At 49.8% G+C, this 1,016,622-nt stretch overlaps 323 protein-coding genes and 5 non-coding genes across 328 annotated transcripts; 157 read left to right on the top strand and 171 right to left on the bottom strand.

Annotated features, from left to right (window-relative positions):
- Nucleotides 1-864: 864 nt before the first annotated feature.
- On the top strand, nucleotides 865-1,524 carry BKA67DRAFT_536684 (uncharacterized protein; the record flags this gene model as incomplete). The annotated part of the gene is made up of 1 exon (XM_046100201.1): nucleotides 865-1,524. The coding sequence occupies one exon, from the start codon at nucleotides 865-867 to the stop codon at nucleotides 1,522-1,524; it is 660 nt and encodes a 219-aa protein (XP_045957257.1).
- Nucleotides 1,525-3,317: 1,793 nt separating this feature from the next.
- On the top strand, nucleotides 3,318-6,332 carry BKA67DRAFT_678098 (major facilitator superfamily domain-containing protein; the record flags this gene model as incomplete). The annotated part of the gene is made up of 9 exons (XM_046108845.1): nucleotides 3,318-3,518; nucleotides 3,773-4,036; nucleotides 4,068-4,094; nucleotides 4,219-4,385; nucleotides 4,507-4,772; nucleotides 4,829-5,042; nucleotides 5,355-5,617; nucleotides 5,719-5,985; nucleotides 6,042-6,332. 9 exons carry the CDS (start codon nucleotides 3,318-3,320, stop codon nucleotides 6,140-6,142), a joined length of 1,770 nt encoding a protein of 589 aa, XP_045957256.1. The 3' UTR covers nucleotides 6,143-6,332.
- A 506-nt stretch (nucleotides 6,333-6,838) lies between these two features.
- BKA67DRAFT_536682 (uncharacterized protein) lies at nucleotides 6,839-9,835 on the top strand (the record flags this gene model as incomplete). The annotated part of the gene is made up of 7 exons (XM_046100200.1): nucleotides 6,839-6,845; nucleotides 7,245-7,310; nucleotides 7,383-7,411; nucleotides 7,642-7,650; nucleotides 7,746-7,872; nucleotides 7,951-8,170; nucleotides 8,248-9,835. The coding sequence occupies 7 exons, from the start codon at nucleotides 6,839-6,841 to the stop codon at nucleotides 9,833-9,835; spliced, it is 2,046 nt and encodes a 681-aa protein (XP_045957255.1).
- Nucleotides 9,836-9,967: 132 nt separating this feature from the next.
- Nucleotides 9,968-11,110, bottom strand: BKA67DRAFT_659630 (uncharacterized protein; the record flags this gene model as incomplete). The annotated part of the gene is made up of 1 exon (XM_046107479.1): nucleotides 9,968-11,110. The coding sequence occupies one exon, from the start codon at nucleotides 11,108-11,110 to the stop codon at nucleotides 9,968-9,970; it is 1,143 nt and encodes a 380-aa protein (XP_045957254.1).
- A 1,652-nt stretch (nucleotides 11,111-12,762) lies between these two features.
- Nucleotides 12,763-14,179, bottom strand: BKA67DRAFT_659629 (putative serine dehydratase domain-containing protein; the record flags this gene model as incomplete). The annotated part of the gene is made up of 4 exons (XM_046107478.1): nucleotides 12,763-13,169; nucleotides 13,277-13,754; nucleotides 13,812-13,928; nucleotides 14,009-14,179. 4 exons carry the CDS (start codon nucleotides 14,177-14,179, stop codon nucleotides 12,763-12,765), a joined length of 1,173 nt encoding a protein of 390 aa, XP_045957253.1.
- A 1,236-nt stretch (nucleotides 14,180-15,415) lies between these two features.
- BKA67DRAFT_536679 (methyltransferase) lies at nucleotides 15,416-16,474 on the bottom strand (the record flags this gene model as incomplete). The annotated part of the gene is made up of 4 exons (XM_046100199.1): nucleotides 15,416-15,585; nucleotides 15,647-15,913; nucleotides 15,974-16,146; nucleotides 16,203-16,474. The coding sequence occupies 4 exons, from the start codon at nucleotides 16,472-16,474 to the stop codon at nucleotides 15,416-15,418; spliced, it is 882 nt and encodes a 293-aa protein (XP_045957252.1).
- Nucleotides 16,475-17,111: 637 nt separating this feature from the next.
- On the bottom strand, nucleotides 17,112-18,936 carry BKA67DRAFT_568193 (uncharacterized protein). Its single transcript, XM_046103015.1, has 3 exons — nucleotides 18,694-18,936; nucleotides 18,539-18,627; nucleotides 17,112-18,480 (listed from the first exon to the last, which is right to left on the bottom strand). The coding sequence occupies exons 1-3, from the start codon at nucleotides 18,772-18,774 to the stop codon at nucleotides 17,397-17,399; spliced, it is 1,254 nt and encodes a 417-aa protein (XP_045957251.1). The 5' UTR covers nucleotides 18,775-18,936; the 3' UTR covers nucleotides 17,112-17,396.
- A 5,482-nt stretch (nucleotides 18,937-24,418) lies between these two features.
- Nucleotides 24,419-24,517, bottom strand: BKA67DRAFT_t108. The gene has a single exon. It is a non-coding gene; the product is annotated as a tRNA-Tyr (tRNA).
- Nucleotides 24,518-25,661: 1,144 nt separating this feature from the next.
- BKA67DRAFT_519210 (Caleosin related protein-domain-containing protein) lies at nucleotides 25,662-26,626 on the top strand (the record flags this gene model as incomplete). Its single annotated transcript, XM_046098079.1, has 5 exons — nucleotides 25,662-25,767; nucleotides 25,825-25,913; nucleotides 25,964-25,996; nucleotides 26,079-26,442; nucleotides 26,496-26,626. The coding sequence occupies 5 exons, from the start codon at nucleotides 25,662-25,664 to the stop codon at nucleotides 26,624-26,626; spliced, it is 723 nt and encodes a 240-aa protein (XP_045957250.1).
- A 1,492-nt stretch (nucleotides 26,627-28,118) lies between these two features.
- Nucleotides 28,119-29,044, bottom strand: BKA67DRAFT_659624 (aminotransferase; the record flags this gene model as incomplete). Its single annotated transcript, XM_046107477.1, has 2 exons — nucleotides 28,119-28,227; nucleotides 28,311-29,044. 2 exons carry the CDS (start codon nucleotides 29,042-29,044, stop codon nucleotides 28,119-28,121), a joined length of 843 nt encoding a protein of 280 aa, XP_045957249.1.
- A 1,148-nt stretch (nucleotides 29,045-30,192) lies between these two features.
- On the top strand, nucleotides 30,193-32,304 carry BKA67DRAFT_519687 (uncharacterized protein; the record flags this gene model as incomplete). Its single annotated transcript, XM_046098120.1, has 4 exons — nucleotides 30,193-30,384; nucleotides 30,493-31,460; nucleotides 31,524-31,990; nucleotides 32,057-32,304. The coding sequence occupies 4 exons, from the start codon at nucleotides 30,193-30,195 to the stop codon at nucleotides 32,302-32,304; spliced, it is 1,875 nt and encodes a 624-aa protein (XP_045957248.1).
- A 662-nt stretch (nucleotides 32,305-32,966) lies between these two features.
- On the bottom strand, nucleotides 32,967-34,312 carry BKA67DRAFT_659622 (uncharacterized protein; the record flags this gene model as incomplete). The annotated part of the gene is made up of 2 exons (XM_046107476.1): nucleotides 32,967-33,791; nucleotides 33,884-34,312. The coding sequence occupies 2 exons, from the start codon at nucleotides 34,310-34,312 to the stop codon at nucleotides 32,967-32,969; spliced, it is 1,254 nt and encodes a 417-aa protein (XP_045957247.1).
- A 2,561-nt stretch (nucleotides 34,313-36,873) lies between these two features.
- BKA67DRAFT_659621 (uncharacterized protein) lies at nucleotides 36,874-37,770 on the bottom strand (the record flags this gene model as incomplete). The annotated part of the gene is made up of 3 exons (XM_046107475.1): nucleotides 36,874-37,016; nucleotides 37,228-37,449; nucleotides 37,629-37,770. 3 exons carry the CDS (start codon nucleotides 37,768-37,770, stop codon nucleotides 36,874-36,876), a joined length of 507 nt encoding a protein of 168 aa, XP_045957246.1.
- Nucleotides 37,771-43,285: 5,515 nt separating this feature from the next.
- BKA67DRAFT_659619 (anticodon-binding protein) lies at nucleotides 43,286-44,606 on the top strand (the record flags this gene model as incomplete). Its single annotated transcript, XM_046107474.1, has 7 exons — nucleotides 43,286-43,291; nucleotides 43,411-43,719; nucleotides 43,800-43,841; nucleotides 43,895-44,007; nucleotides 44,060-44,211; nucleotides 44,266-44,338; nucleotides 44,405-44,606. 7 exons carry the CDS (start codon nucleotides 43,286-43,288, stop codon nucleotides 44,604-44,606), a joined length of 897 nt encoding a protein of 298 aa, XP_045957245.1.
- Nucleotides 44,607-46,774: 2,168 nt separating this feature from the next.
- Nucleotides 46,775-48,472, top strand: BKA67DRAFT_306264 (t-SNARE). The gene is made up of 4 exons (XM_046096114.1): nucleotides 46,775-47,024; nucleotides 47,130-47,639; nucleotides 47,692-48,007; nucleotides 48,070-48,472. The coding sequence occupies exons 1-4, from the start codon at nucleotides 46,944-46,946 to the stop codon at nucleotides 48,114-48,116; spliced, it is 954 nt and encodes a 317-aa protein (XP_045957244.1). The 5' UTR covers nucleotides 46,775-46,943; the 3' UTR covers nucleotides 48,117-48,472.
- A 77-nt stretch (nucleotides 48,473-48,549) lies between these two features.
- On the bottom strand, nucleotides 48,550-49,060 carry BKA67DRAFT_568146 (uncharacterized protein). Its single transcript, XM_046103014.1, has one exon. The coding sequence runs from the start codon at nucleotides 48,981-48,983 to the stop codon at nucleotides 48,828-48,830; it is 156 nt and encodes a 51-aa protein (XP_045957243.1). The 5' UTR covers nucleotides 48,984-49,060; the 3' UTR covers nucleotides 48,550-48,827.
- Nucleotides 49,061-50,239: 1,179 nt separating this feature from the next.
- Nucleotides 50,240-54,359, bottom strand: BKA67DRAFT_606323 (Fusaric acid resistance protein-like-domain-containing protein). Its single transcript, XM_046105363.1, has 3 exons — nucleotides 53,844-54,359; nucleotides 51,820-53,737; nucleotides 50,240-51,769 (listed from the first exon to the last, which is right to left on the bottom strand). Exons 1-3 carry the CDS (start codon nucleotides 53,931-53,933, stop codon nucleotides 50,493-50,495), a joined length of 3,285 nt encoding a protein of 1,094 aa, XP_045957242.1. The 5' UTR covers nucleotides 53,934-54,359; the 3' UTR covers nucleotides 50,240-50,492.
- Nucleotides 54,360-54,844: 485 nt separating this feature from the next.
- BKA67DRAFT_659615 (uncharacterized protein) lies at nucleotides 54,845-55,375 on the top strand (the record flags this gene model as incomplete). Its single annotated transcript, XM_046107473.1, has 1 exon — nucleotides 54,845-55,375. One exon carries the CDS (start codon nucleotides 54,845-54,847, stop codon nucleotides 55,373-55,375), a length of 531 nt encoding a protein of 176 aa, XP_045957241.1.
- A 470-nt stretch (nucleotides 55,376-55,845) lies between these two features.
- BKA67DRAFT_536665 (uncharacterized protein) lies at nucleotides 55,846-56,952 on the top strand (the record flags this gene model as incomplete). The annotated part of the gene is made up of 1 exon (XM_046100198.1): nucleotides 55,846-56,952. The coding sequence occupies one exon, from the start codon at nucleotides 55,846-55,848 to the stop codon at nucleotides 56,950-56,952; it is 1,107 nt and encodes a 368-aa protein (XP_045957240.1).
- Nucleotides 56,953-57,729: 777 nt separating this feature from the next.
- Nucleotides 57,730-60,630, bottom strand: BKA67DRAFT_306159 (transketolase). The gene is made up of 6 exons (XM_046096113.1): nucleotides 60,448-60,630; nucleotides 60,182-60,228; nucleotides 60,009-60,104; nucleotides 59,854-59,938; nucleotides 58,131-59,789; nucleotides 57,730-58,074 (listed from the first exon to the last, which is right to left on the bottom strand). Exons 1-6 carry the CDS (start codon nucleotides 60,499-60,501, stop codon nucleotides 57,958-57,960), a joined length of 2,058 nt encoding a protein of 685 aa, XP_045957239.1. The 5' UTR covers nucleotides 60,502-60,630; the 3' UTR covers nucleotides 57,730-57,957.
- Nucleotides 60,631-64,281: 3,651 nt separating this feature from the next.
- On the bottom strand, nucleotides 64,282-65,739 carry BKA67DRAFT_519893 (putative dibenzothiophene desulfurization enzyme A; the record flags this gene model as incomplete). Its single annotated transcript, XM_046098138.1, has 1 exon — nucleotides 64,282-65,739. The coding sequence occupies one exon, from the start codon at nucleotides 65,737-65,739 to the stop codon at nucleotides 64,282-64,284; it is 1,458 nt and encodes a 485-aa protein (XP_045957238.1).
- A 2,678-nt stretch (nucleotides 65,740-68,417) lies between these two features.
- On the top strand, nucleotides 68,418-69,632 carry BKA67DRAFT_593083 (Alpha/Beta hydrolase protein; the record flags this gene model as incomplete). The annotated part of the gene is made up of 3 exons (XM_046104901.1): nucleotides 68,418-68,633; nucleotides 68,697-68,924; nucleotides 68,988-69,632. The coding sequence occupies 3 exons, from the start codon at nucleotides 68,418-68,420 to the stop codon at nucleotides 69,630-69,632; spliced, it is 1,089 nt and encodes a 362-aa protein (XP_045957237.1).
- An 832-nt stretch (nucleotides 69,633-70,464) lies between these two features.
- On the bottom strand, nucleotides 70,465-72,987 carry BKA67DRAFT_536660 (kinase-like domain-containing protein; the record flags this gene model as incomplete). The annotated part of the gene is made up of 4 exons (XM_046100197.1): nucleotides 70,465-70,724; nucleotides 70,777-70,922; nucleotides 70,972-71,563; nucleotides 71,763-72,987. 4 exons carry the CDS (start codon nucleotides 72,985-72,987, stop codon nucleotides 70,465-70,467), a joined length of 2,223 nt encoding a protein of 740 aa, XP_045957236.1.
- A 1,054-nt stretch (nucleotides 72,988-74,041) lies between these two features.
- On the bottom strand, nucleotides 74,042-74,902 carry BKA67DRAFT_659609 (uncharacterized protein; the record flags this gene model as incomplete). The annotated part of the gene is made up of 3 exons (XM_046107472.1): nucleotides 74,042-74,120; nucleotides 74,226-74,740; nucleotides 74,807-74,902. The coding sequence occupies 3 exons, from the start codon at nucleotides 74,900-74,902 to the stop codon at nucleotides 74,042-74,044; spliced, it is 690 nt and encodes a 229-aa protein (XP_045957235.1).
- A 535-nt stretch (nucleotides 74,903-75,437) lies between these two features.
- BKA67DRAFT_593081 (DNA polymerase alpha/epsilon subunit B-domain-containing protein) lies at nucleotides 75,438-77,807 on the top strand (the record flags this gene model as incomplete). The annotated part of the gene is made up of 1 exon (XM_046104900.1): nucleotides 75,438-77,807. The coding sequence occupies one exon, from the start codon at nucleotides 75,438-75,440 to the stop codon at nucleotides 77,805-77,807; it is 2,370 nt and encodes a 789-aa protein (XP_045957234.1).
- Nucleotides 77,808-79,149: 1,342 nt separating this feature from the next.
- On the top strand, nucleotides 79,150-81,469 carry BKA67DRAFT_536657 (glutamate-cysteine ligase; the record flags this gene model as incomplete). The annotated part of the gene is made up of 6 exons (XM_046100196.1): nucleotides 79,150-79,160; nucleotides 79,234-79,306; nucleotides 79,363-79,428; nucleotides 79,481-79,629; nucleotides 79,682-80,390; nucleotides 80,444-81,469. The coding sequence occupies 6 exons, from the start codon at nucleotides 79,150-79,152 to the stop codon at nucleotides 81,467-81,469; spliced, it is 2,034 nt and encodes a 677-aa protein (XP_045957233.1).
- Nucleotides 81,470-88,303: 6,834 nt separating this feature from the next.
- On the bottom strand, nucleotides 88,304-89,019 carry BKA67DRAFT_305934 (GATA zinc finger-domain-containing protein). Its single transcript, XM_046096110.1, has 2 exons — nucleotides 88,748-89,019; nucleotides 88,304-88,696 (listed from the first exon to the last, which is right to left on the bottom strand). Exons 1-2 carry the CDS (start codon nucleotides 88,937-88,939, stop codon nucleotides 88,523-88,525), a joined length of 366 nt encoding a protein of 121 aa, XP_045957232.1. The 5' UTR covers nucleotides 88,940-89,019; the 3' UTR covers nucleotides 88,304-88,522.
- BKA67DRAFT_305959 (uncharacterized protein) lies at nucleotides 89,020-90,349 on the bottom strand. The gene is made up of 2 exons (XM_046096111.1): nucleotides 89,984-90,349; nucleotides 89,020-89,914 (listed from the first exon to the last, which is right to left on the bottom strand). Exons 1-2 carry the CDS (start codon nucleotides 90,013-90,015, stop codon nucleotides 89,104-89,106), a joined length of 843 nt encoding a protein of 280 aa, XP_045957231.1. The 5' UTR covers nucleotides 90,016-90,349; the 3' UTR covers nucleotides 89,020-89,103.
- An 8,183-nt stretch (nucleotides 90,350-98,532) lies between these two features.
- Nucleotides 98,533-99,451, top strand: BKA67DRAFT_305822 (uncharacterized protein). Its single transcript, XM_046096109.1, has one exon. It carries the CDS (start codon nucleotides 98,595-98,597, stop codon nucleotides 99,243-99,245), a length of 651 nt encoding a protein of 216 aa, XP_045957230.1. The 5' UTR covers nucleotides 98,533-98,594; the 3' UTR covers nucleotides 99,246-99,451.
- Nucleotides 99,452-102,315: 2,864 nt separating this feature from the next.
- BKA67DRAFT_520098 (uncharacterized protein) lies at nucleotides 102,316-105,068 on the bottom strand (the record flags this gene model as incomplete). The annotated part of the gene is made up of 2 exons (XM_046098150.1): nucleotides 102,316-103,776; nucleotides 103,827-105,068. 2 exons carry the CDS (start codon nucleotides 105,066-105,068, stop codon nucleotides 102,316-102,318), a joined length of 2,703 nt encoding a protein of 900 aa, XP_045957229.1.
- Nucleotides 105,069-109,037: 3,969 nt separating this feature from the next.
- On the top strand, nucleotides 109,038-112,877 carry BKA67DRAFT_659603 (uncharacterized protein; the record flags this gene model as incomplete). The annotated part of the gene is made up of 6 exons (XM_046107471.1): nucleotides 109,038-110,492; nucleotides 110,548-110,729; nucleotides 110,869-110,945; nucleotides 110,992-111,582; nucleotides 111,642-112,046; nucleotides 112,138-112,877. The coding sequence occupies 6 exons, from the start codon at nucleotides 109,038-109,040 to the stop codon at nucleotides 112,875-112,877; spliced, it is 3,450 nt and encodes a 1,149-aa protein (XP_045957228.1).
- Nucleotides 112,878-113,268: 391 nt separating this feature from the next.
- On the bottom strand, nucleotides 113,269-115,483 carry BKA67DRAFT_568059 (glycolipid anchored surface protein). Its single transcript, XM_046103013.1, has 2 exons — nucleotides 114,898-115,483; nucleotides 113,269-114,812 (listed from the first exon to the last, which is right to left on the bottom strand). The coding sequence occupies exons 1-2, from the start codon at nucleotides 115,022-115,024 to the stop codon at nucleotides 113,743-113,745; spliced, it is 1,197 nt and encodes a 398-aa protein (XP_045957227.1). The 5' UTR covers nucleotides 115,025-115,483; the 3' UTR covers nucleotides 113,269-113,742.
- A 1,456-nt stretch (nucleotides 115,484-116,939) lies between these two features.
- BKA67DRAFT_568057 (RTA1 like protein-domain-containing protein) lies at nucleotides 116,940-118,582 on the bottom strand. Its single transcript, XM_046103012.1, has 2 exons — nucleotides 117,931-118,582; nucleotides 116,940-117,873 (listed from the first exon to the last, which is right to left on the bottom strand). Exons 1-2 carry the CDS (start codon nucleotides 118,326-118,328, stop codon nucleotides 117,423-117,425), a joined length of 849 nt encoding a protein of 282 aa, XP_045957226.1. The 5' UTR covers nucleotides 118,329-118,582; the 3' UTR covers nucleotides 116,940-117,422.
- Nucleotides 118,583-119,056: 474 nt separating this feature from the next.
- BKA67DRAFT_568053 (uncharacterized protein) lies at nucleotides 119,057-120,318 on the top strand. Its single transcript, XM_046103011.1, has 3 exons — nucleotides 119,057-119,232; nucleotides 119,306-119,339; nucleotides 119,533-120,318. The coding sequence occupies exons 1-3, from the start codon at nucleotides 119,183-119,185 to the stop codon at nucleotides 119,974-119,976; spliced, it is 528 nt and encodes a 175-aa protein (XP_045957225.1). The 5' UTR covers nucleotides 119,057-119,182; the 3' UTR covers nucleotides 119,977-120,318.
- BKA67DRAFT_305357 (uncharacterized protein) lies at nucleotides 119,965-120,928 on the bottom strand. Its single transcript, XM_046096105.1, has one exon. It carries the CDS (start codon nucleotides 120,677-120,679, stop codon nucleotides 120,110-120,112), a length of 570 nt encoding a protein of 189 aa, XP_045957224.1. The 5' UTR covers nucleotides 120,680-120,928; the 3' UTR covers nucleotides 119,965-120,109.
- BKA67DRAFT_305380 (uncharacterized protein) lies at nucleotides 120,929-122,319 on the bottom strand. The gene has a single exon (XM_046096108.1). It carries the CDS (start codon nucleotides 121,973-121,975, stop codon nucleotides 121,178-121,180), a length of 798 nt encoding a protein of 265 aa, XP_045957223.1. The 5' UTR covers nucleotides 121,976-122,319; the 3' UTR covers nucleotides 120,929-121,177.
- Nucleotides 122,275-124,398, bottom strand: BKA67DRAFT_305362 (fungal-specific transcription factor domain-containing protein). The gene is made up of 4 exons (XM_046096106.1): nucleotides 123,841-124,398; nucleotides 123,512-123,786; nucleotides 123,231-123,455; nucleotides 122,275-123,177 (listed from the first exon to the last, which is right to left on the bottom strand). Exons 1-4 carry the CDS (start codon nucleotides 124,208-124,210, stop codon nucleotides 122,575-122,577), a joined length of 1,473 nt encoding a protein of 490 aa, XP_045957222.1. The 5' UTR covers nucleotides 124,211-124,398; the 3' UTR covers nucleotides 122,275-122,574.
- A 1,718-nt stretch (nucleotides 124,399-126,116) lies between these two features.
- On the top strand, nucleotides 126,117-126,627 carry BKA67DRAFT_536648 (SCP2 sterol-binding domain-containing protein; the record flags this gene model as incomplete). The annotated part of the gene is made up of 3 exons (XM_046100195.1): nucleotides 126,117-126,132; nucleotides 126,198-126,398; nucleotides 126,464-126,627. 3 exons carry the CDS (start codon nucleotides 126,117-126,119, stop codon nucleotides 126,625-126,627), a joined length of 381 nt encoding a protein of 126 aa, XP_045957221.1.
- A 1,530-nt stretch (nucleotides 126,628-128,157) lies between these two features.
- On the top strand, nucleotides 128,158-132,315 carry BKA67DRAFT_659596 (uncharacterized protein; the record flags this gene model as incomplete). Its single annotated transcript, XM_046107470.1, has 1 exon — nucleotides 128,158-132,315. One exon carries the CDS (start codon nucleotides 128,158-128,160, stop codon nucleotides 132,313-132,315), a length of 4,158 nt encoding a protein of 1,385 aa, XP_045957220.1.
- A 1,039-nt stretch (nucleotides 132,316-133,354) lies between these two features.
- BKA67DRAFT_593074 (folylpolyglutamate synthase-like protein) lies at nucleotides 133,355-134,581 on the bottom strand (the record flags this gene model as incomplete). Its single annotated transcript, XM_046104899.1, has 1 exon — nucleotides 133,355-134,581. The coding sequence occupies one exon, from the start codon at nucleotides 134,579-134,581 to the stop codon at nucleotides 133,355-133,357; it is 1,227 nt and encodes a 408-aa protein (XP_045957219.1).
- Nucleotides 134,582-135,601: 1,020 nt separating this feature from the next.
- Nucleotides 135,602-137,097, top strand: BKA67DRAFT_536645 (uncharacterized protein; the record flags this gene model as incomplete). The annotated part of the gene is made up of 2 exons (XM_046100194.1): nucleotides 135,602-135,612; nucleotides 135,825-137,097. The coding sequence occupies 2 exons, from the start codon at nucleotides 135,602-135,604 to the stop codon at nucleotides 137,095-137,097; spliced, it is 1,284 nt and encodes a 427-aa protein (XP_045957218.1).
- A 2,063-nt stretch (nucleotides 137,098-139,160) lies between these two features.
- BKA67DRAFT_659593 (septation protein H) lies at nucleotides 139,161-143,907 on the top strand (the record flags this gene model as incomplete). The annotated part of the gene is made up of 8 exons (XM_046107469.1): nucleotides 139,161-140,018; nucleotides 140,085-140,448; nucleotides 140,539-141,065; nucleotides 141,116-141,601; nucleotides 141,661-141,804; nucleotides 141,865-142,354; nucleotides 142,407-142,863; nucleotides 142,917-143,907. The coding sequence occupies 8 exons, from the start codon at nucleotides 139,161-139,163 to the stop codon at nucleotides 143,905-143,907; spliced, it is 4,317 nt and encodes a 1,438-aa protein (XP_045957217.1).
- Nucleotides 143,908-145,869: 1,962 nt separating this feature from the next.
- Nucleotides 145,870-147,764, bottom strand: BKA67DRAFT_568032 (uncharacterized protein). The gene is made up of 2 exons (XM_046103010.1): nucleotides 146,873-147,764; nucleotides 145,870-146,801 (listed from the first exon to the last, which is right to left on the bottom strand). The coding sequence occupies exons 1-2, from the start codon at nucleotides 147,473-147,475 to the stop codon at nucleotides 146,220-146,222; spliced, it is 1,185 nt and encodes a 394-aa protein (XP_045957216.1). The 5' UTR covers nucleotides 147,476-147,764; the 3' UTR covers nucleotides 145,870-146,219.
- Nucleotides 147,765-147,958: 194 nt separating this feature from the next.
- Nucleotides 147,959-150,165, top strand: BKA67DRAFT_568030 (uncharacterized protein). Its single transcript, XM_046103009.1, has 4 exons — nucleotides 147,959-148,131; nucleotides 148,188-148,718; nucleotides 148,828-149,123; nucleotides 149,179-150,165. The coding sequence occupies exons 1-4, from the start codon at nucleotides 148,060-148,062 to the stop codon at nucleotides 149,726-149,728; spliced, it is 1,449 nt and encodes a 482-aa protein (XP_045957215.1). The 5' UTR covers nucleotides 147,959-148,059; the 3' UTR covers nucleotides 149,729-150,165.
- A 130-nt stretch (nucleotides 150,166-150,295) lies between these two features.
- Nucleotides 150,296-151,751, top strand: BKA67DRAFT_305170 (uncharacterized protein). Its single transcript, XM_046096104.1, has 2 exons — nucleotides 150,296-150,391; nucleotides 150,449-151,751. Exon 2 carries the CDS (start codon nucleotides 150,636-150,638, stop codon nucleotides 151,692-151,694), a length of 1,059 nt encoding a protein of 352 aa, XP_045957214.1. The 5' UTR covers nucleotides 150,296-150,391; nucleotides 150,449-150,635; the 3' UTR covers nucleotides 151,695-151,751.
- Nucleotides 151,752-152,699: 948 nt separating this feature from the next.
- On the bottom strand, nucleotides 152,700-155,027 carry BKA67DRAFT_536640 (uncharacterized protein; the record flags this gene model as incomplete). Its single annotated transcript, XM_046100193.1, has 1 exon — nucleotides 152,700-155,027. One exon carries the CDS (start codon nucleotides 155,025-155,027, stop codon nucleotides 152,700-152,702), a length of 2,328 nt encoding a protein of 775 aa, XP_045957213.1.
- A 1,064-nt stretch (nucleotides 155,028-156,091) lies between these two features.
- BKA67DRAFT_568024 (hydantoinase B/oxoprolinase) lies at nucleotides 156,092-160,882 on the top strand. Its single transcript, XM_046103008.1, has 4 exons — nucleotides 156,092-157,505; nucleotides 157,562-158,801; nucleotides 158,855-159,057; nucleotides 159,107-160,882. Exons 1-4 carry the CDS (start codon nucleotides 156,470-156,472, stop codon nucleotides 160,699-160,701), a joined length of 4,074 nt encoding a protein of 1,357 aa, XP_045957212.1. The 5' UTR covers nucleotides 156,092-156,469; the 3' UTR covers nucleotides 160,702-160,882.
- A 1,726-nt stretch (nucleotides 160,883-162,608) lies between these two features.
- BKA67DRAFT_519731 (uncharacterized protein) lies at nucleotides 162,609-164,376 on the top strand (the record flags this gene model as incomplete). Its single annotated transcript, XM_046098126.1, has 2 exons — nucleotides 162,609-162,735; nucleotides 162,794-164,376. The coding sequence occupies 2 exons, from the start codon at nucleotides 162,609-162,611 to the stop codon at nucleotides 164,374-164,376; spliced, it is 1,710 nt and encodes a 569-aa protein (XP_045957211.1).
- A 1,076-nt stretch (nucleotides 164,377-165,452) lies between these two features.
- BKA67DRAFT_305106 (uncharacterized protein) lies at nucleotides 165,453-166,883 on the bottom strand. Its single transcript, XM_046096103.1, has 3 exons — nucleotides 166,513-166,883; nucleotides 165,850-166,462; nucleotides 165,453-165,788 (listed from the first exon to the last, which is right to left on the bottom strand). Exons 1-3 carry the CDS (start codon nucleotides 166,633-166,635, stop codon nucleotides 165,565-165,567), a joined length of 960 nt encoding a protein of 319 aa, XP_045957210.1. The 5' UTR covers nucleotides 166,636-166,883; the 3' UTR covers nucleotides 165,453-165,564.
- A 3,279-nt stretch (nucleotides 166,884-170,162) lies between these two features.
- Nucleotides 170,163-171,244, bottom strand: BKA67DRAFT_305082 (uncharacterized protein; the record flags this gene model as incomplete). The annotated part of the gene is made up of 1 exon (XM_046096102.1): nucleotides 170,163-171,244. A coding segment is annotated over one exon (660 nt), but the record flags the coding sequence as incomplete, so codon positions are not given.
- Nucleotides 171,245-171,533: 289 nt separating this feature from the next.
- BKA67DRAFT_568016 (putative tRNA splicing protein) lies at nucleotides 171,534-174,041 on the bottom strand. The gene is made up of 2 exons (XM_046103007.1): nucleotides 172,532-174,041; nucleotides 171,534-172,346 (listed from the first exon to the last, which is right to left on the bottom strand). The coding sequence occupies exons 1-2, from the start codon at nucleotides 173,627-173,629 to the stop codon at nucleotides 171,924-171,926; spliced, it is 1,521 nt and encodes a 506-aa protein (XP_045957208.1). The 5' UTR covers nucleotides 173,630-174,041; the 3' UTR covers nucleotides 171,534-171,923.
- Nucleotides 174,042-175,046: 1,005 nt separating this feature from the next.
- BKA67DRAFT_659583 (BAR domain-containing protein) lies at nucleotides 175,047-176,510 on the top strand (the record flags this gene model as incomplete). The annotated part of the gene is made up of 3 exons (XM_046107468.1): nucleotides 175,047-175,082; nucleotides 175,160-176,435; nucleotides 176,488-176,510. The coding sequence occupies 3 exons, from the start codon at nucleotides 175,047-175,049 to the stop codon at nucleotides 176,508-176,510; spliced, it is 1,335 nt and encodes a 444-aa protein (XP_045957207.1).
- An 866-nt stretch (nucleotides 176,511-177,376) lies between these two features.
- Nucleotides 177,377-178,284, bottom strand: BKA67DRAFT_568009 (uncharacterized protein). The gene has a single exon (XM_046103006.1). The coding sequence runs from the start codon at nucleotides 178,208-178,210 to the stop codon at nucleotides 177,536-177,538; it is 675 nt and encodes a 224-aa protein (XP_045957206.1). The 5' UTR covers nucleotides 178,211-178,284; the 3' UTR covers nucleotides 177,377-177,535.
- A 2,166-nt stretch (nucleotides 178,285-180,450) lies between these two features.
- BKA67DRAFT_495431 (thioredoxin-like protein) lies at nucleotides 180,451-180,864 on the top strand (the record flags this gene model as incomplete). Its single annotated transcript, XM_046097024.1, has 2 exons — nucleotides 180,451-180,541; nucleotides 180,623-180,864. Coding segments are annotated over 2 exons (333 nt in total), but the record flags the coding sequence as incomplete, so codon positions are not given.
- Nucleotides 180,865-181,609: 745 nt separating this feature from the next.
- On the top strand, nucleotides 181,610-182,925 carry BKA67DRAFT_568001 (NADH-ubiquinone oxidoreductase 24 kDa subunit). Its single transcript, XM_046103005.1, has 3 exons — nucleotides 181,610-181,821; nucleotides 181,957-182,247; nucleotides 182,370-182,925. The coding sequence occupies exons 1-3, from the start codon at nucleotides 181,699-181,701 to the stop codon at nucleotides 182,730-182,732; spliced, it is 777 nt and encodes a 258-aa protein (XP_045957204.1). The 5' UTR covers nucleotides 181,610-181,698; the 3' UTR covers nucleotides 182,733-182,925.
- Nucleotides 182,926-183,788: 863 nt separating this feature from the next.
- Nucleotides 183,789-185,474, bottom strand: BKA67DRAFT_659580 (kelch domain-containing protein; the record flags this gene model as incomplete). Its single annotated transcript, XM_046107467.1, has 1 exon — nucleotides 183,789-185,474. One exon carries the CDS (start codon nucleotides 185,472-185,474, stop codon nucleotides 183,789-183,791), a length of 1,686 nt encoding a protein of 561 aa, XP_045957203.1.
- Nucleotides 185,475-186,382: 908 nt separating this feature from the next.
- On the bottom strand, nucleotides 186,383-188,577 carry BKA67DRAFT_659579 (uncharacterized protein; the record flags this gene model as incomplete). The annotated part of the gene is made up of 7 exons (XM_046107466.1): nucleotides 186,383-187,153; nucleotides 187,222-187,529; nucleotides 187,581-187,643; nucleotides 187,697-187,919; nucleotides 187,973-188,333; nucleotides 188,392-188,478; nucleotides 188,537-188,577. The coding sequence occupies 7 exons, from the start codon at nucleotides 188,575-188,577 to the stop codon at nucleotides 186,383-186,385; spliced, it is 1,854 nt and encodes a 617-aa protein (XP_045957202.1).
- A 2,455-nt stretch (nucleotides 188,578-191,032) lies between these two features.
- Nucleotides 191,033-192,738, bottom strand: BKA67DRAFT_659578 (uncharacterized protein; the record flags this gene model as incomplete). Its single annotated transcript, XM_046107465.1, has 3 exons — nucleotides 191,033-191,308; nucleotides 191,455-191,781; nucleotides 191,995-192,738. The coding sequence occupies 3 exons, from the start codon at nucleotides 192,736-192,738 to the stop codon at nucleotides 191,033-191,035; spliced, it is 1,347 nt and encodes a 448-aa protein (XP_045957201.1).
- Nucleotides 192,739-194,152: 1,414 nt separating this feature from the next.
- Nucleotides 194,153-196,167, bottom strand: BKA67DRAFT_304818 (uncharacterized protein). The gene has a single exon (XM_046096101.1). It carries the CDS (start codon nucleotides 195,827-195,829, stop codon nucleotides 194,186-194,188), a length of 1,644 nt encoding a protein of 547 aa, XP_045957200.1. The 5' UTR covers nucleotides 195,830-196,167; the 3' UTR covers nucleotides 194,153-194,185.
- Nucleotides 196,168-199,309: 3,142 nt separating this feature from the next.
- On the bottom strand, nucleotides 199,310-202,400 carry BKA67DRAFT_536626 (uncharacterized protein; the record flags this gene model as incomplete). Its single annotated transcript, XM_046100192.1, has 5 exons — nucleotides 199,310-199,462; nucleotides 199,906-200,582; nucleotides 200,614-201,398; nucleotides 201,449-201,718; nucleotides 201,775-202,400. The coding sequence occupies 5 exons, from the start codon at nucleotides 202,398-202,400 to the stop codon at nucleotides 199,310-199,312; spliced, it is 2,511 nt and encodes an 836-aa protein (XP_045957199.1).
- Nucleotides 202,401-208,865: 6,465 nt separating this feature from the next.
- BKA67DRAFT_659575 (cytochrome b5-like heme/steroid binding domain-containing protein) lies at nucleotides 208,866-209,703 on the bottom strand (the record flags this gene model as incomplete). The annotated part of the gene is made up of 4 exons (XM_046107464.1): nucleotides 208,866-209,047; nucleotides 209,252-209,309; nucleotides 209,429-209,463; nucleotides 209,613-209,703. The coding sequence occupies 4 exons, from the start codon at nucleotides 209,701-209,703 to the stop codon at nucleotides 208,866-208,868; spliced, it is 366 nt and encodes a 121-aa protein (XP_045957198.1).
- A 607-nt stretch (nucleotides 209,704-210,310) lies between these two features.
- Nucleotides 210,311-212,335, top strand: BKA67DRAFT_304347 (uncharacterized protein). The gene is made up of 4 exons (XM_046096099.1): nucleotides 210,311-210,771; nucleotides 210,833-211,512; nucleotides 211,569-211,676; nucleotides 211,741-212,335. The coding sequence occupies exons 1-4, from the start codon at nucleotides 210,422-210,424 to the stop codon at nucleotides 212,112-212,114; spliced, it is 1,512 nt and encodes a 503-aa protein (XP_045957197.1). The 5' UTR covers nucleotides 210,311-210,421; the 3' UTR covers nucleotides 212,115-212,335.
- Nucleotides 212,336-213,883: 1,548 nt separating this feature from the next.
- On the top strand, nucleotides 213,884-214,742 carry BKA67DRAFT_304502 (uncharacterized protein). The gene is made up of 2 exons (XM_046096100.1): nucleotides 213,884-213,897; nucleotides 214,010-214,742. Exon 2 carries the CDS (start codon nucleotides 214,181-214,183, stop codon nucleotides 214,601-214,603), a length of 423 nt encoding a protein of 140 aa, XP_045957196.1. The 5' UTR covers nucleotides 213,884-213,897; nucleotides 214,010-214,180; the 3' UTR covers nucleotides 214,604-214,742.
- A 3,469-nt stretch (nucleotides 214,743-218,211) lies between these two features.
- On the top strand, nucleotides 218,212-219,389 carry BKA67DRAFT_304320 (uncharacterized protein). The gene is made up of 4 exons (XM_046096098.1): nucleotides 218,212-218,319; nucleotides 218,380-218,612; nucleotides 218,666-218,812; nucleotides 218,878-219,389. Exons 2-4 carry the CDS (start codon nucleotides 218,505-218,507, stop codon nucleotides 219,184-219,186), a joined length of 564 nt encoding a protein of 187 aa, XP_045957195.1. The 5' UTR covers nucleotides 218,212-218,319; nucleotides 218,380-218,504; the 3' UTR covers nucleotides 219,187-219,389.
- Nucleotides 219,390-221,285: 1,896 nt separating this feature from the next.
- BKA67DRAFT_304288 (uncharacterized protein) lies at nucleotides 221,286-222,258 on the bottom strand. Its single transcript, XM_046096097.1, has one exon. It carries the CDS (start codon nucleotides 222,095-222,097, stop codon nucleotides 221,438-221,440), a length of 660 nt encoding a protein of 219 aa, XP_045957194.1. The 5' UTR covers nucleotides 222,098-222,258; the 3' UTR covers nucleotides 221,286-221,437.
- Nucleotides 222,259-224,607: 2,349 nt separating this feature from the next.
- Nucleotides 224,608-225,651, top strand: BKA67DRAFT_518708 (concanavalin A-like lectin/glucanase; the record flags this gene model as incomplete). The annotated part of the gene is made up of 3 exons (XM_046098032.1): nucleotides 224,608-224,688; nucleotides 224,755-225,020; nucleotides 225,069-225,651. Coding segments are annotated over 3 exons (930 nt in total), but the record flags the coding sequence as incomplete, so codon positions are not given.
- Nucleotides 225,652-229,125: 3,474 nt separating this feature from the next.
- On the top strand, nucleotides 229,126-230,824 carry BKA67DRAFT_659571 (uncharacterized protein; the record flags this gene model as incomplete). The annotated part of the gene is made up of 2 exons (XM_046107463.1): nucleotides 229,126-229,194; nucleotides 229,361-230,824. The coding sequence occupies 2 exons, from the start codon at nucleotides 229,126-229,128 to the stop codon at nucleotides 230,822-230,824; spliced, it is 1,533 nt and encodes a 510-aa protein (XP_045957192.1).
- A 4,387-nt stretch (nucleotides 230,825-235,211) lies between these two features.
- Nucleotides 235,212-237,182, bottom strand: BKA67DRAFT_536620 (uncharacterized protein; the record flags this gene model as incomplete). The annotated part of the gene is made up of 3 exons (XM_046100191.1): nucleotides 235,212-236,529; nucleotides 236,588-236,720; nucleotides 236,810-237,182. 3 exons carry the CDS (start codon nucleotides 237,180-237,182, stop codon nucleotides 235,212-235,214), a joined length of 1,824 nt encoding a protein of 607 aa, XP_045957191.1.
- Nucleotides 237,183-238,825: 1,643 nt separating this feature from the next.
- On the bottom strand, nucleotides 238,826-239,421 carry BKA67DRAFT_567889 (uncharacterized protein). The gene has a single exon (XM_046103004.1). The coding sequence runs from the start codon at nucleotides 239,213-239,215 to the stop codon at nucleotides 238,916-238,918; it is 300 nt and encodes a 99-aa protein (XP_045957190.1). The 5' UTR covers nucleotides 239,216-239,421; the 3' UTR covers nucleotides 238,826-238,915.
- An 11,531-nt stretch (nucleotides 239,422-250,952) lies between these two features.
- Nucleotides 250,953-251,953, top strand: BKA67DRAFT_659569 (uncharacterized protein; the record flags this gene model as incomplete). Its single annotated transcript, XM_046107462.1, has 2 exons — nucleotides 250,953-251,662; nucleotides 251,716-251,953. The coding sequence occupies 2 exons, from the start codon at nucleotides 250,953-250,955 to the stop codon at nucleotides 251,951-251,953; spliced, it is 948 nt and encodes a 315-aa protein (XP_045957189.1).
- A 1,623-nt stretch (nucleotides 251,954-253,576) lies between these two features.
- On the bottom strand, nucleotides 253,577-254,105 carry BKA67DRAFT_567872 (uncharacterized protein). The gene has a single exon (XM_046103003.1). The coding sequence runs from the start codon at nucleotides 254,087-254,089 to the stop codon at nucleotides 253,856-253,858; it is 234 nt and encodes a 77-aa protein (XP_045957188.1). The 5' UTR covers nucleotides 254,090-254,105; the 3' UTR covers nucleotides 253,577-253,855.
- Nucleotides 254,106-257,668: 3,563 nt separating this feature from the next.
- BKA67DRAFT_567869 (uncharacterized protein) lies at nucleotides 257,669-258,141 on the top strand. Its single transcript, XM_046103002.1, has one exon. The coding sequence runs from the start codon at nucleotides 257,706-257,708 to the stop codon at nucleotides 257,904-257,906; it is 201 nt and encodes a 66-aa protein (XP_045957187.1). The 5' UTR covers nucleotides 257,669-257,705; the 3' UTR covers nucleotides 257,907-258,141.
- A 676-nt stretch (nucleotides 258,142-258,817) lies between these two features.
- Nucleotides 258,818-259,291, top strand: BKA67DRAFT_659568 (uncharacterized protein; the record flags this gene model as incomplete). The annotated part of the gene is made up of 1 exon (XM_046107461.1): nucleotides 258,818-259,291. The coding sequence occupies one exon, from the start codon at nucleotides 258,818-258,820 to the stop codon at nucleotides 259,289-259,291; it is 474 nt and encodes a 157-aa protein (XP_045957186.1).
- A 784-nt stretch (nucleotides 259,292-260,075) lies between these two features.
- Nucleotides 260,076-260,294, top strand: BKA67DRAFT_519601 (uncharacterized protein; the record flags this gene model as incomplete). The annotated part of the gene is made up of 1 exon (XM_046098112.1): nucleotides 260,076-260,294. The coding sequence occupies one exon, from the start codon at nucleotides 260,076-260,078 to the stop codon at nucleotides 260,292-260,294; it is 219 nt and encodes a 72-aa protein (XP_045957185.1).
- Nucleotides 260,295-260,792: 498 nt separating this feature from the next.
- BKA67DRAFT_536617 (npp1 domain-containing protein) lies at nucleotides 260,793-261,621 on the bottom strand (the record flags this gene model as incomplete). The annotated part of the gene is made up of 3 exons (XM_046100190.1): nucleotides 260,793-261,165; nucleotides 261,232-261,342; nucleotides 261,401-261,621. 3 exons carry the CDS (start codon nucleotides 261,619-261,621, stop codon nucleotides 260,793-260,795), a joined length of 705 nt encoding a protein of 234 aa, XP_045957184.1.
- Nucleotides 261,622-262,746: 1,125 nt separating this feature from the next.
- Nucleotides 262,747-264,402, bottom strand: BKA67DRAFT_518564 (transmembrane amino acid transporter protein-domain-containing protein; the record flags this gene model as incomplete). Its single annotated transcript, XM_046098018.1, has 5 exons — nucleotides 262,747-262,840; nucleotides 262,902-263,441; nucleotides 263,599-264,040; nucleotides 264,093-264,143; nucleotides 264,195-264,402. The coding sequence occupies 5 exons, from the start codon at nucleotides 264,400-264,402 to the stop codon at nucleotides 262,747-262,749; spliced, it is 1,335 nt and encodes a 444-aa protein (XP_045957183.1).
- Nucleotides 264,403-267,903: 3,501 nt separating this feature from the next.
- BKA67DRAFT_303886 (amino acid/polyamine transporter I) lies at nucleotides 267,904-270,028 on the bottom strand. Its single transcript, XM_046096096.1, has 4 exons — nucleotides 269,481-270,028; nucleotides 268,916-269,427; nucleotides 268,698-268,859; nucleotides 267,904-268,644 (listed from the first exon to the last, which is right to left on the bottom strand). The coding sequence occupies exons 1-4, from the start codon at nucleotides 269,713-269,715 to the stop codon at nucleotides 268,045-268,047; spliced, it is 1,509 nt and encodes a 502-aa protein (XP_045957182.1). The 5' UTR covers nucleotides 269,716-270,028; the 3' UTR covers nucleotides 267,904-268,044.
- Nucleotides 270,029-272,721: 2,693 nt separating this feature from the next.
- BKA67DRAFT_659563 (uncharacterized protein) lies at nucleotides 272,722-273,207 on the bottom strand (the record flags this gene model as incomplete). Its single annotated transcript, XM_046107460.1, has 1 exon — nucleotides 272,722-273,207. The coding sequence occupies one exon, from the start codon at nucleotides 273,205-273,207 to the stop codon at nucleotides 272,722-272,724; it is 486 nt and encodes a 161-aa protein (XP_045957181.1).
- A 1,396-nt stretch (nucleotides 273,208-274,603) lies between these two features.
- Nucleotides 274,604-279,871, bottom strand: BKA67DRAFT_659562 (kinesin heavy chain; the record flags this gene model as incomplete). Its single annotated transcript, XM_046107459.1, has 1 exon — nucleotides 274,604-279,871. One exon carries the CDS (start codon nucleotides 279,869-279,871, stop codon nucleotides 274,604-274,606), a length of 5,268 nt encoding a protein of 1,755 aa, XP_045957180.1.
- Nucleotides 279,872-281,764: 1,893 nt separating this feature from the next.
- Nucleotides 281,765-282,286, top strand: BKA67DRAFT_536612 (uncharacterized protein; the record flags this gene model as incomplete). The annotated part of the gene is made up of 1 exon (XM_046100189.1): nucleotides 281,765-282,286. One exon carries the CDS (start codon nucleotides 281,765-281,767, stop codon nucleotides 282,284-282,286), a length of 522 nt encoding a protein of 173 aa, XP_045957179.1.
- Nucleotides 282,287-283,220: 934 nt separating this feature from the next.
- BKA67DRAFT_659561 (uncharacterized protein) lies at nucleotides 283,221-284,456 on the bottom strand (the record flags this gene model as incomplete). The annotated part of the gene is made up of 1 exon (XM_046107458.1): nucleotides 283,221-284,456. The coding sequence occupies one exon, from the start codon at nucleotides 284,454-284,456 to the stop codon at nucleotides 283,221-283,223; it is 1,236 nt and encodes a 411-aa protein (XP_045957178.1).
- A 2,032-nt stretch (nucleotides 284,457-286,488) lies between these two features.
- BKA67DRAFT_303748 (uncharacterized protein) lies at nucleotides 286,489-287,669 on the top strand. Its single transcript, XM_046096094.1, has 3 exons — nucleotides 286,489-286,827; nucleotides 287,038-287,402; nucleotides 287,467-287,669. The coding sequence occupies exons 1-3, from the start codon at nucleotides 286,779-286,781 to the stop codon at nucleotides 287,650-287,652; spliced, it is 600 nt and encodes a 199-aa protein (XP_045957177.1). The 5' UTR covers nucleotides 286,489-286,778; the 3' UTR covers nucleotides 287,653-287,669.
- A 370-nt stretch (nucleotides 287,670-288,039) lies between these two features.
- On the bottom strand, nucleotides 288,040-290,042 carry BKA67DRAFT_692188 (uncharacterized protein). The gene has a single exon (XM_046109206.1). The coding sequence runs from the start codon at nucleotides 289,553-289,555 to the stop codon at nucleotides 288,293-288,295; it is 1,263 nt and encodes a 420-aa protein (XP_045957176.1). The 5' UTR covers nucleotides 289,556-290,042; the 3' UTR covers nucleotides 288,040-288,292.
- Nucleotides 290,043-290,107: 65 nt separating this feature from the next.
- On the top strand, nucleotides 290,108-291,704 carry BKA67DRAFT_303700 (proteasome subunit alpha type 6). Its single transcript, XM_046096093.1, has 5 exons — nucleotides 290,108-290,524; nucleotides 290,618-290,680; nucleotides 290,800-290,894; nucleotides 290,970-291,182; nucleotides 291,251-291,704. Exons 1-5 carry the CDS (start codon nucleotides 290,518-290,520, stop codon nucleotides 291,635-291,637), a joined length of 765 nt encoding a protein of 254 aa, XP_045957175.1. The 5' UTR covers nucleotides 290,108-290,517; the 3' UTR covers nucleotides 291,638-291,704.
- A 1,899-nt stretch (nucleotides 291,705-293,603) lies between these two features.
- On the top strand, nucleotides 293,604-294,460 carry BKA67DRAFT_536606 (uncharacterized protein; the record flags this gene model as incomplete). The annotated part of the gene is made up of 4 exons (XM_046100188.1): nucleotides 293,604-293,613; nucleotides 293,761-293,998; nucleotides 294,062-294,227; nucleotides 294,323-294,460. 4 exons carry the CDS (start codon nucleotides 293,604-293,606, stop codon nucleotides 294,458-294,460), a joined length of 552 nt encoding a protein of 183 aa, XP_045957174.1.
- A 2,276-nt stretch (nucleotides 294,461-296,736) lies between these two features.
- On the top strand, nucleotides 296,737-298,007 carry BKA67DRAFT_303638 (uncharacterized protein). The gene is made up of 2 exons (XM_046096092.1): nucleotides 296,737-296,892; nucleotides 297,047-298,007. The coding sequence occupies exon 2, from the start codon at nucleotides 297,121-297,123 to the stop codon at nucleotides 297,895-297,897; it is 777 nt and encodes a 258-aa protein (XP_045957173.1). The 5' UTR covers nucleotides 296,737-296,892; nucleotides 297,047-297,120; the 3' UTR covers nucleotides 297,898-298,007.
- Nucleotides 298,008-300,638: 2,631 nt separating this feature from the next.
- BKA67DRAFT_659555 (Up-regulated during septation-domain-containing protein) lies at nucleotides 300,639-302,940 on the bottom strand (the record flags this gene model as incomplete). Its single annotated transcript, XM_046107457.1, has 3 exons — nucleotides 300,639-302,416; nucleotides 302,473-302,788; nucleotides 302,857-302,940. 3 exons carry the CDS (start codon nucleotides 302,938-302,940, stop codon nucleotides 300,639-300,641), a joined length of 2,178 nt encoding a protein of 725 aa, XP_045957172.1.
- Nucleotides 302,941-310,232: 7,292 nt separating this feature from the next.
- On the top strand, nucleotides 310,233-312,102 carry BKA67DRAFT_536603 (leukotriene A-4 hydrolase; the record flags this gene model as incomplete). Its single annotated transcript, XM_046100187.1, has 2 exons — nucleotides 310,233-311,666; nucleotides 311,719-312,102. 2 exons carry the CDS (start codon nucleotides 310,233-310,235, stop codon nucleotides 312,100-312,102), a joined length of 1,818 nt encoding a protein of 605 aa, XP_045957171.1.
- A 293-nt stretch (nucleotides 312,103-312,395) lies between these two features.
- BKA67DRAFT_637196 (uncharacterized protein) lies at nucleotides 312,396-313,867 on the top strand. The gene is made up of 3 exons (XM_046105687.1): nucleotides 312,396-313,263; nucleotides 313,323-313,670; nucleotides 313,746-313,867. Exons 1-3 carry the CDS (start codon nucleotides 312,667-312,669, stop codon nucleotides 313,821-313,823), a joined length of 1,023 nt encoding a protein of 340 aa, XP_045957170.1. The 5' UTR covers nucleotides 312,396-312,666; the 3' UTR covers nucleotides 313,824-313,867.
- A 309-nt stretch (nucleotides 313,868-314,176) lies between these two features.
- On the top strand, nucleotides 314,177-314,278 carry BKA67DRAFT_t111. The gene has a single exon. It is a non-coding gene; the product is annotated as a tRNA-Arg (tRNA).
- A 1,765-nt stretch (nucleotides 314,279-316,043) lies between these two features.
- On the bottom strand, nucleotides 316,044-317,054 carry BKA67DRAFT_593057 (uncharacterized protein; the record flags this gene model as incomplete). The annotated part of the gene is made up of 4 exons (XM_046104898.1): nucleotides 316,044-316,125; nucleotides 316,162-316,392; nucleotides 316,465-316,740; nucleotides 316,804-317,054. 4 exons carry the CDS (start codon nucleotides 317,052-317,054, stop codon nucleotides 316,044-316,046), a joined length of 840 nt encoding a protein of 279 aa, XP_045957169.1.
- Nucleotides 317,055-317,819: 765 nt separating this feature from the next.
- Nucleotides 317,820-319,169, bottom strand: BKA67DRAFT_519774 (glycoside hydrolase family 6 protein; the record flags this gene model as incomplete). Its single annotated transcript, XM_046098132.1, has 3 exons — nucleotides 317,820-318,565; nucleotides 318,649-318,821; nucleotides 318,895-319,169. 3 exons carry the CDS (start codon nucleotides 319,167-319,169, stop codon nucleotides 317,820-317,822), a joined length of 1,194 nt encoding a protein of 397 aa, XP_045957168.1.
- Nucleotides 319,170-320,461: 1,292 nt separating this feature from the next.
- On the bottom strand, nucleotides 320,462-322,186 carry BKA67DRAFT_567827 (OST3/OST6 family protein). The gene is made up of 3 exons (XM_046103001.1): nucleotides 321,372-322,186; nucleotides 320,915-321,270; nucleotides 320,462-320,852 (listed from the first exon to the last, which is right to left on the bottom strand). The coding sequence occupies exons 1-3, from the start codon at nucleotides 321,827-321,829 to the stop codon at nucleotides 320,668-320,670; spliced, it is 999 nt and encodes a 332-aa protein (XP_045957167.1). The 5' UTR covers nucleotides 321,830-322,186; the 3' UTR covers nucleotides 320,462-320,667.
- A 163-nt stretch (nucleotides 322,187-322,349) lies between these two features.
- BKA67DRAFT_567826 (uncharacterized protein) lies at nucleotides 322,350-324,904 on the top strand. Its single transcript, XM_046103000.1, has 3 exons — nucleotides 322,350-322,622; nucleotides 322,692-322,976; nucleotides 323,042-324,904. The coding sequence occupies exons 1-3, from the start codon at nucleotides 322,530-322,532 to the stop codon at nucleotides 324,707-324,709; spliced, it is 2,046 nt and encodes a 681-aa protein (XP_045957166.1). The 5' UTR covers nucleotides 322,350-322,529; the 3' UTR covers nucleotides 324,710-324,904.
- Nucleotides 324,905-325,023: 119 nt separating this feature from the next.
- Nucleotides 325,024-326,435, top strand: BKA67DRAFT_567822 (FtsJ-like methyltransferase-domain-containing protein). Its single transcript, XM_046102999.1, has 5 exons — nucleotides 325,024-325,370; nucleotides 325,434-325,832; nucleotides 325,895-326,023; nucleotides 326,086-326,247; nucleotides 326,304-326,435. Exons 1-5 carry the CDS (start codon nucleotides 325,128-325,130, stop codon nucleotides 326,373-326,375), a joined length of 1,005 nt encoding a protein of 334 aa, XP_045957165.1. The 5' UTR covers nucleotides 325,024-325,127; the 3' UTR covers nucleotides 326,376-326,435.
- Nucleotides 326,436-326,748: 313 nt separating this feature from the next.
- Nucleotides 326,749-329,170, top strand: BKA67DRAFT_646892 (major facilitator superfamily domain-containing protein; the record flags this gene model as incomplete). The annotated part of the gene is made up of 4 exons (XM_046105929.1): nucleotides 326,749-327,041; nucleotides 327,096-327,840; nucleotides 327,893-328,225; nucleotides 328,279-329,170. The coding sequence occupies 4 exons, from the start codon at nucleotides 326,749-326,751 to the stop codon at nucleotides 328,924-328,926; spliced, it is 2,019 nt and encodes a 672-aa protein (XP_045957164.1). The 3' UTR covers nucleotides 328,927-329,170.
- Nucleotides 329,171-329,989: 819 nt separating this feature from the next.
- BKA67DRAFT_659547 (acyl-CoA dehydrogenase/oxidase) lies at nucleotides 329,990-331,582 on the bottom strand (the record flags this gene model as incomplete). The annotated part of the gene is made up of 2 exons (XM_046107456.1): nucleotides 329,990-330,435; nucleotides 330,493-331,582. 2 exons carry the CDS (start codon nucleotides 331,580-331,582, stop codon nucleotides 329,990-329,992), a joined length of 1,536 nt encoding a protein of 511 aa, XP_045957163.1.
- Nucleotides 331,583-333,599: 2,017 nt separating this feature from the next.
- BKA67DRAFT_518501 (flavin-containing amine oxidoreductase) lies at nucleotides 333,600-335,243 on the top strand (the record flags this gene model as incomplete). Its single annotated transcript, XM_046098013.1, has 2 exons — nucleotides 333,600-334,182; nucleotides 334,342-335,243. 2 exons carry the CDS (start codon nucleotides 333,600-333,602, stop codon nucleotides 335,241-335,243), a joined length of 1,485 nt encoding a protein of 494 aa, XP_045957162.1.
- Nucleotides 335,244-336,553: 1,310 nt separating this feature from the next.
- Nucleotides 336,554-343,581, top strand: BKA67DRAFT_646889 (uncharacterized protein). The gene is made up of 3 exons (XM_046105928.1): nucleotides 336,554-337,137; nucleotides 337,214-343,204; nucleotides 343,269-343,581. Exons 1-3 carry the CDS (start codon nucleotides 336,964-336,966, stop codon nucleotides 343,284-343,286), a joined length of 6,183 nt encoding a protein of 2,060 aa, XP_045957161.1. The 5' UTR covers nucleotides 336,554-336,963; the 3' UTR covers nucleotides 343,287-343,581.
- BKA67DRAFT_567812 (uncharacterized protein) lies at nucleotides 343,582-343,874 on the bottom strand. Its single transcript, XM_046102998.1, has one exon. It carries the CDS (start codon nucleotides 343,821-343,823, stop codon nucleotides 343,605-343,607), a length of 219 nt encoding a protein of 72 aa, XP_045957160.1. The 5' UTR covers nucleotides 343,824-343,874; the 3' UTR covers nucleotides 343,582-343,604.
- On the top strand, nucleotides 343,875-345,390 carry BKA67DRAFT_692173 (3-oxoacyl-reductase). The gene is made up of 3 exons (XM_046109205.1): nucleotides 343,875-343,996; nucleotides 344,080-344,552; nucleotides 344,798-345,390. Exons 1-3 carry the CDS (start codon nucleotides 343,935-343,937, stop codon nucleotides 345,073-345,075), a joined length of 813 nt encoding a protein of 270 aa, XP_045957159.1. The 5' UTR covers nucleotides 343,875-343,934; the 3' UTR covers nucleotides 345,076-345,390.
- On the top strand, nucleotides 345,391-347,130 carry BKA67DRAFT_567807 (glycosyltransferase family 8 protein). The gene is made up of 2 exons (XM_046102997.1): nucleotides 345,391-345,799; nucleotides 345,867-347,130. The coding sequence occupies exons 1-2, from the start codon at nucleotides 345,763-345,765 to the stop codon at nucleotides 346,778-346,780; spliced, it is 951 nt and encodes a 316-aa protein (XP_045957158.1). The 5' UTR covers nucleotides 345,391-345,762; the 3' UTR covers nucleotides 346,781-347,130.
- Nucleotides 347,131-347,359: 229 nt separating this feature from the next.
- On the top strand, nucleotides 347,360-349,231 carry BKA67DRAFT_678021 (alpha-amylase; the record flags this gene model as incomplete). Its single annotated transcript, XM_046108844.1, has 6 exons — nucleotides 347,360-347,752; nucleotides 347,828-348,054; nucleotides 348,117-348,489; nucleotides 348,542-348,565; nucleotides 348,618-348,638; nucleotides 348,694-349,231. The coding sequence occupies 6 exons, from the start codon at nucleotides 347,360-347,362 to the stop codon at nucleotides 349,189-349,191; spliced, it is 1,536 nt and encodes a 511-aa protein (XP_045957157.1). The 3' UTR covers nucleotides 349,192-349,231.
- A 691-nt stretch (nucleotides 349,232-349,922) lies between these two features.
- On the top strand, nucleotides 349,923-351,041 carry BKA67DRAFT_659541 (carrier protein YMC2; the record flags this gene model as incomplete). Its single annotated transcript, XM_046107455.1, has 2 exons — nucleotides 349,923-350,028; nucleotides 350,152-351,041. 2 exons carry the CDS (start codon nucleotides 349,923-349,925, stop codon nucleotides 351,039-351,041), a joined length of 996 nt encoding a protein of 331 aa, XP_045957156.1.
- A 1,548-nt stretch (nucleotides 351,042-352,589) lies between these two features.
- BKA67DRAFT_536590 (multidrug resistance protein 1, 2, 3) lies at nucleotides 352,590-356,640 on the bottom strand (the record flags this gene model as incomplete). Its single annotated transcript, XM_046100186.1, has 6 exons — nucleotides 352,590-352,938; nucleotides 353,009-354,325; nucleotides 354,388-355,240; nucleotides 355,304-355,433; nucleotides 355,470-356,405; nucleotides 356,518-356,640. 6 exons carry the CDS (start codon nucleotides 356,638-356,640, stop codon nucleotides 352,590-352,592), a joined length of 3,708 nt encoding a protein of 1,235 aa, XP_045957155.1.
- Nucleotides 356,641-357,912: 1,272 nt separating this feature from the next.
- On the bottom strand, nucleotides 357,913-360,242 carry BKA67DRAFT_567777 (uncharacterized protein). Its single transcript, XM_046102996.1, has 2 exons — nucleotides 360,015-360,242; nucleotides 357,913-359,950 (listed from the first exon to the last, which is right to left on the bottom strand). The coding sequence occupies exons 1-2, from the start codon at nucleotides 360,091-360,093 to the stop codon at nucleotides 358,002-358,004; spliced, it is 2,028 nt and encodes a 675-aa protein (XP_045957154.1). The 5' UTR covers nucleotides 360,094-360,242; the 3' UTR covers nucleotides 357,913-358,001.
- Nucleotides 360,243-360,793: 551 nt separating this feature from the next.
- Nucleotides 360,794-361,734, bottom strand: BKA67DRAFT_536588 (uncharacterized protein; the record flags this gene model as incomplete). The annotated part of the gene is made up of 3 exons (XM_046100185.1): nucleotides 360,794-360,988; nucleotides 361,134-361,269; nucleotides 361,379-361,734. The coding sequence occupies 3 exons, from the start codon at nucleotides 361,732-361,734 to the stop codon at nucleotides 360,794-360,796; spliced, it is 687 nt and encodes a 228-aa protein (XP_045957153.1).
- A 1,083-nt stretch (nucleotides 361,735-362,817) lies between these two features.
- Nucleotides 362,818-363,597, top strand: BKA67DRAFT_659538 (uncharacterized protein; the record flags this gene model as incomplete). The annotated part of the gene is made up of 1 exon (XM_046107454.1): nucleotides 362,818-363,597. One exon carries the CDS (start codon nucleotides 362,818-362,820, stop codon nucleotides 363,595-363,597), a length of 780 nt encoding a protein of 259 aa, XP_045957152.1.
- Nucleotides 363,598-363,877: 280 nt separating this feature from the next.
- On the bottom strand, nucleotides 363,878-364,647 carry BKA67DRAFT_637187 (ribosomal L22e family protein; the record flags this gene model as incomplete). The annotated part of the gene is made up of 4 exons (XM_046105686.1): nucleotides 364,492-364,647; nucleotides 364,342-364,386; nucleotides 364,075-364,271; nucleotides 363,878-364,004 (listed from the first exon to the last, which is right to left on the bottom strand). The coding sequence occupies exons 1-4, from the start codon at nucleotides 364,507-364,509 to the stop codon at nucleotides 363,878-363,880; spliced, it is 387 nt and encodes a 128-aa protein (XP_045957151.1). The 5' UTR covers nucleotides 364,510-364,647.
- Nucleotides 364,648-366,484: 1,837 nt separating this feature from the next.
- Nucleotides 366,485-368,169, top strand: BKA67DRAFT_518613 (aldehyde dehydrogenase; the record flags this gene model as incomplete). Its single annotated transcript, XM_046098023.1, has 2 exons — nucleotides 366,485-367,676; nucleotides 367,730-368,169. The coding sequence occupies 2 exons, from the start codon at nucleotides 366,485-366,487 to the stop codon at nucleotides 368,167-368,169; spliced, it is 1,632 nt and encodes a 543-aa protein (XP_045957150.1).
- A 1,503-nt stretch (nucleotides 368,170-369,672) lies between these two features.
- Nucleotides 369,673-370,242, bottom strand: BKA67DRAFT_536584 (uncharacterized protein; the record flags this gene model as incomplete). Its single annotated transcript, XM_046100184.1, has 1 exon — nucleotides 369,673-370,242. The coding sequence occupies one exon, from the start codon at nucleotides 370,240-370,242 to the stop codon at nucleotides 369,673-369,675; it is 570 nt and encodes a 189-aa protein (XP_045957149.1).
- A 2,149-nt stretch (nucleotides 370,243-372,391) lies between these two features.
- Nucleotides 372,392-373,321, bottom strand: BKA67DRAFT_536583 (uncharacterized protein; the record flags this gene model as incomplete). Its single annotated transcript, XM_046100183.1, has 1 exon — nucleotides 372,392-373,321. One exon carries the CDS (start codon nucleotides 373,319-373,321, stop codon nucleotides 372,392-372,394), a length of 930 nt encoding a protein of 309 aa, XP_045957148.1.
- A 739-nt stretch (nucleotides 373,322-374,060) lies between these two features.
- Nucleotides 374,061-375,165, bottom strand: BKA67DRAFT_519356 (uncharacterized protein; the record flags this gene model as incomplete). The annotated part of the gene is made up of 2 exons (XM_046098093.1): nucleotides 374,061-374,910; nucleotides 374,960-375,165. The coding sequence occupies 2 exons, from the start codon at nucleotides 375,163-375,165 to the stop codon at nucleotides 374,061-374,063; spliced, it is 1,056 nt and encodes a 351-aa protein (XP_045957147.1).
- A 530-nt stretch (nucleotides 375,166-375,695) lies between these two features.
- Nucleotides 375,696-377,198, top strand: BKA67DRAFT_519124 (integral peroxisomal membrane peroxin-domain-containing protein; the record flags this gene model as incomplete). Its single annotated transcript, XM_046098069.1, has 1 exon — nucleotides 375,696-377,198. The coding sequence occupies one exon, from the start codon at nucleotides 375,696-375,698 to the stop codon at nucleotides 377,196-377,198; it is 1,503 nt and encodes a 500-aa protein (XP_045957146.1).
- Nucleotides 377,199-377,681: 483 nt separating this feature from the next.
- BKA67DRAFT_536580 (geranylgeranyl diphosphate synthase) lies at nucleotides 377,682-378,644 on the bottom strand (the record flags this gene model as incomplete). The annotated part of the gene is made up of 1 exon (XM_046100182.1): nucleotides 377,682-378,644. One exon carries the CDS (start codon nucleotides 378,642-378,644, stop codon nucleotides 377,682-377,684), a length of 963 nt encoding a protein of 320 aa, XP_045957145.1.
- A 325-nt stretch (nucleotides 378,645-378,969) lies between these two features.
- On the top strand, nucleotides 378,970-379,728 carry BKA67DRAFT_302897 (uncharacterized protein). The gene is made up of 2 exons (XM_046096091.1): nucleotides 378,970-379,671; nucleotides 379,727-379,728. Exon 1 carries the CDS (start codon nucleotides 379,294-379,296, stop codon nucleotides 379,612-379,614), a length of 321 nt encoding a protein of 106 aa, XP_045957144.1. The 5' UTR covers nucleotides 378,970-379,293; the 3' UTR covers nucleotides 379,615-379,671; nucleotides 379,727-379,728.
- On the bottom strand, nucleotides 379,714-381,814 carry BKA67DRAFT_567760 (kinase-like domain-containing protein). Its single transcript, XM_046102995.1, has 2 exons — nucleotides 380,942-381,814; nucleotides 379,714-380,870 (listed from the first exon to the last, which is right to left on the bottom strand). Exons 1-2 carry the CDS (start codon nucleotides 381,503-381,505, stop codon nucleotides 379,788-379,790), a joined length of 1,647 nt encoding a protein of 548 aa, XP_045957143.1. The 5' UTR covers nucleotides 381,506-381,814; the 3' UTR covers nucleotides 379,714-379,787.
- A 2,677-nt stretch (nucleotides 381,815-384,491) lies between these two features.
- On the top strand, nucleotides 384,492-385,992 carry BKA67DRAFT_646874 (uncharacterized protein; the record flags this gene model as incomplete). Its single annotated transcript, XM_046105927.1, has 3 exons — nucleotides 384,492-384,656; nucleotides 384,714-385,918; nucleotides 385,979-385,992. Coding segments are annotated over 3 exons (1,384 nt in total), but the record flags the coding sequence as incomplete, so codon positions are not given.
- Nucleotides 385,747-387,229, bottom strand: BKA67DRAFT_567757 (uncharacterized protein). Its single transcript, XM_046102994.1, has 3 exons — nucleotides 386,871-387,229; nucleotides 386,308-386,818; nucleotides 385,747-386,251 (listed from the first exon to the last, which is right to left on the bottom strand). Exons 1-3 carry the CDS (start codon nucleotides 387,157-387,159, stop codon nucleotides 386,203-386,205), a joined length of 849 nt encoding a protein of 282 aa, XP_045957141.1. The 5' UTR covers nucleotides 387,160-387,229; the 3' UTR covers nucleotides 385,747-386,202.
- A 928-nt stretch (nucleotides 387,230-388,157) lies between these two features.
- On the top strand, nucleotides 388,158-388,807 carry BKA67DRAFT_536575 (uncharacterized protein; the record flags this gene model as incomplete). Its single annotated transcript, XM_046100181.1, has 3 exons — nucleotides 388,158-388,166; nucleotides 388,218-388,599; nucleotides 388,674-388,807. The coding sequence occupies 3 exons, from the start codon at nucleotides 388,158-388,160 to the stop codon at nucleotides 388,805-388,807; spliced, it is 525 nt and encodes a 174-aa protein (XP_045957140.1).
- A 1,337-nt stretch (nucleotides 388,808-390,144) lies between these two features.
- Nucleotides 390,145-391,091, top strand: BKA67DRAFT_659527 (cell division protein Cdc14; the record flags this gene model as incomplete). Its single annotated transcript, XM_046107453.1, has 2 exons — nucleotides 390,145-390,558; nucleotides 390,627-391,091. 2 exons carry the CDS (start codon nucleotides 390,145-390,147, stop codon nucleotides 391,089-391,091), a joined length of 879 nt encoding a protein of 292 aa, XP_045957139.1.
- A 229-nt stretch (nucleotides 391,092-391,320) lies between these two features.
- Nucleotides 391,321-393,313, bottom strand: BKA67DRAFT_302679 (uncharacterized protein). The gene has a single exon (XM_046096089.1). The coding sequence runs from the start codon at nucleotides 392,886-392,888 to the stop codon at nucleotides 391,428-391,430; it is 1,461 nt and encodes a 486-aa protein (XP_045957138.1). The 5' UTR covers nucleotides 392,889-393,313; the 3' UTR covers nucleotides 391,321-391,427.
- Nucleotides 393,314-393,556: 243 nt separating this feature from the next.
- BKA67DRAFT_567741 (HD domain-containing protein) lies at nucleotides 393,557-394,834 on the bottom strand. The gene is made up of 2 exons (XM_046102993.1): nucleotides 394,606-394,834; nucleotides 393,557-394,413 (listed from the first exon to the last, which is right to left on the bottom strand). The coding sequence occupies exon 2, from the start codon at nucleotides 394,390-394,392 to the stop codon at nucleotides 393,739-393,741; it is 654 nt and encodes a 217-aa protein (XP_045957137.1). The 5' UTR covers nucleotides 394,393-394,413; nucleotides 394,606-394,834; the 3' UTR covers nucleotides 393,557-393,738.
- Nucleotides 394,835-396,739: 1,905 nt separating this feature from the next.
- On the top strand, nucleotides 396,740-397,615 carry BKA67DRAFT_536571 (uncharacterized protein; the record flags this gene model as incomplete). Its single annotated transcript, XM_046100180.1, has 1 exon — nucleotides 396,740-397,615. The coding sequence occupies one exon, from the start codon at nucleotides 396,740-396,742 to the stop codon at nucleotides 397,613-397,615; it is 876 nt and encodes a 291-aa protein (XP_045957136.1).
- Nucleotides 397,616-398,792: 1,177 nt separating this feature from the next.
- Nucleotides 398,793-399,887, top strand: BKA67DRAFT_536570 (amidohydrolase family protein; the record flags this gene model as incomplete). The annotated part of the gene is made up of 2 exons (XM_046100179.1): nucleotides 398,793-399,435; nucleotides 399,490-399,887. 2 exons carry the CDS (start codon nucleotides 398,793-398,795, stop codon nucleotides 399,885-399,887), a joined length of 1,041 nt encoding a protein of 346 aa, XP_045957135.1.
- A 360-nt stretch (nucleotides 399,888-400,247) lies between these two features.
- On the bottom strand, nucleotides 400,248-400,703 carry BKA67DRAFT_536569 (uncharacterized protein; the record flags this gene model as incomplete). Its single annotated transcript, XM_046100178.1, has 1 exon — nucleotides 400,248-400,703. One exon carries the CDS (start codon nucleotides 400,701-400,703, stop codon nucleotides 400,248-400,250), a length of 456 nt encoding a protein of 151 aa, XP_045957134.1.
- A 941-nt stretch (nucleotides 400,704-401,644) lies between these two features.
- Nucleotides 401,645-402,728, bottom strand: BKA67DRAFT_659521 (SUR7/PalI family-domain-containing protein; the record flags this gene model as incomplete). Its single annotated transcript, XM_046107452.1, has 3 exons — nucleotides 401,645-402,239; nucleotides 402,291-402,490; nucleotides 402,555-402,728. The coding sequence occupies 3 exons, from the start codon at nucleotides 402,726-402,728 to the stop codon at nucleotides 401,645-401,647; spliced, it is 969 nt and encodes a 322-aa protein (XP_045957133.1).
- A 1,629-nt stretch (nucleotides 402,729-404,357) lies between these two features.
- On the top strand, nucleotides 404,358-405,530 carry BKA67DRAFT_504040 (PLC-like phosphodiesterase; the record flags this gene model as incomplete). The annotated part of the gene is made up of 2 exons (XM_046097110.1): nucleotides 404,358-404,899; nucleotides 404,954-405,530. Coding segments are annotated over 2 exons (1,119 nt in total), but the record flags the coding sequence as incomplete, so codon positions are not given.
- A 1,081-nt stretch (nucleotides 405,531-406,611) lies between these two features.
- On the top strand, nucleotides 406,612-409,052 carry BKA67DRAFT_302537 (DWNN domain-containing protein). Its single transcript, XM_046096088.1, has 2 exons — nucleotides 406,612-407,101; nucleotides 407,159-409,052. The coding sequence occupies exons 1-2, from the start codon at nucleotides 406,930-406,932 to the stop codon at nucleotides 408,928-408,930; spliced, it is 1,944 nt and encodes a 647-aa protein (XP_045957131.1). The 5' UTR covers nucleotides 406,612-406,929; the 3' UTR covers nucleotides 408,931-409,052.
- A 406-nt stretch (nucleotides 409,053-409,458) lies between these two features.
- Nucleotides 409,459-410,976, bottom strand: BKA67DRAFT_567724 (ATPase GET3). The gene is made up of 2 exons (XM_046102992.1): nucleotides 410,402-410,976; nucleotides 409,459-410,321 (listed from the first exon to the last, which is right to left on the bottom strand). The coding sequence occupies exons 1-2, from the start codon at nucleotides 410,792-410,794 to the stop codon at nucleotides 409,689-409,691; spliced, it is 1,026 nt and encodes a 341-aa protein (XP_045957130.1). The 5' UTR covers nucleotides 410,795-410,976; the 3' UTR covers nucleotides 409,459-409,688.
- A 1,167-nt stretch (nucleotides 410,977-412,143) lies between these two features.
- On the top strand, nucleotides 412,144-415,424 carry BKA67DRAFT_678007 (CHAT domain-containing protein; the record flags this gene model as incomplete). Its single annotated transcript, XM_046108843.1, is given in 3 exon segments — nucleotides 412,144-412,787; nucleotides 412,807-413,033; nucleotides 413,303-415,424. 3 exon segments carry the CDS (start codon nucleotides 412,144-412,146, stop codon nucleotides 414,964-414,966), a joined length of 2,535 nt encoding a protein of 844 aa, XP_045957129.1. The 3' UTR covers nucleotides 414,967-415,424.
- Nucleotides 415,425-415,742: 318 nt separating this feature from the next.
- BKA67DRAFT_536563 (putative caspase) lies at nucleotides 415,743-417,668 on the bottom strand (the record flags this gene model as incomplete). The annotated part of the gene is made up of 1 exon (XM_046100177.1): nucleotides 415,743-417,668. One exon carries the CDS (start codon nucleotides 417,666-417,668, stop codon nucleotides 415,743-415,745), a length of 1,926 nt encoding a protein of 641 aa, XP_045957128.1.
- A 268-nt stretch (nucleotides 417,669-417,936) lies between these two features.
- BKA67DRAFT_567717 (uncharacterized protein) lies at nucleotides 417,937-418,550 on the bottom strand. Its single transcript, XM_046102991.1, has 3 exons — nucleotides 418,416-418,550; nucleotides 418,294-418,360; nucleotides 417,937-418,243 (listed from the first exon to the last, which is right to left on the bottom strand). Exons 1-3 carry the CDS (start codon nucleotides 418,427-418,429, stop codon nucleotides 418,136-418,138), a joined length of 189 nt encoding a protein of 62 aa, XP_045957127.1. The 5' UTR covers nucleotides 418,430-418,550; the 3' UTR covers nucleotides 417,937-418,135.
- Nucleotides 418,551-418,598: 48 nt separating this feature from the next.
- BKA67DRAFT_302481 (uncharacterized protein) lies at nucleotides 418,599-419,368 on the top strand. Its single transcript, XM_046096087.1, has 2 exons — nucleotides 418,599-418,824; nucleotides 418,870-419,368. Exons 1-2 carry the CDS (start codon nucleotides 418,749-418,751, stop codon nucleotides 419,154-419,156), a joined length of 363 nt encoding a protein of 120 aa, XP_045957126.1. The 5' UTR covers nucleotides 418,599-418,748; the 3' UTR covers nucleotides 419,157-419,368.
- Nucleotides 419,177-420,192, top strand: BKA67DRAFT_567712 (uncharacterized protein). Its single transcript, XM_046102990.1, has 2 exons — nucleotides 419,177-419,413; nucleotides 419,458-420,192. The coding sequence occupies exons 1-2, from the start codon at nucleotides 419,204-419,206 to the stop codon at nucleotides 419,743-419,745; spliced, it is 498 nt and encodes a 165-aa protein (XP_045957125.1). The 5' UTR covers nucleotides 419,177-419,203; the 3' UTR covers nucleotides 419,746-420,192.
- Nucleotides 420,193-420,496: 304 nt separating this feature from the next.
- BKA67DRAFT_677997 (GPI anchored dioxygenase-like protein) lies at nucleotides 420,497-421,974 on the bottom strand (the record flags this gene model as incomplete). The annotated part of the gene is made up of 2 exons (XM_046108842.1): nucleotides 420,886-421,974; nucleotides 420,497-420,828 (listed from the first exon to the last, which is right to left on the bottom strand). Exons 1-2 carry the CDS (start codon nucleotides 421,535-421,537, stop codon nucleotides 420,497-420,499), a joined length of 984 nt encoding a protein of 327 aa, XP_045957124.1. The 5' UTR covers nucleotides 421,538-421,974.
- A 1,633-nt stretch (nucleotides 421,975-423,607) lies between these two features.
- BKA67DRAFT_567705 (uncharacterized protein) lies at nucleotides 423,608-425,279 on the bottom strand. The gene is made up of 4 exons (XM_046102989.1): nucleotides 424,993-425,279; nucleotides 424,651-424,815; nucleotides 424,071-424,592; nucleotides 423,608-424,004 (listed from the first exon to the last, which is right to left on the bottom strand). Exons 1-3 carry the CDS (start codon nucleotides 425,209-425,211, stop codon nucleotides 424,074-424,076), a joined length of 903 nt encoding a protein of 300 aa, XP_045957123.1. The 5' UTR covers nucleotides 425,212-425,279; the 3' UTR covers nucleotides 423,608-424,004; nucleotides 424,071-424,073.
- Nucleotides 425,280-426,931: 1,652 nt separating this feature from the next.
- On the bottom strand, nucleotides 426,932-427,276 carry BKA67DRAFT_659513 (riboflavine-aldehyde-forming enzyme; the record flags this gene model as incomplete). The annotated part of the gene is made up of 1 exon (XM_046107451.1): nucleotides 426,932-427,276. One exon carries the CDS (start codon nucleotides 427,274-427,276, stop codon nucleotides 426,932-426,934), a length of 345 nt encoding a protein of 114 aa, XP_045957122.1.
- A 4,870-nt stretch (nucleotides 427,277-432,146) lies between these two features.
- Nucleotides 432,147-432,539, bottom strand: BKA67DRAFT_659512 (uncharacterized protein; the record flags this gene model as incomplete). Its single annotated transcript, XM_046107450.1, has 1 exon — nucleotides 432,147-432,539. The coding sequence occupies one exon, from the start codon at nucleotides 432,537-432,539 to the stop codon at nucleotides 432,147-432,149; it is 393 nt and encodes a 130-aa protein (XP_045957121.1).
- Nucleotides 432,540-434,064: 1,525 nt separating this feature from the next.
- On the top strand, nucleotides 434,065-435,128 carry BKA67DRAFT_519324 (quinone oxidoreductase; the record flags this gene model as incomplete). The annotated part of the gene is made up of 2 exons (XM_046098091.1): nucleotides 434,065-434,219; nucleotides 434,276-435,128. The coding sequence occupies 2 exons, from the start codon at nucleotides 434,065-434,067 to the stop codon at nucleotides 435,126-435,128; spliced, it is 1,008 nt and encodes a 335-aa protein (XP_045957120.1).
- Nucleotides 435,129-436,795: 1,667 nt separating this feature from the next.
- Nucleotides 436,796-437,688, top strand: BKA67DRAFT_659510 (Translin; the record flags this gene model as incomplete). Its single annotated transcript, XM_046107449.1, has 4 exons — nucleotides 436,796-436,976; nucleotides 437,030-437,129; nucleotides 437,181-437,326; nucleotides 437,381-437,688. The coding sequence occupies 4 exons, from the start codon at nucleotides 436,796-436,798 to the stop codon at nucleotides 437,686-437,688; spliced, it is 735 nt and encodes a 244-aa protein (XP_045957119.1).
- Nucleotides 437,689-438,150: 462 nt separating this feature from the next.
- Nucleotides 438,151-438,984, top strand: BKA67DRAFT_536555 (GPI biosynthesis protein family Pig-F; the record flags this gene model as incomplete). Its single annotated transcript, XM_046100176.1, has 2 exons — nucleotides 438,151-438,522; nucleotides 438,589-438,984. The coding sequence occupies 2 exons, from the start codon at nucleotides 438,151-438,153 to the stop codon at nucleotides 438,982-438,984; spliced, it is 768 nt and encodes a 255-aa protein (XP_045957118.1).
- Nucleotides 438,985-439,436: 452 nt separating this feature from the next.
- On the bottom strand, nucleotides 439,437-440,755 carry BKA67DRAFT_536554 (beta-lactamase family protein; the record flags this gene model as incomplete). The annotated part of the gene is made up of 3 exons (XM_046100175.1): nucleotides 439,437-439,574; nucleotides 439,636-440,612; nucleotides 440,671-440,755. The coding sequence occupies 3 exons, from the start codon at nucleotides 440,753-440,755 to the stop codon at nucleotides 439,437-439,439; spliced, it is 1,200 nt and encodes a 399-aa protein (XP_045957117.1).
- A 374-nt stretch (nucleotides 440,756-441,129) lies between these two features.
- BKA67DRAFT_659507 (uncharacterized protein) lies at nucleotides 441,130-441,787 on the bottom strand (the record flags this gene model as incomplete). Its single annotated transcript, XM_046107448.1, has 3 exons — nucleotides 441,130-441,289; nucleotides 441,352-441,499; nucleotides 441,580-441,787. 3 exons carry the CDS (start codon nucleotides 441,785-441,787, stop codon nucleotides 441,130-441,132), a joined length of 516 nt encoding a protein of 171 aa, XP_045957116.1.
- A 1,645-nt stretch (nucleotides 441,788-443,432) lies between these two features.
- On the bottom strand, nucleotides 443,433-447,048 carry BKA67DRAFT_518574 (phosphatidylserine decarboxylase-domain-containing protein; the record flags this gene model as incomplete). Its single annotated transcript, XM_046098020.1, has 6 exons — nucleotides 443,433-443,585; nucleotides 443,645-444,396; nucleotides 444,452-444,956; nucleotides 445,014-446,687; nucleotides 446,755-446,799; nucleotides 446,881-447,048. 6 exons carry the CDS (start codon nucleotides 447,046-447,048, stop codon nucleotides 443,433-443,435), a joined length of 3,297 nt encoding a protein of 1,098 aa, XP_045957115.1.
- Nucleotides 447,049-449,509: 2,461 nt separating this feature from the next.
- BKA67DRAFT_302170 (putative 2,3-diketo-5-methylthio-1-phosphopentane phosphatase) lies at nucleotides 449,510-450,918 on the bottom strand. The gene has a single exon (XM_046096086.1). It carries the CDS (start codon nucleotides 450,617-450,619, stop codon nucleotides 449,747-449,749), a length of 873 nt encoding a protein of 290 aa, XP_045957114.1. The 5' UTR covers nucleotides 450,620-450,918; the 3' UTR covers nucleotides 449,510-449,746.
- Nucleotides 450,919-453,912: 2,994 nt separating this feature from the next.
- On the bottom strand, nucleotides 453,913-454,858 carry BKA67DRAFT_519360 (coatomer epsilon subunit; the record flags this gene model as incomplete). Its single annotated transcript, XM_046098095.1, has 2 exons — nucleotides 453,913-454,263; nucleotides 454,322-454,858. The coding sequence occupies 2 exons, from the start codon at nucleotides 454,856-454,858 to the stop codon at nucleotides 453,913-453,915; spliced, it is 888 nt and encodes a 295-aa protein (XP_045957113.1).
- Nucleotides 454,859-455,535: 677 nt separating this feature from the next.
- On the bottom strand, nucleotides 455,536-456,885 carry BKA67DRAFT_692134 (uncharacterized protein; the record flags this gene model as incomplete). The annotated part of the gene is made up of 2 exons (XM_046109204.1): nucleotides 455,892-456,885; nucleotides 455,536-455,816 (listed from the first exon to the last, which is right to left on the bottom strand). The coding sequence occupies exons 1-2, from the start codon at nucleotides 456,556-456,558 to the stop codon at nucleotides 455,536-455,538; spliced, it is 948 nt and encodes a 315-aa protein (XP_045957112.1). The 5' UTR covers nucleotides 456,559-456,885.
- Nucleotides 456,886-458,099: 1,214 nt separating this feature from the next.
- On the top strand, nucleotides 458,100-459,059 carry BKA67DRAFT_646847 (uncharacterized protein; the record flags this gene model as incomplete). The annotated part of the gene is made up of 4 exons (XM_046105926.1): nucleotides 458,100-458,282; nucleotides 458,319-458,405; nucleotides 458,474-458,528; nucleotides 458,699-459,059. The coding sequence occupies 4 exons, from the start codon at nucleotides 458,100-458,102 to the stop codon at nucleotides 458,716-458,718; spliced, it is 345 nt and encodes a 114-aa protein (XP_045957111.1). The 3' UTR covers nucleotides 458,719-459,059.
- Nucleotides 459,060-460,076: 1,017 nt separating this feature from the next.
- On the top strand, nucleotides 460,077-461,874 carry BKA67DRAFT_593034 (MATE efflux family protein; the record flags this gene model as incomplete). Its single annotated transcript, XM_046104897.1, has 2 exons — nucleotides 460,077-461,559; nucleotides 461,843-461,874. 2 exons carry the CDS (start codon nucleotides 460,077-460,079, stop codon nucleotides 461,872-461,874), a joined length of 1,515 nt encoding a protein of 504 aa, XP_045957110.1.
- Nucleotides 461,875-461,987: 113 nt separating this feature from the next.
- BKA67DRAFT_536545 (epoxide hydrolase) lies at nucleotides 461,988-463,155 on the bottom strand (the record flags this gene model as incomplete). Its single annotated transcript, XM_046100174.1, has 2 exons — nucleotides 461,988-462,260; nucleotides 462,424-463,155. 2 exons carry the CDS (start codon nucleotides 463,153-463,155, stop codon nucleotides 461,988-461,990), a joined length of 1,005 nt encoding a protein of 334 aa, XP_045957109.1.
- Nucleotides 463,156-463,807: 652 nt separating this feature from the next.
- On the bottom strand, nucleotides 463,808-465,567 carry BKA67DRAFT_659499 (myo-inositol-1-phosphate synthase; the record flags this gene model as incomplete). The annotated part of the gene is made up of 2 exons (XM_046107447.1): nucleotides 463,808-464,942; nucleotides 465,065-465,567. 2 exons carry the CDS (start codon nucleotides 465,565-465,567, stop codon nucleotides 463,808-463,810), a joined length of 1,638 nt encoding a protein of 545 aa, XP_045957108.1.
- Nucleotides 465,551-466,276, bottom strand: BKA67DRAFT_302067 (uncharacterized protein). The gene is made up of 4 exons (XM_046096085.1): nucleotides 466,269-466,276; nucleotides 466,026-466,187; nucleotides 465,749-465,833; nucleotides 465,551-465,694 (listed from the first exon to the last, which is right to left on the bottom strand). Exons 2-4 carry the CDS (start codon nucleotides 466,106-466,108, stop codon nucleotides 465,599-465,601), a joined length of 264 nt encoding a protein of 87 aa, XP_045957107.1. The 5' UTR covers nucleotides 466,109-466,187; nucleotides 466,269-466,276; the 3' UTR covers nucleotides 465,551-465,598.
- A 3,169-nt stretch (nucleotides 466,277-469,445) lies between these two features.
- On the top strand, nucleotides 469,446-472,108 carry BKA67DRAFT_692130 (uncharacterized protein; the record flags this gene model as incomplete). Its single annotated transcript, XM_046109203.1, has 3 exons — nucleotides 469,446-469,536; nucleotides 469,592-469,708; nucleotides 469,763-472,108. The coding sequence occupies 3 exons, from the start codon at nucleotides 469,446-469,448 to the stop codon at nucleotides 471,610-471,612; spliced, it is 2,058 nt and encodes a 685-aa protein (XP_045957106.1). The 3' UTR covers nucleotides 471,613-472,108.
- A 232-nt stretch (nucleotides 472,109-472,340) lies between these two features.
- Nucleotides 472,341-472,782, top strand: BKA67DRAFT_567619 (uncharacterized protein). The gene is made up of 2 exons (XM_046102988.1): nucleotides 472,341-472,560; nucleotides 472,624-472,782. Exons 1-2 carry the CDS (start codon nucleotides 472,379-472,381, stop codon nucleotides 472,691-472,693), a joined length of 252 nt encoding a protein of 83 aa, XP_045957105.1. The 5' UTR covers nucleotides 472,341-472,378; the 3' UTR covers nucleotides 472,694-472,782.
- Nucleotides 472,783-474,542: 1,760 nt separating this feature from the next.
- Nucleotides 474,543-477,307, top strand: BKA67DRAFT_301949 (uncharacterized protein). Its single transcript, XM_046096084.1, has 2 exons — nucleotides 474,543-475,108; nucleotides 475,178-477,307. Exons 1-2 carry the CDS (start codon nucleotides 474,807-474,809, stop codon nucleotides 477,132-477,134), a joined length of 2,259 nt encoding a protein of 752 aa, XP_045957104.1. The 5' UTR covers nucleotides 474,543-474,806; the 3' UTR covers nucleotides 477,135-477,307.
- Nucleotides 477,308-478,700: 1,393 nt separating this feature from the next.
- BKA67DRAFT_301925 (uncharacterized protein) lies at nucleotides 478,701-480,256 on the top strand. The gene is made up of 5 exons (XM_046096083.1): nucleotides 478,701-478,827; nucleotides 478,885-479,193; nucleotides 479,274-479,354; nucleotides 479,460-480,041; nucleotides 480,102-480,256. The coding sequence occupies exons 2-4, from the start codon at nucleotides 479,060-479,062 to the stop codon at nucleotides 479,932-479,934; spliced, it is 690 nt and encodes a 229-aa protein (XP_045957103.1). The 5' UTR covers nucleotides 478,701-478,827; nucleotides 478,885-479,059; the 3' UTR covers nucleotides 479,935-480,041; nucleotides 480,102-480,256.
- A 797-nt stretch (nucleotides 480,257-481,053) lies between these two features.
- Nucleotides 481,054-481,911, top strand: BKA67DRAFT_659496 (uncharacterized protein; the record flags this gene model as incomplete). Its single annotated transcript, XM_046107446.1, has 1 exon — nucleotides 481,054-481,911. One exon carries the CDS (start codon nucleotides 481,054-481,056, stop codon nucleotides 481,909-481,911), a length of 858 nt encoding a protein of 285 aa, XP_045957102.1.
- A 1,133-nt stretch (nucleotides 481,912-483,044) lies between these two features.
- On the bottom strand, nucleotides 483,045-485,668 carry BKA67DRAFT_567610 (AFG1-like ATPase-domain-containing protein). Its single transcript, XM_046102987.1, has one exon. It carries the CDS (start codon nucleotides 485,228-485,230, stop codon nucleotides 483,170-483,172), a length of 2,061 nt encoding a protein of 686 aa, XP_045957101.1. The 5' UTR covers nucleotides 485,231-485,668; the 3' UTR covers nucleotides 483,045-483,169.
- A 718-nt stretch (nucleotides 485,669-486,386) lies between these two features.
- On the top strand, nucleotides 486,387-490,786 carry BKA67DRAFT_536539 (Nup133 N terminal like-domain-containing protein; the record flags this gene model as incomplete). Its single annotated transcript, XM_046100173.1, has 4 exons — nucleotides 486,387-486,728; nucleotides 486,804-486,873; nucleotides 486,959-490,351; nucleotides 490,449-490,786. The coding sequence occupies 4 exons, from the start codon at nucleotides 486,387-486,389 to the stop codon at nucleotides 490,784-490,786; spliced, it is 4,143 nt and encodes a 1,380-aa protein (XP_045957100.1).
- Nucleotides 490,787-492,233: 1,447 nt separating this feature from the next.
- On the bottom strand, nucleotides 492,234-492,940 carry BKA67DRAFT_567608 (uncharacterized protein). The gene has a single exon (XM_046102986.1). It carries the CDS (start codon nucleotides 492,640-492,642, stop codon nucleotides 492,310-492,312), a length of 333 nt encoding a protein of 110 aa, XP_045957099.1. The 5' UTR covers nucleotides 492,643-492,940; the 3' UTR covers nucleotides 492,234-492,309.
- A 1,281-nt stretch (nucleotides 492,941-494,221) lies between these two features.
- Nucleotides 494,222-499,806, top strand: BKA67DRAFT_692125 (putative ATP-binding cassette transporter). The gene is made up of 15 exons (XM_046109202.1): nucleotides 494,222-494,631; nucleotides 494,690-495,445; nucleotides 495,493-495,642; nucleotides 495,752-495,881; nucleotides 495,945-496,178; nucleotides 496,251-496,978; nucleotides 497,037-497,199; nucleotides 497,258-497,605; nucleotides 497,659-497,782; nucleotides 497,853-497,924; nucleotides 497,981-498,096; nucleotides 498,164-498,791; nucleotides 498,879-499,334; nucleotides 499,387-499,668; nucleotides 499,733-499,806. The coding sequence occupies exons 1-14, from the start codon at nucleotides 494,353-494,355 to the stop codon at nucleotides 499,619-499,621; spliced, it is 4,419 nt and encodes a 1,472-aa protein (XP_045957098.1). The 5' UTR covers nucleotides 494,222-494,352; the 3' UTR covers nucleotides 499,622-499,668; nucleotides 499,733-499,806.
- On the bottom strand, nucleotides 499,807-501,965 carry BKA67DRAFT_567602 (cytochrome P450). The gene is made up of 4 exons (XM_046102985.1): nucleotides 501,422-501,965; nucleotides 501,131-501,373; nucleotides 500,510-501,078; nucleotides 499,807-500,447 (listed from the first exon to the last, which is right to left on the bottom strand). Exons 1-4 carry the CDS (start codon nucleotides 501,770-501,772, stop codon nucleotides 499,970-499,972), a joined length of 1,641 nt encoding a protein of 546 aa, XP_045957097.1. The 5' UTR covers nucleotides 501,773-501,965; the 3' UTR covers nucleotides 499,807-499,969.
- Nucleotides 501,966-503,326: 1,361 nt separating this feature from the next.
- BKA67DRAFT_536536 (uncharacterized protein) lies at nucleotides 503,327-505,511 on the top strand (the record flags this gene model as incomplete). The annotated part of the gene is made up of 2 exons (XM_046100172.1): nucleotides 503,327-503,854; nucleotides 503,988-505,511. The coding sequence occupies 2 exons, from the start codon at nucleotides 503,327-503,329 to the stop codon at nucleotides 505,509-505,511; spliced, it is 2,052 nt and encodes a 683-aa protein (XP_045957096.1).
- A 430-nt stretch (nucleotides 505,512-505,941) lies between these two features.
- On the bottom strand, nucleotides 505,942-508,579 carry BKA67DRAFT_536535 (Afadin and alpha-actinin-binding-domain-containing protein; the record flags this gene model as incomplete). The annotated part of the gene is made up of 2 exons (XM_046100171.1): nucleotides 505,942-508,326; nucleotides 508,400-508,579. The coding sequence occupies 2 exons, from the start codon at nucleotides 508,577-508,579 to the stop codon at nucleotides 505,942-505,944; spliced, it is 2,565 nt and encodes an 854-aa protein (XP_045957095.1).
- A 1,844-nt stretch (nucleotides 508,580-510,423) lies between these two features.
- BKA67DRAFT_593027 (major facilitator superfamily domain-containing protein) lies at nucleotides 510,424-512,297 on the bottom strand (the record flags this gene model as incomplete). Its single annotated transcript, XM_046104896.1, has 3 exons — nucleotides 510,424-511,013; nucleotides 511,073-511,524; nucleotides 511,654-512,297. 3 exons carry the CDS (start codon nucleotides 512,295-512,297, stop codon nucleotides 510,424-510,426), a joined length of 1,686 nt encoding a protein of 561 aa, XP_045957094.1.
- A 1,613-nt stretch (nucleotides 512,298-513,910) lies between these two features.
- On the bottom strand, nucleotides 513,911-517,170 carry BKA67DRAFT_646834 (fungal-specific transcription factor domain-containing protein; the record flags this gene model as incomplete). Its single annotated transcript, XM_046105925.1, has 6 exons — nucleotides 513,911-514,166; nucleotides 514,219-514,570; nucleotides 514,622-516,291; nucleotides 516,356-516,726; nucleotides 516,981-517,065; nucleotides 517,135-517,170. 6 exons carry the CDS (start codon nucleotides 517,168-517,170, stop codon nucleotides 514,131-514,133), a joined length of 2,550 nt encoding a protein of 849 aa, XP_045957093.1. The 3' UTR covers nucleotides 513,911-514,130.
- A 519-nt stretch (nucleotides 517,171-517,689) lies between these two features.
- Nucleotides 517,690-518,793, top strand: BKA67DRAFT_593026 (uncharacterized protein; the record flags this gene model as incomplete). Its single annotated transcript, XM_046104895.1, has 1 exon — nucleotides 517,690-518,793. One exon carries the CDS (start codon nucleotides 517,690-517,692, stop codon nucleotides 518,791-518,793), a length of 1,104 nt encoding a protein of 367 aa, XP_045957092.1.
- Nucleotides 518,794-519,738: 945 nt separating this feature from the next.
- Nucleotides 519,739-521,844, bottom strand: BKA67DRAFT_593025 (nodulation protein L; the record flags this gene model as incomplete). Its single annotated transcript, XM_046104894.1, has 3 exons — nucleotides 519,739-519,804; nucleotides 519,864-521,077; nucleotides 521,127-521,844. The coding sequence occupies 3 exons, from the start codon at nucleotides 521,842-521,844 to the stop codon at nucleotides 519,739-519,741; spliced, it is 1,998 nt and encodes a 665-aa protein (XP_045957091.1).
- Nucleotides 521,845-525,243: 3,399 nt separating this feature from the next.
- On the bottom strand, nucleotides 525,244-525,909 carry BKA67DRAFT_301772 (uncharacterized protein). Its single transcript, XM_046096082.1, has one exon. The coding sequence runs from the start codon at nucleotides 525,793-525,795 to the stop codon at nucleotides 525,448-525,450; it is 348 nt and encodes a 115-aa protein (XP_045957090.1). The 5' UTR covers nucleotides 525,796-525,909; the 3' UTR covers nucleotides 525,244-525,447.
- A 2,109-nt stretch (nucleotides 525,910-528,018) lies between these two features.
- BKA67DRAFT_301765 (uncharacterized protein) lies at nucleotides 528,019-528,669 on the top strand. Its single transcript, XM_046096081.1, has 2 exons — nucleotides 528,019-528,214; nucleotides 528,303-528,669. The coding sequence occupies exons 1-2, from the start codon at nucleotides 528,133-528,135 to the stop codon at nucleotides 528,533-528,535; spliced, it is 315 nt and encodes a 104-aa protein (XP_045957089.1). The 5' UTR covers nucleotides 528,019-528,132; the 3' UTR covers nucleotides 528,536-528,669.
- A 500-nt stretch (nucleotides 528,670-529,169) lies between these two features.
- On the bottom strand, nucleotides 529,170-530,827 carry BKA67DRAFT_567585 (Clavaminate synthase-like protein). The gene is made up of 3 exons (XM_046102984.1): nucleotides 530,276-530,827; nucleotides 529,782-530,220; nucleotides 529,170-529,708 (listed from the first exon to the last, which is right to left on the bottom strand). The coding sequence occupies exons 1-3, from the start codon at nucleotides 530,642-530,644 to the stop codon at nucleotides 529,431-529,433; spliced, it is 1,086 nt and encodes a 361-aa protein (XP_045957088.1). The 5' UTR covers nucleotides 530,645-530,827; the 3' UTR covers nucleotides 529,170-529,430.
- Nucleotides 530,828-532,448: 1,621 nt separating this feature from the next.
- On the top strand, nucleotides 532,449-533,039 carry BKA67DRAFT_659482 (uncharacterized protein; the record flags this gene model as incomplete). Its single annotated transcript, XM_046107445.1, has 1 exon — nucleotides 532,449-533,039. The coding sequence occupies one exon, from the start codon at nucleotides 532,449-532,451 to the stop codon at nucleotides 533,037-533,039; it is 591 nt and encodes a 196-aa protein (XP_045957087.1).
- Nucleotides 533,040-534,017: 978 nt separating this feature from the next.
- On the top strand, nucleotides 534,018-535,143 carry BKA67DRAFT_519079 (aldo/keto reductase; the record flags this gene model as incomplete). Its single annotated transcript, XM_046098062.1, has 3 exons — nucleotides 534,018-534,158; nucleotides 534,228-534,294; nucleotides 534,347-535,143. The coding sequence occupies 3 exons, from the start codon at nucleotides 534,018-534,020 to the stop codon at nucleotides 535,141-535,143; spliced, it is 1,005 nt and encodes a 334-aa protein (XP_045957086.1).
- A 177-nt stretch (nucleotides 535,144-535,320) lies between these two features.
- On the bottom strand, nucleotides 535,321-535,896 carry BKA67DRAFT_659480 (uncharacterized protein; the record flags this gene model as incomplete). Its single annotated transcript, XM_046107444.1, has 3 exons — nucleotides 535,321-535,450; nucleotides 535,507-535,629; nucleotides 535,688-535,896. The coding sequence occupies 3 exons, from the start codon at nucleotides 535,894-535,896 to the stop codon at nucleotides 535,321-535,323; spliced, it is 462 nt and encodes a 153-aa protein (XP_045957085.1).
- Nucleotides 535,897-536,485: 589 nt separating this feature from the next.
- On the bottom strand, nucleotides 536,486-538,244 carry BKA67DRAFT_646830 (uncharacterized protein; the record flags this gene model as incomplete). The annotated part of the gene is made up of 6 exons (XM_046105924.1): nucleotides 536,486-536,733; nucleotides 537,019-537,179; nucleotides 537,218-537,450; nucleotides 537,501-537,587; nucleotides 537,644-537,940; nucleotides 538,095-538,244. 6 exons carry the CDS (start codon nucleotides 538,242-538,244, stop codon nucleotides 536,486-536,488), a joined length of 1,176 nt encoding a protein of 391 aa, XP_045957084.1.
- A 3,477-nt stretch (nucleotides 538,245-541,721) lies between these two features.
- Nucleotides 541,722-543,293, top strand: BKA67DRAFT_519295 (kinase-like domain-containing protein; the record flags this gene model as incomplete). Its single annotated transcript, XM_046098086.1, has 3 exons — nucleotides 541,722-541,850; nucleotides 541,981-542,250; nucleotides 542,307-543,293. The coding sequence occupies 3 exons, from the start codon at nucleotides 541,722-541,724 to the stop codon at nucleotides 543,291-543,293; spliced, it is 1,386 nt and encodes a 461-aa protein (XP_045957083.1).
- Nucleotides 543,294-545,339: 2,046 nt separating this feature from the next.
- On the bottom strand, nucleotides 545,340-546,221 carry BKA67DRAFT_593021 (transmembrane emp24 domain-containing protein; the record flags this gene model as incomplete). Its single annotated transcript, XM_046104893.1, has 3 exons — nucleotides 545,340-545,489; nucleotides 545,591-545,896; nucleotides 546,018-546,221. 3 exons carry the CDS (start codon nucleotides 546,219-546,221, stop codon nucleotides 545,340-545,342), a joined length of 660 nt encoding a protein of 219 aa, XP_045957082.1.
- An 811-nt stretch (nucleotides 546,222-547,032) lies between these two features.
- BKA67DRAFT_519665 (SWR1-complex protein 4) lies at nucleotides 547,033-548,943 on the top strand (the record flags this gene model as incomplete). Its single annotated transcript, XM_046098118.1, has 2 exons — nucleotides 547,033-548,670; nucleotides 548,803-548,943. The coding sequence occupies 2 exons, from the start codon at nucleotides 547,033-547,035 to the stop codon at nucleotides 548,941-548,943; spliced, it is 1,779 nt and encodes a 592-aa protein (XP_045957081.1).
- Nucleotides 548,944-549,469: 526 nt separating this feature from the next.
- BKA67DRAFT_536523 (uncharacterized protein) lies at nucleotides 549,470-551,242 on the bottom strand (the record flags this gene model as incomplete). Its single annotated transcript, XM_046100170.1, has 3 exons — nucleotides 549,470-549,642; nucleotides 549,701-549,888; nucleotides 550,461-551,242. The coding sequence occupies 3 exons, from the start codon at nucleotides 551,240-551,242 to the stop codon at nucleotides 549,470-549,472; spliced, it is 1,143 nt and encodes a 380-aa protein (XP_045957080.1).
- Nucleotides 551,243-551,982: 740 nt separating this feature from the next.
- BKA67DRAFT_567568 (putative UDP-galactose 4-epimerase) lies at nucleotides 551,983-553,169 on the bottom strand. The gene has a single exon (XM_046102983.1). It carries the CDS (start codon nucleotides 552,977-552,979, stop codon nucleotides 552,080-552,082), a length of 900 nt encoding a protein of 299 aa, XP_045957079.1. The 5' UTR covers nucleotides 552,980-553,169; the 3' UTR covers nucleotides 551,983-552,079.
- A 1,605-nt stretch (nucleotides 553,170-554,774) lies between these two features.
- Nucleotides 554,775-555,584, top strand: BKA67DRAFT_536521 (Metallo-dependent phosphatase-like protein; the record flags this gene model as incomplete). Its single annotated transcript, XM_046100169.1, has 1 exon — nucleotides 554,775-555,584. One exon carries the CDS (start codon nucleotides 554,775-554,777, stop codon nucleotides 555,582-555,584), a length of 810 nt encoding a protein of 269 aa, XP_045957078.1.
- Nucleotides 555,585-558,969: 3,385 nt separating this feature from the next.
- Nucleotides 558,970-560,179, bottom strand: BKA67DRAFT_536520 (beta-lactamase; the record flags this gene model as incomplete). Its single annotated transcript, XM_046100168.1, has 2 exons — nucleotides 558,970-559,000; nucleotides 559,032-560,179. The coding sequence occupies 2 exons, from the start codon at nucleotides 560,177-560,179 to the stop codon at nucleotides 558,970-558,972; spliced, it is 1,179 nt and encodes a 392-aa protein (XP_045957077.1).
- A 1,421-nt stretch (nucleotides 560,180-561,600) lies between these two features.
- BKA67DRAFT_301531 (S-adenosyl-L-methionine-dependent methyltransferase) lies at nucleotides 561,601-563,210 on the top strand. The gene has a single exon (XM_046096080.1). It carries the CDS (start codon nucleotides 562,046-562,048, stop codon nucleotides 563,069-563,071), a length of 1,026 nt encoding a protein of 341 aa, XP_045957076.1. The 5' UTR covers nucleotides 561,601-562,045; the 3' UTR covers nucleotides 563,072-563,210.
- A 2,234-nt stretch (nucleotides 563,211-565,444) lies between these two features.
- Nucleotides 565,445-566,167, top strand: BKA67DRAFT_519485 (tryptophan RNA-binding attenuator protein-like domain-containing protein; the record flags this gene model as incomplete). Its single annotated transcript, XM_046098102.1, has 1 exon — nucleotides 565,445-566,167. A coding segment is annotated over one exon (723 nt), but the record flags the coding sequence as incomplete, so codon positions are not given.
- Nucleotides 566,168-566,893: 726 nt separating this feature from the next.
- BKA67DRAFT_301524 (mediator of RNA polymerase II transcription subunit 1-domain-containing protein) lies at nucleotides 566,894-569,288 on the bottom strand. The gene is made up of 2 exons (XM_046096079.1): nucleotides 568,789-569,288; nucleotides 566,894-568,735 (listed from the first exon to the last, which is right to left on the bottom strand). Exons 1-2 carry the CDS (start codon nucleotides 569,179-569,181, stop codon nucleotides 567,068-567,070), a joined length of 2,061 nt encoding a protein of 686 aa, XP_045957074.1. The 5' UTR covers nucleotides 569,182-569,288; the 3' UTR covers nucleotides 566,894-567,067.
- A 1,763-nt stretch (nucleotides 569,289-571,051) lies between these two features.
- BKA67DRAFT_659469 (uncharacterized protein) lies at nucleotides 571,052-573,397 on the bottom strand (the record flags this gene model as incomplete). Its single annotated transcript, XM_046107443.1, has 1 exon — nucleotides 571,052-573,397. The coding sequence occupies one exon, from the start codon at nucleotides 573,395-573,397 to the stop codon at nucleotides 571,052-571,054; it is 2,346 nt and encodes a 781-aa protein (XP_045957073.1).
- Nucleotides 573,398-575,924: 2,527 nt separating this feature from the next.
- BKA67DRAFT_301441 (uncharacterized protein) lies at nucleotides 575,925-577,814 on the bottom strand. Its single transcript, XM_046096078.1, has one exon. It carries the CDS (start codon nucleotides 577,416-577,418, stop codon nucleotides 576,342-576,344), a length of 1,077 nt encoding a protein of 358 aa, XP_045957072.1. The 5' UTR covers nucleotides 577,419-577,814; the 3' UTR covers nucleotides 575,925-576,341.
- A 2,351-nt stretch (nucleotides 577,815-580,165) lies between these two features.
- On the top strand, nucleotides 580,166-581,330 carry BKA67DRAFT_301437 (uncharacterized protein). Its single transcript, XM_046096077.1, has one exon. It carries the CDS (start codon nucleotides 580,343-580,345, stop codon nucleotides 581,087-581,089), a length of 747 nt encoding a protein of 248 aa, XP_045957071.1. The 5' UTR covers nucleotides 580,166-580,342; the 3' UTR covers nucleotides 581,090-581,330.
- A 1,099-nt stretch (nucleotides 581,331-582,429) lies between these two features.
- BKA67DRAFT_646818 (MRC1-like domain-containing protein) lies at nucleotides 582,430-587,206 on the bottom strand. The gene is made up of 2 exons (XM_046105923.1): nucleotides 583,829-587,206; nucleotides 582,430-583,742 (listed from the first exon to the last, which is right to left on the bottom strand). The coding sequence occupies exons 1-2, from the start codon at nucleotides 586,966-586,968 to the stop codon at nucleotides 582,578-582,580; spliced, it is 4,305 nt and encodes a 1,434-aa protein (XP_045957070.1). The 5' UTR covers nucleotides 586,969-587,206; the 3' UTR covers nucleotides 582,430-582,577.
- A 695-nt stretch (nucleotides 587,207-587,901) lies between these two features.
- BKA67DRAFT_301414 (transcriptional regulator of RNA polII, SAGA, subunit-domain-containing protein) lies at nucleotides 587,902-589,767 on the bottom strand. The gene is made up of 4 exons (XM_046096076.1): nucleotides 589,438-589,767; nucleotides 589,067-589,356; nucleotides 588,888-588,999; nucleotides 587,902-588,836 (listed from the first exon to the last, which is right to left on the bottom strand). The coding sequence occupies exons 1-4, from the start codon at nucleotides 589,655-589,657 to the stop codon at nucleotides 588,118-588,120; spliced, it is 1,341 nt and encodes a 446-aa protein (XP_045957069.1). The 5' UTR covers nucleotides 589,658-589,767; the 3' UTR covers nucleotides 587,902-588,117.
- A 530-nt stretch (nucleotides 589,768-590,297) lies between these two features.
- On the top strand, nucleotides 590,298-593,741 carry BKA67DRAFT_567542 (Spc98 family-domain-containing protein). The gene is made up of 2 exons (XM_046102982.1): nucleotides 590,298-590,823; nucleotides 590,883-593,741. The coding sequence occupies exons 1-2, from the start codon at nucleotides 590,669-590,671 to the stop codon at nucleotides 593,572-593,574; spliced, it is 2,847 nt and encodes a 948-aa protein (XP_045957068.1). The 5' UTR covers nucleotides 590,298-590,668; the 3' UTR covers nucleotides 593,575-593,741.
- Nucleotides 593,742-594,723: 982 nt separating this feature from the next.
- On the bottom strand, nucleotides 594,724-598,398 carry BKA67DRAFT_536510 (uncharacterized protein; the record flags this gene model as incomplete). Its single annotated transcript, XM_046100167.1, has 2 exons — nucleotides 594,724-595,467; nucleotides 595,522-598,398. The coding sequence occupies 2 exons, from the start codon at nucleotides 598,396-598,398 to the stop codon at nucleotides 594,724-594,726; spliced, it is 3,621 nt and encodes a 1,206-aa protein (XP_045957067.1).
- A 5,901-nt stretch (nucleotides 598,399-604,299) lies between these two features.
- On the top strand, nucleotides 604,300-607,177 carry BKA67DRAFT_677958 (uncharacterized protein). The gene is made up of 4 exons (XM_046108841.1): nucleotides 604,300-604,572; nucleotides 604,809-606,077; nucleotides 606,124-606,200; nucleotides 606,256-607,177. Exons 1-4 carry the CDS (start codon nucleotides 604,348-604,350, stop codon nucleotides 607,154-607,156), a joined length of 2,472 nt encoding a protein of 823 aa, XP_045957066.1. The 5' UTR covers nucleotides 604,300-604,347; the 3' UTR covers nucleotides 607,157-607,177.
- A 2,000-nt stretch (nucleotides 607,178-609,177) lies between these two features.
- Nucleotides 609,178-610,235, top strand: BKA67DRAFT_536508 (uncharacterized protein; the record flags this gene model as incomplete). The annotated part of the gene is made up of 2 exons (XM_046100166.1): nucleotides 609,178-609,192; nucleotides 609,243-610,235. 2 exons carry the CDS (start codon nucleotides 609,178-609,180, stop codon nucleotides 610,233-610,235), a joined length of 1,008 nt encoding a protein of 335 aa, XP_045957065.1.
- A 1,509-nt stretch (nucleotides 610,236-611,744) lies between these two features.
- Nucleotides 611,745-612,278, top strand: BKA67DRAFT_536507 (uncharacterized protein; the record flags this gene model as incomplete). Its single annotated transcript, XM_046100165.1, has 1 exon — nucleotides 611,745-612,278. One exon carries the CDS (start codon nucleotides 611,745-611,747, stop codon nucleotides 612,276-612,278), a length of 534 nt encoding a protein of 177 aa, XP_045957064.1.
- A 150-nt stretch (nucleotides 612,279-612,428) lies between these two features.
- On the bottom strand, nucleotides 612,429-614,461 carry BKA67DRAFT_646811 (uncharacterized protein; the record flags this gene model as incomplete). Its single annotated transcript, XM_046105922.1, has 2 exons — nucleotides 614,262-614,461; nucleotides 612,429-614,120 (listed from the first exon to the last, which is right to left on the bottom strand). The coding sequence occupies exons 1-2, from the start codon at nucleotides 614,319-614,321 to the stop codon at nucleotides 612,429-612,431; spliced, it is 1,752 nt and encodes a 583-aa protein (XP_045957063.1). The 5' UTR covers nucleotides 614,322-614,461.
- Nucleotides 614,462-615,250: 789 nt separating this feature from the next.
- BKA67DRAFT_659458 (uncharacterized protein) lies at nucleotides 615,251-615,589 on the bottom strand (the record flags this gene model as incomplete). Its single annotated transcript, XM_046107442.1, has 2 exons — nucleotides 615,251-615,364; nucleotides 615,425-615,589. The coding sequence occupies 2 exons, from the start codon at nucleotides 615,587-615,589 to the stop codon at nucleotides 615,251-615,253; spliced, it is 279 nt and encodes a 92-aa protein (XP_045957062.1).
- A 918-nt stretch (nucleotides 615,590-616,507) lies between these two features.
- On the bottom strand, nucleotides 616,508-617,843 carry BKA67DRAFT_301292 (protein-tyrosine phosphatase-like protein). Its single transcript, XM_046096075.1, has one exon. It carries the CDS (start codon nucleotides 617,639-617,641, stop codon nucleotides 616,772-616,774), a length of 870 nt encoding a protein of 289 aa, XP_045957061.1. The 5' UTR covers nucleotides 617,642-617,843; the 3' UTR covers nucleotides 616,508-616,771.
- Nucleotides 617,844-618,719: 876 nt separating this feature from the next.
- Nucleotides 618,720-620,541, top strand: BKA67DRAFT_519578 (amidohydrolase; the record flags this gene model as incomplete). The annotated part of the gene is made up of 2 exons (XM_046098109.1): nucleotides 618,720-619,202; nucleotides 619,258-620,541. 2 exons carry the CDS (start codon nucleotides 618,720-618,722, stop codon nucleotides 620,539-620,541), a joined length of 1,767 nt encoding a protein of 588 aa, XP_045957060.1.
- Nucleotides 620,542-621,647: 1,106 nt separating this feature from the next.
- Nucleotides 621,648-625,339, bottom strand: BKA67DRAFT_593013 (SNF2 family N-terminal domain-containing protein; the record flags this gene model as incomplete). Its single annotated transcript, XM_046104892.1, has 4 exons — nucleotides 621,648-621,770; nucleotides 621,825-624,788; nucleotides 624,980-625,147; nucleotides 625,253-625,339. The coding sequence occupies 4 exons, from the start codon at nucleotides 625,337-625,339 to the stop codon at nucleotides 621,648-621,650; spliced, it is 3,342 nt and encodes a 1,113-aa protein (XP_045957059.1).
- A 2,510-nt stretch (nucleotides 625,340-627,849) lies between these two features.
- BKA67DRAFT_536501 (uncharacterized protein) lies at nucleotides 627,850-628,668 on the top strand (the record flags this gene model as incomplete). Its single annotated transcript, XM_046100164.1, has 1 exon — nucleotides 627,850-628,668. One exon carries the CDS (start codon nucleotides 627,850-627,852, stop codon nucleotides 628,666-628,668), a length of 819 nt encoding a protein of 272 aa, XP_045957058.1.
- Nucleotides 628,669-629,401: 733 nt separating this feature from the next.
- BKA67DRAFT_536500 (Threonyl/alanyl tRNA synthetase) lies at nucleotides 629,402-630,238 on the bottom strand (the record flags this gene model as incomplete). Its single annotated transcript, XM_046100163.1, has 1 exon — nucleotides 629,402-630,238. One exon carries the CDS (start codon nucleotides 630,236-630,238, stop codon nucleotides 629,402-629,404), a length of 837 nt encoding a protein of 278 aa, XP_045957057.1.
- Nucleotides 630,239-633,585: 3,347 nt separating this feature from the next.
- On the bottom strand, nucleotides 633,586-634,580 carry BKA67DRAFT_646804 (kinase-like domain-containing protein; the record flags this gene model as incomplete). The annotated part of the gene is made up of 1 exon (XM_046105921.1): nucleotides 633,586-634,580. The coding sequence occupies exon 1, from the start codon at nucleotides 634,411-634,413 to the stop codon at nucleotides 633,586-633,588; it is 828 nt and encodes a 275-aa protein (XP_045957056.1). The 5' UTR covers nucleotides 634,414-634,580.
- A 5,089-nt stretch (nucleotides 634,581-639,669) lies between these two features.
- BKA67DRAFT_518452 (kinase-like domain-containing protein) lies at nucleotides 639,670-640,683 on the bottom strand (the record flags this gene model as incomplete). Its single annotated transcript, XM_046098009.1, has 1 exon — nucleotides 639,670-640,683. A coding segment is annotated over one exon (1,014 nt), but the record flags the coding sequence as incomplete, so codon positions are not given.
- Nucleotides 640,684-641,182: 499 nt separating this feature from the next.
- BKA67DRAFT_659449 (uncharacterized protein) lies at nucleotides 641,183-641,995 on the top strand (the record flags this gene model as incomplete). Its single annotated transcript, XM_046107441.1, has 1 exon — nucleotides 641,183-641,995. The coding sequence occupies one exon, from the start codon at nucleotides 641,183-641,185 to the stop codon at nucleotides 641,993-641,995; it is 813 nt and encodes a 270-aa protein (XP_045957054.1).
- A 783-nt stretch (nucleotides 641,996-642,778) lies between these two features.
- On the top strand, nucleotides 642,779-643,307 carry BKA67DRAFT_536496 (uncharacterized protein; the record flags this gene model as incomplete). The annotated part of the gene is made up of 2 exons (XM_046100162.1): nucleotides 642,779-642,940; nucleotides 643,005-643,307. 2 exons carry the CDS (start codon nucleotides 642,779-642,781, stop codon nucleotides 643,305-643,307), a joined length of 465 nt encoding a protein of 154 aa, XP_045957053.1.
- A 99-nt stretch (nucleotides 643,308-643,406) lies between these two features.
- BKA67DRAFT_567510 (uncharacterized protein) lies at nucleotides 643,407-644,044 on the top strand. Its single transcript, XM_046102981.1, has one exon. It carries the CDS (start codon nucleotides 643,561-643,563, stop codon nucleotides 643,798-643,800), a length of 240 nt encoding a protein of 79 aa, XP_045957052.1. The 5' UTR covers nucleotides 643,407-643,560; the 3' UTR covers nucleotides 643,801-644,044.
- A 451-nt stretch (nucleotides 644,045-644,495) lies between these two features.
- Nucleotides 644,496-646,070, bottom strand: BKA67DRAFT_536495 (acyltransferase family-domain-containing protein; the record flags this gene model as incomplete). Its single annotated transcript, XM_046100161.1, has 1 exon — nucleotides 644,496-646,070. One exon carries the CDS (start codon nucleotides 646,068-646,070, stop codon nucleotides 644,496-644,498), a length of 1,575 nt encoding a protein of 524 aa, XP_045957051.1.
- Nucleotides 646,071-647,020: 950 nt separating this feature from the next.
- On the bottom strand, nucleotides 647,021-648,999 carry BKA67DRAFT_567508 (delta-aminolevulinic acid dehydratase). Its single transcript, XM_046102980.1, has 2 exons — nucleotides 648,385-648,999; nucleotides 647,021-648,319 (listed from the first exon to the last, which is right to left on the bottom strand). The coding sequence occupies exons 1-2, from the start codon at nucleotides 648,631-648,633 to the stop codon at nucleotides 647,411-647,413; spliced, it is 1,158 nt and encodes a 385-aa protein (XP_045957050.1). The 5' UTR covers nucleotides 648,634-648,999; the 3' UTR covers nucleotides 647,021-647,410.
- A 138-nt stretch (nucleotides 649,000-649,137) lies between these two features.
- On the bottom strand, nucleotides 649,138-649,987 carry BKA67DRAFT_692086 (uncharacterized protein; the record flags this gene model as incomplete). The annotated part of the gene is made up of 1 exon (XM_046109201.1): nucleotides 649,138-649,987. The coding sequence occupies one exon, from the start codon at nucleotides 649,985-649,987 to the stop codon at nucleotides 649,538-649,540; it is 450 nt and encodes a 149-aa protein (XP_045957049.1). The 3' UTR covers nucleotides 649,138-649,537.
- Nucleotides 649,988-650,185: 198 nt separating this feature from the next.
- BKA67DRAFT_567504 (uncharacterized protein) lies at nucleotides 650,186-650,704 on the bottom strand. The gene has a single exon (XM_046102979.1). It carries the CDS (start codon nucleotides 650,537-650,539, stop codon nucleotides 650,297-650,299), a length of 243 nt encoding a protein of 80 aa, XP_045957048.1. The 5' UTR covers nucleotides 650,540-650,704; the 3' UTR covers nucleotides 650,186-650,296.
- Nucleotides 650,705-652,501: 1,797 nt separating this feature from the next.
- On the bottom strand, nucleotides 652,502-653,738 carry BKA67DRAFT_659445 (eukaryotic translation initiation factor 3 subunit I; the record flags this gene model as incomplete). The annotated part of the gene is made up of 4 exons (XM_046107440.1): nucleotides 652,502-652,987; nucleotides 653,066-653,546; nucleotides 653,632-653,654; nucleotides 653,712-653,738. The coding sequence occupies 4 exons, from the start codon at nucleotides 653,736-653,738 to the stop codon at nucleotides 652,502-652,504; spliced, it is 1,017 nt and encodes a 338-aa protein (XP_045957047.1).
- Nucleotides 653,739-655,167: 1,429 nt separating this feature from the next.
- Nucleotides 655,168-658,313, top strand: BKA67DRAFT_519738 (formate-tetrahydrofolate ligase; the record flags this gene model as incomplete). Its single annotated transcript, XM_046098128.1, has 2 exons — nucleotides 655,168-655,312; nucleotides 655,639-658,313. The coding sequence occupies 2 exons, from the start codon at nucleotides 655,168-655,170 to the stop codon at nucleotides 658,311-658,313; spliced, it is 2,820 nt and encodes a 939-aa protein (XP_045957046.1).
- A 560-nt stretch (nucleotides 658,314-658,873) lies between these two features.
- On the top strand, nucleotides 658,874-660,835 carry BKA67DRAFT_624709 (cytochrome P450; the record flags this gene model as incomplete). Its single annotated transcript, XM_046105527.1, has 6 exons — nucleotides 658,874-659,099; nucleotides 659,153-659,238; nucleotides 659,294-659,539; nucleotides 659,597-660,212; nucleotides 660,267-660,409; nucleotides 660,479-660,835. The coding sequence occupies 6 exons, from the start codon at nucleotides 658,874-658,876 to the stop codon at nucleotides 660,659-660,661; spliced, it is 1,500 nt and encodes a 499-aa protein (XP_045957045.1). The 3' UTR covers nucleotides 660,662-660,835.
- BKA67DRAFT_567495 (uncharacterized protein) lies at nucleotides 660,821-662,072 on the top strand. Its single transcript, XM_046102978.1, has one exon. It carries the CDS (start codon nucleotides 661,118-661,120, stop codon nucleotides 661,952-661,954), a length of 837 nt encoding a protein of 278 aa, XP_045957044.1. The 5' UTR covers nucleotides 660,821-661,117; the 3' UTR covers nucleotides 661,955-662,072.
- Nucleotides 662,073-663,267: 1,195 nt separating this feature from the next.
- Nucleotides 663,268-665,280, bottom strand: BKA67DRAFT_301064 (uncharacterized protein). Its single transcript, XM_046096074.1, has 3 exons — nucleotides 664,385-665,280; nucleotides 663,978-664,323; nucleotides 663,268-663,910 (listed from the first exon to the last, which is right to left on the bottom strand). Exons 1-3 carry the CDS (start codon nucleotides 665,185-665,187, stop codon nucleotides 663,608-663,610), a joined length of 1,452 nt encoding a protein of 483 aa, XP_045957043.1. The 5' UTR covers nucleotides 665,188-665,280; the 3' UTR covers nucleotides 663,268-663,607.
- Nucleotides 665,281-668,309: 3,029 nt separating this feature from the next.
- BKA67DRAFT_659440 (uncharacterized protein) lies at nucleotides 668,310-670,289 on the top strand (the record flags this gene model as incomplete). Its single annotated transcript, XM_046107439.1, has 3 exons — nucleotides 668,310-668,681; nucleotides 668,740-669,414; nucleotides 669,675-670,289. The coding sequence occupies 3 exons, from the start codon at nucleotides 668,310-668,312 to the stop codon at nucleotides 670,287-670,289; spliced, it is 1,662 nt and encodes a 553-aa protein (XP_045957042.1).
- A 2,785-nt stretch (nucleotides 670,290-673,074) lies between these two features.
- BKA67DRAFT_518850 (uncharacterized protein) lies at nucleotides 673,075-674,630 on the top strand (the record flags this gene model as incomplete). The annotated part of the gene is made up of 3 exons (XM_046098044.1): nucleotides 673,075-673,419; nucleotides 673,563-674,237; nucleotides 674,289-674,630. The coding sequence occupies 3 exons, from the start codon at nucleotides 673,075-673,077 to the stop codon at nucleotides 674,628-674,630; spliced, it is 1,362 nt and encodes a 453-aa protein (XP_045957041.1).
- An 89-nt stretch (nucleotides 674,631-674,719) lies between these two features.
- Nucleotides 674,720-677,420, bottom strand: BKA67DRAFT_301004 (uncharacterized protein). Its single transcript, XM_046096073.1, has 3 exons — nucleotides 676,995-677,420; nucleotides 676,818-676,928; nucleotides 674,720-676,734 (listed from the first exon to the last, which is right to left on the bottom strand). Exons 1-3 carry the CDS (start codon nucleotides 677,124-677,126, stop codon nucleotides 674,809-674,811), a joined length of 2,169 nt encoding a protein of 722 aa, XP_045957040.1. The 5' UTR covers nucleotides 677,127-677,420; the 3' UTR covers nucleotides 674,720-674,808.
- A 2,781-nt stretch (nucleotides 677,421-680,201) lies between these two features.
- Nucleotides 680,202-682,409, bottom strand: BKA67DRAFT_300966 (tam domain protein). Its single transcript, XM_046096072.1, has 6 exons — nucleotides 682,061-682,409; nucleotides 681,984-682,009; nucleotides 681,845-681,924; nucleotides 681,512-681,779; nucleotides 680,910-681,381; nucleotides 680,202-680,854 (listed from the first exon to the last, which is right to left on the bottom strand). The coding sequence occupies exons 1-6, from the start codon at nucleotides 682,244-682,246 to the stop codon at nucleotides 680,687-680,689; spliced, it is 1,200 nt and encodes a 399-aa protein (XP_045957039.1). The 5' UTR covers nucleotides 682,247-682,409; the 3' UTR covers nucleotides 680,202-680,686.
- A 1,077-nt stretch (nucleotides 682,410-683,486) lies between these two features.
- Nucleotides 683,487-683,873, bottom strand: BKA67DRAFT_567481 (uncharacterized protein). The gene has a single exon (XM_046102977.1). The coding sequence runs from the start codon at nucleotides 683,813-683,815 to the stop codon at nucleotides 683,561-683,563; it is 255 nt and encodes an 84-aa protein (XP_045957038.1). The 5' UTR covers nucleotides 683,816-683,873; the 3' UTR covers nucleotides 683,487-683,560.
- A 2,078-nt stretch (nucleotides 683,874-685,951) lies between these two features.
- On the top strand, nucleotides 685,952-687,472 carry BKA67DRAFT_659436 (pyridoxal-dependent decarboxylase; the record flags this gene model as incomplete). The annotated part of the gene is made up of 1 exon (XM_046107438.1): nucleotides 685,952-687,472. The coding sequence occupies one exon, from the start codon at nucleotides 685,952-685,954 to the stop codon at nucleotides 687,470-687,472; it is 1,521 nt and encodes a 506-aa protein (XP_045957037.1).
- A 1,344-nt stretch (nucleotides 687,473-688,816) lies between these two features.
- On the bottom strand, nucleotides 688,817-691,684 carry BKA67DRAFT_567475 (BZZ1 protein). Its single transcript, XM_046102976.1, has 3 exons — nucleotides 691,404-691,684; nucleotides 689,517-691,290; nucleotides 688,817-689,446 (listed from the first exon to the last, which is right to left on the bottom strand). Exons 1-3 carry the CDS (start codon nucleotides 691,446-691,448, stop codon nucleotides 689,040-689,042), a joined length of 2,226 nt encoding a protein of 741 aa, XP_045957036.1. The 5' UTR covers nucleotides 691,449-691,684; the 3' UTR covers nucleotides 688,817-689,039.
- Nucleotides 691,685-693,258: 1,574 nt separating this feature from the next.
- BKA67DRAFT_567470 (P-loop containing nucleoside triphosphate hydrolase protein) lies at nucleotides 693,259-695,553 on the top strand. The gene is made up of 5 exons (XM_046102975.1): nucleotides 693,259-693,429; nucleotides 693,499-693,877; nucleotides 693,950-694,435; nucleotides 694,492-694,729; nucleotides 694,781-695,553. Exons 2-5 carry the CDS (start codon nucleotides 693,630-693,632, stop codon nucleotides 695,252-695,254), a joined length of 1,446 nt encoding a protein of 481 aa, XP_045957035.1. The 5' UTR covers nucleotides 693,259-693,429; nucleotides 693,499-693,629; the 3' UTR covers nucleotides 695,255-695,553.
- A 1,216-nt stretch (nucleotides 695,554-696,769) lies between these two features.
- On the top strand, nucleotides 696,770-699,463 carry BKA67DRAFT_300881 (uncharacterized protein). Its single transcript, XM_046096071.1, has 2 exons — nucleotides 696,770-697,192; nucleotides 697,250-699,463. Exons 1-2 carry the CDS (start codon nucleotides 696,886-696,888, stop codon nucleotides 699,391-699,393), a joined length of 2,451 nt encoding a protein of 816 aa, XP_045957034.1. The 5' UTR covers nucleotides 696,770-696,885; the 3' UTR covers nucleotides 699,394-699,463.
- Nucleotides 699,464-700,498: 1,035 nt separating this feature from the next.
- On the top strand, nucleotides 700,499-701,316 carry BKA67DRAFT_519973 (necrosis inducing protein; the record flags this gene model as incomplete). The annotated part of the gene is made up of 2 exons (XM_046098143.1): nucleotides 700,499-700,728; nucleotides 700,812-701,316. 2 exons carry the CDS (start codon nucleotides 700,499-700,501, stop codon nucleotides 701,314-701,316), a joined length of 735 nt encoding a protein of 244 aa, XP_045957033.1.
- Nucleotides 701,317-702,096: 780 nt separating this feature from the next.
- BKA67DRAFT_300843 (uncharacterized protein) lies at nucleotides 702,097-703,767 on the bottom strand. The gene is made up of 4 exons (XM_046096070.1): nucleotides 703,432-703,767; nucleotides 703,346-703,374; nucleotides 703,072-703,292; nucleotides 702,097-703,009 (listed from the first exon to the last, which is right to left on the bottom strand). The coding sequence occupies exons 1-4, from the start codon at nucleotides 703,629-703,631 to the stop codon at nucleotides 702,233-702,235; spliced, it is 1,227 nt and encodes a 408-aa protein (XP_045957032.1). The 5' UTR covers nucleotides 703,632-703,767; the 3' UTR covers nucleotides 702,097-702,232.
- Nucleotides 703,768-704,637: 870 nt separating this feature from the next.
- BKA67DRAFT_567460 (short chain dehydrogenase) lies at nucleotides 704,638-705,997 on the top strand. Its single transcript, XM_046102974.1, has one exon. It carries the CDS (start codon nucleotides 704,853-704,855, stop codon nucleotides 705,804-705,806), a length of 954 nt encoding a protein of 317 aa, XP_045957031.1. The 5' UTR covers nucleotides 704,638-704,852; the 3' UTR covers nucleotides 705,807-705,997.
- Nucleotides 705,998-706,610: 613 nt separating this feature from the next.
- On the bottom strand, nucleotides 706,611-708,763 carry BKA67DRAFT_536476 (uncharacterized protein; the record flags this gene model as incomplete). The annotated part of the gene is made up of 3 exons (XM_046100160.1): nucleotides 706,611-707,736; nucleotides 707,789-708,619; nucleotides 708,669-708,763. The coding sequence occupies 3 exons, from the start codon at nucleotides 708,761-708,763 to the stop codon at nucleotides 706,611-706,613; spliced, it is 2,052 nt and encodes a 683-aa protein (XP_045957030.1).
- Nucleotides 708,764-712,193: 3,430 nt separating this feature from the next.
- Nucleotides 712,194-715,124, top strand: BKA67DRAFT_567457 (uncharacterized protein). Its single transcript, XM_046102973.1, has one exon. The coding sequence runs from the start codon at nucleotides 712,497-712,499 to the stop codon at nucleotides 714,987-714,989; it is 2,493 nt and encodes an 830-aa protein (XP_045957029.1). The 5' UTR covers nucleotides 712,194-712,496; the 3' UTR covers nucleotides 714,990-715,124.
- A 155-nt stretch (nucleotides 715,125-715,279) lies between these two features.
- On the bottom strand, nucleotides 715,280-716,264 carry BKA67DRAFT_536474 (HAD-like domain-containing protein; the record flags this gene model as incomplete). The annotated part of the gene is made up of 2 exons (XM_046100159.1): nucleotides 715,280-716,083; nucleotides 716,211-716,264. 2 exons carry the CDS (start codon nucleotides 716,262-716,264, stop codon nucleotides 715,280-715,282), a joined length of 858 nt encoding a protein of 285 aa, XP_045957028.1.
- BKA67DRAFT_592992 (putative 5S rRNA binding ribosomal protein) lies at nucleotides 716,263-717,998 on the top strand (the record flags this gene model as incomplete). The annotated part of the gene is made up of 3 exons (XM_046104891.1): nucleotides 716,263-716,265; nucleotides 716,983-717,020; nucleotides 717,134-717,998. 3 exons carry the CDS (start codon nucleotides 716,263-716,265, stop codon nucleotides 717,996-717,998), a joined length of 906 nt encoding a protein of 301 aa, XP_045957027.1.
- A 3,158-nt stretch (nucleotides 717,999-721,156) lies between these two features.
- BKA67DRAFT_519062 (uncharacterized protein) lies at nucleotides 721,157-724,699 on the top strand (the record flags this gene model as incomplete). Its single annotated transcript, XM_046098061.1, has 2 exons — nucleotides 721,157-724,010; nucleotides 724,062-724,699. The coding sequence occupies 2 exons, from the start codon at nucleotides 721,157-721,159 to the stop codon at nucleotides 724,697-724,699; spliced, it is 3,492 nt and encodes a 1,163-aa protein (XP_045957026.1).
- A 2,607-nt stretch (nucleotides 724,700-727,306) lies between these two features.
- BKA67DRAFT_519039 (chIIIb, class III chitin synthase) lies at nucleotides 727,307-730,151 on the bottom strand (the record flags this gene model as incomplete). Its single annotated transcript, XM_046098059.1, has 3 exons — nucleotides 727,307-727,444; nucleotides 727,503-730,013; nucleotides 730,077-730,151. 3 exons carry the CDS (start codon nucleotides 730,149-730,151, stop codon nucleotides 727,307-727,309), a joined length of 2,724 nt encoding a protein of 907 aa, XP_045957025.1.
- Nucleotides 730,152-730,902: 751 nt separating this feature from the next.
- Nucleotides 730,903-732,032, bottom strand: BKA67DRAFT_677898 (uncharacterized protein; the record flags this gene model as incomplete). Its single annotated transcript, XM_046108840.1, has 3 exons — nucleotides 730,903-730,950; nucleotides 730,991-731,415; nucleotides 731,480-732,032. 3 exons carry the CDS (start codon nucleotides 732,030-732,032, stop codon nucleotides 730,903-730,905), a joined length of 1,026 nt encoding a protein of 341 aa, XP_045957024.1.
- Nucleotides 732,033-733,870: 1,838 nt separating this feature from the next.
- BKA67DRAFT_659422 (uncharacterized protein) lies at nucleotides 733,871-734,374 on the top strand (the record flags this gene model as incomplete). Its single annotated transcript, XM_046107437.1, has 1 exon — nucleotides 733,871-734,374. The coding sequence occupies one exon, from the start codon at nucleotides 733,871-733,873 to the stop codon at nucleotides 734,372-734,374; it is 504 nt and encodes a 167-aa protein (XP_045957023.1).
- Nucleotides 734,375-734,500: 126 nt separating this feature from the next.
- On the bottom strand, nucleotides 734,501-736,622 carry BKA67DRAFT_300585 (uncharacterized protein). The gene is made up of 4 exons (XM_046096069.1): nucleotides 736,591-736,622; nucleotides 736,330-736,510; nucleotides 736,252-736,254; nucleotides 734,501-736,190 (listed from the first exon to the last, which is right to left on the bottom strand). The coding sequence occupies exons 2-4, from the start codon at nucleotides 736,419-736,421 to the stop codon at nucleotides 734,627-734,629; spliced, it is 1,659 nt and encodes a 552-aa protein (XP_045957022.1). The 5' UTR covers nucleotides 736,422-736,510; nucleotides 736,591-736,622; the 3' UTR covers nucleotides 734,501-734,626.
- A 578-nt stretch (nucleotides 736,623-737,200) lies between these two features.
- BKA67DRAFT_592987 (uncharacterized protein) lies at nucleotides 737,201-738,202 on the top strand (the record flags this gene model as incomplete). The annotated part of the gene is made up of 1 exon (XM_046104890.1): nucleotides 737,201-738,202. The coding sequence occupies one exon, from the start codon at nucleotides 737,201-737,203 to the stop codon at nucleotides 738,200-738,202; it is 1,002 nt and encodes a 333-aa protein (XP_045957021.1).
- Nucleotides 738,203-738,516: 314 nt separating this feature from the next.
- BKA67DRAFT_518753 (RTA-like protein) lies at nucleotides 738,517-739,444 on the bottom strand (the record flags this gene model as incomplete). Its single annotated transcript, XM_046098036.1, has 2 exons — nucleotides 738,517-739,190; nucleotides 739,294-739,444. The coding sequence occupies 2 exons, from the start codon at nucleotides 739,442-739,444 to the stop codon at nucleotides 738,517-738,519; spliced, it is 825 nt and encodes a 274-aa protein (XP_045957020.1).
- An 858-nt stretch (nucleotides 739,445-740,302) lies between these two features.
- On the top strand, nucleotides 740,303-741,474 carry BKA67DRAFT_677890 (Chloroperoxidase; the record flags this gene model as incomplete). Its single annotated transcript, XM_046108839.1, has 5 exons — nucleotides 740,303-740,411; nucleotides 740,499-740,691; nucleotides 740,794-740,841; nucleotides 740,907-741,178; nucleotides 741,275-741,474. The coding sequence occupies 5 exons, from the start codon at nucleotides 740,303-740,305 to the stop codon at nucleotides 741,472-741,474; spliced, it is 822 nt and encodes a 273-aa protein (XP_045957019.1).
- A 3,416-nt stretch (nucleotides 741,475-744,890) lies between these two features.
- On the bottom strand, nucleotides 744,891-751,176 carry BKA67DRAFT_518577 (non-ribosomal peptide synthetase module; the record flags this gene model as incomplete). The annotated part of the gene is made up of 3 exons (XM_046098021.1): nucleotides 744,891-745,034; nucleotides 745,105-746,253; nucleotides 747,574-751,176. Coding segments are annotated over 3 exons (4,896 nt in total), but the record flags the coding sequence as incomplete, so codon positions are not given.
- A 581-nt stretch (nucleotides 751,177-751,757) lies between these two features.
- Nucleotides 751,758-753,718, top strand: BKA67DRAFT_592983 (putative amp dependent CoA ligase; the record flags this gene model as incomplete). The annotated part of the gene is made up of 5 exons (XM_046104889.1): nucleotides 751,758-751,793; nucleotides 751,842-752,178; nucleotides 752,244-752,535; nucleotides 752,584-753,305; nucleotides 753,375-753,718. The coding sequence occupies 5 exons, from the start codon at nucleotides 751,758-751,760 to the stop codon at nucleotides 753,716-753,718; spliced, it is 1,731 nt and encodes a 576-aa protein (XP_045957017.1).
- A 412-nt stretch (nucleotides 753,719-754,130) lies between these two features.
- Nucleotides 754,131-755,989, top strand: BKA67DRAFT_518964 (major facilitator superfamily domain-containing protein; the record flags this gene model as incomplete). The annotated part of the gene is made up of 5 exons (XM_046098054.1): nucleotides 754,131-754,429; nucleotides 754,501-754,600; nucleotides 754,692-755,479; nucleotides 755,532-755,676; nucleotides 755,738-755,989. The coding sequence occupies 5 exons, from the start codon at nucleotides 754,131-754,133 to the stop codon at nucleotides 755,987-755,989; spliced, it is 1,584 nt and encodes a 527-aa protein (XP_045957016.1).
- Nucleotides 755,990-757,262: 1,273 nt separating this feature from the next.
- Nucleotides 757,263-759,030, bottom strand: BKA67DRAFT_606054 (uncharacterized protein). Its single transcript, XM_046105362.1, has 2 exons — nucleotides 758,193-759,030; nucleotides 757,263-758,114 (listed from the first exon to the last, which is right to left on the bottom strand). The coding sequence occupies exons 1-2, from the start codon at nucleotides 758,652-758,654 to the stop codon at nucleotides 757,434-757,436; spliced, it is 1,143 nt and encodes a 380-aa protein (XP_045957015.1). The 5' UTR covers nucleotides 758,655-759,030; the 3' UTR covers nucleotides 757,263-757,433.
- Nucleotides 759,031-760,335: 1,305 nt separating this feature from the next.
- On the bottom strand, nucleotides 760,336-762,098 carry BKA67DRAFT_659414 (cytochrome P450; the record flags this gene model as incomplete). The annotated part of the gene is made up of 4 exons (XM_046107436.1): nucleotides 760,336-760,494; nucleotides 760,556-760,710; nucleotides 760,766-761,374; nucleotides 761,558-762,098. The coding sequence occupies 4 exons, from the start codon at nucleotides 762,096-762,098 to the stop codon at nucleotides 760,336-760,338; spliced, it is 1,464 nt and encodes a 487-aa protein (XP_045957014.1).
- A 656-nt stretch (nucleotides 762,099-762,754) lies between these two features.
- BKA67DRAFT_536458 (uncharacterized protein) lies at nucleotides 762,755-764,053 on the bottom strand (the record flags this gene model as incomplete). Its single annotated transcript, XM_046100158.1, has 1 exon — nucleotides 762,755-764,053. One exon carries the CDS (start codon nucleotides 764,051-764,053, stop codon nucleotides 762,755-762,757), a length of 1,299 nt encoding a protein of 432 aa, XP_045957013.1.
- Nucleotides 764,054-764,520: 467 nt separating this feature from the next.
- On the top strand, nucleotides 764,521-765,402 carry BKA67DRAFT_518946 (uncharacterized protein; the record flags this gene model as incomplete). The annotated part of the gene is made up of 1 exon (XM_046098052.1): nucleotides 764,521-765,402. One exon carries the CDS (start codon nucleotides 764,521-764,523, stop codon nucleotides 765,400-765,402), a length of 882 nt encoding a protein of 293 aa, XP_045957012.1.
- Nucleotides 765,403-766,154: 752 nt separating this feature from the next.
- On the top strand, nucleotides 766,155-767,118 carry BKA67DRAFT_497472 (Alpha/Beta hydrolase protein; the record flags this gene model as incomplete). Its single annotated transcript, XM_046097050.1, has 3 exons — nucleotides 766,155-766,425; nucleotides 766,489-766,761; nucleotides 766,844-767,118. Coding segments are annotated over 3 exons (819 nt in total), but the record flags the coding sequence as incomplete, so codon positions are not given.
- Nucleotides 767,119-768,587: 1,469 nt separating this feature from the next.
- Nucleotides 768,588-769,596, top strand: BKA67DRAFT_536456 (Alpha/Beta hydrolase protein; the record flags this gene model as incomplete). The annotated part of the gene is made up of 2 exons (XM_046100157.1): nucleotides 768,588-768,802; nucleotides 768,879-769,596. The coding sequence occupies 2 exons, from the start codon at nucleotides 768,588-768,590 to the stop codon at nucleotides 769,594-769,596; spliced, it is 933 nt and encodes a 310-aa protein (XP_045957010.1).
- Nucleotides 769,597-778,599: 9,003 nt separating this feature from the next.
- Nucleotides 778,600-780,942, top strand: BKA67DRAFT_520066 (glutaminase GtaA; the record flags this gene model as incomplete). Its single annotated transcript, XM_046098148.1, has 6 exons — nucleotides 778,600-778,796; nucleotides 778,855-779,153; nucleotides 779,203-779,366; nucleotides 779,419-779,525; nucleotides 779,578-779,749; nucleotides 779,803-780,942. The coding sequence occupies 6 exons, from the start codon at nucleotides 778,600-778,602 to the stop codon at nucleotides 780,940-780,942; spliced, it is 2,079 nt and encodes a 692-aa protein (XP_045957009.1).
- Nucleotides 780,943-782,316: 1,374 nt separating this feature from the next.
- Nucleotides 782,317-784,315, top strand: BKA67DRAFT_646772 (uncharacterized protein; the record flags this gene model as incomplete). The annotated part of the gene is made up of 2 exons (XM_046105920.1): nucleotides 782,317-782,922; nucleotides 782,971-784,315. Coding segments are annotated over 2 exons (1,483 nt in total), but the record flags the coding sequence as incomplete, so codon positions are not given.
- Nucleotides 784,316-784,552: 237 nt separating this feature from the next.
- On the top strand, nucleotides 784,553-786,614 carry BKA67DRAFT_659407 (ergosterol biosynthesis ERG4/ERG24 family-domain-containing protein; the record flags this gene model as incomplete). Its single annotated transcript, XM_046107435.1, has 3 exons — nucleotides 784,553-784,587; nucleotides 784,835-786,551; nucleotides 786,603-786,614. The coding sequence occupies 3 exons, from the start codon at nucleotides 784,553-784,555 to the stop codon at nucleotides 786,612-786,614; spliced, it is 1,764 nt and encodes a 587-aa protein (XP_045957007.1).
- A 738-nt stretch (nucleotides 786,615-787,352) lies between these two features.
- BKA67DRAFT_536451 (uncharacterized protein) lies at nucleotides 787,353-789,657 on the bottom strand (the record flags this gene model as incomplete). The annotated part of the gene is made up of 7 exons (XM_046100156.1): nucleotides 787,353-787,498; nucleotides 787,686-787,763; nucleotides 787,872-788,139; nucleotides 788,551-788,807; nucleotides 788,890-789,133; nucleotides 789,185-789,426; nucleotides 789,534-789,657. 7 exons carry the CDS (start codon nucleotides 789,655-789,657, stop codon nucleotides 787,353-787,355), a joined length of 1,359 nt encoding a protein of 452 aa, XP_045957006.1.
- A 523-nt stretch (nucleotides 789,658-790,180) lies between these two features.
- BKA67DRAFT_536450 (vacuolar ATP synthase 16 kDa proteolipid subunit) lies at nucleotides 790,181-791,033 on the bottom strand (the record flags this gene model as incomplete). The annotated part of the gene is made up of 4 exons (XM_046100155.1): nucleotides 790,181-790,506; nucleotides 790,573-790,702; nucleotides 790,828-790,840; nucleotides 791,002-791,033. 4 exons carry the CDS (start codon nucleotides 791,031-791,033, stop codon nucleotides 790,181-790,183), a joined length of 501 nt encoding a protein of 166 aa, XP_045957005.1.
- A 397-nt stretch (nucleotides 791,034-791,430) lies between these two features.
- Nucleotides 791,431-792,416, top strand: BKA67DRAFT_300100 (ribonucleoprotein-associated protein). The gene is made up of 6 exons (XM_046096068.1): nucleotides 791,431-791,587; nucleotides 791,655-791,772; nucleotides 791,844-791,881; nucleotides 791,945-791,986; nucleotides 792,051-792,206; nucleotides 792,263-792,416. The coding sequence occupies exons 2-6, from the start codon at nucleotides 791,719-791,721 to the stop codon at nucleotides 792,348-792,350; spliced, it is 378 nt and encodes a 125-aa protein (XP_045957004.1). The 5' UTR covers nucleotides 791,431-791,587; nucleotides 791,655-791,718; the 3' UTR covers nucleotides 792,351-792,416.
- A 639-nt stretch (nucleotides 792,417-793,055) lies between these two features.
- Nucleotides 793,056-796,510, top strand: BKA67DRAFT_300051 (phosphoinositide phosphatase). The gene is made up of 3 exons (XM_046096066.1): nucleotides 793,056-793,442; nucleotides 793,547-795,428; nucleotides 795,516-796,510. The coding sequence occupies exons 1-3, from the start codon at nucleotides 793,241-793,243 to the stop codon at nucleotides 796,438-796,440; spliced, it is 3,009 nt and encodes a 1,002-aa protein (XP_045957003.1). The 5' UTR covers nucleotides 793,056-793,240; the 3' UTR covers nucleotides 796,441-796,510.
- A 102-nt stretch (nucleotides 796,511-796,612) lies between these two features.
- BKA67DRAFT_508094 (uncharacterized protein) lies at nucleotides 796,613-797,896 on the bottom strand (the record flags this gene model as incomplete). Its single annotated transcript, XM_046097154.1, has 3 exons — nucleotides 796,613-796,741; nucleotides 796,826-797,386; nucleotides 797,561-797,896. Coding segments are annotated over 3 exons (1,026 nt in total), but the record flags the coding sequence as incomplete, so codon positions are not given.
- A 1,262-nt stretch (nucleotides 797,897-799,158) lies between these two features.
- On the top strand, nucleotides 799,159-800,892 carry BKA67DRAFT_536446 (heterokaryon incompatibility protein-domain-containing protein; the record flags this gene model as incomplete). The annotated part of the gene is made up of 3 exons (XM_046100154.1): nucleotides 799,159-800,452; nucleotides 800,638-800,655; nucleotides 800,738-800,892. 3 exons carry the CDS (start codon nucleotides 799,159-799,161, stop codon nucleotides 800,890-800,892), a joined length of 1,467 nt encoding a protein of 488 aa, XP_045957001.1.
- Nucleotides 800,893-801,797: 905 nt separating this feature from the next.
- BKA67DRAFT_659401 (ribosomal RNA-processing protein 7-domain-containing protein) lies at nucleotides 801,798-802,730 on the bottom strand (the record flags this gene model as incomplete). Its single annotated transcript, XM_046107434.1, has 1 exon — nucleotides 801,798-802,730. One exon carries the CDS (start codon nucleotides 802,728-802,730, stop codon nucleotides 801,798-801,800), a length of 933 nt encoding a protein of 310 aa, XP_045957000.1.
- Nucleotides 802,731-803,443: 713 nt separating this feature from the next.
- Nucleotides 803,444-804,904, top strand: BKA67DRAFT_506028 (major facilitator superfamily domain-containing protein; the record flags this gene model as incomplete). Its single annotated transcript, XM_046097127.1, has 1 exon — nucleotides 803,444-804,904. A coding segment is annotated over one exon (1,461 nt), but the record flags the coding sequence as incomplete, so codon positions are not given.
- A 524-nt stretch (nucleotides 804,905-805,428) lies between these two features.
- BKA67DRAFT_t112 lies at nucleotides 805,429-805,502 on the top strand. The gene has a single exon. It is a non-coding gene; the product is annotated as a tRNA-Val (tRNA).
- Nucleotides 805,503-806,774: 1,272 nt separating this feature from the next.
- Nucleotides 806,775-807,272, top strand: BKA67DRAFT_518699 (uncharacterized protein; the record flags this gene model as incomplete). Its single annotated transcript, XM_046098030.1, has 3 exons — nucleotides 806,775-806,897; nucleotides 806,947-806,994; nucleotides 807,051-807,272. The coding sequence occupies 3 exons, from the start codon at nucleotides 806,775-806,777 to the stop codon at nucleotides 807,270-807,272; spliced, it is 393 nt and encodes a 130-aa protein (XP_045956998.1).
- Nucleotides 807,273-808,260: 988 nt separating this feature from the next.
- On the bottom strand, nucleotides 808,261-808,836 carry BKA67DRAFT_536443 (uncharacterized protein; the record flags this gene model as incomplete). Its single annotated transcript, XM_046100153.1, has 2 exons — nucleotides 808,261-808,503; nucleotides 808,765-808,836. The coding sequence occupies 2 exons, from the start codon at nucleotides 808,834-808,836 to the stop codon at nucleotides 808,261-808,263; spliced, it is 315 nt and encodes a 104-aa protein (XP_045956997.1).
- A 709-nt stretch (nucleotides 808,837-809,545) lies between these two features.
- On the top strand, nucleotides 809,546-810,401 carry BKA67DRAFT_592968 (vacuolar-sorting protein SNF7; the record flags this gene model as incomplete). The annotated part of the gene is made up of 4 exons (XM_046104888.1): nucleotides 809,546-809,729; nucleotides 809,795-809,999; nucleotides 810,062-810,270; nucleotides 810,322-810,401. 4 exons carry the CDS (start codon nucleotides 809,546-809,548, stop codon nucleotides 810,399-810,401), a joined length of 678 nt encoding a protein of 225 aa, XP_045956996.1.
- Nucleotides 810,402-813,096: 2,695 nt separating this feature from the next.
- On the top strand, nucleotides 813,097-819,728 carry BKA67DRAFT_299777 (uncharacterized protein). The gene is made up of 7 exons (XM_046096064.1): nucleotides 813,097-813,611; nucleotides 813,669-818,319; nucleotides 818,397-818,456; nucleotides 818,516-818,560; nucleotides 818,701-819,450; nucleotides 819,510-819,579; nucleotides 819,656-819,728. Exons 1-6 carry the CDS (start codon nucleotides 813,476-813,478, stop codon nucleotides 819,577-819,579), a joined length of 5,712 nt encoding a protein of 1,903 aa, XP_045956995.1. The 5' UTR covers nucleotides 813,097-813,475; the 3' UTR covers nucleotides 819,656-819,728.
- BKA67DRAFT_299794 (uncharacterized protein) lies at nucleotides 819,466-822,704 on the top strand. The gene is made up of 3 exons (XM_046096065.1): nucleotides 819,466-819,575; nucleotides 819,656-822,378; nucleotides 822,474-822,704. The coding sequence occupies exons 1-3, from the start codon at nucleotides 819,529-819,531 to the stop codon at nucleotides 822,560-822,562; spliced, it is 2,859 nt and encodes a 952-aa protein (XP_045956994.1). The 5' UTR covers nucleotides 819,466-819,528; the 3' UTR covers nucleotides 822,563-822,704.
- Nucleotides 822,705-826,026: 3,322 nt separating this feature from the next.
- Nucleotides 826,027-827,179, top strand: BKA67DRAFT_659396 (autophagy protein Apg5-domain-containing protein; the record flags this gene model as incomplete). The annotated part of the gene is made up of 4 exons (XM_046107433.1): nucleotides 826,027-826,347; nucleotides 826,519-826,606; nucleotides 826,684-826,866; nucleotides 826,983-827,179. 4 exons carry the CDS (start codon nucleotides 826,027-826,029, stop codon nucleotides 827,177-827,179), a joined length of 789 nt encoding a protein of 262 aa, XP_045956993.1.
- Nucleotides 827,180-829,643: 2,464 nt separating this feature from the next.
- BKA67DRAFT_592967 (uncharacterized protein) lies at nucleotides 829,644-833,254 on the bottom strand (the record flags this gene model as incomplete). Its single annotated transcript, XM_046104887.1, has 6 exons — nucleotides 829,644-829,974; nucleotides 830,025-830,642; nucleotides 830,689-830,793; nucleotides 830,842-832,359; nucleotides 832,412-832,521; nucleotides 832,574-833,254. 6 exons carry the CDS (start codon nucleotides 833,252-833,254, stop codon nucleotides 829,644-829,646), a joined length of 3,363 nt encoding a protein of 1,120 aa, XP_045956992.1.
- Nucleotides 833,255-841,817: 8,563 nt separating this feature from the next.
- BKA67DRAFT_536437 (uncharacterized protein) lies at nucleotides 841,818-842,587 on the bottom strand (the record flags this gene model as incomplete). The annotated part of the gene is made up of 2 exons (XM_046100151.1): nucleotides 841,818-842,386; nucleotides 842,446-842,587. 2 exons carry the CDS (start codon nucleotides 842,585-842,587, stop codon nucleotides 841,818-841,820), a joined length of 711 nt encoding a protein of 236 aa, XP_045956991.1.
- A 191-nt stretch (nucleotides 842,588-842,778) lies between these two features.
- On the top strand, nucleotides 842,779-844,668 carry BKA67DRAFT_567319 (WD40-repeat-containing domain protein). Its single transcript, XM_046102972.1, has one exon. The coding sequence runs from the start codon at nucleotides 843,253-843,255 to the stop codon at nucleotides 844,474-844,476; it is 1,224 nt and encodes a 407-aa protein (XP_045956990.1). The 5' UTR covers nucleotides 842,779-843,252; the 3' UTR covers nucleotides 844,477-844,668.
- Nucleotides 844,669-846,731: 2,063 nt separating this feature from the next.
- BKA67DRAFT_299198 (uncharacterized protein) lies at nucleotides 846,732-847,214 on the bottom strand. Its single transcript, XM_046096062.1, has one exon. It carries the CDS (start codon nucleotides 847,104-847,106, stop codon nucleotides 846,852-846,854), a length of 255 nt encoding a protein of 84 aa, XP_045956989.1. The 5' UTR covers nucleotides 847,107-847,214; the 3' UTR covers nucleotides 846,732-846,851.
- Nucleotides 847,215-847,787: 573 nt separating this feature from the next.
- On the bottom strand, nucleotides 847,788-849,730 carry BKA67DRAFT_677858 (putative MFS transporter; the record flags this gene model as incomplete). The annotated part of the gene is made up of 3 exons (XM_046108838.1): nucleotides 847,788-848,883; nucleotides 848,955-849,411; nucleotides 849,474-849,730. 3 exons carry the CDS (start codon nucleotides 849,728-849,730, stop codon nucleotides 848,062-848,064), a joined length of 1,536 nt encoding a protein of 511 aa, XP_045956988.1. The 3' UTR covers nucleotides 847,788-848,061.
- An 80-nt stretch (nucleotides 849,731-849,810) lies between these two features.
- BKA67DRAFT_592964 (fungal-specific transcription factor domain protein) lies at nucleotides 849,811-853,168 on the top strand (the record flags this gene model as incomplete). The annotated part of the gene is made up of 5 exons (XM_046104886.1): nucleotides 849,811-849,840; nucleotides 850,750-850,849; nucleotides 851,219-851,515; nucleotides 851,691-852,953; nucleotides 853,020-853,168. The coding sequence occupies 5 exons, from the start codon at nucleotides 849,811-849,813 to the stop codon at nucleotides 853,166-853,168; spliced, it is 1,839 nt and encodes a 612-aa protein (XP_045956987.1).
- A 927-nt stretch (nucleotides 853,169-854,095) lies between these two features.
- On the bottom strand, nucleotides 854,096-856,188 carry BKA67DRAFT_519742 (amino acid permease; the record flags this gene model as incomplete). Its single annotated transcript, XM_046098129.1, has 7 exons — nucleotides 854,096-854,290; nucleotides 854,352-854,828; nucleotides 854,882-855,067; nucleotides 855,172-855,563; nucleotides 855,677-855,745; nucleotides 855,800-856,007; nucleotides 856,084-856,188. The coding sequence occupies 7 exons, from the start codon at nucleotides 856,186-856,188 to the stop codon at nucleotides 854,096-854,098; spliced, it is 1,632 nt and encodes a 543-aa protein (XP_045956986.1).
- A 1,270-nt stretch (nucleotides 856,189-857,458) lies between these two features.
- Nucleotides 857,459-859,311, bottom strand: BKA67DRAFT_567308 (major facilitator superfamily domain-containing protein). Its single transcript, XM_046102971.1, has 6 exons — nucleotides 859,213-859,311; nucleotides 859,078-859,161; nucleotides 858,890-858,994; nucleotides 858,447-858,839; nucleotides 858,256-858,393; nucleotides 857,459-858,101 (listed from the first exon to the last, which is right to left on the bottom strand). The coding sequence occupies exons 2-6, from the start codon at nucleotides 859,141-859,143 to the stop codon at nucleotides 857,616-857,618; spliced, it is 1,188 nt and encodes a 395-aa protein (XP_045956985.1). The 5' UTR covers nucleotides 859,144-859,161; nucleotides 859,213-859,311; the 3' UTR covers nucleotides 857,459-857,615.
- A 1,388-nt stretch (nucleotides 859,312-860,699) lies between these two features.
- On the bottom strand, nucleotides 860,700-862,776 carry BKA67DRAFT_677852 (multicopper oxidase; the record flags this gene model as incomplete). Its single annotated transcript, XM_046108837.1, has 8 exons — nucleotides 860,700-860,858; nucleotides 860,909-861,100; nucleotides 861,148-861,260; nucleotides 861,314-861,343; nucleotides 861,409-862,076; nucleotides 862,136-862,270; nucleotides 862,347-862,413; nucleotides 862,461-862,776. 8 exons carry the CDS (start codon nucleotides 862,774-862,776, stop codon nucleotides 860,700-860,702), a joined length of 1,680 nt encoding a protein of 559 aa, XP_045956984.1.
- A 5,167-nt stretch (nucleotides 862,777-867,943) lies between these two features.
- Nucleotides 867,944-868,953, bottom strand: BKA67DRAFT_659387 (cytidine deaminase-like protein; the record flags this gene model as incomplete). The annotated part of the gene is made up of 3 exons (XM_046107432.1): nucleotides 867,944-868,083; nucleotides 868,371-868,458; nucleotides 868,615-868,953. 3 exons carry the CDS (start codon nucleotides 868,951-868,953, stop codon nucleotides 867,944-867,946), a joined length of 567 nt encoding a protein of 188 aa, XP_045956983.1.
- Nucleotides 868,954-872,427: 3,474 nt separating this feature from the next.
- Nucleotides 872,428-874,186, bottom strand: BKA67DRAFT_536429 (prion-inhibition and propagation-domain-containing protein; the record flags this gene model as incomplete). The annotated part of the gene is made up of 7 exons (XM_046100150.1): nucleotides 872,428-872,438; nucleotides 872,604-872,648; nucleotides 872,825-872,846; nucleotides 872,892-872,915; nucleotides 872,951-872,965; nucleotides 873,064-873,124; nucleotides 873,345-874,186. The coding sequence occupies 7 exons, from the start codon at nucleotides 874,184-874,186 to the stop codon at nucleotides 872,428-872,430; spliced, it is 1,020 nt and encodes a 339-aa protein (XP_045956982.1).
- Nucleotides 874,187-875,037: 851 nt separating this feature from the next.
- Nucleotides 875,038-876,096, bottom strand: BKA67DRAFT_519829 (ankyrin repeat-containing domain protein; the record flags this gene model as incomplete). The annotated part of the gene is made up of 1 exon (XM_046098134.1): nucleotides 875,038-876,096. One exon carries the CDS (start codon nucleotides 876,094-876,096, stop codon nucleotides 875,038-875,040), a length of 1,059 nt encoding a protein of 352 aa, XP_045956981.1.
- BKA67DRAFT_567292 (uncharacterized protein) lies at nucleotides 875,819-878,589 on the bottom strand. The gene is made up of 2 exons (XM_046102970.1): nucleotides 878,568-878,589; nucleotides 875,819-878,502 (listed from the first exon to the last, which is right to left on the bottom strand). The coding sequence occupies exon 2, from the start codon at nucleotides 878,140-878,142 to the stop codon at nucleotides 876,169-876,171; it is 1,974 nt and encodes a 657-aa protein (XP_045956980.1). The 5' UTR covers nucleotides 878,143-878,502; nucleotides 878,568-878,589; the 3' UTR covers nucleotides 875,819-876,168.
- A 1,129-nt stretch (nucleotides 878,590-879,718) lies between these two features.
- On the bottom strand, nucleotides 879,719-880,057 carry BKA67DRAFT_567290 (uncharacterized protein). Its single transcript, XM_046102969.1, has one exon. It carries the CDS (start codon nucleotides 879,943-879,945, stop codon nucleotides 879,778-879,780), a length of 168 nt encoding a protein of 55 aa, XP_045956979.1. The 5' UTR covers nucleotides 879,946-880,057; the 3' UTR covers nucleotides 879,719-879,777.
- Nucleotides 880,006-880,094, top strand: BKA67DRAFT_t113. Its single transcript has one exon. It is a non-coding gene; the product is annotated as a tRNA-Arg (tRNA).
- A 373-nt stretch (nucleotides 880,095-880,467) lies between these two features.
- On the bottom strand, nucleotides 880,468-882,874 carry BKA67DRAFT_518518 (neutral/alkaline non-lysosomal ceramidase; the record flags this gene model as incomplete). The annotated part of the gene is made up of 3 exons (XM_046098014.1): nucleotides 880,468-880,707; nucleotides 880,771-881,110; nucleotides 881,184-882,874. The coding sequence occupies 3 exons, from the start codon at nucleotides 882,872-882,874 to the stop codon at nucleotides 880,468-880,470; spliced, it is 2,271 nt and encodes a 756-aa protein (XP_045956978.1).
- Nucleotides 882,875-883,708: 834 nt separating this feature from the next.
- On the top strand, nucleotides 883,709-884,385 carry BKA67DRAFT_536426 (Pre-mRNA-splicing factor SPF27; the record flags this gene model as incomplete). The annotated part of the gene is made up of 2 exons (XM_046100149.1): nucleotides 883,709-883,745; nucleotides 883,799-884,385. The coding sequence occupies 2 exons, from the start codon at nucleotides 883,709-883,711 to the stop codon at nucleotides 884,383-884,385; spliced, it is 624 nt and encodes a 207-aa protein (XP_045956977.1).
- A 956-nt stretch (nucleotides 884,386-885,341) lies between these two features.
- Nucleotides 885,342-887,562, bottom strand: BKA67DRAFT_298756 (camp-dependent protein kinase regulatory subunit). Its single transcript, XM_046096061.1, has 3 exons — nucleotides 887,425-887,562; nucleotides 886,581-887,211; nucleotides 885,342-886,529 (listed from the first exon to the last, which is right to left on the bottom strand). The coding sequence occupies exons 2-3, from the start codon at nucleotides 887,070-887,072 to the stop codon at nucleotides 885,834-885,836; spliced, it is 1,188 nt and encodes a 395-aa protein (XP_045956976.1). The 5' UTR covers nucleotides 887,073-887,211; nucleotides 887,425-887,562; the 3' UTR covers nucleotides 885,342-885,833.
- A 3,726-nt stretch (nucleotides 887,563-891,288) lies between these two features.
- BKA67DRAFT_t114 lies at nucleotides 891,289-891,360 on the top strand. Its single transcript has one exon. It is a non-coding gene; the product is annotated as a tRNA-Thr (tRNA).
- A 4,229-nt stretch (nucleotides 891,361-895,589) lies between these two features.
- Nucleotides 895,590-897,282, bottom strand: BKA67DRAFT_567281 (cytidylyltransferase). The gene is made up of 3 exons (XM_046102968.1): nucleotides 896,988-897,282; nucleotides 896,139-896,910; nucleotides 895,590-896,089 (listed from the first exon to the last, which is right to left on the bottom strand). Exons 1-3 carry the CDS (start codon nucleotides 897,200-897,202, stop codon nucleotides 895,733-895,735), a joined length of 1,344 nt encoding a protein of 447 aa, XP_045956975.1. The 5' UTR covers nucleotides 897,203-897,282; the 3' UTR covers nucleotides 895,590-895,732.
- Nucleotides 897,283-897,499: 217 nt separating this feature from the next.
- BKA67DRAFT_624586 (phytanoyl-CoA dioxygenase) lies at nucleotides 897,500-899,078 on the top strand. The gene has a single exon (XM_046105526.1). The coding sequence runs from the start codon at nucleotides 897,652-897,654 to the stop codon at nucleotides 898,666-898,668; it is 1,017 nt and encodes a 338-aa protein (XP_045956974.1). The 5' UTR covers nucleotides 897,500-897,651; the 3' UTR covers nucleotides 898,669-899,078.
- A 398-nt stretch (nucleotides 899,079-899,476) lies between these two features.
- BKA67DRAFT_298612 (uncharacterized protein) lies at nucleotides 899,477-901,381 on the bottom strand. The gene is made up of 3 exons (XM_046096060.1): nucleotides 901,088-901,381; nucleotides 900,871-901,034; nucleotides 899,477-900,812 (listed from the first exon to the last, which is right to left on the bottom strand). Exons 1-3 carry the CDS (start codon nucleotides 901,122-901,124, stop codon nucleotides 899,724-899,726), a joined length of 1,290 nt encoding a protein of 429 aa, XP_045956973.1. The 5' UTR covers nucleotides 901,125-901,381; the 3' UTR covers nucleotides 899,477-899,723.
- Nucleotides 901,382-901,679: 298 nt separating this feature from the next.
- Nucleotides 901,680-902,778, bottom strand: BKA67DRAFT_536421 (uncharacterized protein; the record flags this gene model as incomplete). The annotated part of the gene is made up of 4 exons (XM_046100148.1): nucleotides 901,680-901,781; nucleotides 901,813-901,846; nucleotides 902,270-902,611; nucleotides 902,735-902,778. The coding sequence occupies 4 exons, from the start codon at nucleotides 902,776-902,778 to the stop codon at nucleotides 901,680-901,682; spliced, it is 522 nt and encodes a 173-aa protein (XP_045956972.1).
- Nucleotides 902,779-904,306: 1,528 nt separating this feature from the next.
- BKA67DRAFT_298459 (GTPase-activating protein gyp1) lies at nucleotides 904,307-906,494 on the top strand. Its single transcript, XM_046096059.1, has 4 exons — nucleotides 904,307-904,633; nucleotides 904,699-905,156; nucleotides 905,209-906,074; nucleotides 906,126-906,494. Exons 1-4 carry the CDS (start codon nucleotides 904,614-904,616, stop codon nucleotides 906,381-906,383), a joined length of 1,602 nt encoding a protein of 533 aa, XP_045956971.1. The 5' UTR covers nucleotides 904,307-904,613; the 3' UTR covers nucleotides 906,384-906,494.
- Nucleotides 906,495-908,288: 1,794 nt separating this feature from the next.
- On the top strand, nucleotides 908,289-909,639 carry BKA67DRAFT_518856 (branched-chain-amino-acid aminotransferase; the record flags this gene model as incomplete). Its single annotated transcript, XM_046098045.1, has 2 exons — nucleotides 908,289-909,359; nucleotides 909,466-909,639. The coding sequence occupies 2 exons, from the start codon at nucleotides 908,289-908,291 to the stop codon at nucleotides 909,637-909,639; spliced, it is 1,245 nt and encodes a 414-aa protein (XP_045956970.1).
- Nucleotides 909,640-910,164: 525 nt separating this feature from the next.
- BKA67DRAFT_677790 (uncharacterized protein) lies at nucleotides 910,165-911,555 on the bottom strand (the record flags this gene model as incomplete). The annotated part of the gene is made up of 3 exons (XM_046108836.1): nucleotides 910,875-911,555; nucleotides 910,293-910,786; nucleotides 910,165-910,236 (listed from the first exon to the last, which is right to left on the bottom strand). The coding sequence occupies exons 1-3, from the start codon at nucleotides 911,194-911,196 to the stop codon at nucleotides 910,165-910,167; spliced, it is 888 nt and encodes a 295-aa protein (XP_045956969.1). The 5' UTR covers nucleotides 911,197-911,555.
- On the bottom strand, nucleotides 911,556-913,107 carry BKA67DRAFT_298428 (uncharacterized protein). The gene has a single exon (XM_046096058.1). It carries the CDS (start codon nucleotides 912,967-912,969, stop codon nucleotides 911,692-911,694), a length of 1,278 nt encoding a protein of 425 aa, XP_045956968.1. The 5' UTR covers nucleotides 912,970-913,107; the 3' UTR covers nucleotides 911,556-911,691.
- A 1,171-nt stretch (nucleotides 913,108-914,278) lies between these two features.
- On the top strand, nucleotides 914,279-915,483 carry BKA67DRAFT_659375 (uncharacterized protein; the record flags this gene model as incomplete). Its single annotated transcript, XM_046107431.1, has 2 exons — nucleotides 914,279-914,574; nucleotides 914,634-915,483. 2 exons carry the CDS (start codon nucleotides 914,279-914,281, stop codon nucleotides 915,481-915,483), a joined length of 1,146 nt encoding a protein of 381 aa, XP_045956967.1.
- A 112-nt stretch (nucleotides 915,484-915,595) lies between these two features.
- BKA67DRAFT_298413 (uncharacterized protein) lies at nucleotides 915,596-916,824 on the bottom strand. The gene is made up of 3 exons (XM_046096057.1): nucleotides 916,415-916,824; nucleotides 916,278-916,352; nucleotides 915,596-916,238 (listed from the first exon to the last, which is right to left on the bottom strand). Exons 1-3 carry the CDS (start codon nucleotides 916,538-916,540, stop codon nucleotides 915,708-915,710), a joined length of 732 nt encoding a protein of 243 aa, XP_045956966.1. The 5' UTR covers nucleotides 916,541-916,824; the 3' UTR covers nucleotides 915,596-915,707.
- Nucleotides 916,825-920,179: 3,355 nt separating this feature from the next.
- Nucleotides 920,180-920,836, bottom strand: BKA67DRAFT_659373 (U1 zinc finger-domain-containing protein; the record flags this gene model as incomplete). Its single annotated transcript, XM_046107430.1, has 2 exons — nucleotides 920,180-920,757; nucleotides 920,827-920,836. The coding sequence occupies 2 exons, from the start codon at nucleotides 920,834-920,836 to the stop codon at nucleotides 920,180-920,182; spliced, it is 588 nt and encodes a 195-aa protein (XP_045956965.1).
- A 633-nt stretch (nucleotides 920,837-921,469) lies between these two features.
- BKA67DRAFT_567253 (emp24/gp25L/p24 family/GOLD-domain-containing protein) lies at nucleotides 921,470-922,915 on the top strand. Its single transcript, XM_046102967.1, has 3 exons — nucleotides 921,470-921,888; nucleotides 921,995-922,118; nucleotides 922,220-922,915. Exons 1-3 carry the CDS (start codon nucleotides 921,685-921,687, stop codon nucleotides 922,534-922,536), a joined length of 645 nt encoding a protein of 214 aa, XP_045956964.1. The 5' UTR covers nucleotides 921,470-921,684; the 3' UTR covers nucleotides 922,537-922,915.
- Nucleotides 922,916-923,135: 220 nt separating this feature from the next.
- On the top strand, nucleotides 923,136-924,687 carry BKA67DRAFT_567251 (Flavinator of succinate dehydrogenase-domain-containing protein). The gene is made up of 2 exons (XM_046102966.1): nucleotides 923,136-923,551; nucleotides 923,641-924,687. Exons 1-2 carry the CDS (start codon nucleotides 923,314-923,316, stop codon nucleotides 924,192-924,194), a joined length of 792 nt encoding a protein of 263 aa, XP_045956963.1. The 5' UTR covers nucleotides 923,136-923,313; the 3' UTR covers nucleotides 924,195-924,687.
- BKA67DRAFT_567250 (Mis12-Mtw1 protein family-domain-containing protein) lies at nucleotides 924,685-927,161 on the bottom strand. Its single transcript, XM_046102965.1, has 4 exons — nucleotides 926,718-927,161; nucleotides 925,804-926,619; nucleotides 925,574-925,739; nucleotides 924,685-925,519 (listed from the first exon to the last, which is right to left on the bottom strand). The coding sequence occupies exons 1-4, from the start codon at nucleotides 926,803-926,805 to the stop codon at nucleotides 925,069-925,071; spliced, it is 1,521 nt and encodes a 506-aa protein (XP_045956962.1). The 5' UTR covers nucleotides 926,806-927,161; the 3' UTR covers nucleotides 924,685-925,068.
- Nucleotides 927,162-928,373: 1,212 nt separating this feature from the next.
- BKA67DRAFT_536410 (Aft1 HRA domain-containing protein) lies at nucleotides 928,374-930,210 on the bottom strand (the record flags this gene model as incomplete). The annotated part of the gene is made up of 3 exons (XM_046100147.1): nucleotides 928,374-928,689; nucleotides 928,744-929,911; nucleotides 930,168-930,210. The coding sequence occupies 3 exons, from the start codon at nucleotides 930,208-930,210 to the stop codon at nucleotides 928,374-928,376; spliced, it is 1,527 nt and encodes a 508-aa protein (XP_045956961.1).
- Nucleotides 930,211-932,999: 2,789 nt separating this feature from the next.
- Nucleotides 933,000-934,090, bottom strand: BKA67DRAFT_592948 (uncharacterized protein; the record flags this gene model as incomplete). The annotated part of the gene is made up of 2 exons (XM_046104885.1): nucleotides 933,000-933,926; nucleotides 933,983-934,090. 2 exons carry the CDS (start codon nucleotides 934,088-934,090, stop codon nucleotides 933,000-933,002), a joined length of 1,035 nt encoding a protein of 344 aa, XP_045956960.1.
- Nucleotides 934,091-935,095: 1,005 nt separating this feature from the next.
- Nucleotides 935,096-935,842, bottom strand: BKA67DRAFT_298218 (uncharacterized protein). The gene is made up of 2 exons (XM_046096055.1): nucleotides 935,684-935,842; nucleotides 935,096-935,309 (listed from the first exon to the last, which is right to left on the bottom strand). The coding sequence occupies exons 1-2, from the start codon at nucleotides 935,700-935,702 to the stop codon at nucleotides 935,140-935,142; spliced, it is 189 nt and encodes a 62-aa protein (XP_045956959.1). The 5' UTR covers nucleotides 935,703-935,842; the 3' UTR covers nucleotides 935,096-935,139.
- Nucleotides 935,843-937,387: 1,545 nt separating this feature from the next.
- BKA67DRAFT_659367 (uncharacterized protein) lies at nucleotides 937,388-940,849 on the bottom strand (the record flags this gene model as incomplete). Its single annotated transcript, XM_046107429.1, has 1 exon — nucleotides 937,388-940,849. The coding sequence occupies one exon, from the start codon at nucleotides 940,847-940,849 to the stop codon at nucleotides 937,388-937,390; it is 3,462 nt and encodes a 1,153-aa protein (XP_045956958.1).
- A 3,134-nt stretch (nucleotides 940,850-943,983) lies between these two features.
- On the top strand, nucleotides 943,984-945,806 carry BKA67DRAFT_567226 (agmatinase 1). Its single transcript, XM_046102964.1, has 7 exons — nucleotides 943,984-944,165; nucleotides 944,233-944,329; nucleotides 944,383-944,473; nucleotides 944,527-944,610; nucleotides 944,673-944,902; nucleotides 944,988-945,406; nucleotides 945,488-945,806. Exons 1-7 carry the CDS (start codon nucleotides 944,031-944,033, stop codon nucleotides 945,617-945,619), a joined length of 1,188 nt encoding a protein of 395 aa, XP_045956957.1. The 5' UTR covers nucleotides 943,984-944,030; the 3' UTR covers nucleotides 945,620-945,806.
- A 641-nt stretch (nucleotides 945,807-946,447) lies between these two features.
- On the bottom strand, nucleotides 946,448-949,707 carry BKA67DRAFT_298042 (uncharacterized protein). The gene is made up of 2 exons (XM_046096054.1): nucleotides 949,421-949,707; nucleotides 946,448-949,349 (listed from the first exon to the last, which is right to left on the bottom strand). The coding sequence occupies exons 1-2, from the start codon at nucleotides 949,623-949,625 to the stop codon at nucleotides 946,501-946,503; spliced, it is 3,054 nt and encodes a 1,017-aa protein (XP_045956956.1). The 5' UTR covers nucleotides 949,626-949,707; the 3' UTR covers nucleotides 946,448-946,500.
- Nucleotides 949,708-951,275, bottom strand: BKA67DRAFT_298041 (uncharacterized protein). The gene is made up of 3 exons (XM_046096053.1): nucleotides 951,241-951,275; nucleotides 950,431-951,042; nucleotides 949,708-950,271 (listed from the first exon to the last, which is right to left on the bottom strand). The coding sequence occupies exons 2-3, from the start codon at nucleotides 950,889-950,891 to the stop codon at nucleotides 949,791-949,793; spliced, it is 942 nt and encodes a 313-aa protein (XP_045956955.1). The 5' UTR covers nucleotides 950,892-951,042; nucleotides 951,241-951,275; the 3' UTR covers nucleotides 949,708-949,790.
- A 3,409-nt stretch (nucleotides 951,276-954,684) lies between these two features.
- On the top strand, nucleotides 954,685-958,256 carry BKA67DRAFT_297026 (uncharacterized protein). Its single transcript, XM_046096051.1, has 2 exons — nucleotides 954,685-955,246; nucleotides 955,389-958,256. Exons 1-2 carry the CDS (start codon nucleotides 955,021-955,023, stop codon nucleotides 958,097-958,099), a joined length of 2,937 nt encoding a protein of 978 aa, XP_045956954.1. The 5' UTR covers nucleotides 954,685-955,020; the 3' UTR covers nucleotides 958,100-958,256.
- Nucleotides 958,257-959,931: 1,675 nt separating this feature from the next.
- On the top strand, nucleotides 959,932-961,531 carry BKA67DRAFT_297003 (uncharacterized protein). Its single transcript, XM_046096050.1, has one exon. It carries the CDS (start codon nucleotides 960,100-960,102, stop codon nucleotides 961,225-961,227), a length of 1,128 nt encoding a protein of 375 aa, XP_045956953.1. The 5' UTR covers nucleotides 959,932-960,099; the 3' UTR covers nucleotides 961,228-961,531.
- A 1,577-nt stretch (nucleotides 961,532-963,108) lies between these two features.
- On the top strand, nucleotides 963,109-964,000 carry BKA67DRAFT_296953 (uncharacterized protein). The gene has a single exon (XM_046096049.1). It carries the CDS (start codon nucleotides 963,333-963,335, stop codon nucleotides 963,864-963,866), a length of 534 nt encoding a protein of 177 aa, XP_045956952.1. The 5' UTR covers nucleotides 963,109-963,332; the 3' UTR covers nucleotides 963,867-964,000.
- Nucleotides 964,001-965,299: 1,299 nt separating this feature from the next.
- Nucleotides 965,300-967,965, top strand: BKA67DRAFT_692013 (pheromone-processing carboxypeptidase KEX1). Its single transcript, XM_046109200.1, has 3 exons — nucleotides 965,300-965,660; nucleotides 965,739-966,099; nucleotides 966,165-967,965. The coding sequence occupies exons 1-3, from the start codon at nucleotides 965,503-965,505 to the stop codon at nucleotides 967,512-967,514; spliced, it is 1,869 nt and encodes a 622-aa protein (XP_045956951.1). The 5' UTR covers nucleotides 965,300-965,502; the 3' UTR covers nucleotides 967,515-967,965.
- Nucleotides 967,966-969,556: 1,591 nt separating this feature from the next.
- Nucleotides 969,557-971,035, top strand: BKA67DRAFT_519809 (uncharacterized protein; the record flags this gene model as incomplete). Its single annotated transcript, XM_046098133.1, has 1 exon — nucleotides 969,557-971,035. The coding sequence occupies one exon, from the start codon at nucleotides 969,557-969,559 to the stop codon at nucleotides 971,033-971,035; it is 1,479 nt and encodes a 492-aa protein (XP_045956950.1).
- A 203-nt stretch (nucleotides 971,036-971,238) lies between these two features.
- On the bottom strand, nucleotides 971,239-971,621 carry BKA67DRAFT_536400 (uncharacterized protein; the record flags this gene model as incomplete). Its single annotated transcript, XM_046100146.1, has 2 exons — nucleotides 971,239-971,289; nucleotides 971,319-971,621. The coding sequence occupies 2 exons, from the start codon at nucleotides 971,619-971,621 to the stop codon at nucleotides 971,239-971,241; spliced, it is 354 nt and encodes a 117-aa protein (XP_045956949.1).
- Nucleotides 971,622-972,435: 814 nt separating this feature from the next.
- Nucleotides 972,436-972,918, top strand: BKA67DRAFT_659359 (uncharacterized protein; the record flags this gene model as incomplete). Its single annotated transcript, XM_046107428.1, has 1 exon — nucleotides 972,436-972,918. The coding sequence occupies one exon, from the start codon at nucleotides 972,436-972,438 to the stop codon at nucleotides 972,916-972,918; it is 483 nt and encodes a 160-aa protein (XP_045956948.1).
- Nucleotides 972,919-973,343: 425 nt separating this feature from the next.
- Nucleotides 973,344-974,616, bottom strand: BKA67DRAFT_567187 (putative triacylglycerol lipase). The gene is made up of 2 exons (XM_046102963.1): nucleotides 974,221-974,616; nucleotides 973,344-974,161 (listed from the first exon to the last, which is right to left on the bottom strand). The coding sequence occupies exons 1-2, from the start codon at nucleotides 974,444-974,446 to the stop codon at nucleotides 973,413-973,415; spliced, it is 975 nt and encodes a 324-aa protein (XP_045956947.1). The 5' UTR covers nucleotides 974,447-974,616; the 3' UTR covers nucleotides 973,344-973,412.
- A 2,045-nt stretch (nucleotides 974,617-976,661) lies between these two features.
- BKA67DRAFT_659357 (RTA1 like protein-domain-containing protein) lies at nucleotides 976,662-977,818 on the top strand (the record flags this gene model as incomplete). Its single annotated transcript, XM_046107427.1, has 3 exons — nucleotides 976,662-977,123; nucleotides 977,176-977,350; nucleotides 977,406-977,818. The coding sequence occupies 3 exons, from the start codon at nucleotides 976,662-976,664 to the stop codon at nucleotides 977,816-977,818; spliced, it is 1,050 nt and encodes a 349-aa protein (XP_045956946.1).
- Nucleotides 977,819-978,454: 636 nt separating this feature from the next.
- On the bottom strand, nucleotides 978,455-979,060 carry BKA67DRAFT_536396 (uncharacterized protein; the record flags this gene model as incomplete). The annotated part of the gene is made up of 1 exon (XM_046100145.1): nucleotides 978,455-979,060. One exon carries the CDS (start codon nucleotides 979,058-979,060, stop codon nucleotides 978,455-978,457), a length of 606 nt encoding a protein of 201 aa, XP_045956945.1.
- Nucleotides 979,061-980,686: 1,626 nt separating this feature from the next.
- BKA67DRAFT_536395 (uncharacterized protein) lies at nucleotides 980,687-981,964 on the top strand (the record flags this gene model as incomplete). The annotated part of the gene is made up of 1 exon (XM_046100144.1): nucleotides 980,687-981,964. One exon carries the CDS (start codon nucleotides 980,687-980,689, stop codon nucleotides 981,962-981,964), a length of 1,278 nt encoding a protein of 425 aa, XP_045956944.1.
- Nucleotides 981,965-986,143: 4,179 nt separating this feature from the next.
- BKA67DRAFT_518612 (pentafunctional AROM polypeptide) lies at nucleotides 986,144-988,408 on the top strand (the record flags this gene model as incomplete). The annotated part of the gene is made up of 1 exon (XM_046098022.1): nucleotides 986,144-988,408. One exon carries the CDS (start codon nucleotides 986,144-986,146, stop codon nucleotides 988,406-988,408), a length of 2,265 nt encoding a protein of 754 aa, XP_045956943.1.
- Nucleotides 988,409-990,786: 2,378 nt separating this feature from the next.
- Nucleotides 990,787-991,635, bottom strand: BKA67DRAFT_296831 (uncharacterized protein). The gene is made up of 3 exons (XM_046096048.1): nucleotides 991,617-991,635; nucleotides 991,178-991,565; nucleotides 990,787-991,113 (listed from the first exon to the last, which is right to left on the bottom strand). The coding sequence occupies exons 2-3, from the start codon at nucleotides 991,435-991,437 to the stop codon at nucleotides 990,954-990,956; spliced, it is 420 nt and encodes a 139-aa protein (XP_045956942.1). The 5' UTR covers nucleotides 991,438-991,565; nucleotides 991,617-991,635; the 3' UTR covers nucleotides 990,787-990,953.
- BKA67DRAFT_536393 (uncharacterized protein) lies at nucleotides 991,539-993,521 on the bottom strand (the record flags this gene model as incomplete). Its single annotated transcript, XM_046100143.1, has 11 exons — nucleotides 991,539-991,565; nucleotides 991,602-991,787; nucleotides 991,825-991,964; nucleotides 992,011-992,107; nucleotides 992,149-992,262; nucleotides 992,487-992,567; nucleotides 992,625-992,719; nucleotides 992,781-992,839; nucleotides 992,984-993,074; nucleotides 993,193-993,267; nucleotides 993,413-993,521. 11 exons carry the CDS (start codon nucleotides 993,519-993,521, stop codon nucleotides 991,539-991,541), a joined length of 1,074 nt encoding a protein of 357 aa, XP_045956941.1.
- Nucleotides 993,522-993,606: 85 nt separating this feature from the next.
- Nucleotides 993,607-994,263, top strand: BKA67DRAFT_296824 (uncharacterized protein). The gene is made up of 2 exons (XM_046096047.1): nucleotides 993,607-993,909; nucleotides 994,031-994,263. The coding sequence occupies exons 1-2, from the start codon at nucleotides 993,766-993,768 to the stop codon at nucleotides 994,160-994,162; spliced, it is 276 nt and encodes a 91-aa protein (XP_045956940.1). The 5' UTR covers nucleotides 993,607-993,765; the 3' UTR covers nucleotides 994,163-994,263.
- Nucleotides 994,264-996,866: 2,603 nt separating this feature from the next.
- BKA67DRAFT_519576 (fungal-specific transcription factor domain-containing protein) lies at nucleotides 996,867-999,836 on the top strand (the record flags this gene model as incomplete). The annotated part of the gene is made up of 5 exons (XM_046098108.1): nucleotides 996,867-997,004; nucleotides 997,113-997,179; nucleotides 997,272-997,731; nucleotides 997,783-997,961; nucleotides 998,017-999,836. The coding sequence occupies 5 exons, from the start codon at nucleotides 996,867-996,869 to the stop codon at nucleotides 999,834-999,836; spliced, it is 2,664 nt and encodes an 887-aa protein (XP_045956939.1).
- Nucleotides 999,837-1,005,584: 5,748 nt separating this feature from the next.
- Nucleotides 1,005,585-1,007,548, bottom strand: BKA67DRAFT_592942 (ferric reductase like transmembrane component; the record flags this gene model as incomplete). Its single annotated transcript, XM_046104884.1, has 4 exons — nucleotides 1,005,585-1,006,117; nucleotides 1,006,165-1,007,042; nucleotides 1,007,097-1,007,249; nucleotides 1,007,301-1,007,548. 4 exons carry the CDS (start codon nucleotides 1,007,546-1,007,548, stop codon nucleotides 1,005,585-1,005,587), a joined length of 1,812 nt encoding a protein of 603 aa, XP_045956938.1.
- A 2,515-nt stretch (nucleotides 1,007,549-1,010,063) lies between these two features.
- On the bottom strand, nucleotides 1,010,064-1,011,610 carry BKA67DRAFT_567146 (dihydroorotate dehydrogenase-like protein). Its single transcript, XM_046102962.1, has one exon. The coding sequence runs from the start codon at nucleotides 1,011,324-1,011,326 to the stop codon at nucleotides 1,010,325-1,010,327; it is 1,002 nt and encodes a 333-aa protein (XP_045956937.1). The 5' UTR covers nucleotides 1,011,327-1,011,610; the 3' UTR covers nucleotides 1,010,064-1,010,324.
- On the top strand, nucleotides 1,011,590-1,014,005 carry BKA67DRAFT_567145 (uncharacterized protein). Its single transcript, XM_046102961.1, has one exon. The coding sequence runs from the start codon at nucleotides 1,011,995-1,011,997 to the stop codon at nucleotides 1,013,810-1,013,812; it is 1,818 nt and encodes a 605-aa protein (XP_045956936.1). The 5' UTR covers nucleotides 1,011,590-1,011,994; the 3' UTR covers nucleotides 1,013,813-1,014,005.
- Nucleotides 1,014,006-1,015,655: 1,650 nt separating this feature from the next.
- BKA67DRAFT_518728 (uncharacterized protein) lies at nucleotides 1,015,656-1,016,260 on the top strand (the record flags this gene model as incomplete). The annotated part of the gene is made up of 2 exons (XM_046098034.1): nucleotides 1,015,656-1,015,948; nucleotides 1,016,008-1,016,260. The coding sequence occupies 2 exons, from the start codon at nucleotides 1,015,656-1,015,658 to the stop codon at nucleotides 1,016,258-1,016,260; spliced, it is 546 nt and encodes a 181-aa protein (XP_045956935.1).
- Between the last annotated feature and the right edge of the window lie 362 nt (nucleotides 1,016,261-1,016,622).

Here is a 1,016,622-nt window from a genome sequence, read left to right as displayed (position 1 = left end):
CAGTCGGCGAGGTGTCATAGTGTGATATCAGTGACCATCGAAACCATAAAGTCTTCATACTGTTGAAATAGTCCTCAGTCACCTATCATATATATAGCAGTGGCTATCGCATATATGGATGTTTACTGATACTCAACTAAATAATCAATCAATCTACTCCTCATGATCTCGTCCTATTTTGAAACCTGGGACCCCTAGGTGGCTAGCGTAAGTCGTGAGGCGTTGTTGATGCAGGACAATAACATCAGTACGTCATATTGTACATCATGCCGCGCCAGGTCTTTCTGGTTGAGTAAAAGTGACTAGATTGACCTAGGACGCCTTTTCCCTGAGAAATTACTCAAAGACAGAAGCCAAGAGCTGCAAATGTGTTGTAATGTTCCCAAATCACCAGTCCCACAGTGCCCCTCGACGCCATGTTGACAGGAACGGTCTGCTTTCAAGTTGGATGTCTGGCTGCAACAACACTGGTATGCAGAGACATCACAATACAATGCATACATTTCATGCCTCGACTTATCTATGAAACTCCATGATCAGTCAAGTCGGTAGGTGATTCCGATACTGGACAAGATAAATGCCTATGAAAGTCTGCTTGATAGTCATTATGAAATTTGACCAAGTGCACTCACCAGAGCTCCAAAGTTCCACTCACTTACCGTTCTCAATATTCAGAGCTACTTTACCACATTGTGTGGCAGAAGAATCTAGCTTGGCGATTGTGTATCTTACTTTTCTCGACAGCCGCCGTCAAGTTCCAAGCGTGGCTCAGACAAGATGGTTCAACGACCGCGTCGTAGTAACAAGTTATACTACGTCTAGACGCTTTGCAAAGATATCATCGTGTCGCTATCAGGCATAAGCATGCGAGCATCTCCCACATGGAAATCTGATAACCTAATCTTCCCATTAACACTCAAGTCCCTCGCCCACTTCCAGTCACTCGGGAACCCCGCACACCAGTCCAAGATCTGCTTTTCAACATACATACCAGTTCTCTCCTCCTCGTGCTTGGCACCACAGCCAGTATGGGCCAAACCGCTCGACGTCCGTGGATATGGTTCTACTCCATCCCCGACTTATACGTCCAGAGGAACCGGTGTTAGTCCTTACCCTACTAACTTTACTAGTGGTGGCCATGGTAGTGGAGACTCTATCCCTACTCCTACTCCGCCCCATATATGCATATCTTCTTTCTTTCCCACATACTATACTGGCTCTGCTGGTAGTGAAAGTGGTGGCGGAAGCTCTGCGCCTATGGCTACATCGACAGCAGTCCTACCCACCGTCAATGGAGGGGCTGCGGGCAATTACGTTGCCTGCACACTTGGTGCGCTCTATTGTGCCGTCGGTAAGACGGCCGCTTGCTGTGTCATCCCGGTCGTACTTTACTCGTTCTTTATCTCTGAGGAGAGGGCTTATATTGCTTCCTGGCGAGCAAAGATGTTCTCTGCATCGGCCTTCAAGGTCTTCAGATCAATGATTCCATCAGCGAGCAGGCGAGTTATATATTCAACAGCCTAGTCGAGAGCGCTCAATAACTCCAGTCGTCTCGATGACCTTTTGGTAGGAATTACATAGATAAATAACTGATTGGTAGTGGGGGATTGGTACTTGATATATTCCATTTAGGCCTAGCAACATTCTAAATGACGATGATTATTGTTTCAATTATGGGCTTCCCAGTTTGACTGACCTGGTACCATGACCACAAAAAGGCGTTTATTCTCAGACCTTAGACGAAAGCTTATCAGCCACATGTATTACGGATACCAGCACCTTGACGTTCACTTTATAACAACTCTATTCGTTCGGTGCCTGTCGTGTTCCTTCTTTTATCTTCCTCAACAAGCCCAATTTACTGTTTTCCTGGAATCCCAAATTCCTACGGCGGCGACCAATCTCTAGGCTTGATCCATTCCAAGGTACCAGTAGATCACAACTAAAACGCCGAGATTGAGACGTTCGAGGTCATGACCATGACTGAAAACATTGCGACCAGCTTGAACAAGACTCACCAACACCATGATCGCCAATATTAAGCCATTTCCGCTATCATCTTTAACAACAATGCGTACGCCGGCCTGATAGTGCTTTAGAACTCTCGCGGAGATCTTTTCAAAGTAAGCGGTTCCAGTATTGCCTTTCATTACTCAGAATGACATCCTACAGCGAGAAAAGCGAGACCAGATTGATCAGTGGTCTACTCACGGTTCTTAAGTGTCCCGTTTCATAGCCTTGACGCCTAGCAGATCAACTAGTGCGCGATTCTCGACATCCGAAGCAATCGTCACTAGTTCTTCCTTTACGTCGCCGTGCACTGAGGAGGAATCTATCTCCGCTGCCTGAGTCTCCCAGATCAGCGCGACCTGTTCAACTCCTCGTCTGGCTGCGTTGGACTCCACAGCAGGCACCGTCAGGTTCCCGCGGTGCTTCGCGTTGCCTACCAAGAGTTTTGATATTCGGACCGAAACCATGTTCAGCATATCTCAAAAGAGTCTCTTCGGTCGTGTCTTATCATGTTCAACGCCGACACGACCGAATTGAAGGAACAAGTAAGCAGGGTTGCCTACTGCTGACACCGTACACTAGTGTTCTCTGATCCTTGTCCAGACTTTTCTAGTTATCAACAGCATCGAACCAAAGTACTCTATCGCCGCATGCGCAGTGTACCCCCAACCAGATTTCAACCTGGTCGTTGACCGTGATTTTCATGCAAGCACTTCATCTGACCTCCAGCGTTCACTACCAATCGGACGACTCTGACTTTATGGATCTAGTTAAATCCCAGCATCGATTCGGTATCCCCTTGTAATGCTTACACTGATTAGCTCATTCTTACACCCCTACCTGCCGCGAAGGATCTGGGCCATTCGATATGCAGGGTTCATGGATGGGAATCCTTCCTAGTCGTCCGATTGTCCCAGCTCAACGGTCTATTGTAACATTTTAATTCAGCCAAACAATTGGTAAACCTTACATGGACTACAGAATGTTGCTGCTTCCCTAGACCACCGTTAGTGACATTCGGTCACGCAGCACAGGTTGTGAATGCGATTCATGATACACATAGCTTACATGCGGATATAATGGATCTTGGGATGAATCAGCTTGTAGCTCAACTTGATTATATGCTTTCCATGTTCATTCCCCTCTTTCGGGCCTTGCAGTTCGGCCCGTGTTGCTTGGCCCAGGCTGATATAAATATTACATAGTATTCTCTTTGGTGGCATGCCGTTTCGAGCTGGACTTCGGACAGGAAACTTGCTGTGCTGCTACTATTTCCCCGTCATATTCTAGAGTTATCGACTGCAACAATGGCGGAACCACAGGTTGAAAGTGACCAGTCAATTAAAGAACCTTCGTCACCAGTAATACAAGAGGCAAAGGAACACTCTTCTGCCACCAGCCATGAACTTGAAACAAACTCTCCAGTCCACGCAAAGACGTTTTTGGCAATTCTTGCTGTTTGTCTGATATATTTCGCGCAGTTGACCAGTGTGGTTGGAGCCGGTGCTGTAAGTTATTCCACGTCGTATCTGTCCCATTAATCGCCGGATGGTTCCAAACCACCAGATTTCAGTCACTATGCAGTGCTACTCACCACCGGCTGCTCTTCCTCCAACCACTCAAGCTCACAAGTCGATAAGTAGCTTTGATTGGGGTCAAGACTTCCACCCTCTGTATTGGCAGTATATATCTTCCAATACAGTTTTGGTTATCATCAGGCAATTGAGAGGACACGATGTATCGTTTACTGAACTCTCTCAAGCAAGGTCAAACAATTATCGCTCATTTTAACTCTACCGCTATAGTATGGTTAACTGCACCCATCGCCATCGTCACCGTCGTCCTCGGTCCCATCGTCGCCCAGGCAGCCGATTATTGGGGACGAAAATGGTTCTTAATAGTTTGTGCGATGTTTGGCGCTATCGGTTCCGTGGTGATCGCGCGTGCAACCTCAATGAATATGGTAATAGCTGGCTTTACGCTTACGGGTGTGGCTTTTGGTGCCCAACCGTTGCTACATACTGTCGTACGTATAGAAAGAAACCTGAAATCTCAAGTCTCTTCTGCCATTCGAGAAGATCCTAGTATGTGACTTTCTCGGCCTGCAGACCTTTCGAGAAGTCAGGCTGGTGATTGGATCAAGCCAGAATCTCGCCGAATATTCCCTATTGCCTAAGACATTGACTAATTGTGATATTTATAACACAGACATCTGAAGTTCTGCCACGAAGATGGCGAAGCTGGGGACAGGCCATTGACATGGTTGCAACCTGTCTGGGGACAATATTTGGACTTCTCGTTGGTGGTGCGCTGAACCGAAACAATGATCCAACATCGGATGGATTTCGAACCTACTTCCTTATATGTATGGCGTGGTATGCGACTCTTAAAGGCCCTTCTCCATCCTTTCCAGCTATAGTCATTTCTCTGTTGCAGGAGAGGACTAATAATCCCCATTTGTCTGTCCAAATAGACTGACTGTTGATTGTCGCATAGGTATTTGATCGCCGCAATTCTGTGTTTCGTGGTATACAATCCCCCGCCTTTCGAAAACCAGCAATTTACCACCACCGAGAAATTAGCCAAGCTAGATTGGATCGGTTATCTTCTACTTGCGGCTGGCCTTGTTTTATTTTCTGTCGGACTGTCTTATTCGCAGAATCCTTACCAGTGGAACGATCCGCATGTCTCTGCAACCTTCGCCGTGGGCCTCGTACTATTTTTGTGCTTAATCGGCTACGAAACTTACATCAAGAAGGATGGTATGTCTCACTAGCATGAAGTTTTTTTGCTGGCGTACTAATTATTGGTTACGAAGGCATGTTCCACCACGGCCTTTTTACTGGAAACAGAAACTTCGCTATCAGCGTATTGACTGTCAGTTGCGAAGGTATTGCCTACTTCGCCGCCAACAACTACCTCATTTTCCAAATCGGCACGCTCTACGAATCAGACGCACTTATCGTTGCCACGCGGTACTGTATCATGCTAATTTCTGCCTCTTTGGGCGCACTTGCTGCTGGCTGGTATTGGTGAGCAATTTTCGGAATTATGTTCTACCTTTTTAGACGGGATCGCCCACCACAGCAAGACAGCTCTTGATTTCGGTGCGGCTGGCCAATTTTATTGAATTGATGCGACATTGGATGCCAAGCTCACCAGTGGGAGCCGTGATGACAACTCGAGTGGTCACTTTCCTGGATGGACCCAACGAATGCAGCAAATGTATGGAGTATATGTTGTCTAGCAAAGGCAACTGGGCTCCTTCTGGCTGTCTCGAAAAATAGATCCCCACTCCCAAGGCCCCATCTGGAAGCGACAATTGCTGACTTTGAATGCTTTAGTGCTGCTTACAAGCGTGTCCGTTGGATTGCTGTTGCCGCCTTTGTTATTTTCTTGATCTTTTTCATCTGTATGGCGACTTCCAACACGGGGTCGAGTAATGCCGTTTGGTTCTATCCAGTTTTGCTTGGAGTTGGCCTCGGGATGACCTTGACGACCCTGGTCACCGCCGCGCAGCTATCTACTCCACCAGAACTTATCGCCGAGGCAAGTGGTCTCATGCTTAGCGCTCGATCGCTTGGTGGCACCATTGCCATAGCTATCTGTAAGTAGGATATCTTAAAAACGGCAGCGGAGGCCGATTCTTCTCAAGAAGAGAAGCACTTCGCGCTCCCACCCTATCGTAGTCGACTAATCCCTTTCTAGACAATGCATTATTCAACAATGAAATCGCACACATGGGAGAGAACATTGCTAGCGCCGCTATCAGCGATGGGCTCTCCTCGGAATACGTTGAAGATTTTGTTACGGTACTGAGCGCACAGAGTAAAAATCAGACAGCTCTGCTAGCCATCCCCGGTGTGACTCCTCAGATCGTTGAAGCTGGCACACAAGCGCTTCTAGACACATACGTCCAAGCTTTTAGACATGTGTATATAGCCGCTGCATGTTTCGTCGCTGTAGCTGCAATACGTATGGTTTTACCCCCTACACGTCTTGTCGTCTTGGATATTAACGGCTCTATTTAGTTGCTTCGTTCCTGTTCGACCCACAGCAGGAGTTCAACATGCACATTGATGCACCTATCGAAAAAGTAGCCGAACCCAGCCCAGACCATGAGGTCGCGTGAGGGATGTTAAGTTTATGGGGGTAGCTACTCGTCCACCAAGTGTACAACTGACTTCTCCGGGCTGTCGTAAAGGATCTATAGAGACGAGAGGCTTAGAGCCGAGGCAGTGATATTGTGGAAACCAATATGCCGAAGTAGACTCGATACTAGCCTCTTAGAATTCTTTCGCAAGAGTTTGTTCTATAGCAGTCAAAACAAGGATTATTTTATGATTCCCGCGGAGTTTTTACGATACAGAATGCTTAGCATTGGCCAAAATATGAATATCATGCTCTCTGCATAGAAATTAACTGATTCATTTGATTATCTGTTTGAATTGCTTAACGTCGAGACGAAGGCTTCAGAGCCACCGACGCAACCTCCTTAGGGGTACAGGGCGTGTTATTACATATTTTGAAGGTTAGCTGATTGATAGGCAACCACAGGCTGCTTACATCAAGCAATTCTATGGCCCTTGGACCTAGCCTACTGGCAACCGTACACAAATCTTGTTCATAACGCTACTAAATTTGACCAAGAACAGGGCTATACAATTTGCTGAGTAAGATGTGTACTGTATAATCATAGATAGGCTTCCCCCGGTTCGCCTGGTTAACCAGTCTATAAATGCCCTCGCCGGCAGAATCGTACTGATGATGGACGAGGTATTGGCCGAGCAGTAATATTTGTTAGCCTGTACTGATCAGTCCATATATCATGGCTGGTTTGTGAAGAATAACATGGAGGTAAATTAAGCACGTTTTCGAGACCGTGATGATAAGCCTCCAGGTCCAACACCGCAGCGTTCAACTAGGACTCCCTAGACTATATCTCCCGTGGTCTCATCCTTACCATCAGCCGGTCCTCTGACCATTCTCCTTAACCTACGATCTGGCCCTTGTTTGCGAGGTATCAATGATATTTCTTATTCGCCAGGCCGAAACTCTGTCGCCAAAAACTACAATACGATTTGAAAATCAAACACGGTCTGTCATTGATGGGAAAAGAAAATTTGACATCTAGCTAGAATTTTTCTGGTTACTTTTACACATTTCCACGTCATTAACGTATTCGCAGTTGAACTATTACATTAGTTTCTTTGTTCGCCTATTTTAAAATTTAGTCCGCACTCAAGCACGAGGTGGCCATCCATTTAGTCCCACAGTATACCACTGGCTTTCCACCCATGGTAAGTACTAAGATCGAATGACTCAAAATTATATCGTGTCTCACGAGTAGAGCTCACTTTTAAAAATTGCAGCCGTCGTGGATGTGCCCGCTCGCCACCCTGTGAGTATCTCCAATTGTTCACATGTAAGCGTCGCGGAAACATTCCGTCCTCCTGCAGAAAGAGCCGCGGTTCAAGTTACACTGCCAGATTTATGCCGAATATAGGCACTTCTCCGCGGTCAAATGCTATCCTATCCCGTATTCATCCCACACGTTTTTCTTACTATCATCGCTTGCTATGCATTGTTGAACATATGTTGCAAGGATCTTTCTCTACTAATTAGTGACAGTGCGCTTCTGTGAGCCCTGATCGACTAAACCGTCAAGTGTTTGAACTTTCAACGTCGTTCGATTGGTTGGAGAGATAGGAACGTTGAGCTCGTTGTAACGTCAGAGATTGCAAGCAAACCGGACTACTCAAATTATGGAAGCAGCCAGCGCAACCAGCGGTTTCTTCCAAGAAGTCCCCACGTTGGGCAACCAGTTTCAGGAAGATCCGAGCATACAACGAATTTTAAAATGTACGTGAGCTCATTACCGGGCACCTAGGAATAGGGTAAGATTTCTATGTGATCTTCCAATCTGACTAAGATGGGCAGTATTTGTGCCACAGCATATTCTTAACGAGGAGGGCCCAAAGATCGAGCGATTATGCGATGAAGCATTGTCGCCACAGGTTCTGGAATGGGTATCGGATGCCGAGAGAAACCAACCGTATGTTAGCGGCACCGGAAAAAATGCCTTCGGCGAGCCAGTAAGCTCGAAACTGGTCATCACGGAAGGGTGGAGGAAACTCCAAGAACTTGGATTTGTCAATGGGTAAGACCACCTGGATCCATTTGCGTAGAGATCAAGACAATCGTGCGAAAATATGGTTCATAAATAATCCTTCCTAGATGCTCCGCCAAAGGATACGAGCAAGGTCTTGCGCAATACACTCGTGTGATTCAGTACATGCGCTCTCTTCTATGGGAAGGTTCCAGCGCCAACACATCCTGCCCGCAAGCGATGCAGGACGGCGCAAGCCGACTTCTCCAACGGCAACTAACAATCCGAAACCACAAGCTCCAGCCCATAGAGCGCAAGGTGTTCCAGAATGCTTTCGGCCATCTCACTTCTCGTGACCCAGCAAAGGCCTGGACTAGCGGGCAATGGATGACCGAACGTCCGGGTGGTAGCGACGTCTCGCGAACCGAGACCGTGGCCACGTATGCCCCTCTCGCCTCTTCTGGCAGGACGCCGCTTGCGAGTCCCAGCGAGGATATCCCGTTAGGACCGTGGAGTATCTCTGGTTTCAAATGGTTCTCCAGCGCCACGGACAGTAATATGACGATCCTGCTAGCGCAAACAGCCCCGGATAAGGGGCTCAGCGCTTTCTACGCGCCGATGCGGCGTTGGAATCCGGATCTGGTAGTGTCTGCCTCAGGAGACAGAGGTGGTATGGAGCTGAACGGGGTACGGATATCGAGGCTCAAGAACAAAATGGGGACCAAGTCCCTTCCCACTGCCGAATTGGAGCTGAGCGGCATGCGCGGCTGGCTGATTGGGGAAGAAGGAAAGGGGATCAGGGAAATATCGACCATCCTGACGATCACACGGCTCCGATCCGCCATAGGAGGGCTGGGATACCTCAGCCGCAGCCTTGCCATCGCGCGGGCGTTCGCCAAGGTTCGAGAGGTGGGAGCCGGGAAAGGCATCAGGGTCAGCCTGCGTGACAGCCCGCTGCACATGCGCACACTGTCCGACATGACGGTAAGCTACCATGGTCTGATGCTGTTGACATTCTACGGCACTTTTGTCATGGGTCTCGAAGAGCATACTCCCTCTTCTTCTTCCCCTCAGGCGTCATTATCTGTCATCACACCACCCCAGAGCCATATAACGCCCCTACTCCGCGTCTTGACCCCAGTCGTAAAAGCGTATGTGTGCAAGAACAGCATCCATCTCATCTACTCCTGCATGGAATCCCTCGGCGGCGTCGGGTACCTCGAGAACTCGGAAACCGAACACTTGAACATCGCGAGGCTCTTCCGTGACGCATGTGTGCTGAGTATCTGGGAGGGCACGACGGATGTACTGAGTACGGATTTCGTGCGGGCTCTGAAACATCCACGAGAAGGAAAGGAGAGTCTGGAGGCTCTCGACTGGCTGGTCAGAAGCGCTACGAAAGACAAAAATGATAGTATACTGGCAAGTTGGAAGCAGACAAAGTGGCAGATCGAAGCGACGAAGCAGGAAGACTTGATGAGCTCAGCACGAGATATTCTATGGAAAGTTGCCGAGATCTTAATTGCAGTGCTATACCTTATGGACACAGCGGTGGATGGAGATGGTCGCATGCAGGAAATGTGCAGGCTATTCCTTGCCGGCAAGAGTTTCCTTGACACGCCTGCCTTGAAGGCCACCAAAGACGAGTTGGTGTCGAACCAATCCATTGTTTTTGGTCATGCGGGGAGGTCTTCCGGTCGTAATGCCAAGCTCTGATATCATTGTCAGTCTGTGGGAACAAAATTTTGGGTTCGATTGGTCTAGTCATGTGTATTACTAGGTCTCATTACATTACAGGGAATATGTGTGGCAACCACTCTCCAGAGCCTCTCCGAAAGGTAATTAGCTTTACAAACACTGAACAATAAAAGCGCCGACACCATCCTCGAACTTCGACGAAGCTACTCCTGCTTGTTCGTATTGCAGCCCGAAATTCCTCACACTGCTAGCTAACCAGGCCACATTTCGAGTGTCATTTCCATACGCTCGGTTCCCACACTCAAATGTACCCAGTGTCTTGTTGTCTCCTGGGTAGATCTGTTGTAGGGCAGTATTGTTCCAGGTAGGTAGCTGGGTGTCATTTCCAAACTGGGCGAAAACCATTCCTGAGTCACTCAGCATTTCTTGTTCGGATCCAGTGAACTTGAAGCAAGGATAATCCTGAGGTAGGTTACCACAAACTGGAAACCGGAATTGCAATGCACACAATTGGTAACCTGAAGTTGTATAACTCCTTGGAATAGAGAAGCGGAAAATCGTACTGTTCGTGGCAGTGATGGACGCGTTGACGCCAGTGTCCCGCATTCCATCAGGGCTTTCAGTATCCGGAGACCCGATTCTGGTAGGCGTAAGCGACGGAGCGGACGGTGACACAGAGCAGGTTGATGATGGCTCTGAGGGTTCAACGTCTACACTCACAGTTTGGGGGTTCCTTCTGACGGCACGCCTTGCACATGCGTTCTGCTGTGACGTCGAGTTTGGGCTGCTGACTGTCGAGTCACTGACGGTGCACTCTCCGTTGGTTTCGGACAGCACTAAAGATACCTCCAGACAACCTGTGGTGTCCGGTTTTGATGTAGAGTAGATTTCGTACGTGCTACCATCAGCGGAACAAGCAAGGTATGTACCGGGACCGTCATCATAGACCAGCTTCAATGTCCCGTTGTTCGTGGTGGCCTCAACAGTGAAAGTTGTGTTGCCAATGACACCGCTCTGGTAACATTGGAATTGATACTTCGGGCCTCTCATAAAGCATTGGTTACCCAGAGCATCGTGAACTTTACCACCATCTAGAGTAAACCCGCCTTGCTGAAAAGAGCCGGCAAGATGCAATTTGCCTGTGTGGTCTTCTTCAACATCTTCACTTACTGTGCCAGCCGAATCTAAATGAAACGAGCAACCTTGTGAGGACTGGCGAGTTGCGTGCCGTAAGCTGACAGCGGATGATACCGCCTGCCCAGATAGCAAAAGAGTTGCCAGTGCTGTCTTCATGGTTAAGCGAGAAGTTCCTGGTTACGGGTGTGTTGTTCCAGCAGGAGAGGTGGGGTTTCCAGCACTTATACAAAGCTTTGTGTTATTGAAAGATGAAAGAGGGTGCGTGAAGGCCGTCCGAGATTTTACCTATGCAGGAAAATGAATAAAGGTACAGGTGAAAGAAGAGTCTCTTCAGGGAGGATAACGAGGTGATCGATACACTTTGTCGGCAGGTTTTACGGGTCAGGCTCTTGGTGTCTGCAATCAGACCGATGTTATGACGGTACGGGCTGGCAAGAAATGTTTTTAGCGAGTTGTTGATTGTCTTAGATGCAGGTACCCGTTGACGATCGGTCAAACGCCAAGTCGACGGACCAGATAGCAAAGAAAAATAACCGATGTGTGACGAGGTGATGAGCAAACTTTGAGCTAGGAAGCAAGGCGACCAGTGCGAACACAAATAGTGGAATAGTGGGCTGTATACTGGAAAGAGCTGTCGGCTATCACGGATGATGTGTGGTTGATTTACGTCTTGCCTGTATTTGTACATGATAACGAATTTGCCCGTGTGCTATCGACAAACAATTCTAAAGTATTTTGAGAAGGCGCAGTATTCTTGTTGATGGTGCTAGTCATCACTCCGCAGGTCCGGCCAACCTCCTGTGAGGGTATTAAGCCAGCAATGATGCAAGACAGTACAGCACAACAGTAGGGATCAACACCTACACACTGACTCAGAAGCCTCTGAAACGTGGGTCTAGATCTGCATTCTCCCTGGAAATAGATCAACTTGAAACATACCTTATAAGAAACTATAAGCCGTGCCAATCTCAGTCGTTGCTGCTTTTTCATCAGCCGCAAATTGACTGATAACCGTGTGACATCAGGCTGGACTGATTTGCTGGCCTATCAGTCTGGTAGCCAATCCCGACGTTACAAGATTACGTCATATGGCGGGCGGATCGGAGGAAGGAAATACAGTAAACGGTTTGCTGTACTTTCTGTACGAGGATCATGTCAAACGCGACGACACGCGGTACCGCTACCACAACAGGAGTGTGAGTCCTTACGAAGCATGCGTTGGGAAACTGCATACAAAACTCATTAGCAATTTCTTGGCCAGAGCAGCCCTAGCCAGAATTTATGCGCTCAGTACTTGGCTTATGGAGCGCTTGGATGTTGTTCTGGGAAGAAGCACCTCAAGAAAGTCGTCAAGATGCTGGCATGCCCGACCAGGCCAGTGTTCGGAGCCTGGCAAAGAGAGTTATGGGGGCTCGGTTCTAATAGGATAACCTAACCTGCTAACCTAGAGCCTAGGTTAGTGCATCAGCGCTGGGAAGCTGTTTTCTATGGAAACGACCGGCGCTTTCAAACTTGCTAAGCTAGTCGATGATTGCCACTCTTGTCATCCGCAGTTTGGTGGTTTTGTCTGCGCCATAACCTTTGCAACAATGCACAGCGATCTAATGCACCTTGTTACGGCTCTGCGGTGCAGGTCCGCAAAGCACCAACCCAGCTTAGGGCCAAATGCAACGAGGCACCTTGTCCTGCTCTAGTCACTCCATGAATTGAGGTTACTGGCTTGACCACAGCCAAACGAGCACTGCAACCCCTTTAACGTCTTTATTTTCTGAAAAGCCCAGGTGAGTACAAATGAGGTATCGCAACATTTACCACCCTTTCCAAGGAATCCATGTATCTGTTACGATATCATTTTCGTCGACCACAAAATACACGAAGAACGCCGCAGCCGTGATACAGACATGGTTGCAATATAGATAGACCCTGTCCCCAACCTTGAACTCTTTCGAGACTTCTGCGTCTTTTCCCCGGGGTGCGAGAATGCCATGCTCTTGGGAAAGTCTGACGATGCCCCAGTGAGGCCTCTCTACTAGGTGACCGAATCCAGGATAAGCAGGGCTGGTTTCGCGTGACAGGGCAATGGCGCCTGCGTTGATGAGTGCTTCATTGCGCTCGGGATACACGCTGCAGACATCGGCCGCGACGCGGACTGCCTGGTCGGTTTCTGATACAAGAGATGTGGAAACTTGCTGGAGGTCGTTACAGGGGAAATTCCCTAAAATGCACAAGCACCCCAATTAGCACCGCTGCATCACCGGCATTGCAGATGACATGCATCTTCACTACTGCCCTTATGATTCAGGATACGAGATGTTCACTCACCTGCATGCAGCTCCAGTTTAAGGTTGGCTGGTACTCTAGCTCTGAAGCTACTGACAACGTGTGCAGTGGGCGTCGCACCGACCGAGACAACAAGCTCGCGATTCCCCGGCAACAGCGCTGCCGCGGCCACAACGCTCGAGATCTCTACACCCAGAGTAGCCTCGGCTTCCTCGCGCGTGCGACCGCCATAGGAGTGCCCGGCATGACAGTAGAAGCCGAAGATGTCCACGGCGGCCGACTCGTTCGCGCGCTCCACCACGCGGCGGAGCGCGGGGCTGTCGGTAGCCACCCCAGCTCTGTGGGAACCCACGTCGAGCTTGATGAAGACGTCCCAGGGCCTTTCTTGGTCTCCGTTGAACACCTCCTCCAGAGCATCGATTTGCTGTTCGTTGTCGATCATGAGAATGATCCTCATCGATGCTCTGAACTCTGACAATCGTGGGAGAAGGCCTGGTAAGACAGGGAGGCCGTACGTGCACTGCTCTTTGCATTAATTGTGGTGACCGGGAGACAGCGTAGAGAATCGGCTCGATACCTCATCTAGTAGTCCCTCTTTCGCCAGAGGTAAGAGCCCGCGGATCTCCGCCAGGGTTGACGCAATGACGGACCTGTACTTGCCTGCTGCAAGCATCAGTCTCGTGACTTCAATTGTCTGTGATTGATCATCGTCAGTATGATGCCACAATATCTTTTAGCCATTTTCAAGAGCCCAATGCACCAGAGAAGCCTGACCTTGAGTGTCTTGACGTGTGGACGGAAGCCAATGCCCAATTCTTCGACGTCCTTCTGCAAGGCGGCAATGTTCCTCTTCACCACCGGTAGAGATACCACGAGTGAAGGGGATGGCAGTGCCGAGGCCGGCTTGCCGATGTAGGACTTGTGGTGCTCGAGCGAATAATCCATTTTGTATACAGCTACGTCCCTAAACGTGAAGTCCCCGGTGAACGCAGACGTAGGTTTGTTCGTCTTGCAACTACCTGAGCTATTCATCAAGTGAGCGATTATCAGTGATGGGGCATGCCATTAGTGGAGCGCCGGCAATCGCTTAGATAGCGTAAAGGTGCTATAACGTTATAGTCATCGCATATCTATAGGTCTTTTCGAGTCAGAACAGCGAAATTGTACGAGATCACAAGACCGACAAAGCGGAGGTAGCACTATATCACAGGAGCAGGGAGCCATTCTCCCTTGGCGCTTTCGCGACTTTGACAATTCATATTCCTATCCGATGGAACGGTCTGCCACAGATCATCTTGCGATCGGATTGAAATCCGACATTAGTCGCAAGATGCATACTTCAAGGAATGGACTGGACAAGAATGGCACCTGTACTAAAGGGTGCAATGCATTTTCGACCGCAGGCCAGTCGAAAACTGGCAGACAAGAGCTCGATTGATGATGAATATGTGGTATCGATATCCTTGCATCAACGCGCCACTGTTTCTGATTGGCCCTCAGTCGCAGCTGGATCCAAAATCGGCAAGAGCCGTAACGGTGTTGGCGGCGGCGGGTTTGTCTGCAGTTTTCCTTGCAGAGTCAGCGCAAGCACGGCCAACCAGCAACTATAGCGAATATTAAAAATGGATGAAACGAATGTCTTCAGATCACCATTCATGGCCTATCAGCACTGACCTAGTTTAAGCCGATGAACTCGAAGTTCGTTTGTTTGTGTTAAGCTCCGAAGCTAATACATGTCAGTGTAGTATCATGTACCAAAATGCCAAGGAGGTTTGTAGAATTCACTAAGACAATGCCAGGCAGGTGATATCATTTATTGCTCAGCACATTCAAGATCTGCATAAGTTGACGGAGCTTAAAGAATTACGGGAATGAAAATGAATCGTCGATGTGAATCAAACTATGAACCTGTGACAAGAAAAGGTCACGACTACGACCACTTGAAAAACACCACGACTAGCGACCACAATATGAAAGAGATATAAACATTCAAAGCAGCATAAATCAGAGAGGAACAAAATGCAAAATGTTCAGAAGCCTCTATATAGGCCCGGTTGCAGTTGTTGGGGGAAAGGGAGAGAGGGGTCGATACTGAGACGGTAAGCACGTCTGGGCGGTCGCTGTGGTGGGTGCCTCAGGTACCGACCCCAAGGGGGCAATGCGATTACTTCAGGATGTGGCTTACTTGGTATAAACGCCAAGCATATGTGGCACCACTTGATACCAAGGCTCATCCACAGGTTGACCAACATCAATCTTAGCCCAAGGTCCGACCTCCCTGAGCCATTGCTCTGTCGGCCGGCAGAGCTGGCAGCCACCAAGAAAGTTCGGCCAGAACAGATTCACAAATGCTTGATCGCAAGTCAGTCGCTACCTGAAACTTATATTATTAGCCATATGAATGGGACTTACCTTGATAGATACGAATACCCCAGTTACGATCGGCGCGGACGTGCTCGTAGACGTACCACCTACCGCCCTTCTTGAGGTACCCATAAATTTCCTTCAGATTATCCTGTGGTTGAGGAATGCCGCACAAGCACAAGATGGAGACGATGCAGTCGACGCTTTCCTTTTCGACTTTGCTACCCCACTTTGAGGGATCATTGAGGTCTTCAATGCCAACAGGCACGATCTCGTAGACATCTTCCAAACCTGCTTGCGCAATATGCTGACGGACTGATACGGACAAGATTAGAATGTCAGACTCGACACAGGCTCGAGCGGAATGGCACGTACGTTTGACGTGTTGGTCCCTATTGGGCTCAACACCATATACCCGAGTGACCTTCTTGCGAGCACTCTCCTGACCAGTTGCAGTTTTGTCAAGATGCTTGTTTGAGAAGATATCGACCCAAAATCCACTGCCAGCGCCTATCTCGATACAGACGCCTTCAATCCCGGGGCCGGTACTGTCATGATCATGTGAGTATTACAAACGAAAAGATGTCTTGTCGCATGAACTTACGGATATTGGACGATCTGTCCTCCTTTTGTTCTACCTTCTAGCAAAGGAATGACTCTTTTCTCTGCGCCGAGCTTGACATTTGGACCGGCCCAACCCCAGAAGTTGCCGAACCATGCATCTTGGAATTTGGAAGGGGAGAGTAGGACGTCAATTTGCCGGGTTTTGATGAGCGTGGTCACAGTCTGGGGGATCCAAGATCCGGACAGGCCCATGAAGATCCAGGGGTCGAGTAGACCAGAAAGGACTTCGTAGAGATGTGTCAGAAAAGACATGGTGGAGAGTACGAGCTAGCTTCAAGGACGAACACCGCGCAACCTGGTATTCTGATCCAGAAGATGTCAGTAAATTGCGCATGGTCTTCAACCGTTGTGGTGCAAAAGAGCCCCCACAAACTTGTGCCACGGAAGCAAGCGTATATATTTGAGAACAAGCGGGCAATGCAAGGAAACAGGTCACTGAGATCCATTCAACCATCTTCCCCCCCCCCCCGTTCTGAGAAAATGGAGACAGGCAAATAAGGCTGGGCATTTGATGTTGTGTGATATTGAGCTTGAGAAAGGCAATTGCATTTTTGGGTAGACGGCTTAGGACCATGCTCAGATGACGGCATCGCGTGATGAGAATACGTAGCGGACATTGAGTCAAGAATGAAATAGTATATACCACGCCGAAAGGAAGGAAGAATGCATGAATTGAAGAAAAAGACGGGGAAACCTGCCAAACTTACAATTCGTATCAGTCTTGTGCGAAACCGACAGGAGGACTTTCACTGCCATGCACACTAGATATCGAGGAAGAGGGGAAGAACGAAATACTGCACGTCGAGTGTGGGAGACATCTGCGTTTTATATGAAGAGGCGCAGATATCAGCTTGCCCTAGTGCCCGGGGGAATAAGTTGCTTGCAAAGAGCGTATGAGTTGGACTGAGGCTCGATCTGATTGGAGCCGACCTCTATTGACGTCCATTGCGACTAAGCTTAGTGCATGGACCCACATTATTCAGCTTATCAACATGCCCCTTCCGAAGTTCCGCCTCTCAAAATACATGTAGGCCATCGAAAGCTAGGTTGGGAGCGTATGGTGGTGCCATTCCCATGCCCGGCTGGTACCAACACACGCCTCCGTCCGTGACATGCTTGTACACTGGTTGATCATTCATCTTCTCCTTGGTATTCGTCTATAAAGATCAAAAGTCTATAATTCATCCTTCCCTCGTGTCGACTCTGATAGAGGGGTGTCTGGTCTGCCACTGTCTTTGTGTAAATCGACCCCAATCTTGCCCCTCCACTTCTGCCACAATGCCCAAAAGTCTTTCTCCATCCCGCCCTCTATTTGGTCTGGCAGAACAACCGTGTACTCAATGTGAAGCTTGCCGAACTCAGTTTTGTGGTAGACGGAATCGCCGTCCTCATGCCAGATTGGCATTCCCTCGTTGGCGACGGACTCGACATGTCCAGGCTGCACAACTTCACCTCGCTTTCGCCCGAGATGAACGACATGCCCATCTAGATGTGTGAGATTACGGGTCCAGTCACCCATCCAGGCTTCCCGTAGCGAAAGTACTTCCCTCCAGAAAAGATCATTGCCTTTCCGGCGGAAGAATGTTCCGTCGAGGTGGTCTGGGTTATCCGTATCGAAATCGGGCTCCTTCTCGACTAGTGTGACAATCAGGTCGCCGGCAACATAGTCGGGGCTGGCATCGGCTTCGTTTTCATAGACAAGTCTTGAGTCTCGTGCAGCACCACGATCGACTGTCAGGGGAACAGTCGTTGCCTTGCGCACGACTCGAGCACCACCACAGGCAGGGCACTTGTGCTTTATGGTCTTTCCACGACCGCCACAAGCGTCGCATTGTGTTTGTACTTGCTGGAACATGCCCGGGGCGAGCTGGTGCTTGATGATTCGCACACCATGGCCACCACAGTGGCCACAGGTGTCGACCACGCCATCTTCCGAACCGCTGCCGCCACACTCTTCGCAAATGTGTTGCTTCTCCCACTGGAACTCGGTCTCGCGACCATTGTAGAAGTCGCGCAGAGAAATGCCAACCTTGATCTCGATGTTGTGGCCACGTGGCTGTCCTCGCTGGTAATGGCCACCCCCGCCGAAGAATCTGCTGAACAAATCGAAAGGATCGTGGTGGCCGCCACCTCCCTGTTGCCTTTGCTTCAAGCCGTCGTGGCCGTACTTATCGTAAATCTGGCGGGACTCGGGATCACTCAGAGCTTCGTAGGCCTCGGAGACTTCAACGAATTTGGACTGGGCAGTGTCGTCGCCCCTGGAAGATTATTAGAGGCCAGGGGGAGGGACAGGAGGGTCTGGAGGAATACACATACGGATTCTTGTCGGGGTGGAACTTCTTGCTCAGCTGGCGATAAGCCGACTTGATCTGCTTATCGTTCGCATCCCTTTGCAGACCGAGAACCTGGAAGAGTGATATTAGACCGAGATGTGCAAGAGACGAACAGGGAGCGGCGGAGCAGTGTTATACCTTGTAATAGTCCTCGGCGCAAAGGGCAAGCTGGAGTATAGAAAGCAGCAGCAGCAGGCAAGCTGCGCCGTGGTGTAGCATGTTGGGATGGGAGGACGTGGCCAAATGAGCAAATAGATGATGCAAGTGTACAACTATGTGAACTGGAGAAATGAGTGACTGGGAAAAAGAAGAAAGCCGCCCAGGTGAAGTCGGGAGCCGGTTTAAGCCAGCGTGTAATTATTTGAGCTCATTAACTAAAGATACTTTCGCTATCCCTCCTGGCGGGACCCTTGAAAGTTGACACGCTGGAACGTGTTCACTTACCTTAGCGGCTTAGCCTCTCTACTCTGGACTACTGTTTGTACTACAGTACATACATAGTATGCATACCAGACACTAAAAGTCAGCATTGCGACCACGCCTACAGGGGGCAACTTTGGCTGATAAGATAAGGGAGAAGAAGCTTCTATTCAGTGTGTGTACAAGAACAGTACATCCAGGTTACAGTACGGATCCGTACATGGTTCAGAGTTGATCCAGTGCACACAAAGCATCAAGTGATTGCACAGCTCTTCCATTGGTTGCCAAAGTGCGCGGTGGCGGCAAGGCTGTGGATGTCGGAATAGCGCTCGCCGACGGGACTCAGTAAGTTAAGTTACAATGTATGTATCTTCCTTCTTCTGCCTTTGTCTGTTGTCTGGACAGGCACGTCGGATTGCCAACCTGGTATCACAAATCAAATAGATTGCATGATATACCATGCACACACAAGCCGCTATTCTCGCCATTTCCATACATCCATCAGAGAAATACGCCGACATTTGTGTCCAAAGGTTGATTTGGTTTTAGTCTAGTCTAGATAACGTGCACTTTTCGGCCCCACTCTCGTTCAGGCCGTCCCGTCCCTGAGATACATACTGTACATATCCATGTCCTACAGCAACGTAAGGTTGGTGGAGTCGGGACATTGTACAAGCTTACAAGCCCAACTCTAGGTAGACAATTCCGAGAGCCTTGTTCTTAGGCAGTGCAAGCTCCGGTCTCAACTTGTCCTTGTTACAACATAAAGCAGCTGGCCTGACAAGATGAGTGGTAAGCGCTATGCACTTGTCCCTATGGACGATGACGTCGAGGTTGGTCCCCAGAAAGTCGAAAAGAAGAGCAAGCACCGCCACCGCGAGCGTCGAGACCGAGACAGAGACAGAGACCACGAAAGAGATCGCGAATCCTCGCGAAGATCCAAGCCTGAGCGCAGTCCCTCGCCAAGAGACTCACACAGCCACAAACCCTCATCCAAGTCGTACCGCCGGCGTGACAGGCGCAACGACGATCCTGATGACCGCTGGGGCGACCAGGAGCCCTCGTCCGATGAAGGTCCTGAAGGTCCTGCTGACGACGAACCGGACTTCCAGGAATCAGCGTCCAAACGAGTCAAGCTGAGCCATGACGACAAAGAGGACGACGATGCAGACTTGTCAGATTCCGCCCGCGACAGAAAGGAGGCCGAGGAATTTGCGAAACGTCTCAAGGCCCGCGACGATGGAAAAACCAAGAAGATCGTCGAGGATCGCTCCAAGGGCGGCAAGGCCCACGACGAACGACGAAGGCTGGCCGACGACGAAACTGCCAGACGCGCTGCCATGCCCGATTTGCGAGAGAGGTCGAGGCAGGATTATCTGAAGAAGCGAGAGGCTGAGCGACTGGCATTGCTGCGTAAACAGGTCGCCGAAGAGACCGCCGAGCTGCGCAATGGTGTCCGGCTGAGCGACAAGGAGAAAGCAGAGTTTGCCAAGAACAGGGAAATCCTTCGACTTGCTGAGGAGCGTCTGCGCATCGATGATCACCAGGATGGTTATTACATGCCAGAGGACTACATCACCGAGAAAGGAAAGATCGACAGGAAAAAGAAAGAAGAAGCTCTATACAAGCGCTATGTTGACAGGGACGAATATGGCCAGGAGAAGTTTGTCACCGAGCACGAAGAATGGGAAAGGGAACAGGCTCAAAAGGCAAAGGCGCAAATCAACAGGGCCGAACGTGAGTATGAAGGTGACTACGAACTCGTCCTCGACGAGGAGCAGTACATCAGCTGGAACCTCGATTCGACCATGGCTGGCGAAGGCAAACAGTTGACCAAGGAACAACAATTCCTGTCGGCACAAATTGATGCGGCTGAAAAGAGGGCATTGTCTATTCAAGAGACCAGGAAGAGCCTTCCCATTTACGCGTATCGGGACGAATTCATGGCAGCTATGGAAACTCATCAGATTCTAGTCATCGTCGGTGAGACAGGAAGTGGAAAGACAACACAGCTTCCACAATACCTGCACGAGGCTGGTTTTACCAAGAATGGACAGAAGGTCGGCTGCACACAACCCCGACGAGTGGCTGCCATGAGTGTCGCTGCTCGTGTCGCCGATGAGATGGGTGTAAAAGTCGGTAACGAGGTTGGATACTCGATTCGTTTCGAAAACAACACAAGCGACAAAACCATCCTCCAGTACATGACAGATGGTATGTTGCTGAGAGAAATCATGACAGAACCTGATCTATCAGGATATTCGGCCTTGATGATTGATGAAGCCCACGAACGTACTGTGCATACCGACATACTTTTGGCTATCTTGAAAGATCTGTCGCGTGAGCGACCAGATCTTAAACTTTTGATCTCTTCGGCAACCATGAACGCCGAGAAGTTTGCCAAGTACTTCGACGACGCGCCGATCTTCAACATTCCGGGTCGTAGATATCCCGTGGATATCTATTATACACCTGCGCCAGAAGCCAACTATTTGGCTGCTGCCATCACGACGATATTCCAGATTCACTCAACACAAGGCAAAGGAGACATTCTTGTCTTTTTAACTGGGCAGGATGAGATCGATGCGGCCGAACAAGAACTTACAGAGACTGCTCGAAAATTGGGCAATCGTGTCAAAGAATTGATTGTCTGTCCCATTTATGCGAACCTGCCGTCCGACATGCAGGCCAAGATTTTCGAGCCCACACCTGCAGGAGCTCGAAAAGTAGTCCTGGCAACCAATATCGCAGAGACAAGTTTGACCATTGATGGCATCGTCTACGTCATCGACCCGGGTTACGTCAAGGAGAATGTATACAATCCTGCTTCGGGCATGTCTAATCTGGTTGTGGTCCCGTGTTCCCGTGCATCTGCCAACCAAAGAAGTGGCCGAGCAGGGCGTGTCGGACCTGGAAAATGTTTCCGTCTCTATACCAAATATGCTTATATGAGCGAGATGGACGAGTCTACCACACCGGAGATCCAAAGAACCAACCTCAACAGTATCGTTCTATTGTTGAAGTCGCTCGGCATCAACAACCTACTAGAATTTGAGTTCATGGATCCGCCACCAACAGAATCTCTCATTGGTGCTTTGAATCAGCTATTTGCTCTGCAAGCTCTGAATCACAAGGGAGAAATGACCAAGGTGGGCAGGCAAATGGCTGAATTCCCCACCGAACCTATGCTGGCCAAAGCTGTGCTTGCTGCCGATAAGTTTGGATGCGTGGATGAAGTGCTCTCTGTGGTATCCATGTTGAGCGAGGCGTCTGCCCTATTTTTCAGACCGAAAGACAAGAAGATCCATGCAGACAGTGCCCGCGACAGATTTACGGTCAAGGAAGGTGGCGACCACCTCACATTGCTTAACATCTGGAATCAATGGGTCGACAGTGACTTCTCGCCTGTTTGGGCAAGGGAAAACTTTTTGCAGCAGAGGTCTCTTACACGGGCGCGTGATGTACGAGACCAGCTTGCCAAGCTTTGCGAGCGTGTTGAGGTCAACCCGTCGACATGTGGCTCCAGTAATGTTGACCCGATCAAGAAAGCACTGACTGCTGGTTTCTTCCCCAATGCCGCACGCTTACAGCGAAGCGGCGATGCCTATCGAACAGTCAAGAACAACGCCACTGTGTTTATTCATCCCAGCTCCGTGCTGACCAAATCAGATCCACCAGAGAGGATGGTCATTTACTTTGAGTTGGTGCAGACGACGAAGGAATACATGCGGTCTTGCCTACCTATCAAACCACAGTGGTTGACGGAAGTTGCACCACATTTCCATAAAAAGGCGGACGTCGAAGATGACGATAAGAAGATGCCTAAACATCGCAGATAGAGATTACATCCTTCAAGTTATCCTAACTATTATCACTAGAAACCTCTTGCATGCAGTGGTGATTCCCTGAAATACGTGGAAAGAAAATTGAACAAGGGAAAAGAAAAAGCTGGGCGCTAGTGTCCCGCATCTCGAACTCGAACCTACAAAATGTGCAAAAAGAAGAATGGCTGAGGGAGGACGGCTCAGCCAGAAGGTAAGGATAATTCCTAGGTAAGCGGATAACCACTACACCACTGTGACCTGTGGCTTCGTGGACTGTTAGTTGAGATCATTTTATTCGCTCTTATATAACCGTTGGTCAGGATGTTTTGCAAATGGTGAAGGTTTTCACTCCGGCCGGTACAAACCAAATCATATCTGCTCAAACGCGCGCGCCGGTGCCGCATGCGATGGGTGGTGAGGCCTACTTCGGAGCCTGCGCCAGGAAGAAGTTCATGACTGATGAACCCTCTGTTTTGACAGGCTTTTGGCGGTCGCGAAAAACATGTGCCTACCACATCTCAACGGATCGTGGAAGCCAATAGGGCTTGCTTAGTTACTGGTCAATAACCATCCCGTGGCCAAAGCTCTGCGGCATTCCTCACCACCGTGAGAAGCTCACAAAAGAGCTACTCGGCATGATCGTCGAAATTTCAGGCGTAGCCAATGGCGCAGCTCTCACACTGCAGCTATAAAGCATAGTTAGTCCTGGGGACGAGGGCTATTTCAAGATATGGTCAAATCATCAACGGAACGCTAGAGATGGCTGGGTCTTGTCACAAGAGATGTGCCAGGCCCACGGCTGGGGGGGAAGGTTGCCCCTGCGATCGTGCTCATCACTTCTCCCTGTCATATCCTCAATGGGTCGAACGGACATGCTCAAATCATCCAGACCGCACAGATCACTCTTGTATTATTGGATAACGATGCGGTAGTTTAGTCAGACCACTTGATTGATACCTAGCTTAACGCGATTTGCGTGCAAATTTATATCGATAGCTCGACCTAACATCATACATTTGTTCGTAAATAGATGAAACCCACAACCATGGCAAGATCTGCGATCAACACCGCGGTATTTATCCACTGCATGAGGAGTTAGGTATGAGATGACAAGAGCGAAGTCGAACGCCAAATGGGCTGTATCACCCATGATAAATCAAAACTCGATCAATATTGTACACAGCGCATCATCCCCAACGGTTTCATTTATACTCGTGAATATGTTTGTATGTTGTCCTATGCTTGCAGGCCTTATGATAAGAACCATCGCTGTATTAGTACTTGAATGGTCGTCTTTCTTTGTAGCAGAGCGGCACTCCTGTCCTTATTAAAATGGGAAAACAACAACATAGCTCTTCTCTCAACGAACATACCCAGTGCAAGTAAGTAAACATGTCATCCACTACATCCCAGTTTACTTGGACAGTCCAATCGTTATTAACTCCGGATTGTTGATCCAAGAAAAAGGTAGGTAAGAAAGGTAGGAAGAGGGTTCGACAAACACCAATACGGCATATGCGAAGCGGGCTCCACCGCCTCGGAGGCGAAAAGGGGTGAAACCCAACATAACCAAACCCATGATACTGGGAACAAGATGACAAAAAAATCAAAAGGAAATGTCCCTCGAGCCGGATTTGAACCGGCGACCTGTGGATAATCTGAAATGATTCAGGAGTAACAATTACAGTCCATCGCTCTGCCAACTGAGCTATCAAGGGTGGCTGTTGAAAATGTGTGCTATATTTAGTACTAATTTAGTACGCAAAATATCACCGAGCAGGGCACGTTCTACAAGGGCTGACTGACAGCATGCCGAGGTTCAAGATGAAACTAGGGGTCTGGCTCTTTGTGAGAGGACCTCAAACCACTTCTAAGGCAACTTGTTCAGAAGATTCGCATTTGACCATAAGTACTCATTACATAGTATTTCTGGAAGAAGATGTTGCATTGCAATAGAATGAAGCTGACAGGTGGTGTGGTCATCTTGCGAGTGGAACGCAGTCTTGTTGTGGCAATGTGGGTACGACTCGAGAAGTTAGTTGCGATGCTAGTTCTGCCACACGGGCCAGTAACTTTTCCTAGCAAACTGTAGCAAACTGAATGCACATGGTACTTCCCAATTGAGATTTTTTGTGATAGAGCATTCAAACCTGTGTACCGGGTTAAGAACAAGATGACATCTCGTAGAACCGAAATCCCTGTATTGTTCCAATGACCCAAAAACATCGTATGGAAGACAGTATTCCAAATTGACGCACTGTCCGGCTGGTACCACCAACGCGGTAGTATCTATTTTCAATGAGGGTGTATAAGTTTCATGGTTTCACAGGTATTGCCCGACTTTGACACGCCGTTAGCCTGTAGCGAAATATTTTGGCGAGTTCAGTTCGGAGAAGTGAAAGGTCCAGCGAAAACCCTTGTGACGATCTTGCCTTAGCATATCTTAAAGTTGGTCGCTTTGCAGAACACCCGATTCGCCCAAGGGAATTAGTTGGGTCGCACCTTATTCTACATATGTACTCCAGAAAAGTGAGGAGGGCTTGAGTCTCAATTGGTCAAAGATACGATACTAAGTGCGATTACCGTGCATTTCGAAATCCAGGAACTTGTTATCGTAAACGGGTCTGGAGCATGTGAAAGCTTTCAGATGGTCCGAGTAGGATGTAAAGGTGACGTAAGGATGTATAGCTACCGGCCACTCAGCCTATTAAAGTGCGAGAATTGCCAACCGTGAGAATGCTGAAAAACATTATTTAAAGAACTCATCCTAAAGTATACATTGTTTTTAAGTCTTTGTTTATCACAATTCGGTAAATCGGTCGTACCATTCCCTCTGCTATGCCTGGGAAAGACGAAAAAGTCATGACTAACGGAGTTGGTCCCATTGTCACCTCCATCGAGAAGGTCCCAGTCACTGAACTGCGAAAGCCTTTTCTTCAACCCGATGATGAAAGACTACCACAAATAGGTACAGATGCATTGATCCCTTTGGATCCCATCTACCTAGTTTCTGACATGACTCTAGGAACCGCGCGTGCAAACATTGCCGCGACTTACGAGAAGCCGCAAGGAACTACGGAAGATGGATGGGCATCGCGCCATAAGGACCAGACTGTACGCCATTCCGTTTCAAGCAGTCGAATCAAGCGCTGACAGTAAGACAGGTTCTCCAGCAACATTGCGAGTTCTTCGACTCTGTAAGTGCTTTTGCCTAAACGCCGAAATGCGATTTATGCATTCGACCATCATACATGGACGTAATTAATGCTTTGAAAACAGGATAAGGATGGCGTAATTTGGCCTCAAGACACATTAGTTGGATTTCACAAGATTGGCTTCGGTTATATCTTGTCTTTAGTTGCTGTCATTATCATCCACGCCAACTTCTCTTACCCTACGGTTTCTGGGTGGCTACCCGACCCATTCTTCCGGGTGTTCTTGAAGAACATCCACAAGGATAAACACGGTAGCGATACAGGCACTTACGACGCAGAAGGTCGATTCATCCCTCAGAAGTTTGAGGACATCTTCTCCAAGTACGGCGAGGGCCGTGACTACGTAACTGGCTGGGATCTGGTTAATCTCCATAAGGGACAGCGGTGTATCGCAGATCCCGTTGGTTGGGGTGGCAACGTCTTTGAGTGTAAGTGCAACCCAAAAAACCGTTATTTTAGACGAGACCTAACATTGAATCAGGGCTCGCGACGTATTTGATGCTGTGGCCGGAGGACGGGAAAATATATAAAGAAGATATCAGAGCTATTTACGACGGCAGCATCTTTTACAAGATGGCTGACCGACGCTCGGGAAAGGCATCAAAGAGCTAATAGAGGATGCAAGTTCCATAATTGGACTATATCACAGCTACTACAATAACAATACCTACATCTGAAATCGATAGCCTATGCATTCAACCTTGGCTCGGAACTGATGACCGCGAACTGGCTGCTGTATCCTTGTGGTCTCTGGCTATTATCATAAAATATCAATCCTCGCAGATTTACGTTTGTTTTTACGCGTTGTGCCATCATTTCCGATATTAGTCAATGATATGGCTGTGGGTCGAGTTCCGATATAGTTGTGATAGCCCTGACGTAGATGACACCAGAATTTGCGGATAAGCCGTTCACATTGTAGCTTGTTGTGATTATGGTGATAGTTGGCTACCTCATACCCGGGTTGGATACGTTTCTTTATGTCACTTTGAAGGGGCATGATAAATTATTTAAAATAGGGTCGCGGCATATTTCCAGTTAGAGTCGGCCACGATATTATGGGATCCGAACCTCAAGTCTTACTCTCGTCCCGCATGCCAACATTCCTAACATGATCAGGGTATGCGGGCTCCGGAAATTTGCGCCACCCACAGGGCGGATGTTCCGGATGTCTTCCTATGAACCCCGGGCCGGGGCCCTTGTTCCGGTGGGCAGATGTTTTTTCGGTATTGTGATAATGGCACTCCTAGACAGACAGACCAGCCTACTCAATCATTGGATAAAGAGATATGTCGCTGTCGACGCATAACTGCAATTGCGAAAGCGACGCCAATGGAGACCCAAAGCCCCTATCCTTCTTTAGGAGGTAACTTTAAAGTTCATTGTGCTCAACACATTCGCCATATAAAGCTTGGTCGCGAATGATTCTTGTGTCGCCCGGCTAGAATTTCTTGTAGTTTTATGGATGGTATTTTTCCTCGTGTCAATAGGCCATTCTCTCACCTGTTTGGTAAACTATTTTCGCTTGGTTATGATGCACGCGCTTTCGGTGCTATCCTGCCTCTTCTTCACAGCCGCTAATAGTCTACGGCAATACTACGCAGCCAGAGCTGTGCAGGTCACCTACTGTGAGGAAGAAATGGTATCCTCATGTTGAGCGGGTAATGACAGTGTTTTAACCCATGACCAATATATAATTCGTATAATTAGGGGATCAGTGACCACTCCGGAAAGTCGCAGCTTTATCGAAGCTGTTCAGTCCAAGTCAGCGAAGGCAGGAGATGTGTACGTGTCAAGTTACAATATGCTGACTTCCAAGCGCTTCATGTCATGTCAACGGCAAACGCTCACTTCTGCGGTCCTTTCTATGCTTGATACCGACAATTCATTGCCTTGTTTGAGAATGACCTCAAGACAAATTGTGGGTATGCCGGCGGGCTGCCGCGCTGGAGATCACACTCGCATACCCTGCAATGGCGAAAACCGTGACGATGAGCGAACTCATGACATCCAAGGAGGACACGTGTGATGAACGTACGAATAGATAAGCACCATGCAAGTCCCGTTTCCCTGGTATAATTCCTGCTTGATGCCCGTATTACATCTAGCGTTTGATTCTTCCAAATACAAAACCTCGTACACCAGTGCTCAACCAAACTTGTTCGTCGTTCTGAAGACTATCAGCATGAACAGTCTCCTCAACGGCTATACCCCTATTTTTCGTGAGTATTTCTTATAGTGTGACACATTGGGCTTGCTCTTATCATAAATGCGAGAAGCCAAACAGAATATGTACCTTTCAAGTGCCCACCTCCTCGAGGTCCCGTCGTTTCCACCGCTTCCTCGACCCTCCCGAAACTCCTTGGAGACCGGCGGCGTAACCCATCTGCCGTTGCGCCAGAAATACGGCGTCGTAAAACTGCCTTCCATAATCGAGCCGTCGTTCGAATTGACTAGTAAGACCTCCTTGAGATCCGTCAAGCTGAGCTGATGCCGTCTCCTTGCATCGTCGTACATTTCCCGGCTGGTCGTCTTGTAGTGAGTAAACTCACTGGGCGATGTAGCATCGCTGTCTATCAGAATATCATACGTAAGCTCTCTAGGCGGGGTCGACTCCTGGGAGTTTCCCGTGTCAACACTATCGTTCGTATCTGATCCTAGTGCCGGGAGATGACTTGGAAACAGAGCTCCTAGATTCTTCTGTGGAATGGGACTGTATTGGAGGTCCAATTTGCCATCCTCGTACAACAAGATCTTGACGCGATGGGGTCTCAGGCCGGCTTCTTGAGTGACGCGACTGAGGAAATGCTCAAGTGCGTTGAGACCTTCAGGGCCCTCGATCTTGGCAATCGCGCGCTCCCAGCCGAAGTGCGTGGCTGCCCTCAGCATGCGGTCGCGGTGGTAGTCCAGCATGTACCATGGGGAGGCTGTTCTCCTGTTCCAGTCATTTATACTTAGGCTTTTTAGGCTTTGCGCCTCGAGAAGAACAGGATCATAGCGGATTGAGGTGAATAGCTCGAAGTTGACCATTGCGCAGTCCCAGACTTTTGAAGCTTTTTGGGAAATCGGGCTGTACGAGTTTTCAGAATGAACTTTTGACAAGCCCTGGAAACTATAAGTGGCGTATTTACTTGAGTGTTGAGTTGTTGCTTCGTGTTAAGGGTGCTTTGAACACTCTTCCTGATAGGGAAAGAGGTTCCTCAAATTCCGCGAGGGATGTGCGTTACGGTCTTTAATTAACTGTTGGGGCCCATTCACCAACGTGGACATTCAAGACAAATTGTAGATGTAGATATAACTATGCCAGACCGTGCCACATACTATCAGAATACAACCGCATGCATTCTTGTCTGGCAAGGCTTACAACGTGGGAAGCTCCACTACCTGCCGGCCTAGCGATTCAGTATATTTCAGCACGCATTGTGTGGTCGTGCTCCGGTACATGATGCAGTGAGTGGCCCGGATAAACGTGTCGGATACAAGCGCTACGACAAGCAGACTTTTCGTTCACAGAAACCGAGTCGTCTTGAGTGGCGTGGTTTTAGATGTGAGAAACTTACAAAGGATGTCTGAGTTGGTTTCCAGAAGTTGGAGGAAAGAGAGATGCGTCGATCAACTCAACGTTGGACTAGTTCTGTATTGTTTCATTTGTTGATCAGCCCGCCCTATTTGTTTTTATTTATTTATGTTTTTATGAGTGACGTCGGGTTTTACAGGGACGGAGCTGTCTAGCGTTTCCACTGAACTGCAACAGACAACGTCAGACAAGTCCACTCAGGCAAAGTCGACTCACACTGTCGAGGTCTGTGCTCCTATCCCAAGGCTTGGAAAGAAAAAGAAAGAGGAAAAAGTTGGAGCCCAATCCAAAGCGACGAAATGATTGGAAGTCGCGCTCACTAAGAATTTGATTTCAGAAGTTTTCGCGTGCTGGACAGATCCGTAGTCGTACGCTGTAGTTACTCCGTACTGTAGCTCTGCATCATCGAGCCACTCCCTCCGATTCGATATCCATTTGCATTTTGCATCTGCATATCCCGTCTCCATCCCCAAGCAGCACCTGCCTGTATTTCCTTATCGCCCATTGTATTCTAGCCATTCCCACCCGTAACCTTCCCAGGAGCCCCCTCCCCAATCGTCATTCTAATATCTTCCTCTTCCTCACCACAAACGAATTGATCATGTCTGGTGCTTCCGCCGCTCCGGCACCCTTTCCTCCGGGGCCTCCCCGGGTCACAGTCCCCGTAGAGTCTTCCACATGGGATCGCATCACCAACTGGGCCACTGAGAACAAGGCCCTCGTCTATACCATCGCAGGTGTCACACTAGTAGCTACCGGCGCCGGTGTTGTGTACTACCTGAACAGCGACTCTGTGCGTCCCCATCTCACTCTCCTTGCAGCTCACATGGTCTGCTCTGCACTGGGCCGCCTCAACTATCCTCTCAGTCTTTCGGCTAAAACTAACGACTACAATCCATAGAACACTGCCAAGCCCACACAACCCAAGATCAGCAAGAAGGAGAAGAGAAAAAGGAAAGAAGCCGAGCGCCAAGCCGAGGCGGAAAAGGCTGCAGAGCCAAAGGAAGAGAAGCCCAAGGCCGCCACAGTAGAGACCGCAGATGAGGTCCCCGAGATCACCGAAGAGCTGGTTGCTACCTTGACCGACGAGCAGAAGAAGGACTATGCATTGCAGCTGAAGAACTCCGGCAACAAGGCCTATGGCGGCAAGGACTACAACAAAGCCATCACCCTATACTCACAAGCCATTCTCTGCAAGCCGGATCCCATCTTCTACTCGAACCGTGCTGCTTGCTACAACGCGCTCAGCGTCTGGGACAAGGTCGTCGAGGACACCACTGCCGCCATCAACCTCGACCCTACCTACGTCAAGGCCCTGAACCGACGTGCCAATGCCTACGAGCAGCTCGAGCAGTACAGTGAGGCCCTGCTGGACTTCACGGCCAGCTGCATCATCGACGAGTTCAAGAACGAGTCCAGTGCCAACGCCGTCGAGCGCTTGCTGAAGAAGGTCGCCGAGGTCAAGGCCGACGACATCATCAAGTCCAAGAACCCCAACAAGCTGCCCAGCCCTACCTTTGTCGCCAACTACATTCAAAGCTTCCGTGCCAAGGACAGGCCAGCTGGTCTGGCAGATGACGTTGAGCTCGACTCCAACACCGGAAAGGGGCAACTACAGGCTGGTCTCCGTGCCATGGAGCGCAAGACCCACGAGGGCTACGAGGAGGCTGCCACGTCGTTCGAGAAGGCCCTGGAGCTCGGCGATCTCGGTGCATACGAAGCTCTGGCTTACAACATGCGCGGTACTTTCAGATGCCTCAAGGGCAACCAGGAGCAGGCATTGGCAGATATGGACAAGAGCATCGAGTTGGAGCCCTCCTTGACCCAGAGCTACGTCAAGCGAGCGAGCATGCACCTGGAGAGAGGTATGTTTTACATGTCCCCAAGCTGAGATACATGGACAGTGCTAATGATATCTGTGACAGGCGAGAGATCAGAGGCTGCTGATGATCTGGAGAAGGCCGTCCAGCAAAATGACCAGGACCCCGATATCTACTACCACCGCGCCCAGTTGCACTTCATCCACGGCGAGTTCCAGGAGGCTGCCAAGGACTACCAAAAGTCCATTGACCTCGACACCAACTTCATCTTCTCTCACATCCAACTCGGTGTCACACAGTACAAGATGGGCTCGATAGCGTCCTCCATGGCCACATTCAGAAGATGTGTCAAGAACTTTGACAAGGTGCCCGACGTCTACAACTACTATGGTGAGCTGCTCCTCGACCAGGGCAAGTTCGATGAGGCCATCGCCAAATTCGACACAGCTATGGATATGGAGAAGCAGACCAAGCCCATGGCCATGAACGTTCTGCCCCTTATCAACAAGGCCCTTGCTCTCTTCCAGCAGAAGCAAGAGTTCACCGAGGCCGAGAAGCTCTGCGAGAAGGCATTGATCAGTAAGTCGCTCAATCCCAGGCTGGAAATGGTCTAGATAGATATGTGCATACTGACCGCCGTTGTAGTCGACCCCGAGTGTGACATTGCTGTTGCCACGATGGCTCAACTCCTCTTGCAGCAAGGCAAGGTCGTCGATGCCCTGAAGTACTTTGAGCGTGCCGCGGAATTGGCCAGGACGCCCGGCGAGATCGTGAACGCTCTGTCCTACGCGGAAGCCACACGTACTCAGCTCCAGGTCCAGGAGAAGTATCCCCAGCTCGCTGCTAAGCTCTCTGGTATGGGAGGTGGCGCCGGCTTCCCAGGAGCTCGCTAAGGGGTTAGTGAGGACTTCGGCGTGCGTTTCTACATGTACACTCACTCCCAGCTCCGTTTATAACGTGTTTCGATATGAGAAAGGGCCCGGCGAGGTGTGGCCCTTTAGTGTAGAATGTGAGGCAAAAGGAACATTGTCTGTCCAGTGAGCTACAAGAAGCTATGGACAGGCCTCATCTTGTGTATTTGGTCGCTGGGTTTGCAGGATGGCTGATTTGCTGCGCATTCAAGGGTGGGTTGCACCGGAGTTGGCCTGACTGACTGCATCGCGACTGGGTTTTGCACAAATCAGGATCCCCAGTTGTATTTGTACATACATACATAATTACTCTATCCCTCTTCTTGACAAAACCATTTGGTTGGGTGTGAAGACACACGCGTGCTGTGTTGCTGATTGCAATTATATCGCCAGCATGTCCTTCTGATTGGCGACTGCGAATGTCAACATATAGGGCAACCGGGATAATGCAAATACACAAGTGACCTCTTGGGTCCATTTATATATAAGTTTGTGAAGATAAAATCAAAGCTAGATTGGCCGCTATCGAAAGCATGAAGTCAATGCCGTAACACGTGTCTAGGTATCCAGGGGGGAACAAAATCAAACAACTCAAAAAGCACACACAGACACACACACACACACATCCTGGAAGTGATCCCCCATCATAAGTTCTCCTCTTGGGATAGCCGCAATGGCTTAACAGCCTCTGGCGGCGGCGGCGGCGCCTGCCCATACCCCTTGGCGTCCATGCTCATGCGGCTCATCTGGCTGGCCATGCTCAGACCGGTGCCCTTGCGCTCCCTCGTGGCCTTTGCCCACCTCTCCTCGTGGCGCCCGGCCTTGCCGCTCTTGGTCGAGCCGGCCCTCTGTGATGCCGCCGCTGGTGCGGACGACGACGACGCCCCGCCGGCCTGGTCTTCGGGACCCTCGAGGCCCAGCACGTCCACGAGCTCGGGGATCTCGACGTGGTCGCGCGTGTTGCGCATGCGGTGGCACCAGGTGACCTTCTTCTCCTCGCCCCTCTTGTCGGCGGCGCGGTCGTCGAGGTCGCCCAGCGGGTCGCGGTCGGCGGCGCCCGCGGACAGCTCGTGCGGCGTCGCGATGGGGCTCTCGACGCTCAGGCTCGCCGGCTCGAACAGGAACTCCCCGCCCACCTGCTTCTGGTCCCCCATCTGCAGCACCAGCCCGCTCTTGACCTGCTTCAGCGCCTGCGCGATCCCCGAGAAGACCGTCTGCGCCATGCTCTTGTGCTGCATATAGGCGGGCCGGTCCCCCGCCGCCAGGGTCCGGATCATGCCCAGCTCCTTGTACAGGTGCTGCGTGTTGTCGGCGTACACGGGGTACGGGCACCCCGTCTGTTGCAGGTAGGCCTGGATGAGCTTGTGCGAGCCGCAGCCGATGACGGCGATGGAGGTCGAGACGGGGAGCTGGAGGAGGGACTCGGGAGGGATCGCCGCGGAGAGGTGGCGGAGGTATTCTTGGCAGTTCTACGAAGGACAGGCGTCTGGCTTTAGCATATATCGCTCCTCCTTGCGCCGCGGGGAGGGACGGGGAGGGACGGGGAGGCAGAAGCACTTACACCGCAGAAGAAGTGGCGGATGAATATGATCAGCACACGCCGGGCCACGTTGGGCCCCGTGTACAGACTCTTGAAGGTATGCGACTTGCCGCTCTCGTCTAGAACCGTGTACTTTTCGAGCTTGCGCAGTGTCTCCTGTGAAGGCAGGTTGTTGTTGGTCTGCACATCTCCTTGGAAGTCCAAGGGGTTCGTGTCGTCCTGGTTGGGGATCGCATCAGCCGGCGGGCCAGTCAAGCCCAGGCTTGTGCCGCTGCCAATGGTAGTATCGACGGGCGAAGCTGATATGGCAGCAGTGTCGAATGGCTCGTTCCTTGTCGTGGCATCTAGTTTGGTAGTATCTGCGCCTTCGTGGGCCTGTGCAGTCTCCGTGTATGCCTTTGGGGCTTCAGTAGGAGCCGCTGTTGCGGCGGGAGCATCCGAGGAGGCCATTGTGTCGATTGTATATTGTTGAGGGTGCTGTTTGCTATTGCTGCATTTGAACTTGAAAGCACACAAAGACAACTGCCATGTATCGAGGCTTGGAGCAGCAGTTTCCGTATGTCTTACGGGATGGTCGGTTCACTGGCGCACTCGAAACACGGAGCTGAGTGGTGGACAGACAAGGATCGCGGGTTAGGTGATGGCTATGGTTATACTGCTGCGTTTGGCTGTGGCAAGGAGAGATGAGTCTTGGGTCAGATCGGCAGGACAAAGGTGGATCTTGGGATTTGTAAGGACGGGTTTTCACAGAGCAGGAATACGAAGTCGAACAAGTTAGATCACAGCTGATAGGTGGTTTGCGACAACTTTTGAACTGAGATGCCCTCATGCTGAAGCTGGTGTCAGGATCTTGATCTTGGCAGACGCAAGCCAGCGGGTGCTAAATGGTGCGCAAGCTAGGGGTCCAGCAGGCTTATTATTTAGTGATAACGCCCCTCCAAGGTTAGTCTAACTAGTGGTTAACAGGGGTCAGAGGAGGGGAGTCAAGGGAGTATCACCCGCACTGCGACGGGCGCCTCATCCTAATACCCACATCAGACCATCGAGGCCAATGAGACCATAATCTCGCCAGTCCAATGCCCAGGCTTAGCCTTTTCGCAACCAAAATGATTGGTTTCCGACAGGAGAGACGCCAGTAGTGGACCGCTGAGCTTTGATTCATGTTTCCAGGTTTTGGGCAAAGCTTGATCGGCTTGTTAGCTTCGCAGCTCTGCAGCTTTGTGACCGTTTCAAGTGTGTATGAGGTCATCCGAATCTGACGGAGTGATAGGTAATTAACATACTGCAGCACGGCTTCAGAGCCTCAAGACACACGGCTTTGTTATCATCAAAACTTCGAATTGTCTGCCCGCAGACAGCCCTCTCTCATGTACGTGGTCCTCCAAATCATAGCTACACCCTGCTGTCCTGGATTAGTGAGTAGTAAACAACCTACAAGCAATGTCGGCAGCGGTTGCATCCGTTCTTAGCTCTGCTCATCACAGGTGATGCTATTTTTCAGGAATGACAAGCAACACTCCGCAATTCATACATGTGTGTAGCTCAACAGTCTCCAGCCACCGAGCCGCCAGCTTCCATAAGTTTTCTTTTCTTGTCAAAGGTACTCTTCTTGTCTGGAACAGGGCGAAAGGCCAATCGGAACGTAGCTCTTTCCCGGTCGTTAAATCTAGCCATACGGATTGTTGTCGCCTTTGCGAATAAGATCACACAAACGGCACCACGATGCTGTCATAGCGTAGTTGAAATGGTTGTCTGCTCGCGGTTTTGAAAGTCGACATATCTTCTCGTACATTATTGTGGCCGAATATGACGTTCTTGCAAAGACGTGCAGCTTCCCTGCGCCTCGAGCAAGGGCTTCCCTTAAAGAATGTGCACCAGGCTCGTTTCGATACATACCATTGGAGGTGACATAGCCGAGGGGGGTACTGGGCGATATCATCGAAGACACCGATGAAGACTTTGACCCGGACCACACGCTCGCGTGTAGTAAATACGACAAGACCAGAACTACAAGTGGGCCGGACAAATTAGAGAACCCTGTCGCGCTCAACCTTGACGCTTTACGGCACTGAAGAGCCTCCGCCATCTCTGCATCGTATGCGAAGGCTCTCGGATTCAAAAGTGCCATCACAAGGACTTAATCCTCGCAGCAAGAAAGGAATAGCGAACCGTCCATGTCCAGTAACGTTCTGATGACCATCCTCAGCGTTCGCTCAACGCCCAACCGGCCGAAGACGGCGACGACTCCGTAAAAACAGGAAGGGGGCGGGGGATGGCATGCATGATGGGTTTGGCATTTTGGTTTTGAAAGTGGTTGACAATCACCTGTAAGCGCCATGTAAGTCTCAGTCCATAGTCCCCTGGAAGAGGGAAATAGGTGGACTTGGCTTTTCCATCGATGGGTATCGAATTATGGCTGCTTTCCTTCGTTACACAGAAGCCTCTCCTTGTGTAGCCTATGGATGTGGGCTTTGCGGATGAATAGGGGCCACGCATACGCTGCGCTTTTCTTTGCCATTTCCATCGTTCTTGGCTCTTTTCTAGTATGTTTCTTGGTTAAGTGCGTCTCCCGTGGTGCGTGCTTAAATTGAATATGGGCAGATTGGGTATAAACATGTCCATCTTCTTCACTTTAGCTTGGTCATCTCAACATCACGTTTCGAACAGTCCCGTTTTACATGATATAATATAGCTCGAGAGGCTGCGTTCTGTGTCCTGCCGCCTCTTCGGCTTCGAACGATTACCATGCCTGCTTTTCAAGGTCTCCAGGGGATATGGTCGGGATGGAATTTTTTAATGACCACTAAAATGCTCGACATATCCGCTGTTCTCTTGCGATTCTTTCATCTTTACTTTATTTTGTTTTTTCTTCTGCAATAGTCGAGGCTCTGGAGTTTTGGGGACTTTTGAGTCCACGCGAAAACTAGTTCAATGAACGAGGAATAGTGAGTAATATCCCATAAATCTTTTTACTTACAAAATCACAATGAATCTATAACCGTATCGTCCCTTCAATTACCACCCGCCTCCGCGGCAGCACCGCAGCACTTCTTGTACTTCCGGCTGCTTCCGCACGGACAAGTGGCGTTCTTGGCAATACCGGCGCTCGCCTTGGGGATACCCGTCGGGTTCTGATCGACCTGACTTGGAACCACTACGGAGAACGAAGTCAGTGATGTCTTTCTCCCGAAAACTTCAGCTCGGCGGATGATGTCTCCAAGAGCATCGCGGGAGCTCTCCCCAATATCTCACCGACCCTTGGAGCAATACGTGTTCCAAGGGACATGGAACTCAGCAATTAAACGGTAAAAGGAAGAAGAAGAAAAAAAAAGAGAGAAGAAGACAATAAGCAAGAAAACACTAACACCCTGTGATCTCAGTCAACATGTCATTAATCTGCCTCTGACCGTCGGTATTGCACTTTTCCTTCTCGCAGACGGGCGTGACCAGGACGGCGACAAAGGGGTCCTCGGCCAAGTGCAGGTACGACATGGGGGTGGTGAGGACCTGTCTGGTGGGCGCGCGCTCACAGACGCCGCACTTGGCCTGCGAGGCCGCGATGCACTCGTCCGCGTGCTGCTGCATGACTACACGGCATTTCGGGGTCAGCAATGGCCAGTTCGAGGGTATGTGGGTTTCTCTCCGTATGTGCATGTGTAGGTGTTGGGGGTGATGTTGTGAAAACTATCGTAAAGAGCCCAATTGTCTCTGATGGGCGATCCGCGCTCCGGAAGCAGGCCGGAATATGGTCTCGAAATTTGCTTACCGGGCGCCAGAGCGCTTATGTAGAGTTGGCGATAATCTGGATCCGCGCCGGATGACGCGCCTATGAGGCGCGCCGGCAGGTCGTGGTGGAAGGTCAGGGTGCGCTCGCAATTGAAATCGAAGCGGACCTTGCGGGTTGCCATTTTTGGTTTGTTTTGGTGTGGATGAATATCACAACGAGATAGGTTGCAAAATAGGTGGTTGTAAGAGTTTTGCGAGAGTATAATTACGAGGCAGAGAAGGGTAAGGGTTGTAGGAGAACTGTTGAAAATGATGAATAAGAAACTCTGCAACTGGTGTGATAGGTTCTGCCAATGTGCTGCCAATGTGGTAAAAATGGGGTTAAATCTCGAGTGAGGTCAAATAAGGTTGCACTAGAGGTCCCGAACAGTGGGCTTTGGCGGTTTCGGTCCCCTCCCTGTCAGCTCATTACGGACCCTCAACTCCTCTCAAAGCTCATCCATGTGACATGAATACATGGCCACACATGCCTATCAGATTCGTAGCGTACTTTGTTTACTTGAAGAAAGGACCATACCCGATGGCAGCGGTTTTGGGCTTAGTGGCTGAGGCTATTCATGTTATTACACATTGAATAAAGAAGGCATATAGTGGCAAACGAGTGTGTATTAACGAGTGTGGTCAAACTATTATAAACAATCTGTCGACGATTTTGTCGAGAATTATCGCAAGTGGCTGCATTGCCAACGAAGCAAGAGCAAACGATGGGCCGTTCGCTTCTTGGCGGCAGTTGGAGGGCTCAATACACAGTGCAACATGCAGACGCTTCTGTAACAGTATCCTTGCCAGTGGCTGTGGCAGTATCAACCTGACGCCCGTTGAAGACGTCGGTAGTACTTCGCCGATAAGGCAGTGCCCCGTGAGTCCCAACCGTGCGATGGAAAGATGACGGGGTGGTCGTGTCTTCCGTGCTAGGTGGCCAAGGGCTGTCCGTTGAAGCAGTCGGGTGAAACGGCTGGCACAGATCTCCGTCGGTTCGAGGTCGAGGACCGCGGGTATGGATACCTCCAAGCTCTGCAACATACACTGCAAGAAGCCTCCTGATTCCTGATGGATTCCTGGTGATTTCAAGTCTGAGATGGTATGGCTGAACCATAAGGACTTCATCTTGGTGCTGCTGATGATTCCATAGAACGGGATGACACAAGTGAATAAACTTATGCCGACGACATGTGCAATCAGTCGTATCCACCACCAATCTGACTAGCAAAGGCAGTGCTGATGCTCTTCTCGTCATCGTCATACCGACGACCGCCAAACCCATTTGGATAGCCTGGTCTTCCCGAACTTTCCACGTACTGCTTCAAGCGATCGGACTGTGTGTAGGAGGCAGGCCTTGCAGAACGAAGAGCATCCTGGAGACCAGCGCCAAGACTGGCACCGCCCTGTCCGACACCTCTGCCACCAATGACAGATGCGCTGGCATCGGTATACTCCGAAGTAGCGACGCTCTCGCCAGCAATGCTCTCGGCGCCACGGCCACCTCGCTTGCCGCTTATGCGACCACCAGGCGCGGTGAAGCCAGGCAAGCCAGGCCACTGTTCTGGGTTGAACGATGAGAACATCTGAGGAAAGGCGCTGTTGCCAAGACCGGCACCTCCGAGTGCGGAGCTGTGAATGCTAGAAACATCATCGGGAATGTAAGACATCATAGAACCCGCATCAAAGTCCTGAACAGACATGGAGGAGCCTTGGGGCTGCCCATTACGGCTGTTGGGATATCCAGGACCAGAAGCATAAGACATCTGGTTGGGGCGTTGACGGAAGGTGTTCTTAGGCTTGCTGAACTGCAAGAGAGAGGTTTGAAGGTTTGTGAGCGGACCTTCGACCAAGCACTTTTGCTCCTTGAAGTGGACAAGAAGGTGGTGCCACAGATCATGTTTAGAGAGAACCTTGGGGTTGCCAATGATGACAAGGCCGTATTTGGCACGAGTGAGGGCCACATTCAGACGTCGGGGGTCAGAAAGGAAACCAATGCCCTGATTGTCATTGGAACGCACGCAGGACAGAACGATAAAGTCCTTCTCACGACCTTGGAAAGCATCAACAGACGCGACTTCGACCTCTTTGTAAGCATCCTTCTTGAAAGTACCCGTATTCTGCATTGTGCTGACGATGTAACTTCTCTGACCTTCGTACGGGGTGATGACACCAATGTCTGATGGTCGCACACCGGCCTTGAAGAAGCGGGTGACAGTCTTCTCGACATTTGTGGCTTCTGCTCGGTTGAGATAGGATGTTCCAGATGCTGAAATTTCTTCGTTGCCCAGGTTGGACCAGAACATCATTGGCATCTCTGCAACAGGCCAGGGGAAATCGACGTCCTTTCGGATTCTGCTAGGAGCAGAAACACCATTCTGAAGAGAGCCGTCGTAGAACATGTTGGAGGGGAATTGAGACAGACAGGGGTGCATTCGGTACTGGATGTTGAGGCGGATTGGTGTGAATCCCAGACGAACAAGACGTTCGAAGAGAGACTGATTGAGGCCGGCCTTGGCGGCCTTCTTGTTCATGATGACAGGACCCAGCTGCTTATGGTCACCAACGAGGACTACCTGCTTGCAGCCCAACACGAGAGGGATCATGCATTCTGGTTCGGCAGACTGAGTCGACTCATCGATCAGGACGTTACGGAACTTCATCTTTGCTAAGCGTGGATCTCCTGCTCCCACACAAGTGCAGCAGACAACATCAGCATTGCTTAGGATCTCTCGTTCAGCAGCTCGAGTAAGCTGCTTGTATTTCTTCTCGTCGTTGCTTGCTAATTCACCGGCATCTGCCTTGAGTTGAGACAGCTTTACCAGTTCCGGATTGCTGTCAAGCATTCGGACCTGCTCATGAAGAGAAAGAAAGCTCACAGACGACTCAACATCCTCGCGAGACTTGGCGGTCAGCCGCACAACTTTGAGCCCGGTCAAGTTAATGCGCTCGCAAAGCTGGTCTACAGCAACGTTTGACGGTGCGCACACGAGGACCTGGCTGCTGTTCATCTTGGCCAGATGGTAAATAATGGTGGCTGAAGTCACAGTCTTGCCGGTTCCAGGAGGCCCCTGAATCAAGCTCAAGGGGTTAGACAAGACGCTTTTGATAGCGCTGATCTGACTGCCGTTTAGCTCTGGGAGACCGGGGACGCTGAACTTCTTAGGTAGCTGGGTTCTCGACGGAGCGACGGCGACTTCGTGTCCAAGTAGCTTGTGGAATATGTAACCCGAAACACTCAGTTCGTCAAGGGCGAACTGCTTCATGGCAGCCTGCATGCGGTCGTATGAGGTAGCTTTCCACACGTAATCTGCTGAGAAGTTGTGGGTGCACTCTGTGGGGACCCCTTTGTCGTTACCGGTCTTACGCAGCTCCAGAGTGACCTCGTCGGACTGGTTGTTAGGGATCTTGATGACGTATCCTACGCCCTCCCACGGTGCGCGAAGCTCGCCCTTGTACTTGAGGCGCATCTCGTCACCTACGGCCAGCTTCACATCACCAGATTCCAGCTTAGGGAAGGTGAAGCTTGCAAGATGCTTGTAATTCAGACCCATATCCCAGCGGACGACCAGGCCGTCCTCGGACTGGGCCTCCTTGAGCTTCTTGTCGTAGTCGGACTCCATCTTGACAAGGGGCCCGAAGATGTTCTGATATTGATAAGGGTCTTCGTACTTGAGCAGGACCGGGGCTGGATCATCGTCAATGCTGGCGGCCTTCTCCAAATCAGCAATGGTGGCCGAGGCGTTATCCTTCCACATTTCCTCCAACTTGGCGATCATGGGCGGGGTCAGGTGTCGAGCTCGAAGCTGCTCATTATCGGTCGGCGGTGTCACGAGCCAAGATAGAAAGGCGCGATCCTCGATCAATGGCTGCCATCGTGAAATGTCCCAGCTCATGTCCTTGGAGGAGGTGGAGGCGGCACATGGCTGTCGGCAGAGGAGCACGACAACGGTGTCGGACTTGGCGGGGATGAAGCCGAGAAGGAAAACATTCTTGGTACCACAGTTGTAGCACTCGAGGATGGTGTCGCCTAGAGCGGACTCGGGATGAAGCTGGACCTCCTTGTGTCGAGCGCGAACGAGGTGGTTGACGATATGGGAAGAGCTGGCATTGCCACGAGCGCTACAAAACCACTTGTTACAAGCGAGACACTTGACGACGGAAGCGGGTGAGTGGATGCCGCAATATCTACAATGAGTTTTGTTAGTGGCGAATCCCGGCAAGTTTTCAGAGGGGCGGAGAGGGGAGAGCCATACGCGCAAGCATGAGCAGGTAACTTCTTCTCTTCCTCGGGTGTCGCCCTGTTGATGTTGAGATCTTTCAAGGCACCAACTGGGACGCTCGCCAAGCTCATGTCGTCGTCGTCGAAGGCGGCCTCGGTACCGTTGTCATCGTCGTCGCGGCGTCTCGTATTGCCCGGGCCTTTGCGCCCGGCGAACTTGTTGCCATAGAGCAAGCTCTCATCGTGGTCGAGGGCAGACAAATCGTCGCCGCCAGCGTTGATGGCGGCAGCCGAATCGGAGATCAAGTGGTTGCCGACATGGGTAAATGCGCCCTCCATAGCGGTGCCGGAGAGGGTGGAGGGTGTTGGTCGAGGCTGGGGGATCTGCTATGCTTTTGTTCTATGGCGGGCGTTTGATTAGCTATCTATCGTGAGATGTGTCTCGACTCGTTTCGTTTCGTTTCGTTTCGCTTCGCCTCGGCTGACCTCGCATGTCACACAAGGACAAAGGAAAGCGAGCAACACATAAGCAAGAACTAAGCTGGCAGGGTATTGGAGGAAGTGAGGACGAAGAGAAAAGGAAGTGGACGCAATGGATGCATACCTAGCAGGATCGGCAAACACCAAGAAGAGCAAATCAATGGTATGAGGCTGGTTGCCTCTGTGCGGCCTACAGTGTACAGTACGTATGTATGAGTGGCTCAAGGGATGTTGGTTGATAATGGTGGGGAAGCAAAAGACAGGTTGGGTCACATCGCTGACTGATTCAGATTCTCGAGTGTAGACTAGAAATTTAATTTAGTCAAGACCTAAATCACTCGCATACGACCAAAGATCTGTTGGCAGTGGTTGTTCGCAAGTCCAGCCGCCAGGAAGGATTGTCGGAAAGGTTGAAGTGGGATATATATTTTTTGGGGGGGGGGTGGGTTTGGTCAGAATACTTACACTTAGGTAAGGTTAACAAATTCAATGCGCTTTCCTCGCAGAGGATTTCTGAACGGCGGTGCTGCGTGCTGCGTGTTTCGTGCATCCATAGGCCAGTCAGGCAAAGCGCATACTGCTAGGAGTGGGCCCCAAGAACAGCGACAACTGCATGTTATTAGCCCTTGGAATTGGAAAGCGAGGGAGAGCCGCCTTGATAAGGATAAGGTAGGCCAGCCTCCCCGGCGTTTCCCTTCTCATGCCCCGACACAGATCTGTCTAACCTTATTGGACTAGACCTATGGATAACGCAGTGCCTTTTCTAATCCCTGCAACTTTTTTGCGCGGCTCAGAATAATTTCTGGTGGGGTCTTCGCTCAGATGGTCATACAGCTTTTACTTCTTCCCATATCTGCTTGCAACGACGACATCCTCAACAACTGCAACCACTGCCAAGCTTGGCATCGTCTCCCTCTCGGACTACACTGCGCTGTACACCTGATTCCGCCCACAGAATGATTGTACGTCTCTTGTCACTGTCCACCCGTAGCCCCCATTCGCATGGACAAGAATACCACTCCGTTATTTATCACCTGTGCCATGTCAACCACGATTACTTGCTAACGTGCCGTTTACACAGCGCAAACAAGCAAGACAGAGGCGCGACTACCTCTATAGACGAGCCCTCACCCTACGAGACGCTGAGATCAGCGAGAAGAGGTCGAAGCTGCGAGCCTCGCTCGCCTCCGGAAAGCCATTGGACGCCAGCATTGCGAACGACAAGACCCTGCGGAAGGACTATGCCTACGACGAGTCGCGCGAGGATAGGACTGTCACAGAATCCCTGGACTTGGATGACGAGTACTCCAATCTCTCTGGAATCCAAGATCCCCGCATCCTCGTTACAACGAGTAGAGATCCATCAGCCAGGCTCGGTGCTTTCGCCAAGGTAATAAATGCCACTTTCAGACATCCAGCGCGTCTGTGTCCTCGCTCAAATAAGGTGATGCTGACACCTGACCCCAACAGGAGATCCGGCTCTTGCTTCCAACTGCGGTCCGCTTAAACCGAGTATGTAACTACCCGGTCCTTCTCTCTCCTTTCTCGGCTGACCTTGAACAAAGGGCAACCTGATCCTGCCCGATCTTGTGAGATCCGTTCAGGCTGCTGGACTGACAGATACGATTCTGCTTCACGAACACAGAGGTGTCCCTACCGCCCTTACCCTCAGTCACATGTATGCTTCGCCCAGCCCGCCTTCGAATAACAAACCACTAACTCTAGATGAGGCCTCATGGACCGACCATCAGTTTTTCTCTTCATAATGTAGTCTTGAGACATGATATTCCCAATTCAATCCGAGGCACCGTCTCTGAGGCATACCCGCACTTGATCTTTGAAGGGTTCAAGTCGAATCTTGGGCAGAGAGTTGTCAAGATTTGTAAGTACAAGTCCACAGAAGCATGCAGACTTCACACGCTGACATGCACTCCAGTGAAGCATGTGTTCCCCCCTCGGGATCCTCTCACAAGCAAGAACAAGATCGGCTCAAGAATTGTGACCTTCGTGTACGTGAACCCTACAACAAGATTTTCCCCGTCTTGGGGGAAATGAGCTAACCAGGATGCTTCCAGCAACAACGATGATACGATAGAGGTCCGGCACCACGTTTTTGTTCGGACAGGGCATGACAGCGTTGAGTTGTCTGAGGTCGGACCACGAATGTCAATGAGGGTATTCGAGATCAGAAGCGGAACTCTCGAAAACAAGGACGGCGACGTTGAATGGCACTTGACTCAGTACACCAGGACTGGCCGTAAGAAGGAGTATCTTTGATCAGGACGTATCAAGGATCTCTACGGATGCCGCCCCACGATTTGCAACCACTTCATTTCACAGGAAGACGTGGTTGATTGAAGAACGATGGACTTCGTTGCGGATCCAAGCATACCTCCAAATCAAGGTATAACACCCATGGACTGTGGGCTCTAGATACGAGCTCAGGGACCGACCACCGAGAGTCCGCAGAGCCTCAGCAAGGACAAGTTCTGAAGGATCGGCGTACATGTCAACGCAGTACCGTGCTGATTGGCGCGAGTCATATCCTGGAGACTGCCTTTCAGAAAAGTGTCATCTAAAGGGCAATGATGGGCTTATACATTCAGCATGCTCATGGCCAATGTTCGATACGGCGCGATCAGCTTCATCCCTCCATGCTACCACGACTGGTCTAGGCGATCGCTTAACAGAGCAGAGCTTAGTTGCGAAAAACGAAACGCTGTATCAGCTGATGGAAATATCTAGACACGAGGCACAGTCAAGCATAATAATAGGACCAGGAAAGTTAAGACAGTTTTGATGGGAGATGAGATATATGAATCTAGTCCAAGGAACCGTTGTGTGGAAACTTGTTTCGGATCTGAAAGACAAATGTGTCCCGGCTGCAGTAATCTGGAAGAGTTCAAGTATTATGTGCCTAGGCTTACGAGCATAAGTCGACAATGAAAATAGAATTGTGTCTGAACGGCACTGCTGTACATATGATTTCTGGAGTGGCACTTGCGCTCTTCTATAACGAAGCGCGTATCTTCGCTCTCTCGACACCGACCTGTATCATACAACGACCGCCTAGTCAAGGCAACGACTATACATATGGTTCGGTTAGTTGCACAAAGTGGTCAGTACTCTGAAGAATAATGGAGCCTGGGACTACCAAGTTGGCGCCTGCCAAGTGGGCACCTGAGACCACATCCTACCGGGCACTAGCATCAAGCAAGTTGCCCTGATCGAACAAGAACGACCTCAGAAGGGTGTAAGTGTGTTTTGGATGAAGTGTATCTAAGTAATAGTTGGGAGAATTTGTACAGTCTCTGGTTGACCCCGACTGGTCTGCAGCTTCAAGCAGCACGTGTTAGTATGCGCGCACGTGGTCGAATTCGAACAAAATAGGATGACTTGGAATCGTCTAACCTTAGAGAAGTTATCTCAAGTATACTTAGTGGGGGATAACACATGTTTAGATAAGTCAAGTTACGTTTCGCCTGGTGACGTGCATTGAGTATATGACCTGATGGCCACATTACACGGACTCTTGTGCTTACAGCCTTCATGGCCGGACTATTGGTTGATCAAAGAAAAGTCCCGCGGCGAGTATGGCGAGTAATGCGAGTCCGATCAGTACACAGCCACAAAAAAACTGGCAGCGATCAGAGGCAAAAGACACCTGATCCGAGATCCCAGGCGGGCGATGCTTATTTTTGGCTCACAATTGCCGCTTGAAGTTCGGTTAGAGGCCCTGATCGGCATAGCTTGCAGGCTCTTTTTTTCTCTCTCTCTCTCAACATTCCACACCCGCAGTCTGGTCTAGTGCGGCGCGGAGCTTCTTCAGCAGCTTATTGAACTTGAATGTGTTTGCCTGGATTCGCTCACTGCCCACGTGCAGGCATCGTGCAGTAGAACTGAACCCAGCCCATCCGAAAACTAAGTAACCTTAGACTTTCTCCATACGTGCCAAGCACTAAAAAAGGACAGTCGCGGCTAAGCCATCTGCTGTACGCGGACTCGGGGAGAAGCGTTGTGCAAATAAGTAAACGACATGGCCTCGTACTCGAATTGGCGTGCAAGCTTTCATTCATTCCAATTAAGCTTAAAAACAATTTCCCAACCCTCAACTGCTCGTTCTTGCGCAGTTCCCTCGATCCATTCGATTCAATCGTGAGAAAGTGCTCTTGTCGCCTGCGGGGGATAAACAAGTTTCACGTAAAGAAAGCCCGGGTGCAAGGCCGCATTGCATTGCATCCCATCTCTTTAATAACGAGACGAGACGAGACGTCATTTCCCATCTGGCCCAGAGAATACCCTGATACCCCTACCAGGAGCCAGCGCCAGCACCAGGATCATCAAGCGGGCGCTCAGGGCAATCGAGCAGTCCGCCAAGGCAAAAGTCAGCAAGCGACTTCCTTCATCAGAAATCAGCTGCTTTCTCAATTGTGATCACCACATCTCCATTCTTTTCCTTCCTTTTCTGTAGCACGGCAGCATCACAAACACATCAGGCATCACGTCGCATCACGTTTGCGCATCGCCGTCTATTTACTTCCAGCCAGTGCACAGCAAATTGACAGCGTCTCAATTCCAACACAAGCCCGACGGCAGTAGAGGCATCAGACCAGCATGTCTTACGGCAATAAGTATCAAAACAACCCCTATGGGGCCGAGCAGGGTAATCCATACGGCACCCCGTACGGAGGTCAGGTAAGCAACACCACATGAACGACGAAGGCAGCCGCCGCGCTGTCCGGCCGCTCAAAATCAATTGCACGCGACATGAATGAGCTAATTATTTATCCTGCGCTCTAGGATGAACACGAGATGCAATCGTACCCCCAGCAGCAGCAGCAACAACCATCAAGCTCTCTCACACTCTCGCAACAAGATTTCTTGCAGCGGATCAGTCACCTGCGCGAACAAGTCAGCACCTTGGCCACGAATGTCAATGCCATCGCATCACTACACCAGCGCGCCCTCGCCGAGTCCGACGGTGGCTTGTCGGCTCAACAGCTCGAGCGGCTCGTCGCCGAGACCAACGCATTAAACCAGGGTATCCGCGACCAATTGAAGTTCCTCGCCACGGATGCGAGCCGCACTACCGATGGCAGCAAGGGCCTCAAGGACCAGCAGGTCAACACCATCAAGAACAACTTTGAGCGCGAGCTTCGCAACTACCAGACCGAGGAGGGCCAGTACCGCCAGCGCTACCGCGACCAGATCGCCCGTCAGTATCGTATTGTGAACCCTGACGCGAGTGAGGACGAGGTCCGCCAGGCCACCGAGGCTGACTGGGGCAATGAGGGTGTCTTCCAGACTGCCGTGCGTGCTTCCCTCATCCTTTCCGCCAACTCCGTGCTGACCTTGTTGATAGTTGCGCACCAACCGTACTGGACAAGCCACATCTGTCCTGGGCAACGTTCGTGCTCGTCACAACGAGTTGCAGCGCATCGAGCAGACCCTGATCGAGCTTGCCTCCATGTTCCAGGATCTGGCTGTTCTGGTTGAGCAGCAAGAGGTAGCCGTTCAAGCTGCCGAGCAGAATGCCGAGAACACCACCAAGTGGACCGAAGAGGGCAACCAGCATGTTGGTAAAGGCATCAAGTCTGCCCGCAACCGAAGAAAGCTCAAGTGGTGGTGCCTCCTCGTCTCCATTCTCATCATCATTATCATTGCCGCTGTGGCCGCAGGTATGTGTTTTGTTCCCCGACCCAGATTTCCTCCAGGACTAGGGCTAATGCTCTCACTCAAGGTGTTATTTGTGGAACGCAAGGCAAATGCACCAGCGGCAACAAATAGAAGTTTTGACTGTTGGTCTGATCGGATATTACGAAACTCTTCCATTTCAGCTGCCTCCTTGGTTCATCTAATATACCCGAAATCACGATGGATGAACCGCTGGGGGCTGGCGAGAGCAGTATCACAAAAAAAAGGAGGCAGCTTACAGCGACGCTGATCTCACATTATCAAATACTAGACTTCCATTTAATCTTCGGCATTTTTGTCCCTTCGGAGCAGGGGTAGGAACAGCCTATAATGCATTGTTCTTTTGTACGTATTAGTACCCATTTTTCTCGAGGCCCCAAGGGACCACGCCAGGCATGAGAGTTAGGATTGCGTAGGGAGGGAGGATTGCCTTGGATTTGTCGGAGCTTTGCCCACAGAGCTGTAGATTAGTAAAAAATTCAGCATTGTACGTTTTCTATCGGATGACCTTTCACGATGTACATGTATACCCTAGTTAATTCATCAGGTTCTCCCTAAACTATCTTACTGCTCATCTTTCACCGCACAGGAGCCTGCAGAAAGATGCCTTGCTTAACAAGAATCATGAAGACTAAGCTCTCTTTGCACCGTGTAGTCCAAGATTAAGTGGTTCTCCTTATTAAAACTGCCGACAGCATAACCTTCAGACGCATGTGCGATGCTGACCCACGCCCCGCCTCTCGCAACATCTCCCTCCTCACGGTAGCCCTGTCATGATTACAGTCCCCCTACCCTAGGCAGCCGTCACGCCGTCTCGACCTGGAACCCCCGAAACCCGACCACGAGCCTCTCACCCCCAGCGCGGCCCTCCGGATCCGGCCGCGCCGCGAAGGCGCCGACCCAGGCGCTCGCCCCGCCCTCGTGGTCGTCCAGGAACACCCACGGGACCTTCCTCAGCATCGTCGTGGCCGCCGCGCCGCCGCCCGCCTGGACGTGGTTGACGAGCAGCGCGTGCCCGGCCCGCACGAGCTCGACGGCCGCCCCCATCCCGGCTCCCGCGGAGGGCGGCCCCGCCGCGTGCAGGCTCCAGTCGCACCACCCGCCCCGGGGCTTCGTCACCACGCTGAGGTAGACGCGCCCGTCCTTGGCCTCCAGCCCGGCCTTGACCCAGGCTGTCTGCCCGCTGGCGGTCTCTGCCGAGGGCGGCAGCGAGGGGTCCGAGGCGGGGTCCGGGAGGATCAGCACCAGGCCTGCGTGGTCGTATTGGAGCGTGGGGGTGTAGTGAAGCTCGAGGCGGGCGCGCCGGAAGGAGGAGAGCGGGGTGGAGGTGGGGTGGTAATAGGCTGTAGGCGCCGTCAGGATGTAGCTGGGGCTGCGTGAGGGGGAGGCGTGGATGTCTGACCCGGAAGGGGCGGAGAGGGTGAATGTTGTGTCTGGGGTGTTGTTGGGATGCGCTGGTGGCTGGTCTTCTTGTGTTTGGTGGCTGCTATTAGTGTGTTGTTGGGGTTGTGTCGCCATATTTTTTTTTTTTTAAATTCTCTTGTAACTTATGTAGTCCCGGTGCTTGAAGAAATGAAAATGTGTGTCTCTGTCTTGGAACAGGCGTCTCTTGTACGTGTTTGCGTTGAGTTCTTCTTCTAGCGGGAAGGCTCCTACGTTATATACATCACTGCAATCTGTGTATGTTGCGCTGTTCGGCCGGTATACGATATTGCTAGCGACGCAGAACCGAGAGAGTATGTATAGTCTCGACTTGCACTAATCCGCAAGAAGTTACTTTTCCGACCGCAATCCCAGAATGCAAGGCAAGAGGGAGGATTTGACCAATCGCTGTGGATCAGCAGGTCAGGATTTGAACTGGCCGTTTAAGGGCGCAAATATAATCCCACATACGACATGCATTCTGGACCGAATACTAGCCATTGCAGCCATAGAGGGATGCTGAGTAGTTCGCCGAATTTCAGTATTGAATAATACTATGTAACTTGCCATGGCACCATGGTTCGGAACGTCGAGTGCGGGTAATAACTAGCGAAGACACGGCGGATGAACGTTTGCTCATAAAGCGTGCGGTGATTACAAACTCGACTCCAGCCACCATTATAAGTTCCATAGTTTTAGCCAGAGTTAAGTCATAAGTGACACATGTGATAGTCCCGCCGGGAAATAGGAGAAGCCCCGGCGACCGTTACAAGCACATCAAGACCTTGTGAGTTGGTGGATATCAATACAATTGACTAAACATGTTCGCTTTCCTAGGTATCATAATAAGCGGAATGAACTCCAAAATGAATCCCCCCCCTCCAATAAAAAAGAAGAAAAAGGGAAGAAAAACAAAGCAGGGAAGCATTGAACCCTCCTTTCGAATAACACATGTCCCGTGATGTCTATCCTGTGTGCGCCTGATACGTGTGAAGACATCGTTCCGATCGTCGTCTCGTTTCCTGGACCAACGTGGGTCGTGCAACCTTACTGCAGCAACATTGCGTCTTCATCCAACCTTCCAAATAGTGCTTCTACCTCATTCTCGACAGTTTTGAGCTCCTTTGCAACCTGGCCGGTAACCAGTGCATACGCGTACAACAGTGCATAGTCATGTTCCTCGATAATGATGCTACCAAGTTTAGGCACTCTGCTCATAGCTCCAACCATGCCACTCGTGTTGTCATCGACAACGCCGTTGCTGTTGTTTTTGCCATTCCCGTTGGGAGTGCTTCGACCTGAATCCAACCCACCATTGTGCTCCTTTCTGAATCGAAAGATCTTGCCGAGAAGCCTATCTCGTGTACCCAACACACTAGGTATTGCATCCGTCAGGGGATACTCGAGCATGATACTGCTAGCTAAAACTTGGAAAACGTGGCAGATGCGAGCACAAAGCTCTGCTCGTTCGCGGGCTGTGTGGTTGAGAAGTGCCCTTTCGCCCTCGCTCAATCGGCCATGCTTTTGCGTGACTAAACTCATGGCATGGAAAGCATCCAGCAAGCGCTGTGTTGACACCATGATGCGACCGTATGCCTGCGCCGGAAATGGACCTCGAAGCTCGTATTCGTTGGCGGCTGCGCTGACAAGAGTCCGTAGCTGATTAGCATAGCGCTGTATCGCTGCCTGCTCACCCATCCTCATGTAGCTGTCAGTGGCATCGCTACGAAGCAGGATGGCCAGAGGACCTCGCTTCCAGATCAAGCCCATCTGGAGATACAAGACACAGATACCTTCCTTAAACTTCTGCCGAGCGGAGACCGGCCAAATGACGCGGCATACGATGAGACCCCAGAGGATACCAAGGGACACTGCGATGACTCTATGATACACAATGGTTTGGATGACAGGATGTAAACCACCTTCGTCATCGTCATCGTCGTCGACCTTTTGGGACAAAGAATATGCATACAACGAGGAAACGTTGTAGGTCAATAGAATGAAACGACCGAAAGGTGCATTACCTCGATCGATCGTTATGTAGAAAGCCAGGAAAGACACGGCCCAGCCAAAGATAGCAAGAAGGATTGCACCTCCGTCTGATATCCACCAGGCAATGATGACGAAGGCAGCACCCATAAGTGTGCCGACGAATCGTGCGAGGCCCGTCGTATTAGAGGCACCAACTGTCATACTACAAACGATCATAAAGGACAAGAGACCCCACTCGCCGCGCCAGTGTTGGTATATAGGCCTTGTCTCGGGAATGAAAGCAAACATGGCGTACAGAGTAGCCCCGATGCCAACCTTGAGACCAAAACGAACTGGCATTAAAGTTAGTTGTGGCACGGAAATCTGGGTCTAACAAACATACTATCTTCTCTGGACAGAAATCGGAAAAATCGCAGAAGCTGCTGGGACGCCCATTTTCGTAAAGCGCTAGTAGCTTGGGGTTCAGCGTTCCAAGCAAAAGTGTCTCGTGGTTTCGACATATTGTCCGGAATTCCTTTCGGCATCTTTGATCTTCGCAATGGTTTGATGAGGATAGCCTGCTCGGGGTCGGCAGTGCGGCTCTTGAAGCCGTTGAAAAAGTACCCCCAAAATTTCAAAAAGTTCCAACTCCTCTTCTTTTCTTCCGTGGCATATTTCAATTCATCAAGTGCGTCCAGATACTTCTGCATCTCATCGCCCAAGCTGAGGAGACTGAACGAGAAGTGTCCGCAAGCGGCTGCCACTTCCTCATAATCGGCTTGGACGTTTTCCGGTCGTGATTTCTCAAGCTCGATTGTCTTATATAACTCCTCCAGAGCCTTGGCTCTCTGCGAGTTGTAGAGGGATATAGCGTCGGAGACACTGTGTTTAAAATTATCGTTGACAGTGATTGGCAACCCGGGAGCGTCGAACGGAGGATCCCTTAAGATTTCCGAAAGTGTATGGACAAGGGACTTCATTGATGGCCCTAAACGATGGATGAATATCTCGAATATGTCGGATGGAGATCGACAATGGCTTGGAGACTTCAAACCAGGGTTTATAGAGAAATAGTTCTCACTTGACGGCGTTGGCGCTTCGTCTACGTCGCTGCGTTCGTCGGGACTTTCATCAATAGCTGACAGTACGGCAAACCTGCCGGCGCTTCTGAGTAGATGGGGTGTCGGTTGTCCAGCAGTGGGAGTAAGGACGTTTGCAACGTCAGTACCCGGAGATACGGCTTGGCTGGCAAGCGAAACGCCAGCCTTCTCCTTTAGGAGCTCGAATTGGGTATTGGCCGCACTTCTGAGTCCGCCCAGAGATTGTGACAAGGTCTCCATGCACCGTACTACAGCCTTGTCCTGCTTGTAGATCTCCTCGTGGCCGAGCATGTAATATTCGTACTTTGACTCTTTCAGATTCTTGTTCATCGCCGTCAAATTCGTCGTGAAAGTGGCGGTTGTTTTTGCGAAGCCCTTGGAACTCAACTCTTCTTCAGCGCCACTCAGGAAGCTTTTCGTCACCATAGACAGCATCTCACCAAGGGTTGTCGATGCTGTTCTCATGGTGCCACGCAGAGCGGTACGTGCAGATACTGGCCATAGCAGTAGATTGACCGCGGTTGTCGTCGTCGTGGCTATGAGCAAGATTTTCAGGGATTGTATGATCTTCTGATTCGTGAAGACGCCAGTATGGACGGAGTTCTCCTTGGTTATGATGGTGATGATACCAATCGACGCTATGCTGGCACCAACACTCACGAGTGGATGGTTGAGTTTCTGCTTCACCCAACCAATGAAACCAAGTCCACCACCAATAAAGAGGATGAGAATGAGGGCGTATGAAAGCCTGACCAGGTCCCAAACCGAGCCGACCAAAACCGACGTCGCCATGGACAGGGTACCAATAAACATGGCGTAGCAAACTGCTACGATGGCAATGGCAGCTGCCTCGACTTGGGATCCCGCACTTCTGGATGGATGAAAGTACACAGCAATGGTGGCGACGATATGTTTGCCATCCATGGGACCCAACGACGCGGCAAAGGGCGCATAGAATGTCCACAAGCTGGCCAGCAGGTATGCGACGGAGCATTTGAGTGTGCCTCGCCCCTTGGGAGACTTCAACCATGTCCAGACGTTATGCATGACAACTTGTCCGTTGTGTAGGGCGGCCTGTACCTTCTCCTTGACCGTTTCCTGTTCGACGAGTGGGCGCATGTCGAAGTCGGGTTCGCTGCTGAAACTGCTCTGTCGCAGGGTGAACTGGCGTCGCGAGCGCTCGCCGGTGCCGGGAATGACCCAGGTGCCATTTCGTAGTTTCTGTCGGGGCAGCATTCTTGTCAGCTTGGAAGGGGAAAGGTGAGGGCACACATGGGTGATGCCATGGGCAAGCGATCCTCAGGGTGAGGTTCAAGAAATAACATACACTCCGTGCAGGCGGACGTCCCGAGCGTGGAAACCATGCTGGCGGGCCAGGCGAGGAGCTTGAGGCTCCGCCGTTGTTAGCGTTGGTCATGGTTTGTCTTGGCCGTAGGGTGTTCCCAGTATTGCGATCCTCTTGGCTGCTGGCACCGCTTGCTGCTTGTGTGTACTATCTATCCACTTGATTTACGGGTACAAGCTGTGGGTTTCGACATAATGGGGCCCGGGAGCAGAAGCAGAAGCAGAGGCAGAGGCAGAGGCAGACTGTTGGGCCGCTCTCAGACGAGAGAGTGTGTTCTAGGATAGATACTGTATGATGATTCTCGTAGGGAGAAGACAGCCAAAGGAGCGAGCTGCATCCCAGGGTCAGGTGGGAATCGGATGGAGGTAAGATGAAGACGGTTTCCCAATGCTGTGCTACGCTTGGATGTGGTGGGTAACAACTCGATAGACTCACTAACCTAACTTACAGCACTCTACTCTATTCTACTCCCCTGTGCTGTACATAACCCAGGCCATGTCCGCCAAGTAAAAGCAAATCGTGTGGCTGTTGCTTTCACAGCGGGGGGGCGAAAGCGTTACCACTCGTCATCCCGCAGCAAAATCTCACAGGAATTGGTCAAGCGCGCGCTGTTAGCGCTAGCGGGGATCCGCCAAGACCATAGACGGACGGATTACGGGTTAGGATTATGTAGGGATGATTACAAGCCAGCCTGAGCCAGCCTCCCCCAGTATGCAACAATCTCGTGAGATTCAATCCGATTAAGCCACCCACCCCAAGCTACTAACCTAACCTAGTTGTTACACTCTTTGAAAGCTGTCACTTAGTCACATCGCACACAGCATCCAACCTCCGTATCATTCCGACCAGATTGGTCTCATGCTGTGTAGATATTATAAGATCGCCTAGGCGCACATCCCGTAACTGTGAAGCCTGGTCGCCACGAGACACATCCTTCCGTTGTCTGGACCGTCTGTCGCTCCTTACCTTGCGGAACAGTCATCATGGCCAACCTTCCCTCCAAGCACCCAAACCTGACCCTCCATCTGGTCGACCGCAGTCTCACACCACTCATCACATCCTCCAGGTCACAACCACAGGCGCAATCATTGGCATCCATATCACAAAACGCAATAGGGGTCTATGAGACAGCGCAACGCCTTGGCTTAGGAAACCCGCAAAGGGTCATGGTTGAACATACGTCAAACGGCCCAGTTTTGATGCACTCGTTTTTGAACCCTGCTGCTGAACATTCTGCACCAGGCCACCAGAACTCCCACGTTGCACAGAGAAAGCTAGCACCCATTGGAAACTACGGTATCCGTGACCCGCCCTACACCGGGGCCGGGTCTGGAGTCCAAGTTCCAGGAGAGCCGGATGGAATGGACGAGGACGCAGCCAATGCGCCTCCTCTCCTGCTAAGTACTGTCATTGCGCCTGGTTCAGAATCGGTTCTGGACGCCAGACGGGCGACATCACGACTGGAGAGAGTAGGAAAGGAAGTCCAAGCCAGGTGGGCTGAACTACAGCAGTGAAGAGAGGAAAGATTACAGATGCGTCGTTGGCTCGTCGTTGACTAAGTATCCTGGATTGAAGTGCACCAAATCATCCAAACGTCAACTTCATTACGGCACCTTCTTCCTCTTTGTTCCAGATGCGTGAGTTGGAGCAAATTACCTAGGCGGAGATACCAGCTTCAAAGCTGTCGAATTCACTCAGGCAGTCCCTCATTAACTCCAGATGTCTCGAGAAAAGGAGCAGTGACTCTTGACATCCCGACCAAACATTGGCAGCAGTAAACTCTATTTGTGGGTGTCGCACAAGGCACCTCTTTTGCGAAACGGCAGGCAGCTGTCCTTAAATCTGAAGCTGGTCCTTTCTGGAAATTGTTCTTGCTTCATAGACATCACTTCAAAAAGCCCTGCGGAGAACCCCGCCAAATTTCGAATCCAGATCAGCAACACGTCAGAGTTTCTGTTGACGTGCAATCTTGGATTTACTCCAAATGAGCAACTCTAATGAGACGGCTCAGAACAGTTTCACACCGCTCACCTTCCACAGTACATTGGCCCACGCCTTCGGCAATGGGCTGAATTGGAACAGAATGGAACCACATGAACATGTCATGCCCCTTTCCTCAACAGCGGAATTCTCTATCTTTGGCGATGGTCAACATCTGCCTCAAAAGAGTACCGAGATCAGTACCCAACAGCTTTCTCGAAAGCCAGCCAAGAACAACAAGGCCAAAGTTGTGTTTCACAAGTTCGGCCAACTCGTCGCTGAAATCCGCCTCATGATCTGGCACCAAGCTATCGTCGCCGAGACTCCAGAGCGCCTCATCCCCATATATATGCGAGGCCCCACGGCTACAATCGTCCCGCACAAACATTTGGCCTCGCGGTTTCTTGCCGTAAACTGGGAGTCCCGTCATGAAGCTCAGGTCTTCTACCCCATGAGGTTTCCGCTTGCGCTTGCCGCAAATTCTTCGGTTGCTGAAGGCTCTGTGTATGGATCATATTGTGGCACGCTGTATCTCGCCCCACAATACGACATGTTCGTTCGCGGGCTGCGAGACACGGCCTTCGGCCTAATACCTACCAGGGCACTCCTAGACACGGCGGCCGTGGCTAGAATACGAAACCTCGCCGTGGTCCAGCTCAACCAGGACAAGGCGGATACCGAATCGGTCACGCTAAGGGATCGCTACGACAACGCACCCTCGTTTCGGGGCATCGTCGACCACGACCGAGCCGTGGGCCCCAAGTTCTGGAACCTCAGATACTTCCCCAACGTCCGGGAACACTACACCATCCACACTCCCTCCCAGACTAAACTCACCACAGTGATCATGCAACGGCCCGAGAGCGTGATGCCGTTCTACGAAGTCCGCCGCTGGTCCAAAATCACGGATCACCCCGACGTTCCCGGCAAGACCCTGTGGTTCATGAGCAAGGAGCGAACGGATGGGTTCCCACAAGGTGTGGGCAGCGACGCGCCCGAGGACTTCGATCTGTGGGATATCCTCGACCAAAGGCGGTTGCGATGGGGGAAGGTGCCTGCCGATAATTACCTCAAGGACGGCGTACATCTGGAGGATATTTGGCAGCGCTAAATATGCTCACCCCCTTCGATGGGGTGATTTAAAAGCGTTAGCCAAATTACTACGCTTATCCCTTGGGAAAGAGAGAAAGAAAGAAAGAAAGAAAGAAAGAAAGAAAGAAAGAAAGAAAGAAAGAAAGAAAGAAAGAAAGAAAGAAAGAAAGAAAGAAAGAAAGAAAGAAAGAAAGAAAGAAAGAAAGAAAGAAAGAAAGAAAGAAAGAAAGAAAGAAAGAAAGAAAGAAAGAAAGAAAGAAAGAAAGAAAGAAAGAAAGAAAAAAGGTGATAGAAAAGAAAGAGCACAATAGAAAAGAGAACAGAAAAAAAGGGAAGCTTTGGTCTTTTTCAAGGTAACAGGGCGGTGTATTATTTTTAAGGTTAACTGGGTTCTCACACGACTGAGCATCTCGTATGCAAATCCACACGTACAATCCTATGTTCTTTTTTTCAGCGGAATATCCAGGGACCTGCGGTACTGGGTAGGCGGACATTTTAAGGTTTGCAGACACGATTTATGAGTAACGAAAGCGCATGCCGAATGCTTGGATGTGGCAGTAACGATTGAGAATGAGTACAATACAGCACTCAATTAATAACACCTTTTCATCTTTCAAATTCCTCATGTTGTTTGATCGAGCAGCTATCGACTTACTCTTGTTCAACACTGCACCCAGTAATCAGCATCTCCACCTGAAGGGTGGACTTGTCCAATAATACAGGTGACGAATTCTGGCCAAGTTGGCAACACGCATTTTACAGCAACACATGTTTAAAAAGAAAAGAAAAAAATTAAAAAGAATTTAGTTAATAGAGTAACTTCACAGATCTTACAGACGGGTCATAATGTAGTTCTCGATGCCTTTTCGATATGGCTTAATTCATATCATATTGGTCTCTATGTGGGTAATATCCTCGTGTCGTTCGTACAACATTTTCGTCCCTGTCATCTATATACCGACTCCAATATCGGCGAGTTCCCGAATCATGATCATTACTTTATCTACAACACATCGCTAAGTGTCTAGATGAGCTGCTGGAAAGCTCTGTTGATAGGAGAGCGGACATTGGGGACGTCCTTCCAGAAGTCGATAGTCTGGACGGCGCGCTTGGAGATACCCGCAGGGGTGAACTCGAACTTCTGCAATAGTTGTTAGTAGCTTGATCAGCATGCAAATTTTTGTAATGGAAACTTGCCTCGTAAACATCCTTGTAGGCGCCGGAAGCACCGAAGCGGTTGAGACCGAACTGCTCATGAGTGTAACGTTCCCAGCCCATGGTGCTCATGACCTCAATGGACAGAGAGGGGATACCGTCGGGCAGAACGCTGAGTCTGTAGTCCTTGCTCTGGGCATCGAAGACCTCGAAGCAAGGAATGGAGACAATACGGGCCTTGATGTTGTGCTTCTCCTTGAGCTCCTTGGCGGCATCGACAGCAATGCAGACCTCGGAACCGGTGGAGACAAGGGTGATCTGAGCACCCTCAACCTCGCTCAGGACGTAACCACCCTTGATGGCACGCTCAATGGTGGAGCCCTCAAGCTGGGGCAGGTTCTGTCGGGAAAGAGCCATGATGCTGGGTGTGTGCTTGGAGGTCAGTGCCACGTAGTATGCAGCGCTTGTCTCGTTACCGTCAGCAGGGCGCCAGACCATGCAGTTGGGCAGAGCACGGAAGTGTGCAAGGGTCTCGATAGGCTGATGGGTAGGGCCATCCTCACCAAGACCGATGGAGTCGTGAGTGGCGACCCAGATGTTGCGGATCTGGGACAGAGCAGAGAGGCGGATGGCACCGGCAGCGTATGACACGAAGTTCAAGAAAGTACCACCGTAAGGGATGATGGTACCGTAGGCGGCAAGACCGTTCATGATAGCACCCATACCGTGCTCACGGACACCGTATCGGATATATCGGCCAGAGTAGTCGCCAAGGCCGGTAGAAGGAGGCTGGAAGTCAACAGCGGTCTTCCATCGGGTCAAGTTGGAACCAGTCAAATCGGCGGAACCACCAACCAACTCGGGAATGACATCTGCGAGCTTGCTGAGCACTGTCTCGGACAGCTTGCGAGAAGCAACGGCAGAGTCGGCAGGAGTGTAAGTAGGCAGAGCCTTCTCCCAGCCCTGGGGCAGCTCTCCAGTCTGGCGGCGGACAAGGTCGTCATGCTCGGACTTGTACTTCTTGGCGTACTCGGCAAAGAGCTTGTTCCACTCCTCCTCAGCGGCGGCGCCCTCGGAGGCAACCTTGTGGTAGGCGTCATAGACATCCTGGGGAACGGCGAAGCTCTCCTCAGGGTTGAAGCCGAACTTCTGCTTGAGCTGCCTGATGTCATCGGCCTTGAGAGGCGAACCGTGGACACCGTGGGTACCCTGCTGGGTAGAACCGAAGCCAATGGTGGTCTTCAGCTTGATGATGGAGGGCTTGCTCGTCTCCTCCTTAGCCTTCCTGATGGCATCCTCAATAGCGTCGAGGTTGTTGTCACCGTCGCCAACAACCAGGACTTGCCAGCCGTAGGCCTCGTATCGCTTTTGCACATCCTCAGTGAAGGAGACGTTGGTGTCACCGTCAATGGAAATGTGGTTGTCGTCGTAGATGGCGATCAGGTTACCGAGCTGCAAGTGGCCGGCCAGAGAGGAAGCCTCGCTGGCGACACCCTCCTGCAAGCAACCATCACCGAGGAAGCAGAATGTGTAGTTGTCAACGAGGTTGAAGTTCTCCTTGTTGAAGGTGGCACTGGTGTGAGCCTGAGCCATGGCAAGACCGACGGCATTGGAGATACCCTGTCCAAGAGGACCGGTTGTGACCTCGATACCAGGTGTGTCGTGAGCCTCGGGGTGACCGGGGGTGATGCTGTCAATTGACTAGGAAGAGGTCAGAAATTTATTTCTTCTTTGGGGATTTCCGAGGCTTGGGGGTTTCTCTTACACGGAAGGCCTTGATGTCGTCCATAGACAGGGCGTAGCCGAACAGGTGGAGAAGAGCATACTGAAGCATGCAACCGTGTCCGTTGCTGGATGAAGCGACGAATTAGCAACCAACAACCACCATGTATGAGTTGTGTGGACGAGTATCCAACTTACGAGAGAACGAAGCGATCACGGTTCAACCACTTGGGGTTCTTGGGGTTGAACTTCATGAACTTGCTAAAGAGAACGTGGGCGACCGGCGCCATACCCCTTGTGATTGTTAGCAATTGAATTTCCCCTCTTACCGGTGTAGCCGGTATGTCTGGTTTTGGTGTATGGGAACTTACATGGGCGCACCAGGGTGGCCGGAGTTGGATTTAGCTGTGGCATCGGCCTACGGTCATAAAAACAATCAGCACGTTTGATTCCTCACTTTGCTTCTTCTGCGACTCCCTCGAGCGCAAAGCAATGGATGGCCGGCAAGATACGGAAAGAAAACATGTCGCGGGCTTTTGTTGACGATGGAGGGGCAAGGCGGGGGCGGGGTGTTGGGATTTCGTCAGAGGAATGGAATGTGCAGAGGTAGTGAAGGCGAGAGAGCGAGAAAGCTTACAGCAAGAACACGGATCGTGTTGATGGCCAGCCAGTCCTTTTCAGTGTAACCCATGATTGCGATGTGTCTTGTGGTTTCAATCTGGGAGCAGAATTGGTTTCTAAGGGATTATGAGGTAATGGAGGGGGAAGAATGAAAATGAGAAAACGTTGAAGGATGGGTAAACTGTAGTTTTCTATCTGCAGCTGCAGCACCACAGCGACCCCGTGGAACCTTGACACAATACGTGTGACAACTTGTGAAGCGGCGGCTTTTGGGTGGCAGCCAGCAAGCAGCTTGGGTACTCACTAATGACCCTTGAAGTGGGGTGACAATGGAGTCAGGACCTTTCAAAGCTCTTCACGTCGGTGAATATATGTCATTGCTGCAAAGCCTCCCAAGTTCCAACGCACATCGCTGGGCGGCATCATGGTTGCCATGTCATGTACAAGAGGGGCAGCCTGAACAGCCCGCCTCGAGATCCATATTTGATGTCGAGCGATGTGTAAGCATAAAGTACAGTAACCTCCCTCAGTATCTTCTGCAGCCTCGTTTTCTCTCAATTGTCTGCACATTGAGACGTGTGAGTTATGGCCTCTTGTTGTTTCTGGAATCGGCTATTGGAGAAGCCATACAAGTACTTCATCCGCGCATATAGGCGGGCGGAAGGTTTCCCTTGGCCCCCCTGCTCAACTTGTTCCGGATACAAAGGTAGCCAATCCCAGACCTCTTGGCCCGGATGGAGGAGAGCATGTCTATATTTCTCCGGTACTCATTCAAATTTTCACATCACTTACCACAAACTTGTAGCTGAGGAAGTTATCGCATTGTCACTGTACTGTGAGAGCTACGATTTCATTAAAAGTTATGGTGGCAACACCTGCCGGCATGAACGGTGACGGCAAGTGCGGCTTTTTTCGCCGAAAGATATCCCACTCTTTCAGCTGTGGGCCCAGACTTTCGCGGAATTTGTAAATGACGATGGAATCAATGGGGCTTCTCGTTTCGCCCAATTTGCGCATCGCCCAGCACGTTGACTCGAAACGCCCCCTCTCATTGGCGAGGATACAACACTGACCTCTGGCGGAGTACTGTAGTCCGGTAGGTCGCACTAGCATCACCCGATTCCCACCTCCGTATCGGACCTTATAATCGTTGCGGATATCCGCTTGATTGGCTAGCCCTATACGCTTCTTAGTAAGAGATGAGGAGGTCACGACAGCTTTTCTTCATCAGCTCTGGAATTTCTCAACGGATCAGATGATGCAAAATTTGGGGGTCCTTGAGGTCCTGTCTTTTCCTCAATAATTTTACCGTGTCTTACGCGATCATTTCACCATGGCAACCTCTGTCGGAGTACTACACCCATAACTGTATTTTCCACGGAGCTTTTGACGCACCCGGAGATACCGATATCACTTTCTGATAGCCCATTGCGCGTAGTGATGAGTAAACCGAAAAAATGAGGCAAATAATCACATTTGTTGAAATGTTCTTACTTTTCACTGTCCAAATTTCCTGCTTCCAAAACTATGGGGAATATACCATGTGCAGTTTTCTGCTATGATCATAGTAGAATCAAAATGTTGAGTTTCAATATTACCACTGCATTTTCACCATTAAGTTTCTGACAACCATGGTTCAGGTTTGGTCATTTCGTGGTTCCCTTTCGCCGTGGACATAGGAGGAGTCTTGAGCAAGAGTCAATTGCGCCCATTTAATTGGCGGAAATATGTCTGCCTTCCACAATCATCAACCTCACTTTCCTGATATCCATTCACAGTGGAAGTATTCGGCTGATTCCTCCAAAAGCGTTCTACGAAACTATTTCCTTTCTACAGTAAACACCAAAAGAAGGACGAGTACAATATCTCGATATGGGAGTGAAGCATGAAAATGTATTACCCAGAAGATATTTGGGTAATTGCACTTGGTAGACCCCATGGGCATCTTGCTCATCTTCTTGGCGTTTTAAGATACCAGTCGGAAAATCAATTCAAGCAAGATGGACTCGTTTTCAAACTTGATCCAGAACTACTCCTTCGTCGCAACACTCAACCTCGCACATCTCAACCACGGCACGGGGCATCCAAAAATAATGGAAAGTGTTCCAGACCTATTGGCCTATTCGCCGACGGAGCGCCAACTGAAGCTGACCACGTTGCTTTACGACGATGAATGCAATTATCTCCCGGCTCTTTTGGGCCAAGGGATGGACACTCATGATGAAGTCCTCCAGATCATTATGCCGCTTGATCGGCCACTGGATGCCTTGGTCATCACCATGACGCCGATCGAGGAGCAATTTCAACACCCTGTGACAAGCTGGCTCGGTGTCCAATGCGTGCATTCCGGAAGAGTTTGGCAGTGACACATTCGCGATATGGAGGACGAGATGATCCCACATCTGCTTTGATAATCGTCAATCAAGGAAGTCACAATCAGTATTCTACCACCCGACCCTTCTTTCCAGGATTACCAGGTCGTCAACCTGTGGAAGAAAACTCGTGACGTTTCCTAGATTCTTCGCAGCCTTCGTGAGGTCGCAAACTTATCAATTTAGCTGAATGAAACCTTTCTAGAATACACTACGGTGCGAGATAGATTGTGGTCCTTGCCTTTCGCGATCGAACTTGCAGGAGCCAGTCTACGGCCTGACTACAATTTCTGCTCACTTCTTACCTTGGTTCTGGTCCTGCCTCTGCTCGAAACTCGAAAATTTAGAGCTTTGCGGGCGGACATACCGTACCCGTAACTACTTGAAAAACATAAGTAATTCTCGGTGTAATTGTGTCAGTGCTCAAGCATAACAAGAACTGGGCCAACATGCCCGTGATTTTAGAAGCACAGAAATTTAAAGGGTCATGAACCCCGAGGCCGAGCGGACCATATCTTTTGATTACGCGAAGGAACATTTCCCCGAGACGCTTGCCATTAACCACAGGCTAATAAAACCGGATGAGCTGCTTCGCATGCAGTCAAGATACGCCAAAGACAAATAGACAGAACAATATCCGCGCGGTCTTCCACCGTTCGGTGAGCTTTCGAGAACGCTTGAAATTAAATTTCTTGATAACGTGGACAGTATGTTCGAAGATTTTCTACTGCAAAGTTCCACTACATAATATCTGGATACCTCAAAAGATCCCAAATTCCATAAAGCACATTCCAAAAAAACAACTTCAATGGCAAGCTTAGGGTACTTCGCATGAGTTCGGCTAGAATCGATGGCACTTAGTAGCAACACGGAAGGTGCTCTCTATCGGCGTCTTGAGTGGTAATCTGGAGGGTTCCGATGAAGGAGAGAAAGAATCAGTCGAAGGTTCGAAGCGGATTGATAAAGATACCTTGAACTGCATTGTTCGTTAACATATCTTCTTCTGCTCGACACAGGACCCGTTCTCCACAGACCCTAGTATACAGACGATTCATAAAACGTCCAATCTTGAACTCCGACCCGGGTTCATGCTTTTCAACCGATCTATCGATGAGACAAGAGCCTTAATAGCCGCGGCAACGCTAGATCATACTTGATAGATTCGGTGTATCATTTTGTCTTGGTTTAATCTTCACAGCTTAGCATGTATTCCATTGGCATGAATTCCGCTTTGGAATGCGTTTTGTTGATATCATTCTTAGTAACTGTAATTTTCTGCAAGGCGTTTAGAGGAACTTCATCACGGACATTTGATCAGTCTATGGGATATATTAAGTTGCGTGATGGAGAGACGCAATAGATTATTGCCCCAAAAATTCAAATGTCGGGGGGGACAGGAATAGTGACAGAGTTCTGCTACTCACTATTCGTACCTGTATGGTCAGCATGCAAAATTTGTTGTCGGTGGGATTATTCTTTCACTGAACAAACTCTACCGCCTGCCCCTGCCCAGGTTCTGGATACACCTCGTACTTCCATCTGCTTCCTGGGTGGTCATCTCGGAGCTTTGATTGCCTTTCGCCATATAGCCTTTCTCTGAGGGTGCCCGACTCCGGCTGCTCTGGGTACCGACCCCTGCGCCGAAGTTCCGGTACAAGGAGATCGACAAGATCCTCAAAGCTGCCTGGTGAAACCACATAGCCTATGTTGAAACCATCCAGGTCCGCGATTTCCATCCATTCCTCCAATATGTCCGCGACTTTCTGCGGCGACCCCACAGGAACCGGGCCATTGCCTCCGATCGAGACCATGCGACCAATATTGCGCGGTGTCCACTTCGGAATATCAGCGCCCTGATATTTCAAGCTGTTGACTAACGAGTGCACGCGCCCATCTACGGTTGCATCCTCAGCTTTGATCTCGACGTCCGGGTCGTATTTGGAAAGATCGATTCCGGCGTTGCTAGAGAAGAATGCAAGTCCAGCTTCGGGGCTTGCGAACTCTAAGGCTCTTTCGTACTTCTTCTGGGCCTCAAGGTCTGTGGTTCCTATGATCGGCGTCACGACCGCAAAGACCTTGACGCTGGAAGGGTCGCGGCCAAGCTTAGCTGCCTCGGCACGGATTGCCGCCACGCGCGGTGCCAGTATATGTGGTGATGCGGCCGCCACGAAGACCGCCTCGGCGTGCTTTGCCGCGAAGGCGATGCCGGCTGGTGAGGTCCCAGCCTGGAAAAGAAATGGAGTTCTCTGAGGCGAAGGGTCGAGAATGTGAGGAGCGTCAACCTTGAAATTCTCTCCGTGATGATGAATGTAGCGTATCCGGTTCCAGTCGGAGTAGACTTCGTTCTCCCTGTCCTCCCTAAGTGCGTCATCTGCCCACGAGCCTTCCCAGATCTTGTACAGGACCTCGAGATACTCGTCTGCAACCGCATATCTCCTGTCATGTTCGACGTACGGCAAACCGACCGCGTCCGCGGCAGATTGCTTGAAGGACGTCACGATGTTCCACCCGAAACGGCCCCTCGTCAAGTGATCTAGAGTGCTGAAGCGCTTCGCAACAACGAACGGTGCTTCATAGCTCGTGCTGGTGGTTATGGCGAAGCCGAGGTTTTTGGTCACCGCAGCCATGGCCGTCACAGGGACTACAGGATCTCCCATGGGGTATTGGCACGCCGTCCTGACCGTCGGCTCCGAACTTCCCTTGTAGGTATCATGCTGCCCGTAAGTGTCCGCGAGGAACAACGCGGTGATCCCGCCTCTCTCCAGAATCTGTGCCAGATCCGTCCAGTAGGACAGATCTCTTCTCTTGGTTGAGGATTTATCCTCCGGTCTCCGCCACTGTCCGAAGCTTAGGTGACTTGTTGTAAACATGTCAAACGCATTGATGAAAATGCGCTTTACGCGCTTTGGCGTATCGAAGGTAGTGGAGTCACTCATAGTTGCGTCTCATTACAGTGAGTTGTGGTATCGGTGCACACACGTGTATGATACCGCATAGCCAAACAGCATGAGCATAGTAAAGCAATAGGCTCTGGGTAATCTGACAATCGTGTAAATTCTTTAATCTTTTTGGTGAGTTCAGAAGCAAGAATGGTGGGTATAGCGCCGGTATTGGAGATGAGAAACATTATTCGTGATATGGGGAAGTTGTGGCGTGCTCTAGGTGTTGCCTCATTGGCGTAGGTCGGTTGCAAATCAAGGTTGTATTAATACAGTGTTAAGAGTAAGTCGATTCAAATAGAAATCATACGAGAAATTCAGGCATGTATCTACTGTTCATGGATGATAGAATTATTGTCTTTGCTTGTGGTTACATTAATGAAACCTAAACCAATGTCCTTCGTGACTACAACAACTGCGTCCTCTGTCGAGGAGATTTCGCGAAATGCATGTGATCCGTATTTAATTCCCAACATTCTTTTCGTCTTCGACTTGATCATTCTTTTATACCCTCTGGTGCTTGATATGTCGGATTTGGCGCGGCTTTACGCAAAGCCACCAAAGTTGGAACACTAGCTACGAAAGCTGAGATGAATCCCTCAAGTGATCCGAACGTGACACGATTTGCTCGAGCCATTCCACCGCAAATTGTTAATCTACAAACGGCTATAATAATCAAGCCAAGGTCAATAGAAAACAAACCAATAAGTAAAACTTTCTTTCCGTCATGTCAACTCATGCGGCTATCAACTTTGGTATGACTGCTACACAACGAACGAGCGCTTGATTGGAAAAAGAAAGGCATCGGCAGGCAAGATGGGCATGAGATTAGTAACAATATGACCAGTTGAACTGTAGCATTCCAACAAGTTCTTGTTACCAAGGTGTGGAATTCCATCACAAACGGCAGCTAAGTCCTACCAGGATCGGGAACAACCTACCAGTACAAGGTGACTGGCTCGCACTCAACAAACAAGATAGTTGAATTACAAGGATGGTAGCGAACATTATGGCCTAGTATCATCTCATGAAAAGCTCTGGCCGTTGAAGTCCCGTTAAGCATACGCTTATACAACAAAAATCACAACGGCTTTTTGTATCCCATTTACTAATTATGGGTCAGCCTCGGAAAGCTCAGTGTCAACTCTGTTCTTACTAAGTATTGTAGACGCATTGGTTGACGAGAGTCAGCGCACTGCCAACCTCCCTTCGGTATATCCCGTTATGTGTGAAGGTATGGCTCCCACGATACGCAGCCGAGATGTTGTTGTTCTCCCATACAAACTCAACTTGTTGTGAATGCACTTCGACCTAGCATACGGCATATTGCGACCATTTTGATATAACTAGATCGTTTGAATAGATACAATAATGTCAATGGACTTACGTTTGAGAAAATTGTTGTCTCGAGATATGCATCTTGGGAAGTACCGATGAGACTTACTCGCTCAAGTTGAATGCCTGACCGTGGCGCCTTCGCATGACAAACCTGGAACCCATGCGGGCAATGGCTGAGAATCACAGGAACCCAACAAGGATTTATGCCTCCTTCGAATCACTAGTCATTACCATCTTGGGCTTTGGAGAACCGAGATGAATGTTGAATGAGTGTATCATCACCAAAGTCGAACCCAGGACAGATCGCTGAACATGGTTCTAGGGCGAGCTGGAAGGTTTGTGTTCGGTGCTATAAGCTTGAGATTGTAATAGGTCAGAATGTTATCTCGTAGCAATATTTTTTACTGAGGCAGAGATTGAGTAGACATAACTCCCTAAACATTGGGCCGTTCCTCACCAGACATCTGGGGTTGACCACTATGATTTGAAGTGTTCACCGACGCACACGATTGGGGCCAATCGGTTGATTCAAGTGAGGTTGTAATTGTAAATGAATTTTCTTTCTATCTGCGAAAATAAGGAGGAATTGAATTATACGATGTAATTATCCCCTTGCACTAAAATATCTCACTTCTAAACCCAAAAGACCGAGACTGCAAGGGCAGCCAATAACAGTTGTGCCCGACACTAAATATGATGTGATATCTCAAAACCATATACGGTCACAGGCAATACATATCTCTTTTGAGCTTCTCTCAACTAGAGCTGACGATCGCGGTTGAATCCCCGCGGGCTTTGAAATGAGTTATGTCCTCCCATTAGTTACGGAAGTGACTTGTCGTGTACCAACATCGGTTTTTATGGCACCATTTTTGCTATTTCTTGATTTGATAGCCGGATCTCGCCACTCTTTGATCTTGATCGTATTTAGGCATTCCCACCGAGGCGATATCAAACTGATTGTCGCACGGTTGTGAGATTAGGTGCCAGGAGGAGTTCAGATCGAGAACGAATGAGGCCGCGGTGATCGGCTCAAGGGACTCGATGTAACCCCAACGAGTCCCAGCGGCCTGCATGTCCTGTACGCCCTTGAAATCGATGTTGCTCGCAAGCAAAATCATCCTTGCTTAACGGATGGTCACATTGACGGCTGCTTTTTCTTTCTTTTCTTTCTCGTTCCATATTTCTTGCCATCCTCCTGGATCTGATAACATAGTATTCCTGACACAGGTGTGATGAGAAAATTGCCAACTCGATCTTCCATTGTCGGCCCGCTTCTGATATCTCGAGCCACAATGAATCGCAATCGCAATCACAACCATTTTGCGCGGGCAAGTATGACCGCATGGTACCTTGTTCTGGCATTCGTTACACTCGCTTCGGCCCAAGAAGCCCTGCATGCGCGCGAGTACTTCTTTGTGGGCGGCCAATATGTCAACACGCCTTCTGGTATACTGTTTCAAAACCAGATGTACGTAGAGAAATTGAGCCCACCCAAGATCACCCAGCGCTATCCGATCATCTTCCTACACGGTGGTGGCCAGGACGGCTCGGTATGTGACAGGTGCATTTTCTTGTTGTTGTTCGTTATGGAGCAGGGCTCATTCCGACCGTAGAACTTTCTGAATAAACCCGATGGAGGCAAAGGATGGGCCTCTTGGTTTCTGGAGAAAGGATACCAGGTCTACATTGCGGATGAGACCGCTCGCGGACGGTCTCCATGGAACCCCACCGGCAATTCCCCGATAGCGGTTTTCACGACCGAAAAGATCACGTCACGCTTCACAGCCGTGCAGTCCTCGACCCTTTGGCCACAGGCCAAGCTCCATAACCAATGGCCGGGCGTAGGTATTGCCCTCCACAGAATGTGTCCGCCAGTTTACTAACGTTTCGGGCACAACTCAAAGACTGGACTACCAGGCGACGCGGTTTTCGATGCATACTATGCTTCCGTCATCCAAGGTATCGCCGACGGGACTGAACAGGAGCGGGCGATGAAGGAAGCCGGCGTTGCGCTTCTCGACAAGATCGGCCCTTCCATCTTGATCACCCACTCGCAGGGAGGCTTGTACGGCTGGGCTATAGCCGACGCGCGACCGACCAAGATCAAGGCGCTGATCCAGGTCGAACCCAAGGGCCCACCATTCCAGGAAGTCATATTTTCCACCGAATTCACCCGGCCATGGGGGCTCACATCCGTTCCACTGACGTACAGTCCCGCGCCGGCGAATTCATCAGCGCCGCTGGCCACACGAGTTGTCGCGGCCCCGACGAGCAACTTGACAGACTGCATACTCCAGGCCGAGCCGGCAAGGAAGCTACCCAATTTGGCCAAGGTGCCCATCCTCATAGATACCGGCGAGGCCTCGTATCACGCCATGTACGATTACTGCTCCTTCCTCTTCTTGAAGCAGGCAGGGGTCGAGGCCGAGTTTCTCGAGCTGGGCAAGGCGGGTATACACGGAAACGCACACTTACAGTTCATGGAGAAGAACAGCGATGTTATTGCCGCGAAGCTGCACGAATGGATCTTGAAAACAACTTGTGCTTAAGATCTTTCTCTGGCCAAGTGGATATGTACCATGAAAGATAACCGATCTCGTACATACTGTGTTGTAGTGTTTGGGAGGATATGCATATGAAGAATATGGGAGGACTGTCCGCGACGACAGGCATCGCATTTGTGCCCAAAGTAAGAAGTATCTTACAGGTGCTTTTCAACGGGCAGTGTAGGTTGGTCAAAAACCGTTCAAGAATGAGCTGATTGCCTGTTCCAGCTACGCCCTTCCTCATGCTGAACATTCATAACACCTCGAGGCAGGAAACAAAAACGTACACAACGTGCATAGATATAATTCATCGAGACATCTGTACACCTAAAGAAGTGTACAAGAAGCTTCAACAATAGTGCATCATGGAGTGGACATGTCCTTGTAACCCATCACAAAGTCAAAGAAGAGGTTTCGTTCCGAGTAAAGCATTGTTCTGATCACTCGAATCATTCCTAACCAACAGATCAACTTCCCTCGGGGTATACGTTGTAAACTCCTCCAAAATCATGGATGTTCCTGAACTCCGTCCGCAATAATTTCGCACCGCCGTACCATGAGATTCCTGAAGCCTTTACAGCGGCTTGTTCCCGAATTTTCGATTGTATATGCAATTTTGATGACTGTACCGTGTTCCCAGACCGGCGAATGACCGGCGCGATGCAAATATGATGATGCAGAATGTGATGTTAGGCTTTTTGAAAAAGCAAAACGAGGCCACGATCGAGTACTCCCGCGGACCACATGAGCGTACATGTGAGGTTTAGTTGGTAAGCGTCTGCTGCATCGCCTTGGACGTTTGCGCGGGAGGGCCATCATTGCGGCAATGGAGTAACTAGTCCGCTTCCGCAAGCTGAATAATGAGTTTAGCTGCCATGTCGAGGAATGGGAACGGGCTCATGACGTCTTTCTCTTCAAGCATAGAACCGTCCTCCCGTTCGTAGCCGGTGCACTTGAAGTCGACAAGATAAACGCCATATTCCATTTCGTAGATCTGGATTTCCATGCGCATATTGACGAAGTCCTGCTTGCGGTTATCGAGCACAGAGAATGCATGAGTGATATCCTCGCCGTCTCCAGCATGCTTGCAAATATCTAGTGCCTGTCAGCTGTCAAGAAAGTGCAAGCGGTAAATTGAGCGTCGTACCTTCTTTAGTCCAGCGGCAAATAATATGCCAAGGATCTGCCGGGAGCTTGTAGTACTTCAGCGGATCAAATGTCGCAAGATCAATGTCCTCGGGCCTAACCCCATCGTATGGATTGCTGCCAGTCGACTTCTTCTTGTAGCCGCTCCTAGTCTGGTCAGCGTTGCCATCATTGACACACATTTGGCTGTACTCACTGCTCGTTTTCGGGCCCATTAAGCTCGTCGTATTCTTCATCCACGACCCAGCTAGCATTGAGCTTATGCAGAGCCTTGTAAATGCACAGCAATGCCTCCCAAGGTGCATTCCTCGAACGGATACCGAATTGCCAACGGACGGGCTTGTTCTTTTTCGAGGCAACTGGAGTCATAGGCGCCGGGCGAGTCTGGCTATCTACAAGTGAGCCCTTCGTATGTGGCTTGAGACGGCGGACTGCCTCTTGTTGCTCCGCGGGAGTCCTTGGCTGTAGAGGCACGTCTGGAACAGGTTCGGTATCGAGGACTTCCTCACTTCCGGCCAAATGTCGTTCCAGGTGCTCTTTGTGGAAAGCAGGTAAGCTGGTTGGCAGAATCCCGATCTTGCTGACGTAGCCCCGTGGTGAAGCACTGGTAACGGTCGATGCGTTCGACCTCGTAGAGTCAGCCAGCGGACTGGCGGCAGACTCGGGGTCCCCATCCTTGCCTGAGGCATTGTGTAGGGTTGCACTGATACTGGCCATGTGTTCTTCATGGTTGGTGGTCGGTGGTGATGTAGCAAAGTATGGATTGTCATTGCCCGTTCCATAAGCAGCTAAAGAGGCAATGTTAGCCTTTTCCACCAGCTTCAAGTTGTGCTATGGCCTGAAAGGGTACAAGCTAAGAAGTTGTAGTGCACAGCACAGTCCTCGTCGAATGGTTTGACACGTGTCGAGCATGGCTATACGAGCAGTCTAAGTTGTGGCAGGATCCGTTCAAGGCAATGGCGTATGGAGATGGGCTGGTGGACTTACGGTTCACTTGCATAAGCTTATTCTCACGCACAATCATGTAAGCATCTTTAATGGCCGAAGGCTCATCAGCTCCCAGAGCCTCCTCAACATCTTGCTTGCCATAACCCATAGTCTTGCTGATCTTGTCAGTGACCTCGTTGTGCAGCTTTTCTTGGACTTTCTGCGTCGCATGCGGAGCAATGTCACTGGGCTTGATGGCCTTGTTAGGATCAACTCCGGTATTGAGGAATTCCTCGAGCGGGGGGGCCAGGTATGAGGGCAGATCGTGTGCGAACCAAGGATCTTGCCGGATCTCCTCGATCGTGACTCTCTGCACGGGATTAACAACCAGCATCTTCCGGATCATGTTGGCTGCGCCGGATGGGCACCAGGAGGGTATGGTAAAGACACCGCGCTGGATCTTGGCGAACAAGCTGGGGATATGGTCATCGTCAAAGGGCAGTCGTCCTATGAGTAGCACGTAAAGAATGACACCACAGCTCCAGACGTCGACTTCTGGTCCAGCATAAAGCTTTCCGCTAATAACCTCGGGGGCGGCGTAGTTGGGACTTCCGCAGCTCGTCTTGAGGAAATTACCGTCTGTCATGATATTGCTCAAGCCAAAATCGGCAATCTTGACGTTGAGGTTCTCGTCCAACAGGAGATTCTCGGGTTTGAGGTCACGATGGACGACCTTGTGCCTGTGGCAGTACTCGACGGCACAGATCATCTGCTGGAAGAAGCGTCGGGCCTTTTCCTCCTGCATTCTGCCATGGGAGACAATGTAATCAAACAGTTCCCCGCCGGCGTACTCCAGGACCATGATAATCTCGGCACTGGTCTTGATGACGGTGAAGAGCTTGATGATGTGAGGGTGTCTGAGAAGCTGTAGATACTCGATCTCTCGCTCGACGCGGCCGACCATGTCGCGGCTAATGAGCTTCTTGCGGGATATGATCTTCAGGGCGACCTGCTGGCCGGTGCTTCTATGCACGGCGAGCTTGACCTTTCCGAAGGATCCCTCGCCCAGCGTCCGGATGATGTTGTACTGGCCGACCCGCTGCTCGGTCCTGCCCTTGTCGCGAGGATGTTGGGCAGCCGCGGCGGGGTAATTGCTCGAGCTCTGATTGCCATTGCTGGGGTCGGTGGTCGTGGACGTGACATTGATCTCGGGCACTCGACGGCGAATTTGGGACGGCGACAAGGAGATGGAGAGCTCCTCCTCGTCGAATGGTCTGGGCGCCATGTTCGAGGAGGACGATGTGGCCTCGAGGTCAACGGCGAAGCAACTGATGGACGGTGGGGGTGGGCAGTGTCTGCAGGTATCGCTGGACACACAGAGGCCTGAAGTTATCGCAGGTCGGTCGTCATTCCAAAAGCTCTATGGTCCGGAGTACAGAGTGCGGAGCGTGAATACTTGCTCCAAATCCAGATGGGAACCAAACGAGGGGCCGGGCTCTGTCTCTCTTCTGGCGCTGGTTGTCTTTTGACAGTGGACGTGCGGGCAAGAGGCCAGCTGACCGATCGCATTATGGACAGGTAATAAAGATTGCATAGAGCCCCTCGATTGGCTGCTAGCGCCTCAGCAGTTGTGACACCCCCTAAACATTGGGCGCCAACATACTAAGGTTCAAAGATTAGATTGAGCTCCAGCGGTGCGGTGCGGGTCGCCACGGTGCCACCAAACCTAACGTTGCTGTGCGTGTACAGTAGTTTGGTGGGGAAGCGAGGGGAGGGGCGGCGAGCTTGGATAGACAAAGTAGGCTCGGTGCAGGCTTCCGGGAATGTCTCGCCTCGGGTGGGCGCTGCTGCGTCTCGAAAAGTTGACAAGTCACAATATTGGGAGCTTGACGACATGTGTTCCTCAGGTTGGAATCCCAGTCTAGCTGTGAATGCAAATACCGGCCTGCGGGCGGGAAATGGTGGCCAAGATGTGACTGGTCGTATAAGGGACTTGTTGTTATGTTGATCTGGACTTTGGGGCACTCCTTACAGGCGGGCTAGCAGTCTATAGTGGTGGGTGGGATCCAATGTTGGCTCTCGGGCTCCCTGTACCCAAGCATTACTAATAGTTACTATTGTTCTGGCTAATACTATTGTTTTTTTTTGCGTGTCAGAATATCGAGCTTCAGCCACCAATCACACAAAACTCATCAAACATGGAGACGTCGTCCAGGCGTGGGTAGGCCGACCCAGGTTGCCGTAATGTTCAGCATTCTTGTACACATATATACAGTTTCAGAGGATCCACGGCAGTGCAGTGCTCCCAACGCGGTTATGGCTGCTGGGGTTGAATCATTTCAACGGGCTTTTGTTTTTTCTTCCTCTTCCTTGAGCCTCTCCACGAGCTTGGCTCGCATGAAGTCGCTTAGACCGAGACTATGAGAAGATGGGATATTAGTCAGCTGCCTTTCAGTGCTAGGGCGAGTAGCTAGACCTCAGCAGCCGCGGGCGGAGGAGCAACCGGGGAATGGCAGCACTTACATGCCCTCATTCGTCAGAAGGCGATACGTTCCACTAGGCTGAAACTCGCCAACAATGACACCATGGCCGTCGACCTCGACGCTGCCGAGTATATCTTCTGGCCAAGCTATCCGACCATAGTCCGGTGGGTTTCGAAGATCCGACAGATGGACGTGACCTCCAACTCCGGCACCACCTGCGCCCCCCTGGGCACTGGCACCGCCGGCTCCCCCGCCGCTGGCCTGCCCTCTTCTCCTTTTGGATTGCTGTGGGGCGGCAAAGAGACCGCCAGAGCCTAGAGTTGCGCCGCCGGGACCTGCGAAAGCTTGGGCTTGGCTCTGGAGGAGGGGGTCTTGCGCTGCGTGCTTGGATAGGACATCGTATAGTATGGACAGGAAGTTCTTGTTTTCGGAGAAGGATCGCGTCGTGGGAGGGTCTTCGGTAGAGGTGCCAATCGCTAGCTCGGTGGAAGGTGGACTCGTATCCAGGTACGTGAGGACATGGTTGTTGTGCAGACCCGTGCTGGGAAAGACTTTCTATGGCACGCAGACGACGGTGAGCGGCCGAGGGTGAATTGCACTGGGAAATGTCGCATTACTCACGATGTGCGGGTTGGACGAAAGAGTAGATACCAGACGACGTGAGGAAATGCTCTGAAAGGCCGGCGCAGCTCGTCGCCTTAATGTTGTCAGCAGCATGATGTGATGGAAGGGTGTCAATGGCGGCATTGAGGTTGCTGAAGCTCCCAATTTCACGAAGCGATCACTGCTGGAGCTCTGGCTTATCGGCCAAAAACTTGCAAGCTTGTATGCAAGTTCACCTTGCCGCTAAGTCGAGTTGGCAGTACACTAACCTAACCTAGGTTACAGCAGGCTAACTGCCCAAGAGCTCAGCCGTGCTGACGTCGTCGGTGGTCTTTAACTCGAGTTGCTGGGCTGCCAGGGTCGCCTCGGAGCAGCAGGGTCCAGGTCCCAGGCAGGTCCAGGCGCTGCCAGCCTGTTGGTGGGGTCCCAGCAGCCAATTTACGCGGTGCCCCCCTTGCCCCCTCGACCACCGCGTCGCAGGACGCGTCGACTAGAGTGTTTGTCTTGGAAACAAAGTATCCGTACACTTTTCGAAGCATTTCGCGACGGTTGCACGTGCAAGTGTTTGCCTGGGATGCCAGAACTACACAGCACTTGCCATTGTGTTTAGCCGAGTCAAAAGATGCATTCGCGGAAGCCCCAGGCGCCCATGTTCGATGCCAGGACCCCCAATCCCAAGGCTTCGGCTTTGGCTTCGGCTTCGAACCCGATCCCCTCCTCGTCGCCAGCGTTTGCGACACCTGCTGCAACGCTGAAGCCTTTTTCGGTTGCGCCCACAAAGGCCACCATACTGCCCATATTACTTCCGCCGCCGACCCTGAGGCCCTTGGCCTTTCGCACTTTCACCAAAAAACACAGCCTGACCCTCACCTCCTCCGCCTTGCAAGAGCTGGCCACCTTCATTGGGAGGCATTGCGGTTCAGCATGGCGCGAGGAAGGTCTGGCCGAAAAGGTCTTGGAAGAGGTCGCCAAGGCGTGGAAGAACCGCAACGGGGGGGTCATCGTCGACGGCGCCAGCAGCGAGCTCAAAGATATCCTGAAAACCCTCGAGGGCAACATGACTGGCGGCAGGATAGCTACCGGCCGACAGCTGAGCAGGCAGAACAGTCTGGCCATCGATATCCTGGACGAAAGTGACCTCTCCAACACACGACTCGGAATACGCCCGGCGACGTTGGCCCGGGATGACAGCAACAGAAGTTTTGGCATGACCGGCCTGGATATGCAGGAGGACCATGCAGGTGACGAGGACGGACTCGACGACCCCAAGGAGTGGTCCAAAGTAGTCAATGCCTACGAACAACCCAGGATGGTCTACAATGTCTCCAAGAAACACTTCGAAAGAGATTCTTCAAAGCCATCATTAATGCCTTCGGCCGCCCACAAGACCGCTCTCTTCAGAAACAGGTACAATGTCATACACCAGCGACTGCTCAGGAACGAGTCGTTCCAGACTTCGTCCGTAGCCTCGGCGAAAGCAGCGCCGCCTTCGTTGAACCGATCAGACTCCTCTGCGACCACGGCCCAACAAACCTACAAGATCACCCCCATCGCGAACCTCTTGGGTCGCCATGGAAGTCACCATATGCTGTTGGGCCTTTTGTCCATATCTCCTACGGGTACATTGACCATAAGTGACTTGACAGGTACCATTTCACTCGACGTCACAAAAGCGAAATCAATACCTGAAGATTCGGCTTGGTTTGCGCCAGGCATGATCGTTCTCGTGGATGGTATATACGAGGAAGAGGAAGAGTCCGTGGGCAAAGGCCTGGGGGCAAGCAATGGCATAGGCGGCATAATAGGGGGTCAGTTCCAGGGCTTCTTCATTGGACAGCCACCGTGCGAGAAGCGGAAAGCAACACTCGGAGTCAGTGGCCCGGACGGTGGCCCGGACCACACCGTAGGGGGTGGCTTCGGCTGGATTGACTTCTTGGGTGTGGGCAGCGAACGAGCTGTAGGGTCAAAGATGCGGAAAGTGGAGCAGCGCATTCTGCGACGTGCGTCAGGTGGTGGCCATGAGCCAAGTCGTGATCGAGTTGTCATTCTTGGCGAGCTGAATCTGGATCAGCCGCGGGCACTACAAGCCCTGCACAAAATTTTGACGATTTACGCTTCAGAACCCGAGGGACATTCCCCCATGACATTTGTCCTTACGGGCAATTTTACACAACATGCTGTCATGGCAGGCGGAGGCGCGAGTGGCGGCAGCGTAGAATACAAGGAATACTTCGACTCACTGGCATCTGTGCTATCGGACTTCCCGACGCTCTTGCAGACAGCCAGCTTTGTTTTCGTACCAGGGGACAACGACGGATGGGCGTCTTCGTTTTCCGCTGGGGCGGCAGTTCCACTGCCCCGAAAAGCCGTCCCAGACATGTTCACGTCACGCATCAGGCGGGCCTTCGCCACCGCAAACGCGGAGCCTGGTGTCAAGAAAGGTGGCGAGGCAATCTGGGCGTCGAACCCGGCCCGCCTCTCGGTATTTGGGCCTACCCACGAGATGGTGCTGTTCCGGGACGACATGTCTGCGCGTCTACGGCGGACAGCTGTGCGCCTCAGATCATCAAAGCCCAGCAGTGAAGACCAGGAGAACCAAGCATCCCCTAACGAGTCGGTCGAAGACGTCGATATGACCGGAGCTTTGCATGATCAGCAACCTGTGGCGGAGGCTATGGACGTTGACGCGATTGCTGCTAAGCCTACGACGCCAGAGATAGCATATGACGTCCAGGCGGCACGTAAATTGGTCAAGACGGTCCTGGACCAGGGATACCTCGCGCCGTTCAGACAGCAGATACGGCCGGTTCATTGGGACTATGCGTCGGCTCTACACTTGTACCCGCTGCCTACGGCGATGGTTCTGGTAGATGCGACTGCGCCACCGTTCTGCATCACCTATGAAGGCTGCCACGTCATGAACCCTGGCACCATACTGGTAGCCGGCCGGAGAGGGGTGGGACGATGGGTCGAATATGAACTGGGAGGCAAGGGCAGAGTTAGGGAATGTATGTTTTGATGGTCGTACATTCGGTAGATCAGATGTGTTACAGACATGAGCAATAAAATATTCTCACATTCAAATCACCATGACCACAACATGATTTTGTCAAAAGTAACCAGGCATCACGCACTTTGGGTAGTTGGCCAGTCCAATGGTGGGTACAATCACGATGCCTAATTACTCTGTACGACTGCCTACCAGGTAAACTTCATTATCAAGTATAATTCGGGATAACTCAAAGAGTCTCATGGCTTTCGAGCCTATTACGAGAGAAAGCCAACCGCATAACATAGAATAAAATAGACGGCTGTATCACAAGTAGACGCTTGAATTACACGGTTAACTGCGCGAGCTTTTGCATGCACAGCTTAGTCAGTATTCGAGATAGGATCTACACTAGAATCCATTCTCAGCTTTGCCATATACTAGTATGCACAGATCAACGGCTGTAGAGGCCGACTGCCGCCGCTGCCGCTGCCGCTACTCCCGCTAATGCCTATGTAAGCCGCGATGCGCCTAAACTCGGAGTCAAAAGTCGTGGAAAATTCGCGATAAAATGCTGATGATGTAATCGTATTTCTAAGCATCACATTCTAGTCTCCGGGCACCTCCATCGTCGGCCCCACATAGAGGGGATCGTGCAAGGGAGAGAAAGAAAACGAAGAAAAAAAAAGTCGTCTATGGGACAAGCGGTTGTGGACTGATCAACAAGAGGGGTTCCCTTTATTTTTTGACCCCCCCAAAGGCAAAGAGGTATAACATCCATCCCACGGAGTCTCGCCAATAACAAGCCCTCGATTATACGTTGGGCGCGACTATTCGGACCATTCGCAGAGCAGAACCATTACGTGCTCTGGCGCGGGGCTGACATCGCCATTCTAGGTCCCTGCCTCAGCCTGGTTTCTATTACTTGATTCGTGAGCCTCTGGGCATGAACTTTTAACCATTAGAGTTTTAAACCAAGTTGCGCAACGTGGGGGGATACCTTCATCCTCTTCGCAGCTGTGTTGGGGTAGTCCTCTGAGAGTGTTTTAATAAGAAAGCGGCAATCTGCTTGAGAGCATAGCCAGACTGCAGTCGAATTGAGTTTTCCTAGTAGCGGCAGCCCCGGATTTTCACTAAGCGCAGACGAGTTCCATCAGCTAGCGAATCTACGTCAGTCGTTGTCGCGGTCTCTTCGGTCTTGTCATTGTGTCTACTGATGCACTATTGTTGTTGTTGTTGTTGCTTTGTGAGACCACTCGGAGTCTACGGTTCAGTTGCAGATTCGCCTTCGCATTTCGGCTAAGCAAGATAAGCCTCTGCCAAGCTTGACATTCTCGGAATCTGTGATCAACGGCCACGGATAAGTGCAAATATGGGTTTGCTGTATGCTGTATTCTGCGGGCGCCGTACCGAGCCCTCAACGACGCGATGCGATTTGCTAATCTTGGCGGTATAGTGCGCTCGGAACGGCTTTGGATTGGCCAGATGCCAAACAGCATGCGCACAAGGTCAGGGAATGGGGCATTCAGGTATGCGGCCCAGCTTGTTAAACACAAAACATGACCAAAGATTGACACATCGAAAGCAACTGCTCGAAATCTGGAACAAGGCCAAAGGCAAGGAACGGGATGCTTTGCTGTGGGGTGACGAGGTACTGTTCGCAAGGTCACTGTCGTTGCATACACCCACTCACAGACGTGCAGGTCGAGTACTTGGTCGTCACATACGCAAAGGACGAGCCCAAAGTCCTGCTGTCGCTTCGTCAAGCCGATATCTTGAAGGCCTTGGCTGCCGATGAGGAACTCGTTGCCAACGGAGGAGGTGTTCCCGAGATTCAGGATTGCCAGAAGCAGTAAGAAACTGGCTTGAGGCCTCGTGATATCTTGGTGCTAAATACAAAGCAGGTCCAATCCACTTCCAGTGTTTCATCCTGAGTTTGGTAGATTCATGCTCGAGGCTACTCCTGGAAAACCCTGGGGAATAGGATTCAAGGAGCTTCTCGGTGTTGAGCCGGATATGAAGCTCCGGAGGAAGATCGCCAAGGATCACATGAAGTCGAACGAGTACCCGATCACGCTCACGACGTTTCCCCGGCTTGGTGTTCCCGGTGTCTTTACAGAACCTTACTATCCACCATCAGGGTCAAAACTGCGCTCGCAGTTTGTCCCGGATGAGATCGCTAACCCTCACATCCGTTTCCCGACACTGGCTGCCAATATTCGATGGAGGCGAGGTAGAAAGGTGCAAGTGAACGTGCCTGTCTTCCACGATCAAAATACGCCAAACCCCTGGAAGGACCCAACGGTCAACTATGATTTGCACAACTGGCCCGAAGATGATGATGTGCGGAATGGCGCCAGCCCGGATAACTTCATTCACATGGATGCAATGGCATTTGGAATGGGCAGCTGCTGCTTGCAAATAACTTTCCAGGCGAAAAACATCACGGAAGGCAGGAAGATGTATGATCAGCTGAGTCCACTGGGCCCGATCATGTTGGCTCTCACGGCAGCAACACCGATATACAAGGGCTTTTTGGCAGATACGGATGTTCGATGGAACCAAATCAGCAGGGCCGTAGATGACCGCACAGCAGAAGAGCTGGGAGAAAAGGTGGGTAGCTCTCAGGCGTCCCATATCTGACATGACCATACTAACTCAAGTAGCCGCTGAAAGAAAGCCGCTGGAGAATACCCAAGTCGCGATATGCATCAAACTCGACATATATATCCACAGACAGCAGACTCAGGCCGGAGTACATGGACCCCAACCTCATCATAGACGACGAAATCAAACAACAATTGCTTGATGGCGGCATGGACGACCGTCTTGCAACACACTTTGCTCACCTCTTCATCCGAGATCCCATTGTTATTTTCTCTGAGGACCTAAAGGAGCTAGACTTGACGAAAGCGGATCACTTTGAGAACATTCAATCTACTAACTGGCAACACATGCGGTTCAAGCCTCCCCCTGCCGGAAGTGATATTGGCTGGCGCGTCGAGTTCAGACCGATGGAAATTCAAATCACCGATTTCGAAAACGCAGCGTTCTCTGTGTTTATGGTTCTCATCACACGGGCTATCCTATCGTTCGATCTGAACTTTTACATCCCCATAAGCAAGGTGGATGAGGGCATGGAGACGGCACATGCCAGAAATGCCGTCCTGGAAAAGAAGTTTTACTTCCGCAAGAACCCGTTCCCTACCCGTCCGCCGCGGAGTGCCATGGCATCTGGCACCACCACGCCTATGATCAGCAGACCGCCGACACCCAGCGGCCCAGTAGAGGACGAGTATGCTCTCATGACCGTCGACGAGGTGATCAACGGCTCCAACTCGGAAGAGCACGACTTTCCGGGTCTGATCCCTATCGTCGAGAGCTACCTCGACTCCGTGAACGTGGATGTACAGACGCGCTGCGAGCTAGACACATACTTGAAGCTCATCCGTCTTAGGGCCAGTGGGGAGCTGTGGACGGCGGCGAAATGGATCAGGGAGTTTGTGGACAGGCACCCGGCCTACAAACATGACAGCGTTGTTGATGATGAGCTCAACAAAAGCCTGATCGGTGCCGTGATTGACATCACGGATCGAGAACAGATCGGCAAGGGCTGGAAGGGCCTAGATGTTCCTCACTTGGACAACTTGCTGGGAAATTTCAGGGGCGGATGCGGCGGTTCGAGTAAGTAGAGAGCATTTCAGCCTCGTCCGCGAGAAGGCAACCTCGGGAGACGGGATCCATACATGGTTCGAGACTTCGTCGACGGAAGGCTTCAACGGATCAGCCCTTGCCGGGAATATAGAGAGATAGTTTATAACTAGTCGCGTTTTGATGTTACCAAAAACCGTTACTTCGGCACGGCAGATTCACTAGCCTCGTTTCTATGTCCTGACGACCCAGAGGTACTTACCAGGTACTCGACGGCGCTAACACATTTGCCATGCGATTTGATTTTGTTAGTGAGCAGACCATTTTAGTCCCGATGTACTATGTATGGTGGCTTCTTGCTAGGTCCGTATTGGGAAACGCAGCGAAGAGAGCTGTCGCTGTTCCCCGTTTCGGTAAGAGTACGCACAACTCGCCAGAAAAGAAAGACATTACAGTGTGATGCCCAGATAGATCTGACGGAGCCTCGATCTGGCCCGTTTGTCTCTCAGATCTCAAGGCCTAGCTTTTGCGTGCCGCAGATACCGCGTTCCCACGCAACTGCAGTACATCAAAGACAAAGTTCCGCGCATGGGGATTCTAGTCTGCGAAAGGCGTGTGTTCCTGTTGGCTAGCGGCTGCCGTTAGATTGACATTGGCATAGACTGAGATGGCAGATCGGATCTGCGTGGGCGGTTCTAGACCTTTATTCTTTTATTATTATTATTCTTTTAAGATTTACAGCCGCATGTCTCTTTTCCATGTAGGGTACAGCTCATGCCCGGTCCAAGTACTACGTACGGCCAAGAGAGCAATGCAGCAGAGGCACCATGGTGTTAAGCTATGCAAGGTTTTCTAAGCCCATCGCATCGTGCTCCCCTGATGGTTTAGTTTCTCGACTGCATCAGCGCCCCCCATTGATTTGCATTCCGATGAGCTGTTGTTGGAGAATCTGGGGGGTTTCCAGGGTGCTGTCATGTCGAGATTGATAACACGACCACCTAATCTATCTGCACTCCAGAAGGGAGGGCGGGCGATTAGCGATTCTACAAGTAGTATAATAGAGTTTCAGTCGGTTTGATGGGCCGATTCACAAAGACCCTGCTTGTCGCCACAGATCATGCGACTGCACTACTCCATGCAGCCCAAAAGATCGTTTTGGCGTTTTGGCGTTTTGGCGTCTTTGAAGGGACAGGCAGCCCATGCACGCAGTTGGAACGCCCTGTACACTGTAGACATGGTACAGGGTGCTCAGGTGGCTCTGACGCGACACCAAACAATACTATGTGCATAAAGTATGAAAAGTGACTCGGGTAGTCCCAGAGCCGTCCGCTTTTGCCCTCAGAGATTCAAGTCTACGACCCCATGGATCATGATCCCGGATCTTGTGCGCCCTGATCTCCCGGCCCACTCGGACTGCATCTCGAAAGACTCAGATCTGTGCTCGGGTGTTGACCTCAGGTCAATTAAGGAAAAACTGGGCACTCTTGGCTCAGGGAATCGGCTGCGGTAATACGGCGGGCTAGAGGGCGAGCGCTAGGCTCGTACTATGTATGTACGCAGAGGAGTGTAGTGTATGATACTAGTAAGCAAATACACACCGAATATTCTGCGGGAGACGTTCGTTGTTGCGCAACGCTGCATCAGCTGCTTCTCCATTTCATAGCCGTCTGTAATGCTGCAACTTGAACGGCTTGGGAATAGAGGCTACATGATGAAAGAGAAAACACCTGCATCTGAAAAAAGGGTCCATTGGCTTCGTTCGCAAGCAAGAACCTTAACAGGACTAAATTACTTTTTCTCCATGGGTATAAGGTGTCTCCCGAGCCCCAATCACCAAGCCAGACACGTGAAGTCAAATGCCGTGGCGGACTCTTAGTGAGCAAACGTCTGCCGATTCGATGCAGGCAGAGGGAAGCCGGCGAGGCGCACTAGAAGGTTGAGCAGCCCACCATGAGCCAAAAGACCAAAGCCCCACGCGCGTGAGCCTAACAGCTTCTCGATGCTGTTCCCCTCTGCACAAACATCACACGTTATTGCGCGCTGGAGTACTATCCGCGCACTGTGAGATCTTGGACTATTCCTTCCAGCCGCGGATCATTGACGGCACATCGCTTAGGCATGTCTTAACAACCTGCTGGCGGGTTGGACCGGTCAAGGACGCTACAGGAATGAGCTCAGATCTGGTGATCGTGATACTCTCTAGCGGGGTGATAGCGCGACGGAGGTACATAAGATTCCCTGGCCCCAGCAACCTAGCAGGGTGGAGTTGGAAATCCAGATCTCGAGGTGATGGATTCCTCATCGCGATGCTGGGCGCGCGTGGGTGTATCCATCCGGACAGCTGCTCATCTGCCCGACGCAAGGGCGCTTTGGCTCAAGCTGAGCTTATCTGCTCTGGTACCAGTAACATTGGAGCTCGTGGTTGCGACCATGCTGAATCAGCTCTTTTCGCGTGCCGGCCGCGTGGCATAAAGAAGTAGAGATCTGCAGCGTCCAGACCATTTCCACAGACCCGACGATGAGGGAAGGGCTTAGCTGAAAATGACGTTGACAGTGTCTTAGGAAGACACGGTCGGCAAATTAGGATCGGTTAGAGGTGGCATGGCCTCTGGTTCCATGGACGATCTACGTGGAAACACTAAATAAAACTTAATGAGGTGATGAGACTTCTCTATGGCCAACGACTCCGTCAGAAATAGTCTTGATAGCGCAGCTCAGGATTCAGGGGAAGACTAATCCCTCGCGCTAGAAGATTCAGCAGCAATTCGATGTACTGTGTACAAGAACCGTAGTAACGTGGTTGGGAAACAGCCCAGAGTGGAGCTCTATTGCTTTTGTGAATGCGCCCCATATCGCGCGGAGTTTCTGGTGGTATGAATAAACGTGGTTCTTGGGGTTCTTAGCAAAAAAAAGAAATTTAGACATGGAAAGCTTGAACCCGAATACGGAAGAAGTATACTCGAGTTTCTTACCGACTTGAGTAAGTGGAGTTCCGGCTGATTAAGTGAGTCGATCAGCTAACCTGAACGGCTTGAACCCTATTCTGAAGCTAGCGATAAGGCAGGGGCACCCTTGTTACGAGATTTTTCTCCCCGAGATGTAAATTCCTGGAGGGCAGATGTGATCTTGATAGGTACGCAACCTTTTATAGCCTCGCCGGCAACTGATCCGGATCCCTGGGTCGGAGCGAAAGCGAAGCAAGGGCAAGCGTTGCGTGGTTTTCACGAACGTATGACGGAATGCGACGGCGCAGCTCAATCACAATTACAGATCGAAGATCACCCCATGGGACGGCCATCAGCCGAAGCGGAAGCTGTACATTCCGCTGAAGGGCCCTGATGATCTGCTCTGATACTTACGTCAGTGCTGCTGGCCCTTTCAATGCCGTCAATTAATGAAGTTACTTCATAGGCCTCTGGCTGGGACTGTACTGCGTTGGTGGCTAATTCAATAAACGAATTTTGGGGCTTGTATGCCGAGAGCTTTGTCGCTACTTCCACGTGGCTGCAGCTGAACTACACCAAGGATGTTTGGCCCACGAGAAACATTCAGGACCCAAGTTGCTCAGACGGCGCGCTTTTGAATCCATACTAACCAACCGCCATACCAAGCTGCCAAGTCTCTTGAGACGAAACGTTTTACATAAGTATTTCTTACGATCTGTGTGGTAGGTGATCTCAGACAGAGACTGTCAAACTCGAGAGGGGAAAGGAGGGGCGGGCGATGGCATCGATCTATGTTTCCCGCTTTTTTTTTTTGTTTGTTTTCCTTCGTGTGCCTATCTTGCATGCTGGGCAGTTCGAGACGAGGGCGCCTAAGACATAGCGGCACTCTTAACACGCCAAGCTATCTGAAAGTATCGGCGTCATCGGAACATCACAAAGTCACAATGTGTCAGGATTAAAAACTAATAAGGCTGGCCCTCACCATCTATCATGAACTGATCGCCACATGGGTATCACCAGCTACCCGGTAAGCCTTTATTGTGACCGGCAACGATGCCAGTTGGGGACATCCTCTGGTTATGTGTTTCAGTGATATTTCCTGCAACAGTAGTTTGACGTCTGACCATCTACGTAAAGGTTGGTAGAGGGGATCGATCTCGTAATGTCTTAGATACGTGTACGGAGTAAGGGGTCGCACACTTCCTTTGTTCCATAATTCTCAACGAAAGGGAACTTTTGAGGCCGAGACAATCAGAAACTGTGCATCCCGAAGAAAAATAAGACGAAGAAGAAATACAAACCGTTGCTCCTAGCTGAAGACGGGCAAGATCTCGGCCAAAAGTCCCCCTTCATCTCGGCGATGGAATCATAATAAAGTCATGTGGCGTAACGTCTTGCCTCGGGTTGACTTCGATCTGGTGGAATGAACCTTGCTTGCTTTGAGAAGCACTCAAAAAAGGTTCACTTCCACATCTGACAGCCACATTTTCGAGGGCGGCATAGAGATGCCTAAAGCAACTTTAAGTCTCCAGGCACTCACGAGAAAACGTGTCAGATGCGTGCCGGTATCGGTTTTTTTTTTCTCAACGGCCGGGCTGTACTTAGGTTGCAGTCCGTGTAAACTTTAAAGGCTAATAGTTGTTTAATATACTACGTCAATGCAAGTAGAATAAAAAGAAACCAAGGCCGATTTGCACTATACAACCCGAGTTCCGCACCAAAATAGTACAACATATGCAGAGGCAGCTTTGGGGAGGAGTCGTAGGAGCGCATCCCACCCAGTGGGAAGCTGCAGTCGGTGATTAAGTCAAATTCAGAACGGCGCCTATGCACTCGGTAGGTGACCCCTTACAGTTATGTTAATCGTGCCGCGCACTGCATATCAGCCTCTACACGATGAACGACTAGCCTACCGACATGTGGACAGAGGCAGCAATCTGCGAATGGGCGGCTATGCTCCAACTCTCAACCTGTGCGTCCAGGCCTCAGTGGCTCGCCTTCGTCCTCCGAGTTCACAGTTCACCCTCATCTCGTTGGGTAGATCTGTGGTGACACCGCCCTAACAGAGGAAAACGGGAGATCTAGAGAATCCGAGCTTGTAGATCCGCTTACTTGCATCTCAGCACGATGTAAGCTCGCGTGTCCCTCATGACTGACTAGTGTGATGAATTGGTTTCACGAGGAGATAAGGTCGCCCAAAAACAGAAAGAACGAAAAAAGAGACACGCTCATGTCTGACGAATCTCCCCGAATTGTTTCACTCCCCCACATCCCTTCTGCCGCGTTATGGTGTATTATATGCTCGGTTCCTCGCATCGCAAATCGAATGTTCTTTTCCGCAGACCGCAATGCAATCATCCGGTCATACATGACGCGAGCTGCCTCGTTGGTGCGCGACAAGATCGAGAACCGAGACGAGCCTATTTTTGAACAACATACCGTACCGTGGATGCGAGAGAGGATGAGCACCCAAGCTTTCCATCCACATACAGCTCTGCGTACGCTGGATTATGTTTTTATGCCTCACCAACCACTATGCTATACGTAGAACTGCCAGTCGGAAAGCTTTGACTCCTACGCATGCACCCGTAGTCTCGTGACATGTAACTGGTCTGGTGTAAACAGAACGTCTTCCACTGTTCACGAGTTCACTTAATTCCAATGCGTCCGGCGTGACGCAGGCTCAGCCCTGGCCGTTCTCTAAGAGAGGTCGACGGGATTTCATATTGAACAGCATATGGGCAGGACGTAGGACGTAATATTGTATGCACCAAGCCCAAAAACCGGCCGAGCAATATCGTCACAAGAGAAACAATCCATGTTATGCCATGCCGTGCAAGATGAGCTGCCTTAAGACATGGGGCGGAGCCACTTCATGCCACCTCGGAAAAAGAAATATTGTGGTAGCAGCGACCGCTTAAACATGTCGTTAATTATTTGTTTGCAGAGAGCGGGGACTTTTAGCACCGTCCCCCATCGGGGCCACCCTTCTCCCCTTCTCGGCGCCAGACCGGTTTCTCTAGCCGAACGGCGCAAAAGCAAAGTTTCGTCTAGGATTGCTTCTCAAGTTGAACAACAGGCCATCTTCTGCACTGTCATCTTGAGAGTTGACAGCTCACGTTGCACGACGAGGGGTCGGTTGTTTGGGGTGGCCAAGCCGTCCCACTACCCGCGACTAAGGCAAGTACTTGGTAAGACATGCTCACGATCTTGCAGAAGACGGCTCCTCATGTTACGTCCTCTTGAGGAAACTGGTTTAATGAATTGTGGCTTACTAAACTTACGACTGTTTGTGCTTGGTAAAGTTCCGTTCATGTGCACTGCCAACCAAAAGGGATCGTCATCGAGATGTATGAGAGATGACGTCCGGAATGGCAGTTGCTTGGCCATAAACCTAAGCAGGAGGTAGCGTACTAACAAAGACCTCCACACAGTGCCAGTAATTTGTTTGGATATTTTCATTGTCGATTGAATATGGAGCGTACTGACTTTTTTATTTTATTTTATTTTATCCAGAATGAATGTATTAGGGATCAGAAGCCTAGAAGCTTCGCAGCTAAACATAAAAAAGTTTCCAACAAAGTTGAATTTGCCCGGGCATATTCGACGGTGCTGTCGATTACCACGGGGAGGTTTTTTTTTTCTTTTTTCTTTCCTTTTCTGGACACAATCTCTCCTGTGTTCTCCTTCACTCGTGCATGTGTCCATAATAGTGAAGCCGAGAGGCAGAACCTCACCTTCTCTCATACTTCTCTATTTCCTCCCGCTTTTGTAAAATCCTTCGTGTCATGAGGTTTAGTCATCCCCGGATATCTCGATGCAATGAGGCGCACATGAACCTGTAATAAGGTGCAAAACGCCAGATGATGCCCTAGTCCTTCATGCCATTGTCCCAATATTTTCCCTGTAAAGAGAATAAAAATAAAAATAAAAAGGGTATATACAATCAAACTGCTGATCCGATAATGCAGCCAATATGCGTGCCGAAAATGGTGTAATTGTTTTCCAGCCGGGTATAATAATAACACGCTTCAACAACCAAGCCAATGCCGAAGCCGAAATATATAAATGACAGATTGTAAACCGTCGATAGTGTTCGATGTGGTGGTGGGTATGTGGATGAATGTGACGTACTCATCCAAGGCAGCACTATTCGACAGCTTTAGAGCGCATGGATCGTTGTTCCATTTGTCGTTTCCTCTCCAGCTTAGCGTAATGCAGACCACAAGCATTGCAAAGTGTTCTTGCACCATCAGGGCCGCGGCGCCATTCGGGAGTATCGATTCTGTTGCAGCTATGGCAACGTCCTGGCGGGGCAGCTCGCTACGTGTTATTAGCGTAATGAATACACCCAGAACTCAAATATGAACTTACGCCACGTCGTTTTTTTACTTCGCCGAGACCGTAATGTTGCTTCATGCCATCCCCGTACATGGAAACATCATCGTCCTCGTATGGCGCTCTGGCTTTGCCACCTTCGCGGGCTTTCTCGTGGGCAATGCTGCTGTTCACGATTTCCCTAATGTTGTCAAGAGTCTTCTTCAGGTAATCCGTGTTGTTTAGCATCTCAGCCACTTCTTTGTCTTGCGGTAATCGCTGAGGGATAGGCTGTCCCCCGTGTTGCTCTGAAGCAATATTGGCATAAGCCTCTGCAAAGTTGAAGATAGTCCTCGACATTCCCATGATCTAGTAGATGTGAGTACGATTCTGGTGACCAATGTGGCAAGTCATCATGTACTTACCCGTTGGAGGCAATCAGTATAACCCCAGGCCTCGAAATGACGGTTCAGAGCATTTGGGTCATATCGTCGTTGCATATTGTATTCCTCTTCGGGATGAACTGTAGGCCGTTGAGGGTCAAAGGGTGGTGGTACGGGAGGTCCCATATACCGCGGGGAGATTGGTGGCGCCTGCGAGAGAGGCAATTGTCCTGGCGGGAGCTGTCCGTTTGCAGTGTACGGGACCGGTGGGACATGAGAGCTGGAGAAACTACCGTTTCTTTGAGGATGATGTTCCGTAGGCCTTGCAGGTTCACGTGGCTCATGATACTGATGGTATCCTGGGCCTGCGACTCCACTATCGGGACGCTGAGCGAAGTGCGGCGGCGCAGGCCGAGGATCCGAGGCTGGTTCTGGGCGTGCTGCAGCCCCATTACCATATGAGGGCGGCGGCGGGGGCGGCGGTGGCAAGCTTGATGAGCCAGCCATGCTTGTCGGTGTTGTCGGTGTGTAGGTACTGGGCTTGGCACTGAACATCTCTGATATCGAAGGAAGGCTTTGTCTTTGCGATGGTTCAGAATCTTTCGAAGCCCTCCTCAAAGCATCTCCCTGACCGAGGATCCCGGACATTGGAGCTGGAGACGGATGCGTGTATGATTGAGAGAATGCCGAGTTGTGTGGGTGATAGGCAGAAGCCGGACTCATGAGTGCTGCGGCGGCCATGTTGGATTGCCGTTCTCTTGGGTATTGATCGGCAGGGTGCCGTGGGTGTTGGTTGAAAAGATCAGGTCTGGCGGCGGAGGTGCTGGTGGGAGTAAAACCACTATAAGAGGGAGAGGCAATAGTCAGCTTGTGTCCGGCCTACAGTATACGTGCTAGCTGAAAGACCGACCTTTGCCTAGTGCCAGATTCACCCGCGTCCATAGCGGGATGGACTACTGCCAGATGACGGTGCCAAATTCCCCAGCAGGTCACCTACAGACGATTCATGCGTCTGGCACGATAAACACTAATGGGTAGGGCGGTCGATCGGCTCTGGCGGAGATGAGCCGGCGCAGAACTCTGTCGCCTTTGCTGGCTGCACTGTGGACAGGTTCAGACAATTTGGCACAGCGCCTAGATTCTATAGCGGGACGGTTGGACAGAGCTATATATTGGTGCGATTCTCCTAGCCGCAAAATACGCTCGATACAACGGCGCGTGGCTGCGTTACGACTGTCGATGGAAGCGGTGGCGCTGTGTCGTCCAAGGTATCTACACCCTTGAGACCGCAAATGATTAGAGCAAGAAAGACAAAAGCATGTGGCGGACGGGAAGAAAGGGAAGCCGCCGTGTGTAATGTGTGTAGTGTAGGTGTGTGTGTGTGTGTCTGCGCGCTTCGGATCGAAATTTCTTCTTTTTTTTCTTTTTCTTTCCTTCTTCTGGATCCGTGCCCAATCTCAACCTTGGCCCCTTCAGAACAACCACGAGGATTGGCGGTGCTTCTTTTTATTGAGACATAGAGATCTCACCTTTTTCTTCGGAAGGTTGCCACCAAGTGGGTCAGGAGTGAATCCGCGAGAACGGACGATGGGATCTTGCTTTTAGTTAGAGGGGTCTAGCGTACAGCCGGCAATAAAACTAGCCTCTGTAACGTACGAGTTCCCAGGTTGCGATGTTGTGCAAATGGCCTCCAGCTCGGTACAAATGACAAGTCTTCAGCCTTAGTCCGCTCACCTATCATGTGCAGCTCGGTTCTAAGGTAGTATTGTTGATTAAGCGACCGTCAGGATTAAATACTGTGGTAGATCGAGGTCCGTGGCCGTGTCTGGACTCAGTCCGCGAGATGGGAAGGAAATCTTATCATGGACAGGGTAGGAATGCGAAGGGAGAAAGAGGAGGCGGTTCCTGGATGGCAAGAAGCACGCACGTAGCGGTGTTGGGTTTGAAAAAAAAAAAAATTTTAAAGTCAAAAAGACGAAAGGTAAGAAATGATCCTATGGTGGGTGTATGCAACTGTATGTACGGAGTATTGAGTGCCACCACGAGAAAATGAGCGAAGGTGAGTGGGCATAACGAGATCTCAACTGCATTTGATCCCATGCGATGACTGTCCCTGTTCGACCCATTATTGAGTGGGGAGAGACGGGCCTGGTAGATGGCCGGGGAACAAGGGTAGCCGCTGGAACGAGGTGTGGAAGGGGTGGTCGGGATCTCTTGTGGTCATGCATTTTACTATGTATCTTGACAAGATACAGTACGTATGGTATCGGGCAGGGCTGCTTGCTGCTTGCTGCTTGACAGGCTCAGGGGTGTAGATCGGGATCTCAACACACAGCTAACCTAGGGCTCTCCTCTCGGAGGCTGCAGCTTTAACGGCTGCAATGAGCGCCTCCCCAGTCATGTCCTGCCCAGACCTGAAAGACCTGGTTGCCGAAAGCAGCGATGGACGATCATTGAAAGCCCCAAAATGGAGTTTGTCAGTAACGAATTAAGAAATACTAGGCTGTGTGCTAGCGGCAAGATGGATGCATAACAATGACTTGTATCAATGATGTGCAACCTTCAACTGCGTAGAATTGGGCAGTCAAGGTGGACGAGCAAAATGCTTGCCCATTGGCATGCCTCAACACAGCGAGTTCCGGGCCACGTCGAAACGCTTACTTTAACACAATTGAGGTCCACATGATGCCCATGTGTCAGCTAGGAATATCTGAACGTCGTATGCGTACAAAGAAACAATGACCACGAGAGAGTGCTCCTGCTGGCGAGTGTGAGGCCAATCAAGGCGCCGGCAAACCCCCTCTGCGTATCATGAATCGCCGTGCCATAATAAGAAAATGAATAGATGGGTTCCAATGGTGCACAGAGGCTGGCAGGCTGGCCTGTTGTGACTGCCGACAAGTCCTTTTGAAGATCAGACCTTCTACTAGTTCTGCTCACGATACGATACGATCGAGGATTTTAATGATGTGGACACCCTGGCAGGGGCATTCTGATGAGGTTCAGTGGGAGAGATGCTCGGAATAAAAGTCAGGGTAGTAGACGGTACAGACGAAATGTTCCTTGACAGGCCTGTCGACGGCTCATCTGCCGTGTCAATAGTCGGTGGCATGAGTATTCCTTAGCACCTCTAATGTAGTGACCAAGCTGCAGATGAACATCATTGCTTCTCTGAGCCTGCATACAAACAGAAGCTGCAGGGATAACGTATCGTGTACTGTGTATTCAAGATCCGGCATGGAGACTCTGCCGGGATCATGGTCCCATCTTCTACTGACCGAAGGTTCACTGGGCCTCATCAGCCCACACTATACGTCAGTCTGCAAGTTGGTGGGGCAATTGGCAGGGTATAAAGCGACCAAAAGAATTAAAGCGGAGGTTCTTGGTCGCTGCAAGTAGAGGAGAAGTACTCCGTACCCAAGCAGAATATCAAGATCCTCCACAAGGAGCACCCCTTGTCATCTATGGATACAACTTAATCTCACGTGCAAAATGCTCAGGCACTAGAGCTTTTTGAGTTATTGATGATCGAGCAAGGTGCCCCCCGTAGTCCACACTCAAAAGATATGGTCCGCCCTCCGGCTTGTCAACGGTTGTTACCCGTCATATCTTGACACAGCTATGAGCCTCTGTTTCTATCAAAATTAATGATACCCACATCTAGGTACTTGTGACAAACTGGATCCCGGAAATCCTTCCAGAAGCACGCAAACTACTCCTCAGAGATTCCGCAGCAGCGGAAGAGACGGTACTTTAAGGATTGCTAACTGGATCAATATAACAACCAACCATTTCACCGTTAATACCAATGAAATCCCACGCATCCAACAACTTTGGAATGGGCTGCGTTCAAGCGACACCGCCCACCGCTTCGTTGGACGACAAATTCGGGTAGGCAGGCTTTTAAATACGCACAATGCTCCCTGTAGCGTAGCAAAAAAAAAAAAAAAAAAAAAAAAAAAAAGGGGAGGGGGGGTTGTGTCAGGAAAAGAAAGGATGTTGGCGAAGGTTTGTTGAGAACACGGAGCTCTCAAAGTTACCCAGAATCTCGACACCGCGCACAGTAACGAAGTTCCAAGGCATATCACGATTTGGTGAATTTTAGTCTCGATTTGGTCAGATCTGGCGCAACCGTGCCATGCCAACCCAAGGTTCTGTACCTTGATGACACGAGGCACTCTATTTTAAATAAAACAAGTGACCCTGAAGGACATGATAAATACGCGAGGTCGGCCATTGACCTGCAGTATCGCGACAAATGTCCAACGCCCACATGTACTGCATCTGGCCTAAGTGGGAAAAACTGTGATAGATTACCTGCAGCCGAACGCCTCCGGAGGACATCCTCAGACCTGACGCACCATCGCTAATTCTTGCCCTTAGAGATCGTGACCCGTACCGTCCCACAGCATCCAGGTACGTACATGCGGCACACATGTTCTTTCGATAACATATATTCAATACAGTTCGTCAATTATCCAAGAAAATCAAGCTCCAGACAATCAAGATGTACATTCTAGTACAGTATCGTAAGAAGCTACTGGCCCCCAGAGTGTTGCAGAAGTATCGCTTCTGACTCTGGCCGCATGGTGCAGTGCAGTATGGCAAAGTACATAGGCGCCGTGCCGTTTAGAACCGTGCCGTAGGCGCATGGGCGCGCGGAAAGTCTGCTACATACGTCACGTATCTTACACTGTCAGATTCATCTGACATTCCCACGCCCGCCCGATTGGAAACGGCTCGGACAAACCCTTTCGATACGCGATTCTGTTAGATCTTCCTGCCAGATCCTTAGATCCTTTTTAAGCCAGAAGCCCAAAAGACCCGCCGCCCTTCGTACATCGTACTTCGCGCGATATAGTTTAACGACACCGTGACTTCGATGCAAACATATATTTCGACCTTTCAACTCGTGATGGCAACTCGCGCTACAACAACAGGGGGTTTCCCCAGGTTTACATCCATTTTTCCCTCTTTTCCCTTCTTTTTCTTTTTCTTTCCCCTCTAGCCTTCCCTGTCTGTTATGATTGACAGACGCAATGCAAGCCAATCGGAGCTACGATACGTAAGAGAAGGCTCAGTGACTTGACCATGCTCACGGAGTGTATCTGCTGCTGCACATGTCACTTATTAGTGCGATCTCTGACATGTCTGTTTGTGACAGGTCATGCGCTAGAGCTTTTCCTTGTAGTAAAACCCGATGTTTATATACACGCCTTACTTTCTATCGAGAATTTAGATCTCGGGCTGTTGTCCACTCCTCATGATCATAACTACACTCGTACATTTTACTTTCCTGGCTTTGAAATGCCCGGGGAATGACATTGTACAAGGCCCATGGAATAATTGCAGGATAAACATATTGCTCAGTATAATATAAGAACGCATTTAATCGCAATGGAGGGGTCTCATGACGTATATGTAGAGAATCGCTGTAGCACTCTTGGGGCCCATCTGAGATTTGGCAGACTGGTATCCAATTGCATGCAATGTCTAGGACCAAGACAAGATTGACCGACTTGAGTTTGCAAGTTTAGCATTGCCTCTCGCGGTGCACCAAAGTATCGGGTTGACCAACACAAACAAATCGCTGGTATTGACAATATCCACCAAATATGCAGTTACATGAACCTCTACGACGGCATGTTTCTTGACGAGCTCCTTACCGAATTGGTCAAAGATTTCGTGCAGATATCTGATTTAGTATTTGGTATTCCACCTTTGCCCAAAGGCCTGAACCCGGACTGCTGTGCAAGTACGGGATGGCTGCACCCTACGGGATTTGAATGATTCAAGGATTAGGTTCCTAGGCTCACGCACCAGCCGTCTCGGATCCAATGCTCTGTACCAAGTAATGCAGTACATTTACGCACTTGGACGCCGTACGATGTAAGGGTAAGCAACTTTGCAATCTGGCGCAGGGTGCAGACGGGCGCAGCGGCCTAGTTGGTTGTTTCAAGGTCCTTACAGAGTGACCGCAGTGCAGTTCGTGAAGGAAGCATCCCGACCTCTATCTAGCCTGGTGGCAAGGAGACTCGCCGGACAAAACCCTCACTAGCTCGTCGAGAGGTACCGCGGAGCTGAGGAGCTATTGGATCGCGTATCGAGGCCGTTACCTTAGGTAGGCGCCCACACGATCTAGACAGGCTCCACTCAGCACGTTGTCATCTAACGGTTATCGTAAAAACAAGATCTCTGATCGATTGAAGCATCGAGGGCCAGGGATGGGTTATGTGTGACATGCATCTTAGCAGATAATTGGCCGATTGCAACAACCATCAAGCTGCATTCAACCTCTTTTCCGACATCGCCCTCAACGAATTACAACGCTACTGATACGGTAGGTAGTAGGTACTCAATCATACCGCATTCGCGCCACTAGCTGATTTATTCTATCGGCAGTAGCCCAAGGCTGTGCCTGTAGTGTGATGTGCCAATAACTCACGCCAGGTGTGGCCTGGGTGTTGAAGGATTTCCTTTACTACCTGCAAACTTAGTGCGAGGGTGTTGCTTTCGGATCACTGTACTTTTTCAGATCATTGTACGGAAACTCGTCACACAGCGATGGTCGTGCAGTAACGTGCAAGTCTTTGGGAAACGGAAATAACTCTATTAGCCTTAGCTTGAAGCTATCTCCAGTGTGGGCTATGAGCGCCTCACTTTCTCCTAAACGCCAAGGGTCCAAAATGACCTTTAGATGAAGCTTGTCGCTTCTAGGAGTTCGCTTGTCTTTTGACAGCACCAAAAGATCCACTGAGCCTGGGTTGGTTTTAAACAGTCCCGTTATCACGTGTTAAACGGGCGTCCCACCATACATTTAACGACACCACCAATAATCATCGTTCGAATGACAGTGTTTCGCATGCGAGATCCGCCTTGATCATGTCACCTAGCGGATAACTCCTGCGCTATTAAGTACCAGGATATCAGCGTTTGCTCGGAACGATCGACGCGGTGTGGTACGATGAACAGCTTGGCGATGATCTTTCCAACCCAAATCAGGACTGGTATCTCCTGGTCTCAAAGTATGGAGAGTTCGCTGGATTGCTCGAATACCCGTGACCCATGGATGTTTGGTAAGGTGACATCGCTCCCGATTTTCTGAGGAATCATTGGCAACCCAACACCCTACATAAGTTAGTTCATCGCTAACCTTGATTGACGATTCCTCATGCCAGATCACCTATCCGCCGGGATCTCCCACCCCAGAGCACCGATATTATGGACACCGGGGTGAGCAGCGGTCAGCTTACGAGTACATTGCCGATGCTGTCGCTCAGCAGCTCTTGACGTTGCGGAGCAATTAAATAGACCAAAAAGCATCTATCACGTTTCTCTCCAAGGTAGTGGATTCTATCTGATCACAAACTCCACCTCTAGAAGTGACCAATCATGACAGCAACTTCTAGGGCGAATTGTACAGGGCGCCGAGCAGTCTTTTACGAAGGTTGCAAGGATATAAATCCAGAAATGTGGTCCCCACTCCTCAGAGACGTGGATCGGTGCGAGTGAAGGAGATGAGTAGCATTAAGATCGTTTCCAGAGACTGCATGCCCCAGATAGTCGGACATATGACCGATTCCGGAAATTACTCCTCAAACTTAGCTATAACCGTAGCGATCTTGGCCCGCTATCCCGATATAATTGGACCACGTCCGAACGGGGTTGGGGCCAACAGGCAATCAGTCACATCCTAACCCTTCCACTGGGACAGACCACAAGTGGAGATGCTTGACAAAGGATGTAGCGGAATGTATCTCAACCATACTCACACATGTTCTTCTGACCAATGCGAAGTAACGGTAGCAGAGTAGATGCATTTCGTGCCTACTCTAGATAAATACGTTTTCACCGGGTTGAAACAATTACGAAGGGCCAGGGCACAATGTCTGGCGCCGCAACGAGTGATGACAGTTCGCCGATCTTACCGATGATGGGCGGAGGGAAATTTGATATTACAGGCTCCAGATAAATCCACAAGGCTTGACGGTTCTTTTCTGACTGCTCTACAAATTAGCTCTGCACTACCGGTGGACTTGAGATCAATGCATCAAATGAAGCGTTACATGATTTACTATGAAGTCAGTTGTCAAACTTGTATCCAGGTAGCAACCCACACAGAGTAACGTTTAGAATGAGGGTTTCCCCCTTTTTCCCTTCTCCCTTTAAGGGTTTACTCGTCTAGTCATGCCCTGCATGTTGCTTTGCTGACGGCTCAATCTGACAGCTCCCACCCTATCGTGTCTACATAAATATTGTAGCGCTGCAGAATTTGAGTTGATGCCTGCTTCATCAAAACATGCAGCAATCGCGGGGCCAAAAGCTGCACGTAGTCGATGCATTTGTATCGGTAGGTTTTCAGCGGCTTCGGCTTGAGGATATGGTCGGACAATTGCTCATGGTCATCATTATGGCTGCTGTGACAAACACAATCAGGACATCATAACGAAGAACCGAGTAAAAATTTCCATGTTGTAACAAGATGTAAGCATAGCATCATACTGAACGGCAAGCTCATTCCAACATGTCGCCTGATTGGAACGGCGTCTGGCTCCTGGCTGATGCTTTGATTCGATAATGAGCACCAGGAGAACGAGTAGGAGGTATAAGGAAGTTCTTAGAACAGGAAGGAGAAAAAACCCCCACCACAGACGGGGACCTCAATGCTACACCAGATGTGTTCGCTGCAAGAATTACCGGTACAACCACACACTACATCTTAAAGGCTTGGCTATCTTCTTTGGCGAAACGTCTAGCTTGTGGAAATCTCTCAGTGCTGCTTGCATAAGCATATTGAGATCATTCTCCGGAGAGGATTGCTTTTGCACTGGCATGAGAGACCATCTAGGTTGGTGAGATCGGGGCATTGACCTTGTCATTCAATTGAACATGCCGCTTCTAGGAAAAGGGCCAACCTGCGAGCAACGTAAATCTTGAGGGTGGCTTCGCGAACAGTGCGATCTGAACTTATGCAAGATCCCACACTTGGGTTGTTCGTTTCGGCGTCATCCGGTCTGTCAACAGAAACATACAAGGAAGTCCAACCCATGCTTGCACACATAGTTTGACGGACAATATCCTGCTAACATCTCCGTATCCTCAGACCAAATCAAGATCCAAAGCTCATGAATAATTCAAGCCACTGTATGAACCCTAGCTGCCGGGATAATGATCATCTAACCCCACTTAAAGTGGCCTGATTTGGGAGCTTCAGATCCGGCATGGATTGCTCGCCAGGATCCTTCTAGCCATGTAACTATGTATGGTATGAGAGCACATGGTCATTGACCTCTTATCGGCGATGTCATACAGGAGAAAGGCCTAGCAATGCCTTATGTTTTATCACCTCCTTAAAGCACGGTGACCGGGTACACTCGATCAATAATTCATTGTGCGCGACAAAAGAAACCCCTCTAAAAGGAAACAAAAATTAAAAAAAAATTTAAAAAAAAAAAAAAAAAAACTTCATGACATAGCTGTACACAGTCGGAAATTTCTGCCCTTGTCGTGTAATTTTGCTGATGGAACACAATCTCGATGTACACCCGCCCGGCAGACGATCTCGCCCCACATATCCGGACGTCTTCCCTTCCCATCCCACACCGTGCTTCCTGCAGCCGAACCCTCCCCTACGGATTTCGTACGACCATGAACAAAGCCTACTCGCATTCACGAACACCTTGATTAATTCATGTGGTGCGAGGGCAAGCCATCTGCTCTTACTTTCATATATTGACGCTCCACTCATTCCTTTTATTCATGTTCCTCGCTCATGTCAGCGGCTGCACTGCAACTCCGGGGAAGCCAAGTTGACAGGTCGTTTTACAGGGGTCAGCAGCGGTTCAGTCAATCCCACCCAGTCAGAGATGCTGCTCTCACCAACGTTCGTGGCTCTGAATTATTGGACTTCGCTACCACGCGAATTTGGTTTCGGTAGGACCCATAGCCATCAGGCTGGCATCCTTACCGACCAGGTCTGTTACCGCACATCAGGACCAGGACCCGTTATTGTCACCGTCGTGACAAGACATTGTCAACTGAGGACCGATGCGACGATGTACGACATTAAAGTCCAGAAGTACGTACTGTACACACAACCAAGGCAACTTGGGGTGTCGTTTCGGGACGATCTCTTGATGTCTGCCCACCGGCTGGAATTGGAGTGGTGCTAAAAACGTTGAAAGGAAGTAGCCAAACAGTGGTTCGATACCGTATCTAGCGTCTCCAAGATCATTCCTTCTCCTCAAATCGGAGGTTTTTCCTTCCACACATTGCAGGATCTCGAATACGAAAAGTAGTGGCTCTCTTCACGTCGGACAGATTGGTTAGCGAGCAACATGGCACTGAGATTGAATGCCGCTGTTGTGGACCAGGAATGCTCCATCACGAGGCTGGCACATATAACAGGTGATGTTTCCTACGTGTCACGTCAACGAAAGGGGCCCAAGGGCCTGCTACGTTTGCATCTGAGATGCGGTATTACTCTGATTGTGGCCCTTCAGTCTCTCATCCTTAGAAGCATGCACAGTCCGCCGAGACACTGGATTCGCCGATTGGCACTTATCAGTGTGTCGACGACGTTGCATGGCTAAATTTCTACTTCAGAGCCGCACTGGGCTACCGTCTGGAATAACCACGCATGAAGTGCCGTGGTCGTGCATAAAGTTAGGTTTTTTTTTCACGTTTAATTTCTTATCCCCCATCCACGTTGCCGTGCAGATCGCATATCATTAGCAGATTTCGTTGCAGGCGTTGGGGTTATTGTTTGCTTGTTGCTTGTATCGCACCAACTTTACCTGCCACGCAGCTTGTCTGGAGCTCAGACATTTCTCAGCCATAGCTGGGACGATCTCGATCTGCTGCAGTCTTCGGTTGCCGGCTATTGTGAGTACCGGATCTCAGTAAGTTCTGACAAAGATGATAGACGGTTTTCCCTGATCCTAGAATATATTGCGCGTCCAACGTCGAGGCGTGTTGGCCCAACTGTCAGATTGCTTATCCTCCGACAGCCAAGCTTCGAAGCCGTTGTTTTTATACCCCCCCTCACACACATAGAGACACAGAAGACACGGTTTTGTATGCTCCCCGCTGTATACTCCCTGCATCATGCTCGAACGAATATATTAGAGTTCTCGTCATTAGCTGTCATCAATCAACGTATCACATGATTGACTCAAGGTCTTCCGATTTATGGCTTATCTCCATCAACCGGTATGCAAATTTCCCGGTGAGACCCCCTGTCGGGCTACTCGACGCTCAGGTTGCCGACGCAAGGGATGGGTGACGAGTTCGAAGCGCGCAGCCAGCCGGGACAAACACGAGTTTAAACCTCGCCGAGTACACATAAAGAAGTCCGCAAATAACACACGCGCGTACAAATGTTTCTAGAAAAGCAATACACGCTGAGGCTAACCCGCATTTGAGGCGTCATGGGATAAGCCGCACCCGGTTGAATCATCTGTAACTTCAAGTAATAACAACAGTTGTACTACTATATTGCCACGCTTTTAGATCGTCAAGACTCTGCAGAAAATCAAAAGTGGTCGCGGCTTTTGGCTAGGCGGCTCTTGATCTAGATAATTGCTTTTTAGGCATGCCCTGGCAGTAGCACGCTCACCTTCCCGCCCTCAAGAATAGCACAGATAAAGCAAAAGACCCCGGCTAACTCTCTCGCGGCGCGGAAGTATAGTATCTAGGGGTCGGGAACGGCCTTATTATTCTAAAGAGAACCGCTCTCTTCGGGGAGTGCCAAACTAAAACACATGATCTACAGCAATTTGCTTGCTTTTTGCATTTTTATTTTCTCCCCTTCGCTTGCCTGCCTGTCAACTATGTACAAACTCGGGGGGCGGAGTATGGACGATTTAAATCGCCGAATGGTCCATGCCCTTACATGACATGATAGGAAGACTCGGCAGCTCGCATCCCCGACAGCCACGAATCAGTTTTGGGCGCCTCTCTGGCTCTTGACAAACCACTCGGAGAAGATGGCAGAATTACGTCGGCGTCCCTTCGAATCGCCGGTAACGCTGATGCCCAGCATCCTTCCGAAGGATCAATACACTGCAGTCGGTATCAGTCCGCCCGTCGTTCCGCTTCTCGCCAGCTGCGCTGGGTATGAAACTCGTTCTTCTTCTTTGTTTCCTTCGGAAAGGAACTATGACATATGCAGGCCGGCGATAGGGGATCACTCAAGACTCCGTGCGCACAATGCAAGTACCCATCTGTTCGGTTCATCCTCCATCCCGACGTCGAATTAGAGGCGGAGTTTCCGCCACAACATGAGAGATTTACTTTCTCCTTTGCAGGCGGCCATAGTTTGGGGGTCGCATGAGGTGCTGCTGGATTTATGAAAATTGACATGTCATCTGTTTGTCGCTTGGTGATGACATACATACATACTTGCGCCAAAGGCCCTTCTTCCCGGCCGACGCCCACACCCTCCTGCTTCTCTGATGCCCCTTGCATTCACTTTTATTTCTTCTTTCTTTCTGACAGCGGTCTTGTTACTGGTTTTGGAGTTGACCGCAGTCTTGGGAAACCAAAAAGTCCAACCCAACCCAACTCAACTCTGATGCACCGATGTACTATATAACTTTAGAGACCCAGCAATGGGTCATCTTCGTACATATACAAGAGCCATATGTGCAAAAACCCCCCATGCAAACTGCACATCAGCACCATCTCTTGCTTGTCTTCATCACGGCGCATGGCTACCGCCAAAATATGGCTTACGTTTCCGAGTCAGCCAGAAAGAAGAGGCTCGGGCCGCTCCACGGGAGTTAAAAACACAACACGGGTAGATGCGCGGTGCTGATCTGCCCATGTTTCGGCAAGGCACTGAAGTCATCGGAGCTGCCCAGCGAGTCCAAAGCATGGCAAATATGTGCTGTGTGAATTCGTGTTTTATCTGACCGCGGCCCTGAATATGACGAAACTGGTGTGTTGATAGTCCATTATAGTACCTAGACTAGCTACAAACACCGAACTGGTCGTATGATGATCGTGGACTAAAATTGTCATAGGCTGACCCAAAGAGGATCGAGACAAACCCCGGAGGGGCGAGCAGAGAACTACTAGATACCCACAATATGTATGCGAGCATTCACATTGATCCATCTATCTAGCCATATTGTGCGGATGTGTTCAGTTGATATCAGCTAGTTCTGTAGACGTAGACATTTTGAAGCCACTGATATTTCTTTTAAGTCTATTTTTGTAGCTTAGTGCATAGAAGCCTCATTACATGTTCTGATGACAATCTTCTTCAACCTCTGAGTTTTGCGCTATTATACCAGTCTGCTCTGGTGCTGTAATTACAACGTGACTCTCGGAGCCCGGGTTTCCACCTGTAAGTTCTTGTTTCTCAAATCCGTTGTATGGTCGAACTTTAGACATACCATGCGAGGCGAGTCCTTGTGAGCGACGTCGTGCATACAAGTCAGCACCAGCATTTCCAATCTCATCAATAGAGGCGGCCTCGTCCTCTTCTGGAACCATTTGTCCCATGAAGCATTCTCGTTCCACGTATGGGGTACCCAGGCTGCTAGTATGAGGATTTATGCCTGTGGGTGTGCGTACTATCTCTCGCGGTGGAGCTCTTTTCATATCGTTGTCATCTGCTGATGATATTTCGCTCATTTCGCTCCTCTTGCTGCGAAGGCTTCTTTTGCTGACCTTATGGACAAGATCCGTCATGATGATGCCACCACGGTGAATATCATCTAGGACTTCTTGACTTTTGTGCCCGAGCTCAATTCGGGCTAAGCTAAGTGCTTGACGGTTAAGGTGTGCATGTGCACCTTGATCTACTAGACGATTCTTCTTGCGTATTTCCATCCATCGGGTCAGCGAACCAAGCTCCAGGATGTTGACACGCCGATGTTTTTCAAGTGGATTGCCAACAATCAGTGGTCTCCAGCCAACCTCTTCCACGGGGATGCTGCGCAGGTCTTTTCGGCCAGCAGCCTTTGCAGCAGCTACCTCAGTAGCCTGGCGACCCAAACTGTGTCTTCGGTCCTCTATCCACTTATTCATTTCCATCGTTCTCGATCTGGGAATGATCTCAACCTTCTTGAATCGCGTAAGGACGCCAAGCAGTAGCAACGTGAGAAAGAGCAGAATGCCAGCGACAACTGCGGCAGTGATTCTGTGGCCAAGATTTCGTTGTGCCATGCCTCCTATTCCAGTCGCTCCCGCGGCAAAGATGAAGGCTAGACTGTGTATCACAGCGGAACCTGCTTGCACTCGCGGGAATGAAGAATAATTCGTCTTCTTCTTAGCTTTCTTAGCGCTTCTCGACTGCCCTGTCATGCCAGTTTGAAGGTCTGAGCAATCCCAAACTTCCATCAAAATACCATTGCATTCTGAGATGGCAAGGCATGATAGAAAGCCGATCATTGCAGCGAATAGACATGGGAAAATGAGATGAATAGGGGGACCCCACGAAAGGCCGGCATACATGACACCTGTGGCAGGCAGAGTGATTGTGAAAACGGCACGGCGTACAAAATGTGAGGTCCATGTCAACTTCCGATCGATAGAATAAGCGTTCGATAGTGCTGGTCTGTGTCTTGCTCGAGAAAATAGATTGGCTTTCTGAAATGGAACAGCGACCAGAGCTCCGATGGCAACTGATGATACAGAAGCACCAACAAGTGCGGCCCTTAGTCGATAGTCTCTGGATGTCAGTGATCCGAGAAGCTTGTATTTTGTTAGCAGGTGGGGAATAGTCAAGCTAGGCTGAAACCTACCACAATGATCAATGTGACCTGGGCGTAGATCCAAGCTAAGTATACAGCCATGACCGTGAAGCCAGGCTGACGAAGCATCTGGAGAGAAAGTATAACACCATGCCATGCTTCTTGCCACCACCATTTGGGCCCGTCTTGAATCCGATGCATCATGACTTCTCCCCTGGCGACTCGTCGAGAAACATGATCACCAGTTTGGACTTCTGCCACAGACCTTCTCCACGTGGAATGGCGTACCTCTGGAGTGAAGACACTCAGTAACAGAGTAGTACCAACCAAGATAATGCTGATGTAGAAGCCCCAAGCAGGCGTGAACCGATCAATGACGACAGCACCAATTAAAAATCCGACGCTGAGGGATCCAGTAAAGCACCAAGTCCACAGTCCAAGCCAAACTCCGAGTCCTCCACCGTGCCTTCGGACATCGTCCTCATCCATCAATTCTTGATGTGGATTACTGCTCATCAATGAAGCACCATATAGATCCGTCAAAGTTGAGTGAAAGTTCATGTTTGCGAAACCAAGAGAGACACCCATGAGACCGCGAGGTAGAAGTAAAGCACATTTCCAGGCATTTGACTTTGATGGTCGATGTGTCATCACTGTTATAGCTTGTGGAAAGAGCAAGGGCAAAGTAAGAATGAGGCCGAGGAGTATGTATTGTCGTCGGCCATGAAGTAATGGAAGGGGCCAACAGAAAAATGTTGGCAATGCCATCCCCAAATACATAGCCACATTTCCGAGGATGGCGATATGGTTAGCATCGGCGATATAATACTGCACAGCAGGGACAATCCCGGCATATATGCCAATAAGTATGCCGATAGTTGCAGTTCCAAAGCAGGCAACTAGTGCAACAAATCTTTTTCTCGCGGGTGACCAGTCACGGGCAATAGGACGCTGGCGATAGGACTTCGTTAAGCTGAATTTGGCATCATTTATGCTGACATGGGATCTCCCTCTCAGGGTGATGTTACGCAAGTTGTGAGGACGTTTCGCCCGTGGAGGCTCATGAGCAATGCCAGTCGCGGCGGCAAGTCTATTTTGGTGGTGACGGCTATGTGAGTTGATATTCTCTTCAATTGCCTGTCTTTGGGTCCGCTGGACTGGCGTTGAGAAGTCTACAACATCATCAGAACCACCATCGAAGCTATATGCATCGAGTGATTGACGGCGAACGGTATGAAAGCTCCCTATATCATCATTTGAGATCGTACACTGTAGTTTGGCATATCCGCGCATGTTTTTAGAACTTCTTCGAGGTGAGATTGGCGGAGTGTGAAACACGCGGATATATTCTCGAACCTCACGACTGTTAGGAACTCCCCTAGAATGAGGTTGAGTGATCCTGCAGGCTTCGTCCTCTTCGTATGCATGGTGGATGGACTCAATACGATCTCTTCTCAACTCCCTGTCGGGAGGCGGCATAGGTAGATAATCGTCAGCATCCCTGGATTTTTGCCTGGCTCTTGATTTGCGCTGCTTTGGTCCTGATGCTTCAGCTACTGGCATGACGTTGCCGCTGTGGATATCTGGCACTGACGGATCATGCCACTGACGAGGCTCAAAGGATACGGCTTCGTAACCATGACCTGGTTTTCTCGCGGTTTCCACGATATGAACTGGAACCTCATATTGCATTGCTAATTCTTCAGGGATGCTTTCATGAATACTTGGCGGCTGAGAGCTGTCGGTATAGAAAAGCTCTACTGTATGAGGATGAAGCTCGCCATCATCAAGATATCCATGCCCATGCTCAGCAACCTCATTGGCGATATCTAGGGCCTCACTCAAAAGCTGTTCCAGGTTTATCATAGCCTTTTCCATAGAGTCTGCATTAGCTTCGTTTTCATCTGAAAAAGTTGTGACTCGACTGGCGGTAGGGTTACTGAGGTGCCCTGAGTAGTCTTGATGTGACCTGCGGCGTGGATGCTGCCTCTCGGGGAATTTGGTTAGTTTCGAGGAGTCGGATTGCTTTGAATTTAGAAGATCACGAAGCCACTGTGCAGTGCTTTTGGAATCCAACGATCCAGACCGGTATCGATTGTCAGACTCTTTCCGTATCTGCGTGATCAAGGATTGGGCTAAGCTGCCAGAACCATGACTCCCCTCTTTTTTTGGTGTTTTTCGTACCCACGGGACAGGGTCTTTCTCCATTTTATCTGCGTCGTCGTGAACAATTGGCTGCCAAGATTTCGTATCCGCTGGACTTTTGTTGGAACTACCAGGCATGTGTGTAGTAGTGCCAGTCCCCTCACTACGAGGAAAAGTATCACTCCGCTCTGCGGCATGATCGCACTCCTCGATAGCTGGTTCCTCTCGCTTCTTCCCTACCACACCAGGAAGGAACCCCTAATACGATGCGACTTTAGTGTCACCCGCTGTGTCTTGTGAGTCGGTAGGGGAAGGCCCATGAACCGTGAGATGGGGCGTGAGGTGTAAGTTGCCACTAGGTGTCGTTGGCTGTGACCGTGCGGCCTCAAATGGGTGGACTTTATGTATCCATATATGGCCTTCATGGGAATCATTTGGGGAATAGCCAGAAGGATCTAATGAAGGAGCCACCTCCTTGGGCATCACTCGCACTTTCGACTGATAGTGAGGACGTCCGCCGCAACCATTTTCAAGTATGTACAACTCTGAAAAATTTGATGTTGGTGACGATAATGCATGGATGCCATCAAACACCGTCTCCTTGCCGTCACCCAGATCTGCTGAGCGGATCTTCGAGATACCAAGGTAGCCACGGAATGCGGCCCGGATGTTTGATGTCTTACTTTGTGTTTCTTGAGGGCCCAGATCTACGAGACGGAATTTCGAGGTGCCACTATGTTCACCCTTGTTTCTAGTTGTTGTATTCCCGGCGGTGCCGTGTTGGTGCTTGTTACTTTCGAGATTTGCTGGGCGAACTTTCGAAACGCCGCGGTAGTTATGTGGAACAGTCCAGTCTGCAGAGCGAACTTTGACAGTACCAACATTACTATCGGCTGCAGGCTGAGTGTCTGCATCGTTATACTGTGCCTCATTTGAGCCCAAATCCGCTACACGGATTTTCGAAACACCACGATAACCACGAGAAGTGGACCATTCTGCAGCGCGGACCTTGGGCCCCCAATGATGTCCATGATGACCGTTGACGTTGTTTAAAACATTGGGCTCCATTTGACTTAAGACGGGAGACAGGTATATCTGAAGAGCCGTCACTGATCGCGCCACCTTTGAGAAGAGCGTGTCTTTTGGCACCTGTTCGAGATTCTGCAGAACGATGAGATGGAGGACGCTTGCTCACAACTCTGAGCGAATGGTTTGAGTCACTTGTTCGAAGGCTGAGCCGATGAGTTGAAAAAATTGATGTCTCTTGGCCGGATTGTTGCGTTGTATGTGGGTTATTATGGCCCAGTCTTAGGCCGAATGCACGTGCAGAGGTAAAGGATACACCATAACATATCAATGCTCGAAAAGGACGGGTTGTAGGGAGTGCGAGATGCAAGGTTATCAAAGGTGAATTTGTTGATAATATTTGAGAGTGGAAGGTTTCCAAAACTGCAATGCCGCGTAAATCATCTGACCTTTTTGGTATTGACATGTGGTTCCTGCCAGTTCATGGCCTGCATTGACATCTTACAGAATGCAGTCGCAATCCGTGGTTCTGCAAGAGCCAGGAGGATTCTTGTCGACTCTCATTCCTCACGCCAGACCCTTTCTCAATAGGCTGAACACTTGAGAAGGAGCCTTCAGAACAAGTCAAGGCGAGTATGGGTGGTCCTCAAGGGATGCCGTCGGTATAAAACATCACCGACTTACCTAAGCCCCACCTTACGGCAGTCGAGAAGACCCACTGATCCCCGGTGGGGTTCTACCCATCGCAAGGAGGACTATAGCGCCTGCTGCATTGCTCATCTTCCATGCAATGCAGACAGGACAACGGAAAGACTGCCCGTTCGGTTCCCGGCCTGAATCGACAGAGTCATGGTGGTAAAGTCCTGTTGGAAATGCCATGGAAAGAAAAGTTTTCACATATTAGATTAGAAATGGGGTTGTCAGAGTGCCATGCGGATTGTCTGGGCACTAGCCGACATTACTAGTACTTGGCGAGAACGCTTCCTGACCCTGGAGTGGTATGGCAAGCTATGACGACATTGATAGGCAGTTTCGCTGCCCGTTCAGCAGGGTTGAACGTGGTCAACAGGACCAAGCATAGAAGTAGCTTCTCATCAAGGCTGGTGAGACATAGTTATTTCTTGCAGAAGACCTTCAATGTAAGTTGGTGGTTAGTTCTGACTGCAATGCGGATTCTTCGTAAAAGGTAGCCAGTCGGTTGTCGAGGGAAGGTTAGTCAGGGTTAATGTACCGCCTGTCAGCGGCTCCTATCATGTACCATCTGACTGCCTCTTCTATGCAACCAATAGCGCAGATGATCACCAGCCTTGAGCCTTGTGGAGGCGCAATCGCGGTGCATGGTTTGATTGAGATGTGTCATTTCGCCGCATCCAAGGCTCCGACGCCCAGCGAAAGTATCTCGATGCTTCTTCACCACCGCGGTCTCCTCTCCTGTAATTTAGTTCTGACGCAGGCGGCGGCACAACGGGCATGTTCGGAATTACCAACCACGTGAAAGTGGGATGAGTGGTGGCGGTGATAGTAATGAGGGCGAGGGTGCGGGAGCGGCAGAGTCTGCTCTGTTGATGCAGCTGAACGACAGGCAGGACCAAAGAAGGCCGTCGAACCACACACCATGGCCAATACGCCTAACGTTACATGATACCAGTCGATTCTTGAATGTGCAAAAGGATTCTATGCATCCCATCTGGCATTAACCTGGTCTGACCACGCATCCGCACATAGCGTCCAGGCTCCGCGAGACAGACATGCAGCATGGCACATCCCCTCCCAGCCAGTCGCATGCCCAACAGCCATCCTGATTGAAGCAGCCCAGCCCCGCTGAGCATTACTTGGCCCAGCCCGTGGCATGGCACATGCATGCCATGCCTCACCACCTTTGTTACCCCCCCAAACCAAGCGCCCCGCCCGCTCACTGTCCCACGCCATCATTACTGCCAGCCTTTCCCCGATAATATAACCTGTTGTTCCGGCGCAACTCCTTGCAGCCTGGTTTCATTGCCTGTCCTTTTGCTTCCTGCTGTTTCGTCGTGACCGCTCTGCACAGTCCAAGTTTTCTCTTTCCCCGCCGGGCGATCTGCGTTGCGCAACATGTCATACCACGAAAGGGTGTACCGAGATACCCGGTACAGGGACGATGACGAGGATGACGAACGGTACAAGAGCACCACCGTGCGCCGGTACAAAGTGGGCGACGGCGGATCAACCACTCGCGTCGACCGCGTCAAGCGATATGAGGATGACTTCGACGACCGAAGATCCACAGCTTCCTACCGAGACGACGACTTTCGCGCTTCTCGTTCACACCTCGGCCGCGCGTCCGGCGAGCTGGTCGAGGTTGACAAGCGTGTGACAGAGAGAACATACACACCCGAGCGGCCTCGATCTGCCTTCGAGCCCCCCGTGCAGCGTACCGTCATAGAAAAGAGAATAGTCAAGGAGCGCGATGCCGGCTCCGAGTTTCGCCCACGCGACCGTGACCGTGACCGCGAAGATAGATACACCGTCGTGGAGAAGGAAATCGACTACTCACGCGGCGATACCGACCGGCGCGAACGCGATGTCTACATCGAGAGGGAGCGCGAGCCAGAGCGCCGCGACAGGGTCGTTCGTGAAACGCGCGAGACCGTCGAGCGAGAAAGAGACTCTCCGTTGTCGCCCAGAGATCGAGACCGCGACTGGGATCGTCGCTCGCGAGCACCTTGGGATGATCTCGACGATGTCCGCGTCGAGAAACGGGTCGAACGCCGGACTGAGGAGCACGGTGATCATGTTGATGATGTCCGTGTGGAGAAGCGTGTTGAGCGCAGGTCCGACGACCATGTGGATGATGTGAAGATCGAGAAGCGCATCGAGAGATTCCACGAGGATGATCACCACCACCACCATCACGAACCCGAGATCGAGCGCTACAGGAAGGAGACGGAGTACTACTCTCCTGCTGACCCCCCGCCTCAACCTATTGTCATCAGACAAAAAGCACCGGAACCACAACAGATCATCGTGCAAGAGGCGCCCGCGCCACCTCCCGTAATCATTGACAGGCAAGCCGACCCCGGCTACATCGTCCTTAGGGAGAATAATCAGCAAATGGCGCGCCGCGATCCTCGAGAGGATGAATATTACTACCGCAGGGAGGAGCGCCGTGACGACGGCTATGCCATGGAACGTTATGATGATCGCCGGCGGCGCGACTATGATGATGACCAAGAAGATGTCTACGTCAAGAGAACTATCATCCGCCGTGATCGTAGTTCCAGCTCTGACCACCACAAAAAGAGGCATCTTGCCGAAGGTGCTCTTGCAGGAGCCGGTATTGCCGCTCTTGCAGGCGGCCGCAGAGGTCGAGATGGAGAGGTGGAAGGTAATCGAGGCAAGAAGGTTCTTGCCGGTGCTGCACTTGGTGCCTTAGGTACCGAGGTTATCAGAAGAGCTCGCAGTGCGTACGAAGATCGGCACGACAATCGATACGACGATGACTACTATGATGATCGCAGGAGAAGTCGCTCCAAGTCACGTTCTAGATTGACTACCGGCCTTGCTATTGTATGTACTTGTCCGCGATTTGTTCCCGAAAATACCACTAACATATTGATTCAAGGGTGCTGCTGCCCTGGCTGTTGCTGGAGGCCTGAAGTACATGCAAAACAACAAAATCGAGAAAGAAGAAGCCGCAAGGGGCCGGAGCAGAGGCCGTAGGTACTCAGACGACTATTCGCGCTCCCGTAGCCGTTCTGGTCGATCACGGAATGCAAGCATGGCCAAGGCGGCTGCCGCTACTGGGTAGGTTCTACAACACACCATCCCCAACTGGCATACACATAACCCCCGAACGACAAGAAACGGGGTACTTTGAATATACTACTTGAGCGAACGTGCACAGTAGTAGACGGCCGGACTGAAGCTGACAGTATCGTCTTAGTGCCATTGCCGGGCTGGTGCAGCATTACCGCAGCAAATCCAGAGGCGGCTCCCGAAGCAAGTCCAGGATCAGGACCGGTAGGTGCAAGATCGCTTTTAGTCAACAGTGTGCTGACAGATTTAGGCGCTGAAATTGCAGCGGCCAGTCTAACAGGTGCTGCCGCGAGCAAGCTATGGCAGAGCCATAAAAAGAAGCAGGCACGCGAGCACGATAGGGACATTGACGATGAGTACTATTCCGATAGAGATCGTCGGCACAGTGTCTCCCGTAGCCGCAGCCGCAGCAGGTCGATGGCTCGCAGCCTCAGCACACGAGATGGTGCTAATCCAGAACTAGGCCTCGTTGAATACGGCGCCACTCCTCTTCCACCTACGGCACGTGAGGCGGCGAGGGAGGACCGGCGCCACCGCCACCGTCACCGGTCGCCATCAGTTGAGTCAAACAGGGAGCCAACACAGAAGAGGAGTAAGAGCCGTCTGCGTGAGGCAGCGGCCGGAGTGCTAGGTGCTGGCGCGGCGGCAATAGGGATCAAGAAGTATAATGATGCGAAAAAGGAGAAAGAGAAGGAGAGGTCTCGAGAGCGGTCTCGAGAAAGGAGCCGAGACCGATCGCGTGACAGATCTAGAGACACCAGGTCACATGAAAGAAGAGAATCGCAGGATGAAAGGGCCAAACACAGACGGGATAGGAAATCAAGGGAACGGGAACGAAGACGTGAGTCCCGTTTATCGCTCACATCTCATCAAGATCAATAAATGCTAACTCGAGAGAAGGCTACGACGAGGAGTCGGCAGCCGGCGGTTATTATTCTGATGGCTACGACCACGAAGCGCCTCCATCACCACCCATGGCTTCTGGAGGAGCGTTCTATCCTGGAAACTACCCACCAGCCACTGGTCCTCCTGGTCCTCCTGGTCCTCCTGGCTTTACTCATCACACCAATGAATCTACCATGAACGTCAACGCCTACCCGCCACCCCCTGGTAGTCACTACAACCCGCAAGAGTACACTAACCTGCCCCCTCCACCTCCTGGGCCGCCACCAGGAGCTTCGGGCCGTCCTCATAACCCCTATCCTCCTACCGGGCCAGAGAATGTGAGTCGTCAGCCAGATCCCGGCGACAATGCAGCTTCCATTTCTAGAAATGACCCGGATTCAAGGGGGGTTAGTGCACAAGGTGCGGTGTGACCCCTGAATCTGCGATGTATTTTCTTTTTTCCTGTAGTTGTTTCGTAGCTGGGGTGCAGATTACTGACCAACCTTTGCAGATGGTTTAACAGGATCCATGCGTCAGCGTCCTCACTCCCGTGGATCTCCAGCCTCATCACGATCGAGCTCTGTCAGTAGTGCTCCGGATACTCCTGCACCATCCGCTGCCAAATCCGTGGCTTTCATTCCGTTATCCCCACAGTCAAGCCGCACTTTGCGAAGTCTCCACGAATCACATGTAAAGGGACAGTCTGACGACAATGCCCGCGAACCATCTCCATCGGGCACAGATGGCCAGGCCGTCCGCCCAAGGCGGCCCAATTTCACTAGACGGCGGTCCGATTCTGATCCATCTTCGAATCGTCCGATGGTCCAGCGGCGCAAACACCGCGGTGATCTATCTCCTGTGTCCGATGAGGATGTCGAAGTCCTCCCAGACCGGTTTGATCCCGCCGGCCGTCCTATCGACCCCAACAGCCCGCAGCGCCTGCACAGCAGACGAGGCGATTTCGAATACCGTTCGCGCGACGGGAATGGAATGCAAGTCCAAGGAGCTTGGGGCGTCCACGGCACGGATCCCGAGATGGTGAACCGGATGGCGCAGGGTTTTGGCGACTTACTGCAAGGCAGACACGGCTGGATGGGTATTCTGGGCAATGTCCTGACGAGTCTCCCTGGACCAAGCGGGGCAGGGCATGAAGGACGGGCCGCCATTGAGGCCGAGAGAGGTTACGACAGCGACGATGAAGATAAGCGGCGCAGGAGGCGGCATCGGCATAGAAGGGATGATGACTACTAACTGTCGCATTTTTTCTTTCTTTCTTTTTAATGAGTTGCGCACTTGGTCCGGGATAGGAGGCATAATGCGATGTGGAATACATTATACGAAGAGTCCTTTCAAGCGCGTTCGATATATCTGGGATGGGTTTACGATAACGAATAATGAATCTCTTTGGCATGACCATGTACAAGGCTTTTATGACAACAGGCAATTTCATAATGGGCGGGTGTTTATTCCTAAATTTTTTACACCACAAAATCATAAACAATTAGACTACAACAAGGTGGTTGTTAGCTTCTCAAATCTGGAAAAAAATATTTGTGTTGTTTATATCGAAACTCGGCAAGTTCGCGGACGATGACCAGTTGCGCAAAACAATCCAATGCAACAGTTTTTATAAAAGTCTCAATTTTTCAAGCTTGTCAATTGTTGTTTTTTGTAGTAAAATATATCTCATATAGTAACAAAATAAGTACATCCTCGGTGCTCCTCATTATGTATGCCACCATACCATCTGTTGTACGGCTGTCTTGCCTCAGAATGGTATGTCTTTACACATGTCACTTATACACAGATTGGAAAGAAAATCTAGTTCCCAGTAGTTTCTGGGCCATATTGACCCGCAAATGAATCATGCCTAAACGCCGTCTTTCGTGATTATTTGTTTACAAAAGCAGAGTGCCGGCAAGGGTGAAAGCACCGACGACGGCAGTGACGGCGAAGAAGCTCATATCCATGGGAGGTGCCGGGCGTCCACCCTCACTCTTGCCGGATGAGGTGGCAGAGACGGAACCAGAACCGGCGGATGCGGTACCAGTGGAAGTCTCACCAGCGTTCTGCGAGCCATCACCCTTCCAGCCAGGACCGGCGCCAGCGCCGCTCGTCATGTACTAGAAGAAATAACGTCAGTTTTGAACAAATCATCATCAGATTCGGTAAGAGTACTTACGTCCTTGGCCTTCTCCGGGATGGCTGGGAGAGAGTCATCCTCGACCTGCCAATCAGCACCAGCAGTGGGGCAGGTGACCGAGTGGGTGGTTGATACAGCGCCGCCGCTGCCAGTGGGAGCCGGGTACTTGGAAAGAGCAGACTTGAGGTTACCAAAGTCATCCCCCTCGGTAACGGTTGCGTCGGAGCCACTAACTTTGACAACTCCATAACCGTTGCCCTCACTGCTGTACTCGTAGACGAGACCACCAGAGTAGACAGCACTCATGTCGTCGCTCATCAAGGAGCCCAGCTCTTCGAAGGTTCGGGGCGGGTTTGCAATACAACCCCACTCGGACAGGAAGATGGGCAGACCGTAATCAGTGAAGTTCTTGACCTTCTGGTCCCAGCCGGATGTTTGAAAGCTTGAAGGAGAGCACCATGAGTAGTCGTTGAAGGCGAAGAAGTCACTTCGAGCATCGTCGGATCCGCAGTTGAAGTAGTCAGCAGTCTCTTGACGGTTGCTGGCGACATCAGCTGCTGAATAACCGACAGGAACCGCACGAAGCTTGCGGCCGGACATGTACTGCTTGATGTCTCGGGTGACAGCCTTGACGTAAGGAGCGGCCAGGGTCGAGTTTGCTTGCTCGTTGATAACCTCGTTTCCAGAGAAGAAAGCCAGAGTGTTGGTGTATCCAGCGAATTCCTCGACAGTGGCGAAGACACTCTGTAGATAGACGTCGTTGTAAGACGGAGAGGGAGCGTAACGGTTGATAGAGTATTTGGGGTTGTTGACATCCAACACGAGGTAGATGCCAGCATTGGCAAGCTCCTTCATACAGTCATCGTGGGTCTTGGAGTTGTCCACCATGTACACTCGAATTGTGTTCACACCAAGCTCCTTGAACTTGGCGATATCACGCTTGCAGATTGTCGTGTCGGCAAGGGGGTCAGAATCACCAGACGAGCCACCGGGTTGGTAGTCAATTCCGCGGAGGTAGAAGCGGTCACTGCCGGTCCAGAAAGCTGGACAGAAATATCAGCTACCGAGTTTCGGCGAGGGTCACCCGTGATTTAAACAGGCCGCTGTTGGCTGATCGACTCGACTTACCATTTCCGGAGGCCGTGACTGTGGGTAGTGTATCAGCTCGCTTTGGGAGCTCGTTCTCAGTGGGAGTGGGGCCAGCATTGGCGATGGTGGCCACCGCCAAGGTGGAAATGAGGGCGAAGGACTTCATGATGAAATTGGAAGAGCCTCCAATGATACAGGTTAAAATGTACGAAATTGGTCGGCGCGAGTATGTGGTCGGTCTAGCAGTGACGGATGTGGCAGAAAAATATCAACAACGAAAGACGTGGTAACTAGTATTAAAATAACAAAAGGTTATAAAAGGGCAACAAAGCGAGAGAGTTACCCGGCGAGAATCTTCAAAGCGAAGAAACGATTGTTGGCAAAGTCAATGATCAATGAAAGAAGAAAGGGAGGTAAAGAAGGGTTTCCAAGTTTCCTAAGTAGAACCATAAGGTTTTCAAGAAAAGCCAAGCGGCGGGAGCTTGACTGGAAACCGGCGTCAGATCAGTCATGACAACCTTCCAAGACATCTCACTCCATACCTTTACTCCGGACACCAGACTAAGGTGGTGCTAGGAGTTCATAACTTGGAATGGAGGAGGGGGGTGTGCATCCACAAATCAACTTTACTGGTAAGGTTATGTTTGGCGTTCAGCTAAGGGAACACGAGCGCGTCCAGACCACGAGATACGGATCCGTAGACATAGAGCCACCCTCCCCCCCTTTCGCTTCGTGCCTTGCATTGACATTCTAGAAAAGGCACAATTGGCGTGTCAGGGGGTGAGTAGTCGTTACCCATTAGACAGTGTGAGACGGCTTCTCGAACAGTGAAGATGTATGCATACGACGCAGCTCAACACAGTTTTAACAATCCCAATAATCTCCTAGATTCAATGCATTTTGTCATTGTTTCCGCTCGGCGGGCCCCCAAATGCGCTGTAGGGTGGGATTAGTCCTCGAGTTGGCACCAATATTTTCAGGAACCATTTCCTATTGGCGTGCGTCAATCAAGCCACAGAAGTGATGCTGCATATCCGAGATGCGCCGTCCAGGCCGTTCAGGGATGGTGTCGACAAATTTCCGCTGTAATCTTGAAAGTCATCATTTCTTCTGATTGAATCAGCGCCAATTGGTTCCATAACTGAGGGCACTGCCCCAAACGACTTGTTTCAATCATCGATACTGCGCTCCACCATCATTTGAGGTCTCTACACGTACATGTGTGCGGTGTCGAACAGATCTTACTGTATACCCAAAATCTAATGTGCTGCTGCTGCGCTTCTCCTGCGTAGCTCGTGTATGCTCGTATCGGCGTTTTGCCTCTGGCGTCTCTGGCTACTGTATGCGGCGGCACGTGTGCTAGTCTGCATTGCACTGCCTCTGCTATTTACCTGCCTACACATGTAGAACTCATGTCGGTCAATGCAAATTCCTGTGCCGATCTTCCATTGATTCGTGCCGACTTCGTCTCACAACAAGCCCATGGAGCACCAATGGTCCTTCCGGATCAGCTGTCTGCTACCGCGATGCCGTCATACTGGGGTCGGGAAGCCCCTGGACTTCCCCATCGCCAAGCCAACTCCAGAGGCAGGGCTGCTTCTACAGCATGGGTCGTGTGCGACATACGCAGTCATAGAGGCGCTCGGCATGCTTCAAATACTTTGCAAATTAACGGCAACGAGGGGGTGCTCTAGATTGTTTTAGACTGCATCAACATTTTCAACATAGTACAGCCATTCTCTTCTAACCTTGGTCACGACCGTAATATTTGGGTTTCGTCGGAACCAAATGCGTTGGCATATGAAAATTCAATACTAATAAATAAATAAAACCGGCATTTACCCCTGAGCACTAAAATTGTCCGCATTCTCCACTAAAAAGGCAAGAGTGGGCTACTGTCCCATTTTGCCCAGCTGCCCAGGTGGCCATGGAATGCTCCCGTCAGCTAGATCAGTCAACTACAGTAGGTTAGAGTCGATAGTAGTGCTAGATTTAAGTTTGTGCCTTATTGCAGCATGAAACAATCACCATGAGTTTTGTCCCTTTGGGTTTTTGTGACAGAACGTGTTTCTCTTGGATCGGTTGGCGCTCGGATGACGTTTGCGAATACTGGGTTGATCAACTTCTATTTGTTGCCCACACCATGAATAGCATGAACCCGTAAAGCTGGGATGATCAAGGTCATCCTCATTTCAGTCAGTGTACTGCTTGTCCTATCTCATTCCTCATTATAGCGATCTGCGGCTGCTCTAGCCATTGTTGCTTGTTCTGCTATCTTAGAACTGATATAGACCAGATCGTATGCTGGTCGCACTCTTCAAACGTCAATCTATGATGAACTCCTACAAGGTACCCTCTATATAGTATATACGAGTTCTATTAGGCACTAATGTGCAGAACCCGTGCCTCGGATTTCAAATAACCAATAACAAACGCTAAATCTAGTAAGAAAAATAATAGAGAAAAGCTTTGGGGCAAACCTTCAATGTAACTTAGCACCTCATCCCATATGCGCACCTAATTGCTCCCCTCGAGTCCATAATTTCCATTGCCGTAGCAGCCTACTAGGCCTGACGGCTTTCTAGTCGAAATCCTTCTTCTGTCATGGACTCGAGAGATTTTCTGTCAGGAGCTGCCGAGATGATTCTGCTTGGGTGCCAGATATTCAAGAGGATCATGGCAGAAAGCATCAACAACCCGTCAAAGATATACAGCACGGCCTCAAAGGTCTGTAAAGAGCCATCCCACCCCTGCCCATATTCAATGATTCGGAAGATGGATCGGATAAGAATGAGAACCGACACAGCATAAAGCACGTACAAGAACCGCTGCCACGGAGCATTGCTGGTGGCCGACGTAGACGTGGGGTTTTGGAGTATACGCCAATGGAAGAGGATCGAGACGAGGATGAATACCGAAAAGCCGATAAGCTGAACGGCCAAGCCGCCCATGATAATGTTCTGGCCGCGTTGAAGGCCGTCGGCGTCATTGGCCGATGCGAGCAGTCCTCCACCACTAGCACACAACGTCAGCGTTCACGCAGAAGACATCGGGACAGGTGAGGCAACATACCCTCCTTGCATCAGGAAGGAGATGACATCCAATGTGACAAATATCTTGGTGAGCCATCTTGCCGGAATGACCGAATACTTTTCTCCGTCCACTAGTCGAATTATACGACCAAGTATCATATACACCGAAGCTGCAAACAATGCAGGAGCGATCAGAATGAGCAGAGTCTGTATAATGTATGGCGTCAAGGTCCAGTCGGGCGTCTCGAGTGCGGACCCAATGCGCCCGCCATATCCTATCGTTTCACACAAACCGCCGATCACGAAGGGTATGAAGTACCATGTCCGATGCCGAGTTAGTTGATAGATGTGCGTTAAGGTCGATATCGCGAACAGACTCAGAAACAGAGCTGCCGCTGCCATGGAGGGATCATAGTGATAGTACTTGAACACGGCCATTGTTATTTGTGGAAGATAATCGGGTATGTACCAATTGAGTCCTTCAGTCGATGTCGGTCGTCCTCGGTCGGGTCGTCTTCTTCCAGGTTGGGTGGCTGCTCACTGGTTTCACTATAGAAGTCATTTTGTGTGCAGCAGAATGCAGATATATACCACGCCAGCAACAAGCAGTAACGAAATTGTTTGTCTGCGGTTCAGACGCCAAAGGCTGCTTGTGCTATACTTCCATCTCCACTTTTACGAAATATACGACAGCCACCCGAACGGTTGCCGAATTCAAGGTGTATCCGAGGCCCATTTTTCGGCCATTCTTGGACTAGTGTACGATTCGTGCCGGTATGGCTTGAGGCTTGGGCTTATTCGCATCCACAGTCCTACGACAAACACGGGGCAATCAGATATTTCCATGTCCGAGAACAATAGCGAGGTTCGGCCAAATCTTGACAGCACTAGGCAGCAGTTTAACGGTCAATAATCTGTTTGCCAGTCAACGCAATCGCTGTTCACGTCGGCCTTAGTGTGTCGCTTGAAGATCTAAGCCACGCGGGCGACGCAAGCTTCCTTCTCTCTGAAGATGAACCCGAGAATATACGAATCGTCGTTTTCCATTGTGAAGGGTCTTCTGCACGTTGGCTCCCGCTTGTGGTTGACATTTGCCTGTGGCCGTAACGTCCCTTAGTGGACTACCAGACCTCCTGAGGCTCACAGCTGCCACTGTGCCTAGCTCCAAGGCTGAATCAAACTTTGGTGGGTTTTCTCCAGGCGTGTCATTACAACTATATACACTTTTATTCCGAATGACCCGAGTGTCCGGCTTTGCCTAATATGGCGACCAGGTGGCATAACAACAGTATATGATGGGCGAAATGTCCCTGTCGAGACGATCCCATCCAAAAAGCCGCCAGTAAGTAATACCCCACATGATCAGGTTCAAGCACCACTGCATTTTGCAGCGGCTGATACTGTTATAATCACAGAGGGTGCAAGATTTGCAAGTCGCGGAAGGTTAAGGTAAGCCAATCAATTATTATGTGAATCTTTGTTTAACCGAAATTCCCACTGCACTTCATTGGCGTAGTACGTTGCAATATTTTCCGTTCTACTCTTGATGCTAGAAAATTGGCGGCCCAATTTCAGTACTATAGTCTGCTTTCGTCAAGCTACGGGCTGTTCTGAGGCTATATGATAACCTGGCATTACCCAGTGCGACGAAACAAGACCAGCATGTCGAAATTGTGTCAAGCATAATGTCGAATGCGACTTTCTCACAACTCACACGCCGAGACCAAGTCCATCCCTGTCCAATGGATTTGGCGGCTTGAACATGGCTGATCTGGAGTTGCTGCACAACTATTCGACCACAACATGTATTTCCTTTTCCGAATCCGATATCATGCGAGAGTATTATCGTATCAATGTGGTGCAGATGGCGTTTAGGAACGAGTATATCATGCGAACATTGCTTGCGATTTCTGCTCTGCATATTGCTCATCACAGGAAACAATCATTCGACTATTACGTTTCGTTGGCCATGGCACATCATCAAGCGGCATCACGGACGGCCATGGAGCTCATGACGAACATCACCTCGGAGAACGCGCCGATGCTGTTCTTGTTCTCAAACCTCACCATGTTTTTCGGTATGTAAGCATGACCCCTGCGCGTTTGCATCTATGATTTATCACCTAGAATTCTGGTATAAAAAAAAGAAAGAGAGAAAAAGGGACCAATCAACCAGTTGACTTACGATTCGGGGGGGGAATAGCCCTAGCAGCACCACGTCAAGAATCAGAGTTCCTCCTCGTCGGGGAGAGCGGGTTTCCCGACTGGATGTTCCTGCTCCGCGGTGTGAAGCTCTTCCACCCATACCTATCCGACACGAGCAAGACCACGGAGCTGGCGCCGATGCTCCAGGACGGCGGACGCCGCTGGCTCGCACAAGCCGGCGCCACGCTGGACGCCGACTCGCCCGCCAAGAAGCGCCTGGACGACGTGGCATCCAGCATCAAGACCCTGGCGGCGGGCGGCGACGGCGACGACCACGTGGTCGGGGTGTACCTCGACGCCATCGAAAAGCTCGAGCGCATCTTCGCCGTGTACGCCGCGCCGTCCGGGGTCGGGGAGTTGCGCGACATGCGCATGGCCTTTATATGGCTGTTCCAGGTGACGGACGGGCTGCTGCCGCTGCTTAGAGTGCCGACCCAGGAGGCCATGGTGCTGCTGGCCTTCTTCACCGTGCTACTCGACAAGTCGCCCAACCACTGGTGGCTCCAAGGATGGCCGGAGCACTTGATATCCAAGATCCACGCCATGCTGGACGAGGAGCATCGGCTCTGGATCAGGTGGCCCATGGAGGAGATGGGCTGGCTTCCGCCTTCGTGTTAGGGTTTCGGGGAGGCGAGCAACAAAAAACCATAAACTTGGCTGAAGCGGCTGGCTATGGCTATCGTGGCGTGTCATCAAAACCATGCTTGCTACAGTGCTTTGGCAATGACCGGCATCAGGGATGGCAGATTTTACTAGACGCCAGGGGAAAACTTTTCGAAGAGATATTCGCTAAATGGCCGGTGCGTCTTTAGGAGTCAGGAATATATCGGACGGTGGCCCTAATAATTCCAGCGAACCACTATCAATATCATGACTGCTGCAAGTCTGAAGATATACATGGACGGGCAGCCGGTGGGTGGGAAACTAGCATGGCAAATCCGAGACGAAACACAGAACACGTGTATTTGATCCAGCTATAGAGAGACGAGAATTATAATAATCCAGCACAATCCCCGTGGTCGTTGTAGTACAAGCATTGCCTATTGCCATGTGCGCGGGTATCTCGACCGTTCCGAACGCTTTTATTTCTCATGTACATTTTGGGCATCCATTTTCACGTTCATAATCTTACATTCCCTTTTGTCATTCGCTGCCTTGGTCCGGATTAACTCGCGCCCAATCCATTCCCAGCCTTCCGGGGCGATAGGTGGTGTATCGCCACCATCACACTGGTAATCCAAAACATCATCCAGCAGTGGATGAGTCACCGCCTGTTCAGCTGTCAAGCTCGCTCTGTATACCCAGGCCTCCAGTAAACGATAGATGCCCCACAGCGTTCCATCGACAGTACTTGGACGCTCGCTGGGCTGCACTCTCTGGCCCCTCTGTAAAACTTCGTGCTGGCTCGCAACATTGACCTGAGCCGAATCCTTCAATGATTGCGCATAAACATAATCGTCGAGCGCGCTGTACGACATCCACAACTCTGAGGCGAGCTGTGAGACGGGGGGCTGTGAAATAGCCTGAGGTCGCTGGCCCAGATCGGGTATCCAGCGGTCTTGACGAGCCAATAGGTCGGACGACGATTCCAGGAGAAAATCCATAGACCCGAGGCTTAAACGTTTACCTCGGCCCTTCTTCTTCTTCTTCTTCTTCTTCTTGGGAGATGGCTGCTTCGCCTTCCTTCTTGCTGCAGCTGGCTTGCGCGGCTTAATGGACGCCACATTACTTGCGGTATTGCCCTTTTTGACGCCGGCATTTGTTCTCGCCCGTGGTTTCAATACTTCTGGAACGTAAATAGGTTTAGGGGGCCCTGCAGAGCGTGAAGCGCGATGGGGTTGCTGCCTCGTAGGAGCTGCCGGCGAACGTTCTGGTATCATCGTGGTTTGAGATCGCACTATGCGCGCAGAGTGGTCTTAGAGAGTTTGAATGATTGGAGCAGAGTGGTGGATAGGTTTAAGTAGTAGACTGAAGGAGTGACGGAAATATACTCGGGATAGACATGTCAGTTCATAAGCCATAGAGATACCGGAAGTTTCTTGAATATAAAAACCAAGCAAGTCTGGCGCACTCCATGTGAGAAGTCTTGGGGAAATCGTCAAGATGTATTGTCTCGCATCATGAGGTACTCCGCAGACAAAGCAGTCGTTGAGAAATACCTTTGACCTTGACAAAGAAGCGCTGTGGCAGGTCGTAACAACGGCGTCTGTAGATAGACTCGATGCCTTGTCTCCTAACCGGCTCGCAAATGGTCGAGCCCGCGAGTATTGACTTAAGATAATACCCATTCACTATGACATGAGTCGATGGTAGTCTTCTGTCTAGGAGAACTGATAGATTAGACAAAGGCACACCAGTAAATCGATCTCACCCTTATGATCCCAATCCCGTGTAACTTTTTTTTGGACTGGGTTCCATACTGGCATCAATTGCGATATCTGTCATTTGAGTCTTCGCAGATGCATTTGACGGTTGCTTCTCAAATGAACCATGGAGCGGCGATATTGAGATCAAGCACATCCCACCACTTCGCACTTGGTGACCTGCCACTATCGGCTTGGAGATCTTGATGCTTCCAAAACGTCTCGATGATGTCGCGAAGCACTTTGATATTGCCAATACGACGTATAGTATCCATTTTATCCAGGGCTTGAAGTATCTCAATGCGTTGTTCGTCGACTTCGGCTTCGCAAGCGAGAACAAAGAGCGGCCAAGGGCTGGAACACGTTTCCAGAGTGTTCAGTACTTTGAACGCTTGGTCCAAGTACATCGTCCTGAGTTCGTGAACTTGAGCAGTGTTGCAAGTTCTTTGCAAGTACAGAAAAGTAGCGAGGCGGTATAGTTCTGCAGTGCTGCGAATCATCGTGCGCTGGTACTGAGTCAAATGATCGACATGAACAGGGTCTAGTCTTTGTTCCAGGTTTGCTAGCCGACTTTCGATGATGTGCCACTCCTCGTTACGGCGGGTCTTGTCTTCGGTTGTGGGCGATCCGGTGTCTCCGTTAAGCTCGCGCGCGCGGAGTCCATTGATGAAACTAATGATCTCCATGACTTCCACAGAGCAGCCAAGAGAACCCACAATCTAGACTGGTGAGTAAGCTCGTCAGTGTGGGCAGAAGTTCAGGTTCAACCTACAAGAGATGTATCGAACTGTAGATCGTCCTTCAGCTGTAGCGATGTAGGTCCTTCTGGGTAATACGACTGTGGATCGCCGAATTCACCTAGTACCTCGTGGTAGAGGAACCAGGTATAAAGGAAGGTGGACTCCGGATAGCCATTGCGAATGCTCATCAGCTTGTGTAATACAGCGTTAGCGCCTTTAAGGTGAAGCGCCCAATGTCCCTCGGATTCATCGAAGACCTAATGAGAACTATCAGTAAAGTGACGCGAATACAATCAGATGTCGGTGCCCTGACATTATACACACATAGCATCATCGATGTTGCAAGTTGTGTTTCAGTAATGGCAACCGAGTCGCCCGATAAGGACCACGATAGAGATTGTATTGCCTTGGCTTTGAATGGCAGTGCGGCTTCATGACCGAGAAGATGGAAAGCAGCTACCGAGATCATCGCATTTCGTAGTCCCTCGGAAGTCGGGTTATATGGCGATAATGCCAATGGGAGGATATACTCTCTGAAGCCATTGTTGACATCAATGGTCGAGACCATTCGCGAAAGTTGATGCTCATCTAAACACGACACGGTGAGCCGATTGCATTTATATCACATGAAAATTCACGTACAGTAGTATATGAGCTGCGGCTCTCTTTCATGAAGGTTTGGTATCAACGGGATGAGTCGTTGAGGTTGGGGAGAGCGATGATAGAGAATGGGGCGGTCACTAGATTCGGCATTGCTGGCTCGTGCGACATCGTCGTAATTGACGTTCAGAAATTGCCTCCCATAATGCTTTGAATTGCCAGCAGGTAGCTGTATAGCTTGGTCTGGTGTCTGGCTCTTGCGCCGACGGCCATCAGGTTGGTCGGGCCATGCCAGCCTAATTCCGTAACCAAGACATTCTCTGCCAGTCCGTAGGCAATTATTACATGCAGGCAAACCGCGATCGCACCCAATCTTACGTTCTTTTTGAACGTAGTCAGCGTTTACCCACATGCGGTCTGTTTGAAATCGCTGAACTCACGTTTGCACGTCCAGCAGCCCTGTGCGCGTCTTCCGGGCTCCATGTCTCGACTCTCTGCAATTGCCGAAGTCGCACGGCGCAGGAAGCTCTCCGATCGTCGCGCTTGCTTGCAGTTGATTCCCCGCAAATCTCACTTGGGTTAGTTTAGTGTTGCCTACGCCGCCGTCTGGCTTGCAGCATCATTCCTAACTTCACCGATTACAGTGTACAGTATTGAAATCCAAATGATTCTCCGAGAGATTTGGAGAGATGACAAAGCCCACCACTTCACGGCACGGCCCCTGTTGAAGATCAGCCGCAGGAGAATCGGTCAAATGAATTCCTGGGGGAATATGGAGGTCTCCTCGCACTAGACTAGGCGCAACGGGTTATTTGACAGCACCCTTGGGTGCATGGGATTGTATGCCGGCGACAGTTGTTCCTTTCCAATCGTCGGAGTTTGGCACACACCAATACCGAGCCAATTATGTCTCGGTTGGCTCCTGTAACAGTAGACACGTTTGCGCAAGATTGCCGTGATGCATATCAGTGAAGGGGTAATCGCGTAACTGCGACCAAATGACATTTCTTTTTGCACGGAACACATGAGAAAGAAAGCTCGTCCAGGTTAAAGTGGCTTGGCTAAATAAGTCTGCGGTCGCGATTTTCTACGCACATGGGCAATAATATCCTAGGTTATGTGGAGTGGGCGCCTGGAACATGCTTACATGTAGCACGACTATAGTTACAACGTCTGCTAGTTCCTGGTTTAATTGCTACGTCAAGCTTGGAAGAATGCCTGCGTCGTTGGGCGTTACAAACTTACAAAATTCCCGGTGCTGTCAACGGGATCCTTTGATTTCCGATGCTCTGATTTCTAATGCAGAGGGCATGGCGCATCATGGGTGGCTTGGACAACCCGGCATATGCTAGAGTTGTGCCCATCGAACTATTGAGTGATGATCTGCTGCCCGAACCGAACACGGCCATTCCGACGCAGATGGTTGGGGGAAAGGGTTTCGTAGACCAACAACACTTGTACGACGCGAGATTGGAAAAAAAGAGACTTGGATAGAAACTAAGAGAAACGCGACCCTACAGTGTTAACCAGTAAAGTAAACGATATTGGGTGCTATCAACATAATTGGCTGCAGGATTCTTGCTTGTGCTCGCAACAGACAGGGTATGTTGCAAAGAGAAGCAACAGGGCAAGCATGGGCCTTATCCATGTAAACATCGTGAGTCCGGTTACATTGTGAGTCTAGTTACATATGAGTCTGGCAGGTCTGGCTACATTACGGGCTCACTTGAATCTGGGGACGTGGGTGCCCGCCACCGCAGACGGTTCATGCAGTGGGTAGAGCAGAGCGGAAACCTGTTACGGCAGTTGAGCACAGTTAAACCCCGACTGCTGAGGGGCTGACAAGAATCAGATTATGAAATCTGCCACGCTCGTACTGTAGCTCAATATTTGTGGTTCTTTGCTTGGCAGATGTCTTCTGAGTATCCGTATACTCGGAACGAAGACGAAGCTGTGGCTTAACTTGCATTGTGCCACAATGCCGGCTCTTTAAGTAGTTGACGATCTTTCTCCACCTGTGGCGCGTTAACGTCTCTTTAGTGTGAACTCGGCCGACCACATGAATCAGACGGATCAGGGAGTCGCCGAGGTTCCAATTGACATGTGGTCGTCGATGCGTTTCGGTCGATGTCATGTTCCGAGCTCTAGTTTAAGAAGCACCCTGCCACCAACTGAATACTGATATCACCTACCAAAAACCGGGCGCATTCCATCTGTCGATTAGTCGTATCTACATACGCCACTTGAATTGATAACGTGTTGCCTCACATATAAACAGCCTACTCGAACAGCCCTTCCTTACCAGACAACTCGCCAAGATGAGCCTCAAGAACGGTACGGACTACGATATGATGGCCGCATTACTTTGACGTCGGATGCTGACTAGAAGCACTTTGCAGACAAGTTCCCGTCCTCTGCCGCCTTTGACGCGATCAACAGTGCCCTGAACTCGAGCGAGGCCGATAAGAAGGATGCGATCAAGCAAGGAAATGCCGTCTTCGCATTTACGTTGAAGAACAAGGCTGGTGAGACGGAGAGCTGGCACATTGATCTCAAGCAGAGTGGTTCGGTCGGGAAAGGCCTCGGAACGAAGCCCACAGGTAAGATATGGCTGTCAGCGGCACACGTGAGCTATACTTTTGAGGCTAACACGAGGGATACGCAGTCACGCTATCACTTTCAGACGAGGATTTCAGCAAGCTGGTAGCTGGTCAGGCAAACGCACAACGGTTGTACATTTCCGGAAAGCTGAAGGTCAAGGGTGACGTGATGAAGGCGACCAAGATGGAGCCTATTCTGAAGAAGGCTCAGACGAAGGCCAAGTTGTAAAGTAGTCTAATGCAGGGAATGGCGCGTACAACCAAGCATGATTGACCGGCCTCTTCGATCTGAATGAGAGACGCAGGACAATGACTGTCATGCATGCAGGTTACATTGCCCAAAGTCCTGGATATCCTTAGGCACAAGGTACTGCAATCTACATGGTATATCAGAATGTATTAATACCCACACAATGTTCAACTAGTCTAGAGGCCACATCGTATGGCGGTGCATTCTGGAAGTTTATGAGGGGTTTATAGTGGAAGCCTAAGTCTGAAATAGCCCGCCTGTGTGTTGCCTGGCTAGAGTGGTGAAGTCGTGGGAGGGTGCGTCTTTGCGCCAACAGAGACAATTACTCGTAGTTAGTTAGGTAGGAGACACTGGATTTCACTGATTAAACAGATCGGTTCAGGTCATATGTCTTGGATCACATGTCTATCTAGTATTGCGTATTTGAGACGACATTTGGGGAAGTCGCAGAGTGAGCCGAACTCAACTGAACTAAACCGAGTCTCTTCAGTTGCGCTGTGATATCAACAAAATGGGCCTGTGCAAACACGGCAATCAAAGCAACAGCTGCCAGAGGCTGCAGGTGATTTTGTCGAGATGAAAACTACCAGTGCGTGGTCATGTACGGAGTTAACTACTGCAAGTACATAATAATAAGCTTGTCAGACACGCCCAGATCCAAAACAAACCAAACACAGGTCCGTATCTCTGGCCGACGCGCCGGAACCTTGGGAACCTTCTAAAAGTGCAGCAACGAGATCCAATCAATCTTGTTGCATATTTTGTTTATTTATTTAAACTTAATTTTCGATATACGTATTATACATAAATATATGTATATATATTTTATGTTATTATTAAAATCTTTTGGCTACTGGCCTGTGCACACCCGTCTCAACATCACGGATCAGCGGTTGCCAGTGCACCAGCTCTGTAGCCATTAACTTACGCAGTAGGCAAGGAAGGTACAGAGCACACGTACACATGTGGCATAGCGCACCTAGTTAGCGTACCCAGTCGGCCTCCCTAGCCAACCTAGCCCAAGCTTCTAATTCTTTTGCTTTGCTTTGCTTTGCGGTCCACTCAAAATAACGACCACCCGGCCGCGATTTCTTCAACGCCTAAAAATCCAGCTTCGAGGGCACCCGATATCACATCAACAATAATCCCAACACGTGAATTACTCGCGTCAAGGCACGAATATCATCGAAAAACTTTGATACAAGGCCGTCTTTTTATTTCCCTTTCACGCGCTGTGTAGGCAATGATGCAATAGTCTCTCCCCCTGCTGCTCGGCCACTACCAAGACCCAAGACCAAAGACACAAGACCCAAGACCCAAGACCCTTCTTCTCATCGCCACCCTTGCCTCTCGAGGGAGCATGCTACAAGACCCCTCAATATCAACACGAGTCCATCTTGTCAAGCCAGACCATCGCAATACACTGCGACCACGTATACGGCTGTAGTCAGCGCGACCTCTGCGAGTCTCGCATTCCTCCCACTTCGAATCCTACTGCCTCAGACAAACATGTCCGCGAGCTTCAACCCGAAGCCGACGCCTCGTCGCACGAGCGCCGCTCCCGGCTCCCATAGCTCCATCACGCCCGCCGCCAACAGGTTCAGATCTTCTCTCGTGCCCATGCGCCGGGCGTCACCCCTTCGGAGCTCCCATGGTCCGAGTCGAGTCACAACAGCGCCGGCTCCATCCGCATCTGGAGCCACATCTGCTTCTGCATCTGGCGCACCAATTGTCAAGGATTTGTTCAGAACAGAAACCACACCCAGGCCTAGCCGCATCACACCCTTCGCTCCCCGACTGCCCGCCGAGGCTACCAAGACCCCGGCCTCTATCCGAAAACTTGCCCCCAAAGGCGCCCAGACTGGCATGGCCGGCACCGCGCCGCAAGAACTTTTCAAACAAAGGATACCAGATCCTGACGAGGGACTTACGGGCCTGGAAATCTCGAACGCAGTGCCCAGTCATCTCAAAAACAGGAAAGGCACTGTATATGCCGACCAATATCTCGCCCACAAATGCCCCCCCGAATTCGACGATGATCAGAGGAGGCAGTTCTTCTGCATTCTAGACCTGCGACGACTCAAATATGCCGCAAATGAGATCTTTGCCAAGAAGGACTGGAAGTTGAATATCATCAATTTTGCCAAGGAGTATGAGAAGAGTCGGGGTCTAATCATGCTGCGTTATGGGCTTTACGAGTTCAAGAATGTCAAGCCTTCAGAGGAGGTCATGAGAAAATGGCGGAAAGCCCACGGCTTACCCGAGCCCGAGCCCGAGTCCAGAAATGCTACCACAACCACCACGAACATTACTCCCAGTGCACCTTTTGGTAACACTGCCTCCAAGACCGACGAGAACGCTCAGCGTAAGGGCAATGCGCTCCAGACTTCCATCTTCAACCAAAACAAGAAACGTAGTGCTGATCATGAATCCACTGCCGAAATCCCCAGGTTTGCCCCCTCTCCTTTCAAGAAGCGCAAGGCAGTTGAGGCAGACGAAGACGACGAGAATGAGCGCAACAACCCAAAAAAGGCTACGCCATCAGCTGCGCGATCGAAACTGGAGGGCATCATCAACAATGTTCAGTCGGCCAGCTCGACTCCTGTAGGCTCGCCCGCTAAAAAGCCAACCTTCGGCGCGAGCGCAAGCACTACTACTGGCACAACTATGCCACCCCTCTTTGGCGTAACGAAACCGGATGATGGGCCAAAGTCCGTCTTCGCGACGAAATCAAACCCCTATGCGGCACCTTCCAACGGCGTCGTTGACTCGTTGAAGCTCAATTCAACTCATTTCCAACCGGGTCAAGCTCTCAACGGAGCCAAGGACTCCGTCTTAGGCAGCCACAAGTTTGGCTCAGGTCTAGCACCCAAGGCCGGTAACATTTTCGGCTATCTTTCAGAGAGCTCAGCGAACAACAGCGGCGCTGAGAATGGTGATGATACCGATTCAGAATCTGGTGAGTCACAGCCTGAGACGGGAAGTCAAGATGCTGCTCCCAGCGCGGTAGCTAGCACGGGTACTGCTACACCCCCTGTCGCAGGATCTGGAGGCTCTCTATTTGGGTTCAACAAGCCCGCCGCGCCCGCTTCCAACCCATTCGCGAGCGTCTTCAACAAGCCTGCCGAAACCATACCAGAGAAGCCTGTGGATGATACGAAAGGCGGTCTGTTTGGCCGCGTGTCATTTGGAGCTAATGGTCAGCCTCTCCGAGAGACGTCTGTCGAGGAGACACCTAGAGCCTCTTCACCTGTGAAAGAGGCAGCTGCTGAGACCGAGCAGACAGAGACTCCAGCTAAGGGCCCTGGAGATTTCACCTTTAACCCTGCATCAACACCCATTGTATTCGGCAAGAGTGACAGCTCAGTTCCTTCTCAACCCGCTGCCCCAGCTGCAGATGAAACTGCAAGCGAGCTCAAGAAGTCTGAGAATGGCCCTGCTAGCTCTTCGTCTTCTCTATTTGGAAACTCGTTGTTCAAGCCGGCTACCGGGGCAGACTCCCCCAAGCCTCTCTTCGGTATCAAGCCCGCCGAGCAGCCCTCGCAACCTCTTTTTGGTGTAAAGCCGCCGGAGCAATCCTCTCAGCCTCTCTTCGGCGCAAAGCCTGCTGATCAGCCAGCAACTACCACTCAACAAACGTCACAGCCGCTTTTTGGCAATTTCAGTAAACCGGCTGAACCAGAACAACCCGCTCCAACGCCATCGGCAGGAACATTGTTTGGCGCGAAATCCCCAGACAGCACTAGCCAGCAACCTTCAGGCTCCCTGTTTAGCAGCCTACAAAAGCCCGCAGAGAAGGAAACCACAGAGACTGCGACCGCTCCAACCACATCCTCCATTTTCAACACCCAGCCGGCCCCTTCTGCATCGTTCTCGTTTGGAGGTGCACCTACATCGAAGCCGCTGTTTGGTCAAGCTGATCATTCAATGGAAGCACAGGCACCAGATCAGGAACCGCCTAAGAGTTTATTTGGATCTCAAGGAGGCTTTGGAGCGCCATCCACAGTCAACGGAGACGTGACTGTCAAGAAAGAGCCAACGCAAAATGCCTTTGGCTCTCAGCCGCTCTTTGGCAAACCAAGCACAGAAACCAGTGCTTCAACACCTGCTCCTGCGCCCCTATTCGGTGGATTCCAATCATCTACTGAGCCTCCAAAACCAGCTTCCAACCTATTTGGCAATAACACGACCTCTTCATCGTCTAATCTCTTTGGAAATAATAGCTCATCGACCCCTGCGAACCTCTTCGGAGCCGCTCCTGCCAATCCGTTTGCTTCTGCAGGTAGCACGTCAAACAAGAGGAGCGCCGAGGACGACCTTCAACCGGCTAAGAAAGTCATGTTTGGCCGGCCCGACGAAAACGGTAACACTGCAAGCCAGCCAGCATCATCTTCTTTTACTTTTGGTGCCTCGCAGCCAGCTGCGCCCTCAAACGATCAACCTGAGAAGAAGACAATGTTCGGGAATGTCACTGGAGAAGCTGCAGGTAGTCCTGTCCCTGGCAGGAAAATTTTGACCCCCAAGAGGCTTCGAGGTGCTGGTGGCGCAGCGCGCCAGGCAAGTCCCTCGCCTGCACCCTCATTTGAGGGTTCTGGAATGTTTGGGTCACAAACACCGAAGCCTGATGTTGCTGCTTCTGCAAATTCTTTTGGCAATAGCAATGCTTCTTTCGCCTTCGGCCAGCAGAGCGATGCGCCTACAGGTGGTAACCACTCTTCCTTTACTTTCGGCCAGTCGAGCTCGCAACCCAATGGAGCTCCAGCCGGTGGCTCATCTTTCACGTTTGGTGGTAGCTCTGCAGCACCCGCTACTGGATCTTTTACATTCGGAGCAGGCGGTGATGTATCGTCTAACCCATTTGGCGGTGCAAGTGGCCCCCCTACCCAGTCTTTCGGGGCAGCCTCAGGAACTCCAACTCCTGCTGGATCTTTCAACTTCCAATTTGGCGGACAATCTTCATCTGCACCTGCGCCTGCTGACCAAGGCAAGCCTCTTTTCGGTGGCCAGCCAAATGCTAATGCATCTGCACCCACATTCAGTTTCACATCCGCGACCCCCCAGTCGACCCCTCAGCAGAGCTCAACGAATCTCTTCGCACCCCAGCCATCCGCCCCAAGTATTTTCAGTGGTCTACAGCCAGGTGGTAGTGCTCCCGGAGCCAACTCCCCGTTTCCTGCTGGGTCCAGCATGAACACTACGCCGGTTAGTGGAACACCCGAGCCACAGACACAGCAGGCAGATGGTGATGCTGAACCTCCCCAAGAGCAGATTTCATTGACCCAGGGTGGACCTGGAGAGGAAGACGAAGATGTTGTGTTCGACGTCAGAGCCAAAGCCATGAGATATGTCACGGTGGATCCTGGCGAAGACAGCCCGGCTTCCAAGTCGCCCTGGCAAACTAGGGGTATCGGACCTTTACGATTGCTCAAACACAAGACAACAGGCGCTGTTCGTATTCTGCTTCGTGCTGAACCGAGTGGAAATGTTGCGATGAACAAAGCCCTGCTGCCAAATGTCGCTTACAAGGCAGATAAGAAGACAGTTAAAGTCATGACCTCTAACGACGACGGATCTGGTCTTGAGACGTGGGTTTTACAGGTAAAGAAGCCAGAGAACGCCACGGAACTTGCTAGCGCTCTCGAGTCTTGGAAGGCTTCGAACAAGTAACTCGGGAAGGAAGTACGAAGGGGCCATTTTAACTTGGTCCTCGGGGCATCGGGCGATTAAACATAATACGGTATCTTTTGTGTGCTGTGATACGATGATGGACTACGATTAGGATCATGTCGAGATATACTAGACTTTGTTTTTGTCTGGCGTTTAGGAAGACTCGTGCTTTGAGGCTGCATATAGTAGTTGTAAGGAATATTGATGCGGCAAATGTGTCCTTCGTTGCCTCGAGGGATGTTATTCATGGAAGGCACCATTTTGTTTTCGGGTTGTGGCATCGAAAAAGGGCAGGCGAGCAAATTGTCTGGGAAGCATCGAAAAAGGGGTTTGCTTGAACTTGACTCGTTTTATTTCCGTCTCTCAAATGTATGTAGTAGTCACAGAGGCAAAAATCCCACGTGCACGATCAATCACTTGTTGGTTTGCTGGTTTGCTGCTTGAGCTCTACTAGACTGTTCGAATTGGATCAGAATGTGTTCGTCACTAAAGAAGCTTCTCAGCGCTGATGAGGATTACCGCGCAGAGTCGCATATGCTGAATGACGCGAATCAGGTTATCAGACTCAGCGACGAGCCAATAGACTTGAAGATTCCTGAAACCCTACCAGCTGCGTACCAATCCTGTTATCTTTCTGGACGAGTTGTGGAGTGTTGAATGTTAAATATGTCAATTTCTTCAAGAAGGGATACCGACAAATATTACGGCAGGATGACTGGACTGCTAAAGCTTGGTGGAAACAACGGCCGAACTTTGAACTTTGATGCTGGTCAGTATCGACTTCGAATTGTGATGAATGGTCCTGACGGCTTTCATCTGACAGGACGACGTCGTGGGCAAGGAGTCGTTTCGCAGCCGGTTCCAGTGAAGGAAAGGGACTGGGGACAATCTACCGAATCGTTGCTGGGAGCCGGTCTTCATGATATGATCTCGGGAAGTAAAAGGCAGTGCCGTTAGGATTTCTTGGTTCCATAGTGTCCCATGTGGCTAAATGATGATCTACCAAGCCATTGCCGGAAACAACTGGTGGTAATTTATTTCAGATGTCAGACTGCTTGCGCAATAACCTCAGAACATCAGAGACTAGGTATAAGCTGCCGGCAATCACAATTGGTCCTTTGTTCGAGACTTGAGATGCCCATTGCAGAGCGTCCCGCAAGTCTGGCCCAGAGTTATGCAGGTCTGAAGGGTTTTCGAATTGAACCATATTCAGGACATGTCCCGCTTCCATTGGCTTTACCCAGGGCATACCGTCGACAGGGCCAAACTCCACCGCAGCAGCACGATCTTGGGGCTGTATGAGTGTCTTGATAATTTCCGTCAGATCTTTGCCCTGTGATGCTGCAAGGACCCAAGTCACTGACTGTGCTGGCCCATCTTTTCTCCAGCGTTTCTGGACAAACTGAGCCAAAACCTCGGCCGATTGGGGGTTGTGCGCTCCGTCTAAGAGAACCTGCTCTTGACGACCTGTTATGGCCTCTATGCTCAGGTTTTGTAGCCGCCCTGGCCATGACACGTTTCTGATCGCTGGTGACAGAGATTCTGCGGTTCGCGTGAGGTGTGGAAAAGCCAGGCGAAAACCCTCGTCAGCGAGTGCGAGGTTCTGAACCTGGTGAGGCTCGAGGTCATTTTGTAACGACTGCGCAAGAGGGCTGGACTCTGGGGACACGATTTTGAGGTTGGCCCCGACCTCTTTGCTATGAGCTTCAAGCACCTCAAGAACGGAGGTAGGATTGCTTGCATCGGCAACACAAAGGACACCTTGTCGCATAATGCCGGCCTTCTGCAACGCTATCTCTGAGAGAGTGTTTCCCAGGAAGGACTGGTGATCGAGACCAATCTTGGAAATGATTGTGACACTTTTCTGCTTCAACATGTTGGTCGCATCAAGCCTCCCTCCCATGCCAACTTCAACGACACCCACCCGCACCTGTTCTGCCTCGAAGATCTCAAAAGCAGTGGCCGTAAGCAATTCGAACTCGCTTGCACCAACCTGCCACTCCTCGTTTCTTTTCTTGACCAAGTCTTCAAAGTGCCGAAACCTGGTTTCAGACACGGCCTGGTCGTTGATGGAAATGCAGTCCCATCGATCTATCAAATGAGGCGAGGTGAACTTGGCACAGGTGATGTTATTGGCCCGTAGCATGGCAGTCAGGTAGGCACAAATCGAGCCCTTTCCGTTTGTGCCAGCTACGTGGATAGCCTTCCATGTCTGGGGCGTCTTCTGCAACAATCTCTGGATTCTCGACAACCCCAGCTCAATCATTTCGCTGGATGAGAAGGCACCACAGCACAATGCTCGGCGGGATAGTTTGTTTCAATGTGGAGGAATCGCTATGCTTTGTGGCACTGCCGATGCGTAAACAACTTGAAGAAGTGAGTCATTACAACTAGGTGGCGCCCGGTTTGAATGTTGCGCTTTTGCAATGCCCAGCAGCGACAGTACGCAATCGGGATCCGTACAGTAGCAACGGCTGTCAGCGATTCAATGGTGCTACGGATCCGTAGTTATGCACAGTAGCTCTATATATGTAGCCGGGCTAATAAGTTATCGAACATGGAACATCGAACGGGCTGACGGTCCAGAGTGCAGGCATGTCAAGCTCGGGCCCGCAGAAGTGCCAGCCAATGAGCAAGAGGCGCTTGCCGGGATCGCATGATAGGATTCAGATGATGGCAACATGAAACTGGCAGCAAAATGGCGCCTGAGATGAAGTCCATCCTTAACTTGAGCTAACAGTTGACTTGAAACAGGGATCAGGCGTGGTTGCCATTGGCAGTCACGGCAACAGCTCACTCAAAAGAGCAATCGTCAGCCCCCTTGAGATTTTCAAAGTCCCCCTTTGAACTCCTCCACAACAACCAACTGTTAATACCCCACGAAGGTGAATTGAATTGGGTCCGTTTGCTTTCGCGACGACCATTTGTTGGTAGCTGACAACCGGCGCATTGCATTGCGCACATCAGCTTCTCTTCTCTTCATCTCATTTCTTCATTCGTTTTCCTCTCAACGGGTCTTTCCCTATTCCTGGCGGGTATTCTCGTCGGTCGCCTTCCGTCGGTCGCTTTCGCATGCCTGCCTGCGCGCAACTGTGGCCCAAAAGTCTTAAGTAGCCTTGCCCGGTGGTGGTCCCAGTTCCAGTCCAGTTCCAGCTCCGTCATTCCCCGTCACGCCCCGTCACGTCACGTCACGTCCCGTCACGTCGCGACTCAACCACCCACTACTTACTTGCACTACCTCGCCATCACTGCACGACGCGCACCGCCACCAGCCAACTCACCAAAGATGGGCCTCCCGTAAGTCGTCCTGACGCGCTCGACGCGCTTTACTGTCGCATCAAGTCGCGTCCTCTATTCTCTCTTCAGCTTTACGAACTCGCATTGCCACCTTTTCTTCTCATTTTCTTTTGCATTGTAGGCTTCACTATTCTCATCTGCTTTTGCATTAATTTGCATACGGCATGTATGTAAATCTCGTGCTCATTTCATACTGATCCTATCATATCTAGCCTCTTCCATGCCCCTGTCGAGTCTGACATCGCTTCCAAATCCGCCTCCAGGAACCCTGCAGATCCTGCCAACACGCGATCGCCTATTCGTCGCGCTGAGCGTAGGCGTCAGCTGCTTGAGACGAGAACACACCGCCTCCACCTGCTTCATGCCCTTCAGAGTGGTGGCAATGATGGCAACGAAGGCACCACCACCGAGCGCGAGCGAGAGCGCGAGCGCGTACAATCAGAGCCGCGCCCACGACAACCTGAAGTGATGCGGTCCAGCGACGGTGCTACTATTGACCATGCCAGACGATATGATCTTTGGAACAGTATTGATCATGACATGGGCGACGATGGATCCTTGTCACAATGGGAGGATTCCTTGGCGCGCTGGGAAGAGCGCGAGGCTAGACGAGCCGGCCATCCTCTTCAAACAACTGCCCTTCCTGGGCCAGAGGGCTTGATTGCCGGGGAGAGCTACATGCGAAGCGATTATCTTCGGCCAGATGGTACCATGGATCTGGATTCTCGCCTTTGGTCTGACCACAGAAGATCTGCCAGCCGCGAGGGAAGTGTGCCTCACCGCTCCCGTGATTTACCCTACATCCCTGGCCGGCTTCGGCCTCCTGTACTTCATCGCCAAAGCAGCTACGAGTCAGCTGCTGCGAGTCGTTCTTCCCGAGCTAGAAACCCCGACCCGGGCGAGTATCTCAACGAGTACCGCCGACGCCGCAATCTTCCCGATGCTGCTCCCAGGATGAGACCACGCCGGCTTGGCCGTTATGTCAGGTACATGGACGGACTTGGAGACCGAGAACGAAGCCCGGAGGACGACAGTGCATGGGATACTCTCCAGTCATCTATCACGCCTGATCCGCAGCCCCCGAGCGTGGGATCGTCCTTTGCTTCGACCACTGTCTCAGGTGCAGCCTCTCAAGTAACTGCTAGCTCAACCAACACGTCGGTTACCACTCCCATCGAGGAGGTTGAGCCTCCTTGTGATCCAGTCGATCCGGCGGATCTAAACGCGGAAAGTGATGATGACGAGGACAGGGAAGTGGAAGATATGCGAGTTCAGCCCTCAAGGCGCCCCACACCGCATGGTGGACGGCGGTCTTACGCCGATGTGACAGCTGATTTGCTACCGGCGGCAGAGGATGACGGGATGGATAGATTGGAATGGTTATCACAGATGCAGCACATTGTCTCAGGCTTGGCTTCTCGTCAGGACATCCCAGACCAGTGGTGGGCTTCAGTTGGACTCACACGTTCCATGACACAGGAATGATCCAGCTTACAGAAAACACGGCGTTTAGCCTTGGTTGATTTAGTCGGCGTTCGGTGGAGACAGGTTGTTTCCACCCGGTACAGGCGTTAGGAAAAGCGATGGCGTTGGAGTCAGCTACAAGGAATTAATGCGTGCAACCATCGCACGAGCTTGCTGTACAGTTAATAATCTGTATATTTGCGAGGTGAAACATCTCGGAGGGAAACATGTGAGACGGGAATGCAGCTTTAATGGAACTGCAGCCCTGAAACATCTGGAACCATACGAATCAAGAATTGGACGTCAGAGCTGTACGATTAATGTTATCCTTGTTGACTGCAACCGTTTTCCTACAGCATCTTGTGATCGGGCTCGGTTCATGGCTGCTCACAAAATCTGCCGACCCTGGAAGATCAGAACTCCGAGCCGGCTAACCTTGGTCTAGACTGAATGCCATATCACGGACACATAAGTCTTTTGCAAGTGGCGGAACGACCTACTGCCATCTATCTACTGGACGGACTTGGATGCAAACCTGAAATTGAACCAATTGCCGTCGCATATATGTCGCAAAATAATACTAGATTCGCCTGGGATAGTTCATACCGAGATTAAAACCAACCCTAGGAAGTAAGCAACAAAGTCTGCTTGCCTGTAAGCGAGCACGATGACATGTTAATCGCCCTGGATGCGGCATGCATGTCTAGACAGGTAAGTGTTGAGTCTGCGTAGCAGGCCGATTCACTGTTGCCTTTACAGGCGCTACCTTGTAAGTGGGAGTGACCTGTGGTCCCCAAGGGGTGTGCGCTGCTTGTTCCTGAGCCGCTGCTCTGGGTGCATACTTTAAGCTAGCCGCAGTTGTTCAGTGGTCTGGAAGGACAAGAGAGTGGATAAAGTTGTTCGGTGTCTCTGCGGCTACTGTAGAGGGTTGAGGCTGGCTTTCTGGCACCACCATAAGTTACCATGGCTTGCTCATTTGGCAGACAGCGCCGGCGCATAACGTGCCCAACCCAATTGGGTACCATCAATCCAATAGGATCCCGAACTACTGCATCTATGTACAGGTAATCTGTGGAAGCGCATTGAGATGCGGCCGCTGCAGTGCCCGTAGAATAGTACTGTGTATGTAAACGGTGAACATACCGGAACCCCGCGATTGAGATGCAGCTAAAAGGTGAAACAGGCTGGCAAGCGAGAGACATGGAAGCTGGAACACAAAGTCCTAACCTACTTGCTTGTGCTTGTGCTTGAAGCTTGTGCTTGCTCTTTGCTGTAGGGAGTTAACTTAGCGGCTCGTGTTCTACATGATCCATGACGGCACGCGGCTCGCTGCTTTTTCTCGAATGACGGATCCTTTCCCCCTGCTTTCATTCGTTCTTTTCGCTCACTTCGCACGGGAAAAGCTCATTATTTGGGGGTGGTTTTTGTTTGTTTGTTTGCGCCTAGGGGTTTTTGATTACTTATGATGTGGTTTTGAGGTCGAAAGAAGGGATATTGCCTGGAATCACGACCTAAAGAGAGCTACTACGCAGCAAATACGCCGCCCAACTCCCCACCTCAGCTGGTACTTGCACCGCATCGTCGACCGCTGCCGGGGCCTGCACCCAGCTAAGGCGATCAAGAGTGCCCAAGCAATACCGGCCGCCCCGAGCCCATTCCACGTCATTTCGGCCGTTCCCAGTTGTGGTTTTTTTTTGGGGGCATATTCGACAACTGCTACAACTCCAGGTGCCGACATTGGAAGGAAGAAGAGAGAGAGAGAGAGAGAGAGAGATAAAGGAAGCCAAAGAGGAAGAAGAGGAAGAAGAAGACGCAGACGAAGAAGAGAGACACTGCGACTGGGGAAATCCAATGATCGAGGACCAACTCCATTACCACCGAGCGCGCGTGCCTCCCCCACATTCGAGATCCGATCTCGTAACACAATTGGAGAAAACAACAAATCTAAATCCAAATCCAAATCCAAGAACAAATCTGGATCTGGATCTGACCCTGAACCCGTACCTGGATTTGGAAGATCCTGGAGCGGGGACCCAACGCAGACATCAAGGCTGAGATAGCCCACGGCTTCCTCCAAAGCGGCCATGGCGCCCACTTCGGGCCACTCCTCGAATGCGTCGACCTCGTCCAATAGCGAGCGCCAACACCACGGCGCCGCAAACGGCAAGCCTGCCGTCGTAGCAGCCCGACACGAGAGAACACCGGACACACCCAGGAGGAAGGGGAGCAGTGGCCGCGACAGGGCTGTCCAAGATGCTGGTTTGAAAGACTACCGTCTCGGCGAATGCTTGGGCAAAGGCGCTTTCGGTGCCGTCTACAAGGCAATCCATTGGGGCACTGGTGAGGCCGTTGCGGTGAAGCAGATCAAACTAGGGAACTTGCCCAAGAGCGAGCTGCGCATGATCGAGGCCGAAATCGACTTGCTCAAGAACCTGCATCACGACAACATTGTCAAGTATATAGGTTTCGTCAAGTCTATCGACTGCCTAAACATTATCCTGGAATACTGCGAGAATGGCTCCCTGCACTCTATATGCAAAGCGTATGGAAAGTTTCCAGAGAACCTCGTTGGAATTTACATGACCCAGGTGCTGCAAGGTCTACAGTACCTGCACGACCAGGGTGTGATACATCGTGACATCAAGGGAGCCAACATCCTGACCACCAAAGATGGCAAAGTCAAGCTCGCCGATTTTGGTGTGTCTACGAGTACCCTGAGTGGGCCGGATAAGGAGAACCAAGTCGTGGGAACCCCATACTGGATGGCCCCTGAAATTATTGAGCTTTCAGGTGCTACTCCCGCCTCAGATATTTGGAGTTTAGGGTGCACAGTCATTGAGCTGCTTCAAGGCAAACCGCCATATCACCATTTACAGGCAATGCCAGCCCTTTTTGCTATAGTCAACGATGATCACCCGCCACTACCAGAAGGCGTTTCTTCAGTAAGGTCGCCCCCTACTGCTTCGATTCCCAAGCTCTTATGGTAGTACATGACTAACATTAGACAGGCCGCTCGCGACTTTTTAATACAGTGTTTTCAGAAAGACCCAAATCTTAGGGTTTCTGCAAAGAAACTACTCAAACACAATTGGATAGTAGGATGCCGGAGGAGTGATGCTCCTGTTGCAAAAGCTCCTGGAAATTTCAGCCAGGCTGTGGAAGAAGTTAAGCAATGGAACAAGGCGTTGGACTCAGACTCACACCTCCGTGCCTCTACGGGGTCGAACCCCATAGAACCACAACATGGTCGCCAAGGATCCCGCTATGCTGCTCCTGACCAAACGACGAGGCTCACGACACCCGCGAAGGGACCTTTGTCTTTAGCAAAGCCGAAACCGACTGCCGAAGATTACAGGTCTCCCGAGCTTGATGGTAAGTTTCATGTCAAGCGCATAATGCGGACCCCTCCAAGCTACAATAGCATTCATCATCCGTGATTGGGAGTTTCTGACAAATGTGCAGATGACGATAACTGGGATGACGATTTTGTCACAGCCATCTCCCCCACCGCCTTACACCTTCCAAAATTAAAACCTCAAGATAACTTTGGTGGATTGTTATCAGCAGATCGAATTAAACAATTTGCTTTCAACTCATCAACGCGGTCCGTTTCGGGTAATTGGGACGACACCGCTGATGGTGAGCTTAAGACCATGAAGAATTTTCGAGATGAAGATCCCCAGGAAAAGACTATCCGACCCTGGAATATTTCTCCTCACAAAGAGCGACAGCTTTCAGTCCCTGATATACAGCCGAGGAGGAAGTCGTCCTCAACCTCCAAATCTTCGTCCTCACCCAAGAAACGTCCAGTCACTAGCCATCAAAGGCCGAGGTCGCAAAATAAGAACATGGGGACTAAATTTGAATTGCCGTCTCGGCCTGATGCTACTCTTTTTAGGGAACATACTGTAGAAGATTATTCGGATTTATTTGGGGATGACGATCACGACGTTGCCGTGTTCAACCAGAGATTAGGTCAAATGAAGAAGGTTTGTACTATTTCGATCCCCGCCAGCCATGTCTTACTCACGCAATATAGCCTGATGCCCCTCAACTATTCCACCCCTCTGACTTGACATCACTACCGCGGTCTATGCAGAGTCCACAAGCAGGAAGTCTCAGGAGGCAGGCGTCATCACGGCCGTCTGTGCTTCCAGACCGTCAACTTCAGAGAACGAACTCAACCATAGAGATACAACGCTTTGCGGAGGACGAGGGCGATGAGGATTTCTCGGACGTGTTCGGACCTACTGACGAGATTACGGAGAAGGACGAGAGCGACAAGGGATCTGAGGCGGGTGGTCTCATGGTGCTGTCAAAGCTTTCGAATAACTCGTGGCTCGGTGACGAGGAAGACGAGGACGATCCCTTTGCAGCCATGGATCCTGGCTGGGATGAAATGGATCTCGAGGCGAACATTGCTCGTGATCGACATGCGCGACTTGCGGAAAAGGTCGAAGAGGCAGTACGGTCAATCAAGATGATAGAAGGGGAGCACAGGCTGGCCGAGCTATCGGAAGATCTGGTACATTGTTGCCTGCTCGTCACACCCTGATCTCCTACATGCGCTAACCATTATTTCAGCTCGCACTGCTTTGGGAAAATCCAGAAGTAAAGGACCTGATCATTAGTGCACACGGCCTGCTTCCCATACTTGAGCTACTAGAGCCCTGCACGGTCAAGAGTCGGCAACATATGATACTGCAACTTTTGAAAGTGGTGAACACGGTAAGGACGAAATCTTACGGCAAAAGCTATCAACATACTCGGTGCTAATATCTGCAATAGATTATCCTGGATGATGTCGAGCTTCAGGAGAACCTTTGCTTCGTTGGCGGCATTCCCATCATAACCAAGTTTGCAGCGAGGCAATATTCCAACGAGATCCGGCTCGAAGCAGCAGCATTTGTGCGGCAAATGTACACAACTTCCACATTGACTCTACAAATGTTTGTCAGTGCCGGTGGTCTCAATGTGCTGGTAGAGTTCCTTGACGAGGACTATGATAACACAAGAGACCTTGTCCTTATTGGTGTCAACGGTATTTGGAATGTGTTCGAACTCCAGGGACCCACTCCCAAAAACGACTTCTGCCGGATCTTTGCCCGGAACAAAATTCTTGACCCCCTAGCACTCGTGTTGCACAGGGTTTTGGACGAGGATGATGAGGACGAGTTGAAGGAGCTCGTCGAAGGTCGCATAGTCAACATCTTCTATCTGTTCTCGCAAGCAGAGAATTATGTCAAGGAGATGGTAGCAGACCGACAAGTCCTGAAGAGTAAGTGCAGGTCCAGCCCCTTCGTGCCACAATGCGCTTACAACGACATTAGGCGTCCTGAAAGATCTTCGAAGAATGACACCTGCGCATCAAATCACCATGCTCAAGTTTATCAAGAACCTGTCGATGCTGTCATCGACTCTGGAGACTCTCCACTCCGCTGACGCTATCGATTTCCTGATTGATCTTCTCAGTCTTAGCCTCAAGAAGGGTCACCCCCATTTCCGCGAGATCTCCAATCAAGTCTTGAATACCATGTTCAACCTCTGTCGATTGAACAAGGATCGCCAGGAGTATGCAGCGGTCAACGGTATTATTCCTTTATTGATGAAAATTATGAAGACAGATAGGCCACCCAAAGAATTCGCGTTGCCGATTCTTTGCGATATGGCTCATTCGGGCAGCAAAGGCCGACGATTCCTTTGGCAAAACAAGGGATTGGACTTATATGTATCTCTTCTTGCAGACCAGTATTGGCAGGTTACTGCTCTGGATGCTATTTTCGTCTGGTACGTTCTGTCCCTTAGAGAAGTGCCGTTGCTCATTCGCTGATATGTCCCAGGTTGCAGGAAGAGACCGCCAAGGTGGAAGGCCACCTCATTAATGGTACTTTTACAGGGGCAATAGTTGCGTGTCTCAATACCCAGAAGATCAACGCTTTCGATCCTAATCTTCTCGAACCGCTCCTCAAATTACTTCGTCTTAGTCCCGATTTGTCGGCAAGATTAGCAAGACCTGAGATGTTTTTGGGTATAGCACAAAAGCTTGGCCACAAGAAAGCTGTCGTACGGCTCAATCTACTCCGTCTCGTGCGGAACATTCTGGATGCACGCGAAGCAGACTACTTTAACAGTCCTAGAGACAAACAACTTCGATATCTGCTTGAAGCGATCCAAACTCTTGCCGATAAGGATTCGGCAGTATTAGTTCGAAATCTGGCATCCGAACTTGTTAGGTTACATATCAATGGTGACCCTGACAGTATCGTACCACCCCCGCTTTCGGCAATGTCTGTGCCGTCTTCATCCTCTTCTGGCTCCGGCCGTACACGACCGAGCAGCAGACGTATATATACACCTCCCTCTCTACAACACTCTTCGATGTCAACACCCATGACACCAACATCTGCTCACCGAGCATCGCAAGCCGCGTATATTGAGATTGCCTCGTCGCCCAAACGGAGAACGGCGGTCCCATTGGATATCGGCCCTACACTCTATAGACCAGGAAGCCGCGATGGAAGCGGCCTTCCCATATCATCCTTGCCCCGTCGCGTAAGCACTGATCAAGGCATGGATATTTCTTCAGCAGGGATGAAGAGCAGACTTCCTCGAAATTCGCCAGTATTCCCACATTCGGCTGGGAGCGAAGCGTCCTCTGGCAGAAGTCACAGCCAACTGAGCAACAAGGAGAACCTTAGCGCATCGAGATATGGTCAACGTCCTTCGACTGCATACGCTGGTCAGGGAGGACATTCTCGTGAAGGGTCCGGCGGAAGTAAACCCAGACGGAGCCGTGCTCCTAGCGAGGGACAATCAAGAAGGTGGGCGTAAAGCGGGACTCACGAACTGGCGCATGTGGGTACGACGGGAATGTGATTATGAGTGAATGAACGAGTCAACGAGCTATGGATGGTATGCGGTCGCGGAACGGTGTTGGCTCGGTCTCATTCGCGTGTCCACGTTCGCGGACTTCGGGCTGGTGGTAGAGTCGCTTGAAAGAAAAATAGGGTTGCGTTAGTGGTGTTGTGGTTTTATGAAAGCGTGAGGGACCAGACGATCAAGCCATACACATACATTCATCAGAACCATGATGCATACCTGAACTTTTCTTGATGTCGTTGCTTTTTGAGTGCAAGCTCCCAATGAGCTGAAGAAATGGTACCCCTTTCCAACGGCATGCACTACCATTTCTTCTAGACTACTGACAAAGACGCGTTGTGCAGTTATGACCCCACAGCTACAGCAACATTAGAGATTCATGTTTCCTCAGTAGCGACGCATCTTGCCGCTGTAACCGCGACAAACATCGACCAATTCTCGGCAAGCTGTCCGCCATGTCTAGCTATACAATGTCAGATCACGGCCCAAGCAGTCCTTAAACTTACCTGTAGCCAAATTTGGGAGGTGTCACAAAGCACAAAGGAGCTGTGTATAAAGTGGTCCAACCACAATGAAACCATACCTAATATGTTAATGATAGATGCAATGCAGCTACTCGCCAGATAACGCCTGAGTGTTGGATAGTGTAAGCTCAATATCTCACGATGTGCTTTGCTGGAATCTAGGTATGGAAAGGGCACATCCGGTACTGCTTTGCCGAGAAAAAGAGAAAAGTGCACGACGGTTCCTAGCCGCCACCGATCCGGTGTGCTAACCTCTTTTTTGGCGGCACCATCTTACTGATGATCTCAAATATCTGTCATAGGCCTTGAGTGCGCTCGCTTCAATTTCAACCTTGTTGCGCACCTCAGACCCCCAAAAATACAGCTTCCGCATTGCCGTACCTGGGTCGAACATCGAGGAAGTACTCACTAATGAATACCAATCATGTCCCAAATAGCCCTGATAAGGTTTTTAGCAGCTCAAATTTGACCCTCAAACCACCATGTCTCAAATTCTCTTTGTAAAACTACAACTTTTGTTTTGGAGCATACTCTTACCAGCTGATCTACAAAAGGGCTTGTTATATCGATCAGAATATTTTATTCGTCGGTCTAGATCGTGTCAAAGACTTGTCGACAAGACAGTGCGGATGTCGTCTGTTTCACGATGGACCCTCTAGCCGAGAATGTGTGCACGCTTTGCTGAGGGCGAAGTAGCCATGCAGAACGTACATGAATAACTACTAAAAGTATCATCAGACTTTGGAATGTAGATGGGAGTCATGGGTGAAAATGTATCCTTTGATGTTATCGACCTTGCTGCTAAGTTGCTGTTAAGCGATGTGAAAGAGTAAGCCAGACATTTTTGTACCACTTGATGATATATCTGTAATGCCATTAGTCCAGATATAGAAATATATAAATCAACTTTATTAGCACGTATATATCGACAAGGTCGCCAGGTACACGAGTCAAAACAGGACCTTGCAAGGCAAAGTCGTGTATTTCGTTGACTGGAATGGTAACAAATCTGACTTCAAGGTCTATGGCTGCCCTCTGAGTGCCACTATGCGCGCCTGGAGCTGCCAAGGACTGCCACACGGTCTCGTAGATGGTACATCCCAGTTTCTCATTCTTCAGAATTGACTAGGAGCAGACGCAATGTTTCGGGGGCGAGGACCAGACCCTGTGTAGCAACCATAACGGTCAATGCCGCCTCATATGCCGAGCCTTGAACCACACCTCGCCAATGTGCTGGACCACTGCAAAGGAAGCAACCGGGCAGACCCAATGGTTATGCCTGGAAGTTACTCACAACTATTACATGACAATGAGCTTATACTCTCTGCACCTTAACATATGTATTTAGGTGCCAAGCGCACCTTGCAACTTCTCGGGCGCTGCTCAATGTGTCCGAACCAGTCTTCAGGGCCAAATACACGAACGTAGTCAGACTTTTGTCGAGTACGAAAGGCAGGAAACTTATGGGTTGGGGTTCTCAGGTGAAGGTCAACAGAGTTCATGTGAAGTCATTGGCGAGCTGGAGTATCTCCTGCAGAACTCGGTTTCAATTATAATTTGTCCATTTTGCAACGGGTTTAGACATCGAGGTGTCATATGGAGGTTGATTGACTACTTATCGATAAAAACCTGTCCCGTAAACTCTCGAATCATGCGAGAGGACCAATACATATAATTGCAGGGGACTATCTGTCCGACCTTCTGAACCTGACGTCGCTGTATCTTGTGGTAAACTCCCATTCAAAAATGGCCGCGCACAAGTTCAACTTCGGGAAACTTGGAGTCTACGCCTTGTAAAAGAGCAGATTTTGTGTGATTGAACACAAAATCATCGAAAGCCATAATGAGGCTTTTAACGATATCGCCGACTCTCATCCAGGGTGTTGTTCCTAGGAACTCCTGTAAGCCTTCGATTATTGTAATGTCTGTGATGTTCAAGGTGCTGACAATCAAGGGAAAATCGGTGAAGGATCCGTGAAGGGTCCCGTTTACCGATATTTCGATCATTGGGCCCTGCGTATTCTGATAGAATGTATCCCATGTGGGATCTTCTTTCCTATGGTTCGGTCGGCCAACATTGATGAAAGGTCGCGTCAATCCGGTCTCTTCCACGGGGTTGAAAAATCTCCCATCCAGGTTCGCGCCACCGTATATGCGTGGGTCCGACAGCATAGCGGCCGCTGCTGTTGCTCCACCAAGCGAGTGACCATACATGACGGTCCTTGCAAAGTCGATATCGCAACCGCTGCTCTGAACGGCTTTTCTCAATGATGGTAAGCTTTGGAGCTGGTCGATCACGAACGAGACATCTGCTGCGCGGACCTTGATGTTCTGTCAGTATTTCTGGACCCAAGATGGCTCAACTTGAGGCTCGTGCAGTGGAGCGCACATACCTGAACGAGCGCCTCGAGAGCTGCTATGTCGTCACTCGAAATGTTAGCAGCTTTAACAAGGCTGCCGTCGGGGAATTCTACAACAGAGGCATCGTATGGGTGATCGATGGATACCACAATATGCCCCTCGCTCGCCAAGGACTGAGCCATCGCATTGTATACAAGACGTGACTGCCCGAAGCCTGGAGAGAACAGTAGAAGTGGACGCAAGACTTTGGGAATTCCGCGTTGGCTTTTGCGACTTTTCGAGCATGTTTTATACTCTGTAACATTACAAAGCTGCATCGTCAGGGATGTAAAAGTCCCGTCTGGCAGCCCACCTGATGTGGCGAGAAGATCATAATCCTTGGCGACGGGGGTAGTCATGTAGGGTAGCGAGTGATTAACACATTGGTACTTGGTGGTGTCCACTGGTGTGAAGACTGATATCATAGCTCTACGCCTTTGAGGAGTATCAGCCGGGGCGTAAGGATCCATGCGTGCCACATCGGTTAGCGCAGTGGTGAAGAGAGCGACAGAGAATGGCCCAGTTGGGGTCGGAAGGGTGAGTGCTCTCACAATCGCGAGGTGCAAAAAAGTGAGGAATAAACGTATATGTGCCATGACAGCGGGAGCGATAGAAATTTCTCGAAATTTTCGTAGTATGCCTTGAGTGTGTCTTGACTACAGAGAAGCGGATCAAATACAACTTGGTAGAGTATGAGTTTCTGGATCATTTTGACGCTGGAGTCTGAGCTGTTTTATATCTGGACATTTTGTACAGATTTAGAACAGAAAAGCTATGAGTGGAGTCAATTCCGCTTATGATGAGTCTAGGGCGATGAGAAGCAAGATGTTTCCTATTGTAGGAGTGACTGCGCGAATACGACGACACGCGATCTAAGTAGTAGATGTTCAAAGGTGTTAATATGATTGCTAGGGCCCACTCGATGGCATTCTATCCGAGCTACTGAATTAGAGTTTATTAGCATCGTCTCCAACGGGTGAAGTGGAGCTGCCTCGCGAGATCGATGCCGTTTCGGGCATAGTGTTGTTAAAGCCCACACGGAGGATTAGTCCAGTCGCTTGAACCCGATCAGAGCCTCATTTTACCAAAGCTAAACAGCGGTTTCGACAAGTGTCGTCAACACTTGGAGAACGAGTGATGAATATTTCATCTTCCGCTCGACGAAGAGCCCTACCTCAACATGGCTCTTGGACCTTTTGATTCCAGGGCCAAGCGATCGCGGTGTTTGTGTTGTGCCGAGAGTCATTTGAAGGTACGTTTATCACGAGTGCCTATCATTTGTGTCGAGTATGACCTGACACCAGATAGTGTTCTAGGGAATTTCCTTGTAAGACTTGCGTACGTCGGAATCTGGTCTGCAAGTATCCGGGCGACTCATCCATACAGACCATCACATTGGATCTTGGACAGCACAAAACGTCTATGCACTATTCCAATTCTGTTACCAACAACGCTCAGGTAGCCTATAATCACCTACCACCTCTGACACAGTCTCCTTCTTCTGATTCAACCCACCGTTATATACATTACTTTGGTCTTTTTGTTCAAAAAAATACCTTCAACCCCCAATGTCTATCGTACGATGCCAGTATCAAAAGCTTGCTTGGGACACGGGGTGCCTGCCCTTTAGTCCAAGCTGTCTTGGCTATCGGCGCTCTAGAAGCTTCAAAAGTTGAAGTTAATCGGCCAAAAGAATTTTCGAACTATACTTCAGATGTCCAGTTCAGTCTGAACTCATACTCACGTGCTATTATCACACTCCGGGACTACATAGATTCTCTTGAAACCCCCTCGCGAATCCAGGTTTTATGGACAACATTGCTATTAGGATTGTTTGAAGTAGGTCGGTTCTCTTCTTTAAGATTCCCATGATTCTCGATTGTTGTTTGTCACATATTGTCCATGGTGCTAGCACTAAATTGTACGCTGCATTCTAACTATTGGCTAGCTAATGCACGACCCAACGGGCAATGGCTGGATCAAACATATGGTCTACGGTACATCGAGAGCTGTAGAAGCTGCAGGCCCCGAGTTTTTTCGTACCGAGCCTGGTAAAAGTTTCTTCTCCCAAGTGCGGATATTTGAAACTTGTAGGACGATTGTATTCAATGAGACCACGTTCCTCACCCGCTCTGATTGGGCGGCTTTGTCCTTTGGATCGAGGGAGGCAAACTTCGCTTCGCCGCAGCATCCACTTGAAAGTCTTCTGGACATCATCACGATGTGTGCCAAGCTGAGCGCAGGGTATGTAAACAACTCATGATTATTTCAACAACGAAGCTGATTAATGGCTGCACAGAGCCGGCAACCTTATCGATACTCTCGACCAGCTAGACCCAGTCACGGTCAACGAGACAGCGAACGATCTAGCCCTTGAAGGTCACCGTCTGCGTCGGAATCTCCTACTGTGGAACGTAACGAATTCACAAATGTTGAACAACAGTTCTGTCTCGAACAAGTTCGAAGATCGCTTCCCTGTGGACAGCATAGCTGTTCTTATAAATGCCTTCTTTTCAGCAGTCAGTATTTATCTCTCGGGAATATTCGATTACAACATATATATATGGAACGACTTGGGTATCCCAACTCCTACACTTACTGAAGAGGACATCCAAGCTCACGTTCGCATCATACTACATTCAACGAGGTGTGGCCTAGAGCGGACGAGTTTATCACATCTACTTCATCTGTTCCCTCTCAGGGTCGCTGGGGCACGATGCACCACCCCTTGGCAGCGTGAGGAAATTTTGGCGCTCTTGAGGAATGCCAAATCAAGTTTTTCAGCAACGGAGGCGTTTGAAACAGAACTGACAATGCTGTGGCGTATGAATCCACGATTGCCTGCCTAAGCCCCTCATATGACAGAGACATGATGAGCAACGTGGTTGATTGCTTGCACTATGCAATACTAGCCTTCTTATATCGTTACATCTTTTCTGGTCCCCTTTCAGCTTGACTGTATGAATGTGACTTCAACATGTAACACTGGCATTCTCTCATACTACTTCTTCCTGATACACGGATACACGCCATGGAAGATCCTATAATCGAGAATGGGGTGGCCGCCATACTCGATCGAGAATGTTGTGTCATTTTGCCATCGATAACAGATATGTGTGGGGCCTTTTGGTATATCCAACTGAGTACTTTCGAATAGGTTGGTTCATATTGTAGAACTGAACATGGGGGGTTTGGACTTGCTTTGAGATACGAAACTACGGAGGTTGGAAATAGTCTAAAGGTTAGACTGCGCTTCATGACTTAGGCTTTCAATTGAACAGAACTCCGAAAATACATGTTTAAACTGTTTGTAACAATGTATTAATAGCAATACCATTGCGCTGTCCTATCTACTGATGGACTTGCACTTGCAGTTGCTGCCTCGGCACCACAAGAACAAGCACGGTTTTTTGATCATGAAATCCGACGGCTGGGAATAAGACCATACCAAATTTATCATGCCGTAATCGGACTGCGCTATACGTCTTGCTGAGATGCTATAGAGCCTCCAGGTATTACCCGCGGACCCAGTTTAATGTAATTAATAATACCCCTCTAACCCCGCTAAGAGCCTCTATAAAACCTCGCAGTTGAGCTCCCTGGACGCCGAGGCGCTATGCCGTTCGTCGGCATAAACTCTATACCTGCACCATCTAGCCTAGATCCTGCTTCATCGTTGCTATACTCTGGTATCTCGCGAAACCATAGACGACCTCTTTACCCAGTCAGACCTGCAGTCCCGGCCGAGTACGAACAATGTCCACACCTAACCCTTTGGCCGCCGGCGGCCCCGCGCAGAATGTCTCAAAGACGACCCTCCCCATCGCCGGCCTGCACGTCGACATCTACGGATTGACCGAGCTCCCACCCAGTGCTCAGTCCATATCGTGTCTCTGGCTACATCACCCGCGCCTCCGTGCCAAGGAGGACATGTCGACGATTGCGTCCCTGGCCCTGAGCTCCTGGCACCGCCACCCCTCCTCTTCCTCCTCATCCTCCTCCTCCTCGCCGCGGGGACTCATCGCCGTCGCCTTCGACCAGCGTAACCACGGCACCCGCAAGATATCCGACGTCGCGAACCAGGCCTGGAGGCAGGGCAACAAGACGCACGCGCAGGACATGTTCGGGATCGTGAGCGGCGCGGTCGTGGACACCTCGCTGCTGCTGGACGGGCTGGAGGGCTACATCTTCGGGAACGGCGAGCACGGCGGCCCGGGGAGGAAAGTCGACCAGCACCTGGCGCTGGGCGTCAGCCTGGGCGGGCACAGCGTCTGGCAGGCCCTGTTCGCGGAGCCGAGGATCACGGCGGGCGTCGCGGTCATCGGCTGCCCCGACTACGTCGCGCTGATCCGCGACCGCGCGAGGCTGTCCAAGCTGGAGACCTTTTCCGCCGCCGACGGTGGCAGCTCGTTCCTGGGAAGCAGGGACTTTCCCGCTGCGCTGGTCGGGGCGGTCGGCAAGTACGATCCCAAGGGCCTGCTGTTTGGGACGGGAGACATCAGCTTCCCGACCTCGGAGGCGGAGCAGAAGAGACTGAAACCCGCCCTCGACAAGACAATCAGAGGCAAGAAGTTCCAGGTCCTATCGGGCGGCAAGGATAAGCTGGTGCCGTATGCCAAGTCGGAACCTTTCCTGGACTTCTTCAAGAGCGCCGTGGAGACATGGTACAAGGACGGCGGCGTCAGCGTGGAAGACATCGTCTACCCGGACGCTGGTCACGAGTTCAACGAGACAATGATGAACGACGCTGTGCGGTTCATCGTTGACGTGGTCTCAGATGCCCATAAGGGGCAGACCGCAACAGCTAAGATCTGAGATCTTGCGTCTTAGCATCCAGCCCAGCTGCCCAAGCCCGTTGCGGCGAGCAAGGGAAGACCGCGGCTGCGTAGGCTTGGAGTCCGAGAACAACCCCACGACGTCAAGCATTGTTACATAGGCCTGGCACGCTTTTGGCTCTCTTTCTCTCCGCTTACCCGCCAGACTCGCACCAGCCCGTTAGTGTGTTCCGTCCTATTAGTGACATTCTCGACGACGTCCCTAGGTTGCTGTTCTGTTGCTTCTGCGCGGAGAGGCTGGCGGATCCCAATAATCGATGGACCGCCTGGCATAATGCACATCCAATGATGCGAAAGACACGCGCGCTTAAATGCATGGTACACATTCTGGATCAGTTTCAACGACCGCACCCAACTGCCCCATTTATCCCATGACCCTGCGAGGCAGGGAAAATGTAGCATAGCACGACACTATAAGGCGAGTCTAGCCCTTGCGGTCTGACCCTGATTAGAAACAATAACCTCACAGGAGTTATGAACAGCAAGATTATGGCAACTTTGTACTTCTCTTATATTAGATTCAATCCTGATCAGGTCACTGCCTCTAGGTACGCGTTCGCCGGGACTATCTGAGCCAACAGTATTCTTTTCTTTAGACTAGACAAGACAAACCTTAGAGATAAAACCGGGCCACAATCCCCATCAATACAAAATTGTAACGTCAGGATACTCGATGCTGGTTGATCATGATGAATAAGCTCCACCTACCAAATAGTTTCGACCTGAGAACTCAACTGGAATGCGACCTGGAATGCGACCTGGAATGCGACCTGACGGATGAAGACACACGAGAAAAGTCAATGCAGGCCATATGCACACACAGCATTGTACATTACAATCACCACAAGCCGCATGCTTAAGTAGTATGGAATCAAATTATACATTTAATTTGTTCATTAGAAGTTATTTTTGGGAATCTTAGTAGCCTCACTACATATTAGTCAACTACCGAGCTATGTCAGGCGAGATCTTGATACCGTTCTCATTAACTACCTCTTATTCCCGGAACTTTTCTTGAATACACAGGTCCAGGATTCTTGGGTTCCTCAAACTCTTCGATGGGGTCGTCAATGAAGTCAGGAAGTGCTCGAATGTCGGGTCTCCTCTCGTAAATTTTCTTCGTTCGGAGTCCTTTAGCTTTTCGTTTGCGTGCTTTGGAGGGCAAGGGCGGAGGCGCCATTTCACTGGGAGTTGCTCCCAATATCGCCAGCTTCCCCATGAACATCTGCGGCGCTGAAAAGCGGAATGAATATTTAGGACTGCTGGTTGCTATAGAATCTCCTGCAGTCGCCATGTCGGATGCAACGCCTGGTACTGACATATTCTGAGCTTCCATGGACTGACTGTAGACTCTGGAGGCTGAGTTCGGAGACGTTTGAAAGCCGAAGCATGTGGACTTGTCTCTGTCTGGCTTCTCAAAAAAGGGCTGGCGACCCCCAGATTGCAAAATCGGGGATGATTCAGAGCCCTTCGTTGCTATAAGGCTAGCATTTGCATAGTCGCTTGTGGTCCGCTGATCACCGTCCGTCATGATTGTCGGATAAACCGGGTTGTGCGCCATTGCTGCACACTGAAAGCCGATATCGGTCATCGGGAGCTCATCTGAGCTTCCTGATGATTGTGACGGCTTTATGTCCTTGGCAGCATCATGAGCGGCTTCCTGGTAAGCCCGGCTATCGAAGTCATCATTGTGATCTCCAAAAATGAATTCCATCCACTGAGTATTGTCATCCCCTGCGGACACTGACGATTGTCTCTTGTCTAGATGACGGGGTTTGTCATGCTCGGCCTGTGGGTTTCGAAACCATGACGGAGTGTCATCAAGAGTCTTCGCATGTTTCAAATGGCGAGGGAAATTATCGCCCAGGTCTGTATACTGCTGTCTAATGAGATCCACATCTTGACCGGATGTTATGTCTAACATTCGAGCTTGTTGCATGGAATAGCTTCCCGAAACATTTCGAGACATTGAACGAGCCACATTGTGATTAGAACGGGCCATCTCCAGTGCTATAGCATGTTTCCCAGTTGCTGAACATGAAGAGCCAAGCGACGAAGCTTCGGGCTTCTCAATGGTACCAAGATCGACCTGGGAATGCCTTTCGCTGATGCCAGGACTTATGCTCGGCCTTGGTATTGAGCTTTCTAGTAAAGAGGACCCACGAGTTAGCGGTATGACGAGATTGTCCTCCGGCAATAATCTGTTCATCCAGCGCTCGTTGTCAGCGATTTCGGAAGGAAGTCCGCGCTTTGGCCTACCAACTTCAACATTTATGCTCTCGGAATCTGTTGACTTTGCCGACGGAGAGCGTTGCAGGATCGTTGAGATTCTGGTACGTCGTGGTATGGGCTCATATATATCGGAAGAAGCGTGAACGCTATGTTCCGGCTTATCTTGACCATATTGTCGGTGTCTGCTGTCAGCCACGTCCGCTCTTGGGTTCATCGTCTGAACATGAGTACGATCGTTGCTTGCCAGTAGCATAGAATCCCCATGTAGTCTCGAGTTGGAAGAGCCCGACTTTCCGTTCCGACGCTCCGAACCAGAGCTCAATTCGCCTGTGTGTGGTAGCACTGATAGCCTATGTGCTTTGAGCTTGGGCATCTCAGGATCCTGCAAGATTTGTGAACTTGTGGCATCAGTGATGCTCTGGCTACCGATTGTTATCTGTATGGGCGGTACCTTGGCTGCTCGCCTCAGAGGCCCCGCATGATTTTGATGAGATCTATGAAACGCACGAGTTCGCGGTTCGTTTGCTCCCAAGCGCGGGCTGAGGATGGCCCCGGATCTACGGGGTCCTGTATCGCTCCACAGTCGTCCACTGGAAGCTTGTGACTGACCCGGGAACACAAGCTCTATGGGCTGTTGCATCTCCAGACCAGCCCAATCCGGCTTCCTGAGTAGCTTGCGTCTCCTTTCTTGTGCAATCTCTTCGTCGACGATATCGGCGAACGTCGAGCGTTTTTGAGTGCCCGTAGGACCACCATCACGCTGCGTTGACAAAGGCTTGGGATTCTGGTTTCGTTCGACTCTCCCTAGTCCTCGGGGCATTGCGACTGAGCCATTCTGTGGTGAGTGGGCTTGTCTTGCCATTATGGAGTTTCCTGCTGGCGACAAGGTCTCTGCTGGGACGTGCTGGAAATATTGTTTGTGCTCTGAGTTGAGAAATGATATGGTCACAGGGCCTCGTGTTACATTCCCACCGAGGAGTTTGGTGCGAGCTTTCGCAAAATGTTGTTTCTGACGCTTGAGGACTTGATTGTTCGCCTTACCTCGAGAGTGACGTGCTAGATTGCCTTCGGTCCAATTCATCTTAGATTCTTGAACAGCCAGGTGATTAATGGAATACTTTCAACCGGACAAATACATCTGAAGAGATACAGCAGAACTTCTAGAGCTGGAAAAGAATTAGCTCATGTTGATTGATATTGACAGCCAACAAATTTGTCATGCATATTCGGAGTAGTTATCGCTGTTTGCATTGGGGTACTTGACGAGTTGCAGGAGGGTTTGGTACGGATATTTGGTGTTTTCAGGTTACAGGTGATTTTCTTCATGGACGAGTTCAAACTATTCCAGAATCTCGGACAGCTGGCACGCGTCAATGCGAAGTCCAGGAAGCTGCAACCTTCTCTTGTGTCGGCGTGCAAGACCTGGAAGCGCCGATGAGCCGTAGCGTAGCAGCCCTGCTGTGGTACAGGCTTTACGCATCACATACTTAAGTATATCTATCTGAATGGGGGGTTTCTTTTTCTTTTTTTCTTTTTGGTATATGCGATAGATCGCACTGAGTACCTCACGGGTTTTGTGGGGTCGCCCTTCGTATACTACTTGGCGTATCAGACGCAATCGGGAGATAACCTTATGATGTTGTCGAATCTGTGCCTGACTCAAGCCCAGCTCTTCGGGCTACGAGGAGTAACGTAGTGAGCACAGATTTACCATCTAGAAATGCTACGCTATTCTTTGAATATGACGACAATTGCGGCTAGACTGACGGCAGCTGTATGCTATATTTGAAAGTGGTATACAATGAGGGCCCAGAACCGGAACTGGAACACAGTGGAGAAGATTTCCGGCGTCTTCCTGCAGTGATTATCTGCAGTTACAGTACTGTATGCAGACCACCAACTTGCAGTGTGCTCGTAAGATACTGACAAATATAAATGGGAATAGTGGACAAATCGTTAGCTGCTCTCAGCGGAGTTCCACCGCCGTGAAGCTAATGTGGAGCCCCGTAGAGTCAAGCTTCCATGTGCTCCAGCGCGTTTGTGCGCGGTTGAAGGCGCCACGCTGCGGGGTTTGGTGGGGTTGAGCTTCCCCCAATTTGTGACGACATCGGAAGGGGCTTGTCGGCTTTGTAAGTCAGTCGGTGGTGTGCCTCCGTATAACTGAACTACGATTTATGATAATACATCGAAGGTTCAGTATATTATACTTGCTTGTGTCACTACCGTGGTTCCCGAGATTTACTCATTGGGTGTGCTATACCAACCTTTCTGGCCTGTTATTCGTCGACCCTCCCGTCTAACTGCGCCGATCTGCAGGGCACTTGCACAGCACGGCATCTAACCGTTTGTTGATAATCTGGGTGCCGTTCTTGGAGGCGCGATCTACGGAAGCTTACATGCGAAGAGCGTATATCTGTATCAGCAGGACTGCAGTTCTTGTCGGCTGTTCTACGTGACATATGACTGTTCGTATCAGCGAGACGCCGATTTTCACCCGAATAGACCACTAGAGCCACCGCGACAATGGCCTCGACAAATACCAAGGAACGTGGGATCCGCATTGCGATTGATCGGGGCGGTACATTCACCGACTGCGTTGGCACACTCAATGGCCAAGACATTGTCATCAAACTGCTCTCTGAGGATCCCGCAAATTACGACGATGCGCCTCTCGAGGGTATCCGTCGCATCATGAGCCATTTCCTTGACCGCGAGATACCCCGTGGCGAGCCCCTCGACACTTCCAAGATCGATAGCATACGCATGGGAACCACAGTCGCCACGAATGCCCTGCTAGAGCGGAAGGGTGAGAGGATAGCCCTCGTCGTTACTAAGGGCTTCAAGGACTGTCTCTCTATCGGCAACCAGAGCCGGCCGAAAATCTTCGATTTGGCCATACGAAAACCCGATGTGCTCTACGAACAAGTCGTGGAGGTCGACGAAAGAGTAACGCTAGAGGATTACGCGGAAGACCCCGAGAGGCGCCAGGCCAAGGCACATGTCAAAGTTGGTGAACAGGGGTCGGAAAAGGAGGATCTTGTCATCGGCTTGTCTGGAGAAGCGGTCCGAGTGCTGCGGCGACCCGAGGGCCATGGCATCAGGAAACAACTGCAAGAAATCCACGACAAGGGAATCAGAACCATAGCCGTATGTCTAATGCATGGGTACACCTTCCCTGACCATGAAGCGCTTGTCGGCAAGATAGCCAAGGAAGTTGGATTTACGCATATATCGCTGAGTCATGAGCTCATGCCTATGATCAAGCTCGTGTCGAGAGCAACCAGCGTCTGTGCGGATGCTTACTTGACCCCGGCCATCAAAAAGTACATATCTGGGTTCCAAAAGGGTTTCGAGGGCGGCTTGGGAACCCGGAGTGTTTTGGATCAACAAGGCAACAAGGGAGCACGTTGCGAGTTCATGCAAAGTGACGGCGGTCTAGTCGACGTTGAAAAATTCACAGGCTTGAAAGCCATCTTGTCCGGCCCAGCTGGTGGTGTCGTCGGTTATGCGATAACGAGTTACGACGAGAAGACCAAAACTCCAGTTATTGGTTTCGACAGTAAGTCTGCTGAACACCCCCAGAGATTCCCATATTGTTGCTCAAAGTGTCACTAGTGGGCGGCACATCAACCGACGTGTCTAGATATGGCGAAGGACGGTACGAGCATGTCTTTGAAACGACCACCGCTGGAGTGACGATACAATCTCCTCAACTAGATATCAACACTGTTGCAGCAGGTGGAGGTAGTAGGTTATTCTTCAAGAACGGTCTTTTTGTTGTTGGACCCGAGTCAGCTGGCGCGCACCCTGGTCCAGCTTGTTATCGAAAAGGAGGCCCGGCAACCGTCACAGATGCGAACCTGTTCTTGGGACGCCTTCTACCTGAATTTTTCCCAAAGATCTTCGGAAAGAACGAAGACGAAGGTCTGGACCCTGATGCAAGTAAGAAGGTCATTCAAGAACTTGCCGATCAGATCAACAACGAGACTGGAAAGAACATGAGTTTAGATGAAGTGGCATATGGCTTTTTGACTGTTGCTAATGAGTCCATGACGAGACCCATCAGGTCAATCACCGAGGCAAAGGGCCATGATTCTTCGAAACACAGGCTTGCGACGTTTGGTGGCGCAGGCGGCCAACATGCTGTTGCTATTGCAGAGGCACTGGGCGTTCAGCAAATCCTGGTCCATAGATACTCATCAGTCTTGTCCGCCTACGGTATGGCACTAGCTGATGTCGTCGACGAGCGCCAGGAACCCGATTCAAAGGTGTGGGAAAATCAAGGCGAAGCGGTAAACGAGCTCAAATCTAAGATGGCAAAACTCAAGGATAAGTCTCTGCAAGCCCTGAAAGACCAAGGGTTTAGTGACGAGGATATAGTGTTTGAAGAGTACCTGAATATGCGATATCGAGGTACCGAGTCTGCACTCATGATAGTCAAGCCGAGCAAAGGCGATGATATTGAAGAATGGGACTTCGGCAAGGCGTTTGTAAAACACCACCGTTACGAATTCGGTTTCACCCTGGACGAAAGAGATATCATTGTGGACGACGTTCGAGTCCGCGGTATCGGCAAAAGCTTCAGATACCAGGACAAAACCGTCGATGAGCAACTTAAGGAAGTCAAGCGACAGGATATTGGCGACAAGAATTCTTTCACTAAATCGCAAGTTTACTTCGACGGCGGGAGACTCGAGACTCCCATCTACAAGTTGAAGGATCTGGATGTGGGCGATGAGGTTCAGGGACCTGCAATGCTTGCAGACGGAACACAAACAATCGTCGTCACGCCCAAAGCAAAGGCAACTATCCTCAGGACGCACGTTGTCATCGACCTTGTCAAAGATGCTAAGGAGTAAGTCATTGTGGCAAACCGTCGAGACTGCTTGATTGCTAATGTATGTATAGTTTGCAAAAGGACGATGCTTCAAAACGGGACGTTGATCCTATTTTGCTTAGCATATTTGGACACAGATTTATGGCTATTGCCGAGCAAATGGGTCGAGCATTGCAGAAGACCAGTGTGAGCACGAACGTCAAGGAGCGCCTTGACTTTTCCTGCGCCATCTTCGATGCAAGTGGTGGCCTGGTTGCCAATGCGCCACATCTTCGTAAGTGCCACAATATCAATAAGAAATCAAATACTAATCTTGTCATCAGCTGTGCACCTGGGCTCGATGTCGACCTGTGTGCGCACTCAAGCTAAAATATGGGAAGGAAAACTGAAGAAGGGTGACGTAATCATCTCAAACCACCCATCATACGGTGGCACTCACTTGCCCGATATAACCTTACTTATGCCTGCATTCAACGAGAAGGGAGACAAGATTCTGTTTTACGCTGCATCAAGAGCCCATCATGCTGATATTGGTGGCATAACCGCCGGCAGCATGCCGCCTCATTCCAGAGAATTGTTCCAGGAAGGTGCAGCTATCAAGAGCGAGAAGATTGTCAGTGAGGGCAAGTTCAATGAAGAGCGAATCACAGAGCTTCTCTACAAGGAGCCTGCCAAATATCCAGGCTGCAGCGGTACGAGGTGCTTGGCTGACAACATCAACGATCTGCGAGCGCAGGTATCTGCCAACCAAAAGGGCATCTCGCTCATCGAAAGTCTCATTGACGAGTATGGTGAGGAGACCGTACAGTTCTACATGGTCAATATTCAAAACAACGCCGAGAACTGTGTCCGAGAGCTGTTGAAGAAAGTCTCCAAGAAGTTTGAAGGAAAGGACCTTTCAGCAGTAGATTTCATGGATGATGGGAGTCCTATTCGTCTACGTGTCACTATTGATGCTGAAAAGGGCGAAGCTGTGTTTGATTTCGAAGGTACAGGCCCCGAAGTCTACGCCAACATCAACGCGCCCGAAGCAGTTTCTTACAGTGCCATCATCTACTGTCTACGTTGTCTCATCTCCGAAGACATTCCCCTAAATCAGGGCTGTCTAAAGCCTATCACCGTCAAGATCCCACCAAAATCTCTGCTCTCACCTTCCACTGGTGCTGCAGTCGTTGGTGGAAATGTGCTCACAAGCCAGCGTGTTACAGATGTCATTTTCAAGGCTTTCGAGGCTTGTGCTGCTTCTCAAGGTGACTGTAACAACCTCACCTTTGGGTTCGGTGGAAATGTCACCGGCGAGAAGGAGGTCAGAGGATTTGGGTATTATGAAACAATTGCCGGTGGTTCAGGTGCTGGTCCTGATTGGGATGGTACCAGCGGTGTACACACTCACATGACCAATACGCGCATTACGGACTCGGAAGTGTTTGAGAGACGGTACCCAGTCATCCTACGAGAGTTCTCTCTCCGCAAAGGCTCGGGAGGTAAGGGCCAGCATGACGGAGGAGATGGTGTGATCCGTGACATCGAGTTCCGAATCCCTGTCCAAGTCTCTATCCTGAGTGAGCGGAGAGTTTACAGACCATATGGTCTCGCAGGCGGCGAAGACGCCGAGTGTGGTCTCAATATTTGGGTCAGACGTGTGGCCAAGAGTAACCCGGAGAAGGACCTGACAGCGCGTCATGGGCATGCCAATGTCGATGATGACGAAGTTGAGTATGAGGAGAGATACATCAACATGGGTGCGAAGAACTCTGCACCATTCAATGCAGGTGATAGGATCATCATCAATACACCTGGTGGTGGTGGCTGGGGTAAGGTCGGCGAGAAGAAGGCCCACAGACAACAAAAGGACCCTACCGAAGCGTGGAAACAGGGTAGTCATGGAAGCCGGGAATCTACTGCGCTACAAGTGTAACATGAGAGAATGAACATTCCTGTATCAATTGGGAAATCCTGGGTCTGTTAGATGAACATGGGTTCTTCAGAATACTTCAAACTACATACGGAATACATTCCACATTCCACCAAATAAGGTACTATTGTCGTTCTAGGATACTGTCCTCTGTCACTACTCATTACGACGCATGTGACGTTACATATTATTGATATCCGCAACCACAACGGGTGTATTATAGACATTGATATCTTTGCGAGCTACTTGGTAACGTTCGTGGAACCCTGCTTTTGGGTCTCAAGCGCTTTAACTGGCTGGTGAGATGTAGAGTTTGCCAACAGCGTAGCAGCGGCACTTTTGGCCCCCAACAGGGATATAGTCTAGCAAGACTTGTCGATGGTACCTTCGCCGGATGCTCGGAGATGGGTATGCACTATCACCCTGCGTTTTAGAATATCGTGCTAGGGCAGTTCATGGTTTTTAGTAAGCATGGCAACCAGGGCTTCACTACTGGACTAGATGAGGTAATTACAAAGTCCTATACAAAAGAAATAGCTCGCGTGCCAGGGGTTGGTCTGCCAATCATCGGCAACAACGATCCTAGGATAGGCGAAGCCGTTAAAGTGAACCGTATCTTTGGGATTCGGGGGTCTGCACCTGATGCGGAAGGTCACACAAAAGCGCCCGCGATGGTGAGGCTTAAATACTTCCTACACTAGACGAGACAGTCGAGCATGTACTTGTAACCCATACGAGTTCGACGCACATCACCTCGTGTCAACGATATACCGTTGTAACGGTCCCGGTGAGGCGGGTTCCAATGAGATCCTGGGGACCAGGTTTGAGCGCTATCTGAGGCTGCGGCGCAGGTACCAAGGTGTGTTGCAAATCCTTGTTCACCGAGATGACGTCCTCATATGTGGCGAACTGGCGACTGGACTACCGATTGTTTAGTCTACGGCCGTCGAAGATTCCTGAGGATCCATAGAAAAACGCCATCTGGGAAATACGGACCAGTTAGAGCTATAATGCTTTCCAGCAACTGATCATGCTTGGCAGTCGGTAATCTATTATACAATCTTCTATTGTATTCCTAACCTGTCGTGCTCCAAAATCACGAGTTTGTTTCTCAAGAATATACCCATTACAAGCGATGATAAGGCCAGTCCTCAGGAGCAAGATCGACCAACTTGACTTGATTATACAATACCTGCAACTTAGTGGGCGTCATATATTCCGCTATGTTTTGTCGGATTCGTGATCCAATGCAAAGAATGAAGTTCCGTTTTTATGCCAAAGATGCGATTTGTATGCAGGCCAATACATATACTGCCCTGAGGAAAGCTGAGCACGTATATCGTAGTCATATGACTTTTTCCACACCAAGTTGTCCACTCCGGTGGAGATCCGGGGATTCCTGCGGATATAGTGCATTGGATCGAACAGGATCCGCCGCTGTCCGCCGGAAATATTTTGTTTAAAACATTACATCCGTAGTGACTTCACCTTCCCTGTCTCTTCTTCAAGATGGCGACCGGGTCTGGACTTGAAAGATGAGAAACTGGGGAAGAGACGAGACGAGACGAGATAAAGAATTGGTGAAATCTCAAGTTTCGGTGTTTGGCAGTAGTATTTTGACAGCCCGAAACAGCTCAAGTTTAGCGAAGGTGGCCCCTAAAGACCGCCCCCGAGCTGTCCCAAAAGTGCGGGGAATGTAGTGGGGGCATCAAACGCGCTTCCGGAACCTGCCCGTAATACACTGGACATCGGTGTTCGCCGTTTGCTGCTCTTCAAATTGGCATCAAGACAACGAGTTCATTTCTAAGCACCTTCATATATACACGTCCTTCACTTTCGTCCAGGTACTTCAACTCAACTTCTCCAAGAACGGATCAACCGCTTAAAGATTGCTGATACCATCAAGAGTCATGCCGTTCACAAGCGAGGAGTGGGATGAGATATCTCAAACCATCCCTAATGTTGACGAACCATTTGTCCAGAAATATCTACAAGGCCGTGATGCTCTTATAGCTGAGGAAAGCAAGCAGCGCAGTGGTCCGTGAGACTCCTGGTCCAGCCATCTTATAAATACACTTCGCTCATATCACACTAGATGCTTCATTTCGCAAGAACCTCTCGCCCATTGCTAGGCAAGCGTGCGACATAGTTGACCGCATCCGCAATGAGGAGGCGAAAACAATCTGGACCCCTCAGCTGGAAAACGCCATTGCCCACGAGGAGGAGAACATCACGGTGCACCCTGGAATGATGTTCTCCTTGTCGAAGGAGCGCATGGAGACCACGAAGTTGTGGAAAATCATTCGCCAGATGCCGAAAGGTGCTCTCCTCCACGCACATCTCGATGCCATGGTTGACTTCAATTTCCTGCTGGACTTGCTGCTCAAGGAACCCGGTATTCACATTATGGCGGATCGGCCTCTGACGTCATCACAAGCTTTGGCAGACGCGGTGATTTTCTTTCGCTTCAAAAAGACGGCGCTGACTGAAGGCAATATCTGGGCCGAGGATTACAAGCCAAATACTTTGATCTTACTCACTCAAGCTGCAGACGCCTTCCCGGACGGTGGCAGAGCAGGCTTTCTTCAGTGGCTCTATAGCAGATGTGCGCTATCCCGCACTGATGCCGTTGCTCAGCACCATGGTGTCGATGAGATATGGCGAAAGTTTTACAGTTGTTTTCGGGTCGTCAACTCCATCATCCACTACGAGCCCATTTTCAGGGCCTTTCTGCGTAGACTAGTAGCACTTTTGAAAGCAGACGGTGTCAACTATGCAGAGATTCGCTTCTCGTGGCAGCTGGACTACTACCGCCTTAACAGCGAGACCCCAGAGCAGGACTACGTTGCAATGATGGACACGATCGACGAGGAAGTCAAGGCTTTCCAGGCAACGGAGGAGGGCAAGGGGTTCTGGGGCATTCGCATGATCTGGGCTACCATACGGTTCAACCCGATACGTCACATCATCCAGGACATGGACAACTGCATCACAACAAAAATCACTCACCCCCATCTGATCGCTGGTTATGACCTAGTCGGGCAAGAAGATGCGGGTCGTCCGCTCAAGGACGTGCTTCCCGAACTCTTCTGGTTCCGCAAGCAATGTGCTGAGGAAGGGGTGGATCTCCCGTTCTTCTTCCACGCAGGCGAGTGCCTAGGCTCGGGTAGCGAAACAGACCACAACCTGTACGACGCGATTCTGCTCGGAACGCGCCGGATCGGCCACGGATTCAGCCTGTACAAACACCCACTGCTGATTGATCTCGTCAAGGAGAAGAAGATCCTGATCGAGAGCTGCCCCATCAGCAACGAGGTGCTGCGTCTCTGCGGGTCCGTCATGAGTCACCCTCTGCCGGCACTTTTGGCGAGGGGAGTGCCCTGCTCGCTCTGCAACGACGACCCGGCAATGCTGGGCCAAGACACCGCCGGTAGCACGCATGACTTCTGGCAGGCACTACAGGGATGGGAAAACCTTGGACTGGCCGGGCTGGGTTCATTGGCTGAGAACAGTGTCCGCTGGGCTGCCTTCGAAGATCAGACCGCGGAAGCGTGGAACAAGGATGTCAAGGAGGCCACCGTCGGTAGTGGCCTCAAGTCCCAGAGGCTCAAAGAGTGGGCTGTCGAATGGGAGAAATTCTGCTTGTGGATTGTGACTGAGTTCGCCGAGGAAGAATAGGGGAAAGAGACTTGGAACGACCAGTGAGAAGTGTATAGTCGCCGGAGTCAGCCGGAGCAACAACCTCGCCACCTCATCGGGAATGGCGGAAAATAGGTTCGTTTTGACGACGCATGTAATGGTGAGATGGGAATGCTGTGAGGACTCCAGTTTTGGATATGAGGTTCGTCGTTATTGGGTGCATAAGGGTGGGGCGTTCGGCACAAGACTTTCAACACAAGGCGTTCTTAGAGGGCATCAAGGCACCAAAGTTCAACCTGGCAGGCAGAAAACTGGGCATGCGAATTGATTAAGCTGTTAACAGGCAGATGACCTGTGGAAGTCGCCGCATCTTCAACGCTAAATGTGGTCCTTTTCTAATTAACGGTTACATTTGAGATGGGTGTGCTGAGCCACAGTCGTACTTCAACAGGACGTGAGGCTCCGTGTTGGCAGCCTTTTCCTTTTTTTTCTTTTCAATTTCAGACCAATAGAAAACCCCCCAAAAAGAAAAAAAAAATCAAGCATTTCTCGAACCAGGGAAAGTTTCAGATTGCAGATGTGAAGGGTCTCGGGGCGCGGACTGTTGGAGCTTTCGCCGGTAAGCATGTGGCAAATTCCTGCCAATAGGGGGAGTATACGCTGTGGAATGGCTGGGGTCGCGTAGTATGTGGGTCTGATGATATGCAGTCTTGCTCGCGTGGGGAAGCTTCACTTCCAATCATCCCATGTAGAAAAACCTGTAGCGGAGAAGCCAGAGTCATTTCCTTTTCCTTGGATAAAAAACTGGAGCATTTAAATACGCTACGGTACAGCACGGGGGCCAGTGTTTTGCTCTGGGCGAGATAGATAAGTCGAAGTGAACATTGGAGTATATTGGAAATAGGTTGAAGATCATGAGTCCATCTAACATGAAAACGCGGGACACAGCCATCAGAGGTAAGCCGAGGCCAGCCAAGATGCTGTACGCTAGTTGCTGATTGCATGTGAGTGCTAGTCCTCTAAGTCTTTCCAGGCTTCTAAAGGAACACGAAAGAAAGGAAGGTATCCTCCAATTCCGCCTAGATGTGCTCCGAACCTTAATGGGGGAAAAAAAAATTTATTGTGTAGTGGTTGTCAGTTGTGTATCGGCCATCTGCGTCTTACAAGCTACGACAGGGGTGACCAGGTAACCGGAACTTGATAGTTTCGAAATGTGATTGAGAGAAGTCAAGATCCAACACGGGCCCAGTTGTTCTGTAGCCAGGTTCGAATGCCCATGGGTCTCAGGCTGACCAGGTCGTTCAAATTTGCATCACTGAACGAGTAACGACCATTGGCAGTCTGTATGAGCTGCTGCATCTTACGCCAACCATTTACATTTTGGCTCCCCTCGAAGTAATTGAGCCAGTCGTAGAGCTCTTGATAGGGCCTGGACACAACTTCGAGTTGAACTGGTTTCATTAGTACTTACTATAATAGAACAAACCCGAGATAGCAGGGCTTGATGCTTACCTCCTGTTACTTCTTGACATATCTCGACTAGACGCTCTGTAGTAAGGTGAGCTCCCCGCATCTTGAATTCGTTTGGCCAAGTGTCTATGCCAAGGTCGATAGCTGCAGCGACAAAGAGGGCGACATCGTATACTGATATCATGGTGACATGCACAGGCCGTCCTTGTGCGTTCGTTCGAGGTATTTCTGCGATACCTTCGGCGATGTTCAACATGTAGTCTCCCTGGTTCTGAATACCAAGACTGGCACCTATATTCAAAGCTGCAAGGCCTCCTGCCGCAAAACGTTCATAGAAGACACCGCAGGTGAATACGGTGAATCGCATGGGCCTTGATCTTGAAGCGGCGCAACGCCCTAAGAACTCGAGAGCCGTTGACGAGCCGTTGTCGATTGGGTCATCGATGGGACGTTGAGATAAAGGGCCTTCGAACTCTGCAGGTACGAAACGACTAACATGGGCTCTTCGTGCGGCGTCGATTAAATTGACCTGTTCCGGACCAGACACTGTAGAGACAACGAGTTCCACACCGCGAAGGGCGAAACGTAAGTTCTCCATGTTATTGTAATCGACAACGATGACTTGGCAACCGTATTCTTCGAGTTCAGTATGTGACTGAAATACATTAGAAAACTTGGAGAAAATAGTCGGAGATGAAAACTCACCCTTGTTGACAGAATGACAATAGCATGGGCACTCTCTGCCAGTCGCGCTGCTAGAATGTGGGCAAGCCCACCTCCTCCGGCGATAGCTATGCGCATCATGGTTGATTCTGATGCATGGGGCATGTTTGGGATAGTCGTTGGGATTCAGAGGCGACTTATATCCTTTCCTATACCGAAATCAAACTGGAAACTCGAAGTCGTTTCAGGCAAAGTTTCCCAAAGATTGTCACCGATAGACCATAGAGAGAAGTTACACTCGACCAATGTCTCAAAGTACCATGCTAAGCCAAGATGGCACACCTGTAACTAGCGGATCAAATTTAAGTAGACAGCTGGGATAGTAGGATTGCTCCGAAGTGCTGGGTTGAAGAGCGGCTGGATGTGGGATGTTGTACAAAGGGTGGTCAATAGCTTCACAATGTTCCGTGTCAGGGAGGTCTTGAACTTGCGTCAAACACATTACGTGCCGGTGAGAGAAAATGAGCACAGATGTAACAGTGAAGTCCCCCCGAGGTGTCGTGGATTGGCTTGATGTGCTGGGCTCGAAGAATACGTCAGTCGCATGGATACACAATAGTACTAAGTTGTTAACACCCTACCCTGGAATCCAGTCCGCACCAGTCGGTACCTTGAGTTATGACGGGTAAACAAATGAGCCATATCTTGGAGCAGGGGTTGTGGATTAACTTCCAGAGAAGCCAGACCATTGAGCGCTGACTGGCTGTCCAGTCTTCAAGACTGACATCCCGTGGCACATTGCCAGAGCAGATGGTAAATGCTGCCTGAGAGTCTCTGCATAGTCTCGAGGTTTGCAAGAAGGTTTGCGGCGCCATCCGAGCGTGAAGATGCCCGGCAACTCATCGCCCCACCAGCAATGCGAGGTAATGCAAGACCCTCTCTGCATGAGTAGGCCACACCAAAAATGCAGAGACTGACCTGATGGACGAAGTCTCAGGTACAGCCATACTCGTAGGTACGTCGTGTGGGGGACAGGAAGACACTGCGAACGCCAAGCCTTCTGTGGTTCATGAAAACCGTAGCTGGTAGTAACCCCAAGAGGAAGAGGACTACTGCAGAAAATCAGCATTCTAAATTGCAGCTAACACCCTCATGCCGGGGATATGGCACGTTTAGTCTGGGCGATCGGTGCTGCAGCCTTATGGCCCGGAGACCTGGCAGCATCAGAAGATATGAAGTGCGGTATGTAAGCCATCACTTGATCACTGTAAACCAATAGAAATTGCAGAAGATTGACTCGTTGTTCAAAATTATTCCCCAGCTTTAGAACAAATACTGATGAGCGACCAACAGTTGTATGTTACCTGCCTGTGAATCGCTATATCACTCGAAGCTCGCAGTGTTCGTACTAGTAGTTCTTCTGTGCCTGGGAGGCTTGCGCCCAACGCGGGACTGTTGCACTAGCATGAATGAGCGACCACACGGCACAAAAGCCAAACTCTAACCGTGGCTCAGGTAAGAAAATGTATCAGGCCACAGGGGTCGCCGACTATGATTGAGGGTGAACTGAAAGCGGGTCGCAATCCGCAAAGCAACCTCCAGGATGGTATGGGCGATCCCGAGCATTGATTGGTGCCTGCGTGATGCTTGTCATGCATGAGGGAAATAAGTTTCCCTGTAGCCTTCCAGCGCAGCGAACTGAAGCCTGGAATGGTTGCTTCCAGGCGTTCAGTTAATACTTCAGGTTTGGTGAGTTGGGGGCGGAGACAGAAGTAGATGATGTGAGGTTGTATGAACTTGATGCGGCGAGAACTCCACAAACAAGGCGGACCCCACCGTAGCCGTTCCCGGCGTCACCTGATGCATCGTACGGGGGCCAGTGAGAGTGCCGCAATTTGCCACATTATTTTTCGAAGCTTTCTTCCACCGTGAACAAGCCAGGCCTTTCCTACGGATCCATGCAGATACTCCTGACCAAAGACTTGAGTCACTCAGGCAAAGGTTTGCATATCTAGCTTACAAGAGCGGTTGGGAAAGCCGAAAGTGATCATTCATCGGCGGCGTACGAAATGCCATCACCAACGTCTGTCAGGCTTTTCTTGAAACGTCTCCGGTGCTCTTCTTCTCTAGGTTAGTCTATCAGTGGACAAATTTTGCCTTTGTCAGCTTGCCGGGATATGTACACCGAAGCGCCTTGCTTCCCAGTAGTTAAGTATGTTATCTACTCGCTGGCGGGCTTGCACAGACAAATCTCGGGGACCCTGGAAAATACCTTGGCTTGAATCATCGAGCAAAAGTTCGCAAAAGCAGGGTAACCTATTTGGGCCTTTCTGGGGGTAGAGTCGTTAAGAAACCTGCATTAGCGGAAGGATTCCATACAGATTAAGCCACTGTGAGCTATGATAGGCTATAACTCATAATCAGTACCAGAAATGAACAGATCTTGGCAAATCTTGACGACAACTCTGCCCTTTTCGGCCAAGAATCCTTGATGCTATCTTAGATGTCGCAACTTGGCCACGTTATCACCCTGTTCGAGTGTGTCTCTTCATTGGGTTAGGATTGATTGGGTCAGATATTTCCATTATGCAGCCAATAAGAAATTAGGACTCAATACTTTTCAAACTTACACAGCGATTGACATGTGAAATGTCATAAATCTTTCAATCAAGACACCTTGTCGGCTTGATGCATTCAGTCCTGTGGCTGAATATCTGTGACCAAGCGTATCGACATGGCGATCATGTTCCATATACATTGATGATCAAATTCCTAGGTATGGAAGTCTTCGGCGAATCGGTTTAGGCCGCCGAATCCTGCTCTCGGTGAGAGTCTGACTAACGCTTTAGTATTACTATTCTATTTGCTCGGCGCATATGGCCTTCGGGACCGAGACAGACCCTACTAGAAAACACTCAATACTGAATCTGGGGTCCTGTTATAGAACCGAAGGCATTAAGCTCTCAATGTGTCTATAATCTCACAATAGTGACGTGCACTGACCACTTGCTGTGCAAAGCATATCTCTATGGCAGCTCATACTCCTAAGCACTCTGATATCCAAAACTTGCTTGTGACACTACCCATGCAAACACCTATATCTTACCGTTTGTCCCCAGGAACTTGTCCTGAAACAAGTTGAGAGAACCAATTAGCAAGAATGACTATTACCAAAAGCCACAACAGCTCTGGATCGTGAGGGTGCATCTCATGGTCAACCAAAGAGTAGAGCACACTATCGGCATGTCCACCTACGATGTGGACTGATTCAGTGTATGCGGCTGAATACAAAGTATAATTTCTCGTCGCGTATATCCTCGTCTGATCGAGGGAGATATGATCATGTAAAACAATGCACCATTGGTCGTCGAAAGCAGCATAAACCAGGAGTGCACGTAGCGTTAGCTGAAAATAATCCAAAATTGATGCTTGAATACTCGACACGCCCGTAGATACAGATGTAGTACATTAGTTTAGTCATGTATGCTTGAGCGTTTGAGTTCCACGCCGGTCAAGTGACCTCAAATTGCTGCCAGCCCTATTAGAATTCCGTATTTATGACGATCGTGCCGAAACTGGTGTAGCTATCAGCGGGTTTGCCATCACGATCCTATGTCCCCATAGGCGCCGGTCGTTTGCGGATAGGGGCCTGACGAAAGCAGCCACACAACCACACAACCACACAAGGCTAACCTGCCGCTTTGCCTGGTGGGCCGCTTCGCATTGCAGAAGTCTGGGTCGTGTGCGCCACTAAAACATCAAGTTCTCAAGAGTTATGGATACGGCAATGGGTATTACGTAGCTGCGTTTCCGCCTGAAACAGAAAACAAACTAACTTCAAGCCACAACCTGGGGATCGTTATTCATGCTACTTGGTTCAGTGTGATGTTATTCACACCCGGGGTTACATCCGGGCCTCACATCATTCGATAGATACGGTATACCATTAAGACTTACACCGCGTTGACTCAAATCTTAATCTTCATACTCAATTAGTGATGCTGTTGCTGACCCCAAGACAGTAGGTCCAGCTTGATACCCCCAGGGAATGATTATCGCAAGGCTTGAATCCAAGGGACACTTTCCAGGTGATCGATATGTTCACAAGACCAGTTCAGACAGTCTCCACACTGGCGTCCGACTCTTCTCCGTCCGAGTGCTTTGACGAACCTTTTGCCGCATGCTTCGACGAACCGTTCCCATCCAACCTCTCCCTCACTGGTTTTAGAAAGCTCCTGCCTGTGTTATCCCAGACCCTAATGTGAGTTGGCTTCTGTAGACTCTGGAACGTTTGGATCCTCTTCTCCGTATCTTCAAGCTCGCGAAGCCTCTTCTCTTCCTTGACGTTTACGACCGTCTTCTCCACGTATTGGTGTAAGCCCTCCCCCGTTTGCCAGAAACTCGTGCTCACTTTCTCACTGTTGTCACTGAGGCGGCGGTGGCGATGTTTATGGGGGACTGCTTTGCTGGGAGAAATTTTTCGAAAATGGTGTGAATGCCGAAGGGGTGTTTTCGAATCTTGGGAGCTTGCCGCCTTGCCATCCGGCGGGTTCGTGGACAGTTGTGACGGGTAAGAGGACGAGTAGTTCACAGGGCCGCCGTAATACCAGCCTGAATCTCTCCATGGTGTATACCCAAGCATTACGTCGTGAATTTTGTGCTCAATACTACCACGTAATTCTTCATGATTTTGTTTGCGGTGTAAGCAAAAATAGGTTGAAGGTAGTGCTAATGACAACGGGTATAGACCAACCCCAATTGTTGCAATTTCCTTGTGGACTTGGGGACGCACCTCCTTAAAGTGAGCGTTTTGCTGAAGTGGCTAACGAGAGATGGAGTCAAGGGCGCGAGCTGCTTGCGATCGCGACTTCCTCGAGTGCACCACCGTAGTAGGGTGAACGGAAGGCGCAAACTTACTGCATCAAAGCACTGTCTGACGCAACATGGCATGATTAGACGGCATTAAACATGTTGACTACATGGTCTGCAACACTTTGCAGCGCTGTCAAGCTTAAGAGGTCAGTGGCCAACATGTCATCATTCACATGAAATACACACCATTGTCGGGGGTATCACTTTGGGTTGTATTGCTACTTGACAAGTCTGTCAAAATAACGGATTATACAGTGTTTGGTATTTATCATATACAGACTGTGCCATGCAAAACCATTCGCGTTCAGCATCATTACATTCAGCACATGTAAGGACAGAACTTTTGTAGTCGCAGTCATTGACCCGCCCTCGAGGGCTCGTTCCATGCACTCCGATTTCAGGCAACCTTGATAGCTCGCCACAAGGAGGGTGTTAATTCGTCTCCCATGGGCGGACGAATGGCGATGCGAGCACACAAATTCAGAAGCGACCGTAGCAGTCAGGCCAAAAGCCTAGACGTGATTCACAGTACGCCATACGTTACAATCCTGACGTTTAACCCGTTTCTCAACACCATACCCTTAGTGCTGGCTCCATTCGATGGTGTTCAGATCGATACCTTCCTGGACAAGCTCCCACAATGGGCTGAGCTCGCGCAAGAAAGTGACACGTTCTTGAACAGCCTTTAGGACGTAGTCGATCTCGGCTTCAGTGGTGAATCGCCCAATGCCGAATCGGATACTACTGTGAGCGCTCTCATCACTGTTGCCCAAGGCGCGGAGGACATAGCTTGGTTCTAACGATGCGGATGTACATGCACTGCCGGACGAAAGTGCAATATCCTTGAGAGCCATGAGAAGAGACTCGCCTTCAACGTATGCGAAAGATACATTGACGCATCCGGGGTAGAAGTGTTCCGGGTCACCATTCTGTGTAGCGTGCTCCAGGGATAATAGACCCTTTAACAGACGGTCAGAAAGATACTTGATCCTCTTTGTGTCGTACTATTTTGGAGTCAGCAAGCAGCCAGATATGTGGACGTGGCAGTAAAGCAATTCTTTATGGGAGAAATCAGACGCGTGTGCTGTGTCTCAACAAACGAGTTCCGGTCAAGGAATTCAGCAAGCCATGCATGTTTGAGCGGTTCATCAGGAAGGAAAGAAATAGAGAAAGGAAGCGCATGACATACCGGAAGCTCCTCCTTGGCAATGCGGCATGCCTCACCAAAACCAACAACCAACGGCGGTGCGAGAGTACCACTTCGGAGACCTCTTTCCTGTCCACCACCACTGATGATGGGGTCCAGTCTCACCCTCGGGCGTCTACGGACGTAGCAGGCACCGATGCCCTTGGGGCCATAAATCTTGTGAGAAGAGATGGACATGAGGTCGATGTTCATCTTGTTGACATCCATAGGGATCTTGCCTACTGCCTGGGCAGCATCTGTATGGAAGAAGATCTTCTTTGATCTACAGAGCTTGCCGATCTCCTCGAGAGGCTGGATCACACCAATCTCGTTGTTGACAGCCATTATGCTCACAATGGCAGTGTCAGGTCTGATCGCCTCCTGGAGCTGCTTCATATCGATGAGACCGTTGTTCTGGACCGGCAGGTAGGTAACATCGAATCCTTCGTCTTGCAGGTGGCGACAGCTATCCAAGACGCACTTGTGCTCTGTTTGACTTGTGATGATGTGCTTCTTCTTGCCTGATCGGCCGAAGAACCTGGCCACGCCCTTTATACTCATATTGTTACTTTCCGTAGCACCGCTTGTGAAGATGATCTCCTTCGGATCGGCACCAATGAGGTTTGCAACGTGCTCCCGAGCTTCCTCAACCGCCTTCTCACTTTCCCATCCATAAGCGTGAGTTCTCGAATGTGGGTTACCATAGACGCCCACAAAGAATGGTAACATGGCGTCGAGCACCCTCGGGTCGACGGGTGTTGTGGCTTGCATGTCGAGATATATGGGTCGGCCTTCATCCATGATGGTAGCCTCTTTCAGCACTTCGGCGACCGGGCTGCCGGTGGGATTTATGGCGGTGCCCATACCGGGCATGATCATCTGACCCTTCTCATCCATGAAGTCCTTCTTGTCCAGCTTGATAGCTGTTTCGATATTTACCTGAGCATTCCTCTGTTTGGTCTCGGTGACATAGCCTCTTGGCGAGGCCCGACATGTGGCAGTGACTCTGGGCAAAGCAGAGACGGCTCTTGCGGAAGAGAGGGATTGCCTCAATCCGAGGCGTGATGCCTGCCTAAGAGCAGAAGTTGCTACATTCGCCATGGTGGGTTGTGCGCAATTATTAAAATATGGTACAAGAAGAAAGGGGTATCTGGCGAAGGTGGAAGAAAAGTTGCGGCTGTTCTAGCAGGATGGCAATTTTATGAAGAAGGTTTGTTGGTTGGCTTTGTTAGATGAAGGCAAAGACAAATCATGACGGGCTGCAAAAAACGGGATCCGAGCTCCAAATTCCCGCCTGCAGCGAGCCCGCAGCTTAAGTTGGTCTAGTACAGACGATTAAGCCGTCCACTCCTCGGTGATAAGAGCGGCGAGCGGAGAGCGGGGAAAGTATAAGACCGACTGGAAGATAGCCCCCAAACACTAAGAACGCCTTGGGTTAATGCTCTCAGTAGCACACAGTATGTAGCACGCAGCGCACAGTGGCTTCAGGCTGTGCATATTCTGTTGCCGTTTCATTCCATTCCTGACTTCAGGTCCAATCCTCAGCTCATCAGCTCTCTCGACGGAGCGGAGTACAAATTGGACCCCCCTCGAATCAATAGTTGCTAGATATGACGTAAGCACCCCCTCTGACGTTGTTCCAGGTTCTGGAGTGAAAAGTATTGCGTCGCATCGCATCGCATCCGGATGCCGGCAGTCTCGGCATTTAGTAGACCAACGAAGCAATCGAGCTCAAGCTTGATGCTGGCGTCTGCTGTGGCTTCCGTGGAATTCCAGTGCACAACATGTGTCGTCTACCGTACCGTACTATTCATTGATGGGGTCATTTTGACTGGATTTGATTGATATTGGCTTCACGCGTTCCCGGCATTCGTAGATACAAACAAACTGCTGCAGCAACTTACGCCTGCGCCCCTTGAGAAACCTACCAGCACCCATCCATCCACCTCTTAATTCCTTTGTATCCTAATAAGCACGCTTCTGAAGGAGCAGATTGTAGTACAGAGACGACGTTCTGAATGCCACTGCCTAGCTGAGCCAAGCCTGTCTCTGGGTCAGATTTCAACTGCAAAGGCCTGTGCCGCCACAAGCCACGACGCGAGGTGGGCTTGTGATTTGAAGCCTGTGGAAGTAGAAGCAGCACTGCCACGAGAAGCTCGTCACCAGAAGGAAGCCGGCCTGTGTATGTACTCATGCTAAAGCTTGACCTTGACCTTTGACCCGCGCGCGCCCACACTCACGAATCGTACATCAGGCATCTCTCATTTGCACTACGGCATATTTTGGTTCAACCTTAATATCCTGATTCTGATTAACTGGGTCGTGGTGTTCGAATTCCTGTTCTCCATCATACCATCGATTCATTACTTTGATCTCACTAAAAGCCGGGCGGCGCTTCTCTCATACATACTGTCGCAACAGCAGCCAGTTCCGTCATTTCTTCGACGACATAAATAGTGCCCCCACCAGACATCATCGGGTTGCCTCCAAATCCCCCCACCAGCAACAGTACACAGAGATGAGCTTCAAGGGGTTCACCAAGAGCGTGACCCGGGTAAGTACAAAATTCACCACCTGCGCACGGCTCTGTATGTGCTGAGTTGCCGCTGACGCTATCCTCAACCACGACAGGCGCCGCAACAGTTTCGGGCCAAGTTCAATCTTGGTGAGACTACCAAGGATCCCATCTACATCGACGCCGAACGACGTTTCAAGGAGCTCGAGACAGAAACGAAGCGCTTGCACGATGAGTCCAAGAAGTACTTCGAGTCCATCAATGGCATGGTCAGCCACCAGATCGAGTTCAGCAAGGCCATGGCTGAGATCTATAAACCCATCTCCGGTCGCATGTCAGACCCCGACTCACTCGTAGTACACGGCAATCCCGAAGGCATTCAGGCATGTGAAGAGTACGAGAGCATCGTCAAGGAATTGGGCGAGGCATTAAAGCCCGAACTCGAGATGATCGACGCCAGAATTATCGCTCCTGCCAACGAGCTCTTGGACGTGATCAAGGCAATCAGGAAGACAGCTCTCAAACGCGACCATAAGCAGCTTGATTACGATAGGCATCGAGCGACTTTAAAAAAGCTACAGGACAAAAAAGAGAAGACGGCCAAGGACGAGAAGGCCATATGGAAAGCCGAGGGCGATGTGGAGAATGCGACACAAGAGTTCAACTACTTCAACGATTTGTTAAAGGATGAGCTACCCAAGCTTTTCAGACTCGAGCGCGAGTTCATCCAGCCCTTGTTCCAGTCTTTCTACTACATGCAGTTGAACATCTTCTACACCATGCATGAGAAGATGCAGGGCTGCGATATTGGATACTTTGATCTTACATTAGAGCTTGAAGAGGGTTTCAACATGAAGCGCGGCGATATCCTGGAGCAAGCTGAGAAGCTGTCCATTGTAAAGTTCAAAACCACTGGCCAAAGAAGACCGCCCAAATATGGCAAACCGGCAGCTCTTTTGGGTAACTCGACTCGACCTGCAGCCATAACTGCTGGGCCTTCTTCAGCACCAGCTTCGACAACACCACAAATCACGTACGGCGAAGATGCCGAGAACGATGGAGTTGCTGCTCATGCCCCTCCTCCTTATTCTGCCACGACAAAGCCTGGGTTTGCGTCGCCCGCATCTCCTGCTATGAAGAGTCCGCTCTCCGGGGGACTGGCGGCGGCGGCAGCAGCAAAGAAGAAGCCCCCGCCACCCAAGCCCAAGCCTAAGGCTCTCATGGGTGCGCCGGCGGGAGCTGAGATGGTGACAGCGCTCTATGATTACTCGGCACAAGCCGAAGGAGACCTAAGTTTTAGAGCTGGCGACGTCATCACGATCGTCAGCAGAACAAGTAATGACAACGAGTGGTGGACTGGAACAGCGCATGGGAAGACGGGTCAATTCCCAGGTATGTCTCCTCCTCAGAACCGTGTTCGAGTCATGTAATTAACAAGACACAGGAAACTATGTTCAGTTGGGTTAGAAGCCAACTTCTCCAAGCAAAGAACCGGCTCCTCCAAAGCCACGATGTTCCCAGCCTCGATCATACCCTGCCGTCTAATATCCGTTCGGTTAGTGGGCAAATAATGTTTTCAGGGATTGCATAAGCATGGGTTTGATTGCATGAAATTGTGGGACTTAGATTCGGGTGTACATAGGATAATTGAAGGGAGAAGACGACATCATGGCGTAGCCGTTGTAAGTCGTCAGGATTGACATCAAGGCCCTGACTGTATGATTGAAATTCCGTGAACTGACATGACCCAATGGCCACCATGTAGGTAAATAGAGCAAAGGTCTCTGTCTCTGACATGATTGATGGTGACGTGATTTCGACCATCTGCAATTGGCTCAATACGCTTTGAGTTACCCCATGGTATGTTGGTATTTCGATATCGAGCGTAAAAAGAGGGCGCCCCATCTGAGTTTCAAACTCCGCCCGCTCAACGCTGTCATCTTTAACCGCCAATTCAAACGTGGTACAGCTCTATTGCCATATTCAAAACTTTTACCCATGTGATCGGTGTAGTGTGCTGGGATTACTATCAGCACTCAAATTTCTCGAGATCGCCAATATTACTGGCAACTTCCTGGTGTTTCATGAGTTTCTGTTAATTTGATATATCGAAGCAAAAGATAGACTTTCTTTGTAGAGAAAAGAAAACCCCTATAAACATCAAACCGCCTGGAAAATACCTACAAATCATATACGTGTATATATATAATCATCTCGGATATGTCATTCTCAAACAAATGAAAGAAGGAAGCAAGGAAATAATGAAGAAGAGAATGGAACAAAAGAACATAAAAAGAGAATGGGACATGACCTGGGAGATCGAAACCCAGACCCTCTCACCTCTGCCATCATAGGTTTTCAAATCCCATGTACCGTTGAGCTGCACAGATTATGCACGTCTACAACACCCTGAGCCACCACAATGATTATACTTGTATTTGGCGTTCTATAGAAACGGTTGCGTATATTCAATGCCTCCATATTCGTAGCATTTACCACAACAGAACTATGGATTGTTTTGACTCTGGGGCTCTTCTCGAAAGGTCCCAAATCAATACGACAGACGTCAGACACAGGTTCCAGCGAGATTGTTCTTCCTTTGGCTGCCCAGCTTGGAAAGCCTCGTCATTGTCCAGCAGAGACTCTTGGCGCCATTCCTCTTTATGTAGACCTAGTGGGGAAGCCGGTACGGAGTATGTACTGAATACACCTTGCACGGTTTCTGTATACATTACTGCGGTAAGCCATCCAGTTTGGCCGGTTTTCGCAATACCCACTGCTTCGTCGTTGTGACATCCGGTGCCCCAGGCATAGATTCGTCCCGCACGGAGTACCATCCAATCTGCAATGAGAAGGCTTGTAAGTTCCAGTACAGGGTCTAGCGACTTTGTTTTTCTCCTTCCGACGACAGCCTTAGGCTTTTGTCCGAATCCACAGGAGAGATCGGGATGAAGGGCTGACGGGTCATCGGAAAAACATGACACCCGATCGCCCTTCAACACAAAATTCAGAAAACATTCCAGTGCAATATGTGTTCCTTCGGTAATGGCACTGCTTAAATACAGATAGAATATGATGACAAAAAGACTCTCCTCTGCCTTCGAGGCGGCGTGAGAGCGTTCGGAGCTGTCGCGTGACGATATGAAGCATCCAGCGTGCCGTAACATGTTCAATTTTTCATACCATGGCTGAAGAGTCTGTGTAGATTTTTTGAGTTTGGATCCCCCCACTGCGACTCCCAGGCAACTAAGTCACGGCGGGACGGCTATCCGAATGTCAGCACTTAATCGAGATCCACGGCCAGGTCCGGCAACCTCGACAACGGCCCAACAGTTTGTACCGGCGTCTTCAACAACACTGAGTGTGCAATAAAAAGCTCCTGCTCGTCACCATGTCTGGTATTGGTCTGCTAGAAGTTGATGTACATGACTTCCCGCATCGGCTATCCGATTTATATTAGAAGTGCCATGAGATTGTTGTCAGGTTTTTTTTTTTAATACACTTGACATCGTTTCTTTGTGCTCGATTGAAATGGGCGGTTGAGAAATCTGAAGCTGTTTTTTTCGGAGATCCTTAGATAGCCTTCTTTGAGCACATGGTGAGCGTCGTTCTAAGACACGTATATTTATATGGAGAATTGAAATTGCCATTGCTGAGGGTGTGTAAGTTGTTTGCTTTTCAACAACAAATGTACCTAACTCCCCAAGCACATTCTCTGTGAGGCCCAAGGCTCAGAGTCAGAAAAACAGCAGTTCCAAAATCATCGATCGTCAATTTTGTTCAAGCCTCATAATGACGAGGAATTGTCGGAGATGGCTATTGAGCATTTGGCGGTATCTGCAGCCAGAGCGATCAGCTTCAGAGACAAGAGACAGCACCGAGTTCGAGGAAAAGGAAAATCACGTCCACAATGTTAAGTTCTCCATTACTCTGTTAGTAGATATACTATCTTCAATCCGTACCGTCAGCCATGCATGCATACTGGACCCCCGAAGCTCAACTCCTCCAGCACAATAAAGAGGAATAGACTGGCATATCCGGAAAGTCTGTCCAGGAGGAGTGTGCCACGGAGGATTCCAGTGATACTGACTACTCCAATGTGATTCAAAGAAATATCCGCCTCACAAATGACCTGAGCACAGCTTTGAAGAATGACGAGGACTTTGCAAGACAGAACAATCTGTTTAGCGTGACGGAATTATGGCTGCGACTCAGCATGTACGAAAGCTGCCTTCAGCAGTACTAAAGGAGGGCCCATGGACCGTAATAAAAATACTACGCCTTATGAGACAAAAGCCGTGCTAACGTTACACACAGCTCTTAAAAAGCAGTGGGATGGATAGTTGATCACGTCCAAGTCGATGGAGAAGGCGGACCAAAGTTCGAAAAAAGCCTCACGTACACAGATGAGGATGGAAATATAATCACCGCCTTATTCGCTACCTTCAGCAACGCAGATGAAGTTCTCGGGTGTTCGTTGACTATAGAACGAACGATGTATTTTAATATTGAGCTTGATGTGATGGACTGGACAGTTGAGCCAGCTGCCAGACAGCTGATACTGGAACTCAACTGTGAAGGTTTCAACGCCAAGAGTATGCCTTGTTAACATAGTCTAGCGTGACGTTAAGATATTTCTGCACTGCGCGTTCGGGTCGTCTAGAACGTCTGCCGCTTGACAAGGGTGCCTGTACCTGAAGAACGGGGGCAATTGGTCAGCTCCCCACACTCAACGTTGTCGCAATGCAACAAGCGAGCTCCAACCTCACGAAATTGGCTCGAGCTTCGATCGGACATAGCAACGGTATCGGCTCGAGTGGGCAAAAACGAAGGAAGAACGTGGTCAGAGGGAGCCAAAGTTCGTACCACTCATCGGCAACTTCTTTATTTCATCCCACCCCTGTCTTTTGCGCGAGGTGCGCGAGGGAAGCTCCGGGAAGGGTCTCCCGTCATTGGCCAGTGCCTGTGACGGCTCCTGTTTACCTTGGACTTCAGTTCAACCTCAAGCTCGTTCATCTACCCTCCCATCTCCATCGTTTTCACCTCAACCCTGGGCCAAGTTGCTCAAAATTCATTGATTTGTGGGCGCAAACAGTCGGCGATCGTGACTGAACCTTGAAATCATCAAATTTTATTGAATCTGTACCCATTATCTCATATCATGGCTCCAGAGCTTCGTAAGCGCAAGGCTCCTGCGCCCGCGCCTGCGCCAGCTCCCAAGAAGACGTCAAAGGTCTCCAAGGCCGTCTCCAAGGTCAAGGAGACTGTCACGGGCAAGACCGCAAAGTCTGAAGAGTCTGTTGCCCCTGCTGCCCCTGCTGCCCCTGTCGTCCCCACGAAGACCGGTGCGCCGGCCGTTGGCGATGTCATCTCACTCGAAGGTTTCGGCGGTGAGATTGAGACCAACGATGGCAAGAAGACGACTCTGAAAGAGCTCGTTGATGAGAGCAAGTCGGGTGTCGTGCTCTTCACCTATCCCAAGGCTTCCACTCCTGGCTGTAAGCACATTCTTCTCGTAGTCGTGACATACAGGTTTCATATCCGGCGCTCATGACCATTGTCTGACTTTCTGCACCAAGGCACCACTCAGGTCTGCCTTTTCCGTGACAGCTATGAGCCGCTCACCGCCGGTGGTCTTGCCATCTACGGCTTGTCCAAGGATTCGCCCAAGGCCAACACGACTTTTAAGACCAAACAGAACCTGCCATATCCGCTGCTCTGCGATCCTAGCTCGACTTTGATTGGTGCTATTGGTCTGAAGAAGGCCCCCAACAACACAACACGCGGTGTGTTTGTTGTCGATAAGACGGGCAAGGTGTTGATCTCGGAGCCTGGCGGCCCTGCTGCTACGCACAGTGCCGTCAAAGCTCTTGTCGAGAGCCTTGCTGGTAGTGAGGCGGAGGAGGAGTCGGCCGCTGACAAGGCTGCCGAGGAGACCAAGAAGACTACTAATGGAGACACAATCACTGAAGAGGGGCCTGAGGAGGCAGTCAAGGAACCTGTGGATGGTTGAGGTAGATGCTTTTATCTTGTTCTAGTCAATGCCAATCTGTGTAATGCTGCAAAGCACTCAATCGCCATGTGCCGTATTCAATGTATGGTAGAAATATGTTAAGGGCCAATGAGCTGGTGATGTTAGCCTCAATGTGCCGTTGATGGCGACCTTGGCCCACCATGATGGCCTCATGGTGTTCAGCAAACCTCCAGTCTGCACTGTAGCGAGCCACAGCCACCTCGGCGCAGACTCTTTGCAACATGTACCCTGCTGCTTGACAGGGCCTACTTGAAAAATAATAATGCCAAATCCCCCCCTTCCCCCCCGAAAAAAAAAAAAAAAAAAAAAAAAAAAAGGAGGAAAAGAGGAAGGCCAGATAGACATACCATGATCACAAGAATAGACCATGCATAGGCCTCAGTTCTATCATGTCGTTTCTAATATCTGTGGTCTCGTTGGTGAGGCGCGACAAAAGCACGACCCACTTATCGGCTAGACCAATCACGACTGTCTTATTCACAATGCACGGGCCCTTTCTCGAATCTCAACCGTCACTTCGGACCATTGGATTGTATGAATACATGACGCCTACGTCTACGTGAAAGTCAAAGAGCTCAATAGCAACCTCGACACCAGCCATTGAGCCGCCCATACACCACAATGGCGTCCAAATTGACCCCTCTGCTGTTCAGGACGGCCGCCCGATGCGCCGCCCGAGCTCCGCGCCCCCAGATCCGCCCCTTCACAGCAGCCAGCGCAAGGAGAAGTGATGTCCTCAGTGTGGTAGGCTTTCCTTTCCAAACAACCCCAGCTCTAGGCCTTGAGAGGCCGTAACCGACTCGGGAGTGGGAGTCTGAGTCTGGCCCTGAGTCTGAGTCCGAGACAGAGACAATTGCTGATTCGCCTTGCCTCCTACAGCACCGCAACACAGCCGACAACAACCCGGACATCCCCTTCAAGTTCACCCCACAAAATGAGGCCATCATCGCCGAGATCCTCAAGCGATACCCACCGCAGTACAAGAAGGCTGCCGTCATGCCCGTCCTCGACCTGGGACAGCGCCAGGCCGGTTTCACTTCCATCAGCGTCATGAACGAGGTCGCCCGCATCCTCGAGATGCCCCCTTCCCGAGTCTACGAGGTCGCCTCTTTCTATACCATGTACAACAGGACGCCCGTCGGCAAGTTCCATGTTCAGGCTTGCACTACGGTGAGTTGGCCCTGCTATGCCATACCATGAGTCCGGGGCGCCTTGGGGGGGTGGCGGAACTATGGGGAGAATAGGTACACGACAGATTTTACCGCAGCAGCGGCTAATATGCAATTCAACAGACACCCTGCCAGCTCGGCGGCTGCGGAAGCGACGCAATCGTCAAGACGATCAAGGAGGAGCTCGGCATCAAGCAGGGCGAGACCACCCCCGACGGCCTCTTCACCTTCATCGAGGTCGAGTGTCTGGGTGCCTGTGTCAACGCACCCATGGTTCAGATCAACGACGACTACTACGAGGACCTTACTCCCGAGACCACCAAGCAGCTCCTGACTGCTCTCAAGCAGGCTGGCTCGGGCGACGCCAACGCCAAGGTGCCCGCACCAGGGCCCTTGAGCGGAAGACAGACGTGTGAGAACAGCGCTGGACCCACCAACTTGAAGGCTGAGCCGTGGGGTATCGAGACTACGCGGTCAGATCTATAAGAGCGCGCGATACGATAAGAAGTGCATGGCTCGGATAATGGCTCAATTCAGATTCGTGGTTTCCCAGTGCTCTCGACAAGCCAGAGGAACAAGCTGTGTTCCTACGGAGCCGCGATGGGATATGCTTTTTTCCAATAGACCCGAAGAATCCAGCGGGGAATCGGGGCCATCTTGTACATAAGAAAGAGTAAAACGTTGTATTCATTGATCCAGACCACCGCTCACGCAATAAGTCGCAGCTTCCTCGCTGCCAAGTCAAAAACTGTTTTTCTTGTTTTTCTTGTTTTTCAAATTTTCGATTTCCCAATCCTAAACCCCCTGCATGAATGTAGCCTCTGTCTGGCCCCAAGACGGCAGACCTCCGTTTCTGGTGATGTGCTATACCGCCAATGCAATATTCTGACAACAGGAGGTCATCGAGCCTATAAATGTTCCGTTTGGAAGACCTACTATATGAGACTTCCCAGGTTGAAATCATACATTTTCATCTCTTCGTCGTCGGCTGCCACGCCGGTCGTCCCTAAAATGTATTTCAAAATGCGGCCGTTGTAGGTCTCAACACCGTCTGGGATCAAAAGATGGCCGAAGGGAGATTGCCACCAGACCCGTTGCATCCGAGCACGAGAATCAGCCCGTGTAAAATCCAAAGTCAAATTTCGAGTCTCTTTATGCAGGTGTGATCCACTCGGAGCAATCGCCCGCTACCAGCTCCTGCCCATTCGTGCGAGGCAACATTTGTTGTACGAGCATGGCCCGGCGGCCATGTCCATCCCGATGATACGCGCCGTGCAAAGCATTCGTAACGATCACCACAGATATTCATGTGCTCTTTCTGCTTTTGAGTTGTCGTTGACATTTTGAAATCGAAATTGAAAATTTCATTTTTGACTATGCCAATACAATAAAATAAGACCCCGAAGAGTTTCAAAACTCCCCAAACCCCCAAACTCCCAATGCCTAGCATCAATAAGGCAGCATATCCATTCAAGTCGGCATGACTCTATATCAAAAGTTTTCGTCTTGCAAATAACCACGTCTTTTATTTTGATTTTAATTTTAATTCGTCCAGGCCTTGGCATCACCGAGTCTGAAGACCCAGCCATCGCCCAGTCTCTTGTTGTTCTCATCAATGCCGCCAAACAGCACGACACCGCCCTCCTCTAGATCGCCCATGGCGTCACTGGCGAACCAGCCTCTCGGCCCAGGACCTCGGGCGTCTGCGTCCACCTCGTCGTCGTACGGCTCCAGGGCGATTCTAGTCCATTTGCCCTCGCCCGTCTTGCGGCCGGTAGCCTGCAAGAAGGCATCCTTGAAGCTCGCGGCAGTCATGCCGATCGGTGGGACCTGGAAGACCCATACATCGCTCCAGAACTTTCCGGCTCCGTCGTGTCCTGCGCCGGAGGGCGACTGCTCGCCGAGGAGCAGGGCTAGGTACTCACGGCCGCCACCACCCATAACGAGGTGTAGACCGCTCACGGATCTGGCACCCGGCCACTCCTCGGTGACGAGGGATCCTGTCTCGCCTTGACCTTCTGCGGCCGGGGGTGTGAGTGTCACCCAGTCGCCTCGGGCAAAGAGTCCGATCTCCCCCTTGCTGACCTGGTCGTTGAACACCTCGATGCCCAGCTCCAGGACGTCCAGCTGGCCACCAATCTCGCCCTCGCCGTCGAACCCGCCGAATCTGTACAGCCGGCTCTTCGCGATGGCGAGCGCCGCTCCGCCTCTGGGCTTGCCCGGCGCGGCGGGCAGCTCCTTCCAGATCCGGCTCCTGACGTCGAAGGCCCAGATGTCATTAGTCCTGTCGCCGTCCTTGAGACATCCACCATGCACGATGAAGGTACCGAAACCCGCGTCTTCCTCGTCCTGCGCGTTCAGCGCCACGTTGCCGGCGATCGGCTTCTGCGGGATGCCGACCTCGGCGCTGTCGCCCTCGGCCCACTCCTTCCAGGACTCTTTGACCTTGCTGGAGCCCTTGAGGGCAAAGTCGCGCGGCTTGTCGGTCGCCACGGCCGCGAAGTAGGATCTGGCCGGGCAGATGGGGGAGTTCTCCGCCGGGTCGATGTAGGCCCAGGTGTGGGTCTTGGTCTCGAAGACCCACACGCGACCCTGTTCGTCGAGCGTCTCAGAGGCGGCGCTGCGGCCGCCAAAGAGGAAAATGCGGGTGCCAATCACGGCGGTTGCGTGGCCGACTCGGGCGGAAGGTACTTCGGCGTTGGAGAGGTCGGGGGACTTGCCCTTGTCTACCGCCGGGGCCGAATCGGAGGTGGTGGGCTGCGGGGATGCCAGAGGGATCTCGTCCAGAGGCTCCTTCAGCTCGGTCATGGGGGTTGCGAATTCCTCCTCCTCTGCGCCGACTGGGGCGGGCTCCGGCGCAGTCGGCTGCTGGGTCTTTGGAGTTGGCTTTGCCTTGACGTTGTAGTAATCAGCGGGGGCACCGCTCATCGGCAGCGTCACAACGTGCATGTCATTGTCGACGGGTTTCCGGGGTTCGACCTCGCCGCCAAAGATGTAGGCAGAGCCGCCAACGACATTGAGCGAGTGGGAGGAGCGAGGCAGCGGTGGGAGTGAGATGTGCTGCCAGGTACCTTTCATGGATGCATCGGACTTGAAGTGAGGCAGGTTTGGCATATGGGGCATCTTGGGGATCCAAGAAGAATCTCCCTTTGGCATGGTGGGTAGGTTCTTGGAGGCGTTCTCCATGAGGTCCGTCGTGCGGCGCTTGATCTTGGCGAAGGAATCCATCTTGTTTGGGTGTGGTGGGCAAGAAAACAAGCGAATGATGTCGTATGATGTTCTTGAACAGATGGCTCTTGGGCTGAACCACAAAAGTATGGTATATAGACGCAGGTCTTTTGTTTTGTTTCTGGATTTGACGCTTAACTACGGAGTAATGTGACGTAAGACGATGACGATCAGGGAGAGCCTCGACTGTATGACGACGGTCAAATGGTGCATATAAGTACTGCAGTTGGTGCGGGAGAGGTGCCAGGAATACGAAAAAGTTTGAGACAGATTAATTGGATGTCAAAAGCAAAACGAAGCTTGGAATGTTGTGAAACAGAAACTTGGTTCGTTCAGTTCAGCAACTTGTGTTAAAGCTCAAGCAGTGAAGCTCGTATCAACAACTCGTCAATCATGGCTGAGCTCACACTGGGGTCAATAGCGGGGTTCCAACGTGCTACGGGTCCCCTACTTAATCCCTTACAGTACAGTAACCTAACCTAGTACCTTACCTAACCTACGCTAACCTTAGGTAACTACCCTCCGAGCCTGATATGATATCCGCTCCATTGCCCGCCATAGCGTCCCCGCAGCGCCCGGAGCTGGCAAAGAGAAGCTACATATGTAACCTAGGTAATCATTCATAGTACTGTTCAAACGGTCGACTTAGTCTAGTCTAGGGCCTATTTTTAGTGTCTTGCCGTTGAGTCTGCTTGATGGCTGGTAATATTGCGTGCGGTTTGCGCAGCTCAACAATGTATATTACTTAAGCCTTGGAAACTATCAGGCTGTGCTAGCTAGGTGGCGTTTCTTCGTCAGACGCCCAGACAAACGGACATTCCGCCTTCAAAAGTTCAGTACCAGCCCCTCTGCTTCCGTGTCTTGGAGACTACATTTATCATGACAGCGCCCACTCCCGTCCCGTCCGCTCATAGCGCTCTCTTCTCGTCAGCCGAATCGGCCGGGCTTCTTTGCTGGATCGGCACCTCATGATCGTCGTTGTCGTTGTGGTAAAGCGGTTCAAGTTTGGCACCACGCTGGAAGAGAACCCATCGCTTGAACCACCACGGTAAAGCCTGGGTAACCTGGTAATGAGCGAACTTGTAGATGGGAACGGCAAAGATATAGTCTAGTTCCTCTAGAGTCCGTTGCTTCGTCTCCGGCACCAAGAAGAAGATCATGACGAAGGCTACCGCGTTGAAGCCCGCGTAACAGCCAAATGCTCCAGCAGTTCCGGCTTCTTCCAGTAGGAATGGGAATGTCATTCCTAGGATGGCAGCCCAGAACAGACAGGTTGCCACTGCGAAACTCATTCCGACCTCACGATGCGATAGAGGGAACACCTCAGCTGAGTATGTGAATGGTACTGGGCCTTCACCGGGCGAGTAAAATGCTCCGAACATGTAGACGAAAAGAGCAACAAGAGCAGTTCTTGCTGTGTTTGCGCTGTCGTCTGCCAGCGTCTTCGGCATGAGAGTACACAATCCGGCGGCGAGCAGCGTCCATGTCATTTGGGGGAATGTAAACAAAAGTAGCGATCTTCGCCCGAAGGTATCGATAGTCCAGAAGGCTGGGAACGCGAAGACGAAATTGACTAGACCGAAGCCGAGAGAAGCAATAAGTGCTCTGTAATCGTCGTATCCTGCGTCCTTGAAAATGGTGGTAGAGTAGAAGGCGATGATGTTGATACCGCACATCTGCTGGGCAATCATGACGGTGAAAGCAGCAATATTCGCCCGTCGCACGCGGGGATGGTGAACAGCTGTACAAAGCGCTTGGCGTAGTTGGTTCCTTTGGATAGTTCCATCTCAATGGACAATTGTGCGTGGATATAGTAGATGTCCCGCGCGACCTGGATTTTGTTGTTACGGAGGACCAATAGCGATTTCCAAGCCTGAGCATATCGTCCTTTTTTCATGAGCCATCTGGGCGACTCTGGACAGAAGTAGATGAGGCAAAGTAGAGGGACTGCTGGAATAAAGGGCGCTCCCAACATCAGACGCCAATTGTTGGGCGCATTGTAGACTGCAAGATTGATGGCAGTCCCTAGCAGGATACCGAACGCAGTCCACATTTCTAGGATTGTTAGTGGACGTAGATCGGTGACGGATCATGTAGGGGACTTACGCCAAGACATGACGAGAGCACCTCGGACAGCGGCGGGTGCATTTTCAGCAGCATAAACAGGAACTTCTCGTCGTCAGTGTTTCACTTAGAAAACGCTTTAGTTGGTGCAGACTCACCAGTCGATGCTTTGACGCCCATACCAATACCCATGAGCAGGCGGCAAGCAAGCTGTTGTTCCCAGTTGTGACAGAAGGCAGAACCGATGACGGGCCAGATGCAGAAGTGCGCTGAAAAGAAGATGACACCACGTCGGCCAAACCAGTTGTTAATAGGATCTGAGAGCCAACAACCACACAATGCGCTACCAATATAGGGTCCCGCGTTGACAAGTCCAAGGATCTGGTGTCAAAACATGTTAGCAACCTTCGCGCATGCTCGAATGAGTAGCCTACCAGTCGTGAGCGAGCATCCTCGCCATCGATGCCGTACTCTTTTGGGAAGAAGATGTTGGCACCGTTGGATCCGGTCTGGTCCCAACCCTGCACAGCGGCACCGATTGAACATGTGGCAATAGTCAGAAAGAGTCTCCAGGGCATGCGCCATCTGTGTGCAACTTCATCGTAGAGGGCTTTCTTCTCCGTTTCATCGAGTGCTTCGGGGCCATCGATATTCTCGTAGCCACTGGGATCCTGCGCGACAAGCGCACCCTTGCGCAACAATGGAATGTGCTCAACCAAGCCCTTTTCGTGGGCAAAAGCCTCGACATCGCGCATCAGCTGAGCACGAGAAACCCCCTTCAGGGGATTCTTGATTCTAGGGTTGACTGTGTTAGGGTCGCGTCAATCTGGAAATACGATTGTGAGTAACTCACTTGGCTTCCAGATTGGTATTAATGTCGACATGGTTGTCAGCGGAGACACCGTGCTCTAAATGATGACCAGATACACCTTTTGGGTCACTTTGCGAACATATATCAGTACATTCACTCAAGTTGATTTGGTAAGTCGTTTGCTTACTGCTCTGTGTCGCCAACATGGCTCACGTTACCGTCGGCCATTTTAACTCGATCGTTGGTTGAGAAAGTGATCAACTCCCTTTCGGGCTGGGACTTATCGAATCCAGTAGTGTACTATACGAGTAGATCAAGAGTATCCGTTGTGTATAACGGCAAGATTGGACGAAACGAGTTCAAACAAGAGCCTCGTATAAGTCGATGTTTGTGCGGTTGGATATATGCAAGATTGAAGGCCGTAAGCTCGAACAATGAAGCGGTAGGGGAGGCGCATCTTATAATCACGTTTCGATATGATGCGAAATTGCCTTACATCTCTGAGCGCATCATCTTCACCTTCATCCCTACCAGCTCCAATCAACTGTCAAGACGTGCATATGGATCCAGCTAGTTTTCCCATGGGGATAACTCCAGAATGACTCGACCCAGCCGAATCTCCGACCTCCACGCTGCTACCGCCTTGAAGCTAGTACCACAAGTGCGCCGATTCATCATGGACTGTTCCCAAGATTGAGGGCGTACACCACCCCTCTAGCAAAAAGCTTGGTCAGTTTGGACGGTTACTGCATGGCAAACGGTCGAAGCCCCCGTCGCCAAGTATGAAGCCTGTCTTGGCCGCTCTTGGTAAGTCGCGGCGTCGAGTGCTAACCCGTCATCTCCACCCGACGGCTCCTTGGCTTTGGACACACCAAGATGGCGATTCCCTTGTCATGACACAGGAAGGATTCAATAACAAATGGAAGGAATTCAATACACAGTAAACCGTGATTATCCCGTGTGTTTTAGCACTCCTTCTGACATGCGTGCCTTCGAAAAATAAAGTACCAAAACACCATACCAATCAGACCGGAGATGTGCAGTCCAGAGGTTGCGGCTCTGCGGCAACGTCGAAAGCTAAACTATCTACTGCGTACTTACGAGACACGGTACTTGATGGCTTCCCCGGACAATAGTGCGAGCAATGATGCGGAGAAGCAAACATGGGGTAGGATGTAGTCATCCAAGATGAGTGCTCTCAGTGATTCATTCGTCGGCCAAGAGGGTTTTTGTGTGGCGATCATCTGACGGCTACCATCTTGGCGGCCTAATCCTCATGTTTTAATGATAAGTTGAGCCGTCTGCCGAGAGGTCGAATTGCTGATAGCGTCTTGGGATGAGAACCCAAGCCTCTGGGCAACCCCACAAATAACGTCATTGCCTTGAAGACCATGTGAAAGACTCGCATGCTTCCAAAAGCTAGATCAGTTGGGATAGAGCGACGTATCTCATCAGCACAACGGTGCTGACGTTCGGACGACACTTCGACACCAAATAGGATCACATCGCGTTTGCTCAGCCTTGTCGCCACATTGCTGGGACTTAAGTGCACATCAGCAGATAGTTAATTCTGTTAACAACATCGCAGTATGATCTCTTTCAACATACCCCTAGAAGCCGCGACTGTACCCTTTGGTCCATCGAGGCTTAGTCACCAAAATTCAAGTGAATAGTTGAAGCTTAGCCTCAACAAAAAACAAGACTGACAATAGGCTGTATTTACTACGAGAGGTTTGTAAATTCTTGTAATAGCTTAGATAAGGCCTATCTTGACGAAACGCGCCTACTGTAGTACACCGCAACGGATGTCTTATGCAGCGTTTCATGCTCCACAACGCTTGCGACCTTGTTGGTTCTCGCAGTGGCATTGCGACAACCAAAGCTAAAAGACGTCTCTGCCTGTAACGCTGAGTTACTTCTCAACTAGCACAGTATGCAGACCATTACTTAGAAAATGTGGACAAGCACTAACATACAAAGATTAGTGTTCCTGGTCAACTCGGAATAGGTACAAAACAGGTTTAGCAAAAACAACTCAAGAACAACTGGGAAAGACATTGGTGTAGTAGAAATTCGAGAGCCAAGCCAGAAACGGGACTTAAAAACAGCTCGATGCAAGCCTGTGGGTCCAGGTTATTTGGTCTAGCACAGCGGTTCCTATACAAACTGGCGGTGGGTGGAAGTCTAAGAGCCGGACCGAAAAAGCGAACGAGGCTTAGGCACGGTTGTGTCGACTCGGCACCTACTCATCGGCGTATAGACCGTCGTTCTCCTAAACACTGGTCCATTGATACCCAGACCTGCTTTTCCATCAGGCAAGTGTAGACACCAAGCTTCATCATCGCGGAAGTATGAAGCGCCAACTGACATGACGCTCACCATCAGACCAATTTTCATGGTTCGTGTGTTTTTCTGAACAGTAGGCATTACTCAACTCAACCTCGTAGAACCAGAAGTTCTATCAGATGTTGGAACGTAGGACCATAAATTCATCCTCAGTAACTCAGCACTTCATAACAGAGTATCAGGCCCATCCTAAACTGCTTCTTGAAAAGACATCTCACCCATGGCTACGTAAAGAAGAAGAAAACGGTCAACACGCTGTTCAAAGAGTCAACAAGAAATCACCTTTTCAGTCCAACAGTATTTGCTGTACAATGTTCTTAGGTAAGAATTGAGAGTATTATTCCCGTCGCTTCCTTGTCTTCGGCCTTGGAAGCGGGCCCGCGAATAATGTGAAAGGCCGCGCCGGAGGAGGCGGAGGGAGATGATGAGGATGAGGATGAGGATGAGGAGGAGGAGGAGGGAGGGCCAGCGGTCCGCCACGTCCCCGTCCTCGCCCTCCAGGGTTAACCCCTGGATGTCCATGTGCTGCTATAGGCGGGAGTGGTGGCGGCGGTGGCGGCAGACTTGTGGAACCAATGGGCCACATATGCTGCCGAACCAGCATTCCTGGTACCTATTGGAGGAGTCAGTAAGCACCATTTTATACCTGGTTTTGAAACTCGCGTATGATAGAGCCGTCGTTTCAGAATATTCACAACCGAGTACAATCTTCGTCGACATTTGAGCGACTGTAATGTGGTATGAGATAGCTGGACTTACGGCAAGGTCTTCCCATAGCTCTGGGAGAATAATATGGTATCCCCAAACGGGAATTTTGTTCACGAACGGAGAGAATTCACCGTCGGCAAGCGAGGCGGACGAGGATGACGAGGATGACGACGACGATGGGGAAGGCGATGCGGTCGCATTACTGGTAAAAAGGTTTTCTATTGATGGAGTACTTGCAGAAGTAGCTCTATTTATTCTTTGGCGTGGGCTGGCAAAAATCGGGTTTGTGTCCGCTATGAGGTCGAAGTGGCCGGCAAGTACATGGGGTGCGATTATGTCCACATGAAGGCAACATGCGTCAATCAAGCGCTTGATACCCTACTATTCTGTTAGAGCTCCTCAAGGAAGGCAATACGAGACAAGTTGTCCTAGAATACTCTATGCGAATCAAGAAAAGCGTGCCACGCAAGATTTCTGGATCGGATTGCCGGAAGGCACTGTTGATATGCATGTTTCTCAACACACCAGAATTGGCAACAGCACAATTTCAGACACCTTATTCTAAGATATGAAAGAAAAAGGTAGCATTACCTCCCACGTCCTCGCCTTCTCCCATGGGAAGACGAATGCTCGCCCCACCGCATCGGTAAACTGAATGGGGAGCTTCGCTGGCGGGCGATCAGGGAAACTCTCCCAACCATAGTCACCAGAGCCTAGATCAGTGCGGACAGGCTTAGACGACGATGACGATCCAGCGTCCGCGTCGGCATCTCCCAGACCCGATTCGTTGAAAGCAAAATGGACTGCTTTCTGTTTCTGTTTACCCTTGCGAACGTCGCTGAAGTCGCTGGAATCGCCAGCATCATGATATTCTGGAGTACGCAGGGGTTTCTCGTCATCCACCACCGTTGCCATGGGATCGGGCCCGAGAAGAAGACTTTCCTTTCGTTCTTTGGTGCATGGCGAGGTCAAGGAGCCCGTGTCAGGTCCGCTGACAATCGTCTGATTCCTGGTCTCCAGGGTCGCGTCTAGATGGCCGCATTTGGACGAATGATCACTATCTTGGTCGAGCTGAAGGTGGCACACCCGATCATCGAAAGCTGTTTCAGCTGCATGACGATCTACCTCTAATCCAGGAGTTCTTGCTGCGCTGAAGGTTACTGTTTGGCCCTCCGTGGCAGAGGCAGTGGTAGACAAGCCTATGTTGAAGTGTGTGGCATTGTCAGGATTCGACGAACCAGGCACATCGTTGTTGGCACCATCGTCTGCCGGTCCCGTGGTGGGCGCACTCGAACCGCCGGGGGGGAAGTTTTCAACGCCAGCGGGATCAGCCATGAGCAATGATGTGGAGTGAAGGACAAACGATAGATTTGGCCGGCCGTCCGTTCCGTACCGTCAGTTAACCCCTCAGCTCTTAACATGTCTCGAATAGCGCGCTTCAGCTCTCTTCCCCAGCCGCTCGAGTGGTACCAGGTACTTGGCCCAAACCCAACCTTAGTACGCTTTGTCGTGCCCCGGGAATGCAGGAGGCTGAAGGGGGTATGAACTAGTTTAGGTTCTGAACGTCATCAAGACCAATTGGAGAGGCACAGCATGGTAGCCGCCGGCGCTTATTTTGATTCGGAGATACGCGAATGGAGATGAATGGTTGAGCCGTAGAGGCGGATTCAGATACAGTGACCTGGCAGGAAGCGGAAAAGTGGAATTAAGGCCGCGCATGGCGCATTTCATCGTATACACAAGAGATTAGGCGACGCGTTGCTCCTTGGGCTTGCGCCAGGCACTTCTGTGTCTCCTTCCTCAAATAGCGGGATATTAGGCCCAACAAGAAGGTTTATGATTCCCGATTGGCCGAGAGTAGCTATCTTTGAACTGGTAAGCGTTGGGGGCTGGAAAAGCAAGGCGCCATCCTCTCCTCAAATTGGTACGGCAGATGGAGGGCACCGCCAGAGTAGGAGTCATGGGTTGACACTATTGGAGATTGTAGCATGCATCACATGGATAATGGCGCAGCAAGCCTGTACTACAGGTGCAACCTGGTGTCAACGTGCTAGGGAAGACAGCGCAAGTATTGCAATGCTATAGTCAGTTTATTAAGGTTGGCAACTTAAGCAAAGGATTTTTGTTAGCGTCATATGTACGTCCTTCGGTCAGCACGGCCACTTGGGCCATGTTTGCTGCATGGTTGATCTGCACAGATGTCCAGTATTGCTTCTGGCGGATATGCATGCGCTCCGTTGCAGATCAATGTACAGATTCTCTACAACTTGGCAGGAAAGAATTAACCGCACATGAAATCACTGGTAAACCTTCAGTGGAACCGCCATCAATACATGCCCTCTGGTCGGTAGATTGCTGCCGTCAATTTATTGCTTCTCACAATCCTAAGTCAGTTGCCACATGCAGTGATGACAATAACTCCTCATTCCAGCAATCTCTGGGAAGTTCGTCGCAGGCGTTGAGATCGAAAACTCTTTGTAATGTATGTTCATTGCTCAACGTGACTATACAATTGGGGTATATAAATTTCGTGAAGTCATTAGAAGGAAAGCCAAAAGAATCCAAGCCTCTATACAATTTCATTCGTCCCATTCATGCATTCCCTGCCCGTATGTACCATTTATGTTCTAAAGTCGTGAATACATCATACATGCCATTAAGAATATCCATGAAGAGGAATCCTGCTCAAGCAAGACCATTTCCCCTTCCATATTGATAGATAAAGTGTGTGGTAAGGACCGACTTGTTAGAAAACAGTATAATCTCAACTTCGTTGACAGCGTCAGTAGTCAACCTCCTCGCCAGGCGCGTCTTCTTCGCTGTATTCATTCGGCAGAGACTTGGTACTCCTCTGCGGCTTGAGGGGGTTGTGGAGTTCGAGTTTACCCTGGGCATCTTGCTGGACAACCGCAACATCAGGGCGGAGGACCCAATTCATCAAGGTGGGATCATTCATGCCTCCAAACGTAATCATCGACTCCAAGCCACTCGAAGCCCTCTCAAGGTGCTTAGCTACATGCTCCATTCGCTCGTCCCATGAGTTTGAACCACTGGCTTGGAAGCTGCATCCCGTAGCTGGACATGTCATGTACTCGGGTAACTGGCAACGTAGCTTGTGGGCTTCCTCTTGACAAACTCTCACACGATCTTCCCACTCTGGGAACGTCTTTTTCGCTTTGAGTTGTTTCTTGACTGACGGTGGTATGTGCATCCTACGAAGGTGTTGAGTGTACAGGTCTTTGCGGTTGAAGATGGCACCATTAGGTAGGGCAGGGCAAGCGATCTCGGGCTGGGAAGGGTATGATAAACGATGCTTTGTTGTGCCTGTGGCTTTGGTCAAGGACGCCGACGTGTTTGAAAGTTTCGCACATCCATCTTGGTCGCAGAGCCAATAGTGTAACAGGAGGTGTTGCGAAGCAACATGGCGCTTCCATTCGTTCTTGCTAGCAAAGGTCGAATCGCAGCCGGCGAAGTGGAATACACAGATGAAAGGTCGTGTGTGCTGCTGTTTGATGTGCTTCTGTAGACCAATCTGGTCTTTGAAAACGGCGTCGCGACACTGGTCACAAGCCAAGCTGCCCTTTGTGATTGAATGGATCTTGTTTGTTGACTTTGGGGTTATGGCGGCAACATATTCGCGCTTGGCCTTCTTAGCTGGCGAGATACTGACTGAGGAGCCAGTTCTCTTACGCTGTTTTGGTGTGCGGCTTGTGTTTGAGGTTGTCCTTTGATGTGCTGCTCTTGGGCGCCAATCCTCATCTTTGATATCATCTGCTTGGTAATGCTTCTGGTCGTTGGAGCTGTCTTCGTCGTCGTCATCGTCGTCAAGTGGTGGATAGCTACCAGGCTCTGCATATATTTCCTGTTTGATGAATGATGTCTCGGCTAGACTTAGTGCCCTTGAGATTTGTATTGGCTCTTGTCGACTCCTTATACTCAAGTCACAAGTGCTGCCATTGCTAGACATGCTTAGTTCGCGGAAAGGGAACTCTGGCTTGTCCATGGCGTAAATAGGCGGTTCTTGATAACGATTGATATCTTCTGGCTTGATGCAGACATTGTTAAGACCTGCCGACTGAACAAGCTGACCTTGAGACGTGAAATTGTCGTACTGTATCGTATAAGGCGACATTACATTGTGATCTGGTGTTGACGGATTGTCGAAACTGCCATCACTTTCGCTGGGAGGGCTATAAGCGCTGTCGCACGTGGAAGACCTCTGATCGAACGGAGACAAGTGCCGTGACATGAATACTGGTGGCGGCGGAGCAGTCTGTATATTCCCATAATCATAACAGGAATAGTCTTCGTGGGCCATTTGGTATTGGTTGTAGTGCGCCAGGTCATGGAAAGCATTCGAGTCTCCTAAGTGTGGATCGATGTAGAATGTGTTGACACCAGGCCACACAGTTTGCTGGGAGGACATGACAAATGATCTCCTATGTAGAGGAAGTGCAACGTATATACTTGTGTGTAGGAGGAAATCAGAAAATATGTCATAAAAGTTGGCGTTCTCAGACCATGAGAATTTGGCGAGTCGTGTGTCCAGTAGAGGCGGGCACTAACACACAAACTACCATGCCAATTGACCCATGAACAGATGGGAACAATGATATAAGTATATGGAGAAAGATTGTGTAAGCTTTCTAACTTCAGAGGACTGCACAATAGTCTTCTAGCATGAGTTCGTAGGCAGCTGTGAGGCGAAGCAACTGGTCTGGAGCACTTGCTTGCAGACAATAGCCTCGAGAACGACGCGATACTTAACTAAAGTATTATCTTTGAGGCCAGGGTCATAATCATTCACCCCTCGGCCACCTTTGGAGAGATCCACCACAGCAGCAGAGCCTCAAGTATCTTCGTACTAAGTACCCTCGTACCACACCACTTTGGCAGGCTCAGACTTTTGGCCCCTGCCAGCAATCACGCTGGAAGGCGGATCGTCATTACCGCGACGGCTTGCTTTTTATCCCACGGCTTTCCCAGGCGCCTGGCGCGACAAGGCATGCAGACCCCTGGATCCTGGCTAGAAGAACTGGCACATCGGTTCGGGATTGGATGGTTGTGCTGTTTATGAAATATTGTGACTGTACCTGTACTGCTACACAGCTGTGGTGAGTTGCAACAGTGAGCATGGTGCGCGGCCCACCTCATAAATTCCTATTTCGTCACGCGCGGGCATGGTTCGGACAGGCTGGCTGATGGGGACAGTGGAACTGGGAAATTCAGTCCGGGCAATGATAACAAGCCTCTGCAAAGTCCTCCACTCGGTCGCATACAGCCAGCTTACACAGCAATAATATGGAAAAACCCGTAAAGCATTGGAGACGGGCGACGGGCGACGCAAATGCAGTGAAATTGTGGCTAACCTGGTACGGCAACGCGAAACTGCGAGGCAGATGCTGCGCACAGTTGTGTTCCGAGTCCTGACCCCAGGTTGACTCTCCCACCCAGTTTTGTCGTCACGGGCAATCAAGCTGCTGTTATTTTCTAAGTACCACTTCGCGTACATTCATTTTCTTTGGTGGTTTTGTTAAATCTGCCAACCACGTACGACGAGTCTAGACAGGCCGAAGATAGCATCACTCGTTACGACCATAAATTCGCCCGGTTGTAGAGGAGCAGTCGACGTCAACGGCCCTGTCGATTGAGTAACAGGAGTCGGGTTCAATTCAAACCAATGGCCACGCATCGCTTGGCAATCTGGAGATGGCGGGGGTCTTGGGATGTGCTCAGTTCCACCGCCGTGGAACCCGCACTTTGCGCATGGGCATGGGCTCCATGGAAGTAGCTGATAAATGTTTCATGGGAGTTGGGTACTTTGATGGTGACCATATAATAATATCGCTCGGGATTATAGAGACAGATCAATTAGATCTAGGGTTGCTTTGAATGTAGAGAAACAAACCTTGTCTATTGTCGCCGGATATGAGCACGAGCAGATCTCTGGCTCAACTAGACTGTGGGGACACTGAACAGGGGCATGCGAGGGACTTTTGTCTACTGTAAGGATCTTTACTCCGTATTTCACAGCAATTTGGGCCTTTGGAAAAGAGTCGAGAAAGTCTACAGGTCCGTGGAGAGAGTTCTTGACAGTGCGACTATGTCCTACCCATGCCACGAAGAGGAACCCCGGAAAACTTGATGGGGCTATCTATTTTATGGACGGCTTGTCCCTAAACAATTTCTCAACACAGGGTAGCTCACGGCGCCTCCGTTTCCGACCCCGAAGACTGGAGCAATAGTCGCGATGAATACCCGAAAAAGCTTTGGGGCCCTGGAGCACTACACTACACAGTAGAAATACAAGGTTGGACTCCTTCGGATTGTCGAACCGAAGGAGTGACTGATCGACAGGCTTCTTTCGCACAAAGATGATATATACCAATGAGGAGTTGTCAAGAAAATTCAGCTCCGAGCAGACCAGACCAACACTGTAGTCCCAATGTGTCAAAGGATGAGATGACACATTCTGAGATGTGTAACCAATAGACTTTGCTCTACCTTGCAAACACGCACAGCAGACCACACTAAGCCCTCCCAGGCGCTGTAGGGCAACTCGGATGGGGCAGTTTATCCATTTCGCTAACCCAGTGATCTCACACCCGCCAGTCTCTGTCTGTGCTCACCGAGCTAACTAGGCAATCAGTAGCCAAGACAAGGCAACCTCTGGGCCTCACTGGAGGTCTAGAGGCCTATATTCACCTCGAAGTTTCATAGGTCGTTAGAGCACCTCTCCATCTGACGACTTGAAATGATTGGAAAGCTGCCTTCGCTACTCTTGTGCCTCAGAACCTGATGCCTCAATGCGTTATGCCTCGGGCCTGAATATTGTTCACTGCAGATCAAATTTGTCACCGAGACTATGCTCTCTTCCGGCCTTTGGCCTAAGCGGTGGGGGGAAAGCAATAGAGCCCCAAATCAAACTGGGGATCCTTCCTTGTCCCCATATCTATTGTGAGAGATGCATCTTATGTCCCAGTATGGCAGCCAATTGGCCCCCAAAAAAGGCCTACCTCCCGACCCCAACTCGTCCTCGAAGAATGTCTGGAAACGGAAAATCAGAATTTAGCAGATCAGGGCGTATTTAGTTGATTTCCTGGAACTCCTTATTTCACTGAGAGCTATTCATCCTCGGCTTCAGTCTCATGTAAGTGTTCTAAACAAAGATATCCGAGTGAGTGAATCTCTAGCGAGTGCGTAGGGGTGTTAGTAGATCTGGCCCGGGCCCAACCTCAGCAGCCCCACCAAGCGATCCTGCTGAAAGCACGACAAATCCACATGCGCGGTATGTGCCGCGCTATAGCGAGTGCGCTGTGCGCTACCCTATCACACATGGTATTACTGCAATATATCCGGACCAAGTCTGGAAAGAAACAGGATTCTCGTTGACGCAGCATGGGATAACCCAGACTGATGCCCAATGCATCCAAGTCGCCAACATCAGGGTGTCTTGTTTCCTCTCTGAATTTCCCAGATGATTAACATGAACATTCCTCGACACCGCCCCCTTTTCGCACGTCGAAGCTGCGCCGCTTCCACCGCGGGTAGTCTCACTGCAGAACTTAAGACATGCAGGTTACAGCCGTATTCGCCATGCCTGACACCCTTTCTAGAAGGAGATGACGGTTTCCCGAAGGACAGCCGCCGGCGCTACACGCTCAGCCCCCAACAAAACACACATTTCCACGACCCAGAAACTGGAACCCAGGACTCAAGTGCCGGGGGGCCGTGGTCAGCTTTGGTTTCATCGGACCACGAGAATAACATGGATTCGTTGCAAGGGCTGCGTTCGTCCGTCATATGCGTCTAACCTATTGTCGCTCTATGAGTGTGATATGAACGATTCAGCACCGACTTTAATGATTCCACGTTCTTTCCCCACTTTGAAGTGCCTCGCTGTAATTCATTTATGGCACAGCAGATCGACCACTAAACTGACCATCATTGTCTCATCGGGAGGCTCTGACAGCACTTCCATGGCAACTCTCTGCGATCGCGATAAGAAAGAGCCAACGCTGACATAAGGCGGCTTGGGTAGCACTAGTCTAGCATGAATCTGCATAACGAGTCTCATAATTACCCGTACTTGCGCAAGGAGAACGTCAATTCACATGCCAAAGTCCAAATACAATATCAAGTAGATTGCTTACTGCATCACTAGTGGGATATCGTGAAATTTTTAAATTTTTTTTAAATTTTTTAAACAAGCACAAAGCATTGCCAGTGTATTAATCATCATGTCGTGTTACCTAGCCCAACAATGTTTCCGCCACACCATGATACTCGTTACTCCACACGGTATAACGATGAAGCCCCTGCACTGAAAATTCTACTACGTGCAATTGGAGCAAAGAGTATGTTGGCATTCAAAGCTGATGCACATTGGGTGCATTCCACTTCGAGTGTTACCTTCGCCGCATTGGCACTGGAAACGAGATGTCAGCTGGCTTATCCTGGGGAAACAAATTTCTATAGGTTGAAGTTTGAGTGTATGCTTACACATTTTATAGTTACCAGATGATTCGCGGATTTAGCTCTCTTGCTAGAACGACCATCCCCCAATCCATCGGCCTTGCGCTTGGTGCTGCCAACTCGGCCCAGCTCCTTCGGGTTTGTGTCAGCGGCAAGTGTCTTCCTGCTCACAAATTTTGGCGATGCTGAATTATCGTTTGTGGGTTCTGGTTCAGTTGCCGATGATGTCTCGGAATGTGACGTCGATTCGGGATCGACGCTCTTCCAATCATTCATATGCTTCTTTGACAGATCATTTCGCCCGGCAAGGTGGTCGTCGATATGGTTGTACCTTTCGGTCCAAGCATCGACACCCTTACTCTTGATTTTGATAACCCCTTCGCAGAAGCCACACCAGAAATTAGCTTCGCAATTCCGCCCAACACGGCATTCTTCTAGCTTTTTTTCCATTACATCTCCATTGAGTTGATGATTGGTCACCAAATGTAGTCTGAATGTCTCACGCCGATGACTGACCTTACCGCACATTTCTGTGGGGTTTTGAGCTCCTCTTACATCACATTTCCAGACCTCTAGAAGGAAGTGCTGGCTATTCTCATGTCGCTTCCAGTCATTTTTACTACCGAATCGCTTGGTGCATCCTTCATAGGTGCAGCCGTACGGCTTCTCGTGGCGTTTCAAGTGTTTTCTGACCTCTGTATTAGCTATTGCTCAATATCTAGATCAAACAGTTACCATACTTAAGCTCGCATCGTCGTGAGAACGATTTAGGACAGGATTGTAATGGACAATGAATTTGGCTATCCTGATGCTGGACGTTGGACTCTGGTTCCTTTTCTTCTGTAGACGGTATTTCTTCCTTCTTGTACCCGAACTCTTTCAGAACGCCTTTGCTCTGGAGCGCTTCAAGAATTTGTTTGAGTTTCTCGGGATCCTCGAGGTCTAGTACCAGAGAGGATAAATCCGCGGCGGTCGGTATTGAGACGTCTGGAGATTCCGAGGTGGCACTTTTCTCACTCCCATCGATGGAGAAGGGACTTGCAGCAGAGTCACTGCCACTTTCTGAGGGATCTGGAACTCCGATTTTCCGGTACTGAGTCTCTGCGCTTGTATCTGCATTCAGTCTTAAATTCGGAGATATTACCGCACGATGGCTCAGGTCTCCTGGGGTCACGAATTGGTGCTGTCCTTCTATCCGCTGTGGGATGGCAAAATCGTCGGAAGAAGGCGTCGCTGAAGCAGACTGAAGTTGTCTCTGGAGATTTGAGGCTTCTATTTTGTTCACAGAATCAGAGTCACCCTGGCCGGCAATTCCTTGATCTTGTCTCACTTGAGGACCGGGTGGATGTTGACTCAGGTTTGAAGCACCAGCCATAGACAATGTTGTTCCAACATTGGGCCGCTGTGGCCAATAAGAGCCGGAGAACTGATTCGGCACATCTGAACTCAACTGAAAGTTATATTCCTCCGATGGAAGTTGCATCCTTACTAGATCAGGTAACAACATATCCTGTGTAGGGCTGTAGCCGTTAGCTTATCTCGATCTTGATTGCGACGTGCCGAAACATACCGATGTATGAGCTTCTCCATCTCTTCTTCGGTAACTGAATGACGATGAACTCGTCTGATATGGGCGCGGAAGTTGTCAGCTCGGGGCCAGATCTTTTCCTTGTTCCTACAAGCACCGAGATCACATCGATAGAAAGTACCCGTGGCAAACTCGCCAGGGTGGCAGCTCCTCTTGTGGCGATCCAGATCGTTAGATGTACTGAATCCATCGGCCCGGGTGCAGCCTGGAAAATCACAGACATGGGGTCTGGTATGTCTTTGTTTATGCTTTCTAAATGAGGATTTCAGCGGCTGAGACTCTGTCGAAACAACCCGTTCACGACTTACTTGAGCTCCGAGTTTGTCTTCATAACCTTACGACAGGTTTCGCAAATCAATTCCTTTCCCTCCGAGTTTGTGAAACGTTGCATGGCAGATGCTGGTCTCTGACCCTGAGGCTGGACCCATTGGTTTGGATCCATGGTGAATGCGAAGTTGCCTACTATACTTGTATTTTCCTGAGTGTCCAGAGAATCGTCGTAACAGATGGAAGTAGTTGCGATGCTATGCTTGGGTCTATGGCTACCATAACCTGAATCTGAGGGCATGGGCCCAGGAGGGGCAGTGTCGCATTCAGAAGGAGAAATGCTCTCACGATAATGGCCCGAGAATACATATCCATTGCTTACTTGGGTTTGACCTATCTGGCTTCCGGGGGCGGCTATACCTTTTGGGTGCCAGGGACCATCATTCCTGGTGTACCATTGCTGTAGCGGGTCCGCGGACACTTGATGACCATAGGTGCTCAGAAGTGCCTGATCGGTCGTAAAGGGCCCAGATAGCAAGTTGGAGCCAGTGTCAATTCCAGCTAGATCCTGTGATCGTTGAAACAGGGACACGTCCATTCCTCTCGACGGCGTTTCTATGGTGCTCCCATCCATGTGCCTGGGCGATGTTTGTAGCTGGTTACTCATGGTGAACAGATGCACCTCTTGTTCTCAGCGAGACTTCTCTCGGTAATAATACTGAGATATCACACGGTCGAAGCCGATGAATGTATCGCCATGTAGCACGGCCTCGATTTCCGAAGGGTGCAGGTAGAAGTGCACTGTGGTACGGCAATCGCTGTCCTCGAAACACCAAAGTTCAAATCAAGCCAAACCGCGGGCGTATCTTCAAGGGGCTGTTGATCCTGTCATTAGCCTACCTGCTTCCTCAGGGCAGAGCTGATGATTCAACGGCGTTGAGACGCCAAGATGCGACGGTATCAGGCAACAGGGAGTCGGAGTGGGGCACTGATGGACTGAGAGGAGCATAGCATCTGGGAAGACTAACAATTGAGAACAGCGTGAAGCGTTTCGCAGAACCTTCTCCAAATGCTCCTAAGGGCTTGTCTAATTGGAGAAGCTATCTAGGAAAATTGGCAGTATGCATAGGTTGCTCGTTGTGGGTAGGTTTGCGACACAGTCAGATGGGAAAGCGAGGTGTCGCTGCGCCAAACAAGGTCAGAAGCGTCGAGGGTCTGTTCTGGATGTTTGCTGACAGTGCATGCGACTCGTAGGGAGGAGCCAGGGTCGCAACAACAAAATATCGTACCTGGATCAGAATAGCATGACGTACACTCAAGTCTGTCGTTATCGTTGTGAATTAGTCAAAGCCAGAAGCAGCAGAACTAGCGACGCCGCGATGAACGGGTGGAGGGCGATCAAGATAGTTGCAGTAGTCAAAATGAGGGCAGAACAGCACGACGTTGTAATAAGGCAACCATTGTCGGTACGATAAGAAGTGAGGCGGACACAGTTTTGCCCAGTCCAATTGTAGACATTTGATTCACTCATGTATGGTTAGGTAGGTCATGCATACCATTTTTTCTCTTTCGGTGACGGCTGTGGCATTGGTTGCCTCGTGGTGGCGCAGTGTGCCGAAGAGGCCAATTAAATGCATTAATAGGCCTCAACACGCTAAATTCGTGTACGTACTCGGCAGAGAAGCAACAGCACAAATTCAGAATGCCGGTATCAATCAATTCGGCATGGCGCGCGATCGTGCGATTTGGCATTCCGTTGAAACCAATATCACATGAGACAGATGCCATTGACATGTAAATAAAGATCGGTCGCAGAGCTGTGTCTGTTACTTCAGTGAATGAATATCCGGATTGTTTAGCTGTTTGATCATGTTTAGCAAGCCGCATCAAGGATTAGTCGATTGTTCCTCTCCCACCCCTTCACTATTGACCCGTCAGAATCCGGGACGGCATTGCTTATTTGGAGGTTCAGCTCCAGTCCTGCGATATTAGGTGACAACCAACGTCGCTGTTGCGTATACATAAAAAAGTTTATTACTGTCAGACCAGTTGAGTGCTCGGTTTTATGGCGCAACCTCGGAGACCTGGCATCTTGGGGCCGGCGGCACCATTGGCGGACACACATAGGTGTCACAAAGGACATTGCATGCCCATGGCTTCACGTGCCGGCGTGGATGGGGAGAGCTCAATATCGTGGCGGTAACGTAAGCTAAACTTCTACCATGTTAAGATCACTTTGGTGGCCAAATGGTTTCATGGTAATACAGAACGCAAGGGATCTGGGGCTCGGCGACACCAGTTGTCATATATTTATGAATAGATGAAAATGAGGTCATATTATCTCTATGATGAGAAATCCTCCTGTAAATCCATAGTCTTTAACATGCACCATTCGTCTGACTGGATAACCTTCAGAGGCGCATGCAAACCAAGACTCTAGACTATTGAACTTCAAAAGTGTGTCGCAAATATAGCCATTGGCTCGTGCAGTGACAGCTATGTCACTGGAGAGCCGCACGCATAGTCAAGGCAGGCCCAAAACAAGCTACGCCACTATCCATAGCAGCTGAGCTGAATGCCCGTTACTGTAACAACAACACCAGCAGCCTAGGTCAATACAGCCAAGTACGCGCCACTATGAAGGCATTTATACCAGATTAAGTCCTTGGTTATAAGTCTTATCAAGGTCTATCACACTAAGGCGAACATACCGCGGGATTCTGTGATGTCCGTGTATTCTCCTTACGCTTCTTTCAAGTTATATAATCAAACAAGGAGGGGGATAGTTTGACCGGGTTAGTTTATCGACATGGCAAGGATGTTTGAATACCCATTCCATACTTGTATCTAACTGGGCCACCGCCGATGGGGTCTCATTGAGTGGAAGTAGGTTAATTCCTAATGGGAATGACCTTTGACCACATGGATATTGGGCATCTATGTATAGTAGTTGCGTAGCCCTATCGAGCACAATACTCGCATTATCTTATTCCTAATCACAAAACGAACAGCACGTTTAGAAATTTGCTTCTACTAAAATAATAGAGCGAATGAACCGCTGAAACCATGTTATTACAGATGACACGCATGCTTCCACACAACATGCGAAGTCACGACACTGATCTCTGATCTAGATGGCCCAAATCGACTGAGTTGGATCATAAAGACGGTGATCTACCAGGACTATCCTGTTGTGCTGGCAGCGGCGCACTTAACACGTATATATCGAGGTTTAAAGGTTCCATTGTTGCCCAGTTGCCATGTGCTTGAACCGTTTCTTGGTCCACACAAACACATGACTGTATTGGTTGCCTGAAATAGAGTAACATGAACTGGGCTGCGATTTTGGCCGGTCTGGCTATTCTTAAGAAGGTTTCGGCGTTTGTATCAAATTGGGCTGGAATGAGCCCAGAGAGTATATTTGCTCTCAACCTAATTTCTGTTCACAGAGCTAGCGGATCGCTAGTAATAAAAGTCTTTCAAAGATATTAAGCAAACAGTCGTGTGCCGTAGTATGGTATATTCAAGTAACACACGGGTTGAGAAAAATACATAGCTATAACAATTCCCTACGCTCGATACATTTAAATCCACTTCGACAAGTCGAAGAATTATGTTAAGATACTTGCTCTTAGTGCAATTGTGGAAGACCTTCTCCATTTTTCTGCATCAAGCATTTATGCCTACCAGCTGCTGTAATGCCATTTCATAGAGTGGGCGACCTTGAAAAGTCTGTTAAGGACTCTATCTCGAACAAAAACTGTAACGAAGGTCCCTCTTTCAAAATGCGTCAGGCCCTGGCCCGATTCCCGCCGATGTTCAGCGTTTGTTGACCGGCTAAGAGCATTTACTTCTACCATCTGAGGTAAGACAACTTGGTTGCTGCAAACCCATTAGCTTCTCTAGACAGTTCTAGTTGTCACTTCGAGTTCTGCATCGTCAGGTATCACCGATCAAATCTACCCAACTGTAACGCCAACGCGTCAGGAACATGTGGGATGACGGGTAGCCCAGCATGGCACAAGAGCCCAAATGCAGGTTTCCCTTGAGCTATTCTACATCACTTAATGTCATCTTTCTGATAACGGTATCCCGCATAAACAACTAGAGACAGTATTATCTCATTTGCGTAAGGTTTGCCTATTAGTATGCAGTATCAGTGCCAAACCTGGCTCATCGTGAATCGCATCTTCGTGGAGCGCGTTGGGTAAAATTAGAATCTGAATTCATCACAAGCACTTAACACATAGCCGCGAATAAGTGGAACTAGCTAATCATATGTCAGATACCTGTATCATGCAGTTGTCCTTGCCAAGACGCCAGGAATTAATGTTTGCTTAGGTGGCACTTGTGCCTCTTGTCATCTTCCCCGGACCGTTCCGCGTCTATCCGCAGTCTGAATTTCTTTTTCGAACTGTTCTGATTCGTCAAGAGTACATTGAAGAACGTGTTTACCTGGTACTCGGAAAGTTGCTACTAAAGTCCGAGTCTGGGCAACCGACATTCTGGCAACCACCCGGCTCCAATGCAACCAATCTGTCACTTTTGGCATCTTTCACGATCTCTTCGCGATCTGCTATCGTGATATCTACGTTTCCTATTTAAGCTAAAAGTAGCTAGTTCTTAAATAGTCATGAACTTTAGAGGCAAATGCTACGCCAGACTCACGATAAGCGACGTTTAGGTGGTCTGTTAGGTCTTTAGATCTCCAGAGAAACTTCGGCATGGCCCACCTGTTCAAATTGAACACCTCAAAATCATATGTGTTGTGGTACATCATGAGCATGACTGGCAACAGGTGCCCGGAGTCACTAGGCCGGTCTTCTAGCCTCACACAGAATGCTATGGCGAGCCTGGTAAAGCTGGTGGGGGATCTTCAAAATTGCAGATGGAGGAAATGATAGGTCAAAAGAGACCAAGCCAAACAGTGCAGCATATCCAAGATAAGACTTCCTAGTTTTCTGTTTCAAGCATGCAGTTTTCCCACGACTGGGTGCATCCTTCCAGAATACATGAAATGAACCATTAGCTAGAAGCTGAGTTGGGCCATAGCTATGTGACTCGGACGTGATTTCGCTTAGTGCTTGTATTTTGGTAGTGGCATCGGCGTGATTCTCTACATGCACACAGTAACCTCCAAGCAAACAAAATCACCATAATGAAGATATAAAAGCGTGACGGCACTTTAGCGAATAACGATCTGCAACACTTTGTTTTTCTGACTTAATCCGCGCTTAACTATCACGCATCACCTCTGTCCAGGCAAGTTATCAACTCACTGGACTTGTTGATTTGCAACGATCTAATTATAACCCAGAACGCAGGACATAAGCATTCGGCGTAAATCAATACACACACAGAGCTCTCCACAGACGATAAAAATAGAGACGGCAATGTGTGATTGGGAGGAATTTCTTTTCGAGTGTCGCCACTCCACTGTCCGGCTCAAGTCTTACTGTCATTTCGCTCGCAACGATCCCAACCACGAATGCCTTGGCGTTAAGGTGCTACGGGAGTGTTGGAAGCAGGAAGGCCAGCTTTGCCAGTCCTGCCTTACGAGTGGCTACCGCTTTGATGTTAGGAGCGGCATCATTTGGCATCTGTCGAGAGGTGGAGCTTCGTAAGTGCCGGCGCAGACAACATTGCTCATTCCCATGGTGGTGGGGGGGATACCTGGTCATTCCTATGGAGCCAGGCGTTGCTCAACCAACCCATTGTTGCACTGCTTCTTCTTAGAGATGCGGGCATAGGTGCATAGGCAGTCTTGGTTATATCCATGGAGTCGTCGGTATTTTTGGTTCGTTCGCCCAGAAGCTAGAAAAGGTGCTTTGGCGTGTACCTGGTAAAGAAAAGTTCATCGAACGTGTTACACGGTCGTTGATTGGGGTGATACAAAAGCTTAATACTGTTCATCTATGTACATGTCATGGAAGAGTTGCACAACGTACGATATGTATGATACACTGTCAATGACGAATTGATACAAATCAACTCTGAGAATTGATCAGCTCATACATGTCGACGATATCGCCAAATCTCTTATGTGATGTAGTATGCGCAGTTTTCCGAACAAAGTGTACCTTGACTGGTTCCACGGTCTAATTTATCTTGAACTTTTTGGCTTTGTAACTTGTTGGTGTATATACCGGCGAGAATTCTGCCCATGACGTGATACAATGTAAGAACTTAATTTGTCGTCGTCGTACAGTAACGCTGCGGAGCCTCTTCTGCCAAATGGATTTGTCTACCAGTGGTGAAGCTTATGCGGCCATGGAAGCGGCGACGGTAGAACACTCGGGATTTTACTGGAGTAGCACAACTACTGCTGGAGAACCTGAGCCTAGCTTGTTCTAACAAGACTCAGCAGTTGATTTGGTGGCTTGATTACAACGTAGGTCCGAAACCTGTCACGGCTGCAGTGCTTGTTGTACGGTAGCAGAAACAGCAAGTGGATATATGCGAATGTGAGGGGACGGAGTTTGACCGCATTGTCATGTTGTTTTCACGGCGGATGCAGGTTCATACTGTCAGTCGGTGAGCTTGTTCATGCCAAGGCTTGTCTCAGATACAGATCTAGATCGGAACGACTGTCATGATCGACCCAGCGACCTTGCTGTAAGGTCCCTAACGCATGGTAGTAGATATTGCGAGTAGCCAGGGTAGATAAACGAATCAGATCCGATTCCACATTTATAAAAGGCTTGCGGCAGGTAAGCGGAGGCGGATTTCTTCCAAGGACTACATGGGCCATCGATTTATACCAAGGTGCAGAGAACTACTTCACCACCTGTATCAGCTGTTCATGTAAAACTGAGCGCAAGGGTATTCTTGACACAGTACGAATGTAGTCTCTAGGATCTGTGGACAGGATAAAAGCAGGCGGATGCCACCCACCCTAATAACTTTTGGTGTTACCGTGGTTTGACATGTAGGACACTTAGAAGAGAGACTGTTTCCTGAGGAACGGCTGAATTTTGAATTCCTGTCGAAAGTAGTTACCTGCAAGGTCCAAGTCTTCCATGAACCTATCCAGGGACAGACATGTGCTTGCCGCCGAGCCTCAGTCAGACCAATGTGCCCAAAGAGTAACTGGCGCATGCATTTTAATAAGGACGTGAAACGATGTGAGTGTTTACTCCCTGTTGGTGGCTCCCTCAACGACACCAACAACATTGTATCTCTTGGAGAAGAATGTGACCCAGTCATTGAGCGTTCCCTGTTCCTTATCGTCGAGGTCCTTCCATTCTGACGATACATCCTCGGCCTTGGTTGATGTCTTGCCCAAGGCCCGAGACGCATCCTTACCAGCAAAGACTGCATGATAGTTAGCGAACAGTCACATCACAGTAACTCAACAGGACTTTGTGACACAGCGGATTGTATCTGAGTGCTCGAAGAAGCTGACTGTTTACCAAGTTGAAGTCGCTGTGCTCATCCGTTTTGGGAGTGGGGGGGGGGGGGGGGGGGGGGATCTTCTATCAAGAGATCGGACGAAAGTCGTGAAACGAGGGTACTCACCGTTGTATGAACCTCCCGGTTGGTACGCTTTGTTGCCAGTGACATCGTAAACTTTGCCCTAGAACCCGCACTTAGCCACTGAACAATAGACGAGCGACTTGTGACTTGTGACTTGGCGTGGAACACAGTAAATGCGATATGCTGCACAGTCTCCCGAACTAATCGAGGCCCACGTACCTTGATAGCTACAAAGCACTTTTGACCCTCGCTGCCTGTGAAACGAGTCAATACGAAGTTCCTTTTCTCCGACCCCGGCGACTCTAGAGGCAAGCGTCGTTTGTCAAGAACCGGGAGACTCTCGAATTCACGGAGCCAACCAGATCAACATGCCGCACTTCATCAGTAGTGGCGGGCTACTCACCATCGGCCTTCGCAAGATCATCCAGAGAGATAGCATCATCCTTAGGCGGGTTCAACTGAACCGGGACCTTTGGTTCGAACTTTCCAGACATGGCGATGATTGGCGATGCTTTTCTTTTTCTTTTTCTATTTTCTTTTTAGGAGTCTGCTGCTAAGCGGGGTTGTTGTCTCGTGCCGGGCTGTGTATACTTGGTGTTGAGAAATCGAGTGAGTCCACTTGCGTCAAAATGATTGAAGCGTCCTTGGCGCTTAGAAAAAGGGAGGGGTGGTGATGTCGAGAGGCGAAGATTCCTTGATGGCTATAAATGCAGGCCCTGGGAGCATCCCTTTGCGATGAGGTGATTGATTTGGTGCATTCCAGTGGGGCCAATCACTACCGAGGCCGTTTAGCGGCTTTGTTCCGTGCCTGAGCTTGAGGCTTGGCGCAACGCAAAGCGAAGCTTGGGGGAGCTCACGATGAATGCATTCAATATGACATTCTCCAATGCTAAGAAGACTGGCCATGCGGGGCTCGGCGATGTGACGGTCACCATCTGATTGAAAAAGCCAGTCAGTCCCCTTTGTGACCGTCGTACCGTATGGGCCATTGTGTGGCAAGCTTGGCGTCCACACGCCGCCCGCTGTGGGTCGAATCGAGCTCCAAGCTCTCGGGAGCTACAATGCAAATTTACGGCGTACTGCAGTCGTCAGTTCAAGATCGATCAATCACTCACTCGGCATCGCTCTCGATCCTCTGACGCGCTCACCCCCCCCCCAAATCAAATGCTCATGTGCATCGTCTAGCTCAACATGCCTGTGTATGGCTCTTAGATGAACATGTCAGCGATACGTATGTGCGCCTTGCGTCCGCTCAATGGGATCCGGAGATCCCATCTTGGGCTGGCTCAAGCGCAGCTCCAGCGACCGTACGGCCATCTGAAAACGAGTGGCGGTAGATATACAGAGGCCCTCGTTATCGTGAGGCTCCAGCAAACGCGGAGTCAGTCGACTGGAGGCAAGAAGTTTTCAGACCAACCACCGCCGACGCCGTCTGGGTCACTGCTGCTTCGAGCTTTGCGGCAGAGCTTGAGTCTGCGTCCCTTGATAGGCGCCTTCCGTGGACAAAATCTGCAAAGACTATACCGTCAGAGCCCCGAAGAGCTCGTTATTGCCCTGGCACTGTACGTGAAAACCTCGCACCATGCCCAGGAACTCATCATCTAACGCTTTCGTGCTTCACAGTTTGGCTGGCATTTCGGTCATTGTTGTCTATGTAATATACACATATTACAACTATTTCCAGTCAGAACAATTCACAAAGTTCCCCCCCGATGTCGCCAAATCGATGCGACGTGCATTATACTACAGCAACTACAGTCCCGACCCGAAACTCGCCTTGAAGTACTACAAGCTGGCTCTGGAGCAGTGTGAGCAAAACGGCATCGACCCTTTCACAGATGGTGTCTTGGGTATCAAGATCCAGCTGGCTGCATGGCTGGAGAAGATCGGAAGCTATAAGAACTCGACTGACGTCTTGGAGGCCCTTCTCCGTGACTGCAAGAAATGGGTCGAAAAGATGGAGGAATCCGACCGTCAGGGGCTCATTGGCAAAGACGGCAACCTTGTTGGGGCTCCTGTCCAGGCAGCGAAAAAGGACACAAACTCCGATTCCCCAGAGGAAGAAGTGCAAGAAAACCTATGGGGCAAACGCACTCGGGTGCTTGGCAAGTCGGTAGGAATCAGTGTCAAGCTTGGAGAGCTGTACGCCGACGAGCATGTACTTCAAAGCGACACTGCCGGAGAGCGGCTCATCTGGGCCGTCGAGACTGTTCTGAAAGAACTGCAGCGCCGACAGGTACAAGGCGTGAAGGAAGGTGAGGGCGATTGGATGACCCCTGAACAAATCGGAGGCGCTTTAGAAGGTAAGATCATCCTAAATCGACCGTGTATCTGAAGGATATACTAATACCATACGCAGCTCTAGCCCATCACTACGAATCTAAGGACAAGCACTATTTGGCAGCTCCACTCTTCCTCCAAGCACTAACTATGTCTCCCCCCAAGAGCTGTCATACTGCGGTCCTGAGTAAGTCTTGAGACTGTCCATATTTAGCTTCCTCATCTGTGTATTGCTATACTAACCAAGTCAGTGAATAATTTGGCAATATCATTGGCACAACAACCGGTTGCTTCGGCTGATGCAATCGCGCCAGCTGCTAAGGGCCAACCTCGTGCCACAAGAGCGTCTCTTCTTGCCAGCGCCAAGTCATGGGCAACTCAAGCACACGCAACTGGATCAAAGGTGACCGGCGATGACCGGACCGAAGAATGTGATCAGGCCTGTGCTGTCGCTTTATGCAACCTGGGTGAGATCGCAGCCATGATGGGCGACATGGACGAAGCAAAGGCTAGATTCAAGCAGAGTCTTGGCTTGAGTAGACGCATCGGCTTTGAGGCCGGCGTCACCCAGGCTGAAGATGGACTGGCAGCTACATCGATCAGCCTTTCGTCAAAAGCTCCTTGATGCACCTAGCAAACGTGTCGATCAAGAACAACATGAGCCATCCGTGGCCAAGTTTCCGATGCTAAAATGCCTTGTGGCTTGAGCCTTATGTAAACTGCCCGCTTCATAGAAATAGTCAAGACCAGGTTCAGGGCCGTTCAGTCCTTATAGCCCTAGGAGTCGTGGCGCATCTACTTCTAAAAGCATAGAAGATCAACCTTTGCCAGGATTGTTCTCGTGCCAGAATTATTTCGTTTCGATTAGCATGTGAAGCGGTGGGCGTGGGAAATTGTGATAGAATTGATAGGGGTCTGTAAGATTATAAGACGCGATTATGGCCATACCACGAGATAGTTAGGAACAAGCTATGGCGGCGTTCGTCCCCAGATAGTTTCACACGGTCACGCACTCCTTGGCCGTGGTTGAATTGACATCCCTTCGAAGGACATGACTGCTTTTAGTCATGGCCGTCTTGAAGATACTCCACTCCCAGACTAGACGCATTACCAACAGACAGGGTAGGCATTCCTGCGCTGGGACGGCCTCGTCGTACGACAGGCGACTGGTCTCTCGTTCACGATTCACATTGCCCGTTAATTTGCCACCAGCCCTACGAGGCTCCTCGCTTCCATTTGGTGTGTGCTCAAGCCTCTCGACAGCTGGTAAGCGGGTGCTTTTGCCTCCCTATGGAGTCTTTAGGCAGGTATAGAACTGATCTTGAGAGCACCTGGGGCTAGCCGGGCCGCTCACGCACAAAGGGTCTCTGACTCCACCCTAGTCTAGAGGCACTTTTGAGGGGCAGGGGGGGGGGGGGGCTACTATCTTTGTGATGTTCGACACGGCGCTCTTGAATGAATCTACAAGACCCTACGAGGGTGTAGAGATGCGATCAAGGCTGCGAGTATCCAGCGAACGTTGAAATAGGCTGCACAGGTGGCCGGATAGTGCTGGGCATGATGGAGAGCTTTGTTCAGAGTTCTGGCGACTATGACTGATTGTTACCCAGTGGTACTGTGTACCATAGTACAGTCCAAACGCCGGTATCTTAGTAGCTCGCCTGTTCTCTGCCTGCCTCCGTCTCGGCTCGATGCGAGCTTCTGCATAGACGTCGCTGCCGTGACCAGTGGCTTGTCATCGTGTCATTATAGTCGAAGCCATGAAACGTTGCTGAAAGTGCCACCCGACAGCAGCATCGCCGCTTTGTTCCCGTGTTGCGGTGAGATGTCGAAACATGCTCTACTGACAGCTGAAGCGAAAGCCGAGGGGTGTCCACACGAGTTGCCGGCATTGCTGCATAGCGTGGAATGAGGAAATGATCATGCAGTTCGTCTGTTCAACCTTGGGTATACCAAAGATCCTCCACCAAATGATTGGGGCTCACCAATAGAAATTATGGCGGCGCGGAACGACGGAGATATGTCCACTGGCTGCCATTGTATTGGTCCGCCACATTCCAAATGCAACCGCCCGTGTGCAGGCCTCCAAGTGGTCCGTGTCGACTGGGACTGATCGAGATCCGGCCGCGTATTTTATTGGCCCTGCCAGCGCTCGCCGAATGGGTATCATATCTCTGGTTGCGGTGATGTTGGACCTATCTGCTTGCATTATCTAGTCACGCGTGTCTGCAGTTTGATAACAAAGGCAGAAACGCCAGTTCGTCGACCGCCACGAAGATGTCACTGACTGATAGCGATGGACAGAAGTGCTCTACATCAGTCCAGGCGCATGGCCGACTTTTGGAGTTCAACCGGACTCGCTCCACCAATGAGACACGAGACGCCGAGCACTGGCGGTCTCCTTTTAGGCAAGTCCGCTTACTATATGTCCGCCATGACTCTTTCTCACAAACGGCGATGGTACTTTGTGCAATTGTCTCATATTTATGACAGGTGCCCTACGAGGCTGACCATTCGTAGCTTCTCCGTCGGACTAAAGCGAACAGACACAGCCCACGACAGTGTGGTTTACGAGGACGCCTAGATGAAATGAATACGCCGGAGTACTTGAACTATGCTTGGCAGGGGTCCATAGCGGTCACGAATTATGTCCTGTGTGCCACACTGGGCATTATGCGCTCGACGAAATGAATGCTTCCATGTGCCAATGCTTTCACCGCCCACGTGGCAATGGCCATCGTAGCCTGTGGCTCGAATACCTTGTGCGTGGCGTTGTCAGAACTTTGCTCAAATTGGGTTGGTAATCACCCAAAGGTTGCAATGGAAGTATGTTATGGAGTTGAATTCATATCAGGCAAGAAGTTCAACATCCATTACAAAGCTAAATTAATACTTGGGAGACGGCGTTGCCCAAGTCCAATTCCTGCCACGGCTAGGCCTGGTAGGGTGACGCTTGTCGTGCCTTTCGGCGAAATGAAGGCACAAGGACCACGAGTTATGAGAGTCGAATCATCTGAGGAATTTCTTTTGTTAATAATATTAGATACTTGTTCAAAATTAGAAGTTCCCAAGTGGGGCCTGATCAAGAAGGATCCGTATAGAACACCCTTTTGATAAATTTGCGGCTGCTTGGTGTCCCAGCTGAATGGATCACTCCGCCACGTTCCTGGCCAGAAGTAGATATTCCCTAGGCCGTGATTATAGGAAAATGCGCCCAAAATGAAACTCCTGGTGGCCTACAGATACCAAGTAGATTTGGAGGTTCGTGTTCTCGCCATGCACCCCTGAATACTATTTCTAAAAGTAGCGGCCCCCGAGTGGCGATCTTGATCCTATGGCTCCATCCGCTCGTTTCTGAAATTCAAAAGAAGAGATGCTCAAGCTTGCGACGTTACGGCTGAGATATCTTATTGGCGGGTGGTTCCTGGGAACCATCGGCGACGTCCACGATCGCAATCCGAGGAGAGCCTCTCGAGCCAGATATAGCCGTGATCAGACCAAGGCTGGCTATGAATAAACATGGAACTATTTGCCGGTGAGAGCGGTGCCCCATGGAGTATCCTCACCCCTGCCTAAGTTCAACAACTCGTCAATTATGAAGTTCAGGTTGCATAAGCATGCGAGACATTGAAGTAGACAGGGGTGTTGTTATCCCCTGCTTAGTGTCGCTGTACGGTGCTTCAACGTGGGGCTGCTGAAAGCTTGTGTCTGCGGATCTAAGACGGTCGTGGAGCGCCTGGAAAGACAGCAAATTACCAGATCTCGTGACGAAAAACTGTACCGATAGCGGCCGGTATGTGGTGATTTCTACCTTGTGACGCTTGGTACTGCTAAGGAATTCTGCAGGGACCTGTCACCGCTGTTCCATTCCACGTGGGTATTAAATACGGCGGTGTTGAATCCCCAGAGCCTCATTGAGCCAGGTGTTTCTCGAAACTTGTCCACGAATCGATGGAACGATGGAGATATTAAATCCGGCCTTCGTGATTTCGAGGATCCCTTAAACACAGGATCTCATTCAGTCCTTGATGGCATTTCAAAAGTACATCTGAACAGACTCAAGGTGGTGCCAAACATCTGAGGTCGTCGCCTGAAACAGTTAGCCGCTGTAGCAATTTGGGAAGCTGTATTTAATCGTAATAAACCAAGAAACTCATCTCGACTACGGATGCTGCGAAATGGTCACAGCAGCTCTCCAGACTGGTGCTTCTTGGCAGTCAGCATCTCTCGCGCACGCCGTTGAAAACATCGACTTGGCTACGTGACACGAGATAGCTAGAGAATTTTTGGCAGGGTGCATTGTCAATGCAGCCCAGCCATGTCGTGGGGTTCAGCCGCAGGTCTCAGTCGGACGCTTTGTTCCTATTTGTGTCAATCGAAGCGGTGATTCCTAATAATTGTCACATGTTACGATTGGTGGAATTATCAGAATTACATATCGATGTTCAAAGTCTCAATGTGATGGTAAAGCTTTGCGAAGATAGTTGTATTGCTGAGCTGACACGTAACCTTAAGTGAGTGTTGAGTTTGGTTCAGACGAGTCGTAGTAGAAAGGCACTACTGTGGTATATGTAAAAGCAGTTTGACGTCACAAAAGAAAATAACATTTGTTTCGAGAGAGAGAGAGCTCGAGACCTTCGTGCATGTTTGCCTACACAGCCCTTGAACGTCGTGCTGAAGCCGCGTGGAGATGGCTACTTACAACCTTATTTTAGACTCTAGCTTATCGCTGTGGCGCTGCAACCACTGTCGTGACGACATTTAGCTACGTGATGTTGCTGGAAGACGGACTATACGAATGTGGCCCCGCTTCGATGGCTGCAATTTTTTTTAATTTTTTCTTTTTAAAAAGCCCAGGGCCTCAGGGCTGGCACACATGGACGTTGTTGAAAGTTGACGGACAAGGCGGGACATCAGTCCGTGACCCGACGATTTGGCTTGCTCCCCCGCATCCCTAGCGCGGGCCGTTGGAAGAGCTGGTACTCGCGGAAAACGAACCATCTAGAAGGCTTTTTTCCCACGATCGTTCAAGTATCTACTCTGTAGCACTTGCTACTATACGATACTTCGCATCTGTCCCGTATTTGAAGATGAAATCCAGTATTCATAAAAGACCGGTACAACTGTCTGCTGAAAAAGTCTGGACAGGTCTCCGTTGCAAAGCTGCTGACCCGAGAAGGGATTCTCGGTTCGTACCGATTGGTAGCCTCATTTACCCCGTAAGTGTCTTACAGACTGTGGTAGGTTAGATAAGGAGACAAAGTCCCCTAGCCACTGCGCAGACCAGCCAGGGAAACGCAAATGATGAAGTAGCTGCAATAAGTGTGCTAAAATCTCACACTCTATTAGCACCTTGTGCTTCACCTCTACATGCGCCTCCTGAAGACGTGTCTGAGTGTGTAAATCAACCATGGATTGTTACTCTGGTATATCTGACCGAGCTTCACTAACGTTTACACCACTAGTATAAAGGCAAGTTGTGCAGATGCTGAACTAGTGCTCAGCAATATGGAATCTAGTCTAGGTACTGGTTTGTGAGTGCAACACTCTGACATGTGGCACCCGTTCCATTTCTGGATACTCCGATCCGATTATGCAATCACCAGGGTCATTAAATAGTAATTTCGTCAGCATTTACAATTGAACATTTTTGCACACACCCGGTCAACATTCCAGACTGTTCTGTTATAGCTTCTCGTTTGATTCAAATACTATGTGCGTTGGTGGGTCTCGAGAGTCTGTTGGCGATCTCTGTTTTAAGATCGCTCGTCTCAAAGAACCCTACCAGCTTCGGAGTTTGCTGCTGAAAATAGCCAGGGATCCATTTACACTAATACAAAGACTGGAAAACATCCACCCAAAGACATTGGACGTATTGCTTTCAGGTGATTACCGGATTGCCAATCCTCTTGTTGCAGGAATGAGTATAGCTTAATAAGAGGAGATACTAATTGTGGCAACTGCGGCTTAGATTGCCATGAGAGTGCATCCTGAAGTTTGAAAATGGCTAATGGGCGTTATGTGTGGTAACACGACAGATCGCATGTATCTGCAAAATAATCAGATCTAGAAATATGCGGAAGCTTTTAACTCATAGCGGCTGTATTGTCGGTTTTATTGATCTGCCAACCAACTCTGTTGCTATACCGCCAGGTACACGTGAGGTGAATACCATACTCCGTATTACATCCGGGTCATCGGGCTGTTTCGGCTTTCGGAAACCACAGTCACTGTATGGTATTTCAATGACCGGGTCGTATAGGATACCATATCGAGCAAGCAATAAACCGGACGATCAAAACACAGGTGAAAACCGTCCCGGAGATCAAATGGACAGTCTCAGCATCAGCGCCAGCATCTCAGCAGCTGTGCTTCGCTACATGCCCGTGGTACAAGTACGAGGTAATGGCCAAATTGGTAGTGCCCGTAGTGAGCCGCACTGCCGCGCCTCGTTCATTGGCCCCCATTAGCATCCTTTGCCTAGCTTGAACCAATACCTGAGGTTTTCCTGCATGGAGATCCAACTTCTGTCCTGGGCCTGACGTCTCGGACGAGCAAATCCTAGCAGGACCCAGACCTGGCATTGGGATATCTGTAACGATGCAACGCTATTGAACGCTAAGATGATCAAGACCATAGTGGGGTTTTAGGTACCTCCAAATACTTTTAGACTGTATGCACGTTGCAAGTCGGCAGCATTGCTTGGCCAAGCTAGAGACGTGCTGTAGCAGGGGTCCTACCTTTGCCCATCATTGCAAAAAAACAGTAAGTGTCGTTGAATTCGGACTATCTTGGATGGTTTCGCATTGTGGACGATAGATATAACCTGGGTACTTCCGCTCCTACAGCTGACTTCATTTTCCGACTACTATCCACTAACAACCTCAAAGCATACCAGCATTGCCTCAAACCTTCGTCTCCCTCTCAATCATACATAAAGGAACATACCCAATCTTATCGACCGTCGCTTTTTGCTGCTACTACACAAGCCAGATTAGTTTGGTTACCCGCTGCAATGGATAACTATGACTACCCGTCGCCGGCCAATTCTTTTCCTTATATGTACCACGAGTCCGAATCACGATTAGAGTCATCCGCATCAGCAAGCCCGATGGACTCTACAGTAAGGCTCACACCTATTGTGGTTTATACCATCAAGCTAACTGTTGGTTTTAGTATATAACATATCCAGGCATAGATCCGAGCTTTGAGCATGGCGATGTCTCCGGAGAGTCAACCCCGTCAGAGACGTCGCAATCAAATCAAAAGCCCAAACGCAAGCGCGAGAACAGATATAAAAACGCACCACCGTCAGTTCTATCTGTAAGTATAAATCCCACGTAACCATGATTGTTATGTGATTTCACGGCTCTGACTCTCATTCACAGCGTCGGAGGGCTCAAAACCGCGCTTCTCAGAGGGCTTATAGAGAAAGGAAGGACCAACGCATTAAGGATCTCGAAGACCTCCTGCAAGAAGCCCACCAAAGGAACGATGTCTTGAGCCAAGCATACACATCACTACAATCCGAATACATGCAGTTGAAGACAGAACAGGATATGGCCACGGCAGCTCAGTATCACCAGTCGCTCGGCTTGGGCTTCGACCCCACCATGGTTACACCTTCAACTGTGCAGGTAGAGGGGGTCGATATGGACTTATACTTGTGTGATAATGGGACGGTCTACAACATGTGATGTTGTCTGGGATTTGGACAACCTGGGAGATTCTCTCGACTGCCATGATTTAGGATTTCACGGTGAAAATGACTGCATGGGAATCCGGCAATGGACACTAATACGGAGTTGGTACAATGTTTTCGGATGGCGCCAGGAGTTCATCGACTCGCAGCTAGCTCTGCCATTGGTATGGGGTTCAAAATTTGGACATTTGACAATGATATATTACATTCTTCCTTGCCCTCAAGTCATGTGCTTGTACATATGCTGAAGTGCAATTTTCTGCCATTATCTACACAACTCAGCCACAAATGGCACAGTAAATGCGTTCACTAATGAGTTCAATGTGTTTCACGTATGTGCTATCGTGCCATGAGCTGCTGGACTTTCGCACTCAACGATACCTCCTTATCGCTTTGTGAGGTCAGATTTCCCAGCATCGGCCGTGGACAAAGGGTCCTCCTTCTTCCGTTGGGTCATGCACCAACGGGACTGACAACAGTCTAGACTGGAACTTCAGCCCCAGAACCCAAGTATTTTGAATTTGGCTAGTACTAGTGGTTGATCATTGTACTGTGTAGGCTTAGATCGTTGTTGTTCGGAACGTTTCGATCTGACAAGCGTCGCCTATTAAACGTTCGCTAGGAGCCCATTAGCTCACGTAGCTTACTGCAAGTTCGAGCTCTTGTAGTAGCTGTCTCTGTATTGTACTTGGTACAGCTTCTCTGCCTCAACCTGATCTTTGTGCACGACTGTCAGATGTTACATCAGAGTGAGTAGTCTATCGAGCATTCGAAGTTAGCAACAGAGTAATCTTAATACCAATCCCATCTCTATGGATGCTTGAAGCCAGTGGGAACTGAAATAACCCCTCATCCACTCGAAATCGTTGAGTTTGAAAATACAGTTGTGGCTGCAGCGATGGCTGACGTCTCCCCGCAATCAGCGGCGCTTGTGGTAACTTACGCGGCTTGGCCTTTTCAGAGTATTCATTCCATCGGTGTCTGATTGATCGTCAGGGCAATGTCCGCAGGGACGTTCCTTGCAGTAAGCTGTCTAGAATCCTGCTTAGTGAACTCGGGGACTGAAAGGTGAGAATAGCTCCGGCGACCAGACATGCATTTCATCATATTCAGCTTCCATTGCTGTTACTTCGGATAGACATAAAAGTACATTGACTTCGGCAACGATTGTGTAATGACTGACATATCTGCATAGCTATGCTCGGGCGGAGAGAGGCATTTGTATTTGAGTGGTAACGACTGCATATCTCGTCATTTGATTAATAAACACATAGTAACAATCATTAGTGTCGCGCTGTGAGATGATGGTTGTAGTGAAAGGAGCATGGCTGAAGATACAGCTTAGCTTCGGTAGTAAACAGGAAATGGATAAACACCATGGTGTCGGAAAACAGGTAGTTGCACATAATGCGTATTACACGTGGTGTGTATTCCATCTAGTGGTGTTGGGTCGAAGCTATGCCTACCCTGCGTTAATACTTGTACAATGCCTACATTCGCGTGTATACTTTGCGTTCTATTAGTCGGGCAGTCCTTAGTAGTACCTTATCGCGGTGATGCTGGTCGATGATTGTTACTTTGGGGTTGGCATTAGTCAAACGGCATAGAAAGTTTTTGTTTATACAGTACACAGTTCAAAGCAACACACATGTGGTCCGCGAACTTGGTAACCTTATCGCAGAGGCCACGTAGATGTACTTCACGCTGTGCAGGTAGCTCTACAGCTGGAACCTTTCCAACTAGGGTTGTTCCAAGTCTCGACTAAATAGTGTCCTCGATTTGTACATAGAATGGCTGATCGAGCTGTGTTAGTCATGGCGTTATCGTAGGTGGTATTCTAAATTACCCAGAATTTCTCATTCTCCTCGAAGACTTTCGCGATAGATGTGACTCTAAGTTGGCAACAAATAGACAGGCAACAAAGCAAGGAACAATTCAATAGGGAATTTATTGTTCTTATCTTGTCTACCAAATGTGACGCTTCCGTAAAGGGTGATGAGCGATGGGTTCTTAGTCAGCTACCCCTTGTTCCGCGAACCACATCATATAAGGCAGACCTGCTCCCATTAGGCTGGGCACCTTGGCTCTCAGGATAGACCAAAAGATTCCTCCCGTTGTTGCGAAAAAATCGTTCAAAATAAAGCATCGGATTTGTGGTCGATCCCTGTTAGTTGGTACAAACTAAAACAATTACGACCACTCAGCTCCAGCATCAACATTCCGTTCATTAGACTGTAGAGCCCAATTCAAAGTCTATACCATCGACCTCCGAGTCGGCTCCTCCTCCACCTCCTCCTCCTCCTCCTGAGGAGATGGTCGGGGATGTGCCAACAGCAGCCTAGCCACATAACCACGAATAATACGGCCGAGAAATAATAGGGCTTCTCAAACCATGTTCCGCCTCCGTCTCGCAAATCAGCTTGGCAAGGGGAGTTTATTTTGACGCTCATAACCACAAATCTTATCTGCTTTAATATTGCTAAGAAGGCGAACAATACACCGAGATGTGGCTTTTTAACCATTTGCGATACAGCAGAACGAGCAAGTTCAGGAACCGGCGAACCGACTTTGAACAGAACAACGCCATTTAGGGTGCCCTGAAAAGATGGGACGGCCGCGACAATGCAAATATCAACGGCCAACAGGGCGTAAAAACCTTTAGGAGTACAACATCGCGCTCGAAATGCGCTAGCCACGGCCAGACGTAGCAGATCGAAGGGGTTTACTATGAGAAGAACAGCAACAGTTTCGAGAGCCCTGACCAGGTTTCTGTTGAGGGAGGCGGAATATTCCATATGATATCTCGAAGGAAGCCATCGTACAAGGACACTTATTGAAGTAGTCGCCAGTGGAAGAACCAGCACTGCAGGCATTACGAGGAACCAAATACCTGTGCTGTTTCGCATATAGTTCCAAGAGGTTTTCGCGGACTCGATGGTGTTATGCAGAGAATAGAAATAAACGTTCTCCGTCCTACTACGGTGATGGACGTCCTAGCGGCTTGGGGAATGAACCTTTCCCTTCTTGAGTGTTTCTGGGAGTATGGCTGCCAGACCGAGCCCCCCAAGGATAAAAAGCAGTCCTACCAACAGAGGTGTAATTTTCCCATTAATAGTGGCCATTATGCGTCCAGCAGCTAATGACGCAAATGCCTCTGCGAAGAGCACGCTGCATATCGCCATATAAAAGAACATCGTACTGGAAGATGAATCAAGACGGAATTTCAACAAATTCGAATGAGATTGCTTACCGCCATTTATCATTGGAGATATTCGTTATCATGATAAGCTCCATTGCTTCAGCGATGCTGAATCCGCCTCCTATCAAAAGCGCTATACTAGAGGTCGGCACAAGTTCTACGAGTGACCCACCAGCAACTATTCCAAAGCCTGCTGTTGTTTGCACCAGAAGGACGAAGAGACTGGGAAAGAAGACCTATTTCCTCCCTTTTTGGTCGGCGATGGCACCATAAAACAAAGCAGTGAGTATCGCTGTTCAGCAGTCAATAACCTCCACCATTCCTCTTGGAGCATTCAAATCTAGACTAGATACGACTTACTGGCCAATGTCGAGGAGACAGTAGTTAGCATCGTACTATGGCTTACAGCCCCTTGGATGCCCCAAGAGCTGCAGAGTTTAGCGTTGATTTCGGCTATGTAGCGGTATTTGGCAGCGCAGAGGGAATCCTGAATGGCTGTTTATTGCACGAATTACTGTAACCAAATCATTTAGTGGTCATTGATATACAATTTTCAATGTCGTCGTTATTACATTAACTCTGAATTAGAGCATTGATAGACTCAACAACCAAGCAAATAGTGTTAGGGGAAAGCTGGAGGCAAAATCCTAACAGCTGCAATTGGTGCTGATGTGAACGATGCCGAAAATTATGTGAGTTGGTCTAGTCTAGTCTAGAGGCATTCATGTTGAGCCGACGGCATGCTTCGGACTTGTTCGGTTGTGAGGGCCGATAGATAGAGAGCACGCCACAGTGGGAAAGCTCATTTCGCTTAACGCCTTGCAGTGAGCAAGTCGCCAACGAAATAAGCTTGTAAATGACAGTTTCTCAACTTGGCAGGTCCTTATTAGTAGCATTCTCCGAGTAGGAAGCAATCCTGGAATATCTCAAAATTAGGCAATATGGGTAAGGTGAATTGACGAAGTACTATCCCAGCAAATGATTTTCCCCGAATCTTCCCTTTTCTGTTTGCGAAGGTAGTCTGGATCTCTTGGGCCTTATTAGCTAGCCTCGAGAGCCTCAAAGAACCCCACACGACTGTGCTAAGTTAAGTACGGTCATAGATTCACCAAGTAACTTAACCTTAGTCTTTACCTCACCCGATTTATGATCTGAATACCATGGCCTGCGTTCGTGTTGTTAGGACGTACCCAAAACTGCCAAATGAGCGATGGCACCCTTGTAGAGACAAACCGATAGATGTGGCCTAAGCTAAAAGTTCCTGCAGGCCGTCAAGCCAAGGTAGTCTGTTCCAGCGGGTTTAGCGGGATCCAATGATGAGTTCAAAAGATGACACCCACAGACATAAACAGATGCTGCAAAGGGGGATCAAACGAGAGTGTTGGCCTCTTTTTTGGTGAATTATTCACTATCCAAGTGCCATTTCCAGCTGGTTTGAGATACCCTTTGTACACAATTCCTACAGGATCTCCCTTTCCTGCGCTTCTATTGACTTTGCATTCAATTTTCATATTTGTCCATGCAAATGTGATCATGTGTTTAAGCTTATTTATTCCGTATCCCTGAACAATCTGACCAATAAATTGGGTTCCTACTCGGCTTTACGGACAAGCAAGCCTAAAGAAGGGAACTTGGTGTGTGGAACTATACCAAACTCGACCACCCGCGCGTTGGTGGAATCCTTTTGAGGTATCAACACCAGGCTTCAGTGTAGAGACCCCTGTCTTGACTCACTTGGCACAGACTGTGCCTCTTCAAATGCAATGAGTTTATTACCCGAGTTCTGTAGACCATTTGGTGGACATCACCCCTAATATTTTGGCTGGTGGAGTACAGAGCCAATAGGAGCTTTCAACACCGCCATTCTAATGTCGGTCTTGATATCTGTGCCGTAGAGTCACATAGTCACAACTCCTTTAGCAAGTTGTGTACCTGCATGACCATGAGTTCCCAGGGTTTGCTTACGTTCGGGCTGTTAGAATAAGAGAAGTCAAACGCCGGTCATTATTTGTAAAATTCCTCTTTTCTGTCACACCACTCTCCTACTGTCAAGTCTCGTATTCGAGTCGGAGTTTCTGCTCGTCGTCGGACGTATTGTACGTCATTCCTTCATTTTACAGTCATTCATTATAATACACTATCGCCATAGCCATGGCCCCTTCGCTCTTTAAAACGGCTGGGTTTGCTGCCGCTGTGTGTGCGGCTACTGCAAGTGCAATGGCAAGTACACCGAAGTCATATGTTGTTACCGAAGTTTACAACTCAACCAATTTCTTCGACAAATTTGATTTCTTCACGGTAAGTCCTACTTCAATCTGCGGGTACATGGTATGCTTTCGACTGAATAACTCAATCGTCCCATAGAGCGTTCTGAGCGGCGATGTTCTCGATGCCGACCCGAGTTGGGGATATGTCCAGTATCAAAGTCGTGCCATCGCTGAAGAGCTTGGCTTGGTCTCTGCTGACAAGGACGGGGTGTATATCGGTGCCGAGTCTGATCTCACCTATAACCCTTTTGGATATGGACGCAAAAGTGTAAGATTGGAAGGTCGTAATACCTACTCCCACGGCCTCTTCATCGCCGACTTTAGTCATTTACCCAAGCCTACATGCGGTGCTTGGCCCTCTTTGTAAGCTTGGCACCTTTCCCATATCAAGCTGGTACTGATTTCATCAAGCTGGATGTTTGGTGACCCATGGCCCACGAAGGGAGAGATCGACATTGTGGAGAATTGGAACGATCTCGAGTTCAACCGAAACACGGCTCACGTAGACCACTCGTCTGTTGTTGGCGACTGTACCATAAAGTCTACTGACATGACTGCCTCACTGATCGAGGCCCAGAACTGCGATAACTACGACCCAGCACAGTACAGCAACCAAGGATGCTCCGCCGATGTCTACGGCCTCCCATTCGGCTCAAGTAGTGGAGGCGTTTACGCTCTGGAGTGGACAAGCGATTACCTCAAGATCTGGAGTTGGACTCATCTTTTAACCCCCAATGACATTACCTCGGGCACGCCTCAACCGTCTAATTGGGGGAAACCAAACTTCGTGATCCAGGACTGTAATATCGACAAGGCGTTTACTGATATGAAGTTCATCTTGAATATTGACTTTTGTGGTGTCGCCGGATTGGATGGCATATGGGACAGCTGCAAAGCCAAGACAGGTTACGATACATGCACAGGCTACGTTGCTGAGAACCCGAAGGACTTCGAGGAAGTGTACTTCCAAATTGAGGATATCAAAATCTACGAGCTGAAAGATCAGGCGACATCAACCAGCTTGAGCTCGACAACGACTATCTCGTCAAGTTCGACAACGGCTTCCACCACCAGCGTCGTTATCACGTCTTCATCCACCAGCAGTTCGAGCTCCTCGACTTCGTTCATTGCGAGTAGTACGTCTTCATCCACCAGCAGCTCGAGCACCACGTCTTCGTTCATTGCGAGTAGCACTCCGCCTTCCTCCAGTACCAGCAGTACCACGTCGAGCTCGTCGTCTGATAGCAACACAGCTAGCTCAACCAGCTCCGCCTTGACGTCAGGAGATGAGGCATCAAGTACTACTGCGTCTGGTGCTCCAGTCACTACCATCTCTACCACGATCGATACAACTGTATTGTACACTCCTAGTACTACTATCTCTGATACTTCGGTCACTACCACCTCCATCACTATCGATTCTACTGTATCTGACATCACAGGGACTTCTACGTCCCACACCTTGGCATCGAGCGCCTCAGATATCTCGTCTTCGTCGTCTTTTTCATACTCAGTTTCCGAGACTTCCAAGAGTGTAGTAAGCACAAGCGCAACCGATGCTATCACGGTTTCTTCTTCCAGCTCTGCTTCAGAAGCAATTAGCGTCGCAACTAGCAGTAGTTCTTCTACCACTGGTACCAAGTCGGCTTCAATCTCTGCGATCACCAGCTTGTCATCCTCAGCGGCCACATCGACCACCACAAGCTCCAGCAGCGCTCATGATGAGGGCTTGACAATATCATCCACATCTCCAACCTATAGTGTCACAGCCTCAACTGATTGCAGCACTTCGTCTTCGGTGAGCTCTTCTGTGTCGGAGAAGGAGTCCTCAACCACGAACGTAGGATCTGCTGGTACCACTGAATCAACTTCGCCAACAAGCTATTCTGCAGCCCAGACCGCCACCTCGTCTGCTAGCGGATCGACAGAGTATAGCACCTCAAGTGCATCTGTGTCTACGGGTTCGGGCAGTTCAGTCTCTGCGACTGACTCCAGGATTTATTCTGCATCTTCAACTGGTGTGCCAGAGTACACAACCTCTACAGTCGTGACGACTCGCGTACATACGGTAACTTCTTGTGCGCCCACAATCACAAACTGCCCCGCTGGTGCAGGCACTGAGTTGGTTGTCACCGAGATCGTCCCCTTATATACGACTGTCTGCCCAGTCACCGCCACGGAAACCGCTATCGGCGTACCAAGCAAGTCAACTAAAACCTCTACCGTGCCTGTATCATACAACGCTTCAAAGTCAAATATCGAGACAAGTGTTACCATCTCTCCAGTCGAGAGCCACTCTGAATTCAGTAGCACCAAGAGTTACAACAGTGGACTCAAGGCTTCAACACTTGATAGCACCACGACAACAACCACTACACAACACGTACCGATCACTGTAACGTCCAAGCCTTCTTCTGCCTCTGCGTCCTCTTCTTCCTTGTCATCATTGACCTCTCCACTTGCCCCATCCTCAAGCAAAACACCAAGCACATCAGAGGAGGTCAATCACTACACTGCCACAGCGACTATTGTCCCTGTGACACCGACAGGTCCCAAGTACAACGCTACCCTGTCAACTGCCCACACTGCTCCTCATGGTACCGCAACGGGCACGATCCCTCACAGTGGCGGATCTGGTGGCAGCGTGCCCGTCAGTGCTGGGGCTACCAAAGAGGGCGTTACTACAATTGCTCTATTCGTTGTACTTGGAGCTTTTGCACTTGTCTTCTAAATGTCTTGAACAGTTGCTTTCTGGCGCCATGTATTGCATTAATAATCCTTAATTACTTTCTGAATGAATAATGGTATTATGCTTGCGATATTTAACGCAAGACATATTTTGCAGTTCTTTAATTGCTTGGTATCCAAGCATGTATGTTCCTGTCCACCTCGTTTCTGGCTACATCTAACGTTAATGGGGAGTCTGGTAGAAAGGCTCCCCTAGTCAGCCAAGCCACCACCTCTCTCGAGGAACAAGGCAAGGCAAGGACTAGAGACGGGTATACACTCGACATTATTTCTTTCTCCGGGGACTGTAAAAACCTGGGATTCGTCTAGGAATATACGTAATATTGAGTACAAGTCAACAAGTCTGGCTCGCGTGACTGTTGATGGAAATTGTTTTTGAGTCTTCCACTTCTGAATGTCTCCCAAATCTATGTTGTTGGCACTGAATAGGCTAGCACGAATTATCCCAAGTTCATAATTAGCTTTATGATATCTCCCGGCCTAGTACCATATCAGAAACGCGGGTGCAATGCAGCCTCTGGCGGCCAATAAGTGTAAACTTGTATTTGTGTTACCAAGAAGGATGTAGAAGACGTTGTCGTTATTGTTGGGGAGTGGGGGTGGGGAATGGACAAAATTCCGGGGAAGGCCTGTTGGAATCGAAATGATAACTGAGTGGTGTTGAAAATGAGGTCGTGAACTAGAGCTACCTTTATGGAGAACAATATTCATGAAGTTGCCTCCGAATCATTCCACTTGTCATGAGTATAGTCATGTTTCGTAGCGACCGTCACAAATCAGCGTCCTCGTTTAGATAGCTGCAACTGCTTCAACTGCCAGATCTTGAGTGACAAATCCTGACGGATCACTTGCAAGCACACAACATTCTACGCACGCTTTAATTTATCAACCAAGGCTCTTGTAAACTGGAATTTGATTGAAATAGATTATAATACAACTTGATGCCATGCATGGTACAACAGTTCTTGTAGTCAAATTAAACCAAGGTCCTGCCAATCATCGTTAAGACGCTCATCGTTTGAAAAGCAAAGGCTTCACTTCACAAGCAACATCAGAACGACAAAAAAAATTGGCGGATAAAAAGCATTGTATCAATCAGTTCCAGAAACTACGTTCAGGGACGCAGACGGTTGTGACAGAAACCTTAATAGGTGATGACTTTCCACGTCACTGGACTAAGAGTCCTCTCCTACCTCAAACAGCCACCAGACATCAATTATCGAGACCAACCACGATTCGGACATGCAACCTTCTGCTACTAGGCGTTTCTTATCAAATTTTGATACATTGCTTCGTATAACTTACGCAAACGCTTTCCAAGCGAGATTCAGGCCCAAAACCCTAAATTCACATCACGCTCAAGATCGGTAAGAACGTTTTGGAAGCATCAATAATTGCCTAGGCAGGCACCGTCATCACGAGCATATTTTGCATGTACATTTCCAATTGCAGCTGATTAGACTCATAAGATCGGAACATTTGAGTCTCAAAAAAAGAAACTGCTCTCTTTCTTCTATCCCAACTGGCAGCAACCAGCTTCATACATCCCAATCACCACCATCCTAACACATCCCGACCACCCTCATCGGCTACAGAACTAACCGCTCAGTGGGCGAGTTGACCTCATTGTCATCGTAAACTATCCAGATGGTAATATAACCTCGTCGTCAGCTACCGAGTCGGCGAATGACCTTGTCCGTTCGTCTGACCTTCCAACAAAATGGCACCTCTTCTTGCCCTCAACGACCAGTCGCACAGGCACGCTGCCGTGACTGCAAGCAATGCACGTGTAGGCTTCTTTGCCAAGTTTCCACTTGAGGCAAGTATCGTCTTTTCCCCAATCAAGTCGATCCTGCTGAAACAAGCACAAGTTATGTGACATAACAAGTTACCGTCATTCAAGTGGTCCCGCATTATCCCTGCGGTGTCTCGTCAATTTACTGACTGGTGGTCAGATTCGCATTTCCATCTACGAGTATGCGCTCGTCGAAGAGCAGCCTCTGCTACCACAGCAAGTTGCAGCCAAATCGAACAAGTTCCTCTGCCGCCGCTCATTACACGGCCGAGCACTGCAGGACATGACGTTCAAGGGGAAAGAAGTGACCAGGCGCGTCTTCTGGATGTCTCAAATCACACGAACTTGCCGCCACTTCTATTTCGAGCTCGAGAACTACCCCGTCTTCTATCGTGTCAACACCTTCAACTTTTTTGAAGCTTCAATGATTCTGCGGTTCCTCTCTGCGATCACGCCTCAAAGACGGTCATTCATTCGCAGCATTACATTCAAACCGATGGACGTGCCTTGCTGGTTTCGTATATGGAACGGGGAACCGGCCAGCCACCCGGCAAAAGCCAAGTTACTTCGACACGTAGCAGTTTTGCTGCATCAATGCGGAGACCTTCGCGACATGCAAATCTTCATTTCGGCGAGGTACCCGTTCGATATTGGTTTGATGGACATTGTCAAGTGCTGCAATCACTACCTTGTCAGCCAGGATGATGCACTCATTTGGTCTTTGCCAACCATCAGACCAATGGCTGTGCCTGATAACGCTTTTGGTATCACCCTGATTGACCTCACCACCGCCGTCGATCTCACGAATGTGACTGCGAACGCACCACACTTCTCTAGCACAGAGCTCTTGAACGCAGCAATAAAGGCAGAAAAGGCGATTCTTGCACTTCGTGAGCGTCTGTCAAAAGACAAGGCTGGCGGCAACGGCGTCCAGATTACTTCACGTCAAGTTGATGAGGCTATACATGCTTCAGAGATTGATTTTCCTGGAGAGGAACGCATTCAACAGAATCGGTTCAACAGCACCAATGGCCCAGTCTCTAAGCGTACCCGACAGAAGTGTAATGGAGGATTGGTGAATGATTTGGGAGTCATTGAGAGGACCAAGAACAGGTACAATGCTGAAGGGCTGCTCACCTTGAACATTTTCGCTATCACAGGGCTCAGATGGAGTGGTTCAAACATTGAATGCGAAGTCCAAGGCTACAGCGCAACTACCGACCCTCAGAACATGAATAGCTCCTGGGAAGACATCGAGGCCGTGCTGACATTCGATGGCACGTTATATCTGGGATTCTATTACCAGAAACTCAGCACCATGATGTCCGGGGCAGATCCGGTCACTCGTCTTAAGAAAATCCAGTCGATTCCCACTCCCCAACATGTCTCGGAAGCAATAGACCACATTTTGCGCGGGATGTGGCAAGAGCAACGCCACATTTATCGAACCTGGGCTTTACGATGGGCACAGATCCGAAGCGGCTACGAAGATATGATCGCGGACTTAGAGAAACAGGTTAATCTCGCAACCGAACAAGCAGCTGAAGAGGCCAATCAGAAACGTAAGCCCAGCAAGGCGTTGGGTAAGAAGGCTGGAGGAAAGGCCACGAAACGACCAAATTGAGCTTTTATCGGCATTGCAAGCCTTTGCATTCTAGACTATAAACGGGTTCTTGCGACTGGTGGGCGATACAACTTGCAGTCACGTCATCGAAATGAGCACGCTATGCACAACTCTTGGTAAATTGTTTTTTTATGTATCACTGCGACAGGTTGGGCCTAGACCGGAAAAATAATATTGACTGGCATTGAACTCAGGGTTTATGGATTGTGATGTCCCTATGTATCCTATGGTAATACTGTTATCTTGTTACTCTACTTACTTCCTTCCTCTGAGGGCCTGTGCCTGATGCATAATGCATGATCAGCGACGGGATAGCGAGGTGTGTTTATGACAAAGCCGCTGATCGTTAATAGTCAACCATTAATTTGTTTATGGAAGATGTATTGCTTCATAGCTTTGAGTATTAGGGTCGCGTGGTCAAATTTGGCTAAGCATGATCCCGGTGAACCGTGGACAAAAGATCCGACCATGGTCATAGCTATTTGTTAGGCTACTTCACTCCAAATCGTACGAGATAGCCTCGAATTTCACTAGAGTTTATTTGCTATTACTAGTAGACAGCAGATAGCAAAATCTGGAATAAACTAGGTAGCCGTGTTCAGGTCAGGAGATAGCAGAGTCGTGCAGTTGTGTGACCGTTTGTATATACGGCTTACCCAAGGTATGGGAGACCAAAACGTAAAGTCAGGCAAGGGAGCAGTTGATTTTACGACTGAACAATAAATATGACTGGTCCAACGGCGAATCTTAAGCAATAGCCCAAGACGTGGACCTTGTTGTTGCTGTGACTTTGAGCTCGCATTGGGTCTCGGAGCCCATGGGCGTGTCCGGTATGGTAAGGTACTAATATTTATACATCGCTTCGTTGCGTGGCGCGGCCTTGAAAAAACCTACAAAACAAAAGCCATCGTGTCCACGACTATTTTAGGAAGGTCATATGCCGACATGATATCAGGAAAAGCAGAGCGTCGTTGGCTCAGCCCTACGCTGCGAAGTAGACCCGGCAACAGGGTACAAGTAAGACGATCAATGGCCCGCAAGACTGAAGCAGCCGAGCAGGATGTTGGTCACATTTGGCATGAGACAAAGGTTAATACGGTGTTTGACCCCCGAGGGAGTGGCACAAGTGGATGACGGATTGTACAAGTCAAGGTGATTTGGGTCTATAAAAGAACCCTAAATTCATCCCTTGGCTGATCTTTTATAGTTTTCCAGTCAAAATGATCATAACATCCGCGATCTCGTGGCAACTAGGCCGGCGTCCGTCAGGGATACCACGTAATATCAAGAAAGTATGAGGTTCGAGGGCCAGAGATACGCAGGCCGCGAATAACGGCGGCACAGGCCAGGGTTGTCGAAACACTCCTGTCATGCCTGTCGGCTATACTGATACTTTTGTCCTTGGTTCCCTTACCATCTTCAGAGTTCAGCGCACCGTAGCGTATAATGGAAAAATTGCCAGCAGCATATATAAGTTATGGCGGGATGGGCCCCAACACGCTTCCATAAGACACGGTATACTCCGTGAGCAAGTCGGCCAAAGTCTCTAGTCGTAAAGGTTGACCTGGCAGCCTGCGAACAGAAGTGAGAATACATAATCCTGTAATAGTATCGGTGGAGAAGATGCTTCAATACCACGTTAGCCAGTGGAAAGTTTGCCTATAGGTGATGATGGGTATGTGTTAATATACATATGCCACAATTATAGCAGTTGGGGGGAAGCGCGTACGACGCCGAGCCGCTCGGGTCTAGTAAAAGAGGCAGTAAGGCAGCTGCAAGGACCGCGAAGAGCGCGAAACAAGTCCTGTAGTGATGCGCCGAGGTTAGTCTCTGGATGCTAGCACTCAGGGTGCTTTCAATAACTAACAATAATCGCCCATCGCAAAGACTTAACAGGGCTTACGGGCGCCTGATGACAGATACTTCTGTAGCTGCTGCTTGCTACGCCTATCCTGGGCACCGTGCCTTCCGATGTGAGGTCTCGCCGAGGTACAAGCTTCGTCGACATCTTGAGCAAATCAGTAGATCCCGACAGATGGTCATCGCGTTGCGACAAGTGCAAAAGTGTATCAGCGGTCGGCTTATGCGATGCCTCGTCTAAATGAGATCTCGACGCGTCAATACAATTAATCTTCATCAGGAGACCTGACTTCTGACATGTCCATCAGTGAGGACAGTTGAGGGTACCAATTTCAGAGACAAATGATTGGTCCTCTGGATGTAGTTGACCCTTGGAAAAACAAGTTGTTGACGCCGATTGGAAACCAGAGCGAGCCAAACTCAGGATCCGGGGGTGCTTTGTGTCATTTTTAGCGCTGCCGGTACTCTCTCTGTACACACCTCTAGGCCCCCCCCCCCCCCCCCCCCAAAGTCAGACACTGCTACCTGTAACGGCCTCATCGCAACGGCTTTGACTTGTAACAGGTTCGACGAGAAACGCCAGTAATTTCAATGTTATTTGATAGCCCAGTGAGTACATCACCTTGGATTCTGATGACTAATGGGCTTATTGAAGACGTATTTACTATCTGAACAATACGTTAGGGCTGATTTCATGCTTTCCGAGCCATCATGTAATTACATTGTGAAATAGACATGCTTCAAAATCTTTGTTTCCTAAAAGTCTCTCTGAGTATCCCAGAAGATTCCGAGGTAGTAACCAGATGTAGTTGTCATAAAGAGAACATACCTCATGGTTGCGCACACGGGGCCAAGAACTTCCAACGACGTCTCAATATAACATGATTGCTGTTGCACAAGAACGTTCTTCTCATCCAGGCATAAGACTAGACGGGGGCCGGCTGGTAGTATCCATACGAGAATCGCACATGATCTGATGGAAATAAATACCACGTCGAGGTACGCCTCAGTGAAGGCTGTGTGCACCGGATCTAGAATTCTCCTTGCTGCAGCCAAACGACATAGTTCGCACCGTCTGATCTTGCGGCAGAGACGCCTACTTGCGGTCCGTGGGGCCTTGCATGAGTAAAATACACTCCTGTGACGTTTCCTTCTTGCTCCATGGAATCGACCCAAACTGCGTAGGTGATGAAGCGATACTTCGCTCTCCGTCCTCGAAGCGCACGCTAGATTCCTCGCAGCCGGCCTTAGTTCTCGAGGCACCACATTGATCGGGCCGCCGCATCTGGTGTGCGACGGTACCTAACACCGTATGAGGGACAACTTTAAAAGGGTCAAAAAGACCGGCCGTTTTGACGATGGCTGACTCGATCTTCTGGACCACGGGCCACTCAACGTGGGGCCGTAATAACACCCGGGCGATGCGTCGGTTCTTGTGCAGGACTCCGTTGGTGAAAGGGTGTGCGCTTACAACCCACGTCTAATAGCGTTCTGGATACGGTGGTGTACACTGAGAATCGGACTGGAATTCCTGTGTGACAGCAGCTTCAAAAATATTGGAGATGCTTTCAAGATGAGCGACGGGATAAGGGTTTCGAGACAACGAGCACGGATATTAGCCGTGGTTCACAAAGGATTTGTATGACCGGAACAAGTCCCATCGTATCCGTGAGATTGAGCGCGCCTAGAGTGTCCTAAAAACTAATCGTCATGGTTACAAAATCTGTTAAGAAGCTGCGGGTCAATATAAGCATTTCTCTATTGTGAAAGCGAACGCGACTTGCATGTTTTGAAGGAGTCCATCATTTATGTGTTAATCTCAGTATCTAGAATCGTGGTGTACCAAGCAAGAGCTTTTAGAATCTCCTTCGAATTCATGACCTGATTTCCCTCAAGACATATTTCCAACACGCCCACAGTGACACCGCACCTTTTGAATAGAAGAAAGTTGGTCGTCATCAAATCGTTAAACAAGGAAATTTGCTGTAGTCCTCGTGCGTCTCTAACATAAGGCCGTCTTAGACGAGGTGGACACAGTAAAAGCAGATTTGCCTCGTGTCATGAACATTACCCGCCTAGAGCTCATAATAGGCGGGGATCTCCGTTTGCTCGATTTCTCGTCGTGCTCGGCATGAAGTTGAGGTCGGAAGCAAGAATGGTCAAAGGTGTGAATCGGTTTTAGAGAACATTAGATATCCTCCATGCGTCGCATCAATTCGTGAAGCATGTACACAGCCTTGGGGGGCGTAACAAAAACAAACAAGAATCAAGTCGTCAGGATCGTCATCGCGTCTTTAGGTTTATGTCCCAGGCATGTTCGATGCTGAGTCCTTGCTCTCAAGTACAACAAGAACGGAAAGAAAAATTGAAGGAGTGAGAAGTCGTAGTCGTAACAGGCATTGTAATCTATGGCCGCGGGATTTCAATCCAAGTAGAATCGCCTTTCGGACAAGCCACGACGCCTGAGTTTATGCGTTTGATGATAAAAAAATATGCTGGTTCCGTGGACGCTCTGAAGGCAAAAAGATCATCGGTGCAGTCCGGAAGCAACCGAAGCCGGTCGATTCATAGGGTCAAAATTGGTCGTGGGCATAGAACCATCAATCGTCATTTTCCTGCGTTTGATGTCGAAACCTCCGCTACCAGGTCGAGACACCTCATCCTCGTCATCCCGTCCGCGCTTCATACCGCCAGAAGCGCCGTTCATGATAGGCGGGGCTACATAGCCATTCTGCATGGCGGACATGTCTTGTGAGCCATAAACTTCTCCACCAGAAGCAGGTGCACGGTTGTCGTTGCTCATCACACTGTAGAGGTTACTTGAAGACTGGACCCGAGCTGGAGAACTGTAACCTGTCTGCTGAGAGTAGTAACCTTGCGAAGGATCGGCGGTCCTGGGTGTTGCTCGGCCAGAACCTGTCTGATGTCCTTCAGATCCGGCAATATCCCCTGGTACATGGTTGGAGAGAGGAGCTAACGATGGAGCACTGTAGCCGTACGAGTTCCTGTTCGTATCGTATGCTCCACTATTGTGTGTGTAAGCTGGATCATGATCAGCTTCGTCCTCGCCAGCCTGCTCTTGAAGCTGCTCCCCAGACTGGGAAGAGTGCATCATGCCGTTCGGAGGCTTCACGTCTTGTTCACCAGTACCAGCAGGTCTTCCTGTTGGCGGAGCCATGTCCCCTCTCATGTAGCCTTGGCCGTATGAATCGCGGTCCGACGGACTGGTGTTGGAGGGGTTGTACGAGGTTTGTTGGCCAGCTGAGGCGTTGTACGCACCACGCGAGTTGTCGTAAGTTTGTTGTCCTTGTTGAGGATACTGTTGTTGCATACTCTGTAATGAAGCTCCAGGAGGGGTGGTTGCCGGCGTCGCAGGCATTGATCGCGCGTTACTCAAACCAGTGTCTATCGACATAGGATTAGCGCTTGGGGCTCCGCTCATTCCTTGCTGGGGCCACTGGTAATTGTCCGAAGGCATGCCACCCATTACACTCGAAGCACTAGTTGGTGGCGTGGGGAAAGTATGGGCGCGATCCAACGAAGGTCGGCCAGAGGAGTTGTGGGAAGGAACAGAGGGCTGTGGGCCTGGTAGCCCCATGTGATGGTGATGTTGTTGAATCGAGGGAAGAACGCCTGAAGGAGGTGCAGGGCCACCTGGACCATTGCGCATCTGGTTGTTGGCCATGTCTGCCTTACGACGCTCGGCTGCGGCCATTACCTGGTTGGTCCTCGTCTGATTGGTTGGGTGGTAAAGTAAAGCACCAATGTTGTGAACGAAGAGAGGATATAACATTTCTGTGATCTTCTCCTTATTGGCAAAATCTAGAGCGCGTTCGAACGGGATCCTGTTTCACCACATTAGACGCCAGGAATGCTAAACCAAGCGGCTGGGGGGAGACTAACCAAACGCCTTTTAAGTGCATCGGCCCAATCTTGACAACGTGGCGAACTTTTTCGCTCTTCAAAATACCATCACGTCGACCTCTGGTCATGCCAGCAACATTCAAGAGTTTTGTACCGTTGATCATGTGGTTGTCTGTACAGCAGTCAATACTTGAAGCTCTGGGGGTATGAAAAATAAAGATAAAAATAAAAAGGAAGAAAAAGGGAGAGTGGAAATCTTACCCTCACGACGAGCTACACAGATGCCCCTAGCTTCGACCTGAAAACACAAACTGCCTTCGTCTTCCCAAAGCGTTGCGGTCACCCGCGGCTTCATGCCGGGCGGCGCCACTTGGCCTGTCGTATCCATACCCTGGTAGTTGCTCTGCATGCCTGGCTGGTGAACACCGGGCGGGGGAAGAACATTCCCCATGGAATTTGACACGGGAGGAGCAGACTGCGGAGACGTCAACCCGTTCGAGTATCCACCGTACTGGGAGTAAGGGGCCTGGGCATACTGCGCGGGACCCGGCTGTAATAACGGCGGTTGTGGGTGGCTGTAGTGTGGTAGGTTGGATGTGACGGTTTGCGGAGTAGGTGCAGGACCTGTGGACATATTATGATAATACATCTCGTTGGGATGGTTCATAGCCGGATACTGGTCGTAAGTCCCAACAGAATGGGAAGGAGGTCCCGTGATAGCCGTCACAGGAAGATTGGGGGAAGGAGTTTTGGGACCGTTTGAGGAGGTGACCGAAGTGGCAGACGTAAAGGATGACTGAGATTCGCCGTTCGAACTCACGGAAGACCCAATGGAGCTGACCCGGGGAGAAGATGTACCCGAGGAATATGTCAAAGGCGGTTGGGGAAGTGGGAGGGATGGCAACCTCTCACTTGCATACGGCGGTCGCTGGGAAGCAGGAGTGCCGTAATATGGCGGTACGTCGCTTGGTCCCCGGGTCTGCGAGTAGGAAATTGGCGGGAGAAGTTGAGGATCCAGCTTGACGACCTTTGGGGGACTGCCGGAGAGGCGTGTCGTGGGTGAAAGCTCAGGACGGCGTCGTGCAACAGGCACGGCTCAGAGCTGAGATGGAGAAAAGCCCGGATCGAAGCTGGGCGAGATGCAACCGGCGAGATAGGCCAATTGGACTTTCGACGACCTGATGTGGGAGGACGAGGGCAAATTTGGCGGGTGACAGGTGTTGGCGAGTTTGGCAAATAACTCGACCGCTTGTGATACCACGAAGCCGGCTCCTGACCTACAGTGCTTTGCACGAGATGACCAAGCTAAGCAGAAGCACTCCAATGTCCCAGGGCAATGTTTGTATCGCTGGTGAACAGGCGTGCTAATGCCGCTGACTACACACAGCTGCTGCTCAGGGCTGGAGTTCTGGAAGTAAAGACAGGAGAGAATGTATTCGTCTCCTTCACCAATGGACAACTGAGTGTCTAGAGAAAGGACTTATAGGCCAAAAGTCAAGTCTCACTGCTACTTGATATAAGATTCCGTCGCGAAGCGTAAAGCGTATTCGATGTGATCTAAGGCGATGCGAGGAGATGCTGCTGGACGGGGTGGTTCGCGGCGTGCGAAGACATGTAAAAGTCGTAAGTCCAGAGGGTTGTCTTGGTCTCGTAAGTGTAGTGTGGGTGTTGGGAAGGAGGTCTCTAAGTCGTCCCTCGTTTGGTGAGTATGATACCCGCTTTTTTACTTCAAACTCTTCAACTCTAAAGCAGGAACGATCAGCTCAACTTGCGCAAACAGTTTCGTGGTGGCCAAGTAGAGAATTCCTCATATACGATGATCTATTATACAGTTTTGTAGAGTGGGAGAGCGCAAAGTATAGTGCTGCAGGAATTGGCAGAATTTGCGCACTGGGGAGGTGAAAGTGGAGGAGGGGGATTGGGACTGAGAGTTTGGACTTGGGACTAAGACTAGGAGGACTGGGACTGGGACTCGGGAAGCCAAAGGTCATAATCGTCAGAATGTTCACGTACCTGCTCCAACCTCTATGGACCTTCTCTGGGAGAAATTGAGGTGGTCGGACGGGCGTGCAGAGGAAAGAAGGAAGGGAAGAGAGAGAGAGGGAGAAAAAGAATATGGCGCGATGGTGAGGAGGCAGGGCAAGCTAGAATAGTAGTAGTATTCGAGCAGAAAATCGAATCAGTGAAGACTGGACTCAGAGCTTCTCATCGACCAGGCTTGAGGTCCATGTCCCAGAGCCAGGACGCGGACGGTTGAGAGATAGTGTCTGGACTCTGCGCCGATACTGGCTTCCGGGGGTGTGTCCCTTGTAAGTTGAGGTACTCCAGTACCCTCGCATCCTAGCCTGGGTGATCCTAGCAAGCACCCTAGCTCAGCCAAACCAAACAAGTCCAGTCTCCGGAGGTGTGTGCTGGGCTTGCTGGGTTGTTGTCGTTCAGCCGGGGTAGGGGTGGTTGGGTCACTAGCCTAGACAGAGCATGGGGGGTCCCCGTCGCCTCCAACAGTACACAGTAGGCATCGAACGCAACACGGGGGTGTACACCAGTTGTTCGGTCGTTGTTGCACTGGCGAGCGAGATTGAGAGAGAAATAGAGAGAGAGACAGCAACAGAGACAGAGGAACAATTGACCAGCTGGAGACACCCCCCATGCCTCTCTCTCTCTCATCAGTCTGAAGTTCGATTGCCCACTTCATCCTCCAAGTCTACAGTTTTGGTTCTCCTCTTACCACGGTATTTGAATGCTAGCTCGATATACTCGTTTGCCGTCGAAGGTATCCGTAGCCACTTGCAAAAAAAAGTGTCATGGTATCGGTTCCTCGGCGCTCGTGCACGCATATCGAGCAAGTCAAGGTGCGCGGATTCTTTTTGTCTTGCTCCACAAGTCCGGTAAAGCTTCCTCTCTACAACCAGCAATCTTTTTTTCTATTTTTTATTGTTATTCTTATTTACAACCTCTCCAAACTTTGAAATCCAACCATGGGTTTCGTCACGCACCCAATGAAAGGGAACGCTTGCATGTACCGCGCCTGCAAAGACAACGCCTGTTGTGGGCCGCTTAAATCGTGAGCAAACTAAGTAAATCCGTACTTGGGAAACCAAACCCGAGCTTTTCCACTTCTCACCATGGTTTGGGCCTTTTGTGCTAGACTAGTGGGTAGAACCCGGACGCACTGTCCATGGTGGGGAACTGGAGTACGGAAAAGTCTCTGGGACTTTAGGCAGTGCCAGTGCTTTTCGTCCAAGGACAGGTCTTACTATGAGCAAGTTAGCGAACGCTCACCAGCTTTGACGTTGGCTAAGAACACCGATAAGAACTTGGCCATGTTTGCTATGCCTATGCGAATTTTTCCAGAATCCAACTCGTTCCAGGTTCAGTTCATGGTTTTAACAGTTAGGCGATTTACATTTGAGCGAACCCACGGCCGTAAAGGCTCAATTCGCGCCCTACAGTAGTAGATTAGGTCACATCCCGCCCCCCGTAGAGTTGGAGCACTGAACACTTCACTGACACCCTAGTTCATGCTAGGCCTGGCCATGGGGTGGAAGTATCTGCCTGAGTTTGTGTCATTCAATGAATTTCCATGCACAGGGATTACTTTCTTTTATCAATTCCACAATTGATGAAAGTCATCCTTGAAAAGCTTCAGGTGGACGACTGGCTGTAAACAGTCTCATGTCGAACCTGTAAAACGGCCATGTAGCCTGTGAGACCAAGAAACTAAGAGTCCAGTCCAGTCCACATTGTGCACACATCGCAAACTGCTCATGGAGCATCAGGCGTCATATGGACAATGATTGCGCAATACACAGGGAGAGTTGATGTATACCAACTTCAACTCACGCCTCCGCAATTTCGCGGTTATGTTTATCATGACCTTCTTACAAACCAGATATGCATTCATAACTTGAGCTATATCTTTAAATAGAATCGTCGTCACTGGCAGTAAATGTCCTTGGGGGCAATGTGCTATCGCGTATCAGATTCCGGCCGTCAGGGTAGTATTCGAGGTTACAACGTGCTAGTAGACAGTGCTGAGTAGGAAAATGGAAGGAATGCGAGATGGATCTGATCCCAGAGATTCCGTCTGCTGCTGATCAATGATTGGAGGATTAAGGAGCGACCTTTTCAGAGGCCGTCTTTCTCACCGACCAACGGCCTCAAGGCTGGGCATGAGCATCGTGGCACAGTGAGTATCTTTTCAATATATCGCGTACTGGGGTATCTGAGACGCTGGTGGCTTGGGTGGCTTTTCTCGCATCGGTACGGAAAACCGCTAGCAGTACTTTCGCCATGGCCGAAGCGCGGTCCCGACTTCAACTAGCTTCAACCCCTCACTGCTTTGGCTCTCCTCAGTTCCTTCAGTTTTCGTTACGTCTTGCCTATCTTTGAGGTCTGCTAGGCCGTTGATCCACAACCGCCGACTGCGCGCCAATTGAACTTACGATGACTCGCAAACCCAAGAGCCCACCGTTGATAATGACCGACCGGAAATGGAGACAGTGACGATGTCCCGAGATAGCCTTGCATTGCATGTGTTCGAATGGTCTGTTTCAGGCATTGAGCATAGTGAATGACGGCTGTGCACCGCAAGGTATCCAGGTGAAGAGAGGAAACTACTACATGGTATAACTACCCTCTAGCCTATAGAATAAAATATTCGTTAGAAGATACACAACACGATCGATCATCCGAACAACATGTTCACAATCGCCAGTGCTGGAACTCCAGACCATCGATGATGATCCCCCCCACTATCTCATCGGTAGTCTGCAAAAACGCGGCTGGGCCGCCGGAGGGCCCAATTGAGTATTAATGTAGAAGTTACAGTAGATACATAGATGAAATCCCTCGGATTGGAGAAGGCATGTGCACAGTAACAAACGACTACGATGGGCGGTTTGTTTAAGCCACCCCACCTCTTGCTCTGATGTCCAGCCTGACTAGAAAGGTTAAAAGGTCCCTGTTGGCATAATAGTAATCAGCATCCTGGATATAGTGGATCTTATCTAGGGTGCAAAACCTTCAGGCTCGTCAGTCGTCGGACCAGCCAACAACCACGACCATTATCATCCTGGTCGTTACGGACCGAGGTCTGATACATCCCAGGCCTCCGAAGGGAGAGCAATTAACCAATATTCCACCATCCGGATCAACAATTCGACATTGCAAACTCCACGTGGATGATGCTCCCTCGTTCGTGATTGCCTCTTAAACTTTTACACACGGACCAATCATTCTGTCATGCTCTGCTCTTTGTGCAGGAGAAACGAGGACGAAACTACATTATTCTGAGCGGTGACAAGCACAAACGTGGTTTTGCCATATACGTCAACAATTTTGATGGAGCTTTGAGAACGCTCGCAAACAGTTTCAAACATAGGAGTAGGTGTGGGTCAATATTGTGATGTTTGTGGGAAACGGCACTCGCTACAGATGCACTGAGCTCTGTACGGTGTCTGCATGTGTCTATGACAGATTGTGACACCCTGTGAGTTTATAACATATTTCTGTTTGGTCCGCCGTATAGGCAGAGCTGCAGGTGCAACATTCTTGCATAACCATGCAGGTTCACACCCCGGGGACACGATTGGCCCTCGTTATCTTCATAATGGTTGTGAAATCAAAATATGTCAACTTACTAAATTCCAGGTAGCGAAGACGATCTGAGAAACAGCACTGGTCGTTTGGGTAGGTTGAGGAGTCGTTGACTTCACAAGGCCCATCACACCGGCTACAAGTGCTGTCGCCGATCAAGTCGTATTACTTTTAAAGTTGCGAATTCATTATCACGTACACACCTCATATCTTTAAGGATTAACAACCAAATGGGGTAAGGGGGCTCTGCTGTATATTGGCGTGCATGCTGCATGTGCGAACCGCTACGCAACGTCCCTCACTCCGATGGCGGGTAGAGAAGTCTTGCCGTGCTTCTTACCATGCTTGATTGTACAGCTTTGTCCCACGCGAAGAAGCAAGCCGGTTGCACCTGCTTCATGCAGTAGCACGCTCGATATATCTGATATGGGGGCCATAATGCTGCTCTAGGTGGACTTGGACAATGATGTCGCTCTATTGATGTCGAGTATCAGCTGAGAAAACAAATACATAGGCTGCGTGACGCGATCATCGAGTCCACTGGGGATTTCGTGTTCCGCGAGCGGGCAGATTGTTCTGGGCCAGAAGGACACTACCACTCCTGTGAGTCGTCACCGGAATCGTGTCCTGTTGGCTTAGTCCTCATATTGGGCTGCTCTAGCCTTGCATGATCCCGGAGAAAAGCTACTGCCCCGGACGAGCCGTTGAAGCCGGGCATCCTAACGCGTTGCTCGAATCCTCTTGACCACGATGACCACTGCAGCCATGAAATGAGACTATAGCACCCTCTGCAGACGGAATGCAGCGTAAGGGTGGGGCGCCCAGAACACTAGATGAAGCCGCAATGCATTCTTCTGCAGAACTTACGTATCCCAATGCAAGATGCCGCTGTGCGTAAAAGCATCTCCCTGCGTGTAAATTCAGACATAGATGCCAAGTCCAAATTTTTTTTGTATATGCCACAAGATCTACGTTTTTGAATTCGTTTGAGCAAGAGACAGCGCCTTTCCGAGTCCTTCAGGTTGTTTGGTTGGAAACGAACTATACACCAATTAAGTTCCCAGGCTATGCAAATATAGGTTATGGGCTAGCTGCTGTCTTGGCCGAGCGGCAGGTGGTCTCTCGTACAAATTATACTCTTCTTTGGTATATTGCGGCCATCGAATAAGGTTCTGGTCTGCCAGGACTTACATAGTACCCTTCCTAGAAAAGCGGAGCCTGCACGTCAATGGACATGCAAACCACAGTGCAGACAGCAGGTACCAACGGAAGAATCATCAGACCGCTTTGAGTTCTCAGCAGGACCCTTGGAATTGCAAACAACTATAAATTTGCTTTCTCAGCTGCCAATGAGCCTTTGTATCGATATTTCTTTTGAATGCGCCTTGACAACGTGGCAGAGTTACCAGTCCCGTGTCCCGCTCGTGGTCACCGCCTACTGGCTAGGAGAATCCACAGACTTCCCGTGGTCAAAACACGGGCTGCTCAGCCCATTCGCGTTTCAAATTGCACATGATTAGTATGGGTTACGCCGGGCGACCAATCAAGGGTGGAAGCCATAGTAGTGACGCAACCTTCATGTCTCTGATTCCAGCCGTCTTTTTTGTTTCTTTATCATTTTCGTGCCGTTGTCTCACTTGTTGGCCGATCTGAAGAGACCGGGAGTCTAAAGCCATGTTAGTGTCTAGATTGGGGAGAGGTGGGGTTTGAGGTGTTGAGAAACACTGCATATGTAAGTGCAAATGATACGGAAAAAAGTACGCCAGGGCATTTGTCGGCAGCATGGCACCGCAGATCGAGCTTCTGGGGCTTTCCGTGGTCTAGTAAGGTTGATCAGAAGATATGTGACAGACGAGCTCCAATCCTACGTCTCTGGTAATATGAATGGAATGCTCAGGGCCACTATACTAGAGCAATGCAACTAAGGTAATGCAGGTCTCCGAGAAACACCTACGCAATACGCACGGGAGCTTTTCATGCAGGTTCTTAGCCTCTCTTCAATCTCACAGGAGCCTTTTATGTGATCGTTACTTTGAGCGCGTGGCGTAAGGGTCTCCCGTGTGGGATGACCTGACAGGCCATAAGTGATAGAGAAGCATGGAGAGCCTCAATGTAATGCCATGTAATGCCATGTAATGCTATGCATGACGTTCCGCAGAAAGCTACAGTCTAATCCCCCGGTTGGTGTGATCTTAACTATGGAACCAGCTGCCAGGAGCCCAGGACTTGGCTCGTCGAGGTACAAGTTTATTTCTTCTTTTTCCTTTTTCTTCGGAACGTTGTGTATTGGAAGACTGTTACGGCTGGTCTTACGGTCAATATCAATAACATGCAACGACGTCATACCATTCCACAATAAGCTTCCCATACACGGATAATTAGCGTGCGACCCAAAACAAAACAAAAATTAGCTATCACCCATGGTCCTTCAATTGCTGACGGTTCGGAGTTCCAAGTTCCATGAAGGGTGGTAGCAAGACGTGACCATTGTCAGATCACCACTTTGAGCCCAGCGATTTACAATTGGGACGTGGGATGCCGCGAAATGGGTCAATGCAGACCCCAGTTCCTGAATCCTGGGGGTGATGAGGACGAACCTGGATCCGTTCGGCCAATTGCGCCGGCCATTGTTTTGCGACGACTACTGGGGGAAACGAGTTAACTATGGCAGATCCGATTGTTACTAGTGTCTTGACTTCTCGGATGTAAGGGTCTATCAGTACTTGAATAATCTCGTCATTATGCGCTGGTATCGTAAGTTTTGCTGATTCAGACTCAGCATACACACGACGGCACAATAGCCAAATCGAAGGCTCTTTCATCAGCAGCTCTATCAAGGCCGGATCCATGATAGCCAGATTGGAGTGCTGCCAATCTGGATTTATTACGAAAATAGCAGGGACCCCATGTTTATGGCTGAACACTTGCATGATCAAGCAGCGGCCTAACGCACGGCGGGCGGCGGTTATGCAATGTTAAGACATGGCCAATTACACGTGCAGATCCGTGCAGCACCACTTTTACCCCATGCACGCTGATCAGTGACAGCAGCGAGGGCAAGTCTTGGATTTCAAAGCTTCAGTATCCAGAACTTGACCTCGAAAACTGTCTGCCATTCTTCTCGCAGCCCATATTGTTAGATCGTGAGAATGGATGGCAGGCAGGAAGATGGAGATCAGACAATGCGCTTTTTATAGGAGAGAAGTGTCAACAACTTGTGGCTGCCCCTTGTGATCTCTCTAAATCTCAAGTTCAAAGGCTGTGCCGTCCTGTCACTTAGCTGCAAAGATGTTTCAGACGCTACCAAGTTTTCGTTTTCTAGAAATGCGCTTGCTGTAATTATACATATGCTCGTGGTAAGATACCGCAGGTCCCAGGAACGTGGAATACAAGTCACCTTTGCTTCTTTGCTTACTTTTAAACAATTCTTCAACATTCGAATTTTCAAGAGACGATCTGTCTCACAACTTCATGATCAAAAGGCTACGGTTGGCAATTTCGGTGCCGACTCACTCGCTACAATGTCCGCTTCAGGACTTTACAGCCCACCCCAGACGGTAAGTAACATCGAGAATCAATGGGCTAGGGTTTTCAAAAGAGGTTACCGTCTCATCCTCGTTGAGACGACACGAAATCGCGGGCACAATATTATCCTTCATCATCACCTCGCCGCTCGTAGGGTTCGCACGGTGCCGAACTACTCATGAGATCCCTAGGGGCGTGTCGGCCAATCAAAGCCGCCCACGTCGACAATGACCACCCGCTCTCTCCAAATGGTGAGGCACAGTGTTGACCACGCTGACTAGTTGGAGCGGGCCCGTGTAGGAGAGTTTTCCACCAGGACAGAGCTTGGAGGCATAAGCACCAGTAGGCCGACCGAACTTTTCACAAGATACATGACGATCGCCTCTTGTCGGGTACTTGACAGAACAGACTAATGAATGCCTGCACATGTTAATACTCACTTGACAGCCTCTACTCCAACTGCCGAGGTCTTCAAATGCTCGGTTATAATGACAAAGATTCAGTATGCCTATGTTCTTATCATGTTCGGCTCTTGATACAAGTAAACATCTGATGGCCACTACAGCACTATCATCAAAGCATTACCATGGTATTTCCACCACGTCCATTGGTCAAAAATACTGCAAGAGCGGTCCGTTTTCCGTCGTGATAAATTCCCAGTCGCACACACCCCTTACGAAGAATAGTTGAAAGTATTATCCAAAATAGGCAAAGGCTATCTAGGCCGCAAAGAGAGGGAGGCAACGGGGTGTGAAGCATCGCCTATTAAAACAGTTCGTCTGTCAGTTTGTGGCGTTCAACATATTCGCTCAGTCGAACGCCAAGACACACAACTGAGTTCTTTCCTATGGCGTGGACACCTGTGATCCAACCAATGTCACCAATAGGAAGACGGAACGTGGAGGATGCACGACATATCATCCTCGTTCAGGAGCGTTGAGGAATGACATACGGGACCCCCGAAATACTGTAGCTGCAAGTGCCATCAACAATGGCATTGATGCAGAAAATCGATGGGCCGTTGAATGCATTCTATACTTGAGTCTTTTTCAGGTCCACTTACCTGCAAGACAACTCTAGAAGATTACTCTTAAACAAGAAAGACCAGCAACCACATTCCATTGTTTGAAGCCACTATACATTATGGCTGGGGGCTTTCAGCTATGACCAGCTAACTAAGCGTGATCGATTTCCAAGCCGAAAAGTCTTCTATGTTTGTGAACGAACCTATTGCAACAACCTATTTCCTGGTTCATCCATCACAACTAAGCACACTGTACGACCATTTCAGTGCGATAGAAAGGGAGAATGGCCCAAGCTCCCACTTCATGGAGGTCTTCACCGCTACTCTTTGCCTTCCCTCATTCACACCCTGAGTTGATCTAGTCGATATCCACACTTGCCAAGTAACTCTACATAGCCGCGATCCCTGTAGAGGTCTCCATCGCGCTTGTCCGATGATCGCCGCTTGAAGCCCATTGACAGCGAGCGGGCTATACTTCGCTATCACTGTCTGCGCCGGCCATGAAGCCAGATAACTTTTTTTAGGCTTTCCCACCATCCGCCGTTGTCGTTCCTTCGGTACACGGCTCGCGTTAGCATCCATGGCATTTCAGAGGTTGAAGGCGGGAAAGGCACTGGAAAAAGAATCTAATCACAAACTCTGTTGCCATTTCTCGGAAGAAATCTAGCAGCGGGCTTGTTTCATGTTTTTCTATTGGTCTGTCTTTTCAGGAGGCTATGACGAGCCATTCTGTCACCTATGAAGCTTTTTCCAAACTTTGTTCCCCAGCCATGGAATAACCTTGAGGAAGAACTCTTGGTCCCGTCCGCAAATCGGCGCCATTGCACGATTGGCTTTGCGAGGAGGCTGAACTCGTACCGAGCTCATCCGGCTCGCCTATGCACGCTCCTGCCATTCTAGTTTCCTATAGTAATTCTCAATCTAAGCCGCGGCAAACCACCGTTGAACAATGCACTTGACTAACAATCAGCGAGCGCAAGAAGGTCTCGGCTTCAAAGGGAAGCCACTCCGGAGCACTCCAGATCCCGGGATTAAGCTTCACGTGAACTTTGTACCCACTTTCGATAATTCTCAAGTCCTGCTAAAGTACGATACGTAGTCGGTGCAAATATGAGGGTATCTTTGTACATTGCCCTTACCAACTATCCCATCACGTATCTATGAGCCTTCATCGTACGACTAGCAAGGATGGTACTCGGCTCGTGAGTGAATGTGTTCATTGTGATCCCGAGCAAGGATTCGAAGACGGGGTAAAAACCCCCCCAAGTGAGGCCAGCGCGGCTATGTATTGTGCATGAATGTGCATATTCAGGGCCCTCGCCTATGCAAGATTGGCGCAAGACATCTCAGCAAGTCCGTTGAAACGACGGACAGTAACTGTTACTATTCATATAGACCGCAGTAGTATGTCCTGGCACGGAGCGTCCATTTGAGGATCCCCTGGGGGTGTGCTCTTCATCGATGCGAGCTTAATTCATACATTACATTGGAGTTGCGTTGCGCATCCGCTAGGTGCAGTAGTTAGGGTTGTGTAGGGCGCAGTGGAAGCCAGAGCCGAACGACCGACCGACCGATACGACTTCCTTACCTTGCCTACCCGCACTTCACATCTCTAGTGCTGGTCTTCCAACCCCATCTCTTCGCGCTATCACTGTGCTAGGAAGGTAAGGAGGGGACGAGCTAGCCTTCCAGATAGATGCCGGCATAATAAGACCTATCGAAAGCTCGATCAAGCAAAAAGCCGCACCCCGGTCCACCCAGCCATGCAAGACGCAGCAGTGTGCATGGATCATGGAGGTGCAATGCTGGTCCTTCGCAACCCTGGTCATGATCCTGGTCTTGTCTACAGTAGAGTCCCAAGGCGGGAAATGGGGCGGTGGTCTTTACTGCTGATGCTAGACTAGCCCCAGAGAGAGAGAGAAAGAGGACCCAGTGCGACATCATCCCGCTGGCCAATTCGGCTCTATGGTTGCTGAAACGTATGTACTATGTATTATCGTGCGAAGGACCGCACAGCCACCCATTTGATCTAGGAACCCACGAGGATGTCGGCTAGTAGAACATCCCCAGCAGGCCCAGATTGAGGCAGGCAAGCGGGCAAGCAGCAGTATTACTCCGTAGGCATGGCTAAAAGCAAGCAGAAGCATGTATGATCCGCATATGTCGGTGGGCAATCTCTTCAAATGCCTGCTCTGTATAACCTCAACGACGGTATGCCGTGTAAGCCAGTTGTGATTCAAGGGCTAGCCTAGACTCCTTGATCGTCAAGCCAGTTCTAATCGCTAGGTGTATCAAATAACTGCTCGCAATACTCAATTGGAAGAACATCCGACACCATCGCAACTTCGGACAGCTTATCCCAGCCATCGAAAAGAAAAGAAAAAGCAATGCGGAAGAAGCCATTGACGTGACGAATCAGGAATTCTAATTTTGACATTCCGACCGAGTAGATCCACCCACAACGGTCAAGCTGAAAAATCATTAGCAGACAGGATGATATGCTTTCCAATTCGAGAATCGCGGCGCGATACAAAATCCCTTAGTACACTTCACCTGGTCTAAAAAGCACTTTCTTTCTGAATGACCCTGCTTATCCGTCAACCAGTATTGCACGGACGCCCCAAATCTCGATAATTGTTGACAAGGGGGCTGCGGTCGGGGCCGTCAATAGACCGTGAGTGGCACCGCAACTACAATCCCCTGGTTAGAAAATAAGGAACAACCCGCGCTGTCAATAAATGTACCAGTGGCGATTGTTCATGCCGGTAAAATGGCTTGCTTGAAGGATTGCAATAAGACGGATATGCAGGCCGTGGGAGCGCCCATCAAGTAAAAAGGCAGGGAGGGCCCCATGCTGGAAGCAAATGCTAGAGGAGATCAATACTTGACAGATGTGCGCTGAGATGTGCGTAGACAAGCCCAGTCGAGAAACGACTCTATCGTGCATGAACGCTTGGTCAAGCGCTGTTGTGCAGGAATAATAGACCCGTTATACATGGAGTCCACAGTAGTTTCCAGCCTCAATAATGTATGTGGTTCTTGTACTTAAATACCAGAAGACCAGAGAATCAATTCACTCCGTCACGAGCCCAGCGACAGCCACTGGCATAAATTTCAAATATGCTTGCCCGTTCCTGGTGTTATGTCTTTGTAAGACTGAAACCCGGGGACATCTGCTGTCAGCCAGGTAGACTGCTTGCCTACCTGCTGCACATTGCATCCCCCAGTGCCAGATAGATGCACGTCACCCCTCTTTTGCTCCCACTGATCGCTTAGGAAATATGGAGGGTATCCAGATGAGGCAGGCCACCTGGAATATTCCTGGCGGGAACAGCGGAAACGGACGTCGTCCCGGGGTGCGGGTATTGTGCATGAAGCAGCCATAGCGCCCACGCAGTCTCGATCCCATCGCTCGACGTTGATCTTGATCATATTTTGCGGGGGGCAGCACCATACAGCACCACATGAGTATGTGTGCCCTGACAGTTGTTGCAGCGCGAAGATCCGAGCAACGACAAGACTATTCAAAAACGAGAGGGCATGTCCAGGCCCCCAGTCTCATTTCGGCTTCCACACGAAACAGCCAGAAACAGATCAGCGAGGCTTCAGAGCCCAACTTCGATTTATTTCACGAGCCGCACTTACAGCGCAGGAAACAGTACTTTGCGGTGGTGCGAGAGTTCACAGACGCACCCGATTGGCTGCCAGAACTCTAGGTGCGTTTTCGTGCTGTTCTCGCGTACTGTCATCGAAGGCTGGTTGGATGTGTTGATTACCTGCCCCTCTTTCATCTTACAAGGGTGGACAAATCGTGCAAGGTTGATTGACAAACAGACGGTTCTGGCAAAGTCGCGGCTGGGATAGGTTTCGCAATATGTATTGCGACCTAGAGGCTCAAAAATGATGCAGCTCGACTCACAAGTTCGTGCCAACTGGAGCTTTAGAACTTTGTCCTACAGAACGCAGACTGCACGAATGCACATGAATGCAGAATTGCAGGTAGTGCAGATGTCACGTGGTTTCGTGCTCTAGTCGCGCTCTCCCGAATTGCTGGGACGAGTCATGACATCGTCAACGTGGTCTAGTAGATCAAACAAAAACTCAAGCAGTTGTAGGGCGCATGCCTCATGCATGCAAGCCTGTTGTATCTCGCATTGCAAAAATAGAGTCGTCCAATAACATAAGCAATTTGTTTACATCCATCTATGTACATCTGATATAAACCACTTAATCAGCTGTTTCAGTGCATGGGGCACAATGCCGCCGCCTCCAAAAGCAGACATACCAAAGGCTGCCACACCTAGATATGGATCGTCCTTTGACCCATGGAATTCATCATCCACTGGCCACCAGCGGGCTGAAAATCGCCTCGGTGGAAGCACAAGCTGGCGCGAATCTCGAAGCACAAAACTGCAGTCGCAATTCGAGGGCGGCGCGGTAGGTGGCAAACGTATGTCTGATGCCGTTGAGGCAGGGTCCAAACACTGGGACAACAAGGCACAGGCTATTATACCGCCAGATCTACGTACTAGGGCAACATTTTCGGTTATGGAAATGCTAGCTACGCCGGGAACCATGAAGCAGTCTTTTGGGAAATCAGCACCTGCTCCTGTTAAAGGTAATGTAGAGAGTATCACTGCAATGGAGAAAAGCATGGCCCGGCGCCAGGCTGAGGACGAGGCCCGAGAGGAGATACATGAACGGCCGAGGAAGCTCTTTGATGGTATCGTGATCTACATCAATGGAAGCACGTATCCTACAATCTCAGATCACAAATTGAAACATATTCTGGCGGAACATGGTGCGAGGATATCCATCCATCTGGGCAGGAGGCAGGTCACACATGTCATCCTGGGTCGTTCTTCTGGGGGAGGCGGTGGTGCCGGAGGAGGATTGGCTGGTGGTAAGCTCCAGAAGGAGATCCAGAAAGTCGGCGGTGCCGCAGTAAAGTTTGTGGGAGTTGAATGGTGAGCTTCACATAGCATATGAATTCAGCATTCTACCAGCTAATGATTGATAGGATCCTCGAAAGCATCAAAGCCAGGAAACGGTTACCTGAGGCGAGATTCAGCAATTTAAAGATCGCCCCAATGGGACAGCAAGGTGTCTTCAGTATGGCATCTAGAGTAACAACGCCAACATTGGCTGTAGACAATGAATCTTCAATCAACCAATCCCAGGTTGTGAGGTCCAACGCGCACGCGCCCACGCCCAGGGACGATGAGCCGCCTCCAAGTGGGCAGCGATCTTATATCTAGGCTTCACAACATGATGATATTTGCATTGGTGCTGGCGTTTCATGGCATTTGATACCAAGGGCAAGCAGTGATAGAGTTTTGAGCCACCAACGAGTATCGTACCGGCAGTTAGGGATAAGGAGGGCATACTTTCAGGCAGGTGTACATGCTTTATGGATTTAATTATAAAGCGAATCAGTCAAGTAAAGGGTAACCATAACCTGCTACGAGGTGAATTAAAAGAATTGTGTTAACGGAATCCAATGAGCGAATAATTCTAGAAGTATCTATATCATCGAGAGCTTCATGAGATATTGTGCTCAAAGCACAACGACTAAGTAAGCACGGGGTTGGCCGAGGCTTGGGAAATTAAATAAGGGAGGTTTGGTTTGGACACAACAAAGGAGCGGTTTACGCAAGATTTATTGTTTAAGTGTTTCCTGCTTTCCCCAGATGCTTCCGTCTCATTAAATGATAGTCAAATAACTCCTCAATTGGATAAAGTCGAGCGTCACACGCAAAATGGAGTTTCGAGTTGGGCGGTTGCACTATTTTACGCTTCCTGGGACACTATTCTCCCTATTTTTGGCCGTTGAGCTTGTCCAGAGCGTCATGTCGCTTTTCCTCTCCAGGATTTTCGCGGTTCTCTTGGCCAGCCTGCGCGGCTTCGTCTATCATCACGTGAAGCAAAGAAAGCCCCCCCTCCCAAATCCGCGTCTTTCTCCATATATCTCTCGACCTTGACTGGTATAGGGCCATTTAGTAAGCCAGAAGGATCGCCAGTCGCGATGATGACTGCCTTAGCTTGGAGGAATACAAGGTCGAAGCTTAATTAACAGTTTAATTAACAGCGGCTTGGACGAGTGGCCCCAAGAACATCAGAACTCAGGTACGGAAAGCCCTGTATTAATCATTCTACACGAGATGATTGGCTCTACTCATACCCGTATAGTTCTAATCAACCCCAATCAGAGACTTTAAGTTGTCTCCCTGCCCAAGAGTCCTACCCCGAGTTAGTCGACTAAACGTTGCAAAATACCGGCAAAAACCGTCTGATACAGTGGCCCAGATGCAATGACTTGGGATTGTGAGGGCCGTGCACATGACGAAGAGGATTTAGTCAAGCCCTTGACCGGTAGCCGAGTATGTATAACACGGTGTGATGGTTCGACCTAGAAACTCGCGGGAACAAAACAATCCACACCCCTATGAACAACTCACAGAAGATTTCTCACCGCATACAGAATTCAGGCTCATTGACCTAAGGCAGAGGATAATTCTGGCCGTTTGTCTGTCTGGGAGAAGAAGCAAGACTTAGTCCTATATGTATTTTGCCTTATGCTAAAATGGCTATTTACACCCAAACTTACCACTATTTGTCATACTAGTTTTGTGGTTAGACGCGCCATTCACGAGGCATCATTAGTGTATATCGCAGGAGGTGTAAGTGGCTCAATAAAAATTGGCTTCGAAGTCGTGATAGCTTGCAATGGTTCAAAATGTGGCTAAAACACCACACCTATAATCGAATACGGATTTCTGACGGTATATACGTACAAAATCCTCAACGGCTACAATTTGCAGTTTTCACAGACGCTGAGCGTGTTGTGTTGAACGGAGCCCGAAGGCTCACCTTGTGATCTGGTAATTCAATAACGTGACTTCTATATCCCCACTGGCTGCCTATAGTCATCCTTAAACTGATCGTCCACAGACCCCATTCCGGATATCAGACCATACGACCCATATCGGCAGCATATGGCTCATTTCCCTTATTTTTTTTATATTTTTTTTTTATTTCTTCGGATATTCCAGTACTTCTCGGCCTAGAATGACGACAGTTGTCACACTTTATTCCTTGCGCGCGATTAGGTTTCTTCGCACACGTGAAATATTCGATGTTACACGATATGTGCACGCTTCCTATATCGTCTTCGCGACAGTTCTCTCAATACGTGTTGGAGCTGTCTGCGCTACTACCGAGGCTCCTCTGGGCACTAGCACGGATGTGTAAAAGGCTACTGTGGTAACTGTTTTTCGAATGGACATACACCGTTCGAAATACACCTCTGTTCGAGAAGGCTTAGTTCTCACCAAACCCAGGAATAATTTGGTTGAATCACATGCAAGGACCTCTCGAAACATGCTAGAATGCATTTCAGATCCACCGTCAATGTTACGCGTCGGAGAAAGTAAATTATTGCGCGCTACAAGCAGTGTTTGAACTTTAAATGTCTTTGCTTTAGCGCCTCTCTAGAAACTACCAAACGCTGACTTACTTGCTTTGTGTTTCCAATGTCTCATTAAGTAAATATTTATCTTGTCTGAATCAAACGAAGCCATTTTCTGGAATTCTGAAGGGAGGTGATGTAAGCATAGCTGAGGTTGAGCGAAATACAAGTATTGTTTTGCAGACACCCTCCAGAGATACATTTCGACATGCTAAATTTGACTTCGGAACTAACTTAGACTCGGGCGAATCTGGCCGGCCGCGTAAAAGGTTGAGGCTAACCCGTCGCTTCACTAACAAAGTCGCAGTACGTAGTACCAAGTATGGGCTCGCCTATGGTGCATAGCGTACCTGCACCGCATGTGAACGGCTTTGCACAGTACATAGCATCGCTCGATGTGAGTTGAAGCGAGCATTAGTCCTCACAGAAGCTCAAGATGGACACTACTGTGTAGATCGCATCTACGCATCCTTTCCCCACAGATTCGGTTAAGTGCTATCCCATCTAATAGATCACATGTTTGTTGACCGCACAAGACTTCGTCGTTGTGATGCTGGGTAATTTAGAACAACATTGTTGGGGTGCTTGGACATATCAGGTTGTAACGCATGTACAAGCCTACCATTTTCATCCGCACTGGCTCAATTGGAACAACGTCAAACCACATTTATAGCTGGTAAGTGTCCTGCTTCTAACGCGCATTTTATTCACTAGGCATTTTAGTCGGTCAAAGATGGGTCGTTTGGTATTAGCAACCAGGAAATATACGACAGTATGCCCAATTGGCTGGTCAGGACATGTGGAGAATTGTGCGTCCAGAATGCTGCTGTAGTATATGCAATAAATTATCATCAAGGATGGATTATGTTAAGCATAATGCTGAGGATCATTGTGATGCTCTGTCGCCAATTACTAACATATAATAGAAGCAACTGTGACTACAGTCCCATTTACATTAATGGGAGTTTTCTTGTTAATATAATGACAAAGTGTACAATGTCAAGTTTGGACCAAACCAACACTCATCTCGATAAGCACGTTACGATGATACACAACTTGGGCGATCGTAAAGTACTATGGTCGAAGTGTTTTATTGCCAGGTGATGTGGTAGAATAGACAACATCATAGCCGCCATGATACATAAAAATAACCTCTCAAGTTGGTCAAATCGAAGCCTGGCACTATTGCCGTAGCACCAATGCCATAGCTAATGAACACAAGCTCCATTGCGCCCAACACCACGTAACCAAGATGCTGTTCGTTCAGCATATACCAAGACAGCATTCTCACAAAATGATACGGCCAACAATAGGTCGTTATAGCCAGTCGAACTTTCTATATTGCGAGCCCTTAACCTTAATTCCACAGAGATGCAGTCCAGGACAAGGAGAGCGAGTACTAATGGATAGTATCTGTCTCGTGCTGCCATGTTGATGGTAATAAGAGCAAATTCTCGGCGGCAGTGACAGGTAGACGGAATGAAGACCAGCTATCGATTAGTTATGGATAGCGGCAGCGAGACTGGAACGAGCCATCAATTAGAATGGGAAATTGGCATTAATTCGATCGCTCTGAAACCATGTTACCTATCGCTCAAATTCGCACAAGCTGTTGCCACATTGTTATCTAATTGAGATTGTTGTTGCCCAGGAAGCATCGTCCAAGTCCAATGTCTGAGTACTTTCATTTGCCTTTCATGAAAAGAACGCGAGTAGCCTCAAATGTAACAAATTTCCCAACGGTGGAGTACCGTGATGCAAAAGTCAAGGGCTCGCCTGGAATGAAGTACATGGCTAATATCTATTCAGTGTTTTCATGCTAAACACGGAGCCTGATAAATATTCTGTTCATATCATGCTGGCTTGGGAGCGAATTGCACGAATCCAACGATTTCTCTCCTATGGCTGGAATAAAGTTCGCAAACAGTTTGCTCACTGGTGGTCGTACACCAATATTGAACATACCGGTACCATCAGGGGCAAAGTGTTTGTATTGTGTGCTATACAATTTGGAATATATTAGATCGGTCTTTTGAAAATCCGGTGTAGATTCTCTTCTTTGTTCATCTATCAAAGTTGCCCTCCCGGCCCAAGGATTCCGGTCGGCAAGGGTATTTCGAGGATGGCGAAATTTACAACACGCCACCGTGACAAAACTCTAAGAACAAAATGCGCAACACTCTGCATTCTTTGATTTTTGTCATGCAAAATATGCAACACTTCACAGAATTCTCTAGACTTCATCATCAAGTCTCGTGGACAGTGTCGGGCATGCTCCAAGAGAATCGATTACGAGCCAACCAACTTACGTCTCAATCGATTCGAACACTACGTTGTGGTGATTATCCTAGTGATGTCTCCACGCAAATGACGAACTAATAGTAGCTAGGCGACATTCTACATCGAGGCCAAGGGATATCTATGCCGGTATGTCGTTCAACGTTGATGTGGGATCCCTAGCGATAGCATTAGGCGAAACAATAATTAATTTGCCAAGAACCCGGTCATACGATCGAATGCTCCTGGTAATCGAAACGACCGATTGAAGGATAAAACCCCAGAGGCACATTTCTGGACACAATGACTATCATAATAATCTGAAAATTCCAGACTGTCCTAACTCGCATGCATTATGGCGAGCCTATGTTGCATTGTCTACATTAAGACTGGAACTCAAGATGCCACCCGTCGACGATATTCAACATCTGCCCACAACGAAAGATGAAATTTCAATCTCCTAGCTAAGCGGCATGTTGGGCCACCAGCTACGATTTTTCCAAATAACATCGACCATATTGATCAAGCTGCGGGCAAGGTCTTTCCGGCTGTGCCATACGAGAAGGAGTCTGATAGCCCACGGCCAACATACATTTGTCCCAAAGGCTCGTTCAATTCAGCTATGATGGCCATGGAGAAGGGTACAGTGATATTCTTCTGACCATATACACCCGTGAAGTCAATTTCTGCTAGAATGTCATACGAAAGCTTACACTGACGAGGCTCCCAAAGGTCTGGAGCACTGACGTAAGTACTAACCCGGATCAAGGTATCCTGGTGATGGACGACCTCAACTCCAAGGGGTTCACTTTTGGGGAGCCGACAGAGCCGTGGCCCGTGCGACGAGTCATGGATGGAGTCGAGCAGCTTGCTGCACTACATGGCAGTAAGAGACCCTTGACCGTCCTAGACCTCCATCCTTCCACAGAATCAAGTTGCCACATTTTTAATTGGTCCAGCGTTGGTCTCATGTTCGACGAAAAAGAGAGCCGCTGTTGATGTTAGATATGTAGCTACATGGAACTTTTCCCTCGAGAAACCTCCTGCATTCATTCCCGCTTACGAAGAAGTCATGATTGACCGCGCAGTTATGTGTGACAGTGTAGTTCTCGGTTCGGAGCGGTCAAAAGTTTCAGTTGTCATACAAGATCAATACCGGACCGTTGTGGCAATGAAAAAAGCACTTTGCCACGAAGAACCCCAAGTTCCTCTACCTGGTCCATGGTGATCCGCATCCCAGCAACACCTTCATTGAGACGGGTGGAATGCCTGGTTTCGTCGATTGGCAAACCACCCATATTGGCTCGGCATTTCACGACCTTGTACACTTCGTTGTCGGCTCATTGTCTGCCACGGATCGACGAGATCAGGAGGTGGCTATCCTTGATCATTATCTCCACGAGCTGGCCAAGAATGGCGGCCTGTCGCTGTCCGGAGAAGACAACAGAAATCATTTTGGAATATAAGAAGTCGATGATGGCGGGTATGGGGCGGATCTTGACGCCTTATGCTATGCAACGCAAGGAACGTGTTGAGGCTATGGTTGAGCCCTATTGCGCAGCTTCGTTGGATCACAAGGTAATTGAGCTTGTCGAGTCGCTGCCTGATGTACAATCGGTCTGTCAAAACATTCAAATTTGAGTTGGTAGCGTACTGGAGTTGTAGTGTAATAGAAACAACTTAAGACAACTAGTGAGAAGATGTGTGGTAGTTGGCTACACCTATTTGAGCTCAAAAAGCATCGCTTGCGAGTGCCATATTGTGACTGCATTTTTCTTTTGAGCTGAAGTCGCACAACAACGGCACGATGGCTCGCGAATGCAACATCAACAAGAAAGGATTAGGTTCAAGGAACTGATTAAGTCAAGCACAAGGCGACTCTTCCTGTCCCAGCACCACAATATTACATTGGCCATTACATTGGTCTGAGTGGTAACGTTTAACAATTAGATTCACTCTCTTCTCTTTAATACACTGTGATTGCGGGCGCTTTGTTTGAATGCAGCGGTCTGTCCAATTTATAGGGGATATGAAACCAGCATATGCTGCGCCTCTGTCATCAGCCATGATCTTGTGCTACACCGGACAGTACACCCCGTGACCTCGCTTGTTGGTAACCAGACGCGCACAATTCTGCCAGCCTTGGATCATGGACACAAAGGAAAATGCATTTAAGAAGTTGCAAATGATCAGGCCTCCTAAGTAAATCAGCAGCGTGTGAAAATCATGCCTGTAAATCACTAACAAGATTTCATTACATAAGGCTTAGGCGCCAAACCATGTTTCCGCAAGACTTCATCCATTTTGCCAAATATCGTTTAGAAATATTTCAGAGCTTGTTCTATCTACCAAAGCAACTTAAGGAACAATCCACAAGATGTTTAATAACTCGAAGATCAAATTGACGGTATTCTCGGGCGACCAGACGTCAGCAACAACTCCATTCAGCATATGCTCTACAAGGCTTATGGCCTACCAATATGCAGACGATCACAACCCGGTAGACAAAACACAGGCGGAAGAGCTTAAGACAATTGTTAAGCCAGCCTGGAGCAAGAGTTCTGACGGTCTGTTCAATGTGCCAGGCTGCAAGACACGCGTAAGATTCGCGAATCGCATGCCAGATACACCCAGAGGTGAGGCAGTACCCACGGTCATGGTGGTCGTCGACTTCGGCGACAAATCATTTCCGATAGACTCGAGCACTGCCGAGGCAATAACAAAATCGTATCAGAAAACGCGAAATTTCTTGTCGACAAAGGGTCCGGCTGGCATCGCCTTGGAGTTTGTCGATGAGAGGTCGATCAACATCAAAGGTTATGAGGGTGCGGCATGCTGGATCGCTGAATAGACAGCAACAGCACATCAGTCTCAAATGCTGTGCATGGTGAGAGCTTTGCAGTTCTGGTGACCCGTGTGGCTAGTCTTCCTTTGACTTTTATTGGTATTCACCGCCATTTTCTGTCGTTCAGACTGGAGTAGGAGTGGTGGAAATGTCAGCTTCAGCCTCGAAGCCAGGAAAGTAGTGCTTAAAATACACAGATACAGTAATTTTCATGCGAAAGCAAAACAAATGTTTGTTCCAAGTTGCGCGCTATATGAAGAAAACTTTGATTTGGAGCTTTTGGGGGTCCACGGTTCAAGCTTTACACCATCAGCATATTGATGCAGATATTCGAACTTTTGCCTAAGTGCACTCGAAACAAGTAGCTTCGTTACGTTATGTTGAGTTATGGTAATAACTTACTATGTGAGGCACCTCCGAAGGATACCCTGCTCAGGCTCTTTAATATAAAAGGTCCAATCTGTATGGAACTCCTAGACCGTTTTCTAATTATTTCACATGAAGCATTTCCAGAAGAAAGTATGCTCCTTTATCCACCAAAGCGACAATGTCATTTTTTCTGCAACAACAATACAGCTGCATCTATACCATTCTCAACTTCTAACCGTTCTGCACTCAACGATCTATGCGAAAAGTACTTTCACAGAGATCCCACGGGCTCCGAATTCTTCCCCCACCTCCCCACAGCGTAGCACATTGACCAGACCACCTTATCTAATAGTGTCGTGGAAACCAACGAAAGGGCGCACCATATCGATCCGTTTTGGCCGCCACGGCCCACACTCATTGTATGGAACAAGGCACAGCTTTTGAAGAAAAAAAGATAGTAGAACATGTTAGAAACGCCGCTAACGTATATCTATACAACTTTGACCAAGTGCCCGACATCAATAGAGCGCAAGAGACGGATGACAACGAATGCTGCCCTGTTGTATCTTATTTTCGAAAACCATATGAAAGTATGATGGCAGTATGGGAAGTCACAATGCAATTAACTTATTGTAGATAAATAAGACTTAATTAATATTATTGTAACAGTCTAGAGAGCGGCTGAAAGCGGTAGAGGCTTGGTGAAAATCCCAAGAGCTCATTATACACGGTATCGGTATTGAATGCAGCATCAGCGAATGAACTATGAAAAGATTCCTGACCATGGATGTCGCTGTTGATGATGGCACGGCTTGGTGAGTGGGTAGTAGTGAACGACCAATGAAGTGTAGTGTGTCAGTGTAGCAAAAGAGCTCCGAGTTTTGTACAACTACCCTCAAAATCCGATTAATTTAGCTCGACCGAGATCTATTCTGTCGAAGAGATTGCGGTCAGCCATTGGTGAATTATCCTGAATCTGGTTCTCAAATTGTTCTTTCAACACTTTACGCAGGCGTGTGCCGCGATACCGTCTTCGTCACACGATCATTTATCTGGATTCGAACGATAGGGGAGGTATCAATTGTGAGTATCTTTTGTCTGCCTTCTCTTCCACCGCCTTTGTCCTCTCCGCTCAAAACTATATTGCTGCCTTGGCCAGGTTTGCAGTGAAAGTAGAATCCTTGAATGGCACAATAGCATCACCAAAGTCGGTATTCGTCAGGGCGGTTCTGGCTGCACTCGTCAGGTTGTCCCAGTAAATGAGTGGTTGCTCGCCACCCTTGGTGGATGTGGTGCCGAGCTGGTGGTTGACAGGCCACACGCTGTAGTACCTGATCTTGGGTCGGGTGCCATCGAGCGGAAAGTCTGATGTGATGACGTCGAAGTCGCCGTGGGCGGACGTTGCCAGTCCCTTAATAGTCTGCGAGGTAAGGTTGTCAATCCAGACAACAATACCTTCCCAATCATGACGGTGACCAAGACCATCGGACGGCGAGTCCTTCGGCATGTACCTTCAACCAAGTGTCAGTCTAACAGACAACAGTCTTAAATTATTTTGGGAAAACGGCTCAACACACCAAGAGTACATCAGCGCGTAGTAATTTCCATACTGCACGGCACGGGCGTAGACCTGCCCAGTACTGGAGCTGCAGCCTCCATTTGAGCTCCCCGAAGTGGCCAGGCCGCCGCTGGAAGAGTTACCGTTAGCATACACGTTGGCTAGAGAAACGTCGTGCGAGCTCTTACCCAGTATTGCCGGCAGAGTCAACGGCCGGAAACGGGACACAACCATTGACGATATATAGATACGGCTTGAACTTCAGTAGCGCAGCGCCCAGCGAACCACTCGGCACTGCTTGGGCGAAACCAACAACGGCATCATGATTAATTACAGCGCGGGACTCAAGCGGGGCAGCAATCACTCCCGCGAGAGTCGTCAAGAAGGTTACAATCTGGCTGACGCGCATGCTGAACAGACACAGTACTCGAGACTGGATGGAAATGCAGGTACAACGGTGCTCCGCCGATCTTGTCTGTGAAGGTGGGAGGGCGTTGCTATTTATGATGACCACCACCACCACCCTAGTCCCGACAAACAAGCCAGGAACCAGCCATGGTACCTTTCACCGCAAATGCTTCGGCGCCTAGGCCGTTGCAAAAGCCTCGAGTAGCTCTCTCCTTTCCGAATGTCGCGATGGTCGGCTGGACACCTAGCAGTAGCTCGAAGCTGTGAACAAGGGTCTTCTCCACATTGACAAGGGCCAGCATCTTGGAGGTAGTTGATTTATAGAGCCGAAAGCAGCAAAGCCGTGATTTGGCAGGTCGCAATCAGCCAATTCCCCCGAAGAACACTCCAGAATGCGCCACTTGAACTGCGGCAGATGACCACGTTGTCGGGATAGCAGACGAAAACCGGCCGTTTGTTCCAGAGTTTCGTGCGCTGTAAAGACATAACCAGCCAAGTATGGCGCTTCGTTTGGCATGCCAAGATTTTGATCACTAGAAATGCGGTATTAAGCGAGCATCCCATATGGGAACGTGGGTAGATGTTGGGTTGCCGATGGTTCCCTACTACTTTTCCAGAATAACGACTTGCTTAATGAAGCTACCCTTGCCATCAATGCAATACGCTTATGTGGGATTTCGGCATTCGCTCGAACTGCACTATGCATATTCTCAATTTAGCTCAATTGAGCATTGCATTGAGTGGTGGGAATTTTGTGGTTGTAACCAACTTGGGAGTTTGAGCCGCTTGCTAGTGCATTCTTATTCTTGACAGAATGGTGCCGTCCATGATCATCATGTAAGATCGACCAATGGGCGTCGAAAAGCTCGTCGCGTGTGCTAATCATGCCTGACAGATCAGATGCAATCTACAAGATCTCCTCGGCGACTGAACGGAACGGATGGTCTGGTCAAATTCGCAGGTGTCAAATTAATCTTCAGCTTTCAATGCGCACCACATGCATCTCGAAGCCTTGGCTAACGAGTAAGCTGGACTCTGGATGGTTGAGATCCTGCGGAACTTATCACCCTTGTATGTACCTTCCGCATGCGGATCAACATATGCCAACATTTATTTCGCAACGTTTTTAACCAACAGTGCCAGAGTTATCAGCACAACTAAAGGCAGAGCCGATCTCTCCAGAGGCATAAGCCGCCTTAATAGAGAGGACGACTGAGTATCTATTGATAGATTGTCAGCTATTTGATTTACACATGTGCTGTGAGGAATGCGTCAACTTACGTTCCGCCAATGCACACAAATAACCCAAGTAGGACCAGGAAACAGTGGAAGAAGTACTGAAACTTCTCCCACACGCCACCCCTCCTGTAATGCGAGTAGTCGTAAAGCCATAGGATACCTGGAACGCTGATAGCCATTGGAGCAAAGCAAATCGATCCGGTCAATGCAATCAAATAATTAAAGATTGCCACTGCCTCAGCGAGGATGAAGGCAATGACCCCTAGCGAGATGGAGCATCCAAGCCATGTGACCCAGTGGATGACAGTGTTGGATTGCAGATGCTTGGTATCTCTCAGGATGCGCACGAACAAGTACTTAGCTGCGACATGCTGGTATAAACATCCGCTTACAATCAATCCAACCAATGCAATACCATAAGCCACCTTCTTGAGGGTGCCGCCTGCGCTACCAAGCGATGGATTGGCTACCCACTGTCCACACCATCGATAGACGACAAGGGAGAAGGAAAGGTACATAATACCAACAAGCCCCATACAAATGTAAAGAGCTTTCTTGTAGTCCCTTGGGTTCCTCATTTCACTATAGTGTTAGGAGTCAGTGATTGCTTCTTTGGTATGATCGATGTATTCTTTGAGTATTCTGAAGCAGTCTGGAAGATCTTGGTTGTCTCTGGCAAATAGCATTTGCTTCAGAGATATGCTGGAAAAAGTAGAAGATAATTTCGGAAATTGCTTACGAGATGACAGGCAGGAATGCAGATGTACCGGCGGACGAAACGAATATTGTCGCAGTGGCCGTCATGCCCGCCACAAATGTCGGGTACGCAATGGCATAATACCCAAGCTCATAGTCGCCTGTCTGTGGTGCAGCGGCCGGTCTGTCATGAGTCGTGACTCCGATCACGACCACTAGAACCGCAATGAAGATGGAGAAGAACCCTACCCAGGTGAGCCAGCCAATATTGCGCAGTGTGCGAACCGAGGCTGCTGCGGTGATTATCACAAACGAGATAAACGACCACCAGACGGTGCAGGCTGCATGGTCTGAGAGAGTGTTGAAGGCAACCGAAAGCCCAACGATACCACTTCCGGTGCAAAGGATGTAAGCACATAAGTACAGAAAGCCAATGATTTCCTTCAATACTACACCTCCAACAGTATAACCCATATCGGCCAAAGCTAGTTGACGTTAGTAGAGCACTATTTCTTTTTGGCATGGTGACTGCCTTACAGTGGCACTCTGGGTGTCTCGTCTTGAAGTTGCCCTGTATTACTGCCGTATCTGTCACCACTGGTCAGCTATAATTCGAAGTATCATACCTTTTCTTCTCACATGTGTTCAGCAGTTGCCATCCCACCACTGAAAGTGCGCCACCAACTGCTCCCAGACTATACATGGCAGTCGGAATTGAAAGGACACCAGTTGCAAAGATGATTTTGAGGAAAATGATTGTCGCTCGCTGCCAGCTCACGTTGCGAAAATCAACACCGTCGGCCGTCTTCTGGAATACTTCGTGGCTTTCCATTTCGGCCTCCTTCATCGAAGCCGCATCTACGCCGTCGCTGCCGGGTGCAGCCGGCGAGATGCCGAGCTTCTCGTGCTTGGTCTCGTTGGTCGCAGCCATGATTGGAATTGTCTCGCTGTTAAAAACAGCTGGTCTCTGGTGTGACGGGAACACTACGTCAAGATAGTGCGAGAATCGGCAATCCTCGTGAATGCAGGAAACAGGAGGACCGAACGGTCTCTATATCAATTTACGGAGGAATGAGCTTAGATTGGGCTTCGGATGCTCGTAATTGCCATAGTATCAACCGCGAGGGCTGAGAGATTACCGTCTTGTCAGGCTGTCGGAGCTATGCGAAGGCAAGTCGCTTTAGATACAAGACATGAAGTTTCCGAGACTTTATCATGTCGAATGTTATCTCTATATCCTAGCGTAGATCTACTCAACTTCACCGACGTATCAAGAGATAGTGGAAATGGGGCCAATCAGAAATCACCACCGACCAGATCCGGGATTGGTATCGGCAGACAAGTAACTACTGTTGCACAATCACCGGAATTTGCATGGGCCCCTAAGTCATGCCAGGCTGTGGCCCACAAGCTATGGGCTTTGTGCTTTCGTTTTCTCATCGGGACTACAATAGGACGGGAACGGGTTTTGACGGATCCATATCTTGAAGTTTTCCTATGTAGAATAAAAATCGAGGGGGTGCACAAGGCAAGGCCTTCCTGTGAAGAACATATGGGTTTCATTTGAAGCAATATTTCTCTGAAGCCTGTCTCATATGACGTTGCTTTCGGCGAACACCAAGAGATACTGCTTCCCCATCCCACTCTACCGTAGAGTGGGGTTCCCGGCAGGAGCTGGTAGTGGTGGTGGTGGTCTTCTACGGTTACGTTCTGGGACGTAATTGCTTATCAGTGCAGCCAGTGATCGGCACGTCCGACAAATCGACCTGGCCCCTGCGATAAGGTCCATGGTTCAGTCAGCGGAGGGAATTGGTGGTGTGATCGTGAGGTTTCCTTTAACTTCATAAAGATGTCCGTCTTGGCCAATTTGTGATTTTGTAGGATCTTGACTGGTGACTATGAATCAACTTAATGTTTGAAGATGGCGGCGCAATGGGCATCGTTCAATCTCATGACACAAATCAAGACTTGTATCACCTTTTGTCCGCATAACATATCGACTCCCAGGCGGGCGACAGTTCTTGGTGTTCGAAAATCACAGTAGTGAGAGCTGGAAGAACTTGCCTTCCCCCCAGAATAGAAGTTGTCGAAGCGTAGATGTTAGGAGCTGACGCGGTATGTCTGGCCAGCCACGGAAATGATCAGAGCGAACCGCACTTGGCCAAAAACAGCCAAGCGGCCGAGCACGGATTGTTGCTAAATAAACCGATAGATGTTCAGATAATCTCCATTATTGTGCAGAACTCGCCCAGCTGTCTTCATCATATTTGTGATCCCCTTGTTATCGAAGTAGCTGCTCTTCACCAAAGGCAATGCGCAATCCATGAAGTCTCAAATTTGTTCCATTTCGGGGTGTCCAATTAATTTCCAAAGTCAGTAAAGTCGATGGCTGAAGGGTTTCGAGATGGTTCCCCTTCAGTTTCCATGTGACATGATCGAAAACTTGCAACATTCCATGTTTCTGTACAATCACGCAATTCTTCGGACTACATGGCAGATCACTATATCATGCATTTTGAGGCATACTTCATACTCGCTACGGTGTGGCAATGGCGGCTTGCCGTTGTTACCATTTGCCCCCGTCATGGTCTGGATGCTATATTGAGGAGCTTGGGACCATTTCGCCAGTTTTCCTATGCGCGCGTTGCATTCCATAGCCCACCCAGTAGCCGCTCATATCGCTCAACCAAGGAGAGCCTCGACAGAGCAATGATTCATTCAACGCCCGAGCTCCCGTAGGGCTACATGTAAGTTTTGAAGTAACCCTGGTCGAACCATGCGACGCATCCGCTGCAGGGATCTTTGTGCAAGCTATCCAAAATATCCATGTGGATATTATATTATGAGGCCAGGACTGTCCTATGTTGTGCCATTTGAGTAGTGCCAACCTTGAGAAATTATAATTAGGTGTCGATGAGACCCAAAAATTAGGCGACTGCATCCCTCTGCTTAGTTCGGTGATAGATATGCTCTACCTCTACCATCGTTTCCCGTTGTAACAGTTAGTCGAAGACTGGTCCTGAATACCTATCCTAGGATCTTGGTTCGGGTCCCAAGCAGAATTGTGGAGGGCTGATCAAGACACTGGATCTGCACGATTGACTTCATATCAATCATAGGATGGGGATCAGTGGACATGATCAGAGCACCAATATCAGGCAACATAAGTTGACCTTTCATATAGCAGTCTTTGTTGCCCCTAGCATTTATCATCTTGATTATCTCTATCCGTGAGCTGCCTACTTCGAGTTTGCACGAGCTCGAATCAAGAAACCTGTATTTGAATTTTCATTTGTTTCCTCAAGATTCTACGCATCATGGAAGGCAGATGCCCGGCATTTGGGTCGCAGGATCATCTGCGGACCGAGCGTCAAAAGCTTCCCCAAAACCATAACTCCCGAAAGCTTCGGGAAAAAGTTCGAGGCCCGCTTTCATGGACCTACCCAGAAAAGTCAGGGCCTGTATCTTGGATCTCGCGGTTTGTCCTGATGAGCCCTGCCCTGCCCATGCGACCTCTGCCGCCAGAAATGCTGTATGAGAATAGCATGGTCCATGTCGCCACTGGATACGGAGTTCAAAGTTTCATCTATGAGAAACGTCTCTCTGATCTGGAGGATGATGAACAAGTTCAGTCACACCCGGCCGAGGGCCAAGTGGTTCCATGCTTCCGGGATTGGGGATGGCCTACCATGGACAAAAGTCGCTCGTCTGCGTCCTTGGAGGACTGAGGAATTCGGACTGACTGCCGAGCTTCGAACCAGGGCATGAAGCGACGGTTCAATCGCCGCCAACTGATGATCACATTTGGGAAACTTTCGGGGTACAAACTCTGCGCCTGGAAAACATGGTTTTATGGACGGAACATACCCATGGGGCTCCTGGCGTGGAACATGCCTGTAATACCGAGATTGTCTCTAGATTCTGCACAAGGGGGAGGATATTCGACCATGTTTCCTCAGCAGGATTTAGTGGTGCTGCGTTCCGAGGATCCTTGTCCACGGTTTGTGCCTAATCTTGCAGGAGAATTCCGTGACCTGTACCCGTGGTTTGCGATCCAGTTTCCGGGGCATATCGCTATCGAATGGGTTGACGCGTGGTCAGATGAGAAAATATGGATTGGACCAGACGCGATGTATATTGAACGAACGCAGGCCATAATTGATTTGCATAATGCCTTGTCCAGACTAGGTCCGACAACAACGGTTTAGTTCATTGACTATAAAATTGTACGTACGAGCCATGTTCTCCCCGCAGATCGTCCGCCGAGATCGTTCCGGGCAGCGGGAGGGACCTTGGTCGAGGTGACTGGTGGCGACCCGGGGATAAGATCGTCCAAGGTGATTGGCTTTATTTGCAAGCTAATATGTGCTTTGCATTACCCTCCAGTAGTCCCAGTATTATCTCCGGAATGCAGGGGGCCACACATTGGCCTATTGGCATCCGGAGAAACCAAAAGACAGTGGCCAGTTTAGACCGAGTAAACAAAAGCCTACACTTCTACCGATGTGTCTCGTTGTGCGAGATATCTTCGAATTTGGTAGAAGCCCAGACCAATTGCCCAAACGACGATCAGGACCAAGGCCAATAGGGGTGCAAAAATGGCACCTCGAACGACCACAAATCCGCTGACGGCAGCGAAAACCAATGGCACTAACAAGAAGGGCTTGTAAGGGCGTTTCAGGTTAGGCTCGCGGAAACGCAGAATCACCGCGCCAAGCACGGTCAAAAAGAAAAACGAGTACTCTCCCAGTCCGTTGAAAGTCACCAAAGCACGAAAGTTGCCAAGCAGGATATAAAGCGCCGATAGCAGAGTCGACAAAAGGATGGCGTTTAGTGGTGCATCTGATTCCGATTTCTTGATGGTGGTAGATTCGTCACTTGAGTTATCTGACGGAGAATCTTGTCGAGGCTGGAAACCAACATGACCAACGAACGAGAAAAAGCGTGGCAGCCAGTCTTTATTTGCAGCGGCCACAGCCATTCGGCCGGCGACAAAAGAGTTGCCTAAAAGTGACCCTGCAACAACCAGGCAAATGAGTATGGCAGCAATCACACCAAGCACGGGTCCTAGAAGACGGGTCATGGCAGTCTGACAATACAATCAGTCATACTTTGTTGAAAAATTCGGAACGGATGGCTTACTACTGCCACGCTATCGGTGGTAGATACTACAGCCCAGGGTAGCAGAATATAGTAGCCTGCATTGGCAGCGAGGAAGCAAACAATAATAGCAGGGACCGCGGTGTTGATGGCTAAAGGTAACTGCCGGGCTGGTCTTGAAAGCTCGGCGGACACGTAAATTGCCTATAGAACATGTTAATAAGTTGTTAATTTGCGAAAATAGCAGAATGCATAATTACTTTATCCCAACCAGAATATGCCCATAGCGCACCGTATAATGCTGCTGAGTAGTGCCCCAATAACTCCCATTGGGACAGCACAGTCCAGTCAGTTTTGCTGCCGTCCGGATTGACTGTAGTTCGATATCCAAACCAGGATTTGTTGTACCAATCTCGACCACCAATGTCACGATCCGGCTTCGACACTTGGAGAGCCACTACGATAATTGCTGCAACGACGATGCCGACGATGCTTAGGAATTTGGTGAAGACGAAGAAACTGTTGAGCCGGGTGCTGGCTTTTGTGCTGATGGAGTTTGCAACATTCATGACAACCAAAATTAGGATAGAGAGCAATTTGTGCCCGACTGAATCAGCCTGATCAGTCACACCCACAGACGAGAATATGCTCTCGACGAAGACAATACTCAGAATGGCCAGTGTCGCAGGCATGACCGCGACTATCCACGTCCATGCAGCAAGGAAGCCAAATGCATCTCCAAAGATATATTGCAGGTAGGGTTGTACACCACCTATACGAAGTGTTAATACTTCTCACTTTGTCTATCGTCGTGATGATGCATACCTTCTCCCGGAATGGCGGTTCCCAACTCCGCCATAGTGCTAGCACCGGTCCATGCTAAAATACCACCGACTAACCAAATAACCAGTGCGATGCCCGGCGACGGAACATTTGTATCACTAGTTTTTAGAATAAGTAAAGTTTTTTTCAAGAAGGCTTGAGAGGTCTTTGCGAATTCTGCAAAATAAACAAAGACTGAGATTGCCTCTGATGAGAGCAGGCACTCCATACATGGCATGCTGAACTGGGTAGGACTTGGCTCCGAGATTGCTTACATGGAGCCAGGAGAGGTGAAAACGCCGCTCCCGATCACGATACTAATGACAATGGCAAATGCGTCCTTAGTGCCTAGATTGCGCGAAAAAGTGCCTTGCGCTTCAACATCTGGCGCAGGCGCTGCATCAACAATGCTTTGGACCTGAGTCGACTCATTGCTCAGCAGCGGCTGGCGCTCGCCGCTTTCGTTCTCGGACGGGGAAATCATGTTCTCTGCATCGGGTGGCTTGTGTTTGATGAGTTACCGAAGCGCGAAACACGCGTTCAGCACGGGCAGACGACGCTACGAAGGTGGAGAGAGCACACCATCGGCCCGGTTCTAAAAGCTGCGACGAGCTCCGCTCCTCACTTGAACATACACCAAAACAAGACGGACCAGGACGAAGTTGTCTATGGGTATACTATATATATTCCTATCAGTGGAAACATATCAAATTAGTGATACGTAAATGTGCGGTATACTAGTATCACACTAGCAAACGTGTGTGTCTGTTGAGATAAAAGGCTAAGTTCGATAAGGGGAATTGGTAGAAAGGTGCATCGTGGGAAACATCGAACCAGCGAATTTTTGAGATTGTGCGTCCCAAGAATGTTAAGGAGGCGGTTTCGTTCTAGGACCAGAGCATGCTCTTATTGGCAAAGTGTCGCGCAGCACTTGTTGATATCATTCCCCCAATCGATGTTTGACCCTGCGATTATCGTTGAGCCGATCCTGCGGATGGTCGAGGAATGCTGTCTGTAAGTGCTGCGGCAGTAACGTATGTTTCTGGGCCATTGTTACCATTGAATTGCCATATTAAATTGGGGGAATTTGGCGCTGAAATGGCTTTGTACATGTACCAAGTATGCTGAAGCTCTAAGCTAACCTAAGCCACCGCAATTCTCCCCGCGTTACTTCGTCTGTGGTCTCCAGCCGGAGGAGAGGGTTAATTTCCCTATGCTGCGTTGCGCTATTGCAGCTGCTTGATCCGCTGCGACTGGTATATATATGTCTGTGTGAGGGGCAATCTTAGCGCTTGCATCCAAGCCGTCTTGGTTGTATTGAGGTGCTACAAAATTCCTCAGGCGAGTCCATCGCGTCTTTCCCACGGCAGCTTGACTTTGACCGGTTTGCTTATCAGTTATGAAAGACTCAAAACCAAAACAAACTTATAAGTTGCCCGTGTATCTCCCGTCCTGCACTAATGGTCAGGTGGAAGGCCAGCACGATGCCCACAAACAACACAAACTCCCACCAGCACGGTGGCAAAGCACCCGGGCGATCCTGGTGACTACCAAGTTTCGAAGGACGCTGGCTTCAAGAGCACGATGAGAGATACCAGTCTTCGAAGCAATCTGGTTCCGGTCCACGTACTACAAAAAAGTAGTATGAGGTCTCTCTATCACCATTATCAGACTTAACATCTATCTCAGGCGTGCCAGGCCTAGGAGACACGTAAACACAATCCGTATCGAGATCTGCTAGGAAGCAGTGTTTTTGAGGATATGAGTGACTTGGTAACTTAGACAATATCACTCCTCATGCGATCAAGCACTATACAACAACCCCGCTTCCCACCTCAACCATCTGGCGCTGGGTTATCACACGCTACTAACACGGCCTCTAAATAGTGAATGCTGCTAAAAAAAAAAAAAAAAGCTTGTGCTTGCTTCATCATAACTCGATGTAGCCAGGTAACAGCTCTCGATCGTACAGTTCACCAAATGGTTGGCAAATAATCAACTCGAATAGTTTCCTGGATTTCTGTTATGAGAATTTGAACCGTACTTCATCAGCGCAGCTCAGAAGTCTCGCACACTGCAGCGATTGGGGGGATGGCCGCTCTATTCAGATTGGAAGAGTACGTTGGGAGGCCTCTTGATAGGAGTGAAACTGTCGAGATGCCAATATCCCCGTGGGGTGATGCTGGCAGTCGATCACATCACTCCTTCATCATAGTAACAAATGGTGCTTGCCGCAATAACAGCCGAGCCGAAGCATGAGCACTGATTGGTATCTTTTCGGGCAGAATAACAGAGCCGAGAACAAAGCCGAAGTGCTTCCTCGGAGAGATGCAACAACTGAGAGAGCAGAGCTCTGCGCGGCTCCGAGGACAGTGTAGGTCACCTACACCAAAGTTGCAGACGAATGGTGGCGGTTTGTTACTGCGTCGACGGCTCTCAAAATGGTCTTCATCAGGTCGAACTCGGATTGTCTTGTCAAAAGCCAACATAGTACATCTTCAAATATATGCACAACGGTTACGCAAGCGCTACAGGGGCTCAGGTGCAAAAGTTCGACTTCTTTTTAGGGTTAGTCGAGGCCATAAAGAAATTGGAACAAGAGAAGCTGTGTAAGATTTTTTCTGGAAAGGAGGCAGGCATTTTAATCACGCAGCCGACCGGCTCATGGACGTCGCTCTTGATTCCGGTATAGTAGCACCAACTGAGGACTACCAATCGCCGAATACCAGGGAATAAAACAGTACGCATGGGAGCGAAAGGGTCTGGACGCGGCACGACCGACTGGCGCATGCCTCTCTTGAGATGTTACAAAAGATTATCAGAGTAAGCAGAGGCATAACTGTCACTGTGGAGCAGGTCCCCAATTAGATACTGACAGTGGATTCGTCTGTACGAATCGTGTGAGCCCTGGGACACGGCCCTTGTGGTTTTTAGTCGATGGATGATACAAGTTGGACGTCTCTGCTTTGCGCCAGGAGGCAGAAATCTGGCGCACCACACCCACTGAACTAAGGATATCACGCGTAGTCACGCGCACTGTACTGTCAAAATCATCTCCCTCTATTAAAAAGCGACTAGGGGATTCCAAGGACTCATCACGCTTTATGCTATTCCTCCATTCGCGTGGAAACTCTTCGCACCATCGCATCGGAAACCAGCTCTCTAAAGTAACGACCGTTTAACCAGACACATCCTCTATGATCGATCTCATCCGCATGGACTCTTCCTGCTGCTAAACAACCGTCTAACAGCTGTCCCCAACCTCCATGAACAAGCCAACGCCTTGGATCTCCTGGAAAGCAACCCACTCGTTGCTCCCCTCCTGAGGCGCGAGCTTCAGCTGATAAGCCATCACGTCGCGGCAAGCAAAGCTGTTGATAAAGGTCTTGGTCGCCTGGGTCGGGGAGCTCTGGAGGTGCGCGGTGCCGACGACGCTGCCGGCGGCGGGGCCGTTGACGTCGACGAAGTCCACGAGGGGGTTGCCTGCGGTGCTGACGGGGTAGCCGGCGGGGAACTTGGCGACGAGCGTGCAGGGCCCGACACTGTTGGGCGGGATCAGGAAGGAGGCGAAGGGGCTACTAGCCGACGAGATATTGTAGTTGATGGGAAATCCGATGGAGGAGGGCGGCTGCGAGAGGCAGGGGCCGCGCTTGCTGCCGCGGGAGGCAGGGGAGGCAGAGGCCAGGCCGGCGGCGGCGAGGGCAGAGACGACAATGCTTGTGAAGTACATTTTTTGTGCTGATATTACTCTTCGCCCAGGTGAAATTAAGTCCTTTGAAGGTTTCTTCGAACTATTATAATGAAGAGGGTTTAGAGAAGAATTAAGATGATTAGATTACTGCTGTGTATTGTTGATGATGATGACGAACAAAATGCCACAAACTTCTGGGTGATACCATCTTATATACTATGATATCCTACTTCCCAACCTCACCAGATCTCTTTCGTCGTCATTCGGGGTATCGTTACCATGATGGCGTTGAGGCGATGTAAACGAAGTCCAGATACGAGCCCTTGGCACCAGACGCCGGCTTCCGAATGATGAAAAGGGCATCCCGACCACACCAAGAGAGTTTTCTTTCTAAGTCACTTTGGTATGATAGTGAGCCGGCAGTGCTGTCATGCTACCGCCATGCTACAGCCATGGTGTCTCAGCTGCACTTGATCTGGGGTGCTTACCGTACCCCAGAAGCTTGTTCTCCAATAGGACGTTGGTAGGGCCGGTCGCTACGTTGCATGGAGTATTACATAGTGAAGGCGACTTTGGGGTAAGCGAAGCTAAACCGGCGCCACATAGCTGACAGATCGAATTTGAGCTGATGAACCACTTCAGCCTCAACCCGTTGCTGAATTAGAGTGTGCTTAAATTAGAAACAGTTGAATAATGAGAATTTCGGCGCGATATCATGATATGGTCCGGTGCCATAGGCCGGCTTGTGGTGGCGCACGACGAAAGGCTACAACACCCGTAATAACGACTAATCAGCCAACAATATCGAAGAAACTCTGGTTGGCATTATTCATTGGTTGTCCTTTCAGTGTCCAATAATTTCAGGAGGCCTGCGCTGGCCACACCAAGGTCAAACCCCGTTGTAATATATTAGAAGAAAAGATTCATCGCACTGGCAGAGCACATACATGTCGGTCAAAATTTACCAATCGAATTTGTCAATTGTCTCCTCCATTACCATCCAAAAGACTTAGTTTGCCTTGACACACACATCTCTCTCCATGATCTTCCCTTTGACAGAAACCCGATGACCGAAGCTTCAAGCTAAGCTAAAGCGGAGAGAATCTATATGACTAGCTCAGATTGCCGACGGACTGTGCCACGGCTCCTTTCCTTTATCTTTTTGTCTATTGGTCGGCAAGCTCACCCACCTCGCCACCTTCGACTCGGGGGTATATTCTAGATGTCGACCCGAAGTTGCGTGCAAAAGGCCCGTTGTATGATACAAGTTGATTATAGCCAAAGAAAGAAAAAAAGAAAAACCAAACATTCGTTCGTCAAAGGACCCAATGCAGGCCTCCGACGCTATATGTAGCATTAAACGAAAAGGGCATATATCGTAACCTCGTTCCAAACCAATAATTAGAGTAATATAGCCCAGAAAGTACGAGGCTTATTAGTAACCATCGCCATTTGCGTAACCTCCAGGTTGCGGACTGACGGCACCACTACCGCTCACGCTGCCGGTACCGGAAAAGTAGCTTTGGTCGATGCGGAAGATCCAATCAAGCTTCTCGCGCTCGTTGCGAGCCGCAAATAACCACGTATTGTCAGTCCCATAGACTGCAAAGACGCCTGTTTGCAAGCGCTCACTTAGACCACCCAGACCGGGCCCAGCAGAGCTCCCGCCAGTACCTGTCCACATGGATGATACAATACGTCCCGATGAAGTCCTACGATGACCGGGTCGGAAGTCTCCACTCGATGTACCCTCTTCGTCGTCATGTGGGTCTTGCCCGCTGAAGAGCGCGAGTATTTCGGGCTGACTATCGACCCTTGAATTTCGCAGGCTAACAATAGCGACCTCATCCCCGTCTGTGGAGTTATGGATATGGAGATATGGTCTTCGTAGTTCTACAAAACGCTTGATCCATTTGCTGGAGTCGTTGTTTGGTATGAGAAGATAGCCGCCCTTCAGGACCTTCGGATTCTTCGGTACCTGTATTATCGTGGTGATGAGTGGCGGCGGGGCGCTGGCCTCTGGAGCCACGCCGTCGGCAGGCGGTGCCGTATTTTCAGGGCTCAAGATTTGAATCACCGGATCAGGATACCTGGTCCAGAGCTTGATACATTTCTTGAGAATAAGTGACTCGTGTTCGTTATATTCCGGTTGCGCAGGTGTCTCCTCGACAAGCTCCACATATGTATCGGATGTCGCAGGCTCAGCTCGATCAGCTTGCTCAGCTTGCTGAGCTGGAGACTCTTCTGGGGTTGGTGCTTCTTGAGCCTCTTGCGGAGCTTCATCGTCATCAGGTTTGGGCGATGTGGGACGTGAAGTTTGCGGAGTGTCGTTGAGAAGGGCGTGAATTGAGTCATCATCATTGTTGCCTTTGGATACCGGTGAAAACTCGTCCGATTCAGATTGATGCTCATCTTCTACAGGTGCATTCTTCGGCTCTGGAAGACCAATCTTCTTGAGGAAGAGCTGGGCGGCACCGATTTCAGCTATGCGCCTTCGTTTCTTCTGCGCGGCAAGAAAATCTCCGATCAGCGAGACGCCCCTTGGTGTCCAGTTGTTCAGATTCTCCTCGCCCTTGACATAACCATGCTGGGTATCCAACCTCCATATATCGCCGACTCGCTTGATAGGCGCTGGGCGCATAGTGAGAGTATATATGGTGCTCGCTGAATGAACTATGCGTACGTGCTGCCAAAGAGCAGAAAGCATGGAGGCTTGTCGAATAAAAGACCGGCCCAGAATTTGGCAAAAAACAGTGGTTGTGAACTTCATTGGTATGGCGAGCTTTTCTGAACTGATATCCCAAGATAAAGTCATTTGCACTTTGTACTTGTCCACTGTCGTCCGATCCAGCAGAAGTGAATTATGTAGACTTGAATCCCACTGGCCACTGATACTCACGCTGCGGGTACCATTTGCGTTCTGACGGAATGTTGGTTTAGAGCTGAGCCTTAGCGGAATGTCAGGAGCTGGTGCTCCCATATCAGGTGTCTTCCCGGCGTGGTCCACAAGCTGAATCTTTCCAACACGTACAGAAGTGATGTCGTCCCACGGCAAGGCATCCCCAGAGCTGTGTGTAAGGTTGATCGCTATTCGTCTCTGAAGACCTTGGTGGAGTTGGAAAGTGCCGCTGTCCAGCTCGCTTGTTTGTGTGACTTCAACCGGAACATAATCGCCATTCTCTGAAAGTTCTAGGAATTGTACCCGTGCCAAAAGATCATGCTTCTCTTCTGTGAGGAAATGGGATTCATTGATACGAGCATCTTTCCTCGACTTGTTTTCCGCACCGGGAACGAAGTCTCGCATCTCATCCCAGCTCAGAAGCTTGTCGAGATGCATCGTGGAAACCTTGGCAAAGATTGCAACACGCAGGTTGAGATCCTGCGACCCGAACAAGGGAACGCTCATACTATGAACGCTGTCAAAGCGAATTGGTCCCTCGTCAAAGTCCTTGATCATCTGAGTCGTGGTGACACTATCTTCCGACACTCCAGGGATAAAAAGCTGGGCATGAACCTCGGTCCCTTCCCGTTCCGCGAAACCGACCATATCATGCATGACCACATTGTACTTCAACGTGCTAGACGGTGCACGGGCACTTGAGGGTTCGAGAGAAAGCTTGAGAATGCCAATTGCATGAGAAGTGTGTGGCGACAACACGTCCAGATTGAAGTCTTGTACGCGGCTGTCGAAAACAGCTTTCAGTGGTATATCGACTTCACCAACGAGTGAGTATTCCGGCATGCAGGGCTCCACAAATGGATTATCAAGCTTGAAGTGCTGACTGTATTCTGGTTGATCCAGATATTGGTGCATCTGGCGCATCTGTCGAACTCGGTCGTGAAGCTTGTCAAGGCTCCAGAGGTGCACGACGGCATGTTTGTAGTCAACGACCCGAACACCGACACACGGTTTCTGGGCTTCTTCCAAGGCAATGTCGTCACCCTCGTTAGACACCCCGTTAAGCACCATGTCATAGGATGAACACAGACCATGCCCGGCATCAACAACAGTAAACTGGAAGACGACATTTTCGCCAAGCTCCTCACTCATGATTTGGGCCTCTTTCAGAGTTGCAGCATTCTGTAGTACCGTTTCGGCCATCTGTACATAATGACGGCTTCTCCAGAGCTTGACAGCCTTCTTTGCTCGTTTGACCTCCTCGTCGGACAACCTTGGCTTCGCTTTAGGCCTCTTGAGCGGATCAAGTTTTTCGATTTTGGCTTCAAATTCTTGTTTTTGGACCTCAAGCTGCTTTTGCATTTCAGCTTTCAGCTGAACCAAGGTTTCCTCCATCTTGACTTTCTCCGCCTTGATCTCCTCAACTTCAACGTTAGCTGCTTCGGCACTCTTAATCTGATCATGGTATTCTTCCTTTTGCTTTTCAAGCTGCGTCTGCATAACCTCACGTATCTCCCTGAGGCGTTCGTCTGTGTCGCCGGCTCTCGGAGTTGAAGGCATGGTGAGCGCTGTGTCGAGGGAGAAATTGTCAATCGTGCCTGTTGACATATATTTCTCTCGTATTGGATACGAAGTTACAGAGTCAATATCCTCATCGCCATCTTTGCCAGAGACACGTTCAGCTCTAGCACGCTGCACATCCTCGAATAAAGCATTGAGCTCCTCATCATTCAAATTGGCAAGATTTTGCTCTGTTTGGCCCAGAATAGCACCAGCAGCTTCTCGTCTAGCATTTGACCAGTCCGAATCACCGCCACGAAATGGAGAGGGAGAATCAGGTCGACTCTCACCAAAATCGGACACTTTACTAATCGACCGTTCATGGCCTGGCCTCAAAGGGGTGCCGGATGGGGTGCCGGATGGGGTGAGATCAAGTCCGAGCTGAGCCGCGGTGACAGACTGACGAAAGAAACTCTGTCGATTCTCCTCACGTTCTGCCTTGGCCTCTACAGGATTGTTAAAACGGAAGATGTGAAAATCTCCCAAGATGATACGATACCCAGATCGCAGACGAGTCGGTTCGCTTATACGTTGTCCGTTGACCATTACGCCAGCGCCCTCGCTTGGAATAATAGTCACGGTTCCCTCAGCAGCGTTTTCGAACGTACAGTGCTCGTGAAGAATGCGAGTTCCGTTGAGACGTATGTTGACCTGGTTGTCCGCGTTTGACTCCACGTTTCCGACTGTGGTGGTACCGGGCTTGAGGTTATAAACCAGGCATTCCGCGAGAAGTGGGTCATCAGACAAGTTGACCAAATGGGGCATTTTCTTAGGCATATGTAGCCCAACGAATCCTTTTTCGATGCTGACACCCAGTTCTTCCAACGCTGCTTCACGCTCCTTGTGGATTTCCTCGGTCTTGAGTAATTTTTCCTCCCATGTTTGATTGAGATCCGTCAGTAGCTTTTCGCTTTGGCTGAGTTGCTCGGCAATCTCGGCCTTTGAAACTTTCTTGACAGTGCCATCTGCTGATGTGATGCTGACTATTTGCTGTTCAAGAGGCGTTCCTTCAGCGTAGACTTCGTCGGGGTTTATACTCGAACCGCCGGCCGCACCGCCGCTACCGCCGCCGCCCAGTTTGCTCCGCAAGAGATCAAGTTCTTCCTTGAGTTCTCTAATCATGCGCGCATTGGCGTCTTCGTTGACGACAGCGTGGTTCTTGATGCGCTTGGCAGAGTCGGCATAACGTAGTGTACTGAGCGTCTCATCATAATTGATATCTGCTGGACTGATTGCTGCTATCATAGCAGTCATGCTGTTTCCTCCCAGCGAGTCTTTCAAAAGCCAAGTTAGGACACTGTCACGATACGGCACTTGACCACCCGGCCCCTTTTTCTTCTTCCCGGTCGAGAGGTCGGCAAGCGCGGCAATGACACGACCCAAGGTCGACAATGATCTGTTGATCTCAGCACCTTCCTTGAGACGGGCTCCCGTGGCTCCAGTGGAGGTTGCTCTTTCCGAACCAGCAAGATCTACCAGACTGATCTTGGCGGCTTTCTCCATTTCCATCTTGGTTTCCGTGTCGAACTTTTTCTGAGTGACCATCAGAGTAAAGACAGCATGACTTCGACTGGATGTTGCGTTCATGTTGGTGGCGGCGACGGTTCTTGCCTTGTTGCCCTCATCCATCAAGTGTTCGATTTCCTGAAAGCTGGTGACCACGAGTTTTGCTAGGTCCTCAACATAGGGACCTGTCGAGGGATGTTCTCGGACTTTAAGATTGCCTTTCGTCGCAGGGTTCAAGAGATCTTTTACTCGTTCGTTGTAGATTTCCAGATAGGAGACTTCGACCGTGCACTTGAGTGTCTTGTCTGCCTGCATCTGTTCGATCCGTTTGAACATGTCTTGGCAGATCATAGGAATGATACCGTGCTCTTTCCCGTATCCCATCATGGAATATGACTTCCCTGAACCCGTCTGGCCATATGCGAAAATGCAGTTGTTGTAGCCCTGAAAGGCATTGTCTAAAAGCGGCAGTCCCAGGTCTTGGTGGAGGTGATGCTGTTCGGCATAGTTGGGATCGTCTCTGCTGAATGACCAGTACGATCTGTCGAAGGCGAAGGCCTTCTGTCCCGAGTCCTTGGTCCCTTTCGCACCACCGAGCGAGGCTTCTGGTGGAGAGGTGAGGACAGTCTGGTTGCCCTTCATCTCCACGATACATTTTGCCCCCCTTTCCTTTTCTCTGCTGTTGAAGGGTCGACATCTCACCACCACCTTGATGTTTCCACCACCGGCTGGAGCCATGTTGCGAGTGGCGGGGAAGGGGGTCCGCCTTGCCTCCTATGCTACGGTAATCGTTGTTGGAAATAGCCGCAGCATGCGATCGATTCGATGGGGGTGGTGCAGACTTCGTGGGCTCGACGTGTCGGGTCGCGAACAATCGGGGGGGATGTCGCGATTCCGTCACAGTAATGGATTCGGGCCTGAAACTTGTATTGGGCACTTCATGAATACCGTCAGGGCTTCATTACCCCTTATCGCCGAGTGCTTTTCCAGCAGAAACAGTTACCAAGCTGGCAGTTTAGCACTCGAGTTTTGTTGCTACTTTTAGCGAGGCGACGATGCAGCAATCTTCGGGCTTCAAAACAGGGCCGGGGTGACCGCAAAAGGTTCTATGCAAGGTGCTAGGTTAGCACTTGCGCCAGCACAAAACCTTGTGTTGACGTTGCCGCCTCAGCCTTATATTCGACGTTGGAGCAGCCGGCCCTCGGAGTATTTGATTGACTGATTAATTGCTTGGGTTATTCTTATTTTTATTCTTATCTTCGGCGAGAATAGCCCCCTTGGAGTTGAAGTGGGAGTGGGAGACGGCGGTGTTTTTGCGGTGGTCGCTGCCTCTCCTGGGTCGTCGTCGCCGTCGTCGTCCTTGGTTACTGGTGATTATTTCGTGGTCAGCTGTCAACAAAAAATGACGAGCGGGTGGCTTTCTCCCGTCGGTAAATTGGCCCCCAGCAGCCCGCCGACGCGATCGCGACTTGGACCCCCAGTAGTTGATTGGTCGTTCGTCATAGGGAAATTGCAGCTTGGGTGGAATCTACGTCTTGACAGCAAGGGTCGTGCCTGTCCTCCAATCACTCAAGGGTCTTCAGAGGTCTCGCATGAACACGACAGGTCGGGCAGACCCATGCTACGTGACCGCCTTCACATGAATGCGACAAACTCTATATAAACAGTTCCAAAACATGGAGGCGCAGGTCTGTGTCTGTTGCTTTCATCTGATGGCGCCCATCCTGAAAGCTGGGTCAGTTCAACAGCCAAACCAACCTTATGTAGCTACTCTACTGTACATAATGTATCTGGGCCCCCCGCATGCTAAAAGGAAGAGCCCCCGCTCTCTCTGCACTTGTCTATTCTGGGCAGCATCTAAAGTATCCAAAGGCCCCCGTCTCCCCGTCCCATGTCCCACGTCCCACGTGAGTGAGTGAGTAACGGCCATGCCCAACGGGTGTGATTCACCAGGTCAGCTGACATGGACGTGACTTACTTCTCTATATTAAGCATACACGAACTTAATCGCAATATGAGCTTAGATATTCATACAACGTTAGCAGTACTATACTTGTTCCTGCCAATTCCCCAAACATCAAGACCATGACTGCTCTATTTAATCACAAACAAAACATGGACCCGAAGGACCAATATGCAGAAATACCAACATTATAGTCATCCTGTTGCATCAGCATATATTATTATGTACTTCATCACTTCCCCTTTGCCCGTGTTGTGCTTCAAGGCGAGGAAATTTGAGGAGGTAACGATTCTCCCGCAAAACATTTGCAGCGGCGATTTCACTGTTGCTAGTTAGTGGATCGTTCTTTGCGGTAATGTGACGGGGTACAAGTGAACACCAACTGAATACACCAAACAAAGAATCGAATTCCTCACAAATACAGCCAATTAGACCCCAGTCATCAGTGGTTTCCTCGATCGACACCTTTCAGACCTCTCCTTCATGCTTACATGGAGGCATATAACCCAATGGACGACATGTGAGATGTAGACGACGAACCCAGGCGCGGCTTCATCGAATGCGACCCGGATGGCCCGAGACTCGATGAATACTTCTCCGAAATACAAATGAGCGAAATGCAAATTGCATTGCAGAACTTGGCCAAGAAATATTTCAAGCCCCACACCATGACAGCTGGCTATGTCGAAATGGTTGTCGACCAAACGGGAAACGTCGACTACCCGGTGGCATGTCTCGGCCGCGAATCCGAGGTGCAACTCATCGCGGATATCTATACCGTTACCGTCGCCATACCTGACAAGATGAAAGATGCGAGACTGTGCAGGGCTTGCGGCGTCGCGGTCAGAATGGAGATCTTCGAGCCCCACCATGCAATCAATTTCATGATCGAGTTTTGCTGGACGGACGAGAGCGGCACTCGGCAGCTAAATTACTACGTTCCCAGTATCTTTCTAGACGACTGCGGAATTGGCACGAAAACAGGAAACGTGGACGAGTTGGATGTCTTACTAGGCCTGCCAGGCACAGACGAAGGAAAAAAAAAAAAAAAAAAAAAAAAAAAAACCTGGCTCAGCAGGCAATGGGCTGGGTACACCTCAAAGCCCAAGAAGCCCAGAAGGTGGAACCAATCAAGTTATGCAAAGAGAACTAGAGTCATCTCGAAAAGAGCATCGACGTGGTCTCCTTAACTAGTCGAATGCACTTCCTAACAGTTCAAAGAATGTGATGTCGTGTCTGAGCAATAGTATAGAACGTGATGAATATGTCCGTCAAATGTGAGGCCTTCCGTAAACAACCGCGTTTGACGGCATTTCATCATGCGGTAGAACATGATGCATAATTACTTCAATCTGTTGGAAACAAAGACATGTGTGTCCGATACTTCCAGAGCTCACGACTTCAGATTGCCAAGAGTTCGTGTTGATGGAAAGGAGGTGATAGGGCAATTTATCCTACACGAAGGCGCACTATATTTCGCTTGCCCATTTCCCTGTGGATAGTCGCTCCGGCTAAATACGTATGACCATGATTGATCTTTCACCATTGATTATAATTCTACACAACTTTCAAAAAGCCACACATTATATGTTTATTATTTTCTGCAAGTAATAGATTTTCGATCAATTACGGTGAGTTTCGAGATTTGTTAACTTATTGGACAATTCTCGTAAACCAATTTCTACCTCAACTTTTGTTGTGAATCAAGCAGGTATGCTCAGTTCATTTTGATACCAAAAATAAAAAGGATTTTGTGAGAAATTTAAGCGGATTTAAACAAAGTCACAACATAATGTTCAAGCAGTTTGATGTGTAAGATCGGTGATCCGTAAGGGGGAGTTTTCTGTTGTTGAAAATTCAATGACATGCTCGCTCATAACATGCAGCGACTTGATGCGCTATAAACCCAATGGTACCCACGTGGAGGATGCGGCCAACTGGCTCTGCTCGCTCCGAGTTCTATCTCCCTAAACGCCAGTAACGACAGACGCATTCAGTATCTCATGAGCGAAAGTCTAGATGCAATTCGGCATCTCCCTTGATGCCTGCGTAAAATCTGAACCAATAAAATGATTCCCAGAATAAGATTCCCCATCTGCATTTGCTCCGTGCTTATAATGTGCTTTAATCCTCCCAGCTTAGTAGTTGCCCAGCCTCCAGAACACCAGTGATGTCCCCATCTTCCATGACAGCCACGATGGAATGCTCGTCACATGACTCTTCGTCTGACGATCGCATGTCGTTGATCCACTCAGCGGCTTGCGATATTCTCGTATCTCCAGCAATCGTGATCCATTCTTCCCGACTTGCGCCCAACCCGGGCAGATCACTGAGCTTGTTAAGGAAGTCTGACGACTCCAGTCGCCTGATACGACCGGGCGATGCAACAAGGTCGCCGACGCGCACCCAGCCAGTGGATGAGTCGTATGCGGCCTTCAGTACATCGCCGCCCCGGACATCGAGGATACTGTGGCAGGGCAATGAGATGATCTCACATAATGGTGTCGCGATCTCTGCCATGCTCTGTGCCTTCTTGATTGTTGCTCCGATCGCACCGCCAGGGTGGTTACGCAGGAATGTCGCCGAAACGCTGGCATGAAGTTCCTTTGACGCGACGATAGCGACCGCATCACCCACCGCGATGGCCATTGTGGTGGAAGTGGTTGGTGCGGACACTCCGAAGGACGCTGTCTCCGATTCGTGGATTGGCGCCGACAATAGGATCATACCCGGTCTTTGCTTGATTAACTCGCATGTCTCGGGCCGCGTATGCGATGTGAGGACGATTGTTGGAAGAGACGGATCGATGTGCGGGAGGAGCAATAACAACTCTGGCGTCTTTCCTGAGAACGTGATGAAAAGGACTGTATCGTTTTTCCCGATTTCGCCTAGATCACCGTGCAGAGCTTCCGTAGGGTGCACAAATACCGCCCGAACACCAAGGCTGTTGAAGCTCGCTACTAACTTCCTGCTGATGTACCCCGATTTTCCAACACCAATCACGACGACTTTGCCTTTTTGGCCCCTATGCCTTGTGATGGCCTCAACTGCAGAGTTGAAGCCCGCGCCAATGATAGAATCTGTCTCGTACAATGTAGTGAGGTTCCTAAGTGATAACGCCTCAGTATTCAAGACATGAATAGCTCCCGAGATCCTGTCATTAGCCCGCTTGTTTTCTTCCTCGAAAGCCTTTGCAAGCGGGCCCTCATCTAGACAAAACTCCTCTATCGGAGTCGCGGGTCCGGTAGCGGTCGGTGTGAGAGGCGAAGGGGGAGATGGAGGAGGGATGAGTGGACGTTGCGCCGCCGGGCCGCATAGGTAGACAGCGCTCGTCTGTACTGGATGGTGATGGTCGACCATGATGCTCTGTTGTTTGGATGATGTTTAAGGTGAATCCGCCAGACCTTTACGCTTATCGCAAGCTCCCCTTTTAACTGCCTTTGATCGATTTGATTGAAATCCTTATTTGGTAACCCCGAGAACTTGAAGCACTTCAGACCTGTCGCAACATTTGATACCGAATCTCAATTCCCATAACTGATACCACAGCTACCGTGGGTCTTGCTTCCTGAACAATATCTGCAAGATTTTAATTGCAGTTTGTTTCAGTCTTGACAGAGTATACGTAGACAATGCGTCTAAAGTTCGGCAAATCCCGGCAGATTGGAGTTGCGCCAAGAAAAGAAAGACGTAAATAGCCCGCAGCCCAGATATGTATCCCAGGATGAAACAGATGTTAAGTGGAAGGGGAAGGAGAGGTGCGGACCCAGCGACGAGGATCAAGATAAATCTACAATTTACGAAGGACCTTTGCAAGAAATATCGATCGAGAGAGGAGATAGGCCGCGGCTCGGGCTCCGTTAAACACCGTCGCAACTGATTGCTGTTGCGGTAACTGCAGGATACAGTCGCGATCTGCGGAATACATCTGCCAACGTCAAGATTTCTAAGCACGGACCGGATGTGATCTTGGTCCAATCCGATGATTCATGACAAGCGACCATAGACCAGGCACCATCGTGGACGAAGGGCTTGGATAGTAGGGGTCGCCTAGGGGGTCTCAATACGGGCTTTGCCGTAACGTTTACTGAGCGCACTCTTGCGTGATCTGGACCTTGCCCAATGCGACTTGATATCGATCTTGAACTCCGACGATCATTGGTTTGATTGTATTCAAGAGGGGTACGTACCGCATTAGACTGGATGCGACGCGAGACTTACATACTGTGAGATGACCCGCATGGCCTTCGCAGGCTCCAACCTGGACGACTGCAAACGCCAGATTAGAGTGATCTAGGCGGTGAATTCAAGGACCGATTCGAGCATGCTTTTCTTTGGGGTTCTGGGGGCCCTGGCATATCTTTGGCTGCAAGCTTAATGCTGTAGCGTGGGGCTTGCTCGAGTCTCGATTTCCAATCAATGGTGTCGTGGCTGGCACGACCCAAATGTTTTCGATTTTGTGGATTGTCACCAAGTACTCGGTTCGGCCGGGGAAGGCGCTTACGGCTTGACTTGAGATCAGCGTCTGCCGTGAGCCGTATCGAGGGTTCATCTGGCTACCTAGAACGGTCTTATTTGACATTGATAGAATGGTTTCATCTGGTTTCAATGAAGCTGCCAGAACGCGTAAGTTCTCGGCACTTGGCACCATGATCGTCAGAGATACTGATCTGAGCGATCTGCAAGCTAGGACCAGGAATTTCGCTGATAAGGCCGGGGGCCTGCGCCATTATGTGCGTCTGCGCCTTTTAACTAGCTGAAATGTAAAACGTCTCCATTTGAGTGGAACTCATGTCTTGACTTTGTCCCAGCACATTTTAGCGATAACACAAATGGAACAGTCGTTGCCATGAAAAATGCTTCCAGAAGGTCATCATGAGTTCTATGAACTCAAAGCCGCGTGGTACAAGGCATAGACCGAGTCGTTGCATGAAACTGTGACATGTGCTGCAGACATTTTGTCAACCGTTGTATACGTAGAGTTCGGTACCTCACCTAGCGTCCATCAAAATCAACAAAGTTGACATGTGAAGCCTCTGAGGATTTGTATAGTTTTGTAGGCGGTGGGAACCAAAAGTTCGACAAATCCGCCAAGTGAAATTGGCCTTCGTTCAATGACGCTTGTACTTCGCTTCAGTAAAAGTGTAGTTGACTTCCACTTGGAATCATCATGTGTGTGGGTGAATAAAGCCAGTAGTCTGGGTTTTGATGCATCTCAATGCAAGCTTTTTTTTTCTTGGCGATATAATAAAGACAAACTAACAAACAGGAATGAGAGAAGCGCCTCTATATGAAGATAAGACAAGAAAGTTGCTAGGAAAAGTTAACCGCTGTTGGCGAGATGAAAGGTTAAAGTAGGTGTCCATGATCCATCAGTAACGCAGAGTAGAAGCTGTAGCTTGCAACCCTGTCACTGCTGCGCAACTTTGCATCTCACCAGCCACACGCTGACGATCGATTGGATCGGATCCGGGGTTGCACTCCTACGAAAACCGCATTTGCCCTGCAAACCGCCCTGTCGTCATGCGGAAAGACATTTAATCTTCACTCCACACCGCTCATACGATTGTGTAGCTGACATTGAAGTCGAACATCGAGCCAGCCTTCGTATATTGATATGAGTATATTGCCAACTCTGCGCCCCTCAAGGTCATTGTCGCAGGAATTGGAAACTAGCCCATCATGACGCGCATGGTAGTCTATGGCGTGGCGCTATCCGTCTTTATCGTTGGTACGTCATTGTCACTCTTCCAGCTTGGCTGAAAACAATGGTTTGCGAGCGCTCGAGTCTCGCCATTGGAGGTTCATCGCAATAAGATAAACGAGTTGTGATATTCTCTGAGGCCTAAGCTTCAAAACTTGTCCATAATCCGGAGAATATACCACGTCTTCGCGTGTCCAAATCAACTGCCAGTAACTAATTATGTCTGCCAATAAACAGCCACGCTATTGACGATTGTGTCCGTCCTCACGACTCACTGGCTCGACTACGAAATCCATAACAAAAACACCGACACGACGTTCAGACACACACTGGGTCTCCACCACAGTTGTTCGTCCTCGAGTGACCCGTCGTGTCGACCATTCCCCGACGACGATGATTGCCGGGAAGATAAGACCTTCTGCTCGTTGTGGCGCAGCTCTGGCTTCTTGCTGTCGTTCGCGACGGTAGTAGAGCTTGCAACGCTCGTCTCGTTCATCGTAGTCATGGCCGGCGGCAAGTTCAAGCGTGAGGATGGCTGGAAGCTGGTCGCCGGACTACTACTTGCCGACTCGGCTGTTGAGTTTACGGGCATGGGTATTGTGGTATGCTCCTCCCACCGGAGCCGCTGTAGTTCGTCCCCTGTTGCTAACATAGGTGACTCTCTAGGCGTACTTATTCAATCATGACTCGCAGTTTATCATGTCCGGCTGGAGTCTCGGCTGGTCGTGGGTCCTCTGCACAGTCAGCGCCAGTGCATCGTTCGTTGTTGCCGCTTCCCTGGCGATATCTGCTTGGGTGTTACCGTCGGAGGACGATTATGAGCCTTTGGGTGATGGCATCAACGATATATAAGCTTCGAGACGACGCTAGAATATCCCAGCAAATATCATTTGACGGGGCAGTCCTGATGGCGGCATTCTCTCCCAAGAGAACCTCCACCCGGTGGTACATTGATGAGTGGTATCTCCTTCTGTCTGAACAATCCAGATCTTTGTACGGGTCCAGCCCTGATGGCTACTAGCGGACGACCCTGGCAGTTATGATTTTGGGACATTCGTGACAGGGTTTGGTCATAGTAACATAGCCCCGAGGGCTGTTTAGCATGTTGATATCTTCGGAGCATTTGCTTTTTGTGATTCTATCAAATAAAACATGGGGTACGGCGTTTCCCGGTTCCGTAAAGGCACAAGTCCTACACAACTTCTTTCCTCATGAGCAGTTACAGCGAAGATTCATTCCTGATTTAAAAAAAAAAAAAAAAAAGATTTTAAAAAAAAACCCCCCCCTCCCGAAACCTGAAAATTAAAATTTACCGGATGCAATATCTGACGCTTCACACTGAAAATAGGAAGACTTCAAGCCGTCTGAGGATTGTATGCTCATTTGAAACTGTCTGCTGTTGTACATCAGGGAATTCGAACAATTATTGATATAGCTACTTGAGCATCCTTACTAAGTAGCTATCACGAAATCGACGTTTCCTGCTGAAGTACTATGATTCGTCTTGATCGCTGGAATCATCGTCTGATTCTGCCTCGGATGACGAAGATGAGCTACTACTTGACGATGTCTCTGCCTCGTTCCGTGTTTGATCAACCTCCATGACAACATCTGAGTCTGAGTCGTCCGATGAGTCGCTGCCACTGCTGCTCGTGTCCGAGTCCGAGTCCGAGTCCGAATCATTGTCTGATGAGCTGCTGGTGTCCTCCACCTCAGCTGTTCGCACCTTCTTCCTTCTTATCCTGCGTTGGGTGCCGTCGTTGAGTTTGGCTCTCTTGTCACCGTCCGGGGCACCTGACCCACTCTCTTTGGAGGCTTCTCCGGCTGTGTCTTCTGACTCTGCGTCAGTTACTGTTGCCGTGCTGGTGGACGTTTCAGAATCTTCGCTGCCTGAAAGTTCGTCAAGAACCATTTCCGCACGCATTCGCTTCACTACACGCCGTTGCATCTCCATGTCCGTTGTCCGCAGAACATAGTCCACCTCTTCGAAGCGCCTCTTTCCGGGCGACGTCCCCTCCTTGAGAAAGCCTGCGATGATCTCCTCATACTCCTTTTGCTTCCTCACGGCGGCTTGCTTGTTGGAGGACGAGAAGCCCTCGGCGCCTTGATCCATATCCTTGTTCTTGACCTCGACCGCGGTCTCACGCAACCGCTTCCGAACAAAACCCTTGAGGGGGCTGATGTATTTGAAGAAGATATCGATATCGACAGCTGGTATGGTCGTTTCGTCGGAGAAGACGTACTCGAGTAACCTTGTCTGGTGATTCTTGTTGAACTTCCAAGAGTCTCGCGCAGAATGCCACTGCCGCAAGTACTCTAGAGCGGACTGCAGGTTCGCGACGGCGTTCTCCTTCTTGGCCAAAGGTTTCACGGCGTTGTTGGGTTGTGTTCCCCTGGGAGTCTGCTGAGCTGGCTTGGCGGGCTTTTGCTTCTCCTTCTTCGGAGGCTTCTTCTCTTTAGCTGTAGGCGTAGTGAAGGTCCGGACTTCGGGTTCGGCAGCAAAGGAGACAGCCTTGGGGGTATTGGACTTGGAAGGGGTAGAGATGTTGTCCCTCCGCGGCTTCTTTGCAGAATGGTCTGGCTCGGAGGCGCCAAAAGACTTGCGTTTGCCAGCCGCGCTTATGCCGTTGGCGAGAGGGGATGGGGCAGCAAGTGCTCGCGAGGGAGCGCTCTCGGTTTGGCTATCGGGAGCAGCTTTGAGCTTGAGGCCCAATCGCTTCCAGGCTGGAACTCGGCCATCGGTGGAGGAGGACATGTTGAGAATCCAAGCAAGAAGGATGGAAGGGGGATGGTGATATTAGGATGCAAGCAAGAATGCAAGAGAGTGCAAGTTGCAGTGTCCACTCGCCTGTCTTCCAATGGAAGAGCGCGGACGATGGATTTGCTGGCTCCAATGATCCGCAGAGCACAGATTGATTGATTGACCGACCGACCTGATATGCTTTGAATTCGGGCCCGCGCCAAAGATGGGACTCGGTGCTGCTCAAACAGCCAACGTTTCTTCCTCGCGAGGAGCACTGTCTCCTATCATGCAATGGGACTCCGGGACAGGGAGCTACGATGTTAGAACAACAAACTCTCATGAGACTGAACACTCGCCAATAGATTCCACGGGGCTTGAAAATCTGCTAGTGATCTTATCGTGATAGCCGAGTCGTTCCTATGAACTTTTTTTGGTGGGGCTGACGGTTGAATCGATAATTGCATTGGAAGTGCCCAGGTGCCGTAGATCCCACTTCTAGCGGCATGGAGGAGGCTTAGTTATTCCGGTCTCCGACCTGATACCTTACTGTGTGTTCCCTTATGGCAGGGGCTGAGAAGCAACTGGAAGTGTGGCTGTAGTCTATGTAGCTAGCTGTAGCTCTAACTAGCTGTAGCTGGAGTGCCTGCCCCGTGCTTTCGCTTCTAGGCAAGCTCCCAGCAACGCGTCTCAGCGTCTCAGCGTCTCCGCGCAGCGCAGCACAGCACAACCAGCTCCCTGCAGCAGGTGAACTAATAAGTAGCGCAGGCTCAAGGCTGGCGAGCTCACATCATCGCCTTGCCTAATTCACGACAGCCTCTTGTCTGTCACAACCTCAATCCCACCTCACGACAAATAGCCAACGATCTCGCATCACGATCCCACGACCATCAGGACACTCGGTCACCGCGTTACTGTTTCGACCCCACATCTAACCATTCCATTTCCACCTCCACGCCCGCACAGCATCCGCCATCATGTCGGGTAGGTCAGAACGTCATGCTCCCTCTCCAGCCCCCATGGTAGTATAGCTTCAAGTCTCTCAACCACGATACTAACCTGTTGCCCCGACTCTAGGCAGTGCAGGATTCGACCGACACATCACCATCTTCTCCGAGCAGGGTAGACTGTATCAAGTTGGTACGTAAACCACTCCACCGGCCGACACCTCAGCAAAGCTTATCTCCTCGCCGTATTGGATGTCAACTGAGCCGGGTTTCCGGGTGAGAATGTAAGCTGACGGGGAATCGCCTCTACAGAATATGCTTTCAAAGCCATCACAGCCGCCAATATCATGGCAATAGGAGTCCGGGGCAAGGACTGCGCAGTGGTTTTGTCTCAGAAGAAGGTACCCGTAAGTACATCCGGGGGTGTTCTTGGCAACCCAAAGCAAGTATGAATAGCAACACAAGCTGATGGCGTCAATCAGGACAAGCTGATCGACCCCTCGTCTGTATCGCACATCTTCCAGATCTCGCCCTCCGTTGGGTGCGTCATGACCGGCTCTATCGCAGATGCTCGGGCCTTTTCACAACGTGCACAGGGCGAGGCTGCCGAGTTCAAGTACAAGTATGGCTACGAGATGCCGTGTGATGTCTTGGCCAAGAGACTGGCCAACATCAGCCAAGTCTACACCCAAAGAGTAAGTCGGCGTCGTTGGAGATTATATTTGGGCTCACGCTACTGGACTCTGCTTACTCCTAATGATAGGCCTACATGAGACCCTATGGCGTGGCAGCGACCCTGATATCACTGGACTCTGAGACCGGGCCTCAGCTCTTCAAGTGCGACCCGGCTGGATACTACGTTGGGTACAAGGGTACGGCTGCCGGCCCCAAGCAGCAAGAGGCACTCAACCATCTTGAGAAGAAGCTCAAGAACAAGAACCACGCAGACGGAACATGGGAAGATGTCGTCGAGTTGGCCATTACTACATTGAGCACGGTCCTCAGCATGGACTTCAAGAAGGGCGAGATCGAGATTGGAATTGTGGGAGGTCCTCGAGGAGACGGCAAGCCAGGTCCCAACCCAGGATTCAGGACACTCACGGAAGACGAGATTGACGAGAGATTACAGGCCATCGCTGAGAAGGACTAGATGTTGGGAGGACGGTTGAGCTGGGAGGTGGTATCGTTATGGACTCTGACCGCTTCGGAGGCGAAGCCTACTTGCTGGCCGGTTCGATTAGGCGGCATGGTCTTGGAGATTGTGAGCTCAGCACAACCTGCTCTCATAATCCTCGTGTGACACTAGTTATCCTGCGATAACCCGATAGACTTGGCCTGTGAATAGAGTGTGTATAATGTCTACTGAGGCAACCCATGGCATCATCACAGCCTTGCAAGGCTGGCAATTGGTGCTGCCAGAACATGCATCGTTTCAGCCTCGATACAAGACAACGGCTCTTCGTGGCGGGTGTTTGAGGAACCCCAGAACTCGTGGTAGCGGCAGGTACCACAGTAAGCATGCAGTGACACTTGCAGACTGCATGACGGCGTGGCGGTGCTTTGTAGGGTAAATAATCCAACGCGGACGGTAAATATTTCCTTGGGAACAAGCACAATTCGTCTTCGCGAAGCCTACTGGCAGACAATGACGGCGGTTTGGCGTACCGGAAACCCAGTTCCTCGTCTAACGTTGCCGTTTTGCTGAATACACATCACCGCGCCAATTGGGCGTGTCCGCTATCCTGGTTGACCATCGACCCGCGAGAACGGTAGACTCATGTCAGGGCAGGGGAGTGGGTCGCTGGCTTATTAGCGCAGCCCAGCAATAATTACATAGAACTATCGCAACTATCGCGACCATCCCAGCTGACCACCCATGAAAATGCCATGACTTATTCTACGGGTGCTTGCCGATACTCGTGGCTATCGTAAGAGGACCGCCTGCAAGATCTATGTCGAGCTGATAGCGGTGGGGACTTTTCTCCTCAGAGCCTATCTCCAGTGCAGGATGGATGAGGTACGACAAAAATATCCTTTTTCAGCTCACACAAATGTCGGTCTAACCAGCCAGCCATGTTCTCCCATTGGTCGCTTTCCGCATTCTGCTGTCACACTCCACATATACACTCAGCATCTCTTGTTCTATGCACCAGAAGACCACACCACTTTTGGACAGGACTGTTTGTGGCGTCCCCGAGCTAATCATATGCTTTCCCCATTTTGGCTTAAAGGTTGCCGTTCCAAGGGTGAACTGCTTCATGACATCCAATGCTGCATATGTGGTAGTTCCACATGTGGGCAACGGTTCTGTTGTTGCTAACCAAGATTACCCATCTAAAAAAAATTAAAATTAAAAAATTAAAAAAAAATTAAAAAGTGCTTAACCTCAAGATGCTATGGCGGGATCGCTTAGTCTACGCCTTGCCTGTGGCCCGCAGCTTTGACAAGACAGATTGGATGAATACCGGGGAGGGGGGCTTGTTGTGCGCGACTACTCCATACTCCAATGACCCCATCGTACAGCTCCTCTAGGATAACCCAAGTCTGAGCTCACACGCAGTCAGAGATCGCAGCAATATCTCCGATTCGACAGAAATTGGTCTTTTCGGCACGTATATGTCGATGGTAGCTGATGATGATGTAGGCTCGTCCAAACTACTGCATAGGGCCGCCGCGCCAAGCACACGAGCTACTACCTTCGCGTGTCAATGAGCAATACTTTCTTGATTAGCTCAACATCACGAACTTCATGTATATTCCTCGTTCATGATGTTGATGTTGTAGTTCAGGAGTTAGTTCATACAAAAGCCAACCAGATTCGCCTCCCATCATGGCGTCTCTACAATCATCCCGACCATTACATTCTGAGAAAGGCGCTTTTCTAGTCCAGCCGCCTTGTCGCTCCTTGCCTTTTTCGCTCTCCAGAGCCTCGATAATTCATTCGCTGATCAGATTCAATCGGTCCTCTTCGATAGTTGGGCCCTGATCCGATCACATAATAACCTACTACCGAGACTGTTAGGCTAGTCCAACGTTTCGGGACCACGAGTCAGTGACGCAAAATTAAATATTCTAATAGCCCATCGCCCGCTACTTAGACTAATACCTGCCAAACCATGGACGGATGTAAGTCAAAAGAGAAACCTGCAAGTGATCTGTAATCTGGGCCACCGGATTGGGGAAATATGGACGACTCTTCTCCCATATCTACTCGTTCACCAACACCAACACCAACACCAATACCACGAAGCCTTACCCTAACGACCGCTATAGTGAACGATTATCGCACGGCACGGGTTGCAGAGATATTATCAGATTTTCGTACATTGCAATACTACATCGCAGCAGCGCCATCTGAACCGCCAAACACCGAAGACTATTACACAGAAGGGTGGGCAGCATTGCGGCAATGTGCGCTAGATGGACAACATATACTGAACTGCGCGGCCGACACATCGGTCCCAGAGACCTCTGGTGGCGAAGATGAGCAAATTAAGGCCGAGTTGAAGCAGTATGTAATGCCCATACTGTAGTGCTCACGCAGGAGTTGATGGCTGACGGCCGAAATCATTAGAGTAACACTAGACGCATTTACGCGCCGACACGAGGGACAGAAGATTTATCTGCGGCAGGCGGCAGCACAGAGATGGCTACAATATCGAGAGCAGGTCCTCCAGGGCGGACGGCCCAGTTCGTCGAACCGAAGACAGTTGCGAGCTTGTGATGAGCAACTGCGTAATGTAAGTCAAAAGTTCTCTCTCTTATCAAGCCCACGGCATGAAACACCTCTCGATGGCTCCTTGAATTTCTTCCTCGTCTAATATGCCTTACAAAGGAATTAACACAAATCACCGACGAGGCGATATACCAAGAATTGCGAAACTCGGACGCGACTATGGGCCGCTGGACGGTAGAAGACCCGAGTCTACGAGCAGTGCAGCGCTGGGTTCGCTCGCGCCCGCCAACCGTTTAATAACAGTCAACGGGACTAGTAAAATTCCCCACGGACAGTTCATTGCATTATATCCTCGATAGGACGGAGGATCGGAATTTGCGGCGATTTTTTTACTTTCTATTTCTATTTCTTTCTTTCTTTCTTTCTTGGAGTGGACGACTCAAGAGCCTACAGGGAACGCGAGAGCCAGACTTGTGTTCAGGATACCCCGTGATGTTCTCTTTTTCATTTTCGTTCAGTACGTACATGAGCGGCATTCTCAACAGGAAAAGCGCATTCGATTACTCGGTCGGTTTTGCATGGTGGTTTATCGAAAAGAGGAGTTCTGGGTTTAAGGGAAAATAAGAGGGAAATATACTCGTAAGAGGATCTGTAAACCACTGCCTGGCGCATGGTTGCAAAGTATTGCGAATTGTACTAGTCTATTTGTGTACACTAATACACTGGCATTTTGACACTTTACACAAGGCAGACAAAGTTGGATTCCCAACACTATTTCCGTAACATCATCACCACTTACGTTTTGTTTCACTCGATGCTTGCATGTTCTAGTGGCTTTGAACAGTCCTGTCTTCCTCATCCCAACTCACTGTGGGCCACAATCCGTCGGATATTTTGCTCCTTGGACTGTGGACTTTCCGACTAGGCATACGCCAGGATGCCTAGCCTTATACCCGTTGGGTACGAGTGGGCTTTTCTATGAAGCACTGGGTACGGACCTACTAACTGTATCTCGTAACACAGTGTAGAAGAACCTCGGCACTACTGCAAACGAAGCCCACGCCGTTGGAGAATCAGAAACGAGTCCGGAGAAAACGGAGCAGATGACAACGGCGTTTGGCTCCACGGACTATCAATAGTTGTGACAGTTCTGGGACCATTCTAGCCGTGCAATTGGCCCAACCCTCCAAAACGATACTATCATGGTTTGCATGTGCCGCGGAGCCATGAGCTAAGCACGGAGTGGCTCCGGGGCTAGTCACCCGTTGAGTTTAGTCGGTTAGAATTTTGGCGCGCCGGCCCGGATCTGGATTTCTGGAAGGACTCTAGTCGGTGGTCTAACTACGAGATCCCAATCAGCTGGGCTCCATCGAGCCCCATTCGTTATCATGATATACATTAAGCTCGAGTAAGATCTGAAGAAGATGCCTCAGCCTTCTTCATCGAACGACGCTAGAAGCGGTCAACGGAACAAAGCCGATCTTTTGATCTTCACATCGAGAGTCCACTTGAACGGTTGAAAAGCGGGTTGTACATGTCGATCCAGCACGAGATGCTATTCCGAGAACCGAGAGGAGATGTTGTGTTATTGCACTGCTCAATGACTCCTTTTCATTTCCTGTGGGTTTTTTCAATCTAAATTATTTTTCACAGGCTTGCGCAACATAGCAAAGGTGGAGAATGCAGATATTATCGGCCAGCTACCACTCATGAAGTCTGGTCTACACTGGCAGATTTTGTCCGGTAATAAGCTACTGCGTTTAGCTCCTAAAATCGAGCTCTTGGGAAGTTACAGATCCGTATCTGGCAGGCAATGAAGGGGAGAGTTGGCGTAGTGCCTGAGAAGATGAGATAATTGACAACAATCTACTGCATTGGGAGGTTTTGCTATATTATGCCAATTCAATGAAAGGAGGAGCTGGCTTGTTTAGTTAAGCATCCCACGCCATGCTATCTGTGCCATATCTTGTTAGTACTCACCGGATTGTTTGATACCAAAGTGCTTGCGTAGCGAAACCACCTCTGATATTCTCTTACACAACGAACGAGTGCTCTGAACTGCCGTCCAGCGCTTGTCTGGTTCAGTTTAGCATGACACCACTCACTGCCTTAGTAGTACTAAGTGCTAAGTAGCCACCTGCGAGGCTTGGCTTTGTGGTTGGTTGCGTGCAGATCGCGTGACCAATGCACATTGCGGAGTTTGTTTCGTGGGCCAGGGGGGAATGCGAAGTATAAGAGACATGAAGTGACATGAAGATATAAAAACGCCTGGATCCAGCCATCCTTCCTAGCAGAGAGCAATAAACGGTGCTCAAGAGGCGTGTCGCCTGACACACAGATCATCCGATAACGAGACAAACATAGGTAGTATCATAAGATTCATGGCGCAAACATGGAGCTCTATCGATCTGATTAGCAGTTGTCAAGTTCTTGCGACAAAACTGGATTATCATGGAATGGGAAGATGCTCGTTGAAGCTGAAGTGGAAGTTAAAGCTGTGATCGTCGTGGGGCTTTCCGGAGGTGTTCGGCCCTGAAGTCAGACAAAAGTTTGAAGTCAGCCCCACTTGCGGGTATCATTGAATCACGGATCTGCAAAATTTCATACAGCATCTTTCATTCCGTATCCTGCTATACAAAGAAGAAATACGGAAATCAACCGTGTCGCATTGTCTCTATTTCTTGGGCATTTGATCAATCACTTCATACCGAAGAAAAAAAAACCCTCCCGTAAGTTTTGGTAAACCTGTGCATTGCTCGTCATCTTCTCTGCATCCGGTCATTCAAGCACCATGATGCGTTTGTTTCGCTTGGATAGCGAAGAAGTGTTGTTCTCCTAAGTCAATATCATCTCTGAGCCTCCTCTTACGTATGGTGGATGCAGATTTTGGCTTGGACTGCACCTTTACTCCCCGTGTCAGCAGCCCTTACTCTAAAGGAATCCTTCAGCTCCTACAAATGGCAACCTGCAAGGTCTGCGATGAGCCGCTCCTCCTCGAGATCGAAGACGAGGAAGGAGGTGGCGAAGTTCAGTCGGTCCCTGATGATCTCGAGCTCTCTTGTGGCTGCCACTTCCATTGGCAGTGCCTCCTTGACCAGGCATCTGAAGTTGGCGTGTCGTTGAAGTGCCCTTCTTGTCAGGCGCAGATTGCCACAAATCCTGCAGGGCCGTCAGTCACAAATCCCTATTTCTTCGCTGCCTCTGGAGCTCGCATTCCGACAAGATATCACAATGAAGGTGGGTTGCAAGAGGATCTTGATATTCTTCCTGAGATCACAGAGGAAGCCTACTTGGCGGGTAACCCCGAAGCAAGACCGGCACGCGCATATCATGTCATGTGCAGCGAAGGCGATGTCAATGGGATTGTAGAGCTCCTACGAGACTTGAGTCAAGATGCCGGTGACGAGCCGTCCATGAACACAACCCAGCTTCTACGCTACCAGGATCCTCTCAACGGTTCCAAGAGTGGTCTGCATCTAGCCGTCGAGAGGGCGCAAGATGAAGTCGTGTGGTTGTTGCTGTGGTTAGCATCGCCGTTATCGACTGAATTCTTCCCTGCTGCTGCGGTACAGCAAGCGCAAATCATGGATATCCAACGACCTACAACAACTCGTGATCAGGACATCCGCTTGCTTCAGGATCACAGCGGCCAGACAGCTGAGTCAGTTGCTGCCAGCATGGACGGGATTTGGACAATCACCTTGCAGGCTAAAGTTCTTAATCCGGGCACATGAGACTTTTTCTGTTCCTGCCGCGATGTTGAGCTGATCCGGACTTAATGTGAGGGTGTGCAGGCGAAGTCAATATATTGGAAGATTTTGTCATGTGAACAATCTTTACCCCGGTCTAGTAGCAAGAATGACTTGCATTCACTAGCAATCCTCCCGAACGAGCTTCAATAGACTTATTCAGATCTGTATCGATCCGGAACTTTCCGGTCAGAACGGCCATTCTTACACGCTACTGTAGAGGGCGAAACCGTGGCACCTTTTTTCTTTTCCTTTGTAGGAGCGAGGGCTTTTCCTAGCACAATTGACTTCTGATACCTTTCTTGGTTTATTATTGGCCCATCTGTATCTCGTGAGATTCGGATATGCGGTACTGTGATAGCAGGTGACTGTGATCCTCATTCGCATCTCGCATGGAGTATGGCCCGAAATCCTCTTCCATGAGACGTCATCAACTCGGCACATGTCACTGTACCCCTGGTTATTTTCCCCTGGCGACTTGTGCATTATCAGCTCGCAGTGAGCCTATCATGACAGTCCGGACTTCTAGAAACAAAATCCTCCCGCCTTGTGCACCCCTTCGTCACAGGTGAATTGTTTCCGTCTCATCGGGGCATGGTCCGATCCCAAACTGCAAGCACGTCCTTGTTACAAAGGCAAAAGCGAGATTAACTATATCTGCAACGATGAGATGATGGGGGGAGGGGGGCTTTGCCGTTCCCCTCGCCTCGGGTCCATGCGCAAGGGTGAATCCTACAAGGCCACCCTTGTCCTGCATGCTTGCGCTTTGATCCTCTGCGGTCGAGGGGTTCGTCTTTGCAACCCCCTGTGAGTGGGTGTGCAGCTCAAGCTTCTTTCACATAGCCCCAGCACGCAGGAGGGATATGGTTGGTGTGGGGTAAAGAGTATATCCCCTCATACAAAATAGCTACTCCAATAAATGAAAAGGCAAGAAGAAGAAAAACACTCCTTCCAAGAGAATGGGGATACTCCCGATGCAACCATTGCCGTGCGCTGCATCTGCCTTTGCGTATGTGACGACGGAACACTGGATATGCAGATTGACTGATTGCACCCAAGCTTCCTGTCGGACAACGACAGATACTTGTGACATGTGCCGCCCAGCTGTCATAGCACGCACCCGCCATGTTAGATGTGTGCCTTGTTGGACCACTCGGTTCACGACGGCTAAAGCGCGCGGAGAGTGCCTTTCCAGCTTCAGGTGCAGAGGACAATCTGTGTTTTCAGTGTGTGTATTGGCTCGAAATATAGTAATTACTCCCCACGCACATTTTCCAGAGGGGCTTCTGCAACGTGTGCCGCTGCAAGCAAGCGTCTGCATACTCTGCGAACGGAAGAAGCATTGCAGTATCAGGTTGTGCTTCAGCTCGTGTAACAACAGCAAAACAGTAGGTAGTTGCCGCCGAGCATCTCGGTGTCGGGTCTGATACCTCTAAATGGCTGCGGTGGTGGTGGTAGTGTAATTGTTCTATCAGCAAGATACGAAAGACCGCTCAGGTATCTTACGATGCATAAGTCCGGGGTGACTGCATGTAGCAGGACCACTGCTACGGCACATAGCTGCATGAAATTTCTTTTCCAATTGTGGTATGGCTACCATCCGTGGGAGTATGGAATTGTGCTGGCTTTCGGCCGAGAACATATTTGTGTTTGTGATATGTTTGTAGTCAAGCCATATTTGTGAGCAGGATTTGTCAGAGGACCAATTGATGCATGTAATTGTAAAAACTGGGTTTATCTTAATCTACGGACCTCACATAAGCTTATCTATAAAAATAAGTAAAAAGGAAGTCTTGTGATCAAAAGAGGTGCGATCCTTCTACCTGCCGTCTTGGCATGTTCTGGATCTAGATAAGTCCTCTTGCCAAGTGTGAGTGGGCGTGTTCAAGGATCTGTACGCTTGATAGAGCCTACTCACGAGAGACTTTGGAGGTCAGGCGCTAGGCAGTTTCGATATTCAGCTTCAGTGGTGTTTCGCTTTGACCTCCAGTTGTTTGATTTGCCTAACCGTACATCGTCCTGTAGAATGGGCTCGTTGTAGTGGAGTGGTGATAGCGAGTGGTCTTTCAACGTTCACGAGTGGCGGAGTATGTCAGGTAGAATAAACAATCTTTAGTCTATTACAGAGGATTGTGATATCTAAGGAAGCGAGCTGTTGGTTGACCATTGGCCAAAAAGAGCCTTTCTGGGCTTTCTGGGTGTCCTCGGGATTCCAATATTCAATCTGCTTGATACAATGACAACGCCACCTCCCACCTATGTAAAAAAAAATACAAGAAATAAAGATTTGTTCTGATCCTCTCAATGGTTTGATAGCTAAGCTATACCAGTCGCACTAGGGTATATGAGTCACACTGGGGTATCTTTTGCTCGGCCGTTATTCGTAGACGCACAAGAGAAAAAGAGAAAGGAAAAATACAAATAAAAGGAGAAAAGAAGATATTTTATTCCTAAAGAATATATCCAGAAATCCTTGAATGATTGCCAAATAGGCTTGGTGATGTACAATAAGAAAACGCGTTTGAGTCGTCCGCATGACGACAGAATAAATGAAATTGAAGTGCTGTTGTGAATGAAATTTGAGCTGAGGAGCCCATTTCAAACGAAGGATCGTGAGTGGCCGGCCGTAAATCATGGAAAGTCGATGACTTCGTGGAAGGAACGTAATGGTCGGAAAGGTCATAAAGATAAAATGCTGTTGCAGAAAAAAATAATGCGAAGGAGATTTAAGGGGCTCGTATAGCATTGGGTTGAAAAACAGCAGAAGTCAACAAGATGCCTTCGCCACTTGAACTGTCTTTTATCGGAGGAGTCGGGGCTGGAGGAGACAGGGGCGATGTTTTGTCCGTCTTTAGACATGTAGTGCCATTCAAAATCTCACGGCTTTGTGCACGGTGTAGATCCTTATGCTCGTCTTCCTGAACCTCGGTCATCGAAGGCTCAGGGCTTTGTCGCCCCACTCCACTGAGCTTAGTGAATTCCGTCTCAACGTCAGCGAGCAGTGCGTAGACATCGCTATCGGCATAGATACGGATACTCTCCATTCGAGCAAGTGTTGCTTGCTCGGAAGCCTTGTCATCTAGACCCAGGCCAATGGCTGCCTCCTCTGCAGGCGCTTCAGGAATGACAGATGGCACACGAGCTACAACTCTTTGGGGAGACGGTGATGGGGAGTGGGCATATATCTGGGTTTCTGCTTTTGTAGGGCTTCGTGGCGGCGTCGTTGCTTCCACTGAGCCAGCGGATGCCAGAACACCCAAGACTTGATGAAATGACTCGCTGGCGCCATTGACATCGGATGAAGGGATGGTCAATGTTGCGGCGGCAGCGACATGCTCAAGAAGCTTTTGCCTGACGCGGGTTCGACGATTCTCTGCCTGCTCAAGCTTGGCAACCCAGTCATCAATAGAGGCATCCAACTCCGCTAGAGCTTCTTCTTGCTTTAGAATGGACTCGTAGCTAAACTTGGCTACGCGAGGTGAACGAAGATATTGACAGATGCGGGAATGAAGGTTGCGACGTCCTGCTCTCAGAGAAGTGTACGTTCGACGTAAATATTCTGTTCGTTCGTCAAGATGACGAAGCTCCTTGGAAAGACCCTCGACCTGCTCCTTTTTCAAAACTTCGAACCTCATCGCTTGGCCAAGAGCTTGCTTCTGTAAATAAGAAACCTCTTCTTTGTCCATCATCTTTGTTGCCTCATAGGGTTTCCATCCTTGTGGTAAGGTCTCAAATGCTCGACGCTCGGTGCTCTTACTCCTCTTGGACGGGGTCCGACGAATAGGAATACCGACAGCTGTTCCATCACACCTCTTGCGAGGGCGTCCGCGCTCCATAATGCTCCCAGTATCAGACTGGTTTCTTCTATGAGACATCACTGCATGTGCTCGTAAGGGATGGTCGGCATCTGTTCTATGAGACATGGCTGTGGCACTTCTCGGTACGTCAGCCTCTGCTCTCGGTGTAGTGATAGGATCCAAGTTGCCCGGCGGGGGCGTTCCCGTTGGTGTGGTGTTGCTTGGCCTTTCCCACGGCCTTGGAGACTCCCGATTCTCCAGAGGGCCAGATATGGGCGTGGGTAAGGTCGACGCCGTCACCGCAGATTTGGGCGTAGTAATATATGCGGAAGCAGGCGTATATGGCGTGAAAGGGGTAAATGGAGTACGGATCCTTGGAGACTCGTCGATCTTCGAGGGTCGAGTGTTCGAGTCGAGCGGGATAGTGCCAGAGCGGAGCTTGGTATGAGATGTCTGATGAGCTAGACGTGGCAGAGCACCGTTTTGTTGTGGTATGACAAGGGGAGCTAGGCTTCTTGGAGACATTGGTTGTGTAGGTACACCAGTTGGTTTTTGAGGGTCTATGAAGTTCAATCTCTTTGTCTCGACGTTTTCTCTAGTGCTCTCCCGAGAGCAAAACAGGGACTCGGATGGTCTATGGCGACGCCAAGTATTGACAGGCGAGCTGATAGATCGTTCGTGTAATGCTGGACGACCTGGAATGGTTGCTGGTTATATTAGTTTAATTTGACCAGCCCAGTTCACATCTAGGTTTTAAACTCACGAGAGTCCATGGGAACCTCCTGTACTGTAGTCATGGGGCCTAACTCGGGCACACTGACTTTTCTACGGCGTGTGAGATTGTGTTCCTTGATCCTGAGCCGTAGACTTGACTTCTCCGTCTTCTCCGATTTGTCGGTAGACTGAGCCATTGCTGCTGCGAAAGCTTGCTCGGGATCAAGTTGTTTGCCAGCGGTCACCGGAGGCAGCTGCTTCTCCCTGGGGAACAGCTGATATTTTCTTGACTCTGAGTGCTGCATCCTCCAATGATACGGCTTCCTCTCTTCAGGTGAGCTTTTAGATGATGTAATGGATGTCAACTACACCATATGTCGAGATTAGCGATGGGTTTGAATATATATGAGCAACTATATTCGTAAGTACTTACAGAATCAGTAGAGGTCTGCTGCTTTGCTATATAGCCTTCAAGAGCTCCATCGGCATCAAGCATGCAACTGACTATATGGGCCATTGGGCCTGGGATCCCGAGATTAAACAGAGGGGGATGGGTCCAAGTCAATGCCAATGAAACTATCGACAGGGAGATAGGTGAAGGGACTTAAACCGCGAGGATAGATCGGATGGTATAACAAGCGAGGATACTTCTTGGTATATGCATGCACTAGTAGAGCCGGACGTCTCAAGCTGGAATGACGAAGGCGAGATTCCACTTGACCCTGCTGATATGATAGGAACATGCAAACACTTTAAGAGAAGCTCTCAAACGATCATAGTGATAGTCATATAGGGTAGCCGGGAAGAAGAATCAAGCAAAAAGTAACAGACGGGATGCCTGGGCTTATTGGGGTCAAGTATACCGTCTGTGGTTTGGTATCCTTAGCCCATGGAGAAGGAAGAAGGTTCCCTGGTACCTGCGAGGACGTTGAAAATCTACTCGGGGGTGGCGTCTTGATACATAGGAGACATGAAGCCGCATGTTTCCACAAACTGGTGCGAAGTAGCACCGTCTTTGGCACGAGGGTGGGATAGTAACGAAAATACACCAGTCCGTGGCTGGCGCAGGTGTAAGCGGTGGTATCAAGAGAAAAAGCAGCCAGGGTCGGAGGAACCTTACGAAAACAGGTATAGAGTGACATGGGGAGGTCCTGCGGCTGCATGGGAACAGGGATACTGAAACCGCTTGAGCCTGCACAGGGTTGTCACCTCAAAATCTGACCCCACCAGACCACACTACCACGCTATACCCCAGGCGAGCCCACCTAGCCAGGGGGACATGAGACAAGGATCCAGTTCCATGCTAGACTAATCCACAATGGAAGCACGATGATGTTGGGCTGTGCCATTACACAGTACTTTGGTGAGGGCGAAACCTCTGAGACGTGACCGAGTGATCAAGTTTCCAGACTCAAGAGGGCTGTTGCGGCCTCCGGAAGAGGCTTGATCTTGGTGGGTTTTCAGTTATACCCCCGTACGCAGTTTGCAATAGCTCGGATCGGGTTTGTTTCGCCATCCGTCAGTGGAATTGGGCATGAAACTTGATGGCCTTGCGCGAACGACTCAGATAACAGATGATAATGAAGATCGAAATCGATGAGACGATTAGAAGGCCGTTGAGACCGAGCACTGTAATTTGCGCATCACGCTTGAGCCATAGCTACCTACCGCGGACCCCTTATAGACAGGCAGATGAAAGAGAAAGGAAAGACGAAGAAAAAGTACGACATGCACTTGGGCCGCATGGCTGAGGTTGGCCAGGTGCACATGAGGCTCAAGTGCGTGACCTTGATAGCTAGACTTTCCTTATTCAGTGGGGTTCAATCGTGCTACCGCATATTACTTATGTGCGTTGATGATCTCGAGAAGATCTTCAAAGCAAGAGCCTCCTGATCGAGTCAGTGAAGAAGCTTTTTTCACATCGGGTTGGTTAGTTTGATTCCCGGTGCCAGCGAAATCTTGGTGATGCTTGTGGAAAGCACAGGCTGCGACCTATGCGCTCGGACAGCTAGAGTGATGAGCTCTAGTCTCATGCAGGTACTCTAGCCTACCGGTGGAAGTCCTTACGCGCGAGGCTAGGACAAATAGTCGAGGTCACCAAGGCATTTCCAAAAGTTTATCACTTGAGTTGAGCCGCCGTTGTCAGGTCATAATTAAACAAAATTTATTCGAGATCTTCCATTATCCCAGCAAGCTTCAATCGGGAATATAGATATCGTTATCATGTATGTATAAGGTTCAACTGACAGCTTTCAGTCAGGTGGGATCTAGTCACGCCATTATAGAGGGAATCGGCAACTCTATCGTAGCAGAACTGGTACATAGAGCGCAATGATCGGCATATGCAAAATCGCTTCCAAGACTTAAAGCTCCTACTGCCAACTGTGTCGATCATTTTCTTGCCCAACACTCATGACGCTATACATAGCCTGATGCCTGCAGTCGGCGCAAATGTTTCGGGAGCAGAACTCGATGCGGCTAAGTTCAAATTCTCAGCTCACGATAGTCAAGCCAAATGAAGGGACTCGTACAACGTGATTTCTATTTTGCTTCACGAGACTGACCCCTGGCTGGATTTCTGGAAGGAGAACAGCAAGACTGATCGCTTCCCAGCAGCCGTCATGGGGCCTAGTTAGTGAAGTCAATAAGCGAGCGTCCAGAATGATGTCTGTGCACAGAGGTTTTCTCTTTCAGTATGGCCTGGTGAGGACGACATAGCGCTAGCAGCATAAGTTATGTATCATTCTGTGTTGTCGCATGAACGATATGACCATGGTTGTAGTTTTTCGACGCCTCAAAGATGTCATCCATCCATCATACTGCTAGACAAAATGAAGCCATTGTGGCAATCGCGATTACAATTAGCCATAGGCAGTGAATGCCACATGTACTTAATGGATGACCAGTTTGGTCTCGTCCCGTCCCTAGTGTAAGGCATTGATTATTTCTTCGGCTGATAATGTCATACCTGCTTGAGACGTACTTTCGTAGAGAGGATTATATCTTCTTGTGACACCACACGTATGCTCCTTTACGGTGGCCACGACTCATTGTGGTCTTCTGTCAAAAATGAAGCCCCAAATGCTCCTGCAAGGCAGATTCGTCGTGACCGGGAGGCAAGTCAACGCTGGGAAAACCATCACCTGATTGTGGTGTCTCACCGTCTGGTTGAGAGTTGACGATCCTAATGCCGCGCATGGCCCTAGTTTCAAGGCATCTGCCCAGTTGCAGGCTATGCGATGATGGTTCACAGACACCATGGTTATTTGGTGATCCCTGATAAGAGTGTGATTTATGTGACTTGTTGCTGGAGGCCGGCTGTTACATAGTACTGGCTATGTTTCGGGGCACTGAACTTGGTGTTGATTTACCCCTCCACAGCACTATAATAGCAACACAGAAGGTAAATTTCCGAAGAGGTCAGAGCTCTTAGGCTAATCATTAGGATAGCTTCAATGCGCTCGTGTTAATTTGCGACAAAACGGACGGGCTATCAGACTTGACACATACTCGTCCTTCAAATTGCTGACGAGTCAAACATAGCTCTTTGATGATTACAACATGAAAGAATGCCAAGTAGATACTTGCCGTGTGCCGAGAGGCCACTATATTCGCTTTCCAGCTAACGATAGCGCGTGTATACCCGCATCTTTCAAATGCTTACCAGTTGACAAAGGTTAGGAACAATTGCGCTTGTCCTGGATGCCTTGGTACTCGATTTGCTTCTTTAAGATCCATTGACTACAGTAAGACCAGCGTCATACCCTGTGACGCATCTCTGTTGCGACATACCTCCAGTCCACCTTCAAGATGGCAAAGGTACGTCGTAGAAGCCAGGATTTTGTGGTCTTGAGGCTTATCTGAAAGGCCTGGGCCTCAATTTGCAAATCTTCAGTAATGGGAAATATTGGGTCTATCGCATCATAATAGAAGGTACCATGCCACAGGCTACCATCACGCTCCGCAGATGTGAGAATGTTTGGCGGCTATCAAACCGGTCACACCGCTACCCATCAACAACACCTCCAAAATTGTCCAATGACAGTTCTGGTCACCGGTCCTTTCGCATAGTCTGATCAATGGACCACGTTGTAGAGTATGGAGATAAGTCATACTCGAGCCACTTTTTTCCACAGTAGCTGAGACAAGATTCCTTGCCCAAACACGCGATATCTACTCCTCTGCATTAGGTCAAAAGCACTTCGCCATAACAACCCACTGGTAGGGCATGCAGATATGTTCAAAGATTCCGGCAGTTGACTGTCACGAGACTGGAAGCTGTCCCTCAATTGTGGATTTGAGCAACAATGATTATTTCAAGCTTATGCGGGGTCAGTCAAAGTGCTCCAATGCTGCTGCTACGCACCTGCATTGCCCTTGCAACTAGAAATCTGCATTGACCGTCAGCGCGTCTGACTGCACAAAGAACGTGACTTGATTAAGATTGTTGAGTATATCGAATATTTTGATTGAGATATGAGTCCACTTACGCGCAATGCCACCAGATACGTTGTGACTTTTTGGGCACAACACGCCTACATGTATCGGCTTTTTTCTTTTTTGAATATGATCATTGGTAGACTCAAAACGAGCCAACCTGTCCCCACTATTCTGGGACAAGCGTTAGAGCTAGGATAGATCTTGCTAATGCCGCGATCTCTGGGGTCCCTGAAAATTTCCAATTATCAAGCCGCACTATAGGCGAGGTAGTCATGTTGTGAATCAAGGGTCTCAAAAGGGAGAAAACAATGCCTACCATGGTAGCCTATCGGGCAGTGAGCCGTGATCCCAGCAGCACTAGCTCAACGTTACCAAACTGCTTGCAATTTAAACCAGAAGCTCGACCTTGTTTGTTTCTCGTCATGATGCCAGGCGTCCCACCGGAATGGCACCCTACGAAGTTTGATGGCCCCCTGGCCAACTCCATTCTCTCCGGCCACTTTAGCCGGGGTGTGTAAATGACGAGGAGGGACTGGCACTCTATGACAAATGTGAAAGAAAAAGCCTCACTCATTGCAAGACAACACTACTCACCCCAAGTCAGAGATAGGCATAAAGAGGTTCTAGAATATGTCTGATTGCGAACCACGGCAACTTCGAGTTGGTTTTGTTGCAGGCTCACCGCTGTGGGTGTGCGAGATCTGAACTCGGAGGATTTTGTCGGTTAGTCCCGAGCGACAGTGCTGACTGAGACAAAGCGGCACAATATTCCGCATCATTACAACTTGGGGGGGTCCAAGAACTCCTGCTTGCATTCGCAGATTCTTGGTAGAATGTACAACAGTCATGCGCCGGATGCATTGCTATCTGTACTGATCGGTTACATCGCATTGGTGACCTCTCAAGAGATGTACGTTCCACAGATACTCGATGCCTCCTAGGTGTCCGGTGTCCGGTTCCGGCCGCATCCCAGTCTGGTCAATCCTGGCTGCCTGGTTCCCAATCTACGCGGTGTGCCATGAAAGTCAGTGACGTTCAGCACTGAAAACGTCAAAACGTGGGCCTAACATGTCTCATACAATCTATATCGAGGCATGTTAAAGACCTTTGTCCAAGACCACTGAACCTGTTCAAGCTTTTCCCTCATCAATCAACTCGAAACTTCTCACGAGGACCAGCCCCGGCTTTCAAGATCCATTGATTGAGTCTAAAACAACTAAGCTTAAGCTTGCCAAGCTTTTGGAACTAAAATCGTGGATGACAGTATCTTGACAGTTCGTAATGGCGAGTCCCACATCGTTCTAATTTCGGTGTTGATTCTCAAATGATATTTGGTGATTTCCAAACTCCCTGTAAGAAGAAACAGATCGGTCCGTATATCAGCACTGACGAAGACCATATAACCACAGAGTCTGGTTCCCGGAAAGCGGACGACTTTTGCAGCATGTGTCTAGTAATCCTGTCAAGATTGCATTGAGCGCTTTGATGATATGACAAGTACATGGGAAAAAAGTGGCCTTGTTATCAAAATGAAGATGGACTTCACCGTTGAAAGCCCCGCGCATATCACTTCGCAGTCTGCATTCACCCAAGTATGCAGGAATTTTCAATGCAGCCTGGGGCACTGCATTAGCAGCAATACTTTAGGTGATTATGCGGGGTATTATGCCTAAACCTTCTTAGCTTGAGTAATCCCCTTGACAAGGACTCAATGATCGTTACTATGTATTGAGCATCACGGGTCTTTTGTCATGTACCTTCTTCCTTTCGTAGCCTTTGAACTGCCCGGGGTTTCACAGCCATTATTGCATTGCGGCTTTAGTACCTAGATCCAGACATACAACGAAGCTATCTCGAAGTTGAATGTCAGCTATCACAAAATTTGTCTAGGAACCCCGACCATTAATCACCGCATTATGGCGGACTAACAAGGGCAAATACATACTATCGAGCCGGAGCATGCACTCGACGCATGCCTCATGCAAGACCGTTATCATTTGAGATGGAAATATATCTGAATATGACAAGAAGAACATATCGCTTCCCGAAGACGGTACATTGGTCCTCCAGAGCCACCATCTAACTGCAGTCGGTGTCAAATCACTGCTGTGCCTCAAGTAAGACGTGGGTTTGCGGTCACATTCGTGATTGCTTCATAAGACTAGACGTATTCACGTCACCAGGTGCCGTGCGTGATTATGTCGACCATACATGCAAAAAATTTAGAATTTGGCGGTAAGCGAGCTGTTTTCTCGTGATCATTTGTCAATAGTCACTGAAATGCTTTTGATGCATGATTGCAAATAGTTGCCAAGGTATCGCTCAAATTGTGACTGATTAAGCGTTTCTTCGCAGGGGTCCATATGGATGAAAGGAGATTTTTCGTCCGAACCTTGTCCTCCGTTCCTGCATGAGCTTGCGATGCCAGATTTTCGGGTTCTGTTAGTTGCTCCTGTTAGCTACTCATGTTGGCTTCTGCAGAGGCGAAGTGATGTCGAGAACACAAATAGTATATTTACTACACCAGACATCATTATGCATAAGTAGGAGATCTCGGGGCAAAAGATCGTTTGCCTAGACTCGATACAATAGTACCGCATGCACGGGTATCAGGCACACAAATGAGCAGGCAAGGTGAGCCGATGGTATGCTGAACTGTTTCAGCGGGGTTCGGAGATGTTCTCGAATTGACGAAGAAGGCATGGATCTATAGATAGCTGAAGGGATAAACCAGAGAACCGTTTCTTTCCCAGGGTTTGCAAACCCGAAACACCCGACCCCCTCATGGTCCGGGTTATGGCGACTTCGACAGTGTTAACACAAAGTGACCCCAAGATTGATGGCACGAACCAGGAGTTTTCACCTCCTTCTCTGGGGCAATTCTGGCCGATTGGTGATACATTGGCCGGTTGTTCATACACCATGCAAGTATGGCGTAGATGAGTCGCATAAGCATTGGTGTTTGGTGGCCTTCATGATGCGTGATGGTGTCTTTCCTTTCCCCACGACATGGGTAGAAACGCCTCAAAAGTTGTTTGGTGCCCTTTTGCTGTGGCTTAACATTTCGCGGCCAGCCACGGAACTCTTAGGGCGGGGCGACAGATAGCGCAGGTCTCCAAACCAGCAATTGGGTAAGAGGTCCCATTGAACGGGGCGTCTTTGCTCGAATCTGGAAGGCGAACAATTGCACTGCAGCGTCGTCAGACTGCCTGGTATTGCCATTAGCAAATGAGGGGCCAAACCATTTTCAAGAGGGGCAGTGTTGCTTTTAGAAGTCTTCACATCACGATTCGAAGCCCTTCCTTCCAGTCGGTAGCAGCAAGTCAACAGCAGCAGAGGCGTCGTTTCAGCTCCGGCACCACCACAAAGATGGCTCCGCGCGATCCCAACACGCTATCCAATTACAACGAGTGGTTGACCAAGCACACTACGGTCAACTTTCGCGTGAACTTTGAGAAGCAACGTCTCGAAGGCTCGGTCCAGCTTGACCTCGAGTCTCTTACTGATAGAGAGAGCAAAGAGATTGTTCTAGACACTAACCATCTCCACGTCTCTTCCGTGAAGCTCAACTCCTCTGATTTGGAATGGAAACTAAAGGAGACGGTGGAGCCCTACGGCTCTCCTCTTTACGTCTCACTGCCTAATGGTGCTTCTAAGGGCGAGCTTGTCAAGCTGGAAATTGCCGTTCAGACCACCGCAGAGTGCACCGGTCTGCAGTGGTTTTCCCCAGCTCAGACGGGAAACAAGAAGCACCCCTACGTGTATTCTCAATGCCAGGCTATTCTGGCTCGGTCTGTCCTCCCTTGCCAGGATACACCTGATGTGAAGTCTACCTTTACATTCAACATCACCTCTCCTCTTCCCGTGGTCGCAAGTGGAGTTCCTGTACCATCAGATGCTTCAGTTGAGGCTGAGAAGCTTTTCAAGTTCGAGCAGAAAGTTCCCATTCCTTCTTACCTCTTCGCATTGGCTTCGGGAGACCTAGAGACAGCCCGTATTGGCAAGAACTCGGTCGTCGCGACAGGCCCCGAGGCAATCAAAGAGGCACAATGGGAGCTTGAGGGTGACATGGACAAGTTCCTAGACATTGCACAGAAATTGATTTTTGATTACCAATGGGGCGAGTATAACGTTTTGGTTCTTCCACCAAGTTTTGCCTACGGAGGCATGGAGAACCCCATCTTCACATTTGCTACTCCTTCTATTATCAGTGGTGACCGACAAAACGTGGATGTTATTGCACATGAGTTGAGCCACAGTTGGAGTGGCAATCTCGTCACGAGCTGTAGCTGGGAGCACTTCTGGTTGAACGAAGGCTGGACAACTTACTTGGAGCGACGTATTGGCGCAGCTTTACATGGTGCTCCTCAATTCGACTTCTCGGCCATTATTGGTTGGAAGGCATTGGAGGACACCGTCAAACTGCTTGGAGCAGACCACGAATTCACTAAGCTGATCATCAGCCACAAGGGTGTTGACCCCGAAGACGCTTTCAGCACGGTCCCCTACGAAAAGGGATTCCACTTCCTGTGGTATCTGGACAAGTTGGTTGGACGTGAGCACTTTGACAAATTCATTCCGCACTACTTCCAGACATGGGCTCGTAAGAGTTTGGACTCGTTTGAGTTTAAACAAACCTTCTTGGACTTCTTCAACTCTTACGGAAGCGTCGAAATCAAGGAAAAGATTGCCCAAATCCCTTGGGAGGAACGATTTTACACCCCTGGCTTGCCACCAAAGCCCGAGTTCGACACATCTTACGTTGACAGCTGCCTAGCTTTGGCAGAGAAATGGAAGCAGAACGTCAGTATTCGCTTTTGTATGAAATAATGAACCAGGTATTAACAGCATGTAGGATTTCAAGCCTGATCTTAAGGACATTGAAGGCTTCACGGCTAATCAGATTCTGGTTTTCTTGCAGGCTGTGCAAGGCTTCTCTCCCACCATTTCTGTAGAGAAGTCGCAGCTTATTGGTAGCACTTATCGGATCAGTTCTTCAAAGAACATCGAGCTGAAGTCGGCGTATTATGGGATCGCATTGGGCGCAGGTGACAAGTCAGAATTCCCCGGCATCGTTGAACTCCTAGGTAGCGTTGGTCGCATGAAGTTTGTACGGCCACTCTACAGAGGTCTTGCTGCTCTCGACAGAGACCTCGCCGTAGAGACGTTCAAGAAGAACAAGGACTTTTACGCATCGACGACCAAGGGTCAATTAGCCAAGGATTTGGGTTTGAAGTAGGAGGGATAATCTAATTTAAGGAAACGCATGCCCTCGAATTCTATAAGAGACCGCGTCTAGCTAAAGTAGGACTGTAAGTCTGTTGACACGACGATTCAGGTCTGTTGTCATTATGTGCAAACATTGCCCCATGCTCTTACTTTGTATACTCAAATCATGTAAATCGAACCGGTTTAAAATCATCCCTAAGTCTACGCACCAGCCAAGAAACTGGTACCAAAGCTTGTGAATTCGCATCAACTTGAACACTTCTCATTTGACTGTGATCTCTCACCTTGTCCCATATGACACTACGAACTTAGCTTCCTCCTTACTTCCCATCTCAAGGACCTATAACTTGAGTAAATATTTTTTGAAAGTATTCCTATCTTATATTAGTGGAGTCAAGTAAAAACCTACTGTAATCTCCGTTGCGTTTGTACACGTCAGTTGCTAGCTACTGCGACTTGTTCGATGTCAGGTGGGGTATAGCATGATCCATGCCACCTCCACTTGTCATCCAGAGCCCCCTCCTTTTGTCAAAACATTTGTGTCTCATATACACTCATCTCTCTATTTTTCAGCATGGCGCCTAGAATCATCTGTGTCGTGGGTGCAACGGGCAACCAAGGCGGTTCTGTCGGCCGTCGCTTTGCCCAGGATGATCGTTTCAAGGTGCGAGCCTTGACGCGTAACACTGCCTCGCCATCCGCGCAAAAGCTTGCAAGCGAATATCCTGGCATCGAACTAATCACTGCAGATCTCGAAGACGTGAAGAGCCTAGAGATTGCCTTCAAAGGAGCGAATGTCATTTTCAGCGTCACTGATTATTGGGAGCCTTTCTTCCGTCCAGACTGTAGACAGGAGGCTCATGAGATTGGGATATCGTGTCGCAAATATGCCTATGATGTGGAGTATAGGCACGGCAAGAACATCGCTGATGCTGCCGCGACCACCGTGCGTACACTCGACGAGAATGGGTTCCTGGTATCCACGTTGAGTCATGCACGCAAATGTAGCGGCGGCGAGTACAAACAGCTATATCATTTTGATGCGAAGGCGGATGTCTTCCCTGACTATGTGAAGGAGAGATATCCGGCTTTGGCCAGGAAGATGTCGTGCATTCAGACGGGATACTTTATGACCAGCTACAGGATCTTGCCTGATTCTTACCTCGCAAAGGTTTGTCTTCAGATAAAAGCATATCAGTATTGACTCATCTGGACTCACCATAAACACAGCAATCTGATGGGAGCTTCCAGACTCGCTTTCCTACCACTCCCGATAAGCCGACTTTTCATCTGGATGTCAACGCAGATACAGGGAACTTTGTCTATGCCGTGGCCCAGATGCCCGCTGGCAACCATTACATGGCTTGCGGCACGACCTGCACTTGGTCTGAGTACATGAGGTTATGGAGTAAAGTAACCGGTATGTCAGGCACTTACAAACAGGTCACTCCACAACAAATGATCGATGTAACACCGGACAAGCCCTGTGGTGAAGAGGTCGCTGACATGTGGTCGTATACATCTAACCCGGGCTATGATGGTGGCATGGAACTTTTGTTTGCCGATGACGTTAGAAAGGTGAGTCAACCAGACTGTTGGTAGCAGCAACATATGTGCCAGAACAGCATAACACTAATGTCTTCACCGTTCTAGGCTGGAATCGATTGCCCGATGACTACCTTGGAGGAGTGGATGGCAAACCATGATTGGAGTGCGGTCTTGAACAAGTGATTCTCAGTAAGGTTGATATACAATTCATAACTATTAACTTTCAACCCTTTTGAATCATGCCACATTTGTGAGACTTCACTTATATCAGACAGTTTCTTACTGCGGGTATCTCTAATATTCCACCGAGGGTATCATCTCTTCTCCACCACCTCAGTTATCCACACGTTCCTAAGCTTATACCTCGTCACCCACCATTTTATCAACTATCGCGTACTCGCTACCTGTTTTGCCACCTTCCACCTATCAGGACTATAGTCTGAGTATAATAAAATGCCGCATCTAGCGTTGAAAACTCTGTCGCCGGAAACGCTGCTATTCTAATAAATCTAAATAACGGCATGGTATGTCAACAAGGTCCGTTGGCAGAATTGGCATTGCGTCTGACTACGAAACTACTCGTTTGGGTTAATCAGTACGACATCAGGAGATTCTGGGTTCGATCCCCAGGCGGACCTGATTTAACTTTTTACTGTCCGTCGAGAGTCTATTCACGCACTTTTTGCCTACTCAATCAACCTGCAACTAGACTAACCCCAAATTTTGTTTTTCCGCTCCGGTACCCACCCAATCTTAGCTGGCATCATTAATTCGGCGGGCCAACCGATTTGGCGAATGTCTGCACACTCATCTTGTAATAATGCCCTGATTGATGTTCATATATTATGGGTACTTATACCGGTTGTTGCTATGTCCTGGTAATATTTGTAGTGATAGTGTTTGTTGGTGATCGACAACTTCAAGTATACATCCTTGCCTCAAGCCAGCGCCAATTAAATCACAAACAATCTTGGTAGAATAAGTAAGCTAAAGACTAAACTACTATATCTATAGAATAACTGGGGTTGCGCAGAAGCATTTTTATGTATTAATGATGATTGTCTATTGCTACAATGCCACATCTTGTGAAAACGTGTATGCCACTGCGGTTGCAACCGGAAACAGGACAAGGCAGCAAGCTGTGCTTGTAGTATCAGCACACTTGATTAATAGTATATATATATGTACTCGACGTTTTCAGTGTCATAAATCTTTTTATTTTCTCTCGTTTTTATTCTCGTACCTGGGTGAGTGACAATGGGATTAGTCTCCACGATTATTACTGCAAGTACTGCGCCAAGATTTGCATTTCTCAATTCGGTGAGCTAACATCCGTTAATAGATAACCATGTTTGACATTTTGATACCCTCACTGTGTTTCTTTTTGTACCTTCCAAGATGATCCCTTTGTATAAGCACGAACGACCACAGATCGTACTTGGTTAACACCCAATCTTGATCAACGCAAACAATATCCACGACCTCGAATTTTACTGGTCAACTCTACCTAATTATAACATAACTTCATATTCTAGTTATAAGCCTTGCAGATGCAAATGAGTATTCACGTCTTCAAACCCCGCTAGTCTACTCTACCTAGTCATAATACCACTCGCCCACCCACTCAGGCTATGCTCTGTCTCACAACGACCTCACGCTCAAGGTTCGGGCTATACTCTGCAATATCATAGAGACTGAACTTTACCTAGACGACCTTGACATCCTAAGCCGCCCTCTTTCCTCCAAGCTTCGCTACTGCAACATAAAACCCGAGACCAGAATCTTCTTCGACATCCCAGATCCTACAGACCAGGATAATCCCAACGGCATCCTCATTCCCACCATCATTGTAGACGTTTTCGGTAACAGATCAACAAGCTAGCACTGGTTAGCGTGTGTCAATGTCCTGCGGGGCAAGAAGACATGAGAGTTATCGGAGAGCTGGGTTGAGTTTCCCCCTCTCAAGAAAGGACGCAACAGACGTTTTGCTAACGAATTTCGGCAGGAGGTATGGGCCAACGGCAATGGTGAGGAGTTCGAAGAGGGGCACGGAGACAGGAACATGGTGGAGGATGATGAGCGGGTAATTCTGAAGACACAGTAGAGAGACTAGGTACGAATGTCAAGTGTACCCCGGTTACTCAAAATCGACTCGGTGACTCGTTACACTTGTGTTCGAAGCATGTGGTGAAGGAAGGGAAGGACGTGATGCACCGCTAAACAGTTTTGGATTGTGGCGAGGCCTGAGATGGAAGGAGACGATGAGGATGAGGAACGGAAAGAGCGAGGTTGTCCTGGGCAGGTAGTATTTAACAGTCATTTTGAGGTCGTTGACCAGCTTCATGCAGCCTCGTGCTCTGAGTGATTGCTTCTGATTTTTTTATTATTATTTTTTTTTCGTATTCAGCACAAATGATGTTTCCAGTTTTGGATATTACCGAATTGTTTTAGATGGTCATCGAACGATGCAGCAGTGAATTTCCGTCTGTAATGAAGAGGCCGCCGGCAGGACTACTCACACCCAACGCAGTGGAAGGCCCATATCACCTCTTGCAATGATCTGTTCAACCACGGTACCTGAACGATCGCCACAAATCGAAATGGATTTCCTGATTGTCCATCGAAGGGATCTGATGTTCGAGGCTGTCGCATGCGGCGTGTGATGGATCCGGATTGCTGCACTGCTGCCACCCTTGCATTGTGTGCCTGAAGCTTCTGGGTCTCCATGTCCGCCACGTATTTGTGCATGGCGCTTAACGATCCGTGAAGTGAAATGCCGGCATGAAGAGCGAATTCCTAGTCGACCAGGACAGATGGAGCACACACCCTCTTCACGTTTGGTGAGTAGGTGCCACGTATGACTCTCATGCGGGGCAGTGTGTTGATGATCTGGCTATCCAGTCCAACCTTCCAGCTCGCACGTCTGGGTGACAGTGGCAGATATAGCCTGTCCTGCGAAAAACAGAGGAAGCAAACCCGTTTGCAGGTGAGAAGATAGAGGTAACTGCCGAAATCGCCACACTGTTCGCATCCTGGCGTACACAGTTTCTCGTATAGAGTTCTACAGGTAATCCACCTGCCGGTTTTGATGCTTAGAATGCTGCGCAGTGCATTGAATGCATGTGTGTTGATAGCTTTCTATTGGGGCAGGGAGTTCACCAACTCTATGACGCGTCTGTTGATCCGTCGAAAATCCGTGAGAGTGCGCAAGTCAGGTTGGGATAGAATTTTCTGTAGCAGCTCGGGAGGGAGAGCATCGAGGACACCCACATTCGTTCTGGGTGGTAGGCGGAGGCACTCACTCTCGGGCTGAGATTTGGAGGAGGGTAAGTTGTCGTCTAGGGCGTGATCATTGAGATTCACGCGAGGATAAGTTAGATCGTGAAGTCTGTGGACCAGTGATTGCTCTTTCATGTCGAATCCTCTGCGTTATTTTAGAAGAGGGCGCAAGGCGAGAGAGGACTTGCTCGAGATTCTACTCTGCAAAGTTTGGCGCGTTGGCAAACGCGATATTATGTTGAGGCATGCGCGGTGAGCAACCAAGTCATTGCCCACGTGATGCTTCATCTGGCCAAGGTGAACCCGGCTATACGAGACGGCAGCTATGATACATAGTCAATTTGCCCCACTCAGCGCCTTGGCCAGTCTATAGCCCTTAGCAAAACTTCCTCGTCGAGAGATACAGGGTCACACTGAGATACAAGGCCACACCAAGATCCCGGTCTTAGGTGATCAGTTCAAAGGGCTAGATACTCTCTGATTTGCGAAGCCGAAAACGGAAGCGTATCACGGGAATCGTTTGATCTGATTGCGGCCTTTGCTGCTCTACCTAAGACGAGCACAGATATCCGCGAGCTGGCCGGGGACACATACTCAGGTTCTCGTGGCCACCATATTCAGGGTCAGGTTGTCTACTTTCTTGAAGCGGGGAAAACGTGCTCCTTGGTTGATTATGTAACATTGCCTCGAGCAGTACATCAATTTAGACGACTTATTAACAGTCGGATGTGCCTCCATGATGCAATTATTATCAGATGAAAATGAATGACATGTATTTTTCGCTAGAGTCAAACGTCTTTTACTACGAGTAAATAGAATGCACCATGTTAACTCGCCCGTATTGCGCCGGGTTGCATAAACCTTGGTCATACCTCCAAGTCACCCTCTCAGATGCGGCCCTTAGAAAGTGGGCTTGGCGTTCTTGAGCAGCATCTCAAAGTAAGCCTGGTTCCAAGTGCCAGCCTCAGGAGCAGGCTTGTAGGCATCGTCCTTGCCACAGAAGCTGTCGTAGCGGGTGGCACCGGTGTCCGAGGTACCGTCGCTCTCACCACCGGGCTTGCCCCAGACGAAGGCGTCGGTCTGGGAGTCACCAGTATCACTGGTGGGGCGGACACCAAAACCGGCGCCGTTGACGTTGCACCAGTCACCCCACTCCTTGCGCAGGCCGGTGACGGCGTTGCGGCCTGTGTCGACGATGGCGTAGTTGGGCATGCCGGCGGTCTTGAGCTCGGCGCTGAACTTGGAGACGTATGTCTTCTCGTTTTGGCAGCTGTTGTACTTGGCGTCGGCCGCGTTGGCAAACTCGCCGGGGCTCTGGTCCCACGCATTCCAGCCGGCGATGTTGGTGGCGAATCCGCGGACCTGCTTGGGGTTCCCTGCGTTCTTGTAGACCTTGGCGAGCTCCTGGGCGCCGGGCTTGAGGTTGGCGTCCCAGCCGAGCCAGCCGCCGTGGCCAGCGTCGATGTACATGACGACGTTGGGAAGGTTGAGGCTCTTGAGCGCGTAAGCGACTCCCTCCTCGTAGGCCGACTTGCTTTGTTGGCAGGTCGTCAGATCAGCGTTGGTGACGAGGTTAGGGAGAGAGTCGGGCTCAATCAGCAGGGCGAAGGCCGTGTTGGGGTGGGCCTTGAGGATCTTGACCACGGCTATGAGTTATCGTGTAAGTGTAACGTCCCGATAGGAGGAAGCGCGAACAGCTAGCAAAGTAGGAGGAGAGGAGAGGACATACGATCGATGTATTCGGACTTGTAACGGCTGATCTCGCTGTACTTCAGCTCACCGTTGGAGGCCTTGGCGGCGCAGTCACGACCGGGAAGGTCGTAGATGACGAGACCGAGGATATCTTCACATGGAGTATCTGCAATGGCAGGCTCTACCTTGGCAATGTTGGCAATTGTGTCACTGCGAGGAATGGTCAGCATTCTGCCCTAGTCTACAGCTCAAGTTGTTGCTTCCCGCCTGGATCATGACTTACATCCACAAGAAGCTACCAACATCGGCAACCTTGGCGGCCGAGGCCTTCAGGGACGAGTCGGTTATGGCGTCGAGAGCCTTGTTGACCTCGTCACGGTAAAAGGTGTTGGCGTGAAGCTTGTACTTCTTCCAGACGTTGGTGCTAGCGTCCAGGGTTACGGCAGAGGCACAAGCAGAAGCACGCGCGACGACCTTCTTGGCAGGGGTAGGCGCATCACCGCTTGGCGCGGCGATGGCACCGGCGGCGAGAGCCGCGACAGCAGCAGTGACCTTCATCTTCGATAAGGTTGAGGTCAAGACTGAGGTTGTTTTTTGCGGGTGAGGTGCCAGTAGGAGGAGGTTTTAAAATTGTCGGCCATTACTCTTCTTATACCTGAGCCTAGTAGCATTGGCTGTATAGGCCACCATTGCCATTCTAGCCATAATCGATCATTCTCCGACCACAAGATTTGCTGGAAGCGGTAATTAGGAATACAGGCCCGTTGACTGCGGAGCGTGGCTCGGCGCTGTGATTCCGAATTATGCCGGGGTAAATTCTCAGATAGACACATAGTATACCATTGCGGGGGTTCATGGTAACGAAACTACGACCACGCCACTCTGACAGTCCAATGCCATGCTCCTTGTGGACAGCTAGCGGTCGTCGTCTGTATGTTTACGAGATCGGGCCTACTGAACAGGCACGGGCGGAACATCACGCTGGGGCAAAGTGATCTGGTCATATACCTTGATCATGCATATCTTGTTGGAGTGCCACTTGTTGAAACCAATCGGATCGTGATGCTAGACAAACTCAAGATGCCTTTTGGTCCAAGGGTGGCAACCTAAGGGTCAATATGTGGTTGATCGACCTGCCTTTGTGGATGGACTATTGTGAGCTTGTTGCTCCGCATTGCTCTGTAGACCTAACACGTACCCTAAGAACGGTTAACGTTGCAGTGAGACTTGTCCTTTGTTCCCCTTCCTTCCAAACGGCAACCCAAACCTTTGTTGGCATTGTTGTTTCTTCGGCATATGTGACCAGGCCTTGACTGCAAGGCACATTGGTGTGGAGCACTACCAATAACCGCCCACGAACGTCAGAATAAAGTTATGAATGTGAACGAAATGCTGCGGGACATGGAAGCAACCTCGACCTGTGGATTTAGCCGCAAGGAACGAGCAATCAGCGAATCAGGGGGGCCGGCTAAAGCTGACAGTGCCGAAAAGGGAGACTAAATCTCGGCATAGGATCGAGAACAGCAATATGCCAAGCACTTGTAAAGTGGCCGGAATTTGGTCATGTGCAACCCATATGGAAAATCGTGCTACAGAGATTGGTCGCGGAAATCGTCTTGGACCAAAGTCCCCGAGTCGACGGTGCAAGCAGACAATTTGCCTCATAATATATGCTTAATCTACCACGTATTAATGGGGTAATGAACAGCATAAGACGCCTGGGGCACGCAAAATACTGTGCCCCTCGAGTGGTCGGGACCTTGAAGCACTAGCAAGTTGCCATTGATGCCACAAAGCTTGTGGGTGGTGCATGTGGCGTTGTCATCAACATGCAGTAAAATGTCTCGAGGTTCTTTTAGGCATCTTTCACATTCTGTTCTATCTTGCGCACGTGCCATTGCATTTGGCGGAAGATATATGGTACACTATATACAGGCATAGCTTTGTGCACGTAGCCATGTTCTGGCTGGCAGTTTCTCGTGCTTTTCCAAACAAGCTTTTTGGTGGAACTGCAACTGGTGGTAGTCTTACCTCAACGTCGCTTGTAGAACGCCATTTACGCGAAGGGAGGAAGGGCGAAGGGATATCCACCATTCTTGATGCGGAAAATGGAGAGGAGCAGACCGTAGAGAAGGAAGATGCCTCCACTCATTACGATAACGAAGGCTTGCTGGTACTTTGAGTCGGTTTGTCTTGGTGCTCTCAAGATAAGGGCAATAACCATGAAAGAAAGCGCACCGTCTAGTTCAGTTAGTGTGACTCCAGCGATTGGTGTAGGTGCAAATGTGCTGGGCGGAACTTACAGATGAAGCCCACGATCTGAGTCTCAATACCCAGCTGGTTTTGGAAGCCTCCAGTAACGTAGTTGATCCCACCTTTACCATCTCCTGAGACGTAAGGAACCTTGCGAATCTGGTTGAACATGTGTCCTCCAGTACAGGCGAGGATCATGATGATAGTGATGGTAGCCCATACGTTTCGGTTCTGGAGAACGGGGAGGATGTAGGGCCAGGCCTTGAATCCAACTCCTGCAACTCCAAGCACAGTGACAATGGTGACGAGCCAGAAGACATAGTTGACGGGACGCTTGACCGGGGGTTGGGGTCTGTCGGCCATGTGGCGGGCGACCCAGCTGTGGACCTGCTCGGCAACCTGGGGACTGGGATAAATATGTTAGTCAAGACTCGTGAGAGATGTCGATATATCTACAGGTAGATGTGGATGTGGATGTATATGTGTCCTGAAGTGTTCGTGGCTTACCCGTTGGTGAAATCATAGCGTAGAGGCTCGGCAGCGGCAACAGCGTGAGGGCCGGTGGTGGGCTGGAAGAGCAGCAGCACGGGAGCAGTCTGAAGGCCGAGAGAAACAAAAGTGTCCCTTCCGTCGGCAAAGTCCAATGTGCCAAAGACAAGACGCGAATCTCCCTTCTTGTCGCCCTTGATCCAACTCTTAGCAAGGAGGTCCCACTCGGGCTGGAACTCGCGACATAGTTGGCAGCCGAAGCGGTTGTCCATGGCAGTCAGGAGGACTGCGGCAGTGAAGTCTCGAGGCGCCGAGGTCAGCTTCTTGTAGGCCCTGTCATCTAGCTTCGCAGGGGCGTAGGAAGAGAGGGTCTTTGCGTGGAAGTCATCGAAGCGGTCGACAGCGGATGCTGATTTCTTGGCAGCGAACGAGCCAAAGGGCAGAGCCAGAGAGAGGAAGACGGGCAGCCAGCGCATGGTGAGGATGACGACGAATTGAAGAGGAGGGAAAAGAACGTGGCCGTCTGCGGGCAATTGGTGAGTCAGTTGCGTGCAAGGTGTACACACACGAGAAGGACGCTGAGGTCAATTCAAAGACGACGTCCTGATCTCGAAGGTAGCTACGCTGTGCTGGTAATATTGAGACAGGTGGTAGATAGACAGATTAGCTCTAACTATCCAAAGCGTTCCAAGTACAAAAGGTGGCCTTAATCGGGATTGGGGGGGAAGACTAACCGTAACTGACCTCCGGCTGGCCTGTTGTGGCTTGGAGCTTCGTGACGTGACTCGTCACCCACTCAGAAAACTGGCGCTACATAGTGGCTTCTGGCGGAGTGCTCTACAGGGGGGCAGGGCGGCCTTTCAACACCTACAGTACTAACCTTAGTAGCTCTGGATCCACGTCGGACCGCTGCTAATTCCGACACTAACCCCCTTCTGGCACTCTGTTTACTTTACCCCCAAAGCCCCCGTTCCAGCCCACCAAACACCGACGTAGGTTCTTTCCATGTCTCACATCCCTTGGGACCCATCCCGGCGTCATCTGCTATAACCTTGTCCATTCAGTTATATCCCTTGTCTAATTACTTGATGAGCATGTTTTGACCTGTCCACACCACAGTCATTTGACGAGACCTTGCAAAACCGCCAACCTCTATTCCTTCATCACTCTCACACAATGGTCGTGCATCAACGCGTCGCCCCCATGAGCAGGCCTAGAAAGCCCGCCGGCCCGCGCGAAGAGAAGGTCGACATGGAAGCCGTAGGAAACGTATGCTACTTGGACCGTTGTTCCCCGAGCTCTTGGATGCTGTTGGTTGCTAACACCCCGTTTCTCCAGCGCACTGAGCAGTTGCACAAACTCGAGATGAAGCATCAACAAGGCGCAAGCAGAACCGACCTCCTGGTCAAGGACGAGGATGTGCGACGCCTCAAACTCCGCATCCTTACATTACGCGATGAGAACACCACATTGCGCGATCAGATCACTCAGAGCAATGATGAGAACGCGAGGTTAGCCTCCCAATGCGACAATCTTGGCGCACAGCTCGAGGCCAAGATTGAAGTCGTTCGTTCCCAGGAGAAGCAGCTGCGCAAGCAGGAGCGCGAGTTCTCCAGCCTCAAGGTACTAGATGCCCCCCGTTTGCGACCATGGGACAAGCCAACTAACTGACTTGCCTTTCCTTCCAGAGCGAACTACAACTCATGAACAACGCCAACCAGAGCTCTACCAATATCCTGGCGGAAAAGCTGGCTCTAGGTCGCGAGCTTGCCGTCCTCAAGCCAGAACTGGAACATCTCAGGTCTCAGCTCACCCACCAGTCAGCCACCCTCGCCGAGAAACTCGCACTGGAGCGACAGGTCAACACTTTGGAGGTCGAATTGGCCAACGAGAAGAAGGCTACCAAGAGGGCCATGCAGAAACGCGAGAGTACCGACAGAACTGAAGACGACCTCCGACAGAAGCTGCGAGAGACAGAGAAAGAACTGAACGCCGAGAAGGCTCAGCGTGAGAGACTGGAGGACCAGCTAGCCCAGGAGAAGCGCACACATCAACTAGCCCTGCAGGATCAGGATAGCACACGCGAATTGGAATCTGATTTGCGCAAGAAATACCAGGACGCCCAGAAACAATTGCGCGAGTCGCAAGAGGAGAACGAACAGCTTGGCGAAGAGCTCAGCGCTGAAAGGCGCCAGGCACAAAAGACACAAAAGACACAGCAGAAGGGCAGCTCCGACGAGGCAGACGAGCTTCGCACCAGACTCCAAGATTGTGAAGCCAAGCTCGCCGCCTCACAAAAAGAGGTCGCAAAGATCCGCAACCAAGCACAGTCCTCGGTAGAAGAGGCTGATCATCGCAGCGATGCATTTGAGAAAAAGTTCGAGAAACTAAAGGCCAAGTTCAGGGAGCTCCAGGACCAGCTCAAACAGTGCCAGGCAGATCTGAAGAAGGCGCAGAAGAGCAAGCCTTCAATCTCTGAGGAGATTGAGATGAAGCTCGGAAGACAGGCGTTTAAGAAGCGCAAGGTCGACGACATCAGTAAGGGCGATTTCAGTGGCATCACCATCGCAACACCAAACGCAGACGACAAACCGCGGAAGACGGTCATCAAGAAGAAGGCCGTCGAGCACTCAATACTTGGTGAGAAGTCCACTTTCTCGATCACGCCTTTCCTGAACCGTGCCAAGGGGCTTGCGGCCGACGATGACGCGGATGAAGAGGATGAGATCGCCGACACAAGTTATATACCACAACAGCATAGGACTAGCCCAGCTGAGGCTGTCACAACAGCACCACCAGCCCAGGCCGAGACCGAAACACGCGATTCCTCGTCGGAGCCTACCTCAGCTGCAGCCGAGCAGCAGAACGAGGAGCCGTCGAAGCCGCAACCCAAGGCCCGTGGTCGCCCCAAGAAAATACTTGGCGATGCTCCATCTGCCAAGAAGAATGCCCAACAACTCCCCAAGACTGCCATGAGGAAGGTGCCAAAGGTCGCTTCAACACTGGAAAATGTGGTCGAGGAGAGCCAAGAAAACGTGCCGGAGCCAACAGATAAGGCCCAGGCCGTGAAGTTTAATACTCTACCGCAGGACACGAGCACATCATCTGCCAACACATCGAAAACGGAAGAGGTCAAGAAGAAGAAGCGTAAGGTTCTCGGATCTACCAAGACGCTCTTCGACGAAGACGAGGAGGCAGTAGCACCTACTGTTGTCGAGGCAGCAAGCAGAGCACCTATGAATGGTGCAAGGAAGCGCGCGCCGATTGCTGGCGGTGTGAAGAACGCTTTTGCAGCCGCTAGTTTCTCACCTCTGAAACGGGATAGAAGGGGCGTTGGCGCCAGTTTCCTGGCATAGTCGTGCCTTTTCCTATGTAGCGGATTTGGCATATGGCGTTGTGTATTACGGACTTTTGCATTAATCGGCGTTTTGCTCGGATATAGGGCATCATTAAAGTACTGGTTATTGGAGTAATGGTCGCATAAGTTCTGTATGAATAAAACAGAATTCTCTGATGTCACTTGTTAGATGATTTACTTGCTTGAATTATTGCAGATCGCATCTGCCCTGCCTCGGATGTGGCTATTGTCTTTGTCGTGAAAAGGAGACCTCTACTCGTGTATCTACAAAACCCCACTATTTGCATAGAGCTAGGACCGCGTCGAGCTGGCACCTATCAAAGCTTGCAGTCCAGCGCGAAAAGTCCAAGATTGCCTTCCTTTCCAACAAATGTGGGAAAGCGTGTGAATTACGTTTCCCCGGACTATCAAGTTTGATGAAAGGTCTGGTCAAGTTAGGAGCGCCTCTCAATGGAGGCTCCCTGAGGCGGACTGCTTCTGCGGCCTGCGGCTTAGCACGATGCAGCAACTATGCAGCCCCTGTCATGATGTTGTGTGCCAACACTGTGCGGTATTCGTCGTCAAATTCTCGGTGGAAGCAGAGACAGGGCAACGACTTTTTCGCACGCGAGGCGAAGGTCCAGGGCTTGAAGAGCCGGGCTGCTTTCAAGTTACTCGAGGTACGTCTCATCAAGTGATCGCATGCGGCAGATATCTGGGACGAGAGCTCAAAACCGCGACAGATGGACGCGAAATACAAATTCTTCAGAAAAGGACAGACGGTGATCGACCTCGGTTACGCGCCCGGGTCCTGGTCCCAGGTTGCCCTGGAGCGCACCAAGCCTAACGGCAAGATCGTGGGCATCGACCTGATCCCCGCGCAGCCGCCCAAGGGCGTCTCGACAATCCAGGGAAACTTTCTGAACCCGGCCGTGCAGAATCTGGTTAAGGGGTATCTCCAGGAGTATGCGCCGAAGAAGCCCTCCCGCAAGGCCAAGAGCGAGGATGAAATGGATGCGCCACCGTTAACGGCCGAGGACTTTGAGGCACTTATGCTGGGGAAGCCGAGCTATATCGATACCGAAAGAGCTGAAACGGTGGATCACGACGAGCCGTTGGAGGATTCAGGGCGATTGGTGGATGTAAGTTGAAGTCAATCTGGAAGCAAATGCAATCAAATGTACTGACAATGTCCTCAACATAGGTGGTATTAAGCGACATGTCAGCACCTTGGGTTCAAACCTCCGGCTTTTCCAGTAACACATTGAGTAACCCGTATCGTAGGATGATGAACACGAGCGGAATGAGCTTTCGAGATCATGCCGGTAGTATGGTGAGTCAAATGACGATACACCCGATTTTGTCATCTCTAGCTCACTTCGCCTCTCCGCGTAGGACTTGTGCCTTGCCGCGCTACAATTCGCTAGCGACACGTTGAGAACAGGTGGACACTTTGTGTGTAAATTCTATCAAGGATCCGAAGACAAGGAGATGGAGTTGAAACTCAAGAAAATGTTCGGCAGGGTGCATAGAGAAAAGCCCGAGTCGTCGAGAAATGTAAGTTACGTGGTCTTTCTGAAGTAACTGGTGTTGCTAACAATTGATTGCTTAAGGAATCGAGAGAGGCGTTCTTCGTTGCGCTTAGAAGGAAGGGTGATGTATTACTAGAGGATGTCACCAAATAATTGTATATTTACTGTATAAAAGTTATTGTATAAAAGAATACAACACCAACGAGCAAGTCATTTGAGGTTGCGCTCATCATGCATGACATATTTCATGGTTCAGTGAGCAGGTGCAGTTGTCGTGCCAGACAGACTCGAGATTAATAGTCGCTCCTGCCTCAGCAGATCCTAGATTCCCGGCAATGGCGAGACGACGCAACTTACCTCGTCATAGAGCCTTGCGCGGCTTCATAACCGATTCTTTGACCCCCATCGAACACCTTGGACGAACATGATGACCAACTTTCCAATCGCTTGACTCTTGGCTTTTTGATACTGTTTTTTTTTTGGCGGCGTCTTTGGATAAGAAACAAAAGCTCGCACCATAGCTAGAATGGCACACGAGAACCACGATCGTTGGAACTCATCAACGGAGACATTCCGTGAAGACCTGGACGATGTCTGCTTAGACGAAAATACAAAACCTACACCACTCTTTTTGCCGCCAGGCAGTCGCCCGGAAGTGCTCAGCAATGTAGTCCACGAATGTCTCTTCATCGCCATTATTGCGTTCGCTGCCGCATCGTCAGTTTTCTTACAACGCTCTATGATTGTGATCGCTGCCGATATCAACGTAAGCCTCAACATGAGCCCTGCTGAAACAGCTTGGATCAACGGCACTTCTGGGTGAGCCAGCAATAGGCCTGATAGAATCGAGGTTCTGCTGACAAGTGTAAACAGGCTCATGACTGGCGCATTTCTCGTCCCTTTCGGTCACCTGGCAGATGCTTGTCCTGTCTTGACCCGCAAGTATCTTCTCATCCTGAGCCTTACAGCCTTCTCCCTTATTGTGGCATTTACTTCTTTCTCCAACACTGGTATCGTGGTTGACATAATGACTGGCCTGGCTGGCCTTGCCTGTGCTGCTACGATCCCGACCGCTGTCGGAATGTTGAGCTTAGTTTATCCTGAGCCATCTCGTCGCAAAAACATTGTCTTTTCCTCTTTCCTCATGGGTAACCCTCTTGCGACAATAGTTGGCGGCCTAGGTACCGGCGGTGTAGCCTCTGCCTTCAATTGGAAGGCGACGTTCATCTTCTTGGGTATTTTGTATGCATTGATTACAATCCTCAGCTGGTGGATCATTCCCAATGTCTCTGAGTCTCGGTCGCATGAGAAGATACAGGAGGCACAACAGTTCGATCTGCCGAGTTCTTTCGTTCTCGTTTCCAAAAGCGCACCGACCTTTGCTCTGGCCCTTCAAAGATTCGACTGGACTGGGTTGTTTTTTTTGGTCAGTGGTGTCTTGTTGTTCACAGTTGCCTTGACTATTGGCCCAGAAGGTCCACAACCATGGAAGACTCCGACGGTGATATGCCTTCTCATTTTCGGCCTCCTGTTCCTGGGTACCTTTGTCATGTGGGAAAGCTCAACAAAGACACCAATGATTCCTCCAGCTGTATGGGAAAATCTGAATGTCATTTTGGTAAGCTATATCCTAGAGAAAAGCAACACGGGGACTGACCTCATCTTCTCAGGTCAACTTATCAGCTTTGACTTCAGCCATGGCGTATTACCCGACAATTTTCTGGATCACCATGTTTCTGCAGAAAGTACAGAACCTGAATCCCTTCGATGTGGCTGTTCGACTTTTGCCACAAGCCTTGATGGGTCTCTGCTTCAGCCCTCTTGTGGGGCTTATAATGCACCGCATTTCGGGAACGATATTGCTTGTTGCTGCTGCTTCCTGTTCTGTTTGCAGCAACGTCTTACTTGTGTTCTTGCGAACAGATAGCAACTATGCCGCTCTGATATTTCCGTCGCTTTTGTTTAGTACTATCGGCATGGATTGGACAATGAACGTCGGATCTGTGAGTTTCAAAGTCAAACTTATCTCTCAATTCAACAGCTAACACGTTCCCAGCTTTATACACTCTCGTCATTGCCGGTGGAACACCATTCCATCGGTGCATCTTTGCTACAAACAACAATGCGACTTGGTCTTCCGATGGGACTAAGTGTTACCACTGCGGTTTGGTCCTCTTTCAATGGCAAGACCGACGAAGTGATGATGCCATACACGAAAACCTTTATCACTACTGCTGCTTTTGCTAGCTTGTCACTTATCGTAGCTCCTTTTATACGCATTGGACGGCAAGGATGTACACTTCGTAGTGTCATAAAAAGGGAAAGACAAGTGAAGGAGGAGCTAGTTGATCATCGGCCCAGCAAACGCTGGTCGTATATCGAGACCATTTCGAGCAAGTCTACAACGACCAGCACAAAGCCTGAACTTCCCCCGATACGAACAATGTCCTTTGCCTCCGAAATCTCATTGATACAAAAGAATCGAAACTCGTCCCGTGATACTGCGATGTCAGAGCCAGCGACGCCTAGAATTGTCTGGGTAGTGTGCGAACAATGCACCGCCAGTCGACGAGTTACAGAGCCCATTGGCGACCCTACAAAATACTTCGAAGACATTTGCTTGGAAAAGCCCAATCATGACATGATCATCAACGGAGGAAGACGGTTTCCATTGACGGTGAAGAACCAGAACATGAACCGTTAAGAACGTCGTGATATCATCGGATATGTGCCTGCAGATTTATGATAACCTCCCGTGTAACGGTTTGCCTGTGTCCCATGGCGGAAACGAAAATTATGTACCGGCACGCTTGGGCTATTGGCTTCGTACAGGACGTATTGATCTTTGGTTTATCATCTTTAGAATGGCTCTGGTTTCCTCAATAGACACTTTGGGTGAGGGTTGCGAAAATTTGGCTGAACTGCACTGGTATTGATATCAAGCTGAGACGATACAGGCATGTAGACTTGAAGTGGTCTTAAATAATGCAATGGTACTCATATATTTCCAGCATTCTTTTCAAATTTGAATTTGTCTGATGTTGAGGCATTCCAGTGCCGCTCTGATTTTATGATATATGTATAAAAGAGCTTGCAAATATTATTTGTACACCTGAGCTTACTTTCTTATCTACGATAGTCTTATAGTCGATTTCATGTAATATCATCTTTTATATCTCCTATGTGAGTATTGAGTTCGGGAACTCGATCGTGCGCGTAGTTTCGAACCTCGCGTGAAATCATGCTTTTGAGAAATGTTCAACTAACTTAAAACTTCATTGTATCAAGATAAATCGCGATGTTTTTTTAGTTACGAATTCGTGGTTTGACGACACAGTGAGGCAGGGATTACTAGGCTAAACTCGTCTTGTCCCAGAACCGGCCACGCTCCCAGCTCGTTTCGTCTGCCAATAATACATCATTAAACCTCATACCATATTGTCTCTTGCCGGTTGCCCGACTTTGACTTTGACCTGGAGCCAACCTGTACTGCACGTCCAAACCCCTACCCAACAATTTGCTTTGTCACTCAAGGAACGAGACATTGGGCCTAACAGATTCGTAGGCAAGAGGCTTCTCCGCCGCGTTGATGTCCAAGTCCACCGGTGCAAGGAGCGCTACAAGAGGTACCTGCGTATTCTCTGCCTGTTTTGTTGCCGATAATGTGGAACAATGTACGAACTTGTGAGGCCTATTGATGGCTTAGACCTGAGTATGATCTCAAATTGATTGACAACGCCTAATGCGTATGTGATGGTTGTACAGAATTATAACTTAGCATTTGGCATCTCCTTCATGGCTTGCCTTACGCCAAGATCGCCAAGAACCTCCTCGGCACCACCCAAAATGGAATCGAACTTGTATGTCCTGTGGAACATCTCGATCACTCGTCCCATTCCTGACTGTGTCAGTCCACGGCCACCGAATATCTGTACAGCTTCATCGGCGACCTCGTGGGCGGCTCTCGTTGTGGACATCTTCAAGAGACCGATAGGGCCGCCCAAGAACTGTGCTTGCTGCTTGTAGGGCATGTTGCACATTTGGTATGTGATGGTCTCGAGCCATGATTGGTGAGACTCGACCAAGGCGATCATCTTAGCCAACTTCTGGCGAATGACTGGTTGGTCGATCAGGCGCTTGCCGAAAACGATGCGCTGATGAGCCCACTTGAGGCACTCCTCGACAACTGTCCTTTGGTTGCGGACGGAACCACCTAAAAACACATTCATTAGCAAAGTGGGACGGGTGTGGAATATGCGACCAGACTTACAAACCATGGTCCATCGCTCGTGGTTGAAGTTGGACAGAATGACGTAAATGCCCTTGTTCTCCTCGCCGAGCAGGTTCTCGACAGGCACCTTGACATTATCGTATGTGATGTAAGTCGTACCGGCGACGGTGGAGTACGAGGTTTTGATGAGCTTGGTCTCAACACCCTCGCAACGGGGAATCAGCAGGACGCTCAAACCCTTGTCAGTCTTGACACCAGTGACGAAGTAGTCGGAGAAAACACCGTTGGTGATCCACTTCTTCGTTCCGTTAACGATGTAGTGCTTGCCATCGGGCGTCTTGACAGCTGTTGTTCTCAAACCAGCAACATCAGAACCGGCAAATGCTTCTGTGATGGCGAGACACATCTTCTTCTTGCCGCTGAAGACTTCGTCCATAATTGCCTTCTTACGCTTTTCGTCCTTCATGTAGTTCATGACACAAGGCAGCCCGATGACCATGCCGGCCATGTTTCCATCTTGGAAGCCGCGTGCGTTGGCTCTCGAACCCTCCTGGCCCATGATCAGGTCATGGAAGTAGTCAAACTCGTCACCCTTGACAGCACCGTCGAGCAAATCGACACCGTGCAAATGCTTGCCGGGACCAAGACGCATGTGCAGGATACCCGCCTTGGACATGCGGTCGATCAGCTCTTGCGAGATGTACTTTCCATCGGCCTCCCTTAGCAGGGCCTCTGGTGTGATGTACTTGTCCTGGAACACACGCATAGCCTTCTGCAACCGCCTGTGCGACTCATTGTAGTATGGGCTCTTGAAGACGGGTGAGAGCCAGAGGGGCTCGGCGTAAGGAACGGGGCTCAAGTCACCGGGTTGCGGCGTGACCACGGAGGGCTTCTCGCCTTGTACAGTGCCTACGGCGAGATCTTCGTACTTGGTAAGGACCTCGTGTCGGTGGAGGTTGTAGAAAGAAACGGTTGCGTCAGTTCCAGCAACCTGGCGGAGGACGGCTTCACCACCGGGGTGAGCATCGAGGAAGTCGGAGACATCGTAGACTTTGCTATCGATGATGAACCACACGTCGTCTTCGGTGGTGTGCTTGGCGACCTCGTCGCGAGTAAAGGTCTTGGACATGTCGGAAAGCGGGAGGAGGGTATACTGGGTCCTACAAGATAACGTAATAGATCGAAGAGGACTGTCTCAGCGCAGCTATCACGATACAAGACGACAGAAAGAGACAAAGTCAGGAACGCAGGAACCTAGGAACGTGGTCTGCTCGGTGTCTTAAGGGACCCTCAACCTGGGGTTCCTCGGCGCGTGACAAGGCCTTGCACTCCATTTTACCATGGCATTTCTAGCTCTGCGCCGACTAGCGACCTGGGGAAACAGCACGACAACCCACTAATCTTCCGTTTTCGATGAATACCTCGGCACTGCGGCTCAGGAAATGCTTTGGCCGATGTAATCGTGTTGGTCGTGATTGGTTACGGCGGCTGCCGCTAACGGGGGGCCGCTAGTGTAGCTTGATTCGAAGAATCTGGGGCTGCAGGGCATGGGACATGAGGCATGATCTGCCTGCTGCCCAGCAAGCCCAGATCTGACTTTCGCATGTGAACAACCCAGGCTTACCGTGCTGAGTACAGTATGTAATTGCCGTAGTCCAACCTAACCGTAGGTTCTTGTTGTAAATACATACTTGACTAGGACCCATACATGGCAACTATGCTCCTTTGGAACCACGACTCCTGTAACCTCTCAGATATACTCAGAGAAAGCACCATTCATCACAATGTCTACATTATCCACAAACTTCGTCGGCTGCTGCTGCTATCTCTGCTACTGAGCCGCCAAGGCACAGTGCAGCCTCCCCAGAATCGCTGCATACTCCACATAAGGCGCGGAAGCCCGCGCTCGCACGCCCGCAGACGGCTTGGTTGGAGGCGGAATCGCAAAATGCTAGCATTCAGCATCATCGGTGATAGGCCGCCGGACACATCGGCCTTCGTTGATGCGGTGTAAGATTGAAACCTACAGATTTACACGATAGCACGTGTCAGCCTCACTTCGTTGCATCCCATATCTTCGCCTCGCCGTTTGTCGTCAGTCGTGATAGGGTCAACGCCGGCTCCTCATCCACCGTCCAATGCACAGTATACAGATATTGTCCTAACGCAGTCTTGGGTTTTACATGACGCTCTCTATTCGAGCAAAATCCCTGCTACTTGCTCCCACCACGTCTTGGCGGTACGTCTGTCGTTGTTTCGCATCTCATCCAGATGCACAGTGATCACTTCGTTTACCACAGCAATGCCAAGTAAGCGCCTTTGTCAAGCACTGGGGCCCAGATCAGCTTAGTAGCAGCTTGTCCAATTATAGAGAACTGTCTAGCGGCGTGGGCATCAGATGCGACCTTATCTCACCAACCTTCCCACGAGCTCAGGCGGCACCATCAGCCATAGTCTGGGCTGGTCCGCTATTGGCCGGTCCTGCCAGTTCTCGAGAGACAGTGCCCGTCATTTGCCTGCGTCAAGGGCAGCCGCATCGCGGGATAATATTCCACCACCGCGAAGCGAAGCGAAGAAGGCGATGATAGCCAGGTCGCTAATAGTGCCACTACAGTCAAGAGTAGCTCTGCTTTCTCATTAGACGTAATGGCTGGTTCCTGACCTCCGCCTATTCTTGGGCCGTGGCAAGTGCTATTGTGATATACTTGCCCCACGCTGATTCGCGCGTGTAACTACTTGTGATTGAATCTGCCAATTTCGGGCGTTTCTGTTTACACCCTCGACACATGCACTTATTCCGATACTCCTCAAATCTCAAACTTGGTACATAGATGCCACGCTAATCACCACTCCTCAAAATCGTCTATTTACATACCCCTCGCTTTCCTTTGCGCTGTTGCATGCATGATACTATTGTTTTGCCGTGAGATATCAATATGGATACTTACTCGATGAACATTAACAGTGGCTTTGGCCGAAACACATCGCGCATTTCGCAGGACCTGAAGACCTGTCGTCTCGCGAGCGTCTTGACCTCGGACTCAAAGATGGTGGACCGACCCCATCCTGGCCACAGAGTTGACATGGTGAACACCCCAGCACCACTATAAGAAATCCTTGCTAACTTACTGTTGCAAAAGCGCCGCATGGGAAATGCTAGTCGCAAACCGCGCATAGCAGTAGTTGGGGCTGGTATAGCTGGCTTGAGATGTGCCGCTGTCCTCCTGGAAAAAGGCAACTTCGAAGTAACTATCATAGAGGGCCGCGATCGGATCGGGGGCCGAGTGCAACAAGCAAAACTCCCAACGGGACATTTTGTTGACTGTGGTCCGAATTGGATCCACGGGACGGAAGACAACCCGATATTGGACATCGCGACAGAGGAAAAGGTTCCATATAGTCGCTGGGATGAGAACTCTTACATTTACGACGAAGACGGCAAACTATTACCTCAGACGGTTGGAGACAACTGCTCCACGATGATGTGGGAGATCATCCAGGATGCGTTCGCTCACAGCAACGCACATTCATCGACCATCAGCCCTGAGGTAAGCTTGTGGGATTTCTTCCAGCAGGAAGTTGTCAAGCGGATACCAGAAACCAAACCAGATTTCGAGAGTAAACGTCGCTATATTCTCCAGATGGCTGAAATGTGGGGGGCTTTTGTTGGAAGTCCCGTTCATACCCAGAGCTTGAAGTTTTTCTGGTTGGAAGAATGCATCGAAGGAGGTAAGTTGCTTCCGTCAGTTTCACACCTCCGAGCCTTGACTTGTGAGTTTTATCGCCACCAGCTCATGCCTGAATGGCAGTCCAGGTGCAGTCTTTCGAATCGATGATCGGTCTTTGGATGGGCAGAATGGCGCAAATATTTGCTGACATGTTTCCCAGAAAATTTGTTCTGCGCTGGCACTTATCAAAAGATCTTGCAGTCGATAGCAAAACCAGCGATAGAGAAAGGGCACATCAAATATTCGACAGTTGTTACCAATGTCAATACAACTAGTCGTGACGGGGGCGGTCTTCAAGTGGCGGTTGCTACAGGGGAAATTCTTGAATTCGATGAAGTCGTCTTCACATCCCCTTTAGGTTGGTTGAAGCAACATCCCGAGGCATTCAGTCCAGCACTGCCAACCAGATTGTCCAAGGCCATAAACAGCATTGGCTACGGTTGTCTTGAAAAGGTGTACATAAGTTTCCGTGAGGCCTTTTGGCTTCAAAAAGACTCACGCGGCCGTACTGTCACAGGATTTTGCCAATGGCTTTCGCCGAGCTACGCGACTAACTCAAATCCAAAGAAGTGGAATCAAGAAATAGTCGAGTTGGGTTCGCTCCCCGATGGCACTGGCCACCCAACGCTGCTATTCTACATATATGGGGACCAATCACGCCATATCACCAGCGAACTTCTGAAACTCACCTCCGCGGAGAAGAGAGAAGCATTCCTGTACGACTTTTTCAAGCCTTACTACTCGCGTCTGCCGCACTACAACGCTTCGTCCCCTGGCTGTCAACCTGTTGCGTCATTCTCTACAGATTGGGTGCATGATCATCTCGCAGGCAACGGTAGCTACAGTAATTTCCAAGTCGGGCTTGAAGAGGGAGACAGGGACATCGAAGCTATGAGAGAGGGTCTTCCCGATCAGGGTCTGTGGTTCGCTGGGGAGCACACAGCCCCATTCGTCGCTCTGGGCACAGCGACGGGAGCGTACTGGTCTGGGGAGAATGTGGGCAAGAGGATCATGGCAGCCTACGGATCACAGAGGAAAGACAATTTGGTCGTAACTGGCTAGTCTACAGAGAGAAGAGATTCCTCTCGTGGGGCGACGGTGTGTCGCTGAGAAAATCAAGGACCTCGACGGCATGCCATGTATGTGGAAAGAAGATTAATTCCGGTTTTGTTAGTGAAAGTAGTAAATCCGAAGCATCGAATACATTACTGTAAGGAGAATGCTGTGTATCTCCCCAATCTAAAGCTGGTGAAATCAAGAGGCTTCCAAAGATACGCATCCACATAAACGGGAAGTCTATCTAGGCTGCCAACGAAGCCCCATAGATATTGTTAATATCTATTCCCCCAAAAAAATTGACGTTCGCCGGCTTAAAATTTAGAGAAGAGAAGAATACTGTTCGAGTCTAGGTATTTAGTGTAATACATCATAGCGCACAGGCCTCCGCTACCCGAGGTATACTACGAAGGCCCGATCCTCAATCGAAAGATCGTATACGGATGGAAAAGCTGTGCCGCTGTCAAAGGTTGATTTTACGTGCTTACATGTCTTATCGGGAGGCTGCCAAGGCTATGCTAATTTGGTTTATCGCAGTATGTTCATCAATGATTTCGAGAAAGCTGCCGTTTTTGGGTCACGGCCCAGTGGAGGCTCGCGTTTGGTTTTCACTACCATGGCGGTATCTCCTGCGGTATGGATGGAGAAATGGTGAGGGTAGTTGATGAATTCTGTCCCCGACACAGGCAGAGGAATGCTCTTTGGGTGGTTTGACAACGGGTGGCGCCGGAGAAAGACTCACTCTTGTAGACACACTATGCCTACGTCAAGTAGACACCAGCTGCATATCCAGTCAACCTGCCTCGACCACCACAGTATAAGGTTGCGGCTGGTCAGCAAACAGGGTGTTTACGGTGCTCGAATTGATCCAAGTTGGGAATGCGATGGACTTGTTACTATCGTTAGATCGATGGCTTCACAATAGGGACCCCGCGGATGACTACTGCTCAGATACAGTTGCAGAATGTTGGACAGTTTATATATCCTGTGAATTCAAGAGCAGCGGCAGCAGCACGCAAAGGACATGACATGTGTTGTTAGTTGCAGTAAGTATGGTATGGTCCATGCTCAAACCCAAGAATGGAAGCAGCGTTCTCTCGAAAATGCAGATGTTGTTTCTGTGACGACCATGGGATTGACTCAGGTTTGGGTCAGATGCCTGGGGGTGGAACTCGAGGCAGCCACTAAGACGGCTATACCAGCGCCTGCGACCACTAAAAGTTGACCACCCGTCACATCGCCCCCGCTATCGATAACACTACATCAGCGGATCAAATGACACTATCGGCCTGGGGGTCCCTGGCGCCTTGGGGGATGGCATGAGGAGCCTGGCGTCTGGCGTAGGGTAATATTCCCTCTGCTTGTTCACGTCAACCACCAACCAGCAAACAAAAGCACAGCTGTCAGCCCGTCATAGGAGACAGGTCGTTTCGTAGGAAGGTGATACGCCAGGTATTGGGCCTTGTGCACTTTGCTCCGTTCGAAACCACGCTGTTCCACCGAACCTGGCCCTTGTTCGACTCAACTCTACACTCACATGGGCCGTCTTCAACGATGAGCTGCCGCCCCGCATCATCGCATCGGGGCTATCGATACCGTGATAGCGTTCCAGCCCGACATCGCCTCCATCATACGGCGTCTGGCCTCTCAAAAGCGCAAACCACCACTCGAGCCTTAGTAGGCTCTGTAGTTTCGTGCCGCTGCTGAGCTACCACTCGCGCTCAGTATGGCGTCAATATTTCGCTCCTTCGGGAGCTCCAACATGTCGAAGCGCCTGTTGCGATATGCCCTCTCTCGGCTGGAGCTCCTCGATACCGATACTCTGGATGTGGATAAGTTGGACCTCGAATGGGGGGTGAACAACGTCCTCACATTCCAGGATGTCGGTATTAGGCTAGAGGTATGTTCAGCTGCGTCCGAACTTGCTGGCTATCCGTACAGCCGAACGCCCCATTGCTAACAAGACGCTTCAATAGAAACTCGAACGGTTGCTGCAACTCCCGCCGTCGTTCAAGCTTCAGAAAGCCAAAGTCCTCCAACTACGGGTCTCCATCCCATCAGCTATATACTCGAGTCCCATCGTCGTTGAAGTCGACGGCGTCCAAGTTAAGCTAAAAGTTGCTTCAGAAGAATCCCTCAGGGAAGAACAAAGGCAAGCGCGAAGCAGGAAATCTACGAGCCGCTCCGTTGATGAAGACGTTGTGCCGCACGCTATTGACTTGGCCCAGTCTTTCCTGGATGCTCAACCCTCGCAAGAAAAGGCCGAGTTGCAGGCCGCCCTGAATGCAGAGAGCCACGACCTTGCGGCATCCGTCGCAAGCAGTGAAGATGGCAGTGACGATGACGTACCTATGGGAACGGGACAGGCTCTGTCCCTGCCTGCGTTCTTGGCAGACTTCCTCCAGGGCATTGTCGATCGAACACAAGTCTCTATTAAAGGCGTCACCTTTGAGCTGGATGTCGAAGTACCCGTCGAAGTTCACTCGACTACCCCGGAACTTGTGACTTTTCAACTTGCCATCGATGATCTTAGTGTAGAGGGAGTGACTACACAACTCCAGCGGGCGGATACCGAAGGACTACCTGCCATGGTCCATAGGGACGGCAAACGTCATATCTCTTTGAACAGAATCCGAGCTTCTCTGATTACTGAGGCCAACGTTTTCTCGACGCTTGCGCGAACTCCGTCAATGCCTTCCTCCGCGGCAACGAGTTCGCCAGTGATGACGGCCAAACAGCCACCGCCATCATCCCAGGAGGATGACAATCCACTCTCCAATAGTGTTTATGGACCTCTAAATGAATCTACTGACTTGACCCAAAGTCAGTATTACCCAATGATGGACAGTGAAGATGCTTTCAACATTCCATATGAATTCAACAGCTCGCAAGAAGATGATTTGCTGGAAGACGACCTGAGATCTGCCCCTTCGACTCCTCGTGCGCTAGCACCACGAGGTTTCTCACCTTCAGAGGCGGTGCGCCGTCCTGCCCAATCTACAGTAGCAACGCCGCCAGAACGCTGGTCGGATTTTGAGAGAGATGCGCAATCAGAACCCTCTCTCCAGCCTACAATTGACTGGAAGCCAGCGCCTTTTGTGGATTTGCCCACTGAAACGCCTGCAAATGATAACCCTTCGTCACCCCTTGAAGACCTCGCACAGTCTCACGTCTTTAGCCATGAGGAAGCTGAAAGCATGTACATGAGTGCATTCTCCAATACTGGAGCTTCCAACATCACACCTGTCATGCCTGGTGCTTGGGACGATTCGGACCTGTCAAATTATGACAGTTCTCCGGACACGAAAAAGGGCTCAACAAAGCCGGTGCCACAGGGTCAGCTCGTCGACGTATCAGCCGAAACGGAATCATACTCTCAAGCGGAATCTGCCCACCTGTCGTCTGTCTTGGGTCGCGCAGATTCGCCCTCACCTTCTGGCAGAAAGTCGACAAATCGACCAACAGTACTCTCTGGGGAAGTGGAAAGCAGGGGCCGTAGCCCAGAGCCTGTAGCACCCGATGGTACCACCACGCCCCGCGGTCCTACTCGCCTTGTGAAAGAAATCATCTCTCTTGCTTCCGTATCGGTATATGTACCATCCAATCACAAGCACGTTGCAGTGCCTTCACCGGCCGATGAGGCACCATCCGCACATCGACATGGTCTTGAGCGATCGGTTGCGCCCCATGTGCCTGGTGCGTTTTCGATACATGAAAACACTCATTCGACATCAGCTCGTCCCTTGACACCGCCTGAATTGGATGAGACGCCTTCCATATCTCCCGAACATGAAGTTGTTCAGGACGGATCGGTTGAAATTGTTCTCGCACCCCTTGACGTACGATTTGACTCTTCCATCAGCTTCTTACTTGCTATGGTGGTATCGCGAATTATGGCCATATTGAGAGAAGAAGGTACAAAAGCGGTTCGGAAGCCTGCGTCGTCAAAGCAAGCCGCGTCCCCTCAACCTGACATCAAGATATCTGTCGAGCAGATATCTATCCAATTTCTAGAGACGCTTATTGGCGTTGCGGAAACTCCTCAGCGGGCGCTTAACTCCGGTTCAGCTGCTTTTGGCTCTGATGCCCTATTAACATCAACCTTGCGAAACCTGAAGCTACAGTTGACAAGAACTGAAAGCTCGACGATAACATCTGTCGATTTAGAGAAGTTCCGATTCGGCTACACAAATGATGACATTGTATCCTTTGATCAACGTTTGCAGATGCGCGCTTCCGTCAGAGATGCGTTTCCTTCTGCAGGTTCTGATGTATCATTGAAAATCACCCAGACCGCAGAGGCGACTCGCTGCGAAGTGAAGACACTTCCTCTACACCTAAAGCTTGACTGCCAAAGGCTGGATGAGACTTTCAGTTGGTTTGGCGGACTAAGCAGCTTCTTAAATATGGGTTCATCCATAACTTCGAGTGCATCTCCCACGGCCAGCAGTCCATCGAAACCGGTGAAGAAAGCTCGAGGCGTCCGTTTTGATGCACCCATCAAAGCCGACGATAAGTCAGCAGCGCAAGATAACAAGGTCAATGTGCGAGTTGGCGGGTTCCATCTAGACCTCGTAGGACGAGAATGCAGTGTCACTGTAGATACCAGTGCTGTGAAGCTAATAACCCGTGACGAAGGTGTAGGCATTGGTATTACAGAGATTCGCCTTGCAGGGCCATATCTTAGGAGGTCTATGGGCGACCCGCCCGTCAATGCAACAATCAGGAACACCCGGATCGAGTACTTGTTCGCTCCAAGAGATAAGGACCTTGAGCGACTATTGGAACTCATCATACCATCGAAGAACAAATTCGACGAAAATGATAACGAGATCATGGTAGATACCCTGCTAAGGCAAAGGAGGAAAGGTGCCGTGGTTCGACTAAATTTTGACAACATTGGGGTCAACGTCAAAAATGTCCAACAGCTCCAATGCCTTGCAGGCTTGGGCGAAGAGGTTGCTCGGCTTGGAGCTGTAGCCAAGTATCTTCCCGAGGACGACAAGCCAGGCCTGCTCACCCTTGCCATGATCCGGAGTTTTGATGTGGCGGTGGACATAGATAGGCGCTTCGGAAAACTCCAAGCATCACTTAAGGACGTGGAAGCGGGCCACATAACCTTCCCTTCCTTGATTGCTCTTGCGTTAGGTTCTGTCTCTGTGCATCGAAACAACACCGAGGAGCTGGTAGGATCTGGTATAGGAACGAGGAGTAATGGGCCGGTCGTCACCTTGCGAATGATCCCAGACGCTATGGAGCCCGTGATAAAGCTTCGCTTGCTCAACGTAAATATTGAGTACCGAGTACCAACTATTATCGACGTCCTGGACCTCGCAGACGACGCCACCCCGCAAGATTATGAAGCTCAACTTGCGGCATCAGTTGCCAATTTGGGCGAGCAAGCTCATACCGCAATCACGGGAAGGCAACCTTTTATCGAGTCAAACAACGGCAAATCGAGCCCAGGCAAACCAACAAAGCTCGATATCGTTTTCAGGGATTGTCTTATTGGCCTGAACCCTCTGAGGCTAGATTCGAAGTTGTTCGTCGCATTAACGGATGCGCAGCTGAAAATATCCTTATCCAAAACTGACAAGGTAGAGGCTGGTTTCAATTTGAACAAAGCCTCGATCTTACTCACTGATGACGTAAAAGCCTTGGGGTCTGCTGCACATTCCGCTCGCCGCCGTCCATCCAATGCTACTTCTGAACAAGTTGTCGAGCTATGTTCGAAGGGCTTTGTGGATATCTGCTTCATATCGGCCGCCAAGGCCAGTATCCTTGCAGACACAAACCCTGATGGCTCCAAGTTCGTTGACGTGGAAATTCGGGATGATCTCCTAGTCATGGAGACATGTGCAGATTCTACACAAACGTTGATCGCATTGGCAAATGCCCTCGCGCCGCCCACGCCTCCAAGTAAGGTCCCGAAGTATAAGACTTCTGTTGTACCGGTGCAAGATCTTTTGGCGTCGATATCTGCAGATGCATTTGGCCAGGCTGAAGGCACTTTTGATTTTGATGATGACTTTGGTATAGCAGAAGAATTAGGTGGTGAAGATTCGGAAGGGGATGGTTTGGAGGACTCGAGCCAGTCAAGTCCGCTTGACATCCATTCCCAGTTTTACGACGAGCATCTCGGCGACTCTGGTGGCCTTGCTGATTCGACGATGGAGCATACAATATCGCAGGACACAAATGACGGGGTACTACTCACGAATTTCAGTAGCCAGCCCTCCGACACAGATGATGACTCAGATCTTGTCGTTCATGACAACTATTTCGGATCACAGTCAGTCATACATGGGTATGCTCCAAGGTGGAACTCGAATGAGAATAGATATGAGTCTCCCGAAGACGCGAGGGCACCGAGGTATCCTTTGACTGTACGAGTGAGAGATGTACATTTCATTTGGAACTTGTTCGATGGTTATGACTGGTCCCATACTCGAGATGTCATTACAAAAGCTGTGGAGGAGGTCGAAGCAAAAGCTCTGGAGCGAAGGGGCCGTTCAGACCGTGTACGTGTGACAGCTGACATGGAAGCCATGATTGAAGAGGAGGAAGAGGTTATTGGCGATTTCCTGTTCAACTCTATCTATATTGGTGTGCCAGCCAATCATGATCCTCGAGAACTCGCACGAAACATCAACGAGGCGCTCAACGACAATGCCACGGAAACCGAATCGATAGCGACGACAGCGATGACCGCAACTCCTAGCCGCATGGGTAGCAATCGTAAGAGGAAGAGGCTCAGACTCGACCGCAGCAAACGGCATAAAATCACCTTTGAATTGAAGGGTATAAACGTCGATATGGTCAACTTTTCAGACGGCTCTGGCGAGACACAAAGTTCCGTTGACGTCAAAGTTAAGGATCTGGACGTCTTCGACCACGTTCCGACTTCGACCTGGAAGAAATTCGCGACATATGACCAGGACGCAGGCGAGCGGGAGCTCAGTACTAGTATGGTTCACCTTGAGCTACTAAACGTGAAGCCGGTCCAAGAACTTTCGGCGACAGAGCTTGTAGTCAAAGTCACGGTCCTTCCGTTGAGATTACATGTGGATCAGGATGCACTAGACTTCATCACCCGGTTTTTCGAGTTCAAGGATCCGGATGCACCAATACATGCTTCCGAAGCTGATGTGCCGTTTGTCCAAAGGGCCGAGGTTATGTCTATTCCTGTCAAGCTCGACTTCAAGCCAAAGCGCGTAGACTACGCCGGGCTCAGGTCTGGCCACACAACCGAGTTCATGAATTTCCTCATCCTGGATGAGGCTCGGATGGTATTGCGACATACTATCGTTTATGGTGTATCGGGTTTCGATAGGTTGGGCAAGATGCTGAATGATATCTGGATGCCCGAAATCAAGCGCAATCAACTGCCAGGCATTCTGACTGGTCTTGCAGCAGTCCGCCCAATTGTCAATGTTGGCAGTGGGTTCAAAGACCTAATTGAGGTTCCTATCAGGGAATACAAGAAGGACGGCAAGATTGTTCGTAGCATTGGGAAGGGAGCCGCAGCTTTCGCAAAGACCACGGGCACGGAGATTGTGAAGCTCGGAGCCAAAGTCGCCGTAGGTACGCAATATGTCCTTCAAGGCGCAGAAGGATTGCTCGTCAGGCCAGGCCAGCAGGAAAGCAGCTGGGAGGACGATGATGTGGACAATGAGAACACCAAGAAGATCAGCTTGTATGCTGAACAACCGAATGGCGTCATGCAGGGCCTCAGGGGTGCTTATTCGAGTTTGGCTCGGGATCTTAACGTGGCTAGAGACGCCATTATTGCAATCCCAGGCGCCGTGCAGGAGAGTCAGAGCGCACAGGATGCTGCAAAAGCCGTCCTGAAGCAAGCACCTTTTATTATTTTCAGACCATTGATAGGTTCAAGTAAGGCTATTGGGCAAACTCTGATGGGTGCGACCAACTCGCTTGATCCTCACAATAGGAGACGTATAGAAGAGGTAAGCTTTTCTACACACTAATCGCCTCAGGTTTCGAGAGTCACGGTTGCTAACTACGTTTCAGAAATACAAGCGACATTGAAATTAAAACAACATTTAGCATCACGATCATTACAGCATGGCGCACCGGATACACTGGATGGGCAATGTCTTCTGCCCACAAGGACGACTTGGACGGATAACATGATGGCTGCTTAAATTGCATCATAGACGGCGAAACTGGGCGGTTTTCATTTCATTTACACCCCGACCATACCTCAGATTGGATGCATTTCACTTGAAATTAGGATGAGACAGAACATTGAAGATGGCAACCTGCTACGAAGCTGTATGATATCTTATATCCTATTTGTACCAGTAGAATACCAGATTTCAACAAATCCCGGCGGCCCCAGCCGCTTTAAACAGCATCACAATGTTGTTTTATGCTTGTCGTCATAACCAAGCAGTTTGGTATATCATATGCGCATGACGTCCAGCGTGAATTCCTTGATAGGCAACAAATGCCATCATGGAGGACATGCCACAAAAAGGTATTCTCGAGGATCACCACTACTGTAGACCGTGCTTCACGCACAACCGCAACCGATGCTGAGATCCATCTGGTTAGGTTACGCATGTAGTGCTGGTGGGGCTGTCTGCCGATTTCCCCGCTATCTACACCTGTGTATCAACCGGAAACACAATCAAGTGCCCTTCGAATGCAGAGAAAACGAGTCACCACAACACGATGTCAAAAGTGGACAACGATGTTAAAGGCCGTCTAGCGCTTATCACTGGCGCCTCCGGGGGGTATGTCAATCTGCATTGGAAACTTGAGCGTTTTGCTACGAGTGTTGTTGCTATACCGGCGGGACTAATACAAGCGCCTCCAGCATTGGCGCGGCCTGTGCCAGAAGCCTCTGGGCCGAGGGTGCCTCGCTGGCACTGACCTGCCACAAGAATCGGCAACCAGTCGATGATCTGGTCGAGGAGATCTTGTCGTCGGCGAGAGATGTAGGTACTACCGCCACAAGGGGAAACGAAGGGAGAAAGATTTCGGTCCACACCGTGGACACTGGGTCTGTGTCGGACATCGAACGCCTGTTTCGAGATCTCAGACGGGACCACCAGCTGGAACCCCACCAAGGGCCCGACATCTTGGTCTCGAATGCCGGCCATGGCAAGCGTATCCCAGACATCCTCGACATCTCCGTCGACGAGTTCGATTATACGTTGAACGTCAACTTGAGGGCCAGCTTTGTGCTGACCAAGTTGAGCGTGCCGTGGATGCAGGGGAATGGCTGGGGTAGGATCGTCTTTGTGAGCTCGATCGCAGCAAGTGGTGGGGGGATTAACGGATGTCATTGTATGTGCAACCCTGCTTGTACATCTGACCACGGAGACAGTACAACCTCCTGCCATGCATCTTCACAAAAATATCGTTTGTTGCATTTTATGTGCATTTTCAGATGGTAGTGCCGAGTTCCCAGTGGTTCGTCTGGCATTACCGAAGAGGGCATTCTTGAGACGGGACTTGAGGCGTTGACACCTTTCAACTCATGTCAGAAACGAACATGTTACGCTTGCGATTAACCTCTTGTCAATTTTTAGATGCGGCCTCGAAGGCAGGTTTGACCGGTATGATGAAGAACCTGGCAGCAAAACAGGCCCAATTCGGCATCACGGTCAACGACGTGGCACCCGCCATGATCGGTGACACGGGCATGATACCAGACGCGAAGTTCGTGGAGGGGACGCCTGGCGATGTCAAGAACATACCTGTGGGCCGCCTCGGCACGCCGCAAGAGTGCGCGAACGTCGTGGTTATGCTCTGCAAGACTGGCTATATGACCGGCCAGAGTATCTTGTTGAGCGGCGGCTTGAAGTGAGGGGCGACGGTCGAGCTGTGTCGAGTCAGGAAGGCTGGCGATGCGACTGTGGTCGTCTATGGATAGTACACTCGCTAGCTATCGACTTCTAGAAGGCGATCGCTGTTGAGCGCATTTCGGAATGCCATGGTTTGAACGCGTCGATAGCCTATGCGGGCCCCACGTGCAGTGCATGCAGTCCCTGTGGATATCAACTAACCTAAGCTTACATAGTAACCTTTAGATGTAACCTAGGATGGCCTGTAGCACGTCATTCAAGGGTATTAATCTCCCGCTTGGTGGGGTGCTGTTCGAGGGGCATGTACAAATGAGCAGCTCTTTTAGAGGGGCGCGCTCTCGTCCGAAACCATGTGTTTACGCGGCTTAACAGTTCCTTGACTCGGAGACGAAACTGGAAGTTTTTCTTGGGTATTTCTATTTCGAGTACTGAAACCCCAGCCTTATCGTGTTAGTGCCTGTTATCTGGCTCTTGGACTATACTTGTGTCCACAGCGCAGTGACAATCTGCAGATCATTATATACCGCAACTAGATCCTCTCTTCTTCTGGGCCTCTTCTCGAACCAACTTACCATTCCCATCCCATATTTAATTCTGAAGATCGCACTGCGGGCCAGCAATCCAGAGCAAAATCCGTGCTATCGTTTCCTGCACATATACTACAATAACTTCGACGATATAGTATTATCATGGCGGACGGCAAGAAAGCAGTTGAGTCTGACAAGGGTATGCCACCCAACATCTGCAGCTTTGCGGTCTCTCTCACGTGTTCCTAACTTGGCTGTCTCTATAGTCTGGACGACTTTGATCACAAACAATGCCTACCTCTCCGGCCTCCTCACACTCGACTTCTCGCTGAAGCAACAAAAATCCAAATACCCGCTGGTCGCCCTATACACGGACACATTCCCCGAGTCCGGGCTCGCCGTCCTCAAGGCGCGCGGCGTCCCGGCGCAGCGCATCGAGTATCTCCTGCCCACGCAGGGCAAGGACTACAGCAACGACCCGCGGTTCTACGACTGCTGGAGCAAGCTGACGCCGTTCTCCCTCGCGCAGTACAAGCGCGTCGTGCAGCTGGACTCGGACATGCTGGTGCTGCGCAACATGGACGAGCTGATGGAGATGGACCTGGACGAGCCCTCGGACGTCGAGAAGGGCGTGGGCAGCCGCGTCTTCGCCGCCGGCCACGCCTGCGTCTGCAACCCGCTCAAGAAGCCCCACTACCCCAAGGACTGGGTCAAGGAGAACTGCGCCTTCACCCACCAGCACCCGGACCCCGAGAAGGCCCAGACCGAGGGCATCGACCCCAGTGTCGGCCCCCTCGGCTTCATGAACGGCGGCCTCCAGGTCGTCAACCCCAGCAAGGCCGTCTTCAAGCAGATCGTCGACTTCATGGAGAACCACGCCGTCAACATGGACTTCGCCGACCAGAGCGTCCTGTCGGATCTGTACCGGGGCCGCTGGGTGCCCCTGCCATATATCTACAACGCGCTCAAGACCATGAGGTGGGAGGGCGTCCACGATCCCATCTGGAGGGACGAGAGCGTCAAGAACGTCCATTACATCCTGGCGCCCAAGCCCTGGGACGAGGTGGACGAGCAGGGCAACTTCATCGGAAAGGACGAGTCGCATGCGTGGTGGGTGAGGGTCAACAATGAGAGGTTAAAGGCCGAGAGCGAAAACGGGGTGCCGAAGGACGGGTTTTAACCCTTTTCGTAAAAGGAGGAAGCGGATGGGAACTTTGTTTGGATCGTTTGAATGAGATATGGGTTGGGCATTGAGCGCGTGCATCTTGGGTGGCATTTACGGAGCGGTATAGGCAGGGTGGTCGCAAGATCTGACAGAGTCCTTTGACTGGTTTAGATCGCCAAGTCGAGTATAGATCTCGAATTCCATTTTACGTTCAGCATGAGAACGCGTCAAAGTCAAGTAGTGACTCGATGTAAGCAGATTCGTTGCGCTATGCTGCATGTTAAGTCTGAAGTCTAGTCGCCGGGCTGGGTATACTTGAGACAAAGCACGCTAGTTTTTGCGGCTGTCGGCAGGTCAGACGGGCAATCCAGACCTCTCTTGTCTGCCCTCACAATGCCGTCATTGAGGACGATTTTGATTTGTTACAAAAAAGCACATGTCATTTCTGGTTTCTGCGATTTGGAAGACCTCGTGTATTTTGACCGGGTTGCAGAGCCTCTTGCCACAGGAACAAACCATATCGTCCTCGGTGAATCGGCGTTCTGCTGCAGGATAAGATCAACCCTTTCTAGGCGAAGCTAAACAGCTGCAGCCATGGAGGAGACTCATAGAGTACCGGACGATGCGCCGTGTGCCGTCAACTTGACCATGTTCCAAGGCTTCGAATGGCATCTCCCCGCAGACCACCAGCACTGGGCCCGACTGGCAAGGGCAATACCGGACCTTGCCACACTGGGCATCACGAGTATGTGGATTCCGCCCGCCGCCAAGGGCATGTCGCCCGTGAGCACAGGATACGACACGTACGATCTTTACGATCTGGGCGAGTTCGATCAGAAGGGAGCAAAGCACACAAAGTACGGAACGAAGGACGAGCTCGCGCGGCTGGTGGATGCGGCCAACGGTCACGGCGTCGGCATCATATTCGATGCTATCCTCAACCACAAGGCCGGAGCAGATCGCAGCGAGGTGGTCTCGGCTGTCAAGGTTGATCCCGAGGGCAAGTTCCTCTCCCCCGGTGGCAGCGGGTGGGTGCACGTTGTTAAGCGTGAGGCTGACTAGGCCGCGCCAGATCGTCTGAAAGACATCAGCAAGCCACAGCGGGTTGAGGCGTGGACCGCGTTCGACTTTGCGGGCCGCCGAGAAAAGTATAGCGCTCTGAAGTGGAACAAAGATCACTTTAACGGTGTGGATTGGGACCAAAGGTCCAAGTCGAACGCGATATGGAGACTGGATGGTAAGAAGTGGGCTCGCGACGTCGACGAAGGAAATGGCAATTACGATTTTCTGTGCGTTCCCAATTTGTGCAAGTGTCGTTGCAAAACAGTCACTGACGGTTTGACCTCGATAGCATGTTTTCAAACATAGATCACAGTCACCCTGAAGTTCGCGCCGATCTATACCGTTGGGTTGAGTGGCTTGGGTCACAGCTTAAACTTGGCGGGCTACGCCTGGATGCCGTCAGACACTTCTCAGCGTCTTTCCTCCGCGACCTGATGCGACACATCGATACATCAGTTGGCCAAGATTGGTTCGTGGTCGGGGAATACTGGAGGGGCAATGTGGAAGTGCTCTCCGCCTACGTCGAGTATATGAACTACCGGCTCTCTTTGTTCGACGTCCCCTTGGTAGAGGGCTTTTATAAGGTCTCTACTGGTGCCGAACCAGATATACGCAGGCTTTTCGATGATAGTTTGGCTGCTATAAAGCCGGCGAACACGGTTGTAAGTTTGTTTTTGCTCCATGGTGTGCTTCGAATAATAATGCCTGCTATAGACTATAGTTACAAATCACGATACCGTGAGTTGCCTCAAGACTTCGTGACCCGAATTTGTTGACTGACATAACGAAGCAACCCGGCCAAACTATGGAGGTCGGTTTCTCGATGCCATATTCCACGTCGAATAGTCCTACTGACCATTTTGTAGATGCACGTGGAGCCTTTCTTTATCCCTATCGCTTATGCCATCATTCTTCTCTGCGCAGACTTCGGACTGCCATGCGTCTTCTGGGGAGACATCTACGGTATTCGAGGGCCTCGCCGTCCGCAGCCACCTCCTCAGGACGGATTGATGGTGCCGCGGCTCATGCTAGCACGGAAGTTTTGGGCTTATGGGACTGAGATGTCCTATTTTTCCGACTCGAAGACTTGCATTGGTTTCACGAGGTTTGGCCATCCCTCGCGGTCTGGAGGAGCTGGTCTGGCGGTCACTGCAAACATTGGCTGGCGTTGTGATGAGAAGCGAATGTGTGTTGGGAGGCAGCACGCAGGTGAGCGATGGGCAGATGTACTCGGGAAGGCTTGGGGAGAGGTTTGCATCGACGACGCTGGCTATGGAGTTTTCCCTGTCGCGCCGCGAGGGGTGAGTGTCTGGACAAACAAGGCGGCCGAGAACTGGGACATGGTCGGCGCGTTCATTTTGTGAGTATGCCCAACGTTCTCTGTCTCCGTTTGCAATTCCCTCATTTGGCGCGTGGTTTAGGATAAGCCCCTCGTAGGACATTGTTAACTTTCACTCAGCGACCACAAGGATTGTGGCATAGTCAAGCCCAGAAGTGACGAGAGCAAACCACCGAAGGCAGGCGAATCATTTCCCGGTTTCCTTCGATCGAGACTCAAGACCGCAGACAGCCAGATTGCTGAGGACGAAGCGGGATCGAGTTGATGTTGGTGCTCGACCCTCGAGAAAGCTCGAACGGACTGAATACCTATGAGCATGCGATACTTGTACAGGGGTGAGAAAAACCACGTGAAGGGTCGTCGTCCTAACACATATCCAGCAGAACGTGACATGATTAAGGGGGTGCTGCGGGTTGGTACTAGGTTAGACTAACTACATAGTCTGACTTGCACAGTACATAGTACATACGGATCCGTAGTGGGTTTATGATCGTGGAGGCTGAGATTTTGATGCCGAGTATGCTCGTCATTGACTTTGTTTCGCTAATCCGTTTGCACTGCTAAAACAGCCAGTAGGACTCTCGCTTACAGATCAAGTGGCCCGCTAACTCCAGAGGCCGATTCCGGCGCTAGACCAACGCAGTTGGCTCAAACTCCAGCGCTCGATAGTCAGCATTTGGTTATTGTTTTATACTAGACGTCATGGCGACCTGCACCGACCGTCACTTGTCACGCTTCTTCTCGATGTAACTCCAGATGGCAGCCGACCTGAAGCACAAGCAGAAGCCGGCAGAGGCCAGCCCAACGAAGAATTACAAGGGTTTCGTCGCTGGTGTTTTCTCCGGCATTGCGAAGCTCTCGGGTACGTGCTTTTCTGTTTCCATTGCAACTTTCCTCACGGGCAACCAGCCCTGTGCAACAAGCCTCGCCATGACAAGTGTGACCCCAAAAGACCGCACCAAAACCAACTAACGACAAACTGTAGTTGGCCATCCTTTCGACACGGTCAAAGTCCGCCTGCAGACTACCGACTCGTCGCGCTTCGCCGGCCCCCTACAATGCGTCGCCCAAACCCTCCGCCATGAAGGCGTGCGCGGGCTCTACAAGGGCGCCTCGCCACCGCTTGTGGGATGGATGTTCATGGACAGCATCATGCTCGGCTCCCTGACCGTATACCGCCGGCTGCTGGCCGAGAACCTATTCCTCCAACACACCCCCACACTGCCGCATGCCGACCCGGCCGCCGCCGACCACAAGCAGCCCATCGCCGGCGCTGCCCACGCCGTCGCCCACCTGCCCTCGTATGGACATGGCCTCGCCGGCGTCATGGCAGGAGCCACCGTCTCCTTCATCGCGGCGCCCGTCGAGCACATCAAGGCGCGCCTGCAGATACAATACTCGGCCAAGAAGAATGAGAGGCTGTACTCGGGGCCGATCGACTGTCTGAAGAAGATATACGGCGCACATGGCGTCAGGGGCGTGTACAAGGGCCTCGCGGCCACGCTGCTCTTCCGCTCCTTCTTCTTCTTCTGGTGGGGTTCGTATGATGTCTTCACCAGATTACTGCGGGATAGGACGTCGCTGAGCGCGCCGGCGATCAACTTCTGGGCCGGAGGGCTGAGCGCGCAGGTCTTCTGGATTACGAGTTATCCCAGTGACGTCGTGAAGCAGAGGATCATGACGGACCCCATGGGCGGGAAGCTGAATGATGGCACGCCGCAGTTCAGGAGGTGGTCCGATGCCGCAAAGGCTGTGTACAGGGAGACTGGCTACAAAGGATACTGGAGAGGTTTCCTGCCGTGTTTCTTGAGGGCTTTCCCCGCGAACGCGGCTGCTTTGGTGGCGTTTGAAGGCGTTATGAGGAATCTGCCTTGAAAAGACTCCCATCATTGTATGTATTAGTAATTCGACGGTACGGACTATAGACTAGAAATAGATGGGGCAGGCAGTCATGCTCAATACACCACTCCAATTCCTGTGCAACACCGAGAAAATCACTCTTGATATTAGAAGCATTATCGCCGACCACCCCCAAGACTAATTCGATGACGATCTAAGGCAGTTCCTGTCAGGTCTGCTTTACAGCATGAAGGCTGAATCCTGGCCAGTAGGAAGATTCAGTGTAGCAGTAGGTGGTGCCGAGCTTGCGAAAGTCTTTGCTCTTGTATACTTCATGCATAAAGCAGATGAACCGCTCTATATGTGTTATATGTTATGATGTGTATAAAATACTATAATAAACCAAAGCTTAACCTTATTACATCTTGGAGCTCGGAAGTATTGTACTTTTTGTTTTGAAATGCGCCGCGTAAACATTTTACGTAATTCAGCTTTCTTTCCACATCTAAATTAGTGGAGGCAGAGCTTGACACACCAATCTGAAACCATTCTTGATAGTAGAGTGCGCGCACGTCTTCTCCGGGTTGCTAGGTGAATAAAGATGATTCCCATATATAGCTTGCAGGAATATTAGTTTCAGAGCCGGGGACAAACTTGTGAAGGTATGTTTGACAAGTACTGGCACCTCGTATAGCGCACCAATACTGCGTCGATACATTTCATCCCACTGGGCAACATATCGGGGCGGAGGATACCGATTCCTAGATATTTGTGTATATCGAGAGGAGCATTGGACGGCCAGTCTCGCCGGGCTACCATGGACCGTATTTGCGTTGGCAAATTACCAAATTGACCACGGCAGTCTATGGTCTCTGACCCGATCCCGCGGCAAATACATCAAGGCCGTGGCAAAAAGTGGGATGCTCATCAGAGCCGATACAAGAGACTCATTCCGTGGTCGGCCGATGTGAAGCCATATTCGTCTCTGGTACTCATACGTCGTGAATATCTGTGACCATCAGCTACCAAATCTGCCCAGGGACGATAGGAGGTGAGAGCCAGTCTTTTGGATGTTCAGTACACAAGCCAAGCTGGGAAGAGCAAATCCATCGCGGCCTGCTCTAACAACACATCATGTCCACATCACGCATTCAATCAGTCTATTGGCCACAAGCCCGAGTCATGTCACCGTCAAGGCTGGTCTGAACAATAATGGAATTGCCGGGAAATTCCCGCGTTCCTTATTTAGTAAGGAGGAAGATGCTAAGATAATGAAGGATGATACCAAGGGAGTGTAGTCAGCCAAGTCCATGTTCCAAAGAATGGTCAGCATGGTTCACTAATATATACCTTCCCAGTCCCCCTTTGCCGACTTGCTTGGCGACAGTTGCCAGGGTTAGTCTCTGGGCTTTAGGCACAGCTCTGAGCGCACAAGGGTTGTCGGTGCAGCGGCCATTCTCTGCAGGTACACCCAAAAATTATTCCTAGCTAAAGTAACACCGACATCTTGAGCGCAACATTGTTCATACGTGGTTTCCGCAGGAAGAGGCGAGGCATTGAGTGAAGCAATCTACAAACATAAAATCACTGTAAGTCTTGCATTTCCAGAAGTTCCCAATATCTGCCTCTCGCCCGAACAAGCTCGTCGTGAGTGCCTGACTCCACTAGCTTGCCATGGTCCAGGACGCATATTAGATCCGCCTTTTTGATGGTGCTTAGTCGGTGGGCCACCGCGATCGTGGTCCTATGCCTTGACGCGAGCTCGAGCGCTTCTTGTACTAGCACCTCGGACTCTGTATCCAAGGCTGAGGTGGCCTCGTCCAACAGTAATATTTTCGGATTTCGCAGGAGTGCTCGTGCGATCTCAATTCGTTGCTTCTGACCACCACTCAACATGCTGCCCCCGGGACCAACCATCGTTGAAAGGCCGTCCCTAGGGGAAAGAAAGAAAAAGAAAAGTTAGATGCGGTGTGTTCGTACGTGACAAGAATTGAGAGGCTTACTGAAGAGAGGTGATGAATTCCTCAATGTTGGCTTGTCGGCAGGCAGCCCATATAGCTTCATCGGATACATCCTCCCCTGGTAGACCCATTGCGATGTTTTCCCTGATCGTGGTGGAGAACAGAACGGCTTCTTGGCTAACAAGCGAGACTGATCTGCGGTGCTTGTCTAGATCGACCGTGGAAAGGTCCTGGCCGTCTATGAGGATTGATCCTGCGCCAGGGGAATAGAAGCGCTCAATCAAAGCAAGAGTTGTACTCTTTCCGCAACCGCTTGGACCTACCAGAGCCACGAACTGGCCAGTACCCACATCCAGGCTGAAGTTGTCCAGAGCGAGGCGTGCTCTTCTCGACGGATAGGCAAAAGTGACATTGTTGAACTGTACATGATGGCTGTACCCTTGGCTCCTTTCTTTTTCGCCGTAGGATCGCTGTTCGGATGGGCGGGTAAGCCTGCGTTGTAAAATGCTGTCGACTTCCTGACCAGCAATCATGGCCTTGCTTGCATCAGGAGCGAACGAGAAGACGGATCCAGCAATCTGCGCGCCCGAAATAAGAGCAGTGTAACATATATAGACTTGAAAAAGAGAGTATTCGCCGTTGAGCAGCAACGTTCCTCCATACCAGAATGCCAAGGCGTAGGCGAAATAAACCACGGACTGGGACGCAGCATAGAGGCTGGACGCGCGAAGGATGGAGCCGAGCGATTTCTCCGACTGCTTTGCCAAGAAGCCGTCGTATCTTTCGAGAACAAACTCCTCGAGACCAAGACTCGCAACTGTACTGGCCGCCTTGACGATCTCCGTGGCGTACGACGCGGCATCCACTCCGTTTTGCCTCGTTTGCGAGTCGAAGATGGCGAGCATTTGTAGACGCACCCAGCCGCACGCCACGACGAGGGGAATGGTCGCAGTGCAAACCAGTGCCAACTTCCACCCCAGTGCCACGGACAGAATGATGCCGCCTAGAATAGTGCAGATGAACGTCAGCGCGCCTCCAATGATGGGACCGCTTAGACCTGTGAGCGCGTCGGTGCTGGTTGTCAAGATAGAGAGCAAAGAGCCAGTCGAATTAGCTTTCAAATCGAAGAATTCAATGTCTTGCGCAACGATGGAACGGAAACATCTGTCTCGAATGGTTCGGGCAAGTTTCTCGGTTGTATAGGCAAGGGAGAATCCCAGTCCAATGTAAAGAATAAAGTTTGCACATGCCAATGCGAGGAAGATGCCTGCCAGCAGGTTCACCTGGCTCCGCATCGTGCCATACTCCGATGCAGTCGAAGACAAGGCTTCTAAAGATTTCGCAAACACAATAGACTGTCTACCAACCAGGTTAGCTATCGCGAGCCAAAAGCAAAGAGATGGAGGAAAGAGAACACTAACCCAGGCAGTACCAAGCCGGCCACAATGGAGCAAATCAGGCCAAACAACAATATCCAACGTTCACTCTTGTTCATACGAACAATGAGTCCCAAGGTCCTACCCAGCCCCCAGTTCTTGGGCTTATTCGCATCGGCAAAGATCCCTCCGGACTCATCGCCTGGTCTTTGCTCCTGCCAGGGTTCTGCCTTCAGAGCAGTGGCTCTCTCATCTTCTTGAATAGGGTCGACCAAAGGTTCTCCTAGGTTCTCCTTTCCACTTTCGTCGTTATTTTCGTCCTGGCGACGGCTTATTATCTGCTGCGCACGGACTAGGCGGGCATAGTGGCCATCCCGGGCAATCAGATCTGCGTGGGTGCCCTGTTCTGCCACAGCGCCCTGCGACATGACGACAATATTGTCCGCATGGCGGATTGTACTTAGACGATGAGCGATCACAACTGTAGTTCGGTGTTTGGCTGCTTTGTTCAGCGCCGCCTGCACAACGGACTCCGAGGCAGCGTCCAGGGCCGAGGTTGCCTCGTCAAGCAACAAAATCTTGGGATCTCTCATCAAAGCCCGAGCGATTGCAATTCGCTGTTTCTGGCCCCCTGAGAGTTGCGTGGCATTCTCACCCACCCTTGTCTGGTAGCCATCTGGCAAGGCCATGATGAAGTCATGTGCGTTTGCCATCTCCGCTGCCGATATTATCTGCTTGGTGAGCTCTTCTCCCGAGGGCTGTGTGGAGAAGCTGACTGTGCCATAACGAATATTCTCGTATATAGTGGTGTCGAATAGGATAGGCTGCTGTCGGACGAGTCCCGTTTGGCCGCGTAACCATCGCAGATTAAGCGACTGAATGTCAACGCCGTCCAGGTCTTCAAGCACCAACCATGAGTATGACTATTCTTGCAAGATTGCCGAAGCCATGAGGAACTCACATATCTGCCCACCAGTAGGTTCATAGAATCGTTCCAACAGGTTGATGATACTACTTTTCCCACTGCCTGAAGAGCCCACTATTGCTGTAGTCTTCATGGCCGGACAACTAAAAGACACCTCTTTCATAACCTGGGAGTCAGGTCGCTTGGGGTACACGAGACTTACCCCGCGTAGCTCAATGTTGCCTTGAAAGCTGTCCACAACGGCGCCTGACGGATCGAATGGGTCTTGCGGAGAGCGTCGACACATCTCGCTCAATATGACGCTGGCGCTAGACATTGTGGAGGCGAGCGCTTGGGCAGCAGGCGCAATCCTCACAATCGCGAATGCGCCGATCACGACCACGAGGGCAATGGTTGTTAGTTGGGCGACGGACACGTCTCCTTGGACAAGGAAAATGGAGCCTGCCCAGAAGGTGAGAGCGTGGACTAATGGGGGCACGGCATTAGACCATGCGATTACGAAGCCGATGACATAAAGGGCTTTGCGGCTTGGTTGGCCGGCACTATTCAGAAATGATTCGTATTTCGTAGCAAGATGGTGCTGAACCCCAAGAGCGTACACCTGGCGTACAGAAGAGATGGACTCCTGAGCCAGACTTGAGGCTTTCTCGCTGGCCACCTTGGCCTCCTTATGGTATTTTAGAATACGAGTGCCGCCGAGCAACCCGAATAGTGTCATGAGAACATATGTAGGACTCAACACGAGAGCCGTCCGCCAATGCACGACCATGGAGACAACAAAAGCGGCAGCAAATGTGGCCATTGCTGTTAGAGCGATAGATAGCTTAGTGGTGATGCCTTCCTGCACGTGCGTCATATCAGACATGATGCGTGCAGAGACTTCTCCGGGTTCGTGCGTGTCAAAGAAAGCCATGTTTTGTCTGATGATTGCCTTGAGATAGGCATTGCGCAGGGCGCGTGCGGTGCGCTCTCCGACATAGTAGAAGCCAACTGTGGCTATGTAGATCAATACGAAGATGGCTATGGCTAGGTAGACCCAGTAGAGGGTAAATGTGACGAGCTGACGGCGCGCGTCTGTCGAGGAGGTAGAGGATCCGCTGTAACTGCCGAAAATACCAACTGTTTGACCGTATATGACCTGCACAGGGTTAACTTTTCCTGCTGCGTACACACCGATACTAAAAAAAACATCACTATACCGAAATAAGGGGGTTCAAGACGCCGCCAAGTATAGCGCAAGTGAAACTGACGAAGATTATGACTTTGTCTCGCGGTGTTGAGTAGTTGTGAAGCCTCTTTTTGTCTGACTGATCCGGTGCTAAGCCATTGAGTTGCCGGTCCAGGATGACTCTGACCTTCTCATTCAATTCCATCTTCACCCGGCGTTGTTCTATTGATTTCGAGGTATGAGACGTAGTCAGAAAAGAAAAGATAAGACGTATTGCTCAAAAGTGCATGTAATAAGCAAACAAGCATCAAAAGGCAAGAAGTTCTTGGCACGCGGTTTGAAAGCACGTTCTTGAGTATCTAACAGATTTTTGAAAAAACTGCATGTACCTCCGGTGAACTCTTTCAAAAAGAATTTTTGCGCAGATATTCCATGCAAGTATGTCAAAGGTATGGGCAGCTTAGAACATTGGTCATTTCGCTTTGAATATATCATATCACACCATGCTACTATTGACTCACCCACACCTTCTTGTTTAGTCTCGCCGAGAAATAAAGTTGCCGTAGGCCAAAGACACAGGCCAGGGACGCAATCAACTGTTTTAAACGTGGGGTAGTGCAGATCAAATTTATCCTTGTATCATATTGTTTCTGATTTCAACCCGACTGGCCTCTCATCGATAAAACACTTCAATTCCAATCAATGCAAGTCTTTTTACAGCGGATTTTAAATTTGTTGTAAATAATTTGGTTAATGTAAATGTTATAAAGGGTTCTTAAGAAAATTATTTAAATGTTATTAATTGTATACGAATTAATGAGAAATAAACTAAATTTCCACGTTTTAAATTTTAAATTCTTTATTTATAAAAGACGGCACATAATATATAAGCGAACGAATTGCCTAGTGAGGTGTGAGTGAACCATGCATTCACTCCAGTTTCTGTGATAGGAGAATCAGCTCTGCGCCGCCAAGCTTATACAAGAATTGTGCATATTTCTAGTAGGACAAATTTCATTCTTATAGACAATGAGTGGCAATCCGGTGTGCTATACTATGGATAGCATCAGAATCATCTGCGCAAAGAGTCCATCATTGACAAACCGATCACAGCTCGCTGCGGCTCATGCTCAAAGATCAACTTGACATATAGTATTGCCCAGGATTATTTTGAACTTTATTAAAGAGTAAGAGGACTTGTAGGGCCGAAAACAGACCTTCTTGTCAACATTCATCGCCCCTACCATGCCGGTATACAATATGCTTGCGAGTGATTTATGAGGTCCAAGAAGCAACAGGATGCTCCTTGACTAATATCGCTTCGACCGATTGTGATGGCATGTGGCACATGCGGGTAAGGGAGCGACAACCACTGCGATATCTACCGTTGTAGAAATTATGAACTATTTGAAAGAGATCCACCATAGCTGGTGCCTTTCGACATAGACAATTTATGCAAGCATCACAAGGATCCCCGCGGTCTCTACGGCGAGCACATCAAACGTGTAAGTATTCAGGAGTCCATCGGGTTTGTCAATGGTCCATCCTAGACTAGCAAACATTGCACTACACAATTTCGTACCGTGTCTCTTTTCTCACCTCCTTGGCTATCTCCAACGCATGGCGGCGACTTGTGCGCGAGAAAACATTGTAGTAAGCTACCCATGTGTTGATGCCGGTGCCCGGATGCGACACCCTATCGCCTCGCATAACAAAACACCCACAATTTGATATGTATTTCGCAAGATCCGGCCGTCGTTGTTTGAGCTCTTCGCAGATGTCCCCTGAGTCAAATATTCCCACCCGATCTGGGGGGAAGTCGGTAGGTATGTAGGTCATGATGCACCAGTACTGATTACGCTGGCGGAAAGGGTAAGCCATCGACGATACCCTAGTCTTGTCCCGTAATGCAATAAGCATGGACAAAGCATGGTAGTCGACGCCATATGTTATTCGAGGATGAATAGCGGCCGCGGTTCCTGGTGGTCGCGGGTTGATATCTAGCACGAAAGCACTTGGTTTTGGGGAGCCGTCATCTGCACTTCGCCGTGGGTGGAGATCGAGAATCCCGAGGGAGTCTGTCTTATACTCCATGGTGGAGTTCTTCACTCGTCCTTCGACATGGAAGACTCCGAAGTCAAGACCATTATGCACCAACAGGTCATGAAACGTCCGTCGAAGCACTAGCTGTTCCGCCTCAGGCAGGGCGGAGGGTGCAACACTGTCCATCTCAATGAAAGTGTTCACCATCATCTCTCCGTTTCCTTCTGCTGCTTTCTGATAGTCGTCGGAGATCTCGTAGAACAGCAGGTTCCCGTCGTACATGATCATGTTGAGGTCGACTTCAGGTCCGTCACAGTATTCTTCAACCACAAACTCTGTGCCATGGCGTTTGAAGTCGATCTGACTGACGGCATCTACGAGCTCGGCACGGTCTGCTACTTTAAAAACGCCTTCAGAGCTCCAGCCTGAACATGGCTTCACAATCAAAGGGAGAGCGAGGTCTTCGCGGCGAGAAATAGCAAGTGCGTCCTCTACGGTGTTTCCACGATAGGAAATGCGTCCTGCTGCAGCACTGGTTTCATATTTATTCGTTGCTATCGTGTATGCCTCCGGAGTCAGTGTTGGTAGAGAGAGTATTTGGGCTGCCTTCGCTACACCGACTTGAAACTCGTCGAAAAAGCTGACTATACCCCCAATGCGGTCCTTCTGTGCATGGAGTGCTTTGACGATGTTGTCCGCTAAAACCTGGCTATCGGCGGACAACTCACAAGGAATGAAGGATTCCCGCAAGTCGTTGTAGCTACCGTTCTCTAGCCAATGTCCTGGCTTATCCAACACAATGATGCGAAGGCCAAGTGCCCGAGCTGCCGGGTAGATTCTAGCAGCGTTGCCATCATATTCGGGCTTGGAACCTCCACCCTCGACCAAGACTAGCGTTCGTTCCCGCGTTGATGGCAGCTCTGCAAGGGTCCAAGGAAATGATAAGCGGTCCAACAACTCGGACTGTATCGCTTCGAAAGCAGCGCCAGGATCACCTGTGGAAAGCTCTTCGCGAACGAAGAATCCTCCAGCAGCGGAGCACAGTAGCTCGGGGAGGCTGTTATTGACTTCGTCAAGATTGTCCTCGGGAAAGTATTGCAAGGGACTGGCGAATGATGTGGCGCCTTCCAAAGGTTCGCAGTCGACTAGACGAAGTGAAACAACATCCGACCGCACGATATATCCAGATCTGGAGGGCAAGATGAGACCTCCAAGATGTCGGGCGAGGTTGGTAGAGCTACCAGTAATGCGCAAAGCACTGGTCAAGTATGCATACGCCGCGGCAGAGCCTACTTCGCCGGCCCCGATCTTTTCTTCCTTTGTCTCTACGGAGCCATCACGCAAATAATAAAGGCTTGAACCACTCTTCGGTAATCGCTCAGGCGTAGGCGTTGAAGACAAGTACTCAAAGACAATCCCTATGAACAAGAAGTGCTGGTGATGAGTAACGGTCCAACGACATTTGGCTCTTACTATCGACTTGTTTATTAGATACTCTCATAAAATCCTATTAACTCAAGGGTGGAGGTTGCGCACTTTCGGCAGTATCTTCTCTCAAGATCCAGATTTCCATTGTCTCATCCCTCTTTCCGGTGTGACGTAGGTTCGACGGCATATTGTTGTCTAACTCAAAGATTCCCCCATTTATTTAACCTCCGAGACTGACCACTATTCTAGTTATAATGCGGACGCTGCTATATGATGAGTTAATACAGTGAGTCACGCCGGCAGAAGCGGTAGGGTGGGGTATGCATAGGATTTCCAGCCCGAGTATTATGATCCAATGGTAAGACTTGAACGACAGCACTGTCATGTAATGAACCAGATGTCACTTGGTTAGTCAGGTATTTCAAAAAGATTACGCCATTTACAGTCGCCGTGCTCCGCCACACAATCAATCGCTACCGAATAGCCTCTAACGTGTTCCAGTTCGTTACGATATCATCTGTGTCGCTCGCAGCATGATTGGCTAATTGAATCGATCCCAATAGGAGTGCGACGGCCCAGCCATAAATTCCCTGAATTGAACTTTGCTTAGCGATCTGTGAAGGATTACCCACGTCAATATTCTGACATTAAGCCCCATCCCAGTTTTCACTAGGTACCGCCTCGTGATATAAAGAATGGGAATCTATATTTGTTACTCGGCCAGATGGTTGGTAATTATTACTTATGGTCAACGAACGATGGTGTCTGTCAGTTGATATGTCCAGCTCATACTATGCGAAGGACAGAGGATAGTTCCTTCGAAGATTTCGCATTATAGGCCACGTAAGGTTCAAGATATTTATCTAAGGTGCTTTGTTCAAATAAATTCAAAATAAGCCATATGTTTTCTCCACAATCTCAATGCCTTTAATAGTATTGATAAAATTGGGCGTCAAAACGATGTAGTCCCCACGGAAACCATTTACGCTGTCCGTTCCGGCTGCAAGGTAATCTTGTAACGGGGATACAGCCCTCTGTGGCGAATGAAGAATATGATTCCTTTCTCTGACGTAAACTGCTCTCTGGTAGTCTTGTTTTATACCAATTCAATCGCGCACAAACATCGCCAAGGTGCAGACGATGACCACAAGTTTGCTCCCAGAAAGTTGCCCCATATCAACGACGTTGCAGATTAGACCCTTGTCTTTGATGATACTCTGTACTTACAGTACTGCAGTACTGATATGCATCCGGCTTCCTTTGGCAGAAACCATCACCGAGTATGGCTCGAGGATGTTCAGATGGAGAATGCAGCATTGGGAAGCATGTTGAGATGTCGCCGGATCCATTGCGGTTGTATGGCCTGAATAAGACCTAGCCGCCAAGGCAAATCATTCCGAGTTCCCTCTTCTTTTTTTCTTTTTAACAGCTGGGCCTAGGGGAGGAATTGCTCGAAACTCTATTGGACTCACCCTCTATCCTTGTTATCCTGGTCGGGCGTACAACTGTGGCTTTGACACCGGCCGAGAACAACAAAGACAGGACGTGGCAGCTCGTGGAGAAATTCGCTTTGACCCAATAATGAAAGGAATATGCTCTTAAAGGCTTCGACACTTGCCGTGGAACCGAATGCTTGGCATACCTCCACGTGAGCTTCCGGATGGACGGTACTTCTGGCGACCTTATCACCGTCAGGGCAAACACGTTTCCAGCTGTGTTCCACTCGCATGGAAACTGTCTTGCGGACCGTGCTGGACTGTTGCGTGGGCATTGGCGTTTTAGCACGCCAGGCCACCGACGCAGGCGTGCGTGCCGACTTCTCTGACATTGACTATTCAGTGGGCGTGTCTGAACTGCCGCACTCCAAGGCACTCTACAAAGTATCAACATTGATCGAACCCGTTCAGGCCCTCTTGATATAGGCCTGCATGCAAGTTAATATCGTGTGCTTCGGCTAGGTCCTATTTGTCCAGGTCCTTCGATTTTGGTACCATGCTCAGTCAACGGTTCCGCCGAGTTAGAAATCTGTCATCTTCGATATGAAAGATGTGTCTCAGACGTATATTCAGGGGTCTGCGGCAAAGGCCTGCGAACATGCCCAGGGAAGATCTTTACTTCAACCATAGCAATGTTGCCGCTGCTCTTCGATTCAATGCTTCACCCGAATAGTGTGCTGCTGTTTACAATCCTTGACACTATGCACAACACTCTCCGAAGTTTACACTCACTCTTTCCAACTCAAACGTACTCAGAGAGATATTCATACTATTATATTTATGTCGCGTTTTATTTTTTAGGCTGTAGCCATTATTTAAATGGCCGACCGAGTCGTTTTAGCGTGTCTTGGATGAATGATTTAGCGTTATCATAATACAGAAGAGCCGTATGTGCTTCCATTTGTCGTGGAGAAGTATAGACTAGAGTAAATATTCGAAAGAACGTGAGGTCCGAAAGTGTACCCGTCGTGGATTCGTTGTCATATATTCACATCCAACTTGGTGCCCCTGTGCGGCTGCAGGCTACGGCCATGGTTCATACCATAACTCATCAATAATATAAATAAGGGATCTGTTAACTGTATTAGTATTCACTTAACAAGAGATTGTCACCCATGATTTTGATCTTTGTTTATTAGAAACCAAATGTATCCTTGTATTTGTATTATTCTTTATAATGCTTATTCCAATTATGAAAAATCACGGTTCGACAGTTCCTCACAAAGGCTTACCGATCCTCTATAAAAACACAGGCTTAAACGTAGAGAACCTGACGATCCTCATAGAAGCATTTCAAAACTTGGAAGTACGAGATTGAAACCTCTTAATACGCAACCCACCACTTAAAGACAACGCAACCAGTTCATCTCTCTCATACACTGTGGACGTTATATTCACGCCAAAGCTTACCAACCATGTATTTCCGTCAGGCTGAACCCCAGATTAGATTCCCTTACGTGAGCTTTGACACAGACGACACTAAGACTAACGAGGGCGACGGTGAGAAGAAGGGCGACAATGAGCAGGGCGATAATGAGAAGAGTGACGATGAGAAGGTCGAAACAGAAACACATCGGCATCGACTCCTGGACAACGTGGTCCATCGCTTGCACGTCCAACTCGAGGAGAACTTGCCGGATCGGGGAAGCGACCCCCTCGTCACCTACTCAATAAAAGGCCGCCTTGACTGCAGGGTACTCATCAGTGTCCAAACCTACGCGCCTCCCGAGCGCCCTGTCAGTCCCTGGTTGACGGTGGAGATCAAACACAACGAGTTCAACTGCACGTGCATCCCCAGCTGCTTCGCTGAGATGAGCTGGAGGCTAAAGTATGACAGCCCCCTGAACCAGCAGCTCCGAAAGTTGGAGGACTTGCCCTTCAAATTCTGGGTCGACGAGGATGTAAAAGACTGGGATTCAAAGGAGACCGAGTACAAACGGGAGATACGCGAGTTCGTGTGGCGTCGCGTCCTGGCCTGGATCCTGACAACCAAGAAGGCTTTTAGACTTGCTGTACCCGAGTCGCTCTCGCGGATCGACATGACGGTTTGGAAGGATCCACGCTCCGGCGAAAACGTAATCCAGCTGGCCGATTTCTTGGGGTACAGTGGCAATGACGATGACGATGATTCGACAAAGGGCTATGCTCAAGTAGAGCTTACCACTGCAGTATCGAACGTGGTCGATGAAGATTAGCATAGCGAAGGGCGTGTCAGGTGACTATATCAGCATGGAGGGCGTTTAAACCTTCTGCTGGGTGGGTGCGCAGTAGACGAAACAGCTGAAGTTCACTTGGTCGTGGTCATGACAGGCACGAACACATCAAAAACACTTGGCTGTGGGGTAGCAAGAACGGGTCGCTCCACGCGACACGACTCTATTGATGTCCCAACCAAAGTTTTCCCTGACCTATGGGTATACAGATTCCAAGCACCCTAAATGCAAATCCGTCGTGATATCCATATGCAAGTTACATTTACTCGTCGTCCTCATCCTGCTCGTCGTTAACGACGTTGAAGAACTTGAGCTCGTAGACACCCTTGGAGGTGGAGACGACACGGAGCCAGTCACGGAGCTGCATCTTCTTCAAGAACTTCTTGGTGCTGAAGGTTTAATTTTGTCAGCATGCTGTGCGCCTAATCGACTCGCAAAATGTTGAATTGGGCTCCTTACAGGTACTTGATGTAGCGACCGGACAGCTCGTTGTGGGCAATGATCTCAATCTTGCCCTCGCCAGCCTGCTGGATCTTGACGTTCTCGCCAAGGTTACCAACACGGCCCTCAACCTTGATCTTGTCCTGAAGGAACTTCTCGAAGGCGGCGGTGTCGAAGATCTTGTCGCTAGCGGGCTGCTGAGCGTTGATGATGAACTGGTAATGGGGATTAGCATGGGGGTTGGAACAAATTGGTAGATTAGAGTATGGAAAATTATGTGCTTACCTTCTTGGTGACCTTGGTGTTCTTGCCCTTGGGGCCAGCCTTCTTCTGTAACAAACATTGACCTTAGCCTACTGCTTCACGCCATGATCTCGTTGGGGTTTTATGCCAGTGAGACTGGGCCAACAGCAAAGCGGTGTCTCATATACATACTGTGGTAACGGGAGCCATTGCGACGGATTGTGATGGGACGCAAAGAAATGGATATCCTGCGTGTCGTGTGGTTGACGGTGGTGAGTTCTTGCTTTTAACGTGAGGTTGCGGTCTGCTCAAGAGAAAAATCGCAACAAATTCCTGCGAACTTTTTGGTGTATCGGGCTTAAAAGACCCCACTCTCGATTTGCTGCACGATAGGGCTCCAGGGCTTCTTTTTTGCCGCCGCTGGTCTGTGCTCTTTGGAGGCAAGATGCTCACATGGTCAGTGCTGTCCTGTTCTCTTCATTCAACACTCAGCAATTTCCCGACAAACTGCCGGCAGCCGGCTCCTATTTCAACGGCCCGCTGTCTGTGAGCAGAAGGCTTGAAATGGGCTTGGGCTTGCATCTGGTAACAAACACACAGACATTGGACCCTTGACCCACTGAAGTAGCTGCGACGGTTGCGAAATGCCTCCCGAGCCTCCTGAACCTTGGCTTCTATAATGCCGTCCAAGCGATGTCTTACATGATACGCATTACATGATACGCATCACAGTACCACAACCAGGCTCGCCTTTGCATTCCAAGCACGGGGAACTGAGATTCCACAAAGCTCTGCCGCACTGATCACGACTCGCACTTTACGCGATCGACCTCGACCGTGGAGAGTCCCAATCACAAAGTACGTCTCAACCTCCAGGGAACAGCCCTTATCCGCACCGATGCAAAGTTCAAGCAGCTTGCCATCGACACTCCTGTTGAACAAAGTACTCATCCGTCTGCTTGGCGAACCCGTTCTGCTAAGCCATTCCTGTTCGATTCAATTTGCCAAATGGGCACCAGCTTGTGTTTAGCTTGTGACTAGAAATGGTTCACTTGAGAAATGAGGTGACATGATGAATCTAGCCGCTACTATTTCTGGATGTCACTAAGCACAAGCCGTGCTCTTCCTCTCCAACGGTCACCAGCTAGTGCTCAGCCGCAGGCACTTATGGACGCCATCACGTCACAAGTTGGACTGAACTACTTCACCATGTTCTGAACATAAGCGGAACATCTCAACGACGAGATCAGTTCAACGAAACAAACATATATCCATCACATGCAATGCGGGATCCTATCTGACTTCGGGAAGAAGGTTCAATGGCCCAGGGTCGAGACACGCGACTGACATTATAATTCGTATATTACCAGGGGTGAGAGATTAAAACCCCTTGCCTATGCATGCTAGGGCGCGGAGAAGCAGAGATACCTCGGTTCCACTCTCTCTGTGCGACTATGCCCAGGGATGAGAAGCCTAGGCTTTCGGGGATCGTTAACTTCAATGACGCCACCACACCATGTCGCGGACTTTCCAAGATCGCTTTCTGCACAAATCCGATATGCTCACCTAGCCATGTGACATGCGAGTCTTTCTTCGTAGAAGGTTTCGGTGGCATGAAACTGTCCGTGTCCGATTCTCTTCCGCTCGGGCGGCTTTAAAGCATTAAACTAAAAGACGAGACGTTGATGCCGTTACCCCACAACCACTGCGTGAAACCATTAGAGGTAAGGGCTCCGTCGCCACGATCCTGAAATTGGCAACACTACCACCTTTGGAACCACTTGCAAGGGTAGCTTGACATTTCATGACAGGCGTTGACTGCAAGGGTCTTTCCGCATACAGTAAATTTACGACTTTCTGCCAGTCGCCTTTCCATCAAGAAGCTCTCAATATCTTCCTGCTTTGCTCTGGCGCCAGTCCTCTTTGCTTTCTTCCTGTTACACATCGCAAACATCCTTGTGTGTGCAGCCAAGAAGAGTTACATTCGCGACTTCACTCACACACATCCTTGTTACTGCTTCCACCGATCTGCCTGTCACCAGCGGGATCGTTCCGCTCTAAGCAAGCCTCCTCAATTCACTTTCCGGCTTCATACCGCCGGCTACTTTAAGGTTTCGCAATCCCAGCTGTTGCGCACTGCGATTCCGATCTTACCAAATCCAATCCGTCTATCTTACATCTCATCATGGCGCATAAGTTGGTTCAAAACATCAAGATCGCGCCTTTCGAGGCCACTGTGGGCGACGATATCCCTAAGGTCGCTGCTACCCTTCGTGCCACGTTCAGATCCCAGAAGACCAAGGATGTCGAGTACCGCCTGGTGCAGTTGCGCAAGCTCTACTGGGGGTTGACAGATCTGTCCGAGAAGCTCGTGGAGGCAATGAGGCAAGACTTCAAGAAACCTGCTCATGACTCGGAGATTTCGGAGGTTGGATGGGCTATCCAGGACTGCTTGTACACAATCAAGAACGTGGAGAAATGGGCAAAGGACGAGAGTTACACTGATGTGGACCTGCAGTTCAAGCTGCTCAAGCCCACAATTCGAAAGGAGCCTCTTGGAGCTTCTCTCATCATCGGCACATACAACTTCCCCGTCAACCTGACTGTTTGTCCTCTTATTGGCGCCATTGCCGCCGGATGCCCAGCTGTGCTCAAGCCGTCGGAAGGTGCACCAGCCACCGCTGTAGTTTTGAAAGAGCTAATCGAGAATTACTTGGACCCAGAGGCCTACAAGGTCGTCAATGGTGCGGTACCCGAAACCACTGCTCTCCTCAACGAGAAGTGGGAGAAGATCTTCTATACTGGTGGTGAGAGTGTCGCCAAGATCATTTCTAAAAAGGCCGCTGAGACTCTCACTCCTGTCACCCTAGAGCTGGGCGGCAAAAACCCAGCCTTTATTTCCAAGAATGCAGACTTGGCACTGGCAGCTCGGCGATTGATGTGGGGAAAGACCATGAATGCAGGACAGGTGTGCATGTCCGCCAACTACGTTCACGTTGACAGGGTCGTCCTGGATGACTTTATCCGAGTCCTCAATGCTACTTATGATGAGATGTTTCCCAAGGGAGCCAAGCTCAGCCCCGATTTGGCCCGTGTCATCAATGAGCGTCATTTTGATAGAATGAAGAACATGCTTGACAACTCCAAGGGCAAGGTTGTTATGGGAGGTGAGACTGATAGGGACGATTTGTATATTGCGCCAACAGCGGTACTTGTCGACTCCCCTAACGACTCGATGGTCCAAGAGGAATCTTTTGGCCCAATCTGGGCCATTTTACCGTACGATGATGTTCAGGATGCCATCAACGTGGTATACGAGGTAGACCCGACACCCTTGTCGCTCCAAACCTTTGGCAAGAAGGACGAAAACAACAGGAGTAAGTCCAAAGACTTGAATGATCTGAAACGCGTAACTAACTTCGCTGCTTAGTTCTGAACAACATCACATCTGGTGGTGCCTCGATCAATGATGCCTACATGCATGGTTGTGTGGTATCTCTTCCCTTTGGTGGTGTAGGTACTTCTGGCCAGGGTGCATACCGCGGAAAGGCCTCTTTCGACACCTTCACACATCGTCGTACTGTCACGGAGACACCCGGTTGGATGGACAAGCTCCTACGAGTGCGTTACATGCCATACTTGGACTCGGAGCTCAAGCGCTTTGTGTGGATGAATTCTTCGAAGCCCAACTTCGACCGCAGTGGCAAGAAGATTGCGGGACTGAGCTACTGGCTATGGTTTCTTTTCGGCCTCGGTAGCCCATCGACAAAAGGTGCGTTGTTCCGGTGGCTATTGGTCTTGACGAGCGGCTATACATATGCGAATGGGTTTAATAACGTTGTTCCGAGGTGGTTAGGCTCCTCAGCATAAGTTTGATCTTCACCGCGTTTGTATTACTTCGCCATACAATACCCACTCAATGGCTGCATCAATTCATTTGCCTTGTTCCACAAATAATACCAATTGCGCAAATCGTTCACAGTGAATTTACTTCACATGCCGGCGTGTTGGAGTTTTGTTCTGTTGGCTGGAACTAGAGCTTTTCACAGGCTCTACCAGGTATGTAGGCATCCTCGTCCCGTTCGGGGCCGATACGAAGTATATACTTTGCAGGATACTAGCTGATGCAACTACTAGCAACTGAATGAAAACCCAAGAGCATCAAGACATTCAGCCAAACAATGGCACATTTTCCTCTATCGCATACACATTCTTGGGATTCGCGTTACATTTGAGCCCGCATATAGAAATTTCTTTTGTATTAGAACTAATTCAACTGAATACCTCTTCTAAAAGGAACATAAGTTCCCCGAACCTGGTAATTAAGTTTCCTCTATATTTGCACGGCATTTTGGTGATCAGTGAGAGGATTATGATGCTCGGCACATTTGACTTGACTCTTTGCATCCATTTATGTCCCTGTGATAGCTTCGTTCTTATGATATCGAATTATCTCGTCCGGCTCAATGTATAATCTCCGCGGCTACTCTGGCAATAAACTCTTCAAGGATCGCCGTTAACCTAGCCGTCCTTCTGAAAATCCAAATCCACTGTTAGTGCCATCGTATGGTTTGCGTTCTGGGGCACTCTTGTCATTGTTGTGTGAGAGTAATGCGATAGGTTTTGTAAGAGAAGACTTGGCAATATTAGGATTATTACGTCTTAGGCATGTTCTTTTTCTTTGGATCGTTAGTATTCAAAGCGAACTTGCTGCTTTATAATTTTGTCGAATTCAGGTTTGCGCATGAGATAAGAGTATACTTTCTTAGCCATAACAATGTTAACCTATTATCAACGGATCGGTCTGAATTGTCTAGGATATACAAGTTGATTATAAATACCCGTAGTTCATATAATAGATATGGATACAACTAAACCACATTCAAGACTTAACCTAGCTTGACCTCTATATGCTGCCTTGCTCGATCATGTAGCTTTTAGAGTTTTGGTAAAAGACGGCGAAGGAGGGTGGATATATATCATGTGCTTTAGCATTAATATAGCGCTCATCAGTCGCCAGAGGTTAAGTATTTACCGACACGTCGATGCCTAGGCTTTGTCAGGGGGCTTCTTGTGAAGACCAAGTAAGGCAAAGCTTATGCATCACCTTCCGATTTAATATACACTCTATAAGGAATCGCCGATTTCTCTAATCTCAAACCTGGAAACGCCCTATTCGTTCTAAGCCCTTTAAAGAACAGGGCAGAACATGATAAGGAACGTCTACCACTAAACCCTCATACTTGATCAATGTCCCGCTCGTCGATAATCACAGTGAATTATCGTGGAAAAGAGGAAACGAGCCGCCAAAAGCCGACGAAAGCATATATCCTCAAATCACACCTCTCTAATATCAATACACGCAAAGATTTGTCAACCATCACTATGGCAGACCAGCCGACCGAGCCTCGACGTGGCAGCAGAACCTCCCGTCGTATCATGCCGCAGTATATCAGCATCACGGCGGCGGTCAACGCCATGCAGCTCCACCAGATCCTCTTCGCCGTGCTCGAGGACATTCTCCTGGGCAGAGCCCGAGCAGCCATCACGATGGGCCTGGCAGGCCAAGCCCTGCAAGAACAGACCAGGCGACGAAACCGCCAGGCTGCCATGGTCATGGGCATCCTCCTCCTGTCTACCCTCGAATACTCCCTCATGAAGCATTACTCGCAGATTGAGACCGCAATCCTGTCCGTCCCCGCCATCCTGGACCAGTACGTCCTCATGTACGCCATCTTCGTGGTCTGGTGCGACCAACTCATAGGGGCGCACGAGTGCAGCAACAGCGAGATGGTCTTTGACGACTTGTGGCTGACTAGCATTACCGTGCTGGGAATGACTCTGCCGCCGTGGCCTGACGTGTTGGCATGGGGCGTCACGCTCCAGAACATGTGGCGCATTTTGCGTCTTCAGATTTGGGGTGTTTTGTGATTGGGAGGACATGGAAGTTGATAAGCATGCCAAAAGGGGTGGTGGGACGAGCATTTTATGGTCTGTATTTTAGAGTTGGCCGTTACCTAGATAGCATGATAGAAAAATTCATTGTTTTATAAGGAACTCGGCAATTCCTTTATCTTAAACTGTTTCCTTGGATTATATATTAGTTATACATCGCTGATATCGAGACGAAGGAACCGCCAAGTCCGCTTAACGAACAAAATAAGAAGTATAAGAATCTTTCTAATGCGAATAATTGAGGAATTCACTCGTGTTTATGTATTAAATACTTGGAAAACTTCTTCTTTGTTGGTTCCGTATATTACCAAGTTCAGACTGTATTTGGACGTCACCTGTGTTACACTAAATCTTACAACTATTATATAGTATTTGTCTCTACTAGCTCACCTGCTCAATGTGAATAGGGGCGGGGGCATAGCCCGGTGCATATTATTAAATCATGCAAACAGACTTTCGCCTTAAATTTTGCTCAAGGCTGCTCTTAGCACCGCTTGTTCGCAAGTCTCCGTCCATAAGGCGTTGTTAATAGTGATTTCATGCAATATTGTTTTATTTGGCGCAACAGATTATATCTGCATCGTCACATTATTGCATCTCACTAACGGGGTGCAATGCTCATTACCCATTATCCCACTAATGCGACCATATCGGGCTGGTCAGTATGCTCTGTACATGAGGAGTGACTGACGCAACGTTCAACACACAAAAAAAAACCAAAAAACCAAAGCAAGGGATGATTATCAAACAATAGCCACCACTTTCGCGTAGCCAACAGCTACCAACTACCCGAGCCTGAAAACAAAGAAGTAAAATGGCCACATAAAGTCTGATCAAGTATCGGCAGTTCCAGCTTGGAACCTTTACATATCACTCCCGTGTGCGACACTGGCGAAGACCCAGCGACAGGATGACTCAACAAGGTAACTCAGAGCAGACGATTCGCTTGCTTGATTACCTGCGGACACAGATCTTCAGACCTTGTGATCCATCTAGCCCAATCATCGAAAGCGAAAATCCCGCGCGGCCGATACACAAGAACGAGTCATGGCTGCCACTGCAACCAGACCACTGAAGATCTGTCTGGCCGTGGGAAGACTTCAACTACCCTGTGCTGCGGGTCATCCTGAAAGACCTGCTCGAAGGTAGAATAACCCTGCGCCACAGCTCCCCCAAGGCAGGCCTCCGTAAACCCTTAACCCGGGAGAGTATATACGGCGAAGAAGGCCTGCTTCCTAGAGATGTGCTAATGGATCGACTCTACTCTGCCATGTATCGCACCGCGCACAGACCCATCCAGACTGCTGAAGGTCTCAGCTCTATCGAGAGGAACACCCGAGCAGAGATCTGGCGGCGGTCGAAAGAGATCGGCCCGGATGGTATCTCCAAGCCGCGGTCTGACTGGGCTCTGAGATGTGAAGACGTAATGGTGGCTCCGGGATTCGACAAGTCGGCAGCAGAATTCCCGCTTGCTCGCGTGGCCAGGCTGAACGACCGGTGACTTTTGGACGAGAACTGCAGGATGCCCCCCCGGCGCAACGGTTGTGCCTTTCGAACCCAATCAGATTATACACCGCGCCGTTTGGAGTAGAGACCCGATAGTGCGTTCCAGGCCCCGGGGGGACTTAGGCAACTACAACCTAAGCCTCTTTTGCTCCAATTTCAGATTCGTGCCCTTCGACACTGATATCATCCAATTCCTCTGTAGCAGTGGAGTGGCACCCATCTATAACACTTTACATTGAATCAGAACGAGGCGGGGACAGCGCTGCTCTGCTTGAGGCTGGCCTGGTTGAGAACGACCACCGCGAACCAAATCCCAGAAAAAATGACGAGACATGTCTTTTGGATAAATCCACGAGAAAGGGGAAATATTCGCGGGGAAAGAAGAAGCGAAAGCTTTAGAATTTTGAACTTGATAGTAACCTGAGAGATGCGGGTAGTTCGGGCGATACATTTGAGCCATGGGCTAATAGGCTGCGTCCATGTAAGAGGAGGCTGAACTACCGTGAATCATCCTGAGTTCAATGCCCAGCCTAGACGTATGTACATTGTGTAGAAGTTGATGGCATTATACATTAGTAGTACATATTTCAAGCCATTACTCTGATCCGAGTGCTGGCCTACGTAGCCCTTGTCATCTTCTGCGGAAGAAGCCCTTGTTGTCTTTCGACATCACCGCCAGCATCTCTTCAGCTCTGACGATGGATTCGGATTGCTCCACGATACTGCCCGGGCCGGCTAGGGAATTCCAGTGTCCCGCCGCGTATTCTAATGCCCAGTTCTTCTCCCTAAAGCCGAGCAAGATGACCAGGTCGATCTCGCCCGTATGGTCCTCAAACAAGCGGCCTTGCCTTCGCCATAACTCAATTTGGTCCCCAACCCGTCTAAGTATTTCCAGAAGTTTGTCTGCGTCGGGCTCTGGCTTAGGGTCTGCGAGCCCACGATACACGTCATCAAGCTCCAAGTTGACAGCAACATGGCAGGTGGCGATCCGATCCAGCTCGTCCTTTTCCAAGAGGATCAGCGTGTCCTCCCTGGGAACCAACTCTCTCCCGCTCCTCGGGTCGTCGAATGGCAAACCAGGCAGCTCGCCAAACTCCACAATGTGCGGCGGTAGCTGCTCCGTCTCCGTATCCGCCAGGGACCTCCGGGCCAGATCAAAGGTCAGCTGCCTGAGCGCGTGGTGATCACTCGTGGCGCGAGCCTGGGAAAACCCCCGCGCAAACTCCTCATTAAAGGCTCGCAGCTTGCCCACGGCGTCCTTGAGCTCCTCCTCCAGCTCGTTGCGCTGCCCGTACAGGCCGTAGAGCTGCCAGGTCAGGTAACTGCCGCCCAGGGCTATGAGAGAAAGCGCACCATAAGCCATGTACTTCAGCCGCGTCTTCAGGGGCAGCTGAAACACCACTGCGTGGGGGTCATAGTGAAAATGCCTTCCGGCTCGTGGCTGTGGCAGTTGAACTTGGCTGGGCCTGGCGCGGAAGTTGTGGATGGGCTCTGAGAATTGTGAGCGTGAACTGAGAAGCCGCGAGGCCGGCAACGGCCGTATCCTTACGCGTTGCAGCATCGTGAATATTTTGCTGGTGTTCTGAGATGAAATACGTTGTTCAGTGAAAGAACGGATTTTGAATTAGATTGCTTTGGGCGGACGCTTGCTAATGACAGGGGTCCAGCTTGTCACGCCTATTTGCATATTGCAGTGCGCTTTGGAAGAGCCACTATTTCCCAGATACCCTCAAAACAGCATGACACCGGAAATTGCATATTTGCTAGATGTGGGTCTTGGTTGAGCAGTAGTACGTCGCGACTCCAATTTATCCAAGTGTTGTGCTGTTTCCAACATGTTTACAATATGCAAGAAGATCGCAGTATCAGTGAGTGCAGGGGTTATTTTCAATTGGAAGGCATCAACCTAAGTCAATGCAAATAAGCTCGCACTTCTGTCTCGCCACAAACTTTGCTACCATAGATTTCACCTGGCAGAGGGCAACCGTGAAGATCTAATTTCCGGTCACTCATGGTCGTCTCTAACACGGATTCCATAACATAGTGCGCATGGTTTCTGAGCACTGATGCGGGGTTCCATTGTCGCGCCTTTCGGATCAGCCCGCCAACGGGCTCGGCAGCAGAGTATGTGGTGTCTATGGCAGGCATCGATTGCCACGTCTCAGCATGCTTTGCCTAGCCTCCAGTTACAGGAGATGAAAAGCGCCTGCAACCGGCCGAATCTGGTATTCATGCCTTCTAGCCGGGAGCTCTTCATACGTAGCATCGTCGGCAGATGACTATACCGCCCACTGTTGGATTCAGCGCCCAATCAAAGCATCGACAAGTCTCTTGCCTTTATCTCCGCCTAGCCACAGGACATCATCACCTTGCTCGGTCCTTGCCATCTCCACGGCCTCCGAGTAGCCTTTGATGACCATTTCTTCGTCCACCCGGAGACCGTGTTCAACCAGTGCCGTGATCACGCCTCTGATTCTAGCGATTTCGCGCATCGTGTCCAGAGATATGGGGTCGTTCTGACTCGAGTAGACATTCAAGCCCACGCTCTCCTCAATTCTCGTGATACCGGGTCCGCTTGTCTCGGCCGCGGCACCCTCCCCTTCTATATGCTTAGCGATCCAGATGTAGCCATTGACACCGAGAATGACGTCCATCTTCTCGTTGCCGCCTTCTGAGCCAGCCACCTCGATAGTAAATGCGTGGCGCCGTGCTCTTACGACGCCGCCTCCGCCGCCGGTACCGCTGACCTGCATGAATACGCCATTTCGCAGCTTGCCGTACTTCAAGCTTCGGGTATGCAGCACTGCAGATCCATCGTTGTAGAGCTGTTGCACCTCGGCCACGAGCAGCTCGCCTTCGCTGAAGAATGTTCTGATTTGTAGTTCATCGGTTTCGGTTCTGCGACGTTGGATACCTCCGGGCAGGTTGATAGCGGAAAGTGGCAGCTGGGCCAGCAGAGCAGCGCCGACATCGACCCGCCACCGCCGAGCCTGTACCTCGACGATGCGACCAACGACCAGATCTCCAATCTCGGGGGTGTAACGAGCGCGAAGGGGACGGACTGAAAGCAGCTTGTTCGTCTTGGACAGGGTACCAGCGACGGAAGACACTATCTGGGGAGGATCAGGTATGGTATATGTGCCGTGACCGCTGCGTGGTGCATTAGCACAAGTCGGCTTGCAGTTGCACCAAGACTCACCGCATCCATTGAGGGTCCTCTGTTATGACTTGACCAGGCGTCACGATTGACTCGTCCCTGCGTGCTCGCTTGGTGGGGCGGCCCATGGAGATGTCGCCCTCCAAGTCGACGCCACCGTCAGAGTCTGATTCTGAAGCGGAATCGGGGCCATAGTTGTTGTACACAGGCTCCTTGGCCTGCGACGGTTGTATTATGGTGATCGCCATCGTGTGGTTGCTACGATCCGAAGGTCGGGTCTCGGTATGGTGGGATATGATAGTCGTAATTGGAGTCGTAGTCGTAGTCGCAATCCAAAATTTTTGGATTGACGTTGATGAGCTAGCCTACAGCAAAGCTTCCCCCCGAAAATCTGAGCAGGGGGTGCTCTTTGGCGCTCTTTGGCGCTCCCTGCGCCCCTCTTGCGCTCTGGACCCCCGCTAAATTGGGTGCTGCTCGGCCCCGCGCAAAGTGACGGACTGCCGGGTTTCAGTGGGTATCATTATCGTTATTATTAAAGGCAGCAGCCATAGATTTGATGACATGTGACATGCGCCATGCCTGCCATTTGAAGTTCTGCCGCCTCATGTAGCCAAACAAACCAGTCATCTCACAAAAAATCGTCTTTCGCACTCCCTGAGCTCTCCGGTCTATCTTGGAGATCAGAGCTTTCTGCCATGTGGACGTGCAGCCAGTGAATACGGACTTCATCTGCGGTGACACTACCTACGTCATTACCGAAAGGACTACCCTAGCCATCATGTCTGAAGTCAGTGAGGATGCCTTCGTGAATCGCGACGACCCAATACCCATCATACGCTTTGATGGCGCAGGCTCAAGTTCAGCATCGGGGGCCCCCTCTCAGGCTGGCACAGGTCATGAATCCGACCACTCAGATGGCGAAGCACCTACCCCCAGGAGGCGAGGCATTCGCGATCGCTTGTCGGCGTTTCGTGACAAGGCCTCTATCCAGGACAAGTTGGTAGAGAAGCTCCTCACACAGGTCCTCCACGATGGTGGTGAACTTCCTCCAGAGGAGCCTACAAAGGGCAAGACTGGCTCACTCAGAACAGAGAAACCCAACTTCAGTCTCCCACAGATGTCCTACAACTTTAGGCGCTTTAACAGCCGCATAGGCGTCGTGTTTGTTTTTCAGGCAAAGGCCGGCCGACTTCTCTCCTGGAAGTATCCGACGCATACGCTATCCTTCTTGGCCATATACACATTTGTCTGCTTAGATCCCTACTTGTTGCCACTACTACCTTTGGCCATTATGCTCTTTGGGGTTATGATACCCAATTTCATCGCCCGCCACCCAGCAGCGCCCTTCAGCCTGTCCAGCGAGCAGGCCATCGGCTACTCTCCCCAGGGTCCCCCTCTGGCGCCAGCAAAGACCGTCAAGCCTGTCAAAGAGTTGAGTGGGGCCTTCTTCAAGAACATGCGCGATCTCCAGAACTGCATGGAAGACTTTAGCCAAGTCCATGATGGTGTCGTCGCACTGTTGGTGCCGCGCATCAACTTCAGCGATGAGGCTTTGAGCAGTGCAATCTCTGTATTCCTGTTCGCAGGCTGCTTGTTCATGAGCATAGCTGCGAACATACTCCCATGGAGGTTCATCTTCCTCGTGATCGGATGGGCCGTTACCGTAATGGGCCACCCTGCCGTACAGAAGCAGATCGAAGGCGCGCAGAAGAAGCATCTGGAGCCGAACCAGCAAACAGCAAACAGCAAATTGCAAAACTGGATTGAGAGCGACATCATTCTAGACAGCGCACCCGAAACCAGAGAAGTAGAGATTTTTGAGTTGCAGAGACTTTCTGATCCAGACGGCGAATGGGAGCCATGGGTATTCAGCTCTTCGCCTTACGATCCTTTGTCGGCGCTAAGGATAACCGGGGACAGGCCGACGGGGACGCGGTTCTTTGAGGATGTGCGGCCTCCGCAGGGGTGGGAATGGAGCGAGAAGAAATGGGCCCTCGACCTCTGGAGCAGAGAATGGGTGGAAGAGCGTATCATCACCGGTGTCGAGGTTGAGACGGAGGGTGAGAGATGGGTATACGATATTTACTACGAACCAGAAGACAGAATAGGTGTCGTGGAAGGCAACAAACAGGCCACTCCCCCGAATGGCAAGGCAAAAGCAGCACCTCCAAGGTCAGGATGGGAGGAAGGTGATGACTTCGAGGGCAGGAGAGGAGAGTGGAGACGAAGGAGATGGATAAGACTAGTCAAGCGAAAGAGCCTAGGTGCTGGACAGGAATGAGACAGTCAGTGTCGACACCTCAATACAAGTTGCCACTTGATAATATGTACAAGAATGTCCTTTTCTCAGATATTTTCAAATCAAACCTCCGTGTGCTGGATGGCTGATTACAAAACCCTCGAACTATAACAAGTCCAATTGGTGGAGTGGTTCACCTTGAGACGTATACCAACGCCCAAGCAGTGCGAACTGTACGGTCAGTAGAAACTTCATTACGTAGCAGTCAACCTGGCATGAGTGCAGCGCAGTATGAACCTGAATAAAAGAAAAAGATAAAATACAAACATAATCTCGTCAATATTATCCCATGAGTGAATCGCTACATATAGAAAGAAGAGGGGGTATCCAGATGCAAACCCGCCTGACGTAACCTAGCCATACGCCTCCGTAGCCGACATTCCCAGACGGTGTCCTGCTACGTATGTTTTCAACGTAGATATGCGTTGAAAAACGCGCTTCAAGTAACAGCATGAGAAAAGGAAATCACGAGACGACCATCTTATCCAGGATCTTGTGAATTCCATGGTTCTTCTCTTTGCCCTCGTTGATCAGGTCCGCCACGTTCCTTGCTCTTTCGATCAGGATCGCAATGACCTCGAGGGTGTATTTGAAGCTGCCAGTCCCCTCCATGTACTTCACTGCGTACCTCTTGACTCCTTCGTCTTCTGTCCTCTGTTTAAGAATGTTCAAAAGCTGCAGGTTTGCAGGATCGGATCGGATCGAGTGTATCACGGGGAACGAAAACTTGCCCTCGGTGAGATCTTCGGCGAAGCCTTTGTTATCGCTATATTCAGCGGAGGACAGGTTCATATAATCGTCGCGGATCTGAAAGATCAACCCCATGAGGTTGACGAGCTCCACACAGTCAATGGGTGACCGAGACTCGGCCTGCATGAGCTTGATGCCCAGTCTGAATAGTCCGCCCGTCTTATTGCCGACCATCTCGAGGTAGTCATCCTCCGTCGGGCAAGTCAGGGTGTCTCGCCAGAAGAGATCCATGCCTTGGCCGCGGTGCAAGTTGATCAATTCCTCCATGTATATGCTGACGGCCTTGGGGTTCTGGAGCTTCTGTAGTTCTTGCAGAGCCGCGAAGTATATGTAGTTGGCGGAGTTGATGGTTTGTGCCGTACCAAAGATGCTGTGTGCTACCGGTAATCCGCGGCGCAGGGTCGAGTTGTCCTCCACGTCGTCGATTAGCAGGGATGCGTTGTGTAGCATGCCGACAACTTTTGTGATGACCTCTATGCTATCTTCGGGCACTTCCAGCCAACTGTTGAACGAAGCAATCAACTGTGACCTGAAATCCTTTCCGGGCTGACTGGTCACGTAGTCATACGGGCCCCATATGATCTTCTCTTTCTGGTCCGACCATGTCTTCTTGGCAATGAAGTTTAGATCCTCGGTGGCATACCTGGACGGATCGGGTGGAGGACCGGAAGGTGACATGATGGTGGCGTTGACCGCTGGTGCTACGCGACCGGGGGCAGTGGCAGAAGCTGAGGAAGATGTCTGGCGGTGGTGTTTTCCCTGCCCTATCCAGCTGGACTCTGGCAACGGCCTCAATGCAGACTTGGACGGGGGGTGTGGGATGGCGTAGCCGGTGGAAGAGGTTCGGGGGGGATGGCGTTGGGCGATGGGAAGGAGAAAGGAGGGTTTGCAGAATTAGTTGAAGAAAGCATCTCGGTCTTGGTAGGCGCGGCCACGGGGCACCTCGACGACCAACACCTTATGCAGGCAGCCGTGTATTATACTTTTCGTTCTCTTCGTTCCTGGGAGCTGCGCCTACGGAGAGCTCGTCGCGTAACCACGAGCTGAAGGAGCTATGGCGGTTACAGTGGGGTTTAGTGTCGTCACCACAAGCTGGGGCATGTGCAAGCGCATTGGCAGCTGACCATATGGAGGTGTAATACTCGGACTCGGACTCGGCTCTTTTGAGAGCTGCTCTGCTTTGCTCATGAACCGGCCGCCAGGACTAATGTCAATTTCCCCGAGAAATGCGAGTTACCTGCAACGGTTACAAATCGTTGACGCGCAGAACTGAGGCAGTGCCAAATCCCTGGGCGACCCAGCTCACGACACCCAGCAGCTTGGTGAGATGGCGGGGCAATTGGGACTGGCTGGCTGGCTGGCTGGCTGGCTGAACTTGGACTTTTTCGTGCCAGTGATGGTGGGGCAGTTCCTGAGAAGCAACCTCAGTCGGTCTTTGCTTGGTAGAACGGACTTTGCTTTTGTAGAAACGGACTTTGATTCAACAGCGAGGCCGAGTGGGAGACACGATGAGATTTATGCGTCTGAGGATCTGGGATCGGACAAGGTTCAGACAGATCTCATTTTCGCTGCCCAACCCATAATCGTTCTTTTAACCTTTTGCTTGACAATAACCAATGACTTTCCAATGGCTCACATGCACGGCTGATGCATCCTGCAGTCCCGGACAGTCATAGCGGTTCCATCTTACCTCAAGCACGTTTCGGCATGTAGGATTTGAAATATAAGCGTTGCATAAACATTTATTAATATTTGTACAGCTTGTATTACAGATAATGAACATTTTCGCTATCCATATTTACTTTGTTATCGTGTTCGACATCATATAACATGCAACGGTAATAAGTACTCACTATCCTCCTGTGCCCTATTGCAAATCTGCTTCAAGCACGTTTTTAATGTGCAGGCGTCAGCACGAGTGTTGATATGAACATCTGGAGCAGAGTTAGAGATCGACGGGGCAGAGTCATCGATGAAGCTGGCTTCCGGGGATATTGTTAACGCCACTCCGTGATCCCCAATAGATCCATCTGCCGATACCCAAGGCACCGGCGATGCTGATCGCTTGTTCAAGCTGGCCGCCTGGGGCAGTGCGACCACCAGCATTCGATTCGCCACCACTCTGACCAGGTCTCCAAGTGATGTGCCTTCTGTCCAGGCTTCATGTTGCATAAAACCCTCTAAGCGCCGTTGAACAGCAGCATGCACTTCTGCTTGCAAGCCACCCTGATCTCTCGGCTGGATGTGATAATAGGCGCCCTGCCCCATCATGTCTCGGGTAAAATCCCTCAATCCATCTCGGCCGTCCAATAGCCAAATACTAAACTCGAGGAAAATACAGCCCATAGACCAAACGTCGTAAAGTCTCGATCTGGCCTTGTCGAGAGATAACACAGCCTCGGGGGCTTCGTATGCCACGGTCCCAATTCGAGTCTGCGTCGGCTCTGATCTGAGAGTGGTTAGTTCCCGATGGTGCTTGGCCACCCCCAAGTCGGATATCTTCAGAACTCCAAGTCTAGTGTCTTTGTCAATGAACCTGAGAATATTTTCTGGCTTCAGGTCGCCGTGCCGACAGTTCTGTTCATGTATCAGGCAAAGGGCATCCACCAGGCCGGTCAGCTGCTGGAGAACCTCGGACATCAATTCCCGGGTCAGAGGCCGGCTGTCATGGTCGAGCCAGAACTCTCTCAAGTTGCCTCCGTCCGCCCATGGAAATAAGACATAGTGTCGGTCACCTCGCGAAAAGGATCCACCAAAGGGAACGAGATTATTGTTCTGAAACCGAGCCAAATTTCCAAGTATCTCCGCCTCTCTATGAAACAGACTGAAGGTCTTGGAGTCGCCTGGCATCTCCGAAGCAGGACGGAACTCTTTGAGGGCCATAAGTGTATTGTTCGTACCCGTCTGAGGAGAATTAGCTTTTAAATGCCACATTGATAGGCAAGACGTAAACATTGCGCTAATTGAAGCCTTACCGGAAAATGAACATCCTGATGACTGGGGTGGATCTTGACTTGGTATACATCGCTAAAGAAGCTAGACTTGCGTTCACCGCCTAGAGGTGCCTTGATGAACGGTAGAATGCACTTGATAGAGAGTTGTTGGTTGCGGCAATCGTTCGGGAATACCGGAGCTAGGAACTTCCATTGCTCATTGTAGAACCTCAGCAGGGTAAGCCTATCCCAAGGCGGTTTGTGAAAGACGCTAAAGGGAGGCAAGTGACTGCACTTCCTATCAGTGTTGGTAATATCGCAATTATCATTTATGGTGTCACGAGAAATTGGGAGGTCTTCATCTGTAAAGTTGTATTGTCGCAATGACTCCAAAGCAGGAAGAATTTCCGTGCCAGTCATTGCGAGAATCGCAAAAAGCCTTCTCGCTTTTTGAACCACAAAATTGACCAGCTTGGGTGATATACCATTCTTTCCTGCCGAGAAATCAAATACATCTTTAACCCTTTCTGGTGTGACCAGACTCTGAAAGGAACCCTGCGGAAGGAAATCCTGGTGGTCGATGGCACTTTCAACGAACGCCTCCATGATGGAATCCCTCAAGGTTTTCAGTATCGGGTTTGCATGACGTGGATTTTCATTCCTTGCTTGGAAACCTATTGAATTGTCGGTAGTCCTGCTTTGGCGGTCGAATTCGTTGTCGAGGCTGTCAAAGGTGGCATTTTCAGAGTCTCTGGATCCTGTAGATAGGGTGTCATCTTCAAGGTACCGGATAGACAATAAAGCTAATGACTTGAAATGTCCAGCAACGTGTCTCGATATCGCCTCCAGAGTATTTGATGGTATATGAATGTAAGTTGTAGCTGCAGCTTCGAACTGGATTGGTACAACTTCCTCTACAGAGATATTATCGTTGGCCCCAAGTGCCCAGGGCACCTTTGCCTTGCTGTCGGCTGGATGGATGGATATATTTATATTACACAGTGGGCAGATTCCAGGGCCACGAGGTTGGGAGAAAACACTTCGCTTCACTCTCGAGGTCATTTCCTCGGCCGTGAAGCGGTTGGCATGCATCAACTCTACGTGCTGTGCAAGATCGTACGGGTTGTTGAACTCTTGTAGGTCCGGATGGTCTAAGTCGCAATACCAGATAGTGGTTGGGTGAATTTTTTGCGGCCATTCAGGGGTGTGTATGCTTTCCATGTGATGTCGCCATTCTCGGGACGACTTGAAAGACGGGCTTGGATATGAACAATCTCCTGAGATACATACATATGGCTTCAGGTCTTCCCAGGAGTGGACTCTATTGCAAGTTAGTGTCTCGAAGAATACGAATCATGCAATGTGCGCCAGACTTACTTCCACCACCCGGGGTTGTTCAGTTTCGAAACTTGAAGCGGCTCAGAACACCACTTACAGAGATAAGTACCTTCATTTGACTGAGGCGGCGGTAGGTGAAGGTCCGTTGAAGGGGTTGTGGAAACGCTTATAGAATCCTCAAAGACGGCCGGCGGTGAAATCGGATGTGAAGTACTGAGGACACCGGAGGACAAGGGAGTCCCAGGCGTTGACTCTCGTGGTACCTGGTATAGAGTGGACTGCCCTTTTTGTTTTCGTTGGTGGAGAATCCGTCGCCTTCTATAAACCACAGATGCAGCTAACTGGTCTGCAAGGGACCCTTGGATTTCGGGCAACAAACCTCGCACATACAGACTTGCGATTCGCTCGAAAAGAGCATCTTCATCGTCTGTAGCCTTCATCCCCACTGCGTCTGGAAGTACTGGCTCCATGTCACTGAACGAGGACTGTCGAATCGCGATACCTAGATGGTCAAGCCTTTCGATTCCACCCTGAATAGCATCCAGAGCGGCTCCGCTCGCTGGTGACAAAGTAGGAGACCTGAGGCGAGATTGAAAAAGATAATCCATGACAAACCCAAGTCCTCGTGGTGGGGATTCGAAGTCCACAACTATCAAATCAACAGTCAGCATGGCTATGTATAATTATTTCACATGTACCACCAGTCCTTACTTCTTTGCAGATTTGTTTCAACTAGGTGCAGTAATTGAAGGGTAAGGGCACGCAGGTCTGGCTTATTTCGCAAACGAGTATCCAGACGAACCAAAGGCTCATCATTCACGCCAACAACTCCAGCCCAGAATTGCAGGCGCCGCTGGTAATCCAGAACTAGCTCACTGCTTCTCGACGCGCTTCCCTGACCGTCAGCCTGATTGTTTAGCCGTTTGATCAAGACCTCTAGAAGAATCTCGAAAAGACGATCGCATCGTTGCGCCGACTCTAGGATCCGGCATTCGTTCTCTTCTATGCCTGACATTTCGATAGAGTCGGTTAGTATGTTTGGCAATGGGTAGAATGCCCGGAAGCGTGGATAAAGTGTATTTGGGGCAAGATTGTCCCCTCAACTTGAGGTAGGGGTGGAAGAATCCGCAATTGGTTCGGCCAAACAGAGCTGAAAACCTGGGAGTACACCACCAACCCAGCTTTGAGACGGCAGACCGGTGATGACGGCTGAGGATTGCGCCACTAGCGAGCCTTGCATACGAACATTTCAATGATTCCGGCGTCCCCAGCTACTGCTGTGAAATTCAGCAGGAGTGAGGTAATTACTGGGTTTTAAGGCAAAGTAAACTCGCATTATCATTCCGTTCTGCTGCTTCCCTAGCCTAGCAACACCACTACAGAGACTAACCTCGACATATTTGCGGTCGATGCCACGCCAACTTGATAGGAGTGTGCCAGAATGGCGTATCCTTGAGGATATCCGACCGCTGTTTGGCGCAGCTCTCCCGTGGTGCGTTGATGATGGTTCGTCACAAGGCTTTACGTCCATGATTGTTCATTTGCTTCAGTGGCTTTGGCGACAGCAATCGACCATCACCACGGTAGCTATCGGCAATGAAACAATGCTGGCGGTGTTCCAAGGAGACATGGTAGCTCTGCTGGAATATCGCCCAAAAGTCGATCTGCCTAACCATGTTTACGAGAACTGCAAGAAAACGTTGTCGGCATTATTGTCATTTCTCGAGACTTTCGTTCATGAAAACGCGATTGCAGCCGCTAGTAGTATACTGCAAGGCCAATCGACTCAGAATGGGTATATCAATCCCTCGCCACAAACTCAGTCATGGCTGAAATTGCAATCTTGGGAGGATGTGCCTATTCTCCAGGCTGTAACGCAGTTCCTTCGGCCACCAACAACATATTCTACCCCAGAATCCACAGCTTCCCCCGGGCGTGGGGCATCAATGAACTCTGAGGCTACAACCGCAGAGCCCCAGTACCAGAAGCTCGAATCCCTTGCCCTCTTTATTCAACATTGTCTTCGCCATAAAAAAGACATTGCTAGCTCATGTGCCAAGTTTGTAATATTAAAGCAGTCGTTTAATCAGTATCAGGAGGTCCTCAAGAGAATCAAAGTCGCTAAGTTATGCCTCACCAACATTGTCGAAACATATTCGCCCCAGGACCGGTTCAGGGTGCAAAGGAACCGAAAAGTTCCTAGGTCCAAATGGGAGAACCCTGTGCCTTGGGAGACAGCCTGCCGACTATTTGTCATGCTCTCGGGAAGAACTTGTCTTGGTCATGAAGCTAGGTTTCAACTCAATGGCTTCAAGTTGGAAGAACAACTCGAACACCTGCCTTTAGATGTGTTTGTCTCCTGTTGCCCGCCTATAGATTCGGCCACTTGGCAAGAAGGGCGATACACATACTTCGTCCAGTTCGTCTCCCTGGCTGTGCTTATGGCCCATCATCTCTTGCTAACCTCTGGATCTAGGGACATCGACCCCCACGATGTGAACTTCATCAACACTCTATGTTTCCCTAAGTCTAACCTTCAGTCAACCACGTCTTTGGATTGCGAGTCAGAAATTCTCATTATTGGCTTTGACAAGTGCTATGCCTACCGACGATGGACCACCGGTGAGAGTCCCGTAAGCCGTGGCGCGACTCCGGCCATATCCCTTGCTGACCTCCTCGACAATGGATTTCTCAAAGATAGTCGTGATGGAGGGGCATTCAACATTGGTGACAAGGCAGTTCTAGCCTTATCTCTCGGTCGTTGCCTGCTTCACTTTTTCCAAGGACTGTTAATGCAGCAGGGATGGTCGGCGGATAATATTCATTTTCTTTGCCAGTACAATACCTCTGGTAAAGTGATATCCAACATCCATTATCCTTATGTGACTTGCCGATTTCCGAAAACAGATGAAGAGAAGATCAACAACGAAATGAAATATTCGGAACTCCTCCAGAGCGATGCACTGCTCGAGACAACAGTCGAGGCGGTGGACTGTGAGCTCTTTCTCTGGTCATTTGCAAGACTGCTACTTGAAATTGAAAAAGGACAAAGTATACCTCTACTTAGCGAGATCGACCTGTGGGCAGGCGTCAATGGCCGGACAAACTATAGCCGGGGGGACTACTTCAGAGCGATTGATGGGTGCATCAGGTTCACCGAGACACTTCGTAAAGAAAAAGGAGAAATTCCAACACTTTCGGAAGTGCGAGAGGTTCTCTACGAGGAGGTTCTGCAGTATCTCGAGAACAACATCAATTCTTTCTCGAACCCTCATGGTGTTATTTGTCGGCGTAATATTACCCTTGGGTCTGCTGAAACCTCCTCAAAGTCGCTCTGCACCACACTGGACGTAGAAATTAACGGAGCTGAGCTTGGGCCGAAGATAGATCAATTGGCACATTTAGATACTAAGGCAGACGCAAACTTCATGTCGGAGGTTCTATTTGATTTACTAGGCCACGAAGGATCCGTTTACCATGGCAAGGGCTTTGATACCGGGAATGGATCTATCACCCCCCATCAAAAGGTGAAGGTTGATTTCCGCTGCACCAAATCTGAAAGATGGCACAGAGAAGAATTCATCGTTATAAAAGATTTCATATACGATATGATATTGGGCATTGGGTTCATCAACAAGTATGACGTCTTCCAATTCAAGGGGAATCTTTTGACGATGAGAGGTAAGCAAGGGCCTCAAGCTCCCTTCGTCGGTGCCGACGCTCAAACTAACTCTTGAAAAGCTTTTCCGGCATAGAGACAAGGTACAAGGAGAATTGATAGCTTGCCAAGCCAGCACAAGGGGTTGAGATCTTCGTGGTCATTGAACACTCCAGTCCCTGAGCTCTCTCATGACTGGATTAAAGTTCATACAAAGGGTCAAACGCCGTGGCATAAATGAAACATACATCTCCATGTCACAGTATCTATTTAGTGATATAAGTGAACTCTGTATATAGAAAGTATTTCAAGCCGAATTTGTGCTGCCAACAAACACGACTTGCACCGCTGCGAACCTGCGGAAGTTAGCGTCTTTTGACATGTGTAATGAGCAAGAACCTGGGGGACCTACGCTGAGGTAGCCATAAAGATTTCAACCCGGCGGGCATTTGACACGAAGAGTAGAGCCAAAGCAAATAAAGACGTAAATAGCACAATTAATCCCAGCCGTATTGGCATGTTTTCGACGTCGTAGAGAACGAAAATGGAGAGGACCGGAAACACGGCTGACAAGAAAGTAGTGACTGATGTGGTAAATCTCACCAGGGTAGAGTTCTTGTATTCAAAGAGATCTTCCATGCCTTCCCTACCCTGCACAGGGCTTTTCCACCGATGAGCCCATCGATTATGGAAGTAGCCGGGTATCACACGGAAGAGCCAGCGGGTGAAGGGATCGTAGTCCTCGGCTTCTTTCTGTAGTGCTACCATATCAACACGCTCGGTCTCCCAAGTTCGTTTCTCGAAACCTTGTAGAAATCCGTTCCCATAAGCCGGTCGCTTCAGCCATTCCCGAAGTACTTCGATGTTGTGTTCTTCGGGGGATGAGAGAGCATTGAGTTGGGCCTGTGTCAGCAAAAAAGCATCTACGTCGTGTAAGAACAATTTCGCCTCAAGTCGTATATGTTGGCTTCTTACTATATTTTTCTAGTTTTTCTCTGGCTTCTAACCACTTTGTCCTTTGCAGGGAGTCGCCGCCTGAATGGGCACTGTCTTCCATTGCTTTCCAATTGGTTTGATATGACCGCCTAACAGGGTCGCCGGACTCGTTATCTTCATTTGCAATTTCTTGCAATTCCTGCTCAATATGTAGAAGCTCGGCTTGCATGTGTAGCAGGCTTTGCAAGTTCAACTTCCTAAAACGTCGGAAAACTGCAACATCACTGTAGTCACTCATCAGTGAAGCAAGACCTCGATAGTCGGTCATCGTTTAAGGGGAGTCAGATGCCAAGTTTTGCAAGATATAAGCAGCCATTCGATGGGAGACAGGCAAATCTATGAGGCTCGTAGAACGTGAGATAAGTTGACCTGCTATTATAATGGACAGCGCTGACCTTATTCGTGCCTGCGTTAATATTTGGTACTGCTGACCAAGAGTCAACTATTAGTAACCAACGGTATAACTTCTACGATCTGAAGTATCTCACCTGGTCAAAAGTAGTCCATCTATTCCACGACCATACTAATATTATGGGCAGCCAGGCTATCAAGCTGTCAGGCTGCCAGGCAATAGCTACGTTCTCGCCGCAGCATTGCCGCACCTTATGAGACCACCGTACATAATGGCAGTGCCACGTGCCTCGCTCTGATACGCCTGCCAGAAGCGTTACGGTCAGGTAGGCTGCGTCGGTGAGGGGTCAATTTTGCATTTTATGACTACCTAGATACCCCAGCTGCATATTAGCTGACTAGCCACATCTACAGCCTTGCTAATAGAACGTATCCTATCCAATTGCGCCTTTCAAATTTCGCCTCATCTCAGTGAATTAATTTCTGTGCAACATATACCACGCCTCTGTAGTAAATGGCTAAAGTGGATCTGAGTTTTGCATGAGGCTTTTGGGAGTATTCAGCTTAGCTTGCCGCGTATATGAGACTATTTTCTAATGTTAAATCCTTTATTTATTTATTTACATACAAACATTGACCATTTCGGCGGCACCCTCTTTGACGAGCTTTGTGACCCCCCCCCAGACTGTATACCTTTTATTTATTGTGTCCTCAATAGTGTCGCATTAATTTGACCAATTCCTGGCGGCTTATATAACTTGTTGCGATCTTAGATTATGCTAAGAACCGCAGGTCGTACCACCAAGATAATAAAATCAACTCTACAACTTAATCAGGATTTACGGCGCGAACAGCGAATCTACCTCTCGATCAAAGCGTCGTAGCACTCTTGACCCAGGCCCCTACCTGTCAGCCATGGCTCAAGTACAACTTTCCATCATCTCTCTACGCATATAAGTGCTCATTTTGGTTTAGTTACAGAACCTGACGATTACACTCAACCTAAGTGTATTCGATTCAAGCAAGAAAACCCACAACTTCATAGGACGCCTTAACACCCAAGCTGATACGAACTTCATTTCCCCACAATCGGTAGAGTTCCTCAAACATCCAGTGGAGGTCTATCAAGGTGGAGACTTCGATGGAGCAGGAGATGGTGATCTCAAACCGCGCGGGCAAGTAAGCATCTTTCTTAGATGGAACGAGTCGACAAAAAACAAGCTACACAAGGAGACCTTTCTCGTACTCGAGTCGCTACCCTATGATTTTGTTCTGGGAAACACTTTCCTCACAAAGAACGACGTTTATGAGTCCAATGGGAAGCTACTACCCATGGCTCTTAAACCTTTATCAGAGGGTACGTAATTGCAATCTGCTATCTCATGGCCAGCACCAAATACCACGTGGTTAATATTTTTTTTCAACTCGCAGAAGAGAAAAAAGCCTTGGAGCTTCAAGAACAGGCTGCAAAAGCTCAACAAGAAGTCATTGAAAAAGCAGAAGCAGCCAAAAGAAAAGAAGAACGAGAGAAACAACGTCAGGCGCTCAACCAAGCCAAGAGCTAAAGCGGTGGAGGACGAATGTAATATACGGTACAATTTATTAGTATAGTGTGGCTTTGTTATAATTGGCAATTACGAAAAGGTTCTGTTCGACTGAATAATCATTATGTAGATGGTTACAGAAGTTTAATTAAATTATTTTTCTTCAAATTCTGATATGACTGACACGTAGATGTATGTGGCGTCTTGGGAAAAGGGCGTAAACAGGGGGTTATTCAAGGACCTGTGACGAAGTTCCAATCTAGCTGGGTGCCCATGGGCAGCCATGAACTGCAATTGCAACCGCAGCTGGTGAGGTCACCATCATTCAGTCCCCTTTGGCATTGTTGCCATTGCCAGTAACATTAGTCGCCGAATACCGCCCCCCCTGAAGTCAGTATGAAACGAGTGTGTAGACGTCCATCATCGTGGATATCTTGGCACCGGTAGCTGCAATGTAATCAACGTACATGGCTGCCAGCCGGCGCATTGTCGTGCGTGGTTGGATGAACCGCAGACCAGCAGTGTCGTTGTTGATGCCTTGGCGCGTGTATGGGTTGAGTCAGCGCTGTGTGCAGTAGACCTAAAGCTGCAATGGCCAGTTCAGTGAAGAGGTCCCCGAAGGCGTGATAGAGCTGCAAATATTGCTGGCACACAAAGAGGCTCAACGTATTGCGCACAGGATCTGGTTAGTGTTTGCAATGACAAAACTAATATATGATCCCCTTCTATGGAGAGCCTCACAAAAGGGGAGTCCTTGTTTCGTGTGCGAGGCGGAACTAGGTAGCTACTCTCTCACGGCACGGACAGCGAAAACACAGGGAGCGCAGCTTCGACACCATAGGACTGATAATTAACTTACACTTTTTAATGCATTTAATCACCTCTTGACAGTCTCACTTTAATGCTTGAGCTTGAGCTTAGGCTGCTCTCGAGTCTAGATAGCTCCTGTGTTGCGGTTGCCCTGCCAACTATCTTTCCCACGATACCCCGGACAACTTGGGCATCATGGGACAGAAGCATCAATATCAGGCATTGTGACGTGCGACTTCTTCGTCTCTCCATCCTCTGCCGTATTCCTCTGGACCACTAATTGACAACCGTTTTCTTCAGACATCATTCTTTTCAAACAGCTGTATTATTTTCCCACCACAAATCAACAAAACTTACGTTCTTTCTTCGGCGTTGGCATCCACTATCATCCCATCCTCAGCAGTATTTACAAAGTAAAACGCCCGAGTCCCACTTGGTTGGCGCTATTCCGTCGCATGGTCGCATAGTGCATTATACTCAAAACAACTGATTCGACGCGATCGAGCCCAATATAGATAGACATCATATACCACCGGGCATACTCGACAATGGAGAATCTACTATCCGTCGCGTTCGACCACCTCTCCTCCTACGATGGCGCCAAGATCCGGAAAGGTCTGCGCCAGGTCGAAGGCCTCCTCGCCACCATCTGTCTGTCCAAGCGCGACAAGGACAAGGACAAGAGCGCCGGCGCTGGCAGCGATGCGCAACAAGACGAGAACGCGCCCAAGAACCTGGCCGGCATCTCCGACGACCCTGCCTTTGAGCAGTTCTTCAAGCTGCAGGAAGGTTTCGAGTGGAACGTCGCGTTGCGCCTGGTCAACACGCTCGACCGCCTGCTGGCCAAGGGCAACGACGGCCAGAACGATCTGCTGATCCTCAGCTCGCTGGATCTGATCCAGGGCGTGCTGATCCTGCACCCCCCGAGTAAAATCCTGTTTTCTCGAGAGATGTACATGAACGTACGTAGATTGCCTCCTTCCGTGCGAAGATCGAAAGATCCAAGCTAATAATGTGTTTATGACCACAGATGCTCCTCGACCTGCTCGAACCCGATTTCCCACCCGCCGTCATGGGCGCGACGCTGCTCGTGCTCGTCGTAGCACTGATCGACACACCGCAGAACACGCGAACCTTTGAGAAGCTCGACGGGCTCCTGACCATCTCGTCGCTGTTCCGCTCCCGGTCGACCTCCCGCGACGTCAAGAAGAAGTGCATCGAGTTCCTGTACTTCTACCTGATGCCCGAAGTGCCCTCGATCCCCTCGGCGCGGACGCGGGACTCGCTGCCCGATCTGCTGCAGAGAAGTCCCAGCAAATTGGCAAAGGCCTTTTCCGACGCCCCGAGAGAGGGACGCGAGAGGAGGGACAGCGAGAGCGTGCACACGAGAAGCCAGGAGGAGAAGCAGCAGCTGCTGGCGAAGCATCTGAACAGTGTTGATGACCTCGTGCGGGATCTGCAGGGCAACACCCTGTTTGGTGGCGCCGTCTCTTAGATGTCGGTGGGCTGGACGAAAACCAAGGTGGCGGGCTTGACGTGTGCGAGTTTCAGAGGGACGAGAGATTTCACTTTCCGAGAAGTTCACACTGGTGAGATGCACCAAACATTTTCTCTTCATATTAGGCGTTCATGCACTGCATCACATTGCATAGCATTACGGAAACATTGGTTGGTAGAGGCAAACGGGCCCTGGCGTTTTGGTGCAGCATAAACGGTTTGACAAAAAAAGTCTAGGGATCAGGGTACTGTCATTCATATTCGTTCTATTGTAATATTGGAAATAGGTGTAATAGAGGCCAATCGAGATCATCTTGAAACATGTGCCTCCTCGTCATTTCTTCTCATTCCATATCTCACCCATGTAATCGCTCCTCATGGTCCCACCCGGTGGTGATATCAGTCCTGGGCTTGCTGGTGTAAAGAACTGACTACTGCCCGGAGTTTGGCTCTGGGCTGAAGGGAGATCATCAGGACTCATGGGGCTGGGTTCCGGGAAGAGGCTTCCTTCCAACTCATAGAGCACGCCCTCCTCTCCGCCCGGTGGCGGCACCGCCTCTGACCGCCTCGTAGCCGCGGATTTGGTGCTGGCTCCTCTGGCCACTGCTGCGGGTTTCGTCGATGAGGAGTCCATCTCCACGGGATGGCGAATGTCGCTCGGGTCCTGCGGCCCGCTCACGAGCACGCCGCCGCGGTCGCGCAGATCAGGCGTTGTGTGACTGTGCGTGTTGTCGTCATCGCGCTGTGTGTAAGGACCCGACACGGCGTTGGGGCCGAGATACTCGTACGCAGTGCCGTTCCGGTGGACGCGCTGGCGGCCGGAGGGACCACTGATCTCTGACATCCCGCCGCCGGCATGACCACCCCCGAGGGTGCTGTCAGGCCCCGGAGTTACGGTGCGGGTTCGCTCGCCAGCCGTGCGCTCGCGCTCGTCACGACGCCGGCGGATGCAGAACCATGTCAATGCTCCTATAACTATCGCCGCGCCTATCGCGACCCCGGCGCCGATGCCGGCTTTGGCGCTCTGGGACAGCCCTGTGTTGGTCGTCACGGTCCCGTTTGTGCCGGCAGGCGGGTCAGCGGTGCCCGTACAGCCCAGCGTGCTGCCGATGGAGACGCAGGTTTGCCCTCGCAAACAGCAGCCTCCGTCGCTGGGACAGTCCGTCGCACTGGGCGTGCCGCTACAGCCCCTCGTGGGAACGAGGGTTGGCGTTGTTGACAGGCTCTCGAGGCATTGCGTGTTTGATGCGCATACCTGGCTGTTGTCGCAACATCCACCACCCATTGATAATGGACACCTGTATGCCGATACGGCACACGCGCGTGCTACGCATCCAGGAACCGTAGTAGTGATAACTGTCTCGTCTAGAGTGCCAATTCCAGTAGTAGTTGCATCAGAGCCAGTGGCCGAGAGTGAAGACGTTGACGTTACTGTGAGCGTTGCGTTTGTCCGGTAGGAAGTCCCCGTGCATTGCGGGTCGCAAGTCGTCCCGAGACCACAACATCCTACTTCCCAATCCGGCTTGTAGTAACAGTACTGATTGACGCCGCAGCATTTGTTCGCGCCTGCGGTACCGATCTCTTCGCAGCGGTGACTCCCATTTGCGCAAGTTCCGGTATCTTGTCGCCGCCCAAGTGGCTGGATTGGCAAAGATCCGTCAAAGAAGCGAGGGCTGAATCCCTGAGGTAAAACGACGGCTTCCCCAATGACGGCTAGGTCATCGTCGGCAAGCGCCGTGAAGGCCTGTAGGAGAAAGAGAAGCAGATCACCTCTCGGAAGAATATTAGAAAGCATGTTGTCTACACGAATATTGTGCGTAAGACTCTAGGCCTTGCAACTCGTAAAAGGCTTCGATCATGAGCAATCGGTGCGGAACTCTATTGAGCCAGCATCACAATGAATTATGCGAGCGGAAAGAAAACCTTGTCGCTGTTACGGCCAACGAAGGAGGCGACGATGCAGGAGGTTGACCACAATTTGCAACACAAGGGAGAACAGAAGCCACACTGGGCTGACATGACGAGAAGTGCGGCGTGAGACGTGAGAGGCCCCTCGGGTTCTGCTGTGCGTCGGTCCGCAGTCCAGACACTGGCCTTTCATGGGATTGGGTCGTTTCTGCATGCAGCTGCAAGGGTCGTTACACATACTCTTAAGAATACGATCCTCGCCGCAGTAGCCGACAGTCTTCGGATTTCCAAAGTAAGAACAGCACATTGGACATGGCCAAGTGATCATGAAGAAAGACCATACTCCTTGACTGTGATGTTTCCAGAGAGTAGAGAGAAGGAAGGAAATTGTGGGTTGAAAAGTTAAATGGAGTAGATCTTGGAAATCCTGGGTCGCTTGGCGAGAGTTGTCATCATGCTAGTCATATCCCGGCCATGACCAGCCTCGTGGTTTTCCGCAGCTAGCGTTTGTGGTGTGAAGTAACTATCGACAGCATTCTTCGCATGTCCGTTTTTCTGTTTTCGATCTGGCGATGCAAGCTGGCGGTATTTACTCGAACAGGCTCATTGATAGCTTCAGGTTATATACATTGGAGGTACTTTTTGTTTGACCACCCTACAAGACAATAACCATAACAACAGATCAAGCCTCTTACTTGTCCTGATATTCGAGCAACACGAATGTGCTATAGTAAGCCTTATGCTGAAACCGGAGATGCGACGGCGAAAGCGGTCTCTTCAACCCACCACTTCTGGAAGATAATTAGTCGTTCGGTTCTTTCCTTTGCGAGCTGCCGGCCAACTTCAGTCTTCATCATGCCCTGAAGTCGGACAAGCTTGTCATCGAAGTGCTGCACTGTTTCATCCATAGCGCGTTCGCTTTTGGCACCTCCGAAGGTGAAGCATCTCCCAATGCCTACACCACCGATGGCGTCCAGTCGATCTGCATCCTGCACGATTGCCAGCTCTGGGTATTGCTTTATGAGGTCCTGCACTCGAGCGGGATCCTTGATCTCGCTGGAATAGCTAACGCCAAGGCAAATTGTCTGGACTTTGTGTGCCAATTGCTCATCTGCGCCGTAAGACAGTAGCAAGTCAAGGACGAGAGTTGAGGCGTCTTCGCCAGGTTTTAGGTACTTTTTGTCACCAACATCGTGCAGCAGGGCACCCAGGACAATTGTCTGGAAATCGAGTGCCTCCCGGTCTGGGGAGTTGGCATAGATGTGCCTTGCAAGTCCAGAAACCCTCTGGATATGGTTGAAGTCATGTGACCCGTCATATTTGGCCATGTACTGCTTAACATAGTCGGTGACGGTTGCGACCAGCTTTTGATCTAAAGTTGGGAAAGCCATTGTCCTCGTGGTGTGGAAATCCTACATAACATTGTTAGTATGCATGATAACCGCTGAAGATTTCGGGTACATGCACGTGAACACGAGGGGAAGGTCTATGGAAGCCGTGATGGAGGTTGGCCTAGAAGACCGATAGGTGCTTGGTCATATCTACGCGCCGACTGACGCGTGGAAATGGAGAAATGTTGCAGCGAAGTTCGCCTGGTTGCTTACACGGATATTGACCTTGATGAATGTCACAATGCGGATCCCTACCACGTGGATAGGAACAAATTGCTCCGAAAGATGCTGTCTAGATCAAATTAGACGTCCGATTTCATGAGTTTAGCGACAAACTTCGCCAGAAACTTGTGTCTTCAAGACAAAAGAGATTGGAAAATTCCGGGACAATATGTTCAGCGGAATCACATACCGGACTCTATTGTGATGGCTTATCCGATGGACACCTGCGTGATCCGCGAAAATGCCTTAAAAAAGTGACCCCCAGGCAGATGCACTAGGCAGAGGTAGGTTGCCTTCATTAGTGCTTCCGGCTTGGAAGCAGCTTGATTGGTCATGTGACCATGGCCCTGTGAGTGTCCAGAGCCATCGGAGCGGAGGGACGGGAGTACCTGTAGAGGGTGATTGATCATGTCCGAAGCTTATTACAGATGACCGCCTTTGACATTCTGCGTCGCGATTCATGCTTGATTACTTCAAGCCATGGCTTGGTGTGCAGACTAATCAGCCTGCGCGAGTGGCATCACGACCATGGAAAAGCACCATTTTTGTGTGACAAGACCACATACCCGCCGAAGCTAGCGAATTACATGCATGATGCCGAGCCATTCATCTCACCTCATTCAGCCGAGTCTTTTTGACCTTGTGCTCTGAAGGACGCGAACGGGCAGGCAACTCGATCCAGCAAGACCTCATTCATAGCTACTGTATCTGTATCCAGCAGAATCCCAATTCAATCGTGCCGGGGTACCATCTGGCAAAAGCTTGGTATCGTCCTTGGCAACTCAGAGCAGTGCCCTTTCTAGGCTCGTTCCGACAGTCTGGAGACTTCCAGTTTAGATCACTAAGACAGTACCACTTGTTAGTAAAACTATCTTCATAATTTTCCTGGATTAATCAGTCGAAGCTCAGCCTCAAGAGAATTTTCGCGCCTTACGCAAATATCTCGAGGTCAGCTTGAACGACGGAGCCCGCGGGAGGACTTTGGTGTTCTTGGGCTTTCCAAATCACAACATTTGTCCTCCGACTCGCTCGATCTAACGTTCATGATCGGTCAATTACATTGGACAATCAACACTTTTTACATGATACGCTGCAGCGCGCTGCATATGTGCAATGTATAAAGCATGCACCTTGCACATGAACACCAGGAAGTTCCCGGTCGGTTCATCGTAGTCAATGAGCAGGGTTGCAGAACTATTATTCATCCTACCAAAGCTATCCCGCGGAGCACCCAGCCAGCTAAACTGCCCCTCTTTCAGAGTTCAGATGGGGATCGGCTTATGCATAGAGGTGCAGCCGTCAACAGAGATACCTTGATCCGTCATTGGGTAGATACTCATCAACCGCGTGTGATGGCTGATAGGCGAGTTGATCATGGGCTGGTATTGGCTGCCGACCGCTTACCGTTGTCCAATGGCAGCGATGATATAGACGCCGTATCGTCTTCTTTCGGACTAGCCCATCAAGCAACCCCCGCCAGTGCAATGTGAGTTCTATTTTCGCTCAATATCGCACGAAGTCACCATGCTTTACTTGATCACCCAATACGCTTAGCCGCCGACGGTGCACTTCTGCTGTATTGCGCTGCACCAGACGCTTTTTTGCGCTAGGCTCATGTGCTCAAATGATATTACCTTGGATTAGTGGGCATCGTCGACCAAAGAGAAGCTTTCCTCTTTGGACGGAGTGGCACATCCTTGACTAGACTACAGTTGACTGCCGGCAACGTCCTGAATGGCTGATTCTATGGTCGCGAGATGGGCCTCTATGGCCTCACTAGTTGGCCCCCATGATTATAATAATAGCCACCGTTCCTCTCACTTTGACCCTTCTCTTCCTTTCCTCTCCAGCAAGCATTCAATCTTCAAAGCTAGTCTTTTCGTTTTTTTCTCTCTTCCCCATTTCTCTTTCCCTGTGTTGTCAGAGCTGTGCTCTACTCACGTCCTAATACTCACCTTAATTAACAAAATCCAAAATTTGCATCCTAGTTGCCGGTCAACTATACCCCATAACCATCAACGTCTATACTCCTAATAAAAACGAAAACTAGCTTTCTTGCTCGAAAAGCCCTGAAAACAATTGAAGAAAACGACAATTAGTGCAATAACAATTACAATCATTCAGAATGTCGACAATTCAGCTCTCTTTCTCTCTTCGCGTTTCCTCTGGCGTCAAGTCCGTCCATTTGCTTGGTTCTTGGGACAACTACGTCGGTCAACTCCCACTCTCCAAGGATAAGTCTTCCTCCAAGTCCGGTTCGTGGAAGGGTACATTCAGATTCCAGGGCAACCTTGAAGCTGGTCAGCGATACTGGTACTACTACATCATCGATGGCTACCATGTCTCCCACAACCCCAGCGAGAAGTCCACTGTCGAGCCCACCACCGGTCGTGCATTGAACATCCTCGACGTCCCCAAGGACAAGTCCAGCAAGTCTTCCTCCAAGTCCCACAGCTCCTCCAAGAGCTCGTCGAAGCACTCCTCCTCCAAGGACAAGGACTCCAAGCACCGATCCTCCAAGCGCGCCTCCCTTGCCGTAGACATCCCCAAGGGCCGTCCCCTCTCCACCTCGCAGATCAAGGCACCCAAGCCAATCTCGCCACACGCCACCCGTCACATCCTTGATGCTGACTACTGCGACGAGGATATGGATGAGCTCTCTGCCCGCTTTGGCAGCACTGGAATCGACGAGGACGAGTACATCACCACAGACTTCTCCACCTCGCCTGTCTCTTCATCCGGCTCCAGCCTGTCCTACCGCTCCGACAGCTCTTCGCCCAGCTCTTCGCTCTCCGGCTACAGCACTCCCAGCTCCGACTGCAGTAACTGCACCTGCGAGCGCTACGGTATCACCCGCAAGGGCGACCGTGTCAAGATTGACTGTGGTGGTGCCCGCTGTGGCTACAGCGACTCCGAGAGCTCCTGCTCCAGTGGCGAAGAGTCCGAGGAGGAGTATGTCTCCCGCAGCTCGCGCCGCAACGGTATGGTCGTCCGTTCGTGAAGAACATCCCATTCGGGGGGTTCCCGCCAGAACTTTCAACCATCTATGCGCCTTTTTGGCCAGTTTTAATGTAGAAGAGAAGAGGCCTAGTACATTCTTTTACTACGAGCCACCGACAGTATACACGTCGGCTCGTCTTGTTGCTTATTGCATCTCACGTGTTGGTGCGAGACTTCAAGCCGGCCTTGTTGCGCTCGCATCCACGTGCCACCCACTGGGTCGATGCTACGGCCCCCACGATCGTGGGAACACCGTTCTCACGATCGTGTGATTGTCTACTTTGTTTTGACAATAATCCAGAGCACGAGAAACGCGTCGTTGTTTTACGACCGCATGTTCCTCGGCCTGCTCTGCAGCTACACAGCATGCCGCCTGAGAAGATGGCTGTTATGGAAAGTTAACTTGTGGCTCTAGGCTGGCAGTTGGAAAGCCTAGGCCTGCCACCGTGATGAAGAATAGGGGATGGAGGTAGCATGGCATATTAGTTGCCAATCGTTAGTGTAGATTAGATGGCTTTTGAATCTAAACACTTATCTGCCCTCACTATATGACTTGATCCTTTTTGAGAACCGCAACCATGTTTGGGCATCTTTTGCGTCCGAGTCAGTTTTTCGCACTGCTCAATGATTCCATACTCGTTGATCTGTCCTGGTGGTGGGCAGCTTATTCAGAATATGCAGTAGGATGACAGTCCTTGAATGGATTTACTGAATGAAACCGAAAGACTTCATGCAAACAAAATGAATGAGTGTATCCATCACGTTTGCTTGTCATGTGCATGCTTACCCAAATCAAGCCGATGTGTCGCTGACCGTGATGACAAAATTTCCGTCGGGTGCTTTCTTCTCAGCGCTGGTGTACAGACCTCCAGAGCAACGCAACCAGTCCACTGCCCACTGAATCGTGCCTACATATCAATGGTGCTGAGAGGACTGGTGGTAAATCGTTCGTCGGCCCATTGATCGCCAGACATTGGTGGGGTATCAGTTTCACTCTCAGCGAGTAGCGGGGTAATTATCACTGTGAAGCTCCCCCCTGATCCATCGAGCTCCATACATGCAACGCATTCACATTTGGGCAACGAAAAAGATTGGCAATACCCAAGAGCCTGAATTCTGATCAGGCAGACAAACATATCTTTCACCTGGCTACACCATAATTGTTCGCAACTGTCAAAATGGCTTCAGACATTCCGATCATAGATTCGCATATCCACCTCTTCCCGGAATCAGAACTGGAGACCTTGGCCTGGTGCACTCCTGATAGCCCGCTGGCAAAGCAGCACTCTCTAGAAGAATACAAGGCCGCAGTTTCGTCTTCTCCCGGACCTGTCAAAGGTTTCATCTTCGTGGAAACAGACCGCAAAAATGATCTCGAAGCTGGGATCAAGGATGGCAGCGGCTGGAAGTATCCCTTGATGGAGGTCGACTGGCTGAGGCGCATTGCACTAGGTCAACCCAAAGATGGAGAGGGACATACCGAGGAAGATGCAAACCTATGTGCGGCCTACATTCCCTGGGCGCCGCTTCCGAGTGGACCCCAGGCCTTGGAGAAGTATATCGAATTGGTGCAGAAGGAGGCTGGGGCTAGCTGGAAGAAGGTCAGGGGCTTCAGATACCTGTTGCAGGATAAGCCTGACAAGACATGCTTGACCGACGAGTTCATCGGGAGCTTAAAACTCCTCGGGAGGAAAGGCCTGGTGTTCGACGTCGGTGTCAACCAGCACGACCGTGGCAGGATTCAATTAGAAGAGACGGTGGAGATGATCGATCGAGCACATGAGAATGTACCAGAAGATGAAAAAGTCGTTTTCATTCTCAGTAAGTCGGGTCCGTTGCGTAGCTCATGTGCCATATTCGCTAACTATTTTACAGATCACTTGTGCAAGCCGGATCTCACTGTCTATAATGTCCTAACGGACACATCATACATTGCATGGCGTACGGCGATGTTCACTCTGAGCAAAAGTCCAAAGGTCTACATGAAGCTTTCTGGAGGTTTCCCTGAGATGACTGACTCCCTGAAGAAGAGACCAGCAGAAGAAATCTTTGAGGCAGTTAGCCCTTGGTTGAGTGTTGTCCTGGCTGCTTTTGGTCCCTCGCGCATTATGTTCGCAAGCGACTGGCCAGTTTGCACAGTCGGAGTTGATGAGGCATGGAGTAAATGGCAGAAGCTCGTCGAGAGACTTTGTTACATGGCTTCGCTGAGTGACGAAGACAAGACGATGATCTGGGGAGGAACTGCTGTTGAAGCGTACGGCCTAGAGCTTTAGGGAATGCATGAGACTTCGAACGAATGACGAAATAACAGACCAAGTTTGGGCAAACCTTTACAGCACAGACCCAGTCCGATGCATAGACAGTCAGCGATCATACATCTTGCAGAGAAGCTCAGAGTTTAGTAACTTGAGTTTATATAAGACAAATCTAAACGCCTATCGTATCAGGAACGACAGAATAAACAATGTCAAAGCACTGTAAGTCTTCTATCTTGTAGGAATCTCCCAGTCTTGCTCGGAAATGAATAAACTATCATCGATATCCCATACTACAAAATGTCAGCGAAAAGCCCTTCAACGAAGATGCGATCGCACGCTGCTTGATTATTGCCTACACATTGTCTCCTCTCGGAATTACACGGAAAACTCTAGTCGATTCCCCGCGTAGTCTCTCGCAAAAAACCTCGTCGGATACTCAACCGTCTTTGGGCCCGACGTCTCACCCAGCGCATCACACTCCAGTGGGGCACCCTCGCCGCCCTCTTCGCGGTGCGTCAGGATCCTCCTCTGCAGTGCGACCAGGGCCTCCGGCGACCCTAGCTTGAAGCACGGGTGCCTGCTCGAGTTCGGGACGACGATGTCCTGGTCGTGCTTCTGGTGCGCGATGTGCACCTGCTGCCCGGAGTCCCCGATGTCAAACCACGCCAGCGAGTCCACCTGTGCCTTGGGCACCTCGCGCGGCACCAGGCCCAGGGTCCGGCTGTAGAAGGATTTCGCCTGGCCCAGGGTGCCGTAGGGGATGGAAAGGTTCACGTGCGCGAGCCCCGTGATCAGAGGCTCGGGAGCGGTGGTGGTGTTGTTGGCTGTCATCTTTGGCTGTTTGGTACGAAAGCTCTGCGATGGGATTGCAATATGTCAATTAATCCGATTTAGTCAAATGTAGCGGCTCGGAAAGGAGGGTTTTAGTGATAGAGATGACGCCTTTTCGGTTCTGGTTGGCGAGATGCTAGTCGCTTATATGCTATTCCGGCGGGAGACGCGGGGAAGATTCGGGGATAAAGACCCCGTTACTCTACCGGGGAAGACTCAGATGAGGTATATAGTGGTACAAGCCCCGGAAGATTTATAATCATTAAAGTATTTAATCTCCATTTTCAGGGTAGGTCTACTGTGTGCTCTTTGTAATTAGGGAATTTGAGGCATTGGGTTTGTGTGATAGGACTTGTCACATCTTTGGCTTGTGACAACTTTCCAAAGATCTAACCTAGTTACTATAACCCAACTTGCTGGTTTTGGAAATGACGGCTGGAACCCCACCTATCTCATCGGGGAATTTTGCCCTCTGCTTCGAAAAGAGGTACCTTCCACGGGACGTACAGACTACTTTTCTTGAATGCTGGATACAATAAGACCCTTTGAAATTGTTCCTGATTAACGTGGGCATGTCCCTCCCCATAAGCCTAGTCTCGATCGTACGAACGCATGTCCACAGACAACACATGACTGCTGCAATGATACGACGAGCAACAGCAAGCTCCTGGTCAACAATCTTGTCAAGCATGCCATTACGATCCTATTTATGATTATGATATTGATCTATGTAATATTTTGTAAGGATCGTGACGCTATGCCCCCCTAAACGCCGGCTTAAAACAGTTCCGAAAGATACAATTTCCATTCTTGATCCCATTTCCGACCGTTATGCTCCTTTTCTCCAAGGCTCAGACAAAACTCTGAATTTGAGGTTTTGCCGCGTTGGCTAATGCGCTTGCTGACTCCGAGGTCGCGTAGCTTGCTGCGCCCGTGAACGCTTAGTTCGATGGAGCAACAGACTTCTTACCAAATGTTGGCAAGGTATAGCCATTTTTGGACTTCTCGGAGCTATCCGCAGCAGAAGCTGTAGCCAGATTCCTGCCCTTCTTCCGCCCAGTACGGATGTCGCGTCGAGACGTACAGCAACAGCAGAGACCAGCGTGAATAATGAACGCGAGCATTGTGAAACCAGAAGCAAGCCACATGAAAACCCACATCTTGGTGCCGTTGTCAACCTTGATGTTGAGATCTACTTGGGACGTCAATGCATAATTGAAGATTAACGACATGGCGGTGGCGACTGCTGACGCGGCAATGACCATCAATGCGTTGATGAATGCAAACACTCCAAAGGGAAAGCTCCACCACCGGGAGTAAACCACGATTGGAGCAAGAACCATGAGGACAAAACTCAGCACCGTGCCGGCGAGGAAGAAGCCGAACATGACCTGAGATGCTATGCGAAGGACGGTCAGAATCGTGTTGACCTCAGCAGGTAGAGCAATAGTCGCTCCGGCAAAGAGTTCACTTTGCAAGATCTCGACTGGATTGAACCACCACAGGTTGGTTGGCGTTGAGCAGTGCGTGACACCCCTGCAGTCATGTTAGTATAATCCTTGTAGAGACTTAGGAAACAAGGCTCACTCATTTTGGTAACCCTCGCAGAAATTCCACAGTCCAACTTGATAAAAGTCGTGCAATCCAAGTGTTCGGGCGATGGAGTTCGTCAACGTCAGACTGCTCAAACCCGATACCGATGTTGCTAAGATTTCAGAAAGATCGAGTTTGAAGAAGTAGATGTCATTTAGGACCTTGGAGGATTTTTTGGTATTTCCAATTTCGACCTGCAGGAACCAATCAGAACTGCTTGCTAGTATTTGAGGTCAGAGGTTGAATCTGCACACTTACCAGTATCAGGAAAACCATGGCTACCAAGTAGCAGAACGAGGTAAAGAAGAGAGTATTGCGTCGTGTTTTGGTCGCTCTTTTCGCAATAGCCTTATCGTCTACCAATGATCCTTCCTTGATGCCTGCTTCTGGTGATGCGGCAGCGCGCCGCTTGCGGAACCCGGGAAGGCCCATGGCAGTAAGATCAATCAACAACTACCCTTCGATTGTGGTTCAAGATTCAATGTTCGCCGGCACGTTTGGCGCAGGTGATTGAACTAAAGAAAGGGAGAAAGCAGCCCTGATGCAAAATCGGGTTTGTGAGTTGACAAGAACGGAAAGAACCAAAGTGAGGCTCAATTCTCAGGATCTTCAATACGATCGACCTGTAATCAATCAGGATCCTAAGGGTCTGATTCAACTAGAATACGGGAGTGACGTGGACCAGACAGAGGATGATGTACTGTGAGGTACCTGACTCCTGGCGCCTACAGTCCCGTATTTTTCAAATGGTGCCCTGCACCGTGCAGAGGCGGAGCAGCAACAAACAGCACCATTGTGGTCTGAACGTGTGGGCCATATCGACGGGTTGAGCGGCAACCAAGGACACTAGCCAAAACAATATTATTTGGATTTTCTCCTGAGCAGGCGGCTATCGTTGCCGGCGTGTGATAGAACTGACGACGGAGAGTGTTATCGCAGGTATCAAAGAGCCAGCCAGGAGCTGACAAGAGGGTATTCGGCATATTTGGGGCACTGCTAGTGTGCATGATACCGAATAGACTCCAGTGGAGATTATGGGCAGTTTCCAGGTTGTATAGTGTCAATTGGCTGCCTAGGCTGGCATGCAGCTCCTGTCTGCTGCTTATTACGGAGCCAGGGCAAGCCAGGGGTAATGACATTGGAAATCTTGTGCCCCCTGATACTGTAACTCTATAATAGCCTTGGTGCTAATTCCCGACAAGAACAATCAAGATGAAAAGTTTTCGTGTGAGCCCCAATCACACTATGAAACAACCGATATGATGATGCTCGTCAGTAGATCAAAGCTAAGCAAACCAGTTTCGTGAAAAGATGCATCAAAGTGATGAGATCGCTGTCTAAAGCCGACCCGCCACTACTAGAACTAAAGACGAAGCTGAAAGCTAGCGACGTCATACCAAGTAAAGCTCTGAGTCTCCATCAGCGAGACAACAAACACGAACCACTTATTAGGAGACCTAGGAGGTCTGTTTCAACCCAGCCAATGCCTAATGCTGGGACGCGTCGCATATCGGCACGGCACTTGCCCTTGTTGGGTGCGGCGGTGCTAATTCAGATCTCGACAAGAGTGGACTCGGCGGTGGGCCGACCTTTGGCAAGTACCTTTTGGTATCTTCTCCAGCAGATTTCCAAGAATTTATTTCACTTCATTTCGAATCAAAAGGTCTAGAACTCCATGTCTTTTTGTCTAGTTACATTTCTATTTGAATTAACCTTCTAATACATGAGGTCATCCTAGAAATTAGGGGACTTTGTTGTCTTGGTTTTCTTACATCCGCGACTACCGGCAGCATCCCCTGACGTATAGCCTGGCGGTCTTGCCCCGGCGCCGATCAACCACATACGAATACTCTTCTTCGCTTGGTGATTTTTGCTATCTCGTCAATTATCAAGCACAAGCTTCATAGTTCGCCATCTTTCTCCGCCAGTTTCTAGGATACCAGCACGATGACGCTGCGAGCGCTCGGATTGCTGCTGCTATGTAGCGAAGCATTCGGTCAGGTCACAGTTTCGGACACGAGGACGACCGAATCTGAATCGGCCACCACAACAGAGGGAACGCCGACGGGCACCTACCTGACCTTCACATCGCAGGAGACCCAGGATCTGGGTACCCTGACAGATTCAACCACAATTTTAAGTAGCAATGTGACTCAATCGAGGGTATCTACCACGGATACAAGGACCTACCTCAGTGGAACGCAAGCATCAACAACAGCCTCTGGAAACTCTTCCACGACAGCAACCACATCCTCTGCGATGGCAAGTGTCACTAACACGCGGCCCTGCAACAACTATCCAGAATTTTGCCAACGCAAGTACGGCAATATCACTGAGATCTCTTGCCACAACTCCCCATTCATCACATCGAATAATCTGGCGGCAAACCAACAGTTCGACGTGACTTACCAGCTCAACGACGGCGTGCGTTTCCTGCAAGCTCAAATCCAGTGGCCAGCAAATGCTACAGAGCCACATTTCTGCCACACCAGCTGCGACATTCTTGATGCCGGTCCGATCACTGACTGGCTGACCACAGTGAAGGATTGGGTGGCCTCACACCCATATGATGTGGTCACGATACTCCTGGGCAATGGCAACTAGTAAGTCTACGTCAAGCCGGAACTTACTCGAGTTGCATACTGATACCGTCGTAGTTCTGTGCCGTCCTTATATGTCCCTTATATCGAGTCTACCGGCATTTTAGACTATGTCTATACACCACCATTGGTTCCCATGACTCTGAACGACTGGCCGACGCTAGCTGAAATGATTCTTACTGGCAAGAGAGTTGTCATGTTCCTTGACTACATGGCAAATCAGACAGCATATCCTTGGTTCTTGGACGAGTTCTCGCAAATGTGGGAGACGCCTTTCGACCCGACGAATACCAGCTTCCCATGTGATGTGCAGCGACCTCCGGACTTGGCAGTCGCGGATGCCCAGAACCGACTTTACCTGGCAAACCACAACCTCAATATCGAACTGTCTCTTCTGGGAACCAGCATGCTTGTCCCTGCAAGAGATGAACTCAATGTTACCAATGCTGTCAATGGGACCGGAAGTGTCGGGTTAGCCGGCGAGAATTGCTTGAACCAATGGGGCAGAGCTCCGACTTTCCTCAACGTCGATTACTACAATTATGGCAGCTATGCCGGATCGGTCTTCGAAGCAGCCGCGCAGTTCAACAATGTTACATACTCGAGAGCTTGCTGTGGAACAACCAGCGCGGCCTCGAAGCTTGGGTTTGGGGGTCTTTCAATCTCTTTGATGGCGTCCATCGCTGCATTCGCCGTTCTAATGCTTAGCATGTAACCGTTCCTATGATTTGTCCAGATGTTACCGGGATTGTTGTTGCGATGAAATTAAATTGCAGTTTGAGCGTACCGGCTAGAACGTCGCTTTCATTGTTGGCGTTTGGGTAGACCTTGGCGAGCATATAGCATGGATCTGACAATATACATAATGAGACAATTAAACATATCCCGTCATTCTCCAATGCACCGTTATTGAAAGAGCTCCGATTTTGTGTCCTCGTCTAGTGTGCGGATCCGTAATTGGTAGTGGCAAGCTCATTTGATAGAGCTGGCAGGTGTCAGGCAGCTGCTGGCTCCTGGTTGAGAACACTGCAAAAAAGACGAAGAAAAAAAAGACGGGGAAAGAGCCATGTGACGCATGATCGGATTGGGGTTAGCGCAAGCTTGCTTTGACTAATGCCAGCTTCCGAGTCTTCTGCGCATTTCCTTGCCCTCTGCCCTCCCTCCGGTTCTGCCAGTCTCACCCATTTCCTTCTCCATCGCCACTTCGAGCGACGACCACCGCCTCGACAACGCAACTGCATTTCAGAGCAGTATATACTATTCACTTTGTCGCATAATCATCAACGTCGAGTTTTGTAATCTCTCAGCCACGGATCCCCGCCTCTCTACCCAGCGGATAATCCTTCCCTCTGTCTGGCACGACTGGATGACGACAGGAAATAGTGGCAACCACTAATCAAACCATCGCGAATTGCACAGACAGCTTCATTGTGACAGCATCTACTTTCTCTGGTAGGGAAGGCTGGAGAGGATAGGCTAACAAGAAGTTGAGTAACATCGGATACCTGGTACGGTGTGCTGGAATCAGGAGGAGATTGTGCTGCCTCGTCACCGTGAGAAGTGACTGGCTGTCAAGTCTGCCTTTGGCTTTGTGTACACATCACAGTTTCTGTGTTTTCATTCTTCTATCCTGAAGGCTGAGAGCCTCCATTGTTCTTTCAGTACAATCATAAATTGATTCCCCGTCCGTCTACTTTGCCAGTTGGTCTTTTGAAGAAGAAAAAAAAATTGGGAAGACAGCGAAGAAGAAACCATCACAATAGAAAACAAACAAACAGCCCCTCACAAACTTGGACGCGCAAATACCTACATTTCATCCACATTTGTTACAGTGTGAGACTGCGAGATCAACGTCAAAATTTCACACAATACACGATTGCGCAATCCTGTTACATAACCTATAACATTAGCAGCAGTCAGCTCTCGCATCTTGAGCGTGACTCCGGTATATCTTTCTCCTTCGACTGCTCTACCCTATCACACAACACTTAGCCCTCCACCAACCCGGTTTCATATCCATTACATCCTTTACAATGACTTCCTCAGTATTTTACAAATTCAAGTCGCAAAGAGAGCCCTCGCGAGTCGAGTTTGATGGAACAGGTATCTCTGTGTTCGAGCTCAAGCGCGATATCATCAAGCTGAGTGGCCTAGGCGATGGCACTGATTTCGACTTTGCTATCTATACCGAGGATGGGGCCGAAGGTGAGCTACGCGCAAATTCAAAAGCTCAGCATTGTTCTTGTACTAATAACCTGGTAGAATACGACGATGACCTCGCTATCATCCCTCGATCGACGACGGTCATTGCTCGCCGGCTTCCACCCGCCAAAATGGGAGCTGGCCGTGCTGCAAGATATGTTTCTGGGAAGATGCCACATAGTGTCAAAAACTCATCGCGACGTGAGACCACAGCCAAGACAGCTAAACCGTCTACCCAAGGATTAGCCCAGATGAGCAATGCCCTTACAGAAGAAGAGAAGCTTGCAGCCATGTTTCAGGTTCAGTCTGATCAGTGGACCGCGCAGCAGGAGGAAATGGCCAATCAAGCGCCCGTATACAAGCCAGGTGCCAAGAAGCCTGTGAATGTTCCTGATCATGAGCCTCCCAAGGGATACGTTTGTTACAGGTGTGGTCAAGTAGGACACTGGATACAAGTGTGTCCTACCAACGACAACCCAGAGTTCGATAATCGTCCACGTGTTAAGCGAACCACTGGTATTCCTCGCTCTTTCTTGAAGACGGTGGATAAGGCAACGCTTCAGCAAGGAGATGGCGAGGATGGTATCAAGCCTCCAGCAGGTGTCATGGTGAACGCGGATGGAGATTATGTTATTGCACAGGTGGACAGCACGTCATGGGAGCAGTTTCAAGCCAAGACAAAGGCAAGCGCATCCGCACAGAAATCGTCGTCGGATGAAGATAAGGAGCTTGAGGAGAAGGGCTTGCTCTGCACGCTCGACAAGAAATTATTCATAGATCCAGTGACCACTCCCTGTTGTGAGAAGACGTTCTGCAATGAATGCATCACAAATGCGCTCATTGAAAGTGACTTCGTCTGTCCTTCGTGTCAGACGGAGGGAGTCCTCATAGATGATCTCAAACCGGATGAACAAGCCGCTATTAAGATCCAAGAGCACCTCGCAGAGAAGGAGCAGGCTAAGAAGGAGAGGTCAAAGAGCCCTGTAAATGCACAAATCCCGCCAGTCTCTGATGACAAGGTTAATGGTGAAGCATCGACGAAACCTGAGGAGGCCAGTACACCTATCAAGGTTGAGCAAAACTCGGCGCAAACAGAGACAACAGATAACAAGAAGTCGCCGACACCAGTAGCAGATCAGCCCAAATCGCCCTTGGTGGCTGCACGAAAGAACTCGGCAACACCTTCAGTCGCGTCTCAGACTGCCACTAATGGCGAGGGTTCGACAAAAGCCGACGAGCAGCCTTCCAGGAAGCGTTCAGCTGAAGAGCCGGCCGAGAACGAACCTGAGATCAAGATTCCTAAAGGCCCAAAGGCAATGCGACAGCAAGAAGAACAGAACCGTCAGCAACAACAAACCATGATGCAACAGATGATGGGTATGGGTGGCAATATGCCCATGAATCCCATGATGTTCGGCAACTTCCCCAACATGGGCATGGGTATGCCTAGTATGGGAAACATGCCGAGTATGCCCATGATGCCCAGCATGCCCAGCATGCCCAGCATGCCCAACATGCCCAATATGCCTATGATGCCGATGATGGGCATGAATTCCATGATGGGCATGGGGGGCTTCAACCAGAATGGCGGCTTCCCAAACATGAACGGCAACATGAACGGCTTCAACAACTTCAACGGCGGCATGAATGGCGGCAGCAACTTCAACAACCAAAACCGAGGAGGTTTCCAGCAACAGGGCGTCCCAAACCGTCACAACTTCACCCACCAGCCCGCCGGCGACAACGATGCGTACTTCCGCCAGCCTGTCAACCCCAACCGACACCAGAACAGGTTCAAAAGAAGCAGGCCGTCCGACTACAGGGAGCTGTAATAAGCTGGTTCGGGATAGTCATGGAGAGCGTCACTCGTTGTCATTTGTGACGTAGTTCCATTCGATCTACTCAGTACATATACTGGGATGCTCTGCCGCTCCGTCAAAGTATCTGGCAGCGGCGCACGCCGATCGAGAATTCGACTTGTACATTAATCTCTCGCCACCGTCCTGTGTGGCACTGGCTCTTTCTTCTCTAGGCGTTTGGTTCAGTCGAGGTCTACCAAAGGATGACCTTTTTGGATGATTACTATTTACACAGTATATATTACTGATGACACAATCCCCTGCATTGCATGGACGCGGAGTTTGGGGCGTACCTTTTTGAGCAAAGCCCTTTGTTTGATTTCTCCCCGGGACGGGAGATCTACCCACCCAAAGCAGTGGAAGAGGCTGATCAAGGGCCGGGGGGGAGGAAAAAAAGAACGGGGGCTGGACTAGTTAATCTATTTACATGATCCGTCTTTCTTTTATGACACAGACAAGACGAACGACAGCTATGAATATGAATTGTCATTCGAGAACCCAAATTTTGAATGTCGAGTTTTACTGTGAATTTTACTTGATTTGTATATTCATCATGTGATGCATGCGAAAATGCATAGGGCTTCATTCATCGGCATTCAGTAATAGTAAGCCTTTTGCCTGACCCTGCTAGACGTGATATATATGATGACAGTGTACCAACGCCAACGCTTACCCCCATGCACCCCTAGCCATTCCACAACTCCCCGGTTCCTAACACGCGTGAGCATGGTTTATTGTGGCGGCACGTACGGTTGCACAAGCATATCACTGAACTTCTCCAACTTCTCCTTTCCTCTGACCTCCTCGACCAGTAGCGGCATCCGCACGACATTGAACTCGTCGTACAGCTCCTCGATCTGGTCGAGGTACTTCTTCTGCATCTTCCTCCGGGCGTTGCACTGGTCGCAGCCGCTCCCCTGCTTGGGGAACAGCAGCTGGTTGACGACGATGGTGTGGGTGTCGATGCCGTAGCTGGACAGCTCCTGGATCATGCGCTCGGTCTCGTAGAGGCTCAGGAACTCGGCAATGCAGACGCAGACGAAGGTGGTGAGGTTCTCGTCCTTGAACTGCGTGTTCACCTCGCTGATGGTCTCCCGCAGCGTCTCGAGCTTCTCCATCATCTCGTTGAGGTTCTGCCCGTTGGGCAGCGAGCCGTTGGACCCCAGGAAGCCGTTGAGCAGGGGTCCGTACTGCGTCGACAGCTGGCTGATCTTGGCCAGCGCCTTCTCGAGCACCGAGGGGAATTGCAGGAAGCGGAGCGTGTGGCCCGTGGGCGCCGTGTCGAAGATGATGGTCTCGTAGGACAGGGACTTGACTTGCTTCAGGACCTCGGCAAAGGACATGGCTTCGTCAATACCAGGGATCTGTGTTGCGGTCGCCTGTTAGTTATGTTCCGGACGGCTAACCGAGGGCATGGCTCCTTTGTCGGCGGCAGACCACTTACAGCGAAAGCCAGATCTTGCATCATGCCGCCCATTCCACCGGTCATGTCGTTCAGATCCTGCCCACCATTCTCGCCGCCCTGGCCTGCCATGAGATCCTGGATGCTGCCGTTGGGGTCGATCTCCATGGCGCTCAGGTTGTCGAAGCCGTCGATGAGGCGCGCCTCCTTGCCGAACTTCTGGTTGAAGGCATCGCTGAGGTTGTGCGCGGGGTCGGTGGAGATGAGCAGGACAGAGCGGCGGACCTTGGCCAGCTGGATAGCGAGCGAGCACGACGTCGTCGTCTTTCCCACACCGCCCTTGCCTCCAACGAAGATCCAGCGCAGCGACCGCTGGTCCAGGATCGACTGGAGCGTGGGGTCCAGCGAGTCGGCGTCGACGACAGCGGTTGACATGCTGGCGGGCGGACGGTGACGTATGCGCTATGCTAATGGAAGAGGACCGGCTTGTCTGTAGGGGTTCCGGGCTCTGGAAGCGAGGAGTACAAAAGTGAATGCGAAAACAAAGTTCCCCGCAATTGCAAAACAAGACGTGAACAACAAACAGGTTTTTGTCTTGGAATCTCAGTCAAGCTGGGTGAGTATAGTCAAGATAAAATGCGGCAAACAGCTCTGGTAGGGATCGGAGTTGCCCCTCCATGTCATCCTGATAATCACATAACCTTGTTATTTACATAGAAGGGCAAGAATGTCAGACTACTTCACACGTCCCTCATCATAGCCATAACTACAGGATTCATCTTCTCCTTGTGCAACTCTTATTGCCCAAATTTATCTAATGCTCCTCGGTGGAATCATAACATATGATGTCCCGTAGACATCGGGATGGGATAAAAATGCCAGCGGATTTCTTTACCTCGTAAGGCCATCTGCATATGCTTTATTTTTTGTTTCATGTGCCACTGCTTATCATATCCTTACACTCCACTATATTTAGAGAAGTCCTATACGAAGGCCGTTGCAAGTACTATCTATCAGGGACGACCATAGCTCTTTGAAAACTCGGCATTCCGTCCGCTTTGCCTTGGGTTAGATAAGCTGCGAGCAGCGGACTTTTGTCACTGTGGTAGCGTATGAGTCGCCTTTTTGGTGGCTGGCCTGGCCCCCAACGCATACCGTTCACTTCTGCCTCGACCTCGCAGACCGGCTATCCTCTTGCACCGTACCGTTCCCCTCTACTCTGCTTTTGGTATGCAGCCTACCGAGCTGTCCTCAATAGGCGTACGCAGAGCGAAAACGGGCGTCGTTACCACGCCGGCTCATTTACTCCTCGCGCTGTTGTACAACTCGAAGCATTCGTGGGTAACTCCTTCGATCTTCTTCTATCGCTCCTGTTCTTCGGTAAAATGCGTGGTTACCTACCGTCAGATTGCAAAGCGTCCTTCGCTTTCCTGTCTGTCTCGGCAAACAGGGCCAGAGGTGCCATGCCTGGAGGAACAAACTCGCCAGGCCTTTGCTGAATATCACACGTGGGCTAGTTGCCCAAGACAATAGTCAAAGCCTACATAAGCATGTAGGACTTATCTCTGGATTTACCCCGCTTCCCATCATACGATTAGGGCGAGTCATCCGTGTGCGCATCAGGCAAATCGTCTCGTCCGGTAGAGTCTTCAATGCAGCAGACGAGAACTTAGAGGCTATATTGGAGGCTGTGTACCCGCACTTGTCCACGACAGCACCTGCAGCCGCGATCTTTTCACGAATGATAAGAGAACCCAATAAACTTTCACCAGAAGACAACAGCAATGGCAGATCTAGAGATTGCCAATCGTAAATATGAGGAAGCTGTGAATATGGTACCAAAAGATCATCCAGACCGGACACATCTGCTTCAAAGCTTGGGGACCGAATATTACGCTACGTATCAAGAGACCGGAGCGATAGCGGATCTAGAGGTCTCTATACAACTATTTCAAGAAGTTCTTGCCATGTTACCGAAAGATCATCCTGGCCGGGCGCTTGGGCTCCAAAAGCTTGGAGTCAGCTATCAAGACAAATTTCGAGAATTTGGAGTGATGGCTGATCTAGATGTTTCCATCGAACAACACCATGCGGCTCTCAAAATCACACCGAAAGATCATCCAGACCAAACACGTCGACTTCAAAATCTCGGAGCTGCGTACTACGACCGGTATCGAAGAACAAGAGACCTGGAGGATCTAGAAATGGCCATTCAACGGCTACAAGAAGCCGTTAGTATAATACCAAAAGGTCATCCAAATCGAGCAAGTCAGATTCAAGCTATCGGAATCGGATACCAAGAGAAGTTTCGCAAGTTGGGAGTGATGACAGATCTAGAGATGGCCATCCAACAATATCAAGAAGCTGTGAATATAACGCCACAAGGCCATCCAAACCAAGCCAGTCAGCTTCTGAATCTCGGACTTGGGTATTATGACAGATATCAGAGAACAAGAGCGATATCAGAGAACAAGAGCGATATCAGATCTAAACATAGCGATTCAACAATACGAAGAATCTCTTAGTATGACACCCGGAGATTTCCGAGACAAACCACGTCGACTCCAAAATATCGGGGCCGCGTACCACGATCGGTATCGAGAAACAGGAGAAATAGCAGATCTAGAGAGAGCGATCCAGCGGCTCCAAGAAGCTGTTGATACGACGCCAAAAGGTCACCCGGACCGAGTAAATCGACTTCAAAGCCTAGGGATTGGATACTCCGATGTATTCCGGAGATCTGGAATCATAGCGGATCTAGACTTAGCTATTCAGCAACATCAAGAAGCTATTGATGCATCGCCAAAAAACTATTTAAACCGTGCAGGTCTACTTCAAAGTCTTGGATCTAGACATCGAGACAAAAAAAAAAAAAAACAGGAGAACTTGTAGACTTGAATAACGCTATCTAACGATATCAAGAAGGTGTTGACGCAACACCAGAAGATCACCCAGACCGGGCAAATCACCTTTTAAGTCTTGGAGCTGGGTATCATGAAAGATATGAGAAGACAAAAGTAACGGCGGATCGAGAGATGGCCATTCATCAATACCAAGCAGCCATCGGCCATCCTTCGTCTTCTGCTTATGATAGAATACGACCAAGTAGCTATTTGATTACAATGCATGCTGAAGCTGAGGACTGGTCGTCAGCTTATGAAGCAGCTTCTACAGCCATGTCATTGATCCCTCTTCTTACTCCTCACTCTCTTGCAAATTCAGATAAACAACACTTGATTATTGAAGTTGCAGGGTTAATTTCTAATACGGCGGCAGCTGCTCTTATGGCAGGAAAGTCAACCTACGAGGCCATACGACTCCTTGAACTTGGCCGCGGAGTCATTATAGGCTCTTCGATTGAGTTGCGCGCCGATATCTCTAACCTTCAGCTGAATCATCCTCAGCTGGCAGAGGAATTCATCAGGTTTCGGGATCAACTCGATGTCCCCATCCGGCAGGTCTATCAATCAAGTATGCCAACATTGATGGCACGTCAAATCGATCAACGTTATGATGCGGCCCGGGCGCTGGAGCGGACAATTCGAACTATCCAGAATCTGCCCGGTCTTGACCGTTTTCTCATGGCTCCCTCCGAGGATGAAATGAAAGCTGCCGCCGTTCATGGACCCATCGTCATCATTACTGTGCGAGATTACCGATGTGATGCGTTGATTATCAAGAAGGATGAACTCATAACTTTACGACTCCTTCAGCTAGACCTCGAGGATATTCAAGCTTACACCGCAAATTTGGCAAACCCAGACTCATTACTGTTAGAATGGCTATGGGACACGATCGCAAAGCCCGTTCTTGATTCACTAGGATATACCCAGAAACCTGATGATTGTTGGCCCCGGATTTGGTGGATACCTACGGGGCCTCTTTCCAGGTTGCCTATTCATGCAGCGGGATATCATTCCCGCAAATCTGCCGATACTGTTCTAGATCGGGTCATTTCATCCCACAGCTCATCTGTCAAGACTCTCATCCGAAGCCGTCAAAGATGGACCGAGGAAAGAGTAGCTCGAGAATCAGGAAAAGCTGTGCTAGTCGGTATGAGAGAGACACCAGGCCAAACGGATCTGCCATTTGTACCACAGGAAATTGATGAGCTGGAGCATCTATACAAGTCTATGCAGCTCCAAGTTATAGTTCCTTCTCCCAACCAAAAACAGGTTATCTCCGCCTTGAATGATTGCGACATATTTCATTTCGCGGGACATGGATGGACCAACCCATTGGATCCATCAAGAAGTGCTTTGCTTCTTAGTGGCGAGAACCTCACTGTGGCTGATCTCTTCGAGACGAATTTGCATAGTCGTACGCCATTCCTTGCGTATCTTTCAGCCTGCGCTACGGGGCAAGTCAAGCACGGTGGGCTCATCGACGAGGCGCTTCATCTCATTGCTGCGTACCAGCATGCTGGCTTCCGGCATGTTATTGGCACCCTTTGGGAGGTAAACGATCAGTCGTGTGTAGAGGCGGCAACCACTACGTACGAGTGGATCAAAAACAAAAATATGAGTAACGCATCCGTGAGCGAAGGCCTTCACCGTGCAATCACAAAACTTCGTGCGTCATGGATTTCGGAGAACGCGGCTAGATGAGCCAAGCGCTTGACGATCCTATCAAATCGGGATGCTTCAATGGCGACAATGCCGGCTCGTTTGTACCCAGATGTAGTGAGGGACTCGAGAACTGCGGAATTATATGAGGACCTGCCATTGTACTGGGTTCCATATGTCCATTACGGAATCTAAGGCTGCGGACCATGAGAGACCATGTGCAAACTCAATCATTGCAAGCCCTACAAGGGACAGTATCGCATATCTTTTATTGATAGAAACGACCTCGACTCACCCCGCCATGACCACCGTTGGCATCTTCAGATCAATGGCCATGTTAGATCGGACAGGTATCGAAAGCCATGGACTGATCCTTGGCATCATAGAAAGTGATGCGGCGTTCGCTTTTAAGTAATCATACTCGCTGACCCTCTCAGCACTCAGCAGAAGGAGCGTTTGATGGGTTCTCAAAAGACTTAACCTTCGACCAAGTGATAAAAATATTAATCTAATTAATCACCAGGATCCTGGCTGATTACTACGGGTATTGCAGACGGCACGAGTCAGTCATGTTTGGGATATTTGATCAATCCATTTGACTCGGGCATCATCTCCTACATAGCAAGACGTGTTTGGAAACTTTTAAGACATGTTGAATCGAGTGAGCTGCCCTCCAGAGGCTCAGAGTATTTCTTTTTAGATATTTAATATGGACAATCATTTCAAAATTTCCGTGGATGGATTGGCGGCCAACATTTGCAACACAGACCATAGCGATTATCAATATTTTCTTAAGGACCACTCATCATATCTCTCATTCAAAGTGATGTACGAATCGGAAAGTTCAATGCCACCCAGTCCTCTAACAACTGGTTATCTGGATGGCTGATCCTTTCTCCCGTATTTATGCCCACAAGCTCGTCAAGGTTGGGTAGCTCTAGGGAGTCAAATATTGTTGGATGCGTTGTGACGAAGATTTTGATGACATCCTCACAAGAGCCGTATTCTTGCATCACAACAGGAATGGTCATCTTGATCTTCCTTGAAGACCTTCCCGCAAACGCTTGCTGGCCATCATACCTTACTTTGCGCGGAGGAACAGCCTCGTAAGTTCCATGATAAATACCCTTAACCTGCCAGCAAGGACCTAAATTGTACACGTGAATGTACAAAACGGTCTCTCCCACGTTCTTCATAATTACTTCTATAATGCTATTGTGCCGAACCTCTATCTGCTCCCCTGGGCCGAAAATTTTTCCCTGACTAATAATGTGAATATCGAATGACTTTCGGAAAGTCTCTGTCGGCGTCTCGTTAGTCAGTCCCTTAACCATCTCAAATCGGGCCAGGTGTTCTAACACATTGCAGATGCGGCCAATGTCTGTCCGATCCTCTGGCATTGGTGGTAGGTTGGTGATCTTCCGACTCGAGCTGTCCAAGATTTCGTATTCATTATCACTGCTCAGAACAACTTGGTATACTGGAGTTTGCGCCCCGTCGATGTTGCGGAATGACCGCTCCTTCAGTGCCGCTAACCATTCATTGTGATGCGGGATGTCTGGTGACAATCGGACAAGAAAATCCGCATGATACAGGCTAGTGCGTGGTTCCGCGATCCACTGTGTGCGATAGTTGGATCGGATGCCGGATAGATCCAATTGGGATGTAAAAGCACCAACGCGAGCAATAGTCACTATAGACTCTTCCTCAACACTGCGATCGCTTGCCGAGTTTGGAGGATACACAGTAAACCTTTCCCCATCATGAAGACCATGTGCCCTGCCGGCTAACAGCTGGAGACTTCCTTCACGTTCAACAACGTAGTATGACCTTGTATTGCGGCATAGGTCTATCGAGCCGAAGAAGCCTTGGTTGACGTTTCCGTAGAGCACTGGGAATTGCGCAACACAAGATTGCCAGAACTTTGCGCACAAATGACGATGGATATCCTTATGCTTCCTCCCAAGCCCGCGGTTGGAGAAGGCTCTAGATAAGAAAAGGGACAAAGCCCCGTACCTCTCTCCATTCCCGCCCAATTCAAAACCCCCCTTGGCGTTTTCATGGGGTCCGCACGCGGCAAGTATTGTGTATCGGTCTGGATCTAGCAGCCAGTTGTCACGCATGGTTGCATCTCTATTCATGAAACGCGTTCCCCTGCCCACAGAGTTATTATCCGGTCTCAATGAATATGTCGGGGCCACCGCGGGGCCGCACGGGAGGTATCGGACATTGGGGTCGCCATTGCGGTAAACGCTTGCAGAGAAACAGCAGTCAAGGACGACAGTGACGATCAGTCCCTTGTCCACCATAGCTTTGAGTAGACCGGCTAGTCGCGGGCCGCGAAGAAATACTTCCGGGCTATTTTCCGCCTTCAGTAATACCAACGCCAAGTCTCCGGTCGACGAGTTCGAAAAGTCGAAGCACGGCGCAAGCCTGGTTCCATGCCCGGAATAGTGGACGTAGACGAAATCTCCCTTGTTGGCTCTAGACGTAGTCCTTCCAAAACCTGAAGCGACATTGCGGAGTGTTGGCCACCTATCTGGGTCTTCGAGAGGCGTGGCTATGTCCGGATCGCGGCTGTTGCTTGCAGTAAACGTCTGGATATCGACAAAGCTCAGTTGGCTCTCAAGACATTCTTTGATCGCTTGTACATCTCGGACACAGCTGTTCAAGGGACCATTTGGATAGGCGTCAATACCGATCAGGATTGCGTAGTGGCTATTTACATCGCGCTGCTCACACATGATGTTATAGCGGATTTCCGCCACTGCCCACGCTGAGAATGTATTCCTGAATCAACCTAAGGTCTTGTGCCGGCCTCGAGAGTTGTGGTCGATGTGTGTCATGATAGGGAGGGAGGGTGGCTTTGTGAGGCACCTCGATTGTGTAGTGTCTTGAGGCTCTCGGTTCGAGAGCCAGTATCGACGATACAGTCGGGCGAGACTACAACCAAGAAACATGCGCGCAAAGATTAGGCAGAGAATTGAGGAAAGCCACATAAAAGTCACATAATAAGGCTGCGAATTGCAGTGACTCTCGTATTAGCTGCATGAGGTCTAGGTCGATTACACAACATAGTTCTGGCCTTTCTGTAGCTGACGTGTGAAAGATTTATTGGGGGCACTGTGAGCCCAAATGTCTCTCTAGGCAGCCTCGAGCTTCGCCATCTCTATCTCTTCGCCGTTCCTGGCAGTTTGACCGTTCTCAAGGCTCAAGGTGCATGTTTCGCAGAACGGACCGATGCGACGAGGTAGGGACCTTCGCGAGACCCATCGGCAAGCAGTAGATATACTTTATCCCCAACGCGATATGTTGGAATCTTAAGTCAAGCTGAGTTAACGCTCGGCGGTTACTTAGAGGAATACTGACTGTGCTAGACCTGGAGATGTGGGCACGATCTTCCTCGTCGGTGAAGACGAATCGGGATTTTTCGTTGCTTTAAAACCTATGTATTAGTACTAGATACTCCAAGACGGATTAGATATGCGTACTTTTCGGACGACATAGTGATTATAAGCTTGGCCCTGGTTAAAGCAAATGATTTTAAAAGCAGTTGTGGCTGTACAGTCACTATTTGATGTCAACTCTCGTATATATATACATATAGATGATTAATTGATCCGAAGGCGGCCGCATAAGGCGTTACGGCGTGCCGATCACCCCCCCCCCCACCCCTTCGCATATATTTGAATAGATATCAGGCTGTCCTACAACAAACATTCACAACTTATCCACCTTTAGGCAGCTCAATCAAATTCCCACGAATTGCTTTGGGAAATAAGGAAAGCCACAGTTTATCATACTTGTGAGCGGGAGGAAACGAGATGTATGCACGCTTTCAGTCTTGGTGCTGCTGGCTTTTCCACTCTAAACCTAGACATGATCCGGAAATGGGGAGAAGTAAGCGCCCCAAATTTCACACCAGCATCTATTAAGTGTACACAGTTGAAGAATATAACCTCGGTTATCCACGTTTTACTGCACTTCTCTCAGCACACAAATCCTGGTTTATATTCCGTCGCTTTGACAAACTTCGTGCTCGAATTCTTCTAGCAACGCAAGATAGGCTGTCCTTTCTTGAGCAGCAACTAGAAGAGATAGACAGACAGGAAACTTCTCTTCTTTTCCTCGGAAGAAGCCGGTGCGATGGCAACACAGATCGACTATCTACCCTATCTGAAATTTCAACCACCCTAGCCGACTATGGTAAGAGGGTAGTCAGGAAACTATAGGCGGTCCGCTAATGAGACCAGACCAACTCATCGAAAGAACTGGACAGATGCTGAGCCTACCATTGGCAGAGCGCAGGGACATAAACAGCCTGCAGAATTGGGTGGATTCTACCGGCTGTCTAGCCAGGGACGAGACCAAGTATCTTGCTCATGGACATGAACTAGTCTCTCTAGGCCTCACGGCAGACAATGCGGTCTTACACCTCAAAACATGGGTAGAGGACAAATTGATTCGATACTGGCGTTGGTTCCGAATAGTAAGAAGACTATCTACTATGAAGTGCAGAGCTGATGAAAATAGAACCACGGTCACGATCTCTCTATTGATCTAGACATATTTGTATACAAAGGCCCACTGATCCGGCTGACCGCGAAGGCGCTGCTATACTTCCTAATCACCCTTCTCTTGACAGTGCCGATTATCATGTGCAACCTCATTACCACCATGTCCACGCGAATGATTATCGTCATGTTTTTTATTATTTCATACCTCCTTGTACTCTCTGGATTGACGAAGTCCAGGATTTACTTTATTATCGTCGTGCTGCAGGCCCCTTTCACACTCGACTGTTTGCCCCACATCAATTAACCTAGTGTCATCTTTTATCTTCGAAGTTCATCAAAGACCAAGGCCGCTTATAGATCTCTTAAACACCAATCTTGATCGAGTTCCCTTTATTACTTTATACAAACGTAGCGCCGCTGATCACTACTATCTCTCGAACTTTTGACCGATATCCTTGGGTGGCTTCGTATGCCCTTCTTTGTCCATGATATCGAGGCGGAGATGGGTAGCGCTCGGCTCGTTAGGGGTTTATGAAACAAGTGAAAGCGAAAGGGGCCACGGAGATTATAGGATACGACTACCTCTAACGCCACCAACCACATCACCATTCACACAGTCGTAATGGTATAGGTCTTTTTGCCGACAGGTTTATGGTAGTATGAATAATCACTGCGCTTTCTCATATACGGTACCGTAGAAATATGACGCCTGGACTTAGACTTACAGCAGTTCAAACAATCATGAGAAGTCCAACACATGTCGACAGTTATTGAACAACTTGTACATCTTTTTGGGGCGTAATCCTATGAAATTGAGACTTGCACAGACGCGGCGTTGTCTAAATAGACCCGAAACAAAAAAAGAAGAAAAAGAAAACCTGAGCCAATAGGGAAAGTATGTCTTTCTTACTGAACACTAAGTTCATGCCTTCTTTTTTCCTCCTTCATTCCAAATTTACATCTTAGAATATCCAATGTCTCACATGCCTGAAATTTTAGTACCATATTTTCAACAACATCTTGAGGAGTTTATGCATTTTCTCTTATGCTTACGTCTATTCGGTTGGTGGTTGAGACGACTCTGACCCACTCAAACTAGGATCAGCTGTTGTGTCGATACCAATGGTGATGTAGCCAATCATGCCATTCGTGATGTCCTCTCCATCGGCAGGGACGATATCAATAACAGGGTTATAGCCATTTGCAAATCCATACGAGTAGACGGAGTCCACGTCGTTTGTGGTGCGGTTGATCTCCGTATGGCTGACGTAAGGCTCCTGTGCCATGATTGTCTCTGAGACTGACTCGTTAAAGTACAGCTGACCAATCGAGTTCGAATTCCCGGTGAGGATAGTGCCGTTTGAGTGCAAGACGTAGTCGGTGAAGACTGTGCGCGGAAGTTAGTATTCGCATTAAATGAGTTCCCACTTAGTGTTTATCTCACCTTGGGCATGAATATGGATAGCCCTTTGAATGTAGAAGCCCGGGAAGATGGTCTTCATTTCCAGCATGCCCTCGCTGTCGGTGGGCCACATGCCGCGAAGCCAAGTGGTGTCATCGGTATGCAGGTCGGTTGTTCCGATCTCAAAATCGGTAACGTTGAGCGACTCAAGCAACTCGCGGAAATCCGTGTTAGGGTCACGGCCAGTGAAACTGGAGTAGCTTCCTGTGCCGTTACAATGCCAAAAAGCAACCAGCGCATTGGGTAGCGGTTCACATGTAGCCATATCCAGGACACCAATGTCAAGAGTGAGAGGAATGCCTATCTGATCTTCGGTCATATCCTGGCGCAGAGTCTCGGATCGAGGCCAGTAGTAGGGTCCAGCTGTGACATCTGGTGCCAATACGCAAGTGTCATTCTGGAGTGTTTCGAAGTAAGGTGCTTCGGTTGTAATTGAATAGGTAGTATTCCCGGATCGTGATTCCAAGAACGGTTCACTTCGTTTCTCCCATCTCTTCTTGTTAAAGTTTGCGGCACTGTTAACGCATCGCTTAGAGAGATCTGCGTGACGCTTGTAGACGGCGGGTGTGCTCGCCTTATGCGCAAGGATTGGTGCCGTTAGAAGGCTAAGTAATGTCAAAGAATGTGTTTTCATCTTGAGATCTTGATAGGTATGAACGAGCGTGAAGTTTTACTTCTCTGCAGCAAATATTGCAAATATGCTCACCCTTTGCGTTTTATATCGTCTAGAAATACCTTTCACGATCCCATGGCGTTGACGCGGCTGTTAAGTGACAAGGCTTGGCGAGCAGGGCTCAAAACTATCTCCGGTCCACTGATTACGACGATCCTCCACAGTTAAAGTGCCGCTCTACTCAGTTTGCCAAGAACACCGGGGATGGCATTGACTTGAAATCGGATCCTCCCCACAATAGGCCACGAAAACGGTCGTTCAACGACGTCAGCGTTGTTGAAATGTGGACGGCTATGGAGTATATCGTACTGTGGAGAAGATTAATAAACGCCTCGAGGCCACTCAAAATCAGCGGATTGCAAAATACGTCCCTATTGCGGGTCAAAATCCCTGTAACCTATACACAATCCTCTATTGGTCGAATTGAATGCCGTTAAGGAGGAACTTTGTTAGTTGATTCATTCAGTGATGCATCCGTTTTTGTCGGAATCCCACCATAGAGCTAGCCTGTCCACAAATCAGAGCCTCACACTGTTGGGTTACTCCTTTGTTTTCTCACCTTCGCTAATCAAACATTGGCCAATAGTCTTTTCCCCGAAAGCTGCTTATCTGAGGGCATCAGCACAGAAACCTGCCTCAAGCGTTGCTATGTCATTCGCAACCAAGGTCTGTAGATAGCGCACTACACAGAAACTGTTCTCAAGTCCATCTGCAGGACCTTGAGCAGCCAGTGACTTTGATCATAGAGCTTCTGGGATACCATTGGAACTAGACTTGCCCCATTAATAACAGCCGGACAATGCTGCCGCTGGTTCTTCCGCAACCAATTCCAACAATTTCATGCTGAGGGCGATTTTGGAGACCACGATACGAGTTATCCATGTGATACGGCCGTCACCCCTTTTTCTCAATTAAACAAGGGCTATGTGTATCTCCCACCGAGCTCATCAAGCATCCAAATTCACCATGTGTACGACGATCGGTACTTTCAACCCAAGTTATTATGCTCGTCGCCCTTTGCCCATTTCTCCATCCCGCCTGCGACGCCATGCTCGTCCACCGTCCACGTCCCATCCTCAACTCTCCGGAACCAGTGCTCCAACACCCAGAATAGCTGGGCTTCATGCCGACCCAAAATCACGCTGCAGCTTGTTGGAACAAACCCGCCGACAGTCCCTCGCCTTGATCCCTAGGCTGATCTACGGTAAAGCGATCCCAAGGTCAAAGCTGTACCGGAACTAGGAATTGATGGGGGGAATAGTCAATAAGTTTTACATCATCGGACGGGTACTCAAAGAGCCGTCTGACTACTTTTTTTTCCTTTTTTTTTTTCCCCCCCGTTCCAGACTAATAATACCCACCATCATGTGCAGGGTTTATCTTAGCGGTGGACGTAGTATACACTGTAAAAGCAATATTTGTTCGCGCCTAGGATACGAGTTGAACGGATTGCAATACCGTAAATTCGAAAGTGATCAACCATACATATCCACTTGATATTAGTAGGCTGTAAGGCCCTCTGCGTGTGATAAAGCCTGGATGTAACGGGTCGCACGACAGGTCGCTTATGGTGCACATAGTAGTCGATAGCATAGTGCGGTGGCTTTTGTGCAGGCGCACAGTTGCATTCTACCTCGACAGTTAGTCCAGATAACGCGATTCGCTATTCGCCTCAAATGGCTTGGATGTCACAGGTAACATTGATTAGGGATTTCTAAGCTGTACATTTATCTTCCGTTTTCTCGGCAGTAATAGCCTCAGCAGTGACGTATGTAGCTCCTCGAATTGATCAAGAGGCTAACCTAAATACCCTGGTGCTATGGTGCAACCGGCCAACTGCATCGCTGCGACAGGTCCAAAGATGGTGTGGTCATTGTATCAAAGGCCATTCAAACTCCATACCAGATTCTGACCTGTATTCAAGTAAATATAGTATAAATATAGCTTACTTTGCTGACATGCCGGAAAGGGCAGATTACGTATTTAAACATAGTTATCCTATCCCCTTAGTCGGATGTTCAATCGGTTTTAGCTTTTCTATTATGCCTTCGCTGAGACACGGCATCGTAGGTCGAATGACAACACATGAGGCGGATGCGACTTGGCCGATAAAGCCGATAAGGGCGCTCCAACCAGTCATCAAGTGGGAATAAATACCGATTGAGACGAAATTACATATCGTTGCTACAATGATTGCGAACCATACCGAATTCTTCGGGCTGACGAGGTTGGATCGCTCAAATAGCAGAAGCGTGGCTAGGTTTCCAAAAGTCGAAACGATGTTGTTCTGAATCAAATAAAAGAAATCAGCATCCTCACTATTGCCGATCTCCTCCTCCGCCCAGCTCTTGGCGAATCCAATACATCCAGGAATAAATGCAAGTATGATGGAGCCCACATATAGGGTAAATATCCAGTACCAGGCATCCTATAGACGTTAGAGAACATTTTATTCCTTCTCAATTAATAAACATGTAGTTCTAAGATAACTCACATCCTATAAGTTTGAGCTTATCAGTTGTTCTATGACGGCCGCGTTCTCATCACCACTACCATCAATCTTGACTCTCTGAACTGTTGTGACAGCCAAGAGGAGGTCCACATCTGATGGATCTGGTATCTTTGCCCGCAGTATGCCTTTGAGATAGTCGAGTCTTCTGACGATTCCATCCACAATCAGGCTTATATCTGTTGTGCTGGAATCTTCTGTTTTCAGCGTCTGAAGAAGTTTCTGGCGCTTACTAGAAGCGACAGCAAACGTGCTCATGATCAAATGCAACATCGTAGCAGCATGTGTATCAGTAAGCATGTCCTTTTGTAATTCGTTGAACATGTCAATGACTATCCGCCAATACAGGATTTCGTGCCCTTGCTGGAGGTAGTGCAGATATTCATCGTCGTCACTGAACACTGGCCTGTCTTCCTTGTTGGCTTTCTTGACTGAAGAGCTGGGCCATGCTTCAGATGCGCCTGCACAAAAGCTCCCGAATCCACCAATGTTAATATCCTGAACATTCTTTTTTTTTTTTTTTTTTTGCGATCGTTTCACGCGCTTGCTCCATTCTTAGTCTGACACTGGATGACTGGAACAAAATCCCAAAGCTTTGGAAGAACTCGGCCAAACATCTTTCGAAATGAATAAACAAACGAGCGATCTGCACGAACTGTGTCTTGGTGCGGTCGTCCTTAACAACAGCGAGAGGGGCGTATGGAACAGGGTGCTTTAAGTTGATCAAAGCCTATGTTTGTGTTAGTGCCTTGCCGTCTTAACTTCTCTTTATATAAATCGAGCTGTTGAGTGGAGGTTTTTTTTGTTCCTTCTTTCTCCCTCCTCCTGCCTCCCTCGCCGGTCGGGTTTTGGAGAGACTAATAATAAAAATGAAGCATAAAAATAAGGAGGAAAAGTGAAATCTTACTGGTCTAGAAGCTAAATGGCGAGGCTCAGCGCTTGAAGATGCTCTAATCGTGAACGGTGCAGCAAGCTGATGCTCCAGTGGTGGGAGAAACAAAAACTTAGATCCAATTTTTATGTCTCCAGACACGAGACCAGAGTGAATGTTTTTATCCAGTGTCACAAAATCCAGGGGATGCCTTGGATCAGTGGCAGGTTTGGGTGGGCTGTGGGCAGAGTCCATTGCCGTAGCTTTGTCTATGGTCTTCTGAGACCATAAGAATAGTATGAGATAGGATTTTAGTTTCTAACTGGTAAACAAAGACTTGATGTAGTATCAACTGCGATGATAATACTGAATGATATTTTGGCTAGTATCGACCCTGTTTTGAGAGGCCTCCCTCTTGAGGCTGTGTCCTTGTCACACGATGGCGCTTTCACGTCCGATAGTGTTGGTGGGGGTTTAAATTCCATCGTAAGCACTCTGATAAGTCATTTTCTTATTCAAGTATCTACATTATCTCATCGACAATGAAAAACGTTTCGTTGTAGTGTTTCGGTGCGATGCAGGAAACGGCTGCTGATCGTTCCTTTATCCATGTAGGGAAACCTTTGCGATCGTGCTCATTGTAATGCACATGTGCCAGATGTCGACTCAGAAGCGATTCAAAGCGAGCCAAGTTGTACATACAAAATGCATCCGAATCAATTTGAGTGTAATCAAGACCCATGGCACGTATACGTCTTCGGGATTCTTTCTGGTACACAAGGTAACGGATGCCTCAGGTCTCCACCTGTTGCCTCAGGTACACACCTAGGGCAACCACTTTAAGAGCCTTCCGTGGAACAGAGGATAGCTCTGTCCCTCACCGTTACACTGCATTCCATATCAATAGACTACTGTTAATCACCATACGTGATGTGTCTATCACAAGGGGATCAATACAGTGTTAACATTAATATATCTAAGATGTCTATCGTGAATGGACATGTCACACTCTATTATGGTAATATGCGACACCACAAGAGAAACTGTCGAGCGTACACGTAGGCATTCTTTGAGAATGATTCTAGGAAACAAGACATCTTGACAATTCGACATGGCACGAGATGATCACGGTCCCTTAGCCCATCTTCTGTTAGTGGCTGAATATTTGACGACGTCTCCAAGATGTATAATTTCAGGTTCCTTACGCCATGCAGTTTTCGGGCATTGAGTGATTCTTCGTTTGGTCTTATGCGAGAGGCAAGCCGTCAAATTTTAGGACGTTGAAATAGATTATCTGTAGCAGTAACGTATGGTACGTGATGATGTCTTGTCAAACTCATGGCGACGACCAAGCAGTTGCACGTAGTACGCGAAGAGCAGGGCTACAAAACAGCACAGCGTCTGTCAACTTTTTAAGCTCACAAAATCATCTCACAGTAAGTGCGTCTTTGTCTTGGTCGAGTTCTTTTGATGCCCAGTGTCGTTTCTCATGGTACATATTGACTAAGCTTTCCCGAGAGTACAATAAGGTTCTGACATGTGGGAGGCTGGTGGGCTAGCCTGCAAGCGTCAGGTCTCATTTGCTCTGGGACTGCCATTTACGGCTTCAAGTCCCACAACGATAAGTAGATAAACTTCCTAGGTTTGGGGGAGCTTCTAATCAACCTGCATTCTGCATCATTGCAGCAGCATGGCACGACCTAATACAACCTCAATTGTTCACTATTTCAATGAATGAGGGATTTTGGTAGAAGAAGAAAAAGTTGCTTTATAGTTTTATTGTCTTTATTTGTAACGATAGTGATTCATAGCTCGTAATCTGAATACAAGTCCTTGACCCTTAATGGGCCTCTATGATCGCCGTGCCGAGTAAAATCTCAAGCCCCGGCTTTAGCCTTGAACGCCTAATTTTTGGTGTAGTCGTAACATTCGTCTATACAGGTTTCCCTGGTAGTCTATCTTGGTATCTTCCGATTTATGAGGTGAATTCCCATGTGACGACAGTGCGGCCAACATCCAGGCTGGCCAACTGCTCGAAAACAGACGGGGAGACGTCAATGGCGTCGACAGTGCAGCCCATGCATTTGTCGACGACGGTGGCAGGAATGGTCTTGCCGTTGAGGGTGATACTGATTGTCTTGCCACAGGGATTGGCGCCGTTGTACTGCTCGTAAGACAGAGCAACAACAGCATCAGATTCGCTGTTGGTACCACCACATGAGCCCAAGCCAGGGGCGTAGTAGGTCATGTCGCCAGACTCGGCGAAAACGTAGCCGATGGCAGACGCCAAGGCAAGAGCAATGCTGGTGAAGCGAGCCATTGTGTATGGTTTTTGATGAACTGGTGAATTGATGAAAGTGGATGTGTATTGTTAACACTGTTGAAAGATAAAATCTGACGATTTGGTAAAGAAGGTGGTGTATAGACTGTCTCTTCAAGAGTGGTCCGAGTATAACTGTGATTGGCAGAGAATGAATGTCTCTAATGACTGTGATGTTCAACACCTTTGAAGTGAAAGTAGATTGGTTGGATGGATAATTCAAGGAGTAGAATAGTCGGATGTCCGGTCAGCTTATATAGAAATTCTCTAGATGTGGGTGGTGGTTGTCTTGCCTCTGGGGAGGCATTTCCCCGGAATGTAAAGACCACGACTAACTGTCCTATGATAGTCTAACGCGGCCGCAAAAGACGCCAGTATACGCGGCTTTGGTCGAGACTCGACTTCGACTTCCAGGTACGACGCCGTCAAGGCTCGTGGTATCCATATTGATAAGAGAGTCTATGATTGGCTGATTAGAGGTCGCTACAATACCGGCCGCGTAGGAAATATGGGGTAATTGTCCGGTGCGGCACGACATTTTCTCGATACTTTGCCGAGACTCGGGTATAGCTGCCAGAGCGATGACATGCCCTTCGTCATGGCTACCCGCATTGGCTGGTGTCAGCGCAGCCGCTACCGACGAGTCGGAAGCCATGACATACGCAGGTTCTGGCGCCCCTCGCAATGGAGGGTGGGAACTCGGACCAAATGCCTCACGGCGTCAGTGTTCTAGTCAGGGCAGACGTGTGCAAGTCAGGGGAAGACGACGAGTCAGAGTGTAGGCCCACTTGGAGCGCAAACCTTATACCCTCACGTCTCGGGAGACGCCGCAGTAAAACGCGCGAAGGCGTTGAAATGTATCAGAAATTTGCGTTGAATGGCAAATGGCCGGTTTCCGGAACTGCTTTCCGGTTATCGATTTTTTCTTTTTTTCTTTCTCTATCGGCTAGCAAAACGTGCTTTAGGTGCTTGGGCACATGCGGCTTCTGGACCAAACTAACTAATGATGGACAATTGTGGCGGTCACGGTGTATGAAGTGTTGATGCAAGTCTTTGATTGAATCTTAACTACTGCAAAATCCCTTACTTGTACGCAATGAATGTGAAAGTGATAAGGGGGGTGAGCGTTCTCTGTGTTCTTAAGGGGGAGTACAACAGACAGGTTTCTACTGGCCATTTGTGAACAAACTCCCTGATTCGTTGAATGTTTGCACGTATGTCTTCCATAACTAACCTAGGATGTTGGCAACGCGGAAACCCGCTTCTGTTTCAAGTTCAAGCCCGCCTGCGCAACCATCCGTTTGTCGTTATGATACTTAAGACCTAGACGCCGCAAGACGTCTATAATCATGGCCGTGAATGTGTATGCAAATAGGCTTCGGTTTGGCAGACACTAATAGCAGTCTTTTTCTCAGGAACGGCGGTGAGGCAAATATAATGCCTCAAGTATCACTGGTGTGAGGGGTGGCCTCAGAGGTTTTCTGCATTGCATTTGAAATTTGTTGTTAGATTAAAGCCAAGACGTCGCTGTGAACATATTGTGAGTTCATCCAACAGACACAAAAAAAAAATAAGCACAGCGAGCTACTATGAGCCACTGTTGTGTGTGATGAACGCGGCCCAGTCAGTTGCTCGTCGTCGCGGAGGATTTGATGACAGCGAACGTTAAATCACCAAAGCTAAAGACGATTGCGAGAAATTAAGAGGTGAAAGAGATTCTCAAAGCAGACTTCCCATAAACCTAGAGAGAAAAAGCGGCAAGGACTTCTGCATTGTGCGCAAACCTGCCTCCAGATCGGTGATACTTCAGAAGTGTAAAATTCTGATGGCGTGTAGGAAGGTTCAGATTGGTCGTCATTAGCTTCGACGCCTACTGTACGCAGCCGCGCTTGCCTGCATCTGCCAGGATTTTAGCATATAGCAGACATAAGAATATGAGAAAGAACTCGATTCTATTTTTCGTATGGACCATTCTTTTCTGTTATATTGCGGCCCGCGAGTAATTGGACGCAATCTCCAGCTCAGCACAATTCCACGGCTTCCCCAGCCAGGCGCCGTTGCCAAGCTGCGGCCCCTCAACCCGCTGGTGTGTCGGGGGGCCCACTCTATTGGCCGGATATGCCGAACCAAATATCTACGCTCAAATGTTCCCTCTTCTAGTAAATCTGGAGATGTAGTGGAAGATGACGAGCTAGTTTTGTTGGCTTGATCAGAGATTTTACTGCGCATGAAAATCAGATCGATAGAGCTGCATGAGTAATTCCGGGCACCCTGTTCACATATTCCCGAACCTTAATCACTGTTCGAAATACCAGTGACAGTATTGGACCTGCATGTTATGTCATCAATGAAGATTCATACGCTAATGCAGGGAATCTTTTATGGAAATTACTCACTTCAAAACCTCAAGAAGTACGTTACAAAGAAGAAGGTTTACAAGAAACTCAAGTGAATTGTGGTATTCGTCATGGACCAGATCAACACCTGAAGTTTCTTCCTTGGCAGATTCTTTCTCATGCTGTAATCAACAGGACAACACAGTCTTTCTCTGTGGATTGTATAAAAAAATTTTTTTTTTTTTTTTTCAAATGACAATTTCTTCTAGCTATAGCTCGTCATGGCTTCTGAAATGCGCTTATGATGTGGCAAGAAGATGATTTTGATAAGTATGACAAGACGTCGTTTGCAAGGAGCATGGGCCATTTATAATACTTTGTTTGATTGGTTTCGAACGTGGTCTATGGGTCAGTTGCCGATCTGCTATTACTGAGTCTCAAGCCTTCCATCGCCTCGTCGCCAGACGCATGAAGTCTCCATGCAGTTCTTCAGAAACTCCATCTAGGAGAAAGCCTCATGAAAAATTATGTTAAAATTCGTTGACACTGCTGGGACAGTCGGCGAGGCAACTGAGTCTCCCTGGACGGGTGACAAGGGGCACGAGGTCAACCAAGGGCACCTTCAACAAACATGAAATGAAGAAATCTGCCTATAGGGGCCAAATGCTGTTCACAAATATTAACATGAGTATTCTGAATAAGGAAAGAACACATCAACTTTCCAAGGACGACTCCTTCGATTGTCTCAACATTCATCGATACGTAAGGATGTTTTCTGCTTATCACAGGTCTATTTCCGATATTTACAGTGGACCTGACAACAAGCTCATTCGCCATCTTTTATGGAAGCTGATTGACCAAATAGCAAGCATGTTGATGGCCTTCTTCAATTTGACTATCCTTAATTTGTTCTCTAGCATAACATTTTTCTTCTACTCTCAGTCCATACATTATTTACCACATTTGGGGTGATCCTTACGATAAGTTGGAGCCCTGCCTCTACCTGCTACAGTCTCAGTCACGATGCTAAAGCCATACAGATAGTATGTCCCTCTGTTTGGCCCCTGGCTTCCGCCTGCCTATACTAACTAAAGCGCTATGAAAGAAAGAAAAAGGGAAAAAGATGAAAAAGAGAGCAGCAAAACTATGAAATATAATGGTTTCCTGGCTTCGATGACTTGCTGCACCGCGCCCATGATAACCTTGATGCAGTCAGCCATGACTTTGTTAGATAATCACTACTCGAAAAGGTTGGATCATCTGGCGGAGGACCCTGTGGAAGAAATCAGATCCCGTGAAAGCCAACCCCAATTGGTCGAGAGAGGTTCTGAGCTCGCCGCTGGGGAATGAAGTCGGCTTGCCACAACCCTGGCATATATAGGCGTCTAATGTGTTCTCAGCAAGTCAGAACTGCTGGGCCTCGAGACTGACTTCCATGAACCGTTTAGTTCAAGCTCTGTCATGCTGGTAATCTGCGTATGTGTTGATGCAAAGGTAACCACAGCTATCCACGGGAGAAAGTTGACAGTCGCAGAGATAAACTGTAGCATCAACTAGAATACTTACTATTATGTTCTCTCCAAGTATCCTTGACATCCCTAATGCTCATTCTGTGCGTCAAAAACAGAACGTGCCGCAGCGCGTGCGTCCCTTGCGTCGGCTGCATACGTGTTCGATCTCTCCAACCATTTCTACCAACTTCAGGGGGTTCCGCTCATCTTCTGAAGAAAATCGATGTTCCGTCTTGGCCTCGATGACTTACTTGATGACAGGAGGTTCGTTTGTTTGGACAAGCATTTGCCATGCAGTTGTTACTTGCAGCAGCGCAGCGGGGGTGCAGTGATTGGGACTCGTCAAATCTCAAACCATAGGTGCACACTGTGTTTGCAGTAGTGTCGGCTTTTTGAAGAGTACTACGGGATTGGTACCTGGCTGATCACCCGGCGACTCGGCGTTGTTCAGCTCATCAGAGTGTTTGCGACTACCCATTCTGGCATTATGCTTTGGATGAACTTGGGGAACGGAGTATCTGGCGAATGATGAGATCAAGCAAGAAACGCCAGAGCTGGACTGTTCCTTTATACGCTCGACACACTCAACACGAAACGATTGAGGTGGGAGAAACAAGTAGCCGCAATAACATGTCTCTCAAAATTCATGATGAGATATTACGGGCCGGTTCAACGCACAAATACGAGATATGTGTTGTGGTGGTTGTCACATAACTGTAGGAACGACTTGGCAATTATCACGGAATCCCCATATGCTTTGAACCATTTGCTTTGTTTCCTCGTATTTCTCTGAGCACGGTCCGTAAAGTCTATCTCAAAGCCTTCGGTTGACTGTCTGTATCCGAAGTACTCTTCCCGAATACTCCCAACTAAAGCGATTAACGGCGTTATTATAATATGAAGTGGGAATCAAGCTATTCCTTGACGAAACAAGCCATGGTGGGCCCATGTAGAATGGGGGACCACCTCCTGCAGTGCTCAAACGTTTCGCTTTTCGTATCGTCATTCCTGGGTGCTCTTGATCTAGCTTCCTCTGTAAGTTGAGTAGCTATACGGGGACAAAAGTAACGGCACATGGTAATGCTGGCCCTTTTGCACCTTGAATGTAACGACCACCTCGGGAAAGAACGTGTTCCCCTCGCCAAAGTACGCCTCAGTATAGAATCTCAAGGTCCATGTGGATGTCCCCTCAATCTCGGCCAAGATCTCCTCCAGTGTGTAGATTGGCACATCGCCCGCTTCATGCTCGCTGCTGTATGGCAGCCAAGATTTGACCCGGCCATCGTCATCGGTCTGCGACTCAAATGTCTTCAGTGGCGCATGTCCGCCCTCCAGCTTCACCCGAACGCCCTTTGCAGGCCGGCCGGCGGTGGTATCGAGGATGTGGCAGGTGATGGGGTCTTTCGTTGCCGACATTGTGAATGGTGAAGGTGGATGTAACGTACGAGGTTTCGATGTCGACGTTGAGTAGAGGTGGGATAGCGGACCAAAGCCAATGCTTGGTAGTCCAAGTAGGAACTCGAGCTGCCTTGTCTAGAGGATCTATGGGCTTGTGAGGGTCAGTGCAGAAGCGCCTGGTCTAGGGGATCAACGGATCGTCGCGTTGACAAGCTCGAAGGAATTATTGCGTTTTGTACTTGAGTTCCGAGGACGTGAATCGAGATGCAGGAAACTCAGCCACACTGTCACTCGACAGATCAGGAGAGGAAAGGGAAAAATCGCTACTTCCAGTCCTACCGTGATGGGCCTGGGACGACGGCAGGTCCAGCTGAAGGTCTACTCCACGCCAACTTTCGGAGAGGGCCGTTGCGATGTTGGTGGTAGGCGTTGAACCCCGCCTCTTCTGCTGTACCCGAAGTCCCAAAAAAATGTTGTGGTGTATGTGACTTAGTCCAAGTCGGACCCTTATTAGTGAGGGGCATTGCCAACGCCAATGCCGATCCCGCGACGAGCTGTTGTAAATTTAGAACAACCGATGCGACGTTGGGCGCTTGTCTCACTGTTACTGTCAATATTCCCTCAATTGGGAGAATCCAGATGATACCGGTAGGGATCAAACGGCACGAGTTGTCTTGTCTGAAGGGGCCAAAAATGCAGCATTGCGCAATGATTTGTAGGACTCGGTTGCTGGAAAGGCATGGGCTTTCTGTTTAATACCGGCATTGATGTTTCACTGCAGGCCATGCATGTCAGCCGCCATCGAGGGTCCTACGAAGCCTTCTCGCCAAATATCATTTCTGCAGCACAGCCCCTCGGACGGGCGAACGCGTATGTGTAGCTCCGATTCCATAACCGCCGATGAAAGATTCGGTTCGAGTCAGTCGGGTCCAAGTTTGTCAAGTTCAAAAGAGAACATGAACCGCGAAAGACTTCCTCAACTCAAATCCCTACCATGGCAGGGTTCGTTGCTGTAGGTGAAGCATGCAGAGCGGGTGACGTCAGATATAGGGATGGATGGCCAAACCTTCACATGCATAGTGCCAAGATTCATATAAAATATACACATGTCAAGCAACGTGCCTTTGGCAATACTAGAGTGGCCTGGCTCTCCTCCGATATGCTTCGTGGAAACATTTGTCCATTCTTTGTCAGCAGTTGGAGCCATCCAATAGTCGGGTAATGCACAGCGGGGAAAGTGCGGCTACAGTCGCCTATGGACACTTGGATAGTTAGCTTCTTTGCTACTATGTATTACATATTCCATCAGTAAGCACCCGTTACAGGACGAATAACGCCGAAGACCGCAACCTTTGGGATGAAGTCAATATCACGAGTTTCTGTATCTTCACCATCTATCACAAAGCGCTTTATAAGATCATCAACAGCCACATATACGCTTGTACGGCACTTCGCAAGCCAGCCAATCCGTTCACCTGTACCAATTAATACCCGAACCCAGAAACCTCCACGTCAATTGAGGACGTTTCACCACACCGGCAAGATGGCCACTGTTCCAACCACCATGGGCGGCATTCTCATTGAGAAGACCGGAAGCTCAGACGTTTTGCAATGGAAGACAGACATTCCAGTCCCTAAGTTAGAGAAGGGCCAAATTCTGGTCAAGAACGAATGGGTTGGTGTGAACTACATTGATACGTCCGTTCATCTTTCACCAATAATTCGAGTTTGTGACGATCTGATATTTTGCATAGATACTTCCGTACAGGTCTTTACAAGGCACCACTACCTTTTGTCACTGGAGGCGAGGCAGCTGGTGTCGTTGCCGCTGTCCACGATTCCGTCTCTGACTTCAAGGTCGGCGACCATGTGGGGTACCTAAGCCAAACTCGTGGTGCATACGCTCAGTACAGTGCCGTCTCGGAAGCGAAGGCTATCAACCTGCCGGAGGGAGTGTCTACAAAGACCGCAGCCGCCTCACTGCTTCAGGGTCTTACGGCTCTGACCCTGATCCGTGAGGCGCACCACGTGAAGCCCACCGACTGGGTCTTTGTCACCGCGGCCGCTGGAGGTGTAGGCACCATTCTCTGCGAGATGCTTTCGTCGGTTGGCGCCAAGGTCATTGGCACGGCAGGCACGCCCGAGAAGATGGAGCAGGCAAAGAAGAACGGTGCGAACTTTGTCCTCAGCTCCCGCGATGCGCCCGAGAAGCTTATCGCCGAGGTCAAGAAGATCACTGGTCATCATGGCGTGGATGTCATCTTCGACGGCATTGGTAAGGCCACTATTGACATGGACTTTGAGATCGCGGCGCGCAAGGCTACCATCTGCAGTTATGGCAACGCCAGCGGAGCTGTTCCACCTGTCGACATCATGAAGCTTGCCGGTACCAAAAACCTGAAACTCATGCGACCTACCTTGTTTGCATACCTTAGCGACCCTGACGACTTCCGCAGGTATGCTGGTGAGCTAGTGGCCATGTTGAAGAACGGGGTCGTCAAGCTGGAAAACACTTCGGATTACAAGCTGGAGGATGCCAAGTCAGCTCATGATGATCTCGAGAGCAGGAAGACATCTGGAAAGTTGTTGTTGCAGGTCCCGCAGTAAGCACAACATTGGCGACAACGTAATCGGACAAAGGAAGCGGCCTCATGGTCCAATCTGTTAGTTAATGACCATCAATCCTTCTTGTAGGAACCGACTCAGATATTAAAAAAAGTCTCTGGAGTGATGTGCTATCAAAACAGTCTGGCTAGATGCCCATCCCATCCCTGTTAAACACCTACCCGATCAATTTTCACTAGCAAGAAAAGTCTATACCACTATAATAAGCCGTGCTTAGCCAAATTTCAAATTTAATTTGGAACGTTTCGGCTAGAAACTCACAGCCCACGATAATTAACAATCATTTCAATGATTGACTACATTTACCGGTGAGAGTCCTTTTCGTCAGAAATAAGATAATTGTTGAAGTTGCAGAGGGTAGAAATATGATTTTGCCAGTTAACTGACAACTTTTGCTAGTCAATGACCTCCACAGGGGACTCGCTCCCCTAAAGCGTTTTGCGCCGTAACAAGGCTCCACAAGTATGCTTCGCTGTAAACTTATCAGTGCCAACGACCACTGTTGGTGCGGTTGGTCGATGTTTTGTGCCTAAGGCACCTAAGCTATTGAAAGCTTCTTGTCACCTGCAACGTAACTTATAACGTAAAATGGCCGCACTAGCAAGAGCGCCCCGCCTTAAATTTGATACCAAACCCACTCGTTTCCCACCATCCAACTACTTACCGCCTGCTAGGCGGTCATCATTCTGCCGGCTTTTCAAAATCCAGTGTGTTTATAAGCTGGCCATCCCTCCCCAGGCTTTGCCGTCTTCTTTTCCTTTCCTCTTTAGCTCTTCTTTGCCTTTTGGCTTAGATCAAGTGTAGTATCTGTTCTTTTCAGTTTAATCTCTGAAAGAGTCCACTGGACTCATCTAAGATTATTCTTATTTTTATCACCGGATGAATATCCTCTGGGCTTGCTCACGATATTTATCACCGTGTCCCAGGACCTTACACTGCCTCCTGGTGACGCGAATTATTTTTCATTGCAAACCTCAGCTCGTTTGAGGGTGTGAAGAAGAGTCTATGATGGAAGTAATAATAGTCTGGATGGGCCAAATTTGGGTAATGCAAGGTAGATTTACCAGACGAAGCTGCGAACGTTACGTTACTGAATGCCTTCCATCGCTATATCTTGGCTCAGATATGTTTTGTTATGACCATCAGCTTGTCTAACACTAGGAAGAAGTTAATGGTGCGCAAGGCAGACCGAGCAAAACGCAACCGCCTGTTAAGCCGTCGTGTCTAAATCTTCATGATATTACCATATGAACATGGAATGCGGGCGGCCTCGTTAAACCGCATTCCGGCGATGAATGAAGATACGGGTTTTACTTTGAGTTAATAATTGCTTCCAGTTAATAATTGTTTCCAGCTAAGATTCCATTCCTACTGGTACAGATGGCGCAGCACGGGCAGATGTAGTACACAAGTCTTGTCAGCGACAATTAGCTACATTATATTTTCTTGTATTGATTAGACGATATCTGATATTTGGGCTGCTCTAATAGCCGATGCAATGGTTCGGATATCCTGATGTGTAGACGTGCTTTTCTTGTGGTTGAATCCGACGCGTGCAAACATGATGTGAAAACTTTGCTTCGTGGGTAGCGGCACTTCACCATCCACCAAACACCACAATTTGTAAAAGCGAAAAGCCATCAGTAACGATGGCGGATAGCAACGCAGGCGTTATGATCGACCCCCAGATCTTTCAATACCTCCAGGCTCATGCCGAAGAGCAGACTGAGGTCAACGACAAGCTCAACCAGATAATGACTGGGCTGAACCGCCACATCTCGGCTGCCCAAGGACAGCTGAGCCGCATTCATGCAACACCCGCCTCGAAGCGTATGCCGTTCCTGATGAATATGTCGTGAGCGGTAACTGACTTCTTTGTACAGTCCAGCCGCTTCTCGACCAAGTTGAGAAAGATGGCATCAAGCCAGCCATTGAGAGCATTAGCGAGCTGTCCAAGTACGCCTCGAACTACCCATACTACAAGTAAGCTCTGGCGGCCACAATATTCGGTATGGTGAGTCTGACAGCTAGCAGGTACAACCAAAAGTGGACTCGATCGGTCCAGAACCTCATCTACTCTATGCTTTTGACAGCATGGCTAGGTGGACTGGGTACCGAGTCAAAGCCTGGCGAGCTCGGCCGTCTCCTCCGGATCGAAGAGGTTGGCGAGCTTATTGGAGGTATGTCTCTACCAACATGTCGGACATGGACCACAGTACTAACATTCTTCCCAGTTCCGGTCAATCTGGAGGACCGCGATGCCTTTCATATCAGCATCGAGGAGTACATCTTGTCCCTCACCGAGCTCACGGATGAGCTGAGCCGTCTCGCCATGAACTCTGTTACTATGGGCAACATCGACCTCACAATCCGCATCAGCGCCTTTATTAAAGACCTGTTCGCTGGCTTCCAGCTTCTCAACCTCAAGAACGATGTCGTGCGAAGGAAGATCGATGGAGTGAAGTATCATGTCAAGAAGGTGGAGGATGTCATCTACGACTTGTCACTGCGAAATCTCATCCCCAAAGACGAAAAGGCATAAGGGGAGCCACGACTTTGGGGCTTGTGTTGATTTAAGGAATGCGCTTGGCTGTCCATGAAGGTTGTCATTATTGATATTAAGATACATAATTGCCTTCGGACGGCATAACGGCTTTCGGTTGACTGGGTGCTTATGGACAGACCAAAACAAAAACATTGTTATCTTTAGCCTTACTCCGGGGCTGTCCATGAGATATGTAGCATACAAGACAAATAAGAGGTTCACCCATCGAGATTGCAACAGCTGCTTAACCTAATAAGTTGTTCCTCATTTCAGTGGCGTGCTGTCCTGAAGGTCGGAGCTGAGCTTAGCGACCACCGACAGTGAGTGGACCCCTGGAAATATGTCCATCGCCCCCAGAAGCCCCTAGAGCCCCTGCATCATTCAAGCTTGCTCCATTGAAACACGAGAAGATACAAACTTGAGCTCCTCGCCCTCTTTGGTAGCCAACTGTGTTGCATAATGCCTCTACTAGATCCAGTCACCATGTCGACGCCCTCGGGCAAGGCTGCCACGGCTCAAGCCGCCAAAACCACCGACGCAGAAGCTGCCACGAAGCCGATCCCTATCCTGCCGACCTCTCAAGCTCAAATCATGCGCCATGCGCATCCTGTCCTTCTCGGCGCCTTCTTCTACGCGAGCTTCAATGCCCTGGTACACGAGCCGGTGACCACCATGTGGAGCTCGGCGCCCGTCGTCCTGGCTGTCCAGATTGCCTACACCACCATATGTCTCCCACCAGCGGGCTCGCAGTCAGTCAAGCCGGCGAAGAAGCTACGACCTGGCGAGAAGAAGAAGGCTGGGTCTGAGAGCAATGTATCGAACATAGCAGTGGTATGCCTCCTCTGCCCTTGACTCTTGCCCGCCGAGAAGAGCATTGCTAATCTACACGTCTTGCAGACAACGACAGTCGCGCTCTTCCTAACCCTCTTCGCCGCGCTCCCGCTGCACGTCGTCTTCGTCCTCTTCGGCGCGCCGTTCTTGACCCACCTACCGAACACGTTCCTCTGCTCGCTTCACCTTTCGCTTCTGGGCCTATACCCACTCTTTTATAGCCACGGCGTTGACTCAGAGGAGTGGCTAGAGATCCTGGGCGCGCGGGCACCATTTGATGAGGGCTTCGGTGGCCTCGTGGGCGGTTGTCTGGGCGCATGGCTTGGTGCCGTGCCCATCCCTCTCGACTGGGACCGCGAGTGGCAGAAGTGGCCCATCACGATACTGGTTGGTGTCTATGCGGGTTATGTTCTTGGCAAGCTCATTGGAGGCACGGTGGCTCATGGAAAGAGATTCGCTTGAGGGCCTTATATGGGAAAACGAACCTCAGCAAAGACACCGCCGTCTCCATTAAGTCTGTTGCCGTGCTTAAGCTGTCTCAGCTGTTCGTATCGTGGCTTTGTGCGGCATATAGGAGCGCCCTTGAATCGCGCCGCGTTTGGCACATGCAACAGATTCGGAACAACGGGCATTTAGTGCCAAGTCTTCCCCAAGATTCGAAGATGATATGCGGGAAAGAGCAGCTGTCAAGATCCTGCCATCTTGTTGGATTGGATGAGCAACTTGAGCGACAAAGCATAGAGAAAGATGCAGGCTGCCCTACGGTCCGGGATGAAATTTGGAGTGTCAGTACTAAGTAAGAGCGTTGGCCAGTGTCAGCGTTGTGCCAAGGCCGACATCTTGGTATGCTGCTCCAGCTTATTCCATTTTGAGGGGATAATGACCTAGATGAAATGGCGAGACTGGTTTTCACTCTAGAGCTTTGTCTTGACACTACTGTGACTATATACTCCTTGCTCAAAAACCTCAACTAGTTTCGTAACTTGCGGATCAGCCGGAGGCAGCACCTGGACTCCAAACACACCGCATAGACCAGCGGCACGGTCGATGAACTAGATAAATAAGTCAGCTCTGATATCACTGCCTTGCAGAGGACATTCGAGGGATACTCACCCAGACTAGATTAGGCGCTCCGCTCCATAGCATCGCCCCGTTCCTTCGGTGCGGATGCTTGTCGCCGTCAATCAATATGCCACCTAGACCCCAATCATACTCCCCCGTGTCTGGGAAGCTTCCTACAGCCCAATCCGGATGCTTGAAGTCCTCTAGCAGCGCCGCTTTTGCGGCCGGGAAGGACGGTAATTGCGGTTTAAACATAATGTCCGTCGTCTGCCTCTTGAGCAAGCGCTCATCGTCCACCAAGAGCGAGTGCACAATCTCCATGTAGTCCCTCATGGTCGCGAACGCGCCCTGCCCTCCCGCCGCCTCGACGAGGCCCTCGCTTATGTTGATCGGCTTCCGCGACTGCACGGCCTTGCCGGTCTCGGCGTCCCTGATGCTCATCGCGGCCTGGCGGGCTCGGAATTCGCCCGGGCGCGCGCCGGGCCAGAACGTGATGTCCTTCAGACCGAGGGGTTCCCAGATATGCCTCTTCATGTAGTCCTCCAGCGTGAGGCCGCCGAGCTTCTCGACCAGCTTGCCCACCCAGTCCAGACTCCCGCCGTACGCCCACCCCTCGCCCGGCTGGTTCACGAGGGGGTTGCCAAAGCGCTCTTTGATCGTCCTGCCCGGCGCGAGGGAGAGCTTGTGGTGCTCCTTGTATCTGTTGATCTCCGGCTGCAGGAAGTCGTATCCGACGCCTGAGCTGTGGGTCAGCAGGTGCCGCAGCGTGATGGGGCCCCTCCGCTTCTCCGTGGCGGGGACGCCGTCTGGCGAGAAGCCCGTCAGGACCTCCTGCCGGGCCAGGACCGGGAGGAGCGAGGCGACGTCGTCGTCGAGCTTGACCAGGCCGCGCTCCACGAGCTGCAGCGCCGCAATGCTCGTCATGAGCTTGGTCATGGAGGCTATCGAGAAGACGGTGTCCAGCGTCATGGGCTCTGGCTCTGGTGATACCTGGCGGCTGCCGAAGGCTCGGGAGTAGTTGAGTTTTCCTGAGGGCCGTTAGAAAATCTTTCTGCCAGAATGATTAGGGCACTGGAATATGAATACCGGTCTTGTCCCTCGCGAGGACGACGGCGCCTAGAATGGTGTCATTCTTGACGGCCTCGTTTATGGCTTTTTCAACACCTTCCATGCTGACGTCGACGTGGAAAATAGTGATGTGGCTATCCTTTCATTTAAAGGCAGATCTTTGATCTGGACGACAGACATGCGATCAAGTTGCAGAGGTTTGGTGGTTAGCCATGGCTATAAAACAGATTGCCGAGATGCTTGGCGTGCCCCGCATCCAGTCGTCATCGCCATTCACTCAATATGATGGGGATGTCAGACAGTGGATTACTCTAAGCCAGCACAACTATAAGTTTGATTGGGGTTCCCTTTTCCTGTTACTGATCGTGATTACTTTTGTTTGATTGACTTATTTCTAGGTCAGTGCTCATCATATGCGGCGCTCGAAATTTTCCCATAAACAGGAATGATCTTAGGCTACATTTGTCAAGTGTTCACCTAATCATCCAGACCCGGGCAGTTCTCAGAAGTGACCTCAGCGATCTTGCTCCAATCATAGGGATCAGTCCAGACGAGATCATACGAATCATCCGGGTACTTGTCTACGTCGCCGGCCCCCAGCGCCTCGGCAAGATTGTTTAGTTGCTTGTGCTCCCAGCTACGTGCATGAGTAATCAGTTTGCTGCCGCTTTTGCCGAGCATGTACACGGAGCGACATACCAGATCAGAATGTTTCCGCTACCGCTATAGTCCCTGACGGCGTCCGCGACGCAATCTTCGTCATCGCGGTCGCAAGATACGTCGACCGTCAGGCCGAGGTCTGTCGCAAGAGGCAGAACGGTGTCATACGGGCGCTGGCGAGAGCCGTCTACAAAAAGCACATCAGCGTCCCCTGATATAAACTTCCGGCAGCAAAGCGCACTGCGTAGTAAGCCGCACGTCACTTACCACTCTTGGGCGTCTGCGCCATGATATGCCCAATGGCGTAGCCGGAGCTGGCGCCGAATACGCTGCGCAAGCACTGGGCTCGCTGCTGTCCCTGTGCACTCAAGCCATTGCCGTCGTCGGGTTTCTCTCCGTGTCTGATGAAATACACTGTCGGGTTTGCGGCGAATGCAGTGGTCGCGAGGAGCAGAAGGGAAGCAAGCAACTTCATCATGTCAGGAAGGCGGGGCTAGGGAAGTAACAGTATAATTAAGCAGATTGACATGGAAAATAAAATAAAGTAAAGTTCTTGTGTGGTCTCGAAACAACGGACGCCAAGGTTCCTTTTTATATATGTATTCATAGCAATCACTATAGGAAGGCTCTGCAGTACGTCAGGTACTGAACCATCGATCATGATTGGGCTGTCGATCCTTCCTTTCCATGCCTTAGCTCCCGCACGTGTTCCTGCAGCCGGGGTGCTTATTTGACGGAAGCCGAGCAAACACAAACGCGACGCAACGCTTCGTCCCAATGCGACACCGACCGCCAGACACACAAGCTGAGAGGCGATGCTAGGTTAGTCGGCTCAGAAAAGACCCTCGACAGAGGAGAGGGTGTGGTCATCGGCGGCCTTGCGCTTCTTTGTGGCGGAAGCCTTGGCAGGGGTGTTGTCACCTAGAACAAGGGGGGAATATCAGTAAACTGAGTTGCAGACGAACAGGAAAATCCTTTTAGGATGACCACCTGCAAAGGCGTGGAGAAAAGGTGGCAAACGTATGTCAGGGATTGCTTACCATCGGCAGTGCCGCTCTTAGAGACCTTGAAGTCCTTGTAGAGCGTCTTTGTTCCAGTGCTGGCTAGAGGGGGGCATCAAAGTCAGCTGGCTATACCACAAAGGACTCACTATCCCCGAATAGTAAACGAGATAGATATTAGAAATTATATACTTGGCGGCACTTTCGGTGAACTTATAATCCCAAGAGTCCATCTTGGACATGACAGCGGCGCAGTTCGGATTGATCTTGTCCTTGCTCTCGTTGAGCGGGAGAGCGAAGAAGAGATCGCAGTCCTCCCTATCACCCCAGCGCGGCATTGTGGGATGATTGGTACCAGGTGACGTGTTTGCTGTGCAATGTGACTGCTGTCAGTGAGTTGAGGAGTCTATGATAAACGATATTGATGCCTTGCCGGGTGATGGTAAACATATAGAGTAGTTAGCAGTGGAGGGATGGATGCTGCTCTTTGGTGTTTGTGGTTGCCTGTCTGAAGGAGCTTTAAGCTCCTGATCAGGTGGTATAAATACGACCGGATCACGACGTGGAAATATTACGGAACACTATGGAACAAGACGGGCAAGAAATACTGTGAATTACAACGGGCCACCGCAACAGTGAGCTTATTGGATAGCGATCGTGGTCGGCGCCGTCATGCAAGGTATCGTAACAGTAACATCACGTAACGCGACGACTATATCGTTACACAGACAAGCAGTTATAGAATGTTCAGAGGCTCTGCCCCTTTCTAACCAGTTCACGATACTAGCTCTGCCTCGAACCAAGTCACTTGCCTTGTTATGTTGTTTTCTGGTACCTAACGGGTCGGGGTAGAAAGGGCGTTGAGCTTCCTTAAATATTGTTGTTGTGTTCTATGTATATTTTGTTCTGTACCCCATTCCTAATCATGCTTCCAGTCATCTGAATGCCATGTACTTTTTACTCTTTTACTAAACCGTACACCACCTATTCTCAAGAACTATTCCGAAGATGGAGAACTTGGCGCGGCAACGCTAATACGCGCGGTACCCGTCCGGCTGCCTCCATACCGCTACGGTACACATTTTCTTGTCTCCCGCTACTTGGCACATTATAACCCTCCTAAGGAAGTGTTGTAGTCCCTTCACCTCCACCGCGGATGCGACGGTCAGCCTCCTTCTTATCTTCCTCGGTGATATCACTGGGATCTTTCCGCATGTCTGGGGTCCATTGAGGAGTGTTTGTGCTATGCCCAATAGACATGCCGACAGAGATCTTTTGTGGAAGTTAGCACTTGAAACACACAACCGGGAACATAAGAATAAGCGGCTTACCAAAGTCTCAACAGCACTATTGGAGTTGTCTACCAAATCATCATCGAATAGCATCTTGCCTTCCTCAAAGAGAAGCACAATGGTGCTGCCGCCAAACTTGAAGTACCCAAGCTCTTCAGCTCGGTGAACTTCTTCTCCGTCTTGCCGGGTAATGACAGTACTTCCGACCATCATAGCACCAACACAGATGACCATGACGCGACCATGATTGGGGGTATCGATGGGGCAAATAACACGGACGTTTTCGCCGTACACATCGAGTGCCGAGCGGATAGCCATGGGATTGACAGTATAGTATTCACCCTCGATGAGCTTGGGCGTACGCAAAATGCCGTCTACTGGGATATGGAAACGGTGATAGTCCTGGGGAGCCAGGCGGAAGATACCAAGGGCGCCTCGTTCGTATCGCGGCACATCTTCGGGGTACGCGTCTCCGAGGAGCCGTTTGATAGAAAACTCGCGGCCCTTGACCCAGACACTGGTTGCTGAGTCGACGCTGTTGAAAACAACGGAACGACAATCGGCAGGTGACACAAGAATGTTTGGGTCGTCGGGCGCCGAGCAGGGTCTAGCGTTTGGCTTCAAGGCACGGTAGAAGAACTCGTTGAAGTTCTTGAACTCTTCCAGGGGCAAGAGAACTTCGTTCATGTTCAGGTTATGGAACTTGATGAAGCCAGGGATGTCCTCCCTCGATGCCGGGTCGTCATACTTCTTGCCCTGCTTGATGCTCAGACTCTTGAGAAGCTTCCGAACTATGAGCAGGTTAGAAATTGTCTTTACAAGGCAAAAGACATGTTCTAGACTTACTTCTCTTCTTCTCCATATCCTTGGATTTGAGACCCTTGTATAGTAGCCTAATGCCGAGTCTAACGTAGACACTCATCTTCTCCTCGTTGATCTGTCCAGTGATGCGGTCCTGCACCAAGATGTTGGCTGAGTTGGCTCCCAGCTTGTAACCACCGTAAGAGATCTTGGTGATGATCTTTGAGTACCACTTCCTCTGGGCCTGGCTGGCAGTCACAAACCCACCCATCATAATCGAGTTGACCTGGCGCCAGTCCTGACTGGCGCAGGTTGCAATGTGCGTGATGATATCTGTGTCATTGCGCTTATTCAAGCGCGGCTGGTGGCAAATAGGGCATTCGCGAATCTCGACGACATGTTCTTCTGCTTTGTTCACGTTAAGATCGTCCCGCTCCAAATTGTCGCCTTCCTCCCCGGGCGTACTAAGTTCAGGGACGACGAGTGTAGATGTCGAGGGTTGTTCGCCTTGAACAGTCGAATCCTGGGAGCTGAGGGTGAACGAGGCATCCTCGCCAGGGAGCTCAGATGGTGTTGAAGTACCGCTTGTTGGGGCGTGGCCCGGCACGGTCAACATGTCTCTGACTTTTCCGGCATCTGGCAGTGCATTCTTCATCCTGTCGCCCATTGTGGGAGTCTTGCTCTTCTGCTCCAATTGATCTTCCAGACAGATAACAGCCTCATTGATGGTGAGATTACTACTCTCTTCGTCGTTGACTGCCTTGTGAGGGAACCTCTGGAAGAAGCTATCAATAGTTGACTCGCGCAGCGTCGAGCCGAGAGTGTCGAGCATAGTGGTCAATTCGACTTTGCTGATTGTGCCGCTTTCATCAGTATCGTATTGCCTCAACATAGAGCGCCAGAATTGTTGTCGCAGAGCAGGGTATGGCATATACTTTGCGCGGATGAACAACTGCGGGTTGTGCTTGGCCTCCCATTTCTCTAGGTTCTTCATCGTCAGGGGCACCGTAAAAGGAACGAAATCGGGATCGTCTGACGCGGCTTCACCGGCTTCGGCGCCAGGAGCGTTCAAGACTGGTAGTTGCTCAGCAGTCAACATGTTCGGGTCGGGATTGGCTGCCACGCCCGCTGGTGAGTCCGTCTGGGACAAGCTTGATGGAGTCTTGGTCATGGGTGGTCGTCCTTTGTTCAAGCTTTGCGAGGACGGACTTCTTGACATGCCCAACTTTGCCAGTCTTGACTTCTTCTCCTTGGTCGGCGCGTACTCCGGGGGGTCTTTGAGATCATAAAGACCAGTCTCAGGGTCCGCTTTTGGCGACTTGTCGATGATTTCCTTCAGTGGAAAAGACGTCGAGGCAATAAAATCGTTTCCGGAGTACTTGTCACGGTCCATGACAGTGAAAGAGAAAGAGTAACCCTTCTCGTGGCTCAAGACCTGGAACAGCATCTTCTCGTTGAAGACGGGGTTCAGATTATGCCGAACGACCTTGGTCCTATAGGTTTTCTTGCCGAGGGATGCCACAACGAATGGGTCCATGTCAAAGCTGGTCTTGGTGAAGTTGGACTCAGGGGGCAAGTCGGTAATGTTTCCAATCTCCAGGAAGACAAGGCCAACGACATCGCTACCGCCGTTTGTGAACTCGTATGGATTCTGTCTCTTCTTGCGCTTCAGCCCCTTGATTCTCATTCTCCGCTTGCGCTTCTCCACAGCCTCGGGCCTGTTAGGATCTTCGTCGTCGGGGGTCTCGTCATCATCCAGGACGTCCTCGTCGTAGTCCTCGTCGTCGTCCTGCGAGTTGTCCGTGCCACTCCGCTGGAGGTCAGACAAGTTGCCCCGGGAGTTGGATCGCGGGCCGAGGACGGGTGTCCTCGTGGGGGTTACATTTCGGGAGGCCGCCTCAGGAAGAGAGCGAGCCAGCTGGCGAAGCTTGTCTAGGACCTGGGCGGGTGGAGCTTGGTGATCGGCCGCATCGAACAAGGTGAACTGCAGAAACACCTCTCCCGAAACTACATTGTCCTTCTTGCCGGACCTCTTGCTTCTGAGGGGAAACCATCTGGGCGCTTGCTCTGTCTGATCGTTGGCGAAGATTTCCTCGAGGGCCAAGTCAAACTCTCCCATATAGTCCTTCTTGAATCTATCCTTGTCCCAGCATATAAATTCGAGAAGGAGGTTCTCAACGCCGACGATGGGCACGGTAGTGACTATGTTCCATTCCGGATTCAGGGTCTTGGGGATGCAGTGCGTGAGGAACTTCGTTTCGCCAGAGTTCAGTTGGATGTACTGCAGGGCGTTCAAGTCAGCATGACAGGCACCGCGGGCTTTGAGCATGTTCGCCTGTATGACCTACAGGATCAGATGTACCGCCTCGGTCTTTGGCAGCCAAATTCCTTGCCTATTTTGAAATGACATGTTAGTCTCCTCTTTCAAAGCTCGAAGACTCGTGCTTCCAAAGGGCGCAGATGAGAGGACCTACACGGATAACGACGACTTTCAAGACCAAGCCCGGGTCTCTCCGGCCCTCGGGGCTCGATGTGTTTGAGTTGACGGGTCTCATCGGGCTCGTGCTACGGCTGTTGGCGAGAGAGTGTGTGTTGGACTTGGAGGTGGTGCGTTTGAGGCGCGATGGAATGAGGGACACCATTTTGAATCAAGCGACACGGGCTGCTGCTGGGCGGCAGCTGCCAAGTTCTTGTGCGTTGGAGTTGGAACTGGGACAAGGAGGTCTGGATCTGGATGGGGGGGAAACTTGCTGGGCTGCACAATGAATAGCCTCTCCAGCCAGGCCTAGGTGACGTGCGTGAAGGGGGAGTTCCAAGTCGAGCTTCAGCTGGGCCTCTCTCCTGTCCTGTCGCTGTCTTATTGGGCCTGGAGCCTTTCCTAAAACAGTGCTGGGGGGTGGGACTGGGGGATGGGGGACGTGGACGTGGACGTGGACGTGGACTATCAGTAGTTTGTGCACCTTGTGCAAGGCACTTGGCGCCTAGTGACGGTCAAAGAGTGGTCGGTTGCTGGTATATGTTTTGAACGGAACTGGGATGGTTGAACAGATAGGGATGAAAATAGCTGCACTGGATAATGTTGCGAAAGGACAATAGAAAAAACAGAGCTGGAAGTGACGCTGAGAATCCGTGAACAGAGTAAGGTTGGTAGAGTAGAGTGACTTCTTGACAGCCAATTCAACAACCCTTGAGAGGTGCTTGCTGACATGGGAACTTTAAAACTGTCAAGCCCCCCAAAGCCCCTGTTGCGCCAAGAAATCGCGCGTCGATGGCGGGGCTGGCTTCCGTCATACGCCTAATGAGTCCAGCGTGTACTGTATCTGCAGTCCAACAATACTGGAGAAGCAGATGTGGTATTCGGCTTCGTCGGTTGTTTTCGAAGCGGAGAGCAGTCCCAGCGCGTCTTCAACGGTGATAGCGGGGAGCGACGACGACTTTAGCGGACGTCGGGCAAGTAGCGTGCGCCATGAGAAACATGGCTGCGAACTGGCAGAAGTCTATCACGCTCCATCAAAAGTCTACTCTGGACTGTACGATGGCATCAGGACGAAGCGAGTTGGCGGCATGGTCTAGCAGGGCACAGCTGAAGGCCGAGGTGCATGGATCACCCCTTTTCGACCCTCATGGCACTATTTATTAGTGTACGAGCAAGATGGCTTGATCCCAGTATATGACAGATCAGCATCAAATATACGCATGGCGGGCTGTGTTCGTCGAGCTTGCGCATATACAGCTGACAGTAGCCCACGACACTAGGAGCTGATAGAGGCTGACAGCATTTTGTTCGAGTCCTTCCATCTCATAAGTTACAGAGAGGATCGCCGGCAGGGAAGTTTGCGGGACATCTGTGCACAAATGCACAGCACACATAGAGTAGGCATGAGACCAGCCGTGCGGGTACCCAGTGCCGTTGTGTCGGTACCTCGGGCCAGTACAATCTTCCGCCTGGCAAAACCAGTCCCGCCCTGCTGCATAGACTCGGTTGCGAGAGGAACCCATCAGTCAGCTACCTGCCCAGAATGAAGTAGTAAGGTCATTGGAATGTTGTAAAGTCAATTTAAGCATCCAACCCGTACCAAGTAGACAAGTAGACGTGGCAGCGCAAGCAAGAGTGTTGAGATGCCTCTTGCGCTTACTGTAACGCTGAATCGGAAACGGAACAGGCTGTCGATGCCAACCGCGGGGAGTAAGTAATTAAAAGCGCTATTTTGAGACCCAGCGGTTCCTATTGGTGCGATCCTCTAACGTTAAGGGGATGGTGGCACACTCAAGCTCTTCGAGGCGTTCTTGGAGTTTGGGGATAGCTTTCCAAGACTCTTGTCATGCCAATGATGACGCGGGGCTTTTTAGCGAAACGAGCTGAGGTTGTCTAGGCATACAGAGACAGCCTTACGCATACATATCCTGAGTAACCAATGTTCCAGATTCTCTGCCCCGGGTGAATTGTATCACGGGAAGCCTCGCCCCTAACGAGCTGTCCGTTAAGTCCACAAGCACCGCATCAACCTTTCGAGGAGCACGGTGGCCACTTAGCTTGGAATACATCAACCTGCTGCAAAAAATATATATATAAAAAAAATATAAATATATATATATATAAATGGAACAAATATTAGGACACGGTTGTCAACCATGTTCAATGTTGGAAAGAAGGTCATCCCAAACCTAGAAGAATTTTAGGACACCTTATAGTGAGGCGCAATGGCGGAATCTCCAAAAACATACCTGACGCGGTGAGAGTACTTAAGAACATGTACTGATGGTGAAAAATGTTTGAAGAGAAACCTACTTATTTTATTTGGTTGACTGTGCAATTCACCATGAACGATCTCGAACCAGGCAAGTCTCTGAACGCTGCTGCGCCAACGTTTCTCCAACTGAATGATATCACGAATTGAGCACTGCGGCTGTCATGAGTGAGCATCAGAGTCGAACAGTGCCTTACCAGACATGTCTCTAACCCACTTCAGGGTTGTCTCGGAAAGATAACTTCACTCACGAAGATTTCGAACAGTCAGTAGCATGGCGATTCGGGTAGATTGCCTCAAGACGAAGGCGTCCAAATTCATCCCATCATTCAAGTCGCAATGCCCAGGGAAATATCAGGTAACACAGAACTTGCTTCAATCTAGATATTGATGTTTCATTGTAACATTTCTAGTACTCTCTAGTCTATAAATTCTTCGTGACACCAGATATCTGGTCGCCGACGGTGTATGAAACGCCTTTGTACGCTCTTGTGTACTACCCATTGCGCCATTGCTAATGCCCTTTACCCAAATCATAGCTCAAAGCAAACAAACGCCGGTATATGCAATCAGTGAAAGAAGGGAGAAACGTCTATGCCTGAACAGCAGTGACAGTGGTAGCAGCAATCTCGGTAAGCTCGACGGCGGGCGTCTTGAGCTCGGTGTAAGCCTCGGGCCAGAGGAACATCTTCTCCTCTTTCGAGGGCGACATGATAGCGAAGCGGGGGACGGCTTGCTTGCTGGAAACACGTCTCCAGAGGTTGGCGCGGGGGTTGAAGATGGCGGGCAGGCCCAGACCAGCAGTCTTCTCCTCGTCCTCCGTGCGGATCTCCTCAAGCTTGGCCTGGATGTCGGCGAAAGTGTCGAAGGGGATGTACTTGATGTTGTTCTCGACGCAGTACTCCTCAAGACGGAGGCCGCGGCGGGCAAACAGGACATCGGCCTCGCGTGCAGCAGGCAGATCGGAGACGCCATCGCCAATGAAAACGATCAAGGGGATGGAGCCGTTATCGCAGGTAAGCTCGGCCTCGGCGCGAGCCTCATTCACGGAAAGGGCCTTGTCATGACCGAGCTCAGTGTCGTGTCTCCAGATAGGCTTCCACTCTGAGCCATCGGCCTTGATCTCTGCGTCGTTGGCAATAATCTCGATGTGAGACGATGCCTCCTCGCCCAGGAAGGTGTCGAGAACCTTGCGCAGGATGGGCTTGAGACCAGCAGAGATAACGTTGAAAGGGACGTTGTTCTTCAGGCACCACGTGTGAAAGGTCTGGAAATCAACGTCCATGTCGAGGCTCTTCTCCATGACCTCGAAACCATCGTCGAAAGGAACATTCAAGGAGCCCCACATCTCCTCCGAGACGTCTCTGAAAGATCGCTCGCCAGTTTTAATCTGTTCGTCGAGGATCTCGCGCTTCATGGATCCACATCCATAGTTGTCAAAGAGCACGTGGCCAGTATCTTGCATAAAGATGGTACCATCGAAATCTAAGGCGCGTTAGTATATCGTATATGGACTAGGTCATGAGCTGGGTATGAACCCCTAAGAGGCTCAGGTATATTGAGATGAGGTTATGAGGGTGGCTGCCAAGATTGTTCGTACCTGAGAAGCAGATGATCTTTCTCTTCTTGGAAGTCTCCGGCGCGATGGCCTTGACTTGAGGAATAGGAGGGCTGAGTGCGACAGGCATGTTGAGTTTGGAGTTCAGTATAGTCGGCGGAAGAAATAGGTATATGTATCAGAAGTTGATATCTATATATCTATGCTGATATGACAAAGGATGCTGCTTAACAGAGCAATGACTCGAATTGATGAGGCTATGATGTGTATGTCAGAGATATGATGGTTCACATGGCGAACACCACGGACTTATATAGAATACGTCCACGATGGTTGCATGCTAGACCTAAGCTATGTGGCACTATTCAGACAGGGGGCATGAGAGATAATATCCCACGATGACGCCCCGTCCGTGGTTCCCGAGTCGGTAGCCCACGAAGACTCTCCCATCGACTAGACAAATTCAAGGGTAGTGGAGAGAGCAATCCTGCCTGCTTGCATGTGCATACGAGCAAGGGTTCCGCTGAAACTCGAAGATAGCCACACAGATGTAGTGACATGGATTTGGCAAAAGGCCTAGTGGCTTTGCATTCATCTAGAATGACCCAATCCCACATAACGATACTCTATTCTGCAAAGATAAAGACCCACTCGGAGCATTCTTTAGCTGTCCAGGTCCAGGACAACAGCGGACAACGGCATGGGAACGAGAGGAAAGGCTGGCTTGGGCACTTACCGATGGACTAACTCGTTGTTTTTTTCAGGCGTCGGCTCGGCTACAAAGAACAAGGGGCCTGCGGTTCTCTCCCTTGCGCGGACATACTGCCGATTGCAGGGTTCGCCTCCTATGGGGCTCAACCAGTATGTCTAAGTTCCAGACCATCTCGAGCGTCTGCGTTGGCGCCTGGACGCCTATGGACCTGAAAATGCCATCACCTAAAGGGTTCAAGATCTTCATACACCATGCGGCTGTCAGGGTTCCCATTTCCCTTAACGGCAAGTCGCTGTAATGTGATACGACAGGAGTTTTTTGAGCATAGAGAAAGCCGCTCAAAGTGTGTGAGACATGGGACCAGCGCGTCTCGAGTGAATTAAGTTCAACCTAATACCCTCTCCCTGCAGAGTCGCAAACGAGATAACGGAAATGCAGCCATTCACAATTTTCGCGTCACTAAAACACTATCGTCGAGTCACGATGCGGCGGGTCCGGCATGTGCTTATGTTGATTCGTTAGGAAAAGTTTCCGTGTGATGATGTGAGAAGGGCCAGTACTGGAATTATGATGTCATCAAGCGGCTTGCAGATGCTCTTGCTGTTCCAGAAATCCCGGATTGAGAGGCCGATTCATACGGGCTCGGGTTATCTTTGACGGTATGTAGCCTGAACGGACCAATGGGCGTCCAGGCTACGGTCGGTCGCAGTGGATATCATCTGAGAGACGCACCCTAACCGCAACCATTCCCAATGGAGGTGAAGTCATGCAGCTACAGGATCCTCCCCCATGGGCCTTGGTGGGAAGCGGTGAGGGCGGGGCTTTCGATCAAGCAGCAAGATGCAAGGGTCGAGGGGCATCGAAGACATGGAGGGGCATCTTGAAATTTGTTATATCACTATCAGTAGTACCTGAATCAAGGGCAATATTGTGATTCAACAGCCTATGTTAGGATGTGGAAAAGTGCGTGGATGAAGCTCTCATCAAGGATTTGAATGTGGTGGAGGAATCGATCAAAAAGGGTATATGCTGAAGTCTCAGACCAGTCGGCCTCTGTAAAACAATCAGTGCTATCACCAATATCGCCGGCCGCACATTTCTTGTGCCGGAATGTGTGCTTATTGACCTGACCCACTACTCCTATAGACATGGGGATTCGCAGAATAGCGCCCAAAATTTTGCAAACGTCTTTTGGCGGTTTCCTGCAGGCACATCGTCATTGTGCATCTCGATAAGATTGCGGGACTTTTTTCTTTTTCCTTTTTCCCTAACCCCCCCCCCCCCCCCCCCAAAGTAGCCTAAAACACCTAGCCATGCACTCACGATGCTTGGCTTGCCTGGTCTAAAGATGCAATGACGTCTTTTGCTGACAAGGAAACAAAGCTTACGACCCTGACGAGGTCCCTGCAGCAACGACGCAGCATGATAGCAACACAAGGTGTGACTTCGAAGTGGCTTGGTGTCTTTGGACCCTGTCTGGGCATGCTTCCCACAGTCGCAGTCGTTCATAGGTCAAGCTGGGCTGCAAGGTGAACCGGCAGACCGCTTGTGTTTCATCATCAGTGAAGCCACACATGCAAAGCCGTTGCAAAGTATTCAGAATGCTTCGTCATTCTCATATGACTTATTGACCAGGACCAAAACTGCCTTCCATCAAGACATGATTTGGTGCGGTGGATGGTGCATGTCGCCGCAAGTGCATGATGGGAATTCCCTAACCGTTTTCGCTTCATGGGCAAATGTGTCGCACTGGAAGTTGAAATAGTCACGTCTGCGCAACTGTTGAGTGTTTTCTTTTCTTTCAGGACCGGTTTGCGTTATTGCAACGCACTCAAGTATACCTACAGTGTAGGGATCTTAACTCGCAAAAACTAGACACAATATTCGCCAGACCCATGGGGTCGTCGAAGATTGGGAGGTATGTAAGTCGCCATGATGGAACAAAATTTGCGAGTGATATGTTTGGATAAGACTCAACGGCCTGGCAACGGCCTCCCTGTCTAAGTCAATATTCGATTTATGGTAGCAAGCATCGTTTTCCATCTCTCACCGAAACAAGAGAAGAGGCAGCAGAAGGCGCGTCGGGCCGCTTCCACATAAGCAATAATCACTACCAGAGTTCCTTTGTGCATCAATTAGATGCTGCCTCCCATAAAAAGACCACAGCTTCGCGAACCTAACACCGAGCCTCTGTACCTATCAGGGATGTAGTTGGTATGGCGTTGATGTTCAACGGTGGTATATCACGAATTGTTGTCCGCATAGAATGTATCCTGATTAATGGTTGTGACTATATAATAATGAACTGTTCTTTCCGAGCGGTCCCCTGTCAAGAGCAGAGTATCACATTTCTGTAGGTGTCTTGTAAAGTAATGGCATTGTGGTAAAGCTTTTCCCTGGTTTGGCAGAACGCATCTAACTCTAAGTATGCGACAAAACACTACGCCGTCATTACTGTCGTAACATCACACCTGTGAGTATTCACCTTCTATGCTGCAGCGACCTTGGGCTTGAATTTGGCCGCCGCTTGATCAAATGCCGACTTCTTCTCCTGCCAGTCAAGCAGCAGAGGATGCGATGGCGCAGCTTTCTCCAAAGCCGCTCGTGTATCGTGGCGTTCCTGGCCAGTAATGGTCTTGAGGACCAGCAAGTTGGCGAGGGCGTCGCCATTTTCGGGGTCCTTCTGCAAGGCCTGCTCCAAGCCTGCTTGTGCTTCCTCGTACCTTCCGCAATGGATCTCGGCAACCGCTTGTGCGATCAAGGTTGTGACGGACGACGTGGCAGGGGCTTGTGCCAATTCTTCGAAAACGTAGAAGGCTTGCTGATACTTCTCACCACCCTAAACAAGGAATGTCAGCAGTTTGATCTCCATGTGATAGAAACTCAAGTAGACGTACCTCTCTGAGACCGAGCCATGACTCGGCCAGGTTGACAAGCAAGCTGTCCTGGGCCCAGCTGCGTGCTGCCTTGACCTCCTTTTGGGCCAGGTCCAGTCTGTTTTGCTGGAGGTGTATCTGCACAATCAAAGCCACGGCCTCGAGGTTTCCAGAGTGCTGCGACAGCAGTGCCAATGCTTCCTCGCTCTTTCCTGCCACCTGGAGCACGGTGCCACCCACGACCTGGACTATGGCGTTCTCCCCTTGCGAGCTGGCGAGCTGCTCAATGGTGTTGATCGCCTCGTCTGTAGAGCCCAGCGACTGTTGCGCGAGCGCACCGACGGCTTGCAGTTCTGGTTCGGATGCGCCCTTGACTTCTGAGAGCACCTCCTTGGCTTGTCCCTGAGCAATCTGGGCACGCAGAACAAGCACTTTGGCTGGTAATTCGTTCTCGGGGCTGAAGGCGGATGTATCGAAGTCGACCACCTGTTGGAACTGGCCCTGGTGGAAGTGGTTGTGAATGTTCACGAGCTCTCCTTCTGCGCTGTAGGGGTCCATGTTTGCGATTCTGTGTACGAGTTGGTGATTAATGCGAACTTGTCCTCAAGCTTCTGGACAGCTTCGGAGTAAGGTTACGGATCCGTAGATTAGTTGCATGTGCTGTTCGAAACGGAAGAAGCCGCCAGGTGGCAGATCCCTGAATCAGGCGCTAAACTTCCTTCATTGGATTGGCTACTCCGTACACGCCGTGCGCTGAAGTACCTTCGTCCTGGAAGATAAAGTCAATACACCGTAATCTGGTATTGTACCCTCAGATTGGATCATGACAGAAAGTCATCTTTAGCTTTAGCGTCGGCCAAGTCTTATGCAGCTTTAAGAGACCGCTTTATGCCTTTAATAAGAACATTATTACAGAGAAGCTACACGTATGACCCACAAATTAATTCTAGGTAAAACCTACCAAGTTCTAAGCAAAGCCTTGCATCATATTAAGAAAACATGTCATTCCTTCTTGGTCCTCACATGTAGGAGGAACTTCCAGCTGATGTGGCTATTTGAACCAGTCAATACAATGAAGAATTTCTACCCTTCCTCCCTGAAGGATCCTCTCAATCCTCTCAATCCTCCTCTTTCTCTTCCTCTCCCTCGTCGCCGTAGAGATCCTGGAACTCAGTATCTCGGGGCAAGAAATCACCATCCCGCTGGCCCTCCATGAGATCAAAATAACGGTCGTTCTATGATTCCTCCGCCTGGCTCGCCGAGGCTTCAAGCCACTGCTCCAGGTAGTACAGGCTCAATCTATGATCGGGCGTAGGAGGGAGTATAGGGGGCAATATAGGCTCGAGAGCGCCGAGAGGGTTGAGAGGCTCCAGAGGCTCACCAAGACCCGAGCTGGGCCAATTATTGGCAGAACTGTTGCTGCGCCTCATGGGTGAATTGTGGTCGGTGTATGTGCGGTTGCGACCCCCAGACTGGGTTACAAGGTGACGGATTGTAGGAGTTTCACTCTTGTCCACTATAACGCATGAGATTGTTTATCTTCCCAAGAGCATTTATGATAATAAAGAATAAAAAGTTCAGAAATGCCTACTTGGGAAGATCTCAGGCTCAGCCAAAGCTTCGCGGCTTGCGCCCTCACCACCTTGCTCAATATTGATGCGACCAACCTCATGGTTGTTCTCATTGTCGTTATTGTTATGAACAGAAGGTGATGCAGCATATCGGTTCACGTCAGCTTCACCAGCGCGTTGCTCCTCGTTGTGAGTGATAGCTCGAGTGCCGGTCTGTTGAACGGGAATATTTATAGGCAAGACTACTCGCTGACTGTTCATGATGCCATTTGCTTGAGCAGTGTTGCAGCGGACACCTTCATCGGCGACCTCATTGTTGATCTTGTAAATAGAGAATGAAGGCATCTTGCTGGCTAGGTGTCGCGGATTGCTGCAAAAGTGTCGTCGGTATTTCTCCAGGTAGAAAGGATCTGACCCACCAGACTCGCTGCTCAGAAACGATTTGACAGATTTCTTAGCTTCTGGCGTCATCTGTTGGACTTCTGGCTCATGCTCTAGCAACACTTCTTGAGTGGGAGCTTTCGGTTGGTCTTGCTCTTGAGCTTGAAAATAGCCGCGATATCTGTCCAAATGAAAAGGGTCACAATCAGAGCCACCATTGGAGCTTCCCTTGGATGACTCGGCTTGTCTGAAGTGGCAGGTCGACCAGGTTAACGCGAATTGAGTTGGCTCTGATGGCAATGTCATCTTTGCAGCCGGAGCTCATAAGGCATGCACGCACAAAAAATGAACCCGTATGCGAGCAAGGGCAAAGAACGGTGATAATTTTGCGTCGCAACGTGTGAGAGTAGAGATGTGAGTCTTATGTTAGCGATGATGTGGGTGGTGATATGGGTGATGGTGTGTCTCTGAGGGCTGCGAAATATTAGGAAGGTCGTGCAGCTGAAGACAAAGCTAGACCACCTTGGCTTGTTGGATGATCAGATGCAAGGTAGTTTGTGAAAAGAGAAGTTGCAACCCGAGTTGACTATCAGACCATAAATCGCCGACTGTATAAAATCCGGTATAATGTTGGTGATTTATGTACAATCAAACTTGATCTCGGCGATCATAAACAATCAAGCTTGGCATCCTCATGCTGAGATTGACAAATGAAGCTAAACTAGCTTCACAAATCAAACAAATACTATTCGTTAAATAAAGAAGAGAAGTTGTAGATCTTATGAATCCTCAGGCCATGAATCGGCGATCATACACGGTCAACTGTAGCTTTGCCGATTGTACAGGATTACGAGCTGTCAAAGAAGTTGCTCCCAATAAATAGTCGTGCATGGATGTTAAATTAGGATGATTGTTCGCATCTCATCTAAGGGCTTTGCTCGCAACTCAAACAGTATCTATTTCGGAAGGCATAAAGCTGTGAAGAATTGTGCCCAATAACCAATTGCGATCATAATGAGAGAACAAGCTATGTTTCAAGCACGATTCTCTGTTCCATCGTCACTAAAGTTTTGATACACATTCAACCCAAAATGACCGCTAATATTGTATTAAATGCTCGTTTATGTGGTTGCTGATTATAGCGATTCAGTCCTACCTAGTCTAATTGCCAACTAATGTGATCTTTTATACATGGTATGTGATGTCAATACTTTCCACTATCATTCCAGTAACTAGTCTCTCTGTGTACTACTTGCATATTCGTAGCCAATTACTCACCAATAGTTCATCACTTATACCAGTATTTAATATAGGCGAGAATGTTTGAAAATTGTAAATCTCTCTTCCTGATTTCACTTGCGCATCTCAGTGTAGGTAATCGCCTTGCAAATCCCAGATCAGCCATACAAGATGACAAGGTTCATAACAGCAAATGAAGAAATAAGGCAACTGCTGACAGGCTGGGAACTCGGCGAAATACCCAGCACTAGTCGAGTGCATTATAAACATCCTGATCATGCATCTAGAGGTACCTATACACATCCCGAGCTGGACAGACTCCCTGAAGACTGGCAGATAGTGAGGGCAGGCTTGGGCTACATCTATCACAAACATCAAAACCAATGAAAAGAACCATCTCAGACCTGGAGTAAGCGTGTCGATCTCAGAAAAACTATGCAAGGTCTCGATTTCACCTGCAGGTGCCACCTCCATTAGTCCACTGGCACCCAAAGCTAGTGCACCTAGAGAAACAATAGCCAAGAAACAATAGCCAAGAAACAATAGCCAAGACACAAGTCAAACTCCCATAAGCGAAGACAGCTGCTGTAGCGCAAGCTGACCCAACAATGGTACCAGTGCCTGCATCCCTTCCCGCTCCTGTTCCCGTGGGTTTCGTAAAAGTCGAACCCGGAATGAATCTCGAGCGGAATGCTATCGCAAAGGCATCGCTTGAATACAAGTATGATATCGTCAATATCATCGATCCTGGCAATGGTACCAAGGGCGCCATGAATGCTAGTGTATTTGTTGTGAGAAAGAAGTCGACCAAAGAGCTTTTCATATAGAAAAACTTCAGAGAAGAGAATGATCACATTATAGAAATGATCAAGAGAGAGATCAGAATCATCAGGGCTCTGAAGTGCAACTCGCTCGTAAGTTTGCTATGGTTTTCCACCTTTTTCGACAAGCTCTAGATGACAGCTGATTGCTGGCAATACAGGTACAATATGTCAATGGCTTCATACAAGAGGATCCCTTTGAGGCAAATGTTTATAGTAAGTCAATAAGCACATGTCACTTGTTGCTAAGTAGTTATGCACAGTGTCGCTGATATGGTCCTTTGGTGAAATTCTACGACTGTAGTGGTGATCATATAGCTTAATTATGAAGCCATTTCCCGACTATAGTCACAGGCTTTCTCCAGATAAAAAACTAAATTAATTAGATGGAAATCTAGTGGAATAAGAGGTAATAGGGCAGTGTGCCCATAAGTAATGTACGCCAGTATAACGCTGCAAATCTGATCGGTTGCGGGGGAGAAAAAGATAGACCAATAAATAGATGGAATTTGTTCTATACCCCGATATAGTTCATGAAGTATCGCATTGTTGTGCCGTTCTTTTACATACCCATATTTCAAATAGCTTGACCAATCGTGAAAGAAAATTGTGTTGCAATAGTTGACGAAGCCATTCAACCGTCGGGTAGGCCAATAACCTATACACGGATGACGTCATGAGACAAAGATAGGATTTGCATACACAGGAGAACCCCACGTATTCGATGCGAACAAGGAAGAAAAATCGAGCACAGTATTTTGGATTACGGTAATCACTTTGTTTTCAAGAGGGGTGATTCATGCTATTGGCTTTAGATACTGCACATGCAGACTGTATGCAGTCGACGATCGCCAATGGCCGGGTTCCCATTGCGTGGCGATCTACGGAGTAGACTAGTGACAAACACTGCGATGTAAGAGGAATCGGCAGTCCGAACGGCCAGCGCATCACGCATCGAATATGCGAGGTTATCGACGGAGGCCCCCAAAGAGATATTCGGAGAGGATATTGCCTTGCAGAGCCTCCAAAATCCAGTACGAGCGTGCCAAATGCAGAGTAATGAGCGGCTGAACAGGAGCTATTGTACCACACAACACGAGGCACGAAAGGCCAGCAAGCGACAGCCACAACATCCTCAAAAAAGTCAAAGCGGGAGTTTTTAGGCAATGCCTTCTACCGATACACTTACAGACGTAACAGATATTTAAGCTCACGCTCGTATCGCATTAGTCTAGGTTAGCAGGTTATTTGGAGATTCAATTGGCGAACCAGCTTCACGGAGACTGTTCTCAACTTCGTGGGGCATACTCTTGCTGCATATGATGGCCAATTGTGGCACCAATCATTTATCATTTTGAAAGTTCCCCTTGTTCTCCTCTTCTTTCTCCTTGGGCTGACTGTATCATTAACGTTGCTGAAACTGCTTCCTTATCTTCCCACTATGCTAATCATGGGCAGGATATCCCCGAGTGGGGTCTTTGCTTGGTATCGCGAGCTCTGATGCAGATGATAGATCGGAGTTTTGGTAAGTCCTTATTCGTTGTGTCTCCAGAGTTATACAGATCTCTTCTTTTGAACCGGTCTGTCTCTTTATATCTTTGGAGAACATAGACTCTGTCAAATGGTTGTAGCTGAAAGGAACGCTGCCAATGAATAATTACCGGCTGGATCATCTTGAGCATCTATGATAGGGAATTTGTGCGCTTATAGCTACTCAGATGTTCTCATAACACATTGCCCCATTGAATTTAGTCCAACACCAAAATGACGGATTCGGCTTCGACGACCCTAATACCGTCGTCTCCCCCAAGTCCTTCAACCGAAACAACTTCCCTGCTACCAAAGCCTGCTTCCTGGTATCCCGAAGATGATTCCTCGTGGTATAGGCAATGGCTATCGGAGACATGGCTCCTCACAAAGACTTCGGTGCCGGTCATGCTAGCGTACACTTTACAGAACAGTCTTCAGACCGTCAGCGTACTCATCGTGGGTCGCCTATCCCCCGAGGCTCTCGCAACAGCAGCCTTCTCGTACATGTTTGCCATGGCTACTGGCTGGCTGGTGGCATTGGGAGGCACAACGGCGCTTGATACGCTTGCCTCGAGTAGTTTCACTGGGTCTACTAACAAACACGATCTTGGAATCCTGCTTCAGCGCGGCATTCTCGTTTTAAGTATCTTCTATGCCATCATCGCAGTCATCTGGGCATGCTCTGAGCCGATCTTTCGTGCCCTTGGTCAAGAGGAGTTCATATGCGTCCAGTCCTCGCACTTCCTCCGCATACTGATCCCCGGCGGCCTGGGATATGTCTGGTTCGAGTGTATGAAGAAGTATCTCCAAGCACAAGAAATCTATCGCCCCGGTACGTACGTGCTCCTGATAACAAGTCCGCTGAGCGCTGGGCTGAACTATCTGTTCATTCACACCTTCGACATGGGACTGTACGGCGCGCCGCTCGCGACGGGCATCGCCTACTGGATTTCGTTCCTGCTTCTCGTTCTATATGCAGTCAAAGTCAAAGGGCATGAGTGTTGGGGAGGCCTCGCGCTCCGTAAGGCGGCAAATCCTAAGCAACTTGTGCCCTTTGCGCGCCTTGCTCTGCTAGGTTTCATACATGTCGGCACCGAATGGTGGGCTTTCGAGATCGTGGCCCTAGCGGCTGGCAGGCTGGGCAAAATTCCTCTTGCCGCGCAGAGTGTGATCATGACTGCCGATCAGATCATCAACACGATCCCTTTCGGTCTCGGCGTCGCGGCGAGTGCGAGGCTGGGCAACCTGCTGGGAGCACGTCGACCAAGGGATGCAAGGCGTGCCGCGCATTGTGCAGCGATTTTATCGGTTCTGCTAGGTGCTCTGATTTTGGCAGTACTTATGGGCACGAAGGACGTATTTGCGCGCATTTTCAACGACGACGAAAGAGTGGTGAAACTAGTGAGTCAAGTTATGCCATTCGTGGCGCTATTCCAAATTGCAGATGGCCTGAACGGATCGTGTGGCGGTTCTCTGAGAGGTATGGGACGGCAATGGGTTGGAGCTCTGGTGAATTTGGTTTCCTACTATGGTGCCGCGCTCCCAGTAGGCATCTGGTTGGCATTCAATGGCTGGGGCCTCCAAGGGCTCTGGATCGGACAATGTGGTGCACTATATCTAGTAGGTGTCCTAGAGTGGGTTATTGTAGGACTGTGTAACTGGGACAAAGAAGTGAAGAGAGCGTTGGGAAGATTGGAAGATGGCGGATCGGAAGATGGTGAAATTCAAAGATTTATACAGGAGGACTCTGAACATGATCGAAGCGTGGTCTAGGACTAACACGGGATATTATGAGCATTACCCTGGTATCTATCTAAACACAGACAAATGCAGCCGGATGACAATGTCAAATGGGCTTCATTTATAAGAAGGGGGGGGGGGGGGGGGGGGGGGGGGGGGGGACAGAAACAAAAACAGAGAATTAGGTACGACGATGCGTCAATAATTAAGCTGCATATAGAGGATGATTTTGATGATATTATGAGCTATGATGCGAACAGTACATAGAAGAATGGTTGAGTTCAGTCTGTAAGCTTCTGTGCAATGATAGACCTTCACTTTTACCACAGATTCGCGAGATGCCTAAGGCCTTACGCCTGTCTTATCATCATTCATTCAAGAACCCATCAATTTACGATATGTATCTCAAGTCGAGAATTTCTTCGTGAGGAAGTTGTCGATAGCACTTGCAACTGGACCTGGTGCCTCCAGCGGGCTCCAATGTGCACAGTCAAGCGTGGTCTCCTCCAAATCGGGCAGGAAACCACCCTGCTTAGCAGGTATTAAAGCCTCGGGGCGACAGACCGCATCTTGCAAGCAACCGATGTAGAGGACCGGAACCTTGATAATTTGTCTTTCCTCAGGGATGGTCTTCTCAACTTTGTGTTGCACGTTATTTGCGGTTGATTTGTAGTAGCACTACAACATTTGGAATTAGTAAATTACTGCTTCATAATGGCCAAGAGGTTTTCCGGAGTAGCGCGAAACAGTCATAAAGACCTAACTGCCTTCCCAAAGAACTATATTCTTGGGCATGCTGAAAAGGGAAGAAAGGAAGAAAGTAATCCTGGAATTTGCTTACTGCGGGACCCTCGAAGCCGTCCCGTTGAAATCTTTCAATATACTTTTTCCGCAGCTCTGGGTTCTTGGCGTAATCACGAGGCTCGACATTCCAGTCCCCGTCCTCGTTCAATAGCCACTTTTTGAAGCTGCCTCGCTGGCATAGAAGGTCACGCATCCAATTTCGCGGCGCGCCGTGCATCCCATCGAAGACGCGGTCTGCGTGCGCTTTCAAGATGGCGGGGCCCTCATCGCTGATGATGAACTCCTGGTAAGCTAGCAGAGGATACCCGTATACCTTCTCAAGGTAGGCATTCGTGGCTGGCAAGTCGAATGGTTTTTGTGAGGGCAACGTGTATGCCACATTCAGCAATACCACTCCGGCGACCCGTTCGGGGTGGTGCAGGTAGAGACGCTGGGCGATGATAGAGCCCCAATCGTGGCCGACTGATATGACTTTGTCGACACTCTCGGCATCCAAGATCTCGGTGAGATCCTTGGTGTGAGCAGAATACTCATAAGCAGACGGATCCGTCGGCTTTGAGCTGCCGGCATACCCGAGCATATCAGGCACAATGACGCGGTAACCCGGGAGCTTTGCTACGACGTCTTGCCATAGATGCGAGTCGTCCGGAAAGCCATGTTGGAGAAACAGGGGTGGCGTGGTCTTGGTGGCCTCAGCAGGATTGGATACGTAGTAAGTGTAAGTGAACCCCCGCGATGATATGATTGACTTTTTCTGCAGTGCATCCATGGTTGATGATTTCTGGAGACAATTTGAGTGACTATGGCAGGAAATACTTGGTTTCTTACAACATTGACGGCCTGATGGGGATGAACCTGTTATTTGTGAAGTTAAATAGTTTTGTACGCTTCTAGGGATCGGCAGCTCCACGTTGCTACTGAGGGGTCGACAACAGCAGTGCGGATCCGTCCGGATCCATACATACACAAAGGTAAAGCCACCCGGGATCAGAGATCCACTTTTACAGGTGATAATGTGAAAGAGGTTCAATGCGTACCCTGTGGTTGAAGAACACAGCAAAAGACGCTGTCCCTGCAAGAGTATTGTAAATTAAAGGACCGAAAGTGAAGCCGTTTGTAACGGTTGTAACGATTGATCTAGAATTAATTGGCATGAGTGAGCCAAGGGTGACTTGGAATTGCACACAACGATAATCATGTAATGAGCGTGTATATTGATTCTGCTTATGCATTCGCCTAGGATGTTGAGATCCGTTTTGTTGTATCATTGTTGTTGAAAGCATGACAAATATTGGTAACCACTGCAAACCGAGCTAGCAAATATGCAACCGAAGAATGTTGAATCACGTCTTGTGAGCAACCAAGAATCGAAGTTCACCATGCCTATCCAGGAGGGTCTATCCCGGTGCACCTATATAGGACTAGAACAGTTTGTGCTCCAAGGTCATGTCAGACTCGGGCTCGAGACCAACACAGGCTCTGAAGATGTTGGTAAGAGCTGCACGTTGCTTAGCCAATGAGTTGATGACAGGTGTGCCAGGAGGTGTCAGTGGCGCCTTCAGCATGTAGCTAAGAATGCTGAGAACACTGTGGAAGCCACGATAGTCCTTTGCGGCGGCGCCATTGCGAGCGTTAGCTCGCCACTGGATGCGAGTCATCATCTCAGCCATAACGACCAGATCAATGATCAGTGGAGAAGCTAGTAAAGAGTCCTCGCACACGTTGAAGATAGATATAGTCTGGTGACCACCCATAAATATCTCGGCATAGTACTCATCCAAAGCGCGCTTGTTATCGCCAACGGCAGGCATGTACTTGATGACAACAGTGTGGTCAGGGTGCTCGCCCTTCTTGTATAGAACGGTGTTGGCCTCGACCATATCGTCCACAACATTTGATTTGGAGATCTCCTTAGATCGGAACTGCTTTTGAGAACTGAGGTTCTTGCCATCGTTATTGCCAAGATGGTTGTAGGATGCAATGGAAGTCAATTTGATGCCAGCATTGATCAGAAAATCAACCAGGGCGGACTTCATTTTGGTCTGACCAGACTTAAAGTCATCACCGGCAATGAAGGCACCATGCTTCTCAGCGAGCTCGATAGCGCCCGGAACGAAAGTATTCTGGGGCGATCCATTGATGAATGGAGCATTCTCTAGAATGCAAGCAATGGCGAAAACGGTGGACGGAGAGACTTCTTCGTGGCCATTCTCAACAGCCTTGAGCAAGTTCTCGGCAGTGTCATTGATACCGGGAATGATGTCAGCGTATCTCTCAGTGTTCGCAGTCCATAGAACGATGACCTTGTCCAAAGCGTTGGTGGTCTTGAACTCTCTGATGTCCTTGCGAAGTTTCTCTACATGAGCGTTACAAGCTTTATTTCCCTCTATGACGTTGTCGGCTCGGTCCTCTTGATTTGCAGCGATGAAGTCGGGATAATAGATCGAGGGAAGAGGAATCATATTTGTCATCTCCTTCTTGACTTGACTCTTGAGGGTTGGTTCGAGGACCGCAGCTCTATCCATGGCTTCTGCTAGATTCATGCTCGAAATGTCCCTAATAAATTATTAGTACCTCTGGATTGATAAGCAGGGTCGCTTAGAGCCTGATGGTTGCAGATTGCTCATATCAAGACACCAGAACTCTAATCTGACCACTGAACTAGTGCCGTCACTTACCATCCTCCAATCACGAGATCATTTGGGTGGACCATTGGCAGAACATCGTGAAACGGGATGTTCACGTCCTTCATAGTCTCAGCATCGGTGCCGAGCTTCATAGTAGATCCCATGATGACCGAGCCATAGTAATTGGCAGAGCGTGGTCCTTCACGAGTCTCCCAAACAAGACTTCGGCGGTTGGCAATAATACCAGCAGTAACAGTAGTACCATTGTTACCACCCCAGCCAACGAGCATCATTCCGACCTTGGGCACTTTTCGTTCAACCTTGAAGTCATAAATGGTCTCCTTCGGTGTAGCAACATATTTACCACTGGCATTCTTGGCAACACTAGTGGTTCGATACGTGTACTTTGATTGGATTTCCGAGTCAGTGTATACGACGTTGGGTGATTCCACCTGGAACAGATCCTCCTTGGCTGGAGTCACAACCTGATGGTGGTTGTTGGTGTGTCCATCCCCATCCGAGAAGGCCGAGTCAACCTCGGCGTGCGGCGCCATAATGAGATGTATAATGGGCGTTATTAGGGTATCAAACGAATTCAATATGGCCCTTTATGGAGATTTGGGTGAGTCCGCTGCACCACCGGCGGGGGAGCAGCGACCTCCTCGATGGGGATTGTGGACGCTGTGGCATAGTTAGTCTCACGCCCAGTCAAGTTTCTGCAATCGAGTGACATACGAGTTGAGAAGGTTGGAAAACGTCTTGACGGTGGTTGCGATCGCGACCTAGAGGTGCGATCAACTGGTTAGACGAAATAGGTGACCTGGAGGCTAATCAGGAGAGCTTCGGATATACGAATCGTTCAGTGACAGTAGTTAAAGAAGGAGGATGCAAGTCCAGAGCATCACGAATTTGGGGATTAGTAGTAATTTGTACACCGGCGGGTAGTTCGGAAGCTTCCGCGTCTCTACGGGTTCCTCGGCTTGAATAGATGGAACAAACGAAGCCAACGCACACATGCAGATGTAATAGTTTAACAAATCTCCCCACAAAGCTCGAAAAGGCACGCCACAGGCGTAGTCTAGCCCACGAGAACATCTGGATTGCGCGTTTCTTTGGCACAGCATCGATGCCCCTCCACGTTGGACCCTGAATTCGTGGGGAGTTGAGGGGTGATCTGGGGTTTGATTGGCCATGTCGGCTCTGAAGTGCCCTGTCCACCAAGTAAAGGCGGTCAACGAACACGCTAAGCACTTACAGCAGCTACTGAGCGATTTCGAGTTCATCAACGTCTTGTTGGTGGCTTTAGATCATCCTTACTGTTAACACTGGCAATAGGAAGAAGTGGAAGCCCACCCGGCTAGCTTGTGCACATACCGAGTTACGTACATTTTATAGACAGACGCAACGGGTATTACTTTCTGTCAAGGGTGACGAGTATCATTTCTCGACATTGAGTTGAATTGAGATATCAGTTGCGGCGATTTTGGATAACCGAAGCTGTGACGCATGTACACCGCAAATCAACCAGAAAAGACACATTGTGATGACTGGATAGCTGTACCAAGGCTCAAGTGGAATTGCAAGCACATGCAAAAGCTCTTCAATCGCACTTGAGCCCAATGTCTCTATAATTGGCGTGAAAGAGACGGTAAGCTTGCTGAACTGTCGAGGCTTATGTTGGTGTATGAGGGACATGTGCAGAGCGGGACAATTGAGGCGCGGAGCGTGTCAAGAGATCTTCATGCGGGCAAGGCAGAGGAGATGTTTGAACGATTGCTGCGGAGGTCAGATATTGACCTTGATCGACCCCCGAAGTTCTACTTGTAAACTGGCACTAATTTTGAAGATTCTGGGGGCGTTGCAAGGGATCTTCTGCCTAGAGTGCCGATCCTCATCGTACTGCTCTCAAAGCGGTCCGTGAAGTGGGCAGCATCGATAAGAGCGCGATTGTCGATTATATCTCCAGATTGGAAGTAATGAGTTACTGATTCTGACTAAACAATATCATCGATAAGACATCATCACTGGTCTTGTTCCATTGTCGGCGAGCGCGAAGGGAAATCGTCATGGAACCAGTCCGGCGTCTGGACTCTTGCCAGTCTTCGCATTGTGTCGCCTCAAGCGCCTTCGGGAAATGGTCCACGCGACCAACTCCGATGAAACGTCTCGGCTTCATCGGACTATCGCCAATGAATGCGTCCCGAACACCTTCTCTGACACCAGTCAAGCGCCGTCCAAATTTGCACCGAAGCGCTATCTTCGCTCTTAGATTGAGTCTAGAAGAAAAAGACGTGAGACTAGAAATAGACCATCTAGGAAACCATGTGTTGGCTTAGACTAGTCGGGGCCGAGCAGCATTTTGTTTTCAGAATAGGCGGACGCATCACCTTCGCCAGGACGTGCGACTCTAAACAGCGGGTGCTGAGAGTTCATAACTAAAGGACCTATGATGGGCAATATGTTATGGAGTGAAACAATATCGTGTTCTCAGAAAATATTGTAAAGAGTTAATAAACATGGAAGCGATGTAAAATCTGACAGGCGCCGGATATGCACTATATTCGGCATAGCGGAGGGCCGACTCGGCGGGTCAATGGAGTGCTTCAGGTTCGACAGGGCTTGAGATGCAACGCCAGAAATCAACTCTTAGCATTCCTTTTGCATCAGATAGACAGCAAATTCAACGAAATGCGCTTGCATACGATCTCGTGATTGCGATAACAACAAAACTGAATGGCGTCGGAAATGGATCACATCGGATCGTTTGTGATTAGTGAAGCCTGTTGGTATATAACGAATGCCATACCTCGTGATCTCTCAGTAATGAAACAAATCAAACTCTCCGCAAGGTTGTCTCCATATCACTAACGACACGGGACCCATGATATGCACGAATGGTCCGCACTGACTTCAAACATCAGAAATGACGTTCTTATTTTGCCTTTCTTCTCCAGTCATTCGGTCGTCGCAATGAGCATATTGTTTCACACCAGCCAATTGTATCCCCAAGAACTAGTCGACTGGCCAGTTTTAGGGATCGATTGGGATACCGGCGGAATGAAGAAATGAACATTCAGCCAAAAGCGAATTGCAAGGCAGGCAAATGAGCGCCGCCAAAGGGAGCGAGAGGAATCTCAGTGTAACGCAACGCAGAGACTGATAGCACTATTGTGGAGGCTAACCACTGCAAGGTACCCGTAGACGTCCCTAAGCCTAGTTTAGCTCCGGTGATTTCCTAGCCTGGCGATCACCAGAGACTCCTAGCAAGCCACCTGGAGTACTTTACCCATGACAACCACTCGCGTGTCTTTGTTCTCTACTGCGTGGAGTGCGGCTCATTAATATGGTGGTGGATCCCCGTGATGGGTTGGAGGCTCTCATGTTGATAGGCGACCAAACAAAGTCGGTCTTGGGCCTCATCTATCTGGAATCGTTCTGGAAGTCTCGTAACATCTTGAAAGGGTCCCTAATTTACCTGAGTAACATTCGTACCGAATTCAGGTAAAGCACAATTACGACCAATCCAAAAAGAATCCTGGCATATGCAGCGCTGTTGGCGATCGTCCCTCTGGAGAGTGTTCTCGACCTAAAGTGTTCTCATACTTGTAAACCAACAATACCCTGATCGACGAACCACGAGGAAGTTTCCCATCGCACAAGCCACTCTTTGTTCTCAGCTTGCAAAGGGATGCACGAGAATCAGAAAGAGGATAAGCTGATTCAAATAGCCTTACCATTTCTAGCCATTAGTCGAGCATCACGAAGGGACAGGGACAGGGCTCCCTGTTCGTTGTCCGTGCAATTTGTGCAAGGGGGTGTGGTGGACTCGGACTGACAAGGGGGTGCATCAACACCCACCATAGTTCGAGACAGATACTGCAACAACTTTCAAACCTTCTCACAGATCTTTACAGCAATTCGACCATTTGAGCTTCCTCTTGGATGCTATTCACCTATTACAACGGAGCCCGCCAAACAATTGACACGGGACCGAGCACAGCATACAGCGGCTTTCTCTGACATAGCTGACGGGTCGGTCAATCTTGGAAATCGAGATCGAGAGACAAACTTGGGGGGGTTTTTTTTTCTTCCTTTTTCAAAACACTTTGTTAGGTCTTGTGCAAGTCATAGGTCCGTGACGTTAATCTGTCCAAGCGGCTGGGTTGTGGTCTTGTGTTCCGAGGTAAATGCATTGTTCAAAGACTCTTTTACTTGGAGACTTTGAGCAGACCTCTGAGCGGACAACGACTTGGGAACTTAGTCAACAACCAGATGGTCTCATAACAACAACTCAAACAGATCGAGCCGAACCAAATATATTGTGAAATTTGGAAGCATCTTTCGATAAGCGCCAAGGAAATCAGAAAAAAACAAGCAAGAAAAAGGAACCAACAGCAATAATATGGCGACGTATCCACGGGAGTCGGCGTTTATGCCGACAGTCAAATGTTCTCAATGTGGCAACGAGGTTGAAATTTCTCTTATGGGCGAACACATCTGCCAGGCTGCATCAAAACCAGAATGTGTGTTGCCCAGAATGTACCATCCTGCACGCCATCCTTACTGACCGACTCGTAGTGCCACCACAAGCAACGGCCCCAGATGTGATAACTGGCGCCTTTAGCTCACTAAAGCAGACGGTTTGGGGATTTGGCAGCCGTGCCGCACCGCCGAGTGTTGATACGTCTGCAGCCAGTACGATTCTCCTGAAAAATCATTATCACAACTCAGAAACTGACTTGAGTTTAGATGAGGCATTTGCAAGACCGGATCAATTGACACCAGTAAGCGCTTCAACTGGATCGAGAACTATATCGCCAAAGACACCCAGCGGACGTTTAGAAGGCGGTTCAAATGGTGATTACTTCTCGCCAACTATTGCGGACGTAGCATCACCGGGACAGAATGGACGATCCGGTGGTTATGGCGGATTTGGGGAGCCGCAACAATATGAGCCAGAACCGTTATACTATGGCGCCAAACCGAGGAATCAGCCGCAGCAACCACAGGCTGCACCAAGCCTGCTGCAAAGGATGAACACGATCGCACCTGGGCCATTTGAATTGAACCGGCGCCCAGGCGGCAAGAATGCATTCGCACCCAAGACGGAACCAGCACTCAAAAACGAACCAGCACTCTCACAAAGTACTTATGCTGAAGATGCGGTAAACAACGGGTACGGGATAGAGCGGCCGTCCACCGCTGCTTCATACGCTTCCAACGGCAGCGGCGGTATGGCGCCTCCTCGTGTGCCACGTAAGAATGGATACGGTGGTTTTGGTCCGCCTGAGCAAGACCAAAATGATGACTTTGAGCCCCGACCCCTAGCAACGACTCAAAGATCGGAGACGTTTCCTAAGCAAGCCCAAAATAGATATGAGGATATGCCGGCGCGCCCACCATCCGCGCCGGGCCTGCGACAAGACCTTACTCCAAGACCTACGAACGAGAATGCAGATAGGCTGGTTGTGAGCAGGGATCGTGAGCCCCGCCCTTCTGTCGTACGAGACACCTCTCGTGCGCCTCCGCCGCGTAATAAGAGCCTGATGCGTCCTGGCCGAAACCCCTCTGTTAACTTGGCAGATGAGTTTGGTGCCGGCAATCCGTATCATACTCCATCGGGCTCGCAATCATCGAGCAATTCTGGCTATAGCACGTCACAGCCAAGTCAAGCCAGCTCAAGCTCAAGCCCTGCCCGTTCCATGGGCTCCAGGCGGCAGCCATCTAACACATCAAACTTCGATGCGTTAATGAATGATTTGCAATCGTCTATGCAGTCGATGAAGCCAGACTTCTCGGCGTCGCAGCCTCCGGCCATGGAGAGGAGCGTCCCCTCAATGGAACGTAGAGCGCGTCCTGAAGACTTGCGGTTCGACCCAGCAGTCCAGGGCGGCCCACGTGGTCCACGACCCAGGTCGCCACTGGCTTCGCCTCCGGAGTCGTACTCCGATCGTATAGACCCTGCTATTCAAGGTGGCCGTAGCCGGTCACCAGCACCTGCTCACACGAGGCAACCGTCAATGAGCCGGTCGCGGGGCAACTGTAAAGCCTGCAGGATACCAATTACTGGCAAGTCTATCTCATCAGCAGACGGACGGCTTACGGGCCGTTACCACAAGGCATGCTTTGTGTGCACAACCTGTACAAGTCCATTCACATCAGCAGAATTTTATGTGCTTAATGACAAGCCTTACGATGCCCAGTGCTACCATCGTTTGAACGGAAGCTTATGCACTACCTGTGGTGTCGGTATTGAAGGCCAGTATTTGGAGGACGAGTCTGCCCATAAACATCATCCAGGCTGCTTCTGTTGTGCCGACTGCCGCAGGCCTCTTCAGGACGGCTATTTCGAAGTCAACGGTAAAGCCTATTGTGAACGTGACGCTTGGAGACGCCTACAACAACAGCAACAACAACAACAAAAGCAACAACAACAATCCGTCATGGCACCTCCATCTACACGTGGCGGCATGAGGCCTCAATATGACAATGGCCGCCTGGGTGTACCAGGTAGTAACCGACTTGCTCCTTCGGGGCTTGCTCCTCCGGGCATGCCAAGGATGGAGAAGAGAATAACGAGGCTGGGAATGTTCATGTGATCCGCCTTCGGAACTTGTACGACGAAACGATCCGCATTCCTTTTGTTCACTGAACATGCTTGACCCGTTAGCAACTTTAATTACCATATGCGATCCTCGGTTGGGAGCATATTATTGGTTTCAAGTGGAGTTTGGTGCTTTTTGACTTTGCGATGCATCGCATTGCTTGCATATACCCACTGTTTTCCCTTTCGTTTTTATACCCCCATCCGAACGGGCCTTTGCATTCTGCTTGCACACATACCTCCATGGTTCAAGGAGGACTTTTTATCATCACATCGGGAGTGGGAGGCTGTATTCAATTATCCAAGCCATTCCATGTATGGAAACTAGGAGACGGGCAAAAATTCTTGATCTAATTGGTGTATATGTTGTCACAAAGCTGGCTGCCGGAGATACGCATCTCCTCAGGTCTTCATTCATGGAAGTTGCGAAAACGCAACGTGATCATTGCTGGACTCCGCAGTCGTATAGAAATAATCCATAGTATTACAAGCTATTATCTTGATATCACCATCGTGACACTTGCTTCATTGCGTCACACGAACAAGGCCAACTCAGTACTAAAGTTTCCATATACTTCGGACAACTGCCGAATCCGCCGCATGTTTACAGTCCCACGATCCACAAATTGTACTGCTGTGATCGCGTACTGACACCTGACTGTATTCTCAAGCGTTAGACCAGGAGAATAGGATGGTTCATTGTCTCAAACAAACCCGCCTTACCGGGAGACAATAAAAATTGCCCTAAATTGCTGCGAGACATGTTGCTGTTGTGGTTGCTCTGCAGCCGGACGTTCGGCACAAGAATGTCAACTTTTTTGTTTCTGGGATTCCGAGAACACACGTTTCTGTCTGTTTCTCGGGCGACTTTCCCATCTGCGCCTTGGGCATTTCACAAGCAACCCCTAGCAGAACCAACAAGTCATTCCGTCGACTTGGGCCCCTTGAAGTCCAGCTAACGTTAGAACCGCAACGTTCTTGTGGAGAGGTTCGCGTGCAACCATACAATCTCCGACCTGGAACCTCACAGGGCAGCAGCCACCCAGTTGAGCTTCACCTATGGTGGAATCACGTAGCGCAACCGTCTTTCTTACTAAGTTATGCTAAGGTTAGTGATCTGAAGAGCCGTGGCGCAGAGCCTGTCACACCAGGCCACATACATGCGGACATCGAAGGTTCAGCATGGATGGTCAGGAGGGCCAAGTTGCCCACCAGACACCCAATAGTAGTGCCGAAATCGCAGAGCGATTCAAATCCGCTATTTGTCATTTTAGGGCGGGAGCAGACCTTGGGGGTACCAAGTACTGGGGGAAATGGGCACGAGCTAAGATTCGGTAGGGCATGTTTGGCAATTGTGATTGGCGCTTGGGGGCGAGCTGTCACTGGCGATCTTTCTGGGTTCCTGGAGATCAGGGGTCTTGGGGTTTTGTTTGGCTGTCAAAAGGTTGCAAGGCTAGCGACTGAAAATTGATGTTCGAGAGAAGACTAACCTAGGCCGAGCATTTTAGTTGTTGTTTCGGTAATCGATGGTGCTCGATGTTGCACGCCACCAAGGTCCCAAGGCTCTTGTCATCTTGGATGTTAATTAAACTGTGTCCCCTATAGTCCATACAGGTCCAGCCACGGGTATCCTTTGGGATCGAACGCCGCCCGTCGCATCGTGCAACACGCTCAGGGGATCTCTCGTATGTCGATGCTACGGAGCCGACAAAGGAACAGCATGGCAGATCTGAAAGGATGGTGACTGCGCATCGTAATTTATAGTTATCCAAGCAATGCCGAGGGCTAGTATACACCGTATGTAGTCATGATCATGATCTTTCTCTTGCCGTAGTTATTTTCCTTGCCAAATCACCGGCTTATTCCTGGTGAAATTTCCCAGAGACCCTAGCATTTCAGGGGGTTGCACTGTTCTTTAGCGGATACAGCGGGGTAAATGTCAATTACAACCATATGTAGAGTAGAGCCTCAGCACGACAAGGAGGCGGTCGACGTGGGTGCCAGCTTATAGCACCTTGGAATACTCTGATGGCTTACAAGAGCTCAGCGCAACGGTGACGGCTTAGAAGTATTCCTGAACCTCAAGCAGCTAATGTTAGGTCCATCTAAAACCTTGCGACTGTGAATGGTTACACGCTTTGCGCGCACCTTAGCATGTCAACTCCCACGTCTTTCGCAAAGTCATTACAGTAACTAACCTTAGGTTGGTATGCGATCGTGGACTTAACGGCTGACCCACACTTTGCGTTTAATCAGGGCCCCTGTCCGTCTCCAGAAAGTACACGGACGGCGTCATGCACAATGTTGGTAGTCGCCTTCTCCTGGGGTTCTTCAGGCGATCCATCTGGAGTCGTCGAACGTAGCACAGCACATGAACGCGACCCAGACACATGGAAATGTAAAGGTCAAAAGATGTTAGGCACTGCATGCGCTTGAGTGGTGGTGAAGAAGGTGGGCATGAAGATCTCAGTCGCTTAATATATGATTTGCATCAGACAGAAAGGTCGACTTTGTTTCCAGCTTGTGACAGAATACGGCCATATTTGCGCATTTTTCGGATAGCTCTTCTCCTTCCATGGCGCAAGGTAGGGGTCCCATTTCAAAGAAAAAAAAGGGGAGTCCAAATTTCAACAGATCCCGTCATTCATCCACTCTTTTAAGTTGATCACTTACTGTACGTCGGGGACGGCCAAGATACACAGTAATTGCGATATGATTGCATCCCGCCGTGCCCTGCCCTAGCACTTTGGTCTCTCCGTATTTCCTCGCCTATGCATGCAACATACTCCAGTTCCTCCATTCCCTCTCACATTGATGTGTGTTTCCGTTCGGTCTCTTCCTTCCGTCCCCGCTGCGTTTCACCCATCGACCCGCTCCCGCTCTTCTCTCTAGTACGGCATGTGTCAAGCTTGAGGAATTAATGATTGACCTCGCTGCTTCTCCCAATTGACTTCTTGGACAGAAGTTGTTCACTCCTTTTTCGATACCTACAATTGCCGTAGCTGTGACCGCGCCCTCATCGAATCGAGGACCTCGCCGGCGGCCCACCAAATCGCCTGTCACATCGAGCCGCGACACCCAACATGCTTGTATAATAACCCTCGATGCGATAAGGACGTTTGCAACCCGGAAGAAGCGGTTGGAGGATAGAGATTGGGTTCGAAATCTGGAACACATTGTGGGGAAATCATGTTGGCCGTTCAGCCACGACGGCTTCTGTCGCGGCCGAAGGGCTTGTTGATGCTTGCGGCTTTCGCCGCCACTGTCTACTTCATCTTGCTGCGCCCTTTTTCCACTGGCTACCATGCCGTGGCGGCGGGCGGCACGCAAGCTGCTTCATCCTCGCAGATCCCACCCGATGGCGATTCGGCTACAAGCTCCGGCGACACAGGCAAAGAGGAAATGGATCCTGTGAAGAAGATGGAACAGGAAGAACACGACCGTTTCGAAGATGCTCTGCGCAATGAGTTTGAAGGGGAAAGCAAGGCGCTGTAAGTTGGTCACGCAGCATCTGCAATACCCGTCTTCCATGTCATCGCACTCGCTAACAGCTTTGGTAGAAGCTCCGAAGCCGGTGCCATCTACGGTGCGACATTGGCAACATTAATCGACAAAGATGCACCACGAAAACTGAGATATGAGGCTGCACTCAATTCAACACGGGAGAGCTTTGAATTCAGTGCCGATTCACCGTACCTGTACGATCCCTATCCGCATTACAATGGCAAGGAGTGGAAAGCCATGAACAAAGCCGCTTTCGTGGCTTGCAACGGCCCTGATGGCGTTCCTGTTGAGGACATCATGGTCTTCAAAGGCACTCCTCGCGAGTTCCCAAAGCCAAGTTTCGGTAGTTACGAGGTCCTTGACATGGACCAAAACTTATGCTTCGAGAGGCAGACTAGACTTGGTATCTATGGCTACTCGTACAATGATACGCATACCAAGAAGCAGTCCGATTGGAATGTGGTCAACTGGGGTGTGCTACAAGACCGTTGCGTAAAAAAGAATAAGGCAAGATTCAACAAGGTCGGCGCCACAAACCCATATCTCGAAACTGTCTATAGCCGAGATAACCACACTACGTCAGACCTTCAGTCACAAGCGCCGTACCCTTCTCAAGAGACCAGCAGTAACAGTGAGCTTAAGAGAGCGGGCACCTCGACCAAACCAGGAAAATTCAGCAATAATGCCGCGAGCCGCCGAGGCTTGTCGGACTCTGGCAAGGACTCGAGCAAGGACTCGAGCAAGGACTCGAGCAAGGACGTCGTCAAGGAGGAAAGAACTGCTCTCCTCATTCGTACGTATACTGGCAAACTATACAGCGATAATGATATGCAGATCATCCGCTCATTGGTGTCGGAATTGACTTTGCGGACTGGTGGCCAATACCAGGTCTTTTTGTTCGTTCACGTCAAGGACAACACTATCGATCTCTGGCATAATGAGGAGATATACAACTGGGTTCTTTACAGCTCCGTACCTCCGGAGTTCGTTGATATGACTATTCTCTGGAACGATGAGGCCACCATGTCAACATACACCAAACTTGGCTCTAAGCAAGCCAGTGTCCACGTTGCGCAGTGGCTGTCTGTCCAAAAGTTTGCTCAGGAGTACACCGAGTTCGACTACATCTGGAACTGGGAGCTTGATTCGAGGGTCACTGGTCATCACTACGAATTCCTGGAGAAAATTGTCTCTTTTGCGAAGAAACAGCCACGACGAGGGCTTTGGGAGCGTAACGAACGTTACTATATCCCCTCAGTTCACGGAGACTATGATACAGATTTTAGGGAAGAAGTCGAGCGACATGCGGTCAATGGCTCTGTCTGGGGTGCTCCCGAGCTGCCATTTATCAATCCCGTCGGACCAAAGCCACCAGTGGCGAAGCCCGAGGATGATAACTTTGAGTGGGGTGTTGGCGAGGAACCCGATCTCATCACTCTTGCCCCCATCTTTGATCCCATCAATAGTTCTTGGATTGGCACATCCGACGTGTGGGGCTACAATGACTCGACGCATGCCTCCCAAGATGTACCCAGACGTACCACCATTGTAACGCAATCTCGAGTCTCGAGGCGGCTGCTTGACATCATGCATGTAGAGAACTTACGAGGCAATCATGTCTCCTCAGAAATGACTACGCAAACCGTGGCATTTCTGCACGGGCTAAAGGCCGTGTACGCGCCCATGCCCGTCTTCTTTGACCGCCCTTGGTCCGGCAAGCAGTTGACGAAATGGTTCAACGGCGGCTGGAATGGTGAAAGTGGCGGCGTGGGAAGTGCCATGGGTTGGGGCAGAGAAGGGCGCTACAGGGGAAGCACTTGGTACTACCGCGCCGACCCTCCACAACGACTATATATAAACTGGATGGGATGGGAGGATACGGGCATGGGAGGTCCTGAATGGGAAGAGCTATATGGTCGACCATGCCTGCCCCCCATGATCCTTCATCCTATCAAGGATGTGGAAGAGACTGAACCGGGCCATTCCAGCGAGTCGAAGCTGCCATATGCTTGAGCGAAGATTTCGAGTTTGCTGCTCATATGGGAACAACCTCCCACTTGCGACCCACTCCATTTCAAACAACCTGCCTGTTTGTTCCATCATGCTCAAGTGGTGTATCGACGTTGCATAAAGATTTGAGACGTGTCAGCTGATTGTCGGAATATGTGCTGGCGTCATCAGTGCGCAAGGCCGGCAGCATCACCCAAAGGGCGATTCAACATCTGCAGCACAACGAAAGCAAAACAAAATCTAACTGGTTTCATGAGGATAAACGTACGAATCATGCAACGAAAATGGTTGCACCACATGTACAAAACTTACATTTGCATTGCACGGCGTATGAGGCGTTTCGGGGAAGATGACATTACTAGCATTGACGGAGAAATACAAGGATGAGTGCGAGTCTTGTAACACGATCGTTGATGATATCCATTTGCTTCTAGCTAGAGATCTTGAGGGCACAGATCATACTCATTCAGATGAATCCTATGATTCTAGACATACCCATATCTTGTGGTCTTGTGTTTTGGGGCAACAGGTTGATCTACCAGCTTCGGCAGTACCGCAGCGGAAGTGGCGGCAGCTGTGATTAGTGATAGGATCGCAATGAACGAAATACGATTATTAACCGAAACGACCATATGATAGACAATGGACTTAAAGCACAAAACGACGAGAACATCTGGGTGTAGGTGTATATTCCCTGATTAGAACCTGGTTCCTGCATGAATCTTGACGCCTTACACGATTATATAAAATTGACCAGCTCTTTCAAATCAGTAGACAGAAATAATTTCTGCGTGTGGGAGATGTGCGCGGTTCCTCAATGTCCACATTTGGCAAGTTTAGCGAGTCATGTCAACATGTCTACCCTGCTGTAGAAAAAAAAAACTCCGTGGTAAGCACTGAGCATGTAGTGTAGGTCTGACAACTTCTTGGTGGTGAGTAATCGCCCAGCTTCTGACGGCAGATTGGCCTGAACTGTAGCAGTGATCAGAAATTGGTGAGAAAAAAGGTGCTTACTGCATTTTCCGGGTGCGGCAGACAAGGTCCATTGTCATTGGGTAAACATTGTACGATGAATGAGAACCCTGTTGCGCAAACCCCAAAGGATCCCGATGAAAAGTTAGACGTGTATGAGGGATCATCCAGCGCGCCCTCCTTGTCGTGTAAGTAATACATACCTGCAAACCACGAAAATAGTGCATTCGTGAAGGCGTTTTGCTATTGGAGTCTTGTGTATGTAAGATACGAATGACGCCAAAATCCATCGAGTGATGCCCAGGAGCATTCGACGACGAAACAACAAGGTGAGGTCGAACAACCGTCTTTGTCCAGCATATGTAACCAATCGAAGACAAGACGCTTAAAATATGACATAATAAAATAGAGAGACTGGGCAATGAACTTTTGGCAAAACGACAAGCCAGCCGATGTAGCCGTGCTGACTTGAAGCTGCAATGTAGATAGCACCTCAAATGCGTTAAGTGGCTGCATTGGATTTGCATTATGATACGTATAAGCTCCACTTGAATGTTATTCTCTTTTGCCCTGCCTAGTAGGTGCCTCACAGCTTCTAATAGCTGTGCATAGGTGCAGTTCATAGCTCACCCATAGACCTGCACTAGGTTAGTCAGTACAGCTCATGGCAAGGGTGCTGGTATAGCCGAGGAAGTGGCTATACTTAGCGACGATTGAGATTTGTGTTGGTCATCCAGGGAGGCCGACCATGGACAGTCCCTCAATCTGACTTTGTCTATAGATACCGCTAAAAACCAGTGTCGCCAGAAATTATAAACCTAAACGATTTCGAATTGTCACCCTCCGTTACAAGAGAACCCCGATCAACCCGAAATCATACTGTGCAACGGAACAGATTCTGATAACAAATAAACATTTGTGCATATTGACGTATATGCATAAAGACCTAGCCCGGTATGGCAGGAACACAAAGCTTGGCTAGACGTGCTGTTAGTCCGCCGCGGCGGCAGCGGGCTTGTCAACCATGCTCTAAAGCGAAAGCTCGATGCAACTTTCCAGATAACAACGACCCTTCAGACGGATGTGATAGGTTTGTCTCCCATGCGCCCCTCTTATAATCTTTCAATATACGAACACGCTATCACGAACAAGTCCTGACCCATTCTTAAGGTGCCGCCGGGTCAAGATTCAATGTATACCGCAAACGACAAAGGTCCTCAGACGGCCGAGACAGTTGAAGACTAAAGAAAGGTATGTCATTTACCACATGAATGAAAATTACACTGTCCATCCCGCGCGGAATACATAGACTTCCAGTGGCCTTATACGTGCTTGCCCTAATCAATAACTCGTTAGTTCCCCATCATTGCATCACCAGAGTGTTGCCTCACTCCCAGATGAGAGTCTGTACAACTTCCTACCATCGGACACCGAAAACAGTCTTAGCGACGATTCGCACTTTGGCTCGCCAACTCCAATTTCTACAAGCACTTATCACAGTGGAGGTTCTGCGCAAACCACCTCAGCCAGTTCATATAGCCAAGGTGCCTTTATCAGCAGACCTACTGGTTTCTCTGCGTCGTCAACATTATCCTTTGGCGATCCTCAACGCTTTTACTCGGCTCATAATGTGTCCATGCCCATGGAGCATAACCTTAACTGGACACAAGCTACATATACTACCACGCCCTTCACATCTAGACCCAGACCAGGGGCCTACTTCCTACCCGCTAGTTATGGGGTTGATTCTTATCAAAATTTCCGTAAGTGTCCTCACCATAATCTGATTTCCACCCTAAATTGGCCGGCCAGGCGTCCAGACCATCAATAAACAAAGAGAAAGCACCTAACAACGTGAATTACCACGCAATAGCATCGAATCATGTTCAAGAATTAGAAACTGGTCTTCTTCCGGAAGACAGTAACTTCCACCAGATGGTACTGTGCCCAAACATGTTTATATTATCTCCAAGCTAAGAGCTAACAAAACGATTATAGAGGAAATTCCATTCTCAATATGGGCAAACAATAAACACACACGGTGCTTATGCTTTTGGATTCAGGTCTTGACATACTCACTCGTTCTCCTTTGACCCACTGGTCAGGAGGCTGTAAAAACCAGTTACCCCCGGGGGCTGGCGAAATGACAAGCACCAGGCATTAATCTACATCGAAGGCCAAATCTATAATGGGAGTCACCATGTCTCTACTGTTTGCTGGGATATGTATCCAACACTAGCGAGTTGCCTCTGTGGATATTTGGGGGTGGTCTTGCTGATGGCTCCGACCATAGCCGCCATGTACTGGCTACTACAAAGTCGAGACACGACTGGCCCGAAGATCACATAAACATACAAAATTTTCACCCACACATGACGTGAGACCACTGATAAACCATATACTTGGATGGTGGTTCAAAAGTATAGGTATAAGCAGTGTTGTTGCTCAAAATCTGGCAGGTACGATGTAATCATGGCAGCCATTTGGAATCTAGTGGGACATGAAAAATCGATAGGACAGGATCGGACGGGAAATTCGATAACCCAAAACCAATACAGCATTATTCGGAACTTTGGCACTCGGCTACATCTCTGCATATTCTCCGTGTAATGGTTTGAATCTCGTAAACAACAACAGTCGGCTTTCATGGGTGTGTTTAGACAGGAACAAGGCAGTCGCGTTATAAACAATCACAATCATTGATTTCGTCCCCCTAGTGACCACTTTTCACATCCAGAATCACAGTTTCTGCCTGGAGTTTTCAATTTCACATTGGCCGAACCTTTACCACAAGCACATAGTTTACTTGTGCCATCAAAGCTATAAATTGCCTTGTACCAGCCCAGTCTTCCCAGCTACATCCCTCACAAGCTGTACGTCATCATTATCGCCGACTTCCCGAATATACAGATTCTTGTACATGCAATCAAAGCACGAAAATATCGCCGACATGGACAATAGTCAAGTCGCCGGTACCGACAAAAATGTCAATACTTCGCGGCCCAGCATCTACTTGGGTCAACCATACCATCAAAGCCAATCCATCTTCTTCCGCCTTCCCCTGGAAATTCGACTCATGGTCTACAGAGAGCTGGTACGTGACTGCGAGGCACTACACCATGTTAGACCAGGTCATGACAATACATTCACGGCACTGCCATGCCTCGCGGGCGACATAAATTCATCAAACCAGTACCATAATTCTGACGTCTGTGCACAACTTGCAGACGGCGGCGAAGAACAACAGGCCGGCACTTCAAAATCTCTGGGATTGCCACGATGTTTCTATGCATGTCGCTCCATGCTAATTGAGACAGAGGGCCTTGGTTATGCGTCACTGAGCTTTGGTGCGGAGGAAAGCGTTCTCAAATTTCTTGATCGCGCACCATACTCTGTCTTATGCAGCTTGAATACGATAAGGCTCACGTTGCCCCGCCATTCCTATGCTTGTTGGTGTAAGTATAAGTCAGCGAATGCCAACTTCAAACATCTGGTTGCCAGTTTAGTGGACCTGCCAAAGAAGGTACGGCTGCTTATGTGGTCAGACGCAACCACCTGCTGGGCCTTGGATGAGAAGGACGCAGCCGCGCTCAAGCCATTCCTAACCACGGGGTTGGAGCAGTTCCAATTCGACATACGTACCAGGAAGTTGTCGGATTCTGGGGTTCCTATTTATTACTGGGAAACTTTGGAGCGTCAGACTGAGGTGGAAGTTTCAAATCATGACGATCGTCATGGGGCATTCAAGAATTGGAAGGTGGTCGACAAGGGTGAAATTACTATGCAGCATTACTGGCGAGGTAGTTAGCACCACTAGCCATCTCACGATAACAACTATGGGCGAACTTTGAGACACTTGTTGCCAAATGGCGGTGACGTTAGGCACAGTGTTGGATGCTATCCTCGGCAAGATCTATTCACAGTTCACAACCCATGAGAGATCAATTCTGGCACAGAATCCCAGCCCTTGGCATCCTTGCTTGTTTTGAGGTGAACATCTGGCATACACCAAGGCCTGTGTTTCAAGCCTCTGTAACAATAGCTAATGAATGTTCTCTGACTATTACTACGTCTTTAGGCTGGATAGTACATCGTCTAGCGGCTTTTATTAAGATGACTATGTCTTCAATGTCTACGAGTAGCTTCTTCTTTGATTTGCACTTCGTTGTTATGTTCTGTTAAGGTCTTATTTGACGAACAACGCTAATGATCTCGACGGCGGAATTAACGACATGCATTTCTCCATCATGTATGCTTCTGTGGCGTCGGTATCACCCAGATAGTCTAATAAATATGTATCAAACTAAACAGAGTAGCCGATTTCATGACATCTTGTACTACTGGATGTACATCTACAGGACTTAATACATAGTAAGAGTTGTTTGGAGTTCAATATAGTCCCCGGCGCTGTCGTCGGCGCGACTAGGTCCTCTTGACTATGCACTCACAGTATAGTGATTGTTGTGCCGCTTTGTACAACCAAAAAACGGACCAGATCTAGCGCTTTCCCAGAACACAAGGTGGGAAGTCACTCCTCGGTCATACCACATCGTATTTCTGCTTCATAAATACATCTAAAGCCCCCTGATATCAACAGGGAAGCGTCCTAACAAGCCAGCAGTCTAGATCCAGATACAGTCCTGCGTCGACTTGCTCATTCAAATGTTGGGGTGGCTGCGCGATATGATATTCGACAGGCGCCCCAGTGACGCATTCGAGCATTATCTACGTTTGTTTCATCGTGTAGCGAGGATGCCATGTTCCGGATAATTAGAGGATCGGCCCATCGTCACCTTCCAGGAATGCGGTTTTGGCTTCCGCTCTTTTGTTTGACATTACTACCGGGAGGGATGGCATTTTTTTTTATCCAGTCGTGCTGTGCGAAGGTGTCATAATTTTCCAACGTTTGTGAAAAGCATGCATGAGTGTTATTGTGAGTGCTTTTAGTGGCTTCAATATCTTGAATTGCTCTTTGTTAATTGTCTAATATCTTACGCTCTGACACATTTATGCGTTCTGTCTAACATATGCGAGTAGGTAAGGCAGCTTCACATAAATAGTGTCTCTCATTCGAAACCGTCGTTGGACTGTCCACGACTCCTGGCAAACCTATCGCCGGCCCTCTCTCGTTCCTCTCGAGCCGCCTTGCGCTCACCCATCATGACGTTCCTCAGCTCTTCGACCCTCAGCCCCTGTAGGCCAGCCGGCTGGTCCAACTCAATGCTCTCGCCCAGGGCGACGTCGCCCTGGCGGTTTTCCTTCCCGAACTGCATACTCAAGGGCTTAGACATGGCACCGCCTTCCCAGTGCCTCGCCTCGAGCGGCAGTGGGCACCACCAATCTCCCGTCCTGGCATGCCACCGGGCGCCGCATAGCTCCCACAGACGGCTGGCGGCACGCTTGTATGCAAATCTCTCGTCCTCTCCGGTGAACGCGCCGGTGTTGGTGAAGTCGGGCCTGAGCCTGGGGCTCTTCTGCTCGACCCCGAAGTCCGAGTCGACGTCTGGATCATATGCCGTGTTCGCCGGATCCGAGGACGGATCCGAGTACGTCGAGATGTTGGGTCTGAAGGGCGAGGTGACGTCCTGGTAGACCTCCGCGATCGTCTCGGGTAGAATGGCGTCTGCATCGATGGTGTCACCCGTCTTGCTGGATGACGATAATTTGGCGGCTGCTTTCGCTTCCGGGAAGAAGAGTTCGTCGGGTCCGACCTCGGCCCGCACGACTAGCTTACAGCGTGCTTCGTATAAAGCGTCGAGAAGCGTGATGAGACGGCGGGCTTCGTTCTTCTTTAGTACGGTGAGGACGGGGATCCTGTCGATGACGAATGTGTGAAAGGTAGAGGCCATGGTAATGTAGTCAGCAGGGCCGTAGGATGATACCAGATCATTAAAGTTCCAGTATACAATGCCGTGATGTTGACGGGGAATGTGGACCTTTCGACCATAGACGGTCAACGTTGCTGGTGTCCATGAGATGGGACCTGACGAGGCAGAAATCGCCATCAACGTACTATCCCACGCTGCTTCGTCAGATGATTGAATAAGACTGTAGTTCTTTGGGGTTTTAGTCGAAGTTTTTGTGTCTGCATCTTCAGCCGTCGCATGACTAGTGTCGACATCTTCGACTGTGATGTCCGTAGTGATTCCATCAGAAGACCCTTCTGCAGTTGCATATATAAGTTGTTCTGGCGCTTCTTCGGCCTCCCTCCTGCGCCAGTCTCTGCCTCCCTCCATCTGCCAGAACTCGCACCTTGCTTTCAGCACTTCCAGAAAGTTGGCAAAATCACTAGATGATCCGAATAGCTCCCCCTTGCCCTTCTTCGGCCCAAGACCGAGGGCTCTGCCGATGAGCCCGCTGGTAGTAGGCGGAACATACTCGAAGCCCGTGGCCTTTTCCAGTTCCTCGGGCATCCGGTTAGAAGATGCGACCAGGACACCGCCAAGTTGAAAGAATGCAGTGAACAAGTTGCTGAGGATCTTGCTTGCTGCTCTATCAGGCAGCTGAAACTCATCCAGGAAGAGGACCGGAGACTTTTCGATCATCTCTTTGGCCATCCACAGCAAGGAGAACTGGTCGTCAATGCCCAATTGCGAGTTTGTCCTCCTATGCCGCTCAAGCTGTGAAATTGTGTATAGCATAAAGGTATTGAAGTGCCATCGCTTCTTTCGACTTGTCGGCAATCCGTCGGCCAAGAGGTCCAGTAACATGGACTTGCCAGTGCCGACTTCCCCGGACAAGAACAAGCCCTGGGGGGAATTGATACTGATGGCTGCCTCGTGGCTTTCCAGCACCCTTGTCAGAGCCAGGGTGTCTTTCGACTCGGTCCTGGCAAAGAAGCGGGCAAAGAAAGGGTTGCGCCTTATGGGATGGCTCTCAACGGCCAATGCGGCAGAGTCGTCCGCCTTCTTTGGTTTTGTGCCTTCCAAGGCATTTTGTATTGTCTGTAGCCTTGAGCGATATTCTACGGAGGGTGAGTAATCTTTCAGCCGCTGGTAGATCTTTTGAAGATGTATAGCCAAGCGGTGTTGCGCAGGATCCGGTGAGTATAGTCCTGTGGCGATCAGACTTTGGTACTTGACCAAGGGGTCCGTAATGGTGATCGCTGATGTTGTAGCTCTCTTCATATTTATTTATTTCTTTTCTTTTTCTTTTTTCTTTATGTTTTTTTCTTTATTTTTATTTTCTTTTTATAGGAGAGCCAACGTCAAGTATATCCAATCCAAATTGTCCAAAGTGTCCCAAATTGTATTTGCTACATTTGATTGCTCGCTGCTGGGTGTGCTGCATAGGTTGATGTGAGATGCAAGTATATCTTTGGGGGGCTCACATGAGTGCCGAATATGGATCACCGGGCCGGCTCCTCACGAATGATGGGCAACAGCATATGGCCTCAACACCAGAGATATGTGTGGGACGTGCAACTCTGAGAAGGCTGGAAAGTTACCAAGGAAACGAATGCACGATGTTACTCCTCTAGCTCCAAATGTTACAATAAGATCATGTTGGCATGGATGATTCTAAACATGTGTATTTTTTTTGTCCAAACTTGGAGTATTGAGGTCATAGCATCTGGATGAGACCCGAAGACCCTTGCAAACAATGGAAGGCCGATCCCCGATACTTCCTGGTGTGGGGCCACAGCGAATCTCTTTGAGATAGCCCCCCTAGCTCCGCTCTTGCAGCAGCTGATGAGAACGGCTTACATAACGCTGGAAAAGAGCTCCGAAGTGCAGCAAAAAAAAAAAAGTCCACATACCTTAGTCTTAACTCAAGGCCCAAGCTAAGGCTCAAGGCCCAAGGCTCATCAAGCAAAGCGCTGGCACAGAGAGAGAGACTGGATATCCACCATTTGCTGAAGTGGTCCTGCAGCTAAATATTTTGCCGTGTCAACAAGCATCGACATCCAATCAGCGAAACTTACAGAAGGGCCCTCGTCATTTTTTTCCGCGAGCAGCACGGTGAACTGTACTGCATTTCCCTTGTTTAGACTAACCCGGTCATCATCACATTTTCGACCCAATTGCTCTTGCGACTACCATTGATTTCCATCATCGCATCATGAGCACGCATCCAACAAACCAAGTTGCGCGCACGTAAACAACTGACTCTATTGCTACGGTTACGACAACGACCGGCACACTCGCGACGACCCGACACATCGTCACCGGCACGGTTTGGCTGCCGTACCTCCAATCCCCATCTAAACTCCGGTGTTCTGGTGCCCCCGTCCCAATCATCCACCAGCCCCTACCGCATCACATCGCGACACAACCGACCGCCATGTTTTCCTCGCTCAACAGTGGCGCCGCCAACAGCACCGGCACCCCAGCCAGCAGTACTCGTGGCCGCCGCCGCCAGCGACCTGTATCCGATGAATCTGTCCGCCAGCCCAAGGCCAAGCGCGCCAGAATACCTCTGAACGAGCAGACATTCAACCCCGAGGCCAACCAGAACGAGACATACGAAGTCAAGCCTGCGCGATCCTCTGTCGCCAGCCTTAAGCAGGACGGCATCGACGGCATCGAGAACAGCCCGTCGCAAACCAAGAAGGAGCTCAGCTTCCGCTCCAAAAAGGCTAAGACCGGCGAGCGCTTGAGCAAGGGAGATGGAAGTGTGGTACTAGTATGTCAACAACCCCCAACACCTACCGGCCACTGGGTGACTTGGTGACAAAAAGCAGCTGACGCGCATCAACAGACGAGTAACAATGCCTTCGCCGTGAGCAAACTACCAGCCCTGCCAGACAGGCTTCGAGCAGATGCACAAAGTGAGACAAGTCCGCTCCTGCAGTCCCCCTCCATCTAACTGCTACCTACCGTTGACCATGAGAGTGTTTGCTGACTTGGCCACAGGCCGACAACATGGTGTCCTCGACCCCTCCACCGGCTACGCCCTGAGCCTCACCCACACACACGCCGTTGTATGGCCATATTCAGTTTCCTCTTCTTCCCCCGAATCCTTCACATTTTCGCTGCCATATCCTTCGAGGCACTCGAGTGATCCCTTACCGCTAGGGTCACTTGTGCCTCCCTCAGCCTCTTCGTCCGAGCCAGGTCTGGTCGTTGTCATGCCTACGAGCGGGAAAATCACATACTGGGAATCCATCTCGAGCGCGTCAACACTCGACTTTATGCGACAACAACGCAATGGGGTCGAAGACTCGATATCGGGCATGTGGTCGAGCGAGAACGTCATCCAGATCGTCAGCGCCGAAGCAGCCGCGGGTTTCGTTCTGGCTTTCAGCAGTGGACGTATGGCCTACATGAGCGTCCGCGATGCCCATGGCAAGCCCGCCATTGCCCTACAATTTCTACGCACAACCCTCGGACCGTCAACCGGAGGCATTTTCGGCAGCCTTCGACACTTGGTCTCATCCTCCTCAATCCAGGGCGAGATTGCAGCTGTGAGATCTGACAGGTCCCTGAAGCAGGGAGAGCAAACTGTTGTTGCCGCAACAGTCAAGGGCCGATTCCATGCCTGGAAAATCCATCGCGGTGGCCACCATGACCTGCTCACCGAGTTCGATGCCAAGGAGACGATCGTCCGTGCGATTGCTGAGGTCAATACCGACAATAGCCTCTCCCATGATTCCCTCAAGATCCACGACTTCGCTTTCGTCCCCAAGGACATGGACGACAAACACGCCGACATGAGCCAGCTACGCCACGCCCCGGCCTCGGTCACCCTTCAACACATACTTGTTCTTGCTTCTTTGTCCAGCAAAAACGTCGGTCGATATTTCCTCGTCGAAGTCAACATTCCAAATGGCGCGTCAGCCGAGACGCCCATCACTGTTGGCACCGTCAGGCCTATCACAAGCTATACAACTCCTCCGGATCCGCATGCGCTGGTGAAACCAAGGCTTCACCTGCCGAGGCCAGCCGTCGTCTCTTTTCTCGTGTTCGAGCGTGCAGTAATTATCGCATCGATTGCAAAGGCCCCAGCGTCCCCCGACTCACAATTACAATTCGAGAACCACACTCTGCCCCCAACCTACGAAGACGTGATAGACCTGAGGGCAGACCCTACACTTGAAGTTGTTGCTTCTAACGTCGAAGAACCGCAAGCGCCAGGATCCGATGAGTCTCGCACATACCGGATCAAGGCCAAGAACCCTTCAGCTATTCTTCTTATCCGTGGGACGGGAACGGTGCGCGTTGCAACCACCGACATTGAACGTTTCGCGAGCGAGCAGCCCCCCAAAATCACCCCCAAAGGCAAACTCGAACAGGCCGTTTTCTTCGGCATCAAGGATGACAATCCGTTGGTCTTTGATGTACCGCGACAGTTGCCTTTTAGTGATAAGGAACTTGCCGACGCCGCCCTCGAGCTCAGCCAGGATATTCTAACCTCAAACAGCCCTCATCTTGCCAGTCTAGCACCTCATCTCGAAAACAACATGCTGACTCGTGTGCGAGCTCTGGAAAAACTCATCGTACACCTGAATAGCCTGAAAGTGAAGCTGGGCAGGGCTACCAAATGGGAGTTGCTCTGGAACGCTGAGAAACTGCAAACTGCTCGCTTGGTTTGGGCCAAGCATGAGAAGTTCGTCCACGACCGTGCCGACGACGACAAGAAGGACCTCATTGCCGATATCGTTTACTACATACGTGACGAGGAAAAGAACCAACCCAATGTCGCCAAAGGAGAAGTCGACACGCTGCGACACTGGTTTGTGCATGACTCGCACAGGATGAATATCTTCCTCGCCTGGGCGTACGAGGTCATCAAGTACCAGTCCAAGGCCAAGGCAGCCAACGTTATTCTGACGCGCTTGATTTACGAAGCGGTCGAGGTTATGAATGGCGCACTGCGGGATGCAATGGAGTTCCGCAGGAGGCATCTTGCCTTGTACGGGTTGTCCGGCGAGAAGCTTGCCAATGGCATTCTGGCCAGCAATTATGCCGACCTGCCAAACCCTTGGACCTCTGATCAGTTCATTGCCAACAATCTCAAACGTCTAGTCGAATTGGCCTCGGAATGGGTCAACACCGACAACCACGCAACCTCGCCTACTGACGCGGAGAAGCCACTGATTCAGCGAATTCGTACACTATTACCTGATCTCACCGAGGTTTACCTGACGTCATTGCAAGAACTGTCCCGGTGGGCTCTCGTCAGTGACGATCCAAACACCGTTAAACTAGGCGAGACGTTCGAGGAGACCTACCAGAGTGACCGTTACGATAAGATCATTTTACTGGCCGCGTCACAGAACTGGACAGCTGCATATAGACTTGCGGAAGAGCACAAGGCACTTGACGCTCTTGGTCTGGTCCTGATCACAGAAGAACAAGAATACAAAGCAAAGCTTGAACGAGGCGGCCTGTCTCCCGAGGAAAGCCGACGGCTACAGGATCTACTGGATGCCAAGGCCGAGCAAAGGCAGACCTATATGGAAAAGTACGGCAAGGAATTTGCCTTCCCTTACTACGAGCATCTCATAGATCAGTGTGGCGTCGACGCAGTACTGGAGGAGAATGGCGACAAGCTCTTCAAGACGCCGTTTCTCCGTACGCACCGACAATACGCCAAGCTCTCTTGGATCCATGACATCACCACAGAAGGCGATATCATCAGCGCAGGAGACACTTTAGTCGACCTTGGCTTGCACCGCGAGAACAAGGTCTGGAACAAGAAGATTGAGCTTAGCTTGGGTAAGCTTGCTCGTATGGCCGAAGCGTCGCGCCCTTCCAGCAAGGCCTCCTTCAGTGCTCAAGCTGCCACTATCAGCGCGAATGTGACAGAGGCCGGTGTTGAGGCGATTGACAAAGAGCTTGCCATTATCCGAATTCAAGACGATCTTTTTGAGCAACTTCGCCCTGTGCTTGAGACCGCACTTGACGAGTCAGCTCAGCTCGCTTTAGTGGTTGAGGCTTTCGCGCCGAAAATACCCAAGAAGTATAAAATCCTGTTGGATATCTTTGAAAACGGCCTTGATCGACTGCTCAAACGCGATGCTCTTGACCCTTTGACCTTGATCGATATCCTTACTTTGGCTCAGCTCGACGCTGATTTCAAGCAAGCCATGCCAGATCAGTTCTTCGAAGCTCTTGAAGTAGCTCATTACGGAATCAAGGACGCTGCCCAACGGGAGGAAGCCGAAAGATTAATCTGGAGGAGATGCTTCCTTCGCGAAGAATGGACAAAGATCAACAACACCTCTTTGAAGGGTGATACCGATGTCATGGAAGTCCTAGGAAACACCGAACTGTTCCAGGTCTTCTGTGTGCTGTATACGATCCGTAAGTACCCTACACCTCTTTTTATCCCGTTGCCTCCCAAAAATGGCTACATATATATCCACTTGATCGTGACCACAAGCTAACCTTCACACATCAGAGCATGAAGCTGAGCCAAGGAATTATCGACGCTGGCTCCCATCAGAGGTCTTGGGTGTCTACACCGAACAACCAGACAAACGTTTCATCAAAGGCGACAAAAGCACTCGTGAGAAGCTCTTGGAGGCGATGCAGTGGGAGGACAACAACCTCAACAAGCACATTGAGAAACACCGTTTGGATCATTGGGCGAAGGAGACTCGGAAGCTGGCTGAAGCAGCTGTCGACGACCATGCTGATACGAAAACAGCAGAAGGCGCAATCTCGCCCGCCTTTTCGCCGTCCCGGTCTAGATCGAAGGCCTCCAACGGCTTCACGCAGAATGGCAGCGCACACTAGTTAGGAGTGTTTGTAGAGAAATGTAGAAGAGGCAGAAAGCGCTTGTCAGTCTAGATACTTGTTGTCGGCATGGAAGCAAGCGCGGTACAGGATGGTTAGACAAGATGAGCGCAAGATGAGCGCAAGATGCGCAGGTACAATCTTTTTCGAAGGCCTCTAATCGGCTAATGGGTTTTCTTCAAAGTGGTCAATACGGCTTCCTGGCGTTAGTAAAAAGCAGATCTGAAGGATTGCATCCAGGCGTCAGTGGTTTTTGAGGTCACATAATGGACCTCTTGTTATTTTGTTCCGGTGTATTTTGCTTCTCAAAAATGGCGTATAAGCCTGTTGGCAGTGAACTTATCATCGGGGCCATTCGCAGATGATTCAAAGCCCGTCCCCATCAACTGTTTGAGGGAGAAATGCCGGGTCATGTGTGCACTGCGTGACGTCGAACGGGTTTTCCATTCATACATCTGGTCATCCAAATGACCATCCACATCAAACTTCTTTTGGCAGTGCTGGAAACTGAATGTTCACCGATAACTTACCAACTTGCCGTAGGATCAAATAGAGATTTCTTCCATGGACCAGATCAGACAGACATAACTGCACCAAGAGGCGGGAGTCAATCTGATCAGAGACTTGCAATCAGCACGGTACTCAAAATGTACTTGAAGCTGTGCCCGACATGAATGATAACATACTATGTGTCATTAATGTGAAACTACTATAAGCATACGCCGCAGTCTACGCATATTCGGCGAACACGGTGATGACTCTAGGAATTTTGGCAGTTGTGGCAATTGTGGCAGTCTGTTCATCCGTGATTTCGACCATTACCTTAGCGATCATGTTAGTAGACAAATCTACCACAAGAGTAAAACTGGAAAGGATATTCTAGAGGCAGACCCTTATAGCCATGGAACCACCGAACAGGCAGAACCCGCAGAGAGCAGGGATGAGAAGGATATGCTAGCGTTGCTGGAAAGTTTGGCTTCTGACATCTCCAGATGTGCGATAAAACCAGTCATACGACAGTATTGTAGAACGCTAGTGATGCAGTAACAGCTCTGTTCGAGTTACAAATTGTATGGCACCCTGAATTCCGCTATCATGCCGCTTAACCATCTAACCCAAAAGTTTGAACATGACCACTGTTCCCTAGTGAATGTCGATCTGTAATATGTAGGTGGGATAATACTTCACTTCTGACGTCCATGAACGATTTGTTCTAATGGTTGGTGTGTCTGTGGGCCTTGCTGTGTACCCGTCTGGCATGGAATAAGCTTATGCTTATGCATACATGCAGATTACATTTGCACTCTGATAGTTGATTACTATAGAGAGACTATGGAAAAACGACGACCGCTCTTCCAGTCAATCTTCCGGCCCTTAGTTCGTCATACGCCTTCTGCACACCACCGAACGAGAATTACTGCACGTCAACTCTCAACTTACCGTGCCTCAGTAAGTGACAAACCCTCTTTTCAAATTCTGTCGCGTGCTCCCCAGGCTGACGGCAAATTCACAACTACTAGCCATCAAACCCCCCAACCAACATTTAGTGTTACACCCTCCATACCCACAAGCACAATACGGCCTTGGGGACGAGAAACCTTGGCTGCAAGCTGGAGGGTAGTAGCTGTTCCAACAAAATCAATGACAACATCAATACCGCGCCCATGAGTCAGTGCGAGAATCTCTTCTCTTGCAGCATCTCCCTCGCCCTTAAACTTTGGCAACGCAGTATGGATTGCGTAATAGGCAGTGACTGCCGCATTAGTTAAGGGGGCGAACATAATTGGATCCTCGTTGCTGATTGAAACAACCTCAGTGCGAGGGACGAGAAGGTATTCCTGATAGGCCATCATCATAACCACAACCTCTCGTCATCCCGATGGCTCCCCATTGGTATACTTCGCAGTGTTGCTCAGCTCCATCTGTACAATATTCACAAGTGCCGCAGTGTCTCATATGATGAACCACAACGGCCTCGCCGACGGACAGGTCTTTGACGAGCTTGAAAGCTTTCATCATCTCTGAAGACAAATTGGGATCGGAATCCGGAGTAGACTTTGAGTTATTTGATCATGAAATATCGACAGCAGAGCAAGCAAAGTCGGCCTGTTGCGTACAGATGATCCATCTAATCGAAAGCGTTTAACACTTTCGCGTCTGGCATAGCTCGCAATGACTAGAAAACTAGCCGCATATAATCATTGGGCACGAGGTTAAATAGTCTCCCCACCGACGGGGTGACTGAACCAGGATATGATGCATGCCGACGCATGTTCGTCTGTCACTGTGCCTGTCGATGTATTGATTCTTATCCGACGTGGGGTACGCTGTAAGTGTGCAACTTCTGTCCACCTGGGTTTGGGCTCCTCAACACACGCATCGTGAACATGTTCAGGAGATGAGCTAGTGACACTGCGATTGCGTTCAAGTCTTTTCACGAAGGTATGCCACTTACCGAATCGAGCACATACTTTGGATTCTCAATCAAGCGGTTGAAGGACGGAGTAGGGATCCACGGCATAAGTGATGAACCCCCTGCTATGATGGATTCTATAATATAATCACTCGTGAGAAAAGTCCATTATCAATACGAGTTCCGACCTAAGTTGACAAATTTCTCGGATGCTACGTTTTGGAAGTATTACAGTTAGTCCTTCGGGAGTCTAATAACAGCACGTACGTCGTGCAAGGTTCAGACTACGGTGTCTGGTTGTACAGTAGATTATCTAGGTTAGTCGAGTTTGCATGCAACCTTTAGTTTCGAGATTTTAGAGTGTCACGATTGGCACTGCGCATCCTATCTAGCAGAACCTTGGACTGATATGCAAACATTGGTTCTTTGATGTAACTGTAGGAAAATTTTAGATTTTGCTCTTAATATTGCCGATTACTTCAGCAAACTAGGGGATCGAAGTTATATTAATGATAGCCCGTCCGAAATGCATAGTGAGGTCTGGGGGAGGGAGGGGGGGTCAAAGGCAGCGGAGTCGCGCTAGGTGGCTCGGGACCGCTTGGCAAATTTTGGTATACTATAATTCATACCCATACTGCTATATGTTATATTCGATTCCGAAGGTCCGTTAGCCTAGCCGTGCAGTGGTGAGCTCGGCTTATATGTCAATATAGAGACTCTGTATATTAGGCTTACTTCAGAGCCTCAAATCATCACCACTGCTCCCACGGCGACTAGTTGTCAATATATTCAGCTGAGTCTCCATTTTCAAAAGCGATGGGCAACATTGTACCAACTTGGAAACAACCACAGCTGACGAGGAACGGAGTACCCATCCAAGATCCTCGAGGCATCATGCCCCGTTTAAAGGTTTCTGCCATTGTAAAGCAAAGAACAGAACCCCCGAGATCCCAGGCAGGGGCACAAATTACACTAGGATATGCACCCCAGGTACCCTTGCCTGCAGAGATATCGAAGCTTTGCGACCCCCACCACTCAATGCTGTGCCGTATTTCAAGCATGGTGCACATCATGATGTGATTTCTCAAACCAGGCAACAAGAAGCTCAGGTGCAGCCTCAGTTGTGTTTTTTTGACCAGTTCTCCATGTTTTGATGTCACTAAATATTGTAACCAAGGATCATAATTCTGCCGGGATGGAGAATATATTGCAGTCTACAATTGGTGAATTATGCCGCAACGGCAGCGACAATCAATTCGGTCCGCGCGTCGACGTTTCTTGTCGCCCTTTCGACTTCACGCTCTTGTTTGAGGACATTTTCTTCGCTGCATTACCCGCGACAATTTTCCTTTGCGTTTTGCCTTTGCGCTTACGCACATTGTGGAAGTGTCCAAACGAGGCAAGCTCACACAAGCGTGCAACATGGAAATTTGTATGAGACTCCAATGGACCTTCTTCGACGAGAGATGTGACTAATGGACTTGGGTCAGGTTTTTTACACCGTGCTTTTAGCTTTCCATGTGCTTCAGCTGGCATTCCGTCTACAGGAGCCCCAGCTGAACACTTCCATGTCAACCGCCTCGGAATGTGTCATGACTGTCATGGTAATAGCCGCCGGCGTGTTATCGTATCTTGAGAACCAGCGCTCAATTCGACCTTCGGACCTTTTGGTTCTGTATTTCTCGGCGTCCAGTCTTCTTTCCGTCCCAGGTCTTCGTTCATATTGGTTAGCTCAGTCCTCCACGATACTTAGGTCTCTGACGACTGTTACTTGGTTGATGACGACCCTTGCTGTATTCCTCGAGTCCGCCCAGAAGACCGATCTTGTGCGACCTGTGGAAAAAGGTGCTTCGAAAGAGCAGCTTGTAGGTTTATGGAGTCGTGTATTCTTTTCGTGGGCTCTGCCCTTTCTACGGCACGGATACTCCAGTATCCTCACCATTGCCCAAGTTCCGCGCGTTGATCACGAATTAAGAGAAGATGTAACTTGGAATAAGCTGCAATCCTACTGGCATAGTGTTAAGAAGGGAAATTATCGATTGCTGAGAGCGACGTTTTGGTCACATCTGTGGCTGTTCGTCTCTGCTGTTCCACCACGCCTTGCCTTGTCTGCGTTCGTTTTTTGTCAACCGTTTCTTATCAGTTCATCTGTATCATATTTGGCTACTGAGGCTCAGAACCGTGCTGATGAATACTTTGCACCGTCCCTCATTGGTGCTTTTGTTCTTGTCTACCTTGGAATTGCTGTGAGATACCTGCCACAAATGCTTGCGAGGTAACTGACAAAGTGCAGGTATCACGTGCTTTATATTGGCGACAAACTAATCGCACAATTGTCAGTATCCGGTCATGTTTAATAGCCATGGTATACCGTCATGCGACAGGCCTGAGGGCAGCCAGTCTCAAGAATACGGCCATTGTCACCTTGATGGGCACCGATGTAGTGCGTATCCACCCCTAAGTCCTATGAAATCCAAGTTCTCTGATCTCAGGGACTATATTCGTCGTGCGTCTCTTCAGTCTCGGCGCTAATTAGCCTTTTTATTTCTTAGGAAAGGATTGCTCAAAGCCTGAGACTAATTCATGAGCTCTGGGCATCGTTCTTGGAGCTTGGTATAGCCTTCTGGCTCTTAGAGCGACAAATGTCTTGGGCTTTTCTAGTACCGTTGATTATCACTTTAGGTAAAAATTTATTTTTCCGAGCCAAAAATATCTTGGAGATTTTCGGTGCTGACTTCGACATAGCATCTGTGTTGATGACTTGGGGGTTATCTAATCGCGTTGGTCCAGCTCAGGCCGCATGGAATGAATGCGTCCAGCACAGGATCGCAGTAACGTCATCCATGCTAAGTAACATGAAGACTGTCCGTATGCTAGGTATGACCAAAACCATAAAAAATTCCGTTACAAAGCTCAGGGAGCTCGAACTTCAAACGTCAGAGAGGTTCCGCGTGCTTCTCATATGGCAGATCCTCCTGGGTAAGTATTGCTGTTCCTACGATCACACAGCTCAGCAGATCGAAAATGCGACACGTCCTGACTTGAATCTAGGGAATGCTCCTGTGACAATTGCGCCATTCATCACTTTTGTTGTTTATGCCATTATCGCAGTGGCTACTAAGAGCGAGGCCTTAATATCGGCTCAGGCCTTTGCATCACTTTCTTTGATAAGCCTTGCAACATCTCCATTGATCAAATTCTGCCAAGCATTGCCAAATCTTGCCCAAGCTGCCGCGTGCTTCGGTCGTATTCAGGATTTCTGTTTAAAAGAAGCCAACTTACCAGTACTGAACACTTCAACACCTTCCACCGATTCATGCAATGATACTCTCGTCCTTCGCGAGATGAGTCCTATACAGTATGGGGACGATGGTGTCTTGATGCGTTTTGAGCGAGCGGATATCGCATGGGATTCAAACTCTGGCTCTGTGTTGCGAAATCTTACCTTCAGGCTCTGCTCCGGACTGACTGCTATTACTGGGCCAGTTGCATCGGGGAAGTCGACTTTGCTATGGACTATGCTGGGAGAGACGATATTAAAAGCTGGTTCCATGACTTCAGCTGTGAGAGAAGCAGCATTTTGTGCTCAGGTGCCGTGGATTATGGATGACACCATTCGTCACAATATCACGCTTGGCTTGGAGTTTGACGAAGAATGGTACAATTTTTCGATCGCCTCCTCTTGTCTTCAGAAAGATCTGATGGAATTGCCCCGAGGTGACGCGACGTCTGCTGGAAGTGACGGTGCTTCTCTCAGTGGAGGTCAAAGGCAACGAGTTGTTCGTAACGGTTCCAAAGCGCGTGGCAATCATTGAAACACATGGCTGACAACTACAGGCCCTTGCTCGTGCTATCTATTCTAGACTACCCATCGTAATTCTTGACAATATATCAAGCGGACTTGATGCCAGGACCGCTAGCGCCTTGTGCAACCGACTCTTTCGATATGATGGCCATTTTCGCCGGGCCGGCATATCGGTGGTTATTGCAACAAATGACGGTAAGTATTCCTTTGGCCACATATTTAGCTGAAAAGTTTGACTAATGTCAAGGATTAGAGAGATTTCTTCGGTATATGGATACTATCTTAATTCTGGAAGGTGGCAATGTCCTCCGTTCAGGAAGCTATCAGGAGCTTTTTCGCGCTGGACTTGTTGAGCAGGATAGTTCTAGTGAAACGTTGATGGAGGTTGCCCGCACAAGTTCAAGTGACTCAAGCAGATTCACACAGCAGGAAACACGTCATCAAGCGATACATGATCAAACGGAGGCACCTTCAGACTTCGACGCAAGACCAAACGGAAACTGGTCAGTCTATGCTTACTATGGGCGAAGTGCCGGAGCTCGTTCCATATTAGCCTGGGCTATCTCACTCTTCGTAGGTGCTGCCTGTAACGGAGTAATAAGTAAGCATCTTACCAAGTAGTTTGCGTTATTTCCAGGATTGACTGTGAGCCAGCCATATGGATTGAAGAGTGGACGGAGGCAAATCAGATACAACCAAATCATCGACTCGGTTACTATCTAGGCATTTATGCTGTTTTCGTGATTCTCACCAATATCAGTACAGCAGGCGAGCTATGGTACGTTGGTTCTACACGTCTCAATTTTAGGTACGCTGAGATTTGACTGACTTTCATGTTCCGCTCTCAGGTTCTCCTTCATGAGGATTATCAGCGATACTGCGTTGAAGCTGCACTCGGACCTCTTAAATACTACATTAAGGCAGGTCAAGGCTTCTGAATGGGGTTTAATGTTGCTAATACGAATGTGAGACGCAGGGCTCCGATTTCTTTTTTTCAACAACAAGATATTGGAAGGATACTTAATAGATTTAGCCAAGACATGGATATGATCGACATGGTTCTGCCTATGCAGGCAGCTCAGTTTACTACAGGTATTGATTCTACTTCATTTCTTTTCTAACTCATCGTCGCAATGATCTAACGACGAGAATCACCTAGGCGCAGCTTATGGCACCGTCCAGCTCGTCATTCTCTGTGTTCTGGGTAGATACTTGACTGCCACGGTCCCAGCCTGTGCAGGCGTTTTGTTCTTTCTGCAGAGATATTACCTTCGTACTTCACGACAACTCCGTTTGATCGACATTGAAGCCAAAGCACCGCTGTACAAGCACTTCATTGAGACTTTGTCGGGAGTTACTACCATTCGCATGTTTGGGAGAGGCCCAGCTTTTCATCAACAGCACCAACAGATGCTGGACTCAGCTCAGGCACCTTATTATATGTTATTATGTATTCAGCAGTGGCTCGTACTAGTATTGGATCTTATAGTGGGAGCACTTGCGGTTATCATAGCCGCTATAGCTTTATCACCCTCTAGGCTGTCGTCAGATAGTAGTATCAGCGCAGGGGACCTAGGTGTGGCATTAGTCACTATTCTGCAGTTCAACAGTTTACTTTCTCAAACTGTACAGACATGGACCAAGTTGGAGACATCAATAGGAGCAGTGTCTCGGGTACATAACTTTTTGAAAGACACACCCCAAGAACCTGTCGGCCACCTTGCCATACAGACGGAGTGGCCACCTCTGGGGTCAATTCGATTTGAGAACGTCGTCGCAGGTTATGTGTAAGAGATTTCAAATTTACCTTTCGTTATTTCCACATTGATGCTCTCATCTAGAAAAAACCATAAATGCTGATAATAGTGAACTAGTACCCAAGATCTTCCCGTCTTGACGGACTTGAATCTGAGTATTGGTCCCGGAGAGAAGATTGCTATTTGTGGCCCGTCGGGCAGCGGCAAATCCACAATTCTCCTGGCTCTGCTCCGTATGATCGATATTCAGGGCAACATAATTATCGACAACATCAATATTTCTCACCTGTCCGGCGATGATTTACGCTCGAGACTAAACGTTTTACCACAAGAGTCCTTTTTTCTTCCAGGCACCATTAAATCAAACTTGGATGTAAGGGGATTGTCTTCGATGGATGCCGTACAAGTAGCAGTTGAAAGAGTTGGACTTTGGAACAGAGTGCGCAGTCTTGGAGGACTGGAGGCTAACTTGGACCCTTCTCAGTGGTCTCAAGGTGAAAAGCAACTCTTGTGTCTGGCTCGAGCCATCTTGACGCCAAGCAAGGTGCTGATTTTAGATGAGGCTACCAGCAGGTATGGCAAATGAGTCCAGCACAGCAATAATCTTGACGCTGACTCGTCACAGTGTCGACGATAAGACTGAATCAATCATGCTCGATGTGATTGGAAGCACATTCAGAGAGCAGACCATTATTTCGGTTGTCCACCGTTACGCCAGAATAGAACAGTACGATCGCGTTGCAGTGCTTAAAGAAGGCAAGATAGTCGAGTACGATACACCTCAGACTCTGTTGAGCCACGATTCTGTGTTCGGAGAGCTGTTCCGAGCGTATGAGTCTAAGCAATTTGAAAGAAATTGAATTTCGAAGCCATCAACACACTGAGGCTTGAATCCCTCTCTATACAGGTAAGTGACCGGCACTGGTACTATCTGGGAAATGTATTAGACTTCAAACTGACTTAAGGGACAGGTGTCATATTTGAGTATGCTGGCAAGTGGTGTATATAAAAGTTCACGGACACTACAGATCGCTTCTAATGGGCTATTACTAACATATAGCGGAACAAACTCGACAATATTAAAGTTTAGTAGATGTTTTAGGCAGATCGTACACTATAAGCATCATACATGTGGATTTTGTATAGATAGAACCTAAGATCGCAACCTGTATTTGTAGTCAACGCAGAGAAGAGATTTTGTGATCATCCTAAGCCTTAGTAGCCACCTGAGCCTCGGCGGGCTCGTAGTCTCTCCAGACGAGTCCTTCGGGAACATCTCTCCACTGGAGATCGCCATCAAGAAGCTCGGCCATCTGCGCCCATTCTTTCTGGACACACTCAGCTTTGAATGCGTTACGGGGTGTGATCACAGCCCTGAAGGGCCTGGGTTGTATCAGCATCCCCTCCGTCAGATCACTCATATCTGGGACGATCTCCTGCCCATGTTCGTCGTTTGCCCTGAGGAAGTCGAAGGCCCAAAGCAGTCGCGATATTGCCAGGAAGAGCGACCTGTCAGCAATGTGCATACCCTGACACAAACGTCGCCCGGCGCCGAAAACGAAGTGGTCTCGCTTGGATGGGTCGGAGTTGGATGCCGCCTGTGCGGATGTTTGATGGTCGCCGGCCCATCGTGTGGGGTCAAATTTTCGTGGATTTGGATGACGTTTTGCATCGTTTGCGACAGCCCTGGATAGTGATGAAGATTAGTCGAAGAAGGAAGATTCGCACCGGAACCGGCCAATGCTTACCACACATTCCACATTACCCCTGCCCCCTTGGGTATCTTATATCCTAAGTATTCGTCATCTTGAATTACAGCATGAGGTACGCCCAGAGGATCAGTGGGCATCCACCGCAAGCTTTCTTTCATGCAGCCCCTGATATAGGGTAGATCAGGAAGATCGTTCAAGTCAGGCAGACGGTCTCCACACACGCGATCTATCTCAGCCTGTGCAGCTTGGACGACTTCTGGGAATATCAATAAAGCTTGTAAAAAGCCAATCAGGGTCGAGGATGTTGTATCCGAGCCGGCCTCGAGGAGTGATCCGCTAACGTACCCAGCTATACCATCGGAGAAGCCTTGCTCGTCTTGTGCTTTGACAAGGTCGACGCAGAAGCATGGCTTCGATTTACCTTCCTTGAGCCTCTGTTTTGTGTCCAGATAGTGCCCTATGTAAAGTGAATACTCCTTTTCGTGGAGCTTCTTGGCATAGCGTCTCATGGGCAGCAGCGCATCTGGCAGACGCTGAAGTATTGGAAATACGTCTAGCACTGCAGCTGTGTCGCTGCCCATGACCTCGCTCCATTTCTCGAAACCCTGTCTCAATTTTCAGGACGCTGTCCATAGGTCGTGTCAAGGGGGCACGTACATGGTAAAGCTGCGTAAGCTTGGGATCGTCGATATCGGTCGTACGAAACCCAAATATCATCTGCGTCGTTAGGGAGTTTGTATAACGTCGGATATGATCGATAAACTTGTCGGGCGAATCCAAAAACCCCAGCAACATGGCCTTGTTCTCGAGGTCTTGGTAGGGTACATATGTGCGCGCGGCTTTTATGTTCAGGCTATTGTGCACAATGCCGCGAATCATGCGCCATGTTTCGCCATATTTCTTGGGGTATACATCAGTTTCATCTTATAGGGTTCATGAATCGCGTACCATCAACAGCATTCGAAATCCTCCACCGACGATATCTCCGAGGTACATATCAGGCCGTGACGAATAAATGTTGCTACGCTTGTCTAACAAGTCCTTGATAGCTTGGTCCGATGAGAGGACGATCATGACCTTCGTTCCAAGTATGAGTGAGTAGACCGGGCCATATTCCTCGGCCCATTTTTGAAACTGAAGGTGCGGCTTCTCTTTGGGTATCAGATGAATATTACCGATAATAGGAAGCGTTGGAGGGCCTGGCGGGTAGCCTTTTGGCCGCCTGCCAATCTTGGCCAATCTGTAAGTAGAAAATACAAGAGCAGCAGTGAGAAATACAACAATCAATGAGATAGCCATCTTCGAGCTTCACGGCTGCGACGATTGCAATGTGTGCATCAAGGTTTACTAGGGTTGGGAATGAGATCAAGCAGATTCGTATATTATATTACTGAGTAAGCCATCCATCGACACGCAGCAAATTGCCGGTCCTGCTACGTTGGAATGGTACACTGCATGGCATTTGCATATTGTGGGCGGCCGTTTGTAAATGTGCAGCAGTCTGCGGAGGCTGCATATTTGTATCACCTTTGCAATGATTCTTGACTATGTATATGCAGTCAGCATTGTGAGTGGATACCCACCGTGGATCGAGACTGGTAAGTTGCTCAAATGCCGTAGGGCGGGTATCGTCATAGCTTCATAACCCTCACAAGCAAGGGTGGTCGTTTCGTCCCCTGCGAAATTGAGTTGGGCTCTATCACATGCCTCTCTACATAGTACGAGACGTGGCCCAGATTCGAGCGGCAGGAAGTTATGTGAAATGATTGGCAAGTCGATGCATTTAATTGCATGAAAGATGTGATATGGGCTGGCGAGAGGTATTGGCAAGTAGCCGCGTTCGTATAGACTGCAAGCTTTGCCCGATAATGGCACGGCAATACTTGGCTGGTCTCTTCGGACAACCAGAGCCGACTCACAGCTTCGACCCCGGGTCAAGACCAATAAAGGCGCCATCGTTCCCATACAAAACATCCATGAGCCCATGCATTCAAATATATTCTCGAGCAGAACCTTCATGTGAGATTTGTTGACCGACACCTTCTACCGTACACATAGGCCTCTTCGCACTCCGGAGCTCGAAAATTGCATTGTCAAGACTTCAGGCTATAGCTGTTGGTCGCAGCACTACAACCATAGCAATTGGTTGTACAGCTCCCACGCGGGGTTTCCGGGAAAGCTGTTCATTGGCAGACAATGTTATCAACTCCAAAGCTTTTGCAGTTCTTAATCCCAAATGGATTAGCACCATATGGACCTATGGGAGTGCTAAGTGGACTTCATGGAGGACCAGTTTGAAGACATGGGCCCCTGCAAAAAGTTCACGGGAGCACAATCAGTTGTGAAAGTTGGACGTGGCCTCCGTATACAGGATCAACATTGGAGGACAGTTGCGCGGGAGATATCATTTTTGGACCTCTAGTTGGCGACAATAGCGAGTCACACGAGCTATGGTGAAGACTGCTCTCGCCTGTGCTCATCTTGTTGTCCCGATGACGGAGAAGTCTGCGCACTTGGGATGGCAGTCAGAAGTTGATATATAAAAGAGCGGGCAGCGCATCTCAACTGCGGTGTTTTATTGCTCCTTCAGAGACTTCAAAAAAGTTGCTGATTCAATGAAGTCATCTGATTTAGTTGGACTTTCGATTGTTGTGTTATTCTCAACAAGTCTGTTGATTGACCAGCACTCACTCAACTATCATTAAGTTATGGAACAAAGCTAGCGAACGAAGTGAAGCGAGCCAATATCCGTTAACTTAAAGCACCGCCCCACTTTCAAGGTACGAGGCGCGTCGTTGCAGCGCGTCTTGTCACTAACCATATCCAACACCAACTGGAACACATTTTCCCGCCATGCCTACTGACAAGACTATCTCCGAGAGACTCAAACTTGGTCAAGCTTCTTATAAGAGTGGCAACTTAGTCGAAGCATCACATCATCTCAAGTCTGCATCTAAGAGTTGTGCCTGTCAAACAGGCAAGCCCAATCTCGAATGTACGTGTGTGAACTTCTCTGATGCCTGCAAGAACCGTACCTTGGATAGTGCCCTCCGCACATCTTGCAAGTGCCCACGACGAGCCAACAAACGCTGCAAGGATGAGTCGCACATCACGGCCCTGGGTAGTCTGGTCATGGTCGCCATAAAGGCCAAAGATCATAAACTTGCCCAGATATACGCCCAAAACCTCATCTACTTAGCCCCACGAGACCCCAGAGGGTATTTACGCCTCGGCCAGGTCTTGCGCCTCATGGAAAAGCACCACACTGCACTCTCAGTCTATCAACAAGGTATCGGGCTTGTGGCGCGGGCAAACCCTGACCACTCTGGTCTGAAAACTCTCAAAGAGCAAGAGAGCATCCTCCGGAAGCTCACATCACAAGTAAGCATTGCATCCTTGCTATGGGATTGGTCTGCATTTTAGGACATACTTTGCAATTCCCCCTTGACTCGTCAACCGCCGTCATAAGATTATCAAAGGTACTGCAGTGGCATGCGATGCTGACTTCCGCTAGGTTGATCCTTTAGAGGCACTACCGGCAGAGCTGCTCGTCCTGGTACTAGGCCAGCTCAACACTAGACATCATTGTCGATGCCTTAGGTTGTCAAAATCTTGGAAAGCCTTCATGGAGAGCCAGGCCGCCCGGCCAACGTGGACATGTCAGCATTTCGACAGCAAGATCTCCAAGGCGCCACCCAGGACAATCAAGCCGTACATGGCACAGAGATACTTGGTCAAGTACCCGGGTGGTCAGCTCAGATCGCTCAGGCTCGACGACTGCCGAAGCATCCCGCTTGTGCGCGACAAGTTAACAGCAGTCTTGCGGGCGTGCCCCCAGCTTCAGCACCTTGCGCTAGACGGTGAAGTGATGCTTGAGACTGGCGAGCTTCCTCCTTTGGAGAAGATGCCAAAGCTGATATCGCTTAAACTCGCCCGCGAAGTGACCATTCGCATGCAACTTCTACAACACTTGATCGAAGCGTCTCGGGAGACCCTCGAGGAGCTCGATCTCTATAAGCTTCCCTTTCAGGACCAGGGCAACCTCATGCTACCTACACCGACCCGCTGGCCTGTCCTACCTAGGCTCTCGGCACTGCGGCTGAGGGGTTGGAACAAGCGCCACCGGGTTGATATGGATTATATCGTCTATAATACTCCAAATCTCCAAACAGTGTGGATAGACTTCATGTCATATACCACAAACCCTACGATTGCCGCTGCGGCACGATCTGGTCGTCCTTGCTGGCCGAAACTGAAACGCGCGTATGTTGGCGAGGACGTCGTATTCGGACCTGTGGGAGCAGCCCGCTTCCCACCGTTGCCCGAGTGCCTGGAAGAGCTGGTCGTTAACCACCAAGCTCTGCTTTCCGACTCCGTGTTTCACCCACCATACGTCACTGAAGCGGCAGTAGCGGGAACAGAAGATTGGGGAGCAGGAAGAAGGGAAGAAATTCAGGTATATGATGCTCCTCACAACGTCGCCCTGGGAGCTTTGATGATGCCTGCATGGCACCTCCCCTGCCTGAAAACGATCGTGCTCAAGGGCTCGGCGCCGCTGACGCACATGGCGTTAAGATGCCTCATCGGGCCTGCCATTTCCAGCGACAGACTGCGATATCTCGAGATCCACCCGTTTCCCTGGGGACAGTTTGGCCCCAGAGGTCAGGCCAGAGAGTGGGCGGGGCCCAGCGACGGCGCAACCGGCGTCACAACGCTGGGTGTCAACATGCTGAATGGAGAGCTGGGCCGCAATGTCAGCAACGTCGACGACGCTCTTCTACAGCTCGTGGGCCTCTTCCCTAACCTCGTCAACCTGGACATTGGCAGTGAAACCGTCGCCTCGCCTACTCTGGGACGCATCCTCGGATCGAATGGAGTCCAGACCATCTACCATAGCCAGGGGGCAAGTATGTTTGAGGTCAAAGACTGGGCCGAGTCACGGGGCAAGAATGTTGTCCAGGGTAGATATTACGACTACTACGCGCACAACCAAATGGTTGAGTCGACGGGCGGTGTTGTTAACGGCTTAACGAAGTGACGATTTCTTCTCAGTTATGTGTGGAGCCCAGCTGGATAGTCAGATGGATCGCATCATGGATAGGCTTTACTTAGGTACACATATACCGTGGTCTCGGTTTTGCCTCGTCCTTATTCGTGACTAAACTGCGTTCTGGTCATATGGCGACAATTAGAGGACTTCAGATGGGGTGGATAGCTGTGAACAAGGAACCGGAAAACGGCCCGTACAGGGCGTCACGGGGCTTGGCTGAACAATGGAGTAAAAGAGGCTGAATCAACATATAATATTACTGAATGTAGACCCAGGTTCCCGATCGACGTCACCCAAAGCCCCAAAAACCTGAACGCCTCATTAAAACCTCATTAACCCGACAGTCGGGTATTATGTTTTAACTCCTATTCCAAGAAAAAGCCTCTATTGAATCTTGGTAGGGTTGACCATATTCTCGTCACCTCGAAGGACTAGGCGCTCCATCTACATTTCCCTTAATCAGGCTGTCCAGCTCCCACGGATTAAGCGTACTCCTCCGCCTAGATATAGCCTTGTTTGGCTTCCTATCCCGTCGGCGTTTCTCTGGCTTTAGATCCTGATCTTGCGCTTTATCCTCCGGCCTCGAGAGCTCATCTTCTTCGACGGTCTCGACCACTAACCTGGGTGGCGCTGGTACATCTCTCTTCACTGGGTCAGTGGTTTGTTCTGCTTTCATCGGTGAAGGCTTTGCAGGAGACATGGTGGTCGTTGGCGGCTTCCGACTCGTCCGCGCTGCCTTGAGCTTTGCTCGGACTCGAGCCGCATCAGCTTGACGCTCGGATGCCTCAAGCTTGGCATTTATCCGAGCTATTGTTATGGGACTTTGCTGTGGTGGCGGTGGGTTGCGACGCGGAAGGCGGGAGGAGACTGGAGGTGCTGCAGGCGCTGGTGCGGGAGCCGGTGCTGATTTTGCTGCTGTTCCTCGGACTGGAGATCGATTGCGTGCAGCGGTATTGCCAGTGGACTTTGACGTTGGCTTTTCGGTCTTCGGTGCTGGTTTCTTCTCAGCTGGTACACTCGGCGCCGACGCTGTCCGCTTTGCTGCCTGTCTGGTGCCTGAAACGGGCCTGGCAGATGCCACAGGCGATCCCGTGGTGTCACCCGTCCTCTTCCTGCCGGAAGATCGCACTGGTTTCTCCTGTGTGGTCTCTTTCGGTGTTTGCTGTTTCGCACCGCGTGCCGGCGCCTCTGATGATGGCTTAGATCTCAGGACCTCGGTTGAGGGTTTCGAAAACAGTTTCCGAGTTGGATTCGAGCGAATCGGCGACTCGTAGGGTGCTTCAAACAAGGTGCTATCATACGATGCGGTAGAACCGTTTTTGTTCAGTTCTTGTGCTTCTGGTATTTCCAATTGAATATTTTTCTGGGAGCGTTGAGGCCTCACTCCATGCCGCGGTGGCGGCGGCGGCGTTGAATCGCGGCTGGCAGTAGCCACTTCTGAAGTCTTCTCCTCTGTGATCGTAGTGAAATCGCCTGGCCTCCCCCTGTGCGGGCCGCTTTTGCTGTTTTTCGACCTCCTGTTGGCGGCCGCATGTGAGTCTTTCAAGGGGCTCAGCCGCGGCGGAACCGGTAGAGGTGGCGAGTCCATGGAAGTGTCGGTTGACTCTTGGAGAACCTGCACATTGGGCTCATCTACTTCCAGCTCATCGAGGTCGACATCCTCTTGAAATTCACTTGAATCCGAGTCGTCATCGTCATCAACTCCATAGCCTGGTGCTGGTACAAGGCGCAATGATTCGGCAGGGTCTGTCGATTGTCGTGGTCCCAGTTGAGACGCTCCCTTTTCTTCTTCTTCTTCTTTTTCGTCCTCGTCGTCGTCGTCGTCGTCCTCCTCCTCCTCCTCCTCCTGCACGCACGACAATTCTTGGTACTGAGTTTCGCAGCCCTCGACAGGTCCCCTGGCGCCAGTGACACGGACAGGGCTGAGACATAACCCCATCTGAAGTTCTTCCAGGTTGACGGTTTGCCCACTCGACGCCATACGTCTTCGCCAACCCTCCATCATGTGAACAGCATCCTTCCAGCGGGCTTCCATACGCTCCCAGCCCTCGCGCAGGCGGGCGATCTCGGTATCACGGATTTCTACTTCCTCAATCGGAACGAAGGACGGGTTGGTGAGTATGGTTCTTAGGTGCTCTAGGATGCCCTCCAGTTCGCTTGCCAACTCGCCAGCATTCCTGTGCGGCGGCAGAGGAGCGCCATGTGTATTGTTCTCGGCAGCTTGCGTGCCTTCGTTAGAGAGGCGCTCCAGACCGCTCATCTCGCGCAAGTCCTCAACTGTTCGACGCACCAGGTTAAGAAGCGTGGAGTTTTCCTCGCTCAGGCTTGCCGCCAGCTCGGTAAGAAACTCATTTGTCTCCATTCGCAGGCTGTAGCCCTCGACCTCAGTGACACCACACCTGACAACGTCTTCCTTGCCCTCGACGCCCGTATCGCCTACTACAGTGATACTGACGACGTTGCGGCTCTTGTTCCCCCCTCTGACCCTCCCAGCGTCTACTACAGCCTTCTTGAGACTGTCAATTTGCCGGTCCCGCTTGCGCACCTCATTCGCACAGGCGGCACGACTCTGCGCAACCAACGTCTTCATCTTGGCCATCTCATCCTTGAGCTTGTGTACTGTGGATTCGGTGACCTTGATCTGTTGGCGCAAGGTGCGTTCTGTCGCTTCGGCGCCGTCGAGCTTGCGCTGTGTGTCTACCAGCTTCTCCGACAGCCTTTCATTTTCTGTTGTATGTCGCTGGGCGTCAGCTCGCAGGGCTAGCAACGTGTCGCTCAAGGATTCGCGGTGGGCCGCATCTCGCTGCGGGATGGCTCAATGTCAGATGGATAGTCCAGGAGGGGGTGCTCGTAATCAGTGGGAAGCAGAAACATACGTCACGTCGCAGTATGAGGTCATTGACAAGACCCATAATCTTTGCCATGGCCTCTTGGAGTCCCACGCCCGGGTCTGGGTCAGCGAAATCGATGTTTTGGCCATCGCGCAGCAGGCCGCGGGATAAGAGTTGGTTGTTGATGTACAGCGATGCTGTTCTTAGGTTGTCTGATTCGAGCATGGCCAAGGGCTGCCCCCTATCTGGGTTGGACGCAGATGACGACTGGGGTTGGTGTATATATTGCTTATGGCGACAGTATACGGCTGGTAGTCGTTGTGTGGCATCCGAGCACAGCACCAGGTTGGATACCTTGGCTGCAGCGTGTGGCTGGCTGGCTGCACGTATGCGTAGATAGCAGGAGGGAAAAAGCAATGCTCCCTTCAGGACTTTGCATGCTCGGAAGGAGAACAACGAGGAGAGTTGAATTGAAATCGAAATTGAAGCTGTCAAGGCTCTAGGGCTCACGGGAACGGTAAGAAGCGAGCTATGACAAGAAGACAGGGCTGTAGACACGCAACCGGCTAGGTTGATGCAAATGTAGCAGGCATGGAGCAGGCATGGAGCAAGCATGAGGCTCCGGCTCGCCGGTCATGGTGGAGAGCTCGCAGAGAACTCAGCGCAAGACGTGACAGGTGGGATGTTGTTTGGCGCCGTTGCTATGTGACTAAGTAAACAAAATGGCGACAGGGGTCTCTCGCAAGGGGTCTTGGTGCTCGGGGTATCGAATGCACGCCTCATTAGCTGGCACCTATCACTTGGGACCCTTACTGACGCTGGGCATGAAAACGGGCACCCGTACATTGTAGATTGATCAATTACGGGTCTTGTTGGATGGGTTGGACTCGTTCGCGAGGGACGAGTCTGTAGTTGCTATGGTACTCATTGCGGCGTGCCCCTCATCGGCCGGCTAAAGTGCTCTTTTTCGCAGGCGACAACCAGTCCACCACGGCTTCTTGGGGCGGACATGGGCAAAATTACTCATCAACTCGGCTCGACTCCATCATCTTTGTCTGTCTGCTACGACGGTACCCCACGCGTCCATGGCGTGTCGTGCCGTGTCGTCTTTAGTGCTAGCTTACAACAACCGAGGGCTAATGCACCGAACAAGGGCCATATCAGACCATTGAACAGATAGTGAACCGAGCCGACTTAATTGGGAAGCTGATCATCAGTCGATGAGTACCGAGTCTTTCCTATACGATGGCCAAACATTTTCGATCCGCTTTCATCCATCAAGTCTCGTATCACAAGTTCACAACTGCTGTACACCCCAGGGGCATTCCCCATGTGGAGGCGTGAGAGCGTGTTACTACTCCTACGTGTGCCATCTACAGAACCTTCTTAGCAGATCGTATCGAGCAGGACCCCCCATCACAGTATCTTGGGTGAGGTGGATCTCGCCGAGTCGAGGTTCATCAGAACCCATCGCTCTACTTGGTACAGAGATGCTGCTAGGAACCACAAGCCTGGAGGAATGGAGCAGACAGCGCCAACCAAGTCGCGCCACAAAAATCCCGCGTTGGAGCGCGACCCACTGCACATTGCCATCGCTCTGATAAGAAATGGTGTTTTCTTTCATCCGGTTTGCCGCACATGGTTTGGGGAACTCTAACTTCACCCGTAGTTGCCCAGCAAACGGGTCCTCACGAGTCACCTGAACTAGCATCCTACTAATTCAAAACTTCTCGAGGCTGAACAAGACTCTGCCAAGCATGATAACAAACACCGTTAGCAAAAATGAAATCGGCTCGAGCATGTCTTATAATGGATTAGGACACCCGCTCTCTAGTCCGGCGGCCATCGATCCATACGCACGCAGTCCAACATAGTGCCTAAGATCATAACGACAGAGTCTAAGCCATGGGTGACTGTTACGAGGGATTGATTGGATTGATTAAGTGTCGAAGTAACGTAAATTCCGACATCTAGAATCTATGAAGTCTATAAATAGATATTGTCAGAGCCTATACCTTAGGGTCCGTAAGTTGTGGTAGAGTATTGAAGAAAACACAATCGTCGCGTCGTTAATGAGCCATGATTGGGCCGCCACCATGCGGCCTGCCAACGTTCTTGACTCCGAACACGCTCGCTACCATGCCGACACAAGCCAGACCAACGCAGCACCACATTCCTGTGCCATACTGCTGCAGCTTTCCGTGACCCTTGTTCGTGTCAACAGCCTGCACGATGGCACTCGCAAGCGCCAGAGCAACACCACTGCCGATCTGGAATGCCGTGTTGATCATGCCGCCACAGAGGCTCTTGACGTTGAGGGGCACCGAAGCGAGAAGCACGACGGTGATGGTGCAGTAGACAATGGTGGTGCCAAAGACGCTAATGACTGTCGTGGGGAACACGTGTTTCCAAAATTCGATGTCTTCGGGCTTGATGAGGGCCGAGGGAATCGGAGCCACGGCGCAAATGGCCATGCCTATAATCAGTAGGTATTTGGTGTTGAAGCGCTCGACCATCCGGGACATTCCCAGGCTCGTGATGAACCCGACAGCCGCCATGGGAAGGAAGCGGATCGCGGTCGAACCTGCACTGAGCTCGTTGACCTCCTGGGCTATGAGAGTGGTGTAGTAGATTGTCGTCTGATAACCACCGTACATAACTTGGTTCATGTCAGTGTAACGAAACTAGGGGGTTTTTCTGTGGAATGGGTGACGTTACCGAAACCACCGATCCACAAGGCGGCGAAATTGTCCAGCTTCCACAACGATAAAGGCATGATGGGATTCGAAACCTTCTTCTCGACATATGCAAAAGCAGCAATCATCGCGACGCTCAAGACCAAGAGAACGATGATGAAAGCTTTGCCCCAGCCATACTCCCCACCACTAGACAGCACGAAGCTGAGGAGGATCAGACCTGCCGTTGAGAGACCAGCACCAGCGAAACCGAGCGTGGGACGAGCTTGGCCTTCTAACCTGTCTTTCGGAAGAACGACCCAGCCAACAATCCCAACAGTTCCCGTCACAGCGATAGGAACGTAGAAGATATAGCGCCAGCCCAGGGACGAGGAGAGAAACCCTCCAAAAATCAGTCCGAGGCAAAACCCGACCGCACCCGCCGACGCGAAAATCGTGAGCGCGAGTGTACGGTCGCTCGTGACGAAGTAATTGCTAATGATACCTACAGCGGAGGGCACAGTCATGGCCGCGCCATACCGATACAGAATATCAGCTTGCGCCCAAACCTATCGGCGAGCACGCCCGAGAGGAGCAGGAAGCCGCCAAATATCAGCGGTATACGCAGAGATCAGCCATTGCAGGTCGCCTGGGCTGACGTCGAAGTCCTTCTGGATGGCCGGGAGAGCAATGTTGACACCCGTCATGAACACGTTGTCCATCAGCTGCGCGCCGCACGTACAGAATAATATCATGGCTCCGCGCCACGACTTAATCACTCTGGCATCAGGATAGGCCTGGTTGGCGCCCGTCTCGTATTCAGCCGGCGTGGCGGTTCCAGAACCAGATGCTGGTGGCTGCGGCACCGTAGGGGGGTAGTCTCCAGAGAAGCCTCCTGACGGTGTTGGAGGGCGAGTGGTAACTGGCGTGTTGAGGTTTGACGGCACCTCGCGAATTGTGCCGACGGGGCCTGGCTTCGCAACCCGTGGCCTTTGGATCTGAGGCAGCTCAAAAACGTTGTCGCGCGCCTCGCGCGAATGGTGCCTGCTGATGGCCGAGGCACTGCGCACCAGAGCATCGAGGTCCTCCGGACGTTCACCATCTTGTGCCATGCATGAAGCCGTGCTTCGGCGACGCGTGGTTATAGGCATGCCGGGAAAACCAGCTGGAGGTGCCATTGTGGTTGCCTCTTCCAAAGCCGAGGTTCGCCGACCGAGAGGCGTCCCATCGCCATCCTGCGACACGCGAACGTTGTGGTCTCTATCCATCTCGTCGGTCCATGGACGTACTGTGATGTATTTTGTGTTCAGTCTTGACTTGACAGCCTCGTTTTTCACTTGAAAGCTAAACTCGTGGGCGTAATCAAACTCAAAATTTGTGGTCACAGAAAGGACAATAGTGAAAAGGGAACAAACTGCATCGATCCATGGAAAACCATGGCCCATGGAAATCTGGCAAATTCACCGCCCTAATATCATAGTGAGGCCTGACGATTGGATGAGAATTATAGCTAACATCGCCACCCAATGTCGTAATTTTACTCTTGCGGTCCACTTTGAAGCAGAAAGTGGGCTCATCCTCGCCGCTTGCTGAGTTGAAGCGGTGGGGATACGGGGAATCTTTAATTTAACTTGATCGTAGTATACTATGTACACAAATTAGCAGTTGTCAAGCTGATTTTGGGTGGTTCGTTGGTTTCGATCGATCCGAATAGCGCTTCGTCGTTGGACGAAACGCGCGCTGCAATGTGAGACCATATTTGGCTGTCGCATTACCTGAGATGAAAAAGTTGGCTGAGGCCGCTTTGATTGAACACCCTGGGACAAGATTCGCAACGTCGTGGCTCGTGCGTCCCGACTCACGGGTTCATGGATGTTTATCATGAGCCTCGCACAATACTCTGAGAAAACTCATATACTGACACGCAGTCGGAATATTAGTTTGTGCTGTCGTGACGCCGGACTCGTGTCACCCAATAGCAAGACGTCTTCTAGCTTCGATGAACTAATGATGGGCGTACATCCAAGTTTGTTGGTGCTGAGTTGGACGAGTAAGGAGGGTTGGTCTAGAAAAGAGCCAGTAGACACAGACTCTTTCCCCGAATCCCTCAAACTCCGTTCACGACTCTCATAGCACCCGACAGGCCACCTGAACCAAACGGTCTTGGACCAGGAAGGTCCCAAGGACTTCTGAGATGCCCAATGCTATGCCACTTGGCAAACACAGCAAATGACCGCACTTGTAGATGAACCCAGACATGTCCTAGGCGCTTATCTTGGGGAGGGGGGTTTCCAAGGCTTAGACTAGATTGACAGATGAATCCTATATTCAGCTTCAAAGCAAGCCTTCCAGACCTTGAAGGCAAGGCGAGGACAGAATTTTCCTCAGCAACGTCGGTACCTACATCATAGTTCTGTCAATCTAGATAGTCCTACGAGGGAGCACTTGCTACTGGTCACCATGATGGTCCCGTCGGCTGGTTTTGCAAGTTTCTGATACGACCCAATTCAATCACAGCTCCCGCAAACGTGGTAGTTGCACCAACATCTCGCTGCCCGGATCATGGCTTATAAAGGCATCCTGAGCACTGGTCACCAGCCCTAACAGTTATGTCCCACGATAGTCTTACCCATGTTTTCCGAGAAGCCTGGCTGCGTGGCCCGGGTCTTTTCTACAAGAGCGAGTGATAAATTCGAATAGAAAGTTAGCATCGCGAGCGCATGCGGAAGCAAAGGCAGGGACATGTAACACGTGCCGAGCTACTTTCATGCTATTTGGCGAGGAGATATTGCTCTTTAGAAAAACTTAGAAGGATAAGCGTGGGTATTAGCAGGACATCCTTCTCGACCCAGCTGATCCCGTGATGTATGTCACTCCGTGGTGATGATAAGACGAAATCGGATTTCGCATTTAGAATAGGCGCCGAAGAGTCAAAATGAATTCGTTCCAGAAAGACCTCTACCGTTCTAGAATTAATTGTTGCTTATACGTGGCCATGAATACATTCGCCAGACCCTCCCAAGTAATACCGCACTGGCCTCTGGCTTAGGTGATCCAAGATTTTATCTAAACTCCTCCAACTCCAGGCTCAAGGTTCATGATTATTTATTATCAAGCAGATATTGATCAATCATGGTCTGTTCTTCAGTCAGTAATCATAATTCATGACTTCACAGCAGATTTACTTACCCAGTCGTAGTGGCCGATGTCATTCAGTACATTGTCCAACGGTGCTGGATCCATGAAGTCAAGTGAGAAGTCCATCACACTGACTAGCTGTGATTGATCCATCGGAGCCATCGTAGCCATCGGCGGGAGCAGATTGTCGTTATTCAGTAGGCTGGCTAGAGAACCATCTCTCACATCGGGCTGCGGAGGTGGTGGTGCGGGGAGCTTCGGAGGCTCTTGTATAGATACCCTTCGGAGAATGGCGCCAACAACCTTGCATGCGTGGGCAGCCTCTTTCGAGGCATGCTTCTGTTCCGACCAGATTTTATACGAAGTTCCCAGTGCTCTGACCTTTCGCGCACGGTCTTCTTGGCTGCTAGATAGTTAAACAAAAGCGACTCGCTAACAACGAATTGCTACTTACCTTGACGGCGCATTTTCTGTCAGGTCTAGACATATGATCATTGATGCGATCAAGAAGTCGTGGAGGCTTAAGGTTGCCAACATGTATCTGTCTTCGAATAGTCTCCCACCGGGACGGCATTCTTCTTCGTACTCGACATGGATGTCAAGAATACGGATTGCAGCATTCACCGATGTCCTCCTAGACATGTCATATCGTGGGTCGTCCTTCTCGCTGTTGAGGTATTTGCGGTGTAAGACGCACAGGCTCTTCAAATACATCATTTCCAATGTGGCACGATGGACAATGTCATGCGTGTGATCAGTGAAGCTGTATGATCTGATAGGTCGAATTTTTAGTGGCGCCGGAATTTGGTCATGATAGCGCTCAATGTCATCATGGAGTCTCATAACTTCCTCGTAGCCAGGCGGTTGGATCGATAGTGTAAATCGGATAACACGCCGAAGCATCCGGCAAAGCTTCGACTTGATACACAGGTAGAGTGTTGATGTGGGCTCCGTTGGTGGTCGTGGAGGCGGCAGCATCATCGTGTTCTCATCAAAGTCAAGATCGTACAAGTTTCCAGGGGATTCTGTATCACACTCGTCTTCTCTGATGCACGGCGGCATTCCAAGCTGGAACGAGAACAGGCAATCAAAGACTTCGATGAAGAACCATGCTCTGCGGCGTAATTCTCCTTCAAAAGGCGTGATGTTGGGGAGATACTTCGGGTCCCGATGATAGCCCATGCGCTGGGCCAGTCGGACTAGAAGCCCAAACTTGGCCCACAGCTGGGCCGAGCAGTCCTTATTCTTTTGCAGCTCTGTGAACGCTTGAAGTAGTAGTGCCTCAATCGAGTATGGTTTGGCGGCCAAGTAATCACCAGCTACTAAGCACTCGATGGCAAGTTTTGTGAAGTTGTCAGGGTGGGCTGCCTCGCAATCCCTGCTCAGATCTTCGCCTTTCACCAACAACAAGGCAGACGCTACCCAGAGGATTGAAGCCAATACGCTGACCCATAGGAGACTGACAGAAGACGGATCTCTCCAGAAACCATCATATTCTCTTTGAAACTTGGAGGTATGTATGTAGGGCGCCGCTGAGAATCTGTGTCGGAAGTATGTCAGAACAAGCTGATCGGTCTTATTCTTTGGCGGAAGGCGGGCTACAGCTTGTTCCATGGTGATAGGAGGCTGAGGCCCAAATAGGATATCCATGTCTTGGTGTGACTGCGTCGCAGATGGTGACGGACTAGAAGACTCGTCACCATCGGCCTCGATGATGCCACGGATATCGTTGATACTTTCTAGAATGGAAGCCCAATGTGTTGCTCCAACAAAGGTGTTCTCCCTCTCTGTGGTAAGTATACCCGAGTGGTTGGCACCTATCACTCCAGGCGGAGAGCTGAGATCAGAGCGAGTCTCATTATCTGCGCGTTGATCTGAGCTTGAGGGGGTAAGTTGGTTGTCCCTGGGCGGTGCATTGGGCATGAGCCCGCTCACCATCTCTTCCAACTTCTGCAGCCGGACTTGGAGCACTGGTCGCGACATGGCCTCATGCTTGGGCCGACTGTCGGACAGATGCCGGCCCTCGGACCGGGGTTTGCGAGCAGCACGCGGAGCATATTCACAGAAAGCAGCCTCGCCGCTCTTTACACACCTCTCACAAGGCTGCTGCCGATCGCATTTCACCTAGACATGGGGATCAGCCAATCAGATGCTAGATAAAGTTGATTTCATGTGATCAGTTGACTACCTTTCGCGTCCGACACAAGAGACAAGACACCGGCGGGCGGTTGCGCTTTTGGATCTTGCGTTGTGTGCCATCACTGGGTTGAGCGCGAAAAACGCTCTGGTGATACTGCTGGCCATCCATTGCTGGGCCCTCGGACGCAGTCGGGGATAACGTCAACCTCGGTCTCCAGAGCGCAGATGCTCGAAATGGCTGGTCGGCTGGGTCCGTCTTCTTGGGCGCGTCTATGGTAGGCTTCACCTGGCTCAATAGAGGGGGACAGAATTCGACAGGCCGAAGTTTCGGGGATATCGTTGCTGAAATGATCGAGCATCCAACTGTTTCATCGTCGGTTCTCTCGGCTTCAAAAATGGCCCCATACCTCAAACTCCGCACTGAATGGGGAACAAGCGAGGCTGGCGGACGTTTTCGCGATTGTGGGGAGCCCGAACCGTGCGGAACTTACCGTTTACTCCAGCTTAATTCCGCGGAAACAATTCCTCTCATTTTATTGTAATCACGCTGAATGACCCCTATTTTATTTTATTCTGCATTTCTTTTTCGTAAATTCATTATCCCCAATGTTGATCAATGGTGCACCAAAGCCGTCCGGTACTGGAACACACCTAGAGTTCATGAATCAACATACATCTCTGCTTCGTCCAAACAAACTGCGATACTGTGAGATTGGTTGCTTTTCCACAGCAGGTCCTTAGCGCGACCTGACCTGGCCGCTTACCCGTTCGTAAGCTACGTCACCGGATAGACCGGGATGTTGCTGGAGTTAAGATCTCAACACCCACCGGGGGTTGCGCATTTCCAAAAGCAGTCTCAACCATTTTTATGTAATCAAATAGCATTTTTAAGCATGGATCTCTGTTATGTGGTGCTGTATCCATGGCCTAGCACTTGTAACACAAGTCAACTGGCGGTTCCGCTGACACTCATGAAGCCATCACATACACCTTGTACTCTCAAATGCGCACCTTGGTCCTGACGTTCGTATTTGTAATCGGCTCGCTATACTGCCAGTGAACAACCTGCTTAAGGATGGTTCAAGAGGCCACAACCTCGCCGCTCCCAGCAGCTGAACATCAGCATCTAACCAATATTAGTAAACCTTATTTCCGTCTAGGTTTTGGAACATTGGAAATGGTCCGTGGTCCTCAAGTGAACACTCGGCCGTCTCGGCCGGAATGGCTCACCAACTCCGGTGGCGTCTTGGTATAGTCTTCACAGGCAGATGATAATATCAGATCTATATAAGGATGTTGCTTAACAACGTTGATCAATATCTCGAAGTTTGACGACCCCAAATACAAAACAGACATATTTAGAGTGAATCCTTTATTCAAATCATGTCGACCTCGAAATCACTTATTGTTAGGTCTGTCTCGCAGCCTCTGGACCTGGAGATCAGAAACAACCCTATCCCCACAGCCGGTCCCGGCTCCGCCGTTGTCCAGGTCCTTAACGCCGTCATAAATCCTGCCGCCTCATTCACTCTCTCGGTCCCGGTCCCCAACTTTCAGTTCCCCGTCCCATCTATCTACGGACACAGCTGTATCGGTCGAATCGTCTCTGTCGGCCAGGACTCAACCTCGCTCCGAGAGGGTCAACTTGTCTTCGTCGACTCCTTCATCACATCCCGCGATGATCCCGATGTCGAGATACTGATGGGCCTGATGGACGGAGGGACTCCGCAGTCCAAGAAGCTCGCCAATGAGGCCTGGCGCGACGGGTGCTGGACCACGCACGCCGTGGTTCCGCTAGAGAATGCGATTCCGCTGGACGAGGACGCGCTCGTCAGTAAACACGGATACGACATCAACGAGCTGTGTTACATGCCCCGCTTTGCTGTGGCGTACGGCGGTGTCTCGAGTCTCAGCATCAAGGCCGGTGAGACTGTGATCGTAGGTCCTGCCACGGGCGGTTACGGCGGCGCGGCGGCCGAGGTTGCAGCTGCGAGCGGTGCAAGAGTCATTGCGTTTGGCCGCAACAAGGGGGCTCTGGCAAAGTTGCAGTCGAACATTCCGCATGTGGAAACCGTAGTCTTGACCGGCGATATCGAGAAGGACACCGCGGCATTCTCGGCTTTTGGACAGGCTGATGCCTATATCGACTTCTCGCCTTGGCAAGTACAGAATCCGCCGCACCTGCAAGCTGCAATCAGATCCCTACGCCGCCGTGGTAGAGTGTCATTGATGGGCGGCGTCACAGGTGATATTTCACTGCCGTACTGGCTCATCATGATGAACAGCATCGAGCTCAAGGGGCGGTGGATGTACAGTCGCAAGGAGATTAGGAAAGTCGTCAAAATGGTTGAAATGGGCGTCCTCAAGCTTGGTAAATCCGTAGGTCACGAGGTTGTTGGTGAGTTCGCACTAGAAGATTGGGAGCAGGCATTTGGTGCGGCAGGGAAAGCCACCTCTTGGGGTCAATCAGTTGTATTCACTCCCTAAAGCCCACAGAACATACCCTCAGATTAGAGAGTTCTGCACCAAATTTGATCCCATGATCCGAGACAGGTAGATACAACAAGTGATGAAAGGATCAAGCAGCAGAGGGTAGTATCATGCTGGACAACCGGTATAGATATAATCCAGTTCTTCAGCTGCACAGATCCATGGAACCACATGTCATTCAGAGAGATAGGTGGCTACGTATGTAATTTGTATAGTCCCTCGATGAAAAAGAAGTGTTCAACATAAGTGATGACATTCTAGACAGTTCCTTGAGCTGCACCGGCTACTACGATGCTATATATACCCAAGGACTTCAACAGGGCTATACTTGGTCTCAGCTATGTTGTAGCCTCCAAAGGTGGTTTTCTACCCAGACTAGGAATTGAACGATTTATCAACGACAAACCACATTTCTCGTCAAATATGTCTCTCATAAACCTTTACCAATCTGATTTCACCTTTTAATTTACAAACGGGAGGTACACCACATGACAAAGTACTGCTCTCTGGATTTCGATGTGAATTTTTTACAGATGCCATAAGATATCTCCGCTCATTAATCTTCATACCACATACTTATAGACTAGTGTATATACACGCGCAAAGCATTACTGCCACACAAGCGCACCATCCAACAAGTTAGCTTCCAGAGCTGCCTATTTCTTCATGCCTCATTTATACCCGTGACTTTTTCAGTTTCCCTCCAATCAACAATGATCTTTAATGCACCAAAACAACACATAATCACACTTCTAAACACTCCCCCCCAGAACCTTAGACGTCAACAGCCTCGGGTATCATGAACGATAACGATAGCAAAAGGGATAAGTCAAAAAGAAAAAGATTAACCACAGGTATGACGATCGCAAATTAGCCAGGCGGCCCCCAGTTAATCCCACGATCGTCACAGACCGGGTCACGAGCGGGTGACCGATACGCTGCTTAATGTACAGCGCCTCTCTTTGTTTTATTAGGGTTTCCTGAGGATACAACCCAATTCGGAACGTCCTGTCTTCAAGTCAGAATCTGGTTTATGGGACTAAAAATTTCATGCAGGAACGGCATACCTCAGTAACTACGGAGCCCGCTGCAACCGTAGATCCTTTTCCAATGCGGCGACCAGGAAGAATGATGACTCCACCCCCGATGAAAACCTCGTCCTCAATGATGATGGGCTTGCCGTGCTGAGAGCTTTTGCTACCTTGGCGCTTGGTGTAGTCGGTGTTGAGGGTGGCGGTAAAGATGCTCACATTGGGCCCGATGTAGACGTTCTTACCAATTGTAACATTGCGAGCATCTAGAACCGTACAGTTTCGCCCAATGAATACGTTGTCGCCAATCGTTATATTATAGCCATAATCGCACGTAAAAGGCGCTTCTACCACGCATTCGACTCCGACTCGGCCTTGGTTGGTTACAGGCGAAGTCTGGGTAGGCGATAGATGTATCGGATCTTTGGGCATCAGGATTTCGCGAAATAGCCGGCCGCGTTCAGTGGCCGATACGCCGTTGTTTGGGTTCGTTGAGTTGTTAAACCTCCAGCAAGCAGCGCTGCATCTCTCTCGTTCCAATACAAGTTCTTTATCGAACGGCTTGTATGACTCTCCTCGCAGCATGAGCTCTTTCTGTGTGGGAAGTCTGCTTGCAGAAGTCAGGTGATTGTGGGATAGAGCAAGCTGGGCAGCTACTTGTGGATTATTTGTAGAAAGTTGCGGTGGCCGAGCGGGACTACTAGTCCGTGTGGGATGAAGAATGTTGATCTGCGGCAGAGGGTTTCCGGGATGGGGAGTCTCTGGTTCCGTGCGACTTGTGTCATGCAATGGCGGTATCCTCTGATATTCCTTCTGCATTCCTCTGTGCTCTCCAAACACGGTGCCTGAGCTGATTGCGCTGATCGGCGTAGGGAACACGTTCGCAGAAGTGGTGTAAGTTGATACGGCCGAGAGTTTGCTGTTGTTGCTGTTGTTGTCTGGACTGAAAACTGATGCTGTCGGGATCGTAGACGCAGTTTGTTCATCCTCTGATTGAATGGCCCTGCCTTGCGGTGGATCTATTCGTAAAGAAGGTCCCCGAAAGGGAGGCGGCGGCTCCCGCTTTGATGGGGGCTGCAGTGGATTGACATAAGGGGACTGTGCTTGTGGCATCCCGTAAGCGCCAGGAGGAACATAACTCGGATCTTTCGATTCAAGTGGTACGGCGCTGGGCTTGACTTCGGCTTTTTGGTATCCTCGCTGGTTGGGATACCCCTGACAAATGAAGCCTCCCCGAAGGCAGTTGTTACCTGCAACGTGTAAGCTACAGTTCAAAATACTAAAGAGTTGAGAACTTACATTCAGGCTTCAATTCATCGCACTTCTTCTTCCTTTTACGGCATGTCAGGCAGCCTGTTTTCGTTCTATTGCTGAAATTTCGCTTTCTCTTCTTCGGGTCAGACTGAACAGCCCCATCTCTTATTTGCTGTGATGTGTACGGTCCGCCGTAGTACGCTGAATCGTCCCCATCATCAGGGCTTGTGGGCGAGTAATCATTTTGCGAGTCTGCCGCTTCCTGGGCCCTCCTATCCGCAAGCTCTTCATTTTGCGAGGCTACCGAGTGCTGCTGGTCATACGTACTCCTTCCATCTCTTTGTGATTGAGACTGCGACTGCGAGTACCATGATTCTTCCCTGCTTTCGTCACCATACGGTCTGTGATCCCGGCCCCGCTGTTGCGGTCCATATGTATCATGCGAATTGGAGCGGTGGTGGGAGGCGTTGTGCTCATCTGAAGGGCCTTGGCCATCCCTACGCGGTTCTATGGATGTGGACCGCTTGCGCTTATGGACTCCGTCATAAGTAGCATAGTCCGTGGCCTGATAGGCAGCTCTCTCTGCATTCTCCCCGGACCATTGCTCTCGTGTATTAGGCAGACCATCTGCAGGCGTCCTATGATCCTGGCTTGTTATAGTGCCACCACGCTCCTCAGACTCCGCTGGCTTTGATGTAGGACTACCGCTTGGGTTGACTGCTGACTGGGCTTCACTCCCATTAAGTGCAGTAAAGGCGGCCATACCAAATGCAGAGTTGAGACCAAGAGAACGCGTTCCTCCGTTGCAAAGTGCAGATACGCCCAACTACTCTCACGAAACTCTTGTTACGCACAGTTTGCAACAACACAACCGCGGATTTCCCAGGTAGTCGTATGCGCCAATTCAAATTGAACTCTCGGTGTAGTGAATCCGTCCCAGCCGGTAGCACGCAGCGCACTGCCTCTCAGACCTAACACGTTCCTCGTGTAAGAGATTCTAGCACACAGCAAAGATGAGCCGGAAGTATAGGCAGAATGCTATTGGCACACCCAATTGATCCTAGTACTTGTTTTCAAAGCGTTCCGGACAAACAAACATGAGTTGAGTACAGTTGTGGTCGAAGTCGAGTTGCTACCATCAAAATTCTGGGCTAAACTGGTCAGAAGGCGGGGACTCTGGTCCTGCGCGGTAGGGTGCGAAGCGGCTTTTGCATCTGCGTCAACCTGGCTAACTAAGGTTGTGCGTTGCGCGCGGTCTGTAATTGACGAGCGGCCCAACGATTATACCTCGCGTAGATCCAGGATGGGCCGGTAAAGCCGTGGTGCGACGTTTTCAGGAACCTTGATTTCGTCCACCCAGACTGAGCGAGCAAGCAAGTGAGCGAGTGCCGGCTCGCGATATCCCCTCGCCTTGAGTATTGAAATCCTGCCCGGTCCAAACTCCAGGTCGTGGTTTTCGTGAAGTTGTTCCGCTCCCAGTTTCCACTGCTCGGGTTTGCGACAGCCCTGGCGCGCTTGAAGAGCTAACGCGCAATTACCTTGCGCGGTCAGAAAGGTCCTTCGGTTGCCTCCCTTGCGTTAAGTTGAGTATCCAATAAAAACCAATCACAGCGGGATAGCGTATAATGAATCACAATCACGGCACTTCGTCCACCACCATTTGCTGTTTGTTTGTGTTGGTAAATAAGAAAAGGAGTGAAAGTGCCTGTTGCCACAACACGGCGAGCTCGGAAGTTCAGGTTAGTTGTGGTCCTGTCACCGATGTAAGTAAGGGTCAGGTAAGACGTAAGGCAGAGAGAGCCCAGCAAGTGTCCAGCAGCAAAGCAGGTGCCCTCCAAGACGCTTAGACAAGCAATAAAATGCGATTCATCAATGGAGCCCCGACGGCTCGTGCCTCGGCGGGTGTTCAGATACTTTTGTACAAGATTATCCACTAATTCAATTGGACCCTGGAATATGCTGCCCCAGTAATGGCGGCATGGCGCTTCCAATGCCTGTGCAGGTGGGTGAAAGTGTACATCGGCTCGATGTACTCTCCCTGCTGTGACCGGGGTCAGCCACGCAGTCCGCGCCTACAGGGATGTATCTGCCACCATCTTGTCCGACCAGTCAGTCATACTGCATGATGCTTTTTTCGTCCATTCTTTTTTTTTTTTTTTTAATTCTTTTTTTTTTTTTTCACGAATCACAAGATGTCAGTACCATGCCCCTGCACTCGAATTCGGGGTTGTCTTTATGACGCATTAGCACTTGACGCCGAATCGTTGCGACCGCGGGAGCTGTGAGACAAGCGATGCGGTAAGCGACAGTGTGTAACACATAACCTAAACCTACTCCGTACTGTATCTAATAAATACATAGTAGAGACTAGGAAAGAGGCTGAGCGGAGTAGCGCGCAATCCCATCCGTCATTTGCCTGTTCCTCATTGTTTCCATGTGGAAACGACACCGACGATCTTTAAGGTCGTTGGGGGCTAGATTTGATATCAGGGCGTATAATTCCGTTAACGACAGCCGCGATCCTTCGCCGAAAGACGAGCTCAAGTAATGTTGCATTTGTTGATTGTTACCCTCAAAAAATCAGGAGCTCACCCCGAGGCCCCCAACCCCGCGAGTTCAATGATGTGTTACACCCGAATTCCTTCATCGGCTGCAATCGCGACTATGCCTAATTTGCTGCTCATCCCCTCCATCCCGCCTGCAAAGTCTTGGAGACTGTCACATATGATCATGTTGTCTAAGTTAGTTTTATTTGGAACTTGGAAAGCGCGATGGTGGGGATGTAATGTCTCGTACTATCTAGAAGGGTAATGCGATCATCACATTTCATGATCGCCAGCCATCGATGGCATGAAAATAGCACAGGAATCCATCCTGGTCTCAGGCAAGAACTTGTGAAGCGCGTGACATGGAAAGTATTGGCCAACCGACTGAAGGATTACTCAAGAAGCACTCGAACTAATGTCGCGGCGCCTCAGTACGGGAAATGTGTAAATACTCACAGCACAGCGCCAATACTCTAACCTAGCCGCAGACCCCATAGTCCAACCTCGTACACCTCACAGGCTTCGTAGGTCTCAGGACAATTCCGGTCTAACATAACTCAGCTATGATGCCGGAATACAGTCAGGTTAGTGGTATTTGAATCTTGCCGGCAGGCCAAGTACTATTGAGACAGGTGGGATATGCAAGCTGAATAGTTCTTGTTTCGGCGACCAATAAGCAGTGGAAACAAGGATCTAATGCAGTGCAATTTGACGCGGATGTGTGATGTTGACATGGTCGTCTGGGCTTCAAGGCACATTGAGCGCCCGCGTCTATTAGAGCAAGGAGCCACCCGCCGAATTTGTTCTAGCGCGCGTACAAAGGAGGCACCCCTTGTTGCAAGTGTCTCTCGTGTTGCCGCAATCAGCGCTCCGACCACGCTTGAGAGGAAAGCGCAGCCGCTACGGGTGCTCTGGCGGGGCAGTCAAAAACCCCGACTGCTGACGGCAGCGCGGTAGTACATGCAATGAGAGAAAGTGCTACGGAACAGAATGTAGGGCACATAGGTGCATAGGTTGATGACAACACATACTTCGCTGTCCTTTTGACCTCATTACAGCTGGAGCGAGTGCTGGTAAAGCTCTGGACGAGCCGTGGAGCTTTTGACGCAAGAGTGGAAGAAAGCCTGTTGGTTTGCCCCAAATCATGCCGCCAAAAATATTGCTCTAGGTTAGCTGCCGCGCAATGGTGTGGTCAGTTCGCGGCATCCATGGCGAGCCCAGACCATCTTTTTACGAATTTCCCAGATTGGGACATCCAATCCAGTGTCGGATTCAACTTTAGCCGCATGTCGTTTAGGCCATTTACGCCTCCCAACTGGGCCGCGTTGGTGACGGTGACTGCTGTACAGCGTGTACATAAAGGGCGAGACTCGTGCTTTTCTGGTTGGCCTGGATTGAAGGGTGTCAGGCATCAAATGGGAATATGCGGTGAAGGCAGGCTTTCATGTATATCGAAATAGGCATCAACTTCCGCAGATCGGCATCGTGATGTAACGTACGACAATCCTGCACTTTTGGTTGCAGATTGTCGCTATCCATTGCCGTGTGCGCGTGTAATCAAGCCTTAACTGGTGGGGCTAATAGACCATCCCGTAACGATAATTTTAGAAGCGGTCTACTTTACACAGAATGGCGAAGCAGCCTTGTCTCGTGTCGGCAATATATTTGACATTGGCTACACGGTTTACCAGAGTTGGTGAGTACCTTCATCTTTGACGACGCCTCCTGTGTGTTTGCCATCTATTTCTCATGTGACGTAGGCTGGCGAGGGAGATAGCGCTTGTGGTATGTACTTTGTAACTATCATGCCGCCACAAAGATTAACCTGTAAGCGGCTTACTGTTGCTGATTGGCTCTGTGACACAGATAACCGGCCTATTGCAGGAGCCCGGTACAAGAGATTCTGGTTCCTGGATGCCCTCGCACAATAGAATGTCTTTTAATAGAACCCGAGAATCTTGTTGACTTGACGCAGTTTGTCTCAAAGAAAGTGGGGCCAGCGCGTTGTTTAATGGTGAAATGCTCGCATTCGAGGCAGTGTGTGGCTGCTCAATATACAGGAGATTGTTCTGATGCGACTTGGCGAGCTCATGTTGGAGGCGGCGTTCTGCATGACAAGGTTCAAACAATGTGTAGGGGCTATAATTCAACCGCTTATCAGATGACATCGTTACAATTAGGGGAGAATGTGGGAAAGTTCTTTGCCAGGCAGCCCAGGCTGGCGGCAGGGTCGCAACGAGCTCTCAATAGGGAGCGTCAAGCTTCGGCACTCTGTTCTTCACTCGCTTCTTGGGCTCAAACGGGCCCGTCCCCGACAATGTAGCAGAACCTTCGCGTGAGTGTCGATGCTAGGCTATTGGTGGTGGAATGACTCCGTCGGAGGAATGAGACATCCGATTACGAGAAACGATACCTTCTAATGTTATGCACCTGTCGTCGGTCCGTGTTTGCAGGGCTTGATAAGAATACAGATTGGGGTTGCATAGTACAGGGGAAATATAGGGAGCCCGGGTCTGCTGCAGGGCTGCCTCTCAAGGGGATATGTCGAAATGTGTTAGAGCGGAAAGACCGCCGTCTTTGGGGTTGTGAGAAGCAGCTTTTAGGTTTTAAGTGGAATACCTGCGGCGCTTCTCACTTCCAGCCAACGGGGCAAACAAAGGCCGTGTCCACTATTGCCCTGCAGGCTGCAAGCGCGATGAGACGCTAACACAGCAAATGAAGCAGCCAAAAGCACCTTCACTGAAATCTACTCACGTCACGATATGAGGCAGACTGTTATGCTTCTCATTGCTACGAGTGCAGCCCTCAATCAAGTGAAGCCAACATTTCAGCGTGAGATGTTCCATAGCGATGTATAACCCCGTTGTCTGCTACTGACGCACAACTATTTGTGCTTTGATTCCATCCTTTACGATAGGCTTGTCCCAAGCGGACGGTTCCAAACCCCCGGATCCAGAGGGTCGGTGACTTTAGAAAGCTTGCCGCACGAACCCTTACATAGGCAATTTGGCGCACCAACGTCAACAATGTACCGTTGCGTGATGCCTGGCTACCTAATGCAAGGACTGACTGGGATGCCAGCCCCGGAAGCCAGTTTGCGACGCTCTACATAGTACATGATGTGATGGATTTGGCGCGCTGCGTTCCCACCGCTAGGAGAGTCTTCGTTCTGGCTATCAACAAGGCGCTTGCAATACTCAATTACCCTTTCACATGTAGGAATCTTCTCTGAACCCTATTCCACAGAGCACGCTGTTCAGGAGTGAGGTACTACAAGCGATTATACTCTACAACATCTTCAGAGAGCGAAGACACTTAAGTTAAAATGTATCATATTACGAGTGAGAGACAACCCAGGCACGGTTCACCCCCTGCTTTAGTTGTGTATATTTACAATCAAACAATTCAAGTATAGTGGAATCGCATTATCAACAAAACCTATATATATCTCCTTCTGCAGAAAAACGTTTTACACGATTGCTATTTCGCATACCTAGTCAGCGTGCTCCATATGATCCAGCCATTATGTTAGGAGATTGTCGCAACATCCGCAACCCCGCGCTAATCGCCATCCACCCCTCTCCGTTATGCATTGCACTTATTTGCCTTGGCATCAACCTGCGACCGCGGCACAGACCGACATTCTCAAAGAGCCGTAAAACGTCATCCGGAGTTCGAGATATCATATTCGATTCTCAATAATACTTATGCATCCTCATGGCCATTTCTATATCCCAAAAATATCTCAGTGCCTGTAAGGGGCATCGCGACCCTGTATCGAGCATTATCCAATTACAGCATGGTTTCGTGGATAGCCGCCCGCATAAGCTTTAAGCGCCCTTCACTTCCAAAGGTGTGGCTCATAGCTCGCTGACATTTCTAGAAAGCTTCCTCCTTGAGATGTCGAGTCCAACAACAACAGATCCTTGGAGTGTTACCTATGTATCGCTGGCGCCTAGGGTTATTTTTACCATTCACTCACATACAGCGGCTCTGCAAGGTACGAGCGAAGATGCACGTGGACGTTACACTCCCCTGCTCCAGGCCCCGATATCTGGGTCTCATCGCGTGCGTATTGCTGTTTATGGGTGTGGCTTGCCTTCTAGAAGCGCTTATGTCAGTCGTTGACGGAATGCTTATTGGTGGATTGGACCGTGACTTCGAGCATCCAGTGCCGTGCTGCTTGAGGCTCACAAGATGCTGGCCGCAGATGCATGATGAGTTATTCCTGGCGCCAAATCTCATGGTCGACATGTGTTATTTATGGGCATCTTGACATTGTCACCTCGTTCTCATTGGTGTGCCTGACCCAGGAGCCACCAAAAGCGATATCTGAAAGCTCTCACCAATTGCCGGCATCTCACCCCGGATGACAACCTCAGGCCACCCTTATTAGCATTCTTTGATCCATCCCGTGGGGTAAAGCCTTTAATCTGTTATTTCGGGAGTGTTACTAATTTGGGAGTGAGCCTCAATCTGCAGCCGCTGGGCTGCAGGAGTGTTTAATGAAACGTCGTGCCTCAAAATGCTCTGACCATTTCGCACACCTCGTTACAACAAGCTTGAAACAAACGGCTCGTACTTTGAGTAAGTGATTAGAGTATCTGCTTGAGTACTTTTATCTCCCTTGATCTCATTGTGGGCCATTCTTTTAACTCCTCGAAAACAATATTAGCTGTATTCTTCGAAGACCAATGTCTAGGCTGCAGCTGTTGTGTACACATACTTCTATTCCAGGAGTCTACCAAAGTTCATCACGCTGTTAGTCGTTTACTCGAATACCATGTCCACTCAACTATATCTGATAGTGGATCGTGTCTCCTCAGTTATTATATACACATTCATGCAATGGATATGGTGTCACTTGAGTACCTGACCCATCGACACAGAAGTCAACACAAATTCTAGTGATATCATTTATGAGTAGTATTTATCCAGAAATTCTGGAAACGAAAGAAAGAAGAAGAAGAAGAAGAAGAAGAAAAGAAAAGAAAAAAGGTCAAGGAAGAGCGAAGGCATAGGAAGTACATTAATGACTCAGGCATTTCACGTAGAATTTATATTATTATGTGGATAGAACTGTGAAGTTTGGTTTTGGCTACCTATTAGACGGATGATTCGTTCCCCTTGGATGTGTACTCTCAGCAATCATCCGATCTCGTATGTCATCTTTTATTACAATTATCATCTCCGAAGAGGTCCCGGCTTTCAGTGACCGATATTGATGATTTATAAGTGGGTAGAAGCCAGTTATATTTTCGTGAAGATGCGTCGAAACACAAGAGTCAATGCGGAGAGACACTTACGACTTCTCTAGCACGAAACAGTGCATTAAAGTGTTAGCCTTGAGCATGAATACAAAGGTCTTTTTGTATATCTTTTTCCCTGGTCATAACATTCTATTAACATTACACTAGCAGCGAAGAGAGGGTGGAATCGTAAATGAATGTTATCGCGAATGTTTAGATGCCTAGCCAACCTCGAAGTTCTCCCCAGTTACACATTACTAAGTTGATATCTGCTGTGTCGCACTACAAAAACTACAAAATGTTACTCTGTGCTGATGCTGTACAAAACCGAGGTGAAAAAGAATTCAGTGGTAAAAAAAAGTCCTCAGTATTTGCCATTATAGCGTAGTTATACTGCATGTTAGATTAAGCGCAAAAAGAGTAAAGAAACCGAATTATACACACACATACAAAGCTATACTTTTGGCAACGTATATACCCATATTTCTGCCCGGTAAAACTGACTGCAAAATCGTAGCTCGACCAAGCTCTCAAGTGAAGAATTTCTTACTAAATCAAGTTGCAACCCTGTCTGAGTACTGCGTCTTTGAACGCATACGCCTATAGTCCTCTTGCAATATAGGCGTATATTTCGGCGGATTGTCCTTGCCGGTGCATTGCGGTAGACACTCGATCCTGGCTGTTGGATCTGTTGTCACAAAGTATGGGATCGAGTATCGTGATTTCGTCATCCGTGTGGTGGAAAGCTCTTTCCCTCCAGTCTTATCGGAGCTCTCACTCCACACGTTAACAGGTGGTACGGTAACACGATGTAGTGTCGACTTGAGATGGTCTATTTTGCCTCTCAGCTCAATCCATTTAAGTTCAATAGAGGTAGCAGACAGTATGATCGACAGCGTACGTACCATTACTCCAGCGCATCAACAGGTCTCCAACATTCATGATCAATGCATCCTTGATGGAAATTGCATCAATGAATCGCCCAGGCTCATTCGGATCTTCAACTTGTAACCCGCCGCAATCGTCCTGGAAGAGAAGAGTAATGGAACCCCAATCCGAATGCGCCGGCATGCGAGCCGCAGTCTCACTTGTCAACTTCTCTGTCTCGATAGGCGGATAGTGAAGCAACCGTAACTGGTTGCTCTCGCCGCTGTGGAAACGCAGGAAGTATTCCTCGTCTTCAATCCCGATTCCTATTGCTAGCGCTCGCAGAAGAGTCTTGGCTGTCTCAAAGCATTCCCAGTAGAACTTTACCATGAATTCTCGAAATCCCGGGAGAACATCTTGAGGAAGCCATACATTTGGCTGAAGCGCGAACGTCTCGCTACCTATCTCGTAACTTTCCTGATTAAAACTGTTCAGCGTAGTGCTTATTTGTAGTCAGAAAGGCAAAGTTCACCTTGCAATCCACAACTTGTCTCAACTCTTCACCCATCTTCTCTGCCTTGACGTCATCATTGTCACCCTCTACGTGTATATACTGAGAGACCTTTTCCAGTCCCGGCCATGAGTAGCCTCGATGCACATTTGGACCTGGTGGGTGAGGAGCTAGCATTTTCTGTTCCTGAGGCAAGCTGAACAGCTTCTTGGACCAAGCAAAGGCTTCATTGATCAGAGATGACGATACCCCATGGTTTTTGATGTATGCAAAGCCAACAAGTCTGCACGCGGATGTGATATCACGTGCGATGCGGGTACGGTCTTCGTGTGAGCCAGCGGTAAACGACTGGAGGTCTAACACGGGAATCGTGGAACTAGCGGAAGCCATTAGAAGGAGTACATGCAGATTTATGTAAGGAAGTTCTGAGATGCGCTTTAGTGTGCTCAATATTAACAACCAAAACAATGAGCGCCGGGTACGAGTAACAGCTCGTTATTCTGCTAAGCTGACTGCAGTGTAAACTTTTGGTCGTCGTCATTAACCGGCGGGCTGCAAGCTACAGCTCCGGATAGCCCCACCACTACGATTTTGACATCACCTAAATTAGACTCCTTTATGCGATTTTACGTGTCCTATGTTAACTTCAGTCCAGTTTGGTTACACAGTGATTAGATCTTGAGCTTTATGTAGCGAATCCGAACCACATACGGACTAGAGGCCCAGGGATAAGCGGAGTGAAGCTGGAATAAATCTCATTGAGCTCTTCTGTCTATCTTTGTATCTCATAAGCATAGCCCAAATTCCCAGGCATTTTACCAGGACTGCCAAAGTTAACCGGCATACACATTCCGCTCTTGTGTTCTGGTAAACTTGTCACCAGAGTGTGCACCTTGCTCCTCCTTCTTGGTCGGGTCAATGACCAATACATCCTGTTTACGATCCAGCACGATTTCTACTATCCAGACCTGCTGCGTTTTGTAAATGTGGTCGTCAGGTATCAAGAAATGAGTGCAAGAGATGGCACTGGTGAGACCATGACGAAGAGTACACTGGCCTAGTGCACAAGCCTTCTGTCGTTATACGGACGGGACAAGACTTCACACTTGTACAATTTCCATTGCGTGGCGAATAAATTGCATTCCTGAGGTTGCAAAGATCTAATCGAGTAGTCCGTGCTCATTTTATCTTTCCAAAGGTGATATAAAAATGTGAAAAAAGAATTGTGAAATTCTGTGAGTGGATCGAGATATCTGCTCAGATTTCATAAAACGGCAGCAAGCTGTAAGTAGATCAACACATACCCTCGAGCTTTACAAGATTCATTATCTACATCTAGATCAATGCGCAGATTTCCTTGTATATAGCGTTGCCCTCATTGTTGACAAATTGCATGGGCGAAGCCAGGCACTTTGGGGGATTGATGTAGCGTCGGACTTCAGCGATGGCAACTATGCACCCGGATTTGATGATGTAGTGGCATTAAACAAGGCGTCTCAGTTCAGACGGAAGTTGGGAAAAGAGTGTTAACTCCTCCTTATGAGCCATGATGTCTGATTATATGGCGTTCTTGTTGTTCTTATTGCTGCTAGGATCTCGAATCCCCAGAGTAGGAAAGTACTCGGGCAGAATTATTCGTGAGAAAATCACCAATTCATTGGAAGGGGAAAGGCTGACCTAGTTAGTGGGCGTTGAGTGATCACATGGAGGTGGTCGAAAATTGTGAGTAGACTAGTGTAGAGTTCTCAATGGCTGAGACACCATAAGTGAGAAGTTTTAGAGAGATATCGAATCCAAAATAGATATGCCAGGCGGACAACCCTCCGGAGTGTATAACAAAAGAGCTCAATTCAGGAGCTACGGTGGCATAAGTATGCAATCATTGCGACGGCTAGACTAGTGAATAATCCCTAATGATACTCGGCTAGGGATGAACCACTGCACGACATTTACGAAGCATGATTCACAGAAAGATCAGATCTAGATGTCTACCTCTCTCGAAGCCATCCCTCCATGAAATTTTGTACTCAAATGAAACACAAACGGTTGACATTTGATCACTTACACTCAAATTTCCATCAATATAACTCTAGAAACTCGACTCATACATCGATATTACGTAATGCTGTCGTCCACCGCCGCTGATAACACAAATCGCATCTTACACAACGCGAGCAACACATAATTCTCGACTATGACTACTCCTGTGACCCTTCTCAGCTATCTCGCCGATCTGCCGGACCAAGATGGCAGCGCAAAGGTCTGGAAAAAGGTAGCCCAAGAAGCTATTGGAAAATCACAATTCGATGAGTTGACCATTCGAGATATTCAGAAGCGTTCAGCAGAGCGCACCGGGGACCAGCCCCCTATCGCCGTCACTAATCTTCCTCGATATATTGTTTCTGGCCAAATCTCTGACTCGTTTCAATTCACTACGAAGGATTCATTTCCGCCTTGGACCGCTAAAATATCTTCGGGTCAGCCCCTCATTGGGCAGAAGGGTTCGATCATCGAACTGGGCAAGATGTCCGAGAATGATGGATGGGTCGCAGTTCTCATGGGACGAGTCCGAATCGCAGACCAAATTCCGTCTAACAAGGACAGCGCGTTTAAAGAGACGCACCTATCTCTAGATGCGGGCAAGTGGCATTACATCATTGAGAAGTCCTACCAAAGTGCGTTATTGCTTGAGGAGGACTCTATTGTCCTGTTTGGTACCATCGAGCGTAATCTATTTGTGAATGACCCTCCGCCCGAACAAAAAGATCAAACCGACAATCCTTAGATGGATACGGGCAAAGCTGGTTGGCTGTGGCATGTTGAAGATCTTGGTCATCAGCACGAAAGATAACCAGAACGTGGAGAATATGAATCAAGACCTTATAAAGCAAAAAAAATTTGTTTCCCCCCCTCCTTTTTATTTTAATTTTAACTGTGAATGAAATGATGGATACATGTGATAAAATAATAGGAAAGAGTAAGAGTAAGTAAGGCTGGTTCAAGTCAACGATGATTGAGCTGGGGCGATAATTTGGTGCCTCTTGCCTGTAACAATAATAAGGCCATGTAATGTTGTATTTTACTTATGCAAGAATGTACTTTTCAATTGATGCGTCTTCTAATAAATACTTGATACACTGTTCCACAACTACAAAAGTACGAATTACTGCTATGAGACCCTTCAGCGTGGCCCGACAAGAATTGCCGTTGTTCCAATTGACCTTCAAACCTATGGGGGAAGTAAAATATAAGATATTGTGAAAACACGAAGCGAAATCGACTGAAATATAAGACATTGTGGAAGGAAAGAAAAGAAAGAAGAAGGAAGAAACAAATAATCATGGAGACATTAGTGAGTTCGAGTGATCAATTCGGTATGGACCCACGCTCAGAAGTGACTTTGGCGCCGCACATGGTACAGCGTTGGGAACAGTACGTAGTGCTCGTTTTTAGAGCTTACTAACTGCTATCCTCTTCAGTATACTGTATGAACATGTACGAAAGGCGTCTGTACAAGATTAGCTACACATAGTATGTTAGTATGAAGAACCTCAATTAGTGGAATTTGTGATACGGATGAGCTCCGAGATACGCGAGCTCGCCATATCTGCAGGGTATAGCGTAGATGATGTAACCCACTTGTAGGAAGTTCCTATCCGATGCGGGGACTCTTCGCTACACAAAAGGCGTCTTGAGTCAATTGTTTACCTCTCTTCCGAAAAACTGTCATAGTTGTTCCAAATCATTTATGTCAAGAACGAGAATGACGTTCTCGCGACTATTCACAACGCTATGTGCTATCGCGCTGGCTACTGCCCCGTCGCTAGCGGTAGAGATCTCCACTGACGTCGTCGCGGAGATTCCACAGCTCGGTTTGGGTACTTGGCTTTCTAACCGTGACAATGTGAGTGACGCAGACGCCTCAGAGCCAGTCAATAACTGGGAAGTCTCATCTGGCTGACTTCGATTCCAGGTTGCACATGCGGTAGAATATGCGTTGAACACGGGGTACAATCACATCGATGCTGCCTGGATTTACAGTACGTGGCCCCCATTTTGTTCCCGACAAGTAACTGCTAATGCAAGCTCTAGGAAATGAGGACAAGACTGGCAGGGGCATCGCGGCCTCTGGAATTTCTCGCAAGGATATCTGGGTGACCAGCAAGCTCTGGAACTTCCATCATCGGGCGGCAGAGGCGCATACCGCCATCGCCACGACTATTGAGAACCTCGGTGTTGGTTATCTGGACTTGTATCTGATACACTGGCCGGTGGCTTTCGTACCAGGTGAGGGCAACAAGCTCGATAAAGAAACCACCCTCGTGGACACCTGGAGGGTCCTGGAAGATCTCGTCCGGGCAAATCTCACACGGTATATCGGCGTTTCCAACTTTGCTAAGAAGGACGTGCAAGCCATCTTGGACGTCTGCGAGATTTGCCCATATGCTCATGAGTTCGAGACTCACCCATATCTGCAGCAGCAGGACTTTGTCGACTGGCACAAGGAAGTCGGACTGAAAGTTATCGCCTACTCGCCGCTGGCCAATACGAATCCGATCTACCACAAGGACGTGACGCCTCTGCTCAAGAACCCGTTCTGGGTGGATCTCGCGGCTAAGAAGAACGCCACCGTTGCACAAACCGCGATTGCTTGGGGTTTCGCAAGAGGTACTATCGTTATCCCGAAGAGCGAGCATGAGAAGTACCTGGACCAGAATCGCGAGTCACAGGAGATCACTTTTACCAAGGAGGAATTGAAGGAGATCGCTAAGCACGACAAAAAAATCCGCTTGAGCAACCCGGGCAAGAACTGGGGCGTCCCACTGTTCTCTGATCTGGATGACCCTTCTACGGAAGCTGCGGGTGAGCAGTCCATTGGAGAGCTGTAAAGTAATGACTGGGGATCGACAACGCCAAGCAGAAAAGCATATGTGATAGATCAGCACAGTAGGAACTATCTGACCACAGTCCTCCAAGCATATACAGTTGATTTCATTCTCATGTGTGGTATCCTTGTGTCCTGCCTACGACGCCTGTCTTGAAATGATTTTCAGTCGATACCTTCTCTAAGAGCAGGTTGGCGACGTTGTGGGTTTCGATGCCGAATTTGTCGGATTCGTCTGTCCACAGCCAGCCAATGTGCCTCCAACGGTGTCATCAACCGCAGCACTGTATGCAGCACCGCAGTTGGCGTCGCTAAGCGGAATCGATCAGCGAATGGCTATCGAGAAGCAGACGTACGCGAAACTCACCTAGCACCTCCACTGGCATTATTGAACCATGAGCAAATATCATGCGAGAAGCAGTCTTGAGTGTACGCATTTCCTACGGATGCCCCGGTGCAGCCGGCGCCGCAGCGACCGTTGCAAGAGTAGCTATGAATGGGTCAGTTAACCCAATACAGGGAACTCGGTAGGCAAATCTGATACGTACTCTCCAGAGTTAACACTGTTGGTTCCGAAGTTGCTACCCACAACGCCCGTCCATTTGCAAGTCTTTGAGGCGCTGTTTGTCCAAGTCGCAGTTGCGGTCGCGCCAACCTTGAGGCAGGTGATGGATCGCTTCTCAAGGCCAAGCTCAGCCGGGCTGGGGGCAGCAAAGGCCATAAGAGGCAGGAGACTGAGGAGAAAGAAAGACCGCATCTTCATCGATTAGAAATGTTGTGACGTCTGAACAGAGTTGTCTTCTGGCTCGTGCAGTAAATGAGGCTCGTAGGATCAGGGATACCGCTCACACATTATTTCTTGAAGCAGACAGCGGGTACCGCACTGATCTTAATATACCCTTCAATATTTGGGTACGTCCTGGGCAACCACCCTGTGATTTATCCTCCATATCCCCAAAAATTTCCAATATAGTGTCTTCCCGAGTTGTTGGCCCTTTTCGGCAGTCGAAGCGGAGTCTTGACAACGGCTCCACGTGTATATGGCCGGGCGCTGCTGCCGAAGATGGCCTGGTGCGTTGATCTGCCTTGACTTTCCCAATCGCGCAATCGGGCGCAGGGCCCGGATTCAGTGACGCGCGGAGAAAATGTCGGAATTGCGTGCCCATCGTGCTTAATTCTCTTGGGATGGCGGGATCAGACGTAGACCCAATGGAGAGTCTTTCGGCATTGTGGACGCCTCCCTGCAGGGGAAATTCTGGGGGAGCGCAGCTTAAATGTGGTGTTGCGATCGCTTAAGCGGTTGTAAGATTTAATGTACCATTATGCAGGGGCCGTGGTGCAGGTTACTATTCCTTGTTAGACGCAACGATGTCCATACCGGCGGCCCGTTGCAGATGTCTCATTGAGACTGGACCCTTTGCAAATTTATACCCATGCTGATGAGAAATGTGCTTATATACATGTGCGTAGACTATATTAGCCTGCAGCTGTCTGTGCGGTGCAGGTTTTGGAGGTGCATGCGCGACGTAGCAGTGCGGCTGGGCTATTTGCAGAAGGCTGTCGCCACGCGGCCTGGGTATCTGTAACCATTTCGCTGGAGATATAGTCACTTGAAGCTCAAGTTATGCAGACAGGAAGGCAATGCTCAGCACTGGACAAGCCATAACATTATATGAGACATGGCGGTTGAACCAGTTCAGGACTTCTGAGTCTGCTCCAAATCGATAAATTGCTTCGCTATTGATAGAATCTGTGGCGTGCGATGCCTTGGCCTTCATTTTCCTTTTCTCCTCCTGAAGGGTTATCAAGTGCTCACCTGTGATCCGGTCTTCTGGATTCATATGGATCTCGGAAATCCGAGTAAATACTGATCACAAACCTGAGTATGCCCACCATTCGACAGCGGTACGAGTCCCATATAGAGCCTTCCTCCGTAAAGATATGTCCGGAAGGTAGAGATCAGTGGAATCATATCCCAAGTACAAAAGCAAATAGCCGGCTGTGTTCAGAAATCGGAAAATGCTGATTGCGTCAACTCGTCTTGTGCCAAGTCATGCTAATTTCGGTGTCGAACTTACAGGTTTGCGACGAAGACGCACAACGAGAATACTGGGAAGCTGTAGCCCATAGTATATTCGACAAGTAGTGCAAATTTTTGGGTATTAACGATTATAGGCGAAATCCACAAAACCGTCATGATACACTCCATAACCACGCAAATAAACCACGGTTTAATCCGCTTCCTGGCGTGAGTGTGATCTGCTGGCCAAAAGACGACAATCAGCTGAGGCCACATCAAGGCGAAATTAATCTGACACGGCATTAGTGTCCTAACTTCGAAGGCCAGACCAGGAGACTCACGGCAGCAGGTATGTATAAGGGCTTGAGTTCCTCATAATCCGCGTATACGGCGAATGCTGCAATACCTCCCGCTGCGCTCAATGCAAACTGCAGCAAACCTAACACAATCCAGATGCTCTGGACAAATTTATACTGGGACCTACACCATCGATGACGCACCGGGTGCCGCGGCCATGAAACCCCTTTCGAGTATTCTCTTGCTGCTGTATCACTACGTAATGGCCATAAGCACCAGCGGCAGATATATGCCTCTTTCTCGTTGAGAGCACTGTCATGCGTCCACCGGAGTGGTACTTGGACGATTGTTTTAACCCCTGGATTCCACCAGGGGCCTTGAGAGGGGATGTTGAAAGCGGACATGATTGTGGGCAGGGAACGAAAACTCTGACGAAAGCATCGGAAACAAATTGTATTCCAAAAAGTGCCGGTACGGCGCCTGTCTACGACAAGACATCCGTTGGGAGGAGTTGTCAAGCACTCGTAGCATATCGAGCGGAGAGTTGTTCCTGCTTGTGCCGTGGGATACGCACTGAATTGTTTCCTGAAAAATTCGGCGGTTATGAGGTTGCGGTATTGGCGACAGACTTGACGTACGATGGCCAGGCTCGCAGGATCTAGATGTGCGATGACGATGAGTTGTATCTCGGAAGGGAGATGGGTTAAGGGCGTTGGGCTTTCACTGAAGCCGTTGTGGCCGGCCAGCTCCAGAGGCTTGTTGTCATGATGCATAGACAACGTGTCCATCTCCGTCTTAGTGCACTACCAATTTTTGTTCTTGGGATAATGGCATTTAAACGCGTGCTCAGAGTCCAATGACAGGCGAAATACAGGGGCTGAAAGGGTATGTCTCAATTTGACCATCGCGCACAATCGCGTTTCTTGTAGAAATAATGAGGAACCGGGTCGTTCAGCTGCCAAGCCCAGCCATGCCTTGCAGATGGAAGCTAAGCTAGAAATGTGTGAATATTTCAACCATTACAGCATGGGTGGCTTCGCAAGACAACTGCAACATCTGTTGTAATATGGCATATGGGCTTAAGCTGTGACCGTATGTAAGTTGATAGGCTAACCACGTTAGCAGTAATTGAGAGGTCAACTTTTGAAGCTTCTACAAATCAACTATGCGATAAATTCTTGTTGATAAGGATGAATTATTGCTCTTCGATAATACATTGTTTAGCCCATTCTAGTATCTTTAGATGGAAACAATCTTTGTCGGAGATCCTAATCGACTTACCGAGAGGCTCCGAACACAGTGACAAGGTGGCTATGAGCTGTTAGATCCAAGGTATACACAGCCGAGGCTAACAGAAAACAGTTCAGCGCAACGAATTGCGAGACTTTCTGCATTGTGCCACAGATAACATATGCAGCCATCCAAGGAATACTGACCACTGAGATGGCATTAATATGAGCTTCTTATGTGCACGATTTCGAATTGAAACCGGGACATTCAACTAACCTTTGCGTTTACTGACCCCCCCCCCCCCCCCCCCCCCCCCCCCCCCCGGAGTCGCTATTCAGCTACGAAATGCATATCAACATAAGTGGAGAAAGTGTTGATCAAACTAGACCAACCCACGATGCCCATCATGAAGAAGAATGATTCTGTAATGCTGAACGAGAATAAATGCATGGCTGTTGAGCATGGGCAGGGCACACATGCGACGTTCTCGATGTCACAAAGCGAACATTGACGACGGGTTTTTCGGACCTGCTTCTCCTCGTCGGTTGTAGATCGGAAGATGGGGTGAGTGAGGTGAGGCAAAGAAATGCGGGGTGGCGGCCACTGAGGGCTATAATTAGCGGTCATTAAGTTGTGTCAGCAAAGGGGAGTTGCGGCACATCGTGAGTCGTGCGTGACCCATGATAGATCCGGAAATGAACTATAGAAGCAAATATGTCGAACACTCGTTTCAACTTCTGCATATATAGCGCCGATAGCTGAGGATGGGTCAAGAACTAGGCGGTTTTCTTGAGGGTCTATCAGCAGTATGCAAATCAAAGGAGATGCCGGTAATTTGGTTGTAGATGGTCGGTGAAGCTAGCAGCATCGTCGAATAATCGTTGTTAGTTACATGACTCTGGTCTCTTTGCACACGGTAATGGTCATGGCCTATCGTGGTCCGAATGATGCTGCATCAGGTACACCTCTTTTCCAAGTGTTTTACGGAGGACGCGACGATAATCATTTGATTCCAGTAGTCCTCGGATAAGCTAACCACGTCCAGCTTCTCCACGATCTTTCAGACAGAGCTTGGAGATGCAGCATGCAGGGGTATTGGTTACGGTCAGACATTCTGGACCAGCCGTTGAGAATGTCGATCCTGACCACCAAGCATGAATGAAACGGTGATTCGCAGAAAAAAGACGCTCATGAGAACAACCATTTCTGAGTTGGTCTGGGGCATTTGATAGGACCAACCTGTCTGTCTCTCAAAAGCTAAGGGCGGGAAAAGCTTAATAGCTCCAAGTTTGCCTGCCACATTGTTTCCCCTAGACTTCAAAGTGGATGTGAGGCGGTGTTCAGGGGTTCCTTATTATTCTATTATGGCAGCCGACCATGATCCGGATCCGAGAGTGTGCTAATTTCTCTTAAGGTGAATTGAGAGAGCCCTGACAGGACGCAGAAAATAGGCTTTATGGCTTTACAATTATGCTGAGATCGCAAAGCTAGAAAAATGGCATGGCTGATTGGAAGAACACTGTATTCTCAACCTTACGCCCCAATGCTGTGATAAGCAGAGATAAGTTTAGAGCTCCCCAACCAAGGTTGATGGCCGCATGACCGAGCCTCGCTCGCTTGGGTGCGCCCCAAAAGATTCTTGTTGCACAGGCAAATTGCTAGTGGGCTGGCTGATCATTTGTGCAAGTTCAGTGTGCTTGATGAATTTTTTTTCTCTAGTTGGATAATACGAACAACGAATGCTAATGCCACTGAGTTGGCAATCGACTGACACATCCGTCGGACACGTATCAATTGAGGACTGGCAGCGATTGTTCACCGAATCATGCTGCAGATATCTGCTATTGAGAAATAGAAGAAAAGGGTCCAAGTACGTCCAGCTCTTTTGCCTTACTGTGTAATGGCAGGGCACTATCAGCTGCAAGGTGAAGTGGATACAAAGGTTGTGGTACCTTAATCAAGGCTGCTGCTGGCAGGTCTACGTTGCATTTGTCTCCATGGTGCATTGGGTGTCGTGGTGCGCTGAATGACAATCAATGGTATGAACGAAGATTGAATGTGACTTGGTCCAGTGATGGGGCTCCCTTTCTTGAGGTTTGCTGCATACATGGACATTGCATCATCTATCCAAGGTCTGTTTTTTTGATCTTCAGGGATCCTCCCAATTGACGTAGTAATTGTTGGGTTAATCTCAAGACATGATGGCGGTAATATGAGAGACTCGAGTTCTGGAATTTGTCTCGCATCGAAGCGGGACGAGTTCAGCGCTGCCCATTCGCCCGCCAAAGACCGCTCAACGCCTCAATCTGCGTGTTTCCTGATTGTGCTTAGTGTGACCAAGAGCTTCGTGTGCAGGCTCCAAGGGCCCCAATTCGCTTGGATGGGCAGTGGAGAGGCTCTTTCAAATGGCCCAGTGCACGGGGCAGTGCCTAGTCTGCACGGGGTCTAGCAGGCCAATCCTCGAGCTAGGCCACCCCTAGCCCGCCCATTTTCCTGAGGTTAGTCCCCGTTGGTTCAAGTTCAGGCCTGTGACCGACATTGGACCTTGAGCATGCTTGAGACCTTGAACCTGCCCTCTGGTACTAAGTAGCCTCTAGCCTCCAGCCTCTAGCCCTCTAATCTCTAGGCTCCTTTGGCTCTGTCGTGCCGATTTCATTTTCTCCCTTCTGATCCTCTGCCCTTCCGTCAATTGAGACAACGTCAACATCAACATCGTCGACCAGCCTTTCCACGCGACGACTGTCAATCACGACGAGTCCTCGTCCGCGAGTTCCGACGCCGATTGCGAAACGTCGAATCAGTGAATCAAATACCCGCCTGCTTGCACTCAGATGATGACAACACGTCAACACTGAGTGTACCAGTATCTCAGGTACTCCTTTCCCACCGACCCAGGCCCTCCACCACCGCCTTTGCCAACCTCCGAACACCTCGTCATCTCCCCCCGATTCATTAGTTCACGACCTTGTGTGAACCTCTTCCGTTTCGCCCATCTCGAGCAGCACCAGCATCGGTAGCTGTGTCCCTCATCCGCAATGGCTTCCTCATCTTCAAATGTTGTCGGCGTCCACTACCGGGTCGGCAAGAAGATCGGAGAGGGTTCATTTGGTGTCATCTTCGAAGGTACCAACCTGTTGAACAACCAACAGGTGGCCATCAAATTTGTGAGTCACCATATGCATCCTATCATTAATCATGCACCACCCACGCCGGCAACCATTCATTCGCATTCATCATTGCTCTGTTTCCATGTCATGTGCTTTTTCAGTGGCTAACCTGGCTTTCCTCGAACAGGAGCCTCGTAAGAGCGATGCACCTCAACTCCGAGATGAGTATCGCACATACAAGATTCTTGTCGGATGCCGTAAGTACACACGTTGCATTATCTGTGCCACTGCCACTAACTCCTCACCAGCCGGCATTCCCAATGTCTACTACTTTGGCCAGGAAGGCCTACACAACATCCTAGTGATAGATCTACTAGGACCTTCGTTAGAGGATCTCTTTGACCACTGTGGCCGCAGATTCACCATCAAGACTGTTGTCATGGTGGCCAAGCAAATGGTAGGCCTATGAGCGATCAATCTTGGAACCTCGCCTGGACACTAACAAGATGCTAGCTCTCAAGGGTTCAAACCATTCATGAGAAGAACCTCATTTACAGAGACATCAAGCCAGACAACTTCTTGATAGGGCGACCGGGAACCAAGGCTTCCAATGTTATCCACGTCGTGGACTTCGGTATGGCCAAGCAATACCGTGACCCCAAATCGAAGCAACACATCCCTTACCGTGAGCGGAAATCACTTTCCGGAACCGCCAGATACATGAGTATCAATACTCATCTTGGCCGCGAGCAATCGCGACGTGACGATCTTGAGGCCCTGGGCCACGTGTTCATGTATTTCCTCCGAGGTGGGCTGCCGTGGCAAGGCTTGAAGGCTGCTACCAACAAGCAGAAGTATGAGAAGATTGGTGAGAAGAAGCAGACTACACCGATTAAGGATCTGTGCGAAGGATTCCCCGAGGAGTTCAGCAAATACTTGACGTACGTGCGGAACCTTGGATTTGAGGATACCCCGGATTACGACTACCTGAGAGACCTGTTCACCCAGTCATTGAAGAACACCGGAGAGGTCGAGGATGGCGAGTACGACTGGATGAAGATCAGCAAGGAGTCCAGCAAGGGCTGGGACGCTATGCACAAACCAGGAGCTTACCACAACCCAAACGCCAGGCCAGGCCCGTCGCAGATGGAACTTCACGGCGCATCTCGTACTGGCGCCAGCACTCCTCATCTCACCCGCGATCGTTTAAACGCCGCGCAGCCCCCACCTCCCTCGCCAGCGAAGGCGATGGACAAACGCCGGCCAAACGCCCCAGGCGCTCTCCAGGCGCAGCGAGGTAGTGCGGTAGGGGGTCTCCGTGACATGGCTACGCCGACTGGATCGACTCAAGCTCAGTTTCAGAATAGCAACCAGAACTTGCCACCCAGAATGGCGCCTCAAACTTCTCAGATGGGAGCTCAAACCATGCCCGGTAGCCGCCCCGCCGAGCCTCAACCTACTGGCTTCCAGAAGTTTATGAAGGTACTATGCTGCGGTTAGTGCTGCTGCGTACAGAGGTCCAGAACTGGAGGCATGGGTGGCCACCTGTCGCCGCCCGTCTAGGCTGAGTGCACTTTGTGACGCATGTCATGATGGCGATTCCACATAGACTTTAGAGAGCATTGGATGAGATGGTCCCGTGCTTTCTGCTACGACTTTTTAATACTTTTTGGACCGCACCTATTCCCGACATAGTGTTTTACGAAAGCTGTTTCCATCTCAGCTATGACGAATTTCATATGCACCAGCGACTTTTCTCCAACATTGACATGCTTCAAGCGACATCTGCATCAAGCGTTTGGCCAGGCTGATATATAAGGGAATGGGCGCCATGGCGTAATTGAATCGACTTGATCTGGTGTGGACGTTGCTGTGTCTGGCAAAGCTTAATCAGCAACTCGTGCTTGCCGGTCTACTCTGTCCGCATCGAGATCTGGCGTTGGCTTGGGCATTGACGGAGTCACGGTATCGGAAATGCAATCAAAAATAAAATCTCATTCACGACACTCGCTACCTACGAAACACAGAAAGTTGATCAAGTGTCTGTTAATAGTCAGCGAAAGCGATTGAGAGCAATGGCGCAAGGGGAACAGCATTCTGGATTTTCTTGCACTAGTTTACATGTTCATAATTTATAGGCGGAAGAAGAGTTTTTTACGATGACATAGGGCGATAGTATAGAGCGTCATTGAGAACGAGTGGTGAAGTCAGTAGTCACGGCAGTGGAGTAGCAGGTATGCAGACAGAGGGTCCAGAGGGGGTAAGAACTGCATTGAGACTTTTGTAGTGTTGATAGAATAGGCAAGCACAATGGGTATAAGAGAATTCTTCATATGTTACATATAGCGTCTGCACCTAAACTGGTTCCTGATCATGTAATCCAATGATTTTAATCCTGGAGCTCACTGACTAAAGCTGTAAAACACAAAGGCTCTGACTTGAGTCAGAATTCGAATTCCTTTTGCTTCTTCTATTCTCTTTCGAGGACAGATTTGCGTCCTACCAACGAACCTAATGGTCTGAGGTTGGGGATCATGGCTGGGATGATCTGAGACTAGCCAAAACTTGACTAAGAAAAGGATAAAAGAAATAAAAGGAATAAAAAAAAAGGGTTTCGGCCAAGTCCCTGTTCTTTTTGGTTTTAAAGAATTCGTTTCAACTTTATGATTCAATTCACCTGAGCAGAAACCTTCGCATGGGCTGGGATACAGGAGAGATCTACCCCACGGTCGAAGGGGCGCTTGTTCAATGTTTGCCCCCCCCCCCCCTTTTCTTTTTTTCCCCCAAGGAGCCTGTCCGACGTCTTTGCTGTACTGGATTCAAGTTTGAGTGAGTGAGTGGGTGGGTGAGTAGTGCTGAGGCGTCGATATCATACATAGTCAAGACAAGCTGCTCGCGAGGGCGCTGCCGTATTGCCTGCCAGCTCGGAGTGCGGTGTCGATGTGCCCAGGGCGTATGCACGTTGGGGGTTATACCGGGTGTTGGACACGGGAAAAGCCATGGACGCCGTGGATAGCTTACTACATTCGTCCGCACTCGGTTTGAACGCCGGTGAACTGAATACATTTCTAAAGCAGGCCGATTAAGCCCTGGTTCTGGATACTGCGACGACCTGCCTGCGAAATTCAAGTGTGCAATCCGCATGTTGCAACGTTACTACCATGAGGCGGCAAGAACAAGATAAGCACTCTGGCTGGAGTTTTGGCCTGTATAGTTGGTCTGCTCTGAATTATATGGCTGTAACCTCAAAATGTACGTCGCTGAGGCGTCGTTCAGGAGATCATCAGCTACGTGTAGAGAAGAATAGGAAACAAGCAAAGCACATTCATTGATTTTTGCTACCCCTGGGTAACTCCTCTGATCCCGCCCATGCCTGGCGAGATGGATCAAAGACGCCGACCAAAATTCGTATCAATACAGAGAGAATACCGCCAGGACACCCGCATAAACAGATTACCGAGGCATAATCTTCGTCATCTTCTATATTCATGTTTGAGACAGCACTGCTATCTTGTTGCAAGCCTTCCGGTATGCTGCAGGTCAGGCTTAGGTAAGCTTCTGCTTGATGAAGAACGATCGCAGATGCGAGAGTTGCCATGCGCATGTAGCGGCCAGAACAAGCACCTGGATGCCCATCCATCGAATGGTACGGGAGTTTGTGCTTTCGGATTGATCTCTGAATTCGGCTTCGCGTTCCTATAGTTCCATTTATTAGTTCTTGTCTTGCCGGCCAGACTCTTCTGCTGATGGGAAGCAATGGGGGGTTGGAACTGGGCTGAAGGCGTGACGCAACGTACTCTTTGGAAGACCTGTTCCCTGCGGATATCCTGCAACCTCGAGTTGAGATCCTTGACACGCTGGGAAATATCGGCCATCTTGCCCTTGTCGGTGCTTTCGATGTCGCTAGTCTCGCCGATGGCCAGGTCGAGGGTGAGCTTGATGCCACCATTGGGGTGCATCGAGCTCAACCAGCCCTGACGGCCCGAGTTGGAGGAGGGAGTGAAGCAGATGCGGTGCTCGCCAGCGTCGGCGGCGCTGAATGTGAAGCGGCCAGCGGAAGAGCCACGTTGCGAGACGACGCGGTGATCATTGTCGAATACCTCCTATAGGGGGGAACCAAGCGAATTAGCAAACGGGTCCTCGGTGCCTATCGTGATATTTGCGAACATGGGAGCATGTGGGCAATGAAGAGAAGCAAGCTGGGCTCCAGGGGGTGAAACTTACATCAACGGAGATGTAAATGCTGATGCCATCGTGCTTGGACCATGACTGGGTGTTCTCGTCAAACTCCTGAGCATCGTAGTGGCCGACGACCAGCGTGTCCTTGGGCAGATCCTCGAAGAAGCACTTGGGCGTGGTGCCGTCGATGAAGAAGTACAGGGCGTGGGCGACAGTGCCCAGGGAAAGGAGAGGGAGGATCGTCCTCATTGTGGATCGGCGACTCGGGCTCAATTGACCTGGTGGAGGGAAGCTATCGCGGGAGAAGAGCGATCACAGCTGAGTTGAGCGGGTTGGTTGTCGTGGTGTTCGCTGGTGACGGGGGAGCTGGAAGGAGCGTCCAAGTCGTCGTGCTCTGCTGTACTTTCGCTTCACAGGCCAAATGTCCAGATGGTCTTTCGCCCGAAAAATGGACAGGGGGGGTAATCAGATAGAGCTGGAGCAAGTTCAAGGTGTCTTGTCTTGGCTTGGCTTGCTCTGAGGAGCAGAAACAGGCCCGAGGGAGTCTAGCGGGCCAGGCAGAAAGTCATTGGCTCGAGCGCTGAGAAAGGTCGCCCTCAAGCCTCAAGCTCTAAGATAAAAAGGAAAAGTGGATATTTCGGGGGAGAAAGCGCGAGCACCTGTCAGACCTGTTGGAAATTTGGATTTGCATTTTTGGATTCTGGTTTTGGCGGCGACGGGAGCGAGTATCTACAGTATCTTATCGCATTCATGTCATTCAACTAACCTCAGGTTACTTTAATCCATCAAAGCTCTACGCGTTAGACAGAAGACATTATCGCGACTAATCCGTTGTTTACTCTTTTCCTTTCCTTCTTCCCTCGTTGACTTTGTATCACTAATAATCCCACCTCCCCATGCAACCGCGATTCCGCCTGCCCAGCTTCGTTCCGGCCAAACTTCTGGTCCTGGTCCTTGTCGCAGCACCTCAGCGGCGACTCTAGGTAGCTGCTCGACGGGGCAGTCCACCTCTCGGCGCACGCATCCGCAGCTCGGTTTCTTGCAAGAAGATACCACCAAAATGACTTCACACGATGTACGCGAGGTTTTGAACCTGCCAAACGATGGCGCTGCCCCGCGACCGACCAAAAAGCAGAGGACAACCGCCCCGCGGCCCAACCTCAAAGGTCTGGCCAGAGAGGTCCAAAATCTAGGCGGAGACAATCCCATCGCAATTGTCCCGGCAATATCCTCCTTCAAGAAGCGACGGTTCGGAACCAGGAAACCCGCCGCGAAATGGGAAATGCGCCCATTCCGCAACTCGGCCCGCCAGGATGGAACACTTATACTCAGCCATTGGAGGAGGAAGGACGAGATTCAACCACCATCACGACCAGAACCGAATCCTCAGCATGGCCAAGACGAGATGGAGACCGATCAGAAAGAAGAAGAAGAGCTCGAGGACTCGTCTTTTGCTAAATTCAACGTCAAGGTTCACATCCCCGAATATAGCGACGACCAGTACAACTCTTCCCTAGTCAGTAACAGTTGGACGAAAGAGGAGACTGACTACCTGTTGGAAACCGTACGGGATTTCGACCTCAGGTGGGAGATAATATGGGATCGCTACGACTACCAACCCAAATCAACCGAACCCGCAAATGGGCACGAATCGGGGCATGCGAGCACAGCAGTGGTACAAGCCAAAAGGCCCCGTACTATGGAAGAGCTCAAGTCGCGGTATTACGAGGTCGCAGCCAGGATGATGACCGTCACGAAGCCTGTCCAGTACATGAACGCCGATGAGATTGCTTTACACAAGATCATGACCAGCTTCGATCCAGCGGCCGAGGGCCGTCGCAAGATCTTTGCCGAAAATCAACTCGGCCGCTCCAAGGAGGAGGCTCGCGAGGAGGAATCGCTTCTCATCGAAGTCAAGCGTATCGTCGCACGACAGGACAAGTTCAATCTCGAGCGTAGAGAACTTTACAACCGCTTAGACTATCCCCAGACCGAGACCACACAAGACCTCAGCGTCTTCAAGACCAGCGCTGGTCTCAACACCTTGTTCCAGAACCTGATGAATGTCGACAAATCCAAGAAGCGCAAGTCCATCATGGGCACTGACGGACAAAACACACCAGTATCAGCAGGTCCTTCTGCACATCCCGGTTCGACCCCAGCCGCAGACCCCAGACGCGAGAGCATTGCCCTATCCACCACGAGTGGCCATCGTGACTCCATCAGTGCCGCCGACGGTCGTCCAGAGAGGCCTACCAAGAAGGGGGCCATCGCTCAACCCCAGGAACGCCGCAAGCTTACCGAGCAAGAAGAGCAAATCTATGGCGTCGTCACCACCGTCGATCGATTATCAAGTGGTCCTACTTTCCGCTATGAGAAGATTAACAAGATTCTCACCACCAAGTCCAATGCTCAACATCAGCGCATCACAAATACTCTGGCTGAGCTCGATGTGCCCTCTCGACTCAATATGCCAACCAAGGATGTCGTCGACCAGATGGAAAGATTGTTGAATAATGTTCAGACGCTGCTTGATCTGAGGAAGATCAGTGACAAGCTAGACGGAGAGATCAAGGTGGAGCAAGCCAAGAAGGCCGAAAGAGACAAGACTAATCCTCCTACCCAACCAAAGTCCAAGACCGCAGGCGAGGATACGGCAGCAACATCAGCAGCAGCAGCAAGTGGAGATGCTGGAGAGGTCTCCATGGAAGCCGCCTTGACCATGGGAGGTGGTGCCATCGGTACTTCATCCGGTGCAGGCGCAGGTGCAGCCCAGCCCTCAGTGAATGGCGAGACGGCTGCCGAAACCGACTCTACAAATGTAGACAAGGCGGAAGAAAAAGCAGCCGAGGTGAAACGAGAGTCAGCCGAAGACAAGGCCCCTCGACCAACCAGCAGTGGCGGGCGTAAGAGGAGCGCCAGTGAAATTAGTGGTGTCAGCGACCAGAGCTCTAAGAGGCAGAAGAAGTAGATCAGAAATTGCTACAGATTCCAATTAGCATCCTGTGCAGTCGTGCTACTCGACGAGATTGTGTATTGCTGGTGATTGCTCAGGCTTTCTACTTCCACTGCGAACCCTCTCTACCGCTTCGTCAGCGAGCAAGCCTTTAAACAGAATTGCTTCTTGATGCGGATATAGTCAATGTCCCATATAAAACAATGTGGCTGCTAGGCTGACGCTGTTATCCTCCCTTTTACGCATGATGGCGGGGACCTCGATATATTCTTAGGCTGGTCGCGTTCTGTCTCTTACATCCCCCATAAAAAGAATCAGCGATCGAATAGCACAACGTATCCGTGCTCTTCGTCTATGGCTCATCTCGACAGTTATAGGAGCCTTCTCAGCATCATTCTTCCTAGGTCATCGAAGCGGTCTGGCCGTGTCGTGGGACAACATGTGCAACCCAAGAGGCCAACTTCAGACATCTAATGAGGTCAAACAGAGCTTGAGAAACACATCTGCGGATGTGTTGCTCCTAGGAGCATTTTGATGCTGTTCAGCAACTTAGGGTCTTCGGAGCAGATGTCATCACCCACCATATCTGCTCACGCTCAGTCGCCTTCTCGGCATCGGCACCTTCTGGTGCGGTCTCTAAAACTCTGGCGCTCGGAGCCCAGCGTTTACCGACGACACCTGGGGCGGGACTATGCCCCTGCACGACGTCGAGCGCTATACTTTGAGCCAGCAACAGAAGATACGTGAAAATTACTACGTTGCGCTGCCTTACACGGCGATATGCTCCGCGGCCGCGTTCCGGATAGCCTAGCTGTATCGCTCATGGTTTCGTTCTGGTGGCTGCCTCTGCCTCTGCGTTGAGCGATCTCTTGGGGCTGAAGTGGGGACGCGTGTCGCTGTCGTTGTATTGTATTCTCCCGGCGTGGCAGGAGATCAGAGCTCGTTTGCGGGACGAGGCTCCTGCGCTGTGATTTAGTTTTGGTCATTTTGCCACGTGCAGCTGGCTGGATTTCCATGGCGGCTCGTGTCGGAAGGGAAGACATCCCTCTATTTTTGTTCGCGATACAAGAGGTTTGGCATACATTTGTATTCACAGAAATTCAGTTCAGCGGGGACAAGAGTTCGTGTGACAGCATCAATTTACATAACGGCGTAGTATCCAAACGTCTTGGTGTAAAGACCAAGCCCACATGTACTCCCATGTCTTCTCCAGCTCTACAAACGTACGGCAAAGCAAATCCCAAAGCAACAGTGGTAGTAGTACACTACTCTAAATACACCAAAATAATAATAAAAACAATGCAATACTCCTTACAAAGCCATGCATGCCTCCTCATCCCAGTACTCATCAGAAACGAACAGAGCCATCTGGAATCTCCCCGCCGTCTCCACCGAGGCCAAGCAGAGGGTGATCCGGCTCGATCGCGGCAGTTTGCTCCCGCTCCAAGACCTCGAGCTCCCCCGCCGCCACATGGTTCACGACCTCGGCGGACCGTGCGCCAGGCACGTTTGCGACGGCCACCTACGCGTACCTGAGCCAGTTCTGCCTCGCCGGGACATAGCTCCCCGCCTCGTCCCTGTCGTCGGCGGACTCGGGGTGCTCGTCCGCGTCGCCCCACAGGGGCCATCTGATGCGGTCCTCGATCAGGCTTTCCGGATGGGACCGCGGCGGAGGTGGGGAAGAGCGTGGGGGAGAGGGCAGACAGGGTGAGGAGGAAGGGGATGGGGTCCGCAGCTGCAGCTGTTCCGGCTCCGGGGGCGGGGAGCGGTTTGAGGGGTCGCTGGTGCGGCTGACTCTCTTGAGTCGGTAGGGGAGGTCGAAGGAGTCCATGCGCTTGAGCTTCTTGTAGAGCTCTACGGACCCGGGGTTGCAGTGGGAAGCGTCGTTGTCTTCTTTAATTTCCTCCTCCTCCTCCTCTTCTTCTTCTTCTTCTTCCCTATGATGCTCTTGAGCCTTGCTGGTCACATCTTGCTGCGGCTCCTCGGATGGCTTGGGTGGCCCTTGAGGACTGGCAGTTCCATTGCCTTCAAAGCTAGTGGGTGGAGAGTGGCTCTGAGTTGACGCCGACAAGCAAGGGGTCGGCGGGCCTTGATGCCGTTCCGGTTGTGGCAGTCTGTGCATGTGCAAGGAGCCGCCCTCCACAGACAGCACGAAACCTCTAGGACCAGCCCTGATAAAGATGAGTCTGGCAGATCTTTGGAAACTGTCCCCGCCCTCTGACGTGGACGAGGAAGACTGCTTGGAATCCCTCCTCTGATTCTTGTACTCCTCAAGCTTGCTCCTGAGCATGGCGATGGGGTTGAAACGGGCCATCTTGACGATTTGGTCTGGATGCGCGAGTGCTGGGGTAAATGTGGTATCTAGCTTGGGAATATAGGGGAGCAAGCTTCAAACCGTACAAAGTGAGAAGAGCGTCTCAAAAGATGTAGATTTGTAAAGGAGGGAATTGCTTTAATTGTGCCGACATGGATTTGGCGCTGTCTTTTTATGGACGGTCTTGGGGCAAACTTGCTCTTCCATATCTGCTGTATCGTGCAAGTTGAATGGCTCGACTACGCATCGGAGAAAGCTTTGTTTGGATACCGTGGGTTGAGGCAGTTTTCAAAGTTGGGGCTGTGTTTGGGAGAGCAGTTTGGACAGTTTTTCATTTTGAAACCTTGACCAATTTTTGGACAATCCGGTATTGTCACGCGCTCTTCAGTCTGCGCTGACAGTGCGAGATTCATATTTCCAAATGATACGGCTGGATGAAGCCCGTTTTCGTCCGTAAGAACCATACGATCATAGACCTAGTCCTCAATTAATAGCATGACGGATGTTGTTTCCCATGGTTCTGCTACCTCCGGTAATAGCTCGTCCATGTGCAACTTGTCATGAAAAACAAAATTTGAAAAGAAAGAAAAAAGAAAGATATAGAAGAACGGTGGAGTACGAGACCCAAATTCAATAGTGGCCAGCGCGGTTCTACAAGTAAAATAAGCTTGCAGCGTCATAAAATATCACATCACACGTGATCCACCATCCAGCATTCACGCAATGATAGACATCGAGAACGCATTTCAACATGCCAATTGGTATTACCTCGCTGCAAAACAGCGCCTTAAAAAATGCTAGATATTACTAGGTAACGCTATAGTCCCATTGTTTGCCCTACTCCTTCTCGTGATGCTTCCAGCCCAGAATCCTCTCTGCCTTATCTGTCGTCCAGAAGGCACGGTTGCCGCTGAAGTCACCCTTGATCTCGGCGCCGGGGTAATATTTCTTTGCAAGATCTTTCGATGGTGTATCCAGTGTCGTGTCCGGAGCCAAGATGTTAAAGATCTCACAGCCCTCAAACTTGTCCGACTCTGTGACAGACAGAAGGCAGGCTCTCGCCGTCGCGACAGGGTTGACCCAACTCCAGAGCTGCTTGACGCCAGCATCCTCCCAGTTCTCTTTGTGCTCCTGCAGCACATCCTTCTTGCCTGCGACCTCGTGGATTCGCAGACATGCGACCTTCATGCCAGGATACCAGTTGGGGAACGCCTTGGCCGCCGTCTCGGCTTCCACCTTGCCCAGCGCATACGCATCCGTGGGGTTGACGGGGTAGTCCTCGTCGATGGGGAAGTAGGGGAACTTGAGCGGCTGGTTTGCGTATGCGAGGCCAATGGCGTTGACGCTGCTCGCGTAGCAGAATCGCTTTATTCCGACCTCCGCGGCCGCCCTCAGCCCGTTGAAGGCCGCCAGCACGTTGTTGGCGAAGACCGTGCTGTCATGCTTGTCCACGGGGTTGGGAATCGCAGCGAGGTGGATGACGGCGTCACACCCCTTGAAGGCTTTGACTGTGTCTTCGTAGCTGTTTGCTGCATCCGCCGTGCGCATCTCTGTGTTGGGGGTATCGTCCTTTTCTTGATCGGTGCGGTTGATCTGTACTGTTTCATGGCCCTTTTCAGCGCACAGCTTGACGACCTCCTGGCCGACTGTGCCACGTGCTCCTGTGATTGCGATCTTCATATTTCTTGGTACTGTTGTGTGAAATGCTCTTATGAAGGAATTTGCTCTGAGGAACATATTTTGGTTGCTATAAGTGTATGTTGGTTTGTGTTATAAATCACCGCTCGGTTACAGTATGGGGTTAGGCTGTGGCCAAACATCATTATGATGCTATCCGTAACAACGACGTCATCGAGCCGGGCTTCCGATAAACGAACACAGATTTCATGTGGCACTGAGACCGTTTCTGTATTCATCTTGTCTTGTTGCCAAAAGAAAGCATATATTTCAACTCTTTTTGTTTCCTAATTATAGATTCTGTTGGCTCGTCGTCTGCTATGATCAATTTCAAATTGGTGCTGTTCCTTCAAAAGACGAGCCCCACTAAGAGCTTTGAATACCTGGCCTGTGAGCATCGTGCAGCCGACATGCTACCAATCAAATTAGCTAATGTAGAGCCAGTATGGTTCGACTTTGTGTTACTCCTGCGTGTGATTGTCTATGTTAATCATGTGAACCATGACTTTTTGGCGTACATGTAATTGCATTCAGCCAGCAGGAAAAGTCTTCGACTTGGGAATTGTCGTCATATGCTCAGATGGGTGGGGCTATAAGACGACAAGCCCATGCGTTGGTATTCACTTGATCATGACTCCACAACGAAGCTGTATTATTCTGCCCTTTCACACGCAACACTTTATCGCCTGCATGTTAAACAAAGGTATTTTGCTGGCCATATTGAACTTTACCAGATCTCCATTTCCCATCTTTATTCCATCGGCAGCATGATGCTACCGATGATGGAGAACAGAGAATTTCTCATAACGCAACAGTATTCGCAATATCGAAGTAGAGGTTCTGACTGACAGCCTGCTCGCAAGGATTCTCTAGGTTAGTTTGTGACAGCTTCAGATCATATCAATCAAGGTAAAAGATGATTATGATTTTGTTGAAATCGAGTCGAAAGTCCCATACCGTGTGCATCTCGGCGATATGACAACATTGTGCCCCAGAAAGTAAGGTTTCCTCAATTCTTATTTAAACACCTTGCTAATCATGTAGTGCTCGCAGTTGTTGCAGGAATCACGATCCTTATGAATCCAACTGCCCTGATATCCGGGCAACGCTCCGAGCAGTTCTCATCTTCATGCATTACTGCTTTACCCTGGATGAGCGTGCTAAAAGCCTCAGATATCGCGGCAAGAATGCTCAGACGCTGCTTGTGCGACAGACCTGAGCAAGGAAGCATGTTTTGTCGAGCTCCGTCGTAATACTCTGGACATATGGTCACACTCATTTCAATATTGACTGGATCGACGCTGCTAGGAAGCTTTTGTACAAGAGCAAGCGAGGACGTGGCGAGATTACTACAAATTTATATCCGAATAAAGTAGTAGACATAGAAAAAACTGCAGCATATCTTGTCGCGCAACCTGTTGGCGGACTGCCTCTTAAGGTACAGTTGACAAACCACAGCCCATCACCAACGCAGGAAATCGTGGTTTGCTAGACCATGCTGTTCGGTTTCTTTTCGCCATCGGGTAGGTCATCAGATAATCCCAAAAACCAAAAGATTAGCTCACAAACATGCACAGCTCTACATGTTTTGTTGCATATCAACAATGTATTGTTTGTAAATTAAAGCTACTCAACACCTATTGATTAATCAAAAGTAACATGGCCAGCTGGCAAGGATTTTCGCCAGTTGACTTACTTGACGACAATTAGCGCCTTCATCCATGTGAAGAAAGGCATTGTCCAATATCGTCTGATGAGCCTCTGCTTGATTATATATAGGCTCAGAAGGCGCTGTCGGTGGACAAGGTCAGAGACTATCTTCGACTTGGGTCGTATCACCACCCAAAACGTCAATATGATCAAGATTCAGATTCAGTCAGATCTACATCTCGAGGCGCCAAAGGGTTACGATGTATTCGAGGTTACTCCGAAAGCTCCATATCTTGCCCTTCTGGGAGATATCGGTTGTATTGCCAAAGACTATGACGACTACGCCAACTTTTTGTTCACTCAATTGCGACAATTCAAGGTCGTTTTTTTGGTCATGGGCAATCATGAACCCTACCACGCGAGCTGGCCTCAAGCAAAGATTCTGATAGGCAAATTCAACGCGAGTGTAGAGGCTCAAAAGCAAGGCGGAGCGGAGGAGCTCGGTTCTTTTGTCCTGCTTGACCGCACTAGATTCGATATCGACGACGGCGAGGACCACATCACAATCCTCGGGTGCACGTTATTCTCAGACGTGCCTCCGGAGTCTCATGAGGCTGTCAGTTTTGGGCTCAATGATTTCTATCACATCAGGGATTGGGATATCGAGAAGCATAACAAGGAGCACCGACGTGATGTCGAGTGGCTCGAGTCGGAAACTCAAGCTCTGGAGGGCTCGGGCAGGAAGGTCGTCATCTTTACTCACTATTGTCCGACTGAGGATCCTCGGGCTAAAGATCCTCGACATGGAGAAAGTGCGATCAGGTCTGGTTTTGCCACCGACCTGGCAGACAATTCTGCTTGGCGAAGTGATTCAGTTACGATTTGGGCCTTTGGCCATACCCATTGGAACTGTGATTTCATAGATGAGCGTGGAAAGCGGGTATATGCTAACCAGCGGGGATACTACTTTAGACAAACCACAGGGTTTGACGGGACAGCTGTGGTAGAGATGTAGCCAAAAAGAATCAGAGTTATCAGGAAAGCTTACTTATTGATATGTAGTCGTTCCTTATAAAAGCAATGCGCCATGATCGATATAAATAAATTCTCAAAGATTCTGATGTACTACATGATTTACACGGGCGTATAACTGATTCTTATGAGAGATCAGATGGCTATCCATTTTGATTCTTGTAGGCCTCTCCGCTTCCTCCACAACCTCTCCAATAATGTTCAGGTAAGTAAATATAAATCCAAGCATGATTTCACTACGCTGTAGACCAACGAAAGATACTAGTCGAATATGGCTCAGTGAATGGATACGACGATGATGAACAGTTGTCTCATAAAGGTAACTTGATTTGATTAGGTAGGTCTGTGACATGCTAATTTTCCACTACTTACTATTGAAATAATTACAGAAAGATGCCATCTTGTTAGTTCTGATCGCAAGCGGTATGCTTAATTTTGTGAGCGGACGATACTAGAGAGCTTGGTTTTGTGGTAAATGAATTGAGATGAGTGAATAAGAGTTCCACGCCGTTCTGAGAAAAATGGAAAGACGAAAAGAAAATTTGTGACAAGATTTTTTTGATTCAAGGAAAAATGCAGTGTTTGTATTGGCGTCAGCAACCTGTTTGAGCGGATGAGATCACTTGTACGATATTCATGGACGAGGAAGACTTGGCCTTTTTAGTCCTTGATAGCGAACGGCTAGCACAGAACCACAAATACATTTATTTATCGCTCAACATCAAACGAGACGCTAAGACTGAAGGTGGCTCAACATGGATTTCACCATCACACTATCATTCCTTCGGGAGACAATGAGAACGCGCAACCAAGCAACATTGGCTTAGAGGCCGCCAGCGATAACGATGATTAGAACCAAATAATCCTACACTGATGAGAAGTCGGGCGACAGAGGCCGAGACAGTGAACGTGTAGCCCATGGTAAACCGACTTTTGGCACCAGTACCTCTGTCCCTGGTAGTATTGATTTCAGTTACGAAGGTGCCAGTATTCGGGGCTCCTCACACAGTGGTGGTTGTGAAAGCTCCGGCGGTGGTTATGGCCATGGCTCTGATTGTTGTGCTGGTAACGAAGACAGTTCCCTTGCTAGTAAAATCCCAGTGTGGAGAAATCGGCGAGGATGATGTGATGGAAGAAATATGCAAAACTAGGAAAGCGTTACGAAAAAAAAAAAAATAATGTTACCAGTGCGATGCTCAAAGAATTTAGTGTTAAGACGAATGAATACAGTATAATATAGGTGATGCCTTAGTAATATCCCGCAAATCATACGGTGGTAATGGCCTTGTACAAAGAAATTCCACTCAAGAATAAAGGAAACGCGCGAATTCAATGGCCTGTTTTACGTAGAGAAGGCGGAACGTAGGTGAACACCTTTAGCCCAGTCAATTAGAGGATTACACATGATATCGAGCTATGGACGAGACAGTGTGGTGCTGAGTAGAGAAAGATTAATGATTCGTGAGGTTTTTCTTGACCGAAACACCTTCCGAGAGTACGTTCCAAAATCGAGAATGAAATCTCAGTGGATCAAATTTACATCTGATTGATTTATTGCAAAAAGTCGGTTCTGAAAGCTTTTCGATCCGGCGTCATAAACATTCCGTATGAGGCACCGAAGTGCCATAATCGTGTATGACGCGATTGAAATCAGGGTTGTTCGCGAAGTTCGTGCTTTAATATCATTATACAAGTTCTGTAATATCCTCCTTAAACGATTTCCACTTGTAATTGAGCCTCCATTCTTTTATTTACTTCCGCGAGTTATACGTGATCGAACAACGCATTGCTAGCGTTAGAGTACATTTCGCTAATATGTGAGGTCAAAATATTTCCCATGCCATCCATTGTTACAACCCGTAGCTCCTTAATGACGTTTCCAACAATATCAAGATACTTAGCGATGAGGGCAGTCGGTCCGGAGTCCGGCTCTAGCTTGCTAAGAGTGCTAAATAATGCATTATCATGGCTAAGTGTGTCGAAATGATGACTAATGTGAATTCTTGAGTCGAAGCAACTCCTTTTTGTTAACTTGCCGTACTCCATGATAAAGGCAGAGATTTACTTCCAAGCACCGTAAAGAAACGCTCTATATAGCGTGCGCTCATTGGAGCGTTTGCTTACGATCCAGAATTTCGTCGCATTCTAGTATAATTTCCGAATCCGTGTGTATATTCCTAGTATGGGTGCGTAAGCTCTGACATTGATATTCAAAGCTTATTCTAGCCTTAAGCACTACGGACGTGACATAACGGAGTAGCCGATAATAACATTTGTTAAGAAGACAGAAATACATAACACGGTTGCTCAAGCTCATCCGTAGAATTCCGATGTCAAATTATCGAGAAAATACGAAATTATTCTTCGTTTGGTGAATAGAAAACGGTAAGAGGGTTTGTATAAGCCTCTAAATCGATGTTGATTATCGAAAAATATCATTAATACACGTTTGGAGCGACGCGGCGTAGTACGCAATGGAGTAGAGGTGTAAAGAAAATGGTATTATAATGGACAAATAATCTCGAAGGTAAGAACTTTCTGGTACAATGGAAGAAAAGAGTTTCACCTAGTTCTAGATAGAACAATCGATAATTATTATAATTATTACTAATTTAGGGGGTCGGATAAGTGCGCCGGGGCAACAAGGCGTCACGCCTTGATTTTGATACACAAGATAAAATAAGACTATTCATCATATCTATAATTAATAGTTGAGAGGTTGGACTAAAAAAAAGGGAACGTTATATAAAATGTATGCATATCTCTTTATAGGAAAAGTATCTCTAGCTTCATGTACTAGTGGATGCCATTATATGCTTATAATGCTGTGGGTACTTGGACAATAGTCGACTAAGCACTTCTAGGATCCTATGTCGATGTAAAAAAAAAATAAAAAAATAAAAAGATTTAGCAAGGGTTGTCAATGACACGTGAATCAGTTATTTCATCTGTACATCATTATCTGCTGGCTTCCGGAGGACTGGCACGCTCGTTGTCATAGCTGTCACACTTTGGGGGCAACATGGACATATCATAGTAGACCTACCTATAGATACACAAATAGTATATTGTATTAAAGATATAGTAGTTAAGGATAAGCCATTGTAATAAACACAATCATATCCGACGTAATTGACGGTACAAAAAATGCTACAAAATTGTTCTATAAGCTTAAAATTAATCAAGCAAGATCGACGTGGAACATGAAGCTGGTGCAATATAATATACTCGCTTTTATTAAGGAGTCATCCAAGTTTCGAGGTTGTAACAAACAGTTGATGAGTCTTCTACACTTTGAGCACACGTATTATTCATGCAAGCTTCATAGACAACATCTCAATGGAAAAACATAGAAAAACGGGTAGGAATTACGCAGGAACTGAATGCGCCAAATTACCGCTAAACCATATGTTAGTTATCGCTAAATTACCACTCAACGCCAATGCTCTTGTAGATCTCCTTGATGTAATCTTTTGCAAGAGGAGTGACGGGCGTCTCGAGCCGCATCTTGTTCATCAAATACGAAATTGTGATACCACGATCCAAGTCCATAATGCCCAAAGAGCCACCCCAACCTCCCCAGAGGCAGACACGGCCCGGCGGAAGCCACTCATCCAAGGAAGTCTGGCCATCTCCACGCAGAGCCATGCCCACACCCCAGCGGATGGTAAGACCACTGAAAGCATCCACTCCACAGGTCTGTTCTTGGAAGATCAGATCGACAGTGTCTTTGGACAGCAGTTTGCCACCTTTGCCAGCAAGTGTCACGTTGGAGAACAAGCGTGAGCAGGCTTTGGCGTTTCCATGACCGTTAGCAGCACCGATTTCTGCGCGTCTCCACTGTGGCGTGTGGATAAACATAGCATCTGGGAATGGGTTGAGAATCTTGACCGGCATGGCATCCGGCGGCATTGGGCCGACGTTGAGGGCTGGAGGTGGTATCATCTCAGAAGCACGATCCCAGTCTGCCTCCTTACACCCGATTTGGATATCGGCGCCGGTAGGCTCGGCCAGTTCCTTGGCCACGAACTCTTTCAGGCTCAAGCCAGTCACGCGTCGCACAACCTCTCCGACCAAGTGACCGAAGTTCCAGCAGTGATATCCAGACATCGTACCGGGCTCCCAGAATGGCGCTTGACCTGCGAGTTCTGCCGTCCTCTTTTCTGTATCGCACAATGTCTCCATTGTTAGCGGTGTGTTCCAGCCTGCCACTCCTGAGCTGTGTGATAGGATATGGCGTATCTCGATATTTTCTTTTCCATTGGCGGCAAACTCCGGCCAGTATTTAGCCACCTTGTCGTTGATCGAGATCTTGCCCTGGTCGACCAGCTTCAGCAACGCAAGCGCCGAAACGATCTTGGTACAAGAGAACATATTGACAATGGTGTTCTCCTCCCACGGCTTGGTACGAGCAGTGTCTGCATAACCTCCATATAAACTGAGCACATCTTGCCCTTCGATATTCACCGCTAAAGATGCACCGTTCTCCTCAGCAGAAGCGATGTGCTTCTCGAAGACATCACGGACGCCTTGAAATTTGGCATCGCAGTGGCCGTTGACATGTACAATGTCGCCCATGTTGAACTTGAACTATTGTGAGACACCAGTGTCGAATGGGTCCGGGGTATCTCCGGAAGGGCTGGGTACGTAAGAGAATTAAGAGCAAAATATTTGCACGGATGTCATCGTACGCATCTGAAGGAACACTTCTCTTATAAGAAAAAATCCGGCAGGCACAGCTAGCTTTGACTTCTCATTTATGACTATGTACTGCGGTTTTCGAACCCTGGTATCGTGAAGTCAGGGGCTGAGACCAATAGCACTCATCATGACCTGGGCTGCCTCCACTAAACACCGTTGCTCAAAGTCCACAACCCCGCTGGACATGACCCCGAAAGACCCGCCGTTCAGATCTTAGGAGCTGATCTGGATGTGTCGATGGGGCAGACGGGGTAATATGGTGCTGTACGAGCAGGGGAAGCCCCGACGATTTTTCTCGTGATGCGATACAGATCCCAGATCCTAGACTCTAGAGTAGTATAACGTCGCGAAACGGGACGACGTTGGCAAGTTGTGCCAGCATGCTGCATTGAGGTTAGTTACGAATTGAGTAATCTTTATGAAGAAAAGCGTGAGAGCTAATGTAGTTTCATGCAGGAGTTTGTGAAGAAAGACGGCGCCATCACCTGTCAGGGAACTATCAGGAGCGCTAGCCGTGAAGACGCATGCGTTAGTCGGAGTGGGAGCACATCGGCAACATAAAAGCACGTGTTTTTTTGCGCTGCGTAATTATGCTTGATTTATCTGTGAGTCCACGCGTTACTTTCCATTTCAGTACTTGTGTAATATGTACGTATTTATCAATGCGGTAACGTCAGTCCCGCACCCCCTTTGGAATCCATATCTTTGCGGCTTCAACGGTGCTGAGGATTTTTGCATGAGCATGCAGCATCGGATGTTGCTGTTCCTGGAGCTGAAAGCCGTGACCCGCTCACGGTCTTCCAGCAACTCAGTTTCTCCAACAGTGGTCCTCCGCGGAATATCGGAAAGGTAAAAATACCTAGTTCAGTGGTCGCTTGCGGATTCTGTTAGAACGACTACTATGTAGAGCAACGAAGAATCCATTCGCAGTCCTGCCGGCGCACTCCCTATTGGGTACATCACTTGGCAAGCGCGTACATTTTGTAGCGGGTCCTCACGCCATGGGACGAATTGAAAACACACCGTGCAAAAGTCTTGCGGGCCCTTGGTGTTGTGTCTGTTCGGCTATCGTGGGCATTGACCGGCGAGCTGCTCGTGCTGCGCGCGTCATTATCCCAGTCGCTCGGTAACGATCGTCAATTGGGCCTCAATTCAGGAACCATGGGCGGATCAAGACCCGGTGCTCAGGAGTTGTGGATGCCAACCTCTATACTTGGCGTGACTCGAACCATGGTCGTGTTACATTGACGTCTTCCAATGAACGGCCAACCATCGTGAGAGCAAGTCATGAGATGGAAATAACAACTGTTGTAAGTTTCGAGGATGGCTCACATCCAGCATGCATCCAAGACTATGGGTCCGGGGAACTCTCAGGCCGAGCAACCCGTCTCATGAGGTGCGACGCTAGAACTCTCTACTATCAGATTAGGTCCAAACTAGTGCCCTTCATCTGAAGAAAGTAGCCGGAAGGATTTTGAAATCAGGTACTGGAGCAAATGAGTTCATGTCTTCCAACATTTTTCTGCAGACTAGAAGCGATGATCTCACTCAAGTTGTGCCTGGACTGACCAAGGACGAGATCCCCCAAAATATGTCAAGGGTAGGAAGCGACGCGAGGTTACCCCTGTCCGACTATCTAGATCCGACCCTTTAAACCCCTCACGTCTCATTTCCTGAGCTCCGGGACCCAAGAGGATCCCTCTTCATTCGTTTTGTACTCTGTTGCGGTGACCTAATCCAAAGATGTCGACGTCAAGATCAATCGCTTCCTCGTCCGGCTCCTCCGGCGTGAAGAGCGTCGAGAGGAGACTGAATACGCCGCCAAAATTCGTTACGGAGGCACAACAAACATTGTTATATTTCCGTGCTGTGGATGCGGATGACCCGGACTCGGTTCTCGGGGACATTTACGCGAAGCAGATTATCAACAAAATCCCACTAGACATTGTGAACACTATGGGTCAGGATATCCGTTACGTCAAGTTTTGGTGTTTGCGCTCTAAGCGCATCGATACATGGTGTCGAGAATTCATGGCAGAGAACCCCGAGTGTACTGTGGTGAACCTGAGCTGTGGTTTGGATACCAGATGGCATCGGCTCCAACCACCGGGAAACGTCCGCTGGTTTGACGTGGACCATCCGGAAGTCATCGAGTTCAGACACCGCATCATCTCACGCCCCGGCGGCGACTACCGGACTATGCCCATAGACATCGCCGACGACGACACGTCCTGGATCTATGCATTCCCTAGGGACCGGCCCACCCTCGTCATTGCCGAGAGCAATATGTTCTACCTCAAACCGGAGATAGCCAAGGGCATATTTCACACCATTGCCGAGCACTTTGTGCATGGAAAGATTTGTTTCGACGTCCTCGGATCTATGTGCGCCACTCTCATCAATATGAAAATGGCGACGGCCCAGAAAAACACCGGAATGAAAATACTATGGCCAGTGAATGACCCGCGTGCCGTGGCCAGGATACACCCGAAGCTCAGATTCATCGACGAGATGAGATACACGGAGGACATGCCTCCGTGGTTCGGTGAGTTCAAGACGAAGCTACTAAAACTGCTTCCGGGCTACCGCAATCTCGGCCGCGTCATTCTGCTCAGTATCGAAGATGAGAACAGAGACCTGCCGGATCGGCCTTTTACTTCTCATGGCGCCGACTCATCATCGGTATATAGCTTGAACATGCGCGATTCAAGTGGGGGAGAACACTATTCTGGCAACATCAGCCGATCGTCTACCTTCACGCGGGATTGATTGCCAACCACAAGACAGGGCGCTCTGGGCCGTGTGTTGTAGCCGCTGCGCGTGAATTTTCTGTTAGGTGTTGGGACAGTACGCTACTCATGGGAGCCGCTTTACAGTACGATGACGTATCTCACAGCGTCTCTGGAAGAACATTACAAGATTTACATCGGTCAGCAACATCATTGCCGACGGGTGACTTATGTGAGCCGGGCAGAGCCTTTTCGCTCGAACATCATGTTGGGGGTTGGCGCATACTGGCTGTACTACACTCGAAAATATTGATACCCTAAGCGCGAAATCTCTCGCGTCGTTTTCTTATATTTAGAAAGGTTGAGGCATATATGATACCCAAAAGCGCAGTATCTTTGTGGGAGGTTTTGGATATATTGGAGGAGTTAATGGCATGAAGGGTCGGTATACTAGGATTTAGGTAGCATGTTTCCATGGGAGGACTTTTACATATATACAATTGATGCGGCATGAACCTCACTTGTCTTGTTTGCTCGCATAGATGCGTGTGTTTCCGCAACGGCCTATGGCGGATGTATCTGGAGGAAGACTGCCCCTTCCAAAGAGCTATCGCCCTCTGCAGCACTTACACTCAGCGGAGTGGAACCACTTGCTCCACTCCAATTTAAATCTACAAAATCATTGTCATGTGCAATTCGCAGATATATAGTTATTGGCGCACGACAATGCCAGAGGTCGCGAGGTTGGAGGACACATCCATTGGGTGACGGACGTATCATCGCTGGATGAGATGTGCCACTTGTATGGGCCTAGAATGTTGACATATTTATTAATATCCATAAACAAGCATATGAAAATGGAGTCGATCCGCTGCAGTCTGCAGTCAAGCCTCTGGCAATGGGAAATGTGGGAGACGTACGGATCCGTAAAGCTCGGGAAACACGGAAAGCAGACAGTCACATGACCTTGACCAGTCCATAATTACCCCAACTCATAATCTGTCTCCTCCAATTGTCCCCTGACATTAGGCGCCGGGCAGCGGTCCAATCATGATTATGCCCCCATGCCGAGCGCGTTGTAAGCGCCCAACTCGTCCTCGGCGGCGCTGACTTCTGTCTGCAATCAGGGGTACCGCAGGGCATGCATACAATAATTACCAGCTCGATTTAGCACACAGCCTTTGACACGCACGGGAGCCATGCAGCGAGCCGCGAGGCCTGAAAAGCGGCCTTGTGCCCTACTGTAGCAACTTTCGAGATGTGCTAGAGTGTGAGCTTTGGGTAACGAGTAAGTGGTGTACAGTAGTATAGGTTGATCTCTGCTTTCTGGCTTTCTCGCTCAGAGTTGTTATTTTCTCTTACATTCCAACACGAGCAAGGACTCGATTGATACTATACACGACTTGTTTGGACAAAGTCCCGCCTCAAGGCAACGTAGCCCAGCGATGTAAGTGCGGGGCTCACTTCGAGTTGTTGCTGAGGTCCATATGATGGCTTCCAACCACCCCCAGCCTGATGCTGATATCTGCCATAGTTCTGTATTTCCCAGTCGCAGTCTGCTGTTCCGAACTCTTATTAAATCTGTCATTGACTTGAAAGTTACTGCACGATCATGTCGGCACAATATTACCCTCGTACGTCGCCACAATCGCTGCCCCTCACTTACACGATCGCAAGACTGACAGTGCTATAGCTCCACCTGGTGCGTCCGGCTCGACAGGTAGGAATCAGCATGCCCTATATTATACTTTTCCTATGAAACTCTGCCAACTCTACATGGCTCCCACACCGCTCCCGGCATGGTTCCAGGAAGCATGTTGAGGTATACCCTGCATCACTAATAAACTCCTTCGCAGGCCCTCAGAAGTCTTATCCACCTCCTCCAACCTCACCACCTGCGAACCAGACCAAGTTCTACCCTCCACCGCCCGGAACACCCAGTTTCGCTCCTCCACAAGCCCAATCATATCCATCCCCACATCAACAGTCATACCCAGCTCCTTCGCAGCAGCAGCAGCAGCAACAACCGCAGCAGAAGAACTATCCTCCTCCGCCGCACAATGCCTCTTCGCCACCTCCACCGATTCAGACCGGCACGCCCGTGAACTATCCCCGACCGCCCACATCCCAACACCAGAACCTATCGTACCGCGATGCGGGCGCCGCTACGCCACCGGGAAAGCCGCTCGGCGGCCCTCCCAGTTATGATCACGGCACACCAGGCGCAGCCGATGGCTACCCCCAAGAGAAGGGCGGACACTCAGCCCAGGGCAGCGTGGACCTCTCGCGCCACCCCTCGACACTGAGCCAACGACCGCACCAGCAAGCCTCCGCCGCCCCCTCGAGCGCCGCATCCGGCCCCGGCAGCGGCGGCCAGTTCCAGGGCGCGCACAGCACGACGGTCGACGACGTGGGGACGTTCAACGGCGGCTCGTACCGGATCAGCCACCGGGACTGCAACACGATCATCACGGTCCAGCTGGCCATGGGGTGCCCGCTGGACGCCAAGCCGGGCGTGCTGATCGCCATGTCCCCGACGGTCACGCTCAAGGGCGAGTACAAGTTCAGCATGAAGAAGCTGGTCGCGGGCGGCGAGGTCGGGCACTCGACCTTCATCGGCCCCGGCGAGCTGCTGCTGGCCCCCAGCATGCTCGGCGACATCACCACCATCCGCCTCGCCGGCGACGAGTCCTGGTCCGTCAGCAAGGACGCCTACGTCTGCTCCACCCAGGGCGTCGTCCGGGACTACAAGCGCCAGGGCCTCGGCAAGGCCATGTTTTCGGGCGAGGGGCTCTGGGTGCACAAGATCTCCGGCGTGGGGCTCATGTGGATCACGAGCTTCGGCGCCATCATCCGCAAGGACCTCGCCGACGGCGAGAAGTACATCGTGGATAACGGGCACCTGGTCGCGTGGAACGTCAAGTACATCATGGAGCGCGTGGCGAGCGGCGGTATCATGGCCGGCTTCGCGTCCGGCGAGGGTCTGGTGTGTAAATTCACCGGACCCGGAACGGTGTTCTTGCAGACGAGGAACCCGGTAAGTTTCTCCCGCCTGGCTGTTGGAGTATATCCGGACGTGGTCGCAAACGAGCATTTCACTGATGACGCGAACAGAGGGCCTTCAGCGCCTACATGACCGGAAACGCAGCGCCACCATAAACGGCAGGTCGTGCGGGGATGATGTTGTTTTCGTGTATCAAGGTTTTTTTTTTTTTTTTTTGGGCGTACGATTATTCGAAATCTCTGATCGTGGAGATGGTAGGACTTGTGCTCAGTTGACCTGCTCTTTTCCGGGACGAATTTTATGTGTCTCGGGAACGGCACCTGTATTCGTCGCAGGTGCCATCCTTGCTTGCGCATGAGGCTGAGCAGTTCGGAGCATGTACATGTTGATTACTCGCTCTCGAGTTGCTTGTCTGGTATGCGGGGACCCGACCAGCAAGACTGCTGATGAACATGTTGCTCTTCCGTACGTGTCCGGTGCTGTCGTGGGGATGGATCGGCAGCCAAGCAGAAGGCAAGCAAGCGTGCTGAAGATGCCTTTTCATTTAGGATTATTTATGACCTTACGAGAGAGAGAAAGAAAAAAAAGGGAAAAAGTAATCGATGTTATAATTGACGCTAAATATGATGAGCCGGGTGTCTTGTTTTCAATGCCAAATCTGTCTTTGGCTCGACCCAACACGTGATAAGACTGGGTATAAAACTTGCCAAAGACGAAAATTAACATTATTTATTCACCGTATCAACTCAACCTCCGACGAATCCATGTAACTCGAAATACTTTACTCAATACTTTACTGAATATCAATACTCCTAATCCTCCAACGCCATTTCCAGAGGGATGGGTATCAATGCTCGCTCTATAATTCAACAAGGCCTCGTGCTGTGGTGATCTGATATTTCAGCCTCCGTGAGGTTACCTCTCCGTTTTAACGGCCTAACAAAAACAGTCCTCTCTTCGAGATGAGAACACATCCCAACACCAATTTTTCGACAGATCGATCCCCTGTGAGCTTAACTAGCTCTCACTCGTCTACTGGTCGTTGAATTTATACTTGATCCTCTCAATCCACTTGCCAATATGCTCAACAATCTCCAGCTGGTCTGCCCATTGCTCGGCATTATAGCGTTTACCAGGACCGTGCCAAGAATGGGGATCAGCACCCTCTTGAATACCCTCGACATCTGCTTCGAAGATGTTGTCCGAGATGATATGGACCCTGCCCCCGAGCTGGATCTCCAGTGTAATATTGGCTGTCTTGCCCTTGAAGGGGAAGGAGATCCTCAGGTTGGGTACAGGATGAGCCGTCATCGCAATGTTTACAGGGAACGACTCATCGCCAGCCGAACTGTTGACAGTCATCGACTTGTCCGCGCCCCCCATGAAAGCGGCAAAGTCATCATTCGCAGTGGATGTTCGGTTGTCAACAGCACCCGCTGGTTTGTGCTCGGGATGTTCGTTTTTCTCGAAACTGTTTGCAAGTAAGGACTGCAGGAAAGCATACTGTCGCAGCACCGGTAGCATCTCTACCAGCTGCCGTGGATGATGGAATGGCACCTTGGTGAGGACCTCACCGTAGACAGCGCGGTCGGTGTTCAACGTGTTCTGATGAATTCGAAGTTTTCGTGTGGATCTCGCTGTTTCAGAGAGCATGACGGGCTGCTCGTGGGTGACGATCCTGGATTCAGTTGGATCATAAGGGGTTCCTGCGACGACGGGGAAAATCAGAGCGTCGAATGTAACGCTACTGCCGTGGGGTGCCTGAATGCCTGCAGTGTTATAGATTTGTGCTGCGACACCAGATGACACGATCAGCGGTGGGTCGAAAGTGGCCATGAAAACCACCTCTGGGAGCCTAGGGTCAGAGCTGATGCCACCCTCGGGTTTGCTGCCAGCGCCTGATGGTAGGAGGGTGTTCTCGGGTTCTAGCCAGTTCAAAATTGGACCTGCCACTGGTTGCATCAGCTGTTCTTCCGCTGTGGCGGTCTTCTCGATCTCTTCCGCTATCCAACTCTTGGATACCCGGATAGGCAAAAATACCATGTTGTTGTTCTTAGCAGCACACTCAATTAGAATACCCCATGTCTTGACGCCTTCCTTCTCATCACTCTCGATGGTAGTGCCGGGAAGTCTCTTTGCCTCCTTCCAGTAATCCAAGCTGAGGCCAATTCTGTCGCGTGCGTGCATCTGAGGACAGCCGTGCCTGCGATATAAAGCGGCCAGCTTGATGTAGTCCTCTGAGCGACCTTGCATCTTTGGGTCCTCCTTCAGCTTTGCCACGTCCCAGTCGTGAAGCTTGAGCAAGCTCTGATAGATGCCGTCAATGGCATCGTAGCAATTCAATGTTGGCAGCACACTTAGTTTGTCTAGAATGGAAATGCGCTCCAGATTGGGGGTGAACTTTTCCAGGGTCTTGGTCAGGGCCCATTCGCCTGGCTCCAGCTTGAGATCGCGAAGAAGGATGTCTGCTGCCTTGCCCACGTGCTCTCTTGTGGTATCAGCGCATTCGGGATAGGTTACTTGAACGTTCTCCACGTGGTGATTAGTGATGGTGATTTCGATTGCCAGACCGCTACCAGCAATGAAGAGATTCTTGGATTTCGGGCCGCCGGCGATGTTATCTTCCCACATACACTCCAACCCATTGGTTTGTGCCAATCTTTCCAGCCCCTCGTTGCTGACTCTGCCCTTTCCCGCCGCCTTGAACTGGTCAGTGCTCACACGCAGACCAGTCTTTGCAGAGAGGGACATACCTTGATCATAGCTATTATGATATCCATGCGTCTCTTGCGGTCGTCGTCGTCTGGTCTGCCCATACCCATGCCCATGCCCATGCCCATTGTGCCCATGCTCAGATTGTCAAGGCCCAAGTCATGTATCCCCAGAGCACCGAGGGCGGCAGCGGCAGAAGGGCTGTCGAAATTAACAGGACCAGCGCCATCCGACAGGCCCTTGAGCGTATGAGAGTTGGCCGGTGACTTCCTGAATGCTTGTGGTGATGTCTTGGAGCCCTGCGCTGGGGAGAAGGCTGCCTGGGTCTGGGAGTTGGAGAAAGGCGTCGATACCGGTGGTGTTGGTGCTGCGCCCGGTACTTGGGATGGAGTTCTGCCCTGCTGTGACGGCCCGTGGCGCATAGGGGTCGCCATTATGTGAGTCGCTTGGGGCCGAGTCGGCGATGATGGTTTCGACGGCAGCGTGCAAGAAAGTCTGTCGTCAAGGGTGAAGGGACCAAAAAGATGGACTGCTCAGGCCTGACCGTTTTGTTGAAGCGCGATCGGAAAGTGCTGTGTCTAATCGATCCTGCGCTCGATACTGTCCTGGTGGTAGGTCAAGAAGCGCTTGTTCTGTCGGCCTCCCTGAATGGCGCATTCGAGTAATTGTAGCCGCAAATTGATAGGTTCGGGCTGGCCAAAATACCTAAGGTTAGGTCAACGCATTTGCAGGCCAATTGACAGGTTCTTGATAAGAATAATAAATATTTCCAAAATTCGAGGCGTTCGGTTGAAAGAAAAAAGGATACGACGTGGTAATAAAGCCAGAGAGAAAAAAAAGAGAGAAAACGAAAGCGGGTGGTTATAATTGTGATCAAGTCAACGCTTCACTGAAGAAATGACGATGTGGGCATTGTGAAGCTGCAGCTATGGTGGGGGCTGAGCGAAATTCCAGGACGCGACGGCATGGGACGTGGAGCGTGGAGCGTGGCTACAGTGGAGATCCAAGCTCTGCTGGGCTCTAGCGTTGGCCCGCGCTACAAGTAAGCAAGGTTAGTCTAGAATAACTTAAGCCAGCTACTTGTCCGTATGTACATAAGGCTAGGCTTTCGCAGCCCAAGCAGTTTATAATGTAGCAGGTGCTTCTAGCTACGACTCCTGCTGCGACGTTCCTTGTGCATCTTTGAGAACACAAGCCGAGCCCTGTTTCCAAGTATACTCTTGAAAGTGAATGAGATCGATAACCACCCGCCAATTTGATCATGAATGACAGTCATTTCCCTGGAAAGAAGAGTAAGGGGAATATACTCGTAGTTTGGCACCAAACCGCCCATGTTTATCACAAACCTTGGAAGCAAACTTGGTGCCAGAAAAGTCACCGCTGCACTATCATCTCACAAGGACAAATCTTCGTTTCGGAGTACTCAGTTCTGATTGCCTCGGAGCAGACTCGGATCCTTGACTAGATAATCAAAGACAAGCCTTGAAAACACCAAGAACCTATCCATAAAATCTGACTAGGTTTCGTCCGTCCATGGCGGCCTAACACTTCTCACTCCTCTACATCATAATGATGAACGCCCTGAAAGGCCTAACCTAAAGCAATGCGGGAAGTCCACCTGGCTACACCTATGAAGCAGTATCCAGCTTGATCCATAACTCAACACTGCCTCAAACATATTAGAGCTCTTCCACAAGGCACGATGTTCTCTCCGTCACGTGCTAATATCATGGTGTGAGTAGAGGCAAGAATTGGACACTGGCCGAAAACAAATGTCTGCCCTTCGCATGAGTACTTCCTCTGTGTGATGAATAAATGGTTTCCCCTTTTTTTGGTTTCCGTCGTTTTCTCTTTCTATTTTTGTCCTCTTATCACTCTTTTCTTTTTCTTCTCCTTCTTCTCCTTCTTCTTTTGCTCCCTTGTCGACGATCATAAATCATGTCCCCTTTCCGGCTGTCAACATAAACTTTTGAATTCGGCATTTTTCCATGTTGTGGGTTCGTAGTTATCCTGTGGCAGAGGTGAAGAAACTGCCACTAGATGATACCTAGAGCTGAGCCAAAGTGAGTACACATGGTGATGTCTGAAGTATCAAGGAGGCGGACTTACCTTGCCTCAACGTTCCCCAAGCAGCCCGTGTATAAGGCCTTAGTACAGTGTACGGTGTACTTACCATCTCAGAACGGTGTGATACAACGAGCCGATGAAACGAATCATTCTGCCACTGAGAGATAAGACTCATACGAATGCTATAGGCCTTTGCATCTCCACTAGTATAGATCATAGCTTTGCCGTAGATAGGTTCTAGCTCTTGTTACCAGTCCCGTCGGGCTTCTTGATCTCGATAGCGGCACTCTTGTTCATAGGACGCTTGAACTGAGTCTCCAAGTCATCGCGCCTCTTTCGATCAGCACGCAGAGCCTGACGATCTCGACACTCCCGGTGGTAGTTTGGGTCGAACATCCGTCGATGCTCCAGGTATGCCTCGTACTCCAGCTGCTGCTTGCACCAGACTGGATCGTTGGGTCGAGGTGGACCTTTTGGCTTCAAGACTGGCTTGGGACCAACCGGCACAGTATTCAGTGTTTCATTACGAGCGAGACGTGAAAGTGTAGCATTGAAGAAATTGTCCCCCTGAGTTGCCATGCGTGCTGCAGAAGCCTCATTGTTGATAGCGTCGATGGTCTCCTTGATACTTGGAACAGCTCGAGGTATTGCATACGTACCGTTCGATATGAAATTAGACGACATTCGCGGCGGTACCACATAATTCTCGCCGGACATATGATCCTTCAGGCGTGGTTGTGGCTTCATACTAGTGGTGTTGAATGCTGGAGGTGTGCTATAGATGAAACTCGGAGGTGATATGACGTGAGATATATCTGGACGAGCCGTGTAGAGACCAATGGGCATCTCTGTGCGAACATGTCCATTTTGGATGTGGCTTGGGAGGCCAGTCGCATGGTTTACAGCGCGACCAGATGTTAAACCCGAATTCGTGATGTTTGGTAAAACGACGCCAGGAACAGATGGATAGCCCGGTGCGTCAATATCAGCAAGTTCCAGAAGAACTTGTCTTTCTTTCTGTGTCAGTGGGGTACTTAATCTGTTCTCAATGAATTGGAGGAGTTGAAATGAGCGGACTACACGTCTAGCTTGTTCGACCTGGTACAAGTCTTCATCGTCTATAGCGTATGGATCTTCGTCATCTAGAACGCATGGATCTGTCACGTGCCGTCTCATTGGACCTACCATTGTCGATTGAGGAATAGGCGGTTGTTCGTTGAACACGCCAAGTAGTGTAGTTCGTTGGTGTTTGATCGGACTGCCAATCTGGTAGGTACTGGGCTTTACCTTTTGTTCCATCTTGAGGAAGAACTCAGCTGCCTTTGGGTTCAAAGTACGACTTCTGGACAGGGGTTTTTTGCTTGTGTTCTGGCTGTCCATGCCTCGGCCGACTTGTTGTTCAGCATTATTATTAGGCACCATGCCGATGGCTATACCGACCCCTAATGCCTCCGGAATATCAACTAGGCTGGGCTTTGAGACAGTGGTTCTCATGGCCCGAACTGACTTTTGGTGGAGTCTGTCTAGTACAGCCTGGAATCTATTTTTTTCGTCGATCTGTTTCTCTAACTCGACTCGAATACTACGAGACTTAGTCGGCTTGTGACTCTCACCCTCCATATGTGAGCTGTGGGATGTATCGTGGAACTCGTTGCTCGTAGCTCGACGTTTCTCTAGTTGAGCAGCGTGATCTGACTGAGTTTCAAAAGTAACCTGCGAATTATGCTGTTGCTCAAATTCGTCGCCATTATTGTGTAAGTAATCTTTCAGGGTGTCCCAGCCCATTGCCTCGAGTCCGTGAAGGCTCTCAACTTTCTGGATCTGTACTGTGGGTTTGCGGTCCGAGTTAAGAGGAACTCCTAACAATTTACTGTCTGAATAGTGGTCTGAAAGTATTGCCATCCCGCAGTAGTCGCTAGAGTTCGAGTTAGACTTCGTGTTCTTCGCAGGAGAAAAATCCATGAGATTGGGTGGTGCTTGGACAAGGTCTGGATGTAAGGCAGGACTCAGTAGATTATCCATCTTGAGAAATTGCTTCTTGCCAAGCAACAATCCACCGAAAGATCTGCTTCGAGAATAGCCAATATTTTTACTTGGTTGCTGCTCTTCATCGCTGCTATTACTGTATATGCTGGAGTGATGGTCCTGGCTGACAGAAATGCCCGTGGAAGTGTAATTTGAGTTCGCAGCTATGTTCTCTTTGTCAGCTGTTTCAACACGTGTGCCCGTAGCTACAGCCTTGGCTGTGTCCACGCGTAGTCCTATGTGCTTACGCCTCTCGGCTTCTTCAGAGTTGGATTTGGCGATGTGGTTGGTGAATTGGTCAGCCTGAGTTGGACGCTTGATGTCACCAGCAGGTCTCTTTCTCCAGTCTTTATCAAGCAGTGCTTTACTAGGCTCACGTTTGTGTGAGTCTTCAGAGTGACCAAGTGAATGACTGTGACTTGTTGAGGATGTTGAGTGCGATAGTATATCAGTATGCTTGAACTTCTCGCTGGTAGTCTTGCGAGGTTTGTTGGTCAGGTCACTCAAACCACTAGGGCGAAACCCTTTGTAGGGTTCGGCGTAAGTATTGGGTGACATATTCGCACTCCTCGTTCGCTTTGAAATGTAGGATGTGATCACCTTCTACGTCTCTCTGCAGATATCCTATGGATTCTGCTTGTGTGAAGTCAGTCATATCGTTGCTCAGCTATTATCGTAATGAAAGGAGCAACAAGATGAAAGAAAGCGAAGACGTATATTACATCAAAGGGCTAGTAATAGAAACAAATTGTTAGAGATAGGTGCTAAGTATTCGAAGCAATGATTTGATGGTAAACGTGTAGAAGAATCTAAGTCAAAGGGCCTGGTGTCTCGCAGCACTTGTGAAATATGACGATGACTTACTACTGCTCCACGCTGGATTGACGCAGAGAAGCTGATGGTAATGTGCTCTCGGTGCTAGGTTTTGAAGACACGTAAGAAAAGCTTTGAGGCTCCCGTGGGCCTTTCATATGGTAGATGGGTGGAAGATGAGGGTCTTCGGCAAAGCAATCGATTCCGACGGGCAGGGTGTAGTGAAATGGCAGCTCTGATGGAGTCCAACTTGTGAGCCACCTTAGTCTTGGGCAGTGCTTTCGAAGAGGCGGAGAAGGTTTTATTGGCCAAGAGTCACCGTTTATGTATACCAAAAATGAGCCGTGACTATGCTGTACTGTAGAAGTTGTTTGGGGCTCGACGAATACGATGTGTTGGGGTGGGTGTAGGGCAACACGAATCACCCCGTCTCCGTTCGATCAATTGATTCGACACAGACAGGAATGAAATCGATGCCCCAAGGTTCGTAATTCCAAGGTCCTCCTTGATCCAAAAACAAAAACAAAGTGACAATCCAAAACGGGGTATGCTGATGCAATTCGCTGTGCAAGTTTCTATGCAGTGTGGTGAATGAACGGGGCTTCGGGAGTGCAGAGGTCCAACAATGAGGTCAAGCTTGAAATCGGAGTGTATGGCTTCCAGGGGAACACTAACAGTGTGGTGACTTCCGCTTAATCATGTAGTGCATTTCAGTATGCAAAATGCACCTTCCCTCGTCGAGTTCACTCTGGACTCTGTGAACATGCACAAGCAGGTGCAACATGACCTCCCTGCTGTGTACAGATATCCATATACAGCCTCATTGATAACAGATCACCTCCTTTTGTGCATATTCATGTCGGCTGGTCCGAACTGCTGCCCTGGTACAAGTAATTATGTGATGGTTTCTATGTGCAGAGCTAGAAAGCCGGATGATGTATAGTTTCAATGCTGAGAAAGTGCTTGGAGCCAATGGGAAATTGCTACTTCAGGGTGGCAGATAGTAGAAACATGACAGATACAGATCTAGAAAGAATCACTGAGGATGTTCTGTTCATATATATTGTTCAATACCTAGTCTAATTTCATATCACACCGAGCCGGGAATGTCTAAAGTATCACAGCAGCCATTTTCTGTCGTGGGATGGTCTGGAATATAATAAGGCGAGACCAATTATTAAGACAAAGCGACTTGTTAATGCTTATTTATTCTGTCTGCATGATACAGTCAAGCTCAAAATAATAGGCCTTCATATTCTTTCAATACAGTAAATCAAAAGCCGTTCCAATGAAAATTGCCACACACTTGGAATATGTGCGACGACTTGTTCTTCTGGTACTCTTCAGTTTAAATCTTCTGATTAGATATCCATGACCCCAGTTGCCAGTTTGCTTGAATTTTGAAGCAAAGTCTGAAACTCCGGGTCTCCCCATAGGTCTTCCATCCTGCAGGCAGCGAAGTGGCAGATGACAGAGCGGAGACGATTCTGGCCTTGCTTGTCCACAGTATTCTCAAAGACATATTGAACTGGATATCGTAATCGTCCGTCAGACTGTGCATTCGAGCGTGGGACAAAAACACTTTCGTCCAGTTCTGGAGCTGATCCTCGTTTCTTTAGTCATATCAATAGTCTGATAGATTGAGACCTGAGTGTTCAATGAAGGGTTTCCAGAGCTTTCGGACTTTTCCAGTATGTGCACCATGTTGGTACAGCTGGTGAACTAATCTTCCGTACTTTGGAGTCTCGTGAAAGTAGGAGTTGTCGTATGAGTGACACCTGTCAAATATTTTGCAAGTATAATTGTATACTCTTCTCCCGCAATAGGGACGCATTTTTTTGGGCCTTTGATACATTCTGACGCCCAGAAAGAATTCTCTAACTCTGGACCCTTTTGCTCTGCATTGACTGGTCGGCCGGCGATCGTACAAATGTAGTTCCCAGTGTAAACGTATTAGCAAAATCGAATAATTGTCCGTTCATCAATCTGATGCCACACAATAACAACATCATGAGCTTCTTCTAGTGAGCCATTGATCAAGGTATGGAGAGCCCTCGACATGCTGGCAAGTAGGGCAGCATGCGTCATGAATTTCTTCTTGTCGGGACCAACGATGAATCGGAAAGGCTTGGGGGCCACAATACTGTTTTTCCATCAATCAAAGTGATGTATTGAAGTGTTGCGTAAGCTCTCACTCCTCGTACGGCATCACAATGAGCTGTAGTAGTCGACCTGAACTATATCAAGACGGAATTAGACAATTCAAAATGGAACTTTATCAAGCCAGAATTGAATATTGATGTTGAAAGGCATGAGATTAACGGAATAACCGAGTTCATGAGTCATATTCATTTGCTTCAACTGGCAGCGATTTGCATATGGGCAGCCTCCCGCAGATGCCGGACGCAGATACTCTTTTTTACTCCAATCATACCCCACCTGAGTGTTGCATAAACAAACGTAATAAGCTATCCGATATCTTTTTATGTTACCCTATATTGTTCGCGTTGTGACGTACAAACTGCCCCGAACTATGGAGGTGGTATGTACACCTGGAGACATGAGTGCGCCATGATTGACACTTGGATTTGGAAAAGAAGCCTTCGAATACCCTTATATTTCAAAACAGGTTTCTATCAAACATTGTGTCGTCCGCATATTTCAGCTTGACGCCATGGGCTTTGTTGTGTCATAAGTTCCAAGGCACACAAGCCAGCACCTTGAACTGACACTCCTTATCCTTGTTCAAGCCCCACTTATTCGCGCAATTCTCGATCAGTTTCATCGCGTTGGTGCCCTCCACGTCCTGGCCTTCGTCATCAGACCCTTCGTGATACCAGCTTCGACTGATAGAGCGGGAGTTAGTCAGTTCCTCGGCAAGAAGGAAAGGTCGGTCGTCCGCAAGGCTCCATCTGTCGTCATTTCGTGTTACTTCAATGAAGGACTTGTCTCGTCCTCGAAACACCGTGTTGCCGGAAGAGCCAGCACGGGCCTCTATTGCTTGCTTTGGTGTGATGCGGTAATCTATGAAATACACACACTCCAACAATGGAAGATGTGAGTATTGCCCAAACATGTGCAGTACATCTTGGAGAATATCCTCTTGACTCGAATCGAGACCTTCAAGACCGCTGGCCCATTCCGGGTGGTATTGTAGTGCAAGTCTTCGGACAGGAAAGTCGTCCTTAAAAGCCCGCAACTCGGGTATATCCAGCAACTCGTCTCCGTCTCGGCTGAAAGTCAGGTGATTGAGATCTAGCGTCAGACAGATGACGTCTTGCTCCAGATTTAGATAAACATCGCGAAATCTGCGCATTGAACCATGGGAGCCGTACGAGCACCGGCATGCTTCCTCGGAAGCCACAGTCCAGCCGTTCAGAGGACTGTAAGGCAGTAATTCCTGTCCGTCAAGTATATTCGGGACTGCCAAGACGTGTCCGCCTTGTTGAGCAATCCGATCCTTAGCTCGCAAACCGTTCAAATGTTGGCGTGATTCGCAGCAAGCGTCCCAGACCGACATATCATTTAGGTACGAGGATGCATTTTTGCCAAACCCGAGTCCATCCGTGAAACCAGACGTCAATGGCACCCTCAGCACACATTTCGTGCTTCTTTGATCCTTGATTGTTTGAAGATTGAAGAAGTGGATTCCAGGCACAAAAGGCAAGGCAGCATATTCCCAGATAATATCGCGCAGCTCTTTCGGCAGGAGAGGGAAGTAATGGAATTCGCCGGGAGGCGACTGAAGAGAAAGTATATCACTCATGATGCAAGTGAGATTGGTGATATTGACATTGATGCCAGATCAAGTCATAATGGAGAAGGAGGAGGAGGAGGATGAGGATACCAGCACCATAAGAAGGCCAGTCAATGTTTCGAAATAGTAGTGTTGACTACTTAGCCCTGACGTCAAAGAAGAGGCTCAGTGTTCCTGGCAGAGCTGGAGTTTAAAGGACACCATGAGGGACTCCATCGCGACGACTATGCGCGGCTTGGCCGGATATCTCGCAGCCCGTAACTTCGTGGCGCCTGCACTAAATCCTTAGTGAGCCCATAAATGGACAGCTATGCGGGGGCTTTGGGGGCTGTTTGTTCGTGGAGACCTTGCAGTGAGCGCAAGTCCAGGTATTTGTTATATCTTATGACAAGCCAGGTATCAATCAAAAAGAAACCCGTCAGGTATAAAAGGCGCAATGTCGAAAGTTCATGATTGGAGTCGGTGGTATGTGAGTCGGTCAATCACTTAAGTATTGCTCTCTTCGGCACATCTGCGAGTAAAGCCCAACCCCTCATTCGCTGCTAGGTTAGACTACTTGCACTGACGTCTATACTTCTGTGGGGGTAGAACGGGTTTCCCTTGCGTCACGGTCCCTGTTCACGGTCCTGGTTCCTGGAACACTGCCCGTCGGAAACATTGAATGTGCCGAAGCCCCAGGATGCCGAGTCCAGCAACAAGTGTGTCCAGAATCGCAACATTACCGCAATAACTCCCACTGTACAGTCTTGCCAAAGCCGGCGTACGCAGCATTGCTACAAGCTTTATCATTCGCGTTTGCCATGCCCAACAATGTAAGCTTCCGGAGGGGAGCTTTAACGGCGTCCAAGACGCATCGAGTTGAAAGGCGCTACAGCACTTGCGATACTAACGTTAACTTCGCAACGAATGCTGGCTGCGCCATGCAGGCTACGCCGCGAGCTTGCTGGCCGCGGATTGTGGTGGACCACGTACACGACAGTGCACGTTTACCTGGAGAGAACAGATACGCCGAGGCTGCAACTGCTTTTTACGTGCGAGACCACGTCGAGCTACTATGCTGAGGTCAGAATAATGCTTTCTATGCAAATCCCTTTTTTTTTTTTTCCTTTTTCCACACGAGCGTTTTGAGGCGCATCCTGATATGAGGGCTCCTAAGCAATTGGTATCCTTTGGCTTGTGCCGACTTCAAGCCCGAGAGAAACCGACCACTCAGGATCTCAGCAGAGGTCATGACACTCCAGACAGCACGGCACTACGGCCAACGACTGCCTACTAATTTTGCGTGTCTTGAAGTAACCGAAGTTCAGTCTTGTTGTGATACAATTTCCGAGTATCGTGCACGGTAACCAGGATGGGCCTTTGCCTTGATATTTGTTACGACCGCAAAGTTAGCCCACGAGGAGTGTGTTAAAACTAACCTAAGCATCAATTATCGCTGCGCATGGCCACCTCCAACTCCAATACCTGCACGGATACAATGCTCCTCATCGCTATCTGACAGCTCTTCAATGAACCATCCACGAGAAGTCTTGCCTGTTCCGCCCAATTTTCCACAACATATGCTGGTTCTGCCCCCACTTTTCCCGATTGATACCCTGACATGCGCTCAGTGGTTGCGTCCTGCTGTATGATAGTAAGTCTACGTGCCTGCGTGCCTCTCGATCTTCTCTGTATCGTGTCGACCATGCGTACAAAGTACGTAACGATCGCAGAGAACCAGATCAGATGCGTGTTCAGACGAGACTTGCTTTGGCAAGAAGTTACTTACATCTGGCTCATCATTTGGGATTCCCATGGCCCGCAGATATTCGCTCACCATCGTGATGCCGAGGAATTCAGCGGTGGCGTTCGTATTTGGCTGAAGGAGAATCTCACGACCACTTGAGCTTAATGCCACGGCGGCCGATTGATGGATCAGGTCCAAGACTATAGAAAGGAAGCCTCTAGGCGCATCACATACATCTTGCCGAGCTCTAACCTAGGTTAGAGCTTTCGAAACACAGCACTGTTTTGAGTTAAGTAGGGCACCACCTTACCGTTTTCGACATCAATCCCTTGACCATCTGACTCACTAGGACTTTAAGTATTTTCCATCTACTGTGTCTTATCAGGACAATTATTTTGACTTTATTCAGGTTGATTTCTAAACTAGGTTTTACACTTTTTAACACATGTACAAACAGAAAATCCGACGGTTATAGAAGGACATGCGGTTTCATAATTTTGTCTTGGTGTGTTACACCACGAGGGAATGTTTCAAAAGCAAGTTCATCAGGTATTGTCACATACACCGGCCGTCGTGAGTTGCGGATAACATCCTGCCATGCTATACAGGCTGCCAGCCTGCCTGCCTGCACTTAAGATTTTACAATAGTTGTAACTTTCCTGAAGCGCCAAGACCAACACCTATACGTATGTAGAGCATTTTTCAATGAATGTGAAGTCAACTCGTGAGTTAGAGTGCATATGATCACAGTGGCCGAGTTCTCATAAGTGTCACCTAAAGTGTTGTATTCATTGATCATGCAAGATGTCGTGTGTCGTGTCATTACACTGCCCCTGACCCTTTTCCTTTTTTTCTTTTTTTTCCTCTTCTATCCCCTTTCAAGCTGTTCAGTCCATGTGGTGGCCATGACTGTCAAATCACGGACGTCTACGCCGTTAAAGCAACCTTGAACTAAGAAGAAATGCCCTCAAGCGCATTGCAGTTAATCAGTCAGCTACTCGCCTACTCACTGGTTCCTTATCTCTCCAGAGGAACATCAACTCTTTGCCATCTTTGAATTGCCGAGCAACACAAAGTTAATTGACAATGCAGGTATGAGTCCTGTGATGATAAAACTGTCGAAACCCCCGTACTTTAACCTTTGAAATCTATAACACATCTCATCTGGCTGAAAATTATCAACATCAAAAATCTTGTTGCCTCCGACATGACCAATTTTTTGAGCCTTCCCCGCGAGCTTCGCGATCAAATATATGGGCTTTGTTTACTGCGAGAGGAACCTTTCGACCCTTGGATGGGTTATGACCTACGGCAGGAGCTCACTATTGGGCTCTTTCGCGTGAGCAAGACCGTCCACCACGAGACCAGCTCGCTGTTCTACACCCTTAATCACTTCGACTTTTCCACAGCCACCCCCGGGGAAATAGCATTGTTCATTACGGCAATCGGCACCCACTCGAACTATATCCGACATATTCATATCAATTTTCCACAGTTCCTCCATTTAGAGCCTGGTAATGTCACTCTCGAGGATAGTCATATTGGCATCCTTGCGAACATCCAAAGCGGCTGCACAAATCTAAGCACGGTTACGACATCCCTTTGGAGCTCAAATGCCATGGAGCTTAAGCTCGATGCACTAGACTACCCCAAGATTGTCAATGAGGCGCTGAAGCTAGCTGATTCCCACTTCAGAGGCATCCCGTCTCTACAAGAAATTATCGTCGAGCTATACGAGGACGGTCCGAATGATCATATAAGAAGACAAATGAAAAGCTACGGATGGACAATTAGGACAACAGAAAATGTTGAAGAGGAAGAATGGGATAGGAACTGGAGTGATGCTGGATTTGATGATGACTATGATGATGATTATTATCATGACAGTGGTGATGACTATGATCCATATGAATTCGACAATGATAGCGACTTTTGGAGAAGGGCGGGGGATTGAATTGCTTCTCTATTGCAGTATGGGCTGTATGCCATTTCGTTAGAGCACAAACTAAGAAAGGCGCACAGTTGTGAATGGAAAGAGCATCGACCTTGCTGTAATTCATATGCCGCGGTCAATGCTTCCGTTGATGGCTCCAGCATTGTTCTGTATAACGAGCGCCGGGGGCGTGGCACTGACACCAGACCACATGCCCAGCGTTGCAAGGGCCACTGTCGCGAGTCTGGAGATTATTTTGAGCTAGGCCTTACGCGATTGTGTTAACAATTCTAGTAGCAAAATAACTATTGACTACTGTACTACCTGCGCATTTGTGGCTCGACAACGAGGCGCACCATTGGCCGCACTGCCTTGATTACATGTGATCGGTATGCACAAGGGGGGACGGCCAAGAGAAATTTCTAAGCCGGGGGTTGAGCATCGCTTCTCTGTTTGTCGATCTAACCCAGTCCGCATACCGACCATCCTATGCTAGGGAGACGACACCGTTGAGGGATGGTCGCTCTTGGACAATAGAACGCTTGGGGATATAGCAGAGAGTGATTTTGACGACCGGCGGTGCGGGACGCTTGTCGCGTGTCGCACACCCGCCCCTTTTCCTGAGATGTAAATAACTGCGATAAGTGTACGCACACGACAGCCTTGTTGTCAGAGATATTAGACTTGTAGGCACGTTGGGATCGCATGAGTGAGATCGGGGATCGGGGATCACAGGTTCTCAGTGGGACGAGCCCGACAGATGGCAACCGAATAGATCAATCAGTCATTCTACCCTGGGCGTTCACCCCCCCAAAATGTAGTCTTTGTAAGTTACAATAAGGAGGAGGGGGCATCAGCGACTCGGTTGAAGACAATTAACATTACAATTTCCACTTCGTTTTCTTCCTTTCCTTTTTGTTCTGTGCCTTTTTCTTGTTTTATAGAAGAACTAGAGCAGAAATTGTCTCGCACGTCAACAGCAAGCCGACGAAGTACATACCTCAGCTACACATGTTTCGATTTGGTATAAGCGTATGCAGGCAATATTCATATATGCTGTGTCACTTCTTGGCTCTCAAGGATACAGATAGTGCGGCGATTGAATGTCACTTAGGTTTAATGTAACCCGCCTAAGTAAAGAAGAGTGACCACGAAACTGATGAAAGCTTTCTATCTCATATACCATTTGTACGACAGCTCCTTTGGCGCTGGTGTAGCTCCTACAATCGTATCGTAGCGTATCCTACATTTCCAACATGACTCTCCTACAGTATTATAGTTTTAATCTAATGTGGAATGAATCATCAAAGTAATAGATAAGATTTATAAAATATATGATAATATAATGCGATGATATCATTCCTCATTGAAACTGTTAAACCTTTTGACCCTGTCTCTAGGGGGAAAACACTCCTAAATACCCAGTCCGAACGCCATGCCGCCAACAACCAATTCCGCAACACCTCATAAACAGAAATGGAAAGAAATTTCGCAAAAAATAAGCTGGCTCTACTCGAACTGACCACCACCGAACAAACCACCAACGACCTTTGACCTGCCCTCGACACCCTTCCACTTCTTCTCCTCGCGCCTCCTCTCGCTCTCCTTCAACTTCTCCCTCCTCTCATTTTCCCTGGCGAAGAAGTTGATGCCGCTCTTCTTGCCAGCGTTTTTCTTCAGCTTGCCCTCCTCTCCAAAGGCGGCCGCCTTATTGCCCAATGACGAGGACGAGGACGAGGATGAACCGGCACCGATCGTGACGCCCGTCGACGAGGCGTTGGAGCCCTGCGACATGAGACTGTTGTTGGTGGTGGCCCTCCTCAACAGCGCAGGGACCTTGAAAGTGCCGCCGCCTGCCGCCGGCGGTGCCGCGAAGGCGAGCTTGGAGCCGTTGCTGCTCACGTTCGAGGACCCCTGGCGCTTGAGAGAGATGCGGTCGACAACAGCCACGGATGCGGAGGAGGGACGTCGGTTCTCCTTATTGTTGCTAGATAGTGCCGAGCTCTCCGGTATCAACTGCTCCTCGTCGTTGTTCTCGCCCTCGCTGTCGGGTCCGTTGATCGGGTCCGTGGCCGGGATGATGGAGTCGAAGGACATGTTTGGCTCGCCGAGCAGGCTGGAAAGGGAGCGCCGCACGTCTGCCAGACTGGCAGGTCTGGCGCCGTCTCTGACTCTTCTGAGATTTGGGGCCGGGCGGGCAGCGGGTTCGGAGGCGTCGTTGCGTGTTCGTTTCCTACCTAAATTCGCGCTCAAAGCGCCTCCAGTGGCAGCAGTGACAGGCTGTGAGTCCGGTATTTTTTCTTCGCCGCCCTGCTCACCGCCGTCGCCCGGCTGCTTGGGCTGGGTTTCTTGGCTTTCCTCCTCAGGGGCAAAGTACGGCTCGTCGAAGTCCATCTCCTCATCGCTGCCCCAGTCCTCGATACTCTTCATGAAAGCAGCATTGCGAGGGTTCTCGGCAATCTTCCCAATTCTCTCGTCTGCAAATAACGCCTTCTGCATCTTGGCAAATTGACGCTGCTTCATGCGACGGCGGGCCTCGCCTCCGTCATCTGAGTCGGAGAGGTCGAAGTCGCCGTTGCCGCCAGCTCCGCGGCGACGTTTCCGCAACATACCAGTTGTAATGTCGCGGAAGAGCTTGTCGACTTGCGCGCTGTCATCAGCACGTTCGCGATCGCTTAAGAACCAGTGTTAGCATTACAGTCCTTAAAGTCTTTGTTGAATGGTAGCATGGATTTGAAAGAGAGAAAAAAAAAAACTTACGCGAAGAATGCAGCCATCTTCCGCTGTTCCTCCTCCGTCAGGCCCTTGCTGTCGTCGTCGATCATTTGCTTACGCAATTCGGCGAGGTCATTTTCATCGGCCTCCGAATCATCTTCGCCATCCGCACCACCAAGACCAGCATACTCATCCTCAGACTCCTCGGCTTCACCGTGGACCATCTCCTTAGCCTTGCTCTTTTTCTTGTTGAACTTCTCCATGGCGCGCTTCTTCCTTCGCGCCGCCTCCGCCATGAGATTGAAGGCTGAAGATTCCTCAACTCCAGCAGGATTTGAGGCCTCGACTGCTGAAGCCGGCACGGCCCTACTGAGAAGCGGGGACGCGGGCACCTCAGTAGGAGGGAGGTCCGAATCCGTGAATGATACCTCGTCCCGCCGCCTCAGCTTGCCGCGCTTGTGAACGAGTGGGGAGTCCATCTGCTCCGGCTCAGCATCTGCATTGACCACGGGTGTGCCGTTAAGAAGAACGGTGTCGACGGTGCTCTGAGGCGGGTCGACAAAGCGCTGCTTTAGAGGTGTGTAGTCCGCGAAGCCAGTGTCCTGAGTGGCCTCGAGCATATCCGAGGCCTGAGTACTCTCCAATTGTATCAAGGAATCGAAACCATGCATTTGGCTTTGTTCGAAATGGAGCTGAAGGCCTTGAGTTTGTGTTTCCCTCTTTTGTGTCTCGGCCTGGCTGTTCATGACTATAGCGTCTGCGGGTTGTGATTCGCCGGCGGTTGCAGAGAATTGCGAGTCGGGGAAATTGTTGAAGCTTGGCATGAATTGCAAAGGAGATCCGGTAGCAGGAGGTGCGGAACCAGCTTGGCTGTCGTCCATAGTGCCGGCAAAAATTTGTGTGAGGCCTAGACCAGCGGGTCCCGCAGCAGGAACAGGAAGACCGGGGATGAAGGTCTTGGTGGCGGAGCGGAGGACGGAAGTAGGGACGCTGGGAGAACTAATGCCCTTTGACTGGGATGATTTGAAAGGGGTTTTGGGTTTGGGTGTAGCTTCAATCATAGCCTCGTCTTCGTCATCAGAGAGAATCTGAACACGTTTTTTGCCACGGCGGGATTTTGAGGCTGTAGGTCGAATATCGTCTCCCTCCTCTTCATCGACGCCTGCCAGGTTTTCCGTTGTAGTTTTATGTGTAACTTCTTCATCAGACTCATCGGCCTCTTCAGCGTCTTCGTCAAACATGGGGTTGGCAGCTGACTTGTCATCATCATCCACTTCATCCTCATCGTCACCCTCTTCATCCTCGGAGCCTGAGAACTCAATCTCACCCTCTTCAATGGGTTTGAGCGTGTCATCTTCACTGCCAGCAAAGCTTCCGTCGTCCTCACTATCGTCCCAATCGAGATGATCTTCTTCGCCGTTCTCTTTCCTCTCCTTCTTGGCCTTCTTAGCATCTTCACGTTCGCGGGCCATGATCTCCTCAGCCTCCTCACGAGCACGAGCGACAATGTCCTCGACCTCTTCTCTCTCTCTTTCACGCTCCTCGGCCGTCTGCACGTGAATGCCCTTTGCCTTTAACATCTCCATGCGACGATCACGCTCAAGCTTGGCTTGCGCACGAGCGCGCTGCTGTAGGGTGAGTTGCAGCTCGCCGACGGTCATGTTGGGCTTGTGGCTCTTCTTACGAGCATCCTGAGGAGGAGAGGAAAGGTGAGCTAAATGGCGGAAAACATGCACAGAGGTTGCCTCTTTCTTCTGCTGCGCTGGTACGCGGCTAAAGATAGCGTCGATCTTGCTCTGCTTTTTGGGCTGTGCGACTTGGAGTTCCTCGTCCGAGTCAATAGTCATGAGATCGGCTTGAACAGGGGGGAGCTTCACCCGAACTTGCCGCCGGGGCTTTTGTGGTGTTGTCTTCTTCTTCTTCTTGGGCGATTCAAGATCTTCGAGAGTGGCTATACCTTTACCCTTGTCTAGCTTCTTGGCTTGAGCGACGGCTCCATGGAGACTAGGAGGTTCTCCGTCCTCGTTGTCCACTGGAGTGTCGGCTTGCTGCTGTTGAGCCTCTGTGGGGGCTGAAAGGATATCCTCCGCCATCTTCTTCAGCGCACTAGGCGGGGAACTTGGAGGAGTGTCCTTCTCAGCCCTTTCTAGGTCGGTATGCTTCTCTGAGCCAGGAGTGACTGGTCTGCTCGAACTTGTAGCAGGCACAACCTCCAATGTGTTCTCGGCAGCAGAGACCTTGAAGTTGAACCGCTCGAACAATGCCGACTTGCTGATCTTCTTCTTCGTCTTTGCCTCGTGAGCGAGCTGCATACTGCGGCTCAGTCTCTGTGTTTCCCTGTTCATCTCTTCCAAGGCCTTTTTGCTGGCTTTTCTGACAGAGGGCCGCGACTTGACCTCCTGTGTGAGCTTGCGACCTCCGTCGTCGTCACTAATGTCTGACACATCGTCATCGCCATCATCGCCGGAGATCTCCGCGCGCCGAGCACGAGCTTCTTCCAATTTTCGCTTCTGTTCCGCCTCTTTGGCGAGCCGTTCCTCGCGTTTCCGCGCAACAAGGGCTTGGAAGCGTGCATTCTGGGCAAGACTGGTGGGCAGCTCCTCATCGCTGTCCGAGTCGGCATCTGGGTGTTGCGATTTGTTGGGTGACACGAAGAGACCCGGTGATGCTGGGCTATCTTCTCTGATCGTGTCAGGTTCGGGTGTTTGCTCACGCGCCGGTCGTATTCTCCGTCTGCGAGGAACGGCAACGTCGTCTTCGCCTTCGTTAGAGTTGGCATCCACGTCCGCGTCACCCTCTTGTGTGGTCTGTGTTGGCTTTTTCACAGTCTCTAGCATTGGGTCTGGTGATTTGGAGCCCTTGGCCTGTTTATCTGTGCTGTCTGCCTGCTGCATGCGTGCTGCAAGACGACCTCGTGGTCGAACCATGTCCTCATCTTCATCTTCATCTTCGTCTTCGTCCTCGGTATGTTGGCTTGCTGCACGTGCTGGTTCGTCGCTTCTGTCTGAGACCTTTTGAATGGATCTGAAGAGCGCCCTCCTGTCTATTGGTCTGACGTCTTCATCTGAGCTTTCGTCCAGTGCTGCCAGCTCTGCCTTGAGCTTCGATCTGGGGGTCAACTGTGGCGAGCTCGGCGGGGACGCGTCGCTCACTGGGGGCGAGAGTGACCGTGTGGAGGAAGCCATTGTGACCCGAATAGCTGCTGGAAGTATACACGTACTGATAGGTACGGAATTAAAAATGCATCATACACGAGAACTAATGTTTTCTTCTTCTTTGGTATAAACAGAAACTGGGTTGTGGCATGTCAAAAGGTGTGTCCATACGCGGGCAGCTCGTCTAAGTTAAAGTAAAGTGGGCGGCGCGTAGCCCAACTCGCGTTCTGCTTATAGCGCGTTTGGTAATGGGCCCCACGTCGTGGGAGGGGCGCGACACTCGTCCGGAGTAACCTGAGGTTAGTCTAGTCCACGTAATTAACACAATACAATACATACAGCCTTTCCAATTGGGACGACCAGCCACCCATGGATTGGGATCGTTACGGTAATACATATCTGAGCTATGCAACCCCAATCCATACATCAATTGGTATTGTGGAATTCAACCGCATTGCTTGGAAAGGCTGCCTTCCTTTGCCACTAGTCTACGGGTGTGTCGTTTCGAGATTGGCCATGCGAGGGTAATTATACTGTACAGCATCACCTGAACTTTCCATAACCATTTCACTCTCACAACACCCCGTCGTAATACAAGTCTAACAGGGCTATGTTCTGTCTCATAAACCAACCACTTCTTCGAAGCTGTTCGGGTATCATTGAAGCCAAGTACAATTCCATGTCCCCTCCTGCTCCCGCGACTTCTGCCTCCCAACGCCAAGAGTTTCCTCATCATTGCCTCGGCCATCCAAACCTCCAAGTTTTTAGTTGGTACAGAAAGGAAAAGCAGAGCCTTTTCCACAAACAAAAATGTTGACGCCAGTTATGCCAATGCCAAACCAATGCACATAGGTTTTGTAAACCAAATAACAACCTCCCCTCAACCAGTAACGCCTCATGCTCCAATATAATGCACAAGTATAGACCGTGCTCGTCCCGGCTGCCGCCAGGTCACCGAGACCCATCCGAGGGGTGCGCCCGCTGCGAGATATGGGCCATCACGGAATCGTGTCTGCCGCAGCGCAGCAAGCATACATCCCACTGTTTCACGAGGGGGGTTATGTAGCTTGATCCATGGCTCGAGGCATCGCACTGCTGGTGGTACCTCGGGTGGCGGCTTCTTCTACGTCGGAAGACGGCATCTCGGGACGAATTACGACCCATAATGCTGACACCATCCTAAAAGCCGATCTGCAAGCACGAATCGAGCACGTTGTCGAGCTGCTGCAGGTCCATAGTATCTGTGCCTTCCCAGCCCCATTGCTCATCGATATCCATCGGTTCCGTATGCACATCGCCATTTGTCAACGTCTTGGTCTCGGTGCCTGCCATTATGAAGTCTTCGAATTCTGGAGGCTGCCAGTCGTTGACGAACGAATAGTCGTCCCAATGCTCCAGTTCCCCTTCTCGGTAATTGTAAATGACTGAAGTGGTGACGGTGGGTATGGAACCGATTCCACAGTCACCCAGATCCAAGGCCAATCGCAAATCTGCCATGTTGAGAGGCGGCCTCTCGGTTGCGTACTTGGCTTCAATTGGAAGTAGTCCGCTTTTATCTCGGGATAGTTCTCCTCGCATCAGAGCCCCTTCTTCTCGTCTCAGCTGCCGTTGATATTTCTTGGTAGAGATCCAGCTGGCACCTGCGCCGAACCCAGCACTGCCTGATTCCCCTGGCCCATTGCTTCTCGTCCTGGTGTAAACAGATGACAGCAGCTCTTTGATGAAGGTTTCCGTGGCAACGGTCAAGAGCTGCGCGGCGTCAGGGGTGTGACCATTAACCAAGCCGGCTTCGTAGCAAAATGGCAACATTCTTCCCTCAACCATGGCAATATCCGGGAACTCGCCCGACTCCACGGCCAGCGGTTGTTGGAAACGTTTCTTGATCTCTAGGTCCCAGTCTGTATCGCGTCAGAGCCTACCCTCCCAGATCCACAGATTACTGCACTTACTCATCTTGTTCAGACCACCGACGGCGCTGGCTGGTGGCGGTTCTGGGGCTCGCAGAGGCTTCCCGCGGTGGTGTTCAGAGAACATGTTAGTCATGGATTCGTAGGGGTCAAACTAGAGGCAATGTTAACCCGCATCCTCAGAAAGCGAAAGACTCTCGGTTCCGAGCGCAGTAACTCACGTCGTTGTGTACCAATTCCTTGATGCGCCGCCTATCGCGAGTGGGCAGCTGCATGACTTCTCCCTTCAGTCTCCTTTCGGCGGCATCACCAGTGACGGGCTTTGCGCCGACGCCGGTGGTCGGCTTGTCATTAGCAGAAACCCATGGTGCCAAGCCGACATCTGGCATCTCCCTCGTGAGATTGCCATAGATGGCGGCCAGCAGCTGGTTGTGTAGATGGTCCTTCTCTCCATTGGGGGACGCGAGGATAGGATCGATGCGCTCCGAGTACTCGGCCTGGTTCAGCCGCCCTGTGATGATTGTGAGTCTGATGACATGCCATTTCACGTGGAGAGTGACGGCTTTCTCAGCGACGAGCCGTGCCTACTCACCCAGGACGAATTGGGTTGTCGAATCTTTGTAGACAGTCCATTGTTCTGCGCCAATGGCGGACTTCAATGCAGCATAAAGAGGCTCCAGGTCTATGCGGGGAGGGATTATCTGGGAGGTCTTGGGTTTCGTCGAGGGCGTGGAAACTGTGATTGTTTTCATAACCGGGGTGGTCAGACTGACGGGGGGGCGGCTGAGCGCGGCGGGATCTATGTCGGGCATTGTTGCGATGGTTGACGGGTTCTTGGGACTGGATGATGTAGTTGGCCCGTGATTAGGTAATATGGCGATGCGATGCGATGCGCGAAGCTCGCACCGAGGTGGAGGAGTTCGGCAGTCGCGTGCACTTGAAATGGAGGTGAATGCAGCGCGAGGCAGTAAATTTGGTCAAGAACCCATTGATTGGATATTTGAGAGCAATGCGATCACATTGCCGATGTTTTCATGATAGAATCACCGCTGCGTTGCCGATGCGTTGATGGATCGGTCGTCTTATGGCAGCAGGTTTTGCTCGTCGTACGGGACGGGTGTGGTATGGGTGTGGTATGGGTTTATGGGTAATGGTAGTGTGCAGTGAGGTTGTTAGAAGGTCTGGGCTGGGACGAATGCCGATTGTCGAATTTGGGGCGGCTGGTCGAGTGCAAGACCGCCTAACATGCTCAGAACAAACGCCGCTCAGGTACCTTTGGCTGTGAGACAAAAAGATGCGCCAAATTCCAAGGGGAAAGGGCCAGGCAAATGTACCTAACCTAGCCTCAATACAGCAAGTAAGAAGTAACTTGTTCGCCAGCCAATTGAGGGAGGGGGTGGGCATTTCGTAATTATAGCCATAACAACTTCTTCATACTCATACCGCAATCATGATGGAAGCATGTTGGGTTAAATACATGAGGGCATCTAGCACTGGTTGCGTTCATCATTCCGTGACACAACCGATAATGCAGCAAGGTTAAATAAAAGCATATGCACATACTGTACTGTCCTTCGAGGCCCAGCATATCGAATCCCCCCGTGTCACAAGCTACTCCAGCCCCAAGTACTCTGAGGTTACCCCAGATCGCGAAAGACGCGTCCCGCCATTTTGCGCCCATGCATGATTCCCAAGCTGCTTTATTTATTTACTTTTCCATGTCATAGCTACCCACGAGCGCACTACGATCTGGCGGCACTGAAACGGCTTCTTCTTTTGGCATCCTTATGCTGCATGCATGGAAGCAGCTCTAAAAATGCAACATGTCGGCTTCGTCCTCAGATAAGGAGCGGCGCATTAACCTGAGCATCAACCGTCTGATAGCTCAGGTAGCCCCTCCGCCCAACGACCTCGCCGAGGACCAGCAACAGGAAAGGGTAGACTGGTACACAACTCAGGTCAAGACTCACTTACAAGAGTATGTCACAGCTCCTTGCAACGTGACTGTACCAGCCCGAGTAGCTAACCAATTGCCAGCAATCCTTCACCTTCTGTTGCATCCGACGTGAACCATGCCTCGGACCTCATCAAGCGCAAGCTCATCGCCACGAGCCCCGCCCAGGCATTGCGCTTCTCCAATCTCTACTCGCGACTTCTGGCCCTGCCAGTGCTGAATCAGAAATGGGCCATGTTATATCTGCTCAACGAGCTGGCAGATTCGCCAAGCCCGGAGGAGGATGATCCCCACGCATATCAGGAGTACATACAAGCCGAGCGGGCAGCGAGGCAAGAAGCCATACAAGACCGAAGGCGACCTACGAAAGGCGACGACAAGCATGCGACGCCCGATGCGATGCGAAGCCCCCAGGACCACCATCAAAGGGCGGATCCCGAGGATGACTTCTTCCCCGGTGGGCTGAAGAAGGTCGTCGACAGAGCTAGGGGTCTGAGAGACCAGCCCCCCGAAGATTCGGAGTCTGACTTTGACCGTCCAATATCAGCGCCCGCATCAAGGCCCGTGTCGTCAATGGGAGAGCACAAGAGGAAGGCTACATTGGACAGGGCCCCTTCAGACCAGTCTAAACCCAGAGATGTCTCTATCAAGTCCAGTCAACTATCCGACAACTATTCGACCATTGATCCATCCGAACTAGTCCTGCTCCGAGATTTACCCTACACGCTTCAAGGGCTCTCTTCTACCACCTTGCCGTTCGGCAAGGGTTACACAGTCAAGCTTCCTCGCACTCTCCCTACACCTATAGTGTCCATTTTGAACACATTGGCAGAGCCCTCTCTGTTATATCGGACCTTGGAGGACTTTGTCAAAACACCAGCAAAGGGTCTTCTGTCCCAGAGTCTACGCGCAGCTGTCAGCAACGAGCTTCGCGCATATCTGACTCTAGTCGCTACATTGGAAGGACAGATCAGACTGGCACTTGCCACTATTGACGACAATGCGCCTCGAAGCGGCATCGGAAAAACCGGTGTGACATTAAAACGTTGTGTAGTTTGGACGAGGGAAGCGACCATGGGTCTGAGGCTCATGAGTCTCATTGCGGAGGAGTCAAAAAGCAAGAAAGGTGGTCAGCTCATCTCTCTAATTCACTCATTTTCCTCGCTCCACGGAGACCCCATCGTCGGCGCTTTCGCCGAGCGTCTCCTTACTCCCGTCACAAGGCCATTCTACGATATACTCCGGCACTGGATCTATGATGGTGAGCTCTCAGACCCATACCAGGAGTTCTTCGTATACGAGCAGTCTCCAGAGCAGATGCCTAAAGGCAAGTCTGGATCTACTAATGTTTGGGAGGACAAGTACGTCATGAAAGGATCTATGATCCCTTCGATTATGCCCGAGGTATTTGCCCAAAAGGTCTTCTTGATTGGCAAGTCCCTCAACTTTATTCGACACTCATGCGGCGATGCTCCATGGGTAGAGTCATATAGCAAGGAGTCGTCCAAAGAGCTTCGCTATGGCGATACGGCAACGTTGGAGGCATGGATCGACGAGGCCTACAAAGCAACGATGCGTCGACTTCTGCATCTCATGACGCAGAAGTTTCATTTATTCGATCACCTGCGAGCCTTGAAATCGTACATCCTTCTCGGACAAGGTGACTTCATCGCGTTGCTGATGGAGTCCTTAGCTGGTAACCTGGACCGTCCAGCAGGAGCTCAGTACAGACATACCCTGACAGCGCAACTGGAACACGCCATCCGTGGCTCCAACGCACAGTACGACTCGCCTGAAGTGCTCAGGAGGCTAGACGCACGTATGCTTCAGCTCACCCACGGCGATATAGGATGGGACTGCTTCACGCTGGAATACAAGATCGACGCGCCTTGCGACGTCGTCGTCTCGGACTGGGGCGCGCGCCAATATCTCAAGGTCTTCAACTTCCTCTGGCGCGTCAAGCGCGTCGAGTTCGCCCTCTCCTCGTCCTGGCGCAAGGTCACCACAGGCTCCCGAGGCGTGCTGCAGACGCGCCACAAGACCGTCCAGCAGACCTGGAAGACCACGCGCGGCGTCCTGGCGGAGATGGTCCACTTCGTCGGCCAGCTGCAGTACTACATCCTCTTCGAGGTCATCGAGTCCTCCTGGACGGAGCTGCAGCGCAGGCTCGCCGGCGAAGACTGCACCCTCGACGATGTGATACACGCCCACACGACGTACCTCGAGTCCATCACGCACAAGGGCCTACTGGGCGCCCGGCGACGGCGCTTCGGCGGCGGCGAGAAGGAGGAGGACGAGAACTCGTACATGATCCAGCTCTCCGAGCTGCTCAGGAACATGCTGTCGTACCGCGACTCCGTCGACGGCCTGTACTCGTGGTCCGTCTCGGACTTCACCCGGCGGCAGGAGGCCGATTTCCACAACACGGCCGTGTCGTCGCACCCTAACGTGACGGCGCGGACGCGGCGCACGAACCCTGCCGGCCTCGCACACGCGGGCGACGGGGACGAGGAAGACCAGGACGAGGTCCCCGGAGGCGAGAACAGCGAGTTCCCGGCCCTGCAGGAGCGCCTCGCGCACCTGGGCGACAGGTTCAGGAACCGGCTGCAGATCCTGCTGGGCGACCTGGCGTACCAGTCGGACGTGGACCTGAGGTTCCTGGGCGTGGCCATGAACTTCAACGACGTGTACCAGCCGATCAGGAAGAAGGCCAAGGGCACGCCGGCGCCCGGCGGGCTGGCTGTGGGTGGTGGTGTCGGGGGCGGTCAAAAGTGAGGGCTCATGAGCAATGAACGGGCGATAGATATTTATAAAAGAAAGTCCTGAGATGGACCGGTTCAGTATTGGTGGCATACTCCAGCGCTTTCTCACGCTAGAATTATCAATGTTTATCATGAATTTATGTCACGGCAGTAATAAACAAATCCAGCCAAACAGGCAATGGTCAGAGGCATGGCAAACATTGTGATTGTGGTGCATGGACCAATGAGACCCGACATGTTCACAAACGCGCACCACAAGGCATCAAAGACATCGAGAAGTTCATATCATATCGTCATTCATACGTCCATCGCTCATACTATGGGTTCGTAAAACGTAGACATAGGGAAATCTTCTCTACCCGCCCCGTCCTCTCCTGTGCCTTGTTTCTCATGGAAAAGATGATTAAGCTTTATCATCCATAATACAGCCGCAAACGCCTCCATATTCATGAGATTCTGTTCATCAGAATGATATCCCTTCCGAATTACCATTTCGGTCTGTGTTCCCTTTTTCGTGGATTCTCCTCCACTGGGTCCAAATACAAGATGTCTAGGCTTAACGCCGTTTATATCTACAAGTAGTTCCAAAGACGCATGATGATTCATTAAGGTCGTTGGCCAGATTCCAAGAAAAAAAAAAAGAAAGAAGAAAAAAAAGCAAGTCCACGCGTGCTTTCCTTCCAATGGTCCTTGGGTTTTATTGTTGAGCCAGCCAGAATATACTCATGTGCTGTGCAACATTCCTCCGCCGTCTCGGGTGGGGTGGGTTGAGTAGATGTAAAAGAGAGTCGGAGGTGCGCGTCGCAGTAAAGATCTCGCACACGTAGTAATCGATGCCGACCCTAGGCCCAACACGATATAAAACAAAGAAAAAGTGCTGGGTGCCAGTGTGGCGGTAAGATGATTGGTGGTTTACAATGCAAAGTCCAGGTTCATCAGGCTGGACAAGCATGTTTGAGAAAGCGCATGTAGGCTTTCGAATGATATGGCCGTTAAACGAGAGGGACATTAGATATCCAGCGAGGCTGGCAGAGATGAACCAACACAAGCCACATCAAGTTCGAGATGAGACGTCATATCCAGTGAGCCAACATGAATGAGCAACATTAGGCCGCAAGCTGGGGCAAAATTTGAGGTCGCTAAGAGATGTCTGTGATATCCTTTAAACGTCCGTCATCTCTGTGTCGAGAGACATTGGTTCTAAGGTTTCATCTGCTGGTCCCCAATTGCCTTCAAACACCGTAGCACCCGCTCGCTGACGGGAAGCTACCCATTGAAGGGCGTGGAGCTCCAGCAACTGCAAAACAGTAGGCCGTTGTGTCGGCTCAGGGTGGAGCATCCATTTGATAACGTTGTCCAGTGAGTTGGAATCGCTCGCGTCCTGCATGAAGGTTGGTGGCTGTGAAAGCTCATTCTTTCGGCCCAGACCGAACAAGTTACCAGACTGCCGGGCAACGCTACGAGGGGTCATGGCGCGACGAAGCTGTAGCTGCTTGTTTTCGGTAGTCTCATCCGGGGTCATTGCGCTGTTGATCTCTTCGATGGGGAGACCAGTAGCATCTCGAGCAATAGTTTCATCTTCTTTGGTAAGAACCGGGATCTCACTGAAGTCGCCAAATCGCAAAGCCTGCCAGGTGGCACCATTGTCCGGGAGCTTGACGTTTGCTGCAACCTCGAGCATGATCAGACCAAGTGAAAATATGTCAGCAGGCTTGTCAATCTCGCCACGAAGCACTTCATAAGCTAGGTACTCTCGGTCGCCCTCGAAATCTGGCCCTTTGATGACGGGCAGGGCTGCGGCCATGCCAAAATCACCAATCTTGAGAGTACCCTCAAAGTCAATAAGAATGTTCGAAGGTTTGAGGTCGAGGTGGACGAATCCAGCATTGTGTATGTGCTGTAAGCCCTGGTATATTCTTAGCATCATTGTTGAGAAGTGTACGGAGATCGTGCAACTAACCTGGCTTAACTCCAGCATGACCTTCCAGATTCTAAAATCGTCAAGTTTGCCCTTAACACCAACTTGCGCAAGGAAGACATCAAGGCTTCCCTCTTCACAGTACTCCGTCTGGATGTACAGGTTGTTCAACTCCTCCCAACTGCTGGTCAGTTGAAGGACGTGTTCGCAGCCACGCATGGCCTCCAAAGCTGCCACTTCCCGCAGTCGCATTGCCCTGTCGGCTGAGCCTTTGAGCGGGAGCTTAAGCTTCTTGACGGCAAAAACCTTGTCAAGTGGCGGGGAGGGGGAAGAACGGTGCGTGGGTGTGCTAAAGAGTCCCAGTGTTGGTGTGGCTGCAGGCTTCTCTCTCTCTGACACTTTGAATACTTCGGAGAACTCGCCTTTACCAATGAACTCAATATTGGCAAATCGACTTGAAAGTGACGCATCGATCTGAGCAGCAGTGTTGCCGTTGGTTGGTGTGATTGCGCGGCGATCGCCGAAGAGTGAGGTGTTATTTGATCGCGTTGTTGGTGTCGCAGGAGGGAACAATGACTTTCTGCTGCTGGTCGGAAATGGGAACAAAGAACCAGCAGTGGGGTTCGAAATCGACAAGCGGCTTGCATCAGGTGCAGCGTCGATGTCTTGAGGTGTTCTAGGCGTGGTGCTCTCGGCAAAATCTAATCTTTCCAAAGGACTCGCTGTGATAGTTTCATGTTTAGCAAACTCGTTTCTTTTCAAGGTTGAAGGAATCTCGATCGAGGACACTGTCCTCGTAATCAGAGGAGTGGGCGTGGAGTGGTCTCCACGCTTGGCTCGATTTCGACGAAAGGACGACAAGGAGAGAGTAATAGGAAGCATCGGTCCCCGAGCGATAGGCGAAGCCGAGTCAGACGCGCCTTCAGTAGACACAACATCCTCGACATTCCTATCCTCACAGGGCCCATCGGAAGTGCTAAACTTACAGCTTGCTGCAGAATCATCGCGCCATGCGCTTTTGCCAATGGCAGAGACAGGGGCGGCGATATGACGGTTTGCCGTAGGGCTATCGTTGACCATCAGGTCAAGACCGCTAGAGGTTTGGGACAAGAAGGATGTCGGCCTAGTCGGTGTGGGAGGTGCGTCATCCGTTGCCATCATGGGAGTGTCACCATTTATATCGACGGGGCTCCTACCATCGTCACTGTAGAGGCTTAGGATACTATTGGATCGGGCATGACGTCTTCCAAAACCAGTGAATAGATTTGGTCTGCCACTGGGGCTGCCAAACGTATTCGGTGCTGCTGGTTGGCCATCTCCGAGGTTGAAAGGGGTGGAAGGTCCTCCCAAGGAGCCCAGGGATCCTCGAGCATTTCTGCCTCGGGACTTCATGTTGCTGGCCAAAAGAGGGGGGAAGGTGTGGAAGGGGCTAACACGGCCCTTGCACGGCGTATCCGGCACAGGTGCTCCACGAGCAACCAGCGGCTCCAGCTCTGGGTTCCTCATCTTCGATACAAGTCCAGTCGATGCAAAGGCGCCCATGAATGGTTTGGCGTGTTTGTAGTCTGGTGTTGAGACACTCCCAACGACTTGGGCATCGTCATCAGGAGTGGGACGCAAAGCGCCGATGGGCAAACTCTTGGACCAGTTCATCTGAGCTCGAGGCCTCTCGCTGATGATGGGAAAATGCGTGGGCGATTCATCAGGGATACTCGAGTTCGACGACGAAGCTGTCATTGTTCGTGACAGGGGATGAGGCTGAGCTGCCTGCTGGCTCATGGCATGAGCAGATGCATTTGGGAGAGGCCCTTGGGAGCTGAACGGGCTGTCACGAGATAGAGGCATGAAGTGATCGGAAGCCACCCGTGGTCGTGTTCGCGCGGGCGACGCAGCCTCGTTGGACATCTGCGACAGATGCTGGGCGCCAGACCGTCTGCCCCATGATGTCTTCTTCTTCTCCTGACGCTGTTGAAGCGTGGACTGACGCAGGGAAGTGTGTCGTCGGGGTAGTGATGCAGCGACTGGGGAGGCAAACGGTTCGGTGATGGTTTTGTTATTACCAGAGCCGGTCCAGTCATACTCTCGGCTTGCCTCATCATGGATGTCAAAGCTGGGCGAGATGGGGCCATGATCTTCAAAATTGAATTCAGATCCAAAGCTTGATGGGCCGTAGCTCCTTCGTTTAGCCTTGGGGCTACCACTTCCAAAGTTGGCCTGGTCCAAATCTATAGTCGCATCACTACGCTTTAAGGGACTAGCGTTTGTGCTCGAAACGTTGCTGTCATTGATTCGCGCAATAGCTTGCAGCGATGCGCCCGACATATCCAAATGCATGCTGTGTCGGCTCTTAGCCTTCTCGAAGCTTCTTCTCGGAGCGGGACTGCGCGGTCGGAAAATACTGTTCTCCTGGCCAGAGGGAGGAGAGTCGCTCGGTGAGGGAGTCGAGTTTCCAGCGCAGGGCGAAGCGACATTCAAAGCGCGTTTCGTCGGGCTCTTCGGGGAGGTGCGGTGTCGCGTAACAGATGATTTGGATGCGGAAGAGTTGCACGAGTTGAGCTTTGCTGAAGATTTGGCAGAGCGCAGTGACAGCTTGACACTGGGTCGAAAGGGCGTTGCGAGCGACGATTGCGCAAGCACCGATTGTGTTGTGGGGGCGTTGTTTTGCGAACTGAAAGCACCAAATTGCTGAGATGCCATGCGTCGCAGAGAAGGCGAGGCGGGCGACGGCGAGTTTGGTGAGTAAGTAGAGGTCATGGAGTGATCTGAGCTCTGCGATGATGTCCTTGCCAGCTGAAATTTGGAAGGCGAACGCGACAACGATCGTCTCAATGACCGCACAGCGGCTTGGACGTCGATGTGGTTGGGGTGAGTAGGGCTGGGCAGCGTCAAGGTGCCGCCTCCACCGTTCCCGAATGACATTGTTCAGATGTGGGATTGCGCTGTGCAGGCCGCAGGGAAGACTGTTTGCTTTAATCAACTGTCGGTTGTTGGAAGCAAAGCGCAGCACAGCGCAGAAGACGGGACCGTGACGATAATCCGGGGAATGGCGACGGTCAAGTAGATTAGTCTTATCGAGCGCGGTGCCAAAACAATGACGATATGCTGAAGGCTGCTTGTGTTGACCTTTGGACAATCCGATGCTCTGATTACCAACAAATGGAATGGGCACTGGAAGCTGGAATGGATCGAGGAGAGGAAAGTCTGGCTCAGAGTGGTATGAGGTCTCGGATTGCGGGACGGGTACGGAGTACTGAGTGAGGGTGAGGGTGTGTACGGTCCGGGTTGGGCTAGGTAGTGTGTACAAATACGGAGTACTTGGCTCTGGGTAGGCAGCTACCACTACTTTTTGCAACCACAAAGCGGCATCGACATCATACGGCGGTCGCAAAGCAGTCTTTAGTCTCAGACACGCAACCAACTCCCAACTATGCTCCAGCAAAAAGAGTTGCGCATGTAGTGCACAAATCCCCCAGGACCCCTAAAAAGCAGCGCAATGATCGCCAAAGTTGGCACTTTAGACTGAATCAACAGCGCATACGATTAACAGGGCGGATGGGTGGCAAAGTTGAGAAACTTGGGAAAAGAGAAGGGGGCCCCTTCAAGACCAACGAGCGGGAATCACCAAATGGGGGAGCGCGCCAGAACAGGTGCGAGTCGCAGGTTCGCAAACGACAGGGCAAGGCGCAAGTGCAAGTGCAAGTGCAAGTACAAGTTGCTTCGGTGGTGGGCAGCGGGTCGCACTTGATTACCAGGAAAGCGTGGGAAGGCTGGGTAGGGAAAGGGCGAACGAAAAAAAAATTGGATACGTGACAAGTAGCAGTGGGGACTGTCGAACAGACTGTTGGAGCAAGTGTGATGGAGGCGTCGAATGAGAGGGAATCGCAAGACCAAGTCTTCCAGTCGTTCTACTAGGCGATGCGCACACTCTAAAGTAAACAATAGAAAGCGCGTTGGACGCGTCGGGACAGGATCAAGGGACGAACGAGAGCACGGAAAACAGTGGGTCTTGTTGTGCGTGCCGGCCTGACCTGGTTGAGGCTTGACTGGGTTGGGTTTGGTTCTTCTTTTCTGCTGGGGCGAGGGGCTGATTAAGTTGGCGGACATGGGTATGAACTGGGAACCAAAGAGTCAGTGCCCCCGTGCGGGCAAACTTGAGATGATCTGCTCCTCAACGCCTTCACCACTGGATGTACATACACACATTACAGTAGTATGGAGGTAAGTTATTACTGGAATGCATCACACTCAACTCCAAACCAAGGGCCTTCACCCGTCCCTTTGACGAACCTTGATTCCAAGCAACTGTCGGATGATGAGCAAACTATTGGCTTCCTGTGGCTTTGGTAAACTATACTTCGAATATCCCACCCGTTCATGCCGGCTATAGCCCGTGTTTCTCCCCAGCCTTGTGAACCTCTTTTTGCGGCAAGGAAGCTTATCACTTGGAATCGAATCACATCACCTGTCACCTGCAACCAGGAACCCTTTTTGGTTCCTCAATTGCACTGGATTGTAACGAATGTACTATTTTCATCATTTTAAAATTTGTGTACATGGTACTCATTCCGTCGAATCCAACTGTCACACCTCATGCCGTCATCTCATTTATACATCATCTTTGTTTACTGTACTTGCATGTGTGTGCAGCATCTGCATCTGCATCGTACTGTAAACCCATTATTGGCGCTTTGGAATTCGCTCAAGTGACCACAACAGTTCCATCTAACTGCAGTCTGCAGCTGGTCAACTCCTCACCACATCCATTTGCCCCCCCATTCGTTCGCGTCTTGCTGAGCGGTGTGTTTGGTACAGCTATGGGGCTACCAGCCATCCATTTTCGCGTCTATGATCACACTAAAAATCCCTCTTCCTCACCGTTTCTCCAATAGACTCATACCGGCTTCCACATGCCTGATTGCCGCTCTGTCCAATTTTTTTTTCTTTTTTTTTTTTTTTTTTTCTCTCTCTCTCCATTCTCGATTCAGTGTACGTAGTGATCGCTTGCCGACTTTCCATTGTTGGTCCTTGGGATTTTCATTGGGATTTGCAGGGTGGTTATGGCTTACTACTTTAAACGCCATTATGTGTGGCTATGGTTTATTTTGTCCGACGCGTCAATGTTTACATGATTACCCAAAATAGTAATTTACATCATAACGCGCCGGCCGGGACGCTTGCCCCGTGCTGCTAACGGCAGGCCTAGTAATCCAACCAGGGGGCCACAGATCTGCATCAATGCCCCTCCCCTCACTATCCGACTCGCCAGAACAGACAACCCAGAGGCCAGCCTTGACCAGACAAACCAGTCAGCTGTAAGCAGACAAGTTGTTCTTAAACCTTCTTTTCTCAAAATGCAGGTGATGTTCATCCCTGGAGAAGGCCTGGGCGTTTATGTGTGAACGCTCAACTGGGGGGTTTTTCTGGGGGAAACGACAAGTGTCGCGCCATTAGCCTACACCATGGAGACAGGGCTCAAAACATCGTCAACGGGTTTCTCGACTCTGAAGTTGGAGACCATGGACCCGCCGTTGCATGTCGACCCATACTTCAGTATTGGTCTGGCAAGCCAGACCTATGTGTTGTCTGAACAAATCTGATCTCGCGGGAGCCAATCTCAAACCCCGTGCAAGCCCTGCAAAGCAGCTATATTACCGGTCTGTTGGTATTTCGCCTCCGATCATCAAAACAAAGAAAGGTAGCCCTGGGCTCAATAATACGATATCTTAATTGAACTCCCCAGTATTGATCTCATTATCGGAAGTTATGAGTTCATGCGCAGGGAAGGGGATGCCGTAGCGTGCCAATTTCCCTCCCACCATACTAATCTGTGGATGCTTGTTGTTCTCCACCATGCAGAATATTGGGAATCCCCGAAGCTTGGATCATTTTGTGACCGCTCTCTCCAGAGAATGAGGAAGCCCACCGGCCCACAGAGGGGAGAGGCACTGGAAATTGTCTGTGCTTCTCGATTCGAGATTAGATCTACCATGCCGCATGAACCTGGGAGGCATTGGGGGCCATACGGATGCGCCATTTCGTCCAAGACTAGAAGTCGCTAACCTATACATACGGAGCCCGCCGACAGAGGTAAAACACGCCCCTGGCAAGAAAGAGCATGTCGCGGGCCGCACGAATCACACAATGCAGGTTTTGAGGCTACTATCAGCCATACATTTCTCTTCTTCTCGAAGCCTTCGAAACAGCCAGTCGAATGCACGCCAAGAGCGGACGTCCAAGCGCGTGTGCAGCAGTTCGCAGAAAGGTCTCACGATAATGCAATATCATCCATTAACCTGGGTTGTTGGGATTATCCTTCCGATTCAATGACCACGAACACTGGTTTTCTAGGCCATACCCGCCAGATCATGGTCATGGCCGACCCGCCATCAGACGACTGTAGAGCGACAGAGGCCGCAGTCATGTTTGTCCCCCATGTTTGACAGCATTTTTCTCGACCCTGATGCGAAACTCAGATTCCTATACTCCACACGTGCCGGTACAGTAAATGGACCATGAGGTTCCATGGCAACCTTGACCAATCTCGGCCGGCACACAACATTCGTAAACCATATTGTATGCCTTCCGCAACTTTCCTCTTTCGGTAGCTTACACAATTAGTCGAAGGACCGTCGGGGAATTAACTTGGCACATATAATCATCGCGGTCTAATGTTAGAAACGGCACAAGCCCGTGCCACTTGCTATGTATCCTGTGACGCTCATAACGCCATTCTCATATTGTTGATATTATTGTTTACATTCGTCGCTGTTTACACGCTTTAAGCGGCATTGACATGACTCGATGAGTCCGCGTCCCGTCATGAGCCGCTGTCCTCGAATGACACGGACAATTCCAAAAGCAGATGGAGCAACTATTGCGAGCCTGAAACTATAAGGCTGGGAACATCGCTTCTTTGCATGTTGTTTACCAATCTTGATTGACCGCGTATACTCCGTTCTCCCCGGACAACCCCATGAATTATGACCCTGATCTGCGAGCCTACGCAGTTCGGGAGATCATGCCGTCCATATATATGCAGATCTGGACAGATCAATAACATGGTGAGGCTGCCAAGGCTTGCCACAACCGCAATGCAATGCAATGCAGCCGTGAGGCTTGACTTCTGTCCAATTTACAGCATATACGTAGTTCGAGGGAGCACCCTAGCGCAAGGCCGACAAGTATCGGTCGATCCGCAGCCTAAACCCTGATAGCCAATGCATTGAGGAAAATAGCCCCTCATTGACGGCTAGACCTCTCGGTGAAGCTTACCGCCATTACAGGTGAACGAAGTTCAGACGAAAAGTCCTTCTAGACGTTGTGCCATCATGCCCATCGCCTCGGTAATGCACGACCTATCCCCGTTGGTCGCAACGTTTCTTTGATTCAGCATCCGTTTCATGATCGTCGAGCGCTTCGGAGCGGACCGGCACAACGAACTGGTTGGACACATACATACTTATCTACAGTACCGCTGGTTTTAAGCGCGAGCTGTGGTGCTGTCTGATTGTTCAAGCCCGTGGACTTACCTTGCCCATTGGGTGTCAAAAAAAAGAGCACGAACCCATTCGATGCCTTGCTAGGCAGTGGGAACTCCTGGTTAGTATGGAGATATTCAAAGTGGAACCGCTATAGAAGCGCGCAAACTGGGATAGCCTGGGTTGCGCGCGGCGCGTCCGCGGGTTGTTATTGACCGACATATGGGAAAGACGGATGCGATTTCGAGGCATGACATGATCAGCGAATGAGGCGCCGTCCCACCTTGGGGTGAGTCGGGGGGATAAGAATATAATGCGGTGAGGCGAGCTAGAGCGGTGGAGGAGTATGATCGTAGGGCTGCGTGCCCTACACTCCCGCTCTATGGTATACGGATAGGATGCTCCAGCGCGTCGGGATGAGAGTGCTGATGCGCATGCGCATATGCACCGCGCGGTGTTTGGTGAAAAGCTCGAGGTAAACGGAGATATGGTAAGTGCGCGCGACAACCTGGAAAGGGTTTGTAGAAACATGTCTAGCGGCTAGCAAGCTAGATTACCTCTGATCAATGCATGCAAATCTCGAACACCTAAAAATATATCGCCATATGCGTATAAGCCGCAAGATTCAACGCTGCAGCCCGGCGCTGCGGTCCAGCGATGCCCTTAGCATTCGCATGTGCGCATCGTGTATGTCACGATGATGAGGCTAAACAACCCAATCGAGTAGACATGCGGCTATTTTGGGCACGATAACCTTAATTACGCCCGCCAGGTCGAACCTAAGGAGCATTTTCTCCTTGCTAGGAAGCGAAGATTAGTGTTTAGATATCCTTTGCGATATCGTCGCTGATTAGCTTCGACTAGGCAGGCACGTGAGGTATATTCCGAAGCGTCGGCCCTAAACTACTTGTATATATGCGGGAGGTGTGCTTATGTTGCATTAGCCTCAGAGCCAGTCCCAGTCTACATAGTGCCAGGCGCTGAAATAATGAAAGCATGGGTGCAAACAATTTCAAATTCGCCATGCCTTTCGATTATGGATGATGGCGAATTCATGAACTGGATGACATTAGTTTTGACTGTCTTGGGAAGATGGATCTAAGAGTTGTATGTTCATTGCTGATAGTGATTTGTATTGCGCCAAAAGCTTTGAGTGACACTGCAGGACTCTGCGTTGGGATATTTCTCTTATTGGCTGTACACACACCGCAAGGCTCTACGTTGGCAGACATGAGTGCCTTGTGTGACGAAGTTCTTGTGGCTATGCCGGTCAAGATATCAATAGAACCAGGCTGGCAAAGTGCTTGGGCATTTCCCCCCTCAATCTCCTTCAACTGAGCCAGACCTCTTCACCGAATTACCTTGGTACAGAACTATTGATTTCGTGAAAATGGAGGCACTTGTGGCCGTTGGGGTCGCTTCGAACTTGGTCCAGTTCGTAGACTTCGCGGTAAAGCTTATCAGGACCTCAAACGAGCTCCGGCATAACGCAGCCTCGGCGGAAAACAGAGAGCACGTTTTGCTCACGATCCATCTGCAAAAAATCGCAACAGATATCAACAATACTTCACAGGCCATCGAGCAACATAACTTATCAGAGTCGCCTGATGACGAGGTAGGTAGTTCAATAATAGGAAACAATTCACATAGTTTGATATACATGGTCTTCCCCAACCTAACTTTTATTGTCCCAATTTACGACACTTCCTTGAAGTTATGGAGTGATGATGCGTTTGAAATGGTCATTAAAAGGCCGCTCTCCTGCCTAGTTCAAACTCCGATGGGCTCCTGTGAAGGCATTGGAACATTGTCATCTCATGAATTCATACAAGGATCTAACAAAATTACTAGGCTCTAAGGCCAGTGATCAAAGGCTGCTGCCTACTTGCTCAACAACTGCTCCAGCGCCTCGAGGGATGTGGCATTCGGCCAGGCCAGACTAACACATTCACGGCTCGTGCAAGAAGTACCCTGAAATGTATGTGGAACAAGCGAGAGGTCCAAGATATATCAGACAGGCTGGAACGATTTCGAACGGAAATAAGCCTCCACCTGATTTGTCAAATAGAGCAACGCCAAATGTTATATCAGACCCTCCTTCCTAAGAAAGAGGATCTTGCAGCACTACAAGATACGGTTAATGAACTACAATCACAGATTCGGAGCATACAGTCCCAATTTGATACCAGGTCGGGCCAACTCCAGTCCATGCCAAACTTTAGCATTCTGCTGGGATCCGAACAACCACAATCACTTTCGGAAACTGCTAGGGCGGTCACTGTAGTTGCAAGCAAACAAGACGAGATCCTTGAGCAACTAGGCTATTTGAAGCAGGATTTGGCAACCACTCAGAATCAAAATGATGCAATGTTTGACTCCCTCGCGAGTTTCAAGACTTCAAATGAAGAGCTTTACAATCAATCAACCCAGGCGGCGGCGTCTTTTGCGGAATTTGGCCCAGCATTTCAAACCGCTCTTCGTACCGGACTCTTGGAATGTCAGCAAGCAATTCTTGCAGGTGTCGAAAAATCGGTTAAAGACGCTTTGAAGACAGAATTCACTGATCTGCAAGCAATACTGTCACCTACTGTTCAGAACCCATATGTTTGTATGGCGAATGACTGCGCAATGCGTGATCCTAGATCAGAAACATCAGATCTTGATTGTGTCACAAGGAAAGATTCGTGGCCAAGTGAAGTAAATCATAGAGCATACTTCAGCATACACGAAAAAAAAAATATAAGAAGACAGGATAGCGTGGTTCTTCACTCGTACTTCAGGATAAAGACATCCAAAATAGGGACTATGTTGATCATGATTTGGTATAAAGTCAAGTTCGATCATCTTGGTTCATCAAAAAGCGTCTTCGAACTGGCGGTGAACCTCGTCCCGAATTTGTCATGGTTCAGTACAGGCTGCTCTGCAACTTTTCGAAAGGAGGTGGATAACAAGGGAGTTTTGCAGCTTAACCATCATTTACACACCTATCGTGTCATTCAGGTCGAACACGATGCCATCAGGGCTGTGGAACGAGGGGATCTGGAAATAGTTCGAATGATGCTTGATGAGAGGACAGTGCTTCCAACAGATCGCGATTCTGGCGGGAGCACCCTACTTCATGTCAGTAATTAATCGCCCCCAAAGCTTCGTGTGCTCACTCATGCAGTACGCCGTTGCTCATGGCCGTTTAGACATTCTCAAAGCACTTGTCGCCCGTGGGGCCGATGTTAATGCTCAGGACGGGTGCGTTTTATGAGTTTATCCTTGTCCGAACGTCATTACTAACTCCGCACGTCAGGATCGGCCGATCTCCTCTTGTGTGGGCGCTTTTGCCGACCATTTTGCTCTTGAACGACGAAGGTTTCGCAATCCTTTATTACTTGCAATCACTCTCCTCCACAGATATGAGTTGTCTTTGGGAAGATCACCTACGAGGTACTATGATCACGGACCTGGTGATCTTTCCTGTTTCTCAAACGGTAGATATTCAGCATAAGCTGAAGGATTGGGACGTGGCATGCAAATCCGTGGAGGTGGAACTAAATGATCATACCTGCAGCTTCAATGAATCCTTGGTGTGCCATTTCAGCTTCTGGACGCCAAACTCCCCAGAAGTCTCGGATATACGACACAGGCTAAACATAAACATAGGAGGCCTCGCATCCATCCAACAAAATGCACGGGCTACAATACCTCGTGTATTTGAAAGCATAGTTTCACAGGGGCTTGCAAGCGCCACTAATAATCCCAGTATTAATGTACCTGTATCATTTACTGCAGCGATAATGGTATTCCATCTATGCACAGCCAGGACTCACTCGTTGATAGGCGACTTACCTTCGCCCAACGTCACTTTCAGATATCGCGGCTATTTTGTCGTTGGTAAATTGGCATTCTCCCTCAATTTTCTAGAGCATGTCATTCATCTCGGCATTAGCTACCGGCCAGACTGTATCTTCGACACCTATCAGGGCAGTACAATTTACGACATATTCTGGTATACCGACTGGGAGGATGTTTGGGAGGGGATTCTTGAAGATCATGGAATCGACCCAAGTTGGGCTTGTGAAGAAAACGAAAGAAGAAAGCGTGTAGTACTCGGCCAAACATCAGCCCATGATGTGGCAAGCCCAACTCAAAGTGCTGCGGATATCGTGCAAGTCAAGCGACGACAGACATATCATGTAGCCGAGCATTGAACGAAGAGGTTGAACGCAAACAATTTCAGTGTTATTGCAATTTGTATTTTAGGATGTGTAAAGGCATTTTACCTTTTGTAGCGGGCCTCCTTTCTTACAAGATGTGGCTTAACGTATCCTATTTAAAGACATGCTTTATAACTAATCTAGTTCATTCAGATCTAATAAGCTGACCTTTGCATCATCTGTTACTTATAATCTACAAAAATTATCTATTCAGTAGAACAGCCTCCGTATATTATTTAACAATTTCTGCAATAATTATGTTTTGCTTATTTTCTTTAATTTGTGGCGAATCTGGTTCCAGCAGTGTCTCAACAACCCGCAAAACCAGATTCGACCACATGGCGCTTCGAAACCACGCAGGAAGATACTTAGCTGACAGTCTCAATATCATACAACTGCTCGACTTGTTACTGCTCTGTTTCTTCCTTCATAATGGCAGACGCAAAATGTTCAGCTCAAAAGGCTGCATCCACGCCTGAGCAGTATTTATAAACGAACTACCCTTGCAAATTCATTGTGCCGTAATTGATGCCCCTACGTGCAATATCTTTGTAAATCCCCTTCGATAGCTTGACCATGGCTGAGTCCACCTTGAGTCTTTCCTGGCGAAATGATCTGATGGCAGATGTGGTCCCAATAACCATGTAGCTAAGGGCTCCTTGAGCTTCGACTGGATGAACAGAGTTCCCTCCACCTTGCAATATCGGGACCCGCTCGTTACAATCCTCACACGGAGGCGACTGTCGCGCCTGGAAGAATCTGTCCATAAGCCGTTAAGACTAGTGATCCATATTATAAAAGAAAAGACGGAAGATGATTTATTAGATTGACTTTGTAATCAACTTGAATTAAATTTAGCGTCCGATGAGTCAGGAAGAGGACTTACGCTCAAGTACTTGCTTAAATCCAAATGGAGAAGTGCTTTTATATATACGAATTTTTGAGACGGAGGTTATCGTCGATCATCACCTTTTGGTCAAGTCAAGCATCTGATAATCTAGGCAATACTACATACGCATTCTACCGGCAAGGTATGATCGACTGAAATTGTATCGCAGAACGACTCCGAAATTAAAACGATTGTAGGAGACAAATGAAAAGAGCCGTAGTCTAAGCAAGTTATCACATACGCGCTTACGCCTCATAGAGAGGTACAAACCATGTGCGGGACCATTAAGCGTGGGAATCTGTATTATACTTAGCAAACGAAGCAAACCAGAAGAGAAAGAAAGCATAGAAATAATTACAATAAACAAGACAATATGCCTCGTAAGATTTAAAATCGTGAAGCGAATGCTACAACAAAAACTTCTGTATACAACGTCTCGAAATAACACTTCGTACTCTTAGCCAGTGCAACCTTCGAAATTAACTATAGCTTATTTATACGTCCACTATACTGTAATGGAATTGCACTATTTTGCGAAAGAAAAGAAAATGAACATGCGCATAAAGCATTTGTGATCGAAATGCGTGTTCATAATGAGAAAATAGGTTTGAATAAATTATGCCGCCTTATCATGTCTTATAATGCTTGAAGATTTGCGCTCAGAGAAATCGGTCATAGCCGTAAACTTATATTAATTCAATCCACCTGTCTTTGCGAAAGTGTCTGCGGAAGATGCTTGATTATTTGGCATTACGCGAGATGCGTACAGTCATGCTGAGCGTATGGCAGCTGTGTGGCGGGTTGTGGGGTTGGGTTAGTCAGTGGCACTGTCTAGCGGTCGAGTCGAGTCGTCATTCTGATTCTCAGCACTGCCTTTGCTTATCACAATTGATACTTTTGATTATTCAAGCTCTGAAGCGGTATTCAAGCCTTTTTTGAACTGATAATGCACTGAACTTCGCGATCACGACCGTCTGTCCTGTCGTGATAGGATTTTCGTCCGATGGCATTTTTCAACATGAAGTGCTCTTGCATAATCAGGCTGTGGAAGACAGACTGTGAAGGGATTTCTTGGTGATAAGAGCGACAATTGAATCAGGTTGATGAATCTGGTGCTTTTCGCAACATGGCACCTCCTTCAGTACGTATTTTACATTGCTCACTGCGATCAATACTAACACCCTTTAAAAGACGCCTGCGCCTCACAGATTTCTCGTTCCTGGAACTCAACGCAATGATTCTCCGAAACCACTTCCAAGCGGGTCAAAGCAATTTCGCGCAACTCCGCGTTTCTCACTTCACTCTACCCCGCGTGAGCCCGTGGATACCCTGTCTTCGTCTACTCCAGCGCGTCCGTCCACGTTTGTACGTTTACGACAAACAGAGAGCATCAGTGATGTCATCGACAGCTCCCCGCCGGACATACAGCCTTCGAGAACCTTTAGTGACTCGATTGAGGCGGATTCAATTCCTACATCCTCGGTAGTCACTGCCACTAATTATGAATCCTTTGAGGATATCGATCGGGACGGTCCGACCCCAAAGCGGCGGCGGCGGCTGTCGGTCTTTTCTGAGAATGATGTTGACTCTGATTTATCACTTGCGGACGAATTGAACGTAATTGAGGACACACAATCTGTTGATGAGCGATCCGATGATGCGCACGAACTGGGTTCCGACTTGAGCTCAGATGCGTTAGATCTGCAAGGACGAATCGCCCAACAACCAACCTTCCATAGCGCACCACGATTTGTTCCAGTTGAGCGGCCGGAAGCATCCACTCGAGACCCCTTGCCAGATGCTTTCTCGCCACGACGGAGGGGCACCAGGGACGTGCCGGGAGGTCTCGCAGCCGAGGTTCGAGATTGGCTGATGGATATAGAAGCCAATGTCGGACCTAAACGAGACGAAGATTTCATCGCAAAAATCTCCGTTGAGGAAGTTCGACGTGGCTCTGGAATGTTCCTAATCAGGGGCCGAAATGTGACGGAGACTTCAACTTATCAAACGCGAGCGCCCTCCAGCGTGAAAGTGATGCTCGCAGGAGAAGGTCGTTTAGTTGGATTAGCAAGAAGGAACGAAGTCATAGTTGGCTCTGTTGTAGCGATTGCTAAGCCATTCTGGGAAGTGGATTTGGGTACCGAAGGACGATGGGCGGTGGCTTGTGACTGGGTTTTGCTGTAAATTCCTAGTCGTCACTAAATAGAGGTTTCCATCCACGCGCACTATCAGCACCAACAACACTGATTACTCACGGCCGGCATCGTTACGGGCAAGGCTGCAGCAATGATTGAGTACGCATTTCCTCACCTTTTGGAGATACCCAACCCCCATGCATGGGAATAACTGACCTGTCCAAATGCTGGGCGGATCGAAATATCGTTCATGCAGATTTTTCCACCGCCAGCAAGGCCAAAGAAATCACGAAACCGTAGCTCATGACTGCAAGTCGGCTATCGATGTGCGTGTTGGATTGCGGGGATCCATATTGCCACTGCAGCAAGCCATGACTTTCCGACAAAGGCGTTCAGCTGCAAAAATCCGGCGAAGAAGCGACTCCAGCAGCACAGCTTACGTTCATGATGCACGCGGAAGATGGAACCGGCTCTACCATTTTAGTCAATGCAATCGCGTGTGCTCTTTGAAAGGTTAGTGCCAGGAATGCGATGGGATGACTAGATCTGGAGATATGTATCAATTACAAGGTGCTGGCTATTGCACGAGAAGCTCGACTATTGAGTTGTAGCTATTATGATCACTGTGCATCGTAAAAGTCACAGCGATTAAGAAAAATTAAAGCTGCCCTGAAGCATATATCAACAGCTGGTATCAGCGAGCAACTACGGCCGGTCAAGATCTCAAGTCTTCAATCGTTGAACGAAAGAACTGCACATCAGAGGCTCGTCGAATGACGGAGGCCTCAAGAACTTTAGACGCAATGTATAATTGTTACTATGATCCGCATATGGAAATTCGTCTGAAGGATTTTAACTGATTATTAACCCATTTGAACGACAAAGCTGGTTTAGTCAAAGGCCCGGAGACAATCTAGGGCATTTAGGGCTCCTTTTATTGCCATTAAATATTGTGCCGCCCAATTGAGTGTTATCTCAGGGTGCGTTCCATCTCTTATGATCGCATTTCTGCCCAGGCTCGTTCTGCCTCGGTTCCTGGGCGCTCGTTTGTCGCGCATGTCTAGGTGTGACACTGCTCTTGCCTGACTGGTACCTAACGACAGTGGCTCTAGTCTATCCCCTTCTATGGCATTCTCATAAGATATACCCACCAAACATCATCTGAATGATACTCGTATTCAACACTCGTATCAGCGAAGCTGGGGACAAAAGCATAATCAGGAGGCGCAGAAATTGCTGTCGCTCTCTTTCAGAGCCCATGTATCATTGTTACAATGGTATTGACAGGGTTTTGAGCAAATGCGTTGTGTCGTGGAACTCAAAGCACCGATATCGCTTTTGACAAAGCGCTTCTCAGGCAACAAAGCCTATGTCCTGGCTATATAATCAAGGATCATGACAGCAACTGTCGTATTTCTCATCATCACAGCACAAATAATTTCGATAGAGCGTTTCATATTATTCTATATATATTTTGCGCAAGTCAAGATCTTCCCGTCTACTTGTCCCGGTCAACCAGCTTTCTTCGGACGCAGACGCTTCTTTCCCATCAGCCGATATGGAAATGGACCTACGGGCCAAGCTCGCAAACCTGGAGAGCGAGTGTATGTCGTATATGAAGCTGCACACGCTCAGGCGACAAGACATCTGCCTCGCTCTCTCCAAGGCCGACGAAGCCCACGATCTGGCTGAGATCCATGACCTTGGCGCCAATCTAGTCACGAGATATGAGAGACTGGGCGACTTCTGCGTCGAGCGTCTCAAGCGCGACTTTGGCCGGGATGCCAAGCATGAAAGAAATGCCTACGCGGAGAGCGCGGACAAAAGCTGGTCTCTAGATGCGGCCAGCGAAGCGGGTTCTGTTGACATCGACAGCACGGCCAGCCAAGTTGGTGGTATCGGCGCCAACAGTATGGCCATCGAGAGCACTCTCAAGAACAAAGATGGGGAGAAGAAAGACTTGACTGTCAGTTTCGAAGAACCTAGGGTACGTATGCAGAATGGGGATGAGAAGGTGGTAGGCTTGAGGAGAAGTCCCGATCTGAGGACTAAGACAGGCCAGAGCTTTGAAGATTGGCAAAATCTCATGTAAACTGGTCACACAAGATAAGTCCTGAAGATACAAGTCCCAGAATATATTTTTATGATGCTCTTGTCTAAATGTCTGCTGCAACGTTGTACAGATGTCTGTGCTGCAAGCTTTACCAACACGATTATTATATTCATATGTTAAATTGTTGCTTCACAGTTCCATTATCTCTGGTGATGTCCAGTTCTTACTCAGCTTCGTGGCGACTTGCTTCCAGATGTCATGGGGCTGAACGTCAACACCGCCTTTGTCGCCGAGTGCCCACTCAATAACGGCTTCAGGCTTTGTTAGAAGTTCTTTCTGGCAGTCTCTGAACCATACCCACTGCGCTTCGAGGTTGTCATATCCATGTAACCATGACTGGAACCAGTCATTCCATTCAACCGCGTCATGATCAGGGTCGTTCTCCTTTTGCCTGAACCATCTGTCCCAATTTCGAAGGACCTGCTTGTGTCTCTGGTTCATCATATATAACGTGTTTGAATCCGCCTCGATGTAAGTGACCTGTCTTCTTGACCCATCCGAAGCTTCTGTGTTTTTGTACGGCAATCCGGCCAGGATCTCGGTCCGAATTTCGAAGTGGTACTTCTTTAAGGCGTACCAGTCTCCAGGGCTTATCCTGTTTTGATCGACGTCGACCGAGTCCCAGAGCAGACTCCAACCCAAAGTAATATGCCTATGCAATAGCCACAGCTCGGCCACAAGGACTTGGCAATACCAAGACAATAAAACCTTGGCGAGTGCGTCTCGACTGTGCGAGGTTGAATAACATGAATTACATTGTAATGAATCAATGAAATCCTTGTTGACCGGTGTCTCATCCCAATTCTTGAAATAATTACTACCCCAGCGATGACGATGCGCTGGCCACCACTTCGGCCAGAGATTACCGCAGCGGAAATTAGCCATCTCTTTCCAAATTTCGCACCCAGGACACCGGATTCTGTAAGTGGTAAAGAAACGATCTCGTGAGTCTTGCCTATAAATTTGGAAGGTAGGAGCTTCATTTACGAGTGGAGTGTAGGATGCCAAATTTGTGAACAAGCTCGGGAAGTATCTATGAGCGAAACTTGCGAATGGAAGGTGACGGCTCCTGACAATGGGTACGCTTTCCGTCCCAATGCGAGCCCCTGTGAGATATGATACATTGCCCGGGTTTTGTGTCGCAGGAATAATGTGCGACCTGAGGTCACCCAGTTGGTATCGACATTCGTTGCATCGTCGCAAGCGACGTTTATAACCACAGATTTGCCCCTCTACCGACTTGGCTGCATTATCCAGTAGACGTGTTTCTTTGAGTGCCGTTAGCAACTCGAAGGCTGACAACGACATGTCTTTGAACCCCTCCACCCCAGCATCTTGGTAATCGGTCAGGCGGCTCCAAGCGGCTTGCGAATATCTGCTTTGGCCCCAGTTGAGAGTCACCGCGATAGCATACTGGCGTTTAAGCCTTTTTATTTCCGCTTGAGAAAATGCTCCTCTGCTCTTCTGGACAGCTTTAGAGGCTACGTGACCAGTTGGTTCCCATGATGTACACGGAAGGGCAGCTTGAGTGCCCGGCAATGGCTTCCTGTAGCCTAGACGCAGCAAAGAGTGGTTGTCAAAATGTAAATGATTGAGTAACCGGAGGCAATGGGTGCACGTCCATCTCATCTCTTTAATTTTTTTCATTGTCCCACGCCGGATTCTGGGCGTTATCTCGGGCGTTGAAATGGAGCGTAGGACCGCCAAAGTTTTCGAGACATTCGATCGCCAAAAGGCGCTCGATGAAATGTTGACGTGTTGGATTGATGATATTTCGGAACGTTTTGTTTGTTTGACTGAAATTGACCAGAGCGATGGGGTCTAGTAAACGAAATATAGTAGACTGTAACTCGCCAGGCAAGCTTTCAAAGTTGGTGATCATAGTGGGTGTCTATGACACTTCGACGGTGGGAGGGATGTGGTAAGAATTATGGCCGCTCAACATACTCAGCTACGACATACCAAGTTATCTTTTGTCATAGAAGAGTGTTGCTGATGGTTACATTGTTTTATGTCGAACATAATGTATTTTCAGATTGTGTTGACAAGAACAGTCACACCGGTTGTGGCGATGCATTCATCGCAGCCTGCCCCATTTGTGGTGCAGTGGGGCGTTCGCCGAATCTTGATAGAGTATAGCGCGCGATCCTTCGGACAGGTTGATATAGCGTGCACGACGTTGGCAGAGCTTGGAAACCAAGCAGAAGAGATTCTATATCCGCTCTTGCCAAGTTGTTCTATTGGACGAAGCCTAAGATTTTATTCAGAGTTGAACGCTTTTCCCGGGACTGGGACTGACTTTTTGAGATCCGTTATGCTTCAGCCAACATGGAACAGCATTCCAACACGGTTTATTAAGGCTTCAATACACGCCCCCAATGCATCCTCCATGCAGCGCTGTGTCCAAGTTTAATCCGGCAAGGCTTGTCGGCTTCCTCTGATGCAGGTTACCCAACAAGCACACTTGATCTAATGTAGCTATCAATCCCCACGGGTATCAAAGACCACTGAATAGTTCGAAGGTTCAACAAAGTCCAACACCAGCGTCGATGTAAATACCAAGGCTTACCCGGTTCCTTCGGTACGAGGTCTGCAGCATTGGGACCATAATAATGGATTCTGTTTTCCCTACGAAGCAGCCTGACAGCTGTACAGGTGGTGCAGTTCACCAATACGGCGCTTTGTGTGACAACCATTTGCGAACCACCAATGCCTTACTGGAGCGGGATTAGAAGCATGTCTCATAGGTTTTGGGGAGCGTCACTTGAAGGATCACGCATTTAGCATCGTGCAGTTGATGGTGTTAAACGTAATACATAATATTAACAATTCAAGTAGCGCTCTGCTAGTATCGTATAATCGTACAAGGCGTTACAACTTCCAGGGTATCATCGCTTCAAGATATTATACAAGGTCCTCCCCTTCATTAACTGGTACACGTCTCTCTGGATTTACCAGTAGCGACCAGTGCGACCAGTGCGGCGACTGGTGCGAGTGGTGGTGTGATGAGCGCTGCGATGGCTACCACGGCCATCTGTCCCATGCATTCTTCTAGTCCCCGCAGCCTATTAGAGTTTTAGTTAGATGCGTCTGTCAACGCTATAGAGTATTGGAGTATGACAAACCTTCTGGCCTGGTCGATGCGTTAATGAGCCCTTCAGCTTGAGCATGGCACCGGAGATCTTGTCGCCGAGCGAGGGCTTGCGCTGTTGGTGATGAACCACATGCTTGCGGCCGAAAATTCCACGGCGAGTGGTGGTGGTGGTGGTGGTGTGGTGTGAGCGATGCATTTTGAAAGTTGATTTGAATTTAGACTTGAGTCTTTTGGTATGTTATAGTTGTTTATGGTAGCAGGAGTTTATGTATTGCTTTGTGATTGTAGTTGTTGATGATGATGGAGAATTAGTGTTTCCTCGGGGATGATAATGACACTCTTATATACACAAATCGAGAGATCTGAAGCATCTTGGAATCGCTCTAATTCCAAGGTAGAGATCCAATGATGCAACACCGGATAGCGGCAACCAAGATAGCCATGACATCAAAGTTATCCGGCTGCAGGGTGTAAGACCTTGCAGATCAGCTTCTTTTCAGGGTCTCCTGACTTTTCACTGTTATTGGTTTACGAGGCTCGAAATGCGCGTACGACACGAACTGCGTAGAGCTCTTTAGAGCCGAAAGTTGGCATTCCAACATTCCAGGTTGAGCTTGAATAGGGCATAGCGTCAGGGTCCAAGTTTCTTATGACGGCAACGCGGGGTCTAGCGAGTGGGGCGCCATGTCTCCAGGGCTGCCAGGCAGCCAGGGTCTAGGACTTCCAACGTTGGGTGGCTGCTGTGATGTCATTCTGCAAACATAAGCCACGTTGACACACACAAATCTCGGCTTCAAGGTTGTGTCTTATCTTTTGATGTTCACTTGGCAACAACCCGTACCCTGACCTAGCAGGATAGTCTGGTTGGTGGAAACATTGAAAAAGAGTCCCAGATCCTTACTCTGGAACTGTTTCATCATTTAGACTGAGGTCTAGACTAAACTTCTGGTCAAAAATCCTGCCTTCGGCCTGGTCAACCGTATGTAATCACAGCTTATCTTGCCTGTTTTACCCGAGCTTTAACACGAAGATCAGTACGTCAGTTCATCACGCCTTGAGAACATCAACGATCGGAAAGACCTGCCGACCAGCCGATAATTTAACGGCATCATTTTGGAAATCTGAGCAATCAACACCAACTGCTCAAAGAGCAGTCCTTCATGCGAGAATAGCGCAAAAAGCATAGTGCATAGACCAAGGACATTGGTGTTTGCAACCCTGCGCTTTCCAGGGGTCATCGACCTCATGGCGAAGAGGTATTGGAGTCAACAAGCAGTGTAGTGAATGAGTACGGATCTCAACTGGAAAGCTATTCGGCCATACCGGTACACGTATTGCATTACCACACATAGGGTCTCGCTATGGCTCTCTTGAAAAACTACGTTTCAGTCAGGTTATTCCTGATCTTCGCCAGATCTTTCTGCGAAAAACCCAATACATTGGTGACGAATTGGTCAAAGCCGCCGTAATCTCTCTGGACACCTTGGACGAACGCGTTCCAGCTTTCCTCCCGCAACTGACAAAGATTGTAAAATCCTGGTTCCTCTGTACTTTGGGCATTGGCACCGGCCATGGCAAACTTGAGGAGCAGCTGACGCACTGGCTCTGTGCCGATGCGTGAAAGCATATAGTCGAGTGATATAGCATCTGCTGATGCACCCGCCAAGGCCATCAAAAGGCCTGAGATAACACCTGTTCGATCGCGACCTGCTGTACAATGAAACATGAAAGGTTCCTGTGGTCTGTCCCGTACATGTCCCAAGATGGCCTTCCAAGCAGCTTGGTATATGTCAATGACCTCGAGATACATTTCCTCGTAACCAACCTCTCCCAGGCCAGAAATGAACTTCGTTAAGTCCACCTTCGACTCCGGCTGCGCGCTTTGTATCCATGTATTTTCAATGCCGGGGATTTCGGGATCTGGAGCATGCGTGCGTTCTTCTGGCGATCGCAGGTCAAAAATTCGCTTGACACCAAGTCCTTCGATCGCTTTCATGCCTTGGTCGGTGACGTGAGCTAAGCTTCCCGATCGGAAGACAAATTGCGCTCGGATTGGACTGCCTGGAATGAGACCCAAATCCCTTGTGTTGAAAGTGCCGTCGACCCATGTGAAAGGTGGGCTGCTTAACACAGGCATGTAATCATTGACCGACAACTCCTGTATCACATCGGTCTGTGCAAGTTTGCGAAGACTTGCGGCTTGGTCCATTGTTGACAGCAGCTGGTGCGGTAACGTCTTTATGGTCATGTAAAGATGGGAATGTATCTGGGAGGATACCGATAAATTGATTTCACTATTGGAGAGCTTTTCTTCCGAAGTACTCCACCTCAAGTGCGCAGGCTGACATTGACAGTTTGGATATGTACACTTAACGACCTCGACGACGATACCTCACTGTGTTATGCCGATGTCGAAACTGGAGGCAGTCTTTTCCTAAGCCCAACTCAGGACAAATGCGGTAACCAAGACCTACGGCGCAGGGCGGTCTGGTGGTTCCGAGCAGCTTGAGCTGACCTTGCCCCGCAGTGTGCCGACTTTCTATTTCGCACCAGTTGCTAGAATTATAACCTTGGCCTCTCTCAATTTTCGAAGCCTCATCACAGTTCGACAAACCAATCATTTCATTGTATACGGGTCAGGCGTCGTACGCGATGCAAAAGTGGCAGCTTTCAACTGGGGTCAGAGCTGCGGAGGATTTCATCAAAGGTCTTGATCATTTTGGCATCGGAGGGTTGGAAATCCAGCTAGCTTTCATGTTCGGAATATGTACACTTACACTGGTAATGCACAAGGCACAGATTATCTACAACCACCAATGCACGGTTGTAGCTAAGTAAGCTGTTCAGCTCCTACCATTGCCACAGCGATGCACTTGCACCGACTGCGCCTAAAAATTCAAGGTAAATCACTGCTTTAGGTGGACAAATGCGTCACGAGGGCTCGCGGCGACGACCGTATTCAATCATCCCATTAAACTTCTCGGGATTTAGTTATTTGGGAAAGGTCCACGGGTGCCGATAGCGCTATGCAGTCCTATCTTAAAACCCCTGTTGTTGCGTTCGGGACGTAGCTTGAAAAGCGGGTCTCGGTTGGTATGTGTCGATATTGAACATTCCGTCACGGACAGTTGGCATTCAAATTCAGTCCTAAAACTTTCCATTGAGCGATTGGTGGTGTAGTGAAGCATCGCCTGCTCTCAAAAGGGTTCCGAGCTACACAGGTGTGCGAGACTGGAACTTTTCACACGTTTTACTGTGAATTGGACTGGTCCACACCGCCACTCCCTCAGCCATTTACTAACTTAGCTTCTGTCAATAACAGCGGCATGGAGTGGTTCCGCCCCCGTGCTGGAGCTGAGAACGGCAGCCTTTGGTTCATCACTTCTGCAGCAGTGGTAGGACTGGCTGGGGTGTTCAAACTTCGTGGGGGACTTGCCGATTATCTTTTCAGCGAGACCTACTGCTACCAATCTGTCAGAACCCACTCGTCCTCTGGGCCACACGCGAACTGCTTCTCAGTATCGCCGTCGGGCGTCTTTAAGAAAGTGTATAACGAGCCAGACTTCAAAGAGTGGGCCAGGAAAAACCATGAAGGTCATGTCATTCCAGGACTATGGGATGGTCATGGCCATCTGCTCCAGTATGGAGAGTTCTTGAACTCCGTGGACCTTTTTGGATCAGGATCGTTTGAGGATATCAGTGTACGTATCGACACGTATCTCAGCACCAATACGGATGCCGGTAGTAGAGAAGAATGGGTTCGTGGCGTCGGCTGGGACCAAATGGCTTTGGGTCGGATGCCGACTGCTGTAAGTGGTACCAGCAATACCACCTAGGCCAGCTTGCTCAACTAACAACGGACAGAGCGATCTTGAATCCAATGAACGGTTCAAGGGAATGTACATTATGCTTGACAGGGTCGATGTGCACTGCATCTGGGTCTCGCAAGCTGTACTTGACCTGTTGCCGGAAGATCTTCCCGACGTGCCAGGCGGCGAGATTGTCCGTGACCCCGGCATGGGTGTTTTCTGCGACAATGCCATGGAGACGGTCATGTCCATCTGGCCGAAGCCGAACGACAAAAAGAAGCAGAGATTCCTCCAAAGCGCAATGTCTAAGTTGAACGAGGTCGGACTTGTCGGCATGGCCGATGCCGGAGTCTCGCCTGGAAACGCTGCACTATTCAAGGAGCTCGCTGGCACCGAAGACTGGACACTCCGAGTATATGGAATGCTTGAGTGCGACGAGCGAAATACTTTCTGCCCCGAACATGCCCAAAAGCACGTAAGAGAGGATGGATTCCTGAGCCTACAGAGTGTAAAGCTGTTTGCTGATGGCGCACTCGGTAGTTGGGGAAGCGCCCTGATAGACCCATACTCCGACCGGCCTGATACGTCTGGGTCGCTGCTGGTCAATGGCACCGAATTGACAAGAGTGGCGAAAATATGGGCAGAAGCAGGCTTTCAAGTCAATATCCACGCTATTGGTGATCTGGCCAACAGATATGCGGTAGATGCCATGTCTGCCGCGTTAGAATCAGTCTGTCCAGGTGAGAGCCTAGCTGCATGCCAATCGCGCAGGCGATTCCGCATCGAGCACTCTCAGATCATCCACCCGGACGACCAAGCTCGAATACATGCCATCGGTATCATTCCCTCGATTCAACCTACACATGCGACGTCAGACATGGCGTACGCAGAGAGGCGTCTTGGAAAGGAGCGAACGAGCAAAGAAGCATACCGAATGCGATCTTTCCTTGACATCCCTCCTATCCTCGGTAGTGATTTCCCCGTCGAACCTCCGGACCCCTTTCAGGGTATCTACGCCGCTGTCACCAGAAGAAGCCCGCACACCGGCCGCGGTACTGACGACCAGCCGGATGGATGGCATGCGGAGGAAGCCTTGAGCCTTGATCAGGCCCTGCGCGGGTTCAGCGTGGCGCCTGCGTACGGTGCCTTCCTGAAGGGAAAGGCAGGCGTTATCCAGGAGGGAGCCTTCGCCGACTGGGTCGTCATCGACCAGCCGCTTGAAGAGACAAATATCGAACATCTGAGGACTTTCCGTGTGCGCGAGACGTGGATTGCCGGAAAGAGAGTTTATAAACGAGACGACAACCATGCTCAAAGGAACGAGGACTCCGAGCTTTAACTGTGCTAGGAAGACGACTAGAGTAACACTTGCTATAAACCTCTATAGATATATATATATATAAATACACATGGCCTGGATCTGACTGAGGAAGCAAGCGAGGAGAGATCATAGCCATAGTTCATGAACGAACTTTACTGCAAGGCCCATTTAAGATGTGGATGGGGGAGGTATCGGCCCAAAGGAAAAGCCTGATCCCAGTCTTACAATGTGTCCTTGGGTTCATCAAAGATAATAATAGCAATACTGAGTGTGAATCTACGAGTTCACCTCGAAAGCCAAGCGGTGTGTCACCATTTGACCTACCCACAGGGCAGGACAATCAATGATGAATCCAGACAATCTTTGATGCACGTAAGCAAGGACTTCACTGTATAAATACTGCCCCGGTCCCCTGTTACATACACTTTGGCCATTATGTGGTGACACTTCCCAGCAACAGCCTCTGTGAATGGGCCTGCACTCCCAGCAACCACAAATTAATATTCCCTTCTTCGCAACCGGACCCCACTGCTTGCGATGATAAACACACACACCCTGCCGCCCTATTCCCACCTACATCCTCTGTTCCCTGTTCGCGGCTGCACCTGCATTTTGTGTAATTACTGAACACTATGAGCACATCCGTCTGTCTTTTCACCCTACATAACAACCCTTTTGCGTCACAACACTTCATCAAGAGCAAGAGCCTTCGGTGTAAATCATCGATTCCGTTCGTCGAACACATCTACCTCATACACAAATCCCGTTGCTGAAGTCTCATCAGATCCAGCTCGGAATACACTGAGCCAGGTCTATAAACCGTACATCAAGTAATGCCTCGCGACGACTGAGCCTGGACGTGGGGTCCTGTCGCACGGTTCAAAACTCCAAAACAGGCAGCTACTGACAGCCGAGAACTCCTTACGCATGAACGCCAGTTTTTTTTTCTTCCATCTCTAAAACCGCCCAAAACACCCTCGGCAACTGTGGGCTGAGTCGTGGTGACTGCGAGATGAACGCGTATTGTTGAGCAGGATATCTGCAGCCTTCGCGATGGAAAACTGGGCATTCTTTTGATGACCATGCCTTCCCAAACCATATTCTACAGAACTGTTCCTAGGCATTTATTTCTTCTTGCCCTTGCCCTTGTTCTTGGCGGCAGAAGCTGAGGTGGCTGAAGCGACGCTTGAGGCGCGGGAGGAGGGTGAGTTGGCCTTGCTACTCTTAACGTTTTCCAGGGCCTTGTTCTGTTCGACAGGTTAGCCTCACCAGCTGTTACATCCTGATGGCAATGTACATACCTTGGCAGCCTTGGTCTTTTTCGAAGCCCGGCTAGAAAGAACACTGTCCTCCTCTTCCTCTTCCTCCTCTGGTTCGCGCTTACTCTTACCATTCGCGCCATTCTTCATGGGGTGGACGTCCTCGAACTCCTTCACAATGGTGGTAAGGAGCGTGGTGCAGCGACGAGACAGTTCAACGGGCGTACGAGATAGGAAAAACCAGTCGAATCGGAAGAGGGGGCTGTCGTGGATTTCGTCGCGCATGTTTTCATACAGGTCATCAGAATCAAGTCCGAACTTGTCCAGAAGGACAAGCAAGAAACGATCCTCCTCCTCGTTATAGACCTTCTTGTTGGTGGTGCTGACCGAGTAGTTGATCTTCATCTGCTGAAGAGGCACACGATACTGTTGCATCTTCTTGCGTAGCATCTTACGTTGGTGCTCTGTCTTGTTTCGACGCTCCTCGCCGGCCTCGATAACGGCAAGAGACTTCTGATGCTCTGAAATCTCTTCGTAGCGCTGCCAGAAGACCTTGGCATAGGCCCTGATCTCGGCAGGGGTCTTACTATCGACCTCATGCGCGATCTTGTCCCAGTTGTTCTTACCATATTTGGCAGAGCCGTTGATGAACTGCTGGTAGTCGCGGCGGTTCCATTCGTCAAAGCCCTGAAGGGAAAGCTTGGCTTTCTCTTCCTGCTCCTCCTCGGTCAGGGGGGTAGCATCGTCAATCTCTTTCTGCTCTGCCTCACGCTGCCGCTCTCGTTCCTCAAGGTTGTCATCGTCACCATCGGCCACAGGCACCTTGTAACCAATCTCCTTGCGGTAATAAGCCGTTTCCCGATCCTGAAGCTCGCGAAGTCTCGGCGGGTAGAATTGGTAGTCATTGACAGGGACCTGCCTTGGTGCTCGCGGCGCCTTGGGCTTCTTGTCTTCTTTGCCACTGTTGCCGTAAATCGCTTGTCGATAGAATTTGTCGACGCTGTAGGACTGTTCCTTGCGCTCACGCTTGGCGGGGTTGATCCAGGACATGACTTCACCACCCTTCTTCTTGCCGCCGAAAGTCTCGCCATTCCATTCGTACGCAGACTCTGAAGTGAATTTCTGCAGGTCGTCCAGTCCGAGCTTTTCGTACTTTGAATTGAGCTCCTTGGTGCGGTTTTCGCCCTTTGCGAGGATAGCTTCGATATCATCGTCGTCAAGGCCTGAACCCTTCGCGGCCAGTCCCGTACCACCCTTGGTCTGGAAAACATTTTGTGCTCCATGCTGGATCATGCTTAGAAGTTCGTCCTTTGCGGCGGGTCCCTTAGCGCCCGGATGAGCACGACCTTGTTGAATGACCAGCTGATCGAGACGCAGCTTCTGTGCAGCTCGCTCGAGGACCTTCTCTTCAATGGCGTTTTCGGTAACAAATCGATACACGACAACCTGTTTTGTCTGACCGATACGGTGGGCTCTGTCCATAGCTTGCAGATCTGCTTGGGGATTCCAGTCACTGTCATAAAGGATAACGATGTCAGCACTGGTCAGGTTGATACCTAAACCGCCAGCTCTGGTTGTTAGCAAGAAGATGAACTTTTCAGAGCCAGGCTTGTTGTACTCGTCTATGGCAGCAATACGATCTTCATGGGCGGTGCCACCATCGATACGGCAGTATTTGTATTCTCTGAAGACACAGTAGTCCTCCAGAATGTCCAACAGACGACTCATTTGGGAAAAAATCAGCACACGGCTGCCTTGCACCTTCAGTCTGCCGAGGAGCTTGTCCATGAGTGCCATCTTGCCCGAATTGAAAACCAGATGCTCGTCGGTGGTGTAAGGTGGGCCAGGCTCAGCACCCTCGAAAAGGTAAGGGTGGTTGCAGCACTTGCGAAGCTGCATGACGATGTTCAGAAGTCGAGTCTTGGACTCGCGCTTGCCACCAGCACCGTTAACTGCGTCGATATCCTTCTCGAGAATCTTTTGGTACCACTTGACCTGCATATCAGCCATGCCGATATAGAGGTTGACCTCCTTCTTGGGCAACAAGCTCTTCTCCACGTCGGCCTTGACACGACGCAACAGGAAAGGTCGAAGAACGCGGTGGAGTTGCTGGACGACGGTGTCCTGGTCCTGGTCTTGGCCGGAGAACCATTGGTCAAAAGCCTCGGCGTCACCGAAGACATCGGGAAGCAAGAAGTTGAGCAGAGCCCAGAGCTCGTGTAGGTTGTTCTGAAGCGGGGTTCCGGTAATGAGCAATCGGTTTCGGGAGTTGAACATTCGGATGACTTGGGACAAGGAGGATTCTTCGTTCTTGATACGATGCGCCTCGTCGATGATGATGTACTCCCAGGCGAACTTCTTCAAGTGCGATTTCTCGCGCAGGATCATCTCGTAACTTGTAATGCACACATCAAAGTCCTGTTCAAGCAGGCGGTCGTTGATCAGAATGGCACGTTCGTCCTTTGCACCCTGAAGCACGAGCACGTTGACTTCAGGGGTCCACCTTCCGAATTCTCGCTTCCAGTTGTCGAGCGTAGACTTGGGAACGGCGACCAGATGAGGGCCCTTGATGTCCATAATATGACGCAGGTAGCCCAGGAACGAGATGGTCTGGAGCGTCTTTCCCAGACCCATCTCATCGGCGAGAATACCCGAGATACCGTTCTCATGCAGAGAGATCATCCAGTTGAGACCGGCGACTTGGTAGTCTCTCATAAGACCTTGGATAAAAGGGGGCGACTCGCGGAATACAGTTTCGGCAGACCCGCCGTGTCGTTCATCCTTGATGAGGTCGGCGTCTTCCTCGGCCTCTGTGCGGCGGACACGGCCTGTAGTTGCGCCACCTTGGCGGCTGCCCTTCTTCTTTGTCCTCTCGTTCTCCTCGTTCTGACGGTCGATCTCGGACATGATCTCACGAATGCGTGGATTCGGGTTTGTATCGATGAAGTGTCTGAAGAGGTCTGTGAGACCCAGTAAGTATCGGAATCTTCGTATGCTGTCATCTTCCTAGTAATCAGTTGGGTCAGCAAGGACGTCTGAACGCTATATGTAGTGTGCTGCGTTGTTTGGTTGTTGTTGTTGTGGCGTGGTGATGCTTTCGAACAATAGACAGGCCACAGGGCGAACCCGCGGCCTGGATATGATTTGTCTGGACCCCGGCATGGACACACAATGGGTGTAAGGAAGTGGTAACCCACCTTGGATTCACCCAAGGCATCGTGCTTCTTGCCAAATATGCTCCGACGTAGTTGGTTCGCTTCTGATCTCTTCTTCCGGCCGTCCACGGCATCTCCGGCGACGCTGCTGGCTGTGGTGTTCGGGTTCGTTGTGTCGTCATCGCTGTAATCAGGTGTCTCGTCGACCTGCTGCTCAAGCTGTTAGCATGCTTGCTGTTCCGGAAACAAGCTTTGGAAGTGGTTGGTAATTTCTACAACTGGTGATCACGAGGGAAGAGTGAGACAAAGACCTACCATATGGTCGTCTAGCGGGATGGGTTCGGGAGCATCTGACATGGATGTATCGGCGTCAACGGCGCTGGGCCGCGATCGAGGGGCCATGATGTGCTAGGTGCGGTATGATGTGACGCGTGGTGGGTGAGAGGTATCGTAGCCGTCGAGAGAAAAGTGACCCTTGTCGGCGGCCTGCTTTACTACTTTACGCGACTCGAGACGCGACTGGGTGTAAAGTGGTTGCAGGGCGCCCTGTAAATGCCCGTGACGATGCTTGGTCAATTGTCCAATGCCTTGGGAGGTTGCTAGGCACAGGTCTCGACAAGATGGCGGTATTGCTGGCGCGGTGTGACGCGTTCAGTCGCAGCCAAGTAGTTTAATAGAGAAGAAAAGTGAAGTAAGTGCGAGTGGGTAAATCCGCTGACGATAAAGCTGCAAGCTGCACAAAGTCCCCAACTCAACTTAATATTAAGCTAGACGCGATGCCCATACGCGAGTCTTTAATTGGCTAATCGGCCCGGACTAAAATTGTGCCTTGGGTTTTCCTATTGCCCCATGCGTGTGTCCCCATGCGTCTTATAGACAGACCTGATGGCCGGTCACTAAATAACGCCTGTGTAAGATGTACTCGTAAGTTGTACCGCGGCCTCCACTGGTTCGTCATTCTTTTGTTGGTTGCTGCCGAGCCATCTAAATGTTGTTGTAGATGGGTCCCAATGCCTTTGTCTGTAGTTTGAATTGCATATACTCGTGAGTATGATCATATATACTTGTGGCAGTGGCATTCTCTTCTCGAGACTGATCTCGGGACTGGGTCTCTCTTCTAGGTGACAGGGTGTGATTCTCACCTTGGAGAGAAGACTTAAAAGCCTGTAGGCACTTTCAATCTGCCACGGTCTTATACGGTCCTAGCACTAGTCTAACTAGCTCAAATTCATGTATGGAACGGATGAACATGATACACCCTCAAAGACTGTTCCGTACCAGGGGCAGTGCGGATTTGCTCACGACATGAATAATTGTATGCTAACCCATTTAGTGGGATTTCTTCTTCCTGAACCATTGACAAGATGTGATTGCTGCTCCCAGCGTCTTTAGGATAGATGTACTTTAGTCTTCTTCTTCTTCTTCTTCTTCTTCTTCTTCTTCTTCTGCTGAGTGGAAAAGCGACTTGTGTTCACCGGTACACTATTACGCCACAATCGCCGAGTCTCAGCATTCAACTGAGCTCTCCTGCCAAATAGTTTGAAGCAAACGTACTGTCCTATATTGAGATGAAAGTTGCGAACTGTGCTCTAAGACGTCTCTTAGAATCTTGATAACTCGCACTGGCATGGTGAACGGCTCCCTCGAGCGTTAGCTGGAACCCCCCTTGCAGCTACAAGCTAAGGTTAGTCTAGTCTAGCTTCTGGCGTACATTTCCAATCGAAATCTTAATTATACTTTAGATGAGGGTCCCGAGCTTGAGGAAAAGTGCAACTGATCAGAGTAGCAGGTACACATTCTAGCCATCTAGCCTGGCTCCCAAGGTCAATCCTCAGTCATGTGTAAAAACAAAGCGAGAGACGCAAGTCATATTCAAGGTACGGTAGTTGTCCGTCCAGTGTGGAGCACAGGCCATCATCCATCCCACTTGTTTGGGGTTTGGGATTTGGGCAGTGACGTTCAAGGGAACGAAATTGAACACTTGCAGCGACTAGGCCGGATATCGTTTTAGCGGCAGATCTGTCACATGGCTTTCTGTTTGCCCACCGAGCCACTTTGTCGGGGCCTGCAAATGGGCATCGGGAGCATGTCGACTTCTTTCTCTACTTTTTTCTGGCTAGAGTAGCGCCAACAGCTGGCTTGAAAGGCCGAGGGGCAATTTGCCGGACTGCAGACTGACGAGTGAGTCGCCTGAGCGGATAGTCTGGTTGGGGGGCGCTACTAATCTGCACTACGGCTACAGTACGACTACAGTACGAACTACAGCACGAACTACAGTACGACTACTCCCCGTACGGCGTGCAACGTTCAACTACGGGAACAGGAAAGCACCGACTCCTCCAACCTTGTGTCCCCCCCCTCGTGAGGCCTGACATGCCGACTCGGAGCTGGCAGAGTCCAATCTACATACCCTTCCTTGTTTACCTCAGCTGACGTGACGCTGCCCTTCCGGAAGCCACTCGTGCAAGACATCAAACTCATCATCCTAACTTATTAATACTTGTTGAAACTCCCATTTATTCTGCGGACTGCCTGTGCTGCTGCTAACCCACCCACTCAGCTCCCTGCTTTGTCGGCCCCGACCCAGGCAACTCACTGTATGCAGTCTGTATCCGTACGTGCTGCCAGTGGGAGCATCCATCGCATTGCTATCCACCCGGGCTCCATCTCCGTCACCACCTTTCCTTGTCCCATCCGAGCGTTTTTATCGGCGGCCCACCTGTTCACAGTCATCAAACCCCCCCACTAGGCCAACGCAAACATCATCGACGAAGCTGCCAGAAGCCCGTCGCTGCTTGACACCGCCCATTCATCTTGAGCTCCGAGCTTGAATTGCGAGACCATCACCTCTTCACCAGATACTACCACACCAGCATCAACCCCCTACGCGCCCCTCGACCCTTTTGGCCACCATGGATGGCATCAGAGCCTCCTCACCGACAAAGAACGCGGCCGGCAACGAGTCCCCCGAACAGCTGCTCGACGTCTTCCGAGCTGCTGCTTTGTCCGTCACCAAACTCTACAAGACCTCGGCTGCCGCACAGACAAAAGCTCGCAATGAGGGATACCAAGACTGCCTGGAGGATCTGCTGGTCTTCCTCGATAAGCACAACATCGGCGTCGGCGACGGGGAAGGATGGCAGATCAGACGCTGGGCTACAGAAAGGTTCGACAGGGACGGCGTCTCCCAGTCGATAGAAAGCGAGGACGAGGCGGAAAAGAACGAGCCAGCCTCGTCGCCCGAGCTGCACAGAGATACCAGCCACACACCACTTCCTATAGCACAGCACGAACCCGACATGCGAAGAGATTCTGCACCTCCAGCACCAGCCCCCACCCTCACCCTCATGCCCGCCCCTGCTGCCAACCACCCGGCACAAGTTACATCCTCGCCGGCACCCATTCGGGAGGTCACCGTGCCAAGCCAAGACAACTTTACATTTCAGTCATCCGTGGCTTACCCGCAAGATGCCGACCTCAGCATGGCAAATCTCGACTTGTCAGACTCTCGATCAAATAACCCCTCTCATCACCATGCATCATCCCGCATGTCTCGATCTCGAAACAACAAAAACGGTCTTCAGAGACCTAGAAATCTGCCTCATGTAAACAGGAGCGCGGCTGGCCAGAAGCGGAAACTTAACATGGCCGAAATCTTTGACCTTGGGAGTATAGGCGGCAAGGACCTCTTCGGCGGCAACGGAGGAGGCAAACGCAGTAGGCATGCCTAACATCTTTACGTTTGGCGCACTTAGGAGGTTGCTTTTATTTATTTATGAAGAGGGTTCTTGGCACCATGGGTTGCTTTCGATACCCGATGATTTCAATAGACAGCGGCGCAAACCGGTCTTCTTACGGTTGGGTTTAGGGGCAGGAACTGCGTTGCGCCGGGGTGGCATATTACTTAGGGACAGCATTGTGTGGAGTTCTCATCAGTACCATTTCGGTACATATATACACAGCGGTGGATGCATCAGGCTTAGGACTTGCTGCCCTTTGCTCCACAGATCATTACAGCTGCCCTCTTTTCACGACGACTACACTATGGCTCTTGTTGGAAGAGTTCGCGCATGGCATCTTCGCTACCGTAACTAGAGTATTTGGAGATAATATACCTTGGAACAGCGTACCCATAACTGATTTCTTATTTTCGCGAAATTATTAAAATGTGAATGTCCTCGTCTTCTATCCGCAAGCTTCGAATATACGAACAGGCTCAGCAGAAAGCACTTGCATTTTTCTTTATGTCATACTTTAAGGAAGTTTCTTGCAACGAGGGACAAGTCGAGATGCAGAAATTTCGCTATGTGTCTATCAATACGGACCAGACCCAGTGATCTATGCGTAAAGTACCATGATAACAACACAAATGCTTAGGTCTTCTATTTCATGATATCTATCATCGTCTATTGTTGTAGTATGGACAGTCTCTCTAATCCCAGGCAACCTTTATATAAGCTCCGTCTACGGCAGCACGTAGCTGACCCTACTCGTCCCCTTGGACCGACTGATCTTCTTGACATTCGTCTTGCCACACAGCTTCGTCGTGTCCACGTGCGTGCCGCCACACGGGTAGACCTCCGCCCCCACGATCTTGACGACCCTGAACTTCTCGTCCGCAGTCATGCCCATGGCCTCGCGGTCCGGGATCAGCCGCTCCAGGCCGTTCGCCCGGAAGTCATCCTCGTCCCACCAGTCGATCTCCACCGGCATGTCCCTGGCGACGTACTCGTCCACCTTGGCCTGCACGGGCTCCTTCCACCTGCCATCGATGGAGCCCGCGAACTCGCACGCCGCCGAGTCCGGGAAGTGGCTCGCCTTGGTCTCGTCGAACCCCTCCACCTGGCCCATGACCAGGTGCCGCACCGCCGCCCCCAGCACGTGGCCCGCCGTGTGGTACCGCGAGTACAGCAGCCGCCTCTCGGCGTCGATGGCCTGCTCGACCTCGTCGCCCGCCTCGAACGCCGAGGGGGAGCCCGCCGCGAACCGCCCAAAGTGCAGCACCTGCCCCGGCGACGACGCCGCCGCGCTCGTCCGCACCATCTGCACGTCGAACCGCACCGCCCCGCCCGCGCCCGTCATGCACCCCACGTCCGAGGGCTGGCCGCCCCCCTGCGGGTGGAAGATGGTGGAGTCCGTGATCACCACGTGGTGGGGGTGGCCCGCGTCCTCGCCGCCGCCGGGCTTGAAGAGTGCGCGGTTGGCCTCTTCGAGCGACGCGAGCGTCTTCACTGCTGTCACGGCCACGGAGAGCGTGTGCAGGTGCGCGTTGCGCTGGAATGCGAGATAGGTGCGCTGCATTTTTGTTGTTTATCTTATTAGGACTTTCCGCTGGGCGCTCGCCGGGTGAGGGATTTTGAACCGAGACGAAAAAGTTTGAAAATCAAAATTTCGTTGTGAAATGTGGTTGAAATACGATGCTCTCTGCCGGCCCCGGGTTGCAGACGTTCGTTTGTCGCTATCCGATGAGCTGCGTTGCCAATAGACAGAAAATGTGCAGACGCGTCCCACGAGCAGCCAATAACGAGAGCAGGGTGAGCAGTGCTGCTTTAATCGCGCGACCTGTGCGAAAGGGGGGTGAGACAGGCAACTGTGCATGTAGAAAATACTATAAGGTGCACTTTACGCGTCGGTGATCTCGCCGTAGGACTCTTAACTGCATACCAAGATAAGCACTAGAAAAGTTCCCGAATGGTATGGATTTGTAAATGAGAAGTTTGGTTGAGCGGATGTGGTTAGACATCCTTGGGTTGGTGATCCTCCAACGGATCGGAAGTCTACTAATATAGCCTGAAGGAATCACTTAGACCGAATTCCAGTTACCAATCATCTTGTGTAGTTCATAGTGTGGCAATATGGATGACTATAGATGGCCACAGTGCACTCCGTACACTAAGGCGACGAGCTCGCGGATCACCGAACTTGGGAAGTGGTGATCACGTGACTTAGCCAGTGGGTACATACCCACTTTCTGTACACCGATATTCTCTTTTATAGACTTAGACTTCCATATACTACTTGACAGTACCTATACTATCATTTTACGCTTAGAGCGTTACACTGGCGATCCCACGCTCATGCGAGCACCGTATTCACTATCCTATGCTCGATTAGATTTAGGCTTTCCCTTTCAGTGCATTATACTAGACCTTCACTACAACAGTGTTCTATATCAACTGTAGAAACTGTCATACATAGTTATTACCTTTTTTTTTTTTTTTTTAGAAAATTAACTAAAACCTTATTTAAACCCCTATTTAAGCTAATTATCGAGAACTAAACGCGTTCGACTCGTTTTAATCGTTTTATAAAGACAAAAAGTCAAACTCGAACGAGCTTGTTACAGTACTCACAGCGGGGCAGTTTGTTATGACAGGCATATAGAGAGATCTCACAGATCTCTACCTAGAATAGTCTTCTAGTCAAGACATATTACAAGCCCATATCAACTTTGCAGTTCGTGGCGTTGTAGGCTTGTTGTCTCACACCATTATTGTCAGTCCTCACAGCTTAGCGTTATTCGCACCCATACTCTCATAGAGCTATTCGATAAACAGCGGTTAAGTTAACAAACTTTTTACACTTCGCGAATATTAAGAATAATTACAGTTTATCGGTCTCTTTTATACTATACCTCGTAAGATCTTACGATAAAATACGAACGCGATATAACGTAATTTATATCTAATCTATTTCGCGGGTATAATCACGTCTTAAACTAAGTAGGAAAGACGGCTGCCTTCTAACCCTAACGGCAGGCCGTGGCGCAATACCGCATGCTATAGTATTTTAAACAACTAGTCGAGGAAATTAAGGAGCGCCGAACCGCCGGCGGTTTCCCCGGCGGCGCCGCTAGAAATAGAGAGTATAAGGAGTACCCCGAGCGAACATGCCTAGGTACAAGTCTAGAAGAGCAAGTGCGATGCAAAAAAAGATTAGACGTTAATCTTCGGTTCGCCCGTAAATAGAATATACTAATCGAGGGGTTAGAAAAGAAATACGGAATGAGCGTCCCTGGCCTTGGCGAAGGTATTATCCTAGCTACCACGCCCAAGGTGTTCCTGATCATGTAAGAAGGTATGCGGCTAACGGTATGGGGCTAAGATGCTAAACCGTGACATAGAAACAACAAAGACGAGACACACGCATCAGCGGAACAGCTGCTGCACGATATGCGCGAGGACGAGACAATGCTAGCTGTATGCCAGAATCTGCAGCCGGCTGCGCAGAGCCTGCTCCGACACCACCGACTGACTGCCGACCTGGACTGGGCTTCGATACGGGCAAGTCTGCAGCGGGTCGTGAAGATATAAATGTTTTTAGACTATATATATAATTGCCCATTACATCGCATAGGAGCTGGTGCCATGCTCATCAACACCATGCCCACTCTCCCACATGAAGAATATCGAAGTAATTATACGTTTTTAGTTTCGCATAAGCAGCAATGTAGTCATAAGTAAGCCACCGGCTGAACTCCCATCCCTTGTCAGCTTGCCAATCTTGACACCTAGGACGTGTAGTCCATGTCTCCTGAGCCCCGTAAGGAACCGATGCTCTATGGTTCTTAGCAAGTTATAGCGAGTACTGCAACGTTGACAGGTGTAGAACGGGTGGACTTGGAGTTATTGAGTAGATAAATCTTCACTGGGAGCTTCTAGCAGCGCTACCATATCCTCAAATCCAATATTCATTGATCTCATCGTCATTTCAGCAAACCCAGTCTATCCGTACTTGTGCTCAGCCCGACGTAATTCAATGGGGAAGCCATCCGTGCAGAACCGCACTCAAACGGAAACCTGTGGCAGACAACCAGTACTTACTGGGCACTGTAATCAAACTCAGCTGACAGCGTAATTAATTGGTTTTGAGCCCTGGCCCAGCCAGCAAAGCTCAATTTACAAAGCATTAGGACACACGGTCTACTCATTCACACACGTGTTATATAATAAATCATCTCACCAGATTTTGGATAAAACGCATTTCGATTGTTATGCCTTCTAGTAAAGACCGCCTTTATGTTGCATTATATGCCCGGGGGCGAAGACAAGTTAGTCATTCGTGAAGTATGGAATATTTCTCTCTAGTCACTCACGAAAAGACTTCTTAGGTATCACTGGGCCCTTTTAGTTGGCCCCAAGACGGAAAGTGACGGTTCAGGTGGGAAGCGTTACCACGCGAAGGAGCGAATGCTTTCCGTCCAAGGTCAAGCTCAATCCTAGTGGGAATTCGAAGAACGAAATATAAGCATGGCGGCGACTTCGATGATCCTAGTGCGCATCGTGGTTGGCAAAATCAAGGACCAAAATCGAGTTGCGTCAATCCTCGAGTCTATTGCAATCCGTGGACACCAGCCCGGATGAAACTGTGTAGAGTGAGTGAAAGAAGCTCTGGAGACCTTAGGCAAGGACAGCAAAGCACTGGGCACGTCCATTACTGATTGGCAGACCGTACGTAACACGGTGCGTTGGTATGTTCAGCAGAAGGAAGTCGAACATAGTTTCGATGGTCGAGCCCAGCCCGGCTACTTTGATACGACGAAAGTGCCGACTCACGATTTGATCGAGAAGAAGGCACAGATTATACCGTAAAGTCTGTGTGTAGAAATGTCTACTTTCAAAGATGGAATATGCCTGGCTAGCACACCTCTAAAAGTCTCCAAAGTACTTTCGTCGAATCTTCTCCATCTCCAACTCATAAGGCATAGGTGTGAGAAACTTGTCGACTTCCTCCTGCCAGAACCTATTTTGAGGATTAACGTTCCACGCCGAAGTATATTCCCAATAAGGAGGCATCCATCCCGCTGTTTCCCAATCGATGACCCCAACAATATCATCATCACGTGTAAGAACGTTTAGACTGCTTAGATCGCCATGCGTAAATACCGACGTTGGCCAAGACTTATTATGAAAGGAAATCAGTTCAGAGAGTCCTGCTACTAATAACGGGTCGCGTAGATCTTCGGTTTCAACTCCGTTTCGGAGCTCTTTATGGAAGTCCTGAATCGTCTTGAAAGGACCCCACTTTGACTTTTTAGGAAGCCGTTGATCATAAATTGGGCCCCCATTAACATTTGCAACGCCGACGTCTTGTGGTGGTTCGATACCGCGAAGTTGTGTGACCACAGATTTCAACTGCTCGAGAATTCGCGCTTTAGAAGCCTCGGGCCTTTGTAACCATCCTCGCGCCAGATTTTGACCTACTATCCTCTCCGTAACGATATATGTCCGGCCAGCATGCTCAAAAGCACAGTAGATCTTTGGAACGGGGATAGAGGTATGGTTTATCACAAATTGCATGGTGTTTGCTTCTGCCAGTGTCGTAAATGGTGTTGATTTAATACAGTACTTTAACACGAAAACAACATGACTTGGATAGTTGAGCATTTGCCGAATATATCTTTGTGTTCCAAACTGGAACGCACAAATTATGAGAAAACGACTGAATGCGCCATCGTTACAGGATTTAGACTCCATAAGTGCATGTCAACAGTTGCGACGCCGTCTCTTCGATTCGAGGTGTACTATGCGCATGCAGAGAGACGAATGGTGGTGCCACAGGTATCACGTTGTGTGAGTACTGCGGTCGTTGTGTTGAAAGAAAACTCGCAATCCGTTGCAATTGAGGTTAGTGGTGATCTATTGGCCAAGGGATGCTATGGAGCGAAGGTACGAGTCGGTGCAAACGAAAAGTGGCTGTGTTGTGGCGGCTTATCATCGAGACGTCAGGTGAGGAGGACGCATGCGCGACGGTTGTAAAGTTGGCTCAGCGTTACTACCCCTCATACTCCAGCCTTGCTACGAGATCTCTGAAAAACCTCTCTCTGCTACATTATATCAGACCAACTATGGACGGTCGCTATCGAGATCAAGACAACGAGATACAAGCCCATAAATATTTGACGACGCAAGCTCTTCAAGCGGCCAAATCTGTCACGCCGTCCACTTCCCCGCCACAATGTTGTAGAATTTATCCACCCACAATGCAGACCACGAAGTCCTGATATGTGCGTTCCGGTGTCGTATAAGTAACGTATGCACTTTCACAAGCAAGCAACGAAAAATACCTCCGATGTCAAGTGGATTCGTTAGGTTGACGGTAGAAGATTTCACGACTGGTGCCATGTACAGCAAGTACCTTCGTCGCAGAAGATTTACGTCGACAACGCTGTCGCAGTTGGGCGACTAAAGAGGCTTGGAGGAGCTAGAAGCTTACAGACGAGGCAATCTGCAAGAAATGCGACCCTCCAGCAGTACTCGAATACTGGTCCAGACCTTACTTTCCTAGTTTCTAGTTGCTTTCGAATGAATTCTCAATGATAGGGTGAATGTGGCAGGGAAGAATCGTGGAAGGCTGACTACTTACAATACTTTGGCTCAGTTGATTGAAGATTACCATCCTGCAGTCCTTCTTCGTCACTGTGTTTGGTGGTATGATAAAAGGAAACTCATGCACATGTCAAATTCCTTCTTCATTCGATGTTCATATTCGTGGGCACATAGTCTGTCCCGCAATATGTCCATCTACTTCAACGTATGCGCCAGTCCAGATCGTCCAGACTCGAATCGTTCGCTTCCCTATCCGGCTTGGTCGATTTGTTCATATGTAATCGTGTCATGGCGATGAGCTCGTATTGTTTGTGGTACGGTGAACCCGGCCATAAATAACAGTCTATCTCCCCTTTTCCCCCTTAGACATTCCTCATCACCTTCAAACACCTTCCCTCTCATTCTAACTTTATCACAAATTCTTCACTCTTCTTAACAACCTGAAAGCTAGAATACCCGTCAACATGGACTATCACCCAAAATATTTTGCTGTTAACGGACCACCATGTTACTATACAAGGAATCAACCATCACGTTTTATATACGATAAGATATCCGTTCCTTTACTAGACTATCCAACACCAACATACTTTCAAGTAACATCGACTTCAACACTACCATCGATGTACTAGTCAATCTCAACACAACATACCATGTGGCCATCTATCTCCTCCTGCTAGCCAAACATGACCGTCCCTACTAACAGTACAAATGGTGCTTCTTGCTTGTATCGTGCATATTATGATATAACAGACGATGGGCTGGATCTCCATTCTCGGTCATCTCCTAGTTATTCTTACGCAACTGGAGAACCCTGGGACAACAGCAACCATGCTTTACTACGCAGACATCGTCCCGGTCATCGTCTGAAAGCTACCCCTTGGGCTACCCTTCTACCCTTGCCAGTCAAGGGAGCAATACGTGGGATGCCCGCCCTTGTTTAGAAATGTTACCATCGCCTCTAGCCCTCGATAATTACCAACCACGTAGGCTCGACGCTAAGACAAAGTGTCTAGCCAAGACCCGCCCAACCTCCATTAGTCGGGCCAAAAGACAGCCACTTATAATGGGTGCCAAGGCCAACGTTTAGGAGGTCGATAGTCTGCTCGGCAAATGGACGCGGGCTAAGAAGACGTGGTATCTCGTTAAATAAAGTGGCTTTAATGACCAGTACAACAGTTAGGAGAAGCAACACGATATAAGCGCTAACATAATCAAAGAGTTCAAGGCGAGTTACCAGGGCAATAACGTAACCATCAAGCGACTACTCAAGAGGCGGATTCGGCGCGGTAGGAGTGAATATCTTATACAATGAAATGCAGTCGTTGTAGCAGTACCTAAGAGAAGGAGGCGGACATAAGCCGAACACGAATTGTCGATTTTGAAGCGGGCTGTTAGAAAGTAAACACTTAAACGTATGAAGCGACCGAACCTAGTTGACTCTTCGATTCATATATCAACGCAATAATATACTTATATGGCATCATGCTTAGGACCAAAATACACCACCCCGCTGCGGCACCGTTGACTACCATCAAGACACATACTTAGTCAAACGATGCCGTCTGAGCATTTCGCCTCGTGGCACAGCCATGTCTATTCCACGCTTCTCAGTGGTTCAAGACTAAACTAATCACAACGGATTTGTGTACTGACCTGGGAAATTTCTTTGTACAGTGGTCATCATCTGCGGTCGGTTTCTCCCTTTACAATGTTTGGCACGAGACCAAGTCCTACCTGAATCTGGGGATGGTTCTTCTGAACGACCGCAACCACTTTAGTCAAGACATCCTTTGTGGCCAAGTTGTTGGAATTAAGTCTCATCAATATCCGCGCCAACACCAAGTAGTCTAGTTCTTCCAACGTACGCGAGTCTATCGTGTTGGAGCTTTGGAGCTGTTGCTGCCTCACTTCTGCCCATCTCAGATAGCGTGGTCGGTGATAGACCCTAATGCTGAAAATCACGAGTGCCGCGAGGCTGCCTGTGAGCTGTTGTTGTGTCACCATGGTCACTTTCCCACACCGGCGCAATGCCCTAGCTCAAAGTCTTCTTTTAGACCATGAGGATGGAGTCTAATCAGCCTGATAACTCTTATCTTATTGTCAACTCACATACGTCCTCGAGAACAATATATACCAGATCATTATTCAGAAAGGCCTCGATCGCGTTGTGTAGGTTCTTGTGCCGAATGTCTCGATGCATGCCACAGACCGCTTTCACGTTTGTTGCCCAATATTTTCGTATAATCGCGCAATTGTAGGGCTTCCCTCTTCTCAGCACAAAAGTGCCAAATCCACCCAAGTCGATGCTGAACGAAAGCTTATAACGATTATGTGGAGATTCATGCCTGAGAGATAGTGTTTGACTCGAGGAGTTGTCCATAAGCGCAGGATTCTGTGTATTGACGTCTTTAGTATCGTCGTGACCCGCCTTATCTAGCTAGCCATTATGTTATAAGTGATCGGTTCTATCTTTGATATCTAGTATCTAGTTAAGTCCTTTACAGCACGGCGGAAGATATAAACGTCTTTCAACTTCTTCTTAAGAGGCAATCGCGTTAAAAGCTCTCCGGGATAGATATCGAAGGTCTCTAGCTACTACAAAAAGACAAGTTTAGGGAAGTCAAAATCCTTATATCCGAATAAATTGCTTAGAAGAAAGACATAAATGTTAAGTATTAAGGAGTTGTTAAATATGCTCTTAAGGACGGTAAATATTTTCTAGAATTCCATAAAATTTAAGTATATTACAATATACATCTAGCTATAGACGAAATAGATAAAAGAGAAAAAGAACTTACGTATCCTTAGCACTAAGGTATGTATTCGTGAACTCTAACGTAAATCTGATTACTAGATGTGGTAACGAATATATACCCTGAGGTTACCATCGTTCTATGGACGGTGGGCCCACTATTTTTAAATGTCACAATATTAAATATTATATATACTTTTAAATATAATTAATGTAAATATTATACCTTTATTAATAATATAATAATAACATTATTCAATGTTATAAACCTTATATCTAACGTTATATAGCATTAATCCTTTAAGAATTTAAAACAAGACATTTTAGGGTGTATTCTAACAGGCTTAGAATTAATATATTAAGATACTAAATCGCACGTAGGGAACGAAAGACATGACGTTTTACGTTTAACGATCTTCGAACCAGGAGTGCTTGAGCACTTCTTCGACATCTATCCTCTCGGTAGGTTCCATCTTGAACATTTTGTTTAGTAAGTCTGCCAGTCTGTTGATTTCCAGACGATGGAACTTATAGCCAAAGAGCTTGTGCCCATCCTCTTGCAGTTGGATACCGACCAGGTCTCTGTCACTAACGCAAAGTGAATACTTGACATGCTGCCGCTTCCGAGGAATAGGATAACTAGCACCCGAAGGTCTTTTGTGTCGCGCTTTTCTGATATCACCCGTACCGCATCCACTATTCTGTGAATGCCGGTCACAATCATCGTTAGGCGGACCTGCAGTATCAGTTTTAGAGGTGTTTGGCTGGAAGTCATTTGCAGCTGTTGTGTTTTTATCATGTCCAGCAAGACATGCTTTGGTGTTCTCGTTATCGCCTTCGCCATTGGAGCCATCAGAACCAGACTCAGTTTCAGAGTCCGAAATATATACATCTCCAGTTTTCGCAACAAGGCTCCTTAGGGATGGCGAATGGGCTGCAAACCCGATGTCTCGCTCTCTTCCTGAAGTGTGATCCGCCCACGAGCCTGGGTCACGCCGAGTCCACTCTTGTAAACGAGCGAACTCACAATCCAAATACTCATCTAGCCCCTTTTCCCATTCGCTTAGCTCTGGTTTCTCGTCTATCTTCCCAGCTGCAGACGTCGTAGTTGCTTCGGGTTGTTGTTTCATTTGCTCGTGATCTAGCTTCGCGGATACTGCCTTGAGTTCGCGGCTCGAATCCTCGCAAGAGAGGACTTTAGACCCTGGATTCACGGGACTTTCACTTGACGAAGTGATCAATTCCGTAATTTCTTCTAACATCACAGGCGCTGATTTCACTGCGTTTATGTCACCCCCAGTATCTTCTTTTGGATGTTTTAGATCAGGTGCTGCCATCCTCGTCCACATGCGTGCGAGTTGCGCTTGTAAAGGATTATCCCAGCCGCTGCCTTTTATGTACTCTTGCCTCATCTTCAACCACTCGGCGTTATCTTTCGGTAAGTATACACGTCCCTCAACGTCGCCTTCATCTGCTTCGGAAGAAGACTCAACTTTCTCACCCCATATTGGCTTGCATGGCACATCTAGTATGCTCAGTACATTCTCGAGGCCTTCCCTTTGGTTTTCGGGATATGGGCCAAATTGTCGCGATAGATCGGAGAGTAGAACAGGTTCATCAGTGTCATCGTCGATGAACTGCCGACCCGTGCGAATTTCGAAGAGGGTAGCCGCTAGTGCCCAGACATCGGTTGAGGGCCCACCATGACCCGTCGTCGTCAAAAGTTCTGGCGCGGCATAGGATATCTGGAAATCCAGGCCTTCGTTTGGGTCGTCTTTGGAAAGATATGAGAGTCCAAAATCGATGATTGCAATCTTCCCCGTTCTGTACTTTTGCTCCAGCTGTTCTGTCGAGCCCCGGAGGTACAGCTTCTCGGGGCCGTATGGCGCGGTGGTACCACCCCAAGTCGTGGCCAAGTCGAAGGCGAGTACCTCGCCCAGATACCGTTCCAGCTGTCGACCGGAGAGTTCGTCCTCCATTATCGCCTCCTGATCCAGCTGAAATAAAATGTTTCCTGGGCTTATATCCCCATGGCAGATCCCTTTACTGTGTAGAAAGCTGATGGCCTTGCAGATTTGGAAACAAATGTCGGTAAGTAACTCAGGGGTATGTAGTCCAACATCTTCCACATCCCGGATACTTGGTCCGAGTAGGGGGTTAACAAGACAGAGGTGTCGCCCGTTGGGACCTGAAAGCCAGAAGTATTCTCGGGCGAGAAAGATGTGATTTTCCTCAAGCTCTTCTACAGATATCCCGGCCAACTGCTCGAGTAGTCTGAGTTCTGGACAATTTTCATTTGAGTCTCGGTGTTGAAGTATCTTTATTGCCACCCAATCCTCTTTTTTGGTATCAAAACATGCCCACACTGTTCCGTAATGTCCATAGCCAAGCTTGTGATGGACCTCAAATCTCTCCTCGAGATCTAGGTACGTATCGATATTGACTGGGTGGAAGCCACCGGCACGGTATTTCTCCGGGTCTTCCAATTCCGTCATATCATCCCAACATACTTTGTACAGTCTCCTGTTATCTCCGGGTAGATGCGTACCGGTCTCTGATGTATTGGCAATTCTGCTATCATGCAACAGGTCAGATCCCTTGTCTCTTATTTTGTTTATGCCATTCTCATGAGCATCGGGCACAGAGGATATTTGGTGAGCCATTTTTCGAGATACGTCAGATGGTTTCGTCATAAAAAGAAACCAAGTGATATTGCCTATGATATATGTCGAACGCATATGATCGTGGTTGTTGGACAAATCTCCAGGCTCGAAAACAAGGTGATTCCTTTGGTGACGCTACAAAGGCTCGTCCGTACAAAGAAATCGTCACAGACACACAATTACTAGGTTTTGTACGGAAGTGGTAAGCCTCCTGGATGAGTGGTCACCCTTGTTCTTCTAATGATTTTACTGTGCAACCATGTCACCTTTCAAACAATGCCATTGAGACTTCTGGAATTTGAAAGTTCGTTGGCTTTTAATACTTCAACACAAAAGACCGTTTATCGTCAAAGGGACAATAGCCCTCAAAGAACTGTTACGGCTATGTATACCCTCGCTTTTTCCAAGGTAAGAACAACCTATCGGATACACAGATACACACCCAACTAGAGCGACTGGAAATATCTTAGATCTTAATCCGGGAAACAAAGAACTTGACATGGCAGATCAGGATTTAAGCACAGGTACTTGCTGTGATCACAGTATTACTTGGAACTATGGCGATAGAGTGCCCAGCAGTAAGTCGCTCCCCGATAAAGATAAGACGAAGACTGTACGATGGTCTTACGGTAAAGGAACTTTCGAGGACCCCAAGGTTCGGTTTTGGCGCCATTTCCTCTATGAACTCGACAGCACAGACGCCACAGATGAACAGAAAGCCTTGTCCAGAGAGTTTCATGACTTGTTACCGGAGGAAAAGTTAGTGGTCAGAAAGAATATTGCAGTCGCACATGCGGCAGCCAAAGCATGCGGCTTTCCTCATGTCACAATCCATGGAGCCGCGCATAACACACGGCTGATTTACCGTAATGGTAAGCGAGTCAAAGCTGGCAAAGGCTTTCTCACGATGCCTTCAGATGTCCATTTGACCTTGAGATTCTCGATGGATGAAGAAAATTACAATGTCAGCGGACACGTCTTCGTCACGTCCAAGGAAGTCTTAGTTCCCATGACAGGGCTTGACAAGAACAAAAAGGTCTTGGTCCCGTTGAAAATTATGGAAGATGGTAAGCGTGATCCCAAACTGACCGTAGATGGCGACGACAGAATTTACGAGCTGTGGGTGGCCGACAACGAGACAGCTAAGTTGATGGAGGCCCTTGAAGCACAGTACGCTGCCAAGCCTGTACCATCGGCACCCTCAAAGGCTCGACCTCATAATGCTCGAAAGTCATCGTTGGGAAAGCCCAAAAGCACAAACAAGAAAAGGCGTCAAGATAGAAAGGTCCGAAAGAGAAATGGCAAAGCCTAGGAGTGCAAGTGTGCTCCGTGCGATTTCAAATGTTAACAGCGTATTTCATGAAATTGTTTACTCAAATTTCATTGGTTCTCTCGTTTCTTCTCAAGTGTTTCTGTTGATTAACTTGATATAGTGCCTTGTCAATTTCATCTATGTTATGATCTCAGACTCTCGCAACAACATTGGTAGAGGCTTTCTGCTAAAAGCTCGATGATTTTCTAATAAGATCCATGTTCGGAGACGACTAGCTTCTTTTCTCGGCGTATTCTGAGAACCCACTCTAAATCTTTTTCTCTTTCATAGAGATTCAATTTATTAAATCAAACGTCATCACCTATTTCTGTGTTCTTCTATTAAGCTTTATTGATTATAAATATTGCTATGATATCACTGTTAGTTCTCGATACCTCCCAAGGGTTGATGGTAAGTATCCCGCCCAGACGGGAACACATGAAGTTGTTCTGAAACTACCAAACGAGTGATTTTCAACGAAAAATACTTAGGTCAATTTACTTAATGCATATAACCCTGAAATGAAGTTGCAAGTTCGAGAAACTAAGCATTACAATTCTTTTCACCCTGCTATGAGCAACCCCACTATCCTGAATCTACTTCTAGCTAAATCTATTAAGTCTCTCCAAATTTGAATGGTATCCCAAACAGAAAAACAAGACAAAAATACGTATCGACTTACATGGCTTTCCCTGGCTCTGCTCACAACACAGGAGCCATACAGTCAATATCTAACCCGACATATGAGGACGATGATGAATTGGATTTTATCATGGAGGATAAATGGGACAAATACGGCGCCTGGAAGACCTGGAAGCTGAGCACTTCCAACTCCTGTCCCTAAACGTGAAGCCCGCGACAGAGCTGGCTCTAATATATTTTGGGTACCAACGTAGAGAAGAATCAATCTCGAATTCGGACTCGGAGTCTTCAGAGACTGGTCAAGTATGTCTTGATTATAACTGCAGCTGCGATCTACATTGTTCAGATGACCCTGGGAGGTCCATAGATAGTCTTGAAGAAAACAAGTTTGAGAGATATTCAATCGGGCAAAGTAGACGATGGCCTTCATATTAAGAATGCCCTAATGCCAAGTACCCTCAACATGCCCAGCAGTATTGTTATCAGTGAGCGCAAACTAGTCGGTGTACGGGTTTACCCAAACACCACAGCAGAGCTCGGACACAAAATTTCACAGGCAGGAAATGGCTGGGTCTGGGTGAAAGGATTGGTTTCGAGGAAGTGGGAACACATGCTTGGTTCGAATATCGATGAAGCCCTTTCCTTACATTTGCTAAAGCCTGAATGTTGAACAAGGGATGCAATTTGACAGGGTTGTGCAACCGGCTAACCTAGAAGTTTGACGGAACACGGATATGAACATTTTTTTTATTCTTTAGAAAACATCTGGTCTTTCTTTCCATTCTAGGCAATGTCCGCAATCGTAGCATTAGGGATTACTAGTCTAGCATTCAGGGGTCAGAACTGGTGCTTGTGGACTTTCACTGCAGTTGTAAAGAAAAGCACGAGAGTCGCATGATACCACGAATTGACATAAGCGAGTTATGCCACTACGACGACTTTTATATATATACATAACCTTCCAAGGCCTTTCTGCTGCCTCAACTTGCCCGTTCAGCATTCTCGAAAACCCTTTCAAGATAGACTCGAGTTCCATTCCCCCACAGGCTCGACAGAGCCTCCTGCCTAAAGAGCATCGAGAGGTAAGCAGGCCCCCACCCGCCACGCGCCCGATGCATCCCCCTAGCAGGGGTTTGTACTGTGGTAGGATCGGCAATCACTAGCCTGCCGTCTTGGCCTGGGGTGTTTAATATAACACAAACCACGTCCGCGTAAGCCGCACTATACGGGCCACAACGAAGTGGCTATCAAAGATGCCCCAGTAGGTCAGTGGGAGCAGAGAGGGAAGAAAAATAAAAATAAAAACCAAGGAAAAAATACAGGGAACAAAGAAAAACAAAATCGACAAGCCTAAAGCCCTGTAAGCGCGAACGGAAGCTGCAGCTTTTAAAGTTGTTTGTATTGGATAACATCTGGGGGGAGGAGCATCATTGCCAGGTGAGAGCGGGGCCCTGTTGTCCAAGGCTGTGAAACAACTCTAATCTAACCCGCGGACAGTGGATATATTTGGGGCGAGGCAAAATCGACGCCACGGGGGGTTTCTAATAGGGAGTTACACCAACATCAGGACTTTTATTCGATGCGCGCGATACACATTTCGTGGGTCAACGGCGATTCAACGTTCAAGTTCGAAAGGTTTGATTGCACTCTCCTGTCCCAGCCTGTAAATGCTACTATGTTACAAGCTTTGAACTATGTAACCGAGTTCAAGTTGACTAACTCCGAAAAACAATTGACCCCAACGCCTTGCCATCCATATGCCAGTGTACAGTGATCTTTCCAATTTTGGAACGTCCAAAGAAAATTACACCAAACCAAATATATACAAATCTCCAACGTAGAAACAGATTTTGCCGCTCTAATCTTTAATAACGCATTTGCTCTCGATCCATCTCGAGAACTTGACCGTCGGGACGTCCACAGCCCTACAAAATACATCCGCAGCCCAAATGACTAGAGGGATGTTGAAAATAGCCGCAAGAAAGAAGCCTCGGGGGTATGCAGAGCCCTCAGTACCAGTAATGGACCATGCCCATTTCTCGATCATGAATCCGGCTGTATGCAAAACCGGACCATGCATGAGATAGAGGGAGTAGCTAATACGACCAAAATACTGCACAAAAGACGTGTTGAAGACGCTTTGCCATGCCGGTGATCGGGCGACGCAGAAGATGAAGAGAATGGATCCCCATATCTGCCAAAATCGATATCTGTCACTGAAATATTCAGGAATCAATGACCCCAGAAACTGCCAGCCTGGAACACCTTCTGTGCCCAAGTCTGGTTCAGACATGAGATACAAGGCCGGTATCGAAAGTGCAATCCAAAACAGCCCTCTTGGGTCTCGCGCCTTCAGTGTTGGTTTTTCATCGAACGGCAAGATTGGACTTGTCGGGGGCTGCGCTTGCGGTGGCGGGTTGTGTGCTCCACGGATAATGTCTAGCTCTGCGAGCCCCATACCGGCCAGAAACAGAACGACTTCCCAGCGGTCGTTACGCAAACAGAACCACATTATGCCGGCTAGGCAGGCAAACCGAATCCCGGTTCGTACTCTCGCAAGCCCAAACATCACCAAGAACAACATCATAGAGCAGCGATACTCCACGGGAATGGTCCACAGGTGCACATCGTACATTGTGCTTCCTCCGAATTTCTCCCATCCCCAGACATGTACAAAGTCGAACATCTCCCAAGCCCAATGCCAGAGCTGCCAGTTCAGAGTGTATGCCTGAAGTGGGTGTGTTTCGACAACGCCTCGAACAAAGTTCTTGTCCTCCGCAAACTCCCGGGTGATCTCATAGACTCCGAGTTGTAAAAGGATGACTACCGTGAATGTGGATATTGCTGTCGGCAAGAACAGGCGAAATGCGCGCCGGAAGATGAAAGAAGACATGGTGTTGGAAAACCCGTCGAATGAGCGGCTACGAATTTGCTTCAATGGCTTTAGAGACAGTGCATATCCCGAAACCACAAAGAAGAGGCAGACCATGGTCGGTCCGCTGAACAATAAGCGAATGAATGGGAGCTTCCAAAATATGTAGTTGGCACCATCTCGCCCATACCCATCAGCTATTGAGAACGCCGTGTAGAAGAAGTGGCAAAAGAAGACAAAGAGTGCCGCAAGCCCACGAACGCCGTCAAGATAGGCTGTTGGTCCAACCCTATCGCTCCTGACGCGCTCGTGTGTGAACTTGTGGTGGACGAAGCTGGGCAATAAGAATATTCCCAGTCGCAAGAGCGTCGAAGTCCAAGAAGAAAGTCGCGATCCTCTCGGATACATGCCTATATGCTTGAACCATTGGGATGTTGAGAATCGGCTTTCCAAGTCAGTTCGCCCGCTTTCGCTTTCCACGTCAGAAGCCGACTTTTCCTCCATCAGAGAAATCTTCTCCTCATGAGAGAGGGACAGCCTCGAGGCAGCATAGCCATTCATTGTCCGGCAATGGGGAGGGAGAGCAAAGGTGATGGTCGTCGTTTGATGTGATTAGCACCACCAGCCGCATTTAGAAACACGGACCGGAAAGAATTGCAAAAACAAAAAATAAACCCGACACAAAAACTACTTGAGAATGTAAAAGTATCTCGACATACAATCCCCGGCAACTTTGCCGAACAGAAAACCAGGCCAAGAATCACGGCCGGTTCAGTGCCTGTCTCGCGTCGGGTGACTTGTGGAGTAGTGGGTATAGTGAAGCTCGCCCGAGCTAATGAGCCCCAGTGTTGGTGGTTTCAGATTTAAAGGTCCAAAATTATCACAATTACCGTGAAGCACCTGGCCACATTAATCAACAGGGCAGAGAGGTCGGTTGATTGAAATAAGAAGCAAGACGATTGAAGGAAAGAATACCGCCAATCTAGAGGAAACAAACAGATATCACCCCCACCTGCTCACTATTAGAGTAGGTATCGTCCAACTCACTGCAGTATGTAGAACTTCCTAATAGGGCATCCACTGGTACCGTAGCTTTGCATTATCAGAACAGATTGCCCGAACGTCACACCGTCCACTTGCGGACGATCTTCTGTACAAGAACATCCTCATATGCCCGGCACGACGGAGATCGATGCTACGCGCCAAACGTGAAGAATGTTGTTGCAACGCCTAGAGTCAAGCATGGCCGTTTGCGAGGCACAATGGGCGAGATCAGCCGGGTTGCCCATGCGCGGAAGGCTTTGGCCAGAGCCGTAGAAGGCATTGAAGCAGCAGATCCGCAGGGGTTACAAAAAGCTTGGTATCGCTAAACAGTTAGTTCGGGCCAATGGTGGGTGCATCATATCCATTGCGAGGCATGTTGGAGAGATCAGCGATGTTTTGGATGTTCCAGAATCGTGATGCTTAATAGAAGTTGAAACAATGGCAGTGTTGTTCCGACCGGGAGCTGCGTCTGGGAGCGAACCAAGCCTGCCAACAGTTGCCAGCTGAATGTCTGTGCTGAGCTGTTCCATACCTCCATTATGTTCTTGTACTACATCACAATGCAAATGCTGGAATATAGAGTACATATCCGTTTACGATTTTCCGCACTCTGTTGTGTGTGTCCCTTGATCGTCACGCACAGCAGAGAAGGGATGGGTTAACATCAAGGGAAAAAGAACAAAACCCGGACATGGTTCGAGAATTTTGGTATCCTCTAATATACAACGTAGATCATACTCGTCATATCTCAGTCCTTCAACTCGCTGAGATTAAAGCAAATGTCTTCCATGCCGCCAACCTGAACTCCTTTGCTCGAAATTTCAAGCATATGCATTTTATCTATACCATAAAAGACTTTAGTTGTCCAACCAGTCCAAGAAATCAGGAGTGAAATAGCTGATGATGATGGTGGCGCCAGCTCTTAGAATACCTTCTGTGACTTCGAATGCCATCGTCTTCAGATCAAAAACACCTGCCTTTGCAGCGGCATGCACCATAGCAAATTCGCCACTGACGTGGTAAGCTGCAACCGGGAGGTCTCTGCCGAGTTCTTTTGCGTCACTGATGATGTCCAAGTACTGGCTGGCGGGCTTGACCATAATGATGTCTGCACCCTCTCCAATATCTCGTACAATTGCGCGTCGAGCTAAACCACGACCACCCGGAGGTAGTTGATAGGCACAACGGTCACCGAATGAAGGTACCGAACCAGCGGCATCACGGAAGGGCCCGTAGAGGCAACCGGAGAATTTAGCGGCGTATGACATGAGAAGAGTCTTGTGTGCGATGCCCTCTTCGATGAGTTTAAGCTTGATAGCCCGAATGCGACCGTCGTTCATGTCTGAAGGTGCAACGCAGTGGGCGCCAGCCTGAGCGTACGACAGGGCGACATCGGAAATGCGGTCCACCGAGAGCTGGTTGTTCAATGTCCCATCGTCGCGCAGAATACCACAGTGACCGTGTGAAGTATACTCACAGAGACAGACATCAACAGTAATGAACAACTGGGGGAACCTCTGCCTCAACAGCCGGATACCCTGAATGACGGGACCCTTCGGGTCATCGGCAGCAGTGCCAAGAGCATCCTTGGTGCCTGGTTTCAGAGGTACTCCAAACAGAACCACTGACTTGAGGCCCTTGTGGACCAGGGGCTCCAGGAAAGGTACAAGCTTGTTCAGGCCCCAGCGCCTTTGACCGGGCAGGGCTGGGATGAGTGATTCGTCGTTTTCGTCGTCAGAAATGAAGATAGGGTAGATGAGCATTGACTGCGTCGCAACGGTTAGCATGAAAGTCTGGGGCTGCAGTTGCCGGGTCTCGGGTGAGGACTAACCTTGGTCAGTTGTCGCTCGGCTTGCCATGAGCGAGCAAGAGGATGGTGGTAGCCGCCATGGAGTTGGCTCGAGATATCGCCGGAAATGCTAACGCTGGTCGCAGCAGTGCTCGCATAGGACATTGCCCGCGACACGTGAGAGGCACGATCATCTATCGTCGAAACCGAAGGTGCAGCTCGGGGACGGCGAGGGGCAGCAACGCCGCTGTCGCGGATGGCAAGGTCCTGCACAAGGCTAGAGAAAGACATTGTAGGTTCAGCGTAGCGTAGACTGCTGGGCCGGTCGCGCACTCTGAACTGTCGGCGGGGGCTGCGGTAGAGTGATGATAGTCGAGTCGAGAGTATGTGCGGCGGGCGGTAAGCTGAACCGTGATGTGTTGGGGGGATCTAGATTGGCGCTGAACACCCAGGTGGAATGGCGCACAGACGATGAGGGTCAAACACAGAGAAGCAGCAAGAAACACGAATGTATCGCGGGCCTTGTCGTTTAACCATAAAAGATGGCGCGAGGATGGTGGGAGGAACTGGTGGGATTTGTTGAAGCTTGCGAAGTTTATGAAGTTCCGCCGACGGGGAGGCTCGAGCAACTGATAAAAGTTTCGCCCCTCGGTGAGCGACCCCCTTGAATTGTTTCCCTCAGCTCAGCATGACACTTTGCAGCGGCTTTCGGGATCGCATCTTCTCGCTGGCCCCTGCGCCACATGCTCATTGACCAATCACGGCTGGGCGGTTGAAAAGCACCCACTCATTATCCTTCGCTCCCAAACTCCCCCATCTTTTTCCAAGTGGGTATGCATGTAATAAGGCCAACGGCCAAGCCGAAGCCGAGGACGCCATTGCCAGTTGTCAGCTCTGCCAGCAAATACATATTTCCCTACAGTACCCGACCTATCAGCTCTCGTCTTTATGGAATATTCCATGTCAGCAGGGGGGGAGTGAGTGTTGACGAGCGGTAGCCATCACCACAACGTTTGGGGATTGAACTTAGTATTGATAGCTGATGGACTTCCTTGGTATAATCCAGAAAATACTCCCAAATCTACCAAAACTCTATCATCATTACTCGTTGGTAGACTAGGAGCCTCGCGCTATCTTCTTATGCTATGCGATATACAGCCCCATGAAGCTGACATTTCGTGGGAGATCTTGACGTTCAACGGTCTTCAACCCAGGCATGCTTCAGCACATCCTCCATGTTTATCCTGTCCTGGAGTATTGGATCCTCGACGCCATCATCGGAGCGGACAGCTTGATCACTGTCACCCTCAATAGACTTATCATCGCAGCGGCCTGCATCATGCACTTGCGATCTGGGCACTCGAATGCTCTGGTCAATCTCCGCTGGTGGAGATGGTGCTTGGATTGATTCATCTAGAGTGTCCGGTGTTGTACTCATTTCTGGATCTGTTGCCTGTGACGCTGACTTTGATGCCTTTTCTGTGCCATCCTGTAGCGAAGAAGATACGACCTCATATAGGGCAGTCTCTTCAGCGTCCGGCCCTTCTAGCCTACGCCGAAGCAGCCGGCAGGTGAAACTCCATATGAATGGACCATCCTCATGGTTTCTTGAACTCTTGTTGATTTTCCAGCCATTCAACAACATTGTCTTGTAGATGAATATCATCCATATTTTGCGAGTCTTCTATTTCGTTCGGTGTGTCTGCTGCTGACCCAAAATCTGCTTGACAAGAACGGTATTGAGCCATTACTCGATCCTTGATCCTCTGTCTTAGTTCTACAGGATATGGTCCAAATCCCCACGAGCATCCTTCGATGATGTGTGGGTAATGCATCTGTAGGTCGATCAGTGGCCCTTGAGTACAAATTTCGTACAAAGTCGCTGCAAGCGCCCATATATCCGTTGCATAGCCTCAAGGACCGCATCGGGAAATGAGCTCAGGGGCTGTATATCTCAGTTGGAAATCTGGAGACTTTGGCGGATTGTCTGCCAACCCCCCGCCAAACTGAAATCTACGATTGCTGGTTTCCCTAGTTTGTAGCGCCGTTTCACCCTTTCTATAGACCCTTCTACCACGAGCGCTTCAGGTTGAGGGCCATGAAGCTGTGGACTCTCTCCGCATGTCGTCTTGAGTAGATATCCTTTCGGGGTGCCCAACGATCGCTCTACATCTCTGTCAGATATGTTGCCTCCCATTGCTACTTAATCAAGTCGCAAAAGAATGTTTCCGGGACTTAGGTCTCCGTGACAAATTCCTTTGCTATGCAAGTAGCTAAACCCTTCGCAGATCTAATAACATGAATCCACCAGGAGTTCTAGAATGTATAAACCCATGTCATTGGAATCGATATTTCCAACACTGGGACCCAGTAACGGAAAGACAAGATAGAGATGACGCCCGTTTGGTCCATCCAGCCAAAAGTGCTCGGAATCAAGAAACATATCATGAGCTTCAAGCTCTTCAGCACTAATACCAGCCAGATGTTTGATTATCTTCATCTCGGTACAATCCTCTGTTCAGTTTTCCGCCTTCAAAATCTTGACAGCGATCCCTTGTAGGTTTTTGATACCAAAGCAAACCCCAGACAGTGGCACAGTGACCCTTTCAAAGCTTATGGTGTACCTCAAACCATTCCTCTGCAGCGAGGAAAGCGTAAATAGCGACGGGATGGAAGCCTCCTGGGCAGTGTCCCTCAGGATCCTCCAAGTCCGGCATACCATGGTAACCGAATCGGTACAATCTTTCGTGCCTCCGAGGGGCTCGGGGAGAACTCCGGACTTGGGCGACGTTAATGAAGGACCGATCAAAGAAGTGAGACCCACTCACTGGTGATCTCAGCAGACGATCGAATTATCATGACAGGATTCCACCAGGAAGTGAGTTTCCTCCCGTTTCGCGGATACAAGTCAACCGGACTCGACATGAGGAGGGTTCCATCGAGAAATCAAAAGTCTGAGCCTGGGGTGGCTTCCGCGTTGATCTCATCACGAAAGATGCGTCCGACAAGAAAAGAACCGCGGCCAGAGCCTACTGAAACAAAGGGGAACTGCTCCCGATTGAGAGACGTATTAGAGGCCAAAACATCGAGATCGCCTACCCGGCCGCTCATGCGTGCGGTTTCGAACACAATGCAATCTTCGGAATGGCTCATGGCACGAGATTTGAGTACGGTAAGAACGTAGAACGTCTTTTGGATGACGACCCAAAGCCTAAGACAATTCCATCCGACATCTACTTGACAGTGCGTTTCTCACAAGACGAGAAGAAGTTATATACGTCGCTAGCCACATTTTTGTGAAAGCCGAGGAGGCAAAACTGCCGGGTTCTGATAAGATATATTACGTGTCACTTGATACCATGAAGCAGGGCGACCACAATCCGACCATGATCGATCTAGGCGATGACGGATGCTTTGAGTTGTGGGAGGCTGAAAGCCCGACAACTCTGTCAATGCGAGGCCAAATGGGCGCCGTTTCAATGGAAGCATCAACAAAAAGCTCAACCTCACACCAAAAGAAAAGCGGACCTAGGTAGGCTGAAGCCTTCGAAGGAGGCTCGCTCCCAGTACAGAGTTGAGCGCCGTAACTCCCGCAGAAGGCAGAAGGTAGCATGGAAACAGCAAATACGTCCCACCGTTCGATGCGTCTGGGTCATCAGGTAGGTCACAGGTAAGCTCGATTTCAGTACAAGTGTTGATCTTACTTTGTTTTAATGTGTAAATTCTGGCAATATCCTATGTGGTGTGATGATTGATTTGCTCTACCATTGGCGTGTCGAGGTGCTTAGAACCATGTCGTGACCATGCCTGCCCGCCTATTGGCATCACGCCAGTGCTGTCTCCTCTTCCGTTCGCGTCTCCCATTGACTCTGCTGCATTCAAGCCATTTATCTGGGACTTGGCGGGGTCTGGACGTACAGTTTAGGCAAACGTGCGTTTCCAATTTCTGCAACTGCGTATGTCGTCACTCTGCCGAAGCAGTCGTCGTGGAGGTATTTCATGTCAGGCATCTCGATTACCATCTAACCATTTTTTGATCATCAAAACCAAGCAATGTAATTTACCCCTTTCGAACGCCGGACCTGATGCATTACATACACGCACGAACGACCAACGCCAGAATTCATTGACCATTAACCAAGAGAGACCGTCGAGGACTCTATGCCGCCAGCTTTCTCTCAAGCTCCCTCTCGACCTCGTACTTGAAGTCGAAGAAGCCCTTGTCGAAGTGGTGAACGCGCACGTATCCATCCTCACCACCACTGGCGTAGCCCTTGCCGGTAGGGTCGGCAGCGACTGTGTTGAGTGGACCGAAGTGACCACGGACACGACCGACCTCATCCTCGAAGATCTTGTGGTAGAAGCGGGCCTCGAATTTACCCTGGCGGGCAGAGGTGGTGGTGACATCCATAGCGGCCTGACCACCTCCCAGAACGACGAAGTCCTTCTTGGGGAGGATAGTGGCGCTGTTCAAAGGGGTGTCGGCGGGGAAGGTCTTCAGAATCTCGAGGTCTCTAACTGCGATCAAGCGAGCCGTCTTGTCCTTAGATGCGGTGATGAAGTAGGTGCGGTCCGTGGACCATTGCAGGTCGGTGACCTGCATGTTGAGCTCGTGAACGGGCAGGTTATCGAGTGTCTCGCCGGTCTGAAGATATGTGAGTTAGCCTTTGCCACATGCATGTTTCACGCGCAGAGACGGAAAAGAGTGTATGGCCGGGCGTACCTTTGCGTCGTACTTGCTCACGCTGCCGTCCTCATGTCCAGCCAGGATGTACTTGGCCAGATAACTCCAACCAGCGACAGTAGCCTTGCTCTCGTCGCAAACGATGGTCAGCTCCTTCTCGTCGCTTTGCTCGGCATCGACGTCGGGGTTGATGTTCAGGACAACGATCGTTCCCAAGTGTCCCATACGCTTCTCCGTCACGCCGAGTAGTTGTCTGCCGTCGGGGCTGAATTCGACACGCTTGATGGCTGTCGGGAACTCCCAGGTCTTGAGCAGGCGCCCGGTCTTGATCTCCCAGAGTCTGATGGTGTTGTCGGCGCTGCCGGAGGCGATCATGGTGCTTGTGGGATCGCAGTCGACGGTCCAGATGGCACCGATGTGGCCCTTGTATGTTCCCAGACGCTCGCCATTGTGTGCGAACCATACACAGATCTGCTGGTCCTTGGCTACGGAGAAGAGAAGATCGCCATCGGGGTTGTACCTGGAATTTGGTTAATAAGGTGACGCAGGCATAGGCAGTAGACATAGGCATAGGCATGGTGGGGTCGTCGGTGGCTGTCGCATACTTGATCTGGGTCAGAGCACGTTCCTAGGAATATTGTTAGCCATAATACTCAGGATGGATCGTACGGCGAGGACAACATACGTGACCGGAAAGAAGAATAGGTCTCATCTTTGCGGTTTGTGCTGTTTTCTACTGGGCTGAAAGCTGATCCTCCGTCACGTCAGTCAAAAGTTCGTGAGAGTTTTGGGGAAGTAATTTGGTGGACGAGGGGCTCACGGACTTTTTGCCGATGATTTTCCGTTCCGCAGCGGTAATGCAATGAAGGCGGCGTTGGCGTTTCCCCCGGATTCCCTCCAACTTCGACTGACGGCCTTATATGATCCTGACGGCTTGGTGCACACGAGATACCTTGCAACCTTGCCCAATTTCTGCGCCACCGTTCTAGATCGTGTAGAATTTCTTGTGACTCGATTATACCAAGACCCAGCTTTGAGTCAGTCATCGCAAGGCCTGCCATCTCTAGGTAACTTCTTGTGAACACGCAATTTCAAGGGCTGCGCTCCACATCCACATACGTCTACACGCCACTGTAGCAAACATTGACCACGCGCACCGTTACAAGATGCCGAGAAATCACCTTCTGCCGTGTGTCCTGTCAAAAATCAATCCTGGATTTTGTTTTCTTCAGAAATCATACTCTGTTTCTTGAATTTGTTTGTCCTGCCATACATGGATTCAGCGTCGTGAACAATGGTCGAATGATTGCTCCTACGGATCCGTAGTCAACACCTCTAATTACGGCATTGGACCCAGTCTAAATCGCCTTACACTGTGCGTTCTGGTTCTGGCGCTATGTACATGGCGTCGATATTTGAATACCAAGTGCTATCGAGCACAGCCCAGGTACGGGTGCTCCAGAAAAAGTTGACACACTTTAGTGACTCATCTCGTAGATCCAGCAATTTTGGCTTGCATTTTCTACTGCACTGAAGCACAGATAGCGTGCAGAAGGCGTGTTGGTGATAGCGGCGGAGGAGTACAGTAGGATATGCGAGTCAGAGGTACCCTGGCGGCAGAAATTTTTCCAAAAATGACTCTAACAACCAGTGTTCGTCACGGAATAATCCAATCCTCGACAACACCAAATACAATCCTGCGAATGTCAGGACAACAACGATTGGCAAAGGCCGCTGGTTTGCGGTTCGTGACACCAGTATCTGGTACCACGGTTGGAGTTGCTGCTGCTACTGCCACTGCTAGCAGAATTGGAGCTGGCCCTGCCTTTGTTCGAGCCTATTCATCGGCTCACTTTCCGAGTAATCGCCCCCGAAAACCCATCTGCAGGTCCTACGCGACCGATTCACGCGGCCAGCTTCCCGTTCCGGACACGCGCACACCAACTTTATTCACCACTGGACCCTCTGTCTCAACCTCATCCTCATCCTTTCGTCCATCGTCAGGTGACTTGGCAAGTCCTTCTTCACACACTTCTGCGAGACTTTTCTCGACCCATTGCCGCGCACGGTCAACTGCTTCCCATTTCTCTTCATCATCGTCAGCAGTACCCCGCCGTAACTTTTCGCGCACCTACCCCGCCATGGTTGCACAGAAGCTTGATGGCACTGCCATCGCGAAGAAGATTCGCGAGAGGATTGCCAATGAGATTGCTGAGAAGCAAAAGCTCAACCCACGCTACAAACCATGCCTCAAGATCATCCAGGTTGGTGCTAGGCCAGACTCTTGTAAGTTATAACATATATAGACCCCTACCATTGTTCTGCATCGTCGTATTTGGCGACTACCTCGAGTTGCCAAGCTGGACGAAGTCGTCTTGTGTCGTCTTACCCAGACGTACTTCCCCCGTATGTGACTGTCTACAACTCTGACAAGGGTGGATGGCATGAGATCATATGGGTTGTGGCGAAATTCGAGTAGAATCAGCAAGCCTTGCAATCATCCGACACTTTGACATGTGGGCTCCCAAGGCCTGCTGCCTCAGACCATCGAAGAAGAATTAGATCTGCCTGATGATCCCCTATCCTGCGTGTCCAATCTAATGACCTTTCAGCGACGTATGTGCGAATGAAGCTCAAGGCTGCTTCTGAAGCAAACATCAGCTGTGACAAGCTTGAGTTTCCTGAAGATATTACTGAGGCTGAGCTCCTTGCCAAGCTCCACCAGCTCAACAATGACTCTAGTGTCAATGGTATTCTGGTGCAGCTGCCACTCCCCAAGCACATCAACGAATACACCATCACCTCTGCTGTCGCTGACGACAAGGATGTTGATGGCTTCGGAACCGTCAACATTGGTGAGTTGGCCAAGAAGGGAGGTCAGCCTCTGTTTGTCCCATGCACGCCCAAGGGTATCATGGTCCTGCTTCAGGAAGCTGGTGTTGAACTGAGTGGCAAATATGCTGTTGTTCTGGGCCGTAGCGACATTGTCGGCAGCCCTGTCAGCTACTTGCTCAAGAACGCTGATGCAACTGTTACCGTGTGCCACTCTAGGACTCAAGGGCTAGAAGAGCACTTGAAGCGGGCAGATATCGTTGTGGCTGCCATTGGAAAGGCCAAGTTCGTCAAGGGAGAGTGGCTGAAGCCTGGTGCCGTGGTCATCGATGTTGGCACCAACTACATTCCTGACGATACCAAGAAATCTGGCCAGGCCCTTGTTGGTGATGTGGACTTCGAGACAGCGTCTGAGGTTGCATCGGTCATCACACCTGTACCTGGTGGTGTCGGTCCCATGACTGTAGCCATGCTGCTTCAAAATGTTGTAGACTCTGCCAACACCTACCTAGAGAGACAGACGCAGAGACACATCGAGCCTTTAGCGCTCCACCTGAAAACGCCAGTTCCTTCTGACATTGAGGTCTCTAGGGCCCAGACGCCGAAGCATATCACCAAGATTGCTGAGGAGGTTGGTATCTCCGCTCACGAGTTGGAGCCATATGGATCCTACAAGGCAAAGGTCGACCTCAGCCTGCTCAAGCGACTTGAGCACCGTAGAAATGGTCGTTACGTTGTTGTCACAGGTATCACGCCCACACCGCTTGGAGAGGGCAAATCAACCACCACCATGGGTCTCGCGCAGGCTCTCGGCGCTCACCTAAACCGAATCACTTTCGCCAACGTGCGACAGCCCAGTCAAGGTCCTACTTTCGGAATCAAGGGAGGTGCTGCTGGAGGTGGCTACAGTCAAGTTATCCCTATGGACGAGTTCAACCTACATTTGACCGGTGACATCCACGCAGTCACTGCCGCCAACAACCTGCTCGCTGCTGCTATCGAGACTCGTATCTTCCACGAGAACACCCAAAAGGATGGTCCTCTATACAAACGCCTCGTGCCCGCGAAGAACGGAAAGAGACAATTTGCCCCTGTCATGTTCAGGCGGTTGACGAAGTTGGGTATTGAGAAGACAAACCCGGATGAGCTCACTGAAGACGAGATTCACCGCTTTGCCCGACTAGATATTGACCCCGAGACTATTACTTGGAAACGTGTTCTTGATGTCAACGATCGTCACTTGCGTGGCATTACCGTCGGTACGGCCGCGACAGAGAAAGGCCAAACACGAGAAACTGGTTTCGACATTTCTGTGGCCAGTGAAGTCATGGCAATTCTCGCCTTGAGCACTGATCTTCCCGACATGCGTGAGCGTCTTGGCCGCATGGTGGTAGCCACTTCTCGCTCAGGCGACCCTGTCACTTGTGATGACCTCGGTGCTGGTGGTGCCTTGACAGCCTTGATGAGGGACGCAATCAAGCCCAACTTGATGCAAACACTGGAGGGCACGCCCGTTTTCGTTCACGCCGGACCTTTTGCCAACATCTCCATTGGCAACAGCTCAATCATTGCTGACCGGTTGGCTCTGAAGCTCGCCGGAACGGAGCCAGATGAGGATCACAATGCCAAGACCGGTTTCACTGTTACCGAAGCCGGATTTGATTTCACCATGGGTGGTGAGCGTTTCTTCAATATCAAGTGCCGTACTTCCGGTCTCGTGCCAGATGTTGTCGTCATTGTCGCTACCGTTCGCGCTCTGAAGGTTCACGGTGGTGGTCCGCCTATTGCTCCTGGCGCCGCCCTCAATGCGGTCTACAAGGAGGAGAACGTCGAATTTGTGCGCAACGGTTGCGTCAACCTTGCAAAGCACATCCAGAACGCTAAGAGTTTTGGTGTACCGGTCGTGGTTGCTGTCAACAAGTTCGCTACTGATACCGACGCTGAGATTGCTGCTATCCGGGAGGAAGCTATCAAGGCCGGTGCCGAAGACGCCATTCTGGCCAATCACTGGGCTGAGGGTGGTAAGGGTGCTGTTGATTTGGCCAAGGGTGTTATTGCTGCTTCTGAGAAGCCCAAGGACTTCAAGCTTACTTACGACCTTGATGGCAGCGTGCAGACACGTATGGAGGCTATTTGCCAGAAAATGTACGGCGCCAGCGCTGTTGAGTTCTCCGAACTCGCACAAAAGAAGGTCGATACCTACACGAAGCAGGGCTACGGCAATCTGCCCATCTGCATGGCGAAGACACAATACTCGCTTAGCCACGATCCCGACTTGAAGGGTGCACCTTCCGGGTTTACCGTTCCCATTAGAGACGTGAGAATGGCCGCTGGTGCTGGTTATCTGTACGCCCTTGCTGCCGACATCCAGACTATTCCAGGTCTGCCTACGGCACCCGGATACCTTAACGTGGACGTGGACTGCGAGACGGGCGAAATCGACGGTCTGTTCTAGAGAGAACATGGCATAAAATTGAACAACATTCAGCGGTACTACTTGTTACAAGTTGGATTACTGAGATCTCTCAACCAGATACTCGAACCCCAAGAGCGGTTCCAACCAAAATCTGTTCAACAACAGAGCTCGCCCGGTGGCGCTCAACAGCCAGCGGGCGGAGATTTACACTGAATTAAAGGCAAACATCGGCCCACTTCAAGCGATTCAGGAGCACGTGATACCTTCAACGGCGATATTGGGAAAATTTTGGAGTTACTGTTTAGCATGCATACGCATTGCCCGTGTAAAGGTTTTAACAAGAGGGTTTATAGTAGAATAGATACGCTCCTAGACAGAATTGATGCGGCGTTCTGCACGAAACCAACCACATCTAGGTCGTGGACTCTTGTCGCCACACTTAAGTGAAGTGATAACGCAGCAAAGGTCGCTTACTCACTCCCATGGGCCATGTCTCATGCTGCTGACGCCATCGTCCCTTTTCGCTACTCTGCAAATTCTCAGATCCTCATGCAGGAAAAGCCTGAAAAGACAAACACCACGAAAACAAGGACTGTATGATGAGTGGCATATCTTTCCTGGACACTTTGTGTGTCGATCAGAAGCAAAAGCTAGGGGTCTTATTATTTCTTATGATTATATATGTTTTCCTGCGCCGCAGCCTTTTCTCTTCGATCTCTGATATTCCTGGACCGTTTTGGGCTTCATTCAGTCGGCTCTGGCACACCAAGCATGCCATAATCGGTGACCAGAATGTGGTCATCACTGAACTTCACGAGAAGCACGGTATACCCGGACATGCGATCTTCTTTTCAGGTGTCACCAGCTAAACTATCTAGGGCATTTCGTACGTATCGCCGATGACGAAGTCAGCGTGATACATCCAGACGCTATCAAGGAGGTCCTCCTCAAGCCCTTGAAGAAGGTGAGAATGCTATCTTTGATCCATATGTGCCAGTTCAAATATATAATATCGCTAGGGGGCATGGTACAGCTTCTTCGCTATCCCAAATCCTAGATATCAGTCGGCCTTTAGCACTGTCGACCCGGCGCGGAAGGCCGAGATCACTCGTAACTATGCGGCTGGCTTCACTCTTTCCAACATCCTCAAGAACGAGGACGCCATGAACGATACTGTGGGGGTATTTCTCGATCACATGGACGACTTTTGCGACAAACACGAACCAGTGGATCTTGACAAATGGATTACCTTCTGCACTTTCGACGTAGGCATTCCCCGATTCGTGAAGGGAACGGATTAAGAGCTGACCTGACCATCTGAGCTCCTGGGCGAAGCCATGTTTTCCAAGCCGTTTGGGTATCTCGAGACCGGCACAGACGTGGGCAGCTCGATCGAGAATAACCAGTTCCTGAGCATGCTCGGGTCGCCGGCGGCGAACCACGGCCCCGTGCGGCTGCTCAATCGCCTCGTCCTCGGCAACCCCTTGGTCAGCGGCGCCGGCATCTTGCCCATGGGCCACCTCGTCAACACCTGCATGGAGAACCTGGCCGGGCGGGAGAAGAACGACGACAGCCGCTTCGACATGGTCGCCCATTGGAACCGCGCGATCAAGCAGCATCCGGGCCGCGTCAGCATGTTCGATTACCATGCCCACGTCGTCTCGGTGTCGGGTGCTGGTGGGGAATCGGTATCCTGTGCTCTTCAGTCCTTCGTGTACCACATGATCCGCACACCTGGCATGTGGGCTCGCGCACAGCAGGAGGTTAACGAAGCGCGTCGGAAGGGCTTCTGTGGCGACCGTGTTGTGTCATATGCTGACGCGGTGAAACTGCCGTTTCTGAACGCCTGTATCAAGGAAGCACTGAGAATACACACCCCAGTTGCGTGGAACCTGCCGAGAGAAGCTGGAAAGCAGGGAATCACCATCGGTGGAAAGAGTATGACAGCGACTATGCTCCTTTGTGATTGAGCCTCGAGCTAATCATTCGCAGCATTTCCGGAAGGCGTCATCGTCTCGGTTAACCCGTGGGCATTCCACCATTCTAAGCATCACTGGGGCGAAGATGCTCGTAGATTCAAACCAGACAGGTGGTTCGCTGGAGATACTGCCGATAAGGAGAAATATTTTCTTTCTGTGAGTTGATATGGCCCAAAAGACGCAACACCCGAACCAAGGAGGAAGCAACTGACCTGGTTTCAACAGTTCGGAGCGGGACCAAATTCTTGTCCGGGCCAGCATCTCGCTAGGGTTGAGCTGGCCAAGATTGCAGCGGCATTGGTGAGAGACTATAATATTCGCTTGGCCGATCCGAACCATATCTGGAAATGGAAGGCGCATTTCACCATGGTGCCACGAGACTGGCCTGTCTATATCGAGAAGCGATGAGACTTTGAGGCTAGGTAGTTGAGTGTATACGTTTGACGTTCTGGAACATCTCATTATGTATAAAAAGTATGTCTTGAAAGCTTGTATCCGCCACACAGCTGGCGAGACGCTATACACAAATTCTATTTCAGCCGGGAACAGTAGACTTACAAGCGATGTTTCACAATTTCTCTATGAGCCAAACAACAAACATGTGAACTGCAATACACTAAATTCTACTCATACAATAACGATTTCCGAACTGATTAGTCGTGCAGTAATCTGTACAGAGGTCCTGCAGATACCTATGTAGCCCCACAAATGGCCTCTGTTAGTGGCCTTTAAGGCACTCTGGTGTTAAAGCCTCAAGCGAACTCGGATGCGAGAACAGACTGGACTTGCGTCGGACGGAAAATAGACGGGGGGCAAATGCGCATCTGATTCTGCGGATAGAACCTCGATTGCCTGCCACTGAATATGGCCGGATTGTCCGACGTTCCGATAGAGATCCTCAACGCCATACTCGAGTATCTCTTTCTCAGGGATCTGCAAACTCTCATCACGTCACAGCGCACCGGGAAACACTTTCGCGCAGTCGTCCAAGACATCCTCACACGGCAGCGATCTTCCTCTCCTTGCATCGGGACGAGCGACTCAGAGCTACCGTGTGCTCATGACCCCTGGGATCGACTTTTATGGCAGAGGTTTCGTCCGCTGTTCGCGGCCACGCAGTGTTTTACGCCGGAAGAGCGCGGGCGGATCATCTACCTCACCATTGCGGGCGACAGCACGCTGCCTTTCAAACGGCTGCCGTGGGCGCAGGATGAGAGATCCAGGGGACCGTATCTCCGCCCCGAGGCGAGCTGGCGAGGTCTGAGCGTCGCTCGCCCTGGAAGGGAGCCGATCACGCACTTGGAGATCATCAGGGGCTATCAGAGCGACGACGATGATACTGTCGAGTATCTCCATGTCGAACTCCCAGGAGGCGTACTGACCATGGGGGCCTTGTATGACGTCCTGCTGAGCGAGCAGGTGCATTTCGGCGACGAGACGGGGGATTGGGAACTTCTGCTCGGCAAGCGGCTACGAGATCACGATCTAATGCAGGAATATGAGTGCTTCATTCAGGAGGATAGTGATTTGGTTGATAGTGGGCCAGATGCGAGGCAGTGTGCGATATTGTACGTCCAGGGGGCCATCACAGGCGATGTGCCTTCTGATTCCTGGCCCGTGGCACATAAGTGGACACCGAAGATCATTGGCAAATTGCCAAGATTGTTGTCTTGGGACGAGTCAAGAGATGTGAAGGAATGAGCAAATGAAGATTATATTAGTACAATTGGTCTGGTGTGGTACATACTTGTCACAAATGGCCAAGTGGATATTTTAAATAGGGATAGTTAAGTAGGAACGTTCAAAACGTGACTTACGATACTTGGGGTGTACAGTGTGCCCAAAAACAACATCTCCAGCCCTCTTAGGAAACGTATCTGATCTCGCATTCAAATGCTTGTCTGTCATCTGCCTTTGCTATTTGCACGCTCCCGCCTTACCAGAAATCTGGAATATTCCGTCGATGTCTGTCAGTAGCTAGCCATAGAGGGCAGCTCGTTTCTGGAGTCGAAATTGCGGTTGTTTTTGTTTTTATTTTCTTCTGACCGTCACAATCACTTCTGCACGACTGACATTCAAGAACCGCATCGCCGAGTATCTTCAAACCATAGCTTGTCAAGGATCATACCTTCGACTTGAATTGAGGTAACATCATTTATCGTCTTCTCAATAGATGGAAGGAACTCTGCAAGGCTCAAGCTTCCACCTTGGAGCACTCAGCTAACATCGAGAGCCTGAGCGAACTGCATTAAGAATATCTTCCTTTGGCTCGGCCGAATCCGTCCTGTCGACCCTGCGCGACACAGGATTAGAACCGCCTCAGTAAGCCTTACAAGATACAAATGTACACAAGACTTTTCTTTCACTACAGGTCGTGTGTTGTGATCAGCATCAATTCAGAGTGGATTTCCTGATAAGGTTGTGGCTAAATAGCCTCATCATTACCAAGATGTGTGTGACAATCTGGTGCGTGTATTGTCCCAAATTTTCTTCCTAGCAAATTCCACCTTTGCTCCGTTCCGCAGAGCGCATCATCCGTCGAGCTCTTCTTCAATCTTATTTTTTTTTTAATGAGCAGCTGGAGCCTTCCGGCCAATCGCCCAGATAGCCGGGCACCTCATTAACATGACTCTAGCCGTGAACCAAAATAGCAAGTACCAAAGTAAATGTTTCCTGCTCCTCGTAGACGTAATATAAAATATAAATGGTCAAACCACCATGCTGGCAAATTAGACCGCGCCGCGCTACCGTGACATATTTCCCCTTGTGACGGGCTACGTAGATGACCGGACCTGTGTAACCCCGGATATTGAGCAGCTGATCTCTTCATGTTATGATACCGTGCGGCAATTACCATCAAAATTCTGTATAGAGATTAGGACATCGAGTCAAGCGGTATGACACTTTGGTACCCTGTAATCTGCTTGACGATTATGTTCGGTTTGCGAACAGAATTTTTAGAAACTGCAAACACTTGTCGCCAAACGTATGGGCACTTGTCAATTTGGAGAACATTCAAGGGAATCAGTCAGATTGTGACCAAATTGTTGATCTGCCGAATATAGCAAGCTAACTAATGTACATTTTCCAGACCACGAACGCCTATCATCATCATCAAAACACTGCCATGATCCATGCCACCTCGGACCTAGAAACTCATCAACTCATGGAAACGCCGACCCAAGTGCAATATATGGAAAGCAAATTATGCTGGCGGAGAGAATGATTGTTGATATTGAACCATTGTGCCAATGCCCACGCACAGGGCTGTCTCCTGACTGTATCCTGTCCCTTGCCAGAGCTCATTGAGACACGTGGCATTGCTATCACTTGGATAGAATCATTTGAGATCAACTACGACTCCGCAAGTGCGACAGGCTCGTCAACTTTCGCCTTCTTGGCTTCGTCAGCGCCGTCAGCAGGCTCGTCAGCCTTGCGTTTGCCGTTAGTTTCGGCGGCAGGCTCAACAGGCTCGGGCTTCTTCTCCTTCTTGCGAACAAGCCCAGAGAGATCCTTTGCGCCCTTCTTAGCCTCTTCGATACGCGCCTGTGCATCAGCACTAGTTTCGCCCAGAGTAGCACCAAGGAGGCCGCTCATGGGGTTCTCAGCACCCAGAACGCCCTCGACATCCACCGGGGGCTTCTTCAGTTCAACGAGCTAGATGAAACACAAATTAGTTTCAAACAGGTATGATATAGGAGCGACGGGGGAGAGGACTGCTCACCCGTTGTTCCATATCAGCAATAATATCCCGGACTTCGGCAATCTTCTTGCGCGTGTCCTCATTCTCTTCAGGAGCGTGCATGGTTGCCAGATCGACCTCTTCGTTCTGCAGCTTGAGCTTTGTGCTAGCGATGGCCTTCTCAAGTTCGGCGGCGGCCTCATCGCGTAAACCCTGATCGACGGTCTTGGTGGTTTCGTCCTTGTCCTCTTCGTCGCTTGTGACAGATGCGAATTCGAGAGCCAACGAAAGCTTGTAGTGCGCCTCGGCTCTGATCTCAGACTCCTCTGGGTAGAGCTCAGTCTTGTACTTTAAAGAAGCTCGCGCATCGTTGATAGCGAGAGGATATCTGTTTCGCAGTCAGCAAATCATTGTTTACGCAAGTCGGGTGCCACATTGCCTCATCTTACTTCTCGTTCTCCAGGGAGATCTCGGCCAATAAATCGTGGGTGTCGGAAAGACGCTCTTTGACATGTCTTATGGTAGGCGAGTCTGCTTGGTCCTCTGAGTCTTCGGCTTCGTTCTCTTGCTCGAGGGCCTTCTCGAACAGCACACGCGACAAGTCGAGGACTTCAAAGGCGACGGCGAGGTCGTCGTCGTCCTCCTCCTCTTCTTCGTCGGCATCACCGTCGCCCTCGGCTTCTTCGTCCGAGTCCTCAAAGTTCTCGTCACCGGTGAACTGGAACAGAGGCCTTTTGGCGTCAGACACCTCTTCTCCATCTTGTAGACCGCTACCAGTGGCATTCTTGGCTACGATGGCTACCTTTTCCTCGGCAATCTCCTCGGCTTCTGACTTGTCCTCGGATGCGGCGGCTGCCTTGGACTTGGCGGCGCCGTTTGACTTGGGCTTCTTCTTGTCGGCAGCAGGAGCACCACCGAGAACGTCACTCTTGCTCTGGCCTACCTTGAACAGACTGCGGCCGTAGAGGAAGAGAATGTCGGCATTCTCGGGGCTCATCTCGCCGTTGAACTCAGCCTGCATCTCTGCAGCCTGTGCGTATACCTCGGAAGCATCTTCGAATTTCTTCTGGGCATAGAGAGCTGTGGCCTTGGCTGTAAGGTCGGCCAACGAGACCTTGATGGACTTCTCGCGCTCTTCGTTGTCCATTGGAGGCAGCGACATGGGAGTGCCGACAGCAGATGCGGTAGCGGATGCGACTGCAGAGGGCACAGCCGAAAGCACGGGGATGTCAATAGACGTGGGGTCGGCCATGGTGATGGATATGTAGAGGTTCGTGTGAATTGAATTGAGTTGGGGGGGAAAAGAAGTCAGAGTCAAATGTATGTTGATTGTGTGGTTCGCAATGGATAGGATTCGCGCAGTTGTGATCAATTGCAGTTGGAACTCGAATCAGTCCTTATGAGATGAAGGTAGCTTGGTATATGAATGATCGAAAGGTCAGATCAGATGTGATGAGATTAATGGAATTGAGTGACGCGATTTGATGCACTTAAGGTGGACCCACAGCACGCGATGATGCTGTCGCGTCGCTGGAACCCGATTTTGAGCTCTCTGAGCTGTCTTGTCGCTTGACTGGACTGGCTGGGCTGGGGGACCTGGGGTAATAGCCGGAGCAGGAGCAGGAGCTTGAGCTTGAGCTCGGGCCATGGCCAGGACAACGGCCACGGCCAGCGCCCATATTTTTTGCACGTTTCTCAACCTGCTTTTTGAGTCCTCAGACCCAGCTCGTTATCATCACATGATATTCTGGGCTTATCACAATCCATCAACATTGTCCGTTAGTTGACTAAATATAGCTTAGTTGGAAGCTGCACGCTTATTGTGCACATTGCAGTTGGTACGGAGTGAAATACTGCACACATATATGTAGTCTGGCTTTGGGAACAGTACTGAGATTTCCATGCATCACGACTTAGCCCAAGGATCAACGAATGGACGATTGATCGATGGCATGGAGAGCTTGTCATTCATCAACTTTACCGACGACGTGGTCAAGCCAGAATCTCAAATGTGGCTCGTTGCCTATGTATCCGCTGCCACAGAACATACCTGTACAGGGACTTGTCCAGCCTGACCGTCCATATACTACTAAAGATACGGAAATGCGCTGCAAACTTTTAGTCATGTCAAATGACTGGCGCATGTTTCATCCTGGTGCATGGTCTTGTTATAAGCTGAGACATATGACAAGAAGGCCCAGTCTGACTCAGTTGTAAAACCAATGGTGCAGACTATGTCCAAATGTTAATAGCCTCATATTCTGCTTTTAGTGACGACCCATAGAGGGCGAGAGAAAGTGAGAGATTGTGTGTGTGTGCTAATTCACTAACCTAGGGACTGCTGGAGAATTAAACTGTCCTGACCTTGAGCTTTTCAAGGGTAGGCGAGGTTGAAAAGTGGGACTGCACAGGGGTTGGCATTGGTGAATTTTCCCAAAAACCTTAACGGGTGTCGCCAAGAGAAGACCCTGATTCATTAAAGTTAGAACAATACTTCTTCTGGTCTGTACTGTCTTACTGCATATGGCACAGCTCTGAACTCAGAAGCCCAAAGGCCACAACATTTGGTTCCCACTGAATGGGCCATCACGCATGTCTGTAGCATCTCAACCCTACGAAGCAGGTCAACCATGCCGATCAATATCTAGTCCAACATCTTTCACAGTTGCACAGGGTTGGCGGTGATGGGATTGATCCACTGTTCGTCAGAGCGGGCGGACCCCCTGAGTTCGGGATTTCACACATACGCTTCAGATTGACGTCTCCATCTTCCTCTACTGTGTACCACGCTGTCGTCATGATGATTAATTCCCAAGTGGTATCTTGTCAGCGCGGGCGGCATGCTACATACGACCCAAATCGCTTTTTTTGTGATGAAAAGCCTAAGTCTCGGCAGAACTCATGATTGGTGCATGAGGTCTCACAATATGCAATCAACTAATTTCTTATCCGAAAATCTCGGGTGCTATCCGTCTCTGGAGGGATTACAGTTTGTGCAACTTTCCTGGGTTCACCTGCGTGGGTTCCAGCAGCGGCTCAGAGGGGAGCAGGGGAGGGCCACTGTAAAAACAACCTAACCATACCATTCACAATGATAGTGGGTGACCCTAATGGCTTGGCTCTGACAGGGTTCAATGTCAGTTTTACCCAAATACGACAATCCGACCTCGTGAAAGAAAACGGCGTTCTGCAAGGGTAATTTGCTGCTGTGCCTAAGTTATCCGAGCAAATACGGATACTCTAGTGGCTGACCGATTGCATACCACGGTATGAAGTTTGCATCCGTTGTTGCCGAACATGCACGACCCCCGTTTAGCGGTGGCATGTTTCACATTCCAATGGGCTGCATGCACCTAACTATCTCGTCACCCGTTGTCCTTTTTCGGATGACAGCGTGAGTGGGCAAATCTCAATTGGTTGTATGCTTTGCGGCGGGCTTCGCTAAGCGGTCTTGGCACCGTGAAACCTCTCTCTTGGACAAAGCTACCACTCACTGTATTGCGAGGTAAACCGCCTGGCTTCAGCTTGACATGTTTGACAACCTTGATCCTGATTCTTTTGGGCAATACGAACCAGCACTAAGACATACCCGAAGCAAAAAAAAAAAAAAAAAAGAAGCCAGAAGTAGAAGCAGAAGCAGACGGGATTTCTTTTAGCGGAAGTGTTAGCCTGGGAGCCACTGCGGAGGCTTCCTCATCTTCATCTTCATCTACATACCCGCAGTTTAGTTTAGATACGTACTGCAAGCACGCATTCTGTCCTACCCCTGGTCTGTCCGTGGTGGCTACACCCCGGTCACTTGCGTCAGTAAGTATGTATTCAGCTCGCCTCCATCAACTTTAGTAATTGACCGTCATTCTCAAACCCACCGCGATTCATCAGATACGCATTAGTTCTGCATATCAGCATGTGCAGTCCCGGCTGATCGCTGTTGCTTCCTTTTTTCTTTTCCTTTTCCACTCCTATTCTGTCCACTGATAACGGGTCGGGAGATCACCAGACCGCTAGAGCTTCAGGCCCTTTGGTACCAGTCCGTTCCTGTGGCTGTTCCTCGTTCATTGCCTTTTCCAGTTCCACTCTAGTAATACGAGATCCGGCGCAATTAATCGCCTTGTCAGCCCGCCAAGCACTCCATACATTCCGTGCACTCAGACTTGACAGAGTTCCAGACACCAAACGCAGACTCGCATACCTCTCCAGTCTTTCCGCTTGCCTGCTCCCACTCTGGTCTTTTCGTCATTAGTCCGTTGCCATGCTCGATTCTGTCTGACCTTTTCATCTTGACTTTGCCTTGCCAAGAATACATTGCTGCAATCTTCGAGGTGGTTGAGATACCAGGACTCAAGTCCAAGTACCCGCCTACAGTAGCCCACCATGATTCTGACGCCGTATTCGCGCCGGCTACGGTTCTTCGGTGGAATTTCTGTCCTTGCTCTTGTCGCAACATATATTCACATCCAACCGACATGGAGGGTGAGGACATACAGTTATGCCCACGACCTGGGCGCAACCGTCTCGAACTACTTCGCCGCTTCGGATGTCTACAATAACACCTTGTACCAACAAGGGACCGAGGGGGTCGTGACTCAGTACCACAACTTCAGCGACCCATGCACTGGGTTTCCAAACACGGACGGCGTTCTGCTCGTCATGAAGACCGGCGCGACCGAAGCCTTCGACAAAGTGCCAACTCACCTGCTTACGACCCTGCAATGCATGTCCGACTTTTTAATCTTCTCCGATATGGTATGCACGTGTAGCCCGCCTGAGGCCATTTCCTGTCAATACTAACAGAGTGTCGTAGGAGCAGCAAATAGGGAAATATCACATATATGACGTACTCGCCGAAGTGGAGGAATCCGCCAAAGCCCACAATGACGATTTCGATCTGTACCGGGCCCAGAAGGAGTGCCCCGTCTCCCAGAAGTCCTGCGTAGATGCTCGAGATGGAGAGTCGAAAGCCTGGAAGCTCGACAAGTACAAGTTTCTGCCCATGATGGAGCAAACATGGCGGATGCGACCGGGCCGCGATTGGTACATCTTCGCCGAGGCCGACACGTATGTTTTCTGGGCCAACATGGTCTACTGGCTGCGCACCCAGAGTCAGCTCAACCCTAAGGAGAGGATCTACCTGGGCAGTCGCAGCTTCATAGGCGGGATGCCCTTCGCTCACGGTGGATCCGGGTATGTCATGAGCGGCTCCCTCTTGCGACATTTGATCGAGCACCATCCGGGCGTCGTCAAGCAATACAGTGTCAAGGGCGCAAACGAATGCTGTGGCGACCTGATGCTCGCTCAGGCGCTGGAGCAATACGAGGAAGTCAAGATCCGTCAGACATGGCCCATGTTCAATGGCGAAAAGCCCAGCACGCTACCATTTGGCCCGGGACATTGGTGCGAGCCCATCTTGACGATGCACCACGTGAATGCCGAAGAGATCAGCAGCGTTTGGCAATTCGAGCAGACACGCAAGACCGATGTAAGTTGAATATTCTGCGGCCTGGTCGCGTTCCCCCGCACCCTTGCCTTGTGTTGGTTTGTTGGAGGTCAGGATTGGCGACATGGATGGGGCAAGAAATAGGGTTTGCGCTGGTTTACCAGGACTATGGCATGGCATGGACCTGAAACCCATCCAACGCATCCCTGTCCTGCCCAATCAGGCACATGTCTTACTGCCACGAGCTGCCCGGCTTTCACGAATTGATGATTCCCCTGCGCAACCACTAACATGTCTTGCAGCGCACGTTACTTATCAAGGATCTTTACCATGGTCTCATCGCACCTAAGATGCAGGTCCAACGCCACGACTGGGATAACCTTTCGGATGATGTCTGTTACATCAGCTCAGACGCCGATGCGCAAGCGCGTGCTGGCGATCACGAGAAGGGTCGGCAAAAGAAGGGCCACGAGATGACACAGGTCGAGAAGGACGCCTGGAAATCTCCCAAACACTGCGCCCGCGTCTGCGAGGAAGAAGACGTGCCAGACGAGGACGAGTGGGAGCTGAAGCAAAAGGTTGTGCCGCGCAACCCTGAAGAAGTCGAGAACGCGGCCAACGCCAGCGACACGGAGAAGGCCGAGGACAGCGACGCCAGTGACGAGGCCATGCGCGAGCAATGGAAAACCATGCTCAATGAGCACAAGAAAAGCCGCACGTGCTTCCAGTACCGATGGCATGACGAGGTATGCTGCACCGCGAGGAGCTTCAAGCTCGGTGCACCAAAGTCCAAGCCGGACGAAGACAAGCAGAAGGAGCAGTGGGTCAGTGGCTGGGATCTGAAGGGCATCAACGACTGGATCGATGCCATGGGCGAGTGCAAGGAGATCGCATGGAAGACTCCTGAAAAACCATGAGACTACACACATCAAGTGGGGTCAAGTTATAACATCTAAGTAATCTGATATTGATGCATTCTGGCAAGGCGTACAAGGTTTGTTCTGGGACAGCGAGAAGTCGACTCGCTTTTGTATTTTCGGCGGTTATGCGAGGGTATCATGTCGCATACCATGGCGTTCGGGGGAGCTCGGAGCGAATGAAAGAGCACATGTTTTGACATAGATTTTGGGCAACTCAATCAGAGTTCTAGAGCGTCACGAGGCAATATTCGGCTTGCTGCCGAGAAATGGAGTCAAAGGCAACTGCAATACATTCAAGATGAGCAACCTTACTGTAGCACCGTCGTTTGTTCGTGCAAGATGTGAGGCAGCTGGTCTCGCATTCGTGTTACCCATCGCGCGAAGCAATACAGCCCACGTATGCGCAGTACAAGGGTCACGTGTTTTCGTAAATAGCTAAAAGATCGACAAGCAAATCACAACGTATCAAAGGCGCAGGTCCAAGTATAGTACACTTGTATTCTATATCGACGATTACGTTTAAGAGCAGTACTGGCGAAGACTCAATCGGCATATATATACATAAAGAAGGTTGTTTCGCTGCCGGGAGTCGATCTCGACCGGCTAGGCCCGCTACAAACATTGTCTATTGTATCATCATGACAGGCCGCACACAATGCTCAGCTTGAATGTCGCGCATCAATCTAGTCTCGACTTTCGCAAAAAGCACCGTCCTTCGAACGCGAAATCGCCAAGGCGCCAACTACGTTAAGCGGGCAGTGGCTAAACGCAAGGGTTGGCGCATCCCAACCTCGTGTGGTATTTTTCCGCTATACACCGTCAGCGGATGGTCGCGGGCTGTGGGAAGAGGCATGCGAGAACAGCCTAGCTCGGCGGACTTCTACAAGAGATATCAAGGAGGTTTCCAGGAGCCGCCTGTTGTCGAAGCGGGATGTAATTCTGACGAGTTGGAGAGTGGACGACGAGGATGGTATATAGTTCTGGTCTCGAAAGGGGCTTTGCCGGAAACTGGGCAAGCAAAAATGCATAGGCTACTGAGTATAACTGATAATTATTTGCCAAGATCTCAGGATTGAAGGGCCGCAAGAAGATAAAACTGTCTATCTTGCCTACCACAAAAACGAGCAAGAATCGAGAAGGATTGAGAGTTAGATGATTTGTTAAAGTCTGACTTACGGCAGCGCGGTCTGAGATGAAATATACTGCGTTAATTTGAGCGGATAAGATACCTTTGACTGGGTGGGATGTTTTAATTTTGTTCCTCACAAGTCTACGAGGGAAGCGTTCAATCTGGATTGATCAGGAAAGGCAACCTAGTAGGTGATATGAGTAGCACAATAAAAATTTCATGGAAGGAGATGACCCGGATGATATAGATTGACTCGTTTGTCGCAGTTTGATATTGGAATATCTTTACTTTACATTATATAATAAGAGTACACTAAACGCGTTATGGGTATTTGTTGAAAATGATGCAGATCACTCATATTATAGGAGGTTCCCATATGTTCTTAATACTAGAATAATCTGCATCAGCGCTGAGGCAACGAGGGTCATGCCACTGCGTCAAGTTCCCCTTTAAGGAGTCTCGTGAAGATATTGATTGCCGAAACCATGAAGGCTACGTTTGCGGCCCGATATGATACTGCTGAACAAGTTTTGTAGTCGACCACATGTTCGATTTGCTTCCGAGACTAAGGTACCCAGGGCCTTCTGTTACAGCAAGTTCATTTCCTTTCTTCATGGCAACAAGGTCTTGCTTGAGGATTTTGAGCCACTCAGATGGGTTTCGGGACTCCAGACGTAGCAAGAGACTGGAAGAAAGCTTTGCGCTTTACTGCTAGACTTCTTGAATGGTTCGTCGAATGAGAATTAGTGCAAATACTACATGAATCTCTCAAAGACTCGTATATGTGGAAGTTTTATGGGATGCTCTGTGTTTCGTCAAACATGAGGTTATTTGACGTTGGGAAGTACGGGCTCTTAAGCATGGGCTGCATAATTAGTGCAGTACATATTTTTCACCTAGTCTAGCATGATTGTTAGTTCACCCTCAGTTCGTTACATTTTTCTGTGCCGCTTGTACATTACAGGCAATCAGTATCATAGAGTATGAGATTCACGGGAAATGTCTGGTTAAGTATCGTCGGGTTGGAAAATTATCCCGGTGTATACTGTGGCACATGAGCCATTACCGTTGGCCCTCAATCTTTGGTAGTCTACCTTAAATATATAGTCACTAGCGTATTGAAACTCGGGTCATACTGTTGAGTTATAGAATGCTCAACCGCGCGGTCTGCAATCCCGACCTTCCAGGCCAATTGGCGGCACTGATGGAACTATTGCCAACACCACATCTCCCCCGCATTAGCTCAATACGGCATGCGTCCAACTCCTACTCAGATCCACCTAGACTACCTATGCCAACTATATATGTGCAATCAGTGGAGGCATGGTCTGGAAATATTCATATGTGACTTAGCAATATCTGGTCCTCTGATACTGGGTTACCTTGCCATTCCGAGGACCATGGATCCTCGGCGCATGAGACCAGAGACCAGTGACCCATGTAATGTAACATTCTATTTGAACCACTGAGGATGACGAAACCCCGGAGGCACATCCCCCGGATTCGTGGCCGCATCCCTCTCCACCTCCACATCTTGATGTGAGGTCCTTTTAATGCATTCTCAACGCCATGCCACTAGCATCGTAACACTTTCTTTCATCTTTGATGGCATTTTCCCCACATCTTGCCTGTACATGAAATGCTACCTACGCCATGGGCAGCACTGTGCTCAATTCAAGGCAGTCCTCATATCTGCGACAGATTTTGATCATATGTGTTGGCCTTTTGGCATTGTATGTCTTCATCCTCGTCCCAGATGCCAGCTTGGACTCCTCTAGAACAGTGCTGGACACATTCCCAGAAGGGAGACAAGGCAAAAGTGGCAGGACGAGGCTTGCACAGGAACTGCTTGACAACCGGTTTCTGACCTCGGAGCAATGTGTCACCACGTTCCCAGGACTGACGAAGGAAGTCGATGATGCTGTCGCAAAGGGGCCCTTCACATTGGAGAGGAGCGGTCCATTGGGACCGCTGATTGCTAGGATCAAGAACGGCAAGGTATGCGTATCTTATACTTCACTGAAAGTCGCCGGCCGTCTGCCTCGAGTATGGTTGGGCAACGTGACTACTCTTAGATGATTTGACTATATATCATCACGATAGCAGTAACTGCGAACCTTGAGAACTGACTCTGATCGCAGCTCTCCATTCTCCAAGCAGCAATGTCCAATGATCTCTCCCGGGATATGCTTCTACACCGAAGCGCGACACTGCACCAAATCCACACCGCACTCCTAACGTCACCCTCTCCACAAGAGATCCCAGACACCATCATCGCCTTCACCCACCACGACAACCCATCCTCCAAAACCTTCTCCTATTCGCGGCCCGCCGACCCATCTCGCAACGGACCCTCGGCACCCTACTTCCCCATCCCGCACTTCAGCTTCTGGTCCTGGCCCCTCCCCTTCATCAAATCGCTCCCCTCGGCGACGAGATCCATCACCGCCCTCGAGTCGACCCTGCCCTTCACCTCCAAGATCCCCAAGGCCGTCTGGCGCGGGACGCCGCACTTCAACTCGCCGAGCACGACGTCGGCGCGGCTGCGGCAGGACCTCCTGCTGGCGTGCCAGGAGAAGCCGTGGTCGGACGTCGAGGCGCTGTCGTGGACGGACTCGGGGCGGAACGCGTCCAACGCGCTGCCCATCGCCGACTTCTGCCGGTACCGGTACGTCGTGCACACGGAGGGGGTGACGTACTCGGGCCGCCTGCCGTTCCACCAGCTGTGCGCGAGCGTGGTGCTGACGCCGCCGCTGAGCTGGATGCAGCACACGAGCCACCTGGTGCGGCCCGTCTTCTCGTCGTCGCTCGCGGGCGTCGAGCGCGCGGCGCGGCCGGGCCGGGAGCTCGGGAACGGGGTCGTGGAGAAGGGGCCCGGCCTGGCGCCGTATCCGGCCAAGTGGGTGAGCGAGGCGTGGGGTGGAGGGGTGAGGGCGGAGGAGGCCAATATGGTGTTCGTGGCGCCGGACTGGAGCGATCTGGAGGCTGTGGTTCTTTGGCTCGAGAAGAACCCGAAAGTTGCCGAGGGGATCGCGAGAAGACAGCGGGAGACATTTCACGGGGGCGGGTATTTAAGTTCCGCAGCGGAGATGTGTTATTGGCGGGCTGCTATTCGGGGTTGGAGTAAGGTTGCGGATTATGAGGGTCAAGGATTTGAGGACATGGAGGGCGTTCCTTTCGAGGAGTTCGTGTTGACACAGAAAGCGTGAGCGGTCTTGGCTATCCAAGACCCACGTTCATTATAATACGTCCGATTCTTGAGCTCACTCAAGTGATGAATATGACATTGTACATCGCTGCCTGATCTCGGCGACATCATTACTATAGATACATCGCTGGATATATACAGACCGTATTATTTCCCACACTGTGGCATCAATCATGACATTAGTTGCCCCTGGCACTCAGGCTGGCAAATGCGTCCGGGCTGTGCCGACCGTTATTCCAATCCATCTGCGCACCCAAAGTCATACTCTCGCGGCTCCTTGCAGACCCGAAGGGCACAGCATTGTTCACTGTTGCAAAGTGCGCGGATGGCGGTGATGCCCCGCCATTAAGAAAGGGATTTGTAGTTTTAGGATGTGCGACGCTTTGCAGGGGAGAAGCCAGCGGCAAAGGCTGCTGCTGCGAAGCCGCCAACTGATTGCTGGCATCGTTTATTGGCATTTGACTCTGAGGCTGCAAAGGTGTTGGTGCCACAGACGGATAGTTGTATAGTGCCATAATGGTGGCTTTATCCCTTGGTGGTTGGTATACCGGCTGTGCCTGCTGCTGCTGTGGCTGAAACACGGACTGGTCAAATTGTTGGGCTGATTGATACTGGGGCTGTTGTGTCGTCTGCGGCTGTACTTGGAAGATAGACTGATCGAACAGCTGAGGGGCTTGATACTGTGGCTGTTGTGCCGCCTGCTGCTGTACTTGGAACATAGACTGGTCGAACGGTTGAGCAGCTTGATACTGTGGTTGTTGTGCAGGCTGGTTCATGGCGAGGAAGGGGTTATTTCCATATGGTGAGGTTGGAGTGCCGTAAAAGTTTTGCTGTGACTGCTCCGGTATCTGGCCCAATGGGGAAGAACCAATTCTAGTAGTAGGAGACCTAGCGAAAGGATTGCTGCCAGTATTTTGATTCTGCAAGGGAGCAATATTCACCGATAGAGATTGCTGCTGCTGCTGCTGCTGCTGCTGCTGCGGTGCAGGGCTCTGCAGGAAGGGATTGTAAGTCTGCTGAGGTTGAACCTGGGGTTGAGGTTGAGGTTGAGATTGCTGATAGGGCTGTTGATAAGATGCTTGATTACCATTAGAAAAGAAAGACGCAAAGTTTTGCGTTTGGGGTATCGGTGGAGTCATAGACTGCTGATAAATAGGTTGTTGTACATTGGGAGGAGCTGGTAGACCACCTGTGTGATGTGGGAACAGCTGTTGTGGTTGAGATGGCGCCAAAGAGAGGTTCTGCATAGACGAGTTGAGGTTGTAGTCACTCTGCTGTGAGGGAACGCCGAAAGGGTTGGTGGTCATGGCATAGAACGGGTTTTTGCTCGGCATGGTCCCTGTCGACTGTGCCGTTTGCGGTGGCGCTGGGGCTGGAGATATATCCCACGGGTTGTTGGAAGTAGCCGGGCTGTTGGCAGTCGAAGGGCTCATCCTCGAGAGGCCTGCTGTCGTTGGTGTCGCGGGACTAGGGCTCAATGATCTCGGTGTAGCAAGGGTGCTAGGAGTCTGTAGTGAACTACCACGCCTTGGGATGGGGTCTCCGGTTCCCCCTTCGCCCAGCCTCACAAGCGTCTCTATAGTCCTCTCAACATTGCCATTGACGCCTTTCAGAACCATGGCATTGCGCTTGTCGTCGGTAAAGCCCATGTCTCTGAGCTGGGTCAACTTCCGAGCCGTGTCGTCCACACTATCGTTTTGAACACTGGCACCAAATACCTTGGATGGCTTGTTGCGAAGTGGTGGTGGGCTACGCGGTTCCTCAGGGATGTGCTGTGAGCTTGCGCTCTTCTTTGACCGAAACAAGGGGAAGGTTGAGCTTTTCGAGTTTGATTTCTTGAAAAAGCCGCCAGTCTTTGACGGCACTGGAGGGGGCGTTTCGAGGTCAGAGTCAGCCCTGCCTCGCGACGGCCTTTCTGTCCGATATTGTGTCTGTTCTCGTTCTCGTTGTGATCCGTTCGATTCGGATGCTCTCTGCGTATACTTGGACCTGATGAAGCGTTCCATGGCCGAGTCCGCTTCGTCGGCGTCAACAGGAACGGGTGGTTTCTTGTTGTCGGGATTGTATTTCTTGTTGGAAGCAGTATTGCCAACTCGCTTCATGTTCTGCCCCACCAAGTCTAGTCAGTTTCCCTCTACTACAGACGATGTAACCGAGTCACAGAACAGAACAAAAGAAAACGACGTACATCGACCTGCTCATTCGTCCACCCATCCATGCTCAAGGACTTGACCTTGGAGATATGCGTGCCGAGCTTACGATGAATCGCACCGCAACGCATACATAGGAAGATGCCCAACTAGAAAGAAACACGAAGGTCAGTAGCGGTCCGAGGTCGATGGCCTGGTGGTCGGTATATACGCACGCTCCATGATGCCCATGCTGGGTTTCTCGCACTGCAGTCGGCGCAACTGTTGTTTCCTGGCACATCGTGGACGAGATCCTGTAGCGCCTTTTCGTTGCGCGCCTGCTGGCGCTTGCTCATCAACGAAGCCATTGCCTATTCCCGTCGATGTTACCGTTGATTCGCACTTCTATTGACATAAGACAGAACTATAGCCACGACCAATTGCTCGGGCCGATCGTTTGTATACGGTCTAGGGTTGTCTGGAGGAAAAGGAGGGTATGTCGTCGCGAATATAGGACAGGGCCGTGTTCTAGCAATTACGTAGGCGTGTCTGGAACCGACAAATCAAGACAAATTCGAGGCTCGTGTAATGAGGGGACCCTAAACCAAAGATGTCCCGGGGCAGAAGGAGAGGGGAAACAAAAAATAAATAAGAACGGAGAGTGCTGCTCTCGCTGAAATTGCGGCAATGCTCGAATTTGTCGACCAATGTCGCGTCGGCTAGGTGATCACGCGTGATCTTGCCTCTCGTTTCTGCTTCGGTTTTCCTTCGGATTTAATTGTAAATTACCCTACAGTAATAAGTAGACGCACAGCACAGCGTCGGTGGGGAATTAATTCGCAAATGGTCAGACAATCGACGAGTGGAAAGGTCCAGTGTCCATTTCAAAAGCACAGAAGGAAAGGAAGAGACGCCAATATCGAATGGAAATCAAAAGCAAGACAAGACAGGTGGTAGTTACAAATCCATTGCCAGTAGTAAGATCCTCACAGGTAGCGAGTGACCTCGACTCATTTGATCCTTCGTCTCCGAATGGCTTGCGCGACAAACCACAACACGAAAAAAGTGCCACTCCTTGCAGGGCCCCCGAACGTGCTTGGTAACACCCGACAGCTCCCCAGACGAAGAAAGGGGCACAACATAACTATCATATGCAGCCTAGTCCTATGGTAGCATTTAACTAACTTGGTCCGAGGTTTTTAGCAGGTCACTACCCTGAAAGAGGTGCACGAGCCCACTTCCACCACGCTGTGACCCACTGACTCGGGCCCTCTTCCGGGATCGAGGTCCTACACCTACAGCAAGTTACAGTAGCAACAGGGCTAAGGTTAGCTTGATCTGGACAGAGATGGCCGACCACTGGAGCGCCTCCAGCTCTTCCAGCGAGTCATTGAATTGCGACTTCAAATACCTCGACTCATTGTGAATCCGCACCATCCAGCCCTGGGAAAATGTCTAGAATGACATATGGCAAACGTCGGGTCCTAGCGCATTTCAAATCGTCGCACGGGCAGCGACAGTTATCCTTCAAACCTAGAAAGACAAACCATAACTCGCCCTATCTTGGGCTCCGTACTCCATAACCTCTTTGCACCGCGCTCGTGGCTTACAGGGATACCCCGCCGGGCTACCAGCTTCAGCCGCTTCCAACGGAGTTACCGTGGTCCAGCCCAAGGGAGTCTTTGTTTGCTGTCCGGGTCTGGGAGCCATCACAAACACCAGCTCATCATCCATTGCTCATAAAGTCCGAGGAATTGGTGGTCACCGCATTCTGCAATAACCCAGTGCCCTTCATCACCGACAGGTATAACACGCAAGCGAGTCAGATTGTCTTTCGGCATACGCTGAAGCTGCTCGAACCGGGACAGTATTCACATGGCTTTCATAAACGACCTCAGCATGTCTAAACGCCCATCTCAAAAGGTCAAGAATGGACAACTGGACCATGACATTCGCTGACATGGTGCATCATTGGCATTGAGCCCTTCGAAATTAATGACAGCTGAAGCTGTCCAACAATTCAAGGATTCCGAACCAGGCCTCCCTGCATGCAAGCATGAGGTACTGCCTGTTACCTAGAGATGCGTCCTAGCCATTAACCTGCAGTGAAGGCCGTCCGCATCATCTGAAACATAGCGAGGAACTGGCACGTCTATGTCAAGACTGCCTGGCAAGAGGCATTGTCGAGGACACGAATTGCCCGTGATTACCGCTATTACAAGTGACAGGTCAAAACTTGCAGCGACGCATGATAATGCTCTGACAATCTTTTTCTGTTCCTTCGAATGACTTGGAAATCTTGCAAACGTCGTCCTGTAAAGTACATCTCCACCTGATCAACTTCGTCCTTTCACTGTCCGAGTGATCATTACTTCGGATCAATTGGTAGGTCGCCGGTGCGACATTGGCCATTCTTGGGAGACACCGTTAGCCTGGATTACGTCCTTGATAGATAGATAGATAGATATATATATATTGCTAGGCGCTTTTAATGGCGGGGTTGAAACTCGACTTCTGCACGAGTCCATGTCATCTGAACCCCATCCCACACGTACTCTCTCTAACTCTTTCTCTCCCGCAATTTCATCCTCAGAAAATATACTGATGTAAGCCAAATTACCATCTTACAAGGTAAGGGGCCCATGTGATCCATAATGGACTGTCATCAATCGTGTAAAAACCAAAAATTGTCGAAAATCCTTCGTAACCAAGAGAGACTGGGAAAGGAGAACGAATATATATACATATAGTAGAATGTAGCGATGAATGCTAGTCGTCGGCGGTATCTTTATGCTCGTTCTCCCCTGCCATATAGAAGAGACCGTAAGCCATAGATGGATGACAATTAGGAGTGTCCTGGTGTCTGTTCCCTTGAGCAGGGACTAAATATTATCTCATCTTCTGTCAAACCCTGGAAGTAAGAGCTCCAACCACGAGGTGCGGAGTGCCTCCAGGACGTGAAGCGGTTCCGCTGATGCTTGACACGATTCATTGTAACTAGGCGAAGAAACTGGACGCTCCTAGTTTACGGGCGGTTCATCGTGCTCCCCTTACTGGACGGCTGGTGGCTGGTTTCTGGTATCCCGTATACTTCTCACAGGAATAACGTTGTAACCTCGGACGACTCAGACCAACAACTGCTCTTTCCTTGACAGTTCTGTACGTAGTAGACTTTTGTAATGTTACGGACGCAAGTGACCATGGGAACTAATAATTGAACTTGGCATCTCGTCCGCTGTGCCCTGGATAATTAGGGGGCAACGAGGCGTCGAGGAACGGGAGGCTACATTTCGAGTCTTGTTACTAAACAGCGAAGAAGGGGGGGCGGGGGCTGGGGAGCAAAAGCCCTGGAGCTGCTGGTTGTAATGCTGGAAATGCGGAAATTGGGGCTGATGAGGTCGATGCAGAAGAGGTACACCATAATCGCATCATGAGAGATGACACAATATTTGTGACTTTGAAATTTATTGGCTCTAGTCTAGCATGTAGAGTATTTCCCCCGATTCGTAGAGACTGATACTACTAGCGCTTCTCTCCGCTACGACGAAGACATGGCCTTGCACTCTAAGGTACAAAATGCTAACGGTTTCTCATTGGGTATCGAATTGTAAGCAACATAGAGATCTACCATGTGGGTTCTGACCGAGCCTCAAGTCTCTTTTCGGGCAATTTTAGCAGCCGTAGACTTCTGGAATACGACAGAATTTCCATCAATCTTTGAACGGAGATGCAGTATGCTGTGCTGCTGGGCCATGTCTGGACACTTTGGTGCTGAGTTATCCATGCTTGAGCTGAGATTTCTGTAGAGCTATGCTGGCTTGCACTTCACGCTTTAGCTTGCAGCTTAAAAGCACGACGTTCCGGTTTAGAGAGGTCGAATTCCAACTCCTAGCTCGCTGATATAAGAAGTGATGCAGACATATCATCATCACGAGACACCACCCATCTCGGTATCACCCGACGACCCGGATGATCCTGATGGTTGTGTTTGGACCTTTTCGTTGGGGTACGGTTTCCGCCCCACGACAACATAGAACTTATTGTACGCATGGACGCTTTGATCTGAGATGGACTGTCTGACCTTAACCAACATCATCTGCGATAGTTAGCAGCTACACACAGAGGTTTTGGAGGACATGTTATAAACTTGCCTGTATCTGTTTGTCGTTCAGGCCCCTTACCCGAGTAAGAGGTGCAGATGAATAAGCATGAATACCATTCAGCCAAATGTCTTCCCAGCGTTTTCCAAGTGTCTTGAATTTACGCTCTCGGGGCCAGCCGTTGATTGGTAACTTATATGTGATCTCCTTGACATCAACAAAGCCGACATCCTCCATGGCTTGTTTATATAGGTGGGCATCGCGGATCGGCCGGCCCATGGTAACCGCTGCATCCTCGATGTCCTCCATATGCACTTTCAACTCGTGATCGGGTTTCATGGAGTCGTCATCACACAAGATGCTGCAAAGCAACTCTTGCGCCTCGAAGTACCCACCCGGCTCAAGTGCCTCGAAAGACTTGTAAAGTATATCTTCCTTTATGTCGTTCCAGCAGCCCAATGTCACCCGGGTGTGGATGAAGTCAAACTTGTCATCCTCTCGATACCAGTCCCATGGTTCTCGCCTGCAGTATACATCAGCACATGCTACCAGTCGATACAATGTGGGCGTCAACGACCGATCTCCTCAGCCGCGGATGCCAGTTGAGTGATGGAACCATAACGCTAAGAGTTTGAAGATGGATGGTCACATACGCGTCTTCGATGTAGAAATGCACATTCGGCGGCATTTCTAGAGGTTGAATTGGTGATAGGTCTGTTCCTGTAACCTTAGCGGTAGGAAACATATCCCCCATCTCTATAGCCCACTCGCCTGAACCAGTGGCGATGTCGAGAACGTTCCGTGGGGGATTTCGTTCAGACCAAGGGGCAAGAAATAGCCTCTGGTTCATGACAAACTTGAGGAGATGATACTGTTCATAACATCGATCAAGTTCCCTCTGGTCATTCGGGAACATATATGCTGTTCAACCTGTGTAAGTTGCCCTGCAAAGGGGAGCGGCGGGGCAGTAGGCCACTGGGACGTACATCCATCCTTATACCCGTGATAGGTCCTCCCGTTCTCGTAGCGATATCTTGTAACATCACTCGTAATCGAATGTGTGTCCCTAAGGTTTACGGCCGATGAGCGTAAGGATAGGTGGGCTGCGAAGCGCATACTACTTACGGGCTACCACGTCGTGACTGACATGACTTTTGTACATTAGCAAAATATTAGGGGACCGAATCAGGTTGAACTCATACATCAGCGTCTATTTGGATCGATGCAGCAACAGCGTCCTCATAACTTCGTTCGAACGTAAACTGGTAATTATGCAAACTGGTGCCGTCTATTGGGGTCGGGATATCGTGATTGTGGGCGGAATTGTGGCTTGGGTTGGCCGGGCGGCTACTGCTGCCTTCTCCCGGTGAAGACATGGTGATGGCCATGCAAAGTGATTGAGATATGATTTGAACGCAGATCACCAAAAAGAATCAAATCAAAACAAAACAAAACAAAAAAAAACCTCGTGAAAATGGTCGAATGTCCCGGAAGGATGACTTGAAAATATAGTGTACGAGCAATTCGAATTGGACTGGATTGGGGTAGGATTGGGGTTGTAAATGGCAAGCAAGCACAGCACCATGTAAGGCAAACCTAATAAACCTTCTCGAAGACCAGCGCACGTATGCATGTACGAGACAAGGACAAGGTCTTCGTTTACTGACTAAGGGGGGACGGCTGGGGCGCTTCGGCTCTTTTGTGTCAGCCTAAGAATGGTACCGCTCCAAATCTTCTCAGAGTTCAAGAGACCGCTGATCCAGATTCCTGGAATTTGGTCGGATCCAAGAGACTGGTTTGGGTGTACTGCAGATATGCGAGACCCCGTCTTTTGGTCCCCTGAGATTCGGCCGGGTAGCCGTCCCCAGTGAGATTATGTCGCGGCGGTTGCTGATTGGGAGAATCCTGTATCAGATGTGAAAAAGGCGACTTAGACTGTGAATCCGTCCTCTTGGAACGAAGGACGGGGCGTTTTTGGCTCGCATAGACTAACGGAAAGGGTGGAGAGTGGCCGAAATATTTTGGAGGTTATCTCAAGTATGTGTGTATGAGATAGACCTGAGTATATTAATGGAACGGAGATTGCTCAAAAACCTTGCCACATGCGGCTGCTTAATGTCTTGTCCTGCAACTTGACAGAAGAAAAAAAAAACAAGCAAGCTGGAGCAGTGCTCGCCCGTCTTGCAGCGGTTGTCAGAAAGCAAACACAACATTAACGCTAGCCTGAGATTCTGGGGGCCACTTCTGGGGGCGACGGCAAACTTGTAATCCCGGTATTGCGGCACCATTTCGACGACTATGGAAGCTCCACCCGGCCACAGCCCACTAAAACGACTGAATTGGACCTCTGGTGCCTGAGGTCGCTTTGCTGTCGACCTCTGTGTGCATACAGTCTTGCATATGGGGCCATATGACCCATGGATATTGCCCTACATGTCCTGCACGCTGGAGATTGGACATATGCAGAGTCACTAACAGCAGCACAGCCAAGTTCCGGTTTAAACACGGCAGCTTCGCAAGCCGAGAGCTGTACGACCTTACATAGTACCAGAACGTCTATCTGGGTTAGGTTATTATTCCTTGTGAGATAGAACGGTGGTTACATATTGCATGTGTTATCAGACCGGCCTTTGGTTATAATGCATTCGGGGTTTGAAAGTCAACTACCGATAATGCAGATCGAATTAATCGACGCCTGACACCTATATTGGATATTTCCTGCTAATGCAACGCCAAATTGATAGGCAGAGAGTATGCATGGTACAATCTCTAGATATTGCAAAATCAATGAAGCGAATAAATTCTTGGGGGGGAATGCGATGAGTTGTTGCGTCGGCACCACCCTCCGAGCCATGCAATATAGATTGCGCTGCAGTAGTAGTTTCGAAGAGCAGTAAAGACTGCAAGAAGCAGAGGGTCCACTTGACTTTCCTTGAGCGGACTGGTAGAACCGCCATCACATCATAACACACCGGTCTGCAGAGAAGTTGTGCGGATTGGTGATTTTCTAGGATCGTCAAAAACAGAGTGTCGTAAACGTGACTACTCAAACCGTGAGCCGCAACGGTCCGCTCCCATATGTTGCAGAAATCCGTCGAGAGAAGCATCATGCACGGTTGAACTCTATTTGCTGCACCCCTCCCCACCCATGTGTTGCCTTTTGGGGGTCTTGTCAGTTGTGCAAAGAGGTCCCAGTTATACAGGAAGGCTCTGTAGGTTTTCAGAACATTGTATAGATCGCAGTATGATCGGGTGTACCACAACATATGTACGATCTGGCTGACTAGCTCCCATCCTATCTGCGCTACCTGCCAGCTACCAAGAGTTTGTTATTGTTGGCCAGTACTTTTGTTCCTCTAGACTAGCTGGACGGAAGGGCAGAACTCCTTGCATCTCTAGTGGACAAATAGTCAGATAGTTTAATAGCTTGCCCACAGTAGAGCCTGGCCCTGCTTTGGTGTAAGATGGGGATGTCCAGATCTCCGAAAAATGCGCATTAAGTACCCTCTCAGCCTCTGCGGAAACAGGAGCCGAAGACCAACGTTACATGTGGTTATCTTGCAAGCAGAGCTACCTATGAGGTCTATCGAGAGTATATCCACACCCAAGCTTCGACCTGGTTATGCTCCCTCCACCTGAGTTCGGTATGCCGAGCCTGTTATCGTTGCACTCGGGTAGCCCAAAATAACCTAAAATGGAAAATGAAAATGCCCTTAGCATATGCACCAACATCGACTTAATACGTGTTTGCGGAAGGGTATAATTATTGGATCAGGATAAGTTTTATTTATTCATTAATCGTTAACTAGAGCATTCGACAAGAGATCCACGCAAGTCGTCGCGAGACCAGGTCTGCCCCGCGCATTTGCATAGCGGTTCCCGACGGTCTTCCTGGTAAATCAGGGGTAAGGATGAGCTTTCAGCCACTTTCAACTACCTACCAATTGGCATAAACCGGGTGCCGGGCGCTTCACGACCTGTCCCCGGTCGCTGCTCTCCAGCGGCGCAGCGCACAACCACACTGCTGGGTTCTTTGCGACTGACCTGGCAAACGACCTCCAACCATTACCGTTTTCGTGATACGCATACGATTGAAGACACAATAGTCGGAGTGTGTCCACAACTATGCATGTTTATACAGATCCTGATTCCGTACTATGTACCCAAAGTTCAAAGCAAGACTGGATACTTAAAGGTCATCTTCTTCAGCCAAATCGTACAATAATAGAAACCCCTGGGGACTTGTGAGCCCTGAACACAAGCGAAGCCGAAGTCAACTCCACTGAATCCACTCGAGTCCACCTGAGTCACTTAGACTCAAACCCGTCGCTGGAAAAAAAAAAAAAAAAAAAGGTTCACAAGGAAACAGTATGCGATCAACAAATTTGACGATAACCTCGAGGAAAACATACAAATAATTTCTTCTTCAGCAATGGGTTTTGAAAATGTTCTCCCTTTTGTTTGCAAAGAATCCCGAGCACTTGGTCCTGCAGCTTCCGTCTCTGCACCCGCACCCACAAATATTTGAGAACCAAGGTGTCTTGCAGCTCGGCTATCATAACTGGACAAAGCTGATGCATCGCAATTAGCCAGCGCATTGCACTTCCTCAATATTAAAATCAGCCGACTCTTGACCAAGCTACACCTGTGGGACAAACAAAAGTACCTCATTGCTATAGCGCTATAGTGGTCGGTGAACTTGCCCAGTTTTTCTTGTACAGTACATGCACCGGCTATCGATGAATGAGAACCAGCTAACCTGGCTGATTTTGAACAGTGGGCACCAACCACAAGCAGCCCCAGAACCCAGAACAATTCCCTGGATAGAGGATATTCTCCGAGAGGCCCTTCCCCTCTCCGCCAATCCTCTCGACGGGTTAGCCTAAAACAGTAATCTCAATCCAAGCCATAACCACTCTGCTGGGAAATCTGACCACCCTGCTCGAATACTATTAGGGTGGTTTGGGGGTCTAGCTCATCTTGGCCGTTACACGGGACCGACGGGAACCAGTAATCACGGTTTCTTCCGTGAGTGGTCAATCCGCTTTCTGCATACCAGAGTGTTGGGACAAGATTGAAGAGCCTTGGTAAAGATGTCCACAACTGATGACGATTTTCTACTTGAGGCATACAAGCGAATATGGTCTGTATTAAACCAAACGAATGCCCTACCGGTCGAGGTTCTTCCCAAGCAAGCCCACTTGGCGGCAGCGCGGGCCTCGTTGCCACAGCCGACAGGAGATAACTACCTTACTGAGATAGGCAGAGTTGCCGCATTAGATCACTTGTTGCGCGACATTGCGCCCGCGCTCAATGGCCAGAATCGTTCGGGCAGATACTACGGGTTTGTGACAGGCTCAACGCTGCCCATCGCCGAGGCTGCAGATAACCTCGTCACTGCGTACGACCAGAATGTGCAGGTGCACCTGCCGACCCAGACCATCGCAACCGAGGTGGAGGATGCGGCGCTCAAGATGCTGATCACACTCCTTGACTTGGGTGATGCCGCTGACTGGCAGGGCCGTACCTTGACGACTGGTGCGACAGCTAGCAACATCCTCGGCCTCGGCTGTGCCAGGGAAGCAGTTGTCCAGGCCAGGCTGCCAGAAGGCATGCCCAATGGTGTAGGCGAGCTTGGACTTCTCGCTGCCTGCAATGAGGCAGGCATCAGAGACGTGCAGATATTGACTAGCATGGGGCATAGCTCTTTGTACAAGGCGGCGTCTATCGTCGGACTGGGCAGGCACTCGGTGAAAGATTTGCCGTACAGCGATGACGAACCCTGGAGGCTTGACCTTCACATGGTTGAAAGAGAATTACAGCGCGAAGGTGTTGCGAGTATTATCGCTCTCAGCGCAGGCGAGGTAAACACAGGCCGCTTCGCAACGACAGGCATAGAGGACATGCGGCGCCTTCGTGATCTGGCCGATCGCTACAAAGCCTGGATCCACGTAGACGGTGCCTTCGGCGTCTTCGCTCGGTGTCTGCCTCGGACGTCGGAGTACTCCAAGCTGCAACAATACGCTGCCGGCCTCGAGCTTGCGGACAGTATTACGGTCGATGGACACAAGCTCCTCAATGTGCCGTATGACTGCGGCATGTTCTTCACGCGCAAGGCATCCGCCCTGACTAGCTGGTGCCAGAACCCCAATGCCGCATACCTAGCGGGTGGTGCCACGGATGGGATCCAGAGTCCCCTGAACGTAGGGCTTCAAAACTCGCGCCGGTTCCGCGCCCTGCCGGTCTACGCTGTGCTCTTGAGCGAAGGACGGGAGGGCATTGCGCGTATAATGGAGCGGATGGTACACTTAGCACGAGGTGTCGCTGAGGCTGTAAGGGAGAGCCCAGATTACATCCTCCTGCCGGACGAAAACACCAACGCCGAGGATACGCATGTCGTTGTTCTGTTCCGCGCAAAAGATGATGACCTCAACGAGAGGCTTGTAGAGACCATTCACAAGAGCGGACAATGGTATGTTAGCGGGACAAAGTGGAAGGGGCAGACTGCAGTGCGGGTTGCGGTGTCGACCTGGAGAGTGAATGTGGATGAAGATCTGCGGGACATCAAGAGCTATTTGGCGAGTATGGCTGAAGACCACAAAAACGGAATATAGAGTAGCAAAGGGAGCGGTATTCGCAGACATGTGGAACACCGCATTCCCTGATACCAAAATTCCTACTCGTCGATGTTGCAATAAAGAGCAGCTATCAGAATTTATCGCATGCAGTTACGCACAATAAAACAAAATCTCGACGCTTTCATAACTTTAGTCGTTTGGGTATACTACAAACAGGCTGTCAACCAAGAACTACTCCGGCGCATCACCTTGCTGAACAAGCAATAGCAATTCCACCAAGATTTAGCAAATGCGCTACCGCTGGTTCTTATGGCAGCGCTGTCTGTCTGTCATGGCCCAGTCATCATCTAGTGATGGCTCAAGGACCCTGTAGAAACACTCTCTGATGGCTGGCGACAGTACGCCAAGTACTAGGCCGCATGGCATACGCACCTCGGCCCTAAAATCCCCTTGTTCTAGTCCTTTGAAGAACCTCCTTCGGAGAAACGATACAGTCGTCATGCGGCACACACGCCGTCTCATCTCCGAACCTCCCCACAACCAAAGCCGCGGTCTGAGCTCCTTCTTCTCCTTCATCTGTCCGTGACTCCTCCATTGGCCTTATCTCTGGGTGTCATCAAGCCCAGGCACAGAGCCCCCAAGACTCATTTCCAAGAAACATCCTCATCGTCCTCCTTCCCCCACCTCCTCGGTCGTCGCCGCTTCAGCCAAACTTCTTGGTGCCGCCCTTGGCCTCGTTCTTGGCGCCCGAGGCGCGGTCGCGGCCCTTGCCGATCATCTCGAGGTGGCCGGCGCGCTCGCCGAGCAGCTTCTCGGTCCTGTTGGCAAGCCCGGAGCTGTACTTCTTCTGGACCTTGGCGGAGCCGGTCGCGTTCTTGGGCTTGGCCACGCGGGCGCCTTTCTTCGTCTTGGCCGAGTTGGGCTTTCCCGCGGCCTTGGAGGCCGGGGCCTTCATCTTGATGCTGCCTTGGGCCATATTGTTCCTCCTTTGTTGTTGTTGTTGTTGTTGTTGGGGGGAGCGTTCGGGGAGTTCTGAGAAAGTGGAAGAGAACCGGAGATGGGGCGGGTATGTGTTGTGTGTGGTGGAGAAGGAACGAAGGAAAGGCGTGGTTCTGTCGAATTTTGCCGAAAGAAATAAACACCGACACGCCTTGCACTATGGATGCGCTTCTATCGCTCGCCTGCTGGAGGAATCAAAATCGTGTCCTTGACTCTTGTAAATTGCTGTGCCTGAGCGGTGAATTGCAAGGGAGTAGACAATTTTCTAAGTTAGTCGAGGTTCATGGTCTGCATGGGAAAATTCTACCCCACAGCGGGCTGATTTCCGCAGCCAGATGAAATTGTTCCTAAATCACATATCATGATTTCACCATCAAGCTCGTGTTTTCCTACATTCTTCTGTAAATTCTGAAGTTGCAGTTGTTGTGCTGGTCAGCAACTTTATTTTCTAGGACTCTAGGGCGTACAACGCTCTGGGGTTTGCTCAATGCAATCATGCAACGTCCAGCAGCTCTGAGGAAACTGACTGGATAGGTTCCAAGTTCGTTCGCTTAATGCCAAATCTTCGGCCCTTGAAGAGTTCTTTCTTCCTCGAGTTCACACGCTATGAAGACTCCAACTGAATGTAACTCGCAGGCACACTCTTGGTCTGGCCTCCTTTCTCAACCTCAGCCCACCCATCGCCCGGATCTTCCTTCACTAGGACGAAACGGTCACCTTCCACCATGTTGAATTCCGCATCACTCTGTGCAGTATAGTCGTATAAAGCCACAACATATTTAAGCTTCTTCGCTCCCCGGCGTGGGGCCACTGCAGGGCCCTTTTTCTTGATGGCCGACGAGCCGCCGATAGATGAGCCAGAATTAGAATAGGTTGAAGCAGGACGGTTGACAGAACCGCCTGTATCTTGTGGTACTATCGGCGCAGGAGCGTCGGGAAGCATTTCAAGGTAGCTCGCAGGCACAATTCCCTCCTTGTATCCAGCACGTATCTTGACCCAACCCGATCCATCTACGCGTAGAAATCGTTAGTCAGGCACGATAATTCCCAAAGTTATTCAGGGGAACTGAGAAGGACTTGCCATCGGGTTCTAATACTGTAACGTCTCGGCCCTCGTGAACAGTCAATTCACCTTCACCACTGGCCTCAAAAGAGTATAGCGTTTTGGCCTTGTGCTCCGGTTTACTTGCCCCTGAGCCATTGACCGGACTACCAGGCAATTCACTAATATAGGCAGTCGGGGGAGGGGCGACTAGGCGCGTCTTTCTGGTCGCAGCGGATGATATCGATGGTCTTGGGCCAGTCTCAGGCGGCGTCTCCTCTACTGGCGATTTCGGTGCTGCCGGTCCAGTGATAGATCGATGAGCGCTAGCTGCATAGCCGGAGCTAAGAGAGTTCATCGTGTTGGACCGGCTGAGGTCGGGCAGTTCAGACACGCTGCCATGTGCTCCGGCTGCCGGCTTAAGCAGAGTGCTCGTTGATGTTTGGCGTTCCGATTTGAATTTCTTCCGCTCCTCCTTGGATAGCTCACCGGGACACTCGGCCGGTACTTTCATCTCGCATTTACTGTGGCATGTATATCCACAGTCACGACAGTCAAAACCCTTTGCCGACAGACCCCAAATCCTCTCACCGCACAAATCACAATTCGTAGGGATCTTGAACGTTTGCGATTTGAAATTGTGGTTTTTGGCGCCTAGAGTGACATCTCCCACCGTGGATGTGATTGTCGAAGTCTCGACTTCGGCTGTAATGCGTCTCTGGTCCACCTGATGAAGGTCCTCCTGCATGGCGAAAAGCTGAGCCACGACCAGTATTTCGTCCTTGATTTCGGTACCGTCGCGTATCCGTTGTTTTATCCTCTTCACTCCTTCAACCTCCCTCCGCTTCTTGTCAACCTCTCGTCTCAGATCTCCGAGTTGGCTCTTGGATTTGTTCAGGACGTTGCGCAAGAAGATCTTGGCAGCCTCGTCGACGACCATGCTCTCGTCATCGTGCCATACCGGGCTTGGCTCGAAGACTTTATCTGCAGGTTCCTGCCATGAGCCAAGATTGTGCCGAATGTACATCATCGAGTCGAGATGTGGTTGGTTTCGCTGAATCTCCTGGGACATGTGCTCCAACAGTCCGTTGCTCTGCTGCAGCAATCCGGTCTCGAGGGAAGCGGCCATGGTCCATAGCCCGTTCAGCTTGAGTGTCTTGAACTCTGAGAGGTCTTGCAGGCTGTCAAGCAGTTCCGGCACGTACTCGTGGTAGTACTTCTCCTTTTGCTTATTGGTGACATTTATGGCTATCAAATAGGTATTCTTGACATTGTTGGCATCGTGTAGCTGTTGCTGGTAGTTGCTCTGTGCCTTGGCCTTATCAAAGGATGACTCCGACTTCTTGCGCTTGCTCTCCAGCTCGGAGCAGGCCTGGTCATATTTGCCCTTGGTCTTCCGCAGCGCAGCGTACGAGGCCTCTCTTTCGCCTTCCAACTTATCCGCGAATTCCACGTGTCGCTTGCGGAGTTCTTCAAACTTGGCGCCAAAGAACTTGAGGGGATCGGCGACCTTTGCGATCAGGGCGTTGGCATACTTCTCATGCTCGTCGGCTCTCGACTCGAGTGTGGTGAGTTGTGTCGTCCACGTGGTAAGTGAGGCACTTTCGAGAGACCCAGGGGTCATGGTCGGTGTGTCGCCGACGCTCAGACTGATGGATTTCTTGTTCTTCTTCTCAAAATACCTCTTGGCTAGGGCGTTCAGTTTGGCGCTGTACTCCTTCTCGATTGCGCTTCGTTCGCGGTAATATTGTTGTATATCGTCAAGCCAGGCAATGCCGTTGGCGACCCAGGCGCTCGCCGGTCGAAAGCCATCCTAGATAGGCGCAGGAGTGAGTATGATGAACAGTCAATGCTTCCGACACGGATGCGGCCGTTGTTGTTTTCTACTTTGAGTGCAGCAGAGGGGGGTATTGAATAGTCTCGTACCTTCAACTCGGCGCCGAAGGTCGGCGGCACATCTACCTCGGCCATGGCTGCTGGAGGGGGTCGAGGAAGTACGGAACGCGGAATACGGGACGGTAGGCATGCAAGAGCGACAATGGCAGATTCATTCGGTGGAGTATTTGGATGTAAAATAAGCAAGTCGGGTTACATATGCTTCGTGCGACACAGCCATGACATGAAGGTGCATCGATGGTGATACTCACGAGTGAGACCAAACGTTCGTGTGTTTTTCCACTGGGTTAGGCCGAGAAGCGACGAGGCACAGCCCACCTTTAGGTATTGCGTTGACCTAACCTTAGAGTTTCCCGCCCGGATCACGGAGTATGCGCGCTGTGATGCTTGCCAATAACGAAAGGATCCAGCGGCTCGGCACCATGGGCCGGCCAACCCCGCGTCCAGAGCCTCACAACAGCCTCCAAGTTCCCAGGGCTTACACGAGCTGCCATATATACATGTATACATATATATATGTACATGAGCATAACTTACATCATACATGTTGTTGCCTTGGTTGTATTATTGGTTTATATATATTCTCTGGTTGGATTTATGAGTGAGGATGAATAACCATCATTGGTGTCTATCGTTGGATTTAGGCACTTGATCTCATTGTGCAATTCCTTGGTCGCAGACGCTGGTATTGCCGGATGTTGTAATCTGAGCTGTCATGCGGAGTACATGGTCATTGGAAAGAGAGATGCTCAGCAACCAGGTCAGGCAAAGGCACGGCTCTCCAGACGTGTTGAAGCAACGGATCGCTTTCACTCAAAGGTAAGGTATTTCCTTGGCAGAATAGATGCACCGACTACCGTAGTCAACGCCTCTATTACGGTTTCCACCACTCGCTGATACCCGATAAACCCATTGCTGGGAATGGCGCACTCTGCACATGCTTGACTTTGATTACAAAGGCGCTGGCACATTATTTCGTCTTGTCTTGTTTTGTTTCGGTTTCTGCCTGAAAGACCCCTTGCCCACTTAATTCCCGTCTCGATTGCCAGCTTTCATCCCGCCATTCATTAACGTTAATATTGACATTGAACCTGGGTCATAGTCATTGTTGAAGGGAACTCGACCGAAAGCAACCCCGCCCCCACCAAAAACCCTTCAATGCCTTCAAGTTTGGAGTTTGCTACAGCTACTAGACTAAATTGCAGACGTATTGCGGTTTGGGCTGCCGTTTCTTGGCGTCCTGCCCCACCAATTTTGGCACCCACCCCTGACAAAGTGCATTTTAGGCGGGGCTTATGCATTCATTACCTGAAGTCCTCAAGTACGTTCAAATACTTCAAACACATTCAGCGTCCCCAGGCCCCCAGCTGTGCACGTTCAGCCGCCAATAAGACCACATTCCGGAAACAGAATAAGTTGGTAGATGTTAGATGTTCATGACAGATATATTCAAAGGAGCCACATTTGCAATGCATTTATCAAGTTGTGATTTATAACAAAACCTGTATTTCTTGATTAGTGACACATGGGTGGATAGCAAGGATTACGAATTTTCGTTGTAGAATTGCACAGCGTAGCGGCAATGAGCCTCGTGAGCTTGTTAGACCTTGCCTGCATTGCCCAAATCCAAGCATAGCTGGTTAAGCAGGAAATACCCGAGGCCCTGCCACTTAGGTGATATCGACTTGGTTCCATCTCGTCGAAGAGAAGCCTCTTGTCTTGGGCTTGCTCTCTCATCTACTCGCTAAGGCCTTAGCGGAAGCGTTGTCGATCACGTAGGGCAAACTATTCCCAAGTCGCTTACCGATATCAATATCAGTGAGTGGGTGGTCGTTCTTGTGAATGTCAATCCAAGCGGCAGCGGGGCAAGGTGAAGCATTTACTATGGCGGGGTGGCCATGTGGGGCGGATTGGGGCAACCAAAAACGGGAGCCTCGACCGCAACACACGAATTGCGAGAATGGAAGCTGTCTGCCTCCGTCACAGCACATAAACCAAGGTCGCCATCACACTTTCGCATACTGAGAGGAGGTTCGCAAAGACGTCTCCCGAGCTGGTAAGTCTATTCAATCGTGTGGCCTGCCTTCCAATCTTCTCGCCATTTCAATGCCTAACCTTCCATCAGTTTTCCCCCACCAACCTCGACCGCCCATTTCAGGCGCATAGCCTTCGCGACAACCTCCCATTCTATTCACCCACGAACCGCTCCCCACCCTCCACGGACATCGCCGCAAATCCTACGAAGGCCCTTCAGCAATGTCGGACCTTGCGAGCAGGATCACAAAGCCTGAGGATGCTCAGCCGGCAGAGGCACCTGCAGCTGCAGCTGAAGCACCTCAAGAGGAAGCATCCATCACCCCTGCTCAGACCGATGGTGCTGGTGAAGCCGCTGGTGGCTCCAACTTACAAGAGGTCGATTACGATGTTGAAGTTTCACTCAACGAGCTGCAACAACATAAGGACCACCCTCTAGGCTCAGTCAAGTCGTTCCAGGAGCTCGGTTTGTGTGTATATTTATCCCGTCACCATGCATATTTTTCCTGCTCGCTCCCCTGCTAATCAAATCATCTCACCAGACCTGATGCTGTCCTCCAAGGCCTTATCGCTATGCAGTTTCAGAAGCCCTCCAAGGTCCAGGAGAAGGCTTTGCCCCTGATGTTGGCCAACCCCCCTCAGAACATGATTGCTCAGTCCCAGTCAGGCACTGGCAAGACGGCAGCATTCGTAACCACAGTCTTGTCTCGCATAGACCTAAACATGCCCAACCAACCGCAAGCACTGATCCTTGCTCCTACCCGTGAGCTCGCCCGCCAGATCCAGGGTGTTGTGCAGCTCATCGGCCAGTTCTGTCAAACCCTGATTGTGGAAGCTGCCGTCCCCGGTGTTATTGCAAGAGATACCAAGGTCGAGGCTAGCGTTATCTGCGCTACCCCCGGCACCGTCATGGATCTGATTAGACGACGACAGATTGACGTCTCGCAGTTGAAGGTACTCGTTATTGACGAAGCCGATAACATGCTTGATCAGCAAGGCCTTGGTGAGCAGTGCGCCCGAGTCAAGGGGTAAGTTCCCACCATTCTTTTCTCTTCCTACGCCCCCTTCTGACCCTCTTTTCCAGTATGCTTCCCAAGACGGTGCAAATTCTTCTGTTTTCTGCCACCTTCCCTGACAAGGTTCTTCGATACGCTGCACAGTTTGCCCCGAATGCCAATCAGATCAAGCTCAAGGTTCAGGAGCTCACTGTTCGCGGCATTTCACAAATGTTCATGGATTGCCCCAACGAATCCGACAAGTACGGCATTCTGTGTCAGCTTTATGGCCTTTTGACAATTGGTTCTTCTATCATCTTCGTCAAGGTATGTTCAGTAATAACTTACAATCGCCAAGAGCCGCACTAATCATCCCAGACCCGCGAAAGTGCCAATGAGATTATGAAGCGGATGACAGAGGACGGTCACAAGGTCACTGCTCTCCACGGAGCCTTCGAGGGTAATGCCCGAGATGCGCTTATTGATGAGTTCAGAACTGGCCGAACCAAGGTCCTGATCACGACAAACGTTCTCGCTCGTGGCATTGATGTATCGAGTGTCAACATGGTCATCAACTACGACGTTCCCATGAAGGGCTTTGGCGATCGTGAGCCTGACGCAGAAACCTATCTGCACCGTATCGGTCGAACAGGTCGGTTCGGACGAGTTGGCGTCAGCATCACGTTCATCTATGACAAGAAGAGTTTCGAGGCCCTCCAAGACATCGCAGAGAAATATGAGATTGATCTGATCCGCCTGGTGCCCGACGATTGGGATGCTACAGAGGCCGAGGTGCAGCGTGTCATCAAGTCAACGAGAGCCCAAGCTTCATTCAATCCTAGTGCCAAATAGGATATGGTCTAGGATGATACAAACCTGTTGGCGCCAAGTGAACAACGTGGACCAGCGGAATCGTACGAATCCGTTGTCGTTGACATGGTGGCAGCTTGGCGGTTGCATATTGCATCAGTTTTGGAATTTTGGAATTGTCAAGAGCTATGTGAAGCTGGACCATTCAGATGAAAAGGATCTGCCTTGCCATGTCGGATGAGAAAAGGCTGTGCTTAATGAATGAGAGAATGCGGACGGGATAGACATGAGAACCATGATACCACAAAAATGATGAACTGTTCTGATTTGATCAAAATATGATTTTCATACTAATTTCGTGGCTTGGCCTTCTTCAACCATCCCTACAGCAAATTCGTAAGCAATAAATGGATTGTAAGCCTCCATACCTGCACACGAGCAACCTGCTACATTTGCCATCGCTATGCTATGCTATCTTCGGGTCAAGACTCAAACGACATCGAATTGCAGATTCAATGGACTGCTGCAGATTACACCAGCGTAAGGACGCAATCGACATGCAGTCGTAGTCACATCCAGTAATCTGCGCCTCACGCAACCGAAACAAAGGAGAATTTATCACAACTGTTTCTTGCGTTGCAGTTGAAATACTGGGTAGAGGGGCACAGCCTCCATTGGTCGAAATAGATACCTGCAGCTTCGTAGCTTTTTTAAGCGCTTTTGCATCAAGACCCCAACTTTTAGGCGCGCGCAAATTACCTCCCACATCCAATCGTTTAGGCACAGCCTAGCTGGGTCGCCTTTCGCTTCTATTCTTGCTGGCGTGCTTTTCTATCTCGATTGACCCTTTCCCAAGGACCTGCAGGTAGCCCTGACCATTCATACATCCGACTCGGGGTGCCTGTCCAATCACAACTGTGAATAGCCACCCGTTGGAACCTCTTTTAGCTTCGGCGGGATCTATCTCCAGAAGATGGCAACTCATCTTTGCCCATGTCTTCTGCATGCTTCGCCATGACGCAACTGTGGCTCCTGCCGGACGGATAGCATTCTGCGATGCGCTGCGCGTTGGCGGCACGCGGTGTCAGTCGGATGACTATTATCTGTTGCACCAATATTATTTGTCTACAGTCGCCAAGCATTCCGGGGTGGTGTCTAGAAGGTGAGCCTCATATAGGTAAAGGGTCGGCCTCCATCTGGCCATCTCGCCTCCTGTTGGTTCTGACATTGTATTCTGTAACAAAGTTTCTCTACTTGTCATTTTCCTTGCTTGCGTTTCGTCCTTGTTGTAATCTACTCTTTCCTCGCTTCTGGGTCATATTCTTTTCCCCCTGCTTTCTAAAGTTCGACATTGTAATCCCTGCATCTTCTTTGTCGGCCGTGTTAGACCACTATGATGAGATGCTGGCCGTCTCTTATAGACCGTTATCCATTTCCTAGGTAAGCCAACGCCCTCGGTTCTCTGTTTCTACTCAGTTGGCCTTTCTGGAGACAAGAATTGTGGTTTGAAACGTACTCGTTGCCGTTTATTCCAAGCGTTGGGCGAGCATGTCACCACCTTTCCTCTCACTACCGGCATCACTGTTAGAAGCGGCACAGAGCACCACATCTCAATGAAATCAAGGATGGATACTATCTTTGATCAACGCCAGATCGTTAACAATACTTCCTAGATGTTCTCTAGAATGGCCTTTAAGCCATTGTCTCAACAATTGCTAATATGGGCCTTGATATCGATTGCTAGTGCCTACAATGTGAATCTTACAAGTGAAGTTGCTGCCTTCATCCCCAACTGCGCCCAAGGCTGTTTTACCGCGTTCATCAAAGAGAACTACCTATCGACGGCATGTGGGACCACACCGTCCTTACAATGTTTATGTTCGCATAAATCGTCGGACGGTTTGACCATTGGAGAGGCCGCTGCAGAGTGTATTGGCGGATCATTCGCATTTGGTATTTGTACGGCTGACGAGGGCAACCGTAAGTGTGATTATCAATATACTTGCTGTCATGGACAGTCACTTATAACTGGAATAGAAGCTGGGACGGCGTATCAAATGTGCTCGGGACAGGTCAGCGTTCTACCGAACACGCAGCCAACGCCTCTATCCGCAGCTTTCCTCGTTGGTGGTGGCAGTGTAAGGATAGCACCATCAACCACGACAACAACGACGACCGCGACGACATCTATAATCTCTAGTACATCTAGCATCGCGAGTGAAAGAACATCGACAACAATGGCCACTACTACCAGAGCAACCACCACTATAGTATCGTCATCCACTTCAACTTCGTCGGCGTCGCGTACCTCTTCAACGACGACAACAACTTCAGAAACGGCCAGTCCTCAGACATCCGAAACAGGGACGCCTACTGCATCCGTGTCCCTGGGGACGGCCCAGATCATTGGCATCTCGGTCGGCGTTGCCGTTGCTATCGTCCTAGCACTAGGAGCTATCTTCCTTGCTCGCCATGCCAGACGACGGAAGTATCCCGGACTTGACGATGACGGCTTTTTACCAATGGACGAAAAGAGCAGCTTCGACGACGGCACTGGTGGGGCAGTGTCCAGGTTCACTAAGATATTTCACATCTCTCCACCGATCCTCAAGCCTCAACGGTCGCCAGAGCCTCAGACACCGCTACAAACTGCTGACTACCAGAATGTTGATCGCAGTACTATTGGCCTCGCAATCTCGCGCCCTCTTAGTGAGATATTCACAAAGCAACAGACTCCAGTTAAGGAGCGGCGAAGGTCGAAAATATTGCCGCCAAAGCCTTTGAAGCCATCCAAACCAAATCTTACACTAAATATTCCGAATCAAGTCCACCCTGCTCTTCGGCCTCGGTCGTCACAACCTCAAACTGACAGGACAAGTGCCATGACCAATGTGACTGCTTTTGCCGATTTGGATATTGAAGCCCCAGAGGGCGGTCAAATATGGCGGCCACCACCAACAGACCCTCAGTCAGCGACAACATATTATGTTGCCGACAAATGGGGAAACTGGGTTTTGAGCAGTACTAATCGCCAGTCGCAACTGGCTGAGGTTGTGGAGGCTGCTGAGCTCGATACTTACACCCCATTGACCAAGTCGCCGATTGAGAAGCAGGAAGAGGCCGTCGCTGCTGCAATGGCGGGCGCTTTATCCGCCGTGTCTGCTCCTGAGGTCTTCAAGCCACAACGTGCGTTTTTTAGGCCAGATGCTCGAGACACGAGCATATCCCAGGTGTCCAGCTCATACTCGCAGGCCAGTGCTCCACGCAACACCGTGCGGCCGCCATTGCCAGCGATGAAGAGGAGTAGTAGCTCTGGGAAACGAAAAATGGGCCGTGCAGATTCAAAGACATCCATGGACTCGGTTACAACCATTCAAACATCATCGTCAGGGGGAGGCCCCTTTGATGAAAGCCCCCCGGTCGAGGAGGAAGATCCGCGGCCTTTATCTTCACTGTCTCCGGTCATGGAGTCTCCTCACACGCCCACTGGGCGCTCACAAGTCCGATATCCTAAGATTCCTGGTCGTCTGGACTTGAGCACAGTAAGGACCGTACCACCACCAAAACGGCCAAACTTCACGGCATCGCCACCAGGACAACCAAGTCCGACATTGGGCGCGTTTCTTCCTGCAAAAGGGTCACCATCCGCCTACCCGCAGCCACTGAACCCAAGGCGATTACCTCAGCTGTCAATTAGAAATGTCCCGTATCTACCATCGCCATTGCAATCGGCAGGTTCCGGCTTTTCTCCTGAGCAGTCGTCACTGTCAAAATTCCCCAAACCGCCGCCCAACCCACCTCCTCGGTCGGAACTTAGACTGTCACGGCAAAAGCCACCAAGGCTAGAAACTCAAGGCCTTCCACCGCCTCGAACGACTGTTTCGTCATACATCTCACCAACCAGTGCTGTGACCACATCTTCGGTGGCCAGCTCGTTGCTAGCGAAGCGTGTGGGGAACGAGAAGGCCGCAGCGCTATCGCTTGAGAACAGTCGAAAGAAAGGCGCTCCTGCAGGATGGAAACGCCAAGGCCCGGGTGGGTTTTTGAGTCCGGAGATGGCGGCTATGATGTCCCCAGGCCCGCGGGGTCTTGGCACGGGAGGACTCCCGGCTACACCTACTTGGCAACCAAAGCTGACACCTACACGGAGAGGAGATGATTTGTTTCTGAATGTGCAGTAATATTCGCCAAGTTAGCTACCTCTGGGCAATCGTTCTGGGTCATCTCTGTTACCAATACTCCGTCTAATTGACGAGGACACAACACAACACAGCCGACCGTCGAGTTGACACGACAAGAAACGTTAAAACTCTATGTTTCTTTAGATCTGAAGATCCCCTTCTCTTTTTTTCTTTTTTCTTTTTTTCTTTTTTGTGATCTGTACATTACCCAACTCATGGACAAAATCCTCGGCGTTAAGAAAAGAGCATTTCAGGCGTGGGGACAAAACCTTGAATTTACTGGCGTTTGTAGGAGAACGTGCTTTACCGGATATATCTGCTGATACCAAGTTGTCTTTCTTTATTATTACCATACTATATCATATAATCGGTAGGGACGGGCGATTTATTTCATGATACAAGGCATAAATCGGAGAACAAATTACAAATGATCTTTCACATTGAAGTATTGCTGCACGTATCGCAATACAAGCTTTTGTGAGCAGTACAAACCGTCAGATTCAGCACTTAGCAGGTTCAATTGCCGAAAAGAACAAACAGCGAGTGGATATATTTTGTTCGGATGGGTGGGCCCCTGCAAGTACCAACCTTGTGATATTCCATGCCCCAAATGCTTTATATATCGTTCTGTTGTTGGTTACGAATAGGTCTTGGCACGTGGTTGTACAAGACCAATTCCGTGAGCCGAGGATCCCAGGAAGTATATCTAGTTACTGCAGATGCGGACACCGTGTAATGCCTTGAATACAGCACAATCCAACCATGATGCGCTAATCAGGACACGTGAGACAGGGTCGAAGCGGAGGTGCTCGCTTTTCTTGGCAGGGGCCCCGTCCATCGTGCCGGACCTAGAGCGCAGATCGTCATCCTAGGCGGTACGCTACCGAACAGAATCCCACCTCTGAGAACATCGCTCTCAGAGCTATTGCTGGTTTTGGAAGCTCGCTCTCTCCATCTCAGGGATCCAAAATCTCAAAGACGGATGGAGGCGGCGGTATATATCTGGGCAGAGAGGACGTGTTCCCATCTTTTAATGCGCTCTGAGAAGCCATGCTAGAACGCCCATCACCATTTCCCCATTTTTTCGTGACTTCAAGCCACAGCCATGCAGCTCATCAAGTCACTTAGCCTTGCTGCTCTTGGCGCATCAGCCCCGGCCGTGCTTGCCGGCCCATTGCTACGTCGTGGAACAGTAGGCAACGATGATATTGTCGGCCTGCCTCAGACGGTACCTTCAACCACTGCTGGTACTTTGTACCTGAAGTACAAGCCGTTCTTGTACCGTCTCAACGGATGTGTGCCATATCCCGCGGTCGACGCCAGTGGCAACACCAAGTATGTTCCTATCACATGAGCCCACAAGTTCCCCAACCTGACACTTAAACTATTTACCTTTTATATACTGACACATCAACCAGCGAGGGTCTCTCACCCACCGGTGACCCTGCCGGCGACTGTACCTCCAGCACGGGGCAGATATACACCCGTTCCGAGAGCGCCAACGGCGCCTTCGCCATCATGTACGCGTGGTACTGGCCGAAGGACGAGCCCTCGGCACTCGAGGGCTCGCTCGGCATCGGCCACCGCCACGACTGGGAGTCGGCCGTTGTCTGGCTGTCGTCGGAGTCGACGACGGCCACGGTCCTGGGCGTCGCGGCGTCCGCGCACGGCGGTTTCGCCGCCAAGGCCGCGAGCGCCGTTACCTTCAGCGGTACCGGCCCGCTGATCGAGTACGAGTCCAACGGCATCCTGGACCACTCACTGACCTTTACCACCACCAAGGGCGACCAGCAGCCCCTGGTCGCGTGGGAAAGTCTGGACAGCACCATCCAGAGCGCGCTCGCGAACACGGATTGGGGTGATGCCAATGTGCCGTTCATCGATGCCAACTTTGCGAACAATCTGGTCGAGGCGCAGCTCTAAATCTAGCAAGCGTTGTATTGTTGCAATGCTAGGTATAGGGTATGGGTGATTATATAAAATAGAAATCCTAAGCCTAGTCAATCAAAAAAGAAAATTATATACACAAAGAATCTTGATACTTCAGGTTGCCGCTGTTGATCAAAATTACGACTTATCACACAAAGATTTTGAGGTTCATCCATCAAATCATGGTTGTTTGATATCTGACATCAAGCATAGAAGAAAATTGCCCTGTTTGACCCAAAGAGGGTTTACCAACTACTGCGCTGTGGTACTCGAGCAGTCGGTTTCCGAGAAATCGTTGCATTCTAAGGCTTTCACCGAAAAGGGGAGAAAAGCAAAGGCAGAAAGAGGTAACATCAGCGGGCATTCTGATCGAGCAGTCGACGCTCTACAACGCGAGAAGACTTCAACAGATCCAGCGCTGCCCAAATTAGAAGACAATAAAATGTCAGGAACCCCAGAGAAAGTACAGCTTCATGAACCATAGTCTGACGCCCACCTATGTTTACGAGGTAGCTTTTACATCAGCCGTGAACGATTATCGGTGTTCTGTTGTTACGCTGTCCACCAAGGAGCAAAAACACACAACGAAGAAAAAGCCGTCGCGGGCATCTCGAACTCGCAACCTCCAAAAATACAAAAAGAAGGTTGGCTGAGGGGGGACGGCTCAGCCAGCGAGATAATAATATTGAGATAAGGATATTGATCCTAGGTCTGCGCGGATAACCACTGCACCACTGTGACCTGTGGCTTCATGGAGTTGTTAAGAGGACGCGCTTTCTCAAGGCTTATATAGGTAAAGTTCTTCAAATAGAATGATCTAAGCGTTGGTTGGCTAAAGGGGTGAGCAAGTTTGCAGTTCTATGTACAGGTTTTATAGTTCAGGCCCCCCCGGGAACCCTCAAGACGTAACTCAGGCCCAGGCGGCGGCGATCTGCGCAGCGGCATTACCAGCCATTTTCAAATATGCATCGGGCTCCGCATCGTCATCGATGCCCAGGAACCTCTGGTTGGTGGGCAGCTCGCTGTTCCTCAGCACGGGGTATATGGCTGTGGCCTCGTTGACCTCGTCGAACATGGCCCCGAAGACGAAGCTGGGCTTCATGCCCACGGCGCCTTCCAGCTGCTTCTGGTAGAACGACCCGTTGAACCTCGGGAAGTGGTCGAAGGTCTCGCTCGGGTTCGCGTTGCTGCTGGAGCCGCCGGGCCAGACGACGATACTGCTTTCAATGCCCAGCTCGTGCAGGGCCTCGGTGTCCTCGACGGCCTGGCGCCCGTCGTGAAAGTCCTGGTAGTTGTCGTTTCCATACGCGCCTACCGTCCAGGGCTGGATCATGTCGGCCAGCTTGAACGCGTTCCCGTAGCCGGTTCTGTTCTCGACGAGCTCCGCGTGCCAGGCCTGTTGCACACCCAGGATGACGTAATACCCGGCGTTCTTGAGCGCGGTAACGGTGTTGACAGCATCCTCGGCCGTCACTTCGGACACGATGCCGACGCCCCAGATCTCGATGACTGGTTTGCCGTCATGGCGCATGTATGCTGGCGAGGAGGTGATGTCGCTGAGCGCGGCTAGATCTGCGAGGAGAGTTGCTGCGACGTCGCTCGTGGCACTGGAGGCGCCATTCAGATCATACTCTATGACAAACCCTCGGCCGTACTTCTCAGCTGCCTTCTTGGCGTAGTTGAGAATCTACACAGGTAGTGTTACCATATGAGAAAAGAGGTGAAACTGCGGAGGACACGGTGTTTTACCTCTACCCAGTTCCCGTTAGTTTCGTGGATGTAGCCATAGAACCTCTGCAAAAACGCGCCGCTGATCCCATATTCGGACATGGTCTTGAAGTGGAGATCCACAACGCCTTCGCAGTTGTTAGAGTAGAACTGGACAAGGCTGCCGTCAGACTTGGTAAAGGGAGTGTCAAAGAGGCATTCTGGTGGATAGCCTGTAACGTTAGGGATCATGTCAACACCAACTATACAAAAAGATTAGTATTTATTCTTTCCATCATCAGTACAGAATACTAACCGTGTCCAATTTCCGGTGTATCTCGGTCCCTACGTGCTGGTGTCAGTTGAAGACCATTTGTTGACCGATTACGAGATTTGACCTACGTTGTCCAATGTGAGTTGCCATTTCCTTCGTGCGGTTTTCGAAACCATGCCTGGTAGCCGACAAAGAACTTGCCGTTCAAGGTGGAGGTATCGATTGCCGAGGCGCGTACTTCTTTGCGAGAGTCGACGGAGATAGAGCGAGCCGTGACCGAGGTGAGGGCCGCGGCGAGCGCTACAAGTCCTTGCAGTGAGTGTCTCATCTTATGTTCAACGTGATAGTGATGTAATTATATGTCAAGTGTTAGTCGAGTGGTGGGCTGACTTTTATACTGGAAAGTGCCCGGACTTATGAACAATTCAAGATTAACGATTCCTGATACAACGACAAGATAAAAATAGCCGACCTTATTTAGGCCGTAGCAACTGTCAGCACCAAATTACGATAGTCATGAGGCTGACACTAGAAAACTGCCTTCGGAATAACACACTCTAGCTCAAATGGGCTCCATGTTGGTCTCTGCTGTTGGGAGGGTACTTGCCAGCGCTAATGATGGGTAAGTGCCTATGGCAGGTTCGGCCCGCGTTGCATTAATCATACAACTAGCTGGCTGGTTTCGAGATATCGGTAGTCGTTCTTGCAAGGACCATCCGCTTTGGGCTTGCTGATCTAAGATTTAGTGGATTGACATGGTGGACGCTGAATAATACCACAGGGACAGTTGTCAGCACGTGGTGCATGACTCAGTCGCAGTGTTTAGTGTTCTGTAATCTAGAGTGACGTATTTTGAATTTGTCTCGGGCTATTGCATCATTGCAGATCACCATGAGATTTGACGTTGGGTATGTTGAATCGCCAACTGTTCGAATAAGAACATCATCACAGAATCACTTGAACAGCGGCGAGGCTAAAGCACAAAGACAGTCAACACCGGGGGCAATACGACGAACATAAATTCCCATCTTGAGGTCTCAGCTGGCTTAGGAAAAAGAAATTCAAAACTCACAAATTGTTACAAGCCCGGAACAATTTGTGGAATAACTCGGCATAAGATGCAAGATTCATCCTCTAGCCTAGTGTAAGGAGAAGAGACACCGTATATCTGAGAAGTGAAGCATACGATGGTGTGAACTAGGAGATTTGGGGTAGTCCAAACCTCTCTATCCTCTGACTGAGTCCGCCGGTCCATCTTCAAAACTTATGACCCAATTTCTTAATAAGTGCCGTATAACCTCATAAATCACGGTTGATTAGTATTTCCGTTTCCGGTAAGCGATCATGCTGTTGCCAAGCAAAATAGGCGGTATCTTGATGTAGAGGAAGGATCGGGGGGTATTTTCAGCAAGATTGGGGTTGTTTTTAGCCGGACTGGAATTTTAAACGAGAACTGCATGCCAGAGGATTTCCGGCAAGCATATAACAACGCGGCACTGACTTCGTTAACCTAGAAGAATCGGTCCTCTAGTATTTGACGGTTCACGGCATGGCGCCCTTCCTCACCAGTGCCCTATCAGCGCTGGGCGGCTTGACGCTATTGACCATTGTCTACCCAATCGTCAGCTTTGCACTCACCTACACCCGCCCGTCACATCTGCACAGATATCTCCATTCGACGTCCGGCAAGCCAGCCTGGGCACTCGTGACAGGCGCCTCGGCGGGGATTGGGAAAGCGCTCGCGCACGAGCTAGCCAGCTCGGGCTTTAACGTCGTGCTACACGGTCGCAACGCATCGAAGCTGGAGTCCGTAAAAGCTGGGCTACAGAAGGCGCATCCAACCCACGAATTTCGTATCTTGGTCATCAATGCATCGACCTGCGACGTCGAGCCGGCGGCCTGGATCGAGGAGGTCCTTGAGCTGGTGCAGGACATCAACTTGACGGTTCTGATCAACAACGCCGGCGGGGCAACCCGCCCCACCTACGGCAGGCTTGAGGAGTACGATGCGAAGAGTATCATAGAGACGGTGCATCTCAATGCTATGTTCCCAGCCCTGATGACATCGACGCTGATTCCAGTACTGCTAAAGAACAAGCCGGGACTGATCATCAATGTTGGCTCCCTCAGCGACAATGGGTTGCCTCTCTTGTCATTCTACTCCGCGTCCAAGACTTTTGGCAGCTCCCTTGCCCTGTCGGTAGCGCGTGAGATGGAACTTGAGCACCGGGATGTCGAGGTCATTACCCATCGCGTGGGTCTGGTAGCGGGAACTGGAGATAACACGCACATTCAGCCATCTCTCTTCGGGCCGTCGGGTGACGTGATGGCAAAAGCGATACTGGCGCGGACGGGGTGTGGCAGGAAGTCAGTGGTCCCTTATTGGGGACACGCCGTCCAGCAGGCTGCGACAACCTTGTTTCCAGGCTGGCTTGCTGACAAGCTCTTCATATCTGTGATGAAAGGACTTAGGGAGGACGAATGGGCAAGGAATAAGAAATAGGAACATCCTGAAGCTTACAATCACGCTGTAACCAGCAAAATGGAATCAATTGTTGGTCAGTGTCACCTCATGGCTTTCCAGGACGCCAGATTCATTCTCACAGGGGTTTAGTACCAATAATGGCCTGTCGCATTCCAAGCACTACATACATCCCAAGTTCCTACAGAATTATAAATTTCGATCTTGATAAAGTGATCCTACTGTCTCTAAAAAATGTGCTTGCATTTACTTGTGAACCAGACTTGATAAAGTAATATGCCACGTTGAAATACAAGCTCATGAATGATTTCATGAAATTGGCCCTGCATCAAAGAATCGATGCGCACCAATATCGGAATAGGACATGGTACGCGCTCATATCGCTGGATGTATCCGCTCATTTGATACCGCGTGAATATAATCTTGGGATGTATGTGTATGAGGTACCGTATGTGGGGCCTGTTACTCGCGGCATCAGTAACTTAAGGTTAATTGATATCAACTTGACTTTGAGAGGTGCCAGCAAACATTGGTAACTTGTGTATCCAGCCAAAGAAGTTCTTCAGCTTCAATTTATTGGCGCTAATTTATGTCAAACTAATAATCATCATTATGTATGCAGCGATTAAATGACTGCCCGAGTCACACAAAGCTAGCCCGTCTTTCTCCAGCGCGCCATAACATTGAGGGGTATAAGTGAACAGATTCTATCATCGAAAACAAAATGAAAACCATGCGGGCAAACGAAGCCGATTTTTTTCTTTTTCCTCCTCTTTTAGAGCGGCAGTCATGCCTTACTGGGTGATGCCACTCCTGCTCTGTCGTCTATGCATAAGCACGACCAACATCGACGGCACCGACGCTCAATGCACTGAACCCACACCGGCCCTGTTGCATTCCGATTCCATCAGCAACAACTCCCCATGTGAGTTCCTGCCTCCAGGGTTCGACTTCTCCAGCAGCTGTATGACATTTGGCGCTGAGCGCCGCGCTGCAGCTACCACCCTTGAGCGCTAGCGGATTTCCCTTCTCCTGTCCGTTCACCAGGGCTGCCGCTGGACTCTGTCGCAAGCCTAACCCCACGACCATGAGCATGAGAGCGAAAAGTAGAGCTAGAAGTATTAAGAGCGCTTGTGTTGAAAGACCGACAGATATGGCCTGGTTCATATCATACGTAGATGTGGAAATCGACGCCGAGAGAGTGGCCGTGGCTGGAAATACAGCCTGAGAGAGGACGAAGCCCATGCCTATGAAGAGGACGAGTAAAACCCACGATATTGGTCGTGGAAGCGTGAGATATAAGGATGTCGTCTGAGCTCCGGCAGGGTCGGATGAAACCCGGAGCCCACGTGGCCCAAGGGCGAAAAGAGTAAGTTCGTGGGATAAATAGTAGGTAGACAGGTGTGAGTTGGTGACCAAGTATAGTATTGCTAGGAGGAATTGCGGCAGGCTGGTCAAGAGTGCCATTTGCAACCTCGAGATTGGGGAGGGGAAAAGGTAACTGGTGTCAGGTGTGGCAGTACCAAATTGTGTTGACATGCTTGCAGGGTCAGCATATATGGCTAAACCAAGAGCAAGTGCCGTTGGCACAGCAAGTGCTACCCAGGAGAAGATCATCAGTGACCAACGTGCAAGCGAAGGCGAAAAAAGCCACAAATGTACGCCTGGCGCGAAGTATTTGGCTTCCCCATAACCCCAACGGCCATCTCTCACATCTTGTTTCGAAAGGAGAGATGTACCGGTTGTTGTAGGGTCTGGGCGTGATAAGAAAGTACGGATTGCATCTCCGAGAGTAGCAAGTGGCTCAAAGTTCGACCTGCTCAACAATATGGCGATGCTACCAAAGGCAGCTAAATTTAGGAAGGCCACCACACCCAGTAGCGGACTGCTGATAATGACGCTGCAGGTCGGAGAAGAGCTGGCTTGCGAAGTGAATACTACCGCATTATAGCTGGAAAACGCTGTCAGTTATCTTGCTATTTATAACGTTCAACTTGTCTTACATTACTTGAATCGCCACGGTGGCCAATAAGACGACAGTGGCAAGGGCGGTCCGGGTTGTGGATATGTGTCGTAAGTTCCTCAGCGATGGTATCCCAATATCGAGCCATTGCTTCTTGTCATGCGCTGCCGTGAGCTCGTCCCTGGTTGGGCTTGAAAGTACTTGGAATACATAGTTGCCGCCCACGAGAAGCACGATACTTAAGGCGTTGATCAGAACATGGAGACCAGTATTGAGATTGTATGCTGTCGTGCAGGATCCGGAATACAAAGTTGATGCTCCGTTGGAGGTTTGTGATTCAGTGATGATGACGACCAGACAAACCACGGCGACCAGCAGTATGAGAAAAGCAGAGAGTGTGTTGAATGCGACGCCCCCACGCCAACCGCTCAGGAGCCTCCTTGCACCACGCTGTGGAGTTTCGTTTTCAGATTCCCCCAAAGCCAAATATGCCCGAGAGCCAAATGGATCCTCGAAGAAAGCTTGCTGAGACATGAGCCGTTCGCGCTGAGGTGTGAGTACGACATTTCTTTCTCCCCACTGCGCCTCTTCCTTTTTTCTGGCTAAACTCTCGGGAGTCTCTCCCCGTAAATAATGCACAACGTAGTCTGGCACGAGCGATCTACTCAGGATGCTGGCCGAGTCGCCTGCTTCTTTGAACCATGATTTCGATTGCGCAGTCGCCCTCCGGAAATGGCTGAAGTGGCTAGTAGCTGCCGTCGATGGCACCTCAGATGTTGCGCGGTAATGGAATGGCCAGTTGACCCTCGAGCTTGAATCTTTCGGTGTGTGACGACTATGCGACGAAAGACCCTCGGTCCTTGCTCGTACCCTGCGAAACGTAAGACTAATGTTCAATGTTTTTCGGGTTGTGTCTGTACTTTTCTAGTGGTTCGATGTTTTTCACGGCACCATCTTCATCCCAAGTATATCTGAACGCGGATTTCCCATTTCTGGCGGGAATTACTCCGTCCATGGTCTCGAGGTCTTACAATCTTGTGTGTGAAGCAGAGACATTAAGAAGAAAGAGAGTGGTAGAAACGAATGACTTGAACGACAGTGCGCCACAGCAAACAACCGCAACCTGGCGTCGAGAAAAAGAATGAAGTTGAAAGCCCATATCGATCACGACCCGGGCGCAAGGGTTTACCATACTTCTTGTATGGCAAAGGATCCTGAAACGGGTGTCCCTACCCTTGCCCCCGCCATGAGTCGATCACAGCCTGGTCCTGGTCCGGTAATCCATCCCAGGCTTCCAACACGTTTTTTTTGGGTGCAATTCGAACCGTTGTCAGGCCTAGTTTGGCGGAACGCATTGAAATGACGGGGATCCGTACAGCATCCCTAAAATTTAATTCTATGACTACCAATCAGAATACGTTGTTGGAGGCTTGGTGCAACTTGGTGCAATGAACCTCTATCCTCAGATCGAAACACTGGCTCCAATGAGAAATAGTGGTGTGCGTCCACATCAAGTAGGTGGCTGTCTGCGCATTGCGCGATGCAAATGCCGACGCAATCTATGGTGCGAAGGCCATTTCCTGTAGTGTACATTTGCTGAGAATGCGACTCGCGCATGAATGCTTTGGTCAAGATGCGTACGTCTTTGCTCTTGGGTAATACTGCGAATTTGGTGAAACGCCGGTGATTGTAAGGGCACGGCTGTTGCAGTAGAGCACTCTTGTCCCACCTCCTGAGGTTTCAAATCGCAATTTTGTCTAACATGTCATCATGTTTCCCAACAGCCAAGGATACACTTGCATCTTGCGTAAAGGACGAATCTTCGCCTCTCATTTATTCATTCTGACTCTCAGATGTTGATTACTATGGGCTTGCCAGATTGTGTCGACTTTACTAATATGCGTAAAGAAACCAAGGCATGAAAGTGCTAAATTGGTTCAAAAAGGAGATCATTCATGCGTTGTACTAGTTTGCACCACTCGCAGTTCTGGGTTAGCTCGTTGAAGTGAGGCCGGTTGCCAGCTGGAAGAGGGGGCTCACAGTCTGCCTCCCAAATATCCCACCCGCAAAGTTGCGGCCTGATCCCCGTCTTGTCCGTCCTCATATCGCACGACTGAACTGACCGACATCTGTTGACTTTCGGCGAAAAGAATAATCGATGCCCAACTTAAATGGGTTATAAGGCCAGTGCCGCCGTTACCCACCCCGTTCGAGGCCTTTGCAGAGAGCGGGACCCCTTTTACTATAGCACGGTGCTCCCCGCTATCTGACATGACTCTGTTTTATGGGCTACCCTGTCAATATTCGGAGAAAAGAAGAGGCTCGACCCTGATGTACAGCCAGGAAGCTAACCAGACGAACATCATTGTACATTAATCATTGCCGGGCGGGTTTGTGGGAGTAATGACTACGGTAAGGCAGTGACTTGCACATTGAAATGTCTGAGCATGAAATGAACAGAAAACATAGGACATGTTCTTGCAACTCGTGATTGTTTCTTCCACTCAACCACATATCGTGTGTCGGTGCTTCTGACCTAAATACTTGGCGTCGTTTCACCCAGCAAACACAGCCCTCAAGCACTGCTTAGGGCTCCTACACGACGATTGGAATGAGGCCATCGAAGCCCAGGAGTTGAGCAGCGGCCGTGGAGTTCCATCGACAGCACTTTTTGCTATATGGTGGTGTCACAGCCCTCGTGCTCATGACACACAAACAGGACTGTTACCGGAGATTATGCGCATATCAATGTCCCATAATTTGCTGCGATCCATCAGGTCTGAGGGGAAAGAGCTTTTTAGTCTTGTTGACCGTGCTGATGCGCACCGGGTTTCTGCAGCATCCCAGCAAAACCACAAAACAGGATGGCATAGTATCGGGGAGTCCATTCTGCTGCACAGAATCTAGCCCGTCGCTGTTACGGTGTGACCAATTTGATTTGGCGACATGCTCTCGAACCACTCAAGCGGACTGTTGATACTCACAGCATGGACCCCAATAGTAACGCTACGGCAACAGCCCGGATTGATAATCGGAAACAATCTACTTCGTCATAAACATATGTTATGCAGCAATTCAGGAGAGGAAGACATCAGCGAGAATAGAAGTGATCTTCGCGATATACTGCCGCGAGGAATCTAGTCACAGCTAATAGACATGGAAAGCACCACCATAGGACACGACAGGCATTGCGAAGACTTTCGGTGCTTGGCGTTGAAGTGATTCGCGAGCAGAAGCCCGCCCTGGAACGGTGTGATGGTAGCAAGTGGAACATCCTTCTGCAGGTCCCTGTATAGTTGGAGATCGGAGATGATCAAGTACTATATACATAGTACTTCAGACTGATTCGATGCAGAGAACTACTGGGCCTGCCAAGACAAAAGAGTGGTGATGCTCTACTATGTTGCTGTTCTTCTGCCAACTGGCGCTAGTATTGGATTCCGTCTTTCAATTGCATCCACTATGAACCTATCCCTGTTCTGGACGGAAGACTACAGGTGCAAGGGTCTTGCAAGAAAACTCTGCGAGATTATTCGATTTGTTTTGAAGAGGGTCGACGGGACAGTTGTATGTTGTTGACACGCGTGGCTCGCTTCGAGTATACCTGGATGATCTTTCAAAACATGCCCGGCGTCTCTGACCTAGGCGACATGTATCTGGCAGTGGACTACGTTACCATGCTCCATCAAAGACCAGACCATTCGGGATTCATCGCGCATGTTGAGCCTTTAGACATCGGACTGCTGTCAAGAGTGAATGCCACGTCGAAGTATGGTTGTCATGCCACGATATTCTGACTCCCAATAACCTTTCATAACCTCCCGGGGGCGCTTAATGCTTTTATATCATTGCCTATTTGTGCCAGTATGCAGACGCGAGTTGGGCACGAAACAAACGCGATGATCGCCCCTGCCGCGATAAAAGAAGCATTCTCAGCCATTGCCCTGTTTTGCGCTGTAGCTACCATTGGTGCTATAGTCCTAGGCCCTGGCTAGAGTCTAGTTAGTGGTCTTTGCGCCCCGCATTCTAGTGCTTCTTCTGTCTCCTCCCGTTTCGTTTCACATCTTCCCGTTGGCTGAGAATGCAAATCCACGAAGCTTCTGCAGCTGCTTGCATAAGGGCAATGCAGGTTGACTTGAAAGCGGCCAACCATCACGTTCATCGCGCTCCATTTCGGCCGTCGCGCTCCTAATTCGTCCTTCTCTGCACTATTCTACTGCACCTGCCAATATACAGCTATACTTCTTCGAGGGTAACTAACCAATCGAACCCATCCCACCAGTCCCTTCTGAGAACATGAGCTTTACGGCTCATCCGCGAGAGTATGGGGACTGTCTTCCAGGAACGCGGGAGGGGGGTCATGTCTAGATGTAAACATGAGTAGTATAACTGGATCCAGAAACCATGTGTGCCTGACCGCTTTTTTCCTTCGACTGATTTCCATCTTGTATGAATGGAATTGTATCGATCTCGTTGCTCTCGTTGAAAAGCTCTACTGCAGGTCCAGCGTAGCGATTCGTGTGAGCAACAAATAAACTCACCTAAGTGCCCGCTGTTTGCAGTGCGGCTCTATGTTATCATAAATCGCCGTATACTATTACCGTTCTGACTCATCATTAACTCAACTTTGTTCAGTGGGAATGGTCTCACTTCACACAAGCTTAACATTAACCTTCTAAACTGGACCAACAGCTCTGCACAGCAATTGTTTCTTCGGAACTTGAACGCCACTACGGCATGAGAGAGCTATGGCAGCCACACCACGGGCATTTTTTTGCCTGTGGCAAGACGACACAATTCGAGAGCAACTCTTCGAACTACTTCACAACGAGGACATTTGCAATGTACGACTCGCATCTTCAGCGTGCTGCAACCTCGTTACGAAGCGCCTCTTCCTACGAACCCACCTGACCTTCACGGCCAACACCTTCACAAAACAATCCAGAGTACAAGCCTTGTCACGTATAGGACACCACATTGAACATTTGACTTTCTTCTTCCCGCACTCCGATGCGACCTTTTTACCACCGCTCATTCACCCCGAGACAGGGCGTGAGATAAGCTTTTTATATACCCCTCACACTTCAATGGCTTCGGTCCTGGCAAGGCCAAAGTTTGCCAATACTGAACTGGGCGATATCCTGACCCAACAATACCCGCCACTATTTCATGCGGCTTCGAACGTACCGTCGTTCATCAACGCTATGAAGCATTTGCCAAATATGAGGCACATGACCATCAAAACCCCCGGACAAACCCCCAAGGAGAGATACAGACGCGACATAGTCGATTATGCTTTGATTAGTCTTCGCATTTCGCTAGAGAGGGCACCACTGAAAAAGCTCATGAAGCTGTCCCTATCATCTATACATCCCTCTGCTTTCGCATATCTACGCCATGTTCCTGGATTTGGTTGCACACCCTCGGCAGGGCGTCGCTGGAAGCAAATTCGCAAACTGCACATATCAGTGGAGTCCTGGGACTTCTATGGCCCATCTCCTGGTCTTGACCACCTGAAGGTGATCGATGACTATATCAGAAACTTCTCTGAGTGTTTGGAGAAGTTCACGTTCGCATGGCTTGGTCGTAAGGGTCCCTGCCCCGTATCATTGGCATCAGATCCGCTGTTTGCACCGCCTCGCAATACACAAAAGTTGTTCAATGAGGTCACCTCCCCGATGTCGCCGCTTCCTCCGACACCTGGCAGGAAGCCTATCAGGTTCCGGAAGTTGAAGACTCTATCAATACGCAATGCGACAATGAACGCGCCACAAGTAGCTGAACTTGTCGCAGACCACCAGCACAGCGTGCGTGAGTTCGACTTTGAGAACGTCGTTCTCATCAACGACGGCAGCTGGGACGAGGCCCTGTCTCCATTGATGGACGATACGTCTCGTGGTGACCACTGGTCACGGCACTCAATTGGTTCAACTGTTGGGTCAATTGCGGAAACTACGAGCATCCTTTCAGCGCCAGCTTCAATTTATGAAGAAGTTTCTTCTCCTTCAGCGGCTGTGGCGGCTCTCTCAGAAGAGTTGCTTTCGATCGATCTAGAAGATCCCTTTGAGGGACCTGCAGAACCTAAGCAGGAGTATCTCGATGATTACGACCTTCCGTCAGATCTCGAGTCAGCGCGTCAAGCTAGCTTATATTCTGGCAAAGAGAAGACGAGGCGTCTTACCAAGCGTCGCCGCAGGAGGAGGCATGATCATGATTACCAGGAGGAAAAGAATGTGCGGCGTCCAGAAACTCCACAGACACCTACTCCACGACCGCGCCACCACCGGTATATGTCCGAAGACATCATCAGTAAACATTCTGATATGGAGTCCCGACCACATTACCGCCGCCACATGTCAGAGGATACTATCAGTCAACGATCTGACACGGAGCGCCGACCACGTTACCGCCGCCAGATGTCCGAGGAAACCATCAGCCAGCGGTCTTACTTGGAGCCCCAGTCTCCTCCAGTTGAGCCTCCTCAACCTATTCATTACCGCTCTCGCTCATTGCTATATGGCGAAATGAACAGCATTCGTTCGGCTGCATCCAGCCAGCAACTCTTCGGCGAGGTGGATAGCATTCACTCCCCATCCAGTCAGCGACTGCACTCCCCCTCTAGTCAACGGCTGCATTCGTCTTCTAGCCAGCGACTGTTTGGTGAGATAGACAGCGTGCACTCTGCTTCCAGCCAACGATTGTGCAGTGAGATAGATAGTATTCACTCTGGGTCAACCCACCGACTGTTTGGAGAAATCGAGCCTGAGCCAGGCTTCAGTCACTCCCCTACTTCTGAAGCGGACTCGATGGATGAGTATTTCCGACCGATTACTCCCATTCTTGAGTCAGAGCTGGAGATTTCCGCCCCCATCCTCAACACCCAGCCATCCATGCCAACCCTCCTTCAGGCAACGGTCTATGACCCTACCGGCGGGTACTGCAACGAGATCAGTGCAGTACAACGCGACCTTGAAGCAGAGGAAGCCCAGAGGGTCCTGGCAGAGAACCCGGACCTGCGCAAGTCCGCATTAAGAAAGGGCAAAGAAGCCGTGTTGAACAGGCTACGCCAGCAGTTCGCTAGCAAGAAACAGACGAAGAAGGACTTGACTATATCACCAGATGCCATGGCAGCTATGGGCGTCCGCTTCCAAGAACGCCTCTTTGGGAACAGCGGGTCGCCGGTTGCGGCAAATTTCGACCACCGCCAAAGCATGGATGTACCTATTTTATTGAGTCCGTAAATGAAAAATAACGAATTATGAATGATGCAAATCAACCGAACATGGCCCAGTGATAATGTACTTTTGTAAGTGACTATTTCGCGCCCGCACGCTTGTAGTAGCCCCGTGTCTCTTCGCTCAAAAGAATGCGGTCTGCCTACAATGATGGACACTCTTGAGTTGCTTGATATGCGCAATCCATTGACAGTGCAAGATGAAATGTTCTCCACCCATGTATATCGAATCGTCGACATCTCAAGGCTCACGCGAAAGAGCACTGATGCGACGTATAATTATCATTGCAAAGTTTATTATATCTTGGCTTTTGCAGGGCCAAATCTCGGTTTGATAGCTACCCTGGGATGATTGCCAGCCAATCTAAGCCCAGTCACCTTCTCAAGCTCATCGACAGCCTCAAATGCCCGACCAAGGTTGACTTTGATTGTCTGGAATCCGAGCTTCTTTGCTGCTTTCAAATTCTCGCCGATATCATCTAGAAAAACAACATCTGCCGGCTTCACGCCGCTGCTCAAGCTTGCCGAACTCCCATCTTGCCTCTTGACTCGCTCCCTGGCGAAGTCGTTCACTTGGCTCAGTGTGTACTCGTACATATTCGGATCCGGCTTCCGCAGGCCGACATGTGCTGAAGACACAAAGACGTCGAACAAGCCTCGGACGGGTCCGCTAAAATAATCACTTTGGTGAAGCGGGTGTCCGGGAGGGAAGATCATCGTGTTGCTTACAGCAGCCACGATGAACTTGTTGCTCTCCTTCAGCTTCTTGAGCGCGGGGTACATCCAAGGGTCTGGGGTGGCTGATTGTGTCATCATCTCGTTGAACAGCCACTTCGCATCCAGTGTTGGTAGTGGTGGAACCTCCTTTGGCAACTTCGGGTTCTTGCCTTGCTGTGTATTGTAGAATGCTTCCCATCGTGTAGGATCATGGAGATCTTTCCCGAAACCTTGGAAAAAAGCATCGTCCATGAGTATCTCTCCCCGTTCTAACCTATGCCAGAAACCATTTGGAGACGTCTTGGAGATAGAATAGTTGACCCATCCTGGCGGAATTCCTAAGCCCAATTCGTAATCGAGAATGGCCTGAAATGGTGAAACAACCTAACCAGTGTCAGCGTATATATAGGTAAGCCATGAGCTCGCATCAGGTTCGAGCAATGATAAAATGCAAAGAAGGGATTTGGGCCAGTCTAGTTGTCTGGAAGTTGGATGGCGTCGGCCCACTTACAACAACTCCACCAATGTCAAAGAGTATGACCTTGGGCTGGTTGTTCGTTGACATGGCGCCAACTGTGAATTTGACTCGGTAAGCTATCCGATGATGATGTAAAAAGTTTGACAATACGATGGCACGAGATGCAAACGTGAGTTTATTCGAAACCAGTCCCGACCAGGACAGTCTATTTCCTAACCTAGTATATACATCGACTTGCCCGGGTTCAATGAGCCGGCAGGAGCCTCGGTATCTGGCGTCACTGGGAACAAATGGTCCGTGCAGCGAGTACTATGTGTGTAATAAGTCACCTCCAGCTATCTAAGTTACGGATTACAGCATGCACGGATGTGTCAGGTGTGTGGGAGGGAAGGCGGGGCCAGACAAGTGATAAACTCCGACCGCCGACCACCGACCAACGCCGGGCAAGGCTCATTTCGTCGCCCACCTGAAATCTCTGGGGAATCGTACCCCACCAATCTTCCGGCAGGGCTTTGGCAGGTGCAGCTCCAATTCGCACACTAGGACGAATTCCACCCACAAGCGAAAATTCCAAGATCTTGATCTTGAACATCCTCATCTTCTACCAACGACAAAAAACAAGCTGAACACCATCAATCAGCCAAATCAGTCAAAATGGTGAGTTAGCCTTTGATCAACGCAGTGTCAGAAATGACAATACTGCGCTTGAAGTTTTGAGAGTCAATGCAAGATGCTTCGGAATCAAGGCAAAGGAAAAAAGACAATTCTGAAGCGCAAATTGCTGACTCGAGGTCTATCGTAACAGGGGTTCGACAAGCTTATCAAGAGCAGCGCGTACTACAGGTGAGTTACAATTCCTGATTTGTGATTGTTTGGAGACCAGAGAGACGGCAGAACAGTTGGGCGTCGAGCTGCAACCAGAAGGGAATCGAAAACTAACATTTCGTGCCTCACAGTCGCTTCCAGACCAAGTACAAGCGCAGAAGATCCGGCAAGACCGACTACTACGCACGTAAGCGATTGATCACCCAGGCCAAGAACAAGTACAACGCCCCCAAGTACCGCCTGGTCGTCCGCTTCACCAACCGCGACATCATCACCCAGATCGTCACCTCCGAGATCAGCGGTGACAAGGTCTTCGCCGCTGCCTACGCCCACGAGCTCCGTGCCTACGGTATCGACCATGGTCTCACCAACTGGGCCGCTGCCTACGCCACTGGTCTTCTGCTCGCCCGCCGTGTCTTGAAGAAGCTTGGCCTTGACGAGCACTTCACTGGTGTCGAGGAGGCCGATGGCGAGTACACCCTGACTGAGGCCGCCGATGTCGACGGTGAGGAGCGCCGCCCCTTCAAGGCCTTCCTTGATGTCGGTCTTGCCCGTACCTCCACTGGTGCCCGTGTCTTCGCTGCCATGAAGGGTGCTTCCGACGGTGGTATCTTCGTTCCCCACTCCGAGAACCGTTTCCCCGGTTACGATATCGAGGGTGAGGAGCTTGACGCCGAGACCCTCAAGAAGTACATCTTCGCCGGTCACGTCGCCGAGTACATGGAGACTCTGGCTGATGATGATGAGGAGCGCTACAAGTCCCAGTTCCAGCAATACATCGATGACGATGTTGAGGCTGAGGGCCTTGAGGACCTCTACACCGAGGCTCACGCCGCTATCCGTGAGGACCCCTTCAAGAAGCACGAGACTGATGCCCCCAAGAAGAGCAAGGACGAGTGGAAGGCCGAGTCCAAGAAGTTCAGGTCGAAGAAGTTGACCAAGGCTCAGAAGGAGGAGAATGTCAAGGCCAGAATTGCCGAGCTCCGCAGCGAGTAAGGGTAATATCACGGTCTGGATTTGTGAAAATGGGATCAACTTCTTTACGGCTCGTATGAAAAGGTCAACCGGTAGTTCAGGAGTTAATTGCATGAGATGCTCTCAATGATTTGATTGATTTTGGATGATACCACATAAAGTTTGTTCTCAGTTCCGTGAAGTCATGCTACTCTCTTGTGATTTGTAGTCTGGACCGCTCAACTAATCGAGGCATCAAGTGTTGCATGGCCCACGGCAATTGTTCTTTTGCAGTGGCTGCTGAGACGCTGGGCTGGCGCCAACATATACACATACACTGTGATGGGATATTGATTGGGCTTACAGTAGCTGTGTCTGGAATGCATGCCTGAAAACCCAAAATTCGGCATGATGGCCTCTTCAGGGCTCAATTGCCTGTGCGCTGCGCGCACAGCTTTAAGCATTGGTTTGTTTGCATTTCGAACCTGGAGACTTCAGTGCTTTCCAATATGAGACATCCCGGCGGGTAGGGAGACGTTCAGCTCATCATGATCACCACGGAACGTGGTTTCTTGCTTTCGGACGCGGCACCAAGACTGGTCAGCCCTTTGTTCAACGATCTGCTATTAGCTGCGCTACCAGGTACGGATTTACCTCATCGCCACCGCCAATGGGTATTGGATGTGTATGTTTCGGGAGCACTGGACCGACGGAGGTTATCCTGCGCGTCGGGTGAGTTTCTCACGTGGGCTTGGACCTTGGACGAAGTGCTTGACCAGGGCGGATAGCATAATCGACACAGTAAAGACGCTCCAGCATCCAACCCGGACCCATGATTGGAATAAGACTTGGCGTTAATCGTCAACTGAACACGCGCATGGGTTGGTTTCGGAACATCCCGTGGACAAATGCCCTGGGAGACCTTATTTTCGATTGCGCATGTTCGTTGCGGTGAGCAAATCTTATCAAGGTGATGGCATTTTCTGCGCTACCCCAGAAGGCAAAGGGGACTAGTAAGCAACCAGAGCCGCATGTCAGCAACTGTGGGATATTTGGGATCTAAGGTAAGGTTAGAGGCGCCAGTTGACATGTAACGATGATGCTTCGAGGAATGTATCAGTGAGACAATTGAACTTAAAGAAATTCATGATTTTGCTTTCGGTAACGTCACCGAGGCTGCCGTTCTTTTGATCATAATATCCAGACTGCTTAATCACGCAACAACTGCCGGAAGGAATTAGCGGAGTCAATGAAGGGAAAATGTCGGAAAGCAGACCCCATCACTACGCACTTCGTATGATCGCGTGCTCTGTCGGAGCCCGCCATCGGCAGCCACCTATGTACAGGTATGTTTGTGTTTGCTTGCTGTGTTCATGCGACTATGGCATGTTCGTGGTATTCCCTTCATAAAACTTGCCAACCAACCACAATCGTTCACATGACCAACACCACTTCACAAAGCAAACTGCCGGCGATATGCGAATTTTTGCCAACAACGGGAACGTCATGTGCTCCCACGTTCTCCAAAAAAGTGTAACATGGCTCCGAGCAGCATCTTGCATGAATTGACGCAGATCTCTTGGAGACTGGACTTGGGATGATGTTTCCCTGTGTGGCACACCTACGTCTTGTCTTGTATGCATGTGCTGCGAACCGCAACATGAGACCACTCTTGCATGCGCTTGATGTACACAGATATGCAGCTTTCTCAGTGAGGGGCGATTAATCTACTTCACCCCTTTTCAGCTCTGAGACCGCACTGAACAGAAACAAGCCAGCCACGAATTCAGGTCAGTCTAAATAACATGATATACTCCGTACAGTGGCATCAATATTTGCTATGCATCGGGCATTATTCATCATGTTCTACTGATCAACTCGCACGGTTGAACGGAAAATGACCGCCCCTCAGCACTAAAGGATTATTGGACATTAGGGGACTGACGTCGTTGTGTCCAGGGTCTCGTGCACGGCTTTGGCCAGTGTGAGCTGTTTTCTCCAAAATAAAAAATTGTTAGATTTTGTTCACTCGAGGATCACATCATAGCGTTTCCAATTGGATCGAGGGCTCGGAACCGGTGGATGATCTCGCCTACCATAGCAGCGTTGCACTGTACCCATGAGCGAACTGCCCACTGAAAGGCCCCACGACCCTTAGGACCCTGTCAATGCTACATATGTATGTTTAGCACCGTAGTACGCAATGAGGCAGTAAATTGATCTTGCTGTGGCCGCTCCGGAGCCCACAATACCGCCTATCTTGACACTCTAGGTTAACTCATTGAGCTCGCATCAGCGGGTTCGTTAAATGTTGCACCTGTGTATTATTAGCTCATACTGTAGGTACCAGTATGCCATAGGTGTGCGAGTGTGGGAGAGATCAACACCGTAAGCCGTACCATTAGCTGGGAAGACTGGATAGTAAATTCTTTTTATTTTTTGGTTTATTTTGTTTGTCTCCCTCTTTCTCTCTCTCTCTCCCCCTCACTCGCTGCACCAGACATTATAATAAGTGCCAAATCCTTTAAATCCGAAGCTATTCATTTCGCCTCCCTTGAACTCTGTTTCCGATTTGGCTTCTGCTGCTAACTGATTGTCGACTATGGCCCGCCACCGCTGTCTGTAGTATTGGTTGGCCTCGCCCATGACCATCTGCGCCCGTCCGAAACCCCACACTTGGAGCTCGAATCTAGACCTCGCTATTGAAAGATAGGCTGTATTGCTAATCGACGGGAGAGCGTGTCAAGGTCTCGTCGGCTTGACTCTTCTACCTCAGAAGACGCATCGTCTCTGCCATCACCAGTGTCCCAGCATCACTTCGTGTTTCGAAACCATCGCCGTTTATCGGTCGGATTTGCTTTGACGGGGACCCTCTTAACGCATTTCAGTCTACATGCTCTAGTCAGCACTCAGCGCATCGCATCTCCCCCAAGATCCACTCCGCTGGACTGAACAGAACTGAACAGAACTGAAGGAAGATACTCGTTCTCACACAAACCTCAACCTCCCCTGTTCCTGTTGTTCTCGAACGACGCGGAACTGCCAAGGGGCATTGCATCAATATGGAGCAGGTTATTGATGTAAGCTGGATGAACCATGGCAAAGGTATGCTTCTTGAACTCTCCACACCGATCTGCGCCGAGTATTCACACCCCGTGGTACTGGATCCTACCGCAGCCAACATGCCAACTGATAATTCTATGGAAACAGACAAGATAGGCAGAAACAACGCCAAACAGAACGGCTCAACTACGGCAAATCAGGAATCCACGAATGCCCGCCCCGTAGAAACACCAAAAAGGCCCAACACAGCAACCACTCCAATATCACCACCACCTTCACCTCCGCCAGTCGCAACCCCTCCAGCCGCTAAGCCGATACCTACACGACAAGGGACGAGGAGAAGCGGCTCTATAGATGAAAAGAAGTCTACTGCGCCCAACGGCACGCCCCCAACACCACAGCGGAGAGGCTCATGGTTCTCTAAGATATCGGGCTCGTTTTCTTCCTCGCCCGGTAACGCACAAACCTCTAGCGAAACCGCCCCCTCGCAAGCCGACGCCGACGACGAGATCGCGCCTTTGCCTAAGATCTCCCCGAACAAGAACGCTGTTCTTCCGCATGCAACAAGACCCCATGGCGATGCGCCCTATGTGCCGGCACCCCCTGAAAATGGCCGGCCTGGCTTCTTCGGTGTATTTCGTCGGAAGTCCTCCTCGAACGGATCCATGATGATGGGCAAGAACAATCATGGATTGGTCGAGCGTCGCATTTTGAATGTGGACAAGCAGAGAGAAAGACCTCGGTTGAGTGAGCTGAACCAAGCAAAACTGCGACGAGTGGCATTCTGTGTGGATGTCGAAATCGCGCCCATGCCTAAATACACCGATTCAGACAGCGGTGAAACCCAGTCAGATGAGAAATCGCAGAAGCGCAAGATAACAGAAAAAGGTGAAGGGGAGGCCTTGAAGAGGCCCAAGGCCGTTGAAGATGAGAAGGAAAAGGATGGCATGGTCAAGTCTACGGGCGAGCAATTGCCCAAGGAGCCTGCAAAGGAAGGCTCGGACGCAGTGAATGGAGCAGATGCTCGACACCAGGATGGAATCACTATATCAAAAGACGCGCCTAAGCCAGAAAAGGAGAATACTCGTAAGAAGGAGAAGAAAAGGAAGAGTGAGGCAGAGCGCAAGGCTAAGAAGGAACAAAAGCGGAGAGAAGCTCTAGAAAAGGGCGCGATTCCCATGGAGCTTCATTTTGACAGCGACTCATCGGTTGAAAACACTGCTGTGCCGCAGATCCCCAAGCAAACCAAATATTCGCCCACTACCAACCCAGGGCGGATATACCGGAGATGCTGTCAGTTGCGCGAGACTGATATTCTCACCAAGATTACTGCCCAACTTCCCAAATCGACGACAAGCAATCTGGATGGCGTCGTTGAAAAGCTTGACCTCTCCGGCTATTTCATGTCGCTTCCGGATTTGGTCACTCTGGGCGACTTCTTTGCCGTTGTGCCAGTCAAGGAGGTCATTCTGGAAAACTGTGGTTTGACAGACGAGGGCATCCGGGTTGTGCTAGCCGGCCTTCTCGCTTCTAAGAAGCAAAAGACCAGACAACGGAAGAGCATTACTAAACCAGCAGACCTATGTCACCAAGGCGGTGTTGTGGAACGGCTTACTCTCAAGAACAATAAGTTCGGAGCCGATGGATGGAGGCACATATGCCTTTTCATACATATGTGCCGCTCCTTGAAATGCCTCGACCTTTCGAGCATTGCATTTCCTTCCCCTTGCGAGCCGCTCAAGGCCACACCTTTATCTCATCATTTCCACCATCAACCGGCTCCGGTCACACAAATCGACACATCTCTGCTGTTGTCTAAATCTCTGGGGGAGAGACTTGCTGGTGCCGAGCTTGAACTCCTGAACCTCGGAGAGACGGGATTGACGACCACGCAACTAGGTGCTGTCATCGACGGCTGTCTCAAGTCGGGTGTAATACGCCTTGGCCTTGCGCACAATGACCTTGACGCTCGGGGCATTGAACACGTCGCCAGATACCTTCGCAACAGCAAGTGCCAAGGGCTCGACCTGGGTGGCAATGATCTCAGAGATCATCTGCAAGTGATTGCGGAGGCTATCAGCGAAGACAACCAAACTCTCTGGGCCCTCAGCTTGGCTAACAGTAATCTCACACCCAGCGCGCTGTGCAAGCTTCTCCCGAAATTGGCCCAGACCAAGGCTTGCAAGTTCATTGATCTGTCCCACAATCACGAGCTGTGCGAATCACAACCTAGTGCTATTGGTCTGTTACGGAGGTATCTACCAAAACTTGACGCCCTTAAGCGCCTTCACCTTGCGGATGTCTCCATGACATCTGAGCAAGCCATTGCTTTGGTCGAGATCTTGCCTGAAATTAGCATGTTGGCACACATCAATCTTCTCGAGAACCCCGAACTTGTGAAATTGGCAGATGCTAAGACAGAGGAGGCTCAAGAGGAGGCCTGCGCACTATACGCTTCTTTGCTTGCGGCTGCGCGGGTCTCAGAGACGCTGGTCAAGATTGATATTGAGACACCAAGTGCTGAATCCTCCGAGGTCGTCAGGGCTTTGGCAAACCAAGTTCTGGCTTACTGTCTCCGTAACTTACGCATGGCTCCTGACATCCGGGACAACGGTGAGCAAGCGCCAGAGCAGATCAAATATCCTGATGTACTACGCCATATTGTTGGCCACGAAGAAGACACAGAGCCGGTGGAAATGCACTCTGATACCGATGCTGCTCCTGATGAGGACTATGTCATTGGTGGTACAGGTGTTGTAAAGGCACTCACCTGCTGTTTGAACAACCTAGATCAGAACGCGAGGAGGGATTCTGGTGACTTCATTAGAGATCTTGAAACCGGCACCGTCGCTCCTACGACTAAGATGCATGCTGGAAAGGCAAAGAATATGTCCAAGCACTTACTTGCTAGTGCTCGCAAGATCCGCACCAGGTTACAGCCAGTTTTGGCTGAGGCCAAGGCTGTTTCCAGGGAGGACATGAACAACTATAGTAAGCACTTCGTGACAATGATGTTGATGTCTCGTGTTGACACATATTTAGATCGCCTTCTTTTCTTGGATCAGACTTTGCAGGAGATCATTCGTCGATTTGAGGACGAATTCCCCGAAACGCGCCAGTCACCAGTGCCGGTTATGGCACCACACTATGCGGTGCCAGCGCCGCCTCAACGTGGCAATTCGTTCTCCTCTTTGGAAATGGACGCAGTCATTTCGGATACCGAAGAGGCTCTCGAGACGGAATTACGCTCACCAGCTCGTTCTCGCTCTAACTCCATCATGTCCCACACCTCAAAAGCCTTGGCAGAGGAAGAAGGTCGCGCTCTTCGTATCGGTCACAAATTCCGGCGCGGATTCATCCAAGCGCATTTCGACTTGCTTACTGGTGCTGAATCGGAAATAATAAACGAGCCTGACCACAGGAAACAAATCGAGCACATGCTTGAGGATTTAGCTATTGATGATGAGGCTATTCGAACGAAGCTTCAGGAGAAGGGCGCAATTGCTACTTTCCAAGAGGAAAGAAACGAAATAATTAAGAAGATGCGTGACAGAGATCCCGTGGGCTGGGATCGGTTCATTGAGGCCCAGGAGAAGACACGAGCTAATTTGCAGCTCGGAAAGAAAGAGCAGCCGCCTAAGACAAGCGCTATAGCTGATGAGAGTGCTATCGCAGATTGAGCGGCCCTTTCGACTAGCTGGATGGACGTCGTGTATTATGAACAACGACAACAACAAGATGTAACAAATTTTATGATGGGACGGAGCATACAAGGTTCCAAAATATCTGCATTTGCCAGCCCGAGAGGCTTGAACGCGAAAGAGAGAGATTCATGAACATATTTACTACCATCACATAATAGCAAAAATGCAGCAATGGCGTCACGGTGGGTCCAACATACTGAATGCATTCTTCGGACACATGAGTTTGGGAGCTTGGGACTGGTATGGATACCAATATCATTCTTTAAATGGTAAAGAGACAGGATAGAAGTGAATGCTCAACTGCATTATGACTTTTTAAACAACAACATTTGCATATTTTGTGACGAACCTCGAACATGATTTTATCCTATATGGGACAAGAGGGGCGTGGTGACAGTCATATATGCATATGGCAGTAGATTTGAACCGTCACTATAACTCCAACCATGGTTGATAAACTCCAAAGACGATAGTAATCGTTAAAGAAAATTGCAAAAATACACAGCACTGGGGGTTTCCCAGTGGTCGCCTACTTGAGTACTAATCCAGCGCTTCTAGGATTTACCCACTTGATAAAAAGGGATTAGTTACCCCGTAGCTTATGACACGGAAACGTCTAACTCATGAACCGTGTGAAGAGTGGGATTATGAAGCGTGACCAACCGAAACCATTTCTGAATTAATTACCGCGTTCCCACCGTTGGCCGGCGGTATTCGCTTAGAAGCCTCACTGCATTCTCATTCTCTTTAATAGTAAAAAAAAAAAAGCACTTCACGACGACCATGTCACGTCAGCCTAGGCCTCTACAGGCAGGCTACAAGCTCCACTACAAGCTTCCAACTATAAAGCACAAATTTTGTATGTGCCTCAAATTGAATATGTTGTTAAGCCATGGACGAAAAAGAGCTAGAGGCTGCCAGGAAGTTGATTAAGTCTTGTGGGTTTGAATGTATTGCGTCGGATGCAAAGTAATTAGTAGCCCTGTGATCTGGGTCTATATTATAGTAAGAACATACAACTTGTCAGGGCGGGTTACGGATCCGCGTCGATCATAACTGAGCGAACAAATATACATAACTCCAGTAGAGGCCCTTAAGAGAAATTGCTCGTCGACTCTGCCACCGTCCTTACCGTCCCAATGTACAAATCCTATGCGGAATGCCTTATTCGGCAAAATGCGATCCTATTATCAGGCTTGATTGGCTACAAACACACACTTGTTGATGTGCTGACTACTGGCCTCACCATTAAACTGCACTACGTTGCACAAAGAATGGCCGTTGAAATGGTAAATGGTCTTTGAGTCCTACGAAGACATTGATGCTGTGACAGAACAATGGGATGGTAAATTTCTCGTCAATGTAAACCTGGGCCTTTCATTCATTCTTTTCTTCCCTTTCTCATAAGCATTGACCTGTTCATAATCGAATTCCAAGGTTTTCGTGATGGACAAGCATTGGTGCACAAGCCCGACCACTATGGCTATGAGGTTCCGGCTTTTGATAATAAGGTTGCTTGGTACACAAGCAATCTCAATTTTTCACCCTCGATCATAGGATGCCCAAATTTCCGAATTTCCTAGGGATCTGCCAAAGGCGTGGATCGTCGCAACTTCAGTGCTGGGTTTCGTTCCAAGCCGGATACTGAACTGTTCAAATTATTGGACTTAAGAAGGCGTGTGGAAATTAGACAGCCATACATCACGTGTGTAGCTCACGTTTGAAGGCTATCGGCTTCAAGAACATCCGCTATGAAACTTCGTATCATGAGTTGCGGTGTGAGTGATGTCTTCCGGCTCCTAATCAGGTACATATATGTGCTGTGGTCCTCCTGACGTGATACCGATATTTGACTGATTCTTGTATGAGTATGGGTCTTTATCTTCAATGTAGTTTCGATCTGCTAATCATGCTAAGAAGATGATAGATAGCTCTACTTAGGGAAATAAGGGCCAGTATCAATCTGTCAATAGTTCATCAATGTCAGTGAGGTGGCAAGCTGGGTGTCTATAACCTCCAAAAACATTAAGTTCTTTATGTGTAATGGTGCTGGTGTCGTCGTTTGACAGAAGGGCTTGGCGCGTCTGAATGACCTCATCTTTGGCATAGACTGAAGTGCATAAATCATGTCCCCGGGAATAAGGAACATTTTTGAATCCACTGTCAAGCAGTTCCTCGGTAACAACCTTGCCTAACGAATGCTCATACGGACGAACGTGTTCAAAGACAAGACCAAGAGAAAGTGGAAAAAGCGACACAAGAAGTAAAATATCATGGTAATATTCCTGAATTGATGGCGAAATACACAAGCTGAGACTACTGCTAATACGTCATTTTTCTTTGTGTTTACTCACTTGTACGCCGTGGGACACTGGTCGGAGTCGAGATAAGTTTTTCAAGAATGGAAATTATGCTCCATTGTTGTGAAATATATGTTTTGCAACTAGTTAGAAATGCTTCCTCGATTTTGCAGTTTTGTCAGTATTACATGTTTCTACAAATAGGGATATCTTGTTGCTAGAACCTAAAAGGCAACTGTCCACGGCGTAGGCCAGCTGCATACAATATGTCAAACCATTGTGATCATCTTCTCGCAAAGCAGCACATAATTCCTGTCTTTCCAAGGAACCAAAGAAACCCTATGAATCTCACGATCGACAAGAAAGCGGTGGCATATAGAAGAAACCGGAAATAGGCTGGTGTCCGGGTTGTAGAGGCTTCCTGCATGAAAAAGTCAGAAGGGTGCCATAGGAGTCATCGTAAGGTCTTGTTTACTCACACCAACGCCAAGAAACGCAAAATCATCCGAGGTGACGATCCAGATCAGCAGCATGTTTGACAGAATCCAGCAGACAACCAGACGAGTCCTGAACGCCTTGTACGTGTCATCTACTTCCTTCGTTTCCACGGCCACTTCCACAGCCACCGGGGCCAAAGCTCTGAGCACGGTCTCCTGGAATTTCTTGTCGATGTCTACCTGCTGCATCTCATCTTCCTCGACCATCTCAAGACCGGACTTGGCGTCTTTGATCACGTTCGCTGAAGGGAGCTTGTCGCTTGCATCTGAGCCCTTCGTGCCCCAAGAAACATCGTGCCAGTTGTTGAAGGCATAAACCATCAGAATATTGATATATGTCGAAGCGAGGATGATGTATTGCGGGAAAGAGTGAAACATGTGCCAGGGGTCCATGTAGAGGAACGAGGCGACATAATTCAAGCCGTAAATGGTGATTAGGGCAAGTAGTATCACGCCAGAAACTCCCGTCCCGCCGAACATGCTCTGAAAGAATGCTGCGCTCGAAGAGGTATCGATCTGGTCTCCAATTGGTATCTTCAATGCTCGGTAGACCAGATAGAATGACAGAATAATGATGTAGAGCTGAATAAAGCCAAACACCACAAACGATACCAGATAGGTTACTTGCGATCCTTTTGGGCGGTTTCCAAGGGCTAGAACAAACTGTATAATTACAAACACAAGGTAGATATACTGGATGATGTGGTTGAATAGTGGAGACGCAGTATCGCCAAATGGCCAGCCGTGATAGTCCGATGCAGTTACAGGTGTGCCGACGAGATCCATAATAACAGTGGTAGTAAGCCAATAGGACGATAGCGAGAACCAACTAAACACAACGTTGGCAATGTTGTATAGTAGCTGGAAATGAAACATGATCATTCTGATCAGACTATGCCCGGATTTGTAGATGCGACCAAAGTGGATGAGCGAGTATAACGAGGCCGCGAACGATCCATTCAGCCAACGCCGACGTTGACTCAGGAACTCAGCAGGGCCTTCAGGTACGTCTGTCTCGCCCTTGGCAGCTTTGACATAAGATAGGTGCCAATTCTGTCCTTCTTTCACTACCAGCTCGAAGCAAAGGATGCGATCTTCTGCGAGAAACATGTTCTTTTTGAAAATATTCATGTTGTTGATGCTTTTCTTGCCGGATGATAGGGTATGGTCGCCGTGGAAATATTGCTCCAAGGGACGACCCATGATTGCTCGAAAGCGATATGCTGAGAATGCGCCGGGGAGAACAGTGACGTAGCCGAAAGAGCTCTCAAGAGGTTTGTCTAGGACGTTCGAAATCTTGTACTCAAAGTTCTGTATTGCCACCAGCGGATTCAATAGCTTAGAGCTCCGATTGCCAAGCATGGCGTGGATTTCACCACAAGCACCACCAAGGTTCTTATCGTTATAGAATGCCTCCCATAACGCCAATAAAGAGCGAGGTCCAGGTTTCGTCCCTGCGTCGATCAAAATAGTGACCTCCGGATTCAAAATTCGCCCAAAAGCATTAAATAACCAACGATGAGAGTTGATCTTTTTGCTGTTCTTCTGCTTTAGACAAAAGAGGAGTTGCGCCGGGGGTAGATTACTAGAATCATCCGCATTCGAGTTGGGACGAGAAAGTTGTTGGTTAGGAGTGACTGACAGCTGTGTAGTGAACTCGAAGATATGGGCGGTTGTTTCCTTTCCGTTCACGTCCTGCTTTCGCACGCCATCTTGATATACTCCGACGGTCGCGAGGAGATCGAGTACACCACTATCGGCCTTGTCGACACCGTCAAACACTAGGCACACCACGATTTTCTCCCATGCTGCTGAACCGCGCGTCCAGAACGTGGACTTCTTCAGGTTCACAATATCGCGTATGTTTTGCATCACGCCATGCAATGTTCTAGCGAATAGTACTTTGTCCTCGTTGTAGTAGGTGATCGCGATCAAAAGCTCGGTGTGTCGGTTGTACATGTGCTGGCGTAGAGTATAGCCGTTCAACAAGGTAAAGTCATTAGGATCACAAGTTGCCGCCGTGTAACGCATCTCCGAGAACTCGTTGCTGCCATTTTCCACGTCTCTGTACTGTGGCTGCAATGCGTTTTTGATTGCACTTGGCACGGGATAGTTTGCGCTCAATACTGATCCCTGACCGCCTTGGAGCAGTTTAATCTTTCGAGTGCCGCGGCGCCGAATGCCTCCTTGGGTACCGATAGCGGGCGGCATCTCTTGTACGCCAAATGAGTCGTCGGGACGTCCGTAGGAGATCGGGTCGTCGTCGGGACGATTGTGTTGATTCCCGAAGAAGCCCTCGCTGCCATCTGGGCTGTTTGGTGAATGCTGATGCCATATTCGCTCAGTGCCAGTCTCATCGTAAGCATATGTTGTTGGATGGCGGTAACTGGGGTCTGACAGCAGACTTTCACCAACATCATGAGCATCGTTTGATTCATACACGCCACTAATATGGTCGGCATTAATTGACTGTGTAGCAGGATCAGAAAAAGTCTGTTCAAGAAACTTATCAGCAAGCGTTTTCTTTTCATTGAATGGCTTGGGAAATGATCGTACACTGCCGGAATGTTGATCAAGAGGATGCATAGGATAGCTTTCCGCCTGGTTGTCCTCGTTCTTCAGTGTTTCCATATTCGTTCCGCTTCAAGAATGAGAGAAAGAACGAAAAATAAAAAGGGAGAGAAGGAAAGAATGATGGAAGATAGTCCAGAAGAGAATCGACAAGAATTACTCGGCTCGAACGATACACAACTAGTGCTGTTATATGAATGGACGTCTTTGAGAAAAGAATGTTGAAAAAGAAAATTTGAAGAAAAGCTATTTGGACGCTTGATGAATATTCTAGAAAGGTTCGACAGCTGAAAAGTTAAAATGGCTTCTTTCAGAGACGTATTTGAAACGGATTTCTTTGAGAAATGTCTCTAGATTGAAGATAATCCACGAAGGCATTGAGGTCTGGACCTCTTCGGCATATAAACGGCTTCTCGAAAGGGCCCATTCATGTGTAGCTTTGAAGCTTTCTGCTAGGACAAGATACATAAGGCAAGGGAACAAGCCTAAGCCTGCCTTGATATTATAGCTCCACCTCGTGGTGCTGCCATGCGGACTGGGTGGAGCTGCCGGGAGTTCGCCTGATTCCAGAAAAGGGAGTGGAGACAGGGGAATTGCACAGCCCTTATTTGGACTGACACGAGAGGCTAAGCAGTCGGGACAGATGACAAGCTACGTATGTAAGCCTTGGCAGCCAGCCAGTAAAAGCAATAGATCAGACCAATTGTTATACTGAGGTAGACTAGCCTTAACAGGAAAATGCGCTTCAAGTGGGCACAAAAAATAGTCTCGTTGTGATAATATACACCCAGTTGCATCTGATTGAGTTGAACTATATTCTCCTGTCGTCTATATCACTAACTTGTGTCGGAGATTTGTGCTGTAGACGTATCAATTAGGTGTATCTTAGAACAACCAACCTTCCTGCCAAGCACAAGTTCTTGTTTTTCCATGTACTCTCTCTGTCTCCGAGTCAATGGGAGAGTAAGACGACTGAGGGTTGTCTGTATTTGCGAACCAATCGTTGCTGACGGATTGCAGATACTATGGTCCTCTCTCTTCTCGAATTTTCCCAAATCGTGGATTGTAAGTGTTGACAAATGTGTATGAATCGCTGCAATACTGTCATAAACATCTGGTGCTTCTGGTAGCGGCCAAAGTTTTGCCCTGCAGAGACTCCATGTAAGTGACCCGAGGATTATCGATTCGCACCTATGCGGTCCCATCCAAACAGCGTGTCGACACCATCGTGGTTTCTCATCCTCGATTAGTAGGTGGTCAATCAAGTCTCTGAATGGCTGCAGCAACGAGCACAAGATATCTTCTCGAACAGAGTGTATATGTTCTTTCCAACGCATCAGCTCTCTAGTTCTGCATACTGGGATCGATAAGAGTTCTTTGTGACTTACCTAACACACCAGGGGGTGTTTGAATGCTGCTACAGGATAGTGCATCCGCAAAGTCTGCAGCATCGAACTCCAACAAGACGTAACGCGATACCGTCTGGAATAACGGTATGGCACCAAGTTCCCACGCAATCCACAAGACCTTCAGCATCGGCGTGTTGATATCTTCAACTAAATTGGCGATATGGTTGATCCAGACTTCCACCCACGGTCGAAGTACTTTGGTTGCATCATAATAGTGGACTACGACAGTTAAGTCATAGATCTTGTCGAGAGAAAGGTTTCGTAGAGTCTCATCGTAACTGCCGTGTATTATCGAGAGAAAGAGGCCCATGGTCACCGGCTTGTCTTCTGGTAATCGTACGATCCATTCGCCCATAGCTGCCCTTGTGCTGGGGTCTGCTTCCGCAAAATCGCCATATAGCATACGCTCGAACACTGGAGACGTACGAGCCAGTGTTCTCGGACAGACAATGTAGTCTTCTGTTGCGCCGTCTGGACCGATTCGAAGAGTGAGATCACCCCAAGGGTCGAGCCTGAAAGTGCGTAAACTCATATTTTAAACAAAGAAAGCAGGAACTCAACATAGAATGGCGAAGTGAGAAATTGTTGGAACGTCAGATTTATTCCGCGGGTCAGGCACTGTTCCTTCCTTTTCTTTCTATTTATGTTGCCTGATGACATCCGAGTTTGTGGTAGGCTCCTGTGTACAAGCTATTCTGTCGTGTTTTTGTGATCGAGCTCAAAACTTACGGCAAATACCAAGCATATGCCAAGAGACACTGCATTGTGGCTTGTGGTGCAGACTAAAGGTCGCGTTGGCGCCATGAGCCGCCCTAATAGGTAGCACCAAGAAATCATTGGTGATGTGGAGTATTCTGCGTCGAAAAAGACAACCGTTAATGCGTTGACACAGTGAATGGGGTGTTTACTTCGAAAAAGTTGTACTCCCATGATTCCAAACCAATTTTTATGTGCCAAGTGCTCCTTGATGCCGAGCTTTCCGACATGGTGACTGACGATAGAACTCCCAGTTTCTTTGCTTGAGTCAGCCTTGTACCCTATTTACAATGGTTTAGTCTAGATGTCCATGTATATTGTCGCATATAGAAGATAAAAATGCATGAAGTATCTCGACGACTTCGCATTACGTTCGGCTATTATTTTGTGCCTCTTCTTCTGTTTGACTCAGAGCTTCCAGTCTAGAAACAACAGATACAACCAGGTCAAGATCAGAACAACAGTCACTCCTAGTACAAAATAGTGTCGATTTAGTCTCAATGACCAATTTGGCTTGTGTGCTACATCGCCCATCAATGCAGGAACATGACTTCGGACGAGGAAGCCTTACGAATCATTGTCCAAGCCTCTACGCGACAGTAGTCCGGAGACTAGTCGAAAAAAAAAATGGTTGCAGTCGCCAATGGTGTACAATCGAACATGATTTTTTTTGTCCAAAAAAATCCTTTTTGTCTGGCACTCATCTCACTGAACGAGTGTTTCAAAGTAAACCACCAGTCATTTCGAAGTGCCAAGTATAGTCGTTGCAAGGCTAAGGTCTACGATAGGCCCGAACCAACATAGGCCCACAAGCCGATCTTTTTATTCACACTAACGGTTTTGGTAAATCTACGATGGCACCAATCAGAAAGAGAAAGGCTCACTTATGGTGGAACTCAACTCGATATAGTCTCGGCTGATGCCGAGGGACTCCATTTCTGGGGCTGATTATGCCTAACCAGTCTGAGAAACTTACGAAAGCACAAATCACAAAGCACATTCTAAGGCCCACCTGTGTTGGAAATACCAGCAATCTAATGCAACTTTAAAAAAACGTTATGGGGCTGAGCACATCGCATGATTCGTGCAGAGCCTCGGGCTGGTCAAAGATCGGCCATGAATTTTTGACGTCCACCATAGAAGGCTCTGCCAATATACTCGTATTCCATTCCAATGACAAGTCTCTCTGACCCACAAAACGGAGCCGTGCAAGTCCTAGAGAGCTCGAAAGATATTTGCGGTGTAATTGTTGTGTTTGAGCCAAGAAGTGCGCACAGCCTTTGGACTGAAAGCTGTCGAGGGATATCCGAGGGAAGACAGGAGAAGCATCCATGTGATTCTTCTGTGACTGATCACCACAGCAAGCGTTGTGTACCGAAATTAATTAGTATCAAATACGAGGACTGACGTGGAATACTCAGGTGGAAGGGCTCCCGAATTAATGTCTCCTGAATATTTCAAGCCGGCCCTCATAATCCTCCCTATAAAGGATACTGCCTTCTAATCAAGTACAAGCCATAGTTCATGGATTCCACGTTCATTTTACATTCTTCACTAATACCAACACACGACACCTGTTTCAATAGCATCTGACTTTGCAAGATTCTAAGCAACATGTCCACCGTAACGAGCACGGCTGCACATGCATCCGCCACAGCAGCATGTCCCAACCTATACGATACCCCTGTCCACGACGCCGTCTGTGCCATGCCAAACACTGGTAACTACACGGAGGTCATGTTCTCATGCTGCAAAGAAGCAGACGTCGTTAGCTACTACAACGGCTGCGGTCTGTACTGCCTAGCTTCTGGCCAGAATGTTGGGGACCTCTCCGACTGCCTGTACAAAGAGGGTGCGGCATGGGAAGACGTCTTTTGTCGGGGCAACGAATCTGCCACTGCGACCGGCACGGCCACTGAAGTACCGGCGAGTGCCTCGGCCAGCATCCTGAGTTCCAGCCGAGCTACCTCGACCAGCAAGCCTCAGGATGGCACTGCAAAGAACGGGACAGATTCTAAAAGCGCTGCAGCCACCGCACAACCGAAAGCTACCTCGTTTGTCTCTCTTCTGGCGGCATCACTACTGATGTCTGCGGCTTTTGCGTGCACGCTTTCCTAATTCTCATCGAGTCCAACTCGGACAACACGGACAACACAGTGTGGTGGAGTGGTGGTGGAAAGTTTCAGGAGGCAACGGGGAAACAATCGCGTCTAATATCGTTCTACCTCAAAAGAGGTGTATCCTATATCGTGAGAATTAGAATTTTTGTATGTATGTTTGTAAATACTCGCATACGCTTTTGCGAAAAAGTTTCAGTACTATGGGATGCTTCTTCTTCTTCTTCTTTTATCGTTGTTGCAAAAGTTGCCTCTATAATTCGATGTTTCTAGCTAGAAGAGCGATCGAGTTGTTAGGCGAAATGGAGGGGATATTCATCGCCGATAGACTCTTGGCCATGTGAAGAATGCCCCCGTTACTGCGTCTGATGTTCACTCCGAGCTCCGCACGGGCTGTGATAGAGGCTTCGAAGATCTCGGCAATGTCCCTGCTATCCCAAAGTCCTTCCCTCCTGTCGAGCAGCTTGAGCACACGAATAATTCGCTGTAGCAGTCCCAAATCCTCCGTCAGACATCCCGCAAGCGTTATATAGGGTACAACGTCGGCGCCAAATGTAAAAAGACGCCGTGAGGATGGACCCCTCAAGTCGATGATTGATTCGACGTCAGGCAAGAGCTCATCCAAGACACCGAGTGCAGTAGTACTTTGGCCGCTGAATGTCCACGGCTCTTCGTCCAATATGGCAATCCATGTCTTTTGCAGAAGACGTATCTTGGACGCGTCGGATAAGTCCTTAGACGGTCTTGAATAAGAAGCGCACTCGACCATGTACTGGTCAAAACGGGCGCTCCATTGCCAAAATTGTTGGTATATCTGTTGATAAATAGCTTTGTCATTCTCGCTGAACAGGGTCAAGAAGCATTCGGGCTGCTGCCTGGGCCGCCCGTTGGCATATGATGCCCTGCTTTTGATGCTACTGTACGTCTGTTGATAGAAGATATCGTGAGCGATCTCAAACGAATGGAGCTCGTCTCTGGCAGCGTCCAATGTCATGATTGGCTTGGATGGACAGAACTCAGCCCCGCCAAGCTCCCCGCTTACACGTGAGATTGTTGTGAGCGAGACCACTTCATTGTCTGTGAGTATATGCGTCTCTAGACTCAGGCGGGAAAACAAGACGGCGATATGGTCTATAGTTCGCTTGCGTTGGCCTGTGGATGATATTGCTTGGTGCAGCGCCACTGGCAGACGACCTTTTCGGGTCGTCAAAGAATGACGCTGCGAATCAGGGACCAACAATGATACAAGCAAGTTAACTCCGGACTGCAAGTGTTTAAGTGACTCGGCGTATCGTCCTCGAACATTCTCGAGGCAGATGAATAGTATGCAACAAGCTAGAGCGGCCTCAGCATCTTCTGGTGTCGCCTTGGACAGAAGAGGTTGCAAATGCCGAATTGCTAGATTGTAGTGCAGTACAACAAACCGCTCGTGCTTGGCTGCTGCTGCTGCATTGTAGTTGTCCGTCCTTTGTGTTAGGAAGTCGATATGAGCAGCTGCTAATGCCACCAAGGCATAGCGCGTTGCTTCGATCTGTGACAGTGACCGAGGGAGGGAGTCGGTCCAAAAGCTTGTGCTTATCGTTGAATCGGTTAAATCTTGGATAGTATATTGGACAGCATGATTGAAATATAGATCTTGGGTGTCCGTGGGTAGTGACTGTATGGGTCGGACGAGTTGTATTGTGTTATACTCCGGATGTCCTTCATGATGGGTCACACTCGTTTGGGGCAAGAGATCATAACCGTCGCATTTGACTCGGTCTTGACAGCAACGATGACAGGTCGGCTTCGCTTCGTCGCATTTGAGATGGCGTATTCTTCAAGGGCAGACAACGTCAGAGTCTCGGAGGGCATGTCGAATTTGTTCAAGTTACTCACTTGCTGTTCCTTTAGATGTTAGTCATAGCCTGGACGATTGATTTAAATGGAACGAGTCCAGAAGAGAACGAGACCGACCAAGTTTTACATCCAGTTCGCACTCTTGGAGCCCGAGCTCTTCTTCGCTTCATCGATTGGCTGTGAGGCAGGTTATCGACGGTCCTAACCATATCACCATGGCATTAAAATGTAGACTCATAACATGATTTCCAACGATCAAGCAAGTCGTTGACACTGTTGCATGAGAAGATTTTGATTTCTGAATCGTTAGTCTATCATAGCTTATAAATCCCGGTATCGCGTCGCGTTAAACCCGTAAACAAAACCTTTAAGGCGTACTTAATAACTAAGCGTTATAAACACTTCATGTTGCTTTAAAATAATATACCTTGGGTTGACTATATAAAGCCATTGAAATAGAATTAAAATTAAAAATAGCACTTTCAGTTTAAATTAAGACTTGAAATATAATCAAGATACGGAAATATTAGACTAAGCGATATCCAGGCATAACCTAGAGCAGTGCTTGCCCCACTGTACTTTCCAAGGCCTGGTACCGTAGTGAAACAGGCCCGACGTTTTCGGTGATCGCTGGGGTGGTGTATTTAGTGTTAAGGAATTATCCACGAAATTAATATCCACTCAAACTGCTTCCTTCTCCTCAATGTGCTAAAACTTCAAGAGCGCAATGTCGCAGAGCATCCGCTACCACGTCAAGTCCCGGAAAGGATGCACCAATTGCAAACTTCGTCGCGTGAAAGTGAGCGACCTCACTATGTTCCACAACACTGTTTTGCTGACTTATTCGGAGTGTGACGAAGTGAGACCGCAATGTAGCAGCTGTTTGCGCCGTAGTGTTGAGTGCCTCTATGCATTCACCCCCAGGTCAAAGCATTTTGCTGCAAGACCTGAGCTGCCTCCCACAGACGAGGGCGCCAGACTTCAGTCCATGCCCCTGATATCGCCGCCGCTTCCAATTGCCTCCCAGTACAGCGACAAGAGTCTTTTGGACCTTCGTCTCATGCACCATTACTGCGTCAACACCGCGCCGGGATTCGCCGGCACCTTTCCCGAGAAAGTCCTGCATGCATTGCAGGTGGAAATACCCGCACTTGCCTGCCAACATCCGTTCCTCATGGACGCCATACTGCTAGTATCCATGGTTCATCTATGCTGCGCGGACTCTGCGGCGTTTGACAACATGCCAGTCTACCATTACCGCGACCAAGCGCTTAAGGCCCTGCGCTACGCTGTCGCCAACATCTCTCAGGGCAATGTTGATGCTGTTAGAGGAGCATCTGTTTTACTCGCACAAGTCTCGTTTGCGACCGATCGGGTTACACAGCAGCCAGGCTTGTGGGTGACGAATTGGATGACATTAACCCTAGGACAACGCAATTTTAGAGGGCCGCCATGGTCTTCACAGGACCACCATGGACAGGAAACGTACAACTGTCGCACCGGTCGATATAGCTCATCAGAAGGAAACTCAGTCGCTGAAATCATACCACCGAATATTCATCGTGCTCTGGCGAGAGAGAACGATGGGGATGGCCCTGCATCCAAGACGGTTCTTCATACTGCTGCAACTGAGCTGGGCAGACTCATAGCAATAATCCAGCTACCCTACAAGACATCGGACCTTGAGAAGCAGGTAAAAGCATGGTCTTTCGACCTGGTACCGCTTGAGTTCCACAGACTGGTCCAACAGGAAAACCCCAAAGCTCTCGTCATTTTAGCTCACTATCTAGTGATTTTCAAGCTTCTTCCAGACACGTGGCTATATCAAGACCTCACCAACCACGACATAGGAGAAATAGACAAGTTGATCTGTTCAGATTGGGCGCCATACCTTTCTGCGCCAAGAATGGCAATACACGTTCACAACAAGGAAGATGTGATACAGTTGCTCCGAAGCAGCCTATTTCACAGCACCAGAGAGGCTCAATAACACCGGGAAGTCCAATCCCCGGCAACTTCAAGAATTACACTTCGATTATCAGTACCCGAAATTATGTCTATTTACTCCAGCTCCCCTCTAGGCCTGCATTCTCACCCCCAAAACATATGTTCTCGAAACCCTGCTTGCGCGTCTCCATTGTCTAAAAGTATCGACAGTTGCGAAGCACTTCAGGGGCCCTCTACTCAGTATTCATAAGATATACCAAAGAAACTTCCATGGGTGCCTTGTCCCATGGTGGTTGTGTGTATCCCAGCTGCTATGCAGACTTAACAAGTTGCCTCCAGCAGTACCTCCAGCAGCACCTACAGCAGTTCCTCGTCGCGCGATTGCAAGATTTGCTTCATATTCTTGTGGTTAGGAATGTAGTTGCCGGGGTGGTAGTAGATCAAGATGGCCAAGACCCCAAACATCAAAGTTGAGTCGCAGACGTAGAGATAAGCCTCCGTTTTCATCATGGGCGAGTCGCTACTCCCACAAAACTCGATCAGACGGAAGATGGACCGTACGAAGATCATAGCACTTGCGATATAGATCACACGCAAAACCCCCCTCCATCCTAGCTTGGTGTTTCCTTCGTCAAGTCTCCGAGCCGTATTGGTAGGTGCCCTTGATAGTCGGCGATCCATTACAAACGCGATGACGACAAAGATGCCGAAAAACATTATCTGAATTGCCAGACCAAGTAAGATGATAGTCTTTGCCAGGTTGAAGTTACTAGATAAGTTTGATGATCCGATCACCTGGATCAGAAAAGAGAGTATATCTCCGCCCACGAAAATTTTGGTGAGCCAATTCGGTCGGATGGGAGACTGAGCCTCAGCGCGTACTAATACAATGAGACGTCCAAGGACCATGTAGATCGAGGCGGCAAACAGCGCGGGGGCGACCAAGATTGTCAAAGTCTGAACGACGAATAGGGCAAGGCTCGACGTGTTGTCATGACCTAGAAATCGGCAGATATAACCAGCAGTCTCGACTACGATAGATCAGCATTGGTATATCCTGGAACGACGGGAATTCCTTCACGGAATCAACCGTCCTTTTGCACAAAGAGAAATAAACACAGGGGAAAAACTTACGGCAGCCGCCCAGAACCAGTACAACGAAGTACCACACACGGAGGCGAACTACGATGACCATGTGCCAGAGCGTAGCAATTGCGAACAGGACCACGAAGATCATCGCAGCTGCCGCATTGGGGTTGTAACCGTAGGGATTGACTTCCTGCATCTTGGTGAAGTACGAAGCTCTCTTTTGGGTTACTCTATTGAGGGTATTGATTATGAGTGAGTCTGTGTAGTACTGATTGAAGGAGTGAACTGGTTTGACGCCGTTAACATCGTGGTCCATACGAGTGAATATATACACGCATTTTTCCTTTTGCCTAAGGCTATGTCTGATGGAAAATTTGATCGAACACGAAAGTATCGTCCGCAACCTAAGCTTGAATCACTTTCGAGTCTCCTGAAGCCATGAGCGTCGAGCAGAAACGGTTAGATCCCATTTGTTTCCCTGGCGTTTGCGTGTGGCATTTTCGTACCTCGCATTCCGCACCTCGCACCTCGCACTTCGCACCTCGATCGCACCTATCATTGGTTAGAATGTGGTCTTCGATGTCTGTATGACCCACTACTATGAATGGTCCGGCCCGCGGGCATCTTTAGTGCTACGTAAGGATCCACTGCGGCACGATTGCTCGTGGAAATATAGGGGACGCTAGTGGTCGAGCGTATTGAAAACAAAAGTACTGAGCAGATCATACAGGAAGCCTATGGCTATGATAGCATGTCATTAAAGCGATTGGTGATGTTCAGGCCTTTTTTATTGGTCTTCCATTAACATAGGTTCAAGACCCTGCATGATACAGCAATCAACTGCCGCATGGAGCCAGTAAGACTATCGTTAAGAGATGGGTATTTCGGATCCTTGCACGATTGGTTCGTCAGGCGTTTATCAATTGTTCTGCAGTGATCGTATTGAATATAAAACAATCACCCCACGCTCAACGCTCGAGCAGTCCTTTGAGCGTCGTAGTCACGTCTGTTCTTGGTCTTACTTATGTAGAAGAACCAGGCATACACAAGCACAATGAAGAATACTATTGTCTCCGTCATTCTGGCCATTGGCCTCGCTTCTGCAAATTCCCACCCTACTCTAGGTTCCCACGACACCTGGGCTCCAGCTGGCCCAGATGATTGTAAGTAAACAAACGAGCTCAGTTTTCATGGCGCTATCTTTTTCTGGGGTAGTTGGGCTATGTACCTTGGGCGCTCATATTCTACAGTCCGCGGCCCTTGTCCAATGATGAACACTCTCGCGAATCACGGTTTCCTACCTCACGACGGCAAGAATCTCACCAGTGATGCCGTGGTCCAGGGTTTGCAGAATGGTCTTGGCTTCGACCCATCACTTGGCGCTATCATGTTTTCCCAAGCTCTAGTCGCCAATCCAGAGCCCAATGCTACTTATTTCACCCTGTAAGAGCCCAAGGATAGCTCACAGAGGAACTCAGGAATGAACCTATGCATTCAGTAGCCGATACTCCTATAATTACAAGTAAATGCTAATTGCCACCCCAGGGACCACCTTAATGTTCATAACGTACTGGAACACGATGCGAGCTTAAGGCAAGTCACGATATAGGCACTAATGATACAATTCGATAGACATGGGATGGTTGACGTTTATTTAGTCGCTCGGATGCTTATTTTGGGAACAATCATGTTTTCAACCAGTCAGTCTTCGATACCACAAAGGCATACTGGACCAGCGAGACGGTCACTCCGACTATGTTGGCCAATGGCAAGCTATTCCGGCAAATCGAGTCTCGTTCTTCCAATCCAAACTACACCTTCACTACGAGAACGGAGGCGTTTAGTCTTGGCGAGGTATCTGCGCCAATTGTCGCTTTTGGCGACTTGGATATGGGCACTGTAAATAGGACATTGGTTGAGTACTTCTTCGGTAAGTCTAATTACCTTACTCTGACTTGGTTTCCTCAAGTGTCTTGTTCACAAGTCAATTTGGCATAGGCAGTCACTAATGTTACCTACATGGCAGAGAACGAGCGTTTCCCGACCAAGTTGGGATGGAGCCTGAGGAATGCTACAGTCACTCTAGAATCAGTCGGACGAATGCTATCTCTCGTTGGAGATGCTACAAATCTCTTCACCAATAGCACTGTCAGTAGTGCTACTAGTGAGAGCCTCATGAGGAAAGTGAAGCGTCGAGATTTGCATGCTGGCATTTGGGACATGTAGACAATGCATTCATGCTTACTTCAGTATATAAGATAAATTAAAGCGATTTATGAACGCTTAAGTATATTTCAGTGCAGTCCTGGGTATACATACGTAAACACTCCTTCGTGTAAGCTTATATCGAACGTAGGGTGTGGAATAGATCGAATCGAATAGCCTTCTGCTCGATATATATGCTAAGACAGGGATGACACGAACTGTATTATTCACTCCACCTATATAGAAAATGGGTGTGTTATACTGGTATGCTGCATATCGATCGAGCGGAGGTCTGTTCGATTCGATAAATTTCACACCTTGATCAAACGGGAAGTTTCCCACTAAATACGTAAACAATAAAATGTCGTAAGCACGAACGCCTAGAACTTTAGTTTGTATATACTTCAGGATGAGGAAACTACAAATGGTACAAAAGTTTCGGCCAGTCAGTGTAAGCCTTTAACATAGTCCATGGTAAAAGGTAATCTGTCGGCCAAGGAGAATATGGCAATGACAATTGACTGGGTTATCAAGTGAGGCTTTCCATGGTGCCAAAGCGAGTTCAATATTGGAGACTATGCTGAGGGATGATTCAACAGATGTGTCGACTAATGGTGAGGCAAAGCGAGACCGAAACTGAGGGTCATTGCTAATTCGCCTCGGGTGGATGGACAGCGATGTAGTCGGAACGAGCGACGAATTCGTAAACTTGTTGCAACGCGCCTTTGGGCCAGTCTTCCACGTCGACGTGTATGGCTAGAATGACCATGCAGAATGTTTCTTCTCCGAAGATGGGTGATAGACTTCTTTCCCATATGGTCGCTGTTAAGGATACCCCGCTGATATGATACCAAAATGGTGGCTAAACTTGCTGTGGCCCACGTTGGAAATGAGAGGATCGTCTAATAAAGCCAGCTGTAATGCCTATTATCACGGCTACGATCATCACTTCCCGGCTAGGCAACCTTTCCGAACCTAACGGGACCCTAACGATTGTGCATGCAACCTTATGGGAACAAGGAACGTGCCTACTATTGTCAACTGCAGTACATAGTATTGCCAAGCCTAATAACCTTGATTCTTTTCGGGGTAGTCACCAATGCAATCTCTATTTACAACCATACACCATTCCTAAACGTATATCTTATATTAATTTGACTTCACACATCTTCACGCTGACGCATCGTCCCTTTCCTAACTCAGCACTATGGCCTATTCAAACTACTCTAACGGCACCGCGCCCATCAGTGAGTCTCAGCGTCTCATTGAATAGCAGCAGCGGCGCAAAAGCGAAGTTTTTTTGACCCTCACACTCTTTGCTGGTGCCGCGTTAGTTGCTCATTCTCTCTTTTTCATCTGGCTGCCAAGCATTTTCTTCCAGAGCTTCGGCTGGGGTAGACTCTGTGCAGATAGTGTTTTTGGTGGTGCTGGAGCGCAGCCCGAGTTTGTAGAGTTGCCCACAATCCAAACAAGGACCACTTAAGGTCACTCGCTTATCGCAACCCGTCGGCTAGAACGGCCAGCCCGGCGACCGCGCCTCGTTCATTGCTCTCACTGACAAGTACGCGTATGTCGCCTGGTCCGACGGACGTGACGGTCTGCTTGACGGCATCTTCGCCGAGGTGCCCCTAGAACTGTTTAAACACACCACCGGGACTTCCTCAACTTGAAACAGATTATGTGTATAATGTTATATATATTACCAGTATCTTTTGGCCCTGTCTATTATCCAGATATGCAGCTGCAAGTACCTGTTCTGATATACATAGAAAATGACACTCCTCATCCAGTATTTGCATCTGACTCCTCAACACGTATGCTGAAGTGAAATCGCTTCTTTGATATGTCTTTCAAGAGGTATGCTCTGGTAGGCTCGTGTTATAACATCAATCGAGACCGGCCATGACACCTCTAACGCCTCTATGAATGTTGATAGCGATGAGCACTCCTCCGTTTATGAGAAATTTGAAGACAATTGCCCTATAGCTAAGAGAAATAAGCCTGCCAATGCGGTAAGTTCTGGGCTTTGTATCAGACCAGTTTTTGACTAACCTAGTATAGTCTTAGTCTGCCTTCCGTCCTCTCACTAAAATCAAAGACGATAACGATCCACCCAGCTCCTCTAATAAGGAGGTAGATGCTAGCGCTAATACTCAGCACAACCTGGTTACTAATGGTAATTCTAATGATAATTCTAGTGACAATAATGGCGAGGATATGGTGCGTTTTAGGTCTAGACTAGTCTTAGATTGGTTTTTATTGACTTGTTCTTAGACTCCCTTTGGCCAAGAGCCGAGTTTTGATAAAATGTATAAGAACAGGTCACTCCCGAGTAGCAATGCACTAACCATCGCGTAATAGGGTAGGCTTCGGTTTACCTCTGCTGCTGTCAATAATGCCTCTCAACTACATACCAGAAAGCCTTGCTCTTTCCTAATGCTGTACCGCCCCAAGCGCCTGGTTCGCAAATGTGATACATTGCGTCCCTATGACATTGTCATATAATGCCAATATTGGATTTCGTGTAATCTATTTCCCTGTTGGATGTTGTGAGGGAGCCTTATTCTTTTCATATAAAGTGACTCATTGCTAGACTAGCTGGTACAAGAAAGATGGATGGGCAACGCGGGCGACTCTGTTTAATTCCATTGCTTCCTTGTTGTTGATATTCTCTGGTTACTTACAAGCCGGTATGAACTTAGGGCCTCGACGGGATCCTCAGTCATGAAGGCTGGCAATTGCCGTTCATCATCGCGGAATTATCAGTATGCCACTGGGCATTATCGGGTATTCCTCCAGGTTTGACTTTCTTCAGTGCTAGCCGGACGTCTTACCTAACTAGGGAAGACCACATATGCCGACCGGCCTTGCATTCGTGACAAACTTGATACATTTCTTGCCCATATGCCTGAAATACTTCTTTATGTACATTGCGAACATGTCCGCATGAGTACCTGGTATCTTTTACGCGAAATTTCCGCATCTCATGCCCCACGGCCATGAAATACGGGACTTCCCAACCGCCTCTTCAAATGTATTTTCTGTGTGAACAATATTTTGTTCTCGATGTCTCTTGGATGATGACCGACCCTCGTGAGTTCATGCTGCCGTTGTTATCTCCACGGGCCCCTTAGTAATTCTCAGATCGACGGCGTTTTTTATGGTGGTTCTTGAGGGAAGAGACGCAAGAATCCTACAGATTAAGCATCTGAGAAGAGAGAAATGAATAGTGCATAATGCAGCGGAATTACTGGATAGACCATCTCCTGATATCTGACGAGACTGAAAAGGTGATAAAATCGGATGTATAGCCCAAGCCTACAAAGGTTTGAGATCAGAAAACTGAGGCTAGTTGAAACCCTCGAAGCTAATGAAGGATTTCCATGGTCCGTTACAACACCCGTCATGTTGTTTTAAAGGATGAGATTGAGTTATATTCATTGAGCGATAGCAAGTTGAAGACCGTCCTTAAATGTCTCCACTACCTTTTTCATTGCGTCTGAATTCATTTGCTGTGCATTGAACTCCACTTGCACCTGTATGGATGTGTCTATATGAATTATACGTATGAGTACGTCAAACTGATTTGCATCATAAGTTAGTCTTAGGTATGATTTTAAAAAGGAAAGCAACAAGGCCAAGATAACTTACGCTCCATGGGTCTTTCAGCCGTTCAAGATCACGGATTGCCAGATGTCCCTTTTCCAGTGAACTAGCTCGCCGTTGGAAATTTACAGCAGTGTTAAAAAGCCTGTGCGTCCCGAAGTATTGTTCTAGAACATCTTGAATTCTACAAAAACTGTGTGACCCATCCTGCACCCGTTGTTCTTGAATTCGGGTGGCTAGATCAGCGAGGACTTTCGGACTCCTCTCAGTCGAGACATTACGCAAATGGTAAGGGAGTATGTTGATAAGAGGTCCAATGATACGAGGAGCATGAGGAACACCGTCCTGGTCGCGTCCGGAGACGATATACCCAAACGCCACTTGGGAAGACCGAGTATATATACTTAGCGTTTGCGCCCATGCCGCTTCAAAGATACTGGCAAAGGTAAGATCATGATTGGCAGCGAACGTATTCAATGAGTCTGTTCCTATGCGCGGGAGGCGAACTATGGTGCGTGCTAGATCTTCGCCATCAACATCCTTTGGGCCAAAGTCCAGTGGGAAAGCAAGTATGGATGGTTTTTGGTTGCTCAAGACAGTCCTCCAATAATCGACATCTTGACTGACGCGGTCATAGCTGTGGGTAGAGATAAATGATTGGTAAGGAGGAGCTTGGTCATCCTTGACCGAGCGGGCACTGTCCTCAGTGTCATAGATTGTTTCCAGCAGTTCTTCCTGCAAGAGTCCAACTGACCAGCCGTCAAGGATTGCATGGTTAGCTTCTATGTATCCGATAACTGCATTGCCGTGTTGGAGGAAGCGGGCTCGATGAGGGAAGCGGCATTGGTGCAGAGAAACGGCATCGGGCCAGTCTTTGTTTGTTTTGAAGTCTTGAATGTCCTTATCGATGATTATATCTGGCTCAATGCCTCTCAAGACGACTTGTTGATAGTCGCGCCCTTCTGATGAGGCCTCGAGAAACCTAGATCGCAGAATCGGGTGTCGAAAGACAATTTTCTTCCAGGAATTAATCACCATGTCCACGTGCAATTTCTGTTGAGCTGATATATCCCTGAGTTCGATCTCCCATGATACCAAGAAAACAGACGGATCCATCCTCTGCTGCAGCAAGATCTCACGTTGCATGGGAGAACATGGATATACAGCCTCCACCTGGAAAGTAGTTGAATCTTCCTCCTTCAACAGAGAGCGGAGTTGCTGATCGGTCTGAGACCATGATACCTCATCTTTGAAATCGAGGTCTGATTCTTGCTTTACGCCTAGCGACTCCAACCGTAAACATTTTAGTCCTTCGAGTGTTAACTTTACTTGCTGAAACCAATCTAGGACTTGTGCTGCGCAGCTCAGTTGCCTAGGAAAGGAAATTGAAAATCCGAGCTGCCCGCCGCGAATAGCAGCTTCGATCTCAAAGATACCCATCCGTTTGATCTTCGGTCCGATCAGTGTGTCTTCAAGACCGGGGTGGTCGACCCACTCGAAAAGAGAGGTCTTGTTTTCAAATTGCTGATAGATACCTTGGTAGTTGAACTGAATTGGCCAAGCCGATTCGCATAATTGTGATTTATTGGTTGCAGATAGTATTTTACGTGAAAAGTAGTCAAGCCCGTTGTCTGGGTGTAATTTTTGTGCTGCTCGGACACAGCGTATGTAGTCGATCAGATCACCATCTTCTGTCGGGAAATTAGAGATTGGATATAGAATCGTGAACCATCCCACAGTCGATGAGAGGTCAATACTACTGTCTAGCGGCTCTCTCCCATGACCCTCAACAAAAATTGAAGGGCATTTACGTTGAAAGACCTGGGTAAATGACTTGGCTATAGCAGCAATCATTACCTCGATTGGACGGATAATGTCATTTTGACCAGTGAGCCTTAGTAACTCAGCCGTCACTTCTTGGTCGAGGTTCCAGTGAGCCTGTGTGATTTGGCTATGGGTATTATGGGTAGAGTTGAAGGATCCTAACAAGTCCTCAATGCCTTGTTCGTCCAGACGTAGCAAATTCTCTCTGTTTTCTTTCCTAGGTTCGAAGCTTGACCCAAGCACTTTCGTCCATTGGAAGAACGAAAGACCGGTACCTGTGGAAAGCGAGCCGCCTGTAACATGTTCTTCGATATCCTGGACTATTACACGCCAAGAAACAAGGTCAACATTGAGGTGATGAGCTGCGAAAAACAGAAATGTGTCATTGAGAGTTTGGTAGACGTCAACGGAGAATACGGGTCCTGTATCCATGGAAAGACTTTCATGACCTTTGTCAAAGATCACACCCCAATCAGACGCAACTACCATACCGTGATTCTTGTACCGGTAACTATTATTGAGATTCTCACGAATGACTTGCTTTTGCCACCTATGTTTTGACGGAAACACAGTTCGAAGCATCGGGTGTTTCTGAACCACTGCTGAGACTGCTTTCTCGATACGTTCCACTAGCTCTGGTCTTCTTAGACGGAGGATCATTGCTTGATGATAACGTGAATCGGGCAGCACTCCATAATTAGATGCCACGAAGAGCTTCTGGATAGGTGAAAGGTCAAATTGACCATCTGGGGGTTGGTGCAGAATATCTTTGTGGATGTCATTGGTATTTTCCAAAATCACAGGGAGCACAGCGCCTAAAGTCTTTCGTGTGAGAATGTCGCGGACGGCCAGGTGTAAACCCCTCGATTTAGCCTTTGATACCACCTGTATTGCCGTTATGGAGTCACCGCCAAGGGAATAGAACGAAGTGTTGATTCCTATTCGGTCAACGGCCACATTGAGAACAATGCTCCAGATCTCACGCAATGTGTAAGCTCGTGATCCTGGCAAGAAGGATCCTTTCAACTCTTCTTCCGCATCGTACAAATCTCGTATCAAGTTTTGGTGTGTTTTTTCGTCCATTTGGTCAACCCATGTCTTAATTGCCTTTCGGTCAACTTTCCCAGACACGAGGAGCGGCATATTTTCGAGTACAACCCACAGAGAAGGGACCATGTACTCTGGAAGAGTGTATTGAAGGTGTTTCTTGATACTATCCAGCTTCTGATGGATATCCCTTGTGTAATGGCTCTTATTCAACACATGAATGCCGAGTTTGGATGACTCTGTGAGGACCGGCTGCATGAAGCTCACTATAGCTACGATCTGGTTCGCACAATTCCCCTCCTTTGGAAGAAGCACAACCGCAGCATTCGAAGATCCGTGTTCCATGACTCGAGCTTCTATCTCTCCTAGCTCGATGCGAAAACCGCGCAGCTTCACCTGGGTATCTTTCCTACCCACGTACTGGAATGTACCGTCTGCATTGTACCGCGCTAAGTCACCTGTTTTGTAGATAGTTCTAAAAGCGCTCTCGGTGTTTATGAAATCCATAAGCCAGTCTGGCTCATAGATAAATGATGCGTCTGTCGTGACTTTGTCGCCATAATATCCACTGGCAAGTAGTGCGCCTGAAACAACTATTTCGCCTACGCAACCGATTGCGCTGAGCTTGTCATGGTTGTCAGGCTGAACAAGCCACATTGTTGAGCCTATCGCACGACCAATATTGGCTGGGTGAGTGTCCATTGTGAGGCCAACGTTCATCGCACAACATACCGTCGTCTCCGACGGTCCGTAGCCGTTTGTAAGACGGACATGATGCGCCCATTTCGTTATTATATCACTGGTGACGGGCTCTCCGCCCATATTGATCTTTTTTACGAACGGTATGAGCTCAGGGCTGAGAAGGTTCACTACGGTGGGCGTAAGTACGACCGTGTCTACCTGTAAAGCCGTTATTATGCCTGCAAGATTATTCAATCTGTCACTATCAGACGGAACACAGACGGTACCCCCTACCACCAGCGTAGCGAATATTTCTTGAACCGAGGCATCGAAGGTATAGCTGGCAAACTGGAGCATTCGTGTCTTAGAATTAAGTCCAAAGCTTTCTGCCTGATATACCATGCCAGTACATAGAGCCGAATGTGAGATGACCACCCCTTTCGGCTTGCCTGTGGTGCCTGATGTGAAGAGTAAATATGCGCTGCTGGTGGGAAGGAGAGTTTGACTTGGTAGTTGACCGCATCCTTGTCGAATGAAAGAGATTGGAGCATCGTCCAGGGTAAGTATATGCTCACATATTCCATCGAAGTCAGTGGCATTGCTGCGGGAAACCAGTACGAGTTTTACTTTGGCCCTGTTGGCGATCTCTTTTTTTCGACCTTGGGGGTGGGTAGGATCGATGGGAACGTATGCCCCTCCAGCTTTCCAAATGGCAAGCATCGCGATGACAGCCCACACAGACTTTTCGAAGCAGATGGCAACGAATTCCTCTGGTCCCACACCAAGGTTCACGAGCTGTAGAGCAACAGATGTAGAGATGTTATGCACTTCAGCATAAGTTAATGTCTCAGAGACAGAAACCAAAGCCTCCGCTGTAGGACTTCTATGGACCTGCTCCTCGAAGAGTTGGTGGATGCACTTCTCAACAGCTTTTGGGGTGTGTTGATTCCATTCTTTGATTTGGAGCAGATCTGTAGCACTGAATGGAACTATGGAACTTAAAAGAGTCTCCTCCTTTGCCTCACTAAGCTGTGTAAGCACAGCCTGAAACTGGTGAATGAGGTTGTTTGCGTGTTGGATAGATATAACCCGCTCGTCATACTCAAGGTTCAGGATGACAGCATCACCAGTTGAGATCAAGATCGATATGACAAGTGGGTATGGATGTTGCTCAGATTTACCTAGACCCGAGATGAGTCTTAGTCCTATTCTTTGTAAAGCTGGTGCCGTTAGGTCGCTAAAATCTGATGAATGGACAACGAACAACGTCTGGAAGTCACAGGCTGTGGAGGCCGACAAAGAAATTTCTGCTAGATACTTCCGGATCTTCGCAATCCCTGTTTGTTCAAAAGACAAGAGCTCGGCTGCCTGTTCCCTTACTCTCAAAAGAAGCGATGACACAGTCAGGTTGGGATCGATTCGCAGGCCTATTGGGACGAGGCATATGGTGGGCCCTGTCACGCTGGACATGCCGAAGGTCTGAAGTGACGCACGACCATTCATTATCTCGCCGAAAACAACGTCTTCATTTCCAGTATAGTGAGATTGTAACACGGCCCATGCAGCTCGAAGTAATTGTGCTTTCGTGGCGTCGAAAGGGGTTGTCCGATTCAATTCAAGAACTCTTCTTATACTCCTCGATGGCTTGGCTTCAAAACCTTGTCGGGACAATTGAGGGTAGGATGCGTAATTAAAGCCGCATTGGTTGAAGGTCTGCTGCCAGTAATTTCGTTGCTTGGTCGTATCTGGCGAGATTGATGCGATGAATTGCTCGTAAGAAGGTCTTTTCAAAACCGACTGGTTGGTAAATCGCCGAGAGACTTCGTCAAAGACTTCAGTCACGGAAGCTCCATCGCAAAGGGCATGGTGCAGTGTCCAGACAAAGTGTCGACTCTGCGCATCCGAGACTACTGTGAAACGGAAAAACGGATCGCCAGACTTAATCGGAGAGCGTGCATCATTCTGCAGAAAACTGTTCAGATCATCCTCAGTGTTGTTCCAGCCGATGGCATCGTCGATTACTGCTTGAACATAGCCGACACCGTCAAGATGACAAATGCGAGACCGCAGGACGGGATTCGCCCGCACCGTTGACAGCCAAGCTTGGCGAAATTGTTCTATAGGAACTTCAGGTCTTATTTCGCAGGTGATTTGCATCACGTATGCATTTTCAGTCGTATCAGTAACTGCTACCAGGGCTTCTTGCATCGGAGTACATGGATAAGCGGTTTCGACTTGTCCAGATTTAACGCAACAAGCTATAGCAATTTCTTCGATATGCCGTTTCAGCCCACCGAGATCAACGCTAAGCAGACTGAATGGTTCGATTGATGGGGTTTGTCTTGGTGACCCATGCTCAGTTTCAATCACGCGGGCAGCCAATGCCATGTCTTCCAGAGAAGCATTTACAAAGATTTGCTCGACTGTGAGCACTATGCCTTGCTCAAAGGCAGCATCAACGAGCTGCAAAGCTGTGATTGAATCACCCCCAACCTCAAAGAACACATCTTCATTTGAGAATTCCGATAGATCTTGGTGCAGGACCTTGGCCCACGAAGTTCGCAGGCGATCAAGAATTGATCTTCGGTCTTGATTGCCACGAGCATCCTACTAGTCATCAGCACTCTGTCAGTCAGGTATTTGGTGAATAGTTTTCGCAAATTTTACCGTCCGTAACACGTCGAAATCACTTTTCGCATAAATTTGTGGCTCTAAAGGGGCTGACATGTTGGGAAAGAGCCTGTTGTCTTGATTAACACGATTAATTCAAACCATTCAAATCAACTAATAGTTCGGCATATTTCTAACACAGATGTCGGATAGTTTGACCAATTAGGATGCCCTGTGAATTTTGTATAAACTGATGCTCGCAGTCAGCATATTTCCCAAAACAGTAATACATTGCCGTTACCTGAAACGGTATGTGGCCCGCGTTGGCCATATCTGGCATATGTCTATAATGTTTCGGTAAATTCAATCCATCAGACCTGTCTTTCTCGGTTTATTGATTCTAGAGAATCGATTACTCTGCATGCACAGACAACGAGATGATCTGATTGCCTCATTTAAATACCCTATTTCTTTCTTATTTTACTAGTCAATCTTAACATATTCTGGAGGATGTATATCCCAATACGCTAATAGCGATGCTGTTCACCCAACATAATACTGGCGGGCTTACTGTGCGTCCAGGAGCTTGCGGAACAACAGTACACGGGAAACTGGAACAGTTCGTTTTCGATGGACCCACTTTACCATTACTCTTGAACCTCAATACTTCGCAACTTCTTGCGAACAAGCGCGAAGACTACAAAGGTAACACCGCCTTGATATCGAAGTGGCAAGGCAGCCATCTGTCTTACGAAGCTTTGTATAGTTCAACCCAAGACGCCGCAGCTAGTTTACTAAACGCTGGTGTCCGTCCTGGAGATCGCGTGCTAGTTCTGGCCGGTAACACTACAGAATATGTACAGTTATTCTTCGCTACAGGTGGAGTGGGTGCCATCTTCGCAATCGTCAATCCCACCTTCTCGAAGGCAGAAATCTTAGAGGCCGTGGAGTTTCTGTGTATGGTCAACCACCCTGCTTCGTTTAGCCAGCTTGTATATCTCAGCGCTAACAAAACGTTTCAGATCCAAAGGTGATCGTCGTTGCGGAACGAATTGGCTATCGAAAGTACCATGATCTTCTAGAAGAACTTATTGAGAGGAAAGTACACGAGAGATCAGTTATAATCCAACTGGGGACTACACAGCCAACATTGAGAGATGTACTCCCGTGGAACAAGTTTTTCCAAAGCAAGATGAATATCTCCGCCGAACTTTTTGATAGTTATTGGGGCAAAGCCGAACCCGATGACGCCCTCTGCCTGCAGTTTACCAGCGGAACGACTGGTCCTCGAAAGGGTGCACTTCTGACGCATAAGTATGCAAGTACATGGCTAGGCTGGGATGAGACTGACGTAGATCACAGTAATCTCATTAACAACGCCTACCTCGTTGGACATCGTCTGGGTTTCTCGTCTCAAGATGTGCTCTGCTGCTCTCCTCCATTGTTCCATTGCTTTGGCCTGGTCTGTGGTGTACTGGCTGGTATTGTGGTGCATGGAATGACGGTGGTGCTTCCTTCCGAGATTTTCAACGCAGGGGAGAGTCTTCAGGCCATCTCCCAGAATAGCTGCACAGTGATTCATGCGGTACCGACTATGTTTCAAGCCATGCTAGATTATGCCCAAGCAAAAGCATATAACACGTCCAATTTCCTTTTGCGGACGGGGATCATTGCAGGTTCAAGCCTTTCAGAGACATTGCTACAGCGTCTCAATGCGGAGTTTCATCTCAACGGCCTTGCCTACGCTTTTGGAATGACAGAACTTTCGGCTGTGAGTTTCATGACGACACCAGTGAGTGTATCGCTTCTTGAGGACCGCTCGTGTGTGGGCACAACGTTACCGCATACATCTGCTGTGATCGTCGACGAAGATATGAATGCGCTTCCCCCTGGCTCCAGAGGGGAGCTTCTGGTGTCTGGATATCTCGTGTTCAAGGAGTACTACCGGAATCCCGAGAAGAGCAAAGACGCAGTAGTCGTTGATCCTCAAGGCCGCAGGTGGTTACGAACCGGAGACATCGTGCAACTGAGTGCTTCTGGCACTGCCATGGTTGTGGGAAGATTGAAAGACATGATCAAAAGGGGCAAGTCGTGTTAATTCATCTCAGTTCTTTTCTTTTTCTTTTTGCGTGGCACTAACAGTCTACCAATAGGTGGTGAGAATATAGCACCTAGTGACGTGGAGAGCGTCCTTGAACTTCACCCCCAAATAGCCGCAGCCGCTGTGGTGGGCTTGCCGGATGAGCACTGGGGCGAGACTGTCTGCGCATTCCTTCAGCGCAATCAGAACATCGGCTCACTGACGCCTAAAGAGAGTGGTAACCAAGTCAAAGTGTGGCTGCGAAAACGGATGGCACCACACAAGATACCAGAACACATAATCTGGCTCGGTGAGGAGGAAGGGGTTCCGAGCAGGTTCCCGGTCAATGTAAGTGGGAAGGTTCTCAAGACTGAACTCAGCGCTGTTGCAGCGCGACTCATAACAAGACATCGGTGATGAGCCCCCGAAGGATGTGTTGGCGCTTCATGAATCCTCGGCTATAAATGCGATTTTCATTTAACACTCGTTTGATTGCCGGGACTACTAGGATTGACATACATGAATATCTCAAGACTCGTTGGCATTGATGTCGTAACACAAGACCTGAGCCCACATATCTAGTGGCCAGCCAGCCAACCAACCAACGGATAATTGATTGCCTAATGAGGCAATAAAAATCCGTTACTCCACATGCCAGAAATGTCTTCTTGACTATAGTAGATTGTGGGAAAACAAAACTACCACCATTTTGCGAGTCCTTGCAAACCACAGCAGTAGCTTGCTGAAACATCGCGTTGACCCAAATAATTAGAATGGCGGACAAGGAAAAAGCCATAGTAGTGGCTGATCAGCAGGTGAGAGTTTTGTCATGATTTTGACCAAGTATCAGAGGGCCTTGGGAGCTTACCAATCAAAGTCTAGTAACCCCTCGCACATCACATCAGTTGCCTACAATGAGACGAACCCAACGGCAAAACCTGAGCCTAAACCCGAAAACGAACTCGGGGCTCAACCGACACCGCCCGTAGTAGCGACGGGCGGCGGAACGGCGAGCGACCCGAATGAGATTGGCTGGAATGACCTGGATGATCCGAACAACCCGCGGAACTGGTCCGTACGGAAAAGAGCTTACACAATTGGTGTTGTTATGGCAGTCCTTATGACAACGTAAGTTCTGGCCAATGACGATCTTTTGCAATAAGAGGCCGGCTTGCTAAACTAGATTTATCGATTGAAAGATCTACAGCCTCTTCTGCTATTGCTCCGGCGGTGCCTCAGGTACTCGCAGACTTCCATACAGATGACACATTCTCAGGAACACTCATCGTCTCGATCGAGGTATGAACAAACTCGAAATCTTTCGACGCACCCCTCCCCACTCTCCGTAAACTGAGAGACACAAAACGACTAAGTCGTTTCATGGAATCAGCTACTGGCATTCGGCTTTGGGCCTCTTATCTTTGCTCCACTCTCCGAAGTCTATGGCCGCCGCATTATCTACTGCCTTGCGAACTTTGGCTTCAGTGTTGTCACCGTTGGCTGCGCCCTGTCGCCCAACCTCCAGTTCCTGATAGGATTTCGTTTCCTGCAGGGGCTGGCCGCCTCATGCGCAACCAGCCACGGTGGGGGTACCATAGGTGACCTGGTGCCCACCCATCACCGTGGTGCCGTCACTTCGGTATATACGGGGGCGCTCCTGTTTGGCCCTACACTCGGACCCATATTCGGGGGCTACCTAGCCGATGCCCACGGCTGGCGCTGGGTGTTCTGGCTTCTGGTCATCATGAACGGGAGTGTTGCCTTGCTGTATGCCGTCACGTGCCGGGAGACTTATGCCCCGATCCTGTTGGCACGAAAGGCAATTAGGATCCGAGAAGAAACCGGAAATCAGGAGCTCTATGCGCAGGGTCAGCAGAACAAGTTACCGTTAGGTCGGTTGTTAAGAAGGTCTATTGTCCGCCCAACGAGGATGCTACTATTCTCTCCCATAGTTACAGGGCTGTCTTTGTACATCGCCACCGTGTATGGTCTTGTCTATCTCCTTTTCTCGACCTTTTCGTTCGTTTTCGATGATCAATACCACATTCCCGAATCTAATCGTGGCGTGGTGTACCTTGGCCTCGCCATTGGGATGCTCATCTCGCTCATAATATCGGGGGTTGTCTGCGATTCGATATATAAGCGCCTTACGAAGAAGCACGGAAAAGAAAAACCAGAGTGAGTTGGAACATCGATCAATTGAAGGCTGCATCACTAATTGGCCCAATAGATATCGTCTGGAGAGTATGATCTGGGGTGCGATAGCAACCCCAGTGGGCTTATTAATTTACGGTTGGACGACTCAATACTTGGTCCACCCGGCAGTCCCTATCTTCGCTACAGGGTTTGTGGGATTCGGCGTGACCTTTACCTATGTAAGCAATCAGAAAGTTGAACACATTCTGACTCGGATAGACTGACAGTTCTGCGAGCAAGATACCTATTCAGGTATACCTAATAGATGCATACACAAAATATTCCGCAAGCGCGACTGCAGCGGCAAGCGTTATAAGAGCTATTGCTGGCGCACTCTTGCCTTTGGCGGGCCTTCCCATGTATGACAGGCTAGGTCTCGGTTGGGGGAACTCCCTTCTTGCATTCCTCGCCATCGGCCTAGCCATACTACCCCTTTACTTCGTCCGGGTCGGTGAAAGGTGGAGACAAAGGTTCTCGGTAGAATTTGACTGAGTCAGCGATTTCTACCCATATTCCTGAATTTGGTGATTTAGCCGGTGATACGCCATAGTGTGGCCAGTAGGGTTGTGGCTGTCTGGAGGCTCACACACCACGGCACTGCGATTCATTTCTTCGAACCCAATCGGGCCCTTTCATTTATACTAGATCTGTATTTATTCTGTGAACCTTGGAAAAACACCTCAAGTTGTGTCAGCCTGCAGTGGTGCCATCCTGCAACAACACGAGAGGCCAGGGCTTACGTATAGGCGCAAATGATTTATCTCAAGCCTAAACGTCTAGCTACATCAAGCGCAAAACATGCGTTTGGTGTACGAGATAAATTGTAGGCCCGCATCTGCCGGCCCGCATCAGCTACATATCTCTTCTATACAAGCTGTCATCTTTCACTTCAACTTACTCACGTTAGCTCCGATGACTTTGTAGTCATTTCGTAATCAACCCCCAAGAATTGTGTCGAATTAGCGCGCTGAGGTAGTTCAGATTGTCCAAAGGTGGTCTTTTGGGGAGTTTTGGCATCCTAAATACTGTTACATGGTGAACCCCCGAAGATCAAACTGGCCATATAAACACACTCCCGGAACTACATTCAGAATAAAATCGACACATTAAATAAAATCGTTCGCAATATAGTCCAAAATCGTCAAACTTGTAGTTTTGGTGCTTAACGTCTTGTAATGTGACATAAATCATGCTCTATACAATAGCATAATCATTCTTCGATGTTTTATCTATATAAATTCGTAATCAAATTCGATTCTTGCTTCGGAAACATGGTTGCGGAGACGATAATTCCAGCGCCTGGTTCTAAAGTGTATCTAAAGTAGATAGTCTGAGCCACCAAAGTGTCCGCATGCTCGCTGGATTAGTGCCTATGCGCGGGGAATATAAAAAACCTAAGCTAAATACAGATTTTGCTAATAAAAGGACTGATCAAGACAGAATTGAAACAAGCCACTTATTAGGATAGTATCTAACACTCGAGACTAGCCATTCTTGTCATTTCTGTATAATATATCGTCTTAGCATAAAAGTGATAGGTTCTAGTGAGGATATTGCGTGTATATAGAGACTTTTGCTTACCCGTTATAGCTAAACAAAACATCAGAACAACTACCGGATCTTGTAAGAATCGTAACTATCTTATTTTCATATCTTGAGAATACTTGGCTTACTTTCACAAAGGGAAGTAATCGAGTGGCCTTAAGTGCCATAAAGACTTTGACGACTAGACTTAGTAAGTAATGTTATATCGTTGTTATATCTGGTAAGGGTATCTTGTTTCAATAAAGAAAGAACATAATCCTAAAATAACTTTTGCACACACAACATTTTCTGACCACCTTCCCGAGCGGTCAGATCCTCTTGACTGTACACAATGATACTATATGCGAGTGACAAGTTCCATGTATATAGAGAATATAGAGTCTTGATCGGGCTATCTTGCATAGCCCCTGTCTTCGAAAACATTGCTCATCAAGCGGAACAGCTTTCTGAAGTTAAACACGACCTCTTGCACATATTGCAAGTTGAGTTGGTTCAAGCAAGCTGGGGATCGGCTTACTGCTCCTCGTCCGGTTGAATTTTCAGCTAACGACATGTTTTCCCCGAGGTTATCAAGGGCATCAAGTAAAGTATTAGCCTGTCGAACCAGATTCATGACTAGTGCACACTTCAGACCAGGATCGTCGTTTAGTTGAATCTGGTATTCACCGATACCAATCTGGATGTTATCGTCAAGGCCAGATTTCGTGATTCGATTAAAGCACGACGCTGTCTGCTGGAAGGCAGTCAATATGCAAACCAGATCGACTGGCCCAATCCGACAGTGAGAGCAGCTGACTGCCGAGTTGCAGCCCTTGATTATCTCGCCGGTGATCTTCATCATCTGGTCCAACCGTGGCTTTGGCAGCTGCCGCATGATATCCTCGAGACTCGGTATCTGCATCATCAGCCTTGCTCGGCACTGGCAATTATTACGCGTTTGCAGAATTGAAAAATCAACCGAATCTCCTTTGTTCCCTTCCTCCAGGCCTGCTATAGACGATGAGGTTGACATGTTGTGTATGTTTGCCAGGAGCGAGGTGGCGGCCAAGTCGGGGTCAGTAGCCTTCGTCATCTTACGGTGTAGTAGAGTTAGATAACGTGAATTACGGGGTGCCTAAGCCAAGATCCCGATCAAACTGGAATGACTTACATCGAAGCTGTCGTCATCGGCGAAAACCCAGTCAAGTTGCTCCAAAGCCGTGTTGAGTGAATCCTCAGGCCACTCGGCGTCAACCGCTGGGGTTTGATGATTGTTTTCGTTACCAGCATCCGAGCCCTGTCTCTGCGGTGTATCGATAGCACCGGAGAAGTCGACGAGCATTAGATCGGTCTCATGAGCCTTGAGGACAGAGCTGCTCGCCGCATCCGATTGTTGGCTCGGTATGTCATCCTTGAATATGGAGCCGGCGTAAATGCAGCGAGTCCGCCGTTTCTTGCATCGTTCGCACTGTCTCTTCCCATTGCATTTGGCTTTCGCGTCGCGACAGGCTTCACAGGCAGTAAAGGGACGCCTGGTCAACTTCCTATTATTTCCTTGTGCGTTGGTAGACTCCAAGTTGAAAACATATGTGCCAGGTATTTGCCTACGGGATGGTGCTTGTGTAGAAGACATTGGCGGTAGAGCGCACGTTTTCGGTATAAGCCAGTGCTGAACAGTGGGAAAGCACTTGGGCCAAAGGGCCAACAAAGCTGAATACTATACTAGTGCGTTGAGTATACGTATACGCCTTATCAAGCGAGGAGCGACGGCTTGTGGGTTCGACCTGAGTTTGGAGGTGTGTCGAGACCAGTTTGTGGTGTGGAATCCATTGTAATTACTTTGAGCTTTGTGCGTGCGGCGCAGCAGAGCGGCGTCAGATCATTGCCCCGCAGATGAATCAACATATTTGAGTGCTCTGGAAGACGTAATGCAAGGCCAACATGACGTGTGTCGCAGGCTGCACGTCACATGCCGAGGAGGTTGTTAGGGCCACGAGGGAACGAACGGTCAGCCTGCTGTATACTCTAGGTGTAGTGTAAAATTCGAAGCTAGGAAAAAGAAGCCTCGCTGCTGCTGCTACAACTCTATTTTGTATACACATGAGACGTGTTGTGGTTGGTGGGGCTTTGGTTGCACAGGCGGACAAATTGGGGGTTGGAGTAAACTACTATTTACTGACGAACCATACTGTTCGAATCGAACTGGCCTGTATTGTGCGGGATTCTCAGCCTGACGAATTGTAGCTACAGAGCTTTGCCACCGTGTGAGAGAAAGCTAGAGGCAACCAAGAATGGCACGCCTTGCACCAGCTGCCAAGCTCGCATAGGGAAAGGGCAGGTATTGTAGGGTCCTCGAGTTAGGTGACCAGACAACAAAGCATCATACGGATGCGTGATCTTGCTGGAAATGGCGATAACAATCCTATTGCAATTTTTAGACCGACGAACACGTCACCTTGCACCCCCATTGGTTCGCTTCACAGATGGGTATAATGTCCCTGGTATTTATTTGCCCTCTTGCCGCCCCTAGACTAGTACCGACGGCCCAAGGTTACATCGCAGATAATCCATGTGGGGCGTCGCACAGTTGCATCCTACGGACGGCAATTAATTACCACACATCAGCCCTACCCAGGAGCCACTGGTAAGTTACAGATCAGCGGATGTTTTCAGCCAATTGCAATAAATCGTAGCGCCACTACACAATTTGCCCATGAGATCGGGCTATCGTACGTATTCCAACACTGTTTTAGTACTGGCGCGCTGCAACGCAGGGTCAACTGTGCCGCACTTCCTTGATACTGCGAAGCCATCGTGTATACTATTAAAATAAATTTCACGTTCGAAACGTTTCTATGAATGTCGTGATGAATCGGATATACTCACGAGACTCCTGCCGGTAGTAGTGTAGCTGATGTACGGTACCAACTAAGTCTTGGGCGAGTGGTAATTTATCGCAGTCAATCGAATAACTTAATCCTTGATTCTTGGCCGCAGATAGTGCTTGAGTGGCCTTGGCGTCACTATATCATCCCAAATAGTGGATAAGTCTATGCCTTTACACCAACAATTTACTTTTTGTTAAGGAGTATCTCAAACATTTGAAAGATGAGTTAATTCAACACAGAAAATCGCCCTTCGTGACGCATCTACACATGAAACATCTAGCGTGTTGATTGTGACATTCTTCTTTATAGGGAATCAAGGTTAATCTCGATCCTCTCTCGCCTTCTTATAAGAAACTTTGCAGTCGGGTTAGCGTTAATGTTGAATCCTCCTACTGCAGGCTCAGTCGTACTCCCCGAAGCCAGCTTCTAGTCATACTTGATCAGAAGGTGACAGAGGGAGATTTTGATCTGGTTCGCTGCGAAAAAACGTCCAGGACAAGCGTGCTGGCCGTAGCCGAAAGCCATGTGGTCGGAGCTCACAGCTTCTAAAGGGGCAAGGCTCTCTTTGCCCGGCTGCGACCGCATCTGTAGGAGGATCAGTTCATTAAACCGTTTCGTACACTGCTGATGGTGGTCTGTCACTCACACGCAAGAAGCGGTATGGATCCCATTGCTCGGCTCTCTCGTGGACATTAGAGTCCCACATCCGAAATGCAGACTCAAAAGTCACACGATCACCCGGCTGCAACAACAGGCCGTTCGAGAGCTGTATGCGTCTTTCCACCCGGCGGCGCATCGTAGCTGTCATCATGTTATTTATCAAGTTGCCTCCCTTTCTGTTTTGCCGCTGACTTACTCAATGCACCGGGCTTGATTCTTTGGCATTCCTTTATGACACTGTCCATTAGTTGCAGCTTTGCAATCGATGCTTTCTTCCATCCGTCAGTTCTGAGTGCGTCAATGATCTCAACTCTCAGTGGTTCGAAGAGCTCTGGGTGCTCGCCTAGGACAAGAACGACCTGCGTCAGCAAATCCGTCGTGGAATGGCTGCTTGCAACCGAAAGCTTGATCTGGAGCAATGCCGCATCGTACGTCATGTTCTTCGAAGTTGCCTCCCTCTCGGTCCAATCGATGGCATCGTTATATTCTGTGACCACGCGACCCTCTCTCTCTGCAGTAGTCTTGGCTTCCCGTCTCTGCTGGATAATTGGCTCAATGATTCGTTTCGCTTCCGCGGCTTCATGTCGCAAAGCTTTGCACTGAGGCAAAAACCAGTGCACAAACCTCCTTAGCGGTTTCGGGTATAGCCGTAGCACCACAGCAGCATTGAAGAGGGAAACGACGTAGAGCTTCGTCACCCGTTTCCAATCTTCGTTCTCGCTTAGCGTGTTGCCCAGGAAAGCCCGCGCGCCGCTCCGAGCAACGATGTCGAGCATGACCGGTCGCACAGTCAATTCCGTCCATCCTTCAAATCTGTGAGCACTCAAATTGCTGGGGTTGATATGTTTTGTGACTCGCCTTGAAGATCACCTAGAGTACTTTGCAGGCTCTGTGATACCTCCTGCGAAATAGGTTCCGTAAGGGTCGCTAATCATCGTCCAGGTTTTAGATGCGGACAATTGCTTGTTCAAGATTTCTTTAGACATACCAAGGTTTTTTGTCAGCTGTTTGCGAACTATAGTCTGTACTAAGATGTCGTCTGCAGTGCCAACTTTTGACAGCTCAAACCCAGGGATATCCCCATGGAAGTCGTCCTGATTGGCGGTCGCTAAGCTGAGAGCCGGGGAATTCTTGAGCTCTTCTGCTAGATATGAAGGCAGCACAATGACTTGGCCCAAATCAGTGTTGAGTCGGTACGGTTGGTCAGCATACAGAATTCGTGCTTTAGACATGAGCTCCCGAGCTGTTTGCATGAAGGCTTTCTGGAAGACATCGTGTTCTAGATATGCTTTACGGTATGTAAGAGTTGAGGGCCAGGTCCGTACCTTAACCTCATGGTTGGTGACAGACAGTCTTGGCCGTGGATTGATTAGCGGAACTTTGCTTAGCCTAGAGCCGGGCCGCCGAAAGGAATACGCTACGACAATAGTCAGCAATGCGGTGATGATATATCCAAGTCGATGGTTAGTCAGGTGGATCATCTGCTCCCACCAGTGGTGCACGGTTTGGTGTACAGAGCCTGAGGTCATCTTGAAGTTTGAGCTACGGGATAAACAAGTGAGACTAAGCAAATTCTACAGACTTTTACTTGCGACTAATTACATAGAATCATAACAACAAACAAACAACTTCGCGCATTTCTCAAAAGCTCATCCAACCGCAGAACAAGCCCAGAAAAGCGTGCTTTGTCCGGTGTCGATAAACGTTAACGGGACTCAATTACTTCTCCTGGCCTGCATGACCCTTGGCGTGTATTTGACTTTGCCAGATAGGTAAGTTTTGACTTCGGTTATTTCTTGCCTCATTTGGAAATAATTTCCCGGGGGCGGTTAAGATTTGTCCAAATGTGGTAATGACTATTAGCCAAAGTAGAGGCTAGTGGGTAGGGAAAAGAAGAAAGGGGGCCCAAAGGGAAAGAGAAGCCAATAGGCCAATTGGTGTTTGTAGTGCGGACTTGATGACAATCTGTCAGCTTTAGATGCCAGACGGATGCTATATACATTATCACTAGAGAAAAAGCTTGTACTCTTTCATTAATTCGATCGGTTCCACAAAGTGGCTGCTTAGTAATATCGCACTGATTAAAAATGGTGTGGAATGTAACAAATCTTACAAATAGCGCCAAACTGGCATACAATATGAATTATCATTCTCGTCATGATATGTCTTGTTTCTTAAAGTAGTACTATGACACCCTCTCGTCGACAACATCTCTGAGCTTGCCTGTCCTCTGATTTGTATGCATGGCTTCAATATCCACCCACTCCACCACTAGAGGATTTATGATTCCGGTCTCAAGATTAGATACGTACTGAAAGGTATCAGCTCTCAAAGCACCTTCGAGCTTTTTGTCCCATTCATCGTGATCTGATAAGTGACTGGCAATCCGGAACACAAGTTCATCCTTTCTATCACTCCGCCTTGCCGCTACCTGAAACGCTGAAATATTGCCATCCCCGAGAACCTTCACAACTATATTCCGAAGGTGGCGGAAGTCGTAGCTCGCTGGGCCTATCTTGAAACCAATAACATCTCGCCCACGGAGAGTAAAGAGTCTCTGTGAATAGTCCACCCACTCCGCTACGTCACCAGTAGGGTATCTGATGACAGGCATTAATCTACGGGTCAGGTTGGTAACATAGATGGGACCTGTTTGGCCTATGGCCGTGACTGGGACCCCATCCTCGTTCAGGATTTCCACGACAACGCTCGGGGAATTGGGTGTATATATCGGGCCTCCGACTTGATGTTCGAGAGTCGTGTCATGTGTAGGAAGACCGATAAGGCCTCCATCAACAGATCCATACATCATCGGCCGCATGGCAGCATTTGGAAATGTCTTCTTTAAAACCGCTTTTGAATCCTGGTGTAGATTCTCGCCCCCGTACACGATCAGGTGCACACTAGGCAGTTGCTCGCCGCGGGCGGAGAGGTAATCCGAGATGCGAATCAGGATCGTGGGCATAGCACTAAGGACAGTGGCCTGGAACTCTTGCAGGGGCCAGACCATCCGCTCTACCTCCACTAGTGTGCTGATGGGGAGTTGAACAAAAGGTATGCTCGAGTCCGCCCAAGATAAAACATTGAGCAGGTAACCCATATACAAGTCTCCATTACTTAGTAAGTTTGCAACCCTGTCGCCTGGCTGTAACCCGGCCCTTTTGAGACAATCAGCCAGATCACGAGTGATGCCATTCAGCTCATTACGCGAGTAGAACGACACCTTTGGGTCACCAGTAGTGCCGCCGCTGCGAAAGATGCCCCCATCGATAACTGTGCTGGTTAATAAACGATTGGTTTCCGGGTTACAAGTGTTCGACAGCCAGAAACGAGCATGTTCAATGACAGGGAGCTGCTCAAGCGAGGAAGCATCGCCGGGAATATCGCGATAGAGATCTCGGTAGTATTGCGAGTTTCGTTGCACATACCGGATAAGCTCATTCAGCACTGCGCCTGAAAGTGACGGATTTGGGGTGGCGAGCATGATCGGTCGTGATTCACAAGTATGTGGTGTGAACGCTGTATCGCTCGTAGCATCAAATTTGTTCGGCAGTTGAAGTGAAAGATCAAACAATTATAACACAAGATTAAATGCGAGTCTTTGAGAAGCCTGTTTGTTTACGGAAGGACTTGATATTCAGGTGAGTGATGTAGGAGGTGTTACTCATGATGAACTGAAATAGGAAAGGCTAAAAGGGGAAATCATCGTGCAATTGGGATATTCCTGACTATTCCGGAGTGTATAATCTGAGAGCATTTTTGTGGACGGAATATTGCTTACTATTTCGGCGTCAAAAGTCCACAAGTTTGTATTAATACTCGTGTTGAGAATACTTAGAACCGTTTCCGAAATAACCGCGACCGACCCAGCAGACTCATCTGATACCCTTAGATTGAATTGAACTTCTGACGTACTTTTTTATCGCTGCGTTGAGTCCTCAAGATAACGCCATGTCTATTCATACATTGACCACATCAAAATATTCCAAGACACAACGAGACGAGGAAGTTTTCACACGTGGAAATTCATATCCTGATAAAAATGTAGAATGGTACCAGCCCACCCTTACGACGCTGCCGGACACCGCAGCACGCATCTTCCAGGACTATTCAGGAATTCCTGAGGGCCAAGTAGTCGACCACATCCACCGAGTCCGAGATAAGGCGTGGGATATTTTGCCATACCCTTGCATTGGTGTCTTTAGATTTCTGGACTTCGGTGCCAATCTAAACCCCATTTACCCCGAGGTTCTACGCCGCGTTCGAGAGGGTCAGATCCTCCTAGATCTTGGCTGTTGTTTCGGACAGGACATCAGAAAATTCGTTGCGGATGGAGCGCCATCCGAGAACCTCATAGGTGTCGATACGGAGGGAAGGTTCGCCGAGTTGGGTTATGAACTCTTCAAAGACCGAGACACGTTAAAAACAAGGTTTTATACACAAAGTATCTTTGATAGCAGTTTCCTTGCTCATTTGCACGGAACGGTCGACATCATTTACTTGGGCTCTTTTTTGCACCTATTCAGTTTTGACAAGCAAAAAGTGGTGGTGGAGCAATTGATCAGACTGCTTCGAAAACGTCCAGGATCTCTAGTGTTTGGACGCCATCTCGGCGCCGATCAGGGGGGCGAATTCAACATGAAATCTTTAGGGTGGGATTTGTATCGCCACAGTGAGGAGACAATCCGCCTACTTTGGGATGAGGCGCCAGATGGGCCATGGGATGTCTCTGCTCAGCTCACTCGGTACGAATCAGAGGGGTGGGACAATAATCGACGTGGATGGCAAGGGGATGAGGTCAAACAAATGAACTTTGTTGCGGCCAGAACATAACTTTGAGCTTGGAAAGTGCGAGCAGATGGCCTATATAGAAACTTTTGGTGGTATATTTAATATCTTTGATTTGTCTGCATAGGCTAGTTAATATAGCGACCCAAATGATTTGATAAAGAGGCTTGTGCAGCTATGCGGGCTAAATGCATCCCCTGGCAAGGATATCCAAGCCTGTTGCTCGGCTACTCGTATTAGTTGCCAGAATTTCCACTCAAACTTTCGCAAGCCCAATATGAGATACGGGTGGCTCTATGACCTATTCGGTGCTTTGACCTGTTCGGTGTATTAACCCATCCGGTACATTGACCTATTTGGTACATAGCCAAATCGAGCAAGGTGATACCCCGGCCCCAGCATTCGTTGTGGAAAAAACACACAGCCGAAAATACTGTCGCAAGTAAGCTATCTACAATTAGATAGAATTCTCTCGATTTCATTGCAAAGTTGTCATCGTCTTCCAGTCAACATAAATTATTTTCCACATTCACCAGACTGATGGCTGAATACGCGAAATTTTCAGACATCAGCCCACAATGGACCGAGGTAGATTTCTCTTTGAAATACAAAAGATCAAGAAGCAGTGAAAGAAAAAGATGAAATTGCTAACTGATCCATAGTTTGTCTCCCAATTTCCCGAGGTGGAAAGTATCAATAAGGTTGGCGTGGTTGAACGTCGGCGAATTCTCGATGAAATCGCGGGAAGAGTGCCGGCCAGGACAATGCCGGAAGATGTTAAAAATGATTCCATCATTATAACTACCTTTACCATCAAAGCCCGGGACGGTTATGACATTCCTGTTCGAAGCTACATACCCTGCCAAGGTGGGGCAGAGTCACGCGGTCTGCTCGTCTATATACATGCAGGCGGCTTTTTGTTTGGGGATTTAGAGAGCGGTGACTTCAACTGTCAAATCCTTGCCTCAAGATTGAATCTGACCGTCTTGAATGTGGACCATCGCCTGGCACCTAAGTGGCCGTTTCCCTACGGGGTTAATGACGCTTATGACGCCGTCCAGTGGGTGAGTTTCTTAGAGAGATGACATAATCAATGAAGCTAATATATGCTTAATACCTATAAGGCAGGAGCCCATGCTGCACAACACCTTGCAGCATCTCCATCGGTCGCTTTCCTCGTTGGTGGCATTTCATCTGGTGCCAACTTTGCCGGTGTCATAGCATACACCGCTCGTGACGAGGGACTATCGCCACCTTTGACGGGCGTCTTCCTCTCTATACCTGTCGCCCTGTGGCCGAACGCATACCATCTAGTCCCATCTGAGTGGTCGGATCAGCTACAGAGCACCAAGCAGAACAGCGATGCCCCTTTACTGACAGTGAAAGGGCTTGAGCTAATCCAAGGTATAGCTTACTCTGACAATCTTTTCGGTCTTAGAACTATCTTTCCGCGGAATCGGTGAAGCTTATATCATTTACCTTACAGAAGCATACAAAGCGGACGCTGGCGATACTCGAATTTCATTCCTGCTCAATAAGGACCACTCAAACTTACCCACGCGGGCGTATTTCCAGATTTGTGGGCTAGACCCTCTACGTGACGAGGCATTTCTGTGGGAGAAATTAATTCGGAAGCATTCCAGCACAAAAAGCAAACTCCATATATACTCCGGGCTTCCTCATGGATTCTGGCGGTTTGCTCAAATCGATGCTAGTCAGAAGTGGCTGGATGATTTGATTGAGGGCATTCGTTTCTTATTGCTTCCCGATGCAGAGATGGAGCGAGCACCAGATTATGATGTATCTATTAAAGGCACCAAATCAGCTGAAGGACACTGAGATCATACTTAAGTCAAAGCTAGTTGAAAATGTGAGTCAGGTGTGACAGACGCTTTCGGTGTTGATACCATGAAATAATAGATGGACAAATCTCAACTTTAGCTTGGCTTAGTATAGCTGGAAACGAGTCAGGCTGAACATCATGGTGAATGGATTGTTTCCAGCCGAATTTCTTACTACATACACTCTATATGCTCATCTTGAAGGTGGTGGCGCAGCCTTTTGTAGGCGGTTGCTTCGTTGGTCCGACGGACTTTTTCCATTGATATTTTATACCTCAAAATTGAAAGTGATGAGCACTCCTATTTCAGGACAGCCCCATCAGTGCAATGGGATTATGATCCATACAGGATGCAACGAGGAATAAATGGCGTACAGCTGACGAAGTAAGTACAGCAAGAAGGGGTGGAATGGGTCAGATGAAAGGGCAAGTAGGACACGATTAGATCAATTTTTATTGGATTCAGTAAATACGTCCACAATGATACCATTAGGGCTGCCTTGCTTGAAAGCGTAACCTGGTGTATCTAGTCAAATCCAACCACCCTTACTCCAGCAACTCGGTGCACACCACGTCTGCCGATGTTAGTGTGCCGCCCGAGGGGGTTTGCGAAATTCCTGGACCATCCTCTCAACCTGAAAATCATGGTGCGCATTATGGAGTTTCTCCAGCACCTAATCGAGACCAGAGATCATGGGCCAGGTTGATATCTATATTGATTGCTATTATAGTAATAATATTTTAGGTAAGGTATTTCTAAACTTATAATAAACATTTAAATTCATTCATAATTGAATTAAAAAGATTTCAAATAAGATTGGACTTGTTGAAGTTTTTAAATAAAAATAAAAATTAATAATTATAACTGTTCAGTTTGAAATTGCAATTAATAACTTCGTATATCTTTTTTAGTCTTTATAACTGATATGCTAAAGATTGCTCTTTGAGGGTAGAAGTGGTAGTCTTATGTCAGGTGTCGGCAGAACGGGCCGCGAACGCGACATCTAACCGGTGAAACCCGGTTTTCTCACCCTGGCGCTCAGGCAGAAGTTTAACCTACGTAGTTTGAAGGAAACGTTGACAGTTGAGATAGAAAGCCTCGTCTTCGGGCACGCGTATTGTTACGAACGAACTGACTGCCTGCTGTACTCTTCGTCCACTGCGCTGCTCGTCCATTTCTATATAAGGAGGCGTGTCCCAACGCGTGCCTCGTCTCACTTGCCAGGATAAATTCCATACTCTCGGCCTCGAATCCAGTGCTTCTAGTCTGATTTATATCAAATCTCCGGGTGCGAAGACTTGTGTCCCGAGCACAGCCCAGCCTATTCTCACGAGTGCGTTGCCCGACCCCTTTGGCACAGACCATACCTTCAGTGAAACAGCAGACACAATGTCCATCGACCTTATTTGCCAAGAGCCTGCCGCCCTGGACCTACTGAAGCAGTTCCACGTCTGTAACGCTTGTTACAAGGTCGTTGATCACCAGCCCATCGGCGCCCATGTCCTCGTCCCTAGAGACCTACCGAGCGGCAGGCGGCCTCTGCTGGTTCGGATCCACGGTGGTGGTTTTGCTGAGGGAACCAGCGACTCCTGGCTGCGTCCGTGGTAAGTGTAGCTCATATTCGATGCTGCCCTCGCCTACACATTGCTGACCACTCCTTTTATTCTTAATTCTTTCCAGGATCCTCGAATTGGCATTGAAACACAATGCCATCTTGGTTACTCCCGATTATCGTCTCAGGCCAGAGGCGCAGCTGGCAGATGAGATCGAGGACATGCGTGACTTTTGGAAGTGGATCCGGGCCGGGCTCTCGGAGATCCCGGGCATCAAGGTCGACACGGCCAACCTCGCCATCGTCGGGGAGAGCGCGGGCGGAACCATGACTGCGCAAAGCGTGCTCTTGGACATGATCCATCCCGTCCGGGTCATTATCATGCAGTATCCGGGTCTCAACATAGGAGGCCATTTGAAGTGGCTGGAGTCCCTCCCTGAGAAGATCTCGGTCTCCGTCCTGGAGGATCATCTCGCGAGCTCGATCCCAGGGCACATCGTGACTCGCGTCGCAAACGGTTCGCGGTCCCTTCTGGTTGGGTCGATGATGCAGAACGGGCGCTTTGTGGATGTCGAGAATGATGCCTATCTGGATCCGATGAAAAGTCTGGAGACGGCTGGTCCTTTGCCTCCGGTGCTACTGTTTCATGGCGGACAGGACAAATCGGTGCGTGCCTCAGATTCCGCGGCGTGGGCCGAAAAATTGAGGAGGTTGCAGCCTGATGTACCGCTGCACCTGGTATTTCCAGATGGTGATCATTGCTTCGACCAGTCGGACGTGCTGGCGACACCGTGGTTAAAGGAGCCTATAGCGTTTGTGGAGCAGTATTGGCCGGCGCAACAATAAAAATGGATAAGGACGAGTTCTCGGGGATGAGCAGTGCGATGATTTTCACAGGTGAGGAATGGTAATAGTGATAACGGTAGACTTCAAAAGGATGCTGAAAACCCTTGATCTGATATCATGCTTCTCTCCCTGATCTATACACTTTCCTTCTCGCTAACAGCCACGACTTCTTCCCCCACAGAGTCCCCACCAGTGAGCTCCCCAGGGTAAGACTGGCTACTCAACACGATGCAGAATATATACAAGGAAAAAAAAATGGTTCTCTTTTGCATCCGTTACCTAGGTGCTACTCAAAACAAGAAGATGAAATGCTGAAAACTCCACAAAGCCTTGACAAAAAAGTGTCGCGATTCGTCGTTAAAATCCAAAATGTTCCTGATATCTTTTTATTTCTCTTATAAACCCAAGAGAAACGTGGCAATGAACTTGTGTGTTGACTCGAAGCGTTCAAGCGCAGAACGAACCCTCGCAATTTTAGGCGCAGGCACAAGTGTTGGTAGAGCCGAAGGCGCTAGCTGTGACTGTGACGGTCTCAGCAATGGCGGTGGCGCCAGATGCAGTTACGGTGACGGTTTCAGCAACAGCGGTGGCGCCAGATGCAGTGACGGTGACGGTGGAGGCACCGCCATTGCCGGCAGTAACGGTCACAGTAGCACCGGCACCGGCAGTGACGGTGGAGGCGGCCGCGCCAGTCGCAGTGACGTACACGGTGGAAGTGGCGGCCTCGGCGGCGGACTCAGTTACGTAGACAGTGCTGGCCGTAGCGGCACCGGAGGCAGTCACGTAGATGGTGCTGGCCTCGGCAGCAGGGGCGCTGGCAGTCACGTAGATAGTCGAGGCCTCGGCAACGGCGGACTGGGTGGCGCTAACGGCGTCGTTGGCGCTGGCCTCGGTGGCGGTCACAGTGAGAGTAGCGTACTGGCCGTTGTCACCCGGGATGGTAACAACAACAGTCTGGGGGCCCTGGGAAATAGCGGAAGGAGTGGAGGTGACGGTGTTCTCAATCACGCTGGCGGTAGAACCGCTGCCGATGGTCACATAAACGACAGAGGTGATAGGGGTAACGGACGCAACAGTGGTCTGAACAGCAGGGGTAACGGTCAATGAGCTGGTGAGAACTTGGTTGCCGATCGTAACGGTAACGACGGTCTGGATAGCCTTAGCAGAGGTGGAGGTAGCAGAAGCGGTGACGGCATCGTTGGAGATGACTGTTGTGGCGCCATCGCTTCCAGTAACGGTGGAGAAAGCGCCACCGGTAGGGAAAGAGTTGCCGTTGCCACCAGCGGAGGTGCCGGTCTGGGCGGAACCGCCTTTGTTGCTACCGCCGTTGCCACCTTGGTTGCCACCCTGATTGCCAGTAGGGAAGGGAATAGCAGTAGCAGCACCGGAGCTGGCCGTCACGGTCAGGGTGACAATAGAGCCGGCGGAGTCGGTGTGGGTGATTGTAGCAGAGCTGCTAATGATGCTCTCAATGATGGAGGAGTGGATGGAGCTGGCCTCAGCAACGGGGCAGACAGTAGTAGTAACATCGATCACGCTGGTGACCAGGACAGTGGAGATAGCATCGGCAGGCAGGGTAGCAAGAGCGCTGGAAACAGCTGCAGTGTTGCTGGCAGCCGGGCAGTTGGTGATGGTGGGGGCGCAAGAGATGACGGTCTCGATCGAGGTGATGCCAACAGTGAGGGTAGTGACACCACCGGCAGTGGCAGTAGCGGTCGTGTTGGAGAAAGGTGCAACGCTGGTGACGTTGGCGTAAGGCGGCACCGAACCGGTGGCGGCTGAGTTTGCACCAGTGGTCAGAGGAACGGCAGAACCGGACTCGCCAGCTGCAGTCTCCTCGGGGGTGCACTCATCATCAGTGCTAGTAGCCTCGGGAGACGACTCGGACACGGTCGTGGCGCTCAAGGCGGGTGCGGAGCTGAAGCTGGTGCCATTTGAAGGGTTTGTAACAACCTCGGGGACTCCCGTCTCCTCGGGCTCGCACTCGTCATCGGCACCGCTAGCCGTAGGCACAACCGATGAAGCCGGGACAGAAGGGTAGCCTGAACCACTGGCCTGGACAGCTCTGGCGTTGTAGGGTCTGTAGTGAAGACTGCGGTGTCTCAGGTTGGTAGCAGTGGCCTCGGTGGCGCACAAGAATAGGGCGGCGACGACGCCAGTCTTTGAGAAACGCATCTTGAAGAGAGTGTAAGATCTTGAAATGAAGGTGAAGAAAGAGTGACGAATAGAAAAGGCGACCTAGCACCAAAAAGTGAATTCAGCTGGCTGAATAAAAGAATGTGAGAGAAGACGGTTTGTTGAAGTGAAGATATCAATCCAAAAGAAAGCGAGGAGAACACATTCTCTTAATAGTCTCCAGCAACTCTTCCGTGACCATACTCCATACAGTCTTGACAGGCTCGTTGTATGGAGCAAGCTCGCCTTGAGGCCATGCACTCCCCATCCTTGCCAGCACCATGGGCAAAGCTTTAATCAAGTTGTGTCAAACAGTCTCCATCTCCCGTCAAACTAAGGTGAAGGTAGTCCCAAGATGGTTCAGGTCCGAGTTCTCAGATGGGGAAGATATTATGGAGTTTCCTACGAACCCTGCAGCAGATCCTGGAACCGCAAATAGGCGGGATCTGCGCCTCTTAAGGAACAAGGTTAGGTCGTATCTGCTGACGAATATGGGCCTAAATCGTCGCGCATATATTCCCAGACCAAGCCGGCACTCCATACTATGGAGTAGCGGCTGTTATTGGCCTTCTCCTAATATGTTCCCATGGTTTGTTTACCGGGGATTTACTAGGCGCTACGCGGCTCTGCGGTTTTCGTACGAACAAAGGCGAGAGCTGACGACGAGTTGCATACCTCAACATCGATACCAATAAACACGATTGGAACCGCCATGCCGTAGCCCAGATCAGGTTATGCGTCGAAGCTCGTCCTCAGTTCAATGTTCCGCATATGCAGAAGAAAGTGTCCAATCGCAACTTTGTGTGCTTCTTGTTCACAAATCACCATACTTCGCACTTGGACTACCCCTGCCAAGAGTCTTAGCCGGGATGAATGGGGATCCCAAGAAGGGTCCATTGTGCCGAAAACATTAGACGAGTAGAATGTTGAGCCGATGAATCGATGCGATGAAATGAGTGAGGAGTGCGTGTTCGTTCAAGCATTCATGCACTCCATTCTTCATAGCAGACCTGAAGTCCAGGTTTTCAGCGGAGACAGGCGACGTTGCGCAAGTCCCTGCCAAGATCCGCATGTAGCTGGTCTCACCCAATGGGAGAATTTAACGGAACCCAGCCCTTTCCTAGTTCGGCGTTCTGAGGCTCCAGCCCCAGTCAATGAGCCCCTGCTCATTTCAACTATGCTTTTTCGCAACGACGCTGACGGTTTCATGTTTGGTGTGTCGTTGGGACTGCGCAGTGATGGTTCCGTTCTTCTTACACCGAGGTAAACTCGCGGGGTAGGAATAGATCCGCAAGAGCCTTGAAATGATCATGCAAGGCGGCTATGGCCGAAGTCAAGAAGCTCCCCTCCAGACTAACGCCATCATAAACACCGGAACAGGCGGGCGCATAACGAAGTCGCTGTTTATGGTATAGTCCGGGCAGGCGGTTTATGACAATCAATTCATGATGTCACCCGTCCATGACTCCATTATGCTGATGTAGACATCCCTATGTACAAAGTGCTGCCGTTGTCAATCAGGGCCCCTTTCTAGCGTGGCATTGCAACAAACCGTATAAGCTTCAAGCTGGATATATGTCTCAGCTAGGCTGAGGAAATGGGAGGTGGCTAAGGAATTTGGGTATCATATATGAGGTACGGCAGTGATTTCTGCATTCATGAGAGATGGCTGGATGGCGTTATAAGGCATTGATCGACCTATTGAAGGAGATGCATCGTCGATCAGGTCTAGGCTTTCGAGCTGAAGTTAGATGCGCAAATGATCGTCCGTATGGTTGGCTTGTGAGTTTTGCGGAGGAAGAAGACCTCACTCAGCCCTACAAATTGACTATTCAACGTACTAGCTTCTGTGATCGAACACTTATTCTTGGTAGACAGTGTTTCAAGCCCAAGCTTCGTGATTGCATCAACACATTTTGGTAAATTCTCACCCTCATCCAACAACAGTACACACCCACTGTTGCGCTGCAATATATTCCTGGCCGATCGTAGAAGTAACGCACGGTTTTCCTGTCGTCCCATTGACTCTTTTGCAATACTTTTCTCGGCGCCCGAATATGCAAGCGTTGTGCGTTGCTCCTATAGCTGCTGAGGGATTTGACCTTGTCTTATTGATTTATTTTATTTTCAGCCGCAACTGATGACGTCTACTGAACGTTGCCGCTGAAAATTGCCGCTGATCAATATATTCGATTTTCGTAATTGAATTGGTACCGACTTGTGCTTGGGACGAACCAGCCTTCTGGCGTCCGGAGATTATCAGTGTTTCAGAACCTCTCAGTGGGGTAAACCACCACGAATTCCCCTGTTTCGTTTTTACAAGGGCCACAGCCCGCGGCGCTTTTCCTTGAGAAAACGAACGTCTTGCTTCTAGAATCCCATTCTCGTCTTGCTCCAGGGCTTTTATTGGATACTTCCAGTAGATCTGTGTTCATGTTGAAGGACATGTGTTATGCATCGCTCGTTTTGGAAGCGGCACGGTTCATTGCATCTGCTTGAGGGCCGCGTATCTTGCATAAGCTGCCGAGAAACGAACAATCTTCAACAATCAAGACTAATTGTTTCATCATATCCAATTTTGGGCATCAGTTGCTTGTTTATTACTTGTATACATCTCTCCGCGCCCGTGGCGCCTCACGGTTATGGGTATTTTGTCGTGCAATGGTGATTCGATGCGCAATTCCCGACTGCAAAGCTTGTCCCACGAAATTGCAACCACTTGATCAATATGGTTCAAATGTCAGTTGCTCGTGTCTTAAAAACAGAATGTGGCTTCATCTCTTTGTTCTGTTCAAGGTCAACCGATGGCCAGCACTACAACAACCCCCTGGCGCTGACTCCAAATTTGGGATTCGATCACAACGACGTCCTTATTACACGTCGTACACCGATGGGGCAGGAAGTCGCACACTTTTATTCCACCCTCCAGAATTCTCATCGTGGCTTTCTGCCGCGATTCTCTGATTGAAGGCAGGGACTGTGCTGTTTCTGGAACACGGCCGACAGCATGCTGCCGTGTATTGGAACATCCGTCAATCCTCGCTCACGTGGGAGAGAATACAAGATCATCTACTCTAGGCGAAGTATTGTACGTTATTGCACAACATTACTAAAGCGGTGAATTTTGTTTGAACCATGCTCACTGGCAAGTGTTTGCTAATTAGTCAACTCAGTTTTGTGAGTAGCATCACCAATCAAATGCGTCAGATGCTGAACACACGAGGGCACGAGATGCAAATCATGTAGTCAAACACCGTACAAACTTACCAACCATCGATACGTTCTCATGCCGTGACATGAGCCCAGGAAAGCTCGCTGCAAGGGAGACGTTGGCAGGCTCAGTTTCTCACAAGAAATGAAAGAAATGAAAGAGTCAAACCCCTCAGATTGTTCCGACCTACTCATACCGTTCTCCACAACGCACCCAATTCCCCGCAACGACAGTCAGATTAATATCATGAATCTCACCTCGTCCTGCACTCCTAGGTCGCATGTGATCTTGAGCGACGTATGGAGTCTCAGGATAGTCGCTTAGGGTTTTCGGCAACGTTCGGATGAGGCTTGGGTATCCATATAGAACAAAACAAGTGGAGTGGTCTCGCGACGCACGAAAACGGCACGCGTCCATTTTAAGTGTGGCATTTGCAGGAGTACTTCTGCAAGTTATACCATGTCGATGGCTCAGGGCCGTTCAGGTGAGTGCGGGGTATCAGTACACCTGCGAGTAAGCCTAACCTAGCGGAGATCTGGGGTAAGTAGTGTCGGTACTTACCAGCACCAGCACCAGTTCGTCATCCGAAGAAGTCGCTCTGGACTAAGTGGATGCTGCCAATAGAGACCACGCTCGTGGTCTGTAAACATGGCAGTTGTTAAGGATTATGACATATCAAAGAGCGGGATGGGGAAACGCGACGTTGCAATCATATGATCTAGTGACATATTGGCGGCGGCCTTCCCGTTCTGGAAATCCATCGACAGCACCAAGGCCAGCGCTCAGCCTGTCATTCACGAATCTTGAGAAATATTGTCACTCACATGAGTAAGAAGCAGATCAATAATTTGCGGATCTTGAAAACCAGGTCCTTGGCTCCGCAACTATGTAGAATGTGCCAGTGCAGGTCACATTACTCCCCCACATTGTAACGTGCAGACCGACCCAAGTCATCCCATGAAAGCGACCTCCTTGGTATTTGGTCTTAGGTCTCCTTAGTGAAATAGTACATGTTCAAGGTATCTTCTGATAATATCCCAGCTGTACGCTTGGATGATCTACATCTCTGTCATAGTTAGCGCCGGGTACGTACTGGAGTAATACCATTGACCTAGGCCTGTGCCGATGCACTTCAGAGGCTTTATTGGATTGTATAAGATTGGGAGAACAACGCTGGAGCTCTTTACGTAGCTGACTGTGAAGATACTCCGCCATGTGCACCCTTCAGTACACCAAGTCGCGTGGCAGCCCAAATTGGGGACAGACTTGCGATGTGAGGCTTGCACCAGCATATTTCCGTAGCCGCATCATGGGCTTGAGGTTTTGAGAATGGTGACATTGCATATGCAGTGGTACTTGTGGTTTCTTGCCCGGTTTCCTAGTTGCAGCCTGCATTTAACGCTCAAAAATAGCCGCTAGTGTTCGACGGCCCATGAACCGTGGACTCGTGATGCTGAACATGATAGGAGTAACACGCGAGTCATTGCTCACATTGAAGCAAACCGAGGTTGAAGTGACGATTCGTGGCCGACGTGCATCCGCACGGAAATAGTCGTGAATGAAAGAAAAAGCAAAGCATCGATTGTTCTGCTGTCGGAGATTTTTTCGAGACGCCTGGCTTACGATCGACTAGGATTCCCCGGATTTTGGCGGAGGCTCGGGCGGAGAATGCTTAAGTTAGCACACAGTACACCAAAGCCACACCCGACGATCCGTCAAAGTGGCAGATCGCGTGAGCGATGTGTTGGAGGTCTCAGATGCTAGTTGCACCTATGACATCTACTGGCAAGACCTTTAAGTAGACTAACTAAACTGACCGTAAGCAAGCGGCTACAAGAACTGCCGCATTAAGACCCTGGTCTTCTTATTAGTTTTGCCAGGCTTGGCGAATTAGGAGAGTCTTGGTAGAGCTCAGGAAAAAGCTTGAAAAATGGCAGAGTTCAATTCAGAATCGGAATATTTCCTGCAGGGTGTTTGTAAGGAGGTTTTCGTATGTACTCAGCCGCGCATTGCAACGAAGCATTTGGCTTGCATAATGATTTGCTGAAATAAGGTCTAAAGTATGCTGTGATTGCTCAGACAATAAGATTGGGCCCTGCTAGGTTAGGTGGCTCGGGATGGCTAAGCCGTGTCGTTAACGTTTCTTGCTACCGGTAGGGACCTGCATCGTGGCGGCGCCATACCCTATTCTTCTATCTGTATGCATTTTCGTCTCGGCCAACCTTGTGTTGTTTCCAACAAAAGCGTATTCCAACGCTGCAAACTAAATCCGTTGCACCTACCACCGTTCTTGCGCTTGACGTATTCACAGTGTTGCGTGCCTAGTGCTCTACACCTGGTTCGAAAATTCCGTCACCGTCATGAAAGATAACCATGCATCCTGAAATAAGGCATTAATGGAATTCAAGGATCTTAGTCGTAGCTGTTTCCATTCCTCTTGCCGCATTGTCTCTACTCGCATCTGATTGGCCTTGAAACATTGTACGACTAAAATTCATCAAAGCATGGCTATTCATCCCAGCTCCATTCCAACCTGTCAGCGACAGCAACGTCGGTCCTGACTGACAGCACAGCTCCACCTTCGATAGTTTGTACCCTCAAATCAGTCCGACATGTCATGTAGTTTCATTCCGCACCGGCCTCATTCCGGTCAGCGTCTCCTTACAACGCACCGAAGCTATATACAAGCACACCGATATAGGTGGGGCCTCCTTACCCCAATTTCCTTCTTAGACTTTCGCGTTGTTTGACGCCTTTTGGACTTCTCGTGACAAAACAGATCCCTTGCCGAATTCGATTTCACTACGGAAACTTGGATCGTCGCCAAGTCTATATGCTTTCTGACCGCTTCCAAGCTCTTTGCCTACAATGCGACAAAAACTCTTGGCTACATTTTGCCCATCTTTTTTCTTGTCTCTCCTCGATTTTAGAGACATTCTTCCTCCATTCTAGAGCCAAGTCACCGGTCCAACCACATGGACCTTGAGGTCAAAGTTTCCTCGTGAGGGCCGGATCTCCAATCGCCGACTGTTGGCCTGTGATCCGATTCAACCTCATAATGTGTACCTAACCCCAGGTTCTGTGGAGTATTCTTCTGCTTTTCTTCGGGCTGCATTCGCCTTATGATTTCTTCTGTCATGAACAAGTGTTCCTCTCGTGCGGGCGGGCCAAGCCTGATTCTTAGTACGTGTTGTGGAGCCCATGCCCAGAAACAATTGCGCATAAGATCAGGCTCGTGATCCAGATTATGGGCTTTGTTGACGACACCCACAAAGTACCCTGTCCCATAATTGTTCGGCACAGACTGTCAAGCTCTGTCCATAAGTTCGAGCCATCTGATCTCACTGACGCGCCCCTTTCGTGACCAAGAGCGTAGGTCCAAGTTGATCATATTGGATTTCCCCAGCTCGTCTCGGACAATCTCAAACTAGTGTCGGTTTTTTTTTTTTCTTCTTCTCATCCCTATATAATCACCAACTGTTGCCATTAAATATTGACGATCTCATCCTGTTTCCATCAGGCATTATCTTGAAGATTCATGAACAACAGCAGCCTTTGTTGGCTATACATCCTCCTTCCACTTTACTCTTAATAAACCCCTTTACTGTATCAGTACCATGAAGTTTGACTCAACGGCTGCGGCTCTTTTGGGGCTCGCCATTCAAACTGTTCGGGCTGTGTCAACGTTTTCACCAGCTAGGCCGCCGGCCATACCTCTCGCAGTGAAGTCGCCATATCTGAACACCTGGTTGAATGCAGGAAGCGACGGCGGCAACGGTGGCTACCTTGCTGGAGAATGGGCGACGTTCTGGGAGTACGCTTCTCATTTCTAGATGTGTTCACCTCTTCCTTGCCTTACTAATCCGTAACAGTCAAGGGATCACAGCATGGGTAGGACTCATCCGTGTAGATGGAGTTGCATATACTTGGATGGGTGCTCCTCCCAACGCACCGCAAGTGGTAGATCAAACAGACTTTTCGTATACATCTACCAGGAGCACATTCATAATGAGCGTTGGTGGTAAGGTGGGAATGAACATCACTTTCTTGTCGCCTGTCACACCGAACGACCTTAGAAGACAGTCACTACAATTCAGCTACCTTGATGTTGCGGTGCAGTCGTTGGATGGTGCCAGCCATGACGTTGCTATATATGCAGACGTTTCAGGAGGTATGTGTTTCTACGTAATTGGTAAACTGGGTGCTAACAAGTTCTAAAGAATGGGCCTCTGGTGACCCATCTGCAATTGCTACTTGGGATTATAGCACTTCTGATGGTGTACTATACCACACATTCCAAAGGCAGAACCAAGCAGAAGTATCAGAAGTTCGCAACCAAGCCAGCTGGGGAACTTGGTATTGGTCTACAGCTGATACCACCGGTGTATGTCATCAGGAATTCCTCCAGAAATCTATGCGCTAACGACTCGAGGTAGATTACGTACCAAAGCGGTATCGACGTTGACGTAAGGGCCAACTTCGCCAATAACGGAAAACTGTCTAACACCAAAGACACCAACTATCGTGCTATTAACAGCCAATGGTAAGACCAACAACATCATTTATTTCTATAAGGATGCTTATCATTACATCAGGCCCGTCTTTGCTTTTTCCAAGGACGTCGGTTCCGTCAATGCAAACAGCATTTCAACTCTCTTCACCCTTGGCTTGACCCAGGATAACGCTATCTCGTTCCTTGGTGAGAGCACCACCGTTTCGCTCGTGCCGTCCCTAGAGAAGAGTTACTTTTCCAATGGCGTTGATGCTGTAAGTTAGGTTCGTGTGACGACGGAAAACCATGACATTGATGATTACTTCAGATGACGTTCTTCTACAAGGACTACGCGGAGGCCACTGGACTTGCTACAGACCTCGACAACAAGGTTGCTGCTGATTCTCTGGCAGCTGCTGGTCAGAACTACTTGACTATTACGAGTCTTAGTGTTCGCCAGACCTTTGGTGCTTTGCAATTCACCAACACCGAAGCTGAACCTTTGATCTTCCTCAAGGAGATCAGCTCCAACAGTGATATTCAAACAGTCGATGTGATATATCCGGCAATTCCATTAATCATTTACTCCAATCCAAAACTTCTGTCCTACTTGTTGGATCCCCTTTTTATCAACCAGGAGAACGGCCACTACCCTAATACCAATGCCATCCACGACCTTGGAACCTTCCCTGTCGCAAGAGGCTACCCAGATGGCTCCGACGAGCCTATGCCACTTGAAGAATGTGGCAACATGATTATCATGACCCTTGCCTACGCTCAGCGCGCCGATGATACCGCCTATCTGACAAAGCACTACCCCATCCTCAAGCAATGGGCTGGCTATCTCGTTGACGAAGCTCTTATTCCCGCTAACCAGCTCTCCACTGATGATTTCGCCGGCACCCTCGCCAACCAGACCAACCTGGCGCTCAAGGGCATCATCGGCCTGCGCGCCATGTCCGAGATCGCCAAATTGACGGGAAATGCAGATGATGAGAAGACTTACGGCGATATTGCCACCTCGTATATCTCGAAGTGGCAGGACCTAGGTATCAACAAGGCTGCCAACCCACCACACACTACCCTATCGTACGGCGACGGCAACTCGCACGGTCTTCTCTACAACCTGTACGCCAACAGCTTGCTCGGCTTCGGCTCCGACTTCGTGCCCCAGTCCGTCTACGACATGCAGAGCAACTTCTACCCGACCGTGGCCCTCGAGTACGGCGTGCCGCTTGACACGCGACACACGCAGACCAAGTCGGACTGGGAGATGTTCGCCGCCGCCATCGCGAGTGCCGAGACCCGCGACATATTCATCTCCAAGCTGGCTCACTGGATCAACGTCACTCCCACCAACCTGGGACTCACCGATCTGTACGACGCCGGCACGGGCGACTTCCCCGGCCTTCAGTTCCACGCGCGCCCAGTCGTGGGTGGTCATTTCGCCTTGCTCGCTCTGCCTTGAGGTTTTTGATCCGGACATTTTCAATTTTGCATTGTTTGTTGTACTGCTTTATCTTCTACTTCGATATTCTCTCGTTGCCCAGGGCTAAGTGCATTTTATATGGAAGCGGTTCTTAATTTCATGATAGTGTTTAGTTTGTAATCTTTGATACCCTCATCTCGGAATCTAGTTGATGTGGTCAGATTTGTTTATGCGTTGACACCCGGGGGGCGGGGGCTGCATAGGTAACGGTCGCTTGCATCAATCAAGGACGGGGAAAAGGAATGGGAACATATGGGTTTATGTTGGCTGGCGCGATGGCAATCATTGCATATGCGAGGAGTTTCTTGTCGGTCGTTTAGCCAGATCTCGCGGCATCGCGGGGTTTGCTGAGGGGTCTAAATCGAACAGAAAGTTGACAGCTTTGACGTTTTTACATTCAAGTATATGTCAGAATTCAGAGTTTGATATGGTACAATGGAACTATGTGACAAAAGAGCCGAGAACCAGAGCGGAAAGAAACACCCTATCTTAGAAAGTTATAATCGGAATTCGCCGGTTAAGTGATACTTTCGCTGGCCCGCCATACCGCGATCTATCTGATGAGGCCTTTAAACGCGTCCATAGCAAGCTTTTCCTCATTGTTGCAAATCATGGAACGCATGTTTAATATGAGTCAGAAATACTGTCTAGTCATTAAACAGGCAGTCGGGCAGTGAATACAAAGATTGCTGTAGTTAGCTAACCTAGAGTCTTACGCTGACCAACAATTGGCGCAATCGCTTATGCTACCATATATCGACTCGTTATTATTACTATCATTATTAGCTTCCGTGATTCTATAGACTCAACGTGAAGATAAGTCTGGCGGTGCGCCAATCTTGTGTCCACTGCTCTGGCTGGTATATCTCTCCCGTTCTACACAATGAAGTTGAGGCAGCCTAGCAAGGCTCCGAAAGGCTAATGACCATGTTGGATGGCGAAGTCTGCCTTAGGCGTTGCATGGTATCCCACCTCGATTTGCCGTGAGGCTTCCATCAGAAGGCCGGATGATTGGTGAGCATCGTGCGCGATCAGCAATCATGCCCAGGGTAGGCTGTGAAATCCTGTTCGCTCTGCAATGAGGCAGGGAATGCTGAAAAGTCGTAGGCTGGCCCCTTGGCAAGGTTGCAATGAAAGGCGCGAGAACTGTGGTCAGACCAATAGGATATGATCGTTCCCCGCAAGCCGCTTTTATTTAATCGTGGTGACGGCGAGTACTGCATGCCCGGCTATGCAGTTGATAAAAAGAGTCTATGCGATTGCCAAATGGGAGGGGTTTGCAGTGCACCATGCGTTGGAGAAGGTAACGCACACAGATTTATTGAACGAGGCTGTGGTCGTTCTGCACATCATGATGGAATATTCCAGTGTTTTGCATGTAACAACCTCTATTCATAACTATGATCTCGCTTGCATAGTACTGACCATAAGCAATGGCCCATTTTCTTCAAGCTCGTCCAAGGCGATGGATCCGATCACAATCATCAGTGCTTTAGCTTCATTTCTAGCCATCATAGAGGGAATGGTCAAGATATCGAAATGGTTATCCCGATATCTAGACACTGCGGTGAAAGCATCTCAGCATACCACTTTTTTTTTCAATGAGATTTCTAATTTCAATTATATCCTAAACTCGTTCTATGACCACGCCAATAATGCAAAAGAGGATCTCAGTAGGAGAGAAAAAAGAAAACTAACCCAATTGATTAAAAATATGGCAAGTCAATGTCTCTATATTGGAAAAGAGGCAAAGGCAATTAAAAAGATTTACGCCAAGATACATCAGTACAGCTCGACGAAACTACGAAAAATATGGGCCCAAGTACGCTGGTCTTTTATCAAACCAGATATGGAAGAATTGCTCTTATGCATGAACACGGTGAAATCAAGTGCCTCTTTCATGACTACCCATTTGATTTTAAAACGGCAGAAGGTGGAAGCAGCGGATTCAAAAATAATGTCAGTCTGGGCATTACCCACTCAGAAATTTTCCCACTAACAAATCAGTAACATACTCAAAGACCAGCTAAAAGTTATTAAAAAGCAAGTCGAACAAGACGGAAGAGTATTAGAAGCCTACCGGCAACGCCAGCAGATTGGCAGTGGCGGAGCATCCAACGATCACCTCGAGAGGTTCCTTGAGGACAACGTTGTGATGGAGCGTTTCGTCCACAGAGTTGTGAGAGTAATGGACAAAGAAAGGGCTCGTACAGACGAACAAGGCGCGCAAGGTAGGCGTGGACCAAGTCCCCCTCAGAGGCCAACTTCTTCACCAGGTCCATCACCAAGACGACCACCGCCCCCAGGCCCTCAGTTGCCGGGGCTCCGGGACAGCACTATCATACCAGAGGAGCGAAACCACTCAACGGTCTCGGAATGGCGAGATTCAACACACATGCAGTTGGTGAGTTTGGGAGGCCCAACTCGTGATATAAGGAACAATCAAAAACCACCTCAGGGTAGCAGATTTTCATCACAGCCGCGAACGAGGCCGCAACCAGCGAGCATATCGGGACCGAGAATTCGAGATAACGGCACACAAATCACTGAGGAGTTTGGGGAATGGCCAACGGCCACGCATTACTCCAACGCAAGTTCGATAGCTCCTTCGCCGTCACCTTCACCAAGTGCCAAGAAACCACCAGAAAGAAATTTGGGGGATAAGCCAGCTGACACAGGAATGGCCCAAGAAATAGGCCAGCCGAATTCCGCCAGATCATCTGCAAGCTCTAACGACCATCTCCCTGCAAGCTCTCTTGAGTCTCTTCGAGAGGTTCAGAAGCCGCCAGATTTCCATAGTCCATGGCAGCCTGTACCCCCGTTTACAAGCCAAGGCCCAAGGAGAAGGCGGCGGCGTCCGAGAACATCCTCCGCATCATCTTAAGCACGTACACGGACTTAATCTTCTCATATAGAAGAGAAAGTGACGGCCAGAAGGCACTTCAAGTCCGACCTTGAGGGGGTAATGCAGCATGGAATGACGGGTACAGGCGAACAGAGCTGTCCCCGTGATGCTCTTTAGTCGAGTTGAATAGTTCGGAATGCGCCAACGGGGAGGACCATCACTGTATACTATTTCTTTCCGCCTACATAGTGAACTGGAACGCAAAAGTCTGCTTTGACGTGTCGGCCACAGGTGTGAGGCTTGATTGGATGGCGCTGCATGAATCGTTTATGGAAGATTAAAATGGCCCAAACGGTCGAAACGATCGCCAACGATCGAAATGATGGGAAATCAGAATCGCATGACCCACTAAGTTAGTGTTGCTACCGGGGCTACCGGTAATGTAACTTTGGTAGCTGTGATTGGTGGCTTGTAGCTTTAATTGACAACAAATTTGGGGGAGAGGGGCGCTAAGGGAAAAACCCCCCCTGGATAGAAATGGTTGTTGTCATTCATTGATCGCAAAAAGTTTTGGGAAACTGGCTCGCATTCACGCGCATTTCCTCTGTTTCTGGTGGTTTTGTAATCGGTAGACATTTGCTTGCCTACCGTCCGTTCCTTTGGATATTTCGTGCTCGGATTAGTACCTTTATAACTTGGTTCTTACAACAAAAACAAATATAAAAAGGAAGAAGATCTATCAACATGTCGAGTCGCTATTCTCTGCGCCAGACGCCTCGGTAAGTCTTTTGTCAAGCCCACCAACTGCAAGACGCATGGCAAGTGCTGTGTCTGGACCGGTGTCGCCAACCAAGGAGACTGCCACGCTGGATAGGGTGCTACAACTGTCTCAGCGCTGCAAAGCCACAAGCGGTCATCCACTTCTCGTTATCCCTGAACCTCTTAAGGTCTCCCGAAGATTGTAGCCCTTGTGGCGTATAGCGCGTTACTGCCATCGTCGTTGCTAACACTCAAATTGCTCGCCAGGAAGAAGGAGTTGTTCGATGGGATGGTAGAGACTCCAGGCCGCCGTGTGTCGTCCCGGCGCAGCAATCGCTTTCCCTCCGTGGAAGGCGGATCAGACGATGGCGACTCGAGCTCCGCTGCCGAGACAACTACCTCAAAGTCCAATCCTACCAGACGTCGTGTTACCCCAAAGTTTACCGAGCACATCGAGGATGATTTTGACGACACAAAGGTGAAAGAGGAGTTCAGCGCCCTGACCAGCAAAGTATCAAACGCCCTGAACGGCAATGGCCACGTTGCCGCCGAAGCTCATAATGGAAGTGCCAACGGACACGCCAATGGCCATACCAATGGACATGCTAACGGCCGGGCCAAAGAAGAACAAATGGTCGATGGTTGGAAGCCCGGCATGGACCCCAAGGTTGATCATTCGGGACACTTTGAGTTCGGTGGCAGCTGGGGTGCTCTTGCGCTCATGACTGGATTTCCCCTATTGATGTACTACATGTGGATTGGCGCCACTTACTACGATGGCAAACTCCCTCTGCCAGCCCATGGTCAATCGTTATTAGATTTCGGCAAACATCTGTTCAGCCTGGCATACACTGGTGCTTTCCCTCATTTCAGGGCTTGGCGCATCTACTGGACTTTTTACGTCTTCGAGGCGCTCTGCTACGTCTTTGTCCCTGGCTTTACCGCCTACGGCAAACCCCTGCCTCATGAAGGTGGTAAGCAGCTTAAGTACCACTGTTCTGCATTCATCAGTCTGTACATCACCATCGCTGTCTTGGCTGGCCTCCACTTCACTGGCCTGTTCCCCATCTATACCTTTCTAGACGAATTTGGCCCCCTCATGTCTGTCGCCATCATCTCCGGCTTCCTTGTCAGCTTTGTGGCTTATTTCTCGGCCCTCGCACGCGGCGCTCAACACAGAATGACCGGATATCACATCTACGACTTCTTCATGGGCGCTGAGCTCAACCCTCGTGCATTTGGTGTCCTGGACTTGAAGATGTTCCAAGAGGTCCGTGTACCCTGGTACATGCTGTTCGGTCTCAGCTGCGCTGCTGCTGCTCGACAGTACGAGAACTACGGTTACGTCACTGGCGAGGCCATGTTCCTTGTTATGGCTCACTGGCTCTATGTCAACGCCTGCGCCAAGGGAGAGCACCTTATCGTGACAACCTGGGACATGTACTATGAGAAGTGCGGTTTCATGTTGATTTTCTGGAACATGGCCGGCGTTCCTCTCTCCTACTGCCACTGCACTCTCTATATTGCCAACCACCATCCCTCCGAGTACGCCTGGAACAAGTGGGCTCTCGGAGCACTTTACATCACCTACCTTGGAGCTTACTATATCTGGGACACTACCAACGGCCAGAAGAACTCCTTCCGCATGATGGAGCGTGGCACATTCGTTAAGCGAAAGACCTTCCCTCAGCTTCCTTGGCAGGAAGTGCACAACCCCAAGGTCATTAAGACGAGCACTGGTGATAGCATCCTGGCCGATGGGTGGTACGGCTACGCCCGCAAGATTCACTACACTTGTGATGCTTTCTTCGCTATTTCGTGGGGCCTGATTACTGGCTTTAGCAGCCCTTTCCCCTGGTTCTATCCTGTTTTCTTCTGCTGCATGATCACCCATCGCGCAATCAGAGATATCCAAAGATGCAGACAGAAGTATGGCGATGCCTGGACCCAGTATGAGAAGGAGGTGCCGTACCTCTTCATTCCCGTAAGTGTTACTTCTTTTGACGAGTCTGAACAGATTGCTAATTTTCGTTAGTACGTTATTTAAAAGCCAGACCCCTTTGATGTTCAGAAGACCTTGTTTGAACATGCATAGACTGCTTAGCTCGTAGAACCATTGCTTTTAAGAGAAGCATTACCCTTTCCGGAGTTTTACCTCCGTTTTTGTATATACTTAAGACGATATTCTCTGTAATGGCCCTGTGCTCGCATGAAAAGTGGACGATGGAACGCAGAGACTGTTCCGACTGTACGATAAATCTAATAATGGAACAATAATGAAAGATGAAACGTGTGTGAATGGTGTGTCGAGATGACGGCAGTTTAACCTTTAGGTTGGGGCATCAGGCATTTACGATTTTCCATGCTGCACCGTGTAATAAGGCGATGTCGAACTTCGTACCTTGAAAACTTATACTACATGTCTCAATTCATTGCATTTGACACAAGATATGTGACTGAGGTAGTCCATAACTCTTGAATACTACTGCGATGCACTCAAAAGGGGAACCACATGACCCCAACTACCAGCTATCCGCAATATTCAGCATCAATACTACAGCCTTAGACCCACTGGAGGTTCTCATCAAGCTCCCAAGCGTCAACGGCCTCACCGTCCGTCCCCAAGAGGGAGTAAGTTTTGTTGCCGTCGTAGCCACCCGCCAGGTTCCCCTCCACCGCGGCCTTGCGCACCAGCCACAGGCGGCAGGGAGGGGGGGGGGGGGGTCATACATGGGTACGCACTCGCAGTTCAGGGTCTACTCGCAGGACCAGAAATTCGTTCTTGTTAGTCCGCAGAATAACCAAGTGACAGCTTATTGTAGGTAGTACACGACAAGTCTTCTCGTTCGTTGCGACTGGGCATCCTGACGACCCAAGGGACACTTTCTCGGAGCGCAAGAAACGAGTCTTTCGGGTAGCACATTAGAATGACTATAGTCAATTTAGGTCTCAGTCACAACTTAAAAAGTGTAACGGAGACGCTGAAGTGATTAGTTTTAACCATCGCCGAACCAGTTCTGTTATGCACACTTGAAAATGATATCTTGTGACAGATACGGTCAGCCGGTGGTTGCGATCGATCAACCCGGAATTGAAATGTCATTCACCAGCCACGAACCACCATCCGCCGGTGCTCGGGAGTAACCCCGTGTCACTCCCATTATGGAGTAACCGGCAGGTCCCCTTCGAGAATCAGCTGTTTTGTGATATCTCTGACCTCTCTATAGGTGCTACAACTGGGGTTCGACCCTAGAGCATGGGGTCGGGCGCTCTGTACGATTTATCACAGCCATCTCTGACTGACGCTTCAGATCTTCCAACATCGGCCGATCTGCAGATTCCTTGGCGAGACAGTCCGCGACCAGTGAACGTAATACCGGGCCGACGCCCGGCCAGTTCACGTTGAATTTGTTCGCTTGTGCCTCTCTTGCGCCGCGGCCTTGAGGCCGGTGTATGGCAAATCCATCCGACATGTACCTCCTCCCGGCGCCGCAATCGATGATCTCACCGGCGACAGGCACGTCTTCAACGCCATTCGAGAACGTATTGCGGGTCAGCAGGTTGAACATGACCTATGGGGGGTAGTTAGCGTGTTTCTTTAGTTTGGAAGGGAGGGGGGACTTGAATCTTTGCACTTTGTGTCGCGAGTTAATTACGTACCCCCCCCCCCCCCCCCCCCCAATATCGGTGTGCATTCCAGCATGCGTACATCTTACGCCCAGGTTGAATTGCTCCTGCAAAGTATCGGCCGTGCTGTGATAGAGTACCTATTTGTATAGGAGTGCGTGCCGGTGGCCTCCAGCCGGCTGACCCCCAGGTGTTACGCCCACGACTATACACCGTTAGGACATGACTGTACTGTCGTGGAGAAGGACAGGCAAGGAGTGCATACTTATCCTCGGCAACGAATTGCGCAACACCAAAACTTGCCAAGTGTCCGGTTTCAGCACTAAGTTATGGCCAGAGAATATGTCGAGTTGTACCTTGAGCACTGGAATTAATTGGTATTTATGTTGTTTGTCCTCAGGCTGGGACGGGTTCAGGTCGCCCACGAAGACTTTGTTCGTCAGCCGGCATAGGTTTTCTGCCATGTCGTACAGCTTACTATCATAAGGTTTTATTTCTAGATGGACCAGCTTGAACTTATTCGGTGAAGTGTTTTCGGGGTCGATAGTACTTTCGAGATCGGTAGTATCATCGGGACCGAGCCCGGGGCGGATGTCGGGTCTGGCCTGCTCATCTAGAGCCTGAAGCGCCTACACCACTGGACCTCACTGATTAGCTGAGGCAGCATGCCTCGCCACTGGGGGACCCAAACTCACGGCATCGAAACATGCGCCATAGCGCTCTGTCCGGGTGCCGACCCGGACGGGCGCTGCCATACAGCTGACGACGGGCCATCCTCTCGATTGCTTGGCCCAAGTCCCCATGGGGCACGAACTCCATGATGAGAACCGGGTCCTTGGCGGTACCTGGATCTAGGGTTCGAGTATCAAGTACGCAGAAGCACTGGATGATATGCTCTCTGCCACCGGGAACCACCAACGAGCTGCGTCTCCCCGTGACCTAGATGTCCCTGACAACACGTCGGTGCCTTGGATTTTAACAAGAACGAACCTGCGTTATCTCCCCCAACCCCTCTTGCCAAAAGGCGGGCAGCTTCATCATCGCGGAACTCATTTCTTGATCGACATCCCTTAGTTTATTACCAGTCAGGGGATCCTTCTCGACTTTCATGGCCAAGCCATTTGCGCCGGAGCCGAGGTTCTTCATCCAGGTATACCGGCTGCCATGCGTGAAGTACTTCTGTATCAATCTGACTTGCGCATGGCGGGGGTCGGTGCTGGTAGTCCTGTCGCCTATACTCTCATGGTAGTCGATCAAGAAATGAGTTCATCGCCCTAAGCTTTCCATAACAAAGACGCGAATGCTGTGTTAAACACTCGTTTTCCTGGTCCGCACCCACAGCCTTGGTATACAAGAAACCAGCTCAGACATGGTTCGTGGCGGATGCAGTGCCCCTGTCGCATAACTATAAAGAAGCACGTTCTATCTGCTTTCGGTGAGACATGCACATCCCAAGGCCGCATGGGTTCGGTGACAAGAACATTCAACGATCATGCCTCCTTGGTCTAGGTCGAAAAGCAACAACAGAGAGGTTCTGTGAGCGACGTCTCGGGTGGGTATTCGCATCTGTCAAGCAAATCCAATGACGCAGATCCGTACAGTTTCAAAAAATCAATTGCCAACCTAGCGTACAACCCCTTCCACCAATCGTCTATGATGAGAAAACCATTCCTAGTCAAGTAATATAATGCAGTAACAGTAGTACACATGTGAGCCTTATTCCCGCCATTACCGTGTTTTCTCTCCTAGCCACAATGCCATCAGTCGTTTTTATATGATAAGTCGCTTCCATCCAGACGCTTTGTTGCCACAGCCTAATTCATGCTGTCGTCCAGAAGCTTATGAATTTCGCAAGCGCATGTCGTTGATATTCGATATCGAGGTACTGATTTCGGTGCGCAGATACAACAGCTTGTCAACCATCCTCGAGACCGTCCACGAGTCCTCGATAGATCCAGTAGTCACCAGATTGCTCGGAGGCTGCGTTTAACAGCTGACGTTCAAGGAAGCCTTCGAGTTCATGAGAAGAGCTACAATGAGACCGTACAGACCCAAGACTTCGGCGAAAATGAGAATGAGAATCATGCCGACGAAAAGCCTGGGCTGTTGAGCAGTTCCGCGGACACCAGCGTCACCAACGATACCGATAGCGAAACCGGCGGCGAGACCGGCGAGGCCGACGGAAAGACCGGCGCCAAGCTGGATGAAGCCGGTGAAGAGAGCCAGGTCCTGCTTAAGACCGTCGGAGATGAGGACAGAGACGACGAGACCGTAGATACCAATGATACCAGCCATAATGACGGGGACGATGTCTGATGATGGTTGGTTAGCTGAGGGCTGGACGCAAGACAAGGGGGGGCATGTCGACTATCGCGTACTCTTGACGATGAGATCAGGTCGGAGGACACCCATGGCAGCGATACCAACGCCAGACTTGGCGGTACCGTAAGAGGCACCTAAGCAGGTGAAGACGATAGCTGCCGTGCAACCCATGGCACCGAAGAAGGGCTGCTGAATGTTAGCGTTTTGTTCTTTCGGATCCCCGTGCTCGAGCCCTACGAAGGCGTCGTGACGGGGTTGTTATGACGCCAGGCTCGTGCTGGGAAAAGGTGGAGGTGGGTGAGGTGACTGACCGCGTAGACGGGGCTGTCAGACAGAACAAGTTAGCAAAAGAGCCACCATGGTCGCATACAAGAGGTCAGGCTGGATGAGAGCAACGCTCGGGATGGTAGGAGATCGGGGTGATGGAGATGGGAGCTGTGGAAAGAGCTTGGGGGGGCCAAAAGGGCGCTTTCTCAATTACGTACCAAGCCTCGGAGAATGCAATGGGGTCGCTCATTTTGGCGGTTGTGAGTTGTGAAGGTAGAGATGGGGGAAACAAAGAGAGAAGAGAAGGCTGGAGATTGTCGAAGTTGACTGGATGGAAAAGTGTTGGGTTTTTTTCCGAGTTGGTGACGACGTCGAAGGAGATGAACTTCAACAGCAGTAGCAGTGGCAGAGGCAGAGGCAGCTAAGGTTAGTGAAGTAAGTGACGGGGTGAGGTGTCTGATTGCTCTGGTGCTCGCTCTCGTTCTTTGCTCCAATTCCAAGGTTTCGCCCTTTGATTGGCGAGCTAGGCGGATTTTGCACCATCATTATGTCAGCCAGCCGTCGGAATAATCCTGCCGCCGAGTTTTGCCGAGCTATCCCAGGTCAGTCTAGTCTGCATCGTGTTCATATGTATGTACATGGTACCGAAAGTGCCCAAAAAGCTCGAGCCCGCTAACGATAAGATAAGGAATTTCAACCAAAGATATTTGCTCCAGTTGCGCATTTTCCAATATACCTTCATCCTCATCCAACTTCCATACATCACGAGATATCCATTTCGAGGGGGCGAGCCAACGCAAGTAGGTGCAACACAGCCCAGACATCAGCTGCGTTCCTTATGCTGGACCCGCGAGACTAATTCGTATCGTAGGGAACTCCCTGTTCATCAACATCAACATCCCGACAAGTTCGCTCATCATCAACCGCATTCCATCATGTCTAACGAATCCGCCGCCTGGCCTCTTGCCGACGCAGCTCTTACCCAAGAGGTAAACCACGGCCCACTGTCCATTCTCAGCCAGCCTGGATCCAACAATACTGACCCCTGATTCTCCCATAGCTTCTGGACCTTGTGCAACAGGCAAGCCACTACAGACAGTACGTTGGAAGACTTCCCGTCGCTACAGAATCATACACTAACCGGGTTCTTTCGTCATGCAGATTGAAGAAGGGAGCCAACGAGGCCACCAAGACACTCAACCGGTAGGACCCCTCGCCATGATAAGACGTGTCAAGATGTAGAGACCTTGGGCTAACGCGCGCTCAGTGGTATTTCCGAGGTGGTAATCCTCGCGGCCGATACCGCTCCTTTGGCCATCTTGCTTCACCTTCCTCTGCTCGCCGAGGACAAGAACGTGCCATACGTCTTCGTCCCCAGCAAGATTGCTTTGGGCCGTGCTACCGGTGTTTCCCGCAGCGTCATGTGAGTAGAGATGCCAGACCAACTCACGGGCTCAACCAGTCGCTAACAGTATGCAGTGCCGCCAGCATCACCACCAACGAGGCTTCCGATCTCATGACCCAGATCCGAAGCATCAAGGACAAGATTGAGCGTCTCATGATCTAAGGCAGGTCTCGGTATACCGGCAAGGAAAGACTCGGCTGGTTGGGAACGGCTTCACCCCGCTCGGCCTGCCGTGAGTGTACAAATCTAGTCTTGGATGGTTTCAGGAGCATAGGTTTAAGAGGATCTAGACGGAGTTGAGATGGCAACATACGTCGATGTAGTGATCTAGCCGATCGTAGAAGATCAATATCACCAAAATCCGGATGTACATGCACAGACAAGCTCGAAAGTGAGATGAGACACAGCATGGCAACGAATCATTTGTGCCTGATGAGACAAGTGCCTTGTTATTATGCATTGTACAGGTCGACGATCTAACCCAGGACCCAGGTGCTTACATGTGCAGTCTTCAGCTGAGCTTTCAAAGGCTGCGGATCCGGACTGCATACGAGCAGGCAAGGCTTGCCTACATGCAGCTGACCATTTTCATAATTTATTATCAACCCCCCACCCACCAAGTTCGAGGTCATTGACAGGCGGGCCCCACCATGAGGCAACCCCACCAACGTCAACCTCTGATCCTCGATCAAAGACATCATCCCGCAGCTGACAGTAGCGTAGCAATGTGCGATTTGGCCGTTGGCCTTTGGACTTTGGCCTTTGACCTTTGTTTGGCCTTTGGCCATGACCCCCATTACCTATGTAGGGTTAGCACAGTACAGTACAGCACGCCGAAGTTAGTGCTCGACTTGATTATAGCAACACTATACCCGCACTTAAACATGCTTGCTTGCTTGCCTGCCTTGCCTTGCCTTGCCTTGCCATTTGCACTGATGCCCGCTTTTACTCAAAAGTAAACACTGATTTTCGCTTCCAATTTCCCACGAGTCGGTCATGAAATTCAGAGTCCGAGTCCGAGTCCCAGTCCGAGTCGCAGCATCTCTCCCACCATGCCTACGTCATTAGCTCGCAAGCTCCTCATCTGCGCCGCCGTAGATGGCCTCGTCATCCAGCCCCTACCGCCCAAGGGCCAGCGTCCCTCTCAGCCCCTGAAAGTGAAATACGGGGATGCCACCGTATCTACCCTGCCCCGGGATCAAACCCCTGACACTTCGAAACCAAATTCCAGTTTCGAAGCCTTCGGGATCGTTGGTACGTCTACGTGAGAGAGATATCCCCCAGACAGACCTGCCTGGTGTAGGGACCAATACATGGCCAATTCGTCTGTAAACTAACAAGGAAAACTTGTCACCTAGGCCTTTTCACTGTGTCTCGCTTGAGCTACCTCGTCACCATAACCGGCCGCCAACAGGTCGCCCAGATCCGCGGGTACCCCGTATACGTCGTGACCGATGTCGCCCTCACGCCATGCACGTCCCAAACTGAAGCCGAGTCCGCCGTGAGACACACTAGCGTACAACTCCGTCGTGCAGCCCAGGCTGGCGACAAGAACATAAACCAAGACGAGACATCTGGCTCAGACACTGAGGGCGATACCGCTTCACTGTTGGGGCAGGACGAGACGGACGACGTTCATACTGACCGTGAGAGCCTGTCCGGCAAGGAAGTCGCTGGAGAGAGTGAGGCGCGCGATGAAGACCCGTCCGAACGGGAAGGACGCCGGTCCATAGCAGAAGACGTCATCCAACGCAAGGGCAGCTATGGGCGCTTCACCGAGCGTTGGTTCAGTCATCGTGGCTGGGTTCAAGACCAGAAGCGCAATATGGGCATCAGTGATTCAGCACCCCAAGCATCCGAAGCCCCCACGGACGCCCAAGCCAAGAAACAGGACAAGGACGATAAGAAGCTTGGCAACACTGTTGTGGCGGAGACGGCGAGCAGCAAAGTGGAAAACCCTGTCTCAACAGGTGAGAGCTTGCTTCCGAAATTGTTGCGCATGGCACACATATGGTTCGGAACCTCGCACAGCTTCTACTTCAGCTATGATGTTGACATTACCCGCAATCTGGGCAATCAGGGGTTGGCGACCAATGGAGATACACCGTTGCATCGTGTAGCGGAGCCCAAGTTCTTTTGGAACAAGCACCTCCTGCAACCCTTCTTCACTGCAAAAGAGGATTCAGTCCTTCTGCCATTAATGCAGGGCTTTGTCGGGCAGCGCGAGTTCACCGTAGATGGCCAGCCGCCCCAGTCGGATAGCGACAAGGCTACGGGGTCGATGGAGATGAACAACTTCAGGTCCCCCGATGCTGGGGAGGAGCAGCAGGGTGGTTCTTCGACCAACCTAAGGCCGAGCGAGAAGAAGTTCCTGATCACGGTTGTCTCCCGTCGAAGCATCAAGCGAGCTGGTCTGCGATACCTCAGGCGTGGTATCGACGACGATGGACATGTTGCGAACAGCGTCGAGACGGAGCAGTTGCTCTCAAGTCCTTCCTGGTCCGGCCCCAAGATATTTAGCTTCGTTCAGATTCGTGGCAGTATACCGCTCTTCTTCACACAATCGCCGTATAGCCTGAAGCCAGCTGCTGTGCAACAACACTCTGAAGCTACCAATTTGGCGGCTTTGACCAAACATTTTGACCAGTTGCGCAAACGCTACGGCGCTGTACAAGCGGTAAATCTTGTGGAAAAGCATGGCGTAGAGTCCGTCATCGGAGAAGCGTTCGAGAAGGGCGTGGCCAAGTATAACGAAGACAAGAAGGATGAGACAGAAAAGGTTGGCTTCGAGTGGTTTGACTTCCACAACGCTTGCCGAGGAATGAAATTCGAGAACGTGAGTCTGTTGATGGATACCTTGGGCTCTAAAGTTGAGAGCTTTGGAAGCACTGTGGAGGAACCTGCGAATAGTGACGGCAAGCCCGGCAAAATCACGACTTCCCAGAAGGGCGCTCTAAGAACGAATTGTATGGACTGCCTAGATCGGACGAATGTTTGCCAGAGCAGCTTCGCCAAGTACATGCTTGACCTGCAACTGAAAGAGGAAGGTTTCGATATGACTGCGCAGGCTGACCAGACCACGACCTGGTTCAACACTCTTTGGGCAGACAACGGAGATGCCATTGCTAAGCAATACGCCAGCACCGCAGCGATGAAAGGAGACTACACCAGGACGCGAAAGAGAAATTATAGGGGTATGGTCAATGATTTGGGTTTGAGTCTGTCACGACTATACAATGGGTAAGTCATACACCAGGGCCTTCTGGGCTCAACATTGTCCAAGCATGATTTGAGGCAAGATAAAGCTGACATCCTGCCTTTCTACAGAATGGTGAACGATCATTTCTCCCAAGCTGCAATCGATTTCCTCCTTGGTAGCGTGACGTCGATGGTCTTCGAAGAGTTCGAGGCTACAATGGCGACCAAGGATCCTGCTGTTTCCATGTCCAAGATGCGCGAAAATGCTATCGAGCAATCACAGAAAATCGCCATTGAAAACCCAGACTCGGAAGACTTCATTGGCGGCTGGACACTGCTATCTCCATATCACTCGGACACCATCAAGAGCCTGCCTTTTGACGAGGTCGTCCTGCTACTGACCGACGCGGCCCTATATCTATGCCGATTCGATTGGAAGCTCGACAAGGTGGCTAGCTTTGAACGAGTGGACCTCGCAAATATCGTGTCGATCAAGGTCGGCACATACGTCATCTCCACGGTCTCGTCTACTCAATCAGACGAAGACAAAAATGTGGGATTTGTGGTCACATATGAGCCTGGCAAGGACGACGTGAAACGTCTAAACACACGAAGTCTGACGAGCAATGCTAGCTCGGCTCCATCGGTCAGCGGCGACAAAGAGTCAGACAGCAAAGGAGACAGCCCAGCGCCCCCTGCGTCCGGCGGTATTCTGGCGCCTATCTTTGGATCATCGTCCCCTTCCAAGTCCGCCCAGCAAGCACAACCTCAGAAAAAGATTGCCTTCAAGGCCACTTATGCGCAGTCGTCCATGAGTGATCCGACTGTGGCCAAGAGTGGTCGCACTCCGAGCGAGAAGGAGCAAATTGATATCATAGCATCTGAGATAGAGAGACAGGTCTTTGTCTCTCAACCTCTCGACAAGGCTCGGGGTGATTCTGAGCGGACAAGCATCGTGGAGAGGGAAGACATTATCAGTCTGGCGGACGCCAAGAAGAATACAGGGTTGCTCGAGACCTGGGGACATGCTGTGAAGAAGCTAGTCTGGGCTTAGCGGGTATTTATACGGGTTCCTTTTCGTCATATATGATCGCATGCGTCGAGCAATGTACTAGATCGGCTGTCCAAGTATACGTAATTAGCATGCATACGAGTTCCCTTATAATCATGGCGCATGTACTTCAATCTGATTCTTATTCATCTTGACCCTTTGTGGGCGTGATGGCGCGGTATAGATGGATCTGATACCGCATGTTCTCCAGCTGAATAGGGTATTTCAAATCGTCGGCCAGTCTGAACCATACAGATTCGTTCTCCTCTAGTTTCTCCCACTGGCATCCTTCTTCGATCTCTTCCTTTCTGGGTTCCTTCTGTTCGCTCACCTCCCCGCCCGCCTCCTCGTTCTGTGCTTTCCTCCTCCGCTTCTCCGCCGAACCCACGAGCGTATGGTTCATCAGCCAGGACATGGGGTACTTCTTCTTCTCCTTGCCGCCCACCGCGGCCTCCGAGTAGCTCCCGGGGCTGTCCACGACCAGGAGAAGACTCCCCGCCGGTACCGCCTTGCTCAGGCTCCTCAGAAAGCTCGTCGTCTTGCCGATCCCGCCCCCCGTGTACAGCTCGTTGAGCGTGAACAGCAGCGTGACGAGCAGCGGCTCCACCCCCAGGATCTCCCGCAGCTTGTCGGCAGACAGCGCAAGGATGTCCTGCTGCAGGAAGGTGTGCTGCAGCTGCCCGGGGCCCACCAGGGGCGTGTTGGCCGCCTTGGCGGCGGCGCTCGCGTACTTGTAGATGGGCGGAGCGATCAGGAGAGAGTCGCGCAGCTTGTTCACTGCGCCGCCCCACGGGCCCGTGTCCAGGAGTGTGATGTCGCCGCTTGTCCCCGGTGACGTGGACAGGAACGAGGCGAACGCCGCGAGCTCGGCCGTGCCGCCGCCCAGGGCGAGGAGCTTGAGGGTTTTGCTCCCGGATCTTACACGCGCAGGGGTGGTCTCAGAAGCCGCCTCCTTCTCGTCGCCCGTGCCGGGTCCGGCTTCAGTCCGAGCATCGTCGCCCGCGACCAGAGCGGGGCCAGCTTCATGGAGCGACAACGCCTCCAGCTGCCCCGCCGTGCTCGCGGCGTCCTCCCCGCCGGCCTCCGGCCCCGCGCCGCTCCTGCCCGCAGCGCCTTCCAGCACGATGCCCCCCAGCCACTCCCTCAGCCCCTCGAGCGCGGCCGCGTACGCCAGCGCCCGCGTGGGGCTCCACCGCGCCGCGTACACCTCGAGGTACTCCTCGCGGCCGAACGCCCTCCCGAAGTCCCTGTCGTACAGTGCCGACTTGACCTCCTGCAGCGTCTGGGCGAAGCCCGCCGAGGACAGGGCCTCGTCGAAGGCCGTCTGGAAGATGCCCAGGACCTTCTGCTGCGAGGCTGCCGCCTCGGCTGAGAGCACGGGTCTGGTGGGCTCCTCTGTTGTGGGGTCTTCTTGTGCTCTGGCGGAAGATTTTGCTGAAGACTTTTTGGTCGGCGCCGCCAGAACGTCTCGTTCGGCGCGCTTGTTGAAGCCCTTCTTCTGTTTGCCTCCGCCTGCCATTTTTGTTTGTTTGCTTTGGTGTAATGTTTTTTTTTTTTGCACCACCTCCCCCTTGAGTTTGTGTACGAGCGAGTACAAGATCCAGAAGTTGAGGGCCGGGAGCGCATAGGCTAGAAAATATTCGGACACGCGATACTAGTGTCCGGAATTGTGGATGCAGTTGGAACTTGTGGTCAACTCAATTTGTAGACTATTTCTCATCGTAAGAGCCAAGCACATTTCTAATGCTATCTCTCCCATTCTGATACCTCATTCACAAAGCTGATTTGTTTTCCTTCTTGTATTCCCAGTCTCTCCTGGTAATAGACTCACAACATTACCCCTATTGATCTGACGAGTATGAGCAAGAGAACCACTTGAGGTTGCCGAGCTATTCGATCCTCAGTGGTGGAACCAATGCGAGCAAGCACATAATGACATTACCAGGTTCTCCAATACGGATTTAATTACCAATGAAGCAAGCGCGGGTATGTTGTAAGAAGATATTGGTTACTCATGTTGCATCAGGGGTTGCAGGTATCACGTTCCGGTGGACACGTGAACACTTGTGTTTACGAGTCCCGCTACCTTCACGAGCAAGTCTGGTAGGACAAAGCGTACAAACTAGAATGTCATATCTTGCCCACGATTTTGCCTTGAGCGAGGGCAAGTTTCAAACAACATACCCCGCTTTCATCTTGTATCCTGCACCAAATTCTAGCAAACTATTAAGCTCGATGGTTCCTCTATTATTGAGTCTTTCGAGCTCCCAATGAGAAACACAATTGGTTTCGGATACTTATCAAATTCTTCCTCTTCTCTCTTCAAAACACAACTCAGGCGTGCCACCCCTTTGACTCATCAAAAGGAAATCCCAACCTTATAACGTTAAGCAACGCGCCGTTTAACCTTCTGCTGCCGTCTATTCTGGCATTCACGTCAGCGCTGGAGAATCATCGAGCGTAGATTCCGTCGCTCTCGACAACGGGCTGGATCTTTTGATCGCGATTATCGGAATGCTCCTAAATTAGGTGATGTGATGAACATTAGAAATGACGCTTGGCAGTCCAGGTCCTTGGTTTGACGTACGACATGTCTAATACCGGCAGGTTAATTATGATTACTTGAAGCGGTTGCTTGATTTCTGCGCCGCGCAGCATTCAGAGTGCAAGCCTCTCGTTTCAGAGCAGCGGTCAATATTCAAAGCCATAGATGTTACGAAAATGGCGGTGGTTCCATTGCCTGCAAACCAGCCCTATGTCACGTTGAGTTACGTATGGGGCTCGCCTGCCAACGAAACTCTGGGAAGGTCAGGATTGCCGGAGAGCTTGCCTCGGACCATTGGCGATTCTGTGATTGTGGCTAAACAGCTGGGTATAAGATACTTGTGGGTCGACCGGTATTGCATACCTCAAAACGACGAGGAAGTGAAGCACAGCCAGATCCAAAGGATGGCCGACCTTTACTCTGGATCCACAGTGACCATCATCGCGGCGGCCGGCGAGGATGCAGAGTACAGCCTTCCTGGAGCAACACGGGAAAGAACACCACAAACATCGATTAGTGTGAGAAGGTCGCGTTTGGTGGTCCCGAAACAAACATGCAAAGAAATCTCCAAATCGAAATGGAATAGTAGAGGGTGGACTCTTCAGGAGGAACTTCTCGCTACAAGACGTCTTGTTTTCACGGACAGTCATGTCTATTTCCAGTGTCGAAAAGGGCACGTCTACGAAGATACCTTAAGCCCAGCGACCGTCGACGACCAATTGTTGTCTCTTGGTGAACCAGTTTTTCTTCACCAAGAGCGGAACACCAGCCACTCTGACATGTGGCAAATCTTGGCTGAGTACATGATGCGGGATTTGACATACGACACTGATACGATTAATGCTGTTACCGGTGTTCTGAATGCACACGATAGCGAAACTATTGCCGGACTCCCCATGGTGAAGTCTTGTCATTGGGGGGACGGCACTCGTCTTACAAACACTGAAGTGTTGGCCGTGTCGCTAGTTTGGTCGGTCGACTCGCCATATATGAGCACGGAATCCAATCCGGCAACCGTTCGTCGAAAGATCTTTCCGAGTTGGACATGGGTGGGATGGAAGATAGTAAGAAAAGAGATCGACCCCTTTTTGTTGTCCGAACAGGGCATAGTTGTACTTCATATTGGCGAAGCTCGCTATGCTCTAAAAGATATGCTGTCGTTCGAATCAGATTGGCAACAAATTATTTCACTCTCGAGTTTCGGAAAATACCCAGAGTGTCTCATCCTATCAGGGTGGACATTTTCGCTGAACTCTTTCGATATGGCAACGATTGATGACAGTAGGAGGATAGAGCATATTAAAAAGCTCCGTTCCGGCCAAGAAATAAGGCCTGGGTTGCTAGGTTTGGTTCTCTTACAAAGGTTCTTACCGCTCGCACATGGTTTGCATTCCTTTTTCCATGTTCTCATGCTGAAAAACCAGGGGGACATGTTCGAGCGTTCAGATACTGAACCGTGGTCGCTCGAAGGTAATGTTCGAAATATACAAGGCGTTTGGCAGCTTCAGAGTGAATGGGCTGAATTTGAATTCAGGAAAGTCTGTGTAAGATAGTCGTACGCAGGAACTCTCTTCAGAGCTAAATTCGCTCGTTATTATACCTTATTGTCAGTGTTTATATAACTGTGTCTTGCACTATTAAATGACTTCACCAAGTGCAAGCAGAACGTTCAGGTGTGTGGTCAAAATGCCTGGAAGTCCGAGTAACGGCAGCCTGGTTTCAGACACAACCACACAGGCTATCTGATGTTCGCAGGTCGCAAGTTTACCGCATTTCAAAGCGAGATAAGTTTGGAATTTGTTGGAGCGAATGACATGATCGTCAGCGGAAGTATTCAAACACGCGGCCATGAAATCTGGTTGTCTTATGGTCAAATTGCGGATAACGAGTTCGAGAAATATTGTCTTTGATAAATTGGTTTATTATAAAACGTGTGGCATATCACTAAGGAAGGCAACTTATATGATAGGATGTAACCTCTACTGATTCCCAACTCCTCGTTGAAGTACAAAACGACTTCTAGAATGCGGGCGCCCAGCAACGGGTCGAAAAATTTGATCTTTGCCAAGTGTAAGACATTCGTAACAACGGTGTAATGTTGCGAATATTATGAAGCGCTGAGCGCAACCGGCATAATAAAACGAGCGAGACTAGCAAAGAAATATCAGACATTCACAAGCACATGCAAATAAGACGGGCAAAGACGAGAATTTCGTCTATTAATGGTGTGGGCCGTGTAGTCGGTTACTTGACCTTTCGTCTCATTTTTGGACGGGGATTGCTCAGTGACCGCCCTGAGAAAGACGCCTGAGGGTATCTGCTGATGCCCTCGCTTCCGGAGTTTGCTTATTGCAAGCTTACTTTCAAAAGGTAGACATCAATCAGCGTAAAATCCCGAGCCGTGTAGCGGGGAGCCGGGGCTTTTGGGATTAACCACTCAAACCTACGGGCGTTACGCGCCGCGCCAATCTGCACACATTTCCATCTGTGATTGGCATCACAATCTGGAATAAAAACGGTTAGCCGCATTCTTTTTGGGCTGTTCAATGGCACACTGAAAATTTAGAAACATTTCAGAAATGTTGAGAAGATTGTTTGTTCGCGGGTTTTATCGGCATTGGTTTTCAAGACGCAGGGTCTCGATGACGCTTCGCTGGCCCCGGCATATCTCATCATGCAACGATAGATTTTGGGAAAGTGTAAGCATGACATACCTATTTGACAGACAACGGGAATATGGCGTGCGGTAGCAGATAAGATGCAACCTGAGTTGGCATCAAGTGATGTTCAAGTTTTCGCAAGACCGTGTAGAGCTTCAAGTGTCTGGCTGAATTCTTCGCCTCTTGTCCCTCATAGCTCTGAGCCTGGACTTGTCCTCTTCGAAACTCTGCAAGAACTGGGCCTGTTCGGCCTTCTTCTTCTCGCGCAACTGGAAGCGGTAGAAGTTGCCGGTCTCGTCCTTCTTCTTCTGCTGTCTCTCCAACATCTTCTTCCTGGCTTCTTCTGCTTCTTCCTGCCTGGCAGGTGCAGTGCGGCCACCCTTGGTGACAGTAATAAAACCATCTTCATCAGGTTCATTCTGCATGGCCTTGGCCAGCTTGATGGCTTCAACCTCCTTCCTGTTGTAAACGGTGAAGTATGCATCGACCATATCCTGCATAACCTCGTTGCCTGGATAAGAGAGCTTGTTGTGTGCCTTGAGCCATTGCGAGCCTAATGACGGGGTCTTTTCACCAACCCCCTCGCCCCAAACCGGATATTTCTTGGTCTTCTGGAGCTTCTTCACGGCCCTGAGTACCAGGTCGACGCTCTTGTCATCGGCAAGCAAAACCACGGCGGTGCTACCGCTTCGGCGTAGTGGCCGCGACCAGATGGCTGGCAGCTGTGCAGCCTCTTCGTCCTTCTTATTCTGTGCTTCTTGTTCTTCTCGCTTCCGCTTGCCGAGCGCCGCTAGCCGAACAGCTTGTCCAGGCTCATGGGATGTTTGGGAAGTTTTTGAGTCCTGTTCGAAGGTGACAGCTTCGAACTTGCCAGCGCCTACCAAGCTGGAGAAGATGCCTCGAAGATGGGCCTCGGTGCTGTCCACAGGCACGTTGACGAGGAAGAGACTTCGCGTGTCGTTTTTAGTGATGATCTTGGCGTTCCTTTTAAGATAGACGGAATGTGTAGTCTGCACAGGGTATGATGGGAGTGGAGGAAGTGAAATGGTAAGGACTGAGAAGTCCTCTTGACCTGAAGCTTCAGCCATGATTAGGCAACCTTGCACAGTTACTGGTAATCGAGGACCGGATAGGCTTCATTGAGCAGACTTGTGCTTCAGCGTTATGGGCCGCGAGGGATGGTGAGCGAGACGACATCGGGTACAGGAAAAAAAAGTTTGGAGCTCGAAAAGTGGTAACAAGGAGTGGGGCAGGCATCGGTGGCCGGTCAAAGCTTGCGCCGACCAACTTGGCTCGTGCTCTTGGCTTCGGTGCTGTGTCTCTCGCTAAGCTTCCAAGGGCTTCCCCATCTGGAACGTCTCACAGCATACGGATTACATACACATGTAAATGGCCCTTGCCCGACCCGAACTTTTGGGAATCTGCAGCAGAACGCCAATCACGTCATGCATGCTCTGCGAATATAGTGAGAAGCCATTACACAATACTATTGTCACGATCCGCACTCAAAATGGCCCGACTATATCCCCGTCGCTTGCTTTGTCTTCAGTAGACACCACGCAAGATAGGCAGGTTAGAACGTCTGTACAGGGGCACGGAGCCCGCGGGTACGAGACCTTGCCACATTGATCATGGGCTCGCCCAGTGGCCCACATCAAGGTATGCAGCATGGTGACATAGTCATAATGCAGATTGCTCTTTTCACGTCTCCTCCCTGCCCCGGCTGGTCGTCTCCAGAGAATCAGCAAGTGCGTACTGCAATATGACAGTAAAGCTGGGTGTTGGGCAATTTCTGTCTGGAAAGAAAAAGCATCCTTCGTCCAAGCCTCCAATACTGCTGTCATGGCGGTCGTCCAAATTTTTCATCATCATGACTGTGTGTCTGGCACTGTTCACCGACATCTTTTACTACGCCCTTATTGTCCCTGTCATGCCATTCTCTCTGACGGTTCAAGTCGGACTAGCTGAAGATCAGGTTCAAAGCTGGACATCAATTCTTCTGGCATGTTATAGTGGTGCTTTGTTCATCGGCAGCCCGATAGCAGGTATCTACGCAGACCATACCTCATCGAGGAGATGGCCTCTGCTCTTGGGTCTTCTGGCGCTGGCCGCTTCGACGCTTCTACTCTGCTTCGGCAACAGTATCGGGCTTCTGGTCTTAGGCCGATTGCTGCAAGGCCTAAGTGCAGCTATCGTTTGGAGCGTCGGGTGCGCCCTTCTGGTTGATACTATGGAAGAGTCCGTCGGCGTGGCAATGGGATATGTGGCTGCCTCAATGTCAGTTGGACTGTTGATCGCTCCGACAATAGGTGGTGCTGTGTACGCAGCAGCCGGATACTACGCGGTCTATTATATCGCGTTCGGCGTCGTTATTGTTGACATTTTACTCCGTCTTGTAATGATCGAGAAGAAGGTCGCCAAGCAGTGGGAATTTCAGCCTGATTTGCCCGCGGTACCAAGTCCCAACCACGACGCGGAGAAATCGGTTGCAGGTGGACCACAGTCTGTCAGTCGATTGGCTGGCGACGGAACCAACAATGGTCGGCCGTCAATGTTTGAAGGGACTACGGCAACAGACACCACCATACAAGCTGGAGCAGATGGACGTCCAGATACTGAACGACCGCAGAGAACGCCAAGACCTATTCTTGTACTACTAAAATCTCCTCGCCTGGTCGCTGCTCTGTATGCCATTGTTGTTCAAGCTGGCGTCATGATGGGATTTGATGCTATTCTGGCCCTTTTCGTCCAGTCAACATTCGACTGGAACTCCACCGCGGCTGGGTTAATGTTTATAGCCATCTTCCTGCCTGGTTTCATTTCTCCCTTGGTAGGATGGCTCGCCGATCGTTATGGTGCCAAATGGCCTTCATTCGCAGGTTTCGTAGCCACAGTCCCAATAATCATCTGCCTCCGCTTCGTCAACGAGAACACAATCGGACAGAAAGTGCTTCTTGCAGCTCTTCTAGCACTTGCAGGGACCGCGCTATCTTTCTCCAATACGCCGCTGATGGCTGAGATTACGTATGTGATTGTGCAGAAGTCTGAAGAAAATCCGGGCATTTTCGGCGAGAAGGGCGTCTACGGAATGGGATATGGGCTGTTCACCATGGCTTTCGCGCTGGGTGGTGTAATCGGACCTCTTTGGGCTGGGTATGTCAATGACAGCGCGGGCTGGGGGACGACCATGTGGTCGCTTGGCCTTTGGGCTGCATCAGGGGCCGTCGTTGTCTTTATCTGGTTGGGCGGTAAGCCGCAGAAAACTGCTGATGTGGACCAAGGAACAGCAGCAGAAGAAGGGCGCGTGGTCAGCGCATAAAAAGACTTGATTCGCAGTTCTGCATGTTGAATAAAGCTAAACTTTATTCGCCTCCAAAATGGCCCGGTGCTCTTGTTCTGTCAACATACGTAAGATGCAGACGACAATTCCATTCCAATCACATGAAGTGTCCTCACGTTTTTGCAACGTCCTCTTTCACATGCCACCCCTCTTATGCAAAGCCAAGCATTATAACATGTTGAAAAGGAGCGCTCATTGTGCGTAACACATGCGGTTGTACTCGTCCAAGGGTAATGCACAATGGCATGTGCAGCATCTACACCACATTCACACTTGAGGCGTAAGAGTTGAAACATCATAAGCAATCTGCTTGCTAGGTCTTGATTCAGTTAGATATATCGAGATCTTTGGTTGCGGATGCTATGCAGCCATGATCAAAACACCATTTGAACCACCAACCTTCATCAGCAAGCAGTTGGGTCGGCGACGATTCAAACCTGATATGGGGTCCGATGGTGTAGTTGGTTATCACGTCAGTCTAACACACTGAAGGTCGGCGGATCGAGCCCGCCTCGGATCATAGTTTTGCTTCTTTTTGTTAAAACTTTTACTGAATGTGATGATCATGGCGCCAGATCGAGGCGAATCCATCTCAGTGCTGTTGCACTACTGGGATGGTTTCAAATTGCACGGGAACCATGGACTGTCTGTGGAGAAAGGCCGCCAACTTCATCTCATTATTGCGGTCAGAGTTGTTGATGTCTCTGTCGAATATCCGTCTGTTTTCTTTTGAGCAATAGGGCCCGTGGTCCTTTGGAGTTGAAGTGACACAATAATATGCACCAAGCTGGTCTTGAATCATAAAGACCATAATACCGTTATTAAAGGAAGCGGCATTGAGAAAAGCAACTATCAGTAGGCCTGTTTCATGTCGATCTGGCAGGTCTTAGTAATAAACTTTTCCGGCAGTTCGGTCAAAGGACCTCATGGGCTGGAAGACGTCGAATTAAGGTTGATGTGGCACGAACATCTCATGACAGTGATCTAGAAATCATTAGCCTTGCCATCACCCCTTTCTTTGAGCATTACTCTACCCGAGCATTAGGAAGCCTCGACTTTTAAGTTGGGAGATAGGACCAGAAGCATGAGCCAGTAAATGTGTTGTGACCAAGAGCAATAGGTGTGGCACCAGCATGGAACACCGACGACAGGACAGTGGTATGACGCTTAATGCCAAGTGGCGGGCAATAATTGTAGATATCTTGTTGATACAGGCGAGAGTTATCGCACAACTTGGTAACACGAATATATGAAAGTCGTCTTACCCATACGATATGTGCTGTCCATACCCGGACGTACCGAAGTCTGCATGTCAGACAGGCCGTAAAGTGCGTACCATGGTATCTTTCCGATCCAACCCGGAATGATTCACATATGTGGCGCCAAAGAAGCTCTTCCAACGTGAAGTTTAAGATATTGACGGGATCACGGGGTGGTTATATTGGTGTTTCGGGTTGTGTTGGGTTAGACGCATCTCATTCGTCCATTTCAAAGTAGGGCGCCTAAGTGAGGCGAGCATATTCGTATGGTTGTGTGGACACCTGTAGAAGACATGAGAACGCTTTCAAGCTGGAGTGCATGCATGAAACCAGTGTCGATCTATTGTTCTGGCCGTAAAACACTTGCCAGATATGTCACGCAGCTGTGGAATCGCTCGGCTGGTGGATGCAGGCACCACTTCTGGAAATCTGTATTTAATCAGTATACTTCCCCGTTCATATATACAGCTGAGTATTTGTATCGTGTATTACATATTGATCTTCTTGAACAAGGCCTTGGTGCATTCTCGAGAATGTCGTCCCAGACCCTAAACCGATACTGGATACCGCACATTGACATCAACAAAAGAGTAATAACTCAGGAGCTCCAATACTACCTTGGACCAGATGCAACAGTCAGACCATATACTCGAGAAGTACGGAGATCGACTGAATGCATGGGCGCACCACTTACAAATATCACAGGGCGAAGATGGCTTCCTCATAACGACACCTGGTGCCTGCTTGAGCGACGTTGGTGGCCACTGCTCCTAACATTCTATCGGCGCCTCTAATGTCAAATCGTCCAGGAACAAATCAACGACATTTGTCTGAAGTCAAAAGAGATCTGGGAGAAGCAGGCAGCAGCCAAGGCAGCATCCAGCCCTGACAAACCACTGAAGCGACCGCTGCATCAGCCTGTGCTCATATCATCTGGCGATGGTGCCGGACGCAGAAGCAGCGATCGCAAGAAGCCCGAACCTCGCAAGCCCTACGATGGTAGACGCCGTAGCAACACATCTCGAAGATGATTCCTCTGTCGAGGCTCAGGGTATCATCCCACTGTCTTCGACGGATACGCGAGCGGCAGCATTAGGCAACATTTCCGAAACGAGTTGTCTTGGAAGTGTAGAAATTGGCAATAGATGTCGAATCTGGCAATAGGGTGTAAATTTTCAGTTGTGATTGGGTTGCCAAACCCGAGATCTGCATGGTTTCCAAGTCGTCCAGCGAGAGAACGCCATCTGGCATTGCTGATTACTGGTGGAGACAATATCTGTGAGCAATGCAGGTTCAAGGTTGAGGTGTGCAGCGAGACGCGCCATTTTGCACAGCAATAGCAATTGAGCATTTCCCCAGCGGCTAAACCTAATCAGCATGGACCATGCAGCGTTGCTATTGCTGGAATGCGTCTGTCAGCTTGTCTCAAGTCTTGGCATTTCATCGCAACCTCTGAATGTTGACACATTGATGAGACACAAGTACCCATTCGTTGCGCGTATGAGTATCGATCAAGCGTCAGTCGATCGCTGGATGTAAATTGTGCGAGAAGCCCATTTTCGTCGGAAATACAATGTGTTGGCAGCTGAATAATGTCGATTACCATTCTGTAGCGACACTCGTTCAATCGGGCTGAACGGCCACTGGATATATCTGAGAAACACACTTTACGTTCGGAAAGGGCAGCTTGGTAATCTCTCGATGTAGTGTGCCTCGCAGATTGAAGATCAAAACCCTCACCAACCAGTTTGCGGTACGTCCAAGAGAACTGGTCTATACGGAAAGGCTTTATTTCCTGCGTGCTAGACAAAGTGGTTATCACAAGTCAGTCATCTTGTGCAGCCGTCAGTTGGCGCGAGAAACCTAACGCTGTTACAACCTATGCCCTATAGTTGCTGATGGTTTCCTGAAAGTGTAGTTCTGTAACAGCCTCTTTGTGGCCATTTCAAGAATTACTCGCTTGAGCTACGTTTCTTGTGAGCCGAGCTTAGTCCAAGGCGATAACCTTTCTCTCGTGTCTTAGAACGACTTCTCGTAAGTTGCAATGTCAAAGTCTTCGGCCGACCATACGACTAGTGCCTGGACACTCGTTTTCGGCACAGTTGGTTTTGTATGGATGGATATAGCTTTTACCATTGACGTGATATAACCTATGACGTGAACCCACTGGCCAACATCGGTCTGACCGTTTCTCAGACCGTGTAAAAGTAGCTTGACATCTACCAGAGCCGTATTGCTGCCCGAAGATGATGGAAAGGAATGCTTCAAAGCTAATAAGCCAGTTTTGGTATTGTACGATTCTACACTTCGTCTCGTTAGCTTCGGTTGCAGGCTGTATGTATGTCACCCGGCCCAAGTGGGAAAATAATGCTTGAGCCGAGAAATAAGTATCATAGATGACAAGTCTTTGCTTCAATACACACGCGTAGGTGAGGGTAATATACACAATTGTTCGCAAGCACACGGGGACGAATTGTAGGAGGAACTAAGCTATAGGATTGCTTACCATCCAAGAAACCTTACTTTGTCGCCCACTTGGCGAGCGGGAAGCTCCGAGAGCAAACACCTTTCTGACGGTAGTGGGCCATTCGACATGTTGGAACGCAAAGGAAGATGCAGGCTCTGTGGGCGGTCTTGATCAGAGCAAGTGTATGGCTTTCTTTATTGAGCGACAAGGTTGGTTGGCGTTGGTGGTTTCCGTGGCCGGAAGATCTGGACTAGACTAGGTTGCATACATCGAGTACCACGGGATGATCTACTATGTACGGAGTACACAATGACCTACAAGACGGATTACATTCCTTATGGAAGATGCGAGACTGTGCCCCACAGGCACGCTCAAGCTGTCACATGGACCGATGCACAAGGCCACTAACACTGGCAGCTGATGCGCGGCTGATCACCTCAGCAGACGACCATGCGCCAGCTGGCGGACCTCAGCCGCTGTGAAGGCTCCAGGAGAACGTTAAGTCTTGCATCATACCCTCGGGACCTAAACGCCATTACCTCACCAGGCTTCACTTTTTTGACCTTTGACAAGCCGCCCGGCGAACGATCCCAACATCCTCCAAAGTAACAAACTTAGGTGCCTAGAGCTCCTGGCATCATCGGAGAACCTAAGCCCGTCCTGGCAACGCCCACCTCCTTGTTGCTCCCTTTGCGACTCTACCCCGCCATCGATACCGTATCTGTTGAAGCGGCGCACTTGCGATAGTCTCCTACAGATAAAGCATCTGTCGCGAACCCGCCTACGTTACGGCTCACATACCTATTTCCCCCGTCCCTACACATCAGCTTGATCAACATGTCCGGCGTCTGGGGCTGGTTTGGAGGCGGAGCGGCCCAGAAGAAGAAGGATACCCCCAAAAACGCCATCCTGAGCCTGCGGTCGCAGCTTGATATGCTACAGAAGCGAGAGAAGCATCTGATGACACAGATGGATGAGCAAGATGCGATTGCAAGGAAGAATGTCAACACAAATAAGAACGGTAGGTTTGCCTAACTTTCGTTACTACATTATCGAAGCATAGGCTGACCCAGATGGGACCGATAGCGGCAAAGGCTGCGCTAAAGCGGAAGAAGGCACACGAGCAAAGTCTGGACCAGACAACAGCACAGATTGGAACCCTGGAGCAACAGATCAATGCCATCGAGTCGGCCAACATCAACCACGAGACCTTGGCAGCGATGCAGAAGGCCGGTGAGGCTATGAAGCAAATCCACGGCAAGCTTACGCCCGAAAAGGTGGACGAGACCATGTAAGATGCTGCGCCATATTCTTATACACTCTGTGGACTGGCCTGCTAACGTGTGAAAACAGGGCTCAACTTCAGGAACAAAACGCGCTCAGCGTAGAAATTGTCAACGCCATCACGAGCAACCAGATTGGGGAGCCCATCGACGAAGACGAGCTGGACGAGGAACTCGAGGCCATGCAGCAGGAACAGCTGGACGAGCAGATGCTCAAGTCAGGCACAGTTCCCGTATCAGATACCATCCACAGGCTGCCCAGTGTTGCAAATGGCAAAAGTAAGTCATCCCTTAGCTTGATGGTTTCGCAAACGACTTACATGTTTTCAGTCGAGAGCAAGACGCCTGTGGCCGAGGAAGACGACGAGGAAGCCGAGTTCAGAAAGTTACAGGCAGAGATGGCCATGTAGAACTACTAGCCGCCTTCATTTACTGCTTTCTTTTACACACTCATGGCATTGCAGGTTCGGGATAGGCTGGGTTGGCGATTCGATTAGGAGGCTAGCACTGGACGCAGCGGTCCTGCAAGGCGGCCAAGCTGTGACGAGTCCGTGATGCGGCATGGTCGAGCAGTTCGCACGTACTTGTCTTGCTTGATGACATCTACGTCATGTGATTTTTCAGCCTTTTGCCCTTGGCGTAGGAGTTGGCACGTTTTGCTCTTGCATCTGACGGTATACAAGTATGGGGTACTCATACTCACTGTCTTTGGTTCTACCGCAATTCTTGTCTAGATTATACATTGTTTTTAATTGCCACAAACCACAAACGAATTGATATCTTTTTGCTGTTGGGTTTATGACGGTGGTCCGAACGCTGTCAAACATGGGGTTTCGAATCTTTGGCGTATCCTCAGATCTTACAGACGATGTTGATCATCAACAAAAAACCGTGCCACCTGCCATTTGCGTGACTAGTTAATTGGTAAGTGCACAACTGTGTGGTTTGGCTGACACGGCGGCTATCACCAAGTTGTGTTGCCTGCATGTGGAATAAGAAGGACCGATATAATCTAGGATAATCTTGGTGACCTGCGAGTTTCCGTACGCGTGTCCCAAGCGATCAGTAACTAAAAAAAAAAAAAAAAAAAAAAAACACGGGATACCGCTTCAGAGTTGCAAGTTCTTTCACTGATTGTTAGCGAGCTGTATGATAGCCACACTGCTAAGCAGTGGATACAAGTGTTGACATAACCCGGACCATGCTACATCATAGCCCATTGGCTTCCCAATATCATGACACGAAAATGATTTATGAGTTTGTTATCAAGAAGGCGATCTAGAGTTACCGAAAGGAGTGTTGCAGATATAGACACGGGGGTGGAGGTGATCTGTCTTGGTTATGACGGTGATTGTAAGGCTCGAGGCGACTGCGCCAATTCTTGTGTCCGCTGTCTGACCGCCATGTTGTTATTATGGACCCTCTGGACCGATGCCAACGCTTATGCAAACTTCAGTATGGCAAACCTGTGGTTGAGTCACGATGAATTGCGAAAATGACTCGTGGGCATCATTTAAGCATAACTAAATGTACAAGAATTGGTGGATGAGGCTGGCAAAGATTCATGCGGCAGCTGTGCGGTCAGTGATCGAGAATCGAGTCGAGAATCGAGATACTCAATTACAGCGGGCCAAGGCTCACACTGGTCAGGATATGCATACTTCCGTGGTCTAAATAGACTCTACTATAGGCAGATCCCGCCGCTGTCCGATCCAACACGCATGGACGAGGCTGTTGTCAAGTTTATCATTTGGAGAACCTTGTCAAGTTAGGTTGGAATTCCTCTTGCCAGTAAAACAACGCACTGAAGACATACTATGGCCGTGTAAATTGATATTGCTGCGAAAATGCATAAATATAATTGAATGGCTATGACTTCGTTGTCATTATTAGAAATACCTCTTAATATCTATCACCTTACAGGCGAGCGAACTAGCTTACAGCAATCGTTTTCCGATGGGCATTAATTCTTTCTCATTGTGGTGTACGCGCATATGAAACCCGTGCAATATGGCAAAGTTGTGCGGGGCATGTACCGTGCGAGTTGACAGCGTCACGAGAGCCTGAGCTTGAGATGTGCCTGTATGAACACATCGGATCAGAGGCAGGAGGGTCTTGAATGGAGCTTGAAGCTCAAGCTCCTGCCCTCTTGTTGGATTCGAAGTTTGCAAGCCAGCAAGCAGCCTGAAACTCCACGTGGCATGACTAAAAAAAAAATTAAAAAAATTTGTTGGTTGGCTGGCTGCCAGAATTCGACCTCATTGGTGAACTTGGCCAACCTCCTCCGAATCTTTTTCTCTCTCACACATTAAATTATTCCCTCAAACGCGGCAAGCAAGAAGCAACTAAGAACAAATCAGGTGCAGTATTCAATACTGGCCCCATCTACCAATCCAATTAAGCACCGATCCCGCCCCACATTATGCATGCGTCGGTGGTTGGCTCGCCGCGTCTCCACGCAAGGATCGCCTTGAAGCGAAGCCAACAGACACGACCACGTAGCAGACGACGAACCGCACCGGCCATGCAGCTTCACGCTCCCGCGGGTTGGGCCGGACAATTCCACCGGGGCAGCCAATTCAGGAACACCCGAGCGGCTCTGAAAGGGAAAGTTTTGAACTTCCAACACGGTTTCACGTCAAGGAGGGTTGCTTGACGCCCGACGACTTCTGAAAGTGAGTCTGCTGCCTTTTCCTGTCCCCTTTTGTATGTCATCTATGGCATCTAACGGCTTCGAGCCGTAGTTGACGGGCCGTCACGTCAGCGTTGCATGCTGTTGTCAAACACCAGCAGCCCTCTCTTTCGTGCTATTCGATGCATGGGTGGCCCCATTCGGTCGTCCTGCATTCGATGCTGCAGTTGGGCCGCTATCAAATAGCTTCCCTGACAATGCTGTTATTGTGTTTCCTTTCTGTACCTCAGACTCCGGTTCGGCTCATTTGCTAGCCCAACCCCATTGCAACGTGGCGCCAGTGCTGTCATGCCTGCCAATGATACTCGAGCACGATATTGATCACAGGAGCATCAGATCCCATGTGGAGGTATCTTGTTCACGCCGTGGGGTACCCAAGGGTAAGCATCTTTCACTGCATTGTGTAGGCTCCTCATGGTGGAGAATGTCTGAATCTCTGGACGTCATTTGAAAGGGACCCTGGCTTTGTGCCAGAATATTTTTGTTCAAATCATATTCTCATCTTAGTCAATCATCCCAATTATACGTTCAATTCACGAGAACATTACTGTTTATTCATTGGTAAAACACATTTGTTTGTTCTTCCGTGTAAGCGTTGCTGTCGTCTTAGTTACGCATCTTTCCGATACCCATTTGCATTATCGTACACAAACCAACCCAATTGACTTGGCCATCTCTGCAACCTCCGGGATCGAAGTTCGAATATTCTAAATGAGAGGCAATAAATCCAACCTTTAGGATATCCCTCGAGAGCATACCTCCAGTGATCCACAGGTAGAGCACAAAAATAGTATGAATAATTTCGAGGGAGTTGCCTTTTGCTCTACTCGAATCGACCCAATCTCACAAGTCCAGTTCGCCGACTACTCCAAGGTCAATTACATGAATCAATTTGACTCTGATGACGAGGCTGCTCAGCATAATGAACGTATGTGGCATGGAGAGCTCAGTCACCAGGAACGTGAAGATGCTAATACTCTGATAGACATAGTAGATCACGAGCCCAACGGCGGTGCCGGCGACGTAGGCGAAAGCTCGTCACCGAGTCCCGTTGGGCAGACGAATACTGATGCTGAGTGGCCTGACGACGAATGGGGCGCTCCCAGTTCTAGCACCAAGAAGAAGAACCGCAAGGATAAGAAAAAGAAGAAGCAGTTTATAGAAGAAGACCAAGTAACAGAAAAGCCTCAGTCACCTGCTAGCTCTGCACCAGATACTGAAGAGTTCAAACTTGATGTTCCTGCTTCTGCCGATGGCCCCAAAGACGACGACGAGGGGAGTGGATTATCGTCGCCGACTAAAAAGTCGAAGAAGGCAAAGAAAAGCTCCAAGAAGAAGGCGGGAACTACTTCTAGTCCAGCGCCAACCAGTGAAGAGCCTAAAGAAGACACACCTGTTACGGCGGATCAACCAGATCCTGAACGACAACCTCCTGTGGATGCGCCCAAGGACGACGAGGATGAGTCGCACACATCTGGTAAAAAATCAAAGAAGAGCAAAAAGGGTTCCAAGGTGAAGATCGAAAAGGAAAAGGAAAAGTCAGACAAAGCCAAGTCTGGGGGAAAGAAGACCAAGAGTGTTTCTTTTGCAGACCCCCCTGCTGAATTTAGATCAGAGGAGACCGACAAAGACCCCGCTGACAAGTCGGGAAGCAGCCCGCCCCCAGTGGAGGAACCAGCCAGTGATGCCAACAAGGAAGTTTTAGAGCCGTCAGGCGAGTCAGCTCCCACAGACCAAACACCGCCAGCAGAGAGCAGTGACAACAAAGAGGACCGCTCGCTCCCAACTGAGCCGGCTGCAGAATCTGCCCCCGAACCCGGTCCTGAACCAACTCCGGAGGCAGCAGCAGAGTCAGCAGTAGAGCCAGCACCTGAACCAGCAGCAGAGCCAGCAGTAGAGCCAGCAGTAGAGCCAGAATCAGAGCCAGCATCTGAGCCGGCACCTGAACCAGCATCTGAGCCGGCACCTGAGCCAGCAGTAGAGCCAGAATCAGAGCCAGCATCTGAGCCGGCACCTGAACCAGCATCTGAGCCAGCACCTGAGCCAGCAGCAGAGCCAGCAGTAGAGCCAGCAGTAGAGCCAGCAGTAGAGCCAGAATCAGAGCCAGCATCTGAGCCGGCACCTGAACCAGCAGCTGAGGCAGCACCTGAACCAGCATCAGAGCCAGCATCTGAGCCGGCACCTGAACCAGCATCTGAGACAGCACCTGAGCCAGCAGTAGAGCCAGAATCAGAGCCAGCATCTGAGCCGGCACCTGAACCAGCATCTGAGCCGGCACCTGAGCCAGCAGTAGAGCCGGAATCTGAGCCAGCATCTGAGCCGGCACCTGAACCAGCATCTGAGACAGCACCTGAGCCAGCAGTAGAGCCAGAATCAGAGCCAGCATCTGAGCCGGCACCTGAACCAGCATCTGAGCCAGCACCTGAGCCAGCACCTGAGCCAGAATCAGAGCCAGCACCTGAGCCAGCACCTGAGCCAGAATCAGAGCCAGCATCTGAGCCAGCACCTGAGCCAGCAGCAGAGCCAGCAGCAGAGCCAGCAGCAGAGCCAGCAGCAGAGCCAGCAGCAGAGCCAGCAGCAGAGCCAGCAGCCGAGCCAGCAGCCGAGCCAGCAGCAGAGCCAGCAGCCGAGCCAGCAGAAGAGCCAGCAGAAGAGCCAGCAGCCGAGCCAGCAGAAGAGCCAGCAGTAGAGCCAGCAGTAGAGCCAGCAGCAGAGCCAGCAGCCGAGCCAGCAGAAGAGCCAGCACCTGAGCCAGCAGTAGAGCCAGCAGAAGAGCCAACATCTGAGCCAGTAGTAGAGCCAGCATCTGAGACAGCAGCAGAGCCAGAACCTGAGCCAGCAGCAGAGCCAGCAGCAAAGCCAGAAATGAAACCCGAGAAAACACAGTCAACCACGGATGAGAGCCAAAAAGACGACGGCGTACCTGCTGAAACCTTGAGCACAGAGCTGATCGCCTCAGACGCTCTTAGTTCTAATGATACCGCCCCTACGCAAGAGAAAGAAAGCTCAGATGCCGACGAACCCGGCCGAGAGCCCAGCAATAATGAGTCGGTTGACAGCTCCGATCAAGACATAGTTTTCGAAAGTGACAACAAGGTCGAAGAGGCATTAGCACCGACCGCTCAGCCTGATGCACTTGAAAACAGCACTATCGATACCGACTCGGATCTGGGTGATACTGCTGATTCCAGTCCTGTTGATCAACTTCTGGGCGACAATGCTGTTATAGATAGCATGCCTGACTCTGCAGACTCTGCAGAGTCGACCAATGAAGTTTCAGAGCATGCGGATGGTGACGCTGGACATCCTGAAGACTCCCAGGAAGACGGTCCTGATATGTCTGATAAGGATGTTGTTGACAGCTCATCGCAAGATCTCTTGAAGCCAGAAGAGAGTGTAGCCGAAGTAGCGGTTAAAGAAAATGAGCCTGCGGGCGCTGACGATATTGACATTGCTCAATCAGATGTTGCTGCAGCGCCCCCAGAAAATGCTGCCACGGTGGATACGGCCATAGAAGACGCTCTACCAACCACCAAGTCGAATATTGCGAACGAAGAATCTCCGGCAACTGATATTCAGCCTCAAATTGAGAACAGGCTTGAGACTGCCAGTCCTGACATTCCAATCGATGTGGACGAGGATTCGGTAAAAGGTTCGGATCATGCGCAAGAGAGTTCGGACACTGTCGATCCGATTGTTGATGAGGCCTCAACAGACTTGAAGAAGAGTGTTAGCGATGAACAGCTAGAAGGAGGCGACTCCGATGCAGAGACACCAACGAATGCGGAAAAAGGCACCGATGGTAGTGATCACGATACCCCTGTTACTGAAACGGAGCCTGAAATAGCCGTCAGCGACGAAGTGGGCGAAGAGGAGCCTGCACCCACTGCTGAAGTCCCCATTACTGAGCCTGAAGCTGATGAAACTGGCGAAGTGGACGAAAATGACACAGCCAAAACAAAACCTGATGCTCAAAGTCAGGAGCACTCGGCTGTTACCGAGACCCCCGATCATACGCCACTCCCCAGCAAAGAGGTTACAGAGGAGCAAAATAGTGCCGAAGTCGTTCAAATCGAGAATGATGGCAATCTAGCCTCCACAAACGACACAGAGGAGTCATCAGAACCATCAGAAGAAGAGGAGCTTGAGAAGGAGTCCGAGGAGACTGGTCCACCGCCTGAAGCAGAAGCAGTGGTCAAAGAGAATGATACTCGAGCTCAATCAGATGCACCCATTCCCGAGGCCGATGTTAACGAAAACTCGAATGACAGCATGCCAAGCCCTTCAGAACTCGGGAAGGGCGAAGCAGACCTGCCAAATGGAGAAGTCAGCGAAAAAGCTGCGACCGAGCCTGCAGATGTGGATGTTAATGAGCCACAAAAGGACGAAGAATCAGGCGACGCTATTAAGAACTCTGACGGCCAGCCCATATCTTCTCAGGAAACAGAGGTTTCTGACGCTCCCGTTCCGACCGGTAATGGTGATGATACTGGACTTGAAGAGACCTTCGACACTTCAGCTCCTGAACCGGCGCAGGAAGCCAGTGAGGAGCCCTTGGCAGCCGAAGTGGAAGAGAAGGAGCCATCTTCAGTGGTCGAGTCGGAGCAGGTTGAGCAGCCCGACGAAGGTACAACGTCAGACGATGCTCCAGCTGTTGAGCTGGTCTCAGAAAGCTACCCTAACGAAGAAAACGACACAGGCGATCGGCAAGATTCTCATAATACTCCCGAGAAGGAAGACACTTCTGTAGCTGAAGAGAACTCCAAAGATGCTGCACCGGCAGAATCTGTCGAGGAGATAGAACCAAATGCTGAGATATCTGACACAGAAGGCACCGGTCCAAACGATCAGGACATGGCCGTCGAAACCACCCAGCCAGAGAACGAAGTTGCCAGTGCCGAAGCAGATGCAGAGCAGGCCGATACCACCATTCAAGAGCAACCTGCCGACATCTTGACCGAATCTACCGAGGACGCTGGCAAACAGGTAGAACCTATCAGTGATGAGGCAGTTGCAACCCCAATTGGGGACTCGACAGCATCAGAATCGACAGCGAGAGACGATAAAGAAACAGACGAATCTTCCGAAAGTGAGCCAACTGCCGCCGAAACGGAGGCAGAAGCAGAAGCTGAGACAAAGGATATACCAGAAGAGGCTACAGAGACGCCGGCGGAGGCTCCTGCTGAGACAGCGGAAGTGACTACTGCAACGGGAGAAGATGACGCGTCTAATGAGAAGCAAGTCGAGGAGCAGCCCACTAATCATGGCGAATCCTCAATCCTACCGTCTGATCCCGCTGAGCCAGAGAGTACTGAGGTCGTGGAAGAAGAATCGGAAAAAGAAGTTACTAGTGCCAGCAATCAATCTGAAACTGCAGCTGATACTGTTGACTCAGCGTCCGCCTCAGATGGCATCCACGGAGCAAAGGCCACTGTCACCGAGGATGTACCTATTGTTGAGGCTGCTGTGCCGATTGCTGAAGAGGCTAAAAATGTCGATACCGAAGCGGCAGAGCCGCAAGAAGCCTCTCCTGGTACGGTCCATGAGATAGCTGAGGAGCAGGACTCAGCCAACAAGCATGAAGGCGTTGATGTTGAAGCACCTGCATCAAAGGATATCGATCAGCAGTCTGATAAGTGAGTTCTTCCGTTGGGCTCGCTTACACCTAGGCCTTAGTATGACGACAAAGATCGCTGACCATAAATCATTTCAGGGTTGATGAAGAGGTTGGAGATGACTCCGCTATAGACCTTGGGAAGGAGGAGTTGGAAATGTAAATACACAACATCCACCTTACGCCTATTGGAACATGCACTAATTCGAGCCATGTAGTGAGTCGCAAATCATTGAAGAAGCTTCCAAAGAAGAGCCTGAGCCGTAAGTATATCCAGTCCTCAAACCCTTTATATACCTTTCGCTATCTGAGTCGCTCCCTGGGTCGATCTAGTGGAGATTCACCTCGTTGGAGTGACTACTTTTGCTGGGGCCGAGAAAATACCTTAGCTGACAGTCTTTAGCACTTCTGAGGCAATAAGCGAAGGACCAGCAGCCGCAGAGCTACTCGCTGATAAGCCTGCCGTTGATGGACCTATCGCTGACGAGCCAGTCGCAGAAGAGGCGGCAGTGAAGGAGCTTGTGACTGGAGCTCAAGAGCCAGACAATAACTGGCCCGTCGCTGACGAGCCAGCTACAATTGAAGAGCCAACTGCGGTCGAAGCACCAGCTGCGGTTGAAGCACCAGCTACAGTTGAAGAACCAGCTACAGTTGAAGAGCCAGCTGCGGTCGAAGCACCAACTGCAGTCGAAGAACCAACTGCAGTCGAAGAACCAGCTACAGTTGAAGAACCAGCTGCAGAAGAAGAACCAGCTGCGGTCGAAGCACCAACTGCGGTCGAAGAACCAACTGCAGCCGAAGAACCAACTGCAGTCGAAGAACCAGCTACAGTTGAAGAACCAGCTGCAGAAGAAGAACCAGTTGCGATCGAAGAACCAGCTGCGATCGAAGCACCAGCTGCAGAAGAAGAACCAGCTGCAGTCGAAGAACCAGCTGCAGTCGAAGAACCAGCTACAGTTGAAGAACCAGCTACAGTTGAAGAACCAGTTCCAGTTCAAGAAGCACGTATAGCTGAGGAGGCAGCCGTCGAAGCGCCAGTCGTCAATGAATCAGCCGCTGAGGAGCCTGCGGCGAATGAACCGGCAGCCAAACAATCAGTTGCCGTGGTCGATGAGTCAACTAACGAAGCTGCAGTCACAGAGGTGGAGAAACCGTCAGTAGTTCAAATTGTATGGCAATGTTATACCGAAATTGCTAACCAATAACCTTTAGTGCTGCCGATGTAGAAGCTATGGAAACGACAGAAAAAACTGTTGATGTTGTCGATACGAAACCTTCGTAAGTACCTCGACCCTTCCACTCACTCCACCCAACATTTTCCCGCGCAGAAATGACGAGCTGACTTCGACATGACTTAGTGCCGAAGAGGCAACAGCAGTTGATGTGGCTCCAGAGCCCGAAGCTACGTCTGCTATCGAGGTGGCCACACCTGAAGACAAAACAGATATCGTTGATGTTGTCGATGCCTCCCCTTCTGTTGAAGTCGTTCCAGAGCCCGAAGTATCAACTGAGGGACAGGCTCGGGAGGAGCAAGCCGTCGAGCCCCCCAAGGACAAGAGTGTGCCAAGTATACCAAAGGATGACAATTTTCTTGAGGCCGAAGAAGCTAAGGACAAGGTCGGCCCAATGGGCACAGGCGGGAAGGCCCGTAAAGGTAAGCAACAATTCAAACTTGGTGCCCTCAAAGTTGCCTCCCCCGATGTCATGGCGCTTGAGTTTGGAGGAAGCAGACCTGAGCGTATTTTAGAGGAAGAAGCCCCCCGGAATGATATAGCGGGACGGAATATGGACCGGGATGAAACTTGGGAGGACGAAATGATTGCTACAGATTCCATCCAGCCTGATGCTGTGGTTGACCAGGAGCCGGAGCCATTTGATGAAGAATCTTCAACCGTACCTCTGGATATCGTGCAGCAGCCGGCTAGTTTGAATCCCTCTGTCAACACTGATCCCAGTGGCAACCCCATCCAGGAAATCTCGGGCATGGCAGGTTCTATGTTGAAGCCTTTAATTTTTACTCAGCCAGATTCGAAGCCTGACTCAAACAATTCTGTTTTAGCACTCGAAGACTATCATGCCAGTGAGGTCGGCTCTGATACTACACCAATAGCCGCAATCTCACATTCAAAATACTCCTTTGACAACGGCGAGAAAATGGACACTTCAAATACTACCAAAACGGTCTCCAGCGTCGATAAATCGGAGATTGGCCGGGATCATTCACAAGCAGATGACACTGTTGTCGCCACACATAGCTCTGAAATATGTGAGCCTAAAGACCAGCCCGAATCTGTTGGCCAACACAGTTCGAGTAGAGGCGAACAAAAACAGCGAATCTTGATGCCTGACGAGGGCTCGACGCTTGGGCAGCATGCCAACAAAAAAGAAGACACCATGGCTGCTTCTGTAGATCTCCCGATGATTGCGAAACCATTTGAGGGGCAAATATCAGAGTCTTCGCAAGTTCTCAAACTTCTCAGCTCAGAAACAACATATCCGAGCTCACATGGTGATGACAAGGTCGTCGACGACTCACCTGTCAAGGACGAGAAGCCTCATGAACCAATCGATGACTTCGCAGAGGGCCAGAAACGTTCTTTACGGTATCACACCAACAATGGACCACAGCAAAGCGCATTAGGTCATAGTGTCAGTATTGACAATTCACCCTTACAAAAGGATGCCCTGACAACCGATGGTGGTGATGAAACATCGCATGACTACATGGCGGTCGACCAACTAGTGCAAGAACAAAAGATCTCTGGAGATTCAACGCCAGTTGAGCAACACGAATCAGCTTTGGGCGAGCAACCAACGGTTAATCAATCTGACTCAGCTCAGGCTCCGGATTCGCCCACAGTCGAACCGGAAATTTTACCTCTGGAGCTACTGCACAGAAAGCAGGACAAATCAACAGCCATTGAAGATCCTGCGACGCCCTATACTCAAGATGAGGTAGCGGGTACAATGCTCATGCAAGAGTCCGCTGCAGGTGCGGACCATGTTCCAGTACCTGTCGAAGGTTTTGGTCAATCATTGGATGCAGAGCATATCCCCGCTCAACAGAGTCTTGCCACAGATGATCACAATCAACGGTCTCACGAAGAGCAGTTTGAGACCGGTGACGAGCCAAACATAGAATTGACACTGCTATCAACTGGAAGCGAAGAGCACATCAGTCTCATAGAAAAGCCCGGCCCTGCAAACTCGGACGATGACTTTGTTGTAGTCGAAAAGTCCGGTGATCTATCTCAAGACGTGAGCAATCTGTTTGGCGATAAGGATGTTCCCTCGGATATTGTTCTACCCGCGCACAGCACACAAAATTCAAGTTTACACGACCCCACAAGTAACTATGGGACATCAGTGGCTAAGTTGCAGCAACCAGTTCCGACCATGGATCTTGCCAGCGCCGAAGTTGGTCATCGAGCAACTGTTAAGGGGGGTTCAGCCAACCGTGAGGCTGACGCGGAGTTGGGCGCCTATTTAAGTGAGCGCCGAAGCTTCCATCAGATCGCTGTGTTGAACCCCGAGGCAGAATCAAGGGAAGTCTCCCCCGAGAGTCTGATCGTTGGTGCCAAACCCAGTGGAACCGACGACAAGAACTTCAGTACCGCCACAGAAAGGCGCGGTTCAGCTTCACAACAACAGCTGCTCGAAATTTCGAATGAAGAATTCGAACCTAGTAATTTGAAGGGAGAGGACTTTGACAGCCATAGCGGTCTTGTTATTGGCGTAGCTGCTGGTGCTGCTACCATAGCCACGGGTGCTGGAGTATTGACTCACAAGTTGTCTTCTCTTCGAACAGCGGATCCCAAGAACGGTCACCTGGAGACAAAGAACGAAGTGATGCGAAACAACCCCAGCAACGTGCACGAAACCTACCGGGCCAAAGTCGATGTCACTGCAACTCCGGACGTTGCCCCTGATGTACCACCCAAGTCACCAGAACGTGCCTTGAGTCCGGAACCCTTGATTCGAGAAGGAAGCCTGGAAGTGGGAGAGAGTGCAACTACAGGAGAGTCAGTGTTTCCGGAACCATCTTTTGGGTCAGCGGACACGATTGAGGCAAGCATTATGAGTCAGTCACCTCCTCCTAACGCTTCATTGAGAAAATACCACCAGGTCAATGCAGCCGCTCCCTTTGCTTATGTGTCATATACTAATTCCCAACAGACCGCACGCGGAAGGACTACCAGAGGTTCAGGTACCAGACCAACTTTGGTCCATTCTGGCACTCAAACAGAAGACGACTTCGAGTCTAGTCTACCTGCGAGTCCGACAACATTTGCATTTCCGGGATTTCCAGAAACGCGCTCGTTCACCCCAGGAATCGTGTTACCAGACCTTAAGGATCCAACCGCCATAGCTCTAGGTCGCGCAAAAAGCTTGAGGAGGTCACGGCGGAGAACAATCAGGAGGAACGAGGAGACCGTTGCTACTGCTGTGATTCTGTATGCTGCAGCGAGGGAGCTTAGTCCCGCTCCAAGCCCTCGCTCAGGTAGTCCCAGAGTCGAGAGGAATCTTGCTGAAGCTCTAGAGCTGCATATGGAGCCTGGAAGCGTCATGACACTTGGGGTCGAGGAAGTTAATGGCGTAGGGTTAACAGACGTTGATGACTCTATGGCTGACCTCTCAACAGATGACGAAGGCAAGAGATCTAGCAGTGACCGACACCATAAAAATCGGAATTCATCTTCGAGGTCTAGTGAAACTAAACCCAGTGACGCGAAGACAGACCGTCAGCATCGTAGCCGAAGAGACAGTAATGTTTCATCCAAGTCAGCTACTTCAGAATTGTTCATCGGGTCTAGAACAACGAAGAGGACCGATAGTGGCTTTTCTTTCGACAGCTCCAACAGTTCAAAACGGCAACATACTCCCGAAGAGCTGGCCGAAAAGGCCGAGAAGGACAAGCGCCGGGCAGAACGTCGCGCTCAGCGCACACCAGAGGAGCAGGCCGCACATGACAAACGTAAGGAAGAGTACCGTGCTCAACGTGACAAAGAGCAAGAGAAAATACGAAAACCCGAAAGCAAGGGGAAAGATCCAGAGACCCCACGAAGCGATCGTCACTCTCACCGCAGCTCAAAACGCCACAGTGAGCAAAGCTTTTCCTCTCGCTCCGAAAGAATGCCGCGAACCGACGACTCACCCACGACACCCACCAAGAAGTTCTTCGATATGAAGGGTGGTCAAAGCGATGTGATGCCTAAGATGGCCACACGGGCCTCGGAACCTGCTGTCCCTCGTGTTTCATCCAAGGACGCGCCCAGACCAGAGGTCACCAGGCGGTCTCATACCTCACGGGAGACCTCGCACAAGTCTAGTGGTGAAGCAGCGCCCCATAGGGAGCACAGAGTCTCAAGAGACCACCAATCTTCTAGAGACCATCAATCCCCAAGAGACCACCAATCCTCAAGAGACCACCAATCCTCGGGAGATCACCAATCCCCAAGAGACCAACACCACCACCATAAGCACCGGGACCGGTCGTCGTCTGACAAAGTCAAGACTCCTACAGGATCTGGAACTGAAGCCAAGTCGGACAGTCCCGGCCCGTCGAGGCATGTCAAGGAGTCAAAAGAATCACGAGAGGAGAAAAGTCACCGGCGTGATGAACGACAAAGAGCCCGCGATGCTGAAGCCAAGAAGAAACAGGCTCCTTCCGGTTTCAAGGGTATGATCAAGAAGATTTTTGCGTAAATGATTTCACAAGTTTGAGCACGATTTATGAAGGTGAAATTGGTGAGCAAAGGCAATGTTAACGAGGATGTATGGGAAATTTTTGTGTACGAGCTTATGTATTACGAAACCATGTTTCCAATAGCTACTAATATGTTTATTACAACGACGCTTCATGGTATGATTGCTGTTTTTCGGTTAATTGTCGGTCTCCCCTTTGCTTCCTGTAACTTGGAATTGTCTGCTTCGCTGTTGCGATTTTCCAAGTCACTAGATCATCGCCGCCGATGTGTAGCCTCCCACAGAAGCGCATGCAGCTCCTGGCTCACCAACGATTCTATTGATCAGGAGCATGAATGGAGCACACCAATTGAAAATTTAACCAGTTGATATGTATCATGGGTTGTATAATAGCATTTAGCATTTTATGTAAATAACTCGTTATGGCTAAGATGAGCTCTCAGCATAATTATGTAGGAGCATCATAGGAGTCCAGCGCCAACGGTCATAAACAGTCGAGCCACAGACGATGAAGAGTCGTCAAGTCCGTACAACTGCAACAAAAATTTCCTACATACAGGAGCATTAGACAATAATACAACACTTGACGCACGAAACCTACTCACCTACCATGTAGCGCCTTCCATGCACGGTATTGGCATCTGTGGCAATATGGATGACTATAGATGGCCACAGTGAACGGAGAGCACTCCGTCCACTAGGCGACGAGCTCTCGGACCACCTAACTTAAGAGTGGTGATCACGTGACTTAGCCAGTGAGCATATGCACACTTTCTGTACACCGATATTCTCTTTTGTGGACTTAGACTTCTATATACTACTTGACAGTACCTATACTATCATTGCACGCTTAGAGCGTTACACTTGCGATCCCACGCTCATGCGAGGACCGTAGTTGTTATCCTATGCTCGAGTAGATTCAGGCTCTTCCTTTCAGTGCATCAGACCTATCCTTCACCAAAACAGTGTTCTATACCAACTGTAGAAACTGTCATAGCATCTCTACCCGACGGCGCCACTGGACCCTGGAAAGTTGGTCGCCAAAAATCTAAAATCCGACCTTTTCCAAGCAAATCAGCCGTGTCAGCGGACAACTGCCCCGCTGCCACATCCAGCCACGACACATCGTGTTGCAGATTACTCCCGAAACTCATGAATATGGCAAACTTTAATTGAGCCCCAAACATGTACTACTCAACTGAAATTTGTGAGAATTACAATTTACACGTCATGATAAGTGCTCGTAGCGACTTAGTTGACGAAAGAGGTATACGTTGCGATATTACTAGATTTTGACTGGCCGACGAGTTGCTTTTTGCGCATATTTGCATGCAGTACCAGCCCTACGGACTCACTATTTCCATTATCAGGATACTTCCGTGGGATGTACTCAGCATTTGTTTCGCACTACTGTAAGATAGGCCATTCAGCTGCGACGGGGCCACATATGTGCATGCATCTTTTATTACATATGCAGAACAGAGAACTGCCATGGTTGCCATTGTGGAAATGGTGGATTCTGAAAGGTACAAAAGAAAGTCGTGCAAACGAGGGGTGCTTGCCGAGGCATCACAACACGAAGTGTAGTGAATGAATGCTGCGGGCATGAACTCAAACGTATGCCACTTTGACAGAACCCAAAATAAATTTTAATAAAAAACCCCCCATTCTTACCTCCCGTTAGTCAGGGCCAGAATCTACGATTGTCCGGCATGGTTCAGTAAGTTTCTGCTTATACATACGTATATAGATTACAGGGCAAACCCCCCGCCAAGATCCCCGTGACTAACTAAACCTAAGGTGCTCTATTGGGCTTAGACTAGTCTAGGCCAGCGAATTACGTGGAATCCATTCAGTGCCCCAGTGCACTACCGTCACCATTACCGTTTACCCCACAAAGTCTGATGCTTGATGCTTCCTCACTTAACATTGAAAGCTTTGTCGCCCACTCTGTCAAGGAGCTGGTTGGAGGCAATCTTACTGCAATCTCAATCGCAAACTTCTCGATCGTATACCGCATCAGATGAGCAACAGTGGAGGCCGGGCCATCCCGCAAACCCTGTGGGATCTGCAGATCCCACTCTTCATCACTCACACCTCACTTCCAAACACGCCCTTCGTCACCTCCGTTCCACGCTTCGGCTATCTAGCCTTTCTGTTACCGCGGCTGGCAGCTTATTTCGGTCTGCCATGTTCTAGTTTTCATCATGAGGACGTCCTCCTTCGTAACCTTGCTGTTGGTATCCTCATCGACCTATACCAGCCCACTTTGCCCTGGCGCCTGACCGTAAGCGACGGCATGAGCTGGGATATTGGAGACACTTTCCTCAACAGTGCTAAAGAGGTATGTCCGTGTCTCAAGCTCACACGCTCCTACTGTTCATGTGTAAATGCTTGTGGTCAAGCACCACCCCCATGCATGTCTACCGGGCAACTAGGCACTTGTTATCAAAGATCAAGATCTTATTTGGGAATGCCCTGTGATCGTGACTGATTCTGAAATAATGTTGCATAGGCAGATTTCGTACGCAACGGCAATGCGCAGCAGATCATGTCGCTTTCTAAAGAGAACACCACGACACTCTGGAACGCTGTTCGAGATAGTACGTAATGTGGCGGTCACACGATCTAACCACAGGTGGTCATATGTCCCTATCTAACATGGTCTACCTGATTCTAGATGACTATCAGGCGTTCAACAAAGTGAACTCTCGTCTCCTCAACACGTCCCGCGCACTCAAAAACGTGCCTATCCGGATCTACATACCGCAATCGCCCGCAGACACAGCTACTTTTGCCAATGGAGCAACTGCCGGGGCATTCAAGGTTGTGCAATCGCTAGTGCATGCCCGTATGAACGACAGTAAGTTTTCAATTTGATTCATCAACTTTCCTTTCTCCTCTCCCGCAGTCTGTGCTGGTATAAGAGTGTGTCTCGAGCAAGGGCTCAGCGACTAACGCATCATGCCCATTCATTAGGAGCGCCACAAACTCTTGGTGCGGCCCTCAGGAGCCTCTTGCCTAGGCTATTCCCGAGTAGTCGAGATCCCGTCCTGGCAAATGTGCTGCTGCATGGTGCCAATGTACCATTTACGGCACCTTTGGAGGAGCTGATGCGTGAGGCGGCTTATCCTGACGGCTGGATATGTCTTGTCGTGGTGCCACTTGACGTGTAATAAAAAGAATTCGTGCATTGCTGAGTTGTCTCTGGTTTTGTTGCATTGCTAGGCCTGCCTAGTGGAACATGAGAATTTGCCCAGTATGCAAGATGGCCCCGCGGTCCTCTCGCTTGGCTCGGTGCCTCATGCAGGGTGCGCAAGTTCGCGCGCGGATAGCCAGCAGAATGGAAAACAAAAGGAAAAGCAAAGAGGGCTGGAGCAGCTCACGTCCTCGAAATATGCACCTCAAATCATATCGGGCAAGGCACTGTAGAAGAAATAAGCGGCACACTCGCAAGCTCTTACCATTTTAACTCGCAGGGGTCTCGAAGAGGGCCTAGTTAATTCAAGTTAGTGTGCACCGTTGCTGTCTAGCCAGACTATAACCAAAATGATTATAAGTATGCTCAGAAACCATGTGCAAAGACTGTACGTTACACGCGGAGGGTAAGGTACGACAACAGTATAAATTACCGTGTTGTGAAAGAAAAAAAGAAAGGATAAATTTGCTGCTCAACTTTCATATCCCTGAATTGCTGCACCTTGCTATTGGGGAAGACAGATGTTCGAGAAGGAGCGGAGATCCTGATAGGTATTATCTACATACATCGTTTTTTTCATGCGGGCGCTTAAAAAGGGGAACCGCTTTTTTTTCTTTCTTTTTTCTTCACTCTTCCCCTGTTCATTTATATGCAGGTTCGGCCAGGTTAGGTAGCGGAGAGAGTGTGAAAAGAAATGAGTATAAAAAAAAGCAAAGCAAAGCAAGTAAGCATGCGGGGTTTCGCAAGGCCACGCGACCTGAACAAAAAGAAAACAGAAAAATTAAAGTATCTGCAGGAAATACTTTATGCATGTCGTGTGGTAAACTCGTGGTTTGTCAAGGTTTTTGTTTCTCCGTTGGTTTTTATGTTTCTCCTTTTCTTTTCTTTTTCCCTTCTTAAAAATCTTTTTTTTTCCGAGTTCGAGAAGAGATGCGCTGGCAGTCTTGGGATGGTAAGAGAAGAAGAAGAAAACAAATTCTTTGATAGTAAAGCAGGCTATGATTTGCGACGACCTTTGCGCAACATGGCTGATTGGTTTTCTTCTTCCTTTTACCCCCTACACAAGATACGTCGGCAGATGAGGTGTAACCTTGCTGAATGCAGTACGTAGTATATTTACCCCCCGCGGAGTAATGTTGAGTGGGAGGAAGTTGGGTGTCATCTGAGGCGCCTTCTGTGTATTATACGTTTCGAGGCGTAGAAACAGATCCGAACTGTAGCGATGTTGTCTAGGGTGCAATTATGTAATAAGCAACGCTGCCGACTACCGACCCCGTGTCTCTGATAGATCGACCGATGACCCTTTTTTTTTGGGCCCAGACTGACTGATGTCACAATCGTAGATGCAGGTTACAGCCTAGGCAGGAATCAAAGGGGACACCCGGGTGCCTGCCATGAGCTATTGGGCTGTCGTGAGTCATGCAACAAAATAATTTCAAAGTTTTCAGAAAGTTTGGGACAAGACATACAAGGGTACAAAGGCTGAGAAAGCGTACTGAAATGGGGAAACCCGGATACGGGGGACGGAAGATCGTGGAACATGCAAGATCTTGATAGGTGGACGGGAAGATCTAAGGATCTGGGTATGCTGTTGCTAAAATCGTACATCAGCCGCAATACCCTCCCGGCCTGTTGACCTTTTTCATCGAACCGCATGGCCTGTGGGCCGCAAGCGAAAACAAAGTTCTAAAATCAAAGAAAAAAAACAATTTATTGCTGTCGCAGAAAGACGTTTTCACACCACGCTGAGAAATTATGGACTGGTCAGATATGATCAGCTGTAGGTGTTCAACCCACAGCATGGTATATTTTGCATCTTCCTCGGATGGTATGCAACGCATTTGTTACTGGCCATGATGCCAGTAGCGTGCAAGCAAAAGCTAGCCTGCTCCGTCAATACCTTCCTTGTTACTTGAAAGGTTCTCAGAATGTATTCCACTTAACCCACGTTTTGTCCTCTCCTGGCGCTGACTTGGCTTTCCAACTGAATAATCAATATATGCATAATACAAAAACTGCTGAAACATGGGCCGATTGTTGTATGTACTAGAACAAAAGAATTCGTCCTCCACGCATGTAACAAAAAAATGGTATCTCCTCCTCTCCCTCCCAAGGAAAATGATGCAAAGATCCAACCCTGCCGGATACGATGATGCTCCCGTGGTAAATGTCGAAGATGAACACACAATGAGAGTACCGCCGGGGCTTGCGCCGTTATTGATTATAGACCAGTTGTGGAAATCAGACCTCCAACCGAATGCTGTAGGACCCACAATCAGGTTTAGGATGTGGTCCGTTTTATAATATAGTTGCGTGCTTTGTTAATACTTATAAGATACCCGCCTTTTAAAAATGAAAAAGGCATATCGTCTCCTATCTAACCCTCCGGGCTCCAGTGAACCTGGTTGTCTCTCTGAGAGGGGAGTGCCCGGTGAGAGAGTTTAAGAGAGCCCGTGTGCTGGTGGTGGCATGTTGGGGGTTCCTGGATAGAACCTATCGTTGGGAGTTTGACCCGCCATATGCCCCGAGCTCGTTACGCTGGAAAAGCTCGAGTTGACTCCAGCGTCCTGATCATGCAATGGAAAACCGAGTTTCCGGTTAAGTCCAATGAGCAGATTCAAATCTTGCTTAAGGGGACTATTTTGATGTGCGATCAGCCTGAAGAAATCAATGGTCCGACTAAAGAGCTCTTGAAGCAATGGTCCATTGATGAACTGCCGTAAAACATCGTGGGTATAGCAGGCAGATAGGACAAGCAGATTGCCCCATTGACTAAACACAGTTAGCTTCCATCTCATTGGTACACTGTAGATACTACTTACGCATGGGCAGTCGTGAAGACGTTTGTGACCAGGATGCGGTCATCCCTTTTCAGACCATGAAAGGCCCGTGTGCTTTCCACCAAGGCAGATATACCCAAGCGCGCATAGTTGAGAGCCCGGGGATCTGTGCCAGCGGGAATGCGAATGTGCTCCAGATGGATGTTATTCGCAGCCCAGTCATTCCGATGGGGTGGTGGGCCCCTGAAAGTATATTCTGGCATGCGTTGATTATGCAGAATCATGTCAATGAACTTTCTGTACAGAATGTTCTGCGAACCCCAGTATTTTGCACGCAATCGAGCCGCCAGAAAACTATCCGCAGGAGGATCGCTGTCTGCAAACTGAAATTCTGCAGGAACCCATGTGCTTTTGGCTAACATCTGCTCAAGATCACGCGTCTTCTCCTCTATTGTTGCTTTCGGATCAGGCGATGCGAGGCTGTAGAGTTTGTGGTGTACTTGGTTGAGCTGTTTCCGTACCCACAATTGAGCTTGGTAGCTGGACAGAATATATAAATCGTACCCAGCGTTCGCATGGCTTCCGAGATTCGGATAGGGCATGGACTCTTCGAAGGTCAAGATGCCTGAATGCGGCAAGGGCAACTCTGCCAAGAGATCACTTATTTGTTAGCGGTCGAAAGCCCATCTTGCAAAGCTTGACATACCTTTCCAGCTGCAAGCAAGTCCAAAATGCAAAAGCAAGCTGGTTGTCCCGTGCGCTTTGCGGCACGTCCCCTTCGGCTTTTAGTGCACTCAATCGCGAAAGAGCCCTAAACGGTGTTAAATACAGCCAATCAATTTATCACAGGTCAACTTACGGTCGTAGGACCACTTGAAGTGTCCTGCCTGCTGTCGCAATATATGAATAGCTTTCAAGCACACGGCCGAGCTGCCCATGATACAGTCCCAGAAACAATGCAGTATAAACGTGCTTCAAGGTAAAGCCGCCGATGTGGCTACCGAAGATGTCTGCAGCTAGACCGAAGTACTCCAGACCCGGTACAACATCGGCATTCCGCTTCACATTCTGGCCTTTGATAGTGGTAGAACTGGAGCCCTGGAGTGAAGGTCGTCGACTAGATTGCGAGCGGTCCGGGCCCTCTTTTGGTGATGGGAGCCCTGAAGCTGAAGTATGAGCTGGAGTGATACCAGGCGGGGAGCCTTGCGAAGGAGAAGACATAAGTGTACCATTGCGTACTTGAGGCGAGTAGTGAGCCGTTGGCTCGTACTCCTGTACAAGTTCCGGGATTTTGTCTTTATGAAGGCAGATCTTGCCCAAAGCCAGAACCGAAAGCACGAAAGCGCTATGAATACTACGGTCTGCCAGTCCAGACTTGTAAAGCGGAGTTGCAGCATTTGGTTCGTCCAGGGCAGGCGAGCGTTTTCTCTTGGAGCCAGTCTCAGGTCCCAATCCTGCTATACCCGAAGCGGCACTCTGCACGAATTTGGCAGCCTTGTTCATGGGTTTAGAAGTGGCTTGAGGAAGTGTGTCGAGGAACACGTTGGCCATAGCGTCAAGTTGGCCAGGGATGAGAATGGGATGCATATTCAACACGTTATCCTTGAAACTCTTGACGTATTGTTTGACAGTCGTACGGTCGAAGTCGGGATTTCCGTCTGCAAGAAGCAGGCCACCCTTGTATACATCAATACCCGATGCTGGTGGGACTCCTACTGCTCCCCACACGTCACGGTCCCATACGTCGGGGTTAGAGGCGGGCGAGGCCGCATCAACGCCTCGTCCATCTGGAGAGTCCTCGGTCACGTCTGTTATGAGCTGGTTTCCCTTGCGTTCATACCTGGTGCCAAGCGAGTATCCTTCCCCTTTACCCCAGACTCGTAACACACCACGTTGTTGTTCCTGGCTGATTGGAAACTCATCGATGTGGTGGATTCTCTGCTCTTGCAAGAGGTCTGAAACGAGATGTTCTATCGAGGGCCACTTGAGGAGCAATGCTGCTAATGTGGTGTGATTGGCCGGCAATGATGGCTGCCCGGGATTGATCGGTGGTCCTGGATTATCCTCGATCTCGTCGTTATCCATTTCGCGGACTGTGTCGTAGGCCAGCCTTACTCCATTCTTCTCGGGATCATCGTTACTTCGGGGCGATGAAGGATGCTCGTCGATCGGTTCTCTCGGTGCTGCGTTATCCAAGGAGTGATGTTCCACCAGCCCATTCTCAACTGATTCAATCTTCAAACCCGCAGATTGGTCTGACAGCCTCATGGTCTCCTCAAGCCTTGTCATACGCTGACTCAAGGTCAGGAATTCATCTGCCATTTTGTCCCTCAACGAGGTCATTAGGTCGAGAAGATCAGTGCTGACTTTATCTGGTCTATGGCTGTTTAGCTTCCTCTCAGTTAGGGTAGGTGCTCATTCAAACTCACTGTTTAGTGGGCAGGTCTCTGTATACGCACTGAGTCTGCTTGTCCTTGCAGTTTTTGCATGGCCGCTGCTCATCACATTTTGCTTTGAGTTGTCTGCACATATCACACGCCTGTTTTAACGGAACGTCAGTAGATCCCCGACTACGGAGCCAAGACACTGACCTGTGATGCTCGTTGCGCTTTCCGCTTGGCGCTGGCAACCGGTAACGTAGAGTACATCTCTGACACCGTCGGAGGGGGGCCGTACCCAGGCGGAGGTGGCTCATACTGGTGGTGCTGAGCCAGAGGTGTAGGCGGTGGGTGGTATGGTGGCTGCGGAGGCTGGTAGACCTGAGGTGAGGGGGGAATCGAGCCTCCATTCTCGAAGTTTTGTGGTCTTCGATGATCATCCATGTGTGGTCTCGGATAGGGAGGGGGTCCTTGTGTGTGCGGCGGTGGCAAGCCGCCGGGCGCCGCCCCGGTCGAGTTCGGTCGGCGCATATGGGGCAGCGAGCTCTCGTCGGCTGCCTCACTTTTCACGATCGATTCTCTACGGTAGGGAGGAAAGTTGTTGTGCGCCGGTGATGGCGGAGGTCGATGGTCCTGCATGGGCGGCGGTAGATGTGGATATGAGTCTTGCTCATGATGGCGGCGGTCATCAGGCTGGTGATGGCTCGGATGAGGTGGACGGTCCTGGTGCTGGCGACTATACAGATTATGAGACTGATACGGCGACAGCGACGGTTGATGATGCTGAGAAGGTTGAGGTGGGGGTAGTACAGGTCCTTGATGTGATGGAGTCCATGTCGGCGGAGAGTGATCGTTGAGACGAGGGCGTTTGGCTTCTGACTGCCCAGGTTCCATAGTTGGTAGATATATGTGAACGGTCATAGGCGGGCAAGTCGAGCAGTGTCGGTAATCGGAAAGGAGGCCATGGACAGTGTTAGAGACACCACAGAGCCTAGGAGGGCAGGAGCCGGTTTGGGACTGGCAAGGTACCTCGGGGCGGAAGCAGATCGGGTGGTGGAGGAGGGTAGTATACTGGAGTAGAGCTGCGAGCACTGGTGGTTCTGATTGGCGCTTGACGACGCACAACGACCAGCAGTCGGTATCTGCTCAGCTGTTTGGGCGCAGTACACGGCAGAGGACGCAAGGAAGAGAGGAGCTTTGTCACTCTTCTGGTCACTGCTATGGTGTGAGGCGCAAAGACGACGTGCCACTGCCAGGTTCCTGGGTGCAAGAAAGAAGCTCCAAGCGGCGCGAGGTGCGATGCAAGGCCCAAGGCAAGAGGATCTGCGGTTGGGCAGAGACAATCCGAGTTGGCCGGGGGTGTACGGAGAAAAGCGAAAGCCAAAGGTTGAGTAAAGTTACGGGAGCGGTCGAAGCTCGAGACAACGACAGTGTACACTCTGACTAGTCGACCAACTACTTGGTATGACAGGTAAGGTACGGTACGGAGGCAGGTAACTTAGATGTTTGGTGTAAAAGCGTTTATGGCCTGGCAAAGAAAGCCGATCGAGGTACAGGTAACTGGGCCCTGCCGAGCACCGCAGCTCGCCTGGATCAAGCTAACAGAACAGGGATGGACTGGGCCTCGACATGGGTCGCATCGACAAGCTCGAGCAAGCCAACTCCGACAGGATGGGGCTGCTTGTAGATTGCCAGAGATTGCTTCCCGGCAGCTTGGTGCACACGGCACACCCTATTATGCTTCACTAACACCACCACACAGGTATGAGCCTTTACGTGCCGCTGTGTGCCACAACACCAGAACTGAAACAGTGATGGATGAAGTTGACTGACGCTGGAGCGATAGAAACAACGGGCACTACCGTCAGTCAGGTCTCTGGCGGTGTGAGTTTGAGTACGTGTGCGTGTGTGTGTGTGTGTGTGTGTGTGTGTGTGTGTGTATGTGTGTGTGCGTGTCAAATGTCTGCGGGCGCGCGTGTGGGTGGGATTCTGAAGCGCACGCACCGGCGACGCTCACGATGAGAGGAGGTCAACTGCGTTCAATCAAATGGTGGCCCGAAGAGAGCATGCTTTGTGGAGAGGCTTTCGCGTGCGCGGGCCGCTTACTGGTGCGAAAGGTTCTTTCTTATCGCGCGTTTGGCTGTGACTGGGGCAATCATGGGGTCTTTAAGTTGCAGTAACTTACTATGTAGTCTTTTTGTGATCTATTAGCAAAACATGACTACTCCATATCCGGGAGTACTTCGCAGACTTTTGACTTCTCGAATGCGGTAGTCCGAGTCTAGTACAGCGATGGATTCCAGAATAAGTGGATGCGTCTGCAAAACAAGTTGAAGATCAAAAAGCCTCTGATAAATTCGTTGATTCAGGGGTCAGCCACTAGCGGTGTGTCCGTCAGCCATCCAGGACGAGCCATCAAGCCCGCAGAGGTTCGAGGTTCTCCTTTTGAGAGGTAAAGACCGTCACTAGGTGCACCTGGAGTATCTCAAAAGCAATACAGGGCGAGGCGGGAGTGAGCGACAATGTTGAATGGAGGTGTGCGACTCATGATCACTGCAAGTGGTTTAGAGGCTACATACGTACAGCAAGGACAAGCAAGGACCAGAACTTACGGAGCTTGAAAGCTACCCAAAGCTGCACTAGCCTGGTCACCTTGGAGGGACCAGCTGGGTAGCAGGTATTAGGTACACATAGCTCTGCAGAGTACCCTCAATCAGCGTAGATGAGTGGGGTAAAACCTTGACCGACAAGTTACACCCATAACGGTTGACAGCCGCTGGTAAGACCTTCCGTTGGAGCTTGGAGCTGCCCACGCGACTGAGGCGAGAGTCTCAATTGCAGTCGCAGCCCCAGCCATGTCAAACATGTGCAAGGGGCGCCCGCCAGTACAAACTCTACATGTATCGCAGTCTGTACATCTCAGACCCTGAAGCTTATCTAACCTTATACGGTACAGCACTCCAGTAAAATGAAATAAAAACCAAACATGCTTCTTGCCATCACGAAATCTCTCACAGCTGGCACTAAACAGGACTTGAGTCAGGATCCGACAGGGGACTTCACAAGTAGCTTGTCCAACCCAATGCGTGCTTAGTTGAGCTCTAGGAAGAAATAGATGTTTGACTTGGTAGCCGCAATATCCGCGCCCAGAAGGAACCTGAAAGTTTCTCGAAGCCAAAGTCTGTTGTCAACTATCCTCCAAAAAGAGTGTAACCCTTGTTCATTTCGACAGTAATACAGGGTACAGTCTTACCAGGTATTCTTGACATGACTACTCACAGGTCATGTTCGCCCTGTCTTGTCATATTCGATAAGAGTCAAGATCCGAAATCGTGCTTGTGTCAGGTGCCTTGAAATACAACCTCTTCCACCTCCACTGACCAGCCTCTTCGATACGCCTCCCACTGGCAGCTAACCCCACAAGTAGCTTCGCATTGACTGGAACAAGGTCATTCCGGTCAGGCTTTGGCTACAGGAAATAACTCATCGTTGCGACAACCACTCCTTGGAATGGTCAGAGCTGGGTACTATGTATAGCATTCATCTAGCGCTGTCGAAAATGATCAGTTCAGTTACGGAATTCCTTGTATTTTGTATATTTGCTGGGTGTGGCTCTACACTACAGTACGTGCTGAGCGTTCATCTTCCTCTAGCTTCAAAATCGAGCGATAGTTTCATACTATCCAAGGTTTGCTCCGGTGATTTTCAAGAGGCAGAGCTGAGATGACGGTCTTGTAAGCTCTGGTGATAGCTAATGCGGTAAGGATGAAGAAAAAGAGGTCGGCTACGAGCGTTCCTGTCGAATTTTAGATGGGGAGAAAACGCCCAGTCGTCTAACCACGTGAAGTTTCCACAAAAATTGCCAAGTCTTTTGATCATTTGTAGCGACGATGCGCCCTTGTTGGCAATGGAGGATTGACGTAGACAATTGCATCATTCAGCTCCCTCGAAACAAATTGCGGTCAGGCTTTCCAGTCTTCGATCCAATGCCAACAAAATGTCCACGGTGTTGGCGAAGATCGCCAATGTTCGTTTTCAAGCACCGATAGTGTTGTTTAGTATGTGCTAATGACGCACACAAAGGAAAGAGGAAAACGTCGGCATAGCGGACACTGCAGCGTTGGCTGAGCATGGTTCTCGCTGACTTGCATATCGTTCCGTCTCCCAAGGAAAATATCAATGCAGGCAGGCAGGGTTTCGCGCAGATTCGAGGAGAGGCCGTGCGATCTCGTAGAAGGTGGAGAAAATGCTGCATACCATGGGTTAAGAGCCATCATACGGACCGTGATCTATCAAAACCAAAACTGGATCGCGAAACAACAAAGAACCAGATGCATGGGAGGCCAAGATTCAGTGCACATACAAGACCATTCTCTGAAATCGATATTTGAGATCCCAAAATGACGGGCAAATACAGATTCTCGGCTTAGTACTAGCCGAAACAATTCTCCAATTGATCGGCATACTGAAATAGGCATACATTTTGGAGCTTGTCGAAGTATCCGTAAGCAAGAAACTTGCAAACCCCACAAAGTAAATAGACGATTATACACCACACGAGGTACATGACGAGCGTTGACACCTCTAACTATACCTCCACACACACGCACGACGAAGACGGTCGGCTATACCAATCTGGGGGATGAAGGAATTGCAGCTTTGACCGCCGAGATACTTTTGCTTTTACAGCTTTCCTCAAACGACTCATGCATGGCGTGATTCTGACATGGGACACGAGGAATTTTATATTCTTCTCCACTTTCGATATGAGATAGCGCTCAGAGTTAATAACACAAATAAACCCCCCCTTCCCTGTTTGGAGCATTTTGATGGATGCCCATGCTTTTCAATAAAGTCTGCGCAGGGACCATCACCCAGTAGACCCGCTACCAGCTTCTTTCTCGAAACCCTGAATTTCATAGTTCAGGGTAGCCGTAAATATAGTCTAGGCGGTGCAGTTACCTATCCACGTGGAACCGTGGTCAAGCGCCAGTGCTACGCCGTACGGTAGTTACGGAAAGAGATTCAGTACTTGGTCTTCATCTTTAAAAGAGGCTACCGCATTGCTCACTTCGTCGCTGTTTAGTCTTAGTATAGAATTTATTAGACATTTTGAACAGCCGTGTGTAGCAAAATTCAAGTCTGGCACTCTTGTTGTAGACGTGGTCTGCTCTCACTTTGGGCGACCTGTTCTCCGCGCTACGTTCGTACCCTCTCCATACGCAACGCAATTCACGTTGCTAGATAACACTTACAACGTGGCTCCTCCGTACTACCTAAAATGCTACTATCTTGGTGTTAACTGAGAAGGGGGCGCGCCACGAACCCGGGATCTTGGAAATTGCTGGTGTGGTTCCCGACTAGCGAATCTCTTGTTGACGACGAGCCCACAAACTTTCGACGTCGGAGTTATCCCAACTAAGGCATCCTACCGGTACCACGTCCACCAATGTTTACTTGAACATCGCTTATCGTACATGAGGCGCATTGCATTCGTGTTAGAAAATGCTGCCAACCACCGGACTGGACATGGGTCGACGACAACCTTGTGCTAGCAGCGGCGGGCTACAAGTATCAGCCCAATCAGACACATACCAGAGGCCCAGGACTTTGGGACAAGATCATTAAATGTTTCATCCCAATTAAAGTCAGGCGGTGTCTGAAATAGAAACCAGACATTCTTCAACCATCGGGAAATTGCTTGCCGAGAGTGCTTAGATCTACCCAGTTGGAAGTAAAGAGATGAAAACGCTCCACATAAATACATCTTAAAGTCGCATGTGTCAATACCGTCATAACCAATCGCTATCTAGGATATGGCATGCTTGCGCCAATGGACGGTGTTTTGCCGTTGGAACCAGATTTCAAACAATTGCAATCTGATGATGCTTGCCCGGTCCTGATCTTGTCGGAGTTATGTACCGTACTAGGATACCGGTGAGCGCTTAGCGGTTCGCAAACGGATAACGGGTAGCCGCAAAGTCCGCTCGGGCGAGAGTGCGTAAGCGAGCACAAAGAAATTCGATCTGTAGTTTGTTTAACAACTGTCTGCGACCAGATATGCAGGATGATAGTCTCCAAAGCTCATAAAAGCAGCCTCGACCCTTGATGTACGATTCTTTGTCAAGCTTGTTTCTTCTTCAATGGACAAAATGCATCATCAATGATACAGCCGATTCATCAAGAACGACTGGAGCATTGCCGATCCCTCGGCAGAAAACGTTCCGAACAGACAGAAATGTGATATTGGCAAAGCTTCAGCCTCATCATGTGTTGCAATATTATGGAGTAGTGAGCCTGCCATCAGCTTTCCCCCACCCGCTGTGCAAGCCACCTCTCAAACGTTCTTGTCACGGCCCTCCTGGCAATTGTCAAACGCCTAGTAGTTATCCACGCCAATGCATCAAGTCCAATCCACGGTAACAACAGCTCATGTATCTACGTGCTGCTTGGCTGAGATAGAATGCTCCGTTCTGTCGTAGTATGCAAGACTGAACCACCCAACACTACACGTGGACCTAACCTGCCATAAGCGGGCTTTATCCTTAACCAATGGTAGACAACCTCAGGGAGGATCTTCTTGGCGTCCTAAGCATGATCCAACGCTTTACGAACTATCACATTCCTTCATGCTTAACAGTCAGCGCGATATCAAGTAACCATGCAAAGCAAACCCCGCGGGCGGACGAAAAAAAACCGGACACTCGTCGTTCATGATTTCCTTTCGTGCCTCGTAGAATAAAATAACAGAATAAAATAATAGAACAATAACTTTCTGGAAATTCAAAGGTACTATTATATTCAACTGCTAATCGCCATGATATAAGTAGTCAACTTCTGAGTTTGCTATGTGTAGTTTTGTACAAGGCAAAATCAGAACCTTTTTGGGAAGATTAAGCGACCTGCGTCCGGGGTATTTGGTCCGCCCGTGAGCACCGTACATTGTTACGAATCTGATCCAAGCTGCTTGGGTAGTCATTCATTGCCCCGTTAGCCCACCCAGGGCGCCGAGCCTGGTTTCTTTGGTACCCAGGACTGCAGATAGCTTTTTTAGGTGTTTTCAGCATGGTGATGCAGATGATCTGCATTGCAGCAAGAAGGAGCTCGCGATCAATCAGGATTTGTGGCTGGTAGCCATGTAGCCTCGTACCTGCACTGCTGACCGTTATTGCCACTAACCGATTTAAATATGAGCAAAAGGTGGCACATGTTCGCTTCACTCTGGGGATTCAGATCACCATGAGACGCGCTAAATTTGAAGATCTTCACTACAAACGATGACAGTGTCAGGTACTCACATCAAGATGCTCCAAGCTGGTATTCATACAGCTCCCGGATGTGGCCTAGGCCAGAACAAAAGTCCACGTAAAAATATCGCGATGGCAACATGCTTGGACACATTGAAGTACACCTGCAGTCCCATGCGTTGCCTTTGGCGACTCAAATCACCACTGCTAAGTTAGACAGATATTCTCAGCTGAGCACGAAGGGAAGTTCATCTTTACCGCGCGTCTAGCACAGAGCACTTGCCATGTTTGATATAACACTCCGCACGTTGAACAGGATCTACTGAACTTGTTGCACAACCGACATATTCCTAACTAGTTATGTACCCATTGACTATCCAACGGCAGGTTACGAGGCAGGCTGGACCCTTGGAACCATACTCACAGTACTCATGGTTCAAGGTAGTTAGTGCACAGATAATCAGGTGATCAATTGATCTTCCAGGCGGCCATATCGGTCCGAGGTTGTTCTTGACTATTACTTTTTCCCTTTCGTGCATGCAAGCAGAAGTACTAAGTTAATAAGGTCGCAGATTGGGCGGCAGTATTGGATATACATAACTAGACATACGATATTTGCTGTTTGAACCTATCTTGGCAAAACCGAAGAAGCGCTAACCTATGAGTACACTCTAAACGCAAATCCCCTGTACTCATAATGAGCACCAGTCGGCCGTGATAAGTCATCTAACGCTACACCCATAACTATTACTATTTTCTCAGAATGACAATTGAATCCAGGAATTGCTGTAGTTTTACGAAAGAGACGGTTTTAGTTGAGTGCTTCGGACTCACCCACCAAGCTATAGACGAACTGCTTGTGCACAAAGCAAATACAGTTTACTTGTGCATGTAGCGTAACGGCTTTCAAGCATAACCGTAACGGTCCGATCCATAGATCCCTTTCAGGACTAGCCTCGCGTGTGTTGAACTTCGGTTGCCTGCACATTTCTTATCCCCCAGCTCTTGAGGATTCTCAGCTCTAAGATTTTTACACAGTTTGATACAAGACTTTGCGTATTGAATCTACATAGTATACGCCCCTGCCATATTCAAGTATCCTTTATGAAAGTCTTACTTGATGTTGGCACGGTCATGGGATGACTGGTCGTGTCTCTGCTTTTCAACCGCATCATGGACCACCATTCGATGACATCTCAAAATCGTGTATGCAGGTTATCCTTCAGTACGAAGAAAACGAAAGCTGGTGGCCGTAAATTGTCTTCAAACATGGAGTACCAACCAATTGAAGGATTATTTTACACATGGGCAATCTGGTGTCCAGCACCAAGATAGATCTTCGTGGCAGAACCGTGGGGAAGTACAAGACATAATAGTGGGGGTCTTGAGCGTTGGGTGAAGCCAACTGCTGGATTTGGCAACTGAGTCTTTCGGGATTCACTTGCATATCATGACGGTTTTCTGCTGGAAGAAAAGCAAGCAGTAAAGTGAGACGATATTACCCGGTTCATGGGTCGAACGGCGGCCGTCCAGGCGGCGCGAGGCGCCCACGCGTCGCACATAAGAGTTGGGGGCAGCCTCAATGTAACGAGTCACTTTTATTTCCGAACTATTAGCCTCCTTCACTGCGTACAAAGTACTACTCAACAATTGATCTATCACAATTTCCAATCATTAAAAACCTGGCCAAGAAAACTTGCAAATGTTCTGGCCGAATCTGGTGGACACTTTAGCCAGGCTGAAAGAAAAAGGAGCCCGTGAACCAGCTAAGCTTACTATAGTACTAGTCCACCTGGACAGGCTACGACTTGTCAGACCCTTTGAGTTTCCGTTATTGACTTACCAGAGCTGCAATCGGAAGATCCGCTATATCCCATTAGCTGGAGCTCAATAATGACAGCACTTCACAACTTTGTTGCTATAAACTGCATAGCTTCGTGCGTGGACCCGGCCTCTGAAGGATAAAGCTCGGACGTGTCGGTCAGCGGCATAGTGTCACAATTGATGCGCCCTCCCAGCAGCCATTGGCCGATGTGCAGGACGTACAACATCGATCTCTTGAGACGATATGCAGTATGTGGATCTCATTATGGATAATTCATACCGGCGAAAGAGTCCGGGCTTGTGTCTCGATCCGGACTCATAGCAGCTCCTTGATGTAGTATTTCCCCGAGTGTGGATTACACAACTATTCTGATATAACGATCATGTCAAGTATCAGAAAATAAAGCCCTATTGCGCGCCTCTTCTGCTGCCTTTCCGACTACTCGTTTCGGGATGCGCCCTTTCAGATCAACGTCAAGAAAACGGACCGGTTGGGATTCTTCAAAGCTTGATTGCCCTTCCGTCCCCGCCTCCATGCCTTCTGTGAAAACCAAGTCACCCCGCCGCCCTAAAGCGTTACGTCCTGCTTCCTCAAGCAAAACCCCGAAAGCAAGCAGAGCCGTCTCATCCATACTGCGCTCATCAATGTTCCTTTCCTCAGGCTCCTCATCACCTTGATATTTCGTTCTGGTAAGCGCTGAGTAGAAATGACTTGAGTAGCTATGGATGGCCTTCAGCATATCATTGTCTGGCAAAATACCCCGCCCTCCATGAGGCAGCCACTCGTGCGAATTGTAGATGTCCTTCTCGGCGTATCTGATAGGGGCACCTGCACGTTGGAACAATACTTCTTCTGGCGCCAAAGTCGAGTCCCGAAGAGTCGTGCGTTTGCGTCGCCGACGAAATGTCTCTGAGTCAGACCCATCTTCCAGAGCATGAGTCGTAGTAACGCGACCTAAATTTTTTTTTTCATTGTATTAGATGGTTGCTCGAGGAATAAAGTGGCTAGCTTACCAGCCACAGCGTCGTAGACGTTTGCGTCACGCTTTCGCTTCTTGCGCCTCCCACCACCGGCGAGCTCGGGGGGTGTCGAGTCGCCATCCGAAAATAGCGGTCGGGATAGAAATCTCCTCTGCCGCGGATTTGAAGACGCCATGTCCATAAGCGCAAATGATCTCTAGCCTACTTCACATGTAAGAATATGGAATGAATGCAAAATCACTGCTGGCATGCTTAGTGCTCAACAATTGAGACAATATGACACTGCTCAACGCAGTCAAGAGAACCGCCCAATACTATTCTACAAACATTGTGTTAAGGTTGAGATTTACCATAGGAATGTGGGGTTCATCGCAGTGTCCTAACTCAAAGTTTGTGCTGGTCCAGTAAATTCTTAAGCTTGTCCCATGAGACCCACTTCTTGTTGTGGCATAACCACTCATTGTACGGATCCCTACTCCGTATTATACATACAACTACATCCCGGAGCCACGTGAACAACGGTCGCTCATCTAAATCGCATTACTGAAAGCTTCGACAGCATCCAAATGAATGAATCAGCTCCTATTTGAGCGATCAACCGGCAATGTCGGACCCAACGTCTTTGCCAGGCTTCAGACCACCAAGCTGCTCAGCTTATTTCAAGCCGCGCCACAGTTTCGCTTCGATGGAGGTGAGCGCGGCACCGCCATTCACCAAGAAGAAGCAGGCTCATCAGAAAGCTCGACCCTAAGGCCCGGTATCTGGGCTCACCAGGCTGGCGTGAATGCCCTGGCAGTGGAACGATTTGATGGTCGCACGTGAGTTTACTGCTTTAGAACGATGCCCCAATCCTTATTATCTGACACCCGCAGCCTTGTATCTGGCGGATCAGATGCCTCGGTCAAGCTATGGGATCTGGAAGCTTGTGGCAACCCATCAAGAGGCTATACATACAATCCTACTGCCAGCATTAAGCGTGGAGAGAAAGGCCACAAATATGGGATTACTTCTATCTCATTTTATCCATTTGACGCTGCTGCATTTCTATCTACTTCGTACGACCAGACTTTGAAGCTGTGGTCTACAGAAACTGCAAGTGTTTCTGGTTCTTTTGCGTTAGGCTCGAAGGTCTATACTCATGCGATTTCTCCAATTGCGGAACATCTCCTTGTCGCTTGTGGAACGCAACATCCTGCCGTAAGATTGGTCGACCTGCGCTCGGGTTCCAATGTTCAGTCATTAGCCGGCCACACCCACGCAGTGCTCGCAACAGCTTGGTCTCCGCGCCACGAGCATGTCCTGGCGTCTGGTAGTGTGGATGGCACGGTCAGGATATGGGACATCCGCCGGGCTGGTGGGGTAATCGGCATGCTGGATAAGGAAGATAGTCTAGGGTTGTACTATAACGGATTGCTCGGAAGCGATGGTCATGTGCGAACCCGGCTCTCGGCCAGGGCTCATTCTGGACCCGTGAATAGCCTTGCATGGACCGATGACGGTAATTATATTGTGTCTGCCGCGCATGATCGACGAATCCGTGTGTGGGATGCTGCCACTGGTGCGAATACCCTTGCCAGCTTTGGTCCTAGTATTAAGAACTCACAGCTCGGCAACATCGGTATGTTCACGTCTCCGACTGGTGTGACGCATCCTAGGAAGAATCTATTGTTCTGGCCGAATGAAGCGGAAATCCTGGTCTTCGATCTCCACGAAGGACAAGTTATAACAAGATTACGAGGCACTGGCCCTGCAAAGGCTGGCATTCGGTCGTCAAATGGGTCAGAGAGAACAGTACAAAACAGAATTACTGCCATAGCTTGGCGTGGAGCAGGAGGCGGCGGCGAATCAAGCGGCGTTGCTATGGGTGGCAGCAATATGGCAGGCGCTTTATTCAGTTCTCATCTTGATGGGCAGATCCGAACCTGGATACCGCAGCTCGAAGGTTTGGACGATGAAGACACGGACCTTGGATCAAACGAAGCTAGTGAGGAGAAGGTAAAGAAACGCAAGGCGCTCGACGATGTTTTCAAGAACCTAATGGGAAAACAAATAACGTTCAATTAGCTAGCTTGGTTAGTACTTCAAGAATTAGTATCTCTCAGCCAAGAGTACCATGGCCGAAATACGGGCTATAAGATACGAAACATCTAGCCTTATCACTTGGTGCGGCACTGGCAATCCCTGGCCGGCATGATGACTCTTGAACAAGTCACAGAAGTTCCGCCTCGGCCGAAATTCCATTGAAGAGATATTCAACTTCCCGTAGGATGCATAAGATCATTCGAGCTCCGTGAATGATAATGTTCTTGATAAGCAGCAGGGATGAAATAAGGTTCCAAGCTACTATAGCTGCCTACATGTTTTCCCTATCTAATCAGCATTTGCTGTCAATAAGTTTGATTGACGGCGGGGATAAATCACAAAAGCCTTCATTTAGTGTTCATCAAAAACTGGAACACTAAATCTCCTGGCCATGGATCTTCACACTTGCTGATCTTGATGCCCAATGAACCCTCAAGTTGAGATGCAACTATGCATCCTTGCTGTCGATCATATGCTACGTATATCCTGTTATATCAAGCGGTTTGATCTCCAGGTGAGTCAAGGCAAGGATCAATTTCTCAGCCGCTTACGCGTCAGGTGAAGTTTCGTTTGAGCCGAGACATGCTAATACCGGTCTCTTTTCATTCTACTTCAGTGACCAGCGCGGTGATCACGAATCCTATTTCTCTATGTCGAGACCACCTACAAGGGTGTGATTAGAATCTGTACTAAAACTTATCAAGTGGGTACGCAAGGGCACAAATGGGTGGGGATCACGCGCGTGAACACCTAAATTCCAAACCCCGTTCTGGGATTCTCTTTTGGTTGTATTTTCTTCCCACGTACCTTTTGCCAATAGCGCATGCGTGCCTGAGTAGTGTGCAGGATCGAGTCAGTGTCTGCCAAACGTAGCCTTCTCATTCATTAATGAGTTGATCGGCATGGTTGACTACTAGCGGGTAACTAACGTCGATCGTTATCCTTTTAGCAAACAGACGTTATTCGGAGCAAAATAGATGACTTCTAGAAATGTCACATGAAAACAGGTTTCCTACACTATTAATTACTTCTAGAACATGAAGATCGGCATCTTCACTTTGCCTTACAATTATACATATCGTTTACTGTGGATGCGCTTTGTTGTGCCGCTAACAGATCGGGGCATGGTTTGGCAGCTTGCTTGATCCTCCTCATCGTTCCGTCTACTGGCTGGGACGTCATCCTTCGAGTAAACAACACTGCGAACCAAAGTGTCAGCCGACGTTCTTTGTTGAAAGTCTGCGTTATAGAGGAACGAAAAACTTGACTCACATTATACAACTCTGACTTAATTACATGTTGTCCTTTGTCATTCAACACCGGAATAGCATCCTATTTGAGTGCTCTTTCACCTGGGTCAATTTTAACAAAGTCATACTTGCGAGCCACAGCGGCAATAATGATGCCTGACTCAGGATTCGCAAGCTCCAATCCGATGAAACTTCTTGGGCCTCTTTCGACTGGCCGCCAGGCACTTGCGGAAATGCTCTTGGCCGCCTCGCTAAGCTATCGCTCTGATACCCAGTCATCCGCCGTGTCTTCGTAAACGGCTGGGTCCTGATGGATAATACTTTGGTACGGGTCCATTATGAGCCCGTCCAGATTATACTCCTCACCAGTGGGCGCGTAGACTTTGAAGCCTGTTCCAGGGTCGGTCATGCGAACGGTACCAGGAGGTGGGTGTAAGCGGAGTGTTTCCTTGACGACAGCATTGATGTAGTATATTTATGGTTGCATATCTCCGCCCCTTGCGAGAGAGAGTTGTGCATATCTCAATTGGCTCAGTTTCAGGCCCGAGAACCTTGTCGAGTTCATCGAGCACAGGCTTGAACGCATGAGGGGTCCGGCTCAGTTCGTAGAATGCCCATTGCAGTATGCTGGTATTCGTGTCGTAACCTGCGAACAGGAAGCTGCGCACATCTTTTGGCGTTTCTGATATAATTGGGCGTCAGGACTTTGCTATCCTGAAAACTGAGTACTAAAATGCTCTGAGATCTGTTCCCCTCTGCTTCTTCCTTTACCTCGGTATACTTTTGCAGGGTCGTGCGCTTTACCAGCTTGGCACTATGCCTGGCTGGTAGATGCCTCTCAAGGGTAGTTAGAGGACGCTCTACCATGGGATATTAATTTTAGCGTCATTGTATGTACGGACAAGCTCCCTGAACAGCGAATCACTTCACCCTGCTCTGAACTCTCCAGGTGTTGTGCATCGAGCTGGACTTTCATGACGGCGGCACGATAACATGAAGGTCAAATTAGAGATCAGTCTCCAGAGAGACTTGTTCCCCTGAATCCACGAACTGATCGAGGTAGTTCCAGAAAGGCACCATTTTTTCGAGCATAAGGGGTAATAAGGTCTACAAATGTTGAGTTGTGGATACAGGGTTGGAGATTTTGCGCAAGTCCTTCCACTCCTGGCCCTGGAAACACCAACTGTTAGCGAGGGTTTTCAGTCGCAGAGCACATACACCCACCTGTATGCCCAAACTTGATCTTGTTCCTAGGATTGGAATCATACGGACCCAGGTCGGGAATTTGGGGGTATTCAGAGGAAAAAGCTCAGATGGCTTGGATATCTGTTCGGCGATGCTGGGACTAGGGACGAGAGCCATAGGACGGTCAATGGGCTGGAGATCCACAAGAGTAATTGGAGGATGGCCTGTAGATTCCTACAACTCTTCAAAGATATTTTTCTGGCCTCCCAGGTGAGGATGGCAAAAAAGAATCGATTGATCCGGCACAAGTAACCTCGAGGTAGGCTGATTGGATAATGCACCTGGGTGGCGATCGTGGATCCCACGACTCATGAATTGACCAAAGTCCTTGAGATGGCCCGAGAGGATGTGATTTGGCAACTGTGGGATATAGGCATACTGCTTGTCACGCACGTATCTCAGATTTGTGCAGAAGTAAGAGGCCAGTTGTGTGCCGACCGAAATTTAGGAAGAGCTCAATCGTTTTGCTGTGGCCATGGTGTGTCGCGTCCGAGGTCAGGGGTCGGCAAGGCTCTTTTCAGCTGAGCCAAGCCCGCGCAAATGCTCTCGCAAGCTTGTGGGATTGTCGGGAAAGTTGAGCTTTGGAAAAAGATTGATCCTCCAGACAAATGATTTAAATGCAAATTGTATTTGTCACACTTGAGTTGGTAACACACTGCGCCGCATTGCCCTTGTTTGTTGCCTGCCTGGGCTGATATGGTTGGGGCAACTACCCGCGACTTGGACCCTTAATGATGTCGACCTGCCAGAACCTCAAACAACACGTTCCTAGTATACTGTAACATTCAATCGAAACACATTAATAGAATATTTAGTCCACCGCAACGATGGATCGCTTGTTATTGACATCAACCTTGACGATTGCCGCTGGGTTATTCGTCGCGACATGGGCCTGGCATCTATCATGTAGTCGACATATCTGGAGAATTTCAAGGTTCTTGTATGGCTAGTACGTGCGAATTATAGCAATTTTTGGCCTCGCGAGATAGCGGCTATAACCACGTCCCTAGACTTCCTGGAGATAGTGTACAATAAAGAAAAGTTATCGGCCAACCACCTTAACGTGAGTATATCACAACTCGACGACAAAACGTGTCCGCAGCCTCTCCCCGTAACGATAAAACAACCAAGGTACAGGCGAGAATGCCAGACAGATGAAACCCAACACACTATTGCCCCAACCTAGTCCGAGTCGGGCGTACAAGGGCACGGCAGCGAGATCCAGAAAGGCGCCGAAAGGGCTACGGACGAGTAAATTGGCTGCAAGGGCCGAGGCGGCAGCTTCCGCTCCGAAGGAGTCTACTAGGTAGATCTGTCCAGGGATGACGACGAACAGAGACCCCAGTCCGATGATAAATGTACCCAAGATGGGCACCATCCAGTGTGTCTGATACTGGGCACTCCAGCCGTACAAGAATAAACCCAAAGGGGCGATGGGGCTCATCCACTTCATGAGAATGAGCCGGTTTTCGGGCTTCCCAACAGCATCGCCCCGTTTTTGGTCCAGTAACTTATCGCTGAGCATGCCGAAGAGAACCAAACCTATAGCCATGCCAAGACCAAGACCAAGGTAAGCCAATCCCGATGTCCCTGCATCGAAACCGTAAACTCCACTAAATACCGACGGGAAAGTGGTAAAAAGCAAGAAGATAAGGCCAAACATAATACCAGTGTAGAGTGAGACGAGTAAGACGATGGGAGAGAAGATTAGTAACTTCAACGGTCGGACGACGGCGCGGATAAGCATCTCACGCGGCGCCTTTTGCTTGCTTAATATTGGTATGAGTTGTTCGGCTCCCGTCCCTTTGCACAGAATCTTGGCCTTCCATCGGATAAGAACGGTAGCGTTGGTCTCGCGTGCGAAGATGAGAGTGCTGATGCTAATCACTCCGGCCTATAGGAAAGCCGCTGTTAGCCCAATCATTGCTACACGGGCTTTTTTATTTTTTATAAATCCGGGCTTACAAGCATTAGGATGATGCGGAATGTCCACCGCCAGCCAGCGTACTCAGATACATAGCCCCCAATAATGGGCCCAAGGACAGGTCCCAGTAAGGGTCCCATAGTGAATAGGGCCATGGCCTTTCCTCGTTGCTCAGGTGTGGTCAGGTCGGCAACCGTGCCACCCCCTACGCTCATTGGGCCCGAAGCAGCGCAGCCAGTGATCAACCTGAAAGCCAGGAACATACCGACGTTGGTACTAAAGGCGCAGCCAAATGTAAAGGCAACGTAGACTAGGTTACAGAAGTGGTAAACAATGAGACGGCCGTACAACTCCGAGAGCGGAGCGAAGACCAGAGGACCTAGAGCGAAACCGAGTACGTATAGACTGACAGTCATGGCTGTGACGGTATTGTTGGTAATGCCAAACTCGAGGGCAAGCTCATTCGCGCCGGGAGCAAACATGGTGGCGGCCAGGTTCCTGTGAACAAAAACCAGTCAGCCACCCAGAATCATGCATTACAATTCGCGGCAGATCCCTACGCGTTAAGTACGAAGAGGCTCACAATGACCACCTGCATATTTTTGTTGAAGGCTGTCCAGTTGCGAGGATTCTCGGTATCATCCAGACCGTTCCAATTGACACTATCGCGATCTGGCTCCCCGCTCGTTTCGTTCAATGGAGAGATCGTGGCGGCGGTAGGTGGACAGGACTCATCTGTAGCCGATTGTTCGATTTTTCTGGGAGGGATTCGTCCGCCGACTTCTAAATCGCTGACTGTACTAGTATTAGGCGACATGGTTGAGATCTGAGTATGTGTTGTTACTCTCCTGATATAGGAAGACAATATATAAGGCCTAACTAGCAAAGAACGACTTGATGGATATCTCTAAAGAAGTCTTCTGGTTAGTCTATATACAAAACAATTGTAATCAGCAACGCTGTTGTATTTATACCGCCACGCATCAGATGGTGAGTCTTTAACCCCGATGCTCCGGCAATCAGATGTTTAGCAAACGGAGCGGCGTGCTTAGCCAAATGCTTCGTCGGCGAGGCTTTGTCGCCATACACCACAAACGGGCCGTCGCGGCGGTAGAAGGAAGACAATATGTCACCCGCAGACCATGCCTTCGCCTCAAGAGGCTTCATGTGTATAGATTCTGAGGAGTCGCGTATTTGCCACTATGAAAAACCTCGTGACTTGTTACTGCCCATATTGCCTATTTCCCATCAGGAGATGGCATTCGCGCCTTTCTGGAATTGCAATGGTAGTTCTTAATTACAGCTACCTTCATCATCTGGTCGCCAACTTGAAAAGGAATGTTCATGCTCTTGGAAATGATCATAAACACAACTATATATCGTAACCTATAAACTCACCCACCTTGAACCTGGAGCCTCCTGCATGAGGTTCCTTCGTTTTCTATATCACGGAAGGGCCTCATTGTGAAAAGAAGTTATTGGTTAAATTTTGTCGTATCGTAGAATATCAGAGAGGTCCCCGATATTAGAGAACGCTTCCATAAGGATCGTACAATCATATTGAAGGGTGGATACCACAGTGGCTCTTGAACAAGGATTAAAGTGGAGAACAACGGTGCAGGATCATGGTCAATCGGAGCAGACATTCGCAAGCGAGCTAGAACGTGGATGACCGGAGCGGAGCGGAGATAAGACTGACGTTGAGCTCAGCTGGAACTCAACACCACAGAGTATCCTGTAACTAATCCGCCCAGCTTCTCTATGCTTTCGGATGTTTCTGTGTTTCCAGCATGTCAGAACTGAGTGGCCAACATCCCAGTTTGACGAGCCTTCCAGAATGGGGAGCCGGTCAAACAGCCAGGGGCAGAGCTCGCCTGCCATCCAGCAGACGAAGAGAGAGGCCACAGCTATCCTGCAATCTCTGCAGACAAAGGAAGTGAGTGTCGTACCCATTCTTCACGTTCCAAAGGGCGTTGTCTAACTGCTTCCAGACTGCGATGCGACCGACAGAGTCCCTGTTCTAACTGTACGAAGCGTGCATTGGGCATGGACTGCACATATCTGCCCACGGTGGATCGGCCCTCTGGGAGCGGGACGAAAGAACAGCTTCCAGCAACCGCGCAGGACCGGATAGAGCACTTGGAGAGTCTCCTAGTCAATCTCATGCAGGCCCAGCAAGGAGCATCAACTCAGCGGATACTCGGCACAGCCCGCGCTCCGGAGTTGACAGGCCCTGACAGCCCTGCCGCCGAGAACCCGTGTATGCTGCATGTACCTGGCAGTGGTTCCTCTCCAGCTCCACCAGGCTCTAGCAGCGTTTATTTGACCAAGTGCGGTGCAACCTATGTGACCAGTGCTCATTGGGCTGCAGTGCTTAATGAGATTGCCGAGCTCAAGGGCCATTTCGAAGAAGCAGAACAGAGAGAGATTCACAGCCACCCACCATTCGAAGAACCACCTTCTCCAGGTCAAGCTGGCCCGCAGCTCCTGTACGGCTGCTCCAGACTCTTAACCAAAGAAGAAATCTTAGCATCCATCCCTGCACGACCCGTTGTAGATAAACTGGTATCATGCTATTTTAATTCTTTTGAAATGTCACCAGGTTAGTCTTTGATCTAGCTTTGAAAGAAAACTAGTTCTGATCAAGCTACAGCCGTCCTACATAGTGCTCAATTCCTTGAGGAGGTATTGGCCATGTTCCTGATGACACTCTTGAAAAGTCAAACTAACTTCCCGTCAGTATGAAGAGTTCTGGAAGAATCCAGTAGACACTCCAGTCATTTGGCTTGGCCTTCTTTTCACACTTATGTGTCTTGCAACCCAGTTCCAGAGCTACAGGCTGAAACCTGCTGTTGATACGCCCGAGACATCATCTCCAGAGAAGGACCTCCAACAAACAGCCGAGACATTTCGGCAGAAGATCGTGCAGTGTCTTGTCTTGGGCAACTATACCAAAGGCGGCCCTTATGTACTGCAGACACTGATGCTGTACGTAGCCGCCGAGCTTTTTCTCAGTAACGATGCTGAGATGGGCGTGTGGATTCTTTTGGGTACCATCGTGCAGCTGGCGATGCAAATGGGCTATCACAGAGACCCGAAACACTTCAAGGGCAGAAGCCCGTTCGCGAGTGAAATGCACAGACGTGTGTGGGCGACCATTGTCGAGCTTGACCTGGGTATCTCGGCGCAGATGGGTCTTCCACGGCTGATCCGACCATGGCAAGCCGACACGATGGAGCCTTCGAATCTTCAAGACCACGACTTTGACAAGTATACAGTAGAACTTCCGCCATCACGGCCCGAGACAGATCTTACGCCAATGCTTTTCCGCCTCGTCAGGGGCCGCATGTTGACGGCTATTGGGGCCATATGGGACTTTGCCACTGATACTCGACCCTACACGTACGAGGCCGTGATCGAAATGGATGCGAGGCTCCAAGACGCACATGCATGCATTCCTAATTGTCTCAAGTGGCGTTCTATAGCTCTTTGCATCGCTGATACCCCTCAAACTGTCATGCAGAAGGTCTCGCTCGAGATAATCGTTCACAGAGCCAGCATCGTGCTACATCGGAGGTACCTACACTGCCTACCCACGGATTCGAAGGAAATTCATTCTCGTCAGAAGTGCTTAGATGCAGCCCTAAAGCTTCTTGAATACCAGCAAATCCTCCAAGATAAGACGGAGTTTCTTGGCCAGCTGTATCATGAACGTTGGAGGGTTTCCTCATTAGTTAAGCACGACTTTCTCCTGGCGACCAGCATCCTCTGCTCTTACCTACAGCAGGTTAAAAAAGACATTCACAATGGTATAGGCAATGAGCCTGTCAACACGATTCGGGAGGCACTTCGAAAGTCACATGCCATTTGGCTTCGTTCTAGCGATTCTTCTAAGGAGGCGCAAAAGGCTGCTGAGGCGGTGAGTATAGTACTGGGCATCGAGGGAACTTCCGCTAGTCCTTCTGAAGTCAACACTCCCTGTACGACGACCAACAAAACATCGCTCTTCTCATACCCCAACACAGATGACCATTTTCCAGGTATGTGTTCTTGTTGAATTGTGATAGATTCAAAATTTAGTTTGGAACTAATGTGCGTACTGATAGACAATTGCGGCGTACAGTTTCCGGCCTTCCACACTACAGCCTGGGCCAGTTGGCAGGATCAGAGTAATTTTGAGCTAATGGTTCCATTCTCTGTGCCTGTGTCTGACGCAGGCATAAGTCCACAAATGATGGATGGTACATATACCTAGTGTTAAACTGTTTTATGATACGTTGCACTAACATAGAACATTAGCCATGGACGCGATGAACTCTCTCCAATGGCCTTGGACCAACTAACTCTAAAACTTTTTGTTTGAACAGCAACTTATTAGAGTATGAAGCGACGGTGCCCTACAAGGAATGTCCAGTATGTGATTAGCTGTACTTGCCGATGTTCTAGTGGAAGACTGAAAGACAATTCACGATCACGACTAAACCATAAAGAAAATAACTAGGTAGCTTACTGGCAATAAGTGTCCTTGATATGATCGTCTCAATAACGACGAGATGGAATGCCTCGATCTCGGCTAGATATATTCAAACAAGCCATACTCGGCCGATTAAATAGCCTCAAAACACGAGCCAGCAACAATGTCTCCACCTGGCTTCGATAAAGCTCCCGTGTAGACTCACGTTAACTCTTAGATAGAGTAATAGAACACACTGCGCATAAATACATATTCTTGTATATGTGCTTGGAAACATATACATTGAGTGGTGATCTTGAACCAAAATTTAAAGGAATTGAGCATAAGGAGCATTTTGCCCAAATCGAGGCCCGACCAGGCGGTATTCAAGTAGCCCGCATTGAAAACGTTGGGTCGTGTTGAGTTCAACTTAACAGTTCCCCAAACATCAAGGGAAGCGAATGAAACTTCATACGCATAGTACACTTTCTGGAATAGCCATCAGAAAGTCGGAGTTTTGCTTCGAGACAAGGTAGTAATAAGTCAACCAGGGCGTCAAGTGATTAGGGAAAATATGATCTGGAATTATTGCTCGTTAACCATTGGTTCTGATCGTAAACATTCTCCAATTGAAAAGTCCTCATAACTCTTTGTATCCCGCATGTATGTCGTTTAATCCGCCGTTTTCGGCTAACCAAGCATACAATATCGATGTTGATCTGCAAATGCTCAGAGCTGTCGCCCGCTTGCGCTGACTGCCTTCTCGGAGTCATGAGGCACATCTGGAGCCGGATCAACGACAATGCCATCATTGTGTACGTGAGCTTGGCTACGAGGACCAACGTAGTACTTGCGCCCTTGTATGAACCAGTAGCTTGTTGCCAGCAGGAAAACGAAGGCGAGAATCACGATTGCGTAGTTCATCTGCGGAACTGTTAGTTACTGCAGTTCTCGAAACAAGGTAAGAGAGAAAGTTGCCACTAACGTTATCTGGTGTTACCGGCATAGCCGTAGGGAATAAGAAGATGACCGAAACAAATGCTGTCCAAATGCAGGCCCAAGCGTTGATGAAAGGGCTGGCTTTTCCAAGGTGCCAGGGTCCACGCTCGAATTTGCTGAAACACAGCTTGCATATGATGGGAATGCAATAGGACCAGTCGAGACAAATAGCGCAAATGTTGAAAACAGCAGAGATGGCTGTATAGCTTCCGAGACCAATCAGGTTGATCAAGATGCACAGGAGCGAGTAAAACCAGACAGCCAACACCGGCGTATCTGTCTTCTTCCAAATCTTGTACCAGACTTTCGAGCCCGGCAGCATCTGATCTCTTGAGAAGGCCCAGATAGTACGAGAACCAGCCTGTAGAGCAGTGATGCAGACAAAGTTCATGATGATGAAGGCGGCTACCGCAAAGAAGATAGCAGGTCCTTTACCCATCGATTGGAAGAAGATCTCGACAACCTAAAGTACCAAGTCAGTCACGAAATCTTGAAGCTGATGGGAATTTGACTCACAGGTTGAGCGATGGGGCTAGCGAGGATCGTTGATGGGTCTCCCATACAAAAAACGAGCACAATGTTGAACAGCCAGCCAACAACATAGGTGAATGTGAGCGCGGTTGAGATAGCTCTAGGTACGATGACAGCTGGATTCTTAGCCTCCTCGGCAATATGGGCCGTGGCATCGTAATCTGTCATGGTCTGCATAGTATCAAGTCAGTAAAATATTCCCTACCATGTAAGACTCCTCTCGGATAAGAATATGCCTCCAACCGACCACTGAAGAAAGCAGTATAGGTACATACCCATGCAACCGACAGGAAGCCGAACAAAAAGGAGAACCCAGGCGGGGTCCAACCTGAAAGAGGTTCGGTATCAATATATGTGAAAGCATATTTCGCATCATGCTTATCCTTCGTCAGAACAAGAAGTGCGACGCACGCACTGAACAAGACAGCAATGTGGAAGACAGCGTAGGTTTTCGTGAGGTGGTTTAGCCACGCTGTTGACAAAGTATTGATGCAGGCGTGGAAGATCACCAACGCGACCATGGTTCCGATAATATGTGATGGTTCCACGGTATAGTGATAGGTTTCTCCATCAAACGAGCCAAGCGAAACGGCCGCGAGCAGCATCTGAGCTGCACCATATTCAGAGGAAGCACTTCCGGCAATCTGGCCAATAAGATTCAGCCAGCCTTTATGTCATCAATTAGCATATTTATAAAAATCGCATGTGGAGATCACAGTTGGTAGGAATCCCGCAAGCAATATTGCATCTGACAGATGCAAGCGGTGGACGACCACATACCATCAATCCAAGCGATCCACGCAATGTGTTTCTCTGGCGCTAAATACTTTATGGTGAAGTAGAGTGCACCTATACCATGTCAGCCGTTAATGTATAGAACGGCAATCATCTCTCATGGCCTACCGGAAGTTGGGTACGCCGAAACAATTTCCGATATGGAGAGAGCCAAGCAGAGCGCTCCAGCACCGGCGATAAGCCAACACCATATGGCTGCAGCACCTCCGCCGGCGTACAGAGGATAACTAAATGTTGTCATGACAGTCGCAAATAGACCGGAGATACTCAAGGCGAAGCTGAAGCAACTCCACATCGAGAACTCGCGTTTGAAGACCTGCACAGGTAGGCTTATCAGCACCAAAGTTCTTGTTCTGCATTATTGCGAAGCCATTTAGATTGTTGCAACTCACAGGCTGGTAGCCCATCTGAGCCAGTGCCTTGTCGGCATCGCTGAGCTCGTCGCCATACGACGGTTTCGCGGTAGGATCGTCGAGTGCTGGCTTATCTCCACTCATTTTGACAAGATCTTGGCTGCGTAAGCTCCTTGATAAGCTTTGAACGGTCGATCGAGTCCAAGGAGATCAGGGTCCTTAGGGGGATTCGGATGATTTGCCAAGAGTCGTCTCGATTGACTTGGCCGCGTACAAGCAGTTTTGGAATTGAGAAAAACGAGAAGCAAAGACGAACAAGCATCTTGTCGCATGTTCCTGGGATCATTCACTTTTTATCGGCAATCAATCTCACAGCAAGAAACGTCACGTTCGCTACCGAGACCCTGGCACCTGCAGCATGGCTGCATGCCTGTCTCAAGGGATGTGAAACATATCATTGCTGTGATAGGCTGAGCACGCAACCTGCCCCGTCGCTAAAGGAATCCATCGTAGGACTGCTGGCGACACATGGAGCTATTTCACCGATAATGAGCTTTCTTGGCCCTATGAATGCGCTGAATTGGAATTGTTGCTGGAAGAGACGAGATAAGTAATGCAAAAGGTGGGGTCAATACCGGCCCATGGGGCGTAAAGGGGAAAGATTCAGATATGGGAGTTAGTCTCATTGGTAGGCGCACGTCTAACGAGCTGGGGTAGTCAGACCCATGAAACTCAAATTTGTGGCTCCTGAGATCAAGTACATCTCATCGCACGTGGGCTAGACCTTCACTCATTATGCAGACGCGGAAAACGTTCTAGAAAAACTTCGCATGATTTTGCAACCTATCTTTCCGGCCGACAGGACAAAATGGGAGAATGCCGCCATTGGGCCAGGCAGTGGACGGCTCGACCCGAACCACAGGGTCCGATAGCCTCTAAGATCTGCAGAGTATGATGGTAGCTTCAATTGAGACGACACAGTCGTTCAAGAAAACGACCTACTGAAATTCGTACATCTGGGTCCGACAAAGAAATATATTAAAAAATTTTAAGAAATGAAAAAAAAAACAACCCAGGTGCAACTCAAACAGAGCACACCTTTCCAAGCTTCATCGCATATAAAAGGCATATAGATAATTTGGAGTTAATCCGGTATTCATCTCAGTTGATGGCAAGGAACCGCTCCGGGAGGGGGGGGGGGGTTTGCTGAGAGATGTTTGGTTTTTTTCTTACTTTTTGAACGTATCCAATTTCAGTTCAAAAAGGTACCAAAACAGTGACTAATCAGCTGACTAAGTGGCTTTAGGAAGGTAAGATGTTGCTCATCTCTCGTAGCGGGGCGTTGGCAGTGGTCAAATGAGCCAGCACAAAAGTCTTCACAAAATAAAATAATACAAACCCTTTAAACGATGAAGGATGTTTGATTTCGGATACATACCAAGATGCAATGCATGTGCTGTTAGTTCTAAATATTCAATGATTCCGCAGAGCGTTATACTGGTGGCATTGGGTGAAGGTAAAATGAATAAACTCCAACTACATAAGCGAAATGAACTATGTACCAGACCTCACTAGAGTTTAAACCTAAACCCATGCTGCCCAGCTTCTCCAGGCAATGAATTGATAGCCCCTTCGACATGGACACCGCGATCAAGTTTCTTGTTCAACCTCACGAGCATGAACCGCAAGACCGTGGCAGCACAAATGGCAACGAACGACGTGCAACAGTTGACCGACATCGCGACAACGTACCGGGGACCAGCCGAATTTGGGTACATGTAAGACGCGTAGATCGAGCTGGTATTGGAAATAGCATTGATGAAAGCCAGGCCAGCCGCTCGTTTGGCGGGCGGTCGAGGCAGAGTATTACTGATCCAGGCTAGTGCCACAACATAGCCTGTATATACGCCGGGCACCATGAGCATCATACTCAAATACCGAGGAGCGAGTGATGTCGTTGTCGCAGCGATGATATTGGCAACCATGTTGAGGATTAGCGGACAAATGATGTGCCAATAACGCTCGCCTGTTCGATCGGCGTGCCATGCGTTTGCAAACTGTAACATTTCAGATCAGTGGTTGTTTTTCAAGGTAGCCTGGACGACAGCCAGGTACGCTATAAACGGACTCAAGAGCCTAGAGTGTAGAAGACAAAAACAGCACAGCCGTCCTCGTGACGAGAAAAGAGAAATCAATCGCAAAGTTGCTTACTGAAGTGATGACGCAAAGTACATAGGGTGGTGCTGTTAAGAGGAGGGATTGGACGCTGTTGTAGCCCAAGGTAGCTACTACCGTGGGGAAGAAGTTGGTAACCGTCCCACTTGCCACTATACAAAAAAGGAGGACCATCTGAAGCAACCTAGTCAGTAGAGTCACATGCTTCTCGGATTGGGCGCACTTACCAGAACATATGTCTTGATGTCACTAAAAGCCTGCTTGGCACCGTGCCAAAATGTCTGGTGCTCGCTATCAATCCAGTCATCCTCTCCGATATCTTCCTCCAATCTCCATATTGCGAGAGCTCGTTCCTCCTCACTGAGCCAAGCGGTCGTTCGGGGAAAATTGGGTAGGATAAAATAGGCGACGAACGCTATACCAACAGTAGCGACACCCTCGATAATGAACAACCATTGCCAGGCAGCGATGCCTCTAGCACCATCCATATTGGCCGTGATTCCCGCGGAGATAAGACCAGAAAATGCTCCTGAGATGAGTGCACCAGAGTATAGCATGGCTGTACGTAACCCCAGCTCCTTGCGAGTATACCAACAACTTAGGTAGTACAGACATCCAGGCTGTCAAAATGTTAGTTGACATGAATGCCGTACTTATAAACAGAGCTTACAAAATACGCCGCTTCAACAAAACCGAGAAAAAACCGAACAGCTATGAGGCCGCTAAAGTTGTGAACTCCGGCAGTGGCCGCGGAAATTACCCCCCATACAATCATCTTCATTGAGATGATATGTTAGCATTGCACACTTTCCCTTTCAATCTCGGTATAAAAGTTTCGAGAAGAGTGGACAGACTTACGCATGTTGGGAGATATAATGCAGGCTTTCCGATCTTATTTAGAAACAAATTGGAGGGAATCTGCATTAACAAGTATCTAGTAGTCAAATAAACTGTCAGCATACCGCAAAACCCCCGGCGTACGCTAAATCATACCCAACGAAGAGAATGCTGACGGATGTTTGGTATTCTGTTGACACCAGCCCGAGGTGCTTTTCGAGATTGGCGAGCTTGGCAGCTGCTATGTTGTTCCTGAATTCACGTTTAGTGGCCGGACGGCGTCGCTAAGCCGGGCTTCCTCACCTGTCGATATAGTTCATTATGTACATGATGATTATCATGGGCAACAATCTGAGATCAATCTTCTTTACGAGTCGCAGTTCTAAGTGTTGTCGTTGCTCAGGCGTAAGGTTTGCGATGATTGCAGGTGGCTGGAGGCCGCGCCGCTGAGCCGTGGCTAGTGCGCCGAGCGCCTCTGGCGACGTTGCCGAGCTGTATTTATTGGTCGGACTTCCATCTTCAATTGAGGAGGCGTGCTCGACGTTAGCTTTTTGGTCTGTCAGGTCCGCCATGGTGTCCCCTTTCAGTCAGCCGGTATAAGGTGCTAATTAGGTCTGTAATGGGTGAAAAGCAGTCGAGAGGAAGAGGAAATGTGCAGGAAGAGATAAGAGAAGCACTGCGACTTATAACCAGTCGAGTACGCCCGTGGATCTCATTTATGCGAACGAACCATGACTCGGTTGACCACTAGGGGATCACCAGTGCTGCACGGAATTCAACTACTGTTATCCGATACGCCCGTTCATCACGTCTCTAGGTTAGTCAGGGTTGTCGAGCACACTGCTAGGCAACGTAGCACCACATTCTGCGGTATGCATCTTCGACTCTCGAAGGAATGACGGCGAGATTAGCGGCGGCGGTAGCTACCATTGGTCGCGGCTGAATAGGTAGTCGGGAGAGCTCCGCTACCCTAGAAGTTGGCTTTCCCCAACCCGCACATTGACATTGCGGGGAATGGTCAATTTGCGGGGTTAGCATGCTTGAAGCTTCCTTGGCGATGGAGTAGGATATGTAAAAGCGGAACGGGGGCCGGCAAGTCGCCGAAGAATACACAGTTGACGTAATCGTGTGGGGGAATCAGTTGGAGAAATGCGGTGTTGGGCTCAAGTTTGCATTGGTTGGAAACAGCTTTGCACTCATCACCGTTATAACCATCTTCATAGTCTTGTCCGAATCTGTTGCCAAATTCTTGCCTACTATAAATAAAACAAACGAGCAGCTTCACAGAGGCACAACGAGGGTCTTGGGGCAATATTTTTGTAAGGAGATGAGTTTGTAGACTATAAACTATGGTTATCGACTATATAACAAAGGCTCGTATACACAATATAAGCAGGGCGAGCTCCCGTTGAAAAGTGTGATGACGAATATGTACGTCGGTGAAAAAAACTAATGATGAAATCTGCCGTTGGCTTGATTGTGCCGTTCCCGTTTTCAAGGGGATGAAATTATGAGGTTGGAAATTATCAGTAAGTACAAGCGAATGAATGTCGTGATCGTTGTCGTTAAATATCATGTAAAGGAGTGTCGTTGTTAGCGGGATATGGTCCCAGGCGCAAGCTTGATTAAGGGTGATGAGTCGTTTAGACGCCCGAGTCCTCCTGAACAATGTCGTTGTTATCCTGGAAGGCGTTCCAGTTGTCACAGGTCTGGTTCATGGAGTCTTCATCAACAGTCGCGGCGATCTCGCTCTGGCGCTCAACCAGCTGGAGAGCAAAACCTTCCGAAGTGTGCCATCCGATCTGCCAGAGTGTTAGACATAATCTTGACTGAAGACTAACGATTCACTTACGTGGCAATGCATCAGCCAAACACCAGGATTGTCGGCCTGGTATGCGATGACCAAGTATCCGCTAGCTGGAAGCATGGCAACGTCACGTCTAGGCGGGTTGACAGTGTTGAGGGCGTTCCCGTCTGCCCAGGTGGCACCCTGCTCCTGAGCAAGGACGAAAAAGTCGTGACCATGGAGATGGATGGGGTGATGCTAACCAGGTAAGCTTGAGCGGTACCGTCTGGAAGGATACGACTTACGATTCCGAAAGTGGACTGAATGACGAAGTAGACCCACTGGTCAGTTTCATTCAAGTGTACCACTTGCTGTTCAACATCAAATGTAGAAACACCATCGGCAACTTGCTGAAGAGCTACTCATGGTTAGCTTTACGTAGCAATGAAATAGGTTTTACGGCTAACTTACTAGGTGAGCCCCAGTCGCTGAGGAAGGGATCTGTTCACAAATTCATGTCAGTTAAACGGTGAAGGGAACTAGATTGACGGCCTTCCATCACTTACTGCTGTTAATAGTCCAACGAAACAACCCGGTTGTGGTATCAATACCAATGTCAAAAACGTCCTCGAGTCCAGCATCATCCACGTTGAGTGCAACAAATGGTACAACCGGCTCATCATCACAGTTGTCTGCGCTTATGCTCGTGATGGTTGTGGGATCCGCAACATCAACACTGTCATAATTGAAGATACCCTTGATGTCTAGTGTGTTCTCGTTGGTAGCACTGCAAGTCTGTTGAGGGACCGCACGGAGCCAGTAGTTTCCAGCATCCTGGTTGGCTGTGACAATGACATCGTAGCGTTGGCCGATACCGACGTTGACGGAGTCTGTCTCGTACGGCTCAATAGGAACCAGATCGGAGGAGATGACCGTCAAGGTATGGTTGTCGATAGAGAATCTGAACATGGTGTCCATTGCACCATTAACAAGGCGGAGGCGGTAGGACTGTCCAGCCGTGACAGATGTTTGGAATCTCGAGCCGCCACTGTTGTAGACGTTCGTACCGTTGATCAGCCCATTCTGGGAAGGAGGTGGACCAGAGGTAGCAGCTGTCACGAAAAGTTCATCAGAAGTAGAGTGGTACCAGTCATTGAGGAATATAATGCCCTTGTCCACATCGTAGGCTGATGAGGCAGGACCATTAATGACGATTCCACCGAAAACTCCATTCCTAGTAAAGTGTCAATCAATAAGTTCCCACATAGGCTTTTACACGCGGTTTGGGCATACCATGCTTGGAGGCTAAAGTGCGAGTGATACCAGGTAGTTCCATATTGAGTTGCTCTCCAGGTGTAAGTAAGGGAATCACCAGGAGCTGCAGGACATTGAGTGATGGATGCAACACCATCTTCCTGAGCGGTGTGGCTAACGATTTTTATGTTAGCGACTGACCAAAAATGACAAGTATTATGACTGAGAGAGGTAAATCTCTGGCACTTACTTCTGTCGGATACCATGGAAGTGAATGCTTGTGCCGTTGGTGGTCAATGCGTTGTTGACATGAAGCACTATACACATCAGTATGTAGAAGACGAGGTATCTCAAGATGAATTACCAATTGTGTCACCCCAATCTGCGTATATGGTAGGACCTGGGATAGAACCATTGATGCTCATGACGAGACGTTCAACGCCATCAGGGGCAGCGGTGTGCTCAGCAACTTCAAACCAGTACTCGCGGACAACACCCGTGTCAGGTGCTTCCTCATACCAGTTCGTGGAGAGAGAGAAGTCTCCCCAGCAGTCAGGCGAGTTGGCGGAGTCGAATTCACAGGTCTGTCGCTGAGATAGACCATGGGATCCGGTGTACGGTGCCGCGACAGCAACAGAGATTAGAGCGCCGACGCTCGAAAGAATGGTTGATGAGCGCATCTTGCACTGGAGACTGGATTAAAGAAGGTACTGATGTTTCAATGAAAGAACGATGAGGATGCTGGTTAAGTGAAGGGATGTGAATACTGTGCGATCATCGTCACTTATATAGGCAATGAGATGATCATGTATTTGCAGTCACGACTTAATCAAGCACCGTACATCGTCTGGGATCCCAAATTGTACCCGTGGTATTTTGAGGATCCATCAATGGATGCAGTTCGTGAGCCATCGTTGTGGATCGGGCCTGCATGGATTCAAGAATAGTGTCACAAATATCGAATTGTGCAGCTTGGACTGGGTGGTGTGGCGTGGCAGCCCTCTGGCGGTACTATTGTACCATCGAAGAGACTGACAAGCCGTTGCCGCTTAGCTAGACCATGCGGTATGTTGCAGTCTAGGATATCAATCCACCATTGTCAATAGTTTCTGCATACAAACGGCATTTTTAGTGGCCTTAAAGGCGGGCTTGACGATAAACCCGAGCGGTTACCTGAGATCGATATGTCCAGGATAGGAAGACCATGCTTAATTCACGTGCTTTCGTCCATCACAGAAACAATAATCGACAAGAGACTACGTAATCCTTGTTGGGAAGAGAGCTTATAGAGCTCGTCCGAGCGTCAAAACAACGTGTTAGCACAAGAATAGTTGGATACAAGTGTAGTCGTGGAGTTGTAAGTATCCACACCATTGGTTTCGAAACGTCTTCTTTTGATGTGACCATGCGGTGTTACCTCTACTAGTCTATATATTATGGTTATTATGAAGTAGTGAAGTGCCGTGGACGCGTCTCTCCAAGAGGAGTGGTGTATAAGACGAGACTAATTATGGTAAATTATCACGGTCGTATCGGCATCGGGATTTGTAGTATTGATAATGGAGTTACTGGGCGTCTTTCCCACAAATCGCTAATGTAACTCGAATATCTTTTTACGAGAAAAACATGGCCCAGGGATGGCACAGGGCATCGAATCGGTCAAAGTTGAGCATGGATGAAGTGTCGGTAGCAATCCGGGGCCGAAAGCTGCCCAGGTGAAATGAGCCGCTAGCGCGCGGGTTTTGTTTCCTAGCGGCGTGGCCCAAGACCGACGACCCCCTGGAAACCCTGAAATTGGGGCCTATGACCTCGCACCTGTTACACTCTCAAGGGTCATAGCAAGCATTAGTCAGTCCATAAAAATCCGTCTTTTCAGGTGTTGACGCGTACTCGGAAACCCACTTGATATCTGAACGGAGTGCTCACAGAACACTGAGGGCTACGACTGCTCGGAGGCGTGTAAGGTCCGCCAACGAGCGGGTCTCGGCGTTAATCCTCGATCCTCAGTCCTGCGGTAGTGCATGATGCGATGATGCACACAAGGAAGCACGCGAAAGGGGTTGTACCTATGGACCTCTAGGTACCATCCACGCGTAAATCATCTGATCACAGATCTTGTCTGACTGAAAATCTTTCCTGTTCCTATTTGTAGGCTGGACCTGAAACGTCCAGATCATTAAGAAATCTTACGATCGTCTTCAGGTTAGAAATTCTTCAAGCCATGCGGGAGCCTTGCACTGTTCGTGGCAGGCTCTCCAATCAACCACCAGTCTTGACTGGCGGCTACTTGGTTCCTGTGGCCCTGTACAGTACGTAGTTTCCGGTGAGCCGCAAGGCGATTGAAAGCAAGTGCTGGGATGTTATCGTTCAGCAGTATCTAGTCAGTTGTTCTGTACACGAGCTCCAGATTATCCATACCGTCTCGAAGCGAATCATATCCACATTTTAACGCTATTTGAATAGTGGGACCTGCATCGCGGAGGAGGCTTTAACTCAGATTAGCAGAATCGCTGCGTATCTTGGCTCGCATTATTGGCGGGAGCATCTGAATGAAGCGGACACTCCAGTAGTAGCGATAAACCCTTATCTTATCCATGAATAGTTATCCAACAAGCCCGGTATATTTATTATACACAGTCTGACATGGTAAACTGCACGATGATCATTCTACGTACTTGCGTTCGGCGGCTGTCGGCCTTCAAACATTACATAGTAGACCTGTATCAATTCGTGCTGACCTGCAAAAACCAGACATTAAAAATTACCAGCCGCAATGCGTTCTCGGCCTATCATGTTGCTCAAAAGTACGACTCAATTGCCCCAAGTGGATAAGTCGTCTGCTGTTCCCCACAACCAAGTTCGCCAGGTTCCATGGACGATGCAACTATAACACGCTTCCGTGCATATACTCTATCGGACATTTGTTAAGCGTGATTGGTCCGTTCTAGAAGGACGCGCAAGCCTCCCTTCGGCTGACCAAAAGCCCCCACGGCAGCTATGGCCCTTTTGTGCGCCCCATCTTCCCCATACCTGAAATTTAGGTATGATCGCGCAACGTCCTTGTGGGGCTTTGAGTCCTGACACGTTCCTCGGACCTCTCCGTGGGTAATCTAATCAGCCTCGTCAATATGAACTTGCCAGCCGCATGACGTATGAAATCTGAAGTCAAGCTTTCCTTTATTGCACCCTTAACTGCACTGGAGTCTGAGTACTATGGAGGCAGGCCACAACCCCCACAGTGCGGCAGGTGTTTTCCCAGGGGAAGTGCATGCGTTCTTGCGCCTCGAAGCATTATCATGAAGAACTTGTACTTGCCCCGTTGTGGTTACTGACCCTCCATACCATAGCAGTATTGAGAGAGCAGCTAGATCGTGATCAGTTTCGGCAATTGATCCTCAACACCAACGCTACAAAGCCACGGCTATTTCTTGAGCCACTGCTGCTACTCTCGAGCCACTGTTGCTATTTCAAGGGAATTACCTAAACATCACTAATGATCTGTATCGCTATTATTGCCTGATTTCTCAGCATCACAAACGCCTCCCACAGGACTGCCAAGAAGCCATGGGCCTCTAAGAGAGCACTGTTGCCGCTTAATTTATTTCCTATCCACCATCTTCATATTCTTTTCACTGAGGGGACCCATGAAGGTGAGTAATTGTAACCGAGACCGAGACACCCATGTTTTTGCTTCAGGTTGTGGGAGTACACCTGATTGCCATTCGTTGGGTGCCTCGCTCTCGCAAAGTATTGACATTGTATCGTTTACATTGGCGCTTCTTCGAATCCGTGACTCACACACTCACAGGAGGGTACAAGAGAAGTCTTCTGCGGGTTCCGTTTCTAACGTTCACATGCTGCATGGCGTTTTCAGGTCATGATCACCTGCAGGTACCCCTAGGTCGTCGTGGGTAATCATTGGCTTGAACACTAATACATGTGTATAAACAACGATGGAGGACTGGTAACCACTCTGATTACATCCGCTTTGTGTGACGCACACCGATCTGTGAGCTCAGGTGTGTACTAAGAGTGGCTTAATTCGTAGCTGAAGGGCTTGCATTTTGACCTCGTGCTATGCATGTAAGCCACTATTGCAATCCTGCATGTAAGCCAAGCCTGCCGCTTCTCGCTTCGCAATACCGCTTCCGCACAATTTTCACATGGGTTCTCAAAACCAATGCTATCCGGTGACAGCTTGAACAGGCTCGGTGTACTCGGTAGCTTGTTATCATTGTACTAGGCATCCATACACATCCGATATCGACTGCTCAACACTAAAAGTCACAGAACCCTGTCCAATATTTCCATTGTGTGAGTGGACGTGGTGTCGCCACGGTCATGGTCGCTGAGAAACTGCCGAGAAGTGACACAATTTTTTTCTATCACAATGAGCTTCAAGTACCATCAGTAGGTCATGTGTGGCATCGCGGGGTGCTCGGCCTTTAGTATGCGCCCCGGAAAGGTGGCTCAGATGTAACAGTTACCTGCAGTGTAACGAAGAATTTTCGAATGTTCCGGCGGCGTTCTCGCTTCCATACTGTTGGACCACAACACCTATATCTTGGACACATAAGTAAACGCCACAATATGCCGCCATATGATTGATTAGAATAGAGTCTGAGAGCTCTTGTCCTGGCAGATAACCAATTTTAGGCACTTTTCGCATATTTCCATGGTCTACCAAGTTAGTTCTCGTTGATACTGACGAGGTTTTGCTTGGTCTGCATCGGACAACACTGAACACCGAGAACGATGTCATTTGTCGAAAAGCAATGGAAAAAAATACCATGACTAATGATTAAAGTACTTCTATGGCTAAACCTCTGGGAGCCACCCCACCGGGCTCGACTGGATTAAATGTTCTGAATAGCAGTCCTTTTAGGGAGAGAAACTCTTGGAATCACCACATATGGCGAAATACTTCCCTATGCATGCGAAAGTAGAGTCAATTGTAAGCTTATTGGAAGACTTTGCAAAATATGTACCCTGGAATAGTCGATCCGGGCTCAACCGGATTTGCACTTTGCGGCTCACCGTGCATTAGTGCCGTGCCTCCCGCTGGCTTGGGCTGCTAGGCCCCGGATATGATGGGAGCGCGAAGGAGTGGGCAAAGCCAATATATCGCCTAGGCCACGCAATCACCCGTCCCGAATAGGCAAGACAGCCGAGCCGGCCCCCTGAGGGTCTCCGGCAGACAGTCCGGAAACCCAAGCCAAGCGCGCGGCCCTGGCGTCAACGCCTGCGAAAGTGCCCATGAGCGAGCCCCGTAATCTATATTTACAGTGATCGTCGGCGCAGATAGCGCGCGCTGTATGCACTCGCACGCCAAGATTTTTGCACTGGCTAGGTCACAAACTCCGCCAGTAAACATTGGGCCTCAACCACTGAGCACATCGACAATTTGACCTGCATAGCAGAATTCAAGGTTATCCAATTCCCTCTTAGTACCAAATCGCTCGCAGAGATGTTGACCCGAGTTAGCCGATCGACTTAAGCTACTGACAAGATCATGCCAGGTGTGCCAGGCACCGTCTGGCTTCTTATCCTGCTATCTTGCCGAGGCATCGCATGGAGACGAAACATGTTATGGACTATAACACTTGGCACGAAGAGTTCATGGCCTTGAAATCCGAGCCGACTGTCGGTCTTATCTCCGCCATCACCCCAAGGACAAGAACGTCACTATAATTTTGACCGCCTTATCCGATTCAAGCGCCTGATTCTGAGTTCTCGCACATCACTACTTCAGGGGCTCGTATAACACGTATGCCAAGCTTCTCGCGTAGAGTTAGGGTTTGTGCACAATCAGACCCCCTTGCCAGGTCCCGGAATCACCACCGTCGATCAGCTTGACGCAAGTCTCGTCTTACTCCAGTACTTGTCGCTCTCTTCCATAACCACCTTGCCTTCAGCCTCCAAGGGCCCGATAACCTCAACATCTTTCTGCGGGCACCCCTTCAAGAAGTCCTTCGTATGCCAGTCCACTACAGTAAACAGTCAGCAGATGATCGTGTACGAAAATATATTTGCTGACAGTCATTGTTGCCAACGACGTTCGGCTCACGGGCCGCAGCTTGCCTCTCATCTCGGCTATGCATTGTAACAAGCAGATGAGGATTTCGGCATTCTTGCAACAACCGCGCCACACCGTATCTTCTTGTCTGGCAGGGGAAAATGTGGTAATCTTCAGTCGCTTTGTACATGCGACACCAAGTTTTTCCACGAGTTGCGACTCTTGTACGTGTGAGGTTTACAGAAAAATATGACTCACTTGTGAAATTTTCCTTGTTGCCTGGCCCCGTCAATTCGTAAAGCTGATCGTTCGTCCCTGCAAACAGAATGCGACCAATATGTGCCCACTGCTCTCGTCAGCATTTCGAGGCCTTGTTGCATATTCCCGCGGCATTCCTTCAACCACCATAGAGGTGCCTCTGTTCTTTTGAGGTTTTGGTGGGGAGGTCGCCATAAGAAGCTTGACCCGAGGCCCCTTCGAAAAGGCGTGAAACAGAACTCACATAGATGGTGGCAGTACACATGCCGCATGGCTCCCAAGTGCTGACCAGAGTGCACTGCCACAAGAACTCCTTCGTATAATGAGTATATGCTAGCCGCGCCAGAGAACTCTCGGCATGGTTGACCTGGTCGATGCTCTGGTGCGTGAGAAGCACGGTCTCGTTGTCGGGACCCAGGAGGACGGCTGCGAACGGCCGCTTGCCGAACGTGACAGCCCTCCTCTGGACTTCCAGAGCGGCGTTGATGCCGGCGGTGATCTGTCCGGGCGTCATGGGCTTGCGCTCCGGGAAGAGGTGCGGCAACAGTGTTGCGGCGGTGCCGGCGCTGGAGGTCGCGGCCATGTTGGGCAACAAGGTATTTCTTTCGAAGGGAAAAATTGTGTGATGATCGATAAAGGTGCTACAGGAATCGTGACGAGAGAATTTGAGTGGTCCAGTAGAATTATGGTATCACTTGGTGAGTGTCATGTTATAGAGGAGCTCATGGCTTTTAACCCGCAATCACTATTCAAGCGCTATCGGGCACCTGGATCCCACTAGTCTAGGAAGCCGGCGATCACCTCCAAGTCCGATAAGAACCCCACCCAATGAGTGAGCTGTGATTGTTACATTATAGTTTCGGATGACTTCAACAATGTGAACAAGTTGATGAATTTGATGAAAGGTTATAAACATCGTATCACCAACGTTAGGTTTGAAATGAAGCAAAATATTCCTTGTTCGCTCAAATGCCCGGACAACAGAAAATCTCGGCATATAAACAATCTGAAATATGTGCCTTTGATACTACTACTATACTATAAATTCAATGACATCTGATTTTCTTTCAGTACCAACCGTTGTTGTCAGTGACCTACTGTAGTTTTAGTAGGTTTTGTCGCTGCTGATGCTCCCGGAGTCGAGGATACACAGTCGTCTTGTACTGCAGCAACGATGGTTTCTTAAAGAGAGCAAAAGTTGAAAAGGCCATCATATTCGTCACCTAGTGTAGCCCGCATCAATCATGGCCAATGAGGAGCAGCGTCTAGGTCGCTTTCCGGAATTTATTTACCCTTTCCTGCTCAGTGACTTCGTCCTGCGTTAGATTGTGCCCCGGCTTCACTTTCCGGTATTCAAACCGCAGCACTGAATCTTGATACACCATCTTCTTAAATGCATGATGATTAGAAGCTAGGGGAGGTTTTTTTTTTTGGGGGGGGGGGGGGGGGGGGGGGGGGGGGGGTTTGTTAACGACATGAGTAGAGTAATTTAAGCTGGTCGTTTCAGAAGCGAAAATTTAAAAGTCTCGAATCTGCCAAGATCTGCCTATATACACTGCTTCGCGATGCGATCTGCAAGAAGTTCGGCATATCTAGAGGTTCAAAAGAGTATGCCACGATATCTTCCCATAAATTGGCAGACTTTAAGACATTCATCTATGATCCATTAGTCATGGTACAGCATTATCCTAATCATTACACACTGATTATACCAATTGCCTTTCGTGAATCTTCGAACCCCAAAGATCGGACTGCAAAGGATACTATTTAGTCACAGAGCTGATTTATATCAGGTTTGTCCAAGCCCGAGTCATTAGCTAGAGAGTCAAGAGCGCCTAGGTGGCATGCAGGCCCTCTGGGCTGAGTTCGGCCGGCATAGTCTAGGAATGATGAGCACATGCTCACCGATGATTTATGGCCGATGGACACAGAAAGCGGGTTTGCGTGCTGCAATAACTTAATCTTGTGGAAGGAAATTGGTGTCACGGAATTTCAAGGCGTATGATATCAATACCTTCCCAGCTGCGAATCCAGCGAGTATGTCTAACTTGAAGGAGCAGGGCCACTCCTTATCAAGTATCTCCCTCGCACACGGCGCGGTGCGTCTCCGTAGTGGATGGCCCATCATCTGCCGTTCTAAATACATTTTCATATCAAAGGTCGAAGTCAGAATGTTATCGTATCGAATCTTCAATTCTGTAACATGTTTGATTCAATGCCCTCTGGATGCCACCACTAAAGGCTTATATAAGCTTGAATGCAGAGAAATTAGCTTCGTTGGCCATGTAGAAATTTTTTGTTCCAAAATTATCCTTAAGATACACTGTGGTAGAGATGTTTTAGAAGACACAGACCAGTGACGCATCGCGAAATCGAAGGGCAGCCGCTTCTCAGAGTAGTACTTAATACTCCTAAGGCTAGAGTCCCCTCGAATTGGCAGCTAGTTTGTAGCGAAACGTTATATGCTGATGAGATGGTCTATATGCCGACAGCTCGTTCCTTTGGCGGAGTAGTAGTTGAATTTGCTTGAAGCGAGAAGAGAATTTTCTTGTCCACTCAATGCAATCTGGAACACGTGCTAGAACACTTGCCTTTGACAGGTGAGTAGCATATCGAGACGGAACAAGCCAGCTTACGTCCCGTGTCGTCGAAGTAATTAGTTGCAAAGTCCTGATGCTTAGAAATAAGTTAGCACAACACATAATGTTACGGACGCCTGCGATTAAACTGAGCCTTATGCTTGAGACCGAGAAACCTCACCACTTAGGTCACAACTAAACTCGAAGGCCAACTCACCGAACGCAATGACTGTTATCTCGTGCACCAGAAGCTCGTTTTCGAGCGTCAAAAGCCTCTTAATTATCCACATCATTATTGATAATCTCTTCAATCCAATGTTGTTTATTGGTAGACGATTTTACAACCATTGAATTCCAGTGGCACCCCTTGTCGCCGGGGGCTCGCATGGTGTGTAAGCTATTTTCTGGAAATTGACCAGGAATATATCAACATTCTCTAAAGCAAACAGTTTGCGCAATACTTCAAGCCTTGTTGCGTATTTATCAGACAAAGAGGCCGCTGACAATCGGTCGTCTCGACTGCTATGTTGCCGCTGAAAGGCAAGATATGGTTCTCGAAATTGTTCATCATGCTTCCACTCACAAAGAATTCTGCATATGGTGTCCACTTGAGTACTGAGAGTAGCAAGTGACGGTATCTCAAGTGGTTTGCATGTACTCAAGCTCCACAAGATATCCCTTGCTCCTACTGGGAAGAACAAGTCTTGTCACACCGTAAAAACCCGCAAAGCAGGACAGCAACGTGGTGTTGCATCTTGAGGCTAGGATATACCAGTAGTTATAAGAGGATTTCAGGCTCATGCCTTGACATTCATAGTTTTTTGTTCCGTATCTGAGAACACTGCGCCCACAGTCTCGACAAGGTAGTGTGATTACAAGATGCCCGAGCTATGCTGGAAATTCGAATCTGAACGGAACTTGAGAGGCGCTTAGCACAAGAGCATCGATGCGAATGAGATTGTGTATTGCCATTGAGGGGACTCAAAATTATTGTCAGATTCAACTTCACGTAGTAGTTTGAGATTTGATTCTATTGGCACCCTGATATCCATGTCACGTGTAACCAGTTCTGGCACCAGCTCGCCCACAACACGCTTATCAATTCCGGATTTTGATTTGGAATTCATGCGATTGCAGTGTTGCGACCTATGGCTGGTTGCGGATCCTGCCAAAGGACTGGGAAGTAATGGTGAATAGTTATTGAGCTTGAAGGCCCTCTGAGGGAGTCCGATAGCACCAATCTCCCCTATAAAAGTATCCGGAGTCGTTGAGAGCGAAGTTGGCACTGGACGCTTGTTAAGGTCGAAATGTGGAGTGTTATGGATTGTGAGTGTGCAAACGTGCCATTGGATGACACATTAATCGTCTCAATTGTTTTCTGAAGGTTGATCTCCTTTATTTCAATAGGATGAAATCATCAACGACGATTGAGATTAAGAAAAGCTCGGGAAGCTTACCAAGAGACTTGAAATTTAAACCTAGTTTCGATCTACATTGATATATACAAGGCAAGGAACAAATGGGCTGGAATGGAAGTTTGCGAATAGCCTCATCTATTCCGTACAGTGAGAGAAGGAGGATGGACAAGAAATCATGGAACTTGAGCTGAAAACGTGCGACGCATAGTATTGCCCGATCATCAAAACAACTTTACCATTCAAATCGGCACCAGGCAATATATCTGGCGCAAATGTTGTTGCTGTTGCAAGTCATAAGATAGTCAAATTGGGACATCCCAAGAACCCCCAATGCCAAAGCTTCGCAGCTAAGCACAGTGTAATCGTATTGTAGGGTCCAGGTTCAGCGTCGGCCATTTAGTGTCAGAAATTCTCTAGTTAGAACAGTCACGGAGTGGGCCATATGGACAGTGCGCACCAAGTGCGTCAAAGCACATTCTCTTGTATGGTGTAGTTATTGGCAGATTGGTGTTTTTCATACATACCTTTAAAAACATTTGGCATACGGACTATAACAAACATCACGAGCACTAAATCGGCTTACCCTGTACCGCGTTCCCTATCGATGTATTAAGTCGATTGTAGACGGCAAATGTAAGAAATCAGCGTATAGGGGCACATTATAAAAGTGATAAGTGGACTTGATCGTATACATACACATATATAATCGAAACGTTGTTCCATGTCCACAATCAACCCGGTATATCGGTAAGTGGAGCTGTATATGGTTGGGTAGCTTAGCATTGACGATAGTCTAAACCAACAGGAGCTAGTTTGACGCCAGACTGGGAAATAGCTCAGTAATGACCAAATCCTATATCTCAAACCCAAATGCTCTTGACGCGCTCTTTTTGGCGCCCTAGAGTCAAATGATACCTGCGTGAGCCAGAGAAAGTCCCTTCGAAGTCTAGCTGTCAAAGATGCCACGCCCTCCATACCTGTTCCCAATGTGGACTGCAGATGTGCCTTTCATCATGACGGAGCCTGCCTCGTTGCTTGTTTGACCAGGTAGACCCAAGCTACAACTGAGTGCTGCCTCAGTCCATTCATTTCCAACCCGCACATGCGCGCTCTCTTCACCTTGGACATTCTTCACATAATTCCTTCCTCGATATATTTCTAATCTCTCCGTAGCAACCTGACTTAGAACACTATCCGAATTTGTGGCAACATCTTGTAATGTGGTCAGGCTCGGCTCGTCATTAACCTCCTCGATCTCCATCTCTACTAACATGCGACGAACGCTTTCCTTCACGGGAAATAAGTTTTCCAAAGCACTTGTAAACTCCGTGATTTCATTTATCATTTTCCTAAAGTTCTTCTCGTCGTACAATGCCCAGGCGGCCTTTTGAAGAAGGCCAGTTCCTTTTTGTCTTCGACTGACAATTGCCTTGAGACGGTTGTGCAGTTTTTGGGGGACTGGCTGCATGTTCTGGACTTGGAGGTGCTCGAGGCCCTCTTGCTTCGCGCGCGTTGTATACCGCCTTGACGCGGTCTGCAGGTCCTCGAAAAGATCGGCGATCTCTACCAAGATGCTTTTGGCCTGTTGAACATGTCTATCTTCCGACTCAACGGTGTCAAATCGAGGATCATCGTTGATAGCCACGGTCTGGCCCCATCGGCTTAAACGGGTTCGAGCAACGTCGACCTTGAGTTGGCATCGTTCGTAGTCTCGAGCGAAATGGCGGCCTAGTTGGATATACTCGAAACAATTGACGCAATTGTAAAAGAGGGCTGCCACGCTTAAAGCGCTGGCTACCGTACCGAAGACTTCAGCCATGTTGATATCTTGAGTTGAGTTATTGAGGATTTCTAGTGCCGACTGAAGATGTGCCTTCGCAAAACAGATTGGCTGAGGGGATGGTGCGGCTGACATAAGAAGACGTCTTACTATAACGGTTCCCTAAGCGTACATCCGGTTCACTGGCTCACTCCGAGCCTTCTTCATCTTGGGGGCAGATAAATAACCCAGCCCAACCTAAAGCCTGCTTCACATTTTGCGCGAACTGTAACTCTGAGCAATAACAATACCAATGCAGTGACGAGAAACGACAACATACGAAAGTCTCAATAACCCCCATTGAACGTCTAAGGGCTGACGGGCGTTGTTGTAGAGTCAACCCTGGGGGAAACGCAATGCTCTAATCCTAGTCAAGTTGCAGCACCTCCCAATCTAGATAGCGCCGTCACAAAGGCGCGGGGTCACAGATTGGCTCTAGCCTTTAATGAACTCGTGGCTGCGCTTAATGACCAAGACACAACATGACCTTCACCTGCTATGCCTCAGATCGAAGACCGACGTCCCGTTCATGGCTAAGTCACGGTTTTGTGATATATATAGTCACCGAAGGTACTCCCTCTCGAGCGGCATGGCTGCTGGACCTCTTCCGCATGGGTCCCGTCCTTGATCCGACATCGGAGAAAGTTATAAAAAGAAAGAGTACACGATGATTAGATAATTTCAGCGTTTACATCAGCAAAATGCGGCTTAGTTATTTGGAATAATCTGAGAAAGCCGCAGACACCTCTTTAGGCCTTTAAAAAAAAAGAATACATTTTCAGCCACCCCTCGGACCCCCTAAGGACAAAGGGGAAAAATAAATGAAGGAGAAGCGGTGAGAGATTTGATTATCACCTTTTAGCACCTTTGTCTTGAAGCAGCTTTGTTATAGTGTCCTGACCAAAAACTGAGGCCCTTATCAGAGCCGTTATGCCATTGTTGTCTATAGCATCGACCTTGGCCCCGCCGTCTAGGAGCCGCTGTATAACAACGTCGTGGCCTTGAACTGAGGCGTACATCAAAGCCGTTATACCATTGTTGTCTATAGCATCGACCTTGGCCCCGCCGTCTAGGAGCCGCTGTATAACAACGTCGTGACCTTGAGCTGAGGCCCTTATCAAAGCCGTTATACCATTGTTGTCTATAGCATTTACGTTGGCACCGCCGTCCAGAAGCCGCTGTATAACAACGTCGTGGCCTTGAACTGAGGCCCTTATCAAAGCCGTTATACCATTGTTGTCTATAGCATTTACGTTGGCACCGCCGTCCAGAAGCCGCTGTATAACAACGTCGTGGCCTTGAACTGAGGCGTGCATTAAAGCCGTCCAGCCATCGACATCTGCGGCATCGATCTTGGCCCCGCCGTCCAGGAGCCGCTGTATAACAACGTCGTGGCCTTGAACTGAGGCGTACATCAAAGCCGTCATGCCATTGTTGTCTATAGCATCGATCTTGGCCCCGCCGTCTAGGAGCCGCTGTATAACAACGTCGTGGCCTTGAGCTGAGGCCCTTATCAAAGCCGTTATGCCATTCTCGTCTATAGCATCGACCTCGGCCCCGCCGTCCAGGAGCCGCTGTATAACAACGTCGTGGCCTTGAACTGAGGCGTACATCAAAGCCGTTATGCCATTGTTGTCTATAGCATCGACCTTGGCCCCGCCGTCTAGGAGCCGCTGTATAACAACGTCGTGGCCTTGAACTGAGGCCCTTATCAAAGCCGTTATGCCATTGTTGTCTATAGCATCGACCTTGGCCCCGCCGTCTAGGAGCCGCTGTATAACATCGTCGTGGCCTCGAACTGAGGCGTACATCAAAGCCGTTATGCCATTCTTGTCTATAGCATCGACCTTGGCCCCGTCGTCTAGGAGCCGCTGTATAACAATTTCGTGGTCTCGAACTGAGGCACCCATTAAAGCCGTTATGCCATTGACATCTCTGGCATCAACCTTTGCGCCTCTTTCGAGTAGGTACTGAACAATGCTTTAATGTCCGTTTGCTGCAGAATACCACAAAGGTGATCTGCCGAGTTTATCTTTCCGGTTTACGATGGTAGGAAATGATGATGGCCTGTCTCTTAAGATCGCCTGGCGCTTCGGCACTCGAGCTAGGAGGGACTGGACTATCAAGCTGTACCCCTTCTCACTAGCCCATGACAAAGCGGTTCGCTCGTTAGAAGTGCCTGTCATATTGATACTTTTTCTACTCTCTTGGAGGATACGATTGACCACGTTGTTCAAACCAAAGTGGGACGCGATCAGTAATGAAGTGGGAAGTTCACGGGAAAATTCTGTTTCTTGCATTCGCTTTTCCCCGTACACTTTCAGCCAATGTGAGCAAGCTGGGGAATTTGTGTCGCAAAGCTGCAAGGCCAGACGTTCCAGGTCTATGTCATTTGTATAGTGCGCTTGTCGGTAATGGTCTGCCCAGCTGCATGCAGCATAATCTAGGAAGACAAAATCATACCTGTCTTCCAACTCCCGAGAGATTCTCGCCCCAACTGGTCTTTTGAAATCGGCGAGAAGCAGGTACCTAATACAAATCTCTGAAAGCAAACGGTGGGACTCCTTTAAGTCCAGGGAGTGTCGCCATTCTAAGGAGAAGGAGCGAACATCTGATGATCCGAGTGACGATTGAATCAGGAATTCTTTAGCTGTCTGGTGAAGAAGAAAGACTCGGGAATCTTGGATAACAACAAAAAGCCCACAGGCTTCTCGGATCATAATAAGTAACCGTTCCGGTGATAAGAGATCTCGCTCGAGGTCTTTATGGTATCGGTGACTATCTCCTTGGAAAGCAAGCACTGCGGCCATCTCTGTGAGATGTAGCGGTCTATCTGTTGCAACAACAATGTGTAGGATCTTTCTGGCCTTGACGGGGTGCTGACTCTTGCGAAGGATGTTGTCATATGCCTCCTCTACTGTGCGAGGCAAGTTGCGGATGCTGGCAATCAAATCACGGTTGTTGAGGAAGACGGCTTCTTCGACAACAGGAAATACAAGATGGACCCAAAGGTATGTTCGGTGATTGCCGGTGGCAAGCTCTGCCTGCAATATATTTTTCTCTTGTACGGAAAGCTGGAGCCTTGTGCATAGTTCCTCTATACGTTGGTTAATAGTGATGGCGATTTCCTGCGCAATCTTGTCTGTCTCTTCTTGGCTCTCCCCACTAAGGTGGATGGTAGGATGAGATTGTTTAAGATTCTGGAAGTGTCGCTGAATGCGAAGGTACGGGCGGCTGGTCACGAGTAACTTCAGTGTGGACATTCCCTTGCCTTTGCTATAATGCTGCGTCAAAGCATTAGCAAGATGCGTCTGGTCCATGCATTCGTCTAGGGCATCTATAATGCAGATTATTTCGCCATGATTTTGGTTTCTAGTCGCCCCCATGAGTATGTCCCAGAGCTTAGGGAAAGATGTGAAAAGCTGTTCTCCTTCTTCTCTGAAGTTTTCGAGGATTTCGTCCGAAAGCAGAACGGGCTTTTGGGTAAAGAGCTGGTGTAGGATACAGCAAAGAGCGCCTTCCAAGGTTCTCTGATCGTCGAAGTCGTCCTTAAAAAAGAAATAACATGTTGTTCTGGTAGCACTTGAAGGGAAAAGATCGTCTACCAGGTATCTCGCCAGAACGGACTTGCCACAACCCGGGTCTGCAGAGACCCAAAGGAGTGCCGAGGTCTCTTCTCGCCAATTTTGGAAGAGACGGTGGGCGGTGAACCATTCACAAGTGCCATCTGCTCGCTCCGGGTTCCTATTTTTGCGTTTCTCGTACGGTGAGGTGAAGAGTCGTTGGAGAAACTCGTTGCGCACTTTCGCTTTGTCCGTTTCGGTGAGATGGGAATCGGCAAGGTATCGGTTCGAATATGGGTAGTTATGAATGACCGAGTAGCTGTCCCCAACCTGAACCCTTGCATGGCCGTCGGCTCTGATAACTTCAGCGGAGTTCATTGTTCGATTTGTCATATACTCATCGGCAATCCTTGTCAAGATTGTCCGCTGATCGATCTTCTGTTGTTCGACACATTGTGGTGCGGGGAAGTCTCCCCGACGGTACGCTGTATGTCGTTTGGAGACCAATTAGAGGTGGCTCAGCCACCTCTCTACACCTTCTACACATGCCAGCCATGATCCCGTCTTTCGGTATCTTTCTCAGTTCTTCTCGGCTGCCAATTTATATCGTCGCATGGTGGAGATTTCCGGTACTACCGCTGGCGCCTGGAGCGTGGCCACTCTCTTCACACTGCGAGGACTGCTTCGGAAACGTGCAACTAGGTCGCTATTTCGGTCATGACAAGGACACCTCACAGTGCATCCGCCAGCCTGGTGAGCCTAACATTGCTGCCATAGGCAACCCCGTGCTGCCATGCAATGCCTGACTGTCCGATCAGCATTATGCTATGATAGCTGCTGTGCCAGACGGAACTGCAGTGCTGGCGTTTAGATTGAATAATTATTTTGCTCGCATAGCATTGAACTAGGCGACGAGTTTCGTATAGCATCGAACTATCGAACGAATGTCGTTAAAACAGAGTTTGGCTCGGTCTTCGCTACGGATCGTTTAGGCTTGCCAGCTATGTACTGTAGCTCTGGAAGGTATGAAATAATGGCGGACCACTAGGCCTGTCCACCAGGGCCATTTCGTTAGCTCCACCTCGAGTGTCCATGACTCAGGGTACATAATAATCAACTTAACAGTAGCAATTTGGTGGGGTCCCCACCCCGTTACTCTGCTGCACTTTGTTCTTCGACATGTCCCAAAGTCGTGAAAGCGTCGGCATGGCTCCCCGACTTCCAAAGTACTGCAGCATAAGCACGAGATCATATCTCCTCCATGATCTTTTGAGGGTCGACAGATGACGAAATAATCAAAGCAGTTGGCTGTAGTCTTCGCGCAGTCCGCAGAAGCACGATCGATGCAGCGCGATACGGAGCGACGACCCCGACCCTAAGATGACCCTGTAATGCAAATGGCACTCTGCCATTAGCTCGCAAAAGAGTCTGATATGGACCGGCGTGAAATGGTCGACTTTATCAGCGAGAATCTTGAAGGGGATGTATCTGTCACCAGTATCACTCAAGTCTTAGACAGGCATAAAATGACTCTCAAGGTAATACGTCGTGTGGCCCCGCAACAGAAGCCTGAGCCACGACATTTCTACCAGTATAGACTTAAGATGCTGGGCTGCCAACTAGAGTTTCCACAGGCTCTCATTTGTGACACCTAGCAAATGAGCACGCCGGACAAGCACCATCGGGAAGCGCTGGACTATACAGGTATCAGTACCGAGAACTACCACAGCTTTCATCCTATCTTCTCACCACGTTCCGGTGTGCCTTTCAGATCAATCTAGGCATTGCACTGAGCTGTGAGTAATCTAGAAGTTAGAGTGATGTATACTGCTATGCTAGACTACCTACCTCGTACAACTATCAGAAAGAAGCCGGCAAAGGGAAATGAAAACTCATGCAGGCCGATGATCGTCAGAATTGCTAGATATTGTCGATATATGGGCCCTTGGGATAGCTTTTTGTATAACTACCAATATGATATCACCTGCAACCTCTATTTGCCCTATACCCCTGCTATAACCTCAATCTCTACAAATCCCAATTCCCACTTTCCCCCATGGCCCGATAACAGATACCTAGCGTCATGTACCTAGCTGCAGTCAGCCGGCACCCACTTGCTGAATTGCTTGGCACTTGAACTACGGGTTTCACAGGATCTCCTTCGACTTGTCTGATCCACCTTTGTGCATTAGACATAGTGCATTAAAGATAGTCCATGCTAAAGCACAGAATTTTTATCAAGCATTAGCATCGACAGGCCGGCTGGCGAAATGGTATCGCGTCAGATTTCGGTTCACTGAAATCAAAAACTCTGAAGATTGCAGGTTCGAGCCCTGCGTCGGTCGATGAAAATATTTTTGTCATCCTGGTGATCTCTGTCTTTTTGTAACGTGCGCGTTTTCTCATTTTACTTTATGAATGGTGGTGGTACACTACTTGCGCTAGTCTACCTCAGGGAGGGATTGATGCTGAATGATACAAATATTCTTGGTCGACCACCCATTGTTTTTGATATATGATTGTTTCACCGGGATACTCAGACGCTTTGTGACTTTGTTTACAGTTTGTGTCGTCGATGTACAACTTGATGTTGACACACTCGGCCAGAAAGGCTGCCTGCTATTCAAATTTACCCCTTCAGAATCCTACTAGCTCACTTCTTGTGTCAGACTTTCCGCCAAGATTGTTGAGTTCCCAGTGTCTGTATGCCCTTCATTCTCAGATAAGTTGAAACTCCCCAGTCACGCCATCGAATTCCGTGAGGGATCCAGATATGCTTTTTGCATCACCGTAATACCGCAGTCTGTAAATGCCAGGCTCAGCCCACTGCTCAGTCTCCCAGGTGATAGTTACCTCGCTGGTGGCAAGGAGCTCGCTCGTGCGGCGCCAGCGGAACACAAGATGCCAATCACTGTCATCCCGGACTGGCTGCCATTGTTTCTCCGCAGTTGACAGATCCTCGCGAGTCAGTTCCTGACCCACTTCCAAATGTATTGAAGTGGGCTCTGATGAGGTTCGAACAGTGATGAGCTTCTCGACTGCTGCGTAGCTTCGCTCCAGCCTAAGGTTATTGCGAGGGTTCGCACCAACAAACACGGCTGAAACGGAGCTGCCACGATAAACGACCGGTTCTACATCGGTGGTAACATCACCAAACTTCTTGAACAAGGGTGGTCTGTCGTGAACGACACCAGGAACGAAACTGAGGCTCCGATTACTGTTGTCTGGAGGACTTGGGCCGGGAGATGGTAGTCCCGTTGACGTCGCACTCAAATATGGTACGAGGGAAAGTGTCACATTGATATAAGCCGCCAAGGTATGTGGTCCATACAAAGTACTGGCACCTTCATAACGCTGGATCCTGAACTGGTGATTAGCGATAGTCATGGAGCGCGATCGATGCATGATTATCCGAAGAAAGTACGACCACTTACTCATACTCCTCTTCCGTGGTGATGTAGTGTGTATAGCTATTTGCAGGCCCGCCCAGTACCACAACTGGTGGCGAGGACGAAACTTCGTTTGCGAATAGAGCGGTGATCTCCTTTCCGACTGCACTCTTCCAGCGTCGTCCAGCCATAGTTGTTGCTTCGCCAGCGCTGACAATGATGACTAGTTGACCAACACGGAAGACCTGTACGTCTACAACATTCGGTGTCCAAAGGTATGGCGAAGTCACCTCCCCAACATCCAGTAAAATCGGCTTGGCTCCGTGACAAGCTTTCTGCTGCTCGGAAGGTGCCTTGAGTAGCCCGCCGACGACTTGCCAGACAGGCGATGTAGTATTTGGACCTCCATCATGTTGCGTGAAGTCAAAAGCACCCGGCCCATCAGAGGTTCCGGCGGCGAAAGAGTAACCCAGGGCTGCTGGACAAGTCTGTACTTGTCTTCCGTCGGTGGTTTGGAACCGAAAGTTTGACATGTTGTGAAACTTATGGAAGCTTTTGACCCAACGACCACGGATTGGGGACAATTTGTTGGACTGGTCGTATAACATCCGAGCTGGCTCAAACTGTCGCTTTCCAATCTCATAGCAAGAGGAAGTTCCCTCATCATCTGCCCGGAAGAAGGGTCCTCGGGCGTGACATTTCTGGGACCTCCCATCACTGCAAGTGCTGTTCTCGAAGCTGCACATTTGTCCTGTACCGTCTTCACACCAAGCACCAAGAACATTTGGGCTTGTGTCACCAACGCTGGCCTGCGAGAAGCCAGCGACAAAACTGTCATCAGCACTTTCATCATCTTTGACACTTTCCTCAAACAGGTATGCGGCCACTCCCTTGTTGTCACCTGAGATTAATGTGTTGTTCCCAAGAACGGATGTACCGTGTGTAGGAAACCAAGAAAGCACGCCAAGACTTTTGCTGTCAGAAGCCCGTGTAAACTTGAGCAAGGTCAAGTCCTTCTCTACAGAGCCGTCATCCTCGCTGCTAATGTTATACTGCGCTCTTTCCTTTTCTGAATTATTAAGGTATGCGTATAAGCTTCGATTGATATTGGCGCCAAAGACTTTGGTTGTGCCAACACTCAAATGTCCCGGCGCAAGGCTTTCGTGGGCTCTGCGAATCGACAGGAGGGCGCCGTCAACAATGGCTTGGTAGCTCTGCTTGTTGAAACCTTTGCTTGTTATTTGCGGTAGAAGATAGTTCAGCCAGGCCCCCGGGCCAGAGTGCGAATGTGTGCCAGTCACGGCCAGGTTGTGGTGACCATAGTCAACATAATCATGGCCGAGTTCCTGTAAGCCGGATAAGATACCATATCGCACAGCAGTGTCGCCAGATTGAGTGTCAAGAACTAGATAAATAAATCGATCTGAAGGCTTGTCCGGGTCGCCAACAATAAATGCTCGAGAATAGAGCCGTTGTCGCAACCCCGTACCAATCTGATTTGGATCTGCATAGCCCATGAGGTTGATCTCTACACACGGTCCGGTGATGTCCGCTTTGCCAACGCCGAGCAAATATCGATCACCCGCAGTCTCATGAGCCCCTAAAACCCCTTGACTTCCTCCGTTCTCCCCTCCAGCATTACCGAAGACAGTGGTCCAGAGACCTAACTTGTGGTTCAGGCCTGTAGGCAGGAGCGCGACGAAAACCAGAACGGGAATTAAGAGGATCACAACCATCCAGGCCAGCGGTCTCCGCTTTGGCTCAGGAATGGCTTCCTGTCCCGAACGTTGCGGACGTTGATACCATATTCCCCGTAATGCGTCCTTGACTGAATGGGAAGGGCCAGCCTTCTCGGCGAGCTTATTGTGTCGCATTGCTGCGACTAAATCTGATCGGGTTTGATCTATTCAGGTATTTCATTCAGTCAAGATTCAGTGGTGGCCTGGCCGGAAAGATAACATGGGATGGTATGCGTGAGCAACCGGCAGGCTCGGAAACTAGTGTCGATATTGCAGTATGCAGCAGTCCGGACAAGACGAGTCCGAAAGATGTCGAGAACTCAGCTCGTTATTTCCACGAGCCAGTTCATACTTGGTTGAGTAGGTAGGCTTCAGAAGGTAAGTGCAACATGTGCCTGGTACCTTCAATATGTTTTCACGGACATGTGAGACGAATAGCCAAACACCCGACCCCGTTCGGCACATCCTCCAACTGATGTCACCAAACAAGTCCATCATAGGGCGTTCATGCTTGCGACTTTCGGGTCTCTCGGCGCTAACAGGCACACTCCCATGCAGCTTAAGCCTTAAGCTTTAGCAGGGGTAGCTGATTAGCAGCTTAGCCCATTGCCGGCGGCTGAGGCTTGGCCGATAACGATAAAGCCCAGAGTTCGGGAAATTCGACATCGTTGCGACGGCGCGGTTCGTGAGCATTCAATCGTGACAATTCATCGACAAAACCAGGCAGCCTAACGCGATACCTCGCCAACCCCGAAAGCGTCCCTGTACACTCAATCCAAGACCAGTCCACAGCAACACATCTGTATTTTGCCAGTCACATTTATGAGCAACATGTCGGCTCTAACAACAGTACACGAATCCCTGCCCTGTAAGTCATCCTCTCCAAATCCTGGGTAACTACAACTGACATTTGCCCTCTAGACATAGACGCGGAGCCCACGCCAGCCCAGCGCGCAGCAGCCGAAGCCCTCATCGCAGCCGAACTGTCCAGCTCCGAAGCCTCGCCGTCGGACTCCCTGCTACCACCGCTGCGGGAACCCAACTTCTCCCCCCTGATCGCCCAGGAGCTCGATCGCGTGGCGGCCCAGCAACCCCTCCGCGGCATAGACCTCAAGCGCTACGAGGAGCAGGAGGAGCTGTCGGACGCGGCGTCGCTAGAGGACCGCCAGAACGCCCTCGCCCTGGCCTACACGACCAACACGTACCTCACGTCGCGGCACACGCACCTGTCGCTCCTGGACAGCTTCGGAAAGAACGCCTGGCTCGTGGGCAACTGGCAGACGGAAGCCGAGCTCGCAGCCCTGGAGCGGGACCTGGCCGAGGCGAAGCGGCAGATCGAGATCGTGAACAACGGCAGGCGGCGCGTGCAAGAAGAGGTTGGCGGGGAGATGAGGGGGCTCGAGGAGACGTGGAAGAGGGGTGTGGGCAGGGTTCTGGAGACGGAGATTGCTGTAGAGGGGCTGAGACAGCAGGTGCTGGAACGAAGACGAGCAGGCGGCGGAGAGTGAGCAGACCAGAAGGACGTTTTTGACGCAGCGTGGCGTCCATGAAGAACACGACTGTCTATCGTGGAAAGCAGACTCGACCTGCGTAAGTCCTCGTGGCAGTTCGAGCGGGGACATTATGAGGTGAACAAACCTATGTCAAGGCCGCACCTGCACTTTTGGTCCTATTGACAAGAACCCTCTTGTGCCTCCGACAGCCCACGGATTGCACACTGCGAAATTGTGGTCCCTAAAGTTGGGAGATGGCTTAGAAAATATGGAAATCCGAGCCATTTGGGGCAGCACTTCAAGGCTGTTGCCCCTGTCGCTGCAATGGCGTTTCGCTGTTTCGAGAGTATCACATTTGAATCTCTGATAGACCCAACTTTGGTTCGAGATGTCCCATCTGATATCGGAAACGACAATATAATTATATTGGCCACGCAGATGTCACCCAGATCTGCGTCAATTTTTTCTTATTTTACATAGAGCTTATAAAGGACGCGAGGAATAGAACCTTGAAAAGTATCATCAGCATTTACAGTATGTTATATAACCCCATAACAGAGACTGGACAGCGTTGGTCTATATCGAAAAAAGAATGCATTTCAACTCATTGCACATGGGGAAGGAAACGAGCTCTAAGAGAATTGGCTGCTTTGGCCATGAAGATTTCGACACGATGGCAGTAGTTGAAACAATCTATGGAATCATGTGATGCCATGCGCATACTCAAATACTCAACCCGGGTGTTTTCCTAAGTAAATATCTGCGATTCTAGACTTAGTTATGCAAGAGACACAATAGTAGAAGAAGGTTGCGTCAAGTCGGACGTGCTATTGTATACTGAAGTCCAGGGAGAATTGAGAACAAATCCCTGGTAGAAAGGCAATGAATTGATTCACGCCAAGACAGCAGAAACCAAAATGTTGTTGTCTCAGGAAACTACCTGGCACCCTTGGGAATTTAAACAAAACCAGGAGTCGCCCACGGGTGTATGAATAATCCTAATCTATCTCTAAGCCATAACGAATAGGGCTTTTATTGTTCTAACGCCGGGGACTGGGCAGAAACTTCTGGATTTAACTAACAGTATAGAGCTCCCTATCATTTTATCCTTGGATAAGCACTAAGAAACATGGCGATCAGGATGAACGAGGCACTACATAGATCGGAAAGGAGTTGGACACAAACGACACATCTGGACATCTCAGCCATCAACTCTCTCAACACAACTTCCATAATATCAAATAGGGGGGAATCTACACAACGTGGGTTTGTGCTTTAAAAACGAAGGTTGTCCATTTAACGCCATTCTTGACCAAGCTCATAAGCTGAGCTTCCTCTCCAAAACAAGACTTATCTCAAAGTCGATGATATGTAGGCGCCGTACTCATCATTCCATGCTCGGTTTAAGGATATCACTGTCCCCTGTATCTCCTGTCTCGCTGTCCCTCTGCCTCCCGACCAATTCAGGAGTGTAGGGGGTCGACATCCTCAACGCCCGACTTCACGTACTCGGTTCTCCTCATGATTCCTTCGACAGGTCCTAGTAGTCTTGCAAATGCGCTCTTGCCGAGGGTTGCTACCTTGACATTGGTAGCACTCACGACGCTTGCAGCTCGTGGCGCGTCATTAAGCAATGCCAGCTCACCGAAGAAATCGCCCTTGTTGTAGTGCTTCACAAGCTGCTGTGGCTGACCATCTTTCTCTAGATACGCGTCACATTGTCCATCCTCCAGCAGGAAGAACGCTGTACCGGCGTCACCTTGCTTGATGATGGTGTGTCCAGGCGGGAACTTCTTCGTCTCGAGGGCGTCGGCAATCTTGGAGCGTTCATATGGCGTCAATGTATGGAGGAGGGGCACCTCTTCAAGGAAGTTCTCGTACATCCTTCTGCGTGCAAATGTAGACTCGAGTAGGATGCGGCGGAACGTCACACGATCAAGAGCCCATAGAGTACAGCCAGGCTCCGCGGAGATGACAGTGGCGGCACGAGGTGCGTTGTACATCAGGGCCAACTCTCCAAATGAGCCACCAGATTTGATTGTGGAAACCAGCTTGCCTAGCCCATCAGGCCCCGGGGCGCCATTTTCATGGATATAAACATCAAAAGTGCCCTTTTCTACTACATAGAAATAGTCACCTGAGTCACCTTGAGTAATAACCTTCGGCCGTAGTCAGCGTGGAATTCGAACGATCTCAAGTGTTGCACATACCTTGATATCCTTAGCGGGGATGGATTTCTCAGCCAGAGCGCCAAGAATCTGGGAACTCTGTTCGTCGTCTAGGTGACTGAACAAGAAGTTTCCTTCAATGGCCGTCCTCAGTCGGTCCACCTGGTCTTGTGTCTTGGGTATATATGGGGGTGACCAGTTGTCGTTGGCATCGGCGGTAGGCTTGAGGGACTCGGCAGAGACAGAGGTACGTCGGCCAAAATTGTACTGGGGCGGATATAGGTCCGCGTTTGGTGGGCTTCGTAGCGACGAAGGCGGTCCATCTGTCGGGCCATCGCCTCCTCCAAAGGGCCCGTGGAAGGGGCTTGCCGACGGATTTGAAAAAACAAACGACGGGGTAGTCGGCGAAGTAATATTGTCGTTTTCGTCCTCCTCGACTACATTGAGAAGACCTGCGCCAGAACTCTCGTTCTTCTTCCCATCACCTCCAAATGGGTTCGAGTTGGCCGCGAAGGGGCTAGAGAAGGCTGACATGTTGCGAGGCTTGGAGACGGATACTGGCCTTGATGTATGGAGTATGCGTTCAGCAGCGAGTCGTTGCGCGAAGTAGTTGGAACAGAATTGGAGGATGTCGATGGGCTTCTCAACACGTAACTGGGTCTCTAAGGCCTGTCTTTCAACCTGGTAAGTACTGGGAAGAGCCATGATTAAAAAAGGGTAAAAACGAAGGGCTAAGCAGTGTTGCTTGATCTGGAGCTTGGGTGAAGGAGAAGAAAAGAGAGCAGCCTCGATACCAGAGCAAACAGGACGAGCAGCGGACAATGTCCGTAACATAAATAATAGCAGAGGGCAGAAAAGGGTTCAAATAATAATCGACGTTACTGACGTATTGGGTTCTGGGCAAGGATAATGATAGGGGCCCCCGGTTGGCGGGTACTCGTTTTATGACCCAGAAATTGGATCGTGGCTAGTCTCTTCGCGTTTTGCCCCAGCTCAAACGGCAACGGCGGTCTTGTGGACAGTCCAATCGATGTGACGGGAAGTCGCGCTAGGTGGCGATGATTGAGTGAGAGGAGCTTGGGACAAGGCTGCCTCGCGGAAGTGAGATTGGAGTTGAGTTTTGAGAAGTGAATCGATGGGTGGGTCAATGAATGCTTGCAGCATGCGTCTGAGCAGCAATCACAGTGGACCACGGGGAATAAAGGAAAGTCGGAAGGAAGACTTCTAGATGAATGCAGAGCAAAACAACGTCTCGTACGAATGGGCAGTGAGAGGGTTTGAGATGGTGTTTTGTCGACAAGAGACAGATGCCAAAACAAGTTGCCAGATCATGAACACGACGACATTGGGGTGACTCGCAACTGCAGAAAAGGCACCGGCAGATACCCCAGTCTTCTGGTCTGGGTCTGAGTCCGGGTCTTTGGAGATAAAGGTGCGTCACTTACTCCGCAAATGGTCAAATATGGGCGACCTTGAGAGGTGATGGAAGCTGTAGGCTGGAAACAGCTACGGTATGGTATGCTTGAAGCTGGCGGGGAGTCGTTGGCGAGATGATTCGTCTAGTGCTACAGTAGATGGTTCGGGCTGCAGCAGCACAAACACAAAGGGGAAGGCAGCGCTGAGGGGTCCTGTCGAGGGGTAGGAGGTAGGGGCAAAGAGATGGCGGAATCAGGATCCTTGATGCGAAGAAGAAAAGAGGGTCGCCTCGGATGTCAGGTACTGCAGGTAAATCGTACTGTAGGGCTTTGCTTGTTAGTGACAGTTGAGCTTGTGGTATGTATAGCAGCTTTACGGACAATGGCTATGATGATCACTCTCGAAGAACTCTGGAGATACGTGATAGGAATGAGGTCTCCGCGACTTTATTACTACTGGTACTCAACCTTTTAGCTGTCGTCCTTTGTGGCAACAATGACGACCCAAAGCCCAGCTGGAGGAGAACAAGAGGACTCTAATCCGTAGGGGATGCTCTAAAAGGTGGGGTAAGCGCCTGGCCCCAGCAAGTTGAATGGTCAAAGCTTCCTTCTGGTCGCCTTCTGGAATTCTTCGAAGTCTTTTTCCCAACTTTAGCGCCACGGCAATGCAGAACACCACATCCTTGAGATGTGACACAAAGAGACCAGTATTTGTGCCACAAGACCCTAGACTGAAGGATATTGAACAATTTCATTCCCAGATGATTCCGACACTATTGACTCGGCATCATTGCCGGTAATCCGTGATTATTCGATAGCCCCTTGGCACTGGATGTCCGTCATGTCGGGGCTGCCGGGCAGAAGAGGCACCTGCAGATCACTTGCTGTTTCACCCAAGCTTTGACCCAAGCTCCTGCAAGTGCGACCTGTCTCGCCGCTAGCGTCATAGAGCATGAGCCCCAATCGTCCTGAGCTCTGTGCCCCAAACTTCTCGGATTGGGCTTGTCGACACGCATCTCACAATATTGTCGATTCTTGCTGAAATTGGTTCGTAGATATATACTTTCCTAACCATGCCTCCTAATACCGTCACACCTAGAAGTCCGGAATTATTCCTTGGCTCCTCTATGTAATGGGCGCCTTTGGTGATTGCACTTCTGGCATGCTGCATCGTCCTGGGCCGACGTAACTGTTTCATTGCCCGTGTGCTCGTGTGCGCAAAGTCAGGCCGTGCAATTAACGAGGTCCTACGTTCTCGGCAACGGATAAGAACAAGATCAAACCAACGTGCCTGCCCAAGTATGAGAGGTTGGTCAAACGCTCTCCATAAATGCATCAATTTCGTTAGAGAGATAAAAGAAAAGAAGAATCAGATTCGAAGGTGGTGCATCACCTCAAGCTGTGTATATCTACCCCTCCAATCGCCCGACATATAGCGGTTCTGCAGACGCTGGATTGACAAGAATGTATGCAGAGGATCCTGCACATCAGTCTATGCCTGGCATATCTTGTCATGTGATTTGGGTTCCTCTCTTGCTGATAGTCATGTCTGCCTAACGTCCAGGCGCCTCATTGGTCGTTTAGGGACAGTGAGGCTTTGTAGGCATGCACCAAGTATCACAGAAGCGTATAGATTTCGCACTTTTGCATTGTACAAAATATATAGCTGGAATGCAAGGGCTTTATAAAGGCGCCGCGAACTCCTAGAGGCCTATTCGAGATAAATAAACAAATAAAACACCTTGATTTCGGCAATACACAACGAACTCTATTTTGAAAAGCAAAAAATTGGATCTTGTACCATCAATCTTAACAACAATGACTCATTGAGTTGATGTAAGAGGATATCAGAAAATATGTAGCAGTTATAACCAGTTTTGAAGTTGGTCATGTTGGTAAGGACTTGTATCAGACCATACTGAGGAACGTTCATTAAGTTTCATTCACAGAGAGGTATAGGTGCTTACCACAGACCTGATGGTTCCCGTGGATTTATTTCAGACTCTCCTTTGGTAGTACTAGGCTCCAATGCCAGTTCTTTATACCTGATCTCCCTTTCATTGATGTTGGCATAAGGACTGAGCCGAACATAGACAACAACGGGGTTAAGCACCCTGCTAACATTGTAAACATGGGCGATTCAGATTCCCTCCATAGCAGATGCCCAACTTGAAGATTTACAGGTTATTTTCGGGCCAATTTCTTCAGAAAATTGATACATGGATTAAATGGACAGAAGATGCATGAGATATGGACTTTACGTCCCAATGCCTAAGTGAAGGACAGCAAAGGCTACCTGAGATATGGAGGCTATTTCAGTAAACGTTCGAGGAGCCAATTCAGTCGTGCCTCGCTTACTGCCGCCACCGGCTCGTGTCTAAATTCAATGTTCCAAAGATGACTATCACTTCAGAAGTTATCAAAATCCAGTCGTGCAGTACTCACAAGAAAAAGATATCGAATACAATGTCGAGTCCACGGATTGCTGTGGAGTACAACATGCTACATCAAAATCTAATCTGAAATCATCCCTAACTCGACGTAAACATACATGATCCAAGTTCTGAACATGTCATCTACTTGGTGCAGTGGCAACTGTTAGCGTTTACCGGCAGCCTTCCTTTCGTTATACGGTATCGTGTGACATATAACGGTCTCTCCGGAGGCCTTGCTACGGAGTCATATGCGATTGCTGCCGTGGGGAACGGCTATCACACGTCCTTGATTCATCCACAGCAGGTCGTGACAATGTTTGGCCAAAATACCTACTTACTCAAGTCGTTTTGATTTTAATCAGGATGTTGAATGCAACAGATAACAGCAAACCACACCGTCTAAACAATTGATGTCAATTGATCCGATGAGTATCCCAACTACATGGCAAGTCGAATCAATTTGACACGGCCGGCAGCTGTGCAGGAAACCAGTGCTGTTTGCCAAACCTTGTACCATTGCATGGTTGCATATCTAATTATAGTACAAAAATTTTCCTCCTGTGAACCTATGCACAGCATCATGGTCCCGGTTACCAGGCTCCTGAATAGACCCCTAAAACAGTCCCCTGTATCTTATAGGCCAATTTCGGGTGGTCCGATGTAGCATCAAGCGAAATGTTGTCTCCACATCAATCAGTCATTTACGTAAAGAACGCTGTCGCAGTAGGATCCACTTGGAAATGAAGCTATCGTCACCCACCACGCTGCAGCGTTTCATTCCCATCAATCATTTTTCAGTCTCATGAGAGAAGAAACAGACCACTAATTCCATTGACGAGTGCTAAAAAGTTTTGTTATATCTAGCAGTATTAGACCCGAATATTCAACAACAACCACTGGGCCTTATTAGCTCAGCGGTAGAGCGCCTCACTAGTAATGAGGAGGTAACTGGTTCGACTCCAGTATGAGGCATCAATAAATACCATGTGTTGACGCATATCTCGATCAATCTTTTGCTACAGGCTCATTTACGATTTATTTTTTTTCGATAATATTTTTTCTTCTTCTTTTTGCAAGATCGTGTCCTCCACGACATTGCAGTATGTGATTCATATGGATGAAAATTGTGTCTACCGATAGCTGCGTGTCATGATCTTGTTTAAGAGACCCTACATGCGTCCGCCTTCAGCCTTCACCCTCCGCCTCTCAATGCGACCATCTGACACGAATTACATGCGGTATGTAGCCTCCCTTTTGTGGCCTCCCGAATGTTCTTGGTTCTGGTTGGCGAATCTTTTACTAAACCAGTGCTCCTGCAGATCAGACATTATCCTTGGCTTTTTTCGAGATGGATTGGACCAATCCGCCTAGAACACAGACACAGATGTTCCAATGACGCATGGGAGCTTTCTCGCTGTATGTTCGGTTGAATGCGGCTCTTGACTTTCGCCATCGATAAGTACAACAAGCTTTCGTCGCAAATTGTGCGGTTATTTCAGGACGAACTACATCTTCTCGAAGCTATTCTTATTGCTCCGTGATAGTAAGTCTCATCTATAACTCATTCAAACTTTCGGTCTGATCATTGGGTTTTGCCAATGGCTGTGCTAACTTTAACAGACCTGATACTTCATTTGTTAACGCTGGCTTAAACATATTTAGAAGGGGACTTTAGTAATGATTTCTGCGTTCAGATTTGTACTGTACGACCTCTTCTTACTGCGTAAGAGTGGCAGGGGAGGGGGGTGCTGCCCAGACCTAGAGAGAATGGAGGAAATACACCCATATTCCCCCAAAAAGCGTTTGGATGCCTTGCTGGACCGTCCCTACTAAACGTCCTTTGAGTATCCTTACTAAAACGTCTTTACTAGAGGTCCTTTATCCAGGATGCCCTGCTGGGATATTGCACTGCAATATGGTGGCCGTACTCTATTTCTGTGTGTTGCTCGGAGAAAGTATGGAGATAGCACAGGAGTACCGCGTGCTACATGTAAGTATAGTATTTGTAAATATATGTGTAGAAACGTAGCACAGGCGATCCAGGGGATTAATTCCTCGTGAAAAGCACCTGTGTTTGTATTCCACTTTTAACAACCGCTACTCGAGGCACTTTGTATTGGTTGAGCTGGGAGCTAACTTCGGATATCGTTGGGAAAACAGCTTCGCGTTGCAGACAGAGGTAATAGAGCTCGGTGGATTCGCAATGGACGACACTTTTACGAACAAAAGTTCCTCCAAAGGGGTGGCTTGCCATGACCCAAGCTCTGGAGACTGACACCTACAATAATCCTAATAGTGTCTTCCAGAGTCCGGTAAGTGCCCACTACGGTGTCTACGGATGTGTATAATAGCACTGAGCTGGGACAGTATGGTCCATATCATACTGGAATATGCCCTATGTTCGACTTGGATTCCAATATTGCACCAACATCCACCGTAGCCCCACACCCGCTTCATCTATGAAAAGCACAACTGTACATGCAAGATGCCAGCCCAGTTTTGAGTCGGCAAATTCTTTTGGATACAGACCGCGCCATAGGGTGGTCAACGGTGAGTAAATATCCGACCTTGTATTTGAACATGTGAGCTGACCTTTGGTAGTGGTATTACAGACCTGGACCTTTCAGGTCGTTGCTATGCTCCAACCCAAAATTCACTTCCCATTGAGTTAAGCATCGATAGTAGCGGCGTTCTTAGGAGATCGTTTGTAGGGGAGCATAATATTTACGGAGAGATACAACATGTTGTGTAGCCAGGCTTAGTCAAGCAACTATATACGATTTCGGTACCTGGGGGTAAAGCGTCGAATATGGCAATTGCGAAATTTTAAATCAGCTTCAGAATTGACCGCAGTACATGGAGAAACCCGTTGTTGCACCTTGTAGCGATAGTTTGATTATAGTGGCGTCAACGCGGGATGCAGTACAGCCCGCCGCAGTTTGGCAGTAAGTCCTCTTGTGCATGAAACGAGCGTACTGTAAGCCGACTTGTTTGCCAGAAAATCACTGACCATGCCTCCCAAGTTTAGGGGAAAGTCGAGTGGTGGAATCGGTTTTTCGTTTACTTGCCCAAGACCCGATTGTCTTTATAGTACAGCATCCCAGAGAAATCTGCAACGCCACCTCAGATGCAGAAAACACCAAGACGGGGTTTTTTTTTGGTAGTTAACGAAACCGTCAAATGCTGTACTATCGATTGCAAATATGTATTTAATAGGGGTTTCGCGAATAGACAATCTCTTACGCCATACAAGGAAAGTTCATGAGTATGAATTGCGAAGAATGCAGCGAGGCCGCATCAGGAATAGAGGCAAACCCCCATCTGGGATATCTCCCCTTACTCTGTTCTCTCAACACACCCGGCATCATTGGTTGCTAACTCAGAGGTACTGTCAGTGTCTACTAAAAGTAAGTTTTGCCAGAGAACAATGAATCTGATGCTCTTTTAAGGCTTTGGGCCTGACGCCTATGCGTTTTTAGTGATATGAATGATATGCACCGAAACCAATCTGTTGGAGGTTTGGTGGCAGGAATATCAAATTGATTGGTCATATATAGGGGTGCCATGCCATGACATTATCATGGCGAAATACTCGTTGGCATAGCCAATAAGGCGCTAAAGCCAGCTTGCCAAAATTAAAAGTCGACAAGAAAACTCATTTCAACCAGCCGAATAAATACCTGTATCTGTTGCATTGCCTGAAATAATGTGCTTCTAGCGCGTCGTTGGTGACTGCGATACTAGACTTTGCCAACATGCGTATGACAGACCATACATCGTTAAATAAACACCGCGGCTGGCGCTTCGAATATGCCAATGAGCATATAAATATGCGGCCTGGATTTAACCACAGTATTTCACTCGAACGTGATTGGATAAGAAGTTTATTAACTTACTGTTTAAATTCACTATATTAAACTACTAAACACTGCAGGTGGCACAGCCATACGAGAAAATTGCAACATGTATATCTAGTTGGACGGCCGCCTAGAGAAAGTCACGGTCCCAGCTTGCGATACGGAATAGCTAGATATCCTATCTGATTGATACGAGACTCTTAGGCCAGAGAAGAAGAGGTCGTGGCGAAAAACCATCGCTGGATTGTCTTCATTCTAGTTCGCCCTCAGTCAGGAGAACCCGAGATGGCATTTATCTCTAGGCATGTTTCAGACCCGAAGATCCTGGCAATAACATCACCCAATCACCTTTTTGGTAGTAAAATCGATGGCTCACCATACGATGGTCCTATTGAAAGAGAAAGAATGCCGGGGAAAAGATGATGCTTGCTCAAAGTTCCTCGGAAGAACGAGAACAAATTGCACCGACGAGGAAGCCCGGGAACTGCAAGGGGTCCGCACCGGAGAAGCTCTAATAAAAGCAAAGCAGAGTGTGCCATGGAGAAAGAGATGGCAGACTCTTTTGTAGGACTCAATCTACCTCCTCTGCCGCCGGCGTCGCCTTGCTATAATCTTGAAATCACAATGGCCGAGCGTGGTTCCTTCGGGACAGACGAATCTCTACGTCCATTCACGACTGCATGCAGCAACGGGGAACTTGAAACCGTCCAGATACATGTCGGTCAAGAAAATCCCAGCCTAGATACCCTCAATACTGGACCTGGCTTCGCGGCACAGCAAAGACATCTGCCGGTCGTGGGATAGCTGCTGCAAGAGGGAGCAACACTGCACAGCCGCGTTTTCGAGATGGCGATAAATTTTCAGTCACTCAAGATGCTTAAGCTCTGCGCCCACGTTGGCTATCACCCAAACCAATACATCTAGAACTTCAACTACAGCAGTGGGGGTGGCTCTTCCTGTGTGCTGTGCTGACGCAATCATTGCAAAGTTTCCTGCTTGAGAATGGCGCAGATCCCAACTTGGGGATATTTGATCACCGAGTTGAGGCGGCATGGTTTGGGGACTTACACTCCTTGATAGAGATACCTACCAAATGATGGGGGTGAAGACCCCAGGACCTACGTCTCATTGCGTTATTCTTTCACTCACATTGTATAGAGTGATCTCGAAATAATTAGGAACCAGTAAGGACATCAAATGAAAACTGGTGGTATATTGTGCTATTACGATTGTGTCAGAGGACAGTCCGCATTTACGTGGTTTCTTTATTTTTCAGCAGATAGTATTACTGTATTCCAAAGACAAGCCCAGAAAGGATAGTTGTGTTAGGTCATCAAACCCTGATCTCTATGCAATGCAAGTTGATTAGCTACGGCTTATTATGGATATCTCTACTATATGATCAGCCTGTTGAAGGTACCGTGGTGCCCCTTTTTTTACTTCGTACTCCTCTACGCCAATGGAAAACATATCTATACTGAACGCCGTCAACCAGATGAGGCTCTTGCGTCCTCCTTGAGCCTTTGCTCCTCTTCCAGCATCTCCCTCTGTCTGGCCGCAGCTTCGATACTGGCTTTGACCCCCTTCTTACGCTGACGTTCCTCGTATAGATCTCTGCTCTTCATGATACGCTGCACGATAGTACCGGCATTGACTTCCTCGAAGGCATGGCTCGACACTTCTTGGAAGATGCCCATCTCCTTTGGCGCGGTGTAAGGATCATACGATAATGGCATGAATGAAGTAGGGCCGTGGTAGACAGCATCGGGAGTTCCCCATGGCAGACCTGTCAGATATGCCTTGGTTGGAGAGAAAGGAGCACCGAATACGACGGCGTTGACATGCTTCAAGGCGTTAGTATGGTCCGATCCTTGACAGTGATGTTCAACTTACTCGGCATTGCAGGACGCAGAGCCCACGCTCGAAGATGTTCATGATCGGATAATTGACACCCTTCCAGTGGTTGATAACCTCATCGTCGTGCACACCAACGACAACGAACACGGGGCCATAGTCGCCACCTTTACCCTTGCGTTCCTGGACGGCCTGTTCATCATACCAGCCATCCTTCCGCGCCAGTTCCTCCTCCTTCTCGACGACCAGCCGCAGGAATTCGATGTGACCACTAGAAAACAAGTCGAAACCGCCGTCGACGTAGACGACTCTCTGGCCGAGCCTCGGGCCCGAGCCCTTCAAGTGGGCATGAAAAGAGCCCTTCTCCTCCTCGGTAGCTTGTGTCTTGGCAGCATGCGAAGCGGACCAAAACCAGACATCGGCGCCGGGCATCTTGCCACTCTCATCGGTGGCATACTGCGCGATGCGCTCAGACATGGCCCCGCCCACCGCCTTTCTCTCCGCCTCGGTGCCATGGCCCTCCTCGCCCGCCAAGGTCTTCTCCAGCGACTTGATGAAATGCGTCCTCGTGCACAGCAGCATTCGCCCCACGAGGTCAGTCGTCGAGATGCTGGGCGTCCTTTTCACAACCTTGAACCTCCCCGCGGCCTTGACAAAGCGATAGCAGTCCTCCCCACTGCTGTCGCTCGTGATGTCGTCGCCGTGCACGACGTACTTGCAGCCAAAATGGCTGATGAAGTCCAGCTGTGTGACGTAGGGGGCATGCGCCACGGACTTGGTGACCCAGCGGCACGCATCTACAGCAGCCAGTCTTTTTTACACGGGATAAGTCAGCACTTGAGCTGTTCTCGCAGATTCGTAGAGGGAGAGAGAAAAGAAAACCTGTACCGTTCTTGTAGTGTCATGACTGTCGGGCCCTTGTTCTCCAGGATGGACTCGTCCGAGTGCACGCCGACGTAGAGCTCGGTTCCTAGCTGCCGTGCTTGCAGCATGGCGCCGGCGTGGCCATGGTGGAAGAAGTCCCAGCACCCGTCAACCCAAATCCGGTCCTCGAGGATCTCGGGGGCAGGTGGGCCGGAAAGCACCTCTTCTTCTGACGACATGTTTGCTTTAAAATCTGACAAGTCTAAATCTAACAAACTCAATAAGTCGAAGGAAGTTGAGCCTGCCAGTTGTGCCAAGTTCGTAGGTTCATGGTCCAGGAGTCGTTGGCCGATTAATTAGGGGTATGCTTGGCCAGTGCGATGCTGTAGTTGACGCACTGTATTTTAGGCCTGGTGGCCACGTCGCGCGCACCGTCTGATAGTAGGCGCATACTGTCCAGGACCCCTCAGTGGGGCAGCGTTTCTCAATCTGGACGGGAGACGAGAGCAAGCTACTGCCCCACCATCTCCAACTCCAGTAACCTAGGGCCGGCGTCATACGACGGCGTACGTGGACAGCAAGTAACCATGGATCGCGAACATATATCAGAGCTCCCTTCCCACTTGGCTGATATTGTTGTCCCGCTCTCCCATTCCAATTAAACTCCCTGTGACAGCGCCGGAAGAACATGTCGCCAGCAATCGGAGAGTCCGGGCCCTACGGCGGGCTCACACCCGAGCAAACCGACGCCTTCTGGCGAGACGGCTACCTCATCATCCCCAGAGCGCTGCCGCCGACGACCACCCAAGCCCTCCTCGACGAGACGCACTCCATGCTCGAGTCCTTCGACCTGACCGACCACCCCTTGACCAAGTTCAGCACGGGCGAGAAGTCCGACCACGTCGGCGACTCGTACTTCCTCGAGTCGGGCGACAAGGTCCGCTTCTTCTTCGAGGAGGACGCCTTCTCCGCCTCCGGGGAGCTGACGAAGCCGAAGGCCCGCGCCATCAACAAGATCGGCCACTACCTGCACGGGCTCAGCGCCCCCTTCGCGTCGCTGCTCGACCCGGCGCTGAACCCGGACCTGCTGGGCGCGGGCACCACGGGCGGCTCCGTGGCCGCCGGCCGCAAGGAGTCGCACCCGGGGGCCGTCGCGCGCGCCCTCGGCTTCCGTGACCCCCGCGTTCTGCAGAGCATGGTCATCTGCAAGCAGCCCGAGATCGGCGGCGCCGTCCCCCCGCACCAGGACAGCACCTTCCTCTACACCGACCCCCCCTCCGCCGTGGGCTTCTGGTACGCCCTCGAGGACGCCACGGCTGAGAACGGCTGCCTGAGCTTCCTCCCCGGGTCGCACCGCTGGGCTCCCGTGAGGCAGCGGTTTGTGAGGGCGGGCGAGGGCAAGGGGACGACGTTTATCGACAATGACGGGCCGAGGTTTCCGGACGACAAGGAGTTTGGGGAGAATCTGAAAGGCGAGGGGGTCGACGAGGATGGGGAGTACAAGCTGGGCGAGGTCAAGGCTGGGGACCTGGTGCTGATCCACGGCAATCTGCTGCATAAGAGCGAGAAGAACCTCAGCCAGAAGGGCAGGATCATTTACACATTCCACGTGATTGAGGGCGAGGGCCACAAGTACGATGAGAGGAATTGGCTGCAACCTCCTGCAGATGGTTTTACAAAGTTGTACCGAGATGCAGATTGGTAATAATGTCCAGAAGCCAAACTTGTTATGAGACTATGAGAATATGAACAAAAGGTTAAGCGGAGCCGCCTATAGGGAGGTTAGGCGTTCCGAAACCGATCAACGTGCTGACCAGAAACAACATGAATCGCTTGACGACTATCACGTTATTACTTTATCAAACTTGTCACATGACTTGCTGCTCATGTCAGACCAGTCCTGCAAATCTTGAATAAGGCCATAACGGTCAGTTTTGGTGCGGGTGTGGCGCCTGCCTCCCTGTAATTAACTGCACGTTACATACTTGGTTCATATCGATACACTATACACTGATGCTCGAACTATATGCTACTTACCGTATTCGATAAGAACATGTAACCTCGGAAGCTACTAGCTCTTACCAAGTACGCCATTATCAGTTGGAAAGTTAGCGGTACGATGGGGGGGGGGGGTTCAGGATGGGCTATCACAGTCACACTAATGGGTGATAGAATCACAGCTTGTCCATATCAATGCCATTCAAGTTGATCCATGAACCAGTACAACTTAAACCCCATTGGGCCCGAGTGCTGTATCCACGCATTACTGAAAGTTAAGCTACAGCGGTCCACCCCAGTTCATCAAAACAGAGTCACAATGTTATTCCCAGTTGAACATTGTCGGAGACAGACCTGCTGGTATCGATGTGCACATTATTACAGAAGGGTGAAATATCCACGAGAATTTAGAGAGTAGTATACAGTCCATCAAAAACTGCAAGGATTAACGGGCAGCTTTCAGATTTCTTTCGGCGTCCCCGTTTGGCTGTTGTCTTGATCTTTCCGTTTTTCTCGGCACCCGTAGGTACAATAGTATGGTGCAAGATCTAGCCTAAAACCGTGAGGACACCATTCCGCGTCCGTCCGTAGGGGTGGGGGAGTGGCTACAGTATGGATTATGAGATTTCCCCTGCGGCTGGCCCGCTGAGAGGCTGGCTGCTGCATAGTCGGTCGCTGATCGGATCGTTGCCAAAACGTCGGTTGCGAATCGGTCGGTTCCTACTTAAGGCCGTTATACGCAGGAATTCCTTGACCATGCCCCTAGCGTTGGTACGGGTGAAAGCCGCGGTTGGCTCCTCGTCCACCGCCACGGTAATTGGCGCCAGGTCTGCCAGCATTTTTGGGGCCTGTCGGGGCATTGGGCGGCGGTGCTTGCGCTGGGTCGCTGGGCGTAGGGCTTTGGTGACCACTTCCTCTGTTTCTGTTGAAACCTCCGCGGCCACCCTGATTGAAATTTGGCTGGGGGACGTCATCGTACATGCCCTCCCAAGATGTCGGATCACCACCAGCAGGAGCGGTAGGTGCAACAGCAGCAGCAGCAACAGCAGCGCCGCCAGCGCCGCCAGCACCCCCACCCATCCCGAAGCCACCTCCATAACCACCTCGACCGCCACGTCTACCGCCACGGCCACCGAAGCCCATCTGTTGTTGGTTGCCGAAGCCTGGTTGTTGCTGCTGCTGCTGCTGCTGCTGCTGATCGGCGCCCTGTCCGCCTTGACCCATCTGAGCACCCATTTGGTTCATCTGGTTCTGCATCTGCTGCATCATAGCCGGGTTCATGCCTTGGCCGCCATTCTGAGCCATCATCTGCATTTGCATCATCTGCTGCATCATGGCTGGGTTCATCATGCCCATACCCATACCCCGACTCATAGCAGCCTGCTGTTGCATCATGGTCATGTATTGTTGCATCCTCTGCATGTACTGAGCCATGACTTGTGGGGTCATGCCACTTTGGTTCATCTGATTCTGCATCTGATTCTGGTTGTTGTTCTGATCTTCGAAACCGCCCTTCTTGACAAACTTGCCACGACCACGTGCAGCTTCCTCTTCCTGCATGTTGTTTCTGGGTTGTGCTTTTTTGACTTCGATAGGCTTCCCATTGATGGACAAGACTTGGCCGGGCTGGGTGCAATTGTCAACGCCGGCCTCGCTCTCGAACGTGACGAACCCGAAACCTCGGGGCCGGCCGGTATCTTTGTCCATCATGAGAGTAGCATCTACGACGCGGCCAAACTGGGCGAAGTAATCCTTAAATTCGGCTTCCGTTGTGTCCTGGCTGACACCACCAACAAAGATCTTGCTTGTCTTCTCTTGCTCATCTCTTGGAATGGCTCTCTTAGGATCGATCTATCAACAGCAATTAGTCAAGTGTCAAGATAGAACAGGAATGGGAGGTTCAAGGTACAATTTTGCCGTCCAGGTAATGCTCCTTGACCATGACAGTGTTCACGTTCTTGGGATCCTTGAAAGTGAGGAAACCGAAACCTCTGGACCGGCCCGTTGCACCGTCGCGCATGACCGTGCATTCTGTGACCTCGCCGAATTGGGAGAAATAATTTCGCAGAGATTCTGAGCCTGTTAGTGGCCAGCAGTTAGGGCTAGATTGAGGAGGCTGGACATACCGTCGGTCGTTTCCCAGTTGAGACCACCAATGAACATTTTCCTACACAAGATGCATGTCAGTCGATGGCGCCCCGTCAAATACAAGTGCGTTCAAGTAACATAGTGCAGTGCATCGCAAATCATAAGTGTCGTCGCGGAACAGTCATCCCGGCCAAGCAAACACGGTGGGTATGTTTTGCCTTGTTTAGCGTGCCAATCAGATTGCGCGTATAGAGCCTGCCACGCCACCACCTAGTATACGTCTTCCATGCACACAGCCGCGTGGATGTGAGGGCGTATCTTGAGTCTTGTTTGAGATGATGCCACGACGACTTGGCCATCTTCCGAGTCGCTATAGTCGAGGGGAAAAGGGTATCAATTCCTCCACGGATTCTCAGCCATCAGCATGTTGAACAAAACTAGGGTCCTTGCTCAAAAGCCTCAAAAGCGATTGAGTGTATGTTGTGGTTGGTTGTGGGCGAACCTGTGGAGAAAGATTTCGTAGGCAGGCCACAAACAGCAATTTCCAATGGAAGGCAGCTACTGCAGCGAAGAATGCCATGAAGTTTGTCGAATTGTTTGATCTTTCCTCGTGTTCTTGCTATCGTCAAGCTAGGTCATGGCCTCGAGCGCTATTCGCTGCCAATCCTTGTTACAGCCAGCAAAGAAGTCTGACTTCTCGCGATCTCTTAGGGGCCTATGTTTGACGCATGGCTATGTAGGCAGTAGAGTATCTTGTACTGACTATGATCGAGGCCTTCCTGGATGCTTTCTGATACCTTGAACCCTCAACATCTTTTGTAGATGGTCTTATTTCTCATCTCCGGAGATGGCCTGAAATTGGACAGGAAGGGTTGCCCAGCTTCACGACGTCGGAGTGGTCAATCCGGCCCCCTCTTAACCACACCCTCCTCTTGACAGACACCACAGACATCAGTTTCATGTCCCAGTTCATCTGGCTTAGCCTGATCAATCATTTGCCGCGGGTGGAATCCTCTCCGTTCCATAACCTTGATTTCTGACATCTGACCACTCCCATCTCTCATGTACGCAATCTCTCGCCGTGCATACCCTCACGGCTTGGTTGTTCCTGGCGCGGCGGTGGCATTTGGAGGCTCATACATACCGCGACTTACCTCTGATGCAAAAAAATAAACCAAAAAAAGGGGGGGAGGTAATGAATTTGAGCTTGGTGGACTTACCCATCTTCTCCTTTGTTGCTTGGACCCTTTGAGTGGAATGATGGCATGGCAACCTCTTCTTCATGTCTAAGGCCAGCATTGTGAGCGGATGACGATCCGTTTCCCAAGTTGAAATCTACATCATCGTCATCGTCATAGGCGTCCTCGTTATCGTGGTAATCACCGCTATGGCCGTTGTCATCGCCCGTGGGCATGTATTGATCGTACTGGGCTGCATCATGCTCAGCTGCAGGGGCAACGGCTTCTGCTGGTGCAGCTTGCCTGGTGACGGGTGCAGCAGCTGGAGCCGGTGCTACTGGTGCTGCTGGTGCTGCTGCCGCTGCGGCTTCGTTGTCATCGTAACTAGACAGGGTTAGCAAGGTGATGGGTGGAGTGCGCAAAGTACAGCGGCTGAAAGATAGCTGATGTTGTCGGCTTGTCGCAGCAGACCAGAAGACTTAGGGGGGAGGGTTGGAAGTGACTAACAGATCGGCGAAGAGATCATCTTCGAAGTTCTCGTTGTCGGCCATTGTAGCAGGTTGTTCGGGTTATCTGGTACGGGACCAAACTGGACAGGGACGTGGACACACGTACGCGACCTGATGCCAATGACCAGGTGTACTGGCGCGGTTACGGAGGGGATTTCAGGTTGAAAGCGATACGATAACGATATGCTTTGCTAGCAGGGTGTGAGATGGTGGTTGAAAAAGGCGAGATATATGCAGAGGGCGCAAAGAGGAAACAGGTAAAAATGCGCAGAACGAGATCGTTAGCGCTTGTTGGGTTGTTGTTGTTACTTTGGGAGGAGCCCAGGTCTATGTGCTTGAGCTTGAGCTTGAGCTTGAGCCTGGCCAGTTGATGGTGAACAAGAAATCGTAGCCTTGAGTGGGTCTGAAATAACAGTTCAAAAAAAAACCTGGGGCAGGAACAAGGTTCTGATTTGTCCGCCCTCCAGTGATCTGTAGGTTGTGGTATTACTTTCCGGCAGCTGCTAGTGTAGGGAAGCAGGTGTCACCCAAGCCCAGTAGTTACAGGACAGAAAGCCTTTGGCGTCCGATCCTATGTACCTACAGACGGTATGTATGTAGTCTGCCTTCTCAGATGGCACCCAAGGTACGGACTAGGCGCTATATGGTAGGTAATGTATTGGTTATCAAGTAAATATCGCCTGAGGGTGGAAGTAGGCTGTGTGATTCAGGTTCGTGTTCGGGTTCTTCAACTTGCTCAACTTGAAGCACAGACCTAAATGATTCGTGCTCATTTCGGGTTCGAAACACGGTAAGCGGCACTTGGGCAGTCACAGTTACGGTCACGGTCACGGTCACAGTCACAGTCACGACTCACTCACCAACGGCATGCAACCTCCAAGCGACCTCCCAGCTCCCCAACTCCCAACTCCAACTCCAACTCTAGACCAACTGATAATAACGTGGGGCTCCGGTCTGTTATCACCGGGCTCACACCTGTCGGCGACTTTGGAAGCTTGAAACTCGAGCCTTGGAGTCTATTAACCTAGTGGTTTTGCCCCACCTCGGTCACTGAGAGTCTCTCAGTCAGGAGGTTGATGTTTCGCGACAGGTTGGCAACATCCAATGTGTTTACTATACATGTAACGAGCACCCAGCTCCATGATCAGTTCTGTCTCTCCGTAACCCTGGCCCAACTCTCGCCGTGGAAAATAGCTGCAATCGGTCTCTTCCCCCAACATCGTCAAGCCGGACGTCTCAATTGACTGGCGGGGTTCATCCATCTGTGGCTCGTGTGCTTGCCTGGTTCCTTATTAACTCTATCTAACTTTACCTGTACGGCCCATTGTTAGCTCGGCCGGCACTGCTTCCGCCGACTCGACTCGACTCGGTCGACCTGTCCGGGCCCTCGAGAGTCAGATGTTCAAGTTTGGTTGAATATGAAGTGCTACCTCCCAACCACCATGTAATTGCGACCCAGTCGCATAACCCCAGTTATCATGTTCTCCTCTTCCGGCAGCGGCAAGAAACCGCCTCAGCAGGTAAGTCCGAGCCCATGCTCCTCGAAACGCTCACGGCCAGCCCCCCCGCTAACATAGATGACGTAGGAAATGGTTCAAGTCGGTATGTGCTGTTCCAATGCCTCTATCAGTCTTCGCCCATGCCACTGAAATCACCGATACCATGTGGCGCAGCTTGCTGACTTTTGCCCTTTTTGCCCTGCTTTAGATCGTTCTGGGTAGGTCGATAGTCCTTTGTTTACTGCAACCCAATGCCAGACCTATAACTCGATTCACAGGTCCGCTTCACCTTTCTACAAAGTCCAGCGAGAGGCCGCCCCGAACAAGACTGGTCGCGATCCCAATCTCGTTGTCGGTGCCGCATATTCTCACGCAGATATGCTCAAGTTCGATTCTCTGTATGTTGTCGGCGAATGCGCAAGCATCTGCCCGCCGTCTTAAGCTGACCTTTGTGTGTGCTTAGCAACTTGTCCAGCTCATCTTCGCGACCGAGGACGCCCCCGTCTTCATCCTCCTATAAAGCACGAAATAGCGATGTCAGCTCTCCGCCCCTGCAGAAAAAGCATGGCCCATCTTCGCCGCCCTTGAAATCCTACATAAGCTTCTTGTCCAACACGAACCAAGACTGGACCGCAGACGACCCCGAAGGCGATGATATGTACGGCTACGAAGACGACGATGGAGACGACTTTGGCTTGCCGAGCTTGTCCAACATGAAGAGAAAGAACAGACGCATAGCTGCTGCTCAGGGGCAAACAGAGGCCGGCGCCCCGTCACCCGTGAATGCGGCATTCGGTTTCCGCTCGCGACGTTATTCTAATAGTGCCGATATAGCCATCGAGAGGCCCACACCAGTGTACCCAATGCCCAAGAAGAGCGAAGGGAAAATACTCCGTCCGCAATATAAAGAAATATTGAAAGGTAGGCAAGCGCTCGCAGGGCCAGATACGCTCAAGTCTAACAGAACCTCTAGACCCAGCAAACGCCCTGCACTTAATAAACCACCCTGCCATTCCGGCAAACACACCACAGAAGGAGGTCGATGCCATTAATTCGCGGGTCACGAGGATCAACAAGTTCAAGAAGATTCTCCAAGCTACGACGATATCCCTTCCCGACTTACGAGCTCTAGCATGGGGTGGTGTACCGGAAGAAGTCCGCGCCATGACTTGGCAACTGTTGCTCAGTTACTTGCCAACAAGTAGTGAAAGGCGGGTTGCTACCCTGGAAAGGAAGAGGAGAGAGTACTTGGATGGGGTCAAGCAGGCATTCGAGCGCAGTGCCAATGCACCCGCTACCGGTGGCCGATCAAGGGGCCTGGACGAAGCAGTCTGGCACCAAATAAGTATCGACGTCCCAAGAACCAATCCTCACATCGAGCTATATGGATACGAGGCAACTCAGCGGTCGCTGGAACGTATTCTCTACCTATGGGCTATTCGTCATCCGGCGAGCGGTTATGTGCAAGGAATCAACGACCTTGTCAGTCCCTTTTTTCAGGTCTTCCTCGGAACCTATATCACGGATTCAAACATTGAAAGTGGCATGGATCCAGGACAGCTACCGAAACCCGTTCTCGATGCAGTGGAGGCAGATTCGTTCTGGTGTTTGACGAAACTCCTCGACGGCATTCAGGATCATTATATCGTTGCGCAGCCGGGCATTCAGAGACAAGTGTCCGCTTTGCGTGATCTGACAGCACGGATCGACGCCGATTTGGCCAAACATTTGGAGAACGAGCATGTCGAATTCATTCAGTTCAGCTTCAGGTGGATGAACTGTCTTCTTATGCGTGAGATCAGTGTCCAAAACACAATTCGAATGTGGGACACATACCTGGTAAGCCAAAATCCATTTTAGACGAATTGGCACGCTTCTAATACTCAGCAGGCCGAGGAACAAGGGTTCTCCGAGTTTCATCTGTACGTTTGCGCGGCTTTCCTGGTGAAGTGGTCTTCAAAACTATTGAAGATGGATTTCCAAGAAATTATGATGTTCCTTCAAGCACTTCCGACACGCGATTGGACCGAGAAGGACATCGAGCTATTACTTAGCGAAGCATACATATGGCAGAGCTTGTTCAAGAACTCTTCAGCTCATCTACGTGGAGGCCCCAGTCGAGCTCCATCCGGAGCTCTTCAGCTGTAATCAATTTTGAAGTACGATTGCTGCCGGGTCTGGAAGAAGCACTTGCTTGTTTTGCAGTGCTAATTGTATATGGGCACGGAATGGGGGGTGCAATGCAAGCCAGATCAGCTTTCCGCGTTTATCCGCACAGTCATGAAGTTGACAGTAGACGTGCTTACACTATCACTCCTGCAACAGGAATGAAAACCACATCGGCTCCACCAGGCAACTGGCATTACTCCCTTAAAAAGGTGTGGCAATCACCGCATCACAATGCGCAAGGGTGTGGTCGGAAAAGTTGATGTACGCAATATCAATGCGCAGCGTCTGCATCAACTCGATAAGAATATCATCGACACCAATTTGTATTGGTGGTGCTGTATTGAGTATTGTTATCCTAAAGCAGTGTGACTGGGCGTCATGAGGACCAGTTTCCCCGACAGGCATGCGTTATGGTCAGTAACACTCGCGACGTTGGAGAAGCCCGGAGCCCGGGTTCGTTCCGACCGGCGAACCACGTTGTTCAGGCTTCGGCACTAACTCATAGAAAGGATCATATAAGATGGGCATGTCTTCATTCGCGCAAAGCATCCCACGCACCGATATCCTAATGCAGGATATCTAGATTGATTACATGTCGGGAAGACCGGCAGTAAGCCCAATCACCAATGACGAACTCCGAATGAAGGGAAACATGCTAGCTTAAAAGTAATTAGCCAATCAGAATGAAGAGAGCCTGATAAGGCGTTGAATACGACGGAGAAAAAAAATGCAAAGAAATCGTGATCGAATGAATATGCGGCGTTGTCATTTGAGGCAGGTGGAAAGAGCCGCATATCTTCGGCTTATTCGCGAACCTCGTCAATTCCGCCCGGAGGCGTCCACCGCGGCCTGCTGTGAAAGTTTACGTATCAAGACGGCGCCAATACTGGGGCTAATCCATATTTTGAACCCGCAAACCTTGGATCGCGGAACGCATCGAATACTCGGCAGAGTGACGACTTGCCAGCGATTTCGGGCATTTGGGGGTTGACGGTACTCAATTGGCTTTGGCGACACCGGAGGCATGACGCAAGTCCACACCGTTCCTGGCAGGGGACTTGGACCATAGCTACATAGGGAGCAAGTAGGGAGCATAGGGCGCGGTTTGACATGAAGGTGAACCCGGTGGCCCGATCCAGTGTGAAACTCTACTGACCTGAACTAGACTATAGACCCACAAATACCCGGAGCAGACTTCGCACCTGACTTCGGCCTCGCTTGGAAATGGATGTCTACGCATGGCGACCGCCTGAAGCCGAGGAATCAGGCATGTCAACGCACACAATCTCGGTGGGCGGCAGCCAGTTCATTAACGGTGAGGTCAGATTCCCGAACCCACCTCGATAGGGTATCAAGTATTTGCGCGGCACACACTGGGGCAACGCCTCTTGTGTGTCTCTGTTTCACAAGGTCTGATTGCTCAGATGATAAGGAAGTAGCTGCAGACTCCTCACCATATGGGGAAGTCTTGCCAGCCGAGAGGCAAGATTCGAGAAGACTTTGCATGGTACATGCAACACTATGCACCAGCAGGTGCCGATAGAATCTTTTATCAAAAAGAATACCGGGTCCCAGTCCCACTACGTAGCCAAGTGCAAGCCACCATCTAATTGGCCAGTGAGTCACTCGAATTTATCCTTTTAACTTATACTTTCCCACCAGGCCACGATCCGGTTCTCGTTCACTGCTCTACATCATTTAATCACCCTCATATTCATACACCTTGGGTTGACCGTTACAACTCTATCTTGCTTTGTCTCAGACTTGGCACCCTAAAAAAAAGAAAAGCACCTAGTCTAAATAGAAAGGACATTACGCCCACCACACACACACACAACTATTTACATCCCTCTTCACACTACGTCGTCAACTTGCTAGTCCATAATGGCGCCTTCTGCCCTTCCCACCGGCAATGCCAATGGATCAGATATCGATTTGACGGCAACTGGCCTTGAGCACAAGATGGACGACACCCAGAACAGCCACCCCAAGCAGTACCAAGAACTAGACGCCTCAAAACTTACTTACAGCTTCACCAAGTCGCCACAGGAGGTGCCGTCGCCGGGCACGACCAGCTTTGCCAACTCATCCATCTGCACAGACCACATGTTGACGGCCAACTGGAACAGCACGACGGGCTGGTCGGCACCCGAGATCAAGCCCTACGGGCCCTTCTCGCTCATGCCGACGGCGTCGGTGCTGCACTACGCGACAGAGTGCTTCGAGGGCCTCAAGGCCTACCGCGGCTTCGACGGCAAGCTGCGGCTGTTCCGGCCGGACTGCAACGCGGAGCGGCTGCTCATGTCCTCGGTGCGCATCTCGCTGCCCCCCTTCCCGCCCCAGGAGGTCGACCGGCTCATCAAGGCCTTCATGGCCGTCGACGGGCCCAAGTGGCTGCCCCGCGACCGGCCCGGTCAGTTCATCTACCTGCGCCCCACCCTCATCGGCACGCAGTCGCAGCTGGGCGTCCAGGCCCCCACCGAGGCCATGCTCTTCATCATCGCGTCCTACATGCCGCAGATGGACGCCCCACCGGGCGGCATGCGGCTGCACACCTCGCCCGCCGACATGGTGCGGGCCTGGGCGGGCGGGTTCGGCTACGCCAAGGTCGGCGCCAACTACGGGCCCTCGCTGCTGGCGACGTGCGAGGCCAAGGAGCGCGGGTTCCACCAGATCCTCTGGCTGTACGGCGAGCAGGGGCTCTGCACCGAGGCGGGCGCCAGCAACTTCTTCGTCGTGTGGAAGAACAAGGACACGGGCAGGACGGAGCTGGTGACGGCCCCGCTGGGCGACAAGATCATCCTCGACGGCGTCACGCGGCGCAGCGTGCTGCAGCTCGTGCGGGAGCGCTTCGCCGGCGAGGTCGATGTCGTCGAGAGGCAGTACTCCATCGACGAGGTCGTCGAGGCGGATGCCGAGGGTCGCCTGATCGAGAGTTTCGCTTCTGGTACAGCCGTAAGTCCTTCTTTTTTTCTTCTTTTTTTCTTCCCAAAGTTCTCTGGGCTCCCCCACGGTCCCTCTTTCCTCGATGAATTACTTTTGCTGACCAAAACGATGATAGTACTTTGTCTGCCCCATCTCTCTGATCCACCACCGTGGAAAGGATGTCCACTTCCCCATGGGCAGCAAGAAGGAGGGCGGCGAGGTCACGCTCAAGGTAAAGAACTGGCTCAAGGACATCATGTACGGCCGGGAGGAGCACCCCTGGGCCTACGTCGTGCCCGAGGAGCAGTAGATGCAAAACATCTATATCATGGCCGACCTGTGATATTGTCGGCACAGCGGCTGAACGGTTCTGGGACAACATTATGGCAGAGAACTTGTTGAGTGTGTTTTCGGGGTCGCATTACGATTTCCTTTTCTGCGCTCTGCATTTACGCGATACCGAATACACCAAAAGGTCTGCATATGGCTGGTGATAAGATGAAGGTACCGGAGGCGGCTGCTTTAAGCCTCGTTGGGCTTGTACTGGCGTTAAGAGGCGTTGTCTTACCTAGAGGAGCAAGAGGAAAATCCGAGATGTTTTATGGCATGGCACAAAATTGATCGGGCATTTACATAGATGTTACGCAGTTGAATTAAGCGGTAATGAGTGAAGTGAAAGAAAGAAAGAAAAAAACAATATTAAATCCTCACAGTTGCTTCCTTCCACCACACATCGCAATCCCTTCCAGCTAAGGAGCAAGACATTAGAGCGAAATGGTGGCTGAACCCGCTCCCCCTTAATACATCCGTCTTACGCATACCCACTAACTACCCATCATGACAACCCAGGGTGCACAAATGATTGCACAATCTTGCCAGCTTCGTATTCGATCTTTTTGAAAAATTCCTGTTAGACGTCAGTGCAATGAACTGGAGGAGATGTACACAATCATATTGTTGTACCTTCTCGTACGCCTTGAACTCTCCGACAGCTTTCTCCACCAATGCATCGATATCCTCGTTGAACTCAGCGATAGCTGCAGCGTGTTCCGACTCTGTAGTCACGCTTTGGGCCTCATCCGTACCAGGCAGGTCATGTTCAGACGACAGGACTTCTTGTTCGATAGCTTCGATCTCAGCATGAGCTTCCTCCCAATCGGCCCACAACTGTTCGAGCTCAGCATGTGCAGCATCGATCCGCTTTTGGAATTCTGCGACTGTGATGCCCATCTCCACGATTTCTGGATGCTCAGTGCCGTCAGGGCTGATCATTATCTTCTTGGTCTGCGCCTCTAGAACTGGTGCGACAAGCTTGGCGTGAGTGGCAGATAGCTGAGCTAAGGCGAGCTGGTTGGCTTTGATCCCCTGTACGACTTCATTGGTGAGCTCTTCCTGTGCAGCTTCGAGCTCCGAGACGACTTGAGAATGCATTGCGATCTGGAGGTTAGAGTATTTCTCTACAGGCATAATATCAGCTAGGCCATACACGGAAGATGGCCACTCGGGGTGGCAATCAGAAGAAGGATTGAAGTGAAGCCATTATACCTTGCAATTCCCTGAGAGCCGGGGCATCTGGGGTGACAGATCGATGTCGGCGGTAACGAGGCTCAGGAGTACTGGGCATCTGTTGGCGGTAGCGACCATAGTTCTGAGCAGGGTATCGTCCCTCGACATTGCGGCGAACATCTCTGAGCACGTCAAATGGGACGAAAGACTTGTTGCCACGACGCTTAGGGGAACGGGGGTGTGCAGACTGCTCGTTCTCTGGCTCGTCGAACGCGAAGCGACGCTTGAAGGATTTCTCCGTGCGCAGCGTCTGACTTGGAGATGTGCTATCATTGCGTCGCGCAGGCCAAGGAGACGGCATGTCGAGGAGAGGGGGTAAGGTAAAGATTCATGAATACGGACCAAACAGAGGTCAACAACATGAACCGCCAAGACTGAAGTAGAATCAATCCGGGAACCCTACAGAAAATTGTCGCTGCTGATTGGAAATATATGTTGAGCACAGTTTGGAATTCGCTTTGGTCACAAGAAAAACTCTTGGTCTCGAGCTGGTGATTTACTGGTATTTGGAAGGCGCGCGACATTGGAATGTGACTGCTCCTGCAAATTTCATCTTCGTAGCCCAGAAAGAAGGCACCGCTGGCCTAGGCACCGGTATCTACTCTGAAAATAGGCCCTCGAAGGTGGATGAACAAAACCCCCTATGTAAGTGTATGTAATGCAACCCCGAACCTCTAAGACCATGCTTAACGTTCTAAATTCCCAACTCCGTATAATGCGAATCTTGTCATCAACGTCTACTCATTTATATACAGTTGTCTCGTTATATACAACCATCACGAACGTGCACCAAACCTCAGGCCATGAGGGCAATTATCGTCCCTATCATACAAGGCACAACCGTCCATACCATCGTGGTTTTGTATCCCATGCTGGGTAGCTCCTTCTGAATCGTTGCTGTGGCGGTACTGTCACCAATTGTGCAGCTCGCAGTTCCACAGGCATAGCCCCACGGACAGCAACCAGCGACCGGACCAGCCTCACTGCCACAAAGGAACCAGCCTGAAGCACATGTCGAGGTCACTGTCGTTGTTGGGACATCGCTTGCGGGGACGACGATCGTTATCCCGTTGGATGTGATGGTAGTTGAGGATACTGGAGGGCAAGATGTAGTCACGCAGTCTCTGCCTGTGCGACAGCATCCCGATCCTGCGGTCGCCAAGCACGCATAGAAGCCAGTAGGGCAGTAATCACCCGTAGCTGTGCTCGATGGTGCTTCCGTCGTAGTTCCAGACCCACTAGTAGGTCGCCATGGAGGCAGTCCTTCTCCAGTCGATGTGCCCGTCGTTGTCTCGGTTGCAGTTGTCGTTGGCGTGGGAAGAGTTGTGATTGAGGTAGACGTACTGACCGTCGTCTGTATGCTCGGACTGACCGTCACTACAACCGTTGTGACAGCTGTCGAAGCCGAGGGTCCAGACACGACCGTCGAGCTCGTGGTGGTCATAGTAATAGCTGTGACGGTGCTCGCTATACAGCCGATCTGGGCGCATACGAACCCGGGAATGCAGCATCCACCACCTACGTCCGCCGAACACGCCGTGCTACCGGACCCGCAAGCCCCCACGCTCCCTCCACAGTTCTGTCCTGAAGGGCAGCAGCCAACATTTCCAGCATCTGGCGCATTTTCAACCGTGAAACAGGTCTCGCCTGTCGCGCAGCAGTAATTTGGTTGTCCTATTGAATCGCAACTTTGTGTATTTGTTGGGCAGGAGTAGTCTCGTCCCTGTAATCTGTGCAGCGCTTCTTTCGACCTCCGCCAGAGTGGCCCGATGTTCCTGTGCTCTAATGAGCTCTCTGAATAGTGTATACCAAACGGCGGCCGAAAGGATATGGTTGCGCTTGAGTTCGCAGCGAGCAGCGACTCTTCTTCGGGAGTGAGCAAACTACGAGCTTGCACAGGCGATTGTAGAGGCGCAAATTCGGGGGCAAATGCCAGGTGGTGCGGCATTATCTTCTCGCCTTCGTCTAGGGACATTTTCTTGATTGCTGTCGGTAGCTGTTGCGCCTGCAGCTGTGTTGCGACTAGCATCAGCAGCGATGCTGGGAGGCCCAGCATCGCTAGTGGTAGATGCATTGAGACTGAAGACTTTGAGCGTCTAGTTCGGCGACCTCCAAGATAGCAGCCGCAGAATTCAATGCTTCAATTGAGGAGTTGTAGAAGTTGTGTTCGACGTTTGTCGGGACTTGAGTCGTCTGTTCGTTAAGTAGCCCTGCCACGTCAAGGTTGCTGTGGGTATCGCAGATACGGTGAGGCCCAAGCAGTAATCAGAACTGAGATCATGCAAAGATGGCATTTGTTGAAATGTCGTATGCGTATACGAAAGAAGGTTGACGCCCGGTAGCTATCTTGTATGACTTTGGATAAGTGTCATTGTGCCGATGTCATGGCCATGTGCAAACCCGGGAAATTTGCGGTGGCAGTGAAGTCTATAATTCAAGTGGCTGGGATCATCTTGCTGGACCTTGAGTTTCGGCGACGTCAGCGGGGTTCGACCCAACATTCGCACTCATTCGTGTATTAATCTTCTCCTGGCGCTTGCGTCCAATTTTTGTTTCTGGCTCGTATGCAGAAGATACATCGTATCCTAGATGGTGTAGCGCGTCATGATGTTTAGATATTTGAAGCACCGTTAGTAGGTAAATGTTCCGGAATGTGGGCCCCGCATATATATATACCTAGCCTTCATGCATAGCGGCCATAACAAGCAACCAGGTACATGGAACAGCTCCAACGGCAAGTCTATACTTGACTAGTCGTGTCATGCTGGTACATGTACTTTTATCTCCCTAACACTAGGTGACTGTACTTGAAGCCTGAAGGTAGTAGCCCGTGGCTCATGGGCGGGTTCTAGGATGGCCCATATAGTCGTGTGCGGGTTAAGACTGGAATGTGGCCACCACGTTTTGTTCCATTTTATAGCACTAGCTTTCTAGTCGTAACAACACTAAATTATGGGGACTTTTCGAGGTTTTTCCATATTATGTTAACCTAGCGACATCTCTAGAGTGAACAGTATGGCCATCATAGATTCTTGGTGCCACCATTGCACAGGTATAAGGTAATTTTGTTGTGCTCCGCTTCTGCTTCTGCGGCCGCAAACATCACCGTGCCTAAAGTAACTTGGCAAATCCTTCAACGCACCAATTCCAACCATTTCCTGCTTAACTTACAACCACGGCAATGGCCTGATCCCAAAAAGATCTAATTATCTTCTCCAGTGTATGTGGACTTGATCTGTCTGCAGATCGTATGACATGGTAAGCTCAGTGATGTGCAGAAGAATTACCAGTTGACTAATGCTGCAAAGTCTAGCTTTCTATCAGTGCTCATTCCGGCCCTTGCCGGTCTGAGCATGTTGGGCGCGTTCTGCGGGCCCGTTGCGATGACTACGAACGGCTTCGGAGACGCCAGCTGGATGTATTTCATCGAGCCAACCGACCCAGCGAATGATGGCTTCCCGGGTGCACCGAAGCCTGTGTTCCGTGAATTCACGAGCATCAAAACCGTGGATGGTGCACTCGCTGCTCTCGTGGCTTATTTCTCCGCCCTGTTCGATGGCGAAATCGCACCGCAATTCAGCCTATACAGTTACTGGGCATTCTGGCAGTTCATGCCTTTGTCGGTGCTAGTTGTGCTTGAAGGAATGAGAGCTGGGAACAGGGGCAAGGTCGCAAGCTGGTAAGTACTGCACTTTGCCGCGGCGCTCGAGTATAAGCAATTCTGACAGCCCCATACAGGACGAGCACTATGCTGTTCATGGCTCAACTCCTCTCCTGGCAGTTTTTGATGCCTCTCTGGGTGATTCTGTACTTACTCACATCTCCTATCGCTAGAGGGCACTCACCTGTGCCGAGATCAAGCCTGCTAGTCGATCTGTGGGATATCACGGTGCTGCCTCTGACGGTGTTTCTGACATTCATGCTGCCGACCATTGCCATGTACCTACCTGCGTCGATGGTCGACACGAAGTTTCATTACGCGTCCATCGCTTTCTGGCAGGCGTTTCCGTTATGGCACTACATACTGCACACCAGCTTGGCATTCCTGGGTCACACTCTTCTCGGCGCACTCGACGGCTCCAAGCAAGGCACGATCGTTCCGGCGATATATCTTGCACGAATTAGGGGGGTGTACGACCTAGTCTTCATCGCTGGGATTGTCGGACAGCTACCAATCCTGTTTCTCGCACTCTCACCGCCCGGTCTCCTGTCTCCAGTTGCCAATGCATTTCCCTGGTTGGGGCAATATACCAACGCTGCGGTCAGCCTATCGTCGGTCTTCCTCCCATGGTCTCCTTTTAATCAGCCTGCTGTGGATCCCAAGACAATCGGTTCGGGCGATCTAGCTCCTCTCGCTGTGTTCTTCTTACACTACGATATGTATATCGGATGTGGTGTGCTGCTAATATGGGCTATATTTCTCCACCCCAATGCTGCGAAGAGTTATAATCTTGCGAGAGTCTTGATCAAGCTCGCAGCCTGGTTTTCTCTCGGTGGTTTCTCATCGGCTGTAGCGGCATTACTTTGGGAGCGCGACCTGTACGTATTGGAAGACAGCGAGAAGGCTGGTCAGAAGAAGGAGATCTGATCCAAGAAGGTTGCACGATACAAAAAGACGGAGCACGAAGTATGGAGGCTAAGACTATATTAATGACTAGTGTAACAGTACAAATGTAAAGCAAAATGCCAAGAACCTAAAAAAACGCCAGCTTACCCCCCATGTTTTCTAACCTTTCTAACCCCTTTTCTTATTTTTCCGAGATACCCTAGCACGGCAAGCAACATGTAGTTGTTTCGACCAACTGCCTCACTCTAGAAGAAAAGGGCCACAGCTGCGCCTACAAGGGCAAGCATGGGCCCGTGAGTCGCCGCACCAGCAGTGGCAACGGGGACCACGGTCGTGGTGCTAGCACCCTTGGTGGTCGAGGGCTTAGGGTAGAGAGGGGACTCGGAGGAGACGCTAGCAGCGCCAGCAGACGAGCTGGCGGACCCAGTGCCGTAGCTGTTGGCAGCGGCGCTGCTGGAGTAGGCGGCATAAGATGATTCGGAGCCGCTGGCAGCGTAAGAGGAGCCGGCGTCGGACGATTCAGCGTAGCTGGTGCCGACGGCCTCGTTGGAGGAGGCGCCACTGGTGGGGCTGACGGTGTATGTCGTGGTGTACGAGGGAGCGCTGACGGTGTAAGTTCCGGCGGATGAGTAGGGGTAGCTGCTGGCGGTAGCGTAGATGTACGAGGTGGCTGTGACCGTCTCATATGAGCTAGAGCCAGAGCCAGAGGCAGCATCGGTCGAGTAAGCGCTGCTGGCCTCGGTTGTCGACGTAGCGGTTGAGTAAGCGCTGCTGGCCTCAGTCGTCGACGTAGCGGTCGAGTAAGCGCTGCTGGCCTCGGTTGTCGACGTAACGGTACATCCCTGGTCGGTGCCGATGTAGTAGGTTGAGCCGGCTACGTTGACGACACACTATTCATCCATCTTTAGTCATGCTTGAGAGAACGTATATACGGTGGGAGTGGACATCCTACGTTGGAGAATGAGGCAGAGTAGCTCTGCCAAACTGAGCTGTAAAGCGAGCCATACAACGACCGGTAGGACTGGTAGTCGGTGGCTGCCACGGCAGTGGCGAAAACGAGTGGCAATGCAGACCTCATCTTGTATATGGGGTTTGTTCTTGGAATGAATAAATGGAATCGCTATAAACGACTGTGGAAAGAAGACACTAAATACAGCAGCTCCGGTTATGACTTGAAAGGCTTGAATGGTGAAGAACGTTGGACCTGCAAGGGAATAGAGACCAAGACTTATACTGAGGCATCGACGCTTAGATTTTGATGGCTGAGGACGGCCACCATAGCAACACAAATCTAATTCACGTCGCTCGCATCTCGTTCCTATTACCCCCCCAGATGTCGACGCGCGTCTGCAAATGCCACGAACGAACCGAAAGGACTAGTAGACGTCCACAAATATTATGATGGATGGTAAACAAAGCTGAAGTCAAAACAAGAGGCTTAAACCTCTGTCACTTAGTCAAAAAAGCTTGGTCCGGAAAGACCTGCATATGTAGGGTTCGGCATCAAATGAAGAGAGTCCCAACCGCTTGGTAAACATGGTATTGTTGCCGGTTTCACACGGGAAGGCAAGCCAAGCCATGTCTCAAATTACAAAACTCAACATCGGAGCCGCACCCAGTGGCGACTGTGCCACATAAGAATCCCTTCATATCTCAGCTTTACTACAATGACCAGTTTGGTGAAAATCAAACGGGTTGAAGCAACGTCTTGCTCCTAGATTCAGATAAGCATTGTGACATTGTGGTACTATCAGACGAACGGGATTTAAGTTATGGGATCAAGAGACTACGGGGTAAGGTTATACGGTACTAAGTCCCAGCGGGTTCCCCGCACAAACCAGTGAACTTAGTCTCACCATCAGACGAGGTCTAGCTCATGGCTCAACTTTGTTCTTCGACTGTAAATCGACTGCTTTTGGTCTGTCGAGTGTAATGCCGCGCGGCTGGGGGCCTAAGGCATCGAAGGTTCATGAGCCAGCCAGGACGGCTTGGGTGGTTGTTTGATGAGCTCGTGCCACCCACAACAAATTACTCCGTCACTCTCGTCCTACGGAATATATATTCTGAACGGCACATGCGAGATTTGATGCGACGGGCTACCTACCGAGCCAGATTCGCGATTTGAGGCGAAATGCCACCGTTGCGCCGCAAATATCTGACCACTGGTCAAACCCATGGGAGACTCCAGAAGAGAACCCAACTCCAGCCTGAAGTAATGAAAAAGAATTAGGTTGATACTATGAACAAGAACCTATAGGAATCTAGATGTGATGACCGAGACTAGTCTTAGGACGGGCGCCGTTAGCGCCAAGAAACCGACGCGACTACGACATGAGTGTCGGGAAAGACGTACACGACCACTCAAGATATTCTTAGTTGCGGTGGCTGCCTTGTCTAGAGCGAGTGAATACGAGGGAGCGCATCACGGAGATGAGATCGAGCACTACATATCTCAAGCACATGGTTCTCATGAGAAGCACGGCTACAGAGTGTTGGTATATTAGCACAATCTATTCAAAACCTCAAAAGCCAACCCTAAATGCTGAATGGTTACATCTGGACGCCCCTCTTCCCGAGCACCATCACAATGCATCGATAGTATCTGCTCAGGAATACCACGTTGACAGTTGCGTATCTGCCGTCCAGATCAGCTAGTGGTTTGATATAAGGTAAAATGCGATGGCCTAATGCTGACGTGGTAGCAAAAACTTCAAATCTTCCGCGCGTGTGTCATCCCAAGTCAATGGCAGAGCGAAGCAGGCCGAAGCGATGATGATCAGGGCCAACCTTACGGTATTGTTGTTGATGAAATATAGAATCATGAGGGAGCAAACGTGCAACAATGATGCCACTCCTATTGTTGTAACCCGGATTATAGCTACCAACAGGCTGTCTTTGTAGTCGTAGATGCCCTCACCAATATCTGGTTTTCCCGGATCCTGCACTGTTTCTTCGGCTTAAGAAGCAGGAAGATGTGATGTAGGACTTTCGTACAAGGGAATTAGGGAGCAGAGTGTATCCATCCAATGTCCATGAGAGTGAGTTTGTGATTTGTATATACATGCTTGAAAAGCCAGTAAGTTTATCGTCGTATTTCTTGCGTACGCTTTTCTTGTAACAACGTGGGTATCGTAGCATCAAATGCCGTCGCCTCTTGGTGCTCACCACCGTTTCGTTTAGATTTTCACGAGCATACGCGAACGCGAAAGCGGCATGTGTGGTTAATCAGTAGAGCAGTGTACTCGCATTGCACAGCCCACCAAAATCGATCCGCATGATTGATCAGACCTTTCCGTCCAGATGCCTGCCTTGGTTCAGGATGGGCACGAAACCTGTACCGTGCAGAGATGTCGCCGTCTGTCCGAAACAACCAAGTGGATCACTGACTATGACAAGAAAGTTATAATCCAAGACGATGCGAAATTGTCTACACACTATGTCCAATAGCCTTGGCGAATTCCATGTTCCAGAAAAACGTGGAGCAAATACCTAACCTAAACATTTCACCGCTGGCCTATAGCAACTCGTTCCTGTTGGATCTAACACACCATGTAGCCACAAATTCGACCGTGAGAATGTCTTATATCGAAGCAACAATTCCAACTAGTCTAAGCGACGAGCACCTAGCCATCCCCACTTGACTGCTGGAAAGGTCGCGCTAGTAATCGGCCATGATATGCGGATCCGTACCGGTGTCTCTTTCCTGGCCAAGGTCGTTAAGACAATACTGACGGTGCATTGTAGTTGCGCTCATAAGACGGCAAGGCGTTGTAGATTCATATGCCCACAAACAAGTACGGATGCTGACAATCAGTACGGTTCGCTAGGTTAGGGGTTACCGTGGTGTAGCAAGACATACGATAGATAGGCTATATCCACCCACTGATCGATTTGGATCGGCCTAGGATTTGGTCAAAATGACGAACCATTGGGACATGAAATATTCAAAAGGGCCATCGAGTCGACATGTTTCCTGGTACAGCTTCATATCTAATCAACCTAATAGGCTGTTGAAATAGGATTCACCAAGTTGTGTACTCGAATGTTTATTAGTCTAGCTATGATAGCCCATCTTATCCCACATGCTACTGGTCTTTCATTTGAAACACCAACCAACTTGAGTGATTTCGGAGATGAACCCGTATCGTATTATATTATCCCAAGTCCACGAGGAACTACTTGTGATATCCATGGACTTGTGCATGTGCCACCTGCTAGAGAGCCTGCGGACCGTTGCCAGTGTCTTTTGTCGTCGAGGAGGGGTTCTGAAGGTGCCCCCAACGACTTTCTTCCAGACGTCGAACGGCCTCAGTAAGATGGGCCAAACAGGTCGGCCTCGACCATCGTTTGCTGGTTATGAACCCGTTCCAGCTCATGGTCATCTCGACCCCATACACTCGAATGTTCAATACACAGGATATCCTTCCAGCCTCATCTCTCCACCAGATAAATATAGCGCTGCCACCTTGCGAAAGACATGCCGGAGATCTCAATTTCTGCCACTGCCAGGATCATCATCCAATTTGCGGCGTGGCGGGTGAAGGCCGGTTATTTATGGGTGGTCTTGTCCGTGGGGGAACTCTTATCGGTTGCGCTGTGAGCCTATGGGAGCGCGTGTTGCGCCAAAGGGCAGATTGACTGATGCGGGCTGGCCTCGACGTGCATCGTGCTGTTCAACACCTAAAGATGCTTCGAAACTGGGTCGTGGTGGCTGCCCCTAGCGTCCGCCGTGCTGCTGAGCTCCGGGTGGTTGGAAGGGAGGCATGCCCGGAGGGGTAGGAAAGCCTTGTCCTTGCGGCATTCCTGGAAATGGGAATGGCGGAGCACCTGCGGCACCTGGTGGTGGGAAAGGCAGGCCACCTCCGGGGGGTGGGAAGGGTAAGTTGCCTGGGAATGGCGGTAGCCCGCCTTGTCCAGGAGCCGGGAATGGCGGCATGCCACGTCCGCCGGGAGGAGGAGGCAGACCCTGACCGCCGAAAGCACCGGGGGGCAGGGGAGGGGCACCTGGCATGCCGGGCAGAGGCGGCATACCTGGGAAGGGAGGTGGCATGCCGCCGGGGAAGCCGGGGGCTGCGCCGTGGCCAGGCTGGTTCTGAGGCAACATGGGGTTCGCGTGTGCCTGTCCCTCAGCGGCGTAGGAGGATGTGATGCTGTCGATGACGGACTGGGCCTTCTCGTGACCGATTTGCTGGTAGTAGTCGACGACGTTGCGCAAGTGGTTACGACCGCTGTTGTGGGCTTTGCGCACCGACATGGAGTCGTGGGTCAAGTAGACATCGCAGTAGTCGCAGAAGACTGCAGGACAGGCGGGCGAGGTTAGCTATGCGGGGGCTATGCAGAAGGCAGGTGTGAATGTGGACTTACATTTCGGCATCTTGACAGAGGTGCGCGCAACAGGTTGGTGTTTCGTTTGAGCAGGAAGCGATGAGCAGCGAGTGCACGCGAGTTCTCCGATTGGCGGCAGACAAGTGAGTATCGGCGGTGTGAATGCAAACAGCTGGATGATTGAGAGCTCTGTTTGACTCGGTTTCGATTCGGATTCCCTTGAATTCGCGGTTGACAAAGAATGGCGCGGTTGGAAAATAACTGGACACCCCGACGAGTTAACTTCAGTTGACCTTGTCCTGGAACTTGAGAAGCTAGTCTAACGGTGACTTATTACCTACCAGTCAAGTGCAGTAGGCACACATCTGATGTGCAGCCGTGAAAGAAAAGAAGCTTGGACCCCACCTGACAAGCGACCTCCCCCAGCAGGAGTTATGCCAATCGCACTTCTGCATAATCACGGGGGAGGGCAGTTGTGAGGTTCACGAACAGGCCGTTTTCACTTAAGAGTGCCTATTCACATAGGCGATCGACGTCTGATGCGCGGAGTACGTACTAGTAGCACGAGAGCCCCCCTCTGTAGCTGCATAACCTGCATACTACAGTAGCTGCCTCCCCCCCTGCCCCTGTCGCATCTTTTGCGAGAACAATGTGGAGCCGAGACCTTTGGGCTTGCTGCAGCAGCAATGTTTAGTTAGCAGCTGCCGTGCTGTGCTGGGGGTTTCTGATATTCTGGCTTGTGCTTGTCTGGCCTCTACAGCACGGATCCGTCAAGTCACAGCAGGCGGCCCTCAGCTCAATTCCACTTCCAGTTTCAATCTCAAGCCTTCGGATGTTCTGAACACACGACCGACAGACAGACAGATACATCACACATCAAACCACCCCCCCACGACCATGGCGTTTTCGCGGACGTGGCTGCAACACGTTTGCGGCCTCCTTTTCTTCCTCTGTTCCGTTTCCGCCCTCAAGTTCGACCTCGAAGCAAAGAATGGAAAGCAAGAGAGATGTATAAGGAATTTCGTCGCCAAGGACACGCTGGTTGTGGTCACGGCCACCGTCGATGGCTTCAAGGGCGATGGAATGCTTGTCAATATTAACGTACGCCGAGATTGATCCAGCCTCTTGCCCCGATTGCCTGTTTATTTTGCATGTCTGTTTGGCCCCAGAAGCAACGGGAAAGCTAATGCGCCTTCGTGCCCTGCAGATCAAGGACGCCGTAGGAAACGAGTACGGCCGCGCCAAGGATGTCGTCGGCGAGTCGCGACAGGTCTTCACTTCGCATGCCGACGCTGCATTCGACGTCTGCTTCGACAACCAAATCACCGGACGTAAGTGGCTCTCCTCCTTGCATCCCGTCCTCCTGCGCAAACTGGGCCTTTCCCGACCGCATAAGATCAGACATGAGTACTAACCGAGCCCAACCATCCAGGACCCAACAACCCTACCCGTCACGTCGAGCTCGACATTGATATTGGTGCCGACGCCAAGGACTGGTCTGCCATCCAGGCCACCGAGAAGCTGAAGCCTATCGAGGGCGAGTTGCGCCGCATCGAGGAGACTGTCTCCGAGATCGTCACTGAGATGGACTACCTGCGCTCCCGCGAGCAGAAGCTCAGAGACACCAACGAGAGCACCAACACCCGCGTCAAGTGGTTCGGCATTGGAACCACCACCCTGCTCGTCGCCTTGTGGGCGTGGCAGATCATGTACTTGAGGGCCTACTTCCGCAGCAAGCATCTCATCTAAACATGACGGGGGTCATTGGATCAACGCAGAGAAGCAGGTGGGCAGGAACTGTTTGATAGTCAAATGGGCTTCTGGGTGGCATTTTCAAGCGATCTACATGTGGTTGCGCCTTCAAGTAGCACTGGGTTCTACGGAGGCAGAAAAGAAACACCCCCGACGGAAGAAAAAGGCTTCGCGCCATGTATGCATACGGTAACCTGTCAAGGCCAAGGCATAGGCATATGCGTCTCATGACAGGAAAGGAGTTTAGAGATGAATAAATGGCGTAATGACTGGCAGAATCAGGGACTCACACATCCCTACTTAGTAACGGCGATGTGGTTGAACTGCATCAATGAACTCACCGAGTCTCACATTTTCGCTCGGCCGACAAAAACGCTAACAAAACAACTCGTGACCTCTCAAGTAGACATTTTGTGATCGACCATGTTTATCTTATCTTGGTATGACAGTACATAGCAAATCCAGACAGAGTCCTCCGTGGCTGGCCGAACGACAGCGGAGCAGACCGGCATGAAACCGTCCGGGGAAGACGGCCTCGGCAAAATCTCCAATTATTGCGGAAGCAAGCTAAGAATTTCCCCTACGTCAACGACTTGAGAGGACCCTTAGAATTGCTCAGGCGCAGAAGAGTTCACCTTTCCCATTTCCCCTTTTTCCAAGCACCAATCCGTACATATCGCGGTGCTTTTCTTTTCTTCGGTTTTTGTTTGACGGTGATTACTCTCGACAACAGACCCCCTCCCCAAACCAGACGAGAAGAAGAAGAAAAAAAAAATGGCAGTGCTCCGAACAGTTCTGCGACGGGCCGCAGCTCCTAGGGCTCTCATGGCAGCCGCAGCCCGTCCCTTCTCGGCGGGCACCAGCTTCGCGGCCAAGGTCAGCAACGCGCCGCCCATCGACCCGCCCTCCAGGGCCGACATCGGGGTCGGCGAGCTCGAGGGCCACGAGTTCAAGATCGAGCCCCTGCGCCGCGTGGGCGAGGACGAGAAGACCATGAGGGCGCGGCTGGTCTGTAAGTTCGACCCGTCCCCGCGCGTCCATGCTCGGGAGGGAAGGGGCGAGCGGTCCAGACGCGCAAAGAGCTGACAGAATATGACAAAGACCAATCCCGCAAGCGCGGCACCCTCGAGTCCGACCTCCTGCTCTCCACCTTCGCCGACACCTACCTCCCCGACATGTCCAGGGAGCAGATGGCGCAGTACGACCTGTTCCTCGACGAGAACGACTGGGACATCTACTACTGGGCGACGCAGGAGGCGCCCTCGCCCGCCACCGAAGACCAGCAGCAGCAGCAGTCATCCTCTCCCGCAAGCACATCCGACGCCACCCCCACCCAGACAGGCCAAAAGCAGAAGTGGACGGCGACCTCGCCCTTCCAGCCCGCCGTGAACGACCTGACAGCGGCCCCGGGGCAGGCGGGGAAGAACGCAGCCGCCGCCGCCGCCGCCGCCTCGGAGGAGCCGTACCGCAAGCCCGGGGAGGGCGAGTGGGCGCAGACGGTCGGGACGTTCAAGCCGGCCTACCGCCCGGTGCCGCAGCGATGGAGGGACAGCGAGGTCCTGGCCCTGCTGCGGGAGCACGTCGGGCGCCGGAGCCTCGGCGGCAGGGAGGGCGGCGGCATGGGCTTCATGCCGAGCCTGAAGAACCAAGGGTAGGGCGAGCCGCGGCAGAGTAGCGGCGGCGGCAGTGGTGCTGTCGGGGACGAGAGGGCAGAGAGGGAGGTGGACGCGGAGAGTGAGTGTATAGATACAGATAAAGAAAGGGGGTCTGGTACAACCAGGAGCTTTCTCACTTGCAGTGGTTCCAGCTGCTGTCAAAAGTGTGTACATGTATAAGACATTCTTCGGCAATCTCTCTAATATGAGGGAGAGGGCTGCTGAAGTGTATAGATTTCTGTACAAGTGGTATCGAAAATAAAAACTATACAATCGAAATTGAGATGGCAGTCACGGACTCGATGGGCTTTGATGCGATATATTTGAGTTCGGCAGCATTTTTGTTGTGCAGAATAGTAAAACTTTGGGACGTCGTCGCGGAAGCTGCGATAGATCATCAGACTAGTTGAACTTCCCACACATGCAGAATGGAGGTTCCATAGTCAAGAAGCTGTAGGTTATCACATAGAAGAGACGGGGCAGAACATCACGCAGGAATGTCAGACTTCACATTCTCATTCAGTCATTATCTCATGTGCGGTCCCATCTTTCTGCAGTTCTTCTTTCTCTTTCCATTTCTGCACCTCTGTCCTCACAAGGTCCATAAGCTTCGATGGATGGTATGGCCTGCGCCTTCGCTCTTGGTCCTTGCATCATCGTCCCAGTCCGTTGGATAATAATAAAATAACAAAGAGGGCCGTCCGCGGTGTGGTATCTTTCCGATCTGCAATGCAGCAAAAGTAAAAAAACAAAAACAAAAGAGCCTCTGAGCTGAACTCCATGCAATCCAATCATGCTCTATCAACAAAACGGCGCCATTTGAATCGGTTTATGGCAGAAAAAGGGGTTAGTTAGGATGGGCTGAAATTTAATCTCAACTCTCGCCTTCAGGTAATATCCTTCCCAGGCTTCTGAGCACTTCCATAACCGGCATGTCCCTCGTGCCGGCGCTCCTCTTCTCTTTTTCTTCGCGTTCCTTCAGACGGGCTGCGCTCAAGGCCAAGACTCGATCAGCCTCCCGACCCGCCGTATTCACACGCTGCTCGACCTTATGTACACTGTCTGCTAGATGGTCGACTTTGAATTCCAGCGCCTTCTGAAGCGTTTGTATCCGCGTTTGTGCTTGGATTCTTAGATTTGCGAAGCTCGATGCTGCGTCTGTTATGGTAGCTAACATTTGTGCTTCTTCCGGATCTAGAAGAGAAGCGTCCGGTATTTTCTGTGGTTGTTCTGTTGGCGATGTTGAATCCGCTGCTGGGAACAGTGGTGGTAATTCAGGAGGTGCTTGCTTAAGTGACAGCCACGTTTTTTTCTCGGCTTTTAACCTGCAGTTCACTCAGTTTCCGATTACAAGTCAGCCATGTAGAATTGCTGCTTACCGTTTTATCCTGTCCTCCAACTCAGCTATCTTCTCTTCATGCTCGGTATTCCTTGGGTTTGGTTTCTCAATTGCGGGTGGCCTTGGCACGTCTTCCCTTGAGAACCAGTCTGAGAATTCCGATTTCGACCCGAAATCTTTTAATATCTGATCTTGTATCGCTCGAGCTGGTGCACGTATTAATATGCTGGAGTAAAACGAGAATGACTGCTGGGACATGAATGGGCTCACCTCCTAGGATCGCATTTGAGTTTAGACTGCCCAACGGCGGCTTTTCGCTCAACGCGCGTTCACCACACCATGTCAGAAGCTGTTTCATACGCCTAGGCTCACTAGGACCCTCGGCTTCGATGTGCTTGTAGAACTCGGCGGCATCAACTGTACGATGTGGTATGGCGCTGTGTCCGTTATCAATCAGCGAGCTGGCCCTCCTTCCGCGCATGCCCAAACTGCTCCGCCGTCCGCCTGTCTTGCGTCGCATCTCCTTATTACGGTTCATGATAGGCGTGTCGCTGAATGGCAGCGCGATCTTCTTAGGAGACGCCGACTTGATTGCTGCGGCCTTGCCCCGGACTTTCTCTACCACCAAAGACTGTGGTGTATGCATGGCGGGTCGAGGAGACAGTTGCGGAGACACGCTCATGTCTACCTCGACGTTGCGACTCTTGGGGACTCCATTGGTGGGTTTCGTTTTCGACCTGGCCTTCGGTTTTACTACTTCCTTCTCCACTGGTTCCGGCTGTACCGACGAGGAACGGGTGCCCCTACGTGTCGTCCGTTGCGGCAGCGGTGCTGGAACTGGCGGGTCGGGATGCACGTCTAGTTGGCTCGACCTCCTCTTGGAAACCCTCCTCGGGGGTGCTGGCTGAGCCTCCTGCTCCTCCACCACTGGCGCATTGCGCGCTTTGCTTGATTTTGGCGGTCTTCCGGGCCTTCTAGGTGCAGGAGCGGGTATGGGGGCGACCTCGTCTTCTGGTATCGGCTCCGGCTGGGCTGTCTTTACTTTCTTCCTGGTGAACTGGAAATCTCCATCGTTCTCGTCATACGCTGCATTCCTCATGTCAGTAGTCTGTACTATTTCGGCGCGTCTGACCCGCAGGTTCTCAGAGCACCATTGGGAGAAAGCAAAAAGAGGGATGACGCACAGGCAAGGCGCTCGCTCCGGCGCCGCTTGGGCTGATTGCTCATGCTCAAAACTTGCAGCGGCTGACGGGTCTGCACTAGAGTCGTCATGGATGGCTGATGAACTGTCGCATTAAGTCGAAGGTTGTTGGTGGATGCGACTCCAAGTCGCGAGGAGAGAGGAGAGGAAGTGGAATGCAATCGATGTCGTAGGTCCTGCAGGATAGGGTCCCTCCCCGTCTGCGTCAAAATGCAAGGCGCGTAGCTCCGGGTCCGGCGATCGCGTCAATTGAATTATTTCTCCCGTCCAAATTTTCGCAAAATCAAAATGCACGTATTCCCCTGTCGCCAGCTATGTATGCAGTCGTTAATCCTTCAGAATCGTTGTCGGTTGTCACGCGGGTAGCTAGGTTGGTGATGTTGGAGGCGCACCTTGGATTCATGAGGCGCGATTGGCAGGTGGGCTGGACTAGCATAAACAAAGTGAAAGTGCTACATACCCACATACATACAATACATAACATCTACTCCACGCACGGGCCACCCGTTGCCAGCGTCGTCATATTTTGACAGTTGCACACCTCAACTGCTCCAGCTACTTACTGCATGCACAAAAGCTTCATCGAAAGAAGAAGCAGAAGGATAAGAAGAAAATAAACAGAAGAAACCCCGGGGAAAAAAGAAAGAAACAAAGAGAGAAAATATCAGAGAGCCAAGCACATTGCCCTTGTGCAATTTCATGAATGTCTGCCTATCATTGATTACCCTAAGCACGTTGCTCACGAAGCACGCCCCAGCAGCATTTCAAATGAGCCAAGGTAGACTGAACACTGGACACTGCCTTGTCAATAATTCCTCCTCTTGTCCTGCCTCTCTAATACAACATAGTCAACTCATCATTTGCCATGTCAAGAAATATACCTAGGTTAGGCATCTGTCGACGATCACATGCTCTCATGCTTGTGTTGTTCCTCGCCATGTCACATTAGCACTTACAAAATAACAAAACACAACGCAATATAACATGGCCTACGTGTGCCCTCCGGTGTGATCATTCATAACGCCACGGCAATAATATTTAGAACGGTAGAAGGCGTGTATTTACTACTACATCCATACGCGTCAGCAGCTCGCTGTTTCTTGAGCTGGCATCATCTGGGAACTCAAAATTGGAAAACAATCGCAAACACGAACAAAGATGGTGAGAGCCCATCATCCCCAACACAGACTCCGCCAACGCCTATAAAGCAGCCCCAGTGTTCCCCCGAACACCTTTTAATGTTTGTGCCAAGCTACGACATGTAAAAGCAAACCCCTCATCAACTTGCTCAGCACTTGCTAAATGCTTCAATGTTTCTCCCCTGAGCCAAGCCTCAGGTCCTCAATCAATTCCAAACGCCCCCTGATCGTTCCCGTGACGCGGAAGAATGTTGTTACAGGCCAAGGGGGGAACTGCCTTGCCGCCGAAAAGTGTTCCATATGGAGATGCTGACGTCGTCCAAATTATAAATGTTTCTGTGGCGCTGTTCGGCCATCTGATGGTGTCGAGGAGTGAGTAATATGTCAACGAACAAAGATATTCTTTTCCATCCATAATCCATGCATCTGTAGAAAGTCATGAAATCATTTCATCAGTCTTCTGACTTGAAATCCTGGTTGGGCACGTCGACATGCTTCCCCTACGAATAGCGTCGAGGCTGTCCGGCCATGACGGGTTGGTTGCCACCCATGGGCGGCGCACCCATTCCGTACGGGTTCATTTGTGGGTTGTAAGTATCCATGGCTTGTTGCATGAACGCACCATGCAGGCCTTGCTGTTGCGTTACGGGACAGTCTTTGTGCGCGAGCAGCAGCGTCTTCAGGTTGACAACCTCTTCTCTCAACTGTGAGATCTGTGCGGTCAAAGCGTCGTTCTCACTGCTGAAAATCTCAACCTTATTTTGGAGATTAGCGAGCCATTGCTTCTTGCGTTGACGGCACTTCAATGCAGCGACACTAGCAAGCAGTTAGTATGATGAGCAACGACCCACTATCAGGAGATACACATACCGGTTCCGTTCCAGGAAATTCTTGCGCTTCTCTTCATCGGTCATCTTGGACTTGGGCTTTCCGTCCTCATCCTCACCATCTTCGCCGTCTTCATCAGAGGTATGTCCCTCATCACCGTTTATAGATGTCGGAGGCGGTGGAATGGCAGATGTCTTGGCCTTCTTGGCTGCTGGCTGCTTTACGGGTGCCTCCTCTGCCTTTCGCCTACCATTTGTAGCGCCAGCAGTGGACCCTCGTTTCTTGCCTCGAGCTGGTCGTGTGTGCTCCATGTCCTCGGATACACCACTGGCCGCCTCACTTACACCGCGTACAGATGAGGCGCCAATAGAACCGTTGCCGTTCATCTGAGGTGATGTGTTGGCGTGGTTAGATGGCGGCGGGTGAGCGTGTACAGATTGATTTCCACCGACGGGGTATTGTTGGTTTGACGTTGGCGCGCCGTTTCTTTGCTGTGCTCCTTGTGCCAGCATAAACAATCCGTTCGCAGCGTCGTTATCGTGAGGGTCGAAGGCGCCAGGCACAGGCTTGGCTTCAGACTTGATGGCTACGCCGTTCGCGGCAGTCTCTTGTGGTTGAGATGTGATGGCCTGCTGGCTTACACTGCCGTTGTTGCGCGTCGCTTTGGCAGCGGCGTTCAGAGCGGTCCGTTGGAACTCGAGTGTCCCTGGCGTCGCAGTACCGCTAGCGAGTTGGTTGAATAGTGCTGTGGAGTTGGGACTTGCGGCAGGGAACATGGAGCCACTGCCGCCAGGAGTCAAGCCAGTACGCAGAGAGCTCTCGTTTGGTGTAAAACCACTTCGCAACGAGTGTGATGTGTCGCCAAAATAATCATTCGCGGGACCAGAGAGCATGGCTGGGCTGAGAGGTCCCGTCCTAAGAGACCCTCCACCCCAGTTGAACGGCGTGCTAACACCGTTCCCTGGTAGCAGAGATGAGGGTGATGTTAAGGCAGCCACGCTGGGCAACTTAGTCCCGCCTGGGGTTTCAACAGTCCCCCCGCTGCCAAACGATTCTTCGAACGGGTTAGGTTCGAGACTCAGTTTGCTCGAAAAGTAATCGCCGCCGTTCTCGCCTGGTTTCGGTGGTGGTGCTAATGGCTGACCAGGCTCAGCATTACTTGGATTTTCGGTCTTTGTCTCAGCTGCGGCCTTCTTGTCGCCGTTGGTGGCTACGGGGTAGGAAATGACGACGTTAGTGACGATGATTTACTATATTCAATGCAGGATGCCTATGTGATGCGGTGCAATGCAGGAACGACGATGAGATGATGCAGCAGCAGTGGCAGCAGATGGTTCAAAGTGGCACACGCGTTGATCTGCGACAACGTGGAGTTGATAGTGTATTGGCGATGACGATGATATGCGACAAAGAAAGTGTGATACGGTGAAGCTTAACTGGGTTATTCGGGGAACAAAGAAACTCACCTGGTGACGGGTTGTCTACTGGCTTGGACTCGGTAACTGCCATGATGACGACGTTTGAATTTGTGGGTGTTGACTTGTGTTTTGAGTATTGGATTGGGCGTGTCAGTCGGGGGGGAGGAAATGATGTAACTAGACAGGCCGGCCTTTGAGTCGTTGGGAGGCAGTCTGCAGTGCACAAAGGCAAACCACCTCTACTCTTACCAAGAGTCAGCGAGGCGGCAGGGTAGGGCACAGTACGACCGTAGACTCTGAGTATGATATCAGTCGGGTCTCAGTGATATCCCATGGATTGGTAACTCGGTTGCGCCAATGTTTGTGTGTAGGTGAACGTTGTGAAGGTGAGGTGCTGGACGATGAGGTCATGAGGGAAGAAGTGACATAAGGGGTGGAAATTTGGTAGAAAGACAGGCACAGCAGACGTAAAAGCCCCCGAAAGTTGCTTGGAGCCGGAGGTGGTCCAAGACAGCAAGCGTGGGTTATGTCCAGGGGTCAAGGAACCAATCGCTGGTCTGGCGAGGATCAATACGTGATCAAGTACCTACACAGTGCGAACCTTTCCCACCAGCTCATCACGTTCGTTCAAGGGAGTTCAGAAAGTGCCCCGAACAAAGCCAGCGTTACTGATCCCCTCATCCCATCGCTAGACTTTGAATCGAGTCTTTTCATTTTTTATCCTGTCACGACGCCGTGAATCTACTGGAAACAGCAGTCATCAACTGTATAGGTTACTCGACTATAGACTGACAACATCCATACTAAACAGCACAAGCAATCAAAATGCCTTCTCGAGCGTCTAGACAGACTTTTTTTTTTTTTTTTTTTTTTTTTTCAAGCATCTCATATCCAAAATAGTCTAAGACTACAGACAAAATTACCAAGCTATAGTTTTTATCTCCGACGTGTCAAACTAGACGGCCCGAGACCTGACCTTCAAAGATCGCGCTTTCTAATCCGTACAGTCCCCAATCCTCCAGGTAGGCACCACTTCTCAAGGATCGAGCCACCCGAAATTTGGGAGGCTCTAGAAATCCTGCTGTCCTCATAGAAAGGCGAATCTGCGGACGTGACGGGCTGCTTAGAAATGCACAATGGTCGCGTCTTCAAAGAGCAACCACCGCGCAGCAATTTGAATGCCAAGATCCAGTGGAGTTTACTTTACCAGATACAGTCTAGAGCAATTAGCCCGAAGGCGCCCCTAGCTAGAATGCGGCAATCCTATCGAGTCGCAGCAGCATCAAAAAGCGTGAAGGTGGCCAAAAACTCGTGTCCATTGTTCTGTGTCTCCGTTCGAATGAAATATTCCATTGCCATTGGAGCTACATGTGCGTCTCGACTCCACAGCCGGCTTCCCTCATTGCTTTTTCTTCGATCTTTTCTTATCTTACCGCTTTTATGGTGATATGTTCCAACGTGGAAAGAAATGGTCCGCACGAATGCAACCACTAACTAAGCCCCCGGCTTCAAAAGTCTCTGCCTAGTGATTGATTCACCACATAGAACAATGTGCTTCTGCTCGAGATACATTCGAATCTGCGATCGATTCGATTTCGGACTCGTCTACTTGGTACGCTCTTAGCCGCCATTTTACTTTCAAAGTTCTAGAATTGGCTTCGGGCCATAGTTGGGCCAATCACGTTATGGCTTCATCTTGGACCAGAAATTTCCATGTCAATGAGGCCGGGTATAATATCGACAGACTTACGTCATTCTTTGTCTTTGACCGAAAGAAGTTCACTCACAGTACGCGCCAAGTCTCAAGACTGTAGGTTAGAGTGCTTGTTCGAGGCCTCGGAAACGGCACATTGGATTCGAACGCCTGCACAATGCTCCATTTTAGATCCGTTGAACCCAAAGCGCCCCGAAGGAAGGATCAGAGATCTTCGCTGCAATGGCCTCAACTTACCTTCTATTTAGTACTTGGCTGTTATCCCTGGAACGATAACTATCCGCAAGCTAGGGGTAAAAACTGCGACACGACGTGAAGTCGGCACACTCTTCATTGCTATGACGCATGGGTTGCATTTCATACCCGCTAAAATTGCTTTCATTCTTTGGTGGATTCGTTTTAGTGGCACACTTGTGTTTTTTTCGGCCCTCCCCAGCCAAGCCAGGTGCGAACGATAAATCGTCAACCATGCTTGCAAATCCATAGGAAACACTGCGGTTGCAAAACATCGTCTCTGACCTACTTTTGGGCACGAAAAAAACTGTGATTTAAATTCACAATGGCCTCCAGTCTCTATCATAGCGCGGCTCTAGTCAAGTTCAGCTAGGAAACCCCGGGCTCATCTTTCCTCTATACTTTTGTAATAGTGTGCTGGGTTACAAAATAAATCCTGGGGAGACACTAAGGAAAGATTCTGTCGTCATCAGAGACGTCGGCAATAACACCCGACCTAGACTAAACCAGCAGGTACTCCGCAAAATTGGCCCACCATTTCAGGAGCCGTCCATGTACGCTTGATTCAATCAGTAAGACATCCAGCTTCCCCCACACTTGTCACAGAACCTGATTCTCGTGGACGAGGCTCAACGGAATACGGACTTCTTGGCTGTTCATGGGATTGGACGGCAAGCAGAACCCCATCGCGTATATTCATTACATGACTAAGGTATTAATTGTACCCTGTAAGTCGAAGCGGCCTGTTACTCACGTCTGATCAATTGTGAGCATTGCGAGTGAGCCTGCTAGGTCCACTGCTATCAGAATCTTTTTAATACAGCTAAACTTTCTTGTAACAGATTCAAAAGGTCTCATCAAGGTCATCGGAACAAAACAGTTCTCACCTCAGTAGTACTTTTCGAATTGACGAAGTCTCTTGTCGTTATTTCTCACAACTTGCCTTTTTCGGCCTTTGTTATTCTGAACCCATGTCTGGGTGCGTGTAACCTCACACTCCCAGCCTTGCCTTGTGTCTCGATGACAACCTCTGTACTCGTGAATGTTACCAACTTTCCCGTATCCTTATGCGTAGAGCCAGAATCTATTGGCCAAACTTTGACACTATCGCCTGTCTTGAAGCCCTGGGCCTTGGCGACCAATTCATTTCCATCTACACCTCCTTCCTGCTCAACAAAGCCAGAGCCCGTGATAATCTTTGCCGCATCGTCACCCTTAACCTTCTTGGGTTTACCAACCTCCTTGAGTCTGGCGTTCGTGGCCTTTTCGAATCTCTTGATCCACGCGAACACTCTGGGAAACTTGCTGGGTCCCACGACGTCTTCAGGCAGGGCTCCCGGCATGCCAGAAAGCCAATGAAACGGCCAGACAGCTTCGATATCGGCCAGACCCGGGCCCTCAGTCTTCAAGATCCAGTCTCTGCCGTCGGCAAGTAGTGTCGCCTCGAGCAGCTCCACCGTGTCGTGAAGCTGTGCTAACGCCTCGGGCCGCCGCGCCTCAAGCGCCGCCGCGGCAAAGGGCGATGGGGCGCCCTTTGGCAATCCCACGAGATCGGCGCGGTCCGACAGGAACTTGGGGTCCCTCATCACGGGGAGAGTAGGCGGCATAGAGCTAGCTGCGGCCGCGAAAACACCGCCGTCGATCCAGGCACGCGAGATCAGGCGCTCAATGGCACGACCGTCGGCCGTCGAGGCCGCGATGGCTGGGTGGGCGGGAGATGGCGGATACAGCTCTTCCAGCTTGGACAAGATCAGACGAGTGTCTGCGTAGACGTCTCGGCCAATGCTGAGAAGCGGAATACGTCTATAGGCAATGCCCAGTGCCGCAAGATCGGGACGTGGGAGGATGAATGGTTGGATCTAAATTCGAGGTGAGCGGGCTGGCTGCAGGAAGGGCGGTTGAGAATCAGACTTACACATTCTGTGTATGGGATCGAGCGCAAGGTAAGATACCACACAATACGTCGCGCATAAGGTGAAAAGGGATAGTGGAAAAGAATGATCGGTAGATTTGAAGATGCCATGACGAGAGCTCTCTTTTGGCTTCGTGAAATTTGTAGAAAGTTGTATCAGGTAGAGTCAACAGCGTGACGACCAGCAGGTATCAAGCACGTGAAATACGGTATTTCTCGAGCGACAACCTTCTAGTGTATTCAAAAATGATCACGGCCTAAGTGAAAGTCCCTCAAAACTCTGAGGAAATACAACAACCCCAATTTTTGTTGTTGGAAAACGTTCAAAGATATTGCAACCCGTGGCTTGTTGAAGTCATATATCTGCGGATTGATGCGGAGGTCTAAACCGAGCCTCGGCTGACAGAGGCACGATGGCTATCGCAATAGCGCCCGCGGGTAACCCCACATGTTCCCCTGAGTACATCCAGCTTACGGTAACTCGAGTTGGCCCTTTACACGAATATATACAAGTGACGAGATATCACGTCGTTTTCAGCCTACACCGAAATCATGGCCCGTAGGGTGGTCGGTACACGTTGGGAATGATATGCGATGAGAGGGGTTTGTTTATTCATTTGGTCACCATTTCATGATACCTGACACACGATTCTGCGTTTTGACCACAGTTAAACTCGTCTGAAATTTCCGAAAAACATGATCACATTTAGTTATGGATTATATTGCTCCTATATGGCAAAGTTCGACCAGTCTCGACGCCAACGCAATTGTTGTCCCAAACAGTACTGCTGTTCACAGACGCCTGGCCCTAAACTACTTCATTCTACCCGGTTCGAGGTTTGTGTGTTGCTTAGGAGCTTGTGCCGCAAGCAGAATGCTGTACCGTGCTTATTTTGGACTGTCATCCTTTTCTGCCGTTTCCAACCGCTGGTTGAGCAGTCTTGCACACAAGCCTGGGACTCTCTCATCATGCGTGGTCTTTAATAGAGCAAGTCGGGATTTCCCTTCCATACCGACCAATCCCAAGAATTTGTGTAATGTTGGAACGAAGCGCGGTTCGCTAGAGAATTAGGACTTGTCGCTAGACATTTCCATTGCTGCATCAACCTCCCCTAAACCACTCGTTCAAGAGGGACGACTCCCAACGCCCAACTTATTGCCTATATTAGGCGCCGTGTCCATGCCGTAGATCTCACCCTGGTGCTTTGAACTGCAGGAAGGATGTTCGGAGGCGCGAGGGCGACCTCAACTTGCACCATGGCCGAGATTGGGGCCAATGGCATAGCCGTGCCGATAATCCTTGGAAGAAAGCACTCGGTAATCATCTCTGCTGGTAATAATGCTTAGCGATCTGTAGGTTGGTCTCAATTATGTTTTCAATTATACTTCGATCATCATACGGATACGATGATCGGGTTGTAGGGCCGAAGACTGCCCGCCGCTTGGCATCGAAGCAAACGAATCTGCAAACCCGCCAGTTGTCAAGATTGTTTTGTGCTTGCAGACATTAGGTATGATATACCATCACTTGATGCCGAGTGTGTCTCATCGAAGTCATGATCGGATTGAATGTAAGGCGACAACGCAAGCACCTCAGCATATCAGTACGGTAGATGTGGCAAAAAAGAAATTTGGTTGGTGTCAGCACAGGTGTTCGGCCAAACTGGATCAGAATGAAAGTACGACAAAGAGCGTGCGGCCTACCTCCACCTGTACCGGTCATGTAGGACGACTGGGAGCACTTGGCAGCAACATGGGCATTTGAAAACCAGTGCGTTTGGTTTCAACTTCGATGGACAATGATAATTCAATTTTACAGCCGTCCTTGAGACATCAACCCACGAGACGATCCTGTTTTGTGATACGTCGAGATCGGTGACGCGCGAGCTGTTGTGCCGGTCTTTACAACTAACTGGTTGACTTGCGAATCTGAGTATTTGGGCTTCTAAACCCCTCCCCCTTTCTGTTATTATTTATAATTCTCACCTTCCACTCTTTTCTGTGTCATGTTTCTCTCTCTTTCGTTGGGCTCGCCTCCAATGCCCTCGCGTGAATTTGTGCATGGATGAGTCTGTTTCTCCTTGTGATGTTGGTGTTTATCAGGCGTAGCTGTATAGAACTCAAACGTAACTTCCTTAATTCTCCTGCTGTTAGACTGTCCAGTGTAGATCTATGAGAGAGTATTATTGTCTGTAAGAAGGACTTTAGCTCTTTATGATCATAGGGATTACACATCTTATCAGCTTTTTGCAATCGTGAGCCATGTCCCGATCTACGTATAAAGAAAGCAATACGCACGAGTTAGTTCAGTATGGAATCCACGTTTCCAATAGCAACGCCCTTTCAATCCCGAAATACTGAGTTCATTTGATTATTTTGTACTTCATGAAACTCGCAGAAGCTTTTGAAGAATAACGGGTCGGGTTACAATACTCGTCATTATATTGCAACAGCACAAACTTACTCGCCAATTCATTCTGAGATAATGCTAGGTTGCTGTTGTATCAATTGTTCGTGCTTCTGTACTCCCTACACAATTGTTACTAGGTGCGTCAAAATATCGGGGCTCGGCGCTTCCTGTTCCTGCTATAATTACTGACATGAATCTGCAACTTGTTTCGTCCTGTCTTTGCTTTTCTCTTCCCACTCAGCGATCACCGTGGTCTGTGGTTACTATCACCTCATATGTTCCTTCGAGTACACAACCGTTGAAGTAGTCGCGCATGAAGAGTTATAGCAACGTGAAGCGCGGGAAAAACGCCAAATTTCTCATTTCAATCATATCAAGCATGGTATCTATCGTCAAGTTCGTTCGTTCGTTCTATTGAAGGGTTGGTTGGTTGATGGGTTGTTGTGGTGGTGGTGTGGGTGTTACAGTTGGGAGGTTGTTTTTCCCTTTGAAAAGATCATTTGAACCACAATTTCCAATGTGCCCTTCCCATGCTACAGATTCACCTTCGCTTCTCATATCTTCCAATTCCATCATTTCCCTTTTTCTACAGAGTTGTTTTTGCATTTCCCGAAACAACCATGTTCCTGGAAGTGCTTCCAAAGATGTCATTCCTGATTGATTGTCCTTTTCCTGGTGTATTTAGTCGTGTGATTTCTGTATCGTCGTTTCGTCATGTACGTCGTGAAAAATTTGTTTCGTATCGATCATGTGTTGCAGTGTGAAAAGTATGATTTTCACCCTGGCTACGTAAGATCCAGTTTTTCTTTTTGTTGGGGGAGGGGGTTCTTGTTAAGCGTTGTCGTGACAAAGTATCAGAGCCGCTGATGGTAGAACGGCCGACCCTATTTGCCATCTCCGCCGCGAAACCTGACCCTTCTTACACACGGCTCTGTTCTTGACATGGGTATGAACGTGACTGTGGTCGCCAAATGATCGTCATTACCGTCCTCGGGTTTCTAGACCTGGACTTGGACCCTCGGCGCACGCTCAACGCCTTCCACGTCGTCAAGTGAGTGACTGTTCGATCGAAGTACCGTGGATCCGGTCTGGTAGCTGGGCCCGTGGTAGCTGTTTCGCTTTGTGACCTCGCCCACGCCGTCTCTAACTTCGCGTGGGCCGCTGATCTTCTGCCTGAGCTCCTCGCTGCGCTTCTCTCTCCTCTTCTCGCTCAACCGACGCTGCAAGCCTTGGATGCTCACCTGTCCAAGCTTATCCTGCCACCCTGGGAAGAAACGGTTGCCATGCGAGTCCACACGTTTCTCAACGCCCCAGGCCCGGCGGCCAGGACGACTGTTTGGAGCGCTGGAGGGCCTGTCCGGTTCCTTTTCGCGGTTCTTGCGATGGCGACGCGGCGATGAGGATCGATCCCGGCCAGGCCATCGCAGAGTACTGACGCTGTCGTGTTGGCGCGTGACACGTAGATTGCCACTCGGCGTGCGCTTGATTGTGCGACGTTCAGGTTCCCGAGTACCAGCTGACATATAGTGTGCCTCGCTGGTGATTGGCAGGATAGCAAAGGTTTGCTTCATGCGGGCAGACAGCGTTCGTCGCGGCGGCGGTGGTCGGGGAGTTTCGGGCGCAGGATAGCGATAAACCTGGTCGACATCATCGGGAATGTCATGCACCCAATCTTCGCCGTCTTCAAAATCGAAGTCGAACTGAGCAGATGCCGGCCGCCAGAATGGATGAAGTCTGTCCTCATCTGCAGGCGGATCTTCGATCGTCGGGTACTGGTGCCGAATAGCGTCTGGACCATTCTCGATATCAGGATTCTCGGCCGTATCCTTGCGGACGTTCCTCCCGAGCGAAAGCGTTCGCATCAGCAGCCCGGGACGTGAAGAACTGTTCTCGGAGTTTTTGCGCAGGCTGAAAGCTCGCTTGACTATCGATGGGCGCTTCTCGACAGTGGGAGGGTCGTCTGTCTCGAAATAATTGCCCAGCATCTTCATTTTCTCTGCTGCTGGCGTGAGACCAGAAGGCGTAGCTGGAATGAACTTGATTGCAGGAGGCTCAGGTGGTGCCCGTGGATTCCTCAGCGGACTATCCACGTCGTCCATAGAAAACTGAGGTTGGGGTGGTGTGACAGGTTCGCCGTCTGGACCAGTAGTAGTAATACTAGGTTTCTCAGGAGCGGGTACAGACTGTTCCTCGGTTTCATCTGTGCTAGCAGGCACCTCTTTCTCGGGCAGGTTTGCTTCGAACGCTCTAGACAAGTGGTTGACCATGAGCACAGATCTGTTCTGGTGAGGATAGATGCTCACCGCCATAGCTTCCGAAACCTCGGCTGCAGAATGCGTACCATTTGTTTCTACGGAAGCTATGGAGAACGGAGTGGTATGAGCTGTCAGTCGTTTGCCGAAGAAGGGGTCGCCGTTGTGATCAACCAGTGGCCTGTGATCATGTGCATCTTTCTCCCTGTGCGACTCCACGCAAATGGTGGGTTGCAGCTGTCTCTGATCCGAGTGTTCGCTCTCGGCGGGGATGTATTCGACGCCCGGCAGACTTGGCTCACGTTCCACAGTCACCTTTGGCGGAGGTTGGTTTCTCGTTTGCTGCTCGTTTGCCGCTTGCGCTGACTGCGCCGCTTGCAAAGCGTTGTGGAGTTTTAAGCTGTCAGCCGTCAGGGAACCAGTGCGCGATCCAGCCTGAGAGTTGGAACGAGAGTTACTTCTAGAATTATTCCTGCTAGTTGGAGCTGAGAGGGACGATGATCGAAGTGGCACAATCGGCGGATAATCCATGGTTCGTTGGTCGCCGGGAAGTGATCCGTCAGATCCCGACATGGACATGGCACGTCCCCGTCGGGATGTCCGCTCAACGATCGGCGGTGTCTCTTTTGCCTTGGCCTGATTCGAGTTTGAGGCGGGCACTGAGCTCAAGCTGTTGCTCCTCTGTGATCTTCGGCTGCTCGTTGACCTGAGTGAATGAGTCTCTGCAGATTTAATGGAGGCGATGCGATCAGGAATGACCACAACAGGGATTCCACCGCTTTTCCACACATCACGTCTTGCCTTGCGACTTGCAAGTGAGTTAACAGTTGCAGAGGAAGCATAGCTGTCAGTGCGGCCGGCATCCATGCCCATTCGTGGTCTGTGCCGCCTGATTGTCTCATCGAACCCAAGTGAATTCGCTGTAGAGCTTTTCGGGGAAATTTGAGGCAAGGATTCCCGTAGAGTTGATTGTTTCTTGACGTGTCGCAGCGTCTTGTGTCTCCGAGGAGGTGCATCGACCAAGATTGCCTCTACAACTGTAGAAACGGTAGATTTTGTGGACATGCCCGAAAACCTTCTCGTATCGCCTTGGACAGGAGAGTCCACAGCAGGCGCCGAACTCCAGCGCTTGCCCCGGTCGGGTGTTCCTCTGGGCGAAGAACGCATTCGCAGGTCCTGATGCAGGGGCATGGATCGCAAGGCCTTTGTCGCATTGGTCGGGGTGATTGGTACATCCTCGATGACTTCGGCAACTTTGTCTGCCGACGCATTTCCTCCAACCATTTTCGGCTTGGCCTGTCGCTTCCTCACAGTGACATTCCTCATAAGATTGTCGTCCCATTCCTGCTCAACCTCGTCGCCGGATGTGCCTCTAGAGCCCCATTCCCCATCAAAGGTGCCAAATTCTTGCTTGGTGCGTGGTGTCAGGTTGTCGTCCGATTCTAGACCTGGTCCCTGCCCTAAACCTAGCCCAAGGCTTTTCGACTTGTTTTGTCTTGAATTATTTGAAGCTTGCCGTACCGTATTTTGGGATGTCCTTCGAGAAGTAGTGTTTGGTCGCAAAGTAGATCGCCGATCGTCGTCGGACGAGTAAGGGTCTTCTCGGGCGGTTTTGAATGATTCAGTTCGAGATCCGGCCGTGGTGGCATTCGAAGCAATGCGCTCGTAAAGAAGCGGCCGAATCGCCTTGGGTCTCCGTGTCTGCTGTGGTGGTGTTACGTCGGGAGTAGGAGGGCTCCTCTGGTTTGGTGGGGTGCCCGGTAACCTCGTCGCCGAAGCTGAAAGACTGAGATTGGATGCCGACTGCGCTGGTGTTTCGACGTAAGTCGGACTCGATGGCTGGGCGGATTGACTACTGGATGAAGTGCGCGAATGTGCTGGCGGTGTTGGCGGCAAATCAGGCCCTACACTGCGACGAGCCTGTGAAGGGGGACTGGACAGTTGAGAGCTTGGCCTAGACCTGGACTCTGAGCAAGATGCTTTCGTGTCGATTGCTAACCTTGACCCATGAGACGCGCGTGGGTTCTGGTTCAAGTTGGATGCAATAGAGGGCGTGCTATTTCTAGGATGCGGAAGGTTTTTATGTCTGCGCAGAGACCTCGGGCCAGTAGAATCCACCGTCGTGGATGAGCTGTCAAAAGTGGGAGGGTCAAAATAGAGCCCAGCCTGAGTCGTTGGCGGCAAAACGGTCTCGGTTGAAGAGAGCATCGTATCCTTTCGTGGTTCACACCACGTCCCAGTCCCAGTCGTGATTAGTTCACTCATAAAGCGCTGCTCCACCGAGTTGTCTTGGGCATCGTGATAGATCCGGAAGCAAATCAACTCAAATCAAATCAAACCAAGTCAAGGTCAATCCACCATACGTAGTGCTGCTAAAGCTGCTGAGTAAGGATGTGTTGTGCACAAGGAGGACAGGATCGCAGTGTGGTCGATGTGGCCGCAGCAAAGGTCGAGGTTGCGTCACAAAAGTGCACTACTCCGAGCCAGCTCGCAGATGTTTCCTATCCTCGAACAGGTGATGGGCGTCCAAAAGTCTGGCCAGGAAATCCAAGACAAGAGGTTTACTAGTTCTGGAACAAGAAAGGGCGACAGGCAATCCGGCGTATTTAGGCCAGACAAAAAATTCCAGTCTCAGAATTCGCAGCACATCATCCCAAACGCATATTTGGCTGCAGGCGGTTTGGTTCGTTCGTCTCTCTGATGCTGGGGGGAGGAATGAGATGGCACAGCTTCTGCGACCCCCAATGCTGCTGACTCTGCTGCCGTGCTCTTCTTATTCGTCGTGCGACTTTGTTTCAAGTTGGGAGGACGGGCGGTACCGAAAGTATCTACAACTGTCTTGGAGGTTCTTTTCTGGCAGCGGCTGACATGTAAGTGTGCCGCTCACAAAATCAAATCAGGAATCCGAAAAAGCAACGTCGTGCGGATTGGTTTTCCCAGGCGCAAAAGAATACGTCCAATTCCCTGTTCAGGTGGACAGAGTGGGCTGGTGGCTGGGGGGGATTCGATTCATGTTCATGGGGTCCTGCTCCCAGACGGGTACATGTTTCTTGGGGTCATAGAGGCTAATACAAAAACAGAAGCGCCCATGTACCAAAACGTCAACTGGGAGAGCGGGAACCATCAAGCAGCCTGTTCGCGGAACACAGGGAACGATGCGTTGATACTCGGCGGATCGTTCAAAACACGGCTAAGGTTATGGGGGATACCTGCAGCTTGGGTTCGCATTGCTTCATCTGTCTGCTTGGCGACAGTCCCCAAACAAAACAAAGAAAAACCCAATTCACTGCTGTTGATTGTCAACCCCGGGGGGCTGTTCATCGCCGACAAGTATGGAGTACTGTCTGGTCTCCGGAATACCGAGAGCTGCTTGGTTCACGACCCACGGAGGGAAACTTGCGTGCGCACTTCCAGCTAGCTAACTTAAACTGCTACTTTCTTTGGTGTGCTCGGCTAGTACCATACCATGCAAAGCCTGCAGCTATTGTGCTCCACGAGCCTTTGCCTTTACGAGCGCATGGTGACTATTCTTGCAGGAGCGACTATGTCACCAGGACAAATCAGCTTCTGAAAGTGCTCGAAACCGTGCTGCCATCTTGCCAGACCTGCAGTCTGCAGGCCAAGATGACGAATCAGAACTCACATCCCAAGGCATCTAAGCCGGCGCATGCGCTTCGCCGGCCCCAAGAGCCAACCTACGACTGCAACAATGGGGGGCTGGGCACCCAGAAACAGGAGGTCGATAAAGAAAAATCTGCGTCGGCAGCTCACTAACCATAGACTAGCCTGCACTACTGGAATCGTTCGTTCTCGAACCGTTGGATCTCTTTCAGTGCTACATACCTGTAACAGTATCATCAAGGCTTTGTGAGCCCTGGATGCAATTGTCAATGTTCTGGGCGGGGGGGTTCGAAGTTTATCGTTGGCGCTCTGACGCAATCTAGCTCTGCCAAGACAACAAGGGAAGTGCTTGCATGACAAGTTCAGATAGCGCCGGCCCCCAGCGGATGTCTTTCCACGATAGACTGGCACGTGCTAACTGAAACAGCGTTTTCTCTTGCGCCCACAACCTGAGGCAGCAAATATCATGTTGGGGCTAGCCGTCTAGAACATTTCCAGAACATTATCTCATTCGCCAGCGTTCGGATCGCACACTTTCTTCTCGCAAACATGGGAGAAGTCTTGGGGAAGTTGGCGAAGCTTCGCTCGATAAGTTATGTATACTACAGCAGGCGTGTCAGACTGCATTTGGTAGGTTGTCAGGTTTCTGATAGAGTTAACACTCTTTTGAGGCGGCTGGACGATTGTTCTGCGAACCTGCGGACGACTAGATTCCAGTCCGGAATATACGGAGCGAAGCCTCGGTCCCTGTCATCCTGCGCTGTCTCTTCAATGCTGTTCTATTCAACGGGGATCGACACAAAGACGGACTTGGGATAGTTATAGTCCTGGGGCTTCGATCCTATTGCCCCTATCGATGAACTGCCACTCGCTCACTCTGAATCTTTTGTCTAGCCGGAGATCACAAAACAGGATTGTAATACATATTGTTCATACCTGCGTCTCCCTAGAAGTAGCCGATGCGTTGTCCTATCTCACGTCAATTCGATCGAGCTGCATTACTCCGGCAGTTCTTATCAGTGCTCGCCATGAACGTTATTCTCCATGCTCGGAGCTACCCCACATTCACCATTCCTATACTGCCAGGCTAAGTTCTATCTAGGATCTCCAATTCGGGGTAGATGCAAGACTTGCTGCTTGACTTCCGAATCTTGCAAAGCTCTGCATGGTGTCTCTCTGTCGCCCCTAGCTGATCGCCGATAGATTCTCGATCTTGCATCGGAGAGGAGCCGCTGAAGAAGAAGAACACTGTATCTGCAGAAGGCGGCCCTTCGGAGCTCCTGCGAAGCCAGTCAGAGCTTGCATACACAAAGCTGTTTCGAGAGAAGCTTTATCTATAAGCGCGCCCCGCAGCAGACGAGGAGCTATGTCATCTTATATTCGAGAGCCAACGAGCGCTTCATTTACATAACAGCAACGGGCTCCGTGACAGGATGCATGCTCTACTGTGAGCTTATCACCAAGAGGGGCTTTTTTGGGGGGTTAGAGAGACGGATCAGACAGCTCATTCGCCTGGCTGGGCCCCGGCATTGGAATTCGATGCGTTGTTGTGCATAGGAGACATGTCATCGTGCTGTAGAACCGGAGGGGTCACTGCTTTCAACTCGTCTGCTATGTCATTGGACAATTGGAAAAATTCCTACAGAGTACTCTTGCTTGGGTTTCTTAAATATCAAACTCAAAACCCAATCCCACTCATGCTTTTGGCTTTCTTTAGGTTACAACCTTAGTGAATATATGAGCTAGGGTCAGAGTAAAAAAAAAAACAATGTTTGCTTCGCTCCTAATACTCGGCTTTGCGGCCATCGCTGCAGCTCATGGAGGACATGACGACCAGGAGTCTCTTTCGGGCCCTCATGAGTCCCTATGGTATAACTCTCTTCCAGGAGACGGTGGAACACAGGTCCGTTCTAGACCGTGCTTACGTCCATTGACAACTACCAGCTAACCTTAGAACATGAAAATTGTAGGCCGACTCTGTCTTCTCTGGCATCTCCACCTTCGGACGTCTGCCCTACCAGCCTTGCCTGAGCCAGCGTGATGCTGAATATGACATTGCCTTCATCGGTTGGTTGAGAGACATCCTGTGCCCCGATAGCCCGATGGCTGATCGTATATAGGTGCCCCCTTCGACACTGGCACGTCATATAGGCCCGGTGCCAGATTCGGTCCGTCAGGTATCCGGCAGGGATCTCGGAGGTTGAACTTATAGTATGATCTAGATAAACCAGAATACTTGGGAATGTGCTAACCTCGTATCCCAGCGGAGGTTATAATGTGCCACTTGCTACGAACCCCTTCAATAGTTGGGCGACAGTGCTGGACTGTGGAGACATCCCAGTTACATCGTATATTTCCCACACCAGCCCGGATCTCTCGCGCATGTGACATGGGGCTAACATGCTTGTAGCTACGACAACAGCTGGGCATTGAAGCAGATTGAGGAAGGACACTACCACATCCTGTCCCGTCCGCCCAAGACGGATGCCAAGAAGGCCGGCCCGTCAAAGAGAGGCAAGACGCTGCCTCGCGTCATAACCCTCGGCGGAGACCACACCATCACGCTGCCGTTGTTGCGCTCCATCAACCGTGCCTACGGCCCGGTCTCCGTCGTGCACTTTGACAGCCATCTCGACACATGTAAATGACTCTAACCCCCGCCCCTACTATTCGAATCGTCTTAATATTTTTTCTTCCGTAACTGACGCGCCCACGCACGAGACAGGGCGTCCCAAGGTCTTCGGCGGCTCGCCGTCCGAGGTGGCGAGCATCAACCACGGGACGTACTTCTACCACGCGTCGCAGGAGGGCCTGCTCCGCAACGACTCCAACATCCACGCGGGGATCCGGACGACGCTGTCGGGGCCCTCGGACTACGAGAACGACGGGTACTGCGGGTTCGAGATCGTGGAGGCGCGGGAGATCGACACCATCGGGACGGAGGGCATCATTCGCCGGATCGTCGACCGCGTCGGCACCACCAACCCCGTCTACCTCTCCCTGGACATCGACACGCTGGACCCGGCCTTCGCGCCCGCCACCGGCACCCCCGAGACCGGCGGGTGGAGCACCAGGGAGCTAAGGACCATCCTCAGGGGCCTGGAGGATCTGAACCTGATTGGTGCCGATATTGTCGAGGTTGCGGTGAGTAAAAAGAAACCGACTAAAGTCACAATACCTGGTGAGTTGGCGAAGTCTGAACGATGAACTGACGTGGATCACCAGCCTGCATATGATACGAATGCTGAGCACACCACCATGGCCGCTGCCGATGCCCTCTATGAGATCATGAGTATCATGGTGAAGAAGGGACCCCTCAGTAAATCTATTGAGGACAAGGACGCGGGAGAACTTTAGACAATTCCCATGATTGTGATCGAGCAAGGCATCGAAGGCGGCGGGGATGGTGAAGTGTCGGTGAATTGTAGATAGCTTTTGGGATATGATTGGTGACGGCATATCGTGGTGACTAGCAGGCATTATACGAGACTTGATGCCGTGGAGCAAGATATATCGTAAAATCCAAATTAAGTCGTTCAAGGTACATTTAGCGTCTCGCCTGATGATATACAATCGTCCCCCCTCCCCCCATGTGAGCAATACGGGGTTAGTACAGACAAGCAATCGGACACGTGAGAACACAGCATTAGGCCTTTGAATCACATCACAAAGTCATGGTCTGCTGTATCCAAGGTTTACTGAAGCAATCATTAATGTTTTTTTCATTCTGGCCCTCGGCAAAACCCTGGTAGCGCGATGACTCGGCCTCGCTCTCAAGGTAGTGCGTCGTGGGGAGTGAGTCCATCCATACGTCCGAATTTACGCCACTTCAACGCACCAATTTTGCAGCCTATATTATCAATGACGATTACCGACAAAAGCGATCCTTCTCCATCATCCGGCTATGTATTCTTTAGTTGTGGCAAAACAACTGAAAATATCAAATGTGTTTCCTACCGAACGCCATGCTTGTCTGTCCATGCTGACAAAGAGAATGAAGAAAACCAGATTCATACCGGGGTATATTGCATTCATAGAAACTCGTGATATTCATGAGGAACAGAGAGAGGGAGAGACAGAGAGAGAGAGAGGGAGAGAGAAAAGGAAAATTGCGCCGAATGACCAATACTGAAAACGAGTTGCGATACAGTTCTGGAACGCAAAAGATGTCGCATGTGCAAAATATTCGAGTCAAAATGTGCCGCGATAGTTGAGGTATGGCAAATACTGCTACACGATCAATCGTCCAAGCAGATGACTTCAATTTGAGCCCGATTTCGTTGAGGCGTGTGACTCATAGTTCTGGCAGTTGCAGACCTGGCTGCTGAAGCTTCTCGAGCGTTTCCGTTGGGACTGGCGTCTTCATCACTATCGAAGTCACTATCATCGTTAGGGATTACAGCGCTCCAGGTGCCATCTGCGGTGACCTTGATCTCTTTGACACTCAGTAGGTCCTGTTTTGCCAGCGTCTTCCTGACTTCCATGAGAAAGCCGTCAATGCGCAAGCTGTGAGGGCGTGCATCTCCTTGGCAAAGCGGACATTTCCACTTATCCACAAGTGACGGTTCCTTCGGACATAATTTGCAATCGGAGGCTTTCTTGGCACCGCAGGTACACAACCTTTTTCCAGGGCGGGTCTCTAACCAAGTGTCCAGATCGAAGCATTCAAGGTGGGAGCAGTTCTTTCCCCGAGCTGGCGTCTTCCAAAGATTAGAACTGAACGGGTCCGCAAGGTTGATGGTAAGATCACTCGTGACCATCGCGATCTCGTCGTCGTCGGTATTGGACGAGCCGCCGAGGCGTCGCTCAATCACTGCACGCGTTTGCCCAACAGGTATAATAGCATCTGCACATAGATTGGGTAGAGCTTTGATGGAGCTGTGGCTAAGAGTTTCAAGGACTTCGATGGCTACGAACGGCATCGCGTTGTTGTCGAATGTCTTATGTACAGGAACTGATACATGGAGGACGTTTTCACCCGGTTTGATAAACTTGCCGATCTCCAGTGGTTGATCCCTGGCGTGGTGTTGCTTTCGTTTGATCGCTAGTAGGTGCTGGTTTAGACGTATATGGATGTGTTCCGGCCAGTAGCTGTCGGCAAGCACCCAATCATCTTCGGAGATAGAGTGAGCAGCCTTTCTGTCAAGACATACCCGTAGCCTCATGCGTAAAGAGCCGTCGAAATAAAGATTGGCCTCTGGAGAAGACTCGCCTATGCTGCCATCTCTAGATATGTTATCACATTCTTCCTGGGGTATGTTAAAAGTAAAAAGATGCAAAAACTTTTGCTGAGGTATCGATGCAGGCTGTAAAGCCAAATATTTCACGAACTGGTAGTAGCGCTCTGGAGGGCTGGAAAAGCCGATACCCCTTAGCAACCTTTTCGGACTCCGCAGGTGAGCTTGATGAAGGGACATTTCCAGGGACTTGCGCTCATGAGGGCCGTGAGGATATTGTGCTGGAGGTATTTGACTTGGTGTTGTGCGTCTATAATCGACAACCACATTGCCGTTCAGACTCCCTTGATGTAACGACCGACCACTAGAAGCCTGTGGTCGCACATTGCTTTGTCGTACTAGGCCTACATGGTTCATGACTTGTATGCCTACAAGATACTGCCGTTGTTGCGGTGTCAAAAAAGTCTGTTGGATAGCAGTGTTGTCCAGTGGCGAACTTTGGTTGGAAGGAACCTCATTACTAACATTTTGCAAGTTAGCAAGTACATTTGGTGAAGTTGCTTGTCGTAGATGAGGAGACACCTGCGAAGCATTTGTCTGAAGATGAGGAGAAGAGCGCCCGGGGATTCGCGCCTGGTGCATTTGGCTGGTGTTATTTTGGACCGGAGAGCCACGCCTTGGTTGCGGCAATGCTACTAGATTCTGCATCTGGGGCGATTGTGAGTTGGACACCTGAAAGTTCTGCGAAGTGCGCCTGGTCTGTGTGTTTTGTGGATAGTCATAAACAGCAGGCGGCGAAGGTTGCGCCATGCCAGCATACTGAACTGAGCGACTAGGTGGTTGGAAATATTGACCTTGTGCAAGAACAGGTGACTGCGTTGGTGACGCCACACCTGCAAATTGACCGTTGGTAGGCGATACCATACCCGCATTGCCTTGCAGTACAGGGTATTGCGTGGTGGGAACATGGTAAGATTGGGCGGAAGCCTGCTGAGCAAACGTAGAGTTGCTGCCTGCTGAACTCGCGGAAGTAAATTGAAAGCCTCCAGGTGATTGCGCAGACTGTCCATTGCTTGGTATCACTGGTGACATTGTACCACTTGGACCGTATCTTGTGGCAGCTGAAGCATTGCTAGAATTGCTGGATAGTTGTCCCTGCAGATTGGTTGGAACTGTAGTGTGCTGCTGATGTTGCTGGTAGATTGCTTGCTGTCCAGGTGTGATGGGTAGGTGCTGTTGCTGTTGCTGTTGTTGCTGTTGTTGCTGTTGCTGCTGTTGATGTTGTTGATGTTGCTGCTGTTGATGTTGTTGATGTTGCTGCTGTTGACGTTGTTGATGTTGCTGCTGTTGATATTGCTGATATTGCTGATATTGCCCCTGCGTTGGCCCATGTGTTTGCGCAACAAGCATTGTAAACTGCCGGATCAATACGGCATTAGAGGGCTCGTTGTGGAAGTTATCGGTAGCCCTTGCGGCGAAGATGCCATTGACATCGAGGTGCGCCATCTGATCCTGTTTGAATAGATCATCCATCTTTTCCCCAATGGGCCCATCTGTCACACCCAGAGTCCTTCTCGATGCCCTGAACACTATGGTTTGAAGCGTGGTAGAAAACAACCCAAATATGGATAATAACTCGTCCATAATCAATGGGTAGCCCAACCGTCTGTGGTCGTGATTTATAATCATCCAGCCTTGGGATAACTTGGTCAGAAAGGAGAGGACTTGTGAAGCTGTACGCGCATAGACTGGGACCTTAGTGCGGAGTATTTCTAGTGAATCAGGGAAGGTTCTGAAGAATTTAGCATGCTCAACGCCCAGCTTGGAATTGCTCTTCAGTAGTGTACCCATAAGTCCAAATGCATTGTCTATGAGGTTTGGATCTTTGTTCTCGGCAATACACAGATCATCTTCAGTCTTGTCAGCCACCATCATCTAATCTCAGTGTAATCATACAATTGAACGGTGGGAATTCACTTACGAGCTATACTATTATTGCATGACCAAGAGCAGAAAATTTGATGTAAAACAATGAAGAAGAGGTCTCCTGTTATGCAAGCATTGTATAGTAGTTGATAGCGAGGTCGTTCCAGTTCTATGTTCAGCCGTTCTTCGCCTCCACTGTGCTCTATTTGAGCTTGAAGGGTCTTGAGTGCATTTAAATTCGACAGGATATTTTGCGCCATATTCCTAGCCAGCGATCTCCGGTTAGCGATTCGATATTGTCACAAGTATAGAGTACGACTCAGTCAACTGTGGGGCCAAGATTGATCTTATGAAGCGCCCCAAGGACGCCCGTTCCACTCAAAGGATGCCTGGCAATCTTGCAAGATGATATCAATAAGCTGTACTCACCCTACACGTCGCCTCTTGGTTGGAGGCTCTTGATTCCCATTCCCATCCCCAGTCCCATTACCATCCCCGTTCCCGTCTGGTAATAAAGGGAGAGTCGCCGTCATGGGCGTCAAGGATGATGCACCGGGGGTCGGCGGGGTTTGGAGTGCTGCAGATCCTGCTATAGTTGGGGAAGAAGGACTTGAAGTGTTGCTGACAGCCTCGTTCTTCTCGGCGGCTGCTGCTGTTCCATCTGCTGAGGACGTCGTGTTTGATTGTTGAATCAAGTCGTACGCATCCAAATCACCCGTGGCAATTGCAACGGTGGCGGTGACAAGCCCAAAATGTGCCGTAGTGACCGGCGCAGAAATCGCAGCAGCGTCCGGGGCGGGTGGATGATTCCGGGTCGGACTGGAAACCTCGGTCAACGTAGGAGCCACCGGGCTCGGTTCGTCGCTAGGAGCAGGGGAAGGAAGGACAACAGAGGCAGTTGATGATCTGAAAATACGAGTTTTGTGATCAGCAGAATAGTCAAGATTATGACAAGATGACAGGTCAGACAGTTGGGCTGGCAGCCTAAGTGGCGCATGGAGATGTAAACAAATCGCATTCACTGCACGGTACAGATGAAAGCAACCGGCAAAAGTGGATTCTTACAATGTGGTTGTCTGCGCTAAACCAGATGGTGATGGTCGCGGAGACAGCTGAGAGGGAACCGGTGCTGCCGCTGCTGTTGGCGTGACTTGGGTTGCTTGCGCGAGATTTGCAGAAGGTTTCCGGCGTTGCTGAATTGGTTGCGGTTGCGGTTGCGATTGCGATTGCGATTGTTGGGAGTTCTTGGTTAAGCGGACGGCTGGGAGTGTAGGCAGGAATTCCTTCGGAGGCCGAGTAGCAGGACGGGGGGTCGGCTTGACAGGCAAAGCAGTATTCATCCAAGACGGCTGACGACGGCCTCCCCCCAGAAATTGGTTGAGAGTTTTGTTGGATGCATTGTACTGGTGCTCTGCCGACTTGGTTCTGGTCGTGGGTGCGCTTCTACCTGTAGCTGCTCCTGTTCCTGTTCCTCCTGCACCCGTACCCGAGCCCGACGAGGAGCGATGGCCTTCAGCTGGCGCCATCACACTTCAGTTAAATATGATGTGCTTCATTGCATCCAAGCAGGGCCTGAGACACCACTCGGAATGAAGCTCGATGACGGAGATTGAAATGGAAATTAAGCCCTCGACTCTCTGAAACGTTCAAAGTGGTTTTTTTTGGTCGATTTCTGTACTAAAGAAAAAGAAACGTCAGGTGAGGGTGAAGCCCTGTATTCAATGTTGCAATACGGCATTGGTCAAGTGATTGAAGTCGGGAATCAGGCAAAGCCAAACAAGCTCTTGGAGGACAAAACTGATGCCAAGCCGGGGAAAGAAAAGCCCCAAACAGGACATGCCCTCCTGTGAGTGCCACGGCAACGAAAAGGCCTACCGTAGAAGTGACCAGCCGATGTGCAACTGTAAATGCAGACAAGGAGATGCGTTTGAACTTTTTTTGTGTGTTCTTCAGTCTGTCAGGTTCACATTTCCATCCCTTACAGAGAGATGGTCTTGATGCCTTTTTGAGTGAGGCTGCACCCTTTGGGCACGCGCTCATCAACTCCCGTCATCAATCTGGGAGATTGTAACCTTAAAGCTCGAGGTCATTAGACTTTGGTTGGCCAGAAGGCGCGATAAAGCTCTGGCAACGCGCATCGCCAGCGCGCAAAGGCTCCAGCTTGTTCGATGTTATCAAGATGCATGTTTTTAGAACTTGCTATGGAAAGTGCGCATTTTGTGCTCTAGTACTCCGTACTAGATACCACCTCGGTCTTGGCAGCCACGTCGAATGTTCAGGATACGCCTGCGACTTGCTCTGTCGGACCAGGGCTTGACTTATTATCAACGCTGGCACTTTTCCTGTTCTTGATACCTGAGCCGCATCAGAACACTAAAACCCAGGAGCAGGACAAGCGCCGCAACTGCTATTCAAGGCACTCCCAAAAAAGTAAAGAAAAAACGAACTCTAAAAGCAGGGTGAGGTTAGGTACACGATGTTACAATCACACAAAAAGTATGGTTCAAGTTGGAGACAGACATGAGACGCCAAGTTGTGTAGTCAGTGTATAATGAACCATATTCGCGATCTGGCATACCGCTAAATATATAGATCAATGAACCACGATAACGTAGCGGATACCACTCAAGGTTAACCACATTAAGTACATGCAATTTCGAGACAAAAACAAAACGCGAAGAACACAATGCGTAGAACCGATCGCTCCCTTTCGATAGTATGCTCTCCTATGGTCACAGCTATTAGCAACTATTGCAAACAAATCAATCCAAGACAAAAGAGCCAAACATAATTGAGCATGAGTACGGATCCGTAGATCATTTAACGTCAATGGAAATCATGTGACCCTAGGTGTGTTACACTGGAGATGGCCCCTGTCAAGAAAACGTTTACAGTACAATCAAAGATAGGATGTGCTTGTAGAAGAAGTGCGACAGAAGAACCACGAAGCATAATTCATATAGTTGCAAGGAACATCTCATGGATCCTGCACCACAGTCTCATACGGTTAATCGACATAAGCCTAACGAGATAGACTACGCTAATGATGCCATATTCTCCAACGTACCACAGCAATATATACCCTAGACCTTGTAATTACATAATTACTACATATGTACTAAATAATTTATTGGTTCGGTAATGCGTACGTACTATGTCCACCAGATGTTATCACGTTCTGTCAATTCTCACATGTCCAGAATACGACCAATGTTTAGAAGCAATCCCGAGTCTGACCGTCAACAACAAGATCTTTCATGGTTTAGCCCAGCGAAATCCTGGCTGCGTAATCAGCATTGGCATTGACATTGGCATTGTAATTGCTGGATTCCCATGCTCGCCACGCGGCATGATGATAAGGGTCGCCGTTCGTGGGGGGGGGGCGAGGGGGATTGGGCGAGAACTCAAGGATATATTGTAAGCGACGAGCCAGGGTCCCTTACACGAATTGTGACGCGAGATGGTAATATTGAAAATGACGAAGATGGGTACATAAAACGTAGTCGTGATCTCTTCTCACCTGGGCCGTACTGTAATACCTGGCCGAAATTGAGACAATGCGAGGGGCAGGGGTATGTATAGTACATAGTATTGTTCTCGGACGCTTTTCGCAAGCTCCAGTAGCCAGTAACTACCTTTCGGCCCGCCTCAGCCAACAGCCCCGGGTAAAACGATTGTTCATTATGTTATTAGTGTGTTATTAGTAACAGGTCGAAACATACCAGACCATGTTGATTTTGAGAAAAGCCTGAGTCATTGAAGCCCTAACTTGAGACACTCGGGATCGTGATGATCAAAGCGGGTGGTTGATTTACTTACAGCTACAGTATCCTCCTGCTGTGCTACATGTAGCCCGGGACCTGATAAAGGCTCCAGCTATCGACATTTGAAAAGTGGACGAGCTCTAGAAAGGGTCGCTATTTCCCCTGGTCTAAGCTGGGACGGCCAATAGCGAGAGCCCACGCTCGCAGGGTACGCCGGATTGGCTAGCTGTCCCTCCAATCAGCAAGTATAGTAAGAACAAGACAAGGGGCTACAGTGTCCCACGGCCGGAACTGGGGTGGGACTTTGATGCTGGGTGAACAGGAACTTGAAGACTAGTTAGGATATGCCAAGAGCGTGTCGCTACTGCAGTTCGACCCTGAACGAAGCCAGAACAGGGAGCACGGTACACAGTAGAGGAATGGAGCAAGCACACTTGCAGCGCTACCGAATTCAGTTTCTGTTCACAGGCAAACTTTAAGCCCAAAGGGGGCCCATTTTCCAAGTAGAACCCAATCACGGCTTGAAAGCAAGTGCCCCTCTCCGATCCTCCCCCAGCCCAGCCCGAGGCCAGCCCAAGCCCAGCTGCAGCTCCAGTACTCCAGCCCCAGCCCCAGTTGTATGTAGTTCAGTTTAGTGTAGTGGCCGCTGCAACTGGCCTTGATGTCTTCCATCGAAACCCCCGGTTGAAAGATGTTGTCTTGCCTGACTCCTCCTCACTGCTGCCATTCACCTTGCAGAGTTTGAATTCGCAGACAGACTTGCCACCTGACTGCTGCAAGCGAGCAACTCTTGCGTGGACTTGCGACAGTAATAAAATATCGCCCAACCTCATCTGGAACAGCCAGCCAGCGACGCACTGTACGAGGGCAGGTGTACCGCGAAAAGCGCCCCAGATTACATACATAGGTGTCTTGTGCGACGGCAGGAGAAATACCATAGGATCAACCCATCAACCATCCTATCCTGTCCTGTCCTGTCCTGTCCTGTTCAGTGCACCGTCGCTACTTGTACTTCTCACTGCCGCAAAACCTACGCAGCAGCAGTCCAAGATCAACTCCAGACTCCAGCCCCGACCTGGCCCTGGAGCGAAACAATCTCCTCCTGAGCTGAATGACGTTGGGTTACTACATAGTTCCGCCCGCCAACTAAATCCAAGTCGTCGGCTTTTGGACACGACGACGACGAGAACCACGACCGCTCCACGACTGGACGACTAATTGATTCAAGACCCCCGGCGGTGTTAAGCAATTACAGAAACATTGGATTACTCGATATACATAGACCGTCCGGTCTGGTTGCAGTCGCTATCCCCAGCCCTTGATCGCATTATTCCTACGGAGTGCCTCGGACCCAAGTGCTACTTGCATGCCCGATGAAACATTGACCGAATCAGAGACGCCGCGTTTCCCACAGCTACAGCCTGCCGTTTGACAGTGAGCCATCCTGCAAGAGCAGTGGCCCTGTTGTGGACCGACACGGCTCGTCTTCGTTATTGCTCCTTTTTGAGCAACGCGCAAACGCCTCCCCCTCCCGCCAAACCTCAACCTTGGCCTCTGGAGTTCGTGATAGACTCATGCGATCCCCGGCAGCATACCCGACTAGGCTCTGCTTCTGAGTACGCGACAAATCTTGCGGCCTTTCCGCAGTACCACGGTTGTTTGTGATATTGCTTGCTAGGACATGAGCCATGGCGACTCCTGGCTTCCAGCCAAAGCCCGATGCGGGCGATATACTCCTGGTCATCCGTGAGTCAAGCCCATCCAGCAATTTTTGTTTGTTCATTTGTTTTTTTGGTCTCGTGGCAACCCTGTCTTCTGTTTCTGCAGGCCGCGAACGCCGTGGTTGCACATCGCGTTGCGTACATGTTGCGACGGACCTAGTCCTTTGACGATGCATCGCGCGAGATTCTTTTCTTGTTGTTGTCCGAAATCGCCAAGGATGAATGAATTGACGTGTGCGTTTTTTTCTACAGATGACTTCATTGCTAGAAGTTCCGATGAGCTCAGTTTGGCCAAGGGCGATCGAGTTGAGTTGATCGAGCGTGATGATGAATTCGGCGACGGTTGGTTTCTGGGTCGTCATTTGGTCAACGGCAATAGTGGCCTGTTTCCTGAAGGTATGCGCAATCCGATCAATCAAATCAAGGAAAGAAGCCTTTGTAGCTTGAAGCTCTGCCCTGCTCTTCTTGCAAACCCCAGCAACAGACGAGCAAACAAACTCATCAGTCAACACCAACTGACGCTTTTTCGCAATCACAGTCTACACCCGGCCAGCTCCAAGAGGCTCCTCTCCGATGACAGCATCAGCACCGCAGCCACTGCCTGTTCCGCAGCCACTAAGCACGAATGGCATTGCGACCGAGGCCAGTCGGGCACATTCGATATCAGCTTCTAGTGATGGCCGACCCGGAACGTCGCATACTACAACCTCGTCCAAGGTTGACTCCACGCCCATTCTTCCCTTGAACGCCACCAAACCAGAGAGCAGTCCCATCACTGCCTCCGCGCCGCTCGTCAGCAAAAGCTCAACGGGCCCATCCACCTTCAATGGAATTGGGCGCCCCCATAATGACAGCGCTGTGCTACACGAGACTTTGACCGTTATTGACGAGCATATGAACGACTTGCATTCTACGCCGAGCACAGGAGCCCTGCACAATGCGAACGACTCTAGCAGCGAGTACAGTGCTCCGCTACACGACCGACTATCGTACATCCAGGGCGAAGAGACCGACGAGGAAGAGGAGGACGTCCACACGCGGCCTCAAGTCGAAGCATGGAATGCCGATGACGTGGCTGAGTATCTGTTCACTTCCGGCGTGGAGAAGAAGCATTGCGAGGTTTTCAGAGATCAGGAAATCTCAGGCGAAGTGCTCTTGGGTATGGACCAGTCTTCACTCTTTCTGAAGGCATTTGATCTGGGCTCGGTGGGCAGAAGACTCAAGACATGGCAGAAGATCAAGTCCCTCCAGGACGAGGTGAACGGCATAGGACAGACGACGCGACGAACGACACAAAACTACGGGAGCGAGGCCGGCAGTGAGGGAAGAGTCCGAAGCAGGGCAGGCACTCTAACGCAAAAGCCATTCCCGACAACAGAACGCGCAGCATCTGTCGCTGGGAGGCGTCTATCGCAGACAACGCCCTTGATGGACCCCGTTTCCCCGATCACGCCGGTCTCGGCCCAAGGCTTCGACGACAGTCCAACGCGGCCAAGCCATCAGAAACGCCCTTCTGCTGCTTCAATTAGGGACTTGCACCATTCGCGGCGTCATTCCTCAACAGTTGACAGCCGTTTTACTGGCAACACCTTGGTGAACAACACTCCCAAATTAAATGCGTCGGGGACATTTCCTTTGGCTGGGGTCGGAGCCGGAGCCGGAGTCACACACAAGAAGCAGCCTTCGTTTGACCGCAACTGGACTATGGGTAATGCATCTGGCTCATTCTCTCAGCGGCCGCTGTCTGCTTCTGGCTTCCAGGGCTTGAATGTTTCTGATGAGAAGATCGCCGAACAATCAGCAACTGATCTTGATCGTGGTTATTTCTCCGGTACGGAAGTGGATAATGGGCGGAAGCGAAACACACTTAAGAAGCGTGATACAATTTCCGGACACTCTGCGAAGAGCAGCTACGCAGACGAGCAACGCATGAGAAGTGCAACAGCACTAGCCAGACATTCAAGATTTGGTAGTATGGACTCGGTTTCTGGTGGTGCCGCATCCAAGTATTACGGGCTTTCCAATCCTCATCGGCGAACAGCTTCAACTGCTACCACCGAATCTGTACGACCCGTGCCGCCTAGCAAGGATTACCCGACAGTGACCAAGCTAGACCAGCTCACAGGATCTGCCTCCCCAATCCCACCCGCGGTCAGGCACGAAGCGAAACCTGCCAAAATGTCCGGTTTCGGCGGTCTGAGGGCCATATCAGATGCTGTTACCGGCAACGAGCGTGCCAAGTTCGCACCACCTGGAAGCGCAGGGTCCTTCAAGGACTCTCCGATGCAGTCGCCATCTACGAGAACTGGGTCTAGTACACCCTCAGGAGGCCCCAGCTTCGAGTTAGATTCTCCCGACGCGGCCAAGAGCCCAATATCTGCGAGTACAGTCAACAGCTTGACCGCGAACAAGAAGCCGACAAAGAAAGCCAAGAAAGAGACTAGCGCGTACCAGCGTGGTCTGAACAAGATTGGCCCAAAGGAAGCTATAAAGGACGCCGATTTCTATGGTTGGATGAGGAAGCGAAATGCCAACATCATGTCAACCTGGAAACCAAGGTTTTTCGTCCTCAGAGGACGTCGCCTCGCCTACTACTACTCAGAGGATGACACCGAGGAGAAAGGAATTATAGATATCTCTTTCCACCGGGTTCTACCTGCTAACGACGAGAAGCTCACGGGGCTGCATGCTACATTGACGGGAGCTAGCAACACCCCAGCAGCACCCTCAGACAGCAGTCTCCCAACGGCTGGCGGCAACAGCGATGATCTTCTGAAAGGGGATGACTCCATGTTCATCTTCAAACTACAGCCCCCACGTGCAGGTCTCTCCAAGGCTGTCACCTTCACCAAGCCAGTCATCCACTACTTTGCGGTGCCAAACCTACAGCAAGGACGGGCGTGGATGGCGGCGCTCATGAAAGCGACTATCGACCGCGATGATACTGTGCCGATGACATCTACATACCAGCAGAAGACGATCTCGCTCGCAAAGGCCCGGCAACAACGCCAAAGACCTCCTGCGCTCATGAATCTTGACGAAAAGGTTGAAGATGGCCCCAAGAATATCGAAGACGACGAGAAGAAGAATGGACTGGGCATATCTTTCGGCGACGAAGTCGATAGCGCTGTTGCCGGTTTAGAAAAGCTTGGTCTGCAACCACTGGAGAGTTCTTCGGCACGGAACCCGACGTTTGACGCCGAAAAGAGCGGCAGCATGCCGTTCCTATCTTCTCCGCAGAGCGCATAGGAAAAGCCTGCGGACACTGTGCGGCGTTCAGATCATTCGGTCTAGGGAACCATCAAGGGATCGATTTTACGGCTCAAGGTCCCTCGAAGAAAGAGCATTTGCGACATTTTCGACGTTCCAGCACAGGAGAATATTCCACCAATTCCTCGTCGAAACCCAAGACGTAACGGTAGGAACTATCAGCGGTCATTGTGGTCGCGAGGAATCAACTTCGAGAGTGATCAGAAGAGCATGTTTTCGTTTTTTCATCGAAAATCATCAGGATTGCCTCGAAGCTCTGTTGCGTATACGCCGCTTACCACTGATGGACTACCATGCCAGTGGAGTGGCTCTCCAATCACAAAGCCAAAAAGATTCCTGGAGTCCGCACGTTCTTGGCAAGCCGCCGATGGTACACCATTCTTGCCCGAGTATTATCACCCAATGCATCCGCCGCAGCAGCACGAAGTCTAGGTCTCTTCGCCTTCTGCAGAGGAAGAGCTAGTGGAGTCGTCACCATTATGTCTCGTGATGAGTGGCGCCCTTCCAGTATCAGGTTCATCATAGGAGCATGGGGCAGCAGGTCAGCTCTCCTAATACAACATATTCTTTCGTAATTCAATTTCTACCATGTCTATATTCGGAGCAGGGGAACGAAACCAGGGCATCGACGGCGTCTTCGGTAGCACAAAGAAGTGCAAAAGTCTTTTCAGTCCTCATTCATCACGGACACTGATGTCGTGTATGTTACAGCGATGGTTTTTTCTTTGTTTTCCCTTTCAATTTTCGAATAAGCAGATTGATGTGCATCATGGCAACTCAAGCTTATGAAATCCGTCACATAGAGTGATTTCCCATGGGTGGAGTTGAGAGTTTCTCTCCCCCCGTCGGAGGGAGAGAAGACAGGACAGCTATTGCTGTCTAGGAGCAGATGTCGTGCCCTGAATCAAATAAGTCTAATAATACATGTCAATCCGCTTCGGTACTCCCAAAATTCGAAATCATTTGCTCCGTAACAAAAATTAAAATTAAAAATAAAAAGGAAGAAGAAAAAAACAGTACGAACGTCAAGCTAATGTCGTAGATTTTTGCTACCCTAAACATCACCAGCTAACTTTTGTTTGAAATCCATGTTCGCACGCACATATATTTTATAGCTTTGAGTACCAGATCCAAAACCCCTTATAGAGCAGTCCCCGCCTCTGGCATCAACCAGTGATAGCGGCCAGGGCGACCACACTCCGTTTTGCAGGTTAACACAGATATAGCGAGGCACAGATCAGGGAGCATCCCGGTTGATTCCCGTCCCTGCACCTCTCAATCTCTGTCTTCTTAGTTCAGTGCTGCGATCAGATTGGCCACACATGCCAGGTAATAGTAAACGAGAAAACCCTCACTCCTCTAATCATTCATTACCGGATAGCTTGTGTGATTCTGGTCATACGGGAGGTGGTCAAAACTCGAGGCAGCCACTAACCTCCCCAATTTCTTGAGCATGCGTGTCTCCCCGGATAGCACTCCGCATGCCTGTTGTTATACACGTTTGGACGAATACGAGTTTATATGACCAGTATGATATTTTGCAGAACATTTCATTCTCGATCATCGTTTCCCCGTTCGTTCTGTTGGTCGTGATGCGCAGACATAATTGTCTCCTCAACAGCTCTTTATTGTCGCCCGCCATTCCTGGACACAATACTTTACGCAACACTGACGAAGGCTCCCCCAAGAAAGGAACACCTGGAAATAGGCAAAACTACCGATCCAGGGCCAGACGTGCATCATATGCATCGAGAGGAAGACCAGCCGCGGAGCTATATTGGGTGATGGGGTTGGGCAGGCGCCTCTCGCGATTAGTTGATAAGTCAGTATGGAAGTCACGATGAACGAACACAGTATGTCTGGTGTTAGTCGTTGTTGACATCGTCATCCATCAATACCGCATACATTCAACACAGCTCACCGGCATTCATCCATTCATACATACAGCAAACATCATATCAGCACTTACTACGTTTACCATGTCGTCACCATCTGGTCAACCAAGACCAAGGAGGAATTATCGTCGTCTGGACTTCATGAATCATGATAACGAAGACGTAGGTACCATCACCGCCGACACGCCACAGACGAGGAATCGGCCGAACGATGGTGGTCAGGCGCAGCAGCAATCTCTCGAGCCGCATAGCCAGCGTCAAGGTGACTGGACACCATACACCCTGGAGATTGCAATGCTGCAACCAGTCGCTACCTGTGGAGTGGTCTCGACTCTGCCGTCCGAAGACTGGATTGCAGATTCGATGGCGCGCAATCCACACATCGAGCCAATCATTGCCCCCTTTACAACCACAACATGGCCAACAGGGTCCTTGCCGGTCCTGAGGCGTCCGACGACGCACCTCTGCGGCGTCATGATTGACAACACCACTCCATCGCCCCGGATTTTGCTCATGCGGTACCCGCTAGAGTCGGATAGGCTGCTCCCGCACCTGACACGGATCGAAACGACACCGTCGGGCTCGTCGGGATCTAGACAGGCCCCCACTTTTCCCTACTCATTTCCCCAGACCGCGTATGGAAATGAGGATGATCTTACCTGTCTGCCCGAGGATGTTTTGACGGCACGAATGAGACAGATCACCGGCCATACGGTAATCCCGCTCATAGCCCGCTTCATCGACAAGTACGACCGCACAGAGTACCAGCCGTCGATGGTAGCGAAAACCTGGGCGATGCAGACGTGCTTCGACAACCAACCAGAGCAGGCGCAGGTCACCGTCTCGTACTACGCCTGTATCGCCCGTGAATCAGAAGTCTTACCTTCTATCCCAGTTTGGGATTCATTCAGCCACAGCCCGCACCCGATATGGGTCGATATCGAGACGTACGATAAAGATTTGGTGCATCTGGAGTTCAAGGACCACAAGTTTCACCACCGGAGGAGGATGGTTTGGTGGGCGATAGAACATCTTGTATGTAGCGGGCTTCTGACAGAGGACCAGCTAGGCAACTACAAACATGCGCGCCGGACGCTCAGGAATCGCCTGTCAGCCGATGTGAGAGAGGTAGGTTCGGGACTACTGAAGCCTGAGATGAAAGAATTGTTGGAGAGGTTTCAAAGGGAAGGGAGTTGGGTTCATCACTACTAGATGAATTGCTAGAGCTGAAGGTCAGGGTGATAGAATAAATAGACAATGAAGGCTTGTGGCGAAGGAATTATTAGGTTATTCTTCATGAATCCTCGAAATTGAGATTGTGCATTCACTTAAATAAGTATTAAAATTCGTTGAAATGGGCGCAGGATCAATCGCGAAAGGCGAGGCGTATACTTTCGAGAATAGTCAATGCACGGAGGATGGGGCCGTGTCTTGGATTATAATTAGGAAGCGGGAGGGAAATTTTTTTTTAAATGAAGTTGCAGAATTAGGAAACGATATGCTGTACGTTTTCTACGCTTTCGGCTCTGTTATGTTTCCGTCTGTGGAGCAAAGTCATTCGAGTTCGTGTGATAACCTCAGCATCAGCTATTAGTAATACGAATATCATGGCAACTAGCAACGGAGGATAATTGCAATTGGCACGATTGTACTTTCGCGACAAAATTGCCAGCCCGGTGCATAGGCAATCCACGAAACGGGAAAACACTGGGACATACCGCAAGACTGACCAATCATAGATATTGCCGCCCCTCGAAGGCTTGCCGAATGACAGGAAGCCAGGTGGTCGTAACGAAATTACTTACCATGGATAACTTTTCTATGGAGGGAAATGTGCAGCAAACAGCCTGGGCTGACAAATAGTACCACGATCTGCCAGTACGTCAGATCGCGAAGACAATGGATTCGACACTGTGACACATGCTGCTCTGAGATAGACCGATCTGCCCCCATGAGAAGCTTTCGAATTTTGTAAAATACAGTGGCTTTTTATGTGTAATAGCCGCTGGAGTGCCCATGCGCCCAGCCAACGTGATACCCGGTGCACCAATGAGCACAGCGTAACGCAGCTCGGCCTAAAGCCTTCACAGCTGTAAGTTTTGGGATGGAATCACTTAGAAAGCGTGTTTCTCAAGTCCACGCTTGAATGCTGATATGATGCATCATTTACAGCGGGCTCATGGGTATGTCTGGATATCCCAATATTTGTGGTTTGGCCAATTAGGCAATGCTGCAAAACCGATGGCTGTACGGATCCGTATTGTCTCGCTGCCAGGCTGCATGTAGTCAGAAGCAACCCTGATGCAGTCTTCAAAGATTTTAGACCGATATCCGAGCATCGGTGCGAAATGAGTCTCAATCTAGACTTTGTTTGCGCAAGTGTGCAGCAGTTGTATTGGTTCGCCAACGGCTATCAGATTACTCCAAAACTTAATCAGGCCACATTCAAGGCTTCTCAGCAAATCAGAGCCTCGGCATCAGACTTGACGCGAGGTTTTCGCGTAGAACACGAAAGTATATCGTATTTCAGACTGCGTTAGGCAGTTTCCATGGCGCTCACCCGTTGCGCGACCCGTCGATCGATCTATTGTCCACGTTCTAGATCGGTCTATTTTCGCCGAAGGTACTAGGGTCATGCATGTGTTACTGCAGGTATATCCACAAGGGTCAACTAGGGCGGAGTTTTGTCCCCTGTTGTATTGCCGGGCGGGAAGACCCTACTTGTTGTGTAGCCTGCCTTCGAAGGCTTCTTCGAAGCCTTCGAAGAGTCGCTGGGAAAGGTGTTGACCTCCCTGCTTGTGCTACCGATACTTCTGTGGGGGTCTGTGGTGCAAGTCACCTATGTTTCATGCATATTTCCGGGGGCTGAGGAGCGAAAAGCCGAAGCACTACCGGAAGGATTGGCAGAGATTTCGAGGATGGCTTCTTATAAGTCTGCCTGCGGTTTCGGGGTACCAATATGCAGTTTGTTGCTGAGGTGACTTGGGCCACCGCACCGAAGGTGATCGACACCCAGTTGTGCCCAGTGAGCCACACACCGTACTAGCCCCCCTTTGTTCTCAGAGCCTTCCAGCACCATCGAGCCCTTTGGAGAGAAATATGCTCACCGGCGCCAGTCAAAGTTTAGACCGGTCACCCAGGGTACGGCATCATTCTTCCAGTGTCAGGTTTTATCTTGGAAGACAATGACTGATTGTCATTTGGGGCTGATAGGAATTATAGTGCTGCGTTAATTGCTGAGCATTGATTTCAAGGATAGTGTCGATATTTCTTTATGGTCTCCACGCCTACAACCTATACCGTACCTCGTTCGCCAGATGGATGACTCGCCGGCACCTACGGGGCACTCGGGCAATGGACCGCGTACCCAACAGCACGAATCCAGGCAACACTGCGAAACTGGCATGATCGCCAGCACTGATCTCACCCAGACTATATGCATTCTGGTTTTCAGAGGGTATCCTCGAGACTGCGAGAGCGCACGTATAGTCGACTTCTGCGTCATTACAGACGATGGGAACAACACGGACACCACATATCGGTTGGTGGGAAGTCGCGGTTCGTATGGACTGTCAGCCAGTCCAGGGCAAGGCAATATTCATACGAGACCTCACTTTGTACGACAGTTCCATGTCGCAACGGTTCCAGTCGTGTCTGTGGAAGACAGAAGGCTGCATGATCTTGTCAGTGGAACGTCTATACACAACGAGAACCCGGAATGGACTCGGTGGACCTGGCTCGACAATGTACTCGGTGCATTGACTTCAGCCGGCATAATCACGTCGGATGAGGCGATAGAAATTATCGATGCCACAATCGACTGTGTTTCAAGTGCTCCATATCCGGATTGAGAGTATGCTGTGACGCGTGAACATGGACAAGAACATGTGCGGTACGAGCCGACGTTACAGCTGTTCCGTACCTTCAGGTGGCACCAAGGGCTGCGCGGAGGACACTCGACAATGTTCAAGCTCAAGGAAAGGTGCTCGTCGAGGTGAGAGAGGACATGTTCTTTACCTTTGACTTGGGCTGACGATCAGCCAGAACGTCGTTTTCAGAAACATCTTCCAGCCACAGGTCGCTGCAGCTAGATATGTCGTGGTGCTGGTGATGGCGTCATGTTTGTGACTGCTGTTCAGCCAGGCTGGAGCTGTTGTCTGGGGGGGGGGATGGAAGCTAGAAGTGTGTCTGTCCTGATTTGCGAAGCGCATCCGCCGGTAGAAGCATGCACAGATGGCGCCGGCTCGTTCTTGCTCGGGACTGCTTCGACAGTCTGTCCGATTTGTGCGCACCTTCCACTCCGGCTCTACCTGCGTCAAAGCTCAACGACACCAGCATATATTATGGAGGATCGTTGGAGCTTTGGGTAGTCGAGCAACGGTGGGGGGCCAAACCTATTGGTGACTCTGAGAGACAAACGCCAAAGGGCAACATTTGGATACGTCATATATAAGCCATGATTACAAACCCACACTTATGTCTTCGTCTCTTGCCTTCTCTAATTGTTGCAGCCTGCCGCACAGCTCAACGTCTACAGGCAGTTTGGAACCCCAGTCCATATTGGTTGAAAGGCAACAAAACGGTAGTCAGCATTGTCGCACATGCCCATGTAATCAGGATCTCGATAAACCTAGTCCCTAGTCACACCCGACTACAGCGACTAGACTAGTAGAATATATGTGTAGTTTGAGCAGGCGCTGTAACCAGCACATTCCGGTACTTGGACTCGTAAGCCATTCTCAAAAACCCTTGGACGGGGCCATGGCCAATGCCCTGTGCTTTTCACCAGCGGCCTCGAGGTTCGTCCCGCAAGGCGCCGAGCAGGCTAGTGGCAGTGGAAGGGTTGAGAGGGTGATGGCATCAAGCGTGCATATGACGAGAAGAATCGGTATTGGAAACATGCGTCACAGTGCTGATGAGGCATCTGGAACCCACCGCGCGCAAGTGCAGCAGAGCCCAAACTGGAGTCGAAAGCTTCTACGGATCCGGACCTCTGTACAGCAGCACTGTATATGATAGTACCGTAAATCGACAGCCTCCAAGCCTCCAAGCCTCCAAGCCTCCAAGCCTCCATGCCTCCATGCCGCCAGCCTCGAGCCCACGCTTGCTCTCGCTCCGGTGGTCCCCACCATGCCAGCCATGCGCAGGGTCCAGACGACGGATTTAGCAGGCCAATCAGATAGGCGTCGGGGACTCGCTTGGCGGATTAGGCGGAGGCTAGCGCTGTTATCTGTGGACCTCCCGCTTTGAGATCAATTGGAGAGGCCACTTCACCACTGCGTTGATTCGCGATTCCTTTGTTGCAGTCTGCCTATTCGAGCTTACTCACTCCTTGCCTGGCACACGGAGCATCTACATCGTGGGTTTTCACGGCCTTCCAGACATCTGCCTCCCCCATACTCACCAGCGCCGCATCTTGCTCGGTCCTCGGGATACGTCTTACTTAATTCGTCTTTCCCTTCCCAGCGCCGACGTGGCATTGCAGCCATGGCTCCCTCCTGGAGCCCGGCGCGCATCGCTGCCTGCGGGCTGCTGATGTTGGCATCGTGGGTGCCGACAGCCAGCGCCGACAAGACAGCTGCCGATTATTTCGTTCACTCTTTGCCTGGTGCCCCGGCTGGTCCGTTGGTCAAGATGCACGCTGGGTAAGCATCATTCTGACCACCATGTTTCAGAACCCCGAGTCCCGGACCTGTCCTGCTAATAACATGGTGCCATTGTAGACATGTCGAGGTCACCCCAGAGAAGAACGGCAACCTCTTCTTCTGGCACTTTGAAAACCAGCATATTGCCAACCGCCAGCGAACAGTCATCTGGCTCAACGGCGGCCCCGGCTGCAGTTCCGAGGACGGTGCCATGATGGAGATAGGTCCTTACCGCTTGAAAGACCAGGACACTCTCGAGTACAACAATGGCTCGTGGCATGAGTTTGCCAACCTCCTCTTTGTCGATAACCCTGTTGGCACCGGGTTCAGCTACGTCAACACCAACAGCTACGTAACCGAACTCGATGAGATGGCCGACCAGTTCGTCACCTTCCTTGAAAAATGGTTTGCGCTTTTCCCACAGTACGAGCACGACGATGTAAGCTATCTCCATCCCTACGCCTGCGGAAGAGCCAAGCGTTTTCTAACATGTCCGCTTCACAGATCTATATTGCTGGAGAATCATACGCAGGCCAACATATCCCCTACATTGCCAAAGCTATCGTCGAGCGCAACAAGAAACCCGCAACTCAACACTCGTGGAACCTGAAGGGACTGCTTATCGGCAATGGGTGGATCTCTCCCCCCGAGCAGTACGATGCCTATCTCAAATTCGCCTATGAGAAAGACCTCGTCCAGAAGGGATCCGATGTTGCCCAACAGCTGGAGGCCACCTACCGTCAGTGTAGCAAGCTCATGGCCACGGGTGGATACGACCATGTCGACAGTTCTGGGTGTGAAGAGGTTCTCCAAGACATCCTCCGCTTGACCGTCAAAAAGGTCAATGGGAAGAACCAGTGTGTCAACATGTACGATGTCCGCCTGACAGATACCTACCCGAGCTGTGGCATGAACTGGCCCCCGGACTTGACCTCTGTCACGCCTTACCTGCGAAAGAGCGAGGTTACCTCGGCTTTGCACATCAACCCCGCCAAAAGTACTGGGTGGTCTGAATGTAATGGCGCTGTGGGTGCTGCATTTAGAGCTCAGAACTCTCTTCCATCTGTCAGGCTCCTTCCTGACCTGCTCAAGGAAATGGATATTCTCCTGTTCTCGGGTGCTGAGGATCTTATTTGCAACCATCTTGGAACCGAGGCCTTCATTAGCAACATGGAGTGGAATGGCGCCAAAGGATTCGAGGTGTCACCGGGTAACTGGGCGCCGCGTCAGGACTGGACATTCGAGGGTGAAGCCGCCGGCTTTTGGCAAGCAGCCCGCAATCTGACTTACGTCTTGTTCTACAATTCATCCCACATGGTTCCTTTCGATTACCCTCGCCGAACTCGCGATATGCTCGATCGATTCGTCGGCGTGGATATCAGCGGTATCGGCGGCCAACCTGGACAGAGTCTGCTCGATGGCGAGAAACTTCCAGATACGACTGTTGGTGGAGCTACCAACAACACCGCTTCTGACCAGGCCCAAAAGGACAAGGCGCTGAGCGACGCCAAATGGGCTGCCTACCAGAAATCTGGGGAGCTTGTACTGGCAATTGTTGCTATTGGTGCTGCCGTCTGGGGGTTCTTCATTTGGAGAAGCCGCAGAAGGACTCAAGGTTATCAGGGCCTCTCGGCTGTTGCTGAGAGAGCACGCGGCGGAACTGGTCTCGAGAACTTCCGCAGCAAAAGAACGAACCGCGATGTCGAAGCTGGCGATTTCGATGAGAGTGAACTGGATGATTTGCACGTCTCCACGCCTACCGACATGAACAAAGAGCATTACAGCATCGGCGACGATAGTGACGAAGATGCTGCCCGCGAGAAGCCGAAGGCGGGCTCATCCAGCCGTGCTTGAACTATTCTATCTCTAGCTCGTATGCATTGGTCTGGCGTTTTTGGTTATACTAGCTGCAGATATCTGTATATACATAGCCGGAGTTGATTTTAGCTTGCTTGGTCATAACGGTGCTGCCCCCCAAGTGACGATAGTAGTCCAGCAGTATGCGAGCACGCACTTTGAGTTTGACTTCTACTACGAAAGCCATGCGTTCCAGCATACGAAACCGAGATGATCAGAACTGACTCGTCGTCTTCAAAATGACTCAAATAAATAGGTGCTCTTTCTCCTGAATAAAGTCTCAATAAATAAATTAACAAAGACCCGGCTCGGCTTGCGGTACTTTCAACGATGATTTCCCCCACGCAAGCATCACCCTTTTTCTCGGCGGCCTACATCACGCAGCACATTACATGAGCAGTCAGCTCCCTCGGTATACCGCGGGAACTGCGCAGTCTGGATCTACGATGACTATGTTGCACTTGACGGCGGCGACGTGTATAACTTCCCAAGTGGTAAGATACGAGCTGTCAGCGGACAGAAGAGTACCGTCGCCAAATTTTAATCCGTAGCTTGAGGATTTACAAAGGGGTGAACCCTTGAGGTGTAACGGCCATAGCTGAAGCTTGTGTCAACATATTCCAAAACGCTACATTTCAGCTTCAGTGAATGGTGTCCGTCGATGGTTTCGACGAATGGGCATAGGATGAATGGCTTCAAGGTGGCTTTTCTTGACCTAGACCTCACCAACGGTCCCGAAAGATATAGGGCTAGGTTTCTTTCCCAGGACAGACCTTGCAAACAGATGCGAAGCTTTTGGTCTCCCGTATGCTATCGAACCATGGAGGATTCCTAATCACGACGAGATCCAACGGATCACTAAAATCCTAGACCAGATACCACTTGCTACTGAAACCATCACGAAATACGACAATAATCCCAACCTGAGCTTCCCTGCGACGTCACTGTGACTCAGCCGCACAATATTGAGCTTCTCATCAGGCACGCTTTTGACTCGAGCAACCAGCGGCGGGCGATCGATGGTCTCGGGAAATTACTGCTGAACACAGAACAAATGGAGACGAAGATGGCACGATTCGCATACCTGAGTATATCATCGCTACCAAAGAACGCATCTCTCATCTCGCAAATTTAATCAGTGCGTGGCATCAACAAAACTATGAAGACACATTTCAAAAACTAAGATCAAGCGATGTCTCCAGCATTCTGGTAGGAGCAAGATCAGCTAACGGGCTCTCGATCCTAGCGACCAAGGGGCTGTTACTGACTGGGCTGGTTGTCGGGCTGTGCAGAGAGTAAGCTTAACCTAATCTGCGTTTCTAGCTGCATCAATATACCAAGCGTAGTCTGGGTCTAATGCAATTGATTATAACAGGATCCAATTTTAGCAGGACCTAGATACGCGGAGCAAGTCAATATCAAGCAACACCTTATGGTCGTTCGACATTAGCAAGGGCTTTAATATCAACTAACGGAACACCCATCGAAGAAACTGACCAAGTTTAAGTAGGTAAACCGATACAAGGTTTTCAGTCGCTGCAGACATGTGCAACCTCTTAACGATAGCCCAAACTGTCCTGCATAGTAGCTAGTGTATATGGTTAATTGGTGCGCGATGGGGAAGATGCACGAACATTTTTGGTATATCAGCCGATTGCTACAAGCACCGAAACTCTCAACCGTCAATATGTTTATGTCGCCATGACCTGCAAATCCCATGCATGCAAGATCTCATATACTATGCATATGGTACGATTATCACGCGCCAACGCGCATTAGCGGCCGCCATGATACAAGCCTCCGAAATGCACCACGGGGGTCCGGAGCGGCCCTCGTCATGACGGTACAGCTGGGGCTGGCACTGAGAAGCCACGACCAAAAACTAAGATGTCATTATTCGTTCTCCATTAACATTTAATATTCCCATCTTCATTATCATATTTGAGTTCAGCCATAGGAGAAACGCTGGTTCACACGCACTCCCTCTCCATCACCATCTATCCGGCTTAGAATAACCACAATCCAACACGTCCAGAGATATGGGAGACCTCGCACCAGCTCCAGAGAAGCAGATCAGCGTCGCCATCGCGGGCGGCGGCATAGCCGGCCTCGCCCTGGCCGTGGGCCTGATCAAGCTGCCGCACGTCACGGTCCGCGTCTACGAGTCCGTCCCCGAGTACCGGGACGTCGGCGCGGGTCTCGCCTTGCACCTTAACGCCATCAAGGCCATGGCACTCATCGGCCCGGAGCTGAGGGCTGCCTACTTTGACAAGGCCCTCGTCATGGCCAGGGACAAGGACACCGAGATGGCGACGGAGGTTATCCTGGCCCAGGGCGAGAGTAAGGGCATGCGCGTTGCCGAGCTGGGTAGGGCGAAGGGCCGGATGAGTATCGCGCGGAGTGATCTGTTGGACGGGTTTTGGGAACTTTTGCCGAAGGAGACGGTGGTATTTGGAAAAAAGCTGGCCTCTATCAGCACTGAGGGCGAAGGGCGGGAGCATGGGAACGGCAAGATCAAGATCGGCTTTCAAGACGGCACAACCGCGGAGGCGGATGTATTACTTGGTGCCGATGGGGTACACAGTCCGACGCGCAGCTACCTCCTTGGCGAGGATCACCCGGCCACGGGCCCGAAGAACCATGACAACTGGGTCGTGTACCGGACCATGGTGCCCATGGACGAGGCGAGGCGCTGCATCGACGAGAAATGGTGCGGCCACGGCGTGCCCATCCTGCTCGGGCCCCGGGGCCACGTGAACATCATCCCGCTGAACAAGGGAACACGGCTAAGCGCCGGCGTCGCCGTCCGCGGTGCGTCGAATCCAGATCTGGTCACGGCGCCCTCCGCGGCCGCAGCACCGGCGACGGGCGACCGCGAGGCCGGAGGCGAGCAGAAGCGCCTGGATCCAGAGAACTATGCGGATTATACCGAGGAGGCGCAGAAGATCATCAGGATGATCGCGAGGGACACGAGCGCCTCGTGGAAACCAGCCGACCACGACCACGCGCCGTGGTACGCGCGCGGCAACGTCGCCATGGTGGGCGACGCGGCGCACGCCTCGCTGCCGTTCGCGGGCAACGGGGCGGCGCAGGCCCTCGAGGACGCGGCCGTGCTAGTTGCACTCTTCGCGCGCCTGCGCGGCCCGCGGCACGTCGGGTGCGCCCTCAGGGCCTACGACGTCGTGCGCCGCGAGCGGAGCCAGAGGGTCGTCGACCTGGCGAGGAAGTTCGGCAGGGCCTATGCGTATGCCGAGGACGGCATGCACGAGAGCCCGCAGAGGATGAAGGGCTTCTTCGCGGAGATGAGCCGGTTCACGAACGAGTTCGATGTCGAGAAGCAGAACCGCGACGCAGTGGAGCTGTTTGATATGCTCGTTTGCCTGGAGGCTAAGAACGAGGGAGACATGGCAAATGGTCTCGCAAATGGCGGCAATGCGCTACATGGATTCAAGGAGAGGGCGAATGATATTGGCAGCTTGACGGAGGCGAGCGGCACCAATGGTATAAACGTACACTGAGGTCCGGGGCGGTTGTTCATAGTTACAAAATACACTGACTGTACTATTTGTGGCATGTAGTTTGACAAACCTGGTTTAATGGAGCAAGTCATTTCACGATGTCGAATGACAGGATCTCTAGAAAATATATCAGAATTTCTAAGAGGGAACCATTTTGAGTCCTTTTTATTTTGACTTCTTTTGTACCTACAAGGAAACTACTGCTAATTATGTTGAACCAGCAGTGTTTCCCGGTATGATGCACTGGTATCGTACTAGAAACACATACATCGCAACATCTCACCTTCAGTATCTGCTGTAATCGGGTATCGCAGCGGTCCTGAATGACAACCTCCTGATTGGCGATCCGGCGCATCAGATCCATAATGTTGGAGTTTCGGAACTTCTCAAGGCCGTGGTCTACAGCAGCATTGACAAGTTGCTGAGCAGCACCGGTGAGATCCTCCGAGTCGGTCAATCGAAAGGGCGGTTCTTTTGGCCTTGGTCGCCTTGGTGTCTTCCACCAAAGGCTGTAAATCCGAAGTCGAAATAATCTCAACACAGGTTTCGTGTTCATGTCCAGAGGAGGTTGCATCTCGGCCACCATTTTTCTCAGATTCCAAATCCGCCTCGTTTATGTCTCCTTGACCTTGTTGACACTTTTCCTCCCTTCTTCCTTTTCTTCTCCTTTCTTTTTTTCTTGAACCCCAATATTGTGTGTGAGCTGTGGGGAGTATGCGGTGTCTCTTCCTCTTCACTCAAGCTCAAAACTTACGTGGCAACACGATGGTTGTGACCATTTATCGTACTTCTGTTCATCAAGGTAAGTTTGAATTACGATGATATACCACTTCGTGCTCATGCTTCGTAAAATAGCGGCACCTGTGAATTTGTGGTAGATCTGTTGTGTGTAATGAGGTGCGTGCTCGACTTTCAGAAAGCTTTGTTTCCAGGCTTTGACGAGTGAAATAGTGTGATCATTTGATGAACGAGTAACCGCACATCATCTAATGGAGTATGGGATGGAAAATTCAGCAGGAATATTTCGGGAATCACGTACCCGGCTTGCAAATACTGCCGTTCCAGAAGAGCCTAGGCCTTCCCCCCCCCTCGTGGTCAAAACCTGAGTGTTGTTGAAGTGATGGTGATCGTTTGAAATATGGGACAGGACGTGATGTGATAGTTTTCGCATTCAGAATAGATGACGAGCGCTCATGATAAGAAATATAAAAATATCTCCGATGCAGCAGAGAATATTTGCACACTTTGTGGATAACTCCACTGCTATCTGCATTGTTCGATTTCTTTTGACGCAGTAAGTGGACCTTGAATTAGTAGGTGCTTCAGTGATCGTCCACTAGATATTAAAGATGAGGTCCATTCATAAACCATACTGACATGTCACTAGTACCTGCGTAGCTATGGCCTCAAACAGTCAGGAGCCAGCCACTGAGCTTGAGTCCAGACTTGTGCAATTATCTTCCCTACTACAGGAAGAGATCGCCAAGTCAAGCCACCTCTCTCTTGAGTTCGAGAAGATGAAGATCAAGCTTCAACTACAAGAAAAAGAGCAAAAGGCTCTACAGGAGAAAGCTACTGATGCCCGGGCAGCTGGCTGGGAGCTGGAGCGCGTTAAGGACCGCTTCGCCGAAGCCTCCGACACTGTCGATTTTCTGGTTGCCAGAAACGAAACTCTGACGGACGAAAGTATTCTTCTCAAGTATGAAATCAGGGGTCTCAAGAAGAAACTTCGCCAGTCCGATGAGAAGGGTGAAATGCTGGAGGAGAGAATGGAGACGATGAAGGAAGGTCTGGAAGCTATGATCAACAAATACGAGGGCAAGGCCGCCGAGCCTGATAAGGATATGATTACTAGCATGAGAGAATGGTCGAGTGGATTTTGATGGACATCAAGATTGCTTGCCAAAGACTGATAATCGCGCAAGCTCCATAGAGGGAGTCCTATTATCGTATACCTTGCAGGGTAGGGATATCTTAGCCACACAAATGCACCTAACGTCGTTGAGATATGATTTATATGCACGGGCGTCATCTGTAACGCCAATCCTTCCACTAAAGGGCTTCGAGATTTTCTGATATAAAGAAATCTCTGTAACGTACCATATAACTAGCAAAGACTATAAAGCGTAGAATAGCTACGATGATAGCTGCAGCTGGGGCCAATAATGTTGTGCTTAGGTGACCGGGCCCTGTTGCGTCTCATCCTCATGGAAAACAAGGTGCAGTTCCTTCCCATCGACATAATACTGGCATACTAGCACTTCAAAGGACTACAGTCCTTCTTTCGCAAGCATATCGGCAATGTCGAGATAGAAAGCAACCGCGTTGAAACTTGAGCAGGTTAATTAGCCTTACGTTTGAATGGGAAGATCAGTGCTTACTTAGGGTCTTTGCCAAACCAAATCTTCCTCATATACCATCTCAATCTGTTTGTCCAGTTGATGAGGTCCAAGTGACTCACTTGGACAAGCGTCCCTTTATATTCGCCCCATTTGGCGGATTCAACGCTCACGAGTCCATCGTTTGCCCCTTCTGCGTTCTGCATGATCTGCCAAGTCGTGCGAAATGGGCTCAGCAGTACAGGTCGACTCATCATGGCCCCGTAGGAGAAATATCGCACAGATGGATCGTCTGGAGTCTTGGGATTGAATTCTTGGGTCATGTATTTCTTGGTCAGCTGTGAGAAGGCACCGGTCTCGATGCCGAGGCTGCCAAAGAATTTGTAGAGCGTAGGGAGCCTCTCGTTTCCTATCTCATTGAACACAAAGTCGGCAAAGGCACTCCCATGGTGAGGTGTGGCGACCGTGACAAGAGATTGAACGTCCACGTTCTTGGGTTGTAGGTGAGAGATCATGTACCTAGAATCTAAGCCACCCATACTGTGTGCAATGATATTGACGCTCTTGCCATTGGCTTCCTGCGCGATATACTCGCCAAGCTTTTGAGCCCGTTGCTCAATAGTACCGGAGGGTGGCACGGCAGCGGTGATCACTTCTACGCCATTCGCCCTGAGAGCCTCAGCTATTCCCCGCCAGTAGTGAACGGGCGGCACCAGACTGCCTGCTAATTTGAGTTCTGAAAATCCAAGCAAGCCGTGTGCAAGAACTATGGGGAGTTTGGGGGTTGCTGTGAGTTTGGTTAGTTCGATCCATGCATTAGTTCCAAGGGTATCATAGAATTCTGACCGTATTGCTCGCGGATCCTCGCATAGTCATCCTTGATTCGTCGACCCAGCTCTTTCACTCTTGGGTCGGCATCGGAAGTACTAGAGTAGTACTTTACTTTGCCAAGAGCACCACAGGGGTGGCATCTATAGCCCGAGGTTTGCAGCTCACGAATGCGCAACTGAAAAGGATTGGGATGAATGCGATAGTGGCGCGGAACATGTTTGATGACGACCATTGTTACCATCAAACTGGTCTTAGATTATGGGTGGTGGTTGTGTTTGTTGGAGTACATGGCCTTTAGGTGATCTATGGTTGCTTCATGGCCATGCCTGCTGTTGGTGCATGTGATAATTGGGTGGTCTCCTCGAGGATGCATTTTTGAAGAAAATCAAGCGCGTCGCGAAGTAATACAAGTTCCTTTGACGTCATTGACTAGCAATGGAACTCAGATGGCACTTGTGTCACTCGTTCAAGTAGTATAGCAGAGCAAAGTAAATGCAACCGAAACAACAGGCAAGGCCTCGCCGTCGAAAGAATATGCTATTATCGTTATTCTTCTTTTTCTTCTTCTTCTTCTTCCTCTACTATCCTTCCTACGAACAAGATCAAACAGATTTGATGCATCCATAAGTTGTGTTTACTGTTGACAGGCTGAACCTTCGCTAAATTCCCACTGCGCACCGTTGGCATATGGGGCCATTCCAGGCGGATCACCGGGTATTGCAACCCGCCCGCCGAAGTACTATGGTAGCAGGCCCAAAAAAGGGCATGTGGGGCAAGTACCACAGCTTCGTTACTACGTAAACGAAGCCTGGGCTGCTGTACCCGATGAATTTCCACGTGAATTGTTGATATCATGCCAGCTCGTTGTCAAGCTGTCATTGATGCCAAAGGAGGGCATACTAAGTACTGAGAATCATTAATTAGAAGTCAAATGAAAGCCGCGATCAGTTGTCTCTCAATCCCGTGCAATTTTGGTGGTGGTATGGAGACTCTGAGTGGCGTGGTACATGCTGCACGGTACCATTTTTACCCTTATATACCAAGTAGGAGGGTAGGCCGACTTGAGACCACTAACCTAAAGTATGCACTGCCATAGCATGCTACGTCAAGCTTTTGGTGGCTGGTCGCATCCGGGGCCGCATTCTTACTCCAACATTGCTCCATCACCCAGATTCTATTGTACCACGGTTACAGTCTCACTGCCTGAACCAGACGACCATCGATTCCATCCTAAGTCTGACCTTGTAGTTAACACGTGTTAGTAAACCCTCTCAAGGGCATCAGTCGGGCTATGGCCACCACACTGCGGCATCAGAACAAGCGCTGGCTGCGGTAACAGAGCCAACTGCATAAGAACTTGATGCTGCTTCAACCGTAGGATTAAGCGCGGCAGCACAAACTATCCCAGGATTTTGTCAACTGTTCTCCACCCCGAATCCGCTTTGATAAGGCGACATCAGATCAAATTCGGCAGTTGACAATGACCTGAATGCCTGCTCGACTACTTTACCCTACCGCACTACATAATATGGCATGGATGATGCAAGACCATGTGAATTTTGACGAGCGAGTGCTTACCTAGCAGTAGACCACTTTAACCCAACAAATGCGCTACACGAAGACAAGGCTCGACTTCTTGAGTCAATAGTTGGTCAAATGGGGGGCTTGCAAGATGTTCGAATATGCCCCGACGATTGATGGTGGGATCTTGATGATACCTTCTTCCGCAATCAGGCCACTGAGCAATAAATCGAGTTCGCGTCTATGTTTTGCGCATGATGCAGTAAGTCACTGTCAGCCAACCAGACAATGGCAATAGCCGCAGTAATATACAGGGTCATATGTCAAAGCAATTTGGTTGGTGGGTGTGACCAGGGGTTTTCGGTTGATCCAAACTGCTGGGACGTTCGCTGGTAAGGGCCCAAAGGCTATTGGAGTGCCCAACCGTCCCTTAGCCAGACAAGACCCATGGTCAAAAGTGCACTTCTACTATCGACGGTTATGGTAGGTCCACAGACTCGCAAAGCTTGACCGTTACCCATGGTTGTGTTACACTGCCTGATTCATCCACAGACCTTAGAGCATACCCAAGGTTTGTTCATGTCCTCTCTGAAGTGATCATTGCCGTCCAAGATGGGAGGAAGGAAGACAGCAACCAACAAGTAACACTGCATATGCACGTTACAAGGGTCATTCGCCCCCAAATCCAACCACTCAGATACGAGGACTTTCACTGTGAATCGGGTGATGATGACTCGGACCGGTGCGCATGCGTGTCTTTCGGGAAATCTCCCATTATTACAAGCAAATGGCGCTCTGCCATTAGTATTGTCGGGCCAGTCGCCGTCTTCTCGTGAAATACTTCATTATCTGGCCACACCCGTCCTCGAAAAAGCTTCACTCCTCTGCTCCCAAGAGTTGTATCTTCCACTGCTCATGTAAAACGCTGAACAACAATGGCCAGTTCAGGAGATTGCGACAGGAACAGCTGTTCATATGGCTTCCTCCAGTATGAACCTTCGCTGGCCGGCAATGTAGTTCTACTGGCCTTCTTCGCTATCTTAATTCCCATCGCGCTGTTCTTGGGCTTTCGGTATCAAAGCTTGATATTCGCCGTAACGATCACCACTGGTCTTTCACTCGAAATCATCGGCTATGTCGGTCGGTTACTTGCTCGAAGCAACAAAAACAACAAAGCAGATTTTATTCTATTTCAACTTGGCACTTTACTAGCTCCAATATTTATCTCGCTCGCTGTGTTTCGACTGATGCCACCTATCGTGGCGGCATATGGTGATCGCTATCGGGCCTGGAGGCCAGCCTGGCACAATATCGTCTTCTACGCATTTTCTGCAGTGTGTATAGTACTCCAGACAATTGGTAGCGTTCTTTCCATGTTGGCCGACACCAAAACCTCAGTAAGAAGCGCAACACTCTCTTGTTGTCCTTGTCATAGCTAAACATTATTAGAATGACATTGGAATACGTCTGCTTGTCGCTGGCTTAGCAATTCATATATCCAGCCTATTCATCTTTACAATATTAGGAGTACGCTTTGCCTTGGCAGTACGCCAAAGGAAGGGGGGTTGGGACCGTGATAGTATCATGGTATATAAAACACCTCGCTTCAAGTCGTTTATTATTGGTAAGTCGTCTGGTTAATAATGAGTAAAGCATCAAACTGATCAGTGGTTTCTCAGGCTTGAGTATTGCCGCAATACTCCTCATCGCTCGAACAGCATACCGGATGATAGCTGTTGCCGAAGGACTAGCATCAACTCTTGCACAAGACGAAGTGTTGTTTCTCGTCCTGGATGGAGCGTTGATGCTCGTCACTATTGCACTACTGTTGGCATTATTTCCGGGTAGGGTGCTAGGTGCTTCCCAGCCTGACAATGCAGCTTATGCGCAACGAACGTCGCAAAAGTCGATCAATCGACCTGCGCCTATCCAGCTTGAGCGTAATTTCCTTGGTCAAAACCGCAACCGCGTCAGCCTCAAGTCAAGTGCCGCCAATACTCCGAAGACGTCGCCGAAGTATTCACCCAGGAAGTCGAATATACCGCCGCCACCCGCGCGACGAAATATGGTCGATAGTGAGCAATTGTGGTAAAGTGTTCTGCGATTGGGCAGTATCTCTACTCAACGAGAGGTTATCCGGAAGCAAACATCACAAGCTTAATTTGTTCTTCTGCATGGCGTTCAGGTAAATATGGAGGTCGGAAAGGTGTGCGGGCAAGATTGCGGTTTACAGTTTGCTTATACACAGTTCTGGATCAGGTTTTGAGGTTACAACAGGCATTGTTCTGCTTGGATTTATTCGTCTCTCATTAAATACCATAAACATAAATCGCATCACAGAAAGACCACACCTATGTCTGTGAAACTGAACCCATGTAGATTGTGATCGTGATATGTTACAAGTGTAGAAACGTTGATTGATATATCCAATATAGCATCCATTGGGAATCCTTCGTTGACAGAACCCTTCTCTGGGATTTTCTCCTGGTCATAAAGCAACACAGCACCACCCCCTTCCGAAGATTGATCACATACACAGTAATGCTTGAACTAGGTAAACTAATGCTTGGCAACACGGTCGATAATTGCGACTGGCTGCGTCTGCAGGACATGTTAAATAACTACATGACACCTGTACCGAGTGACACCACCACTGGCTGCGGCGGTTGGTTCCCAGGATTTCGCAAACGACCTGTAACGATGCAATTAAACAATATCCTGTGGATTATCAGTGTGCCCGGGTCCTCTCGATCTGCCTTCTGACCAAACAGAACGCCGCACCAAACGCCATGCCACCAAGGTGAGCCGCATGTCCAATCCGCGAGCGTTTCACGCCAAGGCTGAAGAAGTCGTACGAGAAGCAGCACAATGTAAACATCCACAGCTGTATCTTTCTCGGGAATGGCCAACAAACAATCATGGTTTGTGGCCCTAACATTGTGACCGTCATCCCCAGTCCCCAGACAACCCCACTAGCTCCCAGGCACGATGTAAAATAAATGTTTTCCTTTCTCCAGTGCGTGATACATGCAGCGGAACCTGCGATCGCGGAGCCAAAAGACAGTAGTACTAGCTCGAGAGGCTGCATTCCAAAGCGAAGTGCGAGCGGGACGTAGTTGTTGAACGCCAGCAGGTTGGGGAGCAAGTGGTTGAAAGACTGGTGGCTGAAAGCACTGGTAAGGTACGTCCACCATCGCCGCCTGTTCAGATTGCCGAAATTGAGCAGGAAGTTGTCACTCATGAAGCTAAGAAGATCCCCATCCTTGGCGCCGAAGGCCACTTTCCAGAGGAGGAAGACGAGTCCGTTGAGGCTGGCAAACCCCCACTGGAACATGGATTGAAATGTTGCGTGGGGTTCGCGAATGGGCACACCATGGCCGCCGCTCGGGCCCCAGCATCCCAATGGCGGCATAGTCGTAACGTGTGTAAGGCGTCCTGGCTACCAACTACGTCTGAGATACAGACTAGAAACAGATAGCTGGCCATATGCCAGTAAGTCTTGAAACAATTGGAAGAAGTTTGTGTAGCCAAAATACTTGTCGCGACGCGCTTTCGCAGGGCATCCTGCGAGCGAAAAGCAATGTTGCAGAGGCACGGTGGTCCTACTGTACGTTGCGGGGGCGTGCCCATGGCTAAGAAGAAAGCAGCCAGCCTGGCGGCGATTGTTCCATCTATCCCTATGAGGACCCAGAGGATAACCTCCGAGCTGAGCTGGCAATGCACTCAATGTCAAGAATTGGACACATCGCATCTCTTTAGAGGTTACATATACATGTAGAGAATAACACTCAGTTTCTGAAATCAGTGCATGCACGGGTTCTGGGTCTAATCGGTGCTGAATCTTGTTGGCTCAGAAGCCCCTTGTGCTTCGATAACCTAGATGTTTCGTCGCCCCAAAAGACATTGGCATCCGAACCAAGACGAACTTGATCGAATGTGCAAACAACACTTGGATTTCTGGCGGCATGCTAGTGCATCCCCGAGACATTCTGTGATTGTACGCGTTCTTCCGAATATTGCTGTAGTTATATTTTCTCCAACCAGGATTTTTCCTTCCTTGTTCCGACCAGGGTTATTCCCGTCAATATAAGCATGCATCCCACCAAGGCTTTCATAAGTTGTAGCGCGTGTATTGAGAATAAATAAATATTTTCTTCAAACATGTCACAGTCATCTTTCGAAGGTTTGTATAAGTAGCTAGCACTGAGTCAGGTAAGCACAAAATGTAAGGAAGCCTGAAGATCTTAGCACAATTCTTAAGCACCATCTTCGTTCGCCATCTTTGTATAAATCATCAAGGATCATCACTAGTGATGCAAACAATCTACTTGATGTCTTCTTACCGACACAACAATTTCACAAAGCGCAATTGTAGTCGTCGAGACCGCCATTGTCTGCTCAAGCACATGCCATGGGACATGGTTACATACGCATATCATATAGGCAGACTTAGATTTATTATAACATTTCTCTACTACATGAGACCAGAATGAATTACGCCTTGTAAGATATAGGTAATTTTCGGACACTTTCATAGTTAACCAACATATTACAACTTTTATGGCCGGCACAGGAACGCGACTACTGTGTATGCACAACAGGTTGAAAAATGACTTTGCTGTTTATCCGCTGGTCAATTGTGGATGATTCGGCACTATGCATGGCGTTGTTCCGCTTGCAGATCTGGTTTGTTTCCTTTGTTTCGTACGGAGCAATGTGCAAGACTAGTTCAGTGCTTTGTATGCTCTCTTTTGATCCTATGCTCTTACACGTAGCTATTCACTATAAAAGTACCGGGCAGCTTGAAAGACTCGGGGTGATAGAATACTAGCTCGCCAATTTTCTGCGGCGTTCTTAAGGGGCAATTTTATCTTTGCAAACAGGAACGTCGGTAACTGATACAAAAACTGAGGTAACCTGAAACCCTCCTAACCTGAACTACATATAAACTCATCCCATCATGGCTATGGACGCTGAGTTCGCCAAGCCCGAGCTGGGTTTTGATCCTGCCGATAATCAAGTCGTGAAGGAGTACTACGGTAGAGAGATATCTAGGCCCGCAATGGATCCAAGTGGGCAACGAGCGGCCACAGTGATGGAACGCATCGATGAACAATTTGAGAGCTTTTCAGAAATGATTGGTCGCGAGCCGACTGAGGAAGAGAAGAACAGAATGGAAGAAGTTCAGATCAAATGCAGCGGTTGGCTAGAGGGTGCCAAGATTGATCTCGAAGGCAAGGACCAAGTACCTATCGCATGGTTCAACCGTCTCGTAGTGGAGCTGGAGGATACTATACTGCGTGTTGCACGCGACCATGTCGAGTCCAGTGCTTGCTACATAACAGCTTCAACAGCATGCGGTGACAGTACTGTGTTAGTGGACGAGCTAAACAAGCTTGAGGAGGCCGCAAGCACACAGTACGACCCAAAAAAGAAGGAAGACGAGATTGACTTCATGAAACTTTTGCTTGAAACAGACATTGGGGAGGCAAGAGCAAAGAGCCAGAACTTAAAGGGCGAGATTGCGCGGCTCGAAAACATAGCTACTCGAAGTGAAGACGATTATATCAAGATTATTAAGGCGAAGAATACCATGATTAAAGACTACGAAGACCAGTTAGGCCAATTGCTGAAGTCTGATACTAATGACGGCGCATCGGTCAATGATAGTAACAAACAACTTTCTCCAGAAATCCATGAACATCAACTCGACATCGAGAATTTGCGCAGAGAGAAAGCCGCACTCAAGGGTAAGGGCAGACAAACTGACACTCTTGAAAGGCAAGTTAATCAACTAAAACTACAAGCGGATACACCGAGCACCAAGCATCCAAATGATGAGAAAGGCAATAACAAGCCAGTAGATACACTTCAAGCTCAAATTAAGGCTCTGCAAGACGAGAACAGCAAGATTGAGAAGAATTTGAATGAGGAACTTCAAAACTTAAAGGAGGAGCTTGAAAGTTACAAGGGTAGACTCATCGTCGGGGGTTGTGAAGACGAGGTAGACCCTTCGGAGAAAGAGGTCGAGGACTTCGAAGCCGCACAACGAGAACCATCTTTTGAAAAATACCAAAAGAAGCGGATATCTGCGGTCACCAAAGTTCACGATGGCCTGCGGGCGTTAAGAATAGCTTTCGAACAGCTTTTGGAAGATATCGGATCGGAGGACAAGCCTTCTACCACCCAACAAACACATGCTCGATCCTGTCGCTGTTTCGAGGACACAAGCATTTGATGGTGGAATTCGTTTGGTTTATTGACGGAGCACTGTTCCACAATTCTCTGAGGTCGAGTGTCAAACGATGGGCTCTGGGTATATGATGTTTTTATAAAATTGCGAATCCAGAAGCGACAACGGATCATTTTCTTTGTCGTATTTGGACATAGGTAGATATAAAACACAACACATTAGAAGTGTAAATCTCAATTCCGACATAGGCCATGAGTTCTTGTCAAAGGCTTGTTGATATATCCTCAATAGGAAGGAATGGAAGCCATCAGAAGCCGCTGCTATTTTCGTATTGCTGTACGCGGAGGACAACACCCGCAAACTTAGGCACTATTCTGAACTGAGACCACATGTGATTGAGTTGCATGAGGCCGGTTACACTACTTAACAAGTGGTCGCTCTCATGCGTATCACCCAACTCTGAGAAAATTGAAAGAATTCTGTATAGTTACAGCAAGACTCGCATTGGAGTTAAGATCGAAAGGTTCTATAATTTCTGCTGGCCTCTCCGTGATGACTTCCTGACCGCTATTTCGCCTCGAATGACGCAAGCCTCCTGGTTTCCACAAACTAGACACGCCAGTATCACTGCATTTATGAGATCGCGGAAAGTTTACCATGACCTTGGCAAATATAAATGGAGAGAGGCACACCAGCTGGATCCCATCCGGTAAATATATTTATGAGACGCAATCCTTCGGATCGCGGTGAATAAAGGGCTTCAAGAGTCATATGGACGCCATCTGCCGACCTCATTGGTGCCTCTTGAGTCCCATGATCACTAAGACAGCCCGGAATTTGCAGGTAATGCTTAGGAATATCTTGGTGGTGGAGGCTGGGTCGACAACGTGGAGGTGCTAAGTACCTTACCAAATATTTTGTATGTAAGAATACGCGAAGGATTCATGAACAACTTGGCGAATCCATTGAAACATACTTGGACTCGGATAGGTGGTTGGCAAATGGGCAGGGTTGCTGGTGTTTGTTCATGTGCCAACCCAAAACACGGATCCGAGCTCCATCATTATATTATATTTTGATTTCGCTAGTCCCCATACATGCAAACATGTATTTCTACATACGCCTGTCGGCAATACATAATGGTACAATGAATCTACGAACTTGGAGCGTGTGGGCATATTAGTTATGGACTCCTTACTGCAGACATCGAGGCAGACCTAGCCTACGTTGTGAGTTCGCAAGTTGACGGAAACTATGCTCAACTCCACGTGGTTTTGTAATGATACATTTCTTGGCTCTGTCTGATTATGAACGGCACCTTTTTTTTATGAAAGCACTTTAAACTTAATGATGAGTCCATGCTGCGCAGAAACACTTGGCTTGACGGCCGAGGCCTGGATATGGTGTGACATGCGCGGAATTGATCTGGTTCTCACAGACGTCAGCCGCCAAGCATCACAAAACAATTGTTGACTAATGTTCCATTGACTGTTCGAGTTGGCAACGGCGACATGAACTCGCTTCATCGCGACATCGAAAAGCAGGGATAGGGACGACTCATACTCTTATGACTGGCCAGGACATCGTCGCCAAGCGTACGGAACGTACAACCCGCATCCACCTGGGCATGAACCAAACACCCAACCAGTAAGTCGTGCCGCCTCATACAGATTTCGACCGTCGTTAGAAGTGGAGTGTTCGGAGAAATGGAACTAGACTAACATGTGTAAACCGACGTATATGGGTTACTGGAGGACTTCTCAGCAGACTCCAACGGGAAAATATCGACACTTGTTTTTTTCTCTCATCTGCCATCTTCGCGAAGCAAGAGGCTGCAGAATCTGAGAATTGCCTCTTATTTCAGCCGCAAGAGTATGTGCAGATGATTAGCACAATCTGGCTAGCCAAGGACTTCAGATCTGGCCCAGAACAAATATCACAGCGCATGATGCTTGCTTGGCGTGATCTGCGGGAAGTCGTTGCCTTCGCGCTTTGCGTATGCACCCAATGCTTATCTCTCAACTGTCACTTGAACACGAATGATATGGAAAAGTTTCTGCATCCACTGCTCTAAAGGATCAAGCAGCGCCGCTTGACTTGCATAGCCAAGACGGGCGAGGGTGTTCGGGAAGGTCGCCGTAGGCATAAACTAGCAGTCGGGAGCGGTCAGCTGTGATTCGTGGAGAATCTGTGCTACAGAAGATCCAGTAATGGGGAGCCTCCGGTAAAACCTCACGACTCACGAATTGCACTACGAAACAGCGAAAAGCCAGGGGCCCCAGCTCCCCCGCATCCCTTCTGAACTACAGTATGGGACTTTGGAGCCCCTCACTGCATCCAGCTTGGGCGTCTTCTCCAAACATGTTCAGAGAGCACTGCTATTTCCGTTGCCCGCTCATCACCCCGTGGGTCTGTTATGGACGGGATTTGTGATTCATGAATGCAGTCGCGGCCCCTTCTATAGCGACCTCGAACCAATTAAGCACCAAGGCTCGATAGCTATAAGTTACGATGCCGTGAAGATCTGCCATCGAGCTCGGAATAATGAGACACATTAGTTTTGGCGGGGTACGCAAGCGATGACAAAGCCTTTGGTGTACTGTATCGCGAGACTTCACAGGATGGATAACAAAAGAGTATACCCGTTTCAGTCGGGCGGATGATACGATGCAGATACCTGGTTGGCTTCACTTGTTATTGACGTGCGTGCTATATTATAGTTGGAAACATTGGCTTAATATCTCTCAAATCCCCCATTTGCCCCCTACCGCTACCCGAGGCGCACACGCTTGCCCCATAAAACATGTAACGTACATCGAAAAGGACGATTGAGGTTCATGCACATTATCGTTGAAGCTACGATATATGTAGCCGGGATATTGTTTCGATATGACTGCTTCTTGTAACGTCAAAACCATGTTCGCCCCCGGCGGGAAATCCGAGCAAGGAAAAGAATGGAAGACATGTCCTGCTTATTCACCCAGGTCCAGGTCCAGGACCAGGACCATGACCAAGAGAGACCGACAGTGAATGGAGCACCGGGGCCCCAGTCGCTCAACCCTGCTCAGCATGCAAACTAGTGGCTATTGCAACTGGAAATCGGGGAAATTCTTTGGCTTTGAAGGCTTGGCAGGTCGTTTGTGGGTACATTCCCCACGGCCACGATTCCATTGAACCCGCGTTCTCACACATCCAGCTATTGGTTTCATTTCCGTCCATGCTGGGGCTATTTTGCCGATTTTCTGAAATGAATTCAAGCACCGTAGTCGTATCTTTTGCCGGTCCACTCTGGATACTCATACAGACCGATTCCACCTCCCGCCCGCTCTGAAGATTGTTCGTCCTCTGACCCGGCCATCTTGCACGGCACCTCTTATCTTCGGGGGAAAGCATCAGCACAAATCCCGTCCTGCGAGCTCACTGGCCAGTGGTTACATACAGCTACCGTGACACCAGACCTCCTATCCCTCCATTTATCGACTCTTGGCTCGCAGCGCGTGAGGCTCATCCGTCAACCTGGTCACCTCGATCTGTTTCCGCCGAGGTCCGGCCTGGAGAATTCTCTGTCATTTGGTGGCTGGAAGAATTATAGCACGTCTAACAGAAACGAGTCGCAAGCGACTGGGGCCAAGAAACAATATTCTTCCGCCTTATCTCATTCGCCCACAGCTAGTCTAGCGCGATAGCATTAGCCGTACCATCTCACGGCCTCATCAAGGTGCAACCACAATCTGTTCGCTTTAGAGCGAAGAGCTCCCCTCTGTGGTTTAGGGAAGGCTTCATCTCAAAGTATATTCTCCGAGCAAATACGGGCCCCCACGATCCTACCAGACACAGCGCTATAATCAAGCTTAAACACCACCAATGAGCTATCTCACAACTCGCACTTAGATCCCAGCATACTCCCAAGGTCTGCCATCACCTCGATCACCGGTCTGTCTTACCAGGTGCTGCCGCGATCCTTAAGAGCCTGACTGACCGGTGCCTCTTGCTACTGGGTTCCTATCCCCCTTCTGGTGTTTGGCAGCTCTGTCATGCCTTAGCAGTGCCTTCATCCTTTTGACATATTTTTTTTGCATGCTGCTTGGGGATTGATTTATGCGTCAAGCTGACACTTACCTCTCGCTGATTTGCTTACAACTCTTGGCAGCACCACAGTAGGGACAGAGGTTTTCTCGCTCTTTCAGCGTTAATAGAAGCGCCACGTCCAACGGGAACGGGAAGATGACGACTGCGGTCCAGCATCTTGATGCAAGGCCGACGCCGATGCGACCACTTAGTGTGAATGGGCTGATCGGGATGGAAATGGACGTTGACCGACGCTCAATATCCCCGGCCACTAATGGGGTCAAGTTCGGCAGTGGTCCGAAGAAAGGCGACACACGGATTGTCGTCATCGTGTATGGTCAAGGCCAGGAAAAGATCGTGTCAGTGTTCGCTGATGTGCTGGGAAAGTCGTACCGACTGGCCGATGGATTTCAGAATGTATCTTCGGCGGACAGGGATGTTGTGGTTGGAATAGCGGCGGAAAAGGCTAAAGAGGATATCTCGATTCGCGCAAAGAGCCTCATGGTCGCCATCAACGCTCACTGTGTCGGCCTAGGCATGCCGCCAGACTTGCAGTTGTCGGCCGACTGTGATTACGAATTCATCTACACCGAGTCCCCTTTCTTTCGTCGCGATCTTTCACGATTTACGTCTTTCGTCCTCGGTCAAATCAACCACCATGAAGCGTTGATGGCAAAGGCGAGGACGTACTTTATTTCAACGACCTTCCCAGACGTACACGCTGCGCTACCAAATATTGACATCCTTACTGTTGGTGCTGATGCTGTGGAGCTACGTGTCGATCTTCTGAAGGAGCCTCTCAGTGATGGGACATTCGCACCAATGCCTAGTCTCAGCTACATCGGCGAACAACTCATGTTACTGCGGCAGAGAACTGAGCTACCACTGATTTTCACCACTCGATGTACGAAAGAAAATGGTCGGTTCCCAATGGACAATCCTGAAATACAATACGAGTATCTGTACCGCGCAATACAGTGGGGTGTCGAGTACATCGATGTTGAAATCTGGCTACCAGAAGATGTTCGCAGGAGGCTTTGGGAACAAAGGGGTAGTAGCCGCATCATGTCGGCCTTCCACGACTTTTCATTCACGTTCAAGTGGCCCTCGGTTCAAGCACAGTCTATTTTCCTCGAGTCGCGCAAATATGCCGACATTGTGAAGATGATCGCATTCATCAACGAACACAATGAAAACTTTGAGCTTGAGTACTTCCGATCCAAAATTCGGGCAGAGTATCCTGACGCCCCTCCCCTCTCCTTGATCAATATGGGCGAGACCGGCCAGTTCTCTCGAACTTTGAACAAGGTTTTTACACCGATTACTCACCCATTGCTGCCTATCATTGCAGCCCCAGGACAGATGAGTGCTGCAGAGATTAATGCTGCCTTGTCACTATTGGGTCAATTGCCAAAAAAGAACATATATGGTATCACCAGTCCATCGTCCCGGGTTGCTACGCCACAAGCACCGTTTTACGAAAAATGTTTCAACGAACTTGGCCTTCCACACCAGTTTGCCGCCGTGGAAAGGCAGGCGCGAGGTCCATCATGCGTCGAAGCCTGGTGTAACCAAAAGGCTTTTGGTGGTGCCTACTTGAGCCCACCCGTATCTTACTCTAGCTTGATGCACAACAGCACTGTTTTCTCGCGGCTTAGAAACGGAGCTGGGCCTATCCTTACGGAAGCAGCTCGACTCATCGGTATGATTGACACAATCGTGGTACGGTCAAGCTCGAATGCTACCCCTGAATCAGCCCCAGCTTCAATTCCATCGAGCCCTTCTAGGAATGGAGATTACAGTCATAGAAGTATGCAGTATTCTTACGCTGGTCTCCCTCCTAACTCATCTCTGGTGTTTGATAATGCGACTTGGCGTGGAATACTCGGCACATTGACCCGCGACCTGGCACCCTCGGCGTACTTGGGACGCACAGCACTCGTAGTGGCATCAAGCTCAGATGACGCAGCTTCAGTCATTTTCGCTTTGAAAGCTCTCCAAGTAGACAAAGTATACACTGTTGGCTTTAAAACGCCAGTGGCTCTCTCTCGGGGAATGACCATTGAGCCCTTTAACAGCCTGGAGAGCCTGCAAAGAGCCCGCATGGTTGGAGACGATGCGAGCCCCTTCGTTATTGTATCTGCACTTGGTCCCGAGAAGAGCAACATCGTTGGTATGCTTCTCCGTGTATTCGGCGGCACGAGGAGTCCAACGTCAACGAATACGCGAAAAGTGTTCCTCGATCTTGCAGATGGACCACGAAAAGGTGACCCAGGCATCATTGCCGAACAGAGTGGTTTCGCCGCATACGGGGTTGCGGATGTTGCAGCATTCACGACCGTTGAAACTTTACGGCAACTGGTCGGCCAGAATGTGCCGTATAGCTTTGTTCGCCTGGCTAGTGGACGGGGTATTTTTTAAGGGGTTTGCTTCCTATTGGCAGAATCAATAATTGCGAAGAGCCAGAGGGCGCATCATGCACCGTCGTTGTCTGACAAGAGTTGTGACGGTAGATTTCGTCTTGTTTCCCGGTGTCGGAAGCACGTGGGTTGGCTTGGCTGTGTTGGTGGAGAGATCCCAGACGCCACGGGCAACATGACTGTCCTATGTCTGCTGTTCTTATCTAACACTTCCTCCATCGGAGCTTGCTATGCAGCCAGTTCACGGTTTAGTGGTTTGAGGTATAACCATGGGGTGAGCATTGCTTTGACATGCGTACATCATCATAAAGGCCTGTTATTTCCCTGCATGCTTGGGTTCCCAGCGATCTATCGAGGAAATATGGATGTGGAATCATTTGCATAGGGAGCAAGGATGTTGAAAACAAGGAGTTCAGACATTGGCTGGCGTTAAAGGATTCTGGCTGGTCGATACTGATAACAAAGATCGGCTTGGTCGGCAGTGTGTATCACGCGCTTTGAGCGATCATCTTCCGCGTAGTTAGGTTTCGTTTGTCACATTAACTTGGAGTGATGTGGGGATGTGGAGGTGTGATTTGACTGGTTGGCTTCTCTGGGGCTTGGAACCATCCCATGTACATAGTTGAGATGTATCACTTTGTAATGGGCATCTTCTTCAATATATGCCCATCCCCTTTCATCCTTCTATCGACTTAATCAGCCAGTGAAGATGGGCAAATTCCACGCCCGTGTGCAAGGACTTGGCAGAAGAAGGGCATGACATGCACTTGGTACTGTATTGTAGACAAACTAATGAACACCATTATGGTCAGCTTGGACAACGAGTCTGAATTGCCTAGTAAAAGCTGACGCAAAAACAAAATAAGTGACAAACCTGGGGTTTCGTACTCCTCTAGATTTAGTCATTGAACCATCTCCTTGTGCGACGTTTCGTCTGTTGGCAGAAGAGTACATCATCTGTTTACCTCGTGGTGGCAATCACATGTGTCCATATAGAGCATTCGTTGATCCTTTCAACAGATCTGCAGTCTGAGACAGAAGGGAATACAGAAACACGCCTATGTTGCGTTGTTCAGAGAAGGGAACATAATCTCACCATATTTCATGCCCTCGTCGTTTTTGAGCCTGGAGACAGCTGATGTCATGATCGATGCGGCATGTGAGGCGAAGCCGCAAAGATTTCTTTTGGCAAATGATTAAGCAAGCTATGGGTTAAGGGTAGGTACTGCAAGATCTGAAGTTGCAACGATGATCGCCATTCTGCTTGGTTCAGATACCTGCTGTGTGGTGAATAAGAGGAGTGGCAAGTTTCGTCTGGTTGGTCGATAGAACAGCGTATGGTGTAATTAGAGTTCACCATCGGCTCGGAGACAAGCACCACGAAACGAACTTGGTATCCTCTTCGTTGAAAGATGCTCATATTACGTTCTGTGTCGTTGTCTTACTGCCCAGTGCCGTCACTGCTGCATGTCATGCAGAAAATACCCTCCTGATAGGGCAGTACGGTTACGTCGGCAAACGGCACTTTTTGCTTTGCTATGAACAATGATGCAACAAGAGACCATGAGATAAGGAGCGCAACATCTTGCGAGAGTTGTGAAAGCTCATCAAGTGAACCGGTGCATCACGTTGGGCGCGTCGAATGTATTGCTCTGATACTCGAAGTGCACGGAGATAGCTGCTCCGAAATTGGACGGGGACAACTCTAAGTGTTCGCAGTAACGCAGATCAAAGCTCCGGATGTGTTCCCGTCCATGCGTTGCGCGGTCTCGGGCAAAGCGACGCTTTCGTAGTCGAATCCCCGGCCATGTACCACGTCCACATGGACGCCTACGTCACAGCCGCAGAGAGCGTAGGCACCAAGCCTGGTCTTATGAGGCTGATCCAGGGGTTCTCGCGACGGATAACATGGTGTTGAGTTGTCAGCCCGGTACCCGCCCATATTTAAGACATATTTTGGTAAGTCAAGGTACGCAGCCGCGTAATGCCTTTGTGCCGGCAGCGACAATGGTCTGGCCGTATTGTACATGATCAGACACAGAGTCGCGGGTAGTGGAGGTGTTACTTGGTTCTGGTAATGTGTAGAGCAACCACTGCATGGGGGGTGACGAAAACAATGTCTGATGTAAGACATTGAGTGGTGTTGCACACGGAAGCAGGTAATGCGGTAACGACTGTCTTGATATGTTTTGTCAACTACATAGTTGATCATACTATTGAAGTAAAATCCTCCTATAAGTCATATTCGGAGTACGCCACTGCCTAATGGGATCAGAACAGAGGTCGGCCGAAGACTGTTCGGGCTTGGCTAATTCTCGTCAAACTTGGAATCGGAGCGAGCGTATGCGAGCGCGATCAGCCAAAGTCTCCGACGACACAACTGATCGACATCACCGTCAGGAGTCGACTCAGTATGAGAACTCGGCATGCGAAGCACCATGAAGAACGGTTGCCCTAAGCCATTATTTCCGGAATGTCACTTTCTGAGGTTGTCACATTGACCGAAACGAGTGCTATTCTATGCTGCATGTAACAGAAGGACACCTTTAGACCCCAGTACACTCTGGCAGGCGCACGAATAGAATTCGAGGACAGGTGTTGGAGGCAAGAGTTGGAGAACATCTGCCGGGTCGACGGTTTTCTGTACCGAACTTCATTCCTCCCCGGTTTGTGCTGCGGCATAATGGGGGAACAAGTTCGTTGTATCTAGGCACGAGCATCAGCCACATGATCTACTAAATGCTGACTTAGTTAATTGGAGAAGACACACCTGCAGTATGGAGTGCAGACACTAGCTGCAAGGGGCTCTGCTTCCCCATATTTGCATTGCAGGTTATAGAAGTTCGCACCTGCATTAATAGACACGCGACGCGATTTAAGCATATCACAACAACGGAGTTTGCACTCTGATGTATTGCTCCGGAGTGGGTTCGGAGCCCAAAGACTGGCATCCTGAACGAATCTCACTGTTGAATAATGGTGATGTGATCTGATAGCATCCAACCAAAGCTTGTCCGCTTGCAACTTCATAAGACGGGCGCGACGGCTGCATGGATCATCAGAACGACAATTCCAGGAATGTCACACATATCAATACCTTCTCCTCATACTTTTTTCTTACAGAAGAACGATCAGTTCGAAGGCTGATGCAACGGTTTCTGGAACAGTTCAGAGCGGCTTCTGTGCCTGCTTACAGTACCAATAATTACTTGTAGCCAAGCGGTGTCCGACAGTATCCCCGCTTCCCCACACCATGAGAAGCCAACCTTAACGGAGGCTGAAGGAATTCGTGCTCTAGAAGCATCCGCGCAGATCAGGGTTCTAGATCGGCAGCTGAAGGAACCAAGACGGGACGGTTTTCTTTTCGTATGCAAGATTACCTGTGTTTCGTGAGCGACAAGAGCGACGTAAGCTCACAGGGGTAGAATAGCCCTGCAGGCTTGGCACAGTGCTCGACGCTGCCGGCATGCTGGCAGGCTGGGCTGCAATCAAACTTGCTACCTCGACAGATATCTCGAGCGTTACACGGGATCCAGTACTATGTACATATTGAGAACCTACTTTTGCAAGGAATATGATTCAAGCTGTTCAGAGGAAGCTTACCTTGAACAAGCCCTGCTCCGGTTGTCGCTGGCAGTCCAGCATCTTCCGAATACGACGGACTTCGATAATGAGGCCAGATTGGTTCCGAGACGTGTACCTACAGATTCTTTTTCCCACCATCCATCCGTATCTACCCACGTGAAGCCAAACGCAGTCAGGCTTTATGATGTCTGATTTCTTGGTGAAACAGCAAGCGGCACGGCACCGATCTTCCCAAGATTGGCTTCCCGCGGTTCCGCACACGAGTCCGGACTGGATCGACATGAGCTTATGCTTCTTGTTTCACGGGCATGGGATTTGATAAAGTGATGCGTGAACTCAGAGACTTTGAACCCCATCTACGTATTGGTAGCTGTCATTCTCTCAAGTGTGTAGGAGATAGCATATACTGCGGTCTACATTTCACCGCTCATATACGGCCTACTTAGCTTGTGTAACTGGTCTGTATATCGCTCTTCGGGGTCGCATTCACGTACACAACCGCTCTTGGGAGGCTCAGAACCTCCAGGCGCTTCCACTTTGGTGATCGACGCTGTTCCCAGAAAGTTTGCCACAGCCTTTTAAATCGGTGCAAAGTGTGTATCGATGCATGCAAGACTTGGCTTTCTACTTACTTCCGTGTTCTCATAAGCAACGTAGAAAGCAGTTGCAAAGATCCCCGGTCGAACGGAATGTGACCATTCCAAAAAAGCGCCCCCGAACTTATACACTAGTACTATATTCAGTCAACTCCTCCGTAGTCCAGCGTTGAAGAGTGAGCCCATGCATACATCTGAACTCGGATGCATAAGCGAAGTCTCCACCAACAAGCCGTTGCTTTGGTGTCACACTGTTCGAACAAGCAAGAAGATCTCATGCGTCTTGACGCCTGACTAAATGCTGAATACGCAATGGAAACGCATATCCATGCACGTGCAGCTTTCAATATGCCATCAAGTAGAATTTGGTCATTCTTCGCGCACCCAAGCTGTACGTTGAGCGGTATTTTTCTTTCTTCTTTTTAGCGCCGAGTAAAGATCTTGAGCAGTGATGGCTTTCAGTGAGGGGGAAGACCGAGACCGAACCTGTGGAGATAGTTCCCACCACTGCACAGTCCAACACGAAATACAAGTGTCTCCAGAATGGTACCATACCGCGCTACAGAAGGACCTTCTAGTCTAGCAGGAAACTAGCAGCACCTACAATAGATGCGTCCGGGGTGCTTCATAGACGCTCTTCGTATGTGTAGCTGCACCTTCGCGAATGGGAATGGTTCGTCTTCACAACCACAATCAAGAGTCACAACAATAGTAGCGGTGACAGCCTCGTCCCATCACAAGGTACCATACATCTATTCGCACAACAGTTGTAACCCGTACTGGGCGAGTATTATAGAGATCCACCGGAGCTGTCCAGAACTTACTTCCACTGTCTACACCCTCTTTAGCGGAGCCTGAAGGCAATGATTGACCGACCACCTGCGACTCATCGACGATAGCATCTGCGATACGACAGATTGGGTTGCGAATCATGAGTGTGATCAATCATCTTGAGCCTTGACTCGGCCACTTACGACGCGAGAACAATTACCAGGCAGTCCGCCCACGTTCGGACCGTCCTAGACCGCTAATAAGGAGGCAGTAAGATCAACCGCACCCCTTCAGGCCAATAACGTTGGTCATTGGGTGCGACAAGCCTTGTCCCACATGGTGTTTTCTACAAGACGATGTACACGACGCTTCTTTCGAGCACCGTTGAACTGCATTGGCAAATGACATGCACTCGGTATTTCTGGTCACCTCGTTATTCTTCATGTCCTTCGGGCCTATCTATACATCCATGTTGACGAGGCTTACGTCTCGCTTCGACAAGACAAATGGCAACGTGCGGTTTCCGCATGAAAAGTTCCGTTCAAGCTCGGTAGGATAATTTTACCCCAGGTTTTTCTCAAGCGAAGAATGACGATCGCACAAGCAGACCAGCTGCAAGTCGGCCCTCGCACTTGAAATAGACTAGTCACCAATGCCTCCAACGTCACAAGGTTAGAAGACATTTGAGCGGGTTCCTTTTCGGGTGCCCGCTGAACGCAAAGTCGTGCGGTCCCTGCTCCACTCAGCTGTGTCTTCGAACAAGTTTTCTCGCGCAGTTTCACTTCGTTGACATTGGGACATGATCGGTTACAAAGGAAATGAATATAGTTCTTAGTCCAGGGCCATTGTACCTCGGGTAGACTAGTAATGTGGAGCACACAATTTCATACTTGTCCGGCACTGTAAGCCTGTCAAATTTGGGCTGGGAGTGTGTGGGAAAGGATGATGCCTCTAGTCTAGCTGAATCGAATAGATGATCGGGCTTGAACTCAAAGTGATCAGAAATGGCAATGCTTACGAGCCGCATGACACAAAGCCATAAGATAATCCTTCTAAGCTCCGGACGGACAGGCTCCAAGAGACAACATGACCCCCAGCTTCACCATGCAAGCCACGTCCTGATTCTACCCTCTGAAGAGCGCGAGAGTACGCCACATAACGTGCCTCTCCGGTACCTGTCCCGGCTCGTCTCGGCATGCTACTATGGCATGGCTCTACCGGCGGGATCTCCGATCTTAAGAGCACAGACCGAATGTCCAACTGTCGATAGGTAGTCATGTCGGATGCCAATCTGTGGATGCTGTGAAAGCTATATTTTCTCTAATTACTACTAAAGCGGAATCTGTGGTCTTCCAAAAACCAGTGACGAAACGCCGCTAACATAGCCCGGACCGCCCTGAACTTGTAACTACGTGGTTGGTGAAAGGCGTTCAGGAAAAGCCCAAGCAGACAATAGTGGTAGTACGCGAGTTTATTTCTTGATTCAGGTGTGACACGCACGGAAAGATGCTGTCCTCACCGACTTTATTTAGTAGTGCTATCACCTTCTGTACTTAAGCCCTATTGGCCCATTTTCGTAAAGATCCTATGATGAAACCGCCGAGTTGTGATTAATTGCCTATTCAAGGCTCATATAGCTTTGCTCTAGTCATTATGCATTGGTTTTCTGCCTTGTAGTTTCTTGCTTTTCTGTTACCCAGCTGTTCTGGACCGATTCTTCAGCCTTCATGCTTGCTTGCTTTCCGTCCACGCTGCTCCGAAATTTGCCCCACTTCCTAGCTATAAGGTTTAGAACGATGGAACAAGTCTAATAGCCACTCCATGTGCAGGGCCCTTACATACATGACAGCTATACACGTTTACAGGCGCCCAAATGTCAGGTCGTTCCACAGCAGCGCCATCTGCCGGGTTTAGTCACCTACAGGAGTCATGGGTCATGCGCCTCAAATGCATTTCTTCGAGGATCTTGTTTAATGACAGCTCTCATCCTCGAGGGCGGCCCTGTCCTTTTGATACTTGTCAAACATCAGATATAGTGTGTTTGTATTAAAGGTAAGCCCCACCCCTTGCACGGGAGTCGACAGTTTCGGACCCGGGTTTTTGATACACTGGACCTATATCTGTGTACTAATATGCCTATAGCTAAGCACTTTGGCACTCTGCGCAAGGGGTCACACTTTTCAATGCTGAGTTGAGAAACGGAAGCTAAGAGATGCGGCAACTAGTCACCTCCCAGTTCGCTGGTCTACAACTGTCATTTCGGTCTCGACTCTTATCCGACAAGAGCTCCATGCCAGGGGCACATGCCAGAAACCGCAATGACTTCATCAATTGGAATCCCACGCCGCAATAACCTGATTGTCAACTGGCCGCGGTGCAATGCTTGTTTCGCCTGTCACCATGATATTGACAACAAAGAAGCAAGTCACGGTCGGTAGTTCGAGGCCGGGACCCTTGCAGGACATCCATGGAGATCCATAATATGATCTTGAGACGAACCTCGTGTTTTGTCAACCATGATATGCCGGCCGCAAAGTGCTAAAAAGCAGACAAAGTTGTGCTCGAGTCGACAAACTTTCATGCGGCCCTAAGAATAGTCATCACCCTGAGCCGAACAGGCATAGCGTCTTCATTAGCCCAAATAAAATAAAAAACGGGCAGGGCATTCTGCTCATACCTTGCATTAGACTAAAGCCGTAGGCGCGATGGAGGCGTTAGATCCCCATATTTGGAGGCTTTGGGGAACTCATCACCGAGCCCACAGCGGCATTCGGCCCCTTTTGCCAGACCCTAGTTCGAAGCTGCACAGCATGCCATCCTCCATTTCATCAGGTCTGCCAGGATTCTTGCAACTTATTGCAGTCCCCCAGCTCGGCCAACCGCTTGGCACCCATGCCCCGAGCCCCTGTTACTCTCGCTGGGCCATGTGGACCAGGACCAGCATGTCCAGAGGCTGCTTACCCCATCTCGAGGCCCCCGCGAGCAGACATTGAGGGTTCCACTCTGTATGTAATCTGAGCCGAAGAGGTCAAAGGACGCAAGAAGCCTTCAGTGACCCTGGTAACCCCAGTCGTTCACTAGCCACCTCCACACCCGTCCCAATTACGGTGTCGCCCGTCGTCTTCAAGCTGTGAGAGGGGGCCACAAATACTGCTAGGACACCCTCGTTAACCTTACCTGGCCCTTCTGTTAGACTTTTGCGTCTTATTTGTATCTCGGAAGTCCATTGAGTTGATTTTAACCTTGGAGCAGCTATACCTACACTTGAGTTGATCGCAACCGACGACCGGACACCCAAGACGACCCTGTTCGCCAATGATGCTCGAACCGCGGGTGCCTCAAGAGCCTTCTCCAAATTGCTGAGAGCACACTGCTCTCGGATTAAGCCACTCACCTGCCCATTTTGTCAGCCGCCCGTGTGAAGCTGCCAGCTCCTGAGTACCGCGAGGAGTAGAACGTCCGATCAACATTTTAGGAATGCTTGTTTCGACATATGAGCCGATGAGTATGAGTGTAGCGCCTCTGCCTGGAGTCCATCCAGTGGCCATGTCGCGGCCGCAGGTGGGCATAGAGCGACTGCCCACCCGGCGTATGAGCAACGAGCCGCGCGAGTCTATGAATTGCAAATCGTGTCGGAAGCGGAAGGTTTGTAGTTAATCCCAAGTTTTTTGTTCTCCATCTGGCCGAACTGGCCCCCAATTTCTCAATTATCCGGCTTATTTTGCCTGGCAGTCATTGACCATACTTCTCTAGATTAAATGCAATAGACTGCGGCCATCCTGTGAGGCATGCCAGGTTTTCCAATGTGCCTGCATCTATGGTACGTGAAGTTGTTACATCAGGCTTTATATGGCATTTCCCAAAACTGCCGGCTCAGTCATGTGAGCTAACCCATTGCTTTCTGTTTTGCAGATGCCGTACCAAAGAAACGCGGGCCGAAGACTGACGTGCTTGAGGCGCTTCTGAAAAGAGTGGACGGTCTGGAGCAAAAGTTGAAGGAAACGAAGAAGTCAGAAGACTCGCCCACGGCAGAAGAAGCGCCACTCTCAGCAACAACTGAAGACGGCGCCTCGAATGCAACGGCGTCGGAAACACAAGAGGACGTGTCGGTAACAGCTGAACCAAAAGCCAAACGCCTAGCTCTAGACACAACACGTATCAGCGACACAGTGGATGAATCAGCAGTATATTCACCCACAGTTGTCAGTGAGCCGTCTCCTGGTGTTCAAGCGGAGGCACTCCTGGACACTTACTTCAGCCGCTTCCATGCCAAGCCGTACCACATTCTGGATGAGTCGACTGTTCGGCAGAGATTGCAGCTAAATCAGTTACCGGTGTATCTTGTGCATGCCATATACGCCGTTGGCGCAAGGTACGATATCACCAAAAGTAATAAGCCAGTCGCATGCTTACCTTCAACCAGATATACGCCTCACCCAAGTGGCTACCAATCAGCCGTCCAGCTCAGTGAAGAATATGCTTCCCAGGCAAGGAAAGAAATTGATACGGATGAACCATCCGTTGATGCGCTTCAGGCCCTCCTCTTACTCGTTACTGCATTTACGGCAGCAGGCAAGGGCAAAAAGGCCTACATGTTGTTGAGTAGGCGCTTCTTCCGTGGGTCCCGAACCGGATTACGTGACTAACTGAATTGCAGCAAATGCCGTAGGAATGGCCATGGCACTCGAGTTGCATCGAGAAGTCGAATTAAACGCTCGTATCACACCCGTTGAGCGTGAAATGAGAAGGCGCCTGTTCTGGACCTGTTACTTACTCGACAGGTTCATGGCATGTGGGTCGAAAAGACCTTCGCTTATTGGTGACAAGACTATCCTACTTCGATTACCGTACTGGTCACCAAGTCCGGCAGCTCTGCCCATCGAAGGCGAATTTTTCCAAAGCGATTCCAACTTGCAACAGCTTCAAGGCAGTGGGAGGAAGTGCCAAGGAAGCAGCGGCATGCTAATCGATATTAGCCGCATTCTTGGAATCACAAATCGCTATCTGGCAGCGGGTGGTGTCAAAGGAGACTCACATTTTCCCTGGCACTCACTATCAAATCTTTCCAAGATCCGACAGCATCTCGACGTGTGGGCATCAGGGACAGACGATGTTTTCTCCAGTGTAGATTCACTCTTTGGTCAACCCGACTCGACTGTACTAGTTCTCAGCAAACTCATCTATCATCTGATACACTGTCTCGTCTATCGGCCGTTTATACCGATCGATCTCGCGGAACTAGCGGGATCAGGGCAACATCAGTCCTGGCAGATTGAAGCGACCAACATGTGCTTTTTACATGCAAATGCTATCGCTGAACTAGTAGAGCTGGGGAAGCAGACAGCAACGATTGAATGGCCAGCATTCGTGGGATATTGCATCTGCACAGCAGGAACAGTTCACATACACGGTGCACATTACAATAAGATTGGCACAAACGAAATGAGCGCGTTTGCGTCTTCGGCCGACTTTCTGTCGAGGGAAATGCAGCAATTGAGCGAGTTACGCTATGCTTGGGCTAGTGTACAGCATCAAAGAGAAACACTGCAGGGTATTTACAACGCTCATTCCGAGCTGGTCAAGAGCGTGGCGAACAATCCCATGCGGCATGCGCCGGTCTTCCATCTCGAAGACTTCTTCGACAGATATGCTAATATTGGTGGTCCTGGAGGGCAAACATTTACTTTCGATCCCGCCAATCTGAGCCTTTCCGATGTTATTGTCGATTTTGCCACGGATACATATACGGGCCACGATCTTTACGCTCCGCGACACGGCATCGATGCCGGCGCCGAGAGGCCAAACCTCAAACGAAAGAGCATAGCAGGCACAGCTCGTAAGCGACCGGACATGAGAAACCTAGCGCCGATTCACAGGCCAGGACAATTACCACCGATGCATGGGCTTCCTACACCAGTCCAGCATGCATTCTCTGCTGGTCAAACACCTCAGATCATGCTTCAGAGCCCGAGGTCTCTGCCTTCTAATGGCGATCGGATGGCACACCACCAGGTCCAATCGTTACATCAGGACTCCGAGGATGCAGCCGCTAAAGCAGCTGTAGCCGCAGCGGCGGCTGCGGGATTCTCGCTGTCACCCCCGCAGCCTGCACATCAAATACCCAATATGCCTGCGACTCCGTTCTCCCCTCAGTACAACTTCGCTACACTCCAAGGTAGCACACACTTTACCAACGGACGTGGCGGTCACGACATGAACGTTGGTTATGACCCAATGTTTGGAGGGGTCCCAACTAACGCGTTTTCATCACCAGCAGCATGGCACGGAGATGAGGATCGGAGACTTCCCCCTGTCGCACCGAGTCCAGGTGCGGCAAGTCACAATGGCAGCGCTGGAACTGGTCCTGGAGAAGAGAAGGATCCATTCCTGAGCCTTCTGGAACAATTAGCCGAAAACGAAAACGCTCAAGGGCATGGCAATGACCTGGACTTCTTTTTGAATGGTGCTCATATTTGAGGCATGGTAGTGTCCACCTTGAGTGCCACTTCACTTCTTTACCGAGTAGTCCATGTGGGTCACTCGAGACTTTTTGCATACTTTATTTTAGCGGAGCGACGTTGATTATTATGTGGCAGGGGCCATCATCATACCCTCTAGGCATTGCATCGGTTCAAGGTGTTACTCGGAGAAATGCATCTTACTCTGCTTCAAAGCGTGGTGTTTATACGGGGAATGTGTATTTGCAGTCATTCAAATTACGGAGCTCATGAAGCAGATGTGTTCTACGAAGCTACACCAAAACAGGAGGAGGGCATTTTGAGAAATAAAACAAGATAGGACATATACAGTTGCTTATTGTTGATACCAAAGCTGATAGAGGCTGCGTTGCTCATGTGTTTCCAACAGTAACAATAGCGTCACCGCGAGACCAGTCTAGACTAGTCTAGTGAGAAACTACCATGGAAGTCTTGCCTGCCGGATGAGGTGCATGTCCCGGCGAGCCGGGAACCAGACAAACGCATTTTCGGATACCGGCGGAGTACTACATCTTTACGCATTTCTGACCTTGTTTATTAATGTTACCCAAGATGCTAGAAGCATCATCTTCTTTGCACAGGCGAATACCACACAGTTTCCTCGAAGGAGTGTATCAAATATTTCTCTAACCAACAATGCTGTGACAGTGGTCCCGTAATGTGACTGATCCATGGTTCTGGTACAAGGGGGAGGGGATGATTGCCGCGACCTCGGTAGTGAGTGCATGTTAGCGAGGACCAAAGAGTGGTCCATCAATCAAGCACCCAACTGCACGCGGCTGCTTGTGTTCCGAGCTTCTTTTCGGTTTCAGAATCCCTGACCCCTTAATTTTTTGTTTGGCCTATTGGCCTACCTTATGATCGCATGATGGAGCCTTTGGCGCAAGCAACTGGAGACCTCGAAAAGAAGCAAACTGCATAACTATCCGATCCAGGGACCGGGTGATGTGTGGCGAGTCCTGCAAGGCGTGTGCCACTATCCCTCCAGGTACAGGATCCGGAAATACCGGGCCGCAGCATTGAGAAGGGAAGTTGGAGAAATGTGCGAGCATCTTAGGGGTACTTTGAAATGAGTGGCCAGCTCGTTCCTGTCCTTGGCGGAACTGGGGGCCGGGGAATTATTTCTTGTTTTTGTTTTTGCTCATTATTACCCCAACTTCTCGGCGCGCCTCATGTGAGGCGCAAATGTCCAAATAAGGCTAACCTATCTTTTCGTATTCTTTGAAGTTGTTCCATTCGTTGTTCGGAGCTGTGTTCGGTGCTGGAAATCTGCATCTGCAAAAGCTCGGTGCCGTATGAATGAAAGATATTTTGTACGTGCATGTGAGGCGCCAGTTGTTTATTGGTCCTCAGCGCATGCCAGTCTGTTCTACAGAGGCTGCAGTAGCTCGGTTTAGATACGAAGCCCTTTTAAAGTTGCTGTCTCTAGAAAGTATGCTTAATCCAAAGCACTACCACTGATTATAACAAGGGGAACTGTCACCACTTTAACGTTGGGCACCCTTCATAGAGATGCCAAGCCGGACCTGCATGCGAGCAGCTTTCACCTAAGTAACAATCACCGGTTCGAGGCTTTGGCATTGGACCTCATAGATAAAAACACCTGAGGGACGCTCGTGTTATGTAGCCAAATCGAAGAACAACTTGCGTCATTAATAGTCCGGTCTGATCCGGTCCAGCCCGATCCCCAGGGCCGCAAATCTAGAATTACCCGTATACCATACGCACTATAGGCTACGGCATATTCGTGCTGTATACTGCTAGCCCCAATCATGTGCGATTGTCAACACTCAAACTCTTCTTGGCATTGCGACTAAGCTGCTTAAGCAATGCTATATAGATGCCGTTGAATCGTTACCTAACAATTGCACTGATGTCGACGAAACATGGGCCAATCTCCAGGAATTTAGATACGAATAGCGTTCCAGGGCTCGATTATTAGCACATTTACGACTTAGAAATTACGGATATACATGGCAAGAGGTAGGCTTATATTACCGTTGCTCTACCTCCACCGATGCATCTAACGTTGCAGGTTATCGTGCGGCATGTCATTACCAACGACAAACAAATCATTTCTGGTAAACATTCCAGATCACCGTCACCTTAAATATATTGATCTATTTTATTTGCATTGGGCACGACTACGTGACGATTACCCCCGAAATGGTCGCTGCTAGCAATGTGCTCGGAGAACATTGACATTGCCTCGATGCCTACAACATAAGCAGTCACCCCTACTTCACAAGCAGCTCGACTGTTAGCAAGCCGCCTAGTTTGGTTGTAACATAAAGGATTATGCCATAGAGTAGGTCTAGGATAGACAATGCGTAGTCAATAGTCCTACCTCTACTCAAGCAGCACTCCCAATCACAAATAATCGATTGGCCGGATCTTTACTCCAGTGCGTTGCTAGCAGTGCCCATATATGCCTTGGTTTCTCCAGCGCATGATATGGGGAGCAGAGAAAGTATCATATTCGTCTGGTTCAATGTGCAAGACCAGATACTCTATCAAAAAGTTCAATCCATCCATAAGCGTAATAAATAGGTATCTCAATATATTGGGAACTCATGGAATCATGCCATATTTGCCCAAGAATTCCTACCGCTCTGTCAACATGAGAAATCCGCGAAGTGGTGGGTTGTCCTTTGTTCAATCAATCAATCAACCACACAACCCCCTCAAGGGGAATATAAGGGTCATTTTTATTAGTCTAGAGAGAGGTTAATGGGCATTCAGTCGGAATGTACAAGCGTGATACAGAGCTCTCAGTCCAAGATCCTGCGTCTAAAGCTATCGCCATATTGCTGAAGATACATACTACCCGATTAGACGTAATGAGAGATCCCAGTTAATTGAACGTCAACGAAAAATGGGGCTGAGTAAATAATATTGTGCTACATATGTCCAACGTGCCGTTGTGCATACAATATTACCACAAGGATATCCAGAGCACTCATCTGCAAGGTGCCAATGACCACTTTGAATCATCTGCATTCTGCAGTACCTTCCCTATATTAAAGACAAGGCAGGCTTGAACTTAAAGGGGCCTCCAGGTTGACGATGTTTGATAGATGGCCTTATCAACAGGGGGTTTCGGTTGGTGGCGGTGAGATAGTCGTGTTGGTAGTGGTGATAAGAGACGTGAGTAAGATAATCACCTTCTTTATCAAGCCTAGGGAAATCCATACCAGGCGTTACAGACTTAATTGCGGCACGTATCATGTTGGCGCGAAGGAGATTGTCTATTAGTGAGGAGTAGCATTGTCGAATACACGACGGGCAGCCACATCCTGCAGGCGGTTTCACCAGATGATCGAACTAGTATTCGACTGTAATCTCGCGGATGCTGATGTTGCTGTAGCTCGGAGAAAGAACCACTCTTGTCCTTTGATGACTCCCTCTTGTGTTTGCTTACAGGTTCCTCACAGCTCAATCCCGGAGTTTTCGCCTTCCCCCAAAACATTTTGTATAAATAGAAATTGTCATTCTGCTTCCTTCAAGGATCCAGATTGTCTGAAAACTGTTGAATTTTCATGGAAGCCTTGACCAATCCACTTGTGGCGGCCTGCAAATCCGTACAGGGAGGGGAAGTTTGTTTATTAGGAGTGAAAGTGGATTTGAGCATCAGATCATCACACAGCCGAGCGCCCTACGTGCGCGTAAGCAAACAAAGTCCCTGTCAAGCGTAGCGCGCGGATATAGAAGCCCCTAGGTTAACACTCTCTCACGTCAGTCATTGTGCCTCGTTATCACTTGGGTGTACGTTATCAACTATTTTCTAAGCCCAGTAATTGCAGTAGTCTAATTACTGTCTGTCTTGAGGTACTGGTATTTCAAAGTAACTAGCGATCTATTACGCAAAGTCAGAGATGATTTATCGTCAACTAATTGACCATGGTTACTGCATTTCTGGGAGATCGACCTCTCGTCCTCTAGGAACCGCAACCTGACTGGACATTCAATCGCACATGGGAGACAACGCATTTCATGGACTGCACGATCTACGATCACGCCAAATCTGCGGTAGGTATTGCACTACATCATCTGAATTTGCGATTTGATATATTATGCTAGCAGGCCAGCTCTTTTCGTCCTTGCATATACCAGCTATAGTTTCAGCGAAGAATTTCTATAGAGTTCCTGGGATGTAATCCCACTTGAGAAGAATAGCTGGAAGGTGAGCTTTTGGGGTGTGAGAAATAGACTAGGTTTTTTTCTTTTCTTCTTCTTTTTTCGTTGCAGATGTTTCCCAAGGCCGGACGCTTGAGCTTTTACTACAATAAGCCTGAACATCTGTACCCATCTGAGCTTACTTCCCCGTGCAAAAAATACAAGAATCTACAAGATATTCAGGCAGCAACGTCTCTTCCTGCGCAGCGCTAGATATCCAATAGTGGCAAAGGAACCATTTCGAATGTTGCATCGATCGACACGATTGGCATCCTTTGAGAAGTGCAGCGCCTTGCTCTTTCGCTTGAATCAAACAACGCCAGACATATGGGTTCCATTGCACCCATCCAGCAGATCACCCACAGCCAGACGACAGTCTCTTCTCGTCATGATACTTCAGCGTATTGCGTCGGACCGAGCTATTAGCACCGCAGCAGGTCATGCGTCCCCTCCGTGAGATGAAATCAAGGCCTGAATTGTGCTGAATGGGGCGACGTTGTCACCTAACCTAGATCGTCAGGCTATCCTTAATAAAAGCACCGAGATCAAACCGTGCGATTGCAGCTCAATGACGGTATAGCTTCATGTGTCTCAACAGGTGATGCACGGCTTTTGGTGATTCTGAGAGAAGCAAATGGTTAATCATGTCATTTTGAGATCCTGAATGCGAATCAAGCAGGATTCGTAAGGAAGAGTCGGCCGCCGCTGCGATATTGCGCTCCAGGGCCACAGGTATCAATCATGATCAGATCCAGTCTAGAATCCTACACCCCCACAACGTGGCTTACATTGGACGGTCCACCGTCCGCCAGACACTACCCAACAACAAGTACAATTCCCGCAATCGTTCCTCGCTCCAGTCTCCAGGCAGCCAGGAACTCAATCTGGTACGCGAGCGGGTCCGGTGGTTACAGTGGTGATGGATCCGTCCGAAAAAGCAATGTGCCTGCCGAAACTGGCAGGTGTCACTTGACCCGAGACAGATGATTGTCGCGTGGCAAGCCAGCGTGCTTATGATGAAATATCACGTACCGGCGGACCAGGACAGCGGAGCTGGGTTTATATCATTAGTGATGCTTTTGTTAGCATCGCAAATCATTCGCTTAATTTGGAACTGCGTGGGGGCAACCTGGTCGAGGTGGATGGTGAGGACCGACTGCAATCGTGGGCATGAACGGATCCGTAAGAAGATGCAAGTAAGCAAGACGCTTTGACGTCCCTGACCGTCGTCTCTACTAGGAAGAAACTCGTTGGCATGGGGAAAGCGGATTAATAGATGTCGACTCATGTTATGATGCCCTATTGTGAGTTTTTTGAGCAACGATAGATGATGACCATAGGCATAGACAGGATTTATTTCACATTTAGTTTGTAAAGGGTTGAGCTTCAATACGTAGAGTTCAAATAAATGTTTTGTAACGATTTTCTTGTAAGAGAGCACCACCAACTCCTTTCTCCAGTGGCGCCAACAGCCCTATAGTACCAGTGACGAATATCCACTCCTAAAGACCACCATAAACTCCATTCATAGGCACCATATAATATGTATAGCTTACCAGCCAAATTGCTCACAGTGGAGCTCAACAGCAGGTCCATCATTCGTGACGAGGCTGGCAGCTGTGTTCCTGACGATTTTCATGAGACCGTCTGGTCCACAGGCAGCAATAAGCACTCTCTTGTCCTTATCCACAGGCTTGACAGCCTCTCTGATTAGCGCCGCCACATCTGGACGACCTTGTTCGACTGCAAGGTTGATGGAGCCTGTTGTGACCGTCCGACGCCCCATGCGGCAGACGATAGCTTTAAGATCGTCTTTTTCGGGGTCCTCACTAGGTCGCACTGTCGCCGATGTGCCACTGGGCTGGGCGAAGCGCTCCTCCTTGTCTGTCTCATCAACAGGCGACACTGGTGATAGGTCTCCCGACGATCGTGAGGTCACAGGCTGCAGCGACTGCGTCGAAACCTTTTCGGATACGCCAGGCACCCCCGCCGGAGCTTTTGTGGTATGGATTCTGAGTGCGACTTTTGATCCATGGGTATGCGTACGGATGGCATCTAGGTGATCTGTGAACCAGGAAAGGTTGTCTGCCTTTTGTCAGTAATGGGTCATACCTCGGGTCTTGCTCACTAACCTCGATCTTTGACAGCCCATATAAATTCAATTTGCTTGTTGGAATCTCCAGTCATCTTCTGTAGCATATTCGATGCTATGCCGAATGTAAACGTTGCACCTGATCCGCCCGCAACCAAAATCACCTTGTCAAAATCGATAGGATCTGGAAAGGTACCATATGGGCCTTCCACGGATACCCTGATAGTCCCGCCTGGGTTATTTCTGGCGTATTTCGCAAGGTCTCTGGTGAATCCACTGTATGAGTTGACGATCAACTCAGCGGGAGAGGTCGAAACTATGGTAAAAGGATGGGTTTCAAACAATCGGACCTTGGGAAGCCACACAAAACAATGCTTGCCGGGAACAGCCCGAGGCAGGGCCTTCTTCAAGAGGATTTGAGTGCCACCATTTGGCAACGGATAAACTGTTGCCTCGTTGTTGATGCCATTGAAAATGAGCCGGGAAAAGCGTATCAGTCGGTCCGATAGCCATATGGCCGCTGCAATGCAGGCAAGGATGCCAACCTTCTCTGCATCCAGCTCGGGTCGGTGTAGAGCCAACGTAACAACCATCATGATGAAAAGGGCAATGTGAAAAATGTAGAACAGCTCATACTTTAGCCGACGTAGGACAACTGCTTCAACACCACTTGCAAACATCGCAAACCCCAAAATTATTCCGGCTGTGACGACATCCTCGTGTAGTAGTTCCCAATTTCCTTGCCTGATAAAGTAGGTTGAATAGAGGGCAGCATGAACGATCATGTAGATTATCGTTGCATACCCGGCGACTTGGTGGAGCGGATTGAGGCGTTCGTATGAGTACGAAGTGAGAATGGCCAAAGGCGTATTCTTCAGGGCTAGAAACACAACTAATGTAAAGTTTGCACCCGCCATCCTGTTATTTATGTTAGTCTCATTTCAAGTTATGAATTAGTCAATACAAACTTACCACCCAAACCGTGCTGCAAAGTTTGTCATTCTACTCATGTCCAATCCGGTGAAGGACAATGCAAGGTTGATGGCCACAAAGACAGTGTAGAGCAGCGCATGGCCGGCCGATGAGAATCCAGGTATTGTTCTAATAAGGACACGTCGAAAAGCTCTGTTTGTATATTGTTAGTAGGTGTATCATTCTCTCTTTTGGTTCCCGTACCTTGTCAGAGAGGCAAGAGGTGACAGAGCCTTTGACAGAGCAGTGGGAACTCTGCGTTTATTGACGAGTAACCGTGTGCAATGACCAATAATAAATATTGCAATGAGTCCACACAATGCAGCCGCATAGTACTCAGTTGCTCGTTCGCTGGCGCGCTGTCTTGCAGCAAACATGGCAGGATTCGAAGAAGGCCCTGACCTGCTGCCAAGTGCCCCTTTGACTGGAGCAGTCTGTGATCGTGTCGACATTTTGGAAGCACTGTTATATGCCAGGTGCGAATCGAAACTTAAAAGTTCATTCACGCTCATGCGTGTCGAGGATTATTGTGTTCAAGATGATGTAACAAGCTGGTTCGCCGGATCTGTCGTGATGTTGAGTAACATACAGACACCCGAGTCTATCTGTTACAACGGGAGGAATAAGCGCAGAGACAACTACAGTTTTAAGTATTACATGTGATTAGGTATGGAAAGTGAATTGTGCGAGGACACCAGCACGCGTGTAAGTGTCCAGATCCACAAAATAGCCTTTCGTGCAAGAATAATATAACGTGACTAGATCAAGGGACGACTGCGGAGGGACTATTAGTATCCCCGAGATTGGTAGAAGCGACTATGATTCGTTAAGATATCCCGGAAGCAGGGCAGCGAGGATGATACAGTGACGTTGTACTAGAATGACAGCCGCCGTTCAAGTGAAAGCCTGATATTGATTTCCATATTCGATATCGAGGCAGCGCCGGCATATTCGGCGTCGAGTTCGGACACGACATTCAGTCACAACCCACTTGCAATGAGACGTTCTTCCACGTCCCGCTAGAACTCCAGGGCGGAATGCCGCAGGCGATGGTGGAAAGTATAGATCATCCTGACCTAGTATTGCGGCGATGTTGCCAAGGAAAAGGCCGATTGTAGTTAGAGAATGACCAGATATCATTGTGGGTATTGAATGCTACTTACCTAAACTGGCCAATGAGCCCGCCTATACTGAAGCTAAAATGATAATCGCCCGGAAAGACGCCTTCTTGCAGCAAACAAGGGTTCCCCAGAGTAGCAACTTTGTAATACTTACAAAGCAGGGTAGCGATATTAAATGGAGAGTGGCTGCTAGTTGCTCGGGTCAGTCACAACGTGGTTGTGGCAGAGCAAGCGACCACAATGTCGGTTTCGTTGGTTATTGCAACCTCAAGGCATGAGCGTCTCGTGTTAGTAACGGTTCGGTTCCAATCTGGATAAATTCTCCACGATTTAGCCTCAGCCCGACACATGACCCAAAACATCTTTGAAGCTCAATCCGGCAAATACCTTGGATGCGGGGGACCCAAGTTCGACCTGACTTGATAGATTACCTTGCATCAGCGACTGCTCGGCTCTGCTTCACGCGATGCAATGGCAAGCAATGCAAACTTATCGTGGCAGCCGCAAAGAAACCACTATAATTCGTAGAATGCTCGATAGCATTCGCGGCGGATCAGTATCCTGGGGAATTGGAAGTGCACGGAAGTTACACCGTGGCCGTGGTAGCAGCAGCGTGCATATGCTTGGCGCAGTCATATCATGTCACAATGTATGATATAGGGCATTAGCGTTCCAGCCAAGGTCCCAGGTTCTAGACCACGGGCGTACAGATGCAAAAGTAGCATATGTGAATTGGTCCACTGGTGTACCTTGTATGATTTCCAAGATCTTGTGAAATCCCTAGACCGGATAACGAGCTAGCCAACCTTGATGCAAAGTCAAGATTTTCCCGATTCGGTATTAGAAGAACTTGAAGTTTTGGCAAATTCTTAATCTCGAAAGTGATCAACCAATAACCGTTGGGGCTGTGATGGATGCGACGCACGTTGCCGAATGTCCTGCGAAGCCAAAGTTAGTTGCCGTTAGATTTTGTAGATCGAGGTCAGACGGCCTGTCCGTTCGTCCCTAGATCTTGATCTCACAGCCTGGACTCACGAGATGAAATGACTGTTGAATGACAAAGCAGATGTGCTCTCCCTTCTAGATAAACACGTAGCAATGAGAATGGGGGTGGTCAAGTTTGATGTTCTTGGCATCCACATACTGAAAATGCACGCCCGTTGTAATCAACCTTCCAAATCTGGAGCTCGGGTAGAGCCTCTAACTCCCCTGGCGGCACTCGCCATCGTCACCCCTGTCTGACATAACGCCTGTGAACCTTATTCTGCAAGTGTGACAACACTCGATCCTATCAGGAGGCGATGCAGGGAAATCCCTGCGCAAATCCTACATCAAAAGCTTAGTATTGGCCTTGCACATCTACGGGGTGTCTCGTAGCCGGGTCAAAAAGTTGGTCTCGAGAGACAGCGTGGAACAACTTTCAAGATAGCTTCAAATGAAAAGCAATTCTCTCAAATGTGACTGGACTCCAAAGATCTTGTGAAAGCTCTGACGTGACATTCAATTCATTTTTGAAACACCGTCGAAGTTCGAGGTCCCTCAAAAGCAATGTTGATGCAGCAGGTATGCATCATGCCGCACAAGCCCATGTTCCAATTGGGTACGATGGTGCTTATCCGAAATGTGGAAAATGTTGAAAAGAACCTATACATTTATGGCGGAAAATTGCGCTTGGCGTTGTGCTCACTTATAAATGCACCAGTGTAGGTTGCCGCGTTTCTTCCCCCGGGGCATCCCTATCCATGGTAGCCGACTAGGTCCATATTGGACACGCAATATGTCTAACATATATCATCATCACGTTGAAAGTATGATCAAACTTTGATCTGATCACATAGATTAATGAGCAAGCTCTGAATGTAATAACTGTGACAACATTCGGAGACGCTTCCGGATTCGTTCACGATGATCACACTGTCCAACCATCATTTTGAAATTCTCATCTACTTTTCAAAATTTTCCGTAGACTTTGTATCGGTACATTGTCTATTTGCCAGCTACATCTCGACAATATATAATATCCAACTAAAGACATGAATATCATGTAGATATCTCATGTACCGCTGGCTTTTGGCAATACCAAACTGAAACAAATCGAACTGAGATCCTACCATTTCCCCTGCAACCCGGATTCGATCTCTTTGAAGACCTCTAGACCCTTCCTCCCCAATGCTGTCCCTACTCCAACTGCACAAGCCCCTACCCCTTTCATCCGCCGATACCCAGCGGCATCCTCAACGCCCCCAATCCCGATGACTTTGACGTTTTTAGTCTCTTCAGCTTGGTCGAGGATTTTTCTCAGAGTGGCAACGTTGCCCAAGGCCAAGGGGTGTAACGAAGCACCAGCCATCCCGCCGACACCCAGCCCAGGCAACTTCGGCTCTCCAGTGTCCGTGTTGATATCTTCAAGCACGAGGCATGACCCTAATGTGTTCGTCGCTGTCAGAAAGCTAACTGGACAGGGCGATCCTTGCGCTCGCAGGGCGCCAATGACTGTTTCAAATTGACCAGCGTGTGTGTAAGGTGGTGTCTTGAGCCCGAAAGGGATTCGTGGCTGATCGTCAGTTGAGATAATCTCTCTTAGGGCTTTAAGATATAGCAACAAAGACTCTCCCGAATAAGCCGGTGGTGGTGCGTTCGGGATATTTGGGCAGCTCAGATTGATCTCCAGAGCCAGAGGCATCTGAACCATCTTGCTATGTTCTGCGACCTCTTTGTAGCATTGTGCCACCTCGTCCGGGGTGCCAGTCACCGAAACAATGATCAGCTTCTTTGACGGCTCTGGCAGGTCGTCCGATATTGCTTTGATAAACGCGAGGTATTCTTTCAGAAGTACCGGACTATACCCCAAGGTATTAAGGCTCGACCTCTCCTCGTCCTTCACATTCTTCACATCTCCACTGGATCCATGAGTCACAGGATCAAAGAACGTGTATTGATGCATCGCGGCATCGTGTTTGAAGCCATTCAAAAGAGATGTTCTAGTTGTGATGGCCCCGAGTGAGGGACACTTAAACAGTGCCTCTATGTCACGATGCGAAGACGCCCAAGGGTTTGCTGAATTCAACAACGGCGGATTGATCTCAATACTCGGTATCTCTGAGCTCATTTTCAGATAACCAGAAGGGCGTCTTTACAACAGTAGTCGAAAAATACTTGCAAGTTTAACTATAAACATAGATTTGCGACATTAAGCAACTATTCGGGTTGCCGTTAGGCCTTGCGGGGTGTGCGAAGCTAAGAGAACCCCCCGGGAACTCATGTGTTGATCATCGGGACTGACCGGCTGGACTGTCGTCACACGGTCCTCATCTTGTTATCAGCCAGAGCATGGCGGCTTAGAGATCCTGATCCTGTTTATCTTACTCCTGTAATTCTGCGCTTTATCACAGTATAGGCGGTAGCGCGAGACACTGCCTCGGTCGCTTTAGAGCCTAGGTAGAACAATCTCCAATTTATGGTGGATAACACGGAATGTTGTCAATCGCCGTCGGTGTTAGTCCGTATGACTTTGCATTGTGCATGATATATACTCCGTAACGCGAACGCGAACGCGAATGCACTGCGATTTCGCCGAGCAATGCATAATGACAAACTCACTTGCCATAGCGGCCGAGGTAAGTATGGGGCTCTTCGGACCAGGCGATGCTCTAGAGGCATGATCTCATCAAAGATAACTGGAGACGCTACGGAGCAGTATATAAAAGAGCTAGATATTGTCCATGCCAAGAGGAACTTTTATCATTTAAATCCCAGGCATCACGAAAACCATTGACCATGGCTTGGAAAACACCATCGACGAAAGACAGAACTGTCACAATTCTTGGCGCTGGCGTCCTGGGACGCCGGATTGCAGCTGCATGGGCAGCCGGAGGTTACAATGTGATCCTTCGTGACCCGAGCGAAGACCAATGCACGGCAGCTGCGGAATACGTCAAGTCTAACGCCTGGAGGTTTCCTGGCAAATATGTCAACGACAAGCTTGATGTGCGTACATTCCAGGACCTGAAGCCGGCCTTGGAAAACGCATTTCTCGTGATCGAGTGCGTGCCCGAGAAGCTCGAAATCAAGCATGACACATTCGCTGAGCTGGAGCAACTGGCGCCTCAAGATGCCATACTCGCCTCGAACTCATCTTCCTACAAGTCCCGGGAGATAGTCCCTCACCTAAAGGTTGAGACCCGACGACGAGTGCTCAACATGCACTACATGATGCCGCCGAACAACAAAATCGTCGAGCTCATGACATGCGGTGATACGGACGAAGAGATCTTCCCTTTCCTCGTTGATGCACTCAAGGGGATAGGCATGCTGCCCATCGTCGCCCACAAGGAATCAACAGGTTTCGTCATCAATCGTGTCTGGGCAGCCATCAAACGGGAATGCCTCACTGTCCTAGCGGATGGTGTCTCCACTCCCGAAGAACTGGATGAGGTTTGGACCGAGATGTTCGTCAACACCGGTGCCCGGCCCTGTCAGAGCATGGATGCAGTCGGCCTTGACACAGTCTCGTTTATTGAGCAGCATTATATCAAGGAACGGGGCCTCAAGGATCCAGGTGTAATACCGTACCTCCAGAAGTACCTAGATGAAGGCAAACTCGGCGCTAAGAGCAGCAAAGGAGGCCTGTATCCGCCGGGCTATACCACGAAGACCGGCAATCAGCAACAGAGCGACCATGATAACATTCAAGCGCCTGAGTTGTACTTCCTGGATATCGGGTTGTCCAACAAGCCTGAGGAGGTCTTCAACTCCGGTCGTATCTTGGTGGGCAGCGCGGACGGCAAATCACCACTCCGTACGATTGCCGATCACCAGCACTTCCCTGACGGTATCGCCATCAGCCATCCCGAGAGATTGATCTTTTGGACCAACATGGGAAACCCTACGAAGAACGATGGCAGTATTATGTCTTGCAAGATGGATGGCAGTGATGTCAAGTCTATCGTTTCTGAAGGCAAAGTCCACACCCCGAAGCAGACATCCATTGACGAGGTCAACAAGAAAGTCTACTTTTCAGATCGTGAGGGAATGAGAGTCATGAGATGCAATTTTGATGGATCTGAGCTGGAGGTCTTGATCCAGACAGGCGACTGGAGGCAGGGTTTCCAAGATCAGACAAAATGGTGTGTTGGCATCACCGTCGCTCCGGAGCAAGGCAAATTCTACTGGACACAGAAGGGCCCTTCGAAGGGCTCCCAGGGCCAGATACTCAGAGCATCGATTGACTTTCCCGCTGGAGCCGACGCAGAGAACAGAACTGATGTCGAGCGGCTGTTCGGTGAATTGCCGGAACCCATCGATCTCGAGGTTGATGAACAGGGGGGATTCCTCTACTGGACAGATCGTGGGGAGCTGCCGTTGGGCAATAGCATCAACCGAGCTTCGCTTGACAGCTTTGGTGCAGGAAAGTACGATATCTTGGCACGGAATATGCACGAGGCCATTGGTCTTACTATTGACAAGAAAAATCGCCACATCTACGCTACAGACCTGGGAGGCTCGGTTTACAGGTTCAACATGGATGGAACTAACAAGCAGAAGTTTTACGACGGGGAAGGCGCCTTTACTGGTATCGCATTAAGCCATGTATAAGTGGAAGGATGATAAAAGCAAAGCATCCTCCATGAGATTTCAAGTATGATCCAGCTGGGGAACCTAGAATAGACGATTATCGAGAGGAGACTGGGAGAGATTTAATGATCGTTTAGAAATAATGAGCGCAAGCCGATTCTCGAGCAATAGTACAACAAATAGAAAACTGCGTATCCTTGACTGAAATTTATGCGTATTATTTAATACCCTGTCATTTTATTTTCTAGATTGGGGGGAAAAAAAAACCTCTAGATTGAATTCGAAGACGGTCCCGTTCTGCTAGAATCTCGTTGAGAAAGCAAAGGGACATGACCCTCAACTTGCTTGACCTACAGCAGTATGCCTTATGGGCCCATGCCAATTATAAATGACAATGCTTTCATAAAGGCTCAGAATCGTGTGATGAAGTTGCTGTCACAACCGGTTGAAGGAGCAAGTCGTATCTAAACTTCGTTTTTGAAGCGAATCACGACAAATCTGGCACGTTTTGGGTGTTGCCATTTACGGTAGTTTGTCACGGCCCATGAAGCAGTGCTCCTTGTTGGCTGTGCTGATGGTAGTCACACATACGATAACCATACAGCTATTCACTGTCCACGTTGAAACCTGCTCAGACTGAATTTACCGCAGCTGACGCGGTTCTGAGATGGTTAAGCAGGCTGAGTTTGTACATTTTGGCCTTACAGAACAAACCAAAAGGCAAGAGCAACTTTTGAACAAACTTGTTCCTGGATGCTTTGAGTATTCAGGATATCAGGGGTCAACTTACACCACAACTCGTCAACCGCCTTTACGGTCTCGAGGAGATACTCATCCAGTCCTCGACCTGTCCATCCACCCGTGCATTCTCCGTCAAGCTTAGAACGGTGCTTAGGCTTATCAAGTGCGCCTTGCCATTCTGAAAGCCGGCCTACCTATCCATTTGTCCATCTATCGACCGACCGACCGGAGGAGAGCCACACGGATCCTACTGCAAGGTTTGGACCAACGACGGTATCCTTAGCGGGTGCCCGTCCCTATGAGTTTTGGGCTGGCGGTAAAGGATTAACACAGGGTCCGTTGGATGGTTGATCCGTGCTTCCGCTTGTTTCCTCTCCGCGGCCACTGTAGTCAGACCCCACAGCGCTCGCAATTGAGGTCATTCTGCTCCGTACCCGGGAATTTTTAGAGCTTCAGCTCCAAGGTTGGGTTAGTCTGGTCTAGAAACGCGCTGCTGTCACGTTGGACAGGCATATCCATTGTGAGTTCATCCACCAGCTTCACCACAATCCGCCCAATTTCCTTTTATTTATTTCTGCACCTTTCTGCGCCTGCGAATGCCGCGACTGCTATAATCTTCCTCGACATTGTTCTTCTCGCCGAAACGACTCTTGGCCATAGTGCTGTGTATTTGCCCTGCAGAGAGTGGGGTCAGTATGCCATCTATCCTTCGCAGCCTTGTCCCGTCCCGTCCTGCCCTGTCTTGTCGCATTTGCATCTGCCTTTGCCTCTGCCTCTGCCGTCTGATTATTCGTGTTCCTTCCCTCACCCTCGCCTCTAAACCCTCCCACTGATATCTCGCGTGCACTGCTGACATACCCAAAGACAGAACCACACGCATCGCACACTTGATCACTATACCACAGGCCGGCGACTTGCTTTGGCATTAACAAACACATACATCATGTCAGATATCAAGCAAGAGGACGTCGAGGTCCCCCCTGAGGATCACCAGGGCGGCGCAACTGAAGATGGCAACGATGAGGTGGGCATTCACATCTGCTTCTATTACCCTTGCACCGTTGGCGCAGCCAAACACACACATCATCCCATCCTCCGCACCGAGGATGAGATCAATGCCATCATGACAACTAACAAGACATTTGTTCGCCTACAGGAAGAGATCACTGCCATGAAGCGTCGAGTTGCTGAGATGGAGAAGGAGGCCGAGAAGCTCCGCGAGATGCAGGCCAGTCTGGAAGAGAAGGGCAACGAGATCAGCCACGACGACAAGAATGACGTCGACAGCCGAAGCATATTCGTCGGCAACGTCGACTACTCTGTCTCTCCCGAAGAGATCCAGGCTCATTTCCAGGAGTGCGGCTCCATAAACCGCGTCACGATCTTGCTTGACAAGTTCACCGGTCAACCGAAAGGGTAAGCCCCAGCTTTCTCCCCTCGGAGGCTCAGAAGCAAGACTAACCCACCCGTGACAGCTACGCCTACGTCGAGTTTACCGAGCCGAGCCTTGTCGCGCAGGCTCTTGTTCTGAACGACAGCGTACTCAAGGGTCGGAACATCAAGGTTACGCCCAAGAGGACAAACATTCCCGGCATGTCTAGGGGACGGGGTCGCGGTCGTGGAGGCGTCGGAAGAGGGTTTCATGGTGGAAGAGGAGGCTACATGCCCCGAGGCGCATATCGCGGTGGAAACCGTGGCCGAGGAAGGGGAGGGTACGCTCCATACTAGGACGATTCCGACCAGACATCTCAGTCGCAGCAGTCCGGCCATGACGATGGTCAGCCGGTTCAGACCCATACTCCTCCTCCTTGGAAACATAACCATGCCCGTTCTCTTTCTTCTCCGAGCAGACATGGCCCTTCTCATTCGTCAACCTGGTTCGGCGAGCCTTCACCTCAACGACCTGTTATTCCTTCCTACCACGTATGGAAACCCCGCAAAACCTCTGACCATGACCCGACTGCAGACACGGCACCTACGATCGCACCTCGTGCTCCCAAGGCTATGCGAGAGTGTGATTTATTGACACAACCTCAGTGACTCGGATGCTGAGGTGTGCGTGTACCGACTAATTGTACTATCTAGTGAGG

Source organism: Truncatella angustata (assembly GCF_020726525.1).
Source record: "Truncatella angustata strain MPI-SDFR-AT-0073 chromosome Unknown BKA67scaffold_5, whole genome shotgun sequence".
NCBI lineage: Eukaryota > Fungi > Ascomycota > Sordariomycetes > Amphisphaeriales > Sporocadaceae > Truncatella > Truncatella angustata.
This window is presented reverse-complemented; position numbering and strand designations above follow the sequence as displayed.

What these genes read in the sequence shown, in the direction of transcription:
- BKA67DRAFT_304288 (XM_046096097.1), bottom strand. Translation starts at nt 222,097, where the DNA reads ATGCGAAACAGCACAGGTATTTGGTTCCTCGTAATGCCTGCAGTGCTG.
- BKA67DRAFT_300051 (XM_046096066.1), top strand. Translation starts at nt 793,241, where the DNA reads ATGCCTACGTCATTAGCTCGCAAGCTCCTCATCTGCGCCGCCGTAGAT. An exon ending in CGAAGCCTTCGGGATCGTTG is followed by an intron (nt 793,443 to 793,546) that starts GTACGTCTACGT and finishes CTTGTCACCTAG; the next exon opens with GCCTTTTCACTGTGTCTCGC. An exon ending in CTGTCACGACTATACAATGG is followed by an intron (nt 795,429 to 795,515) that starts GTAAGTCATACA and finishes GCCTTTCTACAG; the next exon opens with AATGGTGAACGATCATTTCT.
- BKA67DRAFT_567585 (XM_046102984.1), bottom strand. Translation starts at nt 530,644, where the DNA reads ATGGCTTCCGCTAGTTCCACGATTCCCGTGTTAGACCTCCAGTCGTTT. An exon ending in GACAAGTTGTGGATTGCAAG is followed by an intron (nt 530,221 to 530,275) that starts GTGAACTTTGCC and finishes AGTTTTAATCAG; the next exon opens with GAAAGTTACGAGATAGGTAG. An exon ending in GTTGATGCGCTGGAGTAATG is followed by an intron (nt 529,709 to 529,781) that starts GTACGTACGCTG and finishes GAGGCAAAATAG; the next exon opens with ACCATCTCAAGTCGACACTA.
- BKA67DRAFT_568057 (XM_046103012.1), bottom strand. Translation starts at nt 118,328, where the DNA reads ATGGCCGTGTTCAAGTACTATCACTATGATCCCTCCATGGCAGCGGCA. An exon ending in TCCTTCCTGATGCAAGGAGG is followed by an intron (nt 117,874 to 117,930) that starts GTATGTTGCCTC and finishes GTTGTGTGCTAG; the next exon opens with TGGTGGAGGACTGCTCGCAT.
- BKA67DRAFT_567889 (XM_046103004.1), bottom strand. Translation starts at nt 239,215, where the DNA reads ATGAGAGAGAGAGAGGCATGGGGGGTGTCTCCAGCTGGTCAATTGTTC.
- BKA67DRAFT_298041 (XM_046096053.1), bottom strand. Translation starts at nt 950,891, where the DNA reads ATGGCGCCAGCTGAAGGCCATCGCTCCTCGTCGGGCTCGGGTACGGGT. An exon ending in TTAGCGCAGACAACCACATT is followed by an intron (nt 950,272 to 950,430) that starts GTAAGAATCCAC and finishes TCGTATTTTCAG; the next exon opens with ATCATCAACTGCCTCTGTTG.
- BKA67DRAFT_568032 (XM_046103010.1), bottom strand. Translation starts at nt 147,475, where the DNA reads ATGGCACATATACGTTTATTCCTCACTTTTTTGCACCTCGCGATTGTG. An exon ending in CTCTCGAGGCGCTCGTTCAG is followed by an intron (nt 146,802 to 146,872) that starts GTATGTGCGCTC and finishes CAGAACATCAAG; the next exon opens with GTCCGCGCAGCAGATGTCTC.
- BKA67DRAFT_302679 (XM_046096089.1), bottom strand. Translation starts at nt 392,888, where the DNA reads ATGCTTTCTAATATTCTTCCGAGAGGTGATCTGCTTCTCTTTCTCCTA.
- BKA67DRAFT_296953 (XM_046096049.1), top strand. Translation starts at nt 963,333, where the DNA reads ATGGATGACTCGCCGGCACCTACGGGGCACTCGGGCAATGGACCGCGT.
- BKA67DRAFT_567741 (XM_046102993.1), bottom strand. Translation starts at nt 394,392, where the DNA reads ATGGCTTTCCCAACTTTAGATCAAAAGCTGGTCGCAACCGTCACCGAC.
- BKA67DRAFT_301292 (XM_046096075.1), bottom strand. Translation starts at nt 617,641, where the DNA reads ATGACCATAAAGACGTTACCGCACCAGCTGCTGTCAACAATGGACCAA.
- BKA67DRAFT_567470 (XM_046102975.1), top strand. Translation starts at nt 693,630, where the DNA reads ATGTCGGACCTTGCGAGCAGGATCACAAAGCCTGAGGATGCTCAGCCG. An exon ending in CAGTGCGCCCGAGTCAAGGG is followed by an intron (nt 694,436 to 694,491) that starts GTAAGTTCCCAC and finishes CCTCTTTTCCAG; the next exon opens with TATGCTTCCCAAGACGGTGC. An exon ending in CTTCTATCATCTTCGTCAAG is followed by an intron (nt 694,730 to 694,780) that starts GTATGTTCAGTA and finishes TAATCATCCCAG; the next exon opens with ACCCGCGAAAGTGCCAATGA.
- BKA67DRAFT_624586 (XM_046105526.1), top strand. Translation starts at nt 897,652, where the DNA reads ATGTCGCCAGCAATCGGAGAGTCCGGGCCCTACGGCGGGCTCACACCC.
- BKA67DRAFT_567812 (XM_046102998.1), bottom strand. Translation starts at nt 343,823, where the DNA reads ATGCGTAACCTAACCAGATGGATCTCAGCATCGGTTGCGGTTGTGCGT.
- BKA67DRAFT_300843 (XM_046096070.1), bottom strand. Translation starts at nt 703,631, where the DNA reads ATGAGACACTCACTGCAAGGACTTGTAGCGCTCGCCGCGGCCCTCACC. An exon ending in GGCAACTCACATTGGACAAC is followed by an intron (nt 703,375 to 703,431) that starts GTAGGTCAAATC and finishes ACCAGCACGTAG; the next exon opens with GGACCGAGATACACCGGAAA. An exon ending in TACACCGGAAATTGGACACG is followed by an intron (nt 703,293 to 703,345) that starts GTTAGTATTCTG and finishes CTTTTTGTATAG; the next exon opens with TTGGTGTTGACATGATCCCT.
- BKA67DRAFT_301772 (XM_046096082.1), bottom strand. Translation starts at nt 525,795, where the DNA reads ATGTCATCTGATAAGCGGTTGAATTATAGCCCCTACACATTGTTTGAA.
- BKA67DRAFT_606323 (XM_046105363.1), bottom strand. Translation starts at nt 53,933, where the DNA reads ATGACCAACGCTAACAACGGCGGAGCCTCAAGCTCCTCGCCTGGCCCG. An exon ending in GACGTCCGCCTGCACGGAGT is followed by an intron (nt 53,738 to 53,843) that starts GTATGTTATTTC and finishes CTGCCCCGACAG; the next exon opens with AAACTACGAAATGGCACCTG. An exon ending in ATTTCTGTCCAGAGAAGATA is followed by an intron (nt 51,770 to 51,819) that starts GTATGTTTGTTA and finishes CTTTAATGCCAG; the next exon opens with TTCGTTTTGGTCTCAAGGTT.
- BKA67DRAFT_305170 (XM_046096104.1), top strand. Translation starts at nt 150,636, where the DNA reads ATGTCCACACCTAACCCTTTGGCCGCCGGCGGCCCCGCGCAGAATGTC.
- BKA67DRAFT_302537 (XM_046096088.1), top strand. Translation starts at nt 406,930, where the DNA reads ATGACTTCCTCAGTATTTTACAAATTCAAGTCGCAAAGAGAGCCCTCG. An exon ending in TACCGAGGATGGGGCCGAAG is followed by an intron (nt 407,102 to 407,158) that starts GTGAGCTACGCG and finishes ATAACCTGGTAG; the next exon opens with AATACGACGATGACCTCGCT.
- BKA67DRAFT_301765 (XM_046096081.1), top strand. Translation starts at nt 528,133, where the DNA reads ATGAAACGTCGTGCCTCAAAATGCTCTGACCATTTCGCACACCTCGTT. An exon ending in ACAAACGGCTCGTACTTTGA is followed by an intron (nt 528,215 to 528,302) that starts GTAAGTGATTAG and finishes AAACAATATTAG; the next exon opens with CTGTATTCTTCGAAGACCAA.
- BKA67DRAFT_568016 (XM_046103007.1), bottom strand. Translation starts at nt 173,629, where the DNA reads ATGGCGAATGTAGCAACTTCTGCTCTTAGGCAGGCATCACGCCTCGGA. An exon ending in TTGCCAAGGAGGAGCTTCCG is followed by an intron (nt 172,347 to 172,531) that starts GTATGTCATGCG and finishes ACTCCAAAATAG; the next exon opens with TACGACACAAAGAGGATCAA.
- BKA67DRAFT_300100 (XM_046096068.1), top strand. Translation starts at nt 791,719, where the DNA reads ATGTCTAACGAATCCGCCGCCTGGCCTCTTGCCGACGCAGCTCTTACC. An exon ending in CAGGCAAGCCACTACAGACA is followed by an intron (nt 791,882 to 791,944) that starts GTACGTTGGAAG and finishes TTCGTCATGCAG; the next exon opens with ATTGAAGAAGGGAGCCAACG. An exon ending in GCCACCAAGACACTCAACCG is followed by an intron (nt 791,987 to 792,050) that starts GTAGGACCCCTC and finishes ACGCGCGCTCAG; the next exon opens with TGGTATTTCCGAGGTGGTAA.
- BKA67DRAFT_302481 (XM_046096087.1), top strand. Translation starts at nt 418,749, where the DNA reads ATGTATGCACGCTTTCAGTCTTGGTGCTGCTGGCTTTTCCACTCTAAA. An exon ending in TGATCCGGAAATGGGGAGAA is followed by an intron (nt 418,825 to 418,869) that starts GTAAGCGCCCCA and finishes AAGTGTACACAG; the next exon opens with TTGAAGAATATAACCTCGGT.
- BKA67DRAFT_567602 (XM_046102985.1), bottom strand. Translation starts at nt 501,772, where the DNA reads ATGGCTATCTCATTGATTGTTGTATTTCTCACTGCTGCTCTTGTATTT. An exon ending in AGCTTACGCAGCTTTACCAT is followed by an intron (nt 501,079 to 501,130) that starts GTACGTGCCCCC and finishes AAATTGAGACAG; the next exon opens with GGTTTCGAGAAATGGAGCGA. An exon ending in GGGGTAATGTGGAATGTGTG is followed by an intron (nt 500,448 to 500,509) that starts GTAAGCATTGGC and finishes ATCACTATCCAG; the next exon opens with GGCTGTCGCAAACGATGCAA.
- BKA67DRAFT_567251 (XM_046102966.1), top strand. Translation starts at nt 923,314, where the DNA reads ATGGCAGTGCTCCGAACAGTTCTGCGACGGGCCGCAGCTCCTAGGGCT. An exon ending in CATGAGGGCGCGGCTGGTCT is followed by an intron (nt 923,552 to 923,640) that starts GTAAGTTCGACC and finishes AATATGACAAAG; the next exon opens with ACCAATCCCGCAAGCGCGGC.
- BKA67DRAFT_567869 (XM_046103002.1), top strand. Translation starts at nt 257,706, where the DNA reads ATGCCTGGTTTCGTCGATTGGCAAACCACCCATATTGGCTCGGCATTT.
- BKA67DRAFT_306264 (XM_046096114.1), top strand. Translation starts at nt 46,944, where the DNA reads ATGTCTTACGGCAATAAGTATCAAAACAACCCCTATGGGGCCGAGCAG. An exon ending in GCACCCCGTACGGAGGTCAG is followed by an intron (nt 47,025 to 47,129) that starts GTAAGCAACACC and finishes CCTGCGCTCTAG; the next exon opens with GATGAACACGAGATGCAATC. An exon ending in AGGGTGTCTTCCAGACTGCC is followed by an intron (nt 47,640 to 47,691) that starts GTGCGTGCTTCC and finishes CCTTGTTGATAG; the next exon opens with TTGCGCACCAACCGTACTGG.
- BKA67DRAFT_646889 (XM_046105928.1), top strand. Translation starts at nt 336,964, where the DNA reads ATGGCGTCAATATTTCGCTCCTTCGGGAGCTCCAACATGTCGAAGCGC. An exon ending in ATGTCGGTATTAGGCTAGAG is followed by an intron (nt 337,138 to 337,213) that starts GTATGTTCAGCT and finishes ACGCTTCAATAG; the next exon opens with AAACTCGAACGGTTGCTGCA.
- BKA67DRAFT_297003 (XM_046096050.1), top strand. Translation starts at nt 960,100, where the DNA reads ATGTCGTCACCATCTGGTCAACCAAGACCAAGGAGGAATTATCGTCGT.
- BKA67DRAFT_303638 (XM_046096092.1), top strand. Translation starts at nt 297,121, where the DNA reads ATGGCAACCTGCAAGGTCTGCGATGAGCCGCTCCTCCTCGAGATCGAA.
- BKA67DRAFT_567610 (XM_046102987.1), bottom strand. Translation starts at nt 485,230, where the DNA reads ATGAAGAGAGCTACAACATCAGCGATCACCATTACGGACCCCTTGGTC.
- BKA67DRAFT_646818 (XM_046105923.1), bottom strand. Translation starts at nt 586,968, where the DNA reads ATGGCTTCCTCCACACGGTCACTCTCGCCCCCAGTGAGCGACGCGTCC. An exon ending in AAGATGGCTGCATTCTTCGC is followed by an intron (nt 583,743 to 583,828) that starts GTAAGTTTTTTT and finishes CTGGTTCTTAAG; the next exon opens with CGATCGCGAACGTGCTGATG.
- BKA67DRAFT_567308 (XM_046102971.1), bottom strand. Translation starts at nt 859,143, where the DNA reads ATGCAGATTCCCTCCAATTTGTTTCTAAATAAGATCGGAAAGCCTGCA. An exon ending in TTGTTGAAGCGGCGTATTTT is followed by an intron (nt 858,840 to 858,889) that starts GTAAGCTCTGTT and finishes ACATTTTGACAG; the next exon opens with CCTGGATGTCTGTACTACCT. An exon ending in TACTTTGCGTCATCACTTCA is followed by an intron (nt 858,102 to 858,255) that starts GTAAGCAACTTT and finishes GAAATGTTACAG; the next exon opens with TTTGCAAACGCATGGCACGC.
- BKA67DRAFT_567281 (XM_046102968.1), bottom strand. Translation starts at nt 897,202, where the DNA reads ATGTCGTCAGAAGAAGAGGTGCTTTCCGGCCCACCTGCCCCCGAGATC. An exon ending in GTCATGACACTACAAGAACG is followed by an intron (nt 896,911 to 896,987) that starts GTACAGGTTTTC and finishes CGTGTAAAAAAG; the next exon opens with ACTGGCTGCTGTAGATGCGT. An exon ending in TCTGCGTCCTGCAATGCCGA is followed by an intron (nt 896,090 to 896,138) that starts GTAAGTTGAACA and finishes AACGCCTTGAAG; the next exon opens with CATGTCAACGCCGTCGTATT.
- BKA67DRAFT_567508 (XM_046102980.1), bottom strand. Translation starts at nt 648,633, where the DNA reads ATGTCTTTCTCTAGCCTTGTGCAGGACCTTGCCATCCGCGACAGCGGC. An exon ending in CCGAGCGACAACTGACCAAG is followed by an intron (nt 648,320 to 648,384) that starts GTTAGTCCTCAC and finishes GTTGCGACGCAG; the next exon opens with TCAATGCTCATCTACCCTAT.
- BKA67DRAFT_301925 (XM_046096083.1), top strand. Translation starts at nt 479,060, where the DNA reads ATGGCAGGAACACAAAGCTTGGCTAGACGTGCTGTTAGTCCGCCGCGG. An exon ending in CCTTCAGACGGATGTGATAG is followed by an intron (nt 479,194 to 479,273) that starts GTTTGTCTCCCA and finishes CCCATTCTTAAG; the next exon opens with GTGCCGCCGGGTCAAGATTC. An exon ending in CAGTTGAAGACTAAAGAAAG is followed by an intron (nt 479,355 to 479,459) that starts GTATGTCATTTA and finishes ATAACTCGTTAG; the next exon opens with TTCCCCATCATTGCATCACC.
- BKA67DRAFT_567253 (XM_046102967.1), top strand. Translation starts at nt 921,685, where the DNA reads ATGGCGTTTTCGCGGACGTGGCTGCAACACGTTTGCGGCCTCCTTTTC. An exon ending in GAATGCTTGTCAATATTAAC is followed by an intron (nt 921,889 to 921,994) that starts GTACGCCGAGAT and finishes CGTGCCCTGCAG; the next exon opens with ATCAAGGACGCCGTAGGAAA. An exon ending in CGACAACCAAATCACCGGAC is followed by an intron (nt 922,119 to 922,219) that starts GTAAGTGGCTCT and finishes CCAACCATCCAG; the next exon opens with GACCCAACAACCCTACCCGT.
- BKA67DRAFT_606054 (XM_046105362.1), bottom strand. Translation starts at nt 758,654, where the DNA reads ATGTCTTCTACACAAGCACCATCCCGTAGGCAAATACCTGGCACATAT. An exon ending in CCGATGACGACAGCTTCGAT is followed by an intron (nt 758,115 to 758,192) that starts GTAAGTCATTCC and finishes CTACACCGTAAG; the next exon opens with ATGACGAAGGCTACTGACCC.
- BKA67DRAFT_567619 (XM_046102988.1), top strand. Translation starts at nt 472,379, where the DNA reads ATGTTGCTGTTGTGGTTGCTCTGCAGCCGGACGTTCGGCACAAGAATG. An exon ending in CATTCCGTCGACTTGGGCCC is followed by an intron (nt 472,561 to 472,623) that starts CTTGAAGTCCAG and finishes GTGCAACCATAC; the next exon opens with AATCTCCGACCTGGAACCTC.
- BKA67DRAFT_567827 (XM_046103001.1), bottom strand. Translation starts at nt 321,829, where the DNA reads ATGCGCTGGCTGCCCGTCTTCCTCTCTCTGGCTCTGCCCTTTGGCTCG. An exon ending in CGCTATGATTTCACCAACGG is followed by an intron (nt 321,271 to 321,371) that starts GTAAGCCACGAA and finishes TATTTATCCCAG; the next exon opens with TCCCCAGGTTGCCGAGCAGG. An exon ending in TCAGATCGTGGGCTTCATCT is followed by an intron (nt 320,853 to 320,914) that starts GTAAGTTCCGCC and finishes TAACTGAACTAG; the next exon opens with ACGGTGCGCTTTCTTTCATG.
- BKA67DRAFT_567826 (XM_046103000.1), top strand. Translation starts at nt 322,530, where the DNA reads ATGGTCGTGCATCAACGCGTCGCCCCCATGAGCAGGCCTAGAAAGCCC. An exon ending in ACATGGAAGCCGTAGGAAAC is followed by an intron (nt 322,623 to 322,691) that starts GTATGCTACTTG and finishes CCGTTTCTCCAG; the next exon opens with CGCACTGAGCAGTTGCACAA. An exon ending in GCGAGTTCTCCAGCCTCAAG is followed by an intron (nt 322,977 to 323,041) that starts GTACTAGATGCC and finishes CTTTCCTTCCAG; the next exon opens with AGCGAACTACAACTCATGAA.
- BKA67DRAFT_306159 (XM_046096113.1), bottom strand. Translation starts at nt 60,501, where the DNA reads ATGGGTTACACTGAAAAGGACTGGCTGGCCATCAACACGATCCGTGTT. An exon ending in CGTGATCGCTTCGTTCTCTC is followed by an intron (nt 59,939 to 60,008) that starts GTAAGTTGGATA and finishes CGCTTCATCCAG; the next exon opens with CAACGGACACGGTTGCATGC. An exon ending in ACGACATCAAGGCCTTCCGT is followed by an intron (nt 59,790 to 59,853) that starts GTAAGAGAAACC and finishes ACCTCTTCCTAG; the next exon opens with TCAATTGACAGCATCACCCC.
- BKA67DRAFT_296831 (XM_046096048.1), bottom strand. Translation starts at nt 991,437, where the DNA reads ATGAAGTTGCAAGCGGACAAGCTTTGGTTGGATGCTATCAGATCACAT. An exon ending in GTCTGCACTCCATACTGCAG is followed by an intron (nt 991,114 to 991,177) that starts GTGTGTCTTCTC and finishes GCTCGTGCCTAG; the next exon opens with ATACAACGAACTTGTTCCCC.
- BKA67DRAFT_298413 (XM_046096057.1), bottom strand. Translation starts at nt 916,540, where the DNA reads ATGAGGTCTGCATTGCCACTCGTTTTCGCCACTGCCGTGGCAGCCACC. An exon ending in ACTCTGCCTCATTCTCCAAC is followed by an intron (nt 916,353 to 916,414) that starts GTAGGATGTCCA and finishes ATGGATGAATAG; the next exon opens with TGTGTCGTCAACGTAGCCGG. An exon ending in CCGTTACGTCGACAACCGAG is followed by an intron (nt 916,239 to 916,277) that starts GCCAGCAGCGCT and finishes TCGACGACTGAG; the next exon opens with GCCAGCAGCGCTTACTCAAC.
- BKA67DRAFT_301949 (XM_046096084.1), top strand. Translation starts at nt 474,807, where the DNA reads ATGTTGGCCGTTCAGCCACGACGGCTTCTGTCGCGGCCGAAGGGCTTG. An exon ending in GAAGGGGAAAGCAAGGCGCT is followed by an intron (nt 475,109 to 475,177) that starts GTAAGTTGGTCA and finishes CAGCTTTGGTAG; the next exon opens with AAGCTCCGAAGCCGGTGCCA.
- BKA67DRAFT_305380 (XM_046096108.1), bottom strand. Translation starts at nt 121,975, where the DNA reads ATGATACCAGAACGTTCGCCGGCAGCTCCTACGAGGCAGCAACCCCAT.
- BKA67DRAFT_567292 (XM_046102970.1), bottom strand. Translation starts at nt 878,142, where the DNA reads ATGACAAATCGAACAATGAACTCCGCTGAAGTTATCAGAGCCGACGGC.
- BKA67DRAFT_637196 (XM_046105687.1), top strand. Translation starts at nt 312,667, where the DNA reads ATGGCGCCTAGAATCATCTGTGTCGTGGGTGCAACGGGCAACCAAGGC. An exon ending in CTGATTCTTACCTCGCAAAG is followed by an intron (nt 313,264 to 313,322) that starts GTTTGTCTTCAG and finishes CCATAAACACAG; the next exon opens with CAATCTGATGGGAGCTTCCA. An exon ending in TTGCCGATGACGTTAGAAAG is followed by an intron (nt 313,671 to 313,745) that starts GTGAGTCAACCA and finishes TCACCGTTCTAG; the next exon opens with GCTGGAATCGATTGCCCGAT.
- BKA67DRAFT_567319 (XM_046102972.1), top strand. Translation starts at nt 843,253, where the DNA reads ATGCCCCAATCCTTATTATCTGACACCCGCAGCCTTGTATCTGGCGGA.
- BKA67DRAFT_567475 (XM_046102976.1), bottom strand. Translation starts at nt 691,448, where the DNA reads ATGGCCGAGGTAGATGTGCCGCCGACCTTCGGCGCCGAGTTGAAG. An exon ending in CCTTCGGCGCCGAGTTGAAG is followed by an intron (nt 691,291 to 691,403) that starts GTACGAGACTAT and finishes GCGCCTATCTAG; the next exon opens with GATGGCTTTCGACCGGCGAG. An exon ending in TACAGTATTAGAACCCGATG is followed by an intron (nt 689,447 to 689,516) that starts GCAAGTCCTTCT and finishes TTCTACGCGTAG; the next exon opens with ATGGATCGGGTTGGGTCAAG.
- BKA67DRAFT_567724 (XM_046102992.1), bottom strand. Translation starts at nt 410,794, where the DNA reads ATGTCAACCGCTGTCGTCGACGCCGACTCGCTGGACCCCACGCTCCAG. An exon ending in TGCAAGATCTGGCTTTCGCT is followed by an intron (nt 410,322 to 410,401) that starts GTAAGTGGTCTG and finishes ACCGCAACACAG; the next exon opens with ATCCCTGGTATTGACGAAGC.
- BKA67DRAFT_301531 (XM_046096080.1), top strand. Translation starts at nt 562,046, where the DNA reads ATGTCGACGTCAAGATCAATCGCTTCCTCGTCCGGCTCCTCCGGCGTG.
- BKA67DRAFT_298428 (XM_046096058.1), bottom strand. Translation starts at nt 912,969, where the DNA reads ATGCATCTACCACTAGCGATGCTGGGCCTCCCAGCATCGCTGCTGATG.
- BKA67DRAFT_567608 (XM_046102986.1), bottom strand. Translation starts at nt 492,642, where the DNA reads ATGATGATGGCCTATCAGGAATACCTTCTCGTCCCTCGCACTGAGGTT.
- BKA67DRAFT_301004 (XM_046096073.1), bottom strand. Translation starts at nt 677,126, where the DNA reads ATGGCTTCGTTGATGAGCAAGCGCCAGCAGGCGCGCAACGAAAAGGCG. An exon ending in CAGCATGGGCATCATGGAGC is followed by an intron (nt 676,929 to 676,994) that starts GTGCGTATATAC and finishes GTTTCTTTCTAG; the next exon opens with TTGGGCATCTTCCTATGTAT. An exon ending in GGACGAATGAGCAGGTCGAT is followed by an intron (nt 676,735 to 676,817) that starts GTACGTCGTTTT and finishes TTGGTGGGGCAG; the next exon opens with AACATGAAGCGAGTTGGCAA.
- BKA67DRAFT_567777 (XM_046102996.1), bottom strand. Translation starts at nt 360,093, where the DNA reads ATGCCGTCGAACCTACGTCACACCGGAAAGAGGGATGAGACAATGGAA. An exon ending in GAGAGAAGATACTGCCGAAA is followed by an intron (nt 359,951 to 360,014) that starts GTGCGCAACCTC and finishes ACAAGTCGATAG; the next exon opens with TAAGAGCCAAATGTCGTTGG.
- BKA67DRAFT_298459 (XM_046096059.1), top strand. Translation starts at nt 904,614, where the DNA reads ATGCTCAAGTTCGATTCTCT. An exon ending in ATATAAAGAAATATTGAAAG is followed by an intron (nt 905,157 to 905,208) that starts GTAGGCAAGCGC and finishes CAGAACCTCTAG; the next exon opens with ACCCAGCAAACGCCCTGCAC. An exon ending in GAATGTGGGACACATACCTG is followed by an intron (nt 906,075 to 906,125) that starts GTAAGCCAAAAT and finishes AATACTCAGCAG; the next exon opens with GCCGAGGAACAAGGGTTCTC.
- BKA67DRAFT_305106 (XM_046096103.1), bottom strand. Translation starts at nt 166,635, where the DNA reads ATGCCCCATGCATCAGAATCAACCATGATGCGCATAGCTATCGCCGGA. An exon ending in TTGTCATTCTGTCAACAAGG is followed by an intron (nt 166,463 to 166,512) that starts GTGAGTTTTCAT and finishes AATGTATTTCAG; the next exon opens with TCACATACTGAACTCGAAGA. An exon ending in ATGTCAAGAAGTAACAGGAG is followed by an intron (nt 165,789 to 165,849) that starts GTAAGCATCAAG and finishes TAATGAAACCAG; the next exon opens with TTCAACTCGAAGTTGTGTCC.
- BKA67DRAFT_300881 (XM_046096071.1), top strand. Translation starts at nt 696,886, where the DNA reads ATGTTCTCTAGAATGGCCTTTAAGCCATTGTCTCAACAATTGCTAATA. An exon ending in TACGGCTGACGAGGGCAACC is followed by an intron (nt 697,193 to 697,249) that starts GTAAGTGTGATT and finishes TAACTGGAATAG; the next exon opens with AAGCTGGGACGGCGTATCAA.
- BKA67DRAFT_301437 (XM_046096077.1), top strand. Translation starts at nt 580,343, where the DNA reads ATGACCAATTTTTTGAGCCTTCCCCGCGAGCTTCGCGATCAAATATAT.
- BKA67DRAFT_303700 (XM_046096093.1), top strand. An exon ending in TGTCTCAGAAGAAGGTACCC is followed by an intron (nt 290,895 to 290,969) that starts GTAAGTACATCC and finishes GGCGTCAATCAG; the next exon opens with GACAAGCTGATCGACCCCTC. An exon ending in GCCAAGTCTACACCCAAAGA is followed by an intron (nt 291,183 to 291,250) that starts GTAAGTCGGCGT and finishes TCCTAATGATAG; the next exon opens with GCCTACATGAGACCCTATGG.
- BKA67DRAFT_692173 (XM_046109205.1), top strand. Translation starts at nt 343,935, where the DNA reads ATGTCAAAAGTGGACAACGATGTTAAAGGCCGTCTAGCGCTTATCACT. An exon ending in ATCACTGGCGCCTCCGGGGG is followed by an intron (nt 343,997 to 344,079) that starts GTATGTCAATCT and finishes AAGCGCCTCCAG; the next exon opens with CATTGGCGCGGCCTGTGCCA. An exon ending in GGGGATTAACGGATGTCATT is followed by an intron (nt 344,553 to 344,797) that starts GTATGTGCAACC and finishes GTCAATTTTTAG; the next exon opens with ATGCGGCCTCGAAGGCAGGT.
- BKA67DRAFT_303886 (XM_046096096.1), bottom strand. Translation starts at nt 269,715, where the DNA reads ATGCCATGTATGGAGTGCCTGCTCTCATCAGAGGCAATCTCAGTCTTT. An exon ending in AACCGCCATTCCGGGAGAAG is followed by an intron (nt 269,428 to 269,480) that starts GTATGCATCATC and finishes CACTTCGTATAG; the next exon opens with GTGGTGTACAACCCTACCTG. An exon ending in CCACCGATAGCGTGGCAGTA is followed by an intron (nt 268,645 to 268,697) that starts GTAAGCCATCCG and finishes TTGTATTGTCAG; the next exon opens with ACTGCCATGACCCGTCTTCT.
- BKA67DRAFT_567481 (XM_046102977.1), bottom strand. Translation starts at nt 683,815, where the DNA reads ATGGCGGTTCTACCAGTCCGCTCAAGGAAAGTCAAGTGGACCCTCTGC.
- BKA67DRAFT_299198 (XM_046096062.1), bottom strand. Translation starts at nt 847,106, where the DNA reads ATGGCTCTCGTCCCTAGTCCCAGCATCGCCGAACAGATATCCAAGCCA.
- BKA67DRAFT_301414 (XM_046096076.1), bottom strand. Translation starts at nt 589,657, where the DNA reads ATGCCCGACATAGATCCCGCCGCGCTCAGCCGCCCCCCCGTCAGTCTG. An exon ending in GACAACCCAATTCGTCCTGG is followed by an intron (nt 589,357 to 589,437) that starts GTGAGTAGGCAC and finishes CAATCATCACAG; the next exon opens with GGCGGCTGAACCAGGCCGAG. An exon ending in CGGTGGTCTGAACAAGATGA is followed by an intron (nt 588,837 to 588,887) that starts GTAAGTGCAGTA and finishes GACGCGATACAG; the next exon opens with ACTGGGACCTAGAGATCAAG.
- BKA67DRAFT_301441 (XM_046096078.1), bottom strand. Translation starts at nt 577,418, where the DNA reads ATGAGTGATATACTTTCTCTTCAGTCGCCTCCCGGCGAATTCCATTAC.
- BKA67DRAFT_304502 (XM_046096100.1), top strand. Translation starts at nt 214,181, where the DNA reads ATGCTTCCATGTGCCAATGCTTTCACCGCCCACGTGGCAATGGCCATC.
- BKA67DRAFT_567760 (XM_046102995.1), bottom strand. Translation starts at nt 381,505, where the DNA reads ATGGAGGCGTTCGTTGAAAGTGCCATCGACCACCAGGATTTCCTTCCG. An exon ending in ATCAGGATGTTCATTTTCCG is followed by an intron (nt 380,871 to 380,941) that starts GTAAGGCTTCAA and finishes AATTCTCCTCAG; the next exon opens with ACGGGTACGAACAATACACT.
- BKA67DRAFT_305822 (XM_046096109.1), top strand. Translation starts at nt 98,595, where the DNA reads ATGGAACACAATCTCGATGTACACCCGCCCGGCAGACGATCTCGCCCC.
- BKA67DRAFT_300585 (XM_046096069.1), bottom strand. Translation starts at nt 736,421, where the DNA reads ATGGTTAGGACCGTCGATAACCTGCCTCACAGCCAATCGATGAAGCGA.
- BKA67DRAFT_692013 (XM_046109200.1), top strand. Translation starts at nt 965,503, where the DNA reads ATGGCTCCCTCCTGGAGCCCGGCGCGCATCGCTGCCTGCGGGCTGCTG. An exon ending in TTGGTCAAGATGCACGCTGG is followed by an intron (nt 965,661 to 965,738) that starts GTAAGCATCATT and finishes GTGCCATTGTAG; the next exon opens with ACATGTCGAGGTCACCCCAG. An exon ending in CACAGTACGAGCACGACGAT is followed by an intron (nt 966,100 to 966,164) that starts GTAAGCTATCTC and finishes TCCGCTTCACAG; the next exon opens with ATCTATATTGCTGGAGAATC.
- BKA67DRAFT_567226 (XM_046102964.1), top strand. Translation starts at nt 944,031, where the DNA reads ATGTTTGCTTCGCTCCTAATACTCGGCTTTGCGGCCATCGCTGCAGCT. An exon ending in GGAGACATCCCAGTTACATC is followed by an intron (nt 944,611 to 944,672) that starts GTATATTTCCCA and finishes ACATGCTTGTAG; the next exon opens with CTACGACAACAGCTGGGCAT. An exon ending in CCGATATTGTCGAGGTTGCG is followed by an intron (nt 945,407 to 945,487) that starts GTGAGTAAAAAG and finishes GTGGATCACCAG; the next exon opens with CCTGCATATGATACGAATGC.
- BKA67DRAFT_303748 (XM_046096094.1), top strand. Translation starts at nt 286,779, where the DNA reads ATGACGCGCATGGTAGTCTATGGCGTGGCGCTATCCGTCTTTATCGTT. An exon ending in GCTATCCGTCTTTATCGTTG is followed by an intron (nt 286,828 to 287,037) that starts GTACGTCATTGT and finishes GCCAATAAACAG; the next exon opens with CCACGCTATTGACGATTGTG. An exon ending in TTACGGGCATGGGTATTGTG is followed by an intron (nt 287,403 to 287,466) that starts GTATGCTCCTCC and finishes GTGACTCTCTAG; the next exon opens with GCGTACTTATTCAATCATGA.
- BKA67DRAFT_567542 (XM_046102982.1), top strand. Translation starts at nt 590,669, where the DNA reads ATGTCGGCTTCGTCCTCAGATAAGGAGCGGCGCATTAACCTGAGCATC. An exon ending in GTCAAGACTCACTTACAAGA is followed by an intron (nt 590,824 to 590,882) that starts GTATGTCACAGC and finishes ACCAATTGCCAG; the next exon opens with CAATCCTTCACCTTCTGTTG.
- BKA67DRAFT_567460 (XM_046102974.1), top strand. Translation starts at nt 704,853, where the DNA reads ATGGCGCCCTTCCTCACCAGTGCCCTATCAGCGCTGGGCGGCTTGACG.
- BKA67DRAFT_304818 (XM_046096101.1), bottom strand. Translation starts at nt 195,829, where the DNA reads ATGTCCTCCCAGCAAACTGTGTGGCCTGGTGTCAACACATTCTACATC.
- BKA67DRAFT_568024 (XM_046103008.1), top strand. Translation starts at nt 156,470, where the DNA reads ATGGCCTCGACAAATACCAAGGAACGTGGGATCCGCATTGCGATTGAT. An exon ending in TCCAGTTATTGGTTTCGACA is followed by an intron (nt 157,506 to 157,561) that starts GTAAGTCTGCTG and finishes AAGTGTCACTAG; the next exon opens with TGGGCGGCACATCAACCGAC. An exon ending in TGCCAATGCGCCACATCTTC is followed by an intron (nt 159,058 to 159,106) that starts GTAAGTGCCACA and finishes TCTTGTCATCAG; the next exon opens with CTGTGCACCTGGGCTCGATG.
- BKA67DRAFT_297026 (XM_046096051.1), top strand. Translation starts at nt 955,021, where the DNA reads ATGCATCGCGCGAGATTCTTTTCTTGTTGTTGTCCGAAATCGCCAAGG. An exon ending in TAGTGGCCTGTTTCCTGAAG is followed by an intron (nt 955,247 to 955,388) that starts GTATGCGCAATC and finishes TCGCAATCACAG; the next exon opens with TCTACACCCGGCCAGCTCCA.
- BKA67DRAFT_677958 (XM_046108841.1), top strand. Translation starts at nt 604,348, where the DNA reads ATGGAGGCACTTGTGGCCGTTGGGGTCGCTTCGAACTTGGTCCAGTTC. An exon ending in CAGAGTCGCCTGATGACGAG is followed by an intron (nt 604,573 to 604,808) that starts GTAGGTAGTTCA and finishes CAAAATTACTAG; the next exon opens with GCTCTAAGGCCAGTGATCAA. An exon ending in GCGGGAGCACCCTACTTCAT is followed by an intron (nt 606,078 to 606,123) that starts GTCAGTAATTAA and finishes TCACTCATGCAG; the next exon opens with TACGCCGTTGCTCATGGCCG.
- BKA67DRAFT_567250 (XM_046102965.1), bottom strand. Translation starts at nt 926,805, where the DNA reads ATGACGACTCTAGTGCAGACCCGTCAGCCGCTGCAAGTTTTGAGCATG. An exon ending in CCGGAGCGAGCGCCTTGCCT is followed by an intron (nt 926,620 to 926,717) that starts GTGCGTCATCCC and finishes TGAGGAATGCAG; the next exon opens with CGTATGACGAGAACGATGGA. An exon ending in CTCAAATGCGATCCTAGGAG is followed by an intron (nt 925,740 to 925,803) that starts GTGAGCCCATTC and finishes TACGTGCACCAG; the next exon opens with CTCGAGCGATACAAGATCAG.
- BKA67DRAFT_568053 (XM_046103011.1), top strand. Translation starts at nt 119,183, where the DNA reads ATGATGGGCGAAATGTCCCTGTCGAGACGATCCCATCCAAAAAGCCGC. An exon ending in TCCCATCCAAAAAGCCGCCA is followed by an intron (nt 119,233 to 119,305) that starts GTAAGTAATACC and finishes TTATAATCACAG; the next exon opens with AGGGTGCAAGATTTGCAAGT. An exon ending in GCAAGTCGCGGAAGGTTAAG is followed by an intron (nt 119,340 to 119,532) that starts GTAAGCCAATCA and finishes GGCATTACCCAG; the next exon opens with TGCGACGAAACAAGACCAGC.
- BKA67DRAFT_296824 (XM_046096047.1), top strand. Translation starts at nt 993,766, where the DNA reads ATGCACTCGGTATTTCTGGTCACCTCGTTATTCTTCATGTCCTTCGGG. An exon ending in AAAAGTTCCGTTCAAGCTCG is followed by an intron (nt 993,910 to 994,030) that starts GTAGGATAATTT and finishes CAACGTCACAAG; the next exon opens with GTTAGAAGACATTTGAGCGG.
- BKA67DRAFT_299777 (XM_046096064.1), top strand. Translation starts at nt 813,476, where the DNA reads ATGAATAATTTCGAGGGAGTTGCCTTTTGCTCTACTCGAATCGACCCA. An exon ending in ATCGATCAGCAGTCTGATAA is followed by an intron (nt 818,320 to 818,396) that starts GTGAGTTCTTCC and finishes AAATCATTTCAG; the next exon opens with GGTTGATGAAGAGGTTGGAG. An exon ending in GGGAAGGAGGAGTTGGAAAT is followed by an intron (nt 818,457 to 818,515) that starts GTAAATACACAA and finishes CGAGCCATGTAG; the next exon opens with TGAGTCGCAAATCATTGAAG.
- BKA67DRAFT_299794 (XM_046096065.1), top strand. Translation starts at nt 819,529, where the DNA reads ATGGAAACGACAGAAAAAACTGTTGATGTTGTCGATACGAAACCTTC. An exon ending in GTTGTCGATACGAAACCTTC is followed by an intron (nt 819,576 to 819,655) that starts GTAAGTACCTCG and finishes GACATGACTTAG; the next exon opens with TGCCGAAGAGGCAACAGCAG. An exon ending in GATTGAGGCAAGCATTATGA is followed by an intron (nt 822,379 to 822,473) that starts GTCAGTCACCTC and finishes AATTCCCAACAG; the next exon opens with ACCGCACGCGGAAGGACTAC.
- BKA67DRAFT_567568 (XM_046102983.1), bottom strand. Translation starts at nt 552,979, where the DNA reads ATGTTCCTCAGAGCAAATTCCTTCATAAGAGCATTTCACACAACAGTA.
- BKA67DRAFT_567717 (XM_046102991.1), bottom strand. An exon ending in ACATCTCCAGGTCTAGCACA is followed by an intron (nt 418,244 to 418,293) that starts GTCAGTATTCCT and finishes GCTTGACTTAAG; the next exon opens with ATTCCAACATATCGCGTTGG.
- BKA67DRAFT_298612 (XM_046096060.1), bottom strand. Translation starts at nt 901,124, where the DNA reads ATGTTCATTGGTGGTCTCAACTGGGAAACGACCGACG. An exon ending in CAACTGGGAAACGACCGACG is followed by an intron (nt 901,035 to 901,087) that starts GTATGTCCAGCC and finishes TAACAGGCTCAG; the next exon opens with AATCTCTGCGAAATTATTTC. An exon ending in ATTACCTGGACGGCAAAATT is followed by an intron (nt 900,813 to 900,870) that starts GTACCTTGAACC and finishes TGCTGTTGATAG; the next exon opens with ATCGATCCTAAGAGAGCCAT.
- BKA67DRAFT_567807 (XM_046102997.1), top strand. Translation starts at nt 345,763, where the DNA reads ATGGCGGACGGCAAGAAAGCAGTTGAGTCTGACAAGG. An exon ending in AGCAGTTGAGTCTGACAAGG is followed by an intron (nt 345,800 to 345,866) that starts GTATGCCACCCA and finishes CTGTCTCTATAG; the next exon opens with TCTGGACGACTTTGATCACA.
- BKA67DRAFT_568009 (XM_046103006.1), bottom strand. Translation starts at nt 178,210, where the DNA reads ATGTTACGGCACGCTGGATGCTTCATATCGTCACGCGACAGCTCCGAA.
- BKA67DRAFT_301524 (XM_046096079.1), bottom strand. Translation starts at nt 569,181, where the DNA reads ATGGCGACCCCTATGCGCCACGGGCCGTCACAGCAGGGCAGAACTCCA. An exon ending in TCATAATAGCTATGATCAAG is followed by an intron (nt 568,736 to 568,788) that starts GTATGTCCCTCT and finishes GACCAGTTCAAG; the next exon opens with GCGGCGGGAAAGGGCAGAGT.
- BKA67DRAFT_302170 (XM_046096086.1), bottom strand. Translation starts at nt 450,619, where the DNA reads ATGCAAGATACTGGCCACGTGCTCTTTGACAACTATGGATGTGGATCC.
- BKA67DRAFT_567712 (XM_046102990.1), top strand. Translation starts at nt 419,204, where the DNA reads ATGCTGAGCCTACCATTGGCAGAGCGCAGGGACATAAACAGCCTGCAG. An exon ending in ACTGGCGTTGGTTCCGAATA is followed by an intron (nt 419,414 to 419,457) that starts GTAAGAAGACTA and finishes TGATGAAAATAG; the next exon opens with AACCACGGTCACGATCTCTC.
- BKA67DRAFT_568030 (XM_046103009.1), top strand. Translation starts at nt 148,060, where the DNA reads ATGGCTCTTGGACCTTTTGATTCCAGGGCCAAGCGATCGCGGTGTTTG. An exon ending in GTGCCGAGAGTCATTTGAAG is followed by an intron (nt 148,132 to 148,187) that starts GTACGTTTATCA and finishes GACACCAGATAG; the next exon opens with TGTTCTAGGGAATTTCCTTG. An exon ending in TGTGCCAAGCTGAGCGCAGG is followed by an intron (nt 149,124 to 149,178) that starts GTATGTAAACAA and finishes ATGGCTGCACAG; the next exon opens with AGCCGGCAACCTTATCGATA.
- BKA67DRAFT_302067 (XM_046096085.1), bottom strand. Translation starts at nt 466,108, where the DNA reads ATGTTCTCGTGGGCTAGACTACGCCTGTGGCGTGCCTTTTCGAGCTTT. An exon ending in AAACTATTACATCTGCATGT is followed by an intron (nt 465,834 to 466,025) that starts GTGCGTTGGCTT and finishes ATTAGCCTCCAG; the next exon opens with GTCACCTATTTCGTCTAACC. An exon ending in TTTTCCAACCTTCTCAACTC is followed by an intron (nt 465,695 to 465,748) that starts GTATGTCACTCG and finishes ACTATGCCACAG; the next exon opens with CGTCCACAATCCCCATCGAG.
- BKA67DRAFT_568001 (XM_046103005.1), top strand. Translation starts at nt 181,699, where the DNA reads ATGGCGTCCAAATTGACCCCTCTGCTGTTCAGGACGGCCGCCCGATGC. An exon ending in GAAGTGATGTCCTCAGTGTG is followed by an intron (nt 181,822 to 181,956) that starts GTAGGCTTTCCT and finishes TGCCTCCTACAG; the next exon opens with CACCGCAACACAGCCGACAA. An exon ending in ATGTTCAGGCTTGCACTACG is followed by an intron (nt 182,248 to 182,369) that starts GTGAGTTGGCCC and finishes GCAATTCAACAG; the next exon opens with ACACCCTGCCAGCTCGGCGG.
- BKA67DRAFT_568146 (XM_046103014.1), bottom strand. Translation starts at nt 48,983, where the DNA reads ATGCTGAGGAAGGTCCCGTGGGTGTTCCTGGACGACCACGAGGGCGGG.
- BKA67DRAFT_567510 (XM_046102981.1), top strand. Translation starts at nt 643,561, where the DNA reads ATGCCACTACGACGACTTTTATATATATACATAACCTTCCAAGGCCTT.
- BKA67DRAFT_567290 (XM_046102969.1), bottom strand. Translation starts at nt 879,945, where the DNA reads ATGTCTAATGCACAAAGGTGGATCAGACAAGTCGAAGGAGATCCTGTG.
- BKA67DRAFT_692125 (XM_046109202.1), top strand. Translation starts at nt 494,353, where the DNA reads ATGTCACTAAATATTGTAACCAAGGATCATAATTCTGCCGGGATGGAG. An exon ending in CCTTGATGGGCACCGATGTA is followed by an intron (nt 495,643 to 495,751) that starts GTGCGTATCCAC and finishes TTTATTTCTTAG; the next exon opens with GAAAGGATTGCTCAAAGCCT. An exon ending in AGTACAGCAGGCGAGCTATG is followed by an intron (nt 497,783 to 497,852) that starts GTACGTTGGTTC and finishes TTCCGCTCTCAG; the next exon opens with GTTCTCCTTCATGAGGATTA.
- BKA67DRAFT_301064 (XM_046096074.1), bottom strand. Translation starts at nt 665,187, where the DNA reads ATGGCCGACCCCACGTCTATTGACATCCCCGTGCTTTCGGCTGTGCCC. An exon ending in ATCTCCCTGGAGAACGAGAA is followed by an intron (nt 664,324 to 664,384) that starts GTAAGATGAGGC and finishes ACTGCGAAACAG; the next exon opens with ATATCCTCTCGCTATCAACG. An exon ending in TTGCTGATATGGAACAACGG is followed by an intron (nt 663,911 to 663,977) that starts GTGAGCAGTCCT and finishes TGTTTCATCTAG; the next exon opens with CTCGTTGAACTGAAGAAGCC.
- BKA67DRAFT_302897 (XM_046096091.1), top strand. Translation starts at nt 379,294, where the DNA reads ATGGCGGGGCAATTGGGACTGGCTGGCTGGCTGGCTGGCTGGCTGAAC.
- BKA67DRAFT_298756 (XM_046096061.1), bottom strand. Translation starts at nt 887,072, where the DNA reads ATGTCAGCCTTCTCTAGCCCCTTCGCGGCCAACTCGAACCCATTTGGA. An exon ending in TCCCCGCTAAGGATATCAAG is followed by an intron (nt 886,530 to 886,580) that starts GTATGTGCAACA and finishes CTACGGCCGAAG; the next exon opens with GTTATTACTCAAGGTGACTC.
- BKA67DRAFT_568059 (XM_046103013.1), bottom strand. Translation starts at nt 115,024, where the DNA reads ATGAAGTCCTTCGCCCTCATTTCCACCTTGGCGGTGGCCACCATCGCC. An exon ending in AGTCACGGCCTCCGGAAATG is followed by an intron (nt 114,813 to 114,897) that starts GTAAGTCGAGTC and finishes ATTTCTGTCCAG; the next exon opens with CTTTCTGGACCGGCAGTGAC.
- BKA67DRAFT_567504 (XM_046102979.1), bottom strand. Translation starts at nt 650,539, where the DNA reads ATGGGAGGCAACATATCTGACAGAGATGTAGAGCGATCGTTGGGCACC.
- BKA67DRAFT_305934 (XM_046096110.1), bottom strand. Translation starts at nt 88,939, where the DNA reads ATGCTAAACAACACGGATTACCTGAAGAAGACTCTTGACAACATTAGG. An exon ending in AAGTAAAAAAACGACGTGGC is followed by an intron (nt 88,697 to 88,747) that starts GTAAGTTCATAT and finishes AATAACACGTAG; the next exon opens with CGAGCTGCCCCGCCAGGACG.
- BKA67DRAFT_305959 (XM_046096111.1), bottom strand. Translation starts at nt 90,015, where the DNA reads ATGGACGCGGGTGAATCTGGCACTAGGCAAAG. An exon ending in GAATCTGGCACTAGGCAAAG is followed by an intron (nt 89,915 to 89,983) that starts GTCGGTCTTTCA and finishes TCCCTCTTATAG; the next exon opens with TGGTTTTACTCCCACCAGCA.
- BKA67DRAFT_298042 (XM_046096054.1), bottom strand. Translation starts at nt 949,625, where the DNA reads ATGGCGCAAAATATCCTGTCGAATTTAAATGCACTCAAGACCCTTCAA. An exon ending in ATGCAATAATAGTATAGCTC is followed by an intron (nt 949,350 to 949,420) that starts GTAAGTGAATTC and finishes ACAAGACTGAAG; the next exon opens with ATGATCTGTGTATTGCCGAG.
- BKA67DRAFT_567872 (XM_046103003.1), bottom strand. Translation starts at nt 254,089, where the DNA reads ATGCATTCTAGCATGTTTCGAGAGGTCCTTGCATGTGATTCAACCAAA.
- BKA67DRAFT_567705 (XM_046102989.1), bottom strand. Translation starts at nt 425,211, where the DNA reads ATGGACTCTGCCCACAGCCCACCCAAACCTGCCACTGATCCAAGGCAT. An exon ending in GCCATTTAGCTTCTAGACCA is followed by an intron (nt 424,816 to 424,992) that starts GTAAGATTTCAC and finishes ACACAAACATAG; the next exon opens with GCTTTGATCAACTTAAAGCA. An exon ending in TTTTGTTCCAGTCATCCAGT is followed by an intron (nt 424,593 to 424,650) that starts GTCAGACTAAGA and finishes AAAAAAAAAAAG; the next exon opens with AATGTTCAGGATATTAACAT.
- BKA67DRAFT_567757 (XM_046102994.1), bottom strand. Translation starts at nt 387,159, where the DNA reads ATGACCGACTATCGAGGTCTTGCTTCACTGATGAGTGACTACAGTGAT. An exon ending in AGAAAAACTAGAAAAATATA is followed by an intron (nt 386,819 to 386,870) that starts GTAAGAAGCCAA and finishes TACACGACGTAG; the next exon opens with ATGCTTTTTTGCTGACACAG. An exon ending in ATCTTTATGGCTACCTCAGC is followed by an intron (nt 386,252 to 386,307) that starts GTAGGTCCCCCA and finishes TAACTTCCGCAG; the next exon opens with GTTCGCAGCGGTGCAAGTCG.
- BKA67DRAFT_568193 (XM_046103015.1), bottom strand. Translation starts at nt 18,774, where the DNA reads ATGCTACACCACGGCGCAGCTTGCCTGCTGCTGCTGCTTTCTATACTC. An exon ending in GCGCCGAGGACTATTACAAG is followed by an intron (nt 18,628 to 18,693) that starts GTATAACACTGC and finishes TCACTCTTCCAG; the next exon opens with GTTCTCGGTCTGCAAAGGGA. An exon ending in TTCCACCCCGACAAGAATCC is followed by an intron (nt 18,481 to 18,538) that starts GTATGTGTATTC and finishes ATAATCTTCCAG; the next exon opens with GGGCGACGACACTGCCCAGT.
- BKA67DRAFT_567187 (XM_046102963.1), bottom strand. Translation starts at nt 974,446, where the DNA reads ATGGTAACAATGGTCGTCATCAAACATGTTCCGCGCCACTATCGCATT. An exon ending in GAGGATCCGCGAGCAATACG is followed by an intron (nt 974,162 to 974,220) that starts GTCAGAATTCTA and finishes CCAAACTCACAG; the next exon opens with CAACCCCCAAACTCCCCATA.
- BKA67DRAFT_567495 (XM_046102978.1), top strand. Translation starts at nt 661,118, where the DNA reads ATGGCCGGATTGTCCGACGTTCCGATAGAGATCCTCAACGCCATACTC.
- BKA67DRAFT_304320 (XM_046096098.1), top strand. Translation starts at nt 218,505, where the DNA reads ATGGATAACTATGACTACCCGTCGCCGGCCAATTCTTTTCCTTATATG. An exon ending in CAAGCCCGATGGACTCTACA is followed by an intron (nt 218,613 to 218,665) that starts GTAAGGCTCACA and finishes TGTTGGTTTTAG; the next exon opens with TATATAACATATCCAGGCAT. An exon ending in CACCACCGTCAGTTCTATCT is followed by an intron (nt 218,813 to 218,877) that starts GTAAGTATAAAT and finishes TCTCATTCACAG; the next exon opens with CGTCGGAGGGCTCAAAACCG.
- BKA67DRAFT_692188 (XM_046109206.1), bottom strand. Translation starts at nt 289,555, where the DNA reads ATGTCCTCCTCCACCGATGGCCGAGTTCCAGCCTGGAAGCGATTGGGC.
- BKA67DRAFT_300966 (XM_046096072.1), bottom strand. Translation starts at nt 682,246, where the DNA reads ATGGCCATCACCATGTCTTCACCGGGAGAAGGCAGCAGTAGCCGCCCG. An exon ending in CGATCCAAATAGACGCTGAT is followed by an intron (nt 682,010 to 682,060) that starts GTATGAGTTCAA and finishes AATGTACAAAAG; the next exon opens with TCATGTCAGTCACGACGTGG. An exon ending in CAGTCACGACGTGGTAGCCC is followed by an intron (nt 681,925 to 681,983) that starts GTAAGTAGTATG and finishes CGTAAACCTTAG; the next exon opens with GGACACACATTCGATTACGA.
- BKA67DRAFT_305357 (XM_046096105.1), bottom strand. Translation starts at nt 120,679, where the DNA reads ATGGGCCACCTGATCCAGAGCCGATGCTCCTCGTCCAGCATGGCGTGG.
- BKA67DRAFT_567822 (XM_046102999.1), top strand. Translation starts at nt 325,128, where the DNA reads ATGAAAGGTCTGGTCAAGTTAGGAGCGCCTCTCAATGGAGGCTCCCTG. An exon ending in CTGCTTTCAAGTTACTCGAG is followed by an intron (nt 325,371 to 325,433) that starts GTACGTCTCATC and finishes AAACCGCGACAG; the next exon opens with ATGGACGCGAAATACAAATT. An exon ending in GAGATCATGCCGGTAGTATG is followed by an intron (nt 326,024 to 326,085) that starts GTGAGTCAAATG and finishes CTCTCCGCGTAG; the next exon opens with GACTTGTGCCTTGCCGCGCT.
- BKA67DRAFT_567145 (XM_046102961.1), top strand. Translation starts at nt 1,011,995, where the DNA reads ATGGCTTGGAAAACACCATCGACGAAAGACAGAACTGTCACAATTCTT.
- BKA67DRAFT_304347 (XM_046096099.1), top strand. Translation starts at nt 210,422, where the DNA reads ATGAACATGTCAGCGATACGTATGTGCGCCTTGCGTCCGCTCAATGGG. An exon ending in CTCGTTATTGCCCTGGCACT is followed by an intron (nt 210,772 to 210,832) that starts GTACGTGAAAAC and finishes CGTGCTTCACAG; the next exon opens with TTTGGCTGGCATTTCGGTCA. An exon ending in AATCGGAGGCGCTTTAGAAG is followed by an intron (nt 211,513 to 211,568) that starts GTAAGATCATCC and finishes TACCATACGCAG; the next exon opens with CTCTAGCCCATCACTACGAA.
- BKA67DRAFT_567146 (XM_046102962.1), bottom strand. Translation starts at nt 1,011,326, where the DNA reads ATGAGCTCAGAGATACCGAGTATTGAGATCAATCCGCCGTTGTTGAAT.
- BKA67DRAFT_567457 (XM_046102973.1), top strand. Translation starts at nt 712,497, where the DNA reads ATGGCAGCCACACCACGGGCATTTTTTTGCCTGTGGCAAGACGACACA.
- BKA67DRAFT_305362 (XM_046096106.1), bottom strand. Translation starts at nt 124,210, where the DNA reads ATGTGGGTAAACGCTGACTACGTTCAAAAAGAACGTAAGATTGGGTGC. An exon ending in GCCGCAGCTCATATACTACT is followed by an intron (nt 123,787 to 123,840) that starts GTACGTGAATTT and finishes TGTCGTGTTTAG; the next exon opens with ATGAGCATCAACTTTCGCGA. An exon ending in TGATGCTATGTGTGTATAAT is followed by an intron (nt 123,456 to 123,511) that starts GTCAGGGCACCG and finishes AGTTCTCATTAG; the next exon opens with GTCTTCGATGAATCCGAGGG.